Raw genomic sequence first — 839,437 nt, forward strand, 5'->3', positions numbered from 1 at the left:
TATTGGATATTTTATGATTAAGCACTTAATATAATTCATTATTTTTACAATAGACATGACAAAAACATGTTATACATGTTATAGATAAGTAAAATAAATAATACTCAGTAATAAATGCCTCTTTGTGAGGGATGAATTTATAACAAATTTTCTTTTTTAAAAAAGGAAATTTGAGAGGAATTTATTTTTCTAAATTCCAGTAATCAAATCCATCTATCTTAAAGTCAGTTGATTTGAATGTATAATACATGAAACAATTTCTTGTTAAGTATAAGAATATTATTTAATCACTACTATCTTGACCTTGAGAATAAACATTGTGCAGTATGCAATTCAATAAATAAGTTTAAAAAAAAATGACTAGAAATGAAATTAAACAGCCCTAAATATTTAACCAACAGATATAAAGGATCATAAAAAAATTACATGTGAATGAGAAAAATAGAAAAAATAAAATTATATACCAGAAATGCCTTGTTTAAAACAAAATCAAGGTTAACTTTTACCATGAAAAAATAATTTAATAAAATGTTAACAAGTATTATATACACATTTTTTGGCTAAAGAAAACAAGATGCTTAACAACAACAAAAACATTTTAAATTAACAGCTTCTTATACCACACACACAAAGAACTATTGTGCAATTAACAAGAACTATATCCTTTTCATCTATGATGAAGATATTCTAACAAAGAACTAGGAAGATTTAATTTAGAAATTTGTGATAGCCGCTTTGGTCCAAGTTCCAATCGAATACTTCTGCGACATATATCCTGAAGTGATGATGGATTATCTAGGACAAGAAAGGATCATTAAGAATGGATAAAATTAATTAATGACTTTTTTTTTCTAAACTGTTGTAAATGTATAATACTAAAAAACTTAGAAAATCATCCTTCTGAATTTTTGAAAATTTAAACATCTAGGTAGTCTTATCACTGGAGTGATATTTCTAACAACAAATGATCTTAGTTTCAATAATGAAATACCAGGAGTAGGCATATTTAAAATAATTATAATACTCGCATAATATATTTTATTAGCATAGAATTTTTGCCTAAGTATTCATGGGCATCTTCAGTACAAGAACACATAATGGCAATTGAATATTAACAGACAATTCTGAAGTGTGAGTGTGCCATACAAGAAACTAATGTAAGAGAACTTAAAAGGTCAGTAAATTTCCAAACTTATTAAAAAAACATATATAAATATTTAGACAAAATAAAATGAGGAAAGATTAACAGATATAAAAAGTACCATCTCCCAAAAAGGCCTAGACTATTGGATCTGTTTACATTAGGTGAGTGAATTCAAGTTTCACGTTTCTTTATAAAGCCGTTCCATGAGGAATCGACTTTCATGAAGAACTCTCGTCTTATTCAAATGAATTCTATGTCCGGTGTTGATAGCATGCTCTGCAAGTCCAGACAGTTTAGGCTTAAGGTATTGAACATAAGACATGTTCTTCTAGCTGAATAAAAGCAGATCTTCCTGTTTGTTCAAAATAAGATAATCCATAAGAGCAAGGAATCTGGTAGACACCTGGATAAATGAGATATAGAAGCTTTTCCTTAGGAGAAGCAAGAAAGGTGGAGATTTTTCTGATGGGGTGAAAGGCAACAAAAATATTGAGTGGTTTTAAAACTTTCACTATGTGTTCGCTAATGCCTTTTACACATAAGGTATAGGAATACAAGTTATTTCATCTGTATTTGAAAAGATAGAGATAACATAATTGTTAAAAGCTTTTTTGATAAAAGAATCCTTAAAACTTTAGGTAAAAAGGTGGAACTGATATGTTGTAATTCTTACTGTAACAGTTCATCTGAAAAATATAAAGAGTGGACCCAATGAACCATTGTTTTAATAGTTCCAACCTTTTGACTGGAATGATGAGATTCAGCATGAATATAATGACCTATATGAATCTTCTGAAAAACTGAGAAATGTAGGATACCATCTGGTTGATGAAGAACTAAAAGATCTAAAAAGGCAAACTGCTTATTTACTTCTTCTTCTAGGGTGAACTGGATCCTGGGATGAAGTGCATTTAATTTAGAAAGAAACTGTTGTAACTCAGAGGATGAGCCACTCCAGATAGCAAAAATATCATCCACATATCTTGAACCAGCAAGTAGGTCTAGGTGAAATGTTGCCAAAAATACATTGTTCTAAGTATTTATTATTATTATATAACACCTCCAAGGAGTCCAAAGACTCATCGAGGGAGAACACCTGCTGTACAACTCTCCGTCTCCACCTCCACTAGTCGCAACTACCTTCAACCCCCCCCCCCCCTCATCTATAGTCATCAGCAAAGGATATCATTGTACCAAAAAGTTGGTGTTTACATAAATCATTAAAATATATTAAAAATAGGATGGGTCCCAGTACCAACCCTTGCAGGACTCTGTATTTTATTATTTTTGTTGCACTTTTAAATGTGCCATAGCTTGTATATTGTTTTCTATTATTCAGATAGGATCTGAACCAGTCATTAGTAATATCTCTAATGCCGTATTTGGACATTTTCAGTAGCAATAGGTCACGATGAACACAGTTGAATGCCTTAGATACATCAAGAAAAATGGCTGCTGTGTGCAGACTGTTTTATGAAACTCCAATAGTGCTTTTTCGGTATTGTATCCAAATACAAACTCATATTGATTAGTTGCATAAAAGGATATGGTATTTAAATAGCTATTTCAGTGTTTTTTTTTTTTTTTTATTTATTAGGATTTCAATAACCTTTGAGATTGTGAATAGTATAGATATTGGTCTGTAATTTTTGATTTCATTTCTCTTACCTCCTTTAAATAGCAGTACAACTGAAGCAGTCTTTAAGTGTTCTATAAATTTACCGTGTTCAAAGGATTTATTAATGATATTTGTAAAGAACTGTAATTTATGTTTAATGATAATTCTTGTAGACAGGCTTATACATTGATTATGCATTATTAAAACACTTAAGGAATTGAACAACGTAGTTAAGAATACAAATTAAATTATACTTTAATAAATATTTCCGATATTTCGGCAACGTCACGTTGCCATCTTCTAAAGGAACTTACATGTAGGCACTACAACACAGTAACTGAGAATGAAGAGATGAAGCTATTGTTCTCCTAAAAGTCCTGATGGTGCCCTCTAGCAGGCTAAGTAGGTGTTCTTGGCCATTGGGCTGAAGGTCTGCTGATGCAAGCCTCCCAAATTTGGGGCAGTCGCATACAACCAAATTTACTGAGGTTTGGAGAGTTTCTTAGGGATGAGGCAGATTCCATAAATAGTCTTTCGAATTTGTATTTGCAACAGTGTATTACTGTAGCTTTCTTCCACCGTATTCTGTGGCGTGTATCCACAGCATGGTCTGCAAGACCAGAATGGCTGTACTTGTGAAAACAAATGTAGTCCTCATGTTCAGAAATTCTGATATTCGCTGTCCTGCCTGTTTGACCAAAGTAAGACAGTTTACAACTGCAAGGGGCCTGGTATACATCAGGTAGGTCTAGGGGGAAGTGGTTGGTCTTTAGTGGAGCGGATAAGGGATGCCAATTTTCTGTAAGGTCTGTAACAGGAGGTCAGGTTATGTTTTTTTAAGATTTTGGTAATCTTTTCCGAGGTGCCGCGGATGTAGGGAATGGTGATGGATTTAGAGTAATCCTTGTTGTGGAGGGGGGGGGGCAGGGATCTGTGGTTTGTAGTTTCTAATATTTTTTGGATTTTTTTGATGGGGTAGCCATTGGCTGAGAAAGTGTTGAGGATGTGATTTAGTTCAGTGTTTAGGGCCAAGTCGTTTGAACAGATTAGTTTAGCCCTGTTGTATAGTGTTTTCACCACTCCATATTGTTGTGGGGGGGGGGGGGAATTGTTGGTGAACGTATCTGCCTGTATGGGTGGGTTTTCTGTAAATTGAGAAAACCAAGGTTCCATTAGGCTGGCGGGTGACTAGTGTGTGTGTGTGTGTGTCTAGGGGAAAGGGAGGCTGTTGTTTTCCTCTTTTTCCAGGGTGAACTTGATTCTGAGGTGTTGGTTGTTTATGTGTGTTAAGAAGGAGAGGAGTGTTTCAGAGCCATGTGGCCAAATAGCAAATTCTACAAACAAATAGAGAGGACAGCCATGGGTTCACCACTCTTCGCACCCTTGGCCAATTTCTTTATGGAGACCTTTGAAGAAAAAGCCTTAGTATTAAAACCCTTAGTATTAAAACGTCAGTGCTTTAAATACAACTACGTTTTCATACTAATTATGTATAGAGACTCTCTAAGTTGTTCATAGTTTTTTTTAACCTTCAGTGTTTAGTGTTTTTTCTTTTATAATGTCACATGATGAAGGCTGTTATAAGCCGAAACTAGTCTTGTTTTACTATTAAAGCCCCTTTTACCTAACTCTCAGTTTAAGTCATTCAACTCTTTTCACAATATGTATTTCAACCGAGTCAATAATTCATCATACACACACACACACACACACACATGTTCATTATTTACTCGGTAGAACTGTATATAAAAAAGGAAATTAAATGACTCTATACCGAGAATGACAAGTTTAATGTTAAGATACAACTTGTTTCGTTGAATACATCAACTTCTTCAGGTATCACTGGCAAAGAATTAAATAAAAAATAACAGAGACATGATAAAATACATTAACAGATCTAGAAATAAAACACAGAAGTACATTTACATTAAAAAGAGAGGAATGCGTGCTTGAGTTCCAACTGATGTTGACTGCGTGCGAGAGTTGGTGTGAGTGCTCCAGTATTGGATAGTGGCAACGTGTGCATCAGAGATATTATAGCTAAGGCTATTGTTAATATGAGATGAATCAAGCGATGTTTCTCTAGATTCAATTATTTTTCTTTCAAGTTCATCATAGCACACATGGATATTAGAAGTTAGTGGCCAGTCTACGAGGTGTTGGCGGCCCTCATCCGAGTTGATAGAGAAGAGAAAGTGGCTAGAGAGAGCGCTGGCTCTGGTTCTGTTGTAGGAAATGTCTCTTTTGTGTTCTTCCATGCGTAAAAGGATGGATTTAGCTCTGGCTGTAGTATGGTCTGCCACAATCACACAGAATCTTGTAGACTCCTGGATACTGAGTAGGGAGATGTTTCATTTTATGTCTACTAAGTATGGAACGAAGTTTAGGAAACGTAATGAAGCAAGTTCTAATGTTGAATTTCTGGAGCATTTTAGCAAGTTTTGGGGGGAGAGAGAGCTGATGTATGGTATCGAAATAAAAGCTCTTGGTGGAGAAGAATCTTCAGCAGCAGTTGAGTGGCAGACAGAGAAAAATTTATTAATCTTCTTAAGAGAGAATTCATTGTTAACAAAAGACCTTTTGAAAAATTCAGTTCTTAATCAATTTCTGTTTCATCTGTAAGTAACAATTTGGCTTGATGTGCCAGGGTTGAAATGATACCAAACTTTTGTCGAGGGTAGTGATGGGAAGAAACATGAAGGTATCTGTCTGTGTGAGTGGGTTTCCTAAAAATGGAGATTTTGATATTTTCAGCGCATCTCATAAGTTTTAAGTCCAGAAAGGGGAGACAGTCATTGGATTCAAGTTCACAGGGGAAATTGATTTTCTGATGAAAAATGTTGAGGTGGTCTAGAAAAAGGTTGAGGTTTTCGACGCTGTGTTCCCAGATGAGAAATACATCAATGTAATGATACCATATTTTAGGTTTAAGACTCGAGGAATTAATAGCTTTTTCTTCAAACTCCTGAAGAAATATATCAGCAAGAATCAGAGAGAGCGGACTGCCCATAGCTAAACCTGAGTTTTGTTTATAAATTTTGTTATCATATTTGAAGTACCCTGAGTTCACACAGTGAGAGAGTAAGGAGAAAAATCTACACATCAGATTTAATGGCAAGTTTCGATATTGTTTCCCTCTTTACGAATGTACCTACTCAAGAGGTTCTTAACCTTCTCCAGATGAAACTATCCAAAAATTTTTTGAATAATTTCTGAAACAGAAATTGATTACGAACTGAATTTTCTCAAAAGGTCTTTTGTTAACAATGGATTATCTCTTAAGAAGATTAATAAATTTCTCTCTGTCTGCCTCTCAACTGCTTCTGAAGATTCTTCTCCACCAAGAGCTTTTATTTCGTTACCATACATCAGCTCTCTCCCCCCAAAACTTGCTAAAATGCTCCAGAAATTCAACATTAGAACTTGCTTCACTAAACTTCATTCCATACTTAGTAGACCTAAAATAAAACATCTCCCTACTCAATATCCAGGAGTCTACAAGATTCTGTGTGATTGTGGCAGACCATACTAGAGCCAGACAGCTAAATTCATACTACATTTCTGAAACAACGAAACAACTTAGAAACACGAGACTACCCCAAAGGTTATATCTCCTTGCCATACATCAGCATGCTCTCCAAGAAACTAAGAAGAATTTTGGGAAAGTTTAACATAAAAACGTGCTTCTCTACTCTTCCCAAACTAAGATCAAGTTTAAGCAAATACAAACAAGCTCACAACCATCTACAATTCCCAGGTGTGTACAAAATCACAAGTGACTGCAGGAAACCATACTATGGCCAAACGGAAAAATCGATCCTACTACGTCTCGAAGAACACCAAAGAGACATTGCTTACAAAAGAACTAGAGCTAGTGCCCTCTCAAGCCATGTCCTGTTTTCAGTAAACACAAATAATGAAGGCCGCCAACATGAGATAAACTGGACAACAACTTCAAACCTTCACATATGCCACGATGAGGTAGAACGCCACATAGTCGAGTCTAGAGAAATAGTCATGGACCCCCTTCATATAAACAGTAACCTCAGCTACAATTTACCGGACTGATTCAGATCTGCCGTCAGATATTGGCGCATTCGTGAAGCCACACGTGCACAGGTGTCTAACAACAGAACTTTAACATGGACTGTAGCTCCAGTTCAAAGTTAACTATGTTTTAGAGTCGAATTTATAGTTTTATAGTGACTCAATGCTTCTTCATAGTGTTTTTATTTGCTTTCTATGTTCTCTCATGCCTGAAGAAGTCGGCCACTCTGATGAAACATGTTGCGTATTTAATAAATTTAATTGTTTGTTCTAATTCTCGGATCTCAGTCAGTATATAAATACGAATATATATATATATATATATATATATCATCATCATCAAATTCCTGACATGTACCCTCAAGGGGTGTACAGGATATGATAGTACTACATGAAAAATTTACATCATTACTAACTTTCTATCTACAATTTTCCTCCAAATCAGTCTGTTACTTGTTAAGACTCCAACATTATCAGATCTTATATTTCTATCATCTAAGGCACTTTGTACCATATCAATTCACCTATACCTTGGTCTTCCTCTTGGTCGTTTTCCTGCCAACCTGCAGAGAACACTTGTTTTGCTAATCTTTCTTTGTCCATTCTGTTTAAGTGACCATACCACCTGAGATCAGCTCTGCTAATGCATTCCTGGATGCTGACAATGTCAAGTTCTTTCCTAATATCCTCATTTTTAATATGATATTGCCATTGATGCCATCTGTTCATGCCTCTAATCTTTCTCAGGACTCTCATATCTGCAGTCTCTAGTCTTTGGTCAAGTGTTTTACTTCTGACCCAGCTCTCATATATATATGTGTGTGTGTGTGTGCGTGTGCTGAAGTATTTTATACTACCATACAACATAAAATTGCAACTCGTACAACATTAAAGTGGTTATAGCTCAATAAATAAATGATTCACTTTGGTTGGAAAATGAGTCTGAATCCTGTCTAGAACATGAGGAATCTTTGAGTGCTTTTCAACCAAAGACAAGTTATAAACTCATAAGAAAGTGGCAGGATTTTTCTTCCCTTTCAAAAACTAGGTTTTCCCTCTTGCAAGACAGGCAACTCAGCTGAAGAATGCACCACACAATGTAAACAAGTTTATTAATTAATAATTAACTTGGCTATAGGTCATTGGACCTAATATATTAAAGGTAGATGAGATATAAAATTTGAGAAAATATTGCTCGTGATCAACAAAAATACAGTATGTAGCATCACAGAAAACTTCATATGTTATGCATGTTTACCACATAAAATGCATCTTTCTTTGAAGATAGATTAATTAGATCCTCAAACAATGATCAAGCAGTAAAATAAATGTTTTTATTAGTTTATGAAATTCAAAAAAATTAACAGATAATTCATATGGACTTCAAGGTAGGTTGTTAATTCTCACTGTCAGTTGATGGTTTAGAAATCATTCCCATTTCATATTACAAACTCATTTTGTCACTAGATATAATTTAAATGAAAAATTCACTTGTGTAAATATTTTGTGATAATAATTTAATCCTGTTTCATTTCATTTCACTTCAGCACAATCTAAAGTGCTTTAAGCTGAGTTAATATAAAAATGAATATCACAATGAAAAGAATAGTATGTAAGAAAGTTTCTCTTCATACAAGATTCTCTAACTAAATTGCATAACAACTGTAACAAATTTGGCATAAAATCAGCATTAAATCAGCATATAAAGGTAGGAATATAATATGTATTCTCAGTGAAGAACATATCGAATAATTGAGAATTAACTAGTTTTTAGTGAAGATAGCAAATTAAATTTGAAAACAGATAATAGAATAAGCAAAGTAAGTGTGGTGGGGAGTCAGCTGAATAAATTTATATGGAATAAGTGAGGAATTAGCCAAAACACCAAACCAGCTATTTAAGACTATGTTCAAACTAGTTTTAAATTATGGATCTGAGAGTTGGGTTAGAAATAATAAAGAAATAAAGAACAGATGGCATCAATGGCAGAATCATATTAAAAATGAAAAATACTGTTTGCATTCAAGAATGTATAAGCAGAAGCAGAGCTAACCCAAAGGAAGACCAAGGTCTAAGTGGTCAAGTGGATTGATTCAGTTAGAAGTACTTTAGAAACACAAAATCTTAGATATGGGCAATATTGGAGTGCTGATAAGTAATAAACTAATTTGGAGGAAAACTGTTCATAGGAGATTAATGATAATGTAAACTTAATCATGTAATGCTGTCATAGTAGCCTGAACACACCTCGAAGGTACATATATAAAAAAAATAGATGATGATGATGGTTGGAATTTAGGAAAATAATTAAAACAAAATAATAATAATTAAATTAAAGGTGTTTCAAATCTACTCCAAAAATAATTATTCATTCAATCATACACTCACATGTTAACAATGGTACTCACCCTCATATTGTAGAAGTGTGTCATAAAGCTCTCCCGCCTGATTTGGAAGCATTGCTCTAGGTCTCCTTTGAAAATTGTCAGTAGCAAACACATTTGCACCGTATTCCAAAAGAAAACGTGCTGTATTTATGCAGTCATTTCTTGCTGCTATATGTAATGCAGTTTGATGCATCTTGATGGCATTAACCAGGGCTCCTGTGTTACAGTTTACATTGAAATTAAATTTAACAAACATACATGAATAGAAGAATTATGAAAAACCAACATTTATATACAGTAAGTCTTCAACTCATACAGTTAACTGTTCAAGATTTCTGCACAAGTTGAATGGTACTTAAATACAATGCATTTTTGACATATATGTTAGTTTCAAAGGATAATTAAAGCTACAACCGGTTCTGCTTGTGAAAAAAAAAACTTTCAGAAAATCAAAGTTTATTCAGTATTCTATTGAGTACATAAATATAAAAGCATATACAATTGTAAGCAAAGTAATACAAACAGCATCACATATTCATTATGCATATTACTACAACCCTCACATATGTTAGTTCATAGCATGCAATAACATCTTAGGTTTACTTGTGTATAAGCATAAGACTTATGAGCATTCATAGTTGTTGATCTTCAATAAAAACTGCCAATAATCTATTCCATTTCTTCTATTAACATGCCTATTTTGCTGGAAGTGATCATGGATTGCATTAACTGAACTTTTCATGCACTTCATCATGTGAACGTGATCATATGATATTATATGATATAATAGCTACAGTTGAGTCCTTCATTTCGTAAGCATGCAGAATATTATCTTCTTCATGTTATTTAACAATTGTACTTTTAGTCTTCATAGTTATAATGCACCTCTTCTTACCACTGTGGATACATATATTCTTATCACTTCTGTTTCACAGACATAACTTGAACTCAGGCAGAAACAAGCAAAATGGCAATGACATCATATGTGCATCAGCTTACTAGAAAAGCCATCTATTACATTAAAATAATGGATATTATGAATCCAGCCATTTTTATAGCGAAATATAAAAAGAAACTTAAAAAAAAAAAAAAAAAGTTTGAAAAACTTACCAGAGAGCTTATGAGAATATAACCTGTCAATGGAGTTGCCTTGGTTTGTACTACTTAGAAGACACAAGCTCTGCTCAAGAACCCATATGCTCACCCAATAAAAGGTAAACATACACATTCTTGGGCAGAGCTTGCCTTAAGTAGTGCAAACCAAGGCAACTCCAATGCCGAAAGTTGTATTCTCATAAGCTTTCTAGTAAATTTTTGAAATTTATTTTTTTTTTATATCATCATCATCAAATTCCTGACATGTATGCTCAAGGGAGTGTACAGGATATTATGATAGTACTACATGAAGAACTTGCAGCATTACTAACTTTCTATTAAAAATTTTCCTCCAAATCACTCTTTTATCTGTCAAGACTCCAACATTATCAGATCTTATATTTCTATCTTCTAAGGCACCTTTTACTGTATCAATCCAGCTATATCTTGGTCTTCCTCTGGGTCTTTTTCCTGCCAATCTGGCGAAGAACATTTGTTCTAATAATCTTTCCTCTCCCATTCTATTTAAGTGACCATATCACCTGAGATTAGCTCTGCTAACACATTCCTGGATGCTAACAATGTCAAGTTCTTTTCTAATATTCTCATTTTTAATATGACATTGCCATTTATGCCATCTGTTCATGCAACTAATCTTTCTCAGGACTCTCATATCTGTGGTCTAGTCTTTGGTCAAGTGTTTTATTTCTAATTCAGCTCTCAGTTCCATATGTCAAAATTGGTTAGAACACTGTCCTGTATACAGCTAATTTGGAGTTTTGACTAATTTCTCTTTTATTCCATATAAATTTATTCAGTTGACTTCCTACCACATTGGCTTTGTTGACTCTGTTGTCTATTTCCATATTTTATTTACCATTTTCACTAAAAATTGTGCCTAAGTAGCTGAAATGTTTTACTTGTTCTATAGATTCTCCATTCATGAAGCAGTTGATATTTTCAATTTTATGCCAATTTTCATTGTCTGTCATTATTGCTGATTTTCATACCAAATTTATTATAACGGTTATTCAGGGAATCTTGCAGACTTGTACTAGATTTATTTAAAAGTATAACATCATCTGCATAAAGGAAAGAGCTAAGATAAACATTTTCAATTTCTTATGATGTTTAATACCACTTTCCTTCATAATGTGATCCATACAGATAATGAATAACAGAGGGAATAATGTATATTCTTGTCTGACACCAGATTTAATATCGACCAATCTTCCTGTACTTCCTGCAATTCTAACTACAGACTTATAACTCAAATAAAGACTAAGTATTGCTTGATATAATGCCCCATTGTCACCATATAACTGCAGTGTTTTGAATTGCTTTTATCTTGACATTTGTCAAATGCCTTTTGCAAGGCTACAAAACTTAAATACATATCTTTGTTATATTCTCATTTTTTCTCAACTATTTGTCGTAAAGTGAAAATCTGATCACGAAAGCCTCTATTTGGCCTGAATCGAGCCTGTTCTTCACCAAGCTTCCCTTCCACAATCCTTCTCAATCGTTTCTCAAGTATACCTGCATAAATCTTAATAGGAACATTCAGCAGGGAAATACTCTATAATTCTCACATGCAGTTTTATTTCCCTTTTTGTATATGGGCAATATGAGAGCTCTACTCCAAACATTTGGAATTCATCTGAACCATGCAGTGCAGCAACTGCCAAACAAGAGAAAAAGCTCACCACATGCCTCTCTGGCTGAATCAATCAATGTTTTTTTCAGGGCTTCCAACTGAATCTCCAAGGTTTGGTTCCTATTCTCAAACTCTTTCATTTTTGTTTGAATAATGTTTGTGTATTTTAGTCTACAATTCACATCTGAGAACTGCTCAACTTTTATTTGCTTTAAAACTTTTTTACATGTTCTTTTTTTCAATATAAAATTCAATTTTAACCTGCTCAAGACTAAATGGTGATCACTTCCAATTTCAAATCCTCTGTACACTATTTGTCCTGCACCAGTGAAAAAACATCACTATCAACAATAACATAGTCAATGAGACTTTTCATATTCTTTGCCTCTTCTCTCCATGTGAATTTGTGCACATTTTTATGTTGGAACATGGTGTTAGTAATAATCAGTCCAATTCTTGAGCAGAAATCCAACAGGTATTTGCCATTATTATTAGCTTTGCTCTTTTCTCGAAATATTCCCAAAATACTTTTGTATGTCTGGCAATCATTTCCCACTCTGCTATTTAGATCCCCAACAAGAACCAACTTTTCTTTTATCATTGTGCGAGTTGCTTTCTCTAAAGCCTCAAAAAATTTCCTTCACTTCTACCTTAGTAGAACCTTTTGTGAGACCATAAGCACAAATAAGTCTCATTGTCCAGTTCCCCATTCTGATATTTGCCCACATCACTCTACTTGGTATTGCCTGCCATTCAAGAAGATTAACCTCATATTTAGTGTTGACTATTTATAGCTACTCCTTTTCCCAGATTGTCATTGCCTGAATATAACATTTTATATTTATTTCGTAGAAAGATCTCACCAGTTTTTATCTTTTTTTTTTTGTTTCAGTTACCCCTATCATATCGATTTGGTACTTATCCGATTCGTCAGCCAACTCCACTTCTTTGCCATTCAGACTTCTTATGTTGATAGTACCGATATTGAACTCTGGTGATGTTGAGTTGGTGTGCGTTTCAGGATTTGTTCCAGTAGTGGTTCCCTAGAAAAAAAAAACAAGGGCATTATTTAACCAGGTGATGCTCCAGCCAGCATGAAATTCTGTTATGTTGTGGTTTAAGCTAATAAGAATACAATATGGTCAGCTGAATCCCAAATTGCCAGCCCATCCTTGTTTTTTCAGTATCTATGTAAATACCCAACATGATGCACATGAGAAGGTGAGAATTGGACACAGGTCAGAAGCCCAGGTCATTCTCTGCATTTCTTCAAAGGCTATGTGGAGGACTCCTCTCAATTATACAGCTTTGACCCTTAAGCACCCAATTTTTTTTTTATATTTGGCTATAAAATATTGCTGGATCCATCATCATCATATCCTCCTTTTTAATAGCTTATCTATACAAATTGAAGCCTTTCAGCTCTATATTTCACCCATCTATGTTCACAAAGTGGCACTTGTTAGATGGTTGTTCTGAGCCAAATGACCCATCTGTTAAAACACAACAGTATGGATCAAAGAACAATACAAATTTGAATATAAAAGAACAGCGAAATGCATACATTACAACGGAACCATTTTAGAAATGAACTCGCATAGTAGGTAGGATAAACCAGCTAAGTATAAAATGGTGTATAAATGATAAAGAGCAGGCATTAGTTCAGGAACACATCTCTTGACAACAGCTGGTGAAATTTCATCAGAACCAGAAGCCTTTTTAAGTATCCAGGTTCAAGATTTCTCTTGTCTTTCAGAGAAATCTTGAACAAGAACAAGAAACGTGAAAGCAACAAGAAGCATATGATTCAATGATTCCAGGTAAAGGAAGTGATTTGCCTTCATCATCTATGTAGGAGTGGGATGAGAAGAATGATGACAGAGGATCAGCTTATCACATGATATTGCAATGCTGCTATTTGGGTGAGAAAGAGATAGAAGCACAGATGAACAAAAAGTTATGACCAACAGTTTTTGAAAAGGACCAGAATAATAAGGACCAGAAAATATTGGGACACATCCTTGATTTAGAATGAAATCATAATGATATGTGTATTCTTATTGTCATGACCTATACTGCTATATAAGGAATATAGATATACATCTTGATGACTTCACTTCAGTATACTATTCAATGGCACATGGAAAAGAACTTATGGTCTTTGAAAGATGCTACTACAAGTTGCCATGTTAGTGGACTATCTCTTTATGATGCTCACTGCTAAAAGACAATGTCACTAAAATTCACTTAGACCATCAGTCTTCATTATGCTGATGGAAATGTGAGGTTACCACCCTCAGGAAAGCCCTGAGGTGGTATCCTTGCAACCCATAAAGTTATACCAAGGAATTATATATATTTGATTTAATCCTTTATACCTTAGTATCATCGCCTCTATGGGATGCGAAGGCAAGTGATGAGAAGTTATACCACCTTTGCCACAAGTTACCCCACTCCTGAAAATACTTCAGGCGGAAACTTTGTTTGCTTACACTTGGATAAAGGATTAAACCAAATATATAATTGGTAGAATAGGCAAGTGAAAAAACTTCCATCAACTATCACTATCTCTAATCCAGAGAATTTTGATAATAAGGTGCGACACCTTTTGGCAACTCGTATATGGAAATATGATTTCTCCATTACTTCCACTTTGGTATTACCACCTCTGGGTAGTGACCATTCCCCATTATACATGTTCGCAAGGAGATGTGCTTTGCATTATAGGATACTAAGGTAAGTGATGAGAAGTTATACCACCTTTGCCACGAGTTGCTCCAGTCCTGAAAATACTTCAGGCGCAAACTTTGTCTGCTTACACTTGGATAAAGGATTAAACCAAATATATAATTGGTAGCATAGCCAAGTGAAAAAACTTCCATTAATACCAAGGAACAAAAGAGTGTTTAGAAAGGTGGTATGAAAATTTTTGCATTCCAAGTGAAAGCATTCATCCCAATAAGTACACTCTATTTCTCTGAATGGAGTGTACCTATTATTACAACAGCACAGAATATGCTGGTGACTTTGCAACAAGTCCATAGTGTTGAAAGGTCCATGAGATGGAGTGAAAAATCACACTACATCCTTTTCTGATAAGATGAAAAAAGGTGTGAACATGGAAAATTCCTGGGGAATACTTTTTATGCATAATCCCAATTATGAAGTCTGGTGGAAGGGTTGTAATGGTCCAGAACTTTTTATCTTGGTATCAACTAAGATCCTTGATATGTTGCTTTGAAGGATCACTACTGACATATGGAACAGACCCGGTTTCTCTCAATTCAGTTTAGCATGTCATATTCCAGGTACTACTATGAAATGGTCTGAGGAAAACAATATGGAAAAACTTGACTGGCCTGCACAGAGTCCTAACCTCAGCCCAACAAAACATCTTCGAGATGAACTGGAATGCTGAGTGCAGACCAGATCAGTGCACCAGGTTTAGTCAACACATGCATGGACTAGTAGTACATGGGAAGGAAGTGGGTTCTGATACTTCATGTATGATAAGAAATTTACCTTCTTTCCCGTGCCTCACTTGGATTTTTAATTAATTTCGTTTTAATAAATATTAAATAATTATCATAAGGACTAATTAAACTGAAATATCTATTGATCTTTAATTGACCATTGATTTATAAACATCTAATGCCAACGGGGCTGTTTGGCTTCTCCAGGGCTTATAACTTATAACGGTAAGAGAAAACTCAAAGTGGCTAGTACAGAGAAAATGGAGTAACTCTATCGTATAAATTAAAAATTAAAATGGAACACGTAACATTACATGCATGAAGCATGTTGTGTTAGTCACTCTTGTGAGAGCACGCTCTGTAGTTTTGAGCGAAATTAAATTCTGGCAGACTGAGTGATCTTATTAAGGTTTTCCACATGTCAGCTATTATCATTCCCTGGTTTCTGTTAAGATTTTCTCCAGAACAGAGGACTACTATGGCTTCCTTGAAATTTCTACAATGGAAGTCTTCTTCTAAATAATGCATGGAGCTGCTATCCCAATCAATGGTATGGTTTGTAATCGCGAAATGATGGGCTAGACCTGAATTGTCTGTTCTGTTGTTATTAAAATCTCCTATATGTTCTTTTTTTTGGATTTCAAGGCTTCTTGACATCTGTCCTATATAGTTTAGACCACAAGCACATGGGATGTTGTACACTCTAGCATGTTTGAAAAAAGCATTGATGTCTTTTGGCGATCTTAAAACACGACGGACAGTCTTGACCGGTTTGAATGCAACTCTGATGTTGAAAGGCTTAAAAAGTTTTGCGATCTTTTTCGACACTGTACCTGCATAAGGAATTTTATAATATCTAATTCTGAAAAAGCAAAACATTCTAACTCAATATCAAACAATGTGGCATAAAATCATTTAGTGGAATAAAACTGTCACTGACTGAATATAGTGTTCGTGCAAGTGTAGTGTTCGTGCAAGCTCCTGATAAGATAAGTATTATTTTCAGTTATTGTTGATAAAATTACTTAATATTGCGTGGTTTTGTTTGCCTTGCATATTTTAGTGCATCTATTTGTGTGTTTTTGGTGTGTTATAACTTATTATTTGATAAAACACGTTGCAATAATTATGGCACCTGTACGAAGGAAAATGGCGGCCAGTAATGATGGTTCGCCATCTTTATCAAAGAACGGTAGTATAAAAGAAATGAATCAGTGTACTAGCTGTGAAATGTATGCTTTACGAAGTGCGGTCGGAGTGTGGATAGATGATAATAAAGGATTGAATGTGTAGAAAATGTAGGAAGAATGAGGAATTGAAGTGTATTTCGGATCGTGAGTGTGATAATTTTGTCAAACTTCAGAATGAAGAAAATAGCGATATGACAAGAAACGGCAAGGTTGTACATGAGAATTATGAGAGTGTGAATGTAGAAAGTGTGAATGATAGTATTAATGGTTTCTCAGAGAATAAAAAAGATGAGATAGATGCATTGAGTGAGATTGCATTCAACAATGCGATCTCACTCAATGATAGAAAGGGCAAAACAGCAGCTAGAGTGCATGAACAAAAGTCGACTGAATGAACCAACCAGTAATAAAAGGTATGACAGGAAAAATAGGCGTATGAATGTGAACATGAACAAAATGAAGGATAGAGTGCTGTATGGAGACTCGTTAGTACGAGGTGTGTTAGTAGAGGATTTGACAAAACTGTACCAACCTGGTGCGACCATAAAGGATGTAACTGAGTCTATTAGAGAGCAAAAGGAAAGGGTGAAAGAAATGATTGTTGTAGCAGGTACGAATGATTTGAAAGGAGATAAAACGGAAATGATAGAAGACCTGAATGAATTGTTTGAGGTAGCAAAAGAAAAGAGTGAGAGAGTTAGAATGATTAGTCTTTTGCCATGGTATGACAGTGAAATGTTTAAAAGGAGGGCCATAATTGCGAATGACTTTATACGTGGGTTATGTATGACGAGTGGAGTGAGTTTGATGGGCGAAAGGATCTATATAAGATGGATGGCCTGCATTTAAATGGTTACGGTGTAAGAAGACTTGAGAGAGTGTTGCTGAATGTAGTGGATGTGCAAATTCGGGGAAACTAGATTTGTTAAGGGGGGGAGTAGATATACAGTCCTTAGGGAGGCAGTTGAATGTAAGAATGAATATAATATGCTAGAGCAAATAAGGACAACAAACCAGAGTGGGATAGTTAATATAAGGCATCAAGATAGGGTTGGGGCTAATGGGGGTCTTAAATTCATGTACACTAATACTAGGAGTATTAGGAACAAGAAGGAAGAGTTTTTGGCCATGGTTGGCACTTCCAGACCACAGGTTATTGGTATTAGTGAAACATGGCTGACTGTAGATGATATAGCTAGTGGGATTGAATGCGATGGGTATAGTGTGTTCAGGAATGACAGAGAGAATAAAATGAGGGGAGGAGTATTGTTGATGATAGCTGATGAGCTCCAGCCAAGGAGAATAGAAGTTGAATTGCAGGATAGAGAAAAGAGCACATTTGAGGCCATTTGGTGCGAGATTGTGGCTAGCAGAACTAAATATACAATTGGGTGCTGCTATAGAGCAGGTGATGGAAAAGATGGTGGTGACAGTATGCACAAGCAAATAGAAGAAATGAGTGGAAGGAGGGCGATTATTATGGGAGATTTCATCTATGGTCGCATTGATTGGAGTGAGGAGAGGACACACGGGAGGAAGGAATTGGATTTTATGCAGTTATTAAGTGATAACTATCTGCGACAGCATGTAATGGAAAATACTAGGGGTCAGAGAGTGCTTGACCTAGTAATTACATCTGAGGATTTGGCTGTAACAAATATGACCACATTGCCACCAATCGGTGAGAGTGATCATAGAGTCTTGACTTGGGAGGTGGCTAAAGGTGTAGAATTTTCAATTAAGACAGGGTACATGTGGAATTATCGGGCGGGAAAGTATGACAAGCTTAGGAGTTTGATTGGCTCAGTGCCATGGCATGTACAACTGCAAGGACTAGAAGTTGATAGTGCATGGGAGGTAGTTAGGAAGTGCTTGCATGAAGCAATGGCTGACTGTATACCTAGAGTCCGAATAATAAATCAAGTAGGGGTTAAATGGATGAATAACACCATTAAGCTTGAGCTGCAAAAAAAGAAACAACTATGGAGGGAATTTAAGGAGAAAGGTGACCGGCAGGCACATGAATGGTATAAAGCGCAGGTCAGAAGGGTGACGACTGTGGTAAGAAAAGCAAAAAAGGATTACGAAAGAACATTGGCCATGCAGGCTAAAGAGAATCCTAAACAGTTTTTTAGATATGTAGCAAGTAAAAGGAAAAATGTACATGGCAGAATGATTTTAAAGAATGCCGATGGTAGGGAGGTAACTGAATCAGTTGAGATAGCTGAGTTACTGAGTGAGCACTTTGCAAGAATATATCATCCAGGTGGTGACATTGCAGAAACAAATAAACCAGTAGATTATACGGGAATTGTGGTGAATGAAGTGGAGGTGAGTAGTCTATTGCATAACCTTAATGTCAATACATCTGTGGGATTGGATGGTATACCAGCTCGTGTAGTATGAGAAGCAGCTAAAGAATTGTCAGTACCCTTGACCATTTTGTTTAATTTGAGTCTCGGGTCCGGGTTAGTCCCGAGTGGGTGGAAGGAGGGGAAAATAGTTCCACTGCGTAAAGGTGGTTCCCAAGACTGCTGTTGTAAATTACCGACCGATTAGCATATCAGGAATCATTGTCAAGGTCTTAGAGAAATTAGTCAAGAAAAGAATACAGGATTGGATAGATGAAAATGGGATATTGTATGGGGGACAACATGGTTTTGTGAAGGGTAGATCATGCCTCAGTAGCTTGCTCACGTTTTATAACACAGTGACGGCTGAACTGGATAGGGGTAATGGGTTTACAGCGATACTACTGGACCTTGCCAAGGCCTTTGACAGGATACCACATGGAACCCTAATCAGTAAACTGGAGCAGATGGGGATAGATATAGTGTTGGTAAGATGGATAGGAGGGTGGTTGAAGGAGAGATACCAGAGAGTGGTTTATTCAGGAGTGGAGTCAAAAAGATGTCTTGTGACTAGTGGAGTGCCGCAGGGCTCTGTTCTTGGACCACTGCTTTTCAATTTGTTCATCAATGATATTGAAAAGGATTTGAGAGGAAGCGTTCACTTGTTTGCTGATGATGCAAAGTTGGGTAGAGCAATTGTGAGTGCACAGGATGTCAAAATTTTACAGGATGATTTGGATAGTTTGGAGGACTGGGCTAGGAAAAATGGATGTCAGTTTAATGTGGCAAAGTGTAAGGTTATGCACTTTGGGGTGAAAAGAACAGCAGCAGTATATCGCATTGGTGGAACTGTACTTCAGGAGATTGATGAGGCCAGGGATTTGGGAGTGCTGGTGGATAGGGAGTTGAAGTTTAGGGGGCACATTGCAAAAGTGACTAAAACAGCTCACCAAATCACTTGGCTTATGAAAAATACTTTAACATGCAGAGACAAAACAAGTCATTGTTCCTCTGTATCGAGCCTTGATAAGACCCCATCTGGAATTCTGTGCCCAGTTATGGGCACCAGGGTTTCTTCATGATGGGGAAGAAGTGGAGAGGGTCCAGAGATGAGTGACCAAGATGATAGCAGGACTGTGGAATGAACCTTATGAGAATAGGTTGAGGAGTTGTGGGTTGCAGAAATTGGACGATAGGCGAAAGAGAGGTGATATGATTGAGACATTCAAATTACTGAAGGGTTTTATAAGATTGATCCAGAAGATATTTTTGAAAATATGACTGGTGGTGGGAGGACTAGGGGCCATGCATGGAAGCTGGGCAAGAGCGTGGTTGACAAGGGTGTTAGAGCTAGGTTTTTTACTTGGAGAGTGGTGAATGAGTGGAATAAGCTTCCAGAGTCTGTTGTGGGTGCTACGACCATGAATGAGTTCAAGGCAAGATATGATAGATACTGTGTGAATGTTGAATAGTTGTTCCAGACATGATGTTAGGGCCTCCCTCGATGAGTCTGTCGACTCCTTGGAGTTTCCCAGAACAATAATAATATGCATGTGTTTATTTACAGATGCATATTCTTCAGCTAATCAATCATTTTGTGGAAAAAAACTTTCTAACAATAACATTTTTGTAGTTCCTAATAAAGGATGATTAACTTAGCTCTGCTGTGACCTAAAAAAAGTCTGAAGTTCTTATGCAACTGATACATATCTAAACCATTTTTTCCACAAAGACATCACCAATATTTCCATCCAAAAATAATACATAAAATTTATATTAATATTCATAATTTTTAAACATAGATGTTTACATTTAATTTTGTTACTGTACATCACAATGAAAATAACATTTTGAAAAATTATGGAGACAACTACCATGCTATAGAGTAAAAACTTTAGTTTAATATAAACCAAAATCAACACTCGACATTCGACCTTCACATCAAGGTCATCATCTGGAGCATACACAATATATACAGAGAAACAAGCTACACTACAATCTACATGGTTTGCTAAAGTTGCTGACCAACTCCAACCGTTATTACAATTATTGGCCTGACCTCTGGTGAAAAAAACTTTATTACATCAAAGCTAGAGTCCTATTATTATTATCTATTAGATTACAAAACTAAGAGTTGGGCTGGAGAGCAATATGTTTATTTATATATATATATATATATATATATATATATATATATACATATTTAAAAAAAAAAAAAAAACTTTACTACATAAAAGCTAGAGTCCTATTATTATTATTATTATCTATTAGGTTACAAAACTAAGAGTTGGACTGGAGAGCAACATGTTTATATATATATATAAAAAATAAAATAAATAAATAAAAAATAAAAAAAACAATGTGATTATACATATAAATTTCAACCAATTTTTTTTTTTTTAAATATATATATATAAACATGTTGCTCTCCAGCTTAACTCTTAATTTTGTAACCTAATAGATAATAATAATAGGACTCTAGTTTTGATGTAGTAAAGTTTTTTTTTTTTTTCACCAGAGGTCAGGCCAATAATTGTAATAACGGTTGGTCAGTAACTGCAAACCACGTAGATTGAAGTGCAGCTTGTTTCTCTGTATATATTGTGTATGCTCCAGATGATGACCTTGATATGAAGGTCGAAACGTCGAGTGTTGATTTTGGTTTATATTAAACTAAAGTTTTTACGCTATAACACGGTAGTTGTCTCCGTAATTTTTCAAAATGTATTCTGATCACCGTGTAAGCATGAAAGAAAGGACAATGAAAATAAACTTCTATATATTATACATATTGGGGATAAGGCTGCATATTATAGGCCAATCTGTGTGACTGAGGTTATTGTTAAGGTATTAGAGAAGTTGGTGAGAATCAGGATTCAGAAGTGGGTTGACAATAGCAGTATTCTCTATGATGGCTTATAATACAGATTGCTTATGTATTATAAGCAGATTGCTTATAATACATAAGCAATCTGCTTATGTATTATAACACAGTGACAAATTCACTCAAAAAAGGGATGCATGTATGGCGGTGTACTTGGACTTTCCAAAGGCCTTCGACAGACTGCCACGTGACAAGCTAGTAGCTAAAAATTTTGTCAACAGATGGGATTAGATAATAGACTAGTAAGTTGGATACAGCTGATTGGCTGTTGGACAGGGATCAGCAGGTTGTATATGGAGGAGTGGTCACTAGTGGAGTGACACAGGGATCTGTTTTGGAACCATTACTGTTTAACTTATATATTAATGACATCAAGGCTGGCTTAACTGGAGATGTGCAGCTGTTTCCCGATGATGCAAAGTTGGGAAGGGCTATGAGAAGTAAAGCAAACATTGTGGCCTTGCAGAAGGATATGAATAGACTATGTGAGTAGGCAAATAAGGCGCTATCAGTTAAATGTTGCAAAGTGCAAGGTTTTGAAATTTGGTAGGCAAGATTGGGATGCAGAGTATACAATTAATGGAGAAATTTTGAAGGAGGTAGAGGACATGAGAGATATGGGAGTGATCGTGCACAGAGATTGAAGTTTAGGATTCACATTGCTAAACTTGTAAGAACATCCCAATGGATTATGGCCATAATGAGGCAGAAATTGACATGCAGAGGCAAAAAAAGGTTATAGTTTCTTCTCCTATATAAGGCTTTGATCAGGCCACATATGGATTACTATGCACAGATTTGGTTGCCTGGTTTACCAGGGAATGTATTGAAGAAGGTCCAGAGAAAGTTTACTAAGTCAGTGTCAGGTCTATGGAATGTCAAACAAGGAGAGAATCAGGGAATGCAACTTACAGAGCCTTGTGAACAGAACTTGAGAGCAGTGGAAATGGAGGAGGTATATGAGGAATTTAGTAAACCTGATATCAACAAAGGCTATGGGACTTGATGGTATATCACCACGTCACTTGAGAGAATGTTCCTTTAAAGCTGTTGTTAAAGTTAACAACAGCTTTAAAGTACATTTTTAAACATGAGTCTTAGATCAGTTCAGGTTCCAAACGAGTGGAAAGATGGCAAAAATTGTCCGCTTCATAAAGGGGATGATAAGACTAAGGCTTCAAATTATAGGCCAATCTGCTTTTCTGGGCTATGGTCAAGGTGTTGGAAAAGCTAGTGAGGACAAGGATTCAGGACAGGATGAATAGCAGTAAAATTCTCTTTAATGGACAGTATAGGTTTGTTAAAGGAAGATCATATTTTAGCAATCTACTTACTTATTATAACAAGGTGATGAGTACATTGGACAAGGTGGATGCATATACAGTATTATATTTAGATTTTACAAAGGCTTTTGGTAGATTGTCATGTGGCAAACTAGTAATTAAACTGGAACAGATGGGGTTGAATAGCAGATTAGTGCATTGGATTGGAGACTGGTTGTCTGATAGGTATCAACAGGTTGTATATGAGGAAAGTGATATCCCAAAAGAGGTAAGTCACTAGTGGCATGCCCCAGGAGTCTGTTTTGGGGGCCAATTGTTGTTTAATTTGTATATAAATGACATTGGAAGGGCTTAAATGGTGATATACAGTTATTCGCAGATGATGCAAAGTTGAGAAGAGTTACGAGAAGTAGAGCAAATGTTGTAGCTTTGCAAGAGGACCTAAATAGACTATCTGAATGAGCAAGTGTGTGGGAATGTCAGTTTAATGTTGCAAAGTGTAAGGTTTTAAAATTTGAGAAGCAAAGAAAAGGGTGCAGAGTATAGAACTGGTGGGTATATTTTAGAGGAGGCAGAGGAGATGAAGGACTTGAGGGGTGTGGGTGGATAGGGACTTGAAATTTCATAGCCATTTTGCTAAAACAGTGAGGAAGACAGAGGATTATGGCAATGATGCGGTGAACACTGACATGTAGAAGGATGTTTTAATTCCACTATAGAAGACTTCGATGAGATGTTGGAAAAGGTACAGAGACAACAAACTAAGTTGGTTTCTGGTCTCTGAAATGTGAGGACAGATTGAGAGAATGCAAATTACAGAGCTTAGTGGATAGAAGAAAGACAGGAGACATGATTGAGATATATAAGTTGGTAAGGGGTAATTACCAGATTAGCATGGATGAGTTTTCACAGAATATCTGGAAACAAAAGGAGAATGAGAGGCTATCTCTGAAAGCTGTGTAAGGTGGGTGTGAGCTACGGAGTGAGGAGTAGAATTTTTGAAGCAAAAATTTCAAAATTTAAGGCAACTTAAATTTTGAAATGTTGGAAAGTGGTAGGTGATTGGAATAGAATATATTGCCCGAGAGTGTGGCCAGTGCAGTGACAGCAAATGCATTTAAGTTGAGGTACAACGAGCTGTGCATGTGACAGTGGGACCTCCCACATTGAATCTCTTGACTCCATGGAAGTCAACTGATAATAATAAAACATCCTTACAAGTACAGATAAGGAAGTCTTTACTTGTTAGCATGTTTTTCAACATCCAAGCAATCCTTTGAGCTATTTTACCAGCAACCAGTTTTTGCAATATGTCCTCTGAACTTCAACTCTTTGTCTGCCATTATCCTATGTCCCTAGCCTCAATTTCCAGCAATCTAGTACTGTCAATGTGATACACAGTATGAGCTTAAACTTACATTTGTCAAAATCAAATTGATAATCATTATCAATTTGATTGATAATCATTATCAATCATTATCAACCCTGCCCAATTTTGCATCATCAGCAAACTACTGAATATTCCCCCTTTAAATCTTTCCCTATATCATTAATATACAAATTAAAGAGTAGTGGCCCTAGTACAGAACCCTGAGATAATCACACCTCATTTGCCTGGGTTCCACTTCATCATATACCACTCTCTGGCAACAAAATATAATAAAAACAGTAATACTACTACACTGGTTGGCCAAGTGGATAGCCTTGCACTCTCCAACATGGGTTCTTCCAATATAGGAATGAAAGTTATATGTCTTAAGGCGGAAGATCAATTTCATTGCTTAGTGAGAGACCATCTTGCTTACTGGAGGCCTGAAGTAATATGAAAAAGTCGTGGCTGGTCTCCAGGCCAACAATGGAACTTTTTCTAACCCAAATGAGAAAAGTTTTCAGAGCAGCCATCAAAGCATGCTTAAAATGTTAGGATACAAAAGGCAACTTATCTTCATAGGCACAGCTCCAAGTTCTGCTGCTTGGTTATCAGCTGTAGGGGGGGAAATAAACAAGGGAAAAAAAAAGAATACAGTTCAAGGAGACATCTATAGATTTGGGAAGGGTTTCATAGAGATTAGATAGTAAAAATAGTAGAAATAATTATATAGTAAGGGAGAAGGAGATACCTCAGATAACAATTAAACTTGATTTTGTTCAGACTGCTGTGGACCAGAGAGCAAAGAACAGATCTATACAGAGTACCTTCTTCCATATAGCTAATAACTTCCATGGCTACAATATTCTCACAGTCACAAAATATTCAAATAGTAGAACTTGAAGCTTTCACTAGAAGAAGTCTGGAAAAAAGCTTTTCTTACTCAAAATAAATTTGTCAGACCTGTCAAAATGGACTACAACAACGATGCATGCAGCCATCTATTCATTATCTTCATAAAGTTAACTTTTGAAATGTTGCATTCAATTACTGAATAAAGATTACTAAAAGCTCACCAGCTTGCAACAGCAAATGCACAGCTTCACTATTGTTCATGAAGGCGGCAGCATGTAGTGGGGTTCCAAAGTGGCAATCCATTGCATTGAGACGAGCTCCTGCATCAATTATCAATTTAATGCATTCAGCATTTCCTATTGAGGGGAAAAAAAGTTACCTTCAAAGCAATACTACATGGTCTTTCACTATAATATTAAACCAAAGTCAACAAAAAAAGTTATTCATAGATCAATGATCAAGTTACACTTTCTGTATTAACAGATATTTTCAAAACAAATGATTTAACACAATGAAAAAAGAAAAGTTGGTCCTTGTTGGGGATCTAAATAGCAGAGTAGGAAATGATTGTCAGACATACAAAAATATTTTCGGAAAAATCAGAACTCCCTGGTGGGCATAGGAAGTTAAAGAGACAGTGAAGGAAAAGAAGAAAGCATGTTGAAAGTTCCTGGCAAATAAGTCAGACTGTGCTCTTAGAGAATATAGAGACAAGAGTAAGAAAGCTAAACACTGTGTAAAGCTAGCTAAACAAAACTCATGGGAAGACTTTGGTAAGAATTAGAGATGATAAAGGTGACATGAAAATGGGAGAAAAAGATATCCTTGAAGTATAGAGTAATTACTTAGAAAAATTGCTAAATTAAACAATAAGTAACAACAACAGCACAGTGGCAAAACACACTGATCAGGCATGCAATCAGGAATACATATCCATACTTGAAGTAGAAAAAGCCATCAAAAGCCTATCATCTACTCCAGCTACCTTTCTGAAATATGGAAAGGCAGCTGGAGTAGATGATATTCAACCAGAAATGCTAAAGTCCAGAGGTATAAAAGTCTTACAAAGGCTGCACTGCATAGTTAAGAAGGCCTGGACAGAGGGATGAATTCCAGATGTTTGGAGTAGAGTTCTCATAATACCCATATATAAAAAGAGAAATAAAACTGAATGTGAGAATTACAGAGGCATTTCTCTACTGAGTCTTCCTGGTAAGATTTAGAAGACAGAAGCTGTTAGCATCAGATTTTCACTTTATGACAAATAGTTGAGAAATCATGGGAATATAACAAAGATCTGTATTTACATTTTGTAGATATGGAAAAGGCTTATGATGAGGTGCAAAGAAACAAGCTATTCAAAATCCTACAGTTGTGTGGTGTTAATGGGGCATTATATCAAGCAATACTTAGTCTTTATTTGAATTGTAAGTCAGCCGTTAGAATTGCAGGAAGTACAGGAAGATGGCTTGATGTTAAATCTGGTGTCACATAAGGATATTCATTATCTATATGGATCACATTATGAAGGAAATTGATATTAAACCTGATATCAAAATTCAAGATGTTAATCTCAGCTCTGCTTTATGCAGTTGATGCTGTACTTCTAAATAAATCTGTTACAAGCATGCAAGATTCCCTGATTAAACTGAATAACTGTTGTAATAGATATGGTATGAAGGTCAGCAATAACAAGACAAAGACAATGAAAATAGGCAGAAGCACTGAAAATATCAACTGCATCATGAATGGAGAACCTACAGAACAAATAAAATATTTCAGCTACTTAGGTACGATTTTTAGTGAAGACGGTAAATTAAATATGGAAATAGACAACAGAATCAACAAAGCTGGTATGGTGTGAAGTCAACTGGATAAATTTATATGGAATAAGAGAGAAATTAGTCAAAACACTAAGTTAGCTGTATACAAGACAGTGTTCATACCAACTGTAACTTATGGATCTGAGAGATGGGGTTAGAAGTAAAACACTTGACCAAAGACTATAGACCGCAGATACGAGAATCCTGAGAAAGATTTGGGGCATGAACAGGTGGCATCAATGGCAATATCATATTAAAAACGAGGAAATTAAAAAATAACTTGATATTGTTAGCATCCAGGAATGTGTCAGCAGAGCCAACCTCTGGTGGTATGGTCACTTAAACAGAATGGGAGAGGAAAGATAAGCAAAACAAGTTGGCAGGAAAAAGGTCCAAAGGAGGACCAAGATATAGGTGGATTGATATGGTAAAAAGTGCCTTAGAAGACAGAAATATCAGATCTAACAATGTCCGAGTCTTGATAGGTAACATATTGATTTGGAGGAAAATTGTAGATAGGAAGTTAGTAATGATGTAACTTTTTTTATGTAGTACTATCATATCCTGTACACCCCTTGAGGTACATGTCAGGAATTTGATGATGATGATTTGACTATTACTAAGGTGCAGTGCTTCCCAAATTTCATGATTGGTTTCACTTTTATAGATTTATAGATACATTTGTTACTTTCACAAATTCAAAATACAACCCTTTTTAGCAATATCAAAGTCTACATATTGATATATTATAAACGAACAACTTATTCTTAATTAGTATTAATAAGAACCAAAAGCTATATATAAGTTTAAAACAGTGTTGAGCATTATCAAACTTATTGAGACAATTTTGAATACAATTAATATGTTTCACTTAATTCCATAACTCCCTTATTCATATTTTATAATCCCTCAGGAATCAGTCATTTTGAGATTTCAGATGTTAAGAAAAAGCTGCCAACACAATTAAGTCCATAAGGTATCATGTCTGTCAATTTTACATTCACCAGCAGATTTTTTGAGGCCTCTTTTTGGGAAGCAAGACTATATATTACTTAATCCATTGTTATATCAAATATCTTATGTTGTACCAATAACTTCTGACATAACAATCAGTGGTATTCATTATGGTTATTATAATGACAGAAAGCAAATATAACTGTTAGTTTTGTAACACACACACACACACACACACACACACACACACACACACACACACCACTCGATGATGCTTTACCTACATGGCAAGTGCAAGAAGAATGATTGTTATGGGAGATTTTAACTACAGCAGTATAAATTGAGGAGAAGATGATGCATGCAGAAATAAGGGAATGAAATTTCTTGAATTCTTGAGGGACAAATGTCTTCGGCAACATGTAATAGAGGGATCAAGAGATTCACAAGTTTTGGATTTGGTCATAGCATCAGAAGAGTTGATAATAACTGAGATGACATCTCTCCCACCAGTTGGAGAGAGTGACCGTGTGGTTTTGAGTTGAAAGATGAATAGACATGCAGGAGTATCAAAGAGATGGGAACGTATATGTGGAATTATAAGGCAGGTGATTATAATAGTCTTAGACATCAACTTGGGGAAGTTTCATGGAGAGAGGAATTGGAAGGTCGGGATATCATTAGCGCTTGGGAAATTGTGAAGAAATATTTGTTAGCAGCAACAGCAAACTGTAATCCACAAGTGAAGAAGAGGACACAATTTAGAGTAAAGTGGATGATAAACAATATTAAACAGGAACTGCAAGTGAAGAAGAAGATATGGAAGAGATACAAGGAGACAGGTAAAGAGCAGATGCATGAAGAATATAAGACACAGGCCAGGAGAGCGACTGGTATGGTAAGGAAGGCAAAACTGGAATATGAGAAGAGATTGGCCCTAAGATCCAAAGAAAATCCTAGGGAATTTTTTAGCTATGTGGCCAGTAGGAAGAGAAATGATTGTGGAAGAATGACATTGTGGGATAAAAATGGGAATAGAGTGACTGATCCAGAGGACATAGTGAAATTGTTCAATGAACACTTTACTGGAGTATTTCATCCTGGAGGAGTAAATTTTAATACTAGAGGGATAGGGCAGGTTCGAGGTTTAGAGGTGCAGGAGGAGAGTGTGTTCCAAATACTGAGTACTCTGGATGTCAGTAAAGCCGTGGGACTGGATGGTATTTCACCACGAGTTTTGAGAGAATGAGCTAAAGAAATGACAGCTCCTTTGACCTGACTTCTCAATGAAAGTCTGGCTACAGGAAAGGTGCCCAGGGAATGGAAGGAAGGTAAGATAGTGCCATTACATAAAGGTGGTAGCAGACTGGAAGTGTCTAATTATAGGCCAGTTTGTGTGTCATCAGTAGTTAGTAAGATATTGGAGAAAGTAATGAGGGACCATTATACAGCATTGGGCAGATGAGGGTAATGTTATCAGTGAGAGTCAACATGGATTTGTTAAGGGGCACTCTTGTTTTAGTAATATGCTAGCCTTTTATAATAAAGTTACAAGAGCAGATAGATGAGGGAAAAGCATATACTGCCATTTTCTTGGACTTAGCGAAGGCATCTGACAGGGTGCCACATGATAAACTGATATTTAAGTTGCAGCACATGGGTTTGGATGTCAGGTTGGTCAACTGGATTCAGGATTGGCTGTCCGATAGGTATCAGAGAATTGTGTATGCTGGAGCAGTTTCAAGGAGGCAGAGGGTTACAAGTGGGGGTCCCACAGGACTCAGTACCGGGACCTATATTGTTTAACCTTTATATCAATGATATTGTGAGTGGATTGCAGAGGGATATTCGGTTGTTTGCGGATGATGTGAACCTGGGAAGGGTTATTAATAATAGTGCAGATGTGGTAGCCCTGTAAGAGGATTTGAATAAGCTAGACAGATGGGCAAATGACTGGGGATGTCGGTTTAATGCAGCAAAATATAAGGACTTGAGGTTTGGGACATATCGATGGGACACTGCATACTGTATTAGAGGGGCTGTACTGGAGGAAGTAGGGGGGGATAAGAGATCTGGGGTTGATGATCAATAGAAACCTGAAATTCAGGGGACATATTGTAAAGGTGTAGAAGGTAACACAGAGGATTGCTGCAATAATGAGAAAGACGCTGACCTACAGAGATAAAAGAGTTATCAATCAATTCATTGTATAAGACCCTGATCAGATCACACTTAGACTATTATTCTCAGATTTGATCCCTAGGATTTGAAGGAAATAAATTAACTGTGGAAAGGGTACAAAGGCAGATAACAAAGATGGTCTCAGGACTGTACAATATTAATTATGAGGATCGGCTGAGGGAATGTGGACTGCAGAGTTTGGTGGATAGAAGAAGATATTGAGACTTTTAAACTGTTGAGAGGTGATTACAGGGTTGACACTGGGGAGTTCTTTTGCTTGGTTCAACAGCAGGAAGGAGTGATGACAAGGCGCCATCCCTGGAAGTTATGGAAGGAACTGTGAGCAAGAGGGTGAGGAGTGGTTTCTTTGCATGGAGGGAGGAGTGGTAGAACCATGGAATGCATTACCTGATGGAGTGGTGAGAGCAAGAACAGTCAATGAGTTTAAGGAGTGGTATGATACTCTGTGCTTCCTAGAAGGGACCTATTGTGATGAGTCTTGATGGACTTTGTGTTTCTTAGGAAGGACCTCCCACGATGAGTCTTTTGACTCCATGGAAACTGAATAATAATAAGAATAATAATTTAATACTCATATGCTGGAAGCTTATCGCTGGAAGATTTGTCGACAACGATTTGCAGGTAGTTTGAACCAGATCCCTAACAGGAATTCAAAGTCAGTAAATTACTAAAAAGAAGTCTTCTTTGTAACTATCATCATCAAATTCCTGATATATGCCCTCAAGGGGTGCACAGGATATGATAGTGATACATGAAAAATTTACATCATTACTAACTTCCTATCTACAATTTTCCTCCAAATCAGTCTGTTACCTATAAAGACTCCAATATTATCAGGTCTTATATTTCTGTCATCTAAGGCACATTTTATTGTACCAATCCACCTATATCTTGGTCTTCCTCTGGGTCTTTTTCTTGCCAACCTGGCAGAAAAACTTGTTTTGCTAATCTTTCCACTCCAATTCTGCTTAAGTGACCATAGCCTTTGGCCAAGTGTTTTACTTCTAACCCAGCTCTCAGATCCACAAGTTAAAATTGGTTTAAACACTGTCTTGTATACAGCTAATTTAGTGTTTTCGCTAATTTCTCTCTTATTCCATATAAATTTATTCAGTTGACTTCCTACCATACCAGCTTTGTCGATTGTGTTGTCTATTTCCATATTTAACTTGCCATGTTCACTAAAAATCGTGCCTAAGTAGCTGAAATGTTTTACTTGTTCTACATTTAATGTCCCTAATCTGGCAATATAATAAGTTCTCCATTCACAATGCAGTTAATAGTTTCAATGCTTCTGCCTATTTTCATTGTCTTTGTCTTTTTAACGCTGACCTTCTCACCATATCTATTACAACAGTTATTCAATTAGTCAGGGAATCTTGCAGACTCGTAGTGGATTTATTTAGAAGTATAACATCATCCGCATAAAGCAAAGAGATGAGATTAACACCTCCAATTTAATATCATGTTTAATACCACTTTCCTTCATAATGTAATCCATATAGATAATTAATAAGAGAGGGGATAATAGACATCCTTGTCTGACACCAGATTTAACATTAAACCACCTTCCTGTACTTCCTTCAATTCTAACTGCTGACTTACAACTCAAATAAAGACTAAGTATTGCTTGATATAATGCTCCATTGACACCATATTACTGTATATGGTGTCAAAAGAGTTAGCGTCTCTCTTGGCACCTTGTCATATGCCTTTTCCAGATCTACAAAACTTAAATACAGATCTTTGTTATATTCCCATGATTTCTCAACTATCTGTCGTAAAGTGAAAATCTGATGGTGACAGCCTCTATTTGGCCTGAATCCAGCTTGTTCTTCACCAAGCTTTTCTTCCACAATTCTTCTCAACTGTTACTCAAGTATACTAGCATAAATCTTGCCTGGAACACTCAGTAGGGATATACCCCTGTAATTCTCACATTCAGTTTTATTTCCTTTCTTATATATGGGTACTATTAGAGCTCTGCTCCAATCATCAGGAATTCATTCCTCTGTCCAGACCTTCTGAACTATGCAGTGCAGCCACTGTAAGACTTTTATACCACCATACTTTAGCATTTCTGGTTGAATATCATATACTCCAGCTGCCTGTCCACATTTCAGACTTTTGATGGCTTTTTCTACTTCAAGTATGGATATGTATTCCTGATTGCATGCCTGGTCAGTGTTTTTTTATCACTGTTCTGTCATCACTGCTTGTTTCATTTAGCAGTTTTTCAAAATAATTACTCCATACTTCAAGGATATCTTTTTCTCCTGTTTTCAAGTCACCTTTATCATTTCTAATTCCTTTTAAAGCACTCTTTCCTCATTTCAGAGCTTCCTCAACAATTTCCAGAATATCTTGCCACCTTCTTGATATTTATTTTCTATTTTCCAAAGTTCTCCCATGATTTTTGTTTAGCCACTTTTACACAGTGTTTAGCTTTCTTACATTTGTTTCTGTATTCTCTAAGAGCACAAGCTGACTTATATGCCAGGAACTTTTGATATGCTTTCTTCTTTTCCTTCACTGCCTCTTTAACTTCATGTGTCCACCATGGAGAGTTCTGATTTTTCTATCCTTGCAGGCAACCTCACCACATGCCTCTCTGGCTGAATCAATCAGTGTTTTCTTCAAGGCTTGCCACTGAATCTCCAAGATTTGGTTCTTGTTCTCAAACTCTTTCATTTTTAATTTAATAATTTTTGTGTATTTTAGTCTACAGCTCACATCTGAGAGCTGCTCAACTTTTATTCGCTTTAAAACTTTCTTACATGTTATTCTTTTCAATATGAAATTCAATTTTATCCTCCTCAAGACTAAATAGTGATCACTTCCAAATTCAAATCCTCTGTACACTCTGGTGTCCTGCACCAGGGAGAAAACATCACTACAACAATAACATAGTCAATGAGACTTTTCTTATTCCTTGCCTGTTCTCTCCATGTGAATTTGTGCACAATTTTATGATGGAACATGGTGTTAGTAATAACTAGTCCATGTCCTGAGCAGAAATCCAATAGGTATTTGTCAGTATTGCTTTGCTCTTTTCTCCAAATTTTCCAAAAATATTTTTGTGTCTGACAATCATTTCCTACTCTGCTATTTAGATCCCCAACAAGGACCAACTTTTCCTTTTTCATTGTGTCAGTTGCTTTTTCTATTTGATCTTTTGCTTTTCCTCAAAACATTCCCCCACTTCTACCTTATTAGAACCTTCTGTGGGACCATAGGCACAAACAAGTCTCATTGTCCAGTTCCCCATTCTCATATTTGCCCACATCACTCTACTTGAAACTGCCTGCCATTCAAGAAGATTAGCCTCGTATTTTGTGTTGAATACTATGGCTACTCCTTCTTTTCCTTGATTGTCATTGCCTGAATATAACATTTTGTATTTATTGCTCAAAAAGATCTCGCCAGGTTTTGTCTTTTTGTTTGTTTGTTTGTTTCAGTCACCCCTATTATGTCGATGTGGTACTTATCTAATTTCTCAGCTAGCTCTATTTCTTTGCCATTAAGGCTTCTTATGTTAATAGTACCAATCTTGAACTCTGGTAATGTTGCGTTGGTGGTGTAAGTTTTAGAATTTGTTCCAGTAGCTGATTATTTGCTGTTTACCCTGGTTCCCTGGCAAAAACAACGGGGGGGGGGGGGGCTTTGTTTAACGGCAATGCCCCAGATGGCATGAAATTCTATCATGGTTGTACCATGATTTGAAATTTTTTGTTTAAACCAATAAGAATACAATTTTGTGGCTAAATCCCAAATTGCCAGCCCATCCTCGTCCACTCAGTATCTAGGTAGATATCTAACAGGGTGCACCACGAGAAGATGAGGATTGGACATTTGTTCAGAAGCCCTGGTCAGTTCTCTGCATTCCTTTGACAGCTATGTGGAGGTCTCCTCTCAGTTACATAGCTTTGACCCTTAAGCATCCCTTGTAACTATCATCCTTATAATAAATCATCCCAAATAATGGTTTATTGCTTATAATAAATGACATATTATTGTACATGTAAGTAATAATATACTTAAGCTTTCAACTTCTAGAGAACTTTATGTACATAAACAATTTTGTTTAAATACAAAATTTTGTGTTATTGGGAAAAAAAATAATAATAAAGAATCCAAGTACAAAGTTTGAAGCTATTCTGATAAGTCATGAATTGAGATTATTAGAGCATCTTGAACCCACTTAAACACATCTGAAAGTTACTTTTTTTTTTAATTTTATTTATAGCCAAAATCTGAAACCTTCAACCTTACTTCGAGTATTATTTTCTTCTGATACATGAATCTGTTCTAATAAAGCTCTCTCTCTGTCTGTCTGTCCCTAAAATATATAACTTGTTTGAACAACAATAAGGATTCTCTACTTCCCATATAAATACATGTATATACAAATTAATTTTAATGCATACATTTCAGAGCACTATTTCCCTGAATGGCATCAATAACCTTCTAAGTTTCATCTCTATAGCATGATTAGACTGCAGTGAAATGGAAAAGAAAAATTCATAAAGACATAATATGTACTCCTTCCTAGTGAGGAAATTCAATTTTTATTCAACCTTTCTAATTTTCTTAACAATCATTATCAACAATTTTATTTGTGAACCTTTCAATTAGAATAGTTCATAACCACTCGGCCAGCCAGCCTGGCTGGTCGAGTGGTTAACATATCCGCTCTCCAGTCAAGTGGCTGCTGGTTCGAATCCCGGGTGGGCATGGATGTTTGTGATTGTCTGTGGAAATAAAATGTACAGCTTATTAACTTCCTACATAATGGCGTGCTTACCAGAGCAGTACAAGCAAAAAAGTTCAGCTTCCTTGTAAAAAAAAAAAAAATTGGACTAAGATTAGACATTAATGAAATGAAGAAATGCCAATGCATGTTCAATTCTAAACTTTTATCACTTCTTGATTTACTCACTTCTATTTCATAGAAAAGGAATATCCAAAAATACTCTTCTCTATCTGAACAAAAGACAATATTTTATATCCAAATCAGAGCATTTCTGATCCTGAAATAAAAAAAACTATCCATCAAATTAATGCATCACAAAAGCAGATGACGAGAGAGAGAAAGAGAGAGAGAGTATAAGAATTAAGAATGCATAAGAAGTTCCAAGTATTTACAAGTAAGTGTAATTTTTGAAATACCTGATTAAAAAATTTTGCTTTTAACATGATTGGTTGTTTTTGATTTTTGAAAATGACATACAGCAGTTAAAGATCAATTATTTAGAATTCCCATAATTTTCAACTTTAGTTTCCATTAATATAAAAACTGGAAAAATAATATTTTTGCAATCATATTACATTCATTTAATTTCTTTTTATTATGTATTGAGCTTGCATTATATTAGGAAAAACTACGCAAACAATCTTGTGAAAGAAATGGTCGACAATAACATGAAAAATGTGACAATAGCAGAATGAAAGTGGCACTTTTTTTTTTTTTTTAAATGGAGAATCCATTCATGAGAGGTTGGTCAACCTATAATACACTAGTACTGTGGAGGAACAATAAGGAACTTGTCCACACTTGATTTGAAAAGCCATGGATTGTATTTCTTAGGAAACACATGGTGGTAGATTGTTCCAGAGTGCAACAATAAAGAGCAGAAGAAATTTGCTCTATGGGTTTGGAGTTGAACTGTGAAAGGATATTGATTGCTGATGTATGCATTTGGATAGATTTACAAGAGCGTGTGGAGAATTATTGATGCCAATTGTGATGAACAGTGGCCAGAAAAGTATTTATAGAAGATGCAGGCTGCAGAAACTGAACACCTGTGTGAAAATCAGTGGAGTGCATTAGTGAGAGAATAGTCATCAATCTAATTGTCCTCTTCTGTATAGAATCTGGTATTTTTAAAGAGCACCACCCCAGATGAGAGAGAGAGAGAGCAGTATTCAATGGTCTGGACGATTGTGATTTGTATTGGGTTAGAAGCTGTTTGGAGTTCAAGTAATGGCTTGAGAAAAAGAGAAAACCTAGATGCAGAGGAGGCAATATTTGTGATACGTTTGTCTTTTGATTTTTTATTGCTAATTTTCATGCCATATTTGTTACATCTGTTATTCAATTTAGTTAGAGAATCCTGGAGACTTGCACTACATCATCTGCATAAAGCAAAGAGCTTTGACATTCCCTATTCTTTTATCAGGCCTAATGCCACTTTCTTTCATAATATGATCCATATAGATGATGAATAAGAGTGGAGATAATGTGCATCCTTGTCTTATCCCTTGTCTTACTTTACATTAAACTATCTTCCTGTATTTCCTTCAACTTGAATACAGACTGTGTATTGCTCTGTTGACTGTTCCATTCAACCCATATAATTGACATAGTTTGAAAAGCTTTCCTCTGGGCACCTTGTTGTATGCCATTTCCAGATCTACAAAACTGAAGTACAGATTCTTGTCATATTCTCAAGATTTTTCAAATATCTGTCTTAAAGTGAAAATATGATCTCGCCTTGACAACCTCTATATGCCCTGAACCTAGCTTGTTCTTCTCCAAGTTTCTCTTCCACAATCTTTCTCAACCTGTTTTCAAGTATGCTTGCATAAATCTTACCTGGAATAATTAGTAGAGAAATTCCTCTGTAATTTTCAGATTCAGTTTCATTTCCTTTTTTATAGATGGGTACTACAAGAGCTCTACTCCTATCATCAGGAATTTGATCTTCTGACCAGGCCCTCTGAATAATGAAGAGGGCTTGGATTATTTAAAAGGTATAAAAGTTTTATATGGAGGTATAAAACTTTTATACCTCCATATTTAAGCATTTCTGGTCAAATATCATCTACTCCAGCTGCCTTTCCACATTTCAAGTTTTTGACAGCTTTTTCTACCTAAAGAGGAGTACATATCAAGTATTGATATGTACTCCTCTTTGCATTCCTCTTGAAAATTTTCTAGTATTGTTCTATCACTGCTTGGTTGCAAGAGCTAAGCTACGTCTACAAGTAGCTTAGCTCTTACATTTTTCACTGCATTCTTTTAGGATGTCTGCTGACTTATTTGATAGAAACTTTTGGCATGCTTTCTTCTTTTCTAGAACTGCTTCTTTAACAAGTGTCCACTATGGTGTTCTTATTTTTCTATCCTTGCAGACAACTTCTCCACATACTTCTCTAGCTGAATCAATGTCTTCTTCAGACTTTGCCACTGAGATTCCAAGGTTTGGTTCTTGTTTTCGATTTGTTTCATTATTTCCTTCAATAATGTTTGTATAGTCGAGTCTACAATTTACTTGTAAAAGCTGCTCAACTTTAATTCTTTTTAAAACTTTCTTACATACTGTTCTTTTCAATGTGATATCTATTTTTATCCGGTTTAGGACTATGTAATGGTCACTTCCAATTTAAAATCCTCTGTACACTCTTGTATCCTGACCGAGCATGTTGATATCAATTCGGCTTTTCATGTTTCTTGTATCTTCTCTCCATGTGAACTGGCACACAACTTTATGGTGAAACATGGTGTTAGAAATGACTAGTCTGTGGCAAGTATTTACTGAGCAGAAGCCCAGTAAATACTTACCATTATTAATAGCTTTGCCATTTTCTCTAAATTTTCCCAAAATGTTCCTGTATGCCTGGTGGGATTCATTTCCTACTCTGCTGTTTAAATCCCCAACAAGGACCCCTTGTTCCATTTTCTTTATGTCAACTGTCCATTCTAATGACTCAAAAAATTCCTCCACTTCTTCCGTAAAAGAACCTTCTGTGGGACCATAGGCACAAGTAAGTTTCATTGTCCATCTTTCCATTTTGAAGTTTGCCCACATAACTCTACTTGAAACTGCCTTCCAATCAAGAAGTTTATCTTAATGTTTGGTATTGAATGCTATCACTACTCCTTTCTTTCCTTGATCATTATTGCCTGAAAATAACATCCTGTACTTGTTTATTTAGTAAGATTTCACTAATTTGTGTGTGTGTGTCTTAATACACACACACACACACACACACACACACACACACACACACACACACACACACACACACACACACACACTAAAGGATTGTGCAAAGGAACTGGCAAGCTGGACTTGGCTGTTCCATGAGTCTAGAAATTGTCTCAAAAGAGCGAAAAGAGATGAAAAATAATGTCATTACAAGGGAGAATCCAAGTCAACAATGTCCAACAATAAGCCAGTTAGAGATAGTAAAAGCTTGTCTATATCTGTGTCCTAATACATCAGTTCACACATCATACATGCAAAACAAATAAAATTCAGAAAACAAAAACAGCAACTCATGACAAATGATAATGTTCAATTGGATTGATTGACACAATAACCAATCACAGCTACTGATTTCTGGTGCTATTGTCTCAGCACACCCTGCATTGCCTTCTAGGTGGTTTAAAACCACTGGAACACTAAGAATTTGACCCTTGCACCATCTGTATGACTGTTCAAAGGGGCTCAAAAGGTGTCCATATTTTTGACTGCATACCTGGGTTATTAACATGAATGTGATGCAATGTTTGTGTCGAAAAGCGTCCTTTTCATGAAGCATTAGTATATTGTCTTTAATTTTAGGAATCATGAGAAGCCAAGAAACAATTAAGGGAGTTTTTAACAGGAATAAATGCAAAAAATATAATATCAGTGCAAGGGATATAATATCAGGGTGTGCACTGCACACCAAGCACACCCTGAATATATGTCCCTGTTCACCACACATACTAGTGGCTTCTTCTGCGTTAAGAAGAACAATAAAATAAAATAAGGGGTAAGCATAAACAATTACATAACTAAAATCATTAGACAAAGCCAGTAGCATGTGTGGCAAAACTAGCTGGTTTAACTATTTATATTATCACGACCTCTTAAACCAAGTGTCAGTTATCATTGGCATAATCTTACATTTTGCAACATTAAATTCAAAATCATTATCCTTTACAAACAATGCCAATTTATTTAAATCATCCTACAGGATACCTAAATCACCTTTTAACAATTATTGCCCACCCCCCGTTTTGCATCATCAGCAAACAACTGAATATTCTGCCCTCCCCTTAAATCTTATCCTATATTATTAATATACAATTAAAGAGTAGTGGCGCTAGTACAGAATTCTGAGAGCCTCTACTAGTCACTCTCATTCTCCTACATTTAAATATGTACTAGTGTCTGTTGTTTGTCTATTATTCCATCCCTCATCCATGCTAACAGCTTCATATCTATTCTCATTTGATACAACTTTTGTAATTGTTTTCTATGTGGTATTCTGTCAAATACCTTTGCAAAGTCCAGTAGCATCATGATCTAGCTATTTCCCTTATCTAATTCTGGTGCCACTATTATAAAACATTAGTAAATTACTAAAGCAGGATATACATTATACAAAACCATGCTATTCACCATAGAGTATTCGTATCCCCATCCAACCACTGCTGGGTTTTACTTTTAAACAACTTTAATGGTCAAAGCTATATAACTGAGAGGAGACCTCCACATAGCCTTTAAAAGAATGTGGAGAACCAACCAGGGCTTCAGACCTAATGTCCAATCCTCACCTTCTCATGGTGCACCCTGCTGGGTATCTACCTGGATACTGAATGAACGAGGATGGGCTGCCAATTTGGGGTTTAGCCGACCAAATTTTATTCTGATTGGCTTAAACCAAAATTTCAATTCATGGTGCAACATGAGAGAATTTCATGCCAGCTGGGGCATTGCTCAGTTGAACAAGGCCTCCGCCATTGTTTTTGTCAGGGAACCAGGGTAAACAACAAATAATCAGCTACTGGAAAAAATCCTAAAACTTACCCCAACTCAACATCAACGGAGTTCAAGATCAGTACTATTAACATAAGACGCCTGAATGGCAAAGAAATGGAGCTAGCTGAGGAATTAGATAAGTACCAGATCGACATAATAGGGGTGACTGAAACAAAAAAGACAAAAACTGGCGAGATCTTTTTGAGCAATAAATACAAAATGTTATATTCAGGCAATGACAATCAAGGAAAAGAAAGAGTAGCCATAGTATTCAACACAAAATACGAGGCTAATCTTCTTGAATGGCAGGCAGTCTCAAGTAGAGTGATGTGGGTAAATACGAGAATGGAAAACTGGACAATGAGACTTGTTTGTGTCTCTGGTCCCACAGAAGGTTCTAATAAGGTAGAAGTGGAGGAATTTTTTGAGGCTTTAGAAAAAGCAACTGACACAATGAAAAAGGAAAAGTTGGTATTTGTTGGGGATCTAAATAGCAGAGTAGGAAACGATTGTCAGACATACAAACATATTTTGGGAAAATTTAGAGAAAATAGCAAAGCAATACTGGCAAATACCTGTTGGATTTCTAATCAGGACATGGACTGGTTATGACTAACACCATGTTCCAACATAAAAATGTGAACAAATTCACATGGAGAGAAGAGGCAAGGAATAAGAAAAGTCTCATTGACTATATTATTGTTGATAGCCATGTTTTCTCCCTGGTGCAGGACACCAGAGTGTACAGAGGATTTGAAATTGGAAGTGATCACTATTTAGTCTTGAGCAGGATAAAATTGAATTTCATATTCAAAAGAATAATATGTAAGAAACTTTTAAAGCGAATAAAAGTTGAGCAGCACTCTCAGATGTGAACCATAGACTAAAATACAGAAAGATTATTGAAGAAAAAATAAAAAGTTTCAGAACAGCAACCAAACCTTGGAAATTCAGTGGCAAGCCTTGAAGAAAACACTGATTGATTCAGCCAGAGAGGCATGTGGTGAGGTTGCCTGCAAGGATAGAAAAATCAGAACTCTCCATGGTGGACACATGAAGTTAAAGAGGCAGTGAAAGAAAAGAAGAAAGCATATCAAAAGTTTCTGGCAAATAAGTCAGCTTGTGCTCTTAGAGAACACAGAGACAAATGTAAGAAAGCTAAACAAAAGTCATGGGATGATTTTGGCAAGAATATAGAAATTAAATATCAAGCAGGTGGTAAGATATTCCGGAGGTTGTTGAAGAAGCTTAGAAATGGAGGAAAGAGAGTGCTGTAAAAGTAATTAGAGATGATAAAGGTGACATGAAAACAGGAGAAAAGGATATCCTTGAAGTATGGAGTAATTACTTCGAAAAATTGCTAAACGAAACAAGCAGTGATAGCACAGTGGTAAAAAACACTTAACAGGCATACAGTCAGGAATACATATCCATACTTGCAGTAGAAAAAGCCATCATAGGCTTGAAATGTGGAAAGGCAGCAGGAGTACATGATATTCATCTAGAAATGCTGAAGTATGGTGGTATAAAAGTCTTACAGTGGTTGCAATGCATAGTTCAGAAAACCTGGATAGAGGGACGAATTCCTGATGATTGGAGTAGAGCTCTCATAGTACCCATATATAAAAAAGGAAATAAAACAGAATGTGAGAATTACAGAGGTATTTCCCTACTGAGTGTTCCTGGCAAGATTTATGCAAGTATAATTGAGAAACGGTTGAGAAGAATTGTGGAGGAAAAGTCTGGTGAAGAACATGCTGGATTCAGGGCCAAATAGAGACTGTCATGATCAGATCTTCACTTTACGACAAACAGGTGAGAAAGTGTGGAATATAACAAAGATCTATATTTAAGTTTTGTCAATCTGGAAAAAGCATATGACAAGATGCCAAGAGAGAAGCTGTTCAATACACTACATGGTGTTATGGTTATATGGTGTCAATGGGGCATTATATCAAGCAATACTTAGTCTTTATATGAGTTGCAAGTCAGCAGTTAGAATTGAAGAAACTACAGGAAGATGGTTTAATGTTAAATCTGGGGTTAGACAAGGATGTACATTATTCCCTCTGTTATTCATTATCTATATGGATCACATTATGAAAGAAAGTGGTATTAAACATGATATCAGAATTGGAGATGTTAATGTCAGCTCTTTGCTTTATACGGACGATGTTATACTTCTAAATAAATCTGCTACAAGTTTGCAAGATTCCCTGACTAAATTGAATAACTGTTGTAATAGATATGGTATGAAGGTCAGCAATAAAAAGACAAAGACAATGAAAATATTCAGAATCGTTGAAAATGTTAACTGCGTTTTGAACGGAAACCTGTCTAACAAGTAAAACATTTCAGCTACTTAGACACGATTTTTAGTGAAGATGGTAAATTAAATATGGAAATAGACAACAGAATCAACAAAGCAGGTATGGTAGGAAGTCAACTGAATAAATTTATATGGAATAAGAGAGAAATTAGTCGAAACACTAAATTAGTTGTATACAAGACAGTATTCAAACCAGTTTTAATTTATGGATCTGAGAGCTAGGTCAGAAGTAAAATATTTGACCAAACACTAGAGCCCGCAGATATGAGAGTCCTGAACAGATGGGATCAATGCCAATATCATATTAAAAGCGAGTATATTAGGAAAGAACTTGACATTGTTAGCATCCAGGAATGCATTAACAGAGCTAATCTCAGGTGGTATGGTCTCTTAAACAGAATGGGCAAGGAAAGATTAGAAAACAAGTGTTCTCTGCCAGGTTGGCAGGAAAATGACCCAGAGGAAGACAAAGTTATAGGTGGATTGATACAGCTACAAAGTGCTTTAGATGATAGAAAGATAAGATCTGATAATGTTGGGGTCTTGACAAGTAACAGACTGATTTGGAGGAAAATTGTATATAGGAAGTTAGTAATGATGTAAATTTTTCATGTAGTACTATCATATCCTGTACACCCTTGAGGATACATAGCAGGAATTTGATGATGATGACAACTTTCCCAATACTTTAACCACCACTCCTGAGATATTAAGTGATCTGTAATTTGCTTCTTTTGTCTTGAAGCCTTTATGTAAAAACTGTCTTAACCTATTTCCAGTCCCTTTTGGAACCTTGCCAGAGCTGAGACTTTGATTAAACAACTTTGTGAGAGATGCTGCCAGTTCTCTTGCACATTCTCACAGCACAGTACACTGGTAGACATACCATTCAACGTACCAACAAACAGCTGCTAAAGAATCTCTGCAGGCTGACTTGAACAGATATTGGTTATATGAACAAATGACAATGAACATAAGGATAATATAAAATGAAACATGTAAATTCTGTGTATAAAAGATAAAAAATGAAAAGAGAGATAGAGTGATAGAGGAAATAGAAGAAAACAAATATACAAAATTCGTTGTTGCTAAGTGTAAGGTTATGGATAATTGCAGACACTGAAGACAGAGATTTTTTTTAATGTGCTTCCCCCCCCCCCCCCACACACACAAAAGGATATTAGTACATTAGTACCGTGGGGTTGACTGAGGATTTTTTTTTTCTATTTTTATCAATTTTATATATATATTTTTTGTAATTAATTTTTTTTACTACATAGCCCAGGAGCCCTGCTCTAGAGACCAAACATGGAACTTTTTTCAAGCCACTTCAGGCCTCCAATAAGCAGGGTGGTTGTCTCACACTGGTCACACTGAGCAAATAAATACATCTCCCACCTAAAGAGCAGAGTAGAGAATAAAATATTAATGGGAAATTTCTGAAAGTAGTCAATGAAGCTAGGACCTGGGAGTTATAACAGACAGTTAAAAATTTAGGTGCACATTGCTAAGGTGGTTAAAGTCATCACACCAGATAACTGTGTTCTGAAGAAAATACTAATTTGCAGGAATAAGGAAGTTATTATCCTGCTTTACAGTGCTTACATAAGGTCACATTTGGACTAAGATATGGTCACCTGTATTCAATGGAGATAAAGAGATGGTCAAAAAGATCCAGTAGAAGATAGTCATCATGATATTAGGCCTATGGAACAATTATGAGGACTGTTCTATAGGAGCATATTGAAGAAATATTGTCTTCAAAGTTTGAAAAACAAATGGATGGGGAAAATATTACAGATAGACACAGGCTGTATGGGGATCTTATAATGTGAATTTGCAGTTTATTTTGGGTGGAGGGAGAACTCAAGATCATCCCTAGAAGCAGAGTAAGGGTGTGGTTTGGACTTTTGAAGGAGCCAGCAGAATAACAAAGTTCTTTTATTACATTGAGCAGTATATTTGACAAGCACTCATTCTAGCTTATAACCATATTTTAGTCTAGTAAGTATTTTTTTTTTTAGAGTTTCAGCATTTTTAGTATTGTACTGTTTTTTTTTTTTTTCTCGGTGATCAACAGGATCACTGACATCAGTAAATGCATATTGAATAATAAATGGTCAAAAAGTAGTTTCATGGGCTGCAAAGAGCATAAATAAAATCTAGTGGAAAAAAATTAAGAAACTACCTAATTTGGGATAAGCAAAGTTTAGTTGGTAATGTCCATGATATTTTCTATTAAATCTAAGATCCAAAAGATGCTACATGAAATAGCAGAAATCTTGAAATATGTTTGAAATAGCATATGAAAAATAACATACGCTATTCCTACTGGTAGATGCTGAATACTTGCCTCTTATTGCAGCTTCATGAAGGGGAGTAGTCAGTACTAATGGTGGATTTACACGAGCCCCATGACTAAGCAACAGTTGAACACACTGTGGACTGCCAAATGCACATGCATCACACAAAGGTGTACTTCCATCAATACTATGTGCATCTACCTATAAATAAATAAATGACATTTATTATATAAAATAAAAATGTGTGTGTGTGCACACCACACAAGGTGTAACAATTAAATTCCCTGAATGCAATGCACCTGTAAAACTATATTTGCTTACCTGTAAACTAGTGACTCCTATCACTTTTGAAGTAATACCCTTGTGCAGCAATGCACTCAGACAATGCTGCCATTGTTCAAAATCTGAAATTGGATGTCAGAAAATCTGTGTAGTTTCATGAGGCATTCTTCATAGATAGCTACTGCATGATATGCAAGGGCATTGTTGTGATGGATGAACCAACTGTTCAGCCAAAGTTCAGAACTCTTCTTACAAACAGCTTCACATAATCTTGCCAGCAATTCTGAATAATAAATGGCACTCATATGAGGATGCTATTTGTCCTTGTTTAATGAATTAAAATATACCTTTACAATCAAAAAGACATCACAATTGCAGATCAAGCACTGTCTTGATCTGCAATTGTGATGTTACGGCTTATTTTTTGGTCTTGATGAAGCTGTTTTCCATTGTATGTACTAAATTAATAGTACATAAAACTTAGTACTTTTAATGTACTACATTAAAAGTACTAAGTTTCATCACCAGTAATAACTATGAAGCCACCACTATCCCTTTGAGTGAAGATCAAAAGCAAAGTGCATGTATATTCTTTTTTTTTTTTTTTTATCTTTCTTTAACTCTTCACAAGAAATCCACTGTCCTCCTGAGTTCAAAACCCTTAGTGTCACTATCACTACTTTGCCATGCTAATTCAAATGTCATTGGCAAGGTCATTATTTAATTATTATCAGACCTCTGTGGCATCAAAGCTCATCATGGGTTTTAAACTATAATATATTTATACGTATTATTCAGTGACACCTCCAAGGAGTCTAAGAACTCATCATGGGAGGGCACGCTACTCCACTACACAATTCACTATCCCAACTGTTCTTGAACAAAGATTATCATCCTCTTTGTAAATGATTTTATACATTTTTGAATCCATTTTAAATAATTAACGAACTATCTCAATGCTAAAAGACACGATGAAATGAAATGTGGCCAATGAGATCTTTAAACAGCTTCAATTTGCTATTTAATATTTTTTGCATGCAAGCTGAGCTAGTGCATGCAACCTTAGAGGTTTTCAACTAGCTAAAGAAGAATCTGAGTTTAATTATTATTATTATTATTTGACACCTCCAAAGTGTCATCAAGGGAGGGCACTTGCTCTACAGCTGTCTCCAACACTCAATCTACCAACTGACTACAACTACAACAATGCCATCTACTGCCGACCACCGCAACTGGTATTTCCACAGACAATCACAAACATCCATGCCCACGGCAGGATTCGAACCCGCAGCCTTTTGGCTGCAGATACGTTACCCACTCAGCCAGCCAGGCTGGCAATCAATACTAATGCTCTTAATACTAATGATTAACATAATCTGCAACATCACATAGCAATGACAATGTGATTGCATTTCACACAGCATAGTTTCACACAGCCTAGCACCTTTGCAGCAGAATGATGATGAGTATGTGTTCTGTCTAGGACACATAGAACTTTTATAAGAATTTTTTTATATAAGAATAAACCTATGAGGGTTTTTTCCTCTCAAAAATTGGATTTTTTCCAACCCATACAACAGGCAAACTGGCTAGAGAACACACAATCAAATAAAATGTGCTATTCCCAGTCATGTTTTTCCTTCAGCTGCAATTATAATCACACGAAACCACATAATTAATCAATTATATCTAACCAATCAGTTACTTAACTATTTTCAACAACTTCATTATCAAATCAATTATTTCTAGCCATTCTCTTTATTCAACTGCTCTAGAAACAATTTGAATAAGATGATTTTCCAGCAAAATTCTTTCAATGTGAATGAATATTTCTCTGTATGATCAAGAATTTCCCCCTAAAGCAATCAAATTTGCAATGCTGCTTCTGGGTATCATGGGGGGGCCATCCAGCTTCATCCTATCATAATTAATTAGAGGTTTATCTAAATGAGTTCTAAGACACCACATTTGGTATACAACTTCCTCTTATAATTTAAAGCAACTTAATACTAGGCTCTTATTACTGGGATTCTGATTATAAAGTTCAGCCAGATACATTGTAGGATCCTCTCTTATTCAAACAATGATGGCTAAATCACAAGATTCTGAACATGTCTCCTTCTTAAGAGGGGGACTGAAAAGTTCTTAAAAACACCTAGAACAAAAATGATATTAAAGAAACCGATATAACCACAAGAAAAACATATCTTAAAACCCTTTAACCCCCATGATTCATCACCATCATAACACTAATTACAGGTATAGACCATATTGGTCTGTTCCAGTCTCATTATCCATCCAATATCCTTTTTTGAGATCTATCCTGCCTTCTCTTTCCAACTGGCTTATATTTTAATATTTGTTTTGGATGTCGGGTGTTGGCCATTCGGTTTATAATTGTTTAGTTTTTCTTCTATTAATTTTGTTTTTAGTTATTTTAAAATGTCTTCTTTCCTTTTTTGATATAATAATGTGTATTTTGCAGTTCTTCTCTTAAATCTAATTTCACATGTTTTTATTCTTTGTTTATTGCCCAAATTTCACTGCCATATAATAATGTGGGCACTGCTAAAGTATTGTATATTTTCAAGCATGTTTCTCTTTGTACTATATTTGGGTTGAGTGTTCTATTTATCAGGCCTATAATCTGTAAAAATTTTGAAGTTTCTAATTTTATGCTTTTCTCCTTCATATGATATTTCATCCAAGATAACTGAAAGTATTCATCTGTTCTATTATTTTATTATTAATAACTATTTTGCTTCTAACTGCAGTTTCTCCACAAAATGCCATTGTTTTAGTTTTGTCTATGGAAATTTTCATTCCAAACTGTTCTACTATAACGTTTAAATTATATATTGCTCTTTGTAAATTGTCTTCCTTATCTGATATTATTACCTGATCATCTGCAAATAATAGTGTATTTATTTTGTTATTCTGGGAAATTTCTATACCTTGATTGGTTAAGATGTTCCACTGTATTAATATTTCATTAATGTAAATATTGAAAAGTTTGGATACAGAGGGCATCCCTGTCTTACTCATTGGTTTATAGATTGTTTTTCAGACAATCTTTTCATTTATTTTTATTTCATTATCTTTGTATATATTCAATATTGCATGTAGTAAAATATTAGGTATATTTACCTTCATTACCTTGATGGACCTGTGGTTTCAGTCAGGATTTTTCCATGACTGCAGGTTGTAAAGAGTCCAGCTATTCCTGTCTTGGGCCTTAGTTATCCATTTTCTTCCAACTTTCTTAATCAGTGGGTCTTCCCACCTTAAGGCTGGTCTTCCAGGTTTCCTTTTGGTATCTCTTGGATACCAGTTTGTAACTCTGACTGTCCATCTGTTGTCTCTCATCCTGGCAAGATGTCCTGCCCATCTTCTTTTGCTGTTGTATATTGTTTTTATTATATCTGTGAGTCCAGACTTTTTCCTGATTTCTGTGTGTTTTATGTGGTCTATTTTGTTTATATTGCATATTCTTCTTTCTGTTGCACATTGAGTTGTTATTAAGCTTTGTTCTTCTTTTAAATTTGTGTTCCATGTTTCACTGCCATAAGTTAATGCTGGTAAGATGTGACTATTGTAAAGATGGGCTCTTATGTCTATATCTATGTTTTGGTTGGTAATTGTTGATTTTATTTTGTTGAAGGCTATCCAAGCAGCTCTTTTTCTCCTTGCTATTTCATTTGATATATCATTATTCATTTTTATGGACTGCCGAGGTAGATGTATTCTTCAACTTTTTCGATGGCGTGAGATTCTAGAGTGATTGTATGATCTTTACAGTATTTGTTTTTCATCCATCTTGTTTTGTCAGGGTGTATTTCCAATTCAATTTTTTGGCAGTTTTGGCTTATGTTATTCAGCATTGATTCTAAGAGTTTGGGTGAGTGAGATATTAATACCACATCATCGGCGAATAATAGGATATTTAATATTTCACCATCAATGTTTATTCCATCTTTCATGTCAGTTTTTCGAATGATGCTGTCCAGAGTAGATGTGAAGAGATTAGGTGATAAGACATCACCCTGACGTACTCCTCTACTTAAGTTAATTTTAATCAGGTGATTGAAAAGGGTGATATTTGTTGTGCTTTCTATGTAGATATCTTTTATGAGTTGGATGTATGCTTTTTCTATGCCTTGTTCTATTAAAGCTTGGAATACTGTGTTATGCTCAACAGTGTCAAATGCCTTTTTAAAATCTATAAAAAGAAGACAAAGTGGGATCTGGTATTCTCTGCATCTTTCTGTTAGCTGAGTAATAGTTTGAATGTGATCTATTGTTGAAAAGCCTTTTTTGAAACCAGCCTGTTCTTTTGCAGCTATTTTCATTGATGGAGGTTTGTATTCGGTTTAGGATGATTCTGGTGAATATTTTATATGTGTGTGTGCTAATAGATAGACAGGCCTGTAGTTACTGATGTCTTCTTTATTACCTTTTTTATGCAGAATTATGGTCTTTGATGTTTTCCATTCAGTAGGTACTTTCCTTAATTGTATATATCAGGTAAACCTTTCTGCTAGAGCTTTAAAGAGTATTTGTCCACCCATATTTAATTCATCAGATTTTATACTGTCAATTCCTTGTGACTGGTCTTTTTTTTTTATATGGTGGATAGCCATTTTTATTTCTTCAGGTAAGACAGATGGTATTTCCAGATTTTCGTCTGGTACTGGAGCTGTGATTACTTGTTTAGATGAGTGAAGGTTCTCATAAAATGATTTTATTATTTTTTCCATTTCACCTCTGTTTGTATGTCTGTTTCCTTGATTGTCTATGAAGGCTGACGGTAGTGGTTGCTTTAGATTTATTTCTTTTTCTACTTTTTTTTTTTTTTTAGGCTGTTGCGGAGCCGCTGCTTCTGCCAATTTTGTTGTTCTATATATGTTATAGTCGTCTTTGATATTCTGCCTCAATTGTTTACAAATAATTTTATATTCTAGACAATCTTTTTCTGTATCTTTTTCTATTGTTCTTGCTGATAGGCATTTCCTGGTCTTAGGAGGAAGTTCATATGAGGTTCTTTCTTTGCAGTTCATTAATTTATTGCTAGTTTGTTAAATCTTCGTCGATGTCATTTTTTAATTTCCAGTGGTTTCTTCCATCTTTTTTCTAAATTCTTCTGGGTTTATCTGTTTTGAGCATTTTTTATGGTTGGACTGTGCTCGTATGCGTTCTTCATTTTTTTTTAAGTATTTTGAGAGCGGCTCTTATTGGACGGTGGTCTGAATGAATGTCGCAGTAAATTTTCCCAATGACTTCGACATTTTTTATTATTCTTTTGCAATCTGTTAGATTAAATCAATTTCATTTCTTGTCTCTCCATTTGGAGATTGCCAAGTCCATCTTTTTTCCAGTTCTCTTTTTAAAGAAACTATTCATAATGTACAGCCTTTCTGCTACATATTCTGCCAGGAGTTCACCTCGTTCATTTCTTTCCCCTTTCCCCCACGGTCCAACGTATTTTTCTTCAATAAATCCTGTACCAATCTTTGCATTGAAATCTCCACACACTATTGTGTATGTTGTTTTTTTCAGTAATGTTTCTCGTAGGTGTTCATAGAAATTTTCTATTTCTTCTTTATCAGCTGTTGAGGTGGGTGCGTAGGCTACTATTATTTTTATTGTTATGGATTCTCCAATTTTTAATATTAATGTTCCTAGTCATTCAGAATGGATTGTACAAGAAATAATATTTTTAGTTAGCTTTTCATTTATGATGAAGCCAACTCCTCCAGCCTTTGTAGTGTTATCTGAGACTCCCAGGAAAATTTGGTTGCCATTGTTCCATTTTGCTGTTAATTCAGAGCTTCTTCGGGTTTCACAGATAGTGAAGACATCAAGCTTTACATTTTGCAGTTCTTGGAGCAGGAAATCAATATGGGAGTCAAAAGACAGAGTTCGAGTGTTGAAGGAACCAATAAATAGGGTCGAATTTCCAGATGGTGGTCTACCTTCCTCTGCGAGATTCTTAGCACCCCCTGCTCTTGCAGATTTCTCACCTCCACCTTGGTGGAATTGCAAAGAGCTGCGCAGGACTGGGGGCCTTTTTCTTCTTCTACTTACTGGCATCTTTACAGTGGTCTACAACACTTCTCCTGACCATGGTTCTGAAGTGCACCTTTGGTTCACGGCTCCTTATTCATTATTCGGAGCTGCCCGCTTGGGCTTCCCTCATCCGCCACCCGAGAGGGGCGCTTGGTAGGGGTGAGGTTCCCCCCAAGTAGGTATATTTATTCTTTGTAATATATCAAACAGTATATATCTTTTTATTTTATCAAATGCTTCATCAAATTATAATAATTTGTTCTTTTTCTTTTAGGATACATAAGAAAACATAAGGCCTTGATTCCTTCATTGGTAATTATCAACTTTTCAGCACACCACCCTCATTGTATATGGATAGCTTTACACTTTGAACTTTTAGGGCCACAATACAGTGTTTGGTCATGCTTAAACAATGAAGATTCTACAGACAGCATCCTCTTAAGGTAACTTGAGGTTCTCTGAAATTGCGATACCCTACATTGCATTATCATGAATACCAATCATATAAACACATTATCCTTGAATTTAGGAGTCTGCTTAAAACTGCATAAATCAATCAATTTGAGAATGAATTGCTCTGAAGATGAGCAAATGTAAATTTTCACAATCTCAATGTAGCACATTGAGATTGTGAAAAGAAAATCTATTCTTTACAAAAGATAAAAATTATATATACTGTAAGATCTACCATCTGGAACACTATCATTTTTTTTTTAATATTAATGCAAAGTGTATTTTCAAGAAAGAGAGAAAAATAAATCATTCGTTTAAATAAAGTACATATATTTTCCGCTTCCCTCTCAAAAAAACCCTTCTTTCAATCAATTACTTATTTGATGTCTTAGGTTGGGAAATAATATTAGCAGTGGTAAGCATAATTAATTACTAATTATAATATTGTAATTATTGAGAAAAAGAGTCAAAAAAGGCTTCATTTTGGCCATCATAAATTAATAGAATAAGGGATATTATAAATTCATCCATATTTCATAGCTAAATGTATAGAAACAAAGTTTCCAAAATAACCCAGACAGGTAATGAGAATACAATCCTAGGCATTGAAATTGCCAGCAACAACTCTGATGCTAAGGTATATTCTCATAAGCAGTCTAGTCTATTTTTGAAACTATTTCTATACATCCAGCTAAAACTCTGATACTGGGGAGCGTATTCTCATAAATCTATTTTTGAAACTTTGTTTCTATACTTTTGCTATGAAATAAGGATGGAGCTATCATATCCCCTATTTCTATTGACTGATAAGATTATGCCCATCACTCATATCAACCAGCTTTGATTATTCTATTATTTATTATTATTATGCGACACCTCCAGGGAGTCCAAAGACTCATCGAGTGAGGGCACCTTCTCTACAACTCGATCTCCACAATTCCCAATTTAAATTTGCCATATTCACTAAAAATTGTGTCTACATAGAAATATTTCATATCTTTTACAGGATCTTTTCCACTTTCCTGCTTATTTTCATAAGCAGGAATATAGAAAAATTTTTATTGCTAATTTTTTATGTCAAATTTGTTACAGCAGTTATTCAATTAATTTAAAGAAATCTGAAGACTTTTACTGGATTTATTTAATAGTAAATATTATCTGCATAAAGCAAAGAGCTAAGTTAAGAATATCACCAATTCTGATAATAGGTTTAATGTCACTTTCCTTATTATGATCCAAATAGATGATGAATATGAGTGAAGATAACATGCACATCTTATACACCTGTACCTCCTTCAATTCTAACTTCTGACCAACTTAAATACAGGAAATGTACTGTTCTCTATAATGTCCCACTTATCCTACATAACTGTATGGTTTTAAACAGCTTCTCTCTCTCTTGGAACTTTGTTGTTGCCTTTCCCAGATTGATCAAACTTAAATGTAGATCTTCATTATATTCCCAAAATTTCACAACTATTTGTTTTAAATTATAAAGATGGTCCTGATAATCCTGGCTTAGCCTTAACCCAGCTTGATGTAATTAATCCTCTCAAGAAGAGACTTGGAGAGATCAATGGATAGGCAATTCACCTGCAGTTTGAGTGAGATAAATAAAAACACACACACACACACACACACACACACACACACACACACACACACACACACACACACACACACACACACACACACACACTTCTGATGACCATGATGTGATGGTCAAAATGTTGAGTTTGTAATTCTTCTATAAACTTCTATAAAGTTTTTTGTCATGAATCAATTGGAAAATATTTACTCAACTATTCGCATAATATATACAATTCAAATCTTGACAGGACAAAATGCAAAAATATTCTTATTTCCTATTGTAAATATTTTAACAAATTTGAAGAAAATTAAAATATTGATAAATATAGAATCAAAAAAGTGAAAAACATGACTGCCAATTTTTAACAAGAATCCCTTTGAATTCTATACATCACCAGTGGTGGAACTTTGTTCAAGAAACTTATGAAAAAAACTTATGAAAATTTAATTTGAAATTATGAAAATTCTTTTGAATTTCTGCCTAAACTTTAAAAATTTAAATAAAATATGCAAGTATTCATATATACAGTAAATATCAAAAGACTACACTACCCTGGATCCAAAACTAATAAGTAATTCTGCACATTCAAGATGTCCATGTATGCATGCTTCATGAAGTGGGGTCATTGAATCATAATTTGAATCATTGGCTGAAAATCCATGGTTTAATAGGCTATGAAGTACATCAATATTACCTGTTTCAGCAGCTCTATGCAGTGGATATTGACTATTTATACTAAAATCTGCAAAGAATAAAGAGATATAAATTACATACATTCAGCACTAATCAACAGCATCAGAGTTGCATCTGCACAGGGGTACGTTGAAAAGTTGTGATAATCACCATGAAAGAATTGAGGTAGAACCATGTAACTTAAACATTATTCTACATATTCCCTATGAAATGTTATATATTTGTTACAATGCTGCTACATAATTTGCAACCCTCTCAGAAAAAAAGTCTTTCCCTTATTGCACAAACCAGTCATTTTTGTTCTAGATGTTTATCAGAACTTTTCAGTCCCCCCCCCCATAGTAACATTAACAAGTAACAGTATCTGAATTGTCTATAAGGAAAAAGTTATACAAAATACCCATTGTGAAAATGAAAAGTAGCTAAATTATTTAATATGCAAATATTTCCCTATACATTTTGTACAGCATTATGAGGTATAAAAGTAAATACTCAAAAGAAACTAGACAAGGATGTGCAATAACCAGATACTTGCAAATATACTCTAGGGACTAAAATAATACACCATTAGGAAATAATAAAATCAGCCGACTATTCCTTCTATCAAAACAATTAATTACTTTCACTTTAACCAGTAACTACCAAGTCTCCCCCCCCCCACACACACACCATTTATGGAGTTCACAGCTCAGTCAGTATTGAAAATGTCTTTGTCAGAAAAAAACTAGGTTTGAATTTTGTATAAGGAATATATATTTTGTATATATTTAAGGAATTTTCAACTGAAGGTGATTAAGTTTTTTCCCTCCCAGAAAATCAGGTTTTGCCTGTTTTGAAGATCTTTCATCTCTACAAAACAGTCAATTGACTAGAAGAATACATCCATTAACAGACATAATGCACTTGCATTACAGCCTTAGCTGCCTTTGATTATAACTGCAAATAGTCCCTCCTGTCTCCATTGTTTCCAATTGATTATTAAAATAATCATTTGGAAACAGTGTACAAAAGTATACAGCAAATTACCAATAAATTAGTAAGAACAGAAACACTGTACACTCGTGGTTAATTTTTTCCCCAGTACAGTAGTGTGTGTGTGTGTGTGTGTGTGTGTGTGTGTGTGTGTATATAGAAATTTTATGTTATAAATTTGTGTAATATTATTTCACTTCCCTTTGCTGAAATCTTCACTTCGATATGATGAAGGCCTTGCATGTTTCAAAGATGTACTGTGCTATGCTGGATGGTAGTATATTCTACCAGCAGGGCTTCCAAACCAGACATGTCCACACCAATGAACTAGACTAAGAGGGATTCTGAGTGGGGGTGATGGCACTGCAGAGGAGCAGTTTCCCAATGTATGCTATCCCTTGGGGTGGAGACAACTGGCTATAGTGTTTACTCTGACATATTCTGAGACAGGCTCTGCAGGAACAGAGGCAAGTCACCTATCCTTCTAGATGGTAAGAGTAATAATATCTATGATAGCATTCCAGAGCTCTAGTTTTATTGGCTGCTACCAATACTCACCCAAGCCAATTCGTCGTCATGGGAGAAAAGGCAACTTCATCATTAAGAGCCCACAGTATCTGGCATTGCTACTGGCCCTTACAATCCCCCAGAGAACCTTTTGTAGAGAAACAGAGCTATTATAACAGACATGCTACTTCAAAACAAAATAATAAAAGCAAGTGCAAGAAAACTAATTTCACAATTGCTACATACAACGTAAGAACATTAGTAGACAATGAAATGATAGAACTGGAGTATAAAATAAACAAAATGAAATAGGATACAATAAGACTTAGTAAAGTGAAAAGAAAATCAGAAAAATGCATAACACTAAAATCAGAAAATGTGCTTGGAAAGGACCAGATGATGTCAAGCAGAGAGGGAGTAGGTTTCCTTATTAACAAAATCATAGAAAATAAAGTTACGAAATCTGTAGGAATATCAAGTTGGATAGCATATATCATAATCCAAATATCAGAACAGAAAACCATTAAAAATACAAATATATGCACCATCAAGCAGCTATGAAGATGAAAAAATTCATCTTCATAACTTCATGATGTAGGATTCCAATACAATACATCAGGATCCTATGGCCTACATATCAGTGTTGGGAGATTTTAATGCATGACTGTGTAAAAATAGAAGTGCTAGTGAGCCAAGTGCTGTGGATGTGTCTAAGAAGAGCTCCTGATGGAGATAAGTTATTCTAGGAATAATTAAGTATATGTGCATAATTGTTTGAGTAAGAGCGGCTGTAAATGTTGGGCGCTACTGGTATTATTAGTGTGGGGGATTTTTCTTGCCTAAACTTAATTAGGAAATCATTATTATTAGACCTAGTAACCTGCAGGGAAAAAAAATGGCGGCAGCATTGTCATTTTAATTTAGATTTCAGTCGTTTTGTTAAGTGTGAGGTCTGTTATATGTATTCCTTCGATTACATAAATGATTTGTAGATGTTTAGCACGGATGGAAGAAGGGTGTGTGTGCGAAGTGTGACCTGAACGAGGAACTGTGCAAATATGAAATTGATGACAGAAAGTGTTAGTAACGAGAATCTCACCGGGAACATGAGTGCACATTTGAAGGAGAAGGATGGTGAGAAAGAGAGGCGAGAAAATGTTAAAAAAATCAGTAAAAAGGAACAAGAGCGATTTGAAAACCGTAACAGATGTTAAAAGGGACAAAAGTGAGGCGAAAGTGGCAGAAGGAAACGAAATTGAGAGAACAAATGAAACTAGAAATGGCGTGAAGCAGAAATCGAAAGTGAAAAAAATCAAAAGAATAAATGATAGCGAAAAAGGAATGAATGATCGCGAAAGTTGGACGCATGTTGGACTGAAAGTACTGGAACAAAGAAAGATGAATGAGAGTGAAAGTGAGAAGAATGATAGCGAAAGTTGGATGCATGTTAGACCAAAAGTACAGAAACAAAGAAAGATAAATGAGAGTTAAAGTGAGAAGAATGATAGCGAAAGTTGGATGCATGTTAGACCAAAAGTATGGAAACAAAGAAAGATAAATGAGAGTGAAAGTGAGAAGAATGATAGCGAAAGTTAGACGTATGTTGGACTGAAAATATGGAAACAAAGAAGGATGAATGAGAGTGAAAGTGAGAAGAGGGGGGGGTTGAGAGTTAGAAAGTTAGAAAGATTTAATGATAGAGAGAATGTGTCACAAGATTCTGAAGTTGAACTGGATTGGATGAGGCAAGAAATGAAATTAAGAGAATACAGGTTAAAACTATTAAAATAAATCATCATGGCATGAAAGAGTTAACGAAAGATGAGCGAGTGGCATTGTATGGCGACTCCATTATTAAAGGTGTGCTGGAGGATAGAATGCACAGGTATGTTTTCCAGGCGGTAAAATGGGTAGAGTGATTGAGGCATTGGATATGAGACGGGAGCGAGCAAAAGAGTTAATAGTATTAATTGGTACAAACGATTTGAGAGAGAACAAAGAGTATGTCAGAATGGATATCAGGAGGTTGCTTGGAAGGATAAAAGAGAATAGTGTGACAAGAAGGGTAGTCAGTGTGTTGCCTAGGTATGACTGTGGTGAAACGAGGCAGAGAGCAAGGATTATGAATGATATGCTGGCTGAAATGTGCGAGGAGATGGGAGTACAGTTTGTTAATGTGTAGAATGAGTTTGAGGGACGAAGTGAGCTTATGGGAACGATGGACTGCATTTAAGTGGTTATGGTATGAGTCACTTGGAGAGACTGCTGCTGGAAGGTAGAGAAGTGAATAGAGAGAATGAATCAGATCGAGAAGGGAGTGATGTGGAAGAGCAGGAGAGTAAAACAGGAGAGATTAAAGAAGTAGATATGAATGGGGAAGTGAGTGGTATGAGTATAGAAAATGAGAGAATGGGTGTGCAAGAGGAACAGGGAAACGGGGAGGCTCAGGGTGGACAGGGGTACACAGCATGAGAAAGGTGGATGCTCCAAGAGGAGGTGAGAGCATGTGTAGGCAGGAAAGGAATGGAATGACCAGGGATCAAGAGGAAACAGTTGGAATTGAAAAGGGTTAAAAATGAAGAAGAAGAAGAAAGGGAAATGGCCCCAGTCTAGCATGGAGAGATCCCCATCGAGTGAGTGGTATCAGTGGAACTAGCTGTAGATCTAGAAATGAGCTGTTGTGTTTGTATACCAATGCTAGAAGTATGAGAAACAAGGCAGATGAAATGGTTGCACTAATTGTGTTTGTTCACCCAAAGATTGTCGGAATAAGTGAGACATGGTTAGATGAGGATGACATCCTGACAAGAATAGAGATGGAAGGGTATGATATGTTTCGTGAGGATAGAAGGGGTAAAATGGGAGGGGGAGTGCTATTGATGATAGAGAAAGAGTTATGTCCATACAAAGTAGAGATGCAAGAGGGAAATAGGGAGAGTGGTTTTGAGGCAGTATGGTGTGAGATAGAGGTGAATAGAATCAAATACTTGGTGAGATGTTGTTATAGACCTGGTAATGTGGATGGTGGTGATAGTGAAATGTATAGTCAAATTAGCCAAGTAAATAAGAAAAGGGTGATCATTATGGGTGATTTTAATTATGGCAATATACACTGGAATGATGAGATAGCAACTGGAAGTAAAGAAAATGAGTTGCTTGAGTTTTTGAGGGATAACTACCTCAAACAGTATGTAACAGAGGGTACACGAGGATTAAGGGTCTTGGTTTTGGTCATCTCATCAGAGGATGTAATTATAAATGAGGTGTCAAATCATCCACCAATTGGCGAGAGTGACCATGAGGTGATTACCTGAGTGGTTGCCAGCAGTGCAAGGACCCCTGTGAGAAAAGGGCATATGTGGAAGTACAAGGGGGGTGATTATGAAGAGCTCAGGAGACAGCTTACGGGTGTAGCATGGAATGAGGAGTCAGCTGGAAAAGAGATCAATGCAGCTTGGGGGATTTTCAAAAACTATCTAGCAGATGCAATGTCTAAATGTATTCCAAGGGTGAGAAGGTTAAATAAGGTAGGTGTGAGATGGATGAATAAAGAGATTAAGCATGCGATACAGAGAAAAAGGGCATTGTGGCAGCAGCATAAGAGAAGTGGAAATAACCAATTTCATGAGGTCTACAAAGACCAGGCAAGGAGGGTGACTTGGTTGGTGAGAGTAGCTAAAGAGAGGTATGAACAGCATTAGCTAATGAAGCTAAAAAGAATCCTAGGGGGTTCTTTCGATATGTAGCCAGCAAAGAAAGAATGATTATGGAAGGATAACATTGATTGGAGAAAATGGTATGAAGACAGCTGTTGCAGAATGTGTGGTATAGATACTTAATGAGCAGTTCATAAAGATCTTTCAATCTTGTGAATGCGACTTCATGGAGAGATTGAGAGCAGTTGATGATGGGGAAGAGAGACTGACTGTAAGTGAGCAAGAGGTGTCTGGGGAGTTCAGTAAACTAGATGTAAATAAGGCTGTGGGACTTGATAATATATCACCTCGTATTCTGAAGAAAGTGCCAGGGAGCTGACACCTGCCTTGACATATTTTTTTAATACGAGTCTTGCAATTGGTCAAGTTCCTAAGGAGTGGAAAGAGGCCTAGATTGTGCCACTTCATAAAGGAGGTGATCGAACTCAAGCATCAAACTATAGGCCTATCTGTGTGTCAGGTGTTGTTGTTAAGTTGTCGGAGAAGCTTGTGAGAACTAGGATCCAGAGTTGGGTTGACAACAATGATATTATCTTTGATGGACAGCATGGATTTGCTAAAGGGAGGTCATGTTTTAGTAATCTACTTACTTAACGTGACAGCTTCCTTAGACAGAGGAGAAGGATACACAGTAATATACTTGGATTTCACAAAGGCTTTTGATAGAGTACCTCATGATAAGTTGACAGTCAAACTAGAGCAGATGGGGTTGGATATTAGATTAGTGAATTGGATTGGAGACTGGCTATCTGATAGGTATCAACAAGTTGTGTATGGGGGTGCAATATCCAGGAAAAGGAAAGCACTAGTGGAGTATCTCAGGGGTCTGTTTTAGGGCCATTACTATTCAACTTGTATATTAATGATATTGAAGATTTAGATGGAGATATTCAGTTGTTTGCAGATGATGCAAAGTTGGGACGAACCATAAAGAGTAGTGAAGATGTTGTGGCTTTGCAAGAAGACTTGAATAAATTGAGTGATTGGGCACGGAAATGGGGATGTGAGTTCAATGCTGCAAAATGTAAGGTTTTAAAATTTGGAAAACAAAGATGGGATGCAGAATTTATGCTTGGTGAGAATATATTGTTGGAGGTAGAGGAAATAAGAGATCTGGGGGGTGATAGTGGATAAGGATCTAAAATTTAGGGGACACATCGCCAAAATTGTAAAGACAACACAAAGGCTTCTGGGAATGATGCGGAGGACGCTGACATGTAGAAGTAGGGAGATTCTTGTTCCGTTGTATAAGGCTTTGATTAGGCCACACATGGACTATTGTGCCCAGATTTGGTTACCGGGTTTTTCAGAAGGATGAAGATATGTTGGAAAGGGTCCAAAGGAGACTGAGTAAGGTAGTTTCTGACCTCTGGAATGTCGAGTATGAGGACAGATTGAGAAGATGTAATTTGTAGAGTCTGGTGGACAGGAGAAAGAGGGGAGATAGAGACCTACAAGAGGTCATTCCTGGAAACTGTATAAAGAGGGCGTGAGTAAGGGAGTGAGAGGCAGGTTTTTTTCATGCAGAGTTGTGAATGATTGGAATGCCTTGCCTGAGAGTGTGGTGTCTGCAAGGAGTTTGAGTGTGTTTAAGACACGGTATGATGAGATTGTGTGTGAGAGAGAGAGAGAGAGAGAGAAAAAAGGACCTCCCAGATGAGTCTTTGACTCCATGAGGTCTTGGAGTAATAATAATAACTTCAAAAGTATAAGAAAATAGATAATGAAATAAAAGAAGAAATATGATGATGAACTTTGAACTTGATGATGAGGAACTAGTTGAATGCTATGAACACATTTTATAAGAAAAGACCAAACCGAAAACATGAAATCGTTATATTTTATCATCTCATGTCATCATCATCATCATGCGTATCAAGGATTTGGGCCTAGCATGACCTGTTCCGGCCTTAGAAGTCATCGTTGAATCGTTTAAGAGGACATCCTGGTTTTCTTTTTCCTAATGGCTTGAACTTTAAGGCTTGTTTTGGTAATCTTTCTGTTTTCATTCTTTGAACATGTTCCATCCATCTATTTCTATTCTATCATCTCATGTAAGAATATTTAAAGAAGTTTCAGTCATCAATCATATAAAACATAGGAAGTGATCACAGAATAGCTAGAGGGAAAATAATAATAGAAGAAAAAATTTACAGGATGAAACAGAATAAAATAAAATGTGTAAAGATAAATAATGATACATTAGTAGCCAATAAAAAATTATATCAAGAAGAAATTGAGAAAACACAAAAACAATCCACAAGAATGAAATGGAATAATAAAAATGAAAATAGAAATCTACAAATGGATAATATCCAGGAAATGTTTAATAAAGAAATACAGTAAAACTTACAGGAATAAGAAAATAATCAGGAAAGGAAAAAAAAAAAGATACAAGAAATGACAGATAATAAAAATATGAAAGTACTGTGAAACAATCTCTCAATAGGGAAGGGGGTGGAGGAGAGAATACTAGAAAATGAATGACATATCAAAGATAAAAAAAAACAAGCAGAAAGTGCTAGACAGTATATTTCAGAATTATGACACCACAAGCTTTGTTGAAAATACTATTATATGGAAACCAGAAGAAGAACAAAGTATTTCAGAAATACACAATTTCAAAAACAGAACAAGAAATGAAAGATATGAAAAATAATAAAATGCTAGGAGAAGATGGAATTACAATAGAAATGACAAAAGCAGCAATTAACAGAAGAATTTAAAAAATCCATTTAATAATAAATGCCTAAAAAATAAAGATACACAAACAGCTAGAACAAACTTGGTCAATTGGTAGAGCCTCTGCTACTAATGGCTCGTAAAAAGTTAAGCAAGTTTGAGCACGGTTAGTAGTTGGAAGGGAACAATCGTTCGATGGTGTTGGCACACTCTCCCTCGATGAGTCTTTGGATTCCCTGGATAAGCTTGTCACAAGTATATAAACTGTTTATACAAATAATAATAATAGAGGAGGCAAGGGATCTCAGGGTGATGATAGAAATTCAGAGAACATATTGCAAAGATGGTGAAGGTAATCCAGAGGACTGCTGTAATACTGAGAACGATGCTGATCTGCAGCTTTTTTTTTTTATGTTGTGCCCATACACAAGAGGTTGGTTGATCAACCTATAGTACATTAGTACCATGTATGGGTGGAGGGTTGGGAAAGGAGGAACTTGTTTCATTTGATTTAAATGACTGTAAATTGTGTTCCTTAGGAAACACAGCTGATGGGAGACTGTTCCACGGTGCAGCAATTACAGGGATGAAGGAGGAGGAAAAGAAACTTGTTCTGTTTGTTTCTAGGTGAAGGAATGTTAAGCAGCAGCAGCATGTGTTCCAACAAGTTTAGTACTGAGTGGAGGAATCATTGATGTTATTTCAGATGAGCATTTCCCATGGAAATATTTGTAAAATATACATACTGCAGAAACCAAACATCTGTGCAAAAGTGGGGAGAGAGGGTTTAATAAGTCTAATTGCTATCCTCTTTATTGTGATTTTTAAGGGAGCCAAGATCATATTTTTCTATGTGTATAGGTTTTATTGTTTTCTTTAATTTTATTGCTGCTTTAATTACCACAGGGTTGTGGTCTGATCCAATATTGGCCCCTGGTTGATAATTAATGTTTCCCAAATTCTGGAAAGTTTTATGCAACCGTATTTATTTAAATTTGGTTAATTTCTGAGTGCTGTGGCAGATTCTAAAAACAAACAGTCTTTCTTTTTTGAATTTACTATGGTTGAGCATGGTGGTTTTTCTCCAGGAGATCCTGCAGGTTGTATCCAAAACATGGTCTACAAGGCCAGATTGACCATAGTCATGATTGCAGATGTATGATTTGAAGAAGTAGAACAGAAATTATAAATCTGCAACCCTCCAAGGTCAATCTGGCCTTGGAGGCTGTTGAGAAAGCTAAGAAATGGAGGAAAGCAGTCTTGTAAAAAGGAATCATTGATGATAAAGCTGATACAAAAACTGAAGATAAAGATACTATGGATATCTGAAGTATCTTCATCTTCAGTGTTTAAAGATGTACTTTGAAAGATTGCTAGATGAAATAAAAAGTGACAAAACAGCAGTAGAAAATAAAGAAAAACATAATCAAAAAGTCCACATCAATACTTATTGAAAAGCCATCTGATGCCTAAAATGTAGAACAGCAGGCTGGAAGTGGATGTATCACCAGAAATGTTGAAATATGTAGATATAAAAATTCATGAATAGGAGGAATGGGGGATATGATTGAGACATATAAGATGCTAGATGAAATAAAAAGTGACAAAACAGCAGTAGAAAATAAAGAGAAACATAATCAAAAAAGTCCACATCAATACTTATTTGAAAAGCCATCTGATGCCTAAAATGTAGAACAGCAGGCTGGAGGTGGATGGATGTATCACCAGAAATGTTCAAATATGTAGATATAAAAAATCATGAATAGGAGGAAAGGAGGATATGATTGAGACATATAAGCTAGTCAGGGGTTGTTATCAGGTTGACATGGAACATATTTGTCATAGAATGAGAGGGGGGGGGGGAAAGAACAAGAGGCCACTGCTGGAAACTGTATAAAGAGGATGTGAGAAGAGGAGAGAGGAGAAGATTCTTTGTATGGAGAGTGGTTGGTGAGTGGAATGCACTGCTTGAGTGTGTTGTGAATGTAGACACATTGAATCATTTTAAAGCATGGTTGGATGAGCATTGTGTGCAATAATGTGTACCTTCCACGATAAGTCTCTGACTCCATGGAGGTCGGATGTTAATAATAAGAATAATAAAAACTTTACAGTGGCAACACCACATAATTCAGAATGCCTGGAGAAGAGCTTATATCCATTTATAAAAAGCAAAGGTGAATGTAAGAATTAACAGGAATTTTTCTAAGTGTTCCAAGTAAGAATTATGCAAGCATTTTTTAAGTGTTCCAAGTAAGAATTATGCAAGCATGCTTGAAAACAGGCTAAGGAAAATTGTGGAAGAGACTTGGGGAGAACATGGGTTCAGGCCAAACAGGAGTTGCCAGGATCTTTCGCTTTACACTTTTCACTTTACTTAAACAGTAAGGTAAAATGTTTTCATCTAAAATAGACTTTTATTCATCATCTATATGGATCACATTATAAAGGAACATCAAACCTTATATTAAAATTTGAGATATTAAAGTTAGCTCTTTACATTTTGCAGATGATATACTCCTAAATGAATCTCCAGTACAAGTCTTCAGGATTTTATAAGTAAACTGAATAAGTTCTGTAACAAAATTGGTGTAAGACACGAAATTTGTTACATATATAAGACAGGAAATTGAGGACAGATCCCGGCTGCAAAAGGAAATGTGGTGCAATAAAAATATTTGCACTACTCAGAGGCAGTGTAGCAGACGCACTCCATGAACACGCAAGGAAACTCTTGTTCTTGATAGGGATAGAGGAGCTACTCAGGACTAAGAAAATTCCTTGCATCCATTGTTTCCTCTGTTGAAAGTGGTTAGCTTATCCGCTCTCCAGCCAAAAGGCTGTGGGTTCAAATCCTGCAGTGGGCATGGATGTTTGTGATTGTCTGTGAAAATACTAGTGGTGGCAGTGGCCAGTAGATGGCATTGGTGTAACAATGATGGCAGTTGTAGTTTGTTGTAGTTGGTGGATTCAGTGGTGGAGTCAGAGAGTTGTAGAGTAGGTGCCCTCCCTCGATGAGTCTTTGGACTCCCTGGAGGTGTCCCATAATAATAATAATAAACTCGTGTGAAAATCAGCAACAAAAAGACAAAAAAAATGAAAATAGAAACATGGACAACTAACTGCATTCTCAATGGAGAATAAAATTTTTCAGCTATTTAAATACAATTTTTAGTGAAGATGGCAAATTAAATATGAAGATAGACAACTGAATACACAAAGCTCGTATGAGGAAATCAAGTGAATTATTATTATTATGCAACACGTCGAAGGACTAATCGCAGGAGGGCATCCTGCTACACACCTCACTGTCTCCCATCAGCAACAAAAAGATAAAAAAAAATGAAAATAGGAACACGGACAACTAACTGCATTCTCAATGGAGAATAGAATTTTTTAGCTATTTAAACACATTTTTTTTTTAGTGACATTGACTACCATCAACCACCCATCACCACTGAACACTGGCATTTTTTGTCTATAAATTGCGTGTGTTCTGATGGCAGATTTGTCTGTACAGAGGATGAAAAACTCAAGTTACCAGGATAAAAAACCCTGCTCAAAACACTAAATTAGCAGTATACAAAATAGTGTTCAACCCAATTTGCACTTTTCAATCTGATTAGAGTTGGGTTAAAAACAAAGGTTGATCAAAACCTAGAAACCAAAGATATGAGTTTTGAGAAACATTAAAAGAGAACAGATGACATCTTGGCAGAATCATTAAAAGGAGCTAATCTCAAGAAGTATGAGGACTGAAACAGTATGGGAGAGGAAAGACTGGAAAAGCAAATGTTTGATGTTAGGATGGGGGGGGGGGAAGACAAAGAAGATCGTGATCTAGGTGGAATGATGCATTCAGGAGTGTCTGAGAAAGGTTGAAATATATGATCCAATAAATACTGGCATCCTGACAAATAGATTATTCTGAAAGAAAACTGACGAAAGAAGATAACAATAATGGAAATGTAATCACATGTGATGCTATCACAGCATCCTGTACACCTCCTTGAGGATACACATCAGGCCTCTGATGATAATATGAGAAATTAGGATAACTGCAATGGACTGACAGGCAATTCTGTTATCTGATATCACAGGATTTAAAAGACAGGAGGATTATCAATGTTTGCAGAGCACCTTAAATATTTCAGATGTCCTACGAACACTGATCTGTTGTGAATTCTGTTCTATCCACAGTGTAAATTCCTAACAATTTTTATCCAACTTAAATATGTGAAAAAAAATAATAATAATATCGTAATCATCAGTTGAGCTAACAAGGATTTTGTAAATCCTTGTTAGCTCAAAGATTATCAGGACTTAAATCTATATAGAAGTGCATATGCAAATACCGAATTCTTCATTAAAGACCTATTTTCCATTACATGTTAAGTTTAATAATCACACACACATGGTTCTTGATAATATCACGAATTCGATGCTATTAATATCATCAATGTTTATTAACGTAACTAGTAATTTCTAGCTTGTATTATATCTGTATATATCCTATCTACCAATTTAGGAAGTTTAATTACTAAAATCTGTTGGTAATCTACCAGCTAAGGTATAAGAACTGTATCTCTTGGATGAGTTTCTGACTCCAGGAAATACTTGTATAATAATAATAATTATTATTATTATAAAAACCTCCACGGAGTCAAAGACTCATTGTGGGAAGTCCATTGTTATACACACAGTTTATCATACTGTGCCTTAAATATATTCACTGTCTCTGCACACACCACACTCTCGGGCAAAGCATTCCAATCACTCACCACTCTCCATGCAAAAAACCTGCTCCTCACTCCCTTGCTCACACCCTCCTTATACAGCTTCCAGGAATGACCTCTTGTTCTCCTGCTATCCTCACCCATTCTGTGCAAAACCTCCCTGACATTAATCTGGTAATAACCTCTTAACAGCTTATATGTCTCAATCATATCTCCCTTCCTCCTTCTATCCACCAATTTCTGCAAATTGCATTTTGTCTTCATACTCTACAATCCAGAGACCAGAAACCACCTTAGTCAATTGCCTCTGAACTTTTTCCAACATAATTTCATCTTTTTGAAAACCAGGTGACCAGATCTGTGCACAGTAATCCCTATGTGGCTTGATCAAAGCCTTATACAAAAGAAACATAATATCCTTACTTCTAGAAGTCAGTGCCCTCTGCATCATTCCTATTATCCACTGTGTTGTCCTTACAATTTTAGTAACATATCCCCGAATTTGTCCTTGTTTACAATCACTCCCAGATATCTCATTTCTTCTACCTCTTCCAAGATATTTGCACCGATTGTGTACTTTACATCCCATCTCTGCTTCCCAAATTTCAAAACCTTACACTTTGAAACATTGAATTGACATCCCCACTTATTTACCATTCAGCCAGCATATTCAAGTCCTCTTGCAAAGCTACAGCAACCACACTACTCCTGATAGCTCTCCCCAACTTTGCATCATCTGCAAACAATTGCACATCACCATTCAGACCTCTCCAGATATCATTTACATACAAATTAAACAGCAATGGACCCAAAACAGACCCTTGAGGTACACCACTAGTAACTTTCCTCTTCTGGGATATTGCTCCTCCATAGACAACTCGCTGATACCTATCAGACAGACAATCTCCAATCCAGCAAACCAATCTACTGTTTAGCCCTATCCGTTCCAATTTAATTACCAGCTTGTCATATGGCAATTTATCAAATGCTTTCGCAAAATCTAAATATACCACTGTATATGCAACACCCTTATCCAATGCATTTGTCACTTTATTATAAAAAGTAAGCAGGTTGCTAAAGCATGATCTTCCTTTAGTAAATCCATGCTGACTGCCAAAGAGTATTTTTCTGTTGGCAACCCAATTCTGAATCTTATTCCTAATTAACTTCTCTAATACCTTGACCACAACTCCAGATACACAGACTGGTCTATAATTCAAAGCCTTACTCTTATCGCATCCCTTATGAATTGGAACAATTTTACCCTCTTTCCACTCTTTTGGAACTTGACCCAGTGAGAGACTCATGTTGAAAAGATATACAAAAGCTGTTGTTAACTCTCTGGTACATTCCTTCAAGACACATGGTGAAATAGCATCAAATCCCACAGCCTTATTTACATCAGGTCTATGCAATTCCTCATATACCTCCTTTTCACTTACTAACAGTTCCTCCTCCTCCTTTGCCATTACTTTCAAGTTCTGCATGGTGCCACATTCACAAGAATGAAATACCTTTAGAAATTGCTCACTAAATATCTCAACTATATCCTCTGCAGCAGTTATCATTCCTCCGTTTTCACCAACCCATCCTACCATAATCGTTCTTTCTTCTACTGTCAACATATCGAAAAAACTCCTTAGGATTTTTTTTTTTTGGCTGCTTTAGCTAACTGCTGCTCATACTGCATTCTTGCTACCATCAAGCTAGTCACCTGCCTCGCCTGCTCTTTATACTTCTCATGCAACTGGTTGTTATAAATACTCATTTTGTGTTTCTTCCAGATTGCATATCTTATCTCTTGATTCATCCATTTTACACCCACTCTATTTACCCTCTTGACTCTTGGAATACACTCTGATATTGCCTCCACCAAATAGTTCTTGAGTATGGCCCAAGCAGCATTGATATCCTTTCCATCCAGTTCCTCTTTCCAATTTATTATCGCAAGCTGTTTCCGGGGCTTTTCGTAATTACCAGTCTAATAATTCCACATATATCCCTTTCTAACAGATGTCCTTGAATGGCTGGTCACCCTGCAGAAGTCTACAAAGTCCAGAGAAATATCGGCACAACACACATCTTTCTCTTCTGAACTTTTTTTTTTTTTTCTGCTTTCCTCTTAGCACAGACAATTACCGTCCTAAGATAAACTAATTACACCTTTGCTCTATCACAAAAAGTATAAATCTCTGTAATAAACGCACTTACAACCTTTATTGAGGACATTCGACTATTCAAATATCATACGTATTATGAATAGTTGGTCCAGGCAACGGTATTGTTAAGATTAATAAAAATATCAAAACACATGCGATATTTACATTTCCCGTATATATATATGCAAAAATACTCACTTGCACCTAAATCAACAGTTTCATTTGCCATTTTGACATTTTCATATACATATACAGCAAGAATAAAGTTACGTAATAGCGTATTTAAAAGAATTTAAGCTCGATGATTCCACGGGACACATTACAGTTTACAATAGTAAACACGCTTGTGTTCTTTTTTCCTGACTGTACTATAATATATATGTATACTAACTGAACATTACAAGCCTAACTTATAAATATTATATAAACATGTAGTGAGGATGCCATCTTTTGGTGAATATTTTAATGTGAAACTCTGCAAGATGTATTAACATGCCTCTAAACGGGATAAGTAATTCTGGTAGATTATGTATTATTAGTTTTTTTAAGTACCGTATACTAAACTGGCAAGAGTGATAAACGCAGTGGTCTCAGCAGAGTGGGACGGATGGAGTAATAATTCCAGCCTAAAAATATAAAAAAAAAAAAAATCAAAATCGAACAACAATAACAATAATAATAATAAATAAACAAAAATAGCATGATATTATTATTATTATTATTATTTTTATTATTTAGATAGTTATTATTATTTAGATATTTAGATATAAGTTAGATAGGGCTAAATGGCCTCGCCTACTCCCCGTATACGGGAATAAACAGGCGTTAGTTGATTTTTTTTTTATTATTATTTTCGGGCTACTCCAGGGAGTCCTTAGACTCATCGAGGGAGGCCCTAAACTTCATGTCCTCACAACTATACGACATTCTCACAGTATCTATCATACCTTGCCTTGAACGCGCTCACTGTCATAGCACCCACAACAGACTCTGCCAGCTTATTCCACTCATTTACCACTCTAAAAGTAAAGAACCCAGCTCTAACACCACTGCTAACCACACTCTTGCCCAGCTTCCATAGGTGTCCCCTAGTTCTCCTACCACCAGTCCTGATCTCAAAAATATCCTCTGAATTAATCTTATAGAATCCTTTTAGCAATTTGAATGTCTCAATCATATCTCCCCTTTTCCACCTATCAACCAGTTTCTGCAACCCACAAATCTTCAACCTGTTCTCATATGGTTCATTCCATAGACCTGCTATCATCTTAGTCACTCGCCTCTGGATCCTCTCCACCTCCTCCCCATCAAGAAGGAACCGAGGTGACCAAATCTGGGCACAGTAGTCAAGATGAGGTCTTATCAAGGCTCGGTACAGAGGTACAATAACTTGCTTGTCTCTGCTCGTTAAGGTATTTTTCAACAACCAAGTGAGTTGATGAGCTGATTTAGCTACTTTTGCAATGTTCCACCTAAACTTCATCTCCCTATCTACCAACACTCCCAAGTCCCTGGCCTCATCAATCTCTTCATGAATATATTCCATACAATATTCAAAGATCGTCTATTCAGCACTATACTTAAATTCACGTCATAAAACCTTGCCATCAGAGTCATGTATAAACATAGAAAAGCCAGTTTAGTAATACAAACGAACAGAACACACAATATCCGAAAAGTCCGTTTGGTCTGGTTGCAATTAGTCTGAAATAACTAAAGCTATGAGCTCAGCAAAGTAAGTCACTTTCGGCCCGAGGAGGGGGAGGTAAAGCATTCACAACTCTGAGTTTCTAGGGGGATTTTTCCCTGTAGAACGCAGAACGCAGAACGTTACTGGTTTGATGGGTGAAGCATAAATGCTTTTCATATTCCCCTTTGTCTGAGAGGGAAGTTCTTTGAGTGGAGAGTTATTGAACTTTAAGCTCGGTCTGGAAGCGCAGTGAGATTAGTTGTTTTCAGCTGAGCATAGAATTGACTTGGGTCTTTTGTATTTTCAGAATTCTGCTTCATTGTAGTCTGAAGCTTGCTTGATTAGCAGGTTGGGATTAATGTTTGTCTTGGTGAAGAACTTTTCTGCTAGGTCATGGAGGAGGGATGTGATGTAGGGAATGTTGACTTCTCTGTGAATCTACAAGTTTCTAATAAACCATGGGGCATCCAGAATCATTCTCAGACATTTGTTCTGTATTCTCTGCAGCTTTTGAATATGTGTATTCGAGGTATGGCTCCATGCAGGAGATGTGTAAGTGATGACTGGGCATATTACCATCCTGTATATGAGTAGTTTGTTCCGAGTATCCAGTTTACTTCTTCTGTTGATCATGGGATAGAGCTGCGCAATTACTTTGGATGTCTTGGAGCTTATGTGCTTTATATGACTGGTGAATTGGAGTTTTTTGTCAAACACCATGCCGAGATATTTGACTTCGCTCTGCCATGGAATCTTGACTCCTAGCAGGTATATGTCTTCCTTGGTTTGAAACTTCTTTTTAGTGAACAGTATGGCTGAACTCTTCTGTGGGTTTGGCTTGGATCCTTCAGTCCATCAGCCATTTCTCCAATGTATCAATACTGCTTTGGAGTTTTCTGATAGCTAGTTTGGGACTGAGAGATCTTGCTAATAAAGCAGTATCATCTGCATATAACGCAGTGATTGTTGAACTTGGGTTTTGAGGTATATCAGCTGTATAGATAGAAAATAGCTGGGGGACCAGAAGTGAGCCCTGCAGCACACCTACCAGGATCTTGGGTCTGGTTGATACAATTTCATTTATTTTGACTTGCATGAATCTGTCTTTGAGGTATGTGTCAATTATTTTTACTAGATTAATTGAATTTGATGAGTTTGTAGAGAAGATCCACACCTTATCAAAAGCATCTATAAAGACTACAGCTGTCTGGAGGTTCCAGTTGAAACCTTTAGTGATAAATTCGACCAGTCGGTGTATCTGTTGTACGCTGCTATCGTTTTTTCTGAATCAGAACTGCTCATTAGGAATAATACTTAATTTATCCATTGCTGATTGAAGCCTTGTAAGGATGACTTTTTCCGCAACCTTGCCAAGGCTGGACAAAAGACTGATTGGTCTGTAGCTTTCGGGGAACTGAGAGTTCTTTCCAATCTGTTTGATTGGCTTGATATCCACCGTCTTCCATATTAAGGGAAAATACTTAAATCTGAGGATCGCACTGATTATATTGATTAGATGCACAATGGCATTTCTGGGGAGTAGTTTAATTATTCTGTTTGTGATTCCCTCTGGACCTGAAGCCTTGTTGTTGTTCAAATGAGATGTGATATTTATAACTTCTGCTGGAGAAGTGGATGTGATAGGTTCTGAGCTATCCTTTTGTTGTGTTATGACCTGCTTGACTCAGCTGTGAATCTTGTAGATAAGATTGATGTTCAGATTTTCATAAGAGGCTTACATTGGGTTCCCAAGTTGTCAACTAGAGCTTCTGCTTTTCTTTGTCAGTGCGGGATACTCCCTTCTTGGTCTGAATTGAGGGTAAAAGTTGCCTTTTAGTGCAGAGGGTTCTCAAGAATTTCCAGATGGAGTTGTCCTCTCGGTTTAGATTCGTCAGTTCGGCTTCCCAATCTTTGTTTCGATGTTTTTTTGTAGAGCTTCACGGACTTGTCTATTTAGATTATTCAGTTGTTTTATCTTGTGTGGCTCTTGTGCTATGGTACCTCTTTCTGGCTTTGTTTTTTTAATCTGATTAGATTCATGATTTCTTCAGGGATCCGACCACTAGGGTGAAAGACTGTGGTTTGTGTGACTGATGTTAGTGCTTTTTTAATTTGGTTAGTAAGGTTGTTTACGGCTATGTCTATCTCCTCTTTATTATGGATAATAGGTGCTGGGCCGATGTGATTTGAGAAAGTTCTGGAGAGCTTGTCCAAGATATAAAGGAGTGCAGAGGAGAGAATTGCTCTTGTGTACCGAGCTTAAGCAGAATGGGGTTGTGATCAGATGATAATTCGTTTAGCGTTTCCAGTTGGTATTGGTATCTGATGTTTCTAAGAATAGCGATGTCGAGTACATCTGAGCTTCCAGCCGGACTGTGATGTGAGGGCTCTGTGGGTCCGGCTATAACAATAAAATTTTGCATTCAGTAATGGTTTAGAGTACGGCCTTTGTCATTGATTGTGGAGCTGTACCAAGCTGTATGCTTGGCATTAAAGTCTCCAGCCATGATGATGGAGTCTGTGGAGCCGAGAATGTAGTCCAAGTCAGATACCAGTAATGGAATGTCGGGTGGATTGTATACAGCATAGATTTTGATAATGCCAGCATTGTTTGTATGAACTTCAAAGACTGTTATCTCTAGGTTCTTGGTTTGAGGATTAGTCTGGACATTGAGGCTTAGGCAGATTTTAATGTATATGGCTGTACCTACTCCACTGGTTGTGAGTCAGTCTGTTTTGTACAATATGGCTCCATAATTTAGGGTTATTGGCTGGCCTGAGATGTGTTTCGTTTACTAAGATGATATCAGGATTGTGTCTGTGAATGAACTCTTGCCATTCCAGAATATTTTTGACAGTCCTCAATAATAAATAAAAGAAAATACAAGCCTAACTTTCTTATGTTCATTGCGTGGAACACAATTGGACTGTTCAATTGTGTTTGGTCGCGCCCCAAATCTCCAGTGCGACCGTTTGGTCACACTGGAGATTTGGGGCGCGACCAAACGGCTGACTTGAGCGTCGGTGTAGGGTGTTGGAAGGGCAGCTTTTGCCGACCTGCAGTTCTTTGGGTTTGCAATGCACCCCTTGTTGTTGTTGTTGGCAGGTTGAGGTCCTCTACAGTTGGCATATTTAACTGGCGTGGATCTTGGCTTGGTGCATATGATGGTCTAGTGGCCCTCGCCGCATTTGAAACACCTGAAATTGGCCTTGCATAGTGTTTGGGCATGGCCGAACCTTTGGCACCTAGGACACTGCCCAGCTGACAACTTTTTTCTTAGCGGCTCAGTAGAAATTCTGAAGCCACAGATAGGGGTAAGTTCATATATCTTTTTCTGCGTCTTGTCAATTTACCAGTACCATAGGCCGTTTATCTGACCTGAGCATTCTGCTCATTTTGACTGGGATCATGCCCTGACTCATAAGGTCAGCAGTGATTTCATCAGAGGTGACACCTTTGGTTACCCCATGAAGTACCTACCACCTTGAGATTCTTTTCACTGGGTAAAGCAAATGTGTGATAAGGAAGACTTTTGTTATCCATTAGCTTTGTCATTTGTCTATAGTCAGTTACTGAGGCTGGCTGAATTTTGATTCCTTCATCTTGGTTTTTAGCTTAGGAATATGTGATTTTATGTTCCCTAAAGGCTGATGAGACAGTGGTCCATTTGTCCTTGTCCTTTAGTATAACAGGAGGAACCTTTCAGTGTTCCTCGGGATATCCGGTGTTGATGAGTCTTCATCCATCTGGTCCTCTGTAGTTCTGTGTCTTTTGTTAGATTGATCCCCCTGTGAGTTGTTTTGACAGGGGGATTTTGGGTGACAGAACAGTAATGAATTCTCCTTGTGATACCTCCTCCTCTCCATCCTGGTCATTAGTTTGAGTGTACTGCTTTATAAAACCTGGCTAGTCGAATTCAAGCTTGTCCATTCAAGCTTGAACTTCAGTACTTCTAGGGACTGCTCCTTATTAAGGATCCGGATCTGCTCCTTGATGTTTTCCATATCGGGGCATGGTCTCCTGCCGGTTGAAAATGTTTGAGAGCAGTAAAAAATATGGGAGACTTCAGAGTGAGGTGTGCCTGTTGGCTTACTAATATAATCCCACATGGTTAGGGACCTGCCAGCAATGAACTCACTTGTCCACAGATTGAAATTCTACCTCCCTAAAATACCACAAACCCACCACTGATCCTCATAGCAGGTGGCGCCTACATGGTCATCAGACCTCTTGCATGTTTCATGCAGAGGGGGAGACAGTAGGAACCAAACTGTGTCAGCGCCAGTGCAATGTGAGAAGCTTGAAAAACCTTGTATGAAATCTGATCAGGCTCAATCTAAAATAATACGTCTGTTCTCGTCAAAAGTCCAAAGCAAACTCTTTCCTCTTCCCTATAGAACACGAACTATCTGGTCTTTATATTAAACCAGATAATTTACGCTCGGTTGAAAAGGCAAAACCTTCTCTCTCTCTCTCTCTCTCTCTCTCTATCTCTTTCTCTCATTCCAAGACCAAATTCAAACAAACAAGTTTCGATCCAGAGAGAGAGAGAGAGAGAGGTTTTGTCGTCCTTGCTAATAAGGAGCTAAAAAGCTTCATAGAAGGCTTCATAAACTGCATACAGGTCCTATGACAGCTGTAGCACTGAGCTATGATTAAGAAGTTGGAAGAAACTGGATCACTAGGAGTTAGACCTGACAGATGACAGAATGCAGTACAAGAAGAGACAGTAACAGGCGTTCCTACTGTGGTGTTCGACGACACAGGGAGCAGTACTAGTCCAAGCGCTCGTGCCATAGCTCGCAAACTTGATATCTCGATACAGCTTATAGTACAGTCTGGAAAATCTTACGAAAAATGCTTCGCTTCTATCCATATAAGTTCAGTTGTGTGCAAGTACTAGCTACCGCAGATTATGATAAGCGCATGCCCTTCGTGCTAACGTTTCTTGCCCGAATGGCGGTCGACAATGACTGGCCTTGAAGAATATTGTGGGGTGATGAGGCTCATTTTTATCTGAATGGGTCGGTCAACACTAACAACTGCAGAATTTGGGCATCTAAACATCCCCAAGCGATCCAGAAAGTACCACTGCATTCTCCAAAAGTAACCATGTGGCTTCACAGCCGATTTCATAAGAGGACCATACTTTTTTGAGCATATTACCCTTGCAGGTCTTGCAACCTGCTCCATTACTGGAGAGATTTATCGACGAATGCTGGAAAATTTTGTCATTCTTGCATTGCAGCAAAGACAGTGTTTGGACTCCATAATTTTTATGCAGGATGGAGCACGGCCACACATTGAACGTTCAGTACAGCGCCTTTTACGCCAGCATTTTAGTAATGAGAGAGTTCAGTGAGGTCTTTCCGACGGCATGGACGCCTCGATACCCGGACATCACTCCATGTGACTTTTGGCTGTGGGGATACTTGAAATCCGTTGTGTATGTTGGTGGCGTTCCCAATTTGCATGTCGTTGAAAGGGAACATAAAAATGTGCTGTTATGAGCATCCAATCTGACTCCTTACGCTCAGCTGTAGAGCATGTCGCACACCGGATGCAATTTGTTGTACACAAGAAAGGTCAGCACATTGAAAATCGTGTATGTGGAGCTGAGTGACGCTGGAGTGAGTGACGCGGCTATCGCTTACACAGTTGAAATGTTATTATTCCATTTTATCTGCCTTTAATGTAATTATCCGCGTGTTTTCGGCTTCGCCAGCGCCAAAATTTTCCCTATCGGAGACTTTTGGTATAAATTTTTTTTCCGCGGAAACCATCTCCCAGTTATTTTTAGTGAAGTCTTCCATCTAAAGTGTGATAGTCATAACCGCTGAGATCAGTAAGTGCAAATATTTGTCTTTAACGATATATCTGATTTATTGGTATTCGACATTAAGAGGAAGAGCTGCTTCATTATCGCATATCAGAAGGGTAGGCTACGGAAATAACTGCAATATTTTCCAACGACAACGTGACGTGAACAATGGGAATCCTCCCCCTACTGATGACTCAACAGGGGTTTAGTCCAAAGGTCACCAGGATAGTCAAGATTAAGGTCATGCACTCGCATACCATGTCCTGTGACAAATGCTGAGCCATTATGTGAAGAAGGTGCAATATGACGAGCCATATTGCACAGGTTTTCAAAAGAAGCTACACTACCAGTGTTTCGGAATTTCTGAAAGCACCTGGAAGGCAAAAGATTAACTAAGAGTACCGAATTACATTGCCCACAATGCCAAGAAAACTTGAGATGCAAAAACCAATCGCCGGGTAACAGCGGCAAATACAGAAAGGTGAGTCCATTTCTGATCTCACTCTTATTGATAATTTAGATTCCTTTGAACACATAGTGAAATAAATACTTAATTCTCCAATCGAGCAATTCAACCAAAAGATTTGAGGATGCGAACACTACTTATAATACAACAATTATAGAGTAGAAGTGCTTGGAACTGTCCAAGCTATCAAATCTAGTCTGTTAGCGGTAATGGTAGAGCAACAAATTCTTAAGCGCGAGAACGAACAACTGAGAAAATAAGTCAAACCCTCAAATTTCACATGAAAATGTCTTGCAGAAAGAATGAAAAAAACTGAAAATTGATGCGATACCCAAAGCAGGGTCTGAAGATCTAAACTCTCTGCCGCAATCGATTGGCACAGCAACCAGCGTACCGGTCACAACCACAGACTTCGCCTCTGTAAATCGAGGGCTACAACGAAATAAAGAGAGACCACCAACTGTAATCGCACATTTCACCAATAATAGCCTGTGAAATCGTATCCTAGCTGCAAGCAAGGAAGCTCATATTACAAAAACTTATTTTAACAAGCAAGGAGAACAAAAGCAGAAAAAAAAAACTAAGTTTCTATGGACTAAGGATTCTCATGTCTTTATGCGAAAGGATGAAAACACTTGCATTCATGTAATCTCATGTGAATCCGATCTAGTTTACATGAGAGAGAGCACGTTTACACCATTTTCTCACACTAATATGGCCACATTAAATCCCATCGAACACATTCAACAGGAAAACGTTTAACTATGTTGTTTTCGAATTTTTAAATAATTGGATAATCTATTTGTATACAAATTCTGAACTCATGCCACACTAACTTAAGAAGCATAAAGAAATATTGGTTACATTATCAACACTGCTCAACAACCTCTTGACAGATATCAGATGTTCTAATCTTGACCGAAGTTTCTATATGTGATACAGAAGTGGCTGAGTATAACTGTACACGACTGGTTATACTCAAGTATAACCTGAGTATAACCAGTCGTGTACATTATTGTAGATCACAGGAAAGAGGAGGTGGGATTATCGCGTTTGGAATGAAAAGTACAGTGTGACCGAAACCATAACCACTTTCGAACATGCAGAAACATTACCTTTGGAAATCACAACTAACAACAGACAACTACAAATACAAAGTATAGATACCTCCAAATAGTAGAAACCCAGTCAGCTTTTTTTAAAGAATTAGAACCATGGCTAAATGACATCAACAATCACACAACAGATAGACTTATCCTAATAGGTGACATTAACACATATCTTGACATATTAAGCCAGTACAACATAAACCCGACTATAAACTCTGCAAAGAGGAAAAAAATTCTAAACAGCCAATTAACATATTCATGCATAAATCTCATAAACATGCGGTCTCCTATTAACACTTCTCATACTCAATACAGTATCAGTAATCACCACTAAAATAGCCGACCACTACTTTATTGCAACTTCATTCCACATTACCACCGTTACATTCCCCCCACATGCCTCAGCAGATGAACCGCACTCTACTATCGAAATCACAAGCATCGCTGATAATTTTACAAAAGATACAAACTGGAAAAAAGTATTTAAATGATCGAATAACGTTATGAAACCAATTTCTGTTAACAGAAATATACAGAGAAGCAACAAAATACCCAAAGAATACGAGACAAGCCCTAAATAATCCATGAATAAACGAGGACATCCTTAACAGCGTTTTAATAAAAGACATTCTATGGAAGAGACTAAAAATCCCCAACAACATTCACCTACAAACATTATTCAAAACACAAGAAAGCAATAACATCTAAAATTGAAGCGTAATAGCTGCTAAAAAAGTGTTACTTTTTTTCTGTGTTTTCTCAAAGTGTTACTTTGAGAAAACACAGTGTTAACTTTGGTTAAGAGAAGAACCAGAAGGAACTGGCAGCATCATTTAACTATGCTTTCACAAACATCATGCAACGCAAAAAAACATTTTTTCCTCATTAGGTCCAACACAAAACTATTGATCCAAAGTCAACAGCAAGCCATGTTCTTTCCTCCTATATCCAAACTGGAATTGAAAGATGCTCTCTCATAATTAAAGCGAAAGACGAGTCCAGACATTGATAAAATCAGACTCTCAGATCTCCTCAACACAAACAACTAAATCCAGTTCTGAAACTTGTGAACAAGATATTCGACTGGTGCTATTCACAAAAGACTAGAAATCACACTAAAATATAATCATGAAAAAGTAATCACGTTCACAACTACAAACCTATAGTTAATTTGCCTGTCATCTCTGAACTTCTTGAAAAAGTAATAGACACAAGTCCACAAAACTACTTATAAAAATATAATATCAACTCGCAAAAGCAGTACGGTTTCCAGAAAAGAAGAACATAATCATGTTATTAGAGGACATTACAACCAACTAAATAAAGCTATTCATAAAACCAAATTTGCTATTCTCATACTTCTTGATCTTATCAAAGCTTTTGACACACTTGATCATGAAATACTGCTAACCAAACTACACTCAGTCAGAAGAGGGACACTACGTACATAGTTTAGGAATCATCTTACAGAACGCAAGTAACAAAAATAGGCATATATCACAGACTGGAAATACAAATACAGTATACGGAGTCTCTCAAGGAACAATATTATCACCTACGCTATTCAACATATACGTAAAACTTGGTCAAATATATCCATAGGTAGATGACACAGCACTACCAACAGTCCACACAAACATTAATACTACACTCTCCAAAGCAGAACATAACTTAAATCAAATAACCGCCTAATTCTACCATAATTCAGTTATAGAAAACAACACTAAAACGCAAATGCTAATCATAAAGAACCCAAGAATTATGCACTCTGCAATACTAACAACATACAGTCACACATACCATTACATTAACCTTGGAATCCGCACTGTTCTGAAAAAACATCTGTGACACCGCTAAATACCTTCGTCTATGCATAGACAACATCTTAAATGGATTAAACATGCAGAATACCCTCATAACAAACTACGCACGATTGTGCAAAACTCTTCCAAGCGAAAGATATGATGCCAACCAACTAAAAAAAAATCACATATCACAGAATTCGTGAAACAATACTAAGGTACGGTGTAACTGTCTATGCAAACATAGCAAATAGGCAATTATCACATTTAGAAAAACTTCACCGATGAGTAGTTTCAACGGCTATTTCCATTTCAGCAGAAATAACTGAACCCCTAAAGACAAAACGCAAAATCCTGAGTATAAAGAATCTAAGACACTACATACTATTACCAAAACACTATTTCAATAAGAGAGAAATGGATCACATAATAATAAAATGCAGCTGATAACAGAAAAAAAACAAGTGCAGGATAGGAAAAATGAGGGCTTGACCAAGTGAGAAAGAAAAATTAAGGAACGAATCTTGTACGGCGATTCAATCATAAAAGGTGTGATCGACGAGAGATTGACAAAATCGTGCTTTCTAGGTATGAAAATTAATATTGTTATTGAGACTATTAGAGCACAAAAGGATAGGGTGGAAGAGATGATCGTATTGGCTGAAACGAATGATTTGAAAGGAGAAAAGTATGGCATGAAGAGAGAAAACATGAAATAATTACTGGATGCAGCAAAAGAAAAGAGTTAAGATAGTGAGTCTGTTGCATGGTATGACAGAGTATAGCTGAGAAGAAGGACCATAATAGCGAATGACTCGATGCGTAGGTTATGCAGGAGGAGTGGTGGGGAATTTGTGAGAGTGTGGAGCGAGTTTGACGTGTAAAAGGACTTATACAAGAAGGGTGGTTTGCATCTGAATTGATTTGGTGTTGGGAGACTCTTGTTGAATGAAATGAAAGTGGATGTGCAGAATCAGGGAAACTAGCAGTTTTATGGTGGTGGGGAGAACTGTTGAGTGGAGACATCAGTGGGGGCAGTTGAGTGTAAGGATGTGTTTAATATGTCTAAGTTAGTACCAATGGTAAAAAATCAGAATGGGACAGTTAGTATAAAACATGAGGATAGCGGTGGGCCTGAGGAGCTTTTGTACTTTATGTACACTAATGCCAGGAGCATTCGGAACCAGCAAGAGACATTTTTGGCACTGGTTGGATCGTTCTGCCAAAGGTCATTGGCATTAGTGAGAAATGGCTAACAGAGGAATGACACAGTGAGATCGAATGTGAAGGGTATAGTCTGTTCATGGAGCATAAAGAGAAAAAAATGGGGGAGGAGTGTTATCAATGATATCCAATGAACTGCAACCAAAGAGGGTAGAAGCTCAACTGCAGGCCAGTGAAAACAGCACGTTTGAGGCTATCTGGTGTAAGATTTAGGCTAGCAGAACAAATATATACAGTCAGGTGCTACTATAGACCAGGGAATGAAAAAAGGAAATGGAGATAGTATGCATCGGCAAATATACTCAAAAAGTGGAGGAGAGGTAATTATTATGGAGAATTTCAACTAGGGGAACATAGATTAAACAGAGAAAATGACACATGGAAGCAAGGAAATGGAATTATGCAGTTACTAAGAAATAATTGCCTGAGACAGCATGTGATGGAATTTACTACAGGTTTAAGAGTGCTTGATATAGTAACTGCAATTGAGAATTTGTCTTTAACGAATATGACCACGTTGCTGCAGCTAGTGAGAATGATCATATGGTATTGACCAGAGAGATGGCTAAATGTGTGGAATTTTCATTTAAAACGGGGAAGGATATGTGGAATTATAGGGCTGGTAATTATGACAAGTTTGGAAAGGCTTATGTGTTGGCAGTACATGTTAATTTATTTTCATGGTATTGATGACAACACAGAATGAATCATTCTGTGTTGTCAATACCGTGAAAATAAATTGACAAGATTAGAAGATTCGCTGGATCGGTACCATGCCATGTAAAACTGGAAAAGCTGGATGTTGATAGTGCATAAAAAGTGGTAAAGGAGTGTTTGAGGAAGGTAATGACCGACTGCATACCTGGAGTCAGGAGAGTAAATCGAGTGGGAATGAAATGGATGAATATCGTCATTAAGCTGAAGCTGCAAAAAAAGAAACAATTGTGGAAGGAATTTAAGGAGAAAGGTGACCAGCAGGCACAGGCCAGAAGGGTAACTAGTGTGGTAAGAAAGGCAAAAGCAGATTATGAAAGGAAGTTAGCAATGGAGGCTGAAGATAATCGCAAGAAGTTCTTTCTGCTGCCAAGTAAAAGAAAGAATGTATGTGGCAGAATGATTTTAATGAATGCCAATGGTTAGGGAGGTAACTGAATCATTCGAAAAGTATAATTACTAAGTGAACACTTTACAAGAGTATATCATCCAGGTGATAATATTGCAGGTAAGAGAGAGCCAAAGGCTTATATGGGAATTGAGATAAAAGAAATGGAGGTGCATAGCATATTACAGAACCTTAATGTGAATACAGCTGTGGAATTGGTTGGTATACCATCTCGAGTTTTACGTGAAGAGGTCAGGGAATTGTCATTGTCCTTTACCATATTGTTTAATCTAAGTCTCAGCTCTGGGTTAGTCCTGAGAGGGTGGAAAGAGGGGGAGATATTTTTATTGCATAAAGGAGGCTCCAAGACTGAATTTTCAAATTCGAATGAAAGTAGCAGTGTTGGTATCTTGCCTTGACGAGAGAGTGTTTAGCCTTTTTCAGTTGAAAGTGAGATAGCTGATTTCATATGTTAGAAGGAGGATTTCTTCAATGGAAACTCGAGTTTTTTCCCACATAAGCAAATCGGCTATGAGAACACACATAATTTGTAAACAAAAATGCTATTAGCAAGCGGTAAATGGTGTTGTGTGAAGAGTAGCAGTGTGTGTGTGTGTGTGTGTGTGTGTGTGTGTGTGTGTGTGTGTGTGTGTGTGTGTGTGTGTGTGTGTGTGTGTGTGTGTGTGTGTGTGGTTGATGGGAGATTAAATGGAAAGGCTGTAGGGGGATTACGTGCCTTCATACGATGAGCCCTTGGAAGTGTTACGTAATTATAATAATAAAAACTGTTTCCTTTATCCATTTCATTCATAACATTATAATATATGAGCAAATTTCTCAAACATGACCACTATTTAGAAACCCATGCTATTCCTTGTAAAGTATAATGTATCTGTCAACCCATTTCTGAATTCGAATTCTTACCAACCACTGTAAAATTTACAACCACTATAAAAATACAGATAGGTCGGTAATTAGACAAATCAGTTTTCGTATACAACTTGTATGCTACAACAAGACTCTTTCCATTCTTGAATTATTATTCCTAAGCTGTGTCTCAAATTCCACAATCAATCTTATAACAATTTTATTCAATTCAAATGTAATCTTTTATCGCCGGTAGCTCATATTTCTTTGGATTCAGTTGACCACGTGGATAGGGTCTCCAATTTCTAATTTCTCGGGTGAGTTGTCGATTTTTGGTTTCGAATTCCATTGTGGCATGACTTTTTTTAAGTGTTGATCACTTGATCAGACCATCATCATGCTTAATGGAGGCCTTGAAAAGGTATCATGTTTGGTTTCCAGACCAGACCAGAGGTCCTACAATAGAAAACCTTTTGCTTATGCTTACTGTACTAAATTATTCTACAGATTCGCAGCCGTTTTGTGAATGGGACTGTCAATAAATAAAATAAATTATATATTATTATTATTCCGGGCAACTCCAACGAGTCGACAGATTCATCGATGGAGGCCCTAACATCATGTCAAGAACAATTCGACATCACACATTATCTATCATACCTCTCCTTGAACTCATTCACGGTCGTAGCACCCACAATAGACTCTGGCAGCTTATTCCACTCATTCACCACTCTCCAAGTAAAAAACTTAGCTCTAACACCCCTGCTAACCACATTCTTCCCCAGCTTCCATGTATGGCCCCTAGTCCTCCCACCACCAGTCCTATTCTCAAAAATAGCTTCTGAATTAATCTTATAGAAACCCTTCAGTAATTTGAATGTCTCAATCATATCACCCCTTTTCCGCCTATCGAATAATTTTTGCAACCCACAAATCTTCAACCTGTTATCATAAGGTTCATTCCACATACCTGCTATCATCTTGGTCACTCGTCTCTGGATCCTCTCCACCTCCTCCCCATCAAGAAGAAACCCTGGCGCCCATATCTGAGCACAGTAGTCTAGATGGGGTCTTATCAAGGCTCGATACAGAGGAACAATAACTTGTTTGTCTCTGCTTGTTAAAGTATTTTTCAGAAGCCAAGTGATTTGATGAGCTGATTTAGCCACTTTTGCAATGTGTCCCCTAAACATCAATTCCCTATCCACCAACACTCCCAAATCCCTGGCCTCATCAATCTCCTGGAGTATGGTTCCACCAATGTGATATACTGCTGCTAATATTTTCACCCCAAAATGCATAACCTTACACTTTGCCACTTTAAATTGACATCCATTTTCCCTAGCCCAGTCCTCCAAACTATCCAAATCATCCTGCATCCTGTGCACTCACAATTGCTCTACCCAACTTTGCATCGTCAGCAAACAAGTGAACACTTCCTCTCAGATCCTTTCCTATATCATTGATGAACAAATTGAAAAGTAGTGGTCCAAGAACAGAGCCCTGTGGCACACCACTAGTCACAAACCGTCTTTTTGACTCAGCTCCTAAATAAACCACTCTCTGGTATCTCTCCATCAACAACTCTCCTATCCATCTCACCAACCCTATATCCATCCCCATCTGCTCCAGTTTATTGATTAGTGTTCTATGTGGTATCCTGTCAAAGGCCTTTGCAAGGTCCTGTAGAATCACTGTAAACCCATTACCCTTATCCTGTTCAGCCGTCACTCTGTTATAAAACATGAGCAAGTTACTGAGGCATGATCTACCCTTCACAAAACCATGTTGTCCCCATTACAATATCCCATTTTCATCTATCCAATCCTGTATTCTTTTCTTGACTAATTTCTCCAAGACCTTGACAATGATTCCTGATATGCTAATCGGTCGGTAATTTACAACAGCAGTCTTGGAACCACCTTTATGCAGTGGAACTATTTCCCCCTCTTTCCACCCCCTTCGGGACTAACCCAGACCCGAGCCTCAAATTAAACAAAATGGTCAAGGGTACTGACAATTCTTTAGCCGCTTCACGTACAACACGAGCTGGTATACCATGCAATCCCACTGATGTATTGATATTCAGGTTATGCAATAGACTACTCACCTCCACTTCATTCACCACAATTCTCCTATAATCTATTGGTTCATTCATTTCTGCAATGTCGCCACCTGGATGATATAGTCTTGCAAAGTGCTCCCTCAGTAACTCAACTATATCAACTGATTCAGTTACCGCCCTACCATCGGCATTCTTTAAAATCATTCTGCCATATACATTTTTTCTTTTACTTGCAACATATCGAAAAAACTGTTTAGGATTCTCTTTAGCCTGCATGGCCAATGTTCTCTCGTAATCCTTTTTTGCTTTTCTTACCACACTCGTTACCTTTCTGGCCTGCGCTTTATACCGTTCATGTGCCTGCCTGTAACCTTTCTCCTTAAATTCCCCCATAGTTGTTTCTTTTTTTGCAGCTCAAGCTTAATGGTGTTATTCATCCATTTAACCCCTACTTGATTTATTATTCGGACAGTATACAGTCAGCCATTGCTTCATGCAAACACTTCTTAACCACCTCCCATGCACTGTCAACTTCTAGCTCTTGTAGTTGTACATGCCAATGCACTGAACCAATCAAACTCCTAAGCCTGATACTTACCAGCCCGATAATTCCACATGTACCCTGTCTTAATTGTAAATTCCACACCTTTAGCCACCTCCCAAGTCAATACCCTATGATCACTCTCACCAATGTGTGGTTTTTCTAAGCCTTTTTATGACCGATTCCAGAGTTAGTCGATCTCTGGCACGGGAAAGCTGGTTTTTTCTCCCTGAAACTCGGGTTTTTCGTCCCTTAAACTCAAGAAAATCGACCCTAGAACCCAGACTATTTCACACATTAAAAATATTGTGTTTCAGGGTTAGAAACCACGAGATGGTGTTAAATTGTGAATTAATACTTCATTCATAATTAACATTATGTACTATGTCATAAGCAGGACTTATTTAAATTTAATCTGTTAGTTTCCTGCTTATAAAATGTTATTCATGTAATTCCTTTTGAGTTTTGTTAGTTAATTTTATTTATGTGATTTTAAAACATATTATAGACATGAAAAGACTCTATATTAAATTGTCATTTATTTTATTTACTTTATTCCTTTGATAATAATATAAAAAACTGTAATGTATGTAATTTTAATATATCCAGAAGATTCTTTGTGATATCATTCGATTCATTGTTGTGAGAAAACATGCAAATTTCCCCTAGCGCGCGTTGGAGCGTGAACTACTATATACGAAGGGAAAAACAAGTTCGATATGCGCTAAATCAGTGAGAACCAGTTTTTGGCAGAAAAAAGGAAGGAGTGGATACGAAAACGAAAGCAAAGAGAGAATCGAATAGGGGAGTATAGAGAACGGTAGCTGGAGACTGGAGGAGGATTTTGACGTGTCGAAAACGGTATTTAAAGGATCGGGAATCGTTTGGTATTTTAACTTTTTTCTTCCTTTTTCTGAGTTGGATTTTTACCAAAACTTCTTAACGCCTAGCAGTGAAATAGTGCAAGAAATAGGCATTAGAATTTTTTTTTTAAGTTTGTGTTACTACATAGTAAAAGTCAGCAAGGACTCAAAAATTGTTGTTCGATCTACTTATGATGTGTTGAAGCTATATCCTGGTAAAGATTACCTTTACTATACTTAGCGAGAAGTAACGAAAATTAATTCCTCCAAAAGTAAATTGTTCATTGTTGCAGTATTCAGCGAGTCAAGATTTAATATGTGATGTGCTAAAACCTTCCCCTCTTCAAATGATAAATGCTATGTTATTGAATTAAGTGTTCATTAACCGAATGAAAATACTGTGAAGCCTATTTGTTGTAATTTAGGAATCTCGAATTTACATGAGCTAAAACTGATTAACTGAGCCTAGAGATTACAAATGAATGTCTGAATGTTCATGAGTTGTATTCTTCTGAATATCTTGAACTGATTTGATATTCAAAAATGTTTTGAAATGTAGCCTTAATCAGAGTAGAGTTATGATATAAGTCCTTTGTAATAAGAGGGATCAGATCTGTTAAATATAATCTTTAATTATAAAGTTGAAGCTCAGCTGAGTAGTATACTAGTGACTTAATGAGAGCTTTATATTCGTTCAATTATAATGTCCCTGTTGGAATACTGTGTTATGATGTTATTTATGTGACACTGCATTAAATAATTTTATTTGAATTGAATCTTGTATTTGCCTGATTGTTTCATTGCACTGCTCATTAAAATAATACGAGTCTTAGCGGGAACCCTATGTAGTAAGAATAAAAACCTCGGCCTAAAATCGGCTTATGATAACCTAATACAGTTGAAGGTTGATTTATCTAAATTGCTCTTGCAATTCAGAATACGGAGTGGCGCAGTATAATATAAATTTTCTTCATATTCGATTGCTATATCAGCCTACAACTAGTTAAATACTAAAGAGAGAGAATCGTAAGACGATAAAACGTGATTTAGAAGAAGTTATGATCCAACAGTGGCAGCACCTGTTGAGCCATCTCTTCACTGCGGGTTGCTTAGATTAATGATATCCTTGGGCCAGCTATCTCTGACTGGCTACCAGTGGAGATTGAACTGCCCACTCAGTCTCCAAAAGTTAGAGAGCTAAAGAAGGCTAAACAGCCTCGCCTACTCCCTATAAGGAATAAAAGGTGTTAGCTAATTACATATATACATGTTTTTTTTTTCAGAAACGGTGGCCAATTAACTATGCAACTCAAGAAAACTAACTGTAGAACTCATACTGTTTCAGATAATAATATATGTATATATATATTATTATGGTTACGGACCAGGAGATAGCAGTTGTCTCCTATACTCTCTTCCCACCTTTGGATCACTCATTGTCTTGAACCAGTAATGACTAAGGGTTGAGATTAAATAGCCATCAATTTTGAATACAGTAGCCAAAGAGGTAATGCCCACTCTCTCTTTGGGGAATAAGCAGCGTTGGTGGATTTTTTAAAGTTCAGAATCTTTACTTCATTTTTATACATTACTATCAGTATAATTTCCCTTACTTCTCTACGGTCCCCAACAAGTTTTTCAAGCAGTTGCACATTACAAATTCTTCACATTTTGGCACCATATTCTCAACTTTGACCAGTTTAGTCATTTTCAAAGTGGATATATGCCTTTAATTTAGAAAATAAAGAGAAGTCCAGTGGAACAAGTCTAGGCTTCAGAATAATCCACTGATTCAAATCTACTTCTTCAAACGCCCTTGAAATGAACGCAGTCTTGGACGTCTTGTGCTTTTGTTGTCATGATTCAAAAGCAATGATTTGGCTCCATGCGAATTCTAGTTATCTCCGAAACTGATGGCACATCTCAAGGATATATATTTTGAAAATGACAAACACTCAAAGAAGAGAGGAGAAAAATGGTTCCAGAAACTTATCCGATGACCTGGAAAAAACTTGTTCCACAGTGCAAAAATACAAGTACATTGAAAGGAAGGGAGGTTATGCTGAGAAGGGAGCTTTCACTTTTATATATATATATATATATATATATATATATATATATATACAGGGTGTTCGGGATAAATTTGACATATTTATAATTAATTATATTTTTCCGTAAGTTACATGTATTAACACACACTTCTCTTCATTTAAAAGTTTGGACCCTTCTTCATTCATATACAAGATGTCAGAAAGGATGGATAGCTGGAACGCACCTGAATCATGGAAGAGAATAACTTGTATCATGATGATTCGTGCCCGCCATCAAATTAAGGATATTACGACTGCTGCCCAATGCTCCCTGAATACAGTAAAAACAATCAGGCATGAACTAGAGACTTGCAATGGTGACTACGAGGATGTAGCAAGAAGAAAGATCCCTAGCAGACGATCTGATTGCGTTCGTACAGCAGAATTCCTCGCAAATCTGCAGGAACAGGTGTTGAAGAACCCTGGCATTGGAATTCGGGCTTTGTTCGTGGAGTTGCTAACTGTAGTCAAGCCCTGGATAACAAGGGTAGCCAATGGTAGGCCGTATGTATGGCAGCAGGATTCGGCCCCTTGCCACACCTCTGGGAAAAGTCAAAAATGGTTGTCTGAAAATTTCTACGACTTCACCAGTCCAAATGTTTGGCCTCCAAACTCCCCAGACCTTAACCCCATGGATTATTTTGTATGGGGCGCAGTTGAAAAAGACACCAATCGCACTTCCAGTAATACAAAAGCCCAGTTAATGGATAAAATTAAAACAGTTTTTGCGGCCCTTCCCAGGGAGACTGTAGCATCAACTTGTTCGAGGTTCCGAAGCAGAATTGAAGCTGTGATCGATGCTAATGGTGGTTATTTTGAGTAAATCTTGTTGATAGTATTGTAATTAACTCTGCCTGTAATGTTTTTTTGTCTATTCATTAAATTTAATAGATACAAAGAAGATTTTCTTTTTCCTTACGAAACTGTCAAATTTATCCCGAACACCCTGTATATATATATATATATATATATATATATATATCTTTTGGTGGCGAGTTATCACAATGGAAGTATTGCTCTTGGACTGTATAATGCTGAATGTTAAATAACAGTGATCGTGCGTCTCTCCTTCTTTATAATTTCTTTAAAAATAAATAGTTCATAAAATAAAATTAGACCAAGTAAGAATTTTATATTCTGATGGAAAAAAAATAAAAAATAAATAAAACAAAGCATCCTATGGTCATTGGTAATATACTTCTTTTCTTATTGTCAATCTTCATGTGCATGGAAAGTGCCTAATGATATAATAACTTTTCACATGCATTTGTGATTCTGGTAACTCAACTGGTAATTCTCAAATAGTAAAGAATTACATAAGGTTTGTAATCCAATTCCTACTTAAAAACAAACAAAAGTAATGGACTTTACAGACAGAATCTGGTTTGAATTCATGAAGCTTAAATATTGGATTGTTTTAATAATATCATTGCAGTAATATGTAAATATTACTGCAATGATATTATTAGTAATTAAAATAAAAATCATCTAACGCATGTAACGCTGTTAGTCTTTTTTGTTTGTTTGTTTATCGGTAGGCAACTTGATTTTCATCATTAAGACTGAAAGCATTCCCTTGGTGTATAATATAAGGTGAAATTTACAATCCTGACTAGTATTTATTTGTATATTTACTAATGTTGTTCCTAATACACATATATAAATATAAATAATCCTTTTTGGCAGCTGGACTTCACTATCGCTGCCGCCTGCAGATTAGTTTGATTTTTCATAAATCAAAGTGGATGAGAATATCACAGATTACTACGCCATCGCTTGCTCGTAATCCTAACCCTGCTAGTATTATGATGATTATGTGAAACAATGTGAATTTTAGGGACGATTTTTCTGAGTTGTTGAGTTAAAATCCTTGTTTAACGGGGAAGGGGGAATACATGCTTACCTGTGCCAAAAATCAGCTAACTCAAAAACCAGCAAAAAAAAGAATTCTTCTGGTCGATGACCAGAATCAAATATATAAAGTCACTATTCTATGATTCTAGCATAATGGCGTATACCACGAATCTGCATACGGCGTCAATTTTCTCATCTTCTTTTTGGTTATCGAACAACTAAGGATGTTCTCTGCGAGTACAACCTTCTTCCACTATTTGGGTCCTGAGCTCTTTCAATTTGAATTCAGGATTCTCATTTCTGTCAAATATTTTCCGATATTATCTTTTCAGTCTCACTCTAGTATTCCTCTCTATTTTCTCCTGACATCTCCCATTTTAAATGCTTGTCTAACGATTATTTCCATGTGTCCAAGCCATCTCAATCTGCAAGCTACACACACACACACACACACCCTGAAATAAAGTTATTTCAGAGTGCGTGTTCATGACACTTTATATATATGTAAAGAGTCATGAACATATATATGAGCCACTGATATATATATATATATATATATATATATATATCAATGTATGAAAGTTTTAAGAGTGTATAGCACATCAGTGCTCATCTTAATTGGTCTACTGCAATTATCTGTAGGAGAACTTTGAATACTTTAAGTTATTAATTAATTGTAACCAAATCTGCACAGTGTGGGGGACAATGTGTTTATTTTTTTAGATACTGTATATTAGAAAACAGTAATGAAGGAGAATGATATACTGGATTGGTATATTTGAATTATTCAATGGTGTAAAATTCTGAGGAAGACGAGGCTTAACTCCTTGGACTACAATACTGTTTCCCATTGTAAATATGAGCGAAACAGCTATAAATTTATCGAAAATTATATATTAAAAACTTGTCTATATTATATAATAAAAACTTGCCTCCCATGTCAGTTCACACTTCACGCACGCAAAACAGATGAAATTCAGAAAACAAAAACAGCAACTCATGACAAATGACAACGCTCAGTCGGATTGGTTGACACAATAACCAATCACAGCGTCTAGGTGCTATTGTTTCAGATCTCACCCGGCCTTGCCTCCTGAGCGGTTTAAAACTACTAGACGCTAGGAATTTAACCCACTGCACCATCTGCACTTGTTTTCAAAGGTGTATGTATTTTAAACGCACACCTGGACTATTAACGGAAATATGGTGCAATGCTTACCCATCGAAAGTGTCCTCTGTTATGTCTATTTTGTTTATTTTTAGGAATCACGCGAAGTCTGGAAACAATTAGGGGAGCCTTTAACGAGAATAAATGCAAAAATATAATATCGGTGATATTGCTATTCGGTGGATGAGCACAGCACACCCTGAATATTGAGTAATGACTATTGACATTAATTGTTTTAGGGGTGAAGCAAGATGCTTTTCATATTCCCCATTATCTATTAGGGATATAGTGAGGGAAACATTTTATGAGCAGTTTGCTTTCCCTGAATGGCATGGAGATTATATATTGCTACAAGAAATTAAAATGGCTTTTGGTCCTTTATGTTGGAATAGATCCGTTGCATCGTAGGATACAACGTGCTGAACCAGATCATTGGGGTGTATGGACGATTTTAGGAAAAACTTTGTTGCTAAAGATTGTAGGAAAGAGAGGATATAAGGAATATTTGCATCTCGATGAAGTTGAATGTCTCTGACGAGCCATGGAGCTTTAAAATCATTCGTAAGAACTCGTTTTGTGCACGTTGCAGTTTGAGAATATTAGTATTGAAGGTATGGCTCCAGGCTGGAGAGGCATAAGTGATTATGGGACGAATCGTCAGCTGGTATAATAGAAATTTGATTCTGATGTTTAGCTTGCTGTTCCTGTTAATTAGGGTGTAGATCTGGGCGATGGCTTTAGATGCCTTTGCACACGTAGTCTTGATGTACTAGCTAAAAGTTATTTTTTTGTCGAGCACTACATCAAGGTACTTTGTTTCTGTCTGCCAGGGAATTTTAATATTGAACAGTAAGACGTCTCCTGCAGGAGATATCGATTTTTTTGTGAATAGAATGGCTGTGCTCTTTTGGGGATTTACTTGTAATCTCCATTTGGAGAACCATTTCTCTAACTTTAGAAGGTTTTCTTGAAGTTTTTTTAGTAACAAGGTGTGACCGAAGAGATCTGGCTAATAATGCTGTATCATCTGCTTATAAGGCCATGATGGTCGACATTAAGTTGTGCAGAATGTCTGACATGTATATAGAGAACAGTAATGGAACCAGTAAGGATCGGAACTCTGGCCGAGCTATGGCGCTGGGCTGAGGTAGTGTCATTTATCTTGACTTGCATGCTTCTATTCTGTAGATATGATCTAATTAGGTGTACAATTTTCAATGAGATACCGGCTGCGATAAGTTTATGTAGTAATTTAAAGTGCCAAATTTTATCAAATGCTTTGGATAAATCAAGAAAAACATCTCCAGTGTATTGATGCTAGTTGTAGCTGGTGATATATTCAACTATTCTGAGGATTTGTTGAGTAGTACTATGGTATTACCGAAAACCAAATTGTTCTTTTGGAAGGATGTTTAGTTCATATACTGAAACTTGAAGTCATGAGATGATGATTTTCTCTGCAATTTTACCCAAGTTGGAGATGAGACTGAATGGGATGATAATTTTGAGGTAGGTGTGGATCCTTGCTTGGCTTATGTATTGGGATTACATCAGCCAGTTTCCAAATGGGAGGAAAATAGTGAAACCTTAAGATTGCATTTATTGTTATGGTCAGGTGCACTGCAGCTTTTCGAGGCAGCAGCTTGATCACTTTATTTTTGATGCCATCTGAACCAGAGGAGCCTTTTTGTTCTTTAAATATTTTTATGATATCTTATATTTCAGCAGATGATGTCGGTGCAATATGGTCAGCACCGGTATCAGGGAGTTTTAATGAGTGTCTGACCTGACCTGTCTGTGAATTTTATACAAGTGATTGAAGTTTAAGTGTTCATATGAAGGTTTGCACTGCTCTTCTAAATTTTTTGCTATGGCTTCTGCCTTTTTTACAAGGCCTAGTAAAGGCCTGGGAACTTCTGTTTTCCTCAGTAGTTCCCAGACAGAGTGATGAGTACATGAAATGGAGGCTAACCTTTCTTCCCACAGTTGGTCTCTGTAGGTAGGCTTTGAGCGCACCTCTCACTGCACCGCCATTTAGTCTGTTAAAAACTTTCCTATCTTGTGGTGCGCAGGCGTTGTGCAATCTCTTTCTTGTTTTGTTTTTTTTCTCTGATCAGGTTCACAATGTCTTCTAACAGACGACTGGGCTTGGGAACAGTTGTGGATGAGGTGATTGCCCTTTTAGCTGAGTTAATTTGTTGGGTGAGACTTGTGACTGCAGTTTCGACATCTTCTTTTGAACTTATATGAGGAGCAGGACCAATGTTTACTTTTGATAATTTTTCCCAAGATATAAATGAGTGAGAGGGAGGATTCAATACAAGGTGTTGAATGCATCTCCTGTAATTGGCCGGGTGTGGGCCACCGCAATTGGCACATTAAGCTGGGGTGGTTTTTGGCTTGGTGCAGGTGTTGGTGGGGTGGCTCTTTCCGCACTTAAGGCATCTGAACTCTGCTCGGCACAGTTGATGAGTATGGCCAAATTTCTGACATCTGTGGCACTGTCCTGTTGAACCCCTTTTCCTAAAAGGTTCAGGACTGATCTTAAGTCCACAGATCGATGTCAACGCATATATGTTTTTGTAGGCCTGATGGATTTCAACCAAGACCAGAGGCATCTGGCTCTTGTCAGCTTTGATCATTCTGCTTATCTTGATGTGTGGTAGGTCTTGATAGCGGAGATCAGCAGCGATTTCATCTATAGCTATGTCCTCAGAAAGTCCTAGAAGAACCACCTTCAAATTTTTCTCCGAACTGAGGGAGAAGGTGTGATATTGTGCACCTTATGGTCCTTATGTACTCCATCTGCACTTTTCAAGGAGAATGATCGGGGGTACCTTCTCTTTGGTAGAGGCAAGGAGTCCAAGATGGGACCATCTTCATCCATTTTATTCTCCTTGGGTGGTTCTGTAGTTGTTGTTTTGCTTTTCTTGCATGCATGGACTTCTTCAAAATATGTGGGAGTGGAGACCAATAAATTCAGCTTCTCTTCCATTTGGATAGTGTCTTCGCTCTCATCATCTTCTCTGGACAAGGAGTATAAGTTAAGGATGTCAGCCCACTCGTTTTCAAATGCACTGGCTCGCTGTCTCTTGTAAGTAATGTCCCTCATGTGTTATTCCATACGCAATTCGACAGATTTGTCTGTCTGCCCAAATAAGGACTATGCCAATCACACAATATAATAATCAAACACATGAGGGACATTACTTACAAGAGATAGCGAGCCAGTGTATTATCAAGTCATATCCTTTTCTCGGCTAATCCTAATGATGAAAACCAAAGTCACAAAGTCTACTGGGAAAAATCTACTAACATCTTCCCTTACAATGATGAACTAGAAAGAGAAAAATCGTGGAATCTAGAGAAATCATCTTCAATTCTGTTCATCTAAATAATAACTTGAGCTACAACCTCCCAGATAGTCATTCAGCTGTAATCATGTACTGGCATTCATGTGATGCTGGCGTTCACGTGACTCTCCCAACAATGCAACAAACGAAAGAACAGCTTTAAATACAACTACAACGTTTTCATGCTAATTATGTATAGAAACTCTCTATGTTGTTCATAGTCTTTTAACCTTCAGTGTTTAGTGTTTTGATGAAGGCTGTTACAGGCTGAAACTAGTCGTGTTCTTATATTAAAACCTTTTTATTTCAATCTCGGTTCTAGTCATTCAATTCTTCATAAAAATATATATGTTAACCGAGTTAATGATCATTCTTTCATATATATACAGGAATACCTCGATTATCGCGATTCTCGATTTATCGCGGTTTATAATTTGATACCAAAATTCCAATTATTGAGCTCAAAATTCGAATTATCGCGGCCGCGAGATGTAGCTAACTACATATGCAACCAGTTCGAGTCGCCACTCTCCAGGTATCGCTCTCTTGTAGCGCTTCGTTTTTATCCGACGGCGCCTTCTCACCACTTACCAGTAACTATGCATCCTTGCCTGAAGTACATGTGGATATTTATTTCTCTTGTTATTTACCCCTGCAATGAATGCTAAAAGAAACACGGATGATTTCAAGTCTACAGCTATCAAGAAGAAACGTAGTGATCAGCTTAGAAGATAAGTTGCATATGATAAATAAGTATCAAGCAGGCATAACCAAAGCCAAAATTGCAAGAGAGTACGGTCTAAATGAATCAACTGTTCGTCATATTTTAGACCACGCCGCAAACTCTAGGGCTTCGATCTAGGACTAAAAGAAATTGAAAAAGGTGATGTTCAGGACTTGCTTCAGTCACATGATAAGGAACTGGATGATGATGAAGACCTAATTAACCTCGAGAGAGAACGTGCTTACGATGCTCAAATCGATGATAATTACGAACAGATTGACTTGGCACCGAAGGAATTTACCCTCAAAGAAATGGACGAAATGTTTAGAATTGCTGAAAATTTTAAAGAAAAAAATCTTGAACGGCAATCCTAATCTCGAGCGATCACTGAAAGTTCGTCAGGAAATTGAAAATTCCATCCGTTGCTACCGAGTTTTATACGAAGAAAAAAGAAAGAAAAAATTCCACCAGACAACTCTACACCAATTTTTATCCAAGAAAGAATAATTGTATGTACTGTATGTACTTCTTATTTATAAAGAAAGATTATAGAATAGTCTTGTTATTCTTAATGAATCTTCATTTTTTTACTTAATATATTAATTACTTAATTTACTTAATTTTACTTGATATATAAAATTTAATTAATAGATTTGAAAAATCCTTGGCATTGATCACCCATTTTACACGCATTATTTATCCCGATTATCGCGGATTCGATTATTGCGGTATTTTTTGTGGCAACAATAACCGCGATAAGCGAGGTATTCCTCAAAAAAAAAAAAAAAAAAAAATCAGCTAACGCCTTTTTTTTTTTTTTTTTAATTTTTATTTTTATTTTTTTTTATATATTCCCGCATACGGGAGTAGGCGAGGCCATTTAGCCCTATCTAACTTTGGAGACTGAGTGGACAGTTCAATCTCCACTGGTACCCAATCAGAGACAGATGGCCCAAGGCTATCACTAATTAAGCGGTACACAGTGAAGAGAGACGGCTCAAATGTGCCGCCATCTCGTGGTCCCTAACCCTAACACAATATATTTAATGTCTGAAATAATGTGGGTTCTACGGTCGATTTTCTTGAGTTTACGGGACGAAAAACCCGAGTTACCGGGAGGAAAAACCCGCTTGCCTGTATATATATATACAGGCAAGTATATATATATATATATATATGTAGAAAGTTTTTATATATCCCTAGTATATATATGTAGAAAGTTTTTTACCTTGGGTACATACTATGTTAAAAGATACCAAGCAATTTTTCATATATATATATATGAAAAACAGTCATTATAAAATAAATCCACTAATGCTTTTAATCCCAAAGCGAGTAAGTGCTTTAGCCTTAACTAACTTTATTGAAAATTTGGGAACAGCCTGTCTTTATTTCTTCATCCATTATTCATTCTTTTCTCTGATAGTCAGTTCTAGACTATCAACGAATCACCACACTTAGAGGAGATCAGCACACAAGTTGCCGGCAGTCAAGTGGCTATAAATGTTAACAGGTGTATATATATATACAGGGTGTTCGGGATAAATTTGACAGTTTCGTAAGGAAAAAGAAAATCTTCTTTGTATCTATTAAATTTAATGAATTGACAAAAAAACATTACAGGCAGAGTTAATTACAATACTATCAACAAGATTTACTCAAAATAACCACCATTAGCATCGATCACAGCTTCAATTCTGCTTCGGAACCTCGAACAAGCTGATGCTACGGTCTCCCTGGGAAGGGCCGCAAAAACTGTTTTAATTTTATCCATTAACTGGGCTTTTGTATTACTGGAAGTGCGATTGGTGTCTTTTTCAACTGCGCCCCATACAAAATAATCCATGGGGTTAAGGTCTGGGGAGTTTGGAGGCCAAACATTTGGACTGGTGAAGTCGTAGAAATTTTCAGACAACCATTTTTGACTTTTCCCAGAGGTGTGGCAAGGGGCCGAATCCTGCTGCCATACATACGGCCTACCATTGCCTACCCTTGTTATCCAGGGCTTGACTACAGTTAGCAACTCCACGAACAAAGCCCGAATTCCAATGCCAGGGTTCTTCAACACCTGTTCCTGCAGATTTGCGAGGAATTCTGCTGTACGAACGCAATCAGATCGTCTGCTAGGGATCTTTCTTCTTGCTACATCCTCGTAGTCACCATTGCAAGTCTCTAGTTCATGCCTGATTGTTTTTACTGTATTCAGGGAGCATTGGGCAGCAGTCGTAATATCCTTATTTTGATGGCGGGCACGAATCATCATGATACAAGTTATTCTCTTCCATGATTCAGGTGGGTTCCAGCTATCCATCCTTTCTGACATCTTGTATGTGAATGAAGAAGGGTCCAAACTTTTAAATGAAGAGAAGTGTGTGTTAATACATGTAACTTACGGAAAAATATAATTAATTATAAATATGTCAAATTTATCCCGAACACTCTGTATATATATATAAAAAGATAAGCCGAAATTTGAAACGTTTTTATGTCACGTTTTTTGTCTTACTGGCTCTTACCCGCTTACCAGCCCGGAACTCGGGGGGGGGAGTCAGGGGGGGATCCCTAGTATATATATGTAGAAAGTTTTTTACCTTGGGTACATACTATGTTAAAAGATACCAAGCAATTTTATAAGCTAGGTTTTTAATCCTTTTTCCCAAGTAAGCAAACAGACAAGTAAGTCAAGTTTGCGGCTGCACGTAGTGCAACACTAGGCAACTCGTTGTAAAGGTGGAGTAAGCTCTGATCACTTTCCTTAGAATTTTCCCCTAATGCAAAGCACATTTCCTTGCGGAGATGTATGATGCTATGCATTAAGGTAATGGTCACTACTCATACCGGTTTCGACTTTAATTGAGGTCTCGTCAGTGGGAGCCAGACCTAAAAATTGCCAAGGGTGAAGTAATACAGAGCTTATAAATATTTTACCTAAACAAGTTGCCATAAGGTGCTTTGACCTCATTAAATAATAAAAATCTCAGGATGAGAGTAAGATGTAGAAATCCTATATATATATATATGGCAAAAAAAAGCCCTCTAAAATTAGAAATTTGATATCAGATGATCTTGTTTACAGTGAAGATGATTTTCTAATACAGTATCATGTTATTAATTATTGCGAAATCGAAATATACTTAACAATTATTTTAAATTGGCCTAATGGCTTAATTGATTCAAAGATGACTTAAATAATCATACTCAATGATGTGTATATTTTTTGTAACGCTATAGTGGTTACCATAAAGTTTAATTTCGACATCTTTTAATAAATTTCTTGATGATCTTCAAGTGCAATAGACATTTTTTTACCCGAAATTTTGTCCCATGTCCAAAATTATTGATCACGAAGCAGACAACTTATGCAGAAGATACATGTACATGTATATACTTGAAGAACACTTTCGTGTTCATTTGTGTTTAGTGTATTGGCTCATACAGTATGTTTTCAGAAATCATCTTAGCAATTACATTTACTCACCGACACTTAAGAGATGTTGAAGAGGAGCATCATCTTGTTGGAAGTACATGTCAATGTAGCTAAAGTACATCATCAAAGTACAGGTAGTACCTCTGTAATCTTAGAGATAACATTTATGTACAGTTTCTATTAGACGAATTGCCATTGCTATTTGATGATGTATATTGAACTGCTATGATTTGTACGTCAAACACGATGGAGCTCTTCCACCTTTTCCTCGTGCATTGAAACGATGGTTTCTCTGTAGGTGATTATTTAGTCGACAAAATTGACTACAGATTTCTAGACTTAAGCCTTTCAAATTCCTTTCTGTGGTAATGGATGGAAGAGCCAGTGTTCTAGACAAAAATGGGAATACAACATGCATGACCCATAGTTCATGCTTGAAATAAGCTGGATGATAGCTTTGATATCTCTCCAAATATCTCTCAAAATGCTGTATTTATTTATACATTATCTGTCTTCACTTTCTAATGTGAGCTTATGCGTCATACTACATATTGAGACTGAAAGTGACATGTTTAAGAAGCTTTTATGCATACCACTGTTCATGTGCAGAATGTTATGTTTAAGAATATCTTAAACATACCACTCTGCACGTCTGCTTATTGTGATTTTTTGCCATTGTAAATATCGTCCCCCTTTCGGGAGGACGCATGTAACCCCTAGATAGCGCGTCCCCCAGGTGGCGGATCGGGGAATGCCTTCCAGGAAATGAAATACCTCCTGCGGACCAACAGGTATGCAGCAAAGGAATGGCAAGCCGGCTGCATTAATTGCCTAAAATCTTTAAAGATGAATCGCCCAAAAAATAGAAGCAGAAAATAACGCTACCGCGTACGGGAGGGCAGACGCGCCTATCTCAAGCCCATATAGAGTAGGCGAGAAGACAGCAATGTGGAACGCAAACTGCATATATGATATTTCAACCATCAATATCAGAACGTTGTACAAACCAGGTACCGCATAATAACTCTCACCAACCGGAGGCGGAATAGTTACGTCTTTAACTGAAACACACTCTGACACTATGATCAAATCTAACACCCTTTGACCTCGAGTTCTTTCTGCCACATGATGCTTGAAGAAATTGTCACGCAACAGCTCAATAAATTGAGTTTCATTCTTCGCATGAGATTTTACTGCTACCTAATCAATATTTGGATAATTAAAGTCTCCTATTATAATTACTTATTTTGCTCCATCTATGAACACCCCCTCACTATGTAATTGATCTTGTTAGATTCCACCTCACACCAGATGGCTTCAAACTCTCTGCCACACGAAATACTGTTAGTAGTAGTACTACAATCATAAGTCTCAACTCTAATTGGATTCAAGCCATCCGAAATCATTAGCAGCACGTCCCCGCCTCTCCTATCCTCTCTATCCTTCCTAAATATATTGTGTCCGTTACACTCGATACCAGTTAGTATGTCTGATTCTGATAGCCAGGTCTCACTAATAAAAAATGTAGGTCTTACCAACCAGAAGACTTCGTCGAAACCTACTAAGCTACGGAGGTTCGTGCATTTTTCTTTTAGAAGTATTTTGTTAAATGGATAGATATTCAACGGGAATGTAGAGAATTAAAAGTGGTTGAAGCTAAGATTTGCAGTACGAATACTAAACTTTTAAGATACTAATGATATATTTATTTCAGTGTTATTTCTTAAGGTATGGAGGAGTGTGTGAATGAATAAATGCGCCAGATGAAAATTCTGCTTACATGAGGTTAGGAACCGGTTTATATATATATATATATATATATATATATATATTATGAGAATTCATTTTTACTCGGTTGGAATATTCTGGAAAAGCTTTAATGACTGTTACCTAGAGATAAAAAGATGCCAAGATATATTTAAAAAGATACTACTAGTTTACTAGTTTCGTTGAATAGATCAACATCCTCAGGTATCACAATCAAAGAAGTATATAAAAAATTACAGAGACTTAAAGTTGTAATAACAGAACAAGTATAAAAATACAGTAGCGTGTTTGAAAAACAAATGCGAGTATGAGTTCCAAACAAACGTATACTACGCGCTATCGCGAGTGCGCCAGTACTGAACAGAAGCAACGTGTGCATCAGAGAGATTGTAACTCAATCTGTTGTTGATATGAGAGAAATCTAGAGAAATTTCCCTGGATTCGACAATCTTTCTTTTTCGTTCATCGTAACACACATGGATGTTAGAAGTTTGAGTCCAGTTTACAATGTGTTGGCGGCCTTCGTCTGAGTTAGCAGAAAAGAGAACGTGGCTAGAGAGCGCTAGCTCTAGTCCTGTTATAGGAGATATCTCTACTGTGTTCATCCAAACATAGAAGGATGGATTTAGCAGTCTGTCCATAGTATGGCTTTACACAATCACACAAAATCTTATACACTCCTGGAAACTGAGTAGGAAGATGTTTCTGTTTATGTTTGCTAAGTAATGAACGAAGTTTTGGAAGCATAGTGAAGCAAATTTTGAAGTTAAATTTCTTGAGAATCTTGGCCAGTTTTGGTGAAAAAGAGCTGATGTAAGGCAAGGAGATGAAGGCTCTTGGGGAAGAGGGATCTTCAGAAGTAGTTGTGTGCCTGGGGGAAAGAAATTTGTCAATTTTCTTTGGAGAGAAACCATTGTTAATAAAAGTTTTTTTAAGAAAAAGGAGTTCATTTTCAATTTCTGTTTCTTCTGTAAGTAATGATTTGGCTCGGTGAGTTAAGGTGGAAATAATACCACATTTTTGTGGGGGATAGTGATGGGAGGAAGCATGAAGGTATCTATCAGTATGAGTAGGCTTTCTAAAAATTGAGATTTTAATGCTCTCAGCACATCTGGTAAGTTTGAGGTCTAAAAAGGGAAGGCAGTCATCTGATTCCAGTTCGAAGGTGAAAGAGATTTTTTCATGGCACTTGTTTAGGTGGTCTAAAAATAAATAGAGGTTATTGACACCGTTTTCCTAGATTAGGAAAATATCATCAATATAGCGGTACCAGACTTTTGGTTTAAAGTGAAAGGAGTTAATAGCTTTTTCTTCAAAATCGTTGAGAAATATATCCGCGAGAATCGGAGAGAGTGGGCTGCCCATAGCCAGACCTGAGTTTTGTAAGTAGATCTTATTATCATATTTGAAGTATCCTGACTTTATGCAATGGGAGAGAAAAGCAAAGAGTTTTTTTGATAATTTGTTCTTGAGAAGATCGAGGACTTCTTGAGCAGATACATTTTTAAAGAGAGAAACAATATCAAAACTGGCGATTAAATCTGTTTTTTTAAGTTTGATGTCCTTGATTTTAGAAACAAAATCTGCAGAGTTTTTAATATGTGAAGAGGAAATTCCAGAAAGATTTCTTAGAAAACTCGCTAGATATTTGGAGAGATTATAAGTAGGAGAGTGTATGCCCTCAACTATAGGTCTGAATAAATTTAAATAGTGATACTTACTCAGAAATTGCTAGTGACCCTACGATAGAACTACACAATAGAACTAATAATTTATTAAAAACCACCTTAGAGTTACAAAGAAACATTCGGCTTTCTCTTAGGTCACTTCATCCCTTGATACCTCTACTGTATGGTCTCCCCAAGATTCACAAAACTAACTGCCCACTCAGACCTATAGTTGAGGGCATACACTCTCCTACTTATAATCTCTCCAAATATCTCGCGAGTTTTCTAAGAAATCTTTCTGGAATTTCCTCTCAAGTTTTGGAAAGCACTGCTAAACCTTCTTCGTTCAGAATTATTTTGACAAGAAAAATGTTTCTAGTTTTTAGCGACAGTAGCAGCACTGTCGCCATCATTATTCCTAATATGTTACCTTCAATATGTGTACAGAATACTACAACAATGCTGCATAATTTATTTCATATTATTACTGGGTTCTATTCATTATTTTTAATAAAAATTAATCCATTAGTTTTTTTTTATATCGAAATCCATAAACGAACACGTTATCAGCATAATTTGCACATTAGAAAAGGTGAAGGGATATGCTAGAATCAGCATAGAAAGCATCAAATGCATTCCATGAGATAACAATAAATAGCAAGAGGTATTTAGAATAAGTAACCAAATTTTAGGGATTTTTTTTTCTTTCTGTTCTTCATTGGGCATCTAGGCCGAAAATGGTATTACGAAAAATCGTTTTAAATTCGAATTATAAATTCTTTAATGGACACTTTACCAATATGTGTGCTTATACTAAAATCCTCTTAAGTAGGACTGTATTATTATTATTAGTTTTTGCCAGTGAACTCCGCATGTGGAAATAATAACATGTTCCTGAAACCAGACTGTCGGTTCACGATGCTATTTCTTATGTTTCTGGATGAACAGGTAGCTGCTGATCATCAAGATTAGCGAAATCGCAGATGTAAAAGATCTAATAAGCATCAGGGAATTCCAGTGAAGAAACCTTATCCTTCCCAAAAGGTTTGACTTATCTCGAAGATCTACTACTGTGATAAATTTAGCATAAAAATCAGCAACAGCAACGACACTAAAACTATGAAAATAGACTGATAAACAGAAAATGTCAGTTGTATTTTCAGCAGTGACCTAACAGAACAGGTTATAGACATATAAGTTTTTAAGCATAATTTTTTAATGACGATTACAAAGTAAGTATTGAAATAAATAATACAGAGCGCCTATAAAGTCTTTGATCAGTTGAATTTTTAATAACTTTACTTCTATATAAGATAAGACAATCTGCAAAATGTAACAGAGTGGGAATATATTCAACATTTAGCATAATCATTTGTGGGAGTACGTTGCATGGGTATGAAGTGTCGTCTCGAACACGTTCTCCAGATGTATTTGAATTGTAACTCTGGTCAAATTTGTTATATTAGAACAAAAGTTGTTTAGAGAGGGAGGAGTTTTTGAAAAAATATGTTTTAACATGTTCCTACAGGAAAAAATATAATCGGATGAAGTCTGAGGAGCAAGGCAGACAAAGTGCTGGACCACCTCTTTTGACCACAGTTGAGAAAAAAATGATTAAAAATTCTCATGTACTGCAGGCGAAGTGGCAAGTCTTACCCATCTTCGGGAAAAAAAAAAAAAAAAAACGGTCGATAAGTCTTAATTGCTTCAATTCAGGAATAAACTAATCCTTCAGATGATCGAATATGCCTCATCATTCACAATTCCTTAAGAAAGAATACCCATTATGATTTTCCTAGAGAATACAGAAAAGTTCACATTTTCTTTGATATTCGCAAACTTCTCGTGATAAATATGCCATTATGGCTAATGACTAACCACTCATTCAAAATGTTACTTCATCACTAAACAATAAATTATCAACAAATGGACTTTATTTTCGACTTCATAAATAAAATGATGGTAGAAAACTAATGTTACATGGCGCTCTTCTTCGAATAATATTCTTTCCACTTGAATCATGTACGCTCGCTGATGTCATTTTATTTTAAGAATTTTGTGCACTATTGTTCTAGGAACGAGACCGGTCTTATTGTTTCCGTGGATCTTTTCTAAAATGTTGATCTTCAGACAACACAATTTATTCCTGGTCTTCTAATTCGTGACTCATGAATAATGGAACCAAGTCTTTTTTAATTTTTTCATCAACTTGTAATTGAATTCTGTTGGGGGCTTCCTTTTTATAATGAGTCCTAACTTTTCTCCTGACGGCTGATACAGACTTCAGCTCATTAAGTCAGAGAACACAGATTTTTTTTTTCAGTTCAGGTCATTCAGTACAGTGTAGGATTTATAACTTAGAAATTAAAAAAAGTAATTAGAACATTGTGATCTAATCATTAACAATTTTATTTAAGATATTGAATAAATTCCCTCTCTCTCTCTTCTATTTTGAAGATTGCTTATACATTCTGAAGATTTTAAGTTATTAAAAATTCAAACTACGCAAGGACTTTATAGACACCCCGTATAATTAGTAAGACTAATATAGTAAAAAATCAGTGGAAGAAATTGGTATGCAACAAGAGAGAAATCAAACAAAAGACCAAGAGAACACTATATAAGAAAATGTTCAAACAAATTTTAACATATGGATCTAACAGTGTTACAAGCAAAATAGTTCAACAAACAGGAGACTACTATCTTTGATTAAACTATTTTTCAACTAGTTTTCCAAATAACCTCTAAACATAGTGATTTGTTACAGCTGAAGCACTTGAAACCAACAGTTGGCAAATAAAAATATCAGAAAATACCTTGATATTATTAACAAAGAAGGTTTAAGCAGAGATAATGAAAGATAGTATGATCACATAAATCTTTCAACTTTCATTCATCGGAATTTGGAAGTGAAAAACTAGTAAAACAAATGGGTGAGGTAAAATGATTGGTAAAATATTCATAGGACAGCCAATCTATAAGTGAGTTGATGCAGTTTGAACTACTTGTGACCATCGAAACATAAGAGCTAATCAGATCAGAGACCAATAATCTAATCACAAAATTTTAAATGTGTCATTTCCACCAATATCTGCTACATCCAATTAGAATATATAACAGAAAATAATGATGATGATCTTTACTGAACCTTACTACAACTTGGGTTATAATAAGATCATGCTGCTCTCCTACAACTAGAGATACCACCATTGTTCTGGACTAGTGAAATTTACCTTGTTGGCTAGATATTAATAACTAATAATTAATTTTGACTATTATTGAGATACTTAATGGTATTATAAATGACATTTGGAAGAGAAAAGGAAATAGCGTCTTTACCGTTAGATATGAAGATTTTTTTCACACTTTATACTCATTTACGGTCACCCACGCTTCGCTGAATATTAATATTTTAATTGTTCGTTATAATTAGCTTAACTTTTCTTTCGAAATTCATATTTTCCCCCCAACATTATCAATTTCACTGACAATAACGAATCTGTAAAAAATTTGCTGAGCTGGAAAATTCAGAGCTAAATATCTTGTATACTCCTATTAGCCTCACCCTTAGAGATTTTTGTTGTATTTTCAGGACACCACTATGTTTCACGCTGCATTAAATACAAAAACGAGCCGAGTGGAGTCGCTGACCGAAACGAAAACGTGTTCTCACGAAATATGAGAGATGGTAAGAAGTCTACAAACAGCGAAGTTCTTTAGCATAAGCAGGCAATTCTAAAATAGCCGAATCCAAAAACGCACAACAAAATTAATAGGAAAAGTACTCATAGAATACTTCGAATTTCGAACTATTCCAGTCTCTGATTAGTTATTAATTGTTTTCCGCCCTTTCTCGGTCTTGTAGATTTGATTATTATTATTACGAAATGTGCACGTTAGAATAAGGAAACCTCGATCGGTTATTTATAAGCGAAACACAAAATCCTATAATTTCATATTAATAAAAAAATAAAGCATTTTAAGTGTGTTGATTCCATAGGGAACAGGTCAATGAAGTCATCAGTATCTATCAAATGATTCCGATGTTGGTTCAATGCTTTGAAGATATGTGGTGGATAATATCTAAGTTTCATTATGATAAATTCCCACATGTTCGTTGTTTTCACCGAAAAACATTATCACGTATATTTGTTTATCCAGTAGTTTATGAGATCCACAATATAATATTTCAAAGAAACAGATCAACTTAGGCTCCTAAGTTGAGTGTTATATAAGCAGAATTATAACTTAGAAGAACAGATCTCAAGGTGTTTGTGCCTTGTAATTCCAGAAGCTCTTATTTCCTGCTGAATATCATGAAGTTACTATTCATCTTATCCAGTTTGATCGTTACTGTATTTAAAACACGTGAGTTGATTACTAAAAGACTTTTCTTATGCTATGCTAGTATCTTTCAAGTATCATATCCTGATCTCCCTGTTTCTGAATCTGAGAACTACGAAACGTTTCAAGTTTTTACCTACACCCTAGGAATGCTACTCGGTATATTTCGATCTCTAATAACTTCTGAATAGCATAAAATGCATTGCTGTTTATTTTTCTATTAAAAGAAGGGTTTAGAAAGAAATGTGGAAAAAATAAAAGCTGGAAAGCGTATTAACACACTTTTATTTCAGTGGAAAGGAGTGAGGGAATAAAAGCTAACATTTTAACTGAATGACGTTCAAGCATGGATGCATATTTGAAGGAGCGTCCATTTATTGGGAGGCACTATCACGGTGATCAACAGAGAATAGCTAAAAAAATAATGACTGTAAATAAGGCGTGCATGGAAAAAATGTAACCTAAAGTTGTTATTATTTTTATTTTTAATAACAAAGAGCGATAAAAATTATCCTTTTATTATGAATTATTGCATTACTAATGAATTAATACTAAGTATTGGCGGTATATAAACATAACATCTGGATTTTGGGAAATACTTTTCCTAATGTTGGTCTTGAGGCCAAAGTAGATACCCCATTAGCAGACTTACTTCATGTTGGTTGATAACCAACTTGAGGGAAATCATATTACTCGAAAGTCTTCAACGAAATTTCATCAAGCAGTGCTTTTGAATAAAGAAGAATTAATTAAATAATTGTTTTAGCAAGAATTTAAGATAAGACTTAACTGAAAGTGGCCTAAAGGAAGCCTGGGGTGACTCTGGGAAGGTACATCCGAAAAGATTACTTTAGATGGGTATCTTGAACTGAATTGAATGAATGCAGGACAGAAAGGAATGAAAGAATATGATTGGCTTTTGGCTATTTGAAATTATGGCAAAAGCAATTAAGACTTTGAAGCCGATGCCGCAGTGGTGCGAACCTGTGGCACGCGTGCCAGAGGTGGCACGCCCGAGAATTTTGCTGGCAAGTCAACGATGTACATATGCTTATCCTTTTATACGCTTATAAATTATTCAACTTTTTTTTTAATTGTTACAATACGTACAAGTTAAATTTTGTTTTACAGGAGAGAGCGGCTATGAAGACATGAATTTGATTGGTGCGGTATTAACAAAAGATCACGTGACCCAAAGACAGAACCGACAATTTTTGAGTTGAAATGGTAATTCTCTTCAACCGAATTCCATAACATCTGCAACTGTCATAACAACATTCACTATATATTTCGTAGTTTTAACACATCACGACGGGGTGTCGTTTATCGTTCCGACAGAAATTCTCATTACCAGCGGGCTCAACTCACACGAAGTTTCAACCCTTGGTTGATTTCTATTGCTGCTTGTTTGCGTTTCAGCTGGCAGGGGAACTTATACAAGCATTATATGGCATGTTTCAATTCGTGGTAGAATTTTATTTGAAGTTAGCCTTGGTGATCTGTCATAATGACATCGAGAGTTTCAAATGCAATCAAATAAACACTTATTTCATGTAATTGAAAAATCGGACAATAATTTTAGTTAGATACTGTGTTTCTGGTGCAACATATGGTTTTGCTTGCCTATACAAGGTAGTTTCTGTGAGAGGGGTACATGTGATTCATTAGTTAGGCGCCGTTTTTATTCCAGCTGTCTCTAATTGCACTATTTGTTGAGAAATATATTACACAGACTGCAAAAGCCTCTGTACCTTATTCAGGGACACAGTAAAACTTTTTTTTTTCTTGCATCTACAGTATATAATGGTTGTTGGGGAGGGCGTGCTGTTTTTTTGTGTGGAAGGTATATATGCAAAACCTTTTAATGTGTTTTTTCGTAAAGTGAAATAAGGGGTGCCAGTTATACGCGAGGGCAAGTTATATTCGGCGGTAAGCGTTCGCCGACAAGTCGACATCCTTTTGCTGCTTCCCCTGCTCCAGTGAGTTACAATGCATAAATATTTTTCTCACTACCGTTTTTTTTTTTCAAGCCAACATCATTAAAATTAATTTAATAATACAATAATCAATAATTTGATACTGAATAATATTATAAATTTTTGGTGATCGGAATGGGATATGTCAATGAAACTTACCACAAGTTAATTTAATGATGTTGGCCTGAGGAAACTACAACATTGTAGCATTAGTCCTGTGATTGATAACTAATTTAAATGCCTACTTTTATATTTGTCAACATGCTACACCGTATACATAAGTGTATTAATACTCTTTATAATTATGCTATAATTAATTTTCTTCTCTACATATGCTTGAGTCATTATTTTCCGAAATGAATTTTATAAAAGACATTTTAAGAAATAGAATGACTGATGAATCTAGTTCCGCGTGTTTATTACTAAAAATGACAAAATATGAACCTGATATAAAGCATTTGGCATCTAATGTACAACAGCAAAAATCTCATTAATAAATTGATATATTGATATTGAAAATTAATAAATTGATAATAGGTTGATTTGTATACGACAATGTGCATGTCATGAGTTCATTTTTATGAAATTCTATGTTAATTTTTAAACTTGTCTCAATAAAATTTATTTTGTATTAATTAATGTTAATTAATTAATTAGTGTTGTCAGAAACTCGATTTGCAAACTTTTGCCACGCGAACATAAAATGGTTCGCCACCACTGTATAATTAGGCGGTTAACTGTGTGTGTGTTTCCAGCCGGTTTGTCTGTTTTGTGAAAGGAAAAAATCCGTCCAACTCCGTATAAGACCGGCTAATTCACCTTTAGTTAAAAAGCTCTTATAAAGATTCTTCGCCTCCACATTACCTCATTCTTCGCCTCCTCATTATATATATAAAGGACAAAATATAATTTTTAAAGTGTTCACTTTTTAAAAATCTACTTAAGGTTTTGTTTTCTCACACGAGGGACAGTACTTTACATAGCAATCCTTATCGCATTGTTTATTTATTTATGTATGTACAGACGTAATCAGGATCGATGAGTAGGACAAAGAGGCAAATGCCTCAGGATGATCGCTTGCAAAATCTTCCTAAAAACAGGAACCTTTTATTAGATATATCATCTACCGGAGGAAGACAACATTCTTCCTCCGGTAGCAATATTTCTAGTTCCAATCCTTCGTAAAAATAAATAAATAAACATATTATACATTTATATTCCACACAACATCAAACTTTTCTCAGGCCTCTGGCCATTATTGTCGTTAAAAGTGCTTTGAGAGTTGTGCGACTATCCTAATTTCAAAGACTAAAATACGATATATGTGAACATTATACATATATGCATTATAATGAGAAATTTGATGTGATTATAAATGATAAAAATATAATATAGAACGTCGATGTTTCTTGTTTGAAATTGATAAGTGAAATTTTGCACTGCTAGAAGTTCATAACACAGGTTGTGAGGAGGGAAAAAGAAAAAAAAAATATTGAACCATTGTTTTTTTAAGAAAAAAAAATTAAGCGATGTCCTCTTAGTTTCTGTCTTCTTCCCTTTATGCGTACGGTTTTCAAACGTTTTTAGTATGAAGTGATACTTTTCTGGTTACTGCAAAGAATCTCGCTGAAGAAAAAAGAAGAAAGTCAATTTTTCATAAAAACCAAATACAGAACAACAGTCACCAATTTTGATACAGACCCATGAAGTTAATGACCGATCCTCAAGTGAAAAAAAAATGCAAAGGTATATTTTTATATAATATATATAGCATTCTTGCATCCCAAGATTGCCAGGCTTGGTCGCCTCTCCCAGAAGGAGCCTAGCTAGCTTTTCGCGTCGCTACCCATTTTAACTGATTCAATTACTACGATCTATTTCTTTCTCCCCCCCCCCCTTTTCCCCCCTTTAATGAGATTTTAACTTCTCAAATCGACTAAAGCTCTAGTTTAAAGTGCTTTTTTTCAAACAAGCTATTAATAAATTATTTTTGTTAAATTAAAAAATCCTATATTTTTTTAAATTAAATATTACATTAAATCATGTTATAAATTTATTTTTTTATTATTTTTTATCGTAACTGATAATTTGAAGGATAGTATGATAAAACAAAGAAACAAACCAGTTTGTATTTAGTTCACAACGTATTGTTTGGCCACACAGTTTATCCCCTTTTCCCTCTGGCTTGCAGTGTTAATTTTAAGTTTTGCTTCACTTGCTTTGATATGTTGCATTATTGGAGAAAAAAAAAACATTTATAATAAAACGTATTTTCTCTATTTTTATTTGTGTTAATAAATATAGGTGTGTGTACGTCGAAGAATTACTGCATTTAGTTTTAAAAATAGCAATTAAATGCCTTAAAATTATAATAAAATGATTATAAACATGAAGCAATTTTAAACAACTTCCGAGTTCCTGCACGCAACACATTGGCTTTAAGTGCTTGTTGCGTCCTCTTGTGGCAAAATTTAATTCGTACAGCCATCAACCAAACTTTTCTCGTCGTGCGCAGTCGGTCTGTTCTCGTAGTCTCGCTTTAAGCTATGTGCGGCAATGTTTGTCGTCTGTTTATTGTGTTAAGTTTTGCACTGGTTATTGTGTTTTTTAAGTGTGTCTTTGATTATGAAATAGTAGTAGGATTTCTTTCAGTTAATGTAAAGGCACTGTAATACTATTCATCTTCTGCATATTAATATGTATATATTATAGTAATTTTATAACAAAGATCAACATTTCATTTTGTAGTCGGCGTCAGTATTTCGTGAAAACTCCGCTGGGACGTTTCGAGTTTTAACGCCCTTGAGGAAAAGGAGGGTTGGCGTATCTAAGTGTCTCAGTGGTTAATAAGTTTAAAATATGGTCACTGTTCATAGCACCTTGCTAACTTAGATGCTTAGAACTACAGGAACATACTAGGAATTGTTTTCTCGTTTTCATCTATTGTGTACATTAGAACAGGTCTCTGAAAATAGTGAATAAGACCATTTGTCACAGAAGGTGCTATAACTAATAAATTACGGTGAGTACAAATTTACTGTATGAAATTATTTGTTACATTCTACAGTAAGTTAAAGGTCAGGATAATTTCTGTGGGTTTAATGAAGTGTTCAGCTGCATATAATTAATAATTTTGAAGGTTAAATTATTGATTAAAATTCCTAGCACGTTTTGACCCAAGATAAATTATTGATTTAGTTTATTCTTCTTGATTATATGTGTTAGCTTATGCATTATTTAAGTTACTTGTTCAGAAACAAATTGCAACAAAAATTCATTCTTCACCGCTGACAAACAGTATTTGAGTTGTAAAGGTTGATAAATATATTATAGAAATAGATGATATTATAAATCTTTCATTATTTCACAGCCAAATAACTAAATTTGAAACATAAAAAATTTAAAAATTAATCACAATTCGTGAGAATACAATCTTCTGGCATCGAATTAACCTTGGGAGGGAGTAAATTTCAAAAACTCGAAGTCCCAGGAGCCCGCGTATTCTTTTATTAGCTCTTTTAAGTACAGTGGTATCTCGCTAATCCGAACTAATAAAAACCGTTTCTCGTTCGGATTAAAGAAAAATTCGGATTAGCGAATTTTCTCCCAAGAGACAACAATAACTAGCGTTTAAGACAAAAATAATCAGATTCTAATGGTACATCAATTAAATTCTGTAAAAACTGATAGAAAAAAGCAGCTGTACTGTAATGTAAAACTTAAAAAATAATAAAGTACACAAGTGTATTTTAGTAAAAAATTTAGTTTGAAAGGTACCTGTATTGTTGAGGATTCTTATTTAATAAAATTGCATAGGTCAGTACATAACTTAATTTGCGTAAAAAATACCACTTTCTTGTACACAACACAAAAAAAGTTTCACAAAATAACACACACAAAAAGTTTTTTTTGTGTTATTTTAACACAAAAAATGCTCGAATGCTTCTTATCGGAGCTGCATTAGCAATAAAATTTTGTGGAATGGCGTGTCATTCTACTTAATCCATTCTATACACGTATTAAAACTGTCAACTTCCTCTTCATGTTTTACTTTTTTTTCTTCGAGTTCTTTATCGTCATCATCGTCTTCTAATTCATTCTGTAGCGTCATATTTATAATTTCAGCATCTGATTTGATTTCGAATTCAATTTCGGTTCTACCTGTAAATCCATTTCACAAACATGTTTGTGAAATTTCACCCTCTGGATTTATATTTTTAACTAAATTATGCACGTTTTGAATTTCCTCTTTTTGTGTATCACCGTAGTTATACTATACTGCAGTAATAATAAAATAAATAATAATAGTTAAAATAATAATTATTAAATAAAAATAATAGTACACAAAATAATAATACGTAATAAATAAAACTCTTTTTTCTTTCAAACCGCAGTTCAGATTACTGGAGGGTTCCGACTAAAGAGGTTCGGATTAGCAAGATACCACAGTATTCATAAATAAATGTCTACACATATGAATAAATAGATATATTATATATTATATCTAGCCGTAATAACCATGCCATTTCTTTTCTTCCCCTCCCCCTCGCCTTATCGCAACTGCGGTTTTTATCCGGGGGGGGGGGATTTGCTGCAGTAAGGGGGTACAGATCACTTTTTTATTATTCGAGCAAATCCCTGTTAGTTTGTGTGCCTGCAAGTAACTGATAATGTAGTAGTGTAAAATGTAATCAAATTATTTACGTAGGGACAACAGACTATCCTGAATTGGCGTTTCAGTTGTTTTCCCTTGACCACTATTATTACTGTGCTGGCTGACCTAGGCTAACAACTAATTATATCTGTTTGTCGGTTGCGTGTAACCTCCTAAGCCTAGTTATAATTCAACATTGAAAAGACCTAGAAAATTTTCCAGATATATGAACAAATTAAAATCCATATCTTTCCAGCCCACCGCTTCGTGGCGTTGTTATTCCAACCCTTTTTATGTATCTCGATTGTAATCTTTATATAGCTTTCTTATACACACGCACATTACCCAAATTAATTCCCAAATCATAAAAATGTTTCAAAATTTTTAAAGCATCAGCCAGACACGTTTTCGTGGGGAAAAGGCGAGCTTATTCTGTAGCCGGGCGATGTTTATACTTCAAATCATACTACATAACGATAAATTATGAAATATGAAAATTCATTCAGCATATATTTATCTCAAACGAAAAAGAATCGTTTTTTTTTTTTTTTAATTCGTTTGTTAATTTATTTAATAAAATAAATTATATAATAAAGAACTGATATTTATTTATTTTTTCATCTTATCGATATTACTAAGATAATGAATAATGCATGAAGACCCATTTACATGTTATTTTATGCTAAAGAATATATTTTGAGGTTTCTCTGTTTTTCACGCTATTATCTTTTCATCCACCTGTCGGTAATTTTCCGTCTTACATGCCCAAAAGATTGTCTCGAAAGTCACGCGCAGGAGAAAATCGTGACCGAAAAATCCTGCATATTCATTAGTCAAGGATGTAATCCACGGTAGGCAATGACATGTGTCCTTATTTACTCAAATACTCCAATTTTTTATTTATGGATATAACGATTATTTCATCACTGTAAGAACTCTACTTGTTACATTAAGTTAGTAGATTTCGTGAAAATTTTCCCAAACGAACTTGAAACTTTTTCTGAAATAATTGACTTCTCTTTCAAAAAAAAAAAAAAAAAAAAATCATTTTAATGATTTAATTAGATTGATATACATAAAATAATACTAGCAAAACTGCGTCTCGAAATACCATTGAATATTCTTTTAACTTTTCAATTCAAATGAAATTTAAAATTTTGAAAGTTTTTAACTTTACTGTAGATAATAGTAAAGAGACAATTTTACCGAATTTTCTAAATGGAAAATGAACCATTCAATCCTGATGTATTATTTCCCCATCGTCTGTACCGAAGTCATTCTAGAACTCTGGCTGGATGGACTTATTGAAATTAGATATTTGAAATCTTTACAAAATTTCATGGGGTCGTGTGAGTTTTTTTGTTTCAATCAGACCTTTACAGAGTCATGTTTCGAAATTATATATTGAAAAAAATCCTCTCTGGCTAGATGGAATTTAATGAAACTTGGTGTTTAAGATCTCTATTGACTTTTGTCGACTCATCATGTTAATTTCAATAAAACGTTCGAGACACTCGTCGTTCTCCCTTCCCACAAAGTACCACCATTTGATAGTCCTCTTTGAATATCAGAAATGTTTTATAGTTTTCGAGAAAACTGCGGAAGTATCGATGATCGAAAATTGAACTATATATAGTATGTAAGTGGTTAAGAGCCTGCCCATACAATTACTGTGAGTAATTGATCATGTGGATACATTGTAATTTTCGTTTTTCATCCAGCCTTAGGTTCGCGTCTGGTTGATGAAAGATTTTTTCTCTCGCTATAATTCCTGTTTACTATCAAAGCTTTTTAAAACAGTATTTCCCCCCTCTATAATTGGATCGATTTAATTGGCAAAAACGATGAAATGAAAATAACAATTAGTTCTTGATCTTTATGGAATTTCATTAAATTTGAAATCGAATATAAACACACATATCAGATTATAGTGCATATGTTAAGAACAGTTCTGTCTATAATAAATGGTGTCACTATACAAGAATGCTATTAAAATAAACTTTTTACGCTTTCTGCGATCATTTCTTTTCTTGTTATATTAATAAAAAAGAATTAAAGCAGTAGTACTTCCCTATATGTAAAAATATTCGGATAATTAATGGTTTTGTTATTATGATAACGATCATAACATCACAAAAGTATTTGTTTATATTTGACTTAACTATAATGTGTAAATAATTATAGTATCACGAAAGTGGTGCAATGTAAATTTAATGTCTCCGCATCTCGCTTAAACTACTCAGCAGTATTAAAGACAATAATTTGCGCCAACTGTAATCTGTCACTTTTCTTTTTAATTTAATTTTTTCTTTTTCTAAACGTAGCTTTGTACAGTTTGGTCTTTGTGTTAGTTTCTTTTTGTTTAGTGAATACTCTGTCAATGAAGGTTACTGCTACTGCTTTCCAGTTTTTTATTTTTATTTTTTATTTCTTAAATTTTAAAGCCATTTTTACAGTGCATAAATGATTGCAACTATCATAATAATGATGATTTATATATAAAGGCTTAAAGTTGTATTCCGTGATCAGATTCTTTAGAGGTGGATACAGAAGAAAGTGAAAATCCTAAGGGAGAATAAATAAATAATTTGCGGATGGGGACATTTTTATATCTTGTTTTGTTTTTGTAAGTGCACTCACGTGTTTTTTCTTTTTTTTTTTCTCATATAAGATAAAGGGGGAGGTCGTAAATTTCATAAGCATTTTGCCCAACCTCCTTATACTCTTAAAACACCCATAATGTAGTGGGTGTTTTCCTTTGAAATTACACACGCAACAGGTATCTTTCGTGCGAATGGAATACACATAGGATTATTAATATAATGCCATTCCTGCGAACCTATGAAAAGCGCCGGTTTTGTTGATACGTATCAAATAACTCGTTTCTTCATTTAAAAAAAAAATTGTGTTCTGTTCTTTTTTTCACATCAAATGTTTATGGATGTGAAGAAATATACCTTAGTTGTGCATTGAGAATTATTCTACACTGTGAGAGAGAGAGAGAGAGATAGAGATAGAGAGAGAGAGAGAGAGAGAGAGAGAGAGAGAGAGTTTGGATTAATTAATTTATTTATTTATATAGAGTTCAAGTACTGGCGCTTAATTATTTGATTATATTGAATATTTTTATGCATAATTTGAATGGATATTTACATATGTATTGGCAATTTCTAAAGATAAATAAGAAATTCTGTTTTGAATTAACGTAAAAATCAGCTCTCGTTTTCCACCATGTGTCTATATCTGGAGGAACAATGGCTAGCAGGTGGGGACCCTAATTTTGCTGGTCGGCACTGAACATTGCTATCTGAACAAAAACCGGATGCTTAACAAACAGGAAATGATGGATAAAAAAAAAAAATGGCCTGATTGCATCGAAATAAAATGGTACATAACTGGAACAATGCTTGAGGGGTATAATGGGATATGTAGACATAAAAACAAAATGGCGAAATATCTCATTATCTACTGCTATACCAAAAGTGATTATTATTGACAATGTTTGTTGCTTCAGGAATTAAGGAACATAAACTTTAATTGCTTACTTGTTTGTGTGTACGTGCGTGCCCTCTGTCGCGAGACCTGAATTCGAATCCATTCTAAGGCGGGATCGGAATCCACGACTTTTCGTGTAAGTTTTGCTAGCAAAACTAGCCGGAGAACACTCGCATTGTCAGACAGCATAAATATTTTGTTTGCATCGAAAATTTAAGTTCATGCTGTCTGTTCAATGAAAATGGGAAACACCAACACACGCACATACGTGTGTGTATCGATGAAATTAAATTTTGAACGATTAATAGAATTTATATATATATATTGTACACACACACACACACACACACACACACACACATACAGACAGACACTCCTTGGCATACGTAGGTAGACTGTTCTGCAACTCCTTACGTGAGTCGAAATTTACGTAATCGAACATCCCCCCCCCTCCCCCCGGATCTTTCATAATAGACTTTGTCATGTCAAACACATATGCAAAAATAAATATGTAATGCGATGCAGAAATATTAAATAGTAAAAGTGATAAAATCCTGTATTAGATACATAAAGGATACATACGTTTTGCACTGTATATTTTACACCATATCCAACTCGACAGTTTTTAAATACTGAACACACCAAATATATTTTACAATTTGACCATTTGAAAGCCAGCACAATTTTTAAAACATGCAAACCAACTATTGCATGTGTAGCAAACGACTGTGTTCCTTGGATATTTTCTCTTAAGGTCCTCAAATATAACTTTTAACTAGTGAAGTTATAAAATAGGTGTGCAAACAGCTCAGTTCGGAATGCAAATTTCCTTAAAATAACCTCAAGAATACTGTTGCATGCTGCTGCGCGATGGACGCATCATCACCTAGATCCTGTCTTCATGTACCTCATTCAAGAGCCACGAGGAAGTTAGATCTATCATTTTGCGCCTCAGAAACAAGTTCGATGGAGTATGATAATGCCTCTAAGACTTTGCGAAAAAAATGCTCTGAGCACCTTCTTATCCTCCTTACAATCTTTAACCTATCATTAGAATCACGAATCTCTGGAGCAGCGAACACAGCTGTTGAATCCACATTTAAAAATAAAAAACAAGAAATTATAAAGGTCCTCCTTCTTGTTTTTTTTCCCCTCCAAATATGCAAGAGAAAGTGGTGCATATCTAACGTTTCTTTTTGCACCTACACGAACTTCCTCTCAAAAAAAATATAAATGAACATGTACGCCAAATAAAAAAAAAAAAAAAAAAAAAAGAAACGGGCGCGGAAACAGAAAGCGCTTTGTTCAAATTTACTTGTGAAGTTTTATATTGATAACAACACAGACAGTCTCGTTTCTCAGAGTTTGAAAAACAGATTGCGATATGGTTGACTGCACTTTACTATGGAAAAGTTACAACTAATTGACGTCAGGGACAATGCCCCGAAATGGTTCGCTGATTACCTAGCCAACAGAATATAACTTGTGCAGAATGACCCTCAGTGACCAAAATGTGATCACACAAGGTATCGTTAATAAGAAAAAAAAAATATTTAGATGATATTCTAATAAGGTCATGGTTCTATCAAAAGCAGATATATGATTATTTATTCGGAATTGTTCAACTTTCCCGTTCTTCTTCTTCCTTTTTTTTTTTTTCCCTTAAAATTCAATCCGGAAATTCCGATAAGATGTTCATCTTGTTTCGAGAAGAGATTATTTATTGTCAGTCTTAAGTGATCACTCATGTGTGGTAAGTTCGCAATTTGAAGTAATAGATATTTGCTATGTGTAAATAGTTGTACTTTATAATATTTAACAGGTGAGTGTAAATATAGCTTTGAAATAAAATTGAATCAAACTGACAAAAACATTCTCCAGTAGTTTTTCATTTCATTTGTCGCTTTCTTTCTTTCTTGCTACTAATTTTCACAATCCGGCTTATCATTAACTTGTATCGTCTACTATGAACTAATTTTGTATTCTAAAGGTTGGTTATTCTATTTCACCTTGGGAAAAGTTCGTTTCCTCTCAAGAACAGAGTAACTTAGTAGCTGAGAAGCTCTTGTCAATGATGAGTAACTTTTTTTCTCGTTATAGACAGGAGAAGTTCTTATCAGTAAGCCTCGAGGTCATGGGCTTCGAGACAGCTCCGTAGGTAACTTTGCATCCCTGTGGTCGTACTTAATCAATCACGTGAAGTAGCAATAGCTTTAAGTTTCTTATCAACATCTATGTTTTATAAGCTTATATTTTTTATTTTTTATTTTTTCTACTATTCATAGTATGAATGCGCATTTTATTCAACTGATTATTATTTTTATACTGATCCCATATACAAGAGGTCATAAGTAAAAAAAGTACATATATTTTTTAACAGTTCTTAGCAAACAAATTCATTCAGTTCGTGTTCTTTTAAGTGTGTAGTATTAATTTTCAACCAATGCACAAATGACAGAATATCCACCTCACAGTTGATTATTTATTATACTCTTGATTGTTGGGGAACTTTTTCTTACCGACAGATTGCGATGCTGTTATCAAAATGAAGCATGCAGTGCACTACGAGTGTTTTAGTTAGCAAATGGGATCAGCTTTAAAAAAATGCAAAGAAGAAATGGTTGATCTAAAAATCAGGAGGAAAAGGAAGAAATTAAGTGTACGTTTAAAAAAAAAATGTGGATTGAGAGATAATGGCTGTTAACATGGTTTACTATCATGGGGGGCATTTTATAACTGCAAATAATCCGTGAATACTTCATTGATTTTAGACAAAAAAAAAAAAACTTTCTAATTCAAAACAAAAACGAACTCCTAAACTAACTTTGCTGATAATGCAACGCTAATTAAAGTTGCCCTAAGAACTGAATACATATGTAGTCGCTTCACATTCCTGTGCAGATTTATTATATTTGAAGTTACGTTATTTCGCATTAGGAATATGAGACTGTAGATCCTTGGATAACCGAATATTTAGCTAATGTAAGTTATCTGGTGTTATCAAAGACATTTGCTGAATGTAGAAAATTTTTGATAGGCAATTAAAAAAAAAAGTTGGAAAATGCCATGCGTAGCTAGTAAATATTATAAATAGCATCTCCTATGCAAATAAGTGAATGGGGTGCTCAGAAAATGGACGCTCCACAGTAATTGCTGACGTGATTTTTATTTGTGATATTGTCGTTATCGTTGGTGGGTTTATGTTATTACTCTAAATATAAAAGGAAATTTACATTCTAAACGAATTAATACAATAATGCCAGCCAAGTTGCTGTTTCAAAAATTGCAGCTAATCCCGTACTTTCTTAGTACTTGGCTGACTTTTTTTTATTAAACAAGTGAGAGTCTTTTCTTATGAGATATTTCTTATTTATTTATATTTTAGATGAAACAGGTGAAACAGTTTAAGTTATGATAAAGCTGCCTGTGTGCAACACCTTTTATAGGTTATGATGCGATCTGAGGAGGAAGCGATCTCTACAACCTCATCCTCCTCCTTAATTTCGATCGACTGGACTGCAATTCTTCAAAATCCGCCCTGCAGCTCTCTTTATTAGATGCATTTTGTAAAATGCGTAAGAGCCTATTAGATTTGTTTTGTCCGTTCCTCTATACCAGCGTTTCTCAAAGTGTGGTACGCGTACCCCCAGGGGTACTCGTACTACACTTTGTTGCCGGTGCAACATATGGTTTTTGCTTGACACCACCCCGTCATGAAAAACTAAGAAATATACAGTGAACGTGTTTCAGATATTATGTAATTCGTTGAAGAGAATTAGCATTTCAACTCAACTGTTGGCTTGCCTTTGTCTTTGGTTCTCGCGATCTTTTGTTAACACCGGACCAATCATATGCACTTCTTCATAGGTGCTCTATCTCTACTGGCCTACCATTGCTTGCTGTCTGTTTCGCGCTCTGCTTTTTACTTCTCATTAGTCATTTGTGAAGGATTGTTCATTACGTATCTCAAGTCTTGTAAATTACTGGTAATTTTGGGTAGATGACTTCGACGTTGCACACAAAGAATCTGTTCTCCATGATTTTTTAACTTTAATTTTGGGAAAAAAGTACATTGGTTAAAGACTAGATTTATAAAACGCACAAAAGAGAGCAATATAGCAAATACAAGTAACTTTAAGCAACAAGAAAACGTTGATATTGTATTTGGATCAAATGAAATTGATAAGGGTGTGTCGTCTGACATCTCTAACCAACCAACTAGGAAGAAGATGAAAACTCTTCTTAAGTATGACATGAATTACATGAAATGAAGATTTTCATGGACGGGAAATAAAGAGGAACCTATTCCAAATTTTGTTCTACTAAAAATAAATCATATTTTTTGTTTACATTTTGTTTACAAGTTATTCCTGCTCTAGATGATTCATAAACTCTTTATTAGGAATTCTTACAAGTAATTATCGAATCATGTTTTAATTTTACTTTCATCAGGATCCTTTACAGAAATAAAAAGGAGTTCCGAAATTATATATGGCATTAATTCCTTTCTAACCTGATGGATTTAAGATAATATGGTATCTTAGGTTAGATGTGTACTTGATAATTTGTCCCCATGATTAATTTTTAGTTTCAGTTAGATTACTTTTATGGGCAAAATTTTGCAACTTGATAGTAATAAACATCTTAATGGAGATTTTAAATAGCAAGTTTAATGAATTTATTATTTTAGATCACTAGTAACATTTGATCTTAGATTTTTATTAAAATTAAAATCCTAATCGGATCATTTGTTACTAGTAAAATTAGCAAATCAAAATTGCATGCTTAGTGCATAACCGAAAACGGTTTTAGGGTCATAAACTGAACTTTAACTTTTGGAGCACTTGTTGGATTTTTATAGACATACTGACATTTCATAGATTCTTTGAACATCGTAATTTGTGCCACAAAAGTCACATTAATTCTCGCAAAAACAACAGAAATATCGAAAATATTCAACTCTGAACGATGTTGGGCTGTATTATACCATTTTAAGAGTCTGATAAAGCTAATATATATTTGATGATATGCATAAGTTGCAGTAATTTCCAATCTTAGATTTGAGATGCTGTTAAATGTTATTTCCTCTTTTTTTTTTTTTTTGCTACAATTGAACCGTTATAATTTCTCTCTGGCTGAATGTGGTTAATGGAATTTGACATTTAATATCTGCATAAAAATTGAAGCCGTTTCACTTTTGGTTATTAATTAACCAAATTTGCTATTTTCAAAGCTCTTTCATTAACTAGACTTAACACTTTCAATTTGGTAGACTGCGTTCAGTCGAGTACCTGTCGGATAAAAGTGGCAGATCGATAGCCGTCCATCTGGACCACCTCAATTACAGCAGGTCGAATTTGTAATAAGAGTAGTCAGTAACTCTCTACGGTACTTTGCTTAAGGATGATTGCTGTGACTTTTGATACATAAAAACCTCATTAACTTGGAAATGATAATCAGAATTGCAGGCTTATAACTATAAATATATTTTCAAACTCACAAATAGATTATTGTCTTCAAAATAAAAAAAAAGGGCAATTCACTCCACAGAATTCTAGAATTAGAAATTAGAAATCAAATATATGAAATTAGAAATTTCATATATTTGATTCATCAAATATATGAAAAACGATTTTAAAATAACTTCGTACAAATGACTCAGGAGTAGCAAACGTCAGTTAATAGCGGAGGAGTTCCTATTGTAATGCACAGATTCACACGAAAACAAGGACAGGTGTAGTTTCACTTAAACCGTTCTTTCTAGGCGCCACTACTCTTACAATATAAGTAACATCATCTGCCACAATCTAATTTTTCTTTTTGATTTATTGATCTTGTGTAAATAGAAAATGATAAAGTAGTCAACAAGTTATTAAAGGAGAACTTTTCAAATATGTGTAACACATTACTTTATTAACCTATTTAGCTTTTTGAAAGTTGAGAGGAAATCATTTTGCTCTCGTTTCAGAAATTTGTGACCAGTTTAAGGAAAATTGTTACTAAAACATGGGATTTTCTTCCTTCTGAAACTGCTTGCCGAGCTCATCATAATACAGACAGACTTACTGGTTCTGCCAAGCATGCGTACTAGCCTAATACGTGTTATTTTTTAAAAATAAAATGTAAAAAAACAAACAAAAAAAACATTACAATTATCATAATTGCAGTTATGAACTTAAAAAAGCATAATGCATATATATGTGTATATAATTTATACTATGGTTGTCATTTTTATCATGGGTGAGGGCTAGTGGCTTTTATGATAAAGCTCATCTGCTGTGCTCTGTCTCTTACCAGGGCCGAAGGGGGAGTCGGTACAGATTATCGAGGTCCGGCATTTCCGAAGTGCAGCCTGAGGTCCCGCTGTGTTGCATGTTTCTGTCTTTCTTGGTAGTATCGTTATTCGCCGGTCCGTCCTTGCAGGAAGGAGCTCGAAAAATTTTTTTTTCACCTTGGTACAACCCCCTCTCCCTGTCTTGTCGGCCTATCCTTTTCTTGCTTTCTCTTTTTTCTTGTGGATTTGTGGAAGTAATCCTGGAGGATTAGTTTTACCAGATTACCGTTTTCTTGCACGCGTATAATATTTAAAAATACTGTTCTCTGTTGTTTGAAAGAGCCTGCTCTTGAGTTGTTTCTTATGTTTGTTCTTTCTTCCACCCATCGCCAGCCATTCTTCGTTCTTCGCCAACACCATGGCGATTGAGAAAAGTAGAGTGGATGAGACATTTCTTTGTTATTTGTAATTCATCATTACTTATGATGGTCTGCTGAAGTTTGGACTTGTTTACTTTTGAAAAATAATGTTTAATGTCTGTGGGTCGTCATTTATAATCATTCATTTTGTCTTGTCTTTTTTTTTTTTTTTTAATGCAATATCTGTGCTCTTTTGATGAGGTGATACATTTTTTCTGAGTTAGTGGCAAGTAGAGTAGCTACCAGTCGCGAATCCCCGTTCCCTTTCATCTTTAAGAAGTTTTCGAAACATGCATTCTGTACAAGAATTAAATAGGTATGGTGAGAAAATGTACTCTTGCCTAGTTCCCACTTTATTATTTAACCTAATTTGTATATTATATTTTCAGTTCCGAATTTTGTATTTTGTATACCAAATAATAATTGATGAACTAAAACAACGGTCATTTTTGTGTTCAGACTTCACCAGTATTCTCGGAACACGTGCAGGCCACAACAGAAGGTTAAAATAAAGTCTCACGCCATCATATGTTGCATATGGTGACGCTGTCCTACGTAATAAAAGCCTTGCATGTATCTCGGAATTTCCTAGAATACTATACACTGGAACATATGAGATCACCAAAATGGCAAATCCAGTATAGCGAGCCAAAACTGCTCTATATATTTAAAATTCCTGGGATTCTATCCATTTTCAACATTGAAATTCGGCATGTTTATATAAAGAGAGGATTTACTGAAACATAAGAAAAAGATATCAAAACTCAGAATTTCGAAACGACTGGCTAAAATGAGGAAATTGGTAAAAATCATTGAATTGAATCAACTTACAATATAATTTTATGTGACTCACGAAAGGCGTCACTCCTATAGGGAACGTGTAAGGGTTAGATAACCGGTTTCCCCTGCTTTAGAAACCAAACATGGAACGTTTTCAAGGCACTTGAGACCTCCAGTAAGCAGGGTTTGGGTTGAGTTGTTTGAAATTACGACTTAAGCAACTAACTTTAGGCTAGTGTATTATTCTCGCCAGTTTGCGTATAGGTAGAAAGGTTTCTACCTCCATATGAACCGGCTAGTTCGCCTTCACTTGAAAACTTCTTATGAAATTCTTCTCATCTTAGAAAATTCTAATCCAGTCTTTCCAACCAAAGGGCATTACCGTTACCTTAAGCCACGTAGGCTCCCATAAGCAGAGTCGTTGTAATCTATCACGATGAAACCAGATGATGAAATTTTACTTCAACAAGACATTGACAAGCATTCATGCCCGCTGTGGAATTCTAATACACCGTATGTTGATTGGAGAGGAAACGCTATCCACTCGGCCAAGCAGGCCCAGAGACTAAAATGTGGAATTAACTGGCAAAAATATTCATTAAACTGATGAAATATCATTGATATTGGCCTATAAATTTTGCTTATTTATAGTTCGAAATTATTAGACAGAGCACATAAATAAGCAGTAGTTGCAATAACTGATATTAATACAATATTTAAAGGAAATATGAGTTATATTTTGTTTAGTCTCCTTTAAAAGTTTCTCATCGGTTTAATGAAGATATTCCTAAAGGCATTTGAACTATAAATAAGAAAATAACAACAACCATGTGTGTGTGTGTGTGTGTGTGTGTGTGTGTGTGTGTCCGAGTGTACATATCAACGTGATATTCTGAAATAATCCGGTTCGAAGAAAAAAGTAATCAAATTCCTCTTTCTCAATAAATAATATTAGACGAGGACCACTGTGATGGAAAATTACGGTTATTATAAATATTATTTCTGGAAATTTTCCATCTTACTCCTCTGAAAATAGGCAAAATAGCCATAAGTATTAATATTGCTATTATTATTATTAAGTTAAAGCATTTATCAACTTCATAAAACATTACATCAGTTTATAAATCCTGATTTAAAGATTATTCTCCGCCTAAGGCACCGATAAGTATCTTATGTACTGCAAAAACGAGTTCTATAGCTAAGAGAGTCGAATATATATATATATAAAAATATATTTCAGCTTAACCTCGAATGCGAAATAATAATTCGAGCATAATCTCAAAAGCCAAATTTTGGTGAAAAATAAAACAACTTATGTATTCCCGCTAAGTTTGTCATAACACTTAGAGATTTATTTACCTTAAAGACTTCCTATACGTATAGACATTTCTAAAGGCATTTGAACCGATTTAATTGTTAGAAATATACCATTTGCACAAAGTCTTCTAGATTTCCTGCAGTTGATAAGAGCTAGAGAGAGAGAGAGAGAGAGAGAGAGAGAGAGAGAGAAATTCCTCACATACGACATTCTCGAGCACTTCCATAGCGCAGTTGCGAGCAAATCACGATATTGACCTTACTGTTAGAAAGACCTGAGCTGGAATCTTATCAAGTCGTATACGGAGGTGGTAGGGTGTTCTTCCCGAGAACTTGGATTTTTCATCCCGACAAACAGGAGAGTGGCCACAGAACACACATACAATTAACAGACATAATATACTGAGCTCATAGCCTTATTGCTTTGATCATAATTCTAATCAATCTAATCTAGTCCTCACAATACTACTTCATCATATAAGATCGAGGGTCCGAGTTGGTTAGTTCATTATGTGCACGTTGTTATCTTCCAATCGAGTTATAATATATTTTGCTGGTACGAAAGAAGAAAAATTGTCTTACTAGAATAGATATGTCCTTCATCGCACATCGTAGAATTCCATAAATTGAGCGAGTGCAGCATTATCCAGAAGGTGAAAATATACTCCCCCCCTCTCTCTCTCTGTTGAAAAACCTGTGAACGAACTCTGCAATGAAAAATTCCTACACATCTGTGCTTCACAATTGGAACAGTACAGTGCATTCCTACTTGTAGCGTTCAACGAGCTATCGCTAGGTCAAGGTTTTTCCACCACATGAAAATAACTCGGACTTCTGGTAGAAGGCCGAGACTAATAGTACAGAGTGATTCACTACCACTGTCACTGTTGCTGAGCATGAACTCTTATTAATTCGAATGGAGTAACAAGAAGTTCGAAGTCTCTAAGCTCAGCTTCACGTGCCAGTGTAGTTCAAACTATGAAAACAACTGAAAGAACGTGATAAATTTACTGACATTTCTCTTATATATGTGTCTTATATATATGGACTGTTCTGTTGGATGGTGTCAATATTTTTGGCAAGATAGTACATGTCTGTTAACTGAGTAAATTCCTAGAGAGGGGAACCTAAATTCTCTGGCGAAAATGTTCATATTTTTGAGAGGAAAATAGCCCTTTTATCGCTAATAGACCGGATAACCTAGGGTAACTAGTTGAAAAGATATAAATAATGTTTTTCGGATCCTTAATAGGATTTCGACGCGAATCTTTCCATAGCATAAATTTAAGCATAGCTGACTTGTAAGCTATGTTTAAATTGATGGGCAATGTACATTTAGGAATCATGTTCTTCAGACAAGTATAATAAACCTTGAAAATTGTAGATTTAATTAAAAGAATCTTCTGAAAAAAAAAGAAGATATGATTCTTTTATGTCTCCGGTTAGGACAATATTGGATTACAACTCCCTACTTTGCTTACAGATTTGTAATGGTTGTCAGGTGATCGAAGGTATTCTGCGAGAATCTGTTGGTTCGTTGTAATTTGTAAAATTTGTCCAATCGGAGAGGAAGAGGGGGGAGTTATGAGTTACTTATTTTGGAGATATATAAGAGCTAAAGTTTGTGGTACTTGGTAGAACCACTCTTTTATAGGACATAATGGAAATATTTTGAAGAAGCGAGTTAGAACAAATATACAGTTTGTTTTTTAACTCTTAGAATTGAAAATATGTGGAAATGGCCTTCAGAAATGGGTTGTAAGAAGCCGTGAATTTATGTAAAAAGAATTAGCATTAGGGCTGGAGGAGAGGTTAATTAAAATCTTGTATGATTATTTACTTTAGTTCGGTTGATCATGTTAGTATTTTTTTTTAATTTAATTTATTTTTTATTTTTATTTTGTTTATACATATATCTGTACACAGACAAACGTATACGTGCAAGTTGTAAACCCCGTGTCAGTCACAACTGCGGTTACTGTTGTCTGCCTGCTTTTTTTTTTCTTTTTCTTTCTTTCTGATTTAGTAGGTTGTGGTGTGAGGACTTGATTTCTCTCTGTTCGGGCTTTTATTCATCACAAATATAAAATAGTCATCGAAAACATTTGTTAGTATAAAAGTGCATTGCTTGCACTTTTATATTATATATTGATAAGTCAGCTGTCAAGCAAGAATTTGGATAAATGGGGTTTATGCTATTGCTGCCTTATACGGACTTCTGGTAGAAGGCCGAGACTAATAGTACAGAGTGATTCATGTCAAATAGTGAAAAGATTCGAAAAAGAAGATAGCTAAACCAGTGAAAAGAGCTCACAACTTCACCCCCCGTATTTGAAATTTTGAATTACACGATCGAATATTAACGAATATATTTGAAACTTTCTATACTTCAAATTATGGTCATGTTAACAGCTTACCTGAATATGTTATTGTATTCAAATTAAATAAATAAATATAATAATTGCTCTAAAGCCCTTTTATTCCCGAAAGAAAGCAGGCGTGTTTTTTTATAAACATTTTGGAAATCGGTAGGCAGCCGGTTTTCGATCTTTCATTAATCATCACTGCATTTGCGTGTATTTTTGTTGCGTTCTAAACCAAAGGCTATGTTTCTAATCCTAATCGCTATTTCTTTGTATGAATGAACTCGTGTGAAGTGATATATGGTCAGTTTTGCTGAAAATTGCAGTGTTAAAATCCGATTTTTTACGAATTAAAAAAAAAACTCTTTATTCTCTGCCAGAGTTCGACTAACTTGGAATTCACTGTAAAAAAAAGGGCCTAGAATAAGAACTTATAATGAAATATCCAATTCTAATATGGAATATCAGATTGATTTACATATTTCACAATACTTATTATATTATGACATTACTGATTTCTCTTCAGGGATCAAAGTTCTCTTTTTAGCACTTTGTTGTTCAAACTTTGGTGCTAAATGATAATCGGACCACTTCATTTTTTATTGTAAGATTCAGAACGAGAATAAAAGCAGGTGATATAATCACCTGGCATCTCTTTGATAGACCAGCTGTATTGGCTAGACACTCTTATAATAAAGAGTGGATTGGATAAAAGTGTAACTTTATATAAGTATCATAATGCTGAATCAGCATGCACGTAACTGCGCAGAACTCTATAAGGCCCCTCCTTTAGGGGGAGTGTCTCCGCACGGAGTTATTAGGAAAAGGTAAAATCATAAATCAGTAAAACATTATTGCATGTGCGAAGCATAACTACCTATCAACACAACACAGCAGGTTCGAAAATGCATCATATTTTTATGTTGCTGTCTCTGGACACTATCATGTCCGGTGTGAAGATTGTAAATTGTGTTCCCCCACCTTTCCAGTTGACAATATGTACGTGTATAGAAACATTAATCGATTCGGAGTGCAACATATAAACGGTTGACATGTGAAAGTGTGGGCACGGTGCACGTTATTTTTGGAGGAAATTATTCTGCGGTATTTGTACCCCACTGTGAGCAGTGCTTTACAGTGAGGTACTGTGGATACGTATCCTTACAAATGAGTTCGAGATAGGGGTTTTAAGAGCTCTTTCCAAACCTCTGTTTGTGGTGATTTATAATCTTGCCCTCTTTCGACTGGCGTGTCTCGGAAATTTCTGGACTTTGGTTTAATTCAGATTACAGCCGAACCAATTAAGCGTAGGAGGCCCGTTTATTATATCTATTAACTGCAGGCATTCTTCAGTCAGTTTGTCAGGAGGGAAAATGTCAGTATGAAACGGCCATCTCGCCTTCAGATGAAAATCTGTTCCCAAGGTTCCTCACATCCGAGACGAGATTCTAATTTAAGTCTTTCAAACCCAGAGGAAAATATTGCTTGATTTTTGTGCACTTGTAAATGAAGCTTCGCAGAATGTTCAGGAATTCATAAGATCTTACATTCTTTAGTTTTAAGTAGTAGGCAAAAGGAAGTAGCATTAGATGAGTTATTCAGGTATACGAGGGCGTTCTGAAAAGTTGTGATAATCACCATGAAGGAACTGACATGTCTTCTTATATACCCTAAAAAAAAGAACAAATTATTACAATTTGATGAAACATGGGGGTAAAAGGGTTTTAAGACATGTTCTTTCTTGTAGCCATATCAGGGAATTATTCTGCAGGAATATACGTGATATACGTATCACGTATATCATGTATATATATATATATATACGTATATGTGGTCATATACGTACGTATATAACAGTCGAGGTGTATAACGTTATGTAAGAACTTTACAAGTCTTACCTGTAAGGTGTATAAGAACTTATAGAAGAAAATCCCCAGTAACAGAAACATGTTAATTGTAGATGCATTCTCAGCAAGTTATCTATAATCTCACGCACGGACGAGATGTCTCATGGCTTTTTTTGCCTTGGTGCTAATCCAGTCAGTTATAACTGATACTATGCAGTAGAATAGTGGATAAGGAAATCGCATACAAAACTGCCATATTCATGAGATCTCAGCCATTCTAGTTCCATTTCGTGTTCCCAGTTGGTAATGAGGATAGCAACTTTAGTGCTGCGACCTAATTATAAATATCAATTAAGAATTCAGGAACTTCCATGGATTATTAAATAAATCTGTCCAGTTTCTTCTTATCGAGATAATATCTCTGCATAGAGATATTATCTCGATAAGATGATTATTATCTTATAGAGATATTATCTCGATAAGATAATAATAATGCTTTTTATTATACAAATATAGTACCCGAACTCTTTTAATCTTAACTAACTTTTGGAAAAGTAGGCAGCCAATCTCCATCCACCTTTAGTCGTCGTCAATAGCTGATTTCATGGCTACTGACGATTTCAAGATTTCGGAGAGAGAGAGAGAGAGAGAGAGAGAGAGAGAGAGAGAGAGAGAGAGAGAGAGAGAGAGAGAGAGAGAGAGAGAGTACGATAGACAGCTACTGCTGCTATTTTGTGTTTTTAAACCGTAAACCACTATTATTGTCTGAAATAGTGCGAATTCTACATCGATTTTTCGGAGTTGCGATTATAATTCTAAGTTTCCGAGAGATAGAGAAACAATACTTTCTTGTTCCAAACATTGACTACCTCAGAGCCGACTTAAAAAAAAAAGTAAAGTTGTTTTAGTCTAGAATCGAACGTATAATCATTCTTCTGGTATTCTAGTATTTTATAGAACTAGAAATGTTTTCACAAGGTTACACAGGCGTCCTCTATACAATTTACATAATGTTCTAATAAAGTAAATTAAAATAAAGTATATTTTTTAATTAAATGTTTATTTTTTATAATTTAATTTTTTAATTAAAATAATAAATTAATTTATTCATAAAGTAAATTAGAATATTATGTAATTTATACCTGTTCACATAAATTAATGTTTTCCAGTTAGTGTGAAATAAATCTGTCCAGTATTTTATGATATGGATTTTATCAGCGAGTTTTCAATTTTTTTTTTTTGTAATTGTTTTACTTTCACTGAATAGGTTTTATTATTTATTCAAAGGGAAAATATCATTAATAACAACATTCCCCTAAATATATTATTGTCTATCGCTTACCGTACAGTCACAAGGGCTCAGTTTCTCCAAAAGGAAAGTTAGTTATCCAAAACGTCCAATTTTTCGATATTAAACGTTCAAGTTTTTTAACCCTGTTCTTCGCACCACTCGAAGAACGCCCTCGGTTTAAAAACTACCACATTTAATTATAATTTATTTGATGTTAAATATTCCTATTAATTTATATAATTACTGCACATATAGTTCAACAATTAAACTACTCAGGCTACCCTGGAGAAGTTTATGTAATCTTACATCAATTTGCTGATATGAGATACTGTTTGACTATTTTTTTTTCTTGCACTTCAGGCTTCCAATAAGGAGAATAATGGTAGTCATCCACCAAGAAAGCCATTCACTAACGTTAATTCATACTATATTGGGATTCGAATCCACATTCTGTTGGTTAGAGAGCGAAGGGAACTGGTGGTTGCTGTGCAACCACCAGTTCCCTTCCGGCATTTTATTTCTATAGCTAAGTTTAAGAATATTGAATTGCATTCAATTCATATAAATGTAAATCTTTATGGTTTGGCTATAACAAAGCTGATCATTAGTTTCTATATTTAATTGTTCAATTATCCCTTTGATACATTGCAAGGTTGATGAGGATTTTTAAACTCCTAGTAGTGTTTATAACTAAGTTTGAAATTGACAAACATAATACTCCTATCCTTCTCATCCGTCCCTTAGGACGGGTTGAGTTTCTCCCCCCTCCCCCTAATGAGCGGCTTACGACGAATTAATGCAGCCGGTTCTTCACTCCTCTGCTTCACTCCCCTTCACTCCCCGGTTCTTCACTCCCCTTAAGGCAGCGCTTCCCAAACTGTGGGCCGCGGCCCCCTTGGGGGCAGTAGGTTTTGTTGAGGGGGGCCGTGAAATAATGAAAAGAAATTTAAAATGTTTTAAGACTAAGTAGATTTTTTTTTATTTTAAAAGAAACGTATTTAACTTTTATTATTTCTTTTTTGTTATTTTTTATATTTTAATGGAAAAATTGGTTCACAAACTTTGCTTCCTGCGTATTTCGGCGCTTAATGAATATTAGTAAATATTGCTTATTCATATGTTTCATTTCAAAGCAGTGGTTAATTGTATTTACTTCGAATGCTCTCCAGGGAAGCTCCAAATCTTCCTGTCCCTTTCATCACGCGTTCATAATCAGGGACTGTTGATATTGACTTTATATACATATCAAAACTCGTTTTATATTATCACTGTCATCCGAGCTAGTTTTCTGTTACCAATAAAAGTTTCGCATATACTTCACACATTAAAAAAAAAGCTTAAACAAGTTCATGTGGGGAGATAGTAACTCCTTGCAGCGGTAAACAACACCCACCCTAACAGCCTGCAGAGGCAATAAAAACAAGTACTTTTATTATGCCAGTGAATAAGGTATGAGGAGTCTGTAATATATTTCTCAACAAATAGTGCAATTAGAGACAACTGGGATAAAAACACACTAATTAATGAATCACGTGTCCCCTCATACAGAAACTATGCTGTATAGACTGAAACAAAACCATATGTTGCATCGGCAAACACAGTATCTAACTAAAAACTATTGTTATTAATTAGATGTGTGTGAGTTCGATTTCCCAAGGCAGCAATAAAATTCAACCGAACGTGTTAAAATTCGTGAGTGTTAAAACTAAGTAATATATATATATGTGTAGAAAATATTTTTAACTTGGGTATAGTTATGTTAAAGATACCAAGCAATTTTCTACATCTATATCTCCTCCTGAGATTTTTATTTAATAAGGTTATAACACCTTATGGTAACTTGTTTTGGTAAAATACTTACAAGCTCTGCATTACTAAATCTTGGTATTTCTAGCCTGGCTCCCACTGATGAGACCTCAATAAAGGTCGAAACCGGTCTGGGTAGTGGCCCCTTGCCTTTAATACAAAACATCATACATCCCCTTCTTGGAGATGTGTTTTGGCATTAAGGGTAAATATTAAGATTAGTGATCAGAGCTTGCTCCACCTTTACCACGAGTTGCCTTGGTCTTGCACTACCTGTGGGATCAGCTAGTCTTGCATAAATTGCAGGCGCAAACTTGACATTTTGTCTGTTTGCTTACTTGGAAAAAATGGAGTAAAACCAGGTTTAAAATTGCTTGGTATCTTTAACATATATATATAACGAATGTTATGGCAGTTTCACATATGGAATTCGGTTGAAGAGAGTTAGCATTTCAACTCAATTGTCAGCTATGCTTTTATCTTTCGGTTGCGCGATCTTTTGTTAATACCGCACCAATCATATGCACGTTTTAATAACCTGCCTTTGCTGTCTGTTTCGCTTAGGCTTAATTACTGTAAAGGGAGAAAAGTCACAAAAGAGAAAAATGTTCCTGGTCCGGGGATCCCTTATTCAGGTAATATTCACTAATTTCATGTTATCAGTCTGTGGTGTGCCAGTATCGGTAAGTGGTGATATTATTTGATCTATTCTACGTTAAAAAATTTAACACTGACATGGATAAGTGGCTGATAAAAAATTAAAAAAAATCCCGCGAACAATCAGAAGAAGCAGAAACAGACTCAAAAGAAAGGACAGTATTTCATATTTTACCAGAACAGCCCGCATCGTCTTCAGAACCAAACGGTAAGAGGCAAAAAATGTAATATATGCATTTGATTTTTGCAATATTCGCTGTGTATGTTTTGTATTGAATATAAATACAATAAATATTATTATAATATATCTCTCTATTACGATTTTTTTTTCGAGGGGGGGGGCCGTGAAATATTTTAAATTTTGCAAAGGGGGCCCTGACATCCAGAAGTTTGGGAAGCACTGCCTTAAGGGATGCAGCAGATTCATGATTCATGACTTTGACTGTAATCCGTGTAATTCAAGGATTCATGACTGTAATCTGTGTGTGTGTGTGTGTGTGTGTGTGTGTGTGTGTGTGTGTGTGTGTGTGTGTGTGTGTGTGTGTGTGTGTGTGTGTGTGTGTGTGTGTTCACTGGGTCGGTTTGCCTGTTCTGGGGGGACGAAAAGCCCGAGTTTCCGGGTGGAAAAACCCTCTACCTCCGTACGAGACTGGCTAACTGACCTTTCGTCGAAAGAGACCAGATAAGGTTCCTCGCGTCACTGACAGGAATCGAACCCAAGTCTTTCCGAACGAAGGGCTTCGTCTATATCGAGAGTCCATAATACTATTAAAAATGCAATTTCGGTTTGAAAGTAACATTTTCTTTGCATTTTCTAACGATGAAAATCACGTAGCAGTTTCTCAACTTTAGAGTTATATATTCCCTTATGAATTAATTCATACATTTATTCTACTTTCAAACTACTTTAATTACTTTCCTCATGTATTTTAATGAACTAAAATTATAGTAAACAAATTACTGAAAAAAAAAAGATTTGAATTTAATTTGAGACATAATTGGCATTTATAGATTATGAGAAAACTTTTGAAAAAATACATAGAGAAAAATTATGGAGTATAATGGAAATACAATAATATTTATTATATTTAGTAAAAGCTATGCAAAGTTTATATAAATACGCAAAAATAAAGTTGCAATTAAGTAATAAATTAACAGACGAGATAGGTATAAAACAAGAATGTAGTTTGTCTCCAACTCTCTCTCTCTCTAATATATATATATATATATATATATATTAGAGAGAAATTTATATTGCAAGATAATGAAGATCACCTTCAAAAATCAATTTATGAATTAAATAAAATAAGCCAACAGTATAATCTAAATTAGAGAAGACAAAAGTCAAGGATTTTCGTTTTCTTCTGTGAAAAAAGATAAAATAATAGAACAGGTGACAGTTTAATTATTTAGGTTACATAATAACGTATCTAAAAGTAAAAGATATAGATGAAGAAATAAGCACATTTCAGAAAATATGTGAAACGATTAAAACGACACTGAATTAAAACACAAAAACCCAACTTAAATTTTATAAAACAAAGGCCACTTTCACAATGTTATGTGGTTCATCAATATGGACTGTTGAAAAGAAAGATCAAAGTAGAATACAGGCAGCAGAAATGAGATTTGAATAAACACTTAAAGGATGTACAAAATTAGACCGTACAAAAATGAAGGCATTTGAAAAGAGCTAGGTATTTATAGTTAAAATTAAAATATCAAGGAATGCAGAGAAAAATGGAAAGGGATTTGTATAGGATGGAAAGATATAGGAAGAAAAGAAGTTGATAAATATAGACTGAAGTTAGAAAGAGGAAGAAATCAGTTGCAAGATGGAAAGGTCAGCAAAGCAGGAACAAGCAAATGCCTAGTCCTTGATGAGAAGAAGATGACGAAGAGAATTCTAGAAACTTATATATCTATAGGAATGCGTGCCTTTTTTTTAAAAAAAATAAAGTTAAAAAAATCATTTGCATTAAATGTGTAGTCAGATTGCTTTCCGAGCATTTATATTCATAAAAGAACCTCGATTTTCTTTCTTCTTTGTCTGCGAATATTGTTTCAAAATCTTTAGAAAGAGTTTCCTCCAGACGAGAGAAGAAAAGATCAATCCATTGTTCACTGAGCGATTATGCACATGCGTGTTTTTGGACCCTATAGGCTAGTAACCATGTCTATCCAGTTTCAGACTACTCCTTCCTTACATGTTGTTTTCGTTAATTAGTAGACATTATTTCATTAAAAAATAATTCATTTTTTTCCTCACATTTTTTACCTGCTTATCCGTTAACATCTTCCATGTGGATAGTTGTAGTTGGCGGACAACAAACAAACAAAGAAATTAGCTGTTGTACCGCTGTTTTTACAATTGTAGATCAACAATATTGACTTGTTTCTCAGTGAAGGCTGTGACATTTCTTTCCACTCCTTAAAACGCCCTTAGGGTCAGTTACTGTCGGTTTCCATTGTACTCGATGTAGAACCCAGAGCCCACCAATGTTTAATTGGGGTCATAGCGGTCAGAGACTAAGCCACAGTAGTGTTCTCTGTTTTATGACCAAGAAAGACGTGACTCGAGTACTAGGGATCCACGCTCCTTCAGAAACAGCGTCCCCTCAGGTAAAAATACCTTCGATTAGCATTCGACAGGCATCATAGTAACTTATGATGGCATTTATTTTCCACATCTTTTGTATAATATGTAAATTATTCTACAGTAATCCTCTTTACCCGAAAACTATGTTACTGCAAAACAATTATTTAAGAAATTAAATAAACTGGGTTTTTTTTATTGGCTGAAGGATTTTTAATAATTGATTTTAATAATTTATTTATATAAATTAAATAATTTTAAGATAAAAATAATTTTAATAATTGATACTAAGTAAAAAACACCAAGTTTAGCAAATTTAGCCTGTCTGGCTTCGTCAGGGTGTATAAAAGATATGCAAAACAACTTAAACTGTTCGTAAAGGAATGAACGGAATACAATTGTATTTTTTTACAAATACAAAGAACGCGTACATCAAACGCATGGAGCGGGTATGATATCAACTGTTGTTATGAAGGAACGTTCTGTAATTAAGAGCGAAATTTAACTCTGGCGGGCTTAATGATCTTATGAGGGTCTTCCAAATATCAGCTAGAATTAAACCTCGATTTCTATTTAGACTGCGTTTAGAACGGATGACTGCTATAGTTTACATCTCCGAGGTATTCTCTTTTTCTTCCAAACTTCTTGAGGTCTGACCAATGTAATTTAATCGACACGAATAGGGGATGTTATAGGCATAACTGTCTTTCGGAGATCTTAAAAAGTGGCGGATAGTCTTTAAAGGTTTAAAAGTCACTCGTAATTCATGTGGCTTGAGGAGTGTAGCAATCTTTTTACAAACTATCCCAGCATAAGGAATGGCAATGGTGGATTTGTAACGTGTTTCCCCAGATTGTTGTTGTTGTGTGTGGGGGGGGGGGTCGCAGAAAAGTATCTTAGGGATCAGTTTTTTTGGATAACCATTGTCTATCAGGGTTTTTGATATATGGGGTAATTCATCTTTGAGATCTTTTTCTTCTGTTGTGATGCGAGTGGCTCTATTTTTAAGCATGTGTACGATGCTCAGTGTTTGAGAAATGTGGTGCGCAGATGTGAAGTGCAAATATCGACCTGTGTTGGTTGGTTTGCGATAGACTGCAAGGGTGATATGTCCATCCATTTCTTTTTTAATTAGGGTATCCAGGAATACCTTATTTAAAAAATACCTGAAATTCCAAGGTGATCCTTATTTGGTGATGGAAGGAGTTAATCTTGGTTAGGAAAAAAAAGATCTTTTTCTGTTTTTCCATACGATAAAGATATCATCCATGTACCTCTACCACACTGTTTAGAGTCTAATTGAGACACAATGTCATTTTCCAGTTTCTACATAAAGAGATCTGCACAAGGTGTGTGTGGGGGGGGGGAGGCTTCCCATTGCGAGGCCTGTTAATTGTTCGTAAATCGTTCCATTCCATAAGAAAAAAATAGATTTTTTTAGGCAATAATGGAAAAAAGAAGCAATATCTTGAGGGAAAAGGTTGCTCAAAATTCTGATTACTTCTTCTACTGGAACATTAGTAAATAAGGATATTACATCCAGACTTCCAAGAATGTCTGTTTCGGAGATCGAGATGTTCTTCAATTTATCAACGAAATGTTGTGAATTTTTTATGTAGGTATCCGAATTACGGATGTGTGCCTTTAGGAGACTGGCGAGGTGTTTCGATAATAAGTATGTGGGAGAATTAATTCCATCCACGTTTTAAAGACTATCCGCGACTTTTTAAGATCTCCGAAAGGCAGTTATGCCTTCTTCAAATACGCCGGTGTCTATAACATCCTGTGTTCATGTGGATGAATTACATTGGTCAGACCTCAAGAAGTTTGGAAATAAGAAAAAGAGAACACACACACTGATATTTGGAAGACCCTCATAAGATTATTCAGCCCGCTAGAGTTGAATTTCGCTGCTAATTACAGAACGTTCCTTCATAACAAGTTGATATCATACACTCTCCATGCGTTTGATGTACGCGTTCTTCTGTATTTGTAAAAAATACAATTGCATTCAGTTCATTCCTTTACGAACAGTTTAAGTTGTTTTGAATCGCTTTTATGCACCCTGACGAAGCCAGACAACTAAGTTGGTGAAACTTGTTGGTGTTTTTTACTTAGTATCAATTATTAAAATCCTTCAGCCAATATACAACCCAGTTTATGTTAATTTCTTGCATTAGATGGTCGAAAATAATATAGAATCGTTAATTATTTAAGCAGTATTGCAATGAATTTCGTACAGTTGGTTTAATAGCACTTCTTGCTCCATGTTTGAAAAGGAATCCGTTAATTTAGGCTGTTTGAAATGGTGCAGGGAAACATTAATGAAGATTGCAGTTGGCTTATGAAAACATGAAATCGGGATAGATCTAATTGACTTTTTATTATAATATGGCAGTTACTTCACTGGTTTTGTATTTATTTTTGTTTCAAAATTTTACTGGTGTTGATAAATGAATTAATTATTGTTAGCCATTTCGAGACCCATCAAAAAATGTTTTCATCCTAGTGACACATTATGGTATTTAGAGACCCCGGTGCTGATACCACATGAAGGTCTGGATTTTTTTATTAACGAAATAAAACAAATTAAAAATATAATTTTAATGCAGTTTAACAAATCCCTGTAATTTTTGATAAACATCAAAAGCGTCAACTGGGATATGGACCCTGGTGCCCCGTGGGTTAACACGCCTCAGGTGTGTCCGTTTCTCGTGCTGTGTATTTTGCTATGTTTTTAAATGAAGTATTGTATTTCCAATAGGTGAGAAATTGCTTAGCGCATATTTCTATATTTTGATTTCCTAGAATGGTGTACAACGTTTTTTCACTCCTTCGATCCAGTTCTTGAAATATATATATATATATATATATTCAGGTATCATGGGCAAAGAATAAAATACAAAGAACAGACACATGAAAAAATACATTAACAGATCTAGTATAAAACAAGTACATTTAAAAAAGAATGCGTGCTAGAGTTCCAATTGAAGTTGACTACGTGCGTGAGCTGGTATTAGTGCGCCAGTATTGGACAGTGGCAATGTGCGCATCAGAAATATTATAGCTAAGGCTGTTATTAATATGAGACGAATCAAGCGATATTTCTTTAGATTCAATTATTCTTCTTTCCAGTTCATCATAGCACACATGGATATTAGAGGTTTTTTGCCGGTCAACGATGTGTTTGCGGCCATCATCTGCGTTGATGGAGAAGAGAACGTGGCTAGAGAGAGCGCCGGCTCTGGTTCTATTGTAAGAAATATCTCTTTGATGTTCTTCCATGCGTAAAAGGATGGATTTAGCAGTTTGGCCATAATATGGTTTACCACAATCACACAAAATCTCATAGACTCCTGGATACTGAGTAGGAAGATGTTTCATTTTAGGTCTACTTAGTATGGAGCGAAGTTTAGGGAACGTAGTGAAGCAAGTTCTAATGTTGAATTTCTGAAGTATTTATTCCTTGCCCATGATACCTGAAGAAGTTGTATTTCAACGAAACTCGTTGTATCTTAACAATAAATTTGTCATTCTCGGTATAAAGTCATTATGATATACCATATATATATACCATGGTTACGAATATATATATATATATATATATATATATATATATATATATATATATATATATATATATATATATATTGATAGATTGATTAATAGTATTTAGCCTTACGGCTGTTTGTGGGTAGCTACTGTATGTATGCCACCATCTAGGAAGATGGTTATGAAGAAAGGTGGTTTCCCTTGCCTTCCTTGCTGTATTATATCTTATGGCTGTATCTTGTGTGTTCACGAGGCCGGTTTGCCTGCTTTCGGGATGTTAGAATTAAACAGAACAATAAACATACCTAGTGTATGTATGTTAAATCTGTTCTTAGTGAAAATATTACCATGGTTACGAAAATATGAGTGCAAAAATCAATATAACATTCTCAAGTACGTATTGTTTTAAATTCAATCAGAAAAGGAGATAGTCATTGGCCAGGAGATTCTTGAACTTTTTTTTTTTAAATCGGTTCTGTCTTGTACATAATGACGTTTATACATTTAAAATTCGGAATTCATAAAACTATGAATAGTTACATATTTTGAAAAGGAATATTAACATTAAACATCGATGTTTTTATTACGTTTTATTTGTTATACGAGTAGTGTGGTGTTCAAATTACACTTTTACTCTAAGCTGATATAAAGCCTGAAGGAATTTGTTGAGAAGTTTGATCACATATTCAAATGTTAGAATTCTCTTTCTTTGTGCAGAAAGTTCTTAAACGTTTCTAATTATCTTTAAATGCACGCGAATAACTGAATTATACACATTTGGCAAGAATGGCGGTTCTACGTGCAAATTAGTTCTGATTCATTTACATTTATCGCATTTTTAGAAGTAGGTGGATTTTTTTTTTTTTTTTTTGTGAACATACTTTTGCCTAAGCGAACAAAAAAATGTCACCAAGCAACTTGTTTAGTGACATAGCCCGTTTATGTCCTGACAGCTTTATTTATCTCTTGTCTTTCTTTTCTTTTCTTTTTTTATTTATTTTTTCTGTCTGACAGTGGACGGGTCACTCATCCTATCTGTTGGGCTGTTGTATACCCATTTGTATCCAGTCTGATAACTCCTAAACTTCTTTTTTCAAGTCCATGGCATCGTCGTGTAGGTGAAAATATCTGAAGCCGTAGGCCACTTCATTTTTTTTATTATTTTATTTTAGTCAGTGGTGTCGCCAGTGACGTAAAGCGTGGTGGTGACCATAGATTGAATTTCTGTATTTTTTTGTACATATTTTGGCAATGACATTCTTTATTTTTTATTTATTTTAAAATTTTATTTATTTATTTATATTTCTTCTTTTTTTGGACGTGCGTGCGTGTGTGTGTGTGTCGTTACCTGATATTCGCATTTGTTATTCTCATGAATAAGTTAAGCGATTCATATCTATTATCGAAAGTTAGATTGTCTTAGTTGTATTACCTATTCTCAAGGTATCCCTCCCTTACTGATGAGATAAGCACTTATTATTATTAGTATTATTATTATTGCTGTTTTTTTTATCCTGTCGCCATCCTCCATCCTTTTCGGTCCATGTTACCCATTGAGAACTACTCACCGAGAACATCTAAATTGCTACACACAACAAATGACAGGTCGCTTTTTTTTGAATTACAACACTGTATTACAAGTCGTTAGTTATTTGAATTATTTTAAAGTGAAGCTAAAACTTTAGATAATTACACACACAGAGAGACATTAGAAAGGCCTTTCATAGACTATTAAAGATACTTAATCATGTTTGACTACTTAAATAATAATAATAAAAAACAATAATTGCTTGAATAAAATAAAACCAAGGAGGCTAGAGCATGCATTTGAAACATTTTTGTTTATTTAATAACAAAATAAGACATATTTAAAAAACAAACAGTGCAGCAATCTTAGCTGTTTCGAACATGATAAAATTATAAGCATATTAAAAGTCTTACTATGCTTTAAAATATATTTTGTAGTTAAGAAGGCCTCCGTAACTAAGTCAGCTTCGACTAAGCCTTTTGATTGGAAAGACCTGGATTCGAATCCCGTGTAGAACGCGAAGAACCTTGATCATCTGAACGTGAGTTACGGTCTCATAGAAAGGTCGCAAGGTTTCTACTCCGAAAATTCGGGTTTTTCATCCCGCAAAACAGGAAGAACATGCGCAATACATAAATGGGCACTAAGCGAATAAGGATTACCCACCTTATTCCGTCGGATCTGATTTTGAAAGCCTGCATTGTATGGTGTAGGTCGACGCTTAAGCGTAAAAGAGAGAGGTAATGAAACATTACTTAATGATGTTTCATTAAATATTCATAAATTCAAGGAAGGAAAATGAGAAAAAAATTATAAATTATCTAAGAAATATTAAGGATGAATACTGCAAAAGGAATAGATGTATATTGCACACCATAACAGAGGTTTGCTTTTTACAGAAAATTCTCCACATCACTTAATAAAGGCTTTGTTTTGATCAAATGGGAGAACTGAAATTAATTTATTTATTCTTATGTCGAAAAGAATACAATACAGTTATAGATCAATGTCTAGTCCATCCGTCACCTTGCGGATGTTACCATGAAATTGGCGCCTTGGGCAGTCGTTCACAATAGGAGTGATTGTCTGGGCCACAGGGGAACAGTCACAATAAGGGTAGTCTGACAGTTTCTATTTGTGTAGTGGGTAGCCATATCTACCCTGGTTAGTTCTGATCCCGTTGACAGATGACCGAATCTTCCTAAGAAGAGCAAAACCAGGCTGCAGTGTACAGGGATCTTCAACCAGGAAACGATTTGTTGGAAGATTGTTGGACCAGTGTTCTCTCCACATGTCAGGTTTTGATAGTGTCAAGAAACCAGAAAGGATTTCTTGATTTTAGGCGAAGACTAGGTAGATTTTTGAGAGTCCGGTGCAGGGGAAGGAGTGGATTGCTCATTACTTTATTAAATTCTTTAATCGAGGCTTGTCTTCTCCGTATATTTGGTGGAGCAATGTTGGATAGGACGGGCGGCCAGGGGAGAGGAATGCTTCACAGTGTCCCACTAATTATGCGCGTGGTAGAGTTTAGCTGGGTATCTGTGATGTTAGTGTGTGCAGTTTTTTTCCCACACGAGGGGGCACAGTATCCTGCTGCAGGGAATGCGAGGGCTAGTGCAGATGACCTTGGTACTTCTGCCCCACAACCCCAGGTACTTCCAGCAAACCTTAAAATTATATTATTTCAGCAACCATGGAGAATTGAAACGAAATCCATGGAGGAAAACTAATGGAAATCTAACGAGTATTTTATAAATATTATATATATATCAGTGGCATCGCGTGATCATTTCGGTTGGGTGTGCTATCGTGTTTTCCTGGAGGGAGGAGGAGAAGCTTGGAGACAAATAATTACATCAACGGCTTTTAGCATTTTTCATGTAATTATTTGTCGATGTAAACTATAAATACATCATTTTCATTTTGCACCGATTTTAATGATCTTTAATTCTTGGGGGGGGGGTATTCAGAATTAATAGTTTTTAGCACAATTTATATTAAAAAATTAACCGCATTTTTTATTAAAAATCAACTAACTAATTAATCCTAAATTAAATTATTTCAGTTTAAAAGCAAAAAAATCATAAAAACTAACAAGTAAAATAATAGTAAATTACATACACTTTTTTAAAAATGCATTTTTTATTTAAATTTGTTTCACTATAAATTTTTTCAATTCACACTTCACCTGTAACTTACTAGACAGAGGGCAAACTAATTGGTCACAAATCCGAAAAAGATGAACGAAAAAAACAAGAACACGTTTTTTATTACTGCAATGAAACACGTGTTCTATGGCTACCCCGCAAAAGGCCAACCCATAATAAAATTTTAACACAGACAAAACGTTCCCAGGGTCGAGTTTGTAAGATTACATATCTCATTCAATTTTACGATTATAATTTGTGGAATTTTTTAATCGATCCCGGGTGGTAGTGCCCCGTCCCCCTTGCGGACGCCCATGACCGTGGGATTACATTTGATCGATGTATGAAAGTTTTGAGAGGGCATAGCGCATCAGCACTCATCTTAATTGGTCCAATGCAATTAATTGCAGGATAACTTTGAATACTTCTGCAGTGGGGGAACAATCTGTTTGTTTTAGGATTTATTAGAAAACAACAATGAAGGTGAATGCTATGTTTGGTTGGTATATCGGAAATACTCAAAGATGAAAATATGTGACCATCACTTATAAGACATGTAAGAATAAGAAGGAATAAGTGTGAGTAGAAACACTTTCATTAATGGTAAACGAACAGCTGATAATTATCATTTGTGATGTGTGTGTCCTATAAGTTGCTTGGTAGAGCGAATAGCACGGTCCTATAAATTCTAAACATGAATAAGTGAATTTACGATGGCATAATTAAAAAAAAAAACTTATGAGAGAGAGAGAGTATTGCAGGAATAAATATGGTTTGATGGAGCAGCAAATCATGTCGTAAAATTTGTTGCCCATGTTATGTGCATTTCTCTGGTTTGTGTATATTTCGCTCCGTTTTCCAAGAATTTTGCTTTGTTTACTGCGACACAGTATACATAGCATCCGATCATTATCGGAATTATCCACACTTTCGGGAATCCTAAATTCATTATTTTTATATTTTTTTTAGTATCAGCGGTTCTTCTGTCTTATCAATCTCACATATGCTGGTATTTTGTTGTAGATCAACAACGTATTATAATACATAAAATATTCATTTTTATTCAGAAATAGATATTTTTTACCGTCTGTTGTTTCCGAAGACTAGAATAAAAATTAGAATAAAAAAACCGCTAGGTGCTGAGTGAGCTCAAAATTTAAGCTCACCCAGTCACGCCTTCTCAGCGGTTTAAAAATAATACAACACTAAGAATCTGACACGCTGCGCCCTCTTTACATCTTTTCGAATGACTCAAAGGTGTGTGCATTTCGAAAGCACACCAGGGCTATTAACGCGAATGTGACGCAATGTTTACGCGGAGAAAAGCGCCTTCTTCATGAAGCATTAATGCTTTATTACCCTCGTGAACAGGACAATGAAGTATTAGTATATTTTGTTCAATTTTGGGAATCGCGCGCGAAGCCTGCAACAATTGGGCGAGTCTTTAACGGGAATACATGCAAAAATATAATATCGGTGATACTGATGTTTCGTGGATGAGCACCGCACACCCACCCGGAATATGTATATTATTTTTATAAAGAATTGAATGACTAGAACCGAGATTTAAGTAAAAAGGTTTTAATATTAAAACACGACTAGTTTCGGCTTGTAACGCCTTCATCCGGTGACATTATAAAAGAAAGAAAAAAGAAAAAACACTAAAACACTGAAGCTTAAATAAACTATGAGCATCATAGAGAGTCTCTATACATAATTGACATTAAATCGTTGTGGTTGTATTTAAAGCTGTTCTTTCGTTAGTTGTATTGTTGGGAAAGTACGTGCTAGTAGCATCTCGTGAACGCCAGTACATGATTACAGCTGGATGACAATCTGGGAGGTTTCTGTTGTAGGATATTTCCACCAACAGAACCAGGGCCAGCACTCTCTCTAGTCACCTTCTCTTCTCTATCAACTCGGATGAAGGCCACCAACACCTCATAGACTGGCCACAAACTTCTAATATCCATGTGTGCTATGATGAACTTGATAAAAGAATAGTTGAATCTAGAGAAATATCGCTTGATTCATCTCATATTAATAACAGCCTTAGCTACAATATTTCTGATGCACACATTGCCACTGTCCAATATTGGCGCACTAATACCAGCTCACGCACGTAGTCAACTTCATTTGGAACTCAAGCACGCATTCCTGTTTTTAAATGTACTTGTGTGTTTTATACTAGATCTGTTAATGTATTTTATCATATCTGTTATTTTTTATTTAATTCTTTGCCTGTGATACCCGAAGAAGTTAAATTTTCAACGAAACTAGTCGTATCTTAACATTAAACTTTTCTTTCTCGGTATAGAGTCATTTAAATTCTTTTTTACACACACACACACACATATATATATATGTGTATATGTATATATATATATATATATATATATATGTGTATATATATATATGTATATATGTATATGTATATATATATGTATATATATATATATATATATATATATATATATATATATATATATATATATATATATATATATATGTATATATATATATATATATATATATATATATATATATATATATATATATATATATACATATATATATACAGTATTAGATTCTTTCCATATCAACAACAGCCTAAGTTTCAATCACTCTGACGCACACGTTGCCTCTGTTCAGTATTGGCGCACTTGCGACAGCGCGTAGTCTACGTTTATTTGGAACTCAAGCTCGCATTTTGTTTTCAAACACACTACTGTCTTTTTCTACTTGTTCTGTTAATGCAATTTTAAGTCTTTGTAATTCTTTATATATTTCTTTGATTGTGATACCTGAAGATGTTGATCAATTCAACGAAACTAGTAAACTAGTAGTATCTTTTCAAATATACCTTGTTATCTTTTTATCTCTCGGTATCAGTCATTAAAACTTTTTAATAATATATATATATATACATATATTTAAAGTTGAAATATTTCCAGAAGTAATAATTGATAAAAGCGAATAATATTAACAATAAATAATATAATTAGATATTTATAAAAAGAGCTGGTTCTTCTCATTATTTTTAATACTAATAATAATTTTATATATTAAGGATGTTATCTATTTCTAAAATTTTTCACTTACCTGCCTACGTTCAACTTGCTACTTGCTTGAAGATAAGTAGATAAACCGACAAGATGTCTATATTCTTTTCATTATATTTTTCTATTTATTGATGCTCTGCAGCAAATAATAGAACTTTCTTTAGTTATTTTATTCAGTTCTTGATCCGAGGTTCAAATTATTAGCATTGGATCGAGTGTATTATTAATAATACACTAAAGGATGGTTTTTTTTCTCTCTTAACAAGCAATTTGGAAACTAAACGTATTTTATTTTACTTTTTTTTAATGATTTTGTGGAATTCTACTTCTTTTAAGGTTGAGAAATAAATAGGAAAATGCATGACATTTTGCCTAGCCTTAATGGCTTTGGATTTTTATCTAAACAATTTTCTTTTCTCGTTTTATATAAAGATATTTATGATCAAGGTTCTCTCAACAATAACAACCACAAAAGATAATTTAATAAAGTATTGCTAATTATAGATTTCGTTGCTAATTACTTCATTAACGAATGAATGTTCTCTCCCTGATTTTATGACGTTGTTTCATTTCCTTTCTGAAACTACTAAATATTCCATCCATCACGAAGTAAAGTAATTATATCCAGGTGATTATATCAACGCAATCTGATTGATAACGTAATAAATATGCAGTTTATATGTTACATTGTATCACGTCAATCTCGTTGCTGATTACTTTAGGAGTGGCGTTGATATAATCACTGGATCAAGTTATTTATAAGAAAAATAAGGTAGCAAGTGTTTAATACTTCGTCACTTTACATTCAGTGTGAAAATAATTATTTGTTCTTTTGCGTTTAACAAGGCCAGCAGCATCAGTCAAACTGACTGGAATTGTTTGATCTTCTTTGCAATAATAATCTAATTTCCGAATTAGGTAGGGGCCCCCACCTAATTTCCGAATGTTGGACGATCCAGAACCTACAAATTAAGCCACGCCTCCGGCCATGTAGCGACAACTAATGCACTTATTTGGCACTTGCAACTTTGCCCTGACATAGCCCTACTCATTTCTGACAAAGTTCCGAAGACGGTCACACGACCGAAAGGGTTCCACACCCCGTTAACCCTGCCCCAGTTGCCACATAAGTATACCCTTCCTCCACTTCCCCCCCCCCCCCCCCCACACACACACAAAAATGCGCCTTAATTCAAAATATTATATGTATACATTTATATATATATTATTAATATTAACCCGGGTTATCCAAACTTATTTTCTCGCGTCAAAACACACCCCCACGCTCCCTCCCTCTTCTTCCCCCCCTTTTGTAAACAACCTTCAGCGAGATCATGGAAGTGGAAGACATCGTAGAATCAAAAAAGGTATGTACCAAAATTTTTCCACCTCTTTTATTCTACCTTAATTGCCTTCTATACTCACCAATAATGCCCTAAATATATATACCCCACTTGAGTATTGATAGCCAATGTAAACAAGGGACACTCCTAAACAAAAACAGGCTACAATAGCCGTAATTATAATAAAAGGTACGCAGTATTATATTTTTCTCATTATAGCTCATTTCCTCCTATTACTCTATATTTAATTTTGTTTTTTCGTTGGTTTCCATATGTTAATCACATATTTTGTGATTGGCTTGCTGGGGATTCTTCAACTTGTTAGGTGCACTACTAAATCTAAGGAAGGAACATACATTGTGCTGTTCTAATCGATGGTCAAAGGAAAACTCAAATTTTATAATAGTAAAAATGGCCTTTTGAATATTATGCGCTTTACGTATTATATGTACGCACGTCATAAACTAATCTTCTCAGAATCAATTCAGCCTTGGTTTAATCGACTAAAACTAAACTTGTACAAATAATATGCAATGGCTATTTTTCATTTGTTCAGTTGCATTAATAACATGACCATTCTATACGTCATTACAAAACTTTGTAGTACTTTTCAGCGTTCATATTTGCAGATGTCAACTTTTTTTACGGCATCTTAAAAATAGTGACAGATACCAAAATGTGATCTTTGCACGTGCATTTTTCACGTTCCTTGTCTTGCTAGCTGTCGATCTCTGTAGGGGTTTTGTCCAAGGCGTGAATTCCGTAGAGTTGTCTGACCGTTGAAACCGGTGTCTCGGAATGCTCTTCTGTGTGGTTATCTAGAATGGTCTGTAGAGTATAATTTTTTTTTCCTTGTTGAAACCTGCTTACCCTTGTTAAAATATATTTAGAAATTTAGGAAGCGTGTCGCTATTTAAGATAATAGTAATCGTTTTGAACCTCCAATAAATATTCGTTGACAGAAAGGATCAAGAAAAAAAAGAGACTACTCTAAAAGCGACTTTGTGGATCATATAAACATAAAAAATAATGTTTTAAAACTTCTCCTAGAAGATAGCAGAAATCTGGTTAATATTCTTAGTTAATTACGCTAAAGATGCATAGATAATGCTGATAGTCCCTTTACCAGTCATCAGGAAAACATATTCGCTGTTATTTGGGTTGACATTTGCTAAAATATGATTTTAATATGTGTGATAACTGCTTTTTTGTGCAGACTTATTTGTCTCAGAACACGCGCCCGAAGTTTCCTAGTTGATTGTCGTTTATGCCATTCTAGATTACTTTAACTGGATTGCAGCTGTAATTCCAACGAACCTTCGTAGTTCTTAGTAATTGCAGTGGCCTTTAGCGAAACAAGGGAAAATTAAACATCTAATCACATTTTAACGTTGAACTCTGCCACATATACAATATGCAGTTCTCTCATTTCCGGAAAGTGAATTGGATACATCCAAGGTACCTTATCTTAATTCGATTATATAGTGCGAGTGAAAGTAAATGGTTCGTAAACTTTCCACATAGGTTTTATTCACTTGAATGTTATTAATATGATAAATGGCAACTCTTAAAATACTGAAAGATAATCCTTTTTAACGAACGTCGGTTTCCTCCCTTAGTTCACTGCATAGTTCATACTATTTATTTGGCACTAAAAACAATAAGTTCTAATCTCCTGTTTCGTAAAAACATTTAACTTAATGTTTTAAGTGAAAAACGTTCTTTGGACTCATTGGAGGCGTTACGTAATAATAATAATAATAATAATAAATCATAATAAATAAATCAGCTAACGCCTTTTTATTCCCGTATACGGGGATAGGCGAAGCCATTTAGCCCTATCTAACTTTTTGGAGACTGAGTGGGCAGTTCAATCTCCACTGGTACCAATCAGAGATAGATCGCCCAAGGCTATCACTAATTAAGCGGTACACAGTGAAGAGAGACGGCTCAAATGTGCCGCCATCTCGTGCTCCCCTAACCCTAACACAATATATTTAATGTCTGAAATAATGTGGGTTCTACGGTCGATTTTCTTGAGTTTACAGGACGAAAAACCCGCTTGCCTGCCCGTACCAGAGATCGACTAACTCGAGAACCGGTCGAAAAAAGGCTTAGAAAAATTTCCTCTAGTCGCCGACTAGACTCGAAACAAAGTCTTCCTTCGTGCGGCCAAGCGCCGTGGTATGCAAACGCCACATCCACTGAGCTACACAGGCTCGTTATTATTTTTTTTTTATTGTTCTTTCAAATATGTACATATGTACAATGCACATACATAATTACATATGTACAAGGATCATCTATTCAGTATATTATTTTACAAAGTTCAGCACTTTGTGCTACATATAATGAGATTTAAATAGTAATGATGATAACAGTTTTTTTTTATATAACAATCATAATAATAATTTACAATTATATTGTTCAGAGTTACATAAGTTGTATAATATTACATGTTGTGGTTTACTTTTTTTTTTTTTTTCAAGTTTGAAAAGGTGTGATTATACAACAGTATTTACACATATGCAATCTGAATATTATGTGTCCTTATTTTCACAATTATTTATTATTTAAAATAATAAATTATTTACTTTTAAAATAATTTTTTTTTTTTACATTGCATACATTTGTTACTGTTATTATATACATTACATACATTTGTTACAATTATTATATACATTACATTCATTTGTTTACATATGATACATTACTTTCGTTTGTTTACATGTGATATTTACATTACGTACATTGGTTTACATATAATACATACATTGGTTTTCTTGTGATACGTACATTACATGCATTTGGTTACATATGATACATCTTGGATAAGAACTAATTTTTTTTTCCCTTTCATCCTCGAAGCTTAAATGTAAGCTTATCTGAGGAGATAATAATAATAATAATAATAATAATAATAATAATAATAATAATAATAATAATAATAATTATTATTATTATTATTTATTTATTTATTTTTATTTTTATTTTTAATTTTTTTTAACATAAATCGAAGTCTATCCTATAGGCGTAGTTACCAATCTTTTGTTGAAGACGTTTTTGCCTTTCCAGTTAAAAAATAAATAAAGATAGAAAAAAGTAAAAAAAAGAAAATCCTGGTTGGTCAGTGTTCTAACGTATCTGTCAGTTTTAAATTGACCCTGAATAATCAGAGAGCTGTGCGGGCCATTTCAAATGTAGTAGTTTAAGAACTCCTGCAGGTTCATGATTCCCTCCCCCCCCCACTTCCTTCGGGATATCAGTGATCCTGCAGTAATCCTGGAATAGTAAATATGAGCACAAATCAAAAAGATTAATTTGTTTTTAGTGATTTGTTAAGCTCTCTTTACCATTCAATCGATAGTAACTGTACCTTTTATGGGTAGATCTTTCATCTCACCGCTTATCTGATTGTAATTTGATGAAATTTGGTATAAGAAATCCATATTATAATATGTTACCTTTATCCAGTTTTAGTTCCATATTATACCACTTTACCTGTCATATTAGTGCGTTATTGTATAACTTTTATTTATTTTTTATGTGGCTCAAGGCCTTCAATTATTTTTGGATATACAATTCTTTATATCAGATGTGTTTTGCAAAACACCATAAATGCCTATTAAATCCTTTTTGTTCGTTCGCTATAGATTAACTTCATTCTTGATGAACACTAGTATTTTGAATTCTAAAAATAATTAATGCATTTCAATTTTAATTTAAATCAGACTATTTCCAAAGGGAGAAACTAATTACTAATTTTACTAATCTCTTTCTTTGAAATAGAAAAAAAAGTTACTATTCTGCATCCTTTTAATGCATAGTATTAACTTTACTGTAAATAAACAGAATTTAATGAAATTTGGTGTTTAGGATCGCTACCAAAATGGAGTGCGTGACCACAACTTCTGGTTTGCCGTCCACAGCGAAACGATAGCCTTCACTTTTCATTCTACGGGATATGAATTCTAATTCCGCTGCGACATGAATATCTTTAGGTGGTAGGTATATAGTATATGTAGGTAATTTTCATTGGCCAGGGTAAGATCAATAACTTGCATACTGGAGGCTTGAAGAAGCACAATGTTTGGTCTCTAGATCAGAGTTCCAGTATTAGCTGAATCTTAGCCCATCCCCAGTAACAGTATGCACTAAAACCAACCGAAATAAATGGACAATAAAAATCGAATTTTCAAAGTACTAAGGACTCTTTTTAAGTGGCGCAACTTTATTCTTTTCTGTTTAAGAGTTTGGGTTGTTTCATCTGGATATATATATATATATATATATATATCGGTGATGAATTAAAGTAAGAATTGAGTTACACCCAATGAATTTAATTCATTGGGTGCAACTCAATAAAATTTATCACAGAATCTTTGCTTTTTTGTTGTTGTTGTTGTTGTGAACGGACAAATTTTGTTGATTATGTCCGACATTTTCTTTAAAAGGGGATGTAGTCAAGTATTAACCTTTTAGAATCAATAGGCAACTTCCGTTGAATTGGGAGAACTCAGAAACTAATGAATAACTAAAATTTATTTATAAATCAGTTTCTTTCACTGATGAAAAAAATATTGCCATAATTGCTATATTTTGGAAATAGGTTACGCGATAAAATTAGAAACACGACAAATATACCATACTTTCTAAAATAGCTGGCTAGCTAGCGCGAGAGAGCGTGAATGAGAATTTCAATCGGGATAAACACACACAGTGAAAAAAAAAAAAAGCATTTTCAAATAGAAAGAAACGTTTAGCACTGATTTCCAACAATAGCGGTAGAGGTGAATATGCAAAGCGTCGAATTATCAAGGTATATTGTTGTTTGTTTTGTTGGTAATCGGAATAATAAGAGTAGCCTGAACCTTATTTTTATTTCTGGCTAATGTTTCTGAATTTTTAGTATCACTTTAAAATCCATTTTCACTGACACTGCCAGATGACAAATAAGCTACAGCGAATTTTATTATTGTGATTACCAATAATCCAATAGTGTTTTATAGTATTAATAAGAACAATAAGTCGGTTTGTATACATAACACTATCGGATTATTCATCTGTAATGTACTGTAAAAATTATCTTGTATATCACGCAGCCAGCAAACCGCGAAATAACTGAAGTATGAAACCAAGTATTTTGTACACCTTTTTACCCAAACCTTTTGAACCGTATATCGCTCCGTTGCGCTAAAAATCAGGAGCCATGCATCGCTGATGCATGGCTCCTGGTTTTCAACATCCCCACCAACGAACCTGCACGAAAAAAAAAAAAAAGGAAAATGGAGTCATACATCTTTTTACACACACTGGGAGACTGGAAGTATAATCGACTGTTTTAAACCAAAAAAGTTTTATTTGGGATTAAATAAAAAAAAAAAAACAACTAAACATAAAATGTGCAATAATAAACATTTTTGTGTGTATTCGCAGAGTATAATTTATTTTTTTCTTGTTTCATAAATTTCAGAAGTTTTACATCCTTCGATATTCATCTAGGAATATTGATTCGAAATCAAGTGTCGAAAGGATTTTCACAAAAATCAATCAAATTATTGATTATTACAATATCAGTTATTTATTTACGTTTACTATCTGTTGAGATTTACCCTTTTTTTTTATTTTGCGTCGTTCATATGAGTAATAAAAATAATACGGTTTCCCTATATTCATATCCTGAAATATTTCATTTAAATGGAAGCTCTTGACGATTATATAGTGCACTCATGTTATCATGAAAAAAAAAAAGAAAGAAATAGAACTATTGCTATTTCTTTCATTCATTAAAGCCTAAACAAAATGCTATGTTGCTGAGGCTTTACCAACATGAAATACTTTTAGTTTTATGTACCTTTTGCGTTTGTTAGGAATCGAAGGCTCAGGTAGTGGATGTGTAAAGTATTTGCATGATGGTAGAAGTACATTTCTGTGTGAGGCTGCTGTTTTGAAATTTTGAAAGTTTTCAGTAAAGAGGTCTATGAAAAGCAGTGTTTTAACGCGGAAAAATTATTCGGTTACTCCACTGGTTATAAAGCATAAATCATTCCGGAGATTTCCGTCAGGCATGCATCGATGAGAGGAGAGTACTCAGTTGTACTCTCCACTATTAATCTCTGCCATGCATTCAGAAACATACGATAAAATTCCAAAACTTACGAAAAGATTTAAAGTTTACATTTTAAGTATTATATATTTTTTTTGTTTCAAAACACTGTCTCATTTCTCTAGTAATACTGAATTTCTTCACCATTAGATAAGAACTCGATTGTATACACTCTAAAATGCATATTCATTTCTGATTTTAGAGTGTATACAGTCGAGTGTAGTTATTCTTTTGACATACAGTGAATTGAAATGATGATCTATTAAAGCAGCTGGCTGCATTTTTGAAAAACTCAACATTGTAGGCATTTTAACCATCTGGTTTTAATTAGTTCAGTGTCTTAAACACTAATCTCTTCACGATTCCTCAGTAGGGTGAAGATAATCTAGTGAATCTCAATGCTACCAAAACATACTCCTGTCTTATTTCTTGTAAGAAAGATTTCATTTGACTTTCCCTTACTTTTGATAATATTCAGATACTAGTCTGGATAAATTTTCTCTTCTGGTGTTTTGACTTCACACCTCTAGCCTTTCCTGGCATTTCCCATCATATTTTTAGTCTTCTCCGCTTCCAGAAATTTGACATCCTTTTCCTTCAAGAACTACTCGCCTGTACAGTTCTTATCCTATATAAATCTGAACTCTTAATATTTCTCATAGGTGTTCTGTTTCTGCATTATGTATTTTCTATTTTCTGTAGGTATATTAATTAGCACTGCTTCACCATAATTGGTCACCATTTCTCTAATTTCCTGTAAGAACGCAAGTAGCCTCTAAATGAACATCCGTACGTAGTCCAGCTTTAAATTTATTGAAATAAATTTCAATCCATCGCCTCTATATATCATCCTCTTCTGTTATTCTATTTATTTCTGTTTTTTTTTTTTTTTTTTTTTTTTGGAGCAGTCCTCCGTACACCAATTTCCCCAAGGAGACAACGTCCAGCTTCACGAAATACATCGACTGATTTTCTTCTTTCATCACTCGCGCGCGCACACGCAGATTGTGAGTTATAGATTTTGCATTTCGCACAGTGCCTGTGTGCGATAAATACATAAAAATGCTGGTTCTTAATATGTACAGGAGGGAAAGTGACTGCAAAATTTTACCTGAGGTTTATTTTTTTTTCTATTTTTTTCTATAAATCAAATAAATAAATCCTCTAACGCTTTTTATTTCCTAAACGGAATAGGCGGAGCTCCTTTAGCCCTAGCTAATGCTTGAAGATAGGTACACAGCTAGTTCTTTAAGTCCTCATTAATAGTGAGCGCAGTGAGTCCAAGCTTTTCATGAGCGAGAGAGAGAGAGAGAGAGAGAGAGAGACAGACAGAGAGAGTATGCAAAACCACTGCCGCCAGGGATGAAAATCCCTCTCCTTTTTCATAATCCCCTTGTGTTCATCTATTTCTGTTTTTTTTAGCAGTTTTTCCTAGATGGATTGGTAGATTTACCTAAGGACTGCGACCTCCAACTATTCACCAAATACATTGGCAGAGTTTTTCTTTTTTACTTTCCCGTCCTTGGTATGCTAGCGATCGACTAATTCGGGAAACTGTCGAAGAAAGGATTAGAAAAAACGTTCCTCTAGTCGGCGCCTTTTATCGAACTTATAACGGTCTTTCTTTGGGCTGCCTAGTGCTATGGATGCAAACGTCATTTCCATATTGGTTACAGACATCTTTTTTTTATAAATAAACAAAGATATAAATGAAGTGGATACCAAATTTTACTTTTGATGGGGGCTGCTTTCAGGAAGTTAGCTGTAAGACTGATCTGCTAATCAGTAGACCGACGTATAACTTTCAGTAAAACGAACAATTAAGAATGATCAATATGTAAAGAAATTAGTTGATAAAATCAGAATGTTTTTACAAAAAGGACAGTTTAATTTTAAATTTTGCTTTCTCTTTGTTTGGTTAGATATATCTATGTGATCGAACATACGAAAAATGTTTGATTACGTTTATAAAAAATTAAAATTACGTTTATATGAGGTAGTAAGTCTTCGTTTCAAATTATTTTAGATTAAACAAAAAAAAAGCTACAGATCGAATTGTTCGCGAAATTGAACTGTTGTTTCAGCACAAGAGAAAGCTCAGAATTCTAAATAAAGAAGTTAATGTATCAGAAGTCTTAGAATGTTGATGCTCTTCATGGAATTCGTTTAATTAATGATTTATCTATTCTTAAACGCTCTCAAGCAGATAATAGAATTGCTGTTGTTTTCTTATATTTTTTCTAATCATTTTAATCATTCTAATAATTTTAATAATAGTAGAGACTAGTTGCCCATTAATTTTCAAAAGATAGGGTTAAATGGTCTTGCCTAATCCCTTTATTAAATAAAAGACGTTTAAAAATGAGGCTTATGTAGCCTGTGGAAACGGTAATTGCATCCATAGTGCTAGGTCATCCTAAGAAAGACTGTTCTAAGTTCGATTCTACTCTCCAACTAGAGGAACTTTACTAAGCCTTTTCTTCGACCAGTTCCAGAGTTAGTCGATCTCTGGTATGGTCAAGCAAGTTTTTTTTTCTTCAGGATACTCGGGTTTTTCATCCCATAAACTCAGGAAAATAGGCTGCAAAGCTGACACTATTTCATTCAATAATATATAGAGAATTAGGGATCACGAAATGGAGGCAGTACCGTATTCTTTCTCCGGGGTGCCAGTTGAAATCTAATATTCTTGGGCCAGCTATTCTGTGGATGGAGGCTAGCTGCGCATTATTCTTTAAAAGTTATGGCTAAATAGCTTCTTCTACTTCCTTTGAGAAATAGCGTTAAAATTATTTTAAGAAACTCATCTTTTTTGTTTTCGTTTTCTGATTGGAATTACGGAAGAGGTTTCAAAGGCCCATGAGGCTATCATGTTATGTCTGTTAAATGCTTGTGTTCTCCATTCGGTTTTGCTTTCTGGAAGAAAACATCTTACCACTGGTGGCCTTATCAGATGGCCTACTCACTATAGCTTGATCTGTCTTCCTAAAGGTTCCTCGTGTCGTGGATGAGATTCACACTCAAGACTTTCCATCTGAAGAGCAAATATTACCATGTCGCTTACTAGCGAGGCTGATGCGAGCAGAACCTTATTGTTACATTGTCTGTCTCACCTTTGTATCGTGTCCTGTTGTCTCAAATCTTAGAGATAGCTGAATAGCTGATTGGTTGTGACAGTTTTGAATTACGGCCGAAGCAATGACGCTGTGAGGCCAGGACATTATGTATGTTAATTGCATGTGACCAAGAAAGAGATGGCATGAGACCGGAAGAGGCCACCTGGCCTAAAATCCATCTTAGGAAGAAGATTGCATGTATTTTGGCTGTTTGACTTTTAGGGATGAAAATTCTGAGTTTCTGTAGGGAAATAACCCTGTCGTCCACGTATGAAACCTAACTCACCTTCGACAGCTAAATTGCATTTGATGAAATCTGGGAGTAGGTTTCCTTCCATCTGTCGATTTTAATATGTCTTTATTGGAAAGTTGAATCTAACACTTTACCTATCCTGAGTATATGAAACTGCTGTATAATATTATAATATATGCTAATGCTGATATTATTATCATGCATCCATCTCCTGCCATTATGCAGAAAGTGAAATATATATAAGGCGGGAGTACATGCGTAATATTTCATTGGCAAGTAAAGATTTTTCATTAGCAACTATTTTGAAATATTTCTCCTGCTTAAAACTGCGTAGTTATCTGTTTTGAAATTTCAGGTTCATGCAGCATATTGAAAGTCCGCGCGGTTAGCCTAGTGGCCTCGCGCTTTTCAACCATATGCCTGGGAAAGGAGTGTCCCAGGTTTCGATTCCCGTCGAAGTCGTGACGAACTTTGAGGGCGCGGGCAGTAGGGTTTTTCCGTCAGTTTATCTGGCGTTTTTCATCCCGAAAAGCAGGCAAATCGGCCCTGTGAACATACGCTTCTACAGTCAATAATATACCCCCCCCCCACAGCGGCACACTAGGCGACAGGTCGGTTGGAAGTGGTACTAGCAAGTAGTCGCATCTAAGTAACACGCTGACCCTGCATAGGAAGCGGGAATAACGCGTAGTGAAAGAAGAAGATGCAACATATTGAAATGCTACCTGAATGAGCAACCCTGTTTGTGCGATCAATGACTAACATAGTGAACATTTGTTTACTATTAGGTTAAGAAACAGTGCTTTCTCATTAACGACGAGTGACATATAACAAACATGAGGTAGTTGTTAATACAACGTTGACATCTGAAATGCGGAAAAGAAGTAAAAAACTCCTTTGTAACTTACGTATTTTATATTTGTAACGATATTAGGAAAGTCTTAATTTTGTTCTTTCACGATATGATCTGATTAGAGCAGTTTTTAATTTAATATAACACACACACACACACACACACACACACACACACACACACACACACACACACACACACACACACACACACACACACACACACACACACACACACACACACACATAAAGGAGCACTTGCTGACCCAGCACATCAGCATCCTTACGGTCACGAACTTCTAACAGGTCCATGGACTACGACGCTACTTTCCATGATCATTATCATCAGCTTGAATCAGTAGTGTTGTAACGTCCGTTTATAGCGGAATAAATATTTAGGCTTTATATATATTGTGTTGTCAGATAATTCTCTTAGCGTCATTACAGGTTTATATTCTTGCCTGAACTCACAGTTGAAGTTAATATTGATTATGTTGTTTACATGTGATTCTGTTTAGGAAAGTAGAATTTTTGTACTGTGCAGTGTCTCTGCATATTACCTCATTTACCCCTATCGAGCTTTTCTTACGTCTCTGTTTAATTATTTTCATGACCCTAGTCCATCTTTGAAGGTTAATGGCCTCGGTATAGCCCGAAAAAGATAATGAAAGAGGGTGCACCGTACACGCAAGACAGGAAACACTTCCCCGAAGACAAGACCTGACCCGCTAGAAGCGAAGAAGCCACAATGTATGCTTAGTAGATGAAGTTTTCCCTTCCACTAGTCATCTTTATTCCTTTATGTTTTGAAGGAAATTTTCCTAATTTGGCCTATTCATTGATTCATTCATCTGTTACATATACGTTCGATGCACTTTTGCATTTCAATTAATCTGGAACCTAGTCTCAAATATGGCTTCCTTAAGTCTCTTATCACTGGAAAAACAAACAAACAAATAAACATAATATATACGGAAATATGAGATTAAGATGATTGTCTCAATTAGTAATTCTTGTGAATAAATTTCTTTTAATCATAATTGCAATATTTTAAAAGGATTCTAAGTAGTTACTTATTTAGTCTACTAAATAAGTAACATCAGAGAGAGAGAGAGAGAGGTAGTGTGGTTAGATTCTTGGATCATGCTATTTATTTGGCATATCTGGATGTGAATTGTTTGGTGGGCTACTTCCTACCTAATAAGGAAGTGAATTAAATTTAGTATTAATAAAAAGAATCAACAAAAGACACAGTAATCCACATAGAACATCAAATAAAAATTTAATTAATTTAAATGGATTAAAAGTAATATTCCAGTAATTTTTGGTTTTATTCGTTCTTCAGGAGGGTTATTCCAGTGTGTGTGTGTGTTATATCTATCACAATTCTATTCATTTATGACGGACTTTTTTCTGGGATTAGTGTGATTCAAATTCTTATTTTTTTAACTAAAAATGTAAATTTAAAATTTTATGTAGCCAAGATATAAACGAATACATTTTGCAGTAAAATAGCCGAAGTTGTTTCTTTTAAATTTCTCACATGTTCCAAATAATCCCATATCATTGCAGTCATGACCTATGCAACACCAAATATTCTTATTTCATGTAATATATCCAAAATACGGAATTAAATGCTAAGATCCTTTGCATTGCATGTAATCGATTTGTGCCATTTTTGTTGGTTTGATAAAACATCTGCTTAAAACTTGATAAAACATCTGCTGTAGGACTGTTGTTAGGGTATATGCCCCCCCCCCCTAAATTCAATTCAAGAAAATATGTAAAATTAAAAACAAGGTATTTTTATGGTTGGGATACAATTCTGCCGGTTTTTTCCACCCTCCTAACTTGCTACTCCTATGTATTGTATTAGTTGCTTTGTGGTTACGAGGGCCTTGATCTGCTGGAAGCTTCCTTCCTTCCTTCCTTTTTTTTTTATGTTGGGACAATCACCTCGTCTGTTCTCCATTAAGTTCACAATATAATTTTTCTAAAATATAAGCATTGATTAGCATTCAGTCATTCTGTATCTACTACATAACACACACAAGATCACATGGTTAGGAAGATCTGTCAGTATGCAAATATCAATGAAATAAAAAAGGGCAAAATTGTGAGAAATATTTAATAAAATTACTAACATGAGAAGTGCATCGTTGATATTAATAATTTTATCAATATTTTTCTTCTTGCAGTTTGTTACTGATGAAACCTTACTCCCAATTTTATTCACTTTTCACTAGTACATTATTAAGAATCGACTTAATTTCTTTAACATTGCTGTCAAGGTAAATTTAAATAGCCTATAAAAACTGTGATAAATCAGTTGAAAAGAACGATAGCAAACTGACATGTTGATGTTTATAGGCGACATGGAATCGCTTTGCTATGGAAATAGAGGAAAGCATCGAGACTGGTCACGAAATGGCCACTTGTACGAGCAATGACAAGGCTAAAAGAAAGAAAATCTTTTCGTTTATGCAGCTGTTCCGCTGCAAGTATTTTGGCCTCTTCAGCGTATTAAATCTGACAGGTCAAGATGCCATGATGAACGGCAGATTGTCCAGATTACTTATTACGTCACACATATATCTAGAAGACACGCGAGACACGTGATCCTGTTCTGCTCAGAGAAGGCGCGGAATTAGCAGCTGTGATTGCGATAGCTTGAAAGATAAAGTTTTAATGAGGTATAACACGCGAACTTTGAAGGCCTCTACTCTTATTTCTTGTATTTTTTTCTCCCTTGTACAGTGTTTAGTAATGAACTCGTTACATACATTTATAGTTCTGGGTCACTGTTAATAAATAAATGTTTACGCCTTTTTCCTGCTTGCGATTTATATATCAGTAATAAATATGACTGTAATTTAGTACTGTGTTTGTTCCATCTTCAAAACCACAGCAAATTATATTTAAAACATTCTTTTGATAAACAAAAGAAGATTAGAACAATCTTAGTAATCTAAAATAAATAGGTTTAGAATCATATAACGTAATATAAGCATCGCCTATCTCTGAAAAGTGCACTTACAGATTTTTCTTGAAGTCTTTCATAAGGAATAAAGTATTTCGTTGCCTGATATTAGGATCATCTAGTTCTCTGAGAGACGTCATCATAAGATTTGAAGTTTCTTTATATACAAGGATCGTCCGGTTCTTTTAAGAGAGTCATGTTGATTGTAACAGCTGATAGTTATAAGCATGCAGGAATAAACTTCATTTTTCATTTCTGTCGTTCCCTTTTTTAACTTTTTACCATTCACGAAGAGTAAATAGTTAAAGCTTTGACTTTCCGAATGAATACGACTTTTTTTTTTTTCCATTTAATTTTTCTTTTCATCAGTTAACCGTTCCCTTACAAACTGCACGTTTTATCTATTTTAACCCAGAAGAGCTACAAAATACATCAAGAAAACGCGAGCTGTCAGAGATCACGATCTGCACGATGTCAGCACATGGAGAACAGAAGCGTGCTTTAAAAATCCTTGGATGACTTCAAGGTTACGCCGGTGACTTAATTGTTTAGGCAGGTGCTCCAAAGAGGGCGTACATGCCAGCGAAGTTTGTACATAATACACTCTGCATGAGGGAGGACATCTCTTTTGTTCGGCTTGCCGAATAACAAACATTGCACTGCAGATGTCTACTAGATATTTTTAATTTTTATTTTATTTTATTTAGGATATATCGTGGGTAGGTGGCGTCCGTTAAGATGCCTTGTCAATTTCTGACGTGTCACTCTTATTATTTTCTACAAATGTCTATTCAGGCCTGTCATCAAAACTAACAGGCTTTATATTCTGTTTGCTTTCTGAATGATCTTTACTATTAGCCTAATTGCAACTCGTGAATATAACGGTTTCTTCGGAGACTTCCATCAGGTAGATGATTGAAAATAAAGGTCAACCGTAATGATAATACATGCTTCTAATGATGCAAAACACCTGTTTCTGGAAGGAGAGCCAAGGCAGACATTTGCACGCAAGATACGAGCCAATGAACAGTTATCACCGAATAAATGCTTAATAGTAGAATCATGAGTAGAGGATGAACTTAAGGAATCAAATTATAGTTCTCTATTTTATTTATTAATTTATTTTACTCGTTAGACTTTGCGTTCTTAGAAATCAAACATGACCTAGTGTATGTAAAAAACTGATTTACTAACGTATGATTTTTTAAATAGTAATATTTCGAATTAAATCTCCTTTTTTTTAATGATTAGAAGTTTATAGAAAGAATAATAAACTACACGTTTCCAAACCATGAATAACCATAAAATATCTAATATATCGATTTCGCATATTAGATTTCTGTCTTTCTTGGTCACATCCCTGACATCTTTCTTACAGACTTCCCCCCCTCCCATTTTTTACACCCTCTTTTATATTATTTACCTCATACCACATGAAATACTATTCCCCGCTTATCTCACTTCTGTCTGCTGAGATCTTCCGCAACTCAGTCGGTATCGACTATATCCTTGGGTTGCAAAGATGGGTTTGAATCCCTCGTCTAAGATACGAAGAACCTTTATAAAGGCTTTTCAACCGAAGGGTGAGCTAACCAGTCTCATATGGAAGGGTTTTCCCTTCAGAAAACCAGATAAACCACCAGAAATAAGTCACGCAAACAAGACATGTTTTATTACATCTCTCTCTCTCTCTCTCTCTCTCTCTCTCTCTCTTGCCAAAATTCTATTCGCACCATAAAAAACTCGACCCAGGTTGATGGCTTATTGGTTCGTGTTGTTCCTTGTGTCTGTTAAACTGCTTATGACAGTGGATGAATTTTGGTCTGGATTAAAAGATGCGTTACATGTAATTATATGCTAATGGAGCTGAATTAGCCTATATGTAACAACCTATTACAAACAAACAACAACAACAAAAAAAAGCCTCCTTAAAATGCTTGATACTGTCCATAAAAATGACAATTTGGGTAACAGATGATTTCCCCATAACAGAGTCGCTCGTATAATTTTCTTATGGACATTTTTCTTCTTCTGGCTTATCCTTTTTCTACTGTTTTCATGGAAGTTCTTCCATCGATCTGGCCGCCATTATTCTTCCATTTTTCTCTAAGCATATAAAAACATGAGCAACTGCTGATCAATATCCATACACTGTTCATCTTCAAACTCATGAAACTAACTTCTCGTTCTTCTCTTTTATCCCATCTGTTGCTTCCTTCGAAACAGTCTTTTTTTTTTCTTCTGTTTTTCTCAAGAACTCCAGAAACACATCAATAGTTTTTGTATTTCTTCTTAACCGCTTGTCCACTAACGATACTGAAGTACCACACGTTTTACAGTTTTCCGTTTATAATGTTGATATTTTTATTTGTATGTTTCTGTTTGTAAGACATGAGCCAATTGTTTTTTGGAGCAGCGCGCCTTCTGATGTAGTAGGCTATCGTATTTATCTTGTTCTTTTACTGAATATTACATCGCCTTTAGAACTAATAGAACAAACAAACCGCCTTGTTAACTATTCAAGTGAGAATTAACCTAATCAAACACTAAATAACTCGGATGGACAAAAGTTAAATAATCCGTATCCTCCTCTTCTAGAGATCAAACATGGTAGATGGTAGTTTTTCACGTCACTTCAGGTATCCTTTAAGCAGGTTGGTGTTCTCGCGCCGGAAGACGAATATCGTCTATCACATAAAAGGCACAGTACGAATCGAAATCACAGGATGTTGGTGGAGAGCAACGACAGTGTCCACTGTCGCTGCTCTCCACTCGCAAACCAGACCGGCAAAAAAGACACGTAATAATTTTTGCGTGTAGTAATTAACATGCCTTTCACTGAAAAGTCTTGTACAACTTTAGAGAAGATGAGGGATTAATGCCTATTTTGTCCTTTACTGTTAAAGGAACATCACCGAACTGAACGAAAAAACGATTATGCCTACTAACAAAATAGCTGTCTTCAATTCAAATACTAGTTCTCAACTGAAACACTGTCACAGTCCTTTCATTTCAACGTTTATTTTATTTTATTTTTTTTTCGCGTACTCGCAGTATAATGTTGTTGATTCTCATGAAAAAGATCAATTTTGGATTTTTATTTATTTTTATTAAATTTTTTTTTTTTTATGGATGAAAATGGTGGTCTGAAGATGTAGCTGAAACAAATTTTTTATTGCCTGGAGCTCTTACAGCAATTCTAATAACTATGGTTATGCTAAATTTCAAGGCAAACGCATGTCAAAAATTATAGACTTTTAAGGTAACAAAAAAATTTTTTTTTTTAAATGCTTAAGCGGTTATTAATTATAGTATAAAAGTTAAGTTGCAGGTTAAAGAACATTGTTAAGTGCGTGTAAAAGGGACACCAACTTAACAGTTGCGATAACAATAGAATTTAGCGACGGGTGGTGAAGTGGGCAGATTGGCAGTATAGTTTTTGATATTTGGTATCTCGATTCATCGTTGGATCGATATTAACTAGGTTATCACTAACTGTGTTATCGTAATACCAAAGCTGATATGTTTTTTTTTTCTTCTGTTTTTAACTGGTTGATATTATTTTCTTTAATTTGCATTCAAAAATGTGTTTATTAGTTTTTTTTTAATAATGTGAATCATATGATAGTCATAAATTTCTAGTACATTACTGCTATTAAGGATAACCTGAAAATGAACAATGTTAATAATAATCTGTTTCCTTAAAAGAGAAAGCCCTTCCAATTCCGTGTAAACCAGTCAAGTACCTTAAATTGAAGGACCTGATAAAGGTTCTTCGCATTTAGACGGAATTCGAACCCAGAAGGCCTAATCGATATACACTTGCCGTGATCATCATCTACCATATAAATTAGATTATTATCATCCCTTAATCTGGGTTATGAGGGAAAAGAATGCTTGAAAAGCAACTGGCATAAACATCCATTGGATGTTTTCTTCCAAAGTGGGTCCAGGAAACTCTTGCACCTCTTGCTTTAGAACCATCAGTTTCTTTTATTATTTTACCCAGTTAGTGCTATTATGCGATTAATATACGTTTAGTACGTATTTATACTTTACTGTACTTTTGTTTATTTATACCCACATTTTATTATTACTAATTACTCTATATAACTTATTATATATTTTGACCAGAACGCATCTCCATTTATTGCATTTAAATTAGCAACTCAACAGTCTGAAGAAATGTCCTTTGCTTCGAAAGACATTAAGGGATTTCCGACTGAGTTGAATTAGCTGCTTCCATATGAATGTGGCAACTTTTTATTTATTTATTTTTATTTTGACTACTATAAATTTGAGTTTTTCTTCCTGAAGATGATCTTTCCATTAGTTTAATACAGAATGTTCTTTTTTTTAATGATTTGCTTAACGAACCAGTTATTATGAATATATTCTTACTGAACGAGGAATTTTCTTGATTTCGTTGTAATGAATTTGCAGAACTGTTTTTTGTTCCAGTTCATAAGGGAGGTGATAACAGTAGGACTTTGAATGATAGACCAGTATTTGTGTCTGAAGTTGTGGTTAATGTGTTAGAGAAGTTAGTCAGGAAAGATTCAGAATTGGGTTGACAACAGAAAAATATTCTTTTTTTAAAGGAAGATTTAAAGGATTTGTTAAAGGAAGATCGTGCTTTAGCCTGCTTACGTTTATAATAAAATGACAAATGCATTGGATAAGGGTGTTGCGTATAGAGTGGTATATTTAGATTTTGCAAAGGCGTTTGATAAATTGCCACATGACAAGCTGGTAATTAAATTGGAACGGATGGGGCTGAACAGTAGATTAGTTCGCTGAATTGGAGATTGGCTGTGCGATAGGTATTAGTGAGTTGTCTATGGAGGAGCGATATCCCAAAAGAGGAAAGTGGTGCACCCCAAGGGGTCTGTTTTAGGTTTCTTGCGGTTTAATTTGTATATAAATGATATTCGGAGAGGTCTGAATGGTGGTATGCAGTTGTTTGCAGATGATGCAAAGTTCGGGAGAGATCAAGAGTAGAGTAGAGTAGAGTGGAAGCTGTGGCTTTATAAGAGGACTTGAGTACACTGGCTGAATGGGTAAATAAGTGGGGATACAATTCAATGTTGTAAAATGTAAAGTTTTGAAATTTAGGAAGCAGAGATGGGATGTAGAGTACACAATCAGTGGAAATATCTTGGAAGAGGTAGACTAGATGAGAGATCTGGGAGTGATTGTAGACAACGATCTAAAATTTCGAGACATGTTACCAAAATTGTAAGGACAATACAGCGGATAATGTGAATGATGCAGAGGGCACTGATTTGTAGAAGTAATGATATTATGGTTCTTTTGTATCAGGCTTTGATCAGGCCGCATATGGATTACTGTGCGCAGATTTGGTCACCTGATTTTCAAAAAAATGAAGATCTATTGGAAAAAGTTCAGAGACGATTGACTAAGGTGGTTTCTGGTCTCTGGAATGTTGAGTATGAAGACAGATTGACAAAAGGCAATTTGCAGGAATTGGTGGATAAGAGAAGAGGGGATATGATCGAAACATAAGCTGTTAAGAGATTATTACCAGATTAATGTCGGGGAGGTTTTGCATAGAATGGGTGAAGATAGGGAGAGAACAATAGGTCATTCCTGGAAGTTGTATAAGGAGAGTGTGAGCAAGCAGTGAGGGGCAGCTTTTTTGCATGGAGAGTGGTGAGTGATTGGAATGCATTGCCCGTGAGTGTGGTGAGCGCAGAGTGAACATATTTAAGGCGCGGCTGGATAAACTGTGTGTATAACAGTAGACCTCCCACGATGAGTCTTTGACTCCATGGATGTTTTTTTTTTTTATAATAATAATAATAATTTATTGTACTTGGAAATGTTGACAGAATCTAATGTATCAGAAACAGAAAAGCGAGGAAAGTTCAAATTCAGTGACTAAAACATAAAGAAGAAAAATGTTTTGGAAATATGAAGTTCGCCTTACGAAAGTTTTTTTCTTTGAAGTTTCTTCTTTTTCATGAGGCCTCTTTTGAAAGATGTGGTTGCCTAAACGTCATCTCGCAAGGAATATGCTTTATTAAATGTACTTAATCGTGCGTTGCGGTTTTTTTTTTTAATCTAAACAGCAGAGTTATTTTTATAGTGATAATTAGCTTTCCGGATTAGCAGCTTTTACGTAAAATTTGGTACTCTTAAGCACTAAGTAAACCTTATTGAACTTTCACTAATTTCTCTAATTGTAATGCCACAACGCATTACATTATTGTAACATCACAACGCATTACAAATTTCATTTGGGTATTGTTCTGAATAATATTTATTGTCCATGAGACATCCATTTCTTTGCATATCATTACGGTTCCAAAGATTCATCCATTTCAGGAACATTTCGCAACATCTATTAGATTCGTTTTTCTTTAATTTACCTGTTCATCACCATGCATGTGATAATTCCGCATTTCCTGAATTTAGGGTTTTATTTATTTATTTATTTATTTATTTTTTTTTTTTTTGCTGTTTGGCTACCACCTATGAAAGGTTTTGTGTTAATTTTTTAAATTTATATTTTACATAGTTCGGAAACCCTACCCTAGAGACCAAACACAGAACTTTTTCGAGCTACTTCAAACATCCTGTAAAAAGGAATGTACTTTCACATCGAGCGATGAAATTCATCTTCCGCCTAAACACAGTCATGACCATGGCCATGATGGGAATTCTATCTCGTATCCTCTTGGTTAGAGAACAGTTACGTTAATTACTAGGCTAACCAGACCCACAAATTTGGAATCATTACTAAAATTTATCTGTCATCTTAATTTTGATTTTAATCAGATGATATTAGTTTCAAAATAATTCTAAATGACAGTAATCATCAGCTGAATCCAAGGATGGATGGGATTAAAGGAAATTTAGTATTCATGATTTCTAGTAAAAAATTTATCACATTTCTCAATTTTTGTTTAAATCAGATCGTTCTGACCATTCTGTTGGCCATTATATGATATATATGACAATAAAGTGTCTTGTAGTACATGATCCAAAATTGGATCAAGGTTTAGTTGTCGTGATAATAAATAATCGCTGTACGCTATAATAGCAAAATGTATCTTGAAATGATCTGTGACAATCATAAATCTTGCTTACCTCGGTTGCGTTTATTCCACCAGTAAAGGCCGGTGGGACAGTAAATATTATTTCTGAAGGGCTACGTTACATGGGAACAAATTATCAAACCCACAATGTAGAAATGATATGGTAGCCTATTCATCTATTGTAGATATGAATATTTCCTACCTTTTAAAAGTCTTGATCCCTCAAATCTGCTCTCATATGTCAGTGAGCTAATTTTTAATTCTACTGTTCAACTACCCCTCTCACCAATATATTTGTAGGGATAAAAATAAATAAAAACACTCTTTGATTTTTCATAACTGAGAAATTTAGTGCTGGTGTAAGTTGGGCACTTATTGGCTGAATTCATAATATAGCGTTGAAATTCTCTTTTTTTTTTTATATATATATACCACTACCACCCAAGAAAGATTGCCAACTAGTATTTTAATATTTTATTTTTTTTTAATTTTAAAATTCTCTACACCAGTGTTTCACAAAGTGTGGTACGCGTACCCCTAGGGTTGCACGAAAGGTCTTTAGAGACTTTTTTTTTTTAAATTTAGATTTTTTTTTTTTTTTTTACTTTTATATTTTTATCGCCGTCGTATTGTTGCAGATAAGTGCAGGTCTGATTAGACCAATCTATAATTAATTTTTTAATAACTAAAAAGTCTAAAGAAAGTTTTAAACAAAATGTCTCTTAACATGTATCAACTGACCTCCGTTAAGCCGCTTCTGGTTGACGGAAAATCGCTTTCCAGAAATGTTTGTATTAAAAGTTTAAATTCAAATTGGTCGAACTATGCGATCGGAACTCTGCTAAATTTGAAATCATCCAAAACTTATTTTGCGGCGGTCATCAGTCATTGTTTCACTACCTGTGCATGCATCAATACACTTGTTGTCACAAGTGGTTGTCACAAGTTGTTTTGACTAAAGCCCCATATACTGCTAAAAATAACAAACGTAGCCGCGGATTTCATCAACTTAACTTCTTCCCAACAGAAGCAGTTTCATTAAAATTTTTTTTATTACTGAAAATTTAAATTTCATAATTTTTTATTTCTATTAAAAACAAAAAACATAATTTTTAGTTTTTTTTTAATAATTAAACTGCTTTGTATGTTTGCAATTTATTATAATTCAAATTTTAAAAAAGAAATACCTTTATTAATCATTCCTGTTTGAATGAAATATTATTATAATTTCTCCCAAACTGCCTTTGCCTCTTAGAGGGGGACGGGGATACTCCGGTGTTGCTAAAATTTTAAAAGGGATACTCGTGTACTGAAAGTTTGAGAAACACTGCTTTATACAATCCAGAATTTGCTGTTTACTAATAATGTTTAGTGAATTTGAATGTAGCTTAGATTTTCTCTTTTAGATATTTAGACCTCGCATGACACCATTCCATAGCTTTACATAATTTCCGACAGGTATTTTTGAGTGTAATTTTTTGCATCCATCATGTATACAAACATATGAATGTATGCAGTTTGCTAAATTAAATTTGCTGGTATGAGAGACTCATTGGCACTTGCATGAACAATAGTTACACATCGCTGTCAACCTAATTTTTATTGTTTACATATAGATTGATTTTCCTTGTCGACAGCTCATATGCCATATTCATTTTCATATTTTCTGAGGATCAATAATTTTTTTTCCAAGATCCGATACTGTACCGGGTACCACATTTTGGGAAACGCTGTCGTATGGTATTGGATAGTGGGTTAAGGTTGTATAACATTAACTCCGTCAATGACTCCACCTTTCTTTCATTTGTAACATAAAAATCCAAGTTTCTGAGAGAGAGAGAGAGAGAGAGAGAGAGAGAGAGAGAACCCTGTCACCTTCGTTTGATACCTCTAACATAGTTTGGTGAAAAGAAAAAAAAATCTTAAAATGTTCTTTGCTATGTTGTTTGAATTCGAATCCATGTCGTCTTTTCAACCAAAAGAAAAATACGCGTATCACGTTTTCCGATTGCACCACGGAGCCGTCAGTGTCATTGGCTTAGTCTCTTATCGAAGGAGTTGAGGCATAACATTCAACAGCAGGTTTTTTTTTTCTTTCCTTTGTCTCGTAAGACCCGTTTTTAGCTCAGTAATCACGAAATTATCAAGACAGCAGCTAAATTTATTCGGAATGTTATTTTCAAATGAAGCAATAAAAGAGTCGGCAAAGAAAACAGTTATAGAAAAATCCAACTATCTCTCGCTCATTAATCAAGATTTCTTTGTCATGACTTTTTTTCCCTTCTACAGACATTCATGGATGGCTATCCATCATTTTCAGAAAAGTTAGAAAAAGAAAATCAAATCTCACACAAACACGAAACAAAAGTCATTGTTGCATCTTACACATTGGACCTTAGCCATAGATACTATAATTTAGGTTATTTTCTTAATAAGTTCATATTAATGGACACACAACTTACGCAAAATTGACCACAAAAAAAATCTAATTATTCTTCTGTTATTTGCAGCACGAATCAAAAATTAAATTGTTAAAATCTTATCGACAACACTGTGCCGGTAATCAGTGTATGATAGAAAATTCTTCATTCAACATCACAATACCATAAATAACACATATGTCACCAACAGCAGCCTTCTAAGAATTTGCCAGTCACCTGAATTTCGATGTAAAGTGAACTACTTCAGTGGCCCATTTAAATAAGTTCCAAGCACGTTATTTCAGACAGAAACTCTCTGATCTGTCTACGTTAATCAGTGCTCTTAATTTTGTAACAGTATCGAGACCTGGAACTAGCTTCGCCTTCCTAAACTTCAGAACTTCCTGTTTGATGCTGACCTGATGCGTATTCTATTTCCATACCTCATCTCATATTGTCATTCGCGTCATAATGACGAGCGCACACTTATTGAGGAGTAACATGAATTTGTAACGAAGTTTAATTTCGTGTACATAACTAACTGGGTATATTGATGAGGAAGCAAACATTTATCGAAAGAAACAGATGACGAAGAAACGCGTATTAATGACCCATCTCTTACCTACTCATTCCCCCCGCTTTCACACAGACGATTGGTCTCTGCAATTTGTGTATTTTACAAATATTTCTATGGAAAATGTTCATCTGAAATAGCATCAATAATTCCCCCACTTAGTACTTAGCTCGTTGGAACCCGTGCAGCTGCTGCTCAACATCCCTTCACGGTGCACTTTGAAACCCACAGAACAAGTTTCTTTTCCTCTTCCTTCTTCCCTGCAACTGCTGTATTGTGGAACAGTCTTCTCTCTGTTGCGTTTCCCAAGGAATACAGTATACTATCTTTGAAATCAAATGTAAACAAGTTCCTCCTTTCCCAACCCACTACCCATATATGGTATTAATGTACTATAGGTTGATCCTCTCGTGTATGGGCTCAACAACAACAGACGTTTGTTTGTCCTGATATTAATTCACCGTGATTAAGTATTTTATATCACATTTATCATTTTTATATCACATAGTATTTAATATTATACACTATAATATAATTTGCAATCCAAACTTTTTTAATTTTTCATTTTCCTACTTTTAAAAATTTTAAATGACTATTGAAAATTAACATTAATTTTGAATATGTACAATAACAGTCCTTTCATATAGACTTCATTAACTTCAGAACTTCTGGCATGCTAAATGATTTTATACTTCATGAAATTATCTAGCAGATAATTTTATGAAATTAAATTTCTGCGTTTCGATGATGTTACACTGCACAGTTTTAAGAGTTGTTAGATTTAAGTCTATTTAAGCCATGTTTATTCAAAAGTGTGCCAAAATAGTTCAATGAAAAAAAAATATATAGCATGCCAGAAGTGACTCGATCGAACTGCATATACACCATACATCAAATCCTACTTTGAAAGAGCGTTTGTAGAAAACTTATCTCCTTCTTAAAGAGAAGCCATATCTTTTTGGTCCATCGTCGAGGCCTTTGGCTTGCTTTCTATTCTTCTACGTACTCTTTATGTAAACAAGTTCCTCCTTTCCCAACCCACTATCCATATATGAATAGTGGGTTGGGAAAGGAAGAAGTTGCTGACTGATCGTCAGCAACTTCTTCGCTGGCTGGAGGCCCGCCAATTAATTAATTGCTATCAGTGTGGACTCCACCACCGATACCCAGTGGGTTTCATCCAAAATTATCAGTCTTTGGACACAAACCATGGAAAAATTTGAAGACATATATGGTTCACTCGACATTTTCACGACGTTTGATGTGGGTCAAAAAGGCCTGCTTACCAAACCACCATCTTATGGTCTGCTTTCCGCCTTTTGCAATCGGGCCTCCAGTCATTCTCTGGTCGTTTATTGCCTGTAATGGTGGGTTTCCTACTACCTCCGATTTCCATATCAATACTGGACTATTCCAGGGTTCAACACTTTCGTCCATGCTCATTCGTTTTGAATTAATTGACCTCTTACTGACTTCAAATCCTACCTAATGATAGGTTTTGCTGATAAAAGTGCTCTATTTTTCTTCTTAATTTGACAAACCTTGTAGTATTTATACATTCCAAGCTTCAAGAGCTTCCATAACAATGCCTTAAACACTGATCTTGTGTTGTTCAGTGGGCGTGAAGACATCAGGATCAATGGTATTGCTGTTTATTTATTTATCTTTTTTTTTTTCATATTCTTTTACCTTCATTCAAATATCCACATTTCAGACTATTAATCTTTCCTGCCAGTAACACATCACATCTGTATCCTTCCCAGGTTCAAAAAAATAACATATATCATTGTTACTTTGTTATCACATCGTAGAGGAGCGGGCAGATGATGACACAATCTAGAAATCTGCTTAAGAAACCTAAAATAATTAATAGGAACCATTTTAAGTACCTTCATCTATCTGCACACAAAGCACTGATCTGTTTGGTTTTACAGCCTTTTCGTATCCTTGGTATTACACACACAAACATATATATAAATATATTAGTCAGATTATATAGATTAGATTACTATATAATTACTTAAGCAACAGAATTATTGTTTATTAGAAAAGACACTTGTAATTTAACATAACATTAAAAATGAATTTATCCCACTGCTGAATAAAATAACTTCGGAGTTTCTAGTAGCACATCAGTACTCTGTGTAAGAAGAAAGTGAATGAGTCTACGTCTTTTTTAAATAGCTGAAAGTTAGTGTTTGGGGAAGATTATAATCTTCATAAAGAATCGAAAGGAAGCTGGTTCAAAGATCAGATGTGGATGAAATGAAAGAGAAGAAGAAGAAAATTTGGTAATTTTGGAGCTGAACAGCAAATAGGTAGCTGCTGTTGTTATTACAGTCTTCGAAGAAATAGGAGGATCAGCAGAAAACTGTTCGTAAAAGTAGCTATAAAAAAGACAAGGAAGAAATCGAACGTCCATGAAAGTGTTTGGAGTGAAAGAATGGTCGTCACTTAATTGAATTTTCCTCTTCTGAATAACATTGAGTAATGTTAGATTTTAATTGTTTGATTTGGATTTACGGCCGAAGAAATTCAAGCTATGAGATTAGTGTATTATGTCTGTTAATTGAATGTGTTCTGATGGTCGGTTTGCCTGTTTTGCTGGATGAAAATCCTGAGTTTCTGGGAAGAAAAACTTCTCCATCTCCTTATGAGACCTGCTAACTCACCTTTATTTGAAAAGTCGTGATAAGAGTTCTTCGCGTCTTAGTTTGGATTCTAGTAGATTTTAGGTGAACCATCCAAGGTGTGAGCATTATTTCAAGATTGGACATATTTGGGATTTATATATTGTTAGAAATTATACAGGTGAGAAATAGCTAGAGCAGAAAAAATACACCAAGTTTCTTGGAGACTGAAAAAGCTATGGCTGAGATGTGTTTGCATCCAACGATGCCAAAGGTGCAAGTTAGCCTAATAAGAGAAAGCTGATCCTCCTTGATTATCTGGGTATTATCAATAGCCCAAGGAAAGTGATGCGAGATATGTCTAGCGAGAAATTAGACAGGCTTTGGTAATATTGAAGTTAGCAAAGTTATCAGAGTTAGCAGAGTTTACGACATTGATTATGGAAGAGTTGAGGCTTCTAATGATTGGACGCTGTTTATCAAATGAAGAAGAAGAATGAAGTGTATCGTCATCAGAAAAGCTATGAATAGGAGTCAAAGTCGGTGACAGGACTTTATTATAGTGCCATTTATTGTAGAGGAAAGTGGGTGAGAGTACAGAGCCCTGTGGTGCTCCTGCATTGGTGAGAAAAACCTGAGGAGAGGAACCATCTACCGTGACACATAGTGAGCGACGACCAGAGAGGAAGCCAGTGACACAATTGGAAAGGTTTCCACCAAGCCTGGGTGCTAGACCGATCTTATGTCCTAGAAATGTCGAGCGCAACCACTTAGGTTTCTCCAGAACTTTCTGTGGTTTGTTTACAACGTTGGGTAATGAAGCTGACAGAATCCGTATTATTGTTCACTAACTAGCTGGACCGCTGCTTAATGAACAAAGTTGGCTGTTTATGATCTCCATGGTTTTGGAGATAACCGAAGAGTAATTCAGTGGTAGTTTCTTGGCTGGCTTTTATCATTTGTAAGGGAATGAATATAGGCTTGTTTCCATGCAGTAGAGTAGATGCCAGTCAAGCAGGAAATATTGAAGAGGCCATATAGGATAGGTATTATTAATTCTTAAGAACAAGTCTTAGCACAGTAGGGACAAATATCATCAGAACAAATGACTTGTCGGTGTGCAGGTTATTCAGATTTTTCTTCTTCTGGAACAATTCTGATTAAATTGAACTTGGACGCATTCTACAGCTAGTTTTTCTGGAGAAAGACTAGGAATTGATATGAGGTTATTCAGTTCTAGGTAATAAAGTGGAAGTTATTTTGGATTTAAAGAAAGATGTTGGAACTGACGAGACTTCGATAAAGGTCGAAACCGGTCTGGGTAGTGGCCCTTCCCTTAATGCATAGCGTTATACATGTCCGCGAGGAGATGTGCTTTGCATTATGGGAGATACTAAGACAAGGAGTGATGTGAGCTTGGTCCACCTTTACCACGAGTTGCCTCAGTCCTGAAGATACTTCAGGCGCGAACTTTGTTTACTTATACTTGGATAAAGGATTAAACTAAATTTATTATGGAAGTTACTTTGTGTCATTATTAGTTGGTGAAGAAGAGTGGCACTAGTAAGCGAGCCTTGTCTCTAGATGATGGTACAGTAGTATCATTTGCATGTGAGTGCGGTGGAAACTCATGGATGGACAACGTTTGCGCCCAATGGTCTTAGCGAGGAAGGCTCTTATATGCCATTTGAACAAGAGGCAAGTTTGCTGCATTTTGCAGCAAACTTGTCCTGGTGTGCCCTTTGAAAATCGGATTTAGATTTTTTTTTTTTTCAGTTGCTAGCTGCATATAGACTTGACTGTGAAGCAAGTGTTTTAGTCACGAGCCGCCTTTATATATGGAATTTGGAATTTTTTTTTTCTTGGACTACTTTGTCACACTTTAAACAGTGATCGGAAATTTTGCTTGGAATGAGAGATGAAGGAATTCATTCCAGTAAGAATTATTTTCTCTTATTCATTTCGAGCAAGTGTTTGGATCAGGTGGACGGAAACAGTAGGCAGACCATAAAAAGGAAATCAAAGTCATAGATGTCACCGTTTGGCTACCTTTTAATACCAGAACACACAAGACTGAGAATGGTTGGGTGAGGGTAGCTCCATAGTAAAGAACACTTGGATGAGGTTGAGTTCTAAGTTTCCAAGAGGGAAAACTGACATCTACAATGTATTATGAATGAGAGCCTGCTAGGAAGAGATCAGAGGTGTTGGATTGCGAGGGTTGACAATATCAATGACCTAACATAGGTCATTGCTATTGTCAAAAACTTCGGCATTCCTATCTTCTTAGAGTAAAATTAGAGAAGAGAAGTTAGTTTTAGTCGTTCACGTTGAAGTCTTTGAAGAAGATGATCTCACTATTTGGGTATTGTGGCTGCAGAAATTCAAGCTTTAGAGATAGCAATCAAAGAGATTAGAGTGGTTTCCAGCGTTTGGAGTATACTAGAGACAGCAGCAATATAATAAAAATTTGTAAAGAAATTTTGAGCTTGGGTAATTCGATATTTTGCATTCTCTGACATGGAATGCCATTTCTAATGAATGCAACTCACAGGTACCTCCTTTATGTGGCGGAGTTGACAGTTGAGGTTGATAATTGTTCAGCTGGCCAGCGGAGGTTTTGTTAGGAATAATAGGCCTTGTTTGGATGACTAAGTGGTGGTACAGGACATTTATGTTACCGTTAAGGACGTGAATATTGATAAAGGAGATGGAAGAGAGAAGTTTGCAGGAATTTTTGTTTTACTTAATATATACATATTATTTTTTTTTGGCTGTATCTTATTGATTTTTCTTATCGTTTTTCGAATTGTTGTTTTGGCCAAATCTACAGTAAATTAAACTGTAAGGAAAACCTTCACTGTAGATGCAAAAAAAGCAACCATCATTCATGAAGAATGCCTAGTAATTCTATAAAATGTCATGTAAATAAGAAGTATTTACGAAAAATCATGAATAATTTAAAAAAAAAAAGCGTAATTACAAAGAAAGAAAATTTCTGGAAATCAGACTGATAATAATTTGCATTTCACTCATTTGCATCCATTAATTTAGCAAAGAGTACTACGTTTTTTTTTTTTTTTTTTTTTTTTTTTTTTAACAGCACAGAATTTAAAAATAAATTTTCCTGCTGTTAAATTAGTATACATATGCTCGTGTCTCACTTGATCGTTATTCTAGATAATTAAAAATGGCGTTTATTTTTATGGTGTTAGCAATTTCTTAAATGAGTCAGTAGTAATGAAAGACTATTTTTTTTTCTTGAATTTGCATGACTGTTTCTTTCTTCTTTTTCTTTTTTTCTTTTCTTTCTTTCTTTCTTTCTTTTTTCATTCCTTGACTGACTGCACTTCTCTGCTTGGCCTGTTGTGCATATAGCGTAACGTACGACAAAAATGCCTTTAACACTAATAACAAAAAACGCAGTGTAGCATCGAGTGTTGTATTGTAGCCGACCACTTTAAGGTTGTTAACAACTTCTCTTCTCCTCTGCATTATGCCACAATATTGCTAGCGAAACCGAAGGCGTATGACAGCGACAATTTTTGCCTAATAATGGGTGGTGCGAAAACTAGGGAAAGTTAGATGTTTAATCCCTAACATAAACCCTTTGAACACTATGATCTGTCGCGGAGCCGGATATCCCAATGATCAACATGAATAGAGATAGCAGCGATATTTGAGTTAGAAGCACCATTCATTCTCTGCTCCATTAATATTAAAGAGTCCAACGGGTAGTGGGAAAACATTTCACAGACTATCACAACTCTGCTGTGCTACATTGTTGTGACCAAGCATCATCTTGTCCATAGCTTCGTAATGTTCTCGTCATATCTTTCTCCTAACAGCTATCCAAAATAACATAAACGGGATTTATCACTCCACACGACCTTTATTCAGCACTCTGGTGGCTGATGTTACTTCTCCCATCTTAGCCGTAGACGCTTGCTTTTGTTGGATCATTGAGAGTTTGTAGCACTCTCAATGATCATCTGCTTTACCCCATTCGGGAGAAGGTCCAACGCTTGGGCGTTCAGATATACTCCGTAATCTTTAGTTGTACTCGCAGTCATTCGACCAGCTGTAGTACGTATGTTGGACTGTAGGATTTTTTTGTCTGTCTCTTCCAGCTATCAAATGTTTCATCTACTCAAAGTCGACCATTCGATTTTGTGTGTTTTTGCACGAACGTGCGCGCGTATTCTCCTCGACCCTGTTTTATGTATGTCATTTATCTGTTAACTCAGGTGGCGATATTGGAGTTATAGTTTTAGACTACATTCCGGATGTGTGATATCAGCAAATGATTCCACTTGGTTTATATATTTCAAAATAATAAAATGCATATAAGGTTAATCACTTAGGGATGTTGTTTTTTATTTGAGTGTCTTGAAAGAATTAAACGTGCGAATCCATTTTTATTAGTTCACTTTTGTCTTTATTCTTTCAGCATAAACAGGATTATCTGATTACTACCTGTCTGTTTTTCTTTGACTAATAACTTTTTGAGTGGTGGATTGATTTCCATGTCACTTTGCACGAAAATTACACTTCATGAGAAAATGACATATTCTGTTTGTTTACGACAGAATCCAGGAGCTAACTATTTTCGGATCGCTCACAAAAAAAAGGTAAAACTAAGGCTAAAACCATCCGAGTAAAAGTTCTTTATTCGATTGCTTGTAAAATGCTCCTCCAGAAACGTATAAATTGACTAGTTCTGAATTCTTCTCTGGTAATCCTATTTCTTTGAAAAGTCACCCATTATTCTTATTCGTAAGTCGGTTTCTTTTTTTAACTCAGTGGCCATAATATAAAAATCTCATGAGAACAAATATGCTTATTTTGAAAAGTATGTGCAACGCAGCTTATCTTGATATTTCTGGGTGTAAATCCCGGTGTTGACTGTAGAAACTCTCTCTCTCTCTTGTCGTTTTCTTTCATGACTGAATAACTCAATCTGAGTAGCTGATTTTTTTTACATTTTTTTGGGATTAAATATTTTATGTCACTGTTTTTTTAATTTTATATATAATAGATTTTTTTTTCATATAAAAATAAATTTTCATGCCAAATTTATTATTAATAATAATAAAATAACGAATTTGCGAAAAGACCTCGTATCTTTAAAGTTCAAAACTGATTAAGAAATTACTTCTTATTCAATACACATGTGTAAAATAATCGTGCATAAGTTCACTTTAATTTACGTAAAATGCAATGGCCATCATACAATGTGTAAAGTTAAACATTAAAACAAAAATGCTAGCTTGTATAAGTTTTGCTTTCATTATTGTAAATATGTTATTTTACAATGAGGACGAATGTTACAATATATTTAGCTAATTCACTCCATTCTTATAATTTAATACCACATTATATTTCTAAGAGATTATATCATTAAATTTCATTGGCCTGCTCTGCCGCTGCCACTCTTTTAGCGGGATAGAAGAATGCACACCCTTACCCTTTCTTAAATCTTCCCGTTTCTTTCAGGAGAACTATTTGTTAAATAATTGAAACAGTTATTCGAAAATTATTCATAAATGGTTCTTGACCTATTCATATGTATTTCCTAACAATTCACTGCACATTCTGAATTCTGATAGTCAGCTGAAAGCCAAATCCATTCAAGGATTAGAAATTGCATCGGTTTGCTGCATAAAATAAACAAGAATTAAGTCTGGCCATTAAACTATAAAAGTTGAATCCTTTGGGGGTCTAAACTTTTACAGCACTAGAAAACTGATTCATTATTGGGGGTCATGTTCAGTCAACCAGCTGTTAAGTAACAACAACAACACATTTGATTATTCTCCTTATAGCCTTAGTTTGCTTCTGCCGTAATTCAAAACAAATCGATTGATTATTTATTTGATATTAAATCTCTCTCTCTCTCTCTCTCTCTCTCTTTCTCCTTTTCTTACCAGCCTTGATCGAGGTGCCTGAAACAGCACAGTTATGTTTTGGCCTAGTTCCGCTTCGCACCGTGGGAACTTATGGTGTATGTATCGCATCAACGTGAACACAGCCTCCGGGCTTCTGGCTAAGGTCAGGCTAGCCAGACAGGTTAATGGAACCTCAAGCCAACCGTGAATTGCTTACCCTCTTCGTATCAGATGATTCTGTGCGTTTTTTTTTTCTTTTTTCTTTTTTTTTTATTATTGGCTTAAGAGAATATGAGATCTTCCGGCTAAGAAATGGGACCAAATAAAAAAAAAGGTATTTTGTCTTAGTGATAATTAGAAAATGCCAAAACTATATTCTGATTGCAACCAACATTCGAAATCGAATGTGAAATCTCTCTCACTCCCTCTCCTTATACAAAACATGCACGTACACAAGAAATGATTTGCTGGCAGGTTGGCCAATTCTCTTTGGCCATTTCAGAGTTTGTGAACCTTGTTTAGCCACTGTTGGGAGAATATAAATCTCGTTTTAGTAGAATAGCGGAATGTTTGGCGTTACTTGAGACTTATTCCGAATGAAAAGAATGCGCTACGTGAATAATATCAAGTACAAGTAGTTTTATACTGAAAACAATGCTGGATGGTTGGCCTGTTTGAATTCATCCTGAATTTCAGGATGCTGGGATAAGTGTAACTGGAAATGTTGATTTTAAGTCATTCCTTTATATAGCTTGTTCACTGGATTGAATATGTTGCTGATTGTTATTTGTAGTATTGTTGGGAAAGAGATAAAAAAAAAGAATAAAGCATCGATTTCGCGTGTTCTATTCTTTTTCACATATTTGATTCCTACCTGTGGAAAAAAGAGTTCTTTGATTGCGTTTTGCGATTGCTGAAAGCTATTCTTCATACATTAATGTTCACTGGCAGGTGTACAGCTTTTTTAACAGCATAACTAAACTATAAAGATGATGTTCAATACATTTCATATTCTATTTTTGTTGTGTAATATTTTCTTTTCTTGTATACCTTTTTCTCGAAAATCGGACTCCGGGGTATGCATAAAATGGTGTCAAGACACATTTGTTTTCCACCTAAAGCTTTATAATAATAGGATAAGGACGACTTTTTGCTCACAGAGTAAATGTTTAACCTGTATTTGTTTATTTGACAACTAAACCCGAAGCAAAATTACTGAAGCAAAAAAACGAGAAAAAAAAAGTGCGCATACAGTGAATAAACAGTTGACCGAATAAAAATTCTTCAGGTAGAGATAAACATCTAAATTCCATCACCGATGTTACCATAATACCGACTTACAAATCTAATGTTGTTATTAGTGTCTAGTATTCATTTAACGTTAATATTTGCAATGCGTGTTATATTATGTCAAATCAAGACAGTGATTCGAGCGTTATGGAGCATCTGGTTACCGCATAGTCTAGATTATAAGATGAACGTTTCTTGCATTAATTGTGCATTAGTGCAAGAAGTGATAATTACCACTTGTATCACATTTTATTATAATTAACTGTCTTGACTTGTAAGATGATAGCCATAAAATCTATATCGTAATACATAGATTGGTGATAACTGCCGACGAAGACTGAGATAGACCAACACTGTCATATAATGTCATATTATCGGTGAAGTTATGTCGAAAGTAATCAGATTTTTTTTCTTATTATTATTATATCTTGTTTTTCTTTAATGTCTGGTCACAGGTCATGAACTTCTCTCTCTTACAATATTAAGGTCTCTCTCACTACTGTAAGAGTTATGCAGTGTGATTTTGCACTCGAGTGATCACGCTTCTGCTGCTTCGAAAGGGAGATTTCATTGTGTAGTGTCTGTTGTGTGAAAATGGTTACGCTCACAAGTCTGTTTGTCTCTTCCAAAAATGTAAACCAGAATTTCTAGTTGAAAGATTTTTCCATATCAGACTAATTCATCTTAATGTCGAGTTCTTTGATGAGGTCAGAGATTTGAACCGAGTGAATTGTATCCAGATGAGAGGAATAGTAGGGAAATGAATATTTTAGTTTATTTAGAGATAACGGAAAATCAGCCTGAGGCGAATGTTTTACGACAATTCTATCCACTAGAGGTTGGACACCAATACCACATTGGTGCTAGACGTTTCCAGGATTAGATGAACTGGTAACCTTGTTGTAGATACATCAAATATGGTCTTTTCAGATCGACTGTAGATTCTTAATAGAGTATTGGTCTCACACTAGTTCGATGAAATTATCTATTTACAAACATCCACAACACCGGTTTTTACCGCAGATTTTCTCTGCATTTTTGGTGAGATACCCTCGAGTTTCAGAAAGACAAAAACCTTCTGTCTTTATCTGAGACCGAATACCTTCGCTTCACTTGAAAAGGATTTTCTTGCATCCACGATGGCATTTGAACTTAAGCAAACTTATTTTCAACCAAAACGCACGTGTTGTTCTTCTGATTCCTTTCACGGGTGAAGGTGGCAATTAATATTTCTCTGTTCCATTAATTAATAAGAAAAATATATATATATAATAGAAAATCTGAAGGATAATGGAACTATATAATATTGAATTAACAAATAATATAATTTATTAGTAAAATAGGATAAGTCAGGTTATTTTTTCTTGTATGTGAAATATAACTACAGCTGTATGATTTGAATTTTTTTTTTTCTATTTGCAGTTAAAGTCATGAGTATTCAAGATGGATACTAAGTTTCCAGGTCAGAGGTCTGAGGTCATTCGACCATGTCCTGGTTACGTTCCGCACTTTTGGAGGTAAGTGCATTTTATGCGCTTTTGCTCTCATCTCGTGAATCCGAAAACTAAATAGAAGAATGGAAAGTCAACGATATGTGTGTGTGTTATGTGTAGGTCTAGGTGCCGCAAATGGATTTAGTGCATCTTATCCGTCTTCTATTGATCATAATTTTGTTTTTCGTCTTTTGCGTTTAAAGTAAAAGCAGGATATAATCGTAGAAAATTGTAGTATCTAAAAAACATATCTTGTTAATCATAAATTATTTATTTAAAAATTAAAAATTCTATATTTTATTTTATTTTATATTAATTATATATACATAACTTCCTAAGCAGTATCAAATTGTGAAGTTTTGTGTTTTCTTGCGTGTTTGAATAGGATAGAAAATGAAATATTTTAACCACAAAGTTGTGTAGAACATTTGCACAGTGTTTACTTCAATATCATTATCCTAACTGTGTACTTACGAATAAATCATTTTAATAGCGTACTGCTACTATCAGCGACCTTTGATACTTTGTACAAGAGCTTTAAGGAATTTTATAAAAAAAAGCCTGAGGTATGAATTAATTTAACAATAAGTTTTCTGATTTATTACCGCATTGAAATAGTTGTGCACAATCTACCAAACGATTTCCCAGACTCAGGTCAATTATGTGATGCTCATTAAAGGAAATTCTCATTATCTTTCTGTGAGATGTAGTATCCTTTAAATAACTCGATCTCACGAGTTAAAGTAACCTATTATTAAGATGAAAATATTAATTCTCTTTCTCCGTGGTATCAATTCATCAGTCATGAACTTTTCAGTTATAAAGGAAATTAATTACGAACATTCCGTAGTAGCAGTTTCCGTATGAATGAACTTCCCCAAGGTGTAATTTATGAATGCATATTAATCTTTCCGTAAATGGAAGCTTGCACGCGTCTAAGCATTCAACACAACGGATATTTGTCTTAAAGATAATGGAAATCTGCCTAGAACAGTAGGGCATTATTTACAACCGGCCACAATTTTATTTGGAATGGGTGTTTGCAAACAATTAATTGTCAGCTGATTGAACACCGAAAAAAAAATTTTGTCTTATCATGTGATATTATTTACTTTCAATGTGTTATTTTGAAGGAAGAACTGGAAAAATATTTTTTATATGTTTGTATTTAAATATGCAAAACTGTCTTTTTTTTACTTAGTATATAAATACTCTTTCTTTCTGATAACGATGTTATCTAGAAAACCGATTGCAATCAAGATTATTGCTTTATAAATCGATTTATTAATTAATGAAAAATTGCGCAACCCTGAATAATTTATAAAGTTCTTTGATTAAATGCTGGTTCCAATTAATTAATGTCAAAAATATTTCGTTTAAAAGCAGACCACCCAGTGTGTCTTTGGGTTCATTCTGTTCAACTTTTCTAGTGCCGCCATCAAGTTTATAAAGACATTGAGAATAAAGGTTGTCTTCAATTAGTTTTTTTTTTTTCTCTTTCCCGGTGTCATTTGACAATGAAGATGGAAGGTAGATGATATTGCATTAAAAATGAGCAGTTATTATATAATATTCGCTCCGTTTGGTTGGAAGGAGAATATTAAAAACGTATTAAATAACTGAATTAATATTGTTATGGATGATCCTTGTAATTAATCAATGGTCAAAGCAGTTATAATAGTACTTGATTTTTTTTTTAATGACCAGCCAATAGAACTTTGTCGAAATTAGATCTTAAGGATTGTGATTGCGAGTAGAGGCAGTAGAATATGCATGCATCTTTGTCCTTTTCTGTATTTCATCTTATTCCTTTCATATCATACTTATTCTGCATTTGGTTTTCTTTACTTATTGTGTGTACTTGTTTGTGTATACTTCTGTTAAAAAAAGGCAATATTTGGCAATCAGTGTTGTATTTCAGATGTTATGTTGTATATAGTGGCGCTAACGAGAATTGGCGTTCCAACAATTTTTGTTTTATATTTTCTATTCTTCGGCGTTTCATATCTGATCTGCAGTCTCATATTATTATTTATTCTTTAGAGAGGGAAAAACTGTACAGATATATATTCAGCTTGTTGAGAATCGCGTAAAATTACTCGGTACTACTAGCGCATTTCTCTTCATAATCTATTTCCTGATATGTGAAGTTTATGTCTTGCATAGTATTCATAAACAGTCATAATTATACTGTACCGTTCCATCGTGTTCCATACACGATGAATGAAACCACTGATATTGACATTCCGATAGTCACATAGCTATATTTTTATATAAGACAGATATGCGCATAAAGCTGACTACATCTTTATACCATCAACAACCCTTGAAGAAGAAACGAATTTCGAAAAAGGTGTGTTTATAGAATGGTATATCTGTTGTATATTCATTCATGACATTTAAAGAGTATCATTTCAGCCAATAAACGCACTCGAATAATCGTGCATCTAAGAGGTAAAGGATGCCATGAAAGATGGTACGGAAATCTGTGTAGTCCGATGTCAAACAATCAGTGAGAACATTACATAGAGAGAGCGGCACAGTCTTGGTTTCTTTGGAAAAGCAGTTGGGCATAAGCCAAATATTATCCATAGCAATCAACAACGCAGATTGCATGGTCTAAGCAAACGTCGTGATGACTGGTCCTTAGAGGGTTTGGAGTTACTGATACGGAGCTACGAAACAGGTGACACTTATTTTCTATCGGATGAGATAGTGTTGGCATGTTGGATACCTGGGGAACGTTTTATGCTCTGGCGCCTCATCACAAATGGGAACTTTTGGTGGAAGAAATAAAATGTTCCTTAGCTGTTTCTCCCGATATGGATTCGTCACTTTGATGGTGGTTCTTGGGGTTAGGAATTCGTCAATGGATATTCAAATAACAGGTCTGGTTAATGCAAACATTTAACAAAAATTGTGTTTTGTATTATGAAAAGTGTGATAAGGCCCAAAATGAGGGCCTTAACTGTTGAAATGTGTACAGTTTAGCTTTCTCGAAATCCTAGAAAATTCCTAGGAATGTCATTGCTGTCTGACCTACCCATATTACTGATGCACTATAGCTTTCGCTATACTTTGTATTTGGGATTAATATTAAAAATGCTCTTTATAGAATAGCTATACATTGATATACGCCAGTTGTATATGTATGCCACACATAACAGGCAGAGATTCGTTATTGTGATGAAGTTCATTATGTAGAATATTGATTAACATAGGTAATATAATAATCACTTCATTTTAATTTAAATTGAAAACATTTAGTAACGAAACATACCATATGTAGTTATATAAAATGGCATGAAGTTATAGGAAACCATAGTATATGAAATCATATAATTGTATAATCAGTTTTCTCATTGACTGCCATGCAATCAAGTTGCTATACTCCGAACAATCTCAAAAAGGAAAAAAAAAGTTATAAATAGGCTAGTTCATGGAGCCTTCGTAGTCAGCAACCTTTGTTTTAGCTGAAGAGCCATTCTGATGAAAATGGCAATCAAATATACGTATTTCGAAAACTGTATTAAAAATTGCATTTATAATTTAAGTTGGTTATATGCATTTATCTTGAAATAACATTTTTAAATAGGCTATCCTCCGGTTCTTTTTATGAAAAAAAAATCGAATTAATCTCTAAAGAGCTGCAAAAATTTCTTCAAAAAAGCCGCATGCAACTTGAGAGCCACGGATTGCAGCTTAACAACAATTTATAAAAAAAAATATAATCTAGTTGGTCGACTGGATTAATAAGCCATAAGGTATCTGTGTCTTACATCTTCGGTTATGTTTCTAGTGCAGTTTTTCGGAAATATCCAGAGGAAAGAGGAAACGGAACAATAGCTTCAGTCGAAAAACTATATATTGAAGTGCACTTTTTATGATTCTTATTTCACTTCATATTTATAATATGTTTCAGTTTACACTTTCAGTTTTATGTAATCTGTGTATTACTGTATATGCAACTCCTTTTTTAAGGAATTCTTTTTGAAGTAACTTTGGAATATTTTTAAAGAAATCTCTGCAATGACTCCTTGGACTCAGTGGGGGTGTCACGTAATAGTAATTAAAATCGTTGCACGTTATAGGAATGCCTGTTCTAAATTTGGGTGGTAAATCCTTGCTAGTAAATAACCTTTTGAAATGTATGATATAAGGTTTAGTGTTCGATACTGCATTAGAAATACATTTTCAAATGACGGTGCCTCGGTAGCCATACAACAGTTTCTTGGGTAATTTTTGACGACTGAAGGACGTTGTTTGCTGCAATTGATCAGTTCTGTGGGCTACAAAACTGAGCAAGTGGCATTCAGACACCTTATAATGGAATGCAGTAGTTGGAGGATGCGAATGCTATTTAACAAGAAAATAATTTTGCCAATATTTGGGCGTTGTCGTTTATTAATTGCCATGTTTATTAGGCCTTCATCTGTATTTGATCGGAGGATAACGGCTATTCAACTGCCACTTTCGAGTTGATGAAATACGGAATTAGTTGTGTAGGTTTGCCTGTCAAGGTTTTCAGGATCTTTTCCGTTCAGTCAAGTATTTAAAAAAAAAAAAAAAGAGCACGTGTATAACTTAAGTAACTGCAACAGTTTATTGCTTTGCTTTCATATTGTAAGATTACTTATATTTTGTATATGCTTTTAATTGATTAGATTTTTTATGTGACTCCATCCACGAAAGGTTATTATGAACCTATAGTCTACTTTAGTATCGTGGGTGGACTAAGGAGTTTTTAAATTTTTATAATTTTATATATTTTTGTGTTTTTTAATTTATCTTTTTAAATAATCCGGAAACCCTGCTCTAGAGACGAAACATAACTTTTTCAAGCCATTTCAGGCTTCCAATAAGCGGGATGGCAATCGGACACGGAGATGAAATTCAACTTCCATCTAAAGACAATCACAAGCATCCATGCGCACAGTGGAGAACCTCCAGCCTATTGGCTAGAGAGCGTTTCTGCTCTCCAACAAACAGGCTGCGAATTCGAATGGCATCAGCAAGATATTTGGAAATTTTTCTTTCAGTAAAATTGTATTTTGATATTGAATTTTACATGAAATGAAAATTGATAACTTAGTACTCTTAAAAATGCCATGAGAATAATTTTAAATTCCGATTAATATAACTCCTTTACAGTTGTAATAACAACTGACCAATGATTTAAAGGGTTAATGGCTGCCAATATACGATTTATTTATTTTTGTTTTTTGCTACGAGTATTAACGTCGAGAAGTATAATATTAAATAATTAATATGCTAAAGATTACGAATTTAAAGATTCGAGAAATTTAAAAAATATGTTTTCTAATTTTATATACTGCGAGGTTTTGCATTTATAAAAAAAAAACTTCTTTCTGATTTAATATTTAAAAACATTTGAAGCTAGCGTTCATGCATTTATATATATTAGTCTTTATACAACCATGCAAACTTGTACAAGAATCGATACGTATTGATACCATGAACCGCATACATAGCAGAGTGTATAACAAACTAATTTAATAAATTAAGATGTCACTTTCGCTGTTCCGGTAGTTATGCCCATTTGTAGAATACTATTTCCATTTAGAGAAGTATCCTCAAATCCTTTGGATCTCCTCTTTAGCGCAGTTGCGAGCATCTTGAGACAATTCCTCTTCGTTTGGAAACACTTGGGTTCGAATCCCGTCTACGCTAAGATGTGAGGAAACTTTGTAATGGTTTTTTCAATCGAAGGTGAGTTAGCCAGTCTCATGTAGTGGTTTAAGGTTTCTCATCCAGTAAAAGCAAGTTGCCATCCAAAAAAAAAAAAACCTCCAAATTCTCCTTTCAGATCCTAGCTTCTCTTCAACAGAGATTGAGCAGATTGATTGATAACTTCATTTTTCTTACATTTACAGCTGACTAAGCCAAAGGTTTATAAAACGGTGTATAAATCTATTATATGTGACTAATTGCATTGGACGATCACATTGCTCACTTGCTCAGATACCGAGCAAGTGGATTTTCTCAGATTTTTCTCGGATGGCAACCTGTCAGAAGTCCATTTCTATTTGATTTTGAAAGAGTGATCGGCTTCTGTACGTCATTTCTTATGATGTGTTTTTAAATATCGCTTTCGTTTAATACTTCTGATAATGGTACCTCCAGAGGCAAATGCACAAGCCTGCTGGTCTATATTTTATAGTTTAGAAATAATATGAAATAGAGACATTTGTAAAAAGACGAAGAATAATCTAATTCTATATTAACTTGTGTTTGAATTGTAAGACAGAAGATACTAACTGATAGGTGTGCTAAGCTGCCTATTTGGAAATAAGCAGCGCGTTACGTCATTGTAGGAGCATATGGTACGCGTTCACTTTTTTTTTTTTTTTTTTCTACGTTAGGGAACAGATGATGATGTTTTGCTGGTAAAGAACCGGAGAATACAAAATACATGTTCGGTCAGCTGAAATCCGCAGCCAGCAGTGGCCATATCGGTGGGAATCGTTTTGCTAGAGCGGCACACACATTTCCGGAACTTTTCAGGGTATTTAGCCTTGAAGCATAACGCAACTGCTTCCGCAACATAGTTCTTTGGAACTTCAGGAAATAATTGATCATTCATATCCTCGCTTCTTATTCCAAAACCACAGATGCTTCTGAGGAGTGAGAAAGAATTTTTTTTTTTTTTTGATATTTCCGTTGTCAGCTCTTTGTTTCCCTGCTGAATATGGCCTCCAGCTGTCATCCCCGATTACAGATTATCTGGTAAATTTATGCATAAGTTCACTCAGGACGATTGTCTCTAGCATCTTAGATCGAATGTGCGTTTGATTTTGGCGGGGAAGGCTGCGATATCCAACATGTAAAGACCATTGATGTCGAGGTATCTCGCTATAGTCCAGCGGTTATTCATAACTATTTTATAAACGGAATCCAGAATATCGAACAAAGGATCTCCCTTGTCTCAGGTCACATTCGACCAGTCTCTTTCATTCCCTTCCGCTGACTACTTCTAATTATTCGCAATAAAGTAAAGCACTGAAGACTCAGTATCTTCATAGATCGATTTTGAATGTAAAGTTTTTTTATGTGGATTATTTAAGACTGCACGGTTATTGATGTTCGATTCTTTTATCGTATTTCCATTGTCTGTTTTGTGTTTTCCGGCTGAAGATAGCGTCTGTGATTACTGATCTGCCATTACATAACTTGGAAGGATGTTAATAAAATTATCTAAGACTAAAAGCGAAACAGATATCTAAAAGCAACTCAACTTTGGTTTTTCTTTTCTCCCCTCTCTTACTGTGAGTGAACTGCTGACAAGTGGTATTTCTGAATCTCGACAGCTTTTCTTGATATGATACGTATACTTAAATAGGATTGGCATTTGTTGCAATTATGGCCGAAGCACTAAGTCATTGTTAGGACGGTGTATTCATGTCTGTATTCTTAAGTCAGTTTTGGGGGACAAGCAGAAATCCGAGTTTCCTCGCGAGAAACCTCCGATAATACTTCCTTATGAGACCAGCTAAGACCATTAGTTGAGAAAAGGTCAAACAGACAACTAGTCCATTTATATGTGCATACACACACACACACACACACACACACACACACACACACACACACACACACACACACACACACACACACACACACACACACACACACACACACACACACACACACACACACACTGTGTTGACAAAAGTATTTGGACTCCAGGTTATTCTGCCTTTCGGGGCATACTTTCAACCAGTTTCTGATATGTCGCAACAGGAATCATTTTCCATTCCGCGTGCAAAGCTACCTCCATCGCTGATGTTGATAACGGCTGCTGTGATCTGAAAGGAATTCGGCGTTCTAATTCATCCCAAAGATGTTCAAAGTCCAGATCTCAACCACAGAGGGGGGTTGAGATCTGAACTCTGAGCCGGCCAATCCAACACTTCGATGTGTTGTGGAAACCAGTTTCGGACACGCAATGCAGTGTGGTATAGAGCATTGTGCTGAAACATGCAAGGGTCACTGTCGAAGCATAAAGTTGTCTAAAATGTCCAGATAACCATCAGACGACATGGTTTTTGGACACGCCCATCAATGGACCAAGTCCCATACTATTACCGAGCCTCGACCTAACTTGACAGTGGGACTGATGCATTCCTGCTGGAACCGTTCCCCTGGTAATCTCCAGATCCAAACACGGCTATCAGAGTCAAACATTTGGAATCGTGATTCGTCGCTCCACAGAACCATTTTCCAGTCATCGTCCAGGAACGCTGTTAAAGACACTAGTCTAAATTCTCACATTTTCCACGTTGACTGCGAGGTCCGCCGCTGATGACGTGCTGATGGTCAAACATTCCGAGAGCGAGAGATCGTCGATCTCGGTCAGTGAGTGCCGGTGGCTTTCCAAAGCGTTTACCTGCTGTGGTAGCACCATCAACTTTCCATCTGTGGATGACATAAGTAACGGTGGATTTCGGTATATTGAGACGGGTAGCAATTCGGACAGAAAGACCATTGATGTGACGCCAAACTACCATCCCACGTTGGAAGGCTGTCAGTTCAACTAACGTGGCATCTTGACATCGAGTATAGTGCAAAACATGCAGCACATCCCACCTTTTATTACCAAGCTTACGCCGACACTCTCTAAGATCCGAATTTTTGTGTATATGTATATATACAGGGTGTTCGGGATAAATTTGACAGTTTCGTAAGGAAAAAGAAAATCTTCTTTGTATCTATTAAATTTAATGAATTGACAAAAAAACATTACAGGCAGAGTTAATTACAATACTATCAACAAGATTTACTCAAAATAACCACCATTAGCATCGATCACAGCTTCAATTCTGCTTCGGAACCTCGAACAAGCTGATGCTACAGTCTCCCTGGGAAGGGCCGCAAAAACTGTTTTAATTTTATCCATTAACTGGGCTTTTGTATTACTGGAAGTGCGATTGGTGTCTTTTTCAACTGCGCCCCATACAAAATAATCCATGGGGTTAAGGTCTGGGGAGTTTGGAGGCCAAACATTTGGACTGGTGAAGTCGTAGAAATTTTCAGACAACCATTTTTGACTTTTCCCAGAGGTGTGGCAAGGGGCCGAATCCTGCTGCCATACATACGGCCTACCATTGCCTACCCTTGTTATCCAGGGCTTGACTACAGTTAGCAACTCCACGAACAAAGCCCGAATTCCAATGCCAGGGTTCTTCAACACCTGTTCCTGCAGATTTGCGAGGAATTCTGCTGTACGAACGCAATCAGATCGTCTGCTAGGGATCTTTCTTCTTGCTACATCCTCGTAGTCACCATTGCAAGTCTCTAGTTCATGCCTGATTGTTTTTACTGTATTCAGGGAGCATTGGGCAGCAGTCGTAATATCCTTATTTTGATGGCGGGCACGAATCATCATGATACAAGTTATTCTCTTCCATGATTCAGGTGGGTTCCAGCTATCCATCCTTTCTGACATCTTGTATGTGAATGAAGAAGGGTCCAAACTTTTAAATGAAGAGAAGTGTGTGTTAATACATGTAACTTACGGAAAAATATAATTAATTATAAATATGTCAAATTTATCCCGAACACCCTGTATATATATACGCACACACACGCACTGAGTCTTAGTGTTGTTGCACCTGGATACTCAAAAAAAAAAAAAAAAAAACTATGCTCTGACACAAAATTATGCCCTGTTTGCTGTTAGTTTTCAGGTTACATGAAGATCCAAAACGTAAGTGGGCCTATCTGCTCTACAGACATTCTCAGTTCAATTTTTTCTTCCTCAATTCATAGCGACACTGCTAAATAATTTGCTGGTAGAAATCAAAGAATACCATGACTTATACTTATTATCGATACCGTATGGTTGTCCAGACATTCGTCAAAACTTATGTCAATAGAATATTTCTGAACAACTTTTGCTCTAACTTGATATCATTTTTATTCATCGTACACTTCTGTCGTCACTGATAATATGCGATGTTATTCATTTTATAGTCTGAACAAATATAACTCTCAATTTTTTTTTAAAGATTTTGTTCTCTTTTCATGATTTACATATCAGAAAGATATGGAAACATAATTGTTGTCTTTTTTTATTTAGAGTATTTTGAATTAAAGAAAGAAAAACGTAAAACTGCATCACTTCCCGTAAAAAAAATATGATAGCCTTAAAGGATTGGCTAACCGTCACATTTTTTTTTTTTTTATTTGGAAGGCTAAAATTGTACCTTTTTAACGTGTAATTATTGCTGATAAGAACAGGTTTGCCAAAACAGATGATTTCAGCATTTTACCCTAATTCGAGGTCAACAGTCGGAAGGTCAATGTACTAGGTTACAGGGTGCTACACAAGCACTGTTAAAAAATAACAGAAGCAAAATGTTGTCCTCTATAATTACTAGTCTTAAAAGTAGCAATCTATCTTTTCAGTACTTGCTGGATTGTTGTTTTTTAACTGTCATAGTAGGGGTTCTTTATGATGATTTATATGTTGATAATGTGGAAAGAGATAATTCTTGATTAGGTAAATAGCAAAAGACATATCTGTCCATTTAACAAAGGTGCCTGTCTATTGCTAGTAATCTATAAGTTGTAACGGAATATGTGAAGAATTGTTGCATCCCATTAAGAAACTGGAACAAGGTGACAAGGACTTGTTTATTACCACAACTAATATTGTCGTCAGTGTGCTTTTAGCATAGAAGCCACCGCTTTTTATGTACGTGGTAACATTAATAGGTTTTTTCATCTCTATTCGTGACCTCTTTACAAACGGATGGCAGGAAGAATTATCCAGAACTTAATTACTAACCAATGACGTCAATTTTGTTGGATTTATGATGTATAGCGAGGTCATATTTTTGCTGCTTGATTATTATTCTTTTTTTCTTATGCACTTGGAAGTCCTATATTAATGTAGATGTTTCATTTTTTATGCACTAATATGCTTAACTGGAATAATTTTGAAGTTAAATATTAAATTAGTACACAGCCTTTAAAAAAAAAACAGATTTTAATCAATAGTGCCACTTGAATCAATTATATATTCCTGTTACATAGCTGAATCACTACGCTGCTTAAAAACTTCAGTTATTATTGCTATAGCAATAATAGATTGTCACTGTGAAATACATTCAGATATAATGCAATTAGACCATACATTAATTTTGCATTCAGCTATCCATTAATGTAATTAGACGTTAATTTTACAAAAAGTACTATTGAGTTAAAAAAAAAGTTACCCTACATACATATAAATTGCGTTCATTAATGTATTAGGCGGTTCTTGATAAAATTCATATAAACTCTCCCCTGTTCCCATATTAAGAAGGGACATCAACCTTCATTTCGGTTTAACTAAAACATCCCAATAGTTATTAGGATGTTTTAGTTCATTAAAAATAGATAATGCTTTTTAAGCGCCTTATGTAACTTTGTGGTAAGATTCTGGTTCCGTAATGCTATACTGTCAGAAGGAAGAAAAACTTTGGTTACCAACTATAGAATCTTTTTCTATGTTTTTTTTTTTTTTTTTTTCAGTGTCAGTTCCCGCGTTAGTCGATCTTTTGCGTAGGCAAGTAGGGTTTTTCTGAAAGATAAGCCAGAAAGGTAAATTCAGAAAAAATCCCGTAAAACTCATTATTTCGGGCAACAATACGAGTTAGGATTTAAAATCACTGGATGACGGAAATTGCTGTACTCTAGTCCCGATGACTTCAAAAATCATTGGTAGTCATGAACTCAGCTATCGCTGACTGATAAGGTGGAAACCGGCTACTGAGTCAGCACTACAAGGTCTATAAAGATTTTCTCCTTACTTTGGGGAATGGTGTTAGAAGTTTTTTATAATTCAGTTCCCATGCTATAAAAAAAGAAGAAAAAAAGGAATAAACTATTTAACACTTCAGTTATCACAGTTCGAAGTCTCAAGAAGTTTTTCACTCTTTGATCAGTATATGATTATATAGGTATGTACGAATCGTTAATTAAAGACGGTAAGCTGTCTTTGCTCGAATGTATAATATACTGCATTAGTTAAATTAAGGGGATATTTAATCCCATATTATTTCAAAGCCGAATTAGAAACTCTGAGATAGAAATCAAAGAGGTTCATGCCGAATATAGCAAGCTATAAAGTTCGGCGAGTTCAAGCGTAAGCAAATTCCTGGGTAGTACAATACCGGGAAACTCGTGGTAAAGGTGGCTAAAGCTACAATCACTGTTCTTAGTATTAGCCCTAATGTAAAACTAGGAGATGTATGTTGTTTTACATTACGGGAAATAGGTACTACCCAGACCGGTTTCAACCTTATGTATAGGTGAAGCGGGCTCTAAAAATATGACGATCCCGAAAGATCGCCCAACTCAGCGTTGTTCCACTCGATGACAGGCTCACCCCGTCACCGAGAAAAACTTCTCAGCATTGGCTCTACCCAGTGGCAGGCTCACCCCACCACCAAGCGGAGCCATAATCTCAGCGGTGACCCCACTCAGAGACAGGCAAAAACCTACCTCCAAGTGGAGCCTCTCAAAGCCAGATCCGCCCTGCACCGGTTTCCACCCTCATTGGGGTCTCATCAGTGAGTAGGTAGACCAAAAGAATACCAATATTGTAACGATAATAGCTTTAGTACTTTACATTACGAGTTGTCAAAGAGGTGCACAAATAAATTAATGAAATAAAGAGCCAAAAGGCTTCACTTCGGCGATGTAAAAATTATTTAAATTAAGGGGATATTTAATCCCACATTACTTCAAAGCCGAATAAGAAACTCTAAGATAGAAATCAAAGAGTTTCATGCCGAATATAGCAAGCTATAAAATTCGGCGAGTCCAACCATTGTACTACCCAGGTATTTGCTTATGCTTGGACTCGCCGAACTTTATAGCTTGCTATATTCGGCATGAAACTCTTTGATTTCTATCTTAGAGTTTCTTATTTGGCTTTGAGGTAATGTGGGATTAAATATCCCCTTAATTTAAATAATTTTTACATAGCCGAAGTGAAGCCTTTTGGCTCTTTATTTCATTAATACTGCATTAGTTTATTTTAAAAAAGTGAAGATAACGTGAAATGCATAGATTTTTAGAAAACCTTCTAAAACCACGTTTTGGAAGGTTTTCTTTAAGATGATCTTAGCGTTTATTTGATGCATTGGTGCATACTCGGAGAGAAGAACACAGTTTTTATATCCATAATACCATTGTTGTATTCGTAATCAGAGAGCTTCAACATTATTTACTGTTTTATGGAGAACAAGTGGTTTCCGTCGAACAATCGATGTGTAAGTCGTTCTTAGGTCTTATACTGTGAATTGCAGAATTTTTCTACCCTAGGAAACGGGTTTTTTTCATCCTGCAAAAATTGACCAGCAGAAGGCATCTTATACACTAGACTCATAGCCTCAATTCATAATATCTTCAGTTGTTTCGTCCATAATTCCAAACAGCTGTAGTAGCAATTTTTCCTCGGTTGAGAAAACTCCGTTTCGAATCATCCTTTCACAACATGATAAACATTTATGAGAGCATTTTAGATAAAAGTGTGTTAGTCAGAGATGACTGGAATTTTCATCCCCAGAAATTCGTATTTTTATCCCCACTTGAAAAAAAGAAAGAAAGAAGAAATCCTGCATTAGAATACACACAGTTGGAAGACTTACTATGCTATAAAATCTCGTAGTTTATTAGCTCTTCGTGTTAAAAATGTAGAAGGTATTTTAGGTGTTTTTTTTTGTCTTATTTTGTTCAGGATATAATTGCTATTTGAAAAAAAAAAAAAGATCTTGAGTTGTAAGGAACAAAACAGTAGAATGAGAACTTCTGACACTATATGACACATAATTGACTACGAACCATATAGTTTAATCTAAGACTTCTGACTATTTGATATAATTTAGTAGTTTAACAGGATGAGGTTTGTCGCTTTCCAGGCAACCAAACGCATGTACTTTGATATTCTCTTATTTTTCATCAGGTTCTCAAAACAATTTCAATGGTTTAGAGACCATGCAAAACTCTGGTTATGCCATCTCATATGCAGACTCATTGCTGACCATACACTTATGAGTTCGAAGTTTAAAATAACTCAAATTGTTGAATTACATCTTGAGGTTTTATATCCAATGTCCTGTAATATTTTAAAGATATATCCAACTTTACGATCGTGTACAGTGCATGAAGCATTTGTACTAAGGTTTTAACTGAGTATATCTAATTCATTAATTATATATGGAGTCTTATTTGATTCATACCCATGAAAACAAATTTGCCCTGTCCTCAGTCATTTGGATACATCTGTAATTCATCCTTTGTTCTACAAACTATAAACAAAAAACTTTCTGCCATACCTCTTCCCTTCTGGAAAATCTTTCACCACTTATCACGAAGTAGTGATAAGTGGTGATAAGTAGTGTTTTCCTTTGTTTTTGCCATTCTTCTCTGATTATTTAAAATAGAACAAGTGGGAATTTCAACGTAAGAGATCTTCGTGTTTCGCAAAGATTTTCTTTTTGAGTATATAAATCGCCTGAAAGCCACTTTGTACGAAATAGTCTACATTAATCGTTAAATGACCTTCCTGTCTTGTTTCTTTTCAGCAACTGTATATCCACATATATCCATACACTAAACATGGCTTATTGAGGGTTCTTAAGTATCTTAAGAATATGAATGGAATTGGCTTAGAGAAACTGAAACGCGCTCCAGTTCAAAATCGTGTGCATCACAGTGATTTAAATGTACATCTCTCAATTTTATTCCTCTATATGGTTTTGCAATTATGGATAACATACATATTTTATTGGTGTTATGCTGATAAAATTTTAACGAAAAAAAAAAAGTAGACGAGAATGTCAACTTGCAGAAATTGCATGAATTTTAAGGTTCTTGTCCTTTATGAGTGTAGCATAGCAAGAAACAGTCGTCTTAGTGGGGGCGCTCAGTATTTCGCATTATATTGCATATCATAACAACTAGTTCGAAAGCTTGCTAGTTTTTGGAATTTATCTAGAGAAAAACTTGCTCCGTTTTTTTCTTTTGTAAAATTTAAAATTTCAGAATACTGTATTTTCTAAGCTGTTTTCCTAACCAACGCTGAGTTCTAATAAAAAAAAAAAAATTCTGTGTTTTTCTCTTTCTCTTTAGCTAATCCGGTTCTTATAAATCTCAGAATTTTTGCTAAATGATCTTCTTACTGTTAATGTTGCTTATCAATATTTCCTTAGAACTAATACTGCTTGCTACATGCAGTCTTCAGTATTAATAAATAATTGGTGTCATATTTCCTTCAGAAAATTAAATGTTGAACGATTGCATGATATTTGGCTCCAGGGTGTTCTTATAGGTGGTTGATATCGGAGACGTTTCAAACTGTTGCCAACTCATAAATTATGACGTAATTGTACATTCTGTATTCCAAGTGAGATTTTTATCTTAAGGATAATCTTTGCTACTTTCATTCGTTATTCTAGGAAACCGATTTGCATTATGAACAGGAAATAACCTTATTAGAGCACATTAACGTTTCAGTTAATGACCTGTAAATCAATGTTGAAAATAATTAAAAACTGCGTCGTGTGCTAATTACAGAACGTTTCTAATGAACACGCAGCTTGTCCTCACTTATGTCAGCTAATGATTTCGCTAAGAAACTTACTCGAATGTTTGATTTTCTCGTAGCACAAGCGAATATGTTTCTTTGCAATAAAGATCAGGAGATAAAAGAAAAATAAGAGTATTGCTTTCCGACATCTGATCATCCGAGTCATTTTTCTCTTCCTTTTGACCATGCTGAAGTATTTGGATCATTTATGATCAACTGAGAACCACGACTCTCTCTCTCTCTCTCTCTCTCTCTCTCTCTCTCTCTCTCTCTCTCTCTCTCTCTAAAATTGTTATGCATAGTAAGACCATTAAAAAGAAATTCCAAATTTGGTTCTTTGGTACATTAAATACGTCATAATTTACAAAATGATATATCCTGCACTTCCATGACGTAACATTTTTTTTTTATCAATCTAGTGAAAGAGATAATTCATAAAATGTGTCTATACGTCATGTTATATTGTGATGAATCACTCTCTGTACAGCTTATTAGGGGTTTATCTTTTAACTGAGAATATTTTGTAAAGCGACTTTCTTTGCTTTTTGATCTGTCACACATACTCAGTCACATACGTTAAAGTCATTAAATGTTATAGGTTTGTTGTATGGTCTAGAGAGTTATTATTATTCACCGCATGCTGATAATCACGCGGCTTGCATGCTAAAGTTGTTGTTAGTTGTAAACCTTTTGCGTGTAATTGACCACGTTAACAAAAATTTACAGTACACAGACTTTGAACCAGTTTGTAATGCTAGTTCTTTTCATACTCAGGTCTGTATTAGCTAATCAAAATTATAATTTTCCATAAATAAGTTAGAGAATACCTCTCATTATATTGGCGCATTTGTCAAATTTTGAAAACGCGATATTCGAGTGGCCTTTCTCAAACAAACTTTTTTTTTCTGAATCAGTTTGTATTTAAGAATAAGAGAGTAATTAGTTGAGGTTATTTACATTTCATTATGATATTAATTTTTATTTTTCAATTTTTAGTCAGAGAATAACTATCTTGAAAAGTGTATTTTAGAAAAACGAAAAGAAAAAGAAAAGAAAAAAATGTTTCGTTTCTTTTGAAGATTGGTATGTTTCGTTTGTAATTAAATGGCGGCAAAGAAAGCAAAAGCACCATAAGGGAACACAATAACTTCTCCGTATAAAGTCGTTTGCACTCAGGTTAAAAGAATGCTAAACTTTTTTTTTTCAAGTAAATTAAAGATCTTTTGCTTGGTGTGTTTGTTGCCGCCGTTGAACAGATAGAAACACCGCCCAACTAAAATTCTTGTTATTTTTTTAAGGGAGAATATAAGTTAGATGTTTTGAGGTTTCAAAGAACAGAACAGTCACGAATGAGCACATTGCTCTAAAAACACCAAACCGGATTTCTTCACATATTTATCACTGTTTCCTTGAACAAGTTTCGTGTAATGCTAACGTTAAGGTGTGACTAATAAAGACCACAGAACTCTGCCGAATCAAATCACGTGATTATTTTTAATTTAGTGTGATTGCAAATGAGATCATTTTCAGCTGATGGTAACAACAGAACTATGCTTTCTGAATAAAAAAAACCAAAAAAAAAACAATGGCAACACACACACATACACGAATAAAATACGCTTCTTTGTATGTGCAATCAGTACAGATATATATATATATATATATATATATATATATATACAGTTTGCGTTTTTAATCCTCTCTTTTCAGTGTTTCATGATATCCGTAATATTCTAGTGTGAGGGGGAGATTCCTCCTTTCACGTATTAGGCCTAGTGGCCCGTTACGTTCTTATTAGGCATGGCTTATTACGATTTTGAAATCGCAACCGTTTCGAGGATAAGGTGGTTAGCCCTATGCTTCCTGGTGTGGCCTATGTTTGTAGATACGTGTGTTCACGGAGCCGGTTTGCCTGTTCTGGGGGGGGGGGGAACCCGAGTTTTTGGGTGAAAAACAAAACCCTAGCTCTATAAGAAACCGGCTAACTCACCTTTCGTCGAAAGAGACCAGATAAAGATTCCTCACCTTATGTATGTGATGGTAACAACATCACAGGAATCAAACCCAGGTCTTTCCGATCAAAGGGCTCCGTCTATACTGACTGAGCTACGGAAGCTCGTGAGGGGAGATTAATACACATATATTCAGGGTGGCTGTATAATCTGGAATGCCCAATGGAAAGAGTTTGAGATTTACACTTTTTCCACGCTTTGGCAAGACATTGCACTTGTATACTCATGTTCATAGATACTGCATCACCTTACATAAATATAGTTTTTAGTAGTTAAATGGTTATTTCCGCTGGTTTATCATAGGTATTTCGTTGTATTGTATCATCTATCATTCCCACGGGTTTCTGTATAATGTAATAATTGATTCTATTGCGTCAAAATTTTTTATGCTATAAACAGACAGCAAGAGCTAGTTTTCGCATTTTCGTGCTGACTAGTTATGTACAATTAACATCTCGCAGAAAAAGTGTAAGCTTTAAATAGAGAAAGCTGTTCCTCTTGCGAAATAGCTAAAAGAGTGTTCTATGGTCCGTGTACTGTGGTACACCTGCTGTCAAAGTGAGGGAAACTGGATCTGCTAAAAGGAAGAAGGGAACAGGAAGAAACTGTCTACACCATGCCAAAATCGAATTCTAAAGCTGAGCTGCCTCAAAAATCGCCATGCGTCGTCCGGAGAAACGGGACTGGGAAGAACAAACGAGAGTTGTGGCAAGCTCTGCAACTGTCAGGAAGAGACTCATTCGACAGGGACTGGTAGCCAGGTGCACTAAAAAGAAGCCCTTATTTTAACCAAAAAAATAGATTGGTTCGGTTAAATTGGTGCAAAAAGCATGCCAAATGGACCCCTGATAAGAGGGAAAGAGTAATTTTTTCTAACGAGAAAAAGCGTAACCCGCAACGCGCCGACAGACAGTTCGAAGACGATTAGGTGAAAAATTCACTGCTGAGTGTTTGGTATCAACAGAAAGTCCCAGTAAGTCAGATGATCTGGGGCTGCATGTGGTATCATGGCGTTGGTCGTTTGCATTTCACAAAAGGTTCAGTGAATGCACAAGTGTACCAGAAAATTTTAAAAGAAGAAGAAGAAGAATTGCTGCCTACTATCAGAGACCACTTTACCGTGACGACGAACTGCATTTTTCAGGATGATTATGCGCTTGTCATAGGAGATTGTTCAGTTAATGAGTGCTCACTTTGCTAAGATATATCAACCAGGTGTATGTAGCATGGTGCATGGTGCTACTACTACTTCATCTAACGTAGTAGTAGCACCATGCACCACTACGTGCTACTACTACGTTAGATGAAGAGTTACGGGTTCTTGAAAATGAGGTTGAAGAGCTCTTGCATAACCTGGATAAGAATATGTCAATAGGAACAGATGGAATATCTGCCCGTGTTCAGCTGAATTGACTAAGCCTTTCATACATTTGTATAACTTGAGTCTCAGCTCAGGAATGATACCACAGGAATGGAAGGAATGTATGATAGTTCCATTGCACAAGGGTGGTGCAAAAACTGATGTGTCTAACTACCGACCTATTAGTATCTCTGGTGTGGTAGTGAAGATTTTAGAGAAGTTGGTAAGACCTCGCATACAGAAATGGGTAGACAAGCATTCTATACTATGCAGGGAACAGCATGGGTTTACTAAAGAAAGGTCATGTTTTAGCAATTTGCTCATGTTTATAACAATGTTACGGCAGAGTTGGATAAAGGGAATGGATACACTATGATAATGTTGGATTTTTCTAAGGCATTTGATGGGATACCACACGATAGGCTGTTGTGTAAACTGGAGAATATGGGACTAAAACATAATCTATTGACTTGGATCAGGGGATGGTTGACAGTCAGATATCAAAAAGTGGTATACAATGGGTGTAAATCTGCCAGATTTAAGGTAACCAGTGGTGTACACCTCAGGGTTCAGTCCTTGGGCCATTATTGTTCAATCTATACATTAATGACATTAAGCAGAGTCTATCATCAGATTTGCAATTGTTTGTTGATGATGCGAAGATAGGTAGGTAGGGCAATCAGGGATGCTACTGATATTCAGAAATTAAAAAATGATTTGAATAGACTGGAAATCTGGGCTAACGAAACTGGCTGTCAGTTTAATGTTAGTAAGTGTAAAATTATACACTTTGGCGTGATTAGAGTTCCAGTAGCATATTATATTAGCGGGGTTATGCTACAAGAAACTGAAGAGGCAAGGGATATTGGTGTATTGATGGATAAGAATTTAAAGTTCAAAGGTCACATAGCAAAAGTTGCAAATACAACTCAGAGGATAATTTCTATGTTGAAGCGAACCTTGACATGTAAGGATAAAGAAGTAATTTTGCCTCTTTATAAGGCTTTGGTAAGACTACACTTGGATTACTGTGCACAGATTTGGTCTTCCGGGTTGCAAGGGGATAAAGAAGCTATGGAAAGGGTGCAAAGAAGAGTTACAAAGATTATATCCGGATTATGGGATTTAGATTACGAGGACAGATTGCGAGTATGTGGATTACAGACTCTGGTTAACAGGAGAAAGAGGGGGCGATATGATAGAGGTCTATAAACTTTTGATTGGGTGTTATAGCATTTCAACTGATGAAATTTTTCGTTATATGGAAGGCGGGGAGAGAACACGGGGGCATCCATGGAAGTTAAGGTTGTTCACAGTCAAGAAAGGGTTAAGAGCTAGGTTTTTTTCCCGGAGAGCAGTGAGTGAGTGGAATAATTTGCCCTTACGGGTAGTGAGTGCATCTAGTGTGAATGAATTCAAGGGTAGGTATGATAGCTGGGTTGGGTAATTTACAGGCTCCCTCGATGAGTCCTTGACTCCCTGGAGGTCTTAGATAATAATAATAATAACAATATCCCTAAAACATACCATACGGATTGAGTTTAGTTTTATTGCAGGTTAATAAGTGGCTCAATGAACACTTCATTCAGTGACTGCCGTTACCAGGAAACAGCCCCAGATCTCAACCCCCATTGAGAATTTGTGATACCAAAATACACAAGAAAAAGCCGAAAAACTTCGGAAGCTCCAGGAATCCATTGTAAGGGTATGGAACCATGAATTGATTGACAGTTGCATCCATCAGGAAATTGATTTTGTCAATGCCCCGCCTATGCCAAGCTGTAATAAAGGGGAGGATCCACTAAACAGCAAAAAGTGAATTTTTAGTTTTGAATGTTAGTAAGACTGTATGGTTGAACTCAATTTTGATACCGGTATTTGTTCTTCCACTGAAAATATCACTGTCCACTCCATTTTGAAATATTTGCAAATTTGTCAAGTTTGTTGTAATTTCCTTATTATGTCACATCTTGTATACTAAAAAGAGCCAAATATTAATCAAAAATGAAATGTTATATTACCTCTTTCATATTTGTAACAATTATTGTCACAAATATAATAATTTGAAAAGGGATAATTTTCAAATTATCCCTTTTCAAATAGGCATTCAAATTTAATTACCAAAAAAAAAAAAAAAAAGAAAGAAAGAAAGGTTACAGCAGGTGATGCGGTTTCATATGAACATGAGTGTATATGAAACAGCAATGGCTCGCCAAGGTGTGGAAAGAGTGTAAGTCTCAAACTCTTTCCGTTGCACATTAATTATTAATTAATTAAACTAATTATTTAAGTGGAAGTGCGCTAGATCAAGTTGTCGCTTAGCAGGCTTATGGCATTTACGGCAGTGTGGACAAATTTTTGATCGGGATGCATTTGACTGGCAGTCTTAATTAATTTTAATTCAATAATAATTAAAACTTAATTCAGTATTAATTAAATTTTAATCAGTTGTCAATTGGATTTCTGCTATTTAATTACAGCGCATTGTCTTAGCTTGTCACATTATGGATATTTTATTTACTCCCCATTTTTAAATTTTGTTCCAGTATTGAGACTTTTCTCTTCTTCCCCATGTTTCAATATGAGCACACGTATAATTAAAATAGGATGATAAATTGCTTACGTTACAAGTAAAGTAATCAGTTCAAATGCTACCTGCGGATAGCTAAATCATTGCAAAACGTGATTTTTTTTTCTCAGTGTCAGGAAACAAACAAAAAAAAAAATCTGAAATATGTAATGAAAACAGACTATTAAATTTCGATAAATGAGCATTTTTATGCAAAGAAGAAAATACTTTGTTTTATTACAAACGTGCACCTGCTATTATCACAAATGTTTTCGGAATGGACTCTGATTTCACAATATACATATAAGACATTTTTTCCAGAAATATTTTTTAGATAATAAGAATGAGACAAACATTCTTTAGTTTATTCTCTCTTACTCTCACATCTGCGAAAAGTTGATAGCCTATAACTAACTATAGATTACCAATTCCAGAGATTAAACATCGAACTTTTTAACACCTCATAAGTGATATAACATTCCCGAACTTCTCTGCATACTGATTTCATCTCCCTTTATGATAAGTTACCTATTTTGATAGTGATGTCAGAACACGATATCACAGTGATAAAGTGGTTCGCAGAGCATTCTATGAACTTTGCCTTTCTTCTTAATAAGGTTCGTCTCAGGATTTAAATTATATTCAGTGTGGAACACCTGGAGAAACCGCTTATATACAAATATGTCCATCCCATGAATCTTGTACCTCTGCTATTACGACACTGCCGTATGTGTTGATGCTCACCTTGAGGGTTCAGTGCTTCAACATATGGAAAGCATAATTTCAATTAGTGGTATCACTAATCGATATCAGTTCACTATTTTTGTTGTTGTTGTAAGGAGTGTGTGTATATTGAACAGAATAGATAAGCAAGTGTGCCTCCAACTGTAAAACATAAATAAATAATATAAAAAAAAACAAAATAATGTATAATCTATAATGAGGATAATAGACATCGTCATCATTACATAGCCAAATGAAAGAAACATAAAGGTTTCGAATTTTACAGTTTATGAGAGTAAACTTTCGACCTGGGAGCTCCCTTGGCTTGCACCTTAAAAGACATGGACTCTGCCCAGGAACTCACACAGTCGTCTTTGATTGGTGCATTGTTTCTGCTTAGTCTCTGATAAGAACCCATAGTTCGAAACAGCTGTCAGGTCAGTGAAACCTTATCAATACACTAATCAAACGCGACTATATGGGCTCCTGGGAAAGAGCCCATGTCCTTTAAGTAATGAAATCCAAGGCAGCTCCCATGCCGAAAGTTTATTCTCATAAACTTGGTAAAATTCAAAACTTTTATGTTTCTTTCATTTGGCTATATAATGATGACGTATGTCTAACATCCTCATTATATATTATTTACTTTGCCAGATTGAAGTTTTTAGGTTCTATAATTTAGTACAATAATAAATAAATAATAATAAAAAGAAATAAATAAAGAATACCATGCCTGAATATTAATTCCACTAATCGGTAAGCTTGCATCCAACATATGGCGTTTTACAAAGCTTTCTTGAATTTTCATGCGAATTTCCGCAAATGGTTTAGAAGCATGCCGATGCAATACTTTTTAGTTGGTATTATCAAGAAAGTATTTTCAAGAGATGCTACTTTGGCTATAGAGTTACCTGGTGGATGGCAGGTTGACTAGTATTGCTTCAACTTCCGTAAGAGTTCCTTAACTGAAATTATGTCAATAATAATAAAGCCTTAGTTGTCAACGGGGAGGATTTTTCAGTCTAGCTCGACATCGTTTCTGAAGATAATCGTGAGAAATTTAAAAAAATAGTGTTGCCTCTAATGACGAAAACAAACTTAACTTCTGAAGACGATCTTCAAAAGAGCAACTTAAAGACATGAAATACTTATTTAGGTAGAAATATTTTTCAAATATATATCATCCAACTGTCGTTGAGCTGTGTTTCCGAAGATTCAAATGACCGGGAGTTTCATTTTCGAAATCTTTGTTAAGAGTGTCGATCCTATTTTGTTCAAATAGCGTATTTAAAATACACAGTTGTAAACTGTAGCATTAATAAACAAGCAATCAATAATGCAACAGATGCTATAAATAAATCTTTGTCCTTCCTCAAAGTTATTTATCCTTGATTTAAGAATGTTATCGAGACTTCCTTATCAATTTCGACTCTCATCCTTCCATAGGAGATAACTTTTCTTGTTTGATGTCAAACATGTCAAAGGTCTGTGCTGCTTGTTTCCTGAAGAAGTTATTGTGTTCATGCAGTCTATTCTAGGCACTACAGTAACTATTGACTATATTCTAAGTATTATCTACTTTAATGTTGCATTCGTTGAAATTTTCTGTTTTGTTTTGGGAAAACCGTGTTAAGAGAATTGCAGAGATAAATGAATCTATTCTCATGGTCAGAATCTACAAATTGAGCCGTGAAACCGAGATAAAATCTCAAGTAACATTATAATGATAAATGGTAACACACAATAATGATAATGTGATATTCTTTGTCTGAGAGATTGATTGAAACATAGAATTGCAATTAGGGTACTTCTTTATTGCGTTCTTTTCGAAAAGATCATTGTCAGTACGGTATTGATTATCTGACTTGGTGCGTTGCAAAAAAAAAAAAAAAAAAAAAAAAAAAAAAAAAAAAAAAAAATCCATAAATAGAATCTATTAAAAGCAATAAGTTTTTGTATACGAACACAAACTTACATATAAGTAACTAAATGCTTTTAATAACAAAAATCACAGTGGTGACTCAAGCTAATATCTAATCGCTGATCGCATTGTTGAACCAGTTTCGACAAATTACTTTTCACGTTGCTTAAGCTCAGATTCAGTCAAGCCTAACTAAAAAAAAAAAGGGAGCTCGTGAGTTGACACATTCTCCGACACCTTTATAGGTTGCATCTTTCAACTGATTTCAACCTTTTTCGAAAAACCATCGTCTGTTCCATTGCTTTTTTTTTAACCATCATATCCTTTAAATAATTCTAATAAGCTTATTGTACATTTACTGCTACGTTAGCAGTAAATTCTAAATTCATTAGCAGTAAATTTAGATTCTACAGCAGAAATTCTGCTGTAGAATCTAAATCTGACTTTTTTTCAGGCCACATACAAGCCACTAATAAGCAAAGATGTCACATCACGCGATGAAAATCATAAAGACTTTCGCAAACATGCATGCACATAGTGGGCTCTACTTCTCCAACCAGTAGGCTGGAGAAGGATATTTATCCACTTTTGATAAACCAAGCCGGCTTATGATCCCTTCAGAATTCCAACATAACTGAACAAAAATGGGTGGTGGAACTTTTAAACGATGGTGAAGAAAATAAATGATATATCATAAAAAATGCCATAAAAATACACGTAAAAAAGTCAGCCAATTACTCGGAAAACAGAAGGTGAATGCCATTCAGAAGCGGTTAATTATCTGACATTATTGTTTTAATCGTTTAGAATATAAATTCCCTCTGAAATTCGGAGGGAAAATATTTAGAAGCTGCTACTTCGCAAAGTAGCTGCTTCTAAATAATTTCAGCACCGCCTGATTTATTACTATTTGACTTTTTTTATAGACGAAATGTTTTGTTTTTTAATTAGATGCAAAAGCATGCACATCACTTAACACTGAAATCTCCACCTGACTGCTTAATTTTGGATATTGAGTAAGTTTGACATAGATTAGGAGCAAATTGGGGGATGTGTTCAAAATCTCTGGACACGTTTCTATCTCCAAACAACTTAAGCTGATAATTTTCACTCTCGCAACAAAATTTGATTTTTAATATAAAAATCATTTAAAAAAATTATGAATTAAAAAAAAAAAATTCTCTACATCCTTCCTCGCTGTTGAGAGATTAATAAGTGTTGCATATGATAGATCAGACGGAAGAGAGAGAGAGAGAGAGAGAGAGAGAGAGAGAGAGAGAGAGAGAGAGAGACGTAGGTCTGGTAGGGAAGGATACTGAACCAAATCCTGCTCGATATGATATCCATAATTATCAGTCAGGTAATTGACAGAAAATTTCACTGCTAAGTGTTGCGATTTTATGCAATTTTTCATTTGCTTTCTGTTTACTAAACTCGCTTAGTTAAAGTTTAGCGAACTTTTGTGTTCTATTTAGAAATATATATACTATATATATATTTCTCTGGAGATTCTCTGATTATCTGCACACAGATAATTTTATCCAGATATTTCTTGTGAAATGATTTCCATTTAGTTTTTAGTAAAATCTAAAGTATGATTTTTTTGGAGGGGGAGAGAGGAGTATTTTAGAGATCATTATTTTGCAGATCTTACAAAATATACTTAAGCAATAATGTATGATTTCCTGATAATGTAGTGATAATGATAAAATGATAATGTAACCTTTTATGAGAAATATTAGGTACTTTACTAGCACAGTTCGTTTAATTATTTATGTTGCACAATCTGTTTCTCGCCTAATTTTTCATTGCATTATTTTTTTTTCTCTGATTAAGATTTAAAAGCACTTTATTATCGTTTTTTTTTTTTTTAGAAATGTCAAAAGGCTGTAGCAGAAAATTGTATAATTGAACTGCATAGACAACCACTGGTATTTTCCTATCGCATATGATTCAGTTCCCACATCGCACATACATTTCTACGTCATGACTTTGTTTGCCCATCATTCACTTAAGTGACATTGCTAGTTTGAGATAAACATCAGTTGATTCAACCACCGTAGGTCATCTGTCAGGATTCTGTCGGATGGAGAGAAGACAAGCATGTGTGCGTGTTTAATTTTCAGTGGCGCCTCTGTGCTGGATTTAACGTCTTTCACTTAGCAGGATAATTGCTGCGAATCAACTGAGACAGCTGCACATCCTGTTATTTATGAGAGAAGCAACGTTCGAGTTGTCCGCTGCAGTAGGAATAATTTATCCTTTTGTAAGTAAGTTTCCGTGAGTGACGATGTAATGTTGGAATAACGGATTTGAACCTTACCGATGTTAGCTTTTTAATTTAATGACAATGAGTCTCTCTCTTGATTTTACGATAGTTTAATTTCTCGCAATCCTTTTTAATTTTAATTTTCTGGTAATCTTTTAGACTACTTTAACGAGAGGCTAAATTAGTTTATCGAAAAAAGTAGAGATTAAGCTACTTTAGTGTGCAGTATATCAACTGGAAAAAAGTTTACTCTACACTCGAAAGCTGTTTGATGCATTCATTTTTAGTTTAATTTTTGCTAACACTTTCGAAACATCTCTTGAATAGGAAGCAAACGCATAATAAGAAAAGAAATTCAAGGTCCTAGAACTACTTTCATCATAAAGAATGTCTTTTGAGTAGGGTGTGTGATTATTATGGCACTGAAAAGTGAACGCCCTAAGTCTTTCCGGCATAAGGTTGCTAAGGTGTCGAGAAGCTTTTGAATTTATTACTTCTTGTCTCCAAGAAACCTGTAGGCGTTTATTTTTCGCAGTAGGAGATTGTTATTCAAATAACTATTTCTGGAATGATATATTAGTTTCGATATATGGTAAGGAGCACTATGTTTCTTTAAATGTGTTCGCAAACATCTCCTTTACATAATGGACCACTGGAATTTTCATTCTGCTCGATTCGTACACGCGCGCACGCACACATACTCTCTCTCTCTCTAAAAGATCAATATTGTAATACAAAACATTTATTCTTGGAGATCATTGGAAGAGCAATATATATATATATATATATTGCTCTTCCAGGTTGCACGCACATAACATGAAGTTTTATAATCTGATATCAGTTTCTTATATGATGGTCCAAGTTGGATGCATTCGCTAATTTCCCATCATTAGCGAAATCATTACTTGTAATTCATCAACGATTTATTCATACGTTTTGCATTCGATATCTACTTAATTAGTTTGTAATGATGGTTTTTACTGTTATTCTTAATTGCGAGGTATTTATTACCTTTTTTTTTTAACAATCTGATCCCTAGATAATTTTAATCATACTTTTCGTAATGAGAAAAACTTCCAACCGTCCACCATAATATTATTTTTAGTTCTTGATTGATAAACACTAAATGTACTTCATTTAAAATGTTAAAAAAAGTCTAGATGGTGTAATAAACAAATGCCACCTGTTTAAGCCAAACTACAGTAGATATGAGATATTTCTGTCTTTAAAATAGGAAAAAAATTTTTTATAAATAATTTTGATTAATGGCAGTTTTTTTATTTTTTATGTTGCTAAGTGACTTGATTTGCTTGATCTTAGAGGCTGCTGTTAGTTGGGAAAAGAGAGTACTTGAAATTAAATCCATGTGTAACAGACGAGTTCATCATCTGGTGCAAGACAATCCATTCTTCCTCTCCTTAATGGAGTCTTGGAGCAATTTGATAAAGAGTGCTATGTTTGGTCTTTAGGAAGGGTTCCAGATTATCTGACTTTCATTCCGGGTATGGCTAATGTACGATAAGTTGACAGCCTTCCTGGAGGTGGGAAAATTTACATGAAAAAAAAAAAAACTGGACTGTGTTACACGGTACATTCGATTCTAGGGGTTAAACCAAAATCTCGATTCAGCAAGTTGCCAATTTAACATATTAACTGTCTAACTCTTAGCCAGTCCACTGTTCTAAATGTGTTACTACAACCTTTCATGGGTGAGATGTTATAAAAATTTGATATCCATTTAATCAACATTAAATTACATAACGCATAAAGCGCATTTTTACTGGATTTTTCAAGACCAGCGGTTTTTTTCTAAAAATGAAAAGAGCTCCTCCCTCCCCCCTAGAGGTGCTGAAGGGAGGGTTTTTGGCAAGATCTTTCGGTAACCTAACAGTCTTATTTAATTAGTACAATTAAAATAGGCTAATTTTAAAGACCATACTTCCAAAAATGTAAACTGCATTTTTTGTACTTTGTGTGTTAAATTAAGTGTAATCTTCTAGAAGTATTATTTACAGGCAGTTAGATTCAGTTCGGTTCCTATTAGATATATCAGCAGATTAACTGACTTTGGTCCGGTCTTAGTTCAAGTACTTTTTTGAGAAATAAAAGACCAAGTTTTTATCTGGTCAAACAGGGTGTGATGCAACATTTAGTGGGTTCTCCATATATTATCCAAACACTGTATACACTGATGGTTAATAAATTCCTCCAGGGATCAAAATTTTGGGTTCAAACCTAGTCTTACATTGTTTTCTAATGTAATATGAGTCGTATAAAGTTTCGTAGAGGTAGGTATAAAAGCTCTCGAGATGTAAGTCAAGAACCGCATAAACAGGAAATATACAGTTTTCAAGAAAGAGAAATTTAAAAAAAAAAAAAGAGGTCCAGATATAACCGACAGTTTTTCCTAATCAAACAGGTAGTCTGTACAAATGTGATGGTCAGCAGGTTCAATTGTGCCAGTTTAAATAGGAGAAACATTCACTTATATAACTATATATAGATATAAGATTCTCAGCTTTATTAGCTATTTGATGCTCTTATCCTGTAGCTCTTTCTAGTCACATATGAGTAAAACCATTTTAAATTATCTTTTAAAACGATATGTTATTTAATGTTATAAAAATCCCCTTAGAGTAGAGTTCCTCTAAAGGGGTAGATGAAAAAAAAAAAAAATGGGTTAAACATCCTGGCATTTTAATGAATAACAGACAAAAAGTTCGGTTACAGTCGTTTCAGTGAGTCCCTCTTGATTTTTGAGTTTATAACTCAACGTACACACATTTTGTACGATTATACACACGCGCGCCCGCGAATTTATATATATAATGCTGATTAAAATATCAATATTTAAGGTAAATAAATAAGGACAGGCGAAGTAGGGCTTACAATATTCAGGGACGGGGAGATCTTGAAAAAAATAAGAATCGCTCCTTAACACAGTGGCGAGATCTAGGACTCGGCATTTGCCTCGGCAAGTTGAAAAAGATCTGGTTCGAATCCCACCAAGATGCGAGGAACATTTTAAACTAATTTTCAAGTGAAGGTGAGTTAGCCGGTTTTATATGGAGCTGCCAAGTTTTTTCTGCCCTCAAAACTATCAAACCAACACGCCATCTGATGTCTCTGATCAGTTTTTTGCCTTATTTTATTATCTTTTGATTGTGGTGGAAACTGGCATTGAATCTGAAGGGTGAAAAAGAGAAGTATTGTGAAAGTAATTAGTAGAAATGATTTATCGCTTGTGACCTCTAATTGCATTTTAAAATGATTCCACGTTATTACGCTAACGGTACAGCATCTCTCTCTCTCTCTCTCTCTCTCTCTCTCTCTCTCTCTCTCTATTCTTCTACGGGAATAAAATGATTGTAGGGAGGATTCGTAATTCAAAATTTTATACAAGCTTTGCGATAATACTTAGCATCCCAAGAAGCCTAACCCTCAACGAGTATTTCAAGACCATTATTATTGTAGCATTCACGGGGAAAGGTTTCCAAATGTTCAGACTTGTGGCTTCTCTATGCTGACCACATCCTTTTAAACCGGTTTTTCTCTTCCCAAGTCTTTCGGTTTTGTCCTTTCATTTCCTTTTCTTTCCACCCTCCCCATCACAACTCCATGACTAATAAACGTGTCTCTTTTGAAAGAGAAACGCCACAGCTCCGCTGACGGCCTTTATCTGTCGGTAGAGGGCGCTCCACCCATAATATCCCTATAATTTAAAACAGGGCAAGCAATTGTTCATTTTTTTTTTTTTTTCCCCTTATGCGGTTCATGCACCCCATGTTCTCTGTCAACTGTAAATTTACATTTCATAGAAGGCGCATTGGCTCCACACGTCTGGAGAATATACGGTTGTGGATAGAGTTGTTGAACACTGGCAGAATTTAAATTTCCTTAATCTGTTTTTTTTACACGGGTGTATTGCGATCACCAGTGGTTAAACCTGACTTCATTTAAGCATCGAACTTAATAATGGTAATAGTACCGAGCTATAAATCTGTAAGCACTGGAAATTAACACATACAGTATGAAATTTATGTTTATCTCCGCAGCCAGTTTTTTTTTTTCTTTTTGTAAGGAGTCGCCCTTGAAACTGAATATACTCTATATGGTGTGTTAAAAATATACAATGTTAAGTAACAGTCAGTGAATGAAAAATGTAACGCAGGAAGGAGAATTTGAGTTTGAAATGCTCCAGTTACAAACGTTCCAGTTATACATTCTATAATCAACAAGTATTTTAATCCCCCATTTCTGTCTAAAATTAGCATTTTTCTGTGCGTGTGTGTGTGTGTGTGTGAGAGAGAGAGAGAGAGAGAGAGAGAGAGAGAAGGAAAAAAAAACTTGATATGACATGGCGAATATTATTGCGTGATGTCTCCGTTTAACCCATGTTTCTGTTTATCTTTAGCCAAGGCTAAGTGTCGTGACGAGGTCAGATACGGTTCACCAATGACAGATTGGGTGCTTTCCTTTGGCAGATGCCACAGATAATAACTTTTAAACGGCCCTGGCTCCAGAGAAAAGTGCAGGAAATGTACTGGAGGGAAAGGGTATTACCGTGGGACCCACAGACCAATTACTTGCCATACAACTGTTTGCAGTAATCGCAGCAGCAGCAGTGCAACTGAACAAAAAGACCGCTAAATTACTATAAACTTTTGCGCGTTCATATTTTTTTGCAGATCGATTGAAAGTAAAATACAATATTAAGTATTAACGTGTCGAAAATCATAACATATTTAAAACATTCTTCTATATGTTTACATTTTCCATCCCCCCCTCCCCCAGTTTACTTCGACGTTCACTATACTTATAATAAAAAATGGAGGTAAGATTTCAGTGCTTTGTATGCTTTCTTAATATCATAAATTTGCACTTCTTGCATTTGCTTTAAAGGTGGTTTATTTGTTTGTGAAGAAAATTGAATATGGCGGATTACGACTGAAAATCTCTTGTTACATAGAAATACTAAACCTTGTGGCTTCCCCCCCCCCCCTCACAGCGCAGTCATGGATAACATGGCATTTGTCCTGCACGAATCTCTTCAACAATGCGAAAAACCTCTGTGCAACTTAAGTCAAGTTTTTCGGTCTCGGACGGAAGTAGAAAAGATTTTTCCCGGAAGCGGGTTATTCATTTCACGGAGCAGACAAGCCAATAGGATAATATACACAGTTAATAAACACATTATGCTGCCGCATAACTTTAGTTGTTTCTCTGTAATTTTAACCAGTAAAAAGTCCCTCCTCCCTCAGAGATAATTCTAATCAGCAAATCCCATTGACGAATGAGATTTGCTGATTGCTTTCAAAGTACGCAAAACGAATAGCTAATTCAGAAATGAAATGCTATCAAAAAAAAAAAAACTAGTTTTTCTCAAAAGAGACTGGCCGCATTATTTTAGCAATAATCTAACATGTACACTTCTTAGCTTTAAAAATAAATAAATAAAATGTGAACACTTATTAAGACTTCAAACTGTTTTTCATAAGGCAGATTACTGATTATACTGACATGCGTAACGAAGACCAAAATTTAACTGAACAGTGTCGTGACGTTCTATTTTCATGTTATATGCAGAATTTATAACTAAAATATATATATATGATGTAACGAAAAGTATTATTATAATTAATTCTATACGCAATGAAAAAGCTGATTAAATAGCTCAAATATTCTGTTTATTCTTATTTGTGAAAATTTAACGTTATGTAATCACTCATGTAGTAGTAGAGCATTGTATTACATTAGCGAAATGTTTGCGTTCATTTGTTGTCATGGAGACGCGTGAAATAAACAAGCACGAGTCGAATAGAGCGTGACCTTCGGACTAAAAGGAGAAAAAAGATAATATATGAAATTTTTCTAATTAGAGAGGAGAGAGGAAGTTTTTGTGGAGCGGGAAGGAGGATAGGATATAAGCAAAGGAAGTGGAAGAAAATTATATGTTCTCTAGGACAGAAATTCATGAGAATAGTGTTTAGAAGTGAGCCAAAACATAGTGAATCATATACTTAGCTGAAAATGAAGTCTGCTGTGTTGTAAAGGAAGATTAATGCCGTAACCGGATAAATAAAGAACTGGACATTCAATGCAAAAATTCTGATTAGTTCCAGTTAGTCTAGGATTACGTCTTAATTCTATGTTGCCCTGAGAAGAATTATATTGAAATTAACTGGTTTGAGAAAAGTAAACAAGGAAAGATATCAGTACCTTATTGATGTATTTTTTTTGAGTAGTGAAGCGCGATTAACAGTAGTTCAGTTAAATCGTTGGAGAATTTTTATTAATGTGTTCCGCTAACGTAAATAAGTTAATTCATAAGTGTGCTCACAATTAATTGATGTATTGAAGATTGTATCTGGTAAGAGTAGTCATACTTGTTTGTTTATTCTAACATTAACATATCTTCGAAGTTCAGAGTCCGAAATAAGATTGCTTGGAATATTGTCTACCTTGTTAGGGCTTCCTGTGAATTTAAACATTAAGTACAGCTGATAGATATGTGGAGACTGATTAAATAAGAAGTTTCGTTTTATTAACTTGAGTTAAGAAAGCTTGTGATTTTGAAGCTGTGAATTGTATGTGAAAGTTTAGAACATTGAATTGGCATGAGTGACTTAGTAAGATGTATTAAGTTAATTGTATTGTTTCATTTTAAAGCAGAATTCTTGTATTTGTTATATATATATCATATATTAAATGTTTTATTTTGTTAATCTAAATATTGTGTTTGCCTGAATTCCATTTTATTTCACCGTTCATAAATATTCGAATCTTGCAGGAACCCCAAGTGGAATAGTAAATAATTCGGCCTAAATAAATGAGGAGACTGCTAACTTAATTAAGAATTGATCCTACTATTTTATATAGACTAATCTAAAAATAGGGTGGCGCAGTATAATTATAAATTTCCCTACTTTTGGATCGGTGATCAATTTGCAATTAGTTGTTATATTGATAAGAGTGACCTGAACCAAGATGGCGGATTTAGAACATAACATGAAAATAGAACGTCACGACAAAGTACGCAAAACGAATAGCTAATTCAGAAATGAAATGCTATCAAAAAAAAAAAAAAAAAAACTAGTTTTTCTCAAAAGAGACTGGCCGCATTATTTTAGCAATAATCTAACATGTACACTTCTTAGCTTTAAAAATAAATAAATAAAATGTGAACACTTATTAAGACTTCAAACTGTTTTTCGTAAGGCAGATTACTGATTATACTGACATGCGTAACGAAGACCAAAATTTAACTGAACAGTAAGCGGTATCTTCATATTTTCCTCATTAACTTGCAACTATCGTCTTTGAAAATGGTGTCGTGTAATTACAGACTAAACTGTTAAAGTGACATAAGGTAATGATTCAAGTATTAGCTAATAATTATCAGTAGAGAAGACATTATCAAAGAATACATCGAAAATATTCTCTCCGTTGCTTTCCAAATTTCAACGGCTAGACATAATTTATGATTAATGCATGAGCTGTCAGAAGATGTCAAACCGAATATCCAATGGCAATAAAAAAGGCGCTTTCAACATAATTGGACTTTTATGCGATTGTCATATTGAGTTGGATGATGCGAATTGACAGAGGAATAATATCAAGGCTACCGACCTTTACGCTTTTTTTTCTTTTTTTTTTTGTGCTTTGCTTTCACTGTTTTATGAGAAAGTTATGCTTGATAAATAATTGCTTTTTTCCATTTTATATAATCTATTTTTGCTTTTAATAACGACTAAAAAGGGCATTATCAAGCGCTGTATGTGGCTACATTTGGGTTGCTGATATGTTATGTCTACTTGTTCTGTCAGTAGACAATTCATTGATGAACGAGTGAATATTTATCTATTTTATCTGCTCCTTTCGGCATTCAGGTGGCTAGTACAAAACACAAGTTGAAAAATCTCGGAATATTAAACTGTTTTTCTTACGACCTTTCGAAAGGGGGAGAGAGAGAGAGAGAGAGAGAGAGAGAGAGAGCGTATTTTTTTTTACATATTAAAAGTACAAAAATAAAGACTTCTAAAACTTCTAAATGGTTATAGAGAACCACACAACTGAGGGCAAAATTCATTGTTAGGTTGATGTATAATTTGTGACAGCTTCGTTACATCATCATCATCTGCTTAAAAAATGTAGGTTTAAATTCCGTCTCTGAGAGGAATTTTGTATACAGGTATCCCTCGATAAACGCGGTTAATTAATCCCTCGATGTTACCGATTTGATTAACGCGTATATCGAAATCGTGTTAATCAAATCTAAAAATCAATAGTAAAAATTACAATTCGTCCATGATCGATTACTATTAAAGATTAGTTTTATATGGTACTCTTTTAGGAAAGATAAAAAATGAACGCAAAGTAAATGTTTAATAAGTCGTTTAATGAGTCGTTTGAACAGTTTTAGTTTTTTTTTTTAATGGCATAAATTCTACGATAACAAGCAAAATGACTCTCCAGACTTCGGCAAACCAGCAATAAAACATAAAGAAAAAAAAACTGCAAATATAATACAGGATGGTACAAATTAAGTTAATATTGAATCCAACATTATTTCATGGTCGGATATAGAAACTACAAGAGTTTGTGCCGAATATATAGAAACTAAAAGTTTCGGCGGATGTAAGCATAAGCAACCTTATATGCAACTCGTAGTCACTTTCCTTAGTATTTTCCATAATGTAAAGCACATCTCCTAGAGCAGTGCTTCCCAAACTTATGGATGCCAAGGCCCCTTCGGAAAAATTAAAATATTTCACGGCCCCCATCGAAAAAAAAAAATCGTAATACAGACATATATTATTATAATATTTATTGTATTTATATTCAATACAATTTATATTCAAGATTTTGCGTTTGTAATCTTTTTTATGCTTCTTATCAATACCTTTGAAATTAAGCTTATATGAATAAGCATATATTTACTAATATTCATTAATCGCCGAAATACGCAAGAAGCAAAATTTGTGAACTAACAACAATGTGTGATTTTTTCTATTAAAATATAAAAAAGAACAAAAAAGAAATAATAAATAACAAAAATTAGATACGTTTCTTTTAAGATTAAAAAAATCCACTTAGTCTTAAACCATTTTAAATTTGTTTTCATTATTTCACGCTCCCCCCCCCCCCCCTCAACAAAACTTATGGCCCCTAAGGAGGCCGCGGCCCACAGTTTGGGAAGCGCTGTCCTAGAGGACATGTATGATAAATAAGCCTTTGGCTCTCTATTTCAGTAATACATGATGGTTTATTTATTTTCAGTTACAATCTAAAAATTATTCAACAAAGAATAAAAAAAAAAAAAAACCATACTATACTGACATCGGAGATCGCGGTATCTCTCAGATACGATTTACTGTCAAATATCACAAACGTTTACATAACATGTGTTAAACCAAACTGACAGCAAAAAACACTGCGGAATATCACTCGTAACATATGAATGCACAGCTACTCATGACTTCCAAGCTATACACTGAATTGTGTAAGAATATTTATATTAAATATTTTGCATGTATCTGTCAGATCAGCTGCGAGCTCCGCAGGTTTAAAAGCGCGTTAATCAAATCTCTTGCCGCGTATATATCAAGGGATTGCCGCACTTAATTTCGCAGCGTTAAGCAAAACCGCGTTAAGCAAGGGATACCTGTAGTTCAGTAATAGCTAAATCGGTTATATATGAAATATTCATATGGAAGCAATTAGGGTTTTTTCTTCCATAAAATTGCCGATAATACACCCATTTACAGATATTATAAAATATGCCACTGAGGGGTGAAAAATAACAAGCAACTACAAATGTGTAGATTCGACGGTTAAGTTTTAATGATGATAGTTTATTTCATTTATGCAGATTTTGAATTGTAGGTAATTTTGAAGAATATCAAATCATAATCTTCTGTGAATATATCTAGTTTTTTTTTTTTTTTTTTTACTTTAAACGTAGAAGTGTAAACTATAGCAGTAGCTCGTAACATTTAGTGACTCGCAGTCAGAAATGTTTACAACTTTTGGCATGTTTGTGGTAAGGTCTCAGAGCTCTACAATTAAAAAAAAAAAAAATGGAGATATTCTCAGAAAATCATTTGTATCTCGAATGAAGTATATTATGCTTATTTATTCCAACATACGGCTTTTATCTTAACTGGGAACATAATGCTTTAATTTTTAATGATGTCTCTCTGTAGGAGATTACACGGATTTGTTGCATTAACAGTGTCAAGTTTACAGGGCCAGTTTTATCATTAGGTGAACCTAGGCAATCGCCTAGGAGCGCTAAGACTTCAGGGCGCCAGATTTTGCTACATAGTTCGTGGAAAAATTACAACCTTCGAAAAACCTTAGTAAAACCTTGATTAATAATAAAAAACTGAAATAAGTCAAGGTGCTCGCTGATGATCCTACATTATTTTCGCCTTTCTCTATTTATTCCACTCCCCTGCTCTTTGTATACTTAACTTCAAGTGCAGAGATTTTTCCTCCTTCTTGCATCTGTCCCAAGATGAGCGGGGAAGTTCGGGGTATCACTCAAACTAGCAATCAGTGGTCACGACTAACCGACTGTTCTCACTTCTTATCTCCATTCCCTATAGACTTAATTCTGTTGATTTTTAGATTAAGCCCTGTTTTTGCAAGCTCTCTGAGGTCTGAGAAGTTGGGGATTACGTCATTCATTTTCTCACAGAATCGTCTTGTTAATTGAGTTCAGTTTATTCTAAATCAGTATAAGAATGCCGTGGGAATTTTCATAGAATTGCAGTGAGAGGGATTCTGAATGGTAATATTCGTGAAATAAGACCTCTGATTGGTCTTTCTCTTCGCTCCCTTTACTTGTCATCATCCCCACTCCGGCATTCAAATTAGTTCGGTCAAGCTTTTTCGTAGGTGACAGTTGAGTCTGATGGCTAATAGTTTTTGTACTTGTGTATCTAACATTCTTACAGCGGCTGAAGAACGTTTGTGGCCAAAATAGCCAGTGTTCTCCATAGAGCAGTATTTCTGTAAGTAATACATGTGTACGTGTGCTTGTGTGAGTATGACAAAATATATAGAGAGAGACAATGTATAGGGACGCCTAAATTTTCTTTGCCTAGGGCATCAGATACTTTCGGACCGGCCCTGCAAGGTTATCAACTTATTCTAATGCTACTAAGGAAATGAATCCTTAAAAGGTAGTTTGTTCCATAAGAGATACTAGAGCCGAATATAAATCTATGAGTGACAGCAGAATATAAAATAGGAAATCATTTTTAAAGAAGTAACGAAAAACATAACCCATTTCTTTGTAGTCTGTTAGTGTCACAGTAGTACTGTGATAATATAGATAGAATTGCGTATATATTCTGGATTAAAAATAAAAGTAAATGGAAGTTAGTATTGGCAAATTCAATTTTATTTATTTTTTTTAATATTTTTAACTTCCATTGAGTTGATATCTTCTAATGATTGAAATCATTTTACCAGACCAGCTGTACGCTGGAGAAGCAGCCTGTAGCCTTTTGGTAACTTGCGGAGAACAAATTCTACATTCCATGTTTTCATTCCTTACTACACCATTGATGTTTTGTAAATGTCTTTATGTGGTAGATGAAATTCATCGCCCTGTGCGAGATTACCAACCTGCTTATCGGAAGTTAAGTTACTTGAAAAAAAAAAAGTCCATGGTCTCACGGCACTAATGCATTTACAACCTTTCGTATGCAGATTCACATAAAAAGTCAATACTTTCACTAGAGGCGGAGCATTATGAGAAAAACCATCAATAATCAGAGGACAGGGCGATTTGACTCAACTACTTCTTTTGTAGGTAGAGATTCCAAATTAAGAACTCTTGACTAGGAGGAAAGACAGTGAAGAATGATTTAAAATTAATAATAATAAAATGCAAGATCTGATCTTTCAGGCCGTTATGATATTTCTATGGCAGATTCCATTTTTTGCGTATTCTTTCTACCTGATTTCTTATAAGCCCAATTAGTGGTATAGGGCAGCGACTCCGAACTGCAAACTTTTATGCCTGTCAATCAGTACGTATGTTTACTAGTCGGTTTCTGTGTTTTGCAAGATCTCATTCCACTTATGAGAGTGATTAACTCTTTATTTGAAAAACATGTTTCTCGTCTCCTAGATAGAATTCGAACCTACTCCAACCAAAGACGCGTTGTCGATACCGACTGCATTACGAAGAGACTTCCATGTTCATTAATTTCAAGTATCGCAATATTCCTCTCTTTTAACCATCTTTCATTTCTTTGTCTTTAGTTCTACTTTTGGAATTATTTGCCTATGCTCTGTCTGGAAAACGCATAAGATTTCATGGAAAACCGCCCTGACTACACATTTTTACTGCCCCGTTTTAGCCCTGACTTTTAGAGACTGACGGGAAAGTTAAATCTCCACCGGTAACCAATAGCTGACAAGATTGTCACTAATTTTAAGCGACATCCCTGAAGAGACGGCATTTAGTGCTAGATAAAGTATATTTAAAACCGATTACAACTTTTGATTAGCTGGAATTAAAATCACGTGTTTGAATATTGTAGTTATATCTGCAGTTAGTGTTAGGTATTTCCTGAACTATTATAAAGACAATTGTATTTTCTTATTTTATTATTTTTTCTTATATTCTATAATGATTTTGTTGGGAATTATTTCAGAACTATGTTAGTTTTCGATTCATTTTATGTTCCTCTAAGACAGCGCTTCCCAAACTATTGCCTGCGGCCCACAGTTTGGGAAGCTCTACAAAACTAACTACACTACCCCCTCCCCTCTACAAAACTAACGCGGCCGTTAGTTTTGTAGAGGGGGGGGGGGCGTGAAATAATGAAAACAAATGTAAAATGTTGTAAGACTAAGTAGTTCTTTCTTTAATTTTAAAAGAAACGTATTTAATTTTTATTATTTATTATTGCTGTTTTGTTATTTTTTTATATTTTAATCGAAAAATCACACATTGGTGTTGGTTCACAAATTTTGCTTCCTGCGTATTTCGGCGCTTAATGAAGATTAGTAAATATATGCTTATTCATATAAGTTTCACTTCAAAGGTATTGATAAGAAGCACAAAAAAGCTTACAAACGCAAAATCTTGCGCTCATTTAAAACGTCCATTTAAAATCTCGAGCTTTAAATTAATGTTTCATTGCTAGTGTACACAGGTGTGGCGATACGCGGAAAGAAATACGCTTAGTGTGTATGTTTTGTATTGAATATAAATACAATAAATATTATAATAATACATATCTGTATCAGGATTTTTTTTTTCCATTGGGGGGGCGTGAAATCTTTTAATTTTTCCAAAGGGGGCCTTGACATCCATAAGTTTGGGAAGCACTGCTCTAAGATACGCGAAAAACCAAAATTACTTTCCTTCTCTCTCTCTCTAGTGGCGCCATCTATCAGCAATACTGTACCATTCTTAACGTAGGCAATAAAAATTGGCAAATAAAATATTTCGTTGATTCGCAGTTGTCAATTGCAAAATGGCGAAAAGTGGTAAAGTCTTACTGGAAAGACAACTTAAGTCTTCTCTGTCTTCTTGATGCAATTCTTTTCCTCTCCCTTCTCCTCCTACTCCGCAAGCGTTCGCTGGAGCTACATCTCACAATTACATTGTAAAAGAGCAGGCAAACGGCACGCAGCAGACAGTGTTACCGACCATAGTGATATGATAATGATATTAATGCACGAGGTAATTGTGTTACAATTATGTAAAACTCTAATACTCTAATAATGACTATCTCGCTTATTCTTAAAAATAAAAAAGAGAAAATTCATAACTCATTAATAGCGACAATGTTCTGATGGAATTTGGGAAAGAAGAAGAAATAATGCATCTTATACTCAAAAGCAATGTGAAATAGAGAAATAAAAACATTCCACATCAGGATGTGACTATAAATAAATATTTTTTTAAAATATAAATAAATTATAAATAAATACATGTTTATCGAAGGTGTTAAGAATAGGTTATTTTTGAAATTCTGGTAGAGGCAAGTAAGACCTTGAAACAACGTCGTGTTGGGTACATCCATTTCTATTCCGTTGGATGAAAATCTTCCACTTCTGTATGACACCATCTGAACTTGTCATAGTTGAAAAGCGATTCCCCCTTGTCCAAAACGTTATTCAGACACTTTTGCAACCTAAGAGCAAATTTTGCATCGCATTTGCGACTGCGCTATGAAGATGCTAAGAATACCAACTCTGTATTGGAATTATATAATTAGAATTATTATATATATTGCATTTGCTGACCTGGTTGGCCGAGTGGTAAGCGTATCCGCTCTCCAGCCAATAGGCTGTGGGTTCGAATCCCGCGTAGGAATTGATGTTTGTGATTGTCTTCTACCTTCATACATTCCTTCATCCAAGTATAGATACACTCTCCCAACATGGACTGGATCACCATGGGAGTAGTAGACCCAAACCTCCCGCAAGGGGAGAGGCTTTCACCCTACAGTGGGTAGAAAAATAGGCTGTTCATCATTCATCATATTGGATTTATATCTTGTTTAAATATATAATTCCAGTCTGTCGCTCCTTTTTGATATGTTGTTTTTCTCGAAGATATAGAACTTGTGTCAGAATGCTCATCTCTACCAGAATAGGTCGAAGTGCAGAGTTGATATAGTTTCAGAGAAAGAAGTGATTGTCGTTGCCATTTCAGTAGAGGTGGATTGGCCAGTCTTACACAGAAGCTAAAGTTTTTTTAGTTTGTTTTAACTGGAATTATTGATAGTTGATTAGCTAAGCTTAACTAATGTTCTTCCTTTTATAGTGGGATTTTTCTTGAGAGAACATGGGATGCGACGGAGAACATACACTTCTAAGAATAAGAGGGTCTACATAATCGTTATGTTACATAAAATTATGATAAGAGGAACCTATATGCCAAATTTGGGAGTCTCGAAAAATTTAGATAAGAACTACAAGGGACTATTTAAGTCTCTAAGAAAGCACTCCCTTTCTTGGGATGAAAACCCAAATTTCCTCCCGGAAATTTGGGTTTTCATCCCAAGAAATAGTCAAATAACGGTGCATACATGTTTTGAGAAGACCAGATAGGATTAATCACTTCATCAGGACATTGTTAGTTGTATATGAACTAAGATCGGGACCGGCCATTTGACCAGCACATTAAGGGAAAGGACGAGTGAGATGAGGCCATCATTAAACTGATCCTCTAAAAATCCCTTTAACTCTGATTTGATTGGTTAAAGGAGCACTAGAGTGAAAAGAGTTTGAGTATTATTGCTCTAATTCGGTACTGTATGTTTTTTTTTTTATTATAACAACACCAGTTTATGTTCAAGAAATTCCGGACTTTTTGTGTATCTTTTTATTCACTGTTGTCACATTTTATTCACATTTATCAAAATTCGTTTTCGGGATGACCGGAAAATGCGTCTTCATCGGATTTCGTTTCCCGGATGCGTAGTCATTCGTCAGACTGATCTCCATAGTACGGAAATCAATCTGGTGATATTGGAAGCTGCCTTATTTGCCATATTCCTTTTTTTTTTTTTTTTTATTAACGAAAAATTGTAAATAAGTTGAGACATGTGAGCTTCAATTTCAGGTCTTCAAGTAAAATTGAGTCATGAACATACAGAAATTCCATCCTCTCTTGCTGTCTCATGTACTAGTTAATTGGCAATCATTTTGAATTTCTTTCTTTTTTTTTTGCGACAGTTTGGCTATTTCTTGACATTGAATGACTCTGCTCACAGATTAGTGAACAACTAATCTCCATGGCTGTTTTCAGTCAATTTTATATTTCATAAGTCTTGTTGTGAAGCGTAAACCAAAAATTAACACAATCATATGATTCCGTATTTTGAGATATCATAAACATCATCAAGAAACCGAACATTTCTAGCTTATTTGCTCATCACAGGAGACACGTTATACATTAACCAACAATGGAAGACTTTACTTGCTCATATCAGCACATACATATTTTGTATTGTCATAATAATCAGTACATACGAATTATTCTGTACTTCCATTTCGGATATATTTTTGTTTTGAACAGACCTTGCATAGTATCTAGTAGTATAGCACACACACACACATACACACACGCACGCAATCCTATGAAACAATTTTTCTATAGTTTGTGTACAACCGTTTACAGCGTGCTGTCTTTGAAGGCCCGCACGTAAGGTCACATTCGGACATTGGCTGCAACCACCTAAGTATATCCGAAAAATTCCGTATCGTGATTTATTCGTGCTATAAGCTATAAATCTTGCCAAGAATGCTTTCTTAACAAGTCCTTTATTGCGGTCCTTTTTATCTTTTTTGTGCAATACATTATAAAAAAAAACCCTACTTAGTGGGGTTCTTTTTTTGCTTTGATTAATGCATCATCATAGGCTCTTAATTCTCTGGTGTTTAGTGACTGAACACATCTTTTAAAGATAGCAAATTTCTGCATGCTGTGCATAACAATACTCAACTATATATAATTTCTGACTTCAATTATGCGTAGTTTACTGGTCTAAGAAAATAGTTTACATATACATCATGTCTAAAAAAGTAAGAACAGTTGGCTTCCTTCATTATAGAAAAACTGTTTGAAGTGCAAAAGAGAGTAAAAAGTATACATTAGCATTGTATACTTTTTTACTCTCTTCTACATTTCTAGATTAATAAATCCTGCGGAGAACTCCTTTGGAAGTAAACTATATCTCACTATGTGAGTCATGTTTAAACAAAACTATGAATCCTAGTAGTTTATAAATGACTAACGCTTGGCTGCTTATTTAACTTGAATTTTGGTTATTTAATTTTAACCCGTTCTATACTTTTATTATTCGAATAATTTTGCCCCTTTTTACAGATCTTTTAACGGTTCTGCAAGTGTATTTCGTATTACGGAGTTCCTGACTTGGTTGTTGGCAACCTGCTTTGCTTGATCATATCATTTGTTTTGTATTCCTTGCCTAACCTTACTTTTCAAAACAGAAATCCACCACCAGACTCTGCTTATTGTCTGTGTTTTTGCATACCCTTTTTAATTTTAATCAGTGTCAAAAGTTGAATTTACCAGATGAAAATTGTTGGTATTCAATCTGCTTATCCTCACTAATTACCATTCATGTCTTCTGTGAGTTCCAATGGAGAATTGCTTCTTTGACTTGGTGGATGAAACAAGAAGCAATTCTCCATTGGAACTGTGCCCATTTATGTGTTGTAAAAGAACATTTTTCGATGTGCAATTAGCTGAAATAGTTGAAGTAAAAAAAAAAAGTGACTTGAAAACAATTACTCAAAATGTGATACAGCATACGCTAACTGAAAATCCGGTGTGGTGAAGTTAATGATTAGCAATTTTGTGGATAACAAAGATTCATTTCTAAACACATGGGAAGTTAACTGCGTTGATGATGCTAAAGCAAGTTGTGGAAACTGAAAATGGATTAAACGAGTCAATTAATTCAAACACGTAGTTGACCGATACCATTTTTGAAGAATAGCTCAGCATTCTAAATAATGTAGATGAACAAAATTGTACCACGCAAAAATAATAACTCGCGTGACTGCTAGTTTGACTCATGAAATTTAGTCACTGCATCAAAGCATCATAAGAGTACTCACTGTCCTCCTATCTCAAGATATTCCATCTTTATCACTAATGAAGCTTGACTGAAATAAGAGAACGATTTTTCTAGAATTTAAATTTTAAACCAAAACGAGTAGCCCCCTTTCTTTATTCTCTCGAGCATCCCAGAGGTTTTTAATCCCTGATGGAACGCCGATTATGTTTTCGATGATGATGATAATGGATTCCTGTCACGAAGTTGAAAATGATGGATCACAAATTTTTATTTTATTTTTATGCGGTTTGCTTTACTATGTGTACACTGCACAATAAACTCTTGCTCTCGAGAGCAGGAATCTCTCTGGCTTAGTAAAGACATTTCATGACTAGTAGATTTTAGTTGTAATTCCATCGATAGCAGACTTAACACACTTGTTTTGAGTGTATGCCTTAGTGCTATTTTAAAATAATCTAATTCTGTTATTTCGGGTGTCTAAAGAATTTCAAATGCCATACCGTTCTCCCAATCATTCTTATTCATACAACGAATGCTGAAAATGCTTGTTTCAAAGTGTGGTTGCCATCTCGCTCCGCATTTTAAATAGTGCATCAACGGTAAAAGGATATCTAATTATAGTGGTACTGTCACCTCAGGCACAAGGATTATTATTTTAGGTGTTTATTTAAGTGAGTTTTCATACTTGTAGTGAAATCTCCTTTCACAATGAAGGTTTAAATAATTAAATTACTGCTCTGGTGGTTTTCATAACTGCATCAGTCAGCACGATATTATGCCAACCTGTCTAATATCCTCGCTCACGAAATCGAGTCACGTTTTTATAAGCGTGTTGCACGTCCAAAATAACTACAGCAGAGGCTGTTTGTGGAAACATACCGCAGCTGCCCACTGCCATTTAAAATTCACTAAACGTTCGGAAAAATGGATACAAAAGTACACGATAACGTCTTATTTCTTTAAGACTCATTGTGTTGCCTAATACATAAACGAAGACTGAACATGTTTCTGTCAGTTGTTATTCATCAAATAGAAAAAAAAGAAAAGGATGCCCGATGGATGAAGAAACTGGAATTATAACAATTAAATCTTAATCGTACAAATGTATAAAGTGAAGTAAAACTAGAAGTGATTTAATTGATTCTATATTTATAATTCAATTGCACATTGACTATAAAAATAAACAAGAGAATAAAAATAGAAAAATGAGATGAGATGAAATGATTATTTCACATTGAAACTACTAAAAATCAAATTATTTTATTTTATTTTTTTTTTTCATTTATGTCCTCACGTGAGATTTCCATCTCTATATAACGTATGGAGTTTATTTTGAGCTAATGTTCGAATTTTAATGCTAGTAAATACGCAATTTCTTGGATAATGTATCTGGTAATGCAGAAATCCATCGATTTGATCTCTTTTCTTAATTTTTCGTTCCTTTTCGGAGTCAATAAAAGAGCTGACATGTAATGAAAATGCTCATAATGTATATATATATATATCAACAATGCTTTATACAGTAGAACCTTTACAAATCAAAGCATGAAAAAATTCAAATTAATGGAGTTTTTTTCTAATTGCTAAAGTTTGAATTAGTATAAATAATCTAAATAAGAAAATAATTCACACCAGTGTAAATAATTACAACTAAATATAGGACAGCATGCTGTGGACTTCCATCTTCGTATAGGACGAGCTAGTCTCATTATGGAGGTGGAAGAGGATCCTTCCCTTCAGGAAACTTAAACTTCAATTTTTCATCCCTCAAAAGGCAAAGTTGTCAGAAGAACCCACTCAATTTACAGCAAAATATATTCGTATGTCTGTTCAATATAAGTTCCAGTGATGATGGTGATTAATAGAAGATAATAAGACTATTATGTCTGACTGAGGAATTTCGGAAATAGAAAATTTTATTTGACTGACATCGTTAGCGAAGATAACCTGACAAGTGCCAGGTACATCATACCCAACATCTTGTATTTGTCTTCTATTTATGCCAGATATACAAAATTAAGTCTGACTTTCGTATGAGATTTGAGGTATCTGGAAAACTTTCATTACTCTTCCTGAGCCATACGTAGAAGCTAATTTTCAACCCTATACTTATTATGAATAAAAAGCTTACTACGACCTTCACAACATTATTCCTCGCTTTCTCATTTTTTATGTGAATCCCACTTATGAAAGGTTGTAAAGGTATTAGTGCCGTCAATGAGCTAAGAGAGGTAGTAGATTTCCTCCGTGGGGGGGGGGGTTCATCCTTCATAACATGCAGTCCGTCCACAATACATGCGTCTTATAAGCATAATACTATCGCCTTCTAGTCCACGAGCAGCATGCAGTGTCACTACCCGGCAGCACAACAATTCTATTGATTCGTTGTGCCGGGTAGTTGCTATAGCTTATGCCTGCTTTCAGTTGTGGAAGAAAGTGAACCGGATTCGGCTGACCAAACAATATTTTTTCACTTTCCAAGGACCCCATAGTTACTTTTCTTGTGTCCGCTGTATTTATAACTGCTTGTTTTTAGCTGACGTGAGTGGAACCCGTTCAGATAGTCTGCTACTATACCATCTCTCCTAGGTTCCAATGCATCGTGCATTCAGATATGTTTCTTTGCACACAACTGTTGTGCTGCGTTACCGTTTAACCGACTGCAGCATATCTGTTGGACTACACAATTCTTGTAACCCTTCGTTCACCAGGAGTGCCTCCATGGTGCAGTCATGAAGAATCAGCGACGGTTGCCTTTCGGTTGAAAAGACCGGTTAATTTCCTCTCAGAAATTCTGATTTTTATCTACGCAAACCTGACAAACCAGCTAGAAAGAACTCACAGTTGAGTTCTTTCTAGCTGGTTTGCCGTAATTTCAGCTAATATCAATCCCTCCGTCGGTCTCCAACTTTTACAGGTTATTTCTACAGAATGAAGAACTTTCATTAGTTTGATGTTTTCTGGAAGTTGGACAATTCTATTACACATATATGGGTAAACTCCGCAGAGCACCAACACGTATGGTGCTGCTTACCATACTACGTATTATTATTATTATTACACCTCCAGGGAGTTCAAAGACTCATCGACGGAGGGCACCTATTCTACAACTCTCCGTCTCCACCATTCATTCCACCAACTATAATGAATGGAAACTACACCAACGCCATTTATCGCCCACCACCACTAGTATTTTCACAGACAATTACAAACGTTCATATCCATGGCGGGATTCGAACCCGCAGCCTTTTGGCTGGAGAGCTGATACGCCAACCACTCGGCCAACCAGCCATCTAACATATGTAGATCACCGCCACTGATTTCAAAGATCTTCAGCAACCTGTCAAGTGCATTATTCGAAAAATTTAAATGTCCATCCTGATGTCCAAAATAATCTAAAGAAAGCTAACAAAATTTTTATTTTATATACATCTAACTTTAAACTAATCAAAGTGATCAAAAATATCGCTTTCTTTCAATATAATAAAATCATTTACAAAATTAAATATCCTGCCGATTAATTATGTATGACAGTGTATATATATTAGTTTGGCACGGAAGTTTTTTTTTTTTTTTTTTTCAAACTACAAAACATCAGATTCTTTTCAAATACTGGATATTCGAAACATGCAGCCTCTTCATCCCACCTCAATCAAACGTCAGTATATATGATAGAAGGCATACTCTCTCCTCAAATGCAAGAAGTTAAAAATTCAGATGTTTTAATTCGCTGCATCATTTTCCAGCAGTGCTTTTGCTATAAAATGATCCATAAAATACCTTGAATTTTCAAACCTCTAGTCGCCTCGGTAATCGTAATGAACGATTCTCAGCTGCAATCATAGAAAAAAAAAAAATATATTTATCATCCTACTAAATCTTTTATCTCGTGAAAGATAAATATTTCAGGATCTGAAATATTTATATGAAGAAAATACGACTCGATGATTTCAAAATATGTATTAAAGAATCGAATATAAGTTCTTAAAATTTTACAAGCTGTAAAAAAAAAAAAAAAAAAAAAAAAAAAAACGCAAAAGTTGTAAAATGTTATAATTTTACAAATTTTACGATTTTTTTATAATCCAGATTTTTTAAATAAAATGATTGCAAGTATTCTCAAAACTGGAAGCTATCTAGTTAAACGCAGTGTTTTTAAGGACCTCACTTAGCTTCTGAAAAACAAAACTTATATGGAATATACTTCCATCACTAGAAAAAACGAACGAACGCCTGAGCGAGGATAGTAACACTAATTCCATATATTGAAAAATTATCTGGATAGTGAATAATCATAAATTATTTAACAAAAATACAAAACAATATTCTTCTTTCCCTCTTTCCAGGAAAAGTTTCATCTGTGAACGACTTCATCTAAGCACGTTGTTTACATGAAGCCGTTCAAGCTTAGATACTTGAGACAAGATTCAGAAAACGGAGTTATAATGGAATAAGTTCCTTTGGGAAAGTGTTTCCATTTCTTAATATTCTGCAGATGTAATACAATTATTAAGAAAAGTACTGAAAGATATTGAATTTGCGTCATCTAAAGACGTTAACATAATTTTCTAACTCTCTCTATTACTTTGCACAGTAGTTTGGTGACATGACGAAGCATCCAACATGCTTTCGAAAGACACTTCAGTTCTGTCCAAAGTATGTTGGATACTTTAAACCTCAAAAGTCGTGTGTCTCACAAAACTGTATCGAGACTGTCTTTACAAAGAAAGTTCAGAGATCCTGTTACACTGTCTTAATTTAAATCGGAATTGTTACCTCACTGTCCTTAAAGTTTGGAAGATTCTCATCCTAATAAATATGTAAATGCCTGAAATTATTAATTATCTATTTGATAAGCTACCTAGCGTGCACCAATGTCTCTCTTTGAATTTTGATTGTTTGTTCCGCAGTGATGATGTTCGTGCTTTCTTGTGAAATATTTGTTCACTAATTTAAAATAAAGTTATATCGAGAATGAGTGTTTAACCTGTTTCTCGCGCAATTAAAACTAGTAGACAAAACGATTTTCCTAACAATTCATTTGTCAACCGTAAAACAGAAGCAAATTATTTTAAGTTACATACTTTTTATCTAACGAACTTCCAGACATAAAATATTCATTTCAGGTCATCTCGTCTTCCCTTTAACGTGATAGGCTCAGAGATCTGTAACAGTAATAAATAAATAAAATAAAATAAAATAAAAATAAAATAAAAAAACGTGGTATAAACCAGTAATTCGGTGCTAGCGCGATTCATATTATCTCCACAGATAAGCTGCTATATCTCTCAGTGCTCTCCAACCTGTTTGTTTATTTTACAGAAAAACAGTCTCCGACTGAATTACCTCAGTTGAAGGATCCTCATAAGCGTTTCACTCTTGTCAGACATGATAATCCAGATCGCTGCGATCAAAATATGTCGTGACTGCCGTCCTTTTGTTACAAAGATTACTGATTTCACTACCAAGCTATTTTAATAAAAACGCATTAATACAATAGTGTTAATTATAACAACGATAGTAATATGTTAGAATTGTTGATAGGTTTAATTTAACCTTGAACTCCAATCTCTTCTAAAACTCTTACACGCTTTCCATATGTTCTCATTGAGCACACTTCCTATTCTTTCTTACCTTGGGTCCATAGTACAACACGATACGTGTCATTCGGTTGTCAAAACTTGGGTTCAAATCCCATCTATGATGCAAGATCCTTTATAAAGACATTTCTTGAGTGGTAGGGCTTTACTTCCGAAAAAAAAACAGGACCGAGAACATATGCAAATGGCTTCGTCACTTAATTCTACCCTACTATAAACTGTCTCATGATATCGGATGCAAAGTTCACTATAGTGAAATCCTAATAATGCGCAATGAATGCATGAAGTGGTAGCAGTTATAAAAAAATTATTTTATTCTTTGTTTCTTATTGTTTATCTACTAAAGTATCTGATCCAGAAACGATCTTTCAGCTTCTCTATGATGCTGAGAGATCGTTTCTGGAATTGAGAAATAGAAAAAAATTTCTTTGCATTATATAAGCGGAGTTATTTCTTGAAATAACTTGAATTCAAAGTTCGATTTCAACATTTATAGTCACATGACAGACTCTTATTATGAATACGAATTAGATATTTCTCTGCCACAGCGATATGCGATGCTGATGAGCTACAATTCCAGGGTAAAACCAACAACCCGGATGTAATGAATACAATTCATAAAAATCATTGCGTCCGCTAATTTTGTTCATTGAAAATAAAAATCCACAATTTATTTTTACAGTTTTACAATGCAGATTGCAATAGTCGAATTTTTATTTTCACGCTACCTAAAATTTTCCCTCCTAATTATATATATAAAAAAAAAAAGAAATATGAGAGAAGGCGAAAAACTAGCTTCGGTCTTTTAAACGGAAATATTTTCATAAATATACTGTGCGCTCTTAAACTTTCCTGAAAAATAATGAACTCAAATTTTATCAGACTACAGTCGGAACATTTGCTGTGAAATGTTCATCCCGTAAGGTCGTTCTTCAAACTGACAGCTAATTCTACGAAACATATTCATGTTCCACACCAAACACATTCATTCTATGAATAACAGTAGCTTTTTTATGGATATGTTTCATGGCTCGTTTTTTCCGTCTATTGTCATCATTAAATGACTGATGGCTAATGTTGTCGGTGGTGGTGAAATGCACGGTGCCTCGGTAATTCTACAATGTTAAATGTTTTGGAAAATTACAGCAATCACGTTGTAAAGTTTTACGGGGGATGAATAGCATATTTGTCTTCCGCAAATATTTCTTATCGTAACTTAAATCACTAAAGGATTTTAAGTAATAAGTTTCTCTAATCCTGTACGATGTGGAAGGAGATTAAAATATATCGATAACTATATTTTTCAAAGATTATAGGGGATTTACACTGAATACGGCATTACGAAAAAAAAAAAGTGATGTGACAAGTAACATTTTGTCAGCTTATTCTCTTGATGTGGAATTTTCACGGGCATGTTATTATCTAAATATCTCCCATAATGGATTCAAGTTTTAGCTCTCTTTCTCTCAAAAATAAGATTACATGTTCACTTTTACTTCTTTCGGCGATTTATGTGTGATAAGAGTGTCGATTTTGTGATCTTCCGCTAGTATGTTAGCCATTCTCGACGAGTATGTAACCTCGTGCAAAAATATCGACGTGCTGTTAATTAATTATCTAATATAAATCTTTCCGAAGTTGTGCAATTAACTATTGGCAGTTTTGATTAAATGATCCGAAAATAAAGAACGTAGTAACGATTATTTTCAAAGTAAAAATGAAATGGATAGAATCTTCATTTTTTTTTATCGATGTCTGAAATTTCTTATTCATCACTCTTCACTTCAGTTTACGCTAATGATGGTTAATTCGATCAATAATAATAAGCTTTAAAGGTCATTAGCACTAAATAAGTGAAGCTAATTATGAATTATGATGCAAGCATAAAATAATTTTGCATATTTTCTACTCTTAGAAACTCTCTAGACAGTTTATTCTTATAAAAATGACGTGAAAGACCTTAAAAGATAATGAAATTGTATGTGAGTCATCTTGTTGATGTAGTTTCTCCATTATTGTCATACAGAAGGTCTTCTTTTGTCTTCCTTTTCTATAGATATTGTGAAACCCTTGAATACAATGTTCATCAGAACCAGAATACTACAATTTCCCGCACGCACGCACGCGCACACACACACACACACACACACACACACAGTTCTCATTATTGTACTTCCTATTAACACTTTGTTTTAAATTATTCTGTCATCCGTCGGATACTAAGAATCGTCGGATCTTATATTTCTTTCTTCTAAGGCACAACTAGCTGCACCAACCACCTAGATCATGATCTCAGTCTTCTTCCTTCCATCATTCTTGAATGCTCTGACTTACTTCTTGCCTTCTAAGTGATACCCTCACCTTAGATTAACTTTGCTATACATTACTACTGTTGATGTTATCTGTTCGCTTCCTTAATTTAATTTTCATCTTTATTAAGAATTGGCTCTTGATAGCTGAAATAGTTTGCTTGTTGCATATGTTCACTACACTGAGAATCCACTTTCCTACTTGTTTCGTTTTCTTTTCTTTTTTTTTTTTTTTTTGTTAATTTAATTCCAAATTTGTCAGAGCAGTTACTAATTTTAGCTGAGAAGTCCTCTTCTTGTACATCTTTTAGAACTGCTGAGTTGCAACTTAAGTATATACAGACACTATATTGTTTTGTATAATGTTCCATTCACAGGAAGTGTTTAAAAGAGGTGCTTTTCACCTTAGTGTATGCCATTCACACATCGACAAAACTTAAATTCCGTCGAGAAATGGAAGAATAACTTCTATATTATATTCCCTTGATTTCTTGGCTGCTAAAAGAGAAAAAAAAATCTGCTTCTGATAACCTCTGTTTACTTTGCATTAAGTTAATTTAATATGACGTAATCGTTTTAAAATATGTTCTGAATCCTTAAGATTACTTTACGGATAAAATCTTAAACACACAGGAAACCGAGAACATTACTGTGCCAAGCCACCCGCATGCGATGGATGTACTGTATGCGAATGCGTGAAGGATATTAGCATTTCCACACAAGCACTTTCTACGCGTAGGCAAGACCATTTCTATGTTATGTGATAGAGCGAGCTTACTAGGTCCATCGCCAGTACTAATAAGAGTAATTATGTTCGTGTACTAAAATACGATATACAATACATCATTCATACTTAGAGCAAGAGAAAAATAAAACAAATATATGCCATTTAGGTATGGTAATAAGTTTACATGTTAGTAAAATAGCTCCTATAGATTGTTATGAGTAAATATCACTAGCAATATCTACTGTCACGAATAATTTCAAATATTCTGGTGGGAATGTGTTCCTCTTTTCCCCAAATAATAATAATAAAAAGTATTCTATAGAGCTGAATTCTCGGATTATGGTACCGTTACTCACCCAATGCTAATATTTATAAGTTTCCAGACTTTCTGTTAGCCTATATAACTCATCCCATAGAAACGATGCCTATTTGAAAACACCTGGGTTCGATTCCGCCTTGGACGTGAAGAACCTTTATAAGGGCTTAGCTAGTCTCATGTAGAGGGTAAAGTTTCTCCTCTCCGCCTCGAGATTTTCTTCTCCCAACAGGGGGGGGGGGGGAATACATCATACTTCTAGCATATATAAAATAATTTCACATCGAGTAATGACAGCACACTTGCCTCCCTTCTAATAACACTGTTTGAAAATGAACTTATAATATAATAAATTCCTTAAAACATTTTAGATATGAGTTTGTTTGACTTTGATCATTTAAAATTACTACTGCTTAATCAACAGCTGTCTGACAAACGCCTTGGCTTAATAGCATCCCCCCCCCCCCTTTTTTTTTTATCAGAGCCGCTTCGTTTGACGAACAGCAAGGACTACTTCATACTTTATTATTATTGGCCTTCCACCAGGTGATTTGTGTTCCTTTAGAGTGGCGACGGCAAGAGCTCTGCAAATGATCCACATTCATATTTATACAGGGTGATCAAAATTAAAGTGTCCCTGTTTAAGGCTTTGTGGAGCGCCACCTAATGATTCAAATACTACGAACCTTTGCAGGAATATATTCAGCGCCATGCGGAAGCTGAGAAAAAGAGTAGTTTAAAAATTTACCACCAGGGGCACTGTATGATGTGCTGAATGTAGATGTAATTTTTCTGTATGTGTAAGAAGGAGAAAAGCGACACAAGCATAAATAACACATTTTTATTCACTTCCATTATGCAATCGCGGGCAATAATGCAATGGACATTATGCAATGTTACAAACTGCATCCTTTGCACGATCCTTTGTTCAATAGCAGAACTCAGCTGGTCGGTATTGATGTTGCGCACATGCTGCGCTTCGTTTAGATCATGGGACAGCCCCTGCTCTGAACGAGGCGGTCTGTGGAGTGGAAAATGCACGGCTTATGGGTTCGTGAAATATTCTAGAAGCACCTCCTTTACGGATAGACTGACATGGAGTCCCCCCCCCCCCCCATCCTGCATGAAAATGACTAAATCCATGCACAGGTGCTGCTGTAGCTGTGACACAGCAAAATTATTTATCATATCGCAATACCTCTCGGCAGTGACTGAGCAGGTCACAGGACCCGACTGGTGAATGTTCTCAAAGAAGAATGGTCCAATGATAAACGAAGTTGTAAACCTGCACCAGACAGAATTTCTTGGATTGCATGAGGGTTTTGGGTAGCCATCACTCCGGAAATTGCGAGTATTCACAGCTCCCTTTCAGGAAGTGAAAATGAGCCTCATCTCCCCACAACATCAGCCACCGCCACGCAACGTCCAACTTCACTAAAGCAAGGAATGTTAAAGCGAATGTCAGTCGACTTCCAATGTCCTTCGGGCGCAACTCCTGTGCCAGAGTTATTATCTTGAATGGGTTGAAATGCAGAATATTCCGTAGAATTTTCCAGACAGTTGTGTAAAGCACATCCATGTGTTTTACACAACTGTAAAACACATGGATGTGCTTTACTGTAAAACCTTGATATAGCACATGCACTGCAGGAACCAACTCTGTTATTCATGTCCTGCTCCACAATGGCAGTAGCAACTTCATTTACATGTTGTGAACTGAGTCGTTTACGACCTCTGCCAGGTCTAACTCCCAGCGATCCCGTTTCTTCAAAATGACTAATCATTCGTTGCAGAGCACGTGGAGATAGTGTATCTTGTCGATATTTGTTCAGGCGACGAAATTCGTGGATTGCAGCAACGTGATTGCAATTGTTTAGGTAGTACAGCTTCGCGAGCAAAGCATATTGGAGCAAGGTTAATGCCATCACTGTGTGAATGCATTGATTATTATTATTACGGGCTACTCCATGGAATCCTTAGACTCATCGAGGGAGGTCCTAAACACCATGCCAATCATTATCCAACATTTGCGCAGTATCTATCATACTTTGCTCTGAACTCATTCACAGTTATGGCACCCACAACAGACTCTAGCAATCTATTCCACTCATTCATCACTCTCCAAGCAAAATGTCTAGTTCTAACTCCCTTGCTAACTACATTCTCACTCAGTTTCCTAGGATGGCTCCCCCTAGTTCTCCCACCACCAGACCTGTTCTGAAAAATTTCCTCTTTATTAATCTTGTAAAAATCCTTGAGTAATTTGTATGTCTCAATCATATCACTCCTTTTACGCCTATCAACCAAATTCTGTAACCCACAAATCTTCAACCTGTTCTCGTAAGCTTCATTCCATAGACCCCGAAGTCTCTGACTTCGTCAGTTTCCTGGAGTACAGTTCCATCAATGCAATAATCATTGGTGGAACATTGATTACCAACAGCTGGTAATCTCATCCCAAAGCTTTCGCCCCAAAATGCATAACCTTAACAACTAGAATGAAGGGAAAAATCCAGTGTTCATATTTTAAACCTTCCTGGCACCTGCCGAGTTGCGTGATATGCAATTCCCTGCATTTCGTGTTTACAACGCCCCTGGTAGTGAATTTTGGAACTGCTTTTTTCTCCTCAAACATCGCTTCCGCGTGACGCATAATACATTCCTACAAAGTTTCGCATCATTTGGATCATTGGATGGCGCTCCGCAAGCCCTTAAACAGGCATACTTTCATTTTGATAATTTTATACATGGAGACTTACACATGTAGCTTCTACTAAATATGTTCGAAGTCGGTTTTATGTTTCTGAGACGATAACCAGAGGGAAAAAAAAAAAAAAAACCGGCAAGTGAACCATAATATGCAAAATAATCACTACTGGGATGAAATCTGAAATTCGCCATCTACGTTTAGGCTGGGGTATATTCATTCATTTTCTCCTTCTCCTTCATTCTCTCACATCCATTTTTTAAACTTTTTTATTTTTTTAAATTTATTTTATTTTGCGTTTTTATTTTTTACACACACACACACACACACACACACACACACACACACACACACATTACAATACTGTTGTAAAACAATGCTAAATTTGATAATCATTATACATAAATTTTAATTAACCTATCATCCAGTGCACTTTTACATAAAAATGTCAAATTCAACGAACGCGTGATTTACATAAAAAAAAAAATCTGTTAGTGAAAAGTGCAACACTTGTATCATGAATGAAGCATGCTAAATGCTGTTTTACATAAAAACTCTATAGTTGATGCAAATAGCAGAAAATGCAGTCCTATTGTAACGACAAGTTAATAAAAAAACATAAAAATAAGTAAGACTATACCTGCCATACAACAGTTAACAGAACTTGATGCATATTCGTGGCTTCTTTCTTCATTTCTCCACACACGAATTTAGGATACATGAATGAAATTTCTCAGTTATAAATTACAGATCACGTTAGTTAACTTCGCATCCAAAATACGGAGTATAAGTTTTACTAACGCGGAGTTAAGATTTTGGAACATTTATCTTGCTCATTTGTTTTCTGTTCATAGCTTTCCGTTCAAAAGCTGTAAGAAATTTTTTGTGGATTGGGAAGACCCAAAATTTCGAACAAGACTTCTCTTCTACTACCTGATGTGCCGTTTAAAGAATTTTTTGAAAAATAAAAATAAAAATATATTTTACAAGTGTCTATGCAGCCCTGTGATAACGCTAGCTCTTTCAAAGCGCTAAACGACCAGCATAAAGACCGTTATAGGTTTGATTATAGCCGCCGACTAGAGGGACTTTGTTTTTTTTGTTTTTTTTTTTGTGTCTCAAAGAGTTTGCCTACTCCCTTTGGGAATAAAAGACGTCAAGATTTATAAGATGTATTTTCATTTTTAAGATATATTTACCACGGCTGGTAGGAAAACGTCTTCCTACAGTTTCCCGATTTGCAAAGTAATCAACATGGAACATAGACATTTCACTAGATGATGATTTGGTAAGAAGACAAAAAGAAACAACAAGTTGCGGTTAGGCGATAAATATTTCAGAAATAAATCATGCCCGAACCCCTTTAAAAAATGCTGTGCGCCAAACAACTTCGAAAATTTCATTTGTGTATATTTTTGAGCTGTACGATTTGAGAGCAGCAATTATTTTCGAAGTTTTCTGTTTCCAGTAACTAAATCGAACTACTTTAGTTCAGTTTAATTAGCTTTTAATTAATTCTTCAATAATGAAACCACTTTGCAACAATTATTATTTACATCAGTTACAATACTGAAAAAAAAACATACTGAAAATATTCGAAACCCTTATTAGTATTTGACGGAAATTCAAGTAATTTTGTAGACTTTTTACCTTGGAATTTTCTATGGGATCTTGGATTTATTTTGTCATTAACTATCATAAAGTCTAATTATAAAATTTTTTTCCTTAGTTTTTCAATTAAATTTAAAAAAATAACAACAAAGTGATACTAATTGTGATGTTAACTGGAAGTAGAAAATAAATGTGTAAGGGGATTAAATTCCTGGAGCTACTCAGAGATAACTACTTTCCGCAGCGTGTGGTCGAAGCAACAAGTGGGATACGAGTACTGGATTTAATATCGTCTCATATAGTGATAATAGAAGATGCCACCAACTGAGGAGAGCGATCCTATAGTTTTTCACGTAGAAAGGAACGGGCAGGTACAAGCTTCAAGGAACAAAAGATATGTGTAATAATTCCAGAGGGAGACTACGATAAATTAAGGAAACAGATTGGTGATGTGCCGTGGCTTGATCAGTTGAAGAAGAGAGAAATGAGCAGCCTAGGACTTGGTCCGAAATCAGTTACTTATACCAATGCCAGATTGTATTCCTAAGGAGGAATAAATAAAGTACGAGTGAAATGGATGCCTCATGGATGCATATGCTCATCATGGAGCGAAATAGATGCATCGTGGTTAGCGTATCCGCCTCCAGCCAAAGGCTGCGGGTTCGAATCCCGCCGTGGGCATGGATGTTTGTGATTGTCTGTGAAAATACTAGTGGTGGGGGCAGTAGATGGCGCTGATGTAAATGATGATAGTTACAGTTCGATGTAGTTGGTGAATTGAGTGATGAAGACGGAAAGTTGTAGAGTAGGCGCCCTTCCTCGATGAGTCTTTGGACTCCCTGTAGGTGTCATGTAATAATAATGATAATAATATGGCTAGTAGAAGAAAGAGTGACTATGGAATAAGACTGACTTGAGTTGCTGCAGTTGAAACTCGGGTAACATCCTCGAAAGATGTAGTGGAAATATTCAATTTATTAGTGTATTTCATATAGAGAGTTTAGGAGCAGTGTTGAATAATAATAGGAAGGAGAACAGAATACTGATGGTCGAAGAATGGGAAGTATTTAGAATATTAAGTAACCCTGAAGTTAATTAAGTTATGTAACTAAATGAGATATCACAAAGTGTGTGTGTGTGTGTGTGTGTGTGTGTGTGTGTGTGTGTGTGTGTGTGTGTGTGTGTGTGTGTGTGTGTGTGTGTGTGTGTGTGAAATAGATTGGGAGGTTCTTCTGTTCCAGGTTTGAGAGGAGCGTTCATTTGTATGATGACTAAATTAGAAAGAGCAGTGTCCGGAAGTTCTAACCAGTTTTAAGTTGTAAACACTATAACTTACTGTAAATCTGTAAACAGAAGTATATAGCACTATGTGATATATATAAACAACGCTGTTTTAAATTTACATTGAACCTACCAGTCACTCTCTCATTTTCATTTTGATTACAGCAATCTAAAATAAAACAGTTTTATTTTTTGGATTTTTATAATTAAAATTTTGCTTACAAAATAATTATACATTGACTGGATTATCTACCTTATGTTCAGTATCAAATATCCTTCTAATTAATATATTTTCTTAATTTCAATTCTCAGCTAGAGAACCTTGAATAGAATATGGAATTTCCGACACCACATGATTTCAGTACAATATTTATAATAAATATTTCGAGTATATATTTCGAAATCAGATATATGATTTTAAATAAAATATTAGTTGAGTATTCTACCAAATCACTTATCCTAGTGTTTACAAATTTACAGTAAGTCATATTGTTTACAGCCTAAAGACATGAACGTTGTGAATTACTTTATTCACAACGTGTGTTGTCATTATTGGACTTTATGAGATGGATAGAATTTATGTGATTTGCTTGGGTGAAAATGAGCACTGATAAAGAACGCCATTATTGGCGACAAAACAACAAACGAACAACAAAAAAGAAGCTGACACGTTTTTAGAAAATGTTCATACAGTATAAAAATGGTTTCATAAGAGCCTCCGTAGCTCAGTTAGCATAAACGAAGCCGTTTGGTTGGAAAGACTTGGGTTCGATTCCCGTCCAAGAAGTGAGGAACCTTTTTCGACTAAAGGTGAGTTAGCTGGTCTCGTACGGATGTAGAGGGTGTTTTCACCCAGAAACTCGCCTTTTTTCGTTCCCCAGAACAGGCATACCTTCCCCGTGAACACACTTCTACAATCATAAAAATTGCCCCCCACCCCTCCTTCAACGGCAGACTCTGCGTCAAGCCGGATGGGGATTACCACAGTCGCATAATCATAGGAGATCCTGCATCAAGCGGGATAAAAGCGCTATAAAGAGGAAGAAGATGAAAGTGGTTTCGTATTCAGTCATTCAGCATTCTTGACAATATCGTCATAACGGATTTGTTCTTGTTCGCCTCGAGGTCACTGCATGAACTTGGGTTGACGAGCATTAGTGAGTCTGAGCTTTCTTTGTTGAGTTTGTGTTATTTTGGCAGGAGAGCTGAAAATGATTATTTTATATTTATAGTGTTTGGAACACCAGCTAGAAAAGTTTTGGAGTCAATGGTATACGCTATGCAAAATTGTACATTGATCGCCATCATACGTTTTTGTATACTCACCCTCAAACTGAGGTTATTTTCTTGAGACTTATCACGTAAACCAAATGAACAGAACACATTTCACACATCAGTGTGAAGACATAATCTGAAGTTGGAAGTTTCACTTAGGTTCTGCATTTCCCATTCGTTCTTCTGTTTAAAGACTCTGTAAAAGCTGCTCCACCAAATAAATAAAAAAAACACTATTTTTTGTTTCCTGATTTGATTCCACCATCTGCACCATGTCTTCTTTAAATTTTTGGAAGATTATTTTAATGTATAGTGTGTGGTATTAACTTATCTTTGCTCGGACTTTCCAAATTATGAGTATTTTTAATAACATTGGCATGACATTATTTATTTTCTACGTTAGCATGATTTGAATTTTTCCATTTTTGGAGCATCCTGTACAGTAGAATTGAGATTAATAATCCTCTCACTACCGGAGCCAATAATACTTTCATATTGAAAGTTTGGCAGCTTTTTTTTTTTTTTTAATTTTGATAATAGGAACAATTGTTCCACGATGAAAGGTGATATTGATTGAAGGTGAAATTGTTCAATTACAATTAAACAGTTTCATTTTTAAATATCACGGATGAACTAAGAATAAGTTGATGTTAATGCTTTGTAGAACGTTGAGAGCTATATTCTGTAATAATAAGCCAACTTTGAGGGATATCATAAAGATTAGAACTTGCGAAACACGTTCCTTACCATTCATTCTAATATGGTGGAAAATTCTTAATGAAGTCTTTAATAAGAAATTTCCTCATTTTCGTACAACTTTCTTATTAAGCATTTTACATTCTTCTTATTATTCCTACTAACTCTTATTGAAAATGGAAGTCAAGCACCTCTGTGATTGACTTTGTGTGTGTGTGTGTGTGTGTGTGTGTGTGTGTGTGTGTGTGTGTGTGTGTGTGTGTGTGTGTGTGTGTGTGTGTGTGTGTGGTGATGATCGTAAAGGCTACATAAAAACTTTCATCGTAAAAGAAGTCTCTTACATCATTGGCAGAATATCAATTTAGGCAAAACCAATCATGTCACATCAATATCGTATAATTTGGCATCCTTCAGAATAAATGCAACAATTTAGTTCATAGATATTTAGAAACTTAAGGAATAGTCTTTTCAAGCTATCTGGAAGTTATAAAAAAGTAACTCCAAGTAGTACTTTTGATCATGAACAATAGGAGAAAGAAATGCATTTGAATTTTTTTTAAAAAAAGGATATATTTGGGTGATATTAAAGAAACGTGACTGTTTCCTGTTTCTGAGATACATTTGCCACGGTTGGTTGTAATGGCTCTCATTAAGGTTAAACCTAGCCATGATTGCTTACGTTTGACCATGAAGAAAAGTGTTGTCTTCAAAAACGAAGTGTGTTGATGGGGAAAAATATATCTGCCATACTCCTTGACAATATAATTGATTCATTTCATAGTCCTAGTCCTCATTCATGTGGGAGTTAACGCTACGTCCATCCATGGCTGTTGATCCCTACGTAATGTTACTGAATCCATGATATAATTCGTCAAATAACTATATAGAATTAACGTATCTCGTATGCTACCTTTTTCTTCCTTTGAGATTTGTTTACTAACTTTTCTCTAACCGTGCATTAATCTGTATGAGAGGTCATCCATCAGTGATTATTTTAATCGTCAATATAAGACTTTTAGTTTCTGTAAGTTACTTTACCACATGTACACTACCATCAAAAACACGTGGCTAATACGTTTAGGATGTGTCGTCGCCTGCTGATTGGCTTTCACCCTACTCTGCTCTTTCTGCTGTTGCACGATAGCTCGTGATCCAGCAGACGCGTGCATTTGCTCGTCACGTTGAGTGGAGTTGGTCTGTGTTGAAAATGCGCAGATTTTGCTCGTGCGTTGACAACTGATTGATGGATAGTGGCTGCTGAAGTTATAGTTCTGGTATAGCCTAGGTGGGTAGGTGGAACTTATTGGATAAAATTGGATCCGGTTAGTTAAGTAATACTTTTTGAGTTTATGGTAGAAATTCGCTTTTATCCTGTCCACGGCATTTATTCTTTTACAAATATTATTAAAATATTGTCGTCTTCATTTACATGACATCTGTGGAGCATAAGACGCGGCAAAATATTGTGACAATTGTTGAAGATATGTTCTCGTTCCTTTCTTTTATTCGTAAAAATTTTAACCTGAAAGTATCCACTTCTTGAAGCAAGAGAATATTACATTTATAGGATTTTCCTACTTGGCTATATGCTTAGCAATAAATTTAACACATGACAATCCAGTTAAAGTACTTCGCTATAATGTTTGGTGTTTGCGACTTTGTATTCACTTTGTAGCTCACTTCCTATATTAGTCATGTTAAATATTTACAATATACTGAAATATTTACTGAAATATTGCATTTCACAGAAATACGAAATAATATACTTGCGTATCATAAATATTAATAACTGTCGTGAAAAGTTTTACTTGCGATAAACGTTTCAGTCAGCTATCATTTTAACTTCTTTTGCTAATTTCTCTCTCTGTGATTTATGGAACCTACATCAAACTTATATTTGAATGTGGTTTGGTCATGTTTTTTTTTTTTTTTTATTGACTCTTAACGATGGGTATTTATCCACTTCGGATAAATACAAATTCAACAATACAGGTGTAGACATCTAAATTTTGTCCTGCAAATTTCACAGATATTTCATTTTGAAAAACAACTATATATCGACTTAAATCAATTCCTAAATTTCCTTTCTCTTTTTTGTTTTAGATTCTAACGTTGTTTTCTTAATTCATGAAAGCAACAAATTGTCACAGTCATGTGGTATGAAATTCTGTTCACACGTCAGACCATGAAATCTCGAATTTATGCCCTAACATCACTAGAACGAAATGCATGAAGGAGAGAGAGAGAGAGAGAGAGAGAGAGAGAGAGAGAGAGAGAGAGAGAGAGAGAGATGTTTGTCCTTACATGTGGCTTTAGTTTGCCTTTAATGGTTCATTCGGAATTCTCGAACTCTACCGCAGCACTTCTCCTTAAGCATCTGTGTGGTTCATTAGTTTTTTTTTTCCCGCTTTACGTCATGTCTAATTTGGGATTGCTCTAGCGGATGTGATTACGATCGCGATAAATTTAAACGCAGAATCTCCTACCGCTGTTTTCAGGAGAGTGGTAGTGGTGAGGTTAAAGGTCTACACATGGCGCGGAGCTGAAGTCATAAGTGCATGTGCATAAACATTGCATGCACGGATATAAAAATCCCTTAACTTATAGATAGTGGCTAAGATGTTTTAAAGGATGAAGTAGAAACGTTAAAAAAAAAAAAGTAAATGTTCAATCAGAATTAATTTAAAGATTTTAAAAATCGTTGATGTATGGTAGTGTTTGGAATTTCAATCGAGCTTATGGATTTAGAAATGTTTCTAAAACGTGTTTTTTTTTTTAAAAAAAAACTGTTCATTTTTTTAAGATTTTAAATCATTTTAAGGTTTCCTTTAAAAATATGATGACATTAATGAATTGACTTCTTATGATTGTTACGCATATTTAAAGACTTTTGTCAAAACGTTTTTACTTGTATTTGAGATTAATAAAACTGCATCAGAAAATGACTACAATTATTGTATGTATGGCTGTATTTTCGATAGATCGTGAACTGGCACAATTAGTCATTGCATAATCGATGCTTTCCATTGTTACTTTGTAGTGATTTAGAATAATTCTAATTTTTTTTACTTGAAAACATATTGTAATGAAAAACATGCCACGTCTTGTTCTCTCCTTACATTGTACTAGTAACGTACTTTGCCTTTTAAAAATTTGACATAATGACGCTATAGAATTATAATGTGACAGCTTTCAAAGGTTCTCGAAGGTTTACTGCCATATATTTCACAAAGGATAAGAACAGCTGACTTATAGGACCTTCTTGTTTCTAAAAAGAAAAAAGAAAATCATTCATCTCAATTTATACGGCAATCTTAACAGTACCTTTTTTTTTTTAATCCTTCAGCTCTTGGAGGATCATTGCAAATCCAGTCAGGACTGTCTTTCATCAGATTCATTTTTAACCTTTAATGAAAACAAGGCCTTCCTCACGACAACCGAACGTGTTGAGGTTAAAACCAAAGGAGGAAGCATTACACAGCACTCAGATAATAAATACTTGGTAATTGCAGCCTTATGTAACTCATTCTGTCTCTTTTTTGAATCCGTATATAAGCCTCTCATTAACCGACAACATCATCTCTCTCTCTCCCCTTGAAAACACCCATGCTGAAGTAATCCCTTTATTGATGGCATATTTCTGTTGAAATATTTTTCTTTGAAGGTCTACGGAAACAGCAATCGAGAGCATTGCAATTAAGGTACAACAAGTACTCCCCCCCCCTCAAAATAGTCTATAAGGGTGCCCGCGAAGTTGTAATCGCTCCAGTAGAAGTCTGGTCACGGTCACTCTAATTGCTACTGTTCGTGCGTTTGGTAAGCTGTAATCTGGCATCGTAACTTTTCACCTCCGTGGATGCTAACAATGACCCTCTTGTGTTTTTCGAGGTCAAAGGTTGTGATCGACACTCATGGGAATTTCTTCTGCTCATGTCTTGATGCGCATCACCCGTTGATCAGACCTGCATTCCAAAACAACCTAGAACAAGGTCCGGGAAAAAAAAAGCAATTTATTCCAACATTCAGGTAATATTTTAGCAACCTCTCATTAACTTTATTATTAGTAATATGTTAAGGTGCGTGTAGAGAAATAGCGATGTTAATAAACGATGCTTTTTTTTTTTTTGAATGAGGAGAATTAAGGTAAAGAGTTATGAATCTTAGAGAAAATCAGGAAGGAAACCTTCCCAACAGGTTTCTCGCGTGAAGTTCCGTATGTCTCGAACTCCGTTCCTGAATGTACAAATTTTCCGGAACTCAGTTGTGCTGAAACATTCTCCATAGACGTGGATTTATATGCACTGACACTGAATTAATATTTCGTGTAGTAAATTCAATTTTGCTTTATCTTAATGGGATGAATTAAATGTTCAAAATTCGTTTCGTGTTTTTTTGTTTTTTTTTCCATAGGTGCTGTTAATGAAATGACTGGAATTTAATAAAACGCTGACTGAATTTAATAAAATTTGCAGGTTTGTCTAAACCATAGAAAATGATGGGTTCAATTGCGGTGACAATGTAGGATGCCATTGTACATGTATAATAATAATAATAATAATAATAATAATAATAATAATAATAATAATAATAATAATACAGCTATTTCTAGATTTACACGGTTGGTTTAAAACAATGGAGGAATATATACGGTATCGCTTTTTAATTTGCCTTATTTTAAACAATGATCAGGGTAGGTAGCTTCATCTTATTTTAACTGCTTATCTTGCGATATCTCAGTCCACCACACATCAAGCATCACATTTTGTAGTAAGAATATATCGGGATATTTATTCTTCTGACATATGTGATTATGCTCAGTTCAACAAATTTAAAGTGGGCTAACAACATTTGAGAATAATGAGTTCGCCAACTGAGGAAAATGCTCGTGTTCAGTATAAAACAAAAGGCAATCCACCAATATCTTCTACCATATCAAAAAATGAAAAGTACGACGTTGTTGGTCTGCAATAATAAATATTTTTCAAAGCGAAAGAAATACAACACTGTTGCTTGTCTTGTACATCATCCACATCGTCAAAGAAAACTTTCTTCTTAATCAGCTATGCCATATGTTTTAGATAAAGATGAAGAACTCTAGCGTATAGAATAATGGTGATTTGACTACAATTGATATACAAAACTTCTTTAATACTTTTGTTTTCATCTTGCTTTTGTTAAACTATAACATTTGAAATATTATAATAATTAGAATGGAAAAGAAAAACTAAGCAAAACATTTTTTCATGAAAAAATATTCCATGGTGCAATTACGAGGACTGCGACATTTTCCCTTCAACTGAAAAGATCAAGGTTTGAATCCCATCGAATCTAGAGATTCAAACTAGAATATGCTCTCAATGCAGCTCGGGTTGTTCATTCCCTCAAAAGACAAACTGACTAGAGAACACAGTATCACACTGGCTCGTAGTTGCTTTGGTTATTCCAACCATACCAACTGATGATTAAATATTTACCGAGTAGCCCTTTGCATTACTAGATCTATTGCCTCCCACTGTCTTTCATTTCTTATTGAAAAAGGATTTACGCGATATTTTTCACGAATGACTAAATGGAGAAATGACAAAATTGACCATTTCCATATATACCAACTTCATCCTCTCAAAAGGTTGAGTGTATTCTCGCTGCATTCAAAATAAAGCTCGATATTCTGTAATTCTAACTGTTTATTTGCATGTATTTGCGATTCGTTATATGGTCACATTTACCGGATCAGGATCCTTCCCTAAAGGAAAAAACTTCGCCAAGATCGACTCACTTTCGAATCCGCTGGAAAAAAAAGAAAAGTACGCAGGCGAACACTCACATTGACTAACTACTCACATTTCGATTGAAAAGCCCCTATGGAAGTGTCTTCTCGATTCTTAGAGAAGCAACTTTTTTATAGACAAACATGCACATTTGATAGACAATACATCTCATGGATGGGGTCCATGACTCGAGATATATCACGCTTTTTTTAAAAACAACAACAACCTTCTATGTTTAAAGAGCAGAACTATCTGCTTAAGTTCGAACTCCTCATGGATTAGAAAGTATAAACGAACTCTTTTATGTTCATACGGGTTGCGAATCTTATTTGTACTGTGCGATACTGAGAATCCCGTCGACATCTTAGCTGGTCTATATTTACTTATCGTATGTTTATGCGCAGATATCTCCATGCTACTGAAAAGTAATTATCACACAATCTAGGTAACTGTTATATAAAATAATGCTATATTTTATTACCCTACGTAATATAAATCTCACGGATATTGAAAGCTTATCTGATTCTGTGATAATGTGTACGAAGGAGTTCAGCTCGTCAGTGGAGCGGTATGATTCAAGGCTTTTATCAAATGAAATTAAAAATTATATTTGGAAAAGTTTTTTCTTTTTCTTCTTTCAATTTTTTTCTTTCAATTTCTTCTTTTAGTCCCACTATTCTAACTGCAAGGCAGGCAATAAATGCCTCTGTCCTTTTGATGAGTTTGTTCGTATGAGCAGTTCCAATTTCGTTGAAGATTTTAATGACACAACGTGCTCTGAAAATTAGTGCAGGGAAACCGATAATCCTTCAAATTTATTTATTACTTTTTTTTTTTATCTTTGGTGAAGGAGTGAACAAATATAACCTCTAACTGAACAATTTTCTCATCAGTCATAATTCGTAATTGTTTTGATCCGGAAATAAATAACCCGGAATATTTAAGCCTTAAACAAAGCGCATATTTCTGAATCACTTTATATGCTTTTTTCTTCTTTTTTAAGCAAAGATGTCAACAGACTTGTTAGATGTCAACAGACACAGAAACAGGTTGGCGTGGTCGAATCTCCTCTAAGAAAAGGAAACATTTTCTTAGAGGAGATTCAACCACGTTTGTTCCAACATCTTAAACCATTAAACAACTTCGATATACTTCAATCCACAAAGCAGTATAAGCAAATTGAAAATGCAAAATAGAACTCGAGGTGATTGATATTAAAATCAGAAGTCTACAGGGACTTCGATGTATCGAATTACTCGAAGACAAGTTGAAGGCTGCTTGAAACGAATGGGCAGCGAGGTTGAATTAGTTTCGACACTTTGCTGTCACAGTTATAACTGATCCGTTGCGTAAAAGGAAACAACCCATGTGTCAGTACACTACTCAAGTTTTAGAGCAGTAGTGGGAGGAGATGTATGAAAATAATCAATCATCAAGTCGAAAACCTTAATGGAATTTGTCTAACTTAGTCGATAATATATTTGGTCATCCATCTTACTTGTAGCCAGCTTTCTTTCGAACTTAATTTTCTAGTTGAAGGCTAAAGAAAACATATGTTGCCTAAACTTTCTCAGTTGATTTATATTTGATTATTATTTGGCGAACTTCCACACACTTTCATGTTATTTATTAATTTTTTTTTATAATTAAAGCAACCAGTACAAAAGATTGATTAACGTTTGTAGTTGTCGTATTTAATTAAGTACTGATTGATTTATGTGTGTGTGTGTGTGTGTGTGTCTTCTTGAATTACTCGTGTAATTAGTAAGGTACCAGAAGAATTGTCGCTTGCGCATGTGTGTGTGTGTGTGTGTGTGTGTGTGTGTGTGTCGGCTTTTTTGAATTGCGGGATGTATGAAAAATTCGACTTTTTTCCAGAAGAAAAATCCCACATACCTGCGATCTTTGGGGCAAGTAAATAAGGCCTAAGGCGGTTGACCATATTCATATTGATTTATATAGAGGTTTATTCATCTTGAATAAAGATGAATAAACATCTTGACTTCAACCGATTCCTTGAACAGTTTTTCAGAATTAGAGTTAAATAGTATTATTTTCCCATTATACTTCGTGATTCATCACATATTCACACCAGTGTTGTAAAAACTGGATAATATCTCTTGTGTTCTTATCTCATAATTGCTGATCAACTGATCAAAATATGGAATTTTGCACTTCCAAGAAAGTTTTACTTTAGGCTAAGATAGTGGAAGATAAAGTAGAAACAAGTTTCCAGTTGATTGACCACCCTTTGGAAATAAGAAATAGATTTATTATTATTAGCCAATCAACATGTAATTCTAGCTCATATTTTTCTCCCTCCACTAACTTCGTATGAATAAAGCTTCACTGTGCATAGTAAACTTAAGATTTATTATGATGAAGATAATTCTGAGGTTATATTTGTTTATCACTTATTTAAGTCAAGTAGTGTGTGTTATGACTGTTTTACTAAGACATTGTTACATAAGAAGCCTTCTAAGGAACAAACAAGCGAACTTCTGTTTTGATAACGTTTATACAGTTCCAACTATTTTTCAACTGGGGGAAACTTAAATATTGGTATTCATCTGTGTGAGTAGGTCTGTAGGCGAAATAGATGTCATGAAGGAATTCTTGTCAGTAATCATTGGGGAGGGATAATAATTAAAAAAAAAATTTTTTTTTATTTTAACGATGAACTGGATTCGTATCTGAATTCCATTCAAAAGTGCAAAAAGAATTTCAGGGAATCGTATGCCACGTGCCTCACTTTCTAAAATGTCATTGCTGAATTTTAATTCCTAAAACTCGGACTGATATAGATGAATAGAAAATGTTCAATCGTCTTATGCCGCTAGAGCGCAGAATAAAACTGCTGTGACACAGTAGTTTTATTTTAGGGAACAGATCTAGCGCTGCCGCCATAGTCAGTGAGTCCTCTGAGTTCCGCTAGAGGGATTCCTGACTATCGCTCGAACAGCATGTAGCCGAAGCGACAGGTTGTTACTTCAGGAAACCGAAGTGGATGAACATCTTGTTATCTGATACGGCGTAAGTTACGACGGCGCTTAATAGTAGTGTAAGTTCCATCACACTCGGTCTCTCACCCAGATTGGTTGATTTGAGCGAGAGATGCATTCCTTGTTTTACAGATGTCTCTGACCCTTACCCATAATCGTAATTTTTCAACGGTTTTTCCTCTTGATACATCGTGAACTGTGATACTTAAAAGCGAGTTGAACTGCGGGCTGCAGATAAGCCATTTGAGAACATTAGCTCGAACTCCCCCCCCCCCACTCGTTCACTTCAGTGAAACCACTTTTAACTTATTGAAACAGTGTTTCAAATGTACGAATTTCTGCTTGCCTTTTGCTTCTTGTTAAAGATTCTCATCCAATTTAAATTAAGAAATCTTCATACTCTTTCCGAATATTACCATGTCTTATTTAAGTTGCATACGCAATGCATATATTTTGGCTTTAAAAAAAAAAAAGAAAGAGATTTTATGAGTTTTCAGGTTCGCTATTCAATCTGTTTTGCACTCACTTAGAAATTATAGATCTGCTAACCAACTTGGCCAGGGCTAGATCGAACAATTTTGGGAAGAACGAATCCCTTGTGAATTGCTGCCAGTGACCCCTGATTCGTAGCATCCAAAAGTTTTCATATCGACATTGCAGTTAGTTCATGAATACCGTATGATAAATTTAGTTTAATCCTTTATCCCAGTGAGGGCAAACAAAGTTTGCGCCTGAAAATATCTTCAGGACTGAATATAGTGTTGTACTATCTTACCTGGGTAAGTAGTACAACACCAGGCAACTCGTAGCAAAGGTGGAGCAAGATACCAACACTCCTATCCCAGTATCTCCCATAATGCAAAACACATCTCCTTGCGGATATGTATACTGTTATGCATTAAGGGATTGGCCACTACCCAGACTAGTTTCGTCCTTTATTGAGGTCTCTTCAGTGGGAGCCAGGCCCAGAGTTGGAGATACCAGGCAAAAGCAGTAGCAAGGAGACTTCAATAAAGGTTCGAAACTAGTCTGGGTAGTGACCATTCCCTTAATGCATAACAGTATACATATCCGCAAGGGGATGTGTTTTGCATTATGGGAGATACTGGGATAGGAGTGTTGGTATCTTGCTCCACCTTTGCTACGAGTTGCCTCGTGTTGTACTACTTACCCAGGTAAGATAGTACAACACTATATTCAGTCCTGAAGATATTTTCAGGCGCAAACTTTGTTTGCTCTCACTGGGATAAAGGATTAAACTAAATTTATCATAGTCTAACCTAGTGAAAAATAAACTTTCATCATGAATACCGTGTTCATTGTAATCTGCAGCTGCTGGCAATTATCAGGATCGATGTGTGAATATATCTATTTCTTCACAACACTCGACTGTGCTGCAGTATAATAATTCTCGACTCCCATATGGTCAGTTGTCTAATTTTACAACCACTTTGTAATCAACACCTTCTTTTTGATGAGCTGTAGAACTAATTGTTATCACTTTACATAAAATGTGAATTATTGTGTTGAATATTGCGATAAAATATTCAACACAATAATTCTTTCTTTCAAAATTCAAAATTCAAACCATAATTCTTCCTTTCTTTTGAAACCAACATTTCTCTTGTAATAAATTTTTACTTTTGGATGATCTATTTGAGCTAAATCGGTATATCGAATACATTAATCCACGATATCTTTAAGGAAACTCATTATCCGGCGATCTCCTTTTATAGAAATTGGGTGAATATTAACATATCTAAAGACAAAGATACCGAATAACAGCTAATCCAAACTTCATGGGTATTAAATGACGAATATTAAACTTGAAAATTAATTTTCATCATTTATGAAGCACAAAGAGGGGATTTGGATTTATGCGAAGATTTACAAGTTTAGCTGATCCTCCCGTCTGAAAAAATAATATGAACATAAATGAAGAAAATCCAGTAATTCTTGGTTTATGCATTAAAACTTTCTATCGAATATTTTCTGTCACAGAAAGCTCCAATCCTCATTTCTTTCTAAGACGTCATATAGCGCTACAGATTTTATCTTTATTAGAAGATGGAACGATATGAAATACTGTAGTTCCATCCTGCAGTGTAACATCTCTGTCTCCTCTTCCAGGAGACAAAGAGATGTTCCCTTTTCTGACTTTGTCAGAAAAACAAACAGTTTATTTTGATTTAGAAATATCTCCAGGATTAAAATCGGTCGTTTTATTTTGATTTAGGAATATTCTCCTTTTTTATTTTATTCCATGCAGTTTTAAGCATAGAATATTAAGTTAATCGGCGAACTGTATTTATATTTTCTCTCATTTGATTGCACCAATATCACCAGTGTTTTTTTTTTTTTTCGGATTTCTCTGTTTCTTCTTTATTATAACGGTAACTCGGCCCAAACAAGATTACCTCTAGCAGAATAAAAACGGTATTATTACTTTTTTTTTTAAATCGAACATAGACTACCAGTTCTGATCACTGTCCTCTGACCACTCTCTGCGCCACTTAAATTGCTCTCCCGCTAAACGGAGCTCCTTCTCGTGAGCATGAGACTTCAGTCGATTTCTTATTTGCACTCTCTCTCTCTTTATTATATATATCGCAGTTGCTCTGTTTTGGTGGTGTTGTTTTTTTTTCTGAGAAACATCTTCAGTCTATTAACTCGGAATATTTACTGTAACCTAGAGAAAAAAATCTACTCCTCTCCCTTTTTCCTCCGGATGCTGTGGTTTTCTCCTCACGAATATGAAACAAACTTTGAACACATTTGGGAGTAATGAGTTGTACCGTTAAGGTGTAACCCAGATTCATATGAATTTGAGTAATTCGTTGAATTCTTGCCGCTCTAAAACGGATTTCATTCCTCCGACAGAAGGAAGACAACGACGACGATAATAATAACTACATATGCTCACTCATTGGTTTTCCCGTTCTGAAAGATAAATCCCGAGTTTTACGCAGAAAAATCTTGCCTCCTCCATATGTAGCCTCTATTTTAACTTTAGGTTTTGTAATTTCAAGGAAATAAAATAATATCTTCCAGCTGTTATGATACTGTTTATATGTTAATACGATGATAATGATAATAGTTATGGTCTCCATACCGAGCAGCTATAAAGAGAATATTTTTAAAGAAATAATTTGTAAGAAATAGGATGGAATATTTTTATTAGTGCTGATAAGACGTATATATATACCTCTTAACCGAAAGTGAGTTAGCCGGTCTCGTGCGAGGTAACAGAATTTTCCTCCGAAAACTCTGAGTTTTTCACTCCCCCCCCCAAAAAAAAAACGCAAACTAGTCTGAGAATACATTAAGAGACAAAATACTGGTCTCACAGCCTTAGTTACGTCTGTCCTAATTCCAATTAAACCAATCTAAACTAATCACTCATATCCGCTAATTTCTTTATTAGGGCTCCTAAATGCCAAAACCTACTGCTATCAGTGTAGAATTACGACATTTAGTTAAATGCGTTTAGTGTATGGCAGTCTACATTTCACTTATACAGGCAGACATTGCGGCATATACTCTCCGGTTGGGTTCACATCCCGTCTCGGACACGAAGAACGTCTACATGGGATTGTAGTCAAATAGACCTACCACTAACTTCGTAGACTTAGTTGCTTCTGCTGCATTTCCGACTCAACCAATCCTACGCACTTGTCGCAAATCATTTTGAGCACGCATCACATTAGGACCACCAGCTATACTAAGCTGCGAATAAGTTCCCTGGAAAATGCAATACATAAAGTATGACAAAATATCAAATATAATTGCGTAACTGATAACAGTTTGTTTCCATTATTGCATAATAACATGGAGGCTTCCAAACTCAATATTTTTATATACTGATCCATCTTCATTTAAACGAAAATATCTAAGTTATTCAGCATATGACGCAAATGGCGATTATTGGTTTGTATTCGTATAATTAAGAAACCAAACGGCAAATCACTAAAACTTTGCTGATTAGGTAAAAGATGGCGCCTTTGGAGTGACGTTTTGCAAAAATGTGCGATGTATTTCTACCCTGCCTTTACAGTTGCTTAAAACTTGCTGATTACTGTTAATGTAAAAAAAAAAAAAAAAATTATGTTCTGTATGTATGTGGGTGGGTGTCCATATTATCTAGGCTATAGATTAGAGCAGAATTTCTCAACCTAAAAAAACAAACAAAACTTAATATAATATAATATATAAATAAATAAATAAACATAAATATATAATGATTTTATGGAAAGTTTCCGCGAAAACTGAAATGTATTTCAGGGTAAAAAGATTGAGAAAGGCTGGGTTTTACTCTTTCTTACGGTCAAAACTTTATGGGTGAACAGAGTATGGGGATTTATATGGGATTAACAGTCGTCTGGAAGTAAAGCTTGGAACATAAAAGAAAACTTGGTTATTGAGGCGAAGATACCTTGAGATATATTTATGAAAGATTACAGTTTAAGGTTATCCCAAGAGGGAGAGAAAGAGAGAGAGAGATCGCATCTTTTCTAGACATCTCAATTCCATTGACGATATATATATATATATATATATATATATATATATATATATATATATATATATATATATATATATATATATATATATATATATATATATATATATATATATATATATACTTTAACTTATCCAAACTCCCCTGACACACACACACGTTTAATAATTTTATATATTTAATTTGTGATTTGGTTCTTGTTGAATGCACTAGAGGGCAGCACAAGACAACCTCTCTAGAGAGAATATCTTGAACATACAGTGTACTCCATTTTACTTTTTTTTTTCTTTTTTTTTAAATATCGTTATACCATTCCTTTAACTGGTAACCTATCTTGCTTACTTACTTATATCGGCTCACCGTAAAGTTTTAAATATTTAATAATGAATATAATTTTCTACAGAAAGAGTTGGAGCATTGTAAATTCTCTCTGACTGAATTAAATTTAACATGCATCCGTGATACTTTTCAGATAAAGTGATTGTAACTCTCCAACTTTTTTAAGCACACGACTAATGATAATAATGATGAGTGCATGCAGTCCAATTAAATTGCAGTTCATCTCTTTTTATAAGTCAAATGAGTGATAAAAAATCTTACTTAGTAACTATATAAAAATTAAGAAATTCAAGAGCATCGAGTTCGAGCACGTCGTTATAGCGGTGTTCCGAATCCTAACTAGCATTTATTTATATGTATCGTGTGTATCATCTGGTCGATTTATTGAAAGGCTCAAAACTAGAGTTTCTTTTGGAAGAAAAAAAACGTTTTCCTTGTACCAGAGCTTAAAAACGCAGGAGGTCAGTTAAGAAAAAAAAAACTAGAAAAATTCTAATCAGTGACTAGAATCGCTTTTCTTTTGCAAATCTATACTCTATTAATTTCTTTCTTATTTTTCTTATTAATTAGAATACTATTAAATGGACAAAATTTTAAGATAGTGATAAAGCTATTTTTTTATTTGAATTTATCCATCATTATTGATTCAGATCAATGTATCAATGTATAAAAGTGCCTCTCATTATTATCACAATCAAGGCCTACTGAATGCGTTGTTTTCAAAGTCATCTTAATTAGCACATCACTTCATGTAATATTATTTTCTGTTGTAATACAGTAAATTGAGAAGTTGCCATCAAATCCTTTTAAGGGACTTTATGAAATGGAATGATATTAAAATCTGTTATTCTTTATAGCGAAATATTTTGAAGCATTCTTGAAGTTTCGAAATTTGACCAGAGAACTCGAGAAAAGTAATCTTAAGTCATCGGAATTTTCTTGGTATATACTACGCAAACACCAACTTTGCTCAGGAGCCCGTATATTCTTGTTTTATTAGTTCATTTTTAACTAAGGTTTCACTGGCCTGGCAGTTGTTTCGAACTGTTGCTTATCAGAAACCAGGTAGAAATCTTAAGAGGACAACACCCCCTCTTTTCAGTATCATCAGTAGAAATGCCATGTACATGTTTCTGCTGACTAATAATTTCCGTTGCTTAGAGGCACTCATATAGAAAATCTGATTGACTTTGATTCTTCATTATTCTAGAACGGTATTGAAGTATTTACATTTTTTAAATGAAGAATTTGAAAATAGTGAGCATTCTATTCAAAGATATTTTTGATCCTTGAAGAGAATCATTTGCATCACATCATTGGGGAAAAAAAAAGCTTAGGCACTGTTTCACTTTTGATAAATAAAAAGTATGGAAGCGAAATCAGTGGTGCATCGCAATGTTCAACTGTTGGGTAACAGTTGCTTTTACTTAACCATTTATTGGCTGTCATGGTAATTGCAAATGTTTAAAATTAATCTTTTATTTCATACAAATATAAGTCCTAACTTTCTCACATGCACAAGAAATATATTCCTCTTAGCAGATTGCAGTTGCTGAGAGGAATCTATTTACAACTTTTACACCAACCTATTAGGAGATTTTTCCCTTCTCATTAAATAGGATAAAAAAGTTTTCCAATAGCAATCTAAGGGTTCATAAAGGGGAAAGGAATTGCTGATACCTGTTAGTAACATGCAAGTCTACTTCCGCATTGCATGTTCTATCAGTCACGTGGCCGAAGCGCGTTGTACAAGCAGTTAGCGGACCTCCTGTTAGAACTAAAACAAGCCTGACTGACAGCTGGTGATGCCACTGATTAACCTTAGTCCGTTCCCTTATTTTATGAAGTAAGTCTGATTACTCAGTTATCAAAGTGTCTTTAGGTGAATGTATTCGTCTAAAATAAAAATGCCTCTGCATTATTAACTATACAATATTGTAGTAAATACTTGCTCCAATAGAAACGTATTTCCAATTAAAACTCCTTATTTCATTCAGAATTAAATAAAGGCAGCTTTCAGTTATCTTCTTCCACTATTACTGACATTATTCAAAGGGAGGTGAGTCGTCGACTGGCTGAAGCATTCGAGAATGATTACTTTTTTCTAATAGCTTCCCAAGCAACTTGATCATATAAGTAATAGTCAGTGTGTCCGCTCACAGAGATGAGATTTGAGCTATAAAGAGTGGTTCTCCGAATTGATTATAGTTCAAATAGTAAATGAAATATGATTATGGAAAATATGATAAAATATTATTTTAATTTGAAATAAAGGTTACATAATCTTGGGATTGTGTTCTAGGGACTAAACATAATACTTTTGCATGTTTTGTCTCCACTTTAAGCTTCCTATAATTGGGTGGTGGTTTCACATCGGGCGATGAAATTCATCTCCCACCTAAAGATAATCACAACCACCCATGCTAACGGCAGGATTTGAACCCGGAGCCTGGATGCGTTAACCACTCGGCTAATCAGGCCAGCAATTAGCTTTTACCTTATACTGCTAATAAAATAAAAGTAGACCTTCTTCCCCTAAAACATATAATGATATCGATACGCTTTTTAAATGAAAATAAGCATTACAATTTTTGAATTTTTAATTCCTAAACTTTTATCACTTTGCTTTGCTCGAAGAAACGCTTTCCTTGTGAACCACTTTTGTCACGGGACAAGTTGCTTGGATTTTTTTTTTTTTTTTTTTTTTTTTTTTTTTTTTTTGACGTGAATGATTCCTGCTTCTTTTAAAGTGTTATTTTGAGCAATATCCTTAGCATCTCCAATTCATGTATTAGGTTGATGAATTAATATTTTCTTCATAGGCTGTGTTTCTGTGAGGTTTTAAGGAAGGAAAAAGCCGAGCCAATGAGATGTCTTGGAACAATTATACAGGCTTTTTTTTTTTTAATGCAATTATATTTCAACTATATTGCGTATTTTTTTTTTTTTTTTAAATTGAATCCCACGAAGGGTTGTAAATATCAAGTATACATTTAGTGCTGTAGATTAGCTAAGAGTTAGGTAATCGGATTCCGTGTTCTAGAGATCGAACATAGAACTTTTTAAGCCATCTCAGGTGTCCAATAGGCAGGCCTTCATAAATTCATAATTCAGATTCGAACTGCACAGCCCGTTGAATGCAATAGGCCGCTTTATCCATTCGGCCAACGAGGTCGTACATGATAATATATTCCACTAAGTAGTTGAATTCCGAAATTTTTTTCTGTAAAAATATACAAAATTGTTTATTGGAATTGGAATTATTCTAAATGTTTGTTTCATTTATCTTTTAAATGCAAACATTGCTATAATTATTTTTTCACCCAACAGTTCCTAATGTTATTTGCTTGTTTTGCATTTTCTCTTAAGATATCGTTAAAATGCAGTGTACAATTTTATTAAAGTTTATCTTAGTATTAAAGATACGCTGGATAAGTTTCGCCCACTGGCAGCATGGAAAGAATATCCCGTAGAGTGAACATCCTCCTCAGGCGTCACAGACTAAAATCGCCTTACATTCCTATGGCATCGAAGACAACGGTGTGGATTATGTTTTGCTTGCTTTAACCACCATTCCAGTGAAATCCCTTGCTGAGCGTGTGGTGATCTGATAGCTTTACCTGTGGCGTTTGTAGCTGGAGATTATTCTTGTATTGTATTGTACTCACTGTTACTTAATGTACCGCTAAGCACCGGCTGACATCCGTCTCCATATAAAGTAACGCTGACATTTTTATAGGAGTGAGTGTGTAGTGATTTCTATACTTGGTCGTAAATCAAGTCGTGCGATTATTTTTATGAAACCGAACAATGTTTTATGTCACTTTTACTTCCCATACCGAGTAATCGAAAACGCCTTGCCACGTGCGTTAGTCTTTGAATAGTACATTTACAATTTTTTTTTTTTTTTTTTAAAAATCGCTCTTATTGAATACATAGTCGTAAATCCAAGAATTTTTACGTGAAGATGGGCGAGCGCTATTTTAAATGAAGTATTTGAAAACTTCTTACCTTATAAAAGTTTTTTTTTTTTTTTTTGACCTTTGATGGGCCAAACAACTGTCTGAACTCTCTGGAATGTAGAAGGATGTAGAAATGAACGGGGAAGGAGAAAGTCTGGTTTTGATGCAAGTTGATGACATTGCTTTTTATAGGAAACGCACCATCAGCAAATACTAGCGAATATTTTTGATATTACTTCACGTAATATTTGGTAATAACTCAATTCTTCTACTTCCAATTCACCGGCCACCGATGCAAGTAGAAGCCATCGCATGAGTTCAAACGAATTGCAAAAAATAGTCACAACTCAAATGTTTTAACATAAACTTGAAATGTTTCTTTGAGGACTAAAAAGATTATAAAACAATCATACGCACGCATCAGTTCTTAAAAGAAAGCCACAGAAGACTCTGATAGGCGTGACAGGTCATGAGAGAGGAGAACAGAAGACATTAAGTTTCATCATAGGCTGCACGGAATATCATCTTAGGAAATTCGTGACTGTTACCCATTAAATTTTTTCCCCTCCTAAAATGTCGTCAGTTAGGTTCCATCGAAAACTTCTTGTTTTCCTTGTTCTTTCCTAACTGGGTTCTCTTTCGTCGCCTCAGTTTTATTTATGTTATGTTTTTTTTTTCAAAAAAAAATCAGATTAAAATGACAGTTATTTTTATCGGATTTTTTACAGAAATTCCTTACTACTAAAATAGCTATCGAATTCTTGTAGTAAATGTTGTAGTTACTGAAATATTTCTATCTTAGACGTAACCATTTAACTTAAGACTTTTTAACCAGTCCGGAAACCCAAGTTCTGCTCGATATTTCATTTCTGAAAATGAAACAGCAGGCGTATCATCGATCAGATGAGAATCTGAATATCATTATTTTCTGGCGAATCTGCCTATTAATAATATATCGAAGGTAGAAAGACTTTTTAATAACAAACACCTTTTCACGTCTTCGTTTTTTTTTTTTATCCAAATTAACTGATGCGGGATTCGAATCCACAACTTCTGCAGTAAACGTGCATTAACCTACTAAAGTATTTTGTAATTGTACAGAGTATAGTCAGAGCTAATGTGATTACGTAGATAGGTAACACATGACTTCGATCATCCGGTGTGATACCAACATTATGCATTTAATTTTTCAAGGCTATATTTATCAATAGTTTTCAGAGCAATGATCTCTGCATGTCTAACCCATGGATTATAGATTTGTAATCCGTCTGATACAGTTCTCATCAAACTGTAGTCCCATAGGGTCTTTTTTCTGATTTTCTTTCTTTTTGAGACTTCCTTTTAATCGGTGCTCCTTTTCAATATTCAGTCGAGGTTGTAGTCCAAATTCTAGACATCTGCTTACCTGAACATTTTTTCTAAGTCCTGATAGACGAGCATTATCCGAATTCTTTTATACTGCTGTTCTAAATTTTTTTTTTTTTTCATTCAGAGCTTTTCATTTTAAACTTTGTAAATCATAACATTTAGTTAAATATTCCAGGATAATAAAAAATATTTAAAATTTCAAAACCTTAAGACAAACAGCGAAATCAGATGCTTCCTTTTTTTCGTTATTGAGTTCAACATTTAATCATGTGATCCGCATACTCCTGTTTTTTTTTTTTTTCGTTTTTATTACACCTTTGCTGCAGATACTGACTTGCATAATGAACCATAAATTCTATATCATATACAGTTGCATGCTAAACCTGAGAAATTATTAACGGAATCTTACGAAATTTTGAAATAGACACACTGAATGCTCTTCCATCCCGTACAGATATTTAGAAATTATTTAAACTTTTTTTAAAAAATTAGCGATTACATAATATTTTTAATCAGTCTTTCATGATCCAAAGATGAATATTGAGGAAACACCTTAAAGGGAGGAGAAAAAAAAAAAAAAAACACGGAAAAGCCTATATTTTTATCATATGGAGATAACCAGCACGCGTATAATTACGCTGTTTCAGGAAGCTCTCGTACCTTAGTTGGTATTGACAATACCCTTTGAGTGGGAAAAAACCTGGGTTCGAATCCCATTTTAGTCGGTCTCACTTCCAGAAACAGAAAAACCGGCGACATTTAATTGATTCAGAAACGCATGTACTCATTACCTGACACACAAAACACTGGCCTCGTAATTTAAGTTTCGTTGGTCATCATTCTGATTACTAAATCAAACATTGTTTCAGAGAGAATACTGACTAATAAAATTCCAGCATTTTATTGACAAATCTTAAAACACTTCGCACATAATTATCTGTCGTATAACTTTTACTCACATTACAAAATCTGAGTTTTTTTTTTTTTAAATATCTCTGAAAGGGGTTTGTTTAGCGTTAAATGTTCTCGTTTTTTTTTTTTTTTTGTGATTAGTAATAGAAATATTGAACACTTGATATTTTATTTATAACAGAATTACTCGATAAAGATTGTGTAATTTCTATATATTGTTGCAGTCTATTGTATCGTAATCTATTTGGACTAGTGAAATTATCTTGTGTGATATTTTATACTACATAATTACCTTGTTGTCCCTCCTTAGTGGCTGATTAAAATCATGAAAACACTAATCACACATAGTCATTATCAGAATTATAAGACAGATACGTAAAGTTATTTAAAAACGAAATGATTTTGCTTTTTACCTCGAATTCCCTGGCAGATTCTTCTGTTTGTTATGATGTTGATTAGAATGAGGCCACCAATTGTGCACTATTTGTACTATTTTACGAATGCCGTTTAGTGGCGCCTTTATCAAAGTCAAAACACGTTCCTGGTCATCACCGTAATTCAGTTGGTAATTGCAGGTTGTCAGGTCTCCTGTACAGATGACCAACATCGGGGTGTGGTCTTCTTTCTCCCCCCCCCCCTACATGAAAAAAGATATTCACTGTTTGTCATCTTGTTGGTTTTCTACCAGTCGATGTGCAAGGTCATGGAACGTCATTTTCTTAAGGAACATTTGAACATTGATTTAGTTCATAAGATAAAGAATATGTCTCAGTGTTATGTGTGCGATAGGATCATTCATTATGAAACGAGTAAATAATGCCATTAATACTGTTTTTCCCACATATCTCTACGTGGGAATCGCTGCCTAAAGCACTTACAGGATTTCAAATCTTTGAATTAATCACTTAATATCTGGGAGCCATGGATAGGAAGGAGTTGAATTTCATTAATCAAGTAATACATGGTTCATAAACTAGATTTAGCAGTATAATTTCTTGTAAGAAATATCTTTCATTTTCTCAGGGTCCACTTCCAAGAAAAAAAAAAGATTAGGAGACAGAGAGGAAATGAATAGTATGTGATGATCAAGTATATTATCGCTTTACTCCATGAAATTCACAGAAAGAATGAGAGAGAGAAAAGGGAAAAATTCAGTTTTGATCATTCTGTAGAATAAGCAGGGAGTCAAACTCACTATTCATCAAACTTCGCTATTAAAAGAAATTCCATATACTTTATTTTTAATCTGGGAACAAACCTTATGAGCTAGAAGTCGATTCTAACTCAGAGGGTTCTGTTAGGTTAATAAGGTTTATTCCAGCCTTACTCATGGCATTTATCAACTACATAATTATCCTGTAGGTTCAAACCACTTAACAAATAACTCACAGAAGAAAACTCTCTCAACTATTTGTCAAAAACGTAAATCATTTCACTTTCAGCAGACAACGCCCTCTCACGCAGATTGTTCAAAGTGTGACAAATTCGGCAAAAATCAGCGTGAATTTGAACAAAGAAATTATATTTATATAATATAATCCCCTATCTTTAAAATGAATTAAAAGTTACCTATAAATGGAAAGAAACACTAGCGAAAAAAATATTTCGATTTCAGAATACTAAATTTGGAATAGTAAATTCTTTAGTAATCATTAATCAATCAGGCCCTTCACATTCAGAAATATTTATGAAACGCCATTACACAGTGTGTGCAGCGGCATTTTCTGTATGCAATTTGCATTTTAAATTACTTGGCATGACGTGTGCGTTCGGCCCACTTTATGTTATTTTTGGATGGCTTCCCTCAAATTGTTGTTGGTTGCTATAAATTTCACTTAGGTGATATTATGTATTGTATGACTTTTTCCCCTTTCGAAAAGAAGCAGTTATTTATTCCAGTCTTTTTAGAAATATTATAGTCTCCAGGAGATGGAAGCATTACGACTGTTACGTCATCTTATCCGACAGCAAATAAGAGTTCCTACTGAGTCTTATCAGACAACATGCTTTGCCATAAATGAATAAAGCTTTGAAAGGCATTCTCTATTGCATATTTAAAGTTTTTATATTACTGAGGTTTTATTAACTTATTTACTTCCAGGCCCAAAGTAGATTTTACAAAAGTTGTTCATGCTGTTCATTACTGATCTCAGAGATACAGATAACGATCTTCACTTTCATATTTCAGTCCATTTCCATAAATACAAAAAATTTAGTACATAAAATTCCCAATACTTTTTAAAATAGGAACATAAGTGGACAATTATAACGAATAAAAGATTGAGGACTTACTTAAAATTAAATCTTTATTAGTGAAATTTTCTCCGATATGTCACAGTCATGATGATTACAAAAGAAATAAAACAACAAAATGCACAACGTAACAGGGTGGAGAAGGAATTCAACAAAACGCCACGACAGCTTTAGCAAGGTAATAAATAGCCAGTAAATTCTTAGTTGAAAATCAAAAAAAAAAACCCATACCTTTAAAAGACACCATTGTATTACTCAAAACACAATTTTCCTGCCCATATTGTTAAACTTTTTGATTCTGTAATTCATTCTGGGCATTTTAGAGTTCAGAATAAATTGTATTCACAAATTAAAGGTACCGCAATGAGGAGTCCCTTCTCGTCCACTCTTGCAGATTAGTTTATGGATCGATATGAACAATATCTCATGAGTGATATTTCTCCAAAATCGACGTTGGTAACTGGTATGTTGACAAGATCGTGGTTTGAGATGGTTCTTCCTCAAATCTAGAAAATTTATAGATTAATGCAGTTCATCCTTGAATACGTTTCACATTAAAAAAAAAAAGAATGAAACACTCAGCTTTTTTGGATCTGTTAGCTCTTCGTCAACAGGATGGCAATCGTTACAGCTCAGTATTTCGGAAGAGAACACATACATGACGTTACATCCATGCGCAGTCGCACCATCATCCTTGTCAGAAAGTGGGACTGCTTAAAATCTTAATTCATTGTGCCATGCTTATGTTCACAGATGATTATTACATTAAGAGTTATAATATATTAGGTCAAATTTCCTAACGAATGACTTCAGTGAGATACATATTATCAACAAAGCATTCAATAGTTACAGGATTCTTGCTTTAATGATTCACATTCCATTTAGAATGCACTGCTGGAATTTTCAAACAGCTTCACATTCATGTAGAATTTCGTTATGTTCAGAAAATCCTTACTTTCATCTAACAACAATCTTTTCCATTAATTTCCAGGCATCTAGCCTATTTCTTGCACTTGTGGCTTATCTTATTTTGGACATGATGGAAGATCTGTCTCTGTTCGTCGTGAGGTGGTACTTGATACTCGATAAAACATGTATCAAGTATCATGAAGTCGAACAATCTGGTCTCTTGCAGACATGCCATTTTTGCTAAATAGGGTCCTTTGAAAAATACAAACTTAAAAAAAAAAAAAACTTGAAAGAAAGAGTTTATGAAGAAAGTTAGGAAACATTGGAAACACTGCTACATCATCCTAATTGGAACGAGTTTTATGGCATACGTTTATCTCCCTTATGAAATAAACGTAGGCCAAAAATACTGCAATCTGCTAATCTTTCATTTTTTTTTAACTCTAGGAATTTATTCTGCTCGTTACCTTATTAATGCCGTGTTTTTCGCTTTCTTGATTTTTTTTTTTTCTGTTAAGCTATGTATTAGGTTGTGCCTTTTTTTTTTTTATTGACGATGCCTGATACATAGGCAAAAATTCTTCTAATAAAGAATTAATATTACTTAAGTTCTCCCGTCTTTTATTCATCATAAAATATAAAATATTATAAATACACTGTAATATTCATGTGAGTATGGGCTTTAAGTTGCCTGAATCGATTTTCAAACGGATTATTTTGGAAATGGACAGTTATAAATTTATATGTCAGAAACGAGAGGTGGGGGAAAGGGGAATGAATCTGTTTATTTTAACAAAAGACAAAAAAAATCGACTCAGTGATGCTGAGGAAATAGAAATAGTAATAAACCTCATTGCACAGCAAGTTATAAAGGCAAGGGATAAACTAAATGATTATAACCGCGTACAGCCTATTATAATACTCCAGCAAAGGGTTATCATAGGATGCTATACTGTTATCTTAAGCTATTATAAATCATTTTTGTGATTACATCAGAGCTAGAGCATCCAAGAGCAAACGTGGCTGATGTCATTATGGTCAGGCAGACACACGACTGATGCAAAGGGATAGGACAGTGCTGAAATGGCGGTTGGTTAGTTGGAATTATGGTCTAAGCAACTAAAGCTGCGAGGGGAATTGAGTTTGGAGATCTTTTCTTCGTTTACCAGTGGATTATCAAATTCAGGATACACACAGACATTTCAGTCAGAAAATTACGTACTGCAAATTATAAGGAGTAAATTTTAATTGCCTTACTTTCGTATTAATAGTTTGTTTATTAAGTAAATACGTTTTAATATGGAAATATTTGATGTTCGTGGGTAACATTTTATCCGATAGCTTGATACTAGTGAGCCTTTTCCAAACATCATGGACGTATTTGGGTGCGTTGGCTAGGGGGACGTTTTCTAGTAGTGTTTCCCATTAGATAAGCCTGGTGGAAGTGGTGTAGCAGTATGATAATGCTTCTCCCGCAAGTCAGTTACATCTTGAATTTGTAATGAGTAAGTAATGTGAAACTTCCGATTTCATTCATGCTTGCTTACGCTGCCATCTCATGTCATGTCAAAAGCAAGCTCTCGTTATGCTGCTGCTATGACAAGACTATCCTAGAAGTAAAACTCTTGATTTCAAACATAGCTTACGGCTTATTCCTATCAAATAGGGAAGGACATGTAAAATTTAGTCCTAGGTCCATTGCTGTAGATTTGTACATCGATAAAATATGCATTTATGACGTAAATTGCATCCAAGTACAAACGGAATAAATGGTATTTTTGGACAAGCAGAAAGATTCTAATAATTGCAAACACGTTCTTAAACTGATTTGCACCACTTTTGTTCATATCAGTCTTTCTATGACTTTGTAATAGAGATATTACTGCGCAAAGTGCTTCTCGGAACCACTAGTAGTATCGCACGTTGACAGACATACGGATGGTTTAGATCACAATTTTTGGCGTCTTGGTGATTTCATTCATAAAGTTAGTTTAACAAAAATATTTTTGTATAAATTATATTGTTAATTTACTCATTTTTTAGTAATTATAATTGTTGCATTATATAATTTCTTATAATATAATTTTGTTAATATTATTTTTTTTTATCCCAGAAATAAGAAACTTTGGTATCTTTTCAATTAGTTTTAGCCAATTTAGAAATTTTTTGATTTTATATTTATAAAACATAATGATGATGCACTGCAAGACGGAGCCTGCATCTCTCTCTCTCTCTCTCTCTCTCAGATTTCTTCCAGAGTAATGCTAAATAGGAACCATTATTATCAGGTTACTGACATTAAAATACCAAACAAAATTTCATAATTTGCATCAACTTCTCTCTGGAAAAACGTCAGAGAACAAATATAGTTAAGGGAAATAGACTGAACAAAATGTTCCTTTGGTAAGTAGATGAGTAAACACAGATATATAATAAAATGCAGAAGAAAATTTCATATAGTGGTTGGCAAAAATGCGCAAAAAACAGGTAAGAGAGAGAAATGGATTCAAAAGTCTTTGATATCGAAACAGTTCCTGTATTCTTCATATTGTTTGAATAGTGATAAAGCAGAAGCAGGTGTAAATTTTTATTTTGCTTCGTGCACTGTTGTCATCCGTGCCTTCACCTGCATATAGCATTAAAGAAAGGTCCCATTGTATGAACGGCATCACTTCGCTGCAGAGACCTATAATTTACGATAATTCTGACTGCAGTCGTCGGAAGAGGCATTCAGGAAACTTTGGGCAACCCAACTGTTTATAGGAATAAGGTCAGTGAACTTTACTTAAGGCCTCCTAACTAGTGGACATTACAATTATTTCTGGGTCATTCATTTGGGAGGTGGGTTTAGTGTACACTAAAGATATCAAGTCGTCAGTGGTTATTGCTCCCCAGACTGGTTCCTGTTTTAGGATTGGTTTGTTTTCTATTAAAGCAATCTTTAATGCTAGAATTTGATTATAAATCGTAGAATCGGAATCATAGCCTGAGTTTTGTCGGGAATGTATAAAGCTAACAATTGTATTCAGGATCTCTTGTTAGCCGTTATTTTTCGGGATAAATCTGTTCATCTCTCTCTCTCTCTCTCTCTCTCTCTCTCTAGTAAACTCTAAAGTAGAACAAAGTATTACTGAAAAATGAGTTATATATCGGGAAAATATCATACTTTAAATTACAATTTGAAGAATAAGTTGTAATCTGAACTTAAATTTCTGCTGAATATGTTAAAATATATCGGGTTTATGAAAATATCCAGCAATGGTCACCAAATGCTGAACTAATCCGCATTGGATTGTCATCCGGTTTTTTTATAATGTAATTATTATTTTTTCTACCCCTAGTTTTTTTTTTAACCTTTAACATTAACAAAAAAAAAATGAAATTCAGGTCCTATTTTTGAATGTCGAAAACGCAAATAATTGCAGTTTTGGCTTCAGTTTCCGAAGTAAATTGGTACCGTATATGTCGGCGTATAAGACGACTCTCAAATACTAGAGAAAACTCCTCGAAATCATGGGTCATCTTATACGGTGAGTATAAAAAGGGAAGCTTAATTTCTTGGATGAACATTTAGGTAGTTACAATACATCGTTATATAAGAAAATTGGCAGTGTTTATAAACAAATCAGATTATTTTTTTGTTACATAAATTTGTTTAAAATATTACAATAGATGTAAGTCTTAAAAAACAAATAATAATTATTAACCTCAATTTTCGTGTTAATTTTCTTCATCATCTGTTGAAAATAGTTTTTCAGATTCATTGTTTAAATGATCGTCATATGGATCCCAGTTCGAATCCAGTGAATTGATTTCGTTTTCATCGTCATCAGTATCCCACAATAGATCATCTTCCGTATACCATCAACAAGATTAGAGATACCACACTTTTTAAACGATTTTATTACAGTCTCTACTTTTTACTTTATTCCATGCTTTGATCACAAAATTGCACAACATATCAAGTGATGCAGCGCGCATAGATCCACCGTTTGTAAATGATTTTTCACCAGTCAACATCCACAACATCGCGTGTTCCACACATTATTTATCCATAATTTCACACCATTTTCGCCCATCCATCCTTTTTCGTGAAAATGTACAAAAACACCTGAAGGATATTTTATCTTGGGTTTAGTTTTACGTTTAAAGATGATCATTGGTTTTAACTTGGTTCTATCAGCCAAGCATGATAACACAACCGTAAACCTTGTTTTTTCATGACCTGTACTTCGAACTAGCCTACTCTTACTACCTTTAGACTCCACTGTTTTATTGCTTATCAATCAAAGCTCATAGAAGTTTCATCCATATTTCCAATATTTGACAATAGAAATTTATGTTCTTGTCTCAACTGAATAATAAATTTATGGAAACTGGTAAGTTTGTGGTCAAGAACTGCTGGTAGTTTTTGAGCAAATTTCCTTTTTTTTTTTTATTTGTCGTATTACCAGATTTTGTCTATTCATGAAACGATTACACCATCCTGAAGTAGCTTAAAATTGTGTACTTTCATCCGGATTCAATCTTGACCATTTTAGTGCATATGCTCAAATCATACTTCTTGTAACAAGATAACCGTTCTGCCTTTGTTCAAATATACCCATTGTGCAACGTGATTTTCCAGTTGCGGTCATCGGATGATCCCCGTTCTCATCGCACATTTTTTCTTTGGCAATTTTTTTAAAATATCTTCTTTCTTCCTCCATTCTCATACCATCTTCTCGGTTTTGTCAAACTTTCGTGCAGCAGCGCAGTTATTAGTTTGCTTTGCCATTTTAATTACCCTTATTTTAAATCGAGCTTCATACTTTTGTCGTTTTGTTGCTGGTTCCATGATTTTAAATGACAATTTTAATAATCCTAAAATTTAAAAAAATGCAAAATTAATAATTAAAATTGGGGCTAATCACTTTTAATTAGGGTAATTCGCGTAAATACTAAATCTATGCTATGCAAAAAAAAAACGGATATAATAACAAAGCTAACGTTGCATTAATACAAGAAAGAAGAAATGGGGGGAGGTCGTCTTATACAACCGACATAAGCTTAAAATCTAAATATAGCATAAAATTTAGGCCTCGTCTTATACTCCGATATATACGGTATTTTTGATTTATTACTCGTAATGTTTGATTGTTATGCTAGATGCTCTCTATAATTATTGAGAGCATCTAGGATATTTTAATTTCCTTAATAATAAAGGAAATTAAAATAGGTTTGAAATGTATTAATGATTAACATTTTTTACTGCTGAAGTTTCTTGATCTGAATAGTTCTTCCTTTCTTCTTGTTCTACACTTATTCGTAGACCACGTAGGCTTCGAAACAAGATCTGGCGGAATAGAGTAGTTAATCCTTACTCTCGTAGTACATTTTGTGTCTAAAATTGCGCGGTTTCTTCTGGCCGGTTTGCCCCTGGATGTCAAAACTGAATTTCTGGGAGGAAAACTCCTGCCATTTCCTTATGAGACCGACTAACTCACCTTCAGGTGAAAAGCCCTGATAAAGGTTCTTCACATCGTAGATGGAATTTGAACTCATGTCATTCCAACCAGAGGGCATCGTCGAAACCGACTGAGCTAAGATGGCTCTATTCTAAATAGTTACAGTACTTAATTTTCTAATACAAAGTGTAAAACATACTAATTGTTTTTCTAGTCATGACTCTGTCATAAAAGTCCAAGTCATAGATTTTTTTTCATAATAACTGCAGAACTATGAATATATTATCTCCGTGTTAATCCGAGATGCACCCTTTTGATTGGAACACTCGTGGTTCGATTCTCATCGCTGAAGTGGAGAACTTTCTTCTTTTCAGAATGAAAAAAGCATTCTCAACCAATGGTGAATTATCAGATCTCTTGCAGAAAGTTGGATTAGGATGGTTGGAATTACAGAGAAAACAAGAAGGGCTATTGCGACTGTTTCTATGACTGTTAATTGTGTGCATTTTTCGGCAAGTTGTTGCTTTTGAATGAAATCCTACCCGATTTTGAAATCGGGTAGGATTTCCCGAAAGGGTAGAATTAGTGGAGAAAAATCGGCAACCTAAATTATGGACTGTAATAGGAACTTGAAAAAGAAAAGGTAATCTACGTAGTCGGTGGGTGGGGGGGTAGAGAAGTAAACAAGCTGAAGACTATCTTTGGATCAACACACCCGTTCAATAACCAACTAACCAAATGAATGCGTTATTTATGTTTGTATGTGACTTCCACCAACAAATGACTGTAAACACAGTACTTTGTTAGCACGAGTGGAATAAAGAGCTGTACCACACATGGGATGTTTTTCAAGCCATTTCAGTCCTCCAATAAGAATGTTTTGCACTAAGTGAGAATATTTATGTTCACCTAAAGACGTTTATTTACCAAATAACCATACCACGGGATTCGGATCCACGACCTGTTTTGTGGAAGTGGGTACAGCATCCATTCGGCCAACTAGGCCCGCAGTTATAAATATTATAATTGAGTATATTCTGTTCAAATAAATATTTTCTATATATCCATAATGCCCCGTTTAATATTTTAGAGGAAATATACTGATACTATCATTTTTTCACAGAAATTGTATTCGCAATGAGCGTAACTTAGTTCTAGATACATTGATGTAAACGTAGAAAGTATTTTACCTTGGGTATAATAAATGTTAAAAATACCAAGCTATTTTAAACCTGGCTTTACTCCATTTCCCAAGTAAGCAAACAGACAAACAAGTCAAGTTTGCGCCTGCACGTATTGGAAGTCTAGCTGACCCTCAAAGTAGTGCAAGACCAAGGCAACTCTTGGTAAAAGTAGAATAAGCTCTGATCACTAATCTTAATATTTACCCTTAATGCAAAGCACATCTCTGGAGGAGATGTATGATGTTTTGTATTAAAGGCAAGGGGCCACTACCCAGACCGGTTTCGACCTTTATTGAGGTGTATTTAAGTAAAGACCTCTCTAAAAATAGGACGATCCCTAGACCACTCCATAGTGGCCGAAAGACCGTCCAACTCAGCGTTGTTCCACTCAGTGACAGCTCACCCCGTCACCAAGAACTCTCAGCGTTGGCTCTACCCAGTGGCAGGCTCACCCCACCACCAGCCAGAGCCATAATCTCAGCGGTGGCCCTACTCAGAGACAGGCAAAAACCTATCACCAAGCAGAGCCTCTCAAAGTCAGCCCCCCACCAGTTCCGACCCCCATCGATATCTCATCAGTGGGAGCCAGGCTAGAAATACCAAGATTTTAGTAATACAGAGCTTATAAGTATTTTACCAGAACAAGTTACCATAAGGTATTTTAATCTTATTAAATAAAAATCTCAGGAGGAGATATAAATGTAGAAAGTATTTTACCTTGGGTATAATAAATGTTAAAAATACCAAGCTATTTTAAACCTGGTTTTACTCCATTTCCCAAGTAAGCAAACAGACAAACAAGTCAAGTTTGCGCTTGCAAGTGATGCGAGTCTAGCTTATTCTTATTCTTATTCTACTTTTGCCAAGAGTTGCCTTGGTCTTGCACTACTTTGAGGATCAGCTAGACTTCCAATACGTGCAGGCGCAAACTTGACTTGTTTGTCTGTTTGCTTACTTGGGAAATGGAGTAAAACCAGGTTTAAAATAGCTTGGTACGTTAACATTGATGTAAACGTCATTCCGACCTTAGATTTCTAATTTGCAATTAGAACTCTCTCTCTCTCTCTCTCTCTGTTTGTTGATGTAATGCGTTAATAAACATAGAACAATTTTTGTTTCGTGGATCACTAAAAGAAAAACATTCCCGTGTAAGTGATTTAATTTGTCGACCCTCTTCCCGAAGGTACATCGAGATCTGACAGATAGCAGCACAGCAGCATTTGTGAAAAAATAAAAATAAAAAATAGAACTTAAACAACCCTTCAAAGTTGAGAGGGGTTGTAGAGTTTGCTAAACAAGAGGGGTCAAAAGCCTATTGACATTTCCGAGCGGTTGAGACTCACAATAGAGTCATCATAAATGAAGAGCCAAGGAAATGGTATGAAAACAACTGAGAAGATGTGCAAACCTTCACGACCATTTTCTTTGAAAGCAGCTACACCAAAACAACTCGAATCATAACGATTAAAAAGTAACTGCTTATTACTTAAATTTTTAAAGCTTATTTTTTTTTTCGTTTCCTTCCTTTTTTAAAATTATTTTTTGTAAATTTCTTGTTGTATATATTTGATTCAGTATAGTGTAGTGCAGTGTGAAGCACAAAAAAAGTGTGAAGCAGTGTGAAAAGGTAGAACTCCTTTTTCAAGTCAGAGCGGAGTTCTTCCTGAAAGGAAGAACTCCGCTCTGACTTGATAGGGTTTAATGAAATTTGGTATTTAAGATATACCCCAAAAATATCCACTCAACTGAGCTTTGGTAACAGCTAGATAATTTTCATAGGCCAAGCGATTCATACAGTTATAATTCCTCTGGCTAAATGTACTGCATTGGTATTATTTGCTGGCTTGTTTGGCTTCATAGATAGTATTTCCACCATTCGACCTACAGGCTATGCTTTCGAATCCTTTACGATATGGAGGTTTGTGGATATCTTTAGATAGTGCATGATTTTTATCGCATGTGTGAGACCAGTCTGAAGAAGATTTTAAAAAGTTCATCAGACTGGTTTCTAAAACAGATTTTCCGGATTATTTTAACTTTAGCTCACCTACGGTATAGGGGAGATAAAAGAATTCAGTTTTTCCAGTAAAATGGTCCGATGGAGATCAAAACCGAATGACTAGACATTTAGTAATGAATAAGATAAATGAGATGACTAGGGTAAATAGATAATAAATGTAATAATAATAAAATTTATGGAAATGATTTCGGAAATGGAAATGAAAGAATTAAACCAGGAATCAGTAATAGAAAAAATTAAAAAATATAAACACAAATGGATGGAACACGTTGAAAGAATGAAAACAGAAAGATTACCAAAACAAGCCTTAAATTACAAACCATTAGGAAAAAAGAAAACTAGGACGTCCTCTTAAGAGATTCAACGATGACTTCTGAGGCCGGAACAGGCCACTCTAGGCCTAAATCCTTGATAGGCATGATGATGATGGAAATGATCAGAGCCAATTATATAGACGCACATTTTGTACTTTCATTTTTATTTCATTCATTCATTATTATATATTAAAAATTTGAATGAATTCATATTCAAAAGAATAGAAATTTCCGACAGACGAAAATTCAAAGGTGAAAAGGAGAATAGTAAGTAGAGTTGATCTCATAATGTGCAATAATTTTACAGACATACGTTTTCTTTCTGGAAATAAAATTGGATGACGCACTGAATCTAAAAATGATCAAATATTTTGAAGCCAACCACAATTGAGCTATTGAAAATAGCAACTACTTCTTTCTTCTGTTATCTTAAACGTCTGTAGCGTGCAATTTGAATGTATGTTGTGAAATAAAATGCAGCTAATTAGGAGTCCTCCGCTGCATTCCGAGACCGACTGATCCAGAATTGAAGACGACTTCAATTAAAGGCGACCTCCTAACTTTTCTTGACAATGCAAACAATACAATACAATACTGCATTTAAGTTATTAAACGATAAAATACTTATGAATATTCTGTTGAATTAGACTATACAAACGGTTGGAAAAAAATATAAAATACTTTACTAGTGAAACATTTGAAACACACGCATTCAAATGCCAGTATTTTATTCTATTAATTAACTTTCGTTCGGATAAAACGGCTTTTACAGTTATAAATTCCATTAGAAAAGGACTACGTTTTCAGAGTTATAAATCCAAGTAACAGAACGAGTGCGTTAAACTTTTAAAATATTTTTTTAACCGCTATATATTCTCCTAGACGCAACGTTGCATAAATGCTTCTGATGATTTATTTGCTATCGTCCGGATTACTCAAAACGTGCACATAATCCAAGTGCAAAGCAGAACCCAAACACGTCGTGACAGGAATTTTAAACCGTTATAAATTATCGATTTATTTCTACGTAAGTCGTTTTGAAGAAAACACTTTTTATGGACAAACCGATGGGGTTATTGATAAGTGTGTCACGCAGTTTTGTAAAATATTATAAAATATATTCATAGATTTGGTTACGGTCGTGTGGTTGTAGATCACAAATGCAAACCGGGCAACGACTTACCGAGAGGGGGCACGCGCAGGTCACAAGACTTGTCATGCGACACTGTTTTCCGGATATATCGTTCTTGGAATATACCTGGACAGGTCGAGATGTTTCATGGCGCGTTTATTTTTTTGCTGCATAATCTGAAAGAACAACAACAAAAAAAGTTCCCCTTGCCCGTCATGGTTCGTGCCGATAGAAGGATTCCGTCATTTGCTATCGTGTGAGAAAGAAATTTATCGGGGTTCAGTTTTTCGAACCATTCGTTCCAGACAGGTGGATATTTCGAAACGAGATTTTCATGAGGAGAAGGGAAATATTTTCTGAATATCGGGCATTCTGCCGCAGTTTCAATCGATCATATTATTCTAAACTGGAACATTCATAGTTTTTTTTTTTTTTTTAGTTTAATTCATGTTGTCATGGAGATCACTACTTCCGAAAATATGCAATATCAGTAAAAATCTAAAAAGAATGTTTCTCAATAACTATATTTGTCCGTTGAATATTTTCTGAAATTAGAAATTAGATATCGCAGAAGTATTTTTATAACTAAATATTTTTATTCGTGTTTTTTTTTTAAAAAAAAAAACACCCTTATTATTGACAGAATGTTACTTTTTCGAATTATTTTGCTCTTGTGGCTATTTTCAAGTAAACATTAATGTGTTAATAAAGTTATTTTGAATGAGTTTTTATTCTGATTATACACTTTTTTTTATTTATTTATGACCTCGAATTGATGTTTAGCTCTAACAATCACCGCCTTCCCATGGGATAGTAAAGTTATGTTACATTAAAAGAAAAATACTGCTCGGCTCATATAAAAAGGACTGCAGGAAGAAGCAGACACTGAGCAGATTATGATGTTAAAAATAAGGAAAAATAAATTGTACATAATATCTATATTATTAAGATATCAAGAAATGTAAATCAAAATGCCAATTAGAATAGTACAAATGTATATATTGTAAATAGTTGTAGTCTAGGATACCTGGCTTTTGCTCAGTAGACCCGGGTTCGATCCCCGGCAGGGGAATTTTATTTATTTTGCCCACACAAGTGTGTGTGTGTGTGTGTGGACAAAAGTAGTATATTTCTTTTTAAGCATTATCGAAATTGAGGAAATATGTTTTATTTGATTTCTTGAAATCAGAGAAACGAAAGTCTGTCTTCGTGGGAAAATGTACTGTTACAGAATATAATATTGACACCATAAACATTGATATACGTTTTATGTTTATTTTTAGCATGACGTTTCCAAAATATTTTTTTATTAATATTGTTGCTTTGAAAAACTGTGCATGCGGTTAAAATAAAGTATATTCCTGTAGGACATTAGAATTAATATGATAAAATATTAAGACAAATTATGACAAAGCGTATTATAAAATGTGAACAGTAAGAATTTAAAAAAAATAATAAGGATAAAAATAAGCGAAAACTGATTTTTTTCTTGATGGTAATAAGATTTATCTCCACTTATTTTCTTTAATCGAAGCACGCATTTGTTGTCGAAGCAAATATATATATACATTTGTATATATATATATACAAATATATATATACATATATATTTTACGAAATTCACCTGAAACTTCCTCCAAATACAATGTATAATATTCTCATAAATGACAGCCTAATGTTACTAGAGAATAGCAAAGCAAATTTGAACAGATACAGCATGCGACTGGCAATCCGATTGTATTGATTTATAAGCTAGAGTTAAAAATTAGTTTTTCGTTTAGTAGTATATTTTATTTTCCTATGAAAATTTTGTAGTTTTTTTTTTTTTTTATGTTGGGCCCATATACAGGAGGCTGGCTGGTCAACCTATAGTACGTTAGTATCGTATATGGATGATGGGTTGTGAAAGGAGAAACTTGTTTATATTTGATTTGAACGCCTGTATATTGTATTTCTTGGGAAATACGTCAGGGGGAAGACTGTTCCACAGTACTGCAGTAGCAGGGATGAATGAGGAGGAGAAGAAACTTGTTCTGTGGGTTTCGAGGTGTACTGTAAAAGGATGTTGGGCGACAGCTGTACGTGTTCCAATGGACTTGGTACAGGGTTGGGGTATTATTGATGCTATTTCAGATGAACCTTTCCCGTGAAAGTATTTATAGAATATACAGATTGCAGAGACCAAGCATCTATGTGAAAATGGGGGGAGCGAGTTGGTGAGGGATGGGTCATTTATTAGTCTAATTGCTCTCCTCTGTATTGAGTCAAGCATTTTGAGGGAGTTTTTTGGAACCCCAGTCCAGATGTGAGAACAGTATTCGAGAGCTGGGAGGATTTGTGACTTGTATAGTGTTAACAGCTGTTTAGAGATGAAGTAGCGTCTTGAGCGAAAGAGAAAACCTAGTTTTTTGGAAGCTGAGGATGCAATGGTTGTGATGTGTTTATGCCAGGAGAGGCTTGATGTCAAGGTAATTTCGAGAAGAGAAAATTCGTCTTGTCTGTGAATTTGAGTGTCGTCGAAAACAATGCTGGTGGGAATGGTTCTATTTGTGAGAAATAAGACAGAACTGGGTTTTACTAGCGTTGAAGTTGATAAGGTTGTCTGAGCCCCATCGGAGGATGGCTTGGAGGTCGGAATTAAGGGCAGTGGTGGTCGATGTTTTGTGGGTTGAAGTGAGTTGTGTAGGGTAGGGTTTGTCAAATGAAAGGAAGGAATGTAGTGTGCTGTCATTTAAAAAACTGTGTATTGTGTTAGAGGTCAACTGAAGTAGGTCATTGATATATAGAAGGAAGAGGGTCGGTGAGAGAACTGAGCCTTGAGGGACCCCGGCATTAGTTGGATGGTGAGAGGAGAGGGAGCCGTCTACCATCACACATAGTGTGCGTCCAGACAGGAAGCTGGCAGTCCATCTGCAGAAGTCCTGAGGCAGTACAAATGATGGAAGTTTGCTTAGTAAGCCTTTGTGCCAGACTCGGTCAAAGGCTTTGAAGATATCAAGTGCAACTACTTGGGATTCGCCGAATTTCTCCATAGCTTTTGTCCAGTGATGGGTGGTGTATGAGAGTAGATCTCCTGTTGAACGGCTTTGGCGGAATCCGTACTGGTGGTCGCTTAATAGCCGGGTACCTTCAAGGTAGATTAGAATTTGAAAGTTGATGATTTTCTCCATTACTTTAGATAGGAGTGAAGTGAGTGAGATTGGGCGGTAGTTAGATGGCAGTGATTTGTCATCTTTTTTAGGAATGGGTTGAATATAGGCCAGTTTCCAGGTTTTAGGATATATACCAGTGGAGTAAGAGAGTGTTTACAGGTGACATAGGATAGGAGTCAGTTCAGATGCACAGACCTTCAGGATAATTGAAGGAATTCTGTCTGGGCCAGGAGACTTTTTTTGTGTCTAATTTAGTAGTGAAAGATATTCAGGAGTTACCATGAATGACGTATTATTCTGTAACTGTGCAATTGCTTAAACAGCAAAAGATTCAACTCATCTGTTATTTGATACTTGTTTCTTCACGTACGGCGATTTTTTTTTAATCTCATTGTGACGTTCTCTCTCTCTCTCTCTCTCTCTCACTGCATTTCTCTCTTCTTTTAAGAGGCAAACCTTTAGTCTGCAACATGTTCTCATCCTTCCCACGTTCTTCCTATCCATTATTTAACATGAAGAGTTTCCTGCTTAGTTTGAAAGGAAGAAGACGAAGCATATTGCATGTGAACACATTACTTCCTTTATTGTCAGAATTTGTGACAAATGGTGCGTTCGGTTCTCACGACAAGTACCAGCTGCTTGATTTCAAATAATTTTTGTTGCTTGTATGCAATAACTTCACTATTCTCTGGCTGTTACATTTCGATCATCTTTCTATTGATTTTTATAGTAAAAGTAGCAGTCTTTTAACGTATAGCCTACTTGAAAAAAGGAGAAACGTGAATTCTATAGATTTTTTTTTTCGTTTCTCTTTTCAGTTTCACGTTGAGAAAAGAGAGAGATTGAGAAAAGGAAAGAAAATCAATAGAGTCGATCACGATATACATTTCTACGAATATTAATAGTTAATAATGACCTTATTGTGTATACATTTCGGTATGTTACATTTAGTATCATAGAAGCATAAAATATTATTTTTTTTTGTGCTTTTTTTAGGTCCCAGATGCAGAAATCGATAGCATATAATTGCATTGAATTAGAAAGGGAGTTTACTGGATAACTGAACCTTCATTCAAAACAAATCCATTATATAATCACGTAATTAGAAAAGTATTAAGCAGTTATTATTATTATTAATAATATGTTTCTTTTGGTGGGTAGTTTATGTCAAAAGAACAACAACAACAACAACAAAAAAAAACTGGAGATCAAGAACTTAAAGTTCAAATTGAACAATCTGGATATTAACAAAAGAATTTTCAACTTTTTGTGTGATTCAGGAAATATTTCCATCTGTAGCTGGAATCGTTTTATAAATAGGAAAACTAGTCATGAATATCACTTAGTTAATCTCAGTAATTTGCACCAAATCACATTAATCGCACTAAGAGTTGAGATTAGGAAAGTAAGAAGAGCAACTATTTGCTGAAATTTATGGACTTTCTCACTCCCCTGATAACGCGGTCACTGGCAGAGTTGAATAACCCGCTTTTTTACCAGCTGAACTTTTATTAAAACCTCTTAACTACATTGCTTGGTTCGATAAGGGCGAAGAAGGTAGAGAGGGATGTAACACGGAAACTGGATTCATTAGCATTTGTACCGCATACCAATCACTGAGACAAATCATTCATTTGGAGTTGGTTAGTCGATTCGATTGCTATCATGTATGCAAATTTCAGGTTTTAACACAGCGCATCGTATAAATCCTTTATTTATTCGTGTGTTTATGTTCTTTTTTTCTTTCGTTTTTTTTTCTTTTATTTTTATTTTGCGAAACCAGTAGATTAATGGTAATAGATTGTTTGTTGTTCATTGGTTCGTTCTCCTTTTACTAATGTTTTAAACGTACAGCAATTAATGATATTTAGACTGAGATTTCGTGTTTAGATACGGACCTGTTTTAAACGATTAGGAGGACTTCACTTGAATTTTTCTGGCAGAAAAAAAAAAGCGATAGTTTGTCGATTTCGTTTTGAACAAAAAGACGTTATAATTATACCATGGCATTTAGATTTAAAAACGGAACCTTTATGAATTAAAGAATCTTTATCTGCGTATCAGTTCCATGATCTTTTGAAGAAAAAGCAGCATAAATACATAGATAAATAAATTTCAATAAAATTGTGGCCTCTGTCATTCTTCTTAGCAATGTGCGTATGCTTTAATCAACTGGCTCCATTTCGACTATATGGCTTGCACGTCTATATATCTTCTTTTCTACGATGGAGACAAAATTGCTGACCTTAAGACACCTAATTTAAACGATATTACCAACCTAAACCCCCACTATGGTCAATGGCACTGAAGTAGCAAATCATGGCATAAATTTGTGGTTAGTGCTCTTCGGTAAATACAGAGCTATACGCCATTACTGAGAGTCCGTAGGGCATACTGATTAATCGTTTCGGTTACGGAGTTCACTTCATGCACTGTTAGCGTCTTTAACAGATTCCTTTTTTCCATTTTCCGCCTTCCTTAATACCACTTAAATACTGTTTTCCAGAACATACGCGTCTGCTGTAGGATCGCATCGGTGAGACCAGCTGTGGGATTAAAAAAAAAATAAATAAATAAAATAATAATAATGAAAAATTGTATAATAAAAGCGTACATGTGCCGCACTTGCTGAGAAGTGCGCTGTTTCTTCTAATCTCCTTTTAATGTGAATGTCGCTCTCGAAATTATCTTATTAGATTTACTTAAATTGATAAGCATTCATTTTAAATCGGTAATTTTAGTACCAATATTGCGCTATTTTATTATTGGAGTTTGGACTCGAATCTACTTAGCAGTCTAGTCACATTGCTTCTCTACCATAAAATCAGATGACGTAATATTTTCATAACAGCAACTTCTGTTTGTTACCACATGTTATGTCAGCCACGAAATATGCAAGTCATCATTGTCATCGCTACTTCTGAACAATTGTGTCCACATTCATCTTACACAGTTAATCGGTAGAAGAACTACTGGGGTAAATTGGAAATTGAAATACATAGTGGGTTCTTGAGAAATTTCATTTCTTTGGAGCGGGGGGGGGGGAAACGAGCTAACGAGTTGTTTTAAGTCAAAGCTGTATAATATGTATGTCTCACTGACAATTACGAGTCATTTACGATATCTACATTACAGAGAAACAAAATGAGATGAATTTCATCGCCCGGTGTGAGACCGCCATCCCACTTATTGGAGGCCTGAAGTATCTTGAAAAAAAAAAAAAAAAAAAAAATATATATATATATATATATAAGACTGTCGCGACACCGCCTTGGTATATCAAATCTGCTTTTCCCCCCACTTATCACGTCTTATCCTTTGTGTGTGTGTGTGTGTGTGTGTGTGTGTGTGTGTGTGTGTGTGTGTGTGTGTGTGTGTGTGTGTGTGTGTGTGTGTGTGTGTGTGTGTGTGTGTGATTTTCGACGTTCAGCCAATAGCACATCATGCTTCTAAAACGCCTCACAATGTATCTTTACCTGTGCTGAAATCCATAAATGTCTGTGGATGACATAGTGAATCAGACGGTAATACTGGTGCGGTAACCCTGCGGATATAATGAAAATACCATCCGGAGGTGATTTTTCCCCCCTCTTTCAATCTCTATAACGCGCTGCGCACGAATCTTGCAGTGGTCCACTACTCGAACTGACTCATGACCTGGGCTGCCACGTCATCAGTATTCACCGTAATCATTGCAGAATACTCTCTAAAAGCCTTTGCCAGGCTTCCCGCTGCACTACGCAGTCCCGCTTAGCTTTCGTAGTCACAATGAAGCTATAAAGATTATTCACTTGAGGATAAGTACATGCACAATAGTTTTAGTCATTAAATCCTTATTAGTTCTTTGATTTTCTGCTTAGAAACGCACAAAAATGCATAGGCTATTATTATCGAAATATTCGCATAATCAAATCCACTTTAAAAACGGATTGGAGTTCGTTTTTCAATTAAACTTCTTTTTTTTCTATTATGTAATCTGTATTTCCTATTACTCGCAATGAGACTTATTTTCCTTTTCTTTATAATACCCATTTAACGTTCCTAAATGGATTTAGACGTTAAATGAGCTATTTAACTTAACAACATTTGCGCAATCGGTTTCATTGAAGAACAAGCAAAATAGACTCAATTTTCTTAACCTGTTCGTGCTTTTTTTATTTTTATTTTTTTTGGACAAAATAACACTTCGTTGTAATTGAATTGCTGTTCGTGTTTATGTCGATTACAACGTCGCCAACCTTCCAAACAACTGACTGTCCAATTGCATGCCACGGTTCTACTTCATTCGATCTCCTTAACAATTGTGAATCATTTATTTACAAAGAATTGTAACTTCGGAATATAAACATTAGATTAACTTGTGGCGTGCAGATTAATGTCTCCGGGATAGGTCAGGCAGGTTTGTTATGAAAACTTCTCATTTGAATACCTCTGATGAATGGTATTTTTGGTCTTTTTTTTTTTTTTTTTTTGCCGTTGAATTATTTGTCTTACTGTAATGCTTAAGTAAGAGGAAAGGGAGAGAAGATAGAAAGAAAATTTCGTACAATAGCAAGACATGAAATTAGATTTTTTAAATAGATAATTCAGAATGAATATTCGCTTACAGCTAGCTTTATTATCAAATGTCAATGAATATTGTCTAGTACTGAATAATTATTCGATAAGTAGTCTGATGAGATTTTGAAAAGCATTTTAAAGAATAATAAACATATGAAGAGGAACTTCATTAAGTAGACAAGTTGAATCTGGCAGTTATACCATAGAAGACAAAATAGTAATAATAATAACCAAACAAATATTGGATGCTAGGAGAAAAACTGGAGGTAGAATTGAGAGAGCCATGCTAAACATCAGACTGCAAAACAAAATAAGGAATCAAGATATAAGAAAAGAAACAAAACTTTGTATATAGGGAAAGAGATTTTAAAATTAAGACGGATAGGACGTTGCATGGATGGAGAGAGATTGATGGATAAAGACAGTCATCTTGTGGCATCCATATAAAGGAGGATGAATGCCTGGACACCGAGAGAGAGAGAGGAGATGGAATGATAACTTAGTTGAGATGGTTGGAAACCTTCGACAGAGAAAGATTCAAACAAATGGAGGGGCCTATAATAACCAAAAATAGTTATAAAAAAGCTTAGAATAATAATAAATAAATAATTTCCTTGTTCATTATAGTTCGACTATGTAAGCTTTCTATTTTATTTCTGGGTATATACCGTTATCCACATCTCCGATAAACACGCAAATAGACGTTAAAACACACACACACATACATACTAGGGTGGCTCGAGTTCACCCTTCGCAATCTTACTGAATCGAACTATTTGTAATTCAGATAGAGAGAGAGAGAGAGAGAGAGCAGTGTACCGCTCACTTTAATTTCTTCAGTAATAGTGATATTTATTGGACAAAAGACTCGAACAAAATGTTTCGATCTGGAATTCTCAGCTTAAGTGTCAAAATACCAAAAGATGTCACTGGCATTTATTTATTGATTATTTTCTAGTAATAAGTAATATAATATGTTGCATTTTAAAAATATAAAAAGATTTAATGCAATGATTTTTTTAATTGTTAAAATTTTGGAAATGATTAGTTTAGATATGATGTCTGATTTTTGTGGAGGAAGCTAGAGTCTGTTAGAGTTTTTCAAAGAGAATGTGATGTTTCCAATAACATCTTTCTCTTTTGGCGTTGGTTTCAGTGGTCTATCACGAATAAGTAACTTGACTTTACATAAGCCTAATCAATGCTATAATGATGATGGGCTAGTTAATGTAGCGTGAAACTTCCCGAAGATTTAGAAATTAAATTTCTGCATTAAAATTATCGTCCATTAGGCTTCATCTGTATTTCAAAGACCAACGTAAATTTCTTTCTTGAACTTAATAAGAAATTTATAAATAAATGGAATTTGTATTGCTGTTCCTTTGACCCCTTAAGAGTTAAAATGAGAAATATTTTTGCTCCACTGTAGTTAAGCATCTTACATTACGGTGGCGCAAAATATTAATTTTAACTTTCTTAAAAGTTAAATATCCGTATTATAATTGTTATTTCTACTTATGAAGTTTCGGAGTTTGTATGAAGATGAATCGAAAGAAAAATATGTATGTTTTCGTATAGTTTCCTGGAATGACCTCTGTTTTAACATCTTGTTTCAAATAATTTCGCTAGAGCAGAACACCGTGAATACCAAATTTCATTAAAATTCGTCTAGCCCAGAGAGGAGTTATTCTTTTGTATCATTTCCTTAACGTTTGATAAATATTTATTTTTTCTTTTCTGCTACCGGCAAGATAGAGAATAATATTTGTATGTTATCAAATGACCATATTTCACTAAATATCACTTCGCATGTTAAATCTGGTGACCTCTATCCTATAAACATTATGGCATTCAAAATATTTTAAAATGTTCAGTTGATGGACAAGGATTCATTTGATGCACCGCGCAAGTAGTCAGATAATGTAGCACACAATTAATTTGGTGTGTTTGTGTATAGAGAAAGCTGACTCGATGTCCATTTGAGTGAGATTTATGTTACATGTTGAGAAGCACATTGTCCTACTTACGTTTAAAAAAACCTCGAAAAATTTAATATGCACTTTAAAGTGAAATGGCATGGTTGTTATGGTATTCTAGATGTCTGTTTGAGCTAATCGCATTAGCGTTTTTAATTTCATTTTAGTTTTGTTATGATGACGATCACGTGTGAGTAGGTCTCCCTACCACATGAAAAATGGACCAGTCCACATCCATCAGCCGTGTAATGAGTGGGTACGTAGCTAAGGTGCCACACTTTGATGAGACGGAGTGTTCTTCAACCTCACGCCCCTTTTGGTTGACTCTTGGGGTAAGGGGAAGACAAGGAGGGGTTGTTTACCACTTTTTATGCTGCTCCGCGTGGAGTGGCTCACATGCTCCACTACCCTTCTAGTGGCGGTCTGTTTTGCTACCGGCGACAGGTGTGTCTCCGTAGTCGTCTTCTACGAGAGGGGGTACGGAACACTAGTGCAGTTAGTGGCGCGCAGAAAAGTTCCGCATATCGGACTTGGCATGTCAGTGGGAGTTGCCGAAGATGAAAGCTGCATAAATAAGAGTGTGACGATTTAGCATCACTTTGTGCGTGTGATATGAATAATGACGATGTAGGAGAAGAGCGCGTGTTTGTACTTCTCTGTGTGGTCAGTTGGCTGTGGTCATTGTGATCGCTGTCGCCACGAGACCGGAGTGTCCCGCAGTTCTGTTCCGATAAAATTAGGCCTCCGAAACAGATAAATCCTCCCGTGATGAAAGACTGTTACGGAATCGTGGCATTCATTATCCTCATGTGACCCAACGAGTAATTCGACCGAAAGTCGTGACGAAGAGGAGGGCAGTGTTGCCGTCAGCTGATAAAGTTATTGCACGTATCGGTGTCAGCCGGAAGCAATTTTTGAAATTTCTTATTTGTTCTTCGTGTGGAAATTTGTAATTGTGAGTTACGTGGTTCGCATGCGGTCTTTTCATTGCCGTGTTTATTGAAGACACGTCCGATGATTATGCGAAACACGGTTGGTATTGTAGCAGTTTGAATTTTCATATTTCACAAGAAGGGATTCATGACCTTTATTTTACGGTCTTGATTATTTTAAAATTCAGTGAAATAAACTGGGAAAAAAAAAAGAAACAAAGAAAAATCCTATTAGATATTTCACTTGCTTTTCAATTCGTGTATTTTAAAATAGATCGTCTTTCCTCGCGCAGCACGTGGCCACCTGTACCATGTGATGCAACAGAAAGGTTGACTTGTACCAAATGCACCTTTTGTTTGTTAAACCTTACTTCTCGGTGATAAATGAGTTGGCCACCTGGTAGCTAGGTCGGTCACGTGTGTGAATTCAGGCCGTTGACTTTGTGACCGTGATCCCCCGTCGCCAAGGAATAAATGATCAGTAGAATGATGGCCCCCTGACATAATTAATCAGATACAACCATCAAGGAAAAGAGAATTCATTGCACTGTGTGAAGAAAGTTACGAAAGGCAGTTCGGGGATGCAACGAACTTATATTATTGTCGTCAGCTCTCGCATCATTCCGACTTTACCAGTATAAGACTGAAATCATTTGATGTGCACTCGATGTTGTGTGTGCGTGCGTGTTGTTATTCTCAGGAAGCACTTCGCTACAATTGAATTGGAGTTCATTGATTTATTTCGCCTCCCATTTGGATATAAGATCACTAATGTCCGCAGGTGGAAAGCCTATCAAGTCCAGCACCATCCTAGTTTGCCGACAGTGGTGGAAAGTATGTTGGTTATATGGCGACCAATACAAACTCTACCGACAGCTGTACGGCAGAAAGAAAGAAACGCCCGCACAGCAACCTCCGTAAGTGATTTTTATACGTTCGTTTAGAGTAAGACGATTAAAAATTACCCTTCAGTGAAAATGATTATTGTAGTGTATTTATTTGCATCGCTAGATGAAATTCAGGTTGTAAATGCTAATTAAAGTAGCATAACAGTATAACGGAATTTCGTATTCAGAATGCAGAAAGACTTGTGGTGAAAAGGTTAGTACTACTGTTTACTACAGGGTGATGTCTACCTAGCTGTTTAACGCCTGAGTGTATGTCTTTCTGAGTCCAGTCATAGGCAACTCTTGTAATATGATATTGATAATTTTAGATTTGTGGCTTATTGAGATTCCACAAATATACACTGTGGAAATTAATAATTCTGTTACTTTTTGAAGTTTGGTTGGGTTGGCCGTCAACGCAATTAGCCCTGTTTTTCACAATTTCCTATGCGAAGGTTAATTATGAGGTAGTGCCACTAAGAGCTCCCTAAAAGGTCGTCCTAAAAAAAGTACAAAAGAGCAATTAAGGTGATTAATGACCTGCCTCTCTCTCTCTCCGATTTCCTTCACTCTCTCTTTCTGAGGGAATGACCGATGTGGATTCCCTCGCTCTTCTCAATCTCTTGGGACAGGCGCAACAGCTGCTCACCAATTCTTTATAACTGCAAAATTTTTTCGTTCGCAAGGCATTTGGATAACTGTTGATTCCAGACAACAACCTTTCGTCAGACGCCTCCAGTCACGAAGAAAGACTGCAAAAATACTGCACTATTTGAAATTGTCATGTCATCATTAAAGATCACGGGATTAGCTTTGTAGTTACGGTTTTAAATAACCTGAGAGAAATCGCCATATAGTACAACTATGAAAAGCTATCCCTCTGTTTTTTTTTTTTTTTTTTTCAAATGTTTTTAGTACGTATGCTTGAGATTACCAAAAGGAGAATATTTGTATGTATCCTGATGTGACAAAAGGTTAGTAGTGCTGTTTTACTACAATGAATCTGATTTAGGCTTTCATGAGGATCAGGTGGCATATCACATGATAATGTATTGGCAGAAGAAATGTACAACATTCTGTCAGTCCTGAATATAGATGCTTAAACATATTTTATTACACGATATCAAATTCTGCATTGGATTATGTTCCCCTCCCCCTGGAAACTTAAAATTGACGTAAATATAATAGAAATAACGTAAATCTGCCGTAAAAAAAAACACTTAAGTCACAAGCATAATACACAGCCATAAATCTATTCCTTGGATTGGATTATATTATATTCCATTATTGTATTGGAAAATAGTAACCAGTGAGATCGGCTTAATTAGGTTATTAATTAATTTGGATTTTCTGACGAGTACAGGAACGGACTGTGAAGGGAGAAAAAGTCGAAATTATATATTTTTTTAAATTATTATTTTTTCTTTTAAATCTGTTATTCTATATATGACATAAGTGTTTAAAATCAGACCAACATCAATCGCACTTCCGTCAATCATTAGATATTTTGCCAATCCCAATGCATGCAAACTAAAAATAAGTTTGCATCTCGAAAATTTTGCTTTTATTTCTGTGAATTCGAAATTTGATTATCATTTGAAGGCATCTACTGACTTGTGTCCTTAATGAGTCAAAGGTTCCTATTTTACTGTTTCATTCCACCGTATACATAGGCATTGTTTATCTGAACTGTTATTCTGATTCTTCCACACACCTACGAAAGGAGATCAACAACAAGATCCACCGAGTCACGGACGAACTACAAAGTCTCCAAACTGATCTTGGTTGGAAAGGGCTAGGTTCGAATTCTGTCAACAAAGCGAAGAACCTTTTTATAAGGGTTTTTTATTAGAACATGAAAAAAAATAAATGAAAACTACTGGTGTCATACGGAAGTGACAAGAATTTTTCTTATCTGTCAAAACAGACAAACTGACCAGAAGAGACATAATAGCCTTAGTTGCTTTGACATTAATTCCAGATAACCATAACCAACTAACCTTTATTCCTTTTCGGTCATCCCAGTTAATTCAGTCCATTATTAGTCCACTACTATTACTAGGGAAGGGGAGAAGAGAGAGAAAGAAAGAAAACTGGTTAAGATATCTTGGAAACCTTAGTAACAGAAAGTTAGTAAGAGAAATTCGTGTTAAATTTATACCCATTTTAATTTCTTTTAATTATTACTAATAATTACAGGGAATCTTTATTAATGTAATGAAAAGTATTAATGAATAAAAAATGACATTTTTCAGCAGTCAGATTTTGCGAAAGCATATTGGTATTTTAAATATCATACATCAAAACACAACGATACGAAATTGAAATAATTACTATGCAAATTATTGAGTTCGACTTAAATCACTTGCAGTCCGTTAAAAATCCGTTGCCAACCTCTGTGATCTTTGAAATTATTCAAAGTTTTTTCAAAAACTCCTCTTTAAGTGCTTTTAGGTTTTTACTATATGATGTTTGTATAAAAAATGCCCTCTTTCAAAATTGCTTGGTATAAAAATTAATCATCTCATAAATGTGTTGAAAGAGAAACCTATAAGAGGGATAATAGGCCATATTATAATGCTGAACAAAATATCACACACAAGGTGCGCTTTTATATAGTCACTGTTTGACTCCCCCACCCCCTTAAAAATTACTGTTCTTCGTGTAGTTTTTTAATGAAAAGAATTTTTTTTTTTTTAAATTGCTAGTTTAATGATGTGCAATTGAAAGATGATGTAGCGTCAAAGTTCTAAGAAATGCATCCTGAAATAATCACTTAAGTCTCTGGTACAGTTTTTTCATGCAACGAAACTATCGTGATACATATTCATAAAAAACAATACCTGATCTCTACTTAAACATTGACGTTTTTTAATAAGAGGATTGAACCAAAAAACATTTGTAGATGATTTTGATTATTCTGGCTTTTTATTTTTCGAGGTATTTCCCGAACTTTTTTATTCGTATGAAAAATAGGAGGAGAAAAAAAGTTAAATATTGTTTAATCCAAATAACTTAATAATTGGGATTCGGCAAAATTAGATTGCCAATATGTAAATGAACTGAATACTGTATTTTAAAAGTTTAAGCAAAGTATGTTTCCATTATTTTCTTAAATCCGAAACACTCAGTTTCGTTTGAAATATAAAAAAAAATCTTAATTTGCTTTATCCTTTTATCCTTTCTGTTTCTTCGAAGTACGAGTATTTCTTTGAATTTTCTTTCGCGACTAATGGATTGCATAATAATAGTGCAGGAACCATAAGTTTAAAAAAAAATTCCCCCCCCCCATATGTGGAAACAATAGCAGCTGTCACGCTACTATTGTTCCCAAATAGAAAATGGTTAGATCATGCACGATCTTTTATATTTGGTACCATTATTTCAACCACTAATGTATATAGGATGGACAATGTTAGTTTGCTATTTTCGCATTCTTGCTGTTCTATTTGCTCAATTAAAAGAAAGCCTTTAAATTTAGAAGTTACTAAGGTATATCATATGACTTGCATTTCGATTTTTTACACATCCTTCTTTTAATATTATTTTCTCGAAAGAGCATTAACTTCTTCAGCGCTAATGGGATGTTGCCATGATTTTTTCTATTCCTAAACCTCTCTTGCTATCATAAAATATAAAAGAACAACAACAAAAAAGTCCTAAATGCCATCTGGATAACGCCTTAATGGGTATAAGAGAAGGCATTAAGATACATCATTTAATCCATCTGTGAAAGACTACTTTTAAATCTCTAGAACTTAAAGATGATAGGGTATGATCCAAAGTAGATTCCCCCCCCCCCTCTCTTGATGTTTGTTGCAAAAGAAATAAACGCCATATGCTTTCACGGTATAATTTTCGCATGCCATCGCCAACACAGCCGTCATGCTGGTAATCTCATTCTCCAATCGAAACACTTGACAGCACTTATCTGTTGACTATCTGCAATAAGGGATTTTTTTTCCCCTCCTTTCTAGTTCTTTCGCGGTTTTTTTAAACGATTTTAGTTGACCGGAAACTTTCATAAACAGGTATCCACTTCACCCTCCTACGCAGAGGCAATTGGAAGATTTGAAAAGAAAGGGATTTTTTAAAATCGCTTTTGATTTGATATACAGATATTTAAATTTTTCTTTAGAATCGAATATGAACTGTTCTTTTATCGCATTTGATTTACGAAGTAGTAACAGCCGTTATATTTCATATTTTGTGTGCACGCAAATATTGTAAAGCAAAAGAATAAAATTCCTTCATGTGTGGGCGATAGCAAAATGCTTTTTATAGTAACTCGATCTCTTGCATATTTGAAACGCCGCATTCTGAGTTTAGGAGTTTTAAGATGGCGCAGAAAAGGCTTGGTGTTTGCATTTCGTTGCTGTTGTACAATTAACTATGTGAACTTGAAGCTGATTGATAGTGCTATATATATATATATATGGAAAGATTCTTCATTTACAAATGTAGCTCACGATCGACAGGCAGGTTTGTGCTTCATTAAATTTTGTATTTAAAATGATTTAGGTTTACTAATGTGCGCGCGATCTTTTGATGATTGCTATTATAATAGAATTTATTATATATCATTTTGAGTAGGTCATTTGGTCCGATGTGATTGAGAAGGGTAAGAAATTGGTAAAAGTTAGTCCAAAGTAAGTAAATTTCTCTTTCGTGTTTCAAATAAAAGAAAGAGTGACCGAGGATAGGCAGATAGACGTCTGCAACTGCTAGGTGTTACTGCATGACTGGATGTCCAAAGAAACTGAACGGCAAGTGGAAAACGCCTTCGGTGTGGTGTGCAAGAAGGGAGTATGCGAGGCGACATCTGAAATGATGAGATAAACGAAAAGAAATAAAACTGGGAGAGTCCAATAACCACCTGTCAACTTGCTGGTGGACGCGAAGTATCTCACGTCAGGGATGTCGTAGGCACGTCACTGGGGTAGAACGTGATCAAAGAGCGCAGTGCTTTTCTTCCAAGGTTGCGAATGGCCTGTTTAAAAAAGATATATCAGAAGTGGCGTTAAGAAATCCTGTTAAATTCGGATGAAAGTTTGAAAAAGGAATTTTGCTTCGTATAAATTAGTTGTCCGAAAAAGTTTGCCAATATCTTGATTACTGTGAAGGATATTTATTGTATTATTATTTCAGTAATAATGCAGTGATACAATATAATATCGTAATGTCACATCTTGACACTTTATTTGCCCCGTTTTATTTGTAACACTCAAAATGTTGTACCATTTTTTGAGCGACACAAATACCCTGTTTCTAAAGTTTAGGATTGGATTTATTTGTAAATCTACAGAAGACGGTTGTCATGGTAATCGTGGTTACCCAAATAGCATCCTTGCATGACCTGCAACACATAATGAACAAAAGAAAAACAAAAGTGGCACGCATGAGCGGAAATGGTATCGTATACACGATTTGTTGTTTGAGGTCTTCGCAGGTTTTAATTGGGGGGGGGGGGGGGGTTACGCACTTTCACTACGGAAAAAATTCATGGATGCTAGGCGTAGAAAGCTTGGTGACGATATCAATGATTTATTTATTATCCTGTAACAAATCGGGAAATCTTACATGAAGAAAGAAAAAGATCCAAAGAAAAATATGTTGTCCACACATCTTCACCGGTTTCGATGGCTCGTTTAGAATGCTTTTTTTTTTTTCCCCAAGAATTTAAAACCATTCTAAACAAATCCTCATCAGAATATAGTCAACACTTAATTTACTCCTCGTGACATTGTTGCACTTTCCAACGAACTCAATCATTTCACTGTAAATCTGTCGTTTTCCACTTTTTGCATTTATGCACATTTTAACATTCATGCATTTCATATTGCTCGTGTTCGTTGTTTATAGAGTAAATATATATTTAACACCACTCTGACACACATACTTCCATTGATGAGAAACCAACCATTGGTTAATGACTTAAAAATCTCATTATTCGAAAATGCAGCACTATCTCTGGGCTTTTTTAATGATTTTTTTTTTTTTTCTGTGAGAACATGTCATAAGTGCAACAGTATTTTTGACCTTTCGCGACTTACCAAAACTTGTTTAGATACTCCGATTTGCAAATATTCGTTCCATACACTAGAAACATATTGATAGCAGTCTAAATGCAAGCCACAGCACCTTACTGCATAGCATTATATATTGCTAACAAAGCACACATCAAAATTCTGTGACCCCTCGAAGATTTTTCACCGACAGATCAGGGTCAACGACTTTACCCTGCGGATTGCCTCTTAGTTGGGCCTCTGTAATAGGCTTTACTTAAAGAAGGTGATTACGTTGCAGGAGAGGGTAGTCGTAAACCCGGACTTATTAAGAGCGAAACTAGAATTCTTGCCACTTGAGACTGAAATACTAAATTCCTTTTCTTTAGCGATTTCTGCATAATAGCCTTTAAAATGTTTTGAATAGAGCTGTGTGGTGTGAGCATGTGATGCCCCCCCCCCCCCCCTTCCTCCTTTCCTAGACACATTACTTTCGGCGGGTTTGCTTCAGGCATACAAGACTGCCGATGGATTCTGAGAGTGACATCATTGTGCGAACGGAAGCCCCCCCCCCCCTCTTTCCTGTACTGCTCTCCTCTTTGACTACATTGGAACTGACTGTTTCTTGTTGCTGTTATCTACTCCGAACACTTTTCTACTAAAACGATGTGTTGGATATTTTCTAAGAAATAATTTTAAGCCTATTCTGCATGTTATCTACAATTTTTTTTTTCTTTCCTTGTTCTGGTTTTCCATATGTTGATAATATGACCATGAAGGAATTAGCGATGACGACTTAGGGAGAAATTTTCAGAATCCTTAATTAGTTCATGGGTACTTTTTATTTATACAATATTACTTTTTTTTTTTTTTTTTTCAAATATAAGCATGCATGACATAAGATCTCAATAAGTACTTTCTCTTACAAAATTATTTATCATAATCATTTCCCTGATATGTACCCGCAAGAAGTGTACAGGCTACATGATTAAATTGACATTATTACTAATCTTCTAAACCATTTGAGCCTTTGTAGCTCAGTCAGTATAGACGAAGCTCTTTGGTCGGGAAAGACCTGGGTTCGATTCCCGTCCGTGATGTAAGGAACCTTTATCTGGTCTCTTTCGACGAAAGGTCAATTAGCCTGTCTCCTACGGAGGTAGGGGCTTTTTTCACTCCGAAACTCGGGTTTTTCGTCCCCCAGCACATGCAAACCGGCCCCGTGAACACACACAGATTACAGTCAGTAATATTTAGGACAGTCCCTCCTGCCATAGGTCTGATTCGTCAGCTATGCCGGCTCCGAGCCCGGATAAAAATAGGAGAGATTTCAGATGGTGCCGTACTTCCCCGTAAAAGTTGTTGTATCATCATACGAAATAAAAATAAAAAAATGAACCATTTCCCCAAATTAGCCTATTACTTTAATAAATTTTAGTTTAATCCTTTATCCAAGTGTAAGCAAACAAAGTTTGCGCCTGAAATATCTTCAGGACTGAGGCAACTCGTGGTAAAAGTGGACTAAGCTCTCATCACTTGTCTTAGTATCTCCCATAATGCAAAGCACGTCTCCTTGCGGACATGTATAATGCTGTGCATTAAGGGAAAGGCCACTACCCAGTTCGCTTTCGATCTTTATTGAGGTCTCGTCAGTAGGAGCCAGACCCAGAGGTGGTGATACTAAGGTGGAAGTAATGGAGAAGTCATATTTACCTATACGAATTGCCAAAAGGCGTCTCACCTTATTATTAAATTATTCTGGATTAGAGAAAGATGTTGGAAGTTTTTTCCACTTGGTTAGACTATAATAAATAAATATAATATAAGTTAGCCGGTCTTGGGCTTGGACAGTAGGGGTTTTTCATCCCGCAAACCGGACCCGTGAACACACAAGATACAGCCATAGGACATAGCATGGCAAGGAAGGCAACGGGAAATCACCTTGCTCATAGTCTCTCTTCCCTAGCATAGCTGCCTCTACCATCCTATGAATGAAAGGAAATCATTCCATTCCAATATATAATAAATAAATAGCCTATTACTTTTCCGCACTCCAATATTATCGTATCTAACATTTTGTCTTCTAAGGCCTTTCTGACTGAATCATTCCACCTAGATCTTGGTCTGGGATTTTTTTTCCTGCCATCTTCGCATCAAACACTTGTTTTTACTAACCTTACCTCATCCATTCTGTTTAAATTGTCAGATTTGCTCTCCCCACACATTCTTGAATACTAATAATGTCAACTCCCTTCCTAAAATGATTCCACCATTGATGCTGCTATTTGTCTACTCCCCAATCTCTTTTAGAGCTCTCGGATCGCTTGACTTTCTCAGAACTCTATCTGTAGTGTGTGTGTGTGTGTAAACAATTTTTTGATGTGATATTGAGTTTTAAAATTTACATCCGAGTTTTTTTTAGTTTTGTAGTATTATATGGAATAAGGAATACAGCAAAACTTTACATTTAGATTATGTAAGATCTTGCAATTATTCTTTCTGATAAGACCTTGTAGTGTCATCTTAGAAAATAAAGACATTATTTGATTACATGGCCAAATTTTTAGTTGAGAGCAAACATCTAGAACAATACAAATCGATGCAGAGTTGCATTGATTGGTAAATGCGATGTACTTGAATTAAATCCGTGAAACATAAAGATCATGCTAATAAATTTTCCGTTTTCTATAAAAGAGAAAGAAGACCGTTTTGCATTTACATTATCAATAAAATTTGCTTCTGTAGAAATCCGTCATTAGGAATAGTGCACAGTCTACCTTTAATTTACGCTTAAAGGATTATAAATATAAAGCTGTAATCAGAGAGTATACGAATACTTCTTGGCTGAAGTTCAAGCCATATTTTTCAATTTATGTGGTACAATTTTACGTTATTTTATTATAAAATTTAATTATTAAGGTTTTTTTTTTTTTTTTTTTTTTTTTCACAACTTTTTTGCGTAATGTTGGATGCGAAATGTAGCGAATTATTGATATTCTAAATCTACAGAATAGCAAACAAACAACAATAACGTCGAATATGAGTTTTTATCGGTATAGACCGAATTCCTACTGCCCGACCTCTCTCTAAAACCTAGCTGACGTTGGCATTGAATGATGCGAACCTTCAAATGTGGAGGCTGTCAGTGAAGAACGCCGACAGGTCAAAGGCTTCTCTGTGGGAAGTGAAAGATCACCATTCTGCGCATGATTCAAAAGACAAAATTACAGAATCGTGGAGAAGGGTTGTGGTGTGGCACTGCGCAGTTTCACTTTATCTTGACACGGCGCAAAGTGAAATAGAAACAGAAAGAAACATGTTTACTTTACACTCGTCTTGTGTTCGCCCGTGCGTGGGAAGCCCTCCCTCTGTTTTTCACATAAATTTTCTCATGTGAAGTCTCTCGCCTTCTTTCTGCCAGCGAGTTTGGGTTTCAGTTACACATAAGCTAACGAGAGCAGATTTTTTAAAATTTGTAATTTGGAACTGCTTAGATTAATAATAAAATTTATTGTTAGGTTTAGCTCGAGAACGTCTTCTCGAGCTAAACCTAATTGGTTAACAATTTCCTATTGTATAAACCTGAACTAGTTTATTATATATATTAATTTCATGGCGTTGTAAATGTACTTCGCTCTATCACTCATATTTCGCTATACAAACACAGTAGTATTCACCTTCATTTGCAAATCCCTTTATAAAAATTATTCGCGTTTTAGACCAGATTTGAGCCAGACATTTTCAGTCAACCGAAGGACAAATATCGCATCATCCGCGTGACTTACGCTACAGAATTGCTCTAATGCAGAGTTTTAAGAGTATGCTTCTGTTTGTAGGTGTTAAGTCATCAAGGAAGAAATAGAGAAACGATCAGTCAGCGTGCGGACTTCGCTTTCAATTAGGTGCGTTTATAAGAGTGCCTAAAAGGAGAAAAACAACACCAGAAGAACAAAATAAATAATTGATTGGATACCTACTATTTGGATGGATTTTCAGAGCACAAATTATAACTGACATAGTACTCAATTTTTGTTGCAGAAATGATTCAAATCGCAATAAAATAGGAAAGGAACTAATACCCTATAAATTACCGGCCACTAGAAGGGCGCTTTGATCGAAAATTAGTTCCTTTCCCATTACGATTTGAATTATTTCTGCAACAAAAATCGAGTACTATGTCCTACCACATTTTGAATTTTTTGCTTTTAAGATGTTGATTTGAAAACCAGAGAAATATTAGTAAATCGAATTATTTATTTTGCTCTTTTGGTATTGGCTATACCACAATGCACTATTATAAATAGCCATCAACACCTAAGCCTGTTGTTAAGAAAGATTTAGAAACGTGTAGAACTTGAGTGAAATTTCAACAACACGAAATTTCAGTTTGAGCAATAGAAAAGTAATTTGTTTTAACTGTGATAAAATGTTTTGTATGTGTGTGTTTCGGAAGAGACTTTAATCACATTCACTAAATAATTATTGATTAACATGATAAACACTTCACATATACGAGGGGTTTCTGAAAAGTAAGGCAACACATTTATTTATTTTTCCTTAAGAATGGTGAATGGGAATGAGATAAAGCACGGTGGACAGATAGATTCGTTAATAACGTTCAAAACGACCGCCATTGCAGTGTGGCGCTACTGTCGCCTTGCAGCTAATTCCAGTTGCAAGATGGTGGCTACCGTGCGAGTGTGGTCCAAAACAGGTGTCCGTGAAGTTATTCGTTTTTTGCAAGCAAAAGGGGCTTCATCAAGTGACATTCACCATGAAGTAGTAGTTGTGTATGGTGAAAAGGTGATGTCAAAAAAGTAGGTTTTTTTTTTTTTTTTTTTGGTGCAATGAATTTAAAGCGGGCCTTGATGACATTTTAAGATCGATATCAGGCGGGCAGACCTTCATCGAGCAAGAAAACATTTCGCGCATTAAGGACATCGTTTTTGAAGACCGGCGAGTGAAATTGGAAAAGTCGTGAACTTAAGTAAGTCCACTCTTTACGAAATTGTTCATGGTGTCCTTGGCATTCGAAAGGTGCGCTTCCGCTAGGTGATCCGACGGTTGTCAGAGGAGTACAAAGCAACACGCATGGGGATGCTTATGGAAAATCTGTTGCGATACAGCGACAAAGACGAGGATTTTCTCGCTCGCATAGTGACCAACTGAAAGTTTGTCACGGGACAAACTGAAAGCCAATATTCGACGCAAACGACCAGGGACTTCTGTCAAGCGGTGTGATTTTAGTGCACGACAACGCTACTGCGCACACCACTCGTGAGTGATTGCTCTGTAATCGTTGAGAAACTCTGCTACATCCCCCCTCTCCATACAGCCCAGACTTAGCACCTTCAGACTTCCATTTGTTCTGCCACCCTCAAAAAACACCTTTGCGGAAGGCATTTCACTGCGGATGAGGAAGTTCATCAGGCGGTGAGATGTTGGTTACTTGGTGTGGGCACGATCTTCTTCACTACTGGTATTGATAAACTGATCTATCGTTGGGACAAGTGCATCAATAAATTCGGAGACTGTGGTTCACTTATTTCTTGGTGTATAAATTCAACTTCCTATTATTAAACGTCTTCGAGAAAAAAAAATGTTATCTTACTTTTCGGAACCCCCTCGCACATCGTCATGATTATCACAGTTGAATAAAATTTTTGTTCTTTTACAACAACTGCATTCTCGTGTTTATTGTTTTGTGACAGTCTCGTCTACGAAAGGCTGGAAACCTATAGCATATTATCTACAGGGTAGCCATAATTAAAGAGGAAGTGTTCAGAGCTCTGTAGCGAAAATTGTATTGGACGAAATTCAACCGAACTTGGCGGTTGAATTTCGCCCAATACACCAAAAAAGTACAAAATTCTGTGGAATCGCATGATATTTGCATAATCCCACTGTTTTTACTGGCGAGTTGGTGGATATAAGGAAGACCAAAACGGATCTCGCCTTACCGTAACGTGCGTTGCTGGTAACGTTAATGCCTCGCTTCGAGAATTCCGGCGTTTGAAGGATAGGAGAATAGGTTGTTGTTGCCGTATGGGTTCCCCTAATTTTCCTCATCCGTCCCTTAGGACCGGTTGACGTTTGTGCTCTCTAATGAGGGACTTCTAAGTATATATATTTTTGACTGTAGATCCATGTGTGTTTACAGGGCCGGTTTGTCTGTTCTGAGGGACGAAAAACCCGAGTTTCCGGGAGAAAAAAAACCCTCTACCTCTGTATAAGACCGGCTAACTCAACTTTAGTCGAAAGAGATCAGATAAAGGTTCCTCACGTCACGGACTGGAATCGAAACCAGGTATTTCCGACCAAAGGGCTTCGTATATACCGACTGAACTATGGAGCACTAGAAGAATAGGTCCACTAACAAATCTTAGAAAAATGATCTTACGATTTGAAAATGGCGGATCTTTAGCAGTGAGGCCAGGACGAGGGCGCAAACGGATCATTCCTCAACAAACTGACGAAGTTGCAACTGCCATCGTGGAACACAGAATGAATAACGCATAAGTGCCCAGCAGTGCTCGGGCAATATCAAAGACAACTGGACATTCCGTACTCAACTGTGTGGAAAATCCTGCGTCAAATGCTGAGGTTTTTCCCCTACGAGATCCCCCATACTCAAATTTTGCTTCATGGTGATACGGAAACTCGACTGCAGATTGCCTTGACGGTCTTAGCTCAAATGGAGATGGATGATGCACAGCCGTGGAAGATCTTGTGGAGTGACAAGGCACATTTTTATCTGAACGATAGTGTTAACTGACACAATTGTCGCATTTGGGCTACGAATAATCCTCACGTGTTCCATGCCATCCCCTTTACACTCACTGAAAGGCAGTGTGGTTTCACCGCATCGTTTATTATCGGTCCGTACTTTTTCGAAGAACTTCGCACGGCATGACCAGAGACTTGTATCGTCTCTGCTGTTAGGTATCGAGAGATGCTGCGCAACTTAATTATTCCGCAACTGCAGCAGCGAAGATGCCTTGACTCTACTATTATTCATGCAGGATGGAGCACCATCTCATATTGGGAAATTTATCCTGCACGTGTCTCAGTACAGTAATTCCTCCACTCGGTCTCTGAAAGTAATCTGCAAAATGCGCTGTTTTCTCTTTTTTTTTTTTTTTTTTTTTGTGAAAAACGCTTTATTTTTATTGAAAGAAAGAAAAGAAAGCAGGTTACGAAGAATATAATTTTTATTGTTCAGTTTGACGTTGCCTTCATACCAAAGCGTTTTGAAAATCAACAAGAACATTATGAAATTTCTATAGTAAACTGGAAGAAAATCGTGTTCGGCAAGGCATTTTATCTGAAAACTACCAGTTTCATGAAAAACTCTTTCAATATCTTGAAAGGTAGTCTATAATAATTTTTATTTATATAATTTAATTATAAATTCAGTTCCAATACTTTGAACTGAATTTAGAATTAACATAATGTCGAGTAATTAAAGTTTTAATTGTGAAACTTGAATTGTAAGCGATATTTATTATTAAAGAGATTTTTTGTGATTATTGAAGGATGACGAGACGTGTAAATTAAGAATTTCTTTTTATTATCCAGCGTACGGTATTTTTTTTTTTCTTCTTTATTCAAGTAAAGATAAGAAGTGTTTGTACAGTAAATACTAAAGCTATGGAGGTTCGAATAATATTAAGAGGTTATTTTTCCCGTGAAATTTTTTTTAATAGATTAAAGAAGGAAATTTTCGATATTTATATTAAGAAAAAAAATTGACTAATCACCAACTGAAACCAAATATTTGTTTTGCAAGTTCTCTGAAACAGGACATCCAAACCAAACGATTCGAAAGAAACTTTTATACAAATAGCTACGTATTGAATCAGATGCTATCTGTCCACACTTCACGTCGATGCTTTTTATTGTTTTACGTGTACTTCAATATATTGCAGCATATCTGTATGTGCGTATTTTTCTAAACATCCGGGCTCCGTTCACCAGTAATAAGAAAATATGCGTTTGAAAAACTGCTTCATTCCAGCAACTTAATTAAGGGGTTGTAGAGTGTTTCTTCACCAAACCAATTACAGGTCTGTCGGCAGTCACTAAGGGCTTCACGGTCCGTCGCCATCTTGACACTTCTCTCAGAGACTATTGTAGTTACATCACGCTAAGTGTCGTGGAATCGGCGGGATGCTAGATGCTGAAAAGATATACCTGAAATTAGTTGTCGGGTTACCCGTCTGCCATATAAAAGGGACAAATGTGGGCAAGTGGAACCCACTATTGTTCAGTTCATTCATAGTAAATTCGATGAGAGATGGGACGTTTTATGTTATTTCTGTAGGCCATCGACTTCACTGAAACTTCCTGTGCAGATTGACCTGTTGTTCGTTTTCTTATAGGGCAGCCTGAGGTGCTGAAAGGTTATGTTCTTGACATTAGGATTCTTGGAATGAATTTAGCGAATGTCTCGGAAAACCGAAGACTGATGAAGAGGGGGGGGAAAGAAAGAAAAATAAATAACGAAAGACCTTTTTTTTTTTTTTTTAAAGTAGGCTTAAGGTCGAAAATTTGTCCTTCCTTTTTACAGTCAGAGAGATTGATTGCTTTACTGAAGTTTTGTTCGTTTTTTTCTAAGATTGAAACCATCTAGTCCCTTGTCTTGAGATTCCCCTTGAACGTTGCTAGGCCTATTTTCAACTACCAATTACAATAATTTATGACAAGCCATAGTTTTCTCTAATCCAAATTATAATGCTGTCACTGCGAGGTAAGTTCTTCTTATGTATTTGTCCTGAGGCATCTCTCTCGTTCATCCGCTCTCTCTATTTTTGCATTCGTCCTCTTCTTAAATTACTTACCCCATGCAACTACTGGGTATTCATTAGTTTTGCCTGTCGCTGCTATCCGTCTTCGCTCGAACAAGCAGATTGCAGACGCTTTAGGTATTGATTTACTTCCAGCTTAAAAGGAACCTGTAGGATTGTTAATACATTCCAGTTCTTCAAGAATAAACACGTGATCAGGTTAAGTTTCACGATTTGTTACGGCGATAGGCTTACTCTTTAACAGTCGTACATGCGATGCAATGAAGTTTTCTTATATTCTTTCTCCATCAAAAATATAAACACTTGTTTTGTGGGGGGGGGGGGGGGAGCTGTTAGACTGAAATTCCTCTGATGTACAATAGAAGAGATACGACGAGTAAACAACAGTAACTGTCTTTCTATTATCTCACGATCTTGGTTTTTTTTTTTTTTTTTTTTTTAAATCAACAATTTTTCATTGTTGCGAACAACAGCAGTTTTTAATGTATAAGAGAATAAATGTTTTCATAGTCTGGCTAACATCACGTAAATATCACTAGCTTCCGTGAATTATTTGACCTACTTGCTGCTACGTTAAGCATGGAATTCATATAATTCATTTGAAAAGGGAAAAAAAAGTTAAGTCAACTGAGCAAGACTTTTTTGGATCTCGACAACTATTCCAGTAAGTTTACTTTTAACAAAAATGAACGTTATCCTTAAAGCAAATATAAGAATCCAAGTGAGAAATTAGGGCATGTCTATAATAAATAAAATAAAAAAAATGCCTTTTTTATCATGCAAACAAGACTTGTGTGTGCGCGATGTGTGTACCGAATATCAAAACGTCTTATTCCAAAGAACTTATTGGTATTCATTTTAAATTACGAATTTAAACCTTGACAAGAATAGGGCAAAATACCTGTACCAAAATTATTAGATTTTATTTGCATAATGAGTTCTTAATTTGCTCTAACCCGATCGTTATCAGAATTCACGCTTTATACATATTCGTCTATCAATTCCTGGACAAATATTGTGATTTAAAATTTATTTCTGTTATAGGAAAGTATGTCGGAACTGCAAGTCACCACGCGAGGATCACATTGGCACGTGTCCTCTTACTCCAATGGCCGAATGTGAGCGTCCTCTTCAAAAGACTTCGTTGACATTTCCAAACAATAACGATGTCTTGCAGCGGCAATCGCAGTCCGATGATGACAGTGGTTGCGCTCTAGAAGAATACACTTGGGTTCCACCTGGTCTGAAGCCTGAACAGGTAAGGGCTGTTTAGTTCCTCATTTGGTTCATGGATGGATCCATCTTATATTAAACTAATAAAATTCGTGTAAACTAATAAAAACAGATCATCATTCACTAGCAAAAATATTGTGTCGCTTTTTATCTATTAATTTCTTTAAATGGACGTAAATCCTGGCGAGACTTCTGTCGTTCTCTTCCATTGAAAAATAATATAATGAGGAAAAAAAATCTCGAAAAATGAAAAAAAAAAAAAATCTGAATTATTAACTGAAAAAAATAAAACTTTTCAGGTGTATTGTCTTCGTTACCCTTTGGAAAATGATCTTTGATAAACCGACTTTTTACATTAACCTACTGTAACATGGATGTTTGTATTGCGGTAGATGAGTTTCAGCATTTGTTCGACTAGCACCGTATTTAGAAGATTGAGGTGATTTGAAAATTACTGTTTGGTTTCTAGAGCAGGTTTTTTTTTTTTTTTTAAATGTGAATCCCACCCACGTATTTTACATTTAGTATTGTGTTAGTCACTTCGAGCACAAACCGATCTTTTAATTAGAGTGACATCTCTATAGACTTGGCCAACAAGGGGGGGGGGGCTAGATCAGGGGTGGGTAACCTATTTTAAGTGTGCGCGCTAAAATCGCCAAATCTTTGATGCAAAAATTTTCACACGTGCTAACCGAAATTTTGGGGAACATATTATTACTTTTAAGTATTGGGAGAACCTCTTCAAATAATCAAAGAATATTATAAGATTGATTATATATCTAATAAATTAAACATATTGACAATAAATACTCCCAATCTATATTTTAATGACTTATGATTTAATTAAATCTAAATTCACATATAAACACACTTCAGAAAATCGATAAATTCTTTACGAAATAGGAAAAAATATATAAAACGATGGTGACGGAGTCGCGTCATGACTGGATGCCTGGCGAATGATGCAACAACTAAACGGGACAAAACTTGTCCGTCAGTATATCGCCGAGATAGATGGCTTGGAAATAGGATATTTGTTTCATTTTCTTATTACTAAAACAGTTGATTTAGTGTTTGTTTCTTTATTGCATTTTATTTGGTATCGCTCTACTTAATAAAATTGTATTCTTTTAAGTTAAAGTATACAGCTCAGCGAAGATGTTGGATATTTATTTTTTAAGGTGCGCCTTAGGTTGTGTGCCGAAAAACATGTCGTGGCGTGCAACGTTTGGCACGTGTGCCAAGGGTTCCCTGGCCTAGATGGTATTCAATTGATTCCTTGAGTATTTGCCATTTTTGTGCAGACTATATCAGAAGAATGTTTCGCTGAAAATCTAAAAATTATCATAAACGTAATTATATTGGAAATTATTATAATTACTTAATAACACTCGGTCCTTAACAAGATGCGTGTCATTCGCTTCTTAAAAACAAAAGATGGCTTCGTTCACCAACTCGTGAAGAACTTTCGCTGGTTTTGTTTCTTTAGTACGGCAAATAAATAAAAAAAATGATAATTAAGAAAGTACCGCGCATTTGCAGTTTTTTTTTTTTTTTTTTTTCATGAATATCGCAAAGCCACCTTAAAGCACGTGACTGGGAATTCCAATAATTGACGCAATAACTCAACCTCTGATAACGCTTTCTTATCGGATGCTGGTGGCGGGAACGTGAAGCCCTTCCGAAACCCATAACCTGTCACAGGAGTCCACTGCTCTCCATGTCAGGCACGTCGAAATCCTTCCCACCGCGAGTATAGAATTTCAAGCACCTTCGTCGTGTGTGTGTGTGTAATCGTGTTATTTATCTGCATGTTGGTGCTGGGGATGAATAATTCGCGGTGTCGCTTTCTAAGAAGGTTTCCCGGTTTTTGTACGTAAGAAAGAAATGGAAGCAAAGAGGAAGCTTGTTTCTCTTTCTCCGACTGTGTAACACTACCGTGACGGTTTATCAGCTACTTTGCTTTACATGTACAAAGCGACAGGTCACATCCTGAAAATGGGTGTTGTTTCCTGATATGTAGAGGTCAGTTTCTTTTACACTCTGCAGGACCAGCATTTTTTATTTTATTTTTGAGGGGGAATAGCATATTTCATAATTCATTGTACTTCACGAACTGTGCTTCGTAATTCATTTAAAGTGACCAATGATCCCTTAAGTAGCAATCTTCAACTAAAAAAAAAAAAAATCTGCTGATGCCTCTTATTCTACTGAACTCTTTTAGACTTAACGTTCGGAAATTGATAGGCAGCAGTCCTCTTCCCCCCCCCCCCCAACAATACACATCGGATCATTTCGAATTCACTCCTACGAACGATTCGTAGACTCACAGACTATAGTTACTACTGAATCTTCCGCCATCTTGAGTTCTTAATCCTAACTGGTATTATTGTCTGAAATAGTGCAAGTCCTACAATTTTTGAGTTGCCAAGTTTTAAACCTAAGTTTGCTAGGTGAGAAAACCATACTTGTTTTTGCAACGATGGACTAATGCGAGAAAACTGTAAAAACTACAATGATCATTGGACTCGTAAGAATGTTAGTTTTTTGATTGTCCTTAGAGTTTTTTTTATTGTGTGCACTATTTTTTGTGGCAATTCCATCTTATAAAAGGTTAGTCTATAGCACATTTAACATACCGTGGGTGGACTGAGGGTTAGATGATCTCCAAATCATAGGATCCTTTTCAAGGATCCTATGATTTGGAGGTCTAAAGCCGCTTTAGATCTCCACAGGTCTCACACCAGGCGATGATCATCTACCACCTGAAGATATTCGCAAGCATTTTCATGAAGAGGATTCGAACTCGCAACACGGAGGATGAAAAGCACTATACTTATCAAGCATACTTATCAACTCAGTCAACCATTCTGGGTTAGAATTTTCCATGTTGATTAGTGAGATTTACAGTTGTAAAGTGCTAAATGCAGACTTTGTAAATCAATTGCAAAATTAATTGAACTGAATTAATTTTAATTGTTAGCCTGGTTGGCCAAGTAGTTAGTGTATGTCCGCTGTCTGAAAGGCTGTAGGTTCGAATCCCGGACGTGGATGTTTGTGATTGTCTTTAGATAGCAGATGAATATCATCGTCCAGTGTGCGAGACCGCTGGAAAAGATTAATAAAACATGCAAATATTATAAATTAATAAAAATAGCAAAAACATTTCCTATCCCATCCACAGTACTAATGTAATATAGGTTTACAACCTTTCTTGGGTGGAAGTTGCATAAAAAAAATTGTAAATAGTAATTTAAATTACTTTACAATTGTAAATCTTGCTGATCATTTAAGTTCGTATTTGTGTATATGCAAAAAGTGGATGAAATGATTGATGCCTACCAGAAAGTGAAAAACAATAAATAAAAAAACAACGTAGGTTTAGGGATGACTGAAGGCGCAGCTGCTGTAGTGAAGTACCGACCCAAACAAAATTCCTAGGTGCACTGGGTTTGTTATGTGTGCGATTGCGATGAATCATCCTCGTTCTTTGCACTTGAAGCTTAAACTATTGCATTTTCGTTATTTCGATTGACAAGTATAACTTTTTCCCCCCGTTCATTTAACTTTTATTATTAGTACTTTTTTTAGTTCAAAATCAGTATGCCATGTGATTCTCACTACATTCTGATAATCCATTTTTATTGCGTTCGTTTATTAGTTGTAATTCACATTTTGTTTTCATTTTTTTATTCCATCGAGTTTTCTTTTAACTATTTTTATTTTCCGCTCATAGTTATATTTATTTGCTCTGTTTTTGATGTTTCAAATAGTTTCATATGAAAATATTAATGTAGTGGTCGAACTAATGGAGACATTTTTATTTTGTTTCTTTAGTTATATTTTTAGCATTATGTAATTTTAAAAATCCTAATATTTTATTCTTTTTTTGAGACTTGTTCTTTTTTTATCTATGTTATATATTTCTTTTAATTGTGATTCCTACGCATTTAAATTCCATAACCTGTTCTAATGTTTTCTTTCATACCGCATCACGGCTGTCATGCAATTTTCTCTGCTGATATTGTACAACACAAATATTGATAGTCTAGCTTTCTTAAATATGCACAGCTTTTAACTCAGACATTGTCTAATACCTGTTCTGTGTCTTCAAGAAGATAAACTTGGCATGAAAAATTTAAAGCATATCCCATTTTTTTTTATGAGAACCAATGAATATTTGAATGAGGAAGAAAAGAAATGCAAATTATTGTTTATTGCCGTGACCTCTTTTCTTTTGTAATATAGTTACCTGTTTTAATAGTACAAATTATTATATACGCGATTCGTATCCATCTTTTATAAAGCTGTGTAAAAGAGCAATTCACACATGGACATTGCCAAAAATTTATACAAAATATGCAAAAATAAATAAGTCTTATATGGGCCGCTGTAAGATTAAACTTTTATTTTTCCATAAAACTCGAGTGACTAGTATGATATTATGAAAATATTAATGACATCACTTCCAACTGAAATAATATCAACTCATTGGGGCTACCTGCCTCCTTTGATAAATTTGTCGGGTTTATCATCTCTCTCTCTCTCTCTCTCTCTCTCTCTCTCTCTCTCTCTCTCTTCTCCAAACTATTCTTATATAATTAATGTCACAAAGATTACAAATAAACTTTGCAACAAAGGACATAAAGCAAACACTGAAAGAATCCTAAAATGCTTCAGTAAATGTGTGCAAGCTTTGAATAAACCCGAGACTTTTTAATGTCCTTCTTAAATAAAGAAGGGGGGGGGGAGACTGCACAGAAGATAACATTCATTATGATTTCATGACTGGAGAAAATGTAATTTCGAAGTTAAGTTTCCATGCATTTGCTTCACGGTCTAATCTCTTGCTTTTTAAATCGATCCTATACTGAAATTTGGTAGTATGATTAAAAAAAAAAAAAAAGTTCTTGTAGAAACAGTCAGTTTGACTAGCATTAAAAACAGGATTACAAATCTCGGTGATTCTTTACTGAGAATTAGCGTTTAGCAAACTTTTTCTTATTTCCTTAATTCTTTTTTTTTTTTTTTTGTTTCGCCACAGAATCGAAAACAAGTGTGAAATTTTGTCTTCAGTTACGTATATGGAGAGCAATAAAGACATTTACATAAAATGTAAAACAATAGCAAAAACCGTTGATGATATCTTTGACGTCATATGAACGAAATAATGTAATAAACGACTGAATTTTTTTATTTCAGTTCTTGTTCAGTAAAATAAAATTTTGTACTTTTTTTTTTCTTCTCTTTATTCATTGCTTTACTCCCATCTTGAGAACAACAAGAATCTTCGGTTGTGTAAATTTCCTGAAAATTACAGCCTAACATATTTTCTTTACAATTATTTTCTCTATTCTTAAACTTCAACAAATCTGCTGTAATGTCGATGTAATCGCCTTCCACATTTAAGATTGCCAATAAAAACTCCTATTACCTACTTTGTCCTACAATTAATTTTTTGTATTTAAAAGGTTTTGAAAAAGCTTTTTATTATCATTAATGATATCATTAATATAAACACTTATATTATCATTCTTCGTATTATCAAATGCCAAACCTCTTTTAGAGTAATTTCAACTGGAGATTATTCAACGGAAAATTAACAATTTGAGTGTCAATAAAACGTTTTTCCACAAGCAGAAATTTCTATTAAAAAAATAATAAATCGGTATCTCTCACCTTGTTTTAATTTTGAAATAACTGACCACATCTATTATGCGTGCGTTTGCTCCAGACAAAGGTTATAGTACGCATTTTTTGTAGTATAGCTTATCTCTAATTAGTCAGAATTGCTCTTGCCACTAAGCATATGGCGCAAATGTAAAGAAAGAAATGCGCTCTTCAATTTCAAAATATATGAACTGATTGGTTCATATATTTTGCATTATGGTTAGTTTTGTATTTCATATCATTTTTAATTTAATTTTAATTTTATACACATTATAAATTTAACTCGAACTAACTATTCGAATGAATTGAATCAAAGAAAAAATAATATTGAAAATTGGATTTTTCTAGTTTGCGATTATTTTGTTTTGACTTTTTTTTTTCCTTCGAAAGTTTTATGTGTTTTGTGTCATTTCATATGCCCACTGTGACGGGTTATTCTATTTATTTCATGAAATAGAAGCAACAGAAAATTTAGTATCAAATAACTAAATGGTCTCCAGCCAGAATGATAATGTTTGAAACATTTCACAGAACAAAAATCAAAGTTTTGGTAATGTGATCGAAAATGTATTATATTCCTTTCAGACATTTATTTTACATCAAGGCCACATAGACCTTGCGTAGCTCAGTTTATCGACGCCGTTTGGTTGGAAAGAAATGGATTTGAATCTCATCTAGGGCACGAAGAACCTTCATCATGGCTTAAAGTTAAAGGTGAGTTAGCCGGCCTCATACAGAGGTGGTAGGATTTATCATCCTACAAAGACAAGCAAACCGTCTAGAAGAACACACGCAGCAGATAGGATTAAACCATCCTATAACAAGCAGTAATCAGGTTTCTAATAGCCCAAGCTACTTAGCCGTGACAATCCATTGAGTCTAACACGAAAATGGAAGATAGGATTGAATAAAATCTATACACCAAAATATGCAAACCTATATCACATTAATTACCGTGCATGGGCAAGAGGTTAACGAGAAATAATCCACTGGCGAGGTTTTTGAACAGCTGAAGGTCTTTGGAGAAGACAGACTAAGGGAGACTGTTCCAAAGAACAGAAGTAGATGGAAAATAAGAGAAGTTGGTTCGGTAGGTTTGAAGCTAGACCGAAAATAAATCGATGTTAACTAGCTTATTTTCTTATTCTTGGAAGAATTTGGAGGAATAATGATTCGGTAGAACATTATCCATGGAAATACCTAAAAGGAACAGAAGGTAGAACTCCGAACGTCTATATTAAATCTTTGATGCACTACCCCAAAAATGGTGTGAGCAGTATTCCAAGGTTGGACTGATTTGGGATATGTACTGGGTCAGTAGTTTATGAGCAAAGAGAAGTAGCATTTTGAACAAAAAAAGAATATCAAGTTTTGCTTTTCTTATAAGTATACGAAGCGGCAATACTTGGTGAAGTCGCCTCGCGATCATCAAATCTCTGCCAACAGTGTTCTTTGTATTTCAACTGTCCTAAAATTTGGACACTTCATCGATTGAAGGATGCACGTAACGGATGAAGGGCATCCTTCATTCATGCCGTGATCTTACGTGAACCACTTCCTACCTTGAGGATTGCTGTTCATATCTTTCTTTTACAAAAGTTGGAAGTTTTTTCGAGATTAAAAAAAAAAAGTAACCAAACCTTCCATGTTCTATGAACAGTATATATCGTGCAGCACTGGCTTCCCGATGATGAAGGGAAAGATTAACATTGTATATCGAAGCATGGGTCTTGGTAACAGGGTGCCCAAGAACACTTAACTCAGCCTGTTCTCTGTGCTTGTCAGATGTGAGTAAGGAATCAAACCTGTTGTAAAATACTCTGGCCGAAGAGAGCCCCTCATTCCAATGAAACACAATGTTCAATACACGCCGCTAGTGAATCTTGAGCAGAGATTTTAGTTCTGCTTTATATGCAACGAAGGAAAATTAAGAATGTTGTAAAAACTATGGACAAAAATACTAATTAAAGGGATGTTTCCAAGACTTCGGTATATATATATATATATATATATATATATATTGAATTTTTTATGGGTGCTTTTTTTTTTTTTTTTTTAAATCACCAGTAACACTATTATGTTGTTATTTCTGGTAGCGGGGCAGGGGAATAAGCTGCTATACTTGGATCACATCCTGATTATTCTCCAGCTGATTAGGAAACCTTCCAAAACCTTTTGCTATGTAGCGGCCGGCTTGCGGAAACCGTTTTACTATTACCCTCGAATGGAGTGCGCGCACGTTCCCTAGCTGAATAATTACGGTATGGATAATTATGGTATATCCTTAGCTCAGTCAGTTTCATTGATGTCCTTCGGCTGGAAAGACCTGGGTTGAAATCCCGTCTAGGAGATGCGAAGAATCTTTTATCAAAACTATCAACTGAAGGTGAGTTAGCGAGCCTTATACGGAGGTGAAAGGGTGTTCCCTCCGGAAACTCGAATTTTTCATCCCGCCAAATTGATAAACCGGCCGTAAGAACACGCAATTAACAAACATAACACAGTGGCCTCATAGCCCGAGTTTTTTCGGTCGTAAATCCAAAATAATGTAACGAATAATGGGATGGAAAGCGTACCCTGTAAGGCCACCACCCACACTACCCTGCTTAACAAAATATGATGGCCATTTTACGCTTAGATTAATCATGGCGGTGGTATTTCACCGGGCAATGAAAATCATTAACCATCTAAAATTCTAGTTAGCATTTGCTTCAACTAGGGAAGATATGCTTATAAGAGTGGCAGCACACGCTTCACTAGAACCCGGTTTGTGGAAACAGGCCATACCAAGGAAAGATGGAATGTTTTGACTGTGAGAGACTATATTTTGCTCCTCATCAGTACATTAATGGCCAAAAATAATGCGAGTAACTGTTTTGCTTACTAATTAGAAGATTTTTGATCATGTTGAAATGACACGAAATATTCATTCATCGCATAGTTCTTCGTTCAAATAGAACGGATCAAAGCCTTCCTTTAAAAAAAAAAAAAAAAAAAAAAAAAAAAAAACCTCATGAATTCAAACAAAGTTAGGTTTGTTTGAAGTAATTGTATTTAATCACAAAATTTTTAACTGTCATAATCGTCTTTCTCATAGAACTTTTGGAATAAGACAGTTGTGCAGAGTCCATCACGTATTTGATGCGACTCCAACCGCACAGCTCTCTCAATTAAAAAAAAAAAAAAAAAAAAAAAAATTCCGGAATATCATTATGTAGTCATAAATACTTAGGTTATTCGAAGGTCGAATTTATTCGAAATCTATTAACATGGCCTTCCTCGGCTCCCTTAAAGCAGTAAGTTGTTTGTTCAGGCTTTTAGACTTGAGTAGGTTAATGTGCAAATTATTTACCCTGCGTAACAACATTAACATCGATGTTATCATTAGCGCTTTGTGCCAGCAGCTTTTTATTTTTTACTTCATGTACAAAACCGCGCACATCAGGCTAGTCATAATAAGCTTGATATATTTATCGCTTTGTGATTTTGTTGTTTCGTCCTGCTAACTTTGCTCTCATTAGGCGTACTCGGTTATTGTGCTACATAATTGGATATGAGGAAACTGCTCTAGTTACTGCTGTTTTTGTTGTGTGTTTCTTGTTTTTAACTTAATTATAATGTAGCATAATTAAAATAATTAGAGTACGGTGTCAGATACTGATTTATCATTTTCTTTACCTTTTTTTAAATAATAAGAGTAGCCGCCATTGTTTTTGTGTGCGTGTTTTTTCATGTTGTTTGTCGTCTTTCTTGGCACCGATTTTCGTGAGGACATTTAATCAGGATATTAATCATGATAATGGAAAGTATCATGCAAACGGATTTTCTAGATCCTGTTACACACTGTTAAAGCTTAAGGCAATTGAGTGATTACAAGATTTATTTTTTTATGTAGGCGATTTTTATTACTTTATTAAAACTAAACTGCTTACACGATAGCTGTGTGTTGAAGGTAATACATACAAAGTAATATCGAAGCTGTACTTACAAATACAGTTTATGTAATTCTATCCTGGTAAGGCCATTGATTTCAGTCGTAATATATAAGCAATGTGAAGTACCCTCCCATGGCTTTACCCCCTCCCCTAGAACCGGATGTTGGATTCGGGTCACTTAGAGGTGACTGCTTTATCGTGCCATCTTCCCATCTATTTTTCATTTTATTTAAATATTATTATTACGTAGCTTTGTATAGTTTTCGTATGAAAAAGGACAGCACATGCGTATATTGCGTATCTCTAGAAAAGAAATAGGAAAGCGAAACATTTGATTGAATATTATTATTGTTACTTTCTAAAAACATCCTCATGCGTTCTACGTGGCAGTACACGGCTTAACCTACTGCCCTTAAAAATGTTATTGTGAAAATGGTGCTTCTGACCTCATCAATATCGTGTGGGACAATTTGTGTGCTTAAGTGTTTTATGATTACACATTTTTCTAATGTGTTTGAATAAAATATAATGTGCAGATAAAATGCGAATGCTTATTTGTGGGTTGTGATTGTTGACCTATGTAAAATCTAAGCATTGCAGGAAAGTACGTTTTGTTTTAGATATTCTCATGTTTATCTAATAGGTAAGACTAAGCGTATAACTAAGAAACCATTTACAATGATTGTAACAATAAATGTGATTTTATTGAAGATTTCAAAGTAGTCGTGAGAGAAAATTATTTCATTATGTCGTAGTGTTTTATATCCATTAATTTCGATGAGCAATGAATAATGAAAATATTAAAAAAAAATTGTAGTCTTCATCTAATACGATAAGTATAACAATAAATCTCTTCTCAGCTTCTAGTCATGGTTGAGGACCTACGCGTGTTTTTAAGGCGGTGGAGAAGCACAGGTCTCTGATAGATTTTTTTTTTTTTTTTGTAACGTTTAATAGAGCATGTTTTTAAAGCAATCTTGAATCGCGATAACACTACTCATAAAATTATTTAATAAATGCACGTAGCCGGTATGACCAAGTGACAGTACACCCACCATGCGGCTGTTTGGTTGGCTTTTATACATTTGTTGTCCATCTACTTCCTGATGTATAGTAATGATAACATACAAATTCATTCAATAAACGAAATAGCTATCATGAAGATAAAAATCATATATATATACAGGGTGTTCGGGATAAATTTGACATATTTATAATTAATTATATTTTTCCGTAAGTTACATGTATTAACACACACTTCTCTTCATTTAAAAGTTTGGACCCTTCTTCATTCACATACAAGATGTCAGAAAGGATGGATAGCTGGAACCCACCTGAATCATGGAAGAGAATAACTTGTATCATGATGATTCGTGCCCGCCATCAAAATAAGGATATTACGACTGCTGCCCAATGCTCCCTGAATACAGTAAAAACAATCAGGCATGAACTAGAGACTTGCAATGGTGACTACGAGGATGTAGCAAGAAGAAAGATCCCTAGCAGACGATCTGATTGCGTTCGTACAGCAGAATTCCTCGCAAATCTGCAGGAACAGGTGTTGAAGAACCCTGGCATTGGAATTCGGGCTTTGTTCGTGGAGTTGCTAACTGTAGTCAAGCCCCTGGATAACAAGGGTAGGCAATGGTAGGCCGTATGTATGGCAGCAGGATTCGGCCCCTTGCCACACCTCTGGGAAAAGTCAAAAATGGTTGTCTGAAAATTTCTACGACTTCACCAGTCCAAATGTTTGGCCTCCAAACTCCCCAGACCTTAACCCCATGGATTATTTTGTATGGGGCGCAGTTGAAAAAGACACCAATCGCACTTCCAGTAATACAAAAGCCCAGTTAATGGATAAAATTAAAACAGTTTTTGCGGCCCTTCCCAGGGAGACTGTAGCATCAGCTTGTTCGAGGTTCCGAAGCAGAATTGAAGCTGTGATCGATGCTAATGGTGGTTATTTTGAGTAAATCTTGTTGATAGTATTGTAATTAACTCTGCCTGTAATGTTTTTTTTGTCAATTCATTAAATTTAATAGATACAAAGAAGATTTTCTTTTTCCTTACGAAACTGTCAAATTTATCCCGAACACCCTGTATATTAGTAATGATGTAAGATTTTCATGTAGTACTATCGTATCCTGTACTCCCCTTGAGGGTACATATCAGGAATTTGATGATGTTATATAATGCCCTGAGTGAATATGGGTTAGTTAATTCGGGAACTCTAGAGATCAAACATGAAGCTTTTTTTCAAGCTGTAAGTCTTCCAGTAAGTAGGGTGGCAACACCATGCCTGGCGAATGAAAAATAATCTCTCACCTCTGAAGACTTCTACAAACATTCATGCTACAGTCTTATCATGCTGTTGCAGTATTTGTGATGCATTAAAATTAAATGCGAATTATTTAATTTTTGTTTGCAGTAGGTCTGAAATAATTTCATAATCGATCATCATGGTTGGAATTCTGAATATCCATCTATTAGACTGTTATTCAATGTGTGGAAGACATTCTATTTATTTTTGAGACATATTCAGCAAATCTGAATGGTAATATTATTTCTCGTTCATTTTGTTATCTTATCTTCAATAATACCACGTCTCTAGAAATAATTTTCCTCAGAAGAAAAAAAACCAACAAATCCCCCTTTTTTTTTTTTTCTTCGGCTTCAATAAATTGAATAAAAGCTTCCTCGGCGATCTAAAAGATCGTTTCGTGTAACTTGTAAGCCGCATTTTTCTGAACAGAAAAACTAATTTTGTAACCTCCCACTGTCCTATCAGATACGGTGTTTACACAACTGGGGTTGTGTTGTTTAAAGTCTTATTTAAACAACGCTCTTCAACAGACAGTAGTTACATTAATCGGTAACAAGTTTTCGCACAGATTCATCCCTTGATAGCCTTTGGTTGAAATAAAGAAAAAATGTTCGGATCCCATTTTCTAGATGGGATTAGATTATAAAGAACCTTTTTATAGGATCCTTTCAAGTGAAGATGAGTTAGCAGGCCTCATAATGACGTGTTTTTGGCTCTTCTGCATAGAGGCAAGAACACACGCTTACAGGCATCATACACGACCTGATAACCTTGATTGCTTCAGCCGTAATTCAGAACAGCCTACCCCAATTTGCACCTTCCATCAGTGATTCCATTTTTTTTCATCCCTTTTTTGTAATTTCCATGGTTTTATTCATCCAAAAGATTGGCATCTGTAATATAAGAGTTCTTGATGGGGTTTGAAGTATGAAGGCATTTTCCCCTCGTTTCAATAGGCTGCTTCAAACACAATAAGCTTAATTCTATTAGTGGAGGACACAGCAAAGAAATATACGTTCGTTGAAGAATAAACACAAATTTCAAAGCATTGAAAAGCAGTTAGTTTACTTTGACTTGATATATGTTGGTTGGCTTTATTAAAAAAATGTAAAGGAATATTCCTCAAATATTCACTTTTTTTTGTTCGTTTTCTAATTTGTTTCTTTTCACTTCAATACATTTCCTAACCTTCCGATGGTTTTTCATTGGTTATTAAAATTGGCAATCGCATTCGGACATACTTCCTAATATGCCCTTGCAAACACACACACACACACACACACGATTAGGCCTTTAAGTATGTCAAGTGTACTTGTTGGAGAAGTTTTTATTATTGTTCTAATGATCTGAAACACGAAAGGTTAATCCTTGATTATGTCAATAATGTAATTAAGTCAGAGAAGGAAGAAACTCGTGAAGATTACATGTCGATTTTTTACTTCTGCAAATCCTTACAAAGAGTAACATAGGAAATTAGTGTGGGAGTTCCAAGTTGAACTGTGAACAGATGATGAAAAATTTTTGTTATCTTAGCAAGTTTAGGGGAATTGCAGATGCTATTTCTATTAAGAAACCCTCGTGGGAAATATATGTAAAAAATTCATCCAACCCTGAAGGTCGGTGGGGGAGGGGTCATTAATCAACTTAATTGCTCTCTTCTGCATAGAGGCAAGCATGCCTAGGGACACCTTACGGCGATTTGAATTTTTACAGAGTGATACTTATTTAGAAGTAAATGTCCAGGGAAATCATTTTCTTGGATTGGATGTCGAAGAGATGATATTTGTGATGTAATTCCACCAAGAAAAACTTAGATTAAAGCATCCAAGAGTGGTTAATACTTAAATATTCAGAAAAACACTTACAATTTTGCCTTGATTAATCCAAACCACTCTACCCTGTTCTCCAAGAATAATTAAAGGAAATCTAACAAAAATGAGGGACACTAAGGAAAGAGCCTAAATATCTTGATCTTTTACATGAAGAAAAGAATAGTCATAGCATTCTGCCTCCGGAAAACGTCAACAATCTCTATGAAACGTACAATCATTTGTTAAGAATCTTTTCACCATTTCCGCAGTCGTGTGTGTTTACGGTTTTTTCTTTTTATTTATTTTGTAATTTGTTTCTTGTTCTCTTATTCATCCTTGATGCTTATATTCTCTCTCTCTCGGACACAAAATAGGCATTAGAAAATCTCAAATATACACCACAGGATACAAAAGACCTCCCACAGTGGAACACCATCCTATGTATATCCTGTCTTGCGTGCCTAATTAGTATTGTTGTTGTGCTGGGTTGCTTTTGACGTTTAGAAGACCAAATTTAAAGAACGCTAAAGACAGCTTAACGTCTTCGTGCATTTTCATGGTCATCAAAACCTCCTGACGTCTCCAAGGTCCTCATTCCAGATCTGGTAGAATGTGGCTTAATTCACACCGACCAGAGGCCCAGAGATAGGGGAGTGAAAAGCACGTGGCTGACCATCTATTTCGATGTGACAACTTAGCAAAAGAAATTGATGAACTGAGCGGCGACTTCATTGGACTTATGACTATTTTGCACGACGTGATTAAATTACACAATCAGACGCGAAAGAAAGGTAGTGATTATGAAGTTGATAATGTTTTCCCTCCACTTTTTTATTTAAAATAGCATCTGCTATTCTAGGAATAGCAATAATAACGGCCTTTCTACAGTTATCGAAAGTGACTGCGAGCATTCTTTCTGTTAAGCTACACATTTTTTTTTCCTTTTTAATTACGTTGACGTTTTGGCCTAAACTAGTTTTCGCACTAGTTTTGGCTGTTTCTTTATTTAAACCTTGTACTTTCCACTTCTGCTCTTAATTAGCTCCAAGAATCTCATTGTCATATGCGAAAATTCCGAGACCATATAATACTATCTTACGTTGACATAAAACCTCATTTGAAAAAAAAAAAAAAACTAAATACTGAGGAAAGCAATTTAAGAAACTGCTGCACTATAGAAGCGGCTACTTTGCTGACATCGATTCGCATAATTTAGTGGCACTTTGTTGTTGTGGTATCTCTCTAATTTAAAGGGTATTTATATTCTCAACGATATCCACTAAGTAATCCTTTTTTTTTTTTAATAATGACCGACTTGCTTCCTCAGTACTTACTCATTTTTTTTTTTATTCTGTTTAAGACGTTTTTATGAAATAGTGCTTATGTCTTAAAGTATGTAAAACTATCGAAAACGAATTCCCGAAATCAGTTGAATGATGCGACCTGCAGCTGTGTTTATAGCATTTTCTTTCTTCTCCTTTTGTAATTCCATCCTCCATTTGTTTCATTATGCGCGAAACTGTCAGGGGATTCTCAACATCGTAAGAAACAAATATATTCAAAGTTTGATCGAAAACGGTTGAATGATGGGACTTCCGTAGTAGCTGAGGAGGTTTCAATCCTTTCTTCGTAAACACTATAACCACTATCCTCTCCTTCATTTCTTCATAGTCTAATAAGCGGAATTTTTCAGAGGATGATCATAAGAAAACTCAGAAAAAGTATTCCTAATTGAAGGATGTCAACTAGTGATGTCTGCGAAGGAGGAGGAGAAGGAGGAAAAAAAAAAGTAATTTCTCCAGACTTCTGACAACAAATGCATTCAAGTGCAGGCCTTCTCTCATACATAATCTATTCTTTCATCAAATTCATTCTGCACACCTAAAATTTCGCAACCATTCCATCCTGTGCATCGAATCATTTTCCATTACAGACCTCCTTAATTCAATACTATCATGTCTTAGCAGCAGACTAACGATTTTCATTCTCTCTCTGTCTGTTCACCCTCGCATCTCATCACATATCGTGTTTATCACTAATGAAACCATTTGTACCTATGAGAACTGTAGTCTCATTTCTTTTGTTATTTTTAATTTTCCCTATCAGAAAAGAAGTAACGTAGTCATCACCACACCGTTATGTTCAACTTTACTTACCTGATTATTATTATTCAATAGTATCTTATGAGTCGGTACCTTGGCCGCTCTCATTTTACTAGTTCTTTTTTTTTCTTTTTATTCATCCCTGAAATCCCTTTCTGTTTCTCTAAACACTTCTCAACTTTTGCCACTTCCCATATCGTTAATCTAATAATTCGTTTTAGTCCTGATACTTCATCTTGTTCTGTTTTACGCTTACAAGTAGAACAAACCGTACCATGCTGGCTTTCTAAACCATATCCAGTGCAATTTGAACGGTTAATTTAAATTTCCGTAGTCTTTTATATCTGTGTTGTGCGGCATATTCGTATAGCCAATTTGTATTTTCGAGAAAGAAGAGAAGAAAGAAAAAAAACTTCTGTATGAGACCTGCTAACCCACCTTCAATTGAAAAGCCATCATAAAGGTTCTTCGCGTCCTATACGGGATTCGAACTTGTCTTTCCATCTCAGGTTATTGTCCAAACTGACTGAGCTACGGTGGTCTGATACCGAATAAGTTAATTCATTTTCTATATTCTCATCTGTATCAATACTAGCATTTTTCTGTTTAGTAGGTCTTCTTTTTTCCCGAATTCGATATCTAGATTAGCTTTTTTTAAATACTTCTCTATTCTTCTTAAGTGTTTTCGTGCCATCCTGCACACTACTTGAATTTGCAGTATATCACCAAATATATTAGAAAATAAGATACAGTTGGATGCAATGAAAATACAAATTTCAGCAATAAAATGTTCTTAATTACTAAATCTTCTAAGAGAGAAACGCAATAAAAACAAGTGAAATTCGCTTATTTTACAGGAAGAGTGATACACACAAGACATTTCACGATTTAGCCTCGAACCCCAAAAAACCTTTTTTCGGTACTTGTATAACCTTGTTGTAAATCTGTGTGCATAGCCTTAGTTTGCCAAAAGAAGGCATGTTGTAGATTCTATTCTAGTTGTTAGATGTTTTTAGGCTTTTTGTTGTTGTTCAGCCGGTTTCAGTAAGGTAATTTTGTGACGACTCAGGCAAAATAGACTTTTACCTGCAGAAAACTGATTTTTAACCTTGCAAACAACTCATAAAAGTCGGCTTAGAACTAGCCTCTGACACTGGGATTTAATTCTCTTGCTCTCAATTTATCGATAACTATGAATTGAACTACGGTAATGATTGAGTGGAGATCGATTGCCTGCTAATTTCCAGAAGGTAGGTTAAAGAGTTCCACCTACTTCCTTTAGGGAATAAAAAGCATGAGGGAACTTGTGCATTTATATAAATCATTTTCATTAATGCATTAAGTTAACAATAGCAATTATAATGTAATAAAATATACCACAAAGGCAGCCTAGACTTTGCTGTCGCAAAAAGTAATATTAATCACCAGACTGGATCGAATCTCTCTCTACTTATAGACATTTATCGCCAGCCTCTCTTAGCATAACACATTACATCCAGCTTTTTATACCCCTAGAAAAACAAGATATTCTTTTTTACTATTTCGCACTATTTCATCTCTCTTTTCTTCAGGTGCTTTCATAAACACTGCTCCACTGAACAGGCAGCTATCATTCCTCCAATTTCTGTTGTGCCTATTGAAACAAAAGCAGCAACTGCTGAACTCCTGTTTTTATTCCAATTGCAAACACACCGAACTTGCTTCTTATTTTCTTTTGTTTCATCTATCTCTCTTCTCTGGAACAGCTTTCTTGCAAAATCCTAAATGTAAAATAATTAAAATTTTACAGCTTATTTATCACAATGGTACTGAATGTCTTGATGTGATAAATGAATTTCATCTGGCAGTAAAAGACTAGCGAATGAAATTCTTATTAAAAGCTAGAAAAAAAGAAGTTCCATGTTTTATCTGTAGAGCAAGGATTTTGAGATTAGAGTATCACACCCTTAGTCCAATCATGGTACTAATGTCTTATAAGCGTACACCCTTTTCGTGAGTGAGATTTATATCAAACAGATAATCGTCTTCCCGGCATCCTCCACACCTAAACGTGCCCATCAGCCTGAAAGAGCGTATGGTGATTTATTGCTTCGCAGAACTGATTTCCGTTGCTCCATTTCTAAGTTCTGTGTATTATTCGATGATGTTAACAAAGCATTGTGGGCTTCAACCTTTCTCAGAAAATTCATATCATGGACCTGCTTGTAGCTGCTCGAATCTTCAAAGATTCTCTAGGGTTTAAGGACGAGATGAGGTAACCAGCCTTCTCAAGAAGCAGCAGCTGCTGTGGTTTAGGCCCAATAGGCTATCTTGAGCTCATTGTTCCCTTAGACTTGAGTTTCTTCAGAACGTTGCCAACTATGATTCTTTGGAAAAGAACCATTAAAGAACCACTGCTTTCCGGAGAATCTCCATATCTCAGATGGTATCGACGTTTGGAAAAGACCTGAGTTTCGAATTCTATCTAGGATGCTAAGAACCTTTTGAGAGCTTTTCGTCTAAAGATGTGTGGTGCCGGTTCTTACGAGGGTGGTAGGGTTCCTCCTCCCGGAAACTTATTTTTATTTTTTGTATTTCGCAAATAGACAAACTGGCCAGAAGAACAAACACAATTTGCAGAATATAATACACTGGACTTATACCCTTGGTTGATTCGGCTGTAATATAAGACATCTGCTTTATAGACTACGAAATTTGAATTCCGCGGTCGCATCTATTTTCTTGTAATCGGAGGGATGCCCCATGTCTTTTGGCAGGATTTATGTGTAAAGATGAATCTGAAACAACAGTAACTTTTAAGTCTCGAATTCAGGCACTGCTGGCTACCCTATATAAGGGGATTTTAGAGAAGAGTGTTTGTATGTGTGTGTGTGTGTCTTTCTATCACAGGCCTTAAAAGTAGCAGACGGTGTTTCCTTCAACCATCTTAACTCTTCCAAAAGGTGCTCTATAAGGTTCACTTTGGGAGCCTGTGCTGGTCAGGCTAACTTTGCACTCATTTCTTCCCACAATGTTCACTGATCTCTGGCTGAGTGACATAGTGTATATGAGCATTTTGTTACTCAGCTGAACCGTTTCAATATTATTGTCTCAACGTAGGTAAGCGACACAGAATGAAACTAGTGCGAGACCATTACCTGGGATGCATGAAGTGATATGAAAAATGCCATGTTTGTCATATTGGTTTATCTCACTCGGGCTCACCTAAGATAAGAGTGTGCTATTAGTTTCTAATATGTTGTGGATAGGGTGAAAATAAAATTGCGTAAGACATGAAAGTGGTTATTTAAAAAAAAAAAAATCAGTTATACACATTATTTGGATCCGTATTTGGAAAACAAAAAAGATCTGCCAAAGAAGAACTAAATATTCACAAATAGGCAGATTGTCCATTCGATCTCTCTGAAGCAGTCTACTAACTCCACTAATATCTCTAGAAAATACAAATGTTTTCGAAACTGTAACATTTTTATTTCAAAACTTCAAGAAATTGTAATTGAAGAACATTATTCAACAAAATGTAAGGTATATTCTATGTTCTCGATTCATCTTTTATTTCTTCCGAAAGAAAACTTTCCACATCCAGCATGGGTGTGGAAAGTCATCTCCAGTTTGTTTTCCTCTAGGAAATTCGTTCTTTAATATCCCACAAAACATGCAAACTAGCTAAATAACATGAAATTAACACATTTGCGCCACAGGCCTAGGGGAACTAATCAGTCCCCCCCCCCTTTTTTTTTTTTTCGCACCTAGCTACGCTATGCGGTCTGGCATCGTTTTTGAAGGATCGTATATTCCCCTGATCAGTGGTAGCTCTAGGGAAGAACAACATTCGTTCGCTCTAGCTGGTGAGAACAGAGATCGGCTTTGGAGCACCCTTCTAGAACTAGCACAACGCGAACTATACACTCGAAATTCCACAAATCTCATAATATAAAGCCATGTCCTCGAACTGTCCTCTTATCAAAACTGGAAATATTTCTTTACCCAGAATGATCCGTTAATTTTATGTGTTCAGATTATTAAAGTCAATTCACTTTTTATCGCAGGCAATAGTTTGTTTGATGAAACGGTGATCCTCAAGAAATCCTTCTATAGAGAATTGGTAAGAATTTCTTTGCAGATGATGCTTTCAATTATTTTGGCCGCAGTACATCTAAGTTCGAACTGATAAAATAAAAGTTCTTTAGACAATTTAGATCACCCAAATAGTTTAAGTAGTAAACATAAATGATTTATATCATCTTGTTCACAACGCACACTCTTTAATTTGGAGTTATACAGAACAGGTATAACTGATAATTAGGGGACACAATAAAAAATGAAAACATACACAGACGAATTCTGAAAACTATGAGGTCACTCCTGTGCTTCTCGGAAGCTTCTCTTAGCATTCTGCATTCAGAAAAGGCTAGTTTTTCCACAAGAAGATGAATGGATCGACCCTCAGTGCTAAAATTTTAGGAAAACGCACTTTCAGTCTCCAGGGGATAAAAATACCACTAATATATATGATTAATTGTTTGCTTTCCTGAGGTCAGAATCAGATGCTGCTTTATTAACAACCTTTTCGACCTTGTCAAGCGACAAAGTCAAACAAAAGAAAGAAAAAACCTACCTTACTGCAACGAAAGCAAAATCTAGGAATTTATACAAGGATTACATATTTCATTGTGAAAATACTTAGAATGAACAATTATATTAATAATATCTATAGAGAACTTTAATTATTTAGTCGAATGGTTAGAAATACATTTTATAATGTGGAATACCATCGGTTTTATTGAATTAATGATCAGTATCAAGTAGTTGTATCTTTGATTGCTCTCCCAACGTTAGCTTGTCTCATAAAGATAGGACTTTTCATCTCTCAAAACAGGCAAATCGGTCATTATAACACGCGCAATTAACAGACATAATATACTGGTTTCGTCGCTTCGCCTTAAATCCAAATAAACCAATCCAATTTCTCTCTGACTCTCGATATCTAAGGCAAGTTGGATCTGGAATCGGTCAGTTTTTTACTGAATGAACAATCGTCAGCGATGTCACATACAGAAATGCTATACGTGATCGGTCAGAATTGTTGTATTGTATACGATAATTTATCTGCATCGCTGTCTTAATCGCGCATAACGGATTAGTGATGCACATATGAAAATCAGAAAACTCCCAACATTGCTTGCAATTACTTTTTTGTGTGCGATCTTAAATTAAGTACTACAAAATCCTAAACTAATCATGAAACGTTGTTGATCTAATGGTTCTAGAGATGGATTGAGTTGAAGTTGGGAACAGGAAACACTTATGGATATAGTTCAGGAAATACACAGTGAGATTAATGTAAATAGCAAAAATAAGTATGGCATGGAAATTACTTTGTTTTAAACTGAAGAAATGATAATCAGCTGTCCAATGTTCAGAGACGTTTACGGAACTCATGAAATTTCATAGGTTAAAATACTGTAATTGTAAATGTAACATAGAAACTGGAAAAATCCCCTAGTCACTTATTGCAGGGAAGTTTACACGAAAGTGAAGAATTATGAAGGTCAGTTTACATAAGAATTACATTCTTACATTTGAGGGGTGTTTGTGTTATCTCTATAGCCCAGTTATCAAGGGAAAAGTATAGATGTTTTTGCCCTACATCTGGAAAAAACTTGAATTTGAACCGTACAATATTCGAACCCATTTTAAAGTGTTTTTCAGGGTTGAGTTAGACAATCTCATACTGAGGCTAAAGGACGAATGTGGACCTCTTGATATTTGCTCTTCATTGGGAAATACTTGAGTTTGTATCAGGCTTGATATACGACAAATCTTTTATGAGTCCTTTTAAGGTTGACTTAGCCGATCTCTACAGAGGTGAAAGGTATTTTTCTCCTCCTGGAAACTAAGATTTCTCATTACGCTGAACAAATAAACCAACCACAGACAAAGTACATTGACCTTGTGGCTTCGGCTATAATTCAAACCCACCGTTTGAAGTAGTAGGTTTAGTGGTACGTTGAGACTTCGTACTGAGCCACGTGGTTCAGAATGTCGAACAAAAGAAATACCTTTGTGGATTTTCTGTTCATTTTTGCATAATGTAAATGTGGTCTTATTTCAAGAAAGATTAAAAGTAAAGAAATCTTTGTCTAAAGAGTTGAGAAATTAAGAAAGCGCCAAGAAATACGAAAATTGTGTTTAGGTGAACAAAAGACCTGCGTGGGAAATAGAGAATAGTGAAAATTACATGAATTCTTGTATTAAATTTTTTCACCAATCATTCTGATTCATATGGTTACAAATCGGCTTTCTATAGATATAAGGAGAAAATGTACGTCTAGTCCTGGAAATCAAGAAAAGATGTTTCCCGGAATACGACTTTTGCACTTACGTGAAAAAGATGAAAATAATACCCGACTTTGACTTCCTCACACTCGGCTTTGATTAGTACTGAAAAATTCGATTCTAAAAGTTCTTTGATGTTAATATCTTCATATGTGGCGAGAATTATTTGGATACATGGAATACTTGAATTATGAAATTATTCGTACATACACTCCCATTTTTTTAAATAATGCATGCCGCTGACAAACTATGTTACGCAGAAATATAAAGACCAAGATAATAACAGACTTTCACCGAGGAATTATTATAGGCTGCGATTTCAGTCATTCATTGTAGCTCACTTAGCGCATTCGAGATCGTTAAAATGGAAACTTACTAAGGAAAATAAAGCTAAGGGAACAATCAAGCAGATCACACAAAAGGGATGTACTGAAAAGGATATTGTGCAGTCGTATAGTAGTAGTAAATTTTCAGGCCCAGTACGTAACGTTCTTCCACAACATTAGGTACTGAGCGGCGCTCAGTACTTAACGAGGCTACGCTCAGTAAGCGCAGCCTCGGATTCTAAGGAAGGCACTGGTTCGTATGAGCCAAACAATATTCCGATTCCTGGGAAAACTACTCTATGAAGTGATGAATAGGAAAATTGGCTTATACGTGTCAGTCCATCCGTTAGAATCCGAGGCTGAACTCATTACGTGAAAATTTTGTGATATATTTAAGTGTTTAAATCAGATGAACTGGGTTTTGATATGGTGGCTGACTGGAGAACATTATTACCAGCATATGTATCTCACACAGTAAGTGTGGTGTCATTGGATGCGTTTTCTGGTTTGGAAATGATTCTCTGGCAGTGTCCGAAAAGATTAATACCAAATCTTATGATATTCCAGACAGTTCTGTGTGTCGTGACGGTTCTTTTGAATGCCAGTTGAATATCCATTGTAATACATAATGTTATATTGCAACAACCCTGGCGACCTAGTCTGAGGAAACAAGAGTACAAAAGATTGCTCTCCAGCGAAGAGTATCATTGAGAAGAATTAAAACAACAGGTGGAAGCAAATCTAATGTGTCCAATAAATCACGGTAATTGACTGTCATTTTGGTAGAAGAAAGGGCCATTTTTATGATAATCAGTCAACACTTATATGATTATCTCGCCCTCGAAAAGTTTTCAACCTTCCCAGATGGGTATTGACATACAAAGGGAATAACCGCTAGAGATATTAGAGACCAAACATGGTACTTCTTCAGAACTTCAATAGGCAGGATGATGAGGCCTACAGAATAATGAAAATCATATAACGCTTGAACACATTCATGCAGATCCATGCAGCAGAGGAATTTGACCCACCACGACCTATTACGCAGGAAATTTATCCGTTCCGCAAGCTATACAGGCAGAAGTATCTGTAAATTTAATGGAAAGTATCATTAGCGCAGTCAAAGCTGGAATAAACAGTGTATTGAAGTGTGTTTAAAAAAAAAAAAAAAGAATTGTGAAACACCAAGCCACGTTCGTATTGCAGTACACACACTGAGTGAATGGTCAAAATAGACATCTCCATGCTAAATGGAATCAAGCTCAAACATCAAGTTAAAATAGACAAATTTTATGAATTAATGACTTAAACAAGAGACTGACAGTGAGAGCTAGGAGGACCGATGGAAATATTTTAGAAATCTTCTCATCTGAAATGATTTCATGCAGGTGTCTCGGGTGTATAATGATCTGATAAATCGAAAACATTTAAGTTAGGCATGCAAGCGCGGGGGATAGCTTATCGATGCAAGAGGAAAACAAAGGAGCAAAAGTACCTTAACGTCTAATAGATGTTCTGCATTTAGTCAAATGAGTCGCGTCTGAATCGTTTCCAGTTCAGAAGTATATTAAATACCCTATCCCACAGAAACAAACAGATACTGCTTGGACAAAAGTCACATGGTAAATTAATTACTGTTATTTCATGCAGAGGGAACACCAAGCTAGGCATTAGCTACGACACTCGAATCCACGAATCTATCGTGATAGATCTACAAAATCTAAGGTCTACAGATCTACAATAGGTGTTGGGTAATGGCCCAACGCATTTTCCAGTCTGTAAATTTAATCATGCCGACCATTTACTGTGCATATGATGGACATGTCTAATAGGATAATGCTCCATGTCACAGGTCATATGCTGTCTTGGAAAAGTAGTTAAAGGAACTCATTGACTTTACCTTTAAAAGATTAGCCCCTTCATTCACTAGATCTCAATCTCATTAAGTATCTCTAGAATGTAGTTACCGTAATTAAAATGTTCGTGACGAGCACACAGAATCCAACCTCCAAGAAATCTGATGAAACTTATCATATTTTCTGGTGTAGAATACTACACCAGAAATATGTTGAATTTGATAAAATATGTAGGTATCTTTAAAAACTGACCATTGTATGGATATATCCAATGGACCAAAGAGTGGTCGGAAGGGCAATATAGAAATCTCGGCAGTCTGATGATGGAACAACCAGTCAGAGGAATTCAGATTAGTAGTAGAAGAAGAACGTTACCTAACAAGCTGCACAATCTCGGTTTCTGCAGACACTCGTATCAACTATAGTAAACAGCAATGCAGACTATCTGGCGTAAAGAAACTTAATTAATCTATAGAGCGTTGAATGTGATATTTAGAAGCGAATCATGCTACATCTTTTGGCAACGGGGTATAATGGTCTGGAATTGCTTTTTGCTAATAAGGTTTAGGACCTTATAATGCCGACGAATATACTACAAGTAGATGCTGCTTACATTGCGGCAGTTTTATGGAACAGACACGTATTTCTTTCAGTAATGACAATGTGCTTAGTGGGCGTTTGTAATGATGCCTTCTGAAATGTCAAGAATACCTTTCTGAATTTTTACAAACCTTTCCAAGGCATTTATTACTAACTGTGCACAAGTTTCATGCGGTGATATTACTGATTGTCATCAATCAGACAAGAATTTCCAAGATAGTATCGAAGCAAAAATATTAACAAAAATATGACAGATTGAAACCGGGTCAATTTTTAAGCCGCATGAACAGAAAAGCTAAAATAACAGTTGATGGCGGAGAACAAAGACGAGACTTTCATTAGGGAGTTCGATGACGAGTAAGTTGCTATTAGGTGAACTTTCTTACCAGGATATGTTTTAACCGTCTAAGTAAAGGAATGCAAGAAAGATATTGAATGATCCACTGACTTTTAAATACCAGGCACTGAATTAAAAACCTTTATATAGATATACGTCACTTACGATCAGTATTGGCAATCGCATGCCTGGAAGCCCAACGCGGTATTCAGTGGCCATATGTGTAATTACTACATAGAGAACTACGAGGCCGAAGATTGTACCCGTATTCACATAACCTTCTTCAGTCAACTTCAAAGCTTTTAATTATGTTTCACGTAGTGGGCTTTGAACTAATGATGGATTCATTATATCATTTAATAGTTTAAATTGATCTTTTTTGGCCTCCTTTTTTCAATACCATAATTTCTTCACTTATTGAAAATTCACTTAGGTAAAATACAACTTTTTGATATGGGATTGTCACGGCATTGAAAAGATGTTTGCCCTCTTAAAGTTTGTGACTGATCCATGATGAGAAAAGGGCTCGAAACAGCTGTCAAGATAGCGAAACCTTTAATTAAAAGTATCGATAAAAAAATAAAAAAAAAGCGACCGTACTGGCTCTGTGCAGAGTTCGTCTCTTTGAAGTAGTGTTATACCAAGACAACTTCATAAGCTTTCGGTTCACTTTCGAAGCTTTTAAAGTAAATTTCCGATATTTCGTTTTGAAATAATGATGGCTTCATAATATCCTTTTATTCAATATACTACATTCAGTTTCTGCTTTATTGATGACTACTTTTTCTCCTCCCATATTAAAGCCAGATGTCATTTAAACATGGAGAACAGCTGATTTTCTTTTCTTTCTTTCTTTTTTTTTTCTTGTTATATGCGTCCCGCTTACGAAAGGTTGATAACCTACAGTACATTTTGCACTGTTGATTGGATAATGATTAAAAAAAATTAAAGGACCCCCTCTAGGGACTGAACACATTATGTTGATCATTGTTGTTCTGACACGTACTCCATGTGTGTGATAAGACACAATGTAATAGCGAGGCTTATAGAGAATAGGTTGAAGAACAAAGGTTGGATAACGGCAGTAGAAACCCACTATAGGACTAACATTGGATCGAGGAAGCCTGACCTTGTAGTAAAGAGAGGAGGCGAGTTAGTCGTTATTGACATACAAGTTGTGAACGTCGGGCGACCACTCGCTACGCTCCATCATGAGAAAGCTGCCTGCTATGCTGAAAACCAAGATTTGATACGGTTACTTCAGGAAGAACACCACATCATACCAAAATTTAAAGGTGTATGGTGTCAGCAAAGTTATATGGACTTAATAAGATTTAGACTCTCTCTCTCGGTGTGATTTCAAGATACTCTCTTTGCGTGCCTTGCAGGTTACACTGCAAGACATGTACAGAATGCAGGGCATGTATCTCCATGCACTGAATGGAGGACTTATAGTAGTGAATAAATTAATCCGAACAAGCCAAATTTACGTCAGGTTTTTGGTTTTGGTTTCATTTCGCTATTATGATTGAGTGCTGCGTGTTTTAGCCATCTCTATGATGTTTATTGATAGTGTTGTGCATTTTTAGTAGTGTAAACGAGTTGACATTCGTAGTGTTTTATTCATTTTGTGTAGCTATAAAATGGATGCATCAAAGATATGTATTCTTTCTCAGCACACATATCCATGACTCGAAGATAAATTATCAATGAGTGTGGTGTTAGTTTGGGTACTGTTAATGCGGTTTTAAAGTAGTTTAGGGAGAACAGGTACCTTTTTTTTGTTGTTCATGCGTTTACTAGTTACGGGAAGCAAAATGAATCCAAGATTACCTGCTGAAGACTTAAACAGAGACTTGGCAACTAGTGAGATTAATATTTCTGACATGACAGTCCATCGAAGATTGTTGGAAGCAGGGAGGACTGCCCACTGACCAAGAAGAAACAACCGTTTACGAAGGCTATGCAGAAAAAGAGGCTACAGTGGCAAAAGTATGCAAAGATTGGACTGTTGAGAAGTGGAAGAAGGCCTTACTCTCAGATGAGAGTCATTTCTTTGTTCAAGGAGAGCGAGTACCCTATGCTCGCAAATCAGCCGTTGAGAAGACTTCTCCCGTATGCCTTCAACAAGCTCCTAAACACCCAGATAAAAAGATGTTCTGTGGTTGTTTTACACATGACTGTCCAGAATCACTTGTGCCTGTTGATAGTATGATGAAAAGTGACCAATACGTAAAAATATTAGAGAAAAAGAGTGGCCTCACAGATCCAGAATAACAAAGAACTCATCTACCAACAGGATCTCGCTCCATGCCACAATTCCAAAAAAAAAAATAATAATAATAAATAAAATAAAATAAAATAAAATAAAATAAAAAATCCTCAAAAATCACAACATCCAATTGCTTTAATGGCAGGTAACTCTCTTGACATTAACCTAATAGAAATCTGTGGGATGTAGATATAAAGAGACTTGGAAAATTAAATCGGGGTACAAAGGATTACTTAATATAATCCATTATAAAAGTATGGTTTCGAGATGCAGAAATATGAAATGTGTTCTACGTTGGTAGTCCATTACAAAGCGAATTAATGAACTTCTTAGGAACAGAGGAGCACATGAATTATTAGGTAAAGTTGGAGTTTAATTTTTGTACTTAATTTCTCGATTAAGTTGTTTGCTACCAGAGAATTACTTCTCGAATCCCCCGGTCTGGAGTCGGATAGCGCAGGATATTGTTGGGACTTGGGCTTCTACTTCTCCTTCATGTAGGACCATAGCATGTAGCAATGTTTTCAGTGCGAAGTTAAAAAAAAAATAAAAAAACTCTCCAATAAACAGAGTGGTAGTCTCACAGCTAGCGATGAAATTAATCTACCACCTGAACGCATTCACAAGCATTCATAGTAGTGGGATTCGGACCCACGATCTATTAGTTGGAGAGGAGATACGCTATCCACTCTGCCGACAAGTCCATTTAGACACGAAGCAAATTTTCTATGTTGGTACTTGATAAAATCAATTTTGGATATTATTCAACAATGTAGTTGCGCATTATTATGAACAAGTGACAACAAGCTAATTGTGGTATGAATTATCACAAGAAAATAGAATTGTTGCTGTATTTGTTGTGACTTTGTTTACAGAACAGAACTCAGGACCATGGTTTGAATTAACCATCAATGATCAGAATTTTAAGTTAGTGAAAAAAAATGTCTACATATTATCAATTACTCGATAATTCGTAAAAAAGAAGCTTGTTTTTGATGATTTGAGAATAATAAAATAGACGATATTAGGTCGGTCTCTTTTTTGAACAAAATTGTCCGCACTGCTCCGAACCTGTTAGATCGGCTCTCAAACTAAAGGCGGACGTAGAATAAGATGAGGTAGGAGAGGCAAAGAAGGGAAGATAGCCGATTATAACTGTGAACACAACTAATCCCATTTAAATCAGTAACTAGTTTCTGGCCTAATTAGCCTCCGCCACGAGAATAGAAAATTAACTCTCTGACCTACATTCTGAAAAGATTGTCCATGTTTTAGGACATCAAACAGAATTTTTATTTAAATAAATTGCTGAAATTGTTCGGATTAAATTGATTTTTCATTTCGATATCTAATGGTGATTTAGTGTGTGTGTGTGTCCTTAATAAGTAAATATTAAGAAATTATTGCATAAAAACATGAAGTATATGTAAATTAAATATAAATGAAAATCTGAAAAGGGACTTCCTGCCATTTAAGCAGAGAGAATCTTGATTATTGTTTGTGAACCCAATGGCCATGCAATTTGTGCTGTATACATTTTAATAGAAATTATTCCGTTCTCTCTCTCTCTCTCTCTATTTGTGTGTGTGTGTGAAAAGAATATTATTGACACCATCATGCTTCCGAGATGCATAATTGGATCAAATGTTTTTTTTTTCTTTCGCTCGCACACACACTTGGAAAGACAAGAGACTACAACTTGGTACACGTCCTTTGGAAAGACACGCCTACAGTATTGAGTCTGCACGTGGACTAAAATTTCTCAAGGCGTTCCTGTTGTATTATTTATTGCATTCCATTGTTGAATTATCAGACAAGTTTGTCGAGGAAAGGATGTAACCTGCGGATATTGCCTCTCAGCTTACTACTGCCTTGACTGTTTTTATCCCCTCCCCACCATCTCTCTCTCTCTCTCTCTCTCTCTCTGCTAAGGGAGGAGCGGCTGCAATTAATCGTCGCATCAGAGCATTTTAACTCCTGAGGGACGGGCGCGACCCCTCGGGCCGACCAAACGAGCAAAGACGAAATTATAGGTTGTACCTCCCAAAATGCTTTGCAGCTATGGAGACGGTCAGAGGTCGTAACGCTGTCTGGATGAATGTACCGGAGACGTATACTGAGAATTTTTTTTTTTCACAGTCGAGCTCGGTATGTGTCGAAGAGAATGACATTATTTTTTTTTTCTTTTTCATACTCTTCTAGAAGAATGAACGTTCAATTAACTGTTGAAGATATGACAATCACAAACTGTGCACTAAAACTATGATGGTAGCTACTTTTATTTATTCTTTGCATATTGCCTATTTTCTGATATTGATTAATTTTATATAGAAATCGGGATTCTTGTTTTCATTCCTAAGTTTCATAAACTGGAAATTACATACAGTTCCGTTAATATGCTCGCGATTTCTTTTTCTTTCTTTCTTTCTTTCTTTTCGATAATCATTGAAAATCAAGATATGTGGATTCGATTGTTTTCATTCGAAATTATGGATAAATAAATAAATTATAAATTCACCCTTACCTCAGTCTTCTCATGCTAAATGAGGGGGAAAAAAAAGTCGAGGGATTTTTTTTTTCTAGTGTTTCTCCATTATTCCAAAAGAAGTGCCTTCCAAGGTAATTCATTGTTGTGTCGTGTTTTCAGCATTCCAGAGGTCTTGGAAATTTGGGAGTGCCGGCTTTTTATTCGCAGTAGCGATCGTATCGCGAAGACTACTAACCACTGCCACTATCGAAAGTACCGAAGTATATTAACAGAACTCCACCTTATGCCCCTAAGACAGTAAATTCTCTTAATTAGATGAGTTTCGTTGTTTCAGTAGGTATTCTTCTTGTTATAGAGAGAAACTAAAGTAATCAGAAGATCCTAAAATAATAATTTGCGGTAAATATCTTGACAGGCATCAGCACCTTGTCGTTGATTTTCTGTGAACCGGGTTTAATGTACCTTCTAAGAATGTCCATGATGATGATGCTATTGTCAGTGGCTTTCTTTTTTATGTGGCTCGCGTGCTAGATTCGCGAAGCCTGCAATCTCGTGCTAGGACTTCAGATGAGTGAAGCATTACGGTATACTGGGAGAAAAAAAGAAACATTAAGAGGGAGAGATAGGTGAACGTAATATAGGCGTGCATAAAATTAAAGGAAAGAAATTCTCCAATTAAAGAAGGATCATTTTGAAAACAAAAAGGAAATCAGATAAGAAAGCAAAATAAATTTTCTCTCTGTTCTCTTGAGACAAACTTGTGTACATGTTTTGATACCATTAAATATTTTCTGTGATTTACTGTTTACCTGCTGTTATTTGAGCATCCGTAGCTCAGCTGATCCAAACGAGCCCTTTTGGTTGGAAAGACCCAGGTTCGTATCCCGTCCGACGTAAGGAACCTTTATCAGGTGTTTGCAGTCAAATGGTGAGTTAGCCAGTTTCGTACGGCAGTGGAAAGCTTTTCTCCCTGAAACGGAAGATAAAAATCCCGAAACTGACGAGTTCTACAAGTATGGAGATGCGTCACTGCTGCTAATCAATTAGCCAATAATTGGCTGGCCGGTCTAGACATTAATCGGACATTTGCGCAAAAGCAGACGTCATGTGTAGAATTTTTGCTCTAAGCCTGTCAAAAAGTTGCCTAAGGTGACATATGGTGCGTATCAGTATGCTTATTTATGTTGCAAGATTATACGGACTCCCGTTTTTCTTGAATATTGCATAAATGATTACTGTAAAGTACGAAATGGGACTAGGTTAGAGTTCCAATGAGATATCATCGGCTATCGTATTCGTTGTGAATCAGTCATACGATTGTATAATTAGCACATTCGATATCTTCATTAATAATGTGATGGGTAAAAGAAATCAAAGAAACAGGCAACCCATATAAACTGAACAAATAGGAGAGTGCTGAAAAGGACTGTTCGTTTCTTCTGTCATGCATTAGTAGATTCTGTCAATGAGTTCACGAAGTTTACAGTTGTAGAGGTTTGTGCTAGAACATTACGAGTACGTACAACTTGATAGCATCACTTTCCACGTAGATCGGCTGTGGACAAGAAGTTCGTCTGACTACGAAAGATTTAGGCATAAAGGTATGCAAAACAGAGATTTTCACCGTTTAATATCTGTTTTAAATGTACTAAAAATTGTTCCATAAATGATGGGGATAATCATCGACTACATTTCAGGCTGTTGATTTAGGAAATAAGATGTCAACCATTTCAAATGAAGAAAAAACTTTGTGCATAATATTGTGAGCCGACCATATGAATTTTCTCGAATACCAAACTTTCCCTTCATTATTATTTTAATATGCGCATTGACACTGAAAACACAAAATTGCTGAAATTTTTTAGCACAAGACAAGGTAAGAGAATACGAACAAAACTGCTCCTCCTAGGGGGGCGCCTAACCGGCTTAACTTGACCTCAGTAAGCCACAAATATTGTAATAAATATTACTCGAACATGCAGATAACACTCAGAGCCAATTATTCATGGTATTCTTTGAGGTTTTTGTCATACTTTCAGCGAGTTATTTCGAATTATGAAACGAAGGTGTGTGTGTGGGGGGGGGAAGTTAACCAGAAAAAAAATATCACAATACATTTTTCTGCTTAGCAAGACATTTTTGTATATAAGTAGCTGTTTCCTCATTCATAATCTACCTACAACTATAATTAATAAACATTTTTTACGTGAGGAAATGAGTCGATCTTACGACAAGCAGCCCAGCTACCCTCAAGGTACACACTCTGCACCTGAGTCGGACAAAATACTAAATATAATGATGGTAGAAAATTAGTCATTCGTAAACATTGCATTATATCTATCTTTTTCTTTCGGCATGCGATGCTTGAAGGAGTTTGGATCCGAATTCTCCGTTTCATGAGTTCTCGGTGCCAATTAAAATTGAAGAGCCAATGCTTTAAAAGATCACAACATCATTTTGTGGGCCTCCTGATTACATTTATTTCCCTAACATTACTTTCGTAGCCCATCCTGTAATAAGGCTTGATGGAGTCGAGGGTAATCATAATATCTCGTGATGCGAATATGAAATGAGACACGAAATCGACTCGTAACACATCCTACAATACCCCTCTCCATTTTTCCTTCTTCCGGCGGAGAGGTTGTTAAACTTTCTCATCACGTTATAATCGTATGTTGTTTACAACTGATAATTTTCTACTGTGAGAAAATTATCAGTTGTGAAGCCAAGGAAGTGAAATCAGATGTTTATTAACTCGTGTAACGGAAAGTGCGTCTTACAGATCTACTGCATGAGTTTTCCCGGGTTAATAATACATCTGTTTGAAGAGAGAAAGTCGTTTTAATACAATTCTGCGATCTGTATTTTGATGTGTTTAACAGTCATCAAATGTATAATGAACAGTTGATAGCGGAAAATATTGTTGATGATTCGTCACTGAAAATTCGGAAGAGGTGACGTAACAGTGTTGGGAATTATTATATTAATAATTACTATTTTTTTTTTTTAATTTTAAAACAATGTAAGTCTGCTTACTATCTAAACAAGTCTAGAAAAGTGTCTAAGAACTATTTCCTTCAAAATTCGGAGCATTGAATTAGTGTTATTGTTAAGTGAAAAAAAAAAAAAAAAAGGCTAAGGAGATCCTTTTTACTACTTTTATTTTATCAAGTTTGAATATATTTGTTGGCATTCACTCTTGGGTTTTAATGTCCGGAATGAATAACTTTCAGAACTCAGTTCCGATTGGGAGGAGTTAAAATGGAACACTTGTGAATATAGAAGATCTGAAAATAAAGTAACTATTTTAAACGATTTTTTAAGGATTCGCATTAGTGGTACTCTCATGACAGCACGATTCCAGTATTGTCTAATGTCATTTGCTAGATTGTTTTACAATAGCAAACGGTAATTTAGCTCCGTGTGAGGGAAAAAAAAAAAAAACAGGAACAAAGGTTGCGGTTTCTAAAATCTAAATTTTTTTAAAAAATTTATTATTGAAAGCAAAGCACCTTTCAAATTTGCTCTTTTGAAATAGTCGATTATGACAGGAGCAGCATCTTCAGATTAATTTTTTTTAATCCATTTCTTGTACTTCTTTTGGGGTTTAATACGGAGATGGCAGTCTTCCTCCCTGTAACTTGGATTTTTCCATCTTGCAAAATAAACAAACATGCAGAAAGGCGGAGCATACTCAAATTAATAGGCATAATTATGCTACCTCATGACCTCATTGCTTTTTTCTGTTCTTTCGATCACACATCAAGACACCTCTGTCTGTTATTTGCTCATTGATGCAGCATTACTTTTCCTGGACTGGTAATATGGCGAGTTTATTCATGCGCAATTTTGAAAATTATAGTCTTCAGAAAGTCAAATGTCATTTAAGCAAGCTTCTTGTACAGTTTCGAACCTACATCCATCCGCTGGCTGTGTACTGAGCTTTCACATTTAAGATTGCCATTAAAAAAATAACAAAGAGCAACATATTACATGTCACATGACTTTAACTGCTTTACTGATATACCAAATTACATCGTAAGACTTGATTGTTCTCAGTTTTATTATTATAATAAATCACGACACTGTTTACTAAAAGATTTCAACTGTTTCTTCTATGGAAAGAAAAGTGCATTGTTTGTACAATCTGTTATGTAAATATTCGTTCCTTCTTTCAACGGTTTCTTTATTTCATTATCTTTTTATTTTCCAAGGAAGAGTTCATAAAAATTACTTCTTTTCTAGCGAAATTAGAGTGGATTACTGAAACGAATCGATAAGTCATCTCAAGCTAAAACGCGTACTACCAAGAGAAATCGTAGGGCAGCTTTAATTGCGTTATAGACGTGGTTGTTATTAGGAGAGGAATTTTGCTCTCGGTGTTTCTGAGTGATTAAATCGAAACTAACTTTGTCATTCAGCTTATTTGTTCCTCAGCTTTCTGTTTCCACGTACACTGCAAAAGAGAATCAGTCTTGTCGTCCGTTTTGCTTGTCAGCATCTTTTCTGGGAATAAAATTGTGACAAGCGTGGGATTTGAAAAGACAGCGCTTGACTAGAAGATTCCAAACGGAATGTTAAGTCCAAATTAGCGATTCTAATGTGAAGTTTTCAGTCTTCTGTAGCGTCAGCGAAAAGATCTTATATGAATCTTTGTCAAATCGTATTCCATACGCTTTCGCAATACAACCTTGGTTTTAAAAACATTAACTGCGCTATGGTTGTTCGAAATTTTGAGACATTAATTATGCTTTTAGTTTCAGAAACATGAAATAAAATGCAAACATCTTCATGATTCACGATGCTTGCATCTTCTTCGCGAAACAAAAGTTCTAGAGCTTTTGGGAAGAACATAGTGTAACGTTTATGCATAATGGTTAACGATAAAAATGTTTTATGTTTAATAAAATATTTTTGTTATTACTAAAGATTAATAAAGCATATTCTAAAATGTTCCCGATGGCTTTTTTTGGGATGTAAAAAGGCAAGTTTTTAACTTAATTTTTTTTTATGAGAAAAGGAAAGAAATATTCAAAAATGAGAGAATATTTCATACTTGATAATGAACGTAAAAATATTGATGGAAATATTTTTTAACAAATGTAGCTAGCATCAACGCTTTCAGCGAACACACTTTTCATTAAACGTATGAAATATTGCTAAGCTGATACGATGGGATTCTGCCGTGGAGTCTCATTTACTTTTCAAGCTGTTCCAACTTTGATATTTTCAACACTCTTGCTAAACCATTCAGGGAAAATACGAATAGTAAAAATCGATTATTTCTTGCAGTGAATTAGTCGCTCACGACAGTACTGAATTAGAAACATGACAGTGAGTTACGATCCAAAAGCGTTTAGAATTAGTCTGGAAGAGAAAGAAAAAAAAAAAATCTGACATTAATTGGTAGGCAACAATATGCAGATTCCATCAGTCGGATTCTCTGTTTGCATCCATTTCATCAGTTTCCTCTTTTATTTTTTTTATAATTCCTTTAATAAGGATTTTTTTCTTCTGAGCTCTCACAAACAGCTAACGTAAAATAAAGTGAACCATTGTAAAACAGTGTAAGAATTTAAGAACGCTTTGCTTTATTGGAAAGAAGATCCGGATCCCGTCTTTTCACACTTTCAAGGAGTGTGAACCAATCTCATGAAACAGATGTGGGACTGCTGGTTTCTCCCAGGAACTAGTTTGCCTTGTTTGCAAAATTTTTAATTTCACTGTGGTTTTCATTATCATCTCAATAGACTTCAGCTTTTTATGAGTCTTTTTTTTTATGTATTTTTTATGTTCTCTTCTTTCTAACAAAGAGAACGGGCAGAAGATTAAGGATCATTACTCTGACTCACGTGCGCGAGCAGCGATTCAAGACTAAAAGTATTTTATTATTGGCCCTACTCTCTTATGGGAGCTTTGTTCCCAGATTAACACTACCTGTTGACACGGTTCTATGATTACCTTGTTGTAGCGTAAAAAAATACTGATAAAAAGAACACTTACACTAATAGTTTCAAACAATGGAATGGTGCCACAGTTTGCAATTCTCGGTCTTTTTTTTTCTTTATTATTATATTCTCAACAGTTTATAATCAAGCATAGGAATGCATCCTTTGTTTGAACACGACCACCTCCATAGAATGGCATTTTCTCTTTCAAAAAGTAAGCTTTTTATTGAACCTAGAAGAATTTCACGTCCTTTTTTTTTAAGTGAAGTAAGTAAAGTACAGAAATAAAACCAAAAATAAATCATGATATTACCGTCGGAAGTTTATTTCCATTTTATTATACCTGATATGAGTATAATTGTTTGTGTCTGTGGACCATAAAACATCAAAAATTGGCACATCATTCTTGTGGTCTTTGAGAATTAAAAATACTGTACTCATGTTACTCGCTGTATGTGTGTGTGTGTAAACACAAGAGGAAATCTATTACCCGCATACGTACCATTAGGTATTTATGGTATAAATTTTCAAAATTAAAGTCCTCATTCTTATACACACACACACACACACACAGTCGGGTCTCTTTTTATGCGGTAGATACCTTCCACAGAAAACCGCATATAAAAAATCGCACAAAAAAGGCTTAACTTACTTTGAAAAATTAGGGATACGTTCCATAATTTTCTAAAACCGCATAAAACCAAAGCAATGAATTAAAATAAACCTAAAATCGCATAAAAAAGTCTATGAAAATTCAGTAAAATGAGAATGCTTAAGTTTGTTTTAAAGCTTTATTCATTTAATTTTATTGAAAAGTAACATTTTTTTATCCCATCAGAATTATCATCGCTATTAGACAATATTCGGCAACGTTTGCGAACTGGTGCAAAATCACTTTCATCACTAGAAGAGATAGTCAGTGCATCAGATCTGTATGGTAATGGTTCTTCACAAGCAGAATTAGCTTCACCCTCGTTCTGTGCTGATTTTTTTCTTCTGACAGTGTAATCAGTGATTAAACTTTGCGATGATGATTTCACTAATTTTTTATACAGCTCGCGATATCCAGACATACAGTTCTTCAACTCAAGTTGGAATTTAAAGGCTCGTTCAGAATTTGTGGCTTTAACAAGAAAATGATTTTCCAATTTATTGCACAGTTCAAGACCTCGAATTATATTTGCAGTGAGGGGGACAGGTTTTTCTTCCGCTTTACTATCGTTTTCTGGATCTTGGACGATATCTAAAGTTAATCGATATCCAATAATATTATCATCACTTAAGGCATTATCCACAAGCAATTCGTCTACTAAAAAAACTAAAACAATGATATTCGGACAACAGGAGTTACTGAACAGAGTTACGATAGACAGATTTCAACTGGAAAATGTGGAACACTTCACATATCTTGGATGCCATATGACGCATGACTTAGACCCCAAAAAAGAGACAAAAATTAGAAAGCCAGAGCAACAACTATTTTAAAAGGCATGGACAAAATATGGAAGAGCCGAGATATAAGATGTAAACTAAACTGCGCATTGTAGAAGCCTGTATCTCCAGCAGCATGCTCTATGGATGCGAGGCCTGGGTACTCCTGAGAGAATCTGAAAGGAGGATATTGGCATTTGAGAGGAAGTACTATAGAAAGATCTTGAGAATAAGCTGGATACAGAAAGTGAACAATGAGGAAATCTACAGACGAATACAACCAAAAGAGAACCTAATCCAGAAAATAATCAAAAGGAAACTACGTCTATTTGGCCATATATGTAGAATGAATGATGAGAGAAAATTAAAAACGTTGCTGTTTGGAATGATTGAAGGAAAGAACAAAAGAGGAAGACCAAACAGAGGATGGGGCGATGACATCGTCAAATGGTGGAAACTCTATACACAAATTGAGTCATCTTGCACAAAACAGAATGCAATGGAAGAATCATATCAAGATGGCAGCAGACACCTACGGGCATTGGACCCATGGTTGTTGTTGATGATGAATTCGTCTACATCGTTCTGGTTAAATGTAAAAAAACTTTCCCGACCAATTTCATGTGCCAAAGTAATGATTTTAGCTGATAATGTATATGTTTGCAACACATCCAGGCCAAGCTGCTTTCCAGCAGACATTTAAAGTTTGTGGTCTTATTTCAGCGATAGCAGATGCAACATGATTTAACCAGTACAAAATAGAATTTTTTTTTCAAACGTCAGTTACTGTTAATGATTCATTTTATAGTTTATCCAATATAAATTGAACAGTGTGCTTAACGTAATATTTTTTTAAAGTAGCAATTATGCCTTATCTAATGGCTGAATAATGCTTGTTGTATTGGGTGGAAAAAACACTACCTGCACATTTGGATATTCTACATGCGGATGACTTGGTGCATTTCGACAATTGATAAAACTTTAAAATCGAGAGCTTTTTGTTTCATATATGTTTCCACTTCTGGTACAAAGCAATTATTGAACCATTCAGTAAATACAGCAGTTGTTACCAAGGCCTTTGTATTAGCCATCCAATGTACTGGCAGCTGTTTTAGATCTTTGCCTTTTAGAGCACGTAGTCTTAGAAATCGATTTACTAGGAGGGGTTTCAACATTCGATCTCCTGATGCATTGCTACAAAATAACAAACGTTACTCGATCTTTTCTTGCTTTAAACCCACTTGCTTTTTTCTCAGACTTTGCGATGTACGTTCGACTAGGCATTTCCTTCCACAATAATCCTGTTTCGTCAGCGTTAAACACTTGAGCGGGATAATATCCACCAACCTCAATTTTGGCTAACATCTCTTGAAAATTTTTGGCTGCTTCTTCATCTGCTGCTGCAACCTCGCCTGTAAGCTTCACGTTATGAAGTGCATTCCTTTTTAAAAATCCGGTTAACCATCCTTCGCTAGCCGAAAATTCTTTATCAGCCTGGGAAGCCGAAGTAGACGGCTCCAATTGCTTCATCTGTTCATAAAACCGAAGAGCTTTTTGTTTAATTTAATACCCACTTATAGGAATTTTTCTTTGAGGTAATTCTTCAATCCAAATTACGAGCGCTCGTTCCGTGTTTTCTAATAAAGCATCTCTTGAGTACGATGATAATTTGGCACTTAGTTTTGTGCCAGAAAATGAAAATTGCAATTTTCTTATTGCGACTTCATTCTTTTAATTGCTCTTATAGTAGATTCGCCTAAATTAAAATGCTTACCAATCGCCGTAAATCCCTCTCCTTTTGCTAAGCGATCTAAAATTGCAATTTTCATTTCCAAAGAAATTGCTTTTCTTTGGTGTTTTTTTTTCTCCATTGGGCCAAATTAAATCTTTAAAATAACAATTAGCAAAATTTAGACTTTCGATAATAAAAAGACAAACACTTGCATGCAAAATTAAATTTCACGAACACTCACTGCTTATACGTTATCACGTTACGCCAGAATGTGCTGCAACACGCTGTTCCTCGTGTATAACGGTGATGAACGAATTGGTCAACAACACGCGAAATCACGTGCTTTATAGCTAAAAATTTCCAACTGTTATACAAGAAGAATAGTTACCAGTTTAAAAATATACAATGATCATAAAAGAGAAGTTAATTTTCCGCTGTGTAATACAACTCATCCCACAATACCGATTGATTACCCCAGGATTTCCCAAACTGTGTTCCGCGAGAAGATCTCCTGGAATTTGTCATTTAGTTTTCTAAGCATTTTTAATGAATAAATATGCTATAGTGGAAATATTTTGAGAAGAATAACATTCGTGAATATGTCGACCCAGACATATTCACGACTCAGACCCAGAACATCTAAATAACATCTGCGTAGCAAATGTTAGTGACCAAGCCGTGTATTTTTAAACGTGGAAGTATTTATGAATTATCGTTAATTTGCACACATTGAAACCTTTCAACATTCGGAAAAGGGAATACCACTGTTTATGACCGGTCATAAAAATTGCCTGCAAGCCGATTATAACAATGTGTGGCGTATCCTCTGTTTCAAAACTGGACGAAATAACATCTGTGTTGCAAATGTTAGTGATCAATCAGCAAGGAAGTATAAAGAATTTTTCCACTGAAATTGAAGATGAAGGTAGCCTGTATCAACTGGAATCTGAGAACTGGAATGCGGTTCTCAGATCTAGTAATACTGAATACTTTCTTCACAAGTTCGCATTGTAGGGTATAATATATTTTGTAATATATTAATTATTAATTAGTATATTATAAATAACCAAGGTGTTCCATGAAAATTTCAGGATTTGTAAAGTGTTCTCGTAGGAAAAGTTTGGAAAACGCTGGATTACCCTATTATCGGAATGGATTCTCCTTCTGTTGACATGCGCAGAAGTGTCGAAAGGGCTCGTATCTGTGGGCGTACTATACCGCATAATAAAGATCCGCATAAAAAGAGACCCGAGTGTATATGTATTAGTCTCTTCTCTGGGGAAAAAAAAAGGGGGGGGAGAAATCTGCGGCAAGAAATATGTTTAAATTTCTTTCTTGCTGCAGATTCTCTTTTGGCATTGGTATACAAATTGTAAACGACTGGATTGAATTAAATTATGTCGACTTGAGATTCTTGCTCATAGTCGGGGCTGTAATTAGATAACAAGAGACACGTGGTGTTCATATAACAAGAGAGTAGAATTTTTGTTTTATAAATAATTCATTTCTACCCTGAGCGTTATGTGTAATGTCTGATTTGATACAATCCTCGTTTGTTTTCGCGTGATAGCTTCATAGATTACAATTGTTTCAATTTTAAGTTAGAATTTAATTTTTCTAATACACGAAATAAAATAAAAATGAATCTGTATACATTTCTTGTCGATCAAAAAATTTCTTTCGTAATGTTTTTGGATAAAAATTGCCAAAAAAAAAAAAAAGTTAGCCTTTATTAAAATTATTTATATGCAAAAATGTATGCTGTTTGCAAACTGTTATATCTAGCCGATAAAAATTCAGTGTTTCATTAAAACAGGTGCATCTGTACTTCTCCGCTTTACCGGAAGACAAAGTACCTTACGTGAACAGTGTCGGAGAGAAGCATCGGATTCGACAACTTCTTCACCAGCTGCCTCCTCATGACAATGAAGTTCGCTATTGTAATACTCTGTCGGAAGAGGAAAGGAAGGAACTACGCCTTTTCTCAATCCAAAGAAAGCGCGAGGCTCTCGGCCGGGGTACGGTCCGTCAGCTTCCGGTTACCTTGGAAGTGCCAGTAACTTGTGAAAACGTAAGTATCGTAGTTCTAGAGGATTGTTATTAATATCATGAGTCTAGAACCACATTTAAATCAGCAATTCTTCGCTCATTTGCACATCTTATTTATACTGATATCACTTCGCACACCATTCAGCTGAAGTCTTGAATCTGCGCTAGTACTGATTATATTAGATCGGTATTTCCTGTTTTTATTTTATTTATTTATTTTTTATTTTTTATTTTTTTGTCGCCAAAAGTTACCCTAGTAACCTTCCCTGCAGATATATTTATATTAAACAAAACAGATTTATTTCAAAATAACACAATTCATTCATAAAATGTAGATCCTCATATAAGTGGATTTGTATCTTAAATTTCTTGAAGTGAAGAGCGCGTACTGGATATTGAAGTAAATTCTATTTCTGAAGCTAGAAATAAATATTGTTTACCAATCTACTTAAAAAAAAGTTGGTAACCCTCATTCTATTCAATATGTTGCCGCTAACTAGCTATAGCTAGAGAAGAATTCTAATCTGGTAATTCCAGATTATAAATAACAAAACTTGAACCTTTGAGACAAAATATTTTAAATAAAAATGAAAATTCATTTTTCTGCAGAAATTTCGAAATATCATCCAAAAAGTGACGTTTAAAACAGTTACCACGTAGTGAATAACTACTGTCATACAAAACCCCAGGATACAGAAGCAATCTTCAAAAGTCAATTGAAGCGCTCAAAGGTTTGTAAAAGGACATCGAGAGTATGTTCCGAGGACCTCAAATCGTTGGTAACTACTGTGTACACTTTTTGTGGTTGCAACTTTATCCCTTGGCAGTTAACTCACACAAATTAAAATTAGATCTCTTGAAATGTAATTTGGTATAGTATAAAATCAAACTTGTAAAGTATTCTGCTAAGCCTAAAACCAATATTATGTTGAAAGAACATAGAAGACTGGTTATTTAAAGAATTCTATATTCTAATGAGTGCTTCCTATCAGTTTTGATTGGGGAATTCACTAATAGAAGGAGCGTATTCAGGGATACTGCACACCTCCTGGCATAACGTATTTGCCTGACTTTCCCCACCTCTTAAAAAAATCTAGAATATCCCAAGAAATTATCAGGATCCATTACAGGAAATGATCCACAGAAAGATGAGATTGGCAGGACATGTACTGAGATGTTCGGTAGGACAGAGGATACCAACAGTTTTAGAAGATAAAATTATGGGAAAAGAATCGACAAAAACGAAGAACATAGTTTGAAGATATAAGATCATGGACAGGATCACATGGCCATGCAGAAACAAAAAGGAAACCCACCAACAGAGAGAACTGGAAGGACATGGTGCTGCACCCTCTCACTGAGGAAGCTACATGAAGAAGAAGAAAGTATATCCCAAAAATTCCTGGTTGCATATGGTTTTGGCAACTCCCAAAATACATAATCGATAAATGGATATTGAAACATGTAACGAAAACACCTGACAGTACAGGCGTTTTCATTATCTGTTTCGATATTCGTTAATATACTGAAAACTGGTCTAGTAATCATTTGCTAATCCGGTGTGTGCTTATAAATGTTCCTCGCATTCTACATGGGGGTTCGAACTCGCGTATTTCCAACCGAAGGTCAAATGTTGCGTCGTCATCTTCACGACTGCATTTTGGAAGCTCTAATACTAGAGGGCCATCAAAAATGAATCATAGCAAGACTTCATTTTATTAATTTGAATTTCAATAAAACTTAACGAAAACTAATGAACAGTACGTCTGAATTTACTTTTCATCATTTTAAAAGTTAATTTCATAAAAATCATTTTATTTATTTTTTCCATAACCCCTATATATGTCTGTAATAACAACTATTGCAAATATTTCAAGAAATTTGTGAAATTTACAATAAAAAGAGTTATTGACATCGCTTCAGAACTGCGTATATACAGACAGCACTTACAGTAAATGTACTCTATATTCTGAAACATATTTAATCCCCACCTCCCTCTTGAAAGACCACAAGACCTATAGCACATTAGTGGTGTGTGTGTGGACCAAAGGAAAAGAAAGCAGAAATCTGTTCGTATTTTGCTTGAACAGCTCAAGGTAATCTTTTTGGGAAGGCAGAGTGGAGGGGGGGGGGGAACTGTTCCAAAGGATAGAAGTAAATGGAATGAAAGAGGAGGCGGGGAATTTGGTTCAGTGAGCTTCTTCAAGATCGACTGTGAAAAGGTGTTGGTTAGCAGGTGACTCTTGTAATAATGATTTTGGAGGAGAGTGGAAGAATAATAGTGGCCAATTCAGAAGAGCACTATCCATGAAAGTATCTGTAGAAGAGGTACAGGGCAGAAACTGAATGCCTATGAGAGAGGGGGGGATCGTTAATTAGCCGGATTGCCCTCTTCTGGACAGAATCGAGCAGTCATAGAGAGGATTTTGGTGCACCACCTCAAATATGGAGCAATATTCCATGGTTGAAGATTATGCAAAATTAAGAATTAAGAAACTATCTGTATGCTGAGACAAAAATAGATGGTAAGGGAGATATAACACGTCATAAAAAGGATAACTATTTTCTCTCTAAGAATTCCCCCCCCCATAACCTACAAAATCGACGTATATCTCTAAATATTAGAATGATTTTCCAAAATGCTTTATATCCTCAGGCAGCTGTATTGGGTTGCATTCCAGAAACTGCAACAGATCTCTTTTCCTCCTCTCCACATGACACTAACGAACATGAAATGTCTTGAACAATAGCTGGAGTTAGGAGTTATGAAATACTGGTCACTAGAACTTATATTTTGTAGCTGACCTCGTATACTAAGTGTGTATAATCATAACTGTGTGGTTTTGTCGTTAACTCCGGCTAACATGCGCCAGAAATCTTGATGTAAATATGTACTCTGTTGATATAGTGTGGTAAACTCGTGCTAATAATTTGATCCCGAGACTGATTTAATTTACACATATTACTTTTGGTAACCGTGACTCGATTTTCTTACTTTTTATTGCTTGTCTGCGTTGTAATAAGCATTCAGTCTGCAATATACTGTACTGGTAGAGAAAAAATAAATAAGTCTTGAATCTGGAAGAATCAAAAACAAAATCGCCGCACAAGATAGCTAGAACACGGATGACGTATTAGCAGTATTATTTAACATACTTGACTCACAGGTCTTCCCCCCCCCCCCCCGAGAAAAAAAGTAGTACCAAGGTCAGGTGGTTAGTTTTTACTTGAACGGCAACTTATTTTACACGATGTACAATGTTCAGAAATGAAGTTCAGAGGACCCGAAAGCTGTCAAACAACAACAACGTGGGTGCTTCAGTTCTTGTAAGGTGACGACCACAATTTTTGTAGTATTATGCAATCTCGATTCAGCTATATGCCAAATCGTATTCCTTCGTTATTACAGAGATAATACAGCTGACTGCTAATTTGCTTTTTTGATACAAAGTCACAGTGAAGGATAGATAAAAGCTGTTTCAACAGCGACCATCAATTTGTTTAGTCCGTTTTCATCAACACTTAGTTACAAAATGAACTAGCAGAACTTTTACATGCTCTGGAGGGGGGGGGGGGGCTTCTACGAAACCAGTCTACGAGATTTTAGCAAGCTACTTTAAATACCGTATATGTCTGTGTATAAGACGAGGCTTAAATTTTAGGCTATTTTTAGGTTTTAAGTTTATGTCGGTTGTATAAGACGATCCCCAATTTCTTCTTTCTTGTATTAACGCAAAGTTAGGTATCGTTGGTAAATCCGTTATTTTTATATCTATTCATATCCGGTTTGTTTTCTTTTTTTTTTTTGCATAGCATAGATTTAGTATTTACGCAAATTATCCTAATTAAAAGTGATTAGCCCCAATTTTAATTATTAATTTTGCATTTTTTTTAAATTTTAGGATTATTAAAATTGTTATGATTTAAAATCATGAAACTAGCAACAAAACGAAGAAAGAATGAAGCTCGATTTAAAATAAAGGTAATTGAAATGGTAAAGCAAACTAATAACTGCGCTGCTGCAAGAAAGACTAACATAACCCGAGAAGATGGTAAGGGAATGGAGGAAGAATGAAGATGTTTTTAAAAAATTGGTCAAAGAAAAAATGCGCGATGAGAACGGGGATCACCCGATGGCCGCAACTGGAAAATCACGTTGCAGAATGGGTATTCGAACAAAGGGAGAACGGTTATCTTGTTACAAGAAGTATGATTTGAGCATATGCACTAAAATGGTCAAGATTGAATCCGGGTGAAAGTACATAATTTCAAGCTACTTCAGGATGGTGTAATCGTTTTATTGAACAGATAAAATCTGGTAATACGACAAAAAAAAGAAAAATTGCTCAAAAACTACCAGCAGTTCTTGACCACAAACTTACCAGTTTCCATAAATTTATTATTCAGTTGAGACAAGAACATAAATTTCTATTGTCAAATATTAGAAATATGGATGAAACTCCTATGAGCTTTGATTGATAAGCAATAAAACAGTGCAGTCTAAAGCTAGTTCGAAGTACAGGTCATGAAAAAACAGAGTTTACGATTGTGTTGTCATACTTGGCTGATGGAGCCAAGTTAAAACCAGTGATCATCTTCAAACGTAAAACTAAACCTCACATAAAATTTCCTTCAGGTATTTTTGTACATTTTCACGAAAAAGGATGGATGGACGAAAACTGTGTGAAATTATGGATAAAAGATGTGTGGATCAGGCGGTATAATAAAGAAACGCAGTTTATTAGTATGTGATATGTTTTCGTAGTCATTTAACTGAGAATACTAAGTCTTCTAGAAAAATATAACACAAAAATTGCTGTTATTCCAGGTAGTTTAACTTCTGTTATTGCAACCACTGGACGTCTGCTTGAACAAACCATTTAAAGATCACATGCGAGAAGAGTGGAATAATTGGATGTTAACTGGTGAAAAATCATTTACAAACGGTGGATCTATGCGCGCTGCATCACTTGATATGTTGTGCAATTTTGTCATCAAAGCATGGAATAAAGTAAAAAGTAGAGACTGTAATAAAATCGTTTAAAAACTGTGGTATCTCTAAGCTGGTACGGAAGATGATCTGTTGTGGAACAATGATGACGATGAAAACGAAATCAATTCACTGGATTCGAACTGGGATCCATATGACGTCATTTAAACAACGAATCTGAAGAACTATTTCAACAGATGATGAAGAAAATTAACATTATTTGGTTTTTAAGACTTACATAAACTGTAATATTTTAAATAAATTTATGTAACGAAAAATTAATCTGATTTGTTTATAAACACAGCCTAGTTTCTTATATAACGATGTATTGTAACTACCTAAATGTTCATCCAAGAAATTAAGCTTCCCTTTTTATACTCGCCGTATAAGACGACCCATGATTTCGAGGGGTTTTCTCTAGTATTTGAGAGTCATCTTATACGCTGACATATACGGTTAATATCTATTTGGAATAATGTCATCGTATGTTACCCTTCCGCGCAGGCCTACACATTTTACCGCGTAAGCTTCCGTAACCAATAATCCCACGGAATAGGTTGGTAGTATCCCATGTCTGTCGAAGCGTGTGTTCACGGGGCCGGTTTGCTTGCTTTGTGGGAGGGAAAACCCTAGGGTAAACCGGGAAAAAAAAAAAACCTGCTGTCCACGCCCAAAACCGGCTAACTTGGCTATGACTGAGAATAATGTATATTTTTATTATACCTTATGTTAGAATTATCTTTTGTTTTGCTCTCTTTTTATCTTTTATATTTTTTATCTGAGAGTCATGTCATCTCAGAAACAAATTGCACAGATTACAACATGAAAACTGGTACTTTCCACCTGGCTGCTTGTATCTTTAAAAAAAAAAAAGAAAAATAAAGAAGCGAGATATTGATATCAATATGTGGAATATAGATACCAATAATATAGACAGTTTTGATTGTACTGTTACAATGTTTGGGCTATGTTATACTGTTTCCATACAGCATAACAAAGCGTCTTTGCTGTGCAAATATGAATGCCACTTGGTTCGAAAAAAGCACCGTGAATCGTCCTTTGGATGATGATAAATGATCGAGATCAACAGACCAGAATCTCTGAAATTTCACTTTCAGAGATTAAAGGGATAATGCAAGATGAACTTATTTAATAAGCGATTGCTAGATTATATAACTCACGAGAGGCTCCTATCAGAGTTTCAGAACAACAAGCTTATCTGGATCTTTGAACATCGGTGTGAAAACATTAATGAGGCCAATTAAATTGATCAAATGGGAAAACTATTAAAAGATTTTCCTACTCTGGCTAGTGAAGATAGATGAATAGGGAAGAACTTTTTTTTTTTTAAATTCAGATTTATTACTGAAAGCAAGGATAAGTTAAGGCCTCCTTGCATAGTTCTATGCATATTTTCATTCTCACGTTTGTTCGGACAATATATATGAATTTTTATGTGGCTGCCTGCCTCGAAAGGTTACAAACCTCTAATAAATCAACACTGTGGATGAGCTGAGATATTTTCACCAGGCGATGAAATTCATCTCTTATCTAAAGACATTCACAGTCTGCTGATTGGAGAGCGAGTACATTAATGCTCGGCCAACGGCTTCCAAATAAATAAATAAATATATTAAGGAGTAAGAAGGTAGAGCTAGTTTTATAATTTAAGTATGAAATGAAACCTAACAGTAAGCCTGGATTATATTAAATCCTGGATAAACTTTTTATATAATTAATAAAAAAAAACATCTAATTCTCACACTTAATATCCATAATAAGGAGAAAACTTCTGCTTGTGGGATGAATAATCAACGTTTTTAAGGATCATACAATGCATAATTATCCTGATTTTCTCTTCCTTAGATATCCTTAACTACTCATGTCTAACCAGAAATAAAGCTCACCCCTCTAATCCATGTCAGTTGAATTCTTCCCCTTCTATGTGCCTCGTGTAATTTCCTAATGTCGGTTCTCCCCAAATAATCATCTTGGAAAATACTCTGCAGTATTCCTCCGCAAACGAGTTTGTCCTTTACAAACTTTTGAATGGAGGCATCCTGTAGAGATTAACTTTACTCCACGAATCTCCTGTATCCCAACCTACCACCCCCATAATAAAAATGAAATGTAGATGTTCCATAAATTTCCAAGTTCCTTCTCTTAATGCAGCTTTTCTCCTTGTCCATAATAGAACTTTTTAATTTAAGCCCCTCAAACAGCATTCAGCTGCTTTTCTCCCGCATCACCTCTCTTGAATGATCTTTTCGACTAAAGATGATTTAGCCGGTCTCATATGTTTGGCCGAGTAGTGTTTTTTCCCCCCTTCTGAAATTCTGCTTTTTCATCACCTAAAATCTGGGAAACCAGACAGAGTATACGCAGTTAGACATATGATGCTGAATGTAGTCAGTTCATTAATAAAAAATTAGATAAAATTATAAAATTACTATTTCTGAATATTTATTTTAACTGTGATCTATGTAACGTGAGGTATTAGATCACAATTTGAGTTCAACGGTCTCTAAAATCATTTCATAACATTATGATTGTGAATTTAAATAAAATGAGACGTGGTTTACCCTGTTATGATCATTAATAAATTGTGTATCCACGTACGAGTTGAATGTGCTCTGAAATCTCTTCAGGAATTAAAAACGAACATCAGTTGAAAATTTCATAAATTTATTGAAGTGGTGAACGAACAGTCTCCATTGGAATTTATGTTGTTAGAATATTTTCTGGATATGAAACAGCAACTTTTTATATCACAGATTGAGTTTGGTTACATAAATTAGGTGTAATTTACGAAATCTCTTTCGTTTCCCATTACGATATTCGTTTCAAACAGCGTATAGCAACAAAAGCGTTTCCTTCTGTAGTAACTTCTCATCACAATGAGATGTGTGATAGAGTTGGACAGAAGTTCAACTGTTTGTATGTTAGATGAATCTTAATTTTCATTATTGCATATCTGATGTAAAGGAAAGCTGGAAAACCGATTGATCACACAGAAAATTATACGGACACAGCATAAATTACCATTAATGGTTTCTCGATAATTTACATGGATCCTTTAAAAGAGCAAAAGACTAATTATAATTTGTTGATTCCAAAATTAAATTAAATTCTTGATGTGTGGAAGTTAGTCAACGACTTATCGGAAGAGTTTTATAGCTTTAAGTTATGACTTTCTGCTTTTCCTATGCATGACGTGTTCTTTCCCTCCCGCCGGTTAATTTGTGTAATGACACGAAACATAACCTCTCTCGCGTGCGCTCTCCCGCCTCTCCATGCTTGGAGCATCGACATGTAAGTGTTGTGCGTCATCAGCTGAAGAGGACAGGATTTGGGGGGGGGGGGGAAGAGACAAGGAGATGGAGATGAGCTTGTGAAATATTTAATTCTCAACAAGGTTACGTACAGCACGAACAGAATACCATCCTCATTACAATTTCCATTAGCAAAAAGCGTATAATGGTTTTCATTTCACATTCGAATGCTGGTCGTATTTTGGTTGTTCACTTGATCTTTTAAGTTCCAACGAACGGTTAATTATTTTCCATTATGCACATGGAAGGAATATCCAGAGTAGGATGACTTAGTTCATATGACTAGAAGGAGATGAATTACCTGTTTTCATAATGACGTAAATCAACCAATAAGATCGCTGTCTCTAAGCAATTTTGTTATTGTTGTTAATGGTATAAACAAACCTCACATTTCAGACTCTGTTTATGGATCCTCACAGTAAGAGACGCCACATACTTTACATTACGGAACGAAATTCCGTTATAAAAATTGTAAAGTAAACATAGGCAATAATTCAGTTTTAAATAATCAAACAGAACATGAAATATAATTACCATTAATGGTTTATATTAATTTTACATTTATTTATATTTAATTTTAGATTTGTTTAATGTTCTATTTATTCAAAGTTTTTTCATGTTCGGTTTGTTATTTAAATAATTAATAAATGAGGATAATGGAAGTAAAAAAATAAATAAAATTGCATATTTAAAATGGAGCTTGCTTTTTAATATACAGGGGAAAAAATTAACACATTAACAATAATGATTGATGGGATTCCTATAAAACTGTCGAAAAGTAACAATCCAAAAGCCGGGGGGGGGGGGTATTAAAATGTCCTTAGCTTGCCATTTACGGAGTTGGATAATCAATACTATTTTTATTGATTAAATTCATTCTTTAGAGAATGAATATATTTATTAATTCATAATTTTTCATCTGAAACATTTGTACTCAGGACCATTCAGATAATAGGATAGCGCTTTGTCATATCATCCAGCCATAGTAAAAGTACTTTCGCTCGTTTCACTTTGAGGCTATTTTTCACATTTGTTCATCACTTTGTGAAAAAAACCCAGCATTTCATGTTAGGAAAAGAAAAAAAAAATTATGAATTTCTTTCTCGAAATCATTAAAACTATTTAGTTCTTTTAATTTGAAAGTATTTTAAAAATTCTGACAATTCGTTCGAAACTTGATATGTACACATCTGTATTCTGTACATTTTGTTACAAAAAATAAGCAACATACGCGCACTACTTGCCTTTTAGAACTCATGCTCAACTTACCACCGCCTGGATGCTATGCCATTCGATCCCTTACAACCATTTCATTAGACACATCAGCTGTCCTCACTCTGCTACCCTCCCCACACTTACTTCAATCTCTTTTCCCCATCCCTGTATTTCTAATTGTGCACTTGACATTTCATGAGTAATATCGCTCTGTTGTCCGGAGCGGGGGATACGCTGGCTGCCCTCGCAGTCTCTCTTCACTCTCTCTGATGTCCCACGTTATTTGGAGATTGTTCCCGTTTCGGTGAGTAGAGTCCGACTAGCAGCCAGCATTTACGCAAATACTGGTGACTAGGTAATGTATGTATGTAACTGTCATACAATTTAATATTCTTATGATATAATTCAAATATGTGAAACTGTGTAATATTTTCTATCTATATGCTATAAATAACGTTTGGATTAGAATTTGATTTTAAATATGATAAAGCGTGCATGGAGATCATCTGAGACAATTAAAAAAAAAAAAAAAAAAAAAAAAAAAAAGTGCGTTCCACAATTGTAGTCGCGTCAGCTTCTATATAATAGAGAGAATGCAAATCGTTACCGCTACAGTTAAATATAGAGCTATTTTGGCTTACATGCTGTATAAGATGATATTTTAGTTTGATAACGGCTGGCACATGTATAGAAAATGTAAATGTATTAAACTCCAATATATTTTATCCAATGTTGCAAGTGCATCGTTTGGTTTGAGTTTCATTAGGAATTTAATGAAATTGAGAATTTCCACTAATTTTTCGCATCTCGATTTTGGTTCATCAGGAACATTTTTCTTTTCATTTGCGTGTGTGTATATATATGTGTGTGTGTGTGTGTGTGTGTGTGTGTGTGTGTGTGTGTGTATATATATATATATATATATGTATATATGTTTCCAATACATTGGAAATGGGTTTAGGTGTTTAACCGTTACGATAATACATGATATTACTATAGTGTGTATTTACGAAACGCACCTTTTTTTTTAATTTTTTTATGATTACCTCAAAATATTATGAAATATTTCATTAAATAGCCAACTTGAAATGACTCGACACATTTTGGCATAGTTCCTAAATAACAAATTTCAGTAAAATCTGTCCTGATAGAGCGAAGAATTACATGCGTACTGAGGGAGACAAAAAGAATTTAATAGATGCTTATGCACTTTGCGAAATGCACCTGGAAAAGATAACATAAATTGCTGTCGTTATAGTCAACTGAGTACATAAAAACGTATGGATTATGTATTTTCTTTTAGTAATTTGGTTGACAGGTAAACATTACAAACTAATAACGGTGGGAATGCATGGGTATCAGAATTATTAGGATAGAAGGAAGTGGGGATGGCTGGCGAAAATAATGTTCGCTGGTAAACAATGTAGAATTTGGAGTAAGTTTTAAAAATACTCTCCACCACTACCTCAATGCAAGAATTATAAGGAAGAAGAAAGATGAGTTTGACCTTAGTTCTTTCAGTCCTAGCTTAAATGATCGGGATAACAAATGTGGTTGACTGATATAATGAGATTTTGATTGGAATCGAAGATGACGGTATGGTATTTTTGGAGAAGACAGAAGTGATAAAAAGGGAGAGGGGAATATTACTGACGATGGCAGATGAGTTATGTCTGCTTTAAGTTCGAACTATGGGGTAGTGAGTGGTGTTGAAAGTGTTTGGGATGGAACGCAAGGTATTGGGGAGAGATATTTAATTGCGTTTATCATATTGGATGGATTTCAGCTATCGAAATATAAACTGACAGAAAGGAAAGATAATCGCTTGAGTTATTTAGCGATCATTAGTTCATATAGTTTGTGATGAAGGGAACCCGCGCGATAAAGATATCATATCCAGTAATAATATCTGATGTCACTGTGGACAAGATATCATATTTACTAACAGATAAAGGTGATAGATATCTTCTCCACCGTATATGATACTGTTGGTACCAAGTAATCATATACAGTGTTCACTATTTATCTATGAATTGGATGCATACTGAGAATGGACAGCAGAATCTCTTTGCTGTCCATTCTCAGTATGCATCCAATATTCATTTGCATCTGCATTTCTTCACTTCTGTTTCTTTTTCAGTCATGATTGTACTCTACAGCAGAGTATGCAAACCTTGAAAATTATTAAACTATACAAATACGCAGCACCAGGGCTGTTGTAGCCTGGTAAAAAAACGAATGCAGTGCCTTGGAATGATAAGTTTTGGAGAGCAGCAAGCCTGGAAACTTGTATCTCAACCATAAAAACGTCGTTTTTCTTTTTTTTTTTAATTTTACATATTTTCTGGAATTCAGGGACGGCATATATCTTAACAAAAATCCTGCACAGCATTTTCGGGTTCAATAATAAGCAAGGAGAGAGAGTATGAAAGGTGCACGTATAAACTTAAGCTGTTTGCGGAGGACCACTGTTAGGTGACGTGCAAGTAACTTACTATTACTACTTATCCTTTTCATGCCTCATAAGGCCGAGATCCATTTCTTCCAGATACCTCTGTCCCGAGCCATCAGTTCGGCTTCTCTCCAGCTCTTCCAGCCAGCCATTCTTTCCTTTTCTGTCATTCTCTGCCAAGTTAATTAGGCTTTCCGTTTTCCTTCTGAGGTCCATGTCAAAGCCACTCTGGGAATCTCTCTGCTGTTCATTCTCAGTATGCATCCAATTCATTTCCATCTGCATTTTTTAAGTTAATATTTCGTCAGTGATGTGTTTTGCACAGTCAGCTTATTATAAGTCAAGTAACTTAAGCGCGTTAAATAAAATTTTTATAAGTCTAAAGTTTTTCAAAACTTTAGACTTCAGTATGAATTTACTTAATTCGGGGTCTATCTGTGAATACTTTGCAGTACAAGCATATCACGGTCATATGAACAAAATATGCTTGTGGATATTCACTGCTTTATTTATTAATTACTTGTAGATGCATGTAATATAGATTTTATGCATGTAGATGCATAAAATCTATCTAAAGCATTAAGTTTTTTCGATTACAGCAATAAGATTCACTTTACGGATAACTGTAGTGCTGTATTAACTAGTGTAGCACTTTTCACTTCACTAATAACTTTGTTTTAAATTTTCTTTGTTTTAAATGATAACAGTAGTAGTACCAAGTAAGTTTACCCTGCAGTCTATCTTGGTGTTTGATACACTATCGTCACTAAATGTAATAATTTTAATCTTAGTATGTAATATAACAGGTTTTATGCATCTCCCTCTCACTGGAAGCAACAGCATCTTTATTTTGAATTTTATAGGCGATTGTTAATAATAAAATATAGTTATAGACAGTTTATAATTCACAGTGAAACACCAAAACACAGACGTTGCGAACAATGATGTTGTAAACAAATAGTTCACAAAAAAGCATTGTTGATTCATAGGAGCATATGTTGTCCAGACCATTGTATGAGCAAATGCAGCATCGCATAAACGGGCACTGGTCATTAGCGGATCGTCATAAGGTGGGGTATTACTGTGTGATCATCATTTTACTTCTACCAAATGTGTTCCAAGTCGATTATATGTTGTGAAAGGGCCAGAATTGAGACACCCAGAGGAAAACTAGCCCATTACAGAGGGAGAAAGGGGGGGGGGGAGAACAGCAAGTTGAACCATATATTCAGTAACCACTATTTGGCCATAAAGTAATATGCACAAGAATCGCTCCACTATGTATAAGTCGACTTGTATATATTCGCTTAGAGCTAATTTTCTAGTACTATCATATCCTGTACACCCCTTGTGGGTACATGGCAGGAATTTGATGATGATGATGATGATGATGCTAATTTTCTCCTTCTCCATTCTTTCACACTTTTTTAAAAAAATTTCTTATATTGGAACATGAACTTGGCTGGTATAGGGATATATAGAAAAGTTCATATGACTGAATCTGGAATGAAGTAAACACAAAATGACTGGTGAGTATTTAATTTCAATACAATTACTTTCATCACAGTACAGGTGTGTAAGAAACATAAAATATAAAGTCTTTATGTGATTCCCATTATTAAAATTGTAAATTTACATTAGTACCATTGGTGAGCTAATGTTTTTTTTTTCTTTTTTTATTCATTCACTAATTTGAATTATCAGAATCCTACATGATACCATATTTGTTGTTGCCTTAATCTCTTCTGTTTATAAGTTCTATCCATTTATATTTCATGTTGCTTTCACACCTGAAAGAGTGCCATGTAATTAGGACAAAGTCATGATAATATTAAATGTTTACCAGTTATTTTGTGCTTTTCTCAACTCAATCTTCATCATATGAACTTATATATCTCTATACATCTTATATATATATACTATTCCTAATACTCTTGTTGGTTGCGATTAAGTAGAAGGGGAATGTTGAGATGCGTGTAGCAGAGTGGACTAGAGTAGAGTGCCCTCCTGCAATGAGTCCTTGGAAGTGTCATGTAACATCTCTTACAAGGAAAATTTTTAACCAATGCATTCTCTCTATATTGACATATGGCTGTGAAACATGGGCACTAAATGCAAAGGAAATTCAAAAATTAAGACCAATATCGTTTAGTATGGAAAGAAGTATGCTTGGTATCACAAAAGGAATCTGTGGATTAAGAAATCAAACCAAAGTCTCTGACATCATAGAAAGAGTGAAATATGTGAAGTGGCAATGGACTGGCTGGGCATATTGCTTGAAGGCAGGATCACTGATGGACAAAGAAGTACTGGTTGGATTCCATAGGAGGGAAAATGATGACACAAACGAAAATCATGGTTGATCGATGATGTCATCAGATTTGCAGGAGTGGCATTGGGAGAAAACGCTTTGACAGACAGTTTTGGAGTCATCTTGGAAAGGCCATCATCCAGCAGTGGATTGAAGATGACTGATGATGAATATGTATGTATGGAGATTCAATGATTCATGGTGTGCAAAATAGAATGCTGGAGGAACAATAATGTGACTAAGGCGATCAGGGTGAAAATGTGGATGAGGTGATAGTGGATATGAATGATCTGAGAGGTAGAGTAAATCTGATGGCAAAAGATCTGAAGTTAATGTTAGAGATTGTGTTGCAGAATAATGAGTGACGTGCTAATGAGAATGTGTCAAGAGAGAGAGGCTTGCCTTATGTGATTGCTTAGAGTGCATTTGATAATAGAAGGTAGAGCTATATGCAAGAGGTGTTTTCTGCACAATAAAGGGTGTTATGGAAGTGAAACTGCTATTGTCAAGAGATAGCCTGCACTGATGCTTCTCTATACAAATGACAGGCATATCAGGAATAAAGGGAATGGACTGGTAACATTAACAGCTTCAGTCTGTCTAAAGATTGATGGAATTAGAGAAATGTGGTTGATGGAAGAGGATGTCCTGACAGAAATATGATATAGCTTATTTTGGCAGGATAGGAAGGGTAAGCAGGATTTTGGAGCATTATTTATGATAAGTGATGGATTGTCTTCTTGAAGTGGTGAATGTAGAGGGAAAATGGTACTAATTGTTTTTAAAGCATTAGTGGGATGTTGCTATAGGCCAAAGAATGCAGAGGAAGAGTAGGAGATGTTTAGGTAGTTAAGTTTGACAAATGCAAAATAACCAATCATTACACGAAATTATAACCATAGCACTATAAATTGGGAATAACAAATGGCATATACTGTAGTAGTAAGGGAATGAAATTTCTGGAATTCTTGAAGAATAAATCTCTTAAGCAAAATGTAGTAGAGAGAACATGAGGTTCAGGAGTTTTGAATTTGGTCCTAGCATCAAAAGATCTGATTGGAACTGAGATGCCATCTTTGGTTGGAGTGAGTGATCTTGTAATCTTAACTTGGAGGATGAATAGACATGCAGAGGAATTACAGAGAAAGGAATTTGTGGAATCATAAAGACAGGTGATTATAATCAGTTTGACAAATTACGCAAAATCTTGCTCACTACAAAAAAAAATGTACTTGTCCAAGATTCCTCTTCCCTTCTCCCCCTTTTGATTTTACAAGAGAATTTGACAGTGTCACATGATAATCTGATATTTAAATTGCAGTCTATGGATTTTGATATCAGATTAGTGAACTGGATTGGAGATCAGCTTCTGATAAATATGAGAAAGTTGTGTTTGAAGGATCTGTGTCAAGGAAGTAGGAAGTCACAAGTTGGGGTTCCACAGGGTGAAGCTGGGAAGAGTTATGATAGTGCCCATCAAGAGGATTTGAATAAGCAGGAGAAATGGGTAAATGAATGTGAATATCATTTTAGTGTAACAAATGTAAGGTTATGAAATTTGGGTCGAGTGATGGAAAGTTGCATACTTTTGGTGGAAACATAGTAGAGGAAATGGAGGAAGCAAATGATCTTGTGATGATGATGACCAGAAGAAATTTGAAGTGTAGGGGACATATTGTGAAGGTGACCCAGAGGACTGCAATCCTGAGGAAGTTAACCAGCAGAGAGATGAGTGATTATTCTGCTGTATAAAGTCCTGATCAGCCTACATCTGGATTATCATGCTAAGAACTGATCACTTGGGTTTGAAAGAGATAAATTAACCTTGGAGAAGGTACAGTGGCACAACCAGGGGGGAAGGGCCCTGCTCCCCCCCCAAAAAAAAAGAAAGTACTAGAAAATTTTCCAAAATACTTTTCCTAATTAAAATTCATTTTTTTATTTATGTTGTATCATGGCTTCTGTTTCCTTACGACTTATGAATTAGGGGTCACATAAAGTGAGAGAACCCTATAGCAGTGTTTCTCAACCTATGTTCTGTGACGATGGGAGACAGGTGGTCTACAGGCAGACTTAAATTAACCAAATAGATCTATATATTTTAATTATCCAAACAAAACAAATTAAAATTGAATAAGTAAAAATTATTGAAATAAAATGGATACTTAAAAAAAATAGCGGCAGAATGTTCATTCAGAATGGCAGAATGATGAACATTCTGCCACTATTTTAATTTGTAGTGGCAGAATGACAAGTAATAAAAGAGGGATGAAGTGAACAACAATATGTTTTATTGCTTCCGCCTTCCCTTGCTGTTTTGTCAGATTTGAAGTGAGCATGTGTTATCCACATTTCACCCAATTGCTTGTTGTTTATTGATTTTTATTGTTAAAGGTTTTCCTCCTTCAACCAAGGCTCAATATATCTTCAGAAGTGCTAAGTAATACTTGGACAAAGTGTGTTGTGAGTTAAACCCAGTATTTATATATTTTTCGGAAAACGTACGATGGAAAGATAAAAGCAAGCTGACAATTGAGTTGAAATGCTAACTCTCTTCAACCGAATTCCAATAAGATGTGAAACTGCCATAACAACATTCACTATATATATATTTCTTAGTTTTAACACGTTTCGTTGAATGTTATTGCTGCTTTGTGGTGAGCAAACTCGTACACATCTAATTAATAACAATAGTTTTTAGTTAGATACTGTGTTTGCCAGTGCAAACACATGTATCTAACTAAAAACCATAGTTTGCACTGGAAAACTATGGTTTTGCCTGAGTCTATACAGCATAGTTTCTGTATGAGGGGACATATGATTCATTAATTAGTGTCGTTTTTATCCCAGTTGTCTCTAATTGCACTATTTGTTGAGAAATATATTACACGGACTGCTGGTACCTTATTCACTGACATAATAAAAGTGCTTATTTTTCTTGCCTCTGCAATATAGTGGCTATTGGGGAGGGCATGTTGTTTACTTCGGAAGCAAGTTACTATCGCCCCGCTCTGAACGTGCTTCAGCTTTTTTTCATTTGCGAGGTATATGCAAAACTTTTTAATTTATTTTTTCGAAAAGTAAAATCAGGGGTGCAAGTAAGTACAGTATTTCATTTATGGATAAGTACATTGATACCTTCTTTAAACTGAAAACTAGCTCGGATGACAGTGATAATACAAAACGAGTTTGTAATGACAGTTTGTGTGTAGTTTCTGAAGAGAAAAGGTCTCTAACGAATCCACAGAAACACAGAATTCCCATCAGTTGCAATGTGATAATATTAATACACTGAACGAAAGGAAAGATTTGCTGACTTACTGGACTCAACCAGTGAATCGTATTCAAAGGTAAATAAAATTGGTTATTTTTTTGTAGGAACATTTTTCTGTTTTGTGACTTTTCTCCTTTTACAGTAAGTATGCCTACATTATTGTATTATTATTCAACAATTGTTTACAGTTTTGAATGTGTATATAAAGTCAATATCAACAGTAGCCTGATTACGTGTAAAACTCAATGTAGCTTGGAAATACCAAAGTACTTTACATCGATTTTTACAGAGGTCAAATCCCATGAGAATGCTGCAAAAATAACCTTGTTTGTCTCTGTATATTTTATGTTAGATATTATTGTAAATAACCCTATGGGAATTGACTGTATTTACTGTTTTAACTAAAATTTCTAGAATATCAAAAACAAAGGCAATGCTTTGCCACTGGAACTTTGTATAATAGCTCTGTGTATGAGCATAAGAAAGTTGTTTACGATTTTAGTGTATGAGAAAGTTGCTTGCGAACTCTGTGCATAAACGCCTTCAAGTCAGTGTATAAGAGATCGGCAAGTTTCAGACAAGTTTCTGCTGGCTGACAAAATAATCAAAAGAGTGCACGGAGGAGAAGAATGAACAGGTCAGTCTTAAAAGAAGATCAAGGAGACATGCCGAATTCTTCGGGGGAGCTACAACCTGTCGTGCAAGGTGCCGGAAAACATGAAATAAAAAGAGACTGAGCTGAATATCATGGTCGGCAGTCAATTAGAGTCATTGCAGTCGGCAGTCGAGTGGGAGTTTCCATCGTCGGCAGTTAGAGGTAGAAATACCGGGGGTAGGATCCAAAGGACCAGAAGTTACGGCAAACCTATGCCAGAGGAGAAAATTGGGAATGAAGAGAGAACAGCCGATGTAAATAGCCAAAGCAGTTTTGCTTGGAAGTCCTTTTGCCATGGGAGATCAACCTCTTGCCGGAGCTATTTAAGTACCGCAGGTTGCAGTCCACAGCCCGCCAATTCCTGACGAGATACTGCTGATGCAAGACACTCCTGAAGGAAGCCTAATACCTGAGATGAAAGAAAAGCCATAGAGACTTTAGTGCAAGACTTTTGATTTAATGTGCGATACAGAGCCTCTGTAAGTTTGTTCTATTTTTTTTGTACATTTCCTTTTATAATCTAGGAGATATGTCATAGATGGACTGATAAGAATTAGTTTAATAGTAATAAGAAGTGTCCATAAGAGAGTCATTTGGACACTCTTATGGACACTTCTTACTATTAGAAGTGTCCATAAGAGAGTCATTTGGAATGGTAATGATTGGCATAAGAATTGTGAAATAACTTGGCATAGTTGGCTAATCTCTTAATGAGTAAATCAGAGTTTTCGATAATTTCATTTAATAAGCAGAGAAGTAATTGTATTGTATAGTTAATTAGTATTGAAAAGGGAAAGTTTGTTTCTTTATGCTGAAAGTCTAATGGATAGGTAGAGACAATAACCTCCCTATCGTTTAATTAATGTACTTTGATATTAATGTAAATAAATGTTTTATTTATATGTCAATGGAGTGCTGCTTGATTCTTTAAATTACTATACACTGTTCCTAAATAAACTTGTGAGCGGGAAACAACTAAGGCATATCAAGCGTAGTTTAAGTACTTGAGAAAACACGACTGTTTACGTAAACTTTATTGAAGGAATTTATGCTAGTGAGAGAGAGAGATCTACTGGACAGATCACTGAGTCTTATGCTGATATAGAAATACTGGGGCGCAGTCTTAACAGATAAATTTTCCAGTGTTCATAGGCATATGACTAGGTGAATGCAAAAGGTGGATGAACATAGTACTCAATAGAATAAGTAAGAGAGGTTATGAAAGCAAAAGCGCACTGCAATAATTAAAATAAAGAGTTAATACCCCCGTTTACAATACAGCATTAAGACCTCAATCGTTACAATGGCGCAGTATCAAAAATGGTTATATACGAACACGTGATGAAAGGGATGGGGAGGTTTGGAGCTTCCCTGGATAGTATTCAAAGGTAAATACAATGGATTATTTTGTATAGGGCCTCAAACTTATTAGTTTAGAATTTAACCACTGGGAAAGGGTTTGTGTTCACCTCAAAACTCTGAAACAGAATTTGGAAACATATTTTCTGAATAACTTTTATAAGAAATTTCTTTGGGATCACGATCCATTTCAGGCTTGCAGTCACAGGAACGACCTTTCGTTATCGAAAAAAGAACAGCTAATTGAGCTTTTGAGTGACAATGGACTTAAAATGCAATTCCATGATTGTGGTTTGGCTTGATCCTGGATCTCACCTTCAGTGAGAAGTGAATTTCCCGAATTATCTGAAGAGGCATCAAAAATCGTCATGCAGTTTTCTACAACCTATCTTTGTGAGAAAAGATTTTCATTGCTCCTTCAAATAAAAACAAAATGCAGAATTCATCTTAGTGTGTGCTGATCTTCGATGAAGTTGACCACTAGTGAGCCAGATGTTCTGCAAGGCCGAGAAGCTCATTCATCCATAATTATATCATATTATTTACTTGTTTAATAAAAATTAAAACTTTGTTCAATGATGATACACTTTTAGTCATTTACTTCCAAGTTAATTATGTTTCCATATATATTCAAAACATGCTTGTAGATTTATTATGTTATAAATGGCACAGTTTTTCCCAAATGTTGGTAATCCCCACATACGTTTTTTTTTAAAAAAATACATAACTTAGTGGTTCATAGAATTGTTTTAGGCATTGTACTGGTCCTTGGGCTTAGAAAGGGTGAGAAATATTTTATAGCTGTCCGAGCCGGGCCAGAGAGGATAATGAGTATCATGTATTGGCGAATCACTGCAGATGCTCAGTCATAGGTCGTGCGCGATACATTCATATTCTGTGCTATTTTGCATGGAGTTTGTTGAAAAGCATGTCTTGAATTTGAAACTTAGCTTTCCATCTCTGAAGAGTAACCTTTACCGTATGTAAATTCTTCAATGCAAAATATACCCTTGAGAGGACATCATGATTATGGAGAATTTTCATTTAAACAGGAGCCAATAGCCAATGAAGGCAATTTTCGAGCTTTGTTAAGAACGAGAATCGATGAAAACTTGGCTGAACATTTTAAACATTCTGCCCAAAACGCTACCTACATTAGCTGGAACATACAAAATGAAATTATAAATGCATGTAATGAAATCATTTTGAACTGTTTAGTCGAAAAAATTAATTCGGCGAAATGTTTTTCAATTCTTGCCGATGAAACTTGTGACATTTCCACCACTGAACATCTTTCCTTGTGTGCCAGGCATATAGACGAAGAAAATGACAACAGTTTGTGAACAATTTTTACAATTTGTTCCTGTAACAAACACTACAGGAAAAAATTTATCCGACAAAATATTAGAAAGCTTAAATAATTGTGCCATCGATTTGTCATATTTACGTAGGCAAGGTTACGATGGTGCTGCATCAATGAACAGAAAGTTTAATGGTATCCAATCTCACATATCAGCTATATATATCCACAAGTGTTATATGTTCATTGTGCATCACATAGTTTGAATTTGGCAATTGGAAATGCTGTATCTGTGACTGAAATAAGAAATTGCATTGGCATAATTGAAAAGGTACACAATTTCTTCAATACCCTTAAGAGAAAGGATGTCCTTGTTGACAACATTGATAAATGTACACCGGATACTAAGAGACAAACTATGCCAAGTTTGCCCGACTAGGTGGGTGGAACGCCATGAAGCCATCATGACCATGTTGGAATTATATGATGCAGTGATTCATAGTCTTGAAACATTCATTTCTTGGGAAGACAGAGACTCATCCTCTAACGCAAAACTTTCGAATAATTCATTGTGTGAATTTGGTTTTATAATATCTTTATTTAGCTTGCAAAATATATTTGCGTGCACCTTATCATTGTCTAAAATAATGCAAAAATCTGACAGTGACTTCTTAATTGCCCTAAATTTTGTTGATGTTGTGGCTCAATTAAATACCATTTGTGAAACACCAGATTCTTCATTTAAAGATATTTACGATGAAGCATGTATAAAAGCCAATAATTCTAATATTGACATTAAAAAGCCAAGGACTACATCAAAACAAACATTAAGAGCCAATGTTCCAGCTGATTCTGTAGAAGATTATTTTAGAAGAACTATTTTCATTCTATTTATTGACCAAATATTGACTCAACTTCAGGAACGTTTCACTCGGCACTGCAACATTTTGAAACTTTTTTCTCTTCTACCAAATGGAAAAGATGCTCCAACAGCAAGTGCAATGGAAGATTTTCATCAGTTGTGTGAATTTTATGCTGGTGATTTGCCTTATACAAATCCAGCAGTTTTGAACGCCGAATTCAAGTTGTGGTATAAGAAATTTGACAAACCATTTGCAATAGCTCCATGCAAAAATGCTGTTGATGCAGTTTCAAAGTGTGACAAAATTATATATCCTAACATCTATAACTTATTAAAAATATTTGCAACACTTCCGGTAACAACATGCATCAGTGAAAAGTCATTTTCTAACTTACGCCTTTTAAAAACCTATTTAAGATCTACCATGAACACAATCATGATTGAACGGACTGGCTTTGCTGTATATATACAGAGAGATTAATGTAACCATTACTGAAATAATTCAAGAGCTTTGTAAAAAGAAAAGAAAATTGGATTTTATTCTTTAAATAAATTTTTTATAATCACTTAATTAATTTTATTGAATGAATAAAATTTAACAAATTTTAGTTGAATGGAAAAAAAATATTTTTAATGCAAATTCATTGTATTAAAAATATTTTTATCCATTCAACTCATCCACCCCCCCCAAGATTAAATCCAGAGTGCGCCACTGGGCAGAAAACAAATGATATCAGGACTGTGCAATATTAGTTATGAGGAAGACTGAGGACATGAGACTGCAGAGTTAATGGATAGAAGACAGAGCTGATATGATTAAGACATTTAAAATGTTGAGAGGTAGTTACAGGATCAACACCAGTGAGATCTTTAATATGGTAGAACAAGGGGAAGGAGCAAGGAGAGGCAATCCCTCAAAGTTATTTGTGTATGGAAGTGGTGCATAAAGAGTGAGAAGTGGCTTTTCTATATGGAGAATGAATTTAAGGAGTGATATGATAGACAGTTAAGAGGTAGGCTCATCTTAGATAAAATGGACTTGTGACTCCATGTAGGTCCCTAATAATAAAACTTTTACTTAAATTCACAATAAATTAAACTCTTAAAATCTAATTAAATGAAGCACTCTTCTAACCTCAATAAGTATAGTTTCATTAATTTACTAAAGATCTGGGAGACTATCATTTTAAGACCTGATAACCTGACTTCTCTAAATATAGTACACTACTATAGAAAAGCTAAGTTAAAAGCTATGATATTATCCATGCTACTTAACACTTTGAAGATGTTATTTTTTATATATAATTAGCTTTCATGTTCAAAATATAATTCATAAAAAAATCAAGACTACACATAGATTTGCACAGTCTTGATTTTTTTGTTAAAGCAGTTTTGTTATGCCATTTTACAGTATGGCTGATTATAAGTGTGGCTGGACTACAAGAAAATGACATATAATAAGATAGTTAAGAATCTGTTAGTTCTATTTGTCCTCATCTCATTAGGACCAACCACTTTAAATGCAAAAATTTATTACAAAGAATTTCAATCTTGGAGAGCTTTAAAACTTTCACTATCATCTGATGAAATTTATCTAGTTCCTGAATGCAGCTGTAAGCACAGATGAATATTCATTTAGGATCTTCTCCCCTCCCATGTCCTTCCCTGCATATTTTCAGTTGTGATACTAATATTGAACTGCTACACTTCAATACAGAAAACTATCAGATCTTCAACATTTATGTTTGCATGTTTGAAATGCTTCAAAATCTGTGCTGTCTGATTCAGTATTCTTTTCAAGTAATGCTTGAATAGGCCTATTTTGGCCTAGTACATCAGCTAATATGATGGAGCTAAAAAATCTAATGGTAAAAATAACACATGAGACTGAATTATTGATAAGGGTTATCAGTAATCTTTATTCAGCTGGATACTTTACTTTGTATAGGATACAATAAAAGAGCATTTAAAATTTAATTACAATCTTTATGACTTATACTTTTCTTTCAGTGTGAGGAGTCCTTGCCTAGTGGTGATATCTGTATTTTTGCCTCCCGTGCTGGACCTGGTAGTAGCTGGCATCCAAGCTGTTTTGTATGTTGCATATGTCATGAACTACTAGTGGACCTCATTTACTTTTTGAAAGATAGAAAACTGTATTGTGGACGTCACCATGCTGAGAGCTTGAAACCTCGCTGTGCTGCCTGCGATGAAGTATGGCCAATTTATCAAAATATTTTTGTTATTATTTTATGAAATTTATTTGAAATAAAAATGCTCATAGTATTGAGGATAATTTTGATATCCTAGAGGAGTGTATCCAACCTTTTGTGGATATGGGGCCTGATTACAAGTGAAAATTGGTTTAAAAAAAAACATCCCCTCTCTCTTCTTAATCTCTTGTTCACATACAGCAGAAATGTGCTTCACATTCTACACTTTCTTATATAGAAATATTCAAATGATTTTCATTTCAGTATTTTTATTTAGATATCTCATCATCAATATCAAAAACTGAGAAGGACATAGTCAAAGAAAACTGATAATAAATGTACAAGTATAGAAAAAAATTGAATTAATTAAAATGTTTTATCAAAAGGTTTCAAAATTTAATTTTTGTCTACTACTGTGTTAAAAATAATATACATATAAATGGCTATTTGGAGTTATATATAGGAAACCTTTTTCAAACCCTAGTTTCAGAGTTGCTATTCATTGTAACCACTTTACAATGAATAGCAAAGATGATTGTTTGACATTATATTTTTAGTTTCATATTTCTTCAGCTTCATATGAGAAGTTCGCTTGCAAATCTATGATAATGCTGATGCAACTGGAATTAAAAAAATCAAACAGAAGTAACAGGCAATCTGGTAGATGGCCACTACATGTTTTAACATGCGCATGGATGTTTTAATATTCATTCATTCATTGGGAATGTTAAGAGTGTAAAAATTCTTCAAATCTTAATATTCGCAGCTCCTTTTGGCAAAGCATTCCATTCACCCACATTCTCCACATAAAAAATCTACTCTTGCTTTCTTATATAACTTCGAGTTATATAAGGAGGTGAGAGTAGAATTAAATATCTCTGACATATCACCTCTTTTTTCCCTATCCACTAAACTCTGCAGTTTGCATTTCCTCAACCACTGCCCATGCCAACATTCTAGAATCTTATATTATCCCATTCAATCTCCAGTTTTCTCATCATACTGAAAACCACATGATGATAAAATTTGCACATAGTAGTCTTCATATGTAGTCCAATCAAGATCTTGTGCAGTGCTACAACCATCTCCTTATCTCTATTTGTCACTGTCCTTATTATAGCAGCAATGCATGCATTCTCTTCGTAATTCTTTGCAATGCACCTTTTGAATATCAGACCTCTAACTATTATTTCCAGATTACAAATTCCATCCACCTCCTGAACACAGTTCTACAAACAGTATGCAGCATTCCACTTCTGTACTCCAAAGTTCAACACCTTGCACTTATTAACATTAAAAGAGCAATCCCATCCCATTCCTCTGTCAAAGCTAAATCTAGTTCTATTCCTGATGGGACTTGACATTAGTATCATTCACCTTTCCACAGCTTTGCATCATCAGCAAACAAATGTATATCTCTATCAATCCACATGAAACATCATTAACATATAAATTGAACAGTAGTGCCCCAAATATAGAACTTTGAAGCATGCCATTGGTTATCTTCCTTGTCTGGGATGTTGCCTCCACTTATCCATATACAACTCATTGATATTTTAAAGATACAAGTGAGTGCTGTATAAGTGGGAGACACCCAGTCTCCTATCCTGACTAACCTATTATCCATCCATATTCTACTAGATTGTACACTAATTTGCTATGCAACAGCCTTACTACCACGAAGTCCAAAAAATCACCACATATGACATTCTCATTATTATTTCATCCTTCCAGTAGGAGATCTAAGTCCATCAAGAATGGCTATGACATTAATACTCAATTATTTTAAAAAGTATTCTAGGCTGGTTTCAAGTTGAGATGCAAACCAGCTGCAAATGCCACAATCTGAGTGGTACTTACTCATCCTTATCCAGCATATTCACCACTTTTTCATCAAATGCAAGTAAAGAGTTAAATCAAAACTTACCCTTTATAAATGACACTGAGCATCTTAGAGAATCCTATATCTGTCAATTGTTTTTTATTTATGTTTTATTCTATTAATAAAATCACTTCACTACCCTTAAGCACAACTCAAATATACTATAATTGGATGCATCATATTAGATGCATCCAATAATTGTATTGTATCTGGATTAGATGCATCCAATAATATAATTGGATGCATCTAATACAGATGCATCTAATATGCATCTGTATTAGCTTCACTTTTTTGCAGGTGGCATTATTTTGCTCTCCTTCCATTCTTTTGGAATTGTCTTTATTACAAAAACTCTCATAAAACAAAAGTTCAAGGTCCCGGTCAACTATTTAGCACATTCTCCAAAAAAATGTGGTGATATATCATTTAGCCTTACAGCATTATTAACATCTAAGTCTGCTCATTACCCTGGTTCATTCACTTCTAGTCTTTTCAGTATTTGCCTTGTACATTATCATTATTCATGCTAAAATGAAATACTGAAAAAAAGAGCTCATTAAACAATTCCAAACCACACAATTTTTATGACCCCATATACAAGACGTCACAAAATCAATAGACAGCATTGCCACGTGTAGGCAAACAGTGGAAGAACGCTTTTGAATTTCCTTATTGATTGTCATTTTCATCTCATATCACACTTTTCCTTTTCTTACCATGCTTGTCACTTTTTTTAGCTTGCATTTTATATGATTTTACATGCAGCAGATTGTTGCCTATATCTCCTTGCTGATGTATTTTCCACATTCCACACTGCTTGCCTAATTTCACTCATCTATTATGCTTTTACCTTATTCAGCTGAACTCTTGAAAGTCATATACCACCTGAAGACATTCCCAAAGCCTGTTTAGTGGAGAAACTATTTGCTCTGCAACCAGCTGTACATTGCCTGTGTCGCATGGGTTTTAACCATTTCTCATGCTTTATGAACCACTTTTCATTGTGCATCATCATATGGTATTGATATGCTGATTACAGAGCTATCCATGGCCATTTGCTTCATAATTGCCAGCCTGGTTGGCTGAATGGTTAGCGTATCTGCTCTGCAGCCAAAAGGCTGCAAGTTCAAATCCTGCCAGATGTTTGTGATTGTTTATGAAAATACTAGTGGTAGTGGGCAGTAGATGGTAGCTGCAGTTCACTGTAGTTGGATTGAGTGGTGGAAGGAGAGTTTTTTTAGAGTAGGTGCCCTCCCTCAATGAGTTTTGGACTCCTTGGAAGTGTCACATAATAGTGTATTTAACACTCCTGTGAAATAGCGATTTTTTTTTATTTTTTTTTATTTTCTGAGAATTTATTTTTATAGTAATATTACCACTGATTTTTGTAAATTTATAATATTTAATGTAGTGAAATTGTCAACAAGGTGGCTTTCCCCACCGAACACAAGCATGCTATTTCAGAAATTAACGAGGATATAGAGTATGAATGAAGTTTGGAGATATTTAGACTAAAGCAAATCATTAGATGAATGGCAAGAGAATTGGAAAAAGTTGAAAAGTGATTTAGATAAACACAGGAAAGACACGAACATTAAGCAGCAAAAAGAGAAGCAATAACAAAAAAAAGCACTGAATCTGGTAAAATTATGTAATGATAATCAAGTAGGTAAAATCACTTAAAAAAAAGAGGATATTATATGATATAGATTCAATTATGAAACATGCAATTAATGACCATGTTACTACTTTGAGTTTTCTTGGTGCTAAAATCAAAAATTTTATGAATGTAAATGAAAGGAAGAAAAGTAAGAGTTCTGTTAGGAACAAACAGTTTGTCTGGTGATAAATACAGTACGAGATCATATATGAAAGGACTACTGGAAAAAGTAAGAGTGAGGAAGTGAAAATAGTATATCACCTAGATATGACAACACAGAATTAAGAAGGGCTATGATAGCAAAAAAAAAAAGAGTTGATGCGTAGTCGATATACAGGGTGTTCGGGATAAATTTGACATATTTATAATTAATTATATTTTTCCGTAAGTTACTTGTATTAACACACACTTCTCTTCATTTAAAAGTTTGGACCCTTCTTCATTCATATACAAGATGTCAGAAAGGATGGATAGCTGGAACCCACCTGAATCATGGAAGAGAATAACTTGTATCATGATGATTCGTGCCTGCCATCAAAATAAGGATATTACGACTGCTGCCCAATGCTCCCTGAATACAGTAAAAACAATCAGGCATGAACTAGAGACTTGCAATGGTGACTACGAGGATGTAGCAAGAAGAAAGATCCCTAGCAGACGATCTGATTGCGTTCGTACAGCAGAATTCCTCGCAAATCTGCAGGAACAGGTGTTGAAGAACCCTGGCATTGGAATTCGGGCTTTGTTCGTGGAGTTGCTAACTGTAGTCAAGCCCTGGATAACAAGGGTAGCCAATGGTAGGCCGTATGTATGGCAGCAGGATTCGGCCCCTTGCCACACCTCTGGGAAAAGTCAAAAATGGTTGTCTGAAAATTTCTACGACTTCACCAGTCCAAATGTTTGGCCTCCAAACTCCCCAGACCTTAACCCCATGGATTATTTTGTATGGGGCGCAGTTGAAAAAGACACCAATCGCACTTCCAGTAATACAAAAGCCCAGTTAATGGATAAAATTAAAACAGTTTTTGCGGCCCTTCCCAGGGAGACTGTAGCATCAGCTTGTTCGAGGTTCCGAAGCAGAATTGAAGCTGTGATCGATGCTAATGGTGGTTATTTTGAGTAAATCTTGTTGATAGTATTGTAATTAACTCTGCCTGTAATGTTTTTTTGTCAATTCATTAAATTTAATAGATACAAAGAAGATTTTCTTTTTCCTTACGAAACTGTCAAATTTATCCCGAACACCCTGTAGAAAGAATGGTTGTTTTTGAGGGTTTGGCCTGCACTTGTTGGTATAGCAAGAGTCTGGAGAAATTATTGATTAGTATGAGACCTAATATTGTCAGAGAAACTATTTTTTGATGGGAGAAATGGTGAGAATCTGTATATAAGAGTGATTAAGTTATGCAACTATATTAATGATACAAATATAATCATTAATGATTATATTTGTATCATGAGGTGATTATGATGAAAGGATGATGGTGTGTTCATCGAGCTCAGACTTAAGTATGTGTAATGATGTCTGTATAAGTGAAGCATTAGATATGAACAAGAATCTGAAAGTTGTCCAATTGGATCATGCAGACAGACCATAGAGGAGAATATACAAAAAAAAAAAAGCATAGAAAGAACTTATGTCTGTACACAAATTCTAAGCATATAATGAACAAAGGAGTTGAGTTTTGTTGCCTTAGTGAATACGTTGCCTCAGATTATAGGCATTTGTGAGACCTGGCTCTCAGAGGTAGATGTACTAACTAGTATTGAGTGGCAAGGGTATAGTATTTTTAGGAAGAAGGACAGACAAGATAGGAGAGGAGGGGTGATGCTAATGATATTGGATGACTTGAGTCCAGTTAGGGGGGATAGCTAAGACTGCAATATTAGAAACAGTTTTCTATGTAGCAGTGAGTTTGAGGCAGAGTATAACAAGATGAAATACAAAGAGTATTTCTACAGACATGCTAGTTTAGTTGCTATGATGTTGCTATTGGGTACTAAATGATTAATCATCATCAGTGACTTGAATTATCTGAACATTGATTGACTGGGCAGAAGTGAAATCTCATGAAAAGAATGAAGCTGAATTTATTGAGATGTTGCATGGCAACCTCCTTAATCAGCATATGACAGAAAAAACTTGAGGTCAAAAAGTATTAGAACCTGAGTATAGCATCAAAGGGAGTTTCAGTAAAAGATGTGACTGTTCTGTCTCCAGCTGGTGACAGTGATCATGCTGTACTAACATGGGAGATAGCTAACATGAACTTCAAAGCAGAAAATTATGACCGACTGAGGAGAATTTCTAAGTTTGATCCCATGGTATTGGTCACTAGATGGAAAGGATATCAGTAGTGCATGGGAGGTATTTAAAATATACATCAATAATGCAATAGCAGAATGTGTCTCTAGAGCTCAAAGAATAAACAGGGTGATGTGAAATGGGTGTCCAGTCTTATTAAACAAGAGATGCCTAAGAAAAAGATATGAAAGAATACTGTATGCATAACTGTGATGCCAGTTATGAAAATTAATAACACAGGCCAGAAGAGTTACAACTAGCTCTGCAAGCTAAAGACAATGCAAAAGAATTCTAATGTTGTAAGAGGAAGAATGAATGTGAAAGAATAACTGTCGTCAGTGCAGATGGTAGATGCTGAACAGATTGTTCAACTAACGTCTATTTTGCTAAAAGTCATCAGCTTTATGGAACATAGAGCTCATTGCTACCGCTATACTGGAGGAAGAAACTCAGGTGTATGAGGAGGAATTACTCTAGCTGTTGCATATACTGAATATGAATTTGGCAATAGGGACTGATATTCCATCAGTCCCCATGTTCAGCTGAACTGAACATAGGGATATATACTGAATATGAATTTGGCAATAGGGACTGATATTCCATATATATATACAGATATATATATATATATAGCTGTATAACTTGAGTCTCAGCATAGGAAAGATTCCACAGGAGTGGTGCAAAGACTGATGTGTCTAACTATTGACCTATCGGTATCTTGGAGTAAAGATTTTGGAAAAGTTCATAAGAAATGGCTTGACAGAGAAGCTATAATTTGCAATGAATAGCATGGGTTTACTAAGGGAAGGTCATGTTTGAGTAACTTGCTCACATTTTATAATAATTTTATGGTTACGTTAGACAAGGGAAATGGATACACCATGATATTCTTGGATTTTGCTAAAGCTTCTTACTGAAACTAAGAATTTATAATTCTTAGTTTCAGTAAGAAGAATTTAGTTTCAGTAGAAAGGCAGCTGAAACATAAAATTACTCAGATATCAAATAAAAAAAAAAAAAAGTGGTATGTGGGAGATGTGAGTCTATAAGATTTGAGATGGCCAATGGTATAACACACGAATCAGTCCTTGGTCCATTGTTATTCACTCTTTATATTATTGACATTGGAAGGAATTTAACAAGTGACTTGCAGCTGTTTGATGATACTAAGATAGATAAGGTAATCAGGAATGCAACTGACATGTAACACTTGCAGAACAATTTCGATAAGCTGGAATTGTGGCCATGTGAAAATGACAACTGGTTTAATGTAGTAGATGTAAAGTCATGCACTTTGGTGTTATGAGATGTCCAATAGCATATTATAATGTTAGGATTATGCTGGAAGAAACTGACCAGACTTAGTAAGATAGAAAGTTGAAGTTCTAGGGGGTCATCATATAGCAAAATAACAAAAATTGCAGACACAACTGTGAGGAAAACTGCAATGCTGAAATGAACACTAACATGTAAGAATAAGGAGGTTATTTTGTCTCTTTACAAGGCTGGGATACAATCTCATCTGGACTGTTGTGCACAGATCTTGTGTGCTGGTTTCTGAGGTGATGCAGATACAGTGGAAAGGGGAGTGTTAAAGATGATGTTGGGACTGTAGAATACGAAGAGAGATTGAGAATTTATAGACTACAAACCAGAGATAGAGGAATAATATGATAGAAATCTATAAATTTTGAGTCATAAAATACCAGCAGGTGATGGAATTTTTCATTTTATGGAATGTTGGGAGAGAACGTCCATGGAAGTTGAAATGAATGTAGTCAAAGGGGTGATATGCAGATTTTTCTTTCCTAATATTTTGTAAATAAACAAAATGGCTTGCCTTTGAAGGTTTTGAGTGCAGATGGTGTGAATGAATTCAAAAGAAGGTATGAGATATGGTGTGAGTGATATGTGGCCTCCCTCGACATGTCCCTGACTCCTTGGAGGTCTCCTGTAACAATATGCCTTTCTGGCTGAAACTTTTAGCAGCTACAGTTCATAGCTGTGGCTGTTTTGAATATATGCTCATCTATGATAATTTGACTTTATATACATACATAGAGAAACTGATTTTTTGATATATTATTGAAGATCACATTAAAATTGTTAGCTAGCTGTTCATCCTCTCAGGATAAATTGAACATCTCTGTGGTATAGAGTATCTTACATTTGAAAAGAAAATATATAATTTGTTTTTTACCTGTTCATGAAGTATGAAATTAACCTTACAAATATAGTATCTGGTATCCACCCTAATTTTGGTATAATACGTTCCAGTATAACATAATATAGCACAAGACACTGTATGAGGGTGGTCTGAAAAGTTCTTGGCATCGACCATAGATGGCAACACTATCGGCAAGTTTTTTTTTAAGTTAGTACATCTGTCATAGGCATCCATGTGAAATTGCAAGTCATTCTATTAAGTAGTTTGTTTTACAGCTGTCTGAAGCAAAAGTGTTGTCTGTATCCCTTGAAATGGATAAAATTGAGTAGCGGTTATAAAATTCTTTGTAAAAGAAGGTTCAATGCCACTCTTCTCCTTCATTTGACAATTAAGAAATGGGCTACCGAGTTTAAACATGGCTGTACCAGTCTTGAAGATGATCCATGTGAAGGATGTCTAAAACGTGTAACAACACCAGAAATCATTGAGGTGCACGACATGGTGAGTCAAAGTGCATGAAATTGCTGAGACTATAAGCATTTCAAAAGAACATGCAGGACATATTTTGCATGAAGAATTGCATATGAAAAAGCTTTGTGCATGCTTGTGGTGCCACGCTTGCTCACAGCAGATCAAAATGCACTCGCATGAAAATCTCTGAACAGTGTTTTGACAGGAATAAATCTGATTTTGTGATTTTGATTTATTACTATGGATGAGATTTGTGATTCACCATTACACACCAGAATCCAAACAGCAGTCAAAAGAGTGGACAGAAGCCAGTTGTTCAGTGCCCAAGAAGACAAAGTCAGTTCCATCAGCAGGAAAGATCATTGCATCGGTGTTTTGGGATGCTAAATGCATTTTTTTTATTAATTATCTTGAAAAGAGTAAAACAATTCTGATCTTTTAACCAGACGAAAAAGTTCGTGGGAAAAGACTGTTTGCAGAAGAAAAAAATCATCTTTCATCAGGACAATGCACCTGCCCACAAAGGTGTTTTGGCAATGGGAAAATTAAGGGATCTGCACTATGAATTGTTGGAACATCCTTCTGACCAGCAAGTCAGAGGGAGCCAGATTTGGCTCCCTCTGACTTGCTGGTCAGCAATTTTCTTCAAATCAAGAGGTGAATGCAGCTGTAGAGGGGTATTTTGCAGATCTTACTGAGAACCACTACAGGGACAGGATAATGGTGCTGGAGCATCGCTGGAATAAATGTATTAGTAAAACTAAAAATCTTCCTTGCTGGTCAGCATTTTTTCTTTAAATCAAGAGGTGATTGCAACTATAGAGGGGCATTTTGCAGATCTTACTAACAACCACTACAGGGATGGGATAATGGTGCTGGAGCATCACTGGAATAAATGTATAGTCTTAAGGGAGATTATGTTGAAAAATAAAAATAATTTTGAAATCATAAATTTGTTTTTTTTCATTGTTAGGGCTGAGAACTTTTCAGACTACCCTCATATCTTGCAGTAGATGATTAGTCAAGCGATACTCACAAATCCCTATAGTGATTGTTCTTTAACATCATGAAATATCAAGGCAACTGGTAGCAAACCATATGCTCTGATCATAGGGTACTGATTTTGAGAGGTGGTTAAACAGGAAAAGTTTACTGCCAAATGTCAAAAAAAAAGGATGTGTGTGAAATTACAAGATAGGTGATGTTGAGAAGCTCTGTCAACCTTGGGTTGATGAGCTGTGCAGAAAAGATGACATAGCATGAGAACTGATTAGGCAGCATCTGACATAAGTAGTGCACAACTGTATACATACAAAGAGTTAAGCAAATAAATAAAGTAGGATTTAAATGGATGAACAGTGAAATCAGGCAAGTGGTGTAGGAAAAACAAGGATTGATCATTGATAGCTTGCTGTATAAGTTGCAGTGAATGGGAATGGACAGTAGATTGGTTAGATGGATTGGTGACTGGCTTTCTGAATGATACCAGCAAGTTACGTGTGATGGAGTAGTCCAGGTCAGAAAGACTGGGTTCGATTCCTGTCCATGACATGAGGAACCTTTATCTAGTTTCTTTTGACTAAAGGTGAGTTAGCCGGTCTCATATGGAGGTGGAAGGCTTTTTCTCCCAGAAACTTGGGTTTTTCATCCCTCAGAACAGGCAAACTCTCCCCATGAACACACACTTCTACAGACACCCCCCCGTCAGGCTCTGTGACAAGTCTGTTGGGATCGCTTGTGTAAAGTCACATCATGTAAAAAGACCTACCCCCAAATAGATGGGATAAGACACGAGGAAGAAGAGTATTTATTCGTTTTAATACTCTATACATTACTATTTTCCATGTTTTATTTCCTTTCTTGTTTCCTCTCCTCATTTTCTGTCTATCATAATGAAATTGACTAAAGGTAAGTTATGTTTATTTCCTTTGTATGCTACAAAAGTAACATGTAGCTTTCTCAAATGTAGTGAGTGCTGTTGTGCAAACTTATCCCTCTCCTCTTTTAAAAAGTATCTTAAAAATCATGGCCAAGAGCTCTATATATTTGTAGTAATTGAAACACTTCTTGCAAATGCATGTTATTTTGTATTCTTGTTTCATAATTTTTGTCTTAATATGATGTTAAATTGGGAAGTTTGAGTTTTCATAAACACATTTTCTTATATTGAAAATATTTCACAAAGAATTTCATTAATTTCACCAACATTCATTTCAGATTATCTTTGCTGATGAGTGCACAGAAGCTGAAGGCCGTGCATGGCATATGAAACATTTCTGTTGTTTTGAATGTGATCGGCAACTTGGTGGTCAAAGGTACATCATGAGAGATGGAAAGCCTTATTGCCTCCATTGCTTTGATGCAATGTTTGCAGAGTATTGTGATACATGTGGGGAACCTATAGGAGTTGACCAAGGTCAAATGTCTCATGAGGGACAACATTGGCATGCAACAGAGACATGCTTTTTGTGTCATCGGTGCCGTGCACCTCTCCTTGGGAGACCTTTTCTACCACGAAGAGGACTCATTTACTGTTCAATTCAGTGTAGTAAAGGTACATCATTTTTGTTATTCATATTTGTTTTCTATATGTTTTTTTTAATGATTGCTTATCATAAAAGTATCAGATCACATGTCAAAATGTGTCCCCAAATCATTAACAGTTTCTTTTACTTTGTATTTATACACAGTTTTTAATTTTTCAGGAAATGAAAACATATATTAGAATATTAATTAAAATCTTTAATCAACACCTTTCTGTATTTTGGCAATGTTATACTGCCATCTTCAGGGATCACAAAACAATGATATGCATGCAGGTACTCGCACTAAGCAAATGAGACTGAAGAAAGGCAACTGAAGTCAGTTCTAGAGGTCTTGATTCCTTGGAGGTCAATAATAATATAAGCTTGTTAATAAACTTATGAAGTTTACTGTTTTAGACAAATATGCATTAATCAGCTACATTCCTGTTACCATCAAGGAGAAACAATTTCATCTTTTTATTTTTATAAATGGAGAGAAACAGAATGTTATGATTAGGAATAAATATAGAATACTGCAAATGCATTCCCATCCAATTTGTAATACAGAAAAATGTTAATTCGGAATCTCAGTGCAAATTCTTTGGCCCTCAGTAGATTAAAAAATACAATTAATGAATTTTTATGTAAATATTTTTGGTGAAATAATTATAGAATATTAAGCTATGTAATTCAATAGCTTCCTGCTCTTGAAAACATTTTATCATCAAATTCCTGGCATGTACCCTCAAGAGGTGTACAGGATATGATGGTACTACATGAAAAATTTACATCATTACTAACTTCCTATATACAATTTTCCTCCAATTCAGTCTGTTACCTGTCATAACTCCAACATTGTCAGATCTTATATTTCTATCTTCTAAGGCACTTCTTACCATATCAATCTACCTATATCTTGGCCTTCCTTTGGATCTTTTTCCTGCCGACCTGGTAGAGAACACCTGTTTTGCTAATCTTTCCTCTCCCATTCAGTTTAAGTGACCATACCACCTGAGCTTAGGTTTGCTAACACGTTCCTGAATGGTGACAATGTCAAGTTCTTACCTAACATCGTCGTTTTTAATATGATATTCTCATTGATGCCATTTGTTCACATCTCTAATCTTCCTCAGGACTCTCATATCTGCAGTCTCTAGTCTTTGGTCAAGTGTTTCACTTCTGACCCAGCTCTCAGATCCATAAGTTATAATTGGTTTGAACACGGCCTTGTATATACAGCTAATTTAGTGTTTTGACTAATTTCTCTCTTATTCCACATAAATTTATTCAGTTGATTTCCTACCATACCAGCTTTGTTGATGCTGTTGTTTATTTCCATATTTAATTTACCATCTTCACTAATGATCATGCCTAAATAGCTGAAGTGTTGACAGGTTCTTCATTCACAATGCAGTTGATATTTTCAATGCTTCTGCCTATTTTCTTTGTCTTGTTATTGCCGACTTTCATCAATGCTGGTCTGAGAGAGTATCTGATGCCCCTAGGCAAAGAAAATTTAGGCACCCCTGTACATTGTCTCTGTATATTTTTCCCCCGAACTATGTAGCAAAATCTGGTGCCCCGAAACTTAGCGTGCCTAGGTGATTGCCTAGGTTCGCCTAATGATAAAACCGGCCCCGACCTTCATACCATATCTAATACAAAAGTTATTGAATTTAGTCAGGAATCTTGCATACTTGTAGCGGATAAAGCAAAAAGCTGAGATTAACATCTCCAATTTTGAAATCAGTTTAATACCACTTTCCTTCATATTGCGATCCATATAGATAATAAGAGGGGATAATATATATCCTTGTCTGACACCAGATTTAACATTAAACCATCTTCCTGTACTTCAATTCTAACTGCTGACTTACAACTCAAATAAAGACTAAGTATTGTGTCTGTGAAAGGGGAACCATTTGGGTTAAGAAAGGGGGTTCCAGGATGGGTAATGAGAGAGAAAGAGAGAGAGAGAGAGAGAGAGGAGGGGAAATGGCTCAAGGAAGGTATGTAAAAGTCACATCAAACAAGTGGTATCAATGAAATTATAGATCCAGAAATGAAATTATATATGCATACTGCCAGCCTGGTTGGCCGAGTGTTAGCATACCTGTCTCCAACCAACACTTCATAGGTTCAAATCCCACTGTGGAGGTTCCGTGAGTTAATCGGAAGACAGTTTACTGAATGGCAATAAAGTGAAAAGCAATTCGTTGAATAAATGATTCATCAAAAAGGTAATTTATTGAATAAACAATTTTTTGAACCACAGTTCATCTTATGACAATTCGTCGCAAATGTAGTTGATTGAAACAAACATTTCATTGATAAATTAAAGATATCAAGAAATTATATACTTGGTTTAATCCTTTATCCAAGTGTAAGCAAACAAAGTTTGAGTCTGAATCAGGACTGGGGAAACTCGTATACAGAAGCTAATGACTTTACATCACCTGCCTTAGTATCCCATAATGCAAAACACATATCCTTACGGGTATGTATAATGCTATGCATTATTGGAAGGGTCGCTACCCAGACTGGTTTCAACCTTTGAGGTCTCGTCAGTGGGAGCCAGACCCAGAGGTGATACTAAGGTTGACGTAATGCCAAAGTCATTTTTATATACGAGTAGCCAAAAGATGTCGCACCTTATTATTAAAATACTTTGGATGAGAGATAGTTGTTGGAAGTTTTCCACATGGTTATATTATAAATTAAATATATCAAGAAATTATATACTTTGTTTAATCCTTTATCCAACTTTGTTTGCTTACGTAAACTTGGATAAAGGATTAAACTAAGTATATAATTTCTTGATATCTTTTTTAGTATAACCAAGTGGAAAACTTCCAACAATTTCATCGATAATTTTTCGAAAAAGTACTTTTCTTGCAAATTATTGTTTAAAGGGTTTGGTAACAATACTTAATATTACTCAAGTTACAGACAATATATGTAAGTAGTCATTGAGACGTAATAATTATTTTGTTGTATTTTAGAACAAAGTTTCTGTAAGTATACATACTGTTTCATCATGTTCATAGTGATTTATCTCTAGACAACAACAACAACAATAGTCAGACTGAAATCAAAACTGACAAATTTTAATATAATATTAACTATAAAATTTCGTTAAATTTCATCCAGCTAGAGCAGAATTACTAATATCATTTCAAAACATCATTCAGTTGGAAGTAAAACTCAACTTCTTGTACAGACAACTTCAAATTCCACTAATAAGTCAGAGTATTGTAATATATAATTTCAACATGTTGTCCCTTTTGTTGCTTCAAATATAGTTTAACCGAAAGCTGGAACAGTTCGACAAATTTTTATAAAAATTTCGCATACCAAATTTGAGTAAAATTCATCCCGTATAATTTCTGCATCTACACTAGTTATATGGGATATATTTTACTCAAATTTGGTATGTGAAATTTTTATAAAAATTTGTTGCTACTAATAATAATAATGGAGCCTCTGTAGTTCGGTCAGTATAAACAAAGCCCTTTAGTTGACATGAATAATTATTAGTCCTCTTCAACTGAAAGTGAGTGTTAGCAGGCCTCATACAGAGATGGCAGTGTTTTTCCTCCAGGAAACAAGCAAACCAATCCCATGAACATGCATTTCTTTAGAGACAGGAAACACTTACCAGATAATAAAGACAACAGGAAACCATGTTATTCTATTATTATGCCCTAGTAATTTAGCATTGCTATCACACCAACAATTAGGTTGATGAGAGAGGAAAAGGAATAATAATAATGCACCTACTATTAATGATAATAATTACTAGTAATACGTGACTTTAATCAGGAATGTAAGGATTCCATGCAATAAAGTATCCATCTCAATATAAAGTTTTTTACATAATCATGAAGAGATTATGTATATGCACGAAATCTATATACTGACTGAAAGGAATATCTCTCTCTCTCTCTCAAAAAAAAAAAAAAAACTTACTACACACATCTTTTATATATACAGGGTGTTCGGGATAAATTTGACATATTTATAATTATATTTTTCCGTAAGTTACATGTATTAACACACACTTCTCTTCATTTAAAAGGTTGGATCCTTCTTCATTCATATACAAGATGTCAGAAAGGATGGATAGCTGGAACCCACCTGAATCATGGAAGAGAATAACTTGTATCATGATGATTCGTGCCGGCCATCAAAATAAGGATATTTCGACTGCTGCCCAATGCTCCCTGAATACAGTAAAAACAATCAGGCATGAACTAGAGACTTGCAATGGTGACTACGAGGATGTAGCAAGAAGAAAGATCCCTAGCAGACGATCTGATTGCGTTCGTACAGCAGAATTCCTCGCAAATCTGCAGGAACAGGTGTTGAAGATCCCTGGCATTGGAATTCGGGCTTTGTCACGTGAAATGAATGTTGCAGCCTCTACTATGAAGCTTGCACTCAATGAAGACCTCCGCTACTACTCATACAAGCGCCGCAAAGGTCAGCTGCTTACAGAAAAGGCCCGTGAAAAACGTTTGATAAACGCGAAGAAACTTCTAAGCAAAGTGAAACATCCTGCGGAACCACAAACAATCTGGTTCTTTTCCGATGAGAAAAACTTTTGCCAGGATCAAAAACACAACACGCAGAATAACAGATGGCTTGCATACAGTACAAAGGACATTCCTCGTGTAATGCAGACTAAATTTCCCCAAACTGTGATGGTTTTCGGATGTGTATCCTCTGAAGGCAATGTGATGCCTCCGCATTTTTTCCAAGAGGGCCTCAGGTTGACTTCAGATGGCTACGTGGAGTTGCTAAACACTGTAGTCAAGCCCTGGATAACAAGGGTAGCCAATGGTAGGCCGTATGTATGGCAGCAGGATTCGGCTCCTTGCCACACCTCTGGGAAAAGTCAAAAATGGTTGTCTGAAAATTTCTACGACTTCACCAGTCCAAATGTTTGGCCTCCAAACTCCCCAGACCTTAACCCCATGGATTATTTTGTATGGGGCGCAGTTGAAAAAGACACCAATCGCACTTCCAGTAATACAAAAGCCCAGTTAATGGATAAAATTAAAACAGTTTTTGCGGCCCTTCCCAGGGAGACTGTAGCATCAGCTTGTTCGAGGTTCCGAAGCAGAATTGAAGCTGTGATCGATGCTAATGGTGGTTATTTTGAGTAAATCTTGTTGATAGTATTGTAATTAACTCTGCCTGTAATGTTTTTTTGTCAATTCATTAAATTTAATAGATACAAAGAAGATTTTCTTTTTCCTTACGAAACTGTCAAATTTATCCCGAACACCCTGTATATGGGTGGTCTGAAAAGTTCTCAACCGTAAATGGGAAAACTATCGGAAATTTTTTTTTTTTTTAAGTTGGTACATCTGTCATAAGCATAGATGTGAAATTGCAAGTCAATTTTTTTTTTTTTTTTTTTTTTTTTTTATACAGCTGTCAGAAACCAAAGTGTTGTCTGTGTATCCCTTGAAATGGATAAAATTGAGTGTCGTGCAGTTATAAAATTCTTTGTAAAAGAAAGTTTAAGCCAAAAGAAATTCATTCAAAGTTCATAAAAGTTTATGGGCAAGAGTCTTCTCCTTTGTTTTTGACAATTAAGAAATGCAGCTGTACCAGCCTTGAAGATGATCCATGTGAAGGGTGTCCAAAAAGTGTAACACCAGAAATCATTTATCAGTGCACAATATGGTACTGGATGACCGGCAAGTCAAAAGAATGTGTAGAATATATTTTGCATGAAGAATTGCAAATGGAAATTCTTTACACAAGATGGGTGCCGGCAAATCAAAAACACACTTGAACGAAAATCAAAATCTCGAGTATTAAGAGTATTTTAACAAGAATAAAACTGATTTTGTGTGTCGATTTATTACTATGGATGAGACTTGTGATTCACCGTTACGCACCAGAATCCAAACAGCAGTCAAAACAGTGCACAGAAGCTGGTTGTTCAGCGCCAAAGAAGACAAGGTCATGGCATCAGTGTTTTGGTATACTAAAGGCATGTTGTTTACTAATTATCTTGAAAAGGGTAAAACAATAACCGGAGAATGTTATTCCAATCTTTTAACCAGACTAGATGGAAAAATTCGTGAGAAAAGACCCGGTTTGCAGAAGGAAAAAAATCATCTTTATCAGGACAATGCACCTGCCCACAAAGATGTTTTGGCAATGGAAAAATTAAGGGATCTGCACTATAAATTGTTGGAACATCATTGCTAGTCAGCATTTTTCTTTGAATCAAGAGGTGATTGCAGCTGTAGAGGGACATTTTGCAGATCTTACCAAGAACTACTACAGGGGATAATGGCACTGGAATAAATGTATTAGTCTTTAAGGGAGATTATGTTGAAAAATAAAAATAATCATCATGCATATCAAGGATTTAGGCCTAGCATGGCCTGTTCTGGCTTAGAAGTCATCATTGAATCGTTTAAGAGGATGTCCTGGTTTTCTTTTTCCTAATGGCTTGTTTTGGTAATCTTTCTGTTTTCATTCTTTAAACGTGTTCCATCCATTTATGTTTACATTTTTTAATTTTTTCTATTACTGGTTCTTGGTTTAATTCTTTCATAATTTCTTTGTTTCTTTTGTGATCAAATAGGGTATACTTTGCAGTTTTTCTCATAAACTTCATTTCTGCTGTTGTTAATCTTTGCCTTTTTGTCCAGATTTTGTTTCCATACATTAAGACTGGTAGGGCTAATGTATTGTATACTTTTAGTCCGGTTTGTTTTTGAACTAGGTTTGGTTTAAATATAGAGTTAATTACACCTGTTATTTTTAAATATTTTGCAATTTTTATGTTTATATCTTTTTCATTTTCATATGTGATCATACATCCTATGTAATTAAATGAATTCACCTGTTCTAAGATCTTGTTATCTATTACTATTTTTGTTCTTGCTGGATCTTGTCCTTTAAAGGCCATAATCTTTGATTTTTTCTGTTGATATTATCATGCCATAATCTTTGGATATCTTATTTAGATCTAAAATAGCTTTCTGTAGTTTATCTTCAGAATTTGTAATTATTATTTGGTCGTCGGCAAAGAGGAGAGTGTTTAAGTTTACTGTAGAAGAAAGTTTAATTCCTTGATGTAAATTTTTATTCCATTTTATTATTATTTCATTTAAATAGATATTAAAAAGAGTTGCTGAGAGGGGACATCCCTGTCAGACCCCTTGGTTTATCTCTCTCTCGTATATGATAGCTAGTGATTTAATCTTATTTGGTATTTGTCTTTCTTTTAATATGTTAAATAATATTTCTTTTAACTTTGTCTAATGCTTTTTTCAAAGTCAATAAATGCAATATGTGTGTATATATGTATATATATGTGTGTGTAAAGGGGATATCATGTTAAGCTTCACTGCATCATAAATTAATCAAAAAAGCTGCAGTATAAGACATTTCATTTCATGTCTTATAATTCATTTTTCAATGAACTGTTCATTCAGTGATTTGTAGTTTTGCCATATTGTTATTATTATGAATTGCCTTTTGATTAACTGTTGTCTTTTGATTTATGGTTTTTTCAATTAATTGTTTTCGGTGAATTTTCTGGATACCCACTGCAGGTATGGATGTTTGTAATTGTCTTTAAGTGGGTGATGAATTTCATTGTCTGGTGTGAGACCATCCCCCCATATATGTAATGATAGTATTACATGAAAAATGTACATCACTACTAACTTCTTATCTATAATTTTCCTCCAAATCAGCCTGTTACCTGTCCAGACTCCAACATTATCAGATCTTATATTTCTATCTTCTAAGGCACTTTGTACCGTATCAATCCACCTATATTTTCAAACCCTCTGTACACTCTGGTGTCCTGCACCAGGGAGAAAACAACACTATCAACAATAACCTAGTCAATGAGACTTTTCTTATTCCTTGTCTCTTCTCTCCATTTGAATTTGTGCACATTTTTATGTTGGAACATGGTGTTAGTAATAACCAGTCCATGTCCTGAGCAGAAATCCAACAAGTATTTGCCATTATTGTTAGCTTTGCTCTTTTCTCCAAATTTTCCCAAAATATTTTGTATGTCTGACAATCATTTCCTACTCTTCTATTTAAATCCCTAACAAGGACCAACTTTTCCTTTTTCATTGTGTCAGTTGCTTTCTCTAAATCCTCAAAAAATTCCTCCACTTCTACCTTAGCAGAACCTTCTGTGGGACCATAGACACAAATAAGTCTCATTGTCCAGTTCCCCATTCTGATATTTGCCCACATCACTCTACTTGAGACTGCCTTCCATTCAAAAAGATTAGCCTCGTATTTAGTGTTGAATACTATGGCTACTCCTTCTTTTCCTTGATTGTCATTGCCTAAATATAACATTTTGTATTTATTGCTCAGAAAGATCTCATCAGTTTTTGTTTCAGTTACTCCTATTATGTTGATCTGGCACTTATCTAATTCCTCAGCTAGCTCCATTTCTTTGCCATTCAGGCTTCTTATGTTGATAGTACCGATCTTTAACTTTGGTGATATTGAGTTGGGGTGTGTTTTCAGATTTGTTACAGTAGCTGACTTTTCGTTGCTTGCCCTGGTTCCCTGGCAAAAACAATGGGGGGGGGGGGTTGTTTAACCGGACGACACATCAGCCAGCATGAAATTTTGTCATGTTGTACCATCATTTTTTGTATTTTGGTTTAAGCCAATAAGAATACAATTTGGTCAGCTAAATCCCAAATTGCCAGCCCATCCTCGTCCGTTCAGTATCCAGGTAGATACCCATACCCAACAGGGTGCACCATGAGAAGGTGAGGATTGGACATTAGGTGAGAAGCCCTGGTCGGTTCTCCACATTCCTTTAAGGGCCATGTGGTGGTCTGCTCTCAGTTATACAGCTTTGACCCTTAAGCACCCCAACTAAAGAACTTTATATTACAATACATGATAAACAGAAGAAAAATGGAAGACGAAATAGAAATATAGAAACAGATAGTGAGCATACTTAATAAATACAATGTAATAAACAAGATAATTAAGGGGGGAAAAAGTAGATTTTTTGTGTCAAAAAATTTGGTGACAAATTGCCAGTAATTTGGAAACTATCATCCTTTGCAAAATTAACAAAACCAACCTTGAATGCTTTCAACGGTCATTATCAAATTATTAGCTTGGGTCTTTTGCAGCCTTACTCATTTCTTTGAGTGTCTTTGTGATCGCATTGAGATTGCTCTACATTGAGAATGCCTTGGTTAAATGGTGATGAAATTTACTTTATAGTTATGTTGTATTAATCAATTAAATCATATCACAGTAATATGAAAAGTGAATAAATCTGATAATAGATGCATATGAATAAGAATAATTTCTTTTGCATTTTTAATGAAATCATGTTAGCTGCTTTTGATTTCATTTTGTATATATTTTGTTTTACAGCTCCTCGCACAGGTGATGCAGTTATCCATAATAGGCGTAGAACAAATGCTCCTTTATCAGCACCATCTGTTGAGCATCATGTAAAATCCAGCTCAATCCAAAAATCGTCACCTGACTGTCGATCTGATGGGACTATACAACTACAAGAATGCTCTTCTGTGGTAAAGAGTGATTCATCATCATCAGAAGGCGAAGAAACCAAAAGTTCTCCAAAACAAAGCAATAACCAGATAGTTCCTGCATGCAGTAAAAGGATAACAGATGGTGAAGTTGTACAGAAATCTCACATTGGACGCTCCAGAGAGCCTATTACCTTTACTGATTTAACATTAGATGCCCTGATGGCTAACTCTGCTATTTATGTTGAGGTCATAGAAGAGATTGAAGAACAACAACGTCTTCCTGCAGGACGTAGATATCATCACCGACGCACAACGGCTCATTTCTCAATGCCAGACCTGACTCGAGATACTAATATGTCTATACAAAACACACCACCACATTCCCCGCCTACTTTACATGAGACTGGAAACAGTACCAATGAGCAAAAGAGTGATCCACCACGTGAAAGTTATTCAACTAGTCAGTGCACTACAAATACAGATAACAGCTCATCCACAAGGAAAGTTATGGTGTGCTTTTCTCCAGGTGCAAAAAAATCTGAAGCAGCTATTTATGACTCTGCAGTTTACAATGAATCATTACATCATACAAGTTCTAAGGCTGGTCCAAGTGGCAGTAATAATGCCTCATTTTCTACAGCCAGCACTAATACACCTTCAGGATCAAATGTTAGTTGTGTGGACACAGTGGAATCAGCTACCAGTGCACCTAAAATGCCTACAAAAAGTAGCATTTTACATACAAAAAATAAAGTGGCTAAGTCTGAACTCAGCACTTGTCTTCGCAAAACTAAATACTCTAAAGAAGGAAAAGATTCAACTAAGACTACAAGAGTTACATTTGATCCTGTTGTTGAAAGTGCAGTTGTTGACAGATTTCTCTGTTCTCAAACAAATGGAGATAATGAAGATGAGTGCTGCAGTACATGCTCAAGTTCTAGCTCTGAAGAAGATGATCCTTATAGGTTACCACCTCGACGGGCTTATGGTGGTGTAAGAATTTCTTATGTTAGTAATGACACTTTAGCTGTAGCCAGGCAACGGAGCAAAACTGTTCCCTTTCGCCAAAGTTCACATTCTGGACAAAGTAAACAGGAGGGCAAAAGCTGCAACATTTCTTGATTTAAAAAAAAATATATATTCAGAACTTCTGTAACTTTTAGACCTTTCATAAAACAATTCATGGCTAAGAAAGTTAAAAATAACAGTGCAACTTCTGTGTGCCTGTATAACAGGTACATTTTATATTTTATTAAGTTTTATTTTTGATGTGCCAAAATGAACTGTTCAAGCATACCTAAAATTACAAATTCTCAAAAGAACAAAATGAGCTGTATATACTTGATATATAATACTGCCTAGCCAGAAAATTAAAAATCCTACCTCAATATCACATAGGACTTATACATATTTTAAAAACAGAATTCAGTTTACTAATATGTGATGGATTTTACTAATATATGAAAAGCAGCCTGTGTAATATGAATTTGGATTAGCAAATAACACCTCTTAGTCTTCAACAATTAATGGGTAAACTGTGCTAATGTGGATAATTGATTCTGCCAATATTTTCTTCAAACTGCTGTTAGACTGACTGATCTGATGATGAACTGGTACATAACTGTAATCATCAGTGTTATGAATTGACCTAATTTTTTTTATGTGCGAATATTCCATATAATATTATTTCAGTTTCTGCAGCTTAAAGTGACAGTGGAAGTGACAAAAAAAAAAGCATCCATCATCTTACATAGTTATCTCTATACTCTAGCCCAGACAGTGGTAACCAAACTATGTGAAGTAGAGCAGTGATTTCAGAAAGAGAGATTGTAATATTATCTCCAAAATCATCTGGACTCTCCATGAATAATATTAAATAACAAACATCTTAAAATCAATTTTTTTTTAGAGAACTGGTATAACAAAACAAAAAGTTAATTTTGATAATAGCTTATGAAAAATGTTACTTTTCGATATTATTATTAGACCTCCAGAGAGTTGAACTTGTCAAAGGAGCCTATACAATCAATCTCTTGCAATGAGTCTTCTGACTCCATGGAGAGACCTGTATTATAATAATACATTACCTCCATCATCTGTCATACCTTCTCTTAAACTCATTCACACTAGATGGTCACTTCTTCAACAGGCAGACTGTTCCTACCCACTCCTTTGTCCTCTCCCCACCTTCCATATAATGAAAAATTTGAACTTTTCGATATCCTAAAATACCCCTCTCAAAAGATTATAGACCTCTCTTTTTCTTCCATCTACCAGTGCCTGCAGTCCACATACTCTCAATTTGTTCTTGTAATATACATTCCATAGTTCTGATATCATCTTTGTAACTATTCCACAACTACTTTATCCCCTCCAAACCCAATCTGTGTACAGTAGACCAGGCAGCCACAACTTCTATTTCCTTACATGTCAATGTTTATCTCAACATTGCAGTTATGCTCTAAGTTGTTTTTGCAATATTTTTATTATGTAATCTTCAAATTTCAACTTTCTATCAACCATAACTCCAAGATCTCTAGCCTTGCCAGTTACTGCAAGCATAATCCTACCAACATAATATACTGCTGGATATCGCATCATGCCAGAGTGCATAACTTTACAAATACTAACATTGAATTGATAGCTATTATTGTTTACCCATGCTTCCAGCCTATTCAAATCACCCTGTCAATGCAGTATATCAGTAGCATCTCTGCCCTGCCCATCTTTGCATCATCAACTAATGTCAGGCCTTTTCTAACATCATTAATGTACAGATTAAACAACAGTGGCCCAAGGGCTTATTCCTGGGGCACACCACTGGTCACTTAAATATAACAGAACAAAGCCAATATCTGATTTATTTTGAAAGTGCATATGTCAGTTTGCATTTTCAAAAAAAAAATGGAAGAATGCTTATATTAAGGAAAAAAAAAAAGCTACATGAACATCTTGAAAGTCATGAATTTTACAAACTTGCAGCAACCAGATTTTGAAAAACCAAGCAGGTTCTTTTGCATTCATGAATAAACAGTTTTTGCTTGTAATGTAATGACACTTAAGTCTAAGTTTTCATAGCAGTCCCACCCACAAAGGGAAAAAGAGAACTAAATATGATTGAGGTGTTATGGCAGTAGAAAATAAAGTAGGAGCAACAGTGGGCTGTATAAATTTGAGCCCCCTCCCCCTTTGCATATGCTCGATTCTCTCAGTGCTTTATGTTCTTTCAAACATTCATTCATATTCTTTTTAAAAATCAACACTGTTTTCTTTTAAGAGCTTTTCACTGAAATCTGCTATTTTTTAATTGCTATGTATGCATGTTATTTTGAATATAACAATGTGATATTAAATTAAATATTTTTATATTTGTTTTATTCACAGTTTAGGATGATGCTAATTAGTGTCACCATTCCATTCTATTCATCACCATGTTGCATAGAACTTCTATGCAACATGGACATTTCTTTTTGTTCTCTTATTTCATATTTATTTCTCTTTGTCCAAGCTTCTGACCTTATAAAAATAATTAACTTTATAATGAAACCCATTAACTGAAATTGTTTTCATCGCTATTCGTTAATCCATAATGTCAGTTAGGATACAGACTTTTTGTGAAGCTTTCTCATTATATTTTTTCCTTTCAGAAAAAAATCTTGCATGTTTTGAGTGAAGGCTTAGGCTTCCCCAGATGTGTAACTTAGGTCCTACATGTGGTTTCTTAACTAAGTAGATACAAAAAATTCTTCCTGATTTTATTATGCCTGTTAAGTCAGTTATATAACATCACAACATATCTAATTTGCATAATTTCCTTGAAACGCTTTAAGTAGGGTTTCTAATTTGACTAGGCAGTGTATGCATAATACTGTAATGCATATCCTGTTTTCATAATTATTAATAAGTGAAATATTTTACATTTTATAGTATAATTATTAATTATACTGTAAAAGTTGTTCTTTTCCTATCCTGTTTTTAAAATTTTCTACTTGTATCATTACATATATAAACCTCTAAAATTTTAATATATTTTTGTTGTATTTTGCTAAACTAAGAAATTTTCTTGTAAAACAAGGAAAGTTAATTTGTTTCTTCAAATGCTCGGTTGCCATACTTCTATAGATTATACACCTATCAGTACAAAGCTACTCATCACATAGATATACTCCACAGATATAAATACAATAATAAGTAAATAAGCTATTTTTATTTCAGAGTTTAGTTATATAGGTATGTTAATCTTTATTTGACAATGAATAAATATATGAACACCATCCCAAGGAGGAAAAAAAAAATGAGCACCAAGTAAATGAGTAGTCTTTTTCTTCATCATAATATTACACTGTCCATTACACATCTTCTGTGAGTTTACATTACCTATTTGATGCTACTACCCAATACAGAGAGTTACTCAAACTGAAAATATATAAAATTAATTTCCTTTATTAATTCTGTTCTAAACTTGACAAAGTAAATGTCCACACATACAAATTACTAAAGTGTGTTTAAAAACAAAAGAAAAAAAAACTAATAAAAATTAAAATATTTATTCACTCTTATTATCTAGGTTTATTTAAGTATATTTAATTAAACAAGTAGGTTTTCAATGAAGGAGATTCACTGTGCACTGATAGGATTAAGGAATTAAAAACAATACCAGACAAATAATAGATAACTTCAATTATTATCTATGCTAGATATTTCCTTGTCTGCCAATAATATCACTAGTAGATAATAAGAGTAATAATAATAAAAATGATTAATTGGGCTACATACAAAAATAAGCTGCTACAGTAATAAAGGAGGATGCTTCACCACATAGATTGAGCTGTGTTATGACAAAGTTTCTGGTTTATGGAGAAAGAATAATTAAATGTTAGCTTTTTCTGGTGTTTATTAGATAACTTGGTTTATCATACCTTTAGTCAATCTGGTAGCTCTGCAGCCTGTCTATTATGAAAATTATCAAGATTATTTCAAGACCATAAGATAGAACAATCTGGTCTTGTAGAACATACTATTATCCCTAATAGGGGTAGTCAAATGTTCTGCATGAAGGTTCATTGGAAAATGACCCAAGTCATGCATAAGAACAGTTTTCCCCCATGGAAAAATTGTATAAGTAAGAGCTGAGTTGTGAGACACTGCTACACGGCCAAAATCTCAGATCTACTGGATTATATATATACAGTAAAATATACCTTACCCCAGTCCTGAAGATATTTTCAGGCACAAACTTTGTTTGCTCACACTTGGATAAAGGATTAAACTAAATTTATTATAATTATATACTTGGGCATACATGATGAAAAGGCTTTTTAACAGCATTATTAACTTGCAAAGCCGAGACAGAGGCAGGATCATATTATAGACATATCATGAAAAAGTTAGTCTGGCTCTGTTGCAAGTGTTGACCATTTTCTGTTGTTTTCATAAAGTTGTCATTGTTACTAAATTATTTTATGAATTTTATCATTATTATCTGAGACCTCCAGGAAGTCATGAAGTCATTGAGGGAGGCTATAAATTACTCAAACCAACTGTCATATCTTCTCTTAAATTCATTCACACTATATGCACTCACTACTCCTAAAGGCAAACTATTCCACTCACTCACTGCTCAGCAAGAGAAAAACCTAGCTCCTATCCCTTTCTTGACTGCAAACAAACTTAAATTCCATGAATGCCCCTATGTTCTCTCCCAACTTTCCATATAATGAAAAATTTCAGACGATATCCTATAACACCAATTCAAAAGTTTATATACCTCTATCATATCACTCCTCTTTCTCCTGTTAACCAGAGTCTGAAATTCACATCTCACAATCTGTCCTCATAATCTAAATCCCATAATCTGGATATAATCTTTGTAACTTTTCTTTGTACCCTTTCCACAGCTTTATCCTCTTGGTATGGTTGTATCAAGGCTTTATAAAAAGGCAAAATGGCATCCTTATCCTTACATGTCAAGGTTCGCCTCAACATCACAATTATCCTATGAGTTGTATTTGAAACTTTTGCTATCCACCATTATGCCAAGATCCCTAGCCTCATTAGTTTCTTGTAACATAACCCTGCTGATATAATATGCTGCTGGAAATCTCATCATCATGCATAGCTTTAACACTTACTAACATTAAACTGATAGCCATTTTTGTTTGACCAAATTTCCAGCCTATTCAAAGTCTAGACAAACATTTTGTAAGTGCTGAATATCACTAAATCCCCGATTTCCTTACCTATCTTCGCATCATCGGCAAACAGTTGCACATCTCCTATTAGACCCTTCTTAATGTCATTAATGTACAGAGTGAAAAACAATAGCCCAAGGACTGAACCCCTTAAATCTGGCAGATTCACACCCACCGTATACCACTTTTTGATATATGTCTGTCAACCATCCATGACTCCAAGTCAAGAATTTATATTCCAATCACATATTCTCCAGTTTATGCAGCAGCCTTTCGTGTGGTATCCTATCAAATGCCTTAGCAAAATCCAACATACAACAATAGTATATCCATTTTCATAAACACCCTTTATCCAATTCAGCCATAACATTGTTATAAAATATGAGCAATTGCTAAAACATGACCTTTTAGTAAACCCATGCCGCTCCTTGCAGAGTATAGCTTGTTTGTCTTTGTCTACCCATTTCTATATGCAAGTTCTTACCAACTTCTCTAAAAATCTTCACCACCAGAGATACTGATAGGTCGGTAGTTAGACATGCAAGTTTTTGTACCACCTTTGTACAATTTTTTTTTTTTAAAACAACGAAACCTGTGGAGCGATCATAATTAAAAGAAACACGTATTAACCACAGTGAAAATTATTTAATTGTAAATATTTCATCCTAAGTATCTTAGGACATCATCAGTACAGTAGTTTAAAACAATAATAGGAATAACATACAGTTAGGGCGCATGATTACAACAGAATCTCATTAAACGTGCGTAATGTTACAGAAAAAAAAAATTAATTATTTAACACAATTTTGTATGACAATTTCCCATACTTTAGGAATAGTAAGAACGTCGTTGCGGTTTAAGTTTGGTCTGTGTAGTAGGGGTTCAGAACTTTCTTTGTATAAACGTTCATGTTTATATAAAGATCTATGTAAAAGTTTAGACTTTTCCCAATGGATCCTATGGTTTGGATTTTCAATTCAGTGTTGAGAGAGGCCAGATTTCTGCGGTTTAATTACTAACTCAAAAATTTCCGTCTGATATAGTTGAATTGTTCAAGTTTGTTATTGCATCAGGTTACTTCACCTGGAAAGGTCGCATGAAGAAGGAACAGCAATGGAATCTCCTTTATCACCAAACCTAGCAAACTTGTTTCTAGAACACCTTGAAGAAAAAATATTCACTTTTGAACCCAAACCAAAAGTTTTGGCTAAGATATGTCGACGACGTATTTGCAGTCTGTGATCATCCCGAACATGAATTACAACTGTTTCTAGATAAAATTAACCTTCTTCATCATCGCATCAACTTTATGTTAGAAAAAGAATCTCCACAGGGTATCTCCTTTTTGGATTTACACATGCAAAGAAAATAAGACGGTTCCATCAGCACGTCTGTCTTTCGCAAGCCTACATTCTCAGGTCGCTACATTCACAATTCTTCCGCTCATCATCCATCTCAGAAATCTGGCATTATTAAATCACTAGTTTTCAGAGCACACAAATTCTGCTCCTCTGAAGAATCTTTAAACCAGGAATTAGAAGTAATCAAAAATACAGCCATCCTAAATGGATGTAATCCGAAAACAACTCAAAAAATCATCAGTCACTTCTCCACACATCAAACCAGACAGGAAGAAGTCCATAGGATTCCCATACCTTACATCAAAGGCATCTCCGAACGTCTTTCTAAAATTATGAAGAAATACAATTTTGCCACTACTTACAAACCTATCAACCAAATTTACAACTTATCTTCTCCTAAGGACAAACGCTCACCTTTGATGTTGCCTGGTGTTTATGAAATTCCATGCACATGCAAATCGTCTTACTTTGGACAGACAGGTAGGTCTGTTCAGAAACGCATCTCGGAACATCAAAACCACATTTGTCTTTTTAAATCACAGAAATCTGGCCTCTCTTAACATGGAATTGAAAATCCAAATCACAGGATCCATTGGGAAAAGCCTAAACTTTTACATAATCTTTATATAAACATGAACGTTTATACAAAGAAAGTTCTGAAGCCCTGCTACACAGACCAAACTTAAACTGCAAATGTTCTTACTATTCCTAAAGTATGGGAAATTGTCATACAAAATTGTATTAATTAATTAATTTTTTTTTTCTGTAACACGTTATGCACGTTTAATGAGATTCTATTGTAATCATGTGCCCTAACTGTATGTTATTCCTATTATTGTTTTAAACTACTATACTGATGATTTCCTAAGATACTTAGGATGAAATATTTACAATTAAATAATTTTCACTGTAGTTAATGTGTGTTTCTTTTAATTACCTTTTGTACAATGGAACTATCATTCCTGAGCCGAGACTCAAGTTATACAAACATGGAAAGGCTTAGCCAATTCAGCTGTACACTCCTTTAGCAAACATGCTGATAGTCTATCTGTCCCTATTGACAAATTCTTATCCAGGTTATGCAACAGCTCTTCAACTTTATTTTCATGAACCTCTAACTCTTCAATGTAGCAGTGGCACTATGCATCATGTTACATCTTAACAAAGCGCACACTAATTAATTGAACAATCTCATTAGCTTCTGACACTAGACTAGGGTATCATTTGCATTCAGTAAAGTTATTCTTCCACATTCATTCCTTCTTTTGCTTGTAGCATAACAATAAAATTCCTTTGACTTGCCGATAGCCAATTTCTTTTCATACTCAGATTTAGTTTCCACACAATACTCGTTACTTCTCTGGCCTGAACTTTATATATATATTTCATAACTCCTCTCATTCTTATTCTCACAATATTCTTTCTACATTATCATCTTGTGGATTTCTTGCTTAATAAGGGTATATATTCTATTTCACTCCCAACCTATTATTCTTCAAACATTAGAAAGGAAATGCATATTACACCTTTTAGTTTTATGAAGTGCTAAACTGAAGGCAAAGTGAGAGATCAGAATATATTAAAAAAGCTGGAGAAAAGAGTTCTGTTGCCATCAGCTAAAAACAATCAAGATGTACTTTCAAGACAAATTACTTGGTTGTGCTATAAAGACAAAATTGCATTCTGAAATAAATAAATATATATATATATATATGAAAAATATCCCGAGACTGCTGACAGAAACTCTAGATTGCTACAAGATGTTCGAGACCTTTTTAAAGTTTAAACATTTAGGTTTCATAAGCCCTCAATTTCCACAAAAAAATGTAAAGACTCGGCCAGAAATCAGTCATGAAATATACATCTAGCCTTTCCTAAAGGGAAAAAGAAAGATGGATTCTACACCTGAAGTGGCTTTTTGAATGCAGCTTTTATAAAGCTAAATTCAATAAACATTTTATTAACTTCAATAACTTATATGTCCAGTAGCAGAACTGCATCCAAATGACATAAAATGTAAAGAATTTGTGCTGATTACTGCTGATGCCATAAAATAAAAATTGGTTAAGGAAATCAAAGACCATTAATGAGTCTTCTTCTAAATGCCTCTTTAAATATTTCAAATGAGAAGAAACTCATCCATTATATGAGCTATATAAATAAAATAAAAAATTGAATTTGTTTACATAATTCTTCTCCAAAAGTCAGCTGCAGTGTACTTTGATATATGAGAGAGTGAAATGAACAAGTTCGTCTTGTCATGGAAGACTAGTAATTGGTTAGCAGGCAGCATGCTGGGCAAAAAATCACTGGACTTTTTCTCCACTGAACAAAATGCATATCACCTATATAATACTCTGGCTAATTCAATATCCCCTAGTATATGGAATGCCATAGATGGTATGCACGTGAAGAAAGTCTCAAGAGTACACAAAGGATGTAAACATAGACTCAAAAATATTCAAGCATTTATAACAACAGAGTTCATGAAAATGTACCTTTCTGACCTAATAAATTTGTATTAAATTTTTATAATCTTAGTAATTCTATCTTAATAAATCTTAGTGTTTAGAAACTTCAGTTCTAAACAAAGACATTGGTTATATTATTATTATTACAAATTAGTATTACAAAACATATTCCAAAAGTTTACATCATGGCCAGTATTGAAAAAGATATTATATTTCTGATGTCACACAAAGAAGCATTATCTACAAGATTACTTAGTGCTTTGGTTTTATTAAACAATTGTCTGCCAAAAAATAATATCCCAGTATTCAAGAAAGATACTTTAAGAAGTTCATGTTACAATGATAAAATCGTTATACTTAAAGCAGATAAAGAGAATTCAACAGTCATGTTAAATAGTGTGGATTATGATAATAAGGTTGCCTCCATGTTATCACTCTTCTACGTATTCAGAAATGGACCATGATCCCACTTGGTCGTCACATATAAAAAATTGTATGTAGTGCTTAAAATGCATAAAACAGACATCGTCCTTCATCCAATAGTGGATGATAGAAGCTATTAAATATATGTTTTTCTAAATACTTATCAGGCCTCCTCAAGCATCATACTGGCCATTCTAATTCCTACTTGAAAAACAATAAATTTTGTATATAAACTTTCAAACATACAAATTACCCCATCAGATATATTATATTAGCTAGTTTAGACATAGTTTCATTGTTTACAAATGTCTCTGTGGAAGAATCAATAAAGATCGTTCAAGACCTATTTCCTCCTGACATCACTTCTCTTCGATCACTGCCTCAAATCCTCGTTCTTTACTTAGAAAGAAAAATTTTACTACCAAATATATGGTCCAGCAATGGGCTCACCTTTATTTCCTCCTATCACCAATTTATTCATGGAAAAAATTTGAAGTTGCAGCTATTACACATGTAATCTTAAAACGACATGCCTATTGAGGATATGTTGATATCTTTATTATTTGGAAACATCTAAAGACCTTGAAGATTTTGTGCGTTTCCTGAATAATCAACATCTGAAAATCAAATTCACATTATAATTTGAAAAGAATGAAAAGTTACCATTTTTAGACATCCTTTATCAAGAAAAACATTACTAGAGAATTATTATTAGAAGTTTACAGGAAAGCAACCCACAGGGGCAGGTATCTACAGGCAAGCTCATTCCATCATGAACAAAATTCAGGTATAATCCAAACCTTAGAAAACAGCTTTAAATATACTCAAAAATGATGACATTAAAAAAAAAAAAAAAACTTCTAATCCTAATTAGCCAGCTTCTCCAAAATGGTTACTCAAAAAAGGTACTAAAGAAACTTTTATTTTCTAGCGAACCACCCAGTGATAACTCAGAAATTAATTACAAAGGCACAGTATCCTTACCATATGGTTGGCAATGCATCAAGAAAAATAGCCCAAATATTCAAATCAGTCAACATCAGAACAGCCTTCGAACCAGTTAAGACCTTACAAAAGTTTCCTATGTTCCCGTAAAACAAAGTTTCATTTTATAAACATCCTGGAGTCAAGATTCCACGTTCTTGTGGAAAAGTGTATGTAGCTCAAACTGGGAGAACTTTCGAAATCTGTATTAAAAATAAAAACATTTAAGCAATGTTGAAAACAAAAGGGAAGAAAAAAGTGCACATCCACAAAGAATGTCACATGGTAAATTGGCAAGCATCCTCCATACCTTACTAAGAAGAGAAGTACTTCGACAGATTCACGGAGTCATCCGAGACCATTCACTCAAAACACACACACTAATCCTTCACAACATTTGGAAAATATTAATTAACATTCTAGACCTTTCCTATGCCAGAAATCACAGAGCATACACAACACAAACTGCACATAACCTGCCTAATGATATATGTGATTAAACTATCATTTCCAGTCTTTTTCAATTTATAGAAATAACAGCTATTGGGAATTTTTTTTTTTTTGACCTATATTAAATAACTTCCTGAAGATGCTGTTGGCTATATAGACAGCAAAACATGTCGGAGAAATACATCCACAGTTAAAACCTGATTATTTATTAAGTTAGTGGCAAAGTTAAAGAGACATGCCAGATCTTACAAATTACTGCATATAATTTGAATTTGGCTGTTTTAAATTGTATCATTAATATGTGTGTGTTTGTACACACACCTTTCACCAGAGGTCATAACTATGGGCAATTAAAATTTTGTGTGACCAGTAGATTTAAATGAGATTTAAGCCCTTATCCATATGAATCGCAATATAAAGGAAAGTGGCATAAAATCCGATGATATCAAGCTTTTTAACTTCATGGAGATTATTTTATACTCTTAAATCAACTGATGATGAATCAGTTATACTCTTAAATCAACTGATGATGAATCAGTTATACTCTTAAATCAACTGATGATGAATCAGTTATACTCTTAAATCAATTGATTTAAGAGTATAACTGCTTTAAGTTACACTCTTAAATCAATATGACTCTTAACCAAATGGAATAATTGCTGTAAGAAATCTAGTATGAAAATTACCAATAAAAAGACATGAAAATCATCAATTGTATTCTCAATGGAGAACTATAGTACAAATAAAATAGTTTAGCTATCTATGCATAACTTTTAGTGAAGGTGGCAAATTAAAATTAGAAACAAAGAATAAGCATTGTTGGTATGGCAGGGTGCAGGTGAATAAATTTATATGATGTAAAAGAGAAATTAGCCATAATGCTAAGTTAGCAGTATATAAAAAGTGATCAAAACCAGTTTTAACTTATGGATCTGAGAGCTGGGTTAGAAATAAAACATATCAAAGATTAGACCATGGATATAAGCGCTCTGAGAAACATTAGGTTTCTCAGAGATATAGGTTTCTTCAAATAGATAGCATAAATGCCAAAATCATATCAAAATAAAGAAACAATGAAACAGAGAAACAAAAATGTTGAAAATTTATTTAAACTAAATAAAGGATTAAACTAAATCTATTATAGAGAAACAAAAAATTTGAAAGAAACAATGCATTCAAGAGCATATGAGCAGAGCTAATCTAAAGTGGTATAATCACTTAAACAGAAAGAGAAATTTAAAAGGCAATGTCAACAGTTTCATCAGCTATTCTGTCTGGCTTCTTCAGAACAAGAAAGTCAGTAAACGTTATTGTACCAACTTTCTTGTCTTGAAGTCAAACAGAGTAGCTGGTGAAACTTGTTGACAATTGTGTAGATCTTTTAATATTTATGGTCAACTAATAAAACCAAAAGAAAATAACTCACTTTTAATGTTAAGTGACCAAATAATTTAACAATAAAGAACGAAAGAGAATTTTAGCAAAAATCATTGTTTGATATCATAAAGATGAAAAAAATCAAAAGACCAAAAATCTAGGTCAATCGATGAAGTCATTTGGAAGCAAGCTGTTGATAGGAAGCTAGTAATATTGTAAACTTCTTGGTTTTTTGTTAAAAACATATTTGTTTCTGCAACATCACATATAAAATTTTAAACTGACTTTCATTTTGAACTAAAATCATAATACTGATAAATGATACCTGCAGTTTTGTCCTGTTAAAAAAAAATTTACAAAATAAAATTAATTTGAATTGCACTTAACATATTCAATATTCTGAATATGTTGATAATGCAGCCTATAACTTACTAAACAGTACATAGTACTATTTAGTGATACCAATGTGCATCTAATGCACATTTGTATTGCAACTAAACAAAGCTTCTGTGTACTTAAGGTATTTATAAAACAGACACAGAATTAGTAACTATGTAGCTTTATAATCCCCCCCCCACACACACACAGGTTTCACGTGTTCTCCCATGCAAGTCCACAAAAGAGGGTTTCTTTTGCTTTTAAATTCTTGAAAAAGAGTCAGGCTGCAACACAGACGGATTAATAATACAAGCTGAAAATGGAAAAAACATTAATTTTGTTATATGAACTTATGAAGCACAAGGAAAAAAGAAATTTCTGTGAGATGGGAAAAGCCCAGAGAACAAAATGTTCATGACTCACAAATAGACTAAAAATTGAGAGTTACACAACAGTGGGATGACAGAATAATATGAGGATCTGAACCTCATGTCATCTGATAACCAAAGGTGTGTATGTGGATTAATTAATTAAAGAAATTTAAGGACTAGAAGCCAAGAGACACTAAATAGAAAAAACTAGTTACTATTTGAATGCACAAGTAGTTTTCTTAGAAGACTTTCAGGTGCATAACATGAAAAGAGAAATAAAAAAAAAATATACATTACAAGAGAACAACAGCTATAAATTAACTTGCAAACATATTGCTGACATTTGAAGGCATTTTGGATGCCAGTTTATCGTCTTTGGTGTAAATGCAATATCTCCTATTTTGGTCAGACAGAGAAATTCATTGAGTTGCGTATGGAAGAACATGCGAGAGACATCACATATGGCAGAAATAGAGCTAGTGCACAATCTAATAATGTTCTTAATTCTGCTCACCTTAATGATGAAGATACTGTCACTCATCCAGTGATCCGGAACAAATCAGAAAATATTTTTAGATGCTATATCTTGGAGAAAAAAAAAACAAAAACTGGGGAATCAACAGAAATTATCCTCAATACAGTCCATTTTAATACTAACCTTAATTACAACCTATCTGATTGTCACTCTTTGGCCATTCAGTTTTGGCATATGTGAAATCATGCCTAACAATATTATGGCATCCAGAATGCCTTGTAATAGCCAAAATGACTTTCTTATCTTTAACATCAATGTTTGTTTCAGCATCATGGCATTATTGTCACATACTCCATCTGGCACCATTGCTGAATTCTTATACAGGTGATGCAACAGTTCCAGAACCTCCTTCACACTCACATATAAGTGAGCGTGAAGGAGGTTCTGGAATTATATCTCTTCATCCAACATAGCGGTAGGAGATGAAAAACTATGGACTTGGTGGAAAGAAGAGTATAAAGATGACATCTGAATTATGGAATGTAGATTATGAGGGCAGATTATGTAGATTGCAGATGCTGGTTCAATCAGTAGAAAATGGTGTGATATGAGAGAAGGCTATAAACTTAAAGGATGTTGCAAGATACTGGTTGATGAAAGATTTCATTATATGAAAAGTGGGGAGGGGACAAATGTGAAAATTGAGTTTATGTGCACTTAAAGGAATGAAAGCTAAGATTTTTCTCTCACAAAGTTGTGAGTGAGTGGAAGTCTGCCAGTTGAAGAGTGGTAAGGTTGAGAGAAGGTATGACAGCTCAATCAAAAGAACTCTAAAAACAGAGGAAAACTCGCGTAAAAACTTTATTACCGTAGAATTTTCGCCTAAGTATCATAGGCGTCGTCAGTACAGGTGCAATGCATATAATACTTAGGCAAAAATTCTACAGTAATAAAGTTTTTACATGAGTTTTCTTCTGTTTTTAGAATTCTTTTGATTATGCCAACTCATGATATTTCATTACTGAAACAAAGGTATGACAGCTAGTGTTAATAATAAACAAGTATTGAGACTTAGGTACTGGTTTACACTCATAATTAGATTTAATAGAATAAATACAGCACCGAGAAATAATTAAACATAAGTTCATTTCACAAGATCAAACTGGGAGATCTTCCAACATCTGCCTTGATGAACACAAGAAATGCATCCACTGCCATAACTATGATCAGTCTAGAACTGATCATGCCTTGTATATTTTGTGCAAAATGAAATGGAAAACAACTACTATGCTTCACTGCAATGAATGCAAACTTGAAAAACTTTTTTAGGATCAGCAGCAGATTTAAAAACCAAACTAATCTAAATAGACATGGTTGTGTTAAACTTCTCAAGATTTGGAAAACTTTAATTTTTCAAAAGCTAAGACTAGCCAATAGCACCCCTCATTGAACTTTAGGCTCCTAGCCTTTTTTTCCACTTACTGTTTTGTGTGTGTGCTATTACAATTTTAAGACTGCATCCCTGAGGAGTCTCCATAGCTCAGTCAGTATAGCTGAAATCCCCTTTGATCAGAAAGACCTGGATTCGATTTCCGTTGGTGATGCAAGGAACCTTTATCTCGTCTCTTTCGACGAAAGGTGAGTTAGCCGGTCTTATACGGAGATAAAGGGTTTTTTTTCACTTGGAAACTTGGATTTTTCGTCCCCCAGAACAGGAAAACTGGCCCCGTGAACACACACTTCTACAGACATACGACACATCCAGGAATAAGGAGTAACCAACCTATTCCAGGCGATTTCGATTCCAAATACCTACACGGTAAACTGTGTGTGGATCTGCGTGTGAGCATTAGGATAGGAGGATCCCTGATAATACCTCTGATAGAGATGAATACAGGAACTATTAAACTTGTGTTTAATTATTGCTCTGTGCTGTATTCATTCTTAAATCTAATTAGGGGTGTCAATAATACAGGTAATATGTGGTCTCCCTCAATGAGTCCTTGACACTATGGAGGTCTCTGATAGCATACACCTCTGAGAAACTCATATTCAATCTGTATACAGGCAGCATAGAAGAAACAGAAATTATTTGTGCTACCCATAACTATAAGTACATATATAGGTTATGTGGCAGTCAATACATTAAAAAAAATGTCAACTGATATAATTTTTGATGTTACATATGAAAAAAATTAAGGACTATTTTGTTATTTCAAATGCAATGCCATTATGAATTGTTGACATAATGTAAGTTAAAAACAATTTTCAAAAATATTTCTTTTAGACACTTGTTATTTGTATTTCTTTATATGTAAAAATGTGGCCCTGATATTATGTTAACTGACACAGATAAACATCAAACCACACACACACAAATAACATTTTTAGATAAGTGATTTTTATATTTATATGTTCATATATATTTATTCAGTATGTATTCATATGAATATAATAACTGCGAGATAAATTATGCATATGGAACAATTCAGCATACTAGTGACCACTGATATATTTATAAATGTTTACTGCTGTTTTTCATTTTTCACACTCTTGCAATTGAGGGTGTCTAAAACAAACAAGAGTTTGAACAGTTATTTTTTTCTGCAGAATTCCCAAAAGTGAGTTAATGGCTTAGCTTATCTTATTTCTGAAATAATGGCTAATAAGCTTAAGCATATGCTAATGTGGCACAATTAATTAATTGACAAAGTTGGAAATTGAATATGTCATTAACTATTTACTTTTCTGTATTCATTGAGAACACTTTGGTACAGCAAATATCTGAAAAGTAGTATTTATTTCTAAAATGTCATGTTTACTTTCTTTCAGTTTTTTAACAACAAAACCTTTATATTATCACTTTTTATATACTTCATAATACAAATAACCAGATAACACAAATACCTCATTCAAAGATGAACAATTGAATAACTATTATACAAAACATTAGCCCAAATCCATATGGAAATACAGTCAGTTTTTCCCAACATGTTATATATCTTCTATGACAATTCTTAAAAATGTAAGCAAAAACAGTGTAAAGATACCAAAAACTATTTTAAAAAGTATGAGAAATTCACTTTTAACAATGATTAACAAGTTAGAACACACCTTTTTTTTTTGTTCCTAAAAAAGCAAAAAAAAAAAAAAAAGCAAACTGTTCAACAGTCGTCAACTGGGATAGCCTTTTCTTCTCTGCTAAATCTATAACACAAGGAATTTCTGCGCAATGATATACCATTTGTTATTCACATGGAGGGATTTTATCTCATTCAACAGATTGTTTGTGGCAACATCCTACTCTTAAACAATTAGATTTTAATTAAGAATAACGACACAAATTATTCAAAATTTAAGTAGGCACACTTAACTTCATTTATATGTACATAAATCAGGAATGATGAAATTCGAAGTTCATATTTTATTAATGTCATCACAAATGGTGTTTACCATATGCAAGCAAATCAGTATAAGCTACATGGACAGTATCAGTTCATTAATCCTTCATAGCTTCTGATCATATGTATACTGGGAATATTTTTCTACAATGACTATCAACTGTCAATCTAAATATACAAGTTCTATTCATGTGTCATCATCATCTCTGCATATTTTTGTGTGTGTACCAAAGAAGTAACAAAGAGCACAAATGTTGATAAGAACAAGAGTGAAAGCATTATAAAAGATGAGCATACGAAATTTGGGATCAACATCTCCTTGACGATACCAGTAGATCTGAAAGAAAATTTTTAAAGACAGTAAGTGAAGGTGCTTATGTAAACCAACTTTGTTTTAACCTTTGCTTAAAAGTAGTCAGCAGTTTTATTGATTTATAGCACAAAAAATAAAAACATACCTTATTAAGTGTACTAGCTCACTTTCACATGTAAGTAGCTCACAACCAATAACTATCTTGTTTTCTGTTACATTGTTAAAGCCACTGGTCCAACCTCTGCTTCCATGCTTCTGTCCTTTACATCAAGATAGCACTCCTGCACACCATATGCTTGTAATTGTTGTTCTGATAGCAGTTCTGTAGCATTGTCAGATGGATCTCTTGGTCACAGGAGGCCTGAAATGGCTTAAAGATGTTGCATTTGGTCTCTAGAGTAGAATTCTCAGATTATTTAATCCTATCCTCAGCCAGTCACAATACCAAATGTACTATAGGTTACCAAACTTCTGTGGGTGAGATTGAAATTGCTTTAAAAAATACCCTCCAAAGTAGTGTATATAAGTAATTAAAAAAAATTCTCCTCCAACCCTCTAACAGATAAACAATTACAATTCTCCTCTAACAGATAAATGATTGCTTCAAATATGAATTATTAGCGAGTTTATGAGCACATCAGATGCTAGAAGTCTTCTGACTCCAGCAACATTTCCCCAACGATGCTCAAAATCCCTTGCTTCAGAGCTAATCTATCCATCTTCATCTGTTCACTGGACATCAATAGGTCACTCAGATGCTCGGTGATTTGCTACACCAGTCCTCAGCATGTGGTCCTGTTATATGCTTTTCTGGAGGCTTTAAGTCTCTGAAGATCAGTCACTCCATAAACACCCATCCATCTCACTGACAGTCCACCCCTTCCTCTTTTCCCAGGAACTTTACATTTTATTACTGTTTTGAGAATTCTTTCTTCAATCCTTTTGATGTATCCTTTTGTCTTTTTTATTTTCTTAAATAAAATCAGGGTCTTGAATTTTGCAAATCAAGAAGGTGGGTGGTCCATGTTGAAAGACCTACACAGAGTTTTCAACAGAGTCAGTAATTAATGGCATCGATGATTTCCATATTTGTTTATAGTGGATTATCGGTGGATTACTGTGATTGTTCATCAGTTTGTTGTTTGATGCATCCAAAGTCTTACAAATTTCTTCTGTCAATATCCTTAAGGAGCCTTAAAGTTCTACTAATCTTTTCTAGCACACATCCATTTGTCCACCTTTTAGTATACAATATCTCCAACAGCTTTCTTAACACCACATCTCAAAAGCAAGCTACTCTTTTACTACCAAACTTCTCTAGGTTCGAAGTCTCACATCCATTAGCGCCACAGTTGGAAAAACAGCTGCATCCAAAATTCTCATCTTTGCTCCTGTGGAGATAGATCCATCCTTCCAGATTTTAGACAAGCCTCTGATTGTTGTTTTAGCCATTCCTAATCTTCTTCTGACATCTTCTGAACAGCAATTCTTCACATTAATAATGGGTTCCAGTATACTCAAACTTGCTGATTTCCTCAATTCTTTCTCCATTAAGATATACTTGTTTCTCAGGCACTTTCCTGTCTGTAGTTCCTTTGAGAACCATAATCTTTGTCTTGCTAAGATTGAGCTGAAGTCCTCTGTTCTTATTGACTTCATTAATTTTGTCAAGAATTTGTCCTGGTTCTTTCTTGTCATTACAAAGGAGTACTGTATCATCAGCATACCTCAAATTACTGATCAATCTACCACTTATCCTAATTCCTGTCTTGAACTCATCCAATGCTACATGTATGATGTCCTTAGCATAGATACTAAACAAGTGAGGAGAAAGTAGGCATCCTGCCAAACTCCCTTTCCAACCTGAAGCCAATCAGTTAATCCAACACCTGTTCTTACCAGTGAGTTTCTTGCTCACTGTACAAGTTAGCTATCAAGAACAAGCTGAATTCAGCTTGTTCTTGATACTTTATCACATATAATTGAGAAAGTGTAGGAATATAACAAGAATCTGCAAATTTTTGGAGAACTAGATAAAGAATACGAAGAAATGCCAAGAGAAAAGTTCAAATGTTCAAAATGTTACAATTATATAGTGTAAAAGTACATTATATTGAACAATACTTAGTCCACATCTGAGTCAGAAGTCAGAATTGAAGGAGATACAAGAAAATAGTCTGATGCTAAATCACGCGTGAGACAAGGCTGCTATTATTCTCCACTATTATTCATCTATGTGGATCACATTATGAAAGAAAGTACGTTAAACTTGATATTAGAATTGGAGATAACAAACTTAGTTCTTTGTTTTATGCAGGTGATGCACTTCTACATCCACTGCAAGTGTAAGAATTCGCTAACTAAACTCTCTAACAAATTTGACATAAAAATTTCAATAAGACCAAAACTATGAAAATAAAAAATTTCAGCTGAATTCATGGAGAATCTATAGCACAAGTAAAATATTTCAGCTACTTAGGCACGGTTTTAGTGAAGATGGCAAATTAAATCTGGAAATAGACAAATGCATTAAGCAAAGCTGGTATGGTGGGTATCCAGCTGAACCAATTTATATGGAATAAGAGAAAAATTAGCCAAAATACTAAACTAGCAGTTGCTCAAACATTTTATGTTATGGATCTAAGAGTTGGGCTAGAAATAAAGCATTTGATCAAAGATTAGAGACCACAGATAATAAGAGCTCCGAGAAAAATAGGGACCTGAGCAGATGGCATCAGTAGTAGTAGAATCATATTAAAAATGAAGACATTCAAGGAACTAGATACTGTTTGCATTCAAGAATATGTGAGCATAGCTAATGTGGTATGGTCACTTAAACAGAACAGGAAAAGAAAGGTTAATCAAAACAGGTGCTTGATGCCAAGATGGCAAAGACCCAAGTCTATGTGGATTGATTCAATCAGAAGTACCTTAGAACAGTGCTTCCCAAACTTCTGGATGTCAGGGCTCCCCCTTTTGAGAAATTAAAATATTTCACGCCCCCCTCGAAAAAAAATCGTAATATAGACATATATTATCATTATAATATTTATTATATTTATATTCAATACAAAACATACACAACGAATATTGCAAAAATCAAATGCAAATATCACATTTTTAGCATCTTACATACACACATGGCACATTATCTCATATTTTTATATAGATAGATATATTGTTATTGTACATTTCAGTACAAGCACATGAAACGTAAAACGATTAGTAATAAAGAAAGAATTAAAAACATAAAATAAGTTTAATAACAATTTAATGTGATGGATGTGTTTCAATACTGCTACCAATATCAGATGAAATATTTGAAATTGCAATTCTTAGATTTCTGCTTTGAAATGAAACTTAGCATATATTTACTAATATTCATTAAGCGCAGAAATATGCAGGAAGCAAAATTTGTGAACCCACACAAATGCGTGATTTTTTTCCATTAAAATATAAAAAATAACAAAAAAGAAATAATAATAAAAATTAAATACGTTTCTTTTAAGATAAAAAAAATGTACTTAGTCTTAAAAGATTTTAAATTTGTTTTCATTATTTCACGGTCCCAAGGGGGCCGTGGACCACAGTTTGGGAAGCGCTGCCTTAGAAGAATGAAATGTCAGATACAGCAATATTGGAGTGATGACAGGTAACAGACTAATTTGGAGAAAAACTGTTTATAGAAGATTAATAACAAGCTAAACTTAATTATGTAGTGCTATCGTAGTGGGTACATATCAAGAAATTGATGATGATGGGTTCGAAAGCTGGGTTAGACATACAGCTATAGATCAAAGACTATAGACCACAGATGTGAGAGTTCTGAGAAAATCAGGGGAGTTAACAGACGGCATCAGTGGCAGAACTATATTAAAAATTATATTAAATTAGAACTATATTAAAAATTAGGAACAGCTAGACATTGTTAACATTCAGGGATATGTGAGGCGGAGCTAATTGAAGGTAGTATTGGCCACTTAAATGGAAAGGAAAGGTTAGCTTTTGCCAAGATGGCAGGCAGAAAGACCCAAAAGAAAACCAAGATCTGGGTGGATGATAGTAAAAAGTGACTTGGAAGACCAAAATACAAGATCTGACAATATTGGACTCCTGATATATAACAGATTATAGAAGAAAATTGTTGATAGGAAGTTGGTAACGATGTAAATTTTTCATGTAGTGCTATCACAATATCCAACCACCATCCCAAGAGTACATATCAGGAATTTAGTGATGATGATGATCATCATCAGCATATCATATCATAATAAATTTACTTTTCAGCAAATACATAATACAAAATAGTCAGTATATTCCAAAATGTGAGTGTGCCTTTTTTAGTTCAACATTCAAGCAGATATTAATCAATGCACCATGTAATGTTCAGGAATGGAGAGGGGGATTTTAAAAGATATATAGTGAATTTTTTAAAAAGATATACAGAGACCACTTGTTCATTAGTTGGGTTCAAACCCAAAGCAGTATCATAATGCTGTAAAACTTTAAAACTACAGTGTAAAACAACAATTCTAACAATTATTATATTTATACTATGAATGTCACACATTGCATGCTATCCATTAGCATGCATGCCTCAAAAGTTTAATGTGATTGGTGATGGTAGAAGCATGTTTCTTTATTTGATAATGCTCTACTTGTGTTTAGTGAGGGCAAGTGGATAGCATACTCTTTCTTTAACCAACAGGTTATGGGTTTGATCCCACTTTGGGCATGGATGTTTGTAAAAGCCTGCTCTAAATGAGAATAGAAATCCGAGTTTGTCAGACTTGTCATGTGTATAAAAAAAAAAAAATGAAGACAATTGCCTTTTTGCAATTTTTTGGTTGTTCAAAATTAATGCTTAACTGTATTCACCAGTACATTTTTTTAATGGAAGCAACAACCTGGTATCCTCTGCAAGCAGGTTAACTTGTTTCGTGTTGAAAACCTGAACCAAGTTTCTCACATCACATGACCTATATCTATTGTTTTCAAATCAAAAGATACATAATTCTTCCAAAATGTACAATTAAGGATGAATCTTGCGAGCAGAGAGATTTAATTCCAAAACCTTTACTGAGTATTATTATGCAGATGCCCACTGAGTGTTGGACTAAATGAGGCGAAACCTCCCCCTCTCCAATTCACCCAATAAAACATCTATTGCTTCTGCTAGTAACTTGCTTACTATAAGCCACTGCTTACTGAACTCCCATAATAGTGAGGTTATGAAACTCATACTTAAATTCTTTAATGGTAATTAAGTTCACAATCTCTTCAAAACACAGAACTTTCACTTTATTTATTTTTAATGCAGATACTACACAAAAGAGGTCACAAAAAACCTACTGTTTTTGTTTGTGTATACAAACTTGCTACAGATCTATCTTATGCACCAAACCTATTTGATACTGAGTGTTATAAAAATTCACAAGAGTTCATGTCTTACTGGTGCAATGAGTTAATTCCTTTTAGAATCCAGGGATTGAACTTAAGACCAAATAAATATTTAATAAAACTAAACAACTATATTTATAGTCATGAACAAGATTCATAACTATAAAACTAAATGGATCCAAGGTCGTCTAAATAAAACTATAGACTTTTAAGATCTCCTTTATCTTTCAGAGAATAAGATTACTCACGCACTGACTAATTCTACCATTAGAATTTGGAAAGAAGTCAACACACACACACACACATCATAGTGTGAGGAACAAACAGCCGTGGCACCAACTTTAATAAGATGTCGGACATCATTCTGCTGTGATGACTGAAGCAATCATATGGAGCATACTTTCCACAAGCATATGATAGCAATCAATGGAAATTCTGGACCATTCTTTCTCTAGCATGTAATGAGATCCTAAACTATTGTGGGGCAGACATCCCTTGACCTCACTCGATGCATCAGTTCAAGAGTTGGACTGATGCATCGAGTGATCCCAACAATGCAACCAACTCTGTTGAACAGAGATGTTCAACAGAGTTGGGATCAAGACTTTGTGAAGGCCAGTCATGTCCACAAAGTAAAGTATAAAAAAAAAAAGAAGTAAAGTAAAGACAAGTAAAGTCTCACACAAAGTTTGGTTTATCCAGTTGCAGACTTTTCTTTCAGCATGAAAAACTTGATGACAGCCCGCACTTCCGTATCTTCAAATTTCTTCAAAACCTCTGACATGTCTTCATCATCAACAAATTCATGACATGTACCTTCAAGGGGTGTACAGGATATGATAGTACTACATCATTACTAACTTCCAATCTACAATTTTCCTCCAAATCAGTCTGTTACATGTCAAGACCCCAACATTATCAGATCTTATATTTCTATCTTCTAAGGCACTTTGTATTGTATCAATCCACCTATATCTTGTTCATCCTCAGGGTCATTTTCCTGCCATCTTGGCAGAGAACACTTGTTTTGCTAATCTTTCCTCACCCATTCTGTTTAAGTGACCATACCACCTGAGATTAGCTCTGCTAACGAATTCCTGGATGCTGACAATGTCTAGTTCTTTCCTAATATTCTCATTTTTAATATGATTTGCCATTGATGCCATCTGTTCACACCTCTAATCTTTCTCAGGACTCTCATATCTGTGGTCTCTAGTCAAGTGTTTTACTTCTGACCCAGCTCTCCGATTCATAAGTTAAAGCTGGTTTGAACACTGTCTTGTATACAGCTAATTTAGCGTTCCGACTAATTTCTCTTTTATTCCATTTGAATTTATTCAACTGACTTCCTACGATACCAGCTTTGTTGATTCTGTTGTCTATTTCCATATTTAATTTACCATCTTCACTAAAAATTGTGCCTAAATAGTTTAAATGTTTTACTTGTTCCACAGGTTCTCCATTCACAACACAGTTGACATTTTCAACAATTCTACCTATTTTCATTGCCTTTATCTTTTTATTGCTGACCTTCATACCATATCTATTACAACAGGTTATTCAATTTAGTCAGGGAATCTTGCAAACTTGTAGTGGATTTATTCAGAAGTAAAACATCGTCCGCATAAAGCAACGAGCATACATTAACATCTCCAATTCCGATATCATGTTTAATACCACTTTCCTTCATAATGTGATCCATATAGATAATGAATAACAGAGGGGATAATGTACATTCTTGTCTCACACCATATTTAACATTAAACCATCTTCCTGTACTTCCTTCAATTCTAACTGCTGACTTGCAACTCAAATAAAGACTAAGTATTGCTTGATTTAATGCCCCATTGACACCATATAACTGTAGCGTATTGAATAGCTTCTCACTTGGTACCTTGTCATAAGCCTTTTCCAGATCGACAAAACTTAAATACAGATCTTTGTTGTATTCCTATGATTCTCAACTATTTGTCGGAAAGTGAAGATATGACGCTGACAGCCTCTATTTGGTCTGAATCCAGCTTGTTCTTCACCAAGCTATTCTTCCACAATTCTTCTCAACCGTTTCTCAAGTATACTTGCATAAATCTTGCCAGGAACACTCAGTAGGGAAATACCTCTGTAATTCTCACATTGAGTTTTATTTCTCTTTTTATATATGGGTACCATTACTATTAGAGCTGTATTCCAATCAACAGGAATTCGTCCCTCTGTCCAGGCATTCTGAAATATGCAGTGCAGCCACTGTAAGACTTTGATACCACCATACTTTAGCATTTCTGGTCGAATATCATCTGCTCCTGCTGCCTTTCCACATTTCAATCCTTTGATGGCTTTTTTTACTTGAAGTATGGATATGTATTCCTGTTGAGTGTTTCTTTATCACTGTGCTATCACTGCTTGTTTCATTTAGCAATTTTTTGAAGTAATTACTCCATACTTCAAGGATATCTTTTTTTCCCGTTTTCATGTCACCTTTACCATCCCTAACTCCTTTTACAGCACTCTTTCCTCCATTTCTAAGCTTCTTCAACAACCACTGTTTTCATGTCATCTTTATCATCTCTAACTCCTTTTACAGCACTCTTTCTTCCATTTCTAAGCTGCTTCAACAACTGCCAGAATATCTTACCATCTTCTTGATATTTATTTTCTATGTTCTTGAAAAAGTCCTCCCATGACTTTTGTTTAGCTAGTTTTACACAATGTCTCGCTTTCTTACATTTGTCTCTGTATTCTCTAAGAGCACAAGCTGACTTATTTGCCAGGAACTTTTGATATGCTTTCTTCTTTTCCTTCACTGCCTCTTTAACTTCCTGTGTTCACCATGGAGTCCTGATTTTTCTATCCTTGCAGACAACCTCACCTCTGACTCATGCCTCTCTGGCTGAATCAATCAGGGTTTTCTTCAAGGCTTGCCACTGAATCTCCAAGGTTTGGTTCCTGTTCTCAAACTCTTTCATTTTTTCTCCAATAATCTTTGCGTATTTTACTCTACAGTTCACATCTGAGAGCTGCTCAACTTTTATTCACTTTAAAACTTTCTTACGTTATTCTTTTCAATATGAAATTCAATTTTATCCTGCTCAAGACTAAACAGTGATCACTTCCAATTTTAAATACTCTGTACACTATGGTGTCCTGCACCAGGGAGAAAACATCACTATCAACAATAACATAGTCAATGACATTTTTCTTATTCCTTGTCTCTTCTCTCTGTGTGAATTTGTGCACATTTTTATGTTGGAACATGGTGTTAGTAATAACCAGTCCATGTCCTGAGCAGAAATCAAACAAGTATTTGCCATTATTATTTGCTTTGCTCTTTTCTCCAAATTTTCCAAAAATATTTTTGTATGTCTGACAATCATTTCCTGCTCTGCTATTCAGATCCCCAACAAGGACCAACTTTTCTTTTTTCATTGTGTCAGTTGCTTTTTCTAAAGCTTCAAAAAATTCCTCCACTTCTACCTTAGTAGAACCTTCTGTGGGACCATAGGCACAAACAAGTCTCATTGTCCAGTTCCCCATTCTCATATTTGCCGGCATCACTCTACTTTAGACTGCCTGCCATTCAAGAAGATTAGCCTAGTATTTTGTTTTGAATACTATGGCTACTCCTTTTCCTTGATTGTCATTGCCTGAATATAACATTTTGTATTTATTGCTCAGAAAGATTTCAACAGTTTTTGTCTTTTTTGTTTCAGTTACTCCTATTATGTCGATCTGGTACTAATCTAATTCCTCAGCTAGCTCCATTTCTTTGCCATTCAGACTTCTTATGTTGATAGTACCGATCTTTAACTCTGGTGATGTTGAGTTGGGGTGCGTTTTCAGATTTGTTCCAGTAACTGACTTTTTGCTGTTCTCCCTGGTTCCCTGGTGAAAACAACAGGGCCTTGTTTAACTGGGCGACGCCCCAGCCAGCATGAAATTTTGCCTTGTTGTACCTTCATTTTCTATATTGGTTTAAGCCAATAAGAATACAATTTGGTCGACTAAATCCCAAATTGCCAGCCCATCCTCATTCGTTCATTATCCAGGTAGATACCAAACAGGGTGCACCACGAGAAGGTGAGGATTGGACATTAGGTCAGAAGAGCTGGTCGTTCGCATTCCTTTAAAGGCCATGTGGAGGTCTCCTCTCAGTTATACAGCTTTGACCCTTAAGCTTCCTGACCTGGAAGAATCTGTTGTCTCAGGATGCCCAGTTTTAAACTTGGCTACCCATCTGGCAACTAATGGATAGGCTGGGGCACAGTACCCTAAAGTCTCACACAAAGTTTGGTGTATCTCAGTTCACCCCTTGGGAGTCCACAAACATATGGCAAGCACTGATCGATCACACTTTATTATGAAACAAACTAAAAAAAAATTCTAACATAGAGAAGAAATTATAAAAAGATTCATAATTATAAATTATGATTACTTTTACACTATCATATATTTAGTGCCATGGGTGAACTACGAATGAAATAAGCAAGAAAACTTGTTCAAACAAACTTTGTCAAGTCACGTCCGTAGTCTGATAAGCAGGTGGTATTAAACTGGGAAATGAAATTCATCTATTGTCTGAAGACATTCACAAACCTCTGTAACTAGGATTCAACTTCAGTCTAATTGGTTAGAGAGCAGAAGTGCTAAAAGAACTTGGCAACATTTAAAAACTCATTATATGTCCATAGTAATGATCTGTTCAAAATACAACAGGAATTTCATATCAGAAATATACCATTCACCCCTTTCAACCATCAGCAAACAACTGGTACTGAACTGGAGCTAGTTGTTGAAAGTTTTTTCACATGGTTATAAATTAATTTAAAGATGCCAAGACATCATATTCTTGTTTAATCCTTTATCCAAGTAAGCAAACAAAATTTGAGCATGAAGTATCTTCATGATTAGGCTACTTGTAAATATAGGAGGGTGCTTAAAGGTCAAAGCTGTATAACTGAGAGGAGACTTCCACATAGACTTTAAAGGAATGCGGAGAACGGACCAGGGATTCTGACCTAATGTCTAATCCTCACCTTCTCATGGTGCACCCTGTTGGGTATCTACCTGGATACTGAACGAACGAGGATTGGCTGGCAATTTGGGATTTAGCCAACCAAATTGTATTCTTATTGGTTAAACCAAAATAAAAAATGATGGTACAACATGACAAAATTTCATGTCGACTGGGGCATCGCCCGGTTAAACAAGGCCCTGTTGTTTTCGCCAGGGAACCAGGGAGAACAGCAAAAAGTAAGTTACTGGAACAAATCTGAAAACACATCCCAACTCAACATCACCAGAGTTAAAGATAAGTACTATCAACATAAGAAGTCTGAATGGCAAAGAAATGGAGCTAGCTGAGGAATTAGATAAGTACCAGATCAACATACTAGGAGTAACAAACAAACAAGACAAAAACTGTTGAAATCTTTCTGAGCAATAAATACAAAATGCTATATTCAGGCAATGACAATCAAGAAAAAGAAGGAGTAGTCATAGTATTCAAAACAAAATACTAGGCTAATCTTCTTGAATGGCAGGCAGTCTCAAGTAGAGTGATGTGGGCAAATATGAGAATGGAGAACTGGACAATGAGACTTGTTTGTGCCTATGGTCCCACAGAAGGTTCTACTAAGGTAGAAGTGGAGGAATTTTTTGAAGCTTTAGAAAAAGCAACTGACACAATGAAAAATGAAAAGTTGGTCCTTGTTGGGGATCTGAATAAGCAGAGCAGGAAATGATTGTCAGACATACAAAAATATTTTGGGAAAATTTGGAGAAAAGAGCAAAGTTAATAACAATGGCAAATACCTGTTGGATTTCTAATCAGGACATGGACTGGTTATTACTAACACCATGTTTCAACATGGTGTTAGTAATAACCAGAGAAGAAGCAAGGAATAAGAAAAGTCTCATTGAGTGTGTTATTGTTGATAGTGATGTTTTCTCCCTGGTGCAGGACACCAGAGTGTACAAAGGATTTGAAATTGGAAGCGATCACTATTTAGTCTTGAGCAGGATAAAACTGAATTTCATATTGAAAAGAATAGCATGTATGAAAGTTTTAATGTGAATAAAAAGTTGAGCAGCTCTCAAATGTGAACTGTAGACTAACATACACAAAGATAATTGAAGAAAAAATGAAAGAGTTTGAGAACAGGAACTAAACCTTGGAGATTCAGTGGCAAACCATGAACACAACCATGATTGATTCAGCCAGAGAGGCATGTGGTGAGGTTGTCTGCAAGGATAGAAAAATCAGGACTCCATGGTGGACACAGGAAGTTAAAGAGGCAGTGAAGGAAAAGAAGGAAGCATATCAAAAGTTCCTGGAAAAATAAAGTCAGCTAGTGCTCTTAGAGAATACAGAGACAAATGTAAGAAAGCAAAACATTGTGTAAAACTAGCTAAACAAAAGTCATGGGAAGACTTTTTCAAGAACATAGAAAATAAATATCAAGCAGGTGGTAAGATATTCTGGAGGTTGTTGAAGCAGCTTCGAAATGGAGGAAAGAGTGCTGTAAAAGGAATTAGAGATGATAAAGGTGACATGAAAACAGGAGAAAAATAAATCCTTGAAGTATGGAGTAATTACTTCGAAAAATTCTAAATGAAACAAGCAGTGATAGCACAGTGGTAAAAAACATACAACAGGCATACAGTCAGGAATACATATCCATACTTGAAGTAGAAAAAGCCATCAAAGGGTTGAAATGTGGAAAGGCAGCTGGAGTAGATGATATTCGACCACAAATGCTGACGTATGGTGGTATAAAAGTCTTACAGTGGCTGCACTGCATAGTTCAGAAAGTCTGAACAGAGGGACGAATTTCCGATGATTGAAGTAGAGCTCTCATAGTACCCATATATAAAAAGGGAAATAAAACTCAATGTGAGAATTACAGAGATATTTCCCTACTGAGTGTTCCTGGCAAGATTTATGCAAGTATACTTGAGAAACGGTTGAGAAGAATTGTAGAAGAAAAGCTTGGTGAAGAACAAGCTGGATTCAGACCAAATAGAGGCTGTCAGCATCAGATCTTCACTTTACGACAAATAGTTGAGAAACCATAGGAATACAACAAAGATCTGTATTTAAGTTTTGTAGATCTGGAAAAGGCATATGACAAGGTGCCAAGAGAGAAGCTATTCAATATGCTACAGTTATATGGTGTCAATGGAGCATTATATCAAGCAATACTTAGTCTGTATTTGAGTTGTAAGTTGGCAGTTAGAATTGAAAGATGTACAGGAAGATGGTTTAATGTTAAATCTGGTGTGAGACAAGGATGTACATTATCCCCTCTGTTATTCATATCTATATGGATCACATTATGAAGGAAAGTGGTATTAAACATAATATCAGAATTGGAGATGTTAATGTCAACTCTTTGCTTTATGCAGACAATGTTATACTTCTGAATAAATCTGCTACAAGTTTGCAAGATTCCCTGACTAAAGTGAATAACTGTTGTAATAGATATGGTATGATGGTCAGCATTAAAAAGACAAAGACAATGAAAACAGGTAGAATGGTTGAAAATGTCAACTGTGTTGTGAATGGAGAACCCGTGGAACAAGTAAAATATTTCAGCTACTTAGGCACAATTTTTAGTGAAGATGGTAAATTAAATATGGAAATAGGCAAGAGAATCAACAAAGCTAATATGGTAGGAAGTCAATTGAATAAATTCATATGGAATAAGAGAGAAATTAGTCGGAACACTAAATTAGCTGTATACCAGACAGTGTTCAAACCAGTTTTAACTTGTGGATCTGAGAGCTGGATCAGAAGTAAAACACTTGACCAAAGACTAGAGACTGTAGATATGAGATTGCTGAGAAAGATTAGAGGCATGAACAGATGGCATCAATGGCAATATCATATTAAAAACGAGGATATTAGGAAAGAACTTGACATTGTCAGCATCCAGGAATACGTTAGCAGAGCTAATCTCAGGTGGTATGGTCACTTAAACAGAATGGGCAAGGAAAGATTAGCAAATCAAGTGTTTTCTGCCAGGTTGGCAAGAAAACGACCCAGAGGAAGGCCAAGATATAGGTGGATTGATACGGTACAATATGCCTTAGACGATAAAAATATAAGATCTGATAATGATAATATTGGAGTCTTGACAAGTAATAGACTGATTTGGAGGAAAATTGTAGGTAGGAATTCATATTTATGAATTTAGGGACACAAAATACACGTGTTGAAAAGATTATTTTACTGATTAATAATAACTTTACGTTTCGACCCCTGTATTGAGGTCATCTTCAGAAGGATACATGTGTATAATTACAAGCTACATGCTGTTGCACTAATCGTTTTTCTTAGCCTGTGCTCTAGTGATTTAAAAAAAAAAAAAAAAAAAAGAAATTAAATAAATAAATAAAATAAACAAAAATAAAATAAAAACTACAATAAACTCTGCTAAAGTCCTCACATACTAGGATTCTTATGGAATTATACAGTTTATATTGTTATATTACGATTATCTTCTGGATTTGTACAGTACAGGTTGCTATTGAACGTTCAAGAGGGGAAAAAAAAAAAACACTTCACCAAGTCTTGTATTGAAATTTTTCTTCGTGGTTGCTATGAAGGTTGTAGATGGGTCTTCCACATTCTTGGAATTGTTAGACCATCATTTTTATTCAGATTATGTTTGAGCATTTCACATGCTTCCTTGAATTTCTGCTCGAACCAGGTTTTGGTGCGGTGTAGGGACTTAGTATCTTTCCAGTCAATTCTGTGGTATGTTTGGAGTGCGTGGTCAGAAAGGCCATTTTTCCAAAATGGAGGTATTTTATGTGACGTTTGTGTTCATAATTGGATGGTTCCCCCTATGTATGGTATGTTACACGTGCAATCTATTTTGTAAACCCCTGGGTGGGCTAAGTGTAGCAGGGGATCCTTGGAAGAACTGAGTCATCATCATCAAATTCCTGCCATGTACCCTCAAGGGGATGTACAGGATATGATAGTACTACATGAAAAAAATTACATCATTACTAACTGCCTATCTACAATTTTCCTCCAAATCACTCTGTTACTTGTCAAGACTCCAACATTATTAGATCTTATATTTCTATCGTCTAAGACACTTTATACCGTATCAATCCACCTATATCTTGATCTTCCTCTGGGTCGTTTTGCTGCCAACCTGGAAGAGAAAACTTGTTTTGCTGATCTTTCCTCGCCCATTCTGTTTAAGTGACCATACCACCTGAGATTAGCTCTGCTAACACATTCCTGGATGCTGACAATGTCAAGTTCTTTCCTAATATCCTCATTTTTAATATGATATTGCCATTGATGCCATCTGTTCACGCCTCTAATCTTTCTCAGGACTTTCATATCTGTGGTTTCTAGTCTTTGGTCAAGCGTTTTGCTTCTGACCCAGCTCTCAGATCCATAAGTTAAAACTGGTTTGAACACTGTCTTGTATACAGCTAATTTAGTGTTCCAATTAATTTCTCTCTTATTCCATATGAATTTATTCAATTGACTTCCCACCATACCAGCTTTGCTGATTCTGTTGTCTATTTCTATATTTAATTTACCATCTTCACTAAAACTCGTGCCTAAGTAGCTAAAATGTTTTACTTGTTCCACAGGTTCTCCATTCACAACACAGTTGACATTTTCAATGATACTGCCTATTTTCATTGTCTTGTCTTTTTATTGCTGACCTTCATACCATATCTATTACAACAGCTATTCAATTTAGTCAGAGAATCTTGCAGACTTGTAGCAGATTTATTTAGAAGTATAACATCATCCGCATAAAGCAAAGAGCTGACATTAACATCTCCAATTTTGATATCATGTTTAATACCACTTTCCTTCATAATGTGATCCATATAGATAATGAATAACAGAGGGGATAATGTACATCCTTGTCTCACACCAGATTTACCATTAAACCATCCTCCTCTACTTCAATTCTAACTACTGACTTGCAACTCAAATAAAGACTAAGTATTGCTTGATATAATGCCCCATTGGCACCATATAACTGCAGCGTATTGAATAGCTTCTTTCTTGACACCTTATCATATGCCTTTTCCAAATCGACAAAACTTAATTACAGATCTTTGTTATATTCCCATGCTTTCTCGACTATTTGTCGTAAAGTAAAGATCTGATCCCGACAGCCTCTGTTTGGCCTGAATCCAGCTTGTTCTTCACCAAGCTTTTCTTCCACAATTCTTCTCAACTGTTTCTCAAGTATACTTGCATAGATCTTGCCAGGAACACTCAGTAAGGAAATACCTCTGTAATTCTCACATTCAGTTTTATTTCCTTTTTTATGTATGGGTACTATGAGAGCTCTACTCCAATCATCGGGAATTTGTCCCTCTGTCCAGGCTTTCTGAACTATGTAGTGCAGCCACTGTAAGACTCTTATACCACCATACTTTAGCATTTCTGGTCGAATATCATCTACTCCAGCTGCCTTTCCACATTTCAAGCCTTTGATGGCTTTTTCTACTTCAAGTATGGATATGTACTCCTGTCTGCATGCCTGGTCAGTGCTTTTTACCACTGTGCTGTCGTCACTGCTTGTTTCATTTAGCAGTTTTCCAAGTAATTACTCCATACTTCAAGGATATCTTTTTCTCCCGTTTTCATGTCACCTTTATCATCTCTAACTCCTTTTATAGCACTCTTTCCTCCATTCCTAAGCTTCTTCAACAACCTCCAGAATATTTTGCCACCTTCTTGATATTTATTTTCTATATTCTTGCCAAAGTCCACCCATGACTTTTGTTTAGCTAGTTTTACACAATGTTTTGTTTTCTTACATTTGTCTCTGTATTCTCGAAGAACTGAGTAGGTGTCTTAATTTTGTCGGGGGTTTAAAGGTGGTTTTGATGTTGTATTTGTGTAGTGTTCTATTTTTTCTGAAATGCCTCTAACATATGGTATAGCAATAGCATTCTTGAAATCTTTTTTGTTATTAGTGGTATCTTTAAGGAGGATCTTGTGAATAGTTTTATACTGTATCCATTTTTTATAAAGGTATGTTTGATGGTCTCATATTCATGGTTAAGAGCTTGTTCATTTGAACAAATGGTTTGAGCTCTGTGTTTAAGGGTACTTATGACCCCTAGTTTTTGTGTTGGGTGGTGATAAGTAGTTTTGTGTATGTACTGGCCTGTGTGTGTAGGTTTGCGGTAAACTGAGAAGGAGAGAACAGCCTGAAGGAAGACGTATGAGAAGTGTGTCTAGGAACAGAAGAGAGTTGTTTTTTTCAATTTCAATGGTGAATTGGATGCGTTTGTGTTGTTTGTTCAGGTGGCTAAGGAATGTATCTAGTGCTTGGCGGCCGTGAGGCCAAATGGCGAAAATATCGTCGACTTATCAGAGCCAAATTTTGGGCTTTAGGCACACGATTCTAGAGCTCGTTGCTCAAAATCTTCCATATAAAAGTTTGCTATTGGGGGGGGAGAGTGGTGAGCCCATGGTGGTACCCTCTTTTTGAAGGTAAAAATTGTTTTGCTACATGAAATATCCGGAGCAGAGTACGTGGGCAAAGAGGGGCCATGATGTCGTGTGGAAATATGTTCTGTAAGAGTAAGTATCATTGATTGAGACATTGGTGAAAAGGGAAGTTATGTCAAAGCTGACTAATAGATCTTGGTCGTTGAGTGTAATATTTTTAATTTTGTTTATGAATTGTTGTGTTTTTTTTTATGTAGGAAGGGGAATGACCAACCAATTCCTTGAGTGTGGCCACTAATTTTTTGGCTAAGTAGTAATTCGGACTGTCAATTCCTTCCACAATTGGACGTAATGGCATGTCTGTTTTGTGTACTTTTGGAGGGCCATAAATTCTGGGCGCGTGGGCATACTGCGGTATTAATTTTTTTAATCGTTTCTTCCGGCCACTTGTTAACTGATTTAAGTTGTTCAGTAGTTTTCTTTTTGTTACGTTGCATGGGGTTGCAATTTATCATTTGGTAGGTGTTGTGGTCCGATACCAAATGGTTCATTTTTTCAATGTAGGTTGTCCGATTAAAAACAACACTGCCGTTCCCTTTATCTGCTTTTGTGATAATAATGTCACGGTTATTTTTTTTTAGGGATTTGAGGGCCAGTTTATCTGCTTTGTTTAGGTTGCTGCTTAATTTTTTGGTTGAATTTAGTAAACAGGAAGTTTCCATCCGTATTTTGTCAACTAAATTGGTGGGGAGGGATCTTAAACCTCTCTCGATATGATATATTATATCTAGTTTATTTACAGACCTTAGAGCAATGGCGTAATTTAAACCTTTCTCCAGTAGCAAGAAAGGTTTAAATGTGTAAATTTTATTTTATTTTAATCACTAGAGGGCAGGCTAAGAAAAAAGATTAGTTAACAACATAGATGTAATTTACTTGTATAGAGTGCAACAGCATGTAGCTTATTCTTATACACATGTATCCTTTTGAAGATGACCTCAATACAGGGGTCGAAACGTAAAGTTATTATTTTATTATTAATCAGTAAAACAATCTTTTCAACATGTGTGTTTTGTGTCCCTAAATTCATAAATATGGATGCTGATCACCATGTAACCTTAAAAGATGTAGATAGGAAGTTAGTAATGATGTAAATTTTTCATGTAGTACTATCATATCCTGTACACCCCTTGAGGGTACATGTCAGGAATTTGATGATGATGATGTAAATATAGGATAGTGAGTTCAACATAAATCGCGTGTGTTCTTCTGGCCAATTTGATTGTTTTGCAGGATGAAATACCCGAGTTTCTAGGAGGGAAAACCATGCTTCCTCCATATGAGGCTAGTATACTATGGATTTATGAACACCTGAAAGGATATATGTTTTGCATTGTGGGATACTAAGAAGATTAATATAAAGTCACTAGCTATATACAAGTAGCTTAGTTGTGAAGATACTTCATGTGCAAACTTTATTTGCTTACACTTGGATAAAGGATTAATCAAAAATATAATTTCTTGCATCTTTAACTCGGTATGTAATATCCAACATCCTCATAAATATAGATATTTAGGAGGATACATAAATATAGCACATTTTCCTTGTATAAAATAAACAAGGAGAATATACTTCTCTGAGAGTATACAATATTATCATAGATAATTTAATTTTTATATTGCTTGGTTACTTGTGACATCTAGTAAAATCAAAGTGTACTAATGCTTAAAATAGAAAGCTTTTTTTTTTTTTCTAAGGATTCTAGTACACCAAACCATATAGTATCATACAATTAATGTAGGTATTACTGTGTACTAAATATGCTTAATAATGCAGTACGAGGTGTGACAATTTTATTTCCAGAATGCACCTGTAAAAACCTACATTCAGAACTATACATTAGTGGCTACTGCTGCCTTTGAAGTAGTCCCCCTTGTGCATTTACACACTTGTTAGGAGTTCCCATTTTTGGAAACAGGCCTGGAGCTCTTTTTCCGGAATACTCTTACGTTCCTTTATCACATTATACTGGATATCAGCAATGTAAGAAAATTTGTCCTTTTAGCACAGTCTTTAATTTTGGAAACAGCCAGAAATCACAGGGAACAAAATCGGGTGAATAAGCAGAATGACCTAATTCAGTAATCGATTTTTTGGCCAGAAACTCTCTCACAATGAGTGCACTATTGTTTGGAGCACTGTCATGATGGATGAGCCACTTGTCAGGCAACAATAGATCTCTTACTCCATAAAGAATCTCAATCTTTTCAGCACCTATAAATAGCATTGTTGTTGACCGTTTGTCCCTGTTCAATGAATTCATAGTGGACTATCCCTTTGTGATCAAAGAAACACCCAGCATGGTCTTGAACTGTAAACATAATATGCATACTTTTTTGGGACATGGCAAACTCGGGGGTTTCCCACTGCATGCTCTGCCGTTTTGTTTTGGGATCGTACTGGAAGAACGAGATTTCATCACCCATAATTACTCTCAGGAACGTGCTTATTTGCAGAAAGATCAGTTGAAACTTGAAGCCATCACTGCTTCTGTTTATTCATTAAAATCCAAGGCACAAACTTCGCAGAAATCTTTTGCATACCCAATTCTTCAGTTAAAATTACCTTGACTGTTTCTCGACTCATTTGCAATTCATCAGCCATTAATCGCACACTTGATCGTCTGTCAGACCATACCAAATCTTGCACTCTGTTCACATTTACATCTGCCATTTTTGTTTTTGGCTGCCCACTTCTGGGATCGTCATTCACATCTTATCACCACCTTTGAATCTCTTATGCCACTCAAAGACACGACTTTTTTTTGTGAAGTTAAACTGTTCATTTTTGGTCTAAGCTGTTAAAACTGAGAACTTTTATTGTTAAAAGACCATAAGATTTAATGATTACAAATACAAAGAGCCAACAAGTTTCACCAGTCACTGTCTAGCATTTTCAAGGCTGTACTGGTGTGAAAACAAATGCATCAAGTTACTTTAATAACTGTTAGGCTGTTACATTTGATAATTCGTGTTTGATGGCGTGCATGCGTTCGAATGCTTCAGTCAGAATCTGGTACATGACCACGTGTTGTGTAGTTTTTCGCATATTGTGGTTCTGTTGAGCTGAGAGAATTGATGAGATATTTCCATATGTTTTTAAGAATAGCACGTTGATTTCTATTTAAATTATTGCCTGTGCATAGCACCACTGCTGCTTCTTTGAAAGTTCTGTGTCTGTAGTCATTCTTGATGTAAGGCATAGAACTGTTTTTCCAATCTATAACGTGATTTGATGTTGAGAAATGATGAGCTAAACCAGATGTGATGATTCACTTGTGATTGACATCCCCCACGTGTTCCTTCTGTCTTATTTCAAAACTTTCAGAGGTCTGTCCAACGTAAGAAAGGCCACACGTGCATGGAATTTCATATACTCCAGGAAATTTAGGAAGGTCTAGCCATGGGTAGCCCCTCTCACCACCATGTGCAAACCTATTTATGGGAAAACTTGAAAAGGATATTTTTTCCACCATTTCACCTAAACCATTGATTTGGTGGAGATATGTCGATTACGTGTTCATCAACTGGAAGGATGCCATGGAAAACCTTCTCGTGTTTCTTAATAAAATCAAACTCACTACATAATAAGATCAAATTCACTATAGAACTAGAGAAGAACAAACAACTTCCTTTTCTTGACATCCTAGTGAGGAGAGACGATAACAATATCCAACTATCCATTTACAAGAAACCCACAGATACAGGTAGATATCAACATTATTCATCCAACCATCATAGATCACAAAAACACAGCATCATTCACATGCTCCGTAATAGAGCCTTAAGGTCTATTTCGAAAGAAGGAGATGTACAGAGAGAACTGTCACAAATAGCTAACACTCTGTCTCTGAATGGATACCATTCTAAAATTTTAAACAAATTGCTTTTTAAATACAACCCCCAACAATGTGGAATGGAGTCCAATGTGTGTCCACAGCTGTCATTCCATACATAATTTAGTTTCCACAAAATTGGCGAGAATGTTAAAAGCTTATAACATCAGAGTGGTTTTTAAACCAACTACCACGATCAGGCAAGTCTTTAGATCTCCCAAAGATGAGGTCCCTTTCTTCAAATTTCCTGGAGTATATGAAATTCCATGCATGCGTGGCCTTTTTTACATTGGACAGACCTCTAGAAGTTTTGAAATAAGACAGATATGTGTCCACAGCTGTCATTCCATACATAATTCAGTGTCCACAAAATTGGCGAGAATGTTAAAAGCTTATAACATCAGAGTGGTTTTTAAACCAACTACCACGATCAGGCAAGTCTTTAGATCTCCCAAAAGATGAGGTATCTTTCTTCAAATTTCCTGGAGTATATGAAATTCCATGCATGCGTGGCCTTTTTTACATTGGACAGACCTCTAGAAGTTTTGAAATAAGACAGAAGGAACACGTGGGGGATGTCAATCACAATAGAATCATCACATTTGGTTTAGCTCATCATTTCTCAATATCAAATCACGTTATAGATTGGAAAAACAGTTCTATGCCTTACATCGAGAATGACTACAGACAGAGAACTTTCAAAGAAGCAGAAGTGGTACTACGAACAGGCAATAATTTAAATAGAAATCAAGGAGGTGCTATTCTTAAAGACATATAGAAATATCTCATCAATTCTCTCAGCTCAACAGAACCACAATATGCGAAAAACTACATAACACGTGGTCATGTACCGGATTCTGACTGAAGCATTTGAATGCATGCACGCCATCAAACACGAATTATCAAATGTAACATGCAACTTGATGCATTTTTTTTCACACCAGTACAGCCTTGAAAATGCTAGACAGTGGCTAGTAAAACTTGTTGGCTCTTTGTATTTGTAATCATTAAATCTTATGGTCTTTTAACGATAAAAGTTCTCAGACACTTGAGTTTTTTAGAGCATACACACCATATGCCACTTTCAACAACTCCAATGTTTTAGTAACAGTTTTGTTGATTTGTTAACATGCTGCTCCAAATTTCGATCACACATTTTTACACCAAGTTTACAAGTAGATCTCTATTGTTTTTGCAATAGCCAACTAGCAAATGGCTCTATCGGCTTGAGGTTTATGCACATATTAGTTAAAACATGTACATAGACTATTACTCAAGTGACTCCAACCAAATCACCACACGGGAGACACTACATGGCCGTTCCGGGAATTAAACATCGTCACACCTCATATAACATGTTCACACCGAGACAAATTAATAGGTGTTTACTTTATATCACAAATATATTATAAAGTTCTAGTTACTAGCAGTTTTTTTTTTTAAATGATACTGTTTAATTCTAATCAATTAAAAATATTTGGAAATAAAACTTACCAATGTTATATGTGAAAAGCAAATAAGTGTTATAGAAATTGCAAAATATATGTGAAGTCCTCGGGGTGATGTGTGAACAAAAAAGAAGGCACTCAGCAATGTTACCTAAATATATACAACATATACTGAAACAAAAATTTTTGTATATTTTTCACATATTCAATCCCTTAAAAGAAACAATAAAAAAAACATTCCTGAATCTATTACTGAAACAAACATATTTTTAATGGTTTTCCTAGGTTCAAAAGTATAATTCTGTATGGCTTCAAAAATACTGTTTATTTAAAACTAAATAAGTATATGCATGTTTAAATATTTAAAGACAGAGCACTATCAGTGACTTCATTTTTAAATTAATTATATAGTCCACTATGGTACTGCAATACCATATTAAAATAAATTTCATGGCTTACACATGTAACAAAAATTATACAGTTTTTTATAAAAACTCCAATATGCTGAAATGGATATATACATATATATCTTTCTACATACAGAAAAACCCCGTTTTTACATTCCTGCAATTTACGTTTTCCTGCCATTTACATCATTTTCCGTTGGTCTTGTCTTAAGGCCTATTCTTACTTACGATGTAATAGTTTTCCCATCATTAACAACTTGATGTGGACGTTATTTCCCGTCCACATCAAGTTGTTAATGATGGAATTTTTTTTTTTTTTTTTTTTTTTTTTTTTTTTTTAATCGGGTTGCAACACTGATTTTCGAATCTATTTCCTCTCATTCAAATTGATTTCTGCAGAAATCTGTGCATTTCTGTTCCCAGATGGGTGTTTCTTTCAAGGCTGTAATTTCGTTTCCACCATCATGGTGACTTGCACGCTTGCAGCAGTAATGTAGTGATGAGCGATACCTTGATTTTTCAATCACAGTATGAATTGATATTGCAGAATTTCTGCTAAGTAATTTAGAGTGTGATAGTTGCTTTCGAGTTGTAGTGGTGGATGATCCATGTTAGTAACATGGAGAAAAAAGACAATAAATGTATTTCAGTAGAAGAAAATATGGCAATTCTGTAGATTGGCATGCCGGAACACATGTGCAATTAGCAAAAGATCTTGGACTCTCCGTGTTCACTTTGAACACGATAGTAAAAAACAGGTCAAGCATTGAACTCAATGCAAAGTAATCTGGTGCTATGTCAAAAAAATGAAAATATATCAGGACATCGTCGATGTCCTGATATATTTTCATTTTTGAATGTGATGGATGAGTCTTCCTCATTTCAAGACTATGTGGATGCTGGTGTGATCACATCAACGGTACCAACTATAGAAGACATCCTTTCCAACCACCTTGGTGAAGAAGAAGAGAAAGAAGTGGTTGAAGAAGACTGTGATCAAGAACCTACCGTCCCTACTAGTAAAGAAGCAATGGAAGCTGTCTCTGTTTTCAGGCGGTATATTGCAAGTGCATCAGGAGACGATGGGGCATTTAATGCTTTATACACTGTGGAGAGGCAAGTAGAATTTATAAGAGTGCAGAAAAAGCAAAAACGATCAACAATTAAAGATCTTTTAAAATAGATAAGTAATTATAAATTCATTTATTTTTAGTTATTAAATTTTGTAATCTAGTATGTAGAGTCAAATACTAGCAATAAGTCATCTTTTAGCCTTTTTTAAAATGTAAAATACCCCATTTTTTACATTTTCTACTGTTTACACTTTTTTCCATCAATCCCCCTGGAAAGTGTAAAAACGGAGTTTTACTCTATATATCTACTTTCTATATATAAAAAGATTATTATTATTATTATTTCGGGCAACTCCAAGGAGTCGACAGACTCATCGAGGGAGGCCCTAACATCATGTCAAGAACAACTATTCGACATTCACACAGTATCTATCATACCTCGCCTTGAACTAATTCACAGTCATAGCACCCACATTCCACTCATTCACCACTCTCCGAGTAAAAAACCTAGCTCTAACACCCCTGCTAACCACATTCTTGCCCAGCTTCCATGTATTGCCCCTAGTCCTCCCACCACCAGTGCTATTCTCAAAAATATCTTCTGGATTAATCTTATAGAAACCCTTCAGTAATTTTAATGACTCAATCATATCACCCCTCTTCCATCTATCAACCAATTTTTGCAACCCACAAATCTTCAACCTGTTCTCATAAGGTTCATTCCACAGACCTGCTATCATCTTGGTCACTCGTCTCTGGATCCTCTCCACCTCCTCCCCATCAAGAAGAAACCCTGGCACCCATATCTGGGCACAGTAGTCAAGATGGGGACTTATCAAGGCTCGATACAAAGGAACAATAGCTTGTTAAAGTATTTTTCAGAAGCCAAGTGATTTGATGAGCTGATTTAGCCACTTTTACAATGTGCCCCCCCCCTCCCCGAACTTCAACTCCCTATCCACCAACACTCCCAAACCCTGGCCTCAATCTCCTGGAGTACTGTTCCACCAATGTGATATACTGCTGCTAATCTTTTCACCACAAAATGCATAATCTTACACTTTGCTACATTAAATTGACATCCATTTTCCTCAGCCCAGTCCTCCAAACTATCCAAATCATCTTGCAAAATTTTGACATCCTGTGTACTCACAATTGCTCTACCCAACTTTGCATCATCAGCAAACAAGTGAACACTTCCTCTCAGATCCTTTGCTATATCGTTAATGAAGAAATTGAAAAGTAGTGGTCCGAGAACAGAACCCTGCGGCACACCACTAGTCACAAGCCGTCTTTTGAACTCAACTCCTGAATAAACCGCTCTCTGGTATCTCTCCATCAACCACCCTCCTATCCATCTCACCAACCCTATATCCATCACCATCTGCTCCAGACTACTGATTAGAGTTCCACGTGTCAAAGGCCTTGGACCTTGCCAAGGCCTTTGACAGGACCAGTAAAATCACTGTAAACCCATTACCCTTATCCAGTTCAGTCGTCACTGTGCTATATAAAACATGAGCAAGTTACTGAGGCATGATCTACACTTCACAAAACCATGTTGTCCCCCCATACAGTATCCCATTTTCATCTATCCAATCATGTATTCTTCTCTCGACTAATTTCTCCAAGACCTTGACAATGATTCCTGATATGCTAATCGGTCGGTAATTTACAACAGCAGTCTTGGAACCTCCTTTATGCAGTGGAACTATTTTCCCTTCTTTCCACCCCCTTGGGACTAATCCAGACCCGAGACACAAATTAAACAAAATGGTCAAGGCTACTGACAATTCTTTAGCTGTTTCACGTACGACACGAGCTGGTATACCATCCAATCCCACAGATGTGTTGATATTGAATTTTTTGCAATAGACTACTCACCTCCACTTCATTCACCACAATTCCCGTATAATCTATCGGTTCATTCATTTCTGCAATGTTACCACCTGGATGATATATTCTTGCAAAGTGCTCGCTCAGTAATTCAACTATATCAACTGATTCGGTTACCTCCTTACCACATTTTTTCTTTTACTTGCAACATATCAAAAAAACTGTTTGGGATTCTCTTTAGCCTGCATGGCCAATGTTCTTTCATAATCCTTTTTTGCTTTTCTCACCACACTCGTTATCCTTCTGCCCTGCGCTTTATACCGTTCATGTGCCTGCCGGTCACCTTTCTCCTTAAATTCCCTCCATAGTTGTTTTTTTTTTTTGCAGCTCAAGCTTAATGGTGTTATTCATCCATCTAACTCCTACTTGATTTATTATTCGGACTCTAGGTATACAGTCAGCCATTGCTTCATGCAAACACTTCTTAACCGCCTCCCATGCATTATCAACTTCTAGCACTTGCAGTTGTACATGCCATGGCACTGAACCAATCAAACTCCTAAGCTTGTCATACTTACCAGCCCGATAATTCCACATGTACCCTGTCTTAATTGTAAATTCCACACCTTTAGCCACCTCCCAAGTCAAGACCCTATGATCACTCTTACCAATTGGTGGCAACATGGTCGTATTCGTTATAGTCAAATTCTCAGAGATGCAATTACTAGGTCAAGCACTCTCTGACCCCTTGTATTTTCCATTACATGCTGTCGCAGATAGTTATCCCTTAATAACCGCATAAATTCCAATTCCTTCCTCCCATGTGTCCTCTCCTCCTTCCAATCTATGTTACCATAGTTGAAATCTCCCATAATAATTACCCTCCTTCCACTCATTTCTTCTATTTGCTTATGCATACTATCTCCACCATCTATTCCACCACCTAGTCTATAGCAGCACCCAACTGTATATTTTGTTCTACTGGTTTCAATCTCACACCAAATAGCCTCAAATGTGCTCTTTTCTCTATCCTGTAGTTCCACTTCTATTCTCCTTGGCTGCAGTTCATCAGCTATCATCAATAATACTCCTTTCCCCCATTTTATTCTCCCTGTCACTCCTGAACACACCATACCCCTCACATTCCATCTCACTAGCTGTGTCATCTTCTGTCAGTCATGTTTCACTAACGCCAATAACCTGTGGTCTGGAAGTGCCAACCAAGGCCAAAAATTCTTCCTTCTTGTTCCTAATACTTCTGGCATTAGTATACATGAATTGCAGAAGCCGATTTGTCCAATCCCTATTTTGATGCCTTATACTAACTATCCCATTCTGATTCGTGGTCTTTCCTACTCACTTAGGCAAATTACACACATTCACACACTCAACTGTCTCCCTAAAGTCTGCATATCTACTCCCCCCCCCCAATAACTCTAGTTTCCCTGATTCTGCACATTCACTTCCACTACATTCGATGACACCTTTTCAAGTCTCCGTACACCAAATCCATTCAAATGTAAACCATAAAAGATATGTTGAAATTTGAAACGTTTTTATGTCACTTTTTTGTCTTACCACTTTACCGGTAAGAGCCGGTAAAGTTTACCGGCTCTTACCGGTAAAGTGGTAAGACAAACCTTATATATATATATATATATATATATATGATAGACTATGATATATAAGATAGACAGAGAGATAGACTGTTAACTACATTCAAACGATGAATCACAGTGAGTCGTAAATCATGTGTATAGCTCATGTCTCAGTCACAGCTGAAGTATATGATTTACATTTGATGAAATAATCAGATCTAAAACTCTCAATCCTTACATACCCTCCTTGTCATACTTCTTAAGATAGTTGTCTTTCTCAAGAAATTTGTTTTTGTTATTCTCAAATACTATCTGTTCATTATTGGAATGATACTTCCATAATTAAAATCACCATAATAATTACCCTTCCCTTGTTCACTAACCCAAGTTTCTTGTACATTTCTTTATCACTGCCCTTAAAATTCCCTGGCCTATAGCAATATTCAACCAAATATCTCTTCCTGTCAACCTCGAGCTCACACCACAATGCCTCAAACCATTGACACTATTTTCCTCTTTCATATCTACTTTATGTGGACATAATTCCTCTGCTATCACCATTGTGTCATTCCATTTCTATTCCTGTCAGGATATCATCCTCATTTAACTATGTTTCGCTTATTCCAACTATTTTTGGGTGAATAAACTCAGTCGACAAAACCATTTAATCTCCCTTATTTCTGATGCAACTATTGGCTATTGCAAATAAGTAACACAGCAGTTCACTTTTAGGTCTATAACCAGTCCTACCAAAGTCACCTGTTGTGATTTCTCTACCCCACCTGCCCTTGCAAAATCACATTTATCAATGCTTATCCCATATATCTCCTCAGTCTCAACTCACCACCCCCACATCCTGATCCATTTCTATGTTGATCCCCCTCTCCCACCACACACATTCACTACTACTTTCAACATCCACTTTCCCTATACTGTCTCCCTGTTCACCTGGCTCTGCCATTTCCCCTGTTCCTCTTCATTCCCATTCTCTCTCTCACACTATTACTATTTTCATTACCAAGCACTTCAGTCTCATCTGTTCTACTCTCCTGATCTTTCACTTCACTTCTGATCTCTTGCTTGCATCATTCACTACACTTCCTCCCAGTAACAGTTTCTTCAGTTTACTCACTTTAAAGTCATTCAAATGCAGTCCATCGCTTTTGTATGATTCCATTCTTCCTTCAAATACATGCTACCCCATCTTCAAGTTGCACTCCTTCTCTTCACACAGCTCTTCCAGCATATCATTCATGATTCTCCCTCTCCACCTCAACTCATCATTGTCATACCTCAGCAACACACCGACAACCTTTCCCACAATATACTGTTATCTTTCATTCTCAATAACCCTCTAATATTCATCCTTGCATTCTCCTTATGTCCGACTAAATCATTTATTCTCACAATCACCACTAACTCTCTTCCTTGTTTCCTCCTTCTCATATCCCAAGCATGAATTATCATGCTTATTTTCCCTCCTGGAAAACTGGCCTTATTGGGCTCTCTAATTAATCAAACCTATAATATGCATTGCTATTCTTGCATCATTTGTCATCTCTTTTTTTTTTCTTTCCACTAAACTTTTTTGTTTCCACTAAACATCTAACATCACCTTACAAATTCCTCATTTCATTTCTTATTTTGAACAGCTCTTTCTTCAAATCATGTATTCTGACAATTTCACTCTCAGAAGTTCCCGTAGTGTCATTTCCTCCCATTCCACAAAAGGTTTTTTCCTTCAATTTCTTTCCATCTTTCTTCCATTTCCTCGTTCCTACTGTACTTCCTATTGTTTTCTCATCTGTTATGTTCTTTTACTCCATCAGCCTGACATCACTACCTTTCGTTCTGTTATTTACACTGTCTTTTGCACCCATGTTTATGCTAACTTTCATTCTTTCAGTCTGTTTTGCATTCGTTGATAACTCTTAGTCTAGCAAAATATCACCCTTTCTACAAATCCATATCTTCTCTCATCTCCTGTTCAGTCATCATTCACATTTCACCACACATACATGTTGCACTAAATCGAACCATTTTTGAAAAGACAACGTCATTAAAAGCATTTGAGCTTTGTACTGTATAGCATGCAGATCTTGTTTGTACCACCATTTTGTACTGTTTAAGGCCATTTGAAATGCCTTTTCAAAATCAATAAATGCCAGACCTAAGGATTCTTGGTATTAATGTCTTTTCAACAATTTGTCTTATTACATATATATATATGATCAATAGTGCTATAGTTTTTTTTCTGAATCCTGCTTGTTCTGGAGTTTGTCAAAAACCTAGTTTGTTTTGTATTCTGTTACTAATGATTGTTGTAACAATTTTGTATATTGTTTTGTATTTTTATATTGGCAAAGCTTCAATACACATTTTTCATTTCAACATGATATTCATTATCCAGCTCAATACTAACCAGTGGTTGCACGATGCTACCAATGACAACAAAATAGAAAAGATCTTGTGTGTGTTCACTCCATATGAATTTATGCACATTTTTTGTGCATAAATTCATATGGAGTTTGTGTTTAATCACTAATCTGTGTCTCGAGCAAATGTTTCAATTATACAGTGTAAATCAGACATCACATAGACTAATATAATATAAACTAATATAACAGTTTGATGCTATTGATCACTTATCATTAGCTCTAACTTTTCCCCAAAAACATGTTTGTGACTGAGATACAGAAATATCTCTGGCTGACAAAGGAAAAGCGGGTTCACAAGAACACACCATTTTAAAATTTGTCCATCACTATTCATATATTTGTAATTGGCTTCCATTCAAGAAGTTTATCATAATGTGCAGCACTGAACAGTATAGCTATTCCCTTTCCCTTCAAATTTAAAACTGGGACAGAAAACGAGTGTTGACCAGCAGCTGCTTACAATCTTGGAAGAAAGCAGAGGAACGATGGTGGCAAATTCAGTAGAGCAATGATCAGTTAACTATAATGCCTTCTTCTGAATAGCATTAAGCATTCTTAGAGATATTTCAGGTGCACTAGGATTAGAATTAGGATTTATACAATGTTAACAGTTGGACAATTGATGAAATAGTTATACAAGTAGAAAAATACACGAGGTTCTTTTGGAAGCTGAAGAAGTATAGATATTTGTATCAGGTGATGCTAGACGTGTAAGCTAGTCCCAGAAGAGAAATCTAATCCCATTTAAGAGCTCTAGATATTATCAAGTATAAAGGGAAGTGAAGTGAGATTTTTCTTAAAATAAATTAAAGATGCCAAGAAATTATATTCTGAGTTTAATTATTATTATTATTATTATTATTATGTGACATCTCCAAGGAGTCCAAAGACTCATCGAGGGAGGGCACCTACTATGCAACCTCTGTTTTCACCACTTAATCCATCAACTATAGTGAACTGCTACTACCATCATCTACACCAATGCCATCTACTGCCCACCACCACCAGCATTTTTTGTCTGTAAATTGCATGTTCTCAAGGCCAATTTGTTTGTATGTGGAAAGAAAAATGCTGCTACCTCCATATGAGATCAGCTAACTTACCTCCAACTGAGAAAACTCATAAAGATTCTTCTCATCATGACAAGAATCGAACTTAGGCTTTTCCAGTTGAAGTGCATAATGTACCATCATTCTTCCAATTGCTCTATGGAGTCGCTTAAGGAAAAGTTCCTATAGTCCACGACTAGAATCAAACTCAAGACACTCTTTCTTCGGGTGGTCTAGTACTAAGGAGTGCAAACACCACTTCCACTGAGCTACACAAGCTCTCTGCAGATCTCCATTATCCAAGTGTAAGCAAACAAAGTTTGTGCAGGAAGTATCTTCATGACTGGGCTACTTGACTTCACATCAATTGCTTTAGTATCTCATGATGTAGTTGCACCCTTAGTACTACCTCCTTTTAGAAGTGTATAATGCTAGGCATTATAGGAAGGACCATACCCAAATCAGTTTCGACCTTTATTGGGGTCTCATCAGTGGGAGCCAGACCCAGAAGAGATACCAAAGTTGAAGGAAGGCAAAATGTCATATTTCATATATAACAATATGATTTCTGCATTACTTCATCCTTGGTATCTGTTCTAGGTCTAGCTCACACTGATGAGACCTCAATAAAGATCGAAACCGGTCTGGGTAGTGGGAAGAGATAAGATGGGACTGTGTTTTGGTAGCACTGAAGCTCAACAAGGTTGATCATGCTACACTAAAGAATAGCAAAAAGATCAGAGTTTAAGGTGTTGGTCATGGAAGAACCTGAAGAGATCTTGAAAGTTCTGACTGTGTACTACAAGGAGTATCAAATGAAGCAGAAGAACTGAGAGTGTGTGTGTGCGTGCATGCGCGCTCACAGCTTAGCTATGGAGAGAATTTCAAGTCAGTGAGACAAGCTCATTTATGTACAGGAGCAAGAACATGAGTGAAATACTAGGACATGCTATCAGAGCTGAAGTAACCTTGAGATCTGGGATACTCCAATGATGAAATAGTAAACAACCAGAAAGGATGCTGGTTACTAAACTGCAAGGGATAAAGAGTAATTGGACAATAGATTGCTAGGAGAACTTATCACCTTTTTTCTGAATGGGATAAATATAGACTTATGTTCATGCTCTGTAGGCCAGTTGTTAATTCTGGAACAAAAGTTTTTAGCATAACGGTGGGGGGAGGCGTATACCGTCAGAGCAAGTGTCTAAGTTATTCAAAGAATCTTCCAATTTCTTTCTGACAAAAGACCAGGGGTAACATGAGGTGATCAGTTTTGGTAAAGTGGAGTATACTTTGCATTGGTCATCAATGCAAAGGAATGATGACAGTAGGTCCACCCTGTCTTTGGATAATGTTGCAATGGTACAGTATGGATTTCAAAGCATGAATAGGAAAAAGTTACATCTGATGACCTTGGTAAGGAACCAAAAGATTAGAATGCATCTGAACAAGTTTTCTGCATTTGGTGCTTACAAAATCTCATTTGGATTTATTTTTTCCCAACTACAAGCTGCCACACAGGATGAGTGTGAAGCTGGAGTTCTGTTCTTCTCTGGAGCTACTTATGATATGCTGAATTATTTTTCCTTGACCGCCTTCGCATATTTCTTGGAAATGTAAGTGCTGAATAGTGGTTGGGAATTTTGGGTGGAACAGGGGATGAAGACCTTCATGTTTGTTATTCAGTCTGAGTGGTTGTTTGGATCAGGAGAATAAAAAATAACTACAGAAAGGAGTAGAAGTTTCAGAGGTCATTCCATTAGTACTTTTGTAACATAGTATTCTATGTGGTATAATAAATTTAGTTTAATCCTTTATCCAAGTGTGAGCAAACAAAGTTTGCACCTGAAAGTATCTTCAGGACTGGGTTAAGGTGGTACACACCAGGGCAACTCGTTGCAAAGGTGGAGCAAGCTACCAACACTCCTATCTCTTATATCTCCTATAATAATGCAAAACACATCTCCTTGCAGATATGTCTAATGTTATGCATTAAGGGAAGAGCCACTACCCAGACTAGTTTCGACCTTTATTGAGGTCTCTTCAGTGGGAGCCAGGCCCAAGTGGAGATATCAGGCAGAAGCATTAGTAGGTCATCTCTACCTATAGGAATTGCCAATTGGTGTGCCACCCTTTTTTAATAATTTACTCTGGATTTAGAGAAAGATGTTGAAAGTTTATTTTTCACTTGGTTAGAGTATAATAAATTTAGTTTAATCCTTTATCCAAGTGTGAGCAAACAAAGTTTGCACCTGAAAGTATCTTCAGGACTGGGTTAAGGTGGTACACACCAGGGCTCCCACTGAAGAGACCTCAATAAAGGTCGAAACTAGTCTGGGTAGTGGCCCTTCCCTTAATGCATAACATTAGACATATCTGCAAGGAGATGTGTTTTGCATTATAGGAGATATAGGAGATAGGAGTGTTGGTAGCTTGCTCCACCTTTGCAACGAGTTGCCCTGGTGTGTACCACCTTAACCCAGTCCTGAAGATACTTTCAGGTGCAAACTTTGTTTGCTCACACTTGGATAAAGGATTAAACTAAATTTATTATACTCTAACCAAGTGAAAAATAAACTTTCAACATCTTTCTCTAAATCCAGAGTAAATTATTAAAAAAGGGTGGCACACCAATTGGCAATTCCTATAGGTAGAGATGACCTACTAATGCTTCTGCCTGATATCTCCACTTGGGCCTGGCTCCCACTGAAGAGACCTCAATAAAAGTCGAAACTAGTCTGGGTAGTGGCTCTTCCCTTAATGCATAACATTAGACATATCTGCAAGGAGATGTGTTTTGCATTATTATAGGAGATATAAGAGATAGGAGTGTTGGTAGCTTGCTCCACCTTTGCAACGAGTTGCCCTGGTGTGTACCACCTTAACCCAGTCCTGAAGATACTTTCAGGTGCAAACTTTGTTTGCTCACACTTGGATAAAGGATTAAACTAAATTTATTATACTCTAACCAAGTGAAAAATAAACTTTCAACATCTTTCTCTAAATCCAGAGTAAATTATTAAAAAAGGGTGGCACACCAATTGGCAATTCCTATAGGTAGAGATGACCTACTAATGCTTCTGCCTGATATCTCCACTTGGGCCTGGCTCCCACTGAAGAGACCTCAATAAAGGTCGAAACTAGTCTGGGTAGTGGCCCTTCCCTTAATGCATAACATTAGACATATCCGCAAGGAGATGTGTTTTGCATTATAGGAGATATAGGAGATAGGAGTGTTGGTAGCTTGCTCCACCTTTGCAACGAGTTGCCCTGGTGTGTACCACCTTAACCCAGTCCTGAAGATACTTTCAGGTGCAAACTTTGTTTGCTCACACTTGGATAAAGGATTAAACTAAATTTATTATACTCTAACCAAGTGAAAAATAAACTTTCAACATTCTATGTGGTAGTATTCTATTCTATGGAACCAAGAATGGTATCAAATGTATCAAAATGTATCAATGTACGAAACATATCAAATGCTTCAAAAAGCATACAGTGATGAATGCTTATCCTATACTCAAGTTTACAAGTGGTTTAAGCAATTTCAAAGTGGTCGTGAGACGCTTGAGGATGACGAAAAGCCAGGCTGCCCAAAAACTGGACTGAGCGAAATTAACATCCACAAAGTGCATGATTTCATCAAAGAAAACCCGAAATTGTCGATGAGATTGATTGAAGATGAACTGAGGATTTCAAAATCAACTGTGCAGAACATTTTGAATGAGAGTTTGGGCCTTCGTAAATTGAATTCGCGATATGTTTCCAACAAGGACCGACGACCAAAAAATGTATTGAACTGAACACCGCAAGGACCTCATTAAAACCGCTCGTAAGGACTCAAATTTCTTTGAAAGGATCGTTACTGTGACGAAACGTGTTGCTATATAAATGTCACTCTTGGCATTATAACCCAGCTTTTAATGAAATAAATGTCATAAACAGTTGACACAATACTAATGAAGGTTGCCGCTTCCGACAACAAAAAGATACAACAGGTGGCGCTACTAGTTTCTTCTATTTTCGAAAAGTTCAGTTTCTTTTTGGACAGAGGGTGTAATGCCCCCATACTGTTTTTCCCACCAAGCACAACCTCTGACTCTAAGAAATGTATCAATAGGTTAATTTTTTCTCCTTAATCACTTATCCACGCACTGAAGTGTTATAGGTCCTATGACCTTTTATGTGTTGGGTCATCATAAAAAGCAGGCTTTTAATATAAGGTATAAGAGTACTGTGGAGTTTCCTTGGATGCTGTTATGGGAGCTATTTTTCTGTGTTATTCTTGGACTGAAGTCATTTAGTAAAGCTATTTGCTTCATAGTTTTCAGTTCTTATTGGAGTGATCTTTCAGGAGGAAGAAATTTGTGTGCTCCAGACACTGGTGAGCATATGCACAATGCATTATGAATATAGTGACTTGTAAAAGTTGATTTTTGACAGAAAGAAGTCAAAAGCAATCAATGAGGTTCCTGTTTGATATAAACAATAGAGAGAAGTTTCTTCCTTCCAGGGGCATTCTAGATAAAAATGAGCTAAGTTAGGTGATACTGGTATGCTCATTCCAGTTCCTTCAACTTGTCTTGATGGTTCCATGTGAAGTGGCCTGATGTAATTATGAAATTGAATAAGTCCACAATGTTTGATGGAAATTCTTGGGCTAAAAATTCCATTGTCTTAGTACGAAGAATATTCATGAAGGAGAGAGTGTCAAAACTCACCATCATATATAAGATGCTAGTTCTGAGTCTATCATTTTTTTTGCAAGAAATTCTGTGGATTTTTTTTTTTTTTGAAATAAAAAAAAATCTGAGAAGAAGCAATTACACTTATAAAATCTGAAGATTTTATAAGTAGAACTGCTATAGAATCCAAAATAAGTCTGAGTGGACAATTATTCTTATATAAATTTGGTGCACCATATATTCTAGAAGGTTTTGCATGGTAGGTTCTGAGATTTTCATAATTTCTTGGTAAATGGGTGTGATTTTTAAATTTGTTATCTTAAAAAATCAGAAAGTTTACGTTTACAAAAAAAAGCATTTGATAGACAAATTTTATTATATTTTCCCTTATTACATATGAAATTTTAAGCATGAACTCATAGGTTTCCCAGTATAACCCACTATATGCTGAGTGCGATTGTCTCATGACAGCATAATAAAAGAACAAAAAAACTGAAATCTGTAAAAGTCAAGTATTACAAAAATTCTCCTTATATGAACAATAAAATTCAGTTGTTTATTCTATCAGTGACAATAAATATAAGAAAACAAATACACAACTGCATAAACATTTAGCTATGCAATTATATATAAAAATTATACTAAGAATTTATTTTCAAAAACTCTGTCAAAAATGTTTAACAGGTTATACAAATACTTACTATTACAAGAAGAGATGCAATGCATCCTACAACCAGATTGATTAATCTGTCCTAGAAAACAAACTTTTCTGAATTAATTCAAGATTTGCAAAAATTAAATTATTTGAAAAAGTGAATATATAGTTATTAAAAATTCATTCAATTAATAAGAACAAAGCTTTCTTTTTTTTTGAAATGAGCAAAGTAGATGCTTTAATTTCTATTCATGGCAGTTATGCTTATGTGGGTAGCAATATCCCTCCCTTAAACCTTTGCTAAGTATATGGTATTCCCCTTTGTTGACTCAGTTGATTGATGAAATGACTACCCTATGTCATTTCATCAATCAACTTGGAATAAATATGGAAATATCTGCTGGGTTGTCAAGAACAATCCAGAACTATATACCACACAATCTTACCACTTATCGCATCTGATATTTGCACATCAACATATTATTGGTGTGGAAAAATAAAAATAAATCAAGATCCTTTAAAGTGCAATTCGATTCTCAGCCTCTAAACATTTGGCACCTTAACTGTGCTGATTACATACTATGCATTCATCCTTTCGCTGGGACATGCTTTTTCTTTCTTTCTTAATCTAACATTGCTCTAAATGGGTTATATTTAGAGAATGAAAAATTCATTGCATGGCATGGCAGATGGCTCATTCTCATCAGATTTCTCTCAATGTTAGAGTACTCCAGGGCACTGTGTTTTTGCCCACACTCTTACTCCTATATATATCAATGACATTCTCACTAATCTCAAATCTTATCAATAGTTTTACCAATGGCAATACACTCAGCTCTTCTTTATTCGAGAAACCTCGTAGTGTACAAATGATTGCCTCATTAGTCTAAAATGTAGTAGAGATAATCTAGGGAATTTCAATTATATCCAAACAAAATTCCATCTTATTTCTCAGAAGAAAGATCTTACTTCACTCTCCCTTTTTATAAAACTCCAATCAACATCAGTTTTTCATAATAAAGCTTAACGGTATAGCTAACACCAAGAGGAAAAAAATACATTTATTAAACTCACTAATATTTCGCTGGTTTTCTACCCGGCATCATCAGAGCACAATAAAACTGTGACATGCACACAGCACTAAACCAAGTAATTGTAGAAACAATTTAAATTTTAACTGACACCTAGCATTTAAGCACCATGGGTGCTTAAGTGCCTGTTAAGTTCCAGTTCCACCACAGTGAGTGGAGCTGCGATTGGTCACATATGCACAAGTGGTTAAAAATGGTGGCTATTATAGATGCATGCACACACACACACACCTTTTAATAATGACATTAAATTCAACTAGTTTACTAACTGTATCTAATATAATTTCATTCACTGTATTCACTTATGTATTCTTCTTGTATATCTTTGCTATTGTTTTATATATGTTATATCATTTATAAAACAACATAAATGTTTTGTTTGGCAAACTGCAGCTCGCAAGCCACATGCGGCTCTTTGGGTACGAACACGTGGCTCTGAAGTAAAATTGAAAATGAAAATAAAACTATCATAGTTTCATTTATAAAATTTTTAAAGGATTTTATTCACATAATGGCGATTTTATTTGTTTCATAGGTCTCACAAAACTTCGTGGCACTAAGATGTCAGGGACATTTTAGTGCCACAAAGATGTCTCTGCTCTGTTTTGTTAATGCATCTGAAGAACGCTTTTTCGGGATTTCAAAAACAAAGCAGAGATTTTAAATAAAATTAAAAACATACCGTTATCTGCCAAAACAGTAGCAGATAGGACAGTTACAATGTCCTCAAATGTGACCAGCTAACAAGTCGAAGACGTTAAATTAGCTTCAGCTTTATCAAATGCAGTAGATGAGTCTTGCGAAATCAAGGACACAGCCCAAGTTTCCCTTTTTTGTGCGGTATGTATCATCTGAGAGTCCAAGAGGAGAACGTCTGGGATTATTACCACTCAAGGGCCAAACGTGTAGAGAGGACATAGCAAATACCATCCTTTAATGCATGGAAAAAAAAATCATATTCCACTCAATAAAATTGTGTCAATTGCAACCGATGGTGCGAAAAGTATGACGGGAGCGTAAAAGGGTTTTGTTTCAATTTTAAAAGAAAAAATTAATCATGAAGTGATTACTTTCCATTGTATACTCCACCAGGAAGCACTTTGTGCACAAACATTTACAGAAGAAATTGATAAAATTATGGAATTGGTAATTAAGATTACCAACACCATTATAGCAAGGGGACTTTACCATCAACAACTTAAAGAGTTGCTAAGTGAAATGGAGTGCGAATATTCAGATCTTCTCCAGTAAAACAAGGTTCGATGGCTTTCCAGAGGCGACATGTTAAAGCATTTTGCATCTTGCATAAATGAAATCAAACTATTCCTCGACAACAAGGATGTTCAATGTCCAAAATTAACAGAAAATCAGTGGTTGCAAAATTGTACTTTATGGTGGACGTTACATCACAACTGAATCAGCTCAATCGTAAATTACAAGGCAAGGGAAATACTGCTTTTTCAATGCTAGAGGAAGTTATTTCGTTTGAAAAGAAATTGATTCTGTTCGCTGAAGATTTAGAAAGGGAAACTTTAGTTCATTTCCCAAACTTGTCTCAATATCGCCAAGTAAACAATGCCCTGATTAACAAAGATTATTTCAAGACAGCAGTTTTAAACATGAGAGAATCTTTTCTTCAAAAGGTTTCAGGAATTCAGAAATAATAAAGTGACTCTAGTTTTTATTACAAATCCTCTTAATGCCAATGTGAAGGAATTAAATTTTTCTCCGTTTGATATTGACATGGCTAATTTTGAAATACAATTACCGAACTTGACAAGCAAAGACTTATGGAGCACCAAATTTGTATGTCTTGGTACTGAAATAGAAGAACTGGAAAAAAGAAAAATGCAGTCTGATTTCAAAGCGCAAGCAGAATGCTATAAAAGAACTACAGAAGGCAGACTCAATGATTTTCAATACTTGGAATAGTCTTCCGAACTCATATCATGAGTTGAAAAAATTTACATTTGGTGTTCTCAGTATCTTCGGGTCTATATTTATGTGAGCAATCATTTTCTAACATGAATTTCATTAAATGTAAACTGAGGAGCCAAATTACTGATGCCAACTTGGAATCATGCCTTAAACTAAAATCGATTAGTTAAAAACCAAACATACAGAAACTTTCTAAGGAAATGTAAGCTCATTGCTCACACTGATTAAAACCAATGAGATCAATTTTTTTGTGTGATTTTTTTTCTTCATTTAATAAAGATATAATTAATATTATAACTTGTTATATATTACTATAAATTTACTATAATATTACTTTAAAGTTTCCTTATTTGTAAAAATATATTTATGGCTGTCGAATAATTTTTAAATTGTTGTGAGGGACAGGTTTGGCGCTTTCGTCTCAAAAGTTTGCCGACCCCTGGTCTAGACAGACTGCTCTAGAGACCAAACATGGAACTTTTTCAAGACACTTCAGGCCTCCAATAAGAAGGGTAGTAGTCTCACACCTAGCAATGAAATTCATCTCCCACCTAATGCCAATCACAAACATCCATACCTGCAACCTATCGGTTGGAAAGAAGATACACTAACCACTCAGCCAACCAGGCTGGCAATTGATGAACGCTCTCTCTCTACCCCCCCCCCCAACCAGCTGCTGTCTCACAGACAGTTTCCACATAGTCTTTTCTACCAATACCTTCATAGCAACTGGTCAGCAGAATTGGCAACCATCTTTACCTTATTTCTGTTAAACCTATAATAATATAAGCAAGTTTCTCAACATCCATTTACAATTCATAAGCAAACCTACCAAACTTGCTCCTCCCATTCATCTTTCATTTCATCTACCTCTTTTAGTTGGAACAGCCTTCCCCCATGAAGCATTCCCCAGACCACAACCTCCAGCTCTTCAAACAGAAGATCAACAAATTCCTTCTGTCTTAACCCCACATATGGCAAAAATTTCATATAGGTTCTGCTACCTCTTGTATGTATAAATGGTATAAAGGGAAAAAATAATAGTAATAAAATTAAAATTATTAAAATATATTCTTGTTAATAATCTACATCCCAAATTTTATTAAATTCCATTCAGCCAGAGTGGAATAATTGAAATATATAATTTTGATTTGTTTTGCCCTCTTGGAACCTTGCAAATGGATCTGAACAAAACAAAAATTGAGGTTGATCAACAAATTTTTTTAAGGATTCCAAATATTAAAGTTCAAGAATAACTTATGGGCAGAAGATGAACTTTCTGAATATAACAGATGCTTTTATGCTTGCTATTTTTAGCATGAGATTTTTATTGATGCAATCTTGATTTCAAAATTAATGTACCTTATCATACAGTTGTATTCTTGACACCAAAACCCACAAAAATAATTCAAATAATTATTTTTGACAAAAGAATGCTCCTTTAATTTAATTATTATTTTCTAGAGCACTACTCTCTCCATATTGAAAAATAAAAAAATGATTTTTGTAGCTTTTAATAGCATACAAGTAGCTTTCAATAGAGCAAGTCTTATTTGTGAAAATACACAAAATTTTCATTCAAATAGGACATAAATGAGAATGATAATTTAGAAGCACCCAGACCTATTTTCACACTCTGTATGAAAAGCATCAAAGCTTATAAAAAAAATTTATATATTAATCAAACATCACTTTTTCTTCAAGAGCATTAATCATAAATAAAGTAAGTAATCTACAACTTACTCTCCTGTTTGATACTCCGAACAATGGTCTGTCAGTTGTAGGAAATAATGGCTCATTTTCCATCCCCTAAATAAAAATAATTTCTTCAAGAGCATTAATCATAAATAAAGTAAGTAATCTACAACTTACTCTCCTGTTTGATACTCCGAACAATGGTCTGTCAGTTGTGGGAAATAATGGCTCATTTTCCATCCCCTAAATAAAAATAATTTTAAATATTAAAATAGGTACATCTATAAAAAATGAAGTATTCTTTTTATTTTTGATATAATAAAAAATCTTGAACCAAAACTGCAATGAAAATTTAATGAAATCAAATTGCCCATATAAAACAGTTTCCTAAAAAGCAGCTTATTGCGAGATGAAATTGGAAATTATCACAATTCAAATACGAGATTGATATTCTGTTGTTTGACCTAATGAAAATGCTACAATTGACAGTAGTCATATATCTAATTGAATTGTTCTGGTTTGTGTGCATGTGGGAAGACTACTTCTACAATATTTGCAGCAGGTGAATTAGCAGACCGATCATGAAACTGTTGAAAACATTATTATTATATGGTATCTCCATCGATCACTTTTTCTTCATGAGCATTAATTACATAAAGTAAGCAATCTACAACTTACTCTCGTGTTTGATACTCCAAACAATGATCTGTCATTTGGGGAAAATAATGGATGATTTTCCATCCCCTAAACAAAAATAATTTTAAACATTAAAATAGGTACATCTATGAAAAATAAAGTATTCTTTTTATCATAATGCTAATTATGATAAACAGACCAATATGGATATAGACCATATTGGCTTGTTCTGGTCTCATTATCCATCTAATATCCTTTTTTGAGGTCTACCCAACCTTCTCTTTCCAAATGGCTATTATTTTATTATTTGTTTAGGATATCAGGTATTACCTATTCAGTTTACGTGTTCTATCCAATTTTGTTTATAATTGTTTGGTTTTTCTTCTATTGATTTTGTTTTTAGTTCCTTTAAAATATTTTTGTTCTTTTTTGGTCTAATAATGTGTATTTTGCAGTTCTTCTCATGAATCTCATTTCACTTGTTTTTATTCTTTGTTTATTGCCCAAATTTCACTGCCATATAACAATGTGGGCACTACTAAAGTATGGTATATTTTTAAGCATGTTTCTTTTTGTACTATATTTGGATTGAGTGCTCTATTTATCAGGCCTATAATCTGTAAAAATTTTGAAGTTTTTAATTTTATGTTTTTTTTCTCCTTCATACGATATTTCACATCCAAAATAATTGAAAGTAATTATATTTTCTATTATTTTTATCATTAATAACTATGCCATTGTTTCAGTTTTATCTATGGATATTTTCATTCCAAACTGTTCTACTATAATGTTTAAATTATATATTGCTCTTTGTAAATTGTCTTCCTTATCTGATATCATTACCTGATCATCAGCAAATAACAGTGTATTTAATTTTTTTATTCCAGGAAATTTCTATAAAAAGTGTTGGAGACAGAGGGCATCCCTCTCTTATTACTCCTTGGTTTATAGATTGTTTTTCAGATTCATTATCTTTGTTATATATTCAATATTGAATGTAGTAAAATATTAGGTATATTTGTTCTTTGTAATATATCAAACAATATATATCTATTTAGATTATAGGAGAATGAATGACTACTATTTGGGTTTTTTTTGGTCAAATTTATTTTAAAACTAAGTTATACCAACTAGTTTCGCCAACCGTGGCTGTTGGCTTCATCAGGGTAAAAGATGTATAAAAAAATAAGAACACTTAAATGCTAAAAACTGTTTAAACTAAAACCATAAAATGAACTGAACACAATTGCATATTTATGAAAGCAGAAAAACGCATACATCACACGCATAGTGCGTGTATGATCTACTAGTTATGTAGGAACGTTCTGCAGTTGGCAGCAAAATTTAATTCTGGCATGTTGAAAGATCTAATGAGGGTCTTCCAGATCTCAGGCAAAATCAATCCTTGGTTTCTATTAAGGTTTTGTTCTGAACGGAGAACTGTTGTTTCTTCTTTTATAATTTGGGAGTGGAAGTCCTCCTCTAAGTAGGACATTGAGCTTTTATCCCCATTCTATCATATGGTTAGTCCTAGCAAAATGAAAGGCTAACTCCAATTTGTCTTCTCTATTATTATTGACATCTCTTATGCGTTCCTTCTTCCTGATTTCAAAACTTCTTGAAGTCTGGCCAATATAGTTCAAGCCGCACGAGCAGGGTATGTTGTAAACTCCGGCATATAGTCCTACTTAGAGGACTTCCGCTCCCGAATTAATGGAACCTTGGTTTTCTCAGTTTATAGAAAACCCACCCATACAGGCAGATACATTCACCAACAATCCCATTACCCCCCCCCCTCACAACAATATGGAGTTATTAAGACACTATTCAACAGGGCAAAAATAATCTGTTCAAATGATCAAGCCCTAACCACTGAACTAAATCACATCCGTGACACTTTCTCAGCCAATGGCTACCTCCTCAAAAAAATCTAGAAAATACTGAACCCAGTTATCCACAACCCACCACCCCCTCCCCTTCACAATAAAGATTACTCTAAATCCATCACCATTCCCTACATCCGAGGCACCTCGGAAAAAATCAATAAAATCTTAAAAAAACATGACTTAACCACTTGTTACAGACCACATAGAAAACTGGCATCCCTTACCACTCCCCTAAAGACCAACCACTTCCGCTAGACCTACCTGGTGTATACCAGGTCCCTTGCAGCTGTAAATTGTCTTACTTTGGCCAAACAGGCAGGACAGCAAATATCAGAATCTCAGAACACAAGGATTACATCCGATTTCACCAGTACAGCCACTCTGGGCTTGCAGACCACGCTCTGGATACTTGCCACAGAATAAGATGGAAGAAAGCCACAGTAATACACCGCAGCAAGTTCAAGTATGGAAGACTATTCACGGAATCAGCCTCGGCCCTTAGGAACATGCCAAACCTCAACAAATTTGGATGCATGAGACTGCCCCAAATTTGGGAAACATTTATCAGAAGAACTTCAGCCCAAAGGCCAAGAACCACCAATATAGCCCGCCAGGGGGCTATATTGGTGGTTTAGCTTCCTAGCTTCAGTTCTCATTTGCTGTTATGTAGTACTTGTGTGCACGCGTCTTTGTATTAAGTTCCCAAGAAGATGGCAAAGTGACGTTTGCCGAAATATCGGAAAGTATATATTAAAGTTTATTTAATTTATATTTCTAGTATACGCTGTCAATTCCTTAAATATTAGTTATCATGTTTAACCAGCGTATAAGCCTCTCAACAAGAATATAAAAGAAGCCACAACAGTTCTCCATTCAGAACAAAACCTTAATAGAAATCAAGGATTGATTTTGCCCGCGATCTGGAAGACCCTCATTAGATCTTTCAACATGCTAGAATTAAATTTTACTGCCAACTACAAAACGTTCCTACATAACTAGTAGATCATACATGCACTATGCGTCTGATGTACGTGTTCTTCTGCTTTTATAAATATGCAATTGTATTCGGTTCATTTTATGGATTTAGTGTAAACAGTTTTTAGCGTTAAAGTGTTCTTATTTTTTTTTTTATACATCTTTTACCCTGATGAAGCCAACAGCCACAGTTGGCGAAACTAGTTGGTATAACTTAGTTTTAAAATAAATTTGACCAAAAAAAACCCCAAATAGTAGTCATTCATTCTCCTATCGTTCTTGTGGTCAAAAAATAACTATTTTTATCATCGTCTATTTAGATTGTCAAACGCTTTTTCGTAATCTATAAACAAAGGATAAGTTTCTAAATTAAATTCTCTCTTTTTTTTATCTCCCCATAAGTAGTTTTAAAAAAGTTGCATCCATTGTAGAGCATCATTTTCTATATCCATTTTGACATTCTAATAATATTTTTTCACTGTACATTTTAAAATTTTAATTAAGTATTCTACTATACATTTTGTAGCAAGTATTCAGTAAACTAATACCTCTGTAATTAGCAGGTTTTGTTTTATCCCCTTTTTAAATATAGGTATTACTATACTTGTATTCCATTCTATTAAGTATTTGTCCATTTGTATTTACTTTATATAAAAATTTTAATAATCGCTGATGAAATTTTTTTCCAGCAAATTTATACAGTTCGGAGTTTATCCCATCTTCTCCTGCTGATTTACCATTTTTTATTTTATTCAGGTTGTCCTTTACTTCTTTCATTGTTATTATATTGCATATAATACAGTATGAGACTGATATTCTGTTGTTCGATGAAAATGCTACAATTAGCAGTAGTCATATATCTAATTGGAATTGTTCTGGTTTGTGTGCATGTGAGAAGTACTAATAATAGTACCAGTACTAATACGTATATCAGTCCCATGGTGTAATGATTAGCATTCTGTACTCTGAATCCAGCGATCTGAGTTCAAATCTCAGTGGGACCCGAGTGAATTTTTTTCCAGGCTGGTTGGCCGAGTGGTTAGCATATCCACTCTCCAGCCAGAAGGATGCGGGTTCAAATCCTGCCATGGGCATGGATGTTTGTGCTTGTCTGTGAAAATACTAGTGGCGTTGGTTGGCGGTAGATGGCATTGGTGTAATAGTAGTTAGTGGATTGAGCAGCAGAGAGTTGTAGAGTAGGTGCCCTCCCTTGATGAGTCTTTAGATTCCCTGGAGGTGTCATGTAATAATAATAATAATAATATATCATTTGTAATTTTTATTGATGTTAGTATTATCTGTCCAAAGATCTGTAAAGTAATCCAAGAATTCTATTTAATCTATTTCACAATTTATATTTGCAGTTTATTTTATATCTGCATTCATTTGTTTTAGTATTTTATACTCATTGGGTCTTATTTTTTATGTCATTTTCTAGATATTAACACAAATTTTTCCCAGCTTTCTCTGCGTCTCTTTCTGGTTTCTCATTTGGCTATTGCTCGTCTATTTTTTATATTCAATTTCATCTTTTTATTTTTTGCTACTTAACAATCTTTTAAAGGCCAGCTTTTTATTTTCAATTATTGTTTTTATTTCATTGTCCTATATATATAATTTTTTATTTGTATGATATTTTTTGTGTATTCCTAGACTTTCATATGCTGATGATGTAATAATTTCTTTTATATTATTCCATTCTTTCTCGATGTCTTCATTTTTTTTTTTGATATAATAAAAAACCTTTAACCAAAACTACAATGAAAATTTAATGAAATCAAATTGCCCATATAAAACAGTTTCCTAAAAAGCAGTTTATTGTGAGATGAAATTGGAAAACATCACAATTCAGCATGAGACTGATATTCTGTTGTTCGACCTAATGAAAATGCTACAATTGGTAGTCATATATCTAATTGGAATTGTTCTGGTTTGTGTGCATGTGAGAAGTACTAATACATCAGTCCCATGGTGTAATGGTTAGCACTCTGTACTCTGAATCCAATGATCTGAGTTCAAATCTCAGTGGGACCTGAATGAATTTTTTGCCAGCAGTTGGCTAAGTGGTTAGCATATCCACTCTCCAGCCAAAAGGATGCGGGTTCGAATCCCACTGTGGACATGGATGTTTGTGATTGTCTGTGAAAGTGGTGGTGGTGATGGGCAGTAGATGTAGATGATGCAGTTTGCTGTAGTTGGTGGATTGAGTGGCGGAGATGGAGAGTTGTAGAATAGGTGACCCCTCCCCCTCGATGCATCTTTGGGCTCATTGGAGGTGTCACGTAATAATAATAATATTTGCAGCAGGCGAATTTGCAGACCAATCATGAAACTATTGAAAACATTATTATATGGCATCTCCATGGAGTCCCGGGACTAATGAGAGATCCACACTAACTTTTATACACACAAAACCTATCATATCTCTCCTTAAACTCTTTCATTGTAAGGGCACTCAACTAATTGGCAATCCATTCCACTCATTCACAACTCTCCATGCAAAAAATCTAGTTCGCACACCCTTACTAACCACACTCTTACACAACTTCCACAGATATCCCTTAATAGTTTGAAGCAAATACTTTCCTTTGCTTCAATTTTATAAAACCGCTTTAATATCTTATAAGTTTCTATCATGTCTCCTCTTTTCTGCTTATCAACTAAACTTTTTAACCAACATACCTTCAACCTATCCTAAATATGGAGCATTCCACAGACCTGTCACCAACTTGGTCACACGTCTCTGAAATCCCAAGAAACTCAGGTGACCAAATCTGTGCAGAGTAGACAAGATGCAGCTGAATCATAGTATTATAAAAGGGGATAATAACTTCCCTATCTTTATTTGCTAGCATGTTTTTGACATCTAAGCAATCCTTTGAGCCAGTTTACCAACTTTTGCAATATGACCTCTGAACTTCAAATTTTTGTCCACCATAACCTTTAAGTCTCTAGTCTCATCATTTCCTGCAATTCAGTAACATGAATATGATACACAGTATGCAACCTTAAATTGATAATCATTATCCTTTGCCCACAATGCCAATTTATTTAAATCATCCTGCAGATTTACATCAGCATTATCAACTACTGCCCCATCCCTGGTTTTGCATTATCAGCAAACAACTGAATAACCCTCCTTAAATATTTCCCTATATCACTGATATAGGGAAAGATTATAAAGTAATGGCCCTGGTACAGAACCCCAAGGTACTCCATTAGTCACCCTCATTCTCCTAGACTCCACTCCACCAATACTACTCTTTGGTATCTGTCTGTCTGTTAGCCCCCCCCCCTCATCCATGCTACTAGTTTCTCATCATCAAATTCCTGCCATGTACCCTCCAGGGGTGTACAGGATATGATAGTACATGAAAAAAATTAAATTATTATTAATTTCCTATCTATTAAAAATCAGTCTGTTACTTGTCAAGACTCCAACATTATCAGATCTTATATTTCTATCATCTAAAGCACTTTGTACCGTATCAATCCACCTATATCTTGGTCTTCCTCTGGGTTGTTTTGCTGCCAACCTGGCAGAGAAGACTTGTTTTGCTAATCTTTCCTCGCCCATTCTGTTTAAGTGACCATACCACCTGAGATTAGCTCTGCTAACGCATTCCTGGATGCTGACAATGTTAAGTATTTTCCTAACATCCTCGTTTTTAATATGATATTGCCATTGATGCCATCTGTTCACGCCTCTAATCTTTCTCAGTACTCTCATATCTGTGGTCTCTAGTCTTTGGTCAAGTGTTTTACTTCTGACCCAGCTCTCAGATCCATAAGCTAAAACTGGTTTGAACACTGTCTTGTATACAGCTAATTTAGTGTTCCGACTAATTTCTCTCTTATTCCATATGAATTTATTCAATTGACTTCCCACCATACCAGTTTTGCTGATTCTGTTGTCTATTTCTATATTTAATTTACTATCTCCAGTAAAAATCGTGCCTAAATAACTGAAATGTTTTACTTGTTCCACAGGTTCTCCATTCACAACACAGTTGACATTTTCAATGATTCTGCCTATTTTCATCGTCTTTGTCTTTTTATTGCTGACCTTCATACCATATCTATTACAACAGCTATTCAATTTAGTCAGAGAAACTTGCAGACTTGTAGCAGATTTATTTAGAAGTATAACATCATCCACATAAAGCAAAGAGCTGACATTAACATCTCCAATTTTGATATCATGTTTAATACCACTTTCCTTCATAATGTGATCCATATAGATAATGAATAACAGAGGGCATAATGTACATCCTTGTCTCACGCCAGATTTAACATTAAACCATCTTCCTGTACTTCCCTCAATTCTAACTGCTGACTTACAACTCAAATAAAGACTAAGTATTGCTTGATATAATGCCCCATTGACACCATATAACTGCAGCGTATTGAATAGCTTCGCTCTTGGCACCTTGTCATATGCCTTTTTCAGATCGACAAAACTTAAATACAGATCTTTGTTATATTCCCATGCTTTCTCGACTATTTGTCGTAAAGTGAAGATCTGATCCTGACAGCCTCTATTTGGCCTGAATCCAGCTTGTTCTTTACCAAGCTTTTCTTCCACAATTCTTCTCAACCGTTTCTCAAGTATACTTACATAGATCTTGCCAGGAACACTCAGTAGGGAAATACCTCTGTAATTCTCACATGCAGTTTTATTTCCCTTTTTATATATGGGTACTATGAGAACTCTACTCCAATCATCAGGAATTCGTCCCTCTGTCCAGGCTTTCTGAACTATGTAGTGCAGCCACTGTAAGACTCTTACACCACCATACTTCAGCATTTCTGGTCGAATATCATCTACTACTGCTGCCTTTCCACATTTCAAGCCTTTGATGGCTTTTTCTACTTCAAGTATGGATATGTATTCCTGACTGCATGCCTGGTCAGTGTTTTTTACCACTGTGCTGTCATCACTGCTTGTTTCATTTAGCAGTTTTTCAAAGTAATTACTCCATACTTCAAGGATATCTTTTTCTCCCGTTTTCATGTCATCTTTATCATCTCTAATTCCTTTTACAGCACTCTTTCCTCCATTCTTAAGCTTCTTCAACAACCTCCAGAATATTTTACCACCTTCTTGATATTTATTTTCTATATTCTTGCCAAAGTCCTCCCATGACTTTTGTTTAGCTAGTTTTACACAGTGTTTAGCTTTCGTACATTTGTCTCTATATTCTCTAAGATCACAAGCTGACTTATTTGACAGGAACTTTTGGTATGCTTCCTTCTTTTCCTTCACTGCCTCTTTAACTTCCTGTGTCCACCATGGAGTCCTGATTTTTCTATCCTTGCAGACAACCTCATCACATGCCTCTCTGGCTGAATCAATCATGGTTGTGTTCATGGTTTGCCACTGAATCTCCAAGGTTTGGTTCCTGTTCTCAAACTCTTTCATTTTTTCTTCAATAATCTTTGTGTATTTTAGTCTACAGTTCACATCTGAGAGCTGCTCAACTTTTATTCGCTTTAAAATTTTCTTACATGTTATTCTTTTCAATATGAAATTCAATTTTATCCTGCTCAAGACTAAATAGTGATCACTTCCAATTTCAAATCCTCTCTACACTCTGGTGTCCTGCACCAGGGAGAAAACATCACTATCAACAATAACATAGTCAATGAGACATTTCTTATTCCTAGCCTCTTCTCTCAATGTGAATTTGTGCACATTTTTATGTTGGAACATGGTGTTAGTAATAACCAGTCCATGTCCTGAGCAGAAATCCAACAGCTATTTGCCACTATTATTAGCTTTATTCTTGTTGAGAGGCTTATACGCTGGTTAAACATGATAACTAATATTTAAGGAATTGACAGCGTATACTAGAAATATAGATTAAATAAACTTTAATGTATATTTTCCCGATATTTCGGCGAACGTCACGTTGCCATCTTCTTGGGAACTTACTACTAAGACACGTGTACACAAGTACTAATAACAGCAAATGAGACTGAAGCTAGGAAGCTAGCGTTTTCCTAAAGTCCTGATGGTGCCCCCTGGTGGGCTATATTGGTAGTTCTTGGCCTTTGGGCTGAAGTTCTTCTGATAAACGTTTCCCAAATTTGGGGCAGTCTCATGCATCCAAATCTGTTGAGGTTTGGCATGTTCCTAAGGGCCGAGGCTGATTCCGTGAATAGTCTTCCATACTTGAACTTGCTGCGGTGTATTACTGTGGCTTTCTTCCGTCTTATTCTGTGGCGAGTATCCAGAGCGTGGTCTGCAAGCCCAGAGTGGCTGTACTGGTGAAATCGGATGTAATCCTTGTGTTCTGAGATTCTGATATTTGCTGTCCTGCCTGTTTGGCCAAAGTAGGACAGTTTACAGCTGCAAGGGACCTGGTATACACCAGGTAGGTCTAGGGGAAGTGGTTGGTCTTTGGTGGAGCGGATAAGGGATGTCAGTTTTCTATGTGGTCTGGGTTAAGTATTTTTTGGATTTTTTGGAGGGGGTAGCCGTTGGCGGAGAAAGTGTCACGGATGTGATTTAGTTCAGTGGTTAGGGCTTGATCATTAGAACAGATTATTTTTGCCCTGTTGAATAATGTTTTAATAACTCCATATTGTTGTGATTTCAACGCTAGAAAATGAGCTTTCACTTACGCTGAATCACGAGCTATGGTCGGTCCTACATGACGTCTCGTGTACGGCAGCTAAAAAAGAATTTGAACGAGTACGGCGCCGACATATCAACAAGTTTGATAAATTAATAAAGAACTCGGCATCCAAACCTAAACTACAAACCAACACTGTTATTAACCTTTCGTCAGCTACCTTAAAGTCAGAAGCACTCCACGCTCTGTCACGTGGTCACAACTTCGCCATTGCTCCTAAGAAATTACCGGCCGAGGAATTAATGATCCAAATTGAACGCGGGATTCGCCAACTTCCAAACCACATCGCCAACGATATTAGATTGGATGTAGCCTGTGTTCTCAATAAAGCAAAACCTCCAAAATCCAACATATCCATTAGTGAATACAAGGCACTACAAGAATTGAAGAGAAACAAAAAAATAGTGATCACCAAAGCGGATAAGGGGAACGCCACTGTGGTACTCAATCTTAAAGACTACACAGGTAAGCTAAGCTTTATTATTAGATCGTTCCACTTACCTCTCCATTGATTACAATCCCACCAACTCACAAATTGGAAAACTCCATAGGCTCCTTAAGAAGGTCACTTCTTGGCCTGTGGAGATTACCAACAGACTAAAACCCTATAACTCTAGACCCCCCCCCCCGCATATATGGGCTCCCAAAAATACACAAAGAAAATGTGCCATTACGTCCCATAGTGGATGGCATTGATTCCCCCACTTACAAACTAGCCAAGCATTTAGCCAAAGCGCTCTCACACTATACTGGCAATACACCACCACACATAAAAATCTCAGCCCACTTCAAAGCCAGTATAGAAAACCTTACACTCCAACATAATGACATAATGGTCAGTTTTGATGTCTCCTTCCTATTCACGAATGTCCCCTTCAAAGAAACCTTAGAGCTAATCCAAGCTAAATTTCCTCCCGATATCTCAGCCCTATTTCAGTTTACAATGAACTCAGGCTATTTCGTTTGGCAGGAAAAATTCTACAAACAGATAGAGGGGACAGCCATGGGTTCACCACTTTCCCCACCCTTGGCCAACTTCTTCATGGAGACGTTTGAAGAGAAAGACTTAAACTCAGCCCCACAAAAACCTACCATATGGCTTCGCTACGTTGATGATGTCTTCGCTATTTGGCCACATGGCCCGGAATCACTCCTCTCCTTCCTAACACACTTAAACAACCAACACCCTAGAATCAAATTCACCCTGGAAAAAGAGGAAAACAATAACGTCCCCTTCCTAGACACACTAGTCACCCGCCAACCTGATGGAACCTTGGTTTTCTCAGTTTATAGAAAACCCACCCATACAGGCAGATACATTCACCAACAATCCCCCCCCCCTCACAACAATATGGAGTTATTAAAACATTATTCAACAGGGCAAAAATAATCTGTTCTAATGATCAAGCCCTAACCACTGAACTAAATCACATCCATGACACTTTCTCAGCCAACGGCTACCCCCCTCCAAAAAATACTTAACGCAGTTATCCACAACCCACCACCCCCTCCCCTTCACAATAAAGATTACTCTAAATCCATCACCATTCCCTACATCCGAGGCACCTCAGAAAAAATCAATAAAATCTTAAAAAAACATGACTTGACCACTTGTTACAGACCACATAGAAAACTGGCATCCCTTATCCGCTCCACCAAAGACCAACCACTTCCCCTAGACCTACCTGGTGTATACCAGGTCCTTTGCACCTGTAAACTGTCCTACTTTGGCCAAACAGGTAGGACAGCAAATATCAGAATCTCAGAACACAAGGATTACATCCGATTTCACCAGTACAGCCACTCTGGGCTTGCAGACCACGCTCTGGATACTCGCCACAGAATAAGATGGAAGAAAGCCACAGTAATACACCGCAGCAAGTTCAAGTATGAAAGACTATTCATGGAATCAGCCTCGGCCCTTAGGAACATGCCAAACCTCAACAAATTTGGATGCATGAGACTGTCCCAAATTTGGGAAACGTTTATCAGAAGAACTTCAGCCCAAAGGCCAAGAACTACCAATATAGCCCGCCAGGGGGTACCATCAGGACTTTAGGAAAACGCTAGCTTCCTAGCTTCAGTCTCATTTGCTGTTATTAGTACTTGTATGCACGTGTCTTAGTAGTAAGTTCCCAAGAAGATTTCAACGTGACGTTCGCCGAAATATCGGAAAATATATATTAAAGTTTATTTAATCTATATTTCTAGTATACGCTGTCAATTCGTTAAATATTAGTTATTATATTATTAGCTTTGCTCTTTTCTCCAAATTTTCACAAAATATTTTTGTATGTCTGACAATCATTTCCTACTCTGCTATTTAGATCCCCAACAAGGACCAACTTTTCATTTTCATTGTGTCAGTTGCTTTTTCTAAAGCCTCAAAAAATTCCTCCACTTCTACCTTAGTAGAACCTTCTGTGGGACCATAGGCACAAATAAGTCTCATTGTCCAGTTCCCCATTCTCATATTTGCCCACATTACTCTACTTGAGACTGACTTCCATTCAAGAAGATTAGCCTCGTATTTTGTGTTGAATACTATGGCTGCTCCTTCTTTTCCTTGATTGTCATTGCCTGAATATAACATTTTGTATTTATTGCTCAGAAAGATCTCACCAGTTTTGGTCTTTTTTGTTTCAGTCACCCCTATTATGTCGATCTGGTACTTATCTAATTCCTCAGCTAGCTCCATTTCTTTGCCATTCAGGCTTCTTACGTTGATAGTACCGATCTTTAACTCTGGTGATGTTGAGTTGGGGTTTATTTTCAGATTTGTTCCAGTAGCTGACTTTCCGCTGTTCGCCCTGGTTCCCTGGTGAAAATGACGGGGGCCTTGTTTAACCGGGCGACGCCCCAGCCAGCATGAAATTTTGTCAAGTTATACCATCATTCTATATTTTGGTTTAACCAATAAGAATACAATTTGGTCGGCTAAATCCCAAATTGCCAGCCCATCCTTGTCCGTTCAGTATCCAAGTAGGTACCCAACAGGGTGCACCACGAGAAGGTGAGGATTGGACATTAGGTCAGAAGCCCTGGTAGGTTCTCCGCATTCCTTTAAAGGCTATGTGGAGGTCTCCTCTCAGTTATACAGCTTTGACCCTTAAGCACCCTGCTAGTTTCATATTATTATTATTACAGGCAAACTCCAAGGAGTCCTTAGACTCATCGAGGGAGGCCCTAACATCATGTCAAGAACAACTATTCAACATTCACACAGTATCTATCATACTTTGCCTTGAACTCATTCACAGTCATGGTACCCACAACAGACTCTGGCAGCTTATTCCACTCATTTACCACTCTCAAAATAAAAAACCTAGCTCTAACACCCCTGCTAACCACACTATTGCCCAGTTTCCATGGATGGCCCCTAGTCTTCCCACCAGTCCTGTTCTCAAAAATATTCTCTGAATTAATCTTATAGAAATCCTTCAGTAATTTGAATATTTCAATCATATCACCCCTTTTCCACCTATCAACCAATTTCTGCAACCCACAAATCTTCAACCTGTTCTTATAAGGTTCATTCCATAGACCTGCTATCATCTTAGTCACTCACCTCTGGATTCTCTCCAACTCCTCCCCATCAAGAAGAAACCCTGGCGCCCAAATCTGGGCACAGAAGTCAAGATGGGGTCTTATCAAAGCTCGATACAGAGGAACAATAACTTGCTTGTCCCTGCTCATCAAAGTATCCTTCAGTAACCAAGTGATTTGATGAGCTGATTTAGCCATTTTTGCAATGTGCCCCCTAAACTTCAACTCCCTATCCACCAACATATCCATTTCCATTTGCTCAAACTTTTGTAATAGTTTGCCATGTGGTATTCTGTCAAATGCCTTTGCAAAGTCCAGCAGTGTCATAGTGCAGCCATTTCCTTTATCTGATCACTGTCATTTTATTATAAAATGTGAATAAATTACTAAAACAGGATCTACCCCTTGACAAAGCCATGCTGCCCACTATAGTATTGTAGCTCTATCCACCCACTATTGGATTTTATCTTTAACTTATTCAATACTTTAACAACCACACGTGATATATTAATTTTTCTGTAGTTTATATTTCTTGGAGCTACCTTTATGCAATGGAACTATCTTACCCCTCCTTCCACTCCCTTGGAACCTTGCTAGAGCTGACACTTAGACTGAACAACTTCATCAGAGGGGGTGCCAATTCTCCTGCACATTCATTCAGTACACAGGCTGACATGCCATCTAGTCTCATTGATGTATTCACATTCATATTTTTCAATATGCTGAATACTTCCTGTTAATCTACCTCAATTCTGACGTCCATCTCTCTCTCTCATCAACTGCAAAATCTCCACCTGAATGATAACTTTGCAAAATCACACAACTCAACATTTTTTTGCCTCTGTCAACCTTCCTACCATCAACATCAATTAGAGCCATCCAACCATGATCATTTTCCCTCTTACTTGTTATATAATGAAAAAACTTCTTTGGATTTACTTTGGCCTGCTTGGCTAATTTTCTCTCATAATCTGATTTGGTTTTTCTTACCATATTGGCCAACCTTCTTGCTTGCACTTTGTACTGCTCAAGAGTATGATCACCTTTTTCTTTATATTTCCTCCACAATGAAAACAATGAAAAAAGAAGCATTGCATTTTTTTAATGTGAATCACACTCATAAATGGTTGTTAACCCATAGTACATTAGTATTAGTACTGTGAGTAGGCTATGAATTAAATAATATGGAAACCCTTCTTTACAAACTAAACAGGAATCTTATTCAAGCCACTTTAGGCCTCAAATAAGGAAGGTTGTAGGTGCACACTAATGAAATTTATCTCTCACTATTTTTAAAGACATTCACAAACATCTGTGCATGCAATGGGATTTGAACCTTGGACCTATTGGCAGGAGAGTACACTATCCACTCAGCTACGTAGACCAACATTGAGTCCATATATATGCTACAGCTTTCTGACATAAAAATTTATACCATCATTTATGTGGACTTCCATGAGCAAAGTTCTGCTTGCTAGTTAAAAGAGGAGATTTTTTTTTTTTTTTTGTCAAGAAAACCAGGAAGGTGCTGAAAATGCTATGTTGTGTTTCTTTGACAGATGTAAAATCAAATATATACAAGAGAGTGTATTATTTTAAGAGAGGGTGTCCTCTTTATATAAAAAAAGATGTGGGTGAATAATATAATTAGATCATCTCTTTCTACTGGCACAAGCTGAATACATATGAACAAAGCTACAACCCCCCCTTCTTTAACCACTGTCTTAAAGCAACAAAAACTATCTGCTTTATCTTTCTTCCTCTCCCCACAACTTCCTTCCTTATTATTTCAAACCTAATTCTATTAATTCAGTTCCTCTTTTTCCTTCAAGAAACTCCATATTCTCACTATCTATACATGATTCAGATGCCATCAGTCAGAACTACAGTAATCAAAATGAATATAACATACCTTATCTTTTTACTGTTCTGTTTTAAAGCATTATAATCAGATTTGGATTGGCAGTTTTGAGAACAAAGCATTACTAACTAATTATTAACACATATTAGCTTTGACTCCTAAAAAGAATTTCCCTCACAACAAAAGCAGATTTGTATTATTACCTGCAGTCCTAAGTGTACCTTCTGAGGTAGTCAGACTAGGTGATCAGAGCAGAAAATCTTAAGAAATAACAGAAATACAAATGGTACAAAAATGTATTAGATCGCATTCCTAAGTTAGGAGGATAAATAACATAGGAGTGAAATGGATTAATAATGAAATTATATAGGAGCTTCTGAGAAAGATGTTAGGGAGATATAAAGAACAGGGTGGTCCTCAGCAGAATGAAGAGTTATAAGGTGCAGACTAGGAATGTGACAATTGTAGTGAGGAAGGAGCAATTGGCATGTGAAAGGAGACTGACTAAACCAGTAAAGCAAAGCCATTGAAAATTCTATATTTATGTCAATAGTAACAGAAAGGGTGAATATGGAATAATGACTTTTAGCTGTCTAGAAATGCAACATGGGTCACATTTGCTTAAGATATAATGGAAATGTTCAATGACTATTCTTCTTACCGTGCTTCATATAAGGGAGGGGGAATTAGGAGTAATGCTAAATAACAATAAGAATGAGTTCAAATAACTGAGTTCAAGAAAGATAAGTGGAATATTACTATAATAACTCGAAGATAACTCACCCTTGCATATACCTCGCACCCCTGATTTTACTTTATGAAAAAAGTTTAAAACTTTAAGAAATAGATAGTGAATGTTGTTATGGCAGTTTCAGATATTTTGGTATTCGGTTGAACAGAATTAGCATTTCAGCTCAACAATCGTCAGCTTGCCTTTGTGTTAAGTCACACGATCTTTTGTTAATACTGCATCAATCATATGCACAGACGGAAGCAACAAGAAGAGGAAATATGGGAGTAAGGACACTGACTTCTTCTTCTCAATTTTAGATTGCTTGGGGGTGGATTAAGATTAAGAGACCATCATTAGAACTGTTGTGCAACTGGATTTTGAGAACTTTGGACATGATTTCACCAGAAATAACTAATATAATTACAGAAATATTGTCACTAAAAGATTCAATTATATTGCGTGATGAAGGTAAGCTGCCAATTGCATAAATAATGTTGATAATTAAAATTTAAATTCATTAATTTTTTATAAATAATGTGAGCAATTATAATGAATAATGAGGATTTAGTCATAAACATCAATTTAGTTTTTTCCTAAAAATCCTTAGTTTCTGAAAATCGCGACATATATCTCACACCATGAATTTTTAACTTTAATTTTGAGAAAAAAGTGCAAGCTATATTCGTGTAAATACAGTAAGTAGCCATGAGATTAATAAGACAGACTGGATTGGATATCACAACGTATATTAAAGGAATGTGCAAAAAATCTGGCAGTGCTCTCGTCTTGGTTGTTCAACAGAAGTCTAGCAACAGGAACAGTCTCAGAAGAATGGAAACAAGGAAAAATAGTGCTACTGCATAAGGGAGAAGCCAAGTCAGTATCTTGAAATGAGCTCCGATTAGTGCGCCATTTTTTTTCGATACCCAAATTCAATTAGTGCACCTATATACATCTTAAAAATAAATGTTACAGATTTTAAAAATTTTCTATCTATACATTTTTATGGCTAACTATTTTAAAAAATCACTCACCACAATGAAATAATTTAGTTAACGATTTAAAACATTTTACAAAGTTATTTTTAATGGCATACTACACTACTTCCATGTACACTATGTTCCAAATTTTTACCGCCAAAATTTATGTCATCTGCTATAGTATGCCCACAGATTCGAGATTTCTGCACATGTCACAAATAGGAAAATCCACCAATAATAGGGTAATCAATCAGTCTTCTGGGATGAGTTGTTTATTATTATACGTCAGAAAATTAACTTCTTCCTTTATGATCATTGTAGTTTTTAAAGTGGTAACTATTTTGCTTGTATAACAGTTGGGAAATTTTATCTATACAGCACATGGTTTCACGTGTTGGTGATCAATTTGTACGTCCTTCATTTCTTTCTTCCCTTCAGCATGAATCGACTATTCTTGGCACCAAGCCAAGCGAAGCTCAACAAAGTGTGGAACAAATTATACTTTTTCCCTTTATTAATCTAGAGTTTTAAAGAACGCATTAGGCGCATTAATCAAGGGATTGTTGTATGCCAGTGTGTATATCAGGTATAGTGGCAAAGATAGAGAGGCTGGTTTAGAGACAGCATATAAATCTTGACTGATGAGAATGAAAATCTTTTGAGAATAGCATAGGTTTGTCAAGGGGAGATCATGCTTTAGTTACTTGGTTATATTTCATAATAGGGTGACTAGTGTATTTGACAGAGATGTTTATACAGTGATTTATCTGGATTTTGTTAAAGCATTTGATTGAATACTACATGATAAATTATTGTTGAAACTGAGTAGGATGGGGATGAATAGTCACTTGATAACTTGGTTGCAGGGATGGTTGAATGGCAGGAACCAGCAAGCTGTGTAACAAGGTGCTCTCCCCCCTCCCCCAAAAAAGGAAGGTGATGAGTGAGGTACCACATGGTTCCATTCTGAGACCACTCCTGTTTAATTTATATATCAATGTTATGGTTCAGGGTGTGAGGATATGTTCAGTTGCTTGCTGATAATGCCAAATTAGAAAGAGCAATGTCAGGAAGTTCTGATGTAATGTTACAAGAAGATTTCAACACTCTGATGTTTTGGACTGAAGAATAGGAATGTTATTTCAATGTTACTAAATGTAAGGTTATGCACTTTGGCTAGAGAAGACGAAATGAGATATATGAGGGTGCTCTGAAGAGTTCTTGGCTTAACAATGAAAAAACAAATTTATAATTTCAAAATTATTTTTATTTTTCAACATAATCTCCCTTAAGACTAATACATTTATTAGTCTTAAGCGATGCTCTAGCACCATTATCCCATCCCTGTAGTGGTTCTCAGCAAGATCTGAAAAATATCCCTCTACAGCTGCAATCACCTCTTGCACCTCTTGACTCGAAGAAAAACGCTGTCTAGCGAGGAAGAGTTTTAGTTTTGGGAAGAGACAGAAGTCAGAGGGAGCCAAATCTGGGGAATAGGGTGGATGTTACAACAATTCAGAGTGCAGATCCCTTAATTTTCCCATTGCCAAAACACTTTTGTGGGCAGGTGCATTGTCCTGATGAAAGATGATTTTTTTTCCTCTGCAAACCAGGGCTTTTCTCAGGAATTTTTTCATCTAGTCTGGTTAAAAGATCGAAATAATATTCTCCGGTTATTGCTTTACCCTTTTCAAGATAATTAATAAACAAAATGCCTTTAGCATCCCAAAACACCAATGCCATGAATCTTTCCTGCTGATGGAACAGACTTTGGGGAGTGCGTTTTGATCTGCTGTGAGCAAGCGCAACACTCATCTTGCGCAAAGCTGTTTCATATGCAATTCTTCATGCAAAATATATCCTACATGTTCTTTTGAAATGCCTATAGTCTCAGCAATTTCACACACTTTGACTCGCCAGTCATCCAATACCATATCATGCACTTGATCAATGATTTCTGGTGTTGTTACACTTTTTGGATGTCTTTCATGTGGATCACTGCTGGTACAGCCATGTTTAAACTCGGCAGTCCATTTCTTAATTGTCGAAAATGAAGGAGAAGAGTGCCCATAAACTTTTATGAACTTTGAATGAATGTCTTTTGCAGTTAAACCTTCTTTTACAAAGAATTTTATAACCGCACGATACTCAATTTCATCCATTTCAAAGGATACAGAAAACACTTTTGCTCTTCAGACAGCTGTATAAAACAAACTACTTGATAGAATGACTTCAATTTCACATAGATGCTTATGACAGATGTACCAACTTAGAAAAAAAAAAAAAATCTTGCCGATAGTGTTGCCATCAATGGCCGAGAACTTTTCAGACCACCCTCGTATCATAAGAGGCATTTTGCTTCTGGATGGGAAGGAGATGTCGAATCTGGGGAACTTGGAGGATAGGACACAAAAGTTCAGAGGACACACCACAAAAGTGTATGGGTTATTCAGAAAACTGCTACTATAATGCAAAGAATGCTAATGAAGGAGGTGATGATTCCACAATACAAGGCACTAATCAGGCCTAATTTGGATTTCTATGCCCAGATCTGATCACCTGACTATATTAGAAATCATCATCAATTTCCTGGTATGCACCCTCAATAGGTGTTCAGGATACTATGATAGCACTACATGAATAAGCTTACATTATTAATAACCTCCTGTCAACATTATTCCTCCAAATTAGTCCATTACTAATCAACACTCCAATACTGCCATTTCATTTAACATTTCATTCTTCTGAGGCATTTCTGACTGAATCAATCGGGCTAGACCTTGGTCTTCCTCTGGATCTTTTTCTTGTCATCAAACACCTGTTCTGCTAACCTTTCCTCTCCCATTCTGCTTAAGTAACCATGCTGTAAAACTCTATGTAGCTTAAAAATACTAAAGCGCTTTACATCGCTTTTTATAGGTCAAGTCGTCTCATGAGAACTGTTACAAAAATAACCTTGTTTGTCTCTATGTATTTTATGTTAAAAATTAATGTAAATAACATTGGAATTGATTGTATTTACTGTTTTAACTAAAGTTTCTAGAATGTCAAAAACAAAGGCAATGCTTGCCATTGGAAATTTTGTATAATAGCTATGTATAAGAGTACAAGAAAGTTGTTTACGATTAAGTGTGTGAGAAAGTTGTTTGTGAGCTCTGCGCATGAACCCGTTCAAAGTTAGTATCAAAAAGATCCACTAGTTTCAGAGAAGTTTCTGCCTGACAAGACAAGGAAAAAAAGAGTACATGGAGGAGAAGAAAGAAGGGGCTGGCCTTAACAAAACAATCAAGGAGAACTGCCGATTTCTTCAGGGTTTACAACCCTTGATGCAAGGTCCCGAGAAGGCGAAAATAAAAGGGGACTGAGCTGAACATCAGGAGGAGAGTCCAGGTCCAGTTGCCAAAGGAGAGGCGAGGCAAGCCGCCGTTACTAAGAGGAGAGCCAGAGGCAGAGAACCAGAAGCAGTCGGACCCAGAGGACCAGACTTTACGACGAACCCACACCAGAAGAAAAAATTGGGAGAACAGCTGATGCCAAGTGCCGGTCAGATGTCATAGTGCTGCAGGAAGTCAACCGAAGCCAAAAGCCACAGAGTGATCTTCAAGCCTGTATGCTGAAACTTCTTGCCTGAGCTTTTGAGTACCGGGAAGATTGCAGTCCAAGACCGGCTGATATTCCGACAAAACACCCCCTTAAACAAGACTCTCCGGACAGAAACCCAAGGCCAGAGATGAAAGAAAAACCATAGTGACTTTGATGCAGGACTTTTGGAAGGTGTCGTGACAAAGAGCCTCTGTAAGTGTATTACATCCTTTAATATACATTCTTTTTGTAATCTAGGAGATATGTCATAGATGGACTAATAAGAAATAGTAATAAGAAATATCTATAAGAGAGTTCTCTGATTAGTTGTTAACTGGAATATAAATTGTAAGATAACTTGCCATAGCTAGCTAATCTCTTTATGAGTAAATTAGTCTCGGCAATTTGATTTTTTTTAAGCAAAGAAGTAACAAAGTAATTACATTGCATAGTCATTTAATATTGAAAGGGGAAAGTTTGTTTCTTTATATCAAAAATATATAAGGATAGGTAAAGAGAGAGTAATTTCCCTATCGCTTTACTTTGTTTTTTTTTTTAATGTAAATAAATGTGTTTTAATTGAATGTCAATAGAGTGCCGCCTGATTGTTTATTTTACGATGCACTGTTCCTAAATAAACGCGAACTTAAGAGCAGGAAACCAAGTAAGATAGCCGAAGTGTATAGTTAAGTGCAAATAGACCACGACTGTTTGTGTAAAGTTTTTCTGGAGGAATTTGTGTTAGATAAAGACAGAGAGAAAGCAACCGGCCGTATTACTGAGTTTATGTCAATTAAAATTAATACTGGTGGCGCAGTCTTATCAAATAAATTTGCTAGTATCCATAGGCATAAAACTCTTAGTGCAAAAGGTAATAAACTAAGTACGCAATAGTAAGAAGGAATAGTGAGAATAAGAAAGGAATATATATAAAATTAATAACAATGGTGGCTTATAAATAAAAATTAATAGCCTACCGTTTACAATACCATCTTAGATAAGCCTTGCTCACACATTCTTGAATGCAAGCGATGTCAAGATCCTTTCTAATGTCTTCATTTTTAATATGGTTATGCCATTGATGCTATCTGTTCACTTGCCTAATCTTTCTCAGACTTCTCATATCTGCCGTATCTAATTTTTGATCAAGTGCTGTATTTCTGATCCAAATTTCAGATCCATAACTGAAAATTGGTTAAAACACCATCTTATATAATGCTAGTTTAGTGTTTTGGCTAATTTCGCTCTTATTCCATATAAATTTATTCAAATGGCTTCCCATCATGCCAGTTTTGCTTATTCTGTTGTCTATTTCCAGATTTAACCTGCCATCTTCGCTGAAAACTGTTCCTAAATAGTTAAAATATTTCCATTCAGAATGCAGCTAAAGTTTTCTATATTCCACCTATTTTAATAGTTTTGGTCTTTTCATGCAAAATTTGTTACAATCATTATTCAATTTAATTAGATAATCTTGGAGACTTGCGCTGGATGTGTTTAGGAATATAATATTATCTGCATAAAAGCAGACAATTAAGTCTGATATCTCCAATTCTAATATCAGGTTTAATGGCACTTTCTTTCATAATATGATCCATACAGATGATGAATAACAGTGGAGATAATGTGTATCCTTGTCCTACACCTGATTTTACATCAAATCATCTTGTATTTCTTTCAGTACTAACTGCTGACTTACAATTTAAATAGCAATTATGTATTGCTCTGTATAATGTTCCATTTACCCCATATAATTATAGTGTTTTGAAAAACTTTTTTTCTGGGCACCTTGTCATATGCCTTTTCCAGATAGACAAAAAAGGATCTAAGTACAGATCCTTGTCATATTCCTATCATTTCAAAACTATATGTCATAACAGTGAAAATCTGATCTCAACAAACTCTATTTGGCCTGAATCCAGCTTGTTCTTCTCCCAGTTTCTCTTCCACAATTTTTCTCATTCTCTTTTCAAGTATACTTGCATAAATATTACCTGGAACACTTAGTAAGAGAAATTAATCTGTAATTCTCACATTGCATTACTTTTTATTTTATTTTTTATTTTTATAGATGGGAACTATGAGAGCTCTACTCCAATCATCTGGAATTTGATCCTCTGAATTATGCAGCACAGCCACTGCAAAAAACTTTTCATACCTTTATATTTAAGCATTTCTGGTTGAATATCATCTACTCCAGCTGCCTTTCAGCATTTCAAGTTTTTGATGGCTTTTCTAACTTGAGTACTGATATATATATCCTGTTTGCATATCTCTTAAAATTTTTCTCCTACCTTTCTGTCACTGCTTGTTCCATATAAGTCTTTCAAAGTAATTACTCCAGACATCTAGGTTATTCTTATCTTCAGTTTTCATGTCACCTTTGTTATCTCCGATTCCTTTTACAGTATTCTTTCCTCCATTTCTAAGCATTTTTAATCGCCTCCAGAACATTTTGCCACCTTCCAAAGATTTATCTTCTATATTTTTATTGAAATCTTCTGCCATTTATTTGCTGGATACCTTTGGTATTGGGGGAGGGATATGAATATCCCAGGTGTGCAATGCAATCCATGGAATATCAATATTGCCAATATTATATTTTTGTATTCACTCCTATTAAAGACTCCCCTAATTGTTTCCCCTAAAAATTAAATATGACATACTAATGCTTCACAAAGCAGATACTTTTCGATGCGTAAACATTGCATAACATTTGCATTAATAGCCTGGGTGTACATTCAAAATATACACACCTTTGAGCCCTTTGATCAGACATACAGATGGCACAGCAGGTCAAATTCTTAGTGTTCCAATGGTTTAAACCACCTAGAAGGTAATGCAGGGTGTTTGCTGAGAAATCAATAGCACCTAGAAATCAGTGGCTGTGATTGGTTATTGTGTCAACCAATCCAACTGAACAATGTCATGAGTTGCTGTTTTTGGTTTTCCGAGTTATCTTTATTGTGTGTGTGAAGTGTGAACTGATGCGAAAGTTTTTATATATATTATAGACAAGTTTCTAATATACATTTTTTCATAAATGTATAACTTTTTTGCCCATATTTACAATAGGAAACAATGTTGATGATCTAATAAATGTCCTGTTTTCTGCCAGAACTTTTGCAGATTGTATGACCATAGTTGAAGGAGGCAAGCCTTGTCCTCTTCCAAATTTATTGAGCAAGCACAAAGATGTAAAAACTGAGTAGATAAGACAATTCTCTATTTCATAATATGATGCAGTAGAATCATTAACTGGATGTGATGTGCAGTGAAGACTTTTGTTGACTTTGACATTTTTAAAAAGATTAATTGATGCTATGCTATTTGGTCAAGCAAGAGCTTCCTTTGAAAGGTCATGATGAGTTTGAAGATTCAGCTAATCTTGGAAATTATACAGAATTTTTAAATGTGCTCCATGAGTATGATCCTTTTTTAGACAGTCATTTAAAGGATTAGACTGTATTTCAAGGAACTTCTTCCACAGTTCAAAATGATATCACTAATGCTATATCTGATGTGGTTAAAGATGTTATACGGAACATTAGTTGCACTTTTTCGGTAGAATTTTATTTCAAAAATGAGCATTTGTTAAGGGTCTGAATGATATCGAATATCCCAAATACAATTCAAACTGATTTCAAGTTGATATATATATATATATTTTTTTTTTTTTCATAAATTCAGCACTTTCTGTATGCAATGACTATATTATTAACAGCTATAACACATTTTCTGGAACTGAAAATTTGAAAGCAGATGTTAAGACAAATGTGTTTAGTTAGCTAAATACATATGCTATATACATAAAGCATACAAATACACATAACATGCACATCAGATTTTATGAGATGATTTGATGCTCCATCAAACCACATGTATTCTTGCCATGCCTAAATGAATCACCTAATCAACATTATTAGTTCATTGGATTAATCTCCCCCTATAGTTTTTAACTGAACTACTAAATGTATATAGTGGCTGTTTATTATTGATTGGTTATTTATACTTTGCAAACAAATCTCTTTCCCTCTCCTCATAAGTCTTTTTTTTAATTATGCCATCATAAATTTACTTATTCATGTCTAGACTTTATAGAATTGCATGCTATTTGCCTCTACCCAGCAATTTATAGGACACACATATCACAAATTATTAATAATTTGTTTGCCATTAATGAAAGTAGGTATTATCTTACTTAATATTATCTTAATATTACACAATATTATCCTTGTATTATCTTACTTAATAGCCCTTTGTGCTATATATGATCAAATGCCTAGAGATATCAAGAAATATCTCTTCTGCAAACTTTTCCATGGCATTCTAAAGGTGTGTGATATAAGCAAGATACCTTGTTCTGCGACAGTATTCACTGGCATCATTAATTACTTTGAAAAGCTTCAATGTAATGTATAAATTAACTGTTCATAGTTTTCTTCATTACATTAGAAAGAAGTACAGTGAGTGAGACTGGGGACAGTAACTGATGGCAAATATTTACCACTTGTCTTACAGCTTAATTTTCAGGTAATAGTATAGATCAGTGGTCTCCAAACTTTTTTTGATCAAGTACCCCCAAGACAGAAAAAATAAATAGCACGTACAACCAATTGATTGAGCAAAAATCTATTGTAATAAGTATTATAAAGAGGAAATATGCCTTGTATTATCATATAATAATTAAAAACGCTAGATATTTTTACACATTTTTATTATTAACAGCTTACAAACATATTTATTACAATATTTAATGTGAACAATGGCCTTGCATTTCTTTCATAATTTCTTGAAATTCTGGTTTGATGGCTTCTGATACTGCGATACGTTGTTGCTTCTTTAAATTATCCGCAATGATTTCTATATGTCTACCAAGAGTATTTGCCGATAAGGAAATACATTTTAGTTTATCTGCATATTCTTTTCCATGGGTTATTTCTACCATTTTTATGGCGGTTGGGAGTACAACTGTTCCCCCAATGGTGTGTGGCTTTTGGTCTTTTGCAATTAAAAATGCAACCTCAAGAGATGCCTCCAAATATTTATCATTAATTTTAGTGAATTTTTTTAAGTTGTTGGATTGAGAATTACATGTCTTCAAACATCATTCAAAGAAATGTAAAGATTTGTGTTCATGTTCAGGATGATGTTTAGTTTTTAAGTGTCTTACTAATAATGATGGTTTCATACTTCCATTACATAGCGTCTCATGACACAATACACATGTAGGACGAGGTTCATTGTTGACTGTCGTTGATGTAAATCCCATTTCAAGTAGTCTTCTTGATAATTTCGAACTTTCTTGGGCAAGGTTTCGTTAAGTTTCAGATTAATGTTTTTATCGCTTAATTTGACTGATAACGAACTTGTTTGAATAGAAGAATCAATCCTATCTTTTCCTTGTTGTTCGTCTGATGTAGAAGTACTATCATAATTATCTTCAATTTGCGGTTTCTTTGGAGGGAATTTTTTTAACCATTTATCCATTTTGTGAGGGTGAATTTGTAAAATTAAAATATAATTCATTTACTATTGATAATATCAAACACTTTTAAAAACTTTAAGCAATTTTGATAATATTAATTCACTATTTCTAGTGTAAACATAAAAGTAAGCACAAAAAGGCATTGGAATTGCACAGAAACAATATATACTAAAAAATCGTTAAACTTACTACTAATAATCAAATAATTAATACAACTGTAGATAGCAGGATAACTAAGCAATTTTCCTTTTCTAGTTGGGCTTGTCAACACTAGGATACTCTACAAACAATGGCAATGATAAGAAGTAAGAGATTTACTCCCTAGTTTTAAGAAACATGACAGCTTTACCACGGACGATTATGTGTGCAAAGTCGCCCAATGTGCGCTAATCGCAAATTTAAGTTTACAGGATTACTTTATAACGTCTTTGTCTATATTAGATATATGTTTAATTGATGAAAGAAAGTAATATTCTTAATCTTTAATTAATTACTTAATTTTTTTCCTATCAATATAAAACTTTTTTTTGACATACCCCCACATATCGACTCGCGTACCCCAGGGGGTACGTGTACCACACTTTAGAGACCACTGGTATAGAGAATAGGAGAGAATAAGAAGGGAACACAAATGCAAACTGATCACTTTCTAGTGACAAATCAAAGGAATTACTGAATGTTGTGTACTTAGAATACTAGCAGGACATTTACCAAAATGTACGGGGATAAAAAAGAAAGAAAAGTAAGAGATTAGGAGACTAGCTTTTTCCATGGGTAATAATGCAACAGAAACATCTAAGTGATGGAAAACTGATGGAAACAAAGCTGAGTAAAAGTTATGGCCAGTATTAGCAAGAGAGCATGACTGCTGTTTGGACATTATACAAGTTTCTTACTTGTAGCCCATCTGAAATCAGTTTTGTATGTGTTGATAACTTATTGTAGTTATTTCAGACTTAGCATAATCAGAAAAGCAAGCAAGATTTTGATGTTGAAAACCAGTTCTGATATGTCCAGTTCAAGTAGATAAAATAAAGGATGAGAATTTCAAGTGGAATGGGGAATGAATCTTCCATACCAATACAATTGAATGAATCTTATCTCTGAAAATGTCGAGATCAGAATACTGAAAACAATAATCCAACTAAAGAAATGAGACTAAGAAATCACAAAATTGTCCCATTTGGCATTCTTCTAATGTCACACAACATGTCATACCCCCACATAGACTTAAAATTGTCACACAACATGTCGAAGAAAGTGATACGAGTTGCTCCATGGGAAAAGAATCAACATTAAGTTGTTATAATTTGAACTGATTAGATAAACAATAACTTAGAAGGGCATCAGCGAGTATCAGGAGCAGATATTAGACACTCTAGAGCAGGGGTGTTCAACCCGTCGATCGCGATCGACCGGGGAGCGATTTTTGGTAGATCTCGTGTATTCCTCCTTACCTACAAATTTAATTAAAACTGAAAACATAATATTTTATTTATCATTATTTTGTATTATTTTTAATTCGCTTTAAGTGTATTGCTATTGTTTATTTATTTTTCGTTAAAATTGTCAAATCAGTAATTTTCTTATACATCCGGGTAAATGAATTAATTTGGATCAGTGGAAGTCAAACAGCGAGCTGAGCTGAGTGAATACGATTATAAGCAAAGTGTAAAAACTCGTTTGTAGCTTAAATATTAAATATTCTAAAGCACAAAGCACATTACATCAATTTTTTACTTAGGTTAAGTCACATGTGAATATGGTAAAAAAACAGACTTTGTTTGTCTCGGTATAGTTTGTAGAAGATGTTTTTGTAAATAACTCTTTTGAAGCTAACTATATATACTGCTTTAATAAGAATATGTTACAGTGTTAAAAACAAAGGCAATGTTTTTTTTGCTGAAGCTGTACATCGTGGCATTAGAAAGATTGTTATTGAAACTTGTATGAATGAGAAAGGCTTGCAGGCTCTAAGTGTAAACATCTCTGAAGTCAGTCAGAAAGAGTTCAAACAACTTTCCGATGGCCAGCAACTTATAATCAAAAGAAAGCAAAGGAGAACCAAAGGCGTGCCAAACTTGAAACTTAACATTAAAGACTCGTACCGATTCTTTGGGGGTTGCCAAACGTCATGCGCGGTCTTAGCGGAGGCCTAATAAAAAGGGACTGAAGCAAGCAGAAGGGGTCCCGGTTTCAGAATTGCTGTCAGAGAGGAGGGCTGCCCATCAGAGAGACTGCCCAGATCCACATTGCTTGAGAGAGGAGTTTCCCACTTCCAGAAAGGAGCTTCTCGGTTCGAGACAGACTACTTCTAGGCGCAGACAAGGTTTCAAATTGCCGAAAGGAAGAGTTCCAATTGCCGGAGAAAAGTTTCCCGGCCAGGTTAATGTCAGACATTCACCAGTGTGTTGCGTTTTCATTACAATTTGATGAATCAAACGATTTCACAGATATTGCTCAGTTAATGGTATTTATTCGCATGGTATTTCAAGATTATTCAAGTAAAGAAGAACTTTTGAAAATTATACCATTATTGGGAAGGACTAGGGGAGAAGACATTTTTTCGGCATTTGATGAATTTGTGAAACAACACAAATTTCCGCTTTTTAAACTTGTGTCTGTTACTACTGATGGTGCTCCTGCAATGATAGGTAATAAATCAGGCTTCATTTCATTATGTAAAAACGATGACAAATATCCAGATTTTTTAACATACCACTGTATTATTCACCAACAAGTACTGTGTAGTAAAAGATAAAACACAAAAGATGTTTGGGATATTACATTTAAAATTGCAAATTCTGTTCGAGGAAAAGCCCTGCAATGGTGGTTATTTAAATTACAGGCAGATGATGATAGGGAACTTCTGTTGTACAACAACGTTCACTGGCTCAGAAGAAGTCAATTTTTAGAAAGTTTTCTTGCATTAATTAACGATATAAAAATTTTTCTTGAAGAAAAAGCAGATATTTATCCACAACTGAGTGATAAAAGATGGTTGTTACACTTATTATTTTTAGTAGATTTATGCACAAAATTAAGAAATTTAAATTTAGAGTTACAAGGTGGAGATAAAAATTTAATTGACATTTAATTTAATTGTTAAGTTCAATAAAAACTTTCCAACAATACTTACTTTTGTTAAAGAAAAATATGAATGACCGCGAATTTAGACATCTCCCGTTTTTATTAAAATTTTTTGAACAAAATCAAGAAATGCTTCGCTATGATTTAAAAGAATTTATTTGTGAAATAGAATTAATTGAGGAAGAAATAAATTCGAGATTTAAAGATTTTAATAAAACTGAAATTATTGTATCTTTTATCAATAATCCATTTCAAGAAAACTTGAACATCACAAAAATTTTAAATAAAATTAGTGGGCTGTTTGATATAAACCAAGCTGAAGTAGAACTTGAGATAATAAACATTCAAAATAGTTTACATTTAAAATCGATAAACAATGAAGTTATTTGGAAGTATGCACATGAAAAATTCCCAATATTAACTGATATTGCGTGAAAAATGCTGTTGTGTTTCGGATTGACATACTTTTCAGAATCCACTTTTTGAAATATGACCGCCATAAAAAAATCAATTAAGAAATCAAATTACAAATGATCATTTGGATGATTGTCTGCAATTGGCCACTTCTTCATATCAACTTGACTACGAAAATATTGCGAGGTCCAAACAATGCCAAATTTCACATTAACTTTTTTTTTTTTTTTTTTTAAAATCAACCAGCATTTCCTGTAACTTGTGAGTTTGTAATCAATCTGTTGTTTTTTCTTACTTTGGTTTTCCAAAATAGAGAAATAAATATTTTATTCCAATATACATATATACATATTTTTTTTTTTTTTTTGTTGTATTAAAACAAAAGTGATAAATAAATTTTTAAATACACAAATAAAGTTTTTAGTTGTGTATTTATTTTAGTTGTTTATTTGTGCGTAATTAATCAGATATCAGGTTGGGGGAACGTGATCTATATAAGAAAGTAGATCGCCAAATAACTTTTTATAGAAAAGTAGCTCACGTAGTAAAATAGGTTGAACACCACTGCCCTATTGCATAAAGAATGGATGATGCTTATTTTTTGCACTGGGTGGTGTGTTTGTTGGCTTCGTATAGACTAAGAAGTTGAGTGTATTTTGTTCAGATACCTCAACTAGTGTATCCAAAAATGTTAAAAGACCTGTTTGTTTCTAATTCAACAGTGAATTTAATTCAAGGATAAAGGTTGTTGAGGTAGGTGACGAAATCTTTTAATTAGGGTAATAGTACCACCTGAATCATCTGTTCCTTACACTCCCAGCATGTGCTATCTCCACAGAAAGGTCTACACAATGATAAAGGATGAGTCAAATTAAATAGAGAAACAGAGAAGAAAAGTAAAAGTTGTTAGTATTTGTCAGAACTAATGATTTAAGTAATGATAAATATAGTATGAGAGGACGTGAAAGGCTTGATGGAAGAAGTGAGACTAAAAAGTGAGCAAGTGAAAATGGTTGATTTATTACCATAGTATGATAGTAATGAATTAAGTAGGACTATGATTCAATGTACAGGTTATGTAGAAGAAACTAGTATGAATATTTGGAAGTGTTTGATGATAGAAAAGACTTGTATAAGAGGGATGGATTTGGCATCACATGCCTTGAGAAATCATTTGCTGGAGTGAGAACTAATGCAGAATCAGGAAAACTATATTATCGTGGGAGAAACACTGAGTGTGTGTGTGGGGGGGGGGTAAGTTCATCCATACTGTGCAGGCATAATGGTGATGTGAATTTCAGAGCATGGTGATGAATCTGAAGTGGTGGATTAAGTTTTTGGTTCAGGCATTTTGTGTTTGTGTGGGAATGGAAAAGAGAAAGAACATTTTTGAACTGAGCCAAAAGATTCCAGATATTATTGTTATTATTATTACATGGATATCTCCATGGAGTCAGAACTCATCACAGAAAATCTACACTAACCTTTATACACACAATACCTATCATCTCTCCTCAAACTATCAGGGCACATATTTGTTCTTTTCTAATTCTGGCAATCCATTCTACTCATTCACAACTTTCATGAGTGATCCCTAGTTTTCTGTTCTGTTCTTCAGGTATTGAAAAATTTCCTTTGTGTCAGTCTTATAAAAAAAGAATAACTTATTACTTTCTAGTATGTTCTCTCTCTTCCATCTATCAGCTAAACCTTGCACCTAACACACCTTCAACATATCCTCATGGGGAGAATACCACAGACCGGTCATCAGCATGATCACTCATCTCTGAATCCTCTCTACTGCCTCCTGATCAGGTATACTATGTAAGTACAAGCATATCCTGGTCATAGAATAAGTTAGGTTCGAGACCACCGATGTAAGCAAATTTTGTATAGCAAATCACTGCCTTTTTACTTGTGGATGCATGTAATGGTTTAATAGCATTTTTAAATCATATATATGCCAAATAAAGCATTAATTTACATCAGTTATGCAGATGAAAAATTTAGAATAATTTTTGCAAATGTAAGTTATTCTGAATAGCTTAAGAGAACATGCCAACCATGAGTGAATGAGTTTAAGAGAAGGCATGACGGCTCATATGGGTAAGGTATGGTCTCCCTTGAGTTCTTGATTCCCTGGAGGTCTGATAATTATAATAATAATCATTATAATGTTCATAACTTGAACTAGCTTTCTTTTCTGACTGGACTGATTCAGCAGGTAACCATGACAAGGCATTTGTTGTCACTGATAATTATCAGTGACAACAGTTTGGATAAAATTATAATTTTATCCAAATTGTTCATGTGCCAATCAGAATATTAGATAATGCTAACCACTCTCCAGACACGTCATGTCTGATACTCTAGAGTAGTGGTGTTCAACCTTTTTTACTACGCGAGCTACTTTTCTTTAAAAAGTTATTCGGCGATCTACTCTCTTATATATAAGTTATTCGGCATCTACTATCTTATATAGATCATGTCACTCCAACCTGATATCCAATTATGCACAAATAAACAACTAAAAAAAAAAATACATAACTAAAAACTTTATTTGTGTATTTAAAAATTTATTTAATCACTTAATTATTTTAATACAACAAAAAAAAAAAAAAAAATATATTGGAATAAAATATTTCTCTATTTTGGAAAAACCAAAGTTAGAAAAAACAACAGATTGATTACAAACTCACAAGTTACAGGAAATGCTGGCTGATTTAAAAAAAAAAAAAAAAAAAAAAAAAAAAAAAAAAGTTAATGTGAAATTTGGCATTGTTTGAACCTCGCAATATTTTTGTAGTCAAGTTGATATGAAGAAGTGGCCAATCGCAGACAATCATCCAAATGATCATTTGTAATTTGGTTTCTTAATTAATTTTTTTATGACGGTCATATTTCAAAAAGCGGATTCTGACAAGTGTGTCGATCCGAAACACAACAGAATTTTTCGCGCAATATCAGTTAATATTGGGAATTTTTCATGTGCATACTTACAAATGACTTCATTGTTGATTGATTTTAAATTTAAACTATTTTGAATGTTTATTATCTCAAGTTCTAGTTCAGCTTGGTTTATATCAAACAGCCCACTAATTTTATTTAAAATTTCTGTGATGATCAAGTTTTCTTGAAATGGATTATTGATAAAAGATACAATAGTTTCAGTTTTATTAAAATCTTTAAATCTCAAATTTATTTCTTCCTCAATTAATTCTATTTCACAAATAAATTCTTTTAAATCATAGCGAAGCATCATTTCTTGATTTTGTTCAAAAAATTTTAATAAAAACGGGAGATGTCTAAATTCGCGGTCATTTATATTTTTCTTTAATAAAAGTAAGTATTGTTGGAAAGTTTTTATTAAGCTTAACAATTAAATTAAATGTCAATTAAATTTTTATCTCCACCTTGTAACTCTAAATTTAAATTGCTTAATTTCGTACAGAAATCTACTAAAAATAATAAGTGTAACAACCATCTTTTATCACTCAATTGTGGTTGGAAACTCATATAGCAGAGTATATAAGTTCTTTTCACTATACACTTTGGTATTAATTTGGTCTACCTACTCACTGATGAAGCCTCAAAAAAGGCTGAAACCGGTCTGGGTAGTGACCTCCCACCATAATGTAATAACAGCATACATTTCCTAGGAAATGTGTTTTTACATTATGGAAGAAAATACCTAAGAATAGCGATCAGAACTTTACCGACTTTGCTGTGAGTTCTCCAGTATCGTACTACGTACTAGGGTAACTTGCATTAACTCAGGCTAGTGGTCGCCGATACTTTATAGTTTACTATATTTGGCATGAAACTCTCTCATTCCAATCTTTGAGTTTCTTATTCGGTTTTAAAACAATGTGGGATTTAATATCCCCTTAATTTAAATAATGTTTATATCACCGAAATGAAGCTTATTAGCTCTTTATATTTAAGTAACTTAATGGTTGCACCTGTTTGGAAACTTGTATAGCAGAGTATATAGTTCTTTTTGCTATACACTTTGGTATTAATTTGGTCTACCGAGGTCTACCTACTCACTGATGTCTACCTACTGATTGCCAGAAGTTCCTATTTCCAGCAACCCCGAGAGAGAGCTCCATGTTCCAGAATCCAGTCCCTGATCCTAGTGGTAAGATCATTTGCAATCTATTTTTTTTTTTTTTTCTACTGTTCTCTAATTTTGCCTTGTGCTGTTTGCAGTCTTCTGCCTCTAGCTAGTCTAGCAGAAGATTTTGGCAAACAGGGAATGCTTGGCCCTGGTTCTGAAGATCCTTCCTTTCTGGGACTTAGTTTTTTTTTTTCTCTAAATCATGATTTCTTTTTCACCGCGAGTCAGGACCCTTGGCATCGAAGCAGACGCTGACACATCGAAGAGGATGTTGGCGAAAGCTCTTAGCGAAGCAGTAGGGGCAGAAAATATAGTTGGCTTTACAACTTATGGAGCAGGCAGGTTCCAGGTAGTAGTAAAGAATGTGGAAACCAGGAACAAGTTAAGTAAAGGACTAGAATGTCAAGGGAAAAAATTTTTTCCCTTTGTAGTAGGGAGTGTTTTCAAGACAATAAGAATAGAGAGGTTCCCTGTAGAATATCTGGAGGGGAGAACCGAAATAATCAACAAAGTGCTTTCGAAATGGGGAGTCGTATGCGACGTAAAAATCACTAATGATACAGACTTCCCCGACTGGAAGACTGGTGAAGTAACTTTCCGTATGGAAATGAAGGCCAAGGTCCCCAATTTTGTCTTTCTAGGCTCTGCCAGGGTAGTAGTTAACTACCCTGGAGTTAAGAAATAGTGTTATAAGTGTGGTTCTCTGGAACATCTAGGTAAAGACTGCCCCAACAAATAGCAACAGGGAATCTAAAACGCAATAATAAGGAAGCGCCCGTAACTAAGAATGCAGAAACGACCAGCAAAGAAAGAACAGAGGAAGAAGAAACAGCCAAGGATCAAGCCACCACCACAGAAACTGCAGTGGAAGAAATAAAGGAACGCAACCAACAAGAAACTACTATTTTAGATACAGAGAAGAAAAACGAAGCAGAGGAAGAATGCGAAACGGAGGAAGAAATGGAAACTACTAAAGAACAAGGCACACAAAAGCGGTCACGAAGCTCTGAAGAAGGGAACATTTAAAAATCAAAACCAGGTAACACAACCTCATCGGAAGAATCAGAAACAGATGAAATGGAGACCAAAACAACAATAAGGAAGAGGCTGAAGAATTTTCTGTAGAAGAAATCAAACTAGTTATGGGTGAAAATATGTTTAAAAATGGGAATGCAATAATAAAGAAATGGAGAGGACTCATCAAATCCACAGACAGTGTATTCTTAACAATGTGCAGAGAAGATGGGCCAATGTTCCTCCTTCGGAAAGGAATTATAAGTATGCAATGGAAGGATATCTATATCGAGAACATAGCCACGGCCGTGCCCAACCAGGTAACGGATCATCTGGGCATGACAGAGGTCGAGAGTAAGTACTTCTGCAGAACTTTGAGAAAGTTAACAGTCAGAGATCAAAGAAGACATTGAGTGGTTTGGACGTAAATACTTCCAAAGGTTACGACAGCTAGGAAAAATAAGTTAGTTCAAGCAGGAGGAGGTAAAAAAAAAAAAAAAAAACCGCTTGCCCCAACAGGTTTATGATTATTAGTTCACAAAGGAGGAGGTAGACCTGAGAACCCGAGATGTGAAGGCTTACATCGAGGCGGTGCAGCTCCTTGTGGACTGCATTACTCGGGCCGGGTTCTTCCCCCAACTCTCGGTTCTCTGGTTGATCAAGTTCACCTCAATACGGATCCCGCTATCGCAGTTATTTTTTTAGTTGTAAGGCACAGTTTAAGAATAATCTAAGTTCCAAATTTTAACAAACATTTTTCTTTTTTTTAGGGGTCACGAGATGACGTCTCCGGACACCTGGATTAATGTAATCTAAAGTTATGTTTTTCGGGTAAAGTGAAGTGTAAATTTTAAGTTTTTTTTTTTTTTTTTTTAGAACAGGTGTAATGAGATTATGTTTTACAGACCTTTTAGCCACAACCTCTGGGTTATACAGCTAACAGGTTGACTGAGGCCTCTTTTTACCTCCTACTATCCTACTCTACCTTTCTTTAACTTCCCCTATTACTACCTGCTGACCCTCAGCAATCTTTATACTCCAAAGGCTGATGATGAAAGACATGAACTCCCATTCTACCTACTCACTGATGAAGCCTCAAAAAAGGCTGAAACCGGTCTGGGTAGTGACCTCCCACCATAATGTAATAACAGCATACATTTCCTAGGAAATGTGTTTTTACATTATGGAAAATACCTAAGAATAGCGATCAGAACTTTACCGACTTTGCTGCGAGTTCTCCGGTATTGTACTACGTACTAGGGTCACTTGCATTAGCTCACGCTAGTGGTCGCTGATACTTTATAGTTTACTATATTCGGCATGAAACTCTCTGATTCCAATCTTTGAGTTTCTTATTCAGTTTTAAAACAATGTGGGATTTAATATCTCCTTAATTTAAATAATCTCCTTTTTCATCAAGAAAATCTTTTATATTGTTAATTAATGCAAGAAATCTTTCTAAAAATTGACTTCTGCTGAGCCAGCGAACATTATTGTACAACAGAAGTTTCCTATCATCATCTGCCTGTAATTTAAATAACCACCGTTGCAGGGCTTTTCCTCGAACAGAAATTTTAAATGTAACATCCCAAACATTCTTTTGTGTTTAATCTTTTACTACACAGTACTTGTTGGTGAACAATACAGTGGTATGTTAAAAAATCTGGATATTTGTCATCGTGAATTTTTACATAATGAAATGAAGCCTGATTTATTACCTATCATTGCAGGAGCACCATCAGTAGTAACAGATAAGTTTAAAAAGCGGAAATTTGTGTTGTTTCACAAATTCATCAAATGCCAAAAATGTCTTCTCCCCTAGTCCTTCCCAATAATGGTATAATTTTCAAACGTTCTTCTTTACTTGAATAATCTTGAAATACCATGCGAATAAATACCATTAACTGAGCAATATCTGTGAAATCGTTTGATTCATCAAATTGTAATGAAAACGCAACACACTGGTGAATGTCTGACATTAACCTGGCCGGGAAACTTTTCTCCGGCATTTGGAACTCTTCCTTTCAGCAATTTGAAACCTTGTCTGCGCCTAGAAGTAGTCTCTCTCTCTCTCTCTCTCTCTCTAGCGATGTCTCGAACCGAGAAGCTCCTTTCTGGAAGGGGGAAACTCCTCTCTCAAGCAACGTGGATCTGGGCAGTCTCTCTGACAGCGCCTCTGGAAAGGGCGGCCTCCTCTCTGACAGGAATTCTGGAACCGGGACCCCTTCTGCTTGCTTCAGTCCCTTTTTATTAGGCCTCCTCTGAGACCTCGCATGAAGTTTGGCAACCCCCAAAGAATCAGTATGAGTCTTTCATCTTAAGTTTCAAGTTCGGCATGCCTTTGGTTCTCCTCTGCTTTTTTTTGATTATAAGTTGCCAGCCATCAGAAAGTTGTTTGAACTCTTTCTGACTGACTTCAGAGATGTTTACACTTAGAGCCTGCAAGCCTTTCTCATACAATAAGTTTCAATAACAATCTTTCTAATGCCACGATGTACAGCTTCAGCAAAAAAAACATTGCCTTTGTTTTTAACACTGTAACATATTCTTATTAAAGCAGTATATATAGTTAGCTTCAAAAGAGTTATTTACAAAAACATTTACTACAAACTATACCGAGACAAACAAAGTCTGTTTTTTTACCATATTCACATGTGACTTAACCTAAGTAAAAAATTGATGTAATGTGCTTTAGAATATTTAATATTTAAGCTACAAACGAGTTTTTACACTTTGCTTATAATCGTATTCACTCAGCTCAGCTCGCTGTTAGACTTCCACTGATCCAAATTAATTCATTTACCCAGACTTATAAGAAAATTACTGCTTTGACAATTTTAACGAAAAATAAATAAATAATAGCAATACGCTTAAAGCGAATTAAAAATAATACAAAATAATGATAAATAAAATATTATGTTTTCAGTTTTAATGAAATTTGTAAGTAAGGAGGAATACACAAGAGATCGACCAAAAATCGCTCCACGATCGACGGGTTGAACACCCCTGCAATAGGGCCTACAGAATTAATTTCCACTAACATAGGAAAAGGAAACAAGAGCTAAAATATCTGAGTTCAACCCTACCAAAAAAATGGCTACAACAGAACATTATTAAAAAATAATAATAATAAAAAAATTCTACAACCTACAAAACAATCAGATGAACAAGAAAACCAAAACTTGGGAGCAGAGATTCTCCCAGATATACAATCAGTTATAGACAAAAGATTGCCTTGCCAACAAAATCTCAAGGTTCACTTTCTACCAAATCAATCAACAAGATCTCTAATCACCTGAATCCTCCACATCTGCCACTTAAAAAATCAAGTGTCTACAAGATCAGCTGTAGTTGTGGTTTACATACATAGGATAGACAGGCTGATACTGAGAATGAATGAAATGACTGAGGATGAATGACGACACAAATCAGGGCTGGCAGCACATACAACTGAAACAAAGCATCAAGTAGCATGGCAACAAACAAAAATCGTCCACAGAGAGATTACTGTTTTTTTCTCAACAGCATTCAAAGAATCAATTGAAATGATGAAATATCTTCTATAGTGCAAAGGGATCAATGGTTTTCATTAATTCATCACAACACACGCATATAACCAGTAGCATACAGCAATCCACGAACCAGCAGCCAGCATAATAGCGAATGCAAGCTTCCCATTGTTATTCACATTCAAATATTTTCACAAAAGTTCTTAATAACTGTTATTACTTGTTTTCTAGTTTATTCATGTAATTATCCTGATGAAATGAATCAAAAGTATTTTCACGAAACTAGTCAAGAAAGTGAAAAATAGTTTCTTATTCCAAGTGGTGTGTGTGTTTTCCTCCAAATAGTAACCCAACCAGGAGGCAATTTATTCCTACATGCTCTATTGCATACAATGCAATATATTATGTAGTTTCCAAGTACTGATTAACATTTATATTTTTGTATCAATATTCATATTTGCATTTATATTTTTACACCTATATGTACGTATTCTGAACCTTACACCCATATTTATATTTTTATATATACATATTGTATGAAGTATATAGTATAAATATATCAGTAATTTATGTTACATTACAAACTGAAGTTGATCTTGTTGGCAAAATTAATTAATTCTGAGTAATATTTTTGGATAAGTCTCTGTTTTGAGACTGACCACTTGTCTCCAGAAGTGATGGCATGTATTATTAGGGGCATCCGGATGGAATCCAGTAGCTGACAGTCAAAGAACGTGATCAACAGTCTGTTGAAGGTGTGGACAACAAATGCATGAGGGGATTCCAGAATACGGAAGCTGTGTAGATAGTGTCTTAGTTTTCCATGTCCCATTAGTAGCATGATTAAATCTAGAGAGAGAGATGGCATGTTTTTTCAGCTGGAGTCTACTTCTGATACTTGGCAAGAATTCTTTTGTTGTTGATCTGTTTTTTGATGTTTTCCATTCTTCTTCCCAAGTTTAGGCTGATTTCTTCAGCAAGTGTTTTTATAGCAAATTTTGAGTACTTTTGGCAACTTGTTTCTAGTCATTTGTTTACAGCCACTTCTTTAGCCAGCTGATCTGTTCTCTCGTTTCCTGCTACTTGATTGATTGGTTGAAATCAAGCAGAACTTGAAGGCAACTTTCTTCTCATATGCTCACTTTGCAATTTTAAAAGAGTTCTTCATTGGCTGTTACTTCTAACTGTAAGCACAGTTGTAAATAAATCACTATAAGGAGTGTCTATGTCTATTTCCATTCTTTGTCTGTAAGTTATGTGGATTTCTTCATCTGTTGATTCGTCACCATCAGGAATAAACTTGTTAATTATAATAGCTGCAGTTTCTGCTAAGTTTTTGTGTAGGAGCCATCTGTTTTCTTAATAGTTGATACTATAGGTGTTGCCTTATTCTTGCTTCCTGCTAATTTATATATACAGTGTTTAATTTTATAGAGAGGTTTCATGATTGAATCTAGGTGATTTGAAATTCAGTTGTCTTAAACAACTCCCTAACTTAGAATGACAATATTTTAGTAGAGTGTATGAATGTAAATATGTATTCTTATGACTTCAATAAATGTACTGTGCATTTTACCTGATTCTTGGCCTGAGAATGAATTCAATGCACCACTCATTTTTTAATCGGAACAGAATAGCATGTTTAAAATACAACTGCAAATGATAGTTAATGAAAGTGATATAGACAATTCAGTACTAGGTATTAATGATAGATTGATTATCTCTGCATACTATCTAAAAGTTCTGCCTTGATTAAGAGGTCTTTCTAACCTAATGGTTGGCTGGCACAGTGAAACAAATTTGCCAGTATCTTATCAGGAAGTAACTCCAGACAGTCGAAACAAAGGATTTGTCTTCTGCCCAAGGCATACCCTTTGTCTAAGTAATTAATGCTCTTGATCAATCTAGGAATCGGCCAAATTGTGTAGACAGTGTTTCTGCAACCAGCACCAAAGCCAAATTTTAAATTAGGAATTTAAGCGTAGTTAAAACAAGAGAATAAATAGAAGTGAATAAAGGTAAAGTTGTGAGATATATACATACTAATAAATAAAAAGGAATGACACAATAGGTGGCAAGATATTCTGGAGGTGGTTGAAGAGGCTCAGAAATGGAGGAAAGAGTGCTGTAAAAGGAATTAGAGATGATAAAGGTGACAAGAAAAACTGAAGAAAAGGATATCCTTGAAGTATGGAGTAATTACTTTGAAAGATTGCTAAATGAAACAAGCAGTGTTAGCACAGTGGTAAAAAGCACTGACCAGGCATGCAGTCAGGAATACACATTCATACTTGAGGTAGAAAAAGCCATCAATGGCCTGAAATTTCGAAAGGCAGCAGGAGTAGATGATATTCTTAAGCAGAAATGCTCGAGTATGGAGGTATAAAAGTCTTACAGTGGTTGCACTGCATAGCTCAGAAGGCCTGGACAGAGGGATGAATTCTGGATGATTGGAGAAGAGCTCTCATAGTACCCATATATAAAAAGGGAAATAAAACTGAATGTGAGAATTGGAGAGTTAGTGGTTGCACTGCATAGCTCAGAAGGCCTGGACAGAGGGATGAATTCTGGATGATTGGAGAAGAGCTCTCATAGTACCCATATATAAAAAGGGAAATAAAACTGAATGTGAGAATTAGAGAGTTAGTGGTTGCACTGCATAGCTCAGAAGGCCTGGACAGAGGAATGAATTCTGGATGATTGGAGTAGAGCTCTCAAAGTACCCATATATAAAAAGGGAAATAAAACTGAATGTGAGAATTATAGAGTATTTCTCTACTGAGTGTTCCTAGTAAGATTTGTGCAAGTATGCTTGAGAAACAGTTGAGAAGGATTGTGGAAGAAAAGCTTGGTGAAGAACAAGTTGGATTCAGGCCAAACAGAGGCTGTCAGGATCAGATCTTCACTTTATGACAGATAGTTGAGAAAGCATGGGAATATAACAAAGATCTGTATTTAAGTTTTGTAAATCTGGAAAAGGCATTTGACAAGGTGCCAAGAGAGAAGCTGTTCAATACGCTACAGTTATATGGTGTCAATAGGGTATTATATCAAGCAATACTTAATCTTTATTTGAGTTGTAAGTCAGCAGTTAGAACTAAAGGAGATACAGGAAGACAGTTTAATGTTAAATCTGGTGACAGTCAAACAAGAATAACAGAGGGGATAACATCCTTGTCAGACAAGGATGTTATCCCCTCTGTTATTCTTTATCTATATGGATCACATTATGAAGGAAATTGGTATTAAACCTGATATCAAAATTGGAGATGTTGATGTCAGTTCTTTGCTTAGCATCAATGGCAATATCATATTAAAAACAAGGATATTAGGAAAGAACTAGACATTATCAGCATCCAGGAATGCATTAGCAGAGCTAATCTCAGGTGGTATGGTCACTTAAACAGAATGGGCAAGGAAAGATTAGCAAAGCAAGTGTTCTCTACCAGGTTGGCAGGAAAAAGACCCAGAGGAAGACCAAGATATAGGTAGGTTGATACGGTAAAAAGTGCCTTAGAAGATAGAAATATAAGATCTGATAATGTTGGAGTCTGAACAGGTAACAGACTGATTTGGAGGAAAATTGTATATAGGAAGTTAGTAATGATGTAAATTTTTCATGCAGTACTATCATATCCTGTATACCCCTTGAGGATACATGGCAGGAATTTGATGATGAAGTTCTTATGATACTTTTATTTCATTTTTCATTTTACTAAATACCTTTATTAATTTGCTCACTGCAATTAATATGTCCTTTTTTAAATCATTTCTTAAATTACTGCTTACTTTGGCAATGTTATGCAGCAAATTGAGGGCTTTTACAAACTAATTCGTCCTGTGCCACCATCTTAGTGTTAATGAAAGTTGTAGCATTATAACAAAGTTTAAGAAAATGTTCCTACAATTCTGCTGCTTTTTTCTAGAAGTGATGCTTCCACTGAATTATACTTCAGAGGGTTGTTCCTTGTGACATTTGTATCCCCTCTTATGGGAGGGATGTTGTCTTTAAGGATAGCTGAACAATGGATACAGTCTGACCAGCATATTTGGTCCAAAATTCACTGTTAGAAAGAGCACTGCACAAGCTATAAGTCGGTATTAGTTACATCCAGTTTTCCTGTTCAACACTGCACAAAATCAAGGTAAAAAGTGGAGCGATCTCAGGCACGTCCGAGCCTACTCATTGTCATGCGAGTGTGTGTATCGAAAACCAGAAAACATATTTCTAACATGAGACATCCTTTATTTTAGCTTCCAGGAAGCATGAAAGTGACAGTCATCTAGCACAAATTTAAGTATGAAATCATTAAGAAGTAATATACCATATTACTTCTTTTTTCTTATAATCTTTTTTATACTTTTTTTTATACTCTAATTTACTTACCTTGTTATTCTTATTATTTATTAATAACTTATGAATTTCTATGTTTTACTGCTTTATAGTGTTTTTTCTTTATTTTTCTTTTCCTGTCGTAGTACTTGTAAATGTTTCTATGCTTTTTTTCCCCCCTAACTCCTTGGTTAATTTTTAATTAATTCCTTTTAATCTGGAAATTTCATATGTTAGTTTGTTTTAATTTATGTCATTAATACAAAGGTTGTTTCTGGGTTCCATGTTATCATTAGCTGCTGATGCTGCTCTATTGTTCTGCTGGATTTTTGTGTCCTTTTTATCAACTATCTTAATTTAGCAACATCAGAAAATATATTAGCAAATGTATTAAATACAACAAAATCAGCAAACATCATAATAATATAGTAAAAATGCACTAACTAATCTTAAAGCATGTGTATCTTACAGGAGTTAAAAATTGCACATACAAATTGCCTATCAACAAAGTTACACCTCAAAAAATCAACATTTAAAAAAAATTTAAAAAATCAGGACTTGGTGATGTATTACCAACAGTTCTATTTTTTTTTTTTTTTCTGAATACAGCGATTCTGATTTTTAAAAATTTTTTTTTTTATTTCTTCTGAATTCAGTTATCCAATCCTTCAATAATTTAACTAAAAAATTGCTTTTCTGCTGTGGCTGGATAACTGTATTAGTAGAGTGATAGGAATAGTAAATGAATTGGATAGAATGTAGCATCATTGTTGTATTTTAAAGGAAAACTGGATAATGGACGATGAAATCTCTAAGTGTATGGAGTATGGATGATTTGACTTTATGTGATTTAACATTATTATTATGGGCAACTCCAGGGAGTTCTTAGACTCATCGAAGGAGGCCCCAAATCCTGTTTATCACAACTATTCGACATTCACACAGTATCTATCATACCTTGCCTTCAACTCATTCACTGTCAAAGCACCCACTACAGACTCTGGCAGCTTATTCCACTCATTCAGCACTCTAAAAGTAAAGAACCCAGCTCTAACACCCTTACTAACCATACTCTTGCCCAGCTTCCATGGATGTCCCCTAGTCCTCCCACCACCAGCCCCGTTCTCAAAAATATCTTCTGAATTAATTTTATAGAAACCCTTCAGTAATATGAATTTCTCAATCATATCTCCCCTCCTCTGCCTATCAACCAATTTCTGCAACCCACAAATCCTCAACCTGTTCTCATAAGGTTCATTCCACAGACCTTATATCATTTTGGTCACTCGCCTCTAGATCCTCTCAACCTCCTCCCAATCAAGAAGAAACCTAGGTGACCAAATCTGGGCACAGTAGTCTAGATGGGGTCTTATCAAGGCTCAATACAGAGGAACAATAACATACTTGTCTCTGCTCGTCAAAGTATTCTTCAGCAACCAAGTGATTTGATGAGCTGATTTGGCCACTTTTGCAATGTGCCCCTAAACTTCAACTCTTTATCCACCAACACTCCTAAATCTCTTGCCTCATCAATTTCCTGGAGTACAGTTCCACCAATGTAGTAAACTGCTGCTAATCTTTTCACTCCAAAATGTATAACCTTACATTTTGCCACATTAAATTGACACCCATTCTCCTTAGCCCAGACCTCCAATCTATCCAAATCATCCTGCAAAATTTTGACATCTGCATTCACTATTGCCCTACCCAACTTTGTATCATCCGCGAACAAATGAACTGTTCCTCTCAGATCCTTTCCTATATCATTAATGAACACATTAAAACAGTAGTGGTCCAAGAACAGATCCTTGTGGCACACCACTAGTCACAGGCCGTCTTGTGGACTCTACTCCCGAGTAAACCACTCTCTGATATCTCTCCGTCAACCACCCTCCTATCCATCTCACCAACCCTATGTCCATTCCCATATGCTGCAATTTACTGATTAGAATTCCATGTGGTATCCTGTCAAAGGCCTTAGCAAGGTCCAGTAGAATCACTGTAAACAAATTATCTTTATTCAGTTCAGCCGTCACTGTGTTATAATACGTGAGCAAGTTACTGAGGCATGACCTACCCTTCACAAAACTATGCTGTCCCCGATACAGTATCCCATTTTCATTTATCCAATCTTGTATTTTCCTCTCGACTATTTTCTCCAAGATCTTGATAACGATTCCTGTTATGCTTATTGGCCGGTAATTTTCAACAGCAGCCTTGGAACCACCTTTATGCAGCGGAACTATTTTCCCCTCTTTCCACCCCCCCACCCCCCTTGGGACTAACCCAGACCTGAGGCTCAAATTAAACAAAATGGTCAAGAGCACTGACAATTCTTTAGCCGCTTCACGTACGACATGAGCTGGTATACCATTCAATCCCACAGATGTATTGACATTGAGGTTCTGTAATCGACTATTTACCGCTACTTCATTCATCACAATTCCAGTAAAAGGCATTGGATCTTCCATTCCAGCAATGTCACCACCTGGATGATATACTCTTGCAAAGTGCTCGCTCAATAATTCCACTATATTGACTGATTTGGTTATCTCCCTCCCTTCAGCATTTTTTAAAATCATTCTGCCATGAACATTTTTCCTTTTACTTGCAAGATATTGAAAAAACTGTTTGGGATTCTCTTTGGCCTGCATGGCCAATATTCTTTCATAATCCGCTTTTGCTTTTCTTACCATCCTTGTTACCTTTCTGGCCTGAGCTTTATACTATTCCTGTACCTGCTAGTCACCTTTCTCCTTAAATTCCCTCCACAATTGTTTCTTTTTTTTGCAGCTCAAGCTTAATGGTGTTATTCATCCATTTAACTGCTACTTGATTTATTATTCAGACTCTTGGTACACAGTAACCATTGCCTCCTGCAAACACTTCCTAACCACCTCCCATGCACTATCAACATCCAGCCCTTGCAGTTTTACATGCCATGGCACTGAGGCAAGCATATTCCTAAGCTTGTCATACTTACCAGCCCAGTAATTCCACATGAACCTTGTCTTAATTGTAAATTCCACTCCTTTAGCCACCTCCCAAGTCATGACCTTATGAGCACTCTCACCAATTGGTGGCAACATGGTCATGTTCGTTACAGCCACATTCTCAGATGCGATTACGAGGTCAAGCACTCTCTGCCCCCCTAGTATTTTCCATTACATGCTGCTGCAGATAGTTGTCCCTTAATAACCCCATAAAATCCAATTCCTTCCTCCCATGTGCCCTCTCCTCCCTCCAGTCAATGTTACCATAATTGAAATCCCCCATAATAATTACCCTTCTTCCACTCATTTCTTCTATTTGCCTATGCATACTATCCCCACCATCTATTCCATCACCTGGTCTATAGCAGCACCCAATTGTATATTTTGTTCTGCTAGCCTCTATCTCACACCAAATAGCCTCAAATGTGCTCTTTTCTCTATCCTGCAATTCAACTTCTATACTCCTTGGCTGCAACTCATCAGCTATCATCAATAACACTCCTCCCCCCTTTTTCTTCTCCCTGTCACTCCTGACGCAACACCTGTCAAATTCAATTCCACTAGCTTTATCATCTTCTGTCAGCCATGTTTCACTAATACCAACAACCTATGGCCTGGAAGTGCCAACCAAGGCCAAAAAATTATACTCCTGGCATTAGTGTACATGAGTTGCAGAAGCCCATTAGTCCCATCCCTACTTTGATGCCTTATACTAACTATCCCATTCTGATTTGTTGTCCTTTGTACTCGCTCGGGTATATTATACTCATTCATACACTCAACTGCCTCTCTAAATTCTGCATATATACTCCCCCCCAAACCCCTTAATAAATCTGGTTTTCCTGAGTCTGTATATCCACTTCCACTTCATTCATCAACACTTTTTCAAGCCTCCGTACACCAAATCCATTCACATGTAAACCATCCATCTTATACAGGGTGTCCCAAAATTCACGCAAGAAGTAATTTTGATAGAAAACACAGGTTTTTAATTAAAAATTGTAATTTCTTATTGATTCATAAAGTATACAGTATAGGGTTATGCAGGTTATGGATATTGGGTAAATGGCCTCCACGGCTTTGCTGGCACATACGCACTCTTTTGTCGAAATTTTCCATGACCGTTTTGCATAAATGTGGCTGAATTTCGTTGATACAGCAGTCAATTTCCTCCTTCAAGGCGTGGGTGGTCGTGGGCTTGTTGGCATAAACCTTAGACTTCAAAAAAACCCCAAAGAAAAAAGTCCAAAGGCGTTAAGTCATATGATCTGGGCGGCCAATTCTGATCACCAAAACGGGAAATTACAAGACCAGGAAATGACTCGTGCAGTAATTGAATTGTTTCTCGGGCTGTATGGCATGTGGCACCGTCTTGTTGAAACCACATGCGGTCCACATCCATATCTTGCAATTTAGGCACAAAAAACTGGATTATCATGTCACAATAGCGAGCACCATTAACTGTTATTGCCTTACCAGCCGCATTTTTGAAAAGAAGAATGGACCGATGATGCCTCCAGCCCAAAATCTGCACCAAACAGTAACACGTTGTGGATGCATTTGTTTCTCAACAATCACTTGTGGATTTTCTGAACCCCAAATGCGACAATTTTGTCGATTAACGAAGCCATCAAGATGAAAATGAGCCTCATCGCTGAAGATGAATTGGTTCGAAAAATAAGCATCCACTTGTTGTTGTTCCATAATCCATTCGATGAACTCTCTTTGCTGTGTGTGGTCATTTTTAATAACCCTAAACTGTCAGCTGTCATGCTATCTTTTTTTTCTCATTGGCAACACTTTACTGCACAAATGGCGCTAAAGTTAAATCTTGCGTGAATTTTGGGACACCCTGTATAAATCCTTTCGCCAATCGAACACACTCCACAAATTCCACACCATTCTCCATGCATAACCTGCGCATAAAGTCATTGGCAATTTTGGCCCTCCTTCTAAACACTTCACTGTCATACCGCGGTAAAATACTCATCATAACTCTCTCACTCTTCTCTTTTGCTAACTCAAGTAATTCCCTCACATCCTCTATCATTTCCATTTTGTCTTCTTTCAAATCATTTGTTCCTGCTACGACTATCATTTCTTTCACCCTCTGTTTTTGCGCTGTAATATACGCTGACATCCTTTATGTTCACACCTGGTTTTTACGATTTCGTCAAACTCTCAACTATCACACCTCTTAATAACGAATCTCCGTACAGCACTCGCTCCTTCATTTTGTTTACATTTACGAACATTCTCTTATTTTTCTTATCAGACTTTTGCCATTTATTAGTTGGTACGTTCGGTACACATTTTTGCATACGCTCCAGTTGCCATTTTTCTCTATATATTGCTCTGCTCAACCGTGCGATCTCACTACTTGCATCTCTCACCATTTTCATATAATTTAAATCATCCATTTGTTCTGTATTTTTACTTTCATTTACACTTTCAACGTCGCTCTCACACCTATCTGGTACCACCTCGCAATTTCTTATCACATCACTATTTTCTATATTCTGACTTTCTTTAATGATATCACTCTCGCCACCTGAAACACGCTTTAGATCCTCATTCTCCTTACACTTTCTGCATATATTTACTCCACGCTCACCATCTAACCAGACTCCAACTGCTCTTCACAAAGCATACATCTCACAGACAGGATATTGCATAAACTCTTTTATATCAAAATTCTTAAACAAACATGGCAACCTGGCTGCCATTTTTTTTTTTATTCGATGCCATGTGGACACTATCGTATCTTAAAAATAATAATTAAAATAACACAGAAAACACACAAAAATCGCACAGACATTCTAAGATACAAAAAGCAAATGACTTTTATTCCTGTAAGATAAATAATGGCAAAGAAACAAGGAAGAGAGAGGCAGACTTTTTAATGCAGAAGAATGGTGGCTGAGTGAATTTTTGTGGGATGACAATTAATGAACAATGCAATACAGTTATAATCAAAGTAAACTTCTTGTGATTTTATAAAAGTCAATATAATATTCAATTTAATTCTTGCCTTACTTCATACACACTGTTAAAAGTTTTTCACTTGGTTATACTATAAATTAAAGATGCTAAGAAATTATATTCCTGGTTTAATCCTTTATCGAAGTGTAAGCAAACAAAGTTTACAAGTAAAGTAACTTCAACGAGATACAGATCAAGTGATGATCTGTGATGTATATCACTGTGATTTGACTTAACAGAATTAACAAAGCTGTTTTTTTGGTTATTATTAGCAAGAGAAAAAAAAAACTTTTTTTTGGTTATAATTTACTTTCAAATAATGAGAAATGGGAATAATTGAACCTCTGTAGCTCAGTGGATGATGATGTCTTTTGTGTTGGAAAAATATGCCGATATCTTTTTTTTTTGTTGGAAAAATACAGTCTAGGATGCGAAGAACCTTTATAAGAGTTTATTTAACAGAAATTGAGCCAGGCTAACCAATCTCATATGAAGGTAATTTTTCTTCATACAAAACAGCCTACAACTATATGCAATTAACAGATATAGTTTAAGGCTAACTAAAACTATAAATTATATTCTTGGATCACTTGCCTTAGTATCTCACTGATGAGACCTCAATAAAGGTCAAAACCAGTCCGTGTAGCGACCCTTCCCATAATGCATAGCATTATACATGTCCATAAGGATATGTGTTTTGCATTATGGCATACTAAAGCAAGTGATGTGAAGTCATTAGCCTCTATATACAAGTACCCAGTCATGAAGTTCCTTCATATGCAAACTTTGTTTGCTTCCACTTTGATAAAGGATTAAACCAAGAATATAATTGCTGGCCTGGTTGGCCGAGTAGTTAGTGTATCTGCTCTACAGCCAAAAAGCTGCGGATTCGAATCCCGCCATGGGCATGGATGTTTGCGAATGTATGTGAAAATACTAGTGGTGGTGGTTGACAGTAGATGGTGTTGGTGTAGTTCAACTACACCATGTAGTTCAATGTAGTTGATGGAGACAGAGTTGTAGAGTAGGTGCCCTCCCTCGATGAGTTCTTGGAGGTGTCACATAATAATAATAATTTCTTGGCATCTTTAATTGATTCATACACATTCTTTGTTAACCAATTCAGAATAGATATGATATATAAAACTATACACAGATGATTTCTTTTAATAAAATCAGTGAAACAAATTCAGCACAAAACAGCAGCTATTCCAGTGTATAAAAGCAATAATTACATCACATTTATAGCAAAAAGTTATGAAATCATGTATTAAAGACAAAACTCCAGTTTGACTTTTGGCCTACACAGAAGCTCACAAAAGCTGCTTAAACCATAACAAATCCAAATAAGACTTTGAAAGGGCATAGAAATAAATATTAAAGATCCAACATTATTTCAAATCTGAATGTTTGTAGAAATTAAGAAGGTTTCGTAAATTTGACCTGAGAGCTTTCAAGAATAAAATCTTTGACCATCAGAGTTGCCTTAGCTTGCACTACTTAAAAAAAACACAAACACTGCCCAATCATCCATATATTCACCTTTTATTAGTGCATTTGATAAGGTTTCACTGGCTTGACAGCTGTTCTGAACTGGATGGTTCTCTTCAGAAACCAGGCAGAAACCTTAAGAAAGCAAAAACTCCTGTTCAATGTTAAAGAAATCCAATGTTAGAGAAATGAATTTTTCGTAAGTGAACTCTTGATTGACGTGTGTAAAAGTAATTCATGATTTTTTATAACTATGTAATAACGTAATTATCACGTAGTAATAAAGTAATTAGTAATTACATTGCTGAAATGAAGCCATGTGTTTCTTTATTAAACTGGGAGTGTTGCTTTTTAACTATTATGTCAAAGATATTGTCATTGGGTTGAATGAAGCTATCCAGTTATTATTATTATGTGATACCTCCAGGGAGTCCAAAGACTCATCAAGGGAAGAGTGTGCCAACAGCATCGAACGACTGATCTCCTTCCAACTACTAACCGCACTCAAACTTGCTTAACTTTTTGCGTGAGCTATTAATAGCAGAGGCTCTACCAATCGACCAACCTTTGCTGGCACAAAGGTTGTAGATGTTACAAGATTTGCACAGGAGAGATTTTTCATCTAGTAGAACAAGGGGAAGGGGCAATAATGAAGCCATCCCTGGATGTTGGGAAGTAGGAGGGTGAGCAGTGTTTTTTTTTTTAAGCATGGAGGATGGTTGGACCATGGAATTCATTGCCAGAGTGGTGAATCTGCAGGCAGTAAACGGGTTTAAAGAGTGGTATGACAGACTGTGTTGTCTAAGATAGACCTCCCACGATAAGTCCTATGACTCTGTGGAGATCAAAAATAATAATATTTAGCATTTATATATATATATATATATTTAATATTTAGATATTTAGCAATAGTGATAATGATCTGAAAATATCACTACTGCTTTCCTATCATTCTTCACTGAGTGTGCACCCAACTCACAGTAATACTCCACTTCTTATCCTTTATATTTTCATAAAAATTATATAACCTTCATATTTTATTCCTGTGAATATCTAATCCTCTGATAACCACATCTTACTGATTTATAGATGGACTAATTTTTATCAAAGTTAGAACTGATGCACCTTTATTCCTAATATATCTTTGTGTATAAGCAGTTGCCAGCCCATCCTTCTTTCCTTCCCACTGTTATTCAATAAGACCTTTGACTATGCTGCACTCATTCAAACAATACCCGATAATGCATTCAATCCTATACATAGGATTGAATGCATGTCTCTTTCACAAAACAAAACAATTTTTTTTTTTTTGAAGAGTTGCTGGTTGTAATTGTTTGGAAATAATTCACAAAGAAGGTTGTTCCAGAAGACAGAGGCAGATGGAATAAAAGGGGAAGAGGAGAAACAGATTTAGTGTGTTTAGTGTGAGCCACCTACAGTAAGCTTTGTTCTTTCCTTTGCTATTTTTTTTTTTTTTTTTTTTTTTTTTGTTGTTGTTGTTGAACCAGAGCCTGGAAAGTGGACAAGGATTTTGAATAGAATAGGGAATGAAGGCCTTCAATGCAAGTGAGGATAATTTGTGACTTGTTTGGAGTCAGATGTTGGGGTTGGATGAGCAGAAGCAATAGTCAGACCAGGAAAGGAGAAGAAAACATTCTGGAGGTCATCCCAATTGGCACCTTTGTAGTGCCAGAGAATGCAAGGGAGACTTCACACTTTTCTTCTTTTCTTCAAACCAAAGAACACTTCAAAACACGTTTGAAGAACACTTTTCTTCAAACCACTTGAGAGTGGTTTGAAGAAAAGTGTTCGGTGAGAGAGGAGACTTGCACAAGGTTGTGGTCTGAGTTGCTGAGAGAAGTCACCACTATGGTAATTGGAAGGATAAATGGTCAAAAAGAGATTCAGAATATTTGAGGAGTAAAGAGGATTATCAGGAATTTGTGTAGGTAGATGTACAAAGAAAAACACAGACTTTGAAACACTAAGATTCGTTTCAAACTATTCAGAATACAAGCGCAGTAGTTCAATATAAAAATATCACAACTAAAAAATTTGAAATCAATCAAAGAGTGCAAGGATGCCCACTTTACCCATGCCTTTTTAACATTTTCATCCAAGAACTTATTAAAGAAATACTGTCTCTCAACAAAAGGAGCAAAATTCAATGGAAAAGCAAACACACATCGCATATGCAGATGATGTAGTAATTATAACAGATAACAAATCAAATCTCCAACCAGCTTGCAAAATTACAAGAAACTTGAACAAATTATAATACGATCATAAATTCAAGTGAAACAAAGAATAAAAATTGGAAGACACCTGAAAGATACAGAGATAATAATCAGGAAATCATAGAACAAGTTAATTGTTTTAATTATCTAGGAGCATTTTTTTTATGTTGTTCCCACCCACAAAGGGTTATTTGCAAACCTATAGTACATTTTGTACCATGGATGGGTTAATGATTTTATATATATTTGTCAATTTTATATTTTTGTATCTTTTTTTTTTTCCATAGTCCGGAAACCCTACTCTAGAGACCAAAAATGGAACATTTTCAAGCCACTTCAGGTCTCCAATAAACAGGGACAGTGGTCTCACACTGGACAATGAAATTCATCTCCCACCTAATGACAATCACAAACATCTATACCTACAGTAGGATTTGAACCCACAGCCTGTTGGTTGGAGAGCAGGTATGCTAACCACTCAGCCAACTAGGAAACAACAATAATACACACACTCGACATAGATAGCATGGTCAACGATGAATAAAATTTGGAAATACAACAAAATTCCTACACCTCTAAAAATAAATCTTCTCTTAATCCTTTATTCATGCATACATAAAGTTTGTACATGAAATGACTTCACAACTGAACTACTCGTATGTAGAAGCTGTTGATATATACTGAGGCAACTGATGCGAAGTCAACAGTCATGAAGATACTTCACATGCAAACTCTACTTGCACTTGGATATTAGGATTAAAGTATGAACATAATTTTGTATCAGGTATAACAAGCATGTTAATCGGAATTTTTTTTTTTTTTTTTTTTTGTCTCTAGAGCAGAGTTCTGGACTGTAAAAAATAAATAAAAAATACAAAAGTAAAAATATAAAAATAATTGAATAAAAATTCCTTGGCCTACTCACAGTACTAACATACTATAGGCTTACAACCTTTCATGAGTAGAAACCACATAAAAAATAAAAAGGTCAAGATTGTTTTGTTGAGCTCAGAACAGAACATTTTACCATGAAATGGCAAAATGAACAAAATACACAAAGTGGATGGTTGTTTTTTTTTTCTCCCAATTTTTATGAATGTAAGGAAGTGTGGAATCCCTGTTATGAGTCTAAGGATTTTATAGTGGTTTAATGATGATGGTGATAAAAATAATAATAAAATGCATTTTGAAATTTGCCTGATAGTGTAATCTGTTTAATGGCACTTTTCAATTTAACTCAAATATCTCTTAAAAAATTGACAACTTACTGTTGTCAATTTTTATTTATTTATTTATTTAAATTTATTATTATTATTATTTTTTTTTTTTGATGCTGTGTGCTTTCAAATATCAGTTATTAACATATACATACATACATGTAACAGTTTTTTTTTTATATACCAATGTACTCTATTATAAGACATGAAACTTTAGATTTGCATATACAGTAAATGATACTTACCACAAATATAACACTCTGGACTTTAAAAAGTTAATTAATATTTATTTATTTATTTATTTATTTTTTTTTAAAGAGAGTAAAAATCATTTACTAAACACAGAAATGTCACGCACTTCAGCTATTCCGAATTGATACCCAGAAGGGGAAGTACTGCAAATACAATTTATCGCGCAACATAAATGGTTGCATTCCAATTTCAATCAAAATTCAACAAATAATCAGCAGTAACCTCTTCCTTTAAAACACCTGACAATCACTCTACAATTACTTAAAGGAATTACAAAAAAAAAAAAAAAAAATATATATATATATATATATATATATATATATATACGTATACATAACATTTCAGTTTACATCACGTGAATGTCACGACAGCAACAACGTGCATAACGCCCTCCTTAATCTAATAATTCTACCACAAAACTAACTTCATTGACAATAAAAATGAAAGAAGGAAACAATAAATTAAATTAAAATTAAAATTAATAAATGCATTAACACCTTTGGACTCTCCAGAGACAGAAGGCAACTCTTTAGCCTCAACTGTTTTGAAATCAGCAGACAGAGCCACTTCTCACTAAAGTTCAGGTTGAATACATTTAAACTATACTTCAGAACACACGCAATTCACAGACAAAAATTACTAGTTGTGGTGGTGTTGGAGGTGGGCGGCAGATGGCGTTGATAGAGATGATTCGTAGTAGAGGTTAGGTGCAGAGACAGTTGTAGATGTCCTCCCACGATGAGTCTTCGGACTCCTTGGAGGTATCAGGAATAATAATAATAATAATAATAATAATAGATACAAGACGATATTCTAATTCCATTCAGTACTTATTTTTATACGATCATGTGTACTCTACAGTCGAGTTTGTTAAATTGCAGGATTCTGTGCCAAAAAAATCGACTACCTCAACAACCGACAAGTGTGTGTGTGGGGGGGGATAATAATATAAACAATTACTCTACTCGGCGACTAGCTGGAACTAGTCTCTGGATATATATACAGTATATATATATATATATATATATATATTTTATTCAATTTGATAAAATAAAATATACATTAGAAGATAGGTAAGAAAAGGACTATATATATATATATATATATACATATACCACGAGTTGCCTTGGACTTGCACTACGTGCAGGGTCAGCTAGACTTGGCACACTTGTAGGCGCAAACTTGACTGACTTGTCTGTGTGCTTACTTGGGAAATGGAGTAAAAAAAACAGGTTTATATTTAAAATAACTTGGTAACTTTACATATATTATACCCAAGGTAAAAACTTTCTACATATATATTACAGAGAAAGGAAGATTTTCCTTTCGGATATACAATAGAAAATGCAATAAATCAATCAACATTACAGTTCAGTTTCACTCTTCTCGGATGAAGTGTATTGTTGTCGTCAATCCAGAACAGGGTAGCAGTTGGGTTCCACTCCTCTATGAATTTCGCGACAGCTCTTGTTTCTTTGTAGTAATCAAGTTCCAGTGAAAGCCTACTTTGTAGCTTCCGCAGAGGCTATACATGAGGGTTTGTGCCGATTCGGTGATGGATGGGTGCTGATTATTTCTTGTGTGTTTTAGGTAGAAGCTGTAGATGACGGCCTTAGCGGAGATGAAGAGGAAATTGCATATTCTATGTCTGATTTCTTCTGTATGGACTAAATTCCAGTAGTCTTCTTGGCTGTGTGCATAGTTACAGGTGCTAGAGGCAGTATTCAGGATATAGGTTATCATCACTTTGTTTGCAGGACAGGTTAGATATGTGTGTTCTAAGGTACCCGAAACTTCACAGAATAGACACAGATCCGTTTCTCTGAGCTGAAATTTGTAGAGCTTAGAAGGAGTTGGTAGGATGTTATGCCATAGTCTCCATTGTATGTCGGAATCTGGTTTGGCACACTTCGATTTATATGGAAGATTCCACTGAAAACTGAATGGCATGTGCAGCCTTGTAGATGAGAGGGTTAGGATGAATATACGAATGGCGAAGTTGGAGGCACTGACATGAGGAGGTGGTATATTTTCTTGTAGTTGGAGGGAGGAATTGGAAGTGAGGCTTCAGATTGTATAAGATGAAATATCGGCTACGAGCAGTTTCTAGAAGGAATACGGATTCCCTGAGGTGTAGCGATATCTGGATAGGCTTTTATAATAGCAGCTTGCATCTGTTGATATTGCTTTTCAGTTTTGGGGTTCTTCATTGGTAGGCTTGGGAATTTTTTCCAATTTAGGGTCTGGGTTAGGAGGTCCCCCTATGACTCTTATTCCTGCCCAGTTCCATGTAGGGAAAAGAAAGGGCTGGCCAGTTGTGAGACTTGTTATGTTTCTGTTCGAAAATAGTGGTTCTGTAAGTACAGCTGACTCTGTTGACCCTGTCAGTGTGTGATAAACTTCTGTGTTTTTCCACAGCTGTAGAACATCTCTGTAAAAATGAGGTCGTTTAGGAGGAGATGGTGCAGAACAGCCCATTCGGAGGATTATGGAAAGTGTAAGTCCTCTGGTGGATGATTTTGTGATGTGATCGAAGGTGGTTGCATACGTATGATTGCACTGAAGTGTCTTGAGAAGGATAATTATCCCGAAGGATCTAATCTTGTTTTCAAGGGAAATCAGGCCTTGATTTCTCTTACTGAGTAGCTTGCAGAGTTCGGGGTATGTTGTTCAGTTAGTATTGCTCCAGAGGAAACGTTTGATTGCCTTTTGAATGTGGTGGAGAAATTCTTCAGGGGATGTGAGTACTTTGAGTGTAAGTCATAACACACTCACAGCCATCTGGTTAACTATTAATACTTATTAACTATTAGACATGGAACGAATGTTGTTCCATTTACTTAACACCTCTTTGAAACGGTTGTGCAGCTGTGTCCAGTTCATTGCATTATATATTTTGGTGTTGCCAAGTACACCTAAGAATATTTGTCCTTCTCTTGACCAGGTACATTCGACTACGGAATTGTTTCTAGCCTTCCATCTGCCAGTGGTTTTGGCAGAATTTAATTTGGCCCCTGAGGCTTGTGCATATAGACTGTGCTTCCTCGGTTACTGTCATTTCTTCATTTCGGACTATTACAGTGATGTCATCGGCATATGCTGATAGGGTTATTTTTTGATGTGGCTCTATTACGCTGGTTCGTTTGGAGATGGTGGTGTCGTGCACTCTTTTTAAGAAGGGTTCTATGACCAGCGTGTATAATTGTCCAGAGAGAAAACATCCTTGGTTGATCCCTCGAGAGTATGACAGAATGCAAGTGAGCCTGTACCCTCATGGGGGTGTAGAGGATATGATAATACTACATGATAAATTTACATCATTTCCTCCAAATCAGTCTGTTACTTGTCAAGACTTCAACATTATCAGATCTTATATTTCTATCGTCTAAGGCAGTTTGTACCATAAGTGTGCATCTCTCTAGAGCAATTGCACTGTTTTAATGACCATAGCCAAATGCCTTTAGGACTTCATAATGATACTCGTGCTCTACCCTGTCGAAAGCCTTCTCCTGATCGAGGCTGATGAGTGCAAGGTTTTCATGTCGACTGTTTGCGATGAGGATGAGATCTCTTATTAAATGGAGGTTATCATGTATTGGTCTTCCTGGAACAGAGTACGTTTGATGTTGGCCAATATCAAACGTACTCTGTTCCAGAGTATTTGATGTTGGCCAATAACATCAGGCAGTGTTGGATTTATTCGGTTTTGCAATAACTTTGGAAATGATAGCTCTGATCGTTCTTATCTAGATGGCCACAAGTCATCTGTCATGCTCTCTTCCTGATGTCCTCAAAATCATCGATAGCCATTAATATTGTAAGACTAAAGGTAGTAATAGCTGCTTACCGAATTCTAAAAGTTAGTTACGAAGCTGGTTAGATTTCCAATAGCTAAAGGTGTATCGCTTTCTTCTTAAAAGGAAAAAAAAAGAAAAAATAGCTTAAGAGGATTTATACTTTCTAAAGAAATAACCAAATGGTCATTAGGCAAAAGAGTGCATTTGAAGGAAGTCAACTGCCCAGGTGGTTCAGTGGTTTCGCTAAACACGACCAGAATTCAAATTCTTTCATTGTGAAATTATTTCACATTGAAAGAAGAATATTCCATATCTTTTTCTAAATTTTTTTCTATGTTTTTAAAAGAAAGGTAAATTAGCTGACATGGTTTGCTGATGGAATACGTATCCGTTGTGTGTTTCAAATACTATGATGTCTGAAAAAGACTTTTAGATGGTAGATGAAGTTCATCGCCCGATTAGAGAAAATTACTCTCCTTGTTGGAATGATCATGTGGCTTGAAACACATTTGGTCTCTGAGCGTTGTAATACTAAAGCTCTAGTATTACAACGATTTGCAGATTCAAATCACATAATCAGCAAGTCTTAGAATAATTTCACTGAATTTTCCTCACAGCCTTTTTTCTCTTGAAAGAAGCTAACCAAATAGCGAAATATGCATTTATGTATTATTCAAATTTATTCCTGAGGAGGGATCATTATGTTAATCCTTTTTTATATAACGTTTACCTATTTTAATTGTCTAAAAGAGTTTTTCTGGTTAATGTTCGCATTTATAGCTAGCCAGATTTCTGTAATTTTCCTTTACAGTGTTTATTTAATAATTTAATTAACAGATGCCGCATCTTAATTCTATTAAACATAACAACAGAAGTATCAGACCTATACCTTTTCCATAGCTTTTTATTACAAGCATTTCTTTTAATTATTGAGTTCAGAGTTAGTTACTGTCCTTAATGCCGATTCCACAAAAAAAAATAATAATAATAAGACTTTCAGTTAATATTGTTTAATTATCTTATCACACACTCACAGTTGGTTTTTCTCAAATTCCATTCCTGACAGACAGGGCCGCACTTACACTTTTCCTGAGGCTGGTGGGCTGGGCCCGAGGAGCTATGTGCTCCTTTCGGGGGGGGGGGGACGAATGATTCGTGCGCCTGTGATAGACACTTCCAAATTATCATTTCTTACCTGTCTTAATTTCCTTTCAAAGAACTAATGATCTGTATCACAAAGTAAGCCATGGTAATTAATATGGTCCATCATTAATTTCCCTTACGTTAGGACGAAATCTAAGTTTTAATCCCTTTTAGTGTTCAAGCGTATTTCTTCAGATAACTATCACGAAGCACCCCAAAAATTAATTGCCCATTGAAATTTCATCCTGTTCTTTTTCCCCAGTCAATACTCTCACACTAATTTCCCTGATAAATAACACCCTTCCTTTTCTTATTTCCTGAATTAACAAGCATACATGATATTTTCATGATTTCTTTCAAAGTGGAAACACACAGTCTCCACCAGCGGTACAAATTCATGTTTATGAAGCAGTTCTCTCAAACTCCAGGCCAAAATATAAAGAATTCACTGTATCTTCTTACCATTCCTTGAAATCTTCACAACGTAAATTATGAGAAATACACTTATTAGTTTTACTATTCGATCTCTTCTGACACTACATCCAGTACATCCACACAATACATCCAGTCAATTATTATAAATTTTATTTTATGTCATTTCTAAATGTTATAAATCATGAGTGTTTAACCTTACTAACTGCATAGATCCACGAGCATTTAAATGAATGCCAAATTATTCCCATTATTAACAAAGTAATCCCATAATGAAGCCAGAGTTATGCACAGAGAGTGACTGAATATTTAACTCTTCCTTTATCAACTAATAAAAGAACCAAATACAACATAAGAACCAGTTCTTGGTGTCCATTCAAATGGACAAAGAGAACAACAAATGGTCACCAAGAACTGGTCATAGGAAACGAGGTATACCAGTGTGTTATTTCACAAGCTAACTTTGTTTGCTTGACTTGGATAAACGATGAAACCAAGAATATAATTTATTGGCATCTTTAATTTATAGTATAAACAAGTGAAAACACTTTTAACAATACGAGAAGCAAGATGGGATGATGAGGTAACAAGATTTTATGAACATTTATGGTAGAAAGATGCACATGACCAGCTGAAATGGAAGAAGCATAGAAAGACATTCGTCCATACTGAAGAAATCTGTTGATGATGATAAGTGCCAAAAATGACTGGTGCATTAATATAAATAACCACAGTTTAAATCATTCATTCCCATTAATATAAACACCTCAGAATTACCGTCATTTCAATAAACAATTTCATTTTAATAACTTACCGTAGGTCGCGAAATAATAAATTAGAAATATTCGTATGAATTAAACTAATAATATAATAATAATAATTATTATCATTATTATTATTCGTGAAACCTCCACGGAGTACAAAGATTCATCGCAGGAGGACACCCACTATGCAACTGTCTCCACCACTACACTGAACCTCCACCAATCATCTCCATCAACGCCATTTACCGCCCACCACTGCCACCACCTCCACAACTAGTATTTTTTGTCTGTGAATTGCGTGTGTTCTGAAGGGCCGATTTGTCTGTATGCAGGATGAAAAACTCGAGTTTCCGGGAGAAAACCCTGCTAACTCCGTATGAGATCGGCTAACTCACCTTCGATTGAAAAAGTCCACATAACGATTCCTCCCGTCGCGACGAGAATCGAACTTATGCCTATTCCAATCGAAAGGCACAATGTACTGTTGTTCTTCCAATTGCGCTACGGAGGCGCTCAATAATAATAATAATAAGCTAACGTCGTTTATTCCCTTATAGAGGGTGGGCGAAGCCTTCTAACCTTATCTAGCTTTGGAGACTGGGTGGGTAGTTCAATCTCCACCGGTACCCAATCAGAGATAGCTGGGCCGTGACCATCACTAATTATAAGCCGCCACGGTTGAAGAGACCCACAAGCAAGTGCTGCCATCTCTTGGTACCTATCCCTATCAGAATATTATTATTATTATTATTATTATTATTATTATTATTATTATTATTATTATTATTATTATTCGTGACCCCTCCAAGGAGTCCGAAGACTCATTGCGGGAGGACGCCTACAACTGTCTCAACTATTACACCGAACCTGTACTACGAATCATCTCCATCTACGCCATCCACCGCCCACCTCCACCACAACCACAACTAGTATTTTTTGTCTGTAAAGTGCGTGTATTCTGAAGGGCCGATTTGTCTGTATGCGGGATGAAAAAGCCGAGTTTCCGGGAGAAAAACCCTGCTACCTCCGTATGAGATCGGCTAACTTACCTTCGATTGAAATCGTCCAGATAAAGATTCCTCCCGTCGCGACGAGAATCGAACTTAGGCCTGTTCCAATCGAAGGGCACAATGTACCGTCGTTCTTCCAATTGTGCTACGGAGGCGCTCATTATGGATTTTCTTGAGTTTTTGGGATGGAAAACCCGCTTGTCAGTGACGGAGTTCGAATAATTCTGGATTCAGTCAAAGACAGGCTAAGAAAAAATTCCTTTAGTCTCTATTTCATTTAACAAACCAGAGGCCCCCCCCCCCTGCAGATTTTACTTAAAGCAGAGTCAATCTTAACCGCATCAGCGGAATGTGTAATCCTGAGAATTAGCAATGGCATCGATAGTGTAAATGCTGCCATGTAAACACCGTGTTAAGTTCGATTCTAGTTGCCGATACGTGGAACGTTTTCTTCTACCAGATGTCAAATTAGTCGATCATTGGCAAACAGAATTTTTCCACTGAAACCCTTAGGTCATTAGAATTTACTGTCACAGACAATAATACGGGTAATAGAGTTTCGGGCCGCGAGATGGCGGAAGTTATGTGCATGAAAAAACAAGCTGTTTACACAAAAGAATCCAACTTCCCAAGCTTAAAATTCTGCACCTCTTACTAAATTATCTTTCAGTTTATTAACTACATAATTCAGCCAATTTATTTTCTACAATCAAATTCTATAAAATTATAAAATTAAAATAATTCTATAAAATTAATTACTACAAAATTCTTTTCAATTATACATATTCCACGTTTGATTGACATCACATCAGTGGCGACCGGTGAAAATTTTAAGTGGGGGTGCTGCATATACAAAATAAAAAAAAAACTTTTCTTAATCAGTAACCAATTTATTAATAAATTAATTTCCATATTAAAAATTGCTTTATTAAAAATAGTTCACCCGCACCAAGAAAACGCACCAATAATAAAAGTTTCGTATCTCACAGAAATAACGCACGCAAGCATACGATACACTTCCCAAACGAGCAGTATTATTATTATTATTATAATTATTCCTAACACCTCCAAGCAGTTTGAAGACTCATCGCGGGATGACACCTACAACTTTCTCAACTGTCTCATCCACTACACCGAACCTCTACTACGAATCCTCCATCAATGCCATCTACCGCCCACCTCCACCACAATTGTTATTCTATGTCTGTAAATTGCGCGTGTTCTGAGGGCCGATTTGTTTATATGCGGGATGAAAAATGCGAGTTTCCGGGACAAAAAACCCGGCTACCTCCGTATGAGATCGGCTAACTCATCTTTGATTAAAAATCGTCCAGATAAAGATTCCTCCCTTCGCGACGAGAATCGAACTTAGGCCTATTACAATCGAAGGGCGCAATGTACCGCTGTTCTTCCAATTGCGGAAACGTGCAATGAGAAGCGCAAACAAATATCAGCGAATCAGGCTTCAATTGGTTGAACGTGATAATTCCAACAATGCGTTAGATGGCAGTGTATTTATTCCGTAATCTAAAGCGTTAATCGAACAATTCCAATTAGTAACTATTTAATCACTGTCGAAACAAAGCTGTATCCTTTAACATGTTGTATTGCACGTATATAATGTGGTAAGCATTGTTATTATTTATAAACACAAACAAAGTTTAATTTTTTTATTTTTTGCATGGACGTGCTGCAGTGTCACAGTGCTTATGCACGGGGCACCACTGCATCACATCTTCTTCTTCTTCTTCTTTCACTCTGCCTTATCCCATGTTAAACGGGGTCGGCACAGCAATCTTTAACCTTCCTCTTCCAAGTTCTCCAGTCCAGGGCATCCTTCGGACTCCATCCTTTCTCCCTAAGATCCTCTGTCATCTTATCCCTCCACCTGAGCTTGGGCCTACCTCTTTCCCTCCTTCCCTCCAACTCCATAAACTCCACTCGTTTACTAACATACTCCTCACCCTTCCTCTCAACATGTCCAAACCACCTCAGCTTACTTTCTTGTATCTTCTTGCCAATTGGTCCCATCTTAACCGTCCCTCTGATGCAGTCATTCCTTATCCTGTCCTTCTTTGTTACACCACTCATCCATCTCAACATCAGCATCTCCACTACCTCCATCTTCCTCTCCTGTGCCTTGGTTATAGGCCACGTCTCCGCACCATGGAGCATCGCCGGCCTCACCACCATCTTATGGAGCTTTCCCTTCCTCTTACAACTCACTCTCTTGTCGCACAGGACCCCGCCCATCTTCCTCCAATTCATCCAACCGCATGTTATTCGGTGCTGTATTTCCTCATCCAGGTCACCATTCCTCTCAACAACCGACTCAAGGTACTTGAATTTCTTCCCTGAAATTAGCCTTTCACCCTGGAGTCGTATGACGATATCACTCCCCGTTGACACATATTCAGTCTTCACCCGGTTAATTCTCATGCCACTCTCCTCCAATGCCTTTCTCCACTCTTCCAGGGTATTTTCAAACTTCTCTCGGGATGATTTGCATAGAACAATGTCATCGGCAAACAGCATGCTCCATGGTGCCTCCTTCTTGACATCCTCCACTAGTACATCCATGACCAGGTCAAAGAGGTAGGGGCTCAGAGCTGACCCTTGGTGTAGCCCTACGACAATAGGGAACCTTTCTTTCATGCCGACACTAGACTTCACTTGAGTTTCTGTTCCCTCATACATCTCCTTCACCCACCTCACGTACTTCTCCAACACCCCCTTTTTCCTCATACATCTCCATACCTCCTGCCTGGTCACTCTGTCGTATGCCTTTTCCAGATCTATAAACACCATGTGCAGATCCACTTGCACCTCTCTATATTTCTCCATCAATCGCCTTAGCGCAAATATTGCATCCGTTGTCCCTCTTCCTGGCATAAATCCAAACTGCTCCTCACCAATTTTCGTTTCCTGCCGTAACCTTGCTTCAGTTACTCTTTCCCATATTTTTAATGTGTGTGACATCAGCTTGATTCCTCTATAGTTGCCACAGTCTTGAACATCTCTTCCTTTGTAGATTGGGACGAAAATACTTTTCCTCCATTCCTCTGGTATCTTTTCCTGTTGGGCTAATTTACACATCAGATTCCATAACATATCCACGCCCTCACTGCCCAAACTTTTCCATACTTCCCCAGGTATCTGATCTGCTCCCACAGCCTTTCCATTCTTCATTTTTCTCAGTACCCAAACCACTTCTTCTCGTCCCAATCACCGGTCTTGCACCGGTCTCTCATTTACCTCTATATCCTCGCACCTCTCTCTTGGATTCTCCTCATTTAGTAGTTTTCGGAAATATTCTTTCCATCTTCCTCTGATTTTGTCCTCGTCTTGTAATACTACTCCTGAGGCATCCTTTATCTGCTTGACTGATGTTATGTCTTTCGAGGCCTTATCTCTGACTTTCGCTATTCTCAGCAACTGAGCTTCGCCACCGTTTCTCTCAAGGTCTTCAAAAACCTCATCAACTGCCCTCGCTTTCGCCCTTGCCACAGCTCTCTTTGCATTTTTCTTTGCTAATCTATATGCCTCCTCGTCGGCTCTAGTTCCAGTCATGTCCCATTTTTTCTTCGCCTCTTTCTTTTCCTTGATCTCCAACTGCACCTACTCATTCCACCACCATATCTACTTATCCTCAGGTGGTCCCTTTCCTGATGTAATACCAAGCACCTCTTCTCCAATTTTTCTAATATTCCGACTATTAACGTCCCACCATTCTTCCACATCCTCTGGTAACTGCATTTCTTTCAATACCTCTTCTTTAAACTTATTCCTTAGTCCTTCCTCTTCCAATTTCCACCACTTTATTCTCCTCTGTACCCACCACTTCCGTCTATTCTTCTTTTCCCCTTTTATATCACAGATAACCACTACCAACCTGTGCTGTGCTGCTACACTTTCTCCATTAATCACTTTACAGTTTTTCACCTCCTTCAGATGTTTCCTACGACACATAATATAGTCAATCTGACTCATTCTATCCCCGCTCTTATAGGTTATCAGATGCCCAACTCTCTTCTTGAACCACGTGTTAGCTATAGCCAGATCGAAGGCCACAGCATATTCTATGTTTTTTTACCTTCTTCATTTCTTTCACCACTACTCCAACCTCCATGTACCCTTTCTTCACCACTTCATCGCCTTCCTACATGCCCGTTCAGATCTGCTCCGACGATCACTCTCTCACCATCAGAGATTCCAATTTCTACTTGGTCAATTTCTCTCCAGAATGTCTCTTTCTCCTCATCATCACAACCTACTTGTGGGGCGTAGCTACACACTATAGTAGCCACACTTCCAACTCCGTTTCTTCTCTTCTCATCCACACCGCTATAAAACAGTTTATATCCCTCCGCCAGCTCCTTTGCTTTATTGCATTTCCTCGTTGTCTCCTGCACGCACAAGATCTTCAGCTTCCTTCTTCTCATCATGTTCACTATCTCCCTACTCTTCCCATTCATCGTACCCACATTCAGCGACCCCGATTCTTACTTTTACACACACTCTCTTTCTGTTGGACTCGCTTCTTTTCCTGAACCCGTCCTTGGTTCAGTAGCCCTAGCCCACTTCTCACAGTCCTCGGGCGACAGAACTGCGCGTCGCTTACGGGGGACGCCCTAGCCGTGATCCTTTCTCTGTTATCTAACATTTCATCCTGGGTTTTGGCATGGTTTTTTTACGGCCGGATGCCCTTCCTGACGCCAACCCTCCCCATTTATCCGGGCTTGGGATCGGCACTGAGAAGACTAATCTTCCCTCCCCAGTGGCTGGGTTCACCACTGCATCACATCAAATTTATGTAATCCATGGATAAGCTACGGTGGCTTTCTGTGAAAGTTTACAATTTAGACACTTCGCAGTTAAACTCTTGAGGCATAGGGCTAACCTCCTTATCCTCTAAGCGGTCGCAGTTTCAAATCGTAATAGCCCATACCTAGTATGATCATAACGGGCCACTAGGCCTAATATACGGGACAGGAGGAGGAGCAGTTAAATACTTACGTATCAGATCTCAGATCTCCTTACCCATATTCTATTTCTAAAAAAAATCAACTAATGCCTTTTATTCCCTACTAGGGAGTAGGCGAGGCATTTATACCCTATCTAGCTTTTGGAGACTGAGTGGGCAGTTCAATCTCCAACGGTAGCCAATCAGAGATAGCTTGCCCATGTCTATCGCTAATTATAGCAGCCACCGATGAAGAGGCTGGCAAAGAGTGCTGCCATCTCTTGGTACCTAATCCTAACAAGATATGCCACTGTCTGAAATAATGTGGGTACTAGGGTCGATTTTCTTTAGTTTACGGGACGGAAAACCAGAGTTTCCGGGAGGAAAAACCCGCTTGCCTGTGCCAGAGATCGACTAACTCGGGAACCGGTCGAAGATAGGCTTAGAAAAAGTTCCTCCATTCAGCGACTAGACTAGAACCTAGGTTTATCTTCAAGCGGCCAAGCGCAGAGGACGCAAGCGTCACTTCCATTGAGCTACACAGGCCTCCTGAGCTACATTTCTTCAAAATTAAAAAAAAAAAAATCAGCTAACGCCTTTTATTTCCTTATACAGTGGTATCTCGCTAATCCAAACCTCTTTAGTCCGAACCCTCCAGTAGTCCGAACTACGGTTTGAAAGCAAAAAAGTTTTATTTATTACGTATTATTATATTGTGTGCTGTTATTTTTATTTAATAATTATTATTTAACTATTATTAATTACTTTATTATTGTTACAGTACAGTATCTTTATTCATACTCTTGATTGTACGGTTATAGTGTAGGTCGATTTTGATTTATTGTGTATTCACATTTACCTGGGATGCCGTCGAACCTGAAGCAATTCGAGCGTCATTTAAAAAACTGAGGCCTTCTAGAATTCATCAAGATAACCACGGTGATACACAAAAAGAGGAAATTCAAAACGTGCATAATTTAATTAAAAATATAAATCCAGAGGTTGATATTTCGCAATCAGATGTTATCGAATGGATTATAGGTAGAACCGGAAGTAAATTCGAAATCAAATCAGATGCTGAAATTATAAATATGACGCTACAGAATGAATTAGAAGACGATGATGACGAAAAGAACCCGAAGAAAAAAAAAAAGTAAAACACGGAGAGGCAGTTGACAGTTTTAATATGATGTAGAATGGGCTAATACGCCATTCCACAAAATTTTATTGCAAATGCAGCTCCGAGAAGAAACATTCGAAAAAAGTTTAGCTTCCAAGAAGCAAAAGAAAATCAGTGACTTTCTTACAAAGAAATAAAAAAAAAACTTTTTTGTGTTATTTTGTGAAACGTTTTTTTGTGTGTGTTGTGTACAAGAAAGTGATATTTTTTAGACAAATTAAGTTATGTACTAAACTATGCAATTTTATTAAATCAGAATCCTTAACAATACAGGTACATACAAAATAAACTTGTGTACTGTATTATTTTTTAAGTTTTACATTACAGTACAGCAGCTTTTTTTCTAGCAGATACTTCATTTATTTACAGAATTAAATTGATGTACCATTAAAATCTGATTATTTTTGTCTTAAACGCTAGTTATTGTCTCTTGGATGAAAATTCGCTAATCCGAACTCTTCTCTAATCCGATCGAGCATGGTTTTTATTGGTTCGGATTAGCGAGATACCATTGTATATGTCTGTCCTTAAAGTTCTTAAAAGGATTGGCTTAAAGGGGCAAAGCAAGAATGCGTTTCATATTCCTCATTATCTGTAGTGGACAGTGTAGGGATAAGGTGTTATTGAGCTATATAAAGCTCTGATCATGGCAGGAGGGTAACAGCAATAGCCGAGTCTCAGTTAGAACTTCATTGGCTACAGCATTAACATCCGTTACCCTTCCAGGGTCTCTACTTTGGATATTATTCCCTTATAGGAAGTAAGCGAGGCCTTTTATACCCTATCTAGTGTTTGGAGACTGAGTGGGCAGTTCAGTCTTCAAGGGTAGCCAATCAGAGATAGCTCGCCCATGCCTATCAGATATTATAGCAGCCACCGATGAAGAGGCTGGAAAGCAAGTGCTGCCATCTCTTGGTACCTAACCCTAACAAGATATGTTACTGTCTGAAATAATGTGGGTACTATGGTCGATTTTATTGAATTTTCAGGATAAAAAACCCGAGTTTCCTTGAGAAAAAACCCGCTTGCCCGTGCCAGAGATCAACTAACTCGGGAATCGGTCTATTAAAAGTTTAGAAAAAGTCCCTGCAGTCGGTGATTACACTTGAAGTTAACTCTGACTTCGAGCGACCAAACGCAGAGGACAAAAGCGCCACTTCCACTGAGCTACACAGGCATAAAATTAGAGACATTAGAATTAAAGACATCAGTTTATTATTTATTTTTCTGATATTTCCTGCACTGCTGGGATTGGAGATCAAAACTGGCGCCGATACTAGTATTTACTACTAAATTTGGTCTGTATAGCCTTGGAATTCGTATGGCAAGGCCGCCATAAGAAAGGCATTTTAAGTCCGATTCTAGTCTGGCCTCCAAAAATCTTGATCTCAACCCTATTTAACATTTATAGGATGATATGGAGCATTGGGTGAAATCAAAGGACGTTCGCCTCACAAAACTACAAGACCACTTTAGATGCCTACAGGAATAATTGTCCAAAATTCCGTTGATCGATCTCGTACGCTTGTGGAAAGAATGCTCCGTAGGATGGCTGGAGTCAACGCAGTTGTTCCATAAACAAGTCTCTACCTGAGTTATGGATACGTCTTCTGATGCAATTATCAGATCCAACACCTTCAAACCATTTCTTCCCTCTATAATATATTGTTTAATGTAATTATTCTTTAACAACGGTATGAAGTTGCTATGGGTAAAATATGGATAACATTAAAATGAGGAGCGGAACGCGTGAAGTTATCAACATAAATTCTTACAGGAAGTTAGAAATCATTATGCACTGGATTGCTCCTCATATCCCAAACAGATTAACGACTATGCATTTTGAAAATACAGTATAGTAAAAGAGAGCCCGTGTAGTTCAGTAGAAGTGGCGTTTTCACTCTATGGCGCTTGACCGCACGAAGAAAGGATTTGGCGGTTCAAATTTAGTCACCGACTAGAGGAAATTTTTCTAAGCCTTTTTTCGACCGGTTCCCGAGTTAGTCGATCTCTGGCACTGGCTAGCGGGTTTTTTCTGCCGGAAACTCGAGTTTTTCGTCCCGTAAACTCAAGAAAATCGACCGTCGAACCCACACCATTTTCAGACATTAAAAATATTGTGTTAGGGTTAGGGACCATGAGATGGCGGTACTAGCTTGCCGCCTTCTTCACTGTGTACCGATGAATCAGTGATAGCCTTGGGCCAGCTATCTCTCTGATTGGCTACCAGTGGAGATTGAACTGCCCACTTCTCCAAACGTTAGATAGGGTAAATGGCCTCGCCTACTCCCTGTACAGGAACAAATAGGCGTTAGCTGATTTTTTTTTTTTGAGTATAGTAAAATCGAGATTTCAGACAATATCGCTACATTTAAAAATAATATTTTAACGCATGTTCTCAGTAATTTTATCATCATCATCATCATCATCATTATTTTATTCGCATAATTAAACATCAAAGAAGTGACCCCATATGACCTACAAAAACAGCATTACTTGGAACAGTCCATAATTTATGACACAACCTGACGGACTATTCTTAGATTCTTGGGTAGAATCTGAATTGTTCTGTATCACCAGTCAAATTTTTGTTTATATGATATCTTGTTTTGACTGTGATACAGAACAATTCAGATTCTACCCAAGAATCTAAGAATAGTCCGTCAGATAGTGTCGTAAATTATGGGCTGTTCCAAGTAATGCTGTTTTTTGTAGGTCATATGGTTTTTGTAGGTCATTCTGTTTCTTTCATCACTTCGTTGATGTTTAATTGCTGTAAATAGTTGGAGAGCTTCTTTGAAGTTGCACCAAGTGCTCCGATAACTATTGGGATGACTTTGGTGTGTTTAAGCCATAGTCGGCCAACTTCGATTGCCAGATCTCGATATTTAGTAATTTTTTCCAGTTCTTTGTTGCTAATGTTGCTATCACTGAATACTGCGATATCAATAATCCAAACCTGTCAATGTTCAATAATTGTGATGTCAGGTCTATTGTATTCTAAATGCCGATCAGTTTGTTTCCTAAAGTCCCAGAGAAATTTTGCTGTTTCGTTTTCCAATACGGTCTCTATTTTATGCTGTCAACAGTTATAAGAAGTAGGAAAGGCATATTTTTTGCATACTTGCCAATGAATTATTTTGGCCACTTGATCATGGCGGTATTTATAGTCAGTTTGAGCTATTTTGCTGCAGGCACTGACTAGATGTTTTACAGTCTCATCTTTCTGATCGCATAATCTGCATTTGATGTTATTATTGATGTTCAAAATTTTTGCTTTGATTGCATTAGTTTGTATTGCCTGTTCTTCAGCTGCAAGAATAAATCATTCTGTTTCTTTTTTAATGTATTCGTATTGTAACCATTGCCACGTCTTGGTCACGTCAGTTTTGTCCTCAGTATCTCGAAGAAATTGGCCATGCAAGGATTTATTTTCCAGCGCACGTATCGGTTATTTATTTATTTATTTATTTATTATTATTATTATTATTATTATTATTTGTAATCGGATTTGTTTCCTGTTGCTTTTCCTCTTGTATAATTGCTTGAAGCATTGGCGCAGAACTATTGTCGATGTAACTTCTTAAACTAATTTCTTCTTCTTCCACAGTCTGTCTCACTTGCAGCAGACCCCGTCCACCTATTCTTCTCGGTAGGTACAACCGGCCAACATCACTTCGTGGATGTAATGCATGATGCGTAGTCATTAGTTTTCTAGTTTTGCGGTCCAGTTTTTCCAGGTCTTCCTTTGTCCAATCTATTATGCCAGCTGTGTATCGGATCACTGGTGTAGCCCAACAATTCATTGCCCTAATTGTGTTTAATCGATTTAGTTTTGTTTTTAGAATATTTCTAACTCTTTTGATGTATTATGATGCTACCTGATGTTTAACTTTCGAGTGGAGAATATCATTGGCTTCTAAATTAGAAGCTATCACTTTAATTTTTCCTCGTTTAATAGATAAAATTGCGCATTTATTTAAACCAAATTCCATTTTGATGTCCTGACTGAAAATACGAACTTTGTTCAATAAAGAGTCTATTTGTTTAATACAGAGCTCGAAAGGGTTTTCAGAAATGTTGGAATTAATATAACAGGAAATAAGTTAATACAAATTCTGCTATATGAAGATGATGGTGAAGGATAACAAAAAAGTAATGAAAGAAACTTTTACCCGTTTAGAAAAGGCAGTAAAGAAGGTGTACCTGCATATTAACCAAGAAAAATCAAAATATATGTCAGTAATGGAAAAAATTATTACCATGATTCTTCACCAATCGAAATTGATTCCTATAAATTTGAAAAGGTACGTACCTTTTCAAATAGGTATAGAGGCACGTACGTACGTTTTTAGGTATAGAGTTACGTACGTACCTCTATACCTGAGATAAGAAGTTAATTATAAAAATGACATCAGTGTTGAGATTCAGCAAACCATTCTTTTTTTTTTTTTTTGCAAATAAATGCCTCTGTGAACTCATGAGAGGAAATAAACTCACGTTTAATCTCAAGAAAAACAAAAATAACTATGTACAAGGTGCTTATGAGACCAATATTAACCTATTCCTTTGAAAACTAGATATTATAAATGGCAGATGAAAAACTGTTAGGACCAATGGCGGCCTTTGAAAATTTTAAGTGTGTGTGTGTGTGGGGGGGTGCTGCATGGACAAAATAAAATAAAAAAATGCTTTTTTTCCTAAATAGTAACCAATTGCTTAATAAATAAATTTACATATTAAAATATTGCTTTATTAAAAATATTCATCCTCACCACGAACACACACACACCAATAACAAAAGTTTCGTATCTCACAGAAATAACGTGCGCATGCATACAATTTATCTGTAGCGATACCGCTGAAACGAGCAATGTCAGATTCACTTGTTACGTGCAATGACAAGCGCAAACGAATATCGGCGAGTCTCGCTGCAATTGACCGAACGCAATAATTCTGACATTGCGTTAGATCGCAGTGCATTTGTTTCGTGTAACGATAATGGGAAAAATATAATTCTTTTCATATTTTCAACACTGACACTCGTCATAATTCAGTCCTGTATATATAATATATAAAAAATTATATGTTATTATAACAGAATAAAATAATATTTACAAAAAATAGTTCACCCTCACCACGAACACGCACTAATAATAAAAGTTTCGTATCTCACAGAAATAAAGCGCGCAAGCATACGATTTATCTGTAAGCGACACTGCCCAAACGAGCAGTGTCGGATTCACTTGTTTGCAATGACAAGCGCAAACGAATATCGGCAATTCGAGCTGCAATTGGCCGAACGTGATAATTAGTTTTAATTAGTGCATTAGTTTCGTAATCTAAGGCGTTAATCGAACAATTCCAATTACAACTATTCAGTGAATGTCGAAATAAGCTGTAACCTTTAACATGTTGTATTGCATTTATATAATGTTGTAAGCATTGTTATTATTTATAAACACAAACCAAATTTAATTATTTAATTTTTCCCTTGGGGGTACTGGAGTGTCGCAGTGCTTATGTACAAGCCGCCACTGGTTAGGACTATTTGAAAGAAATCTTCTCAGACATATTTTGCAGAAGTAAAAGATAATTATATTTGGAGAAAAATATACAATTATGAATTGTATAGATTACTGAAAGAGCCAGACATTTTAATTACATTACATTCAATAGATTCACTTGGGAAGGGCATATTATATAAATGAATAATAATAGAGTTGTTCTGAAGATATTCAATGCCAAGCGAGAAGGAAAAAAATTTGGAAAACATAAATTGAGATGGGATGATGGAGTGATCCAGGATATTAAGAATTTGGGAGTTAAATACGGGAAGAACCTAGGAATGAATAAGGAAGGCTAGCAGAAATATCTGAAAAAACATGGGGGCCCAAACACGGCTGTCGAGCCAATGATGATGATGATGATGATGACTATTTTGGCTAAATGAAAAAAAAAGCTAAGTAGATTACAAATAATCATAGAAAAGGTAGTTAAAATATCCTAACAAAATTCAATTAATACCTTCGCGATGCAATGCGGAACTCTATCCTTTTAAGAAAGATTAATTGAGAAGAATGGATTCCTTAGGATTTCAGAGAGAGAGAGAGAGAGAGAGAGAGAGAAGAATACTTGTAAAAAATAATAATTAAAAGTCAATACAATTTCTGAAAGTGAACTTAATGAAATCATAATGTAAAATTAAACAACAGGGTGCTAAAATGCTTAATTATATACATTATTCATAATAGTAAAAACACATGGAATAAGTGTACAAAACTGAAGATAACTGTGAATGTAATTATTATTATGTAACTATTCATATTATCTAATTAGCAACAACTATTGAATACTAAAACATGTCACAAATTTAATAAGAAATAAGTCGAAAATATAAGTATTTTTTCTTATATTATCAATTAAAATAAAATTGATAAAATGAAAGCAGGGTTGAATCTACATATAAATCATGATGGATTGTAAGACTAGAGAAAAGTGAAAAGCAATTTCAGCATCTTAAATAATTTCAAAAAATTGTAATACCCATCAGAGTAAAAGCTGCTGAATATATTATAAATATTACTTAATATTATTTAATGTCATGTATATTAACTAGTTGTAAAGAATTCAATGGACACCCCTTGTGTAAGACGCATTTCGCCGAGTAATGGGTCACGTATTTGTAGCCGTTATAAACTGAAGGAATGTGATGCTTCCAGGGTCGTCTCCAGATTAGATCGCGCCCTGAGACAATTAAATATCGCCCTAATGGATTATAAGACAAAAATATAAAAAAATCTCCAATTACTATTTTGTTTTTATTACAAGAGAAACATTAATGCAAAACAATTAAGTAATAATATTAATTAAATGTTTGCTCTACAGGGATATCCCAGATGAGTCTTTGACTCCATAGAGTCTTGGATAATAATAATAATATCGCACAATAAAACTGTTTATAAGTTCTTTTAAATTTAAATTTTTATTATTATAAGCTATGTCTGCCTCTATCGATATAGTTGCTAGAACCAATCAATCTTTCTTGGGTCATTGCTGTTCCCAAATAATTTTTAATCAGTTTAAGCTTGGAAAAACTTCTTTCCACACTTGCTACGCTAACAGGAATTCTTAGCGTAGCAAGTCGTTACCGTACCTACAGAACGTTCCAGTGTATATTTCAGCAAGACAATGCACTGTGTCATAGCGCTGCTGCTGTAACTTCATCGTTTCTGAAAATGAACGACATCACACTTGACTGGCCTCCACAAAGCCCTGATCTCAACTCTGTTGAACTAGAGCAACTTGAGAAGTCAAGGGACGTTCATCCCACAACAGTCCCGGACCACATTACATGCCTACTGGAATAATTGTCGAATATTTCTGTTGATTACTATCGTACACTTGTGAAAAGTAGGATTGCAGTAGTTATTGCAGTGAAAGAGGTCCTACATCTTATTAAGGTAGGCGTCATTGCTATTTGCTCTTCACACTGTGGTGTCCATTGATTTCTCTTCAAGCTGTACACAATTAAATCAATTAAACCAATAGTACATAATATGCACTATTGATTTAATAAGACATTATTAATGGTAGGGACGTTTCCAACCTCTGTGTTCGGCCCCCTGAATATTGCAGTCTAGTCGCCTAATGAAGTAATTTTTTTTGCGCATTGCTTCGATTGGTTCTCAAGTTAGTCGATATCTGGCGCTTGCAAGTGGGTTTTATGTCCCGTAAACGCAAGAAAATCGATACCCTATAACCTACACTATTTCAGACAATAACATATCCTGTTATACTTAATAACAACGAAATGATAACGGTTGATTGCCAGTCTCTTCATCGGTTGTCACCTATAATTAGTGATAGTGATAGTCTTGAGCCCGCTATCTCTGATTAGTTACTGTTGGAGATTGAGCTTCCTCCTCAGTCTACAAGAAGATAGTGCTAAAACAGTCTAGCCTACTCTCTATAAAGGAATAAAAGGAGTTAGGTGATTTTTTTACGTATACAAATAAACTAATGCTCGTGTTGCCACGGATGTACGGTATTCACATATTTATACCTTTTGAAGAAAACAAAGAGCATTGTAGGTCAATTGCAGTTGCAAAGTACACAAACGTTTTCTAGCTCGTTTCATGATAGGGTCTTCCGTCTTAATTTTCCTTCAGCAACTCTTAAAAATGAATATAGAACCCTCACCATTTTAGAAAATAATATACTCTGTGTGATTTGAAATGTCCTTAGTATCAGATATATCTATATTCAATGCAGCCATTACCCATACAAGTATGAAAAGAAGCACACGATTTGTACTTCTGAGAAGGATATATTTAAATTATTAGACAATGTACAATCGTAGGGGGTGCCATTACTGTTGAGAAGTTACTAATTCTTCATTCCTGTTCGCTTTGTCTCTATGATCTTCCTAAAATTCATTATTTATTCCTAAAATCCGCTGTTTTAAATTATTAGATAATGTACAATCGTGGGATGCCACTGCTGTTGAAAATTTACGAATTCATCATGCCTGTTCGCCTTGTCTCTGCAGTTTTTTTAAATGCATAAGAATTGCAATCCACTAAAGCCCAATAGTAGACTGTACTAGTCTACTATAAGACAATGTACAATCGTGGGGGTGTCATTACTGTTGAGAAGTTACTAATTCATCATTACTGTTCGCTTCATCTCTGTTGTACGTAGATGTCATCCACGTACCTCCACCACACTGTGGGTTTAGGCTCGAATTGTGACAGAATGTTATTTTCCAGTTTCTCCATAAAGAGATCTGCATAAGGGGGGGGGAAGAGGGCTGCCCATTGCGAGTTCTGTTAATTGTTCGTAAATCGTTCCATTCCATAAAAAAAAAAAATTAGATTTTAGGCAATGATGGAAAAGAGAAGCAATATTTTGAGGGAAAAGCTCAAAATGCTGATTACTTCTTCTACTGGAACAATAGTAAATAATGATATTATATCCAGGCTTGCAAGAATGTCTGTTTCGGAGATCGAGATCAACGATTTTCGATGACATCTTTATCATATGGAAAAATACAGAAAAATATCTTTTTGATTTTCTAACCAACATTAACTCCTTCCATCACAAAAGAAAATTCACCTTGGAACTTGAGAATGACAAACAATTGTCATTCCTGGATACCCTGTACATGTGGATTAAATTACATTGGTCAGACCTCAAGAAGTTTGGAAATAAGAAAAAGAGAACATGTCGGAGATGTAAACAACAAAAGAGAAGACACTTTAAGTTAGCCTTTCATTTCTCTAGGACAAAATTAAAAAAACAAATGGATGGGCATATCAGCCTTGCAGTCTATCACAAACCAACCAACACAGGTCTATATTTACGCTTTCCATCTTCGCATCATATTTCTCAAAAAGTGAGCTTCGCACACATGCTTAAAAAATAGGGCCACTTGCATCACAACAGAAGAAAAAAAGATCTCAAAGATGAATTATCCCATATATGAAAGACTCTGATAACAATGATTATCCAAAAAAAAAACAAAAAAACTGATCCATAAGATATTTTTCTTATGGATCAGTTTATAAATCTAGGACACGTTATAAATCCACCATTGAAATTCCTTATGCAGGGACAGTTTCTAAAAAGATTGCTACACTCCTCAAGCCACATGAAATACGAATGACTTTTAAACTTATAAAGTCTATCCGTGACCTTTTTAAGATCTCCGAAAGACAGCTATGCCTTCTTCAAATACGCTGGTGTCTATAACATCCCCTGTACATGTGGATTAAATTACATTGGTCAGACCTCAAGAAGTTTGGAAATAAGAAAAAGAGAACATGTCGGAGATGTAAACAACAACAACAGAGAAGACAACTTTAAGTTAGTCTTTCATTTCTCTAGGACAAACCACACCATCTAATGTGACAAAAGTTCCATGCCTTATTTAGAAATTTTCCGCTCACGAAACATAAAAGAATCTATAGCAGTCATCCGTTCTAAACGAAACCTCAATAGAAATCAAGGATTAATTCTAGCTGATATTTGGAAGATCCTCATAAGATCATTAAGCACGCCAGAATTAAATTTCGCTGCTAATTACAGAATGTTCCTGCATAACAACAGTTGATATCATACACGCTCCATGCGTTTGATGTACGTGTTCTTCTGTATTTGTAACAAATACAATCGTATTCGGTTCATTCCTTCACGAACAGTTTTGTATCTCTTTTATATACCCTGATGAAGCCAGACAGCTAACTTGGCGAAACTTGTTGGTGTTTTTTACTTAGTATCAATTATTAAAATCCTTCGGCCAATATACAACCCAGTTTATGTTAATTTCTTGCATGAACGTATATTCACTACCCTTTACGATGTCCACGTAACGTTTGATGAAATATACTGGAGTTTTTGAATAAATTCTATATTTCTTTTTTCGTTGCTTTGCTGTTCCAGGTGGTTTGTTTAATCACTTGTAAGCGGTATTCTGAAATCATGTTGAGGAGGGCGCCCTCACCTCCTCACAATGAATTGTTTTGGTATCGGTCTGGTGTGGGAGAAGTGCATCTCTTGTCAAAGAACTTTTATGTGTTGCTCCTATACGTTTTCTTTTTGAAAGTTATATGTTTATTATGTAATTGGAAGTATGAATCGAGGCATATTTAACCATCGTTTCTTTTCTTTTATAAATATTTTTATTTGAATGAATAGAGATTTGACAGTATTAAGGAATCACATATAAGTTTTATACTACATTAATTGCATCAATGCTAATTTGAAACAGCGGGTATTTTTTTTTTAAATTCATTTTTATTTTATTTTTATATATTTAACTATTCCTTTAACTTTTGGTACAATTATATTTTGCAAAGGAATTTCATTCCACGAATTAGTTAATAAACCGGCTTGTTCACGAATTGAAATACATGGAATCTCCAAAAGCGTAAGGCATAAAATCGAAAGGTTTTATTATTAGTAGTGTATATCTCCATATAGCCAGAACCCCTCGCTAACATTGTACTTATAGCAGAACCGTCATAACCCATTAAGCAACCAAGCATAGCAGCAGCAAATTTGGAGGACGGTGAAAACCGTCAACATTTTTTTACAACCATAACATTTTTTTTTCTTTTTCTTTTTTTTTCATTTAACTAATTTCCTTGAATTTAGGGTGGCATATACCCTAAAAATGGTCTTGACTCACTATCATCGCTCACAACTCATTCCACTTGTTTGATACTCGACAAACTAAAATCCTGGTTCTCACAACCTTGCTAACCACATTTTTGACCTGCTTTCACTTGTTCTTTCCCTTCTTGCATTGTATGAAAAATTTTTCATATGTATTTTCTGGAACTCTTTAAAATTTTAACATAAAAAAAAGAAAAAAAAAAGTGCTTTGATCAAAAACTATTTAACAGCAGCAGTGTCTGATTATATTCCAAAGGTGAAAAGGTTAAATAAGTTCTGAATAAAAGTAAATGATTGAATAAATCTGCATTAAATTGGTAAGAAGGCACTGTGACAGGCTAGGTGGGTGACTTGGTTGGTAAAGACATCGAAAATGCTGTATGAGCAGAAATTAGCAATCAAGCCAAGAAAAGTTTTAGTGAGTTCTTTTGATATATGGCAAGTAGAAGATAGAATGACAATGAAAGGATTATATTAGCAGAGGAAGTTAAAATATTCAATAAGCAGTTAATTAGTGTATTTCATCCTCATGAAGGTGACAGTGATGTATGGAGGAGTAACTGATGGTGAATTTGCTGGAGGTACATGAGCAGTTAATTAAACTTGATGTTAATAAGCCACTTGGACTTAATAGTATATCCTGTGCATCTTGAAGGAATGCTCTAGAGCAGCATTTTCGAAACTTTTATTATCCACATACTCCTTTTAAAATTTATAATAACATCAGTGTAGTCCTTCTCAGGCAAAGGCAGTTTGGGAGAAGTTATAATATTTCATTCAAACATGTATAAAGGCATTTAATTTCAATAAATTGCAAATGTGAAAGTTTTTTAATATTTAAATTCATTTTACTTATGCAAATCCAGGCTACATCATATGGTGAACACAAAAACTGTGAAATTTAAATTTTAATAAGAGTTTGATAAGAAAAATGAAATTTAGTGGAGACTTTTAATGCAAACAGTTCGAACCATGTGGTTGGATCACAATCATGCCGTATATGCCCTAATGGAGGTCAGTCAGTACATGCCAAGAAATACAATTTGTTTAAAACTCTGTTTAGATTTTTGTAGTTATTGAAAAATTAATTATACAATAGACCTACATATATCTGCAATAAAAATATAAAAGTAAAAAAAAAAAAAAGTTAAAAAAAAGGCTCGTACCTGCTAAAACCCTTCTGCCTACCACACTTTGGGAAACACTACTGTAAGGAATTAACAGCACCATTGTCAAGCTTGTTTGACATAAATCTTGCACAGGACAAGTTCAAAAAGAATGGCAAGATGAAAAATCACTTTAAGGGGGTGGAGGTTTTGTTAAGGCTGAGATTACATATTATAGGCCAATCTGTGTGTTAAAGTATTAGAGAGGTTAGTGAGGATAACAATTCATAATTAAGTTGATGATAGTAGTATTCACTATGATGGTGATGATCGGTATGGGTTTATTGGGGAGAGGGGACTTTAATATACTGCCACACAACAAGCTGGTAGCTAAATTAAAACAAATGGTCAGATAACAAACTAGTCAGTTGGATAGGTGATTGGTTGTCATATGTCATCAGCAGGTTGTGTATGGAGGAGTGTGACACAAAAGGGGATCTCTAGTGGAGTGCCACAGGGGGTCTCTTTTGGGATCATTAATGTTTAATGTTAGTGATATTGGGATTGGCTTCATGCAGCTGCTTGCTGATGATGCAAAGTTGGGAAAAACTATGAGAAACAGCAGATATTGTTGCTTTGCAGGAGGATTTCAATAGACTATATGCCTGAGCAAGTGAGTGAAACTGTTTATTTTCACAAGGTACAAGGTCTTAAAATTTGGTAGGTAAGGTTGGGATGAAAAGTATATAACTAATGGCAAAATTTTGATGAAGGTAGAATTGATTGAGACATCTAGGAGTGATGGTGGACAGATACTTGAATTTTGAGTCAAGTTTGTCATTTGGCAAAATTGTAAGAATCAATGGATTATGGCAATAATGAGGACATTGACATGCAGAAGAAAAGAGGTTATGGTTCCCTTATATAAGGCTCTTATCAGGCTACATATGTACTACTGTGTACAGATTTGGTTGCCTGGTTTTCAGGGGAATGAGGTATTTGAGAGGGTTCAGAGAAGGTTTACAAAGTTAGTGTCATGTCTATGGAATGTGGGCTACGAGGAGAGATTGAAGGAATGAAACTCACAGAGCCTTTTGAATAAAAAAAGGAGAGGGGATGTGATTGAGACAATCAAGTTGCTGAAGGGTTGTTACCAGATTAATGCAAGGGTGATTTTTCATATATTAGAGTAGAGGGAGACAAGCATAGAACAAGAGATCATCCCTGGAGGTATAAGGATAGTGTGATCAGGGGAGTGAGGAGCAGATTCTTTGCATGAAGAGTGATTGATGGAACACATTGCTTGAAAGCATGGTGAGTGCAGAAACTGTGAATGGTTTGATGATCTTTTTGCACGAGAGAGAGTGTATGTACCTCCTATGATGAGTTCTTTGTCTCCATGGTGGTCCGATGTTAATAATAATTTCCATATACAAGTGACATCAGGGCTTGACAAATTATGCAAAATCCTATTTCCATGAAAAAAATATGTATTGCTCACCTTTCTTCTCCCATTTTTTTAATGGCTTATCCGTAAATTAAGAGTCTCATAAAGTGATTAGTGGTGCTTTATTGTTGTCTGGAGAATATTTCTTTTGCATAAGAATCATTTCAGTAAACTAGTAGTTAAATTGGAACAAATGGGGTTGGATTGGAGATTGGCTGTCTGATAGGCATGAACAGGTTGTGTATGGGGGGTGGCAGGCAAATTAAACAATTGCCCCAAAACAGACCCTTGGGGCAATTGGAAAGGACTTAAATGGTGATATACAGTTTGCAGATGATGCAAAGTTGGAGAGGGTTATGAGAAGCAGAGCAGATATTGTAGCTTTGCAAGAGGACCTAAATAGACTGTCTGAATGGGAGCGTGTGCGTGCGCACGCACGAGGATGTCAGTTTAATGTTGCAAAGTGTAAGGTTTTAAAATTTGGGAAGCAAAGATGAGATGCAGAGTATAGGATTGGCAAGGATATTTTTGAGGAGATGAAGGATTTGGATGGTTGTGGTGGATAGGGACTTGAAATTTTGTGGACATTTTTCTAAAATTGTGAGGATGAGACAGTGGATTATGGGAGTGATGCAGAGAACACTGACTTGTACAAGCAAGGATGTTTTGATTCCATTGTACAAGACTGATCAGGTTGCATATGGATTACTGTGCACAGATTTAGCCAGGTTTTCAAGAGGATAAGATGTCGGAGAGGGTTTAGAGACGACCAAGTTGGTCTCTGGAATGTGGAATATGAGAACGGATTGAGAGAATGCAAATTACAGAGCCTAGTGGATAGAGGAGGGGGGAGACATGATTGAGATATATAAGTTGGTAAGGAATATAAACCAGTTGGAAAGAAAAGTCTGGGTAGACCTCAAAAAAGGATATTAGATGGATAATGAGACTGGAACAGACCAATATGGTCTATATCCGTAATTACCATTATGAAGTTGGTAAGGAGTGATTACTAGATTAATGTGGATAAGATTTTTCATAGAATATTTGGAGACAAGGAGAATGGCTCCCTGGCAGTTGTATAAGGTGGATGTGAGCAAAGAGGTGAGGAGTAGATTTTTTGCATGAAGAGTGGTGGATGATTGGAATGCACATTACTTAAGAGTTTGGTGAGTGCAGGGACAGCAAATGCAATTTAGTCGAGGTACAATGAACTGTGCATGTGAGAGTGGGACTACCTGCGATGAGTCTCTTGATTCTGTGGAGATCTGTTGATAAGGAAGGAGATAGTGTATGGGAACAAGAAGAGCGAGTTTGTGGAATTTCTGAGAGATAAGTATCTTTAGCAGCATGTGATTGAAGCAACTAGAGGCTTTAATGTTTTGGATTTGGTGATAACTTCACAAGATATAGTTGTTAATGAAGTGTTGACACTACTGCCAGTTAGTGAGGGTGATCATGAGGTACTTGTTTGGGAATTGATGAAACAAGAAAAGGTCTCTGCCAAAAATGGATACATGTGGAAGTATAAAGCAGGTGATTATAGGAAACTCTTTAGTCAGTTAGCATCAGTAGGTTGGGTAGATGAGCTGAGTGGAAAAGATGTTGACAATGCATGGAAATTCACAAGGCAGTATCTGACAAAAGCAATGTATGACTGCATATCAAGGGTTAAGTGAGTAAATAGAGTAGGAGTGAAATGGATGAACAGTGAAATCAAGCAAGCTGTGCTGGAAAATAAAATGTTATGGAGGAAGTACAAGGCAGTAATCAGACCTATGAAGAGTATAAAGTGCAGGCTAGGCGATGAGCATGGTAAAGAAAGAAAAGGTGCAGTATGAGAGGAGATTGGCTGGTCAGGCCAAGGTTAACTCGAGAATTTTTCCACTACATGGCAAGTAAGAGGAAGAATAATTATAGCAGATTAACATTGGTGGATAGTCATGCAGCAGACTAACAGCTGCAAAGGATATGGTGGAAGTATTGAACAAGCACCTTATCAACGTATATTATACTGTTGTAAATGATCATCCTGTGCAATATATAGAAGAGAAGCAAGTATTAAGAGAATTGGAAGTGAAAGAAACAGAGGTGTATCAGATGTTGGTTGGGTTAGATCTGAATAAGGCTGTGGGAATGTATGACATATCACCACGTATTCTTAAGGGATGTGCACCACAGTTAGCTATGACCCTGACCTGGTTATTTAATGAAAGTCTTGCAGTGTGTAGGGTTCCTAAGGAGTGGAAAGAAGGCAAGATAGTGTCACTCCACAAGCATGGTTCTAAGACAGAAGTCTCCAACTATAGGCCAGTGTATATAACTGCAGTTGTGGTCAAGGTGTTAGAGAGATGGGTAAGGAAGAGAATACAGTATTGGGTTGATGGACATAGCATTCTTTATGATGGTCAGCATGGATTTGTAAAGGGTAGGTCCTGTTTTAGTAATTTACTTGCATTGTACGATTTGGTGATAAGTGTGTTAGATAAACACTTGTTATACAACGTGTGGACAGACTTATGTGTTCGTGGAACATGATGTTTATTATTTTAATAGTATAATAGAACACAGAAACTAAGTAAATAATTAATTTATTAACTTGATGCTGATATTTCGCTGGTGTTATAACCAGCATCTTCAGAGCACAAAAACACTGTTTGTCAATACGCGAGACTAAAACAACATGGTGTACTTAAACAAAATTGTAGCAGCAACACAAAGACTAGAGTCCTGATTTTGGTGCCCTCTATCTGGAGGGGAAAAAAAAAAAAAAAAAAAAAAAAAAAGCTATCATATATTACTAGTCCTAGAAAAGTGCTAGTTTTTTCTCAATATGACTGTCTCCCAGATCTTCGGCAAGTTAATACAGCCATATTTGTTGAGATTTGGAGTGTGTTTTAGGGCTTCTGTTGCCTCTAAGAACAATCTCTCTGATTTATACGGGATACTACACAGAAACCCGTATAAATCATCAGAGAGATTGTTCTTAGAGGCGACAGAAGCCCTAAAACACACTCCAAATCTCAACAAATATGGCTGTATTAACTTGCCGAAGATCTGGGAGACAGTCATATTGAGAAAAAACTAGCACTTTTCTAGGACTAGTAATATATGATAACTTTTTTTTTTTTTTTTTTTTCAGATAGAGGGCGCCAAAATCAGGACTCTAGTCTTTGTGTTGCTGCTATAATTTTGTTTAAGTACACCATGTTGTTTTACTCTCGCGTATTGTGACAAACAGTGTTTTTGTGCTCTGAAGATGCTGGTTATAACACCAGCGAAATATCAGCATCAAGTTAATAAATTAATTATTTACTTAGTTTCTGTGTTCTATTATACCGTTAAAATAATAAACAACTTGTTATACAAGTGTGTTGTAAAATCAAATGTGACCCATAGTGATGGGTGACCTGAATGCAAAGGTTGGAGAAGGGGAAGAAAATCCAATTGGAAAATTTGGATTGGGTGAAAGAAATGAAAGAGGTGAGAGATTGATACAATTCTGCATTCAAAACAACCTATGCATAATGAATTCTTTCTTTCAACATCCGAAGTGCAGACTATATACTTTGTCCAAGTATATAGTGCAGACGATATACTTGGACGAACCCAGATAACTCTATAAGAAATCAAATAGATTTCATAATGATAAATAATAGATACAAAAATAATATAACCAACATTAAAAACATACCCAGGTGCTGATATAGGTTCAGACCATAACCCTGTTGTGTCTACTTTAAAAATTAAACTAAAAAACATTTCTAAAAACAGTCATACTGAAAGATTTGACTTGACAGCTCTGAATATACCTGACAACATAATGGTGTTTAACTCAGAAATTAGGAAAAAATTAGATCATGTAGGATATAAAACAGAAGACAACATAGTTTGTAACACAGGGGAAATTGAAAACAGATGGTCAAATTTTAGAAGTGCAATATATGAGGCAGCTAACAAGATTATTCCAAAAATTAAATACAATAAAAAAAAACCCTGGATGACCGAATCAATATTAGAATTTATGAAAGACAAAGAAAAGTACACAGCAGTATAGAATACTCTGTAAAATTATAAAAAAAAATGAATGTAGGAAGGCTAAAGACAAGTGGCTCAATGAAAAATGTAAAGAAATAGAGGAATTGGGCAGCAAACGCAATAGTAAAGAAATGCATAAGGTCAATCCAAGCTCTGACAAATTAAATGAAAAATTTCAACTATAATCTTTGTATAAAAGATCAAAATGGAAAAATGCTACTAGAGACACAAGATATCATAAATAGATGAAATGAATATGTAAAAGAAATGTCTGACTCTGATTGTATAGATGCACCAGATATACAAAATATGGATGGTGAACCAATTACATATGAAGAAATAGAATACGCTCTAAGTGTCAAATGAAACAGGTAAAACACCAGGCCCTGATATCCCTATCGAACTGTTAAAGAAATTAAATGAAAATAGTGACCTAAAGGTTATTTTTAATAACATCTATGATACAGGATACATGCCCTGATGATCTAAGGAAATCCATCTTTGTCACTATTCCCAAAATTCCAACAACTTTTGAATGCTCAGAATATAGACTAATAAGTTTAACAAGCCATGTTACAAAATTAATACTGAGAATAATCCTAGAAAGAATAAAAGACACTTTGTCAATAGAAATAGAAGACACTCAATCAGGTTTTCAAAAAGACAAATTCCTTCCTTAAGAGACGGAATTTTCAATTTGAAAACATTATGTGAAAGAAGTCTCGATAATCAGAAGAGCATATCTTTTTATTGATTACACCAAAGCATTTGATTCAATAGATCACAAGAAATGAATACATATCCTACAGAATAATGAGTTAATAGGAAAAGATCTATGCATAATTACAAATATATATTGGAATCAAATGGCTTCAAAAAGATATAAAAATGCATATTCTGACAACTTTCAAAAAAGGAGAAAGAGAAGAATGTGCCTTATCACCCTTACTGTATAACAAGTGAGCAAGTTTTTAAAGATATTGCAGAATTGAAAGGTGTAAAAGTAGGAACTTCAGGTATGCAGATGACACAGTCCTTTTATAGCTGCATCTGAAGATGATCTTCAAAACTTAGTCACAGAAATTTACAACAGAAGCTTAGACATGGGATTAATTATTAACCTGAAGAAAACAAAGCACATGATTATATCAAAGAAATGAATAAATAAGAAACTAAACATAATGTTAACCAAAAGAAAATTGAACTGGTTCAGTCTTTTATATATTTAGGACAAATGTTTACAGACAGAGGAAATTCCCTTAAAGAAATAAAAAGAAGAATAGAGATAGCAAGAAAAGTCTTTATTGAAATGAAAACTGTTTTAACATCCAGAAACATTAACATAGATGCAAGAAAAAGAAAAAATGCTATATCTGGTCAAGCCTTCTCTACAACAGTGAAATTTGGACTCTAAATAAAGAAGCAGAGAAAAAATTAGAAACTTTTGAAATGTAGACCATCAGAAGAATGTTGAAAATATCATGAACAGAGAAAATGAAGATGTTTTAAAGAAAGCAAAAATGAAAAGAACATTAATGAAAATAATTAAAGAATGAAAACTTAAATATTTTGGACATATAACTAGACAAGAAGGCATTCAGAAATTAATAGAAGGGAAACGATGGAAACGAAGGGAACCCAAGAGAATGTGGTTTGAAGACATTAAGGACTGGAACTGGCTTGAATTATAAATGTTCCAGGCAAAAGAAAGAAAGAAAGTTCCCTGACATGGTTGCCAACCTCCTTCTAGGGGATGACACTTGAAATAGAAGAAGTGTTAGATAAGGGAGAATCATATACAGCGATGTTCTTCGGCTTTGCAAAAAGCGTTTGATAGATTACCACATGATATATTGGTCTACAAACTGCAGAGGAAGGGAATAGATAGTATATTGTTAGCTAGATCAGAGATTGGCTCTCTGAATGATACCAGAGGTTTTGTATGATGGAGCAGTGACTCAAAAAGAGGAGGGTAACCAGTGCCGTGTCCCAGGATTCTGTTCTTGGACTGCCCCTACTGTTTAACATGTTTGTAAGCAATATATCATGTGGACTGACTGGAGATCTTCAGTTATTTGCTGATTATGCAGAGTTATGAAGAATTATAAGTAGCATTGCTGATGTTAATTCCCTTCAGGAAGATTTGAATAGACTTTTTACTTGGACAAAAGAGTGGGATTGTAGTTTTAATATCAATAAGTGCAAGGTTGCATTTTGAGTGCAGATATATAAGACTGTGTACTATATCAATTGTGCTCTACTGTAGGAAGTAGATGAGATTAGAGATTTGTGAGTGACAGTAGACTGAAGTTTAGAGGGCATATTGCTAGTGTTGCGAAGGTTCCATATCATAGTGCTGCTATGATAAGAAGTACTCTGACATGTAAGGATAAGGAAGTGGTTGTGCCACTGTATAAGGCACTGGTCAGACCACACGAACTATTGTGCCCAGTTCTGGTCACCTAGTTTTCAATGTGATGTGGAGACATTCGAGAGGGTCCAGAGACGAGTGACTAAGACAATATCAGGACTTTGGAATGCTGGCTATGGAGAAAGGTCGAAGAAATGTGGATTGCAGAGTTTGGTGGATAGGAGGAGGAGAGGTGATATAATAGAGACATTTAAGTTAGTGAGAGGATTTTATCAGATTAATCCAGAGGGGATTATAAAATGAGTAGATGGTGAGAGGAGAAGAACCAGAGCTCATTCCTGGAAGTTGTGTAAAGTGTGGTGAGGAGGGGGTGTGAGAAGCAGATTTATTACATGGAGAATTGTCAGTGAATGGAACACATTACCAGAATGTGCTGTTAATTCAAGGAGTGTTAAGGATTTTAAGGTTCTATGTGATAAATATGTTGTCAGTTGAATGAACTTCCTACAATGAATCTGCTGACTTCATGGAAGGTGTAATAATTAAAAGAAGAAGAATAGGAAGAAGTCAAAAAAACATTGATTTTTTTTTAGAAAATATTTGTTACATTAATTTTTTACTGAAGTGGCTCTTTATGTTATCCAGTAAGATAATGCATAGTCTCTGTGGCATGTCTCCCAATAAATCAATAAGATCCCATAAAGTGATTAATAGTGCTTATCATTGTCTGAAGAATATTTCTTTTGTGTAAGAACCATTCAACTAATAAGAATAGGACAAACAGTAAAAAGAACATGGATATTTTGGAAAATATAATTTGTTGCATTAATTTTTGTTACTAAAGTGACTGTTATGCACATTCTGCTTTGTCCAATCTACAATTATTCACCAGTGTCTCTGGGTGACAATGCAGTTTGCCATATTACTAGGACTATCTCTAATCTAAAGTATAGTAATATGGTGATATGCCATTTTGCTACTTTTACAATTTATTTTCGTATTTTATTTTATTTATTTTTATTTCTTTTTTTCAGGAAGGAAAGTATCGTTATAGACCTCCTTGGTGTCAAAAGTAGAATGAATTCAAGTCATTTACATAATGACTTGAATTCATTAATATCTAGTGCAAAGTATGAATATCAGAAGACCAAAATAAATAAATAAATAGTTTATTGAGTTACTAATATTTCACTGGATTTCAAAGTAGTATCTTTGGAGCAGAAATTTCAACGGTGGTAACATATGCAGAACTCAGATTGTTGCAGAAACAGTTCACACTGTAGCTGAAAAGGAACTAAAGACATTCTCTATTAGATGGATACAAAAATAAACTTTTTTTTTTAGAAGTTGCATCCACCCTACTTAAAGCCAAGCTTCCTCCATTTAACATATCTCTGCCTGAAAAGAAAGCTCTACGTTCCCTGAGAAGCAACAGTCACCTTGTTATCACAAAGCATACAAGGGAAAAGCTACAGTAATTATGGATTCTTCAAATTACAAAAGAAAAATTTATTTTTTACTACGAGATTGCTCAATATACCAAGAACTGGATCATGCTCCCCCCTCCCACTAACAGGCAACTGAAGAAATTAAATTCCCTTCTAGATGAAGTTATAAGTTTAGATTCAGATGCCATAGAAAGGTTAAGAACTCATTTTGCAAGGCTTTGTAGGTTTTATGGTCTACCAAAATTCCATGAGACAAACATTTCTCTCCATCCTATTGTAGACTGTATTGATTCACTTACTTACTGCATAGCCTAATATTTAGCAAACTTACTGAAATCACATATAGGCAAATCTCACAAAGCATTTGTGAAAGTTCTTGACATGTTAACCCTGCAGAGGTCACGGCTGATCTGACAGATACAAACAAATTGTTTAATATAAATATTCTTACACACATCCAGTGTATAGCTTGGAATCATGAGTAGCTTTGCATGCATATATTATGCGTGATATTCCACACTGTATATGATCAGTTTTGGTTTAACATGTGTTATGTAAAGGTGTGTGATATTTCATAGTAAATTGTATCTGAGAGATACTGCGACCCCAATGTCAGTATAGTATTGGTTTAGTTGTTTTTTTTTTTATTTACCATTGAAATTGGCTAGAAAAATATTTTGATTGGATAATCCATCAGATGTTGAAGAGATTCAGTGAATTTGTTACTCTAGTCGGATGATGAGAATGATAGAGTCGAATGCGAAAGTGATATTTGATAGTAAATTGTATCTGAGAGATACTGTGAACTCCGATGTCAGTATAGTATTGGTTTAGTTGTTTTTTTTCTTTGTTCAATAATTTCTAGATTGTAACTGAAAATAAATAAACCATCATGTATTATATTTGCAGTGTTTTTTTTTAAAGTTTTATCGCATTTTAGCACATACTGGTAATGAATGTATCTCTCAGATACATGCGACCCCTACACTGCAATTTTTTCAACCGCGACCTTCGCAGGGTTAATCTTGAATATTTTCAACAGCAGTATGCAATTTTTCATTATCAATACTGGAAGGTGTTCCTGAACGTGGTGCATCTTCAAGTGATTCATGACCAGAAACAAATTTTTTAAGCCATTTCTGCGCAGTATGTTCTGCTACCGCATCTTTTCCCAAATGCCACACATATCTTATGGGACACTTCTCAAGCCTTTGAACCAAATTTAAATTCATAAGGCAAACAAGCCCAAATTACACCAGGTTCAACTGACATTTTAAAAGGGTTCAAAGTCACAGAAAAAGAGTACTCATGAATTGACTGATAGGTATCTGTGCCTTATGATGCACAAAAAATTTAGCTCTGCAAACCACTGTTTATCTGTGTACTATACCAGATAACCAAACTTTGTTTGGTTACCTGGTATAGTACACCCACAGATACAAAACCCTTCAACACTTCTGCACATGTCAAAAGGAGGAGGATCCTTTCTGATAATAGGGTAATCAATCTGCATTGTGGGATGAGTGTTTATTATTACACGTCAAAATAAATATAACTTCTCTTTTATGATCATGGTAATTTTTTAAAGTGGTAACCATTTTGCTTGTATAACAGTCGGAAAATTTTACGTATAAAGCACGTGATTTCGCGTGTTGGTGACCAATTCGTACATCACTTTATTTCTTTCTCCCCTTCAACATGAATTGACTCTTCTTGGCATTCTGCCAATGATAGCTCTTGCTTCTGTGGTCGGACTATACTATAGTTAAAATCCCTTCATAATGATCACTTGCCAGACTAAATGCCTAAACATTTCTCATGCATCACCTCTGTTTCTGATTAAATTTTTATTACCCAAAAATACTTAACTAATTAAATATCTTTATTTTTACTTTTAGCATCATCTATAAGTTGATATAACCTTTGTTCTTCCTGCTTATAACTCATCTGGTAAAAAAAAAGATATTATTCTTAAAATACCCTCTAAATATTTACAGAAATGTATTTGCTTATAGTTGGTATGTAAAAATATAGAAGACACAGCAGTAACAATAATATTTTAGTAGAATATACATGAAAACAATGTAAATACTGGTGGATCCCAGCACACTTTACACCTCTGCACACTAAACTTGCTTGTCCACAACAGCCTGTCGTCTATAGCATAGTGGGTTATGGGAGGGGAAGCTATACTGAGACATGACTCACCGCCATGCATTGTTAAAAAGTTATAGTCAATTTAAAATCTTTGGTGTCTGTGACACCCCACCTTACTAACGGTGGGTTAAGCCAAAAATTCTCACTTGTAATCCAAGTGAGAACAATATTCATCAGCTGTCATAAATGACTTCACTATCCTGTAAATACACTGAGTTAGCTTTGCATTAGGAACCTCCCACCCTTGATTTACATATTTGGCATGACAGTGAAGTAACATGGGATATCAATCAGTCGTGTGCGACTACTATATATGGGCACACCTATCCTCTGTATGTAATCATTAAACATTTGCCAGTAATGGGGACACCTGGCAAATAAGCCAATTGGACTTATGTTGCCAAGTTGACTTATGTACCAGGACTAGATTAACCATGAACAGACATCCAGTAGAATGGCTCACATTGGTCAGCATTACATTGCTGATCCTAGAGGTGAGCATTGGGTGTCACAACATATCTCAGCAACAAAGTGCAACAGTCACACAGCTCACCCACCAGTACAACAGTGGGACAGTTCAACCCATTTGTACATTCGCCATGCTCTGTACTTTGCTTCTCTTTGGTTCTCTTGATGATGCTAGTATTCATGTGAGTAACGACCTCTTTTGAGAGAACATTATACTACACATTGCTACCATGATTTGATCTAACTTTGAAAAAAGTCCATAGATGATATCTGTTAAAGTGTGTAAACATTTTTTTTGACAGTTAGTCTCCAGCCTGTAGAACCCCCAAGAGAAACAAAGGACAGAGTATGGTGCATGTAGAAATGGGTTGAACTGTCCCACTGTTGTACTGGTGCGTGAGCTGTGTGACTGTTACACTTTGTTGCTGAGATATAAGTCGTGACACCCAACAGACTGTGTGTGTGTGTGTGTGTGTGTGTGTGTGTGTGTGTGTGTGTGTGTGTGTGTGTGTGTGTGTGTGTGTGTAAAGCCAGTGCAATGTCAGTACTTCCATACCATACCTGTTGGACATGTTAAAAGGCTTAGGTGTTCATCTTTGATTTTTGCAGTTTAATTCAAAAGAAGAAAATACGATATTTCTTTAATTATTTAGTTATTAATATTTCACTACTTTTATTCCAGGCATTTTCAGAGCACAAACAGTTTGTCACAGTATGCAAACAGCAGCAATTAATTTATAAGTACAAATGGTTTAAACCTCTCATAAAGAACTGAAGTCCTAATTTCGCATCACCTATTTTTGGATATAGAGAAGTTAACAAATATTAAATTGATCTTAAAATGACTATCTCCCAGATTTTTGTCAAATTCATATGGCCATGCTTGTTGAGGTTTACGGAATCTTTCATTATTAATATCATCAGACCTTCATGGAGTCAACTACCCTTATACAGGTCCTACTGTCACATACCGTACAGCAACAAACAAGGTGATCTGAACACTCGCATTTTAATTTCTCAAGAAAATAAGTACAAAAATTAAACTCCAACTTTACTTAATAATTTATACATGCTCTTCTGTTCCTAAGTTCATTAATTTGCTTAGGCATGGAGTCTACTAACATGACCACATTTTTCTTATTTCTGCATCTCAAAACCATACTTTTATAATGAATTATATTAAGTTACCCTTTGTATCACAATTTAATTTTCCAAGTCTCTTTTTCACTATGGCCACAAGTTTTCTATTGGATTAATGTCAGGAGAGTCACCTGGCCACTGAAGCAATTGGATGTTGTGATTTTTGAGGAACTCTCACTTTTTTTGAAGTGTGGCAATGAGCAAGAATTTTGTTGGAAGATGAATTCTTTGTCTTTCTGGATCTGTGGAACCACTTTTTCTCCAATATTTTTATTTATTTTCACTTTACCTCATACCAACAACAGGCACAAGTGAACCTGGACCATCATCTGTAAAACAACTCTAGAACATCTTTTTAGCTGGATGTTTACGAACTTGTTTGAAGATGGGTGGGACCTCCCACCCACCTTCAGTCTTTGTACTTTTGTCCACTGAAGCCTCTTTTTCTGCATGATCTTTGTCAACTGTTGTTTCTTTTTTGGTCTGAAGGCAGTCCTCCCTGCTTCCAACAATCTTCGATGGACTGTCATGTCAGAAGAATTAATTTTACTAGCTGTCAAATCTCTATTTAAGTCTACGGCAGACAATCTTGGATTCAGTTTCACTTTTCCTAACTAGTAAGTGTAGTTTTCCTTTTTCATCCACATTTTCCTTTTCTGTCAAGAGAAAAGGTACCTGCCTCCTTAAATCTCTTTATAATTGCATTAACAGTACCCAAATGGACACCACGCTCATTGTCAATTTATCTTTGAGCCATAGATGTATGCTGAGAAAGAGTACAGATTGGAGATATATCCATTTTATAGCTACACAAAATGAATGAACCACTATGAATGTCAACTTATTTACCCTATTAAAAATGCACAAAACTATTAATAAACATTGTAGAGACAGTTAAAACATGCAGCACTCAACTAAAATAGTGAAGTAAAACCGAATCCAGAACTTAAACCAAATATTTCGTTAAAATATTTGTTTTTTGTACTGTTTTTGGTACTGTAGCTCATACTATGTCTTGAATGCATTCACTTTCCTTGCACTCACCTTTCTCTTAGGCAATGCATTCCAAACACACTACCACTCTCCATGGAAAAAACCTGCTTCTTACCCTCTGGTTCATACCCTCTTTATGCAACTTCCCTGTCAACCTACTTCTATAATATAAAATCTCATCTACATTAACCTGGTAATAACCCCTTACTGACTTTTGTCTCAGTCAGAACCCATTATTCCTCTTATCCACTAGTCTCTGCAGATTACATTTTTTTAGTCTGTTTTTATTCTTAACATTCCCCAATATTTCTTCTTCCTTTTGTGAAAACCAGGTGGCAAAATCTATGCACATTAATTCATATGCAGCCAGAGTACATATCATTCTCCTCTACTTCATTGCGATAATTCCCGATATCCCTCATTTCCTTCACTTTCTCTAAGATATCCCCATTAATTGTATACTCTGCATCCTATCTTTGCTTTCCAAATTTTAAAATTTTACAATTTGCAATATTGAATTTGTAACCCCACTCATTTATCCATCTACCCAGTCAGTTCAAGTTCTTTTTCAAAGCTACAGTATCTTCTCTTCTCTTTATAGTTCTTCCTAACTTTGCATCATCTGCAAATACTTGCATATCACCATTCAAACTTTTCCAATTATTATTAACATACAAGTTAAAAAAACAGTGGTCCCAAAACATCACTAGGGACTGTTCTTCTAGGATATTGCTCTTAGATGAGGAAAGTCACTAGCTGTAGCTGTCTGATAAGTATCAGGAAGACTGATACCTCTTAAATAGCCAGTCTCTAATTTATTATCCAACCTGCCTGTTCTTGTTTAATTACTGGCTTGTCATGTGGCAATGTATCAAATGGCTTTGTAAAACACACACACACACACACATATATACACACCTGTATGTGCATCGCCCTTTTTCAATTCATTTGGCACTTTATTATAATAAATAGATTCCTGAAACACAGTCCTTAAACAAACCCATGGTGCTCGTCAAGGAAGATGCTGCTGTTGTCAATCCAGGTTTTGAATCTTATTATGAACATCTGACTTCCATGGAGTCAGAGACTCATTATGGGAGGCATACCATCACATACATATATACAAAACTCATTTAACCATACCTTAAGCTGATTCAATGTGTCTATATTCACAATATACTCAAGCAATGCATTTCATTCACTAGCCACTCTCTGTGTAAAAAATCTATTCCACATTCCTTTGTTTATACCTTCCTTATACAGTTTCCAGGGATGCCTCTTGTTCTATCCCCTCTTCCATTCTATGAAAAATTTCTTCCGTGTTAACCTGACAACAATCCCTGACTAACTGATATGTCTCAATCATACCCCACTTCCTTATCCTATTCACAAGGCTTTACGTACATTCTTTCTATCTATCTTCATACTCCAAGTTGGAAAGACCAGTTACCACCATTGTGAATCTTCTCTGCACCCTTTTTAACATATCCTCATCACCATGAAGGACATGTTTAATCATTTATACATCTTCCAGTGACCATCCTGGAAGTTGTATAAATCTCAGTCACTGAGATGCTGTCAGGTAAACAATATTAAAATTGCAAAAATACACACAAATTTGCACAAACAATAAGTGAAAAATATTAGACCAAAAGCCTAAAGTCCTATCAGGGGTCCCTTTATGAGTGCTGTTGGCTAGTTGAGCTGTAATGGGCAGGAAGCCTAAGAATTAATGTTTCCCCAGTCTTGGGAAGTTTAATACAACCATATTTATTAAGATTATTATTATTATTATTATTTTTTTAAATTCTGCTGCTAATTCTTAAAAATGTATTTCAAATTTGTATTTTTTTTGTGGTGAAGCATAGTAGTTTTTTCCCATTTGATTCACTTCAGGATATTCAAAGCATTGTCAGCAAACCCTGACTGGCTGTGCTTATGGTGTCAGATGTATTTTTTTATGTTCTTCAGGCAGATGTTAGCTGATCTCCCAATTTGACCTTAAGATGACTTGCAGGAACCAGGAACTTTATAAATATAGTGATACCTCGGCTAAAGAAGATAATTCGTTCCCGAATCTCATTCGTTAGCCAAAATCTTCGTTAGCAGAAACATGATTTCCTGTAGGTTTCTATAGAAAATTGTTTAATTCGTTCTGGATGCTGCGTACTATTTAAAGATAAGTTTTATAAAATAGTAAAAAGCACACTATAAAAGGGCAAAAACTCCCCAAAGGCTGAGATGAACAGCTACCCAATTAGATGAAGGAGAATGGAAAGTAAAATGAAAAACTGATGATCTTTACACTATTACAGTATATATACGTTATTAAACTGAAAATATGTACACAACGTTTTTACTATTCTTCCAAATTTTAAAGTTTATTCAAGGTAAGTCTCCTCTTCTTCAGTAGCTGGCCTCTGTCTCTTTGCTAAAGGAGAAGTCAAAAATCTGTCCAAAGTTGATTGAACTTCTCTTTTTTTTCAGAATGTTTTTAAAGTGATTCAGACACTTGTCTTCCACCAAGGTACAAAGTCTGTTCATTTCATCTTTGTTGGGATGCCACTTTGTAGCCAAAGACTGAAACTCTTCCTAGTAGTGTAGCATTTTTTTAATGTCACCTGTTGGCATTCTTCCCTTTTTATTACTGTCCTCCTTCTCTGATGAGCACTCTTTATCTTCCTTGTCTCTTTCCTGATTCAGTTGCTTTTTCAACTCTTCAAGATCTTCTGTTGTCAGTGTTCTTTTGAGTGTTCTTCAACTAATTCTTCTACATCTTCATTTACCTCCAAATGTAATGCTTTACCCAAGGAATCTTATCTACAATGTCAGCATTTTCAGCAGCAAGTGTTCCCCAGTATCATCTTCAGCATCTTGAACACTGGAAACAGCACTTCTCATCTTGCAGCACTCTGGCCATAACTTTTTCCAGGCAGCATTAAGTGTCCTGACACTTTGTCCCATGCTATGGCAATGACTTGAATAGCATGAAGGATATGATAATGATCCTTCTAGAATTCCCTCAGAGTCAGACTGGTAAATGAAGTTGCATCAAAACATCTTTGGAACATGTGTTTTGTATACAAAACTTACCTCTTGCATTCACAGCCACATGGATTTTCACAGCTCATTTCTTTGTCACACACATACAGATGGAAAAGATAAGCTCCTGGAATGGCCTGACCGTTCATGCTTGCTGCTTTATGTTAGCGCATGCATCCACTAAAACATTCATTAGCCGAGTCCGAAAAACAGCAAAAAAATCTTCGTTAGCCGAAAAATTCATTAGCAGGGTCACTCGTTAGCCAAGATATCACTGTACTTGGGACTGATAGAGAATCCTTGGAAGAGTAAATGAGGGTATCCTCATTTACTTTAGATAAGGTTTGAATGTCATGCAGAAATTGTTCTTTTTTAAAGTTCTAGCAAGGTGCCCTGGATATAAGGATTAGTGATAACATTTACATGACCAGCATGTTGAGAGGGATTCAAAAAGATGGGAGGAACAATTAATTTGTTGATCTTTTTTAGCCATTGGAACAGGAAAAATCTGGCAAATAAAGGAGAGTTCAGCAGTAAGATCAGCCTTGGTAGAACAGATTGGAGGCTGTATTAACAAGAGTTTTGATAACACTATATTGTTCAGATCTTGTCCACTTATTGTTTCTGCAAATTTATGTGTGTTTTGGCAATTTTAATATTATTTCCCTGATTGAGATGAAATATAAGAGTAATTAAATGTGTTGTTTAATTATTTATATGTGCTGCATTTATTCCATTTATATATAAATATATATATATAAATAAATGTAAACCCTGGCTATTTTGAATTCGAAGGTGAACTATATAAACAGGTCAAAGGATTAGCTATGGGAAGTCCCCTCTCTCCTATATTAGCCAACATTTTTTTTCGAGGATTTTGAACAAAAGGCAGTCTCCTCTTTTAGTTTAAAACCAAGAATTTGGCTTAGATATGTGGATGATATATTCCTCACATGGGAGCATGGTATTGAGAATCTTCACAGGTTTCTCAACCATTTAAACAACCTCCATCAGGATATAAAATTGACCATGGAGATTGAAGAAAATAGTTCCCTCTGTTTTCTTGATGTTAAACTCACCAAGACACCTGAATCAATAAAAGTCTCTATATTTAGAAAGCCAACACACACGGACAGATATTTGCATGCGTCCTCACATCACCATCCAGCGCAAAAGTTGGGTATTATATCAACTCTTGCGAATCGTGCAAGATCTGCACCGTCAGATGAAGAACTAAAAAAAGAACTACAACATCTTAAATGGACCTTTAAAAGCAATGGCTACTCTTTAAAAAGTATCAACAAACAATTATCCCACCGTCAATGTAGCAACGTAGAGACACAGAACGACTCCAAAGGTTATATCTCCTTGCCATATATCAGCATACTATCCAAAAAACTGAGTAGAATCTTAAAGAAATTCAACATACAAACATGCTTCTCGACTCTTCCAAAAATAAGATCAAGTGAGGTACGGTGTGGTGGTTGAGACAGCTGTAGGTGTCCTCCCGCGATGAGTCTTCGGACTCCTTGGAGGTGTCAGGATTAATAATAATAATAAACAATCTCACAACCTTCTACAATTTCCCGGTGTATACAAAGTCACAAATGAGTGCGGAAAACCTTACTATGGCCAAATGGAGAAATCTATTCTCCTACGTCTCGAGGAGCACCAGAAAGACATTGTTTATAAGAGAACCAGAGCAACTGCCCTGTCAGTTCATGTCTTGTTTTCAATAAACACGAACAACGAAAGCCGCCAACATGAAGTAAATTGGATAACAACTTAAACCTACACATTTGTCAAAAGAAATCACCTTGGACCCTCCTCATATGAATAATAATCTCAGCTATAATTTGCCTGACTCAGCTCTACTATTAGATACTGGAGATTGCATGGTTCCACACACGCACAAGTGTACAGCAATAGAACTTTAACACGGACTATAGCACAAGTTCATAATAACTGTAATTTACAGTCGAATATCATAACTTTATAATTGTATAGCTTTAGTGTGTCTCAATGTTTATTTCAGTGTCTTTTAATATCTTTCTATGTTCTTAACGTCTGATGAAGTCAATCTCGACAAAGCATGTTGCGTTTTCAAATAAATCTCAATTTGTTATATAATTCTCGGGTTTATAGTCAGTTTATATTAAAAATGAACATATCCCAACCCCGAGTTAATAGTAGTAGTCATATATATATATATAAAAGAGAACAAACAAGATTGTAGGATACTTTTGCTACGTATATACTGTATTTTAGCAGAAAGAGTAATATTTGTACTTTTTTTTTTTTTTTGTAGATCAAAGATGGATGAAGGAATTGATTATGATGATATTTATTCAGACTTAGATCAAGAAATGATGGATGCAGTTTACGATGAATTGTACACAGAAGATCTAGAAGAGAATTTTAATTTTGACATTCCAGAATCCTATACGCTTCAAGAATTGTGGGGTGATTGTCTTCTGCCAACTATAAGTGATGGTTTATCAGCATCTGTTCGTCTCCTTATATGCTGTTTTCTTTTAAGATTAACAAGTTGTTTAGGTAAAGTTGCCATTTTTATTTTGAGTTTCTATCATCTATGAATAAGTATACAGGCCCTTAGATTAGACTTAAATGCTACAGAAACTTATAAACTAGCAATTAACATATTACAGAGTGCTATTAAATAATTGAGCATCGTGATGGTAGATTCAATATTGAAATAATCGATAAAACTTCCAGTTATATAACAAAGGTCATAAGAATAATGTTTTTAAGCATTACCATAGTTGAAAAACATGATTCACAAATATAGTCCGCATATTCCTTTCCTTTTGGTATGGTAATATATGTACTGCATTTAGAGATTATGTAGATTCTACTTCAGGTCTGTTTGAAATCTATTTCATTTTTTTATAAGTTCCAATATCAGCATCTTATATCAAAAGCATATGGGAAACTAAGAACGTGTGATTATGACTCACTTGTGCAACTGTGGAACCTATAAATTAAAGATACCAAGAAATTACAGAAATTACAATTTAATTTATAGTATAATCAAGTGGAAAAACTTCCAACAACTGTGGACTCTATAATGAATGAATTAGTCACTTGTACTTTCATAAGAACAATATGTCCATAATGTGACAACTGAAATCAGTTGCAACAGTGCCTCAAACCAGAAGTTAATACTTTATTCACAGCTTTATTACATCACATTATAGTTTACAAAATTCATGTTCTGTATTTTTATTTTTTATTTTTTTTTTAATTCCAGTGCCTCATTTGTGAAATCTAGAACTTTTAGACAAGTTCAGGGACATGAAACAAAGGATAAGGAATCTGAGATAGCCACCCTGGTTGACTGAGTAGTTAGTGTACTCATTCTCCAATAGGCTACGGGTTTTGATCCCATAGTGGGCATGAATGTTTGCGATTGTCTCTAGGAGGGAGATGAATTTCATTGCCAAGTGCGAGACCACTGCTCTGCTTATTGAAGGCCTGAAGTGGCTTGAAAAAAGTTCCATGTTTGGTCTCTAGGGCTGGGTTTTTGGATTAAGTAAAAATATAAATTAAAAATACGAAAAAAAAATAAACTTGATGAAATAGAAAAAAACAAATCCTTAGCCAACCCACAGTACAAACTGTACTATAGGTTTGCAAATAACCTTTTGTGGGTGGGAGTAACATAAAAAACCAAAAATAGTTGTCCACCCAACTCTTGGCATATAGATTACTATAAGGTTAATACCATTTTCTTATCCATTACACCTTAGAAAACATTGTTATAACTTAAATCTCATATCAAGCTGGGTACTCTTATCCACTCCTCCTCTCTGTTCCAAGTATATATAAGGTTTCTTCTTCATGTAACTTGTCTGATTGTGGTCAAACATGAAGATTTGTGAGTGTCACATGAAGAATACATCTATCTCCACAATTATGGTCATTCAGGTTTAGCAGACTGTGCCTTGGATACCCTGCACAGAATTAAAAAAAACAAAAATACTATGCTTTACCATAGTAAATGCAAATTCAAGAGGATTTTTTTTAACTTTATTATTTATTTTCCTTTATTTATTTATTTTTGGAATCTGTAGCAGATCTTAAAAACACAACCCAACTTTAATAAATTTGGGCAGTTGTCTAAAACTTCCCAGTGTATACTGGGAAGTTTTAGATGGCAAACTATCTACAGGTGTTCAGAGAAGGCAACTCTTTCTATCTCTCACAGAACTTCAAGCTTTCAAGCTAATCTCTACCACGTTCTTTATGCAGATTTTTACAGTTTGTTACAGATCTCATATTATATTTCCAGACATGACCTGGTAATGATGAATTATTGGAGTCATTAAATCTTTTGTTTAATTTATTCCAAGTGCTGTCTTCATTCCATTAAACCTTAATATGCACTTCAGCCAGTACTTAAACCTGAATATACATTTGCTTGCTTATTATACAAAATTTTTCAATATGTAATAGGAGGATAGCTGGGAAGCAACTGCAGAACTTGTGTAAGAATATGATTTGTTGTTTGAGGATTGGTGAACAAAATGAAGTGACTCTGAGTGCTTTCTCAAAGAATGAGTTTATATGAGAAGTATGTGGGCATCATGTGAATAATGTTTCGTTTGGGCCTCTCTTGATGAATCTTAGAGTCTGTGGAGATATCCAGATAATAATTATCATTACCCTAAGACTGCGTGGAGTCACAGCTCAACATACTGACCTTAAACACATTCAAATTCTCTTCAAACACCACTCTCAGTCAAGGCATTCCAATCATTCACAACTCTGCATGCAAAAAACCTGCATTCTGGGGATGGCCTCTTGTTCTCCCCTGATCTCCCACCATTTTATAAAAAACCACTTTAACATTGATCCTATAACAACCCCTTACCAACTTATACATCTGTATCATATCACTCCTCTTCCTCCTATCCATTAAACTGTAAATTGCTGTTCTCCACCTTTCCTCATATTCAACATTCCAGAGATCATAAACTACCTTAGTCACTTCTGGACTCTTTTCAGCATCTCTGTGTACTTTTGAAAACCAGGTGACTAAATCTGCACACAGTTGGGACGAACTATGAGGAGTAGAGTTGATGTGGCCTTACAAGAAGACTTGAATAGACTGAGTGTATGGGCACAGGAGTGTGGGATGCCAGTTCAATGTTGCTAAATGTAAGGTTTTTTAAAATTTGGGAAACAAAGATGGGATGTAGAATTTATGCTTGGTGGGGATATATTTTTGGAGATGGAGAAAATAAGAGATCTTGAGGTGATGGTAGATAAGAATCTAAAATTTAGAGGATACATTACTAAAATTATGAGGACAACACAAGAAATTCTGGGAATGATGCAGAGGATATTGACTTTTGGAAACAAAAATGGGATGTAGAATTTATGCTTGGCGGGGATATATTTTTGGAGATGGAGAAAATAAGAAATCTTGAGGTGATGGTAAAAAAGAATCTAAAATTTAGAGGACACATTGCTAAAATTATGAGGACAACACCGAATTCTGGGAATGATGCAGAGGATATTGACTTGTAGAAGTAAGGAGATTCTTGTTCCATTCCGTAAGACTCTGATTAGGCCATACGGAATGGAACAAGAATCTCCTTACTTCTACAAGTAAATATCCTCTGAATCATTCCCAGAATTCGTTGTGTTGTCCTCATAATTTTAGCAATGTGTCCTCTAAATTTTAGATTCTAATTTACCATCACCTCAAGATTTCTTATTTTCTCCATCTCCAAAAATATATCCCCGCCAAGCATAAATTCTACATCCCATTTTTGTTTCCCAAAGTTTAAAAAACCTTACATTTAGCAACATTGAACTGGCATCCCACACTCCTGTGCCCATTTACTCAGTCTATTCAAGTCTTCTTGTAAGGCCACATCAACTCTACTCCTCATAGTTCGTCCCAACTTTGCATCATCTGCAGGCAACTGAATATCTCCATTCAAATCTTCCCCAATATCATTAACATACAGGTTAAACAGCAATGGCTCTAAAAACCCTGAAACACATCACTAGTGACTTTCCTCCTCTTCTGGGTTATTGCCCCCCCCATACACAATTTGCTGATACCTATCAGATAGCCAATCTCTGATCCAGTGCACTAGTCTAATATCCAACCCTATCTGCTCTAGTTCGACTATCAACTTGTCATGCAGTAATCTATCAAAAGCCTTTGCAAAAATCTAAGTTATACTACTGTGTATCCATCTCCTTTGTCCAATGAAGTCACCACCTCATTGTAAAAAGAAAGTAGATTACTAAACGTTAACTCCCTTTAGCAAATCCATGCTGTCCATCAAAGATAATACCATTGTTGTCGACCCAATTCAGGATCCTGGTTCTCACTAGCCTCTCCAACATTTTAACCACAAAAACTGAGACACAGATAGACCTATAATTTGATGCTTGAGTTCTGTCACCTCCCTTATGAAGTGGCACAATATTATCCTCCTTCCACTCTTTTTGAACTTGAACCAGTTCAAGACTCATATTAAACAAATATGTCAAGACAGATGCCAACTCCCTGGCACATTCCTTCAAAATGCTTAATGATATATTATCAAGTCCCATAGCCTTATTAACATTAAGTTTGCTCAATTCTCCATATACCTCTTGCTGACATACAGTCAATCTCTCCTCCTCATCTACCATGTCACATTCACAAGAATGAAACACGTTTATGAAGTGCTCATTAAATATCTCAGCTATATCCTCTGCAACAATTACTCTTATACCATTTTTTCTAATCAATGTCATCCTTCCATAAACTTTTTTTTTTTTTTTTGCTGGCTACATACTGAAACACAACTCCTTAGGATTCTTTTGTCTCTTTAGCTAACTGCTGCTCTTACTTCACTTTTGCTACCCTTACCAACAGAATTACTCTCCTTACCTGTTTTTTGTAATCCTCATGGAATTGATTATTATCACTCCTTTTATGCTGCCTTCAGAATGCCTTTTTCCTCTGTATCACATACTTAATCTCTTCATAATAACTAGTTAAATGGCTCTTCAGCTTCTTTGAAATTTTTTATGACTCTCACCCACAAAAGGTTGTAAACCTATAGTACATTAGTACTGTGAGTGGGCTAAGTTTTTTATTTCTGTTCAATTGAGACTACAATGATAGATCAGTTAGTAAAAGCCAATGCTTGTTTATCACAATGACTATGGGTTCGAATCACACATAAAGTATGAATGTTTGTGAGGTCCTACTCTGGATAAACTTGAATGTTTTCCTAAGTTTATAAAGATTGTGGGTTCCTCCCCCCTCCTGGGTAGGAGTTAGATGGATGAGTAATATCATTAAGCACGAGCTGCAGAAAATGAAAATGCTGTGGAGGGTATATAAAGAGAAAGGTGACCAGAAAACTCATGAACATTATAAGGCTCAGGCAAGAAAAAAAAGGTGACAGCATGACAAGGAAGGCAAAATTAGATTATGAGAAGAAACTAGCCGAGCATGCCAAAGGAAATCACAAATTCTTTCATTATGTGGCAAGTAAGAAGAAGAATGACTATGGAAGATTAATGAGTGATGATGGTCACAAGGAGACAGAAGTGGATAAAATAGTTGAGTTACTGAGTCACCACTTTGCAAGGATATATCATTCTAGTGAGGTTACTGCTTGAACCTATGTGACACACTGATGTGGGAACAGGGGTGGATGAATTGGAGGTTCTCAGGATATTGCAGAATCTCAATGTGAATACAGCTGTGGGATTAGATGGGATGTCAGCTAGGATTTTGCAAGAATTGGCGAGGGAACTGGCAATGCCTTTAACTAGGCTGTTTAAGTCTCAGCTCTGGTAGAGTTCCAAGGGAGTGTGAAAGAGCGCAAAATAATTCCTTTGCATAAGGGAGGTTCGAAGATTGCAGTAGAAAATTATAGACCAATTGTTATCTCAGGTGTTGGTGGTAAAAAAAGAGAATTCAAGAATGGGTAGATAAAAATACGATACTGTATGAGGGTCAACATGGCTTTGTGAAGGATCAGTCATGCCTTAGTAATTTGCTAATTTTTTATAATAGAGTAACAGCTGAGTTGGATAAAGGAAATGGCTACATGATGATTTTACTGGATTTTGCAAAGGCCTTTGACAGAATACCACACTGAACTATGTTATGCAAATTAGAACAAATGGGGATGGATATGACACGGGTTAAGTAGATAGGAGAGTGGGTGCTGGACAGATACCAAAAAAGTGGTATATGGAGGGGAAGAATTGAGGCAAAAAACAAGTGACTAGTGGTGTACTGCTTAGTGCTGGGACCATTGCTGTTTAATTTGTACATAAATGATATAGGAATTAACCTGAAAGGAAATATTCAGTTGTTTGCTGATGATGCAAAATTAGGTGGAGTAAGGCAATGTGGAGAGAGCTTTCAGGACAATTTAAATAGGGCTGTCAGTATGGGCAAAAGTTAATGGGTGTCAGTATAATGTTGAGAAATGTCAAGTTATGCATTTTGGCATAAATAGATTACAAGCTGTGTATCACATTGATGGAACTGTACTCCAGGAAAAATATGAAGCTAGACATTTAGGGATGGTGGTAGACAGAGTTGAAGTTTAGAGGACATATTGCTAAGGTAGCTCATAACATTACTCAGCTGTTGAAGAACACATTAACAAGTAGAGATAAGGAAGTTGTCATTCCTCTTTATAAGGCCTTGATATGCCCACATCTGGATTACTGTGCCCAAGTCTGGTCTCCTGGGTTTCTTGGGAAACAGTGGAGAGAATTCAGAGGCGAGTGACCAAGATGGTGAGTGGCCTATGGAATATTCTCTATGAGGATAGATTGATGGTGTGTGGATTGCAGAATTTTGGTTGATAGGAGAAAAAAGATGGGATATGATAGAAACATTTAAGTTGCTTAAAGGGTTTTATAGGATAGATGCAGGAGAAATATTTCAGCACTTGGCTAGAGGGACCAGAACAAGGAGTTATCCCTGGAAGTTGAATAAAGGTGTGATTAGTAGGGAGGACTAGATTTTTTGCTTGGAGAGTTGTGAATTAGTGGAATGGGTTGCCAGAGTCAGTTGTGAGTGCTTTGTCTGTCTGTTAATGGGTTCAAGGAGAGGTATGATAGATTGTGTGGATAGATTGGGTCTCCTGTGATGAGTCTTCAGACTCCGTGAAGGTGCCTGTATAATAATAATGATGATGATAATAATAATAATTATTATTATTATTTAATATATTTTTTATTTATTTTTCAAAATCTGGAAATCCTATTATAGAGACCAAACACAGAACCTCAGGCTTTCTGGCCTGCCTGGCCAAGCAGTTAGTATACCACCACCCTGTTTATTGGAAGAGTGAAGTGGCTTGACAAAGGTCCATATTTGTCTTTAGAGCAGGGTTCTGGATTATGAAACAATAAATTAAAAAAAACAAAAAAAATAAAATTGATGAAAATAGAAAAAAACATCCTTAATCTACCCGTGATAGAAAATTTACTATAGGTTTGCAAATAATTTTTCATGGATGGGAGCAGCATAAAAAATATAGCTTCCATTAAGCAGGGTGATGGTCTTACACTGTGATGAAATTCATCTCCTACCTAAAGGCATTTAGAAACATCCAGACCTGTAGTGGGATTTGAACCCACAACCTATTGTTTGAAGAGCAAAGCTATTTATTTGGTCAACCAAGCCAGCCAGTTACTCATAAAAGTGGCATGATTATCATATTTTTTGCCCTCTGTGCTCCTTTGTTATACTAACAAACTTCACCAAAATTTATCATGTTCCTTTTAACTTATAAACTTATAAAATTCTCATTACTAAAAAATAATCCTTCAATATCTGCCACCATATGGTGAGTATATGATAGCAATTGTTGTATGAGCTGCTGTAAGATAAGTTAATATTATATTTATTTTGTAATGGAATTGTGTAATATTTAGATTGAGTGTTGTATGCTATGTGTGATTGAAATGCAGCATTTGGTTAAATTTTAAGACAGCATTATTTTAAATGTTTAGTGCTCTAGAACAAAATGGAGATGAGAGGGGAAGAGCATTGTGTGTGTGGGTAAGTGCAAAAGACAGATAATAGAAATGGCAAAGATTTTTCTAGAATGGTACAGTGCAGTCAGTGTGATTATTCGTGCATGGGGAGATGTTATGGTTATGTGGAAAAGGTGAATAAGAGAGATGACAAAATGTGGGTATGCAGGAAGTGCAATATGCTGATGCCACTAAGCTTGTTTGAATCTGAGTAGGGAACATAACATCATAAGTGAAATGGATGCTAAGAAAGATTGCGCAAATGTTAAAAGATCATGTGAAACTGATGGCTTATAAAAGAATGCAATGACAGTGAAAAACAGAGTGCAATTAGTGGTAAGATAGTGAAAAAACGGACACAAGATTCGAAAGCAGGAGTTGGTGAAGATAAGGCAAGAGATGAAGTATGAAATGAAGAAAATTGTAGATATGTATTGAAGAGTGAAGAAGACTGAAATGAATGATGGCTGTATGAAAAAGGTAGTGAACCATATGTGGTGTTGTATGAGGATTCCATTATTAGAGGTGTGGTGAATGAGAGAATGTACAAAATTTGGGAGGTAGAATAAGCAGTGTGATTGAGGCATTATAATAATGACAGTAGGAACAATTTAGTTCAAAACAAGGAGAATGTATAAATGGATATCAGGAGGCATTGAGGAGAGTAAAAGATAACAGTGTTGTAGGAAAAGATAGAGTGTTGCTCAGGTATATAGTGATGACTTGAGGTAGAGAGCAAAGATCATAAATGACAGCAGAAATGTGTGAAGAGAAAGGAGTGCAGTTTGTGAATATGTGGGATGAGTTTGAGGGACTACAGAGGAGTGAATGACTGCATTTGAATGTTTTCAGGGAGTCATCTGGAGGGGCTGCTGCTAGAAGGGAAAGAATAAGAACTGTAGTGACTGGATCTGAGCAAGTAAGAAGCAATGTGGAATAGCAGAAGAGTAAGAGAGGAAGCATTGAAAGAGTACTAATGATCATCTCATTAGAGGATGTCATTATAAATGAGATGTTGAATCTCCTTTATAATGACAATATATCTAAATATATCTTTCCTCACAGAAGTCCTCATATAACTGGCAACCACCCAAGTAATCACTTCATGGTTACTCTCACCAATTGGGTGGTTGCCAGCTATATGAGGACTTCTGTGAGGAAAGATATATTTGGAACTAAAAGTTGGTGATTATGAAAAGCTCAGGAGACAGCTTGCAGCTGTCGCACGGAATGAAGAGTAGGGTGAAAAAGGAGATTAGTGCTGCTTGGATACTATTCAAGAACTATCTAGCAGAAGCAATGTCCAAATGTATTCCAGTGGTCAGAAGATTAAATAAGGTAGGCATGAAATGGACGGATGAATGAAGTGATTAAGCATGCAATTCAGTGTAAGAAAGCATTATAGAGGCATTGCAAGATGAGTGATAATGATCACGTTCACAAGGAGTACAAAGAATAGACAAAGTAGGTTACTTGGTTGGTAAGGATAGCAAAAGTGCAGTATGAGCAGCTAACTGCTGCTCACACTGCCCCCCCCCCCCCAAAAAAAAGCCTCGAGAATTCTTTCAATATGTAGCCAGCAGAAGAAAGAATTTGGAAGGGAGTGGAAAGAGAAGAGGTCTGACTGACTTTGAGTGAATCAGAGGTATATTTGAAATTGAATTAACTTGATGTTAATAAGGCTGTGGGATTAGATGATATATCACGGCATGTTTTGAGGGAATGTGCCAAGGAGTCTACATCTGCCTTGACATGCTTGTTTATTATGTGTCTTAAATTGGGTCAAGTTCCAAAAGAGTGGAAGGAAAGCAAAATTGTACAATTTTATAAGGGAAAAGTAACAGAACTCATGTTTCAAATTATAAAAGGAAGGTCATAGGTCATGTTTTCATGATCTGCTTACAGGTACATTTTTACATTATGTTACATTACACAAAAAATGTGTTGTAAATTTCTTACAAATTAAACTGCAGTACATTTTTGGCAAAAGTTACAAATTTCCCAAGGATGTAGTTAGGAATTAATGTACAGTGCATACAGAAAACTATGCAGAGAGGCATTTTAGTATGAAATATGTCCACCATGAACTGTGATGCAGCTCTCACAAGTGCTATGCTTAGCACCAAGTGATTCAGGAGTTCTTGAGGCAAATTGGCCCACTCCTCCTTTAGAGATCAAGGATAGGGCCTTGTTTGTTTTCTGGAGGGGAATTTCAAGCTGCAATGTGTCTCCCTGTTGCATCCCAAATGTGTTCTATTGGATTGAGATCTGGGGGGGGAGGGGTGTGCATGCTGGCCACTCGATTTGATTAATATCTTTGTTCCCCAGAAGTATCTCCACTACTTGTGTACAATGTGGTGTGGCATTGTCATCCATAAAAATGAATTGTCTACAGCACCACGGAACAGTTGAAAATGCCGTTGAAGAACATTGCAATATAGTTCACCAGTCAAAGTCCCCCTTTTCCAGTACTTGTAGCTCGGTGCTACCATTAAGCATAATACCCCCCCCCCTTCCACACACACACACACACACACACACCATGACTCCATCACTGCCATATCTATCCCTTTCAAGAATGTTCTCGCAATGGTAAGCAATATCATTTTCACAACAGATTAAGTATCATCTAGAATCAGAGGAAAGACTAAAATGACTCTCATCTGTAAAGAATACGTTAGTGCACTGGTGTCTTATCTAATTTTTATGGATACAACACCATTGAAAATGTGCCCTACAATGAGCTGTGAATAAAGGGACACAATACAGGTCTTCCAGTGTATAGACCTACTTGTCGCAGATGTCTTGCCACAATTTGTTGAGATATCCACATACCTGTGCTTGAATGGAGCCAACTTGCAAGCTGACCTGGCGTTGTGCGTTGATTACATTTTACTGTTATAACCCAAAATCTGTCTTTGTGCTCTGTGGTAGAGTGAGGTCAACCTCTTAGCAAATGTCTGGAACAAATTCCATTGCTTTGAAACACTGCCCCAAGTCTAGATACATTTCTCTGTGAGATTCCAAGTGGTCTGGTAATATCAGTAATTCTGTGGCCTTCTTCAAGCTTTTCAATAATTCTTTCCTGCATGAAATCATCTAGTGATGTCTTTGAGACATTACAAGACATCCAAGTTTGCAACTTTTTCCCTTCACAAAAAGAGCTTCCTTCAAACACAATTTGCTTACCGTAGCTGTTTGCCTTTTATCCTGTTGAGTGCTACCACATGACTCCTTTGCATGCAATCTGAGAATTTGAATGTGTACTTGCTTTCTATTCAAAATCACCAGTTATAAAAATTGCCACAAGCTGATTCATCTTGTGGCAATTTTTATAACTGATGATTTTGAATATTTGTGGTTGTAATCTTCAGAAATAGTGTTCATCCTTAGGTTTTGAATACCAGTGTATTACAATAAAGTGACAGGTGATTGGATAAGAGAAGTGGATATACATTGACTTAGATTCTACAAAGATTTTTGATAGATTTCCACATGATGTGTTTATAGTTAAATTGTTCCAATTTAACTATAACAATTATCCCATTGGATTGGCAATTGGTTCTCTAATTCATATGAGCAAGTTGTGTGTGAGGAGCATTATCTTGGAAGAGGAAAGTCACTACTGTCGTGCTTTTAGGGTTATTACTGTTTAACTTCAATGTTAGTAATACTTTCAAAGGTGATCCAAAGTTGGGAAGATCTATGAGGAATAGAGTAGATATTGTGGCTTTACAAAAGGACTTGAATAGGCTTAGTGAATGGGCATGATAATTGAGTTACCATTTCAGTGTTGCAAAGCATAAGGTTTAAAAATCGGAAAACAAAGATGTCGTCATGCACAGTATACAATTGGTGAGGATATACTGGAGGAGGGGAGGAAATAAATGATTTGGGGATTGATGGTAGCTAGGGACCTAAATTTTGGATAACACTGCTAATATTGTGAGGACTGTACAATGAATTCTGGCAATGATGCAGAGGACTTCTAGAAGTGAGGTGATTATGATTCCATTGTATAAAGCCTTAATTAGACCACGTGTGGACTGTTCACAGATTTGGTCACCTGGTTTTCAAATGGATGAAGAGATATTGGAAAGGGTCCAGAAGTGATTGACTGAAGTGATTTCTGATCTCTCAAACATTAAGTATGAAGAAAGATTGAGAAGATGCAATTTACAGAGTAGTGGATAGGAGGAGGAGGATATGATAGAGATGTATAAGTTGATAAGGGGTTCTTATCAGATTAACCTTGAAGAGCTAAATTAACAATGCCTAGAAATTCTTGTTTAATCCTTTAAGTGTAAGCAAATAAAGTTTGCAAGTGAAATTTTTTCACTACTAAGCTACTTGACTTCACATTAATTGCTTTAGTAGGATACTAAGTATTCTTAGTATAATTGAAGTAGTATGTGAAATCAGCCTCTGTATACAAGTGGCCTAGTTGTGAAGAAACTTCATGTGCAAACTTTGAATAGAGGTTAATGACTTCACATTAATTGCCTCAGTATCCTCCTATCCTTAGTAGGATAATAAGTATCCTTAGTATTATTGCTGTAATATGTAAAGTCATTAGCTTCATACAAGTAGCCTAGTCGTGAAGAAGCTTAACATTAATTGCTGTTATATCTTTGTATCCTTAATATAATTGCCTAAATATGTAAGTCATTAGTCTTTATCTACAAGTAGCCTAGTCATTAAGAAACTTCATGCACAAACCTTATTTTCTTATGCTTGGATAAAGGATTAAACAAGAATATAATTTATTGGCATTTTTAATTTACAACAAAGTGAAAAAACTTCCTCTAATATTGAAGAAGTTTTTCTTAGAATGGTGGAAGAACAAGAATTCATCCCTGAGCATAGGAGTGAGAAATAGATTTTTTGTATGTAAAGTGGTGAATGATTGGAATGCATTGCCTGAGAATGTGAATGTATTTAAGGCATGGTATGATGAGTGACTGAAGGACTTCTTATGATGAGTTCACTCCATGGAAGTCTGATGATAATAATGTTAATTGTAATATGATTACAGAATGTAAACTGTTGCAAACCAGACCAGAGACCAAAATATTACATAAAATGTTTTGTTTTATCCAGGTTTTATACCAGTTTCTTGGGTTCATGTGACATCACTGTGTACTGGATTATATTGTTTATATATATTTTTTGGCACTGAACTATCATACGTTGTTTCTTTGGCACTCGTGGGGTATATCATATTGTATGGAATCCATTTAACCATAGGAAAGTATCGAGGAATAATATGTGTCATCTCATGTGTTGTTTTTCTGTTAGGGTGGTAAGTACATCATTTATTTTTAAAATGTACAATGCAATTAATATTGGCAGTGTTGAGCATCATTAATTCATGTTACATTATTTCATTGTTAATTTTATTTATGTAATATCTAATATCTATTTATGTAATATTCAATTACTAGTGAAATAGTAATTGAAACAGCAATATACATGCCTAATCTATCATTTGTTCCAACTTCCTGCATGTGATTTTCATTGGATTGGTATTCAATCGTCTATCATTGTTTGAAGAATTGATAATTGCATATATAGGTATCCCTTGCTTAACGCGAATTTGATTATTGCAGCGAAATTAATTGCGACAATCTCTTTATATATACGCAGCAAGAGTTTTAATTAACGTATCTTTAAATGTACCATGCAAGTCTCGAGGAGTGTTTCCTAGCCCAGAGAAAGAAAGTCATGAGCATGATGATGTCATTCCTCCCATTAAGCATCAAGAGTAGGTGTATTACAAGCTCCAATTGTTGAAGATTGGTCTGTCTTATTTTTGTCCGGAAGTTGAAGCTTATTGCAAGAGAAATAACTTGGCTTTCAAAGCTCTTTTGCTTTTAGCTAATGCACCTGGTCATCCAAATTCTCTTAATGATCTGTGTGAGAATGGGAAAGTTTTATTTTTTCCACCAAATACGACATCATTGCTACAACCCATGGACATGGGCATCATTGCAACTTTTGAAAGCCTATTTTCTTAAAAAGACATTCTCAAAGGCAGTAGAAACAACAGCGGGAGAAAATGCGATTATGCTCCAAGAATTTTGGAAAAATTTTAACCTTAAACATGCAATTGAAAACATTCATAACTCGTGGGAACAAGTGCCTTCTAGCTGCATGAGCTGTTTGGAAAAACCTTTTGCCAGAATGTGCAGACTTAGGTGGTTTTCAAATTCTGTGAACAACGTGGTTGAAGAAATCGTTGCAGTTGGTGAAGACCTTGTTTTGATGGTGTTGATGCAGAAAATGTTAAAGAATTATTGGATTCAAAAGATTTCAGTGACAATGGTCTTCTTGAAATTGAACAACAATGCACATATGAAGACAACTAACAAATGGAATGTGAAGATCAGGTTCTAAAGGAGTTAACAATCAAAGAACTGGATGGAATATTTCACAGTTTAGAATCGCTTAAGCAGCAAGTAATGGATATGGATCCAGATGCTAATCGAAGAATGCTTGTTTGCTGAGGTCTGGAGAGTCATTTTGCTTGTTATCGTAGAATTTATGCCGATAACAGAAAAACTAAAACTGTTCAAACGACTCTTGATAACTTCTTTTGATAAAAAAATTGCAGTAACTAATGTAGGTACAAGTATTTATTAAACATTTACTTTGCATTCATTGTTTATCCTTCCTAAAAGAATACCATGTAAAACGAATTATTAATAAATAATTGATCATGGAAGAATTGTAATTTTTACCATTGATTATTATATTTGATTAACGAATTTGATATATGTGGTAACATCCAGGGATTAATTAATCACATTAATCAAGGGATATCTGTATTCATTTTTTTTTATCACAATGCAGTAATTAGCTTTTATTTAACAATGACTTTTCTTATATAGTGAGTCACCTAGCACGTGGCCTAACATTTAAAGAGTCTGAAAATTGATTGTTCTGATATTGATTACTTGGAGTTTTGTTCTGTCACCAGAATATTAAACTCTGACTTAACACCCATTGAGTCCAAAAGTGAATCACTCCATGATATAATTTATTTGGGTCACTGTAGGGTCACTTTTTAAGAACTTGGTTGTAACCACATCCAAGTTCTTCATCCTCAAGTCCTCCACCACCAGCTCTTTCCATTTCTTTCTTGCCATCCTTGCTTCCTCCTTCCCTGAACATCCATCTGTATGACTTTTCTTCCTACATACTTGTCCTCTCTCCTCATCACATGACCAAACCATCTCAACCTTGCCTCCTGTATCTTTGCTCCTAAGTTTGTAACTTTCACCATTACCCTTACATAGGCATTTCTCAGATGATCTTTTCTGGTCACACCACACATCCACCTAAGCGTTCTCATCTCCACCACCTTCCCCCTGCTGATGTTATTTTTCCTCCAGGCCACAGTTTCCATAGCATACGTCATAGCTGGTCTCACTACTTTCCTGTGGATTTTGCCTTTTAGATTGATCGCACCCTCTTATCACATAGCACTCCAGCCATCTCTCTCTCTCCAGTTCCTTCATCCAGCTTGTATCCTGCTTCCTTCTCAGCCTCTCCATCCTCTTTCACTGTTGAACCTAAGTATCTAAAGTCCCTAACTTTCCTAATGACATTTCCTTCCAGTTCCAGATCTGTCTCCTGGCTGCCATCCACTTTGCAACACACACATACTCTGTTTTACTTCTGCTTAGTCTCATACCTCTCTCTCTTCCAGTACTTTCCTTCATCTTTACAGTTTAGCTGTCACTTCTTCTCTTGATTCTGCACACAGCATGGTGTCATTTGCATACAACATTGTTTAAGGCGCATTTTCTCTCGCCTCCATTGCCACCTCCATCACAATATTAAACAGGAATGAACTTAATGCTGACCTTTGATGCAACTGTCACTTGAAAACTTTGTCTCTCCTAGGCAGGTACATACTAGTCTTCACATTTCTGTACATCTTCTACACCAACCTGACATATTTCTCCGGTACCTTCTCCCTCAGACACCTCAGACTTCTTGCTTTGGCACTCTTTTGTACACTTTCTCCAGATCAGTAAACACCAGATGCAGCTCCTGTTGTTTCTCTCCAAACTTTTCCATCATCCGCTGTAACTCAAAGATAGCATCTGTCATCGATCGACTGCAATCTCCACCTCCTTCCTCAGTCTTCCATCAAGCATAGGATTTTCTAGGATTTTTATTGTGTGGGACATCAACTTTATTCCTCTATAATTCTTTGTCTTGTGCATCCCCCTTTACCCTTGTAGATGGGGACAAGAGTACTTTCCCTCCACTCCTCAGGTATATTTTCCTGTTGGCAAAACTTTTATGAATAGGTCACACAGCAGGTCAATTCCCTCTTTCCCAGTGCATTCCATGCCTCCACTGGGATCCTGTCAGGACCCTTTCACAGTCCCTATTCTGTCTTCCTATGTGTCTGCTCAAATCTCCTCCGACAATCACATCTCGTTTTCTTACAGCTCCCTCATTTCTTCATCTAGCATGTTCCAGAACTCATCTTTCTCCTCTGCTGTACATCCAACTTTCAGGACATATGCACATAAGATGAATGACCACTTGCTCTTCTCCAAGACCCAGTTTCATTCACATTATCCTGCCGTTCCTCCTACCCACTTCCAGTACTATGCCCTTTATTCTGCCACATGCCACAATTTCGACACAATTTCTTTATTTGCTCCAGAATATAATAGTTTATACCTATATCCCAGTTCCTTCACTTTTTTCCTCTTCCATCTTGTCTCCTGTACACATAAAATGTCCAACTTCCTCTTCCTCATCATGTCTGCCATCTCTCTTCCCCCTCCAGTCATGCTTCCAACATTCTCTTCACCCGCTGGGCTTGCTTCTTTAACTGCATCTGCCCTTGCAGTAGCCCTCTTCCACTTCTCGCAGCTATAGAGTGATATAGCTATACATCACTTAAGGGGTATGCCATAGCCCTTGTATCACTTTCCTGACTAATTTGATCATAGCTAGAATTGGCAGTGAACTTTTACGACCAGATGCCCTTCCTGACATCAACCCTCGCCATTTATTCAGGTTTGGGACTGGATAAACGATGAACCTATTGGGGCTAGCTTGCCCCCTTTGGTGGCTGCATAAGATGAATTGACATAGCAAAATAGGAAAGATTTACCCCTAGCCCTTGAATACTCTAATAGCATTGGGGGAGAAGGAGCAAGAAGAGAAGAAAGAAGTAAAGAAAGAATGGGAGGGACCAGTCTACAGATAATATAACAGATATATGCATGGTCCAGCATCAGGTACCTCGGGTTTGCCATGCCCATACTCACTAAAGTGAGCCCTTGAGATAAATAAATATGTTACTATAACCATATAAATAAATAAATAAGAATAAATTAACAGTAATTTAATTCTTTACCCTTGGTTGGTTAGATAACTCCAGGTTCCCGTTTTTTGGGATTAGTACATTGACATTCAGTATCGCTATGTTGCTGCACAAATTAATGAAGCTAGTTAAATTTTCACAATATTTAATTTTACTATAAACATATGCACAAGAAGTAATTAATCATAAAAACTTTATGTAACCAATCATAAATTTAACATTAAAGAACTTAAATATTCCTTCTCATGTCCTATTTATTGATTAGGAATAAACATAAATTAATTCTACCAATTAAATCTAGCATTTTCACTTAGCATGTGTAAGTTCGTTTAACATTTAATAGCTTCCTTTAATGTTAACAGTCTTTTGACTTTCAACATGCACTTAATGTATCATAAACAATACAAAATTATTTTTACTAAATAAAGAATGGGGACATATTACTTGAATAGTCCATGTTCAACTCTTACTTCCTTTAACATTCATGATGAACTCTGAATTCTTCAGGAATATAATTATCACTTCAGTATACGTTTGCTACACAGTTCCTTTTCACTTGAACAAAAATGTTCTTTAACTTCCTACTGTTTCTCTTTACTTTGACACTGACTTCTTCTATAAACGAACTACTCCTCTTTATTATTATTATTATTGCATGACACCAAAGACTCATTGAGGGAGGGCACTTATTCTACAACTCTGTCTCCACCACTCAATACACCAACTACAATGAACCACAACTACCATAATTATCCACACTAATGCCATCTACCACCCACCACTTTCATAGACAATCGCAAACATCCATGCCCACAGTGGTATTCAAACCTGCAGCTTTTAGGCTGGAGGGCGCATACGCTAACCACTCAGCCAACCAGGCCAGCGAATGCCTTTTCTGCCAACGAATATTTTCCAAACACAACTTCCAGTCATCTTTGCTTCTTACCGTCGGATTTTTCTGCCAACCTTGTGACTACATCTGTGTGACCTCCATGTGACGACCAATGCACAACGCCTCACATTGTGATGCTCCGGATGAGATGCCCTCTATATCCTCTCCCTTGTCTCCAAAAGCGACAGCTTTTATACAAGTCTTATACTTCATGTGCATACTTGTTTTCCGAGATTCACAGCATGGACTTACATTATACGTGTGTTATACTGATATCACCACTCTCACAAATTTGAATAACACATGATTTGCATTATGAATACAATTTACATATCTGAAACATATTTCTCACAGGTAATAAATTTTTTTCACAAACAAAAACTTGTAAACATGTTACATGAAAATAAAGCAAATATGTTACATGAAACATCCATGTGAGATTTTACAAACTATCTGTAAATTAACTTTGTAAGTTTTTGAAGTAAAAAGGTTCGTTTTTAATTGAAATCAATGTTCTAAATGTTTCTTCATTACATCACTGTTGCTTTAGATCACATATGGGCAACCCCTGTCCTGCGTGCCGGATCCAACTCTCTACTTCTTTTGATCCGGCCTTAATCTATTTCAGCGAAGTTGGTCTGATTCATGGTGGGAGAAAGCATGGTGTGTTCTACTAACTCACATTAAGCTGACGTCATATGACTTGTGCAAAACACACTATGTTTTCTCCAACCAAGGTCTCTTTCTCACTTTGACTAGTGGCGTGTGTGAACGTGTTACAACATGTCAGTTCGGTACTTGCATTGGTGTTGTGCTTTGTTCAGTGCCTGCGGTGTAGAAGACAGTTTTTGTTTGACAGTCCTAAATATCGCTTATAAATTTGGGACAATGTCAGGGGTTATTGCAAAAAAAAAGAAAAGTAGATGCAGAGAATTGTCAATTTCAAGACAACTGGACGAAGGATTATTATTTTATTCTGAATAAAGGTTTGCCTGTATGTTTGCTGTGCAAGGAATCTGTATCTGTCAACAAAGAATACAACTTGAAGAGACACTTTACTTTGAGACATGCAGATCACCCAAAAATTGGATAACTACGAAAAGATGAAATACTGAAGTTGAAGAAGAACTTGGATACCTAGCAGCAAATGTTCAACAAGCAAAGAACTCAGCACCACAGCATTGTCAAAGCCAGCTTTGTGATAAGCGAAAAAATCGCTAAGCATTCTAAGTCATTTGGTGAAGGAGAATTTATCAAAGAATGTCTGCTGGATGTTGCAAGTATAATATGTCCTGAAAAGAAAAAAGTCTTCGAGAATATTCGTTTGTCGAGACGTACTGTTGTCTGACAAATAGAAATTACGGCTGATGATATCAAAAAAAAGTTTAAAAGAGAAGATTGCTAGATTGGAAGCATTTTCAATTGCTTTGGATAACAGCACCGATGCCTTGATACAGCACAACTAGCAATATTTATTCAAGGAGTTGATGCGGATTTCAACATCACAGAAGAATTATTGGTGCTTCAGCCGTTAAAAGGAACAACTACCGGTGAAAATATATTTGAAACAGTCAACACAATCTTCGAGAGATTTGGGCTTAAATGGAGTTCACTATCTGGCACATGCACTGATGGAGCCCCTGCAATGGTTGATACACAGAAGTGATTTATTGGAATAGTTCATGAAAGAGCAATAGAACTACAGATCCATCGAGAAAATTTAACAAATTTTCACTGCATTATCCACCAACAAAATCTGTGTGCAAGATCGATTAAATTCACAAATGTTATGGAAGTTGTAGTAGCCAGTATTAACTTTATTAAGTCACATGCACTTAATCACCGCCAATTTAAGGAGTATTTGGCAGACCTATTTTCGGATTATGAAGATGTGTCTTATTATTGTGAAGTGAGGTGGTTGAGTAAAGGTAAAATGTTAAAACGATTTTATGATCTGAGACAAGACATTGCAGATTTTATGGACATAAAAGGAAACACAATTAACCAAGTAAAAGATGATGAGTGGGTGTGTGATTTAGCATTCCTTGTAGATGTCACCAGATACTTAAACGAACTGAATTTTAAATTGCAAAAAACAAGGACAATTGGTTCATGAACTGCATGGACATGTCAAAGCTCTTTGTAATAAACTAAGATTGTTGGAAAGTCAGATAAGAGCTAAAAATTGTTATCATTTTCCTACTCTAGCAACTCATTACAATATCCCTTATAATTGTTATGGAGATGAACTGAAGGCACTAATAGACAATTTGATAGAAGGTTTGCTGACTTCAAAAACAAAGACTCCACATTCACTATATTTTCTCGTCCGATGGATGCTGATGTAAATGATTCGCCAGAAAACCTACAGATGGAACTTATTGAGCTTCAGGCGGATTTATTGCTAAAATCACAATTTAACAACATTGCTTTGACAGAATTTTATAAATTTTATTTGGTAGAAGAAAAATATACAAATTGATGCGCCTTTTCAAGAAAAATCATTTGTCTTTTCGGCAGTACATATATATGTGAACAGTTTTTTCAAGGATGAAATACAATAAATCAAAAATTTGGACAAGAATAACGGACGAAAATCTCGAAAATTCTATGCGATTATCCTTAAGTAATATTAACGTCAATATTGATAGTCTCATAGTTGAAGTACAATGCCAATCTTCACAATAATTGTTATGTCGTTCATTATATTATAAAATTTATGTAGAACTTTATACCAAAGCATTATATTATAAATAAATGACATATGAAGTAGCAACTTGTTTTAATTCATTTAATATTAATTTATTTTATTTAATAATTTGGTCCGGCCCTTGACACGGAGACAGAATGATAATTTGGCCCCCCGAACTAGGAAAGGTTGCTCATGCCTTCTTTAGATGAAAAGACACCAATTTTAATAAAATATGATTATCAAGGAATAAAATTATTGAACATTACCTTAAAAATATGTACAAAAATTATTAAAGAAGAATTAGAATCAAGATTAATTATAACAATGAACAACAAGGATTCCATAAGGGGAGATCATATACTGATGCTATACAGTATTTATTGTAAAGAAAATAACAGAAAAAACAATGGAATGAAACAAACTGAAATTTGTGTTTTATTGACTTAGAAGGATTTCAGCAGAATCAGATTACAGAATGTCCATCTACAGGAAGTGGATGATATTCGAGATCTGGGAATGATAATTGATAGTAGGCTGAAGTTTAGAGGACATTTTGCAAGTGTTGCAAAGCCTGCACTTCTTATTGGCACTATAATAAGTACATTGACATATAGGGATAAGGAGTTGGTTGTGCCACTACTCAGATCTAACTTGGACTTTTGTGCTCAGATTTAGTCACTGAGTTTGATCGTGATGTGGAAATAACATAAAAGGTTCAGAGACAAGTGACTAAGACAATATTAGAACTTTGGAATGTTGGTTAGAGAGAGAGAGAGAGAGAGAGTTAAAGGAAGAGATTTCCCTCCACTAAACTCTGTTAATTACAGTTTAGTGGATGGAAAGAGGTGATATGATAGAAGCATTTAAGTTAGTGAGGGGATTTGATGGATTAAAACAGAGGGCATTATAGAAAGGGTAGAAGATGAGCGGGGAAGAACCAGAGGCCATCCCTGGAAGTTATGTAAGAGTGTGGTGAAAGGTGTGAGAAGTCAATTTTTTAGGCTGAAGGGAGTGTTAACGATTTTAAGGTTCAGTGATATATATGTTGTCAGTTGAATGAACTTTCCACAATGAGTCTACTGACTTGATGGAGGATGTCATAATAATAATAAAATATCAAAATGACCAACGATAAATACAAAAAAAAAAAAAAAAAAGAAAAGATAAAGAGCATGTAATACAATATCACAATATGCAGAAAAATCCACATATGTAAAAGGAATCAAAAATGGCAATTCTTTTAGTCCATCTTCACTTAATTATCAATGAAACAATAACAGAATTTAAGAAACAGAAATTGAATGGAATAAAACTCAGAAAATAAAATTTAAATTTGGTTAGATATGCAGATGATGTAGTATTGCTTTGCAGGAAATGAAGTCCAAAGGCAATTATTGCAATTCCAAGAGATTATTATTATTACAGACTATTCCATGGAGTCCTTGGACTCATCGAAGGAGGTGCTAAACATCAAGTACTATCTGACATTTCCGCAGTATCTATCATACTTTGCTTTGAACACAATCAAAATCGTGGCACCCACAACAGACTCTGGCACCCTATTCCACTCATTCACCATTCTCCAAGCAAAAAATCTAGTTCTAACACCCTTGCTAACTACATTCTTGCTCAGTTTCCAAGGATGGCCCTTAGTTATTTCATCTCTAGATCTGTTCTGAAAAATTTCCTTTAAAAATTAATCTTGCAAAAACTTTTCAGTAATTTGTGTCAATCATATTATTCCTTTTCTACCTACCAACCAATTTCTGAAACCCACATATCTTCAATCTGTTCTTGTAAGGTTCATTCCATAGACCTGCTACCATTTTGGTCACTTGCCTCTGGATCTAATTCACCTCTTCCTCATCACCAAGAAACCAAGGTGACCAGATCTGCACGCATCAGTCAAGATGGAGTTTTATCTAGACTCGATAAAGAGGAATAATAATAACCTGCTTGTCAAAGTATTCTTCTGTAACCAAGTAATCTGATGAGCTACTTTAGCCACTTTTGCTATGTTCCCTCTAAACTTTAACTTCCTTTCCACTAACACTCCCATATCTCTGGGAGTGGAGTGTTAGTGGAAAGTGTTAGTGTTAACATCATTTGTATTAACTATTGCTGTACCCAATTTTGCATCATCAGCAAATAATTGACCATTTCCTTTCCTATACATTCATGTACAAATTAAATAGCAGTAGCTTAAGAACAGAGCCCTGTGGCATGCCACTAGTCAGAGGTCTTCTTCTGGACTCTACTTCTGAGTAAACTACTCTCTGATATCTCTGTATAAACCACCTTATCAACTTCACCAACTTTATATCTATCCCCATGTACTGTGGTTTATTGATTAGAATTCTGTGCAGTATCACTGTAAAGCCATTACCTTTATCTAACTCAGTTGTCACCAGTGGTGAGCTATACGGGGCTTGCGCGAACCCTTTGTTAATTTTTTCTCAAATTTGTGAGCCCCTTGTTCATCTTGTTTAATAATCTTGTAGAACTGGAAAATACCACCAAAGAATGTATACATGCTACTATTATTACTACTTTAAATTCATATGGATTTTCTGATAACTATATAAAAAATCATTTCATTGCATTTTATTCTGGTGTAATGTTAGGAAACAAATCAGGTGTTGCAATCAAACTTCTACAAAAATTTCCCAATGTTGTGATTTGGCATTGCGCTCATCGTTTGCACTTAGCATTAGACGATTCGATAAAAAAACATTAAAGAATAAATCATTTTGAAATATTTATGGATAAATTATGTGCTTTTTATCATCAATCACTAAAAATCAACGAGAATTAAATACGATTGCAAAAGACCTTGGTATCGAAATTTTAAAGATCGACCGTGTGTTTGGACCACGATGGGCAGCTTGCAGTTTACGAATGGCTCTTGCTTTATGGAGAAATTAACCAGCTCTATGCAAGCATTTTGCATCGAACGATAAATATAAGGACTTTTTAAACCGACTTCTCAATTTGGAATTTTTAAAAGATCTAGCATTAATGATTGATATCCTACAGCAATTATCATATCTGTCAGAAACTCTACAAAGTCGCAATATAAGTATTATAAGGGCTAAGTTAGGCTTTTTTTTTTTTGCTCGACGATGCAAGCCCTTTGTTAAAATTTCCATAGCTCACCACTGGTTGTTACTGTATTATAAAATGTGAGCAAGTTACTGAGGCATGACCTACCTTTCACAAAACCATGTTGCACCCCCCCACACACTCCATGCAGTATCCTATTTCGGTCTATTCATTCCTGTATTTTGCTCTTGACCAACTTCTCCAATAACTGGACAACAACTTCTGATATGCTGATCGGTTGGTAATTTGCTACATCAACCAATTGGAACTAATCCAGAGCCGAGACTTAAACAATATGGTCATAGGCACTGAGAATTCCCTGGCACCTTCACCTAAAACTTGAGCTGGTATGCCATTTAATCCCACAGCTGTATTCACATTGAGGTTCTGTAATATGCTATGCACCTCCATTCCATTTACCTTCAGTTCCATTATAGTCTTTGCCTCTCTTGTTACTGCAATATCTCCACCTGGATGATATGTCCTTTAGTAATTCTGCTATTTTGACTCATTCAGTTACCTCCCTGCCATCGGCATTCATTAAAATCGTTCTCTCATAAACATTCTTCCTTGCAACATATCGATAAAGCTGTTTGGGATTATCTTTGGCCTGCACTGCTAATTTCCTTTCATACTCTACTTTTGCCTTTCTTACTATGCTTTGTACTACTCATGTGCCTGCTGGTCTCCTTGAATTCTCACAACTCTTTTTTTTTTTTTTTTAATCTTGATGATATTCATCCATTTAACTATTTACTCTCTTGAATCTAGGTAAAAACACTCATTCACACCTCAAACACTTCTTTACTACTTCCCATGTGCTATCAACATCCAGTCCTTGCAGTTTCACATGCCATGGCACTGATCCAAGCAATCTAAGCTTCTCATACTTACCAGCCCTGTGTTTCCACACATATATGCCAGCATATATTGCCAGCCTGGCTGGCCGAGTGGTTAGTGTATCTGCTCTCCAGTCAAAAGGCTGCTGGTTCAAATCCCGCTGAAGGCATGGAAGTTTGTGATTGTCTGTGGAAATACTAGTAGTGGTAGATGGCATAGGTGTAGTTGCAGTCAGTTGGTGGATTGAGTGGTGGAGACAGAGTTTGTAGAGCAGGTGGCCTTCCTTGATGAGTATTTGGACTCCCTGGAGATGTAAAATAATAACAATAATATATCCCCTGTTAACTGAAAATTCCATGCAGAATATGCAGCAGTTTTAAATGGAAAGAAATATCAGCAGAAAAATGAAAAGTAATGATAATTGCAAAAGAATGAATTTAAATTGGAACTAAATGGAAAATATTGTACCACATAATGAAATTTAAATACCTAGAAATATGTAATGTGAAAATATAACTCAGAATGAAGTAAAAGAACAATTAATAAAATATTAGGATGTTTAATTTCAGCCATATGGAAAAATAAAGATCTAACAAAAGAAACCAAAGTAGGAATCTATAAATCAGTAGTTTGACCAATGTACAAACAAGAACAGAAACATCGAAAATACAACAGATTAATACAACTTGTAAAATGAAAACATTAAGAAAATTAATGAATGAAACAAAACTGGAAAGAATAGAAATAGAAGATATATATGTAGAATGTCAGTTACAACCCATAAATGAATGAATAAAAAAAAAAAAAAAGATAGATCAGAATGAAATTAACCATTAATGGAATGGATCCAAAATAATAGTTAAATTATCAAGAAATTGAAAACCAAGTTCAGTGAGACCAATTGGCAGACCAAAAAGAAATTGTTTTTCTTGTGTTTGTTATTGTCTTTTGGTGGGAGATGAATTTCATCACCTGGTGTAAGACCACTACCCTGCATATTTGAAGACCTGAAGCTTGTAAAAGTTCCATATTTGATCTCTAGAGCAGGGTTTCTGGACTATGTAAAAAAGAAATGGAAAAATACAAAAAATATATGTATAAAATTAATAAAAATTGGGAAAAAAAATCCATAGACTTCCCAGAGTACAAATGTGCTATAGGTTTTTAGAAACCTTTTGTGGGGGGAAAGCTACGTAAAATGATTCATATTCCAGTAGATTATCGTCGATGACCAAATTGGACCTTGCTCTGTTGACTTGTCACAATGTTGAAGATGTCTGAAATACTAGAAAAAAAATATGAAGTTTATTCTCCAAATTGACAAGTCACCAGATACAACAAGTAAAGCTCAGTTGTTGATATTTGTGTGATTAGAAAATGTAGGCAAAATAGTGGAATTTTTTGTTGTTGTTATGCCAGAAATATTTACAGCATCTGTTTTTTTTTTTTTTTTTTATTATTATTATTATTATTATTATTTTGAATCCTGTTATAAATCATAGAACTAGCGTGTTAGAATTTGCACACCAATGGCATATCTCTGTGACGGGCTTGATAGAAAAAAAAAAAAGCTTTGTAATCATTAGAGAATCCCCATACATACGCATTCCATGATGTAATAACAATCCACTGCTTCTTTAACCAGGAAGTTCTTGTTTCAAAACCCATTAGGAATATTTAAAACAGTCAAGTTTTCACCACAATCAAGTTGATAAAACTGCTGCTCCTTAAGTCATGCATACATGCAATAACTATGTGAAAATAATTAATTATTTTATATATTGCGGTTAGTTATTATATTACTTTCAAGAGTGAAAGTCTTAACTAAAATATTTGAGCTATTAGGGAAACAGCTTTGAGTGACGTGAGTAGTTTTTTTTTTTCAAATATAATAATTAAGCCAGTTTTTCTGATTTCCTTGAAGATACAAAATGGCAGAAACTAACTTACATAGAAGATAGCTATCTGCCTTAAATAATATATAAATTTTTTTGTTTATTCTCCAAAGGAGAAGGTGAGACCATTTATCCGTAACTAACTTGTTGAAGATTAGTAGACAGCCAGTCTCCACACTTAGCCATCATTGATATCTGGTCTAAGGATAAGTGATTTTTATAGGCATCTGGGAGAAGAGATGACAGATAACTGGCACCATTTCATGGTCCTTAACACTATATATTATTGTCTGAAATACTGTGTTCTACATTTGATTTTCTGAAGTTGCAGGTTCCAGGAGAAAAAATCCTAATTGTGTCAAATATTGGCAAACTTAAGAACCATCTATGAAAATCAAATGTTCATTAACAATGTAGATTTTTCAAAAATGGTTCAATGTTGTGAGTGACGTGTATGTGTGGTGAAGCGTGAAAGAAGTGTTTGTAGAGAGACTGAACAGGAGAAAGTATGAATTTGTAGAAAGTGTGATATTTTGTTAGACTATGAGTTAACAAATGTGAAACAGAATGCATAAATGAAAGAATGAAGCAGAAGAAGTAAGTGATAAGGAAGTGAAAGGAAGTATGAATGAGGAAATGGAAGTAAGGTTATGGCAGAACGAGAGGTAGTGAGACTATGCAAGTGACAGAGAGTGAAAGTGCCAGAATGCAAAGATTTGAAGAGTGTTATTAAAAATGAAAAATGAAATGAGGAATATGTAGAATGATATTAGAAGTTTAGTGAAAACAAATGAAAATGTGCAAAAGAAAGAATGGGTAAAACGGGTGATGAGTGATACTAGAATAGCAGTATATGGAGGTTCCATTGTTAGAGGATTGCTTGATGATAGAAATCACATGGTCTGCTATCCAAGACCAAGAATGATCAAGATAATTCATGATTTAAGTGAACATAAGGAGAATGCAAGGGAGGATATCAGGAGGTTAGTGAAGAGAGTGAAAAAAGGAATAATTTGGCTTCATGCATGGTAGATCAACAACAGATGCTATCTTTGGGTTACAGCAGATGATGGAAACGTTTCGAGAGAAACAACGGGAGCTACATCTGGCATTTATTGATCTGGAGAAAGCATGCGATAGAGTGCCAAGGCAAGAAGTCTGGAGGAGAAGAAGGCTCCAGAGAAATATGTCAGGTTGGTGCGGGAGATGTACAGAAATGTGAAGACAAGTGTTCGGACCTGTCTGGGACAGACAGAAAGTTTTCAAGTAACAGTTGGCTTCCATCAAGGGTCAGCATTAAGTCTGTTTCTGTTTAATATTGTGATGGAGGAGGTGAGAGAAGATGCGCCTTGGACAATGTTGTATGCAGATGACATCTTGCTGTGTGCAGATTCAAGAGAAGAAGCGGGAACTAAACTGGAAAGATGGAGAAAGTACTGGAAGAGAGAGAGTTATGAGACTGAGCAGAAGTAAGACAGAGTATATGTGTTGCGCAGTGGGTGGCGGCCAGGAGACAGATCTGGAGCTGGAAGGAAATGTCATCAGGAAGGTGAGGGACTTTAGATACTTAGGTTCAACAGTGGAAGAAGATGGAGGAGCTGAGAAGGAAGTGGGATGCAGGATACAAGCGAGTTGGAGGAACTGGAGGGAAATGGCTGGAGTGTTTTGCAATAAGAGGGTGCTGATCAATCTGAAAGACAAAATCTATAGGACAGTAGTGAGGCCAGCTATGACGTATGCTATAGAAACTGTGGCCTTGAGGAAAAATGACATCAGCAGGATGGAAGTAGCAGAGATGAGAATGCTTAGATGGATGTGCGGTGTGACCAGAAAGGATCGTCTGAGAAATGACTATGTGAGAGGGAACAGTGAAAGTTATGAACTTAGGAGCGAAGATACAGGAGGCAAGGTTGAAATGGTTTGGTCATGTGATGAGGAGGGAGGACAAATATGTGGGAAGAAAGGTCATGCAGATGGATGTGCAAGGAAGGAGGAAGCGTGGGTGCCCAAAGAAGAGATGGAGGGAGCTGTAGAAGAGGATTTTGAGGATGAAGAACTTGGATGTGGAGACAGCCCAAGACAAGAGATGTGAAGGAGACTCATCATCAACAGTGACCCCACTTAAGTGGGAGAAGCTGCAGAAGAAGAAGAAGTGAGGAGAGTGAAAGAGGGGGGAAAGTTATCAGTGTGTTGCCGAGGTATGACACTGATGAGTTGAGACAGAGAGCCGTAATAATGAATGGTATGCTGGCGGAGCTGTGTGCAGAGAAAGGATTGAAGCTTGTGGATGTATGGCATGTATTTGATGGAAGAATGGAATTATATGGACATGACTAATTGCATTTGAATAGCTTTGGAGTGAGTGAACTGGAGAAACCATTGTTAGATGGAAGTGCAATGTGTGATGAAAGCAAGAGATCTGAAATAAGAGGTGAAGGAGGTGAAGTGAAAGATCACGAGAGTGGTATTGAAGAGTTTCTAGTGCTTGGCAGTGGAAACAATAGTTGTGTGAGAAATGAAGAGAGCGAACTGGAATGCAAGAGGCACAGGGAGATGGGGGGGGGGAGAGAGACTGGGTGAACAAGAAGACATATAGGGAGATATATATAGAAGATATATAGGGAGAGCGGAAATTGTGAGTAGTAGTGAATGCATGTATGGGGATGATCAACATGGAAACGGTGTGGTTTGGGATGCAAGTGATAATAAAGATGATTAGGTAAGTACAGGTGTGGTGGGAAAATCACAATCAACAAGTGGCTGGGGTAAGACTGGTTATAGATCTAAAAGTGAACTGCTGTGTTTATTTACAAATGCCAGGAGTATCAGATGAAATATTTCATGGTTGAATGAAGATGATATCCTGATGGAAATAGAAATGGAAGGGTACAGTGTTTTTTGTGAGGATAGAATGGACAAGAACAGAGGGTGGGGGGGGATGCTGTTGACGATAGCAGGGGAAATAGTGTCAATAGTTTTGAGGTAGTGTGGTGTGAGATGGAGGTTGATAGGAAGAGATATTTAGTTGGATGTTGCTGTAGGCTAGGGAATATTGAGGATGGTGATGAAGAAATGCATAAGCAACTTTGGTTAGTGAACAAGGAAAGCGTGATTATTATGGGTGATTTTAATTATGGTGGTATTGATAGTTGCCTAAGTGGTTAGCATATCTGCTCTCCACCCAAGAGGCTGTGGGTATGAATTCCACCTAGGCATGGATGTTTGTGATTGTCTTCCACCTTCATACATTCATTCAAGTATAAGTGTAAGGTGATGCACTTCGGAAGGATGGGATCACATGCTATTTACTATATTAATGGAACTGAACTGCAAGAAGTTGACGAGGCTAGGGACTTGGGAATTATTGTGGACAGAGAACTTAGGTTTCGAGGCATATTGCAAAGGTTGCTAAAACTTCACATCAGATTACATGGTTATTGAAGAACACACTGACAAGCAGGGATAAGGAAGTAATTGTCCCACTTTATAAGGCATTAATAAGACCTCATTTGGACTATTGTGCACAGATCTGGTCACCTGGATTTCTTGGTGATGTGGAAATGGTGGAGAGGATTCAGAGGCAGGGTACAAAAATTGTTGCAGGCCTGTGGGATGTCTCCTATGAGGATAGATAGAAGGTCCGTGGGCTTCAAAAGCTAAGTGATAGACATAGGAGAGGAGGTATGATAGAGGTATATAAATTATTAAAAGGATTTTATAGGATTGATACTGATAACTTTTTTAAGACCAGTACAGGAAGAGAGAAAAGAAGGGGTCATCCCTGGAGATTGTGTAAGAGTGTGGTTAACAAGGGTGTTAGGACTAGATTTTTTGCTTGGGGAGTTGTAAATGGGTGGAATGCGTTGCCAGAGGTGGTTGTGAATGCTTCATCTGTGAATGAGTTTAAAGGGAAATATGACAGATATTGTGCAAATAACGATTACTATGTCAATGTTGGGTCTCCCGCGATGAGTCTTTTGACTCCATGGAGGCTTTCCCAAGATGGACTGGGTTACCATAGGAGATGTAGTAGGTAGAAAAACAGGCTGATCATCATCAGATAGGGATGAAGAGATACCATTTGCAAATAAGGGAAATGAATTTTTCAAGCTCTTGAGAGTGAACTATCTCAAGCAGTATGTAAAGGAGGCCACACAAGGATCGAGAGTTTTGGATCTGATCATTTCATCAAAGAATGTAATTTTGAGTGGGTTTTACACCTCCCTCCAGTTGGTGAGAGGGATCACATAGATTGTGGCTAGCTATATGAAGACGTCTGTGACGAAAGGGTATATATGTGGAAGTACAAGGCTGGTGATTATGACAAGCTTAGTAGACAGCATGGAATTGGGAGTTGAGCAGTAAGAAATAAATGCTCCTTGGGAACTGACCAAAACGTACATAACGGTATCAATGTGTGAATGTATTCTGAAGGTCAAATGGATGAACAAGGGGATTAAGCATGGAATCCAGAAGAAGGCACTTTGGAGGCAGCACAAAATGAATAATGGTAATAATCAGTTGCATGAGAGTATAATGAGCAGGCCAGGAGAGCGACTCATTTGGTAAGGACAATAAAAAGTGCACTATGAGCAGAAATTATCAAATCAGGCCAAGAAAAATTCTCGTGATTTTTTTGATATGTGGCAAGTAGAAAGAAGAATGATTATGGTAAGATGATGCTGTTAATGGATAAAAGTGGGAGATTGGAGATGGAGACTACCAAAGAATACATAGTCAAGGTGTTCAGTAAACAGTTCGTCAGTATGAAATCAGAAGCTAAAGTGTAGAGAAAAACGAGACAAGACTTAATGGTGAGTGAGCAAGAGGTATATCATCAAGTCTATTCCCTTATTGACATCTAGCTTACTTAACTCCTCATATACAAGGGCTGTTCAATAAGTAATAAGACTAATTTTACTGTCGCGAAACCACTCATCACAATATTAATTTCCATGGAATAAAGAAATATTGCTGTCTGTATTAACAAAAGAGGTTGATAGACGGCGTATACGGGCTAATGTGCCAGAGTGTCATGTGACTAAACGCAAGCTTGTTTCGGTGCACCTAGGAGCCGCGACCAGTCGTCGAAATGGAAGCATCCTTGGAACAGCATTATGCGATTAAATTTTGTGTGCATTTGAAAAAATCGGCATCAGACACTTTTAACATGATATGCAAAGCTTTCCACGATGAAGCAATGTCGAGGGCAAGTGTTTTTCGCTGTCATAAGGAAGGAAGGCAAAATGTGGAAGATCTTGAATGTGAGGGAAGACCTTCAACGTCCATCACAGAGACAATGATCAACACAGCAGTGATTATCATCAAGGAGGATCGCAGAATTACAGTACGCCAGCTGCATGCTGTCCTGAATATTTCTGTGGGAAGTGTTCACTCAATCATGGCTGAACATTCGGGATTCCTAAACTCTTGACACTGGAGCAAATGCAGCATCGAGTGGATGTGTGCACAGAATAGAAAGAAAGACTAGAACAAGAAGGCGACAACTTCTTAAAACGCATCATTACAGCAGATGAAGCTTGGTTGTATCACTGTGTCCCTACAATGAAACAACAAAGCAGTGAATGGAAGTATCCGTCTTCGCCTACCCCCAAGAAAGCAAAATCTGTAAAATCAGCTGGTAAAGTTATGATCATAATGTTTTTTGACTACGAAGGCATTGTTTACCAACACGCTGTAGAACCCGGGAATACTGTAAATGGCTCATACCATGCAGATGTTTTACGGACAATGGTACAGCACGTCAAAAGAAAGCGTCCATTGCTGAAGAATGGCTTCTTATTGCACCACGATAATGCAAGGCCACATATTGCTGGTAGTGTAGTGGACGTTTTGCAGAAGAACAACATAGATATCCTACCACACCATCCATACAGTCCTGATCTCGCACCGTGCGATTTCTGGCTGTTTCCTCAACTTGAGGAAACCACTAAGAGGCCACCATTTCAAAAGCAACAAAGCATGTGTAAAAGCTGTGGAGGCGGTTTTGAAAAAACTCTCAAAAAACGGACTTTCACATGTGTTTAAGAAGTGGACGCAACGTTGGGACAAATGCATCGCGTTTCACGTAGTTACTTCGAAAAAGACCATGTAAATGATGACGATTAAAGGTAATCTGTTTTCTGTATAAATATAGTCTTATAACTTATTGAAAAGCCTATGTACTTTGTCTTGTGGGAATGTTCTAGGGCAAGGTTTCCCCAAACTTTTTTTTCCGTGGCCCAGTTTTTTTAATACTTCATCTTCGTGACCCACTAAAATTTTTATGGCCAATAGGTAATATAAAACAGGTTTGAATGTTCATAGAGTTACTTTACCACGAACAAAGAGACTGTGAAATGGCGATGCTTATGGAGCGCATTTTTCATCTCTGTTAATTAAATAATTTATTCATTAGTCCTGATTAAAGCCATTTACTTGTATTTTAGAGTATCGTGAAAAAAAGAAAACCCAAAAACGAATCATCTAGGTTTCGAGAGTTTTTTTATGCGACCCGGCATTTAGCTTTCGTGACCCGGTGCCAGGTTGTGACCCACCATTTGGGAAACGCTGTTCTAGGGCATGAGCCTTGGCCTACCTGTTTAACAAGTCTTGCAACAGCACAAGTCCCAAAGGAGTGGAAGGAAGGCAAAATTGTTCCACTTCACAAAGGTGGTGATAAGGCTAAGGCAACAAATTATAGGTATTGGAGAGGTTGGTTAGAGCTAGGATACAAAAGTGGGTTGGTAACAGTGGTATTTTTTGTGCTTGTCAGCATGGGTTTGTTAAAGGGAGTTCATTTTTTACAAACTTGCTTCTGTACTATAACAAGGTGACAAATGTATTGGACAAGGAAGATGCATATATAATGGTATACTCAGATTTTGCAAAGGCTTTTGATAGATTGCCACACTACATAAGTTGGTAATTAAAATGAATCAAATAGGATTGGATGATAGACTAGTGAGTTGGATAGGTGACTAGCTATCAGATAGGTACCATCAAGTTGTATGTGGGAGAGGCATAGTGGTGTGTCACAGGGATCTGTTTTGGGATAATTGTTATTTAATTTGTATATTAATGATATTGGGATGGGTTTAGCTGGCAATATACAACTTTTTTTGCAGATGATGCAAAACTGGAGAGAGAGAGAGAGAGAGTGTGTGTGATGAGGAATCAAGCAAATGTTGTGGCCTTCCAGGAGAACTTGAATAGATTGTATGAGTGGGCAACAGTATGGAACTGTCAATTTAATTGTGAAATGTAAGTTTCTGAAATTTGGTAGGCAGCAATAAGATGTAAAGTACACACTTGGTGGAGAAATTTTGGACTAAGTTAAGGAGATAAGAGACCTTGGGGTAGTAGTGGACAAGGATCTGAAGTTCAGAGTTCACTGCATAAGTGCGAAAACGTCACATTGGATTATGGCAGCGATGTGGAGGACCTTAACTTGTAGAAATAGAGGTTCTGGTTCCATTGTATAAGGCCTTGATCATCCTCATATGGATTATTGTACACAGATTTGTTCCTCAGGTTTCATGGTGATTAGATTATGTTGAAAGGGTCCACAGAAAATTGATTAAGATTGTAACTGGACTTTGGGATGTGGGATATGAAAACAGATTGAGAGAATGCATTTTGTAAAGCATTGTGAATAAGAGGAAGAGAGGAGATGTGATTGAGACATTTAAGTTGGTAAAGGGTTGTTATCAAGTTAACGTGGAAGAAATTTTTTGTAGAATGGGGGAAGGGGTTAGTTAGGACAAGGGGACATTCCTGGAAGTTGTATAAGGAGGGTGGGAGCAGGGGCATAAGAAGTAGGTTCCTTGCATGGATAGTAGTTGGTCAGTGGAATGTCATGCTTGACATTGTGGTGAATGCAGATACACTGAATGAGTTTAAAGCAAGGTGTGATGGGCTTTGCATGTAACAATGTTTGCCTTCCTCGATGAGTCTTTAGACTATGGAGGTCTAGTGTTAATAATAATTTGGTGACTAAAATAGAACTTGTAATGGTCTTTCTTCTGGCAATTTAGAGCCAGAAATGGAAACAACACTATTTTGCACATGGCTGCAATAGGTGGAAATTCAATTAAATGCTTCCGCTTCTTCAAGAGGGTGGTGGGGGAGGATCTGGAAAGTTCTGATAAACACCTAGAACAAAAATGATATTAAAGTAACTGTTATAACCACAAGAAAGAACATGCAAGGATGTAAGAATGTAAGTTACCTTCATAATTGTGCTACTAGTATGTTCTTTCTTGTGGTTATATATCAGTTGTTTTAATATCATTTTGTTCTAGGTGTTTATCAGATCTTTCCAGACCCCCCCCCCCCGTATTTCAAGTTCACTTAATTTATAAGAAAGTCATCCCATTAGTTATCAGTCATTTGGAATGGCAACTAAATAGTTTTGCCAATACATTCCTTCTTTGTCATCAGAAATGACTAGACAAGGAATCCTGTTGTTGAGTTCTCACTAAATTGATGAAATTTATTCAGTTTGCAAGAAAAAGAACTGATTAAACTATAGCATGATTGGACTTAGTTCATTCATACTGTGTTTTAGCAAAGCTTCAAACAAATCTTTGTCTGATTTTGATGTTATGGATTTCAGTTTTAAAAAAAAGTATCCTGTGATCTCACCAAAAGCAATGAAAATCTTACTATAATTTCATCATCTTAATTTTGTGTACAACCTTTCTCATATCTAATAAACATTAAAAACAAAGAAAGAAATTTTCCGCTATCTATTGAGAAAGAACTTTGAGTGCATTTGCAAACTGTTTACTTTGGATATGAACTTTATTTTGATATTTTAAAAAAAATATAAGACAAATAAGGACAGAAAAAAATACTTAATTTTTTTTCTTACAATATAATCTGATATATATGTATATTTTTTAAGCAGAGTTTTATTATTATCTAAGACCATCAGGGGGTCAAGGACTCATCGAGAGAGGCTATAACTCATCCAAACCAGCTGTCATACCTTCCTTTAAATTCATTCACACTAGATACACTCACTATCCCTAAAGGCAAGCTATTCGACTCACTCACTGCTCTGTGAAAGAAAAACCTAGCTCTTATCCCTTTCTTGACTGTTAACAAACTTAACTTCAATGGATGTCTCCATGTTCTCTCCTCACCTTCCATAATGCAAATTTTCATCAGACAGTATCCTATAACACCCATTCAGAAGTTTATAGACCTCTGTCATGTCACTCCTCTCTCTCCTGTTAACCAGAGTCTGTAATCCACATAATCTGAATATAATCTTTGTATCTTTCCACAGATTCTCTATACCCTTGGAACCCAGGAGACCAAATCTGCACACAATAATCCAGGTGCAGAATTATCAACGCCTAATAAAGAGGCAAAATGACTTTCTTATTCTTACATATCAAGGTTTGTTTCAACACCTCAATTATCCTCTGAGTTGTATTTGAAAGTTTTGCTATATGACCTTTGAACTTCAAATTCCTATCCACCCTTACACCGAAATCCCTCTCATTAGTCCTTGTAGCTTAACCCTGCTAATATAATACACTGCTGGAAATCACATCATGCCAAAGTTCATAACTTTACACTTACCACAGTCCCCTCCCCTTATCCATGGGGGATACGTTCCAAGATCCCTTGCAGATACGTGAAACTGCGGATAGTACCAAACCCTATATATACTATGCTTTTTCCTATACACACATACTTATGATAAAATTTAATTTATAAATTAGGCACAGTAAGATTAACAACAATTACTACTAATAAAATAGAACAATTATAACAATATTTTCTAATAAAAGTTATATAAATGTGGTCTCTCTTTTTCAAAATACAATGGCGATGTCGATGGATGGATGTCAGTAGCAGATGACGTTGATGGTCTCTCTTCAGCTGTTGAGACTCTCGATAGCTGAAGGTTATTTTTGCCGAAACCTTTTGGAAGAACATTGTAATCGGAAGTTGTTGTCTCTTTCTTTTTGACTCATCAAAGTGTTACTGCAAAGATTGTAATCCCAATGTGATTATTTGGGTAACTGTAATGCCACGTTCCACCTGAGGATTGTACTCCATAATTTTATCCTTTAATGTCTGTGCAATTCGAAACACTTCAGCAAATTTCAATAATGTCCACATTACTCGTTCTTCTTCTGTTACTCCTTCATCTTCCTCTGTTCTTCCAATTCCTCATTAGTTAACACTTCTCAATGGCTTTAATATTATTCTTCCACTTCTTCTTTGAGCATGTCAGCAAATCCTTCTCCACCTATTTGTCTTGCTGCATGAATGATTTTCCTAACTTCTCCATCGATCCCTGGGAAGCCTTTAAAATCATTTACGACTTCACTCTATGAGTTCTTTCAGCAGGCATTTGCAGTTTCTGGTTTTAATTTATCTATTGCAGCTTTGATGAATGTTATTGCGTTAGCAATAGTCAATGATTTCATTCACTGCATTATGTCCAGATTAGGATCTGCATTAATTGCTGATCGAATGCAATTAAATACAAGGTAGGTGTATGTGACCTTGATAAACCGAATGATTCCCTGAAGAAGGGGCGGCTGAAGCAATGAGATTGTATTTGGAGGTAAAAACACAACCTCAACATTTTCATAGCAGATTCAGGATATTTGTTATTAATAAGACTTTAAATTCCAACTCTTCTTCCTCCAAGTATTTTTTCACTTCTAGGATGAAGCATTGGTAGAACCATTTCATAAACAAGATGACTGTCACCCACGCTTTCTGATTATGTTGCCAGCACATGGGCAGGTAATTTTTGTTCTTGTTTTTGAGAGAATGTGGGTTCTTCGCCTTGTACACTATGCCCGGCTTTATCATATGCCCTTCATCGTTGCTACATAGTGCTAAAGCTAATCTGTCCTTCCATGTTTTGTGCCCTAGTGCCGAGGTTGCTAAAATCTACGGTAAGAACGAATCTTCTATGAAATTCTGAAGAACGAAAAAGAAATTTGTGCTACTTTTTCTGTCACAACTCAAACTGCAAACATTACAGTCACAGTGTCTGTAACTTTGACCTCCTTTGCATTTTTATGAATGTAGGTACTATTGGGCATCTTCTTCCAGAAGAACCTGGGTTCATCACATTTGAAGGCTTGTTTTGGATGGTATCCTTTCTCTTTAATCAACTTTTACAACTCTGCTAGAAATGTGGCAGCAGCTTCTTCATTGGGAGACACAATCTCTCCAGTAATTTTTATATTTTTTAGTCCAAACCTACTCCTGAATCTGTGTAATCATCCCTTACTTTCAGTAAATGGCTTGGTGTCTCTCATTTCAGGGGATCCCTTGCTAAAGTCTTCGTATAGGCTCGATGCTTTCTAGTGCTACATGTTGCCATCAATCGGAACACATTTTCTGTTCATGTCTTCCACCAACAAATTTAATGCCGTTTCAATCTTAACTAAGTACTTGTCACACACACACTGTGACTGTAATGTTTGCAGTTTGAGTTGTGACAGAAAAAGTAGCACAAATTTCTTTTTCTTTCTTCACAATTTCATGGGTAGAAGATTCATTCTTACTGTAGATTTTAGCAACCTCAGCATACAATTTTTTTTCTTTTCTTATTAAGTCCAGAACTTTCACCTTTTCACTTAAAGGAAGCACTTTATGTCTCCTCTTTGGCATATCCGAATTGCTAGCACTATCACGCTTATGGACATTAAGTAGTAAAATACTGCAAGTGTTAATTGAACACAAGCACTGTGATACCGCGACAAGTCGATCTCATAACCAAGACAGCTACTAAGTGATTAACGGGTGGATAGCCTATATAGGATGAATAAGCTGGACAAAGGGATGATTCACGTCACTGACAGGACGGCATAAGATATCATTACACTATTCAGAACGGCAAGCAACATATGAATTGTTTATTTCTGGAATTTTCCATTTAATATTTTCGGAGCAGGGTTGACTGCAGATAGCGAATCTGCGGGTAAGGGGCAGATGACTACTAATGACTGTATGGTGTCTCAGTCACAGAGACATCATCAGGAATTATTATTATTATTATCTGAGATCTCCAGGGAGTCAAGGACTCATTGAGGGAGGCTATAAATCACCCAAACCAGCTATCATACCTTCCCTTAAATTCATTCACACTAGATGCACTCATTACCCCTAAGGGCAAATTATTCCACTCACTCACTGCTCTGTGGGAGAAAATCCTAGCTCTCACCCCTTTCTTGAATGTGAAAAAACTTAACTTCCATGGATGTTCCCATGTTCTCTCCCCACCTTCCATATAATGAAAAATTTCATTAGTTGATATCCTATAACATTCATTCAAAAGTTTATAGACCTTTATCATATCACCCCTTTTTCTCCTGTTAACCAGAGTCTGCAATCCACATACTCGCAGTCTGTCTTCATAATCTAAATTCCATTATCTAGATATAATCTTTGTGACTCTTTTTTGCACCCTTTCCAGAGCTTCTTTATCCCCCTGGAACCCGGGTGCCCAAATCTGCTTACAATAACCCAGGTGTGGTCTTATCAAAGCCTTATAAAGAGGCAAAATTACTTCCTAATCCTTACATGTCAAGGTTTGCTTCAACATTGCAATTATCGTCTGAGTTGTATTTGCAACTTTTGCTATGTGACCTTTGAACTTTAAATTCCTATCCATCAATATGCCAAGATCCCTTGCCTCTTCAGTTTCCTGTAGCATAACCCTGCTAATATAATATGCCGCTGAAACTCTAATCATGCCAAAGTACATAACTTTTACACTTACTAACATTTAAACTGATAGCCATTTTCGTTTGCCCAAATTTTCAGTATATTCAAATCATTTTGTAAACTCTGAATATCAGTAGTATCCCTTATTGCCCTGCCTATCTTTGCATCCTTGGCAAACAGTTGCACATCTGATGTTAGATCCTGCTAATGTCATTAATGTACTGATTGAACAATAATGACCCAAGGACTGAACCATTAGGTACACCACTGGTTACCTTAAATCTGGCAGATTCATGCCCACTGTATACCACTTTCTGATATCTGTCGACCATCCTCCGATCCATGTCAAGATTAATATTCCAATCTCGTATTCTCCAGTTTATGCAACAGCCCTTCATGTGGTATCCTATCAAATGCTTTTGAAAAATCCAACATTATCATAGTGTATCCATTCCCTTTATCCTACTCAGCCATAACACTGTTATAAAATATGAGCAAATTGCTAAAACATGACTTTCCTTTAGTAAACCCATGCTGTTCCTTGCAGAGTATAGCATATTTGTCTACCCATTTTTGTATGCAAGTTCTTACCAACTTCTCTAAAATTTTCACTACCACACAAGAGATACTAATAGGTCGGTAGTTAGACACATCAGTTTTTGCATCACCCTTGTAAGATGGAACTAGCATACATTCCTTCCATTCCTGTAGTATCATTTCTGAGCTGAGACTCAAGTTATCCAAACATGTGAAAGGTGTAGTTTGCCAATTTGGCTGAACATCCCTTTATCAAATGGGCTGATATTCCATATTTTTCTATATACTATAGAAAAAGATGGAATATCAGCCCATCTATAGAAAAAGGTGCTTTTCAACCTCATTTTCATGAACCTCTAACTCTTCATCCAATGTAGCAGTAGCACTGTGCACCATGTTACATACACCTGGTTGATATATCTTAGCAAAGTGAGCACTCATGAGCTCAACAATCTCATTAGCTTCCGACACTCGAGTACCATGTGCATTCAATAAAGTTATTCTTCCACATTCATATTCATTCTTTCTTTTGCATGCAACAAAATGATTAAATTCTTTTTCATACTCCGATTTAGCTTTCCTCACAATACTCGTTACTTTTCTGGCCTAAGCTTTATATATTTCATAACTCCTCTCACTCTTATTCTCACAATATTCTTTCTACATCATTTTCTTTTTGTGTATCTCTTGCTTAATAGATGTGACACCACCTCATTTAAGCACTTTTTCATAGATTCCCATGCATTGCTGACATTTTTCCCATTCTGTAACTCATACTGGGACCAAAGATAGTATTCTCCTAAGTTGCTCATAATTTTCAGCTTTGTAGTTTCATTTTACTTGTTTTAATCGGAGCATCAATATAATTAGATACTTCCCAAGAAAGTACAGCATGATCACTGTCACCAATTGGTGATAAAATAGCCATATAGACCCCCCCCCCTTCTAATGCTATGATGAAATCCAGCGGTCTTTGCCCTCGAATTCCTTTTTACACCTGCCTGCATGAGAGAATTGTCTCGCAACAATTCAATAAATTCCTCTTCCTTCTTATCATGAGATTTCTCTTCTACCAAACAATGTTTGGAAAATTAAAGTTGTCCATAGTGATCATTCGTTTGGTACCTATAAGACTAAATTGGTGTTACATTTTTTTGTTCCCTGCAACTGACCCACCAAGTCTGTAGAAACACTCCACCATATATTACATTCTGTTAACTCCACTTCACACCAGATAGACTTAAACTCACTGCTACATGGACCATGGTTACCATCATTGTTTTCTGTTTCTACCCTAACTGGACTTAAGTCATCATTAGTAGAACTCCTCCTTCTCTCCTAGCTATTCTGTCATTCCTAAAAATAGTATACCCATTACACTCGATCTCACTTACCATATCTGATTCTGATAGCCAGATTTCACTAATGCACAATCTTAGGCCACATCGTATTCAATAAAGCAACAAACTCAACCTCTTTGTTTATAATGCTCCTGGCATTATAAAGTAAGCCTATTCTTATACTTAGATATGCAATCTATTTGATCTTGTTCTAGAATTTTCTCTTTTCCCTCCACAGACATACTTAAAAGATCCGAACCCAAAGCATATTTTTCCATCCCTTCGCCACATACATAACCATGTTCGAAGACATTCATATTTTTATCACATTTGCATACCATAGCTGAACTTTCACACACATTTTCCCAATTCCTCCCTTGATGATCTAGTTTTCCTGACTCTCTGCATTAGGTTTGATACCAAGAGATAATTTCTCCAGGCTTCTGATGCCAAATGAATTCAAGTGCAGGCCATCCATCTTATACGTCTTTTCTGTCATCAGTACACCCCACACAATTAAAAACTGACATCCATTTCTTCTACACATCTAAAAACTGACATCCATTTCTTCTCCTGCACATTAAATCATTTGCTGTCATTGCCCTCCTTCTTAACTCAGTACTGTCATATTATTATTATTATTTAACACCTCCAGGGAGGGAACCTGCTCTACAATTCCATCTCCACCATTCAATCACCACTGACCGCATCTACCGCCGACTCCAACTGGTATTTCCAGACAATCACAACCATCCATGGCAGGATTCGAACCCACAGCCTTTTCAGGGTAGTAATCCTGCAGTTTTTACTCTCTCCATTTCTTTTTCACTTCTTCCAACAGATCTTTCATATTTTCTCTCATACTATATTTTTCACCACTTAAATTATTAGTATCTACCAGAACTGCCATCTCTTTTACTTTTCTTTTTGGTTTTCAATTACGTTTATCATATTTTTAATTTTTACTCCCGGGAAACTAGAAAGTGGTGACTCCCTTGGCAAGCGCAAATTTTAAAATTGAGTCACCATGCTATATCACCTTTATTTTCTTAGATTTTAGCTGACTTACCTTGTTGTTATTAATATTATGATTACCAAGTTCAGTAATTTCCTTCCTGTTCTTGTTCTGATCCTTTTTCTTATCCTGTCTAAGTTTAGTCAATCGTTTTTCCACCTTTTCCAATACTGTGGTCGATTTTCTAATAATTTCTTTTAATCAAGATATTTCTAATGTCAACTTATCCTGAGATAAATTACACAGGCCTGTGATGGAAAAGTTGTCTGAGAAGTAATAATTGATTCTTATAGATTTTTAGGTGCCGACTTCAGAAAAAAAAATTCCATCATCTCCACCAATTTTACCCAGTTTCTAATTTTATCGTTTTTATTAGTAGTATTTGGATTTATTCAGTGCATTGGTATTTATTTTCATTCTCCTTTATTTACAGCTAATTAGTTGTATAAGTGCTTTTTATGGTAAATAAAGAAATTTCCATGAAACTTCTCATTCTTAAGAAAGGAGAGAGAGGAATGCAGATAAAAGTGCAGATGGCTTCTTTGAATCTGATTCACTGAAATAACAGATGATTTTCTTGTTGTCACAGATGCATTTTTTTTTGTGTGATTCTTTAGTTGAACTTTAGTCATTAACTACTATCGTATTTCTGAAAGGTGGCATGTTTTCTTAATGTAAAGATTTAATTTAATGTGTTTGTGGTTTTTTAATGTTTTTACATAGTGTCGTGTAATAGTGTTGATGTAATTTGTTTTACTGTTTTTAAGTGGTGGTGTTTGTAATGGCCTCAAGAGGTTGCAAAAATTTGCCTAACATTTTCTGCTACATATGTGGGGAGTTAGTGGTAAAAAACAAAGAAACATTACAGATTTCTTGAAAAAAGTGTACTATGCATATTTTGGGATGAAACTTGGTGACTTAGATAAGCCATGGGCACTGCATATAGTATGTTCCATTTATGTAGAACTTAGAAGGTGGTCGAAGGGAGAACAAAAATCTTTCCGTTTCAGAATTCCCATGGTGTGGCGGGAACCCAACAACCATACCGATGACTGTTACTTCTGTTCTTTGAATGTTCGAAGTTTTAATGTGAAAAATAAAAAAGACGTTTCCTATCCTAATTTACCATCTGCAATATGCCCAGTGGAACATGGTCCTGAAATACCCGTGCCAACACCTCACAAATTTTAGAAGAACCAGGGGCAGCAGCTATTCAAATGAAGAAGTTGAAGATTTCAATGATAACAAATACAAAGATAGTGGCCCACATGAACTTTTTTCACAGACCAATTTAAATGACTTGGTCAGAGATTTGGGTCTTCCTAAGGAATCTGCAGAACTGCTGGGTTCGAGACTAAGCAAAAAGAATTTGTTAGCCCCTGGCACTTCTTTCTCATGGTTTAGATATAGAGAAAGAGATTTTCTTCCTTACTTTTCAGAGGAAGGTGATTTAGTTTACTGTAGCGATATTCCCGGACTGATAAGCAAATTCAACGTAAAATATGAAGTCATCGATTGGAGGCTGTTTATCGATTCCTCAAAAAAGAAGCCTCAAAGCTGTGCTTCTTCATAATTACAATAAGTACCAGTAGCACATTCCATGCATTTGAAAGAACGATACGAAAATTTAGCCTTCATTTTCAGCAAACTTAAGTACAATGATCATGGATGGACAGTTTGCGGTGATCTTAAAGTCGTATCTATGATTTTGGGACAACGAAGAGGATACTCCAAATACTTGTGTTTTTTGTGCGAGTGGGGAAGCCAAGATCTAGACCAGCATTGGATCAAGAAGGAATGGCCAGAAATGGTCACATTAGAACCTGGAAGTAAAAATGTGTTACATGAAACTTTGGTTGCTCGGGAAAAAATCCTTTCACCCCCACTTCACATAAAGCTGGGATTAATGAAGCAGTTTGTCAAGGCTTTGTCGAAAGAAGGAGAGTGTTTTAAATACATCTGTGCAAAATTTCCAGGATTATCTACAGCAAAATTGAAAGAAGGTATTTTTATCAGTCTGGACATTCAGGAAACTTACGAAGGATAACTGTTTGAAGAAAAAATGGCAACTGATGAAAAAGAAGCATGGAAAGCTTTGAAAGAGGTGGTGACCAAATTTTTAGGAAATCACAAGGACCCCAACTATAAAATGATTGTGGAAGACATGCTACAGAAATTCAAGGATTTGGTATGCTCCATGAGCTTAAAAGTGCACTTTCTCAACTCTCATTTAGACTACTTTCCTGAGAATCTGAGAACTGTCAGCGATTCCACCAAGACATCAAGGAGATGGAAAGAAGGTATCAGGCCAGATGGAATGTCAACATGATGGCAGACTATTGCTGGATGTTGCACGGAGACGGCCTGGGAAAAGAATTTCACAGAAAGAAGTTCAAAAAGAAGCTTTGAAGGAAAAAGAAAAAGACACCACAAGGAGATATAAAGTATGTACTAAAGATTAATATTTAATTACTTTAATTAAAAAAAATGTTTCCAATACTTTCATTCCAAAAATGTTTACAGAAAATTTTAAATACTGTTATTTTATTTAATGTAATTTGTTTAAAGCTATTTTACTGTAATATTGAGATCCATTTTGTGAAAAATTCTTACTTGATAGAGGAAAATGGAAGAGATATTTGATATCAGCGGTCAAAAATAAATCTGAAACAGTTAATAGTTTCCAGACAACTTTTCATGACTCGAATTTTGCAGGCCTGTGAATTATCATCATCACTGCAGCAGTACTTTTGTTCATTAGGAGAAACGCTTTCCTCAGTAGCAACAACTTGAGCTTTAGACACTGCCTTGTTACGACGAGTTTTTGGCACCATTTTTAAGAGTAGTAAAAACTAATAATATTTTGCAGTTATGTTATAAAATGCTGTAGTACAATAATTACACTAAAAAACTACAATAATATACGAAAAAATACACAATGAAATCTAAGAAAACACTTAATAAATAAATAAAAAAATTGCAAATCTTTCAGGAGTTCTTTAACAGCATTTCTTTTCACCTGATAGCCTTGACACCAATATTCAATTGGAATACAATGCTAAAATTGTAATAACACGCAAGAAACAATAAGTGGAAGAAATGAGATGAGAATAAATAAAGACTAAAGTCCTATGAGGGACAGTAGGCCTAAGAATTAGTTTGCCAGGTTTTAGGAAATTTAATACAACCATATTTTATTAAGATTAGGCTGGTATTTTAAGTATGCTGAAGATTCTTAAAAGAGTCTTTCAATTTGCATTGAAGCATAGTGGTTTTCTTCCATCATTCTGTTCAAGGTACCCAAGGCATGGTCTGCTAGATCTGACTGACCATAGTTGTGGAGGTGGATATTAGTAGATCTCTGTCTGACCATATTATGGTCAGACAGAGATGAAAGAATAAAACCACCATTCTCCATCGCAGCAAATACAAACTTGAGAAATACTTTTTAGAAACTGCAGCAACCTAATCTTAATAAAAATGATTGTATTAAACTTTCCAAAATTTGCAAAATATACTACATCTAATGTTAGCCGACAGTTCCTGTAGAGGGCACCTCTCATAAGACTTTTGTCTTTATTTATTGTAATCTCATTTCTTCTACTTGTTGTTTCTTGTGTGTTTTTGTATGTTAGTACAATTTTAACATTGCATTCCTGATGATCTCTCTGTGACTGAGTTGAAATATTGAAACAATTAAACCTGTTGTTTAATTATTTCTATTTGTGCTGTAAATTATTCTATTAAAGTGCAGCATGAATCATCATATTTACTTGGGGTAGGATACCGGAGGAGTTTTTCTGGAAACTTGTAGCTCAGTGCAGTGAGACTATTCTGACGACTGATAATGGACCAATATACCATTAGGTATTTATCTCTAAGAAATTGCCCACTTGGTACAATAATATCCATTATCTTTTATTATTATTTCAAACACAAAATTATATGGTATTACCATAGATATCTGAAAAGAAAAAAAGCTTATTAACAATAAATTGGATTTGTTAAGCATATATCAAACTTCATTATCATTAGGTGTGAATTTAGAAGTCTTGAATCAATGCTTTATAACAATATCATAAAGATTGAACATTACAAAAGATATTAGCTGATTAAACTTGACAAAGTTTTATAATTTTTTCCCCTTTTTTCCCCTCCCTACCCCTCTCTAAGTGAACTGTTCCTTGTAGATCCGGCTCAGTGGCACAGAATAAGAGGTAAGTTGTTTTAGTTTTAGTTGAGTGGGTGGGTGTGTTGAGAAAGAGCTGCATAGAGGGAGAGAACTCTTCATTTGAAATTTGATCTTTGAACTCTGATATAATTTTATTATGATATAATTTATACCCTACCTTCCATATAATGAAAATTATGATATAAATTTCATTATATGGAGGGGGGGGGGAAAGGAAGCATCCATGAAAGTTAAGTTTGGTATGGTTAAGAAAGGAGTAAGATCTAGATTTTTCTCTCGTAGAACCGATTTTTCTCGCGTAGAAGCGAGTGGAACAGATTGTTTTTTGAAGTAGTGAGTGCATCTAGTATGAATGAATTTAAGAAAAGGTATGTGGTCTTTGTTGATGAGTCCTTGACTCTCTGGAGGTTTGATGATAATTTTCATGGTCACCTTGTCAAAGATAGAAACCAGATGATTAGTTAATTTTTATTTTATTGATGGTGTTATAATCAGTGTCAAGAACTATATCAACAGATAAATATTACCCTTAGCAAAAATAAATAAAATTCTAAGCCATCAGCATACTTAAATTCATATAATTCATGCAAAAGTAAATTGATACTTTTATAGTGCTCACTTTCCATGAGACTACTATTCACAAGTTAGAAGATCCTATTTGCAGAATTTCTTTTCCATTTCACATCAGTATATCTTACCTAAGCAGCTAGCCCACATTATAGATCTTTCTCTTTAGTTCTTTGTGATTGAAAAACTAAGCAATACTTTTATGCTACCACTGCTTTGTAGAGCAAATTTGCTTAAGAAATAAAGCTTTTATTACTTTCTGTGGTAAAATAAAGTCCATAAGAAATATTTGAAAAAAAAAAAAAAAAGAAAAGAAAACTGTGTTGCACTGGAATGGAAATAATATCCTAGCTATATTTTCACACTGATGTTTCACCAGCTCAGGTTAGCATTACCAGTATATAACTATTCAATATAGACTGAGAATGAAATGATCTCAAGAAAAAGAGCAGTCGTGTGCATGGAGGCGAGGAATAGTTCTCCATGTGGTAATGCGTGATTACTACTTACTGGAAAGGTAAGGTGATGTACCAAAAAAATTTGTGTAGGATCTTTAATCTGTTTTATTTATCAGATTCTTAGAGCTTAAGCCACATACCAGAACAGTCTCTGTGCTTTGAAATGAGATTTGTGCAGTAACTTGACTCTTCCATCTGATGAAATGGTCTATATCCAAAGCATATTATGCTAATCTGCTTTTGGATTGTCTATATGGAATGTACTTTTTATGTTCATCACCTTATCAAAAAAGATCTGTTCTACACTATCTGATCAAAAGTATCTGGACATCCCTCTGTAATTCTAAACTGATGTCTAGATGGCACTATGACCTCACTTACTGGTATAAAAGGAGGCACGGGGAAAGTCTGATTACAGTTTCAAGTAGGTGTCTGTAAAACTTTTGATCAGATAGTGTAGATCAGATCAGAAATACTGGGTACCACATTGAAAGGGATGGTATAGATTAGAGAGGAGAGTAGATCCCAGTGATCTTAGATTGGTTTCAGGGAGGAGAAAACTTTGTTTAGTGGTCCGTTAACATCTAATTCTGTGTCTAGGGATAAGATATATGAATAGTCAATGGGGGGAGGGGGTATAGTTCTTCTTTAAGAAGTTTGGCAAGAGTTATTATTATATCTATTTTTTTGTATGATGTTAGCAGAATTTGTTGTTCCAGATACATGGCTTGATCCTAATGATGAAATTTGCTCTGCTCTTATGCTAAAATTTTGAAAATTTTAACATCAGAGTATAACAACATATAATCTACATGCCACTTCATTAATGTGAATGAAGTGGCATGTAGATTATCTGCTCATCTTTGTGGACTTATAGTAGACTGAAGTATCCAAGAATGCCTCCTTTTCCACATTACTGGTAAACTAATTTGAAGGCAATTGTTTAGAAACTGTGGACTTTGAAAAGCCAGTGGGCCATGTAACCAAATGGCAAAGACGTTATCTGTATACCTCAACCATTGTTTTTAAGCAAGGCTGAGATTTCTAGCCTAATAATGTCTGTTTCATCTTGTAGTCTCTTGATAACAAAAACTGAGAATGAAGGGAGCTCGACTATTACTTCATTCTCAGTCTTTGCTGAAAAATGTCAGTCATGATGCTGACTATGCACAGTCTTTGCTTTGATCATCACTTCATTTGTTACCGTAAGCAATTCAAGATGTTTGTGTATAATATTCGGGTGTTCATAGATCTACTCTCAACAGAAATGGACTACAAATATTTTTTGGTAACAATAAAAGAAAATTTTAATCAGAGCATTCAGAAACCTTTTTTTGGCAAAGAAACATCTGAAGCAACTTCAATCAGAAAGATATTCCTGAATTTTCATTATATAATTTTGGACAAAATATTAAGGGCCTTAATATTTTAATTGTTGATGAAAAAAATTCTCAGATTATAGCAAATACAGCCATATCCCGACTTATGCGAATCTGGAGTTACGCGGTTTCTTATATGTACGTATTCCCCTCCCGCTTCACACCTCACCACTAGTCGTATCTTTCTGGCACTGGCTGCATTCACCAGTGTCGCACATGCTGTGAACAAGCACTGACGTGTTTTGTGCGGTCTCCATTCATACACGATTTTTATAGTCTACAAACCTTGCGATTGTTTAATATTATGTTCTTGATAAAAATTTTATCACATAAAAAATAATAACGTCGTCCAAAGGAAGCAAGTCCGATTCTTCTACAGCTAGCAAGAAAAGAAAAACATTGACTTTGGAAACAAAACTCAACATTATTAAGGATTTTGAAGGCGGAATGAAAATTTGTGAGCTAGCAAAGAAGTTCGATCTACAGGAATCCACAGTAAGAACAATCATAAAAGAAAGGTTTACAGATTTTGGAGGACATTGATTCTAACGAGGAACGAATTGTAGCCAGATGGCAAGGAATAAAAAAGTCATTAGCTTGCTATGAAGAAATTTTGCATGACAAGAAAAAGACATCATGCCGTCAGATGAGTCTATTAGATTTTATGAAACCATCGACATCGAAATAACTTTCTTTTATTTATGTATGAAAAACTACAATTATGATTATATTTCTTAAAAAATATAAGTGTTTTTGTAAACCTTTGGTCCCAATTGCATGTTTGTATATATATAAATTACATGCAAAATTATACCCAGAGTTACGCGAATTTGACTTGTGTGCTTTTTATTGGTCCCACCTACCGCGTAACTTTGGGGTTTTACTGTACTGAATTTGCTATCAAGAGACTACAGCACCTCAGTTCAATAATGCATGAAGCAGACATTATTAGGCTAGAAACCTCAGCCTTTCTTTAAAATAATGGTTGAGATATATAGATAATGTCTTTGCCATTTGGTAATATGGCCCACTGGCTCTATAGTACCTAAACAATATCTGCCTTCAAATTAGTTTTACCAGTGAAGTGGAAAAGGAGACATTCTCGGATACTTCAATCTACTTTAAGTTCACCAAAAAAAAAGTGAAGAGAAAGGTGTGCAGTTTGTGAATGTGGGACGAGTTTGAGAGATAAATGGAGCTGTATAAGAGTGATGGATTTCTGAAGGAGACTTGACTACTTCGTCTGGGTCTTCATTGTATCTAGTTTGAACAAAACTATCTGTTCTATCACTAGTCACACATCCTTCCTTCACACCATCTAAGGATCTCATCACTCTGATCGGGTCAGCATGAATTTTATATCTGTTGTAACTTGAGATTTGTTCATCTAGGGCCGGATGACCTTCTCTTTCTTGAATACTACATTTCTTCTGCCTGTAGGCTGTATGCTTCACCTTGTCAGTCTTCTGCCAGTGATTGTTTTTTTTTTTTGTGATAGTTTCTCCCCTTTCCCCACACTCTTTCTAACGAGTCTCCTAGAAAGACCAATCGGTCTGACCTGCTCTTGTACAATCTCAGTCTGTCTGAGTGCACAGTTAATGTTTTTCCTCGGTTCGTCCTTTCTCTTATTTTAAAGTTTACCAGGGATAATTTCTCCAAAATTTCAAATGGTCCTGCAACACTGCTTCCCAGCTTTCCTCTCCTCTTATTGACAGAGTTTTGTTCTAGGAGGACTGGTTTCAGGTCCTTATACTTTCTCAGTCTATTGGCATATGCTCTTGCTCATCGAGAGCTATTGTTACTGGATTCAGCCACCATTTCATGAGCTACCCTGTTTTCCATTATTACATTATTTAAATAGTCATCAATATCTGGAAATCCATTATTGACTCGTGAGCTTCTAAAATTGTTGGGAAATGAAGGTTCAAATCCATAAAGTATAATCATGGGGGCTTCCTTAATAGCAGCACAAAGAGCAGTTCTACAAGCAAACAGAAGAGTATGGGATAGATAACCATCCCAGTTTGATATCTGACTGTTTGCCAGCTTGAAGAGGGTGTGCTTCAAAGTCCTATTCAACCCTTCGCACATTTCATTTCCCTGGGGATGATAGGGAGTGGTGAACAACCTTATCTTCAGCAGTTTACATAGTTGTAGCATGACCTCAGCTGTAAAGTTTGAGCCTTGGTCCGAGAGAAGAGTTTGGGGTGTTCCATATCTGGAAATGATCAGCTTAAATAGTTTGTCTGCCACAGTCTTAGCTGTTTGATCTTTCATCGCTGTGGCCTCTGGGAATCTATTATCACAAATGTATGTATGTTTCCCTTCGAGGTGGTGGGAAGTGGACCTATAATTTTTAATATTCATAATTTCAGGGCCATGGTCTGAAAGGGACACGTAGGGGGAAAAGGCTGGAGAGGGGGGTCTTTCCTCTGATGCTCGACTTTTGTTGGCATAAATGGCAGGATACATAAGACTCAACATACTCTTTTATGTTGAGTCTTATGTATCCTGCTCATAAGGATATTGAACCCCTGATGACCTGCTAAATCCGAGTCATGAAACATGTGGAGCACTCAAGGGATCATGACTTTCGGAACCAGGATCTTATCTTTCCATCTCCCTATGACGTCTTGTTTTGACAACAGAAGACCATCTTTGTCTACATGCAAAATATTAAGAAACGAATGCTCCTCTGAGAGTTTCTCACCCTTCAATACCTTTTGATACCCCCCCCCCCCACATACACACACTGGATCCAATCTCTGTGCCTCTACTATGAGGGATTTTTCCCAGACTTGAAAATGGGGGTTTTTATTTTTGTTCTCTTCCACCTCTTCGGTCTTGTGTATGGAATTGACAATCTCTTCTTTCTATACAAATAAATAACGGAAAAACTCGCGTAGAAATATTATTTAATAGTATAATTTTCGCCTGTGTGTCACAGGCATCTTCAGTACAATTAGGCACAAAAATTAAACACTAACTGACAATTCCAAAAAGCGCCACCTAAGTAGCTGGTGTAAGATAACTAAAAAGGTCAATAACTTTCCTAAAAAAAAAAAAATAAATAAAAAAAATAAAAAAAAATTAATACAATAAAAAGTTAGGAAAGATTAGCCGATTTGTAAAGTACTATCTCCCATAAAGGGGATAGACGTAAGCCGTCGGATCTGTTTAAGTTAGGAGAATGAAGTAGAGTTTCACATGCTTCTTTATAAAGGCGTTCCATGAGAAACTGACTTTTGTGAAGAACTCTTGTCTTTCTCCAATGAACTCTGTGTCTAGTGAAGATGGCATGTTCTGCAAGTCCAGACTTTTCAGGTTTAAAGTATTCAATATAAGATTGGTGTTCTTCTAGCCGAATGGAGGCAGATCTTCCCCTTTGTCCGAAATAACATAATCCACAAGAGCACAGAATCTGGTAGACACCTGGATGATTAAGATGTGGAAGCTTGTCCTTTGGAGAAGCGAGAAAGGTGGAGATTTTTCTAAACGGTCGAAAGGCAACAAAAATATTCAGTGGTTTTAAAATTTTTGCTATACGTTCACTGATGCCTTGTATATAAGGGATGGTAATGTGCGTTATTTCCTCTGTGTTTGAAGAGGGAGACATATTAAATCTACTCAAAGCTCTTTTAATGAAGCAATTCTTATAGCCATTAGATAGAAAGGAAGAAGTTATACAGGGTGTTCGGGATAAATTTGACATATTTATAATTAATTATATTTTTCCGTAAGTTACATATATTAACACACACTTCTCTTCATTTAAAAGTTTGGACCCTTCTTCATTCATATACAAGATGTCAGAAAGGATGGATAGCTGGAACCCACCTGAATCATGGAAGAGAATAACTTGTATCATGATGATTCGTGCCCGCCATCAAAATAAGGATATTACGACTGCTGCCCAATGCTCCCTGAATACAGTAAAAACAATCAGGCATGAACTAGAGACTTGCAATGGTGACTACGAGGATGTAGCAAGAAGAAAGATCCCTAGCAGACGATCTGATTGCGTTCGTACAGCAGAATTCCTCGCAAATCTGCAGGAACAGGTGTTGAAGAACCCTGGCATTGGAATTCGGGCTTTGTTCGTGGAGTTGCTAACTGTAGTCAAGCCCTGGATAACAAGGGTAGCCAATGGTAGGCCGTATGTATGGCAGCAGGATTCGGCGCCTTGCCACACCTCTGGGAAAAGTCAAAAATGGTTGTCTGAAAATTTCTACGACTTCACCAGTCCAAATGTTTGGCCTCCAAACTCCCCAGACCTTAACCCCATGGATTATTTTGTATGGGGCGCAGTTGAAAAAGACACCAATCGCACTTCCAGTAATACAAAAGCCCAGTTAATGGATAAAATTAAAACAGTTTTTGCGGCCCTTCCCAGGGAGACTGTAGCATCAGCTTGTTCGAGGTTCTGAAGCAGAATTGAAGCTGTGATCGATGCTAATAGTGGTTATTTTGAGTAAATCTTGTTGATAGTATTGTAATTAACTCTGCCTGTAATGTTTTTTTGTCAATTCATTAAATTTAATAGATACAAAGAAGATTTTCTTTTTCCTTACGAAACTGTCAAATTTATCCCGAACACCCTGTATATCGTATTTCTTTCTGTAAAAGATCGTCTGTAGAACAAAAGGAGTGGGCCCGATGAACCAGTGTTTTAATAGTTCCTGCCTTTTGACTGGGATGGTGATGAGATTCCGCATGGATATAGTGGCCTGTATGAGTCTTCTTTCTATAAACTGAGAAATGTAGGTTACCATCTGGTTGGCGAAGAATTAGAAGATCTAAAAAGGCTAACTGCTTATTTGATTCTACTTCTAGGGTAAACTTGATCCTAGGATGAAATGCGTTTAACTTATTGAGAAATTGTTGAAGTTCATCAAAAGAGCCATTCCATACAGCAAAAATGTCATCGACATATCTGAACCAATGAGTAGGTCTGGGAGAAATATTGTCAAAGATACGTTGTTCAAAATGTTCCATAAAGAAATTAGAGATAGCAGGAGAGAGAGGATTACCCATTGCTGTTCCTTCAATTTGTTGATACAACTTATTTTTAAAAGAAAAATAACCAGAATTTATTACAAAATCAAATAAGTTTACAATGTCTGAAGGAAATTCCTGTTGTAGTAATTCAATACTTTCCGAAAGAGGCACATTTGTAAATAAAGAAACAACATCTAAACTGATCATGATATCAGAAATGTCCAAATGAAGATCTGAAATTTTATTTTTAAAATCCAAAGTATTTTTTATATAAGTGTCAGTTCTTCTAGTTGAAGAGGAGAGTAAATTAGATAAAAATTTTGAGATTTTGTAAGTTGGGCAACCTATACAATCTTTCCTAACTTTTTATTGTATTAATTTTTTTTAAATTTTTTTTTATTTTATTTTTTTTTTAGGAAAGTTATTGACCTTTTTAGTTATCTTACACCAGCTACTTAGGTGGCGCTTTTTGGAATTGTCAGTTAGTGTTTAATTTTTGTGCCTAATTGTACTGAAGATGCCTGTGACACACAGGCGAAAATTATACTATTAAATAATATTTCTACGTGAGTTTTTCCATTATTTATTTGTATAGTTATGTCTACTCACGGTTTACCTCTTTTAAAACTTAATCTCTTCTTTCGGAATGGCACTCTCCTCTGGTTCAGAGTCCAAGGACCAAGGTCCGTCACTACATTGGTATTTCCAGGGATATAATTTACTTCTATATCGAACTCCTGCATCTCCAGAGTTTAATGAATAATTCTCTGGTTCTTATCCTTCATGGATGATATGAACGACAGAGGCTTGTGATCTGACCGCAGGATGATCTGCTGCCCCAGCAATATATATCTAAACTTTCTAAGGGCATATACAATGGCCAGTGCCTCCTTTTCAATTACAGAGTAATTTTTTTCGGATGACGAGAGCTTCCTGCTAATGAAAGTAATGGGCCTAAAGTCCTCCCCTTCCCTTTGTTCCAGGACTGAGGCAATGGTGTCATTGGAGGCATCAGCTGAGAGGTAAAACGTTTTTCCGAGTTTAGAGTAGGTGAGGACAGGTGACCTAGTCAAAGCTAGGTTTAGGGATTGGTAGGCACACTGTTGTCCCCCCCCCCCACACACACACGTAAATTTCACTCCTTTTTTGGTCAGCTTCACGATGGGCTCCATTAACTTCGAACACTCAGGAATGAATTTCCTGTAGAAGTTAATCATTCCGAAATATCTCCGAACTTGCCTTACAGTTGTGGGGATTCTGGCTTTTAATATTGCAGTTATGTTATCCTGAGTGGGGATTATCCCAGCCTCACTTACAATCTGTCCCAAATATTCGACCTCCTTCAGGAAGAACTGACACTTTGAGCACTTTAGAAGGAGTCGGGCTCCATTCAATCTATCCATAACACCTAGCAGAATCTCCCTGTGTCTCTTTAAATCAGGCAAGTAGATCAACAGGTCATCCTGGAAGCATATGACTCCTTTCTCCAACATGTCTGAAAGGATGGAGTTCATCAGGCACTAAAAGCTCATGGCTGAATTTCTGGCTCCTTGAGGAAGTCGACAAAGTTGATACTTTTGTCATCTTGTGGTGAAAGCAAAGTACTTCCTGTCTTTCTTCCTTCCTAAGGGGGATTTGAAAATAGCCTGAGTTCAGGTCCAACTTTGAGAAGTATCTTGCTCCCTCCGGACCTATCGACAATTCCTCAATTTTGCACAAAGGAAAGCCAATTGGTCTGGTGACCCATTGACTTTCCTTTGACATTGCATCTTGAGTGGAGGAGAATCTGTGCACTGGACCCTTCCAGTAACAATCATCTTAGAGAAGAAGCATGAGCTATCTCTTCTATAACTCTTTCCCTCTCCCTAGCTAATTTATAACATCCGTCCAAGTTTTTTGCTCATTTCTTGTAAATTACCTCCCTTAATTCATTACATAACCCTGATCTAAATTGCTGAAAAGTTATCCACGAAAGGTGAGATTTCTCCTCTGAGGACACACTCATAGATCGAGTAATAGACATCAATCTATTAAAGTAACTCGTCACACTCTACTCATCACCCTGCACACACCCGTGAAGTTTCCACAAGGTTTGATTGGGGCTCTTTACACAGGAGAACTCAGAAATCAGTTCTTCCTTAAATTTTGAATATTCCAGAGTTTCTTTCAAGATAGGAGAGCAATATAGGAAGTTCTTTGCCTTCCCTGTAAGCTTGCTACGCAGTAAGATGAGGAGCTGAAAATCAGTCCACTTGCCCACCTTCCTTAACTCTTCGACATAGCTAAAGAAAGCTAATATGTCGTCGGTCTCCTCCCCAGAAAATTACGGGAAGAGTTGCTGTGGATTAATGGTCCGAAAGAATACATCATCATCCATTCCAGAACTTAATGGTTGAGCCATACCTGTATATTAGTTTACACTATAAATTTAACCTTTCTCGAAAAATTTGCTTCCAAAATTCTTAATAGCTTAACTTCCTGATCTTAGCTCAAAACCTACTCTCTTTGATTAAATGAGTAAATCAAATCCTGTCGACTACCCAATTGTTAGTTTATGTTGATTTTTATTGATTCTTTATTTTTCTTTATCAGATCTTACTAAATCTCCAATTAAATCTTCAATTACATTACCGGCTGCTCCAATGTTAAATTACTTTAATTTGATTTATACCTTTACCTATCTACCTTATTTACTCATTTTTGTCTCTCTTAATTCTCTCTTAAATCTCATTAATTCCTTACTAATACAAATCTTATTATTTCTATTTCTGCTGGCTGCTATAAACGTATTGAATGATGGTGCACTGCACTGTTAACAAAGACATTGCTTCAGGCTAGAGCCAATCCTTTGTTATAATTCTGGTATTATCCACGTTTATCATTTTAGAAAAATTTATTTGTTAACGCTGCGCCATCCAAAATTATTAGACTAGAGAAGCTTCATCATCTGGAGAAAACACTCAGAATGGCACAATATTCAGTATTCATACAGTTACTATTCCACATTTCACCGAAACTTATGAGTCTCAATTTTGCTGCAGTCGTGACTATCCCCAAGATTTTGATTCACACAGGTCCTACTTTATGAGTGGTGCATTGAGAACATAGATCAGGCAAGTTCTTAGGTTGAAAAGAAAGGGTTTATTCATTAAAAAATACGATACAATTACTGATAATTACTTAACTAAACTAATTCAATCATGCTGGTGTAACCTGTGCATTCTTAAACTTTCTCAACATGAAGCAATATCTAGTACTAAACACATTATGAATTCCTTCTAATTACTTAACATTCTTAGGTAATTATTTACCAAATCTTGGTCTCAGGAACTATCTGACTATAACAAAACTATATACAGTGGAACCTCGGTTGTCGAATGTCTCTGTTCTCAAACAATTTGGTTCCCAAACAAAAAAAACGCCCCGGTTTCCGAACAGACAAATGGCAACCACATGCTATGCGTGCTATGTTGTAAGGCGGGAAAGCCTCAGTTATTCAGTAGCCTTCGTTCAGTGCAGACGCCTGCTCGAATTTGCAGTGAGTTTTCTTTTTTTTTTTTCCATAAATTATTATTAATTAAGCCACCATGGGACTGCAGAAGAATAGGGATAGCAGCAAAGCAGAAAGAAAAGTTGTTAGAACCACAGTAGAAATGAAAAAAGAAATCATATCCAAACACGAAAATGGTGTTCGTGTCTCGAATCTTGCTATGCAGTTCAGTATGGCGAAATCAATGATATGTACAATACTCAAAAATAAATAAATAAATAATGTTTTTATGGAAAGGGACTCCCCTTACTCACCTCCCTCCACTTACGTCACAACTCTCCTCCGTATGTGTAGTTAAAGTGAAGTTAAATTTTCTTTTTTATTTTATCTATTTATTGTGTTTATTCTTTTTGTGTAAGATTTTATGCATTTTCATTATGTTTGTATACAATCTTATGCATGAAGTACTGTTGTAAAGGTTTAAATAAACAATCATCTGGGGGTTCGGGAACGGATTAATCCATTTTATATTAATTCTTATGGGAAAATGGTTTCAGTTTTCAAACAATTCGGTTTCCGAACAGCCTTCGGGAACGAATTAAGTTCGACAATCGAGGTTCCACTGTATTCAGTCACAACACTTTGCAAGTCCTCATATACAGAGCTATAACATTCTATATGTGGATCAGATGCTATAGTCCTATTACACTTAGAAAGTCCAATAACTTATCAGTTCCTGTCTTTGTTGCAATCTATCATTCCTGTATATGCAAAAGATTTAAAAAATTCTTACATTACCGAGGCATTAGGATCACTCTGGCTTTCTCTTTTGATCATCTGCTCTATTCTTACGGCTTGTTGTTTCTTCCTCTGGTTTACTGCTTTCAGAAAGGACTGGCTAACGAATACGTTCATGATTCACTTTCTTCGATGTAGGCAAAGCTGGTCTGCGGTGATCTGATGACTGGGTGCTGAGGGGTGGAAAGAGGAGTTCAGTTGGAAGGATATAGGTACTGGATTTATTCCAAAGGTGAAAAGACTAAACAAGGTAGGAGTAAAATGGATGAATGAAGTGATTAATTGTTAAATCTGGAAGAAGATACTGTGGAGGCAACACAAGATGAATGTTGGGTAATGATCAGTTGCATGAAGAGTATAAAGAGCAGGCCAGGAAAGTAACTTGGTTAAGGCAGCAAAAGGGCAGTATGAGAAGAAATTAGCTAATCAAGCTAAGAAAAAATCCTAGTGAGTTATTTCGATATGTGGCTAGTAGAAGGAAAAATGACTATGGGAGGATGATGCTTGTTGATAACACTGGAAGATTGATAACCGATGCAGAGAATATAGTTGAATTATTCAATGAACAGTTTATCAGTGTATTCATCCTCGTGAAGGCAACAGCAGGAGAACTGGAGTGTAGAGGTTATGGCAGAGGAGGGACTGATAGTATATGAGGAATTAAGTAAACTTGATGTAATAAGGCAATAGGATTTGACAGTATATGGCCACGTCTTGAAGGAATGCCCTATGGAATTAATAGCACCTTTGGCGTGGAAGGTGTAGAAAATCGTTCCACTTCACAAAGGAGAGGGGGGGGGTATAAGACTAAGGCTACAAATCGTAAGCCAATCTGTGTGTCTAGGATTGTTGTTAAGATATTAGAAGTTGGTGAGGACTAGGATTCAGAAGTGAGTTGATAATAACAGTATTCTTTATGATGGTCAGCATGGGTTTGTTAGGGGAGAGGTCATGTTTCAGCAATATGCTTATGTATTATATGGTGACAAATTCACTTGATAAAGGAGATGCATATACAGTAGTGTACTTGGATATTTCAAAGGCCTTTGATAGATTGCCACATGAAAAGTTAGTAGCTAAACTGAAACAGATGGGATCAGATAACAAACTAGTAAATTTGATAACTGATTGGCTGTCAGAGAGATAACATATCATCAGGTTGTATATGGAGTGGTATCCCAAAAAAGGAAGGTCACTAATGGAGTGCCACAGGATCTGTTTTGGAACCATTATTGTTTAACATTATATTGGGACCAGTGGAGACGTGCAGCTGTGTGCCAGTGATGCAAAGTTGGAAAGGCTATGAGAAGTAGAGCAGATGTGGCCTTGCAGAAGGATCTGAATAGACTATGTGAATAGGCAAATAATTGGAGCTGTCAGTTTAATGTTAGAAAGTGCAAGATCTTGAAATTTGGTTAGCAAAGTTGGGATGAAAAGTATATACTTAATGGCAAAATTTTGAAGAAGGTAGATGGTGGATAGAGACTTAAAGTTTGAGTCATTGTTAAAATTGTAAGAATCCCAGTGTATTATGGCAATAATGAGGACAACATTGACATGCAGAAACATGGTTCCCCTGTATAAGGCTTTGATCAGGCCACATATGAAGTACTGTGCATAGATCTGGTCACCTGCTTTTCAGCTGGATTGAGGATGTATTGGAGAAGGTTTACTAAGTTAGTGTCAGGTCTATGGAAGGTCAGATACAAGGAGAGATTGAGGGAATGCAACTTAAAGAGTATTATGAATAGAAAAAGAGGGATGATTGAGACATCTAAGTTGGTGAGGTGTTGTTACCAGATTAATGTGGAGAAAATATTTCATAGAAGGAGGCAAGGGTAGAACCAGAGGCTATCCATAGAAGCTGTATAAGGAGTGTGTGAGTAGGGGAGTGACAAGCAGGTTCTTTGCATGGAGAGTGATTGGTGAGTGGAATGCATTGCCTGAAAGAGTGGTGAGTGTTGAAACTGTAAATTGGTTCAGGGCATAGCTCGGTAATCTTTTGGCATGAGAGAGTGCAAACCTTCCACAGCAAGTAATTTGATTCCAATGAGGTCAGATCTTAATAATAATAATAATAATAATAATATGACAAACAGTCTGTTGAAGTGACCCTGAAAAAGATGAATAAAATAAGTGAATACAGAACTTATTTAACCATAAACTCTGACTTTCAAGAACATTGTATCAAAAATTGCTTAATTTTCTATCATTTTAAGAATTTTACAGGAAAATTATAACAGCTGAAATTACTGTAAAACTTTTGTATTTTATATGTTATAATATTGTTTTTGTTTATTACTTTATTTACTTTACTTCTTTACTTTATGTGTTCTTGACTTTTTTTTTTTTTTTTTTTTTTTTACTTTTTAACTCTGTTTCCGCTCTTACTTCGTTATTTTTCATGGTTGCTTGAGCTTGTACAAAATGCCCATATGCTCTAATCTCTAACTCATGTATTACACTATTATTTAACTTTAGTCTTTCTGTAATCTACTTAGCTTTCTCCCCCCTTTTCAAGGCCATAAAATATAGTCTCACACGTGCTAGAAACTATAGCTATTAGATGTGACAGCAATTTCATAACTGTCCATCACCCCCATGTGATCACAGAAAAGTGGATGCTCCACCATATTCAAATAAATTCGAGATTTCTGCCAATGAGTGACCACTAAAAAATTCAATACAACCATAAAAGTCAACCTTAGCACATACTTCACCTATCATTATTTTTCCTCACTCCTCTGAATATGACTCCTAGTCAAAACAGCCCATACAATATAATTTTTATAATTTTTGTATTCATTCATTCTTCATGGAAGTTCATTATGACAGTATATATTCCTCTTTTTTTTTTTAAAAAAAACTTTCCATATATTTTTATCTTTATTTTATTCCCTTCTGGTAAAAAAACTTTTCAGTTTAAATTCATCTTGTAAATTATTCATGTTTGTTCATTTCCTCTTGTAATTTATTATCCTTTTAAGAGTTTGGGTTATGAGTTTATATTTACCAATGTTCTACCAAAATTATGTCCTAGAAATTTTAAAATCAAGAACATGAAGATATTCCTTAAGGTATTGTCTAAATACATCTTTCAAGTTATCACTTTTATTAATATATGGCTGAATATATATCATTTATGTTTAAATATTTAATCATAGGAACAATCAATGTTTCCACACCAGGGGTGACCCTTAAGAATATAGGCAAATTTGCTATATTGTATTGATTTGCATTTTAGAGGAGCAACATGAAAAATTTTCAGAAAGATAGCGTCATTATTATTATTATTTATGGCATCTCCATAGAATCCTGGAACTCATTGTGGGAGACCCAAATCAATCATCATATGCACAAATCCTATCATACCTCTCCTTGAATCCATTCATCATCAGGAAACTTGCAGCCAATTCTGGCATCCATTCCACTCACTTACCACTCTCCATGCAAAAAATCTGGTCCTCACACCTCTACTAACCACACTCTTACACAACTCCCACAGATGGCTTGTTCTCTGACTATTTGTCATATATTGAAAAATTTCGCTTGCATCAATTTTATAAAACTCCTTTAATATCTTAAAAGTTTCTATCATGTCTCTTTCTTTTCTGCCTATGAACTAAACTTTGTAACCCACAAACCTTCAACCTATCCTTGTAGGGAGTATTCCACAGACTTGTCACCAACTTGGTCATTCGTCTCTGAATCTTTTTGACCACCTCCTGGTTCCCAAGAAACCCAGGTGACCAAATCTGTGCGTAGTAGTAGTCAAGATATGGCCGAATCATAGCCTTATAAAGAGGGGGTAATAACTTCCTTATCTTTACTTGTTAGTTTGTTTTTCAACATCCAAGTCTTTCGTTGAGCTATTTTACCAACTTTTGCAATATGCCCTCTGAACTTTAACTCTTTGTCCACCACTATCCCCAAGTCCTTAGCCTCATCAATTTTCTGTAAAGCAGTACCATCAATATGATACACCATATGCAATCTTTTCAACTCAAGGTGCATAACCTTACATTTTGCAACATTAAAATGACAATCGTTATCCTTTGCCCACAGTGCCAATTTATTTAAATCATCCTGCAGGATATCTACATCACCTTTATCAACTATTGCTCTCCCCAGCTTTGCATCATCAGCAAACAACTGAATATCCCCTCTAAAATCTTTCCCTATATCATTGATATAAATTAAAGAGTAGTGTCCCTAGTACTGAACCCTGACTTTGTTAGTCTAGGAGGGTAGAGTTCCCTAGACTCCACCCTCCATATACTACTCTCTGGTGTCTGTTCATCAGCCATTCCCTATCCATGCTACTAGCCTCATATCTATTCCCATCCTGTACAGTTTTTCTAATAGTTATCCATATGGTATTCTGTCAAATGCTTGTCAAAGTCGAGCAGTATATCATTAGTGAAGCCATTACCTTTATCCAATTCTGCTGTCACTTTATTATAAAATGTGAATAAGTTACTAAGCAGGATCTGCCCTTTACAAAGCCATCTTGCCCACTATAGAGTATTGCATCCCCATCCACCCACTGTTGTATTTTACCTTTCACCAACTTTTCCAATACTTTAACAATCACTCTCGACATACTAATTGGTCTGTAGTTTGCTACCTCTGTCTTGGAACCACCTTTGTGTAATGGTACTATCTTACTCTCTTTCCACTCTCTTGGAACCCTGCTAGAGATGAGACTTAGATTGAACAACTTTGTCAGAGGAAATGCCAAATCTCTTAAACATTCATGTAGTACATGGGCTGATATACCATCCAGTCCCACTGCTCTGTTCACATTCATATTTTTTTTTAATGCTTGAACACCTGTTTATCTACCTCAATTTTGATTTGTGCCTCTGTAATATCAGCAACTGCAAAGTCTTCATCTTGATGATATACTACACCTTTGCAAAATGATCACTCAGCAACTCAACTATTTCTTTTGGCTCACTCACCTTCCTACCTTGAGCATTGTTTAAAGTCATTCTATTAAATATGTTTAACCTGTTAACATACAAAGACGTCTGTGACAAGTCTTTTGTTTATTGCACCAAAATCGATTTTATTTTGACATATCGCAAACGTTACGAAGTTCGTGTCAATTTCAAATGAATTTAGAGTTAACAAAGAAAGACATCCGTGACACGTATTTTGTTTATTGCACCAAAATTGCTTTTGATGTATCGCAGCCGTTACGAAGTTCGTGTCAATTTCAAACGAATTTAGGGTGTTAGGCAGTGAATATATAAACGCTATTCACTAGTTAGTTTGTGTTGCAATTTATTATCGTCCCTAATATGGGACGGGAAAAGGAAAATATTCCTATTATAAAACCATTTACAAAAATTCCCGGCATCGGTGCAATTGCTTTGCTAAGATTTGGTGCAAATCCGACACCTCTTTCTGTTTTGAAACAAATACTTTGTGATGATTTCTTTGACATGATAGTTACAGAAACTAATAGATATGCGGCTCAATAAATGAGGAAATTACTGAAAAGATTGAAGAATAGTATCCAATAACAAGTGACGAATTGCAGGCATATTTTACATTATGTATGATTATGCAACAGGTAAAACAAATCTAATATAGACATGTATTATTCAAAGAGGACTGTGGTCGAGACACCCATATATTCAAAAATTATGCCTTGTAAACGCTTCTTGGCTATATCTCATTTTCTCCATTTCGTGGATAATGAAACAATAAAGAAAGACGACAAAATATGTAAAGTGTGAAATATAGTCGACTACCTGAATAATAAGTTTCAGCAATTATATACACCAGATAAAAATGTAGTAATTGACGAATCCCTTATGAAATATAGAGGCCGATTAAATTATGTACAGTTCATTGCTAGCAAATGAGCATAATTTGGGATAAAATTTTACAAGCTATGTGAATCGGACTCTGGATATTGTTCAAAGTTCAAAATTTATATAGGAAAGGATAAAATTCTGGGAAGCGATACACCTGCATCTCCAAATGTCGTCATGGAGTTGGCCGAACCTATTTTAGGAAAAGGATATACGTTATTCTTAGATAATTGGTATTCGTCACCAGAATTATTTTATTTCTTGAGAAAAAATAGTACCCATGTTGTGGGGACAGTTAGGAAAAAATCACAAGAATATGCCTAAGAAATTGACAACGTATAAAATAAAAAGAGGCAAATCAAAAACTTTATCTTGTCGAGGAATTTTGTCATTACATGCGATAAGAAGGATGTTTACATGATAAGTACAAAGCATTCAAAAGAAGAAATGGTAGATACAGGAGAAGTAAGAGAGGCAATGAAGAAAAAGCAATGAAACCTAAATGTGTTCTTCAATACAATTGTGGAATGGGTGGTGTCGATAGGCAAGACCAACTACTTGCTTGTTTTCCAATTATGCAAAAATGCGTCAGAGGTTACAATTAAATATTTTTCTATTTGATGGATATCGCTATTTACAATGCTTATGTTTTATATTCCAAGCTACTAATACATCAAAACTAACAATAGTCAATTTCTGTTTGAACGTAGCAGAAGATATGTTGTCAAATATATCTTTACCTAATTATAGTACCTGTGGACGTCCATCACAAAATGATTACCCAATTAGACTGCAGGTATTCGTCACCCTGAACATATACCCCCTACTGATAAAAAAGCAACACCAGCAAAGAGATGCTGTATGTACCAAGCATAATGTAAGAAGTGAAACTACATGGCAATGTACAAAATGTTTGATACCGTTACATTTACCTAAGTGCTTCGAAAAGTATCATACCTTGCAAAATTATTAATATTCTTTATAATAAGGTAACAAATAACGAAATAAATCAAATGAATTAAATAAATAGTAGTTTTATCTGTTCCAACTTTAAAAATAATTGTAATGAAACAATTCCTAACTTTTAAAGTTGGTAGTTTGGTATGTAATTGTAAATTTTTAATAATCTTGATTTCAAGTATATAAACTAAACCTAATCGTATGTGTAGATTGATTAAAGGAATTAATTGCTATTGTTTTAGGTTCCCAGATGGTGCTAACAATGAAAATAATATCCTTGGCCTTTGATCTTGATTCAGGTTCTCAACATTTACCATCACCTATCCAGTGCTTAGGTTATTTTTTCTCAGTAGGAACAGTTATTTTTGGTCCATGGGTCAGTTTTTCCATCTATAACAATATACAACAGAATAAAGGCAAGGTATGTGACTTAATTTTAAATTTTGAATAGACAATGATATAAGTTTTGAAATGGTTAAATTTAACTGAGAAACATTATACTGACATAACTATTATTCAAATCAGTCTTGGTAAAGAGAGAGACAAATCTAGTTTGATAGATGCTATTGCCTTATAAGACCAAAATCTGAGATCTGACAGTATTGGAAACCTGAAAATTAACAATAATTTGGAATATACTAATAGGAAGTTGATAAGCCAGTAACCTCCTGTCAGCTTCCTATCAGTATCCTCCAAATGAATCTTTCAGGACATTGATAGACAACTAAATTTAATTCTGCAGGATCAAACTGCAGAATTCTAGGAACAGTAAACATCTGATGTTTACTGTTCCTTGAACTCCATATAATAGTAATGACCATAATCTAAAGGCCAAATCATTTTCCAGGTTACACAATATTTCTTTCATCTTTAGTTTTGCATCTTCTTTCTTGCTTTCAACTTTGCTGCTCATTAACTCAATTGTCCAGATTCTTGAATTTATCTATTCTTAATATAAAGTATCAATTTATTGAGTTCCTAACTATTTCTATCAGTTATCATCCCATTTATTTGCTTATCTATGTAATATGTGCATTCAAAATCTCGATTACTACCATGATTTCCATTTTATTTGGATCAAGCCTAAGCTGTATTTCTTCACTTTTCTTTATTATGCAGTCTGATGTTATGCTCTTGACTTGGTTATTATTATTATTCAGGACATCCATGAAGTCACAAGACTTGTCGTGGGAGGTTCCCTCTAGAAAACACAGTTCTATCATAACGCTCCTTGAAATCATTGATTTCTCATGCTCTGACCATCCTTTCAGGCATTGTATTCCACATTTACCATCTTACATGCAAAGAAACCACTCCTCATCCTTACTCATGACTTCCTTTTGTAACTTCCATTGATGTCCCTTGTTGTCACTTCTTCCCCTTTCTCTGCCACACGAAAGAACTCCTCAGTGTAAATCACGTAACTGCCTCTCAACGGTTTAAATGTCTCAATCATATCGCCTCTCCTTCTATCTACCAAACTTTGCAGTCTACATTCCCTCAGTCTATCCTCATAATTAGCATTCTATAGTCCTGATATCATTTTTGTTTTCTGCAGATAACAATATTAATAAACTCTGCTGGTCCTTATCCTTCTCAATATTGCAGCAATCCTCTGGGATTCCTTCACCATCTTAAGAATATGTCCTCTGGACTTCAGGTTTCTATCAATTATCATTCCAGTCATCATCATCATCTCCCTCACTTTGTCCAGTACAGTTCCTCCAACAGAATAGGCAGCTTCTCATTGCTGTATCCTAAACTTCAAGACTTTACACTTAGCTGAATTAAACTGCTTACCCCATTTATTTGCTTATCTATCCAGCTTATTTAAATCATCTTGAAGGGCTTCCATATCTTCACTATTACTAATAACACTTCTGAGCTTCACATCATCTGCAAACAACTGAATATCACTCTTCAATCCATTGACAAATGCTATTGATATAAAGGTTAAACAGTGCAGCCCTGTAGGACCTCACTTGTAACCTTCTGTTTCCTTGATACTGCTCTTTCATACACAACTCTCTGATATCCATCAGACAGTCAATCCCCAATCCAATTCACTAATGATAATCTCGTAATAAGGATTCCCAAGTAGTGAAAAGAAGGCAAAATAATGTTATTGTACAAAAAGTTTGTATCAGGACAGACGTTTACAGAGTTACAGATAAGTCTGCATATATTGCATTAGGTTAATTGGATTAATGTTATGAATGTGTTGAATAAGCGAGACTCATATACAGTGACATTGTTGAGCTTTGCAGAGACAAATAAATGCACTACAAATTTTTGTACAAGCTAGAGAGATGGATAGTAGATTGGTCTTATGAATAAGGATATTGGTTACCTATCCTACATATTGGCACTATTGAGAGTCTGTATTCAGACTCTCAGGAAATGGGTATGGATTAACTGTTGAAGATTTGGTAAGACAAATCCACCTGAGCAGTCTTTGTTTTGTAGATGTACTGATTGACCATACTTTCAGACTGCCCAAAACCACTTAGATAATTTATGTTAAAATGCAGCACTCATTGGGCTGGCGGTCAACAACAGTAAAACTAAAGTCCTAAAGAACAGAATAGAAGGAAATATTAGGCTGAATGACCACATTTTGGAAGAAGTAAATGATTTTCAGTACCTTCATTCCTACATCGATACTGTAACTGACATAATGAAAAGAAAGTACAAAGCCCTTCAATTCCATAAATGTTAACTAATATCTGGAAATCCAATCTCATCATCATCACAATACCAAAATTCATCTGTATAAACTCATCTGTGACTAGTTTTACCAGTCAAACCAAGTTCTGTATAAGACATGGAAGAACTACTCAGTGAGCAGTTAGTATAAGAATTTTTCTATAGGAACAAATGGAATATCAGCCTGTTTGCTAAAGGAATGTTCAGCTGAATTGGCTAGTCCTTTCACATGTTTGTATGACTTGAGTTCCTGCTCAGGAATGATACCACAGGAATGGAAGGAATGTATGTTAGTTCCATTGTACAAGGGAGGTGCAAAAACCGATGTGTCCAACTACTGACTTATCAGTATGTATCTCTGGTGTGGTAGTGAAGATTTTAGAGAAGTTGGTAAGAACTCGCATACAAAAATGGGTAGACAAACAAGCTAAGCTCTGCAAGGAGCAACATAGGTTTACTAAAGGAAGGTCATGTTTTAGCACTTTGCTCATTATGTTGGATTTTTCTAAGCCATAAACTTAGAAAACTTAGAAATCAGGGGATGGTTAGATCAGAGAGAGAGATATCAAAAAGTGGTATACAGTGGGTATGGATCTGCCAGATTTAAGGTAACCAGTGGTGTACCTCAGGGTTCAGTCCTTGGCCCATTATTGTTCAATCAGTACATTAATGACATCAGGCAGGGTCTAACCTCAGATGTGCAATTGTTTGTTAATGATGCAAGGATAGGCATGGCAATCAGGGATGCTACTGAATTTCAGCACTTACAAAATGATTTGAATAGGCTGAAAATTTGGAAAAATGAAATGGCTGTCAGTGTAATGTTAGTAAGTGTAAAGTTATGCACTTTTGCATGATTAGAGTTCCAGCGGTATATTATATTAGCAGGATTATGCCACATGAAACTGAGGAGGCGAGGGATTTTGGCATATTGGTAGATAGGAATTTGAAATTCAAAGTTCACATAGCAAAAGTTGCAAATACAACTCGGAGGATAATTGCGATGTTGAAGTGAACCTTGGCATGTAAAGATAAGGAAGTCATTTTGCCTCTTTATAAGGCTTTGATAAGACCACACCTAGATTATTGTGTGCAGGTTTAGTCTCCCTGGTTCCAAGGGGGATAAAGAAGCTGTGGAAAGGGTGCAAAGAAGAGTCACAAAGATTTCATCTGGATTATAGGATTTAGGTTATGAGAAAAAATTGCAAGTATGTGGATTGCAGATTGGTTAACAGGAATAAGAGGGGTGATATGATAGAGGTCTATACTCTTTTGAATGGGTACAAAATTAATAACGGAAAACTCACGTACAAAGATTATTTAATAGTATAATTTTCGCCTGTGTGTCACAGGCATCTTCAGTACATATTAAGCTCAAATTAAACAATAACTGACAATTCCAAAAAGTGCCACCTAAGTAGCTGGTGTAAGATAACTAAAAAGGTTAATAAATTTCCTAACCAAAAAAAAAAAAAAAAAAATCTATACAATAAAAAGTTAGGAAAGATTAGCTGATTTGTAAAGTACTATCTCCCATAAAGGGGATAGACGTAAGCCATCGGATCTGTCCGAAATAAGATAATCCACAAGAGCACAGAATCTGGTAGACACCTGGATAATTAAGATGTGGAAGCTTGTCCTTAGGAGAAGTGAGAAAGGTGGAGATTTTTCTAAACGGTCGAAAGTCAACAAAAATATTCAGTGGTTTTAAAACTTTTGCTATACATTCACTAATGCCTTGTACATAAGGGATAGGAATGCATGTTATTTTTTCTGTATTTGAAGAGGAAGACATATTAAAACTACTCAAAACTCTTTTAATGAAGCAATTCTTATAACCATTAGATAGGAAGAAGTTATATATTGCAGTTCTTTCTGTAAAAGATCATCTGAAGAACAAAAGGAGTGGGCCCAATGAACCAGTGTTTTAATAGTTCCTGCCTTTTGACTGGGATGGTGATGAGATTCAGCATGAATATAATGGCTTGTATGAGTCTTCTTTCTATAGACTGAGAAATGTAGGTTACCATCTGGTTGACGAAGAATTAGAAGATCTAAAAAGGCTAACTGCTTATTTGATTCTACTTCTAGGGTAAACTGGATCCTAGGATGAATTGCGCTTAACTTAGTGAGAAACTGTTGAAGTTCATCAGAAGAGCCATTCCATACAGCAAAAATGTCATCGCCATATCTGAACCAATGAGTAGGTCTGGGAGAAATGTTGTCAAAGATACGTTGTTCAAAATGTTCCATAAAGAAATTGGAGATAGCAGGAGAAAGAGGATTGCCCATTGCTGTTCTTTCAATTTGTTGATACAACTTATTTTTAAAGGAAAACGAATTCTTACATAAAGGTCTTTAATGATTCTGGTGACAAGCTAAAACGCAAATTTGAATCACTGGTCAGCTACCTAGATCCTGTAATAATGCTATTGATATAGATAAGGTAGTTATAAATGTTTCTGGACGTCCACTAACAGACTATGAACGTTTTGTTTTATCAAAAGGACATGATTTTGCCATTATGTCGAATAAGGTGCCACTTATGGATTTTTTTTCATAACATAGACAGAGGTATTCGATCTTTATCCCAAAAACAGCCAACAGGTTACGTTTTGAATGTGTGAAAATTATTTTTAATGACAAGCCTCCTCGTCCTAATCTTTCTTACTCTGAGTTTAAAGCATTGAAATCACTGAAGAACAACCATAATTTAATTATTACGAAAGCTGACAAAGGGAAGGCTGTAGTGATTCAAGATAGGAAGGAATATGAGAGAAAAATGTCTCTATTACTTCACGAACTATTCAACTTATAGGCCTCTTACATTGGATCCTACCAGGAGTCAATTGAAGAGACTTAATTCTCTTATAGATAATGTATCTACATGGAATGAAGATCAAAAGAAAAAACTTGAAACCTTCTTCGGTCTTCAACCTAGATTGTATGGTCTTCTGAAAGTTCATAAATCAGGCATTCCATTAAGACCAGTCATAGATTGTATAGGTTGCCCCACTTACAAAATCTCAAAATTTTTATCAAATTTACTCTCCTCTTCAATTAGAAGAACTGATACTTATATAAAAAATAATTTCTATCGGATTTCAAAAATAAAATTTCAGATCCTCATTTAGACGTTTCTGATATCATGATCAGTTTAGATGTTGTTTCTTTATTTACAAATGTGACTCTTTCTGAAAGCATTGAATTACTGCAATAGGAATTTCTTTCAGACATTGTAAAATTATTTGATTTTGTAATGCATTCTGGTTATTTTTCCTTTAAAAATAAGTTGTATCAACAAATTGAAGGAACAGCAATGGGCAATCCTCTTTCTCCTGCTATCTCCAATTTCTTTATGGAACATTTTGAACAACGTATCTTTGACATTTCTCCCAGACCTACTCATTGGTTCAGATATGGCGATGACATTTTTGCTGTATGGAATGGCTCTTCTGATGAACTTCAACAGTTTCTCACTAAGTTAAGCGCAATTCATCCTAGGATCCAGTTTACCCTAGAAGTAGAATCAAATAAGCAGTTAGCCTTTTTAGATCTTCTAATTCTTCGGTAACCAGATGGTAACCTACATTTCTCAGTCTATAGAAAGAAGACTCATACAAGCCATTATATCCATGCTGAATCTCATCACCATCCCAGTCAAAAGGCAGGAACTATTGATATCAGACGATCTTTTACAGAAAGAACTACAATATATAACTTCTTCCTTTCTATCTAATGGTTATAAGAATTGCTTCATTAAAAGAGCTTTGAGTAGTTTTAATATGTCTTCCTCTTCAAATACAGAAGAAATAACATGCATTCCTATCCCTTATGTACAAGGCATTAGTGAACGTATAGCAAAAGTTTTAAAACCATTGAATATTTTTGTTGCCTTTCGACCGTTTAGAAAAATCTCCACCTTTCTTACTTCTCCTAAGGACAAGCTTCCACATCTTAATCATCCAGGTGTCTATCAGATTTTGTGCTCTTGTGGATTATCTTATTTCAGACAAACAGGAAGATCTGCCTCTATTCGGCTAGAACACCAATCTTATATTGAATACTTTAAACCTGAGAAGTCTGGACTTGCAGAACATGCCATCTTCACTAGACATAGAGTTCATTGGAGAAAGACAAGCATCCTTCACAAAAGTCGGTTCCTCGTGGAACGCCTTTATAAATAAACATGTGAAACTTTACTTCATTCTCCTAACTTAAACAGATCTGATGACTTACATCTATCTCCTTTATGGGAGATAGTACTTTACAAATCAGCTAATCTTTCCTAACTTTTTATTGCATAGATTTTTTTTTTTTTTTGTGTGTTAGGAAATTTATTGACCTTTTTAGTTATCTTACACCAGCTAATTATGTGGTGCTTTTTGGAATTTTCAGTTATTGTTTAATTTGAGCTTAATATGTACTGAAGATGCCTGTGACACACACATGCGAAAATTATACTATTAAATAATCTTTTTACGTGAGTTTTCCATTATTAATTTTGTATCAATATGTCTACTCACAGTATACTTCTTTTAAAACGTTTTGAATGGGTGTTATAGGATATCAACAGATGAAATTTTTCGTTATATGGAAGGTGTGTGTGTGGGGGGGGGGGGAGCACAGGGACATCCATGGAAGTTAAATTTATTTGCAGTCAAGAAAGGGATAAGAGCTAATTTTTTCTCCCAGAGAGCAGTGAGTTGAATAGTTTGCCTTTAAGGGTAGTGAGTGCATTTAGTGTGAATGAATTTAAGGGAAGGTATGACAGCTGGTTTGGGTGATTTATAGCCTCCCTCAATGAGTCCCTGACTCCCTGGAGGTCTCAGATAATAAATGATAATATTATGAATAGCTTTGGGACAACATGCCTTCAAACAATACTAGAATATACATGGAAAGATCACATTCCTAATACTATCATTCTTGAAGAAAGCTAAGAAAGGTCCCTAATAGAAACAATTCAAAAAAGTCAACTGAAATGGTTGGCACACCAACTTAGATATCCACTTTTTGCCTACGTTCAGTGTGCTTGTCTCTACAGGCCAACTAATGGACACAGAGGAAGACCAAGAAAACAGTTTGGGCAATACATAAGTAAACTTCTTCTTGAATATGAGTCTCGTGAACTATCTAACATTTACCATTCTGCACAAAACAGGGTTCAGTTTCATCTTATAGACTTAATCTTCACAAGTTTTTGTTATATGAATATTTCTGCATATATTTTCCTGTTCATATATGAATAAATGATGATGATGATCCTGCATATAATTTAAATTTTTCTGAGTGATAACAGTGTAAAGATACTTAATTTTGTCTGTGTAAAAATTTTATTGTTAGTTCAGACTGGTTAGTTCAGTTATGAAATTGGAAGAAAATATGTTTATAAATATAATGATATGATATTTATTATTATGCAGGTCTTTAGCTATCTGTTTGTGGGATATTTTTTGTAAGAAGAATTCAGCAGCAGTGTTCATAGTTTTGCTGTTGGTAGAAGACAATTGAGGCCATTGAGCCTGACTACACTTCTTTGTTGAAGTCACTGATAGCAACAGTATTTCATTTAGCAGCAACAAGAAGATTCAGCAAAATATACATAGCTTCTTTCATTATTGGTATTATTATTAAATTATTTACAAGCATTTTTCTGCAGACTATATCAAACATACATTAAATCAAAGAGACGCTTCATTTTATATGTGCTACTGACAAATGTTCCGATACTCCATCTCTACCATTACTAAATTTCTCTTTATAGTTTGTGATACTTGTTTTGACACCACTCATGCAGTCACAGATCATTGAGGAATATAGAGTATGCTGTATTTTGATATGAGCAGAACAGTTGAAGAAGTTACATTCAGGGGAAATTAAAAAAGAAAAAAAGGAGACATGATTCTTTAAAAAAAAGTTCCAAATAATTATTGTTCATCTATCCAATTCTCATCTGCCCAAGATTAGTTTAGTCTGTAATTAAGAGTTTTAGCCAGTTTAATGCAGTTGGCTTGCCATTAATATGATGGAAGTTTTTTCACTTGGCTATGCTACCAATTATATTTGGTTTAATCCTTTATCCAAGTATAATTGGTAGCATAGTCAAGTGATAAAACTTCCATCAACTTATCTCTAATCCAGAGAATTTTAATAAGGTGTTTTTGGCAACTGGCATATGGAAATATGACTTCTGCATTACTTCCACCTTAGTATCACCACCTCTGGATCTGACTCCCACTGATGAGACCTCAATAAAGGTTGAAACCGGTCTGGGTACTGATCCTTCCCTTAATGCATAGCTTTATACATGTGCTTTGCATTATGAGATCAAGGATGAGAACTCATACCACCTTTGCCATGAGTTGCCCCAGTCCTGAAAATACTTCAGGCGCAAACTTTGTTTGCTTACACTTGGATAAAGGATTAAACCAAATACATAATTGGTTGCCATTAATATATTTGATCCTTGTTTGTAAGACAGTATATTTCAAGTAAGGTACCTGAAGATATGGGTATGATTGTAATTTATGTATGATTGTGTGCAAGGAAATTTGTTTCTATTATTTGATATTTCCCTTGGGAAACTTCTGTTAATTGAGATTGCTCAAAAATCACTTTGGAAAACAAGTATTATAAAGATCAAAGACAAGATAGTCAGATTTTCCCAACTTATTAACTTTTTGTGCATTATTTGATTGATTCATTCAATATGCTAATTTTGTTGTCTCTAAAGACATTTTATAAGTAACGTTAGAAAAGACTTGACCCATAACTTTAAGGTTTGAATGTGTGTGTGTGTGTGTGTGTGTGTGTGTGTGTGTGTGTGTGTGTGTGTGTGTGTTTACTCACTCCTGTACAGACATCATCATCATCAAATTCCTGCCATGTACCCTCCAGGGGTGTACAGGATATGATAGTACTACATGAAAAAAATTACATTATTATTAATTTCCTATCTGCAATTTTCTTACAAATCAGTCTGTTACTTGTCAAGACTCCAACATTATCAGATCTTATATTTCTATCGTCTAAAGCACTTTGTACCGTATCAATCCACCTATATCTTGGTCTTCCTCTGGGTTGTTTTGCTGCCAACCTGGCAGAGAAGACTTGTTTTGCTAATCTTTCCTCGCCCATTCTGTTTAAGTGACCATACCACCTGAGATTAGCTCTGCTAACGCATTCCTGGATGCTGACAATGTTAAGTATTTTCCTAACATCCTCGTTTTTAATATGATATTGCCATTGATGCCATCTGTTCACGCCTCTAATTTTTCTCAGGACTCTCATATCTGTGGTCTCTAGTCTTTGGTCAAGTGTTTTACTTCTGACCCAGCTCTCAGATCCATAAGCTAAAACTGGTTTGAACACTGTCTTGTATACAGCTAATTTAGTGTTCCGACTAATTTCTCTCTTATTCCATATGAATTTATTCAATTGACTTCCCACCATACCAGCTTTGCTGATTCTGTTGTCTATTTCTATATTTAATTTACTATCTTCAGTAAAAATCGTGCCTAAATAACTGAAATGTTTTACTTGTTCCACAGGTTCTCCATTCACAACATAGTTGACATTTTCAATGATTCTGCCTATTTTCATTGTCTTTGTCTTTTTATTGCTGACCTTCATACCATATCTATTACAACAGCTATTCAATTTAGTCAGAGAATCTTGCAGACTTGTAGCAGATTTATTTAGAAGTATAACATCATCCGCATAAAGCAAAGAGCTGACATTAACATCTCCAATTTTGATATCATGTTTAATACCACTTTCCTTCATAATGTGATCCATATAGATAATGAATAACAGAGGGGATAATGTACATCCTTGTCTCATGCCAGATTTAACATTAAACCATCTTCCTGTACTTCAATTCTAACTGCTGACTTACAACTCAAATAAAGACTAAGTATTGCTTGATATAATGCCCCATTGACACCATATAACTGCAGCGTATTGAATAGCTTCTCTCTTGGCACCTTGTCATATGCCTTTTCCAGATCGACAAAACTTAAATACAGATCTTTGTTATATTCCCATGCTTTCTCGACTATTTGTCGTAAAGTGAAGATCTGATCCTGACAGCCTCTATTTGGCCTGAATCCAGCTTGTTCTTCACCAAGCTTTTCTTCCACAATTCTTCTCAACCGTTTCTCAAGTACACTTGCATAGATCTTGCCAGGAACACTCAGTAGGGAAATACCTCTGTAATTCTCACATGCAGTTTTATTTTCCTTTTTATATATGGGTACTATGAGAACTCTACTCCAATCATCGGGAATTCGTCCCTCTGTCCAGGCTTTCTGAACTATGTAGTGCAGCCATGGTAAGACTCTTACACCACCATACTTCAGCATTTCTGGTCGAATATCATCTACTACTGCTGCCTTTCCACATTTCAAGCCTTTCATGGCTTTTTCTACTTCAAGTATGGATATGTATTCATGCCTGCATGCCTGGTCAGTGTTTTTTACCACTATGCTGTCATCACTGCTTGTTTCATTTAGCAGTTTTTCAAAGTAATTACCCCATACTTCAAGGATATCTTTTTCTCCCGTTTTCATGTCACCTTTATCATCTCTAATTCCTTTTACAGCACTCTTTCCTCCATTCTTAAGCTTCTTCAACAACCTCCAGAATATTTTGCCACCTTCTTGATATTTATTTTCTATATTCTTGCCAAAGCTCTCCCATGACTTTTGTTTAGCTAGTTTTACACAGTGTTTAGCTTTCGTACATTTGTCTCTATATTCTCTAAGAGCACAAGCTGACTTATTTGACAGGAACTTTTGGTATGCTTCCTTCTTTTCCTTCACTGCCTCTTTAACTTCCTGTGTCCACCATGGAGTCCTGATTTTTCTATCCTTGCAGACAACCTCACCACATGCCTCTCTGGCTGAATCAATCATGGTTGTGTTCATGGTTTGCCACTGAATCTCCAAAGTTTGGTTCCTGCTCTCAAACTCTTTCATTTTTTCTTCAATAATCTTTGTGTATTTTAGTCTACAGTTCACATCTGAGAGCTGCTCAACTTTTATTCGCTTTAAAATTTTCTTACATGTTATTCTTTTCAATATGAAATTCAATTTTATCCTGCTCAAGACTAAATAGTGATCACTTCCAATTTCAAATCCTCTCTACACTCTGGTGTCCTGCACCAGGGAGAAAACATCACTATCAACAATAACATAGTCATTGAGACATTTCTTATTCCTAGCCTCTTCTCTCCATGTGAATTTGTGCACATTTTTATGTTGGAACATGGTGTTAGTAATAACCAGTCCATCTCCTGAGCAGAAATCCAACAGATATTTGCCATTATTATTAGCTTTGCTCTTTTCTCCAAATTTTCCCAAAATATTTTTGTATGTCTCACAGTCATATCCTACTCTGCTATTTAGATCCCCAACAAGGACCAACTTTTCATTTTTCATTGTGTCAGTTGCTTTTTCTAAAGCCTCAAAAAATTCCTCCACTTCTACCTTAGTAGAACCTTCTGTGGTACCATAGGCACAAATAAGTCTCATTGTCCAGTTCCCCATTCTGATATTTGCCCACATTACTCTACTTGAGACTGACTGCCATTCAAGAAGATTAGCCTCGTATTTTGTGTTGAATACTATGGCTACTCCTTCTTTTCCTTGATTGTCATTGCCTGAATATAACATTTTTTATTTATTGCTCAGAAAGATCTCACCAGTTTTGGTCTTTTTTGTTTTAGTCACCCCTATTATGTCGATCTGGTACTTATCTAATTCCTCAGCTAGCTCCATTTCTTTGCCATTCAGGCTTCTGTACAGACATTCAAACTTTAAAATTTCAAAACTGAAGGGTCCTTATTATATATATCTTTAACATATTTTTTTCATATTAAATTCACACACATAATCATATGCGTTTGAATACATATGCAGTTGGTCAAAGTGAACTGTTAAAAAAATCTAAGTATTAGTAGCAAGGAAAGATTTTATTGTGTTTAGAGGAGTGCTTGCCAGGTGGAAGGATAGTGTGGCAATGCTAATGAAGAGAGATGAAAATGTAGCAGAGATGATAGTAATGGTTGGTACAAATGATCTGAGAGGTAGCATGAATGTGTAATGTCAGATTTGAGATTGATGTTAGGGATAGCACAGCAGAAATTTGTCAAATTGAAGATAGTGAGCATATTACCCTGGTATGGTAATGCAGAGTGGAGGAGAAGAGCAGTGATAATGAATGAGATGGTAGCGAGAGAGAGAGAGAGAGAGAGAAGGGTGAAGAATCCTTCACAGCAGGATTCAAAGCACAGAACCTGTTGGTAGGAGAACGGATGTGCTAACCACTCAGCATTTCCTCTTTTAGAGAATCATCAACAACTCTGCCTTTACATTTCTGTATTGAAGGGTTTAAATTTCTTTAAACATTTTTACACAAGCGAATAAAATGCTGCAGGATATTTTTTTGGTCCCTTTTAAACTTATTTGTTAATGCATATTTCCTGTGGACTGAAATATCTCCAACATGCTTTCATGCAGTAGAAAGCACTTTATACTGCATGAAAGTCATGCCTGTAAGTGGTGATGTACATTACCAATTGCAGGCATCAAAATCTCATCTTCATACTTCCCTTTATCAGATCATCCCAAAATTAATGTTGTTTTTAACATTAAGTTTTGAAAGAATATAAGAGATAAATCACTTGCTAATTTAACCAAGTATATATTCTCCATTTGAATCAGCCTATGAAACTTCCTTGTCTCCAAGGAAGTCGCATAGGCTCAATTTCAGTTCAACATTTCATTAATGAAATGTTGCAAACTTTGAAATTAGTGGCAGTCTGAAGATGCAATATCAGGTGATATTGAGGATGAGGAAGCTTTTCCCAACTGAGTTCCTCAATATTGGTACAGGTGATTCTTGCACTACGAGGCCATGCATTATCATGGTGAAAAACCACACTCCTTCGATTGATCGGAGAACCCTTCTTTTCTTTCAGTTTTTCATTCAGTCGATCGAGTTGTTCATGGTATACTCAGCTCTGATTGTTTGGTTTTGTAGCAAGAGTTCAAAGTGTGTAATACCAACCATATCCCACCAAACACTGAACAAAACCTCCTGAGGGTAAAGGTGTTCTTTTGACTGAGGTTAAGCCTGTTCTCCTGAATGAACCCACTGCTTTTGGCACTTAACATTCTTGTAAAATATCCACTTTTCATCTCAGGTGACTACGTGACCCAAAAAACGGAGATTGAACCTCTTTAGAATGAACAGCAGTGTAGATGTTGACGTGCTCTCTTTGATTTTTGTTTGCCAGTTTGTGAGGAACCCACTTGCTGAGCTTAGACACCATTCCAAGTTCTTGCAAATGGCGATAGATAGTCGATGACGATGAATTAAGATCTTTTGCTAAATCTTCATCAGTTTTGCACTAAATCTTCAACAGTTGCATTGACATTTCTTGCAATAGCAGCTTCCACCATATCATTATCAAGAGAGACAAGGCACCCAGGGCAAGAGGAGTCTTTCAAGCTAAAGTCCCCTTGTCAAAATTTTTGGAACCATCGCTTGCGCTTTTACATATTCAAAAGATTATTGTCATACACTTCTTGCACATTTTTTACAGTGTTAGCAGAATTGTTGCCTTTTTTTTAACTCAATGCATGCTATATGATATGCCTAATGTCATATATCATGTATATTTCATATACTCTTCAGTGACTTCCATAGTAATAAATGGTTATTTAAACAATAAGTTATGTATGATGTTCTTGCAAAGTGTCATTCCTTAGAATGAGGCCACCTCAGGTTAGCAGTACTTATAAAGGTTTAAAAATTCATGTTTAGGCAAACTGCAACATGTTTGAACAATACAAAAATTATACGTTTGTACAAACCTTTTTGGGATCACTTGATATAGCCCTCATTTACTACCTTTACTTTTCTCCTAATTAAGATGACTATTTTGACTTCTGTGAGTATTTATCTACGAAGGATGATTTCATACAATCTGATTACCCAAAGAGTGAGATCTTCTTCCTTGGAGAGTTTAATGTTCATACCTAATACTGGTTCTTTTCTCTAACTTCTTGAAAGAAAAAGATAAATTATTTGCTATCAGTCATGATTTAATTCAAGTTGTTAACCAACTTTTGCTCTATATACACCTGCTGATTTATGCTCTTCTCTTGACAATTTGGAACCATAACCTTAATCCAAATTTCCTTTTCTGCAGATTAGTCTTTTCCCAGCTAATATCCCTTCATATCCTTGTATCTGCATCTGTGTCATGATGAACATTTAGCTACATTGTTCCATGAGCCAGAGCAATCAGGACTTGCGGAGCATGCTATCACCACCAGAGCTAAGTCTCACAACAAAGAGAGTTGTGAGACTTAGCTACATTGATTGAATCTAAATAGAAATGATGAACTTAAATTATCCCCTTTATGGGAAATAGTTCTCTAGAATTAACTTAAAGTTAATTATATATATTAATTTATTTTATTTTGCTTTATTTTGTTTATTTATTTAATTCCTGTTAAAATTAATTTTACTGGAACCTTAACATAATTAGACCATGACACTACATCATGTATGTGCAGTTTATGCATGTCAATCTTTTGAATACACAGGTTTCTGTTCTTGTTTAATTTGAAAGTCATACTGAAGACATTCTTGATAATAGAGTAAAAATTTTATACTAATTAAAATATATGTGTAAGGTAATTCTGTTTTATGTTATTTATTAACTACATTATGGTTGCACTAATTGAGATGGCCTATAGGATTTCTGTGCCACTCCTCCATGGCCAGTTGCTGTCCCTACACCTACTCCAAATAACTGAAATAATCCTTACCAGAATGAGAGCTCTTTCCCTGTAAACCTTGGATCTATAACCAATTTTTGAGTCTCTAAAAATGTGCTTTGAAGTCCAGAATAAAAATTCAGCATATAATCAGTGGTTCAAGACAAAAACTCCAGCTGCCCAAGCATTACATTTGGTCCAACAGAAGTGAAAGAAAATCATGAAGAATTCCAAAATAGACTTTATAAGGGGCAAAAAAAGCAAAAGCTTGCCTCGTGCCCAAATGCTAATGGTAGAAGTTATGTCCAACAACTTCTGGTTGTTGGGCAAAACCTATACCCTTTCTTGTTTCCACCTTTCTCACATAATGATGGCAACCTCATGGCATCGATCTTGTCCTCTGACTCATGCATAAACAACAGAGGTAAATCACCCCTACTATACCACAAACTTGATAACTAATATTTAAGGAATTGACAACGTATACTAGAAATATAAATTAAATAAACTTTAATATATACTTTCCAATATTTTGGCAAACGTCATGTTGCCATCTTCTTGGGAACTTACTACAAAGACACGTGCACACAAGTACTAATAACAGCAAATGAGACTGAAGCTAGGAAGCTAACGTTTTCCTAAAGTCCTGATGGTGCCCCCTGGCGGGATATATTGGTAGTTCTTGGCCTTTGGGCTGAAGTTCTTCTGATAAAAGTTTCCCAAATTTGGGGCAGTCTCATGCATCCAAATTTGTTGAGGTTTGGCATGTTCCTAAGGGCCGAGGCTGATTCCATGAATAGTCTTTCATACTTGAACTTGCTGCGGTGTATTACTGTGGCTTTCTTCCATCTTATTCTGTGGCGAGTATCCAGAGCGTGGTCTGCAAGCCCAGAGTGGCTGTACTGGTGAAATCGGATTACATCCGATTTCACCAGTACAGCCAAATATATCACCACATATATACCACAAACATATATATATATATATATATATATACCAAATATATACCACAAACTGCCCACAACATGCCTTCTCTGATCTTTTGCTAAAAGAACATCAGAAAAATTCTCAGTAGTCTTGATGTTAATAACTCTTCTTATCCAGATGGTACCATCCAATGATACTGAAAACTTGTGCTCCAGAATTAACACCTATCTTGTATTGCCTATACAAGCTGCCATACTTATCTCAATCTGCATAGATTGCCTTTATGCGGCTGTCCCTAAAAAGGAAATAAAAGTCATCCCGCAGACTATTGTTCTATTACTTCCCCTATCTACTTTCAAAAGTGATGTAGAAAGTCATCAAAAACCAGCTTCTTTACTACTTTGGATAACTCATCAGTTTATTAGTGATTACCAGTACTGATTCTGCCATTCTCATTCTACAGCATTACCTTCTTTGCTGTCCTTATCCACCTTTGGGCACAAGCCATGGAAAGTTTTAAAAAATCTTAAGTGGTTGCTCTTCATATTTCCGAAGTGTTTAATCATGTCTGGCATCAAGGTCTTAATACCCAGCCACTGTCTTGTGGTCTCCCTTGTGCTCTTTTTTTTAACTTCATTATTATCAGATCTTATATTTTTGCATTCTTGGACACTTCTTATTGCATCAGTCCACCAGAATCTTGGTCTTCCTCATATGTTTGATACCAAGATATCAGGTCTTTTCTTGATATCTTGGTATCAAACACTTTTTTTCTTCTAATACTGTCTCTCAAATCCTGTTTAAGTGATCACGTTAATATAAATTAGCTCTACTTATATGTCACGTAAGGAACAATATCACGTTCCTTCTTAATACCTTCATTTTTAATACAATTCTGCCATTGATGCCATCTGTTCACTACCCTAAATTTTGAACATTCCTATCTTTGGTCTCTTGAGCAACTGTTTTATTTTTAACCCAATTCTTAGACTCATAAGTTAAAATTAGTTTGAACAGTCTTATATATTGCTAGTTCATTGGTTTCGGTCTGTTCGATATTTAAATCACCATCTTCACTAAAATAGAAGGTTGTTCTTTGAGAACACAGTTGCAGTTTTCCCTGTTTCTGGCTATTTTCATATTTTGTGACCTTTTTATTGCTAATTTTCATGTAAAATTTCTTATCGATATTATTTAATTATTCAACAATCCTGGAGACTTCTGCTGGATTTGTTAGGAGCACATCATGTTCATAAAGCAGAGCACTAAGTTTGATATCTTCAATTCTGATATTGAAGATATCAAACTAAGAACAAAACTGCCACTTTTGACAGTTTTGTTCTTCGTTCTTTCAGTTATTACCACTGAGTTACAACTTAAGTATAGACTATGTATTGCTCTGTATAATATTCCATTTACATCATATAACATTATTGTTCTGAACAGCTTTCTCTTTGCACATTGCCATATGCTTTTTCCAGATCTTAAATACAGATCTTGCAATATTCTCACAATTTCTCAGCTATGTGTAATAAAGTGAAAATCCTATTTGGCATTAACTCAGTTTATTCTTCTACTGATGTCACTCTTCCACAATTTTTCTTAGCTTTTTCTCAAGTATTTATTTCTCCTGTTTGTAAATGGCTGCTATGATAGTTCTGCTCTAATCATCTGGAATTTTATCCTATGACCAACACTTCTGAATTATGTAATGTAGCCATTGTAAAACTTTTATATCTCCATATTTAAGCCTTTCTGGTTGAATATCATCTGTTTTCTAGCTGCCTTTCCATGTTTCAAGTTTTTATCACTTTTTCTGCCTCAAGTACTGATATGTGCTTTTGATTGCATTCCTTTTGAATACTTTCTTGGATTTTTCCTCCACTGCTTGTTTCATGTGATAGTCTTGCAAAGTAATCACTTCAAATTAACTTTCCTTCTAAGCTATACTTTTTCAGTCAAAAATTATTGACTTGAAATCAGTCAATAATTTTTGAATGTACTATAAAAACAAATTATATGATAAATCATACTTATCACCCATTTTATTTATTAATTTCTCCAATTTTTTTATCTGATCCACACACGAAAGGCCAAAAGACATATAGCACATTAGTACTGTGTGTGGACAAGATGAATAGAAGAAAGGAGGAATCTGTTCACGTTTTGCTTGAACAGCTGAGGGTTGTAATCTTTGGGGAGAGTTTGTTCCAAAGGACAGAAGTAGATGAAATGAAAGAAGAGGCAGTGAAGTTGGTTTGGCGAGTTTCAAGTGTTTCACTGTTTCCACTCCAATATTACTATAACCAAATCCAAATTAATACACTTTAATTGGTTCTTTTGGCCTATGGCATGAACAGACTGTCGCTGATGTCAGCAAGTTCAGAGGCATTTATTTAGAGTGTCTAGACCAGGGTTTCCCAAACTGGACTCTTTCTGTACCTCCCTTAGGAAGGTATACAGAGAGTTCAGGCAAGGTTTGAAAATCTTTTAGTTTTACATTGTTACAATAAATCCACATTTCCCAGAATACTAGTTTCAAGTGAGTAACATGGTTTTTATATAATTATTTGAAGAATTATATAATTCTTTTGTAATCATTTAGGATAAATAATTATTTATGTTTCATTTGGACATTTTTATTTTTTATATCTTTATTAAAAATAAAGTTCATTGTATTGTTTACATTGTTCATTTTAGTGTCTGGATTTTTAAGGGAGGTGTGTACATTAAGATTACACCAAAGGGAGGTGCGATGGCAAAAAGTTTGGGAACCCCTGTTTATTCTAGAAACCAAATATGGTAATACTTTTAAGCCACTTCACTAGTGGTTTTTACAATTGGCAACAGTATAACAGATATCATTATGCTAGTTCAGAATACAAGAGTGTACAGAAGATTTGAAATTGGAAGTGACCATCACTTAATGGTAATAACAGTATGTAAGAAAGTTTTGAAAAGAATTAAAGTTGAGCAGCTTTTACAGATAAACTGTAGACTAGACTACACAAATGTTGTTGTAGAAAAAATGAAACAGATTGAAAACAGGAACCAAACCTTGGAGTCTCGTTGGCAAACTCTGAATATGACATTGATTAATTCAGCTAGGTAGGTATGTGGGGAAGTTGTCTGTAAGGATAGAAAAGCAAGAACATCATGGTAGACACAAGAAATTAAAGAAGCAGCTATAGAAAAGAATAAACCACACAAAAAGTTTCTACCAAATAAGTCAGCAGATGCCCTAAAAGAATACAAGAGATCTAAGCTATGTGTAAAAATAACTAAACAAAAGTCATGAAAAGACTTTGGTAAGAATATAGAATGTATATATTAGGAAAATGATAAAATGTTCTGGAGGTTATTGAAAAAGCTTAGAAATGGGAGGAATACTGCAAAAAAAGAATCAAAGATAAGAAAGGTGACAGGAAAACTGAAGATTAAGTATATATGAAATGTCATCTTTGAAAATGTCGTCTTTTAAAGACTGTTAAATGGAACAAGCAGTGACAAAACAATAGTAGAAAATTTTCAAGAGGAATGCAAACAGGATACACATCAGTACTAGAGTTAGAAAAAGCCATCAAAAACTTGAAATGCAGAAAGGCAGCTGGAGTAGATGATATTCAACCAGAATGGCTCAAATATTATTATTATTATTGCACCCTTCATGGAGTCAGCAGACATCACTTGGGAGTATCATTCAAATCTTAAAATCCTTAAAACTCCTTAAATTAAAAAAATCTACTTCTCACACCCTTCTTTACCACAATCTTACATAACTTCCAGGAATGGCATCTGGTTCTACCCCCTCTCGCCTTCTACTCTTTTTATAATCCCCTGTGGATTAACCTGATAAAATCCTCTCACCAACTTAAATGTCTCTATCATATCACCTCTTTTCCTCCTATCCACCAAACTTTGCAATCCACATCTCTTCAACTTCTCTCCATAACCAGCATTCCAAAGTCTTGATATTGGCCAGCCTGGTTGGCCGAGTGGTTAGCATATCTGCTCTCTAGCCAAGAGGCTGTGGGTTTGAATTGTGCCAAGAGCATGGATGTTTGATTGTCCTACTAACCAATTACCATGTGTACTGCTGTGACTTGTGTCCTGGTGCAATATGACCTTTGATGTCTTTGTGTGTTAAAAAAAAAAAAAGAATTAATTTCATCCTAATATTGTCTTAGTCACTCATCTCTGGACCCTCTCCTTGTTTTCATATCACATTAAAAACCTTGCAAATGTATTCTGACCAATACTTTATACAGTGGCACAACCACTTCCTTATCCCTACATGTTAGAGTACTTCTTATCATAGTGGCAGTTTTTGCAACATGCTCTCTAAACTTCAGTCTACTGTCAACCATCACTCTCAAATCTTGAATTTCATCCACTTACTGCAGTATGGCACGTCAATATAGTACACAGTCTTATATTTCTACACTCCAAAATGCAACACCTTGCACTTATTAATATTAAAACTACAACCCCACTCCTTTGTCCAAGTTGACATACTTACAATAATTCATCATCAGCAAAAAACTGAAGATCCCCAGTCAGTTCACATAATATATCATTTACAACCAAGTTAAACTGCATGGGCCCAAGAACAGAACTCTGGGGCACACCACTGGTTAGCCTCCTTTTTTTGAGACCCCTCTCCATCATACACAACTTGCTGGTCTCATTCAGAGAGAGAGAGAGAGAGAATCTCCAATCCATCTAACCAATATACTATCTATTTCCATCCTCTGCAGCTTGTACACCAACTTATCTGTGATAATCTATCAAATGCTTTTGCAATCACTGAGTATGATTTTCCCTTATCTAATACACTCATTAACTTATCATAAAATGCAAGTAAATTGCTAAAACAGGATTTATCGATTACACATCCATGCTGCCCATCAATTATATTCCAGTTTGTATAACTGCAGTTGTAGTCAAAGTGTGGAGAGATTGGTTAGGAATAGAATATAGGATTGCAGTTATGCAGACTGGTTGATAATTGGTAACCTCTGTCTTGGAACTGTGCTTGTGGAGTGGTACTATTTTGTCTTCTTTCTACTCTTTAGGAACCATACCAGCTTGCAAGACTTTCATTAAACAACCAGGTCAAGGGCATAGCTATCTCTTGTGCACATTTCTTAAGAATATGTGGTGATATGTCATCCATTCCCACAGCCTTATTGACTAACTCAGTCAACACCTGATCAGTATTGCCAAATGAAAATTACTAAAAACAGCTAAATGTTACAAAAAAAAAAAAAAAAAGCTAAAAATGTGTTAAAAATAAAAATTTGAAGTAAAATTTTAAAAGTAGTAGCTGATACTTTTAAGTTATTTACTTTATTCAAGTTGAAATGATACTTCCATATAAGTGGCTAAATACATCTTCCATGTGGTCTTCTGTGTTTAATTCACCCATATTTTCACTTAGATTTTCAGCTTTATTATATGTGGCCATCGTTCCAATATCACTCAGTGTAGATGCAGGTAAATGATAGTCTGTACAGCACTTGTTGTTACGCCTGAGGCCATACTTGACTGACAAAATAGCTGTCAGCATTGGCAATTCCATCTTGCTTCTTAATTTAGTTTTAACTACATTCATGGAACTAAAAATTCATTCAATTTCTGCATTTGAATTTGGCAGTATTAATAAATTTATTGCATACTGAGCAATTTCTTTAAATGGATTAATTCCAGATGCATCTTTGTATTCTCGTACTTCAGTCCAGAATAGCTCAGTGATTTCTATATTTGTCTATTTATTTAAGTGGATAGTATTGTACTGGTATTCAGCAGCAGCAACATCTTTTTCTGTTTTCAGTATTATTTCTAAGATGGGAGTAACAGGTTCTTTTATATGTTTTAGGGTATTGTCAACAGAAAAAGAAGACATCATTCTTGAAATATTCAAGTTTTCAGGCAACCTTTGCTTAAGCTGTTTGAAGAGACCAAGAAGAAACTGTCTTGCTCTACTTCTAAGATTTTGCATTATTTTCTTTTGTATCATCAACTCTGAAATTTTTCTTTCAAATCTGCAACCAAGATTTGGATTGGGATCCAAATAGTCATCAATCTCTGACTCTAGCGGGTCAACTGTGGATGCTGATAGCACTAACCTATTAGCATTAGAGCGAATCAAACGAGAAAGGTCTTCAAATAATCTTGTCTTATCCGCACTGTTAGATTCAAACATTTTGTTAACTTGCTGAACTTGAACTAGAACAGGATGCAAAAATAAATGGTACAGCAGATTTCTTTCATCTTTGTACATCTCCCACAGAATTTGAGCTTTGTGACATTTCTCAGTCACATCATGACTTCAAAGTGAGTTTTTAATTCCAACCACTGGCTGAGAATTCTGTCTACTGCAGGTTCAGTGGAGAGCCACCTTGTTGCACAGTTGCTTACAATTTTCAGTGGAGCATCATTTTCATTGATAGTTTGATATAGTTCTTTGTATCAAAGCTGCTTTATCTTGAAGAAGAATGTGCAAACCACTTATACGTTTCAGCAACTAAAAATTCTAATTTTCTTGGGAGAGATTCTGCACAACTGTGAGACATTGCCAGTTGTAATGAATGGCATACACATCTAATTAAAATTAAGGAGGGGATATATGCCTTCAGTTGCTCATAAATGCCATTATTGACACCAACCATAACACTGCTGTTGTCTGTATCAATTAAAATGAGATTTTTAATGTCCAGTTTCTTGGTGAAGAGCTCTTTTTTCAGTGCAGCCACAATACCACTAATGTCACACTTTTCTAGAACCACCATGCTCGGAAATGTGTGCATAATTTTGTTGAATTTCTTCTATAATAAATGATGGCCATTCCTAAAATCTTATTCACTGTGATATCATTCGATTCATCTATTAGCAAGCTAAATTTTCATCTCCAATGTCTACAATTAGATCTTCAAAATGCTCACTTAGAATATTCTTTACGATTGCAGAGCACTTGGTTCGGTGCATTTTTACCTTTGGCATAATTTGACTGTCTGGGATGATATTTTTGCAAAGATCTACTAGATGATCACAACTGTTGAATGATGAGTGACAACAAAGAAATAATGCTAACTTACCTTCAAAGTTCGCAGTCTCATCAGACTTTTTCACAAGCATATTTGTAATAGGAACAGACTTATATGGAACTGCAGCAAGATGTTTTTTTAGTTTTGCTATGCTTTACAAGCTGACAATATTTAGCAGCTATATCATGTCTGCAAAATTTGCAGTGGCCTTTTGTAGCATCACCAGAAAATTCACACAACCATTTACTAAACATTCCCATTTGCAACTACTCCCACCTAAATTTTTGCTTGTAAGTTTTATTTTTCTCTTTGCTCACTTTTGAAGGGTATACAACTCTTTACTGCAACGAATTACAATCAGTCTTTGAAAACTTCCCACTCGCTATCATAACTACCAACCAGAACACTGTGCAAAGAGTAACTTTTAGCAGTGTTATCAACTGTAAGGCGACAAAATGGCAGACTGTTGGCCACGTGACTGGTTATCGTGCGTTTGAAATGTGTATGATGCTTGCACCAAATGTACAATACAATTCTTTATCAAATGCGAAGATCTGGAAAACTTTTAAAACAATTTCTTTAACAGTAAGTTATAAAAACAACTAAAAAGAGCTGAAACTAGTTCCGAAGGAGCTAAATTTAGAGCTAGGTGCTAGATTAAAATTTTTGGAGCTAGGGAAGAAAAAAAGGAGCTAGATCTAGCTCCAAAAGAGCTTAATTGGCAACACTGCACCTGATACACCTCTAATTTTTTCATAAAATAAAGATGCCCTTTATCCAAATGTAAGCAAATAAAGTTTGCATGTGAAGTAATTTCACGATTGGGCAACTCATATATAGAGGCTGACTTCACATCACTTGCCTTATTATCCCATAATGCAAAGCACATCCTTACAGACTCAATTCAACTCTGATTCTTTCACTTCAAATTCTCCTAATATTTGCCTCCCTTCTATATATTGCACTGCATCATGTACACTGGTATGAAATACATGAAGTGCTCATTCAATAATTCCACTATATCCTTTGCAACTCTCATTCTTCTGCCATGACTATCTACCATTGTTGATCTGCCATATGGAGGTATAAAAGTTTTGCAGTGTCTACACTCCATAATTCAGAGTGCCTAGTCAGAAGACCAAATTCTAGGTGATTGGAATAGAGCTCTTATATTTTCCATCTATTAAAAAGAAAGCTGAATATGAGAATTACATAGGAAGTTCTCTACTAATTCTTCCAGGTAAGATTTATGCAGGCATATTTGAAAAGACGCTGGAAGAGAAATCTGGAGAACAAGCTGGGTTCAGACCAAATAGAAGTTGTCAAGATCAGATTTTTCACTTTATAACATATAGTTCAGAAATTATTGGAATATAACAAGGATCTGTATTTAAGTTTTGTCTATCTGACAAAGGCATATGACAAGGCACCCAGAGAAAAGATTTTCATAATACTACAATTATGTGGAGATATGCGCAATTATCTCTGAGAAGAACCAACCAGTTCGAAACAACTGCGAGGTCAGTGAAACCTTATCAAAATGGACCAATAAAAGGCAAATATATACAGGGTGTTCGGGATAAATTTGACAGTTTCGTAAGGAAAAAGAAAATCTTCTTTGTATCTATTAAATTTAATGAATTGACAAAAAAACATTACAAGCAGAGTTAATTACAATACTATCAACAAGATTTACTCAAAATAACCACCATTAGCATCGATCACAGCTTCAATTCTGCTTCGGAACCTCGAACAAGCTGATGCTACAGTCTCCCTGGGAAGGGCCGCAAAAACTGTTTTAATTTTATCCATTAACTGGGCTTTTGTATTACTGGAAGTGCGATTGGTGTCTTTTTCAACTGCGCCCCATACAAAATAATCCATGGGGTTAAGGTCTGGGGAGTTTGGAGGCCAAACATTTGGACTGGTGAAGTCGTAGAAATTTTCAGACAACCATTTTTGACTTTTCCCAGAGGTGTGGCAAGGGGCCGAATCCTGCTGCCATACATACGGCCTACCATTGGCTACCCTTGTTATCCAGGGCTTGACTACAGTTAGCAACTCCACGAACAAGGCCCGAATTCCAATGCCAGGGTTCTTCAACACCTGTTCCTGCAGATTTGCGAGGAATTCTGCTGTACGAACGCAATCAGATCGTCTGCTAGGGATCTTTCTTCTTGCTACATCCTCGTAGTCACCATTGCAACTCTCTAGTTCATGCCTGATTGTTTTTACTGTATTCAGGGAGCATTGGGCAGCAGTCGTAATATCCTTATTTTGATGGTGGGCACGAATCATCATGATACAAGTTATTCTCTTCCATGATTCAGGTGGGTTCCAGCTATCCATCCTTTCTGACATCTTGTATATGAATGAAGAAGGGTCCAAACTTTTAAATGAAGAGAAGTGTGTGTTAATACATGTAACTTACGGAAAAATATAATTAATTATAAATATGTCAAATTTATCCCGAACACCCTGTAGATGCTTGGGTGGCTCCTATGTCTTCTATATGGTCCATACTAATGGCAACTCACAAATGTTGGGGATTGTATTCACATAAGCTCTCTGGTCAATTTGCCTTACAAAACTGTCATAGTTTCTACTTTCGGCTTTGAAATGTTGGACATAAATAATATACATACATAGTATTAATATATAATGCCCAAAGGATTACAATGTCAAGGTAAGCAAGTGGACTGCTTTTATTTTGGTTTCCTTTTGTGTCACCACTGCTTATCCACATGACAATTTTGGTAATAGTAGTTATACAATTGCATTAAGAAATGCGAAGGAATCAGTTTGTTTTTAATGTTTATCATGTAAAAAACTAACAAAAATAAATGAATTGCAATTATGAGATTTTTTGGCACAAGAGGTCTCTAACCCATTTAGAGATTTATTAAGTAATACTTTTTAAACCTGAAACACCTATGCAGTCATCAGTTTCTCCATGTTTTTAATCCATGAAGCACAAAAAAAACAAAAAAAACAGAATATCTTAAAACTATTGAACCTTCTGTGATCCCCCAGACAGTCTTATTATTTTTAATGATCAGATGTATCATCAAATCTTTGGCTTACTCATGGGTCTGGGGACATCCAGCTTAATCTCTTTCTCACCTATCTGAAACACTTTCTTCTGCCATCTGTTGTAAATCCCTTATAATTGATATCAGGTTCTACCATCAGCTTACCTTCTCTTGAGTTCAAAAGTGGTATGTCCTAATCTTCCTGTGAAGTGCTTGTCCTAATCTTCCTATAATGTGTCATAATCTTCCTGTTTGTATGGGTGTGTGATATATTTTGAACTGAAGTTCAAAATATATCACAAATATAGGCATATACCTGCACTATAAATTCTGCCTCCCTCTTGCTGTCAAAAAAAGTCTAATCTATAACCAATTCCATGTTCACCAAATGCACCATCCCCTCCACAAGACCTTAAAAATAAAATTAACCTATCTGCACAGTGATTTTTTTCAAAACAAACTACTCATGTTCTTCCTAATCCAGAACACCATTCAGAGAACCCAAAACCTCAATTGTAAATTTCCACTTCTCTTACTTGGTTGGAGTAAATAGTGTCATGGTTCTTCAGCTAATAGATGGGGTATGAATCCCACAGTGGCATGAATTTCACTGCACAGTATGAGATTGCCATCCTGCTTATTGAGACTTGAAAACAAAGTTTCACATTTTGTCTCTAGAATAGGCTTTTCAGATTATCTATCTATTGTTAGTTATGGGAGTGTTTTTGATTTGCTCTTAAATAGTACAGCAAATACTTCAAACAGAAAAGCTGTTAACCAAAGTAATTTCCCCTTTTCCACTTAATGACTTGTGAATTTCAAGTATAGTATTCAGACAGGATGCTCTGATACATATCTAATCAAAAATATCCAGATGCCTATCCATTCCAACTCTCACTCTAATATGAAAGTCATTAATATGGAATTGGTCAACCTTTGCTGCTGTAACAGCCTTCAATCTTCTGGAATGCTTTCCCACTAGATTTTGGTATGTTGCTGCAGTTCCGTTCTTTCAGAAGAGTATTCGTGAGGTCAGTCACTGATGGGTGATTTGGCCTGGCTCGCAGTTGGTGTTCCAATTCATCCCACAAGTGTTCAAGTTCTACACCCATTGCATCAAACCATTCCTGCACAGATTTCATTTTGTAGACAGGGAAATTGTCATGTTGATACAGGAAAAGGCCTTCACTGAACTGTTGTCATAAAGTTGTAAGCACAGATTTGCCTAGAATGTCATTATAGGCTGTAGCATCAAGATTTTCAGTTTGAACTAGGTGCCCCCAGCATGAACCATGAAAAACAACCCCATACCATGATACCTCCGCTTCCAAATTTCACAGTTGGTGCAACACATTTGGGAAGGTAGCATTCTCATGGCATCCATCAAACCCAGACTTATCCATTGGACTTCCTAATGGGAAAGCTTCATTCATCATCCTAGAGAACACATTTCCACTATTCCAGAGTCCAGTGGAGGCAAGCTTTACAGCATTGTCTGACACCTGGTGTTTCTTTTGCTGATGTTAGACTTGTGTGTGTGTGTGTGGCTGTGTGCAGCCATGAAAACCTGCGTTCTTCAGCATCTGATGAACAGTTATGGTGCTGGTATTGTTTGCAAAGGCATTTTGAAAGTTATAGTAGTAAGTATTTCAACCAAGAACAGGTGATTTTTTTGCACCATACACTTCAGCACTTAGCCGTCTCGCTCCAGATTTTATGTAGCCTACCAGGTTGAGATTGTTCTGTTGTTGCTAATAGATCACAATAGCATCACTTACAGTTGATTAGGGCATATATATATATATATATATATGTTGCAGCAGGACAGAAACTTCCCAAACTGAGTTGTTGCAAAGGTGGCATTATGATAGTGCAGGGTTTCCCAAACTGTGTTCTTCGGAACAACAGTGTTCCGTGGAAGGTGAATAAGTGTTCCGCAAAAAGTTCTCCTGGAATTTGTCATTTTAGTTTTCTAAGCATTTTTCATGAATAAATATTTTATAGTGGAAATATTCTGAGGAGAATAATATTTGTGAATATCGAAAACTCAGACCCAGAATGCCTAATAACATCTGTGTATCGTTAATTTTCAGACATCGAAACCTTTCAACATTTGGGAAAGGGAATACCGCTGTTTATGACCGATCATAAAAATTGCCTGCAAGCAGATTATAACAATGGGTGCTGTATACTCTTTTTTTCAAAACTGAAGAAAATTACATCTGTGTAGCAAATGTCAGTGACCAAGTGGCATATTTTTAAACATGGAAATATTCATGAATTATCGTTCATTTTCATACATCGAAATCTTTCAACAATCGGAAAAGAGAATACTGCTGTTTATAACTGATCATAAAAATTGTCTGCAAGCCAGTTACAACAAGGGGCAGCATATCTTTGTTCTCAATACTGAAAGAAATAACATCTGTGTTGCAAATGTTAGTGACCAATCAGCAAGGAAGTATAAAGAAAATTTTTCCACTAAAATTGAAGATCAAGGTAGTCTGTATCTGGTTCTCAAATTTAGTAATACTGAATACTTTCTTTGCAAGTTCGTATTGTAAGGTGAAAGTTTCAAAACCGTAGTGCCATGATTTTTTAAAAGTAATAGGCTTGCAGATTTAAATTTTAATATGAATAAGAGACAAGGGACTTTGTTTAATTTTGGTATTAACAAATCTCTTATTGAAGGTGTTTGTGACGCAACAGATAGTGAGTCATTCACCACCAGCCCTACAAAAGCGATCTCCAGGATGTACAAAAGGAGGGGAAAACTTCCAGCACACAGGAGAAAAAGTCTGCGTTCACTCGTATTTATAATAGAAATTTTTGGTGATCAGAATGGGATATGTTAATGAAAATCAGCACAAATTAATTTAATGATGTTGGCCTGGGAGGAAAAAACTACAATATGCTACAAGATTTCATTAGTCCAGTGATTGATAACTGATTTAAATGTAATTTTATATTTGTCAATCAACATGTCACACCATATACATAAGTGTACTACTGCTTTTTATGATTAAGACATATTTAATTATTAACATTGTAATGTGTTAATAATTAATTATTAATTAATACGTTACAAAATAACCAAGGTGTTCCGTTAAAATTTCAGGATTTGTGAAGTGTTCCATCGTAGGAAAAGTTTGGGAAATGCTGTGATAGTGCATTTCTGAAAGTTACTGGCTTTTCAGTATGTCCCATTTTACTGTTAATGTCTGTCTATGAAGATTTCAAGACTGTATGCTTCCTTTTATATCTGTATGAGCCATGGCTGTGATGTATATTACCATATTCACTACTACGAAGAGCTTTCTGGATATTTTTCATCAAATAGTGTATTATTAGCTTTTCTATTCTTAAAAAAACTATTCAGAGTGTATTTATAAGGATTATTTTTCTTGTTTACTATTTCTTGGTTTAATTCTTTGATTATTTCATCATTTCTTTTATGATCAGAATAAATGATTTTACATCTTGCCATTTTTCATAAATTTCATTTGATCTTCTCTCTGTCTTTGCCTAATCTTTTTTGTTTCTGTAAACATATGCTCTGGATTGATGAATCATTTCACCATCTGAAAGTCTGTTGGACAAATCTGGATTTGGTGGATGCCAAGAGAACATTATTTGTCTGAATGTGTTGTGCCAAGTGTGGTGTATATATACGTGTGTGATATATATATTTTCCTTTCTACCTCACACATTCTGAGTGGTTTAAAACTCTTAAATTCAAAATAAAAAGAAAACATTGTAACTAAACTCCCAATCTAGCTTGCACATGGGTTCATATCCCAAATTGGACAAATCTGGATTTGGTGGATACTAAGAGAACATTACTTGTCTGAATGTGTTGTGCCAAGTGTAGTGTATGTGGTATATATATATATATATATATATATGTGTGTGTGGTGGATATATCTGATATATAAATTAACCTTGTAAATAACTTTAATACCCATTTAACTCATTAAGATATTGAATCTTCACACTCTTGCAACCAAGAATAAAAATCTTTAATCTGCAAATAACACAAATATATAACATCAAATCAACTATTTAACTATGCATGTGCAATTGTACTTCAAACAACATGAAAAAAATATTCTAGTTACACAACTTCCCTTCATTTACATAAGCCAACAGTTATAATCCTATATGAACATTTCTGGAATTTCAATTTTTTGCTTCTTACAGAAACTTTTTCTTCTTGAATTCACACAGAAGAAAGACTATAACAAAAATTGCTCTGTACGAGGTATTTCTCTGCTCATATATGGCAGCAACATAAAACAGTCAAATTCTTGCATCTTGAAATCACAGAACACCGAAGAAAACATATTGTTTTCATCCAAGATGCAATGAAAGTAACAGCAAACTCCACTGACTGCATTACTAAAAACTAAATCAACCATATCATCACTTTAGAGTGAATTAACTTTCTTTGTGAAAGTGTCAACATTCTTCTTAAACTTATCAACAGTTTTGTCACTTCAGAACAGCAACTTTGTCTTCTATATGAAAGCTTCTGAAGAAATAATTAAGACATGCCACAGTTAGAAATCATTTATCAGACTGAGAGTGATAGTTTTGAGGCAGTATGCTGTGAAATAGAGGTGAATACAATGAAATACTTCATTGGATGTTGCTATAGACCTGATAATGTGGAGAATAGTGACCAGCAAATGGGAAAAGGGTGATTTTAATTATAGCAATATAGGCTGGGATGATGACATAGCAACCAGAAGTAAAGAAAATGAGTTTTTTGAGTTTTTAAGGGAGATTTAACCTCAAGGGCAGTATGTAACACAGGGCATACGAGGATTGAGGGTCTTGAATTTGATCATCTCATCACAGGATGTTATTATAAAATGAGGTGTCAAATCTTCTTCCAGTTGGTGAAAGTAACCATGAAGTGATTACATGGATGATTACTAACCATGTGAGGACTTATGTGAGGAAAGGTATATGTTGAACTACAAGGTGTTGGTGATTATGACAAGCTCGGTAGACGGCTTGCAGCTATAGCATGGAATTAAGAGTTATGTGTTATTCAAGAACTATCAAGTAGAAGTGATGTCTACATGTATTCCAAAGATTATAAAATTAAATAAGGCAGGCATGAAATGGATGAATGAAGAGATTAAGCTTGCAATACAGAAAAAAAGAGGCATTATGGAGGCAACATAAGTGGAATAGTAATAATCATTTCCATGAAGAATACAAAGAACAGGCAAGGAGGGTGACTCGGTAAGGGTAGCAAATGTTCACTACGAGCAGCAGTTAGCTAATGAAGCCAAAAAAAAAAAAAAAAAAAAAAAAAAAAAAAAAAAAATCCTAGGCAGTTCTTTTGATATGTAGCCTGCAAAAATAAGAACGATTATGGTAGGATGGCATTGATTTGGACAAAATAGTGTAAGGACAACTGCTGCAGAGGATATAGTAGAGAGATTTAATGAGCAGTTCATAAAGGTCTTTCATCCTTTTGAGTGTGATATCATGGAGAGTTGGAGAGTAGTGGATGATGAGGAAGAGAGATTGATTGAGTGAGGAAGAGGTACATGGAAAATTAAATAAACTTATTAATAAGGCCATGGGACCTGATGATATATCACTGCATACATTAAAGGAATGTGCCAGGAAGTTGACATCTGCCTTGACATACACCCTCTGTCCAAAAAGAAACAGAACTTTTCGAAAATATGAGAAACTAGTGGCACCACCTCTTGTATCTTTTTGTTGTCGAAAGCAGAAACCTTCATTAGTGTTGTTTCAACTGTTTATGACATTTGTTTCATTAGAAGCTGAGTTATAGTGCCAAGAGTAACAGCGTGTTTTGAAGAAAGGTCGGAAAATGAGTTTCAAACAGAGAGCTGCGATCGACTTTTGTATTAAACTTAGTAAAAGTTTTACCAATAATGTACCATCTCATCGTTCGAACATTGTGAGACAGTTTTTGAGCAAAAATCAAGTTTGTGTGTTGAATCACTCTCCGTATTCATCTGATTTAACACCCTGTGACTTCTTTCTCTTCCTCGGACTTCATTTGCCGATGAAAGGAAAGCGACACGACATCATTGAAAACGTTCAAGCAGCAGTAACCATAACCCTCAACAGTATCCCAAAAATCAATATAAAAAGCTCATTTAAGGAATTAATTGACTGTGCCAAACGTATTGAAGCTGAGGGAGAGTATATTGATTGAAATAAATGATTTGAATAATTATAATTGGCCTGTGTTTTATTTTCTATCGAAAGTTCGGTTTCTTTTTTGAATAGAGGAAATTTGTTTAATGTCAGTCTCACATTGCATCCAATTCCAAAAGAGTGGAGGGAAGGCAAGATAGACAGAATTCGAGCACGAATTCTGTCACACAACAAATTCTGGGAATGATATGGAGAAGTCTGACTTGTAGAGGTAAAGAGATTATGGTTCCATTCCATTGTATTAGGTCATCAAATTATAGACCAGTTTGTGTGTCAGGTGTTGTGATTAAAGGGTTGGAAAGACTGGTGTGAATCAGGAACCAGAATTGTGTTGACAACAATAGTATTGCCTTTGATGGATAGCATGGATTTACAAAGCAGAGGTCATGTTTTAGTAATCTACTTACTTATTCAGCAGCATGAGAGATGGATACACTGCAGTATACAGACTTTGCATAGTCTTTTGATAGATTACTGCATGATAAGTTGATAGTCAAACTAGAGTGGATGGGGTTGGATAGTAGACTAGCACATTGGATTGGAGATTGGCTGTCTGATATCTACAAGTTGTGTATTGGGCAGCAATATTCCAGAAGAGGAAAGTCAGTAGCGGTGTGCCTTAGTGGTCTGTTTTGGGGCCATTGCTGTTTAACCTGTATGTTAATGATATTGGGTAAGATTTGAATGGGGATATACACAGTGGTGATCCATGGAAATTTTAACAAAGGGCTCGCATCTTCGAGCAAAAAAAAAAAAAAACGTTTCTCACACAAAAACTTTTATTAATACAGCTTGTGTATAAATTCCAATCAAAAAAAGTATGAGAGGACAATCAACCTCTAAAGGCTATTTTTAAACAAATATTTCATGATCTAAATATGAAATATTTGCACACAATCAACTGTGTTAATTTATCTTATATAAGAAAAACACATTTTTTAACTATCAAAATATAATAAGAATTGAAATCCTTTATAAAACATTTGATTGGCTACTGGTTTTACCATACGATTGGCTACCAGAAGGGAGAAGGTTAAGATAGCACATGCGCTTATTTTATTTTCAAACTTGGGCGCATTCATTATAGAGGAGTTGAAACAATAATTCCAAATAATCTATACACTGCCGAATAGACTGTTTGTTAGGTTACTGTATGAGTTTGTCGCTTAATATGTTTCAAAAAAAAATTTTTTTTTGGAAAAAATAAAGTAAACAAGAAGAATAAGGGGGCTCAAATTTGAGAAAAATTTAACAAAAGGCTCGCGCGAGCCCCTTATAGCTCAACTGGATATACAGTTGTTTGCAGATGATGCAAATTTGGGACGAACTATGAGGAGTAGAGCAGATGTGTCTTTACAAGAAGACTTGAATAGACTGTGTGAATGGGCACAGGAGTGGGGATGCCAGTTCAATGTTGCAAATGTCAGGTTTTAAAATTTTGAATGCAAAGATGGTGGGAATATATTGTTGAGGATGGAGGAAATAAAAAATCTTGAGGTGACGGTGGATAAGGAGCTGAAATTTAGAGGACATTGCCAAAATTGTGAGGACCACACAAATTCTGGAATGATATGGCAGACACTGACTTGTAGAAGTAAAGAGATTCTGATTCCATTGTATAAGGCTCTGATTAGGCTACATATAGTAGCCTAATCATATCTATGCACAGGCTACCATATGGTAGCCTGTGCACAGATTTGGTCACCTGGTTTTCAAAAGGATGAGATGTTGGAGAGGGTCCAGAGTCGATTAACCAAAATAGTTTGATCTTTGGAATGTTGAATATGAAGAGAGATTGAGATGATGCCATTTGCAGAGTGGTGGATATAGGAAAGGAGGGGTGATAGGATAGAGATGTACAAGTTGGTAAGGGATTGTTATAGGATTAACATTGAAGAAGTTTTTCATTAAATGGTGGGAGATTGGGGAAGAACACGAGGTCATCCCTAGAAGCTATATAAGGAGGGCGTGAATAGCAGGAGTGAGAAGCAGGTTTTTTGCATGGAGAGTTGCAGAGAATTTGAATGTGTTTAAGGCGCAGTATGTTGAGGTGTGTGTATCACAAAAGGGACCTCCTAGATGAGCAACTCTATGGAGTCTTAGGATCATAATAATAAAGCTTATTGTGCCTATTTTGTATATGAACTGGAAATCAATAAACTTCCTTTTCAACCTTAACCGAAATTAATCATATTTGGATTAATAACTACAATCACACTTATTTCTTTATACTTTGTCTTCCATTTCTAATTTTTCTTCTAATTTCTGTGTTCATTTATTGAAGACACAGAAACTCCACAATTTTCTCCTGCTGTGTTCCTTTTTCTACTGACTGAACAGCTGAATGCCCAGCAACGGTTCATAACCTTCTTTTCACTTCTGCACATGCTCAGAAATACATTAGAGCAACTTCAGCTCTGATCCACTACTATGTGTCACTATTACTACCTTCACACTGTACTTATGACAATAAAGTCTTTTTATTATTATTATTACATCACATCTCCAGGGAGTCCAAAGACTCATCGAGGGAGGGCATCTACTCTACAACTCTTCGTCTCTACTCCACCAACCTTCATCACCTAACACCAACGCCATCTACCGCTGACTATCACCACTAATACTTTCACAGACCATCACAAACATCCATGCCCACAGCAGGATTCGAACCCGCAGCCGTTTGGCTGGAGAGTGGAGACGCTAACCATTCAGCCAACCAGGCCAGCAAGTGCAGGAAAGTTTATATAATTATAATTTCATAATACAATGGCCAAAAATTATAACAGTTATTCATTTTACCTTTCGTGCAGTGAGGTAAGTTCATTTAATTAAGCCCACAATGTGAATTACAGTGGTAACCTTCACTTATGTCATTAGTGACCATATTTTGTAAACAACTAGATAAAAGGAGTAACAACATTTCAAAACTTTTGACATCTCATACAAAATCACAATTAACCTCTAACAACTAACTAAATAAATTTAGTTAGTTGTTAGAGGTTAATTGTGGGATATCCGAATTTCAATACAGATGTTTTACAGAAGTTTGGTGGAGGAGGCATCATGGTTGGGGATGCCCCCCCCCCCCCCCCCCCAGTTCCAGATTTCACTTTCACATAGTAGTGTTGGTATAGCTAGTCTTTTATAAACTTTTAATCTGAAAACAATAAATTACACCATAACCACAGTAATTAACTTTAATGAAATGAATTTCATTTCATTAAAGTTAATTACTCTGGTTATGGTGTAATTTATTGTTTATAGTCATGCCACTGGTACCTTTTAATGATTAAACTTTTAATCTGGTCTTTTTGTGCCTACAGAATTTCTTACACCTGTTATTTTTAGATATTTTCTAATTTTCATATTAATGTCCTTTTCATTTCGTATGCAATCATTCATCCTGAAATAAAAGAATTAACTTGTTCCAAATTTTGTTATTTATCACTGTTTTGCTTCTGTTAGGCTATTTGTTGTTTTTGATTTTTCTGTTGAGATTGTCATTCAGTGTTGCAAAGTGTGAGGTTCTGAAATTTCACAGGTAAGATGGTATGCTAAGTATACACTTAGTGGGGAAATTTTGAAGAAGGGAAAGGAGATAAGAAATCTGGCTGTGAAGGTAATGACCTGAAGTTTACAAGTTAGATTGCACAGGTTGTGAAGTCATTGTATAAGATTATGGCAAGTGATAACAAGAACCTAGATATGAAGAAATAAAGAGGTTATGATTAGATGTATAAGGTGTTCATCAAGCATCATGAATTATTGCGTGCAGATTTAATCACCTAGTGTTCCTGGGGAGAATGAGGATATATTATAAAGGGTCCAGAGAAGATTAACTGAGATGGTATCTGATTTTTGAGTGGGATATGAAGATATATTGATGGAATACTATTTGCAGAGCCTTGTAAATAGTAGATGGAGAGTGGATATCATTGAAACATAAATTGAAAAGGAGTTATTACAAGGTGAATGAAGTGAAAAGAATTCTTCATAGAATGGAGGGAGTAGAATAAGAGGCTGTTCCCATGAGCTGTGCAAGCAAAGGAGTGAGGAGCAGGTTAGTTGCATGGGGAATGGTTGGCAAGTGGCATGAATTACCTGTGAGAGCTGTAGGTAGGACCAGCAAAAAGCGTGCAAGTCGAATTCACGTAACTTGGGTATAATTTTGCATACAAATATACAAAATATTAGTTAATTGGGACCAAAGGTTTACAAAAACACCTATATTTTTAAGAAATATAATCATAATTGTAGTTTTTCGTACATAAAAAAAAAGAAAGTTATTTCGATGTCAATGGTTTCATAAAATCTAATAGATTCGTCTGATGGCATAATGTCTTTTTCTTGTCACGCAAAATTTCTTCATAGCAAGTTAATGATTTTTTTATTCCTTGCCTTGTGGCTACAATTCGTTCCTCGTTAGAATCTATGTCCTCCAAAATCTGTAAACCTTTCTTTTATGATTGTTCTTACTGTGGATTCCTGTAGATCGAACTTCTTTGCTAGCTCACAAATTTTCATTCCGCCTTCAAAATCCTTAATAATGTTGAGTTTTGTTTCCAAAGTCAATGTTTTTCTTTTCTTGCTGGCTGTAGAAGAATCGGACTTGCTTCCTTTGGATGACGTTATTATTTTTTATGTGATAAAATTTTTATCAAGAACATAATATTAAACAATCGCAAGGTTTGTAGACTATAAAAATCGTGTATGAATGGAGACCGCACAAAACACGTCAGTGCTTGTTCACAGCATGTGCGACACTGGTGAATGCAGCCAGTGCCAGAAAGATACGACTAGTGGTGAGGTGTGAAGCGGAACAGGGAATACCTACATATATGAAACCACGTAACTCCGGATTCGCGTAAGTCGGGGTATGACTGTATTTTTTAAGAGCATTTGCTGACTTACCAGTTGGAAGAACTTTCTGTGTAGGTTTTTTTTTTTTTTTTTTTCATGAAATGCATTTTTACTTGCAGTGTCCACCAGATATTGCTTATTTGTATCCTTACAAACATCTGCCATTGGTAAGTCAGTCTTTTCTTTATATTCTGGCAATTCCCTTTGTAGAATATACAGCAATCCCTAGATTAATGTGTCTAATGCGCTCTTTAAAATGAGCATATTAATCGAAAGTGCACTAATCAAATATAATAACCTATGGGAAAAAGTATAATTCATTTCTCAATTTTTTTTTCGACCCTTAATTTTATTTTTTTTATAAAAGAATTAGGGCCTAGTTAAAGGAAAACAATGAAGCTGAAAGACAACAAAACATATTCAGAATATAAATTTATTATTCTACTTCTTAACAAAGAACTGAACCAACGTACTTTGGCAGGCATTCTGTTTCTTTTTTTCATACAACTGATGGTATGACCCTATTGCCTTTTCTTCTCTTCTGCAAATTTTACTGCTTCTCTTTTCATTAGAGCCAGCTTCTAAGCATTCCTGCTTAGAGGCTGACCTTAAGCAGAGCGAGCATTCTGGATGGAAAATATTTTCGAATGGTTTCTGTGAAATCTCTTTTGGCTGACTGTCAGTGGTTAAATTTTCTTCATATTTTTCAGGATCCCTGCTGTGCATTTAAATTTAGCATTGGAATCACTCAATTCCTCAGAATGAGATTTAATTAACTCTTGGACGTTATCATTGTTAATCTCATCAAAACCCAGTTCACGTCCAATGGTGACAATTTCCTCAACAACATTATCCATTTCATTTGAAAAGCCACTAAAATCATTTGCACAATGTGGAAGAATGTACTTCCAAATGGCTCACATTGCTAGCAGTAATTTTATTTGACTTTGTAACCAGGCTGAGATTTTTCTATTTTGGCCAGTAAAGTCTTGAATGGCATTCGCTTCCAAAAAAAGGCCAGTTTCATTGATATTAAATATTTGTTGGTCACAGTAGCCCCCTTCTTCCACAATTTTCTTCAAAATCTCCAGATAATTTGCAGCCACCTCCTTATCTGCACTTGTAGCTTCGCCTGTGATTCGACATTATGTAGGCTATTTCTCTTTTTGAAACACTCAAACTACCCAGCAGTAGTGTGGAATTCTTCTTTTCCATCATTGATAGCCCTTTCTTTCAAGGTTGCAAAGAGACTTAATACTTTTGATTTAATAAGGTCAGTGCTTATCGGGATCCATTTTTGGTTACAATCTTCGATCCATGTAGAAAGAAGTCTCTCTAATTAAATCATTATAATACTTTGATTTTGAGTGGTTTGTATGCATGAACTTGAAGCAGCCTCACCTTTATCATTGTAATTCAGAAGCTTTGCTTAAAATTGCTCTTATGGTTGATTCACCCATTTTGTGTTCTTGTCCTATCTTTGCTCTGGACTCACTTTGTTCATTTTTCTTTATTATTTCAAGTTTTTTTTCCAATGAGATTACTTTTCAAATCTTTTTCACACTTTCACTTTTTTGCTCACTAATTCTTTTAATTATGATTAAAGGTTGGGAAAATACTTGAAAATAAAAAAGTAAGGAAATAAATTGTAAAGGAGGCATGAGATAAGATCAGCAAAATGCTATGTAATTAGCAGACAACATAAAGCTTAGTGGTAAATTTGGAACATACTGTACATGGAAATAGTGTAGTATGCCATTAAAAGATAACTTTGTAAAATTTTTTAAATCAATAACTAAATTATTTTGTCCTGGTGAGCGATATGTTAAAATAGTTAGCCATAAAAAATGCATAGAGAGAAAATTTTTAAAATCTGTAACATTTATTTTTAAGGTGTATATAGGTACACTAATCGAATTTTAGAGGCTCATTAATTGGGTATAGAAAAAAAATGAAGCACTAATAGGAGACGCATTAATCGAGGGATTGCTGTAGTTCTTCTTATCAAACTGTCTTTTTCTCCAATAATGCTGTGTGTGTGTATTTCAGTAATGCAGTTCATATCTGAGAGTCGTTAAAGTCTGACCTTTTTTAAAATTTTATTCCCTCCCCCACCCTACTTGGGGTACTCATTTTTATCTTTAACTAACAAAAGTGACTAGCTTTTATTTTGGACCAATCTAGACACATCACTGTCATCAATAACATAATCGATAACATAATAGATTTCTTTTTGGCATTTGACCACATAATGTGGTCAAATACCACCATGTTATTTGTTAAAGAAGACCATGATATCAAATTATGTGGAAGCATCATAACATATATTTAGTTAATGTATAATAAGGTTTCATTGGCTTCAAAAGTTTCAAATTGTTAACCCTTTCTTTATTCCTTCAGCATACAAATGGATAACTAGTAATGGTATATAACAGGAAGGCATATTAAATTAGAGATCGCATTTGGTTCTCTACATTCCTTATTAGATTTATGGAGGTCTCTTCTTAGTTACTAGCCTTGACTCTTAAGGGATCTCTTTTTTCATTAATATTTTTAATCAGTATTTCCATTAAAAATCCTAAGTGCTTTTTATTCTAGCTATAATTTTCCAAAATCTATAAACTTAACTTTTTGAGTTAAAGTATTGTTTTTTCTATTGTTAAAATTACTAAAGAACTTCTTAGTGAGAAAAATTTTATACAACCTTTTTACTGATAAATAATTAGTGACTTCAAGCACAGTTCTTACTTTATAATCATGGTTCATTCAGTTTCACCTAGCTTTTAGTTATAAAATTATTTCTGTGTGGCATCTATTGCATGATATGCATAGTTATTGCTATTCTTTTCTTTATTTTATAATATTTTTGATTTTCTTTGATATCTTAACATCTTTTTCTTTCCTTTTTTTAATCAGTTAAAAATACGTTTGACTTTTTTTTTTAAAATTAATTAATCATTATCTTTTTAGTGAGTTGGTGAATTTCTGTTTGAAATAAATTTATGCTGTAATTGAAATGTATTTTTTATTAACAGAGCATTCAGTGGGGCTGGAAAATTATCCAAAGTTTTCTTATGGCATTTTTCTTCTTGACTGTCTCCACATGTTGGTCAACATGGTTATTCCAGAATGATTCATGGAGGTATGATTGTTATATAATTTAAATGCATACTGGTGTCCAAAAGCTAAGAACAAATCATTTTTACCTGCATATGAAAAAAATTTCATTACTACGACTACCATACTAATAAATTATATTACACAAAAAATGTGTAAGAAATTGCAATACATTTTTGGCAAAAGTTATAAATTTCGTAAGGATGTAGTTAAGGAATTAATGTACAGTGCCAGAGAGACATTTCAGTAAGGAATATGTCCACCCCAAAATCGCGATGCAGCTCTCACAACATCATACCATGCTTCGTACAAAGTTATTCAGGAATTCTTGAGGCAGACTGACCCACTCCTCTTTCAGAGCAAAGATAAGGCCTTGTTTGTTTTTTGGAAGGGAATTTCGAGCAGCAATGTGTCTTACCATTGCATCCCGAATGTGTTCTATGTTTGATATCTGGGGAGCATGCTGGCCACTCAATTCGATTAATATCCTCGGTCTTCAGAGATGCATATCCACTGCTGGTGTACAATGTAGTGCATCCATTAAGCATAAGACCTTTCCACACCATGCCCCCAGCACTGCCATATCCATCAGTTTCAAGAACATTCTCGTGATGGTAAGAAGTACAGTTTTCATGCTAGATCCAGAATTTCCATTTCACCTAGAATCAGAGGAAAGCCTAAAACGACTCTCTATAGTCTAAGTCCTTTTATCCGCAGCTCAGCATAGAGCACATTTTCATTGGTGTTTTTATGAATACAACACTACTGAAAATGTGCTCTATAATGAGCTGTGAATAAAGGGACTTAGACTATAGACCTTCAGGCATATAGGACTACTTGTCACAGATATTTTGCCACAGTTCATTGAGATATCTGCATTACCTGTGCTTGAATAGAGCAGACTTGCATGCTGGCCTGCTGTGGTGTTTTGATTGCATTTTGCTGTTCTAACCAAAAATCTGTCTTCATGTGCTATGGTAGAGCAAAGGTGTAACCTCTTAGCAAACATCTGGAACACATTCCATTGCTTTGAAACTACCCAGAACCAGGATACAACTCTGTGAGATTCCAAACTCTGGTAATATTAGTAATTCTGCCTCCTTTTTCAAGCTTTCTAATAATTCTTCCCTGCATGAAATCATCCAGATGACATCTTTGAGACATTACAAGACACCCAAGTTTGCAACTTTATTCCTTCACGAAAAGAGCTTCCTACAAACACACTTTTCTTATGCAGCCTTTTGCCTTTTATCCTGTTGAGTGCTATCACATGACCTCTTTGTGTGCAATTCAAAAATTTTTAATATGTACCTGCTTTCTACTTGAAATTTTTAGTTATACACATTGCCAGAAGCTGATTCGTCTGAATTTGTAGTTGTAATCTTCAGAAATAGTTTTGACATCCTTAGATTTTGGACAGCAATGTATTTATACATGCTTATCATTTTTTTTTTTAAATAGCAAGTTTTTTCCCCTCTTTGTCAAAGTAAATTATACTTGCCATAAAATTCTTTATCTAAGTGCAAACAAACAGAAGTTTGCACATGAAGTATCTTTTTACTTAAACTAGGCTACTTGCATGTAGAGGCAGTTGACCAGTGCTGGATCTAGGGGTCCTTGCCCTGATGCAATTTTTGAGCACCCCTTACTTTTTTTTTAAATGTACTTGAAATTTAAAGGTTAAAAAATCAAAACACATTTTTATGTACAGTTGTGTACTTTGAAAAATACATATATTAACCTCCCAACTTGCCAGGATGTCTATATATGCCAGCAAAATCTGGATAAGATGCATGTTATCTGTTGAAAGAACATGGATAAGAAGTGCAATTTGGCCATCATGTTGTTATGGTTCTTTTATTTATTTATTTTATATCAATGCTGTATATTTAATTATATCCTATCCTTTCTTACTTCAATCTCTTCTATTAAAATCCTATTGGCTGTGCCATTTGTTGCGTATCCTTTTCTTTCGTTATTATTGCCTTTTACTATCTATATAATTTTTGTATGTTCCACTACTCACTCATACACAGTTATTTCCCTTCCATCCTTAAACAAACTAAAATTCAGGCTGCTCTTAAGTTTAGTCACGTGTAATTCTTTCACTCATAAGGGCTTTGTCTAAGTATGGGATGTAGCCTTAAAATATACCCTCTGATACAATCCGCCTGTGTTAAATATTGACGAATTTATATTTTGCTGTGCCAGCCAATATATAGGATAGATGAGACTCTTATCCAAGGTGGCTCTCTCAGAGTAATACACAGGGAATAAACTTTCTAACACTAATTCAACTATTTTCAATTCGCTTTGTCTTTGCATGCAGTCGTGGTCTGAAAAATCAACTTATATTCATATATCTCTCCCACTAGGTTCGATAGTAATTTTATGAGTGGCTATTTGAATTCACAAGACAGGCTAGATTCAGACGAATGCTATGAAATATATATGAGAAAATTAAAGTACATGGTTAACGTAATCAGTTTCCTAGTAAAATTCTGATATCATGACTAACACAAGAATACATGCATAATAACTAGATCCCCAGTATTTCTATAAACATACAAACTTCAGGCTTAATTTAACATTATCTTCAATCATTCTCTGATTTCTACACATATCTCACAATATATCTCAGTTATCTCAAACACAGATCCCTTCAGGGAGACATTCTTCAAAACAGGGACAGGTCACCGCCAAATTGGGATAATCTCTAAAGTTCTCTACAGCATGTCCATACACAAATTAACCTATAGTGTTCACACAAATCTTTAAAAGGAATTCAGATACTTTAACATTTTTACATTACCGTCCCATGGAATGACTTTCTGTTCTATCCTCAGCTTTATCTGGACATCAAGGCACCTTTGTTCTGCGATTCTCCGGGTCACTTACGATAACAGCACGGCCTGGTTCCCTGAGTCGATAAGGCAATGTGCCGCTCTGGACTTTCTCTGGTACCGCAGGCATACATCTGGATTACCGGTCACTCGATATGGCATAGCTACTCTGTTATGAAGAAATAGCTAACCTTTTCTCGCTAATATCGATAGGCCTCACATGACTTCTACGGCTGACACAGAATCTTCACGTTGGCAGAGAGCGCTGCCCAACTCCACGAGCGCAGGAAACAGGAACCAAAAAGCCTCGTGTGGGGGGGAGCTTGACCCTTATATTCTTCCCCTCTTTTCTTGGAGATTCTCGTGCTTAGCTACGTTTTTTACGTCACGGCACTCATCCACGTGCACTACCGCTCTTCCAAGAATGCGTTCTCGCTTCGTTTTCCTTATAATTTCTCTTTCCCTTAGACCATACGCTATTCTAGATGACTAAAGTGTTACCCTTGGACTTTGGCTTACATTCAACTTGCATTCATACAATACATACAATGGACTACTCTAATTAAATTATAATCTTATATAAATTTCTCTATTTGACTCTGTACAAACAGGTTAAATCTCACATTTCTTATGCTAAACATTTCTTCAGTTTTGCCTTAAAGTTATAATGTACAATTTTATTTCCTTGCCAAAGCACAACATTCTCTGCCTACAATCAACGATAGTTGTTCCTGTATAGAATTAATCTTTTGTCCCAATTTTTGATTATTCAGGACACAACAATGTCCATTAGAAGATGCAATAATCCTTCACACTAAAGAGAACACTTAACCAGAAATAGTTAAGCAAGAAATGTAGTTCCTTGTTCTATTCTGGGTAACTGGACTTTTAGTTATATTGGATTGACTAAAAATATAGAAATTATTTTTATTTTCTTCTTTTATTGTACAATTTTTAATGCCAGGACAAAATAAGAGATTCTTGCACACTTTCTTCACTTAAATATTGCATTATTTTGGCTAATCAATGTCATTTTTAATTTTTTATGCTAAGTTTTGTCTAATCGCTTAGTCGACAATACATGTTGTTCTCAAAATTCAAGATAATTATTTGAAAAAAACAAACAAAAAAAAAACGTGATGTCGATGTTCCAGATTGTTATTTTTATTTTTGTTCAGAATCAAATTTTGTAGAATACTTTGCTGACTGCCTGAAGGATACACTTTGATGACTTTGCTTTATAGATAATAATATGAAAATCTTTAATCATATCAAATGTGAAGTGTACTGTGAAAAGTATGAAATACGAAATTAGAAGAAAGTAGATTTTTTTATAATTCACTTACTATGAGTGGTCGTAGCAGCGCGGGGGGGGGGGGATTAGAATTCTTCAAAACGTAAAATTTTAATAAATTCCATATAGGACATGCCTCAGATATTTTCGTGTGTGTGTGTGTATCTGGCTTCTGTAAAGAAACAGCATTATTTGTAATTATTGAAATGAGCACGCTACATAATAACAGTTTGTTTCATTTTTTAACTGCGAGTTCATTTAAAGTACTACTGAATATAATTTTGCTTTATTTTAAAATTAGCATGAAATAAGAATGTAATGCACTTTAACATGTCTTGTTTATGAAAGCAAACAAAGTTGTTCTCAAACACCAGCAGCATATTTAAATCTGTAAGCATAACAACATGACTTGCATATTTTCATACGTCGTAGCAGTGCAAGGTAAAATAATAAGTACAGGTAACCCTTGTATAACGCAGTACTTATGCAACGCGGTTTCGCTATAACATGGCCTACAAATTATAACAACCCTTATTCAATGCGGTATTTATACAACGCAGTTTCAATATAACGCGGTCTACAAATTGCAGTAACTCTTTATCTTTTCATAAATTTTTCACCTCGTGACTTAAAAATCAAATTTTATCTTCGTTAAATTTGTGTCTGCTCGTATTGCTCATGTAGTTATAAGTAGCGAATTTTAGGGGAAATACCTTTAGCACACATCTACATCAATTGTTTACCATGTAAAGTGCTAATTATTGTTGAAAGTTGTCTTCGTTTTCTGCCAGGAAAGCGCATTAAAAATCATAAGTGTGTTCATCTTAAGCTGAGCACTTTATTTCCTGGTGAGTTACATACAATATGTAATGCTTTTTTTTCATAAAAAAAATTATTTCTATAGTAATGACCACTTAGAGGGCTTTTGTAATATGGTGGAAAACGAAATTAGTGAAATTTGATGAGGAAATGAATTTAATTTAGGAGGAACTAGTACAATTAATAGATGACGTTGAACCAAATGACAGGGAAAGTTCTGTCGAAGATTCTGATTGTGATGAATCCGTTAAAAAAATTCAGTTTAGAGAAATTAGCAGAAGGATTGGACTTGGCAAGAAAATTAGGTAGCTATTTTATGGATAGTGATCTCTCTACGAGGGTTCCGGAAAATTCACAGGACAATTGGATATTTGTTTAGCTCCATAATAAAAAATTGCAGCATAATGGTGAGCAAGGTCTTATTACTGACTTCTTGATAACTAAACCAGCTGAAGTATGCAATGAGAATTATACAAATAATGTCCCAGAGATTTCAAGTGATGACGACTTCCAGCCACTTGTAAATAAAGACCATCTATGAAATGTTCATTTTGAAGACAGTGATGACGTTTAAAATATGCACTTTATTATGTGCAATGAAGTTTACGTACAATTTGTAATTTTATAAGTTTATACTATATATTTGTTTCATAGTTTATATGTTTTCTTAATTTACATGAATTACAAGAATTAAATAAAAATATTTTTTTGTTGGGTATGTCATTGTTGTTTATATAATTTAAAAAAAAAAAGATTTTGGAACCTAACCCTACTTTTTCTATATAATCTGATTCTCGCATAACGCAGTATTTCTATGGAACTTAACATCCGCGTTATACGAGGATTACCTGTAATGTTCAAACCTTATTTATTGCAATAAATTTTGCTTGATTGCGTTTTTTTTTCAGAATATTTTAAAACAATTATTTAATACAAGCACAGAAATTAGTGCACAAATAATTTCCACAATATTTTATATAACACATCTTCCAAAATGAATATATACTTGTATCTTGGAAACAACCAAAATGTTGACTTGGAATTTCCTAATGGAGGGAACTTCAAGTAACACAGGTTTAGTCTTATAAGTGAAGAGGTCATGAATGTTACAAATCCGCTACTGTTAGTCATTCTCATTATTTCCGATATTCAGTTGACAAAAATAGCAAGAAAATAATCACGTGCACTTTCTTTTCAAAAAAACACAAAGTACATTATAAATCGCACTTCATTCTGAAATCTCCACTCAATAAGAAAGAAAATACTAAGTATTTTTCTTATTATTCTTATCATTATCTGGCATTTTATTTTAGTACAACAAAGAAATCGCCACATTTGAAAAAGACATTTACTGCTAGTTTAGATAGGTGGCAAAGTAACCATACTTTTACTACAATTTTAAACTAAAATTGTATGAGTATGCTCCCCAAGTGATTACTTTTGTAACAATTCTCGTGAATTGTTTTGAAAATAAATTATTTCACCCCCCCCTCAAAACAAAAAAGCTGAACACTTATACAACACATATGCACCTATTTTTTTTTTTTTAATTCAAATATTTCTTTCTTAAATAACTGCATCAAATAATTTATAAGTTTTCAATAATAAAAGTGAAATTTTGATTATTATAAATTAAGAAATTATTTTGACATAAATATTGTATCAGACTGTAAAAGAAATATCAGTATTTCTATTTAGGATATAATTGAAAACAAAACAAGACATTGCTGATGTGTTATGCACTGCTGCTTGAGGCTCATTAGTGTGACTTCCAAAGAAGTGGTCTTTCTTTCTCAGTAGCACGGAGTGTAATCTAAGCTTTTAGCCTTTACCTCCACCTGAGAAGCTTATTGTCTAGTATTTCTAAGACAAAAGTTATTTCCAACAGCAGCAAAAGTCGTATTTGGAATTTTTAAAAGAAAAAAAAACTAACACTACTGAACTTTCTTTTTTGTTGGATAAAGGATTAAACTAAATTTATTATAGTCTGACCAAGTGAAAAATAAACTTTCAACATCTTTCTCTAAATCCAGGGTAATTTAATAAAAAGGTGGCACACCGTTTGGCAGCTCCTATAGGAGGAGATGACCTTGCTAATGCTTCTGCCTTGGTATCTCCACTTGGGCCTGGCTCCCACTGAAGAGACCTCAATAAAGGTCGAAACTAGTCTGGGTAGTGGCCCTTCCCTTAATGCACAACATTATACATATCTGCAAGGAGATGTGTTTTGCATTATTGGAGATACTGAGATAGGAGTGTTGGTAGCTGGCTCCACCTTTGCAAGGAGTTGCCTGGTGTTGTACCACTTTACCCCAGTCCTGAAGATACTTTCAGGTGCAAACTTTGTTTGCACACACTTGGATCAAGACTTAAACTAAATTTATTATAGTCTGACCAAGTGAAAAATAAACTTTCAGTAAAATGAAGTAATAGATATTATATACTGTCTGTGAAACTTTCAAACCAGTAGAAAATTAGATAGAGTACTTATTTATAATTCAGGTCTAGGAATTCCATTCGGAAATAAAAATCTGTTGAACCAAAAATTTGGTAAGACAAAAAATAAAAATAAATACTTAAAGAAATGCATACATTTTTCTTTCATTTCTAAAGCCTTAGGTTAAATTTTGAATCTACTTATCCTCACTGTGAATTAACTATACATTCACTGTGTGTTTAGCACTCAAAATTCGATGATTTGTAAACAATATCCAAATGTCACTTCTTAATAGAGGTAATAGACAGGTACATATGTGCTCCTCACGTCCTAACTGGTGAATGCACGCTGCATGTAAAAAAAAAAATTAAAAAAAAAGTCAGTAGTGAAGGGCACCCCCCGTAATGTGACACGCAGGCGAATGCCCGGCTTGTCTAGTGCTGCTGATAGCTCTATACTACACATAGCGAAAAACAACTTGCAGTTTTTGCTAAATGTTATTAAAAGTCGCAGTATTTATTACAGTATATTTAGTGTATATCCATATTTAATAAATGCTAATGTTAAAATGCATTTTTGTTTTTTTCTCACTTTGGTACCCCTTGAAGAAGGTGCCCTGATGTGACACATTATCTGCTTACCATGTTAAGCCGGCCCTGCAGTTGACTTCGCTTCAAATGGACCCAGTATCCCATAATTCATAGGGTCTCTACTCAGACTGGTTTCAACCTTGACTGAGGTCTCTTAATCAGTGGGATGGATAGCAATATCAGAAGTCATATATGCATATATAAGTTATACAAGTAGCAAAAATAGTGTATTATTAAGTTACTCCGAAAGAAAGATAGTTGTTATTAGTTTTTTCTCTTGGTCAGAAAGTAAATTTCAGGTATATAGAAGCAGTTGATTTCCATCAGTCAGCCATTCCGTAATGCATAGCAATATATACATTCATTTTTTGGTATACAAATAGTCTAGTCACGAAGATAATTCATATGCAAATTTGTTTGCTTACTTTCTGCTAAAGGATGACAATACGAACATAATTTCTTGTCAAGTGTAACGTAAATAACGTTAGGGCGATATATTTTTTAAAATTACTTTATTTCAAAAGTTTACTACCATATGGTACATTTCACAACAATGTCAAACAACATCAAATTGTTGTTCCACAAAAATACATTTCTTCGAGGTCAATTCAATCAAATACACAGCTTTGAGTTTTGTTTGCACTATAACATTGTTGATACTGTCATTTATTTAAATGATCATTTAACCCTTTGATTGGTAAGTACATATCTCACCCCAACAGAGTTTTTTGACTCCCATCAAAAAAAAAAAAGTGAACAAATTAACCTAGAGGGTTAGTAAACCAGCCATTTACATTAGGCCAAAACAAACATATTTTTAAAGTTACATTATTTCAAAATTCTACTACCATATGGTACACTTCACAACAATGTCAAACAAATTTAAATTGTTATTCGCTAAAAGTACATTTTTTCAAGTCCATTCAATCAAATACAGATACCGACCACTGAATTAGAAACCTTTATGCAGGTGTACATAAATGTTACTCATGCAGCATATATGCAAAATACTTGGTTACATGCATCACCATTTGTTCTAGGCAACTATTTAAGAATACCGCAAGTTAGTAATCATCATTAATGTTGATCACAATGGGAAAAACAAAGGTTCTTTGAGAGTTCAATAAAAGGCTTGTTGTAGGTGCCCATCTAGCTGGAACCACAATTTTTAACGCTCACTGATTTCTCAAAAGGTGATATATCCAGGGTGTTTAATCAGTGGAGAAATTAATCCTATTGCTTGTTTAAGAGGTGTAACTGTGGTCTTAAGACAATCTGCCAGGAACAAGATCGTCTGAGAAGGCTGGTATAGACCAACAGAATTTTCTGTGTGCCACAGTAGACCAAAGCATTTAATGAAGGCTATTCCCAACCCATATCTCACTGAACTATACGCAGGGAATTGAAGAAGATCAGTATTGATAGTCACATGCCTATACAGAAACCACTGATTTCTGTGAAGAACTGGAAAATTTGTCTACAGTGGTGTCAGAAACACCATGATTGGACACTGGAAGACTGGAAAAAAGTCTTGTTCTGACAAGTTACAGTACTCCTTGTTCTGTACCGATGGTAGGCAGAGTTTAGAAGGATTCCCATGAAGTAATGAACCCAGCTTGCCTTGTAAACATAACTAAAGGTTCTGGAGGTGGCATCATGTTGTGAAACATGTTCTGTTGGTATAGAATGGGTCCCCTGATACTGCTGGAAAGTCAGGTGTCCTCCAGAGGGTATTTGAAGATTGTTGCTAATCAACTCCATCCTGGAATGTTGATTTTTTTATCCAGCAGGTGACGGTTGTTTCATGTTTGGTGTTAAAGAACTTGGTATGTTGTAGACGTAGATTCATTCCAACACCTTGTGAAATCTATGCCAAACCATATATGTGCTGTAATTTGGGCAAGGGGTGCCAATACTGCACCATACTGATCATTTAAGCAAAAAAGTTAAAAGATTTTAGTTCACTCTTTATCTTCTGGTGTCAATGGGACATCAGCCAGGTCACCCCAATTCCCCACCGTGTTCCCACACATGGCAGTAGCCTCCCCAGTAAACACTCAGAAATCACGATTCACAAGCCTTGGGCAGGACTCGATCCGGGGACTTCGCACATGCGAGGCCAACACGATACCGACTGTACTAAATAGGATTCTAAGTGTATTATCACCATCACCAAGTAAGTTGTGTGACATCAATCACAGAGCTAACATAAATATTTTATGTGTATTTAATATTGATCTGATTAGAAGTAAGAAATAAAGTAAAAAAAAAAAAAAAGATAACACTAGTGACTGCCTTTAATTAAATTTTCTAGCTTTGCAAATAACTCTAAACATACATAACAAAATATTCCCATTACTAATTCTCATCTTGTTTAGTTCTAGCTTCTATCTCTTTATTTTTTCTCTCTTCTGTCTTTGGCATTCACCCACTCTTTATACATACTATCTAAATTAATTGAATTTCCATATAATTGGTAAATTTTCACTCTCATTAGCATATCCAAATGACATTCTCCTAAATGGTTTCTAAGTTGGTTTTTTATTTGATTCATTAGACTAAAACCTCATTCACAGTCTGCACTAGATGCAAGGAAGGTTCCTCCAATATCCATCAACTTTGCCAAATCACAAAACTGCTCATTTTGAAGAGCAAATACAACCATTTGTGTAAAATTTGATATCATTTTGCATTTAATTTTTTCTTATACAGAAAATTTGAAATCATTAAACTGACTAATTATTTCTGTAGTATCATCCAGAAAATCATGATATTTAAGACAAAGGGCATTAACATGTTCACTACCAAATGAGAAATCACAATGTGAAATAGAGGAGATATCAAACACTGACCATTCTTGTATCTCATTCTCAGGGAATCTGTCCTCTAAATGTGCACATAAACAATTTATAAAATTTAACATAGGCCTAGTATCCACTCATTCAGTCTCTTCTTGTTTAAGTAAAGCATTTACTCTGTCACTCCAGCAAGCGTCACCTTCTAAATACTTATTCCTGATTTTGTTAATCTTCCCTCTGGCAAATTGATGACTGTCTAGTGGTGTAAGGTTACTCCTTTGTAAGATTTTGCACAGGGAAGCCATTTCTTCAAAAACATCACTTAAAACATAACAGCTACTTTGAATGTCACGTTAGTTAATTTATTGTGACAATAATTAACCACTGGTTCATTTGATTTGTCTTTTTCAAAATATGTGATCAGTCCCTCATAGTTTCTTATTATTGCCTGTAATGCAAAATGTCTGGATAGCTACCGCACTTCATTGAGCAGTCTGAAGGCAATAGCTTCATTTTCAGACGCCTCGACAATTTCTTTAAATTCATGTCTTTTCATTGTGGAACGAGAAAAGAGTGTGTACACTGTTCTCATTAATGTATCAATATCTCTGATTAGTTTAATTTCCTTCCACGTATCACAGAACCCCAGATCCTCACGGTGAGCTACACAGTGTTGCTGGACAAGATGTGGAACTTCTAATTTAAGTTTTGCAGCGACACCATTAACTTTGCCCAGCATCACTGTGGCTCCATCAGAGGTAAACATCACCATTTTTTGGAGATCAAGTTTCTTTTCTTGATAAAACTGTTTAATAGCTAACACAATGGAGGAGGCATCACATGCCTGCAACTGAATTATTCTGCCAAAATATGTTTTATATTCATTACAATCTTTAGGTCTAAACTTAAAATAGAGAATGAGACATTTGTTAACAGTTATATCAGTACTTTCATCAATGGTTAAGGTGTGGAAATTTGCAGATGCAATTTGCTCAAACATGTCATTTTCAACAATTAAATTGATTGTTTTAAGAAAATTCAAACTCACAATTTTTGCTTCGCCAACTGCCTGGGAGTAGAACATACTTTTCCATATGCTCATTAATATGGTGAACTAAAAGTAAAGAGTTATTCATCTTAACAACTAATAAGACACTGTCAATAAGAACTTTAATCTGCTCTGGGTTTGATCGTTTTCTCTCTCGGTCATCTGAACTTTCACATAGCATACACAATACTCCTGTAGCTGGCAATGAACAATTTTGTTGCTTAAGTTTGTGTACACCATCCAGATGTATTTTACTTGTCAAATGGCGTTTCAAAAAGTCCAACTTCCAAGTGACATCAAACTTCTTCCCATTAGCAAAATCCCTAGCAACCTTTGCATCACGACAATAAATACAAACAACACCAATCGTAGCATCATATATAAATATTTCACGCAGCTGAATGTTTATCAACTCATGAGCTTTTGGCATAGCAGTTTTCACCATTTCATCCAGCCATTCACTTTTAAAGCAGCTAGTATTTCGTTTTCGCTTCACACCTTTTGCTTCCTTTAAATTTGACATGGTGCATCAGTTTTTTGCAATTTTGTTATTTGAAGAATGTTTTTTATTGTTTTTATAAATTTACAAATGTACACTATTCACTGAATAACTTGGCAAGGCAAAAGCTGAACCAACACTAAACATTGCTGAGGGCAACACAAGAGCTAAAAGATATACCTAGAGGCTAGATTTAATTAACTTGGTTGTATCTCAATGCGTGTACACGAATGTTATTATTTAGTGTACTATTTTAAAATTCCCTTTAAAAATTAGAGAATTTTGAAATGCTACAATATTTTTAATTGTACTCTAATTTAAGTTTTTAAAAGTATTTAATTATTTTTATTAAAATTATGAAACCATTGTTTTAATTCGTCATGATCTTGAACTAATTTGATCAGCCAATCACGTTTGGGAATTTTCCATGAGTCAGGTCTGAGATGTAAACAAACCGTGCACCATTCTATATGCTACTTAAAAATTACACATTTAAGCCACACCCCTTTCACTTTGGCATCAAATCACTAGCCTCAAATAGGGTTACTGTTAATAATTTATAAGTTTTTATTACAACTTCGAGAATGTAATAAAAAATGCGAGGTTATAGGCTTGAGCATTGCCGAGTTATCGTATTTTTTAAGGAATTTATAGGTTAATGTTTAGGTGGAACTTCTTTAATTAATAAATTTTAATTTCATCTTGAAAATCTAGTGTGTGCATATTTTTTGCTTTGTGCGCTAGTTGTGAAATGTGTGTGTGCACACATGCACACAGCTTAGAGGGAACACTGGCTGCAAGACATCATTTAACTGATGAATTCAAGTTGTGAGCTGGAGGCTGGCCAAAGTCAGCTGGTGGTAGCCAGATGGTTGCATGCGAATCGTTCCATCATTCACAGACTGGTGCCAATTCCAACAGTCACAAATATCATTCCACTGACCAATAACTACAGTTATCTGCTTGCCAAAACAGGAGTGCTACCCCAAATCAGCTATAGGAGTGTTGATATCTGCTTCTGCTGTATGCAGAAACTTCATGAAGGTCGTCTGTATGCTAGAGAACTGGCAGTCTGTGTACTCTTATCCAGGTATCAATACAGGAGAGAATATTCAGATGACTAGACTCCATGCCAATTGAACCCAAGACCAATGGGGGGGGGGGGTCATATTGCATACAGATGAGTCTCAATTTGCTCTGCAAAGTGATACCAACCATCTGATCTGGAGAGGAAACAGGGACATCTTATCATCTCTCCTAATATCCATGAAAGGAATACTTATGGTGGAGGAAGTATGATGGTTTGAGGAGACATCTCGTTGGGTTAATGCACTGATCTCTGTGCTTCCTAGTAGAACCACAAATGCTGCAACTTATACATGTGAGGTCCTGAATCCCATGTTTGTCTATATGCATAAGAGTGTGATAGAGGAGACATTTATTCTACCAGACAATAATGCTCATCCTCATTGAGCAAAGCTTGTGAATCAGTATCTCCACAAATCAACTATCATACGTATGGACTGGCTGGCCTAGTCTTTTGACTTTAATCCTATTAAGTATGTCTGGAATGCTCTAGGTAGTTGTGTTGCTGTTCTCACCCCCCCCCCCTTGCAAAACTTTGAGGGACTTAAGAGCTTTGTAGGTGCAATGGTTGTCATTACCAACTGGCTCTTGGACACCATTATAAAAAGTATAAAACATCGTTGTAAGCACTATTGCTCTGAGGAATAACCACATTCCGTATTGAGACACTTCGAATTTCATTTTGACCTCTTGTTTCAGTAACAAAGGTACCCATTTGTTACTGAATCAAACTATTAATCTACAATTTTTATGAGTGTTTCTTTCACCTCTCATCTGATACTGCTTTTGCCAAATTGCATAAAAATTCATCATACAGTTTTTTTAGTACTGGCAATTTTCTTCTTTGTTCCTTAATTTATGGAACCTGGTGTATAACTATCAATCATTCCAAACATTTTGCAATAAACATTACTGCAGAAGAAAAGGATTTCAATTAACTGGCTACTAAGGCATCTTTGTTAGGGGAGTCTTAGATACAAGACTTTGTTCAGTGCAGAGTACGTGTGTTTGTATATGAAATGTATATGTTACAAAAGATGAACACTTTGTGTACAGAAGGCAAGACTGGTGAATAGATGTGTAGGAAACATTTTGAAGGCGAGTTCCAGTTGTGTAGCGAGAGAAAATATTATGTTTTTTATATATATATATATATATATCATCATCAAATTTCTGATATGTACCCTCAAGGAGTGTACAGGATATGATAGTGCTACATGAAAAACTTAAATCATTACTAACTTCCTATCTACAATTTTCCTCCAAATCAATCTGTTACCTGTCAAGACTCCAACATTATCAGATCTTATATTTTTGCCTTCTAAGACAGTTTTTACTGTATCAATCCACCTATGTCTTGGTCTACCTTTGGGTCTTTTTCCTGCCAACCTGGCAGAGAACACTTGTTTTACTAATCTTTCCGTTCATGTTCTGTTTAAGTGATGTTACCACCTGAGATTGGCTCTGCTAACACATTCCTGGATGCTAACAATGTCAAGTTCTTTCTTAATATCCTCATTTTTAATATGATATTGCCATTGATGCCATCTGTTCATGTCTCTAATCTTTCTCAGGACTCTCATATATGTGGTCTCTAGTTCTTTGGTCAAGTGTTTTATTTCTAACACAGCTCTCAAATTCATAAGTGAAAATTGGTTTGAACCACTGTCTTGTATACAACTAATTTAGTTTTTTGACTAATTTCTCTCTTATTCCGTATAAATTTATTCAGTTGACTTCCTTCCTTCCTGCTTAAGGGTCAAAGCCGTATAACTGAGAGGAGACCTCCACATAGTCTTTAAAGGAATGCGGAGAACCGACCAGGGTTTCTGACCTAATGTCCAATCCTCACCTTCTCGTGGTGCACCCTGTTGGGTATCTACTTGGACACTGAACGAACGAGGATGGGCTGGCAATTTGGAATTTAGCCGACCAAATTGTATTCTTATTGGTTAAACCAAAATTTCAAATGATGGTACAACATGACAAAATTTCATGTTGCCTGGTTAAACAAGGCCCCCGTTGTTTTCGCCAGGGAACCAGGGCGAACAGCGAAAAGTCAACTACTGGAACAAATCTGAAAACAAACCCCAACTCAACATCACCAGAGTTAAAGATCGGTACTAACGTAAGAAGCCTGAATGGCAAAGAAATGGAGCTAGCTGAGGAATTAGATAAGTACCAGATCGACATAATAGGGGTGACTGAAACAAAAAAGACCAAAACGGGTGAGATTTTTCTGAGCAATAAATACAAAATGTTATATTCAGGCAATGACAATCAAGGAAAAGAAGGAGTAGCCATAGTATTCAACACAAAATACGAGGCTAATCTTCTTGAATGGAAGTCAGTCTCAAGTAGAGTGATGTGGGCAAATATCAGAATGGGGAATTGGACAATGAGACTTATTTGTGCCTATGGTACCACAGAAGGTTCTACTAAGGTAGAAGTGGAGGAATTTTTTGAGGCTTTAGAAAAAGCAACTGACACAATGAAAAAGGAAAGTTGGTCCTTGTTGGGGATCTGAATAGCAGAGTAGGAAATGATTGTGAGATATACAAAAATATTTTGGGAAAATTTGGAGAAAAGAGCAAAGCTGATAATAATGGCAAATATCTGTTGGATTTCTGCTCAGGACATGGACTGGTTATTACTAACACCATGTTCCAACATAAAAATGTGCACAAATTATTATTATTATTATTATTATTATTATTATTATTATTACGGGTATCTCCATGGAGTCAGTAGACTCATCGCGGGAGACCCAAACTAGCAAAACAATATCTGTCATATCTCTTCTTGAATTCATTTACAGATGAAGAGCTCACAACAAAGTCAGGCAATGAATTCCACTCATTCACCACCCTCCAGGCAAAAAACCTTGTTCTGACACCTTTGTTAACCACACTCTTCTTTAATTTCCAGAGATGACCTCTTGTTCTTCCATCATTATCACACAGCTGAAACATTTCCCCTGCATCAATCCTATAAAAACCTTTTAGTAATTTGAATGTTTCTATCATATCCCCTCTTCTTCGCCTATCAACCAATCTCTGCAATCCACAAGCTCTCAATCTATCAATGTAGGGAGCATTTTTTTATATCACTCACCAACTTGGTCACTCTTCTCTGAACCCTCTCCACAGCCTCCTCATCTCCAAGGAATCCAGGTGACCAGACCTGAGCACAGTAATCCAAATGTGGAAGTATCAATGCTTTATAAAGGGGAATAATAACCTCTTTATCTCTGGATGTCAGTGTGTTCCTCAACAACCAAGTAATCCTATGTGCAATCTTGGACACCTTAGCAATGTGTCCTCTGAACTTCATCTCCTTATCTACCAATACCCCTAAGTCCCTAGCCTCATCAATCTCTTGGAGTACCTTTCCATCTATGTAGTACACAGCTGGTAATCTTTTAATCCCAAAATGCAAGACTTTACACTTTTCCACATTGAACTGACATCCATTTTCTTTCAGAACTCCCAAAATCAGAACTCCCTGGTGGACACAAGAAGTTAGAGGCAGTGAAGGAAAAGACGAAAGCATATCAAAAGTTCCTGTCAAATAAGTCACCTTGTGCTCTTAGAGAATATAGAGACAAATGCAAGAATGCTAAACACTGTGTAAAACTAGCTAAACAAAATTCACATGGAGAGAAGAGGCTAGGAATAAGAAAAGTCTCATTGACTATGTTATTGTTGATAGTGATGTTTTCTCACCTGGTGCAGGACACCAGAGTGTACAGAGGATTTGAAATTGGAAGTGATCACTATTTAGTCTTGAGCTGGATAAAATTGAATTTCATATTGAAAAGAATAACATGTAAGAAAGTTTTAAAGCGAATAAAAGTTGAGCAGCTTTCGGATGTGAACTGTAGACTAAAATACACAAAGATTATTGAAGAAAAAATGAAAGAGTTTGAGAACAGCAACCCAACCTTGGAGATTCAGTGGCAAACTCTGAAGAAAACATTGATTGATTCTGCCAGAGAGGCATATGGTGAGGTTGTCTGCAAGGATAAAAAAATCAGAACTCCCTGGTGGACACAAGAAGTTAGAGGCAGTGAAGGAAAAGACGAAAGCATATCAAAAGTTCCTGTCAAATAAGTCACCTTGTGCTCTTAGAGAATATAGAGACAAATGCAAGAATGCTAAACACTGTGTAAAACTAGCTAAACAAAAGTCATGGGAGGACTTTGGCAAGAATATAGAAAATAAATATCAATAAGGTGGTAAGATATTCTGGAGGTTGTTGAAGAAGCTTAAAAATGGAGAAAAGAGTGTTGTAAAAGGAGTTAGAGATGATAAAGGTGACATGAAAACAGGAGAAAAAGATATCCTTGAAGTATGGAGTAATTACTTTGAAAAACTGCTAAATGAAACAAGCAGTGATGACAGCATAGTGGTAAAAAACACTGACCAGGCACAGGCATGAATACATATCCATACTTGAAGTAGAAAAAGCCATGAAAGGCTTGAAATGTGGAAAGGCAGCAGGATTAGATGATATTCGACCAGAAATGCTGAAGTATGGTGGTATAAGAGTCTTACAGTGGCTGCACTGCATAGTTCAGAAAGCCTGGACAGAGGGACGAATTACCGATGATTGGAGTAGAACTCTCATAGTGCCCATATATAAAAAGGGAAATAAAACTGAATGTGAGAATTACAGAGGTATTTCCCTACCGAGTGTTCCTGGCAAGATCTATGCAAGTATACTTGAGAAACGGTTGAGAAGAATTGTGGAAGAAAAGCTTGGTGAAGAACAAGATGGATTCAGGCCAAATAGAGGCTGTCAGGATCAGATCTTCACTTTACGACAAATAGTTGAGAAAGCATGCGAATATAACAAAGATCTGTATTTAAGTTTTGTCAATCTGGAAAAGGCATATGACAAGATGCCAAGCCAGATGCTATTCAATGCGCTACAGTTATATGGTGTCAATGGGGCATTATATCAAGCAATACTTCGTCTTTATTTGAGTTGTAAGTCAGTAGTTAGAATTGAAGGTAGTACAGGAAGATGGTTTAATGTTAAATTTGGTGTGAGACAAGTAAGTACATTATCCCCTCTGTTATTCATTATCTATATGGATCACATTATGAAGGAAAGTGGTATAAACAAGATATCAAAATTGGAGATGCTAATGTCAGCTCTTTGCTTTATGCAGATGGTGTTATACCTCTAAATAAATCTGCTACAAGTCTGCAAGATTCTCTGACTAAATTGAATAGCTGTTGTAATAGATATGGTATGAAGGTCAGCGATAAAAAGATAAAGACAATGAAAATAGGCAGAATCATTGAAAATGTCAACTGTGTTGTGAATGGAGAAACTGTGGAACAAGTAAAACATTTCAGCTACTTAGGCACGATTTTTACTGAAGATGGTAAATTAAATATAGAAATAGACAACAGAATCAGCAAAGCTGGTATGGTAGGAAGTCAATTGAATAAATTCATAGGGAATAAGAGAGAAATTAGTCGGAACACTAAATTAGCTGTATACAAGACAGTGTTCAAACCTGTTTTAACTTATGAATCTGAGAGCTGGGTCAGAAGTAAAACACTTGACCAAAGACTAGAGACCGCAGATATGAGATTCCTGAGAAAGATTAGAGGACTGAACAGATGGCATCAATGGCAATATCATATTAAAAACGAGGATATTGGAAAGAACTTGACATTGTCAGTATCCAGGAATGCGTTAGCAGAGCTAATCTCAGGTCACTTAAACAGAATGGGCGAGGAAAGATTAGCAAAACAAGTGTTCTCTGCCAGGTTGGCAACAAAACGACCCAGAGGAAGACCAAGATATAGGTGGATTGATACAGTACAAAGTGCCTTAGACGATAGAAATATAAGATCTGATAATGTTGGAGTCTTGACAAGTAACAGACTGATTTCGAGGAAAATTGTAGATAGGAAGTAATGATATAATTTTTTCATGTAGTACTATCATGTTAAATGTAGTACTATCATATCAAATTCCTGCCATGTACCCCTTGAGGGTACATGGCAGGAATTTGATGATGATGATGACTTCCTACCATACCAGATTTGTTGATATTCTGTTGTCTATTTCCATATTTAATTACCATCCTCACTAAAAATCATGCCTAAGTAGCTGAAATGTTTCACTTATTCTATAGGTTCCCCATTCACAATGCAGTTGATATTTTCAGTGCTTCTGCCTATTTTCATTGTCTTTTCTTGTTATTGCTGACCTTCATACCAAATCTATTACAACATTTATTCAATTTAGTCAGGAAATCTTGCAGACTTCTAGCAGATTTATTTAGAGTTATAACATCATCCATATAAAGTAAAGAGCTGAGATTAACATCTCCAATTTTGATATCAGGTTTAATACCACTTTCCTTCATAATGCAATCCATATAGATAATGAATAACAGAGGGGATAATTTACATCCTTGTCTGACATGAGATTTAACATTAAACCATCTTCCTGTACTTCAGTTTTAACTGCTGACTTACAACTCAAATAAAGTCTAAGTATTGCTTGATATAATGCCCCATTGACACCATATAACTGTAGCGTATTGAATAGCATCTGTCTTGGCACCTTGTCATATGCCTTTTCCAGATCTACAAAAGTTAAATACAGATCTTTGTTATATTCCCATGATTTTGACAGCCTATGTTTGATCTGAATCCAGCTTCCCTTCCACCATCCTTCTCAACCGCTTCTCAAGTATACTTGCATAAATCTTACCAGGAACACTCAGTAGGGAAATACCTCTGTAATTCTCGTATTTAGTTTTATTTCCCTTTTTATATATGGGTACTATGAAAGCTCTACTGCAATCCTTTTCTGGAATTCGTCCCTCTATCCAGGCCTTCTGAAATATGTAGTACCACCATACCTCCGTTCTTGAACATTTCTGATCAAATACCATCTACTCCTGCTGCCTTTCCACATTGCAGGATTTTGATGCTTTTTCTACTTCAAGTATGAATATGCATTCCTGATTGCATGCCTGTTAAGTGTTTTTACCACTGTGCTGTCACTGATTGTTTCATTTAGCAATTTATCAAAGTAATTAATACCTAGAGTCCGAATAATAAATCAAGTAAGGTTTAAATGGATGAATAACACCATTAAGCTTGAGCTGCAAAAAAAGAAATAACTATGGAGGGAATTTAAGGAGAAAGGTGGCCGGCAGGCACATGAACGGTATAAAGCGCTGGCCAGAAGGGTAACGAGTGTGGTAAGAAAAGCAGAAAAGGATTACGAAAGAACATTGGCCATGCAGACTAAAGAGAATCCTAAACAGTTTTTTAGATATGTTGCAAGTAAAAGGAAAAATGTACATGGCAGAATGATTTTAAAGAATGCCGATGGTAGGGAGGTAACTGAATCAGTTGATATAGTTGAGTTACTGAGTGAGCACTTTGCAAGTATATATCATCCAGGTGGTGACATTGCAGAAACGAATGTACCAGTAGATTATACGGGAATTGTGGTGAATGAAGTGGAGGTGAGTAGTCTATTTCATAACCTCAATGTCAATACATCTGTGGGATTGGATGGTATACCAGCTCATGTCGTACATGAAGCAGCTAAAGAATTGTCAGTACCCTTGACCATTTTGTTTAATTTGAGTCTTGGGTCAGTCCCGAGTGGGTGGAAAGAGGGGAAAATAGTTCCACTGCATAAAGGATGTTCCAAGACTGCTGTTGTAAATTACCAACCGATTTGCATATCAGGAATCATTGTCAAGGTCTTAGAGAAATTAGTCAAGAAAAGAATACAGGATTGGATAGATGAAAATGGGATATTGTATGTGGGGACAGCATGGTTTTGTGAAGGGTAGATCATGCCTCAGTAACTTGCTCATAGGGGTAATGGGTTTACAGTGATACTACTGGACCTTGCCAAGGCCTTTGACAGGATATCACATGGAACCCTAATCAGTAAATTGGAGCAGATGGGGATAGATATAGGGTTGGTGAGATGGATAGGAGGGTGGTTCAAGGAGAGATACCAGAGAGTGGTTTATGCAGGAGTGGAGTCTAAAAGATGGCTTGTGACTAGTGGTGTGCCACAGGGCTCTGTTCTTGGACCACTGTTTTTCAATTTGTTCATCAATGATATAGGAAAGGATTTGAGAGGAAGTGTTCACTTGTTTGCTGATGATGGAAAGTTGGGTAGAGCAATTATGAGTGCACAGGATGTCAAAATTTTACAGGATGATTTGGATGGTTTGGAGGACTGGGCTAGGAAAAATGGATGTCAATTTAATGTGGCAAAGTGTAAGGTTATGCACTTTGTGGTGCAAAGAACAGCAGCAGTATATCGCATTGGTGGAACCGTACTCCAGTAGATTGATGAGGCCAGGGATTTGGGAGTGTTGGTGGATAGGGAATTGAAGTTTAGGGGGCACATTGCAAAAGTGACTAAATCAGATCATCAAATCACTTGGCTTCTGAAAAATACTTCAACATGCAGAGACAAACAAGTTGTTGTTCCTCTGTATCGAGCCTTGATAAGACCCCATCTGGACTACTGTGCCCAGTTATGGGCACCAGGGTTTCTTCGTGATGGGGAGGAAGTGGAGAAGATCAGAGATGAGTGACCAAGATGATAGCAGGTCTGTGGAATGAACCTTATTAGAATAGGTTGAAGATTTGTGGGTTGCAGAGATTGAACAATAGGCAAAGGAGGGGTGATATGATTGAGACATTCAAATTACTGAAGGGTTTCTATAAGATTAATCCAGAAGATATTTTTGAGAATAGAACTGGTGGTGGGAGGACTAGGAGACATACATGGAAGCTGGGCAAGAATGTGGTTAGCAGGGGTGTTAGAGCTAGGTTTTTTACTTGGAGAGTGGTGAATGAGTGGAATAAGCTTCCAGAGTCTGTTGTGGGTGCTACGACCGTGAATGAGTTCAAGGCAAGTATGATGGATACTGTGTCAATGTCAAATAGTTGTTCTTGACATGATGTTAGGGCCTCCCTCGATGTGTCTGTTGACTCCTTGGAGTTGCCCGGAACAATAATAATAATAATAATTTCTCCATACATCAAGGATATCTTTTTTTCTCCATTTTTCATGTCACCTTTATCATCACTAAATCCTTTTACAGCACTCTTTCCTCTGTTTCTGAGCTTTTTAAATAGCCTCTAGAATATTTTGTCACCTTCTTGATATTTATTTTCTATCTTCTTGCCAAAGTCCTCCCATGACTTTTGTTTAGCTAGTTTTACACAGTGTTTAGCTTTCTTACATTTTTCTCTGTATTGAGCACACAAGCTGACTTATTTGCCAGGAACTTTGATATGCTGTCTTCTTTTCCTTCACTGCCTCTTTAACTTCCTGAAGTTCTTATTTTTCTATCCTTGTAGACAACCTCATCACATGCCTCTCTGGCTGAATGTTTTCTACAGGGCTTGCCACAATCTCCAAGGTTTGGTTCCTGTTCTTAAACTCTTTCATTTTTATTTGCTTCAATTTTATCCTGCTCAAGACTAAATGGTGATCAATTCCAATCCTCTGTACACTAGTGTCCTGCACGAGGGAGAAAACATCACTATCAACAATAACATAGTCACTGAGACTTTTATCATTCCTTGCCTCTTCTCTGCATGTGAATTCGTGAACATTTTTATGGTGGAACATTGTGTTAGTAATAATTAGCCTTATTTCCTCAGCAGAAATCCAACAGGTATTGATATTATTATTAGCAATACATGGTATAAAAATCTCCAACAATGACCAACTTTTGCTTTTTCATTGTGTCAGTTGCTTTCTCTAAAGCCTCAAAAAATTCCTCCACTTCTACCTTAATGGAATTTTCTGTGGGACCATAGGCACAAATAATTCTCATTGTCCTGTTCTCCATTCTGATATTTGTCCACATCATTCTACTTGATATTGCCTGCCATTCAAGAAGATTAGCCTCATATTTAGTGTTTAGTACTATAGCTACTCCTTCTCCCTGATTGTCATTTCCTGAATATAACATTTCGTATTTATTGCTCAGAGAAATCTCGCCAGTTTTTTTTTATGTTGTTGTGTAAGTCACCCCTATTATATCGATCTGGCACTTATCCAGTTCTTCAGCTAGCTCCATTTCTTTGTCATTCAGGCTTCTTATGTTGATAATAACAATCTTGAACTCTAATAATGTTGAGCTGGGGTGTGTTTCAGGATTTGTTCTAGTTACTGACTTTTGCTGTTTGCCCTGGTTCTCTGGCAAAAACAATGGGGGCCTTGTTTAACCAGACAATGCACTATTTGAAATGAAATCCTGTCATGTTGTACCATCATTTTATATTGTAGTTTAAGCGATTAAAAATACTATTTGGTTGGTTAAATCCCAAATTGCCAGCCCATTCTTGTTCATTTTGTATCTAGGTAGATATCTCAGAGTGCACCACAAGAAGGTGAGGATTGGACAATAGGTCAGAAGCCCTGGTTTCCTTTAAAGGCTGTGTGGAGGTCCCTCTCAGTTATACAGCTTTGACCCTTAAATGTGTGCACGTGCACACACACACATATTTATTTATATAAGCAATGTCTAAATGTATTCCAAGGGTCAGAAGCTTAAATAAGGTAGGTGTGAACTGGGTGAATAATGAGATTACGCACATAATACATAGAAAGAAGGCATTATGGAGGCAACATAATATGAGTGGCAAGAACCAATTTCATGAAGAGTACAAAGAACAGGCAAGGAAGGTGACTTAGAGTCGGTAGGATGGCCAAAGTGCGGTATGAGCTAGAGTTAGCTAATGAAGCCGAAAAAAAAACCTTAGGGAGTTTTTTCAATATGTAGCCAGCAAAAAAAAAAAAAAAAAAAAAGATTATGGTAGGATGACTGATTGGAGAGAATAAAGACCACTATTCTTCTTCATCACACAGTCCACGAAGAACTATAGAGTAGATATTAGTAATATTCCTTATAGAAATCTTCTAGTCCTTGAATGACACTTTGCTTTCAGCTCTCTAAGTGAAGCAACAGTCTTGGAATAAGTCCTTCAAGAACTTGCATTGGCAGACCATTTGAGCTACTGATATGACCAAGCCACATAAGTTGTTTCCTTCAAATCTTAGTTATGATGTTATCCCTTGGACAGCAAAAGAGTTGAGTCCTACTTCAAATTATATGATGTGATCAGTGTATGGTATCTTTAGGAGGCATCTATGGCACATAATTTCAAATACCAGCAATCTCTTTTACTCTTCTTTTAGGAGGGTCCAAGTTTTACTTGCATATAGAAATATCAGGTCATCCCAAAACTCGTTTTTTTATACTGTACTTGTTCAAACATGGCTCAGCTTGTCTAAATATGGATTTTTAAAGCTTTATAAGTACTGCTAAGTTGGGGTGGTTTCATTCTAAGGAATTCTACTTTTCAAGAACATCATACAATAAGTTATTGTTTAAATAATCTTTTATTACTGTGGCAGTCACTGAAGAGCACATCATGCATTATGTGTTCAAAAAAAAAAAGCAACTACTGCTAATGCTGTAAAAAATGTGCAAGAAATGTATGGCAATAATGTTTTGAATGTGCGAAAGTGCCAGTGACATTCCAAAAATTTTGACAAGGGGACTTTAGCTTGAAAGACTCCCCTTGTTCTGGATGCTCTCTCTCAATAATGATATGCTGAAAGCTGCTATTGCAAATGCCAATGCAACTGGTATTTGACATTTAGCAAAAGATCTTAATTCATTATCAACGACCATCCATCACCATTTGCAAGAACTTGGAATAGTGTCTAAGCTCAGTAAGTGGGTTCCTCACAAACTGATGAACAACAATCAAAGAGAGCACGCCAACATCTGCACTGCTGTTCATTCTCAAAAGGTTCGGTCTCCATTTTTGAGTCGTGTAGTCACTGATGATGAAAAGTGGATACTTTATAAGAATGTTAAGTGCCAAAGGCATTAGTTTCATTTAGGGGAACAGGCCAAACCTCAGTCAAAAGAAGACATTACACTCGGAAGGTTTTGTTCAGTGTTTGGTGGGATATGGCTGGTATTGCACACTTTGAACTCTTGCCACAAAACCAAACAATCAGAGCTGAGTATACTGTGAACAACTCGATCGATTGAATGAAAAACTGAAAGAAAAGAAGTGTTCTCTGGTCAGTTGAAAGAGCGTTGTTTTTCACCATGATAATGTATGCCCTCATAGTGCAAGAATCACCCATAACCAGTAGTGAACTATAGAAATTTTAACAAAGGGCTCGCATCGTCGAGCAAAAAAAAAAAAAAAAAAAAAAAAAAAAAAAAAAAAAAAAAAAAAAAAAAAAACCCTAACTTAGCCCTTATAAGACTTATATTGCAACCTTGTAGAGCTTCTGACAGATATGATCCTGCTCCCATATCTTTGTAATCAATCTATGAAACACTCTTATCCCTCTGTCTCCTGTGGCCTTAATTAACTTTGCTGGGATTTCATCTGCACCTGGGGCCTTATTGCTGTTAAGCTGCTTAACTGCTATTTCAACTTCATGCCTAAGTGAAGGAGGTTCCAAATCAAAATTTTTCTGGTGAGAGACCTCCACATTTTCTTTATCCACTCTGCTGTACAGTTCCTCACAGTATTCTTTCCATCTGTTTTTGATTTCCAACTCTTCTGTTAATAATGCTCCATTCCTGTCTTTGATGACATTCAATTTAGGCTTAAACGTGTGCTTTAAATCACAAACTAAATAAAACATCCTTTTATAATTGTGCCTCCTCATCTGGAACTCTATTCTTCACATTTATTAGTATAGAACTTTTCCTTGTCCTGCTTGATGGCTCTTCTGACTTCCCTATGTAATCGCTTGTATTCTTCAGTCCCTGTGTCTCTCTGTGTTTCCAGCCGCCATCTTTTGATTAGTTCCCATGTCGAATCTGATATTCATGGGTCTCTTGGTCTTCTTATTGGGTCGAGATACTTCTTCACTGTATCCTGTATTATCAACTTGACTCCTTCCCAAAGAATTTCTGGTGAGTTCTCCTTATTGGTCTCCAAAAAATCATCCAACCGAGTTGATGTTTCTTCTGTGATTCCACTAGGAATTACTCTAACATCGAATCTAGTGGGACATGCCTGACCTGGAAGTTTTTGGAGTCTTAGTTTTACTTTGGCTCTTACTAGCTGATGGTCTGTACCACAATCTGCTCCAGGACAAGTATGCACATATGCTTGTCTTCCACTGCTGGAGAACCAGGATGTAATCAATCTGGTGCCTTGACCTATCAATGTTAGATGTCCAAGTATAGGTCCATTGTGGATGTTTCTGGAAGCAGGTATTGTAATAACTAATCTGTTAGCATGGGTAAATTCCAACAGTCTTTCACCATGGGTGTTACGTTCACCCAGACCAAACATGCCAAGCTTCGGCCTGACTCTCATACTCTTTCCCACTTTTGCATTTAAGTCGCCTAAGATGTACAGTATGTCTCTCTTTGGTAGGCAGTCCAAAACATTTTCATAGAATTACAGACAATCTCAAGATACATAAACTACCACAACTGATACATTGGTAGGCTGAGCCTCAAGTCTAATAGAGAGTATCCTATTAATGGGGTTATAACCAAGAAAGCTTCTTGCCTGAGCTGTCTTCAGTATCACAGCTACCCCATGATGTTTTGCGTCACCACTTGAGTAAATAACTAGCTTACCATCCTGTCTTTTTGAAGTGACCTCCATTCCATCTGGTCTCTGCAATTCCCAGGGTGTCAATTTTATACTTATTTCTTTACAGACAATCTCAAGAGTACCCATCTGTAGACCCCGAACTTTCCATGTGCCTATGTAAAATTCCCTTCTAAGATTAATCTTATACCTTCTGTGTTGCTCATTCATGGTATCACTGACTTTTGATACATTATAGAGGCACAGAAATTGAGCCTATGCGACTTCCTTGCCTCCAAATCTCCTATAGAAATGGCATTATGAAGCTTTCACAATGTTGGGAGAGTGTTATCAATTCAAATGGAGAGTATATACTTTATTGAATTAGCAGATGATTTATTTTTAATATCCTTTCAAAATTTAATGCTAAAAACAACATTACTTTTGTTGTTTTTAGCATTAATTTAATGCTAATTAAATTAATGCTAAAATGACCTGATAATTGAATTAACTAGTATGTCAATAAGGCATAATCTGTTGGTAATTATAAGTTTGTTATGAGGAGTACAAAGAACAGTGGTTTTAGTTTTTGGAGTGGTGTTGCTGCTTTTGCAATTTTTGTTCTAATATCCTGTCTTGATCTGTCATCTTTATTAAAGATATTTTCCTAGATATTTAAACTGATCAACTTCTTCTATGGGTATATCCTTAAGTAGGATTTTTTCAGTTTCTGCTATAGCACTTCCCTCTTGGTCAGAAGGACAGATATTTGCCATTGTTTTCGATACTTATGATTTAGCCATATTTTTTTAAGAGTATGAATTAATTTTGTGATTTCTTGAAGATCTGATTTGTTTTCTGCTTGAAGATTAATATCATCAGCAAACTTTAGATGGTTTATTCTTCTTCCTCCTACCATCACACCACTATCACAGTTCTCCAATGCTTCATTTACAACATATTCGAGGAAGCAATTGAATAACATTAGTCATAGTTTGCACCCTGTCTCACTCCTCACTCCATTGGAAAGGAAGCGCTATAATTCTCCTTGTTCTCAACCATCATTTCAAAAGATAAGTGCAGAGATTCGGTCAGTGATATTATTTTGTTGTCAATTCCGTAAGGTTACAGAATCTTCCAAAGGCTATTATGCTAAATAGAATCAGAGGCTTTCTGTATTTCAATAAAATTATGGCATAGTACTTTATTATGTTCTACATTATGCTCTTTGTACTTCTTTAAGTGTAAAATAATCACTATTCTCTGTTGGGACAATATCCTCTAATTTTTGTTGGTCCACTTCATCATCATCACTTGAATAGTTTACTTGAATAATCATACCATATTTTTTGTATATTTTTCATGATCAGTAATATTCATTCCATCCTCATCCTCAATTATCCAGCTCTTATGAACTGGACAATTGAGGATGAGTTAATTTTTTAATTATTTGGTAGGGTCTTCCAAACAACGCTGGGATGTGGATGAAGTGAAATGGGCATTGTGTTATCCTATTTTTGCCAGCCTTGTTGGCCAAGTGGTTATTGTATTTGTTCTCCAACCAAAAGACTGCAGGTTCAAATCTCGCCAGGGGCATGGGTGTTTGTGATTGTCTGTACAAATATTAGTGGTGATTGGGGCGGTAGATGGCGTTGGTGTAGTTGTGGTTAGTTGGTGGATTTGGGTGGTGGAGATAGAACTGTAGAGTAGGTGCCCTCTCTCAATGAGTATTTGGACTCCCTGGAGGTGTCACGTAATAATAATAATAATAGTATGCTGTTATGTGGTTATTCTTATGATGATTATTTTCAATTTCTTTGCATTCTTTGGCAAGTCACTTATTTTTTTTTTGAAACTTGACCTCCTTTTTAATCTGTTCAGATAATTATACTGTTCTTTGTTGTTCCCAAGGATGCCAAATTGGTTGTAATCTTCTCTGCTGATCACAAACCTGTAATATTTCTTAGGTAATCCAAGGTTTATTAATGTTGCATTTTCTTTCTATGATATTTTCAGCTGTTTCAGTACCTGTCCAAGAGAGTCAGCAGGTATTTCAGAAAGAAGCAGAGGCAAGATTTGTTTTAAATAATTCTTTAGTGGTATTTGATTTGAGTTCTGTAAGGTTAAACTTTAGTCTTCATATTTTTCTTGTGGGTCTAAATCCAAATTTCAACAAATGTTGTTATGACTAAATTATGGTCACTTCCAATGTCAGCACTTGGGAAAGATCTACTTCTTACTGAGTTTATGCAGGTTTTTATTTAGTTTTTATAAGTATGTAATCAATTTGATTCCAAGTTCTTCCATCTAGAGAGATCTAGGTCCATTTTCATGACCTTTTTTATGAGAAATGTTATGGTGAGATCATGCAAAGCAAATTCAATTAGTTTTATAGTTTCTCCTAATCCAAAAGGGCCTGCAAAAAGGAGAAAATTCTTTCCTATATCTAATCTAATTTTTGCATTCCACTCCCCTTGTATTATTAGAAAGTCTTTCTTATGAGTTTCAAGAATCAGGTTATTGATATGGTCATAAAGGTGAATTACTTACTTCCTGATCATCATCATATGAGGTTATTGGTGCATATACTTGTATAATAGTTATATTTATTGGTTTATCCTTTAATCTTACTACTGCACATATACTATTCACAGGTTTAAAGCCTATGACACAGTATTCATTTTGTTTGAATCAAGAAAGCAACTTCTTCTGGAGTGCCTGAATAAAGAAAGAGATCTCCTTCTTCTGTTAATTCTCTAGATTCTGGCCATCTCGTCTCACATAATTCTAAGGCAACTCAGGGATGCCAAAGATTGTATTCTCATAAGCTCTTAGGTCAACTTACAAAACTTTCATAGTGTCTACAAACATTCAGCTTTGAAATAATGTTGGATCTAGTATCTACTTTGCCTATGTAATTTTGCATCTCCAAAATGAAGCCTTATTGCTCTTTGTTTTAGTAATGAACAATTTATATGTTTTAAGTTGCATGCCGTTCTGAGTAACGCGATGAAATCTTGTGCCGTTCTGTCCAGGACATGAATCCCCCCCTTGTCCAGTGTATCCATGCTGTATCATATACACTACCCACCCGTTAATTAAGTTTTAAAGTTAAGTTTTAAATTGCTCACCATTCTGAGTGGTTCTTGGTTGCAGTATCGCAGTGCTTGTGTTCAAGTAATCCTTATTTTACTTAATAATGGCCTCAAAGTGCAAGAGTAGTGATGTTGGCAATTTGGGTATGCCAAAGAGAAGCTGTAAAGTGTTTCCTTTAAGTGAAAAGGTGAAAGTTTTCGACTTCATAAAATAATAAATAAATAATAATAATAAAATGTATGCTGAGATTTCTAATATTCCATTCACATTCAGATAAATTTTATTATAGTTTGTTGTTATAATTGTCCCATTTTATTATTAGTTATTGTTGTTAATCTCTTACTGTGCATAATTTATAACTTAAACTTTAAATGAAATTAAATCATTAGGAAAAAACATAGTATATATAGGGTTCAGTACTGTCCATGGTTTCAGATATCTGCAGGGTATCTTGGACTGTATTAGTAATGGGAGACTTCAGTACAAAAACAGGAAAGTATTCTGAGGACATGAAAAAAGTAATGGGGAAATTTGGGATTGATGACATAAATATAAGTGGTAATTACTAACACTTTATTTTTTCATAGAGGCTGTCACCTCATCTGATGGGAAAACTAAAAATGGTGTTTGATTATCTTAGTCAACAAAAAATGGAAAACGTAATTTCAAAAAGTAAACACCTTAAAGAAAATAGATATGGATTCTGATCATGAAATGAATCAGCAGAAATAAAGCTTAAATTCAAAAACAACTACAAATAGGAAAAGACCTTTAAGATTTGACACCCTAAAATTAAGACTCCAGTACACAAAATGTGTTTTTAAGAAAAATTTAATTACAAAACATGAGAATTAATTCTTAAAAACAGATGTTTGGGGGAAAAAAGTAAAAAATGCAAAACTAGATGCAATGAAATAAACATTATAGAATAAAGAGAAGCCTAATAATAATTTGTGTACTACTGAAATAATACACCTGTGACATCAAAAGAAAAACTTTCTACTCAGAGCACACCTGAATTGCTAAAGAACCATAAGCAGTTAAAAAATGAAATTAAATCTAAATGTAGAGAAGCAAAATCATACTTGAGAAAATAAAAGCAGATATGCCAGAATGCAGTTGGCCATCATAATACAAAATTAGTATATAGCACAGTAAAAGAACTTTCAAAAAGACTATACCACTAAAATGAAAGATAAATGACGCAGTCTGACTGGTGAAGTTAAAAAAAAATTCTGAAATCTGGATGGAATATTTTAAACAAATTTTTGTAAAAGTTAACACTGAAAACACTTTTTTTTTTTAACCAAAAAAAAAAAAAAATTTTGCTAAAAAGTGAGGGTACCCCAAAAATATTAAAGATGGAAATAGATACTGCAATCAGACAAATTAAAATAGATAATGCTCCAGGTAGAGATGAAATAGCTGATGGAGTTCTAGAACTATGAAGAAGAAGCTGCAAAGAATTATTTAGTGTGTTTATTCAACCAAGTCTTAAATTCTAGGGAAATACCCAATTACTAGAAATGGGAAGAATAAGTCCCTTACATAAAAAAGACTGTATACAGGAATGTCCAAATTATAGGCCAATAACCTTATTAAGTCACATATAAATTATTTATCAGGATTGTACAATACAGAATTCATATAACTAATGAGCAACATCTAGGAAAAGAGCAACTGGGATTTAGGAGAGGGAGATCTACAATTGATGTAGTCTGTATTCTTTTACAGTTGCTGAATTGATATGGGGGGAAAACCCAGAAATCCTTATTGCTGCTTTATAGACTTTAAGCAAGTATTTGACTAAGTAAGCAGAAATAAATTGTTTGAAATTTTAGAACAAAAATATAAAAGAAGGGGGAAAAATACTCACTATCATATTCCAGTACTATAAAAATACTATAAAATTTGGAGCAGCTGAAACTTCTGAAATATCAGTTAAGAGGGTCATCATGCAGGGATGTCTCATCATATTTGCTTAATCTGTGCCTGGAAGAACTAGTAAAAGAGTCTGTTCCAGAAGACATGGGAATAACTGTGAATGGACAAAATTTATACCATATAAAATATGCAGATGATATAGTATTATTCAGATAATAAGGGAAACTTAAAAGTATATGATTGAAAACCTACTTAAAACAGCAAAGCCTATATGATGGAGATAAATTTTAGTAAAAGCAAAACATGGTAATAGTTCACAGAATAAATCTAGGGTGGTCTACTATGACCAAACTTACAAATACATGGAAAAATACACCTCTCCAGAGAACTTAAAATCACAGTATATAGTTCAGTGGTACTCCTGCAGTTCTTGATGGTGCAGAAACTTGGGTTACAAACAGAAAGAAGAACAAAGATCAAAAGGCTTAGAAAACAAGTGGACAAAATGAAAATGATTGGACAAAGACAAGTATTTAAGAAAAATAAAACATCATGGACTGAAATGAAAAATAATCAGGAGACCAGAAAATAATTACACTACCATATTTTAATAATACAAAAATCAGAGAAAAACAGTTACAATGGTATGGACATATGTACAGAATGCCTACCAAAAGGTTTCCTCAAATTCTCCAAAATGGAAGAGTAGTAGGAAAGATACCACCAGGAAGACCTAGAAAGAAATGGATAGAAAACATCAAAAGTATAGGGTCTGAACTCTTACAGAAATTTAAATTACTTGGCTACTGATAGATTGGACTGGAAAGCTCTTATTCAGAGTAGCCTTGGATTGCCTTAGGCAGATGAAGATGATGAATGTCAAAAGTATTAGGAATAATAAGAGGGAAGTATTTTTTTAGCATTCGTTGATGCAACCTTGCTAAAGTTATAGGCATTAGCGAGACTTGGTTGACAGCATATGATGTTAGTTACAGGAATATCGTGTGAGGAGTATAGTATTTTCATAGAAGACTGGAATAATTTGAGAAGCATATTGTTGATGATAGTAGATGAATGGCAGCTGAGTAGGAGGTCATCAGGAAGACAGATGTAGTTCATTTGAGGTAATCTGGTGTTAAATAGAGGTCAGCAGGGTAAAATACACAGTGGGGAGGGGGACAGGTACAAGGGGAAATGTAGAAGACATGACTTGCAAATTAACATGACTTCAGGATGACCAATTATTATGGGGGAGAACTTCAAACAGGGGAACATAGATTTGCAGGAAGGAAATGGAATTTATTCACCTACTAAGAAGTAATTATTTGAAATTAGCTGAGCAGACCAAAGAAAATCTCAGAGTTCTTTCACTATATGACAAGTAAATGGAAGAATGACTATGGAAGGAAAACTTGAATCAGTGCTGGTAGCAAGCTGACAGAAGCAAACAAAAGAGTTGAATTACTCAGTGACTACTTTGCAAAGATCTAAGTGAAGCTATTGCTGTGGCAGCAAGTGATATGGAATAGAGATTGGTGAATTGAAAGATCTTAGGATATTGCAGAATTTCAGTGCACATATGACCATAGGATTGAATGGAATATCAGCTTATGTATTTTGAGAATTTGCAAAGGAATTTGCATCTTCTGAATGTTTAACTTTGTGTTTCAGCTCTAGTAAAGGCACAAGGAAACGAGGAAGACAAAATTGTTCTGTTGCACAAAGGAAGCTCTAAGACTGAGGTAACAACTTATAGACCATAGTGGTAAAGATACAGAAAAAGTTGGTCAGAGACAGAATTCAAGAATTAGTGGATAAGAGTATGATACTCTATGGGGCATTGGTTTGGAGACTGCTTGATGATACTGCACTGCCCTGCATGGTATACTGTCAAACACATTTTGCAAATGTGTTTGACAGTATACCATGTGGAACTCTGTTACACGAATTGGCATGGTGGATATGAAGCTGGTGGTTTGTGTATGAGGGTGATTGATGGGATAGATATCAAAGCGTACAGTCATCCCTCAACGCTGGGGTTCCATTCCATCAGAAAGGACCTAAGTCGGTTTGGACGTAAGTCGATACATTAAATCAACAGAGTTATAGGGGGTTAGGGACTTAACAGTAATAAGTATATAGTCATTTTAATTTTTAAATCTTATTATAAAAGTTTGGCCGATGTAACTTAAACCGCATGAATATGGGATATTGTAAACTCCAGCATATTAAACTGCACGAGCATATCCCATGCTCGTGCAGTTTAAGTTACATCGGCCAAACTTCAAGAAGCCTTGAGATAAGACAGAGAGAACACATCAGATATGTCAAAAACAACAGACAAGATATATCGGTCTTATCTTCCTATTTCTCCACAACCAACCATGTCATTGAGTGGGATAAAAGCTGTACTCCTTACATAGAAGAGGATTACTGCTCTCATATTTTTAAAGAAGCCACAACAGTCGCCCGTTCTGTAGAAAATCTTAATAGGAACCAAAGTTTAATCTTATCCGAGATCTGGAAGACCCTAATTAGATCTCTAAACACACAAGAAATGAACTTTAGTACCAACTATAAAACATTCCTAAACAACAAGTGAAATCATGTACGTGTCACACGTGTATTGCACACGTTCAGTGTTGTTTTGTAATTTATAATTAGAATTCTGTTAATGTCTAGTCTGTAACATGTTTTGTTAGCTTTAGATCCTATCATCAGTCCTGTATCCTGAAGATGCCAACATCTTTAGTTGGTGAAACTAGTTGGTATTAAAATAGTTTTTTCTCAGATACTTGATCAACATTTCCCAAATAGTCAATTCACATAGCTTCTGTGGTCAAGAAAAAAATATCATTTAATACAAAGTAATATAGTTTATGCATCACAATATGTGTGTCTCCCTGCTTAATGTGCCTTTTGTGATTGTTTTCCCTTAGCAAATTCGAATCGAAGCATGCAAATGTTCATCAGTCAGTTGAGAAGAAAATTTACTTTTTCTAAAACTCATGGTAGAAAATGCTTGTTTGCAAATGTGTGTGTGCTTCCAAATGCTACCATAACTTCTTTGCAAAACTGATTAATCCTTCAAATTTTTTGCTAAGCATCAATAAAATTTTTCAACATTTTCTAACGAAAATGCATTCTTCAATGTTTCATTCTGTTCCAAAACTTCCATCTGTGGTTGGTTTGATACATCATCAATGTCGACATTAAAAGGGTTCAAAAATAATCACATTTCGATGCTATTTTTATGAAAATCCACAAATCTTGTTGAAAATTCCGTTTGTAAATTTTCAATAATACCAACAAAAGTTTCCTTTTGTCTTTGCCAATTGTAGATGCAGATTTGCATCATATATAATGATGTAGATTTTCTTCCATCATATGTTTCTTCAACAGACACAGTTTGTCCTTCAAAAGCTTTTATATCAGAGAACAGTTCGACTAGTTTACCTTGGCCCTACAGATTCACATTAAATTCATTAGGGTACGTTGTAATATCTTCCGTAAATGCAAGAGACATAATCCATTTTTTATCTGATAGTTGTGAGCAGTATTTTCATGTTCCCTCATGAAAATATCTATTTCTTCATGTAAATTAAAAAATTTACATTTACAGCCAAGTAGTAGATAACGTCCTTCTACTGCAATTCTATTTCTATCAAGAATTCTTGAAATTGGCGGTGTTTCAGACCATTGCATTGGATGTAATTTACAGTTGTATCACGATGTCCATGACATCTTTCATTGATAGAAATAGAATACCCCCATTTTCAATAAAAAGTACTTGCTGTTCCATTTATCATTAAACTTTCTTCCTACATCTGCAATTTTACGCTTTCTTGAACCCATTTTTGAAATTATTTTTAACAAATACCCTCTGAAAATAATAGTTGATGGTGTTGAATTATATTAAAAGATGGACCAGGAACGTGACTTCAAAAGTGCGCCAAAATTTTGATTGTCGTTGGATGAAGTCGCCTTTGTTATCCCCACTCATGATGACTCACACAGTTAACTCATGCCAAGTTGCACGGAAATATCACAAAATATAGGTATAAAATTATTTTTAATTTATTATTCATATTATAAAATGCATTATTTAAATAATTCAACATACGGGCCACATGCCATGTAAGCATGGTCAACCTATTATGGGCTGCATGCTGGCCCCCAGTTTCCGACCCCTGGCTTAGACAGTTATATGTTTATAGGATACTACTCTTCCTAAAGTCTGATAATCAGTATATAAACATTAGAAAAGATACTTACTTTTGCAGATTACTAATACTAATGTACTATAGGTTTACAACCTTTGTAGGATGATTCTCATTTTAAAAAAAAAATCAAATAGTAGTAAATTCTCTGCTAGGAATTTTTTTTTTTTAAATGAACCGTTATTACTAAAAGTCTCACCAATAACTTTTCCTATTAATATTTTAATTTGTTCAAAATCTATTTTAGATGGATTGCTGCCTACAGAGATGCACTGGCATTTCGAAGCAGCCATTACTTCATAAGTTACCTCTCAGAAGCTACTGCAGTTGCCATGGGATTATCTTCTCTTACTACTTCTTGGTATGTGTAAATTGTTACAGTTTAATAATAGGAAAGACAAATGTTCTTAATACTATTAATTATACTTTTTTGACAAAAGTTTTTTTTTTTTTTTTCAGGTAAATGATATTAAATTTTTTCAAGGAAATTATGAAGATATTTTTAAAAATATGTCTATAGTAACCGAGTTATGGCTAATAGTGCATGATTCATTCTAAAAAAAACCAGAATATGGAATTTTCTTTGAATTGGCTAGTCAAGCAGTTCAGTAAATATAAATGGACAATAATGAGGACTATGAGTTTTTTCTCCATTTCAGGATGCAATAAATGATTTTATGTAGTAGGGAAGATTTATCTCTCTCTTGCAAAACCATTTGTTTTGTCTATAGCAGATAGGATCAACTGTGGTATTCTAATAAAATTGGTTTACAAAAGCAAGTAAGTTTCTTGGCCATAATTGGTTATGTGATCAGTACCATAAACCAACTATGATGGTGATATGAATAAATAGCTTTCATAAAAAATAGTCACTTTAGCTTGATGCTTCATATAAATTTAACTGTTTCTTTTATCTTTAAAAAAATAATTATGAAGTGTAAAGGAAACTAGAATTTAATGATCTATCAGTGAAGGACTGAAACAAACTCTGGCCTTGATTAAAAAAAAAAAAAACCTCAAACAGGTGGAATACGATTTTAATCACTTGATACAACTCCATCACTACTGCCACGTTATCTAATCATCCCCCCCCCCCCCCCCAGTCATAATGTACTATAGCTTTTCAGACTTTTCTGACTAGGGCTTATTAAAAAAAAAAAAAAAAAAAAAAAAAAGAAAGAAATGAGGGGGAATTCCTTCCCCCATTTTTTTTTTTTTTTTTTTCCCTGTTTAACATTTCTGTTTAATGTATAATATTGTTTTCTACAGAAGCTAAGCTTCACAAAAATCTTAAAATCAATATAATCAGACATGGATAGGCTTAAAAGTTAGTTAGAACTCATCATGAAGATTTAATGAATTAATGCAAAACTCTAAAGACTATCACAAAAACATCATCACATTTTCCCATATGGGGAAACTGTATGTTAAAAGAGCTTCTCATACATCCATGTTTGTTTAGATTAGGATAGTTTTTAAGAGTATCTTCAGGTTCTAGAAAATGTTTCATGTTTAAACTTGCTACAATGAGATACAGTGGTGTATTTTCCCATTTGATTTTTGTGGGTGGCATCCAGGGCATGGCCTCTGCATACATGACTATCAATGGTTCTTCATTTCTGATAATTGGATGGGTGATCATCTTGATGTGGTAATTAAAAACTGCATGGAGTTTGTATTTCTTAAATACCTGGCTATTTTTATACCCCACATATAAGAATAGTACTAGTATTGTAGGCAGGGGATAAGAAGGTTGGAGAAATATAGTTATATTTCTCTGTGAGCTCTCTCTCTTCAGAACAATCACTGTTATGTTAGTGTTTTGTAATGATGCCATTCAAAAATATTTTAAAAAACATTTCCTCCCCATTGGCATCCTATATAGAAAACCAATCCATGGTCAAATGCGTTTACAAACAATAGTTCCACTGCATAAAGGAGGTTCCAAGACTTGAGGTAGCAAATTATGGAATGCTAAGGTCTCAGGAGTGGTGTTTAAAGTATTAGAGAAATTGGTTAAGGTGAAAAATCCAGGAATGGGATACTGAATGGAGGGCAGCATGTTTTTGTGAAGGACAGATCATGCCTGAGTAACTTACTCACTTTTTATAATATAATACAGTAACAGCTAAGTTGGATAAATATAATGGGTATATAATGATACTGCTGAACTTTGTAAAGGTTTTTGACAGGATACTGCGTGGAATTCTGATAAATTGCGGCACATGGGGGTGGATATGAAGTGAATAAGAGGGTAGTTGGAGAAATACTAGACAGTAGTTTATTCAGAGGTAGAATCCAGTAAAAAGCCTGTTTCTAGTATTCAGAGCTCTATACTTAGGCCACTAAATGAGTAGAAAGGCTTCGGCCACTACTATTTAATTTGTATTTTAATGATATAGGAAGTGAACTGAGAGGAAATATTCATTTGCCAATGATGCAAAATTGGGTAGAGCAGTAGTCAATAAAGATGATGAAATTTTGCAGGTTGATTTAAATATACTGGCATTATTGGGCAAAGAAGAACGGATATCAGTTTAACGTGACAACTTGTTAGGTTATGCATTTTGGAGAGGAAAAAATACCAGCTATGTACCATATCGATGGAACTAGACTCCAGGAAATTGATGAAACTAGGGATATGGGGGTATTAGTGGATATGGACAGGAAGTTGAAGAAATAGAAATTGATTTCTTGTAACAATGTTTGGAGCTTCTACTCTACACACACTTATCAGCATGTATCATTCAGATTAGATGAGATTTTAGTTTTTCTTTGAGTGAGTGAGAGTAGTATCTTCTCTTCCAGTTTATTTTCCTATGACTGTTATTTGTATCTATTCTAACAGTGATTTTTGATTCCTGAATTCATAACTACACAGTTTTCCTTTCTAGTTGCATGAATTTCTCCTTCACTACATTTTAGTTGTCATTTTCTTTTGAACTGACTTACTCCTTCAAAATCACTTGGCCACCCCACTCTCATAAGCTGGTTATTAGCAGTATTTTATTGAAGTAGCAAGTCTAATTTCAGAGAACACAAATTCGTTATGTTCTTCATTAGTTTCTTATATGATATCTGAATTATCAGTTCTGAACATTGCTACATGTTCAGAACTGATACAAGATTGTGAAAACATATAAACTCATTGTTGCCTTCAAGCCCATCAGTCATATTCAGTCTGTTATCATCACTGATGCTATGTAGTGTGCCAAGTACCATGTTTGTGGAGCTTGTTTTCCTGTTTGTCCATAGTAAGAAAAAAACCTATTTCTGAACTTCAAGATCATTATCATTATATGCATATATATTATATATATTATACATAGATCCACATAATAGATCTATGCATTAATATGAATGTTTATTCAAAGTCGATGCTGATACTTCATCGACTGAACCTTAATCACAATGATTTCCTTACCATACTTAAAGTTTGGGAAATAGTTATCTCAACTGTATTAAATAGATTGTTTTTAATTTTATCCCAGTAATGTTTCTCATGAACATAGAGGAATTGTATTGTAGTGCATGTGCTTTACTGTTTCTTTTGTTTAAATTCTTTGCTGCTGTTCTTTGTTTACAATGATGATGTCTTAAGATACATAAGATGAAATATTTGTACAATAAATAATTTTTACTGTGATACATGTATGATTTTCTATTACTGATTTTACACTTGAATGTTCAGCAGTCTTCTAGCAGAATCTGCTTGTCTTCTGAGAAATAACAGCTTTGATCTCTCACATATGGTCCTGAGAGGCCACTTGCTTTACGGAAACAGGTTTTCTTATGCTTTGAATTCCTTCTAGTGATTGCGGTTTCAGTCTCTTCTTCTATTTCTGTCTCTACAGAAAACTGCAATTCTATCTGTAGAATCATAACACTATCTGCTATCTGATTTGCTGTTAGAAGAATCATTACTCCATTTTTGAATTACAAATACCTGAAAATAGACAGAAGACAAAATGGAAATCATAAAACAGTTTAATTTCCTTTTTCAAAATAGGTAATTCTGACAACTGTACTGACCTTTTTGATTATCTGTCTCTGAGAGTTGATCATTTACAGTGTAATTACCCAAACACAGAGATAATCTTCCTTGGAGATTTCAACATCCATAATTCTCACTGGCTCCCCCTTCTTTAACTTCACAGACACAGCTGGAAGTGAAGTTAAATTATTTGCTGTTAGTGATGATCTAACACAAATCATTCACCAAAATACCAGATAATTTTCATCATTCTTCCAACACCTCGGACCTTTTTTTTTTTAAAAACTAGTTCTTCTTCCAAATACATGTCTGACCATAATTTTGTCCATATGTCTTTTTTACTTTTTATACTTCTCCTGGCTATTCTCAACTTTGTAACCTGTAGGTGGTGCCAGCTGGGAAGATCTTTGGAATATCTATACCTTCCATGGTCCAATTATTTCTTCCATTCTCCTGATCCAAGTACTTGCTTTCATCTGAATAACTGGATTCTTGCTAGAACGAGTGCCTTTATTCACAATAAAATCTTTGACTTTTATCCAAGTCTTGGTTTATAAACAAATTTGCCAAAGCAGTCCAAGATAAACATTAACATACACTTAAAATGGACATTAAAAACTGCTGTTTTTACTCATCTTACACTACAGCCCAAAACAATCAACACATTTAAAGCAGACTTTGTAAGGGCCACATATACTAAGCTTGCCTTCTGGTTGCATATCAAGGCTTTTGGGCAAACTTCTTCCCTACTGAGTTTTCACCTCATTCTCTTTCTCATCCTTACAGAATACTGATAGTACAGTAAACCCTTGCCGAGCGCAGATTTGCAGAACATGATTTTGCACATATGCGTTATCTTAATTGTTTCCATTTAATTTGTCCAACGTTAGAATTTCATTCATACGTGGTACGCTGCAGAGTGTTGGCTGGCAACCCTGCTTGGCACTGCCCACTAGCTGAGTGACCCAGGCGATCATTTCACTCATGTTAGAGCTGGAATCAATGTTTATCCTCTTCTCCTTTTGCAGTTGTATTTCTTTTAATTTCAAAAATTCAATAGGACATCTAAGAGGAAGAATGAAGATGATAAAGCAGCAAAAAAAGACGCAAAGTTTTGACATTTTCTCAGAAAATTGAAATTTTAGATAAGTTGAAAAATGGTACACGTGTTTTATCACTTGCAAGAGAACTAGCTATAAACGAATCAAGCATAAGAACAATATGGGAGAATGAAGAAAAGATTCGGTCTAGTGTCAAAGCTTCAGGTGATACTTCGGCAAAGGTTTCTCAAGTTTCAAGAAGAATTCCGCAATTGGAAAAGATGGAAAAAATGTTAATAGCTTGGATTGTACAAATTAATTGTACAAATTACAAAAGCAATTGGCGGCGAAGGATTTTCAGATATGGAAGAAGGAGAAGTCAAAGAATTAATCGAGAATGACGAATGAAGAAGAATTGGATGATTTTGTAACACCAGCCGACAGCAATAGTGAAGAAGATAAAGTGCCTTTAACTTACAAGAAGTTAAATGACTGTTGATTGTTAAAATTCGTTTAACTGTCTGATTTTATAATGGAGATTGACCCAAATGAAGAAAGAAGAGGACACTTTATGGAAGGCATTGAAAAACTCTGCACTCCTTACCGCGAAACTTTTAAAGAGTTGCGTCAGTCATTGTCCCAAGCAAAAATCACTAGCTTTTTAAAAAAATAATTGTATCATGTACCTACTTATTAAGCAGTAATAAAAATCCTTTCAATTAACATTCATTTCATTTTTCCCTTTTAATTACAACAATATTTAGGTTAGTTTAAATTATACATACATAGTTTCTTAATTTGAACTATACCTAACACATTTTTTTCCATAGAAAGTTAACTTTGCGGAACACGATTTTGCCGTGCGCGCAATGTATTAATGATGTAACCCCCGCGTTCGGCAAGGGTTTACTGTATTCCTAAGGATAAGGCAGATGATCTTGGCATCAGTCTTCTCTGCCAACTCATTTAGATGACCGAGACAGATTTCATCTTACTATTCCACAAATCCAACCACAATATTCCTTCTCTGTCAAAGCTTCAGGTCAAATCTTTCACCCAAAGGACATCAGAAAAATACTCAATAGCCATGACTGATAACATCCTGTCCAGTATCCTTCAAGTTATTAAGGTGGGTGTTATTAAGAACTAACACCCACTCTAGCATATTTACAAGATGTCATATTCACTTGGCATCTATCTGACATCCTGGAAGCAACTTTTATCTAGCCTGTTCTTAAAAGGAGATAAAAGTTAGACTATCAACACCTCACTTTAATACTTACAAAAGTGACAAAGGTCATCAACAACAAGCTTCTTCACTTCCTAGATATTCATGTCAGTGGTCACCAATATAGATTCCACTATTTTTTATCTATAGCATACTCCTTCACTAACCTGCCTTTGAATACAGGTCAGTGAAAGATTTGGAGGAACTCATGTGGTCACTCTTGGTATTTCTAAGGCATTTGATCAAATCTGGCATGCTTTACTATGCTGCCATCTTATTGTCTCCCTTCTGTCATTTGCAAGCAGGTTCCCCAACTTTATCTCTGATCTTTCATTGCATGTCATGCTAGGTGGCATTTGGCTGATTTTTCCATCAATGTTCGAGTACCCAAAGCTTTCATCTACACTCTTTCTCATACATATCAGTGATCTTCTTTTGGTAACATCCAAACCTATCCATTCAGTGGAACAAGGATAATCTAACCTCCTTCAGTGCCACCAAAATGCATTTCTGAGATCTCATATCACCTTTCCTTACCCTCAGTAATTCACAAATCATTAGACAGGATTAGCTCTCTCTCTTGCCTTGAACTGATATTTACCTCCAGCCTCTCCTGCCATAAATATATCAGTAGCTTTCTCAGCCTCTAAAAAAAACAAAAAAACTAGGCATTCTTTTCCACTCAAGATGTTATTTTACCACCCAGCTGCCATCCTTATACAAGTCCCAAATTTGCCCGTCCTTAGAATTCTGCTCACACATTTGGGGTAGTGCACTTAAAACCTCTCTAAAAGTTCTTGATAGCATCCAGAGGAGAACAGTTCGACTTATAGATGACCCTTCCCAGACTCATTTCAACCTCTAGCTCTAAATCACTTCTACTGATGCTTCTATAATCACTGCTCCAAACTGGCAAACATCATTCCTCTGCTTTCCTGTTGGACCTGTTAAAACAAAAGAAGCAAATGCATCGAACCTGCTTCTCCTCTCCCTCAATTATTTTATCTACCTCTGTCCTTTGGAACAGCCTACCTCATAATGTATTTTCCATCAGGTGGTGCACTAAAAAGCTTCTCTCAGAATTCTTGATTGTATCTAGAAGAGACCTGTTCACTTAATAAATGACACCCCCCCCCTCTCTCTCACTCTCTTTCTCTATTTATCTCAGTTGTTTCCCCATAGATGTGATGTTTCTACATTATGTTTCTTTTGTGGGTATTTCCGTGGATGCTGCTTCACGGAAATACCCACAAAACTTGCTGCTTCTGGTCAACATTAAGATACAGTTCAGCTCCAAACTCACTAAACAAGTTTCTCAACATCTTTCTTCATCTTCCTTGTACCTCTATCCTTTGAAACAGTCTTCACCATACTGCTTTCTCCAGTGAATACAACCCTATCTCTTTAAACACATTAACAGATTCTTTTCTTCCCTTTATTCACCTATGTATGCTCAGATAGCACTTTTGTGGTCTATGTCTTAAGACCTCTCTTGTTAGGAGTTGATATAAGTTAAAAAATACTATTACAAAGTGAGCGTATATCTTCTTCTTCTCAACAGCTGTGTCATAGTTGTTCTCTGTACTTACTTGCACATGCTCCAGCACACATACTACAGTTTTTCTTTCAGAAACAAATAAAAACCCGAAGTATCAATGAGCTGGAAGCAAAAGCAATAAGCAACCATTATATTTTATTGCCATGGTGTTTTACTTGCTAGAAGTAAATCTTGCCCACTTTAAGTTTTTAAGCAAGACAGGTAAGTTTTTCATTTGAACACTTTTACATATGAACACGTTTAGTTCTTATTTCTGATAAACTTCTAATCAAGTAAATCACTGCATTAATTTAGTTCATTATTAAATTAGACATGCATGCAATGCATCTGTTATTATTGTATAAAGCAGTTAATTGCACGACTCTCACAGTATAATTTGATTAACAGAAGAAACCATAATCATGAACACAATCATTAAAGCTCAATTTAATTAAATATTGTAAATATATTTATAATACATGCAGATGGTTTACAGAAAGCACTCACTGTGAAATGCTATTGTGAAAAGAATTGGGTTTAAAAAAAAATTGCTCTTGATCTCCAAATATTCTTTATTTGGAGAGCAATTCTATTATATTTCTCTAAAATGTAATAGAATATAAGAAAAAGGACAAAAGAGAGAATGATTAGGAGTTAAATCTCTAGTGGGAGAAACATTAGCTTCAGCTCAGTTTCCATATGTTATTAATATTTATTTTTAGAAAATATCTTCATTTTTGGAGAACATAATTCTACTTTTAAGCTGACAGAAAAAGGTAATCGGAATGAATCTATGGAAAACGACCTTGGAATGGAAAAGGTAAAACAGAAATGGGAACAAAATATAATGCATATAGCAAACTGGAATGTAAGAGGAATAGCATATAAAGAAATAGAATTAGACCGAATATTAAATGAAAGAAATTTTAAAATAGCAGTAATCACTGAAAAAGAAATTAAAAGGAACCATGAGAACCGAAAATTTTAATGTGATGTACAGTGGAGTTGACAGAGACCAAAGAGCACAAGCAGGAGTCATGTTTGGATTCATAACTACCTTTCAAAACAGTTAAAACATTATAAATTATGGAATGAAAGAATAATAGAAGCTAGAATAAAAATAGATAGAGGTTATTTAACAATAATTGGTTTATATGCCCCAGAAGAAGGAAGAGAACAGGATAATATTGAATTTTATAATCAGCTGCAAAATATATATATAATAAAATAAATAAAAATTATTATGTAATTTTAGCAGGAGACGTAAATGCAAGAATTCGAAACACGAAAATTAATAATAATATAGGAATATATGGAGAACATACTCTAAACAGGAATGCTAAAAAATTGATTGACTTTGTAATTTATAATAACCTAAAAATAATGAATTCTTTCTATAAACATAAAGACATACATAAATATGCTTGAGCAGCAAGAGGATGGAAATCAATATTAGATTATTTATCTTAAATGAAAAGACATCAAAGTTTTCATTAGATGTTAGACTTCACAGAGGATATGAAATAAATAGTGACCACTTCCTCGTTAAAATAAAATTAAGATTGCCACCTAAATGGCTACAAGTAACAAGAACAGAAAGAAAATTTAAAACATTTGTTTATAAAACTAGACTATTAAATGACACAAATATACAATGGCTATATGAACAAAGAATTAACCAATATCTAGATAAAATAAAACAAAATGTAGAAATAGAATGGCTTAATATAAAAATGATACTAAATGCAGCAGCAAATGAAAGCTTAGGAAAGACTAAAAAATTCAATGAAAGGAAAACACTGAAGATATGGGATGATACAATCAAAGAAATAATCAAAATGAAAAAAGAAACCTATCACAAATGGTTAAGCAGTAAAAGATTAGAAGATGAAATAGAATATAAATGAATATGAGCCATAGCTAAAAGAGAAGTCAGGAAAAGGCATAGAGAAGCATGGAACAAATTTGTTTCCAATTTTTGAACATGATTTATATAAAAATAAGACCCAGTGTATATAAGATTTTGAAACACTTAAATGCAGCTCCTAAAGAAAACATAAAATTAAACACCGAATTGAAATTAGAAGAATTTCTAAATTTCTACACAGAATTGTGGACAGATAAATATTTTAAAAAAGGCAACTTGCAAACATTTAACGAAAATGAAAAGGAAATAACTAAAGAAGAATTAGAAATAAGCCTGAAAGAAACAAGAAATGGAAAATCACCTGGAGAAGATAAGCTAGGTTCAGAACTATATAAATATGCAGAAACAAGATTCAAAGAAAGACTCCTATTATTTTTAAATAAAATCTAAACAAATGGTAACCCCCCCCCCGTTAAATCTTGAATGAAGGAGAAAATTTATTATACTGCATTTCATTCAGATTTAACAAATATCAAAATTTTCGGAGAAATACTTGTATATTGGTAAAGGTGAAATTGATTGTAAAATGATAAAATCCATGATTTAAAATTTCCTTATGTATTATAATATTAAGTGCCTTTGTGAATTCAACAGAGGTTGAAAATAGGTGAAAAAATGTTAGTATGCCAAAGTTTAGATCAAAATTACAGAAGAGATAAGCGGATTAAAGACGTCTAGAGGCAGTCACGTACGCAAAGTCTAAAAGACACACAGGAGTTTCCCATGGACACAAGGAGGAGTGACGGCACAGAATGCAGAAGAGTTAGGTGCTGGGTAAAAACAGTGACGTAGTAGGGAGAATATCACAGCAGTGAATATATAGAGCAATGCCAACTCGGGGTTCTTTTTTTCATCCTGTTCCTGTCATTCCCAAAGAAGGAAGTTCAAGTGCGGTCGAGGAGGACGATGTCCATAGGCAGCTATGCGGTCAGACAGAGATCCAGCATGAGCATTGGCCTAGGCGCAGGGGTATAATCAGCGTAGACCGAGATGATATGCGGAACCACGTGGACTGATCCCCACAGACCAGCTTTACCTACATCGAAGGAACTGAATTGTGAACGTATTCGCTAGCCAGTCCTTTCTGAAAGCAGTAAACCAGAGGAAGAAACAACAAGCCATAAGAATAGAGCAGATGATCGAAAGAGAAAGCCAGAGTGATCCTAATGCCTCGGTAATGTAAGAACTTTTTAAATCTTTTGTATATACAGGAATGTTAGATTGCAATGAAGACAGGAACTGATAAGTTATTGGACTTTCGAAGTGTAATAGGACTTTAGTATCTGATCCACATATAGAATATCATAGCTCTGTATATTAGGACTTGCAAAGTGTTGTGATTGAATATATAGTTTTGTTATAGTCAGATAGTTCCTGAGACCAAGATTTGGTAAATGATTACCTAAGAATGTTAAGTAATTAGACGGAATTCATAATGTGTTTAGTAGTAGATATTGCTTCATGTTGAGAAAGTTTAAGAATGCACAGGTTACGCCTGCATGATTGAATTAGTTTAGTTAAGTAATTATCAGTAATTGTACCATATTTTTTAATGAATAAATCCTTTCTTGTCAACTTAATAACTTGCCTGATCGATGTTCTCAATGCACCACTCATAAAGTAGAACCTGTGCGAATCAAAATCTTGGGGAAAGCCACGACTGCAGTAAAATTGAGACTCGTAAGTTTTGGTGAAATTTGGAATAGTAACTGTATGAATATTGAATATTGTGCTATTCTGAGTATTTTCTCCCAGACGACGAAGCTTCTCTAGTCTAATAATTTTGGATGGCGCAGCGTTAACAAATAAATTTTTCCAAAATTATAAACGGGGATAATCCCCGAATTATAACAAAGGGATTGGCTCTAGCCTGAAGCAGTGTCTTTGTTAATAGTGTGGGTGCACCATCATTCACTATGTTTATAGCGGCCAGCAGAAATAGAAATAATAAGATTTGTATGAGTACTTAAGAGAGAAGTAAGAGAGACAAAATGAGTAAATAAGGTAGATAGGTAAAGGTATAAATGAAATTAAAGTAATTTAACATTGGAGCAGTCTGTAGTATAATTGAAGATTTAATTGGAGATTTAGTAAGCTCTGATGAAGATAAATATAAGAAAAATAAAGAATCAATAAAAACAACATAAACTAACACCCTCAATAGAATGGAAGGAAGCAATTGTGATTCCTATCTTTAAAAAAGGTAGTGGAGATGATCCTGAAAACTATAGAGGAATAAGTATACTAAATTCCTGTTACACAATATATAGCAGAATTTTAAATAACAAACTAATGAAATATTCCGAAAACTTTATTTTAGAAATACAGAATGGATTTAGAAAAGGATGATCATGTGTAGACCCAGCCTTTTGCCTAAAAAATAATAGAGAAAAGAAGAGAATGCAATTTAGAAACAGATATTGCATTTATTGACTTTGACAAAGTTAAAAGAAGCATTTTATTTAATATATTAAAAGAAAGACAAATACCAAATAATATCCTATCATAAGTATATATGAAAATAATCAAATACAAATAAGATTAAATCATGAGCTATCATATATGAGAGAGATAAACCAAGGGGTCGGACAAGGATGTCCCTCTCAGCAACTCTTTTTAATATTTTCCTAAGTGAAATAATAATAAAATGGAATAAAAATTTCCATCAAGGTATTCAACTTTCTCCCACTGTGAACTTAAACACTTTCCTTTTTGCCGATGACCAAATAATTACAAATTCTGAAGATAACTTACAGAAATCTATTTTAGATCTAAATGAGATAGCCACAGATTATGGTATGATAATATCAACAGAAAAATCAAAAACTATGGCCTTTAAAGGACAAGATCTAAAATAGATCCAGTAAGAACTAAAATAGCAATAGATAACCAAGATCTTAGAACAGTGAATTCATTTAACTACCTAGGATGTATGACCACATATGAAAAAGATAAACCTAAGAATTGCAAAATATTTAAAAATAACAGGTGTAATTAATTCTATATTTAAACCAAACCTAGTTCAAAAACAAACCAGACTAAAAGTATACAATACATTAGCCCTACCAGTCCTGTTGTATGGAAGTGAAATCTGGTCAATAAAACAAAAAGACAGGCAAAGATTAATAACAGCAGAAATGAAGTTTATGAGAAAAACTGCAAAGTATACTCTATTTGATCACAAATGAAACGAAGAAATTATGAAAGAATTAAACCAATAACCAGTAATATAAAAAAATTAAAAAATATAAACATGAATGGATGGAACATGTTAAAAGAATGAAAATAGAAAGATTACCAAAACAAGCCTTAAAGTAAACCAGGATGTTCTCTTAAAAGATTCAATGATGACTTCTAAGGACGGAACAGGCCACGCTAGGCCTAAATTCTTGATATGCATGATGATGATGATCTTCATTTTTGTAATTCGAGATTATAATAAAAATTGCTCTCTTTTTTAATTTAATGTTTTTCTTTGTAATATTGAAAGGTTACACATTAAAATTTATGAGGTAAATTTTTAATTATTTATTTTAAATATTTATATTTAAGAATGTTTTTTTTTAAGGTTATTTATTTATTTTAAGAAATCTAAGGTTAATTTTGAAATGTAGGGAATTTCCTGTTGCATCTCCTGATCGGATTGAAGTTCCTCGTTCATTAGTTGAAGTTGTCATCTACTGGAATGTTCCTATGCATTATTGGCTCAAGACTTGTATGTAAGCTCTTGGAGATTATTTAAGTGTTGATTATAAATGACTTTTTTTTTTCTTTTTTTTTGCAAACACTTTGCTATTTTAATTATTTTGCAATTTTGTTGTAGACAAATATCACAATTGAAGAGGAATCAAACCTAGAATTTTCTAAACCATTGTCTCACATTTCTTTATCGTATTTTATGGCATTCATTTAGCAGAAAAGAGGTAAGGGAAAAGGTTAATGGTTCTTGATGACTGCAATTTTTTAAACCTGAATTGGTACCCTTTTATTAAATGTCTGCCACTCATTAAAGATGGATAACTTTATAACTCATTTATAGCCCAACTAATTATTTACTTACTTAGTTGCTGATATTTTGCTGGTTTGTTATCCAGAATCTTCAGACTACAAACAGTTTGTTACAGTACACAAACAGCAACAATTAGTTAATAGTGGAAACAGTTGCTGCCATCTATTGTTGGATACAGAGAGAGAGAGAGGTTAATATGTGTATTAATTTGATCTTAAAATGATTAAATACTGAACTGTGGGCAGTCCTTTGCAACATTTGTGAAGCTGTAGGAGATTAAGAATTCAAAAAGTCAAAGGCCAACAGCAGTAGAAATTTGAAGTCCTCCGACATTGTATAATGGGACGACTGCAATTAAATCAGGATCACATTGTCATAAACTTGTCATTGGTAGTCCTAGCAGAAGTCAGTACATTAAGGCGAGGTCATAACTCTGTCATTAAACTATGTTTGACAGCAAAGTTATGACTGGAATTAGTTGCTAGTGGATGTAAAAAGTGTTTCTTTGAATGAATTTGTGGCGAAGTATGATAGATACTGCATTGATTGACTCCTTGGAGGTTTATGATAATCCTAACCATGAACTGTATCATTTGTATTATGGTGTGGTTAGAATCAGATAATCTAGTACTTTTCAGGCATCATGTTGGAGGTTTAATGGAATATTATCAGCACTGGGAAAGTATTAAAACTAATTTTAATGCTTCCAATATTTCGTCTGTCACTGAGACATCTTCAGGGATTACAAATGACTTTTGTAACAACACACTCAAATATAATACAATACTAAGTGAAGCACCTGGGTGACTAAAGTCATATCTAGGTGGTGTGCCCTCTGTGAGCGTTTATAGGTGGCCTAGGATGTAACGTGGGATCTGATAATTAATGTTTCCCAAACAAATTTTGGGAAGTTTTTTCACCTCAGATTCTAAAAACAATGTTTTTAGAATCTGCAGTGAAAAAACTTCCCAAAATTTGGGAAACATTAATTATCAGAGATATCATGTTACATCCTAGGCCACCTATAAACGCCCACTAAGGGGCACACCATGTAGATAGGACTTTAGTCATCCACGTGCTTCACTTAGTATTGTATTATATTTGAATGTGTTGTTACAAAAGTCATTTGTAATCCCTGAAGATGTCTCAGTGACTGAGACGAAATATTGGAAGCATTAAAATTAGTTTTAATCCTTTCCCAGTGCTGATAATATTCCTTAAACCTCCAACATGATGTCCTCACAGCACTTAAGTCTCAACACATGGATACTTTTCAGGCCTCTGATAGGCAAAGTGGTAGTCTCACACCAGCCAGTGAAAATCGTCATATAAAAATGAACAGCTCATCTGGTTGTGTCTTCATTATCCCTCTTCTCTAGATATCGCATGAGCACTTTTTAACTAAATTAGCATTCGTCCTTCCACTTTTTCTCATATATGAAAACATGAGTGACATCTTGCATGTGCCATCTGACTACAAACACCAACTTCTACTTCTCATCCTCTCATTTCACCCATTTGTTCATTATTCTTTGGTAAGCATTCCTCCTCTCTCTCTCTCTTCCAAGGTTTAACTGTGTAAATTGATGTATCATTATACATCAGAAAATATATGTCTGACTTGTGTTTTTTTTTTTTTTTTTTTTTTTTTTTTTTTTTTTTTTTTTTTTTTTGAATGGTGATATTAGGATTATATCCATTCAGAGATATGCCCTTGATTTTGGAGATTTTTAGTTGAAATAAATCCTTAGGAAAACAAATATTTGGGACTGTGGTTGATAATGTCATAATACTTAGAAGGATAGTGTGCTGGCAAATGCCAGTCTGTGACCTTCAATTTTCAATGTATGAATGTTGAAATCCTAGTCAATTTTAAATTAGATGCAAATATCCAGATGGAATAACATGCCTTCATATTCCTTTTCTGAAGTAAACTTGATGTTGGAAGGAAACCAATTGATTTTTTACAGAAGGACATTGAGTTTCATATTTGGATACCACCAAATTGCAAAAATATTGAAGTAGTGGAGCCACCTGTAAAGTTGAGGATGAATTGGCTGAAGTGTTATTGGATATCATCATGTATTTGAAAAAGTTACCAGATTCTGAACCATGCATTTCAGAATACAGTATGTAGTAAATTTCCTGTCTTTAATACTTTTTTATGAAGATAAATTAGTCATAAATTTGTCTTGACATCTTTTAACTAATGATTTCCTCACAATGAATTCATCAAATTATGCTTTGAAGTACAGTAGTTAAAAATGAGTTATTGGCTAGATTTCCTCTACTCAATAATGTTATTGCCAAAAATCAAGCTCTTTGCTTCTCAAAAATAACTACTGTCATCATTTAAGTATAAAGAGCCAACAAGCTTCACCTCGGCAATGAAACATTACTTAAATTAAGGGGATATTATAGTTTACTATATTCGGCAAGAAACTCTCTGATTCCAATCTTTGAGTTTCTTATTCGGTTTTAAAACTATGTGGGATTTAATATCCCCTTAATTTAAGTAATGTTTCATTGCCGAGGTGAAGCTTGTTGGCTCTTTATACTCAAGTAACTTAATGGTTGCACCTGTTTGGAGGACTCGTTCGCGGAGTGTGTGAGTTCTTTTCGCTATACACTTTGGTATTAGGTCTAGCTACTCACTGATGAAGCCTCAAAAAAGGCTGAAACCGGTCTGGGTAGTGACCTCCCTCCATAATGTAATAACAGCATACATTTCCTAGGTAATGTGTTTTTACATTATGGAAAATACCTAAGAATAGCGATCTGAACTTCCCCCACCTTTGCAACGAGTCGTCCGGTATTGTACTACGTACTAGGATCACTTGCTTTGGCTAATGCTAGTGTCGCCGATACTTTATTGTTTACTATATTCGACAAGAAACTCTCTGATTCCAATCTTTGAGTTTCTTATTCGGTTTTAAAACTATGTGGGATTTAATATCCCCTTAATTTAAGTACTGTCATCATATTGAAAGCGGTAATGGCTTTTAACCACCTTAATGCATCTAGTCATGGGTACTCGTTATCATCATCATCAGTGGTTCTAACAGGCACTTGACTGCCCATGACCTTCCAAATATTCTTGAATTTCATAACCATAATTCAAGGATGAGGTGTATTAGTATAAGTATTCTTTTGAGTGTAAATTGTGTCTGTTCTATTGGCCTGTTTGCTGAATGAAAATCCTGTTTCCTCCTTAGTCACCAGGAGGGAAAACCTACCACCTTCATATGACTGGCTAACTTACTTGTTGGTTGGAAAGCAAATGCACTATCCATTCTGCCAACCATCAAGTTGTATCAATGTTACTTTTGAATTTTCCTTTCTTCTTCCTTTATGCTGATCATGCTATATACATATAGTGAAATATTTTTATGTTAATATTATTTAGTTACTCGTATAATTTATGTTCTCACTGTGGCGATGTAACTTATCCTATTTTGATGTATTTAATGGTATTTATCAATATATATAAATTCTTCACTTTGTGGAGTGTGATGAGCTCAAGATCCTCATGAAATACGTTACCTGATAGAATAGTGAGAGACAAGTGGTTGAATGGGTTGGTAGAGTGGTGTGATAGACTGAGTTTTCTAGTTGGGGTCCCATGATGAGTTTTTCACTCCATGGAGGTCCTGAATAATAATAATAATGATGATAATTATTTGTTTAATAATACAAAAGACCATGTTTAAAAGAATGTGAACTTGAAAACTACTTTGTATGTTTCCCAGAATTTCCTCCATATTTTTTGCATGTAGGGGGAATGATATTTTTTACTGTCAGTATTATGTGCTATAAATTTTAAAGTTTTTTGTCAGCAGGATTGCATGAATAAATAAATAACCTCTATAGATGACTCGCCCTGCCATCTGCAGAATATGCAGGAATGTTTCATGAATAATTTTGTAACCAATTTTGTATTGGATTGGATTTCCAATTACTGTCTTATTGCTAGACAAGAATCCAGAAATTGAAAGTCTTGCCGATGGAAATATTCAAGTTGCCAAATTATGGTGCCATTACCTTATCAGTAGAACACTGGATCATCAAAAACTTGAAACATCTTTATAGTAAGCATCACTCACATTATTAACAATGATGTTAGCAACATGGCTAGTGCTAGCCAGCATGTGATACTGGCCATATTAAAGCATGTCCGGACCATTTGGTTTAATTAGTAATATTTGATTCAGAAGATGGATCAAAACTTGAAGGGTTTTTTTTTTTGGGAGAGGGAAGAAAAAGATTTGTGGGTAAACAAAGACAAGAGTTGTTCACTAATCCATCATCACCACAGAGTTTGTAAGAAGAAGATAGCAAAGTAGATGAGACCAAAGGAATAAAAGACAAAGGTGTAAGTTAGAAAATGGCAAGAGCTATTTATAGAAATGTGAATTAATTTTGTTGCATCATTATGGTATTACATGTCTCTCCTTGCTATATGTGAGACCAGGGAAAATGCTTAAGAGATGAAACAGTTATTACAATATTAGTATAAAAATCTAACACAAGGAAGCGAAGCATATATAGCATTGACATCAGCACACAAACATAATCTTCAAGGGAAAAATACTTCTGATAATCTCATACATTTAATGATAAATACACATAATAAAATAATAATTTTTCATAAAACATATTGCATCAGCAAAACTGTTTGTTAACCATTTCTAATAAAACTAATCTACATGAGCACAAAGTACAAGGAATAATACCAGTCACACTGAATTAATTGTTTCCAAATACTTGTCTAGGTCTTTAAATTTGTCTGAAGCATCTATTACTACAATACTTTCTGGAAGTTCATTCCAGTGGTTGACTACTCTAATATACACATGATAAATTTTAGTGAAAGAGTAAATGGTTCATCCAACTGTGATGAACCATTTATTATAACCCTTCATCACTTGAACATTTTTTGTCCCTTGTGATTCCTGTGAAAATATTAAAATAATCCACTAATTTAATTTGTTCTAAAAGCTTAACGATAGACTTAAATCATTTCTGCTCTTATTCATCTTCTCTAAGGTTTTCAACCTTCAAAATCAAAGTCTTTCATGATGAAAGAAGCCATTTATTCCAGATGTCAGTCAAATTGTCTCCTATCTTCACCAACATATCTATATCTTCTTTAAGTTAGATACTCCGAACTTGAATATAGTATTCTAAGTGAAAGTTGATCATTTTTTCTGTGTAGGAGAATAATTACATCATATCTATTAGTAATTTCTTGCAAACGAATGATAGAATCTCATGTGCATTCCTGACTGCTTTACTGCATTATTGAGAAGTTTTTATTGGAATGCACTATTATCTCTAGATTCTTTTCATCTTCCACTGTTTTAAATTTATCCTTACCAAAATAATAGATGATTATCATCATCTTCAGACCTGTATCGAGTCAAAAGACGCATTGTGAGGATTCAACATAACACATCACACAGTGCCTTAAATACATTTACTGGCTGTGCACTCTTAGGCAATCCATTCCAATTTACATGCAAAAAACCTAATCCTTATCCCCTTGATTACACCTTTCCTGTACAGTCTTTCTGGGATGGCATCTTGTTCTTCCCCTATTCTATGAAAAAAAATCATCCACATTAATCTGGTTATAATCCCTTAACAACTTATATATCCCCATATCCTCCTCCTCCTGTCCACTAGACTTTGCAAATTGCATTTTCTCAATCTGTCTTTATGCTCAACATTCTAGAGACTAGAAACCACCTTAGTCGATTGTCTCTGGCCCCTTTCCAGTATCTCTACATTCTTTTGAAAATCAGTTGATCAAAGACTTATGCAATGAAACTGTAACATCCTTACTTTATCCTCCATCACCATAATCCTCTATACTGTTTTACTGTCCTCACAATTTTAATGTGTCCCTGACATTTTAGGGTTTATCCACCATCATCCCTTGATTCCTTATTTCCTTCACTTCCTCTAAGATATCCTCACCACTTGTATACTCTATATCCCATCTTTGCATACTGATTTTTAAAACCTTAAACTTAGAACCTACATTGAACTTGAGTACTTAGAGGTACTCACTGGGCAAGTGAGTACCTCTGAGATTGCTGATACTCAGACAGCCAGTCTCAAATTCAGCATGCTGATTTGCTATCCAACACTATCTGTTCCTATTTAATTTCCATCGTGTCATGTGGCAGTCTGTCAAAAGCCTTTGAAAAATCTAAATCATCACTATCTATGCATCTCCCATGACAGTGCAAGGGAGATGCAAGGGTAGAGGAATAGGAGTAGAAGGGTGTAACATATTTCAGCAAGATAGTAAAGGATAATGGGGGTGGTGGAATGTTACTGATAAGTGCCAAGTTGTATTCTCTCAGAGTATGGAAGAAAATGGTACTAATAGTTCTGAAAATGTATGGTGTAAGGTAGAGGTGGGCATTTGGCCATAGGCCACCAAGCGGAGAGGATGATGAGCAGGAAATGTGTAAGCAGATAAGTCTCGTAAGCACAAAGCAAGTGATCATTATGAGAAACATTAACTATATAGCAGTATTTAATTGGGCAGAAGAAACAACATACAGTAGTAAGAGAATGGAATTTCTAGAATTCTTGAGGGAAAAATGTCCCAGACAACATCATGTAATAGAGGGAACATGAAGATCAAGAGGTTTGATTTTGGTTCTGGTATCAGAGGATCTAGTTATAACTAAGATGTTAGTCTTACCATTCCTCCTCCAATGATAAGAGTGATCATGTAGTCTTGAGGAGGCTGAATAAAAAATGAAGAAATATCAAGGAGAAAGGAAATTATGTGGAATTGTAACATAGGTGACTATAATAATCATAAAAATTAGCTTGGAACAGTTTCATGGATGACAGAATTGCAAGAGAAAGAGATAGATATCACCAGGATAGTGAAGAAATATATATCACCAGGATAGTGAAGAAATATATATCAACAGCAATGGCAAATATCATTCCTCAAATGAAAAAGATAACATGATTTGGTTAAAGTGGATAACTAGTGAAATCAGACAGGAACTGCGGACAAAAAATAAAAAGAGAAAGGTAATTGCATGAGGAATTGAAGCAATTGCATGAGGAATATGCAGTTCAAGCCAGGAAAGTGACTAGTATAGTGTTATGTCATTACTTTCTACTAATTTTCTATCTTTATTATCTCAATAATCGCTATTATCTATTCAACTGTCTAGCCTAAGAAATATCTATCTAGGGATATTTCCTTTTCAGATATTGGCAAAATTGATATTATGCTGTGCCAGCCAGTATCCTATAACAGAAGAGATTCTTGCTCAGGGAAACAATCCTAGATCTTAAGACATACACACACATCATTATGCACTTCGTTCCAGTCGCATAGATTTCTGTTACTAGCAGTCGTGACCTGTAATCTATCTTTATATACCTTCTAAATTCTTCCTGCTAAGGTTCTATTTTATAAGTGGTAATTTGATCTCGTAATCAGGCATGACTCAGGCATAAGTAATATAACATGTTTATTGGAATTTTAAGATATGTACAACTAAGATGAATCATATATTCAAAAATCTCAATTTCATACTAAATAAAGTTCATGCTAAGGAAGTTAATACATTCTAAGTTAGTCAAACACACTTAGTTTCCAAATTATTAATCAAACCAGATAAGGTAGAAAGCAAACACAATACCACATAAACTTATGATCCCTTTCCACATGCCACTCATTAATTACATTCTGGTGTTACTCAATTAAAGGCTATCTGCAATCTTAATTTCCTTATCAAAATCAGTCATATTCAAATATGAGAATCGCTTCCGAACAATTCTTTTGTTCAACGGCACTTAGCTATTGCAAATAAGTAATCTCACTAAAGTTCTCTAATAAATTGTCCACATCTTATAATTACACACAATTTTCTTTCTTCTAATACTTCCGAAACATATAATAAAGTTCTCTATGTTACCGAATCCTTTCTGGGTGTCTAGTCACTACCATGTGTTGGTTCTGGTTACCTTCCTATTAAGCTGTCTCTGCACCTGGCGTTTGTGGCTACGTCGTCCTTGAACTACTGCCGGACATGAACGTGTTTCTGCCGTGCCTAAGGGGACTTTCTGCACTCCTTCCAATGGGACATTCAGCAATGGCACGATTCTGCAAAATTCATGATAATGCACGAATAGCTCCCCATGGAATTTCTTAGACATCTCTAGGAAAAGGCCCACTGTCTGACATCGCAGCACTTACACTTCTCACTCTCACGAACTACCCGTCAAAACTCACCAAGCAGGAACCAGGAAAAAGAGAGAAGAGAGCTCAACATGGCACGCATCACCTTATATTTTCCTCTTGCGTGTCCCTTTTTTTGCTGGGTCTTTTCCACACAACCCTTATCGTTTATGCCCTTAAGTCGATCCCTTATTCTCCTTTTGCTTTTAGGTTGCTGTTATCCTGGAAAGCGTGCAACCATCACCTTCTGCATAAGCCATTGCCTCCAGCACTATGCTTGACTTGTACAGTTCACATGCGACCTTTGGACTGTTACTTATTACCTGTCTGGTGATTTACAGTATACTAGATAGCTTAATGAGACCAATAATAAGCCAACATTTCTCTTATATAAATTCTACTTTTTTGACATAAATTCTCTAATTTGATTTTCCGTTAGACAGCAATAAATTTCTATACATCACATATAAGGAATACATATTCTCACATATATTAAACAAGCTTTCTTTATTTTCTGCTGGTGTGTAGGTATTTCCTTTCGTAGTTAGATTTTGCATATTAAATCCTGAATGAACAATTTCATTGCAAAATTTCTCCATTCAGGATCTAACAAAGGTCCCCCTATCAGAAAAAAGTTTTTCCATCTCTTGAGAGAAACTCTTCTTATACGTCCCTCAGTTCTCTGGGGAGGACTCTTCCACTCCTTGAAATTTAATTCGAGCTTACATTCGGATGAGAGAGCAGGCTCTACACTCCATCTGATTGACTTACAATCTTTCTTATGACTAGTTGGGTTATAACTACTTCGTCATTTCTGAGTTTTGCACCAGTTATTCTTTGACTTCTTGTAGGAGATAGTTATATTCCGCCTGATACCAACATAGTTAATCTCTAGCGTATACTTACTTGTCTCAAGCTTATTTTTGTTTGTAACCCCCTCTTCTGATTATCTTCCTCCTTCTTCGTGGTTAATTCTATCAGGATTCTTCGAGATCTTAGATGGGGAGGCCTCACTCTGTTCTGAGTTGATGAGTGCTTTAAGCTCAGTGTTTCCCTCCATCGGTCTGGGCTCACTCTCTTCTCTCTCTCTCTGGAGTTTCCGACGCACATGGATACCTCTCTCACTTCAAGCTTGTGATCCCTTTCCAGCCCTTGTATTTCTCTTCCTCCCTTCTAGAATAATCACAGGAGAAACTGTATTTAGTTAAAAAGTCATTTCCCAGGATTAATCTTAAACGAGGAGTAGAGTTTCTTGGCAAAACTATGAAATTGTGCCAAACGCACATGCCAAATCTGGGCAGGATTACTTTCAGTCTCACTGACTTCGTAGCTTGGGTAGTAGAGGGAGATATCCCCAAAAGTTTAATGGGTTTTTCTCAGAAGTTTTGTCCTCCCTTTTATATAGGGCTCTATCTCCCTGAAACAGTTTTCTGAGATAATCGAGGCCTGTGAACCTGTGTTTATCACACAGGTTCACAGCCCTGAAATTTCTCCAGCAGATCCTTCCTTCAACTGTCATTTCAGGGTTGTCTCTGATCCCCTCCCTTCATTTTTTTTTTGCTTGCTACAAATATGAGATTTGGCCTCTGAATGAAAGTTTCCCTTTGAGTTGCCTTGTCTGTTGAAGCAGTTACAGGCTATATGTCCTAACTTATTGCAGTTGTAACACCTTGGGGACTCTCGGTAGTAACCCCTTGCATTATCTCCATCTGAGGACAAATTAGAGTTGCTATTGCACATGGCCGACAGCTCCGTCAGTCTATGCATGATAGTGTCCATTTTGTCGAGTAGTGGTCTCTGCATCCTTTCAACCTCCTCGTGAATTAGGTTCTCTCATCTAGCAAGGCAGAATTCTCCTGGTTTGTCATGGTGGCTGTTGTCAACTGAATAAGTACAGCATCCAGACGTTCCATGATAGGTTGTTGCAATCTCTCCACTTCTTGCTTTATTAATGAGCGAACCTCGCTAAAACTTGGACTGCCAGTACCAACCTGGTAAACTGTCTCAGGTCTACCTTCTTCACTTCCTCTCTATGCCTTCTGTTTCTCCTTCTTTTCTGGATGTTTCTTCACAGTGCCTTGATCCCTATTGCTGTCTCTCTCTTCCTTAATTATATTAACAGACCCAACTATGGCTGCAGGACAGATGTCTCCAAGCAGCTGTTCTCTCTCTTTCACAGCTGCATACCATTCTTCTAAGTTGGTTATATTTTTGCCAAACACTATCTCCCTCAGTTCATGCCTAAGCCCTATCCTGAAGTGCTGGAAGACTGCCCAGTTCAGATGGTGCTTGTCTTTGTCAGAGACACTCAGGGTATTTGCAAGAGTTATCAACCTATTGTAAAATTCTGATACCTTGTCTTTCTGCACCATTTTCTGGAGTTTCCATAAATTTGGACCCACATTCCTTGCCTTCGAAAACTGAGATATGAGTATTTCTTTGAACTTTTGGTAATTCAGGGTTTCCTTTAGAGTTGGCGAGGAGTAAAAGAAATTCTTCGCCCTTCCAACTAGCTTGCTACGTAGCAAAATTAGCAGTTGGAAGTCGCTCCATCGGCCATTCTTCCTCAGTTCTTCAATATATTCAAAGAAAGTTCTTTGTATAAGAGTCTTTTTAAAATTTTGTCTTTTACAATTATATTGTTTCACTCACTCACTGTCACGTTTATAAGTGTGTTGTGCTCTGATGATGCTGAGTTGAAAATCAGCGAAATATAAGTGTTAATAAAACATCTTTGTGATAAAAGTGTGTGTGTGGTGTGGAAGACTGCCCAGTAATACCATGTTGTTAGTACTATGCTGTTAATACCATGAAAAATGTCATGACTAACTTATATGTCTTGGTCATATCCCTTCTCCTTCTTTTCACAAGACTCAGTAAGTTGCATACTGGTTTATTCTCATATCCCTCATTTCATAGACCTGACACTTTTGACACTAATTTGGTGAACCTTTTCTGCATCCTCTCTAAATTACACCCCCTTGAAAACCAGGCAACCAAATCTGCACACATATTAGACCATATGCAACCTGATCAAAGTCTTATATAAAGAAATCATAACATCTTTGCTTCTGCATGTTAAGTTCCTCCTCATGTAATGAGATAAAAAGTGGATTATTATATCCTTGCTTTGTTTCAGGTAAAAAAGGAAAGAAGTAACTAGTAGTAGGAATTGATTGGGCATTTTCACTCCTGTTTTCCCCCATCCCCACCTTTACCACTAAATTATTGGCTGTTTTTTTTAATATGTTTATTAATTGCTGATTAAAAGTATTTGTTCTGTTAGTTTCAGCCATATATACATATTTGGTTCACACACACACACACACACACACACACACACACACACACACTAGGGGGGGGGGTTACAGCACCCAACCCCCTGATTTCTGGGCTGGTAGGTCATGACTGATTATATGTGGTTGCACTACCTTTATTTTTTATTTTTTATTTTTTTTTTTAGGTAGAGAACCATATATACATATTTGGTTCACACACACACACACACACACACACACACACACACACACACACACACACACACACACACACACACACACACACACACACACACACACACACACACACACACACACACACACACAGGGGGGGGGTTACAGCACCCAACCCCCTGATTTTTGGGCTGGTAGGTCATGACTGATTATATGTGGTTGCACTACCTTTATTTTTTATTTTTTATTTTTTTTTTTAGGTAGAGACGACCTGCTAATGCTTCTGCCTGGTATCTCCACTTGGGCCTGGCTCCCACTGAAGAGACCTCAGTAAAGGTCGAAACTAGTCTGGGTAGTGGCCCTTTCCTTAATGCATAACATTTGACATATCTGCAAAGAGATGTGTTTTGCATTATAGGAGACACTGAGATAGGAGTGTTGGTTTCTTGCTCCACCTTTGCAATGAGTTTCCCTGGTGTTGTACCACCTTACCCCAGTCCTGAAGATACTTTCAGGCACAAACTTTGTTTGCTCACACTTGGATAAAGGATTAAACAAATTTTATTATGCACTACCTTTAAGAGAGAGCTACCTACCAAATGGTAGTGCAACACAAGGGCAACTCGTAGCAAAGGTGGAAGAAGCATCACGCATTTCGTCGCCTTCCAGAAGTCGTGACCTACCAAGCTGACGTCACATCCGTTTTGAATTTTATGTCACATCCGTGACATAAAACGTTTCAAATTTTGGCTTATCTTAAATTCCTGGAAACCTCTAATTAAAGGAGCTTTAATGGAAGAAAGATAAAGTACGAAAAAATAAAGAAAGAAAAAATAATTTCATGAATGTATAGAGTAGATATTTATAATCCTGCATAATCATAAATAAACTAAATAAATCTTCTTACACCTTTTTGTTTTATATAGAGTAGATATCAAATAAAGTGACATAAAAACGTTTCAAATTTCGTCTTATCTTTTTATAGATATAGAGTAGATATATATACACACACACATACAGCAATCCCTCGATTAATGTGTTCTTAAAAACAGGCACATTAATCGAAAACGCAAAAATCAAATATAAACCTATGGGAAAAAGCATAATTTGTTCCTCAAATTTCTTTTTTGAGGAACGAAATTATACATTTTTATAAAAGAATTAGGGTATATCTCAGGGCCTAGTTAAAGGAAAACCATGAAGCTGAAAGACAATAAAACATGTTCAGAATATAAATTTATTATTCTACTTCTTAATGAAGAATTGAGCTAACGTAGTTTGACCGGCATTCTGTTTCTTTTTTTCATGCAACTGATGGCATGGCTCTATTGCCTCTTCTAGTGCTACTGCAAATTTTACTGCTTTTCTCTTCATCAGGGCCAGCCTCTAATCATTGCTGCTTAAAAACTTCGATTGTACAGTATTTTCAAGCTGTGTCTGTGAAATCTCTTTGGGCTCTCAGTGATTAAATTTTCTTCATATTCTTCGGGATCTTCCTGCCATGCATCTAAATTTAGCAGGTTGGAATCACTCCATTTCTCAGAATAAGGAATGGAGTGATTTTTTAATTAACTTGAATTCATTTATTTGAAAAGCCTCTAAAATCATTTCCACAATGTGTAGGAATATGCTTCCAAATGGCTGGCATATTGCTAGCAGTAATTTCATTTGACTTTGCAACTTTATAACCAGACTGATATTTCTCTGATTTGGCCAGAAAAGTCTTGGAAGGCATTCGCTTTCAAAAAGGCTGGTTTCGTTTCTTCAACAATAAATATTTGTTGGTCACAATAGCCCTCCTTCTTTGACAGGGGGGTTCTGCGCCAAGGGACGGAACTCCCCTTTCGAGTCTTAAAAATTTGAGTCATCAGAATTCAAGGAGAACTGACCTACCAGTCCGGAACCCGGGGGGTTGGGCGACATAGGTGCCAGGGAGCAGAATCCCCTAGTAATTTGGTGTTCATTCATTCCAGTGGTGTATCCAGTCACTAATCTAAGAAGCATGGATCCTCTTGCCTTTAGGAGGATACATCAGAAAGATAGATGATACACAGCTTTTATCATTTTGGTGGGTTTAGTTATGTTGAATTCTTGTTGTTAATAGCATATTGATAGATACAGTGTACAGAGGTTAATCCTCACCCTGCTCCCCATCCTTTCTTTAAGTTACTCAGTAATCTGTGGAACCAAAACTTAGCGAACAGATTGTTTTAAAGCATTTTTTAATAGTAAGTATTTCTTTTACAGATGTCTTTAAAACTGCAAAACCTCTTGGTAATTTTGCAGCAGTATTTTTAACATATGCAGCAAGTTCCCTTTTACATGTAAGTAAGAGCATTTCTACCAATTTTACCAATGCTTTGAACAGATTTATACATTGCTATTTTGCTTTTTTCCTTTATAATTCAACTAAAAAATGACAATTTTGTGGTTATTGGGTATCTTATATCAGTCTGTATATTTATTCTGCACAATTACTGCATTATTATTTAACTGCATGTTTTTTAATTTTGAATATGAGGATGTTTCTTAAAGAAATACATCATATAAAAAGTGAGAAGCATGATTATCACTTTGCTGAACTAGTCACATATGCACTGAGAGACAACAAATTAACACGTTCGCTGCCACGCTACTTTGGCATGGTCTGTTCCCCTACGCCGAGCAGTTTTACTTCTTCAAGGTCAGTACGATAATCTCGTTACCGGAGGTAAACGTCCTACGAGTATACTCGTAGTTGGCTTGTACAGAGCATATACGGTCTATGAGAATACACAGTTTTGATGCTAGCCCCACAAGCCAAGGATTTTCACTTCTTCAAGGTCACTACAATAATCTCGTTCCCGGTGGTAAGCGTCATACGAGTATACTCGTAGCTGGCTTGTGAAGCAGGTTTACCCACTACGAGTATACTCGTAGTTGGCAGCGAACGTGTTAAAGACTTGGCTATATATTCACAAATACCCAGAATCATTGCAGCACTCTTAACTTAGAAGACTGTTTTCACATTTGGGTTTACACTAAAAACCTCCCTAAGAGGAGTTTCAAGCTTCAAAATGGTTCACAATCAATACCTTAAATGCTGATCTTAATGCGTGATTTAATGGGCTAAAAATGGTCTGGTCAGTCAGCTTCAGTTTAATTCAAAATTCTGTCTTCTTTTTCACAGAAATTAACACTGTAATCTCTCCTTACATTCAATAATAATCAAATCCCCAGACAAATCATATTCTCTTTTGACAGCTATGAGTTTTTTATTTTTTTTTCTCCCACAAAAACATCACATCTGTAGATTCCTCGGCCTGCAGGAAACATCTTGGTGTTCGCTCAGAACTACTACTCAATTTTCCAGCTGTTCACTCTGTTATCATTATCATAACAATCATTATTTTCTTGTATGTGTGTCCTCAAGACATATGCCAGATACTTCATTGAAAATTTTTTCACTTGGTTAAATCATAAGTTAAAGTTGCATGCCAAGAAATTATATTCTTGTTTAATCCTTTATTCAAGTGTAAGCAAGCAAAGTTTGTGCATGAAGTTTCTTTGTGACTGGGTTATTTGTATATAGAATCCAACTGACTTCACATCACATCAATTTCCCTAGTATCCCATAATGCAAAATATTATGGGAAAGGCCACTACCCAGTGCCATTTCAACCTTTATTGAAATGATAAAGGGGTGTTCATTGTAGGCCTAGAATAGTTAGCGCAAGAGTGATAATATTTGGAGAAAGAGAAGACAGATAGATAGTATGAGAGGTAGACAAAAAGGCTTCAGCTCTTTTATATCATCATATAGTTAAAGGCTGTCACTTTTCCTTTTTAACAGGCCTTGTGCAGGTGAACAATCAAAAGACCAATTGAAACTGAAGGACAAAGATGACTGATATCACCTTGAGTTGGTCTCCTTGGCCTGGGATTTCTCTCCAGTCATCCCTGCAATTGACCATTGGACCACATTGAACTAAGAGGATGGTTTAACCATTTAAAAAACCTCTCATAATAAAAATAAACAGAATTTTATCCCTTCCCTGGTGAATATTACTTAATGTGGGTTGCCCAGCCAAAAATTTGATATCGCCTAGAATGCTTCTTTCTAAATACAAAAATCGTCTGACTGAACAATAAAATTTCCACAGTACAATATTATAAAGCATGTATGTGTCATATTGCTGGTTTTCAAATCCATGTTTCTACCTAACCTTCGATTAATGTATTTTAATTTGCTAATTATAAAAATTGAAATTCTCTTCCCATTGCAGACAGGTTGTGGGTACTACTGCAAAAAAAACAAACAAAAAAAACTATTCTGTTGTAAGTAATGGAATGCCCAACTCATTACATAATCTGTTCCAAATATGCAGCTGTAGAATGCATTTTCTTCTGCTTCCAATTGGTCTAACAGATTTGGATCTCTGATGTTATTGTACCTCCATTTTGGTGATATTGACTGAAAGGTGACCATATGCAATTCTCCAAGCAAGATCCCTCCTGTTAGGGTATCCTTGAAACTTAAGTAAGTTATGAAACAAAGTGGTGGTGTCAGTACCCAGCTGTGGAAGTTCATGGCAAAAGAGGTTTAAGATTTCTTTATACCAAATTTTACTTTTCTTAATAGAATTTTGTAATAATCTTAGAGTTAAGCACAGAACATTGTAGTATGCAGGAACAATCTCAGCGTTTTGGACCTTTATAATCATTTACTCCAAACAGGGGAAGATGAAAATCCAGGTAGTACCAGAGAAGTTCTGCACATGTGTGATTGGTCTGCAACTTTTTATGGATTTTGTATCTGTATTGCTTAAATGGCAGAATTTTAAGACTGGAAGCAATACAGCTACAAACCATAATCTTCCCTGTTCAGTTGTACATAATAAATATTACAGACATTAGAGAAGCTGAAGAAAAGCAATTATATAGTAAGCCTGTGCAATATTTTTGGTCTAGCCAATACCAAGAAGTTAAAAGGAATTTCTTCCACTATCAAAGATTATGGTTTTAAGTACAATGACTTTAGAAGAAAAGGAAAGTGGCACAATTTTCCAGTCTTCTAAGTTACAATGTTTTGGTATATAAGTTCTTGAACTGGTAATATTATGTAGGTGGAGAAGGGAATTCCAAGTATAGTGAGAGGTTTTTTCTTCAGTGTTAGTCCAAAAGGAATGCCTTCAAAATCCCACTTTCCAAAAACTTTTAATTTTGTCCTGTCTGCATTAGCAGTTAATCCACTGATCTTGCTGAATTTTAAAATACCAAAAAAATGTATATGGGAATCATTATCATATAAAATCTTAGAATCATATAAAAAGTGAAAAACAAAGGTAAGAAAACAAAAGTACTTATCTTGCCAAAATCGGATGTGTCATCATTGGCAGTCAGACCCAGAAGACGGATCATCAGTGGGTGCTAGACCCAGAAGAGATATCAAGGTTGAAGTAATGCAGAAATCATATACGAGGGAAGTGTGGAAAGTTTCTTTTAAACACCTAAAACAAAAATGATATTAAAGCAACTGATATAACCACAAGAAAGAACTTACTAATAACAGAGTTATGTAGGTAACTTATGCTCTTATATCCTTGTGTATTCTTTCTTGTGGTTGTAGAATATACAAGGATATGAATATAATAACATAAGTTACCTTCATAACTCTGCTATTAGTATGTTCTCTCTTGTGGTTATATCAATTGCTTTAATATCATTTTTGTTCTGGGTGTTTATCAGAATTTTCCAGATTGCTCCCCTCGTATTAGAGATAGATGTTGAAAGTTTTTATGCTTGGTTAAACTATATTAACTATATTGACTGCTCATAGTAGTCAATATTATTGTGATGTCAAGAATTTATATTCTTGACTTAATTGTTTTATTATTATTACTATTAAGAGAGACCTCCAGGAAGTCAGGAACTCATTGATGGAGGCCATACTAGTCACACCAGCTTGTACATAACTTGCACACACAACATCCAGCGGCAGTCCATTCCAGTCACTCACTACTCTGTGAGAGAAAAATCTAGTCCTAACCCCCTTCTCGACAGCATTCATCCTCAACTTCCATGGATGCCCTCACGTCCTTTCCCCGCCCTCCATAAAATGAAAAATTCCACCTACTGAAATTCTGTATAACCTTTTTTGGAAGTTTGGAAGTCTCAATCATATCATCCCTTTTTTTCCTGTTTGCTAGTGTTGCAATATACAAATTCTCAATCTGTCTTCATAATCTGAATTCTACAATCCTAATATCATTTTTGACACTCTCCTTTGCACTCTCTCCACTGTATTAGAATCACCATGGAAAGATCACACCTGCACACGATAGTTTAGGTAAGGTCTTATCAAGGCCTTGTAAAGACGCAAAATGACTTCCTTATCTTTACATGTCGAGGTTTGTTTCAGCATTGCAATTATCTTTTGAGTTGTGTTTGCAATCTTTGCTATATGACCCTTGAATTTCAAATTCCTGTCTACTAAAAACTTCAAGATCTCTAGCCTCATCAGTTTATTCAAGCATAATCCCACAATATGATATGACATTGGATATCTGATCACACCAAAGTGCATGATTTTACATTTATTAACATTGAAATGACAGCCCTTTTCACATGCCCACAATTCTAGCCTATTCAAATCATTCTGCAAGTACAGCATATCAGCAACACTCCTGTTTACACTAACTATCCTTGCATCACCAATAAATAGCTGTCACATGTCAAATCCTTTCCAATGTCATTAATGTATAGATTGAATAACAATGGATTAAAGACTGATCCTTGAAGAACGCCACTGGTTGTCTTGAATATTTCAGATTCACACCCCACATATACTACTTTTTGATATCTGTCAGTCAGCCATCCTCTTATCCATGCCAATTATTTATAATCCAATCTCGTATTCTCCAATTTATGCAACAGTATTCCATGCTGTATTCTGTCAAAAGTCTTAGCCAAATCCAAAAGTGTCATGGTGTATCCATTCCCCTTGTCTAGTTCAATGGTAACATTGTTATAGAATGTGAGCAAGTTGCTAAAACATGACCTTCCCTTAGTAAACCCATACTGTTCATTTCAAAGTAGAGTTTCTCTGTCAACCCATTTCTGAATGTGAGCCCTAACCATCTTTTCCAAAGTCTTCGCCACCACTCCTGAGATACTGATTGGTTGATACCTAAATACATTGGTCTTTGCACTATTCTTGTGCAATTGCATTACCATACATTCTTTTCACTCCTGTGAAATCTTCTCTGTTTCTGAGACTCAAATTGTATAGCCTGGTTAAAGAAATAACCAGTTCAGCTGAAAATCTTTTAGCACCCATGCTGATATTCTAATCACTCCCTGTTGCTGAATTCTGATTCAGTTTGTGCAACAACTAATACCTCCTCCTCATACACCTGGGTTTCTTCATCCATTGAATGGATAGCAGTAAGCTCAATGTTGCATACACCAGGTTGATAGCTTTCAGCAAAATGTGGACATTCATTAGGACAACAATTATTCTTTCATATTCATTCAGTCATTCTTTTGCTTGCAGCATATCGATAGAATTCTTTGTGGTTGTTGTCTTTAGTGTGCAGAGCCAGTTCTTTTCATACTCAGGCTTAACTTTCCATACAACAATTATGACTCTTCTGGCCATCTGCTTATAATTGTTGTAACTGACATCATCCTTATGCATTCCACATAATCTTTTTCTTACAAATCTCTTGCTTAATTAGATTACGCATTCATTTCATTCTTACTCTATTTATTCTTTGCACAACTGATCCCCTCCGACACTATAATCAGATCTAACAATCTTTGACCTCGAGTTCCTTTTATCGAGGAAGTTGTCTCGCAAGCTAAACAAATTCAGTTTCAAACTTCTCATGTGATTCAATAGCTACCCAGTCAATGTTTGGATAATTAAAGTTCCTCATTATGATTACTCATTTTGCACCATCATATTTATTTATTGATGCATTTCTTTGTCATTAGCAACCGATCCACAGGTCTGTAACAACACTCCACTGTGTATTTAATCTTGTTAGACTCCACTTCACACCAGATGGCTTCATACTCACTGCCACATGAAAAACGGTTACTAGTATTGTAGTCATTGGTCTCAGCTGTAACTGGATTCAAATCATCTGATATCATCATCAGCAGCATGCCCTCTCCTCTCCTATTCTGTCTATCCTTCCTAAAAATGCTGTACCCTTTGCACTTGATACCAGTTAGTATGTCTGCTTCTGATAGCTAGGTCTCACTAATTCCTACAATATGAGGTCCCAAAATATTAACCAAACTGTACTTCTTTGTTTCTGATACTCCTAGCATTCATGTACAGACATAATAAATTACCTGTATGCTCTTTTGCACACACTTGTCTGTGCATGACAGTTCGACAACTTGCAGATCTTTGTTCTTATCTAGTTCCTTACTTACATGACATTGTTACACATACTTGAAAGGTCCGAACCAGATGAATACAGAATCATTCTCTCTTTATAATCATTTCCTTAATAATAACCATTCCTATCATTAACACAGTTACCTAACATTGTTGCTTTTACACACATTCTCACCATTCCTCCCATCAGAATTCAGTTCCCCTGACTCTCTGTATTAGGTCTTATATCAAATAATAATTTTTCAAGACTTCTGATGCCAAGTGCATTCAAGTGCAGGCCATCTTATACAAATCCAATCTTCCCTCAAACTCGCTCCACACATCCCAAAACTTGCACCCATTCCTTCTATACAGCCTACACATCAAATTGTTTCCCATCATAGCCCTTCTTAATTGATTTTTATCATATCGAGGTAATATACTAATCATTTTCACTTTCTCACTCTTCGCTCTCGCCTCTTCCAACAACCCTTCCGTGACCTCTCTCATACTGAACTTATTGCTAATTAAGTTGCTAGTGCCTACTCCAGTTATGATTTTGTTTACTTATCTTTTCTGTTTTTCAATTGCTTGTGTTATATCTTTAATTTTTGCACCTGGAAAATTTGACTTTATAACCTGCACATCAATGGTATGCTTTATGATAGTCACCATACCAAATAACATCCTTTTTATAACAACTTTATTTACCAGATTTTTGTTATTATGCACTAACTTATCTGATTCCATGCTTTGTTTTCCATTTTGCTGTTGAACTTTTTTATTCTCCCTATGTTCCTCTAAACACTACTCAACTTTCTGTAGCTCCCTCATCATCTGTCTAATAATTTGCTTTAGCCTAGCAATCTCAGAGGTTAAATTATTTTCAATATCCTCTTTAATATCTTTAAAGAGGATATTGAAATTTCGTTTCGTCTACATTACACCTATATTTAATATTAAAATATTACAATCAAAATATGTTATAAAGACACTAAATACTCTAAACACATGAAAATCTACTTTAATATACTATTAAACTCTAATTTTCTAATTTTTTTTATCTGTTTCAATAAAACAGATAAAAATCACCAATTTTACGCGAGCTCTAAATTACACTGACTCACAATATGACAATATGACCTCGAACCCAAAAATCTTATCCAATTCTTAGCAAACAATTTGCGCATGAAGTTTCTTCACGACTGGACTACTTGTATATAGAGGCCAGTGACTTCACATCACTTGTCCTAGTATTCCATATAATGCTAAGCATTATGGTAAGGGCCACTACCCAGACTGGTTTCAATCTTTATTGAAGTCACATCAGTGGAAGCCAAACCCAGAAGAGATACTAAGGTCGAGCAATGCTGAAGTCATATATTATCCATATACAAGTAGTCAAAAGGTGTTACACCTTATTATCATATTAACTTATAATTTAACCAAGTGAATAAATTGTCAACAACATGTATCTCTAATCCAGAGTATTTTTGATAATAATGTATGACACCTTTTGACTACTCATATATTGATAATGTAAAATCTCACACGATAAGTTAACTTATCAAGCTCAGTTTTACAAGGGTGTCAAATCAAAATATTATAGAAAATATGATGTATTATTATTATTTTTAAATATAAATTAACTACTTTGTGTAATGTATTCGATATTACCTGTTTAAGAACAGGGTTTGAAAACAGAGGAAAGGGATTATGCCTTATTAGTATAATGAGTCAGCAAAAAAATAAATAAATAAAAGAGAGGATATTAAGCTGGCCAGATTAAGGACGAAATAAGATAAGCACATCAGAAAGGAAAGGTTCGCAACAACTTGTGAATATTTAGGCACCTAAAACGAAGACTTCTGGCAAGAGAGAACATGAGTGACGTCATTGTGCCAGAGGGTGATCGCAGACACTTCGGAATTGAAAAAGAACAGGGAGGATTTTTAAGGGCTGAAGAGAGAGGAAAAAGGAGACCCGACCTCCAGCCTCTTGGCTGGAGGTTGGGTAGCTCGTACCTCTTGACCCTGAGAGTACACTCATGGTTTATCGTTGGAGTTTTGGCAATGGTGAGTCTCCCTGAAGTTTTCCGGGTAGTTCCCAAGGTACGTCTGCCCTATAGCCCGACTGACTGAGGCCCAATGGATGTGTCAGAGGCAAAATCAGAGTTTCTCCTGTTACCTACTAGTGTAAACAACAGGCAGCCTCCAGCTGAGGAAGAAAAAGGAAGAAAGAATGAAGGATATTGTTTGCTACTCCAGCCAGAACAATGGCAATGCTATATAGAGTACAGAAATGTCCAAGTTAAATGAAGGAAGTCCCATAATGCTTAGCATTATACACACCCAAAAGGATGTGTGCTTTGCATTAATGGATAATAGGGCAAGTGATGGGATGTCGTTGGTCTCTACACAAGTAGGCAAGTTATGAAGAAACTTCATGCACAAACTTTGTTGGCTTACACTTGGATAAAGGATTAAACCAAGAATATAATTTCTTGGCATCTTTAAATTACAGATACTTTGATAGTCCAGGATAATTGATTTTCATTATTACTAGCTTCTTATCAGTTTTATTCTGAATTAATCTGCTATTGGTTATGTTTCTGAAATTGTCGGATCTTTCATCTTTTAAGACACTTTAACTGCTTCTATCCACCTAAATCTTGGTCTTCTACTGCGTATTTTGCTTCCATCTTAACATTAAATACTTGTTTTTCTAGCCTTTCTTATCCTTTTCTGTTTAAGTGACCAAGACCACCTTAGATTAGCACTGCTTACACATTCTTGACTGCAAATGAATGTCAAGATCCTTTAATGTAGTCATTTTTAACATAGTTCAGCTACTAATGTCATCTCGTCTTTCTTATTCTCTTTAGAACTCTCATATCTGTGGTCCACAATTTATTTTATATTTCATCTAACTCTTACATTAATGAGGAAAAATAGTTTACACTGTCTTGTTTGATATTTTGTCTAATGATGATTTTTTCTTTTATTTCATATAAACTTATTTTCATCTCTTGGTACCATACCAGCCTTACTCAGCCTCTATTAACCCTTGCATTGGCCTTAGCATATTTACATGTCATTAAATACATGGATTCAAAGCATCTATTGAAATAACATTTGATTACTCTCATGGATACAAAGTATAAATTATTTGATATATTTTGTCCCTATGGCTGTCCGCATGATGTTAAAGGCATTGGATATTGAATATTACTGTTCTCACTTTATCTAATCCAAAATCATGTCTGCCAACTATTAATTTATTATTTAATTAATCTGATAACTTCTTTCTTTGACAGTGTGCCAAGAAGAAAGTAGTTAAAAATGCTCCAGTGATATGGTGTTAATGGGACATTATATCAAACAATACATAATCTCTATTTGAGTTGTAAATCAGCAGTTCGAATTGAAAGAGGTACAGGAAGATGGTTCGAAGTTAAGTCAGGTGTGTAACAAGGGCGTGCATTATCTCCACTGTTATTCATCATCTGTATGGATCACATTATGAAGGAAAATGTTATTAATGACTTTGTTGGTGTAATTATTGTTAGTAATTAATGAATTAATTACTAACAATATCATAGGACATCGTTAGTACAGTTAATTCAAACAATGCTAAGAATCACATACAGCTAGGGTGCATGCTTACAATGAAATCCCTCTATGCATGCAGTAGCGTGTTATAGAATTAAATTAAAATATATATCTGGAGAGAGGGAAAAAATCCTTTCCTATGGTTTGGGTCTTCAATTACGTGTTTGTGCGAGGCCAGATTTCTGTGGTTTGATAAGACGGATATGGTCTTGATGTTCCAAAATGCATTTGCTAATGGATCTACTTGTCTGTCCATAGTAGAACAATTTACAGGAACATGGGACCTCATACATGCCAAGTAGCATCAGAGGCGAGAGTTTGTCTTTAGGAGAAGGTAACTAATTGTAGATTCTTTCAGTGTTGTGTATAAAATCTAAATATGGAATGCATTTAGGTGAAATGGCAAACTTATGACTTCTTGCTAGAACATTTAATTCATCTTCTGTTAGTGGACGGCTAGATAAGTTGACAACTCATTTGTTGGTATTTTTAACTATACTGATGATGTCCTAATGATACTTAGGATGAAATATTTACTTATTAAAAAATCTTATTACTGTGGTTACGTGTGTATGTTTAGTCATGAATGCTCCACAGGTTTCATTATACAACAAAGTCTTATTCCTTCATGGAGAACTGACAGCACAGATGACAAACTTACTAGGCAAACTTCAATTGAAACAGGTTAAGCTACATGGCAGAATCTTTTTTAAAAAGTGCAGACGCGATAATCTCATTCCCACGTTTGCTGAACTAAAGGAAGTTATCAAATCACCAGGTGCTCATAAAATTTATCAGAAAGCAAGCCATTCCTTACTGCTTTATCAGTTCCAAGTTTCTAAACATGAACTGGCAACAAATATTTTAAAAATCACAGAATTAGAAAGACTTTAAAAAAAAGTTTGAAAATTTCAAAGAATTTGAAAGACATTCGGCATCTCCAAACATCCGAAATATAAGATCTGATAATGTTGTGGTCTTGACAGATTGATTTGGAGGAAAATTGTTGATAGGAAGTTAGTAATGATGTAACTTTTCATATAGTACTATCATAAGCTTCCGTACACTCCCTGAGGGTATGCAAGGGGGTCTGGAAAGTTTTGATAAACACCTAGAATAAAAATTATATTAAAGCAACTGATATAATCACAAGAAAGAACATACTAGTAACAGAGTTATGAAGGATATATTCTTATATCCTCATGTTCTTTCTTGTGGTTATATCAGTTGCTTTAATATTTTTGTTCTAGGTGTTTATCAGAACTTTCCAGCCCCCACCCCGTATATCAGAAAATTGATGATGATGATCACTTCTTTCTTTCTTTATATATTCATGTTGCATTAATTTATCTGTATCTGCAGTATTTTATGATTAAACCTTTCCTTTAGTATTAATATCTCATTTACTAATGTGTTTATTTTCTCTATTTTTGAATGAATATTCTACTTGAAGAATGTATTTAGCAAAAAAAATCCTACACTATCTGTATTTCTCTGTATGTTCTGTATTTATATGGACATACAGCTTAAATGTTTTAATTTCTTTTCAAGGGTCTGAACTTCCAGTTGTCAGCTGTGCTTCTGTCTTTGGGATTTTATACTTATATAGAATATGGTAAGCATAGTTTGGTAAATATGTACAATTAGTAAGTTTTGCACTTTGCAAGTATTTGATTGCCATTGTTTTTAGAATAGTGGTCAGCAAAAATATAAAAATAAATAAAATAATAAGAATAATTATGGATATTATTTCTGGGAAAACTCCCATGTTACCCCTCCTAACAAACTATTATATTTACAGCTATTTTGCTTGCTTCTGTTTAGGAGTGCCCTTGTTTAAATGTCATTGGCTTTTTTACTCACGGATTCTTAGGGCATTGTAGATGTATATTTACCAATAAATATATGTAGCATAAAGGGAGAGAAATTTACACATACCTTTTCCTGGGTGTTGTTGCTTTTCTTCTTTCTGCGATGTCCAAACTACTGTGTGTGTGTGGGGGGGGGGTAGGCAATGTGGGAGAATTAAATAGAAATGGAAAAAAAAAACGGGTTTTTTGAATTATATATATATTATATTATTAGGGATGGGCAGAGCATTTTTTTATATTTATATAGGGTGGGAAAGGGTGAATGGGTTGAAAACAGCAACTGATTTTTAGAGGGGGGGTGGAAGGGGGTTGATGGGGTGCGGTCCGTTTCGACTATGCTTGGTCATCGTCTGAACACATGGAGGAAGTGGATGCTATGTCAGGTCGGGTAGGTGCTTCTGCTTTTGAAGTGTTTGTGTTACCGCCTATTGGTTGGGCTTGTGACCTCAATTTTATGTTGTGAAGCTTCCAAACCTTGGAGATTATGTAGGGCCTGTAGACGTTGATAGAGTTCGTGTCACATTTTATGGCTATTGTTTCCGATATTCTAAGCATTGTTTCATTGTCTTGTCTGTCTACTATGATGGCCTTGTCGATCTGCAGGGTATGTTTTTGTTCAAGGGTGTGAACAGCTATTTCCTTTTTTCCTGTTTTGTATTGTATTCGATTTTTCTTTTTGATGTTGCATTTTTTTTAGTGTTTAAATGTTCTGGACTAGGGATGTTATAATCGTGGAAGTGTTCTTGTAGTCTTGCCCATAAAGACCTGATGGTGGAACCCATGTAGGTGATATCACAGTCTTTTTGGCAGGGAAATTTATAGACTACATTGTGGTGTTCAAATATTTCTTTTTGTGTGTGAGATTTAGTGGGTTTTAGGAGATTTGCCAATTTTTGGTTTGTGGTGAATACCAGTTTGTAGTCAGTATATTTGAAGATGTATTTATAGGCTTTGTATGTGTTTTGGGTGTATGGTAGTTTGATAATTTTTTGTGTTGGGAAGTTTGTTTTGGTACTTGGGTTGTTTTGGCGGTTTTTGGCCATCCTGTTTGCGTAATTTATTAGTTGTGTAGGATAGTTGCAATTTTTGAAGATCTGTGTTAGTTTTTTATTTCTACGTTTAGAGTACTCTGATTGGTTGAAAATTTGTAAGCATTTATGAATTGTGATAAGATGACCGATTTTTTAACGGAATGTGGATGGTATGAGTGGAAATGGAGGTAGTTTCCGATATGCGAGGGTTTGTGGTATACTTTCGTGGCTATTTTGTTGTATGTTCTGATTAATGTCCAGTTTAAAAAATTGATGGATTTGTTCTGTTCGGTTTCTATGGTGAATTTTAGTCTGCACCGAACAGAACATATCCATCAATTTCTTAAACTTGACGTTAATCAGGACAAACAACAAAATAGCCACGAAAGTATACCACAAACCCTCGCATATCAGAAACTACCTCCATTTCCACTCATACCATCCACATTCCATTAAAAAATCGGTCATCTTATCACAATTCATAAATGCTTACAAATTTTCAACCAATCAGAGTAGGCACTCCTAAACAGAAGCAGGCAAAATAGCCATAAATATAATAAGAATAATATTTGTAATCAATATATTTCGCTATATATAATATACTGGGTGTGGCTATTAAATAATGAGGCTGGTTGCAAAAATGTGGTTGATTATTACAATTGTACAACTTAATTGTTATCCCCCTTCAACATACTCCCCTCCTCTATCTATACACTGTTGCATATGAATTTTCCATTCTTGGAAGCAGTGCTGAAAGTCATCAAGTGTTATCTGATTCGGTAGCAGTGCCATTTTCTCCTTTATCTCATCGACTGACTGAAAATGGGTACCCTTCAATGCCGATTTCAACTTTGGAAAAAGGTAAAAGCGCATGGAGTTAAGTCCTGCGAGTAAGGTGGATGGTCCAACACTGAGATCTTCTTATCAGCTAGATACTGCATTACAGATAGTGCACTGTGGGCTAGAGTATTGTCCTGATGGAGAATCCAAGCGTTGTTATTCCACAGATCAGGTCTTTTCTTCCTCACTCGTTCTCTCAGCTTGGCCAGAACCTCAAGGTAATAATGTTAACAGTCTGACTCTCTGGTACCCATTCAACCATTAACACGCCTTTGATATAAAAAAAAAAAAAACAATCAGCATTGCCTTCAGTTTTGACTTGCTCATTCCTGCTTTTTTCATTCTCGGTGACATGGAAGTTTTCCAATGCATCGATTGTCTCTTTGTTTCTGGATCGTATACTGGAAAATCCACATCACATGTGATGGTATTCTCCTTTAAGTCCAACTCCTCTATCAGCCGTTCCATGATGTCAGTGCAAATTTGTTTCCAGCCGTCTTTCTGCTCCTTACACAAGTTTTTGGGAACCATTTTGGCACAGACTTTGTTCATGTTCAATTGCTCATGCAAAATTTGTTGTACAGTCTCTTTATCAATGTGCACCATGTCTGCTATCATCTGAATGCTTAATTGGCAATCATTGCAGACAATTCATTAGTTTTCGCAATGTTTTGTTCAGTTGCTGCCATGACAGGGTGACCTAGTCGTTCGTCATCTTTAATGTTTTCTCGACCTTCAGCAAAGCTTTTGTGCCATTCAAGTTTAACATTAGACATTATTCCAGCAAAGCGACTTCATGTGTTTCTTTTATAACTGCTTACAAGCTAACTATGAGCGACAGTGAATAATGCTTATCTCAACTGCTTCTAGAACCTTCAATTTCATTCACAGCGAAACCGCATCCCACTGCTACCAGTACACGATTCCCAGTGCACCTTGTTATTTAACAGCCACACCTCGTATATATATGCCACATTAATAACTTTTTTTTAATTATTATAAATATTTCATCTTATGTATCATAAGACATCATCCATACAATTATCGAACAATAGAAATTGAATTCAAAAAACACATTCTTAAATTGGAATTCCTCTACATGTACAGTCATTCATGGATTAAAACTTTCTTTCTTTCTTAATCCTCCTCTTCTGCCTTTTATGGTGTCGAGGTTTTCTTATTCTTGCAACCACAACCATCTCGAGGATAAGGTGGTTGGTCCCTCCATGGATTATATCTACTAGGGTGAAATTAAAATTAATTAAATTAAATTAAAATATAACAAATTATTTAATGCAATTGAGGATTACAATTTCCCAAACTTTTGCAATAGTGAAATAGTCATTCCAATTAAGATTAGGTCTATAAAGTAAGGTTTCAATACTTTCTTTATATAAGTATTCATGTTTATATACAGATCTATGTAGTAGCTTAGCATTTTGCAATTGGATCCTGTGGTTAGCCTTTTCGATTCCATCTTATGCAAGGCCAGATTTGTGAGGTTTGATAAGACGGATGTGGTCTTGATGTTCAGAGATAAATTTATTTATAGATCTTCCTTTTTGTCCATAGTAAGACAAGTTACATGAACATGGTACTTTCTATACACTAGGTAGCATCTTTGGTGATAGTTTTCCTTTTTGAGAAGGTATCAAGTTGTGAATTTGTTTGATGGGTTTATAGGTAGCAATGAGTTGATTTTTTTTTGATTTTTTTTATAATTTTTCCCAAACATTCAGAGATGCCTTTAATATGTGGTATAGGAATCCTGTGGGCTTCTTCTTGTCTGGGTTGATTTGTTATTTTTTGGGTTGTTATTGGATTATATCCATTTAGTAAGGCTGTTTCTTTGATAATTTCCAATTCTTGTTTTAGAGATTCTTCAGAAGAACAAATCTTGTGTGCTCTGCATAGTAAATATTTAATGATGCCATATTTTTGAGATGGATGGTGAGCTGATGTATTATGGATATAATGACCTGAAAAAGTTGGTTTTTGATAGACAGAAGAGGAAATGGATACATCTTGTTTATGCTGGATGTGTACATCAAGAAAGGAAATACCTTTTGATGATTCTTTTTCTAGTGTGAACTTGATACAAGGATGCTGGTTGTTGATTTTTTGTAGAAATGATTAGAGTTCTGGGTCTGTGTGACTCCAAACTGCAAAGACGTCATCAACATAGCATAGCCAAATTGTTGGTTTTGGGTCAAGAATGAAAATTCAAAAAATTAAATTAAAATTTTAAAAATTGTAAAAATATTTTGAAAAAATTTAAAATTAGAAAAAAAATTAAAATATTTTTATTTCATTATACTGTATTTGAGCCACATTGTAAAAATTAACTAAGTGCAGTCTTAAATGTTCCTTGATCCTATGCTGGTGTCAGAGTTTTGAAACAGGTTTTTTCATCCCATTAATAGGCAAGCACACACAATTTACTGATGAGGTATTGGCTTCAAAATGTTAATTACTTTGACTGTAAATCCCAAACAAACCTTCTTTGATATAATAGGTCTCTTTCAAAAACTTGATGTTACTACTATGTCCTGCTAGTGTGTATGGGAGGGGGGGGGAAACTGTCTGGCAGATATCCAAATTTGATAGACTGGAAAAAAAGATTTCTCTGTGAAAAATTTATATATAAAAGAAATGCTATGAATATAAAACGACTTCCTCTCATATATAGATAATTCTTTACTGATAATTTTGCATTTAATGCTGCATAATATTCTTAAAATTTTCATGATTATTGTGAAATGGAATGATTTTTAGATGTAGCAATACGTAGCCATTTACATTACTTTCTTCTACAGACTTGAAATTTTTCTCCTACAAAACCAACTGGAAAACACCTGTAGTTAACAAACAGTATACTAGCTTTTGCCCTTTTACTTTGATCATAATTCCACACAATTATGTTCCCAAAACTTCAACTAGTTCTCAACTAGTCTCCAATAACAGCACCTATCAGTTTGTAAACTATAACCCCAACTAACAGAATAAAGAAAAAAACTGAGAAATTACTTAAGTCCGTCACTTCTTGGCCATCAGACATGGTTAAAAAATTTATACTCCATTACGCCCGTTCTTCCAGAACACATGGTGTTCCTAAAGTACACAAACAAAACGTACCACTTCGGCCGATAGTTGAAGGAATAGATAGCCCTAATTATCACCTAGCCAAGAAATTAGCGTCAACGCTCAAGGAGTTGGTAGGTCATTCCCCCTCCTATATAAAGAACACACAACACTTTATAAACAAAGTTAAAAACATAACACTCAACAAAGATGATTTATTAGTCAGCTTCGACATTTCTGCCATTTTCACAAATGTCCCAATCAATGACACAATTCTTCTCCTACAGAACAAATTTCTGCCCGACATTATGGCCCTCTTTGTCCACTTACTACGTTCCGGTTACTTTGTGTGGCAAAATAAATTTTACCTACAAAATGAAGGTACAGCCATGGGCTCACCACTATCCCCCCCCCCAGTGCTAACTTTTATATGGAAGCTTTTGAGCAAAGTGCTCTTGATTCCTTCACTCTAAAACCTACAGTGTGGCTTAGATACATTGACGATGTTTTTGTTATCTGGCCACATGGGCAACAAACATTAAACACATTCCTTAGCCACCTAAACAAACAACATGAACGCATACAATTTACTATCAAAATTGAAAATCGGAACTCGCTCCTGTTCCTGGATACACTGGTCACACATCTTCCTTCGGGCAGTCTATCCTTCACGGTCTACCGCAAACCGACACATATTGGCCAATACATACATGCTAAATCATACCACCACCCATAACAAAAATATGGAGTCATTAATATCCTTAAAAACAGAGCTATAACAATTTGCTTTAATTAGCAAGCTCTTAAACAAGAATTAAAAATTATTAGCAACACGTTTATAAACAATGGCTATAACAAAAATACTATTAATAAAGTTCTTCATAAAACTTCATCAAAAAAGAATTTAGATTAGAGTAAAACCATAGCCATCCCATGCATTAAAGGGTTATCAGAAAGAATCAACAGAATCCTACACCATTATTATCTCAATGCCACCTTTAAACCACCTACAAAATTAAAAACATATTCAACTCCTTTAAGGATCCTCTCCTCCCATTGGCACATCCTGGAGCTTATCGCATCTACTCCACCTGTAACTTGCCTCGTATTGATGAAACTGGACGTACAATCCCTATACGTAAAAAAAAAAAAAAAAAAAAAAAAAAAAAAAAAAAGAAGAAGAAGACAAAAGACACATTATTTATAACAATTTTGGTGAAGCAGGCCTCTCAGATCATGCTCTCAACACCGTACACCAAATTGATCGGAAAAGTACCCACTCTTTACACCATACAAAAACTTGGTATGAAAGAAAATTTAAAGAAGCCTGCAAAATTCTGATTAAATACCCTAATATCAACAATAATGGTGGCATGAAAATTCCAAGAATCTGGATGGCACATATTCAGCCTACTTAGTATCTAGCATATTTTAGGACTTTAAGCAACCTTCAGCTAGTATTGGAAACTGTTCCATACCAACTGGTTGAAATTTATATGTATAATCATGTTTTTAACATATATATATATAAACATGTTGCTCTCCAGCCTAATGTAATTTTGTAACCAATAGATAATAATAATAATGGGATTCTAGCATTGATGTAGTAAAGATTTTTATTTTCATCAGAGGTCAGGCCAATAAGTGTTGTAACGGTTGGTCAGTAACTTTAGCAAACCATATAGATTGTAGTGCAGCTTGTTTCTCTGTATATAGTGTATATGCTTCAGAAGATGACCTTGATATGAAGGTTGAAATGTTGAGTGTAGATTTTGGTTTATATTAAACTAAAGTTTTACTCAAACACAGTAGTTGTCTCCATAATTTTCCAAAATGCATCCATGTAATTCTTGCATGATTCATCTACCTGACTCTGAGTATACAGTCTAACACTGCTTCTTTCAAACAATTGGGACTTCTCCCAATTCTCAACTCCTACACTATCTTGAAGGCACCCACCTAATAAACAACCACCAGTATGGATTCCGTCGCTGCCAATCAACAAGATATTTGCTCACGTCACCCATCTATGAACAAATGCCTTGGAGAAGTTGGCGAATCTGAAGTGGTTGCACTTGATATCTCCAAATGCATTTCAACTGAATCTGGCATAAAGGCTTAATAAGCAAACTACCATCATGACCAAATGATGGTAGATTTTTTTTCACCCTGGACTTCTGAAGTTGGATTGCCAGCTTTCTGTCTGGATGCACACTGTGTGTGTGTGTGATGGTGGATGGTTCCTCATCCTCTCACCATTCAACTAATGCTGGGGATCCACAAGGGTTTTGTCCTCTCACCAACCCTCTTCCTGCTATATATATATATATAGCAGAAAGATAGCAGGAAAAAAAAAAAAAAACATTTTTTCTCAGTATTCTTTTTGACAATACCCAAATGTCCAGACAATTGGAGATTTCTCTTCTTGGAATTACCTGAAACCTCTCCTGGCATAAATACATCACAATCATTGCATCCTCAGCTTCAAAAAAACTAGGATTTCTCTTTCACTCGAGATGTTACTTCATCCCTGAACAGCTGTTAACATTATACAAATCACAAATTCGCCCAGCTATTGAATACTGCTCTTACATATGGGGTGGGGTCCCTAAAAGCTCCCTCAAAATGCTTGACAGAGGAGAGCAATTAGACTTATTAATGACCCATCTCTTACCAACTCACTTCCCCTCCCCCACTTTCACACAGATGTTTGGTTTTTGCAATATGTATATTCTACAAGTATTTCCATGGGAAATGCTCATCTGAAATTGCAACAATCATTCCCCCACTTAGTACTAAGCTTGTTGGAACATGTGCAGCTGCTGCTCAACATCCCTTCACAGTGCACCTTGAAACAAACAGAACAAGTTTCTTCTTCCATCACTGAAACTGCTGTATTGTGGAACAGTCTTCCCCATATTGTGTTTCCCAAAGGAATACAATATACAGTCATTTAAATCAAATGTAAACAATTTCCTCCTTTCCCAACCCACTACTCATACTACTCATAATGTACTATAGGTTGATCAACCAACCAACCTCTCCTGTATGGGCTCAATATATATATATATACATAAAGTATGATATCAAGGAAACAAGGATACAAATGGAGTCCCACAGGGCTCAGTATTGGGACCTGTGTTGTTTTACCTATATATTAGTGGCGTTGTCAATGGATTGCAAAGGGATATACAGTTGTTTACAGATGATGTGAAGCTGGAAAGGGTTATTAGTAATAGTGCAGATGTGGCAGTCCTTCAGGAGGATTTAAATAAGCTAGACAGATAGTCAAATGAATGGGAATGTCAGTTTAATTCAGGTAAATGTAAATTCTTGAAGTTTGGGATACATCAGTGGGAGGCTGCATACTCTGTTGGAGGAAGTGTACTGTAGGAAGTGGAGGAGGCAAGGGATCTTGGAGTGATGATTGATAGAAACCTGAAATTCAGGGAACATGTTGCAAAGGTGTTGAAAGTAACATAGAGGATTGCTGCAATACTGAGAAGGACACTGACCAACAAAGATAGAAGAGTTGTTTTTCCATTGTATAAAGCCCCGATTTGGTCTCCAGGATTTGAAGGGGATAAATTAACCTAGAAAAGAGTACAGAGGTAGATAACAAAAAGATACCAGGACCATCATGTTAGTTATGAGGTTAGACTGAGGGAATATGGACTGTAAAACTTGGTAGGTAGAAGGAGAGGTGATATGATTGAGATATTTAAACTGCTGAGAGGTAGTTACAGGGTTGACACTGGGATTTGGTGCAACAAGGGGGGCCATCTCTGGAAGTTGCAATAAGAAGTTGTGTGCAATAGCAGAAGGAGTGGTTTCTTTGCATGGAGGGTGATTGAGCCCTGAAATGCATTGCCTGATAGCAGTGAGAGTACGAATGGTCAGTGAGTTCAAGGAGTGGTATGATAGACTTTGCGTTTTCTAAGGTGGGATTCCCATGGTGAGTCTTGTGACTTCATGAAGGTCCTGAATTATCATAAAAATACTTTTTTTACAGGCTGATATAGTATTTGTCAAAATAATTTCTTAAGTTATGATAATTACAGCTTAAGTTTTATTATTGAAAAATAATCTATCTGATACAATTATCTTGGAAAGAAAAATTAATGATTTGCATTAAAAAAAAAAATGCGAATATGTTTCATAGGAATTATCTACCTATTCGACCTGCAGTTGTTTTGGATTGTAATTTATTTTCAAAACCATTCACATAACAATTGAAAATGTAAATCACTTGGGGAGCATGCACTTAAACATTTTTAGTTTAAGAAGGTGGTAAAAGTATAGTTACATCAAAAATGTCACAGATTTGAACTAGTAGTAAATGTATTACTTTCAAATATGCAGTAATTTCTTCTTAGTACTGCAAGAAAATATTGAATAAGAATAAGAAAAATATGTAATATTTTCTTTTTTCATTGAGTGAAAAATTTTTTTGTTTCGCATACTTTCAGAACCAAATATTCTTTCTTTCTTTTTTCAAAAAGTGCAAAGGATTATTTTCAACTGAACATCATAAATAATTATAAGAATGAAATTAATAATTGATATCACTCTAGTTGCATGTTATGCAGAGAGTTTGCTAATACATAATTTGTTTCATAACTTAGTAATAATATTTTTGGTTTACAGATTAAGTGTTGATCAATTTTATTAACTTAACCAACAACTAGTTTTGCCAAACTTTAACTGTTGGCATCTTCAGGGCACTTACATATAGGTTGAAATAATCACACAGTTATGCGTAACTATAAAACTGACAAGAATAACTGTAAAAAACTGACTAGAATAATTACAAACAAAATAGTATTGAATGTGCGTGAAACACGTATCATGTGTACAAGATTAGCTAGCTGTTGCTGAGGAACTTTCTGTAGTTTGTATTAAAGTTCATTTCTTTTGTTTTTAAAGAAATGAAATTTTTTTTTTTTGTTCTTGTCAGTTTTATAGTTACACATAATTATGAGATTGTTTCAACCTATATGTAAGTGCCCTGAAGATGCCAACAGTTAAAGTTTGGCGAAACTAGTTGATCAACACTTGATCTGTAAACCAAAAATATTATTACTAATTCTCAGGATCAAGAAAATAAACCTTCATTGTTTCATAACTGTTTGTTTCTATTTAATGCATAATTCCTGGAAATGGAGTAGGGACAACTAAGCTGCAAGTTCTGTAAATTAAAACTATTCAAGTACAGAAAGTGTAAGCATTTGCAGAAGTGATTTATAACTAGAATTATAAACAAACAAGATGTAATTTAGAAGAAATAATGAACTTTTTAAACATCTTAATGATTATTTTATGAAATAATTGTTTTTCATCGAAGTAATTATCATCAGTAAAAATTTTTGAGAACAAAAAAAAATTTAAGTCATCTGATAGTAATTAAGCAATATTAACAACAAAAAAAAGATTCTGGCTTTCTTTTTCTTGGCTGATAAAAGATTTACTTGCAGTAATTATTTTTTTTAGAGCTCACATAAAAAAACTTTTCTCAGAATGAAAGTGTCTTTCATTTAGTCCTACAATTAACATATTCTATATGTTTAGGCTATATCGCTACTTAAAATGATTACACTGCTGCTTAATGTTAGCAACCACAAGTTTCTTGCTGCTTAGTAGTTCTGGCTCTGAGACAACTACAGATGTGAGTTAATTTGGTTAAGGGGGTCTCCTGAGTTTGAAGGATTATCACAGCTCTTAATGGTGATAATTGATGGCTAGTACTTCTTATCCTGAATTCTTCAACTCTGTCATACTTTTTTTATCCCCCCTCCCCACAAACACACGAGAAGTACAAGAACTTATAGCATCAGCTCTATAGGTTGTTTTTAGATCTGTTTAAATAAAACCATAAACATTAAAGAGCACTTAATTACTTTATATAGGAAAACCCAACGTTAGTTTTAGTTTTCAGACCCTTATATTGAATTATACATACGTGTGTGTGTGTGTGTGTGTGTGTGTGTGCGCGTGCGTGCGTGCGTGCGTGTGTGTGTGTGTGTGCGCGCGCAACATGGTATTAATTTATCTTTACATAGTGTGTTAGTCAGATTGCTGCCATATTCTTAAATATAGTCTGTTGTGGCCTCGCTCTATGAGATCACATCAAGGCTTTCCACATATCCAGAGGTTTCATCCTGGTTATGATTATATATTCCTGTCTAAAAGATCATTGAGCAATTTTGCTCATTAATCTTTTCAACATGAATTGAAAAGATTAATGAGCAAAATGTATAATTTCTTTCATCAATTTGGTCACAAGTATGGTAATCTACCATTTATCGAACCCTTCGATTGTCACAAGTTCTGATAATTGAAATGCAATTATATAGTACTCTGAGCTGAACTGTATATGGATGTTGATCAGCAACTGCTTGTATTTGTATGTGATTTAAGGAAAGTTGAAGGATGCTCATGGAAATACTTACAACAAGGACATAATTACAGCAGCAGAGTGTCTAGGGCAGTTGTTCCTAACCTTTTTGAAGTCACAGAACACTTGTAATTATAAGAAAAATTTGGGGAACACCAAAAGCATTAAGGTCATAAAACTAACAATAAAAATATGCATGGGCTTGCCTTTTATAAAAATGGAACGTATTTTAATACGATACTTGAGCTTGTCAGCTTTTGCAGATTTCAGCAATATCAGATCTGATATGTGATATAGCTACCCTCATCTCTTTGTCTATATTAGTAAGTCTTTCACACTTTTTAGTTTTTATATTGGTTAATATTGAGAAACTGAGCTCACCTAAATATGATGTTGAAAACTGTAACAAAATTTTCAGTGCCCTTGTGGAGGAGAGCTTGGACAAAAATCCAAAATTCCTCGAGTTATTTCAGAGAATTTCATTTTTAGTGTACGATCCGTTGACAAGGTAACTAATTGTTCTTCTTGTAACAAAAATTCATTAATCGATGTATTAACTGTGCCAGATGGATTTTGTATTCAGTTATAATTGTGTGTATTTAAGGAAGGAAAGTAACTTGAAATCTTTTCTTCCAATATTGTTAAATGTTCTGTTATAACGGAAATAATTCCCTCAACATTTTTATTATGAAGCGAAGGAAACATATCTACTGTATTTTTTTCTTGATATGTGGTTTTATATATAAGCTGACTATTTGTCAGTGGATGTCAAAATATTTAATTTTTCCCTTGTATTAATGCTGTTTAAGTAATTAAAAATATCGGCTAAATATGCCATTTTAGCACTCCAAATATCATTTTGAAGATATTTTACAAAAGCATCTGTACCTTCATTTTGAAAAAAGGCCAATAATTCATTCCTAAGTTCTAAAATTCTGAATAGCACTTTTCCCCTGGATTATCATCTTATTTCAGTGTGCAAAAGCAAAGATTCATACTTGGCTTCCATAGATGTGCAAAGTTTTCTATAAAGGCGTGCTTTTAAAGGTCTTGATGTACTTTACCATATTTACAACTTGGTCTAGTACAGGTTTTAATATTGCTGGTAATGTTTTTGAAACTAGGGATTCTCTGTGCAAAAATCAATGCTTAGATATAATATTTGGATTTATTTTCTTTGCAAGGGTAATAAATCCTTTAATAGAGCCTACCATTGATGGAGCACCGTCTGTACAAATTCTTGCACACAGCTCCCATGAAAGTTTAAAATTTTCTAAATATTATTATTATTATTACAGGCAACTCCAAGGAGTCCTTAGACTCATTGAGGGAGGCCCTAAACATCATGTCAAGAACTATTCAGCATTCGCACAGTATCTATCATACTTTGCTTTGAACTCATTCACAGTCATGGCACCCACAATAGACTCTGGCAGCTTATTCCACTCATTCACCACTCTCCAAATAGAAAACCTAGTTCTAACACCCTTGCTAACTACACTCTTGCTCAGTTTCCATGGATGACCCCTAGTTCTTCCACAAATATGACGTAATAGAGTCAAAAATATCTTGTCCTATTGTATGTTCGGTAAGTTCTCTGCATCATAGAAATTGATTTACTATTTCGTTTTCATCAATGAAACAAGCGAATCCTAGTATATGAGCTTTACCGTTAACGTCAGCGGACTTGTCAGTTTGTAAAGCAAATTGTTGTTTAGAAAGTTTATTGATAACTGTTTTCTCAGTATCATCTGACATCTTTAATTTTTTTATTGTATTGTCCAAATGAGGAATTTTCATAATTTTAATTTCCTTTTTTGCTTCATCACCAAACATAATGTTTACTATTTCATAACATGCTGGTAAAATAAGAGACTCTGCTATAGGATGTGGTTTTAATTTTACAACAATTAATTCAGCTACCTTATATGATGCAAGTTGTGCCTTATCAGAAATTTTAACAGTCTTTTCAAAATATTTGACTTGCATGTCCAACAATCTCTTCAAATACTCTTTAGTTTTTGAAGCAAGATTGGCATGCTTTGTAGTAAAGTTGCATTTCAACTTAGCAGGAACTATTGCGCTATTGGATAGTTTTCCCTGCATACAAGACACTGGGGAATGGACATTCTTCCTCACTGGTCTATGTAAAACTGCAACTTAAATATTAGTCTGAATATTGTCTATTAATTTTTCTTATTTTACTATGAGACGTAGTAAAATAAGAAAATACATCTCATACCTTCTGTATGGGACATATTTGCAACAGCGTCATTACTACTACTTCCAGTTGTACTTTCCCCGTCATTAATATTTGCCTCAGAATCACGTTTTCATTTAATAATAAACTTATCCAGTGTGTGTTACTACAATGCTAGTAGCACAAACGACTCACAAAACCAAATGCGCATTAAAAATGGACTGTGCACTATTATGATGTTACACAGCACACAAACCAAACACGTCACTGAATGACTGTAAAAGAGACGCTCTTCCCTGCCCTTCCTGCAAACACATGACCTATAAACAATATTCTATTGGTTTAGAAGTCAACGCTCATAGCAAACTTCAGTTGTTAGGATCAGGGTAGCCAATTACACCCAGAACTGTGTCGTGACATTTTTCACCGGCGGAGCACTTGTAACCAGTTCATGGAACACAAGTGTTCCGGGGAACACCAATTTAGAACCACTGGTCTAGGGAAAAGCAATTCTGAATATCAAGCATTCTTAGGGAGGTCCTACATGCACCACCTCAAATGTCAGAATAGTATGCTAAGGTCAGGCAGATTTGAGATTTATAGTGTCAAGAGTTGAGCAGGAGAAAAGTATTGTTCAGAATGAAAAAATACCAAACTGTTTGGAGGCTGAAGAGGCTATGGAAGTGGTGTATTTATTCTAGATATGGAAGTCAACCCAAGAAGAGAAAGCAACTAAAGGAGAGTGATGCATAATTTTTTTTCCAGTAAAGACAGGATCACATTTTGATTGTATTAAAACTCATGCACACAAAAACCTCCTCATTCAACTGGAGAATGGCAAAAAGATGGATGTTTATGAATGGTAATAGAGGAACTTGAAGTCTGAATCTGATGACACTACTCTTCATCCCTCTTTGTCTTTCTCAAAATCTTGTAGTGCTCTTGCTGGTCTGGTTGTCTGAATGGTTAGCATATCTACTCTCCACCCAACAGCTGCAGGTTCAAATCCTGTCCTGGGCATAGATATTTGTGATTATCTTTATGTGGGAGATGAATTTCATTGCCTGATGTGAGACCACCATCCCACTTATTGGAGGTCCCAAGTGGCTTGAAAAAATTCCATGTTTGGTTTTTATATCATGGTTTCTGGGCTAGGTAAAAACTAAATAAAAATACAAAAAATAATAATAATAAATATATATATATAATTAACAAAAAATAGAAAAAAAAACCTTGCCTGTTTATGGCAATGAATGTATTATATGCTTACAAAATATGAGAGCTACATAAAAGATAGGAGGAAGATTAGGTGAAGATCACACAGAGTCATGGGGTACTCCAGCATTGATTGAAAAATCTAAAAAAACTAATACTGCTTTTGTGAAGTCCTTTTGTGAAAACAAATGCAATGAAAGACAATTTGTGAACATTTGATAGACTGCCACCCTGAGTTTTGCTACCTGATACAAAGAAGAGGCTATTATACTGCACTTCACTATCTATTTGCAGCTATGAACATGTTATTCCTAATACGTTAACAAATAGAACAGGAATGGTATATGCTGACATGTAACCAGAGCCGATTTTACTTTCCTAAAGTATCATTATACTAAATTATGAAATTTATCACATGGTTTAAAATTATTCATAGTTGTCTTCTGCAATTGAAGTCAAAGAACTTCAACAGATGATCACTGAATTCATAAACAAGGACAAAAAAAAAAGGAATGTATAATAAATACAATAATAGAACACCAGGAAATTGATATAGTAACCTCCTATGCTTACCTAGGACAATGGATCACAGAACAGGACAAATATCAACTTGGTTGGATAGTCTTTGGAAAACACCGTGACGCACTCCAAGGAAACATCTCAATCACCTTAAAAGAAAAATATTAGACAGTTATATATGCTTCCTGTCATGACATATGGAAATGAAACGTACTTTCACTAAAAAAATTGACTAACAAGTTGAGGATTACCTAGAGGAAAATGGAAAGATTATTACTCAATATTACCATTCTAGATAGAAAGCACAATACTTAGGTCAGAGCTCATACTAGGGTGAGAAACATAACAGCCATTAAAGATGCAAATTGCAATGGGCAGGTCATATTGCAAGAAGTGACACTCAAAAATAGACAAAGTTGATATTAGAATGGTATCCTAGAAATGGCAAGAGAGCTACATGAAGACCAAAGAGACAGTGGGAGGATGAGATTAAAGAGATGGCAGGAACTGAGTAGCATAGGAATGACTGGAGGACTTTAGGGAGGCCTTCATCCAGCAGTGGACAGAAAATGGCTAATGATGACTTGTTTTCTTATATATATTTATGATATTATAAAGGCTTTTGCCATATTAAAAAGTAACAGCTTTTTTTTAAACAGAAATATATAATTATTGTTCTATGTTTTATAATTTATTCTTTTAACATTAGAAAGAGTTACTTACTTTTCTCTTTCTCTCTCTCTTATGTGGAAGAACTTCGTCAAAAACTGGCTACTATCTTTGATGCCTGTGTTTTTGCTAGAAGATGTAAAAAAGAATGCTCTCATGCTTATCAAAGTGTAAGTATATTATATTTTTTCTCTTTTATGAAATAAAAAGATGTAATTTTATTGCTTACTGCTATCTTCCTTTTCTGCTTTATTAGCATGGTCATGCATGGGTATTGAGACTAATGTAAGATTTTTCATTAAGTGCCAAGTAATGCCAGATTCACTATCATAAGCAGTCTTTTGTATGCCACTGCAAGATATAGATCTAGCAGTGGTCTGTGTCTTCCAGATAGTTTTCTCTGTTTTTTTTTTTCTTTAAATCTCTCTCTCTCTTTAGCTCCCCACCCCATCTTCTGGTGGGTCATTTCCTTTGTCTTTTCATTCCTTATGGTAGCCAGTCTGTACATCTTTTAACTAAGCAGAAATGGGTACCATAAGGAATGAAAAGACAAAGGAAATAACCCACTAGAAGAGGGTGTAGGTCATTTCTCTTTTATCTGCTATTGTGTTTTAATACCAGTGTGCCTAATTCATGCATTTTTTGCAATCTTTTGATAGATTGCCATATGCCAAACTAGTAGTTAAATTGGAACAGATGGGGTTGGATAATGGATTAGTACATTGGATTGGAGATTGGCTGTTCTGGGATATATCACTCCCCCCTATACACAACCTGTTGTGATAAGTATCACAACAGGTTGTGTATAGGGGAGTGATATCCCAGAAGAGGAAAATCACTAGTGGTGCGTCCCAGGGAAGGTCTGTTTTGGGGCCATTGTTGTTTAATTTGTATGTAAATGATTGGAAAGGGCTTAAATGGTGACATACAGTTGTTTGCAGATGATGCTAAGTTGGAGAGAGAGTTATGAGAAGTAGAGCAAATGTTATAACTTGCAAGAGGACCAAAAGGGCTGTCTGAATGGGCAAATGTGTGTGGAGATGTCAGTTAAATATTGCAAGGTGTAAGGTTTTAAAATTTGGAAAGCAAAGATGGGATACAGAGTATAGGTTTGGTGGGGATATTTTGGAGGAGGTGGAAGAGATGCCGGCCTGGTTGGCCGAGTGATTAGCATGTCCGCTCTCCACCCAAGAGGCTACGTGTTCGAATCTTACGTGGGAATAGATGTTTGTGATTGTCCTACAAACTTTGTTTGGAAAGGGAATCTGCGACCCTACCACTTATTCTAGCAGAAGACATCATTGCCAAAACTATGTGAGGTATGGCAGTGACCATACGGCGCCTATGGACGTCAAATGTGATTTTTTTTATTTTTTGAAAGAGATGAATGATTTGGAGGTTGTGGTGGATAGGGACTTGAAATTTTGTGGACATTTTGCTAAAATTGTGAGGATACAGTGGATTATGGGAATGATGCAGAGAACACTGACACTGATCAAAGTTTTGTACAATGGAATTGTACAAGACTTTGATCAGGCCACATGTGGATTACTGTGCACAGATTTGGTCTTCAGGTTTTCAAACGGATGATGAAATGTTGAAGAGGGTCCAGAGATGATTGATTAAGTTGGTTTCTGGTCTCTGGAATGTGAGGACAGATTGAGATGCTAATTACAGAGCCTAAAGGATAGAAGGAAGAGGGGAGACATGATTGCAGCATATAAATTGGTAAGGGATAATTACTAGATTAGTGTGGATGAGAATTTTCATATGATATCTGGAGACATGGAAAGAACAAAAGGCCATCCCTGGAAGCTGTTTAAGATAGGTGTCAGCAGGGGGGGGGGGGTAGATTTTTTGCATAGAGATTGGTGGGTGATTGGAATGCATTGCCTGCAAGTGTGGTGAGTGCAGTGACAGGGAATGCATTTACGTTTGAGCTACAATGAGCTGTGTGAGAGTGGGGCCTGCCACAATGAGTCTCTTAAATCCATGGAGGTCTGTTGATAATAATAATGATAATCATTATTATTTTAATCTCCTATTGCAGTGTCTAATATTCTTTTTTCAATTTTCAATTGCAATTCTTCTTGCTATCCAAATTTATTTGTTAAATTAGAAGTTATTGCCCACGTTTGAAATCTATAATTGATCTGATGCACCTTTCCAAGAGTTTCTTTGTAATCTAATACTGTTTTGTAATTTAAGATATTTTTGTATCTTCCAAATGTTATCCATCCTGCTGTGATTTTTTTCTTCTTCTTCTTTGGCACTACAGCCCCATGTAGGGCCTTGGCCTCCCATTTTTGGGTTTCATAACTCTCACTACAGGGTGGGGGGTTCATTATCCCCACACTCAACCAATCATGTGTAATTGTGTGTATAGCATCGTGTTCTTAAGACTGGTTTGCCTGCTTTGCAGGAGGAAAAACCCCAGATAAACTGGGGAGAAAAACCGTGCAGTCCACACTCAAGACCAGCAACTCGGCTATGTCTGAGAAAGATGCTTAGCTCCTCACGTCGGCGATGGGAATCGAATGGAGGACACTCCTTTCCCAGGCATATGGTTGCGGAGCGCGTAACCACTCGCTAACCGTGCGGACAATTTTTTATTATTATTATATTTATTTTTTTTATCTTAATGTTGCAGTTTTTGTGTTAGAGCTATATTATTTATCATTAATCTTTCTATTTGGGACATACTTTTTGTGCTTTATCTATATGGTAAATATATAGTAGAATATTAGTATCTCTGCTAGTAGGATAATTAGCCATATGATTACATGTAGAAATAACATAAGCCTTTGTGACTCATATTAATTATCTAAAGAGGATGACTGCTTTTTTGAGCATATATATATGTGTGTGTGATTGCTTAAATAACTACTAAGGTCTGACTGTTCAACATCTGCTTGAAGCACCATCAACTGTTAGAAACAAAATGCATGCCATCACCCATGCCCTGAAAACTTTTAATTTTGTCTCTTTAGTTCTAACCATCTTAATTTCCTATTTGGTTCTAATCAGTCTTAATCATAGATGTAAGCTTCTCAGTAGGAAAGAGAATGCAGCAAATATGACTGCAACAGACTGTACTCTAACAATTTAAATTGAAAAATGTTATTAACTGTAAATAAAATAACCTCAAAGGCAACAAAAAAGAGGAGGATCTGAAATAAACTTGAAAAAAAAAATTGCAAATGAGTAGATGAGTTTTAATACATTCATTAATAGTATACATTTTTTTATTTTTAATATTATCCTATTCCTTAAGAAAATACTCTCACAGAATCCCCATCACCTTTCAAAAACACTTATATATGCTGCTCTGCATGTGAATTTTCTTTATTCATTTCTTTGTCTGTCTCTCTGCATGTAAACATCTTGCTCAGAGATTTTGTTTACATATATACTGTGAACTGATTTTTATTTCTATTTTTTTATAAGTCGCATCCTTATGTGAGAGTGACAAATTTAGGATTTGGATTACTGGCTATGTTTCATCTTGCATATTTGGGAGTGATGTTTGATAGCTCTTCATCTTTGCAAGAAGAAGTAAGTAGTTTATAATTATAAGAGATTTCAGTCAGATTAATGTTTTTGTGGTGTTTTTAACCATTTTTGTTTTCTTGATTTCAAGGAAGATATATGCTGTGGTACCTAGGCACTTTGGTATCTTTAGTATATATTAGGAGACAAAGACAGTTAAGGAAATGCACCTAAAACTATTCTGTATTTGAATTCTTAAACATTCAGTTGTCTAGTTTCTTATTTCTACTAGTAATATCAAATATATCCATATATCAATGTTAATTATACTGCATAACAAATTGTTTTATATATATCATTATATATGTGAGTGTTGATGCTCTGACTGTAAAGAAAAACATGATTGTATCTGATTCCTATACAATCAACAGTATGGTTACAGAAATGCACCAACTATGTAATATGATATGGAAAGAAGGGAAAATGGCAGAGGAGTGTGTGAAATCGATATTAGTGACATTGTAAAATTTTGGGGGGAGGTGTTAAATAGTAAAGACATTATTTATTTACTACGTTTGTTACTTACTTCAATTTCCAATCCTAGTCGGACTATGCCATTGTAAAAAATCTCTTTAAATGATGTTTCTATTGTTTCTATTTCTGTTGTGCTAATTTTGTTTTTATTATTAATTTTTGCTACTAACTTTTTATTCATACTCGACTGTGCCTTTTGTTAACTTCCTTATGCCTAACCTAACTCTGTTCTACTTTACTCTTAATATCACTTTGTTCTATGTAACATATATATCCCTCTGTTAATTCTTCATAATCTTATCCTCTGTTCTTACTGCAAGTAAACAGACCTTAAGCCTTTAGCTTATCTATGACAAACCGGTCACCTAATTTCTCACGCTTCTCAGTCAGAAAAATTTATTTGATTTTTTACGACTGTACCATTCTAATTGAATTTTATTTAGTCTGAGAACTTAGGGAAAGAACACAGGCAAGGAACACAGGTGTATTAATGTGGCTTTCTTTCAACGTATTCTGTGGCGGGTATCCAGAGCATGGTCTACAAGCCCAGAGTGTCTGTATTGGTGAAACCGGATATAGTCTTCCGAAATCCTGACATTTGCTGTCCTGCCCGTTTGGCCAAAGTAGGACAGTTTACAGTTGCAAGGGACCTGGCATACCCCAGGTAGGTCTAGGGGAAGTGGCTGGTCTTTGGTAGAGCGAATAAGGCATTCCAATTTCTTATATGGTTTGTAACAAGAAGTCAGGTCATATTTTTTAAAAATTTTGATTAACTTTTCAGAGGTGCCCTGGATATAGGAAATGGTGATGGATTTAGTATAATCTTTGTTATGAAGGGGGGGGGTTGTGGTTAACTGGTTTTAATATTTTTTGGGGGGTTGTAGCCATTGGCTAAGAAAGTGTTAAGAATGCGGTTTAGTTCATTGTTTAGGGCATTGCCATCTGAACAGATTAATTTTGCCCTGTTATATAGTGTTTTTATAACTCCATATTGTTGTGTGTGTGGGGGGGGAGAATTGCTGGTGAATGTATCTGCCTGTATGGGTAGGTTTTCTGTAAACAGAGGAAAGCCAAGGATACATCAGGCTGGCGAGTGATTAGAGTGTCTAGGAAAGGGAGGCTGTTGTTTTTCTCTTTTTCCAAGGTGGTCTGGATTCTGGGGTGTTGGTTGTTTAAGTGTGTTAAGGAGTGGAGTGTATCTGGGCCATGTGGCCAAATAGCCAACATATCATCAATGTAGCGAAGTCAAACAGTGGGTTTTTGTGGGGCTGAGTTTAAGGCTTTCTCTTCAAAAGTCTCCATAAAGAAGTTGGCCGGGGGTAGGGAGAGTGGTGAACCCATGACTGTCCCCTCTATCTGTTTGTAGAATTTTCCTTGCCAAATGAAATAGCCTGAGTTCATTGTGAACTGAAATAGGGCTGAGATATCGGGAGAAAATTTGGCTTGGATAGCTCTAAGGTTTCCTTGAGTGGGACATTTGTGAATAGGGAGGAGACATCAAAACTGACCATGTCACTATGTTGGAGTGAGAGGTTTTCTATACTGGCTTTGAAGTGGGCTGAGTTTTTTGTGTGTGATGGTGTGTTGCCAGTATAGTGTGTGAGTGCTTTGGTTAAATGTTTGGCTAATTTGTACGTGGGGAGAATCAGTGCAATCCACTATGGGACGTAATGGCACATTTTGTTTATGTATTTTTGAAAGTCCATGTATTCAGGAGGGGGGGGGGCTAGAGTTTCTTAAGGAGCCTTTGGAGTGTTCTAATTTGAGAGCTGGTAGAATTATACTCAAGGTAGCCTGATCTAACAATAAAGCATTAAGCTTACCTGTGTAGTCAGTTTGGTTGAGAACCACAGTGGTTTCCCTTATCTGCTTTGGTGATTACTATTTGTTTTTCTTCATTTCTTGTGGAGCTTTATATTCTCCTTTGGGTAGGTTGGTTTTTGGTGGTCTTGCTTTGGTGAGCACACTGGCTACATCCAGTCTGATATTGTTGGTGGTATGGGTTGGAATGTTGTGGATCCCACGTTCTATCTGAATCATTATTTCTTCAGCCGGTATTTTCTTAGAAGTTATGGCGAAATTGTGGCCATGTGCCAGTGCGTTGAGTGCCTCAGGCTTCAAGGGAACGGAAGAAAGGTTGATTACAGTGTTGAGTGGTTGTTGAGGTTTGGAGGTAGAGTCCTTTTTCAAGTTTTCAAATTTTTGGATGTATTGACTTCCAAAATCTTTTCAAATTCTGTATTTGAAAAGATTTTGTTTTCAAATACAGAATTTGAAAAAAAGATTATCTTTTCAAATTCTTTTGCTGCCGAAATGCACGAGATGTCGTAGAGAATCATCCAAAAGGTCGTGGTTCAGCATGTTAGAAAGCTCCTCCTCTAATGCCCGAATAGCTTTGTTTACATCAGCCAGGAGAACGCACATAGTGGTAATTTGTTCTCGTAGTAGGGCGAAGCTATGCCCTAACCACTGAACTAAACCATATCCTTAACACTTTCTTAGTGGCTACAAACCCCCCAAAAAATCCAAAAAATATTAAAACAAGTTAACCACACACACCTCCCCCTTCATAACAAAGATTACACTAAATCCATCACCATTCCCTATATCTGGGGGCACCTCGAAATGTTAACCAAAATTTTAAAAAAATATGACCTGACTTCTTGTTACAAACCATATAAGAAATTGGCATCCCTTATCTGCTCCACCAAAGACCAGCCACTTTCCCTAGACCTACCTGAAGTATACCAGGTCACTTGCAGCTGCAAGCTGGCCTACTTTGGCCAAACAGGCAGGATAGCATATGTCAGGATTTAGGAACACAAACACTACATCCGGTTTCACCAATACAGTCACTCTGGGCTTGCAGACCATGCTCTGGATACCCACCACAGAATACATTGGAAGAAAGCTACATTAATACACCACAGCAAATTTAAATATGAAAGATTGTTCATGGAATCAGCCTCAGCTCTAAAAAACTTTCAAAATCTCAACAAATTTGAGTGCATGAGACTGCCCCAAATTTGGGAAGCTTGCATCTTGAGAACTTCAGCCAGTGTCCAAGACAATGCTAGGGGGGGGGGGTACCTTTAGGATTCTAGGAAGCTCATTTTCTTTTTTGTAGTGCCTGCATGCATGTGTCATAGTTGTATGTTCCCTTGAAGATGGCAATGTGACATTGCCGATATATAGGAAGTATTTATTAAAGTTTCTTTTAATTAATCTTCCAGTACACATTGTAAATTCTTTAAATAATTTAATAGTCATGTGTTACCAACGTATAAGCCTATCTACAAGAATCACTAATGCCTTCCCGTAAGCACCTTCATTACACACATTACTTCTGAATGTAATTATCTAAAACATTAACAAAATGTGCTCACTTACAGTACCCTTTTAATCCTCAGCAGTCAATTGAATAAAACTTCAGTATGGATAGCTTGACTCTGCATCTTCATTCCTGATTACGATTGCTGTTTTGGTGATGTAGTGGATCTTGCTCTGGAAACTGTCCAGTTTAGTCGGGATGATTTCCCATTGACGTGGTCACTGCAATTTCTCATCAGGTTACTGGGAAGAATCTGCCGAGGTCTCCGTTACATCTGCAAGTTGCATTTTCCTGGCACATCTATGCATTCAAGCAGGAGCCTCACTGAGTATAGCCTCACCTCCACACACCTGGAACTGGATCCTCTGAGAAACTAAAAGCCAGAAGTCTTAAGAGCCTCCTTTTCACCCCGTCTCAGTCCTCTTAAATAGCTTTTCTAATCTTTTGTTCCAGTGCTACAGTATCCAGGATTACCCATCAGCATGATGACATCACTTTGGCTCCCTTCGTTCGAGTGTCTCCATCGTAGGCACTTATTTTTCATTCGAAAGACCTTGTGAATGTTTGGTTTTGCTGACTCATGTCTCTAATCTCAGTTAATCCCCTCTCTTGGTTTTTTTTCATACAACTTTTAATGGGAATTAATTTATGCATGTTACAATAAAATAAAATATTTAATTACTACACAATTTCTATTATAAATTTGTTTGAAAGCTTCTGTAAATATCTAGCTTGATAAGTAAAAATATTTACTTATCATGCGAGAATTTTATAACATTATACAAGAAACAAAATAAGCTAGAATGTAAAAATTATAGAACAATTGCTTTGACAAGTCACCTTTGTAAGGTGGTGGTGATGATACTGACAGGAAGATTGATTACACAATTGGAAGCATACCTTGCAAATGAGCAAGCAGGATTTAGGAAAGATAGAAGTACGATTCAACATATTTTGACAATGCAGTTAATATCAGAGAAAACATACATACTTGCCTTATTGATTTTCAGAAGGCATTTGACAGTATCGACCAGAAAGTAACATTAGCAGTGCTAGAATCCTATGGAATTGATAGAAAACTAATAGCTATATTAAAAGATGTGTATAAGAATGCAGTTGCAGCAGTTAGAATAGGTGATGATTTCTGAGAAATGGTTTAGAACAAGCAGAGGTTCTAGACAGTGGGACCCAATATCACCAGGCATTTTCATCACACATTTAGAAAGAGCAATGGATAAAATGAAGGAAGCAAAAGGAATATCAGTACATGGGATGAGAATTAACAATCTGAGATTTGCAGATGACATTGTTATTATTGAGGTAAACGAAAGAGAACTACAAAAAACATTGAAACTGTTAAATGAGGAAGGAAAAGATTTGGACTTATGAACTTGGAAAAAACAAAGATAATGGTGTTTGGTAAGAAGAACATGAAACAAAAGATACAAGTGGATGGAATTGATATAGAAAATGTAGAACAATTCACATATTTGGTAAGTAAAATGACATATGATTTGAACTGTAAAAAAGAAATAAAGATCAGGATTGCAAAGCAAAGATCAAATCTGAAGGTCATGGATAACATCTGGAAAAGTAAAGTGGTCAGCCTGCAAACAAAACTAAGAGTGCTGGAAACATGTATCTTTAGCAGTCTACTGTATGGATCGGAAACATGGCTGATAAATAAGGAATCGAGAATAGGAATTTTAGCATTTGAAAGAACTTGTTACAGGAAGATTCTAAGAATAGAATGGATACAGAAAATTACAAATTTAGAGCTCTATCGGAAGATACAACCAAAGAAGAATCTAATGCAGAAGATTATAAAACAGAAGCTGCAATTATATGGACACATCTGCAGAATGAGTGAGGACCGGAAGATAAAGACATTCATGTTTGGTATTATGGATGGTGTAAACAGAAGAGGTAGACCATACAGAGAATGGATAGAAGTCTTAAAGGATTAGTGTGGAATGGGTGTACAGAAACTACGACACTTTGCACTGGACAAAGAAAGGTAGAAGAAGATAGTGAAGGAAGCATCAGACACCAACGGGCAGTGAGCCCATGGTTCGTGATGATCATATCATTATAAATTTAACATTAATGTTATAATGCTATAATAGTTGTAGCCATTCTAAGCCACTTTTGCTATGTCAGTATGATTGGCTCAGCAGATAGCAGCTTTACTTTGAAACATGCTGTCAGTTCCTGAGTTACCACCACAGTAATTTATAGTTTTTTATTTATTTATTTTTTTTTGCATCAAAATGATGTTACTTTAGTTTAACAAAATAAATCAGTGATCAACTCTGTTTAATTTTGGTGTGTCTGTGAGAAGAGCATTTGTTGCTTTTTATTTATTTCTTTGTACTGCATTCAATTATTATAAATAATTTTATGTTTAATAAATGCTTTTATCTATATCAAATGCTCATGTCAATCCACTTCTGAGAGGGAGAAAAAAGGGGAACATGGGACAAAAATTTCAAAAGTGTGCCACAAGTAAATCACTTACAAAAAGTTTTTTTTTTTCTTCTCTAGATATATACCTTATTTCAGAGGAAAACAGAAATGTGTGTAAGGGTTATTTTTTTATTGTTGAAAAGAGTCTAAATGCATGTTATAACACATACACAAAAAACCCCAGAAAATTTACTTATGTATGTTTTCAAATTAAAAAAAAAAAGCTGACAGACAAAATTGTAAAAAAGAATTAAATAGTTAACATGATATAAACTCAGCATGTAAGGTTCAAAAACTGAAGTGCAGTAGTAGCAATTTTTTGAAATATGAATGACTATCTTAGCTGAAAATGCAAAACTTTTTTTTTTTCCCTTTCATCGCACTTCAGAGAACTCAACTACTTTCCAGCATTTCTTCATCAAATTCCTGATGTATACTCTGTGTGGGTATAGGATGCTGTGATGGTGCTACATAAAAAGTTCACACTATTACTAACTTCCCATCAACATTTTCTCCAAATTAGTGTGTTATTTGTCAGGACTCCAGTATTGTCAGATTTTATATTTCTACTCTTCTAAAGTATTTCTAACTCCATCAGTTTATCTACATCTTGGTCCTCTGAGTCTTTTTCCTGCCATTCTGGCATCAGACACCTTTTTTTTTTTTTCTTTTTCTTTTTGCTTTATGCTCCCATTCAATTTGAGTGACCTTAGGTTAGCTCTGCCCACACATTCCTGAATACTATCAATGTCAAGTTCCTTTCTTATATAATTTTTAATATGATTCTACCATTCATGCTATCTCTTCACTTTACTGAGTTAAAATTAGTTTGAATGCTCTCTTGTATACAGCTTGTTTAGTGTTTTGATCAATTTCTCTCTTATTCCATATAAATTGAGTAATTTGACCCCCTCTCCCCCCCACTATACCAGCTTCCACTATATAAGTTCCCCATTTAAGATGTAGCTGATGTCTTCAATATTCCTGCTAATTTTCATAGTTTTTATCATTTTGTTACTGATTTTCATACCAAGTTTGTTATAGCATTTATTCAGTTTAATTAAAGATCATTTAGACTGGCATTGATACAGTTGAGTTGTATCAAGTGTTGATTGGGTTAGACGTTAATAAGGCTGTTGAAATGGATGACACACCACTACGTATTTTTAAGGAATGTGCAGAAGAGTAAGATATTCCCTTGGCCTGGTTATTTAATGAAAGTCTGGTAGTAGGAAAGGTTCCTAAGAAGTGAAAATCATACCACTCCACAAGTATGTTTCTAGGACAGAACTTTCAAAATATGGACTAGTCTGTATATCTGCAGTTGTAATCAGAGTATTGGAGAATTAGGTTGGGAATAAAATTCAGGACCGAATTTGATGGATATTGGATTTTTTATGATGGTCAGCATAGGTTTGTAATTGATAATCTTGTTTTAGCAATTTACTTGCATTTTATGATAAGGTAATGAGTGTGTTAGATGTGGGAGAATCATATACAGTGATATTCTTGGACTGTGCAAAAGCATTTGATAGATTACCACATGATTAGTTGGTGTACAAGCTGTAAAAGATCGGGAATAGATAGCATATTGGTTAGATGAATCAGAGATCGGCTTTCTGAACAATACCAACAAGTTGTGTATGATGGAGCCGTATCTGAAAACAATTTTATTTTTCTCAATTTTATAACATGACAAATGTGTTGGATAAGGAAGATTCATATATGATGACATTCTGGAACTTTGAAAAAGCATTTGATAGAATTACTGCATGATAAGTTGGTGTATAAGCAACAGATGGGAATGGATAATGGATTAGTTACTTAGATTGGAGCTTGGCTCTCTGAATGATGCCAGTAAGTTGTATATGATGGATCAGTGGCTCAAAGGAAGGTAATCAGTGGTGTGTGTGTGTGTGTGCGCGCGCGCGCGCCAGGGTTCTTTTCTTGGGCTCCTGCTGTTTAATTTATTTGTTAATGATGTTTAATGTGGATTAACTGGCAATATTCAGTTGTTTGCTGATTATGCAAATTTGGGATAATTCTAAGGAGTACTGCTGATGTTAATTCCCTTCATGCAGATTTGAATAGATGTTTAGCTTAGACAAATGAGTAAGGTTGTAGTTTTAATTTTAATAAGTGCAAGCTGTTGCATTTAGAGTGCAGAGATAAAAAGCTGTGTACTGTATTTGATGAAACTATGTTTAAGGAAGTAGATGAGATTCGAGATCTCACTCAAGATCTCGAATCTCACTCAAGATTCGAGATCTTGAGTGCAACAGTCCAATTCTGAACTATTGCACTCAGATTTGGTTACCTAGTTTTCATTGTAATGCTGAAACATCATGAAGATCCAGAGACAAGTGACTAAGGCAATATAAGGACTGTGGAATGTTGGTTATGGGGAGATGTTAAAGGAATGTAAAGTATAGAGTTTGATAGACAGAAGAAAGAGAAGTTATATGATACATTTAAGTTGGTGAGAGAATTTTATCAGATTAATACAGATGGGATTATAAAATGAGTGGAAAGTGAGAATAAGAGGGAAGAATAAGAGGCCATCCCTGGAAGTTGTTTAAAGGTGTGGTTTAGCAGGGTGTCAAGAGTAGATTTTTTACATCGAGAATTGTGGATGAATGGAACACATCACCAGAATTGGTGATATGTTAAATTGTGAATGCCAGAAATGTTGAGGATTTTCATGGTCAATATGATAAATGTGTTGTTGGTTGATTGAACCTCCCACAGTGAGTCTGCTGACTCTATGGAAGTTGTGTGATAATGATATATATATATATATATTATTCTGAAAAGATTATATATATATATAATATATATATATATAATCTTTTCTCCATTGGCAGAGAAAAGGGGGAACCTTTTCTCCACCAATGGAGGAGAAAAGGGGAACCCCTTATGAATAAATAATCTTTTGTGGGTGGGAACTACACATTAAAAAAAATTGCAGCTTGTTTTAATAAATACTGTAGCTCATATTAAATTACAGTGCATGTTCTTGTGAGCAAGTAATATTCCATCCCATTTTCCTTTGCATGTTAGCTCAGTGTCCTGTCGCAGCCAAATAACTTTGCTTCTTTGAAACCTAGTTAATGCTCTGATAGGATAGTTAATCCTGCCTGTGCAGTGTATTCATCACTGTCAAGTGTGCATATTTTTTTGATCATTTTTCCTGTTTGTGAGATGAAAAACCTGTGTTTCTGGGATGAAAACATGCTAGGTTCATACGAGACTGGCCAACTCACCTTTAGTTGAAAAATGTGATAAAGGTTTCTTTGCATCCTAGATGTATTTGAATCCAGTTCTTTCCATCTAAAGGACATAGTCAAAACTGACTGTGTTATGGAAGTATCAGCAAGTGATATGAATTAGGGGTTTAAGGGCTTAAGGGATTTTTTTACTATTTAGAATGAGTGACCAAAAACATCTAATTTAAGAACTTTTGCTTTGCATTTATTAAATTTAGAAATTACAGCAGCCAGACAATGTCTACAGAACAAAAAAAAAGCAAAAATGTTGTGAAAAATACTGTTTGACTGGCTCAGAAGTTTGAGGCAGCAGCATCCAAGTAAAAGAAGTACATTGTCATCTTCACCAGTTTGATAAAGTCAGCAGAAGGTTTTGAAGGTTCCATTCAAATTAATATCTCTGTGTGATTTATCAATCCTGTGGAAAGTGAAAAATGTATGAACTGAAAAGTTATTTCAACAGCAGCACTTCTCTTCCCCAAGAATAGCTATGTTTTAGAACTGCATCATACCCTGAATTTTATGAAATTTTGAGAGCTTGGTGCATTTGCATTTTTAGCTAATTTTGAAAGAGATATCATTGCTAGCCTTCATTCTCAAGAACTATAATAACTACTTGCTGTTTTGCATGAGCACAACCTGACATCAATCAGTTAAAAATGGCCACTCCTAAGCAAGACAATGCCAGACCTCACACAGTAGTTCAAATGGGGGAGGATCGAGCTATTGAAGATGTAGTTTCACCCTCATCTATAAGGCAATCCAGTCCTAGATCCATCCAATTATTACTCCATCTAATTTTTTTTTTCAGTTGAGGACTCAGTTTTTGCAAGAATGGTGCTTCATGGATGTTAAGATAATCAATGAAATCTATCCTGTAGTCCTAAATGGACTATTGGGTCACTCATGGCTGGTAGGTGATGTTCTTTTTAGCCTCCTCCAATCATCTTGGTCTCTTGTTCTTGATGTCAGTTGAGAAAGGGAGGAATTTGTTCATTTTAATCGAGGTCGGCCATTAACCCTTGATCCCGGAACGATTCCTTCTAGTGCTTTCTTTGAAATGCCATTAGCCCTCTCCACATGTCTGAACCATTTCATCTGTCTTCTTCTGATGACTGGCAGAATATTTTTCCTTTTTTTCCCTGTCTATTGAATCAATCAGTTTGCAGACATTTTCATTGGTTTCGTGAGTGGTATAGGGAATTCTCAAAAGTCTTCTGTAAGTTTTCATTTCAAAAGACAGGAGTCTCCTCTCATCTTCCCTCAAGGTCTGACAACCATACAAGAGGATAGAATTCACCAAACTGTCAATTAGTCTTAGTCTGGTTGTGATTACTATTCCGTTATCTCTCCACAGCGGTTTAAATTTCTATAGGACCACAGTTGCCTTAACTCAGTATTTAATGCCAGTTTTTAAGTGGCCAGCTTGACTCAGTGTGCTTCCTAGATAAGTGAACTTGTTTACATTCTCAATTTGTATCTTTAAGAGTTCAATGTCTGATTTTGAGGTTTTCATTGTTTTTGTTTTTGCAGATTTATGTATAATCCATATTTTTTTAATATTCTGAAAATGCGACTGGTTATCTCTTGTAATTCTTCTTCACTTTCTGCCAGAAGATCGATATCGCCTGCAAAACGTAAGTTGTTTATTCTTAGTCTGCCAACTACTATTCCAGTGTCATATTCATGAAGAGCTTCATCTATGACATATTCCAGAACAATTAAAAAGAAGAGGGGGACAAGATACATCCCTGTCTTACCCCCCCCCCCCCCCCCTCGTTATGCCCAGAACAGTTCACTGCTGTAATTTTTAATTTCAATTCTCATATCAGATGAGGAATAAAGAGATTTAATAATCCTAATGATTTTATTGTCTATACCATAATGTTCTAAAATTTTCCATAATGCCTCATGACAGATTATTTTGTTATGTTCTATGAATTGTAAAAATATGGTCGATTGTACCTCTGGACTTCCGTAAACCTGCTTGTTCATCTGATAGTCTGCTTTCTATTTTCTTTTCACTTGACAATAATATTTTTAACAAGATTTTGCTTGAATGGCTAATAAGGCTTATTGTTCTATAATTGCTACATTTATTGCTGTTTCCCTTTTTAGGAATAGGTATAAGGACAGGCATCTGCCGATCAGAAGACCAAGTCTCTGTGTTCCATACATCCTGAAATAAATTTAGTAAGATGTCAATTATGATGTCACCTCCTTCGCATATCAGTTCCATTATAACACCATCAATTCCCTGTGATTTTTCTATTTTTGAGGAGCTAACTGCTGCAATGACTTCTTTTAATATCGGGGGTATTCTCCTTCCTCCGAACCTCCTGGCAAAATTTTGTCCAAAATATCATCAGTCAGTTGGGGGTCCTTTTGAAAAAGTTTGGTTGTATAACATTTCCATCTATCAACTATTTTCTGGTTATCCGTGATAAAAGTTTCATCTTCTATACTCCAGTTAATTGCAGTAGAAGGTTGGTTAACTTATTGATAATTTGAAAAGCACTTTTAGGATTATTTTTATTTAGGTCCTCTTTTATATTTTTGCATTCATCTAGTATCTATAAGTTCCTAGCATGTTTGACTTCTTTTTTAATAATCTTGGTAATATTTTTATACTGTTCTCTATTGTACCACTATTAATATGAGATTTTAAATTTCTTCTTTTGTCGCATAGGTCCAAAATATTTTTGGTTATCCATGGTTTATTGACTTTCCAAGAATTTCTTCAGCTGTTTCAGTTATCTTTTGTGAGAAGTATAGATTTTAGATTCGATATTATTATATTTTTTTGAAGCTTGTAAATTGAAACAAAAATTTGTTTCAATTTACATTATATAAATGCATTTATTTGTGAGTCTTTTAAATTTCTATATTATATCTTTTACGAGTTGATTTTGTAGGTAATATTTCCCTCATTTTCATATTCACAGTTGTATGGCCATATTGTGGTCGCTGCCAATGTCAGCTCCAGGAAATGATCTGGTTCTTGTGAGGTTGATGGAGTTTTTAAATTTTGTGCTTACAAGGATGAAGTCAATTAGGTTGTGTGTTTTACCATCAGGGGATGTCCATGTTCATCTTCTGGAAGGTTTATGGAGAAATAGTGTTAGTAATTAATGGTGAATTCATTTTGTGGGGCAAAATTGATCAATTTGAAACCTCTTTCTTTTGTCTCCCCATAGCCATAGGGTCCAACAAATGGGAGAAAATCCTTACCAATCTGTTCCAATTTTGGCATTCCAATCGCCCTGTACAATCAAAAGGTCTTTTCTATTCGCTCCAGTGATTGTTGCATTAAGTTGGCCATAAAACTCCTCTACTTAGGAGTCCTTGTGACCTATGGTTAGGGCATAGACCTGTATGATGGCAATATTGAGTGGTTTTCCTCTTAGGAGGACTAAAGCAATTCTGTTATTGATAGGATTGAATTCCATGACAGAATTTTGTGATGATTTGTGTATCAAAAACCCGACACTTTCTTTTCTGCTGCAATCACATCCAGAGTAAAGAAGCAGATGTCCTTCATCTGTTGTTAGCTCTCCTGTTTTGGGCCATTGAATTTCACAAAGTCCCATAACAGTCCATTCATATCTTTTTAGTTCGTGCTGTAGTAGTTTGAGTTGACCTAATTGTAGTAGAGTCCTAATATTCCAGGTTCCAGTCATTAAATGGTTGTGGAGTCTGAAGTTACTTCTTGCAAAGAGATTGATTGATCAAGACCACTGAACCTAATGGTTATATATTATTGAGTAATGCTTTTCATTTATATTTTTATGAGAGATTATAAAGTAAACATTACAGAAACCTTTAGATCATTTTGTAATTCATCATTTAATGTTAGTGAGTTGTAGATTATGTTATTATTTAGATAAGAATAATTTATTAAAAAATAATCCAAAAATTATATAAACAACTTTATTTTAGAAACATACTGCTTTTGGTGACTTTTAAATAATCTTAATTTTTTGACATTTTTTAGGGTTACAGTATGCAGCATACACGAGAAAAATGGGCAGAATTGAATTTTGCAAGTCACTGGATGGCACTGATAACATATATGTTTCATATTCTAATTTAGGCTAATTTTACAGGCCTCTTCATTTTACCAAATCCTGAAATTCTGAGGCATCATATTGGAAGTAGTTTCCCCTTGCTATTTAATGTTGTTTAATTTTTACAGTAAGTTTTTGTACAAAATAGTCTGTATTGTTCCACTTTATATTTAATAATTAATAGAAACACTTCCAAAGTTTCTGTTAATTGTTAACATTAATAATTTTTATATTTAAAATGTAATTTATTACTTTTTAAAATTGTGAATCATGACAATTTAAAATTTGTGAACTTGCTGAGGCAAAAGTGTATTCATTTTAACAAAATTACTAAATTTCTAATTCAATTTAGTATACAATTATACTAAAATGTCACAGGACACTTGCAGATATAAACAAAAGGTGTTTATTAACATAAGGTAATAATGTGTTGTCCTACCTTTATTTGTAATAATTGCTTCCTTGTGCCATGGAAGGCTTTCCACTAAATTATGTTAGAAAGTTAGTTTGGTAGTATCATGTTTCACTCAGCTCTTTTAAAATATTAGTAAGTTCTACTAATGAGGAAAGAACTATTTTGTCTCTGCCATAATTCTGCATTTCAGTTTACCTACAGATGTTCTGTTGGATTCAATTCGTGCTTTGTGCTGACTATTATTATATTCTAATATTATTCTTTTCAAACCACATAAAGACTGGCTCAGTGCATAATTTCCCTGAACATCATTGTAGAATCTAACTGTCATGATTCTGTTTACAGCAAATATACCAAAGAAACACCCTTGGATCATTACACTGCCACTTCCAGATTTCATTATTGGAACAACACACTTCAGTAAAAAAAAAAAAGTATTCCCAGGTGTCCTCCAAATCCAAACACATTCATTAAACTGGAAGAGTTTATGTTGACTCACTGCTCCACGGGATTAGCTTTCATTGGCTTACAGGCTTGGATTTGTGTGACTTGGGTCCATGCCAACTAATGATCCGAATTTGTTGCTGTTAACAAAAAAAAAAATTTATGGAGTGTAGCTCATCCATGCAAGCATGTGGATTTCAGCTTATCTGTGAATTGTTTGCATCATTCATACACTATCAAGAGTCAAGATGCACATAGATAGGCCTGACAGTCTATCTACTCATATCATGGGCTCAGTCACATATAGACTTCTATTTTTTTAGCACATTACTAAATGTAGGCTCATTACATGTACAGAAATTTCCACATCTGATTGTCATTGCTCGTCTGAAATAATATTCACACTCTGTGTATCCATTATTCAGCACAAAAGATGAAAATGACTTCCCAGCAAACTACTGGTCTCCTTTTTGGGAAAACATGGAAATGCAACATCTCCTTTGTAAGCTACAAAATGTGCATAGTCATATCAGTTATCAGATTTTCTCTAATAGAGGACCATATCAAAGAGAGATCTCTTATCAAAAAAGTTTCTTACAGAACTGCTGTAAGAAATATGCTTAGTCAAATGCCAGACTTTCTATAATTGTATTCATGATGCTTTAGGTTTCAAGTAGAACAATTCCAAACATATCAAAATCAAAGTGTAAATCATCATCATCATCAAATTCCTGCCATGTACCCTCAAGGGGTGTACAGGATATGACCGTACTACATGAAAAAATTACATCATTACTAACTTCCTATCTACAATTTTCCTCCAAATCAGTCTGTTACTTGTCAAGACTCCAATATTATCAGATCTTATATTTCTATCGTCTAAGGCACTTTGTACCGTATCAATCCACCTATATCTTGGTCTTCCTCTGGGTCGTTTTCCTGCCACCCTGGCAGAGAACACTTGTTTTGCTAATCTTTCCTCTCCCATTCTATTTAAGTGACCATACCATCTGAGATTAGCTCTGCTAACGCATTCCTGGATGCTGACAATGTCAAGTTCTTTCCTAATATCCTCATTTTTAATATGATATTGCCATTGATGCCATCTGTTCATGCCTCTAATCTTTCTCAGGACTCTCATATCTGCAGTCTCTAGTCTTTGGTCAAGTGTTTTACTTCTGACCCAGCTCTCAGATCCATAAGTTAAAATTGGTTTGAACACAGTCTTGTATACAGCTAATTTAGTGTTCCGACTAATTTCTTTCTTATTCCATATGAATTTATTCAATTGACTTCTCACGATACCACCTTTGCTGATTCTGTTGTCTATTTCTATATTTAGTTTACCATCTTCAGTAAAAATTGTGCCTAAGTAGCTGAAATGTTTTACTTGTTCCACAGGTTCTCCATTCACAACACAGTTGACATTTTCAATGATTCTACCTATTTTCATTGTCTTTGTCTTTTTATTGCTGACCTTCATACCATATCTATTACAACAGCTATTCAATTTAGTCAGAGAATCTTGCAGACTTGTAGCGGATTTATTTAGAAGTATAACATCATCCACATAAAGCAAAGAGCTGACATTAACATCTCCAATTTTGATATCAGGTTTAATACCACATTCCTTCATAATGTGATCCATATAGATAATGAATAACAGAGGGGATAATGTACATCCCTGTCTCACACCAGATTTAACATTAAACCATCTTCCTGTACTTCCTTCAATTCTAACTGCTGACTCACAACTCAAATAAAGACTAAGTACTGCTTGATATAATGCCCCATTGACACCATATAACTGCAGCGTATTGAATAGCTTCTCTCTTGGCACCTTGTCATATGCCTTTTCCAAATCGACAAAACTTAAATACAGATCTTTGTTATATTCCCATGCTTTCTCGACTATTTGTCGTAAAGTGAAGATCTGATCCTGACAGCCTCTATTTGGCCTGAATCCAGCTTGTTCTTCACGAAGCTTTTCTTCCACAATTCTTCTCAACCGTTTCTCAAGTATACTTGCATAGATCTTGCCAGGAACACTCAGTAGGGAAATACCTCTGTAATTCTCACATTCAGTTTTATTTCCCTTTTTATATATGGGTACTATGAGAGCTCTACTCCAATCATCGGGAATTCGTCCCTCTGTCCAGGCTTTCTGAACTATGCAGTGCAGCCACTGTAAGACTCTTATACCACCATACTTCAGCATTTCCGGTCGAATATCATCTACTCCTGCTGCCTTTCCACATTTCAAGCCTTTGATGGCTTTTTCTACTTCAAGTATGGATATGTATTCCTGACTGCATGCCTGGTCAGTGTTTTTTATCACTGTGCTGTCATCACTGCTTGTTTCATTTAGCAGTTTTTCAAAGTAATTACTCCATACTTCAAGGATATCTTTTTCTCCTGTTTTCATTTCACCTTTATCATCTCTAATTCCTTTTACAGCACTCTTTCCTCCATTCCTAAGCTTCTTCAACAACCTCCAGAATATTTTGCCACCTTCTTGATATTTATTTTCTATATTCTTGCCAAAGTCCTCCCATGACTTTTGTTTAGCTAGTTTTACACACTGTTTAGCTTTCTTACATTTGTCTCTGTATTCTGTAAGAGTAAAAGCTGACTTATTTGCCAGGAACTTTTGATATGCTTTCTTCTTTTCCTTCACTGCCTCTTTAACTTCCTGTGTCCACCAGGGAGTTCTGATTTTTTTATCCTTGCACACAACCTCACCACATGCCTCTCTGGCAGAATCAATCAATGTTTCCTTCAGAGTTTGCCCCTGAATCTCCAAGGTTTGATTCCTGTTCTCAAACTCTTTCATTTTCTTTTCAATAATATTTCTGTATTTTAGTCTACAGTTCACATCTGAGAGCTGCTCAACTTTTATTCGCTTTAAAACTTTCTTACATGTTATTCTTTTCAATATGAAATTCAATTTTATCCTGCTCAAGACTAAATAGTGATCACTTCCAATTTCAAATCCTCTGTACACTCGGGTGTCCTGCACCAAGGAGAAAACATCACTATCAACAATAACATAGTCAATGAGACTTTTCTTATTCCTAGCCTCTTCTCTCCATGTGAATTTGTGCACATTTTTATGTTGGAACATGGTGTTAGTAATAACCAGTCCATGTCCTGAGCAGAAATCCAACAGATATTTGCCATTATTATTAGCTTTGCTCTTTTCTCCAAATTTTCCCAAAATATTTTTGTATGTCTCACAATCATTTCCTACTCTACTATTTAGATCCCCAACAAGGACCAACTTTTCCTTTTTCATTGTGTCAGTTGCTTTTTCTAAAGCCTCAAAAAATTCCTCCACTTCTACCTTAGTAGAACCTTCTGTGGGACCATAGGCACAAATAAGTCTCATTGTCCAGTTCCCCATTCTCATATTTGCCCACATTACTCTACTTGAGACTGACTGCCATTCAAGAAGATTAGCCTCGTATTTTGTGTTGAATACTATGGCTACTCCTTCTTTTCCTTGATTGTCATTGCCTGAATATAACATTTTGTATTTATTGCACAGAAAGATCTCACTAGTTTTGGTCTTTTTTGTTTCAGTCACCCCTATTATGTCGATCTGGTACTTATCTAATTCCTCAGCTAGCTCCATTTCTTTGCCATTCAGGCTTCTTACATTGATAGTACCGATCTTTAACTCTGGTGATGTTGAGTTGGGGTTTGTTTTCAGATTTGTTCCAGTAGCTGACTTTTCGCTGTTCGCCCTGGTTCCCTGGCGAAAACAATGGGGGCCTTGTTTAACCGGGCGACGCCCCAGCCGGCATGAAATTTTGTCATGTTGTACCATCATTTTTTATTTTTGGTTTAACCAATAAGAATACAATTTGGTCGGCTAAATCCCAAATTGCCCAAAGTGTAAATATAATTTGTAAAAATCTTCTCTTTACTAGTATGAAATTTCCTTAAAGCATCAAATTCAAATCATTTAACAATGTTATGCTTTTACTACCATTATACAAAACATGTCAAAGTTCACTTCAAGATCGCAGCTATCTTCTAAGTTGTATATGGAACTTTGGCTATGTTACCTTTGAACTTCAAATTCCTATCCACCATTATGTAAAGATCCCTAACATAATCCTGCTAATATAATATGCTGCAGGTAATCTAGTCGTGCCAAAGTGCACTTTACACTTACTAACATTAATCCGACAGCCATTTTTTTTTTGTTTTCCCTTCCCAATTTTCTAGCCTATTCGAATCATTTTGTAACTGCTGAATGTTAGTAGCATCGCTAATTGCTCTGCCTATCTTCGCCTCATTGTCAAAAAATTGGACATCTGATGTTAGACCCCCTAACTGATGTCATTAATCTATAGATTGAACAACAATGGCTCAAGGACTGAACCCTGAGGTACATGACTAATCACCTTAAATCTGGCAGATTCACACCCACCGCATAGCACTTTTTGATATCTGTCCGTCAACCATCCTCTGATCGAAGTCAACAATTTATATTCCGATCTCATATTCTCCAGTTTATGCAACAGCTTTTCGTGTGGTATCCTATCAAATGCCTTAGTAAAATCCAACATTATCATAGTGTATCCATTCCCTTTATCCAACTTGGCCATAACATGTTATAAAGTATGAGAAAATTGCTAAAACATGACATTCCTTTAGTAAACCCATATTGCTCCTTGCAGAGCATAACTTGTTTTGTTTACCCATTTCTGTATGCGAGTCCTTTACAACTTCTCTAAAATCTTCACTAAAACACCAGAGGTACTGATAGGTTGGTAGTCATCAGTTTTTGCACCACCCTTGTGAGTGGAACTATCATACATTCCTTCCATTCCTGAGCTGAGACTCAAGTTATACAAATATGTGAAGGGTCTAGCCAATTTGGGTCAACATTCCTTTACCAAATGTGCTGATATTCCATCTGTCCCTATTGATAAATTTTTATTTAGATTATGCATCAGCTCTTCAACCTCATTTTCATGTACCTCTAACTCTTCATCCAGTTTAGCAGTAGCACTGTGCACCATGTTACATACATCTGGTTGATATATCTTAGTGTGCATCCATTAATTGAACAGTCTCATTAGCTTTTGACAACAGAGCACCATCCACATTCAGTAAAGTTATTTTTCTACATTCATTCTTTCTTTTGCTTGCATCATGAAGCATAACAATAAAATTCTTTTGGATTCTTTTGGCCTGCATAGCCAATTTCTTTTCATACTCTGAATTTGCTTTCTGCACAATACTTGTTACTTTTGTAACCTGTACTTTATATACTTCATAACTTCTCTCTTTTATTTTCACAATATTTTTTGCACATCATCTTCTTGTGGATCTCTTGCTTAATAAGTTTGCCATCCTTTTTACTTTCCAACCCATTTATTCTTTGAGCACTATTCAGATACTGCTTTATTTAGGCACGTTTTCAAAGATTTTCCCATGCATTGCTGACATTTTTCCCATTCAGTAACTGATATTATGGGATGAAAGATGGTATTCTCCTAAGTTGATCATAATTTCCAGCTTTGTAGGTCAGCATGCAACCTGTTCTAATGGGAACATCAGTATAATTAGATACTTCTCAAGAAAGCATGGCATGATCACTGTCACCAACTGATGGTAAAATAGCCATATTTTTAACAAAGGCCCCTTCTGACACTCCTGTACAATGGGCTTGAAATATGCGCTTTGAGTTCAGACCTTTTGTGTATCTCTGTGGAGGGGAAAAGAGAAAGTTTTACAACAAGGCCAAATAGATTGCATATCTAATCATAAGAATAGGATAGGTAGTTATTTGTTATGCCTATACACAAGTTCGTTGCTTTATAGAATACGATGTGGCCTGATATTGTTGGCATAGTGAAACCTGGCTATCAGAATCAGATATGGTAATTAGGTTTGAGTGCAAAGGGTATACAAGAAATGCATCGAAATTTAGCCTTATGGGTACTCAAGTTCCTTCTTTCACATGCTGCTTAAGAAAGTTGTCTCGCAACAATTCAATAAATTCCTCTTCATTCTAATCATGATATTTCTCTTCTACCCAATCAATATTTGGATAATTAAAATTACCCATAATGATCACTTGTTTAGTACCCATAAGTCTAATTTTTAAGAATTCCAATTGCATTCCCCCTCTAATAATTCAGGAATGGAATTATAAATAGCTACTCTTTGTCTAATTACCAATTTGAAAGTTTTCACAGGAAATATTGCATAAGGAGTATTCGAAATCTCTTACTTCATTTTATTTATCATATCAAGAAAATAAATAAATAATAATATCACATTGTCTGTCGAAACAGGTGCTTTTAAAACCAGATGATTTCTTTGCAATTTGACTATTCCAGCCATTATCTTATTTTCCATTAATTGTTCTGTTTTCTGAAATTATTCTGAATTTTATAGATATACTGTATTTCATGTTATATTTTCACTATGTGAAAAAAAAATCACTATAAAAAAATTATAGTTATGTATTTAGTTTTGAGCGTTTTCTCCTCTTAAAAAAAGTCCCAAATGCTACTATTTTCTGGTTGCTCTTTCTGAAATAATCATCAATTTCCTGATATGTATCCCCAAGGGATGTTTAGGTTGTAATGACAGGATTAAATGATTAAGTTCACATTATTATTATTAATCTCCTATCAACAATTTTCCTCCAAATCAGTCTATTACTTGTGAGGACTCCAATATTAGCATATCTAACATTTCATGCTTCTAAGGCACTCCTGACTGAATCAATCTATCTAGACCTTGGTCTTCCTCTGGGTCTCTTTCCTGCCATCTTGGCATCAAAGATCTGTTTTGCTAACCTTTCCTAACCCATTCTATTTAAGTGGCCATGCTGCCTTAGATTAGCTCTGCTGACACATTCTTGAATGCTAATGATAAGTTCCTTTCTGTTTGAACACTGTCTTGTATATATACTGCTAATTAAGTATTTTGGCTAATTTTTCTCTTATTCCATATAAGTTTATTCAGCTGGCTACCCATAATACCAGCATTTCCTATTTTCTGTTGTTTCTTTCCAGATTTAACCTGTCACCTTTACTAAAAACTGCACCTAAATTAGTTGAAATATTGTACTTTTTTTATAGGATTTTTATTCAGAATGCAGCTGAAGTTTTCTATGCTCCTGCCTATATTCATAGTTTTGGTCTATTTTTGTTGATTTCATGCCAAATTTGTTATTCAATTTAGTTAGAGAATCCTGGAGACTTGCACTAAATGTGTTTAGGAGTACATCATCTGCATAAAGAGATGTTTGACATATCCAATTCTAATATTAGGCAAAATGCCACTTCCATTCACATGATCCATATAGATGATAAATAAGAGCAGAGATAATGTGGAGATAATCTTGTTTTACACCTGATTTTACATCAAACCGCTTTCCTGGATTTCTTTCAATTCTAACTGCTGACTGACAACTTAAATATAGACTATGTATTGCTCTGTATAATGCTCCATTCATCCCGATATAATTGAAGCATTTTGAAAAGCTTTTCTCTGAGTACCTTGTATGTCTTTTCCAGATAGTTTGTTTATAAAACTATATAAACTATTATAAAAAATATTATATTAAACTATAAAAAGTATAGATCCTTGTCGTATTCCCACAGTTTTTCAGCTATTTGTCTTAAAGTGAGAATCTGATCTTGGTAACCTCTATTTGTCCTGAACCCAGCTTGTTCTTCTCTCTCCAAGTTTCTCTTCCACAATCTTTCTCAACCTCTTTTCAAGTATGCTTGCATAAATCTTACTTAGAACATTTAGTAGAGAAATTCTTCTGTAATTCTCACATTCACCTTTATTCCCTTTTTTATAGATGGGTACTATGACAGTTCTACTCCACATTCTACTTCATGCACAAACTTTGTTTGCTTACGCTCGGATAAAGGATACTAAGAATATAATTTCTTGGAATTTAGAGTTTTACTCCAATCATCAGGAATTCGACCTTCTGAATTATGTATTGTAGCCACTGAAAAACTTTTATACCTCCATATTTAAGCATTTCTGGTCAAGTATCATCTACTTCAGCTGCCTTTCCACATTTCAAGTTTTTGACAGCTTTTTTTACCTCAAGTATTGATATGTACTCCTCTTTGTATTCCTCTTAAAAAATTTCTAGTATGGTTCTGTCACTGCTTGGTTAGATTAAGTCTTTCAAAGTAATTACTCCAGACATCTAAAATATCCTTATCTTCAGTTTTCAGTTCACTGTTATCATCTTTGATTCCTTTTACAGTCTCTTTCCTCCATTTCTAAGCTTCTTCAATAGCTTCCTGATATTTATTTTCCATATGCTTACCAAAGTCTTCCTGTTACTTTTGTTTAGCTACTTTTACACATAGCTTAGCTCTCTCTTACATTTTTCTGTGTGTTCTTTTAGGACATATGCCAACTTATTTGCTAAGAACTTTTGGTATGTTTTCATCTTTTCCATAACTATTTCTTTTTTTTGTGTCCACCATGGTGTTCTTATTTTTCTATCCTTCTAGACAACTTCACCACATACCTCCCTAGCTGAACCAATCAATCAATCTCTTCTTCAGAGTTTGCCACTGATATTCCAAGGTTTGGTTTTTGTTTTGAATTTGTTTGATTTTTTCCTCAATAATGTTTGTACAGTTGAGTCTACAATTTATCTGTAAAAGCTGATTTAATTCTTTTTAAAACTTTCTTCCATGATGTTCTTTTCAATGTGATATCCATTTTTATCCTGCTTAGTACTAAGTAATGGTTACTTCCAATTTCAAGTCCTCTGTACACTCTTTGTATGCTGAACCAGCATGCTGATATTACTATCAATGATGACATCATCTTATTTCTTGTGTCTTCTCTCTGTGAATTTGCACACATCTTTATGTTGAAACATAGTGTTTCAACATAAAGTTGAAAAAGATTAGTAATGACTAATCCATATCCTAAGCAAAGTCCAGTATTTAGTATTAGCTTTGCCCTTTTCTCCAAATTTTCCCAAAATGCTCCTATATGCTTGGTGGGATTCATTTTCTTTGCTATTCGGATCTCCAACAAAAAAATGGGAAAAGGATGACTTTCCCATTTTCTTTACATCAGCTTTCTGTATTAATAACTCAAAAAATTCTTCCACTTCTTCCTTAAAGGAATCTTCTGTAGGCATAAATAAGTTTAATGGTCCATCTCGTCAGTTTTGATGTTTCCCCACATAACTCTACTTGAAACTGCCTTCCAATCAAGAAGTTTATATTCATGTTTGGTATTGAATGTTATTTATTACTACTCCTTCCTTTTCTTGATCATTATTGCCTGAAAATAACATCCTACACTTATATTTAGTAAGATCACATCTGTTTTTGTCTCAGTAATGCCAGTTATGAGATATTATGAAATAAACAGTATTAGAAATGCTATCAAAATGATGAATAAGATCCAATTGAAACTGCATTTGAGCCATGTATATATTCTTGTATGTCCATCCTAGATTTTATTATATACTTGTTTTAATCCTTTATCCAAGTATATAATTTCTTGGTATCTTTAATTTATAGTATAACCTAGTGAAAATACTTCCAACAACTTTCTCTAATCCAGAGTATTTTAATAATAAGGTGTGACACCTTTTGCCTACTTGTATATGAAAATATGACTTCTGCATTACTTCAACCTTGGTATCACCTCTGGTCTAGCTCCTACTGATGAGACCTCAATAAAGGCCAAAACTGGTCTGGGTAGTGACCTCTCCATAATGCTTAGCATTATGGAGAGGTCACTACCCGAACATGTCTGCAAGGAGATGTTCTTTGCATTATGGGATACTAAGGCAAGTGATGTGAAGTCATTAACTTCTTTATACGAGTTGTCCCAGTCCTGAGAATAGTTCAGGCGCAAACTTGTTTGCTTACACTTGGATAAAGGATTAAACCAAGTATATAAATTCTTGGTATCTTTAATTTATAGTATAACCAAGTGAAAAAATTTCCAACATTCAATCTTATGAAGGAACTTTCACACTGCTCTCACTGAAGGCAGCTGTACATTTGACATGCATTCTTTATATCCATATAAATTAGTATTTACTAATATCAGAAAGGAGTCTGCTTTATTGCATGACATTATTCCCTGTTTTAATAGTGAATGATTTCGGTTATTATTCAAGTTTTATTGAAATGTACAAGGATGAAAATTTAGATCAAAACTCGTCCATTGTTAAAGTGGTCCCCTCCCCATAAATATTAAATATGACTTCTGTGTGTAACTACATGTGCATGCCATGTAGTTATACTACAAGTACCTGTTCAGGATATCTTTTTTTGATAATCAGATTGGATTGAAACATATGCCAAAAAAAAGTGGGGTTTAGTAGGTGTGATCTGTTAAATGTGTTCCATTTATGTGACTTATCAGCTAATTTATGGACACATTATTATTATATTTATTTGCAGAATTTTCTGTCCATATCCATACTGTGTATATATTTTGGAAAATTCGTTTTTTTATAATTATGTATCATATTGTGATATGCATTTGCAGTATCATTGTGCCAATGTTTCCATTTTATGTAAATTTTATTGCAGTTATGATAGTAATTATGTTAACTTTGAAAATGCATTAACATAATGTTTTTAATAAATGTCTGTTTATTTTTCAGAGTGTGCTGTGTACTTATACCATTAAAAATCAAAAAAAAAAAAAAGCTTTATATGTGCTTCACTTGAAACAGATGAGTTTAAGTGAAGTTTCAAAATAGTTGCAAAAATGTAATAATCTTTTAAATGTGAATATGGATGTATATTCTTTCATTTAATATATCTCAGATAATATTATGGCCAATAAAGTTCAAAAAAGGCATGTAACTGAAAGCAGTATCACTTGAGAAATCAAATGTGACTTAACATTTAATAAGTCACGTTTCTAAATCTACACAGTTGCTTTTTCTTGACCCTTAAAGATCTGTTCTTTTGTTATGCCATTAGGTATACAAAATAGTCACAAAATGTGACTATATAACTGTTATATAGGTTATAATAGTATATTTTTTTAAAAAAATATTCATATACCTTCAATCCTTTCCAAGCATTTATGCAATATACATCATTTTAGGAATACCGCCATTATTTTTATAGCTTTTGATAATGTAATTAACTTTGTGCATAGTGCAATAATAAAGCTTTTTAGAAAACCTCTCTCTAGACTGAATTGATTAGAAGGAAAATTCTGATATAACCATATGTTTGTTGTTAATTCTCACTGCATTAGACTCCTTAGGGCCAAAGGAATAGTTTTTATAGTGGACAGTTTGCTACAGCAAATGTCTTAGCATGGGATTTTGGCTGGAACTTGTTGGTAGTTTACTAGTGCATATGAATTCACTGTTGTGGTGGTGTTTGCTGTAATTAGGTAACCACATTTATAAGTCATATATTTGTCTTATGTCAATTTAGTACTCATGATATTAGTACTCAGTTAATGTATCTGAGCTGTTAGAATAGCAAAAAAAAAAAAAAAAAAAGTCCTTTATAGGTTCAATTCTAGTCACCAGAGGACTTTTTTTTTTTTAGCCATTTCCTGAGTTTGCTGTCAATAAATATGTTTTTATTCTCTCAACTAAAAAGTTCACACAATAATACTACTTTAGGATTATGAACACGAAATTGATGATAGTTGGCTGCTGTATTTTCACAACATTTTGCACACTGGGTAGATATCATTCCCACTTTCCAGCCATGATGAATGGCTGCCAATTTGCTCTATGCCAAAATAAAAAGGTGTACTCAATTTTGATTTTTCTGTCTTGTACATGAATTGCCTGATGCATACAGATTTACATATTAATAATGATTATCTAGTAATTGAAGAGTTAATTGATAAATAAGTTGTATGCAAATTGAGACAAAATAATCTCTATTTTAGATAAGCATGTCTCTTTTTATCTCCATCTCTTACCATACACATATAAATTAAAAATTTAATGGACTAAAAATAGTTAAGAACGAACATTTTGCCTACTTTTTTGTGTATAGAGCATGAGGTCCAGATTTATTTACAGATAAAAAAAAAATTTAAAAACTTAAGAGAAATGTATCATTCAGTTAACAAAAACAACAAATGAATTTAATATATGATTACAGTATCTTGCCTAAAACATCATGTTTTAAATCTCCCAACTCAAGACCACATGGTCACCTTCACCAAGTGGAGGCATTGTTGTCACCTTGGTTATGGATAGCTCTTCTGATCCAATGACCAGGTCCAATACTCTCCCACCCCTTCTTAAGTAATTATCTTTCAGCAGATGTATATATTCTTTTTTCTAACTGCCATGTGATCTTTCTTCCTTCCAGTCTATATATCCGTAGTTGTAGTTTCCCTTAATAATCATTCAACCTGTACTCATTGTACTAATTTGGCAATGCATATCTTCCAGATCATCTGTGGAACTCCCTGGCATATAGCAACAAACAACTGTATATTTACTCAGGGCCGACTCTTGGAATTTCGTCACCCCGTGCAATAGCATATTTTGCCATCCCTTCCCTTAAAAAAAAAAAACTCTTTTAATGATGTCTTAAAAGCCATGATGTTATTATTGATATGTTATATAAAAACTAAAAATGTGGACTGTGGATAGAACTCGTTGCTACATCAATAATAAGAAAGAAAAACTCAATTTTAAATTTAATTTTGTGATCAGAAATAGGCTCATCTTTTGCTTCATAATTATGTTTTTTCTGCCGACGCACTCTAGTATTTACAAACGTTGGTTTCAAATTAGGATCAGCTTCAACTTTTTCAGTTAATGTTGTAGCATCTACAAGAAAATTTTGAAATGATTCATCATTTCTGATATTCTCAATGCTTTGGAGAATATTTCTTAAAGTAGATATGGCAGTAGACAATTCCCTTTTTATTCCTTCCAATAATTTACTAGCAGCATTAATTTCATTTAAAAAACAGGAGAGAGAGCCGTACAATAGGTACCCCTCTCTTGATGAGTCTTTGGACTCCCTGGAGGTGTTGTGTAATAATAATTCAAGTTTCAAAAAATTGCCATCATTATGAACATCCAATTTATCAGAGGTTCCTCGAAAGGGCAAACATCGTTGAGCTAAAAATTGAACAATGGCAATTAGGCATTCTGTTATGCTCCTCCAGTGTTGAGCCTAGACGACAACTCAATCCACTTCTTATGGGACTCCAAGTGGTTTTTAGATTTTTTTGTGTTCGTTAAGATACAGATATAAATGCCCCCAATTGTTATATCTGTCAGCAGGGGTGAAATTTTATTACTGGAAAACAGCTTACAACAGAAACAAAATACAGAATCCTTTTCTTTAGAATACATTAACCATGACTGATTAATGATTTAATGAAAATTTCTGACCATTAGAGCTGGGCGTAAAAATGAAATCACTTTTTGGTCTCACCGGCATACCTTTCATTACGATTTCCAATCTTTCGGCATCGCTTAAAGAGGGATTCCATCTTGCTGGATCAACGTTCATCACTTAATTTTTTTGGAGAGGAATATATTAAATCATTTTCGTTTTCACCCTCATTGTTACCAGTATCGACATTACTGGTCATGAGCTCAGAATTTTTGGTTTTGGTCCTTTCGCTTATTTTCTCTTGTACTACATTAGCTGTTTCATTTGTTACATATTTATGCAAAGCTCCTCATTGTTTCTGAATATTGCGTTCTTTTTCTGATTTTCATTTGCGATATTCTGCACCTGATAGTTTTTTTTCTTTTAATAGAGATATTAGAATGTTAAAATTATTTTAAAAGCAAAATCCTAATAACTGTATCAAAAAAGATATTAACAATCACTGCACAACTTATTTATGTATTTTGATTCTATTTCTTTAATTGGTTTACTCTTAACCAATTATCTTTAATTGGTTAAGAATAAATTGGTTTAACTTTAATTGGTTAAATGAGATTTACCCCCCAGATCAAGGTAAACTCACGGCCAACAAGGAATCGGAAATAAATGCAAGATAGAAGGTCTTCTACTATTGTCATGTCATCTGATATTAACAATGACAGTGTGATATTAAATGCAACCTAATACTACATTATTTTAAATGATTATGACTTTTAAAAAAATATACAGTACAATGAAGTTTTATTATGTAAAACTTTAACTAACAACATCCTGAAGTCTGGTTTCAACAGAGGAGTAAATTACTTTTTTTGATTTATTTTTCATATAGTTTAGGCCAATTTTGCCACCTCCCAAAAACTTCTGCCTCGTACAAATGCACGTGTTGCATGGTTGATAGAGCCGGCCCTGGTCTTAATCTCAACATGAACAGCCACCCTCTCACCTGTCTCCTATTCTTTTTGGTTGCAATTCATCTGCTATCATCAGCAGTACTCCTCATCCTATCTTCCCTGAAAATATGAAATCCTTCAACATTCAATTCCTGTAACTACATCTGCTGTTAACCAAATCTCACTAATGCCCATAACGTTTGGTGAGTTGCAGTAACCAATGCCAAAAACTCCTCTGCCTCGTTCCTGATACTTCTGGCATTAGTATACAGAAACAGTAGCATCCCTTGAGTCCTCCACCCACCTTTACTTTCTGAATTGACTAACCTATTCAATATTTTTGCTTGAGAGACTAGATTCCTCACTTGGTCATTCTCACACTCACTTGCAAGTTGTGGGTGCCTTCACACAAGCTTTCACTTGCTTCCACCTTAATTGCTGAAGTTTCCCTGAATTTGCACTTCAGCATGCTCGGTGAACAAAGTTCTCTCCAGACACCTAACATCAAAACCATTTAGATGCAATTCATCAGCATTGTATAAATCATTCTTCCCATCAAACAGAGACCACAGATCCACAAATATGCATCATTCCTTTTGCACAATCTACACATACTCATTGTAATCAACGAGTCTTCACTTTCTCACTCTTTAGTTTTGCCTCTTCTAAGAGCCCCTTTACATCCTTCCTCATGGAATACTTCTTGCCTCTCAAATCATTTGTACCAACCAAGACAATTATTTCCTTCAACTTACCTTTTTACATCTGGATGGCATGGCTAATATTGTGAATTTTTTTTTCATCCAGTAAACATGATTTTGTCCTACTTTCATTAAGTACTCTCCTTAATACTTCTCCATGGTTTGTGAACATAAGTTTCCAATTATAGATCAGATCAGTCTGTATATCTGCAGTTGCGATCCAAGTTTTGGAATAATTGGCTAGAAATAGAATATGGGATTGGGTTGATGGATATAAGATTCTCTGATGGTCATCATTTGTTTGTGAAAGGCAATTTTTGTTTTAGCAATCTGCTTATATTGTATGATAAGGCGACGAATGTGTTGGTTAACAGATTCATATACAGTGATATTCTTGGACTTTGTAAAAGTGCTTGATAGATTACCACATACTTTCATGTAGAAGCTGCAGAGGATAGGAATGGATTGCAGATTGGCTCTCTGAACAATACAAGCAAGTTGTGTGTGTGATGGAGCAGTGTCTCAGAAAAGGAAGGTGACCAGTGGTGTGCCTCAGGGTTCTGTTCTTGGGCCCTACTGTTTAACTTATTTGTTAATGATATTTCATATGTATGATGCAAAGTTAGGTAGAGTTATTAGGAGTAGTGCAGTTGTTGATTATCTACAGGAAGATTTGAACAGACTTGAAGATTGAACAAATGAGTGGGATTGCAGTTTTAATATTAATAAATGTGAGGTGTTACACTTTGGGATGCAGAGATATAAGGCTACATACTGTATTGGTGGAGTTGTACTTCAGGAACTTAATTAGAGTCATGAAGTAATTAATTATAATTATAATGACTTTACATCTAAAAGGAAGTTGGCTGATCCTAATAAGGAGACAGAAAGCTTTTTCATCCCACAACACCCCTTAACAGCAGAATATTAAAATTGAACCATTATCCTGGGATAATGGATACCTCGGGCTTGCTGAAAATTTTTAAGAATTTTAGGAAAATTAAATTAAAAAAAAACCCTGTTAATTTAGGAAACAGGCATTATGGAGGAGGAGGAAAATGACACAAATTTAAGGATAACTTTTGCTTCTCTTCCATTATGCAAATACATATTATACATTTATAAGCATAAACATTATGACCGCCTAGTCCATTTCTGCCAACCAGACTGCATTCTTGGCTGAGAACATCCACTGATGGCAGCATCCTGGTATAGAGATTGTTCTCATGGTCATGACTAGATCCTTTCATCCCTATTGAACACACCTTGACTGCTAATTCTTACCTGGGATTGTTTTGGATCAGTATTAGCCTATGTGGTGACAATGTGGCCTGATAGCTCTGGATTCTTCCAGCATTGTGCAGGCATGGTTCAAAGAGTATTCTGTGTAAAATTGGCTGCCTAATACTTTGATTTAAATCCCACTGAACATTTGTGGGATCATGTAGTACAGCATTTGCCTGTCAACACCAGTACCTCGCTCGACTGCTGATCCCCAGTATATTCTGTCTAGTTAGTCCATAATACCTCATGATAACTCATGGTCTAGTGGAGTCAATGCCAAGATAGGTGCAAGCAGTTATCTCAGCCAAAGGAGGCCAAACACATCACCAATAGGTGGTCATAATGTTTTGAGTGTGTATAAGTTAAAATGCATCTTCTTAAATTTTTAATGATGCAAAATGACTATTACAGATATTAGCATATTCTTTTACTATTAAATATTATAACATTATACACTGTATTTACTTTAGCATTTCCCACATAAGGACTTCCCTTTCTCACATAATATCCAACTAGTAATGTAACTAGATTTTTGGCACCATCAACAAATTTGTTTTATAAGGCATGTATTACATGCCTTTTTTTTTAGTATGCCAGTTTCAATAATTGGTAAAATATCCTGTCACCCTTGGTAACTTCCCCAGTGACATAGCATTCCTGTGCCACTATCCAATTACCTTTGAACTGGAATGGCAGACTAAAATCTCTAAAACACTTGTAAAATTCATTTTTGGGATTTTTCTCAGTTAAAAAAAAAAATGCTTATTTATCCAGATGATTATGGAAACAGCTAGTCCCCCAGCAAAGTCAAGTAAGTCAAACAGTTGACAGAAATTGATAACAGTGCACATGCCACAAAAAAACTGTACTCTATGCATTACAGTCCCATGTGATCAGACTCATCATGATGTCACAAACTATACTCTCAGAACTATTTTAGCATGATGTGAAGATACTCAGAAATGTCACATCTAGTAATGTAGCTCAACTACTATTCCTGGAGGTGCGTGTGTGTGTGTTGGATTGCACTCACATTGCTTAGTATTTACAAAAACTATCACGTGGTGACAGTTCCCAGTGGAAGCTAATGATAAATGGTGGTGCCATTCCTTTTCTCCACAAAGTCGTAGGAAGTTGGATAATTAGCACCATGGATTCCTGAGACGAGTATGGAATGAGCAAAATCACTATAACCATATGGAATAGTATGGTGTGGTGCTTATGCCAGCATACACGTATTAGAGCACACATCACAAACTACACTCCAAAGTTTCAAAGACCATGTTATGATTTTCTGTAGGGATTAATGGTGATATCTCTTCCAGGTAACATAGCTCATTGCTCCATTACATTACCTCTACCTAAACTGGAAACAAAATAAAGGGAGAATATGCACAGGTATTGCTAACTCCCTCGTTTACAATAATCATCAGTGAAAATTCATAAAAATAGGAATAGAAACATTATCAGTGAATTCCAGTTAAGTAAAGTCAGCTATCTTTTTTGTACCAAAAAAAAAAAAAAATTGTGAAGGGATGTTTCCCAAAGGATCAGCGAGCAGGTAATAATATCCAAATGAACTTTATCCAGAATTCGCTGATAATGTTTTTATAGTATTTCCATTGTGAATTGTCAGAGTAATTTTATAAATGGAGTGGCAAGCAATGTAATTTTTTTTGGCCAGCCCAAGAAGTGGATTATGTTACTGGAAGTGACTGCTGTTAATTTCAACATGAGACCAAAACTATGTCTGGAGGATGGGACAAAGCTGTGGCATCATGATGATGTAAATCATGTATGCTGGGATACACCTGGGTACAAATACACTTAATATGAATAAGCACCACACTAAACATTCCACAATCCTTTGCTTTAGCTCCTGCAAGGCAGTCTTCAAGAACCACAGTATGTCCACCAATGTGTAGTAAATAGTGTCTTCCTTTTTTAATTTGTTTTAGTAAAGTAATTAACTTTGATTTTTAGCTAAATGCCCTTCTCATATAATTTCAACACATTGTACTTATTTCCTGTACATAAGGATTTTTACTGAATACAGAAGACAGAAGATTTTTACTGAATACACCTGCAACACAAATTCTGCAGTAGAGAATTTGTGTTGCAGGTGTCCTCTGGCTGAGGACACCTGCAACACAAATACAGTTAATGGATGTGTATATGGTTGATTATCTCCTGTTTAGATGCCATAAAGCACCTTCCCTTCTTGTGATGAGTCCTTGGATTCCATGGGTAAGTCATAATGATTATTAAGTGACATCTCTGAGCAGCCCAAAGACTAATCATGAAAGGGCACTTACCTATTATCTACACTAGTAGCAAGGCTCATACGTTGGTCAGACATAACTGGTAATTGGTTTACGGAATTAACAACGCATATAAAGTATATTAATTAAAGGTAACTTTAATGAATAACTTCTATATTTCGGCAACGTCACATTGCCATCTTCAGGAACATAAAGATATGGTATGTGCATGCAGGCACTAACACCCCAAACTACCCCAAATTTGGGAGACTTACATTATAAGAACTTCAGCCCAACTGCCAAGACTACCAAATTAGCCCGCAAGAGGGCACCATTAGGACTTTAGGAACAATATTAGTTTCTTGCTTTCTTCCTCATTTGCTTTGTGTTAGTGCCTGCATGCACATACCATATCTTTATGTTCCTGAAGATGGCAATGTGACGCCGAAATATAGAAGTTATTCATTAAAGTTACCTTTAATTAATATACTTTATATGCGTTGTTAATTCCGTAAACCAATTACCAGTTATTATCTACACTACATAACTCATCATCCATGCAACTCAAACTATCCTGTAATACATAACATAACCCACCCTCCCACCTACTATATAAAAATACTACTGTAAATAATACCTTTGTCTCTTAATTGGATGTGTTCAATAGCCAATTTGCCTGTATACAGGATGAAAACTCTGACTTTCTGGGGGAAAAATCCGTACTACTTCTGTATGAGATCAGCCAACTCACCTGCATTTGAAAAAGTCCATTTAGGAATTAATCTTGTCAGGATGAGAATTGAATTCGTATCTTTTCCAATGGAAGAGTGTATTGTCCTATCATTCTTTCCAATGTTCTATGGAGACACTAAATAATACAAGCTCTACTACAACAGAAGATTATTATTTGACCTCCATGGATTCAGAGACTCATCATGGTGAGTCCCACTGTCAAACATACAACACATGTATGTATATTTGACAGTAAATCTCTTCTATTAATTGATTACCTAACTGTATTTTTATATCTTTATATAAAATGTTTATAGTTTTACCAATTATCTAACTTTGCCTTAATGCAGTCACAGTCTCTACACTCACCATACTCTCAGGCAACCCATCCACACTCCATCAAAAAGATTGCTGTAACTATCTTTTATGAACTCAGTTTTTAAATGTTGTAAACTTAGGTTGGGTAAAAAAAAGGAGTGGAAAGACAACAAAATTGGTCTTCTGCTTCTTCTTCTCTTCAAGGTATTTTTATTTTAGAGACTACTAAATAATGATCTAAAAAAAATTAAATTTCCTCTGTAAACATGTACATCTCTCACGTTGAGCTAATTTCTGATTAGTAATAATATAATCAGTTTTAGATCTTGTTCCTCTGCCATTCTAAGTATATTTATATCATTTTTTTGAAAAAAGTTTTGGTTATTTTAAAATTATTGAACATACAGAAGTCTAATGTTCTTGACCATTGTGATTCATGCAAATTTCCCCATATTTTCCTAAGACATTTGGGATTGGATTATTTTAAACTAGCATTAAGATCTCCTGCTATTAATATATAGTCATTTTTATTACAATTATTTAGCTGTTTTTGTAGTTCCTCATAGAATTGTTTGGAATCCTCTTTCCTGCTGATCGTTTACAAAATTGTGCTCTTTGTATTCTATTTTCCATTTATTATCAACGGAAATGGCCACACCACTACAAGTTCTGATATGCTAGTCGACTCCACTATGTAGCATAGTAAAACCATCTTATATCTTTTGTTCCCTTTAATTTCTTTTCTGTTTCTGGTATCACAACTGTATTAATATTTTTAGTTGTTTTACTAATTCTAATACCTTTGTTGTTATGCTTCTCACATTCCACGTGGCTACTTTTGAAATGTCTGAGATTCCTAATAAGTTACCTTTATCCTTACTTGATCGTTCTCCGTTGTTCCAGCCCAAGGAATTGTCCATTAAATCCCCAACCTGGAGGACCAGAATATCTCTAGCTAAGGAGGTCCTGTCAGTAGCTTAGATACCTCTGGCATAGCTCTTGAGGTCAGAAGTATACGCCAACCTCTTTAACCACAATTCCAGATACACAATATCTACTTATACTTTTGAAGCCTTAGTCTTATTGCCTCCATTATAAAGCAGAACAGTTTTATCTTCTTTCCACTCTTTTGGAACTTGGTCTAATGTGTTAAAAAGGTACATGTAAGGTATAGCCTGATATGTCATCAGGCTATACAGCTTATTAACATCAAGTTTACTCCATTTCTCATATGCTTTCTACTCACTCACCATCAGTGCTCCCTCTCTTCCCACCACACTCAAGTTTATACAGTGTCACAAGGATAAAATACTTTTATGAACTGCCTATTTACTATGATAATATCAACTATATGATCTGCTCCGGTTATCAGTCTTCCATTTTCACCACCTAGTATCATCCTTCCATGATACTAGCTGAAAAGAACTCAAGGTTTTTTTTTTTTTTTTTTTTTTGGCCTCATTAGCTAACTATTTTATATATTGCACTTTTGTTGCCCTTCCAGATATGTCACCTTCTTGCTTGTTCCTTACATTTCTCAATCAACTGGTTATTGCACTTCTCTTGTGCTGACTCCATAATGCTTTCTTCAGATAACATGCCTCACCTCTTGATTCATCCATTTGACACCTGTGTTATTTAATCTCCTGTCCTTTGGCATATTTCAGTAGTTGTTTCGCTACACTATGTAGTGTAGTGGAACAACTCTACATTTCTTGCATAAGGGCAAAGCAGCATCAATCTTCTTTCCATCCAGTTCTTCATTCCATACAGCTACAAGCTATCTCCTGAATCTATCATAATTACCAGCCTTATAGTTCCACATATATCCCTTTCTCACAGACATCATATGGCTGACCACTACCTGGACAATCACTTTGCTTTGCAGTCACTGTCAACTGCAGCAAAAATTTGATATCCCATTTCTACTAACACCCTTGGATGAGATGATGAAATCCAATGATCCTCATTTGCACTCTCTTATGTGTCTATAGTAGCTGCCTCTGAAAACTTGAGAAATTCATTCTCTATGCCTCAGCTCTGATCTCTTCATTCTCATCTATATTACCATAATTAAATCACCCATAATGATCACTTATTTTCTTTTTTTGCCAGGATAATTTGTCTATTAGTCCTCACTTTCGTCCACATTACCAGGTCTATAGCAACATCAAGCAAAATATATCATCCTATCATCTTCTGCCTCCCATTGTACTGGCTCTAAATCGCTGCGCTATTTGCTCCTTGCATCTCCACCTTGGATGGGCATCCACCTCCTGTTCCCTTTTACCCTATCGGTCTTCGTAAAAACATCGTATCCCTCTATCAGTATTCCCGTCAGGATGTCATTCTCATCCAACATCTCATTTAGTCTACAATATTTGGACAAATGAACATGATCGATGCAACTTCATTCCCCTTATGTTAGATCCTCATTCATAAGTTTAAAAGCTAATAACAAAGTTCTGTAATAAGTTCCTCTTCTTAGTTGTAGCTTCTCATACCTTCCCCCTTTCCATTCCTCTCTATCAGCATCAATCCTATATCCTTCCCCATACTAAAATGCCTCTTTCACCCTCTCCCAAATCTCAACAAATTTGGGTGCATAAGACTGCCCCAATGGGAAGTTTGCATCCTTAGAACTTCAGCCCAGCAGCCAAGACAACCCAATTTAGCCTGCTAGGAGGCACCTTTAGGACTCTGGGACCAACACCAGTTGCCTTCTTCAGCCTCATTTGCTCGTTGCTTGTGCCTGCATGTACATATCATAGTTTTATGTTCCTGAGAAGATGGCAATGTAACTTTGCCGAAATATTGGAAAGTATTGATTAAAGTTCTTTCATTAATATTTTAGTATACATTGTCATTTCCTGAAAAATTTAAATTCATACTGTTGGACTAAGTACAGCATATGAATGCTTTCCAAATTTGGGACAGTTTCATGTGACCAAATTTGTTGTGGCTTGGGTAGTTTCTTAAGACTGAAGCAGATTCAAGGAATAGTCTCTTGAATTTATATTTGTAGAATAGAGTAGCCTTCTTCCATCATATCCTGTGGTGGATATCCAAAGCATGTTAAGCAAGTTCTAAGCAGCTGTAGTGATGGAAATGGATCTAGTACTCGTGTTCAGCAATTCTGATTTTGGCTTCCCTGCCTGTTTTGTTTATAGTAGCATAGTTTACAACTGAAAGGGGACCTGCTAAACATCTGGCACATTTAGGGGGCTGTGGCTGGTCTTTGATCAAGCAAATAAGGATGTCTGTTTTGCCCAATTTTGTCAGTTCAAGCTAGCATTATCAAAGGTATTGTAACAATATACAGCCAGCGAAGACAGGGAATGAAATTATCTGTAGAACAAGGATGACAGTGAGGCTCTTCATGGTAATCTTCTGTTATTAATGCTAATTTACTGGCTAACATCAAATAGCAGCACTGCACCTGGAACATTTAAAATCATGCTGTTGGACTAAGTACAGCATATGAATGCTTTCCAAATTTGGAACAGTTTCATGCAACCAAATTTGTTGTGGTTTGGGTAGTTTCTTAAGACTGAAGAAGATTCAAGGAATAGCCTCTTGAATTTATATTTGTGGAGTAGAGTAGCCTTCCAGCATATCCTGTGGAACTCATCATCATCAAATTCCTGCCATATACCCTCAAGAGGTGTACAGGATATGATAGTACTACATAAAAAAATTACATCATTATTAATTTCCTATCTACAATTTTCCTCCAAATCAGTCTGTTATTTGTCAAGACTCCAACATTATCAGATCTTATATTTCTATCTTCTAAGGCACTTTGTACCGTATCAATCCACCTATATCTCGGTCTTCCTCTGGGTCGTTTTGCTGCCAGCCTGGCAGAGAACACTTGTTTTGCTAATCTTTCCTCGCCCATTCTGTTTAAGTGACCATACCACCTGAGATTAGCTCTGCTAACACATTCCTGGATGCTGACAATGCCAAGTTCTTTCCTAATATCCTCGTTTTTAATATGATATTGCCATTGATGCCATCTGTTCACGCCTATAATCTTTCTCAGGACTCTCATATCTGCGGTCTCTAGTCTTTGGTCAAGTGTTTTACTTCTGACCCAGCTCTCAGATCCATAAGTTAAAACTGGTTTGTACACTGTCTTGTATTATACAGCTAATTTAGTGTTCGGACTAATTTCTCTCTTATTCCATATGAATTTATTCAATTGACTTCCCACCATACCAGCTTTGCTGATTCTGTTGTCTATTTCTATATTTAATTTACCATCTTCAGTAAAAATCGTGCCTAAATAGCTGAAATGTTTTACTTGTTCCACAGGTTCTCCATTCACAACACAGTTGACATTTTCAATGATTCTGCCTATTTTCATTGTCTTTGTCTTTTTATTGCTGACCTTCATACCATATCTATTACAACAGCTATTCAATTTAGTTAGAGAATCTTGCAGACTTGTAGTGGATTTATTTAGAAGTATAACATCATCCGCATAAAGCAAAGAGCTGATATTAACATCTCCAATTTTGATATCATGTTTAATACCACTTTCCTTCATAATGTGATCCATATAGATAATGAATAACAGAGGGGATAATGTACATCCTTGTCTCACACCAGATTTAACATTAAACCATCTTCCTGTACTTCCTTCAATTCTAACTGCTGACTTACAACTCAAATAAAGACTAAGTATTGCTTGATATAATGCCCCATGGACACCATATAACTGCAGCATATTGAATAGCTTCTCTCTTGGCACCTTGTCATATGCCTTTTCCAAATCGACAAAACTTAAGTACAGATCTTTATTATATTCCCATGCTTTCTCGACTATTTGTTATAAAGTGAAGATCTGATCCTGACAGCCTCTATTTGGCCTGAATCCATCTTGTTCTTCACCAAGCTTTTCTTCCACAATTCTTCTCAACCATTTCTCAAGTATACTTGCATAGATCTTGTCAGGAACACTCAGTAGGGAAATACCTCTGTAATTCTCACATGCAGTTTTATTTCCCTTTTTATATATGGGTACTATGAGAGCTGTACTCCAATCATCGGGAATTCGTCCCCTCTGTCCAGGCTTTCTGAACTATGCAGTGCAGCCACGGTAAGACTCTTATACCACCATACTTCAGCATTTCTGGTCGAATATCATCTACTCCTGCTGCCTTTCCACATTTCAAGCCTTTGATGGCTTTTTCTACTTCAAGTATGGATATGTATTCCTGACTGCATGCCTGGTCAGTGTTTTTTACCACTGTGCTGTCATCACTGCTTGTTTCATTTAGCAGTTTTTCAAAGTAATTACTCCATACTTCAAGGATATCTTTTTTTCTCCCGTTTTCATGTCACCTTTATCATCTCTAACTCCTTTTACAGCACTCTTTCCTCCATCCCTAAGCTTCTTCAACAACCTCCAGAATGTTTTACCACCTTCTTGATATTTATTTTCTATATTCTTGCCAAAGCTCTCCCATGACTTTTGTTTAGCTAGTTTTACACAGTGTTTAGCATTCTTGCATTATATCATTATATCATTCTTCTTATATCATTTGAACAAATGGATATAAACAGAAAAACCCTTGTTGAATCTATGCAGGATCACACCATTAGTTTACTGTAGTTAACCAGATTATGTAAAACTTGTGCCACCTTCAGAAATAGTCTCTAACTTAAACCAGGATTTGTGAAGTAGTCTGGCGTTCTTCCACCAGATGAAATGATTTCAATCCAAGGCATATTGTTCTGGTCCAGTTTTTTCGTGGCTCTTACCAGTTGTATTTTTTATGCTCTTGTTTTCTAACCAAGATGGTCTGACCTATCTGACTGACCAAAATACTGGGTCCTACTGGATCCCTTCACCAGAATCTGGTGGCTTTACTTTGTCTTGGGAAGGTGGAATCTTTGTTCAGAGATTTATACTGCTCTAATTCTATGTTGTTTTAGTAGAGAGCCCAGTTTATATCCTGTATCTTTGATGTAAAGATATGGTGTATATATAAAGTTTGGTTTGGAGGAGGGGTATTTATTGTTTCCTTCTTTTAAGGAATTTGGCAGGGTTTTTTCTTTTGTATTCATTTTGTTTGAATGATATAAGAAGAGTTTATTGTTCCAGGTGCAGTGTTGCTATTAAATATTAGCCAGTAAATTATTATTTCCCTGTCACTTTTGTGAGTTTTTGTTTCAGAAACTTGTGAATGATTGCAATAGCTGTAGAAATTTAAACATAGAAATATCTAAAACATCTTCTAAACTCCACTGGTAAACTGATGATAATTGATCTGTGGTGATTCTACTTGTAATATGAAGATCATCAATACATATATTTAAAAGGAATTAGCAAATTACAACTAGATTAACTTTTTAACATACTGTCATATTGACAAAATAATGCAGCTTATTCTATTCAGAACTTAAGAGGAAGATCAGAAGGAGAAATTTGATTTTCTGATTACTTTCATAGCTTTCAGTAAAAGGAATCGGATAATTATTATTTCATGACACCTCCAAGGAGTCTGAAGACTCATCGAGGGAGGACAACTACTCTGCAAGTCTCCATCTCCACTGTTACACCCTGATACCTTCACTATGTGGAATTTTCAGTTATCATGGTGTAACATGAAGAGAAAATTAAATAAAACCCCTGTATAAGCGCTAATACATAAATTACTTAAAGAAAGAAAAATATTCTTGCATCCAAGTAAAATATATAACAAAAAGTGTTTGTTGAACTAAATAATAAAAGAAGGAATATATTGCAGTTGTGATAAAAAAAAAATTAGCTAAGGAAAACAGAAGAGATTAGTCATAAGGAATTGTATGTGAGAGGCTAGAGATTAAAATATTAAGTGAATTCTTAGAAAATTTGGAAGGGGGATTAATTTAGAGGCTAGCAAAAGAAAAACAATAGACTATCACCCAGGGTCAATTCCCAGATTTAGACATCGTCGCGTGCTCGCCGACCTCAGGATGTTTGGCAGAAAAACGCCACCCTAATTGGTCGGTGAAGTTGAATCCAGTAAGGGGCAGAGAAAAGAAATTAAAGAAGTTGCCGGTAGGGGTCAAGGTATAAAAGGGTTAGAACCCCCCCCAAGAGGCTTTTTCCTGGATAGTTTCTTCACAAGCTCCTTCGTATAGGTTTCATGTGGTTTTCCTGAGTGGCGGGATTGGAGTTAATCTCCGTCGTCATGACAAGGAAACAAAAGTGAGTGGGATTTCGATTCCGTATTTCTTACGGTAAGAAACGAATGCCATTTAGCCAAAGGAAAGAAGGTATTGTCTAAGTGTTTCATCATCCAGTGACAACTACGAGAAAGGGAAATCTGTAAAGAAGTCGGTGTCCACGTGGCGAGTTTCACAGCCATGGTATAGATGATTCTAAAGTGTGTTCTTAATTCAAGTATGAAAAGTAAAGATCGCATAAGCACAGTTTAATGCCAAAAGAACTTAGGAGTGACCGATTATAGGAGAGATCGTACCAGAATAGTTCAATCGGAAAAAGGTAGAGGCCAATATAGAAAACTCGAGAGAAAAAGGTACTGTAAAAATCTCGTGTTAACTGAAAATTATCTGTAATTGTAATCATTATTCTATTACTGAACTTTTGAAGAGACTAAGGAAATTTATACTAGGACTTTAGTACATGACTGATTATAATGAAAGTATGCTTATTAATATTATATAAGTGATTATGTGTCCTGAGATTTATGCATGGGTATTGTAACATATAGGAAAGTTTTAAGTGTCAAAGTTATATGGATTAGCACAGTGAAAGGATAATTTAATTTACATAGTTTTAGATAGTTAAATAGAATGAGTTGATCACATATGTCCATGTGCTACAGCATATAGCTTATTCAGACTAATATAGGGTTAACTAACGTGTTAATTAGATCTGGGATTATATATATGATTGTATGTGTTGAATTTGTTATGGCGGCATGATCGCAATACCCACATAGGATCTTAGCCAAATACTTGTGATTTGCTAATGTTATTTTGTAAACATTTTCTTAGTATTGAATTAAGTTATATATATTAATTGAATTGTACCATGCTGAAATTGCTGCCAAATGCACCACTTGAAAAACATACGAACCTAATCACGCGGGAAATTAATGTGTTAAAAAACGAGATAAAGTGTCACAACTGCAATATTGTTTCACATTCAGACATATTTTCACGATTGCTCCTTGTTTTTGTATTTAATATCTTAAACTAAATGTCCCAAAAGGCACAGTATAATATAAATATTAGGGACACTAAGGGGAGAAATAGCTTAAATATTTGTATTTTGGGGTGATATCTCGTACATAGATAAAAGTTGAATAATAGGTAGAATTTCACTAGATAGAATAATAATCATAAATTGGGACACAACACCACCACTCCATCCACCCACTACACAGAATCTCGACTACCATCAGCATCATCATCTACTGCCACCACCACTAGTATTTTTTTTGTCTGTAAATTGCATGTGTTCTGAAGGGCCGATTTGGCAGATGAAAACCCGAGTTTTTGAGATAAAAACCCCTTCTACTTCTGTATGAGATTGGCTAACTCACCTTCAATTGAAGAAATCCATATAATGATTCCTCCTATCATGATGAGAATCAAACTTAGGCATTTTCCAATCAAAGGGTGCAACATTTAAGATAAAGGTAATTTGGATGTCTGCAGTAATTACTTTAAAGGGTTATTAAATGGGGTAATCTATCTAAAACAGTGATAAGAAATATTCAAGAGGAATTCAACCTGGGGTACATCTCAGGATTTGAGATAGAGAGAGCCATTAGAAAGATGAAATGTGGAATGGCAGTTGGAGTATGATTGCTAACCAGAAATACCCAGATAATGTAGGTATAAATGTTTCATAGTGACCATGTTGCATCAGAAGGGCTGGTCAGAAATTTCGATTCCAGATAATTGAAATAGAGCTATCATAGTACATAGCTATAAAAAGGGAGATAAAGCAATGCAAGAAGTACAGAGGAATTTCCAGATAAGATTTACGCAGGTATGCTTAGCAAAAAAAATTGTGGTAAAGAAACTTGAGGAAGAACAAGATCATTTGAGGCCAAATATTAGTTGAGGTGAAATTTTTGAAAATTTTGAGATAATTTAGAAATTGAGATATGCAAGAATCTATATTTAAGTTTTGTAGAGATAGAAAAGGTGCACGATAACATGTCAAGAGATTAGAAGATAAATGGGACATTATATTGAGATACATAATCTATATTTAAGTTATGTCAGTGGTTAGAATCAATAGACAAGGTACAGGATGATAGTTTGATGTAAAATTAGTGTATGACAAGGGTGTATGCTTTTCATTATTCATCATCTGTATCGATTACATTATACAGAAACTTGATGCAGTTGATGTTATATTCCTAAATAAATCCAGTAGAAATTTTTAGTTTTTAACTAAACTGAATAACTGCTATAACAAATATGGCATGGAAATAGGCAATAAAAAGACAAACAAAATGAAAATAGTTATGAACATGGAAAATATCAATTGCATTCTCAATGGAGAACCTATACAACAAATAAAATATTTCAATAAATTTTTTATTGAAAATGGCAAATTACATAAGGAAATAGGCAATAAAGTAAACAAAGCTGATATGGTGAGAACCAGTTAAATAAACGTATATGAAATACAAAAGAAATTAGCCACAACACTAAGCTAGCAATATACAAAACAGTGTTTACACAAATTTTAGCTTATAGATCTGAAAGCTAAGTAAAAATAAAGCATTTGATCAGACTGGATTCCATAGATATGAGAGAGTTTAAAGAAAAATTAGGAGAGGGAACATATAAATGGTAAAATCATATTATTATAATTGTACAGGCACCTCCATGAAGTCTGAAAACTCATCGCAGGTAATCCAAACTATCCACACCATCTGTACCTCTTCTTGAACCCATTAACAGACAAATCACTCACAACTATCTCCGGCAACCCATTCCACTCATTCTGAAATCTCCAAGCAAAAGTCTAGTCCTCACACTCCTACTAACCACAACTTTCTTCAACTTCCAGGGATGACCTCTTATTCTAGCCCTTCTAGCCAAGTGCTGAAACATTTCTCTTGCATCAATCATATAATAAATGTTTTTATCATATCACCTCTTTTTCTCCTATTAACCAACTTCTTCATCCCCTAGAAACATAGGAGACCAGATCTGAACACAGTAATCCAGATGTGGTCATGATCAAGACCTTTTAAGATAAGATAACTTCTTTCTCTCTCTCCTTGTTAGTGTGTTCTTCAGCTAAGTAATCTTATGCACTACTTTAGCAGTATGTCCTGTAAACTTGAACTCTCTGTCTACCACTGCCCCTAATTTATAGCTTCATCTATTTCCTGGAGTACGTTTCCCTCTGTGTGATAGACAGTTTGTAATCTGTTTATTCTAAAATGCATAACTTTACATTTTTCCACATTAAACCAACACCCATTATCCTTTGTCTATACTGACAGCCTATTTTAATCATCCTTCAAGTTCTCCACATTGCCTACTCGTCCTGATTTTGCATTAGCAGCAAACAACTAAATATTTCCTTTCGGGTTATACAGGTCTGTGCAGAGATCATATCTCTGCACAGACCTGTCAAGTTCTTCAATACCCATTTCATCAACCCATTCTTGCATAGACCTTACATTGTGAACGGGATTTCTGTATCAGCATGACAATTACATTGTCATGCTGATACAGAAAAGGGCCTTTCTCCAAACTCTTGCCATAAAGTCAGAAGCACAAACTTGTCTAGAATGTCATTATAGGCTGCACCATCTAGATTCCATGACACTGGAACTAGGGGACCCAGCTCAAACCAAGAAAAACAAATCCACATTGTGATGCCTACTCCATTATACTTCATAGTTGGCACAACATATTCAGGCAGGTAGCACCATCCTAGCATCCACCAAACTCAGCTTCATCCATTGGACTTCCAGATCTATTGCTCCAGAGTTCAATGCGGTGATCTTTACACACTTCACCCAATGCTTTGTGTTGCCCTTTTGATATTAGGCTTGTATGTGGCTGTGTAGCCTTGGAAATCCATTCTTCAGTTCCTGATGATGCTGATGTTGCTTGCAAACATTTCAGAACTCCATAGTGATAATATCACTTACAGTTGACCAGGGCAGAAATTTCCCAAAGTGAGTTGTTGCAAAGGTAGCTTCCTGTGCTAGTGCCATGTTGAAAGTCACTGAACTCTTCAGTATCATCCATTTTATTCTAATGTTTGTCTATGAAGATTGCAAGACTGTTAGGCAGGTAAATCAATCAATGAGCTATAGTTGTGATGTATGTAGCCCATATCCCCTACTAAAAAGGAGTGTCCAGATATTTTTGATCAGATAATGTGTAGCAAATTCCTCTAATTTTATATATAATAGTGCATAGCCTCTAATGCTCTGGTTGAGGGTTTTTGATAGTTGTTATATTGGCATTTGCAATAGTGAGTCAGTTGTACTGATCTGTATGTATGAAATATTGCCATATACATTAAAGCTGTGCAGAAATAACTCACAATGAAAACAAAAATGCTGAATATAAATATATGCACAACATGGAATGCTTTTTGTGTTTTCAGATCTGTTTAGATAAAATCACAAACATTTAAGAGAGCTTAATTACTTTATATAGGAAAGCCCAACATTAGTTTTAATTTTCAAACCCTTAGATTAAATTATACATGTGCACAACATGGTATTAATTTATGTTTACATAGTGTGTTAGTCAGATTGCTGTTATATTCTTAAATATAGTCTGTTGTGGCCTCACTCTCTGAGATTGCATCAAAGCTTTCTACATATCCAGAAGTTTCATCCTTGTTATGATTATATATTCCTGTCTAAAAGATCATTGAGCAATTTTGCTTATTAATCTTTTCAATATGAATGTATAATTTCTTTCATCAGTTTGGTGTCACAAGTATGGTAATTTACCGTTTATCCCACTCTTCAGTTATCACAAGTTCTGATAATTGAAATACAATTACATGGTACTTTAAGTTTGGAGTTGAACTGTATATGGATGTTGATCAGCAGCTGCTTGTATTTGTATGTGATTTAAGGAAAGTACAGGGATGCTTATGGCAAATTAAATGAACCAGCATCCATGCTGGTTCATATAATACTTATAGCAAGGACATAATTACAGCAGCAGAGTGTCTAGGAAAAAGCAATTCTGAATACAATCAATCAAGCATTCTTACATGCACCACTCCCAAATTTCAGAATAGTATGCTTAGGTCAGGCAGATTTGAGATTTATGGTGCCAGGAGTTGAGCAGGAGAAAAGTATTGTTCAGAATGAAAAAATACCAAACTGTTTGGAGGCTGAAGAGGCTATGGAAGTGGTGTATTTATGTTAGATATGTAAGTAAATCCAAGAAGAGAGAAAACTGAGGGAGAGTGATGCATGTTTTTTTTTCCCCAGTAAATGAGACAGGATCATTTTTGATTGTATTAAAACTCACCATGTTATCATCACTCAACTTGAAAATGGCAAGGATATAGATGTTTATGATTGGTAATAGAACTTGAAGTCCAAATCTGATGACAGCACTCTTTATCATTCTCAAAACCTTGTAGTGCTCTTGCTGGTCTGGCTGTCTGAATGGTTAGCATATCTGCTCTCCAACCAACAGCTGCAGGTTTGAATCCTGTCCTCAGCATTTATATATTTGTGATTATCTTTAGGTGGGAGATGAATTTCATTGCCTGATGTGAGACCACCACCCCACTTATTGAACTATTGAAGGTCTCAAGTGGCTTGAAAAAATTCAAGGAAAAGAAAAGGGTCATTTTTCTTATATCTGCGATTATGTTTTAATACCAGTGCACCTAATTCATCTTTTTTTTTTTTTTTTTTTTTTGCAGTCTTTCAATAGATTACCCATGCCAAACTAGTAGTTAAATTGTAACATGCAGGGTTGGATAATGTATTAGTGCATTTAGTTGGAGATTGATTGTCTGATAGGTATCAGAAGGTTGTGTATGGGGGGAGTGATATCCCAGAAGGAGAAAGTCACTAGTGGCATGCCCCAGGGATCTATTTTGGGACCATTGTTGTTTAATTTGTATGTAAATGACATTGGAAAGAGCTTAAATGGTGATATGCAGATGATGCAAAGTTGGGGGAGAGTTATGAGAAGTAGAGAAGATTAACATCTGCTCTACTTCTCATAACTCTCCCCAACTTTTTATAGCTTTGCAAGAGGACCGAAATAGACTGTCTGAATGCGTGAATGTGTGTGTGTGTGTGTGTGTGTGTGGAGGGGGAATGTCTGTTTAATATTGCAAAGTGTAAGGATTTAAAATTTGGGAAGCAAAGATGGGACGGATATTTTGGAGGCTATGAATGATTTGAAGCTTGTGGTGGATAAGGACTTGGAATTTTGTAGACATTTTGCTAAAACTGTTAGGATGACATAGTGGATTATGGGAATAATGCAGAGAACACTGACACAGATCAAAGTCTTGTACAATTCCATTGTACAAGACTTTGATCAGGTCACATATGGATTACTGTGCATGATTTGGTCTCCAGGTTTTCAACTGGATGATGAGATGTTGAAGAGGGTCCGGAGACGACTGACTAAGTTGGTTTGTGGCCTCTGGAATGTGAAATATGAGGGCAGATTGATATGCAAATTAGGATAGAATGGATAGAAGGAAGAAGGGATAGATGATTGCACCGTATAAGTTGGTAAGGGATAATTACAAAATTAGTGTGGACAAGATTTTTTTTTCATTTCTAGGGAAAGATTTTCATTCTTTCCCTAGAGACAGGGAAAGAATGAAAGACCATCCCTGGAAGTGGTATAAGATAGGTGTCATCAAAGGGAGAGGGGGGGGGGTCATTGCATAGAAATGGTGGGTAATTGGAGTGCATTGCCTGAAAGTGTGGTGATTGCAGGGACAGTGAATGCATTTAAGCTGAGGTATGATGAGCTGCGTTGAGAGTGGGACTTACCACAATGAGTCTCCTAAATCCATGGTCTGTTGATGATAATATTTTCTTTAATTTCCTATTGCAGTGTCTAATATTGTTTTTTTCAATTTCAGTTTTTTCAGATAACAATAGCAATTCTTCTTGCTATCCCAAATTTATTTGTTTACTAAAAATTCACATGTATACCACAGTAATTAAATTTTAATAATATGTAGATATTTCATCTTAAATATCTTAAGACATCATCAGTACAGTTATTACAAACAATACTAGGAATTATATTTAAAGGAACAGTTAGTGCACATGCTTATATTGGAATCTTCTATGCATACAGTAGTGTGTTTGAGGACTAAAAATATTCAGCTGTAATTAAAATTAAATTAAAATATATTTGATAAATTTATTTTATACAAGTGAGAATAATAATTTACCAGACCTATGGGATAATGAGACATTACAGTTAAGATTGGGTCTGTGATGTAAGGCTTCATTACTTTCTTTATATAAACACTCATGTTTATATAAGGATCTATGTAGCAGCTTGATGTTTTTCCATTGGATCCTATGGTTAGGGTTTTCAACTCTATGTTGAGTGAGGCCAGATTTGTGCGGTTTGATTAGATGGATGTGGTCTTGATGTTCAGAGATGCATTTACTTATAGATCTTCCTGTTTGTCCATAGTACGACATCCTTCAAGAACATGAAACTTCATATATGGCAGGCAGCATCATAGGTGAGAGTTTGTCTTTTGGAGAAGGTAGAAATTGTGGATCTTGTCAATTGGTTTATAGGTAGCAGCGAGCTTGTATTTCTTCATAATTTTTGACAGACATTCAGAGATGCCTTTGATATATGGTACAGGAGTCCTATGGGCTTCTTCTTCTTGTCTGGGTTGATGTGTATGGAAGTGGCTGATGATTTTTTGAGTTGTTTTTGGGTTGTATTCATTTAATAAGTCTGTATCTTTAATAATTTCAAATTCTCGTTTTAAAGATTCTTCAGAGGAACAAAATCTGTGTGCTCTGGATACCAGAGATTTTATTAAAAATAACAGAATTGGAAGCTGACCTGTCAAATACATTAAATCAAGAACTGCTACAATTGGTTATTAATATATCAAAAAATGCGGACATTAAAGCATTTGAAACAAGCAATGTAAATCTCCACAAAAAATACCTAATATTGTTAGAAAAATATAACAAAATTACTGGCTGACAAATGGGTTGTAAACTTATCTGACTGTCTGTTAACAAAAGATGAAATGAATGTATTAGCACAAGATCATAAGTTTGCCATTTTGCTGAAATGGCAAACTTCCTTATCTAGATTTTATACATAACATTGAAAGGGACACCAGCCATCTGTCTAATATTGAAGCCAATAGACTATGTTTCAATTTTGAAATAGCTGAAGTAATCTATGATAATAAATCTTCAGACCTGAATATTCCACCATCAGAATTAAAAGTCCTTGAACCCCTTAAATTGAAATAAAAACATAGTTATCACCATTGCCGACAATGGGAATACCACTGTTGTCTTAGATACCTACTTCTAGATTGCAATACATACTCCCAGCTGGATTATGATCCTACAAAAAAAGAGCTCAAGAAACTCAACAAGTTACTGGATGAAACAACATCCATAGATCAGAAACCATTAAAAGACTCGGAACATATCATGCTAGGCCTCCTAAAATATATGATTTGCCTAAAACACACAAAAACAACTGTTCACTTAGACCTACTGTGAATTTTATAAGCAGCTCCACTTGCCCACCTGTTTGGCTGAGTGGTTAGCGTATCTGCACTCCAGCCAAAGGCTGCGGTTTCGAATCCTGCCATAGGCATGAATGTCTTTGATTGATGGTGAAAATACTAGTAGTCGTGGTGGTTGGGAGATGGCCATGGTGTAGATGATGATTGTAGTTGGGGTTCGCTGTAGTTGGTGGACTGAGTGGTGGACACAGTTGTAGAGTAGGTTCCCTCCCTTGCTGAGTCTTTGGACTCCTTGGAGGTGTCACATAATAATAATAATGTAATAAAATATCAAGATTTTTTGTCTAACCTTCTCTGTCCTCCCATTGGCCACTCAGCTTCATCAATTAAAAATTCTGCATAAAAATAAAAGACATCCAACTGTCAGAAACAGGCATGCTAATAAGCTTTGACATTGTCTCTCTCTTCAGTAATATTCCTTACAAGGAGATGATAGAATTGATAACTCAAAAATTTCCATCCAATATTGTGGAACTATTCAAATTTGCTATCACATCTGGATACTTCAAATGGAAAGACAAAATTTATAAACAAGAGGAACAGCAATGGGCTCTCCCTTATCATCAAACTTAGCCAACCTTTTTCTGGAACACTTATAAGATAGAATTTCCACTCTTGAACTTCCGCTCTGTTTGTGACATACTTTTTGTGCTCTATCTATATAGTAAATATGTAGTAGGATTTAGTAGTTCTGCTAGTAGGATAATTAGCCTTATGATTATGTAGAAATTACATAAGCCTTTGTGACTCATATTAATTATCTAAAGAGGATGAGGTTAAGCACATCACTTAACCTTTGAAGACTTAAAAAAGTGTAGCACATAGAGGTTTACAGCTTGCTGCCAGCAAGCTTTATGTGGCTTTTTTGAGCATATATATGACTGCATAAATAGCTACTAAGGTCTGACTGTTCAGCATCTGCTTGAAGCACCATCAACTGTTAGAAACAAAATGCACAGCATCACCCATGCCCTGAAAACATTTAATTTTGTCTCATTAGTTCTACATACATACATATACATACATCTTCAAGGCCCACCTTTCCTAATTGGGTTGTGGGGGCAACAGCTGCAAGAGGAACTTCCAGTGATCACGATCCTCTGCCACCAAGCTCAGGTGTTCTGGTGGGATTCCCAAACGTGTCCACCCAAGGTTTTAGATATAATCTATCCAGTGAGTCCTTGGCCTTCCACGTGGCCTCCCATCCTCTGGCTTGGCAAAAAGGGCCTGCTGAGGGAGCCTCTCTTGTGGCATTCTGACCAGGTGCCCGTACCAACGTTACTGTGATCTCTCAACACGGAGAAGCAACGGGTGAGTATTGAGGGTTTCCCGAATTGCAGAGCTTCTTTCTCTGTCGAGTCTTGTCAGCCCCGCAACCCCTCGAAGGAACCTCATTTCAGCCACTTGGATTCGTGTCTGCATTCTTTCGGTCATTACCCAACTCTCATGACCATAGGTGAGGATGGGGACATAGACTGTATTGAAGACAGCCATCTTTGCCTTCTGGCTTAACTCCCACTTCAGTACTACCTAACGGCCAAGCTCCTGCAACATTGAACTTGCTAAGCCAATTCGAGTATCTAGCTCTACGTCCCATTTTTCATCATTCGTGAATATGGACCCAAGGTATTGGGACTCCACTTACATGTAGAGTGCACTGGGATGGTTGTCTTGAGACCACAAATGTTTCAGTTTTGGCCACACTGATCTTCATTCCGGCATCTGCACAAACAGCTACAAACCTATCCAGGGTCCGCTGGAGGTCATCTGTGGAAGAGCTAAGCAGAACTAGGTCATCTGCAAAAAGCAGACGTCCAATGCTACATCTTCCAATTCTGACACACTCACTGTCTCAGCTTGGCCTATCAATCCAGTTCATAAATATTATGAAAAGGAGGGGTGACAGAACACACCCTTGGCGGAGGCCAACGGAGACTGTGAAAGGTTCAGACTTTGTGCTGTTTACCCTGACACAAAACTCTGGGCATTCATACAGGGACTTGATGGCAGCTAATAGTTGGCCATCCACTCCATACTCCTGTACTACTTGCCAATTGTTATCCTGAGGAACCTGGTCATATGCCTTCTCCAAGTCCAAGTCCACAAAACGTGTAGACATTCTTGGCATATTCCCAAGATTTCTCAAAGACTTGCCTTAAAGTGAAGATTTGGTCAGTTGTGCTTCTACCAGGACGAAAGCCACATTGTTCTTCCTGGAACTTTCACTCAACTATGCTCCTGCACTGTCTTTCCAAGCACCTAGCATACACTTTCCCAGTCAGGCTGAGCAAAGAGAGATAACACGATAGTTACTGCAATCCTTCTAATCTTCCTTTTTGAAGACTGGTATTATTATGCCTGTCTGCCATTGCTTTGGTGCTCGCCTAGATATCCAAGCAGCCTGACACACTTGAGTCAGCCAGAGAACACCGTCTCGATTTAAGGCTTTTAGCATTTCGGGCCGAATTTCATCATCGCCAGCAGCCTTGCCCGATTTTATTGTTAAATGGACCTCTTCTGCTGTGTGACTAGTCATTGCCCCAATCTGCACCTCTTGGATGTCCACAACTGCTGGGCCACCTGGGTTAAGAAGGCTCTCTCAAAGTATTCCCTCCATCTGTGGAAGATATCCTTCTCAGTTGTTAAAAGTGCACCATCAGAGGTTTCCCTTGCTGTGCACGATTTCCTCCCTCGAAGGCGGTGGATGGTCTGCCAGAATACTTGGTTTGCATTTGCATAGGATGAGTCTAATCTTTCTCCAAAGGATTCCCAAGCCTTTGCTGTCTTTACTGCCTCAGCAGCAGCTTTTCGTGCCTCAGCATACCGCAAATGCATCTCAGGTGACCTGACCCTAAGCCATGTTAGGTAGGACTCCATTTTTGCCTGGAGAGTTTTTTGAACTTCTTGGTTCCACCAAAGTGTCCTTTTCTCACTGCCCGTTGCCAAAGCAAGCCACAGCATGAGAGTGCAGAGGCAGTGACAGCTGTTCCAAACAGCTTCCACTCCTCCTCAACATCTGCAGTATGCTTGGGAATCTCTTTGAACCTGGAGGAAATGTCATCTACAAAATTCTTCCTCACAGCCTCATTTTCCAATGCCTCCTATTTCACGTGGTATAGCTGCTTAGGCCTACCAGCGTTGATGGTAGCATCTGGTTTCTGAAGCCATAGAGTACACACAACAAGGTGGTGGTCAGTTGACAGTTTTGCCCCTCTTCTCACACGAACGTCCAACACTGAGGAAAATAGGTCTGCTGAGACTATAAAGAAGTCAATCAGAGACTTTTGTTCTAGTGTATCCCTGTACCAGGTATACTTATGGACTTCTCGGTGCTGGAAGAAGGTATTCATTATGGACAAGCTGTTAGTACAGCAGAAGTCCAATAATTTCAACCCATTCGCGTTAAGGTCAGGGGTGATGTTCCTCCCAACCACACCCCTACATGTCTGGTCATCTGTTCCAGCATGTGCATTGAAGTCACCCATTAGCAGGACTGATTCCATGTCTGCCATCCTGTCAAAAGCAGCATCCACTTCCTCTAGGAAGGCAGAGTATTCTGACTCCAGATTAGGTGCTTAGGCTTGCACCACTGCCAAATCATGGTTTTTCATCTGAAGCCTTAACACATACCCCCCCCCCCAATGGGATCCACTCAGCAACACAGTCTGACAGATGGGGGCTTGTGAGTATCCCCACACCCGCCTGAGCAGACATTGTCGGACTCACACCAGAGTAGTAAAGCTTCCACCTCTTATCCAGGTCAACAGTTTCAGAGCCTCTCCTCTTGGTCGAAGAAAGCCCAACTAAGTCTAGCCAGTAGTGCTTGGCTTCCTCGACCAGTTCCAACTCCTTCCCTGTCAGAGAGAAGATGTTCCCAGTTGCCTAAAGCCATAGTTTGGTGCCGTTGTCATTGCCATTTCTGTCCTTTTGCAGAACCATTTCTTTGCGCTGCTCCTAATATCCTCCCCAAATGGGTAGTGGGCCCATTGATGGAGTTTCCTCTAGCAGAGTGCTGAGGAGTGGTGTCTAAGGGAGACTGTAAAATATTTTTTGAATGGGTCCCTCTGCCTAAAACTCGAACGCATCCCTTGGTAACCCGTGCGACGGACGATGCGCTATGAACATTTTTTGATGGCCTGATCATGTTACAATGTTTGATAATGTCCTGTTAGCACAAGATGAAATGACACAGCAAAATAGGAAAGATTCCTCTCGAATACTCTAATAGCATTCAGGGGAAGGAGCGAGAAGAAAGAAAGAAGCAAGGGAGGAATAGGAGGGACCAGTGTACAGATAATATAACAGATGTATATTACATGAAGTGAGGCATGGTCCAGCATCAGGTACCTCGGGTTTGCCACGCCCATGCTCACTAAAGTGAGCCCCTGAGGCTGTTTAGTTCTAACCATCTTGAATTCATATTTGGTTCTAATCAGTCTTAATCATGGATGTAAGCTTCTCAGAAGAGGAGGATCTGAAATAATCTGAAAAAAAAAAAAAAAGGCAAATGAGTAATGAGTTTTAATTCATTCATTAATACTATACAGTCCGTGCGGTTAGCCTAGTGGCGTTGAGCTTCACAACCATATGCCTGGGGAAGGAGTGTCCTAGGTTCCATTCCCTTTGACCAGCTAGCCATAGCCAAGTTAGCTGGTCTTGGGCATGGACAGCAGGGTTTTTTCTGATAGTTTATCTGGGGTTTTTCATCCCGCAAGCAGGCAAACCGGCCCTGTGAACACACAGGGATATAGCCAGGAATACTTTAAGGCATAGGGGGTGACCATTCTATCCTCGTATTTCGGTTACGAAATCCAAGCATGCTTGGAAGGTTGTGGGCCTTAAAGGCCTGTTAAAGGCATTGGGATATGATTAATACTATACAGCAATAAAACATAAGTTTTTATAGTGTATATGTATATTTGCATGTCGACTGTGACTTTCAAAATAGTTTGGTCAAAGTAAAATGGCTCCTCATTTTTGAAAGCTGACAGTCCTTGATATTCTGTCATCAAATATACATAGGACAAGAATTGTCAATCTCTGAATCTCTAATACTCATGCATAAGGGTCTCTGTAAGAAACAATTTGGTGAACAATGTGATAAACATGCCTGTATCTTCAGGATTGGTATCTGATAAAATGTATGCTTTTGTTAGTTAATAAATATTTATTAATTAATAATATGTATAATATATTTTAAATCTGTTATTCAACTTCAGATGTTTAGTCATTATATGCCAATGTTACTCATTTTTTAATAATTATTTAATTATTAATTCTAATATTTTTCCAAAGTTAAAAAAACCATACATGAGTATAGATATGTGCACTCAAGCACTACACCATTAAGTGAAATTAAGAAAAGATACAGGGAGGCTTATATCCTTTATCTCCTTTATATGTCCCCTACAACAAAGTAAAAGAATTTGCTAATTCTTTCACTTTGTTGTAGTGGACATATAAGGGAGATCTGTTAGATCTAATCTCCTCACCACCACACACACACCTCACTATCCTTTAAGAAGTATAAATCCCTGTACACCAAAATGGTGATGCACAGTGTTATTACTGTCATTTTGATAGTTTTTTTTTTTTTTTTTTTTTTTGCTGTGTTACATTTATTTTTGTTACTAATTCATTGTTCATTGGATATCAGTAGTTAATAATACAAACAGTTAATTATATTTTGAGAGTTTTTTTTTAATGTTAGCCTATTCCTTAGGAAAATATTCTCACAGAATCCCCACCACCTTACAAAACATATATGCTGTTCTGCATGTGAATTTTCTTTATTAATTTCTTTGCCTGTTCACATCCTTATGTGAGTGTGACAAATTTGGGATGTGGGTTATTGGCTATGTTTCATCTTGCATATTTGGAAGGATGTTTGATAGCTCTTCATCTTGCAAGAAGAAGTAAATAGTTTACAATTATAAGAGATGTCAGTCAGATTTATGTTTTTTTGTGGTGTTTTAAAACTTTTTTTGTTTTGTTGATTTCAAGGAAGATATATGCTGTGGTACCTAAGCACTTTGTTACCTTTGCTGTATATTAGGAGACAGAGGCAGTTAAGGAAATGCACCTAACACTGTTCTGCATTTAAATTCCTAAACCGTCAGCTGCCTAGTTTCATATTTCTATTAGTAATATCAAATATATCCATATATCAATGTTAATTATGCTGCATAACAAATTAATGTTATATATATATCATTATAAATTTAACATTAATGTTATAATACTAAATTTATAATAAATGATTGTTGCCTATTAGTTGTAGCCATTCTAAACCACTTTGTGCTATGTCAGCCTGATTAGCTGAGCAGATAGCAGCTTTGCTTCAAATATGCTGTCAGTTCCTGAGTCACCAACGGTAATTTAGTTTTTATTTATTTATTTATTTATTGTGAAGTGTGTGTGTGTTTGCATGCATGTGTGAATTTTATTATTTTTTGTTTTGCATCAAGATGATGTTACTTTATTTTGACAAAATAAGTCAATGATCAACTCTGTTTAATTTTGATGTGTCTGTGAGAAGAGTGTTTGTTGCTTTTTATTTCCGAGTGCTGGATTCTATTATTATACATTATTTTGTTTAATAAATGCTTTTGTCCATATCAAATTCTCATGTCAATCCACTTCTGAGATGGAGAAAAAAGCAGAACATGGGGAAAAATTTTCAGAAATGTGCCACAAGTGGATCGCTCACAAAAATTTTTTTTCACTAGATATATACTTTATTTCAGAGAAAAGCAGAAATGTGTGTAAGGTTTTTTTTTTTTTTTATTGTTGAAAAGAGTACAAATGATAATTACACTAAATTCATGTTATAACACACACACACACAAACACAAACAAACAAACAAACCTTGGAAAATTTAGTTATGTATGTTTTCAAAAAAAAAAAAAAAAAAGCTGACAGACAAAATATTTAAAAAGAGTTAAATAGTTGATATAAACTCAACACATAAGGTTCAAAAACTGAAGTGCAGCAGCAGCAATTTTTTGAAATATAAATGACTATCTTAGCTGAAAATGCAAAATTAATTTTTTTTTTTCATTACACTTTAGAGAACTCAATCACTTTCCAGCATTTCATCATCAAATTCCTGATATATACTCTGAGTGAATATAGGATGCTGTGATGGTGCTACATGAAAAGTTCACACTGTTACTAACTTCCCATCTACATTTTCTCCAGATTAGCCTGTTATTTGTCAGATTTCGTATTTCTGCTCCTCTAAGGTATTTCTAACTCCACCAAATGCACCTACATCTTGGTCCTCTGAGTCTTTTTCCTGCCATTCTGGCATCAGACACCTTTTTTTTTTGCTTTATGTTTCCATTCAATTTAAGTGAAGATACCATCTTAGATTAGCTCTGCTCAAACATTCCTGAATACTATCAATGTCGAGTTCCTTCCTAATATCATTTTTAATATGATTATGTGGTCTCTAGTTCTTGATCAACTGATGTTTGATTTTTAACCCAGTTCTCAGATCCATAAGCAAAAATTGTTTGGAATGCTCTCTTATATACAGCTTGTTTAGTGTTTTGATCGTTTTCTCTCTTATTCCATATAAATTGAGTAATTCCACCCCCCCCCATACCAGCTTTGCTTGTTCTGTTAACTACTTCTTTCATATTTAATTTGATATCTTCACTAAAAATTATGACTAAATAGCTGAAATGTTTTACTTGTTGTATAGGTTTCCCATTTAAGATGTAGCTGTTGTCTTCAATATTCCTCCTGATTTTCATAGTTTTTATCATTTTATTACCGATTTTCATATCAAGTTTGTTATAGCATTTATTCAGTTTAATTAAGGATAATTTAGACTAGTATTCATGCACTAGAGGTGTATCAAGTGTTGATTGGGTTAGATGTTATTAAGGCTGTTGAAATGGATGACACACCACTATGTATTTTTAAGGAATGTGCAGAAGAGTAAGATATTTCCTTGACCTGGTTATTTAATGAAAGTCTGGTAGTAGAAAAGGTTCGTAAGAAGTAGAAAGAAGTCAAAATATTTTTGACTTCTTTCCACATCTTAGGAACATGATTTCTGTCCTAGAACTGCATCTGTCAAGATGCATGGTTCTAGGACAGAACTTTCAAAATATAGACTAGTCTGTAGTCGTAATCCAAGTATTGGAGAAGTAGGTCAGGAATGTGATGGTCAGAATGGATTTGTAAAGGATAATCTTGTTTTATCAATTTACTTGCATTTTATGATAAGGTAACGAGTGTGTTAGATATGGGAGAATCATATACAATGATATTCGCAGACTGTGCAAAAGCATTTGATAGGTTACCACGTGGTAAGTTGGTATACAAGTTGCAAAAGATAGGGAATAGATAGTATATTGGTTAGATGGATCAGAGATTGGCTTTCTGAACAATACCTTCAAGTTCTGTATGATGGAGAAGTGTCTGAAAACAATTTTATTTTTCTCTTTGTGATAATTTGACTGATGTATTGGATAAGGAAGATTTATATATGGTGACAGTCTGGAATTTAAAAAAAGCATTTGATAGAATTACTTCATGATAGGTTGGTGTACAAGCAGCAGGTGGGACTAGATTATAGATTAGTTAGATTGTAGCTTGGCTCTCTGAACGATGTCAGTAAGTTGTATACGATTGCCAACCTGGTTGGCCGAGTTGTTAGCATATCCATCTCCAGTCAAAAGGCTGAGGGTTTCTATCCCGCCGTGGGAGTGGATGTTTGTGATTGTCTGTGAAAATACTAGTGGTGGTGGTAGGCAGTAAATGGTGTTGGTGTAGATGATGTGATTTGCTGTAGTTGGTGGCTTGAGTGGTGGAGTCTGAGAGTTGTAGTAGAGTAGGTGCCCTCCCTCGATGAGTCCTTGCACTCCCCCAGAGGTGTTATGTAATAATAATGATGATGGATCAGTGGCTCAAAGGAAGGTAATGAGTGGTGTGTGCCAGGGTTCTTTTCTTGGGCCCCCTACCATTTAATTTATTTGTATAAATTAATCTTCAGTTGTTTGCTGATTATTCTAAATTCAGGATAATTCTAAGGAGCACTGCTGATGTTAATTCCCTTCATGCAGATTTGAATAGACTTTTAGTTTAGACAAATGAGTAAGGTTGTAGTTTTAATTTTAATAAGTGCAAGATTTTGCATTTGGAGTGCAGAGATAAAAAGCTGTGTACTGTATTTGATGAAACCATGCTTGAGAAAGTGGATGAGATTGAGATCTTGAGTGTTGGTTGACAATGGATTGAAGTTTAGAGGCCACATTACAAGTGTTGTAAAGATTGCATATTATAATACAGCTATGATATGAAGTATGCTAAAGCAGAGATAAAACTCGACGTAGCTTAGAAAAACCAAAGTGCTTTACATCAATTTTTACAGAAGTCAAGTCTCATGAGAATGTTACAAAAATAACTTTGTTTGTCTCCATGTATTTTATGTTAAAATTTAATGTAAATAACCATATGGGAATTGATTGTATTTACCGTTTTTAACTAAAGTTTCTAGAATACCAAAAACAAAGGCAATGCTTTGCCGTCGGAACTTTGTGTAATGTATAATAGCTATGTATAAGAGCACAAGAAAGTTGTTTATGATTAAGTGTATGAGAAAATTGTTTGTAAGCTCTGCGCATGAACACCTTCAAAGCTAGTATCAAAAAGGTCCACTAGTTTCAGAGAAGTTTCTGCTGCCTGACAAGACAAAGAAAACAAGAGCGCATGGAGGGGAAAAAAGAATGGATGGCCTTAACAAAAGGATCAACAAGAACTGCCAATTTTTTCAGGGTTTACAACCCTTGGTGCAAGGTCCTGAGAAGTCAAAAATAAAAGAGGACTAAGCCGAACATCGGAGGTCAGTTTCTGGCAGAGAACTAGGGCAGTTTTTGGCAGAGAACCAGAGGCAGTTGAGAGGAGGTGATGTCCAGTTGCTGAAGCAGGAGAAGCGAAGCGCTGTTACTGAAGAGAGCCAGAGGCAGTCGGCAGGGAACCAGGAGCATACTGACCCAGAGAAACGGACTTTACAGCTAACCCATGCCAGAGGAAAAAATTGAGAAGTCAACTGATGCCAAAAGCCACAGAATGATCTTCAAGCCTAAATGTCAAGCCTGTTTGCTGAAACTTCTTGTCTGGGCCTTTGAGTACTGGAAAAATTGCTGTCCAAGAACCACTAATACTCTGACGAAACTCCCCCTGAAGCAAGGCCTGAGATGAAAGAAGAACCACAGTGACTTTGATGCAGAACTTTTGGAGGGTGTCGTGACAAAGAGCCTCTGTAAATGTGTCTAACCTTTAATGTACATTCTTTTTGTAATCTAGGAGATATGTCATAGATGGACTGATAAGAAATAGTAATAAGAAATATCTATAAGAGAGTCCTCTGATTTGTTTTTAACTGGAATATAAATTGTAAGATAACTTGCCATAACTAGTTAATCTCTAGAGTCCTCTGAGTTGTTGTTAAATGGAATATGAACTGTAAGATAACTTGCCATAGCCAGTTAATCTCTTTATGAGTAAATTAGTCTTGGCAATTTGGTTTTCTTAAGCAGAGAAGTAACACAGTAAATATATTGTTTAGTCATTTAATATTGAAAAGAGAAAGTTTGAGAAAGCGGTGCACTGCAATGGGTCTAGTTTACAGTTCAGCAGAGTATGGTGCTCCTATCTGGCTCAATAGTTACCATGTCAATAAACTAGATACTCAACTTAACTCCACTCTGCATTTAATAACAGGTTGTATTAGGAGTACACCCTTACAATGGCACCCCACTTTGAGCCATATTGCTCCTCCGGAACTGCGACGACAGGAAGCCTTGCTTCGTGAATATAAAAGAATTTTAAATATCCAAAATCTCCCAATACATGAATTTATTCCAGATGCTTTATCTAATAGACTAAAATTCAGAAGACTTACCATAAAAACCGCCATAATCTTCTTAGCCAGAATGACAGTATGGTGAGTAGGTGGGATGTACTGTTCCCAAGCAGTATCAGCTGAAGTTCGCAATCACATAAATATCTTCCAAAAACCATCTGGATTTGACCTGCCCAGGAATATATGGATGACGGCTAACAGGATTCGTACAGGCCATGGTGTATGTGGAGACTTACTTTCAAAGTGGGGTAAGATACCAAATCCCCACTGTCCCTGTGGAGCCAAGACCCAAACCATTTACCATATAGTACAGGAATGCGAGCTGACAGCATATCCAGGTGACTTTAAGGACATCTTTGACCTATCCCCAGAGGCGATCAACTGGATCAAAAACCTAAATGTTAAAATATCATTAATCTTCTGTCTGATGCTTGTCATAAATTTCATATTTGTATTTGCTTGAATGTAGACTTTTTTTTTTTTAATCATATATGTGTATCTTATCTGTACTCATGTGTATTATATCTTATTGTCTTTTAACCATGTGTACAAGCCATACGATAAATAAATACTTCCACACTCTTTCTCAACTTTCTGAAATTTCCTCTCTCCCACTCTCTCTCTCTCTGATTCTATTCTCTTACAGTTACTTTCATTCCCCTCACACTAGCCAACCTCTCTATCCTCCCAAGATCTTCATTCATCCTCATCAACTCAGTCTTCATTCCTTCCATTTCCTTTCTCATCAATTCTATTTCTCTCTCTCTCTCTCTCCCTCTCTCTCCACACATTCTGCTTTCAATTGCCATTTATTACCGTCTGCCATCCCATTTATTTATTTATTGCCATCCCATCTGCTCTAAACTATCCAAAGCTAAATCTATATGTAGATCTTTAACATTCTGTCCATTCTCCAACATACCACAAACTGAAATTCACCTGTTTCCGAAGCACTATCTCCACTGCTGCTAAATCCTGAGATCAGGACACTCATGTCTACCAGTACCTTCCACTGCCTGCATTTCATGCACACATACATATTCTTGTCTTGCACCTGCCACAGTCTTAAACAATGAAATGCATATATATATATATATATATATATATACACCACATGTGTGGAAAGCTACAAAATCACCAATGGTTACAAATAACGTAGTCTTTAAATTGTGTGTGGGGGGGGGTAGTACTAAAACTGGCGGCTGCCATGTCGAATATAATTATTACATGTAGAGACAATACTGAGATCATACAATCCTAAGTAAATTCCCCACAATGATACAAAAAAATTGTCAATTCAAATAGTGCATACTTAAAAACCAGTACTGTCTAGAAATAAACATGAAAATATCTTTCCTTACTACTAATACTTATCTTTTTCTAACATCACTCGTTACATCCATCTTCATATGCCAGAAGTGCCCTCCGTGGGAATTATTAACTACTATCCTTTCAGTTTAGCAAACTCAGCAAGCAACTGGATATTATTCCTTCAGATCATTCCCAATATTAATGAACAAATTAAACAGCAACAGCCCAAGTGCAGAACTCAACAGTCCATTCTTCACTTGCCTTCTCCTTGATTCTATCTTACTATATAAACTCTGTGATGACAATCCATCAGCCAACCTCTTTGCCTGTGTGTGTCACCAACTTCATATCCTTCTTCATTTACTCGAATTTATGTAATAGGATCCTGTGAAGCATTTTTCCCGTTAAATGCCTTTAAACAGATAAGCAGTATCATGAAACAGCCTTCTCCTTTCCAACTCTGCTGTCACTTGATAGCAGAAAGTGAGTAAATTTTTGAGACATGACATATCCTTCACAATGCTGTGCTATCTCCCACAGAGTATCATATTCTTATCCACCCATTCCAGAATTCTGCCCTTAACTAACTTTTCCAAAGCCTTATTCACCATTCCTGGGATGCTGACTGATCTGTAATTTGCTACATCTCTCTCCATGAGGATGAAATTCATTTGGCCTATATTAATAAAAAAACTTAATGATTAATTAACAAGACAAAAATAAAAATTTTGAATATTTTAATTGAATATTGTACCTAACTGTAACTGAAGCATTTTCAAGGATAAAGTAAAGGCAAATCATTTGAATAAGAACACAGAATGATATTTCATGCATTCAAGTATTTTGACTATGCCTTCTGGAAACAGTCAAAGGTGGACAGTTTTTTGTTGACTCAAACAAAAAATTACATACTCCCAGATGTTAGACGTTTTTTAAATCCATATCTGTTAATTTATCTACTCCTCATTTAAATAAACCATATTTGTTTCAGTTAAGAGTAGAACTCCTACACCTAACCTAAAAATTTTCAAAACATCAAAGGAAGTGAGAGTAATTTGAAGAAACAAATCAATAAAAAAAAACGTTGTTTACATTGAGGTAAACAACGTTTTTTAGAATAAAAGATATCCTTAAAAGATATTTAAGGATATCTTTTATTCTTGAAAATGCTTCACTTTTAGGAAAAATACTGTATTAAAATATTAATTTCTTTGACTTCTATATTGCTAAAAAATCATTAAGTTTTTTATCAACACATAACCACAACATATATCTAAATAAGTATATTTTGTGTCTTTGTTTCACTTGGGACCATGCCAGCACTAAACTTAAATTAAAAGTGCATGGTCCAAAGCATTGCCAATTCTTTTGCATTTTCTCATAACACATATATTAATATTCCATTCAACCCTATGACTGTATCTACATTGAGATTTTGTAATATCCTACATCTCCAGTTCCTCTACCTCTATTCTCGCATAACTTCCTGCTATACATGGGAAATTTATATAAGATTTTATGCCAAAGTCAATTGTTGAAGTGTCATGATAAACATTCACTGATAGAATCATTATGTACCTGATCTTATTGCAAATGGATGTTTAGCAATGTTCATTGGTTCATCTGGATGCTAATGTCATTTTTTTCAGTTGATGTTAATGTGACTAAGACACACATTGTAAACATGTGATATCTGTTTCTTTTTTTAAGGAAGTTTAAGTTTCTTAGCACAACCACCCATTATCATCTCATGTTTAACAGGAAGCTTCAGTGGAAGATGCTATGAAACATGGGTGAAATGTTATGTTAATAATTTTTTACATAAGGTATCCATATTTTTAATTAGCTCATTTGTGTCTATTAAGAGAAAGAAATTCTAAAAGAATCTCTCCCTGAGGATATCCTAATAAAAGTATTGTTGATAGTCAAACTAGAGCAGATAGGATATTAGATATTAGACTACTTGGATATTAGACTACTGAATTGGATTGGAGATTGGCTATCTGATAAATATCAGCAAGTTGCATATAGGGGAGCAATATCCCAGAAGAGGAAAGTCACTAGTGGTGTGCCTCAGGGATCTGTTTTAGGGCCACTGCTGTTTAACCTGTATGTTAATGATATTGGGAAAGATTTAGATGGGGATATTCAGTTGTTTGCAGAGTATGCAAAGTTAGGACAAACTATGAGGAATACAGCAGATGTTGTGGCCTTACAAGAAGACTTGAACAGATTGAGTGAATGGGCACAGAAGTGAGGATACCAGTTCCACATTACAAAATGTAAGGCTTTAAAGGTTTGGAAACAAAAATGAGATGAAGAATTTACTCTTGGTGGGGTTATATTGTTGGAAGTAGAGGAAATAAGAGATCTTAGGGTGAGCTTAGATTGAGTGAATGGGCACAGAAGTGAGGATACCAGTTCCATGTTACAAAATGTAAGGCTTTAAAAGTGGGGGAAACAAAGATGATATGTAGAATTTACTTTTGGTGGGGTTATATTGTTGGAAGTAGAGGAAATAAGAGATCTTAAGGTGATGGTGGATAAGGATCTAAAATTTAGAGAACACATTGCCAAAATTTTGAGGACAACACAATGAATTCTGGGAATGATGCAGAGGACACTGATGTGTAGAATAAGGATGTCAAACAAACCATTTACCATATAGTACAGGAATGTGAGCTGACAGCATATCCAGGTGACTTTAAGGATATCTTTGACCTATCCCCAGAGGCGATCAACTGGATCAAAAACCTAAATGTTAAAATATGACTAATCTGTCTGATGCTTGTCATAAATTTCATATTTGTATTTGCCTGAATGTAGACTTTTTTTTTTAATTTATTTTTTTATCATATATGTGTATCATATCTATACTCATGTGTATTATATCTTATTGTCTTTTAACTATGTGTACAAGCCATACGATAAATAAATAAATAATAAAAAAAATTACAAAAAATATATAAAACTGATTAAAAAAATGGCAAAAACAAAATTTCTTAACCCACCATGGTACAAAATGTACTGTTGGTTTATAATAACCTTTCGTGAGCCTCTGTAGCCCAGTCGGTATAGACCAAGCCCTTTGATCTATAACATGAGGAACCTTTATTTGGTCTCTTTCAACTAAAGGCGAGTTATCCAGTCTCATATGAAGGTAGAAAGTTTTTTCCACCCAGAAACTCTGCCTTTTTTTGTCCCTCAGAACAGGCAGACACACTCCCTGAACACACACACACATGGATTTAGTCCTAATATATATATATATCCTCTGTAGTAGCTTAGTCAGTATAGACGAAGCCCTTTGGTCAGAAAGACCTGGATTCGATTCCTGTCAGTGACATGAGAAACTTTTATCTGTTCTCTTTTGACGAAAGGTGAGTATATATATATAACCGGTCTCTTATGGAAGTAGGGGTTTTTTTCACTCGAAAACTTGAGTTTTTCTTCCCCCCAGAACAGGCAAACCGACCTCGTGAACACATGCTTCTACCAGCATAGGACACCTCCAGGAATAAGGATTAACCAATCGTTTCTGTAGGATTTCTGTTCGAAATGTCTACACGGTAAAAATTCTTGTGGAAAGGCTTAGACGTTGGTTATGCATTTTCACTATATAATTTAAGGAAATTACAATGCACTAGGATATACATTAAAATAAATTTTAATATATTTCAGCAGCGTCACGTTGCCATTTTCAAGAACTTAAGTACAAGACACATGTACGCAGGCACAACAAAACAGTAAGTGAGGAAGAAGTAGGAAGCTATTATTTCTCCTAAAGTCTTGATTGTGCCCTCTAGCGGGCAATGGTATTCTTGGGCGATTGGGCTGAAGGTCTTCTGATGTAGGTTTTTCAAATTTGAGGAAGTCTCATGCAGCCAAATTTGTTGAGGTTCGGATCATTTCTTAGGGCTGAAGCTGATTCCATGAAAAGCCTTTCATATCTGTATTTGCTACGGTGTATTATCCTGGCTTTCTTCCACCGTATTCTATGGCAGGTATCCAGCACATGGTTAGCAAGACCAGAGTGGCTGTATTGGTGAAAACGGATGTAGTCCTTGTGTTCTGAAATTCTGATATTTGCTGTCCTGCCTGTTTGGCCAAAGTAGGACAGCTTACAGCTGCAAGGGACCTGGTATACACCAGGTAGGTCGGGGGGGAGGTTGGTCTTTAGTAGAGCGGATAAGGGATGCCAGTTTTTTTATATGGTCTGTAACAAGAAGTTATGTTTTTTTAAGATTTTTGTGATTTTTTCCGAGGTGCCTCGGATGTAGGGTATGGTGATGGATTTAGAGTAATCCTTGTTGTGAGTGGGGCGGAGGTTGTGGTTTACTGGTTTCAATATTTTTTGGATTTTTTTTGGGGGGGTAGCCATTGGCTGAGAAAGTGTTAAGAATGTGGTTTAGTTCTGTGGTTAGAGCATTGTTATTCGAGCAGATTAGTTTAGCCCTGTTGTGTAGCTTCTTAATGACTCCATATTGTTGTGAGGAGGGGGTGGGATTGTTGGTGAATGTATCTGCCTGTATGGGTGGGTTTTCTATATACCGAGAAAACCAAGGTTCCATCAGGCTGGCGGTTAATTTCTTAACGCTTAACACACTAAGAACAACAAGAAAATAATAATCACCAAAGCTGACAAAGGGAATGCCACAGTATTGCTTAACCAAAAAGATTACACAGGTAAGCTGAAATCTCTATTGTTAGATCGGGCCACTTACCTTCCTATCGAGTACAATCTCACCAACTCACAAATTAGAAAACTGCACAGGCTCCTTAAGAAGGTCACTTCTTGGCCTGTGGAAATCACTAACAAATTAAAACCATATAACTCCATACCCCTCCGTATTTATGGACTCCCAAAAATTAACAAGGAAAATGTGCCATTATGTCCCATAGTGGATGGCGTTGATTCCCCCACATACAAACTAGCTAAACATTTGGCCAAAGCTCTCTCACACTATACTGGCAACACACCTTCATACATAAAAAACTCAGCCCAATTCAAAGCCAGCATAGAAAACCTTACACTCAAACACACTGACATAATGGTCAGTTTTGATGTCCTCTTTATTCACAAATGTCCCACTCAAAGAATCCTTAGAGCTAATCCAAGCTAAATTTCCTCCCGATATCAAAGCCCTATTTCAGTTCACAATGAACTCAGGCTATTTTGTTTGGCAAGGAAAATTCTACAAACAAATAGAGGGGACAGCCATGGGTTCTCCACTCTCCCCACCCTTGGCCAACTTTTATATGGAGACTTTTGAAGAGAAAGCCTTAAACTCTGTCCCAAAAACCAACCGTTTGGCTTCGCTATGTAGATGATGTGTTCGCTATTTGGCCACATGGCTCCAATAAACTCCTCTCCTTCTTAACACACTTAAACAGCCAAACAATATCTACAGAGCAAAAAAAGCAAAAATGTTGGGAAAAATATGTTTGATTGGCTTAGAAGTTTCAGGCAGCAACGTCCAAGTAAAAGAAGTACATTGTCATCTTCACCAGCTTGATAAAGTCAGCAGAAGGTTTTGAAGGTTCCATTTAATTAATATCACCATAAGATCACCATTGATATCTCTGTATGTTATTTATCATTCCTGTGGAAAGTATAAAAAATGTATGATACAGTGAAAAGTTATTTCAACTGCATTTCTATTCCCCAAGAATAGGTATATGTGAGAACTGCTTCATGCCCTGAATTTTATGAAATTTTGAGAGCTTGGTGCATTTTGAGCCTGATTTTGAAAGAGAGTAATCATTGCTAGCCTCCATTCTCAAGAACTACAATAACGACTTGCTGTTTTGCATTTGCATAAGCAAAACAGCAAGTAGTTACTGACATTGATCAGTCAAAAATGTCACTCCTCCAACAAGACAATGATAGACCTCACAGTAGTTCAAACGGAGGAAGGGTCAAGATATTGAAGATCTCCAAAGACAAGATCTGTTGTTGTAGAGGGCTGAAGTTATTATTATTATTATTATTATTCGGGCCTCCATGGAGTCAAAAGACTCATCGTGGGAGGTCCTTCCTAAGAACATAAAGTCTGTCAAGACTCATCGAGGAGAGGTTCCCCCTAAGAAACACAAAGTCTATCATACCACTTCTTAAACTCATTGACCGTTCTCGCCCTCACCACTCTATCAGGCAATGCATTCCACGGCTCAACCACACTCCATGCAAAGAAACCACTCCTCACCCTCTTGCTCACAGTTTCCTTTCGTAACTTCCTGGGATGGCCTCTTGTCATCACTCTTTCCTGCTGTTCAACCTGGGGAGTTCAAGTGAAAGAACTCTCCAGTGTCAACCCTGTAACCACCTCTCAACAGTTTAAAAGTCTCAATCATATCACCTCTCCTTCTTCTATCCGCCAAACTCTGCAGTCCACATTCCCTCAGCCGATTGTCATAACTATCCTTGTACAGTCCTGAGACCATCTTTGTCATCCGTCTTTGTATCTTTTCCACAGTTAATTTATCCCCTTCAAATCCTGGGGACCAAATCTGAGAACAATAATCCAAGTGTGGTATGATCAGAGACTTATACAACGGAATGATAACCCTCTTATCTCTGCAGGTCAGTGTCCTTCTCATAATTGCAGCAATCCTCTGTGTTACCTTCACCACCTTTGCAATATGTCCCCTAAACTTCAGGTTTCTATCAATCATCAACCCTAGATCTCTTGTCTTCCCAACTTCCTCCAGTATAACTCCTCCCATAGAGTATGCAGCATCCCATCGATGTTTCCCAAACCTCAAGACCTTACATTTTGCTGCATTAAACTGACACCCCTATTCATTTGCCCATCTATCTAGCTTATTCAAATCCTCTTGCAGGGCTACCACATCTGCACTATTACTAATAATCCTTCCCAGCTTCGCATCATCTGCAAACAACTGAATATCCCCTTGCAATCCACTGGCAATGTCATTGATATAAAGGTTAAACAATATAGGTCCTAGTACTGAGCCCTGTGGGACCCCACTTGTAACTTTCTGTCTCCTTGAAACTGCTCCACCATACACAACTCTCTGATACCTATCAGACAGCCAATCCTGAATCCAGTTGACCAATCTGACATCCAGACCCATGTGTTGCAACTTAAATATCAGCTTATCATGTGGCACCCTGTCAAATGCCTTCGCCAAGTCTAAGAAAATTGCAGTATATGCCTTTCCCTCATCTAATGTTCTTGTAACTTTATTATAAAAGGCTAGCATATTGCTAAAACAAGAGCACCTTTTCACAAATCCATGTTGACTCTCACAGATAACATTACCCTCATCTGCCTAGTGCCCTATATGGTCCCTCACTACTTTCTCTAAGATCTTAACAACTACTGATGACACACAGACTGGTCTATAATTAGACACTTCCAGTCTGTTATCACCCTTACGCAATGGCACTATCTTACCTTCCTTCCATTCCCTGGGCACCTTTGCCAAAGCCAGACTTTCATTGAAAAGCCAGATTAAAGGCACTGTCAGTTTCCTAGCACATTCTCTCAAAACTCGTGGTGAAATACCATCCAGTCCCAAAGCTTTATTGACATCCAGAGTTCTCAGTATCTGAAACACACTCTCCTCCTGTACCTCTAAAACTTGAACCTGCCCTATCCCTCTAGCATTAAAACTGACTCCTCCAGGATGAAATACTCCAATAAAGTGGTCATTGAACAATTCCACTATGTCCTCTGCATCAGTCACTCAATTCCCATTTTTATCCCACAATATCATTCTTCCACAGTCATTTCTCCTCCTACTGGCCACATAACTAAAAAATTCCCTAGGATTTTCTTTGGACCATAGGACCAATCTTCTCTCATATGCCAGTTTCGCTTTCCGTACCACACTAGTCACTCTTCTGGCCTGTGTCTTATATTCTTCACGCATCCTCTCTTCATCTGTCTCCTTATATCTCTTCCATAACCTCTTTTTCACATGCAATTCCTGTTTAATATTGTTTGTCATCCACTTTACTCCAAATTGTGTCCTCTTCTTCACTCGTGGTATACAACTTACCATTGCTGTTAACAAATATTCTTTCACAATTTCCCACGCACTAACAATATCCCGGCCTTCCACTTCCTGCCTCCATGAAACTTCCCGAAGTTGATGTCTGAGACTATTATAATCACCTGCATTATAAATCCACATAAGTTCCCGTCCCTTTGATACTCCTGCATGTCTATTCATTTTCCAAGTCAAAACCATATGGTCACTCTCTCCAACTGGTCGGAGAGATGTCATCTCAGTTATTATCAACTCTTCTGATGCCATAACCAAATCTAAAACTCTTGAACCTTTTGTTCCCTCTGTTACATGTTGCCTAAGACATTTGTCCCTCAAGAATTCTAGAAATTTCATTCCACTATTGCTACATGCATCTTCCTCTCTCCAGTTTATACTACTGTAGTTAAAATCTCCCATAACAATCATTCTTCTTGCACTTGCCAAACTTAGCTGTCTAAACATCTCCTGTTCCCCATCCTCCGTGCTCCTGGGTCTGTAGCAACACCCCACTAAATATCCTGTGTTGTCTACCTCTACCTCACACCATACGCTCTCAAAATCATTTGTCTCACTTCCTTCTAAAGCCTCCACTCTTAGAGGACATAGGTCATCACTTATCATAAGCAGTACCCCACCACCACGCTTTCCCCTCCTATCCTGACGAAAAATGCTATACCCAGCAACTTCTATTCCTGTTATTATATCCCCTTCTGTCAACCACGTCTCAGTGATCCCAATAATTTTTGGCCAGGCTGATGCTATCTGCGCCACCAATTCCTCTCCCTTATTCCGGATACTCCTGGCATTAGTGTAAAGCATATAAATGCTATTGTTTCTATACCCACCATTATCCCTTCTAGACTCCACTGGGCTCAGTGTTACCTGACATCGTCTCCCTTCTCCCAAGTATCCATTCCCACAAGAGGCCACCCCTGCTATCATCCTCCCTGGGACACACTGACTCGTTCAGAACAACAATCTCTCCAGATGCCTACATCCTTCCTCATTCAAATGTAAACGGTCTCTCGCATACAATTCCTCTCTTTCCTCAAACGCACTCCAAGCATCTACATATACCAGTCCTCTTTTGTCACACATTCTTGCTATTATGCCATTCAATATCACTGCTCTTCTGCTCAGCTCATCATTATCATACCTAGGCAACACACACTATTTTTCCTCTCTCTGTCTTCTTCTGTACAGTCTCAAGCAAAAACCTCATATCTCTCACTGCCCGACTTACATTACCACTCAAGTCATTCGTTCCTATCATCACAATCATCTCATCCACCTTTTCACCTCTCTTAATTGCCATAGCCACCCTTTCTATTGTTCCTCCTGGCAAACACTCCTCACGCATCCTATCTTGAACACCACGGATCATTGAGTCGCCATACATTATAACTCTTACCATTCCCTCTCTCCTATTGTTCCCATTCTCTCCTCTTCTTTCATTCCCATAGGTCTCTCACATTCCCTCTCCTCTACTGCTATTCTCTCTTCTAGCATTCCCATACCTCTCTCTCCTACTACTGTTTCCATTCTCTCCTCTTCTAGCACTCCCATACATCTCTCTCATTCCCTCTCTCCTACTGTTTCCATTTTCTCCACTTCTAGCACTTCCATATCCCTCTCTCATTCTGTCTCTCTTGCTGTTTCCATCCGCTCGTCTTCTAGCATACCTCTCTCTCATTCCATCTCTCCTACTGTTTCCATTCTCTCCTCTTCTAGCACTTCCATATCTCTCTCTCATTCCATCTCTCCTACTGTTTCCATCCTCTCATCTGCTAGCATTCCCATACCTCTCTCTCATTCCCTCTCTTCTACTGTTTCCATTCTTTCCTCTTCTAGTACCCCCATACCTCTCACTCATACTCCCTAAATTCTCTCTCTCTCCTACTCTGATTCTCCTTGCATTTATCTCTTCCATTCTCCTAATCTTATCTTTCATACTTCTGCTCCCATTCACAAGACATTCCACCTCCTCTTTCAACTCCTCTATCTCCCTCTGCAGGTCAGTCACTCTTAATCTAAATTGAGTCTCCCAAACAAAACTATCTCCTAAACTTTCACAGTCACTCACACCTTCCACACTATCAACTATTATTTTCTCATTCATATATATCTTTTTTTCATTCTCTTCTATCACACTACTTGTCTTCCTACATTCATTCCCTGTTCCTGGAGCGACAAAGTCGGATATCGATATTTCTAATGTACTTATTTCCTCCAAATGCCTGCATTTTGCGCACATACGCTCTCCGCTCTCTTTCACAACCCACATATCTAATTCCCGAGACGCATACAGGCCGCAAGTACTACATGCCACAAAGTCCCTTATGATATTGCTTATAATTGAGTTCTTAAATGGTGGAGGACTTGGCGATACATCACTTGCGACTGCTGCTGAATCCGCCATCATTCCTTACTGCCGAGTAGCGTAATCTTTAATAATTATTCAATTAATAAATTCCGTTAAATAAATAGAAAAAAAAGTACAAACAACTACAAGCAAAACAAAACATTTAAGTACACTAAATAAATGAAATATAAATAAATACAGTAATGAAAACTTAGCTTTGTTTTGTCTTCCACCGTTATGCATTCGATTCCGAAGGTAACCAACACAGCAACAGCAACTAACTTCGCGACAGCAACTAACTTCCAAAAAACAACTACTGAAGTACACTTGTATTCAGAGAAACAATTTAGCACTCAAAAACGTAGAAAAACGGGAAAAAAAATGGACTATTCACCAATTAAAAATCACTTTCTTCTACACAGTCTACACAGCTGGAATTACTTCTTGCAAAAAGATGGATTACGGCCATTGAACCTAATGGTTATATATTATTGGATAATGCTTTTCATTTATAATTTTATGAGGGATTATAAAGGTAAATATTACAGAAACCTTTAGGCCACTCTTGTAATTCATCTTTTTACAAAATCTTGAAATTCTGAGCTTCATATTGGAAGTAGTTTCCCTTGCTATTTATGTTTAATTTTTACAGAAAGTTTTTTTACAGAAAATTTTTACAAAATAGTCTGCATTGTTTAATTTTATATCTAATAGAAGCACTTCCTAAGTTTCTGTAAAATGTTAGCATTAATTATTTTTATATTTAAAAGGTAATTTATTACTTTTTAAAATTGTGAATCATGACAATTTAAAATTTGTGAACTTGCTCAGACAGAAGTGTATTCATTTTAACAAAATTCTACAAGTTTGTACTAAAATGTCATAGGACACTTGCAGATATAAACAGAAGGTAATAATTTGTTGTCTTACCTTTATTTGTAATAATTGCTTCCTTGTGTCATGGAAAACTTTCAAAATTATGTTAGAAAGTTGGTTTGGTAGTATCATGTTTCACTCAGTTCCTTTAAAATATTACTAAGTTCTATTAATGAGGAAAGATGGCTTTAATAGCTATTTAAATACCATATCCTTTTATGCAATTAATCAATATGGGTTTAGATTTGGATACAATACTGAAAAAGTGCTATTGGAGTTTCATAAAATAGTCTGTAGTGGAATAAATAAAGGAATGCACACACAGCAGCCGTTTTTCTTGATCTATCTAAGGCATTCGACTGTGTTCATCATGACCTATTACTACTGAAAATATGCAAATACGGCATCAGAGGAATTACTAATGACTGGTTCAGATCCTATCTGAATAATAGAAAACAACATACCAACTACAGCACATTCAATAGCTCAACAAAAATAATAAAATACGGAGCACTGCAAGGGTCTGTACTAGGACCCATCCTATTTTTAATATATATTAGCAATTTATGTAAATACAAACTTTTTGGCAAAATGATATCCTTTGCCAACGACACGATATTAATATACACCGAAACAACCCTTGAAAATCTAAAAAATTGGATTAATAGTAATATGTTAAAACTAAGTAAATGGTTTAGCAATAATGGACTTAACATTAATACCGATAAAACGAGATAATATGTACTTCACGTTAACAGATAAGCTAGACCACGATATAACCATAAAATGGCACGAAAGGAAATATAGTGATATCCTAAATTGTAACTGTATCTTAATCAAAAAAATAAAATCAGTCAAGTATATGGGCCTCCATATCAATAGCAGTATGAAGTGGAACTCCACACTTTCTTAACAAATAAGTTTAGTTCATAATTAATAGAATATATTATATTAAAAAATTTGTAAATGCAGCATTATTAAGATGCTTGTATTATTCCTGGGTAAATTCCTCACTGCAATACGGCATCACCTGTTGGGGTAGAGATTATTACAACAATCTGCTTCCATTAATAAGAAAACAAAATAGAATAATTAGAGCCATAACCACTACTGACTTTGCACATTCAACCAACGATCTGTTTGTCATGCATAATATTCTACCACTACAGAAACTATATCTCTATGATTGTCTATTATACCTCTATGGTTGTCTATTAAAAGGAACGCTGAAAATTTCTTGGTATATAATGTAGACTATGGATTATGATGCGGCCGGAACATGCTGGTAGTACCCAAGGCAAACAGAAAAATTTTTCATAAATCCTTCGAATACCTAGCGACAAGCAGCTACAATAAACTCCCAAATGAAATCAAATCTATAACCTCAGCTTATGCATTTAGAAAAAGATTGAGAGAATACCTCATGGGACTAAACAATGTTGACAATTACTTTAAACGTATAGTATAAGGGATCATTATAACTCACATATCATATCCAATTAAGGTACCAATATACTAACTAGTGCATTCACTTAGGAGACTAATATATTAACATGTACATCAAATCAAACTGGTAAGGTTGAGCCCTCATAGATACTGTCACTGGACTCGCAGTGACTGTTTCAAACTAATTTAATTCTCTAGTTCAAACTAATTTAATTGTCTACACAAACTAACTAACTTTATCACTAAAACCAGTAATTTATTATAAAGTACGAAAACTATCCGAAATGTATTCTACTCAATTTGTATATATAAGGAAACATTTATTAACTGTAATAAAATAATAGCCAAAAATAAGTGTAATTACCAACAGAAAATGATAGTAATACTTGAACTGTATTGTATAATATTGTACATTGAATTGCAAAACTTGAACTGTATTGTATAATACTGTACATTGAATTGTATTGTATAATAGTGTACATTGGTACATTGAATTGTATAATATAAATATCTTGTATATGTGATGGGAATGATAATAAACTGTTAAAACTACCAAAAAAAAAAAAAACTGTTTTATCTCTACTATAATTCTGCATTTCAGTTTATCCTTCAGATGTTCTGTTGGATTCAGTTCATGGCTCTGTGCTGACTATTACTATATTCTAATGTTATTCTTTTCAAACCACATAAAGACTGGCTCAGTGTATAATTTCCTAGAACATCACTGTAGAATCTAGCTGTCATGATTCTGTTTACTGCAAACACGCCACAAGAAACAACCTCGCATCCTTACACTGCCACCTCCAGATTTCATTATTGGAACAACACACTTCAGTATAAAAAAAAAAAAAAGTGTTCCCAGATGTCGTCCAAATCCAAACACATTCATTAAACTGGAAGAGTTTATATTGACTCATTGCTGTACAGGATTAGCTTTCATTAGTCCATAGGCTTGGTTTTGCCTGATTTGGGTCCATGCCAACTGATGATGTGAATTTGTTACTGTTAACAAAAAAAAAAAAAAAAAAAAAAAAAAACGTTTGTGAAGTATGACTCATCTGAGAAAACTGTTGCTCAGTCACATGTAGACTTTTATTTTTTTAGTGCATTGCTAGATATAGATTCAAGAGTGCTACTCATTGCATGTACAGAATTTTCCCCATCTGATTGTCATTCCTCTTCTGAAATAATATTGATACTCTCTGTGTACCCATTATTCAGCACAAAACAAAAGATGAAAATGACTTCCCAGCAAACTGCTGGTCTCCTTTGTGGGAAAACAGAGAAATACAACATCTCTTCAGTAAGCTACAAAATGTGCATGTTGCATAGTCATATCAGTTATCAGTTTTTCTCTAATAAAGGAGCATACCTCTTATCAAAAACAGAACTGCTGTATGAAATATGCTTAGTCAGATGCAAGACTTTCGATAATTTGTATTCATGATGCTTTAGGTTTCAAGTAGAACAATTCAAAAATCTTCTCTTTACTACTATGAAATTTCCTTAAAGCATCAAATTCAGTCATTTAACAATATCATGATTTTACTTCCATTATACAAAACATTTAAAGGTTCAGTTCAAGATCACAATTATCTTCTCAGTTGTATATGCAACTTTGGCTATGTGAACTCTGAACTTCAAATTCCTAGCCTCATCAGTTTCTTATAGCATAATCCTGCTAATATAATACACTGCTGGAAATCTAGTTATGCCAAAGCATATAACTTTACACTTACTAACATTAATCCGACAGCCATTTTTGTTTACCCAATTTTCCATCCTATTCGAGTCATTTTGTAAGTCCTGAATATCAGTAGCATCCCTGATTGCCTTTCCCATCTTCACATCATCGGCAAACAGTTGTACATCTGATGTTAGACCCTAACTGATGTCATTAATCTATAGATTGAACAACGATGGCCCAAGGCCGGAACTCTGAGGTACACCACTGATCACCCTGAACATGGCAGATTCACACCCACCACATAGCACTTTTTGATATCTGGCTGTCAACTGTCCCCTGATCCAAATCAAGAATTTATATTCCAATCTCATATTCCCCAGTTTATGCAACAGTTTTTGGTGTGGTATCCTATCAGATGACCCAGCAAAATCCAACATTATCATAGTATCCATTCCCTTTATCCAACTTGGTGATAACATTGTTATAAAGTATGAGCAAATTGCTAAAACATGACATTCCTTTAGTAAATCCATGTTGCTCATTGCAGAGTATAGCTTGTTTTGTCTACTGATTTTTGTATGTTAGTTTTTACCAACTTCTAAAATCTTCACCATATGTACTGATAAGTTGGTAGTTTGACACGTCAGTTTTTGTACCACCATTGTACAATGGAACTATCATACATTCCATCCATTCCTGTGGTATCATTCCTGAGCTGAGATTCATGTTATACAAACATGTGAAAGCAATGCCATCGATAGGGTATAGCACCGAGGCAGCCTACCTCACGGCATGGCTTAATGAGGATGCTCGTTCAGCCATATTGCGGTAGGTGCTGTCGCTACGCTAACAGGAATTGTTATCGGAGCAAGTGCGGAAAGAAGTTTTTCCAAGCTTGAACTGATTAAGAATTATTTGCAAGCAGCAATGACCCAAGAAAGATTGGTTGGTTGGTCTAGCAATTATATCGATTGAGACAGACATAGCTTATAAACAGTTTTATTGTGTAGAAATATATACACATTAACACAAGAATAATGTTTAATTTGCCAATATTTTGGTCTGAATATTACAGACCATCTTCAGTGGCTATATAGGAATAGTTTTAAAAAAGAAATTGGCATACGAACAATTGATCATTCACACATAGAACGAGCCGTGTGATGTTATATCGCTAAGTATTAGAAGAGTAAACATTTTTAAAGTCATAATTAAAGTTATTAATTCAGAAATTCATATAATAATCTTAAATAACATTAGACTAATATAGGAAATTTACAAAAAAAAAAAAAAAAATTAATGTGTTATCCTGATTAAACTTTCCCAAATTTTTGATATAGATATAGTCATTATGATTCAAGTTAGGACGTTGAAGTAAGGCCTCCACACTTTCTTTAAATAAACATTCAAATTTGTAGTGACATCTGTGTAGGAGGAGAGTCTTGGACCAATACGTCGAGTTCCAATTCCTTACATTTCCAGGATGTTGTGGCTTGTTTCTAATCCATGCTGAGCTAATCCAGATTTCTCAGGTTTGTTGTGTTGAATTGATGACTGATGCTCTTGAATTCTTTTTTCTATAGAACGTTCCAGTTTGTCCAAAGTAGGAAAGATTACAAGGAACTTGATACACACCAGGTAGAGACAAGGTTGAGCATTTATCTTTACATGAAGGAAAATGGGTGGATAATTTGTTAATAGGTGTATAAGTGGCTGTTAAATTATATTTCTTCAGAATTCTTGAAATTGGTTCGGAAATCCCGGAAATGTAAGGAATTGGAACTCGACGTATTGAATCTTTGCTGTTCTGTGTTGATTGTAAGAATCAAAAAGATGTTGTGTACTCTTTTCGGATAAGCCATTTAGTTTCATGTGATGTTTGATAGTCGAGAGTTCTTTCTGTAATAAACGAGAAGTTGAAAGTTAGTTTTGGCTCGTCAGATTAAACATTTTATGATTCCTGTTTTTTGACAAGGATGAGGAGCAGATTCTTTGAGAATATAACGACCTGTGAAAGTTGGTTTTCTGTAAACTGTTGTTGTAAGAATACCAGAAGGTGAATGGATGAGAAGGACGTCTAAAAAAAAGATAACTTGTTGTCTTTTTCAATCTCCATGGTAAACTTTATATGAGGATGTAAGGAATTGATACTGCTTAAAAAGGAAAGTAAGGAGTCTCTGTTGTGAGGCCATACAGCAAAGATGTCGTCTATATATCTAACCCAAAAGGATGGGTGAGGGAATATAGATGAGAACAGGACTTTTTCTAGATGTTCTAAATAAAAGTTGGCAAGAGCTGGAGAAAGTGGATTTCCCATGGCTGTTCCTTCCACTTGGTTGAAGGAACAGCCATGGGAAGTCCACTTTTCTCATCTATATTCCCTCACCCATCCTTTTGGGTTAGATATATAGACGACATCTTTGCTGTATGGCTTCACAACAGAGACTCCTTACCTTCCTTTTTTAAGCAGTATCAATTCCTTACATCCTCGTACAAAGTTTACCATGGAGATTGAAAAAGACAACAAGTTATCTTTTTTTTAGACGTCCTTCTCATCCGTTCACCTTCTGGTATTCTTAAGTCAAATTTCTTATGTTGAAATTTCTTATGTCAAAAATTTGTTTTGACATAAGAAATATCCAGAGTGCATTATGAAATCAAATAACTTTATAATATCTTGTGGGAAGATGTCAGCAAGTAATTCTAAAGTCTCTTTGAGAGGTACATTCATATATAAAGATTCTATATCAAAGATAACCATAAGATCTGTAGGTTGTAAAGTGATGTTTTTCAATTTATTTAAGAAATCAGAAGAGTTTTTCAAAAAAGAGCATGAGTTGCCAATGTGTGATTTCAATAATTTATAAATATTTCCATAAATATTTGGGTATGCGATAAGTAGGAGAATCAATACAATCCACTATAGGGCAAAGAGGAATATCTGTACATCTTAGAAAACTTGTTCCCACCAAACATCACCAAGTTGTTCAAGCATTGTTTAACTTCGAATTATTTTACATGGCAAAAAACCTACTACAAACAACTCACTGGATTAGCCATGAGTTGCCCTCTCTCTCCTTCTTGTGCTAACCTGTTCTTAGAAAATTTGAAAACTCAAATTTTATCCCAAATTACCCCTAAACCAACTACATGGTTTAGGTATGTTGATGACATCTTCATCATTTGGAATCACAAAAAAGAAGAATTAATGGATTATCTAAACAAAATTAATTGCTTCCACAACACACTATCAAGTTCACATTGGAACTAGAAAAAGATAATAAACTTCCATTCCTAGACGTCCTTATTAAGAAACAAACTGACAATAGCATCAACCTGTCAGTATATTGAAAACCTACCAACACTGGACGCTACCTCCATTTCGACTCGTCTCACCACATATCCCAGAAACTCAGCATTATCCATATGCTTAAAAAAAGAGCTATACGTGTACTACAGACCCTGGTGACTCAAGAAGAATTAATGAAAATATCCAGAGATCTATCCCTAAATGGCTACCCTACAAGATTCATCAACAAGATTCTCTTCAGTGACATACCACAAAGACAACGAGATGAAACCCAATACATCAGCTCTATAACAATTCCATTTGTTAGTACCAAATCCAAAAAATTAGCTCTTCTTCTAAAACCATATAATATCAGAGTAACCTTCAAACCTGTGGAGACCATTCAAAAGTTTATAAGATCCCTGAAAGATAGCCATCTTTTCTACAAATACTCTGGAGTTTACAGCATACCCTGTTCATGTGGCATCAATTACATCGGACAGACATCTAGAAGTTTTGAAACAAGAAAGAAAGAATACATAGGCTATGTAAGGAATAACAGACAAGATATATCAGGACTTTCTTCCCACTTGGCCTCTACCAACCATAATATTGAATGGGATATGAGTCATATGCCCTACATAGAAGAGAACTACCATTCCAGAACATTCAAAGAAGCTGCTACAGGCACCTATTCAACAGGCAACTTAAATAAGAATCAAGGCTTAATCCTAATAAATATATGGAAAACTCTTATTAGATCATTTAACCAAAAAGAAATGAACTTTCATAAAAATTACAACAAATATCTCAACAAATAAAACGTACTTGCGACACTCGTATTGTATCATGCACAGTGATAACTTTATATAATTTTTAGAATTGTCGGGTTAGTTTCCTAGTTTTTATTACTTTCCATTGCTTACCAGTGTATCCCTGAAAATGCTGACAGATATTAGTCAGTGAAACATGTCAGATATTAAACAATCATTTACTTGACTAACATACCGAATTAAGTCTTTAATTTATTAATACTAGTGGTCAAGAAAAAAGGTCATAATTTTTTAACAATTATTTCATTGGTTGCACTTAGGTTATGCATGGGGAGCAAGTACATAATTGTTGTTTCATAACTGTTTAGGCTGCCTTTGTAATGGAGGATTCTGGAAAGGGGTGAAGAGTAGCCAGCCTGAGCACAGCACATAATTGTTTTTATAATTATATCCTTTTTTTTGTCTGTCTCTTAAAAATTCATTACACACATTGTGATCTTTATACATAAAATTTGTATCATAAAAATGTGGGTATAATTATTTTGTTGTTATTGGCTTATTTCTTACCAAAAAAATAAAATGAATATGTGTGGGCAAAGTAAGTATTCTTTGAGGATTTTCTAATTAGAATTAAGAATAAACAATAAATAAAACTTAGGATGAGCAGTGAACTTTTCAAGTTAGGATGGATACAATTAGTTTACAACATAATTGTGTCTTGAAAATATTCCTTTAGAATGAAAAAAAAAAAAGTTTTCAGATTAAAAAAAATCATATATTGCTGTGAGGAAGTTATGCTCTCATTTTGTTCAGCCATTAACAATTGATAAAAATTAGAAATATGCAAGGGATGTTCCAGAATTATGCCTTCATTTTTATAACTTTGTACCTAAATTATTTTTTATTTCATTAAAATAAAAAACAAAACTGTTTGAAATTTATTTTGTTTTTCTATACACTCTCAATGTAATCTTCCCCCCTTTTAATACATTTTCTCTGTTGCATAACATTCTTCAAAGCTGTTTTAGCAAAAACTCTTTAGGTTTTACTGAAACAGCTTGAAATATATCTTCAGTTTCGAAAACCAGAAGTCTTCTTCAAATATCTCTTTGATAAAGCAAATGAAGTTAAAAGACAAGAAAGAAAGAATATTGAGCTCAGATAGCAGCACCTTTGCAGAACTATGTATTGTTGTCTAAAATGTTAGACACCGACCACTCCCATGTAGATATAGAAACTAATTATTTTCTTTGCTTTTAAATTACATTTTTATCATTTAAAAAAAAAAAACTTGAGATAATTAAAATACTAATCTGATTTCAGTATAAATTTCATGAGTTCAACATAGCATATGTCAACTCCCCCCCCCCCCCGCTGCACACATCAATCTGAGATTTGTATGTGGTGTGTGTGTGGGGGGGGGGTTTCAGTGTACCCAGCAAAAATGATTAAAGAGACCATCATTGTAGTTATGATTATAACTACATTGAAAGGTTTTATATAAATTTATTATGGAATATTATCTGAAAAGGTGGGGGAGGGAATATAGCCTATAGGATTATTTTATTAGTTTATGATATTGATCCTTTGTGATAATTAATCTTATGAAGGAACTTTCACTGAAGAAAGACAGTTGTATAATTTATATGGATATAAAGAAGTCAGAAATTTCATTTACTAAGAAAGGAATCTGCTTTATTGCATGACATTATTCACTGTTTTAATAGGGAATGATTTCAGTTATTATTCAAGTTTTATTGGTTATATTGAAATGTACAAGGATGAAACACATTATGAAAATTATGGAAATAACTACCATGTTAGAGTAAAACTTTAGTTTAATATAAATATAAACTAAAATAGACACTCGAAGGTTCGACCTTCACATGGTATAATGGTATAAGTGCACAGCACACCTTGAAAAATAAACATTTATTAAAAACATTATGTTAATACATTTTGAAATTAACATAATTATTAATCGTAAATTCAAAAAAATTTACATAAAATGGAAACATTGCCACAATTATACTGCAAATGCATATCACATTGTGATATGCATTTGCAGTATATATATATATATATATATATATATATATATACAGGGTGTTCGGGATAAATTTGACAGTTTCGTAAGGAAAAAGAAAATCTTCTTTGTATCTATTAAATTTAATGAATTGACAAAAAAACATTACAGGCAGAGTTAATTACAATACTATCAACAAGATTTACTCAAAATAACCACCATTAGCATCGATCACAGCTTCAATTCTGCTTCGGAACCTCGAACAAGCTGATGCTACAGTCTCCCTGGGAAGGGCCGCAAAAACTGTTTTAATTTTATCCATTAACTGGGCTTTTGTATTACTGGAAGTGCGATTGGTGTCTTTTTCAACTGCGCCCCATACAAAATAATCCATGGGGTTAAGGTCTGGGGAGTTTGGAGGCCAAACATTTGGACTGGTGAAGTCGTAGAAATTTTCAGACAACCATTTTTGACTTTTCCCAGAGGTGTGGCAAGGCGCCGAATCCTGCTGCCATACATACGGCCTACCATTGGCTACCCTTGTTATCCAGGGCTTGACTACAGTTAGCAACTCCACGAACAAAGCCCGAATTCCAATGCCAGGGTTCTTCAACACCTGTTCCTGCAGATTTGCGAGGAATTCTGCTGTACGAACGCAATCAGATCATCTGCTAGGGATCTTTCTTCTTGCTACATCCTCGTAGTCACCATTGCAAATCTCTAGTTCATGCCTGATTGTTTTTACTGTATTCAGGGAGCATTGGGCAGCAGTCGTAATATCCTTATTTTGATGGCGGGCACGAATCATCATGATACAAGTTATTCTCTTCCATGATTCAGGTGGGTTCCAGCTATCCATCCTTTCTGACATCTTGTATATGAATGAAGAAGGGTCCAAACTTTTAAATGAAGAGAAGTGTGTGTTAATACATGTAACTTACGGAAAAATATAATTAATTATAAATATGTCAAATTTATCCCGAACACCCTGTATATATATATTTTTATGAAAAATATTGAATGACTAGAACCGAGATTTAATTAAAAAGGTTTTAATATAAACACACTACTAGTTTCGGCCTGTAACAGCCTTCTTCAGGTGACATTATAAAAGAAAAAACACTAAACATTGAGGGTTAAAAGACTATGAACATCATAGACAGTCTTTATACATAATTAGCATTAAAACGTTGTAGTTGTATTTAACGTTGTAGTTTGTATTAAAACGTTGTAGTTTGTAGTTATACATAATGCTAATTATGTATAAAGACTGTCTATGATGTTCATAGTCTTTTAACCCTCAATGTTTAGTGTTTTTTCTTTTATAATGTCACCTGAAGAAGGCTGTTACAGGCCGAAACTAGTAGTGTGTTTATATTAAAACCTTTTTAATTAAATCTCGGTTCTAGTCATTCAATATTTTTCATAAAACTATGTATGTTAACGGAGTCAATGATCATTCTGTCATGTATATATATATATATATATATATATATATATATATATATATATATATATATATATACTGCATAATTTATATATATATATATATACTGCATAATTTATATAATTTTATAATTATATATATATATATATATATAATTATAAAAAAAATTATAAAAAAAACAAACAGATTTTCCAAAATATATACACAGTATGGACAGAAAATTATGCATATAAATATAATAATACTGTATCCATAAATTAGCTGATAAGCCACATAAATGGGACACATTTACCAGATCACACCTACTATACCTCACTTTTTTGGCATGTTTCAATCCAATCTGATTATCAAAAAAAAAAAAAAAAAAAAAAAAAAGACATCTTCAATGGGTACTTTGCTTTCTACTTTGCATCTGTGTAATTACCGATGAGGAAATACATCAAGACTGGAAAGTTAAAAATACAATTCATCCCTCATGAACACATACATCCAATCAAAAACAATATTTTGAACATAATGTGTACACATGGAATGCACATGTAGTTACACATAAGTCATATGTAACACTCGTGGGGGGGAGCACTTTAATAATGGACATGAGTTTTGATTTAAACTTTCATCCTTGTACTTTCCTTCATGCTTACAAGGTGATACATTATGCAAATTATGAAAAGAACTACTGTGTTAGAATAAAACTTTAGTTTAATATAAACTAAAATAGATACTCGACGTTTTGACCTTCACATTAAGGTCATCATCTAGAGTATACACACACACACACATATATATATATATACAAAGAAACAAGCTGCACTACAATCTACATGGCATGCTAAAGTTACTGATGGATCAGTAACTTTATCCGTACCAATCAGTAACTTTAGCATACCATGTGTAGATTGTAGTGCAGCTTGTTTCTTTGTATGTATGTGATTACTCTAGATGATGACCTTAATGTGAAGGTCAAAACGTCGAGTGTCTGTTTTAGTTTATATTACATGAAAGTTTTATTCGAACAAAGTAGTTCTTTCAATAATTTTCATAATGTATTTGAATCACTGTGTAAGCATGAAGGAAAGTACAAGGATGAAAGTTTATATCAAACTGATATCCATTATTAAAGTGCCTCCCCCCCACCCTAAGTGTTACATATGACTTCTGTATGTAACTACATGTTCATCCCATGTGTATGCATTATGTTCAAAATATTGTTTTTGATTGGATATATGTGTTCATGAGGAATGAATTGTATTTTTAACTTTCCAGTCTTGATGTATTTCCTCATCAGTAATTACATGGATGCAAAGTACCAATTGAGGATGTCTTTTTTTGATAATCCGATTGGATTGAAACATATGCCAAAAAAGTGAGGTATAGTAGGTGTGATCTGGTAAATGTGTCCCATTTATATGACTCATCAGCTAAGTTATGGACACAGTATTATTATATTTATATGCATAATTTTCTATCCATACTGTGTATATATTTTGGAAAATCTGTTTGATTTTTTTAATAATTACATATCACAATGTGATATGCATTTGCAGTATAATTGTGCCAATGTTTCCATTTTATGTAAATTTTATTGCAATTATGATTAATAATTATGTTAATGTTCAAAATATATTAATATAATGTTTTTAATAAATGTTTATTTTTCAAGGTGTGCTATGTACTTATACCATTAAAAAAAAAATCTTTTACATGTGCTTCACTTGAAACAGTTGAGTTTTAAGTGAAGTCTCAAACTAGTTGCAAAAAAAGTAATAATGTTTTAAAAATTTGAATATGGATGTATTTTCTTTCATTTAATGTATCTTAGATAATATTATTGTCAATAATGTTGAAAAAAGGTAACTAAAAGCAAATTATCACATGACAAATCAAATGTGACAACATTTAATAAGACATTCTAACAGATAAGCTTAGGCATTGATGGTTATTCATGACTTATTTTTCACGGTATTAACAACACCACAAACATTTTAACAACAAAGATGTTTTATTAACGCTAATATTTCGCTGATTTTCAAATCAGCATCATCAGAGCACAACACACATGCAAACGCGACAGTGAGTGAGTGAAACAATATAATTGCAAAAGACAAAAGATCTAAAGTCCTATTTTTGGCGCACTCTAACGAGAAAAAAAAAAAAAAAGCAGTTATCCAGGAGTTTTTCTTAGGATAACCATCTCCCAAATTTTTGGCAAATTAATGCAACCATATTTGTTAAGGTTGGGAGAATTCTTCAAAGCCATTGCTGACTCAAAAAATAATCTTTCAGATCTATAACGACTCCTAAATAGTACATTTGTTTTCCTCCATCTAATCCTGTGTGAAGGAGTGTCCAAAGCATTCTGCCAGTCCCGACTTGCCATAGTAATAGTAGTGAATGTATCTTTCATGTTCTTCCAGGCGGATGTTCACTGATCTTCCTGTTTGCCCATAATAGGCCAAGTCACAGTCACATGGAACTTCATACACTCCTGGGTGTGCTAAAGGGTGAAGTTTATCCTTTGGCAAGCGGATCAGAGTTGCCAGCTTGACATGAGGTTTGAAGGTGGTGCAAAGGCCATGTTTCAACAATACTTTGGCTATCTTTTCCGATGTACCTCTGATATAGGGAATAGAAATGGTCATGTTGTATTCTTGTGTATTAGGGGAGGGCAGAGTAATGGGCCTATGTAGTATTTTATCTATTTTGTAGGGATTGTAGCCGTTGGCTAAGAACGTATAGCGCAGGTACTGGAGTTCAGTGGTCAGAGCTGTATCGTTAGAACAAATGGCTCTGGCTCTGTGTGTAAGTGTTTTTAAAATGCCGTACTGGTGGACTGGATGATGATGTGATTGTTTATGTAGGTATCTTCCTGTGTGTGTAGGCTTTCTGTAAATAGAAAAAGATAGTGATCCATCTGAAAGGCGGGTGACTAATGCGTCAAGAAATGGCAAACAGTTATTTGATTCTTTTTCTACTGTGAAGTGAATTTTGGGTTGTTGGCTGTTTAGGTAGGTGACAAAAGCATCCAAAGTGTCTTGTTCATGGGGCCAGATGGCAAATACATCATCTACATAGCGCAACCATACTTGTGGTTTGTATGTAGCTGTGGTAAGTACTTTGTTCTCAAAGTGTTCCATGTAAAAATTTGCTAACAGGGGGGGAGAGGGGGGGAACCCATAGCAGTACCATTAATCTGTTTGTAGAATTTCCCCTCCCATGTAAAGTAACCTGCATTCATGGTAAATTGAAATAATTCAAAAATATCTGGGGGAAATTTAGACTTGATTAAATCAAGAGTGTCTATAAGTGGTACATTGGTAAATAGGGAGGTGACATTGAAATTAACCATTATGTCTGAATTTTTTAGGATTAGATTTTTAACCAATGTTTTGAAATGGATTGAATTTTTTACAAAAGTAGAGGAGTTGCCAGTAAGAGGGGCAAGCGACTTAGCTAAATGCCGGGCCAGTTTATATGTGGGATTATCTATGCTATCCACTATGGGGCGTAGGGGAATATTAGTTTTGTGGATTTTGGGTAATCCATAAATACGGGGTGTTTTAACATGAATTGGTTTTATTTTCCTGATGATTTCTTTGGGCCATGATGCCACTTTTTTCAGTAATTTTCGGACTTTTTTCTTTTGTGACATCGTAGGGTCTCGATGTATAATTTGATATGTGGAACTGTCACATATGAGAGCTTGCATTTTTCCTGCATAAATCCTGAAATATGGACTGTCCTACAGCAGATCTCCGAAGTTGCAGCAAAAAAAGAATTCACAAAAGTAAAAAGCAAACACCTAAAGAAATTTGAACTACTACAACAGCGGCAACATACGAAGTCCCGACCGCAACTTTGACGAGACCACGTGGTCGTAAACCTATCGTCGGAAATACTCACCGAAGAAGCCAAGAACGCTCTCAGTTTAGGACATAACTTTGCCGTCGCGCCCAAACAAATTCCTAAACTCGAAATTATGATGAAAGTAGAACGGGGTATCCACGATCTTCCGCCAGCAATGGCCAATAACGTGCGACTAGACATAGCAAGTATTATAAACAAGGCTAAGCCTCCAAAAAGCAATATGCCACGAAAGCAAATAACTGCCCTAAAAAAGTTATATAATAATAAAAATATTATTATTACAAAAGCCGATAAAGGAAATGCAACAGTTATCATGAATAAAGAAGAGTATAACAGAAAAATGCAAGATCTCATATGTGACAGTTCCACATATCATATTATACATCGAGACCCTACGATGTCACAAAAGAAAAAAGTCTGAAAATTACTGAAAAAAGTGACATCATGGCCCAAAGAAATCATCAGGAAAATAAAACCAATTCATGTTAAAATACCCCGTATTTATGGATTACCCAAAATCCACAAAACTAATATTCCCCTACTCCCCATAGTGGATAGCATAGATAGTCCCACATATAAACTGGCCCGGCATTTAGCTAAGTCGCTTGCCCCTCTTACTGGCAACTCCTCTACTTTTGTAAAAAATTCAATCCATTTCAAAACATTGGTTAAAAATCTAATCCTAAAAAATTCAGACATAATGGTTAGTTTCAATGTCACCTCCCTATTTACCAATGTACCACTTATAGACACTCTTGATTTAATCAAGTCTAAATTTCCCCCAGATATTTTTGAATTATTTCAATTTACCATGAATGCAGGTTACTTTACATGGGAGGGGAAATTCTACAAACAGATTAATGGTACTGCTATGGGTTCCCCCCCTCTCCCCCCGTTAGCAAATTTTTACATGGAACACTTTGAAAACAAAGTACTTACCACAGCTACATACAAACCACAAGTATGGTTGCGCTATGTAGATGATGTATTTGCCATCTGGCCCCATGGACAAGACACTTTGGATGCTTTTGTCACCTACCTAAACAGCCAACACCCCAAAATTCACTTAACAGTAGAAAAAGAATCAAATAACTGTTTGCCATTTCTTCACACATTAGTCACCCGCCTTTCAGATGGATCACTATCTTTTTCTATTTACAGAAAGCCTACACACACAGGAAGATACCTACATAAACAATCACATCATCATCCAGTCCAACAGTACGGCATTTTAAAAACACTTACACACAGAGCCAGAGCCATTTGTTCTAACGATACAGCTCTGACCATGAACTCCAGTACCTGCACCATACGTTCTTAGCCAACGGCTACGATCCCTACAAAATATATAAAATACTACATAGGCCCATTACTCTGCCCTCCCCTAATACACAAGAATACAACATGACCATTTCTATTCCCTATATCAGAGGTACATCGGAAAAGATAGCCAAAGTATTGTTGAAACATGGCCTTCGCACCACCTTCAAACCTCATGTCAAGCTGGCAACTCTGATCCGCTCGCCAAAGGATAAACTTCACCCTTTAGCACACCCAGGAGTGTATGAAGTTCCATGTGACTATATGACTTAGCCTATTATGGGCAAACAGGAAGATCAGTGAACATCCGCCTGGAAGAACATGAAAGATACATTCGCTCCTATTACTATGGCAAGTCGGGACTGGCAGACCACGCTTTGGACACTCCTTCACACAGGATTAGATGGAGGAAAACAAATGTGCTATTTAGGAGTCGTTATAGATCTGAAAGATTATTTTTTGAGTCAGCGGCTTTGAAGAATTCTCCCAACCTTACAAATATGGTTGCATTAATTTGCCAAAAATTTGGGAGATGGTTATCCTAAGAAAAACTCCTGGATAACTGCTTTTTTTTTTTTTTCTCGTTAGAGGGCGCAAAAAATAGGACTTTAGATCTTTTGTCTTTTGCAATTTATTGTTTCACTCACTCACTGTCGCGTTTACATGTGTGTTGTGCTCTGATGATGCTGATTTGAAAATAAGCGAAATATTAGCGTTAATAAAACATCTTTGTTGTTAAAAGTGTTTGTGGTGTTGTTAATACCGTGAAAAATAAGTCATGAATTTAATAAGACATGTTTCTTCTTAACAGCCTTAAAACTACACAATTGCCCTTTCTTTGTCCTTAAAAATGTGTTCTTGTGTTATACTATTAAAAAACAAAACGTGGTTATGTAGGTTATATAATAGTATAATTTTAAAAAAAAAAATTCATATACCTTCCATCCTTTCCAAACATTTATGCAATATACATCATTCTGTTTTGGAATACTGCCATTATTTTTATAGCTTTTGATAATGTAATTAAGTTTGTGCAGAGTGCAATAATAAACCTTTTTTTAGAAAACTTTTCTCTAGACTGAATTGATTAGAAAGAAAATTCTGATATACCCATATGTTTGTCTTTAATTCTCACTGTATCAAACTCCTCAGGGCCAAAAGGAATAGTTTGTTATAGTGAACAGTTTGCTATAGTCAATGTCTTAGCATAGCCCTGATACCATGGGACTTTGGCTGGAACTTTTTGGTAGTTTACTAGTGCATACTAATTCACAATTGTGAATTGGTATGCACTAGTAAATTAAGTCACCATATAAATATGGTTATCTAATTATAAGTGATATATTTGTCTTATGTCAATTTAGTACTCATATGATATCGAGTTAATGTATCTGGGCTGTTAAAATAGCAAAAAAAGTCTTTTATAGGTTCAATTCTAGTAACCAGAGGACTTTTTTTTTCCTTAGCCATTTCCTGAGTTTTGCTGTCAATAAATATGTTCTTATTCTCTCAACTAAGAAGGTATTTCCACAACATGTTGTAGACTGGGTAGATATCATTCCTATTTTCCAGCAGTGATGAATGGCTGCCAGTTTGCTCTATGCTGAAATAAAAAGGTGAAAATTTATATATGTGTATGCAAATTGAGACAAAATAATCTCTATTTTAGGTGACAAGCAAGCATCTCTCTCTCTATCTCTCTTTTTTTTTTCTCCATCTCTACCATGCACATATATAAATTAAAAATTTAATGGACTAAAAATAGTTAAGAACAAATGTTTTGCTTTGCTTTGTTCTTAACTACTTTTTTGTGCATAGAGCATGTGGTCCAGATTTATTTACAGAGATAAAAAAAAGTTTAAAGCACTTAAGAAGAGAAGTGTATCATTCAGTTAACAAAAAAAAAAGGAATTTAATTTGAATATGTGAGTGTATCAGGGCAGGGAAACTAGAAAAGGTGGAATATAGCAGGATGGCCTCATGTGAGGATAGTGGCTTGAGAAATGAGAAGGTGTACACTATATTATTGAGCTATGAGGGAAGTAATAATAGCTATAAGAATACTGGCAATGCACTGGTTTTACTGAACAAATACTATATATAAATATAAATGCTAGGAGCATTAGAAATAAAGGGAATGAGTGGGACATTGGTTGACTCAGCTTCTCCAGAGGCTGTCTGTGAGACTTGGTTAACTGAGTTAATAGCATATAATATGGAGGATAGATGTGGTTTTTGGAGTGTTACTCATGATAAGAGGTAAACTGTGGCCTCTCAGAGTGGAGAATAGTGGAGATAACATTAATGCCTTTGAGAGTATATGGTGTGAGATAAATGTTTAAGACGAGATATATGTAGGAGGGTCCACACGGTTAGATAAGTGACTGTATGCTTTGCAGCATGCGCCTGGGAAAGGGAGTGTCCTGGGTTCGATTCCCATTCACTGAATTGAGGAGCTTAGGATCTTTCAAAGACATAAGCCAAATTACCCAGTCTTGGGCATGGACCACAGAGTTTTTCTCCCCAGTTTATCTGGGGTTTTTCATCCTGCAAGCAGGCAAACTGGGTTTGAGAACTCAACACTTCTACAGACATAGGATACACTGGGAGGCATAGGGCTAACCACCTTATCCTTGTATACAGTTGCGGTTAAATGAGAAAAACCCTTGACACCACAAGGTAAAAGAGGAAGAAGTAGTAGTATACGATTACAGTATCTTGCCTAAAATTATGATAAACTCATTAATCATCCAGTATCTAAAAAGGCACAGCTCACTTAGCTGTTCAGATTATAGAGCAATTAACTTAATGAACAATC

General features: G+C 35.4%; 4 protein-coding genes across 6 annotated transcripts; 2 read left to right on the top strand and 2 right to left on the bottom strand.

The window, feature by feature from the left end:
* Positions 1–327: 327 nt before the first annotated feature.
* LOC150106543 (uncharacterized) lies at positions 328–69,121 on the bottom strand. Its single transcript, XM_090393190.1, has 6 exons — positions 68,772–69,121; positions 53,660–53,850; positions 44,767–44,917; positions 25,575–25,709; positions 9,218–9,412; positions 328–795 (listed from the first exon to the last, which is right to left on the bottom strand). Exons 1-6 carry the CDS (start codon positions 68,800–68,802, stop codon positions 668–670), a joined length of 831 nt encoding a protein of 276 aa, XP_090249316.1. The 5' UTR covers positions 68,803–69,121; the 3' UTR covers positions 328–667.
* A 218,249-nt stretch (positions 69,122–287,370) lies between these two features.
* On the top strand, positions 287,371–391,192 carry LOC150106544 (uncharacterized). Its single transcript, XM_090393430.1, has 6 exons — positions 287,371–287,516; positions 303,343–303,556; positions 344,518–344,772; positions 368,511–368,714; positions 379,416–379,752; positions 389,132–391,192. Exons 1-6 carry the CDS (start codon positions 287,371–287,373, stop codon positions 390,373–390,375), a joined length of 2,400 nt encoding a protein of 799 aa, XP_090249556.1. The 3' UTR covers positions 390,376–391,192.
* Positions 391,193–406,454: 15,262 nt separating this feature from the next.
* On the bottom strand, positions 406,455–502,338 carry LOC150106545 (transmembrane protein 243-like). 3 transcript variants are annotated; one of them, XM_090392520.1, is made up of 5 exons: positions 502,077–502,338; positions 448,155–448,220; positions 443,429–443,479; positions 429,688–429,792; positions 406,455–407,472 (listed from the first exon to the last, which is right to left on the bottom strand). In XM_090392520.1, the coding sequence occupies exons 2-5, from the start codon at positions 448,215–448,217 to the stop codon at positions 407,323–407,325; spliced, it is 369 nt and encodes a 122-aa protein (XP_090248646.1). In that variant the 5' UTR covers positions 448,218–448,220; positions 502,077–502,338; the 3' UTR covers positions 406,455–407,322. The 3 variants fall into 3 exon arrangements, with proteins under 3 accessions (XP_090248646.1, XP_090248647.1, XP_090248648.1); XM_090392521.1 differs by lacking the exon at positions 448,155–448,220 and adding an exon at positions 448,284–448,349; XM_090392522.1 differs by lacking the exon at positions 448,155–448,220 and adding an exon at positions 448,284–448,349 and having other exon boundaries at positions 502,190–502,321.
* por (Protein-serine O-palmitoleoyltransferase por) lies at positions 483,242–761,155 on the top strand. Its single transcript, XM_090393431.1, has 14 exons — positions 483,242–483,423; positions 536,547–536,642; positions 547,069–547,316; positions 559,905–560,106; positions 593,357–593,400; positions 612,093–612,271; positions 652,461–652,567; positions 689,014–689,127; positions 702,107–702,207; positions 716,422–716,498; positions 727,708–727,771; positions 744,061–744,146; positions 747,424–747,531; positions 761,057–761,155. Exons 1-14 carry the CDS (start codon positions 483,242–483,244, stop codon positions 761,153–761,155), a joined length of 1,707 nt encoding a protein of 568 aa, XP_090249557.1.
* Positions 761,156–839,437: the final 78,282 nt, after the last annotated feature.

The sequence above is a fragment of the Typopeltis vanoorti genome, chromosome 5, assembly GCF_054136105.1.
Source record: "Typopeltis vanoorti isolate ZY-2024b chromosome 5, IOZ_Tvanoo_1.0, whole genome shotgun sequence".
Lineage (NCBI taxonomy): Eukaryota > Metazoa > Arthropoda > Arachnida > Uropygi > Thelyphonidae > Typopeltis > Typopeltis vanoorti.

Bases quoted from the DNA above. Each gene is read 5' to 3' on its own strand.
- por (XM_090393431.1), top strand. From the start codon at position 483,242: ATGGAGAGGACTCATCAAATCCACAGACAGTGTATTCTTAACAATGTG. The intron at 547,317-559,904 runs GTAAAGTTGCCA...TGTTTTATCCAG, and splicing joins AAGATTAACAAGTTGTTTAG to GTTTTATACCAGTTTCTTGG. The intron at 689,128-702,106 runs GTATGTGTAAAT...TTTGAAATGTAG, and splicing joins TCTTCTCTTACTACTTCTTG to GGAATTTCCTGTTGCATCTC.
- LOC150106544 (XM_090393430.1), top strand. From the start codon at position 287,371: ATGTCCGCAGGTGGAAAGCCTATCAAGTCCAGCACCATCCTAGTTTGC. The intron at 287,517-303,342 runs GTAAGTGATTTT...TTTCTGTTATAG, and splicing joins ACGCCCGCACAGCAACCTCC to GAAAGTATGTCGGAACTGCA. The intron at 303,557-344,517 runs GTAAGGGCTGTT...TCATTAAAACAG, and splicing joins CTGGTCTGAAGCCTGAACAG to GTGCATCTGTACTTCTCCGC.
- LOC150106545 (XM_090392520.1), bottom strand. From the start codon at position 448,217: ATGGAAAATGAGCCATTATTTCCTACAACTGACAGACCATTGTTCGGA. The intron at 429,793-443,428 runs GTAAGTATTTGT...GTATATATTTAG, and splicing joins TTGCATCTCTTCTTGTAATA to GTAACATTGCTGAGTGCCTT. The intron at 407,473-429,687 runs GTAAGTTTTATT...ATTTTCTTTCAG, and splicing joins GCTTTTCACATATAACATTG to ATCTACTGGTATCGTCAAGG.
- LOC150106543 (XM_090393190.1), bottom strand. From the start codon at position 68,802: ATGGCAAATGAAACTGTTGATTTAGGTGCAA. The intron at 44,918-53,659 runs GTAGTGTAGTCT...ATTTATTTATAG, and splicing joins TTATTAGTTTTGGATCCAGG to GTAGATGCACATAGTATTGA. The intron at 9,413-25,574 runs GTGAGCTTTTAG...ACTGTAACACAG, and splicing joins GCATTTGCTGTTGCAAGCTG to GAGCCCTGGTTAATGCCATC.